The sequence below is a fragment of the Heloderma suspectum genome, chromosome 1, assembly GCF_057233095.1.
Source record: "Heloderma suspectum isolate Gila_16-S chromosome 1, 16-S_ref, whole genome shotgun sequence".
Lineage (NCBI taxonomy): Eukaryota > Metazoa > Chordata > Lepidosauria > Squamata > Helodermatidae > Heloderma > Heloderma suspectum.
In genome coordinates, this window is record NC_139458.1 from 136,407,398 (window position 1) to 137,560,830 (window position 1,153,433).

Here is a 1,153,433-nt window from a genome sequence, read left to right on the forward strand (position 1 = left end):
GGTGACTCTGTTTTTTATGGGTGGCATTCTTGGGCACAAACATGTTGTTTCTCTGCTGTTCCCCCCACCCCAGGTGCATGCGGAGCTTGATAACTGGCAGCAGCTGTCTTCCTCTCCCTGTAATGCAGGGGTGGAGTGGCAGAAGAGAGATGGGGGGAGAGAAGATGGTGCAGGGATTGGGAGGAGTGGATGCTGGTAGGCAAGCTCATTTAAGAGGAGCTGAAGAAATGATATGGGACCACTGGGGTACAGCATGTGAAGGGCAGTGACCTGTTAATGATATAATGTATTATCGTTGTCTTTCTACTGCCAGGGAGGAAAAGAAGCACTTTTGTGATGTTCTGCCTCAGGTACCAAAATAGCTTAACAGACCTTGGCTGCCATGTAGCCTTTGGCCTGTGGGAGGGGGCGAACTTTGCTGATTCACCTCAGGCAGCAAAATGTCTTAGGCTGGCCCTTCCCCTACCCCAAATGCTGACACATCACTATATAGCTGTTCTTGGCTCACTGCTGTCTAATCTTCTCTCCCCATAACTCTCAGTCTCCCCCTCTGTTGTGGAACGAGCCTTCAGTAATTTACCTTGCAATTTGCCTTTCATTTTACTTTCTTAGTAAAGCCTCCTGTTTCTGGAAAAGCTCTAGTATCACTCCTCCTCCCACACCCAGTACCCCATGAGGAGACTCCACTGCCTAGACTAACTTTCCTAAAGTTACACATGCTGAGCTCCTGTATATTTTGGTAAATATGCTAGTTTCTGGGCCAGTTCTACTGGACTGACTGCAGCCTGTTCTGTAGCATAGCAGAGCCAGGATCATAGATGGGAAAGACTCCCCTAGCACTGGAGTACTCCTCACTCCACCCATTCATGTTCCAGAAGGGCTTACTTCTTGAACCCCAACAAGTAGGTTCCAGATGGACATCAAGTGTGGCAACAGTTGCCAGCAGCCTCTGTGGAACGGAGAGCTTCATATAGCCTTAGACAAGCATACATGTCACATCAAGACAACTACATTTCCCATAACTGCTGGTGGCACTAGATGGTGCTGTGCATGTGTACAGGTGATTGAAGACAAAAGGAGAAGGGGACGGCAGAGGATGAGATGGCTAGATAGCATCATCGATGCAATGAATATGAACTTGAGCACGCTCTGGGAGAGAGCACAGGACAGGAAGGCCTGGCGTGCTATGGTCCATGGGGTCACGAAGAGTCGGACACGACTGAACGACTGAACAACAACAACAAATGTGTACAGGACCATCTAGGCCTTTTGAAAAAAATACTTTTTATTCTATTTTTTATCTTTATAAATGAAATAAACTGTACCAACAAACTAATCATTATCGACAGTTTCCCAACGATACAGTACTCTTAGGAGGACACTGCAATAATGAAAAAGAAAAAGAAAACAGAAGAAGGAAAAGGAAGAAGAAAGCAAGAAAGAAAATGAAAAAATATAAAAAGTTACTTAAAAGGATTAAATTTAAACTCCATTACACACAAACTTCAAATACCATTCTACTTAAAAGTTATACCTGCAACATTGCCAGTATTACAATTCAGTACAGCATAGATAACCAACCTTACATTTCAATATCATATCATCAGTCTTATAGGAAGGGAGCAGGCCTACAATTCATTTCCAATAACCATATATTGCCCTTCAGTTAACATATAATAGTAGAGCTTAACAATTTAACCAGCCAAAAATATTACTAACCAAAGTCTCATAATAATGATAGTAATAATAATAAAAAGGAAGGAAATTAGAAAGGATAAGTAATAATAATAACAAACTAATAAATTTTATGCTGTTATATAATAATAAAGCTTAAAAATCAACCAGCCAAAAATATTTCTAATTCTAGTATCATAATATTGATAATAGAAATAATAATAATTAAAAAGAAAAGAATTATAAAGGATAAAAAAAGAAGGGAAAAAATACAGGCCCAATGGATGCTGGAAATCCTCTGGAGCTCCCCTAGAGACAGCTGAATCTGTCAATTTCAGTTTGTCTCAGTTTCCCATTTTTAAAATTCAGTTCATCTCAAACTTCAAGAATTTCTCCATCTTAAGTTCAGTTCATCTCAAACTTTGAAATTTTGTTTAGGTTCACATGGAAATTCATAAGCATTTTTGTGCATGTTTTTCCTAATACATGGCATTATGTATGCATTTTTGCTTAATATGTACATTTTTTTGCAAGCAGTTTCCCAAACATAACACATTTTAATGCCATTTCCCCTAATATGCACATTTTTATACACATTCTTTGATTAGAGAACTTCATTGCTTATTTCAGAGAAGTGCAAATTTCAAAGGCTAACTGACTTTCAGTTCACATAATGGTTTGAAAGTGCAAAAATAGTTACGTTCACATTAAAGCACAAACTGAACAGATTTCTCCTGGAGCTCTTCTGCTGTCCTTTGGCTTTGGTGAATTTGGGAAAGGGAAGAGCTGGTGGGGATGGCTCAAGGGAACCCAAACCAGATCAGTTTGGGGTCAGAGGGGTCTTTAGTTGAAACTAAAGGAATCTAAGGAGGGTGGAATCATCAAATCTCACGCCGTGCAACACTAACACCACCATGGTGATTTCACAGCAGCTTTCAGACCCTGCTCCATCAATTCACTGATCATTGAATCAGATTGATTGATCTGCTAAAAGTTGCAGCCATAGCACATAGCCTGGGTGGACAGATTGCAAAAATGGTAGGAAAGCAATAACAATTCCTAATATTGTTGTGATTGCTGATATAGGAGCTGTTCACACAACAGCCTAACCCACACTCAGTGGTTGAGGGTGGGTTGTTTTGAACTGTGTGTTGTGTGTTGAACTGTGGGTTATCATGTTGTCTGAACGCGGCCAGGGTGGCGTGTTAACCATGCAGTGAGGGTCATTTTCCCCCGAACAAGCCACCTTGAGAACTCATGGTTTGTTGCTGGTTTGTTCAGGGTGGTCGTCCAGCCACACTGCATGGTTAACAACCCACAGTTCAACGAACAACTCACAGATCCAAACAACCCACACTCAGCCACTGAATGTGGGTTAGCATGTTGTGCATACAGGCCTATAGCATCACCCATAACGTCTCTCTTGGTTTTGTTACTAAGCTTGAAAATTGATAGCAGATCCCTCACTGGCATAGTATGGAGGTCCAGGATTGCCTTCAGCAGGACTTGCACCAGCTCTGAGGACAGTGTATGGCGCAAAGCCTATGGCCTGAAATACAAAAAAAATTCAAATTTACTGTAAGACATATTTTCACTGTCAGCACCATTGACGTTATCATTTCATTGTAATTTTTCCTCCTTTGAAGCTTCATGGCTAGGCATGTTGGAAAAATACGAAGGATTTTTATTACTAGAGCCTATGCTTGTTTGAACCCATCTTTAAAAAACCCATTAGGAATGTGTGAGAACTTTGCCTTGTCAACCTTTTTTTAAAAAACAGATTTACCGAACTCACACCTCCCAGACGCAAACATGGCCCCAGACGCAACTTGCAGACAGAAATCCATACATATCTGAATTTGAAATGATTTTTTTCTTTAAAAAAAAATCATTTGAAAACATCTGCACATTTGAAAATTGTGTAAAGAAAATGCGTCCCACTCACAACCCTGAATGTGAGCACAAATGATATCTCATTTTTTGGGAAAGGCTCACACATTCTTCAGCTTGCGATCTCATTCGCAAAATGCATCCTTTATGAAAAATGTGCACCGTAAAATGCACTTTAAAAAGAAAAAACGGACACATTTTCACACTTTAATCAATGGGAGAAAGTGCACATTTGAGTGCATACACTAAAAATGTACATTTTCTTGTTCAAAAATGCATACATTTCCTGTTCTCCCAAAAAGAGGTTTGGGAACAATAACTAGGTGAACTGAGCATCGAGGTGGAAAACTGAGAACTTTGACAACCTTGAACATCACTTCTTCTTCCATCCCTAGCGATGACAGTGAGAGAGGTGAATGATTTTGGCAGCCTATGCTACATCAGGCTCATGATCCAGACCCAGCATCCCCAGCATATACCAAGAGAAGATTCAAAGAGAACCCCTGTAAGAACCCCATGGTAGCCTGAAGGCATTTTGCACTCATGAGTAAACATAAGTCTCCCCCCACGCCCAGCATCTTCTCCTTGGGCTTTTCAGTATGATCTGCTTAAAAACTAAATCATACATTCAAAAGCTTACCATCTCATTGTTACAGCAGACTGCCTGGCACCCAAAATGTGCTGATGAAACAGTGATGCAGAACTCCAGCAAGCTGAACAAGATGAGGAGGGAAGCAAAACCAGAACCTACAGACTGCAGAGGAGAGAAGCAGGTGAGACATGTATTATATACCTTCTACAAAGTAGTTCAGCTGCAAAATTTGAAAGTGCCCTTCTAACCACATTCCAGGAAGAAGAAGAAGAAGAAGAAGAAGAAGAAGAAGAAGAAGAAGAAGAAGAAGAAGAAGAAGAAGAAGAAGGAGAGGAAAACACCTGGAGAAGAGCTGGGCAGGGCTGGCCCTACCCTTACGTAGAGGGAGGGAGCTACCTTAGGCAGCAGATGTTGGGGGGACAGAAACAGCTGCCCCCTACTGTTCCTCCTGAGTCCCCCACCATTCCTGCATTCAGGATCAGAACTGCATGTTCCAAACTTGTCTGCTCCCCTCAGGTATGGTGGAGGATGCTCACCCACCATCACCAATACTGAAGTAAGATTCAACTGGCAGTCCAGTCAGCCTCTGCCCATGGAATGGGAGAGCGGTACCATCTTGTCCTCCACCTCAGGCAGCAAAATCCTCGGGCTGGCCATGGAGCTGGGGACAGCGGTGATTATTTTGTACCTTTTTTGATCAAAGGGTCTATGAAGAAGGGGTGGTTTTGCATGCTGAACTTGTTCAGAATGGTATGTGGTGGTTACTGTGGTCTCAGCTATTGGCTGTTTATTTTCTCCCAGATTCCTGAGCTTGCCAGAATTCCAGGTTACAAAACCCACAAACCAAAATCCAAAGAAGGGGCATGCACGCTGAAGGGAGCCATATCTGCACTTTAAGCTTTGCTTGCTGTTTTCTCCACAGCATCCCCGGCTGCATAAGAGACAAGCTGCCAAGTTAATTGCTTGCTGTCTCTTTTGGCTGTAGGAACATCTACTCTACAGTGAAAACAGCAAGCAAAGTTCAAGCTGTGTGTGTTCCTTTCCCATTTATACGTGTGCACTTCCTTGGATCCTGTCCATAAAGGCAATATGTTTCTTAGAATTTGTTCACTTACCCTTAGAAAAAGTATTTCATAATCAGTATAATAACGATGGTTTACAATTATGTCTACTATATATAGAAAGATGCCAATTAATGCCATTATGGCACTTGTGATGTTCATTCCCACACTGCATTTCACCTGAAAGAGAGACACACAGAATCAGGCTAGTGTAAGGATTTCCATCTGCTCTAAATCTTCTCCAATATTCCTAACTTGATTTGCTAATGAGCTGCAGTTCCTGAGTGGCACTGCAGAGCAACAAATATCACGCCAAGAGATCCCTCTGCCTGAGAGCTGCCCTGTTTTCCAAAGAATACGATGTTTACTGGGCCTTGTTTCCAGATTCCCTTCATTGAGTCCTCTGGGTGCTTTATAGGCATGGGACAAAAGGTGGGACTTACCTGACCAGTTTTCTACAGAGCAGCAGAGTTAATGAGCAGCAGTCATACACACTACTCTGACTGATGGGTAATGCACATCTGAATAGTGTAGACTGCTGATATGGAAGGAAATAATAATGTATGTGTTCTCAAGTAATAAGAAATAATAATATATGTATTCTTACTTATTCTTGTATAATGAGAAAGGAAGTTATTTGTTGGCATCTCCAGCATGGTAGAAGTGTGGAAAATGCTAAATATCTCACCAAGGAAGTACTTAGATGATTCGCAGCATTAACTGACAGGGATCCTGAAATAATGAACTGTCCAAAAGAAAAAGAAAAATATATTTGACTGAGTTCAGTTAAAATTTGCAGCAAGCTCCTGGAAAACTGGGCACTATGGGAGTTATGTTAGATAATTGATTATTTTACCCCATTAAGGGCAAGTAACATCACTTTTTAAAGAAGAAACATTGAACTTTGGACTATCTCACATATATCATCAAAAAAGTGCATTCACAGTGACAAGGCGATTGCATTTATTAAAATATTTTTGAATTTGTAAGTTTGGCTTTGACATGAGAGTGGACTTTCTCCTCCTCCCGTGCAGCCCCCAGATCTACTTTGGAAGGTCTCCCAACCTTCCAGAACAGATTTTAAGAGAATGCCGGGGGGGGGGGAGATTTCCCCCTTCCTGGTTCCATTGACAGAAGTAGTTCCATCAGCGGAACAACTTAAATGGATTTCACCCTTCATTTATTATTTATTAATTCAATGCTGCCCGCAGCCAAAGATCTCAGGGTAACATAGGTAATCAGAAATTAAACACAATAAAAATAAATAAAATCCAGTTTTATACCATCAAAGTTAAAAGCAGCAACAAAAACAAGCAGCTTAAACATTAAAATTCATATAATAACAAACTCATACAATAGTAAGGCGGCAAACATTCATAAACCAACAAATACCAGTAATAAAACATTACTAAAAACCTACAGGATAATTGCAGCTACAGAATAGACCAGCCCAGTAAAAAAAAAAAACATAATCAGGGAATCCCTATTGTGAAGGGTGGAAGACAAGTTGCATCCAGACAGGAATATTATCCCTAAGCAGCACTTTATTATTCACATCTCCACAAAGAATCACTTATACTGGTGAAAAGAAAGGGTTGCCGTTGGTGACGGAACTAGCAGAGGGATGCTGCCCTTGGTGACCCCACCCATCAAGAATGAAGCCATTACCTGTCTTGGTAGCTCTGGTAGCCCTGTCTAGAGTTCTGTTTCTTGGTCACGCCAGAGTGTGACAGAATGTTGTGAGGTGGGACGGAATTTTGCAAAGTGTGTGTGTGTGTGTGTGTGTGTGTGATGCCCAGTCCTTAATGTTCCAGGCAAATAGCTTATTTTAAAATTTCCTTCTTCATAACATACATGTGTGTCTATTCCATTTTATAGAAATGAAACAGCAGGTGATAGGGATAGTGCCTTGTTTATCAGCTATTCTCTGTACACAGGAAATTGAATGTAGGTCTCCTCTCTGACCCATTCATGGATCACTGCCTTGTTGTGGCGAAGGGGCTTGCGTACCTCAGTGAAGCCATAAGCTATGCCGTGCAGGGCCACCCAAGACGGACAGGTCATGGCAGAGAGTTCTGACAAAATGTGGTCCACTGGAGAAGGAAATGGCAACCCACTCCAGTATTCTTGCCAAGAAAACCCCATGGAACATATCACAAGGCGAAAAGAGATGACGCCGGAAGATGAGCCCCTCAGGTCGGAAGGTGTCCAATATGCTACTGGGGAAGAGCAGAGGGTATTTCCAAGTAGCGCCAGAAAGAGTGAAGCGGCTGGGCCAAACCCGAAAGGACACTCAGCTGTGGATGTGTCTGGTGGTGAAAAGAAAATCCGATGCTGTAGAGAACAATATTGTTTAGGAACCTGGAATGTCAGATCAATGAATCAAGGTAAGCTGGAGGTGGTCAAACATGAGATGGCAAGATTGAACATCGACATCTTGGGAATCAGCGAACTAAAATGGACAGGCATGGGCAAATTTAATTCAGGTGACCATCATATCTACTCTTGTGGGCAAGAATCCCTTAGAAGAAATGGAGTAGCACTCATAGTCAACAAAAGGGTGGGAAAAGCAGTACTGGGGTACAATCTCAAAAACGATAGAATGATCTCAGTACGAATCCAAGGCAAACCATTCAACATCACAGTAATTCAAGTCTATGCCCCAACCACTGAGGCCGCAGAAGCTGAGGTTGATCGGTTCTATGAAGACCTACAACACCTTCAAGAACTACCACCAAAAAAAGATGTCCTCTTCATCATAGGGGATTGGAACGATAAAGTAGGAAGTCAAGAAATCACCGGGATGACAGGCAAGCATGGTCTTGGTGTACTAAATGAAGCAGGACAAAGGCTAATAGAGTTTTGCCAAGAGAACACGCTGATCATAGCAAACACTCTTTTCCAACAGCACAAGAGGCGACTCTACACATGGACGTCACCACATGGTCAATATCGAAATCAGATTGATTATGTCCTTTGCAGCCAAAGATGGAGAAGCTCCATACAGTCAGTAAAAACAAGACCTGGAGCTGACTGTGGCTCAGATCATGAGCTGCTTCTTGCAAAATTTCGGCTTAAATTGAAGAACGTCGGGAAAACCACTAAACCGTTCAGGTATGACCTAAATCATATCCCTGATGAATATACAGTGGAGGTGAGGAATAGATTTCAGGGATTAGACCTGATAGACAGAGTGCCTGAGGAACTATGGACGGAGGTCCGTAACATTGTTCAGGAGGCAGCAACGAAATCCATCCCAAAGAAAAAGAAATGCAAGAAAGCCAAGTGGCTGTCTGATGAGGCTTTACAAGTAGCTCACGAAAGAAGGGAAGCGAAAAGCAAGGGAGAAAGGGGAAGATATACCCAACTGAATGCAGAGTTCCAGAAAATAGCAAGGAGAGACAAGAAGGCCTTCTTAAGTGAACAATGCAAAGAAATCGAGGAAAACAACAGAATGGGAAAGACTAGAGATCTCTTCAAGAAAATTGGAGATCTCAAGGGAACGTTTTGTGCAAAGATGGGCATGATAAAGGACAAAGAAGGCAGGGACCTAACAGAAGCAGATGAGATTAAGAAGAGGTGGCAAGAATACACAGAAGAACTATACAGGAAAGATCTGAATGTCCCTGATAGCCATGATAGTGCGCTCACTGAACTTGAGCCGGACATCCTAGAGAGTGAAGTCAAGTGGGCCTTAGGAAGCATTAGTAACAATAAAGCTAGCGGAGATGACAGTATTCCAGCCGAGCTATTTAAAATCCTAAAAGATGATGCTGTTAAAGTGCTGCATTCAATATGCCAACAAATCTGGAACACTCAACAGTGGCCACAAGACTGGAAAAGGTCAGTTTACATTCCAATTCCAAAGAAGGGCAACGCCAAAGAGTGTTCAAACTACCGCACCATTGCGCTCATTTCACATGCCAGCAAGGTGATGCTCAAAATCCTACAAGCTAGGCTTCAGCAGTATGCGAACCGAGAACTACCGGAAGTACAAGCTGGGTTTAGAAGAGGCAGAGGAACTAGAGATCAAATCGCCAACATTCGCTGCATCATGGAGAAAGCAAGAGAATTCCAGAAAAACGTCTATTTCTGCTTCATTGACTACGCTAAAGCCTTTGATTGTGTGGATCACAACAAACTGTGGCAAATTCTTAAAGTGATGGGAGTACCAGACCACCTTACCTGTCTCCTGAGAAACCTGTACGAGGGTCAAGAAGCAACAGTAAGAACCAGACATGGAACAACCGATTGGTTCAAAATTGGGAAAGGAGTACGACAAGGCTGCATATTGTCACCCTGCTTATTTAACTTATATGCAGAGTACATCATGAGAAATGCCGGGTTGGATGAATCAGAGGTCGGAATTAAGATTGCTGGGAGAATTATCAACAACCTCCGATATGCAGACGATACCACCCTAATGGCAGAAAGTGAAGAGGATCTAAAGAGCCTCTTGTTGAGGGTGAAAGAGGAGAGTGCAAAAGCTGGTTTGAAACTCAACATTAAAAAAACTAAGATCATGGCATCTGGCCCCATCACTTCCTGGCATATAGAAGGGGAAGAAATGGAAGCAGTGACAGATTTTACTTTCTTGGGCTCCAAGATCACCGCAGACGGTGACTGTAGCCATGAAATTAAAAGACGCTTGCTCCTTGGGAGGAAAGCTATGGCCAACCTAGACAGCATAGTAAGAAGCAGAGACATCACCTTGCCGACAAAGGTCCGTCTAATCAAAGCTATGGTTTTCCCAGTAGTAATGTATGGCTGTGAGAGCTGGACTATAAGGAAGGCTGAGCGCCGAAGAATTGATGCTTTCGAACTGTGGTGCTGGAGAAGACTCTTACGAGTCCCCTGGACTGCAAGGAGGTCAAATCAGTCCATCCTAAAGGAAATCAACCCTGAGTGCTCATTGGAAGGACAGATACTGAAGCTGAAGCTCCAATATTTTGGCCACCTAATGCGAAGAGAAAACTCCCTGGAAAAGACCCTGATGCTGGGAAAGACTGAAGGCAAAAGGAGAAGGGGACGGCAGAGGATGAGATGGCTAGATAGCATCACGGATGCAATGAATATGAACTTGAGCACGCTCCGGGAGAGAGCGCAGGACAGGAAGGCCTGGCGTGCTATGGTCCATGGGGTCACGAAGAGTTGGACACGACTGAACGACTGAACAACAACAACTCCTCTCTGAGGCCAAAGTTCAGAACTACAGGCAATGACACACGCTGGCTCTCAAACAGACAAATAATACACTACTTACAAATAGTCCGCCCCAGAATGGCCAGCCTCCAATACTGGCAATACTCAGGTAGTACCGTCCAGAAACAAAAAGGTAGACAGCCCCAAAGCCAACATGTATCAATCCAATCATGATCTGGATGGCCTGCATGAGAAAAGTACACAAACAAGATGAAACAGTCACCAGTCCTCCTAATACAGGTGAAAGACAAAATATGAAAAAGATTTGAACCTACCCACAAAGGAAAAATAGCAGAAAATATCTCTGAACTGCATGTTACCTTAATTACTTAGCATGTAGCTGACTCCTCTCTTTTTTTCTCTCTCAGGTACATGCATGCAGTCCTAATTTGGATCAGAACTACAGCGTATCACCTCCCCCCGCCCACTGTTTGCTTCCTGAAATCCCTACCCTCTCCCCCACCTGGGAGTTAAAAAAAAAAAAAGCAAACAAAAAGCCTCCATTGATACGAATGTGTAAAAAATGCTATATGCTACGTAATCAACATAAAGTGTAGTTTGAGCCAAAGTTAAGATTGGAAAAATGAGAAACTGAGAGAAAGTGAAATTGACAGATTTGTCCATCTCTACATTTTGCTCTGCTCCTGCTCTATGCAGGAATGTGGGTCTTAATTATGAGATAACTTTCATGCCCCAGTCATTGACTGTTAGATGTAACTATAACTAGTGTTATGTGTTTGGGGGTCAGTCTATATTACCTCCAGAGGTACCTTACCATTCAGTGCTGCTGTGTTCAAAGAGACTGAGGATTTCCCCGAAAGCCATCTTTGGGACAAGTGACCCAAAGGTTATCTTGAATTGGTAGCCTTTGTTCTACAAGGCCTGAGGGGGTAGGGGGAAATGGATCTGGGGGAAGGGTGAATCTAAGACAAAAGGGGAGCAGCTCTTGTCTTGCAGAAGAAGATCCCTGGGCAGTGGAGAGGAAGCAGGGGATGGCTTGGAGCTGTGATGCTGTAGGTAGAAATAAACCTCCATAAAAGGAACACCACAAGTCTCTGAGCTCTGCATAAGCGCTGAAGCCCCTGCAAGTTCTCCCCTCGAGGACTGGGGTGCAGGAGCATAACACCTGGTTTCAAATGTTAATAGTAATAATCTGTGTATTTCTGCTATGTATGCACCAAATTTCAGCATTCTGACTGGCCTGGACATACCTTAACTATTTTGGGGAAAACCTCCCCCCCCCCCCGCATTTCTGGGGATTCATGATAAACATCAGAGTTTTCTTTCAGATTTTCCTAATAATCAGGGAGACTTGGACTATGTATGTATCACATTTCCATTCTGAGCTAACATGGGACTAATGTAACCATTTTGAGGGTAGACTTTTGGTACCTTGTTTTGGGAAGCAAATGTTTTTAGATTTTCTAGTGACTGGGATGATTATGAGCTGCCAGGGCCCGAGCGCATCATGAAGCACCCTAACGACCTCAGCGTCCCCATGCCTGAGCCAGTCAGCCAGTGATGCCCAAACATCTTTAAATATCACGAACAAAACCACTTCAGATCAGAAAATAATGGGATGCTCCTTTGCTGCATATCACCTCTTCATTCATTTCATTCATTCATTAAATTTCTATACCACCCCATAGCCAAAGTTCTCTGGGCGGTTCACTCTTGAGCCAATCCCTATAGTTCAGTATAGTCTTTCTTGCACTGAAACCACTCATGTGCCGGGAAACCACTGTTATCACCATAGCCATCTACGTGATCAGATATAAGACGTGCTTACCCCCAGAGTCTTGGTCTCTACATTGAGGAGTTTCTCCAGTGCCCCCAGTTGAGAGTTCTGCTGAGGCTGGTTGTTGGGACTTCCAAACTGCTGGCCTCCATACTGTATATATTGCACATTCCCTGGTGGTTGGACAGCGGGGCCAGGGATCCCCTGGCCTGCCTGTATTATGCCAGCACCATTTGAGGGAATTACGACCACAGTTCCGCTAGCCATTCCTACTGGATCTGTTGCTGTAGCTGAGATGTCTGCAAACAAACAACCCCCCTATTGTAAACAAACAAATGAACAGCCCTCCCTCAGTTCAGGACAAATGAACAGCCCTCCCTCAGATCAGGACAAGCACTGCAATTTGGCCACCTTCGTGCCCCCCCCATATTTGAAATGAAGCTGGGATCCCTGCCCATGCATTGACCCATGAGTCATTCCTGTGCTGCTCGCTGAAAATATGTGTTGCATGCAAAACAGAAACACAGCAGCTTGCCTGGACAAAGTGAGATAAATGAGAGTTTGTGTCATTTTTGTCCCAGAATTAAATATGTAAATAAATAAATATGAATAAATAAAGGCTAGCCCTCAGAGTGAACACACAGAACCATTTCAGGCTTCAAAAGCTGGGGGTACAGGGAGGGGAAAGAGAGAAAATAATATTGGAGGAGACAAGATTCATAGCTTGGGTCAAATGCTTGTTCAAGATTCTATTGCAAAAATGTGCATTTGTAAGATCATTGTTCATACTTCATAATAACCACCTCTATAATACTCCTAAGGAATCACACATGTGGCCTGAACAAACAATCCTCCTTTCAAGGCTGCCCTCGTTCCTGAGCAACACGTTTATCAACGCCTTAGTATTTGCATTCACATCCTCTTAATTCTCTCCCTACAGAATGCAATGGAAGCCGCACACCCCTGGTCCTGCACTGGGAATGGGCTTCCCATGACCCTGGGCTTTTGCCCCAGCAGCCACTGAATGTAACTTGAGTGGTTTTTCTCCATTACATCCACAATAGAGCAGACTTCCCCAAGATGGTGTCCTCCAGATGTATTGGTTGGCAACTCCCACCAGCCCAGCCAGCATGGCCAATGGTCGGGGAAGATGGGACCTGTACTCCAGAACATCTGGAGGGCACCACAGGGGGAGGGCTGGCTTGAGGACTGAAATATATGTCACATCAGCAGACACCCATTTCCCAGCCCCACGTTTGCCTCCTAACACTAATGCAAAGTAAGGGCATTTGTGGTGGAGAAGAGCGCTTAATGCATCCCTTGCTCACCAATTTGTCCCTACAACTTGTTGTCCCAAGCCAGGGGGAGGCAACCCAGTGTTTTGGACTACAGGTCCCATAAGCCCCAGCCAGCATGGCTAATTGTCAGGGAGGCCATGTGTGAGGCACAGTAGCACTGGAGTAAATCCCCTGTGTAGATCCAGCCTGGGTCAAATGAAACACTGTTGTCCCCAAATTCATTTATCTCCATCCCAAAGCACTTACGTGACACTCCTCAATGTGTTTGTTCTCAGCCTGACGACGTTTCTCTGATGTATCTCATCACAAACTGATTAGAAACTGAAGTGGTGCATGGTGTGACCCAAAAAGGAAGAAGGGTGACATCATTTCAAGTTAGGACAGACTGTTTCATATGCAGTCTACCAACCTGACTGTAAAGTATTTTGCAGAAGTGCATTGCGGTGCTCAGGCATGACTTTGAATAGAATGAGTATAAATGAAGTCCAAAACACTGATGAATCCGGCCTAATATTAAACATGACAAACCTTCAGAAAACATTCCAGATGTCCTCCTTCTTTAAGTGTGTGCACTTGTTCCACCGTTGGAGGGCAAAAAAGGTAGCGAGTATGACAAAATACATTTCACAACCATCCTTTTACACAATCATCTTGCTCAAAAACTCATAGGGGAGGGACAACCAAGCTAATAAAACAGACTAGAGCTTTTCCCTTTCTTTCTTTTTCTTTCTTCCCTTCCTTCCTTCCTTCCTTCCTGTAAAACTGAGTTTATTGTTGGAGAGACAGTGATATAGGACTGAATGTCTGCTCACATTCTGCCACTGACATGCTCGAAGAATTAGCAGCTGCTTTAAGTTGTTGAAGGTTCTTTGGTGAATTGTCATTGCCAGCGCTCTTCACATATTCCCAAAAGCTCTCTCCTGAAGCATCCACAGATGTGTAATGCTTTAGCTGATCCACAAACCAGCTGTGGGTACATTTTCTAGGTAAATTTGCTGCATTAAAAACTTCCAACTTGTTTATCAAGTGGTACTTCTGCAGGTATAGTGAGACATTCAAGAAGATCCCTTATGCAGCCACTCATTGCACTTTCCTCTGTGTGACTGTGTTTTCATGTCCCTTTGATGAGAAATATGGATAACTCCTCTCATAAACATAGTAATCAAGCTGTAACAAAATGTCCCTGCTATTAAGACCACAGCTTCCTAAAATTATGTTTATGATAAGATTTTCCGACATTCCGCAACTAAAGGAAATGACTCACTGTGAGAAAGAAAGAAAGAAAGAAAGAAAGAAAGAAAGAAAGAAAGAAAGAAAGTTTTGTCTCAGTAGTTCCCATGAAGAGCTGGACACAGAGCTAGACTTTCTAACTCTTCTATCTTCTTCAGGACCTTGCCCTGGAGGCAAAGGGTCAACTGCAAGGAGTCCCATCTCTATCACTGCACCCGTATCAGTTAAGACTGGGCTGAATTTGTGCAAACCTTGCTTAATTTGTGTGAGATCTTTGCCAATAACTTCTCTGTTAATTGGGTAGTTAGTAAGCATTTGTCATCCAGTACTTGTAGAGACTGATTTCCCATTAATGTCATATACTGAAATACTGAACACTTGTATCGCTAGTAGGAACTTCCAGATTTAAAACCTGTATGAGGGTCAAGAAGCAACAGTAAGAACCAGACATGGAACAACCGAGTGGTTCAAAATTGGGAAAGGAGTGCGACGAGGCTGTATATTGTTGCCCTGCTTATTTAATTTATATGCAGAGTACATCATGAGAAATGCCGGGTTCGATGAATCACAGGTCGGAATTAAGATTGCCGGGAGAATTATCAACAACCTCAGATACGCAGACGATACCACCCTAATGGCAGAAAGTGAAGAGGATCTCAAGAGCCTCTTGTTGAGGGTGAAAGTGGAGAATGCAAAAGCTGGTTTGAAACTCAACATTAAAAAAAACAAAGATCATGGCATCTGGCCCCATCACTTCCTGGCATATAGAAGGGGAAGAAATGGAAGCAGTGACAGATTTTATTTTCTTGGGCTCCAAGATCACTGCAGACGGTGACTGTAGCCATGAAATTAAAAGACGCTTGCTCCTTAGGAGGAAAGCTATGGCAAACCTAGACAGCATAGTGAGAAGCAGAGACATCACCTTGTCAACAAAGGTCCGCATAATCAAAGCTATGGTTTTCCCAGTAGCAACGTATGGCTGTGAGAGCTGGACTATAAGGAAGGCTGAGCGCCGAAGAATTGATGCTTTCGAACTGTGGTGCTGGAGAAGACTCTTACGAGTCCCCTGGACTGCAAGGAGGTCAAATCAGTCAATGCTAAAGGAAATCAACCCTGAGAGCTCATTGGAAGGACAGATACTGAAGCTGAAGCTCAAATAACTTAGTCACCTAATGTGAAGAGAAAACTCCCTGGAAAAGACCTTGATGCTGGGAAAGACTGAAGGCAAAAGGAGAAGGGGACGGCAGAGGATGAGATGGCTAGATAGCATCACCGATGCAATGAATATGAACTTGAGCACGCTCCGGGAGAGAGCGGAGGACAGGAAGGCCTGGTGTGCTATGGTCCATGGGGTCACGAAGAGTCGGACACGACTTAATGACTGAACAACAACAACTGAGGGATTACAGACCTTGCCATTTTAACTCCTGACACAGCTCTTCCTCCCCAAACTCCCTGAAATCACACTGTAATACTATAGGGCAGGGGCGTTGAACCTCAGCCCTGTGAGCCAAAGCTGGCCCGCAAGGGTTCCCAGATAGCCATGCCCCCTTCCCTGGCCCCACCCCTTTTCCTCAACTGCCAGTCATTTCCTTCTGTACTGCTGGACTGCACCCAGTCCAGTATATTAGCTTGCTCAAGATTATGTGGATAACATGTTTCATGGGCATGCAGATTTAAATGGGTTGCTTCATTTTTTCTTAGAACCATTTTTATTTAATAAAAATATTATTTTTCTTAGAAAGACTAACACAGTAAAACGTAAAACCTTAAAATGTAAACAAAGTCTACCTTAAAACAAACACCCCAGAATCAACTCATGCCAACAGTATGGAGTGGGAACAATAATTACACATAGGCTAAAGTAAGTTATAATATATGGCCATAACTTTATTGGTTGCAGCTTACAGAGTTTCCAGTCATTGGGCAGTCCAACTTCTGGCCAATCTCACCTGCCATTCCCATCAACATTGATGGGAGTGGCAGTTTTGGGCCCACCATGATATAGACCACTAATGGAGGCCCATCCTGTGACCACGTGCTGCTTGGGAGCTTTGATTCTAATGGCTATGAGACTAAATGGTGAGCCACAAAATCATAGAATCATAGAATAATGGGGTTGGAAGGGGCCTACAAGGCCATCAAGTCCAACCCCCTGCTCGATGCAGGAATCCAAGTCAGAGCATCCCTGACAGGTGGCTGTCCAGCCTCATCTTGAACGCCTCCAGCGTGGGAGAGCCCACCACCTCCCCAGGTAATTGGTTCCATTGTCGTGTTGCTCTAACAGTCAGGAAGTTTCTCCTGATGTTCAGCCGGAATCTGGCTTCCTGTCACTTGAGCCCATTATTCCGTGTCCTGCACTCTGGGATGATGGAGAAGAGATCCTGGCCTTCCTCTCTGTGACAACCTTTCAAGTACTTGAAGAGCGCTATCATATCTCCCCTCAGTCTTCTCTTCTCAAGGCTAAACATGCCCAGTTCTTTCAGTCTGTCTTCAGAGGGCTTTGTTTCCAGTCCCCTGATCATCTTTGTTGCCCTCCTCTGAACCCTCTCCAGCTTGTTGTCTGCATCCTTCTTAAAGTGTGGTGCCCAGAACTGGACACAGTACTCCAGATGAGGCCTAACCAGTGCAGAGTAGAGGGGAACTAGTACTTCCCGGGATTTGGAAGCGATGCTTCTATTAATGCAGCCCAAAAGAGCATTTGCCTTTTTTGCAGCCACATCACATTGTTGGCTCAGATTCAGCTTGTGATCAACAACAATTCCAAGATCCTTCTCGCTTATAGTATTGTTGAGCCAAGTATCCCCCATCTTGTAACTGTGCATTTGGTTTCTTTTTCCTAGGTGCAGAACTTGGCATTTCTCCCTATGAAATGTCATTCTGTTGTTTTCTGCCCAGCGCTCCAGTCTATCCAGATCACTTTGAATTTTCTTTCTGTCTTCCAGGGTATTAGCTATCCCGCCCAATTTTGTGTCATCTGCAAATTTGATCAGCATTCCCTGCACCTCCTCCTCCAAGTCATTAGTACAAATGTTGAAGAGCACTGGGCCCAGGACTGAGCCCTGCGGTACCCCACTCGTTACCTCTCCCCAGTTTGAGAAGGTCCCATTGATAAGCACTCTTTGAGTCCGATTCTGTAGCCAACTGTGGATCCACTGGATCGTTGTTTCATCAAGCCCACTTTGAGCTAGTTTGCTCATCAGGATATCATGGGGCACTTTGTCGAAAGCTTTGCTGAAGTCGAGGTATATGATATCTACAGCATTCCCACGGTCTACAAGGGAGGTTTCTTGATCAAAAAATGAGATCAGATTTGTCTGGCAGGACTTGTTTTTGACAAATCCATGTTGGCTTCGAGTAATCATGGCATTGTTTTCAAGGTGCTTCCATATGGATTGCTTTATCATCTGCTCCAGAATTTTCCCAGGGATTGATGTCAGACTGACTGGTCTGTAGTTCCCAGGTTCCTCCTTTTTACCCTTTTTGAAGATAGGGACAACATTAGCCCTCCTCCAGTCATCTGGCACTTCCCCCGTCCTCCATGATTTCTCAAAGAGAATAGACAGCGGTTCTGAGAGTTCTTCTTCGAGTTCCTTTATTACTCTAGGATGCAGTTCATCTGGCCCTGGAAATTTGAACTCATTCAAAGTAATTAGGTGTTCCTTGACCAGATGCCTATCGATCTCAAGCTGCAATCCTGCCCCTTCAGCCTGCACTTCGCCTTTGCCAGGGGAGTCATAGACCCTCTTTTGGGAGACGACTGAACCAAAGTAGGAATTGAGCACCTCTGCCTTTTCTTTGTCATCTGTTATTGTTTTGCCATCCTTATTTAATAGCTGAACAACCATTTCTTTCCTCTGCCTTTTACTATGCATGTAGCTGAAGAAAGCCTTTTTGTTGTTTTTAGCATCCCTAACTAACCTCAGCTCGTTCTCAGCTTTAGCCTTCCCTGCAATTCTGTGCTACCTGCCTGTACTCTTCCTTTGTTACTTGGCCTTCTTTCCACTTCCTATATGTGTCCTTTTTTGTTTTCAGGTTATCCCTAAGCTTTTTGTGAAACCACATTGGCTTCTTCTGTTGTCTTCCACCTTTCCTTCGTGTTGGAATTGTTTGTGATTGTGCCTTGAGAATTTCCTTTTTTAAAAGCTCCCACCCATCTTGGACTCCTTTTCTCATTAGCGTCGCTTGCCATGGGACCTTACTGATCATTGTTCTGAGTTTATTAAAATCAGCTTTCCTAAAATCCAGGGTACGCATTTGACTACACTCAGCTTTTGCTTCCTTTAGAACCAAGAACTCAAGTGCAACATGGTCGCTTTCCCCCAGAGTTCCTGTAACTGCTACTTTATCCACTAAGTCATCTCTGTTGGTTAGGATCAAGTCAAGGATAGCCGATCCTCTAGTTCCTTCCTCTACTTTCTGTAGGAGGAAGTTATCCTCCACATAAGTCAGGAATTTCCTGGAGGGGCCATGTTTTGCAGAATTTTTCTCCCAACAAATATCGGGGAAATTGAAGTCCCCCATTACTACTACATCATGCTTCCTTGAAACATTGGCTATTTGCTTTTCAAAAGTTTCATCCTGGTCTTCTCCTTGGTTGGGTGGCCGGTAGTAGACTCCGACCGTCAGGTCCCTTTTATTCTTTACTCCATTTAATTTGATCCAGATGCTCTCGATGGGGCTACCAAGCTCATCCTCCTGTATTTCTATGCAAGCATAAGTATTTTTCACATACAGTGCAACCCCACCTCCCTTTCTGTTCCTCCTGTTCTTTTTGAACAAGTTATATCCTTCAATTGCTGTATTCCAGTCATGAGAGTCATCCCACCAAGTCTCAGTTATACCTATCAAGTCATAATTTTCCTCCTGTATTAAGAGTTCAAGTTCGTTCTGTTTGTTTCCCATATTCTGGGCATTAATATATAGACATCGCAGACCATGTGCTTCATAGTCTGGCTTTCTTCCTACATGTGTCTGAAGGCTATTATTGGGTGCTATCAGAGCTGTTCTCTCCATTGCAGTGCATGCGCCTACATCCATTGTTACCCCCAACATTACATCTCCCTTCCCCATAGGATTCAGTTTAAAGCCCTCCTGATAAAGTTCTTCATGCTGTGGCCAAACACATTCTTCCCATCCTTTGTGAGGTGCAACCCGTCCCTTGCCAACAGCCCATCTTCCAGGAAGTATAGGCCATGGTCCCAGACTTCAAATCTCTCTCATCGGCACCACCTTCGTAGCCAGTTATTCACTCGGAGTATTTTTCGTTCCCTTTCTATCCCTCTTCTAACTACTGGAAGTATGGATGAGAAAACTATCTGTGCCCCAAAGTTCTTGAGTTTCCTTTCCAAAGCTTCAAAGTCTGACGTGATCTCTTCATAGCTCCGCTTGGCAGTATCATTTGTTCCCACATGGATGAGAAGAAAGGGATACCTGTCAGTGGGCTTTATGAGTGCAGGCAACCTTTCAGTCACATCTCTAATTCATCCTCCCGGGAGACAACATACCTGGCGAGTCCACGGGTCTTCGCGACATACTTGGGTCAATCCCAGATGCAAAATCCCTGATGCAAACTTCACCTCTGTGATATGGCCTTAGTCAAGACACTATGCCTTTCCTTACTGCTGTGACATGCAGATAGTAATACTGACCTACGTTATTGGAGTGTTGTAAGGATTACCAAGATAAGTGAAATTCTTTAAACACTCAAGCCCAAATATGTGTTACAAGCAAATACAGATATCAAGCAAATACATATAACAGTATGCCTGTACTTTAAAACTGGAAAAGTTGTTTGTGGTAGGGGTGGTCAGGAGCAGAGAACTGGGGAGGAGCAGAGAGTTACAAACACTGGCATGTAACATAGTTTTGGCCTCAGAAAGGGCTATAAATGCTAAACATTAGTACTGAGCATTTATGATTACATTTATAAGTTGTGATAGTGTGTTAACGTCGGTGACAAAGTCTGCATCTATGCAGTATTACACACACCATGTGGATCTACACATGTGAGATTCACAGTTTCGCAAACACACTCTTCAAGCAAAGAGGGATCCTGCCCCATTCAAAGTTTTTCTGTTGGCAAAGCTGACTGGTGAACATTTTGGATGGGCACAGAGTTGGGCTGTAACCTTATTAAAGAATCTGTAGCCGTTTCATTGCGTGATCTGTAAACTGAAGGATCAGTTAGAAGACCCTGTTATATATTGGGCAAGAGGACAAGCCAAAGGCAATGTTGAAAAGGTGGGGGTTGAGGAGGGGTATGAAGGAAAAGAGAGAGAGAGCGCGCGCGCACTAAGCGCACAGTCAAGGGTGCAGTTCCATGTTTAAGGGGGCTAAGGAAAATGGTGGAATTGTAAACAGGAGAACCAGAAGAAACCTTCATTGGCTGAGGGCAATACAGCAGGAGGAGAGGTCATGGACAGGGGCATTAAGCTTAAATCTGCATTAATCTGAGTATGACTAAAACAATAAAACAATAATTCTGAAGAGGAAAAAAAAACATTTTTGCTTTTAGGCATTGTATTGTGGTAAGCACCACAGTAGAAGAAGCATTCCCTGCTTTCTGTGAGAGAAAAAAGAATGTGTCATCCACAGGTTATGAAAGCCTTTGTATTAGAAGTGTTTAATATTTTATTAAGGCCTTGAATTTGGTGCAGGGGGAATCAAGCCCCCCATCAGCACCCCAGTGTGAGCCTTCTCTGCAAGCTCTTTCCCTTGTTTTCTTGCCTGTGGCGGCAGTTAATGCTTTACTATTTATTTATTTGTTTATAAATCAGTCCCACCCTTCTGGTACTTACCACCCAGGATGATTAACAACAATTAAAACCACCATGAATATCCTCCAAAAGAGAGACAATATAATAAAAACACAGACAAGTACAGCAAATAAAACAAAAGCATCACATAAAAACAGATTTAAAACTTATCCAATTAAATAAGTGTCTGCCTAGGCTGGAAGGTTTTTGCCATATGGCGTAACACCATAAGAGAAAGAGCCAGTCAAGCATCTGAGGGAAAGAGTTTCACAATTCAGGTGTAGCCATGGAGAAGGCCCTTCCTCTCAGCCCATCTGCTGAGCCTCTGTCACAGAAGGGCGACTTCGGGCACAGGCAGGCTGGTATGGGCAGAGGCATTCTCTAAGGTGTCCTGGACCGAAGTTATTTAGGGCTTTAGAGGCCATCACCAAAACTTTGAATTGTGTCTGGTAAGCAGTGCAGTCCTTGCAGGATGGGTGCAATATGAACCTGTAAGTGAATACTCACCAGCATGCTACACCAATTGCACTTTCTGAAAGATAGCCCCAGTCAAAAGAGCACATTGCAAAATCCAATATAGATGTAACTAAGGTGCATATCCCCATGGCCAGCCCTGTCACTGCCAGAAATGGACATCGTTGGTGCACCCACCTAAGATGGGCCAAGGCACTCTTGGCTACAGCCATCACCTGAGCATCCAGGTGCAAAGCTTAATCCAGAAGCATCCCCAAACTGTGGACCTGATTCTTCAAGGGGAATACCACCCCATCCAAAACATGTTGAATTCCTAGTTCGGACTCTATCTGTCTCCTGACCAGGCAGGGATCTTCATGACAACTGAATGAAAAGTGTGTTGGAGTATTACCCAGCTTTTCATAGAATCGGCTTTGTTCCGTCAGGGACACATGAAGCAAGATAAGCCGAGTGTAGCATACCTTTAAAATCTGGTTTTCAGCGCTTGAAAGAACCACACTTCCGGGTGGGTGTGGAATCCACCCAACTGGGGAAAAGTTAGTTTGCTGTGGAATCTGTGGGTTGGATTCATAAAAATCCAAACTCATTTGATTCTGTTGCAGATTTCTCTGACATCCCCACTTCTGAGCTTTCTGGAATGGCTGGCATGATGCCGCCCATTATTGTTCCTGGGGAGAAATACTCACATATTATCATATGCTGGAGGAGCAGAATTGACTTTAGTGGGAGCCACAACATGTTCACTGTCAGCATAGGAGGCAAAGACTGCAGCCTGAAACAGAGAAAAATCATTTGCTGAACAAAATATGTTCATTGTCATCTCCATCATCATTGTGACCACAGGCAGCATCATGGTGACCGACACCCTTCAGTGCTACCACCTCTGTAGCCATCATCATTAGAGTAATAATGGCCTCAAATTCCTCTGATGCGGAATTCTAATAGTGCAGCTGCTACCACTGCTACGAGGAACAGAGTCTGTCAATCCTTTTACTGTTGTGGGCATTCCCCCCACCCCCCAGGCTGAATAATGAGTTGGAAAAATGAAAATGGCTTTTTATGACCAGATCCACACATGCTGAAGCCATCTTAATATATTATCCCGTGCGATATTCAAAGTGTGGTGGGATGGTACCGCCATACTGGAGAATCCACAAGGCCGGGCAATGTCCCCTAAGCACCACTTTCTGGAGTTGGCCATCCAAGTAGGAGCAAAGCTGTTGGAAATTGGAATACATTACTTTCCACACTCCCAGCTCAGTCACCCCAAAAGGATATCAAGATCAATGGTATCAAAAACCACTGAGAGACCACGGATAATCAACAGGGTCACGGTCTCCCTGTCTTTTTCCTTACATAGGTCATAGGCAATCAAGGATGTTTCCATGACAAAACCCAATCTGAATCCTGACTGAAATGGATCCAGATAATTGGTCTCACCCAAGACTGAGTTTATATAAATGTGTCCATCATTTTTTACATATTTCATTCTGAATGAATTTTTAAAATGCTGGGAGAGTCCGACAGACAAGTGATGCCTGGTCTTCAGGGCTCCGATCAAATAAAATCTCTTTATCTCATTCAGCTTCATAATAATTCTATTCCGATTCCATTTTAAATAAAATAAATAAAAGGGGAGAGAGAAAGTGGCTGCTTATTTTATATTAATTCTCTGCATAGAGCAGATCAACAACTGAACAGGAAACTGCAAGGCCAGCTCAAGACATTGCTGCCTGAGATGAAGGACAAAATGGTGCCCTTTCCCTACACCACATACAGAAGCTGACAGGATGTCAGGAGGAGCACCTTGGCGGCCTCTCTCAGTAGATTCTAATAGCCAACTCAAGACACAGATGAAAGGGAATTCTTTTCAAAGCTTTAATCCCATTACAGCTTAATGACTCTTTAATGATCACCAGCGGCTAAAGCAAGGAACAGCAATGTGGACTAAGCTTCAGGCAGGCAGGCAGTTGATCCCTGTTTGAAAGAGAGTCACTTGAAGACCCAGAACTTATGGGCTAGGGAGAGATCCTCCCTCTTTCCCTTGGGTCCATGGGAGGCGGCCGTTGCTTGCGTGCCAAATGGGCGCTACGCCTCCTTTCCGCGCCCTCCATCGCTCGTTGCTCCCTGTGTCTGCATTGAGCATCTAGCAAGCCCCCCTCCCGCACTCCCTCACTACCAGGGTCACTATCTATCTCAGGAATGCCGGCAGGAGAAATCTCTGCCAGGTGCTGAGCCTGTGAGGGATGAGCTGGCTCCTCTCCTACAGATTGTTGTTCCTCCTCAGAATCAGAACTGCTCTGGGGCTCTCTGGGCTCAGTTTCCACCCTGACACAGGACTGGCAGTTGAATCTTACTTCAGCACTGGTGACACGAAGTGTCCTCCACTGCACCTCAGGGCAGCAGGCTAGTTTAGGGGTCACAGGACAGGCGACATGGCACTCACACAGCTCTGTCCGCCAGCACTTTGCCACCTCTCCCTCCCCCAGGCTTGAGGCAGCTGCCTCACTCTGCCTAATGGTAAGGCTGGGGTTGGGAAATGGAATGTAGATTTTCAGAGTATATATTTAAAATCATAGACACAGAAACACAAAGGCTCTTGAAATATATATATTTCAAGAGCCTATATATATATGTATGTATGTATGTATGTATGTATGTATATACACACATACCTTACCATTAATCCATCTCAGAATGGATAGAGCCAATCAATGATGAAAGCCAAGTAATGGAAATCAATCAGAACAGTAGAGAGAATCCCGTAGCCTATGTGCGTCTATCCAGTTATGATCTGGATGGTCTGTTGGGAAGGAAATTAGGGAAAAGATGATGAAACAATTCCCTAAAACCTGGAAGGACACAAATTCTGACCATTTAGAAGAGTCTGGAAACATAATTTAAAACCCATCAAGATGATTTAGTACATTCCCTTTGCGCAATATGAAATTGAAACAGGCTCTTCCCCCCCACCACTTTTTTTAAAAACCTAGAGCTCACCAAAGAAATGTGAATATCCATTTTCAAGACATTTTAATGCTGATCGACCCATCCACTACAGAGAAAAAACAAAGAACTCCTGAGGACCCGAGGGCAAGAGATTCTCCTTCAGGGCTGCACTTCCCCAATGGCTTCCAACAAACTGTGTAGATCCATCTTCTCTCAAGCCTTTCCCTCCTCCACATATGCTCCTTTAATCCCCTGCTTCTCAAGAAGCAGAGGACCCAAGTTGTCCAGCATTATTTGGGGGATGTGGGGAAAGAAGATTTGATGTGCTACTATCAAAAGAAGCAAAGCCCTTACTGGTGAGAGAAAGAAACTGAGCAAGAGAGAGAGACAGAGACAGACAGAGACTGACTGACTACCTGAAGCACATGGGGGCAGGAATTGTTGGCCTGTCCTCCAGAACATCCAAAACTGTACCAGTGGTGCAGAAACCAGAGTGTTGGTCATTGATCATGAAGAGCTGGGTTCAAATCCCTACTCATCCATGAAGCCAGGGGGGTGACTTTAGGCCAGTCACTAAAGCCCTATTCAGGCACTCCACGTCTATGCAGACTCAGCACACAAGGTGGGGAGGGTGAGAGCAACTGTTCCCCCCATCACTGTCCTTGTTGCCCTGCACAAGTTGGAGGCCAATGTCTGCAGCAGCAGGGGGTCTGTTCGACTTGTGTTGGCCCCTCGTCTGGTGTAGAAACCTGGTTTTACAGGGTTCCAAGTCACAACAGGGAGCCTGCATGAGGAGAAAAGTCTCCCTGCTTCAGACAGTATCACTTCAGCTCATGGAGGGCGACAGGCATGGCAACGAGGAGGTCAGAGGGAGCATGCTCGTCCTCACTCGCTCCCCTCATGGGTCAATTAGACACGGAAGTGGAGGGCCTGAATAAGGCTTCTCTCGCAGTATAAACTACCTCAAAGTGTTGTTGTGAAGGGAAAAATGGGAGGAAGGCTGTGTGCCATCCTCAGCTCCTTGGAGGAGGGGATGTGATTAGGGGTGTGTGGCACTGGGAATTCTGTTCCATTTAAGCATGACAGGATTACACACCATTTCTGTTCCGATGAGTGGTGGCAGACTGTAGCAGATTTTTTTTTCTGATTCTGGAAATTTTCTTTTTTTGGTGAACATTAAGTAGACACAGTTTTTTTTCAGGTCCTGTAACTTGTGCAAATGGAATTGTGTTTTTTAATTTTATTTTTGGGGTCTAGAGATTTGTGCAAATAAGATTCCCCCCTTCAAGCCTTTAAATTTGCACAAATGGGGTTATAATTAAAAAAAACACACATTAGCACGGGTCTTGCGCAAGTGTGTATTTGCACAAGTCTGCCTGTCCTCCATGTAGCCCCACAGAGGCATATTCCCATTGTAAATATCCTTGTCACTTTCATCCTCTCCACACACTCCTTTGTTTAGCCCAGCAGAGCCATATTCCCTTCTTGACAAAGAAGTTGTCAATATCATCCTCCACTTCGGCACCATTTGTGCGCATGTAAAGACCCAAAGAAGAAGAAAGCCATATGTGCAAATTGCTGCTGCAATTTTTTTAAAAAAAATCCAAAATCCATGTATTGGATCGACTTGCTGCATATCACATCGACACCAGTGGGGGAAAATGGAACAAAATCTGCCAGGATCAAACCAGTAAAATCCATCCAGATTTCACTCCAAAATGGAATTCTCATACATACCTAGATACACTAAAAATGTAATTAATAGCAGCTAAGGCTGAAATTTTTATCAAAGTTTCCTGGAGTCCATCGCCACTTCACATGTAACAATAAACCATGAATTGTGGCATAACAAACCACATTGTAAACAAATTCCAAGCTGGTGCATGAAGCTCATTTATGTCCTCCCTTCATGCAGACAAGGAAAGAAGCCATAAAAGAGAAAGCATGATGTCTGAACCTGGGATAGTGGTTAAGTGCACTCAAACAAGCCAGGATTGTAAACCAGCTTTAAATTAGAGTTTGTTGTTGGCTTACAAATCCTGGTTTGTTTGGGCAAATTTATCTATAATCCCAAGTTCAGATGTCAGACAAAGCGCTCTCCCTCCTGGTTTGTTTGCCCATTCACACAAAGGGAGAAGCAAAGTCAGAACATTTGTATTTGCTGCTGCTACATAGAGCCATATTGTGTTGTATTGCATTTTAACTAGCTTATTTTAAAATTGTTTAAATTTGAGGTGGTTTTACAATTCATTGATATTGAATATTACTGTTGTATATTGTAAGCAGCCTTGGGAAGGGTATGGAAAGCTTAATCTGATCAACAGAGAGCAACCCCTTTGAACCAATCTCTGTAGATTAGATTAGCCTTTCCAGCAATAACCCCACCCCTTCAGGGAAACCCTGAACCAGGTTCATATAAGCAGGTACCAAACACACTTACCCCCGTAGCTTTGTTTTCTACTTTGCGTAGTTTATCCAATGCCCAGCCCATTCAAGGCTTCTTTTGAAGTTGGTTGCTGGGACTTGCAAGCTGCTGGCCTCCATATTGTACATATTGCACTATCCCTGGTGGTTGGATAACAGTACCACAGATCTCCTGTCCTGCCTGAATTATGCTGGCACCATTTGTGGGAATGAACACCACTGTTCCGGTGGCCAGTTTCATTGAATCTTTTTCCATAGCTGCCTGCAGACAAACACATAGCCCAAAGAAACTAACAAATAAAGACCTCTCTCTCAGATTTGAACAAATATTACAAATTACATACATAGAGAGTGATGTCTGACATGGAGCCACTAAAGGTAGGCTCTCTGCTAGGGGAATGGCACACAGGTAAGCACTTGATCAGGTAATTACTCAGAAGTCCCTTCCTGTGATGCTCCTCACCTGTAATGGCCGCACAAGTGCAGATTGTATAATAACAGGGGACACCCTCTGAAGTCTGGTTTTAGTTTCTTTTCTGATCTAATGCCTCTCCAAATTCAGCTTGCTCAAGATGGTAATCCTCCCCCAGGAGCTAATTTCTTAGTGACTCGAACCTTCCACTCAGTCCAACAAGGATGGGTGGCTTCTGTTATTAGAGGGGTTCTAGTTATTCAGTAAGGGGGGGGAAAGCCCTCTGAAACTGTGCAGAAGCTAGTTGACTAACCCTTTCATTGCTGAGTGTTGGATCAATTAAGCACTGTCCCCGGATTAATTTACTTCATTGCCAAAATACATATGTTACACCACTTGATTTGCTTGTTCGCTGCCTCCCAATGTATTTCCGAGCTCACCAGAAAATAATGAGAAAGGCAAGCAATACAGGTGGTTTATCAGCATCAGACTTTGACTCTTGCTGCAGCATTCTGCTATGATGCTCTGCATGCTTCTTCCACTTGAGATATTCTTCATATCCCTGCCAAAGAGCCCAGCATCTCTTTCTGGCTTCTTCTGTATCTTCACTTCCAGTCCTGACTCAGGATTGGCCTTTATGAGCACCGATGGTTAATTTTCCTTAGAAAGGGTAGGGAGATTTTTATTTAACCTGGGATGTTCCTGTTCCCCTCAGCACAGCAATCTTACAAATAAATGCTCACTTTTCTACTATCTGTGGAGTTAGTTCAGTCTCATAAACCTTTTATCTTTCAGTCCTAATTCTCACCAAAGATGAGGAATAAAAGTGTGTCTGGACTCTGGGCTATCATTTCACACTGAGCTGAGTTCTTCTTTTTACAAAGAGTTCTTTCCACACAGATGAATGTCTCCTCAGGTGTTATATTGTAAGTGCATATATACAAAGTGTATTTACTCTATAGGTGTATTTTTATATGGGCTTTTAGGTATTAGTGCTAGGGCTGGGCTGAAAGTTCAGCTGTGATTTTTGGGGTGGAACTTTGAAGGGTCTTGCGGGGGGGGAGTAAAAGGGCAATATTCCTTGGGGTGGGGGGAGAAGAAAAATCACAAAATATCCAGAGAGACAGAGAGTTTTACGTGGAAAACTGCACCAATGACAAAGACTTTTCCCTTCCTTTTTTCCCTTAAAAAACAAAACAAAAATGTCTTTTGCCACAGTGGCAGTGGCAATGCTCCTCAAACAACCTGGCAGCAATATCTAGCCCACAATGCATCACCCTAAATTGGGCTTATGTCATGACATAGCGTTGTTCTGAGGGCATTGTTTGCAACAACAAAAAAGGCAGCTAATGTGGCTGCCATGGTTCGTCCCTCCAGCAAAGCAACCAGAATAATGTTATGTCAGGAGGTAGTGCAGTTCAAAGGAGGCATGGTGGGGAATATATAGTCACTGGGCTTTTGGGAGGAGTGCTGCAGCAGAAGAACCAACAAAAAAAGTGTTTAAAAAAGAGAAAAAAGGGAAAAGTCTGCTGCTGCTTTTCAGATAAAGTCCTCCCCCCTCCAAATATTTCATCATATTTCTCCTGCCCTCTTCAAAAATCGCAGAAAATGGTGCCCTCCTGACAAAACTGGGAGGGCGTTTTCAGCACAGCACTAATTTGTATGCTTAATTGCTCACAAAAAAGGAGCAGATGAATATCTTGCCTGATAATAAGAATGTTTACTTTTTCTTAATTTAATAGTTCTTGCTTTTACATACTGGAAACACGCATTCACAGAATAACAGAACTAGCTGTCACTGCATGTGTGCTTTCAACACTGTCAAGGTAATTGTGAAACATTTTGCAGACAAAATAGCTTGCATCCGTTTCAACTTGTGATGCGGACGAATTTTGTAATGGGGCGACGCACTGGTTGAACCTCGTCTGTTCGTAATGCTCACCTTTTTAATGAGCCTGGAGCAGCGGTTTATGGCTTTGCTATTAAGTTTGGAATTGATTGTGAGCTTCGGAGCATGTGCAGTCTGTATCACTTCTGCACATGCACTGCATTGGTTGGATTAACCCTTTCCTTGCCTAATCCAGTGCCACTTCCCTCCTCACCCCTGCCATTCCGGCTCCGCAAGGAGGAAGACTCAGCAGTGCCCCCGCCATTTTTAGTCATCCTATTGCCACCACTACTGCTCTGGCTCCATGAGTAGGGGGAGGACTTGGCAGTGCTCCCTCCCACCTGAAAGTTTTTATCTGCCCTACCTTCTTCCTAGCAGCTTCCCTCGCCACCGCCGCCACCACCTCCATAGCTCTGGCTTCGAGGAGGCACTGCGTGATTCCAAACTCCAGCTCCCAAGATGCACTTCAATATCGCACATGCCCAAAAGCTCGTTTTCATGGACGGAGAGTTCACTTGAGGGAATTCTCTCATCTGAACCTACATAGGCGAGTTCATTGTTTTCCGAGTAAATAACAAACTCACTCAGGGTAAATTCGTCCATCCCTAGTTTTAATGTGGACTCCATAAATGTAATAAAATCGGAGACCAAAGCAGCCTATGAACCCTCTTTCAAGAAGAAATGAAGGATGTGCACACTGAGCTTAAGAATGTGAACCAACACTCCTGCTGAATTACATGTTTCCATCTGGTCAAGGAATATAGAAGAAACTATTTTAAAAAAATACCCTATTATACGAGAGAGGGGGAGCATCCATGGCCATCCACAGGAATATTTCTGAGGTGTTTGGGGAGGGAACTGCACAGTGGTGTGTGATTGTAGTTCAAGTGCATAGTACTTGCCACTACAACACACCTGTGCATTGTCCTTGTGTGTTTGCATGTGCTTTGTTATTTAGAGTAACATGACACAGAATGGCAGAAAAGCCTGGGAACTGACGAGACTAATGCAGAAGAATCAAGCTTCACACAAGAGGCATCATGAACTTCCAACAAAACTTTACTTGGAGTAAGGGATATAAAAAAGCTAACAGGGGAGGGGGGAGAACCCAGCCGCACAAACACTTGGAAATGAAGATGGTACTTGAGGCCAGCATGTTGCTTTGCAACATGCCAGCCTTCCAGTTCAATCAAATAAAATAAATTACATAATTATTGTTGGTGGGCACATTGGTGCCCATGAGCACCATGTTGGGGACTCCAGTTTCAAAGCTATATACACACACACACACACATACATTACAACAACTCTTAATAAACCCCTTAATTAATTGTAGTGCTGCTATAATAAATTCACAGCCAGCCTCTCTCCCACCCACCCTCCCATTGCATTTTCCTAAATAATAAATACACCAGGAGACTGGACAACAACACTGGACTACATTGCACAGCTATCATACACTACTCTATCCTTCACACACACACACACAGCCCTGGTAAAATGAACATAACAAAACTGGACTACTTTGCAGGGCTGGCATAACCCACACTCTCTCTGAGTTTGCCTGTTGTGTTTTGCTTTTGGTGTGGTCTATGCTAGCTGGCTTGTTTGCTTGCTTCGGTGTGTTGTGTATTTTGCCTGGTGTGTGTGCGTGTGTGCACACGCGCAAGCATCACAAGTTTGTCTTCTGTGAAATGGATATTTTGTTGTGCTTTTGAGGGGCAAATATGTGACTTGACATTTGGGGTTCAGACTTTGCCTTTGCCTTGTACTCAGTCACTTGGCCACATTACTTGTCTCTGAGCCTCATATGTTTGCCTTCTGTGACATGGGTGCTCGAGCAGAAACTGTGCGTTCAGAAGAGTTGTTTTGGAGCTCAGACCACACTTCTGTCTTGTATTTAGATTCTTGGGCATGTTACTCTTCTTTTAGCATCACCAATTTGCCTTGGACAAATGGGTGTTTTGTGACCCACCGTGGCAGCCATTTTGTGAAAGCACCCACAGCACTCTCTCAGAATTCCAAATGTGCCCACTGGCCCAAAAAGGGTTGGGGACCCCTGAGACTGACTAACAAAAAACAGCAAGGAAGAATAAATGAAACTTAAATTCTACAGGAAGAATTCAAGGAAAAGTGAACAGATTAGAACTGAAAAGGAAGGATTGCAGGGAAAGGACTGGGAAGTTGGAATAGTGCTGCACTGTTTGCAGCCTCTTCATTTCCCTGTGAAAGAGGCCATCATTTTTCTGCCTCTTTCATTGGGATTTTAAGAATTTCAGAGAAATCTTTCAGTATGCAGGGCTTCAGTGCTCTTTATTTTACTGTTTTTATCTCATTCTGTCCTTGCAGCCTCTCTGCCTGTTTGTGTTTTCTGAAAAGCCTCCCACAGGGCTTAACCAAGGGTGTGTTTCCACCAGCGATTTACTCCAACCTGGCTGCGCGGTGAGGTCTCTGTGTTTCCATGACGTCATGGCCATTCAGCACCAGCCCCGCATTTATAGCACGGAAAAACCACTTCTTCCGAGACTGGTTATAGCCTGACTTTTCCAGCTTACTTCAGCTCCATTACTGACCTGTTTCCACAACCGCACTGGGTTCAGTATCATAGTCCTGCCCATGGGGTGTGTAGCCCGGCCCTTGCAGGTGTGTCACTCGTGACCTCAGTGGCCCTTTCCCTCCCTCCTTTCCAGAAGTTTCATCATCATTTTGGAGCAGGATGCTGAGGGAGCAACTTTTAAAACATCATTGAAAATAAGCACTAGAACACTAGTGCATATAAGCCTGCTATCACGGGCAAGCAAGTACTCCCATTACAGCCTGAAAATCAGGTTTATCTCAGGTCATTTCCCAGAACTACATGTGGGGAGGACCTATGGCTAATATTCCTTTGTGTTGTTTGGACCAGGGAAATGATGCTGCAAGCATCATAGTCTAGTTTTCATATCACATCCTAAGTCACTATCTCATTATCACACTATTGCACAGGTCTTCGATCAGTATGCATACCCTCTCTTCCTATGACTCTATGAGTATGACACTATCGCTCAATCATAAGATAGCACTAATATGTATTTGTGCTATTGCACGATAGCGCTATTGCGAAATAGCACCTTTTCTGGAACAAGCCCCCTTGGCCCTTGACCTCAACAGGAGTCAGCAGGCACCCCTGGAGTAATGTACTATTGCATGATAGTGCAAATGTGTGTTAGTCCTATTTCATTATTGAGTGATAAGAGTCCTAGCTACATACTGATGTGGAGGGTATGTGTACTGATGGAAGACTTGCACAATAGTGTGATAATGAGATAGCGACTTAGCATGTGCCTGCTAATGCGGTAGCCTTAGGGGTGCCTCCTAATGGGGTAGCCTGCTATTTAGAGGGAAAGGAAAAAAATGGGTGGAATCGGGCATATGTCCGTGAAGTCTGCTTAGAAGTAACTCCTGTTGTGGTCAATGAGGCTTGTTCCCAAGATTGCCATTAAGGGGAGTAGAGCCTGGAGGGGGGGAGCCTCTCTGATTGGTTCAGCAGCCCCTGCCAGTCTGATGACATTCACTTCCAATGCCCCCACCCCACCCGGAAGTATGTTTCTGTCAGCAAAGGGGGAGAGGGAGCGGGGACTCAGCAAGAGGAGGAGGTGGGAACATGGATGAGGTAATCAGACCCAACCCAGACTTTCTAGTGCTGCGGCCTGCTGAGCACCTGAAAGCTGAGCGGGGCATTCTTTGGTTGGTTTTGTTGTTGTTCAAAGTACTTACAACAAACAACAGCAACAACTCACTCAGCTTACACAAGAAAAAGAGACAAAGAGAGAGAGAGGAAAGGGAACACATGTACACACCCTCAGTTCTTCCAGTCCCACAGGTGCCAAACATTCCCCACACAGCTACACCAGCACCACCCACTTAAACAACCAAAAGAAGGAAAAATAAAAGTTGCTACTATATCCCAAATAACCAATTTAACCTGACAGTAACTACTGTCTAACAACCCAACTGATACCACAAAAAGATAACTATTAATCCACCCACCCCCAAATAAATGCAGAACAGCAATAAGGCTACATTCGAATTAACATACTTGTGTAATATATTTCAAGGACAATTAATCTCCATAGCAAGTGGGTGGCCAAGTAAAGAGATGAGAGTCTGCTAGCAACAGACAGAAAAACATCAATATCCAGCTGATCATCTTTGGGCAGGCTAATACTTCAGGTAGGAAACCTTCTATAAAAATAGCTGGGTGGCCTTGTTTAGCCTATTTTTGGATTCCCAGGATTCACACATTACAGCAAGGAGAATGCACCCCCAAATCACTTTAGCTTGCAAAGTCTTCTCAGCCTTCTGCAATTATATTATAGCAGCGTCAGCATATGCCCCTGGACCTTCTAGTTGAGAAATTCTAGTCTTAGCAGCTTCAGTTCTGGAAGAAATATTATCAGGCAGCAGTGGCGGCTGGTGCATTTTAGATTTTTTGTTTTGTTTTTTCCCAGAGGAAACCCACTTTCAACAGGAAATTACCAGGGAGGGGATTGCCAGGAAGAATTGACAAGCATAGGAAGGGTTAAACACCCCCTTCCTGTCCACCAATCCTTCCTAGCAGATGGCGGTATAGAAAGCAGTTCTGCCCTTCTTTTAGTTCAGTACTGAGAGGAAAGCCCTCTGCTCATGTTCAGAAGTACCCTGTTATTCCTTCAACCTAGGGTGGACTATGGGTGACTAAGGCAATGCTTGAGGTCGCTGAGGTTCTCTGAATTCTTTCTTGAAGTTTGGGTTGCTTCATTCCCATTCCCAAATCTGGGGGGGGGGGTGTTTCAGCAGGAAGATGCGCATTTTCAATCAGGGAAAAATTCAAATTTTTGGAAGTCCACACCCAAAATGCTCATGTCCTCCCATCGGCTGTGAAAAAAGTGTGGAAACGCAGATTTTTGTGAGTGCCCGTGTGTTGGGGTGGGGAGTCCACCCTTGCACAAGTGTACATGTTCAAATGCGAATGCAAGCCTGGGAAACTGAAAACAGTTCCCAAGAATTGTGCTCCCACTTACATTTGTACTTGAGGTTGTGAACGGGACGTGTTCGCATGATTTGCAAACAGGAACAAAATTCTTGTACATCCGTAATTCAAGCCTGTTGGAACTGATCTCTGTATCAAATGAAATATAGTCCTCAAATTAATTTAATTTCCTCCAAAAGTACTTATGTTACACTCCTTGATGTGCTCATTCTTCACTCCCAGTGCATCTACAACCTCACCATGGACTAACAGAAAGTGAAAGCAATATAGGAGGAGCATTATCAGCATCAGCGTGCCCTCCCAATCTTGCCCTCACTCCTGTTATCTCATTTTGCCATGACACTCGAGACATCTTCCACTATTCTCCTGATTCCTGCCAACAAGCTCTACATATCTTTATGGCTTCTTCTGTGTCTTGACTTATATTCTGAGCCCTGATTCAGGATTAGGAATGGGGAAGAGATTTGTTTGTTTCACATTTTAATGAAAAATCACTTAATTTTGGAGTTTTGAACCAAAGCGGGAAACAGAACTCAGTTATCCTTTGAAATTCACACCTTTCTGAATTAACCAATGGAATTTCCAGTAAAAATGCATATATCAGGGAAAGGTGCATTCAAAAATGCATATACTGGTGTAAAGAATGTTAAAAATTATGGAACTTGCTTACCAAAATGTTTATATTAGGCACAATTACAATAGTAAATACATTGTAATAATAAATAAAAATTAAATACATTGTGTATAGAAATGTGCATATTAGAAGAAATACGCAAAAAATGCATACTCATTTTCATGTAACTTTTAAAATAAAAAATCTCAACATTCAGAATGAACCAGACTTAGCAACACATGTAAAGAAAATACATACATTTGAGGTGCAATCCCAGCATGGCTGGCTGGAGCATGTTGGTAATTGTAGACCTTTTTTTCTGTCTAAACTTGCATGGGATAGCACTATTCAACATTTTTCTGTGCAGATTTTTCATGCAAATTTCATGCAGATGTTTTAAAATTGCAGATTAAGGCAGAAGCAAGACAGAATGGACTTAGGGGTGAACATGTGTGAAAGTGAAACAGGTTGCAAAGGGACTGATTTGTCCATCCGTAGTCTCAAATTCACAGGTTAGCATATGCAGTCACCAGACAAAGAAGGAACTCCATTTGGAAAGTTTTATTGACAAAACTATTTTGGATGGACACAGAGTTGGAGCGCTACCCTATCAAAGGATGTGCAGGCAGTTAATTATATAATTTGTAATTGAATGTCTATTGATCAATGCCATCTGAATAATTAGCATATTACTAAAACATTTTTTTTAATTTTTAGGAAATACCAAATAACGTTTCTTTGATTTTAGGGAATACATGAACATGTTACAGCATGTCGCATCAAAGAAGAGCCATCTTTTCCTATGCATTAAATGAATTATTTAAATGTATTAATCTACTAAAAGCTGCTGCCCCATCCCATATCCTGGGTCTAATTTCAAAATAATAAAAAAACAGAAAATCAATCATATTGTACTCTTCCTAAGATAGGTGACCTGCTGAGATTGCTGGTGCAACACTTGCCATAGCTTCTTGCTTGGGTTCTTCTCTTCACTCTCTCTTGGAAGAGCATTATAGGCTGGAGGAGGAGTGAGACTGCCTTCAGTGGGAGCTGTCTCCCATGTCAGGGCAGGGCACGTAAGCCATTGCCTGCTGTAACACAAAAGAGGAATTCACTGTAAGGAATACTGTCAGCAGCAGCATTGCAGAGGAGTCTTCCCCAACCTGGTGTCCTTCAGATGTGTTTGACTATGATACCTATCATCCCCAGCCAGCATGGCCATGGTAGAGGAAGGCTGTGGTGGAGGAATTGCCCCAGTATCTTGGAAGCAGAACTCAACCAGTGCTGTTATCCCACTTGTGAGGAACAGAATCGGTAGATCCCTTTCCTCTTGTAGGTGTTTCCTCCACCACACACACCCAGCTTTGAGGCTGAATTACCAGAGATGTTGGGAAAGGGAAACAGGCTCTTTAATACCATTGCCATTATGATGGTCTTGTAGGCCCCTTCCAACTCTAAGATTCTATGCCTGTGTCTATGCTGACGCCATTTTAAAAGTATGATCCCCCATTTAGGAGATGCCTATGACTAGCTAAACTATGTCAGCTAATTATCAAGGGCAGTCGCTCTCTAATCAACATGTTTGCCACACCTCCTGTTGGCTCAGACAATCCTGTCAAGGATCACAACTTCAGGGACTTTTCTGACTCCCAGAAATCACCCTATATGTAATGATTGTGTTAATAGTGTTAGCAGATTATCAGCTTGAAGTCTTCGTACCAAAACTTCGCTATTCTCATGTTTCGCACAGAAGTCTTGTGCAAGGGCCATTCCAAGCTAGACATCCTGAGAAGGAAGGAAGCTCTGCTCTGCTCCAGCTGCTGGAGGCAGGGGGGAACACGGCAACCTACCTTGCCTGATGGCAGCAACGACACTAGAGCTAAGAAAACCTGTCCTGTCTCCAGCTGTCCAGCACTCTCTCCCGCCCACACGGTTGCTTGAAACTAGTGAGCTGTACATGGGCTTCTTTGTTGCCTTCCTGCAAGGAGTTGGCACCAAAACTGGCACTGAGCAAGTCTGAATTCCCTTATGGAAGTCCTGGATTCTCAGACAGATACGAGAATTCTTGCAGTTTGGCAATACTAGTTATAATAAACCCCTCTTTCTTAGGTTGCTTCCACACTAGCACCTTTCTCCGGAACTGCCGTCCTTCGTTCTTTGTTCTCTCACTCAGTAAACCCACACTCAGTTCTGAAACTCATTGGATGACCCTTGGGCCAGTCACTTTGTCAGCCTAACCTACTTCACTGGGTTGTTGTGTGGATAAAAACAGGGTGGGGTGGGATAGAAACATAAATAAAAACAAGGATCTCTCCTCACGCTGCTCAGTAAGATCATCTTAAATTACAAGCATGGTATCAAGGACTTCCTGGCTCATTGTTGCAACAAGTCTCTCGGCACCCAAAATGTGCTGCTGCTGAAACAGCGATGCAGAATTCCAGCATAGTGAACAAGAGGAGCAGGATGCAGAGACCAGTACCTACAGACTATATGTAGAAAGGCACTTGTTATATAGCTCTCAGTACTCGCACATTTGTTCAGATGCAGCATTAAAAATGCCCCGGCGGCAACCATCTTTTAGATGTGACTGACTTGAAAGTATCAGCATAAGGCCACTCTGCAAACATTCTGTCTGAATGGGAGCGGGGAATGTAAGTATGGAATCTTGGAGGGGCATTGGGACTGTCAGCTGGTGAGGTTGGCTGAGTTGATGAGGAAAAAGGAGAGGTTACAGAGGGGATGAAGAGAGCAGGCCTGAAGTTTTTTTAGGAGAGACTTTGTGGATTACCATAACTAGGGCTGTGCACCACTTCAGCCCAAGGCCCAAACCCCGAGTCAAAGCGGGCTGCTTCGGGTCACTTTGTGCCCATTCCGAGGTGAAGCAGAGGGGGCACGAAATGCCCAAGAGTGGGTCAGGGGCTCACCGAAGCACTCAGTGTGTTTTGGACCTTCGGCCCCTGGCCCAGCCCCCCCAGCACCTCCAGGTCCTTACCTGAGCCACCTTCTCCGCCGCCGCCTTCTCACCACTGCCGCCACGCCGCTGCTGCTGCCGTCTTCCATCGCCGCCACCACTGTCTTCGCCGCCACGTGCCGCCACTTCGCAGCCATTGCCTTCTCCGCCGCCACGCCACCGCCTTCTCCATTGCGCTGCTGCCGCCTTCACCTTCGCTGCTGCCTTCACCACTGCCGCCATCTCTTGAGGCCTGGACATGCACTGACTCGTCTTCTCCAGGGAGTCACCATTTTTAAAATGGCAACCTCCTGGAAGTTCCAGGAAGTTGCCATTTTAAAAATGGTCACTCCCTGGAAGAAGACGAGTCGCTGCGTGTCCATGCCTCAGGAGATGGTGGTGGGGGCGAAGGCAATGGTGAAGCGCAACAGAGAAGGTGGTGGTGTGGCGGCAGAGAAGGCAATGGCTGCGGTGGCAGCAGAGGAGGAGGCAGCCCAGGAAAGGAGCTGGGGGTGTGCGCAGGGGCATTTGGGGGGACCCAAGGCGGGGTTCGCCATCCGAACCCCGCTTCGGGTTCAGGGCAAAAGCAGGTAGGGGGCCCCCCGAATCTGCCCAAGCCAGATTGGGGCCACTTCGGAAGCCACAAAGTGGCTTCCCAGTAGGATCAGGGGGTCCCTGCACAGCTCTAACCATAACCTTGTTGATTACAGTTGCCTGGTGGATTGCAGTAACTATGTGGAACGCTTCATTAGTGGATTTATCATTTATGGATATATTTTCCCCTTAGGGCTACTTTTAATTTTTCCTACTCTTCAGGTGTTCCTGTATTTTGCATGTTCCTATCTGTTAATAGTACGCTTGTTTGCCTTCCATCTGGAAATATTTAACTGTTCATTTATAATTGGTAATTATGCTAAAATTCATGCTGTGTTTTGTTAGATAAAATGGGAATATGAACTGAATCTGACCCAATCTTTTTTATGGCATTGCTCAATATCGTCAGAAAACGTCCAAGATAGCCCACCAACCAGCACTATGATTTTGCTGTTATTTATTTATTTGTTTGTTTGTTTGTTTACAATATTTATATACCACTCCACATCAGAAGATTTCAGAGCGGTGAACAACACCGTAAAAGAATAAAACAGCAGGTTAAAAGAGTTAAAACATTTAACTCCTAAAATGGCTGGGCCAGCTCACCCATGAGGTGTGGTGAACCCCTGCCTCAGGTGGCAGAGTGGGAGAAGCAGCAAATTGCACACTCCACCCCCCACTGCCAAGAGGGCCCTCCATGGGGGCCACCAAGCAGGCAGGTGCTGCTGGATAGGTGAGTGTCCAGGTGGGCAAATGCTCCCTGGCAGGTGGTTGCTTCAGAAAGCCCCGCCGGCCATTCTCCCACTGTGGGAGGGGGCGAGATGCAGTTGGTGGTAGGAGACACGGTCGCAGCAATGGTGGTGGGGGGGAACGCACACATGTACCCTCTCTCCTCTGGCGGCAAGACTGCTTGCGCCAACCTTGTTAAATGGGTACAGAGCTAAGGTGGTGCTGAGTGTTTGAGTCATGTACGATGGAAGAGGGATACAAGTAGAGGAGTTGATGGCAAATGGGTGCTCATCTGTTATTTATTGAAACAAAGATTGGTGGGTTGGGGAAGGTGGTTTGCACCTGTGATATTTCTTATCTTTTTGATGTTCAGATGTTGCTGTACTTCGAAAGGAATAAATGAATACTGGGCACTTTCAAATGACATGATCAATTAATGTATTTTACTATAAATGATGAGAGGATTACTAGGAGAAATTCATTGAATGAATCCAACTCAACCTTCAATGAGCTGTCCATACAGAGCTCTCCTTCCTTGGCAGGGAGCAGTATTTGGGGAAGAACCAGCATGTATATGTATATTGTTTTTCTTTCATTAGGGATGTGGAAAAGCCTCTTGAGAAATAAAGTCAATCTGTCCTACATTATTTTAACTTTCCCTGACATTCCTGCAGAAAGTTCACCTGACCAGGGGCTGCCAACCTTATTTCTAATTTTTATGTTGTAGCAACATAAACATAGATGGAAGCCCCAAAATGTTTTTGACAGTTCATTCAAAATTAATTTAATTTTTCCCTGGAATTTTTCAACTGTTTCAATTTGGCATGGTCTGCAGCCTTGCTTTAGGTGAAATGTGATGGCAACTTTAAACCTCAAGGGGAAATTCAACCCTGGATGCGATACTGCTCCCAATTAAATTAACACAGACCCCATGAAGAACAAAGGCTGAAGCACAGCAATTAAATATCATTCAAGTGTTCAGCCATTTATTCCAGGCTGAGAATGCGTCACGCTAAATGGCAAGAAATGTCAGTCCAGATTCCAGAGCTTGCCAGAATTCCAGATTTCTAAAGCCATGAACCAAAAATGAACCAAAGAAGGGATGTGTATGGGCTAGAGAACCATGTGTGAAGCTTGGGGTTGGCTTGCTGTTTCTCCACAGCACATTCAGCTCTCTAAGGCCACTTCCACACAAGGCATTTATCATGCACTTGTGATTGGCCACTCACTGATGTTTTCAGGTCCTTTGCATGACGTCGTCAACCTCCAGGATGTCTCACAAGGTTTTTCCCTGTTATCCCACCTTTAAAAAAATTGGAGATAAGCTGGAATATATACAGTCAGGGCCAGAAATATTGGAACAAGGATAACTGTTTTGGCAGTTGGCCTCTGTACACCACCACATTGACGTTGAAAGGAAACACACCCAGATGGGAGCGAAGTCAGGACTTTCAGGTGTAATTCAAGGGGTTTGACAAAAGTGGGGCACTAACCATTCAGGAAGGACAGCCAGTGGCATACACACACACTCATCGTTGGTGGCTCATAAGTAATGGAACAAACCAACATCATTTCAAACTTAAGGATCGCCTTTAATACCTGGATGGAAATCCTTTGCAGTCAATGACTGCCTGAAGTCTGGAACCCATGGACATGACCAAATGCTGAGTTTCCTCCCTCGAGATGCTTTGCCAGGCCTTTACTGCAGCTGCCTTCAGCTGCTGCTTGTTTATGGGTCTTTCTGCCTTCAGTCTTGTCTTCAGGAAGTGAAAAGCATGCTCTATTGGGTTGAGATCAGGTGACTGACTTGGCCATTGAAGAACATCCCACTTCTTTGCCTTCAGAAACTCTTGGGTAGCTTTTGCTGTATGTTTGGGGTCATTCTCCAACTGCAATATGAAGCAGCATCCTATTAGTTTGGCAGCATTCGGCTGAATCTGAGCAGAAAGCATAGCCCTTCAGAATTCATCCTGCTGCTTTGATCAGCAGTCAGGTCATGAATAAACACCAGTGACCCAGTTCCATTGGCAGCCATACATGCCCATGCCAGAACACTGCCTCCACCATGCTTGACAGGTGATGTGGTATGCTTTGGATGATGAGCTGTTCCTTTCCTTCTCCATACTTTGCTCTTCCCATCATTCTGGTACAAGTTAATCTTGCTTTCATCAGTCCAAAGAATCTTATTCCAGAACTGGGCAAGCTTTTTTAGGTGTTTGTTGGCAAAGGCTAATCTGGCCTTTCTGTTCTTGAGCGTTCCCAGTGGTTTACACCTCGTTGTGAAGCTTCTGTATTTACATTCATAAAGCCATCTCTTGACTGTAGATGTTGACAATGACATGCCTACCTCTGCAAGAGCGTTCTTGACCTGGCTAGATGTTGTGAAAGGGTTCCTCTTCACCATGAGCAGAATTCTGCGGTCATCCACTTTAGTTGTCTTCCGTGGTCTTCCAGGCCTTTTGCTGTTGCTGAGCTTGCCAGTTAATTCATTCTTTTTCAGGATGTTCCAAACTGTTGTGTTGGCCACTCCCATTGTTTTTGCTACCTCTCTTTGTTTCCTCAGCCTAATGATGGCCTCCTTCACTCTCATGGACACCTCTTTGGACCTCATGTTGGGAGTTCCAGTGAACAGCTACCAAATGCAACTATAACACTCAGAACCACCTCCAGGCCTTTTATCTGCTTGATTGGTCATGGGGCACCCAGGAAACAGGCCACACCTGGCCATGCAGCTGCTTGTCAGCCATTCATTCCATTACTTATAAGCCACCAACAATGGGTGTGTGTGCATGCCACTGGCTGTACTTCCTGAATGGTTAGCACCCCACTTTTGTCACACCCTGAAATTACAGCTGAAAGTCCTGACTTCGCTCCCATCTGGGTGTGTTTCCTTTCAGCTTCAATGTGGTGGTGTACAGAGGCGACCTGCCAAAACAGTTATCCTTGTTCCAATATTTCTGTATATAAAAAAACTGTATATAAAAAAACCCTGCCATTTCCGCAGTGCGTAGTGCTGGCATACCATGATAATTCTGCCAGTAGATGGCGCTATTTCATTGAAAAATATAGAAAGCCCTCGCAAGGCTGCTGAGAAATGGCATTTTCAATTCCATCTCACATTCATCTGAAGGAGCCAATCCTAATTGCACCATAGAAACAGAAGCAAAATGCTCCGGTAGGGCTGCAGGATTTTCCATTAATGTAGAGACACCCTAAGAGACAAGCTGCTTTTCAAGCTAAGTAGCTGCTAGCCTCTTTGGCAATGGGAACTGCCACAGTGAAAGTATCAAACAAACGTTAAGATACATGGTTTTCTTCTCTGATCCATCCCTCTTCTTGCATCAGATTTGTTCACTTACCCAAGACACATGATATTCATGTTGACGTGGATCTGAAGAGACATATGAGGTCTTAGTTAGATGCTCATGTGAATCGTCCCGTAGATAAGGGATTCGAGTTATAGCCAGTTCTGCTATGTATAGCATAATGCCAATGAATGCCATCACAGCACTGGCAATGTTCATTCCCACATTGATTTTCAGCTGAAAGAGACAGACAAAAATATCAGGCTACTGGGAAGTGCAGAGAGAGCACAGGTCTTGCTCAAGTCAGATAGGCAAATACAGGCCAGTGTGGAGTAGAGGTTAGTGTGGACTGGGACTCAGCAGACCCGGGTTCTAGTGCCCACGTGGCCATAAAACTCGCTGGGTGACTTTGAACCAGTCGCTGACACTCAGTCTAACCTTCCTCAGGGGGTTGTTGTGAGGATAAAATGGAGAGCAGGAGGATCATGCACGCTGCCTTGGGCTCCTTGGAGGAAAGATGGGATGTAAATGTAATGAACAAACAAACAAATAATAAAAGCAGGCCTGCCTAGTCGATGTGAAGCAAAACATGAGTTCTGCAAGAAGTCCAAAATTCAAGATGTCTTGAGATTTTCCTCAGGGGAAATGTAAATCTAAAGACAAATCTGACGCAGTGCAGGAATGTGTAAACATGCAACTGCAGAATCCTATTCTGTGTCTTTGGATCTCACTTTTCCTTGATGAAAAATGGAATATATCTTGTTTAAAGATGAAAGCAAAACTGATGATATTTTGCCACAGCTTAATTTTGGTTCAAGAAACTCCCAAGTTCATCCCAGGCAGCTCTATAATGGGCAAATTATAGTAGAATGTTAATTTATCATTCAGCAGACCGTTGGCAATGAAAATGATAAACATGCGTGCGCGCACACACACACACACACACACAAAGAGGAATGAAAAGATCCCAAGAACCACAGAACAAAAAATCTAGCTAGAGTGCCTATGTTCTCCATTCTCTTCATCAAGGTTTTTATGATTTATTTATTTATGAATAGGGATTCTGTTGGTGTACCGCCCACCCCGCTGCCCAACAGTCTCCCTTCCTGAGCTAGCCGAGGTGATCTCAGCGGTGATGATGGAGTCCCCTCGGCTTGTTCTGCTGGGAGACTTCAACATCCATGCTGAGGCTGCCCTGTCGGGAGTGGCTCAGGACTTCATGTCCTCCATGACGACCATGGGTCTGTCCCAAGTGGTTTCCAGCCCCACTCATACAGCAGGTCACACTCTAGACTTAGTTTTCTATGCTGAGCAGGATGATGGTGATCTGGGTGTGGAGGAACTTTCTGTTCTTCCGTTGTCATGGACAGATCACTACCTGGTGGGGTTTAGACTCACTGGAACTCAGTGCCTCTGCAGGGGTGGGGGACTGATTAAGCTGGTCGGCCCCAGGAGGTTGATGGATACAGATAGTTTCCTGACGGCTCTTGGGGATTTTCCTGCTGCCTCGGCAGGTGATTCTGTCAAAGCCCTGGATGATCTCTGGAATAGGGAAATGGCTAGGGCGGTGGACACAATCGCTCCTGAGTATCCCCTCTCCTGGAGTGGAGCCAAGCCAGCACCCTGGTTCTCTAGGGAACTGGCGGCGATGAAGCGAATGAGACAGAGACTAGAGCGACATTGGCAGAAAACTCGAAACGAGTCCAATCGAACACGGGCTAGAGCTTATCTGAAAGCCTATTCTGTGGCAGTGAGGGCAGCAAAGAAGTCTTTCTTTTCTGCCACCATTGCATCTGCAGGGAGCCAGTCAGTGCAGCTGTTTCGAGGGGCCAGGGGCCTTCTACATCCTGGCCCATGTGATGAAAATTCTGACCACTCGACAGCCCGCTGTGAACAATTTGCTCAGCACTTTGCTGATAAAACCGCTCAGATCCGTTCTGACTTGGATGCTGTAGTTGATGCAGATCCTGTGGTTGTCACTTTGGCTCCTGATTGTTCAGTGTTGTTGGATTCTTTTCAATTTGTGCAGCCCGAGGATGTGGACAGGATCCTTGGAGCGGTGAGATCCACCACATGTATGCTGGATCCTTGCCCCTGCTGGCTTATTAAAGAGGCCAGAAGAGGACTGGCTGAGTGGATAACGGGAGTGGTTAATGCCTCTTTGGAACAAGTTATTATTTCATTATGCTTAAAAGAGGTGGTTGTGAGACCTCTGTTGAAGAAGCCTTCCCTGAATCCCACCATACTAGATAACCATCATCCAGTCTCTAACGTACCATTTTTGGGCAAGGTATTAGAGTGTGTGGTAGCCTCCCAGCTCCAGGTGTTCCTGGATGAAACGGATTATCTTGATCCATTTCAATCTGGTTTCTGGCCTGGGTAAGGGATGGAGACAGCTTTGGTCGCCTTGGTGGATAACCTACGCCAGGAACTGAACAGGGGGAGTGTGTTCCTGTTAGTTCTGCTGGACCTCTCAGCAGCATTTGATATCATCAACCATGGTATTCTTCTGGGACGCCTTGCTGGGATGGGACTTGGGAATATTGTTTTACAGTGGCTCCATTCCTTCCTAGCGGGGCGAACTCAGAAGGTGGTGTTGGGGGATGCCTGTTGGACTCTGTGGCCGTTAGCTTGTGGGGTCCCTCAGGGTTCTGTTCTGTCCCCCATGCTATTTAATATCTACATGAAACTGCTGGGAGAGGTTGTCTGGAGTTTTGGAGTTCGGTGCCACCAATATGCTGATGACGCCCAGCTCTACTACTCCTTTCCACCAGATTCCAAGGAAGCTGTTTCTGTCCTTAACCAGTGTTTGGCATCAGTAATGGACTGGATGAGGGAGAACAAATTGAAACTTAATCCAGACGAGACAGAGGTGCTCCTGGTCAGTCAAAAGGCAGATCAGGGAATAGGGATTCAGCCTGTGTTGGATGGGGTTACACTCCCCCTGAAGACTCAGGTTCGCAGTTTGGGGGTGCTCCTGGATTCAGCCCTAAGCCTGGATGCTCAGGTTTCAGCAGTGGTCAGGAGTGCTTTTGCACAGTTAAAACTAGTGCACCAACTGCACCCGTTCCTGGAGATGTCTGATCTGGCCACTGTGACACATGCCTTAGTTACATCCCTTTTGGATTACGGCAACGCGCTCTATGTGGGGCTGCCTATGAAGAGCGTTCAGAAACGGCAGTTGGTTTAAAGAGCTGCTGCCAGACTGTTGACTGGGGCTGGTTACAGGGAGCATACAGCTCCCTTGTTAAAACAGCTTCACTGGCTTCCAGTCTGTTTCCGGGCACAATTCAAAGTGCTGGCTATGACCTATCCAGCTCCGGTCCAGGTTATCTGAAAGACCATATCCTCCCTTATGAACTTGCCCGTGTCCTGAGATCTTCTGGGGAGGCCCTTCTCTCAGTCCCACCACTGTCACTGGCACATTTGGTGGGAACCTGGGAGAAGGCCTTCTTGGTGGCTGCCCCATGGCTATGGAACACCCTTCCCAGGGAGGCTAGGATGGCTCCCTCCTTGATGTGTTTCCAGAGGCAGATTAAAACATTGTAACTTTTGTATATTTTCATGTGTTTTAATTGTATATGTTTTAATTTTTGTAAGGCGCCTTGTGTCCCAGTACTGGGAAAAAGGCAGGGTATAAATAAATATAATATAATAATTTATTTATTGAATTAAATTATACACTGTGTACCATATCTGAAAAATACCTCTAAGCAGTTTACAAAATCAATAATTAAAATAAATAATAATGGCAAAAGCTCATCAGTTAAAATGTTCAAAATATTTAAAATCCAAACAAAAAACACAGTAAGTATTAAACTAACTGGGCAGCACAATCATTCAGGCAAGACTTGGGTAAAGAGTCACGAGATGGGGCCATGAGTGCTCCCTGTTCCAGAACTCTGATTTATGGCAAAGCCACATCTGAACAAGGTAGGCTGTGCAAATGGCCTTGGATGTGTAAAAATGAATACACTTATTTGCTGTTGTCTCCAGTATTACAGAAGAGATTAAAACTATTAAGTATCTCTCTCACCAAACAGGTGGATGGATGTTTCTCAGCTGACACAGACAGGACTCCAGAAATCATGAACTGTGGAAAATACGCAAAACACACACACAACACAAAAATTGACAACAGTTCACTTAAAATTTATAGAAAATTCTCTCTACTCAGAAAAACTGGGTTCTATAGGAGCAATGTTAGATAATAGCACATTTTTCCCTTGAAGGCAGCTAGCGTCATCCTTAAAGAAACAGAAGCGTTATTTATATCATCATCATCTACTAACAGCAAGCTCCATTCTCGAAGTGCCTGTCAAAATGGCAACATCTACAAGCAAGAGGGAAGTATCAGGAAGCTTGGGAGAACCGCAACATTTGCAGAAGTACAAAAAATACGTAGGGGGAAAAAATCCTACAGGAGGGGGGGAATCCAAATGCCCCACAAACCACACTCAATGGCCACAGTATGCAGTGGTTCAGCCAGGGCTAGACCACAGCACGTGCTCTGGGAAGGTCCCCAAACAACCCTCTGACCAGTGGTGGCAGCTCCTCCTCCTAACCAAGTCACTTATGGAAGGAAGTGTTGTGGCAGCCGGCCGGTTGAGGCTGCAGCTCCACAGCATGCCATTCTAAATGGGAGATTTTTTTCCCCATGACTTTGTGTAGCAGTGAGCTGAACCAACCAGATGCTGCCTTCAGGGGAACATGGCCAATGAGGGCACAGGAGCAGTGTGATGACTGTCCCTTCACTGCTTATGTGCCGTCATTGGCCATAACATGCGAAAAGCAGCGTCTGATTGGTTCAGCTCACTGCTACTCAAAGTTAAGAATGACAAAAACCCTTTGATTCAAAAAGGTGGGCTGCAGGGCTGCATCCCTGACCAGCTGGCTGCCATCGCCCACTTAGCAACCTGATCCTCGGGGTTTGAAGTGTTGAACTGACACTAGGGGTGCCCGGCTACCATTGCACACTTGTCCAACTCTCAAGCAAGTGCTTTTAACACAGACACAGCCTCCAGCCCCTTTCCCCGGCTCCCATCTGCAGTAAGCACAGCAGCACTTCTCGGGCGAAGAGGGTGGCGGCGGTGGTGTGGGGGGTGAATTAACAAATTGTACAGAGTATGGCTCTGCTGGGCTGAATGAAGTAATGTGCTGAAAGTGACAAGGATATGGACAAGAGGGGAATATGCCTCTGTGGGGCTACATAGAAAACAGGCGGACCTTCTCGTGTTGAAGTGACACTTGGGAGTATCCAAACAAATAAAATAAAAAATATTGTGAAAATTACAATTTGCACAAATGGCAGAACCCAGGGGGGAAAGGTGCAAATTGCAGCTGTGAAATAAACCCAGAAATCCACATATTGGCTCGATGTGCTACAGTTGACACCAGCAGAGTGAAACGGAATGGAATCTACAGGTCTGATCTGGAAAAAATCCATTGAGCTTCACTCCCAGATGGAATCCTCTGACATTCCTACCCACAATGTTGGCACCGCAACTGAAAGTGTACCTGCCTTGTACCCATCAGCGGTACTTCAGCTGGTAGGGGGACACAGAGCTGGACCTCTGATATGGACTGGAGTCCACGGGAGGGAACATATTGGAGAAGGAAGTCCTCGACCGCCCGATTACCTTGTTGTATCAGAAGGACACAGAGAGTGGTGCGTGTTTTTCACCTCCCTTTTTTTGAACTTGTATGTATGGTTCTGACATGAGAAACAATAATTTTAATTAGGGACTTTAAATCATCCTATGTTCCTAGGTAATTAATCCAGGTGAGTTAGAACCATTGTTGCAGCACGATGTTCTGGGCTCCCCTCAGCGTGGCATTGTATCTCTCAAACAAAAGCATTGCCACTGGGGAAACAAATGAAATGTTGACAAACTGATTCAACTTTCCTTGGCAAAGCCCTCAAAGAAGTGTATGGCTGAGTCTTTGCTCACCATCATTCCAAAGGGTTAGGAAAGATTATGGGTAGCGGATGGGCTTGTCCATGTGCAGACCCCATGTATGTATATGTATACATACATATACCCCATATACATATATATATACCCCATGTATGCATATGTTGGGGGTACTTTGCACTCATTTGTGGGATGTCAGTGACAATCAGACCACCTATTATCAAGGTAGAGGACACATTTTGCATCTACAACAATGAATGACAGCCATTTACTAAAAGAATAAAGAAAACAGGCACTTTTGGGGGCACCATCGAAGCAAGGGACTAAACCTGTTCCCTTGCTCCCGGTGACCCCAGCTGTTAAAAAAGAAGCCATTGCCTTTTTTCATAGCTCTGCTCTAGTTTCTGCTTCTTATCATGCTACAGTGAATGTAGTATGGGGTGTCTTTGCATGTGTGCACGCATGTGTATTCTCAAGGCAAGTAATCTTCATAGTTATTCTAAAATTATCCCATTTTCCATATGCTTCCTTACCAGTCACCAGTTCTCTGATTTGTTTTGTTTTTAAGTTGTATTATTTATGTTTTTGCAACAACTTATTGTAAGACTACCTTACCAAAAGAAATTAATAAAATAATAAAAACTAAAAAAAACCAAGCACACTGGTTCTCTGCACACAAAATGTCATCAGCTGAATAGGAATTTGAATGTACATCTCATCTCCAACGTCTAAAGTCAGAACCATAGACACTGAAGCACACTGACTATCAAAGGCTAACAACAACAACAACATCATTTCTATACTGCCCTATAGCCGAAGCTCTCAGGGCAGTTTACAGAAGAAGAAGAAGAAGAAGAAGAAGAAGAAGAAGAAGAAGAAGAAGAAGAAGAGAAGCAGCAGCAGCTACTTACAAAGATTCCACCCCAGAAAGGATAACCTCCAATACAGGCCAAAGGAATGTAGCTGCGGGAATCACAAAGAAGTGAGACAACCCAGAAGCCAATGTGTGTCAGTCCAATCATGATCTGGATGGCCTGTGGGGAGAAATGCAATATAAAACAATGCCCAGAGTCTCGGAAAGACATACATTGTGACTCATTAGCGCAGTGTGAAAGACCCAGCAAGGTGCTTTGGTCAGTTCCTTCGGTGAATACGAAACTGAAACAGGATCTCTTCTTTACCCAGCTAGAACTCACCAAAGGCAGAAACTCACCATTTTCAAGGCATTTTAATCCCAAGAAAGATGAAATGCAAAAGCTGAAAAGGATTTCAACCCAGTCACCTAAGAGAAGTGATCTGGGCCTGTTCCTTACTGCAATGAAATTCTCCCACAGTTTCTCACAGGTTGGGCTCACCATTGGCAGGGGTTGTAGCACAGCTTATTTCTTCTTTCCTTTGGGGTTTTTTTTTTTGGTGGGGGGAGGGGGGGCAGTTGCACTGCCACTGCAAGTGGCAATAAGATCACATGTGTTGGCAGCCTGGCCCCCATTTTGCATCCTCCGCAATGTGCCATACCTAGCATCATTCTGGGGCATTGTGGGGGAAGAGAGGGAAGGCAGCCACCACATTAAAAACGGTGAAGAAAATTCTGCAAACTAGTCTTTTATTTCTAGGGGGTTGAGACAAGAAAAATCTCAGAACCTTTTTGAAAACTATGTCTCCTGAGAAATTTTGGCTTGGCTCTAGCTGTCATTCTTCATGGTTCAGCATCTTCCCCAGGGTCTTCTAAATGTTACATTTCTAAGGGATGACTTGGGATACAACTTGTCTCTAATGCAGATGCTGATATAATTATTATTAATAATAATACTAATACTAATACTAATAATTTCATTTCTATACTGCCCTGTAGCTGAAGATCTTTGGATGGTTTACAACAATTCATTAAAAAAACGCAACAACAGTATCACAAAATATAATATCATGAGAAGAACAGGCTTTTGTTGTTGTTACATATAAAATTTAAAACAATTTTAAAAGCTAAAAGAATTTTAGTATACAATTTTAAATAATATACCTGTTCAAGACAGCAGACATAAATGCCCCATTGTATGCCATTAAATCATATGCCATTGAATGCCTGGGAGTAGAGGGCAGTCTTAACCTGGCGCTGAAAAGATGACAGTGTCAGCACCAGGCAGGCCTCAGTGGTGGGGAGCTTGTTCCGAGTCAGGGGGCCACCACTGAGAAGCCCCTCTCCCTTGTTGCAACCTGCCAAGCTTCCCTCAGATGTTGATAGTAGTGTCCAGGTACGTTTAGGTCGGAAGAGGTGATCTGCCAGGTATTGCAGTCCCGAGCCTTGTATGGCTTTATAAGTTAAAACCAGCACCCTGAATTGGGCTGCATTGGGCAGCCAATGCAAGCGGGGCAGAATTGGTCTTATGTGCTTATATTGCCGCCACTTCCCTAAAAGCCCTGTAGCAGGTGTGTGTGGGGAGTGTTTTATGAGACGAGGCGGAACTAGTGCTGTGTCAAAATCTGTCCACCAATTTCCTGAAAGTTTTCTTCCCCCATTAAAGAGGCTTCCATTATTCTGCCTCATTCTCTGGGTGTTTTATAACATATTTTTAATTTATTTTGGTGGTATTTTTGAGCTTACCTAATCATTGTGAGGTGGCTGAGGGTGCCGTGTGTCTGTTTTCTTTCTATTACACATCTCCCCATTGCTCTGCAGCCTCCCGGGACGCCTGCGCTTTCTGATCCGGAAAAGCCCTATGAGAGGAATGACCTCATGATGTCTTCTCCTGGGCTCTGACTGAAGTGCAGGAAGCCGAGGAGGCAACAGGGTGCTGGAGATATGAATGTACAATGACAGACAGGACAATCACATGTACTCCTCAGACACCTCATAAGTAAAGTAAGCACAAGAACCCCAAATCCAACCTATGAGAATTTCTCCACAGTTTTCTTCCCCTTTGAATTTCTTTTCAAAAGCGATTTATTTTCTATCAAATTGAATAACAATGGTTTAAAAGATGTGGGAGAATTTTTTGACACAGCACTAATTTAAATTTTAAATATCCACCAGGCTATTTAAAGTTTAAATGCCTTTAAATAACTGTTATGTCTAATCACTTACTGGAGATAAGAGTGGGCTTTCCCTGCACTGTGCTAAAGAAAGTGTGTCCTTCTTGGGAAACCCCAGCTCTTATCTTTGATCAGTGATCGCATATAAGAGTGAAGGAGAGGGGGCAGTGCCTGTGGAAGAAGCTCACAGGCTGGCTGAGGACCTTCCACAGGTCAGATCTGGCCTGTTGGCTTTCAGGTTCCCCACCCCTGGTTTAAACTAACTTCAAACTGCATTTCCCATAATAACTGTGAAGTGGTGATGGCACAGGAAATCTCCATGGCCACCTCATCCACAATGCATCACTCTGAGGAAGGACCACTCAGAGCATGGCATGGGGTTGGAGTGATTGATCTTTCCAGCTAGAGTGTTAGTGGCCCACAGTGCAATCTTATGCATGTCTATGCAGAAGTACGTTCCACTAAGTTCAGTGGGGCTTACTCCCAGGCAAGTGAGTACTGGATTGCAGCCTCAATCACTTTTGGGGATACACATGTAGTCCCTAGTTTGGGAGGGAAAATATTTTCAGGGTTTTCTTGTAGAGGGCGTGCATTGAACTACCAGCTGCCAGCTTTTGACTCATCAGGAAGTATCCTAATAATTTATATGCCCCATGAGTGAGTGAGTCAGTCAGGCAGTTGGTAATTCAGTCATCCTGGGGGGCCAAAGCATCTTAGATATTTATAATGAATCCACCTTAGATCAGAGCATTATCTAGATAATATTTTTGGCACACTTACCCCCAGAGTCTTGGTCTCTACTTTGAGGAATTTTTCCATCACGCCCGTTTGAGAGTTCTGCTGGGGCTGGTTGCTGGGGCTTCCAAGCTGCTGACCTCCATATTGTATATCTTGTACCATTCCTGTTGGTTGGATAACAGTACCAGGGATCCCCTGGCTTGCTTGAATAAAGTTGGCACCATTGGGGGGAATGAACACTACTGTTCCACTAGCCATTCTCACTGGAACTATTGCCACAGCTTTGTTATCTGCAAAACACAAACCCAAGAAACAAGTGAAAAACCCTGTCCCAGATTTGGACAAATATTACAAATCACCACCCAGACTCCATCTACATGGAAACAGAATGAGAAGCTCTTTCTGATTATATCTGGATTTTCATGAAATCACTTTGGTCCATCAGGGGCACACAAAGCAAGAAAAGTGGAGTATCCACTACCTAAAGCCCGCTTTCATGGGTCACACAGCATTTGAAAGCCCCATACTTTGGGGTTGGGTGGGCAGGGTAGAACGGAATGTCATCAACCCAGTAGGTGCTGCTCAGCAAATGAGAGAGGTTTGTTCCCACCCCCGTCCATGCTCCCCTGCTCTGGGAAATATACTGGAAGAGCTGAATTAAGCCCCTGTAGTTTACACTGGGATATTGTGAAAGATTAAAGGAAATACTGCACTATTCTGAATCGGCAAAATAGGCTACATACTGTGAATGGATAAAGCAGCTACTGTGCTCTGTGAATGCCTGAAACAGCGCTACTGCGCTATTCTGAATGGGAAAACAGGCTACATACTGTGAATGGATAAAGCAGCTACTGTGCTCTGTGAATGCCTGAAACAGCGCTACTGCGCTATTCTGAATGGGAAAACAGGCTACATACTGTGAATGGATAAAGCAGATACTTTGCTATTGTGCATGCCTGAAACAGCACTACTGCGATGGGAAAAACAGGCTGCATAGTGTGCATGGGAAAACAGCACTACTGTGATATAGTGAAAGGATGAAACAGCATGAAGGAGTGCTAAGTGGGAAAGAAAGCCTGTGTCCAAAAGCCCCTACTGTGACTGGGGAAAAAGAGGGAATGGGGGGAGGGGTGGCCCCACCCCTTGGCCACATGACTGCCACGTCACAGAATAGTCACGCTCAGGATTTAATGTGGGGGGACAGGGCACAATGCAGTGGAACTGCACAGGAGCCACATTTAAGGAAAAAAGACACACTAAAAGGACTTTCCGAAAATGCGCCTTTTCCAGAGGGAAGCTGCAGGGTTGCTGTGGATTGGCAGCACGGTCATCTAGAATAGAATAGAATAGAATAGAATAGAATAGAATAGAATAGAATAGAATAGAATAGAATAGAATAGAATAGTCTGTCACAAACGACCCTGATGTGCTCTCACTCCACACTAAATCAGTCATGTAGATTGGGCCCATGACAGACGGGCATGATATCTATACCAAAACGAATCCCATGAAACAATGCTGCTTAACAGTGGATCGGCTCATGAGTAATCACAATCAATAGGGTTGTGAAGGAACAGAACAGCCCTCCAGTTTGGGCATTTTTGCTTGGTGGTGTTAAATCTGTGTGTGTGTGTGTGTGTGTGCGTGCACTAATCAGCTTCAGCTATAAGGTTAATAGTTAGACATGACGAGTTTAGCTGGGCACTCTGCTGGGCACTCTGGTGTGGCTGCTCCAAATATCAGAGGTAGTTGGTGATCTGTGGCGGCATGGAAATTGCCATCTCATGGTCCTGTGCTTGTCCTGCACCCCACGCCCTCCGACATAGGGGCTTGCCTAACCCTCTGCTTCTTGTGAGGAAGAGCTTGATAGGGGGACTCCGCATGCTCTGCCTCGCGTGATGCACCGGCTTTGTCCCGGCTGCATGACTTCTCTTCCCCTAGCAGCACAGACTGGTGCGGCCTTCTCAAGTGGAGGAGCAGACTTGGGATTGTAGAGTACCCTGGTTGTTCCAGCCCTGCTCGGGTGTTTTGTGCCATGCAAGCAAAGCTTGGATCTGCTGACACGTCAAAGTGGGGCCCAAGGATGCTCTGCCTCTCTTGTCAGAGACCCAGGATCGCTGCCGAAACTCTCTGCTGACATCCGAGGAGGAGAGGGCATTGCGGGGACGCCTGGTGGCAGTGGAGCCCCTGCCGCCCCCTCCACAGCACTCATCACAGACCGACTGATGACGCTGCCTCCCGTGACATATGCCTTCTCCCTCCTGTTCCAGGGGCTCCACCACCTCAGACAGCTCCTTGGGAATCTCAGTATCTAGCAAGCTGCCCTCCGGTGTCTCTTCCACCCATGCAGCCAGCACCGCCAGGGGTTCCGTCTTGCTGCTGCTGCTTCCTCCTCTGCAAACAGAGCCCTGCTTCCAGCATAGGAGGGCCAGCTCTCACTATCAGCCACCTCAGAGCTGGGGTGAAGGTGCTGGGTCTGCCCCAAGGGACTCCCCCCCCCGCTGCAAATGATGGACATATCTGATCTTTCGGGAGGGGGGTGCGCTCATCTGGACAATGGCAGTGCCAGCAACAGCTCTTCCTCTCCCCCTGCTAGTGCCGCCACATGGCTTGCTCATACCAGGAACTGGCTTCAGGGGTACAGAAAGAATGTGTTCAAGGAAAGTCAAGTCACTTTATTATACGGTAGTAATAACAACAACAAACAATGCTTGTCTGCCCAGTAGACCACTCACAGTGCTGTGTCTCTGTGTGCAATGGGAATAATTCACACAGAGACACAACACAGCCCACACGCCACAAGGAGAACACAAACAGTGAGACAGAACCCTAAATAATAATAAAAAAATAACAATGAAACACACACTAGTAAAAGAACTGAAGAAGGATGAACACAGAGCATGGTTCCAAATAAAACCTGACTTAGTAACTAGGGCCAAAGGGTCTGTGGAATGACACTTGCTATACAATTATGTTCTAAAAGACACACAAGGCAGAATAAGAAACAGCAGCAGGTAACAATAAACGAAACTCAAATTCTACCCCAAGGACCAGGGTATAATGAACAGATTGGAACTTAAAAAGAAAGATTGTAAGAAAAGGACTGGGAAGGTGGAATAAAGATAGGTTGGAAGTGTGAAGAGGAGTGAGTTATTTGGAAGGATAAAGAATTGGAGAAATCAAGGAGGAGAACGGAAGACTCCACAACCACAAAGCTCTACCACACAGACCCTGACTTGCAAAACAGCAGGGAAAAGTCTGGAGCAGAGGGCTTTATGTGACTCACATCCCACCCCCAAAGCACAGTGATTGGAGAAGCCCTGATAAAACATGTCTTGTGGACCTGTCAGTCAGTCACTCAACTCCCCTCCCGCTTCTACCCTGGCATTTCCAAGGAAACAAAATCATAAATAAAAGGGTGTGATATTTTGCAGAAAGACTCTCTAGCTTTCTTCAGCCTCCTGAAGTGCTGGATCACTCACGAAGCTTCGCAACAGGGCAGACCCAGCTCTGGTTGCTTTGGAGGGAAGCCCCCTTTGCCTTGGGCAGCTACAAATTTGGTTCAAAGTGCCCAAATTCAGCTCGGGATTCAGCCAAATCTGAATTTTCCCCCCAAATGTTTTGACCATTCTCAGTTAATTTGATAGAAAAGAAATTGCTTTCAAAAAGACATTCAAAGGAGAAAATATTTCAGAGATATTCTCACGGGTTTGGTTTGGGGGTTCTTGTGCTTGCCTTATTTATGTAGTGGCTGAGGTATGTGTGTGTTTCTCCCATGGGGCTTTTACAGATCAGGAAATGCAGGCAGCCTGGGAGGTTGCACAGCAATGGAGGGGTGTATAATAGAAAGGAAGAAAACACGCACCTGGGCCACCCTGCAGTGATTAGGTGAGCTCAAAAACACCACCAAAATAAATTCAAAATAAATTTTAAAATGCCTGGAGGAAGAAGCAGAAAAATGGAAGCCTCTTTCATGGGGGAACAACACTTTTAGGAAATTGGGAGGCCAGATTTTGGCACAGCATTAGCTCTGCCTCTTCCCTGGAGCTGTACACACCCCTGCCCCCCACATACACACTTGCTACAGAGCTTTCAGTGAAGGAGCAGTACTGTATTATCAGCATCTGCATTAGAGGCAAGATGTATCCACAGTCACCCCTCAGGAACTGGGGTGGTGTAAAAGCCAGAACAGAACAGGCCAGAATGGCCCTTTTATTTTAAAAAAATATGCCCAAAACAATGGCATGTGTTAGAAACACTTCAGAACACTACTTTAGGATTGAAAATATTGAAATCCTTGCAACATTGAAACCCTTGCAAGGACAGACCGCGATAAAAATGGCGAAATAAAGAGCATATACAAACCTCTCAGCTGCCTCCTTACATTAAGATCAGCACTGAAGCCCTGCACACTGAGAAGTTTTCTGAAATTCACAACATCCCCATGAATGAAGCAGAAAAACGACAGCCTCTTTTTTTGCAGGGAAAGGGAGGGGCTGTGAAGGGGAGGAGAGTTTCAGCAGGGCACTAGTTCGGAGTAAAACACAAGGCTCTCAGGTGCTTTACTTGTAATGCTAACGAGGTGTCTATGCATGAGCCATTTGCAGGGAATAATTTGTAGCAGGGGCCATTTCATTCTTCTCCCACCCACTAATTCTACTTTGAAAATGGCCCCACAGGCATTTTAAGGTTTCTTTTTGGGGTTTCTAGCAGCACGCAGAAGCTTCAGGGGGAAATGACCAGGGAGGGGATTGCAGGGGCGAACTGATAAGCACGGGAAGGGTTAAACACCCCCTTCCTGCCCACCAATCCTTCCCAGCAGATGATGGTACGGTATGCAGTTCTGGCCTTCTGCTAATTCAGTATGGAGGGGAAAGCCCTCTGCTCATAGGGCTCCTATTTATACCTCCAGGCCTTTCAAAGCTGAGCCCGGAATCAAATTAAACACAGTCTCCAATTTAATTCCCTCCAAAAGTACTTACGTTATGCTCCTTGATGTGCTCGTTCTCAGCCTCCCGGTGCATCTACAATCTCACCAGGAAATATTGAGGTAAAAGTAATATAGGAGGAGTTTTATTGGCATCAACTTGCCCTCTCAACATTCCCCTCCCAGATATGAACTCATTCTGCTCTAACTCTCTCGATTGCTTCCACTATTCTCCTCATTCCTGCCAACAAACTCTATATATCTTTCTGACTTCTTCTGTGTCTTTATATTCTGAGTTCTGATACAGGATGGGGGAGAAATTTGGTTGTTTCACATTTTAATGCAAACTCACCTAATCTTGCAGTTTCTTACCAATATGCAAACCAAAGGTCAGTTATTCATTGAAATTCACACTTCTCTTCATTTTGCAATGGAGTTCCCAATAAAAATGCGTATATTAGTGTTAACAATGTTCAGAAATGCATTATCTTAGGAAAAATGTTTACAAAAATGTGTGTATTAAACACAATTATATACAAAAATGTGCATTAATATTCATACACACTTTTTAAATAAAACATTCTCAACATTTAGGTCGAACCAAACTTAAGACTGGAAAAGTGTGAAACTGTGGGAAACCAAATTGACTGATTCTTCCTTCCCTATTCAGTATTGGCCCAGATTCTCTGAACACCTTGAAGCTCACCTCACCTCATTTCCCATGTTCATTCATGCTTGTTTTTTCGTTTCATTTGAATGGGAAAAGAGTGCATTTTGAACAGGGAAAATGCATTTTAAAAAATGCAGCAAAACGCGCACTTTCCGCCATAGAATAAGTATGAAAATGAGCATTTTTTGAACATAAGTTCAATTTCAGGAATTTGTGAAGATTTTTTGAGAACCTGCTCTCCTGCTCATGTTTGGGGTTGTGAACATGTTTGCATGATTTGTGAACATAAGCAAAATTCTTGCACATCCCTACACCTAGGGATGGCAGAGAATTCCGTCACAGATCTCGGGGAGGCCGAATGCCAGTGCATTCGGCCCGCCGAAATCTGTGGCGAAACGGCCTGCCCCCCACCCCCCTGTGGATCCCCCCGGGACAAGACTTACCTAAAACGTCTGGGTAAAAAAAAAAAAGGCGTACGCAAATGGTGGCGGCTATGGCCGCCGCCATTTGCGTTCCTTATTTTGGGCCATCTTAGTCTACGTAAATAATTACGTAGACTAAGATGGTGAAAATAAGGGGAATGCAAATAGCATCCACTAGGCTATTTGCGTTCCCCTTATTTTCGCTGTCTTAGTCTACGTAAATATTTACGTAGATTAAGACGTCAAAAATAAGGAACACAAATGGCGGCGGCCGTAGCCACCACCATTTGTGTACGGGGTTGTTGTTTTTTTCCCCCAGAGCCCTCCGCGGCCGGAAATCCAGCTGCGGACAGCTCTGGCCTGGCTGGGCCTGGCCGGCTGCTCTGCAGAGCCGCCGCGGAGCACAGCTGGCCAAGGAGGATTCCGGGGGGGGGGAGGAACGGAGCGCCTCCCCCCCGTCTAGGATTCCGGCGGGAGGGACGGAGCGCCTCCCCCCTGTCCAGGATTCCGGGGGGAGGAACGGAATGCCTCCTCCCCCCACCATCAGCATAATCCGCGAACAGGTAAGTGATTTTCGTACATCCCTACCTACAGCCAAATCTGGTGTGTTACACTGGAGTGCCCTCTAGACACCTGACATTGCTAATGCAGTCCTCCAATGACCTGTTCATTTCCCATTTCCTTCTCATGTCCTGGGTAGGGATGTCAGAGAATTCCACCATGGATCTCGGTGAGGCCGAATGCCAGTGCATTCAGCCCCCCGAAATCCGTGGTGGAACGAAGCCCCCCACCCCCCCACCCCGCGAAAGGCACGCGAAACAGGACACTTACCTGGTGCCGTTCACACTGCTTTGTGAATGGCGGCCGTGTCTGCGGCCACCATTCGCTTCCCTATTTTTGCCGTGATAGGCTACGCAAATACGTACGTAGCCTATCACGGCTAACACAGGGAGACCATCTGCATCCCTGCGGAGGCCGTGATAGGCTACATAATTATTTACGTAGCCTATCATGGCAAAAAAAGGGAACACAAATGGCGGCTGCTACGCCATTTGCGCCCCTGGGTTTTTTTTGCTGTGATAGGCTATGTAAATATTTATGTAGCCTATCACGGCCAAAAAACAGGAATTCAAATGGCAGCCACTGGAACTGCCGCCATTTGCGTCTGCAGGCTCCACACGGCGCCTGTGAATGCACCTGGCCGGCGGCTCCACGGAGTTGAATCCCGGCCGGCGGCTCCCTGTGAATCACCCCGTTGAAAAGGTAAGTGACTTTCATACATCCCTAGTCCTGGGCCCCATCTACACCTGGCTTTTACTCCAGGGCAGGTGCAAGTCGAGGTCCCTCATGATAGATGATGCAGTCGCGACTTCACAACCATTCATGGTTTTCACCTGGAAAATGCAGAGTTCCAAGGAGTCGTTTTGCTGCAACGTTTTTCATTTGCTATGGGTTTCCCCACGCTTGTGAGCCATCTGTCCCTTCTCCAAACCAACTTCGCATTTTGCGGTGGATGTGTTGTAGACATGCATAGTGCCTGCGTAACTCTGTGAAGCCCCTTTACTCCCCCCATCCCTTTGCAGCTGTGCAGTTACAGGGGCACAGAGGGGAGTTTTCATCTATTTAATCACACTTCCGCACATTTTTGCAGCTTTGTATCTTTGCAACAGTTGCTTTTGGACTCAGTATGCAAGGGCCAGGGGGAGGGTGTCTTGGGGGAGGACCAACATCGCTCCAGCCATCATTTTGGAGTGATGGCTGGGCACATAGCGCTCATGCTTGTGAGTGCTAACCATCGCGAGAGTCTCAGGCTGGGGAACTGACAAACTGATGGTGTGGAAATGAAGGAGCACAAAACACCCACTTTTTACCTAAAAAGGGATGGAAAGGCACAGCAGAGCCCCTCAAATACAAAACAGCCACTAAAGTCTTGTGCCCCCACACTCATGGGACTGCACAGCTGCGCATTTCAGTATAATAGCAAAAAAAAAGAGGGCACAGCGAGTCTGTTAGGGAAGCGTGCAGTGTATCGCAAGGGCATGGTGGTTCGAAGCCGCATTGCTGCGCAGTCGCAATGGGGTGGGGGGTCAAAGTGGTGCCATATAGATGGGGCCCTGAAATGACCCCCCACCAGCAGTGAAGGTGGTTGACTTCCTGGTTCCTGGTTGGGCCCACTCAGCCCAGAATAATGAGGCCCATGTTCAACCTTTGTAAACCGCCCAGAGAGCTTTGGCTATTGGGTGGTATAGAAATTTAATAAATAGAATAAATATAAATAAATAGACCTCTTTTTCATTTTTTAATTTATTACATATATAGACTGCCCAATAACCAGTGTATTCTGAGTGGTGGGTCTCCTGTCCTGTCCTGCTGCTCTCTTCCGCTGAACAGACATGGCCCCTACCACACCTGGCTTCGGAATCACAATTATACAAGACAGTTGCCTAGTTTGTGGAGCTGGTTTCTTCCCCATCACACCATTATATAATTTCACTAAGTATGGTACAAGTTGCTCTGGAAATGTCTTATAAAAGGAGCCATTTCTGTAATTTAATCCTCTGTATTGCCTTTTTTTTTTTTACCTCTTCTTCTGTTAAATCCCGATTCCAATAATGTCGGTGTTCTAAGGTAAATTGTTTTAATTTTGCCCCGTCCAATATGAGTTGTAAATTTAGCAAATCCACTTTCTGAGGTGTATAAACATTTTTAAAGAAAGAGTAAAAAAGGATATTAATTGTTTCTTCTTCTTCTTCTTCTTCTTCTTCTTCTTCTTCTTCTTCTTCTTCTTCAGTAGATGTAATATAGGATATTCTAAATATGGGGGGGGGTGTTTTATTCTATTTGCTAATCATCTGAATTGTTTCACACCAAATCTGTACTATTTCTGGTTCACATATTGCAGGGCATTTGGTATTTTATTAATTCCGAATGTGTTCAAAGACAATGGGCAGTATCCAACACTGCCCATCCGTGAGCAGGCCCACCGCCACGTATGGCCAGCCCCACCAATTCCATTGCATAAGCAGTACCCACCGCTTGCACAACAGAGATTTAGTGCTTCCAGGGGCAATCCCCAAAATGAGCAGAAATACTCGTTTCTGGAAAGGGGCAGGTCGGTAGAGCACCCTTATATAAGCTCCGTCAACCTGCCGCATTCCAGAAATGAGCATTTCCGCTTGTTTTGGACTGTTCCCAGAAGCACAACAGAATTGGCGGGGTCGGCCACTTGCAAGTGGTCCCCACTGGATTCTGCCCTTTAATATTTTAGGACCACCTGTTTTTATGCTGTTCTGTCAATTGCTATATTTCAGTTAGTAATTGATTTGTCTCTGTGTTGTCTTCATTTGATATAAATCAATTCATTAATACAATATCCCCTAATCACTGCCTTCATCCCATCCCAGGGCGTGCCTGCATAACCTCTGGGGTGTTAATACGTTTTGTTCTATTTCTTCCTTCAATTTGTCTTTTGTTTCTTGTCTTTGTAAGATAATGGGATCTCACATATGTGAAGAGATTAAATTCCCACATGTGAAGAGATTATACATGAGATTATATATGAGATTAAGTTTCCACATGTGAGATTGAGTTTCCACATATGTGGTATGAGTTGTTTTGGGCCTATTTCTAATATTGCTGCTATCGGTACATGATCTGATACTGTAATTTTTCCTATACCTGCATGTTTTAACTTTAAATCACCTTGTTTTGAAATTAATATATAGTCATTTCTTGTATTGTGCTAAATAAAAAGACTACTACTTACGTATTACATTTCTATCCCACCTTTCTTCCATCATGGAACTCAAAGTGGCTACATGTAGTTCCCAGGTGGTCTCCCCTCCAAGCACTGACTAGACCCAGATAGCTTCAGCAAGGTGGCTGTCTCATGTGCCTTCATGTAGCAGCCATATCGGGGGTCAGACTAAGTAGCCTCATGCAGTCTCATGCTTCATGTTCTTGCTGAGCTCTTTCTCCCTTGAATATATTGTTGTAAGCTGACGAGACACAGGAATTCCTTATCTTGTCAAAGGTCATACAATTGTATATCTTGTTCTCTGCTGTTCTCTTCTGTTCTCTCCTTATCATGGCTACCCTATAACCCAGTTCTTGTATTATAAACAATGGTGCTAGGAGGAAAAATGTTGAGAATTGCAACCCCATGCGGGAGGGAGAGGAGGAGCCATTTCATATATGTCACAATGTCTATAAAACCAATGTGCTAATGTAAATCGGGGCTTCTGGCTCTTTGGAAACGATTCCAGCCTTAAGCCCGCGCGTTAAATAAAGAATCTCTTTTTCCTTCACTCCGTGGTCTCTCTGACTCTGGGTTCTGCAACATAAATGGTGCCGTGACTCGGATGTGGCAGGCTCTGAGCCAGACAGGTGGCAGTTGCCTGCTCTTGATCGCCGCACCGGGAAGACGAGCTCGGCGCATGCCTCCCTTTCTTGGCGCCACCGACCTTTTTGTCGAGTGAATGGGAGAAAGCCTGCACCGGGATCGCCCAAACGGCAGCGAGCAGCAAGAGAACCTTGGGAAGCGGAGGAAGGAACTTGAGCCCTGCCTGTATCGCAGCTGCAATTGAGTTGAAACCCACATTGGAAGCCTTCAGGAGAAAGGCAAGTATATGGGAAAAAGAGGGCCCCGCCTTTAGGGAGAAAGGCCACTGGGCAGAAAAAAAGAGGGCCCCGCCTTATGAAGAAGGTCAGTGTTGGTGGTATACGTATACAAAAGAACCTACTCCTTGCGGGTAGAAGGGGGGCCTGATCACACCCCCGAGTGGGCGCCAGTACCTAGCACGCCAGTACTCAGTAGGAAGCTGAGGAAGCTGGGGAAGCCGTTTTCCGCTCTGGTAAAAAGTGGGAAAAGTGGGTGGCAGGGACATATGGATGTAGTGGAGAGATTGATGATTGTGTGAGTGGCTACTGCGGTTTCTGAAGCATACCGTTGACCGTCCGGGTGCCCAGGCCAGTAGCAAAGTGCGTGGTGTGAAAAATCCTCTTGTGTCGGCCAGTGAGACCCCTTACTCACTGACCAATTCCCATTCCCTAATTGTGTCTGTCTTCAATTTAGGAGGGAGGCTATGGGTGGTGGGGGAAGCAAACCTTGCACCCCCTTGAGATGTATGTCAAACAAAGAAGGAAAAAGGTTTTTTTTAAAAAGATTCAGAATAGAAAGAGAAAACAGCAAAAAGCTCAAGGTCGAGCTGAGAGGAAAAAAAACAAGATCTGAGGCTGTTAATTAGAAAAATGTTGCAGGACAGTCTGGCTTTTAACAAAGCGTGGGAGCGTGAGAGTGTAAGGCCGAAAAAGTAGCTGTTAGCCTAGCGCGCCGAGAGAGGGGGGGCAGGAAAATTGCCCACAACGTTCTGAGTTGTGCAACATCATCACCTCGCCTAATTGAGATAAAATCCCTAAGAAATGGAAACTGAAAATGAAGACTCAGAAGATGAAGGCAAAATAGAAAATAAAGGTGAAGAATCAGCCCCCAGAGCACAGGCTAGACCCCTCTTCGAGTGAAAAGTGTGCCATAAGACTGTCCCAAAGCAGAATGAAGCGGAAAGACCACGTTGAAGATCTCTGTCAAGGTAACCGTGTTTAGCTTTGAACTGTGTTAAAATTGCATAGAGCCTGTAGCTACTGACCATCAGCTATATGATTTCTGAAGAGCGTAACCATTAAGCTTTTGCCGTGGGATTCCCTGCAATGAAGAAATCTCACTGATTTGAGTGTCCAGTGTTACACTGCCTAAGTGTGTGTGCTAAAGAGACCGAGAAACCAGACAGCATGTTCCTGGCCAAGCCAAAATCACGCTACTGCCATGCTCCTGGAAGCTGCAATAAACTGTGTAAGCTGGGAGACCCAACCTGAGTGAGAAGAAAAGAAGATATTGGAGCAACTGTCTTGAAAAACAATGAGATCTGTGTAGCTGGCTGGCTGACGCTGTCAGTGATGTTACAACTTTAAGACTGTTTTCCTGTTTGAGACCCCAGCGAAGAAAGCTAACCCGAGTTATTTGTTGCCCGTGCCAAAGCAAGAATTTGGTGGCCCTGTACCTCATCGTGTCCTGTTTTGAGCTTGGGATTTACAAATACAAACAAACTGAGAAGCTTGCCTTTGAAGTCCTGCAAATCACCCCACCGCCTCCCCGAAGATTAATGGCTGCCTGAAAAATGCAAGTATAAAGCGATGCCCATCACCCCCCAGCGTCCTGAGTTTCGGCACTCAGTGTTTCAGTGCTTTCGTGTACCAGGTTAGAAGAGAAAAAAAAAAAAAAGAGTAAGTTTTTAAAATGTCTGTGAGAGAACCTGACAGAAGTAAAATAAAATTTACAGAGGAGTTGCCCAGGTTAAAGCATCATGGCTAGAGAGCTGAGCTGTGCCGCTCTGTTTAAACAGAAGCCTTGCTAAAAAGTTAAAGGCCCTTGTCTGTCAGAAGGGGTGTAGGGCCACACTTTCCCTTTTTAAACTGATGCAAAAGTAGAGAGCCTTTGCTGGAAACATCGCATCTTCATTGCCCAGAGCCTTCTCTGTTTGCCTCCATCATCATCTGGGCTTTTTAGAGACACTCTGCACATGAACTAAAATTTTAAATTGTCAAAGACTTGCCATGGACAGTGCTATGAAGCTTTTGATAAACTTGAACTCTCATCGCTGTGGACCGTGTGTCTATGTTTGTAGTCAGCTCAGTGTACAGCAGGCTGAGTTTGATCTATAACTTTTAGATTTCCTTCTGCCAGAACTCATGCAGCATAGAGTTGCCGATGCAAAAATGGTGACCTAGAACTCTGCGTGTGTGGGTATGCCCGTCCCTTGATTTTAATGAGCCCTGAGCTTTCAGCCAGAAGACCAGTATGATTGCTGGATCTGCTCCATCATGCCTTACCATGCAAGAAGTGTTTTCCATTCATTGTGTTAAATTGCAGAAAAAGTTTGTTGTATATATTTTATGATTTCTTAAATATCATAAAGTATATGTGATATTTGCAGATTAGTGTTAGTTGCAACTCCAAATGATACTAAGTGTGGTTCCCAATGGATGACGAAGAGAAAAGACAAAAGCAAGTAGAAAAGAAGGAATAGAGAAAGTAGAAGACAGATAGAGAAGAGAGAAAAAGAAAAGGCAAAAGGCAAAGAAAAAACATTTGTAAAAAAGAAGCGTGGCCATAGTTGCCCCCAGGGTAAATTAAAAGCAGCTGATTGTGCCTGGAGCTTATTACCTGGGGTAAAGTAGCCACAATAATGTAATAGTTCTTTAAAATGAAGAAAATGTAACTAGAAGGAGAAGAAGAGCCTATCCCAAATGTGTGTCAGTGGGACTAGTGTAAGGCAGAAAAGTTTAAGTAAGTTTAACTTGAAAAAGACAAATAAAGAGACAAGGCTGGTGCATGGAGCAGAAAGTTTTATATAAAAAGTTTGAAACATGATCTGCAATACAGGCAGATCAGCAAAGAAAAAGAAAGCAAAAGAAAGAGAAAAAATTTGTCTTCCCATACTAATAAATAAAAAGTGTTATCAAGCACTTTGGGAAGCGAAGTTGTTTACAGAAAGCTGTGCCTGAGAACCAAGCACTTCTAGCCTATGCTGAAAATGCTTGCTAGTGTTGTGCTGCCTCATGGGTAACATGTATAGTATAAAAACCCATTTAGTGCAATAGCTCGTGGTTCAGAGAAGCTGTCTGATCCAAAAATTAAGTACGCCTGTGTGCTGTAAGTAACCCAATAAAGTCTCCTTGTAAATAAATCTCCCCCTCGCTGGAATCCCAAAACACAAGTGGGGCTAGAGCGCCTCACCCAGTATCAAACCCTGCTGTTAGAAGCCATGAAAGCAGGTATGAAGAAGTCAGTTAATATGACCAAAGTGTCTAAAGTGCTGCAAGGTGCCACCGAGGCCCCAGAGCGTACTTGGAGCGTCTTTCAAATGCCTATCGCCAGTACACCCCCCTCGACCCAGAGGCCCAAGAAGACGTAAACGAAAAAAGAAAAGAAGAAGACCCGGCAGAGGCAGAAGATTCTTAAAAAAAGAACCAGTGTGCCCAGTGTGGACAAGATGGACATTAGTGGCATGAATGCCCAAATAAAATAAATCAAATACACAAAGGAGAAAACCAAAGGGGCCAGAATGGGCGAAGAGGGAGACAGCTTGAGAGGGGCCGTGACATTGACTGTGAGGGGCAGTGACATTGACTTCATGATTGACACTGGAGTGGCATCAAGAGCAAGCAAACGTTAGCCTTAAACAAGAAGTCCAAACACTGAGCAAAGGTCTTCAAGCCCAGCGTCGCTTTGTCTTAAAAAAATAAGCCATTCCCATCACAGAAGTTCATCCTTTCCAACCAAGAGTTAAAGTATGAGTTAAAGAGGGAAAAATAACCCTTTGACTCCCAGATGGAGAGGACTGAAAACTGTCATACTTTCCACCCCCGCAGCTATGAAAGCAGCTAGAATTAAACCCTGGATACATTGGACACGAGTCAAGAGAGCGAGAGGGGGAAAGTAGACCATAAACAGAAATCCTGAAAATCCTTTAAAAATCATTCTGAAAAAGCAGTAAGAAGACTCAGGCTAGACCTTACTGTGGACACACCGGGAAACTGTCCCCCTGCGTACGGTCAGACCTGCAACTGGAGAATTGAAGAAGGGGACTAGACCCTACTGCAGCTTGCCAGGTGAATAGCTGCCCAGCGTACGGTCAGATCCCAAAGAAGATCAAACATGCGTATTGTAGTGTTGTAGTGTTAGTAGTGTTGCACTGTGTTTCCTTAATAAGGTGCAAAAAGGGGGGTCTGCCCCTGGAAAAAAAAGTTTGTCCCAGTGATTTGCTGATAATTACTGGCTTCACCTGGCTAACATCACGAGAGTAAAACATTTTTGTTTGCCAAGAGGTATACCTGCAAACAGGCTTATTAGCTCTTGCCTAATACCTGTCTGTAGACATCCTGGGAACATTCAAAAAGATACCATGTTAAGAATTTATGGTGTAAGTTTAACTTATTCCCAAAATGCTAATTGGGGCGTAGTTGCAAAGATCCTACCCCCTACAGAGTTCACTCTACGCACCCCCATCATTGCTGAAACAAATGCTACGTGTGCACAAATGCTTAATTGTCAAAATTTTTTCCAGAAAATACAAAGCTATCCCTGGCCCCCTTCCACTGTAATAAAATTCAAAACATATCTTTTAATGATGCCCACATACTTTTGCCTCATGGATGGTTTTAGACATGTAATTCCCGCACTTGGTCATTCATTCCTGCCAACTTGTCTGATAACCACCCATGTTGCCTCAGCCGCCAATTGAACTGGTGCCAATTCTTCCCCTGTAGCCCGAGAAAATCCGTCAACGGCAGCCTCGAGCACTCCAACTAACTAAAAATTGTAATAGTCATGTGCAGTTATATTCTGACTCGGAAAAATTGGCCTTAGCAATGTCACTGGTTAAGGTTCCAGGTTTAGCCTTGGCTGATGGTCTGGAAATCAACCGGTTAGCTTGCAGCTTAGCCAAAAGCATAAATGCCACCTCACGAGCATTGTCATTGTTAAATAAAAAGCTGCGTGATCTAAAAGGTGCAGTTCTAGAAAACAGAGCTGGTATAGATTACCTCTTCCTTCTTCATCATTTAAGTTGTGAGACACACCAAAAGCTCTGTTGTTTTAACTTAACTGATAATGGCAATGCTGTAGATGAACAGATCAACAAGCTGCACAATATAGTAGCTAACAAAACAATAAGACAAAACAATTAGCTAAATTAGTTAACCCCTTGGCTTCCAGATCTTAGCTAGCTTAAAAGCATTGTTCATCCTAATTCTACCAGTATTGTTCATAAAAGTTCTGTTATGTCTCTGCGTTCCTTGTCTTATGAGCTGTTTAACCAATCTGTTTTATGTCTCAGCTAGTAAAACTGCTGCCCTCTACGCTCTAATAGCCCAACAAAAGGCTAAGTAATATGTATGTCACAAAAAGCTTTGTATAGTTATCAGAAATGCTATAATTGTAATGAAATTATGCATTTAAGGGGGGAATGTAGCAGCCATATCGGGGGTCAGACTAAGTAGCCTCATGCAGTCTCATGCTTCATGTTCTTGCTGAGCTCTTTCTCCCTTGAATATATTGTTGTAAGCTGACGAGACACAGGAATTCCTTATCTTGTCAAAGGTCATACAATTGTATATCTTGTTCTCTGCTGTTCTCTTCTGTTCTCTCCTTATCATGGCTACCCTATAACCCAGTTCTTGTATTATAAACAATGGTGCTAGGAGGAAAAATGTTGAGAATTGCAACCCCATGCGGGAGGGAGAGGAGGAGCCATTTCATATATGTCACAATGTCTATAAAACCAATGTGCTAATGTAAATCGGGGCTTCTGGCTCTTTGGAAACGATTCCAGCCTTAAGCCCGCGCGTTAAATAAAGAATCTCTTTTTCCTTCACTCCGTGGTCTCTCTGACTCTGGGTTCTGCAACATTCAGACTATGCCCTGGGCATAATCTCTCCCTTTAGGGAACAGTGTTCTCTAGGGAGGCTGCCTGAATACACTTCCCCATTTCTTCATGTAATTATAGGTCAAGTTTGTTGCTTGGCTGTCTGAGGTCTGACCTCCATGAGCTTGACCCCTGGATTGAAATTCATATGCAGCAGGAATTCTTTTCCTTCTGTGTCTGTGGTGTAGTTGTATTTTAAAAGGGTGCCCCAGCGATAAGAGCTTCCAACCTCTCTGAGCTGCTCTGTACAGTATTTATATTTCCTGTGGCTTTGCAGTGTATCTGAGCTACTGTTTTGATATATTTGTATTTCCTGTTCCTGATATAGAAATTTAGGGAGCAATCCTATGGCCACTAGACACTGTCTAGTCACAATAGACACTAGACATATGCTCTTTTCTGGGAACTGACCTCAGGGCCCGCACTCTGAGGTCAGTTCCCAGAAATCCGACCTCTCCCCTTGTCCATGCTGCCTTGGAGGCAGCACGGAGAAGTCCCGTCGTCCGCACTTGTAATACGAGCGCATAGCGACTGAAAAGGGGCGTTCCGGGGGCGGGGCGTTCCGGGGAAGGGAGAATGGAGCTGTGCGTACAACACATCCAATGTGTCGTACAGCAGCTTCCTCTCCTGGTCCCTCCCCCCGCCACTAAACAGCTGAAAACAGCTGTCTGTCAGGGTTGGATCAGAGCCCATACAGCCCCAAAGCAGTTCTGATTCTGAGGAAGAGATAGAAACCATGAGAGAGGAACCCGCACGCTGTTCAGAGGCGCCGCCAGAAGGAGAGCCCCTCCCTGCTGACATTCCTGAGAGTGGTAGCGACCCTGGTAGGCAAGGGGAGGGAAAACTGGAGCTTCGGGATGCTAGGCGCTGGTGCAGGGACAAGCAGGAGATGGAGGGTGCCGAAGGAGGTGCTCAGCCCACTTGGCACAACGTCAACAGCCACGGGAAAGGGGTGGACTTTCGCCTCCTAGCCCTTAAGTTCAGAGGCTTCCCAGCTTTTCCCTCCAAACGGAGACCAACTGATTCCCTAAGGCTAGAAACCCTGGATAGGCAGCTCTCTTAAGTTTCCTTCATTAGGCTCAGGCAATTAGCATCTGTGTCATTAGGTTGAATGGAAATAAAGCCTTGGAAAAGAACCCTATCATCTGCATGTTGATTCTGGCTACTTGAGGATTTCAGAAGGCAGCAAGGGCACTCCCGACACTGTCTAGAGAAAAATAGCAAAGCAGGAGAGGGTTATGATCCCTAACCCCCGTGCCTCTCCTGCCTTGCTTAGGATAGGTGGTCACCTCAGAGTTCAGAGGCGGCTGCCTATCTAGTTAGGATTGCGCCTTTAGTCCCAGAATGAGCTTTATCCATGAGGGTTTCTTTTAGCCCAGAGTCATGAAATTGCACTGTTAAATCTCTAGCTTTAGCCCCATTTGCTGGTTTTACAGAGAGGGTCTTGTGTGCTGTTTCTATATCTGTGCTCCCAACCTTTGACTCTGGGAGAGTTTCTGCCAACCAGGTGCTGATGAACTGATCATGTCCCATGCCTCCACTGACTCCTTGATACTTTGGAATGTTAGGTCTGCTATAATTTTCAAGATATTCCAGATGATCCTAGAGATCTAAATTCATTTGTAGGAACTTTGCATTTGTTTTTTTAATTTATTTTCCAGACCAAGAATCCATAGCCTGGGAGGCAGTTTGTTCAGTTCCATTAAATTCAGCTGCCAAATAGGGTATTTGTTTTTCTGGGGGCTTAATTGTTTTGGTCCATTCCTTGTTCAAGCTTTTACAATCTTTTACAATCTCCAAAAGGGCGGTCCATGTCATATTTTGCTGTTTTAAGGGATTTAATATGTTTTTAAGTACAAATTTCTATGCAGAGTTTTAAATATTGCAGATTACCATGGAAGAGGTATGGAAAATACTGGAAATAGACTGATTTGTCCATCCCTAGTGTCACATTCACAGATTACCACATGCACTCATCAGACAAAGAAGGAGTTCCATTTTTACAGTTTTATAGAGAAAGCTGTCTTGGATGGACACGGAGCAGGGGTGCAGCCCTATCCAAGGGATCATACTCAGTTAATTATATAGTTTGTAATTGAATGATTATCAGTCAGTGTGATCTGAATATATTTGCATATTAATAAAATAATAGTTCTGAAGAAAAGGAACATAGCTTTGATTTTATGCAATACATTCACATGTTACAGCAAGCCCTTTTACTGATGAGGCATTTTCTCCTATCTGGGAGAGAAAAAGGGACACCTCTTCCTCACTTTTTCAACTATTAATTCAATAATCTACTAAAAGCTGCTGCCACAGCACATAGCCTGGGCTGATGGAAGCTTCTGCGAAATCATTATTTTACTCCTCTTGAGATAGCCGGCTTGCCAAGATTTCTGGTGAACCCTAGCCATGGCTTCTCCCTTGGGCTCTTCACTCCCCCTTGGGATAAGAATCCAGTCCACAGTTTCATAAGCTGGAGAAGGAGCAAGGCTGCCTTCAGTGGGAGCCACATCATTTCCACTGGCAGTGTAGGGCAGAAAACCCACCTTCTGCTGTAACACAAAAGAGGAATTCACTGGGCAGAATCCATTGGGAGCTTACACCCCCGCCGATTCTCTTATACCCATCTAATTCTGTTGCACAGGTGACCCCCACCACTTGCGCAACAGTGATTTAGCACTTCCGGGGCAACCTGAAATGAGCGGAAACACTCCTAAGGTCAGTGGTGCTTACACAAGGGAGTTTGCCAATCTGCCTTCTTCCAGAAAAGAGAATTTCCACTCATTTCAGGGCATCCGCTAAATCTCCCTTGGGAAAGTGGTGCATCCTGCTTGTGCAATGGAATCGGTGGGACCCAACTCTTGCAGAAGGGAATCAGTGGGGCATCAGCACCCCACTGGATTCTGCCCGCTATAAGAAACATTTTCAGTGTCACCAGCATTGTCATTTACAGCACTGAAAGCATCATCGTTATGGTGGCATGAAGTGCCAGAACCTCCCAAGTCATCATCGTTAAAGTAAGTGCCCCAGTTCCTAGGAAGAAGAGCTTTGCCAGAGCTCTCTGCCAGAGCATCTGCTATCCCACTTGTAAGGAACATGTTTTTCCCCCCGCTTCCAGGCTGAATGACCAGAGATGTTGGAAAACAGAAACAGGCTCTTTAATACTATTGTTGTTATGCTGAAGCCACTGTCAGCATACTGGCTAGTCACCCATGCAGGAACTGCTCCCTTGTACCCCTCCCAAAAAGGGTTGGCCCCAGAAATGACACTGCACAATCCTGAATTCTCTTGTGGATGTCCTGGATTCTCAGGCAGATACAAGAATTTTTGTATATTTGGCAAGACTATTTAATAAGCCCCCCTTTTCGGGATGTCGGAAAAATCCACAATAGAATCAAATGAGTTTGGATTTTTAAAAATCTGACCCATGGGTTCTACAGCAGACTGGCTTTTTCCCAATAGGGCAGATTCCATGGATTGGCAGACCGTTTTTCTAACTTTCCGAAATTTTGTGCAAATTTAGTAATAGAAAAACATACCTTAAAAAAAAAAAAACAGCCAAAAATGCACATTTCCCCTATAGACTAAAGTGTGAAAATATGCATTTGGGGGGGATTTGTACATTTGGGGGGATTTGAGCATTTTCGCAAGTACAATTTGTGAAAAAGTAAATTTGTGCAGATGTGAATTTGTGCAAATTTGGAAACTGTAAAAAATCTGGTTCCCTCAATGGGCAGATGATGGAACAAAAGGCACCTGACAATCAATCCGTGAAATGCAGATGGAATGGATTTTACACAATCCATACATCCCTACCCTCTTCCTTAGGTTGCTTCCACACTAGCACCAACCTCTGGAACTTTAATCCTTTGTTCTTTGTTCACTCATTTAATAAATCCATACTCAGTTATGAAGCTCACTGGATGACCTTGGGCCAGTCACTTTGTCATCCTAACCTACTTTACAGGGTTGTTTTGTGGATAAAAACAGGGGATTGTTGAGAAACAAACATGATAAATAAAAAGAGTGAACTTTCCTCACACTTCTGATTAAGATCTTCTTAAATTACAAGCACGGTATCAAATGCTTACCGGCCCATTCTTTCAACAGGTCGCTTGGCACCCAAAATGTGCTGCTGAAAAAGTGATGCAGAATTCCAGCATAGTGAACAAGAGAAGCAGGATGCAGAGACCAGTACCTATAGACTGTATGTAGAAAGACACTTGTTATATAGCTCTCAGTACTGGCACTTTTGTTCAGATGCAGCATTAAAAATGACCGAGCAGCCATCTCCTAGGTGTGACTGACTCGAAAACTCAGGGTTTTTTTAAAAAATCACCTCAGCGTAAGGCCTGCCTCTGAACATTCTAGCTGAGTGGAGGGCGGAAGTATGAGCACAGGACTCTCAGTTGGTCAAGCTGATGGAGGTTGGTGAGGAAAAATGTGAGAGGCCGCAAATAGGGCGACCAGAACAGGATGGAAGTTTTGGAGGAGAGAACGTGTGGATTACAGTAGCCTGGTGGAGTTCTTCCTTTGTTGATTTTTAATTTATGGATTTATTTTCCCTTCAGCACTATTTTTTACTTTTCTTTCTCTTCAGGTGTTTCTATATTTTGTGCAGTCGAGGCTGGGGGCTCCTATTTCAGTGGGGTGGTGAATCAGCTCTGGGTTCCAGTCAGAACTCTAAAGGAGATATCCAAGGTGCTGAGCCCATTTTGGGGACAGGGTTCAGCTCTTTGGATAGCTCCTCTGCAGTTCTGACTGGTTCTGACTGAAAGCCAAAGAGGATTCACTTCCCCACCGAAATAGGAGTCACCAGCCTGCACTGATTTTGTGCGTTCCTATATCTACGTTCCAACGCTAGAATTATGCTATTAAATGGGTATGAAGTTAGGGTGGTTCTGAGTGTTTGAGTCATGCATGATGGAGATGGCATAAAAGTAGAAGAACTGATGGCAAACGGGTGCTCATTTGTTGGTTATTTATTGAAAAGGCTAAAGAGTAGTGGGATGGGCAGGGTAGTTTGAACCTGTCTTATTTCTTGGCATTTTGATGTTCAGATTTTGCTGTAATTGGAAAGGAAGGAACGAAGGAAGGAAGGAAGGAAGGAAGGAAGGAAGGAAGGAAGGAAGGAAGACTGGACACTTTTAACTGATATGATCAATTAATGTATTTTACTGTAAATGATGAGAGTATTACCAGTATTGATTCATTGAATGACTTAGACTCCAACAATCTGTACATACAGAGCTCTCCTTCCTTGGCAGAGCATTGATTTGGATGAAGAACCAGCACATATATGTATGTTATTTTTTCTTTTCATTAGAGATCTGGAAAACCCACTTGAGAAATGATGCCAATCTGTCCTACGTTATTTTAACTTTCCCTGATCTTCCTGCAGAGGGCTCACTTGACCAAGGGCTGCCAGCCCTTTGTTCTCATTTTATGTTGTAACAAAGACAGATTAAAGCCCCCAAATGCTTGTGATAGTTCATTCAAAATTAATTTACATTTCTCTTGGAATTCTTCAACTGAATGGCAAAAAAATTCTGTCCAGACTACAGGGCTTGCCAGAATTCCAGGCTTCTAACGCCATGAGCCAAACATGAACCAAAGAAGGGATGTGTATGGGTTGGACAGCCATGTTGGCTTGCTGGTTTCTCCGTAGCACTTCCCACTGTCTAAGAGGCAAGATGCTTTTCAAACTAAATAGCTGCAAGCCTCTTTGGTAGCGGGAACCATTGCAGTGGAAGTAGCAGACAAAAGTCAAGATATATGGGAAGTGGGGTGTTCTCTCATATATATGAAAGAACACCCCACTTCCCATATATCTTGACTTTTGTCTGCTACTTCCACTGCAATGGTTCCCGCTACCAAAGAGGCTTGCAGCTATTTAGTTTGAAAAGCATCTTGCCTCTTAGACAGTGGGAAGTGCTACGGAGAAACCAGCAAGCCAACATGTATATATATATATACACACACACACACACACACACATACATACACACACACACACACACACACACATATATATATATATACACACACACACACATACATACACATACACATATACATACATACATATATATATTTCTCGGACCCTGCCCATTTAGTCAAAGTGCTGTGTGGAATTTCTTCACTTACATATTCGTATGGTCTGACTTGTGAAAGGACTTGTTCATGGCTATAATAATCAAATGTATGCTCCTCTGGATACTCGTACAGATATTCATGTGGATACTCTTGCGGATACTCGATCTGATAGTCATGCTGATTGTCGTGTGAATAGTCAAGTGGATAAGGAATTTGATTTAAAACCAGCTCTGCTCTATATAATGCGATGCCAGTTAAAGCCATTAAAGCACTTATGATGTTCATTGCCACACTGCATTTCACCTGAAAGTGATAGACAGGAAACTATATAATAAACAAATTAAATGACAACATTAAATACCATTCAGCAGACCATTGGCAATACAGATGATACAGGAACACAGGAATGAAAAGATCCAGAGTACCCCAGTGGCAAATAATAACAATAATGCCTATGCCTTCCATTCTCCCCGTCAAAGGCTTTTATAATTTCTTCTATCAATGTAACTCATCTTTCTCTGCTACGATCAGCAGGCTTGCTTCCCTGTTATTGAAGGCATGTAATATTTAGCCTTCAATATTGGCGATCGAATGCTACTACCCACAAAAAGGGATCCATACAGCAGTGTAACGGAAGGCTGTGACTCGAGGCTTCTGACATTCCCTTCATGGTGCAAGTATGAGCTCCAGCGCCATGCAGGGGCCCGGTTCATGCCCAGTTACCTACCTGAGGCCTGGAGGCAGGGTGCCAGGCCAGGGTCTGAGTGGCAGATACACGCTGCCTCAGTGTTTTCCATGGTTTTTATTACCACATTTTATTACATGAATTTTATTGTTGAAAGCTACCTTGGGAGGGCTCCTGCATTGTTGAAAGCTACCTTGGGAGGGCCCTGAAAGACAACCTAGAAATATTTTAAATAAATGAGCAATAAATAAAATGGTTTAAGGAAGATCTTAGTTTGAATTCAAGAGTTGATTGTTGATGGGAACAGGGAGTGGGGCTTGAGGGGACTACGAGGGCACCCTGTGCCAGAACTCTGATTTAGGGTAAAGGCATATCTGAGTAGGGTAGACTGTGCCAATGTTCCTGGATGTGTAAAAGGAAGAAACGTCTTTGTTGTCCTCGCCAGTATTATAGAAGGGATACAAACTATTATCTTTCTCACCAAGTAGGAGGTTAGATGTTTCTCAGCTGACACAGACAGGGATCCAGAAATTATGAACTGTAAAAAGAAGAAAAAAGATGCATTTGATAACAGTTCACTTACGTATAGGAAATCTTTCTCTACTCAGAAAAACTGAGTTCTATAGGAACAACATTTGCCACTAGCCTATTTTCCCCTTGAAGACCAACTGGTGTCATCCTTAAAGGAGGAGAAGCATTCTTTGTATCATCATTATATTCGTATCATCATCATGTCATCATCATCAGTTCCTGAAGGGTAGCCAAAATGTAGCCAGCTGGCACCATCCACATGCAAGGGGCAGGTATAAGCTAGGGCTGTGCAGGGACACACACACCCCGGATGCGCTTTGGAGGCCACTTCAGGGCTTCTGAGGTGTGCCCAATTCACTTTGGGCTGATTCTGGGCCCCCTGGCCTGCTTCAGCCTCCAGAACTGAAGTGGGATTCAGATGGCTGAATCCTGCTTTGCCTCCCAGCCCACCTGATACCCCCGACATGCCGCACAAGCCCCCAGGTCCTTAACTGGGCCCTCCAGACATGCGCCAGCAGCTGTCTTGTTGTTCCAGGGAGTCAAGCCGTCAAGTATGCCACATTAATGTTGCATGCTTGACGGCCACCATTTGCACAGAATCTATTTCCAGAAATACAGGGAGTCGCCATTTTAAAAATGGCAACTCCCTGGAACAACAAGATGGCTCTCAGCACACGTCCTGAGGGCCCAGGTAAGGAGCTGGGGGCTGAGCGATGGCATGGCTGGGCTTCCGGATTGCTCCAAAGCACTTTGAAGCAACCCAGCCCACTTCATGCCCCCTCTGCCTCACCTTGGAAGTGACCCAAAGCACCCCACTTTGGCTCAGAGTTCATGCTTCAGGCTGAAGCGGTGCACAGCTCTAGCATAAGCAGACTTGGGAGAACCCCAAAGTTTGCAGAGGTACAAAAAATCATTAGGGGGAAAAAACTCTCAAGTGGGGTGGGAACCTGAAACAACCAACCAACCATGCTCCATGGCCACAGTATGCTGACTGATTGTTGTGGGGGTGAACAGAAAATGTGGTTTGGGATGGAGTGCTGTACCCTGGAGAAGTACCCTGGAATTTGCCAGCTGGAGCTTTGAACAGGAGCATTTCACAATGACATATTATGTTTATTTATGTAATTCATTTAATTCATATCCTGCCTTTCCACCCAAAAAAGGGTGCTCAAGGCAGCCAACAATAAAATACAGATTAAAACAAAATATTAATTAAAATGTAACTTTTTAAACATTAAAAACCCGATTAAAACACACAGTAAAAGAAATCAACAGCCCCCAACTATTAAACCCCCCTTCAGCCACACACTAGCTTATATGCCAAAGACATGCCTGATTAAAACTTCTTTGCCTGCCAGCAGAAGGAAAACAAAGAGGCAGCCAGCCTGGCCTACCTCAGCAGGGGCTTCAAGAGCCTGGGGCAGCCACGGAGAAGGCCCTCTCTCGCATCCCCAACAAAGCTTATCTCTGATTTTAAAAGCTGCGGAGGCTCATGTGGGAGGAGGCAGTCTTTCAGGTAGCCTGGTCTCAAGCAGTATAGGGCTGTATAGGTCTTAACCAGCACTCTGAATTGTGCCTAGCTGACCCCAGCTACTGAAAAAGAAGGCAGCGCCTTTGATCATAGACCTGACCTAGTTTCTGTTTCTTGGTCACGCTACAGTGAGTGTCGTATGGGATGTGCATGCATGTGTGTGTGTGTCCTTAGAGCAAACAATATTTATTTTACTCCTTAATCTTCATAGTTATTGTATAATTATTCAGTTTTTCAGATGCTTCTTTACCAGTCACCAGTTCTCCGTACACAAAACGTCAACAGCTGAATAGGAATGTGGATGTATCGAGGTTTGAATTCAAAACCATCCCGAAACTAGGGATGGAAGGACCCATCTCCACTATATTGGATAATTATCGACCAGTGTCTAATATTTCATTTCTGGGCAAGATATTGGAGCGCGTGGTGATCTCCCAACTCCGGAGATTCCTGAATGAGACAGATTATCTAGATCCATTTCAATCCGGCTTCAGACCCGGTTATGGGACAGAAACAGCTTTGGTCGCCTTGGTGGATGACCTACGCCGGGAACTAGACCAGGGGGAGTGTGTCCCTGTTGGTTCTGCTGGACCCCTCAGCGGCTTTTGATACCATCGACCATGGTATCCTTCTGGGCCGCCTCGCTGGGATGGGACTTGGAGGCACTGTTTTACAGTGGCTCCATTCCTTCTTGGAGGGGCAGACCCAGAATGTGGTGCTGGGGGACTCCTGTTCAACTCCCTGGCCATTGGCTTGTGGGGTCCCTCAGGGTTCTGTTTTGTCCCCCATGCTATTTAACATATACATGAAACCACTGGGGGAGGTTGTCCGGAGTTTTGGGGTTCGGTGTCACCAGTACGCTGATGACACCCAACTCTACTTTTCCTTTCCATCTAATTCCAAGGAAGCTGTTGGGGTGCTGAACCGGTGTCTGTTTGCAGTAATGGACTGGATGAGGGCAAACAAATTGAAGCTTAATCCAGACAAGACAGAGGTGCTCCTGGTCAGTCAAAAGGTAGATCAGGGAATAGGGATACAGCTTGTGCTGGATGGGGTTACACTCCCCCTGAAGACACAGGTTCGCAGCTTGGGTGTGCTTCTGGATTCAGCCCTGAGCCTGGATGCCCAGGTCTCAGCAGCAGCCAGGAGGGCATTTGCACAGTTAAAGCTAGTGCGCCAGGTGTGCCCGTTCCTTGAGATGTCTGACTTGGCCACAGTGACACATGCCTTAGTTACATCCCATTTGGATTACTGTAACGCGCTCTACGTGGGGCTGCCTCAGAAGAGTGTTCCGAAACTTCAGCTGGTTCAAAGAACTGCGGCCAGACTGCTGACTGGAGCTGGTTACAGGGAGCATACAACTCCGCTGTTAAAACAGCTTCACTGGCTCCCAGTCTGTTTCCGGGCACAATTCAAAGTGCTGATTATGTCCTATAAAGCCCTATACGGCTCGGGTCCAGGTTATCTGAAAGACCGTATTCTCCCCTATGAACCTACTCATGCCATGAGTAGGGATGTACGAAAGTCACTTACCTTTTCGCAGGGGTGATTCGCGGTGGGGGGGAGGCGCTTCGCTTCTCCCCCCGAAGTTCAGGTGAGGGGGGGGGAGGCGCCCCGCCTCGCCCGGCCGAAATTCAGGCCAGGGAGAAGCGCCGCGTCTCCCCGGCCGCGAAAGAAAAAGTGAAAAAAACAACAACAACCCCGTGATAGGCTATGTAACGATTAACGTAGCCTATCACGGCTAGATTTCCAAAGTCAGCCGTGATAGGCTACGTTAATCGTCACGTAGCCTATCACGGGTGACTTTGGGGAGGAAAAAAAAAGCGCGTACGCAAATGGCAGCGGCCCATGGGCACCGCCATTTGCGTTCCTTATTTTGGCACGTCTAGTCTACGTAAAGATTTACGTAGACTACGGCGAAAATAAGGGCAACGCAAATAGCGTTCCCTTATTTTCGCCGTAGTCTACGTAAATCTTTACGTAGACTAGACGTGCCAAAATAAGGAACGCAAATGGCAGCGCCCATGGGCCGCCGCCATTTGCATACGCGCTTCCCCCCCCCAAAGTCACCCGTGATAGGCTACGTGACGATTTACATAGCCTATCACGGCTAACTTTGGAAATCTAGCCGTGATAGGCTACGTAAATCATCACGTAGCCTATCACGGGTGTGTGTTTTGTTTTGATTTTTTACTTTTTTATTTTGTAATGGCAGCGGCAGCAGCCAGTCGGGAGACCGGCCGCCGCCCCCGCCCCCGACGAAACGCCACCGAAACGCCGCCGGGACCCGCCGCCGAGAGGGACATTCGGCCACGCTAAGTCCCATCCCGGGGGGGGGGCGGGGGGCCGGCGGAGAATTTCCCCAACACTTTCGGGGGGCCGAATGCCTCAGCGCTCGGCCTCCCGAAGATTCATAGAGAAATTCTCCGCCATCCCTACCCATGAGATCTTCAGGGGAAGCCCTTCTCGCCATCCCGCCATCATCACAGGCACGCCTGGTGGGAACGCGGGAGAGGGCGTTCTTGGTGGCTGCCCCAAGGCTCTGGAACTCCCTTCCCAGGGAGGCGAGAGTGGCACCCTCCTTGATGTTTTCGCAGGCATACAAAAACTTTTTTGTTCCAGCAGGCCTTTGGGGATAACTAGTCTGGACCTGGGAAAATGCGACGTATGGATACCATTTTTGTTGTTCTGGTTGTCTTTTAATGTTTTAATATCTTTACAATTTTAATATTGATGATTTAATTATATTTTTTAACTTTTATACAGTTGTATTTATATTTCTCCCCTTCATGGATCACTGCCTTGTTGTGGCGAAGGGGCTTGCGTAACTCAGTGAAGCCATAAGCTATGCCGTGCAGGGCCACCCAAGACGGACAGGTCATGGCAGAGAGTTCTGACAAAATGTGGTCCACTGGAGAAGGAAATGGCAACCCACTCCAGTATTCTTGCCAAGAAAACCCCATGGAACGTATCACAAGGCTAAAAGAGATGACGCCGGAAGATGAGCCCCTCAGGTCGGAAGGTGTCCAATATGCTACTGGGGAAGAGCAGAGGGTATTTCCAAGTAGCGCCAGAAAGAGTGAAGCGGCTGGGCCAAACCCGAAAGGACACTCAGCTGTGGATGTGTCTGGCGGTGAAAAGAAAATCCGATGCTGTAAAGAACAATATTGTTTAGGAACCTGGAATGTCAGATCAATGAATCAAGGTAAGCTGGAGGTGGTCAAACATGAGATGGCAAGATTGAACATCGACATCTTGGGAATCAGCGAACTAAAATGGACAGGCATGGGCAAATTTAATTCAGGTGACCATCATATCTACTACTGTGGGCAAGAATCCCTTAGAAGAAATGGAGTAGCACTCATAGTCAACAAAAGGGTGGGAAAAGCAGTACTGGGGTACAATCTTAAAAATGATAGAATGATCTCAGTACGAATCCAAGGCAAACCATTCAACATCACAGTAATTCAAGTCTATGCCCCAACCACTGAGGCCGAAGAAGCTGAGGTTGATCGGTTCTATGAAGACCTACAACACCTTCTAGAACTAACACCAAAAAAAGATGTCCTCTTCATCATAGGGGATTGGAATGCTAAAGTAGGAAGTCAAGAAATCACCGGGATAACAGGCAGGCATGGCCTTGGTGTACAAAATGAAGCAGGACAAAAGCTAATAGAGTTTTGCCAAGAGAACATGCTGATCATAGCAAACACTCTTTTCCAACAGCACAAGAGGCGACTCTACACATGGACGTCACCAGATGGTCAATATCGAAATCAGATTGATTATGTCCTTTGCAGCCAAAGATGGAGAAGCTCCATACAGTCAGTAAAAACAAGACCTGGAGCTGACTGTGGCTCAGATCATGAGCTGCTTCTTGCAAAATTTCAGCTTAAATTGAAGAACGTCGGGAAAGCCACTAAACCTTTCAGGTATGACCTAAATCATATCCCTGATGAATATACAGTGGAGGTGAGGAATAGATTTCAGGGATTAGACCTGATAGACAGAGTGCCTGAGGAACTATGGACGGAGGTCCGTAACATTGTTCAGGAGGCAGCAACGAAATCCGTCCCAAAGAAAAAGAAATGCAAGAAAGCCAAGTGGCTGTCTGATGAGGCTTTACAAGTAGCTCACGAAAGAAGGGAAGCGAAAAGCAAAGGAGAAAAGGGAAGATATACCCAACTGAATGCAGAGTTCCAGAGAATAGCAAGGAGAGACAAGAAGGCCTTCTTAAATGAACAATGCAAAGAAATCGAGGAAAACAACAGAATGGGAAAGACTAGAGATCTCTTCAAGAAAATTGGAGATCTCAAGGGAACGTTTTGTGCAAAGACGGGCATGATAAAGGACAAAGAAGGCAGGGACCTAACAGAAGCAGATGAGATTAAGAAGAGGTGGCAAGAATACACAGAAGAACTATACAGGAAAGATCTGAATGTCCCTGATAGCCATGATAATGCGGTCACTGAACTTGAGCCGGACATCCTAGAGAGTGAAGTCAAGTGGGCCTTAGGAAGCATTAGTAACAACAAAGCTAGCGGAGATGACAGTATTCCAGCCGAGCTATTTAAAATCCTAAAAGATGATGCTGTTAAAGTGCTGCATTCAATATGCCAACAAATCTGGAACACTCAACAGTGGCCACAAGACTGGAAAAGGTCAGTTTACATTCCAGTTCCAAAGAAGGGCAACGCCAAAGAGTGTTCAAACTACCGCACAGTTGCGCTCATTTCACATGCCAGCAAGGTGATGCTCAAAATCCTACAAGCTAGGCTTCAGCAGTATGCGAACCGAGAACTACCGGAAGTACAAGCTGGGTTTCGAAGAGGCAGAGGAACTAGAGATCAAATCGCCAACATTCGCTGCATCATGGAGAAAGCAAGAGAATTCCAGAAAAACGTCTATTTCTGCTTCACTGACTACGCTAAAGCCTTTGATTGTGTGGATCACAACAAACTGTGGCAAATTCTTAAAGTGATGGGAGTACCAGACCACCTTACCTGTCTCCTGAGAAACCTGTACGAGGGTCAAGAAGCAACAGTATGAACCAGAGATGGAACAACCAATTGGTTCAAAATTGGGAAAGGACTACGACAAGGCTGCATATTGTCACCCTGCTTATTTAACTTATATGCAGAGTACATCATGAGAAATGCCGGGTTGGATGAATCAGAGGTCGGAATTAAGATTGCCGGGAGAATTATCAACAACCTCCGATATGCAGACGATACCACCCTAATGGCAGAAAGCGAAGAGGATCTCAAGAGCCTCTTGTTGAGGGTGAAAGAGGAGAGTGCAAAAGCTGGTTTGAAACTCAACATTAAAAAAACTAAGATCATGTCATCTGGCCCTATCACTTCCTGGCATATAGAAGGGGAAGAAATGGAAGCAGTGACAGATTTTACTTTCTTGGGCTCCAAGATCACCGCAGACGGTGACTGTAGCCATGAAATTAAAAGACGCTTGCTCCTTGGGAGGAAAGCTATGGCAAACCTAGACAGCATAGTAAGAAGCAGAGACATCACCTTGCCGACAAAGGTCCGTCTAATCAAAGCTATGGTTTTCCCAGTAGTAATGTATGGCTGTGAGAGCTGGACTATAAGGAAGGCTGAGCGCCGAAGAATGGATGCTTTCGAACTGTGGTGCTGGAGAAGACTCTTACGAGTCCCCTGGACTGCAAGGAGGTCAAATCAGTCCATCCTAAAGGAAATCAACCCTGACTGCTCATTGGAAGGACAGATAATGAAGCTGAAGCTCTAATATTTTGGCCACCTAATGCGAAGAGAAAACTCCCTGGAAAAGACCCTGATGCTGGGAAAGACTGAAGGCAAAAGGAGAAGGGGACGGCAGAGGATGAGATGGCTAGATAGCATCACCGATGCAATGAATATGAACTTGAGCACGCTCCGGGAGAGAGCGCAGGACAGGAAGGCCTGGCGTGCTATGGTCCATGGGGTCACGAAGAGTCGGACACGACTGAACGACTGAACAACAACAACATTTATATTTCTATTTATAGGTTTTAATTGTAGCAGTTTTAATGTTGTAAGGCTGCCTTGAGTCCCAGTATTGGGAAAAAGGCGGGATATAAATATAATAATAATAATAATAATAATAATAATAATAATAATAATAATACAAATCTCCATTTGGGATGCGGGGGAGCTCAACAAGCTGGCCCCCCCCCCGGAGGCCTGGACCCGCTCGGCAAGCCTCCCTGCTCACCCTGCCCACCCGCCGAGCCGCAAGAGCCACGCCTCCTCCACACCAAGGACTCCAGCAGTCATGCCCCTGTGCTTTATGCACTTGACTGCTGGAGTCCTCGGCACAGCCACCCCACAGAGCTCTAGCCTTGTCCCCCTTGGGACGAAGGCAGGGCTAGAGTGCTGGGGCACCACCGAGGCCCCTTCCGCCCGCGCTGGTTGTCAAGGGCTTCCTTGACAGCCAGGAGAGGCAGGACGGGTCCTCAGCGGTGCTTCCAGCCGCTCGCTGAGCTCCAGGGCGCTCGATGGCTGGGTCCATCAGCACCCCAAGGCATGGCGAGCAGGGTCCGGGAGGCCAGGGGTGGAGGAGTCTGCCAGACTCCACCCTCTCCTTGGATTCCCACGCTATCCCTAACAGAAACACACTGGCTCTCAAAAGCAAATAAAAATAGGCAACTTACAAATAGTCCACCCGAGAATGGATAGCCTACAGAAGTGGCAAAGGGCATGTGGTGGACAACATAACATGAGACAGCCCCAAAGCCAAAGTGCATCAGTCCAATCATGATCTGGACAGCCTGTGGGGAGAAACAAGATGAAACAATGCCCCGAGTCCTGGAAGGATGTATATTCTGACTCATTTACACAATGTGCAAAGCAAGGTGCTTTGGTCTGTTCCCCTTGGTGGATACAAAACTGAAACAGGATCTCTCCTCCACCCAAGACTCACCATTTTCAAGGCATTTTAATCCTGACAAAGTTGAAATGCAAAAGTTGAAATGGACTTCAGCTCATTCCCCAAAGGAGAATTATCAGGGCCTCATTCTTTCTGCAATTATATTTAATAGTCCAAACCTGGTGACCCTTTCAAAATTTCTCCAAATAAACGCAACCACCTGTAGCTAAAAACATCAACTGCATAGTGAAAATTAATATACAATATACAAAGCCCAGCCCCCTCCTTACAACTGAAGCCACCCCTGATTAAAAGTGGTAACACAAGTAAGGAATTACCTGCAACACACCCACACTATTCCTGCTTTCAAAGGGGAGGGAAGCTTTGTAGTTTATTTTTGTTTCTTTTTATAACTATAAGTTTTCCATTATGAACTTAATGCAACTCGTTCAGAATTCAGTTTAAAAGTTGTCTGTTTTTGATTCATCAAGAAGTATCCTAACAATTTCTATGCCCCATGAGTGAGTCAGTCAGTTGGTTAATCATTCATTTAGCCAGTGTGGTCTAAGCATCTTTAGATATATAATGAATCATCAGAGAATAATCTAGATTTTTTTTGCCACTGCCTATTTGAACCAATCCAGGTTGATTAGCGCAGTGACTAATGTTGAAGTTGCAATGTTTGAGTTCGTTGAGGTTCTTAGAATTCTTCCTTGAAGCATCTTTATTTTTCAATCAGGAAAAATGAGCATTTTCCCAACCAAAAATACACATTTTCCCCTGTAGGCTAAGGCATGAAAATACAAATTTTGGGAAGATTTGTGCAAGTTTGGGAAATTGCGTTCTTGCCTGCATTTATGTTCAGAGTTGTAAATGGAACAAATCTGCATGATTTCTGAACAGGAACAAAATTCTCATTCATCCCTAGTACTGCCTACACATGGACAAATCTGTCAATTTAGGTTTCTTTCCATTTTTCATTTTTCCAATCTTATGTTCAATTTGTTTTGAATTTTGAGAATTTTTCCAATCTTAAGTTTGGTTCATCCTGAATTTTGAGAATATTTTTGTTTGTGTTTTAAAGTTTTCATGAACATTTGTATGCATTTGTGTGTACAATTCTCCTAATACAATACATGCATTTTTGTATGCATTTTTGCCCAATATACACATTTTTGCAAGCGATTTTCAAATATGAAGCATTTTAATGTTATTTTCACCAATGTATGCACTCTTGTGTTCACTTCTCCCTAATAGATATATTTTTGTAAGCATTTTTAAATTGGAAAACTCCATTGCAAAATTAAGAGCTGTACAAATTTCAAAGGGTACCTGGATTCATGTCTTGGTTTGAAAGTGCAAAATTAGGTAAATTCCTGTTAAAATGCAAACCAAATTTCTCCTGCACCCTGAGTAATGACTATATTTAGTTTTTCATGCACTGAAATCAAACCTACAGGGAAACCACTGTGATTGCTATGCAACTGAACATGAGCTGATCTCAAACACACTTACCCCCAGGGACTTGGTCTCTACTTTGAGGAGTTTCTCCATTGGCCCCACTTGAGGATTCTGCTGACGTTGGTTGTTGGGGCTTCCAAGCTGCTGCCCTCCACATTGCACATATTGTACCATCTCTGTTGGTTGGGTAACAGTACCAGGGATCCCCTGGCCTGCTTGGATAAAGTTGGCACCATTTGCTGGAATGAACACTACAGTTTGACTAGCCATTTTCACTGGATATTTTGCACAGCTATGTTATCTGCAAACACACAAATCCAAGGAATAAACAAATGAAAAAACCTTCTCCCAGATTTGGACAAATATGACAAATTCCCACCATGACATATGTCCATGAGATATATTAAAACGAAGCCCATGAAATTATTTTTATTTTTAGTTAAAACATTAAAACATAATATACAGAGTTTAAAAGCCATTTACATAAAAGCATACAGACACTATATACCAACAACATATAACTAAAAACAACTTTGAACTAACAATTTAACAAAAAATAAAAATCCAACAATAAAACAACACAGCTTAAAAATAGTATACAAGAGTCAGCAAAAGGAACAACAGTTCTAAAAAGGGAAGGCCTGTCAGAATAATAGAGTCTTTAATTCCTGCTTAAAGACCTTCAGCGAGGTCAGCAGGCGCATTTCAACCGGCAGGTCATTCCACAACTGAGGGGAGGCAAAGGAAAAGGTCCTCGTGTGTGTGGCTGCCAACCTCACATTAGGCAGCCACAGCAGAGAGCCCTCAGAAGACCTTAGGTGGCGGACTGGGACATCAGGGAGAAGGCACTCCCTAAATTATGCTGCTTGCCAGTGGATTGACTCATGAGTAAGCAATCAATAGCATTGTAAAGGAACAGTACTGCCCACGTTTGGTATTTCACTTGGATGTAAAATATTATGGGGTTGAAGTGTGTGTGTGTGCGCGCGCGCGCTTTCAGTTTCAGCCATAAAGTTAATAGTTTCGAGGTGAAACGTTCAGTTTTGTTTCCAAAGACACGTTTAAGGCCAAGGATGCAGAAGCCAGGCTCCGTAGCTTCATTGCATGTGGGCCTTCTCTGAGGGGAGAAGACCTGCATGTTGCAAAGCCAGCTGCCAGCAGATGCGCCAGGAGGGTCATACTCTCAACGCACCCACTGGGGACCAAATGACATCGGGGGCGTGGCCCCACCCTTCATGTCATTTGGCCTGCCGAGGTCTAGGTGGGTGGGGGTCATACCTCACCCCATTCTGGTTGCCTGCCTCTGGTTGGTTGGTTGGTTGGTTTACAATATTTATATACTAAATAAATATTGTACATCAAAGATTTCAGAATGGTGAACAACAAAAGAATAAAACCCCATAATTAAAACAATTAAAACGTTTTAAAAGAAACAGATTCTGAACTTAATAAGCCTTGGCTGGTCTCTCAGGGAAGGCATCTCAAAATAACAATATCTTCAGGAGGCGCCGAAAGCAACACAACACTAGTGCCTGCCTGACCTCCAAAGGCAGGGAGTTCCACAGGAAGGGGACTACCATGCTGAAGGGTCTTTCTTTTCCTGGTGGACTCCAACCAGGCCATAGGTCCATGTGGAACCACCAGGAGCAAGCCCTCCAATATCCTCAGTGACTGGGCAGGTTGGTAAAAAAGAAGGTGCTCTCTCAGATATCCTGGTCCAAAGTCGTTTAGGACTTTGTACACTAGTACTGATCCCTTAAACCTGGCCCAGTAGCTAAAAGGCAGCCAGTGCAGCAAAGGAGTTATATGCTGAAAAAGGGCAGCTCCCGACAACAGCCGAGCTGCTGCATTCTCACTAGCTCCAGCTTCCGAACCAGCCTTTAAGGCAGCCCCACTTAGAGCCCGTTGCAGTAATCCAGTCCTAAGGTTACCAGCACCTGTACCACCATGGTCAATCTATCCCTGCCCAGGAGAGGCCGTAGCCAGCAAACTAGCCCAAGCTGGTAAAAGGCACTCCGAGCTGCCACAGCCATTTGGGCCTCCAGTGACAATGATGGATCTAGAAGTACCCCCAGACCACGAACCTGATCTTTCAGAGGGAGTGCAACCCCATCCAGAACAGGCAGTGAGCCTTTCTCCTGGACTTGGGAGCCACTCACCCACAGGGCTTCTATCTTGCCAGGATTCCGCTTCAGTTTACTGGCCCGTATCCAGCCCATTACTGAATTTAAGCACTGATCCAGGACTTGCACAGCCATTCCTGGTTCAGATGTCACAGGGAGATGGAGCTGTGGGGCATCAGCATACTGATGGCATTTAGCTCCAAATCCCCTAATGACCACTCCCAGCGGCTTCATATAGATGTTAAACAACATTGGGGGCAGGATGGTACCCTGGGGCACCCCATAGCTCAATTGCCAAGGGGCCGAGGAATGGTCACCCAGTGTTACTCTCTGAAATCAGCCCCATCGGTAGGACTGGAACCACTGTAACACAGTGCCTCCAATCCCCATCCCACCAAGTCGATTCAGGAGGATACCATGGTCAATGGTATCAAAAGCCAATGAAAGGTGGAGCAGAATTAACAGGGCTGCACTCCCCCCATCCCTCTCTCAATAAAGGTCATCTATCAGGGTGACCAAGGCTGATTCAGTCCCATAACTAGATTGAAACCCGGATTGGAATGGGCCTAGATAATTGGTATCCTCCAAGAGTACCTGCAGTTGCTCCGCCACAACCCTCTCAAGTACCTTCCCTAAGAAAGGGGTATTTGTGACTGGGCGGTAGTTGTCTAATACCAATGGGTCCAGAGGGCTTCTTCAGGAGTGACCACACTACTGCCTCCTTAAGGACAACAGGGTAGGGCTGCATGAACCCCACTCATCGTTCTGGTCCGGGGTGTCCGCAGTGGGGGGGAGGCGATCCATCCCTCCCCCCAGAATCCTTCCGTCCGCTGCAGGTCTACAGACGTCATTTGCGTCCCTGCTCTTTGCCATGATAGGCTACGTAAATATTTACATAGCCTATCACGCCGGACGCTATTTGCAGCCGCAGACCAGAGCAGCGGACGGAGCAGACCGGACAGTGGCAGGTAGGGTCCGTCCAGGGAGAATTTTGTGGGGTGGCAGAGGGGAGTGGTCTATTCCGCCACAGACTCTGGGGGTCCGCCACAGACTCATTGGAGTCCGTGGCGGAATTCTCCACCATCCCTACAGCGGGGACCACCCCTTCCCACAGAGAACCATTTATCACTCCCTGAACCCATCCATTTATACCTCCTCGGCTAGCTTTTATTAGCCAAGAGGGGCAGGGACCAAGAGGGCACGTGGTTGGTCGTGCTGCTGCAAGCACTTTGTCCATATCATCACGCCACAGGAACTGGAACGGATCCCACAAAATTGGGCAGATGGTCATCAAATTCACTGTGGAGATAAGCGATTTTGTCCTCAAAGTGCAATGCAAAAAGGTCACAGCAGGTCCTTGACGGGCCAGGGTCCCATTTGCTGGGGAGGGTGTTAATAACCCCCAGACCACCTGGAAGAGTTCTGCTAGACAGCTACTTGAGGACGCAATGGAAGCAGCAAAAAAAGCCTTCTTTGCTGTCCACACCACCATGCAATAGACATGATTATATGCTCTGGAGCATGCTCGGTCATCTTTGCTTGAATTCCTATGCCATTTGCACTCTAGCCAACATCCAGCCTGTTTCATTGACTGCAGCTCCCCAGTATACCAAGGAGCACAGCGGGCTCTATAGCGCTGGAGAGGGCACTCAGGTGCAATCAAGTCAATGGCCCACCACATCTCACTGTTCCACAGTGAGGCTAGGGCCTAGGCTGGATCACCAGCTCTCTCCATTGGATAATCCCCAAGACCATTCAGAAATCCACTGAATTCCACCAGTCTCCTGGAGCAGACCATCTGAATGGGTCCTCCACCCCTGAAAGAGGGAATTAGTGCCATGAGTTCAAGTCTCACCAGGAAAAGGTCTGGCTATGACAATGGGGTTACTTGGCCCCCCACCCCACCCCACCCCAGTCTTTAGACCACCCAGCTCACAACTTGGAGCAAAAACGAAATCAAGGGTATGCCCTGCTTCATGCGTTGTGCCAATGACAAACTGAAACAGCCCCATGGTTGTCATGAAGGCCATCCCGAGCTGGAACTCCAGAGACAGCCTCAGCATGGAAGTTGAAGTCACCCAGAACCACCGTCCTGGGTTCCTCCAACACCACACTTGCGACTGTCTCCACCAGCTCAATCAGGGAGGATGCTGGGCAGCAGCATGCGCAATATACTAACAGCATCCCCAGTCTGTCTCTATGGTTTAGGAAATGGTTTAGGTTGGCCAAGGAAATGGGGGTGGGGGGTGGGGGGTGAAAGGTGTAGCAAAGATCAAAAAGTAAGGCTAGGAAGCAGGATGTCACAAAGTTCAACAGGAGGTTAAACAAAAAAAATTATCTCAGGAAACAGAAACTTAGTTGGCAGAAATGAATAAAAAACTACCCCTTATTGGTTGAAGTTAGGGAGAGAAAAAATTATTTAAGTCTGAGGAAGGGCGGGGGGAGAGAGAGGGAGAGAGAGGGGAAGAAGGAAAAAAGAAGGCCAGAGTGCTTGAGGAAAGAAAGAATCAGAGATACTAGAACTGCAGATCTGATTTGGAAGGCTGGATTAAGGACAAAAAGACATTGCTTGGTCAAGGGGACCTGGATAAAACAGGGACACAGTCTAGTTAGTAAGCTGGATGCATTTATCGCTGGTTGTTTCGCTGGTAAACCCTATTACTTACATGGTGTGTGTGTGTATGTTAGATTTTTAGGGGGTTTTCCCCCTATCAACATTTTTCTACACCAAACTTTAAACTCTGTAATTTGAAACTGGGTAGTCTTTTGTTATGGGGGAGTGCTCAATCTACATCTAATTGCCAACCCACACTACCTAAATTAGATCCCCGAGACCGAGAGAGTTTTAGGGTTGGTTTGGTGGAGGCACCTATAAAGAATTCCACCTGGTGAAAGTGAGGAAGGCTACAGGAAATGAAGAGAAAAAAGGAGTGTGACACAGTATTTTGCCTGTTTTCTCTTCCGCTCACGGAACAGGGTGTTGCTAGTCCTTGACACAGCTAATTGTGCAGGACTGTAGGCAAGTCTGGATCACTCAGCAGCTTCCTCTCAAGGCTCTGCCAAACTCCCTGGCAGGAAAAAGATCTTAACTCCAGTCAGCAGCAGATTGCCAGGGGGAGAGGACAAGAAGCTGGTGGGCTGCATGGGGAATGCCCACAGGTCATATTCAGGCTGTGGGCTAGAGGTTCCTCATGCCTGCCCATGGTGCTTGACCACAGGGATCACCAGAGAGAGCTGGGCAATGCTGGAGCTAAGGATTTTGGCGGTGTTCGGGAAGGCCTTTAAGACCACAGCCAGCTGTGATATGGCATCCCTCTGATGTACACAAGCATCGCTAACTCATGTGCCACTCCCTCCTGCTCTTCCAGGCACTGCAGCACCATGCAGGTGGAGTACCACCTTGTCCCCACATCCTGAACCATCCCATGCTGCAGGAGACCCAACTCTCTCTGCTCTTCCTGCAGCAGCTGACTGCTCCTGACACTATGAAGGAAGTAGCCTGCCAGTTCCTAGCACAACTAGGGATGTCAGAGAATTTCGCCACGAATCTCGGGGAGGCTGAATGCCAGCGCATTCGGCCCCCCGAAATCAGTGGCGGAACGGTCTGCCCCCCCCGCCCCCCCCGGGACAGGACTTACCTTGGGCGAATCTTCCTGGCGGCGGCGGCTCCGGCGGTGGTGCGGCGGCGGTGGCGGCTCCGGCGGCTGGTCTTCCAACCGGCCGCCGCCGCCATTTCCAATTAAAAAAAAAACAAAACGTGATAGGCTACGTAAAGATTTACGTAGCCTATCATGGCTAGATTTTTAAGAAACACCGTGATAGGCTACATAAATGTTTATGTAGCCTATCACGGCTGATTTAAAAGAAAAAAACACGCGTGTACACAAATGACGCTAGACGCTACGCTATTTGCGTTCCCCTTATTTTCGCCGTCTTAGTCTACGTAAATGTTTACATAGACTAAGACGTGTCAAAATAAGGAACGCAAATGGCGGCGCCCATGGGCGCCGCCATTTGCGTACGCACGTGTTTTTTTTTCTTTTAAATCAGCCGTGATAGGCTATGTAAACATTTATGTAGCCTATCAGGGCTGACTGCAGGGATGCAAACGGCGGCAGCTATGGCCGCCGCCATTTGAGGAGCCGGGCGGCCAGGATTCGGGGGGGGAGGGACGGAGCGCCTCCCCCCCACCGCGAATGTCACCCTTCGAAAAGGTAAGTGACTTTCGTACATCCCTAAGCACAACTGGATCAGACTGCAGATGATGGCACAGGGGGTCCAGGAAGGTTCCTTCATGATGAGGTGGAAGTTGTGAGTGGTGCAGACAATGGGCACAAACCCAGCCTCTTATACTGCCTTTCCCATGTTCTTCACCCCATCAATGACTGTATAACCGGGGGGGGGGGGCTCCTCCCCAATCAGCCACCATCCTGTTAATGGCTGCTTTGATTTGTGCCACCATATGGGACTGGTCCATGACCTCACCATGAAGGAGACCCCACCTATACTCATCCGTGAGGGTCCTTTTCCTGTCCCCACAGGCTCCCACCAGATCACTGTGAGGGACAGGTTGGTAAGCACACCAGCCTGGCAGCTCCAAATATTGGAGGTGAAGTGCACCATTTGGGGCTCTGCCCAGTGCAACTGAGGCACCACTTCCTCCTTGCTGCTCAGTACACAAAGGGTACCATGGTCCTGCTGAAGGTGGTACACACACTTAAAGCATCTCTACACCAGCCTAAAAGCCTGCATTTAAAACGGGGCTTTCTGCTTCCATTTTAAATGCAGGATCACAACGGACTCCCTTGACACACGCTTCCTTCCCCCCCACACCTTCCCCCCTGCTTCTCCCCCTTATCTGAGTCTTCCATATGTTTCATTGATCTACCACCTCTTTTCCTTTTTCACGGAGGGAACTCAAGTGGAACACCAGAGGGGTAATTTCATACCTTATTATCTCCGATCTATTTAAAAATGGAATAAAGGTCATTTAGTGTGGGAGACGCCCTGGAGGTTCACGACATCATCTAAAAGGCCAGTAAAGTTCTATGAGTGAGCGATCTCAATAGCAGGATAAAAGCTCTGTGTGAAGAAGCCCTAACACACAGGACACAGAATTAGAGAACACCCACACACAACACTGGACACACAGAACATCAGTAAAATAAAGGAAAATTAGGGAAAGGCTTTAACTAGGAAGGAGAAGCTAAAGAACCAACTGAAAAAAACTTGGATTGGAAAACAAACTATAGGATAATGATTATAATAAATATAAATATTAACTAAAACAAAGTACTAATCTACTACTAATTAATTACAAGTAATTCTAAAACACACACACTAAGGGAAAAGGACTCATGGATAAGGAACAAAATGAATTCAAAAATTAAGTTTTGTTTTTCCCTGATAGGGGAACAGGGAGGGGAATAAAGTATCCTGAGGGGGGGAGGGGGAGGGGGGAGAGAATAGGAAGAAATAGAAACAAGGATGAGGGAAAACAAAAAACCAAAAAACCCCAACAGATTAGAATGCAGTGCAGAAAAGGACTGGGGAGAAGAAATTACATGGGAAGGAGAAAGGAGGAACCAGAAGAATCAGGAACAAGAATTAAATAAGTGAAACCACCAGAAAAAAATGCCTAGCTATCTCCATACCAGACCTAAGCAAGCTCTTCACATTTTGAAAAACAACTACCAAAAAGCGGAGAACGCTGGCAGGCACACTCTTTTAAACTCATAATGTAGTCACAAATCAAGCCCACCACCAAAGCACAGTGATTGGAGCCCCGGCAAAAAGTGCCCTAGGATTAGAGGTTTGACCGGCCAGTCACTGAACCATGCTCCCTCCTTCCTCCTCCTGTTCATAATCATAGCATTTAGAGAAACAAAACTTAAAGGCAGGCACTGGAGACATCTGCCACATCTCCAGAATATGACGCTATGGCAAACCTAGACAGCATAGTAAGAAGCAGAGACATCACCTTGCCGACAAAGGTCCGTCTAATCAAAGCTATGGTTTTCCCGGTAATGTATGGCTGTGAGAGCTGGACTATAAGGAGGGCTGAGCGCCGAAGAATTGATGCTTTCGAACTGTGGTGCTGGAGAAGACTCTTACGAGTCCCCTGGACTGCAAGGAGGTCAAATCAGTCGATCCTAAAGGAAATCAACCCTGAGTGCTCATTGGAAGGACAGATACTGAGGCTGAAGCTCCAATATTTTGGCCACCTAATGTGAAGGGAAAACTCTCTGGAAAAGACCCTGATGCTGGGAAAGACTGAAGGCAAAAGGAGAAGGGGACGGCAGAGGATGAGATGGCTAGATAGCATCACCGATGCAATTAATATGAACTTGAGCACGCTCCGGGAGAGAGCGCAGGACAGGAGGGCCTGATGTGCTATGGTCCATGGGGTCACGAAGAGTCGGACATGACTGAACGACTGAACAACAAACAAAGCCTCATTCTGGAGTGATGCACCTCGCGTGATGCACCAGCTTTGTCCCGGCTGCATGACTTCTCTTCCCCTAGCAGCACAGACTGGTGCGGCCTTCTCAAGTGGAGGAGCAGACTTGGGATTGTAGAGTACCCTGGTTGTTCCAGCCCTGCTCGGGTGTTTTGTGCCATGCAAGCAAAGCTTGGATCTGCTGACACGTCAAAGTGGGGCCCAAGGATGCTCTGCCTCTCTTGTCAGAGACCCGGGATCGCTGCCGAAACTCTCTGCTGACATCGGAGGAGGAGAGGGCATTGCGGGGACGCCTGGTGGCAGTGGAGCCCCTGCCGCCCCCTCCACAGCACTCACCACAGACCGACTGATGACGCTGCCTCCCGCGACATATGCCTTCTCCCTTCTGTTCCAGGGGTCCACCACCACCTCAGACAGCTCCTCGGGAATCTCAGTATCTAGCAAGCTGCCCTCCGGTGTCTCTTCCACCCATGCAGCCGGCACTGCCAGGGGTTCCATCTTGCTGCTGCTTCCTTCTCCCCCTCTGCAAACAGAGCCCTCTTTCCAGTGTAGGTGGGCTGAGTAACAAAAGAGCAGCAAGCAACAAAAAATGAAACTCAGACTCTGCAGGAAGAACCAGGGTGTAGAGAATGGATTGGAACTGGAAAGGAAGGATTGCAGGAAAAGGACTGAGAAGCTGAAAGAACGACTGGCTGGAAGAAAGAGGAGAATGTATTTGTTTGGAAGGATAAAAAAAAAAAAGGAGGAGTCGGGAAGGAAAACCACAGCCACAAAGCTTTACTGCAAAGACACCAACTTGCAAAAGAGTAGAGAAAAGTCTGGAGCAAAGGGCTTTCTACGACTCACATCCCCCCACAAAACACACTGATTGGAGAGCCCTGGTAGAATGTGCCCTGTGATTACAAGGTGGACTTATCAGTCACTCAACTCCCCGCCCCCTTGTTTTCAAGAAAAAAATGAAACCGAAAATGCTGTGATATTTTGCAGAACGACTTCCAATTTCCAGCAGCCCTCGAAAGTGCTGGATCAGGCAGGCAGCTTCACGATAGTCCAGATTCAGTTCTGGTTGCTTTGAAGGTAAGCCCACTTCGCCTTGGGCACCTACAGAATCAGTCTGAAGTGGCCTGATTCAGCTCAGGATTCAGCCAAATCCAATGCATATCATCATGTATGATCTCTCTCTCTCTCTCTCTGTGGGTGTGGGTAGCACCCCTTAAGATTAATTCTTGTGGTATAAACAGCCACCCTCTAGGCCAGGATGGGCAACCTGTGGCACTCCCGGTGTTTTGGCCTGCAGCTGCCATCATCCCTCGCCCTTGGCTATGCTGGCTAGGGCTGATGGGAGGACCACACATTGCTCACCCCCTGCTCTAGCCCTCCATAAACAGTGCCCCTGATTTTAGTGGAGGGTTAACAGGTTTTTTCTGGGATTTTGCTCCTGTGAGCAGCAGCTTGATCTGAAGAGATTAGTTGAAGGCGATCATGGTTATTGCCATGTTGTGAAAAGCTGCTACTGATTTTGGCAAATCCAGTTGTTGTTAAAGATACAAGAGCAGGCGTGGGCTTTCTCTCTCACACGTGTGTAGGGGGGTGGGGCGCTGGACTGTGTTTCTGGGACACAATGAGGAAGGCATCAGCATTGTCCTTGTTCCAGCCTGGCTCTCTCCTGATCCAATCAGACTTTTAGAAGGAGGACTAGCCACACAGACCTCCAGGCAATTTTCAAAAGCAATTTATTTTCCATCAGGTTGAATGAGAATGGTTGGGGAGGGGGATGCAGAAGAAATTTTCAGCATAGCACTAGTTAAGGGTTTCCCACATTCTCCCCAATAGTAGCAGGGAAGCAACACCTACTTTTTTTTTAATAACCCTGCAGTCTGGTTCTGAACTTCTATTTATATGCCAAATATAACTGTTGCCTCTGGACGACAGTCTCCTGCACCTGCGCCCTGCCCTGCTGCGCGACGGCAGATGGAACTAGAGGTTCAGAGTGCAACACAAAGCACTCAGCTTTGTGTATGGGGCACTTGTAGGGAATAATTGGTAGCAGGGGGCACGTAATCCGTCCCTGCTCACAAATTCTCCCCTACAAATGCCCTCACCAGGATCTTGGGGTTTTGTTTTCTACAGCAGGGCCCAAGACCAGGCAAAGCCTACCTCCACGGGGAAATTACCAGGGATGGAATTGCAGGGGCGAACTGATAAGCATGGGAAGGGTTAAACACCTCCTTTCTGTCCATTATTCCTTCCCAGCAGATGATGGTACAGTATGCAGTTCTGCTAATTCAGTACTGAGGGGAAAGCCCGCTGCTCCCGTTCAGAAGCACCCTGTTATTCCTCCAGGGCTTTCAGAGCTGAGCCCAGGATCAAATTAAACACTGTCTCCAATTTAATTTCCTTCAAATCCAATTTAATTCCCTTCAAAAGTACTTACGTTACGCTCCTTGATGTGCTCGTTCTCAGCCTCCCAGTGCATCTATAATCTCAACAGGAAGTGAGAAGTGAAAGTAATATAGGAGGAGTTTTATTAACATCATCTTGCCCCCTCAATCTCATTTTGCTCTACCTCTCTAGATTTCTTCCACTGTTCTCCTCATTCCTGTCAACAAACTCTATATATCTTTCTGGCTTCTTCTGTATCTTGACTAGGAATGTTGGGGAAATCCGCAATGGATCCAGCCTGTGGATTTCACAGCAGACTGGGTTTTTTCAAGTCACGCAGATTCCACGCACTTGTGGACTGGTTGTTCACTTGGGGTGGGGGGAATTTGCACAAATTTGCACTTGCGCTAATTAGCGCCAATGCACACTTGCTCAAATGCACTAATCCACATTAGTATTAGTGATGTTGGAGAAATCCACGTTGGATTAAAATGAGATCAGATTCCTGTGAATATGATCCATGGATTCCACAGAGGACTGGTTTTTCCGAGTCATACAATTTCCACAGATCGCAGAACATTTTTTTAACTTTCTGAAATTGTACACAAATTTAGTCACATATAAATACAAAAATATGACAAGTTTAAAAAGACCAACAAAAATGGGCACTATGTCCCACAGGCTAATGCCTGCATTTGGGGGGGATTTGTGCATTTTCAGTGCACATTTGCGCAAATGCACATTTCCCAACGTGAATGCAAGTTCGGGAAATTGAGACAAATCTGATTCCTCAGTCCCCTGTCTTTCAGTTCCAATGCCTCACTAAGGAAGTTCTCATGATGGTGTAGTTAAGTGGTGAAAGGAAAGAACTCAGTAGATGCTCAGAAGTAGTATCTTCTTTATTTATGGCTGTGAATTCATTGACTGATAGTAACTGAGTCAGCTATTGCTATGCCTCTGTGTTTCTTTTCTGTTCAATGAAACCAGTCTCTTCTGTATGGTATAGATGGAGGACTGCACTTTTTGGCTGTGTGTTTCTTTCTGTTTTTATGATGCTTGCCTTTTCCCTTGTGTGTTGCACTGGAATGGCTTCTGGAGTCCTGAGCTTGCTACTGCAGTCCTCAAATGGCCTGTCCATTTCCCACTCCTCCTCATGTCCTGAAACAACCTCCCACCAGAGGCGAAGGCAGGTGACTTCCTGGCTCACGGGTCTCAGCCCAGAATAATGAGGTTTGTGTTCAGCCCTTCTTAAATTTTCTATTTATTAAATATATAGACCGCCCAATAACCAGAGTATTCTGAGCACTGGGTCCCTGTCCTGTCCTGCTGCTCTCTTATGCTCCACTCTCCCTAGACTTTCCCTCCTCTGCAGCTTAAATGTCTGCTGGGGGGGTGGGGGTGGCAATGCAGGAGCGCTGGGCTGCCATTGCCCTGCCTTCAGCCTGCCCTTTAACATCTGCTCAGGCTGGCTGTGGTGCCAAACAGACTTGGACTTCACCACACATAACTCCTAGTTTCTGTGTGGATTTTTAAAATTTGCAGATTAATGTGGAAATGGGACAGAATGGACTTGGGTGTGAATGTGTGTGAATGTGAAACAGGCTGCATATAGACTGATCTCCTCATCCATAGTCTCAGGCTCACAGGTTAGCAAATGCACTCATCAGACAAAGAAGGAAGTTCATTTCAAAGTTTTATTGACAAAACTATCTTGGATGGACACAGAGTGGGGTGTTACTCTATCAAAGGATGAGCCAGCAGTTAATTATATAATTTACTACTGAATGCTTATCAGTCAATGCGATTGGAATACATTTGCCTATTAGTACAAAAAACAGTTCTGAAGTAAAAGAACATTTATTTGCTTCTAGGGGATATAATTCATGTTAAAGCAAGCACCATCATAGGAAAGGCATTTTCTCCTATCTGAGAAAGAAGGAAGGACACCTCTCCATCATTTTTTAAAAACGTATTAATTGAATGTATTAGAGAGCAACCCTATGGCCCTACACAGTGTCTGGGGGACATGGGATATTTCAGATTCCTGGATCTGAGCTCAGAGACAGCGCTCTGACTGCAGATCCAGGAAACTGAGCTCCCAGTCCCTTCCACTGGTACCTCGCAGCCAGTGCAGAGAGAACCACGCTGGCTGCTTCTACAAGCTCACAAACACACGTTCTTCTTCTTATTATTATTATTATTTAATTTATTAATCACCCATCTGGCTGGTCACCCAGCCACTCTGGGCGATGTACAACATACAATAAAACAATAAAATTCTACAATAAAAACATTTTCTAAAATACCCTAACCCACCCCAAATGCCTGCCTGAACAGCCACGTTTTTAATGCACGACGGAAGCTCATTAAAGAGGGGGCATGACGGAGTTCCCTAGGGAGGGAGTTCCACAGAGTGGGGGCCACTACAGAAAAGGCCCTCTTTTCTGTTCTTAGAAGGGTGATAGAGGACGTTCTTAGAAGGGTGATAAAGGACGTGTTGCTGGGCAGGGAAGTGAGGAGACTGGGGACGTGGAGATCCAAGCTATCCCTAGCTGTCCCCAGCTTCCTTTTCTCCCCCTCCTCAAAGCCTCCACAAAAATGCCCATCTAGATAAAATGTACAGCAGGAGGTGCAACGTGGGACAAGGAGGTGCAGAGTGGGACGTGCAGTGCTACCCCAGCATGTAGTCTAGGTAGACAGATATATTTGAAAACAAATTAGGAAATCAATACTATTTTTCTCCTCCTGAGATCGTCGGCTTGCGGAGTCTGCTGGTGCAACATTAGCCATAGCTTCCGCCTTGCGTTCTTCACTCCCCCTTGGGATAAGAAGCGGCAGTATCATAGGCTGGAGGCGGAGCGGGGGGAGCAGCAGGGTTGCCTTCAGTGGGAGCCACATTAACTCCACCGCCAGTGTAGGGCACAAAAACCATGGTTTGCTGTAACATAAAAGAGAATTCGCTGTAAGGAACGCTGTCCTTGTCATCACCATTGTCTTTGACCGCACTGTCATCATCATCATGGTGCTGGCAGGAAGGGTCATCACCAGGAAAGCAACTGCCCCAATACCTCTTAAGAAGAACGCTACTAGAGCACTTGGGTTGGGCAGAACAGACTCTGTCTGTTCCTTTACCACTGTACTGTTTTGTCCTCTGCTTTGAGGATAACTGACCACAACTGCTGGCAAAGGGAAACAGGCTCTTTAATACTATTGCCGTTATGCTGAAGCCATTTTAAAAGTATGATCCCCCATTTAGAGACAGGAGTGCAGCTTTGCCTGTGACTAGCTAAATTATTTTAACAAAGGCACTCTCTAATCAACATGTTTGCCACAACTCCTTTGCACTTTATATTCGCTCAGACAATCATGTGGCGCTAACTCATCTGAGGCTTTTTCCACTCCTAACAATCACGCCATGATCTGGTTTGCAAGTCACGGTTGTTTTAAAGTTGTGGGTGGTTTGTTAACCACACCAACAGCCCACCCTGGACGGGTTCACACGACATGACAAGCTGCGGAGTGCCCCTGCCGTGGCTTGGGTTTTAAAAATAATGGCCACCATGTGTCACGGAACCCCATGGGTACATTAACTCACCGTGGTTTGTTGTAACATGAGAAGAAGCCCCAGGTGCAAGAGCAGTGTTAGCAGATTATCAGCTTGAAGTCTTTGTACCAAAGCCTCACCATTCTCATGTTCTGCTCAGAAGTCTTGTGAGAGGGCCATTCCAAGCTAGACATCCTGAGGAGGAAGGCAGCCCCCTTCCCTCTGCTCTGCTCCTGCTGCTGGAGGTGGAGGGGAACACAGCAACCTACCTTGCCTGGTGGCAGCAACGGCACTAAAGCTAAGAAAACCTGCCCTGTCTTCAGCTGTCCAGCACTCTCTCCCGCCCACATGGTTGCTTGAAACCAGCCAGTTATGCAGCAACTGCTGCCTTGTTGCCTTCCCAAAAGGGGACGGCACCAAAATTTCCACTGAGCCTGAATTCTCTCTTATGGAAGCCTTGGATTATCAGATACATTCAAGAATTCTTGCAGTCTGGCAACATTTGTTAATAATTCCCCCTTTCTTAAGTTACGACACCTTTCTTTGCAATTTTTCATTCTTTGTAATCTGTCATTTTTTGTTCACTCACTTATTAAATTCCCACTCAGTTGTGAAACACCATAGGACAGAGGTCCCCAGCCCCCGGGCCGTGGACTGGTACCGGTCCGTGGCCTGTTAGGAACTGGGCCTCAGTAGGGGTGTGGGAACCCCCCCTTACCTTGGGTCCACAGGGGGGAGGTGATCCGTCCCCCCCCTGGAATCCTGGCCGGCTCCGCTCCGCGGTGAGTCTGCAGAGCTGCTGGCCAGCTCCGGCCACTGATGGACATGGACACCATTTGCATCCCTGTTCTTCAAGTAATAGGCTACGTAAATCTTTACATAGCCTATTACTGCAAAGAACAGGGACGCAAATGGCGTCCACTACGCAGACGCCATTTGCATCCCAGCAGCCGGAAGTCCGCCCCCGGCCAGAGCCAGCCAGCAGCTCAGAGCAGAGCTGGCCAGGGCCAGTGAGGATTCTGGGGGGGAGGGATGGATCGCCTCCCCCCCCCGTGGACCCCAGGTAAGAGGGGTTCCCACACCCCTACTGCGGCCCGGTCCCATCCCCCCCCCAGTCTATGGAAAAATTGTCTTCCATGGGACTGGTGCCTGGTCCCAAAAACGTTGGGGACCGCTGCCGTAGGAGACCCTTAGGCCTGTCACTTTGACAGCCTAACCTATTCCACAGGGCTGTTGTGCAGATAAAAGCAGGGTATATAAAATAATCATTTTTTATAAAGTTATCTCTCATCATCTTTCTCAATAAGAAAGATATTTCTTTCTTATTGATATTTCCTAAACTCCAACCATGCACATTATCAAATGCTTACCTGGTCACTGTTACAGCAGACTGCTAGACACCCAAAATGAGCTGTAGAAACGGTGATGCAGAACTCCAGCAAACTGAACAAGAGAAGCAGGACAGAGAGACCGGTACCTACAGACTTCATGTGGAAAGACACTTGTTATATACCTCTCAATACTAGCAAATTAGTTCATTTCAAATAACCCTCACTCATCAAGTCATTATAGAATTCCATTCCAAGCATAAGGAAGTGACTGAGAGAGAAGATGGGCCTTTCATCTTCCATGATGTCACAGGTACTATCCAATAGATGTCCATGAACTTTGTACAGCCACCTGTAGTGTGTTCCACAATCGCAGTGGGTGTACTAGCTGTATGAAGAAATAGCATTTTCCCAGGAACAAAATACTATAGTACTGGTAGTGGGAAAATACAATTTGTCCAATAACAATGCCTGCTTTCAGGAAAGTAGTTTTAGACTAACTATATTTTCTGATGTTTATATTTTGTTGTATTTGGAAAGGCATGATTGAATGCTGGGACACTTCAACTGACATGATCAATAAATGTGTTTATGAATGATACTACAATTACTAATATTGATTCATCGATTGAGCTCTGCTCAGACTGTGATGAGCTATATGTACTGAGCTCTCCTCCCTTGGCAGGGAAGTATTTTGGGGAACCAGCATGAGTACTTAATGTTATTTTTCTTTTAATTAGAGATGTAGAAAACCTCAAGAGCATTCTAAGTATCTAAGGGCACAATCCTATCTAGATAGGCGGCCGCCTCTGAACTTGATCCAAAGCAAGGCAGGAGAAACGGGGGGGGGGGGGAGATCATTCCCTCTGCGCCTCTCCTGCCCCGCTTTTTCTGCTAGACAGCCTTTTTTGGCTGTCTAGCCATGAGTGTGGGGGGGCGAGCAGGAGAGGAGGCTGCTGTATGACACATAGGATGTCATACAGGCAGATCTGTTCTCCCTGCCCCAGAATGCCCCCAGCCCCTCCCCTTTTCAGCCGCTCCGCGCTCCTCTTCTGAGCGTAGAGGACAGGGCTTCTCCACGCTGCCTCAGAGGCAGCACGGACATTGGTGAGGTCGGTTTTCCAGGAACTGACCTTGGAGCGTGGACTCCAAGGTCGGTTCCTGGAAAGCAGCATATCCTATGGCCATCTAGCGGCCATAGGATTGCTCCCTCCATTAACTAAATTATTATAACCACAGCTGACATTCCTGCTGAGGTTAAACTTCATCAGGAGCTGCTATACATTCTTCTAGTTTTATGTTCTCATCGCATAAAGGTATGTGAAAGCCCCAAGATGTTTTTGACAGTTTATTCAAAATTAATTCAAGTTTCCCACAGAATTATTAAAATGTTTCAATTGTGCATCATCTCAAATCTTACTTTTGGTAAAAATTTGGTGGCAATTTTACTTTTAGTCACAAGGGGAGATTTAAGAAAGGAAACTGGTTGTGATCGTGCTCCTAATTAACAACAAATCAGTTTAAAAGTGGGAGCAATTTGGATAAATGGAAACAATATAATTGTCTAAGGTTCAAAGGTATTGTTCCTGAAGGTCTGAGTAGAGCTGAGATTACATAAAGGTTTGGAGGTGATCAACCACACGAGTTTCAATATTTACAAATACCAATTTTGGTGAATAATAAAGGAAAACTGGGGAGGGAATTAGCAAAGTTTGAAGAATTAGTGTGTTACAGTGATGATAAGAAAAAACTAGTGTCTAAAATATATGATATATTTTTGCAGGTGGACAAAGGATTTGGTAACAGATTAAAGATAAAATGAGGAGATGAGATAGGAAGATCAATAACTGAAACAATGTGGCAATTTATCTTTACAAAAGGCCTAGCACTGTCCTCTTCTTTAAACACCAGAGAAAACCATTATAAGATATTATAACAATGGCATTTAACATCAGCACGATTAAATAGAATTCATAAGAATGGATGGGACAATGTTGGTGATGTACACAGGGACAAGCTGATGTTAGTCGTATTTGATGGTTATCTCCTAAAATTGCCACATTTTATAGCAAGTTTAGATAATCAACACATTTACTGCTTATCTCTAAGATCCCATTTGAATCATTAGTCATGTTATTAGAACAGGGGTTCCCAATATTTCTGGACCCATGGGCACATTTGGGAATTTGAGAAACTGCTGTGGGCACCATCACAAAATGGCTCCCATTGAGGATGTGGCTAGTCACATAATAGTTGCCTTGGGGGGCTGGCTAGATAAATAGCAAGGCTAGAGGGTGGGTGGGAGAAGACAAATAGTGAGGCAAAGGGGTAGAGGGGAGAAAAAGAGCAAGGCTAGGGATTGGGAAGGGAGAGAAAGAAGGCGGCTAGGGATGGGGAATGCAGAGAAATAATGAGGAAAGGGGTTGGGTGGAGAGAAATAGCAAGGCTAGAGGCTGGGAGTAGAGCAATAGAGAGATAGCCTTTTCAAGTTTTTTATTAAATTTTTGAGGGTGGCAAGGAATGGAGAGTTTTGCAGGCACCATTGGAGATCCCCGCAGGTGCCACATTGGAGCCCCCTGTATTAGGATATATTAAAGAATTCATAAAGGAAATACACTCTGAAGTGGTTTGAAATTGGTTAACAGCAGCCAAAATACTAATTGCTACTAAATGGAGAAGTAGTGGAGTACCTGGTCTTAAAAAGTGGCTACTTAAAATTTGGCAGATGGCAAAGATGGCAAAAATGATGGCGTATATCCACTTAAGAAATAGGGGGGAAATGACAAAATATTTCTATGGTAATCGGTTATCATGTGTTAGTTTCATGCAAAGAAGATATTGCCTGGATATAGATAGATATCGTGTATTTAATATGTTAATAGGGAAGTAAATCTATAGATTTCAATTATTGTTAGGACATATATTTATATGAAAGGTGTTGGTATTCATAAACATCTATCATTATTTAGGACTTATTTATAACTATTTGATTGTGTCTATTGCATTGTTGAATGTTTATGACCATTTATTATTCTTAGCTATTGCTAATGGGACTATTTATGACTTTTTATGGCAATGTATGAATAGCTTTTCTATGACTGTAATTATACTTACAACCACTAATATCTATGGTGTAATATTATAAAGGAAATTGAGGCAGGCATTTGTAGAGAAGTTAGTGGGTCAGGTATAGGTCGGACATATAGATGTGTTGGTTGATGCAGGAATGGGAAGGTAATAGGTATGAATTAGGTTTCTGTGTAGTTCTCCTGTTAATATATTTGTATATGTGTAACACATACTTGATGTCAATTGGTGATATGCATAATAAAATAAAATAGAAAGTTGAAAACTAAAACAAAAAAACACTGATACCATGAAGAAGAAAGGCTTAAGCACAGCAATTAAACATCAATCGAATATTCAGCCATTTTTATTCCAGGATAAGAACAAAAGAAGGGAAATGGATGAAAGCAGGGTCATGCATGGATAGAAGAGCCATGTGGGCAACCTGATGTTTGGTTGCTTTTTTTCCTTCAGAGCACTTTCTGCTATCTAAGAGAGAAGCCGCCTTTCAAACTAAATAGACTCGCTGGTATTTTTGGCAGTAGGAAATGCTGCTGTAAAAACAGCAAGCAAAACTTATGGTGTATGGGTTTTTTCTCTCCCATTCATACATATCCCCCTTCTTGGATCTTGCCCATAAAGTCAAAGTTCTGCATGAAATTTGTTAAGCTTGTGTTGTTTGTTGTTAATATGTTAATGTTTTTATTACAGGAGAGTCAATACTCAGAAAATGGGTAAACTAATTTCTGTGCAATAGATATTAAATACACAGGCAGCCTGAATAATCTGTCTAGCAATATAAGATGAATGATATAAAGATTATATCGTTTAATGTTAGAGGGCTGGGAACTCCTATAAAGTGTAAGAGAATACAAAATATATGCAAAAGGGAAAAACCTCAAGTAGTTTTATTACAGGAAACCCACTTGCGCGGAGAAATTGATAAATCTTTACTGTGTCCATATGGAAAGATACATTTTGATAATTACAACTGAATCCTAATCCCCTGAAGAACTTCTGTGGATAAATGTAGGGTTATTAATACATTGAAACTCCTGTGATCCCTGTTGACTGTACTTGGATTTCCTATATAATGTTTGTGTTTTGTCAGAATATTTTAATGTGCTCATTGATTACATTGAAAACATGATTAAAACTCAATAAAATTAATTTTTAAAAAACAAAAACTTACCACTGTCCAGTGAGGCACATATTGATCATCATCATAATATCTAATGTGACTTTGATTTACAGCCAGCTCTGCTATATATAGGATGATACCAATTGATGCCATTACAGCACTTGTGATATTCATTCCCACGCTGCATTTCACCTGAAAGAGGCAGACAAAAACATCAGGCCACCAAATATATAGAGACTGAATACAGGTCTATCTAAAGTGAAATTGTTGAATAAAAGCAGTCTTCCCTTACACACACACACACATGCATACTGTCACTCCCTTTGACCAATGTGGAGCAAATCATGTATCCAGAAAAGAGCCCACGTTTCGCACTGCACTGATGTTTTCCTGAGGGGGAATTTAAATCCTAAAACAAATCTGAGCCAGCTCTGGGCACTGTGGAGAGATCTGTAAATATAAAACTATGCAGCATCGTATTCTTTGTCTTTGGATCTCAGTTTCCTCTGATGAAGAACCGAATACAGCTACCTGAAAACCAGGTGCTTAAAGGTGAAAGGAGATGTGATGAGCTCTCTTCAGATCATGTTCTGGTTGAACTTGAAGAAGGTCCAACCAGCCCAAGCAGCTATATAACAAAACATTTCATGAAATTTTTAAACTGGAATGTTAAATAACCCTTAGAAGAGTGTTGGCAATAAAAATGCCACATATGCGCACCCAGTAATGAAAAGACCCATCAAATTGTACTAAGAAAAAACTGATTAGGGCACAATCCTATGCATGTTTTGACAGAAAAAAAGCCCTACAACTTCCAGCATGCCCCAACCAGCATGAGTGGATGGGGCATGCTGGGAGGTGTAGGACTTTTTTCTAACTAAATGTGCATAGAATTGTGCCCTTGGAGTGCTTATGTTTTCCCTTCTCATCAAGGCTTTTATCATTTCTTCTTCAAGCACTGATATACTCTGCTATTGTAGCATTTCATATTTAGCCCCTTTAAAAAATGAAAATTCCATGGCAATGCTTCTAGCCTATTATATTAGCGTAGCCAAAGGGAAAGGTGAAGAAAGATAGAAGCTGTCTTCAGATGGACCTCCTGCTCTAAATCTACTCCTTGATTCTTAATTGATTCAGATACGCACCCTGACCCACACTCATCCTCATAAACCATGATTTTGTAATGCCAGACACAGGATCCAGTGTTCCCCTTCCAACGTTTCATTCCCAGCATGGGCATTTCGGCAGTATGGCTCTTTTCCATCCCACAGTAGTAATGACAGAATCCCTAAGCTGCATCAGACGACTACACAAGAGTACTCCTTTGCTCCTCACCACTGCCACCCCTCCTAGAAACTGGGGAAGTGCTGACGTAAATCTGCTCCTTGCTTTTCAGTTGTCTATATTTGCACCACTGCAGGTTATTTTATTTTTATTTGATTTTATACTGTAGTGCTAAACTTTTCTATTTCATTTTAGCATGTTGAATACAGTTTTAATAGTTGTGAGCTGGTCAGAGAGCTTCAACTACTGGGCAGTATGTAAATGTAAACTGTGGTCATCTCCCATGGGCTCAAGGCTTCTGACATTGCCTGCATGGTCCAGATATGAGCTGCAATTCAGTAGCTCCCACACCACTGAGGGACATCAGAAGGGGCTCTGGGAATACTCAGTTGCTTGCCTGAGCCCTGGAAGAGGGGTGCCAGGCCGGGAGGTGATTGGAAGACACAAGGCTGCCATTGTTTAAAGATCTTATTTTGAGACGAAGCTTGGTGTGTTCAAACATTGATTGCTGATGGGAGGAGGGCTTGATGGACTATGAGCTGACCTTGTGCCCAAACATTGACTTATGGTAATGGCATATCTGAACAGGGTAGGCTGTGCAAATGGCACTGGATGTGTAACAATAAATAAGCTTATTTGTTATTGTCTCTGTTAAGATAGAGATTAAAACTATTAAGTATCTCTCTCACCAAAGAGGAGGTTAGATGTTTCTCAGCTGACACGGAAAGGGATCCAGATGCTATAAACTGTGGAAAAGAAGAAAGAAGATGCATTTGACAGCAGTTCACTTGAAAATTACAGGAAAAATCTCTCTACTCAGAAAAACTGGGTTCTGTGGGAGCAATATTACATAACAGCATATTTCTCCCTTGAAGACCAACTAGTGTCATCCTTAAAAGAAGAGAAGCACCATCTACTAATAGCGAATTCAGTTCTCCAAGCACCAGCCCTAACGTAGCCAAAATGGCACTATCTAAATAGTAGAGAGAACCCTATCTTTTGCAGAAGTACTAACATCCCTGAAGAGGTACCTCAAAACAGCCCAGTGAGGACTGAGCATGCTCAGTGGGCATGGAATGGTGGCTGATTGTTGGAGAAACAAAAAAGGGGGGGGCAGGGTGGAACAGAGGGGTCCTGGAGGGGTGTCCTGCAGCTTGTTGGCTCAGAGCCTGAATAGAAGCAGTCCACACTGCAACATTATGTCATAGGCCTCACTTGTATATACTAATAGAAAGTAAGGTGCTGAGTTATGACAGCAATGTAGTCAAAACGGGGCAACTGAGAAACCAGAGAGAGATCTAAGCATGTTTGGGGTACCTCTGGGTTTGTGGAAGTAATATATATATATATTTAGAGAAAAAATCTTCATGGGGCACCCTGCCCCAAAGCCCAATTACGACAGGCCCTGCTTGGTGAAGGACGGTTGTTAGGAAGCCTTGCTCTCCCCACCCTGCCCAGAAGACCAGGAGGGAGGGAAGGGAGTGAAATGGAGTATGACTTGCTGAGTAGAACACTGAGCAGGAGCATGCCACACTGTAATATTTTCTTCTAGGTCCGAGTTTGTTGTCTATTCTTTATTTCTATGTTGAATATATTAAGCCTACATTTCCTCAAGGAATTCAAAGCAGCTAACAATAAAAAGGAACATTAAAAAAAAAAAACCCAATGACAATCAATGAACAAAATAAAAGAACAAACAGCAAAGGAAATCAACCACTGATAATCAGCCTATCCAAAGGCTTCCCAGAAAAGCCATGTATTAGCCAGGTGATGAAACACACATAAGGACGTGGCCAGGCAAGCTTCCCTGGAGAGGGTGTTTCACAATGTTGGCACTGTTGGATAATAGGAACAATTCCGCATATTTCCAGACACTAGGGAGTGATAGAGAATGCCCTCTGGCTTGATCAGTTCCTATTTCCTGCTCCTTCCCCTTCCTCTTCCTTCTTCCTCTTGGATTTCTGACTGCCGTATGTCACTCCACAAGGAGTAACTTCAGAAATTCATAGAGACTACTGGGTTTTGTTCTTTTTTAAGCTGACTGAGTTTTGAACTTGTGTCTCTGGCTCTGACATGAAAAACAGCCATTTAAATAGGAGTGTAAAATCTTATGTTCTGACGTAATTAATTCAGTTGGTTTAGTGTAGTAAGTTAGGGGGTCATTCATATGAAGATCATACCAAAGAAGAAGAAGTTAATATCATTGTTTATTGCCAGACAGATCTATGTAGAAAAGCTTAGCTGGAGCTCCTCTCTCAGTCTACTCCTGGCTCAGCCCCAAAACTCCCCTCCCTATGTTCCTGTATGGAAGTGTCTCTAAATTACAACAGTCACCACAGTTAGCACTGTTGCTGCACTGAGGACACAAATGAAACATTCAAAATGTGACTCTACATTCCTTGGGAAAGCCCTCAAAGGAATGGATAATTGAGTCTTGCCTCCTCATAATTCAAAGAGCCTTTCATCTCATCTGCATGCTTATTTAGATCTTGGAATGTGATACGTGTAGAGTATAAGCTGATATATTGCAAGGATTCTGTGTGTGTGTGTCACTTTGCTCACAGAAATGTGGTACTCCTTTGTGGGATCCCTCTCATCTACCACAACAATGAATGGCAGCCATTCACTCATAGGATAAAGAAACAGACACTGGACTGGGGTAGGGACTAAACTCGTCCCCTCCCTGTTCCTGGTAACACCAGCTGGTGAAAAAGAAGCCATTGCCATTCTTCATATACTGCTCTAGATTCTGTTTCATGGTTATGTGGTGGACTTTTGCTAGCACGATGTGTGTATCGTTAAGGCTCAGAACAAATAACATTTATTTATTCCTTAATCTTCATACGAATCCTATAATTATTGCACTTTAAAGTTACTTCTTTACCAGTCACTGGTTCTCTGCATATAAAAAGTCAACACTGGAACAGGAATTTGAATGTAGTTTTGTAAAGTCTAAACTCAGTATAATAAACACTGAAACACATCAACTCTAAAAGGCAAATAATAATAAACTACTTACAAATACTCCAGCCCAGAATGGATAACCTCCAAAACCAGCCAAAGCTATGTAAGATGGATTTGAAAGAGCCATTGAGACAGCACCAAAGCCAATGTGTATCAATCCAATTATAATCTGGATGGCCTGTGGGAGGAAAATGCACAAACAAAATAAAATTCCCTAAGCCCTGCAAAAATATGAATTCTGACTTAGCACAGCCTAGAAACATCATTTGAAAACCCAGAAAGACCCCACAAGCCCATTCCGTCTCTTTCTGGGGTGGAGAATCCCCAGTCCATTTGCAGGATCTGGTCCTCCACTCAAATTTCATCCGGCCCGCACTCAGCTTTCTAAAAATATCAAAATAATTCTGAAGGGGGTCTCTCAGAATCCCTTCTCTATGCAAATATAGAGGGAGAGGGGGGGAGGAGAGAGAGAGAGAGAGGGCCTGTTTTCATGAGCAATTTACTCTGAACTGGCTGCGTGTGGAGGTCATTAGGGATACATGACGTCATGGCCATCCAGCAGCCACCCCAGAGCTTATCGTGGAAAAAGCGGACTTCCTGAGACTGCTTAGAGTCCAGTTCTTTTCCTTAATTCAGCTTGTCTGACTTTTGTTGTGATGTACACCAACCCTCTGCATTTACTCCAGTGTGTTAGCCCTGGCCAGGGGTGTACCTTTCACCGTGACCTCGGTCAAGGTGTGTTTCCCCAATATTTTCCCAGCCTGCATTTCACCGATGTTTCCGCCATTTCCCCACTGGCCACCAGAGTTCTTTTTTTTAAAGTAAAGGATTAAACTGAAACAGCACTTTAGTGCTACACTGCGAACCAGTAAAGTACTCATCATTCACCAGCTACTAACGGTATCAATGTTAGACATTTAAAGTCATTACTCTATCAGGGGCTAAGACTTACACTACTAAAAGAGCTGTGGGCTGAGGTGTACATATATAAGTCCCCGGCCAGATCGCAGTTCTAGAGGAAGTTACTGCAGAATCCTCAGTTGTGCATTTAGAAGGCATCACTATCACTCGGAAAAAAAAAAAGCCCCAGTTCTCCAGCAGCACCTCTACCCCCCCATGATGTCATTATAACACTATTGTGCATTTCTTCCATCAACACACATAACCCCATGTCAGTATCTCGCCATCACTCAATTACGAAATAGCATTAACACGTATTTGCACTATCGCATGATAGCACATTAATTCAGGGGTTTCTGCTAACTCCTGTTGTAGTCAGTGAGGCTTGTTCCCGAAAGTGCACTATCACGAGTTTGTGCTATCGTGAAATAGTGCATTTATTCAGGGGTGATTGCTAATGCAGGAGCCTGGTATTTGGAGGGGAAGGGGAAAAATGGGCAGAATTGGGCATAGGTCTGGGAAGTCTACTCAGAAGTAACTCCCATTGTGGTCAATGAGGCTTGTTGTTCCAGAGATTGCCATTAAGCCAAAACACTAAGTGCACCCAGGATACATCATGTACTCATCTGGTGAAAGGCATGGTAATTCCCCTAATGGCTGTGAAGCACTATTTCCAAAGCTGTGTGTCTCTGCTGTTTGGTTCAAGGCTTTTTGGGAGTAATTAATGCCAGCTTCAATCCTTTGCATCGTCGCCTAACCAGGGGGGCTGCAGGAGAAAGGGGAGTAAAGCCTGGAGGGGGGAACCTCTCTTATTGGTTCAGCAGCCCCTGCCAGCCTGATGACATTCACTTCCAGTCCTCTCACCCCTGGAAGTATGTTTCTGTCAGCGACTTATAATGGTGCGGTTCAGTCCTTCGTGGAGCCTTGCACGGAGCCCTGCCGATTCCATGAAAAATCCAGTATTCTTTCGTTTGTTTCACCCTTCCATTGTTGTAGAAACACGGCCAGAGAGAGCCACTGAGATGTAAATTCAGCCTCCAGGAGCCAATCCAGCTCCTAGGAGATGAATGCGGGAGTGAGCAGATATTTCCACTCCTTGAGGGTAGGTCGGGAACTATAATGTAGCCTCCTGCTGGGTCACACAAAATCCCCCGTGCACAGCTGCACAGGAAGAGGTCACTCTTTTGCTACAATCACGGAGGTAAGGTATAGCAAAGGTGGCCGAGCTTCTACTTCAGCCATGGGGAAGAAGGAAATAGCAAGAGACTATCACATTATATCACTGTTATTCCAAAAAAACTCAGGACAGCATATTTGGTAGTCGAGGCTACCTGTGTTTCCCGATGGCTTCTCCCCAGATTAATTTTTTTCTATGGGTGAATGGCCCTTCAGAGAAAAAGGTTTCCCCACCTTTGGTCTGTTCCCTTTGGGAAATACAAAACTGAAACTGGATCTCTTCATTACCCAGAACCATCCAGACACCACTGGAATGCAAAAGCCAAAAAGGACTTTAACCCAAAGAGAAATGATCTGGGCCTGATCCTTATCGCAATGACCTTTACTGGGAGAAGTAAACTGGGAGAATCTTCTAAATACTGTATAATTCTGCCCAGAGAATAATCTAAAAGTCTCTCACCTTGGTGACACTTCTATAGTCTCTCCAAATAAGATACAAGAGCATGCTCAGACACGACCATCTTAACATCCATAGCTAAAAGCTCCCAACTCCATTCGTGAAAATTAACAAGACACCCACAGCAAAACATTTGGATAACAGAGTGGGGGCCACCACAGAAAAGGCCCTCTCCCTCGTCCCCACCAGTCTAGCTGTCCTGGCTGATGGGACAGAGAGAAATCCAACTGAAGCCACCCCCTCGAGGCTGGCTGAACTGAGGGCAACCGTGGCAATGCAAGTATCTGTGGAGTCGTCCTGCCAGTGCTGGTCCGGCCTTCCAAGGGGAGGGAAGTTTTTACATTTCTAAGATCAGCTCATGGCTCACCCCTCCCAAGAAGGCTGTGCTACTCCATGGCCTGAAAAGGGTGAGGAGACCGTGGTCGTTTCAGGGATGACGGAAAGGCAGTGGAGGCTGGAACTGTGAATCCACTCTGGGTTTTAGTCAGAACCAGCCAGAACTCTAAAGGAGCTATCCAATGCACTGAACCTAGTTTGGGGATATGGCTCAGCACTTTGGATAGCTCTTTTAGATTTCTGGCTGGTTCTGACTGAAACCCCCAATGGATTTAAAGCCTCACCAAAATCGGAGCACCAGCCTCCACTGGGGAAAGATATTCAGGTTTTTAGGGGACATGTTACATATTTTAGGCCTCATCTCTTGTGCTGTAAATAGCTTCTAGGACTGAGCCCTCACACAAATGAAACGGCCCAAATGGATTCCTGGGGACAGCGAAGGAGGGGCTGAGCTTGAGTCTGCACAACGCTACTTAAATGGGAGCTGACAATTTAAGTAGCGATGTTTGTTTGTTTTTTATTTTGACTGCATGCATTCTGTAAGAAGGACAGTCAGTTTTTAATTCCTACAGAGAGTTACCGGGGCTGAAGTCTACCTCAGAGCGAGTCCTAGGGAGGGAACTAGTGAGAGCAATGGGAAGCCAGCAAGTGACTGGGAGAGTGAGTTGGGAGCAGCCTGAAGTGCTGGGGGGGGGGTGGGTGGGTTGTGTGCCTGCATGTCTGAATGGATGGGGGCTGCATGTGTGTGAGGGAAAGAGAAAGGGATTAGGGGTGATCCAGAGAGAGGGGGATTTTGGAGAGTGTGTGTGGTTTTTTTGTATGCTTGCAGTGAGTAAGGGAAGGGAGGATGTGTGCGTATGTCTGAGGGGGGGACAGCATGTATATGTAGGTATTGATCCAGCGTGAGAAAGATGTGGGGGGGATAAGTTGGCTGGCAGAGAGATTGCGGGGGGTGGGGGAGAAGAGAAAGAGTTTACCTTCTGTTGGCACATAGAAGTGTGGGTTCAAAGGAGCTGTTTTATGTGTTGGGGCTCAGACCTCCCCCCCCACCTTGTACTCAGTCTTTTGGGCATGTTACTTGTCCTTTGTGACTAGCCAAGCCTCCCATGGCAGCCATTTTGTGGTGATGCCCAGGACAGTTTCTCAAATCGCTGCATGTGCCCTTGGGCCCAAAAAGGTTACCTGCCCCTAAGCTAAACTAACCAGAAACTGAATGTTTAGTGTGTTGTCCAAACCGGAGGTTTCTGGCTTCTTGTGGTCCTTACAAACCAGGATTGCAAAGCAGGGTTTGTTCTTGGTTTACGATGCCTGGCTTGTTTAAGCAAATGGTGAACACACTTACCCCCAGAGTCTTGGTCTCTACTTTGAGGAGTTTCTGCAGTGGCCCTGCTTGACAATTCTGCTGAGGAGGGTTGCTGGAGCTTCCAAGCTGCTGGCCTCCGTATTGCAGATATTGTACATACTGTACCGTCCCTGTTGGTGGGATAATACTACTGGGGAGGAACCCCTGGCCTGTTTGGATTACGTTGCCACCGCTGGGGGGAATGAACACTACTGTTCCACTAGCCATTCTCACTGGATCTATTGCCACAGCTAAGTTATCTGCAAACAAAGAAATCAGAGAGACAAATGAAAAACCCTCTCTCAGATGTGCCAGTGCTTGCCAGTGGACTGACAAACACACAATATTTATTTATTTTATTTATTTAAAATATTTCTTTCTTGGTCACCTTTCTGGGTAGAAGCCCTCACAAGGTGGCTTACAGAAATAAAAACAGTTAAAACACAAAAACAGTTAAACTATTAAAAGCAATAAAAACCATAAACACAGTAAAATAGCAATAAAAACAAAAATAAAGGGCAACAATAAAACCAGTAACAACAACAATGGCAATAACAGCAACAACAGCAGTCGTATCAAGAGAAGGCCATGGTAAAATAATACATTTTCTTAAAAGTCTGCAATGATGGAACATGGTGGACCTCCAATGCCAACTTGCTCCAAAGGTGTGGGGCCACTGCAGAGAAGGCCCTCTCATGTGTGGTCACCGGCCTAACCACTCTCATGGGTGGGTACATGAGAAGGGTCTTACTTTCTGATCTTAAAGTGTGGGCAGGCTGATATGAGTGAAGGCAGTCCTTCAAGTAACTTAGTCCCAAACCGTTTAAGACTTTAAAGGTCTTAAATACTCCAATGTGCTTCTCATTTCATTGTCGTGAAGATCCCCCCCCCACCCTGCAGCAGGACACTAGAATATGGCCCCCCGGAGTCTGTGGTGGAACAGACTACCCTACCACCACCACCCCGCAAAATCCCCCCTGGACGGACCCTACCTGGTCGTCGGCAGGTCCGGTCCGTCCAGCCGCCCTCCGCCATCCGCCACTGCTTCTCTTCAGACACAAATGGTGTCCAGCGTAGCGGACACCATTTGCGTCCCTGCCTTTTGCCATGATAGGCTACGTAAATCTTTACGTAGCCTATCATGGCAAAAGGCAGGGGACACAAATGGTGTCCGCTACGCCAGACGCCATTTGCGTCCGAAGACCAGCTGCAGCCAGAAGTCAGGCAGCGGCCAGCCCTGGCTGGCAGCTCCGTAGACTCGCCACGGAGCGGAGCTGGCCGGGGAGGATTCTGGGGAGAGGGACAGATCGCCTCCCCCCCACACTGCGGAAGCCCCCACCTGGAACGAGGTAAGGGATTCATACATCCCTAAAAACAACAGAATGATATTTAATAGGGATAAATGCCAAGTTCTGCACCTAGGAAAAAGAAACCAAATGCACAGTTACAAGATGGGGGATACGTGGCTCAACAACACTACAAGTGAGTAGGATCTTGGAATTGTTGTCAATCACAAGCTGAATCTGAGCCAACAATGTGATGTGGCTGCAAACAAGGCAAATGCTCTTTGGGGCTGCATTAATAGAAGCATAACTTCCAAATCCCGAGAACTACTAGTTCCCCTCTACTCAGCACTGGTTAGGCCTCATCTGGAGTACTGCATCCAGTTCTGGGCACCACATTTTAAGAAGGATGCAGACAAACTGGAGAGGGTCCAGAGGAGGGCAACCAAGATGATCAGGGGACTGGAAACAAAGCCCTGTGAAGAGAGACCGAAAGAACTGGGCCTGTTTAGCCTTGAGAAGAGAAGACTGAGGGGAGATATGGTAGTGCTCTTCAAGTACTTGAAAGGTTGTCCCAGAGAGGAAGGCCAGGATCTCTTCTGGATCATCCCAGAGTGCAGGACACGGAATAATGGGCTCAAGTTACAGGAAGCCAGATTTTGGCTGAACATCAAGAAAAACTTCCTGACTGTTAAGAGCAATACAACTATGGAACCCATTCCCTAGGGAGGTGGTGGGCTCTCCCACACTGGAGGCCTTCAAGACGAGGCTGGACAGCCATCTGTCAGGGATGCTCTGACTTGGATTCCTGCATTGAGCGAGGGGTGGACTCAATGGCCTTGTAGGCCCCTTCCAAGTACTATTCTATAATTCTATGGACATCCAGAACTTGATCTTCTAGGGGGAGTGCAACCCCATCTAAGACCGGCTGTACACCTCCATCCAGAGTAGTTGGTTTCCTAACCCACAGTGCCTCCATCTTGTCTGGATTAAGTTTCAGCTTGTTCACCCACCCCATCCATCCCCAAGCAGCCTCCAGACATTGGCTCAAGAGTTCCACAGTCTCCCTGGGATGTGCAGATGGAAACAAGAGGTTGAGCTGATTATCATCTGTATACTGATGACATTTCAGCCCAAACCTCCTGATGACTTCCCGCAGTGGTTTGGTGCAGAGATGTTAAAAAGCATGGGTAAGTATTCAGTAGGGTAAGTATTCATCAGTAGGATTACTGCGACACTCTTTGCAGTATTGGGTGCTCACACACACAGAAAGGCAAAGAAAATTGCTGGACAATGGCTTCTTTTTTGTCCCAGAAAGAATTCAATGGATGTCAATGAAGCCTGTCCTTCACAGTAATTGTATAACGAATGCTAGAGACTGCAGTGACTCCATCATGGTCTGACACTGATATCCTATGCACAACTACTGCGAAGTAAGTCCCATGGAGTTCCGTTGGACTTACTCCAAGGCAAGCACGTATAGGGTTGCAGCTTAAGGGTGCTTCCAGATGCAGGGCTGCAACTGCTAGCAATCAAAAGGCACTGTGCAGCTATTCCATCTTTTCTTTAACAGATTTTGTTCTGGTAAGAAAGAGATGGAAGTAGTGGTGGGAAAACATGAGAGGGCTACGAAATTGGAAGATGATGATGTCAGGATGCACAGAAAATTCTGTGAATGCGGTAGTGTGATCGCACAACCACGGGAACACTGACTGTAAAATTACCCAACAGTCCAATCCAGTGCTAATGCAGAACCTCCTTGTTTTTCAGTCCACCTTCTGTGTTCCCATTTCACTTTCCATGCCATACCATATAAGGAGGCATTTTCTCCCTTCTCTTTAATCTCTATTCAGGATCATATTTCCTACATAATAAGAGTGCTGAATGATTTCAGTTTTCAGAAACTGGACTCTCTTTTAGGGACACAGACTAGCTTTCTCCTGCTCCATTCAGAATTTTAGGAGGAGTGCTAGCTGCTCTGTTCAGACCTCTAGGCCAGAGGCAATTTCTTTCCCATCAAATTTAATGATGGTTGGGGGGTGGGCGTGGGAAGATAGAAGAAATTTTCAGCACAGCACTACTTAAGAGTTTCCCACTTAGGTTCTCTCCATGGACATGGCAAGGAGGGAACACCCACTGTTTTTAAACCTGGGGGATTTTGCCATGACAATGGAAGGAGAAGTGAATGAAGGATTCAAAAAAATCAAAAAATTCCTTGATTTTTTCAAGGAATCGGCTTTGGTGCGCTTTGGTCTGTGTGGGGCTCCATGAGCGAGTGCACCACACCAGTATAAAGTGCTTCACAGAACATACTTCCAGGTGGGGTGGGGGGATTGGAGTAAAGGTCATCAGTGTCATTCCAGGCTCTCCTTTCTCCTTCTGCTAATACTCCCGTAATGCAATGGATCAAAGCTTAGCACTAATTACTTCCTTACATCCACAAAGCAAAAGTAAGGAAACACAGCTGCAGATCCTTTGCTACTTGATATAATCCTGGGAGGTCTCTCCCTCATGAAATGGTCTTGCCAAAAATCAATCTCTTTCTCTCTTTTCCTTCCCCATCCCCCCAAGTAAAGACACACTGCATGGATATTTATGGAACAAGCCTCATTGACCACAATGGGAGTTACTTCTGGGGAGAAACCTGTGTCCCCAAGCTATGCCCAATTCCGCCTATTTCTTTTTTTTCTTCCCCTTTAAGAGTACTATCTCACTTTGTCACTATCGCACATTTGTCCAGCAGCGCCCACCCCCCATCTCACTATGTCATTATCACAGAATGACTCTGTCACACAATTAGTCTATCACACAGTTGTGTGACAGAGCAATTGTGTGATAGAGGCATAGTGAGAAGGAAGAAATCACCTATCCTGAAAGAAAGTAGTTAAACAAATCACACCTATGAAGGGGTTTTGAATGTCACTGTGTCACTATCACGCATTTCTCGAGGAATACAAATACCCCTGATCTCACTATGTCACTACCTCGCATTTGCCAGCTATTCCTATACCACCTATCTCACTATCGCACAATAGTAAAATAGCAAGATAGGGGGTATAGGTATTGCTGGACAAATGCGCAACAGTGAGAGAGTGAGATAGGGGGTGTGCGTATTGCAGACAAAAGCGCTATTTTGCTTCACTTTTTTTAATGCTTTACTTTTTTCTTTAAGTTACAGTTTCCCAGTGCCCACCTATACTTTGTGGGATAGCCACTAGAGTTTAGTGGTAGTAGGCAACGTGAAGTAAATGCCATAAGGTAGCTCAGAACTCTGACAGCCAGCCCTGAAATGGTGGAATCATCAGGGAAACACAGTCGGGGAAAACACTGGGGAAAAACCGCTTGATTGGGTCAGAGAGTTCACAGCCAGGCGAAAGACACACTCCTGGGCCGGGCTATCATGCCGTAGTAAATGTGGAGGGTGGTGCACACCACAGAGGCACAGACAAGCTGAATTAAGGAAAACAATTGGACTAAAAGTAGACTCAGAAGAACCATTTTTTCCCACAATACGTTTGTGATGGCCACAACATCATGTATCCCTAACAACCAGCCAGCTCGGAGTAACTCACTTGAGACACCCCACTGGTTGTAAAGATCTTTTTAAGGAGCTCTGTTTACATGCCAAGTAGCATTTTTATCTTGGGACAAGGGAAGTTTGTCCTCGCCTGTTGCACCATGGCAACTAGAAGGACGAAACAGCGGGCTCTCAGCCAGCTGCCTTCTTCCTAATGCTAATAGGCATCAACAAACCTTGGCCTCAGTCAGGAAGCTGTTCTCTTTACACTTACCCCATCTTTTCCTTCCTCATTTCTAATATCTCCTAGACTTGACGGTGGCAAGATTTAGGTGAGTCTTTTTACTTGCTAGATTTAATGTCTAACTATCTGTTCTCTTCAGTGCACCTACGTCAAGAGTTCCCGTTGCAGAACATCAATGTCCCCATGGATGTGAGGAAGTGGAATGTATGACTCGTGTATTTTTTCAATGTACTTTTGGCAATGGTTTATGTAAAGTTTTTATTTGTCCAATACTTAAACCTTATCCAGATTTTTATGCACTCTGAGATAGCAGCAAGTTATCTGAAGTTTATCTCTGTGCTCAGCTCTGCAGATTTTATGTAATTGGTCTGTATATCGTATACACATAATCAAATTCCTTATTTTATAAAGCTAAGGGGTGGGGTGTCTTTGAATAGGGCACTTGAAAAGAAGAATGGGTACTTTACTTTTCCTTTGTCCACTAATTCCACACTAAAAATGTGTCCCCGCCTGGATTTTAAGCTTCCCCTGCCCCAAGCAGGATCCAAGATCAGGGGAAGCCCACATTAGGGGGAGGGGAAATACCATGGAGGGGGTTGGATGGGAGAATTGGCAGGCACAGGAAAGGTTCAGCACCCCCTCCCTACCCCTAATCCTTCCCAGCAAATGATGCCTCCTCACTAGTCTTAAAATGGAACACACACACACACACACACACCTGCTCTTAAATTATACAATTCTGTCCTTCCGCTTATTTTATACTGAGGGGAAAGCCCTCTGCTCATGTTCAGGAGCACCCTGTTATTCCTTCAAGCCTTTCAGAACTGACTTCTGGTTCAAGTTAAAGCCTGGCCCCAAATTAATTTACCTCCTTTCAGAGATACTTACACTCTCTGATGTGTTCGTTCTCAGCCTCCCAGCACGTCTAAAATTTCAACAGGAAGCAATGAGAAGTGAAAGCAATATAGGAGGAGTTTTGTCAGCATCATCATGCCCTCCTAATTTCCCCCTCACCCGTGTTGACTCAGTCTGTGATGATGGTCTAAACGTCTTCCACTTCAGATATTCTCCTCATTCTTGCTAAGGAGGAGATCTTGTTTCTGTCTGATTTCTTCTGTGTCTTGACATACTCTGAGCCCTGACTTGGGACTGGCCTTTATGAAGAAAGAATAGCAATGTTGTTGTTGCTATTTAATCTGAGATGTTCCACCCCAAGGGTGGCAGTCATGCTATCAGTAGAAAGTGCCATTTGCACCTCAGGAAGCTTCACATGTCACCATTTAAATACCCCTATCTTCTGCTGAGCTGAGGTGCAATATTTATATTTGGTTTCTGAACTACTATGCTTTACAGTTTTGCTTGTTGCTGTTTTTCCATATTATATAAGAAGGGCAGGCAGCCAGAATGAGATGCGGGGCTGGATGACCCCCACAGCCAGCCCTCCGCAGGCGGGACGATGTCGGGGTGTGTGGACACACACCCCCCCGATGCCATGTGGTCCCTGGCGGGCATGTCGGGAGGATGAATTTCCTGGCACATCCTGTTTAATGAATGCCAGAGACTGCAGTATTAACAATAGCTACTTTATTCACTACAAACTAGAGAGCAGTTCTCACAAACTCACTAGTAGTGCAGCCTTCTCCTTCTTGTGCTTCAGTCGTTCCGCCTTTGGTTTCACTCTCCATACAAAGCATTGTCTCTCAGTCCCTATTGAGAATCACATTTCGCTACATGTCCCCATCAGAGAAGGCCCACATGTGGCAAACCGCTTCTCCTGCCCTGTGCCTCCTCCCACTGGGGAGAGGATGCAGAGCTGGTGAAGCTGCCACTCCCCCAATCCCAATCCATTGGCAGGGGGAGTGGCCCACAAGGGAATCCACAAGGACAAACTTTGTGTAGCCCTCCAAAATGCCAAATCTCACACAAAGCAACGGTCCAGTTTCACTTCCATTCGCTTCGAAGGGAAGACTGCTTCACCCAGGCAGCGACAGAATTGGTCTGAAGCGGCCCAGTTCGGCTCAGGATTCAACCAAAGCTAGTTCATACCCCTGACTGATGTCATGGGGATACTGGCAAATGAATACAAACTGGGGCTTGAATGAAATATAGGGTTTATTACAGAGTATACTGAATACATGGCTTTAATACAGAATGGAGAAGGTGGCTAGATTAACACAATTAAACTTGGACCAGCAACCATTACATGAGATATATAGAACCAGGAAGGAGAGGGAGAGAAAGAGCAACAGAGGTGGGGGGAATTCCTATTGCCAGATAAAGCAGTGGGTGGAGTGCTAGGGATTTGGCAGGTGCTATTGGAGGCCTAGATGCAATGGGACACACTTGGGGCATCTGTACACCAGCCTAAAGTCCTACATTTAAAACAAGGCTTTCTGCTCCTGTGTTAAATGCAGGACCACAATGACTCCCTTTTTCACCCACTTCCCTTTCCCACTCCTCTTCCCTGTATCTGAGTCTTCCATTATCTTTCAGTGATCTTGCTCCTTGCCGCTTTTCCTCTTTTCATCGAGGGAACTCAATGGGGTAATTTGATAGCTCATTATCTGAGATCGACTTAAAAATGGAACAAAGGGCATTTAGTGCAGGAGACGCCCTGGGGAGTCGCAGCGTCATGCAAAGACTAAAAGCCCGCGAACTTCCATGAAGGAGCAATCTCAGTCGCAGTTTAAAGGCTCTGTGGGAAGAAAGCCTTGGGAGGTAGATCACACAGCATCGGGCAACACGAGGCATGAACAGAGAGTTGGCACAGCTTAGTTGGAGGATAAGGAAAGAAGGAATATGGAAGTTATTTACCTGTTTCAGGGGAAGGTGCTCTAAACAGGGCCTTTCCCATAGGTTCATAGTGAACTAGGAATTTGTCAAAGGGAACCAGATACCTGGGCTACAGTGATAGCAGCTCATGAAGCAATGGTGGGAAGAAATCACCCTGCTTCTAGGAAAACAATGAGCAGTTGTTTTTGTTCTCATGAAGACAAAGGCTGTGATGGGGGGCCCCAGGTAGGTACACATTTATTTAAAATACATATTTAACTATGTTTTTACATGCAGATTTTTGGGCAGATTTTTTTTTTTAAATGCATATTAATGCAGAACCAGGATGGAATAAACTTAGGGGAGAACACATGCAAAAGTAACATACACAGCAAATAGAATGATTCACCCATCCCCAATCCGCACATCTCAGATTCCCAAGTCAGAGAAAGAAGAAACTCCATTTCAAGTTTTATTGACAAAGCTACCTTGGATCGGCACAGAATGGCAATATCACCCTAGTGAAGAATTTGTAACCAATTCGTTGTATGAGTTCCAGTGGAATGTATCAGTCAATGCCATCTAAATACACTTGCATATGGATAAAACGATAGTTCTGAAGAAAACGAACATTTCTCATTTCTTGGCTTTTATACACATGTTATAGCAAACAGCACAGAAGAGCCATTTTCTCCTATGTGGGAGAGCAGGAGGGATACCTCTCCATCATTTGTAATGGATTACTTGAATTGATTAATCTACTAAAAGCTACTGTTCTAGCACATACTCTGGGTAGATGGCTATATTTGCAATTATTTTTAAAAGGAAATAAATAATATTTTACTCCTCCTGAGATAGCTGGCTTGCCCAGATTGCTAGTGTGACACTTGCCAAGTCTTTTCCCTTGGGTTCTTCACTTTCATTTCTGAGAAGAATCCTCAGTACTATAGGCTGGAGGAGGAGCGGGATTGACTTCAGTGGGAACCACAGTATCACCGGTGACCGCATAGGGCACAAAAACCACTGCCTGCTGTAACACAAAAGCACGCTCCTTGTCATCAGCATTGTCACTGATAGCATTGTCATCATCACCATGATGGCATTCAAGCCCACCACCCCTCCGGTCATTATTAATAAAGTAACTGCCCCAATTCCTTTGAAGAAGAACTTTGCCAGAGCACCTGCCACCCCTCTTGTGAGCAACAGAATCTGTTGATGTCTTTATTGCTGAAGCATTTTTCTCTGCTAAGAGGCTGAATTAACAGAGAAGTTGGAAAAGAGAAACAGGCTTCTTATTACCAGAGCCATTATGCTGACGCCATTTTAAAAGTATGACCTTCCATTCGGAAGACAGGAGCGCAGCTTTGCCTGCAACCCGCTAAGTTCTTTTTACAAAGGTAGTCACTCACAAATCAACCTGTTTGTCACTCCTTTTGTTTTTATTTATTTATGTACTATTACATTTGCTTTAGTTCCAGATAAGCAAGGAACCCACGGTGACCTTTGTTCCTTCCTGTTGGCTCAGATAGTCATGTGAAGGATCAAGTCATCAGAGACTTTCCCCACTCCCAACAATCACTCTATGTGTAATAACAGTGGGTTAAGAGGGAGAAGGCACAGGGCAGGAGAAGCGGTTAGCATATTATCTTTTTGTAGTCTTCAGCATTCTCATGTTTTGCTCAAAAGTCTTGCATGAGGGCCAAATCCAACCTAGACATACTGCGAGGGAAGAAATCCCTCTTCCTCATGCTCTGCTACTGCCAGCGAAAGCAGCGGGGACACAAGTTGTTAAGCAGATAAAAGCAGGGGGGGTGGAGTGGGATATAAACAAGAGTAATCTCGCCTTGTACTTCTCAGTAAGTTCTTCCTAAACTCCAACCAAGCCCAGTATCATAAACATATGCTTACCGCGTCACTGTTACAGCAGGCTGCTTGGCACCCAAAATGCGCAGAAGAGACAGCGATGCAGAACTCCAGCATACTGAACAAGAGGAGCAGGACAGAGATACCGGTACCTACAGACTGTATGTGGAAAGATACTTGTTATGTACCTCTCGGTACAGGCAAATTAGTTCTTTTGTGTGAGACTAAAGGAAAATTGAGATTAAGCCTCACATGCAAAAATATGCTCATTTTCAACCTTCGTCTGCATCACCTTTTTGAAGCCAGGAGTCTCCTGCGTGAAGGAAACAGCTGAAGAGAATACCTGGGAATTCTACTATACCATTAGACAAAGTCAGTGGATTGGACTGAGATTAACAAAAACCCTATACAGGCATTCAGAAACTGGAAGTATGGCCAAGAGATGGGGATGTTCCTGCTGGCCCCGCTCCCTCCATCCACAACCTCCCTGTCTTGATGGGGAAAGTCTGAAGAGAAAGTGTAACTGTATTCATTAGATTGTGGTTAAAGTTCTCTGGGAGCATCTCTACACCAGCCTAAAAATCCCACATTTAAAACGGGGCTTTCTGCTTCCAAATGCAGGATCATGACAGATGCTCTTTCCCCTCCTTCCCCCCTCCTTTTCCCCCTTATCTGAGTCTTCCATATGTTTCATTACACAGCCGCTAGATGGCACTGTGGTCTAGCTCCTTTTATGTGGTTTCCTTTTTCATGAGAGAACGCAAGCGGAACTCAAGCCTGATAATTTGATAGCTCATTATCTCCAATCTTTTAAAAAACAGAATAAAGGTTAGTTAGTGTGGGAGGTGCCCTGGAGGTTCATGATGTCATCTAGAGGACCCGCAAACTTCGGTGAGCAACCAATGCCTATACCTGGATAAAAGCTCTGTGTGAAGAAGCCCTGTATCACTGGGAATGCCGTGAGAGTGGAACTGGAGGCTGCAGGGCCAGCCTGCACTTTCCCATATAGACTGAAAAGGGCTATAGTCAAACTTTGATCCCATTGAGCTAGATCCAACCTTAGTAGACTCATTGAAATTAATGAGACTTAATCATTGGATTCAGTCCAATGAAATCAGTGGGTTTTAAGTTAGTCATGACTAACTTGATTTGAGTTGAGTTACAGCATGACAAACTTATCTGGATCAAGGGCAATATTATAAATAAGTCTGGAATTCTTCGGACCCACAAATTTGACATGAACAGCCTGGAAATCCCCACTACTGGGTCTGTGAAGTGGCTGGTACAGCAGAAAAAGTACCTCAGACTATTCTGAGTTCTCATCTCTCCCGTATGAGATGAGAGAGGCACCACACAAGTTCTGGAGCTGAAGCTATCTTTACACCTCACTACAACAACCAATTCCTAAGTACTAACTTTAAACTACAATGTGGGTCAGCTATGTTTTAAAATTTAATATCTTAGTGACAAGTTCGTGAGTTGCTCCTACACAAGATGGCAGGCATCCTTCCCAGAATAGTTCCTTCAACAGTAAGCCCCAGAGACTGCACACCTGGAAAAAAAACCTGTTTGCTCATCTACCTGTCCAAAACAGAAGCGTAGGAGCTTCTAAGAATCACAGAATCATAGAACAGTAGGGTTGGAAGGGGCCTACAAGGCCATCAAGTCCAACTCCCTGCTCAATGCAGGAATCAAAGTCAGAGCATCCCTGAAAGATGGCTGTCTAGCCTCATCTTGAATGCCTCCAGTGTGGGAGAGGGAATTGGTTCCATTGTCGTATTGCTCTAACAGTCAGGAAGTTTCTCCTGATGTTCAGCCAGAATCTGGCTTCCTGTAACTTGAGCCCATTATTCCGTGTCCTGCACTCTGGGAAGATCAAGAAGAGATCCTGGCCTTCCTCTCTGGGACAAACTTTCAAGTACTTGAAGAGCGCTACCATATCTCCCCTCAGTCTTCTCTTCTCAAGGCTAAACAGGCCCAGTTCTTTCAGTCTCTCTTCAGAGGGCTTTGTTTCCAGTCCCCTGATCATCTTTGTTGCCCTCCCCTGAACCCTCTCCAGTTTGTCTGCATCCTTCTTAAAGTGTGGTGCCCAGAACTGGACACAGTACTCCAGATAAGGCCTAACCAGTGCTGAGTAGAGGGGAACTAGTAGTTCCCGGGATTTGGAAGCTATGCTTCTATTAATGCAGCCCCAAAGAGCATTTGCCTTTTTTGCAGCCACATCACATTGTTGGCTCATATTTCGCTTGTGATCGACAACAATTCCAAGATCCTTCTCGCTTGTAGTGTTGTTGAGCCACGTATCCCCCATCTTGTAACTGTGCATTTGGTTTCTTTTTCCTAGGTGCAGAACTTGGCATTTATCCCTATTAAATGTCATTCTGTTGTTTTCTGCCCAGCGCTCCAGTCTATCAAGATCACTTTGGATTTTCTTTCTGTCTTCCAAAGTATTAGCTATCCTGCCCAATTTTGTGTCATCTGCAAATCTGATCAGCATTCCCTGCACCTCCTCCTCCAAGTCATTAATACAAATGTTGAAGAGCACTGGGCCCAGGACTGAGCCCTGCGGTACCCCGCTCGTTACCTCTCCCCAGTTTGAGAAGGTCCCATTGATAAGCACTCTTGGAGTCCAATTCTGTAGCTAACTGTGGATCCACTGGATCGTTGTTTCATCTAGCCCACTTTGAGCTAGTTTGCTCATCAGGATATCATGGGGCACTTTGTCGAAAGCTTTGCTGAAGTCGAGGTATATGATGTCTACAGCATTCCCACGGTCTACAAGGGAGGTTACTTGATCAAAAAATGAGATCAGATTTGTCTGGCAGGACTTGTTTTTGACAAATCCATGTTGGCTTCGAGTAATCACGGCATTGTTTTCAAGGTGCTTCCAGATGGATTGCTTTATCATCTGCTCCAGAATTTTCCCAGGGATTGATGTCAGACTGACTGGTCTGTAGTTCCCAGGTTCCTCCTTTTTACCCTTTTTGAAGATAGGGACAACATTAGCCCTCCTCCGGTCATCTGGCACTTCCCCCGTCCTCCACGATTTCTCAAAGAGAATAGACAGCGGTTCTGAGAGTTCGTCTGCCAGTTCCTTTATGACTCTAGGATGCAGTTCATCTGGTTCTGGAAATTTGAACTCATTCAAAGTAATTAGGTGTTCCTTGACCATATGCCTATCGATCTCAAGCTGCAATCCTGCCCCTTCAGCCTGTACTTCGTCTTTGCCAGGGGGGTCATAGACCCTCTTTTGGGAGAAGACTGAGCCAAAGTAGGAATTCAGCACCTCTGCCTTTTCTTTGTCATCTGTTATCGTTTTGCCATCCTTATTTAATAGCTGAACAACCATTTCTTTCCTCTGCCTTTTACTATGCATGTAGCTGAAGAAAGCCTTTTTGTTGTTTTTAGCATCCCTCGCTAACCTCCGCTCGTTCTCAGCTTTAGCCTTCCTGACGCCATCCCTGCAATTCTGTGCTACCTGCCTGTACTCTTCCTTTGTTACTTGGCCTTCTTTCCACTTCCTTTATGTGTCCTTTTTTGTTTTCAGGTCATCCCTAAGCTTTTTGTGAAGCCACATTGGCTTCTTCTGTTGTCTTCCACCTTTTCTTCTTGTTGGAATTGTTTGTGATTGTGCCTTGAGAATTTCCTTTTTTAAAAGCTCCCACCCATCTTGGACTCCTTTTCTCATTAGTGTCGCTTGCCATGGGACCTTACTGATCATTGTTCTGAGTTTATTAAAATCAGCTTTCCTAAAATCCAGGGTATGCGTTTGACTACACTCAGCTTTTGCTTCCCTTAAAACCAAGAACTCAAGTACAACATGGTCGCTTTCCCCCAGAGTTCCTGTACCTGCTACTTTATCCACTAAGTCATCTCTGTTGGTTAGGATCAAGTCAAGGATAGCCGATCCTCTAGTTCCTTCCTCTACTTTCTGTAGGAGGAAGTTATCCGCCACACAAGTCAGGAATTTCCTGGAGGGGCCATGTTTTGCAGAATTTGTCTCCCAACAAATATCGGGGAAATTGAAGTCCCCCATTACTACTACATCATGCTTCCTTAAAACTTTGGCTATTTGATTCCAATGTTTGGCTATAAAACATTGGCTCCCTTAAAATATTGGCTTCCTTAAAACAATGGCTATTAAGATTCCCCATGGATATAATGGTAATGAGACTAAGTTATGAACCAGAAAGCCCCTGGCTCAAATCATCCTCACTGACCCACAGCCTTAAACAAGAGGTGTATTATTCCCTCAGATTTAGCCGTGTCTGCATTTTCAAATACCAAGCAAAAGTCTATGGGGTTTCTCTCCCATTTATATGCATCTGCCCTTCTAGATCCTACCCATGAAGTCAAAGTTCTTTGTTGAATTTATTCACTTACTTTTTCCCAATAATAGCCAGGTTGAGGGTCATAAGGAGGACCTCTAAGAGAACTGAAAACTAGGTCTAATACATATAGAATGATGCCAGTTAATGCCATTACAGCGCTGGTGATGTTCATTCCCACGCTGCATTTCACCTGAAAGAGACAGACAACCAGTTAGAATGCCAAAAACTCCAGAGTGCACAGATTTATTCAAATCATTGAGAAAAAAGGAGTAACACCTAGTCAAACTGAAGCAAAACATGTGTTTGGTAGGAAGTCCGATTTCCAACCTGTATAGAGGTTCCACAGCCCTGTTCCAGGAGAAATTTAAATCCCAAGAGAAAACTGAAGCCACTCAGGTCATTGTGGATGGATCTATGAACAACATGAAACTGTGCAGCTTCGGATTTTTTTTGTCTTTAGATCTCACTTTTCACTGAGGAAGGGTAAATGCCAATTAGCAGCCTTTTAACCTTCTAACCTACTTACAACAAGAGGTCAGTAAGATGCTATTTAGCTAGAAATTATCTTACAGAAAGGAGAAATCAGTAATTGTGAAATGATGTAAGGTACAAAGATGTTGATTATAATCTAGCTCAGGAACACATATAGATAAAAAAAAGAAAATGCAAACTCTATCTTAGTTTTGAAACTTACAGTCTATTGTTTAAAATGCTACATGGACAGTCTATTGTTTAAAATGCTACATGGACATGTTTTTCAGTGTTTTCTCTGCTACACCATGAGAACGTATAGCATAAATATTAAACTCTGAGCCCACAAATGTTAGGTACCCTTCAGGTCCTCTTTCTTCCCAAGTCTTTTGTGGGACAGTTCTAATAGTTATGTTAAGTTTCTAAATTGTTGTTGTTCAGTCGTGTCTGACTCTTCGTGACCCCATGGACCATAGCACGCCAGGCCTTCCTGTCCTCCGCTCTCTCCCAGAGTGTGCTCAAGTTCATATTCATTGCATCGGTGATGCTATCTAGCCATCTCATCCTCTGTCGTCCCCTTCTCCTTTTGCCTTCAATCTTTCCCAGCATCAGGGTCTTTTCCAGGGAGTTTTCTCTTCACATTAGGTGGCCAAAATATTTGAGCTTCAGCTTCAGTATCTGTCCTTCCAATGAGCACTCAGGGTTGATTTCCTTTAGGATTGACTGATTTGATCTCCTTGCAGTCCAGGCTACAGTCATGTAATTTCATGGCTACAGTCACCGTATGCAGTGATCTTGGAGCCCAAGAAAATAAAATCTGTCACTGCTTCCATTTCTTCCCCTTCTATATGCCAGGAAGTGATGGGGCCAGATGCCATGATCTTTGTTTTTTTTAATGTTGAGTTTCAAACCAGCTTTTGCACTCTCCAGTTTCACCCTCAACAAGAGGCTCTTTAGATCCTCTTCACTTTCTGCCATTAGGGAGGTATCATCTGCGTATCTGAGGTTGTTGATAATTCTCCCGGCAATCTTAATTCTGACGTGTGATTCATCCAACCTGGCGTTTCTCATGATGTACTCTACATATAAGTTAAATAAGCAGGGCGACAATATACAGCCTTGTCGTACTCCTTTCCTAATTTTGAACCAATCAGTTGTTCCCTGTCCGGTTGTTATGTTTCTCTTACTATGCATTGCTGATGCTTAAGCAAAGGAAAGTAGTTGTTAAGGAATTTTGTCTCTTGAGTTAAATGTCAATATAGTTCCTTGACCCAACTCATGGGAGTGCTGTATTTCCCTCACAGGAAGGTTCACACTTTGCTGAACATCTTAATGCTGATCTAAATAGCAAGGGTGTGAAAACCTATCTATAGAGAAAACCTATGACACTTCATACCAGTCAGCTACATAATGTAAAAATTAAAATAGAATTTTAAACACCCTTTAGCAGACTGTCATCAATAAAAATGTTAAGTGTGCACACGCATACACACACACACACACACAAAGACCCATTGACCCACTCCTCGTAAAAAACTGTGTGTGTGTGCGTGTGTGTACAAACACACACCCTTCTCCCTATCAAGGTTTTTCTAATTGCTTTTATAGCATATTTATTCATTTCATTTCTATACCGTCCAATAGCCAAAGCTCTCTGGGTGGTTCACAAAAATTAAAACCACGAGGTACAGCATAAAACAATATAAAATAGGACAGCTTAAAACTACAATATAAAAGTACAACCAGAATAAAACCTAGCAGCAATGCAGAGATTTAAAATACAGCTTTAAAACAGCAGAGCTAAAAAGACTAGGAATGGAATCGGCTAAAATACTGGGAGAATAAAAAGGTCTTCACCTGGTGCCGGAAGGAGTCCAATGTAGGTGCCAGGCGAACCTCTCTAACTGACCTTTCTCCTCTACTATCTGCAAGTTTGTTTTCCTGCTATTGAAGGTATGCCATGTTTGGCCCCTTTAAAAGGTTAAAATGGGACTGTAATGCTGTTAGCATGATTTAAAAAGATTAATACAGCAGTGTAATCAAAAGGAGAAGGTGAAGAGGGATATTCAAGTGGACCGCCACCTGCCCTAAAGCTTTTGCTTAATATTTAACTTGATGTATATGCCTACCCCTGATTCACACCCAAAGCCAAATTACACGCTACACTTAATGCATAATGTTCAGCAACATCTCTGATTTTTCTTTAATTAATTAGAGGTGCAGGCAGAGGACAATTGTTGTTAGGACTCCAGCATGCAGGGAGGGGAAGTTTATACCTTTCTTCCAGAGATGTGATCTGGATGGAAGTTTCTTCCTCCCTGTACTGCTATAAGCTGGTAGCCACATCGGGTGGATGGGTCCAGATCTTGGTTGTGGAGGGAAGGGATAAATCGGTCCTTCCTGCATGCTGTGGCTCCAATACCCATTAAACAGAACATGTCATTCAGCCCGCATCCTCATTAACAGTGATTTTGTCATGCCAGACTCTGAACCCAGTGGGCCCCTTCTAATGTTGCATTCATACCATGGGCACTCCTGCAGTATGGCTTGCTTCCATCCCACACAGTAATGTTGGAGGCTCTATGTCACATCAGAGGAGTACACAATGTGGCTCCTTTGCGCATCCCACTGCCAACTCTCCCAGAAACTGGGGACGTGCTGGCATAAAACGGAGACACACTGTGGTCGTCTGCCACCCGAGGCTTCTGACATTCCCTTCATGGTCCCCATGAGCTGCAATGCAGAAACTCCCAAACCAGAAAGGGAATATCAGAAGTGACCCAATGAAAGAAGGGTGCCAGGCCAGGGTGTGACTGGCAGTCACATGGCTGTCTCAAAATTTTTCATCCCTGTTCTGCGACAAAACATGGTTTTTCAAGAGCTGATTGTTAATGGGAACGGGATGGGACTTCATGGAACTATGTGTCCCCCATTCCAGAACTCTGACTAAAGGAATATCTGGAGAGGGGTAGACTGTGGAAACGGCCCCAGATGTGTCATAATAAGTAAGCTTATTTGTTGCCCAACATGGCTCTTTGGCTCATCCCCACTGTGATTCCTCCCAGAAACTGGGGGAGGAGCCACGTTGTGGTCACCTCCCGTGTGACTCGCGGCTTCTGACATTACCTTCAAGGCTCAGGAAAATGCTGCAATTCAGTGGCTCCCACACCACCAAGGGAACATTGGAAGGGGCCCAGGGAATATTCAATTGCCTGCCTGAACCTTATTAGCAGGGTGCCAAGCCAGGGTCTGGGTGGCAGACACAAGGCAGCCATGGTTTAAAGAAGGTCTTAATTTGAGACAAAGCTTAGTGTGTTTAAGAGCATATTGTTGATGGGAACAGGGGATGGGGCTTGAGGAGACTACGTGGGCACCCTGTGCCAGAAGTTTGACTTATGGTAAAGGCATATCTGAGTAGGGTAGACTGTGCCAATGGTCCTGGATGTGTAAAAGGAAGAAACGTCTTTGTTGTCCTCGCCAGTATTATAGAAGGGATACAAACTATTAATTCTCTCACCAAGGAGGAGGTTAGATGTTTCTCAACTGACACAGACAGGGATCCAGAAATTATGAACTGTAGAAAGAAGAAAAAAGATGCATTTGACAACAGTTCACTTACGTATAGGAAATCTTTCTCTACTCAGAAAGACTGAGTTCTATGGGAACAACATTTGCCACTAGCCTCTTTTCCCCTTGAAGACCAACTAGTGTCATCCTTAAAGGAGGAGAAGCATTCTCTGTATCATCATTATTCGTATCATCATCGTATCATCGTCATCAGTTCTTGAAGGGTAGCCAAAATGTAGCCAGCTGGCACCATCCACATGCAAGGGGCAGGTATAAGCTAGGGCTGTACAGGGACACACACACCCCCCCCCCGGATGCGCTTTGGAGGCCACTTCAGTGCTTTTTAAGTGGAGGGGAGATAAATATTGCTAATTTATGCAATCCTATGTATGCCTACTGAGAAGTCCCATTATGATTAATGAGGCTTACCCTCAGGAAAGTGTGCATAGGATTCCAGCACGACTTACTTTTGCAGGGAGGTTTGCACCTTGATGTTCTGCATGTTTACTCAGGAATATGTCCTGAGTTGTGAGCATGGTACTGCAGGCTTAATACAGTGCCTACTCAGTTCTGTCTAACAAACTGACGACCCTTTTCAGCTCAGTCCTATGCGTGTGTGTGTGTGTGTGTGTGTTTGCATGAACTGTAGCTTCAGCAGTGAGGGAAAGGCACTTAATACATGCTCAGAGTTTCTCCATAACTTAGCCCTAGTTTTGAGAATAGACTCATTGTCTAGATCCTGGTGAAGTCTTGGCACAAATGAAGTTATGGGGGAGGATGATTCAATGAGAGCTTGTGCATAACAAGGAGGAGGTAGAGGAGGGTTTCACAACACAAGACATCTGTTTTTATGAAGAGTTGCTGGAGGATGGTAGGATGAGGAGGGATGGTTGCAGGGCGGGGAATAGAATTGGTAGGGGGAGAATATAAGTGCTCAGTGGTGAAAGAAAAGCATTCAGCATATGCTCGGAGGCACCCTTATGTTTAAGAACATAAGAAGAGCCGTGCTGCATCAGACCAAGGTCCATCTAGTCCAGCATTCTGTTCACACAGTGGCCAACCAGATGCCCACGGGCAACCCACAAGCAGGACATGAGTGCAATAGCACCTTCCCACCCATGTTCCCCTGCTGCTAACATTGGTGAAATGTAAATAAATTCTAGTCATTCAAAATATGCATGCATGTATATCCTTCAGTAACTTTGCAGGTTTCTTGCCTGGGGGACACCTCTAATGACCTGTGCATTTTCATACAAATTTACCCCAAAACTATTGGCATAGGAGTGAAGGGAAGGGAAAGCAAATCATTCCCTCCCCCAAAGTGGAGAATTCCACTTTCACATGAACTGCTGCACCTATCCTTCTGAAACTTTGCTGGTTTCTTACTTAGGGACAATCTAGGCTGTCTGTAATTTTCAGAACAATGATCCACAAGGAAAATAGGGAGATAAATATGGCCTCTTATACATGTGTGTAATCTATGCATGTGCGTAATCTATACACACATGCAAGTACACCACATGCACCCCCCTCCATATTTATATATATATATATATATATATATATATATATATGGTGCGCTTAGACTCAGATATGGATGGATATATATATATATATATATATATATGCAAATTTGTGTTAGGGGCCTGTGCCCCGGATCTTTTAAGAACCTAGCAATGCCCCTGGTGCCACCCATCCACTTGTACTCATTTAGAGGGGGCACCTGGAGCAAGGCCTCAGATGACAGTCTTGATGTCCAGGTAGATTAATATAACTCTAGTTTATCCAGTGGAGGCTGGTGGCTCCGATTTCAGTGGGGCTGTGCACCTATTCTGGGTTTCAGTCAGAACCAGCCAGAGCTCTAAAGGAGCTATCCAAGGTGCTGAACCATATCCCTAAAATTGGTTCAGCACCTTAGATAGCTCCTTTTGAGTTCTGCGTGGTTCTGGCTGAAACTCAAAATGGATTTACAGCCCCACCAAAATCAGAGCCACCAGTCTCCACTGAGTTTACCCTGAGCGCTCCGAGCAGTTACCGTTTCTTTCAGCCTCCCCCCATCCCCATGTTTTGGACTAAAACTCCCAGCATTTCTGACCATTGGCCACACTTGGTAAGGCTGATAGGAGCTGAAGTCCAAAACATGGCACCGGGTTAGGGAAGGCTGCTAGATTTTTTCATTCTTCATAGCAAACCTATGCTGATTCTATACAAGTTTCCTTACCAATAATCGGTTCTCTGCCCACACAAAAATCAATGTCAGAACAGCAATTTGAATGCAGAACTGCAAAGTCTGAATTCAAAACTGTAGACCAGGGATGGGCAACTTGTGGCCCTCCAGATGTTGTGGGACTGCAACTCTCATAATCCTTCACCATTGGCTATCCTGGGCTAGGGTTGATGGGAACTGCAGTCCAACAACATCTGGAGGTACACATCTTGCCCACCCAACCACAGACACTGAAGCACACTGGCTCCCAAAGGCATAAAATATACTTACAAATATTGCCCCCCAGAATGGATAACCTGATATAGTACCCATAGACAAGTGGGGTGAGTTAAGAAGTAAGATGGATGCAAAGCCAATGTGTATCAATCCAATTAAAATCTGGATGCCCTGTGGGAAGAAAATGCACCAACAACATCAAACAATTCCTTGAATTCTGGAAAAACATGAATATTGACTCATTATCGTCATCTGAAAACGTCACTTGAGAATCCAGAAAGACCCAGAAGGGTTTGATCTATTCCCTTTGGCTAATACAAAATTGAAACAGCATCTATTCTTTACCCAGAACTCACCAAAGAAACTCCTGGCACAGATGAAATGCAAAAGCTGGAAAAGACTTCCACCCAGCCACCAAAGAGAAATGATCTGGGCCTGAACCTTATTGCAATGACGTTTGGTAGTGGTCCATTCTTCTGGGAGAATCTGAGCATCTTTCACCTTGGTACCACTTCTACAGTCTCTCCAAGTAAGATAGAACAGCATGCTCAGCCACAACCATCTTAACATCCATAGCTAAAAGCTCCCAACTCCATTCGTGAAAATTAACAAGACACCCACAGCAAAACATTTGGATAACAAATGCCAATCAGTAGACAAATCCCAGCCCCCTCCCTCCATCTGAAGCCACCCTTGAGGCTGGCTGAACTGAAGGGAAACGTGACAGTGCAAGTAGGCAGGGGCATTACTAGGCCTGGGCTCCTGGGGCCCCAGCCCCAACCCTATTTTTATTTATTTATTTTTATTATTAAATTTATTAATCGCCCATCTGGCTGGTCACCCAGCCACTCTGGGCGATGTACAGCATACAATAAAACAGTTTAAAACAATAAAATTCTACAATAAAAACATTTTCTAAAATACCCTAGCCCACCCCAAATGCCTGCCTGAACAACCATGTTTTTAATGCAAGGCGGAAGCTCATTAAAGAGGGGGCATGGTGGAGTTCCCTAGGGAGGGAGTTCCACAGAGTGGGGGCCACCACAGAAAAGGCCCTCTCCCTCGTCCCCACCAGTCTAGCTGTCCTGGCTGATGGGACAGAGAGAAATCCAACTGAAGCCACCCCCTCGAGGCTGGCTGAACTGAGGGCAACCGTGGCAATGCAAGTATCTGTGGAGTCGTCCTGCCAGTGCTGGTCCGGCCTTCCAAGGGGAGGGAAGTTTTTACATTTCTAAGATCAGCTCATGGCTCACCCCTCCCAAGAAGGCTGTGCTACTCCATGGCCTGAAAAGGGTGAGGAGACCGTGGTCGTTTCAGGGATGACGGAAAGGCAGTGGAGGCTGGAACTGTGAATCCACTCTGGGTTTTAGTCAGAACCAGCCAGAACTCTAAAGGAGCTATCCAATGCACTGAACCTAGTTTGGGGATATGGCTCAGCACTTTGGATAGCTCTTTTAGATTTCTGGCTGGTTCTGACTGAAACCCCCAATGGATTTAAAGCCTCACCAAAATCGGAGCACCAGCCTCCACTGGGGAAAGATATTCAGGTTTTTAGGGGACATGTTACATATTTTAGGCCTCATCTCTTGTGCAGTAAATAGCTTCTAGGACTGAGCCCTCACACAAATGAAACGGCCCAAATGGATTCCTGGGGACAGCGAAGGAGGGGCTGAGCTTGAGTCTGCACAACGCTACTTAAATGGGAGCTGACAATTTAAGTAGCGATGTTTGTTTGTTTTTTATTTTGACTGCATGCATTCTGTAAGAAGGACAGTCAGTTTTTAATTCCTACAGAGAGTTACCGGGGCTGAAGTCTACCTCAGAGCGAGTCCTAGGGAGGGAACTAGTGAGAGCAATGGGAAGCCAGCAAGTGACTGGGAGAGTGAGTTGGGAGCAGCCTGAAGTGCTGGGGGGGGGGGGGGGTTGTGTGCCTGCATGTCTGAATGGATGGGGGCTGCGGGGGGAGATTGCGGGGGGTGGGGGAGAAGAGAAAGAGTTTACCTTCTGTTGGCACATAAAAGTGTGGGTTCAAAGGAACTGTTTTGTGTGTTGGGGCTCAGACCTCCCCCCCCCACCTTGTACTCAGTCTTTTGGGCATGTTACTTGTCCTTTGTGACTAGCCAAGCCTCCCATGGCAGCCATTTTGTGGTGATGCCCAGGACAGTTTCTCAAATCGCTGCATGTGCCCTTGGGCCCAAAAAGGTTACCTGCCCCTAAGCTAAACTAACCAGAAACTGAATGTTTAGTGTGTTGTCCAAACCGGAGGTTCCTGGCTTCTTGTGGTCCTTACAAACCAGGATTGCAAAGCAGGGTTTGTTCTTGGTTTACGATGCCTGGCTTGTTTAAGCAAATGGTGAACACACTTACCCCCAGAGTCTTGGTCTCTACTTTGAGGAGTTTCTGCAGTGGCCCTGCTTGACAATTCTGCTGAGGAGGGTTGCTGGAGCTTCCAAGCTGCTGGCCTCCGTATTGCAGATATTGTACATACTGTACCGTCCCTGTTGGTGGGATAATACTACTGGGGAGGAACCCCTGGCCTGTTTGGATTACGTTGCCACCGCTGGGGGGAATGTACACTGTTGTTCCACTAGCCATTCTCACTGGATCTATTGCCACAGCTAAGTTATCTGCAAACAAAGAAATCAGAGAGACAAATGAAAAACCCTCTCTCAGATGTGGACAAATATTACACAGCCCCACCATCATACACACATGGGTGATATATACTAAATTGAGTCTCCCGCCAGTGGACTGACAGGTAAACACACAATATTTATTTATTTTATTTATTTAAAATATTTCTTTCTTGGTCACCTTTCTGGGTAGAAGCCCTCACAAGGTGGCTTACAGAAATAAAAACAGTTAAAACATAAAAACAGTTAAAATATTAAAAGCAATAAAAACCATAAACACAGTAAAATAGCAATAAAACAAAAATAAAGGGCAACAATAAAACCAGTAACAACAACAATGGCAATAACAGCAACAACAGCAGTATCAAGAGAAGGCCATGGTAAAATAATACATTTTCTTAAAAGTCTGCAATGATGGAACATGGTGGACCTCCAATGCCAACTTGCTCCAAAGGTGTGGGGCCACTGCAGAGAAGGCCCTCTCATGTGTGGTCACCGGCCTAACCACTCTCATGGGTGGGTACATGAGAAGGGTCTTACTTTCTGATCTTAAAGTGTGGGCAGGCTGATATGAGTGAAGGCAGTCCTTCAAGTAACTTAGTCCCAAACCGTTTAAGACTTTAAAGGTCAAAACCAGCACTTTAAATTGGTCTTGAAAACACGCCAGTAACCAGAGCAGCTGGCACAGTACAAGCATTATGTAATCGAATAGCCTCTCCCCCACCAATACCCAGGCGGCTGTATTCTGCACCAGCTGAAGTTTCTGAACTGCCTTCAAAGGCAGCCTCACATACAGTGCATTACTGTAGTCCAGTAGTGCGTGGATAACTGAGGCAAGATCCGTTCTCTCCAGTTAGGGCTGCTGCTGGTGTACCAGCCTAAGTTGGTAAAATGCACTCCAGGGGGCTGTCCTCATGGGGGATTTGCTGAGAATTGGGAGCATTTTGAGGTCGTTCATGGCAGATGATGGTGTGGCCAATCTGCAGCCACCCCAGAGATTTCTGGTGGAAAAGCCAGATTTTCTGAGACTACTTTTACTCTGTTTTATTTCTTTAATTTAGGTGCTCCCTGCTTTTGGTGCTGTGTGCCCCTATCCTCCACATTTACTTCAGCATGATAGCCCTGCCCAGGGGTGTGTCTTTCACCTGGCTGTGACCTCACTGAGTCTTTCCAGCCTTCAGAATCGCCCTACACTCCCATTTCACCAGTAATTAGCCTCCGTGATGATGCACTTCTCTGATGTTTGCATTACTTCACTTCTCTACTGTTGTGCTAAATCACATCTCCAATATTCTTGCTTCTTTGATGTTATGTAAAGTTGCTTCTCCGATCTGTTGAGGCCTCAGGAGCCTGTCATTGTGAGCAGGGAGAAAGTGCCCAAAGAAGGAGAAAGAGGGGTATGGTGGATGTAATAACTCCGTGACAGTTTGCTGGAATGGGGCAAAATTGGGGTGGTGGGCTGGTCTCATGGGGAGCCTTCAGATGCTGCACTGGAGAATCAAGGATTTGGGCTTCTTCAGCGAAATCGGCACACATTGGGAAAAATGGGGTGAGAGAAATAACTCTGCGACGGTTTACTGGAACGGGGTGAAATTGGGGTGCTGGGCTGCTCTGAAGCGAACCTTCATGAACCTGGTCATCGGCAGGTCCGGTCTGTCCAGCCGCCCTCCGCCATCCACCACTGCTTCTCTTCAGACACAAATGGTGTCCAGCGTAGCGGACACCATTTGCGTCCCTGCCTTTTGCCATGATAGGCTACGTAAATCTTTACGTAGCCTATCATGGCAAAAGGCAGGGGACACAAATGGTGTCCGCTACGCCAGACGCCATTTGCGTCCGAAGACCAGCTGCAGCCAGAAGTCAGGCAGCGGCCAGCCCTGGCTGGCAGCTCCGTAGACTCGCCACGGAGCGGAGCTGGCCGGGGAGGATTCTGGGGAGAGGGACAGATCGCCTCCCCCCCACACTGCGGAAGCCCCCACCTGGAACGAGGTAAGGGATTCATACATCCCTAAAAACAACAGAATGATATTTAATAGGGATAAATGCCAAGTTCTGCACCTAGGAAAAAGAAACCAAATGCACAGTTACAAGATGGGGGATACGTGGCTCAACAACACTACAAGTGAGTAGGATCTTGGAATTGTTGTCGATCACAAGCTGAATCTGAGCCAACAATGTGATGTGGCTGCAAACAAGGCAAATGCTCTTTGGGGCTGCATTAATAGAAGCATAGCTTCCAAATCCCGAGAACTACTAGTTCCCCTCTACTCAGCACTGGTTAGGCCTCATCTGGAGTACTGCATCCAGTTCTGGGCACCACATTTTAAGAAGGATGCAGACAAACTGGAGAGGGTCCAGAGGAGGGCAACCAAGATGATCAGGGGACTGGAAACAAAGCCCTGTGAAGAGAGACCGAAAGAACTGGGCCTGTTTAGCCTTGAGAAGAGAAGACTGAGGGGAGATATGGTAGCGCTCTTCAAGTACTTGAAAGGTTGTCCCAGAGAGGAAGGCCAGGATCTCTTCTGGATCATCCCAGAGTGCAGGACACGGAATAATGGGCTCAAGTTACAGGAAGCCAGATTCTGGCTGAACATCAAGAAAAACTTCCTGACTGTTAAGAGCAATACAACTATGGAACCCATTCCCTAGGGAGGTGGTGGGCTCTCCCACACTGGAGGCCTTCAAGACGAGGCTGGACAGCCATCCGTCAGGGATGCTCTGACTTGGATTCCTGCATTGAGCAGGGGGTGGACTCAATGGCCTTGTAGGCCCCTTCCAAGTACTATTCTATAATTCTATGGACATCCAGAACTTGATCTTCTAGGGGGAGTGCAACCCCATCTAAGACCGGCTGTACACCTCCATCCAGAGTAGTTGGTTTCCTAACCCACAGTGCCTCCATCTTGTCTGGATTAAGTTTCAGCTTGTTCACCCACCCCATCCATCCCCAAGCAGCCTCCAGACATTGGCTCAAGAGTTCCACAGTCTCCCTGGGATGTGCAGATGGAAACAAGAGGTTGAGCTGATTATCATCTGTATACTGATGACATTTCAGCCCAAACCTCCTGATGACTTCCCGCAGTGGTTTGGTGCAGAGGTGTTAAAAAGCATGGGTAAGTATTCAGTAGGGTAAGTATTCATCAGTAGGATTACTGCGACACTCTTTGCAGTATTGGGTGCTCACACACACAGAAAGGCAAAGAAAATTGCTGGACAATGGCTTCTTTTTTGTCCCAGAAAGAATTCAATGGATGTCAATGAAGCCTGTCCTTCACAGTAATTGTATAACGAATGCTAGAGACTGCAGTGACTCCATCATGGTCTGACACTGATATCCTATGCACAACTACTGCGAAGTAAGTCCCATGGAGTTCCGTTGGACTTACTCCAAGGCAAGCGCGTATAGGGTTGCAGCTTAAGGGTGCTTCCAGATGCAGGGCTGCAATTGCTAGCAATCAAAAGGCACTGTGCAGCTATTCCATCTTTTCTTTAACAGATTTTGTTCTGGTAAGAAAGAGATGGAAGTAGTGGTGGGAAAACATGAGAGGGCTACGAAATTGGAAGTTGATGATGTCAGGATGCACAGAAAATTCTGTGAATGCGGTAGTGTGATCGCACAACCACGGGAACACTGACTGTAAAATTACCCAACAGTCCAATCCAGTGCTAATGCAGAACCTCCTTGTTTTTCAGTCCACCTTCTGTGTTCTCATTTCACTTTCCATGCCATACCATATAAGGAGGCATTTTCTCCCTTCTCTTTAATCTCTATTCAGGATCATATTTCCCTACATAATAAGAGTGCTGAATGATTTCAGTTTTCAGAAACTGGACTCTCTTTTAGGGACACAGACTAGCTTTCTCCTGCTCCATTCAGAATTTTAGGAGGAGTGCTAGCTGCTCTGTTCAGACCTCTAGGCCAGAGGCAATTTCTTTCCCATCAAATTTAATGATGGTTGGGGGGTGGGCGTGAGAAGATAGAAGAAATTTTCAGCACAGCACTACTTAAGAGTTTCCCACTTAGGTTCTCTTCAGGGACATGGCAAGGAGGGAACACCCACTGTTTTTAAACCTGGGGGAATTTGCCATGACAATGGAAGGAGAAGTGAATGAAGGATTCAAAAAAATCAAAAAATTCCTTGATTTTTTCAAGGAATCGGCTTTGGTGCGCTTTGGTCTGTGTGGGGCTCCATGAGCGAGTGCACCACACCAGTATAAAGTGCTTCATAGAACATACTTCCAGGTGGGGTGGGGGGATTGGAGTAAAAGTCATCAGTGTCATTCCAGGCCCTCCTTTCTCCTTCTGCTGATACTCCCGTAATGCAATGGATCAAAGCTTAGCACTAATTACTTCCTTACATCCACAAAGCAAAAGTAAGGAAACACAGCTGCAGATCCTTTGCTACTTGATATAATCCTGGGAGGTCTCTCCCTCATGAAATGGTCTTGCCAAAAATCAATCTCTTTCTCTCTTTTCCTTCCCCATCCCCCCAAGTAAAGACACGCTGCATGGATATTTATGGAACAAGCCTCATTGACCACAATGGGAGTTACTTCTGGGGAGAAACCTGTGTCCCCAAGCTATGCCCAATTCCACCTATTTCTTTTTTTTTTCTTCCCCTTTAAGAGTACTATCTCACTTTGTCACTATCGCACATTATCACAGAATGACTCTGTCACGCAATTAGTCTATCACACAGTTGTGTGACAGAGCAATTGTGTGATAGAGGCATAGTGAGAAGGAAGAAATCACCTATCCTGAAAGAAAGTAGTTAAACAAATCACACCTACGAAGGGGTTTTGAATGTCACTGTGTCACTATCACGCATTTCTCGAGGAATACAAATACCCCTGATCTCACTATGTCACTACCTCGCATTTGCCAGCTATTCCTATACCACCTATCTCACTATCGCACAATAGTAAAATAGCAAGATAGGGGGTATAGGTATTGCTGGACAAATGCGCAACAGTGAGAGAGTGAGATAGGGGGTGTGCGTATTGCAGACAAAAGCGCTATTTTGCTTCACTTTTTTTAATGCTTTACTTTTTTTTTTAAGTTACAGTTTCCCAGTGCCCAGTGATAGTATATCCCACCTATACTTTGTGGGATAGCCACTAGAGTTTAGTGGTAGTAGGCAACGTGAAGTAAATGCCATAAGGTAGCTCAGAACTCTGACAGCCAGCCCTGAAATGGTGGAATCATCAGGGAAACACAGTCGGGGAAAACACTGGGGAAAAACCGCTTGATTGGGTCAGAGAGTTCACAGCCAGGCGAAAGACACACTCCTGGGCCGGGCTATCATGCCGTAGTAAATGTGGAGGGTGGTGCACACCACAGAGGCACAGACAAGCTGAATTAAGGAAAACAATTGGACTAAAAGTAGACTCAGAAGAACCATTTTTTCCCACAATACGTTTGTGATGGCCACAACATCATGTATCCCTAACAACCAGCCAGCTCGGAGTAACTCACTTGAGACACCCCACTGGTTGTAAAGATCTTTTTAAGGAGCTCTGTTTACATGCCAAGTAGCATTTTTATCTTGGGACAAGGGAAGTTTGTCCTCGCCTGTTGCACCGTGGCAACTAGAAGGACGAAACAGCGGGCTCTCAGCCAGCTGCCTTCTTCCTAATGCTAATAGGCATCAACAAACCATGGCCTCAGTCAGGAAGCTGTTCTCTTTACACTTACCCCACCTTTTCCTTCCTCTACTAGACTTGACGGTGGCAAGATTTAGGTGAGTCTTTTTACTTGCTAGATTTAATGTCTAACTATCTGTTCTCTTCAGTGCACCTACGTCAAGAGTTCCCGTTGCAGAACATCAATGTCCCCATGGATGCGAGGAAGTGGAATGTATGACTCGTGTATTTTTTCAATGTACTTTTGGCAATAGTTTATGTAAAGTTTTTATTTGTCCAATACTTAAACCTTATCCAGATTTTTATGCACTCTGAGATAGCAGCAAGTTATCTGAAGTTTATCTCTGTGCTCAGCTCTGCAGATTTTATGTAATTGGTCTGTATATCGTATACATATAATCAAATTCCTTATTTTATAAAGCTAAGGGGTGGGGTGTCTTTGAATAGGGCACTTGAAGAATGGGTACTTTACTTTTCCTTTGTCCACTAATTCCACACTAAAAATGTGTCCCTGCCTGGATTTTAAGCTTCCCCTGCCCCAAGCAGGATCCAAGATCAGGGGAAGCCCACATTAGGGGGAGGGGAAATACCATGGAGGGGGTTGGATGGGAGAATTGGCAGGCACAGGAAAGGTTCAGCACCCCCTCCCTACCCCTAATCCTTCCCAGCAAATGATGCCTCCTCACTAGTCTTAAAATGGAACACACACACACACCTGCTCTTAAATTATACAATTCTGTCCTTCCGCTTATTTTATACTGAGGGGAAAGCCCTCTGCTCATGTTCAGGAGCACCCTGTTATTCCTTCAAGCCTTTCAGAACTGACTTCTGGTTCAAGTTAAAGCCTGGCCCCAAATTAATTTACCTCCTTTCAGAGATACTTACACTCTCTGAAGTGTTCGTTCTCAGCCTCCCAGCACGTCTAAAATTTCAACAGGAAGCAATGAGAAGTGAAAGCAATATAGGAGGAGTTTTGTCAGCATCATCATGCCCTCCTAATTTCCCCCTCACCCGTGTTGACTCAGTCTGTGATGATGGTCTAAACGTCTTCCACTTCAGATATTCTCCTCATTCTTGCTAAGGAGGAGATCTTGTTTCTGTCTGATTTCTTCTGTGTCTTGACATACTCTGAGCCCTGACTTGGGACTGGCCTTTATGAAGAAAGAATAGCAATGTTGTTGTTGCTATTTAATCTGAGATGTTCCACCCCAAGGGTGGCAGTCATGCTATCAGTAGAAAGTGCCATTTGCACCTCAGGAAGCTTCACATGTCACCATTTAAATACCCCTATCTTCTGCTGAGCTGAAGTGCAATATTTATATTTGGTTTCTGAACTACTACGCTTTACAGTTTTGCTTGTTGCTGTTTTTCCATATTATATAAGAAGGGCAGGCAGCCAGAATGGGGTGCGGGGCTGGATGACCCCCACAGCCAGCCCTCCGCAGGCAGGACGATGTCGGGGGGTGTGGACACACACACCCCGACGCCATGTGGTCCCTGGCGGGCATGTCGGGAGGATGAATTTCCTGGCACATCCTGTTTAATGAATGCCAGAGACTGCAGTGTTAACAATAGCTACTTTATTCACTACAAACTAGAGAGCAGTTCTCACAAACTCACTAGTAGTGCAGCCTTCTCCTTCTTGTGCTTCAGTCGTTCCGCCTTTGGTTTCACTCTCCATACAAAGCATTGTCTCTCAGTCCCTATTGAGAATCACATTTCGCTACATGTCCCCATCAGAGAAGACCCACATGTGGCAAACCGCTTCTCCTGCCCTGTGCCTTCTCCCACTGGGGAGAGGATGCAGAGCCGGTGAAGCTGCCACTCCCCCAATCCCAATCCAGTGGGAGGGGGAGCGGCCTACAAGGGAATCCACAAGGACAAACTTTGTGTAGCCCTTCAAAATGCCAAATCTCACACAAAGCGACGGTCCAGTTTCACTTCCATTCGCTTCGAAGGGAAGACTGCTTCACCCAGGCAGCGACAGAATTGGTCTGAAGCGGCCCAGTTCGGCTCAGGATTCAACCAAAGCTAGTTCATACCCCTGACTGATGTCATGGGGATACTGGCAAATGAATACAAACTGGGGCTTGAATGAAATATAGGGTTTATTACAGAGTATACTGAATACATGGCTTTAATACAGAATGGAGAAGGTGGCTAGATTAACACAATTAAACTTGGACCAGCAATCATTACATGAGATATATAGAACCAGGAAGGAGAGGGAGAGAAAGAGCAACAGAGGTGGGGGGAATTCCTATTGCCAGATAAAGCAGTGGGTGGAGTGCTAGGGATTTGGCAGGTGCTATTGGAGGCCTCATCTTTTTGGATTTTAAATAGCTCGGCTGGAATACTGTCATCTCCACTAGCTTTGTTGTTACTAATGCTTCCTAAGGCCCACTTGACTTCACTCTCGAGGATGTCCGGCTCAAGTTCAGTGACCGCACTATCATGGCTATCAGGGACATTAAGATCTTTCCTGTATAGTTCTTCTGTGTATTCTTGCCACCTGTTCTTAATCTCATCTGCTTCTGTTAGGTCCCTGCCTTCTTTGTCCTTTATCATGCCCATCTTTGCACAAAACGTTCCCTTGAGATCTCCAATTTTCTTGAAGAGATCTCTAGTCTTTCCCATTCTGTTGTTTTCCTCGATTTCTTTGCATTGTTCATTTAAGAAGGCCTTCTTGTCTCTCCTTGCTATTCTCTGGAACTCTGCGTTCAGTTGGATATATCTTCCCCTTTCTCCCTTGCTTTTCGCTTCCCTTCTTTCCTCCGCTACTTGTAAAGCCTCATCAGACAGCCACTTGGCTTTCTTGCATTTCTTTTTCTTTGGGATGGATTTAGTTGCTGCCTCCTGAACAATGTTACGGACCTCCATCCATAGTTCCTCAGGCACTCTGTCTATCAGGTCTAATCCCTGAAATCTATTCCTCACCTCCACTGTATATTCATCAGGGATATGATTTAGGTCATACCTGAACGGTTTAGTGGTTTTCCCGACGTTCTTCAATTTAAGCCGAAATTTTGCAAGAAGCAGCTCATGATCTGAGCCACAGTCAGCTCCAGGTCTTGTTTTTACTGACTGTATGGAACTTCTCCATCTTTGGCTGCAAAGGACATAATCAATCTGATTTCGATATTGACCATGTGGTGATGTCCATGTGTAGAGTCGCCTCTTGTGCTGTTGGAAAAGAGTGTTTGCTATGATCAGCGTGTTCTCTTGGCAAAACTCTATTACTTTTGTCCTGCTTCGTTTTGTACACCAAGGCCATGCTCGCCTGTTATCCCGATGATTTCTTGACTTCCTACTTTAGCATTCAAATCCCCTATGATGAAGAGGACATCTTTTTTTGGTGTTAGATCTAGAAGGTGTTGTAGGTCTTCATAGAATCGATCAACCTCAGCTTCTTCGGCATCAGTGGTTGGGGCATAGACTTGAATTACTGTGATGTTGAATGGTTTGCCTTGGATTCGCACTGAGATCATTCTATCATTTTTAAGATTGTACCCCAGTACTGCTTTTCCCACCCTTTTGTTGACTATGAGTGCTACTCCATTTCTTCTAAGGGATTCATGCCCACAATAGTAGATATGATGGTCACCTGAATTAAATTCGCCCATGCCTGTCCATTTTAGTTCGCTGATTCCCAAGATGTCGATGTTCAATCTTGCCATCTCATGTTTGACCACCTCCAGCTTACCTTGATTCATTGATCTGACATTCCAGGTTCCTAAACAATATTGTTCTTTACAGCATCGGATTTTCTTTTCACCACCAGACACATCCACAGCTGAGTGTCCTTTCGGGTTTGGCCCAGCCGCTTCACTCTTTCTGGCGCTACTTGGAAATACCCTCTGCTCTTCCCCAGTAGCATATTGGACACCTTCCGACCTGAGGGGCTCATCTTCCGGCGTCATATCTTTCAGCCTTGTGATACGTTCCATGGGGTTTTCTTGGCAAGAATACTGGAGTGGGTTGCCATTTCCTTCTCCAAAGATGATGCTGTTAAAGTGCTGCATTCAATATGCCAACAAATCTGGAACACTCAACAGTGGCCACAAGACTGGAAAAGGTCAGTTTACATTCCAATTCCAAAGAAGGGCAACGCCAAAGAGTGTTCAAACTACCGCAGAGTTGCACTCATTTCACATGCCAGCAAGGTGATGCTCAAAATCCTACAAGCTAGGCTTCAGCAGTATGCGAACCAAGAACTACCAGAAGTACAAGCTGGGTTTCGAAGAGGCAGAGGAACTAGAGATCAAATCGCCAACATTCGCTGGATCATGGAGAAAGCAAGAGAATTCCAGAACAACGTCTATTTCTGTTTCATTGACTACGCTAAAGCCTTTGATTGTATGGATCACAACAAACTGTGGCAAATTCTTAAAGTGATGGGAGTACCAGACCACCTTACCTGTCTCCTGAGAAACCTGTATGAGGGTCAAGAAGCAACAGTAAGAACCAGACATGGAACAACCGAGTGGTTCAAAATTGGGAAAGGAGTATGACAAGGCTGCATATTGTCACCCTGCTTATTTAACTTATATGCAGAGTACATCATGAGAAATGCCGGGTTGGATGAATCACAGGTTGGAATTAAGATTGCTGGGAGAATTATCAACAACCTCCGATATGCAGACGATACCACCCTAATGGCAGAAAGCAAAGAGGATCTCAAAAGCCTCTTGTTGAGGGTGAAAGAGGAGAGTGCAAAAGCTGGTTTGAAACTCAACATTAAAAAAACTCAGATCATGGCATCTGGCCCCATCACTTCCTGGCATATAGAAGGGGAAGAAATGGAAGCAGTGACAGATTTTACTTTCTTGGGCTCCAAGATCACCGCAGACGGTGACTGTAGCCATGAAATTAAAAGACGCTTGCTCCTTGGGAGGAAAGCTATGGCAAACCTAGACAGCATAGTAAGAAGCAGAGACATCACCTTGCCGACAAAGGTCCGTCTAATCAAAGCTATGGTTTTCCCAGTAGTAATGTATGGCTGTGAGAGCTGGACTATAAGGAAGGCTGAGCGCCGAAGAATGGATGCTTTCGAACTGTGGTGCTGGAGAAGACTCTTACGAGTCCCCTGGACTGCAAGGAGGTCAAATCAGTCCATCCTAAAGGAAATCAACCCTGAGTGCTCATTGGAAGGACAGATACTGAAGCTGAAGCTCAGATATTTTGGCCACCTAATGTGAAGAGAAAACTCCCTGGAAAAGACCCTGATGCTGGGAAAGACTGAAGGCAAAAGGAGAAGGGGACGGCAGAGGATGAGATGGCTAGATAGCATCACCGATGCAATGAATATGAACCAGAGCACACTCCGGGAGAGTGCGCAGGACAGGAAGGCCTGGCGTGCTATGGTCCATGGGGTCACGAAGAGTCGGACACGACTGAATAACTGAACAACAACAATTACTTATCTCTGAACTTGCATATAGAAATATAAATTAGCATAGTCAAATGTTATGCAGATTTGTGTCCTATGGGCCTAGTCCCCGAATATTTTAAGTGCCTAGAAAGGCCCCTGCAGGTACGGAGTCATCCTCTGTAACACCCCCCCCCCCCGTGCTGTTCCTGCCTTTGAAAAGCAGGAAGTGTTTATGATTCTAGTGCAGGGACCTGTCTCCATGGGTAATTTGCTGTGGATTGGGACAGTTTGGAGATCCTTTGTGACACCTGATGTCATGGCCAGTCTGCAGCCACCCTGGAGTTTACCTGTGGGGAGGCCACATTTTTGCAGAGTACTTTTACTCCAACGTTTTTCTTTAATTCGGCTCCCCTGCAGTTCAGCTGCTGTGTGCCCATCCATCCACTTTAAATTTGGTATGATCAGGGCATTCCGAGGGGTGTGTCTTTCATCTGGCCGTGCCCTCAGTAATCTAGGTAACTAGAGCAACTAGCCTGCCTTTCCAACTCATCAAAGGTCTAGAGCTCTCTTCTGTGCCTTCAGAATCATGCTGTACTCCCTTTTTGCCAGAGGGAGTAACTAGCCTCCACTTCCCAGCCTGTCCCCCTTGAGAGTCTTCTCTGATGTTTGTCTTACTTTGCTGCTTCTCTGCACAGAGGGAAAGGGCTGGCTGCAGTTGCCTCCCTCTGCTAGTGCCACTGCTGCTGCCTCTGCTGGCCTCCTCCTCTCTTCTCCTTCCTCCTGCATTCTTTAGTTTTCACTGTATCTCCTTATCGATACAGATAAGGGCTGCAGGCTTCTGCTCCTGGCCACCTCCTCTTGCTAGATAGCGAGTACTTGAAACAGTGTGGCTCCAATTTTCTCAATGGGAAAAAGACACTATAGATTCTCAATCCAGAGAAAGCAGACTGAGAAAGGGTGAAGCAGCTAGTTCACTGCATTTACTCCCTGGACAAGGAGAGAGGGGTTGGTAACTCTAACTCCCTGACTGTTGGGTGAAATGGGGCAAAATTGTGCTGATGGGGTGCTCTCATGGGAAGCCTTCAGATGCTGTCAGGGATAATAATGTGATAGCCAGGGCACGGGGGCCTGGCCAGGATGGAGAAACAAGCCTCTCTCAGTAGTTGAGCAGCTCCTGCCAAGTTGATGACGTTCAGTTCTGCTTCCCCTACCCAACCTGGAAGTATGTGGCTTTCAAGCATCGTGTGACCCGTGAAAAGCTGATTTTAAAGGTACAGTGCACTTGGCTTTTCTTGCTTCATGTGTCCCTAATGGACCAAAGCTGATTCCATGAAAATCCAGATAATATTCCAACGCGCTTCTCATTCCATTAGGGATGTACGAAAATCACTTACCTGTTCGCGGATTATGCTGAAGGTGGGGGAGAAGGCACTCTGTCCCTCCCCCCGGAATCCTGGACGGGGGGGAGGTGCTCTGTTCCTCCCCCCCCCCCCGGAATCCTCCTTGGCCGGCTCAGCAACCGGCCAGGCCCAGCCAGGCCAGAGCCGTCTGCAGCCGGATTTCCGGCCACGGAGGGCTCTGGGAAAACAAAAAGCAAAAAACCTCGTATGCAAATGGTGGTGGCTATGGCCGCCGCCATTTGCATTCCTTATTTTTGACGTCTTAATCTACGTAAATATTTACGTAGACTAAGATGGCGAAAATAAGGGGAACGCAAATAGCGTAGTGGACGCTATTTGCGTTCCCCTTATTTTTGCCATCTTAGTCTACGTAATTATTTACGTAGACTAAGACAGCCCAAAATAAGGAACGCGAATGGCAGCGGCCATAGCCACTGCCATTTGCATAAGCCTTTTTTTTTTAATCCAGTCGTTTTAGGCTACATAAGTTTTTACGTAGCCTAAAACGTCTGGGTTAAAAAAAAAAAAAAAAAAGGCGTACGCAAATGGTGGTGGCCGTAGCTGCTGCCATTTGCATAAGCCTTTTTTTTTTTTTAACCCAGACGTTTTAGGCTATGTAAAAACTTACGTAGCCTATCACATGGGTGTAAAAAAACACACAAAAAAACTGCAAATGGCGGCAGTGGCAGCCGGTCGGAAGACTAGCCGCCGCTGCCACCGAAGCCGCCGCCGGAGCTGCCGCCACCTGGAAGATCTGCCCCAGGTAAGTCTCGTCCCGGGGGGATCAGCGGGGGGGGGCAGGGAGGCAGGCCGTTCCGCCACAGATTTCGGGGGGCCGAATGCACTGGCATTCGGCCTCCCTGAGATCCGTGGCGGAATTCTCTGCCATCCCTACATTCCATTGTCGTTAAAATCCCCCCCCCCCCGGCTCTCACCCACCCCAAGGAGGCTGGACTGTTCTGCATTCTGAAGGGAGAGGGGAGCATTTCAGAGATGCGGGGAAGGTATTCTTCACATTCTCAGGGGACACTTCACTGTTTCAGCTGATTCTCTGTTTTAGGGCTCATCTCTAGTGCTGTAAATAGGTCCTGGGGCTGAGCCCTCACACAAATTAAGTCCTGGAGCCCAAGGAGGGGCTGAGTTTGGGGTTCACAGTGCTATCTAAACTGAGGCTGGGATTGACGTTTCTACGGGCCACACCCTTAAACCTTTCTGTGGGTTGGTTGGTTGAGTTCAGCCGCTTGCTTTTTGCCAAGAGAAGGGCAGTTGCTACTCAGTTCCTGCAGAGAACTACTAAGGCTGAAATTTGCTGTTGCACTTTCTTCTCAATAAGGAGGATTCAAACAGAACTTCACTTTATTTCTAAACCCTGATTTACTATGTTTGTCCTTCCACTCACTTCCCCTTTCTTCTCTCTCTCCCCTGCTGGTCTCTGTCCCAACAAACCGTTTCACAACTCAAAAGGAGGAAGTGCATATAACTTTCAAGACAAGGCTGGACAGCCATCTGTCAGGGATGCTCTGACTTGGATTCCTGCATTGAGCAGGGGGTTGGACTGATGGCCTTGTAGGCCCCTTCCAACCCTACCATTCTATGATTCTATGATTAGGATAGGACACTTTCCTCAGAGCCCTGTTGTCTGCTTTTCAAGTTCTGACCCTTGATCCTAAGTAGGGTGAAAGGACGTAGCTACTCAATAGTGAAAGAAAGGCCCTCTGCACATGCTCAGGGCATGTTCATATGATTACTTTGCATGAATAGATTTATCTGCTGTATGAGAGGATTGATGCTTGACTGTTATGCTGGATGCCATTGGATTGTTAACACGAGGAGCCTTCTGTCTTTAAGCACTGAGGGAGAACAAGCTTCTCTTTGTATCTCAAATGACACTCCTGTGGTTTCCTGCTTCTCTCTCTTTGAGCTTTTCTACATGAGGCTGTTAACCGCTGAATCTATTTTCATTTTCGTCGCAGAATTGAGATCGGAGCTCTACAGAAAGAGCTCTTCCTTTCCTGCTACATAACGTCTACGTGGAGCTATGCTGTAGTGGAGTAGCACAAATACACAAGTACAAACAGCACTTTCAGAAATAATACCACATTTTTCCCGTTTCTAAAAAGAACCAGAAAAGTGCTCTGAAAAAACAAAAGCAGATCACAACATCGTCTAAAGAACCCATAAACAACCGTGAGTAAGGAATCATGAGTGCACAATAAATGCCTTGTGTAGAAAAGCTCTTTCTCTCTGTGGTAGAGAACAGGCTGGGACAGCAGCAAATTGTTCAGAATGCTGGCTGTTATGTTCTGCTCCTGATTGGCTCCAGCAGATCTCCGAAGATCTCTGATTTTACAAGATCTAGATATCCCATACAAACAGAAGGAAATTAAGGTAGCATGGATATCCTCAGGCATGATCTACAATTTAGTCTCAGTTATTTATTTTTCCTCATGGTAATGGATTTGCAGCCTAAGCCAGGGCCCCTTCTAGCTATGGGCCCGATGCCAGGTGAAAGCATTTTTTTTATTCACCCAACCATTTTAATCAGCATATGTGTTTTAATGCTGCTAATTTTGGAATGTTTTTTTTTTTTAGCCCAATACTTTTAACTTCCTTCAACTGTCTTTTTTGCTGCTGTATTTTTACTGCCCACCGGCCCCATGTTTGTATGTTATTGGTCATGTTATTTGTGTGTCTTACATAAGCCACCTTCTACAGTCCTGCAGTGCTACAATATAAGGGTGTAATCCTATTCAAGTTTAGACAGAAAAATGTAGAGATGGCAGATAATTCTGCCACGGATCTCGGTGAGGCCGAATGCCAGTGCATTCGGCCCCCCGAAATCTGTGGCAGAACGGCCTGCCATCCCCCCACCCCCCGCGGATCCCCCCTGGGACGGGACTAACCTGGGGCGGATGTTCCGGGCGGTGGCGGCTCCGGCAGCTGCTTCGGCGGCTGGTCTTCCGACCAGCTGGCGCCGCTGCCATTTGCAATCTTGTTGGGGGGGGGTGTTTTTTTTTACAAGACACGATAGGCTACGTAAAGATTTATGTAGCCTATCATGGCTGAGTTAAAAAAAAAAGAAAAGAAACATGTACGCAAATGGCGGCAGCTACAGCCGCCGCCATTTGCGTTTCTTATTTTTGGCTGTCTTAGTCTACAGAAATATTTACGTAGGCTAAAAGGGCGAATCAAAAAGGGACGCAAATAGCGCCCGCTACGCTATTTGCATTCCCCTTATTTTCGCCGTCTTAGTCTACGTAAATATTTACGTAGAATAAGACGGCCAAAAATAAGGAACGCAAATGGCGGTGGCTGTAGCCGCCACCATTTGCGTACGCGTTTGTTTGTTTGTTTGTTTTACCCAGAGCCCTCCGCGGCCGGAAATCCGGCTGCGGACAGCTCTGGTCTGGGCCTGGCCGGCTGCTCCGCGGCGCTGCCGCGGAGCACAGCCAGCCATGGAGGATTCCGGGGGGAAGGAACGGATCGCCTCCTCCCCCGTCAAGGATTCCGGGGGAAGGGATGGAACGCCTCCCCCCCCACCATCAACATAATCCGTGGAAATGTAAGTGACTTTCGTACATCCCTAGAAAAATGTCCTGCAACTCCCAGCATTCCCCAGCCAGCTGTAGGACTTTTTTCTGTCTAAGCATGCATAGGATTGCACTCTAAATTTTTTTAAATAAATAAAGTTAACCCATTTGCCTTTCTCCCCATGTGCCCCCCCATACACACACACACACACACACACACACACACACACTTGAGTCCTGACCCTTCTAGAATCATAGAATCATAGGGTAATAACATATGTTTACTTTTTATCTCCTCCAGCCTTTTCTGGCTGCAGCTGGTATGGGGGGCTTCCAAATACTAAACAGGCACATGCTGTTAGACTTCTCATGCGGCATTGAGGATAACATGCAGTCCTGGTCTCACTGAAATGTGTGAAGAGGCTCTAGAACTTTCACTGCTGATGAGAGCTCATAAAACCTAAATGGGTAATAACACTAACAGCATTGACAGGATGGAAGAAAATTTGCAGTTCAAGCATTTGTGAAAGATTGGTGCTTAATTCATTTCTGGAATAATGGATTTATAGAATATAAAAACTCAAGTTTCGCATTTATTATAGGTACTGTAGTCAGAAATCCTGTACAGGTTTACCTGAGAGTAACAGTGCAATCCTATTAGCGTCTATAGTGCTGAACTCAAACTACATATTTGGCAGATAAGTTAGGCTTTGCACAGGCAGGCATTGAAGCAAAGGAATGATGGGTCATGGTTGGGAGTGCTTAACCCTTCCTCTGATCATCACATTTGGCTTGAAAACCCCTCTCACCTAGTGCTTCAGAATGATTCTTGTTTGCCATGTCATGGGAGAAAGTGTTAGCAGAAGAAAGCAGTGGGGGAGGGGAGGGTTACTGAGCACCCATCTGCTGCTTCAAATCACACCCTTCCCCTTTGCATCTGTTCAGTGGAGACCTGGGGCATCTCTACACCAGCCTTAAAATCCTGCATTTAAAACAAGGCTTTTTGCTTCCATTTTAAATGCAGGATCACGACGACTCCTTTTTCACCTGCTTCCTTCCCCCCACCCCTTCTCCCCATATCTGACTCTTCCATTATCTTTCCTTATCTCGCTCCTCTTCTTGCCGCTTTCCCTCTTTTCACTGAGGGAAGTGAAGCAGAACACAACGGGGTAATTTGATAGCTCATTATCTATGATCTATTTAAAAATGGAACAAAGGGCATTTAGTGCAGGAGATGCCCTGGAGGGGCATAAAGAGCCCGCAAACTTCCATGAGGGAAGAATTGCAACTGTAGTATAAAAGCTCCGTGTGAAGAAGCCCCCGATGTGCTTCCAGAGGGCTGCTAGCACTACCAGTCAGAAGGCATTGTGTAGCTATTCCATCTTTTTCCCCCTAACAGATTTTTTGAGGTAAGAAAAGATGGGAAAAGCAGTGGGAAAACATGGCAGTGTTCAGAGTGCAAGACAATGACATCTGGATTCCCCATAAAATTCTGTGGATAAGGCAGGGCAATGACACAATAAAAGCCTCATTCGGAAGCACCCATGAGTTCTCAGTTCCAAGCTGCTACTGAACAAGTAGACTGTGTAAGGACTCACATAGCAATAGGTGAGAATTTCATTCAGTTTATTTTTTGGATCAGAACTTTTACTCAAATTCATGAATTTCTCCATCAACAGGACAGAAAGAACTTGAGATTTTAAACATTCAAATATTGGAGAACCAAAAACTAACAGTTTACTTCATCCAGGCCCAGGACATTGAGTGCTTTTATCTTAAAAATCTGGGTTTGAATCCCTGTATATTCAGCCATGTTTCTGGTGCTGAATTAAGGTGACCGCCTCTTTTTTTTTCTGACTGCTTCCTCATCTTTAACAACTATATGGCAGGCAGGCACAATATGATTTTCCATGTTGAGAATAGCTGTACCTATTGAATTTAGCCTATGCAGGTGGGGTGAGAATTTCTTAAATTCGTTTTTGATAAGAATTCACCAAACTTTGCAAAGGTCTTCATATATGGGTCGGAAAGAACTTTTTTTTTTTTTTTAATGGAAGGCAGGAGAAAGCGAAACTGACAGATTTGTCCATCCCTAGAAGTGCCATCTTCTATTTGAAAGTTTTGTTCACTCTTGAGGTACATTCCGTCTCTGGAACAGCAGAGAATGGTGCTCTTTATTTTAAAATCCTGCATAAAATTCTGATAGTAACTAAAGGGATTGGCTAACAAATACTCTCCCCATCAACCAATACAAAGTTTAAGATGCAGAAGGATTTAGTCCTTCATGGCTCAATTCACCTAAAAGAAGAGGCCACAGAGCATCCATTGTATTTGCTGAATGCCCCTCCACTCAGTGCTGGATATTGCTGGGGAGTTTGCTTGATGTGCAGCTCCGTCCTACCCATGTTTACCTGAAAATAAAAGTCCCACTGGTTTTAAGCTTCTCAAGTGAAAATAACCATTCTCAGCAGTCTGTCAGAGGTCTGGGCTTTAAAAACTGTGAACTACATAAATACCAGACATTAAGGATGCAATCTTATCTAGATAGGCAGCCACCTCCGAACTCAGAGGTGACCACCTATCCAAAACAGGGCAGGAGAAGCATGGAGGGGATCGTTCCCTCGCTTCTCCTGCCCTGCTTTTTCGGCTAGACAGCTGATGGCAGCTGTCTAGCCGCGGGAGCACAGAGCAGGGAAGGAGGCTGCTTTACGACACATAGGATGTGTCATACAGGCAGCTACACTCTCCCTGCCCCAGAACACCCCCAGCCACGCCCCTTTCCCACCGCTCCGCGCTCCTCTTGTGAGCGTGGAGGACAGCGATGTTCCGCGCTACCTCTGAGGCAGCGGAAGTGGAAGGAGGTCGGTACTCCAGGAACCGACCTCGGAGCCTGGGCTCCAAGGTCAGTTCTCAGAAAACACCATATCCTATGGCTGTCTAGCGGCCATGGGATTGCTCCCTCTGACCCTCTAACAATTCTGAGCCTTCATCTATATAATCAAACACCCAATTTATGGTAAGATTTAAAAAGTGTTTGATTTTTAATATCCTCTTTGTCCCAGGGAACCTTCTCATTTTAACCCAGTGAGAGTGCTAAACATGCTAAAGTGAAAACATAGCCAATGCTTCTTATTATATCGTATCCTGATATGCAATCTCTTCTTTTACAGACTTCAGACTTCTAGCAATACTGTTAAGGAAATACCTGAAACATGAAGGTCCAAAGACTCACAATATAAACTTTAATTCCTCCTGCAGTTATCTTGAGATGTAGTGTTTCTTCTCTTTTACACTTGATAGAAGTAGAGTTGAACCATTGCAAAAAGACAGATCTTAATTTCTTTTCATATCTAATGTTATATACATATGGAAGAGGGTGAGACTAAGCTGGAAGAACAGAAGCACTTTTCAGGTGAAATGTTCTTCTATTAAGCATTACTTTCGTATTGGGAGAAGAGTTGTGTGGTCAGGTAACTTCAAGTTTGTTGCTGGGCTGGGTTGACCAACTTGTGATGGTGTTTGGGGAGTTCTTACTTTAGTGTAGTGTAATGGTTATGAGATGGAATAGCGAACCTGGGAATCCTTGGGTTCACATCTCACCTCTGCAATGGATTCAATAGGTGGCATCAGGCAAACCACTCTGCCTCAGCTTCACCTCTGCAATATAGGGATAATTACATGCTTTTGGTGGGGGTGTTTGGGAGCAGAGAAGTGGCAAGAGGATTGCACATATTTGCCTGTTGTGTGTAGTCTGGATCTTAGAAAGTATTATATAAATGCTATGCATTTAATACTTAATGATAATACTTATGATGGAGGTATTTATGTAATACTTATGTAATCATTATCTTTATGATTGTGCCTAATGTCAGTGCCAAAGGATAGTATCCAATGTTAGTCCTACATAGAGTAGACTCATTGAAATGAATGAATCTTAAGTTAGTCACAACTAACGTAAGTCCCATTCATTTCATTGGATCTATTCTACATAGGACTAATATTGTATAATACCCAAAGTCTGCATCAACACAGTATTATGCATCATATACAGTCAGATTCAGAGGTTAGCAAATGTACTCCTTTTTTAAAGTTTTATTGGCAATGCTGACTAGAGAAACATTGTGCATAGGCACACTGTACGGCTGTCACACTATTAAAGAATTCTTGGTCAATTAATTATATGATTTAGATGATTAATAATTATTAATCAATTACTTAAATCTATACTTTGCAAATGAATAAAACAATAATTCCGAAGAAAAAAATCATTATCTCTTTGGTTTTAGGTGGTATGCACCAGGGGTGAGCAGAAGGTATATTGCTGGGTGATGTGCATGAGATCAGCAAGAATTTCTGACTCCCAACTATTTGACAATAGCAATAGCAAAATGACTTTTTCCACCTAAATTAGGTTGCTGAAATGAAGAAAGCTGGGGGTAACCAGGAGTGGACTTGTGTGTAAAAAGAACTATGGGCTCAGAGGCACCCTGGTCTTTGATTCTAAGTGTATGACTTTTGCACCTGCCTCTGGTTGGTGCATCTCAGTATTCTAGTAAAAAACGAAGTACATCTAACAAGCCTGAAGTCCGCCCACCCCTGAGATACACGTACGTTGCTGTACGCACCATCTTAGGTTTCCGATCTGTGTGAGGAAGGAGGAGGACTACCTCTCCTAAGATGGCACCTGCCACCCAGTTTTGTAATAATAACTTAGAAATGGCAGTTTTAAAATTAGGCTGTCTCATTAGTCTGGGGCTCCTTTCTGAAATGATGAAAAGGTATTGAATTAATGCTCCCTAGTCCACAATTCATATGAACTGGAGTATGTTGCCAGAAATCCTCAAGACGTACAGTAACATAATCCTGACCAACACTGGGTCGAATATGGATCAGCCCCACCACCAGGAGCCCTTTTCCTGCTCATCAGGATGTGATGCAGTAGTGGGGAGTCCTTGTATTGGACTCCACGGCAGGGCCAGTTTTAGCTCCAAGGTGCTGATGTGAGCATGCCCAGCAGCATCCAGAAAGAGCTACCAGGAACCATGGGCAATTTAGTTCCCATGCGTCTCAACGTACCTGGATACAGGTGGATGTAAGGTGGACATGTGCCCTGCTTCACGGAGGACAACCTTTTATTCGAAGGTCTGTCAGAGGACAATCCTCTATTTGGAGGCATCCTCTGTGTGACGAGCTGTCCAGTCCCAGTCCAGCTTTAAAATAAAGAACCCTAAAAAGGGAGAGCTGGGGCCTCAGAGTCGCCTAGCAACACTGAACACTTTGGCAGCCGACTGAGCAGGCACACAGACCTGGCATCATAGTCTTTCCCACTATGGAGGGATTATTGTATTTCTATCTACATTGTAGTTATTATTTCTAAATGGGCATCTGTACAAATACATTAGCATATGCATATCTAATGCAAATCGCTGTCCTCTTTTTTTGGTGATGTATAAGCAGCCGCCCTAGGCGGATGTGCTTGCAGCACCATCTAGGCATATTGGGAGCAATGGGAACTAAACTTCCCATGGCTCTCTGTGGCCCTGGATGCTGCCATCTAGCTTAGAGGGCTCCATTTGGCCCTAGACCAACCTTCCCCAACCTGGCACCCCCCAAATGTGTTGGACAACAAGTCCCTTCATCTCCAGCCTGCATGGAATTTGGCTGTGCTGGCTGGGGATGGTGGGAAATAGCCTTGAGAAGAGAAGACTGAGTGGAGATATGATAGCACTCTTCAAGTACTTGAAAGGTTGTCACAGAGAGGAAGGCCAGGATCTCTTCTTGATCATCCCAGAGTGCAGGACACGGAATAATGGGCTCAAGTTACAGGAAGCCAGATTCTGCCTGAACATCAGGAAAAACTTCCTGACTGTTAGAGCAATACAACAATGGAACCAATTACCTAGGGAGGTAGTGGGCTCTCCCACACTGGAGGCATTCAAGACGAGGCTGGACAGCCATCTGTCAGGGATGCTCTGACTTGGATTCCTGCATTGAGCAGGGGGTTGGACTCGATGGCCTTGTAGGCCCCTTCCAACCCTACTATTCTATGATTGTATTCTATGATTCTATGAAATGTAGTCCAACACATCTGGAGGGCACCAGGTTGGGGAAGGCTGCTTTAGACACACATGCACAACACCACCATGGAAACAACATTTTCCATGTTTGCTCCTAGTGGCTCAGGATGCTATTAGGCAGCCAGCCTGAGCATGAGTTCAGCAATGTCTCCGGCTGGGTTCTCCAACATGGTGCCCGTGGGCATCAGTGTGCCCACAAACACCTCTCCAGGTGCCCACCAGGCTTCCTGCCCCTCCTTATTTTCATTTGACTTCTTAAGGCATTTTAAATTATAAATTTAAAAAAACTGGGAGGGTGGTTTGATGCAAAGTGAAGTGCTGCCCTCCATCACCATCTTTATTTGGGTACAAAGAAGTGGTTTTATGTTTTGGAGCTCCAACTCCAACTCTTGGGCAAGTTACTTTTCTTTTAGTCTCACCAGTTTGGCTTCTGGAAAACAAGTGTGCTACGACCAGCCATGCCCATTATGACAGCCATTTTATGAATGGGCAAGGTGCCCCCGTGGGAGGCATTTTGTGAGAGCATCCATAACAGTCACAAAATTCCAAATGAGCTTACTGGCCCCAAAAGGGGCGGGGGGGGGGGGCTGGTTTAGGGCCTAACAGAGTGTCTGCTACCCTTCCTTCTGCTCCTTTGCTGTTGATACATTTAGAAAAGGGAACGGGGTAATGGATGAGGCTCCAGTGGGAGTAGGCACAGATCCATTTCAGGTCAGTCCAAACTCTGGAGGATTCTGGTCTTGCTCTTAAATGAATCTGAGGAGTTCAGAACAATCAAACGTAGTGTGCCACCAACCACACTGCTACCAAATTTTCAGGCTTAATCGTTTTAAAATAAATTAATCTAACTGATCAATCTACGAAATGTTGCAGCCCTAGCAACTTCTACCAGCCTGGATGAATATATTTGCAACAGTGTTTTACTCTGGATATTTCTGGTGAGATATGCTCATTCTTTACTAAGCCATGGGAGAAAAGGCTATGTTGTCATAGGCTGGAGGAGTAGGACTGACTTCAGCGGGAGCCATACAAGCTCCAGCGGCAGCGTAGGGCGCACTAACCATGGCCTGAAACACAGGGGGGGAAACCACTGCAAGAAATATTATTTTCATTGTCATCATCACCATTGTCATTGTCAACACTGCCATCATGAAGGTGACCTTCCTCAGTACCACCACTCCCTAATCCTCACTTGTGAGAAATCGGGTCCGTCAATCCCTTTTCTGTTGCAGGTATGTTTTCCCCCCATCAAAACTGAACGACCAGACATTTTAGGAAAGGTAGACAGGAGTCGTCTTACAAGAGCTTGTGCCTGCTCAGTGATGCTGAAGCCATCTTTAAAATTACCGTATTACATTTGGGCGGCAGTTAGTCAGATCCGCCGGCCAGTAGTTAAGCCTTTACAAAGGCAGGTAGCCATTCTGTAGCCAATATGTCTGGCATACCTCAGTTGCTTATTGGCTCAGAGAGCCCTGTGAGGACTGCTTTACATCATTTGTGACTTTCCTCCTTTCTGTATAATTCAGGCTCAGACAGAGCAGTGCTTCCAGTCTGGGTGCCAACTCTTTTTGGAGAGCGGCACAATAGCAATTCCGAGCTTTGGTAGTTAGTCTCAAGGAAAAGTGAGTGGCAGAGAGCAAAGGGCAGAGTCCTCCTTAGCTCTGCCCTTTGCCCTCCTTAAACCTGTTGATGGTTGCCCCAGTGTCTTATCTTCAGTGGCACAGATATCTCCAGCCATATCTCCAGAGCAGACAGCTACAACAGAGAAATTTGTTTTGTCATATGATGGAGTCAGCTGACATGGGGGGCAATCACACCATTGTGGTCTGCAGGTGTCAGACGTATGTAGGAAGACAGGACTTCCTAGGCTTCGTTGGACTCATGATCCAGAACCAGCACTAACAGCGGATCCCAGAGGTGTCTTTCACTTGAAAAGAAACCTCCCCCATGCCTCCTTCTCCTTGGGCTGTCCAATGTGATCTGCATCCAGGGAACAAATGCTTACCTCTTCATCGTTAGGGCAGACCACCTGGCTCACAAAATGCGCTGCCGAAATAGTGATGCAGAATTCCAGCATGGCAAAAAAGAGGAACAGGGTAGAGAAGCCATTACCTACAGACTGAAGAACACAGAGGTATTTGGAAAGACGCTTATTATCTCTCTCTCAGTCCTGGCAAATTAGTTCAGTTCCAGCATTAAAAATGTCCTAGTGACCTTCTATGTGTAACTGAGTCTAAAACATCAGTAAATAAATAAAAAAATAACCCCAGAAAGAGTTGGGAGGTCAGTGGTGACAATTTCAAATTGTTTGGTCAGGGAGTCTGCCTGACATATATAGGCCTCTTGGAACAGAAAATCATAAAACCTGTGATGGTGGTTAAGAACTAGGGATGTCGGGATTTTGTTAAATTCGTTCCATCTGTGTTTCATGGATTGTCTAGCATCTTTCATTCCATCATCTGCTCACTGATGGAACTGGATTTTTTAAAACCAGAATCCACAGGTTGGATTCATAGAAATCTGAACTCGTTTGAATCTGTTGCAGATTTCCCCGACATGCCCAGTAAGAACTTGGGTAGGGCCCTTTTTGGTCTGTTTTGGTTTTGCAACATCACAAAGTAAGGCTCCACACACATATTTGATTCTGGTTGATAGGCAATGAAACTTGGACTCTGCACATAAGGCTAAGTGAGCAATCCTATGGCCACTAGACACTGTATAGAAGGCCATAGGATGTTTCGCTTTCTGTGTAAGGATTTTTGAGGGTTTTGCAATTTATATTTGGGTACAATATGGGGTATGGGGAGTTTAAAGTGTAAGGGGTATGAGAGGGGGCTTATAGGGGGGCTAATGCTAATGTGCAACGTGGTACGTTGGGGAGATGGGTCTTCCTTCCTTCCCAGGGCCAAGCTGAGGCTGTTTAAAGTAAGTGTGCCTAGTATTCAATACCAGGGACCCTGCAATTTTAGCCTCCAGTTTTTCCTTTATATCTGGGAACTGAAGTCAGAGCCAGGGCTCCGAGCTCAGTTCCCAGAAACCATGCTCCCCACCCCCTCCTGGCCAGCACGGTTCTCTCCATGCTGGCCATGTCTCTGTGCTTGGAGACAGAGTGCAGAGATGGGGGAAAGGGGCGGTCCTGGGGGCAGGGAGGAGACTGCAGAAGCCACGTTATGCAGCTTCCTATGCACTGCATCACATTACTTCTCATTTAATGTGAATGTCACCAATAGGGACTAACAGACTCACACATGCTCGCTGTTGTCAGGCACTCACTCCCAGCCGCCGCCTCCCGCCCACCCTGCTCGTGGCACCGTGTGAGCTTTTGGGCAGCCCAGTGAGCGCCCAAGGAAGCCGTGGGGCCGTCTGCCTTGGAGCTTCCGTTCTGCATAATAATGGCAGCTTAGGTGAGCATTTCCAGGAAGGTAAGGCGTGTTCACCCCACACGCACAGTTGGCGGGCAACTCCTGCCTCCGCTGCCTGTCAAGCCTTCACAGGTTCCTTTCTCGCAAGGAGCCCGTGAAGGTTTGGGTCAGGCGGCAGAGGCAGGAGTGCACAATAAATGCCTTGTGTAGGAACGGCCTTAGGAATGAGCACATGTGAAACTGACATGGGCCAGAAATGGACTGATTTGTCCCTCCCTAGTGGCTCGTCTTTGGAGCATTGGAAAGTGCGCTGCAGTAAAATCAGGAAACAATTCAAGGGTTGTGCAGGTTTCTCTCATATCCTCTTCTTAGGATCCTGCCCATAAAGTCAAACATCTGCATCGAATTTGTTCACTTACCTTTGCTACATAATAGCTACCAGGAAGATCAGGATCATGAAACACAGGTGCATTTAGAGCCAGCTGTATTATATACAGTATGATGCCAATGAGTGCCATTACAGCACTGGTGATGTTCATTACCACAGTGCATTTCACCTGAAAGAGAGAGCGATAAAGAGCCAAGCTACCTCAAGGGACACAGAGAGCACCAGTCTCCTTGAAAACAAATAGTTAAATACAAATAGTCACACCCAGTCAATGTGAAGGCAAAACACATGTTCATTAAGAAACCCAAGTTCCAACCTGTCCTGAGGAAATTTAAACCCAAAGACAAATCTGAAGTTGAACACAGTTCAGGGCACCATGAGGGAAGCTTAAATCACAGCTCCCTCTTCGTTGACTTTGGATCTCAATTTCCCCTAATGAAAAAGCTTGAAGCTATGTACAGCTTGAAGGCTGGGGGTTTAAAATCTAAAAGAAAGCTGATGATATTTCATCACACCTTAATATTCTGACTAAAGAACATTCTCTCAGTTTATTAATCCCAGGAAGTTATTATATAAAAACGAGATGTTTATGGACCTTTAACCAGCTGCAGAAAATAAAAATGCTGAAAACAATTGTTGTTGTTGTTGTTGTTTATTCGGTCAGTGGCTTCCGACTCTTCGTGACTTCATGGACCAGCCCACGCCAGAGCTTCCTGTCGGCCGTCACCACCCCCAGCTCCCCCAAGGTCGAGCCTGTCACCTCCAGAATATCATCCATCCACCTTGCCCTTGGTCGGCCCCTCTTCCTTTTGCCTTCCACTTTCCCTAGCATCAGCATCTTCTCCAGGGTATCTTGTCTTCTCATTATGTGGCCAAAGTACTTCAGTTTTGCCTTTAATATCCTTTCCTCAAGTGAGCAGTCTGGCTTGATTTCCTGGAGTATGGACTGGTTGGATCTTCTTGCAGTCCAAGGCACTCTCAGAATTTTCCTCCAGCACCACAGTTCAAAAGCATCGATCTTCCTTCGCTCAGCCTTCCTTATGGTCCAGCTCTCGCAGCCATAGGTTACTACAGGGAATACCATTTCTTTAACTATGCGGACCTTTGTTGTCAGTGTGATGTCTCTGCTCTTCACTATTTTATCAAGATTTGTCATCGCTGTCCTCCCAAGAAGTAAACGTCTTCTGATTTCCTGGCTGCAGTCAGCATCTGCAGTAATCTTTGTGCCTACAAAGACAAAGTCTGTCACTGCCTCCACGTTTTCTCCATCTATTTGCCAGTTCTCAATCAAGCTGGTTGCCATAATCTTGGTTTTTTTGAGATTTAACTGCAACCCAGCTTTTGCACTTTCTTCTTTCACCTTCGTCATGAGGTTCCTCAGCTCCTCCTCGCTTTCAGCCATCAAAGTGGTATCATCTGCATATCGGAGATTGTTAATGTTTCTCCCAGCGATTTTAACTCCAGCCTTGGATTCATCAAGCCCAGCACGTCGCATGATGTGTTCTGCGTACAGGTTGAATAGGTAGCGTGAGAGTATACAACCCTGCCGTACTCCTTTCCCAATCTTAAACCAGTCCATTGATCCGTGGTCTGTTCTTACCGTTGCTACTTGGTCGTTATACAGATTCCTGAGGAGGCAGACAAGATGACTTGGTATCCCCATACCACCAAGAACTTGCCACAATTTGTTATGATCCACACAATTTGTGATGATCCACACAGGCTTTAGAATAGTCAATAAAACAGAAATAGATGTTTTTCTCAAACTCCCTGGCTTTCTCCATTATCCAGCGGATATTGGCAATTTGGTCTCTAGTTCCTCTGCCTTTTCGAAACCCAGCTTGTACATCTGGCAATTCTCGTTCCATGAATTGCTGGAGTCTACCTTGCAAGATCTTGAGCATTACCTTACTGGCATGTGAAATAAGTGCCACTGTTCGATAGTTTGAACATTCTTTGGTGCTTCCTTTTTTTGGTATGGGGATATAGGTTGATTTTTTCCAATCTGTTGGCCATTCTTGTGTTTTCCAAATTTGCTGGCATATGGCATGCATCACCTTGACAGCATCATCTGGCAAGATTTTAAACAGTTCAGCTGGGATGCTGTAATCTCCTGCTGCCTTAAGGCCCATATTAGCAATACTTCTTAAGGCCCATTCAACCTCACTCTTCAGGATGTGTGGCTCTAACTCACTGACCACACCGTCAAATCTATCCCCGATATTATTATCCTTCCTATACAGATCTTCCATATATTCTTGCCACCTTTTCTTGATCTCTTCTGCTTCTGTTACGTCCTTGCCATCTTTGTTTTTGATCATACCCATTTTTGCCTTGAATATACCTCCAATGTTTCTAATTTTCTGGAAGAGGTCTCTTGTCCTTCCTATTCTATGATCTTCTTCTGCTTCCGCGCATTGCTTGTTTAAAAATAATTCCTGCTCTCTTCTGGCTAACCTCTGGAATTTTGCATTTAATTGGGCATATCTCCCCCTATCACTGTTGCCTTTTGCTTTCCTTCTTTCTTGGGCTGCTTCCAGTGTCTCAGCAGACAGCCATCTTGCCTTCTTGGTTTTCTTTTTCTTTGGGACTTTTTGTTGCCGCCTCCTGAACAATGTTGCGAACTTCTGTCCATAGATCTTCCGGGCCCGTATCTACTAAATCTAGTCCCTTAAATCTGTTCCTCACCTCCACTGCATATTCATGAAGAATATTAGTGAGCTCGTATCTAACTGATCTGTGGGTCTTCCCTATTCTCTTTAGTCTGATTCTAAATTGTGCAATAAGAAGTTCATGATCTGAACTACAATCAGCTCCAGGTCTTGTTTTTACCGACTGCATAGATGTCCGCCACCTTTGGCTACAAAGGATGTAGTCAATCTGATTTCGGTGTCGACCGTCTGGTGAAGTCCATGTATAAAGTCATCTCTTAGGTTGTTGGAAGACAGTGTTTGTTATGCACAATGAGTTGTCTTGGCAAAATTCTATCAGCCTATGCCCTGCTTCATTTTGTTCTCCCAGACCATGCTTGTCTGTAATTCCAGGCGTCGTTTGACTACCCACCTTAGCATTCCAGTCTCCTGTAATGAAAATAACATCTTTTTTTGGCGTACTATCCAGTAGGTGCTGCAGATCCTCATAGAACTGATCTACTTCTGCTTTTTCAGCATCTGTGGTTGGGGCGTATATTTGGATCACTGTGATGTTAAATGGCTTACCCTGAATTCGAACTGAGATCATTCTGTCATTTTTTGGATTGTATCCAAGCACTGCTTTGGCCACTTTATTATTAATTATGAAGGCTACTCCATGTCTTCTGTGGTCCTCTTGTCCACAGTAGTAGATCTGGTGGTCATTTGATGTGAAGTGGCCCATTCCAGTCCATTTCAGTTCACTGACACCCAAAATGTCTATATTTAATCTTGACATTTCCACAATAACCACATCCAATTTGCCCTGGCTCATAGATCTTACATTCCAGGCTCCTATGGTGTGTTGATCTTTAGAACATCGGATTCGTTGTTCACCACCAGCACCATCAGCTGCTAGCCGTCTTTTCAGCTTTGAGCTAGCTGCGTCATCACATCTGGGGCTAGTTGAACTTATCCTCTGTTCCTCCCCAGTAGCATTTTGACCATCTTCCGACCTGGGAGTCCCATCTTCCGATGGTATACCGACATATCTCTGGTTGTACTGATCCATTTAGTTTTCATGGCAAGAATACTGGGGTGGGTTGCCATTTCCTTCCCCAGGAATCGTATTTAGTCTGACCTCTCTGCCATGACCTTCCCATCTTGGGTGTCCCTTCACGGTTTAGCTCACGACATCATTGAGGTGCTCAAGCTCCAGCACCACGACAAGGTAACGATCTCCTTTGCTGAAGATAAATTATTATTGAAGACAACAAAGACAAACTTTGTTGAAAACAATTACAAGGAATGGAAAGACCCATACAGCCTCGGTAACAAACAACTAGGTATGCAGTGTGCCTATGTTTTTGCTTCTTCCTATGTAAATGTATCCTCTTTCCAAACTCCAACAAGGCTTTTACCATGGTGGGAGGGTGTTTAGATAAACTCCTCTGTGTTCTCAGACCTGCCCAGGCTAGCCTCACCCACCGACAAAACCGCACTCCGCCTACCTCCTCCCTGATGAAAGTCCGTCAGATGATTGTGAGACAGAGTTCTCCAACAGACTTCATCAGGAGAGGCGGGGAGCTGGTTTGCCGTTCTGGCAGTGGGTGAGGCTAGACCACACAACCTTGTGACCCCCCCAACCCTGTGACCTGTGTCTCCCCCTACCGTTTCTTCCATAACAGATTTTTCTCCTGTACTATCAGCAGACTTGCTTTGCTGCTCTTGGAGGCATCAAACATTTATGGCGCAATCCTATCCACGTTTAGACTGAAAAAAGTCCTACAACTCCCAACATGCCTCAGCCAACAGTATCTTTTAAAGGTGAAAATGGCAGACACTGAAAAAAGAAAAGAAAAGATGGATGCGGCAGTGTAACCAAAGGAAAGGGATATGGAAAGACAGAAGCTACTGCAAATAAACCTTCAGCTGCCCTTCATCTTCCCCAGTGAGTCCTAACCTGATTTGCACACCCACCCCGTCTCATCTTCTTCCTTAGGAAAAAAAGAGGTGTTTGTAACACCAGCCTCTTGAATCCAGTGGACCCCTTGTGACTTCCACAGCATATAACTCTCTGCAGCCTAGCTCCTTCCCATACTGCAACATTACACTGATGTTAACGCACACAACGTTGTTGCTTCTCATACCAGCGTAACCCATCCTGGAAACTGGAGCAACGCCAGCATGAAAAGGAGCCATGTTGTGGACTCTTCCCACATGACCCAAGGCTTCTGTCATTACCTTTGTAGCAGATTGAAATCTTTAGTAGCTAATGAAAAGAAGCCACAGCTCTGCAGTAGCTCCCATTCCATCAGGTACTAGGGGCGTGTTTCCGCTATCAGCTTCCCTTTGTTTGCAACTTTGTTGCGATGTTTCCCCAATCACATGGTCTCCTTTTCCTGTTTCCACAGCCCTTAAAGACCTGGCTTATCATCGCTGTTGCCTGGGGCTCTGTGCTGTTTCCACTGAGCTGTAATCGAATTATTTTCCTCCTGGCTGGGTGGCATCTGGGTTGGGTCTGATTGCCTCATCAGTGTTCCCGCCGCCTCCTCTTGCCGATTCCCCCCTCCCTCACCCCCTTCTGCTCCGCTCCAGTTAGTGGCTGCCTGTCTCCCCCAACCCCCTGCCCCTGTTGTTGCTCTTCCCCCTTATTCTGGCTTCCCAACAACCCTGCAAGGTGGGCTAGGAGAAGAGATAGTGGCTGTCTTTCTCCCCCCCCCCCCGTGCTGTTGTTGTTCTCCCCCCTTATTCTGGCTTCCCAACAACCCTGCAAGGTGGGCTAGGAGAAGAGATAGTGGCTGGCTTTCTCTCCCCCCCCCATGCCGTTGTTGTTCTCCCCCCTTATATTGGCTTCCCAACGACCCTGCAAAGTGGGGTAGAAGAAGAAGTAGTGCCTAACTGGCTTCCCAATCGAAGGCACTTTTAATACCCATTGCAGTCCTAACTGTCAAGCCTTTCTCCTGTGTGGCTGAGAAGGGAGACCCCCAAGTAAATGCATTGAAGGGGATGCACTCCTATGCATGCCTACTCAGAAGCAAGCCACACAGATTTCAATGGCACTTACTCCCAGGAAAGGAAAGCATTACAGCCAGTGAGTTTACTCAGAAGTACCCCCCCCCAGCACACGCCCACACAAAGCGGGACAAAGCGCTAAAGGGGAAATACACAGGGAGGAAATGCTGACCAGAGCCAGCGGATGATAAACTAGTTGTGCATCTCTTCATCTCTGCCTCCCTCGCGCCCCCCCCCACCTTCTGCTCCACTCCAGCCCTTTTGTTTTTTTCTCTTTAAAGTTAGTTTTAAAGCGCACTTTCACTTTAACGAAGGAGTGAAAAAGGTACCTGCAGCATCTCCTCCCCTTTTAAACCCTTTCTTCCCCTAAATCAGGGATGTGACTCAATGACTCTCGTGAAGCCATCTTTGCAGCTCTCCTGACAGAATCATAGAATAGTAGGGTTGGAAGGGGCCTACAAGGCCATCGAGTCCAACCCCCTGCTCAGTGCAGGAATCCAAGTCAGAGCATACCTGACAGGTGGCTGCCCAGGCTCATCTTGAAGGCCTCCAGTGTGGCAGAGCCCACCACCTCCCCAGGTAATTGGTTCCATTGTCGTATTGCTCTAACAGTCAGGACGTTTCTCCTGATGTTCAGCCGGAATCTGGCTTCCTGTAACTTGAGCCCATTGTTCTATGTCCTGCACTCCGGGATGATTGAGAAGAGATCCTGGCCTTCCTCTCCGGGACAACCTTTCAAGTGCTTGAAGAGCGCTATCATATCTCCCCTCAGTCTTCTCTTCTCAAGGCTAAACAGGCCCAGTTCTTTCAGTCTCTCTTCAGAGGGCTTTGTTTCCAGTCCCCTGATTATCTTGGTTGCCCTCCTCTGAACCCTCTCCAGTTTGTCTGCATCCTTCTTAAAGTGCGGTGCCCAGAACAGGACACAGTACTCCAGATGAGGCCTAACCAGTGCTGAGTAGAGGGGAACTAGTACTTCCCGGGATTTGGAAGCTATGCTTCTATTAATGCAGCCCAAAAGAGCATTTGCCTTTTTTGCAGCCACATCACATTGTTGGCTCAGATTCAGGTTGTGATCGACAACAATTCCAAGATCCTTCTCGCTTGTAGTGTGGTTGAGCCACATATCCCCCATCTTGTAACTGTACATTTGGTTTCTTTTTCCTAGATGCAGAACTTGGCATTTCTTCCTATTAAATGTCATTCTGTTGTTTTCTGCCCAGCACTCCAGTCTATCAAGATCACCTTGAATTTTGTTTCTGACTTCCAAAGTATTAGCTATCCCGCCCAATTTTGTGTCATCTGCAAATTTGTCAGCATTCCCTGCACCTCCTCCTCCTCCTCCAAGTCATTAATACAAATGTTGAAGAGCACTGGGCCCAGGACTGAGCCCTGCAGTACCCCACTCCTTACCACTCCCCAGTTTGAAAAGATCTCATTGAGAAGCACTCTTTGAGTCCGATTCTGTAGCCAACTGTGGATCCACCGGATTGTTGTTTCATCTAGCCCACTTTGAGCTAGTTTGCTCATCAGGATATCATGGGGCACTTTGACTGGGAACTTCATAGGGATACCCAGGGTGGGCGGACACTGCACTTGTATGCCAGGGGTACTTATGAGTGCATCTCTTCATCTCTGCCTGACTGTGCCCTCCAGTATCATCTCCCCCTCTCCTTCACACACAACTGCTTCCAGTGAGGACAGGGGCAGGTGAGCGACACACCCACAAAGGCCGGGCTGCACGCCCCAGGGGCAGGACTATGATACCAAACCCAGTGCAATTGTGGAAACAGCTCAGTAATGGAGCTGTGGTAAGCTGGAAAAGTCAGACTATAAGCAGTCTCAGAAGAAGCGGTTTTTCTGTGATAAAATGCAGGGCTGGGGCTGAATGGCCACGATGTCATGGAAACACAGAGACCTCACGGCTCAGCCAGGTTGGAGTAAATCACTGGTGGAAACACAGCCCTGGATTGTGCAGAGTCGAACCTCTTTCAGCCCAAGGGCCAAATTCAGTTTCAGAGAGGCTCTCGGGGGATGCGTTCCAGTGGTAGGCAGGGCTGAAGGCAAAAGGGGGTGTGGCCAAAGGCAAAAGGAGCGGGGCAAAAAACACCAGCATGCTGTAGCTTAAAGCTCTACTGCCGGTAGCTAAGCCTTAGATGAGGCATTTCAACCTTTGGGATGGGGGTGAGAAACCACCAAATCATTGGCAGTCAGGGGAGAGGAGACCTGGCCCTCTGGAGGGTGGGACTGAGACCCAAGGTGGGCCAGATTTTCCCCATGGGCCTGAGGTTCAGTACCCTGGTGCAGACTTTTGATGCAGCCAGCAGCCCTGGATGTGTAATAAGGTTACTTGTTGGTATATCCAGCGTTCTAGAACTGGAGAAATGTTATACATATATACATATATCCATATATCTCACCAAGCTAACTCCCAAGTCTTTCCCAGCTGTCACAGACAGGGATCCAGAAGCAATAAACTGTGCAAAAACAAAGAAGAAAATGCATTTGACTGCAATTCACTTAAAATTTGCAGGAAAAGATTACTAAAAAAAAAAAAGGTGGGGGAGCTATGGGAATAATGTCCAATACTAACGTATTTTCTAACACAAGTGTTTTCAGAAATGACAAAAGGATTGGACTATTTTTTTAAATAGAAAGTGCAGTGCTCACAAGCAAAACATCTTTTTTACATGTGAATTGCAAACCATATAAGCAATTCATCCAGGTGAGTTAGCACCATTGCTACAAGGGGGTTCTCTGCCTCTCCTCAGCGGGGTCCTCACTCTCACGCAAAAGCATGGTCACTGGGAAGACAAGTGAAATGCAGAAGTGCTCTCTGTATTCCTCTGGAAAGCCGTCAAGGGAAAGAATGTCTCGCAGTGCAATCTTGTGCTCCTGGTACGCCGGGTGGGGCACTGGAGCATCTGATACACGTTCCCTGGACCCTGAAGATATGCCACCGCCAGCGACTCCACGCCAGCAGATTGCCAGGGAAACCCTGCCGCAACTCTCCTTGTGTAGGGGCAGAAAATGAGCAGTGCTGGGGACAGGATAGGCTTTGCCTGAATCCCAAGCTCCCTCAGGCCCTGCTCCCCTCCCTATGCCAGCGTAATGTTATGCCAGCAAAAAAGGCCGCCAGAGAGATGAAACACACAGCTCCGCCCACACAGCCACATGGATGGCACACAGGGTTCAGAGTGAAGCCCCGCTCATGCCTTCTGTGTTCTGTTCAGTGGGTCTCTACCGTTGGCCGTCTCCTGAAGGACATGTGGCACCTCAGCCACACACACCCTGACGTTTACGCATTGAGCATGGACATTTGCATAGGTCAACTTACGTGGGTAGACCTCTATGAGCATAGGGGTCCACACACGAAGGCTCCACCTGTGCAGACATCCATCTTGAATGCACAGATGTTCAGGACAAGGCCGATGGCATGGCCCCACTGCCGCTTTGTACCCATTTCCCTGACATGGCAGTTGGTTCCCACTGGGGTCAAACCTTTAGCTCAGGGCGGTCTGTATTTTTCTTCAGCAAGCCTGTTCCTGAGTGATTTGCCTGGGTATTCTGAGGGATGACTTTCCTTTCCCTGTGTGTCCCTTGTCTTGTGCAGTGGGAAAATTATTGTGTCTGGGAGGGGGGGGGGAGTGTGAAGAGATTTGAACATCTGTGCGAAGGCCTACCCAGAGCCTCTCTGTGGCTTTACTCTTATCACCTGTAGTAGAGAAGCTACTGCAAGATGTAGTGATGGCCACCAAATTGGATGGCTTTAAAAGAAGGTTAGACAAATTCCTGGAGGAAAAGGCTATCAATGGCTACTAGTTCTGAGGGCTATTTGCTACCTCTAGTATCAGAGGCAGTAAACCTATGTACATCTGTTACTGGAGAACATGGGTGAGAGGGTGCTGTCGCGCTCATGCCCTGCTTATGGGTTTCTGGTTGACAGCTGGTTGGCCACTGTGTGAGCAGAATGCTGGACTAGATGGACCCTTGGCCTGATCCAGCAGGGCTCTTCTCATGTTCTTACGTTCACTGTGGTATCTTTCTTATGAACCTGAGTTTGTAACCCGTGTACTTGTGTGTGCTGAGGGAGGGCCGCCTCATGGATGCCTCCTTGTTGCCATGCATTGTGTTCGCTTCCTACATGCCTGGCTGCTGTGGGGATGTTGTCAGCATGCCACACCATCATTACTGGGAGTTGGCCGTGTTGCAATGGATACTGGGGGAGTGGTATATTCTCTCTTGTCTGGTGTACTGTCACTTTCTTCCCAGCTTTTTGAATTCATAGGATCTTGATTAAGCTACACTGATATTACACCGAAGTCAGCTGGCTACCAATATGGTAGGCCCATAGGATAGTGTGGCCTGCTTGGCCACATCATCATTTTAAATCAGCTTCTACCTCTGTGTGTGTGAGCAAGGGGCAGGGGAATTTTGCACATAGAAATACATGCCATGCCTTTGCAAGATCCGTGTTGGTGGGATGAAGGCCACCTAGCGCCAAGAGTGGAGGATAGATTTCCACCCCACACAACGCTGTCCCCAAGTGCAGCTCTTTATTCATCTCTCAGCAGAAATCAGTGGCAGCCATTCACCTATATAGGAGAAAAGAAAGGGGCACTCTCTAGGACACCACTGCACTGGAGCTTAAACCTGTTCACTGCCCCTAGTGTCTGCAGTAGCTGAGAATGAAACATCACGTGTCTGCATAGCCCTGAACTGGAATCTATTTCTTGCAGTGCAATCCTATACATAGCTACTCAGGAGGAAGTCCCACTGAGTTCAATGGGACTAACTCCCACACGTGTATATATACAATTGCAGCCTTGGTCAGGCTAGGGGGTGATGGAATGGGGAGAGAGGGAGGGAGAGGGAGGGGGGAGAGAGAAAGAGAGAGAGAGAGAGAGAGAGAGAGAGAATGAACTGAATCATCTACAGATGCCCAATCCTTGAGATACTGGGAAAATGAAATGTGTTTATTCCCTTTATCTTCATAATAAGCCACATTTTACAGGAATAAAAAGTGGTGGGTGTTTGCCAGAGATAAAGGCTTGCTCACCAGCCATTAGTTGCCTGCATGCAGAAAGGCAACAGCTGAACTCAAATGTACATCTCCAACATTTAAAACCAAAGATACTAAAACATACTGGCTCTTAAAGACAAATAATACTTACAAATAGCCCAGCCCAGAATGGGTAACCTACAGTGGTGGTCAGATCTCTATAGGATGTTTCAAAAAGACAAGCTGAGACACCCCCAAAGCAAATGAATATTAATCCAGTTAGTATCTGGATGGCCTGTGGGAGGAAATGCACAAATAAGATTTATTTATTACTTATTTATTGTATTTTTAATCCCCCATTGACAGATGTTATCTGGGCAGATTACAAATGGCTAAAAGAATAAAATGCAATATAAATACAGAGAAAACAGTTCCCTGAGTCCTCTAAAATGAGTTTTGAGCCATTTGCAAAATCTGGAAACATCACTAGAAACCCCCATGAAAATTGAGCAAGGTTATTTGGTCCATTTCCTTTGGTGAGCCCAAATCGGAAACAGGAACGTTTATTTCCCCAGAACTCATCAAAATAAAGGAAACACCCCATTTTCAAGAACTTTTCACCCTTACATTTTCATATGAAATATGAAAGCTGGGAAAAAATACTCCTTCACCCAGTAAAGACTTTCCCCCCACTAGGAACAGTCACCACCAAAATGATGTTAAATGGTCCATTCTGGGAATTTGTTGTTGGAAAACCCAACAATCCTATGGACATCGGATTGCTCTCTTAACGCAATTAAATCTTTAATTGCGTGTTTTTCTTTTTCCATGCGGGGAGGGGCAAGTCCCATTTGGCCCTATGGAGGAGCCTCCACTGCAACAGAATATAGATATTACAACTATGATGGTTTTGCTTGGCTGGCGTTATATAAGATCAAGTTTCAGCTACTCTAGATCAGAAACTTTACACTTGGGGAATCCTACATTTATTTTCTTATTATATTTCCATATCGCCCAATAGCTAAAGTTCTTTGGGAGGTCCACAAAATAAAACTTCAAACCATACAATAGAAAAACATAATAAAACATACTGTTAAAATCTAAAGTGTAAAACAGAATAATACCAAAGGGAGAGAGCAGTCCCATGGTCCTGGGAGACAGTAGTTTGAAAAGCAGAAATCAACAGGCTTTTCATGGTATGGAATCAAATGCCCTTCTCGGATGTTCAATGAACATGCTTATGAGTGGTACAACATCACGATGGCAGTCTCTGTCTGTTCCTCCTTGTGCGGGCTGGCCTTCAAGTTGGGCAAGCTGGGCGGTTGCCCGTGATGCCACGGTGACGGGGGAGCAAAGCTGAGCTGAGGGGTTACCAAGTTCAGCTGAGGGAAGTGCCAGGCTGAGCTGAGGGGGGCACCAAGCTGAGCTCAGTGGCTATATTTTTTTAACATACTGTCTGCAGTGAGCCAAAGTGGCGAAAAGGAAGTGCCTGTAACCTTTCTTCCAAGGTTTTACAGGATGTCTGAGTACTAACTACCAAAATGATCTTCCCACAATTAGCTTTAAAGTTTGCTTCTTTTTCTGTTTCCACATCGATGTCATTTGCACTAGGTAAAAATCAGTGGCACACACAGCTTTACTTTGAAGCAATGTTACGGAGCACTTAACCCTTCAAATACTGTAAGCACTATAAGCAGTAGATACCTGCCAATACAATAAAGCGGTAAGCTCTAAGAGGTCAGCCGGATACCTTTTTTATTGATAAATTTTCTTTATTCTTTTTAAAGATAAAAATAATGGATATTCCAGACTAAAGAATGCTTACCAAAAGACAGGAACAGCTACAAAACAAAAAACATTGTAAGTAAAACCTGTGATAGTTCTGCATAGTGCACTGCCATTGCTCAGAATGTGGCTTTTCGAACTTTGGCTTGTGCAAACTGTAGCACAGTGGCTGAGAGATCAAGGTTTTGAGCAGTGGCGTTCTCAATAGACATCACACCTGCAGCAGGTTCCATAAATCCTCTGGGAGGCCTTGCAAAACTGACAAGGGGGGGGGGAACAAAGGCACTCTCCTCCCAGGGCACTATTTATGGTAGGGCCAGCCCTGCTCTTTGTCTGTGCTTTCATGGAACACCTGAATGTAGAGGTGTATGAGCGGGGCTCTACTGAGGTATTCAAATATTTATGCATGGATTGGGTGTGGAACCTCCCTCCCTCTGCACATTCATGCACCAGCACAAGCTGTCTGAGGTGGGAGAGCACAGGTGTGCCAAAGCTCTCCCCATTGCCACCCATTACCCCCCCATCACTATTATATGTCTCACCCGTCACCGTGCCTCCCACATCCCACCACCATGCCAGCCACACCTCCCTTTCCTCTCCCCAAGTGGCCAAAGGAAGCACTTCTGCCAATTTTACTTTAAGTTTCAAAGAATCTCGGCTTAGCATTATATACAAACCAGGAATCCTGGTTTGAAACAAACCTCATTTAATTTCTAAACGAGCCAACTTCAAACCATGGGGTTCAGAAGCTGGCTTGTTTAACTAATTTGCTTATTTTAATCCAGGATTCCTGGCTCGTATGTAACACTAACAGTGCAATACTATGCATATCTACTCAGAAGTAAGTCCCACTCTATTCAGTGGGGCTTACTCCCAGGCAAGTATGTATAGATTGCAGTCTTAGCACACTTACCTAGACAGTAAGCCCCAATCCCTATAAGATGGGACTCACTAAACATGCATAGGATTGTGCTTTTAGCCACATGTAAATAATAATGATGAGACATCACAACATCCTTGACTCTTTCTTAATCCAATCTCTCTCCAAACTGAGAAGGTTGAAAGAGAATCCTCATGCAGTTGTTGATGTCCTAAAGAAAACCCTCAAGCTTTCCACTCACTGGAAGGCTTGAAGGATGGGTGCTTTCTGTTTTTTCAAGAGAGGTTCTAGATATTCAGTAATGAGGGGAATGTCTATGCAACTGTTCGAAAGCACTCTATTATCCCTTTTAGGGCTAATCCATGGATCAATTAAGCACTGTCCCCAAATTAATATAATTCATTTCCAAAAGACTTACATTATACCACTTAATCTGCTTGTTCTCTGCCTCCCAGTGTATTTTTCAACCTCACCAGGAAATAATAGAAGTGAAAGCAATGCAGGTGGTTTATAAAGATCAGACTTTGACTCTTGCACTCCCAATGGTACTATGATCTCTCTGCCACTGTATTCTGCTACAGTACTCTGCATACTTCTTCCACTGCAGATATTCTTCACATCCCTGTCAGAGAGCCCGTAATCCCTTTCTGGCTTCTTTTATATCTTTACTTCTAGTCAGCGTCCTGGTTTAGGATTGGCCTTTATGAGCACTGATCCTTAATTTTTCTTGGAAAGGGCCAGAGGAATTTTGTTCAACCTGAGCACAACAGTCTTCCAGATAAATGCTCATTTTTCTACTACTTGTGAAGTTAGTTCAGACTCATAAATCTTTCACCTTTCAGTCCTAATTCTCACAGATGGAATAAAAGTGTGTCCAGGCTGTACCACTTCAGACTGCAGGTGTGGGTTCACAAGAATATTCCTCCATATAAAACATCCCTTCCACATAGAAAACTGGATATCAAGAGTACAGATATTATTGTGTATATATGGGCAATGGGTAGATTGCCACATTTCTCTGAAAATCGGCTTGTTGTTCATCTTGTGCCCAATTTGCAATTGCTGCTCGCTCTGAGTGAACAGGAAAATTGTGCAAATCAAGCAGCGATCAAACATAAAATTTGCACAACTTTCCCCTGTTAAATTTGTGCAGATTTCCCAAATTTACGGAAATTTCCTAAATCTCCTAAATTTCCATCGACTAAAGTGGGGCTGATTCCATCTATGTGGGAAATTTGTGCAAATTATGAAACTTGCATAAATTTAGGAAATTTGCATAAATTTAGGAAATTTGCATAAATTTAGGAAATGCGCACAAATCGAATATGAGCACGTTTGGCAGTTTACAAAGATTTTCTACAGACGTGTGCTCACCCTCATGAGTGAAGTTGCAAGCAAAAACAACACTCTTGTACACCCACAGCAATGGGCAGTATCCAAAGCAGTCGCAACACTCACGCTAATGACGTTGCACTAGCGTAAACCATCACTAGCGCAACATGATTAGCGCTTGCTATGCGAAGAGAAAAGGCAGTGATTTGCCACTGAAATTTCCAGCATGGTTTGCAAATGAATTTCTGCACCAAACTGCTGTTTTCCCTTTGCCTGGCAAGTGCTAGTGATGTTGCACTGGCACTGTGACAGGATTGGATACTGCCCACTGTGCCCACTGTATACGCGTGGATTTACTATGTGTGTCTTGAGTATACCATGGCCAGGTGAACACACACATGCTTCATTTGCTGCAAATGTGGCTTGCATATTCAGTGCTTGTGCTGAAGTCGCTACATTCTCAGTCGCTATTGCACTGTGCTCAGGACTGCCTCAGTCAGGGGCTTTATTACCTATTGACTAACGGCACTGTTGATTAACTCCTACTGAGTAATGGCATAAGAACATAACCTAAAAGGAGCCCAGCAACCTGCTTCCCACAATGACCAGCGAGATGCACCTAAGAAGCCCAAAACAGGACATGTGGGCAATAGCCCTCCACCTCTGTTGTTTCCCAGCAACTAGTATGCAGGCATGCTGCCCTGATCCTGGAGGGAGGGATGTATACGAAATCCATTTCAGTTTGTTTCTGACCAGAATTTGCCCCATTTGCACTTTGACACTTGGTCTTTATCCAGGGAACTGAAGAATGCAAAATATAAAATACACAAGTGATATATAATGTACATCAAAACACTTAAAATACATTTTACGTGTTTCCAAAAGAATTCTTGAATAATATGTGTTGACTAATTAAAATCTTCAAAACATGCTAAACTATCCTAAAAATGTTAAAATTATCTACATATCAAGGACATATTGGTACATAGTGACACCACTTTGAGAGATAGAAGGGGAACAATTTTATTTATTTATTTATTTCATTTCATTTCTATACCGCCCAATAGCCGAAGCTCTCTGGGCGGTTCACAAAAACTAAAACCAAACAACACACAATAAAACAATTTAAAATATATAGAACATTAAAACCACAATATAACAATACAACCACAATAAAACCTAGCAGCAGTACAGGAGTTTAAAATACAGATTTAAAACAGCAAAGATAAAGATATAGAAAGCTAAAATGCCTGGGAAAATAAAAATTGTTGTTGTTCAGTTGTTAAGTCGTGTCCAACTCTTTGTGACCCCGTGGACACAAATAATACTAGGCCTTCCTGTCCTGCGCTCTCTCCTGGAGCGTGCTCAAGTTCATATTCATTGCATCGGTGATGCTATCTAGCCATCTCATCCTCTGCCGTCCCCTTCTCCTTTTGCCTTCAATCTTTCCCAGCATCAGGGTCTTTTCCAGTTACTTTTCTCTTTGCATTTGGTAGCCAAAATATTTGAGCTTCAGCTTCAGTATCTGTCCTTCCAATGAGCACTCAGGGTTGATTTCCTTTAGGATGGACTGATTTGACCTCCTTGCAGTCCAGGGGACTCGTAAGAGTCTTCTCCAGCACCACAGTTTGAAAGCATCAGTTCTTCGGCGCTCAGCCTTCCTTATAGTCCAGCTCTCACAGCCATACATTACTACTGGGAAAAACATAGCTTTGATTATGCGGACTTTTGTCAGCAAGGTGATGTCTCTGCTTCTTACTATGCTGTCTGGGTTTGCCATAGCTTTCCTCCCAAGGAGCAAGCATCTTTTAATTTCATGGCTACAGTCACCATCTGTGGTGATCTTGGAGCCCAAGAAAATAACATCTGTCACTGCTTCCATTTCTTCCCCTTCTATATGCCAGGAAGTGATGGGGCCAGGTGCCATGATCTTCGTTTTTTTAATGCTGAGTTTCAAACCAGCTTTTGCACTCTCCACTTTCACCCTCAACAAGAGGCTCTTTAGATCCTCTTCGCTTTCTGCCATTAGGGTGGTATCCTCTGCATATCTGAGGTTGTTGATAATTCTCCCAGCAATCTTAATTCCGACCTGTGATTCATCCAACCCGGCGTTTCTCATGATGTACTCTGCATATAAGTTTAATAAGCAGGGTGACAATATGCAGCCTTGTCGTACTCCTTTCCCAATTTTGAACTAAGGATGGACGAAGGTCCCTTACCTGGTCCCGCAGCTGTTTTCGGGGGGGGAGGCGCTCCGGTTCTCCCCCCGAAATTCTTGGTGGGTGGGGAGGTGCCCCACCCCTCCCGGCTGAAATTCTGGCCAGTGGGGAAAGGCGCCCCATCCCTTCCCACCGAAATTCTGGCCGGGGGGAGCGCCCCGTCTCCCCAGCTGCGAAAGAAAAAAGTAAAGTGTAAAAAACAAACAAACAAACAAATGTGATAGGCTACGTAAAGATTTACATAGCCTATCACGGCTAGATTTTCAGTCTGCCGTGATAGGCTATGTAAATCTTTACGTAGCCTATCACGGCTGACTTTGAAAATCTAGCCATGATAGGCTACGTAAATCTTTACATAGCCTATCATGTTTGTGTTTTTTTTTTACACTTTACTTGGAAATGGCAGCAGCAGCAGCCGGTCAGAAGACCGGCCGCCGCCGCCACGCCACCGGGACCCACCGCCGCGAGGGTCATTCGGCCACGGTAAGTCCCATCCCGGGGGGGTGTCGGGGGTGTCGGAGAATTTCCCCACCAATTTCGGGGGGCCGAATGCATTGGCATTCGGCCTCCCAGAGATTCGTGGAGAAATTCTCTGACATCCCTATTTTGAACCAGTCGGTTGTTCCATGTCCGGTTCTTACTGTTGCTTCTTGACCCTCGTACAGGTTTCTCAGGAGACAGGTAAGGTGGTCTGGTACTCCCATCTCTTTCAGAATTTGCCACAGTTTGTTGTGATCCACACAATCAAAGGCTTTAGCGTAGTCAATGAAGCAGAAATAGACGTTTTTCTGGAATTCTCTTGCTTTCTCCATGATCCAGCGAATGTTGGCGATTTGATCTCTAGTTCCTCTGCCTCTTCGGAACCCAGCTTGTACTTCCAGTAGTTCTCGGTTCACATACTGCTGAAGCCTAGCTTGTAGGATTTTGAGCATCACCTTGCTGGCATGTGAAATGAGCGCAATTGTACGGTAGTTTGAACACTCTTTGGCATTGCCCTTCTTTGGAATTGGAATGTAAACTGACCTTTTCCAGTCTTGTGGCCACTGTTGAGTGTTCCAGATTTGTTGGCATATTGAGTGCAGTACTTTAACAGCATCATCTTTTAGGATTTTAGATAGCTCAGCTGGAATACTGTCATCTCCACTAGCTTTGTTGTTAGTAATGCTTCCTAAGGCCCACTTGACTTCGCTCTCTAGGATGTCCAGCTCAAGTTCAGTAACCGCACTATCATGGCTATCAGGGACATTCAGATCTTTCCTGTATAGTTCTTCTGTGTATTCTTTCCACCTCTTCTTAATCTCATCTGCTTCTGTTAGGTCCCTGCCTTCTTTGTCCTTTATCATGCCCGTCTTTGCACAAAACGTTCCCTTGACAACATCTAGAATCTTATTAGGCATTACTCTACCTCAAGGCCACCACCGCTGTGCACACTGTGTGTAATGCAAATACACATGTAAGATGTTGCCCTTCATGGATCCCAACAGCCAACGGGAATATTTCTTGTGAAGTTTTACCACCTGTGCCAGCCAGGGTGTGGTTTATATTGCTAGATGTCCATGCAATCTAATGTATGTAGGAATGACTACCTGTTAGCTGAAGATAAGAATTGGAGAGCATTTTAATAATTTAAAGCAGAAAAGGGAAGCTGAACCCTTTAACACTACTTACAACACAGACGTAAAGCAGGGGATATTTTATTTTGGGCCAAAGTGCAGATTGCCCTGGAAAAAAGGAAAGAGCTTTGTAGGAAGAAAGTACTTAGAAAGGAAGCAATGTGAATCTTGAGGCTTGGTACTGTAACCCCTTCAGGCTTAAATGATAATATTGATTATATGTCTGTCTTGGAATAAGCTGTATAGTATACTCATTCTGGTTTATATCTTAAAATTTATCACAATATAGGGGGTAGTAAGTCTTAATAAGATTTTTACCATTCTGTCTTTAAGAGCTGAGGCAGGGAAAAAGAGTTTAATTAAGCCCAATTTAATTTGGTTAAAATCAGCTGATACCCCATATATGCCTTGAAAGGTAGAATACTTCTCAGTTTTCTTTGGAAGAAGCAAGGGAGAGGGAATCCCCCAAAGGAATCTTCAAGTGTTTGTAAGTAAGCCTTTAAAAATGTTTCCTGTTTGATCATCATTGCATATCTGAAAACAGAGAATCTCATCATCATTTTTAAGCCAGTTGACATGTTTTGCCATTTTTAACTAGCCATTTTAGGGTATCCAGAAATTTTGTTGAAAACATATACACTTGTATTTTAAATGCTTAGTGTGTGTGTGTGTGTGTGTGTGTGTATATATATATATATATATATATATATATATAAATTATGTTTTTTTAACATTTGTCAGATTATAAAACTTATGTATTTATATATAGAGAGAATTTTTACATTATGTTCAGGATAGTTTAGCATGTTTTGAAGATTTTAATTAGTCAACACATATTATTCAAGAATTCTTTTGGAAACATGTAAATATATTACATACACCAAAATACTTAAAATACATATCTCTTACATATTTTATATTTTGTATTCTTCAGTTCCCTTGATAATGACCAAGTGTGGGAACATGTTGGGAATTGAACTGGTGCAGCTGTTTCTTCTATCTTTTTTTTTTACTTTGGTTTCCAGCCTTACAGCTGTCTTTTCCTGGTCCCTGTTGGTGCTGTTGCCCATTTGCACCACCCAAGTGCAAGCGCAATCTGCAGTCAAGGGTTGTATATTTCCAAGCTCATGATATTTGTGGGGGAAAATGCATTTGAAAAATGTGTACATTAGAAAAGTATGCATGAAAAAATGCATTCTTTTTAAAAAGTGTGCACAAACACGCTTTAATCAAACAAACACGAGAAGAGTACATGTTTCAAATGTACACCCAGCTATGCATGCAAGTACTTCATGATTTTCATGCAAAAAGATAAAAGCTTGCAATCTGGTAAGGACATGAGTTGGGCCAAACTTGAGGTGGCCTATATAGCCACCATGACCAGCAGCTATTGATAGCGCTGTCCTCCTTGAACTTTTCTAATCCTGTTTTAAAGCCATCTATGTTGGTGTCCATCACCACATTTTGCAGTAAAATTCCATGGTTTAACTATGCACTGCAACTATTTAAAATGTCCTCAGGTGGTGGTGCTGAGAGGAACCATTGTATCATGCATTAATTGTGGTTTCAATGGGAATGCCTGCTCAGTTATTAATTACAGGTTTCACATCTCACAATTAAAACTTCACTCCTAGAGGAGAATTTTTAATTTTCCCTCTTCCATTTTCTGGTAAAGCAGAAAACATGTGGAATACGTAGGCATCATGGCTGCATCTTCACTCACCTACCTAAACATCAAGTAACAGTCCTTTACTGTCCACCAATGTGTGCAATTCCATTGAGTGGAATCCTCTTCTGCAAATAAACTCTTCTCCATAGAGTGGAGGACAAAACACATTTGGGTGTTTTTTAGCAGCCCATCTTGGTATTGTATGAGCTGGAAAAAGCCCAACTCTTACAGATTCCTCACACTCTAGTTTGATGTCATCAGCACACACTTCAATAGCCCTCCCTACCTCTCTAAAACTGGAGCAAGCAATGGAAACACCAACACCAAACAAATCACTAACAGGACCAGTCTATACATGTCTGCTCAGAAGTAAACCCAATTAAGTCCAACAGGACTTCCTCATGGGTGAGCATATATAAGATCGCAGCCGCAGAGTATTGCATTTATTGCCAAGTGCCTGTTTCCACAGTGTTGGTGCTACCCATTTATCAACTGGCGCTGCCTTCCATACATCACTGTCCTGTTCACTGCAGTATGGATCACAAGTCTTTCACTAGTACCAGAAGTGTTTCTTTGCTCACCTGAAATCTGTTCCTCCAATATTACAATGACCATGCTTTGGGCATGGACAGAACAGAATACAATGATACATCTTCCTTCCTTCCTTCCTTCCTTCCTTCCTTCCTTCCTTCCTTCTTTCCTTCCTTTTAAATAACAGAAAGACTGAACATCTAAATATGAAGAGAATTAAGAAGGACGAAATAGGCTCAGTGAACACATGGTGGCAGAGCTTTTCAGAGAGAATAGCTAAAAAAAGAAGGTGAACATTTTAAATAGTGTGTAGTAATAAAAATAGAAAAGAGACACTAGCACATTCCAGTCCTATTTCTAACATCCACTCACCCTGGTTTGCCTTTTCAAAATGCAGCCCACCACATTTTAATTTTGGTTTTCTAGCATCTGATAAGCTACTGTAGATATAAAATTAAACTTACTTTTTAAACTTGTACTTTATGACTGATGCAATAATATAAGGTTCATATTTTCTTGTATAAACTTTAGATTTAACTATGTACGAATGACATTAAGGATGCAATCCTAGGCATGTTTCAACAGGAAAAAAATGTTCTACAAGTCCCAGCATAGCTGGCTGGGGCATGCTGGGAGGTGTAGGACTTTTTTCTGTCTAAACCTCCATAGGATTGCACCCCAAATCTCTTAACTACATGTTTTTTAGAAAATCAAAGTTACTATGGGCAGTATCTAATACTGCTTCTGTGCTCACACCATTTCTGTTTCACAGCAAGCTAGATCTTCTGAAAGTAACCCCGAAAATAAGTGGGAACACTTATTTCTAGAATAGGACAAGTCAGCAGAGCTCCCTTGTGCAAGCTTCACTGACTTACCCCATTCTGGAAATGAGCAGTTTGGCTTGTTTCCAGTTGCTTCAGGATCCGATAGCTTCCCATTGCACTAGCAGTGGGTCTTGCTAATGTGCAGGCAGCATCGAATACTGCAGTTTTAAAAATGTAACTTCAACACAATTGTTATTTCAATTTATGACAACATTAAGAGGAATCATATACTTGTTTTATAAGAAGGTAACCAAAATAGTTCAGTCACTGTTTGGGGGCTGGTATGGTCAGAGTCAAGACTAGGATCAGCTTACAGATGTAGATCAGTAAAAAAGGAAAACTGTGCTGGAGTCTTCACAGAAGCTCGTGTCTTTTGTATGGTCATGGGAAGAAGGGTGCTTTTCATGACTTGCGGCTATGCTGTCATGGTGAAAAGCTATGATCCCAAGGCAATAAAAGCATGCAAGTCAAGGTTTCTCTTTGTCTTCTAACAGCAAAACCAGTCAATGCATAGTAAGTCTGTCAGGCTGGTTTTGTTCAGAGTATCACAGTCCATGAGAAACCTGGCATACAGCTTCCTGGATACTAGAATGGATATAAGAAGGAAAGATACTAAAATGAGGAACAATAGTTGTAGTCTTCCATGATAACCATGGACGGTTCCAGGAGACATTTTGCCAAAAGTATTGTACTGTACTCATACTAACTCCTTTCAATACATTATGCACATGAAGTGGGCTCCATGAATAGAAGGAGAAGTGGGATCACGCCACTGCTGATCCTGCCTCAGTGTTACATGCCTGTGTGCAGACCACAGTTTCCTCCATAGCTGATTTTGCTTTGTAGATTAAACTGGAAGTGAAAGGAAAATGCCTTAAGGGACCAATTTGTGTATAGCTTTTCCACCACACTCTCTTGAATTGCGTTACTTGTGCTGATCCTGCATAAGCCTGTAATCTGGACTGGTTATCACCAGTACAAGGATTGATCCTTCTTGGAGTCTGTGGGTATCTGGCACAGCAGAATCATAGAATAGTAGGGTTGGAAGGGGCCTACAAGACCATCAAGTCCAACTCCCAGCTTAATGCAGGAATCCAAGTCAAAGCATCCCTGACAAGTGGCTGTCCAGCTTCATCCTGAATGCTTCCAGTGTGGGAGAGGCCACCACCTCCCGGTGAATCAATACACCTGACACTTGTAAAGCCCACTTACTGGAAGCACTAATAGGTATGTATCTTTTTTATTATTAAAATAGATCTCCAACATTGCTTCGTTCCAATAATTTACACATTATAGAAGAGACACAACACAAAACTAAGAGAAAAAGCACATAAATCAGCACTATTATGGCGCTGAATAGAATTATAAAGATTGATCTCACTATTATATTTTAACTTCCTGAACTCAGGAAGCGGACACCAATTGCTAACAGAGTGCTCTGTTCTTTTTATCTTCCTTCCCCAAATCTAACCATTCCTCATTTTCAGTTAATTCTAAGGATGGAATTCTAACCAGGTCCCTTACCTGGTCCGGCAGCTTGCTTCGCGGTGGTGGGAGGCGCTTCGGTTCTCCCCCCGAAGTTCAGGTCGGGGGGGGGAGGCGCCCCGCCTCACCCGGCCGAAATTCAGGCCGGGGAGAAGTGCCCCGTCTCCCCGGCCGCGAAATAAAAATGTAAATGTAAAAAACAAACACACACACGTGATAGGCTACGTAATGATTTACGTAGCCTATCACAGCTAGATTTCCAAAGTCAGCCGTGACAGGCTACATAAATCGTTACGTAGCCTATCAAGGGTGACTTTGAAAAAAAAAAAGCGCGTACGCAAATGGCGGCGCCCATGGGTGCCGCCATTTGCGTTACTTATTTGGGCCCGGGTGTCTACGTAAAGATTTACGTAGACTACGGCGAAAATAAGGGCAACGCAAATAAACGCGTTGCCCTTATTTTTGCCGTAGTCTACGTAAATCTTTACGTAGACTACCCGGGCCCAAATAAGGAACGCAAATAGCGGCGCCCATGGGCGGCGCCATTTGCGTACGTGCTTTTTTTTCCCCAAAGTCAGCCGTGATAGGCTACGTAACAGTTTACGTAGCCTATCACGGCTGACTCTGGAAATCTAGCCGTGATAGGCTACGTAAATCGTTACGTAGCCTATCACGTGTGTGGGGGAGGGTTTTTTACATTTACTTTGTAATGGTGGCGGCGGCAGCCGGTCGGAAGACCGGCCGCCCCTGCCCCCGCCGAAACGCTGCCGAACTGCCGCCGGGACCCGCCGCCGAGAGAGACATTTGCATGAGGTAAGTCCCATCCTGGGGGGGGTGGCGGGCGGAGAATTTCACCACCAATTTCGGGGGGCCGAATGCATTGGCATTCGGCCTCCCCGAGATTCATGGAGAAATTCTCCACCATCCCTAGTTAATTCTAACAACTGAGTTGCATGCTCAAATATTTATAGCACAATCGGATGCGTGTTTTACACAGAAAACGTCCTACAGCTCTTATTCCCCAGCCAGCCATGCTGGCTGGGGAATGCTGGCAGCTGTAGGACTTTTTTTTTTTCTGTGCAAACATGTAATGGATTGTACCCTCAGCAATCCATTATTTGACAAAGCATTAAGGGGTGCCAGTTTTTCAAGAGTACAGTATTTCCTGGTGGTCCGAGTTGTCAGGCACTGGGCTGTGCATGAGTGTGTCTCCAGCCAGAACTTAGAATCATAGACTAGTAGGGTTGGAAGGGGCCTACAAGGCCATCGAGTCCAACCCCCTGCTCAATGCAAGGAATCCAAGTCAGAGCATCCCTGACAGATGGCTGTCCAGCCTCGTCTTGAATGTCTCCAGTGTGGGAGAGCCCACCACCTCCCTAGGGAATTGGTTCCATTGTCATATTGCTCTAACAGTCAGGAAGTTTTTCCTGATGTTCAGCCGGAATCTGGCTTCCTGTAACTTCAGCCCATTATTCTGTGTCCTGCACTCTGGGGTGATTGAGATCCCAGCAGTCAGGCTCTGGCACCTTAACTCCTGTATCATCAGTGCTCTGTTTCCACTGCAAACCTGAGCTCTGTTTTCAGGACACCACCAAAGCCATTGTATGGGCTTGCCCACTTAAGCATTCAGTCAGCTGACCCCAAGGTCCAATCCTTGTCCAGCAGGCTTTCTAAAGCCGTAGCCTCTGAGTTTGCTCCTGAGGCTATGTAGATTGTTTCTTGGATAGGGATACTGTTTGAGGGTCTGTGTCCTGGGGGCTGCCTGTTTTGAACCACATATTTGCTTCTAGCCCAATTGGATTGAAGTCAGCTCTCTTCCATCCAGCTTCCAGATCTCAACCATCTGGAGCTTGACTCTTGCTCTGAGCTGATAAAGCTGGACATATATTATTAATTCTTTAACCATTTCCTCTATCGGTGGCAAATCCCCCACCCGCAAGTAAAAAAAAATGATCTGCAAGTCTGCACAATCCACGCGACTTGGAAAAAGCCAGTCTGCTCTGGAATCTGCTGGTCAGCTTCATAGAAATCTGCACTCATTTGAATCCGTTGTGGATTTCTCCAACATCCCTGCTCTGCAGCCTCAGCAGTTTCCCAGGCTTCCTGATCTGAAAAAGTCCCATGAGGGAGGCGTTGCCTCATGACGTCTTCCCCTGGGCTTCAGTTGAATTGCGTGAAGTTGGGAGGGCTCCAGGCTGCCAGAGAGATGATTGTCCAATGAAAGACAGGACACTCTCTCTCCTCTCAGCCACCTCATAAGTAAGGCAAGCACAAGAACCCCGAACCCCATCCGTGAGAATTTCTCTGAAATGTTCATAGCCAGACTATGAAGCACATGGTCTTCGATGTCTATATACTAATGCCCAGAGTATGGGAAACAAACAGAACGAACTTGAACTCTTAATACAGGAGGGAAATTATGACTTGATAGGTGTAACTGAGACTTGGTGGGATGACTCTCATGACTGGAATACAGCAATTGAAGGATATAACTTGTTCAAAAAGAACAGGAGGAACAGAAAGGGAGGTGGGGTTGCACCGTATGTGAAAAATACATATCTCTGCACAGAAATACAGGAGGATGAGCTTGGTAGCCCCATCGAGAGCATCTGGATCAAAATAAATGGAGCAAAGAATAAAAGGAACCTGGTAGTCGGAGTCTACTACCGGCCACCCAATCAAGGAGAAGACAAGGATGAAACTGTTGAAAAGCAAATAGCCAATGTTTCAAGGAAGCATGATGTAGTAGTAATGGGGGACTTCAATTTCCCCGATATTTGTTGGGAGACAAATTCTGTAAAACATGGCCCCTCCAGGAAATTCCTGACTTGTGTGGCGGATAACTTCCTCCTACAGAAAGTAGAGGAAGAAACTAGAGGATTAGCTATCCCTGACTTGATCCTAACCAACAGAGATGACTTAGTGGATAAAGTAGCAGTTACAGGAACTCTGGGGGAAAGCGACCATGTTGTACTTGTGTTCTTGGTTCTAAGGGAAGCAAAAGCCAAGTGTAGTCAAATGCGTAGCCTGGATTTTAGGAAAGCCCACTCAGGTGGAAGACAACAGAAGAAGCCGATGTGGCTTCACAAAAAGCTTAGAGATGACCTGAAAACAAAAATGGATACATATAGGAAGTGGAAAGAAGGCCAAGCAACAAAGGAAGAGTACAGGCAGGTAGCACAGAATTGCAGGGATGGCGTCAGGAAGGCTAAAGCTGAGAACGAGCTGAGGTTAGCGAGGGATGCTAAAAGCAACAAAAAGGTTTTCTTCAGCTACGTGCATTGCATAGTAAAAGAAAGAGGAAAGAAATGGTGGTTCAGCTATTAAATAAGGATGGCAAAATGATAACAGAGGACAAGGAAAAGGCAGAAGTGCTCAATTCCTACTTTGGCTCAGTCTTCTCCCAAAAGAGGATCTATGACCCCACAGCAAAGTCGAAGGACAGGCTGAAGGGGCAGGATTGCAGCTTGAGATCGATAGGCATATGGTCAAGGAACACCTAATGACTTTGAATGAGTTCATATCTCCAGGGCCAGATGAACTGCATCCTAGAGTCATAAAGGAACTGGCAGAAGAACTCTGAGTTGTTGTTGTTCAGTCGTTCAGTCATGTCCGACTCTTCGTGACCCCATGGACCATAGCATGCCAGGCCTTCCTGTCCTCCGCTCTCTCCCAGAGTGTGCTCAAGTTCATATTCATTGCATCAGTGAATCATGGAGGACGGGTGAAGTGTCAGATGACTGGAGGAGGGCTAATGTTGTCCCTATCTTCAAACAGGGCAAATAGGAGGAACCGGGGAACTACAGACCAGTCAGTCTGACATCAATCCCTGAGAAAATTCTGGAGCAGATGATAAAGCAATCCATCTGGAAGCACCTTGAAAACAATGCAGTGATTACTCAAAGCCAGCATGGATTTATCAAGAACAAGTCCTGCCAGACGAATCTGATCTCATTTTTTGATCAAGTCACCTCCTTTGTGGACCGTGGGAATGCTGTAGACATAATATACCTCGACTTCAGCAAAGCTTTCGATGAAGTGCCCCATGATATCCTGATGAGCAAACTAGCTCAAAGTGAGCTAGATGAAAGAACGATCCGGTGGATCCACAGTTGGCTACAGAATCGGACTTGAAGAGTGCTTATCAATGGGATCTTCTCAAACTGGGGAGAGGTAACGAGTGGGGTACCGCAGGGCTCAGTCCTGGTCAACATTTGTATTAATGACTTGGAGGAGGAGGTACAGGGAATGCTGATCAAATTTGCAGATGACACAAAATTGGGCAGCATAGCTAATACCTCGGAAGACAGAAAGAAAATTCAAGGTGATCTGGATAGACTGGAGTGCTGGGCAGAAAACAACAGAATGACATTTCATAGGGATAAATGCCAAGTTTTGCACCTAGGAAAAAGAAACCAAATGCACAGTTACAAGATGGGGGATACGTGGCTCAACCACACTACAAGCGAGAAGGATCTTGGAATTGTTGTCGATCACAAGCTGAATATGAGCCAACAATGGGATGTGGCTGCAAAAAAGGCAAATGTTCTTTTGGGCTGCATTAATAGAATCATCGCTTCCAAATCCCGGGAAGTACTAGTTCCCCTCTACTCAGCACTGGTAAGGCCTCATCCGGAGTACTTTGTCCGGTTCTGGGCACCGCACTTTAAGAAGGATGCAGACAAGCTGGAGAGGGTTCAGGGGAGGGCAACAAAGATGATCAGGGGACTGGAAACAAAGCCCTATGAGGAGAGGCTGAAGGAACTGGGCATGTTTAGCCTTGAGAAGAGAAGACTGAGGGGAGATATGATAGCGCTCTTCAAGCACTTGAAATGTTGTCCCAGAGAGGAAGGCCAGGATCTCTTCTGGATCATCCCAGAGTGCAGGACACGGAATAATGGGCTCAAGTTACAGGAAGCCAGATTCCGGCTGAACATCAGGGAAAATTTCCTGACTGTTAGAGCAATACGACAATGGAACCAATTACCCACGGAGGTGGTGGGCTCTCCCACACTGGAGGCATTCAAGACAAGGCTGGACAGCCATCTGTCAGGGATGCTCTGACTTGGATTCCTGCATTGAGCAGGGGGTTGGACTCGATGGCCTTGTAGGCCCCTTCCAACCCCACTATTCTTTGATTCTGTGATCCCTGTCTTAGGCCTTACTTTGCTATTGATAGTAGAGTTGAGTTCGTGGGTAACCAGCCGTTGGTTATTTGAGAATTGCTACTGTACTGTAGTGATTATGAGATTGAACTCTGAACCAGGAAATGTACTGTTTCAAGATCTCACTTCTGCCGTAAACTCAGTAGGTAGCCTTAGACCAAAGCCACTAGACTTCAGCATCCCCTGCTCCCTGCAATATAGGGATAATGATGCTGATCTACCTTACAAGATTGTTGTGACGATTACTGAGATTATGGAAGTCAGTCACTTTGAATACTCAGGCCAGAAATATACATTACATGCACATACATGCAACTGCAGCCTGATAACTATTTTAGAATATGATAATCCAGTGTGTGTGCGTGCGTGCGTGTGTTTATGGGGTGTGTGTGATCAGGAATGGAGAAGTGTGTGTATGATACAGAAGATGGCTGCATTTAATATGTAGTTTGGGCTGTAGAAAGTGCCATGTCAATGCTAAGTATTATAACTGACTTTTCTGATTATCTCTAAATTATAATCCTGGCCAATATCAGTGAAAACCTCCATCAGCACAGTATTACATGCTATGTAAATCTACTCATGCCAGATTCACAGATTAGAGAATGCCCACATCGGATGAAGCAGGAAGTCCATTTCAATTGTTTACTGACAAAACTGACAGGACTTTTTTTTTAGGAAGGGCACAGAGCAGGCCCATCACATTAGCAAATTAATAAAATGGGTCTTAATTGAGTTATAAATTGATAAAATGTGAATAATTAATGAATTGATTTAATAACTGGTTACATTTACATAAATTTGCCTAAGAAACATTTTAAGAGGGGGGGAAAATTTCTTTGCTTCTAGATGATGTGTCTTGTGTTGCAGGAAGCACCATCACAGAGAAGGCATTTCTTTTTATCCATGACAGCAGGAGAAACACCTCTTTTAAGACCGCACTTGCCAGCCACAGATTTTGAATGTACGTGCTGTATTTAAAAAATTAACATTAAAACAAATGATCCTTAATTAACAGAGGGCACCCTTTTCTTTTCTTTTCTTTTCTTTTCAATGCTGAAGGCTCATTCCAAGAGGGCAGACACATCATATCTGCCATGTGACACTCCCTCTGTTTCAGGGCCCTGCTCCATCAGGTTTCAATGTTTTAAATTCTGACTGATTGATCTGCTAACATTTGCAGCTCTAACTCATAGCCTTGGAGGACTGAAGGAAGTGAATAATAATTCGCTCCTGGGGTACTCTTGGGATTACACCCGTGACGTCTTTCTTCAGTTCTTCATTACTACGCCTCTGTCTTGGGAGAAGGAGACATCATTGTAACTTGGGGGAGGAGGAGCCACGCTTGCAACAGGAGGAGACACGCTTGCAACCGTCACATTGTATGGCACAAAATCCGAGGCCTGAAATACAGAAGAAGCAATTCGCTGCAAGAATTACAGAAGCACCATGCTGATGTTCTTCAGCAACACCATCTCTCTAAAGACCATCATCATGATAGCAATTGCCCCCAGATTCCTCTGAAGCAGAATCTTGCTAATGCAGGTGCTACCCCGCTTGGGAGGAAAAAGGTCTGTCGATCCTTTCATTATTGCAGCTCCCCCCCCCCCCCGAGGCTTAAGGACTAGACAGGTTGGGAAAAGGAAACAGGTTACTAATTACCAAATCCATTATGCAGAAACCATTTAGAAAATACTATCCATCCAACTAGTTCATAGCTGCCCAACTTGCTGTGTCTTGATTTGTCTAATTGCAATTGTGAATTTATATTTGTATGTTGGTCAGAGAATTCTTGTTATTGGGCAACTGATAAACTGAATGAATGAATCATTGGGAGACTCCCAATGATTGACGCTGCCATTTGCATCCCTGCTCTTTGCCGTGATAGGCTACGTAAATATATACGTAACCTATCACAGCTAACGCAGGGACGCAAATGGCAGCCGCCATTTGCGGCCGCAGCCCAGCAGCAGACAGAGGTCTGGCTGCGGGTGGCCCCAGCCAGCGGCTCCGCGGACTCGCCGTGGAGCCAGCCGGGGAGGATTCTGGGGGGAGGGACAGATCGCCTCCCCACCACCGTGGATGCCCCTGAACAGAACCAGGTAAGGGATTTGTACATCCCTACCGTGGTCACTGTTTCCAATTGGTTCAACAACATTTACATCTCATGCTAGGTCCTGAGTGACACCCCTTAGGATTTAATCGGAGGTCGCCTCTGCTCTGGTCAGTTCCATGACCAGCTGTTTTAGGGCACAATTGTTTAGGGCATCAAGAAATTTAACCTCTTTGTCATGACTGGGAGTGGGACACAGCTAATGGTTCCTGTAGGTCTCATCCACCAACCTCTCTGACTGGGAGTGGGGCACAGCAAATAGGTCCCTGTAGATCTCATCCACCAACCTCTCTGCCTCTCTTAGCGTCTCCAGGTCAGCAACCTTGGCCTGAAGGGAACAAACTTGTTCCCTGAGAGCTAGGAGGTCATTACACCGAGCACACTTCTGCGACTTCTGTCCAGGAGGTAGTCGTACATGTGGCACTCAGTGGAATACACTGGATAGCCCCTGTCCTCCTGCTGATTTTCTACCTTCATAACTGTTTGGGTGTGTTTTCCCTGGAAAACTTAGTTGTTTCCTATGAGAAGGTAGAGAAATTATTTATAGATATTTATTTACAGTTACTGTGAGTACAGAACAGGGAGGAAAGAATCGAGTGCCCTGGCTTCCTTGACCTGTTGCTAAATTCGCACAGCTGCTTAACTCGCTTGTTTGCTGATGTTTTGTCCCTGGGGCTGAAACACTTCGTCACTGGGGCTCTTCGCACCTAGGAATGCAGATTTGTCTACTGCCTATCTATATAAGGAGGCATGCTTGCAAAGGAGCCAGTTCTCCAGTTCTCACTGGAGTCCGTGGCGGAATTCTCTAACATCCCTAGACCACAGTGCTATTGTGTTCAATATATATTTAAGTGGAAAATTGCCCAGGAAGTCCAACACAGTCACATTAGACTTCAAAAGAAGAAACTTCTCTAAAATGAGGGAGCTGGTGAAAAGGAAGTTAAAAGGGGGAGTCAAGAGGATTAAATCCCTTCAGAATGCTTGGACATTACTCAAAACCACAATAATAGAAGCCCAGCTAAAATGTATGCCACAGGTTAGGAAAGGTAGCACCAAGTCCTAGAGGTCGCCGGCATGGTTAACGAGAAGGGTTAAGGGAGCTATTAGAGAAAAGAGAGCTTCCTTCAGAAAATGGCAGTCTTGCCCAAGTGAGGAAAACAAAAGGGAGCGCAAGCTTGCACAAAGGCGATGCAAGCAGGCAATAAGAGATGCAAAAAAGCATTTTGAAGAGTATATCACTAACAACATCAAGGCTATCAATAAAGAATTCTTTAAACATATCAGAAGCAGAAAACCAGCTAGGGAGGCAGTTGGTCCACTGGATGACAATGGAGTTAAAGGAGTACTGAGGGAGGACAAGGAGATTGCAGAGAAGCTGAATGAATTCTTTTCATCTGTCTTCACTGCAGAAGATATAGGACAGATACCTACCCCTGAACTGATGTTTTCAGGAAGGGAGTCTGAGGAACAGAGGCAAATGGTGACAAAAGATGAAGTTCTCAACCTTATTGATAAACTGAAAGCAAATAAGTCACTGAGCCCAGATGGTATCCACCCTAGAGTTCTCAAAGGACTCAAATATGAAATCGCTGATCTTCCAACCAAAATATGCAACATGCCCCTAAGATCAGCCTCTATAACTGAGGACTGGAAGATGGCCAATGTAACACCAATTTTCAAAAAGGGATCTACGGCGGATCCAGGAAAGTACAGGCTGGTTAGCTTAACATCTGTTCTGAGTAAATTGGTTGAAGGCACTATTAAAAATAAAATTAGTAACATATAGAAGGGCAAGCTCTGCTGAAAAATAATCAACATGGCTTCCGCAAAGGAAAGTCCTGTCTCACTAACCTTTTAGAGTTCTTTGAGAGTGTCAATAAACATGTAGACAGGGGTGGTCTGGTTGACATTGTCAAAAGCCTTTTGAAAGTCCAAGTAAACAAAGTCCCTCACCAAAGACTCCTGAGCAAACTTAGTAGTCATGGAATAAGAGGACAGGTCCTCTTATGGCTCAGTAACTGGTTAAAGAACAGAAAGCAGAGAGTAGGAATAAATGGTAAATTCTCCCAATGGAGGGAAGTAAATCGTGGTGTCCCACAAGGATTTGTATTAGGACCAATGCTTTTCAACTTGTTCATAAATGATCTCAAATTATGAGTGATCAGTGAAGGGGCCAAGTTTGCAGATCACACCAAATTATTTAGGTTGGTTAAAACAGAATTCTGAAGAGCTCTAAAAGGATCTGTCCATACTGGGGGAATGGGCATCTAAATGGCAAATGCAGTTCAATGTAAGCAAGTGTAAAGCATTGCACGTTGGGGCAAAAAATCCCAACTTCAATATAACCTGGTCAGATCTGAGCTAGTGGTGACTGACCAAGAAAGAAACCTTGTGGTTGTGGTGGACAGCTCAATGAAAATGTCAAGCTAGTCTGCAGCTGCTGTAAAAAAGGCAAATTCCATGTTAGGCATAATTAGAAAAGGAATAGAGAATAAAACTGCCGATATCATTCTGCCCTTATACAAATCTATGGTGTGACCACACTTGGAATACTATGTACAGTTCTGGTCATCAAACCTAAAAAAAAAAGATATGGTAGAGCTGGAAAAAGTGCAGAAAAGGGCAACTAAAATGATCAAGGGGCCAGAGCATCTCCCCTGCGAGAGAAGGTTACAACAGCTTGGAAAAAGAGGAGGGCAAGGGGAGACATGATAGAGATCTACAAAATTATGCATGGTGTGGAGAATGTGTATAGGGTGACATTTTTCTCCCTTTCTCAAAATACTACAGCCTGGGGTCATCCCATGAAGCTGATTGGTGGGAGATTCAGGACAGATAAAAGGAAGGACTTCTTCACGCAGCACATAGTGAAACTATGGAACTCACTACCACAGGATTTAGTGATGGCCACCAATTTGGATGGCTTAAAAGGGTGTTAGAAATATTCCTGGAGGAGAAGGCTATCAATGGCAACTAATCCTGATGTCTATGTGCTTCCTCCAGTACCAGAGGGTGGGAGCCTATGTGCACCAGTTGCTGGGGAGCATGGGTGGGAGGATGCTGTTGCGCTCGTGCCCTGCTTGTGGGTGTCCTGTGGGCAGCTGATTGGCCACTACATGAACAGAATGCTGGACTAGATGGACCCTTGGGCTGATCTAGTAGGGCTCTTCTTATGTTCTTATGTTTAAGCAAAGTTCTTCACAAAAGCTATATGTAGGCATGTGTGTCACAGCTCTTGTTCTATTTCCTGCTGGCTGAGATAGTCTTATGATTGGATTACATTATTGGCGGCATTCCCTCCCCCTGGCAATCACTCTGTATCAGGGGGGTGGGGAACCTGTGGCCCTCTAGAAGTTTCCAGATTCCAACTCCCATCATCCCCAGCCAGCATGACCAATGATCAGGGATTATGGGAGTCATAGTCCAACAACATCTGGAGGGCACCAGGTCTTCCACCTCTGCTATATATGTTAAATTTATTTATTTATTTATTTATTTATTTATTACATTTCTACACTGTCCAATAGCCGAAGCTCTTTGGACAGTTCACATCACTTAAAACCATAAAATATAACATGATAAAATACAATATAAAAATTTAAAAGTTTAAAACTACAGTATAAAAAATAAAATAACCAAATACACCTAGCTGCAGAACAATGTTGTAAAATAAAATACCAGATTTAAAACAGAAACTGAAAAGCTAAAATGACTGGGAAAATAACCTGACAAGAGCACAATGTAAATGCCAGGCGACCCTGTCTGGGAAGCTCATTCCACAACTGGGGTGCAACAGCAGAAAAGGCCCTCTTCTTGGTAACCACTGACCTCATTTCCTTCAGTGGTGGCTCCCAGAGAAGGACTGCTGAATCTGATCTTAGAGTCTGGGCAGGTGCATACGGGAGGAGACGATCCTTCAGACAACCTAGCCCCAAGCCATTTAGGGCTTTGAATGTTGAATGGGCCACCCCTCTATATCTGGAGGTGGTCACATGACCATCCTCAGACTCTGAGGACTCCAGCTCTGAAGCTGCCAACATACTGCAGTCGCCTCCATGTTGTCACAGTCAAAGCTTGCTGCTTAGAGATATTTTTAAATATGGTAAGCAGTATATAAATCTATTAAATAAATAAAATAAAGCAAGCAAGATCCCTTTAAGAGAGAAGACCTCAGTCAGTGTGGGGGCAATCTAAAAGAAACCAAAACCCTATTTGAGGCTCATTCGGAGTCTGCTAGTTGTTGGAGCAACATACAAATTAAACTTGTCTGGCTTCCAGCCTTGCTCGGAGCTCTCTGTGTTGTTATCCGCTTCATTGTTCTGCTTGTCCTAGACCTGATCTTGGCTCTGTCTGACTACACTTCTGGAACATTCCCTCTTTGGAGCTCACTTTTATTCTGCCTGTCAAAGACCTGACCCTGGACTTGTCTGAACACATTTCAGGAACTTCCCCTCTGCCAATCCCCTAATAGAGCTCCAACTGGGCTACACTCTTCCTTCAGCAGGGGTCTGCTGCCTGAGACAGAAAACTAGTCTGTTTTAGTCAAGGACACACAGTGTAGTGAACTGACTTCCTAGTTGGGAAATCACCATTCTATGCTCCCACCCCATATAACTAATCTCTATGATGTGGTGTGTGTTTTTTTAAAAAAGAAATTGCTGTGTGTTTGTGTCTCTGTGTTAGGGATGTACAAATTTTGTTTCATTCATTCTATTTGTGTTTTGTGGATTGTCAGGTGTCTTTCATTCCATCATTTCCTCATTGCTGGAACTGGATTTATTTCCCCCCCTTCAGAAATGTATGCAAACATGTCTGTCACAATGTATGTAACTTTCACTGGTACACGATATTTTGCATATTTATCTTAGTGCTACACAGCGGAGGCTGAAGAGAGATCAAAGATGTATAAAACACTGAGGGTTTTTAAGGTATATATATTAGCCTATTTTTCAGTAACTTTTGTACTTTTGTATGACTAAATTGGCTGAAAGTAAAAAAAACGGTTTCAAAGTCTGCAGAATCTGTGCAACTTGGAAGCTGTGCTCCAGATCTATGGGTTGTAGGGGTGGGCGGATCACTTACCTGGTTCCGTTCCGGGGCATCCGCTGCTGGGGGGGCGATCCATCCCTCCCCCCGTAATCCTCCCCAGCTGGCTCTGCTCCGCGGCAGGGCCACAGAGCCACCGTCCGGGCCCGTCCGCAGCCAGACTTCCATCTGCTGCCAGGCTGCGGACACAAATGGCGTCCGGTGTAGCGGACACCATTTGCGTCCCTGCGTTAGCCATGATAGGCTACGTAAATACTTACGTAGCCTATCACGGCTAAAGCAGGGACGCAAATGGCATAGCGGATGCCATTTGCATCCCCACTCTTTGCCATAATAGGCTACGTAAGTATTTACGTAGCCTATCACAAAAAGAGTAGCGATGCAAATGGCGTAGCAGACGCCATTTGCATCCCTGCTCTTTGCCAAGATAGGCTACAAAAATACTTACGTAGCCTATCACGGCTAAAGCAGGGATGCTCCCGCTTTTGCCGCACCACCACCTTCTCCGTTGCGCTGTCCTCAGGAGACAGCAGCCATTTGCATCTGCAGACGGTGCAGCGGACGGCTGCGGACGGACCGGACTGGCCGACAACCAGGTAGGGTCCATCCTGGGGGGGATTCCGGGGGGTAGTGGTGGGTGTCGTCCGTTCCGCCACAGACTCCGAGTGGCTGGATTCTAAAGAATCCGGCCTCATTGGAGTCCGTGGCGGATTTCTCCACCATCCCTAATGGGTTGAATTCATAGAAATCTGAAGTCATCTGCATTGGTTTTGGATTTCTATGACATCCCTAGTGTGTGTGGCTCCATGATTACAAGAGGCAGCAAATCAGCACTCTATACAGTCGGATGGAGAGGTGGGAAAGAGGTAGCTTTGTGACTGGCACAGGAGGAAGCAGTTCCTCCTGGGCTTAACTGAATGTGGAAGTTTTATTCATCTGTCCAGTAAAAGGTGACTGTGGAAGAATCCACTGCAGACTTGTCTCTTAAGGTTTGTACAACTGTCTTTAGCCTACGTCTAGGTTCTAAGAGGATGAGATTTTTTGGGCATCTCTACACCAGCCTAAAATTCTGCATTTAAACCATTCTGCTTCCATTTTAAATGCAGGATCACAACTCACTCCCTTTACACACGCTTCCTTTCTCCCCCTCCTTCTCCCCATATCTGAGTCTCCTATTATCTTTCATTGATCTGGCTCCTCTTCTTGCCGCTTTAACTCTTTTCACGGAGGAAACTGAAGCAGAACACAACAGGGTAATTCGATAGCTTATTACCTGCGATCTATTTAAAAATGGAACAAAGGGCATTTAGTGCAGGAGATGCCCTGGAGGGTCATGGCGTCATGTAAAGAGCCTGCAAACTTCTGTGAAGGAGCAATCTCAATCGCAGGTTAAAAGCACCATGGGAAGGAGCCCTTTGGCAATTCAGACAGTGTTAGTTTATTCATGGGAAGTTCCCACCTGTAGGCAGCTTCTTGTCATTACCATTTCTTTAGGCTCTTTAGATGGGGGTCAGCTGCCCTGAAAGGGAGGCAATCTCAGTCCTTATCACTGTAGGCTGAAGACAACAGATGTATATAGAAGCAAGAGAGGACCCCCTTGATTGGGTCAGAATCCTAATCCAGACCCAGCATTCTGTCTCTCATGGTGGATACCATCAGAAGATTCATAAAAAGCTTCAAGAACCCCACAGTAATCTGAAGTCATTTCTACTCCTGTTTTATTCTTGTTCATAAGTTAAACATGTTTCCCATATCATTTTCTCCTCTGGCATTTAAACACATTCTGCTGAGGCTCTGAGCAAAATATGAAATGCTTACCACTTCTCTGTTACAGCAGGCCACCTGGCATCCAAAATGCGCTGTTGAAACGGCGATGCAGAACTCCAGCAAGCTGAACAAGAGAAGCACAACGCTAAGGGAGGTACCTGCAGGCTGCAGAGCAGAGAAGCAGGTGAAATGGCATATCTTATAGTCCTCATGGTACTGGCAAGTGAGTTCAGTAGTTGCACCACAGCACATTGAAAAGAGCTCCCAAAACCACCTCATGGGTGTAACTGACTTGGAAACAACAGTGAAAAATTCACCTCGGGAATGTGCGCATTTAAAAAAAAATTAAAAGCACCCCGTGCCGATAATCGGCAGGGGGAAATCCAACTTCCTGGTATGGACCCCTGGGGCAACAGAGTCCATGGCAGGGGGATGGATTTCGGGGTGGGGGGAGCTGATTTTCTGCATGAGGGTGCTTTTAAATAAATAATAATAAAAAAAACATTGCACACATTCCCCAGGCACAGAGATGGGCGAAAAAAAGTTTCCCGATCCCATTTATGCGCACAAATGGGGCTGGGAAAAATTTTTTAGAAGGGTTCCGACCGTGATCAAGATCATGATCGGAGCCAGGGAGAGGGGATCAGCGGGGGCGAAGGAGGGTGACAGACCCTCCAAGGTGCCTTATGGGCGCCATTGGGGGGGCTGTCACCAGCAAGGGGGAAAGGGCATGGGCAGCGGCTTGGCCGCAATCGCGAATGGTGATTGCAGCCCTGCTCAGCAAGAGCAACAGGGGTTTCTGCTGCCCTTGCCAAGCGGCTCACCGCCCAATGCCTTTTACACATGATGGTTGGCATGTCTGGGTTTACACAACATGCCAACCCATCATGGGTAAAACAACCCCTACTGCATATCTTTGGTTATCAGGGTGGGTTGTTTGGGAAAAGAAAGAACAGTTCTGATAAGAACAGTCTGGGTTCACACAACATGCTAATGCATCGTGGGCAGCCACCCATGATGGGTTAGTGTGTCATGTGAACCCTGTCATTATTTGATAGGCAATGATACTTGGGAATGCATCAATAAGGCTAACGTTTCATTTAAGCCCAGTTCATGTTTTTTATGCCAATCTGAAGGCTGTTTATATCAAATAGAACACAGAAGAATGACCAAATATACATTCTAGTTGCTCATTTTCACATTAGAGTTATAGATCAATTAAAGGAAAAGCTACTTTAAGCCTCGTGTGTGAAAATGTCTTCATTATTAAAATTCCTGTGTCATTTGTTGCATGTCGTTTTAGAACCTTGGGACCTGTGCAAAGGAACCAGCTGGAGAGAATAACTAGGAGCAAATGTCCTTTTTTGAAATCGGCATTTTAAAAAAAAGAAGTGTCAGTCTCAATTGGCAGTTAGTCTTGCATCTGGGAGATGCACAAATTTGACAAGAACAGTCAGAAAATCCAGTGCCAGCTCTGTGGAGTAGCTGGTACAACAGGAATAAAAAATACAGACTATCCTGTGTTCCCAACATCAGAAACACACATCCTATGGCACACGAGTTTGGTGCTGGTATCTTCTAGAAGCCAATAGCCCTACTCTTTACACACCACCACAACCTAGTTTCCTCATTTATTCTCTTTAAACCAGTGAGTGGTCCAGCTGTTAACAAATATTATATCATAGCTGCATATTCTACATTAAATGACAGGAAGCCATCTCGGAATATGCCTTGCAACACTGACCCCAGAATATGCACTGCCTAGAGACACCCCAATTTGCTCATCCTTTTGCCCAACAGACACATGAAGGCGGTGGCGTTGAATGTCTAAGAAAACTTCACATTCCCCTTTAGAAGTGTCTATGAGACTGGGCGATGAACCAGGAAGTCCCTGCTTCAAAGGCCACCAGCCATGAACTCACAGGGTGTTCTCTCAGCCTCACTCCCTCCATCTGCAATAAAGGATCTGCCTCACCAAGCTGTTGGAAGGATTATAGAGATAATGTATCTGAATTGCTTTAAACAGTCTAAAGCAAAATATGCATGCTAAGTATAGTATGCCGAGAGTTGGAGCTGGTAGGATGCTGAGCCAGCTGGGGTTTTTTATTGCATTTCTCTGCTATATGCCACAAGACACTATTCTGCAAGCATGAGGAACACAGAGAGGGAGGAGTTTTTTAGGGAGGAGTTGTGCATTTCATCACCAGTGATGGCAGAGGCACTATCCAACGGGTTTGTGACAATCACACAACCACACGCCATACATATTCACAATCTCAATGGATGTGCTGGTTGTAGGGTGGGCAACTGACAAAAATCCACAAAATGTGACAATGGGAATCCTGGAGAAATGCCGTTTCCCATAAGTACTAGTTTGAGACGAGATAGCTGGACTCCACATTGCTGAGTAGCAGCCATGCAGTTATTATCCTAAATATCATTCATTCCAATGCTATGATTTTGCAGTTATTAAAGTAGGGGTGAACTTTGGGTAGTTTTGAGCATTGGACTTGTGCTTAATGGAAGAGGCACAAAAGTAGTAGAGCTGGTGGTTTGTGGGGGCTCTTCTGTTTGCTATTTATTGAAAGAGAGAAATGTGTGGTTGGATGGGGAGGGTGGTTTGCACTTTACTTCATTTCTTGGATTTGTGATGTTCAGATTTTGGCATACTTGGAAAGGCATGAACAAATACTGAGACATTTTTGACTGAGATGATGAAAGCGCTATACATGCATGGAATGAATCATACTTCGCATACAAGAAGCTGCACGTACAGAGTTCTCTTTGATGGGTAGGGATTGGAACTAGCATGAATAGTTATTTCATTTTCCATTTAATTAGAGATGTGCAAAACCCTCCTGAAAAATGCTCCAATTCCAATCTTTTAACTTTTCTTAATATTCCTACAGAGGTTACACCCAGGCAGGGATTGTCAAATTTGCCTCCAATTTTGCTTTAAACTGAATGTCATGGCAACTTAAAAATATGTGAAACCTCCTAAGAAGTTTTTGATCACATCTTGCTATTTTTCCCATAGCAGTTTCCATGGCCTCAGAGATAAGCCACCTTCCAAACTAAACAGTGGCTAGTCTCTTTGGCACTGGAAACTGCTGTAGTAAACAGGGCAAAAAAAAAATTAAGGAGTTTTCAGGATTCTTGCCATTCACATGTATCCTTGTTCCTTGGAGCCTGCCCCATAAAGTCAATTTTCTGTGGATTTTTTTCACTAACTAAATAGTTATAATGTGGATATTAGTAATAATAAGATACCTGTATACTCAGCTCTGTGATATATAGCACGATGGCAATTAATGCTATTACAGCACTTGTGATGTTCCATCCCACACTGCAAGTCACCTGAAAGAGACAAACATTGGGCTACCAAAAAGTACATAGAGGACACAGCTCCCCGTAAAAGAAAGTAGTCCAATAAAAACTTCACCTGGATCACTTACTGGGGACTGAAGTGGAGAGGACCACACATAGTCAGGTTTTGGGCTGAAATTGGCCACTATCTTTATTGGCAATAGGCTACATGGCGCAGGTACCCGATTCTGTCTGGGAATCCGGTGGAACCCCCCTGTGTTGCCCCGGCTATGGGCGTTGAACTCGTAGGTTAGAGGTGCCGAGATAGTGATACATCACATTCAAAGTTTAGCATACAAGGAGATTTTATTGGGTAATTTACAGCACACAGGCATACCCAATGGTTGGATCAGACAGCTTCGCTGAACCCAGAGCCATTGGGTACAATGGGTTTTATACCATACATGTTAGCAATAAGGCAGCATAACAGCAGCAAGCGCCCCTACATTCATTCCCAGCATAGACTAACAGCACTAGGTTCTCAGCACAGCCACCTGTGTCTCAGCATAAACACATAGCTTCACTTCCCAGGCATGGCCTGATAACACTCTCACTCATTAGTATGGAATGTGCTAGGCTGTGCTATCAGCCCTTTGAATCATTTTCACATGCTCTGAGGCTTACTAGCAAGGGAATTGCACCAATAATGAACTTAAGCAAGCATTATGGATCTCTAGGCCCCTCTAACACTACAAATGACTTGGCTACGCTCCTGGGGCCAATACACCACCCTGCCCACACCCCTGAGCTCCACTTGCTGCGCCCCTGCCCCCGCTTTCCCCTTGCCTGTGCTCAGTGAGTGACCCGAACTCACCCCATGGCTACATCAATCTCTGTGGTCACCATTTTTTGAAAAATAAAATGGTGAATGCAAAAATGCGCATATCTGCATATGCACAAAAATGCAAATTTTCATATATATACAAATATGCACACTTGCAAAAATGCGCATTTTCACTCAGACATATGCTTATATGTGCATTTTTGCAACTGCCATTCTATTTTTCAAAAAAATGGTGCCCGCGGAGCTCTACGAAGCCACTAGGTGAGTGTGGGAGGGGCTTAAGTGCGGTCTGGGGACAGGTTGGGTGGGCACCCGGAGAACCTGGATGGAGGTGGGTTCGCACATCCCTTAGATCCAATCATTGGGCAGCCCAACTGTTGGCCAATTTTGTCCCAACCTGACTGCTGCGGTCAGCAGCAGTGATTGGATTATTAGGCCCACCCCAGTGTGTGCTGATGATGTAGACCCCTCCCATCACCTGGCTGTGTGGCAAACATGCCAGCCCCTAAGCTAGTCTGGAGGCTTTCAACCCTCACTCCTTCCAAAAATGGACCCACCCCAATGCCTCTGGTGTTTCCTTCCAGGTAGTTGTGATGAGGTTAATAAACATTTTTTCATCTGTTACATTCATATCCCACCTTTCCTCCAAGGAGCCCAAGGTGGCTTACGTGGTCCTCCTCCTCTCCATTTGTCCTCACAACAACCCAGTGAGGTAGGTTAGGCTGAGAGTCAGTGACTGGCCCAAAGTCACCCAGTGAGCTTCATGGCTAAGTGGGGACTAGAACCCAGGTCTCCCCAGTCCTAGCCCAATACTCTAACCACTACACCACGCTGGCTCTTAACATGTAACACTAGGAGGAACATGCATGCCAAGTGTTACATCTTGGCTCTCAACACGTAACACTTGGCAAGCACATTTCTCCTAACTTTCTAGGCATGTGTGCCAAGTTTCAAGTCATTTGCCCAAGGTTTGGACACTTTAAATCCCACCACCCCACTTTTCTAACCCATCCACTACTACTAATAATACTATTATGATTATTATCATTATCATCCTCTTCATCAGTGCTAGTAGTATTTCCCCAGCAACTGGTCTAGATAGTCATATTGCCTCTGACACTGAACAGTCATATATAGTTATCCTGTGTAGTAGGCATGAATAGCCTTTTTCTCCATTTATTATTATTATCATCATCACCACCACCACCACCATCAGTATCATTATTAGTGGAGAAATGAACAAGAATAAGATGTCCCTGGCTGCTGTCAGTTGCTCCAGTGGAATTGCGTAGAGCAACAGGAAGAAATATTTTTTTAAAAAAAAGATTGGCGAAGGGAGCAGTTACTTTTCTATGAAAAACCAGTGCCCTTCTTTGAATCCTCACTTGCCAGAGTCCCCAGCAACTGTTTTTCAGGGTCCCCCACAAGCCTCCCTGGTTTTTGCCCCCTATCACATTAGGAGTGGTTAAAGCACAAGGGATAAAAAAAACAGAGAAGAGCGTGGGGCGCTCTGACAAACAGTTGCTGGGGACTTGGGCAAGTGGGGATTCAAAGCAGAGCAGTCCCAAAGTTCAGGGTAAGCCCCTGCACCCTGTGGATAACCGTGCTAAGTCAAACCTCTCTATTTTGGACAGCCTCAAGATCGCTATAGTACAACCATGGCTAACTAATTTAAAAAAAAGAAAAACAATCGCAGTCAGAGTGGGGACAGGGGAGATGAAGGGGGGCCAGTGATAGCCCATCCAAAGTGCAATTGCAGCATAGCTGGAGGGGTTGTCACTGGCAAGGGGGCCACAGCTGGGATTGTGATCAGAGCGGGGACGGGTTCTACTGCCAAGTCCCCTGGGATACAGGATGGAGCCGTGCAGAAGACCAAGTGGGAGGGGGAAACAAGCAACCACACACTGGGGGCTGCTCACAAAACCCACCATGGGTTAGCATGTCATGCAGATGTCCCCAGTGGGTGATCAAGCTTAGGATCCTTTTCAACAGGGTATTCAAAATATCTCCATATTTAGCCAGGACCACTTCACAGCAGAATAAATGGTAAAAAGTTCCCACTCTCCCACATTCCCTTCAACACTTAAGGCTGTATTAGGGAAAGATTCTGGCAGGGTACATACAACCCCTGTGACACACTGGAAGTACCGATTGCCCCAGGACTCCCCCTTGTTTGGGGAAGCCCTATGAGCATACGTTGGTACACAGATTGCACCTGTGCAAAACCATCAAATGCGCCGCTAGGAGGGGTTGAGGCCAGCATGTGCATTAGTAGTGGAGGGCAGGGGCTGCCAGCTCAACCTTGTGACCCCCCCATGTATTTTCAATGCATGGATGATGGAGGGGTCAAGTGATATACCAACTACACCCTTATCTGGACAGAGATAGCCTAGCTACAGTTATCCATGTTCTGATAACCTCTCATTTGAATTATTGCAATACGTTATGCGTGGGGCTGCCTTTGAAAACACTCTGGAAACTTCAGCTAATCCAAAACAGGGCAATAAAATTGTTAACATCGACTGACCAACATGATCATATCTTGCCAATACTTTTCCATCTGCACTGGCTGCCAGTCCATGCCTGGGCCCAATTCAAAGTGCTGGTATTAACATTCGAAGCTCTAAACAGTTTGGGGCCAGGTTATCTGAAGGATCATATTCTCCCATATGTACCTGCCTGGACCCTAAGAACATTTTCAGGGGTGCTTCTCCGGGAGCTCCTGCTAAAGAAAGTGTGGCAGGTGGCTACGAGGAAGACAGCCTTTTCTGCTGTGGCACCCTGGCTGCGGAATGAGCTCCTTAGAGAGGTTCGCCTGGTGCCTACGTTGCAGTCTTTCAGGTGCCCGCTTTAGACCTTTTTATTTTCCCAGCATTGTAGCATTTTAGCATTATAGTCTTTGAACTTCGCAGTTTTAAATCTGTTACTGTATTTTAAATCTCTGCATTGCTGCTAGGTTTTATTCTGATTGTCTTTTTATACTGTCATTTTAAACTTTTATATTTTATACTGTTTTTATTCTGTACTTTGTGGTTTTAATTTTTGTGAACTGCCCAGAAAGCTTCGGCTATTGGGCAGTATAGAAATGTAATAAATAAAAAGTGAACATCCCTTTTTATGTAATCTAATTGTAGCACTACATCATTGACTCAAGAGACCAGTTGAGATATAATTGTGCTGTTCCAATGAACCATGGCTTATTGGACTTACTGTGAAAAAGCTCCAGGAACACCTTCCTGGCCTCTGCCCTTCCGATATTTGCTTACAAACCCAGCTTTGGTGCTTCAGTTCTGGCTTGTCAAACCAGTTTCCCATGACATCCAACCAAGAAACTGCAGTTTAAACACTGCTTACAAACCAGGATATGAAACCTCGCCTCTTTATCCCAATGCCAGATGCTCGAGAGAAGGAAGAAGATGGCTGAGGAGAGAGTGCAGCCCTAAGCATCATCCAACTCTGCAGGCTCACTCCTGCTATCCCGACTCCCGCTCTGGGAGTCATCTATTCATGTGTGTGCGAGAGAGTGATGGGTAGAGAAGGAAGGTGGCACACAAAGAGAAATTGCTATTCACAGTGCTGCAATGCGGCCATCAATGGCCCTTGAAGTGTGCCATCATGGACCTTCATGGGAGAAAGGCTCCCCACCTCTAGTTTATCAGAACAATACTGTTACATCTGAACTGAACTAGCATTTTATATTGAGTTGCAAACATATTGATACAGATCATGATTTTCAACAAAGCCCTCCAAATTCTTCTACATTGTTCTTCCTGCCCTGTTTCTTCAAATCCTGTTTTCGTACCCAGGTGTAAGTGGGGAGGAGTGTAGAGTTACAGGCATGTAGCATACGTTATATAGATCATAGCCATATTCTTAGAAAGACTGTCAATATGAGACAAACCTCAGATAAACTGTTCGAGAATTTTGTTGTTGTTGTTGTTCAGTCGTTAAGTTGTGTCCGACTCTTCGTGACCCCATGGACCAGAGTATGCCAGGCCTTCCTGTCCTGCGCTCTCTCCCGGAGCGTGCTCAAATGCATATTCGTTGCATTGGTGATGCTATCTAGCCATCTCATCCTCTGCCATCCCCTTCTCCTTTTGCCTTCAATCTTTCCCAGCATCAGGGTCTTTTCCAGTGAGTTCTCTCTTCGCATTAGATGGCCAAAATATTTGAGCTTCAGCTTCAGTATCTGTCCTCTCAATGAGCACTCAGGGTTGATTTCCTTTAGGATTGACTGATTGGACCTCCTTGCAGTCCAGGGGACTCGTAAGAGTCTTCTCCAGCACCACAGTTCGAAAGCATCAATTCTTCGGCGCTCAGCCTTCCTTATAATCCAGCCCTCACAGCCATACGTTGCTACTGGGAAAACCATAGCTTTGATTATACGAATCTTTGTCGGCAAGGTGATGTCTCTGCTTCTTACTATGCTGTCTGGGTTTGCCATAGCTTTCCTCCCAAGGAGCAAGCGTCTTTTAATTTCATGGCTACAGTCACCGTCTGCAGTGATCTTGGTGCCACAGAAAGTAAAATCTGTCACTGCTTCCATCTCTTCCCCTTCTATATGCCAGGAAGTGATGGGGCCAGATGCCATGATCTTCATTTTTTTAATGTTGAGTTTCAAACCAGCTTTTGCACTCCCCACTTTCACCCTCAACAAGAGGCTCTTGAGATCCTCTTCGCTTTCTGCCATTAGGGTGGTATTGTCTGCGTATCTGAGGTTGCTGATAATTCTCCCGGCAATCTTAATTCCAACCTGTGATTCATCCAACCCAGCATTTCTCATGATGTACTCTGCATATAAAGTAAATAAGCAGGGCGACAATATGCAGCCTTGTCGTACTCCTTTCCCAATTTTGAACCACTCGGTTGTTCCATGTCCGGCTCTTACTGTTGCTTCTTGACCCTTGTACAGGTTTCTCAGGAGACAGGTAAGGTGGTCTGGTACTCCCATTTCTTTAAGAGTTTGCCACAGTTTGTTCTGATCCACACAATCAAAGGCTTTAGCATAGTCAATGAAGCAGAAATAGACGTTTTTCTGGAATTCTCTTGCTTTCTCCATGATCCAGCGAATGTTGGCGATTTGATCTCTAGTTCCTCTGCCTCTTCGAAACGCAGCTTGTACTTCCAGTAGTTCTCGGTTCACATACTGCTGAAGCCTAGCTTGTAGGATTTTGAGCATCACCTTGCTGGCATGTGAAATGAGCGCAATTGTACAGTAGTTTGAACACTCTTTGGCGTTGCCCTTCTTTGGAATTGGAATGTAAACTGACCTTTTCCAGTCTTGTGGCCACTGTTGAGTGTTCCAGATTTGTTGGCATATTGAGTGCAGCACTTTAACAGCATCATCTTTTAGGATTTTAAATAGCTCAGCTGGAATACTGTAATCTCCGCTAGCTTTGTTGCTACTAATGCTTCCTAAGGCCCACTTGACTTCACTCTCTAGGATGTCCGGCTCAAGTTCAGTGAGCGCACTATCATGGCTGTCAGGGACATTCAGATCTTTCCTGTATTGTTCTTCTGTGTATTCTTTCCACCTCTTCCCGATCTCATCTGCTTCTGTTAGGTCCCTGCCTTCTTTGTCCTTTATCATGCCCGTCTTCGCACAAAATGTTCCCTTGAGATCTCCGATTTTCTTGAAAAGATCTCTAGTCTTTCCCGTTCTATTGTTTTCCTCGATTTCTTTGCATTGTTCATTTAAGAAGGCCTTCTTGTCTCTCTTTGCTATTCTCTGGAACTCTGCATTCAGTTGGATATATCTTCCCCTTTCTCCCTTGCTTTTCACTTCCCTTCTTTCCTCAGCTACTTGTAAAGCCTCATCAGACAGCCACTTTGCTTTCTTGCATTTCTTTTTCTTTGGGATGGATTCAGTTGCTGCCTCCTGAACAATGTTACGGACCTCCGTCCATAGTTCCTCAGGCACTCTGTCTATCAGGTCTAATCCCTTAAATCTATTCCTCACCTCCACTGTGTATTCATAAGGGATATGATTTAGGTCATAGTTATATGGTTTAGTGGTTTTCCCTATGTTCTTCAATTTAAGCCAAAATTTTGCAATAAGAAGCTCATGATCTGAGCCACAGTCAGCTCCAGGTCTTGTTTTTACTGACTGTATAGAGCTTCTCCATCTTTGGCTGCAAAGGACATAATCAATCTGATTTCGATATTGACCATGTGGTGATGTCCATGTGTAGAGTCGCCTCTTGTGCTGTTGGAAAAGAGTGTTTGCTATGATCAGCGTGTTCTCTTGGCAAAACTCTATTACTTTTGTCCTGCTTCATTTTGTACACCAAGGCCATGCTTGCCTGTTATCCTGGTGATTTCTTGACTTCCTACTTTAGCATTCCAATCCCCTATGATGAAGAGGACATCTTTTTTTGGTGTTAGTTCTAGAAGGTGTTGTAGGTCTTCATAGAACTGCTGATCAACCTCAGCTTCTTCGGCCTCAGTGGTTGGGGCATAGACTTGAATTACTGTGATGTTGAATGATTTGCCTTGGATTCGTACTGAGGATGTTAAGAAATGTTTCCAGTATATAGACTGACATTCAGAGACAACTGCAGGTTGTTGCAACTCTTGGAGAGGGATACTCGCTGGTTGTTGTTGTTGACCAATAGCATATATTTTGTTTTTCAGTCGTTAAGTCGTGTCTGACTCTTCGTGACCCCATGGAACATAGCACGCCAGGCCTTCCTGTCCTCCGCTCTCTCCCGGACATATCAGCCTGATTTAAATCCATTCTGTTTCCATACTCAGAATGAGAGACCTAGAAATGGAGGAATCTGTCAATTTTGCTTTCTCTCAGTTTTTAACTTTTCCATGCTTAGATTTTGTTTGTCCTGAACTTTGAGAATTTTTCCAATGTCAACTTCAGTTCATTCCAAACTTTGAGAATATTTTTCTTTCAACGTTTGCATGAAAATTTCTATGCATTTTTGTGTGCATTTCACCTAATACATGCATTTCTAAATATAATTTTGCTTAATGTACACATTTTTGCAAGTAATTTTCCTAATATAATTTATTGTATAATTTTTAAATTTTGAACAGTATTTTCACTAATATACACATTTTTGTGAGTACTTTCCAGTAATATAGATATTTTCATACAAATGTTTTTACTGGAGAACTCCATTGCAAAATTTGGAGAATTGCAAATTTCTCAGGACAATTGCGTTTTTGGTTTGAAAGTGAAAAATTAGGTAAGTTCACATTAAAATGTGAACGGAGCAAATTTCTCCTCCATCCCTAGACTGACCATTATTATGATCCCCAAGTTTAAGAGCCTGGGTTAGTTTTCCCTCTCACTTATTCTAGACCTTGTATCCACAGGGAATGTGATCTACAAACCCACAAGGTCTGTCTCCTCCTCACACCAAACTGCCAGTTCAAGCAGAATGGGAATTTTCCCTTCTCCCCATGCATCTTCCTTCCAAACTCCCAACAAGACTGGAAATAAAGGATTTTACCATTTCTTGCAGCATTGTAATAAATCTATCTCCTGTACTGCCACTTGATCTGCTTTCTTGGTATTGTTTACAGGTGAAAATGGCACTGCAATATTAGTGTGCTAATACGAAAATATGCACACAGCAGTGTAACCAAAGGGGTGATGGTGAGGCCAGATAAAAACTATTCCCAAAGGAGATGCTGTTCAGCAAAGGAGATCGTTACCTTGTCGTGGTGCTGGAGCTTGAGCACCTCAATGACGTCGTGAGCTAAACCGTGAAGGGACACCCAAGACAGGAAGGTCATGGCAGAGAGGTCAGACTAAATACGATTCCTGGGGAAGGAAACGGCAACCCACCCCAGTATTCTTGCCATGAAAACTAAATGGATCAGTACAACCAGAGATATGTCGGTATACCATTGGAAGATGGGACTCCCAGGTCGGAAGATGGTCAAAATGCTACTGGGGAGGAACAGAGGATAAGTTCAACTAGCCCAGATGTGATGACGCAGCTAGCTCAAAGCCAAAAGGACGGCTAGCAGCCGATGGTGCTGGTGGTGAATGACGAACCCGATGTTCTAAAGATCAACACACCATAGGAACCTGGAATGTAAGATCTATGAGCCAGGGCAAATTGGATGTTGTTACTGGGGAGATGTCAAGATTAAATATAGACATTTTGGGTGTCAGTGAACTGAAATGGACTGGAATGGGCCACTTCACATCAAATGACCACCAGATCTACTACTGTGGACAAGAGGACCACAGAAGAAATGGAGTAGCCTTCATAATTAATAATAAAGTGGCTAAAGCAGTGCTTGGATACAATCCAAAAAATGACAGAATTATCTCAGTTCGAATTCAGGGTAAGCCATTTAACATCACAGTGATCCAAATATATGCCCCAACCACAGATGCTGAAGAAGCAGAAGTAGATCAGTTCTATGAGGATCTGCAGCACCTACTGGATAGTACGCCAAAAAAAGATGTTATTTTCATTACAGGAGACTGGAATGCTAAGGTGGGTAGTCAAACGACACCTGGAATTGCAGGCAAGCATGGTCTGGGAGAACAAAATGAAGCAGGACATAGGCTGATAGAATTTTGCCAAGACAACTCACTGTGCATAACAAACACTCTCTTCCAACAACCTAAGAGACGACTTTATACATGGACTTCACCAGATGGTCGACACCGAAATCAGATTGACTACATCCTTTGTAGCCAAAGGTGGCGGACATCTATGCAGTCGGTAAAAACAAGACCTGGAGCTGATTGTAGTTCAGATCATGAACTTCTTATTGTACAATTTAGAATCAGACTAAAGAGAATAGGGAAGACCCACAGATCAGTTAGATACGAGCTCACTAATATTCCTCATGAATATGCAGTGGAGGTGAGGAATAGATTTAAGGGACTAGATTTAGTAGATAGGGTCCCGGAAGAACTATGGACAGAAGTTCGCAACATTGTTCAGGAGGCGGCAACAAAAAAGTCCCAAAGAAAAAGAAAACCAAGAAGGCAAGATGGCTGTCTGCTGAGACACTGGAAGCAGCCCAAGAAAGAAGGAAAGCAAAAGGCAACAGTGATAGGGGGAGATATGCCCAATTAAATGCAAAATTCCAGAGGATAGCCAGAAGAGAGAAGGAATTATTTTTAAACAAGCAATGTGCGGAAGCGGAAGAAGATCATAGAATAGGAAGGACAAGAGACCTCTTCCAGAAAATTAGAAACATCGGAGGTCAATTCCAGGCAAAAATGGGTATGATCAAAAACAAAGATGGCAAGGACCTAAGAGAAGCAGAAGAGATCAAGAAAAGGTGGCAAGAATATACGGAAGATCTGTATAGGAAGGATAATAATATCGGGGATAGATTTGATGGTGTGGTCAGTGAGCTAGAGCCAGACATCCTGAAGAGTGAGGTTGAATAGGCCTTAAGAAGCATTGCTAATAACAAGGCAGCAGGAGATGACGGTATCCCAGCTGAACTGTTTAAAATCTTGCCAGATGATGCTGTCAAGGTGATGTATGCCATATGCCAGCAAATTTGGAAAACACAAGAATGGCCAACAGATTGGAAAAAATCAACTTATATCCCCATACCAAAAAAGGGAAGCACCAAAGAATGTTCAAACTATCGAACAGTGGCACTTATTTCACATGCCAGTAAGGTAATGCTCAAGATCTTGCAAGGTAGACTCCAGCAATTCATGGAACGAGAATTGCCAGATGTACAAGCTGTGTTTAGAAAAGGCAGAGGAACTAGAGACCAAATTGTCAATATCCGCTGGATAATGGAGAAAGCCAGGGAGTTTCAGAAAAACATCTATTTCTGTTTTATTGACTATTCTAAAGCCTTTGACTGTGTGGATCATAACAAATTGTGGCAAGTTCTTGGTGGTATGACCAAGTCATCTTGTCTGCCTCCTCAGGAATCTGTATAACGACCAAATAGCAACGGTAAGAACAGACCACGGATCAACGGACTGGTTTAAGATTGGGAAAGGAGTACGGCAGGGTTGTATACTCTCACCCTACCTATTCAACCTGTACACAGAACACGTCATGCGATGTGCTGGGCTTGATGAAGCCAAGGCTGGAGTTAAAATCGCTGGAAGAAACATTAACAATCTCCAATATGCAGATGATACCACTTTGATGGCTGAAAGCGAGGAAGAGCTGAGGAACCTCATGACGAAGGTGAAAGAAGAAAGTGCAAAAGCTGGGTTGCAGTTAAACCTCAAAAAAACCAAGATTATGGCAACCAGCTTGATTGAGAACTGGCAAATAGAGGGAGAAAACGTGGAGGCAGTGACAGACTTTGTCTTTCTAGGCGCGAAGATTACTGTAGACACTGACTGCAGCCAGGAAATCAGAAGACGTTTACTTCTTGGGAGGAGAGCAATGACAAATCTTAAGAAAATAGTGAAGAGCAGAGACATCACACTGACAACAAAGGTCCGCATAGTTAAAGCAATGGTATTCCCTGTAGTAACCTATGGCTGCGAGAGCTGGACCATAACGAAGGCTGAGCGAAGGAAGATCGATGCTTTTGAACTGTGGTGCTGGAGGAAAATTCTGAGAGTGCCTTGGACTGCAAGAAGATCCAACCAGTCCATACTCCAGGAAATAAAGCCAGACTGCTCACTTGAGGGAAGGATATTAAAGGCAAAACTGAAGTACTGTGGCCACATAAGGAGAAGACAGGATACCCTGGAGAAGATGCTGATGCTAGGGAAAGTGGAAGGCCAAAGGAAGAGGGGCCGACCAAGGGCAAGATGGATGGATGATATTCTGGAGGTGACGGACTCGACCTTGGGGGAGCTGGGGGTGGCGACAGCTGACAGGAAGCTCCGGCGTGGGCTGGTCCATGAAGTCACGAACAGTTGGAAGTGACTGAATGAATAAACAACAACAAAAAGGAGATGCTGCCTGTCCCAAGTCTTAGCAATAATTCCTACCCTGATTTGCAGGCCCATACCTGATTTTCACCCATCCTTACTAAAGTGATTCTGTAATGTCAAACTCTGGATCCAATGGGCACTTTCTGAAACTACATTCACAGCATATGAATCTCTGCAGTGAAATTCCTTCTCACAGTATAGTTCCTCCACATTACCAAAGGTAATGGCAAAAGCTTCTGGTCACATTGGGAGTGTCCACAATATGGCTTTTTCCAGCACTGGCCCAGCTTCCAGGAAGAGTAGAACTGGTGTGGGAAAGAGCACATTCTGAGATACCTTCCACATGACCTGACATTACCTTTATGGTAAAGGTAAGAATTGTGCTGCAGGGGCTACCACAACATGAAGGCAATGTCATAAGGGGCCCAATGAGTGTCCATTTCCCTACAGGTATCCTGAAAGAAGGGCACATTCCAACTGGCAGACACAAAGCTGCTTCAGTTTTTTCTGGGTTTTTTCCTGTTTTGTTTTTTAAAAGAAGGCCTTAATCTAAGGCAAAGTTTGCTGTATACAAAGTGGATGTCAATGGGATCAGGGGGAAGGAATGTGATGTGGCCAAAACTGCCCCTTGTTCTACATTGGTTTCAGAGTTCGCTGAGCAACGTACTAACATATATTAAATATACACCTGAATAGCATTATAGAAGAGGAGAAAATGTTACCTATCTTACCAAGGAGGTACTTGGACGTTTCTCTGAGCTCACTGCAAGGGATCCTGAAATAATGAACTGTCCAAAACAAGAAAAAAAAACATGTGACTGCAGGTCAGTTAAAATGTACAGAAATATTCTCTGCACTCTGAAAAATAGGGTATGATGGGAGCAATGTCAGGTAATAGCATGTTTTCTCCTTTATGGACAAGCAGTGCCATGCATCCTTAAAGTAAGAGAAATATCGGCTTTGTGTACCTTTGGTTTCTTCTACCTCTCACTCCAACAGAAGTGTGTTCAGAAGTGGCAAACAGATTGCATTAAACCTGCTTAGTTTTGAACTTGTAAGTGTGGGTCTTGCATGGAAAACAAAAAACAAAACACATTTTAGATATGAATGTTACCCCTACATATTTAATCAAGCTGAGTTACCAACACTGCTGCAAGGGGATTGCCTGTGCTCTCCTCAATGGGGTCTTGGTTCTCTCCAGCAAATTGAGGACAAGTGAAATTCAAAACACTGGTTTCTGCATTCCGTGAGAAAACTGTGAAGGACTCAGTTTGGATCTATCATCTTGCTTCCAATTCTATTTAATCTGCTTGCTCACTTACTTAGAACTAGTAAACTACTTGTCATAAGAACATAAGCAGAGCCCTGTTGGATCAGCCCAAGGGTCCATCTAGTCCAACATTCTGTTTACATTGTGGTCAACCAGCCATCAATGGGACACCCCCAAGCAAGGCATGAGTGCAACAGCACCCTCCCGCCCATGTTCCCCAGCAACTGGAGCACATAGGCTCACAGCCTCTGGTACTGGAGGGAGCACAAAGCCATCAGGACTAGTTGCCATTGATAGCCTTCTCCTCCAGGAATATTTCTAACCCCCTTTTAAGCCATCCAAATTGGTGGCCATCACTAAATCCTGTGGTAGCGAGTTCCATAGTTTCACTATGTGCTACATGAAGAAGTACTTCCTTTTACCTGTCCTGAATCTCCAACCAATCAGCTTCATGGGATGACCCTGGGCTCTAGTATTTTGAGAGAGGGAGAAAAATGTCTCCCTATCCACATTCTCCACACCATGTATAATTCTGTAGACCTCTATCATGTCTCCTCCTTTTTTCCAAGTGAACAAGCCCAGCTGTTGTAACCTTCTCTCATAGGGAAGATGCTCCAGCCCCTTGATCATTTTAGTTGCCCTTTTCTGCACTTTTTCCACCTCTACCGTATCTTTTTTTTTTAGGTGTGGTGACCAGAACTGTACATAGTATTCCAAGTGTGGTGACATCATAGATTTGTATAATGGCAGTATGATATTGGCAGTTTTATTCTCAATTCCTTTTCTAATTATACCTAACATGGAATTTGCCTTTTTTACAGCAGCCACACACTGGCTTGACATCTTCATCGAACTGTCCAGCACAACCCCAAGATCACTTTTCTGGTCAGTCACCACTAGCTCAGATTCCATCAGATTATATTTGAAGTTGGGTTTTTTTTGCCCCATTGTGCATCACTTTACACTTGCTTACATTGAACTGCATTTGCCATTTAGATGCCCATTCTCCCAGTATGGAGAGATGCTTTTGGAGCTCCTCACAATCCCTTTTTGTTTTAACCAACCTAAATAATTTGGTGTCATCCACAAACTTGGCCATTTCACTGCTCACTCCTAATTCCAGACCATTTATGAACAGGCTGAAAAGCATTGGTCCTAATACAGATCCCTGTGGGACACCACAATTTACTTCCCTCCATTGGGAGAATGTACCATTTATTCCTACTCTCTGCTTTCTGTTCTTTAACCGCTTACTGATCCATAACAGGACCTGTCCATTCCATGACTGCTAAGTTTGCTCAGGAGTCTTTGATGAGGGACTTTGTCAAAAGTCTTTTGGAAGTCAAAGTAAACAATGTCTACCGGGTCACCCCTGTCTACATGTTTATTGGCACTCTCAAAGAACTCTAAAAGGTTAGTGAGGCAGGACTTCCCTTTGAGGAAGTTGTGTTGATTCTTTTTCAGCAGGGCGTGCCCTTCTATATCCTTACTAATTTTATCTTTAAGAATGCCTTCAACCAATTCACCCGGAACGGACGTTAAGCTAACCAGCCTGTTAGCCGGATCCCCCCTGGATCCCTTTTTGAAAATTGATGTTACATTGGCCATCTTCCAATCCTCTGGTGTAGAGGCTGATCTTAGGGATACGTCACATATTTTGGTTAGAAGATCAGCCTTTTCATATTTGAGTTCTTCAAGAACTCTAGGATGGATACCATCTGGACCCGGTGAGTTATTTGCTTTGAATTTATCAATAAGGTTGAGAAACTCATCTTTTGTCACCACTATTTGCCTCAGTTCCTCATACTCCCTTCCTGAAAACTTCAGTTCAGGCACAGGTATCTGTCCTACATCTTCTGCAGTGAAGACAGATGAAAAGAATTCATTCAGTTTCTCTGCAATCTTTTATCCTCCTTCAGTCTTCTTAACTCCATTGTCATCCAATGGTCCAATTGCCTCTGTAGCTGGTTTTCTGCTTCTGATATGTTTAAAGAATTCTTTATTGTTGGCTTTTATACTGTTAGCGATATGCTTTTCAAAATGCTTTTTGCATCTCTTATTGCCTGCTTGCATCACCTTTGTGCAAGCTTGTGCTCCCTTTTATTTTCCTCATTTTTCTGAAGGAAGCTCTATTTTCTCCAATAGCTCCCTTAACACTTCTCGTTAACCATGCCAGTGACCTCTTGGACGTAGTGCTACCTTTCTTAACCTGTGGCATACATTTTAGCTGGGCTTCTATTATTGTGGTTTTGAGTGATCTCCAAGCATTCTGAAGGAATTTAATCCTCTTGACTCTAGTTCCCTCATTTTAGAGAAGTTTCCTCTTTTGAAGCCAAATGTGACTGTGTTGGACTTCCAGGGCACTTTTCCACTTAAATATATATTAAATCTGATAGCACTGTGATCACTGTTACCAATAGGTTCAGTAATTTACATCTTGTACTAGGTCCTGGGTGACACCATTTAGGATTAAATCCAGGGTCACTTCCCCTCTGGTCAGTTCCATGGCCAACTGTTCTAGGGCACAATCGCCTAGAGCATGGAGAGATGTAACCTCTTTGTCATGAATGGAACTTGCATTTATCCAGTCAATGTGGGGGTAATTGAAGTCACCCATTATTACAACACTTCTTGTTTGGAGGCCTCCCTGATTTCATTTTCCATCTCAAGGTCACTCTGAGCATTCTGGTCTGGGGGACAATAGCATGTTCCTACCACTAAATTAGTTTTCGAGCCTGGTATTGGCACCCACATCACTTCTGTGGAAGAGCCTACCCCTTTTAAGAGCCTAGTCCACTTGACACTATGCCCTCTTTAACGTACGGGGCAACACCTCCCCCAGTATGCCCTTCCCTGTACTTCCAATAGAGTTTATATCCAGTGATTACCATATCCTACTGTTTCTCTCTGTTCCACCAGGTTTCTGTAATGCCCACTATATCCAGGTTTCCCTTTAAAACCAAGCACTCCAACTCTCCCATTTTGGCTCGGTGGCTTCTAGCATTTGCATAGAAACACCTATACACAGTGTCCCTCCCCAGATGCCTCTGGCGTGTGCATTTTTTGCTATAGCACTTTGGCCCCTTTGATTGGCTATTATGTTCTACCATGTATGCCTGACATATTTCCTCCCCTTCTACATTTGGGTAATCAAAAACATTTTCATCCTCATCCCTTTGGGATGATTTAACCCAAACCAGATGCTTCCCATCTCCTGTCAGCTTTCCCCTAGGGTTTAGTATAAAGCTGCTCTGCCATCCTTTTTATGTTTAGCACCAGCAGTCTGGTTCCATTTTGGTTCAAATGGAGCCTGTCCCTCTTGTACAGGCCTGGCTTGTCCCAAAATGTTCCCCAGTGCCTAACAAATCTGAACCCCTCCTCCTTTCACCACCATCTCATCCATACACTGAGACTCCTCAGCTTCTCCTGTCTAGCTGGCCCTGCACGTTTCAGAGAAAGCCACCTTCGTGGTCCTGGCTTTCAACCTCATACCTAGCAACCTAATTTTGCTTCTAGGACCTCATGACTACATTTCCCCACATTGTTGGTACCAACATGGACTACGTCCACTGACTCCACCCCAGCACTATCTACCAGGCTATCTAGACACCACGTGATATCCACAACCTTCGCACCAGGCAGGCAATTCACCATGTGGTCTACACGCCCATCACAAACCCAGCTGTCTATGTGTCTAATGATCGAATTTCCCACTACCACAAGTCCCCTCCCCCCGGAAGCACATCCTATGTGCAAGAGGATATTTGTTTGTCTTCCGAGGAATGGGTCCCTTCTAAGGGGTCATTTCCCTCTTCCTCAGAATGATGCCCTCCTTCCCCTAGACCCACATTCTCTATGACAGCAGAGGAGCTATCACCCTGGGAGTTGGACACAGCTAATAGGTCCTTGAAGGTCTCATCCACCAACCTCTCTGCCTCTCTTAGCTTCTCTGGGTCAGCAGCCTTGGCCTCAAGGGAACACACTTGTTCCCTGAGATCCAGGAGCTCATTACACCGAGCACGCACCCATAACGTCCGTCCAGCAGGCAGACAGTCGTACATGTGGCACTCAGTGCAATACACTGGATAGTCCCCACCCTCCTGCTGGCTTTCTACCTTAGTAACTGTTCGTTTATTTGGGTGTGTTTTCCCTGGAAAACTTAGCTGTTAACTATGAGAAGGTGGGGAAATTATAGTTATTTATTTACAGTTACTTACTGTGAGTACGGAATAGGGAGGTTGTCATGATGGGTAAAGTATAAGCTAGCCTTCCCCACCCTGGTGCCCTCCAGATGTTTTAGACTACAACTCTTATCATCCCTGACCATCGATGGTGGTGGATGGGGCTGATGGGAGTTGCATTCCAAATCATCTGGCGGGCACAAGGTTGGGGAACACTGGTCTAAGGACCAATGCTGCAAGGACCCTGTATTTGTATGTGTGTGTGAGAGAGAGACTATTTGCTTGGACATGTGAGCACGTATGGCTGCACGCATGTGTACAGGCATGCACATGTCAAACACCCTTTACGTTGGAGTCTGTCCCCTTGGCGAACACCTCTCCATCTTTCCCCTCCTTTTGACAAGTGCAAAAAGTTTCCAGGGTGTTTGACTCCATCAGACTACCTGTGGGACAGTGACAGCTAAAACTGCTGGTGACCACGGATTGGCAACAGAGGAAGGAGGGCCTCTCCTGCGCCAGAGGCAGTAGTCAAGGTGGCAGGGGAGTCCTCAGCCAGCACTGTGCAAGTGCATGGTTGCCAAATGGCTGGTTGTTGGACAAAGCACAGATGCAGGCTGCTGACATCAGCACGATAAACTTATGCTGGTTCCATTTCACAGACTATAAACAGAGGATAAAAGAGCCAGTGGCTTGTTCACTAGCCATTAGTTATTCACGTACAGAAAGTCAACAGCTGAACAGGAATTTGCTACTCACAAATGTTCCACCCCAGAAGGGATAACCTCCAACAAAGGCCAAAGAAAAGTGGCTCGACTGGTCAAGAAGACTAACTAAGGCACCTCCCAAGCTGAAGTGTATCACTCCAATCATGATCTGGATGGCCTGTGGAAAGAAAGTACAGCAAAGAGAAACCAGTTCCCTGAATCCTAAAAAAGTTATTAGATTTTCTCAGCAATCCAGAAATATCACTTTAAAAGTGGGTTAATTTGGTCCATTCCCTTTGGTCAATACAAAACAAAAAAGATCTTTGATTTACCCAGAACTCAACAAATGACCTCATTTTAATCTTCCTCACACAGGTAAAATAGAAAAGCTGAAAAATGGCTTCAACTCACCCATCAAATAAAAGTTTGGGGAAAGTTTGATTATCAGCTTAATGATGTTATGATGATCTATTATGAGAATAATGTTTTGAGAATAAAAGAATGCCTAACACATTGGTGATACTGTCTTATAATCATTCTATCACAAAGGAAGGAAATGGTTTTTGGCCCAAAGGCCGATTACCTTCCAGAACACCAGCAACAAGTAGGCCAGAGCTGTAGAAAAGCGCTCGCTCTCTCTTTCTCTCTCTGACACACACACACACACACACACACACACACCACTTTCTCACTCAGGCATACCCTATTCATATATACACACACACCATTTATATACAAGTTTCTCTGTGCACAGAGAAAGGGGCTGCTCCGTTCTCCTTGCACACAGAGGAAAACAGAGCATAGAAAGAAAATGGTGCCCTCTTCTTTGAGGGGTAAGACTTTGGGGAGATGTGAGAATTCAAGCATTATTATTTGAGGGAGAAAATGCAGGGAGAGCTGCTGACAAACGAAGTGTATGTGGTGGTGGGGACTCCATCCTTATCTGTAACATACAGAAACTGAGCCTTGTAGTGAGAAAGTGGGAGAACCTTCCTGGAGCACATGAGGGACAAGAATTGTTCATCTCTTCCACACCCACAGGGGTGTAGAGGATGAAGTGTCAGACTTTGACCATGAACAGCTGGCTTCAAATTCCTGCTCAGCCATGAAGCCCAAGGGGTGACCTTGGATCAGATGCTATCTCTCAATTTTTGTTGTTGTTGTTCAGTCATGTCTGACTCTTCGTGACCCCATGGACCACAGCACGCCAGGCCTTTCTGTCCTGCGCTCTCTCCCGGAGGGTGCTCAACTCAAGTCCATATTCATTGCATCGGTGATGCTATCTAGCCATCTCATCCTCTGCCGTCCCCTTCTCCTTTTGCCTTCAGTCTTTCCCAGCATCAAGGTCTTTTCCAGAGAGTTTTCTCTTCGTATGGACAAATGAGTCCTGCTTACTCCTGAGTAGACATGCAGGGGCTGGGTATTTGGGATGCTATTTGAAAGTACTGCTGAGTGATTTGGTCCTGTTTAATTATGAGTAAAAAACGGTTCCCCACCCAACTAGTGGCAGAGTGTCTATGCATGTAGGCACATTTGCAGCCCTCAGCCTCCCAGCAGACACAGATGTGACCTTTGGGCCCAGCAAAGTTGTGCATGCCTGGACTAAACTACCTCAAAGTGGTAGTTTGTAAAACACTTAAGAGAAGTTTATTTTATGAGGCATTTTATAAATTTAAATACATACATACATAAATATTGCTGGGGTGTGTGTGGAATGTATGCCACTCTGAGCTCCTTGCAGGAAAGCTACAATAAATGTATGAGTAATAAAAACTACATCTCAGTTCCTACATGCATTTACTTGAAGTCAGCGGGGCTTCCTTCCTACTAAAAATGTGTGAGATTTGGCTGCAAGCAGAGGAGTGCCTGGCTGCTCCTTCAGGCAGAGGCCAAGGGAAGGTGACGTCGTTGCTCCAGCCTACACTCTTGGCTCATTTGGTTTCCCGCCCTCGATGCCTGCAGTAGATACTGTGAAGCTGAAAGGAGGTACTCTGGTGGGATTTTAGTACAGCCAGCCAGCCTGAGAGTCTGCCTAGCTAAGTGGTAACTTCTACTTCCACTTGTGGAGCAACACCAACCTGCCTGGGACCCAGACAAGAGCCAGCAGAGGTGCACCTCTCCTCACCTGTCTTGAAGTAACTCTTCTAGGGAGAAGGGCCAGAACCTCACGCCCTAGGCAGTGTCACATAGGTTATCCATGTGATGCTTTCCCTCCACAGTTCCAATACAATATATACATAATCATGTTGAGAGCCAGTGTAGTGTAGTGGTGAGAGTGACGGACTGGGAGCCGGGAGATCCGGGTTCTAGTCCCCACTTGGCCATGGAAGCTCACTGGGTGACTTTGGGCCAGTCACAGACTCTCAGCCCAACCTACCTCACAGGGTTGTTGTTGTGAGGATACAACGGTGAGGAGGAGGATAATGTAAGCCGCCTTGAGTTCCTTGCGAGAGGGAGAAAGGCGGGGTATAAATGCAATAAATAAATAAATAAATATGATGGATTTACTTGGCTAACAGTAAAATGTTAGCTACCAGCAGCTCTAACAAGAATCAGGGGAGAGTGAAAAGGGTGGCCAGAGGGGTTTTCTGTCATCATGGATGTGATTTCTGTCCCCTTCAGCCTTTCTTTGCCTGTTGGTAAGGGACTGTTCAGAACACTCAACATGTAGAGCTTCCACAAGATGGGAGTCGCGTATAGCTAGGCTTGAACTGAAATGGGTGAACAGAACCCTCAAAGGCCAGAATTCTTCCCACATGACCTTGGCTTACTCTGTGCTGGAATACTGCCCTTTATTATGATGTAAACTTCATGCCCCAAGTTTTGACTGTCAGGTGTAAATATATCCCTTTTTCAGACTAACAATGAGTTTCTCTTGGGTATACATGGGTACAAAATGTCAGCTTTCTGGATGGCCTGGACATACCGTAATCATTTGGGGTACATTTCTTTCACCACCATTTCTAGGGATAGCCTTACAAGTGTCTCTGTTCTTTTAGATTGTTATATTAATAACTGCCTGATTTTTAAAAGCTTTTTGGGTAGTCTGGAAGTACCTTAACTTTCTCCCTTGTTCTGAGGGAGAGATGTACAAATGTAATTGTTCAGGCTTCAAATAATCTGAGTGCCTTCTTGGGCTATGTATATATCATATCTCAACCTCCCTGCTAGTGTGGGGGTAACTTAAGCATTTTCAGGTGCACTTTTTGAGGCGGGGGGGGGGGAGAACCATTTTCAGATCCTTCTAATAGACTGTCTCAGACTGCCAAATGTCAGGGCTCCAGCTTATCAGAAAGTACCCAAAAAATTTATCCCCGTGAGTGAGTCATTCAGTCAATCAGTTGGTTGCCAGTCAGTCAGTGGAGCCAAAGTAAGAGAGAGAGAGAGAGAGAGAGAGAGAGAGAGAGATCTAGCTGCCTTTACACTAAAGAAAACCTCTGCCGTTCTGGAGCCTTTCTGCGTTTATCACAGAACGCAGTGACCCCGTGATTGCTGAGAGGGGAAGCTTTTAATTTCCAGTGTTCCATAGACCTCAATGAAACAGCACCATCTTTAATCATTTTACAGTCTGAATTTTAAAAATGGTTCATTCATTCCAGATCTATTTGAGATGGAAAAAACAGGAAATACCTCTGGATGTGCCCTGGAGCTTAACAATGTCATGAACAGGACCCGCAAACTTCCATGAGTAAGCAATCTTAATAGCAAGATAAAAGCTCTGTGTGAAGGATCCCTAGATTATCCTTTTACTGGGTACTAATACCCTTTTGAACCAAAGACTGGAATGTAAACAGATATCAAACGCACTTACCCCCAGAGTCTTGGTTTCTGCACGGCGGAGTTTCTCCATCATCCCCACTTGAAGGTTCTGCTGAGGCAGGTTGCTTGGGTTTGTAAACTGCTGGCCTCCATATTGTACATATTGCACCATCCCTGGTGGTTGAATAACAGCAGGGATCCCTTGAACTGCTTGGATGTGGTTGCCACCACTGGGGGGAATGAACATCATTGTTGCCATAGCTGAGATGAGGAAAAACCCAAAGAAATGAACTCTCCCTCAGATTTGGCCAAATATTACAAATGCCCACACACACACACACACACACACACACAATTGAACCCCTAAAGGTGGGTTCAGTTCATGGGTTCAATGAGGGATTGAGTCATAATTAATTTCTGTGGTGCTCTTTGCACACATTGATCAAAGGGAGATAAAAGAGACGTTGCCTCTTGTTGTCCTCAAAATAATTAAATTAATGTGAATTCAAAATGACATTGCATAATGCTCCCAGGTTTCAGAAGGTGGTGCAGGTGGGGGCAGGCAAAGACTCACAACACCAATTAAAAGTCCACCTCTTGTGTATAACCTTGATTAAATTACAAACATATATTGGTGGTTGTGGTCGATATATTCCCTGTTTTATATTCAGACACCGTGGATAAATTGTATGTAACCTTGGTATATGGCCCTATAAGTTACAGAAGGGAAGAGTATACTGGTGTTGCACATGCTCAGTGGAGTTTTCTTTGTTTGAGTGGGTTCTTTGTTGTCGTCCCCCCTCCGCATGCACCCCTTTTGCATTTTTGCTAGTGGAGTTGCAGGACTGGTTTTGAGGAACTACCTGAGAGTTGTTGTTGTTGTTGTTAACAGACAAAGAAACACTCCATTATAAAACATATTAGTTAAGGTAAGGGAGAAAAAAAGCATTTATTAATACATTGATTAAAAAGAAACTAACAAAGGAGGAAAGAGTGTAATAGCATACTACGCCTATAAATGAATACCACCATATCAATATAAACAACAGTAAGGGATATATCATCTTTAAATTTGTCATGCCAAAATACCAGGAAAATTGACAAACAAAATTGACAGTTGGTTCTCTGCCAGAAATTTGGACATGGCTACAATCAAAGAGCCAAAGAGCAATACTTTCCCCCAATAAAATGCTATTGGGTTTTTCTGGGGGGGAGGGTTAATAAGCAAAGTGATTTTTAAGCCCTGAGCAGCTTGGCTCAGTGAACTAACATCTGGAAGTCAAAAGGCAACATAATCATATTTTGCCCTGCAAAGCTGAGCTGAAAGCTTTTGATTCTGCCATACTGGGCAGGCTAAATACTTAGGCAAAAAAAGTGACAGCGCTAGCGATTATTTGTTATTTGTTTCCGGTAATAACTCCAAGGGCTTTGTGACAGTCACCTGGCAATTTGCCAGGATGTCGCAGCTGAAAGAACTATATTACTGCTCTTGAAAGACTTTGCTGTTGACAAACATGAGTAAGCTTAAGCATGTCTGCACCACTTCAGAGAATGAGTAGCTGGGTGACCTATCCATTCCTTATAGCCTCCAACCACAGCCAGGCAGTGTGAGGAGGAAGGTGGTGCTTCACCTTCGTCCAGTCCAGGCCCCTCCCACCTACTCGACAGGTTATCCATGGTATCAGGGCAGGACTGCCCCTGCCAGTGCTTAATTGTACTATAAGCAGGGATATGAAGCTGCCATATACTGAGTCAGCCCGTTGGTCCATCTAGCTCAGTATCATCAACACTGACTGGTTGTGGCCCTCCTGGGTATCAGGCAGGAGTTTCTCCAGCCCTACTTGGAGATACCAGGGATTGAACCTGGGACCTTCTGCATGCAAAACACATGCTCTGCCACTGAGCCACGGCCCCTCCCAGGGATGCTTGGGAAAATTTCCATTCATGAACTCCAGTATGAGCTGACTTGATCCACACCTCCTAGACCAAGGTGCAGATCAGAACTTGGTAATCCACCAGCTTTTGCACTTCCCAAATGTTCCAACACAGTTCGTAGCTCAAACACATCTAAAAATGCGTTTTAATTTGCATAACTTGAGAGAAAATATGTTTAAAAATACATATTTAAATATATATTTTCAAGGGGTTTTTTTAATGGTAGAATAATGCAGAAACAGGATGGAATGGAAATGACTTATGAGTGCGTACATTCGAGAGTGGCATGAACTAGAAACAGATTGACTTATCTGTCCCAAACTGTAGGTTTCTTCAGAGGATGCAGGGGTAGCTTCACAAAGAAAATAATTATTCCATGTATATTTCGCCTTTCCTCCACAGAGTTCACGACGGCAAAGGGTTCCCAGTCAGCCTCCTCATCCCAGCACTGACCAGATCCAGGCCTGCTTAGCTTCAGCAAAGGCCTGGCTCCACATGCTTTCCAACTACATTCTACATACACTGTGATATATGTGCACAGGCTGCTGCCTTGTTCACACTTCCCTGGACAGGCGAATTAATGTGGGAATAGCACAGCAGCGGCCTTGCTCAGAGGAGCCGTTATGAAAATGAACAAGAGAAAGACAGTAAATCACTTTGCAAACTGAAAATCTTATGTAAGTGATAAAAAACAGAAGCAGGCTGAGAAGCTTCAAGAGAAGAAAGGCTGAATGTGAACACAGGCGGATACTGAAAGCACATAGAAAAGTCATACAGGCTGCAATGCTCTACCCACTTACCTCGGAATAAGCCCCATTGAACTCAACAGGGCTTACTTCTGAGTAAACATGTACAAGGCTGTACTAACAATCACACTTGTGATTTAATGAAGGCTACTTGGTGACCGCGGTGGCTTAGTGGTTAAGACACTGAACTGCAGACTGGAAGGTCGTCAGGACAGCAGTTCGAGACCCGAGTGCCGCGTGACGGAGTGAGCTCCCGTCTTCAGTCCCAGCTCCTGCCAACCTAGCAGTTTGAAAGCAACAAATTGCAAGTAGATAAATAGGTACCGCCTAGGCGGGAAAGGTAACAGCGTTCCGTGCACCTCGGTGTTCAGTCATGCCAGCCACATGACCACGGAAGCGTCTTCGGACAGCGCTGGCTCTTCGGCTTAGAAACGGGGATGAGCACCGCACCCTAGAGTCGGACACGACTGGTTGGGGACACCTTTACTTGGTATAAGCTCTACTCTAGATTGCTGTAATATGCTTTACAGATGGCTGTCTCTTAAAACAAACGGTTTGAAAACTATAGTTGGTCCAGAATGCAGCTCCAGGACCTATGATGTGATTTAACTCTAGCCGAGGCAGTGCCTGATAGCAGGAATAACATGTTATGTAGGTGGGCAAGTGAAATAGAAGGGGTCACTTGGACTGACTTCAGGCATAATCTTTGTCCTTACCTTTTGATGGACACTATCAGGAACGGGCAGAATGGATCACCTGAGAGCCATCTAGGCCACTGCCAAGACATTTTGCTGCCAGAGGCAGAACAGCAAATGGCACCCCCACACACACATCATTGTGCATAGCACCCATGTTATGTTGGCACTTGAGGCAGAAAATCCCACAAGCATCTCTCTCCTTCAATGGCAGTAAATATACAATAAAGCTAAATTAAAACCACTAACAATTTGCTGCCCTTTCAGGACACCCAAAATCAGCTGCCTTGGGCAGGGCCAACCCGAGGATAAATAGCACCCTGGGCAAGGAGTGCCTTTGGTCCCCCACCCCACCCCTGTGGTAAGCTTTGCTGGGCCACCCAGAGAATTTATGGGGCCTGGCGCAGGTGTGATGTTGGGGGCCCTGCTGTTGCCCCCTACAAGGACCCAGGCATATGTGTACAACACTGGGGGCCACATGCGAGAATTACTGCATGCACAGACTGCATTGGAGCATTCTCACCTGCACCTCCTCCTTGCCCTGGGATCGAGCGGAATGATATATCGGCTTCGTTTTTTCGTAGGTGGGGTTAAGGAAATAGGGATCATGTTGTGCTTCTCCTGAGTACCTCCTCCAGATTCTAAACGCCTTCTGGCAGAGCTTCTTTCTGGTTCCTGGGGCTCAGTCTCCCAGGTCTTCTGGTTGTGGCCTGCTGCTTGCCTTCTCCACTACTCCCTCAGGAAAGATTCCTCTTTTCAGGCCTGGCCTCACACCACTCCTATGCCCTTCCCTGAGGTAACATCCATGGAAAATTACTCTCCAGTGGCACCTTGCCTGGAAATCTCACTTAACTCACTCCTTGAATGCTTTCCCTGGCAGGCCTGGAGTTCTTTCTGTGACAGGAACAGGCTGCCTGCTCTGCCACAGAATCCTTCCTGGGCTGTGTTTCCACCAGTGATTTACTCCAACCTGCCTGTGCCGTGGGGTCTCAATGTTTCCATGACATCGTGGCCATTCAGCACCAGCCCTGCATTTTAACGCGGAAAAACTGCTTCTTTTGAGACTGCTTATAGTCCGACTTTTCCAGCTTACTTCGGCTCCGTTGCTGACCTGTTTCCACAACTGCACTGGGTTCGGTACCATAGTCCTGCCCCTGGGGCGTGCAGCCCGGCCCTTGTGGGTGTGTCGCTCACCTGCCCGTGACCTCACCGGAAGCAGCGACTGGAGGGAGCAGTCAGGCAGAGATGAAGAGATGCACTCATAAGCATCCCTGGCATACAAGAGCAGCGTCTGCCCACCCTGGGTATCCCTATGAAGTTCCCAGTCAAAATGGTGGCAGGGAAATCAGGAGAGCTGCAAAGACAGCTTCATGGAAACTCATTAAGGTGCATCCCCCGTTTAAGGGAAGAAAGGGGTTTAAGGGGCAGGGGGATGCTCCATACATGACTTTGCTCCTCTTCATTAAGGCAAAAGTGTGCTTTAAGCAGCGGTGTAGTCATGGAGGTTCACGCAGGGGTGTCACTCTGGCACTTTTTTTGAAGCTGGCCCCCAGCCGGGTCGCAGTCTGCTAGGGAAGGAGGAGGGAGCAGAGGGAGTGCGGGCGGATGACTCTTGGCTGCTGGCCAGGCAAAGGGAGGGAGCGAGGGAGCCTGAGGGAGCTCTGCAGCCTCCTCTCACCCCCCCTTCTCCTCCTCGGCTCTTGGCTTCTCTGCCTATCCCTGCTCCGTGCCAGCACGCCCAGCACTGCCCTCGTCTCCTGCAACACTGGCCACATGTTCAGGGCTGCTGCTGCCACCATTATTTACTTATGGGGCAGGGCAGGTGGCTGGTTTGTGCCAGTTTTTAGGATTTATCACTCAATCCTATGCAAGTTTACTCAGAAGTCAGTCCCACTGTATTCAGTTGCCAATTGGGCTTTCTCCCAGGTAAGTGTGCATAGGACTGCAACCTTAACTGTCTTTCCAAGATCTCTGTAAATTTATTTCAAAATAAAGACCCATTGGATTGTACTATTAATTCTTGAACATTAATTTCTACAGTAAGCAGAACTGCCAAATACAACCTGCTCTGTCAGCCACCATTTTTGGTACAAGGTTGGCATGTATCTGGGCAAACAAACCCCGGTGAGGGAAGGGAAACAGAAAAAATCAGTTGTGGGGAGAGGAGAAAGAAGGGGGGGGGTTCAATCCAGCTGGGTGTGTGGACGTTCCTGTTGTGGGATGGGAGAGATACAAGGAAGGAGCGTAGGAAAGGCTAATGGGTAATGTTGAGGCTCTAAGGGAGCGTGCAGGGGGGCTGTTCAAATGAGAAGGGATCTGTCCGTGAGGGCTGAGTTGAGAGGGTGAAGCTTCCATAGAGTATCATATTTTGAAAACCTAAAATGTTTGTGTTTGAGTGGGTGGGTGGGCGAAAAAGATTAACACCCCTGCATTTTTTCTCAGACATCCAATGGAAATACCCTTGCCTTACTCTCAGCTGCACTGTTTTTGGATCCCAGTTGAAGGCAGTGTATCTTACAAGGCTGTACAATCTTAGAAGGGGTGTGGTGGTGAGGGTGCGTGGCGGTGACTGTCACGAAGGGGCCCTGTGCTTCTGGATTTGCCACTACACTATTGGCTTTAAGTCCCCCTTTGGGGGGGTTTAAAAGGGGGGATGCTGCACACATTTTTTTCACTCCTTCGTTAAAGCGAAAATGCACTTTAAAACTCATTTTAAAGGAAAAAACAAAAGGGCTGGAGGAGAGCAGAATGGGGCAAGGGAGGCAGAGATGCACAACTAGTTTATCATCCACTGGCTCTCTTCAGCATTTCCTCCCTGTGTATTTCCCCTTTAGCGCTTTGTCCCACTTTGTGTGGGCATGTGCTGGGGGAGGTACTTCTGAGTAAACTCACTGGCTGTACAGCTTTCCTTTCCTGGGAGTAAGTGCCATTGAAATCTGTGTGGCTTGCTTCTGAGTAGGCATGCATAGGAGTGCATTGTAAGTCTACTTAGAGGAGTGGTCTTAAGGTCTCCCATTCCCTTCAAAGCATTTACTTGGAACTTCCCCCTCCCATTGATTTCACTGACTGCTTCTTTTCCCTTTTTCTCACCAGTTTGATGGGCTTTTTCCCTCCCAGGTGATGGGGAAGTCTCCCTTCTCAGCCATGCAGGAGAAAGGCTTGACAGTTAGGATTTCAATGGGTATTAAGAGTGCCTTCGACTGGGAAGCCAGCCCGCCACTACCTCTTGTCCTAGCCCACTTTGCAGGGTAGCTGGGAAGCCAGAATAAGGAGGCAGAGCAACAACAGCGCCAGGGGGTGGGTGGAGAGAGCCAGCTACTATCTCTTCTCCTAGCCCACCTTGCAGGGTGGTTGGGAAGCCAGAATAAGGGGGCAGAGCAACAACAGTGCTGAGGGGGGGAGCAAGCCTGGTCTAATGAAGAAGGTGTATCTGTGAAGCTGTCACCTGGGGGGGGGGTGCTAGGGATGGGGATGCTGCACAGAGGACTTTGCTTAAAGGAAAAAAACGAAAGGACTCAGAAGGCATGAAGGAGACTGTCCAGAGCAGAAAACTGGAGCGGAGCAGAAGGGGGCGAGGGAGGGGGGAATCTGCAAGAGGAGGAGGCGGGGGGGGGGACACTGATGAGGCAATCAGACCCAACCCAGACGCCACCCAGCCAGTAGGAAAATAATTCGATTAGAGCTCAGTGGAAACAGCACAGAGCCCCAGGCAACAGCGATGATAAGCCAGGTCTATAAGGGCTGTGGAAACAGGAAAAGGAGAGGATGTGATTGGGGAAACATCGCAACAAAGTTGCAAACAAAGGGAAGCCTAGCATGGAAACACACCCCTAAAAGCCTTCCCTGTTCCTTCTCTCCTTACAACAAACTCTGTAACCTGGGCTACTTGGCCTGGGCCAGTCGCCTTCTTTTGTTATTATGTATATAGTGCTCACACTATTTACAGAATTTGAAGGGCTAAGTGCTCCGTAACATTGCCTCAAAGTAAAGCTGTGTTCCACTGATATGTACCTAGCACAAATGACATCAACATGGAAACTGATAACGAAGCAAACTTTAAAGGTAATTAATGGAAGATCATTTTTGTACTTAGCACCCAAACAACCTGTAGAACCTTGAAAAAATGGTTACAGGCACTTGCTTTTTGCCACTGCAGACAATACATTCAAAAAGTGCAGCCGCTGAGCTCAGCTTGGTGCCCCCCTCAGTTCAGTGCTCCGGGAGACCACCCAGCTTGCCCAGTGCTAAGGCCAGCCCTGGCCTGGGGCAGCCACCGCATTCTGCCTAGTGGTAGGGCCAGACCTTCTGGGCAGCTGATTCAAGTGCAGTCTGGCCAAAGAGACCAAATTACAATAAGAAGCATTGCAAAAGTTAATAGCTTTGTTAAGACCTGTATGGTCCGGGCCCTGGCTACTTGGAAGAACACCTCCCTTATGTTCTCTCCAGTGCTTTAATATCACCCAAGGAGAATCTATTAAGGGCACTACCATTATGTGACATTCATCAGGTTACAACAAAGATCAAAGCCTTTTTCTATAATGATGCCAGGGAATTTCACTGTTCTCCTTTCAGAAACTGATTTTTAAAAAATCTGCCCTCTTCAATAGGAAATGGTGCTCTGGAAAAAAAAAATCTGCATTTTACCATGTACTTTACTTTTTTGTTACTCTGTATGTTATGGTTACTCTATTTGAACACACATGCACAACATCCCAATAATGAATGCTGTCTATCTGTAAAAACATAAATGCTTAGAGGCCCAATAATGAACACTGCACATCTGAAAACCAGCTGGCGTAATGAAAACTATCTCCTTACAATGTTTTTGTCGCTGGAAACCAGATGCGATTTCAAGACAGAATGGGACAAGTGGAGGGTTCTGCATTATGCATCAGGGTATTACAGAACTGACCAGAGAGTGAAAACCAAGAGCCTTGAGCTAAATGCTCTGAAGTATTGTTTGCGTTCTTGTTTCAGGTGTTTAGCACTGTAATTCACAGGTACACCTATGCGATATATAGCGGTGGCACTCGGGTGTGCACATCCAGTGACAAGGTACAATGAAACTCGCAGATATATATACACACACACACACACACACACACACAGAGAGAGAGAGAGAGAGAGATTTAAATGGTCTGAAACCACTTTCTACACATCTCCTAGTTTAGTGCCTATCCCATGGTTTGTCTTTCCTTCCATTCACACCCTGTCATCCCTGCAGGTTACATTTCAACCCCTCTTGACTGCAAGAGATTAGATTCCATTGCAGCTCCTGCTGCACTGCTAAGCTTCCATCTGCTTCACCTATGTTGATGGCAAAGGAAGCATTCAGGCAGAGCTATTGAGAAGAAATATGACTGGAGAGAGGGAACACCAGCTGTGTTCGGATGAGATCTCAGTGGAAGAGAGATCTCTGCAAAGAACCCTGGATATGTTCTGAGGCAGCACGGCAGGATTTCCTTCATCAAGCAGAATGCTAGACAGTCTGGACTGGATCGCTTACATGGCCCTCTCCAATTCTGTGATTCTGTGGCAATGAAACCAGCTTACCTCTGCAGTATAGGCAGACACAACCTTAAAGACACAGCTTTCTCCAGTTTACTTTGGTGCCTGGCTTTGCGGGGCAGGCAGCAAGGGAATTATCAAGACCTTACACTAAAAGTTGCTTATTTTTATTTTTAATTCACACTTGCCTCATTAACCATGAGATGGGGTCACATCAAAATGGATGCCTGCCAAGCCAGTAACTTGAAACTCATGTTTTAGCAATTTCATTGGAGGGAGCCATTCCAATGGAAAGTAAATTCCATTGAAATGTGTGATCCTGCTCTGCTCCAGTTGTATCTGGGCCACTAATTACAAGCTTCCCCTGCAAAGGTTTTTTTTTTTAAGATCACAATCTTTACATTTTAAATTGGCTCATAATGAACTCTCTCACAGTACCACGTAGGAACTGTAGTATAGCAGCACGCAGTAGCACATTACGTAGTAGCAGTCATATAGTGTGATATTCTGATTTTTATCTGTTTTTAAAACCTGTCTACGTCTTCAGCAGGATATAAGCTGCAATCAATTCGCAGCAAATAAAAGCTTTAATTCTCCCTCCAGCATCTTAAAACACTCCATATAAAGCAATCCATATGAGCATATTACAAACCTGTATCCCCTTCTATTCTCTTTTCAGGTCCGATTCTATAGCCTTATCAGGAAGTCCACACCAACTAATGTGCAAAATTTATTTAACAATATCAAAATACCTACTTCCCTCTTCCTCCTCTTCCCACAATAGAATCCTAACACAAATACAAATGCAAAGCCTGCAGTGCCAGTACATGCCTTCCACGCCCCTTCCTTTTTTCTTCCCCCCCCCCCAGGTTCAGATGCCCACTATGTCTTCCCAGTCAGGTGATGGCAGATCAGCTAATCTCTCTCCAAATATTCCCTTTTCACATCTTGTGAGCTGTATAATCACAGAAACTCCAGCTGACTGGTAAAGAATGAATACAGTATTTGATTGATAGTCTGAAGAGAATGTTTTAATCACTAGGCAACAGGGCTGTTAAAATGCATTAGTACCATCTGGACTATTGACATCAGGATAATAACAGACTCTAAATTCATGGGATCTGCTCTGAGCCCAAATTGCCCCATTAAAGGCCTTGCTCATGACAACCTAGTGTGGAAGATGGAGCAAGGAGCTTTAAGGCAGCTTCCCCCAACTTGGTACCCTCCAGATATGTTGGACTACAACTCCCAACACCCCCCAGTCAGCCATGCTGGCTGGGGATGCTGGGAGTTGTAGTCCAACACACTGGAGGACACTGGATTGGGGCTGCTCTAAGGGAAGCTGTTAACCCAACAAAGATCCAGAGGAGACTAAAGGTATTATATACACCCAGCTCCTTCTCTTCCTGGTCCTCTGCTGCTTCATTGTTCACATCTGGGTTTGTTTCCTCCTCCTGAGTAAGCCCCATCTCCCTAGTAGCCCTCTGCTCCTGAGTAGTCTCCTGGCACCAGAGCTGTCTGTCTGGTGGCCAGAAGGGCACTCCTCCAGCAGTTCCACATTTGCTAGTTGGTCCACTGCCATCTTTGCTCTGGAGATCTAGGGAGACAAGTCAAGGACTGAGGTAGGGCTTGGGATAGGGTCACAGGGATTGAAGGGGCAGTGAGGCACCCTCAGACTGCTTTTGGTTTGCTGTTCACCCCCGTTCTTCAATGAGGACAGGTTTTTGAATGGATGCCAAACCTTCTTCCTCTGAAGAGGTATCTCTGGGGTCTGAGTTGGATGGGACCTGTAATAAATACAGCTATGATCCCTCATGTGTCATTATTGAAAGAATAGGTGCTTGTTCACTGCCATTGTGTTTTTATCAGGTAACAGTGACATCTACTGCCATGCCAAAGGTCCCAAGTTTAAATGTCGTGGCCAACCAGCCCCATAATCTCTACTTGAAGGATGATTCACACACAGATGTCTACAATTTGTTAACACATCTTTCAGTGTCTCAGCGTCACTCAAGGATTGCCACCATTGGAAAAATATTATGTCCCTGAGGAAAGGAATGCTCAGTGATAACTGTAACCACAGATAAGTCATCATTTCATGATATCGTGATTCAGTGATGAACGTAAATGTGGTTCTTTCCTTCAGAGGATGTATTTGTTTTGGTTCAACCTTGATAGTCCTATGGCTTTTGAATGACATGGCATATGCAGAGCTGAAGATAGAAGGGGGTCATACACTTACATCATAGGCCTGAGATTCCAAAATGAAACAGCAAGGGGGAGAAAGCACTGCTTCATACTCGGTTGCTGCTTCCAAACTCTTAAAATGAAAGGCTCTTTAGAACTGACAACACTATTAAAAATACCAGCTCTGCCATTTTCTAGTGCAGAGGAGACCATGATTGGGAACAGCTAAGAAATCCCCTCAGTCGAGGTGTTGTTGTTTTTTAATAGAATTACCCAATCTGCACCTTCCAGAAGCAAATGTGGAAATGAACACAATTTGCACTTGGACATCTGTATATTTCCAGGTTTATGATGCATTCTGTGAAAGAAATAATGCATTCAACAACATGGGCACATTTGAAAAGTGTACAAAACCCACAGTTTCATTTCTAAAATATGTGCAAACACACTTTAGTGAATGGGGGAATGAGTCCATTAACATGTCCATTTGAAAAATGTGCACAAAAATATATACAGATTTTTTTCTGGAGTGGGTTGGGAGAATGGAACCAGCATGGAATGGGCATGAAGGTGGGAAAAGAAGGAAGCCTGCAGAAATTGACTTGACACATCTGCCCATCCCTAACCCTGAACCCAAGCAGGAAAGCACTGTGATTTTGCTTCATCGAGGAATGGCCCAAAACATTTTGCTGCTTGAGGCGAAGGATGAGATGCCCTCCTTCCAGTTCCATGTACTGAAGCCAACCACACTGGCAGCTGAATCTTACTTCCACACTGGCAACAAGACAGCATTCTCCACTGCACCTGAGGGCAGCAAGCTAGCGCAGGGGGCAGGCCATGTGGAGTGCACAAAGCTCTGTCCTCCCTTCCCCTCCCCCAGCATCTGTTGCCAGAGGCAGCTGCCTCTTGCTGCCTAATGGTAGAGCTGGCTGTATTGCTAAAATTACCTCTCCGCACCCCACACAGGCAGGAAATTGTGGAATGTATTTGTTCTGCTCATACATGAGACATTTCAGCTTTTCTTTTTATGTGAGAAAGATTCACAGATATGCAAAATACTCCCTATTTCTTAGGGTGGCCGTGGACCTTACTTTACAGAGGACAGTCCTCTGTTTGAAGATGTCATCTATTTGAAGGTCTGCGTGCTCCAAGTCTGGTCTAAAGGTAAAGAGCCATCAAAAGGGAAAGCAGCGGGCTTAAAGTTGCCCATCAAGCACCTGGACAGCAGACTGAGCAGGCAAACAGGTCCCCTGGTCACAGGGTGAGATGGATTGTATTTCTATTTAAATTACAGTAATTGTGTCTATATTTGCATCTATACATATAAATTAGCATATGCAAATCTGTGTCCTCTTTTCTTTTGGGGACCTTGAAGTTGCCCATCAAGAGTTAGCACCTGGACAGCAGATTCCTCAGGTACACAAGTCAGTTTGGGAGGATCTATACTGGAAAAATACTGCTGTGCCGGCAGGGGGGGAGGGTCCAAACACACTTGCTGTTCCATGGGCATCCATTAATGAATAAAGCACATCTCTCCTGTGTTCAATTTCCATATACCAACGCAAAGTGTTGTAACTGCAGGAGAATAGGAGGCGTATGAAAGGTCACATGAGCGGAGCTGTATGACTGTCACATGGCTTTGTGCCACCAGTAGCACTGTACTGCTTGCATCATGGTAGACGTAGGAGGGATGGTTGTACATTGAGCCCTGATGCCTCTGTGCTCGTTTGCTGTTTTTACATTTTAATGCATGTGCACTACTGGAGGTCCACATTACTTTAACCAGAGAAAAGAGGGTTTTTTGCACAGCATCTACATAAAGACCATCTTTCCCCTCCACCAGAAAACATTCTCCAATCCTTTCTGCAAACTGACACAAAAGCCAATGTGCCCCTCTCCCATGCAACTGTTGTTGTTATCTCCTCAAGCACAGTTTCCTCCTGCCCTGCTTGGAGCTATGCTTACTGAGAGCAAACACTGTTGACTTACTTCTGAACAGATATGCATGCCATTGCATTGTTAGTTTTTTGAGGAAAGGAAAAGGGGGATAATTGGGAAGGCTTGAAAAGACATTCCAAACTTCTTTTTTCAAAGGAGGCAGGGTGGTGGTGGGAAGCAGCATTAATCTCACTTTCCATTTCACTGGGGAAGGCAGGGAGAGGGAGAAAGAGAAGGAGTAGGGGGAAGCCCTTCAGGGGGAGGGAGGTGAGAAAGCTGTTGAGAAAGGCTGATCACTGCCCTTCTCCTCCAAGCTGCTGCTGTTTTGTTTGGGGGACCTCAAAGGCGCATGGTCAGCATTCTAATTTTTTTAACAGTATTTTTCAATGTGCACCTTCGAGGCTCTGTACCTACACAGGAACAATTTAATAGTAAAAATTTGTTATTCACAGATGTGGAGCTCTGTATGTGCACATTAGCAAGTTAAAAAAAAATGCCTGATGATGCTCCCCCATCGCTTCCCCAACAGTTAGGAAACGGGGAACAAACCTCTACTTCTTGCCCACAGACCTGCCCACAAAGGTGAGAAGAAAGGCTGCTGAATCCATTCTGTTAGGTGAAGCTATTTATACATATACATTAGCATATGTAAATGTAAATGTTATGCAGATCTCTGACCTCTTTTTCTGGTGATGCATTTTCTCTTTTTTTGGCAATGTCACGAAGAGTCGGACATGACTTAACGACTGAACAACAAATGGCCACCTCAGCCCACTGCTTATGCTCTTCTCTCTTTTTTGCACTAGCATTCACGAACGAAGATCCCTTCCACATAATACGAGAAGTGTGTGCTTTGAATGTGTTCACTGAAACAAGTGAAAAGCATTCAGTGTGGCATATACAAGGTCACTTCCACCCTTCCAATTAGAAAGCCTTCCTGCCTCTTGCAAACAGGACAATGTGCTGTGTTTATAGAACAAGTCAGGAATCAGGATCTCTTTCCTTGGACTCACTGCAGACATCTGGTTTGGGGCACTCAGCAACAGTTTCACGAGTAGCACCTTTGTCCTCTCATAAACAAGGTGTGAATTCATTGCTTTGACCTGGACAACTAACTTGCTCCCAGTCCCCTTTCCTCTCGTTTCACTCCCTCTCTCCAGCTAATGTACTTTCCAACAATGGACTTATTGTTTGGCTTGCTCATTTCCCCATCTGTAAGATGTTTTTATCTTCTTTCCCTTTTTAGATGGATTCAGGAGGAGAGAGAATTCCAAAAAGTGGGTTTCTTGTTTATCTTTTGGGAAGTCGCTTCCTCTCAGCTTCGGTTGATCTGAGATTTATTTTTTCTTTACCTGCTTTGTGTCTTCTATTTTTCAGATTTTAGACATTGAGTAGGAAGGAATTATTCCAAAGTCAGCTTTCAAGGTTTGTTTGACTGGGACACAAGAGGGGGCCTTCTCTGTGGCCATACCAAGGCAACAGAACACCCTGCCTAGGAAGCTCTGCCCGGCCCTCTTGCTGATGGTCTTTTACCACCTCATGAAGACAGTTTTATTCCAACAGTCATTCAGCTTGTGAATTTAATGTTTTTCAGCTCCCTAAAATTGTTGGCATTATTTTTACCTGCTGCTACTTTCTTTGGTGCTGTGTTTTTTTAATTGGTTGTTGGTTTTATATATATTTATTATGTGTCGTTGTTGTTTTTAGTATTATGCTGTATAAGCTGCCTTGAGTGTATTTATTAAAACAGAAAGGTGAGATATAATTTGTCTAAATAAATAAGGTGAAGATGCACCAAGTGTCTAGTGACTGAAATTGCCAGCTACTTCTGTGTCTTTAGCACAGCTTGACATGCATGGGTAAAGCTTTTCCCATCAGTTTATCTCTAGCCCAGGAAAGGTTTCATCTACTAGCATTTCTGCATGTCAGACTGCTGTTAAAAGCAAAGGAGTGAGGCTAACAGAAATGTTGGCAACTGTATTTGAGATTGGGCTTCCCAAGTTTAAATATCATATTAAGCCCAGTTTTTAAGCAAGTTCACCCTATCTGAAAATCAGGCACCATAAAGATCAGTTAGGCCTTAAAGGTGAAAAGCAATTTCTTTTTCTCAAACCCTTTGGCCATATAAGTGGTCAAAGTAGAGAACATCTTGTGCCATCCCTGTCTACTTTGCAAAATATATCACTCCATTAGATATGCCAAACGTCCCTAATGCATCACGCTGTCTCCAAGTCCAGCAAATTATACAATTTTTAAAAAAAATCACTAAGAGAATTTCAACAATGCTATGCTTCACTTGCTGCTTTGCCCTGCATCTAGTTGTTACGTAATGTTGCCTCAGAAACTGCCTTGCTGCTTGCCTCTTGCAAGCTCTGTGTGGGCTCATTCTGCTGAACTGAACAATGGCAGCTTCCTACTGCTGTAACTACTGGTTCAGAAGAGTACCCCCCCCCACACACACACACACACATTTCCTGGAGTTACCAGGATTCTCATATCTTCCTTTATGTCAGTCAAAGTAGCCTGATAACCATATTCCCAGGCGGGATAAATAAATCACCTCATTTCACTGTAATGAAATTTTTGTAATTTCACTTTGGCTCACAGGAGAGCCAAAGCAGTTTACACCAGCTAAAGTTCTGTCCTGTGTTTCCGTATGAAGCATCCAGGCTCCTACAGTTTTCTCTGATTTTTTTAAAAAGCTCTTTCACTGCATTAGCTGCTTTTGCAGCCTTGCACTCTCCTCTGGGTCAAGGTTTTAAGTTGAACAGGACATGTCTAGCTTCTGCTATGGTTTGTATCAGTCTAATGTAAACCATTTGAGTCATCATTATATCTGGCTGGGAAGTGCTGGGAGCTGCAGGAGTTTTTTCTGTCTAAATATGCATAGGATTCCATCCGTGGTCCATCATCCAGCATGAGTGGGTACTGGGTGAATGTCTGGATTTGGTCTGAAAGTTGGATTTCAAAATTTGAAATTCAGATACTGAGACCTGGACTTCAGTGTGTATATTCAGTGTTTTAGAATGTGAAGGAATGTTTTAGCATTTTATTCTTTTCTAATAAATGTGTCTTGTAAGAGGGGATACATTTGCTCTTTTCCTTTTTTTCCTTTTATTCTTTTATTCCACTTTGAGCTTCCACCAGAAATATTTGAAGTAGGATAAGAGATGCCTTATACTGAGTCAGACCCTGGGTCCATCTAGCTCAGTATCATCAGCACCGACTGGTTGCGGCTCTCCGGGGTTCAGGCAGTAGTTTTTTCAGCCCTACCTGGAGATGCCGGGATTTAACTTGGAACCTCCTGCATGCAAAGCAGGTGCTCTACCGCTGAGCTATGGCTAAATAATACAATATTTGTCCTTCAAATTCATTGGAACTCTCTCCACGGGGCAGCTGCCGGGCTGCAATGAAGAGGGGAACAGAATGGTGAGCTTGCTCTCCCAGGCCCATTTTGTTCTAGACAGAGTAAGAGGAGTAAGTAACTGTAGGAGGACAGGGCCTTCTGTCAGTGGAGGCTGATGGCTCTGATGTTGGGGGGGGGGGAGTGAATCTGCTCCCGGTTTCAGTCAGGTGCTGAACCTAGGTTGGGGATAGGATCCAGCACCTTGGATAGCTCCTTTAGAGTTCTGACTGGTTCTAATTGAAACCTAGAGGGGATTAATTTCCCCACTGACATCAGAGCCACCAGTCCCCACTGCCTTCTGTTAGGCAGCAGAGAACAATCAAAAGACAGACGTGTTGTTTCAGGTACGTGTTTTATTTCTTTCTTTTTTAAAAAATCATATCCATGAAAAGCAAGAACAGACCTAGAAAGAGTGAATCAACTGGAGAATCTAAAACCTAAACTTGTCTAGGATCAAATAAACAGCTATAAGAAGAATCAGACCTCTGCGAGGTCATCACCCAAGATTAGGCATCTCTGTTTCACAGACAGGCATTAAATAATCAGTAGAAATTTCCCATGAAAACATGCTCTGAAGAAATGTTAACCAAGGTGCTCAGAAGCCAGGGGGATTGATCCCGATTCAGCCACTCCCAGTTCCTTAACAACAATATAAAATCTCAAAAATGCCAACTACTTACACAATATGCAGCTAAAAACAAAATACGAGGGGAAAACACCACCCCAACCCAGCACTCTTGGAGACCATGATCAACCAGGAAATTTTCTCAAAATGTGTTCTTCCATAGCTCCCATTCATTCGAATGGTGCTCAAGTGAGAGAACTTTCTGGAGGGCTGTGCTCCATTCCTGCATTCACTTAGGCACACTAAGGCTGCATTTAGTTCACTGGAACTCTACGCACACACAACCAGGTGCAGGACTGCCATCTAAATACCTTCTGACTTGCAGCAGACACTTGCATTTAAATCAGCCTTCCCCAATCTGGGTCCTTCCAGATGTTTTTGTCTACAGCTCCCGTAATCCCTGACCACTGACCATACTGGCTGGTGGGAGTTATAGTCTAAAACATCTGGGAGGCTGGTTTAAACCAACACGACTCACCGCTCCTAGTTGTCTAGGCAGAAGCAGAGATTAGTCCCACGGGCACCCATGTCATCTCTTATCCTTGGGCCTGCTTCAGTGCTACTTGCTGGCCTTGAATGGTGTGAAGAAATGCTAAAGGTCCATCATGAGAAATAGCGAGTACAAAATGTTGCCAAAAGCTTTCTGACATCCACTAAAAAAGGGACCTCATTTCTTACAAGACCTCCAGTTATTAGCTGGTAGTATCCAATTCCACAATGACTAAAGCTGGAATAAGATTCAGTGATCTGGAATGTGTGATCTGGGCGTTATCACCGCTTCTCGGAGAGTGTGTAATACTTATGGCCCAGTGGCTGGAGCAAGGCCATGGCTAGTGAAAAAGAGAGATACAATCTGCTATTTTAGCTCACCGTCGCTGCAAATCATCGCCTCACAAAGGGATGATTCTTCTAGAGAACTAGCAGAAAATTTCCCAGAGCTGGAGTTGTTGTATGAATATCATTAATGGGCAAGTATGTACAGTTAATTGAACATTAAAACTGAGACTGTACTGGAGAAAGTAGCAGGCAGTGTTCAAGAACATCCAGTGTTGCTGATCAGCTTCAAAAGACCAATCAGCTTTGCTGTGCATTTCAAATTAATTCTCAGGTGCAGCTTTCTACAATGAACCCAGGCTTCTGTACCAAAGCACAAGGGAGACAACTGTAGACATAGGGTCCAAGGCAGTCCCATATGTTGGCTATATCTCAGGGGACCCAAGTTTGGTCAAGAGTCATTATAAACCAGCTGCAACACTGGGCGCTGACCCATCTAAATCAACATCACAGGCTGGTTTCTCTTTCAAATTGTACCAGGGTCAGCCATGGAGCCAACCAGAGGCAGAAAAGATGCATTAATGACTGTGCTGCTACGTGCTGCTGTCCCATGTTCTCTGGGTCCCCAGCTGTCCTGTTACCACCACCCTGAACACTGTATCAAGACTGTCTTCAGAAACACTTTGACATGTAAATAATCCATATGCCAGACACACGATTCGTTCCATACACAGCCTATCCAAAATGGAGTCCGAGTGTAACCTCCTAGTCCAAGGCAGAGCAACTCAAGCCACATGCTTCTTAGTCCCAGCCTAAAACTGAGACTGTTCTGGAGAAAGAAGAGAGACGAGTCCCTTTGACCTCATTGGCCTGGCAGCTAGAATGCTGGCAGTAATTGAAAGAACTCTGTCATGCAGGAAAGGGCCAGCTTGTACGCCTCAAAAAAAGGTGCAGCTGGTGTGATTTCTCCATACAGATTCCTCCGCTTGAGTTTTCTACACAGTCTCTACTTTTAGATCGTAACTTACATCATTGGAATTTGGCGGATATGTTGCTGATGATTCTATGGAAGGGACCTCAGTATCTGTTCTGATGGTGTTTGGTTCAATCAATATGGCCTAGAAAACAGAATATATTAGTTTTGCTTGTATGCCTGCCACCTCCCACATTCCTCTGAGGGACTGATTCATTCCCTGAGGGACTGATGTCAAAACATGACTGACTGGATCAGGTCTTAACTCGCCTTATCCCTGTCCAATCACATTCCATATCCCCATCCAATCCAAAGCTATTTCCCTATCAGCTGCAATATTCCCTCACCCAAGTTATCTGCCCAGTTTAGCTGTACCATCCTCCTCACCACGGGCTTCGCCACACCAGGCTTTTTATTCTGCAGTTTACTGGGGCTTCTGTTTATGGTTTCTATGCAGAATTAAAGATCAGCTCCTTACACATGCTGCAAGTTTTCGGAGTCTCTGGGCAGAGAGCAATAGAGAGCCGCAAATCAGTGGGTCTCCCAATGGATTCAACTCTCTCTCTCTCTCTCTCTCTGCAAAGCAGCATGAGGCTTCATTGCTGTCAGTTGCTTCCATGGCGGACTCCGTCTTCTTCTTCCATGCCCGGCAGCTCTGCGCTCACTTTGAGACTCTCCTAGCCTGGCCAAGAAAACTCTCCTCCCAGCCTAGGTCAATAGGCAGACATGCTGGAGAAGTGGGGCAGGGGGAAAGGGGCAGTTGTGTTTTTCCTGCTCTGGCCCAATGGCCTCTTCTCAGGCTGTGGTTATTGTGGAACCGTGCAATTACACGCGGCCACTGAAGTGGATTCACATTTAAATAGTGCGTTATCTCTGATCTTTTAAAAAGTGGTATAAAGTTCCAAACCACTGGATGTGCCCTGGAGGTTGATGATGTCATGAAAAAGACCTGCAAACTTCCAAGAGTGACCCACCATGAGTGCTCAATAAAAGCCTTGTGTGAAGGAGCCCCATAACTTCTTGCCAGTGGCACAGCTAGGTAATTTTAGACCCTGGACTTAAAGGTCTTATCCCCGCCCCCTTTTAGATTGCCATGTGTATTACTTCAGGTATAAATCAAAGAACTAACATTACTATTCTCTCTCACAAATACACACACAAGCACACACACACCACCATTCCATGCTTTACAAGTGCTTCTATATTCCTGTTAGGTTGGAGCAAAAAGCAAAAAAACCAAACCCCCACCCTTTATGCCACCCCGATAAAAAGAAATAAAAAGAAATACTCTGAACGTGTGCAGTTCTGCATTTTAAATTCATTTAACTCACAGCACCATCATAACATGAATGCAATTATACAATTATAATCCTGGTGAGACTTATGCAGTCACCTCATTGGAGTCAGAGCGGGTGGCCCGGCACCAAAAATACGCAGTGGCAGATGCAATGCAAAATTCCACGATGGTGAATGTCAACAATACAATGGCGATCCTGTTGCCTGTCTTTTCCCAAAAGAAAACATATGCAGTGTTACAAGGCAACCACCACACTGAAATTTACCCATTTATCTTCTCTCATTCTTCATACGGGGCATTTTCGGGTGGGGTTTTGTTTTGTTTCTTGTCCATTCCGTGTGAACATAGGAAGAAGGCTTTTCAAGCTGTGAAGTTAATGTCAGTACCTTCCTCTTGCAAGTACTCGAATTTAAGAGGCAAGACTGTCTAGATGCTAACAGGAGGTGACGTTCTGTTTGTAAGGCTGCAGCCCTGCCCATACTAACCAAGGAGTAAGCCACATTGAACACAGTCAGACTTACTTCTCAGTAAACATGCATAGGATCAGGTTGCATGAGTTCTTAGTCCAAATTATTTAACTTGAGAAAACATCTTCCGTTGTATCTTGATTTGAGCTTGATGCAAGCTCTTTGATATTGTTTGACTGTGTGTCAACAGTGTGTGTGTGTGTGTGTGTGTGTGTGAGAGAGAGAGAGAGAGAGAGAGAAATGTGAGAAGGCAGAGGGAAGAGAGACAGACCGTCTGTCATTCCCAGCACACTCTGGCTCCAGTCTCAGCTGGAACCTTTCAAGATTCATGACTGATAAGCAGTACCACAATGTCTATCTCCTTAGATTCCTTCTTAATTAGGATTTGAAATCAGGATCTGAAGCTGGTTTGCAAACCCTGGTTAAGAGGTAAACCTGGTTGCTAGCATTCATGATGGTTAATAGTGCTGATGCAACATCTTAACCATGTTTAATTGAGGTGGAGGAAGGTGAGGGAAAATGTATGCTGGAGAGGGGAGGGGCTGGGAGGGGGGACACATAATTCTGTGGGTCGCTCCCATTCTCTTCACCATTGTAAAAAGATTGCAAGCATTATGTTGTTGCTAAGAAATGGAAACTTACCATCACCAGGGAATACTGATGATTATCATCAGAATGAAATGGCCCATTGATGCTCAGATCCACTATAAAAGCCAATATACCAAGTAACGCAAAGATGGCACTGATGATATTCATGGCTTGTGAGCCTTTCACCTGGAACACAAAAACATTGAATGGTGGGAGGAGGAATTCTAACGGACATTTAGAGCACCCTTTGGACTTGAACTCCCATTACCCCTGGCTGGACTAAACCTCCCATCATCCCCACCATGGGGCCATTATGAGGTTGGGGAAGGCTGCTCTAGAGTATTAGCAAGTTGGAGGGCCTGCATGATTTCTCATTCTGCTTCTCTAGTTCTGCTTCTCTAGACTTTGGAAATGAACTCTGACTCTCTGTGCCTCAGTTCAAATGTCAAGTGAGAGTTGTGATGCTTCATTATGAAGCACTCCAAGAGTGGGGCTGTCAGCCACAGAAGCTGCTTATGGTGGAGCGAGATGATTTAACTACTGAGAGAGCTGAAGGAGACATGATGGAGACATCATTTCTTGTTGGGTATACTATCATTTCTATCCCATGGTTATCCCTGCTCAAATAGGTATGGCAGGGTTCCAAAACACTCCCTACAGCTGCAAAATCTGTGAGCAGAGACAATAGTGGGGTGAACATGTACACTGTGGGCAACAGTGATTGTGTCCTGTGTTTGAGAACCCAAGAATAATGCACCAGCTACTCCCCTCAGTCTGAGACACTCACCCTCTCCATTGTGGCTTCACCTTGGGACCCTAGAGGTCCAAAAAACCCCTACACAGGCTTTCTTCATAGTTTTTCCCATAAGAATGAAGGCTGAGAAAGAAACTGGATGATCTGAAGCCTTGCAGCCCCTTTCTTTGCATGTCTCCTCAGATACAACTCCCACTGAATTCTGTGTAAGTCCTGAGGAGTAAGCATAGCCTTGCTGCCTTAACCCAGCAGACCTAAAACTTAGTATTTATAATAAAGTTGAGGAACCTCAGGCCCAGGGCCATATCTGGCCCACTTGGGGTCCCAATTCAGCAATTCAGTTCCCCAGATGTCCATGCCCCCTTTCCCTGGCCCCACTCCTTTCCCCAGCCACTAATTGTTTGGCAGTTTACCAGCTTTTGTGCAGTTTTCTCCCTATTCTAAAAGCTTGAAATGCCTCTCATAAGGCTTAGTTACTGACAGTAAGAGCTTGAAGCTAAAACATGCTGGTATTTTTTTGTATTTTGGGCTCTGCCCCCTTTGCCTTTAGCCCCACCCACCACTGTAATATGGCCCCTGAGAGCTTCTCTGAAATTAATTTGGCCCTTGTGTTGGAAGAGGTTCCCCACCCCTGATTTATAACCATCCACAGGGATGGACTGGAATTCCCTTGGCAGTGCAGGCTATAAACTGGGACAGTGCTTCTCACTCCTGCAGCAGCCATTACATAGGGAACCTTTAAGGACAATTGCTAAATCTTGGGCAACAGGGAGATGTGATTTTGGTTGAACATGTAATCTGCTGTAGGGGAAGAAGAAGCAAAGTACATACGTTCCATCCCCGCAACATCCTCCTCCACGTGGTACACACACATGCAATGGCCTTTGACTCAATCCAGTTCATGGCTAGTCCATTTGGAAAATGTGCCAGCTAGGTTCCCTGGAAGGGTCTGAAATAAGCTTAACAAAGGATATAAGCTTCATGCCATAAGAAATAAACCCATTTTTGCTTTAAAATACTCTCTGGTTTAATAAATATCCACTAGAGTATCCTTTATACGTCTTGTATGTTTCAACATTTCCTACGACCCCTACTTCCCATTATAATATATTACATAATACATTATATGTATTGTGAGCCGCATAGAGATTTTAGGATATTAAGCGGCATACAAGTAGTATAATTAAATGAATAAAATAAATATAAAGCCGAGCTTCAGCAGGGTATCTGCATAATGTGCCCTCAAACCCTGTGCAATTGTCCCTCTACTTATCTTGAGCATTTCCTTTCAGTACAGGATACAAACTCTGTTCATAATGCAGAGGAAATTCCTTGAAATCTGGCTATATGCTTCATCTAAGCCAATCAGGGCCTTAACCATACTTTGAATGGGCCCTTTTTCAACCTCAGGGTCTACTTTCACTTGAGGTAAAACAAAGTCTCCATTATTCATTCATTATATTTCTACCCCATCTTTCCTCCAAGGAGCTCAAGGTAGCCAAGGAGCTCAAAGTTCTTCCTCCCTGCCACCCAGTTTTATCCTCATGAAAACCCTGAAGTAGGTTGGGCTGAGAGAGGGTGACTGCCCCAAAGTCATCCAATGAGCTTCATAGCTGAAAGGGAGGGGGGATGTTGAACCAGGGTCTCCCCGTCCTAGTCCGACACTCTAATCACACTACACCACACTGGCATTCTGCTGATTCCAGACATGCAACGCCTTCGCTATTCCACATGGGATGAACAGAGTAAAACTGGAGTTAACATCCAGGGAAAAGAACTTCAGGGTGACTCACTGCACACTCAGTAGGGCTCTTCTCAGCACCAATGGAGAGGCATCCAGAAACAATGAACTGTTTGGGAGGAAGGAAACAAGTATGTAACTGACTGTCACATTATCAGTAGTCTCCCTTCCCACCATCCATGGACCCATCTCAGATGGCTGTGGTAGAAATGAAGAGGAAGATTGGTACCATCCTTGCTGGTATTTTTAAAAAGGATGGTTTGATCAAGAAAAAAGAGGCTATTACATCTTTATACCATGCAATGAGATGTCTCAGCATCTGGCCAGGAGGTCAGACTTTCTAGATATTAAGAGGCCTCTACTGTTTGGGACATTTATGTTCTTTCATCTCATTTGTTAACATCCCAATCTTCTACTTCAATCTGCTATGCTGGGCCTCAAAACTAAGACTGTTTCTGCACTTTCACTTGGCAGGAAGTAGTTATGAGGCACTTCATCCCCTCGAAAAGAAGATGGAGATGCAAGATGAATGGAGGCTGACACCTCTCCTGCTCTGACATCATGTAGACCCCCCAGTGCATGATTGCTCAAGTGATTGGTCTCAGCCATGCTATGTAGGGATTCTCTGCCTTAGAGCCACCAGAACAGGGCAGTGTGTTTGATGTGTCTGATTTTAGGGCTGAGATGAAACCATTTGCCTTGTTTCAGATTTTGTTTTCTGAGTGTCAAAACCATTCAGGGTGCCATTTTCAGAAATGTTCAACATTTGTTGTGAACATATTTGTATTTTTTCTTTCAATACTGACTCCTTCTCTGTGCCATTTTCCTTCTTCTTTGCCCCCACAGAATTCAGTCCCATTTTCCCATACTGCTGTTTAATCCAATTGGCTTTTCTGAACCATTCAGTTTCATCAGTGGTGTCATGCAGGAAACACCCAATGTGATGACATCATGGACACTTGTAAACAATGAACAGAGTTCACCAGAGCCAGTTGGATGAAATGGCAGCGTGGTAAATGAAGCTAAGGACAGTGAGAGCAAAAGGTATCAAAACAATGCAATCATTCAGTGAGATGTGTTTTTTATCAATCATTTGTTTGTCTATGCTAATTTCAATATGAATATTCATCGCAGCCCTAATCAGGTGTGAGAAACAAATGCACCTTGAGAAAGTAGTATTGCAGACCTAGCTTAAGGGTGCTTTCATGCGTGAGGCTTAAATAATCCTTGACCTTCTCCCTTGCTATTTTTTGTAAACACACTATCATTTTTTATCAGGCCCAGCAACAGGGCAACGTTATGCCAGGGGCAATGTGGGAATTTTAACATGGTGGCTTGTAGCTGCCTATTGCTGCCAGTAGGTAAGTCTGCAGCTGGGGGCCCATGGACACCGGGCCCCTCAAACCTGGAGCCAGCCCTGTTGTTACTTGCAGAGGAGAGGCATTTGTATTGCAAATGCACATTCTGCCCAATGTAGGTTTCATATACACATCACATACCAATTTAGGGTGCAATCCTATGCATGTTTAGACAGAAAAAAGTCCTACAATTCCCAGCATGCCCCAGCCAGCTGTGCAGGCTGGGGCATGCTGGGAGTTGTAGGACCTTTTTCTGTCTAAGCATGCATAGGATCGTGCCCTTTAGCAAGAATCTCTTCACACCTCAGACATGAACATGTAAGACAATACAGAAGAATGAAGGGAGTAAACTAATGCACATCATGCTAGAGACTGGGATCCAAATGGTGTTCAGGCTAGTAAGTGGTATGAAGCAGACGGAGACAGGAAGACGCGTGAACACAGACAGCAAGATAAATGTAACAGGAAGGCGTTGACGAAGCTGCTCAAAAAAGACAGTCATGGGTTGACAGTAGGAGAGGGAGCGCAGATAATACACCACACCACCCTGTCCCCGCCCCCCAAAGAGCATTTGCTGCATGCAGTTGCCCTACAGCTAGGTGAGGATGCACCCAGTTTTTTTGCATGATTGGCTAAAGAAAATCATATGAGGAGGTAGCACTTTCCAGATTGCATTTCATGATTTGCCTCTGTGTAGCATTCCACTCCTTTAAAAAACAAAACAAAACTGTGAACACATGGATTTCATTAAAGAAGTAAAGACTTTTCCACCCATGGCCTGGACAGAGCTGTCATGCTGTTTCTTCCCTTCCCATTTTGGCTTCTTCCTGTTGCTAAGTTGGTGCCATTGCATCCATCCAGAGACACCTCCGACATCCTTTCAGCTAATTATTTTTATCAGAAGCTCAACCTGCCTGCTTCATGAACCGGGCTATTTCATAATCCCCCCTCCTTTTTAAAAAAAATCAGCCTAAATGCAATTTGATTGAGTCCAATTGGGGTGCACAGAAGTGCAGTTCCATATATTCAGCAGTTAAGGAACAATACCCTAAGCCCACAGTTTCAGGAGGGGGAGGGCCACATACACAGGGAGTAAGGATCAAAACAGCGCAGGGCAAAAGCGAAACGAAAATGGGCCATGACAGAAGTGCCAATATGGACATGTTGTTGTTTATTCGGTCAGTCGCTTCCGACTCTTCGTGACTTCATGGACCAGCCCACGCCAGAGCTTCCTGTCGGCCGTCGCCACCCCCAGCGCCCCCAAGGTCAAGTTCGTCACCTCCAGAATATCATCCACCTTGCCCTTGGTCGGCCCCTCTTCCTTTTGCCTTCCAATTTCCCTAGCATCAGCATCTTCTCCAGAGTATCCTATCTTCTCATTATGTGGCCAAAGTACTTCAGTTTTGCCTTTAATATCATTCTCTCAAGTGAGCAGTCTGGCTTTATTTCCTGGAGTATGGACTGGTTGGATCTTCTTGCAGTCCAAGGCACTCTCAGAATTTTCCTCCAGCACCTCAGTTCAAAAGCATCTACCTTCCTTCGCGCAGCCATAGGTTACCACAGGGAATACCATTGCTTTAACTATGGACATACTCCTGGGAATAAAAGGAATTCCTTTTTTACCCTGATTGTAAGGGCTTAACTAGACATTAGATTGATGGCTGCTGACCCACATCTCCCCTGCACATCTCCTTGGTAACTAAAAGAAACATATGTTGTCATTGTGCTTTGCATTTCCCCACCCACACTCCGGTTGATTAACTACTGCAAGAGATGGGGAAATGCTGGGAAGTCCTAACATCACTTCTTAGGTTTCTTTGACTAGACTTTATTGGTGAGATATGGACTGGGGGGTGAGGGTGAGTGAGTTGGTAGCAGCCTTGTGTCCCATTAACCTCGAATTAGGCCCTAATAGCAGCAAATGTATCAGAAGAACAAAAACAAGTTTTCTTTGCACATTCTGCAGTGCATACGCAGGAATCTGAGAAGCAGCATGCAGCTTTGTGAGAATCACAACTTTCCTGTTTAAAAACAAGTTTCTAGTCCTCATAGTTGTGAGGGGCATGGCAAGAAGGACTTTTGCTAGTCCACAGGTAGGAGTGCTTTGTTCTGCATAGGTTAAGCTAGCCTATAGCTCCTAGTCCCAATTTCACCATCCTGGTTGCTCCCACAGATCCATGTCTTTTTATCATTGGAGATCTTAGGATAACCCCCCCCCCCCAAACTTCTGTAAAATCCAGTTAAGGTGATCAGAACAGATAACTCATGACATGATTAATTTTGAGCCCAGATTGAATTTTGGTTACCTTGTCAATCCAGGATTGCCAATCCCAGATTGGAATGTGCCAAACACAATTTGGCTAAGTCGACATCTTGCCACCTTCATGTTTCTGCTATGAATATTCAAACCATTGCAGACTTGATCAGATTTAAAACCCACATAAAAAAGCCACTTCCTGAATCAACATTAAGAATGTATTAATGTATGGACAACAAAGCAGGAAAATCCAGAAAGGCCTAAAAAGTAAAAATGTGTTTGGTAGCCCTGATCCTAAACATGTTTACATAGAATTAAGTCCATTGGGATTTGCTTCCTAATAAACATGTTTAGGACTGCAGCATAAGGTGCTCCTAACACATGGTAAAATATGCTATCATTCCTGTTACATTCAAGGGTGACAAGTGAAGAGATAAGGGAAAGATGCATACTGAGGCAGAGCCATGCGGTTGTGCTTTTCTGGGATGGTTGTGCATTGGCATCACAACCACTGCAGAGAGGACATACGGCATACCAGCTTGGAGTCAGTGCTGCAGTGGCATAGCCAGATGGTAGCCCGACATGGACCCTGGACAAACTGCGCGGTTGCTGTCTGCATGCAGGCCAGTGCTGGCACTGGGTAATTCTGTGCTTACCCTGCTCATCTCCAAAGAGCTATACAATGTGTAGTCAATATGTGTCCCTATCAACATTGCAAACAAGGACATTGTAACAACATGCATAGCACTTCCTTGAGAAACCTGTACATTTCCGCTGTAAGAAGTATATTTACTTTGTCCTGAGCACGTGTGGTGCTACATATTGTCTGTCTTCAGTATCGGGGGCAGCATGTCTCTGTATACCAATTGCTGGGGAACAGGAGAAGGAGGGTGCTACTGCACTCATGTCCTGCTTGTGGGCTTCCCTCAGGCAGCTGGTTGACCACTGTGGGAAGAGGATGCCTGACTAGATAGAGCTTTAGCCTGATTCTGCATGGCTGTTCTTATGTTCTTATCTTCAAATTACTTGTCATAATAATCATCCAACGCTTCCTCAATCACATGTTCACCATTCTCGGAATCTCATGTCTGGTTTCTAGTTTGGGAGCTTGTTCATAACAGTGCTCACGTGAGCCTGTTTTTCAAGGAGACACATTTTAGCAACTCACACTTCTTGATGCAGTTGCAGGCTAGTGGATCAAGCCAGGCCTGAAGAGCTGCTGGACCCTGGCTACTCAGTCCCATCTTTGAATTCCTACTTCCAGCCTCTGCCAGCAGGACTTGGTGTCTTTGGGTCCTGCTCCTGGCACCTTCTTCACATTACAAAAAGAAAAACCCATGAGAAAGTCACAACAGGACCTATTTATTATAGGCAGTGTTGTTTCTTTCTCACTCGTTTTTTGTGTGTGATCGGAATGCCTCCCTGTTGACCATCTCCACATTGCAACATAATTTACACATCTGGGCATGTGTCGTCATGGTAGTCCCTCCACTGTTGCAGTTAGTAGCTCGCTCGCTCTCCTTTCTTAGCAAAGAACAGGCGGTATCTCAGGTCACTGACATTCACTGTGGAAAGTTTCAGTGCATAAAGACAGCGTGTGGAAAAGCTTCCAATTTTTCATTAGTGCTGAAGAGAGATTCCACACTTGCCCCAACTCAGTAAAGGCCATCTGTGTTCCTTCGTTGCTGGTCAAGATTTGTACGGCATTTGCCTTCCCTTGCCACCAAATGCACTTGCACTATCCCATCCAGTGAATGCATATATTCCAGAAGAAGAAGTACAAAATATTTGTGGAGTACTTCCAAGTATTCAAAGTGCTTCGCATGCATTATCTAGTTGTAATCCCTACAACAACACTGGGAAAACCATAGCTTTGATTAGATGGACCTTTGTCGGCAAGGTGATGTCTCTGCTTCTTACTATGCTGGCTAGGTTGGCCATAGCTTTCCTCCCAAGGAGCAAGCGTCTTTTAATTTCAGGGCTACAGTCACCGTCTGCGGTGATCTTGGAGCCCAAGAAAGTAAAATCTGTCACTGCTTCCATTTCTTCCCCTTCTATATGCCAGGAAGTGATGGGGCCAGATGCCATGATCTTAGTTTTTTTTAATGTTGAGTTTCAAACCAGCTTTTGCACTCTCCTCTTTCACCCTCAACAAGAGGCTCTTTAGATCCTCTTCACTTTCTGCCATTAGGGTGGTATCGTCTGCATATCGGAGGTTGTTGATAATTCTCCCAGCAATCTTAATTCCGACCTCTGATTCATCCAACCCGGCATTTCTCATGATGTACTCTGCATATAAGTTAAATAGGCAGGGTGACAATATGCAGCCTTGTCGTACTCCTTTCCCAATTTTGAACCACTCGGTTGTTCCATGTCAGGTTCTTACTGTTGCTTCTTGACCCTCGTACAGGTTTCTCAGGAGACAGGTAAGGTGGTCTGGTACTCCCATCACTTTAAGAATTTGCCACAATTTGTTGTGATCCACACAATCAAAGGCTTTAGCGTAGTCAATGAAGCAGAAATAGACGTTGTTCTGGAATTCTCTTGCTTTCTCCATGATCCAGCGAATGTTGGCGATTTGATCTCTAGTTCCTCTGCCTCTTCGAAACCCAGCTTGTACTTCCGGTAGTTCTCGGTTCGCATACTGCTGAAGCCTAGCTTGTAGGATTTTGAGCATCACCTTGCTGGCATGTGAAATGAGCGCAATGGTGCGGTAGTTTGAACACTCTTTGGCGTTGCCCTTCTTTGGAATTGGAATGTAAACTGACCTTTTCCAGTCTTGTGGCCACTGTTGAGCATTCCAGATTTGTTGGCATATTGAATGCAGCACTTTAACAGCATCATCTTTTAGGATTTTAAATAGCTCGGCTAGAATACTGTCATCTCCGCTACCTTTGTTGTTACTAATGCTTCCTAAGGCCCACTTGACTTCACTCTCTAGGATGTCCGGCTCAAGTTCAGTGAGCGCACTATCATGGCTATCAGGGACATTCAGATCTTTCCTGTAGAGTTCTTCTGTGTATTCTTGCCACCTCTTCTTAATCTCATCTGCTTCTGTTAGGTCCCTGCCTTCTTTGTCCTTTATCATGCCCGTCTTTGCACAAAACGTTCCCTTGAGATCTCCAATTTTCTTGAAGAGATCTCTAGTCTTTCCCATTCTGTTGTTTTCCTCGATTTCTTTGCATTGTTCATTTAAGAAGGCCTTCTTGTCTCTCCTTGCTATTCTCTGGAACTCTGCATTCAGTTGGGTATATCTTCCCCTTTCTCCCTTGCTTTTCGCTTCCCTTCTTTCGTGAGCTACTTGTAAAGCCTCATCAGACAGCCACTTGGCTTTCTTGCATTTCTTTTTCTTTGGGATGGATTTCGTTGCTGCCTCCTGAACAATGTTACGGACCTCCGTCCATAGTTCCTCAGGCACTCTGTCTATCAGGTCTAATCCCTGAAATCTATTCATCACCTCCACTGTATATTCATCAGGGATATGATTTAGGTCATACCTGAACGGTTTAGTGGTTTTCCCGACGTTCTTCAATTTAAGCCGAAATTTTGCAAGAAGCAGCTCATGATCTGAGCCACAGTCAGCTCCAGGTCTTGTTTTTACTGACTGTATGGAGCTTCTCCATCTTTGGCTGCAAAGGACATAATCAATCTGATTTCGATATTGACCATCTGGTGACGTCCATGTGTAGAGTCGCCTCTTGTGCTGTTGGAAAAGAGTGTTTGCTATGATCAGCATGTTCTCTTGGCAAAACTCTATTAGCTTTTGTCCTGCTTCATTTTGTACACCAAGGCCATGCCTGCCTGTTATCCCGGTGATTTCTTGACTTCCTACTTTAGCATTCCAATCCCCTATGATGAAGAGGACATCTTTTTTTGGTGTTAGTTCTAGAAGGTGTTGTAGGTCTTCATAGAACCGATCAACCTCAGCTTCTTCGGCCTCAGTGGTTGGGGCATAGACTTGAATTACTGTGATGTTGAATGGTTTGCCTTGGATTCGTACTGAGATCATTCTATCATTTTTAAGATTGTACCCCAGTACTGCTTTTCCCACCCTTTTGTTGACTATGAGTGCTACTCCATTTCTTCTAAGGGATTCTTGCCCACAATAGTAGATATGATGGTCACCTGAATTAAATTTGCCCATGCCTGTCCATTTTAGTTCGCTGATTCCCAAGATGTCGATGTTCAATCTTGCCATCTCATGTTTGACCACCTCCAGCTTACCTTGATTCATTGATCTGACATTCCAGGTTCCTAAACAATATTGTTCTTTACAGCATCGGATTTTCTTTTCACCACCAGACACAGCCACAGCTGAGTGTCCTTTCGGGTTTGGCCCAGCCGCTTCACTCTTTCTGGCGCTACTTGGAAATACCCTCTGCTCTTCCCCAGTAGCATATTGGACACCTTCCGACCTGAGGGGCTCATCTTCCGGCGTCATCTCTTTTAGCCTTGTGATACGTTCCATGGGGTTTTCTTGGCAAGAATACTGGAGTGGGTTGCCATTTCCTTCTCCAGTGGACCACATTTTGTCAGAACTCTCTGCCATGACCTGTCTGTCTTGGGTGGCCCTGCACGGCATAGCTTATGGCTTCACTGAGTTACGCAAGCCCCTTCGCCACAACAAGGCAGTGATCCATGAAGGGGATCTCAGGACCTATCGGACCCTAAAAACATTTATCTCCCTTTGGACCTCACATCCTTCTCCCTCCCTTCCTCTCACACATGCTGCTGAACTCTGTTGATTGATTGATTGATTGTATTTTATCTCACTCCTCAGCCAAAAAAAGGCTCCTGGAGCGGCTTACAATCAATGAACAAATTTTCTGAAAGTTTCCAATTGGTTCCTTTTCACATCCATTGTCCTAGGGTCATGATAGGTGTCAATTGGTCACTTGCCAATTTCTTACATTGGAAGACATTGCTCCCCAATGGGAAAGGCATTCATCAAATCAAAGCAATGTTCCAAGGAAGCTGCCTTTGCTATAGATGTGATCCTGAGATCCTGGTTTTCAGGAAATGGGTTCCCCTAGCTTTGTATGAGGCTCACAACCACTGACATCATGGCTTCCTCATCCTTTTGCAGTCTGCAGGTGTGCATGATGAGGTTCCCTTTTCCTCTCTCTCAGTTGTTCAGGGAAAGCATTCTGCTGCTCTGCTGTGACCTTTCAACAGCACCAGATGTGAGGCTGAAACCTGCTGTTCCCCCTGGAGTCTGTGTCCTGGCTCCCATAACTTCAGAGGCTGGATCTGAAGGGATGAGCCCAAAGGGATGCACCTAAATGGGTGGTTGCCAGAGATTGGAATGGAGAAGCTGTTGTCCTGGAACACTCCAAACACATCAGGATGTCCTCTGCGAGATTGATCATTTGTGCAGAGCATACTGGCAGATATCTTGCATAGTTTACATTCTCAGAGGCAAAGCACCATGGGATCATTCACTGAAGAGCATGGAAGTGCCCATGTTCCCAGTTCCCCTTGTGACAATCACACAGAAGGGTGAGACATCTTCCCCTGTGTCAGCATGGAACATCTGCGGACTGAAGTGACTTGTAAACACCTCCCCACCCCATCAGGAGCCAAAATTGCAAGGGGCATCAGTTATGGCAGTCCAGATGAGGAAGCCCTGCCCTGTGTGAGGGACTAACATCTGGCTGCTACAGCAGCCATTTCCTCTGAGATCTGACATGGCCCAGAGATTCAGAAAAAAAGTAGCAGCTGGAGCATCTGAGGTCTGGGGAGGGTACACATCTTTGCTCCTCCCTAATAACTTGTGTCTGTTTTGGATGGTGGCTGGAAGAAGAATGGCATCAGGCTAACCACAGTAGATGAACAGCGGAAGTCCATCTTTGCCTCTGAGCGTACAAAGATTACTTTTCATAGAAAATGTCCTTAGCCCTGGAATCAAGATCAAAGTATCGGCAGATACACCCTCCATTCTGAGCTTACCTAATGATGTACCTGAGGCCTCCTGGCCAATGGTCATTTGTCTGCATTTGCAGCTTGCACACGGTGTTAGTTGCAAAAAAATAAACCAAGCCATGGTGGCTGTCCTGTGACCATGCAAAACACTCTGTGTTTTGTATTCTGCCTCCCATAGTGCCACCTTATGCAGATCACTTGACACTCTGCTGCATGGTTCATCTATGCTTTATTTAAGTTGTGGTTTCACACAAAACCCAGTGAGTGCTGCAAGTCAATGTATTTACCATCTTTTGGGGTGTAGCCCTTGCCAAAAAGAGGGGGGGATCACTATACATATTATTCATCATCACAGATAGTAAGGATTTTGGTCCTGGCTCAAGGACAACCAAACAGAAGTGACCGCTGCCCTTTGGAAACCATAGAAAAATCCAGGAGTTTCACATAGCTGTGATTTGACAGCATGGCATGACCCTTGTACCCCAAAGGTAGAAGCAAAGGCAAGGGCTTGTGCTTTTTCTAACTGGGAGCAGATCTCATGTAAAAGTATAAATTTGTTATTATTGTTACTCTACACTGCTAAAATGTGCTGAAAATAGAACTTCATAGCTATTACACTCAGATTGCAAATGGGGGGGGGGTGTAAATGAGAAAGAGTGTAATCCACTGCCATCCCCACATTGCAAATATGGGGCAGGGACTGAACTATATAGCAAGCTTTTTGTAAGCCACTATTTCTCTTTTGGCCTCAGCCCCACTTCTGACCTGCAGTATTAACAGTAGAGTATGTTACAGGGTTGTCATACAATAATGGTTTATGACCACCCTGCAATGTAGTCCACTGTTAATATTGCAGGTCAGAAGTGGGGCAGAGGCCAAAAGAGAGATATTGGTTTACAACAACCCTGCACTGTAGTCCAGTGTTATTATTCCCATATTGCAGGGAGAGGGCTGAAGCTCAGAAAGTACAGTTTATTACAACCCTGCAATGTAATATCTTCTTATTACGTACTTTGGGAGATCTAACATACTGTAGCCACTCTTTCGGGCAACAATCAGGATTATCAAATAGTACTTTAAAATGCTGCATTGGAAATCATACCTGGCCATCACCTAGTGACCACCACTGTAATGAGAGATTCTATCCCCCACCCCCCACCCCTGCCCCAGTTATTGCCAGCAACCAACTGGAGACTTTTGACGCAATTATGGCAAACTATAAGGTAAATTTCTCTGCACCCTTTCTTGGGAGTAGCCCACTGAACATAGTGGGAGTACTTCTAAATAAACATGCATAGGAGTGTTTCCATGTGCAAGGCCTAGCCTGCCTGTAAGCTTCTCTTGCGCCATTTATGCTAATGTCTAATCGTTGTTAATGTGGAAGAGCATTTGTAATGTGAGTGAGCATTCTGGCTATTGTACATTTTCCATTCACATTCTTATGAAGTGACTGGCGCCATTTTGAGGGCTAAGTAGGAATTATACTGAGGGAAGAGCATGGGCAGAAAGGATTAAATGCCTTCTCCTAGGGCACGGTGTCCCTGATTTTCAAAGCACGCCAGTGCAGCAGCTAATTAGTGAAACACAAACCGCATGCAGGGAGCTCCACATCACAGAGATCTCCCACACCTTATCTGGCATGGCCTGAAGCCGCATGTGTGAAAACACCATTAATGTTACATCTGAGATGCAAGAACTTGTCCCAGGAAGGCTGTTTGTAGTGGAACCCCTGTGGCAAGTGCAATGTGCATGTATACCAGTCCTCAGTGTGGAGGAACCAAGTGGTGTTCGAGTCAAGTCTTCATCTGTCTTGGCAAAAACCACCCTGCCATAACCACTAGGGATGCACAAATAGCTTCAGAGCCCTGTCACGTACATATGTGCTTTTAAAGATGGCAGGGCGCCCTAACCTATTGCAGGCTCTCTGCTGCATGTACATATTTTTTGTACCAGCATACACACCTTTCAAACATGCATTTATGTTACAATTTGACAATGTGCATCGTATTTATATGCTAAAAATATTAATGCCCTCATATAAGGCTGAATCCCAGACCAGGCCATTTTGGTTGTCTGATCTGAATCTCTGAACTGATTTACAAAACATGCTTGGGAATACAGATCTGTCATCCTGGAGCAGAAGGAATGGGACCAAGGCCTTCCTCTCTTGGTGGCTGCCTTCCCCAGCAGCGGCACAGATTTCACATTTTGACTTAGGAGAAAACTACATTACACACAAATGTGTGCAATAAAACACATTTGTTGTGTATGCACAGTTGTTTGTTCGCTTTTTTTTTAATGGAGGCTGTTAATTTGAACAGAGGAGTGAGGGTGGTGATGTGCCTGACCCTTCCCTTGCTGGCCTATTTTCTACTCAAAATCCCACCCCCCTCAACTCCTCCTCCCTCCACAGGGCTCCATTTGTCTGTTTCCATCTGGAAACCTGTGTGGGGAAAAGCAGGAAGGTGATTTTGAGCAGGAAAAAAAATGTTAGCAGGGATAAGGTGAGGCACTGCTTCCCCCTGCCAGACACCCACTTGAATTTTTAGCCTCCTGAGACTGCTTTTAATTTTCGAAAAAAAGCCAGCTGTCAGTAATTCATTGAACATGTGTAGGAGGTAGCTTGTACCTCAGAGGTTCCAGATAAAGCCTGCACTGCACGACACTGCATTTCTGTGTAATTCTGCATGGTGATCCACAACAGCTGCATCAAATGAAAGCATCCTTGGGGGACAGGATGTAAAACAGGCCTTCCTGTAGAAAGGGCATTGCAATTTTGGAGTATGTCTGCTTAACATCCCAACAGCATCCAGATTTTGTGTAAAAGGGGTGGGGGTGGGGGTGGGGGAGGAAACATACACATACATTCAAGACTGTATTTGTTTTCTCTAACATGAAACTGATGTGGAACCCTAATGTTGTGCTTCTCAGAAGTACACAATCTATTTGCTCCAAGGCATTTACTCCAAGGATCTCTCAGTAGAACATTGGGTGGATGGTGGATGATAGATATCCCTCCCTTCTCTAGGAGATAGAGAGCAATGTTCTCCTCAACATCTCTGATAAAGTTTTAATTGCTTTTTAAATGGAAAAGGACATATACTAAAAATGTACTTTTCATTTTTAGTGAGAATACAATAAAATAAAAAACAGAATTTTGGACACTTCAAGAGGGAAAAAGGAAGGAAGTCCAACATTTATTTTCAAGCACAAGGGACATTTTTAAACACTTAATGAGATTCAAAATGGATTACACACATTTGAAAGATGAAAAGCATTGTCTGTGTTGTCATCAGAAGCCAGGCAGGCATCTGAAGGTTTCATGCCCCAGCACTGACTGAAATCTCCACTAGGGCTGCAATCCTATATTCGCCTACCTGGGTGTAAGCTCCATTGAACTCAATAGGGCATACTTTTGAGTAGACATGTATAGGATTGCAGTGCAGACCACACTAGTCCAGGAGCTTTCTGATGGCTCAACAGAGTTTTCCTTCAACAGCAGATGCCCCTTCCATACCATCACTGCCTCCTTCTCGTACATGGCATGCCAAGAGGCTAGCATCCTCACTCCCCCTTCCACTCTCTCTGCTCTTGCCTGTCTGCCGGCCTGCTCTTCCACCACGCTCCCCATCTACCCAGGGGGAGTTGTCCGTTCCCACGTGTGATACTCACAGATGCTCCTCCCAAGAAGGGGATCTCTCCAGACACAAAGAATGAGGCATATACACTGGTCAAGGTGCTGAGAATGATCCCAAAGCTAATGTGTATGAAGCCAGTCATGATCTGGATGGTCTGTGGGAACAATCAGGGGAATAATACTGGGCACTTGACAGATTAAATTCACACACACACACCCCTTAATGAGGCCATGGGCTCCAAACACCAGGGAATCTGCTGACTTGCTCTTCTTAATTGCGCAATTACTGCCATTTGTTTTGTCTTTCCACAAAGTGCTTCATGATTTTCACCTTTGTCACTGATGACTTTGTGTTTCGGGACACCTTGTTCTAAGTACTTCGTTCCTGAGAATAGTTAATGTCATCTGCTAGCTGAATGAAATCTGACATTTACAAATCTGCTCTAATTAACACTTCCATGCTGCTCAGATGCTAAGCAGACAGGAGGGCCCGCCATAAAATCTAATACTGGACCAAGCTGATCCAGGTGAGCCTACAAGTAAGGAGGAGTGGGAGCTGGATGGGTCGGGGGGGGGGGGCATGTTCATTACCTCAGAAAATGTGATTGGATGATCCTGAGTGTTCCAAGGTCTTCCAGCATGCAATGAACTCCTGACTGTATGATCTTTAGGTTAGCTCAGGCTAGCCAGATTATGGGAGGACAAAGAACAGGTCTGCAAAACATGCGAGTCAACAAGTTGAACTCCAGCTACTCAGGTGTACGGGGACCCTATAACCATCCTGGTTTTACTTCCTACCTGCCACAGCAAAAATGTGACATGTGACAAGGACCTGGCTGGCAACAATATCTAGCTGATGGGCCATGTCCAGTTGGGTCACAACTTTTGCTTGAATGGGTTACTGGGTAGTTTCCATCCATTCTCTTCCCCTGCACACAGGCAGCAGCTTGGGTCATTTTTATCCAGTTTACCATCCCCATAGATTCTATGTAGTACTTGTGAAAAGGGCTCTTTTAAAAGTGTTAAAATCCACTTTTCCGCTCAAACAGGTGTTGATTATACAAATATTAATCCTCTCAACTTGTGAGAGAAGGGAATGAATAATGTTGCGACCATATTCTAGCTGAAGAAACAGCAGCAGTGCAGTAACCTAAGCCTCTCGCATTTTTGGTCACTGATTCAGGCCCACACATGATGGACGCAGCAATGCAGAGCCTGTGAGAAGGCAAGAGAGGCAGAAAGGATTCTTGAGGAGCAAGCCAGGGCATTCCTGTCTCCCAGGGCCTAGGCTGCTTGGGGACCATTCTTCCCGTCTCTTGGCCCCAGCTGAGAAGCAGCTGAAGATACAGGGCCAAACACAGAAAGGAGTAAAGAGAAAAATTATATAAGTGAGTGGTAGCCCTCATAAGGCATTTGAGTAAAGGAATGGAAACCACAGAACATTACAAGATGGGACAGAGGCATGTGAGAATAGTGTGTGTGTGTGTCTGTCTGTCTGTCTGTCTGCGTGCGTGTGTGAGAGAGAGAGAGAGAGAGAATGGGGTGGGATGGGGGTTATGTTTCTCCTAATTATCCTCAAGCTAACGAGTGAAAAACTAAAATCACTGGGTGTTGCTTGACCAATTTTTTAAAGTTAGGAGACACTGATGCATCTGATGAAGCAGGCAGGTGCCTATGAAAGCATTTACCATACATAATACACTGGGTGGGCCACATCTAGGGATGGGTGAGAATTTTGCTTCAGTTTGGTTTTGATAAGAATTAACCAAAATTTATACATTTCTCCATATTCGGGACAAGAAGAACTTGAGATTTGAAACACTTGAATGTGGGAGAAACCAAAATTGACAGATTCATCCATCCAGGTCCTGGGCTTTGAGTGTTTAGCTCTTGAAAGTCTGGTTTTGAAAAGGATCCCGGTGTCTGCAACCAGGTTTATGTTTAACTTAGAGTTACCACTGGGTTTCTGTGACTGGCGTCCTTCCTCATCTTTAACAGCTCTATGGCAGGTAGGCACATCATGGCCCCCACCATGTTGCAAATAGCTGTACCTGGTTCAGATGCCAGGTGGGAATTTCAGTTCAGTTCATTATTTTTGTAAGAAATTACCAAAAGTTCTTCATATTTGGGAGAGAAAGAATTTGTGATTTAAAAACTGTGAATGTGGAAGAAAGTGGAACAGATTTGCCCATCTCCAGGTGATTCACCCATCCCTAGAGTGGCCACGTGCCCTACTTTACAAAGGACTGCCCCCTATTTGAAGGGCTGTCAGGGGACAGTCCTCTATTGAAGGCATCCTCTATTGACAGGGCTGTCCTGCTTTAAAGATAAAGAGCCATAAGAAAGGGGAGCAGGGGCAGTTGCCCATCAAGAGTTAGCACCTGGGCAGCAGACAGAGCAGGCACACAAATCACCTGGTCACAGTTTTCCTCGCCTTTGATGAGATGTACTGTATTTCTTTTGAAATTATAGTAACTGTTTCTACGCTTGCATTTATGCATATAAACTAGCATCTGTGAATCAATGTCCTCTTTTCTGGTGATGCCTTTCCTCTTTTTTTGGCAATGCATAAGTGGCCATCCTAGCTACATCTTCAGTGCCGGTGAGTTCAGTCCCATTTGGTGGAGTATCATAGTCTGACTCAAAAACAAGGAGAGTTTGCCATTGATAGATTGTCAGCTGCATCCACACACACACAGCTGCAATGACTGGAACGACTGACTGAGACAGCGCTGGCCAGCATTTCTGGGCTTTAAAAGTAACCTGATATTTACTGCCTATTTTTTTCTTTTTCTTTTTTAATCAACTGAAGAAAATTATGTGTCCCTCATTTTTTATCTAAACACAATATTCGGTTTAATGCATTTGTGCATTAAAAGAGAAAATAAGACATACCACATGAATTACATTTGTGCCAACTTCTTGGGCCGGCTGGGAAGGAAGAGTAAATAATAGTTCTTTTCAGCCAGGTACAACTTAGCGCAGCAGAACAATGTGCTGATACCGCTCCCTCTGCTACAAGGCTTTTGGTGGAGACCCAAAGAACTCGTACAGCATATCTGATGCCTCACAAGCCCACACATGCATCACGAAGGGAACCAGTGCTGATGGGCTGGGAAATCCCAGCACAACAGGACACCTATTTTTAACAGGTAGAGGAAAGTCCCTTTCCATCATAGCACTAAAGCACTGAATGAAACATTGGATTTCCCTTTGTAGATGTGGCATATGCTGGACTCTGGTTTATTGTGAACCTATGCAAGACTGATGCACGTGTGTGTATACGCAGCCACTTCTGTACAAATCCAAGTGGACCTGGGCCTGTGCTTAAGCTCTAGTCTTCAAAGCACCACCATACATTTTGTCTTCTTGCACCTGCAGGATAGGAAACCTTCTTGTTTTCATGGAGCAACAAAATATTCTGTATCACCCCACAGAATCCAGCCAATATTACATTGGCCAGGTCAGTTCAGTAATGTGGTCTTTGGGTGCAACACTGGCACCTCCTCCCTCCTCCAGGTGTTTACCTTTGTCTTGTTTTCTTCCATGGCTCTATGAAGAACCAGGAGGGGGGGAGAAGTTTATTGTTCTGTGGGGTGGGAAGGTGGATGTTCCTTCTGATTATCTGTTTTTATGAGAACCACTTGGAGATCCTGGGATGTCAAGTGGTATATTAGCAAATATATAAACAAATAACTCCAAAGTAAGATTCTTTTGACTCTGCCCTTAATAGAAGCCATGGCAAAGATAATTCACTCTGCTTCCAACATCAGAGGCAAAGCTTATTTTGAGCTGGAGCTCACCAGGTTTCAACCCAGGGACCCATTCTGAAAGCTGGGCCTGAGCCCTGGCTGGAGCAGGGGGATTAACAATGAAGAGAATGCCTCTGGGCATGTGCAGAGTAATCACAGCCACAGGCACACCAGATCTGGGATTAGTGGTCAGGACCCCCAGATTAGGTTTCTGAATTTATTTATTTATTTATTTATTTCATTTATATCCCACCTTTCTTCCATCATGGAGCTCAAGGTGGCTATATGTGGTTCCCAGGTAGTCTCCCCTCCAAGCACTGACCGGACCCAAATCTGCTTAGCTTCAGCAAAGTGGCTGCCTCATGTGCCTTCAGACCTGAACAGTTCCCATTCTGCTGTCAGCCTTATGTATGGACAACACTGCTTGGATCAGGCCAAGGTTCCATCTAGTCCAGCATTCTGCTTCCATTAGCAGCCAGCCCGATGCCTCTGGAAAGCTCACAAGCGGTGCATAAAAATGATGGCCCTTCCCTGTTTGTTCTTAGCATCTGCTATTCATGGATATACTGCCCCTGCACATGGAGGTTTGATTCACCTATTGAAGCTCACATCCATTGATACAATAATTCTCTCTTGTATGAAGTTCTCATAGGCTTTGGCAGCGTTCTGCCTACATCTATGTATTTTTTTTATAAAAATACTGTGTTCCTAGAGCAATGCTGCTCACTTCCTTCCCCTATCTATGCTCAGTGCTGTCCTAAAATTGATGCTGAAGTCTGCACGCCAGCTACCAAGACCAAGGCACTGGGCATGCCCGAGATAGAGGGTCAGCGGGGTCATTCTCCACTCCTTGCTGGCTACAGAATTAGTTACAGTTGCCTGGGAATATTTAGCATGGGAACACACGCACACACACACACGACCGGTCAGGATCATCCTGAGAATGAGCTGCTTTCCAAAAGGTGCTCCTACCAAATGGGCCATAAATTCCCCTTAATCTGAGACAGAAAGGGCATAATGAATTCCCAGGTTAGTTCAAGGAACTATTATGATTATCCATGCTGACAGCATTTCCCTCCCCCGCTCCCTCTCTTCCCCGCTACTCCACCCCCCCCCTCACACACACACACACAGAGGGAGGGAAGCAGAAAGAAACAGGAGAAATCTAGAATAGCCCCCCCCCTCAAGTTAGGAGATCGGACGCCATTTCAGGGGAGGCCATCCCAGCCCCTTCCATCCTGCCCCATCCCGCAGGGCTCCCCCCACAGCTCTGCCACTCACCCCCAGCACTCGGTTCTTCCCTTTGGGTATGGTTTCCACTGTGTACATCACGGTCCTTCTCCCCAGCCGGAAGGTCCCCATTCCCTGCATAGGAACGAGCGGGCGTCTTCGCTCCCGCGCCTACCGGGACCCCAGCAACTGGCCACTCCGAGGCATCGGCCGCACAGGCTGAACACGGAGGACCGCCCGCGCACTCGGCCCGGCTGCTCGGCTCCGGCACGTTCTCTTCGAGGGAAAGGGGAAATCGCGGCCCTATTGGCTGCTGCCCGTGATGATGTCACGCACAGGCAGAGCTGCTGCAGCCGGAGACGCAGAACGGGGGTCGGGGAGGGGGCGCCTGGGGGGAGAAGGCGAGCTGGGCTTTGCCCCTCTGCCCGCAGGTAAAGCCTGCTTCGGCCAGAACTGCTGTCCCGGCAGGCGGAGAGAAAGGGCAGGAGGCAGGTGTGCGTTTTGCACGATGCTACCAAATTCCAGGGGGATTGCGTGGAGGGCAGATGCTGGAGAAATCCCCAGCACATGGCACAGCTGCAGGGCACAGAGATGGGGGCCTCACAGAGAAGCAGGAACGGGAGGCCCCAAGGAAGTGGCCAACAACCCTCCTGCCACATAGTGTGTAAGGAAAGCTTCCTGGATCTTCTCCATGGCAGTGTAAATAAACCCTGAAATATTGATTGCTTGGATTGGATTTATTATTGTTTGATTTATTACTACAGTCCACTCTACGTGGGGCTGCCGTAGAAGACGGTTCAGAAGCTGCAGCTCGTGCAAAATACAGCAGCCAGATTGATAAGAGGGACAAGAAGGCCCAAGAATATAAGACCGATTCTGGCTTTCTTGCACTGGTTGCCTGTATGTTTCTGAGCCCGATTCAAGGTGCTGGTTTTGACCTATAAAGGCTTACATGGCTCAGGACCATGATACCTGATGGAGCACCTCTCCCAGCATGAAGCGACCTGTACGCTACATTCAGCATCTAAGGCCCTCCTCCAGGTGCCTCTTCGGAGGGAGGCTCGGAGGGTGGGAACAAGGGAGAGGGCCTTCTTGGTGGTGCCCCCCCCCCCAGTTATGGAATGATCTCCCCACTGAGCCCGCCCGGCACCATTATCTTTTCAGTGACAGCTTAAGACCTTTCTCTTCTCTTAGGCGTTTGGCGGCATAGGATGAGGTTAATCAAGTCCTGGATTTGTCTTATTGTTGATTGTTTGACGTTATTGTAGATATATGTTGTCTGGGTGTGTGTACTGTCAGTTTACATGTTTGTCTTTAAGTGGTTTTACCCTTGGTTTAATGTATTTTTAAGGATTTTAAATCTTTGTAAACTGCCCAGAGAGCTTCGGCTATTGGGCAGAATAGAAATGTAATAAATGAATGAATTACACGTACATACATACACACACACTTTCCTCCAAGATGCTCAAGGCACCATACGTAGTCTTCTCTCCAGCCTATCCCCACCCTGCTCTAAACATGCACATTTTATCCTCACAACAACCCTGTGAGGCAGATCAGGCTGAGAAATAGTGACGGACCTATGGTGACCCAGTGAGCCTCACGGCTGAGTGGGGATTTTAACCTGGGCTTTCCTAATCCTAGTCCAGTGCTCCTGCCATTAGACCACACTGGTGTATCTCCCCACTGCATGAGACTGAGCTGTGTCACTCAAACATGGCAGCTTTAGTCCCTGCCTTGCCCCAACCTGTGTGGCTCAGCTCCCTTGCTTGTGTCCCCTGCATTGTTCTGCAGGGCATCTGCTTGCTGCTGTGGCACAGGAGCCTGGACTGCATCTGCTCTGGTTGTATGGAGTCAATGTGAACCTGCCTTTGGTTGAGAAGTTGGAACTTGGACGTTGAATCCCTTTTGATGCTCTGATTCTCTATAAGGGGTGGGAACCCTTTTCACCCAGAGAGACACATTCCCCTGTGCATAATCTTCGAGGGGCTGCATGCAGCAGGGGGCTGAAAACGTAGGAGGGGCTAAGGCCACATACACTCCCCCCATCCATCCACACTCTACACCCCCCCACACACACACATGACAGAGCCGTGTGACACGTGACAGAACACATATGCACGCATGCACCCTCACACAGAGAGCTCAATGTATGCCCCACAAGCAGCACTCCCTTCCTGCCCCCCTGCCCCGCAGTCCTGCTGCAGCCACTCAGTGCCAGAGTTCCCGATGGACCTCCTCTCCACTCCTCTGTGGTTACCAGAAGTTTCTGCTCTTCCCTGAAGAACTGGCAAGGATTGAGGGGCGCTCTCCATGTTTCCTGAAACTTCTGATGTTTCCAGAAGTGCCGAGTGCTTCCAATGCTTCCCAAAGATCCCCAGTGTTCCTCTCCGCTCCTAGTGTCAGGAGGAGTGGCAGAGAACTTTGAGAGGTTGGTGCTGCCGCAGCCCCACCTGGTCCCTGACAATAGGTTTATAATGGTGGGGGAGGAGATGGGCACAGAGATGAGGGGCTTGGGGCTTGCTGAGAGCGGCCACAGCTGAAGGGAGAGGGCCTGGCCTGGGGGGAGAGCTGGCAGGCCAGATGGAAACGCCTGGCTGCACATCCAGCCTGTGGGCCAAAGGTTCCCCACCACTACAGGTTAGTTGCTCCAGATGATGTTGTCAGGAGCACGACAGGGTCTAGCAGCCACCCTCCCCACTCCAAACCGGGACATGAGCCCTCCCTGCTACCCCCTTTCTCCAAACTTACCAAGGTAAGGGGCAGCTCGGAAGTTTGACAGCAACCATAAGGCATTTTGTATCTTCCTGGACTGTGGAGGGGACTAGGACCTGACCCGAAAATGTACCCATGAAATTCAGTATCTGACACGCACACCCCCCTCTAAAATCCTGAACTCTGACTCCTCACTAGTATAAACATACCAAAACAAAGGGAGAAAATTATCACAAAAACATGAGCTTGGACAGAAACAGGCAGAAAATACCAACTTAAGAAATGACACATTGACTGTAGCCTTATTTGGCATTCAAAGAACATGTGGAAGGGATAACATGTATGGGGCATGAGGGCACATATTCCAGCCCTGCCACAATGTCCCCACATGCATTGACCCTGCCCTTCCAGTCCTGACCCTCACACATGCAGCATGAAGGTCTGAAGGGAGATTCTAAGTTCAGCTGACACATTCACAGTCTCCCTTCAGAACTTCTGATTGAACCCACACAGGTTGGGGGTAGACAGGGTGGTGCCACTGTGCACAGGGACACTGGGGTTGCACATTTGGGCCCTCTTATGCTCAGCCAAACACATGAATGGGGCTCTTGTTAAAAGATACAACACTGCTATTACAAATAAGCTAAATTCTAATAGATGGTAGATAAAGAGTTAGACAGACAGACAGACAGACTCCATGTTAGGCATAATTAGAAAAGGAATTGAGAATAAAACTGCCAATATCATACTGCCCCTATACAAATCTATGGTACAACCACACTTGGAATACTGTGTACAGTTCTGGTCACCACACCTAAAAACGTTATTGCAGAACCGGAAAAAGTGCAGAAAAGAGCAACTAAAATGATCAAGGGGCTGGAGCAACTCCCCTTTGAGGAAAGGTTACAACATCTGGGATTGTTTAGCTTGGAAAAAAGGAGGATAAGGGGAGACATGATAGAGGTGTACAAAATTATGCATGGTGTGGAGAATGTGAGCAGGGAGACATTTTTCTCCCTCTCTCAAAATACTAGAACCTGGGGACATCCCATGAAGCTGATTGGTGGGAGATTCGGGACAGATAAAAGGAAGTACTTCTTCACGCAGCACATAGTTAAACTATGGAATTCGCTACCACAGGATGTAGTGATGGCCACCAATTTGGATGGCTTTAAAAGGAGGTTGGACAAATTCCTGGAGGAAAAGGCTACCAATGGCGACTAGTCCTGATGGCTACATGCTACCTCCAGTACCAGAGGCAGTGAGCCTATGTACACCAGTTGCTGGGTAACATGGGCGGGATGGTGCTGTTGCGCTTGTGTTCTGCTTGTGGGTTCCTGGTCAGCAGCTGGTTGGCCACTGTGTGAACAGAATGCTGGACTAGATGGACCCTTGGTCTGATCCAGCCGGGCTCTTCTTATGTTCTTAGTTGTAGAATAACGCTCTAGAGAATAATCCACATCCATATTATACATAAGGGATGCAAAGGTGATTCGTGATATTCTTGAATTCAAGATTTCCATAGCAACCTCAAAAATAGTTGAAATCTCTCCCACACCCAACACACACACATTGAATATCCAGGACTGCTGAGTAACAAGGACTATGAAGTCAGTTAGGCACAATGTCCCAGTGCTAAAAACATAAGTTCTAATTAGGCACCTCACGCTGAAGGGAATTTTCAAAATGTATCCTAATCATCTAGCCAATGTGCTATGATGCCAATTCTGATGCCAATTCTGAACGCAAAGTAGCTAACAATTAAAACTAGATCTGTACCAATATTTTTGTTCCTGCTCATTTCAGCCATTTGTGGAGGTGAGGAAGGAAAAGAAACAGACACACAAAATTGGGTACCGGTGGGAGAATTTCAGATAAATTTTGCAAGGTTGTGGGGCGGGGGGGTCATTTACCATACTTAATAAGTGTAGGAGGTGGCTGGGGGTTGTTCTTCTTAAATGTATTATTTCTTCTGAACCATAAAAAAAACAGCCATGGACTACTCACAACACTTTCAGGAAGGGCATGGTTGGATATTAGGTGATACGGGAGAGCGGTACAAAGACTTTGTACCCGAGAGTGGTACAAAGACTTTTTTTTTTTAAGTTAAAAGATTTTATCCTGTCCCTGAAATTTTCTCTCAAATTCTCTCCCGCACACCCCTCCATAAAAGCAGCAGAAAATTGCCCCACATTAATGCAGCAAACAAATGGACCCACAGAACTGGACCCATTTTTAGCATACCTTTAATCAAAACACAATAAATACAATATAGCCATAAAGCCACATACTACATACAGTAAAATGTTCACATTTGACAACATAAGTAAAAGCCATTTTTTAAAAAATCAACGAACAGAGCAATCCTATACATGTCTACTCAGAAGTAAATCTCATTGAGTTCAATAAGGCTTACTCCCAGGTAAGTGAGTATAGGATTTGAGCCTAAATCTTCTTAATAGCTTACCCTGCTAATGCAGGGGATGTCAACCTCCAGCCCATGGACCTATTCCAGCCCATGTTGGGGCCTGATTTGGCCACGGAGGGTTGGACTCTGTAGGACTCTCCCTCTACCCTCCCCAATCACCCTCAGGAGAGAGGAATCTCCATGTTATCTCCAACTGGAGAGAAAAAGATTCTCCTTTGCTCCACTCACCCTCAATCTGAAAACCTGAAAACCTTACTTGAACTTCTTGGCCTTCCAATGACCTTTCTGTTTGGAAAGGTCTTTCTGGAAGCAGTAGCACAGGGGAGGGCAACCAGACTTTTGGTCTGGGGGCCAGATTGCTCCCCTGGATCAAGCTGGTGGACCAGATGATGTCAAGGAGTGCCCCCCAAACAAAGCCCATGATGTTATCTGCCCCACCCACTTTTCAAAAAGATATTTCTTTCTCTCCACGCAATCTGAGGGTGAGTGGTGGAAAGGGGATCTCTTTATAATCTCCAATCAGAGATTGGAAATAATATGGGGATTCCCACATACCACTAGGCTAAGGTTTCCAGGAGCCACCTCCTGCAAGCCCCAGCCGAGTCCCTTTCCACACCACTTGCACCCCAATTGGGACACAAGAGACATGGGAAGAAGCACCCCAACTTGGCTGGGGCTTGCAGGACCTCTGTGCCTCTCTCTGAGTGGAGAGAAAGAAATATCTTTTTGAAAAGTGGGTGGGGCAGAAGATATCATGGGCTTTGTTTGTGGGGGGCACTCCTTGACATCATCTGGTCCACCAGCTTGATCCAGGGGAGCAATCTGGCCCCCAGACCAAAAGTGGTTGCCCTCCCCTGTGCTACTGCTTCCAGAAAGACCTTTCCAAATAGAAAGGTCATTGGAAGGCCAAGTAGTTCAAGTCTGCCAAAGGCTCTTATCTCATACAGTGGAGGCTGGTGGCTCTGATTCCAGTGGGGCTATGGATTTCAGTCAGAACCAGACAGAACTCTAAAGGAGCTGTCCCAGGTGCTGAACCATACCCCCAATAGCTTTGGCACCTTGGATAGCTCCTTTAGAGTTCTGGCTGGTTCTGACTGAAACCCAGAATGGATGCACAGCCCCACTGGAATCGGAGCCAGCAGCCTCTGCTGATCTCATAAGACATCAGGGCAATGTTCACCTGAACAAGGAAAAAAGTATTAGGTGCTCCTATATAGGTTATTCCAGAAGGGTTGTTTATTCATATAGCACCACAATGTGCATGGTATTTGACTTTACGAAGTGCAAGAAATCTCCGCCCCAACGGGCTTACAATCTCAAATTCCACAACAGAGGAAAAGGGGGGAAACGGAGCCACAGGGAAGCAGAGAAACAATATTATTTATTTCATTTACATGTTGTTGTTGTTGTTCAGTCGTTCAGTCGTGTCTGACTCTTCGTGACCCCACGGACCATAGCACGCCAGGCCTTCCTGTCCTGCGCTCTCTCCCGGAGCGTGCTCAAGTTCATATTCATTGCATCCGTGATGCTATCTAGCCATCTCATCCTCTGCCGTCCCCTTCTCCTTTTGCCTTCAGTCTTTCCCAGCATCAGGGTCTTTTCCAGGGACTTTTCTCTTCGCATTAGGTGGCCAAAATATTGGAGCTTCAGCTTCATTATCTGTCCTTCCAATGAGCACTCAGGGTTGATTTCCTTTAGGATGGACTGATTTGACCTCCTTGCAGTCCAGGGGACTCGTAAGAGTCTTCTCCAGCACCACAGTTCGAAAGCAACAATTCTTCGGCGCTCAGCCTTCCTTATAGTCCAGCTCTCACAGCCATACATTACTACTGGGAAAACCATAGCTTTGATTAGACGGACCTTTGTCGGCAAGGTGATGTCTCTGCTTCTTACTATGCTGTCTAGGTTGGCCATAGCTTTCCTCCCAAGGAGCAAGCGTCTTTTAATTTCAGGGCTACAGTCACCGTCTGCGGTGATCTTGGAGCCCAAGAAAGTAAAATCTGTCACTGCTTCCATTTCTTCCCCTTCTATATGCCAGGAAGTGATGGGGCCAGATGCCATGATCTTAGTTTTTTTAATGTTGAGTTTCAAACCAGCTTTTGCACTCTCCTCTTTCACCCTCAACAAGAGGCTCTTGAGATCCTCTTCACTTTCTGCCATTAGGGTGGTATCGTCTGCATATCGGAGGTTGTTGATAATTCTCCCAGCAATCTTAATTCCGACCTCTGATTCATCCAATCCGGCATTTCTCATGACATTTACATGTACTTAGATGTAATTATATTGGAGGGTATGGGGGACCGGGAGCTGAGTCAAAGGTAGGGCCAGCCTTATTATTTGGCAGAGTGAGGCAGCTGCCTCCAGAGATAGATGCTGAGGAACAGGAGGAGCTGCAAGGTGCTGGAGGATAGAGTTGTGGGTGCCCAAGTGACCTGCCCAGTGGGCCCTAAACTAGCCTGCTGCCCTCAGGTGTGGTGGAGGACACTGTTCTGTCAGCAGTGCTGAAGTCCAGTCAGCTGAAGTCCAGTCAACTGCCAGTGCAGTCAGCTTATAGATCCGCATCTTATAGAATCACAGGGTTGGGAGGGGCCTACAAGACTGTATATGGAAGTGGGGAGAGGCTCCATCTTGCCCTTCACCTCAGGCAGCTGTCTTGGGCCAGCCCTGACTAAAGGCTTTTGGGGGAAAGGTGGGTTTTCAAAGACATCTGAAGGCACAGAAGTAGCTTCCCTGAGGTGTTCTGGGAGGCAGTTCCAGGCATAAGGGGGCAGCAGCATGGGAGAAGGGGAAGAATCCTTCGAGGAAGCAGTCAACCTGTGGTTGTCTTGCAGATGTCTTACTTTTGTACTGCTCAAACACATTCTATTGTACAGGAGTACATTCTCCACTGCTTCCCCTCAAGTATGATTGCATCCAGGTTCAAACGAAACATTACGGGCATTGCATTTTTGCTAACTTTTAGTACTAAAACGTGTGACGCGGTGTTCTGTTGCAAGTTTCCCTGTCTTTGCTCCATGCAGTTGGCTCCTGATGGTAGGGATGGAGTGATTCCAATGTGACAACACGTATTTGTTAGTACTGGGGCTCTTTCACACGGAGCTTTTATCCTGCTATTGAGATGGCTCACTCACGGAAATTTGTGGGCCCTTTAGATGACACCATTGACCTCGAGGGCATCTCCTGCACTAAATGACCTGCATTACGTTTTTAAATAGAACAAACATAATGAGCTATCAAATTACCTCGTTGTGTTCCACTTGAGTTCTCTTCATGAAAAGAGAAAAAGCAGCAAGAAGAGGAGCGAGATCAATGAAAGATCATGGAAGACTCAGATAAGGGGGAGACAGAGGGGGAAAGGGGAGGGGGGAAAGGAAGCACATGTAAAGGGAGGGGTTGTGATCCTGCATTTAAAACGGAAGCAGAAAGCCCCTTTTTAAATGCAGGATTTTAGGCTGGTGTAGAGATGCTCCTAGACTAGACATTATCAGGAAGAGCCTGTGATGCAGACTTGATACTGTCAGCAGCAAACTAGGAGTGTTCACCAACCACAAGATTTGTTTAAACCCCAACTGGCCAATTTGTAAAATAGATCAGTTTTTCTTGGACTAATTTGGAGACTGTCCACTTGGATGAATGTGTGTTTGGCACTTGGTATGACAATGGTATATGTCACAGAGGCAAGAAACCTGCAACATTTCAGAAGTACAGGTGCAGGGGCTAGGGAGTTATGATGAATGAAAAACAGTGAAACGAAAAATGAAATCCTGAATTTTCAGGAGTATTCAGAGTCAGTTTCAGTCCACTTCAGAGGAGCCTCACTTCAGTTCAGACATCTCCTGAATCTGTCCAAATCAGCTAGATATTGAAAACATATTAAAAGCATCAGCCAAAAGAGGGGGAAATACCTCCATAACAGGATGCATATTGAAACAGAAGACTGCACTATAACTCAACCACAGAACAACCACCTATATAGGATCATGCATACACCCTCAAAGCAATACAAGAGTTAAAGTGTGTTTAGTGTTTGAACAAATGAAATAACTTTGTGTGAACATTAGGGATGGGGAAGAAATTCATTCAAGTCACATTTTAATGCAAACTTACCTAATTTTATACTTTTGAACCAAAATTCAATTATCCTTGCAAAATTTCAGAAGGATAGGTGCAGCATTGCCTGTGGAAGGGAAGTGTTCATTCATTCATTCATTCATTCATTCATTTATTTAGTGGGTTAAGTATTTATTCCCCACCCCCACCCTGGAGCAGGGTAAGGTGCACTTCTGTGAACTTTGCAATGGAGTTCTCCAGTCAAAAAATGCATTTAATAGGCTCGGAAACATGCACACAAAAACATGTATATTAGTGAAAACAACATTAAAATGCATTATATTAGGAACATTGTATGCAAAAAATATGTGTATATTGGGCAAAATTGTATACAAAAATGTGTACTTAGGAGAAATGTACACAAAAATGCATATGAACTTTCATGCAAACTTTAAAAAAAAACCTCAAAGCTTGGACAAACAGAATTTAAGATTGAAAAAATGAGAAACTGGGAGAAACTGAAACTGACAGATTCATTCATCCCTAGCGAACACAAGAAAAACGTAGCATAATTCCCACTAAATTCTGGACTGGGGATCATGGCAGGGGAGATGCAGAGACCCTTATGGTCCATACAACTGTCCACAAGACTATTCTTAAAGTGCCAAGAGAGAGAGAGAGAGAGGAGCGAGATGCCCCCCCCCCCACGTCTACCTAGTTGATTAATTAAAAGTTGCCAATCCCCCACCCCCATGGTCCAGGAAAAATGGCAGGGAGAGATTGTGACCCACCTTAGCTCAAATACACAACCTTCAGTAGGTGGAAACAAGCAAAGAGTGCAATCAGGTAATGGGTTAATCTGGCTGCAAATAGATCCCAGACAAATAACCATTTCCTTGAATGTCTCCATTCATTAAAGATACATGCTGCAATTACTTTGAGTTGTAGTAGACAGTTAGCTAAAATTTCATGAAAGGTACTTAGCTGTAATAGAAAACATTTTCAGATTCCATTAGTTGCTCTTTGTGAGGAAAGATGCATAATTTTTTGCTTTTTAAATGTAACATTATACTACACCACCACTCCTAAAAATATACACACACAGCTAATCAGAGTACTTTCACAAAATGCAGTGTTAAACATGGAGTTCTACCTTTCTAGATAGGTCCTTGGTTATTGGGGGAACATAGAATCATAGAATAGTGGGGTTGGAAGGGGCCTACAAGGCCATCGAGTCCACCCCCCTGCTCAATGCAGGAATCCAAGCCAGAGCATTCCTGACAGATGGCTGCCCAGCCTCGTCTTGAATGCCTCCAGTGTGGGAGAGCCCACCACCTCCCTAGGGAATTGGTTCCATTGTCATATTGCTCTAACAGTCAGGACGTTTTTCCTGATATTCAGCCGGAATCTGGCTTCCTGTAACTTGAGCCCATTATTCCGTGTCCTGCACTCTGGGATGATCGAGAAGAGATCCTGGCCTTCCTCTCTGGGACAACCTTTCAAGGACTTGAAGAGCGCTATCATATCTCCCCTCAGTCTTCTGTTCTCAAGGCTAAACAGGCCCAGTTCTTTCAGTCTGTCTTCAGAGGGCTTTGTTTCCAGTCCCCTGATCACCTTTGTTGCCCTCCTCTGAACCCTCTCCAGTTTATCTGCATCCTTCTTAGAATGTGGTGCCCAGAACTGGACACAGTACTCCAGATGAGGCCTAACCAGTGCTGAGTAGAGGGGAACTAGTACTTCCCGGGATTTGGAAGCGATGCGTCTATTAATGCAGCCCAAAAGAGCATTTGTCTTTTTGCAGTCACATTCCATTGTTGGCTCATATTCAGCTTGTGATGGACAACAATTCCAAGATCCTTCTCGCTTGTAGTGTTGTTGAGCCACATATCCCCCATCTTGTAACTGTGCATTTGGTTTCTTTTTCCTAGGTGCAGAACTTGGCATTTATCCCTATTAAATGTCATTCTGTTGTTTTCTGCCCAGCACTCCAGTCTATCAAGATCACTTTGAATTTGATTTCTGACTTCCAAAGTATTAGCTATCCTGCCCAATTTTGTGTCATCTGCAAATTTGATCAGCATTCCCTGCACCTCCTCCTCCAAGTCATTCATAAAAATGTTGAAGAGCACTGGGCCCAGGACTGAGCCCTGCAGTACCCCACTCGTTACCTCTCCCCAGTTTGAGAAGATCCCATTGATAAGCACTGTTCGAGTCCGATTCTGTAGCCAACAGTGGATCCACCGGATCGTTGTTTCATCTAGCCCACTTTGAGCTAGTTTGCTCATCAGGATATCATGGGGCATTTTGTCGAAAGCTTTGCTGAAGTCGACGTATATTATGTCCACAGCATTCCCACAGTCCACTAGGGAGGTGACTTGATCAAAAAATGAGATCAGATTCATCTGGCAGGATTTGTTCTTGATAAATCCATGTTGGCTTTGAGTAATCACTGCATTGTTTTCAAGGTGCTTCCAGATGGATTGCTTTATCATCTGCTCCAGAATTTTCCCAGGGATTGATGTCAGACTGACTGGTCTGTAGTTCCCAGGTTCCTCCTTTTCACCCTTTTTGAAGATAGGGACAACATTAGCCCTCCTCCAGTCATCTGGCACTTCACCCATTCTCCATGGTCGCTCAAAGAGAATAGACAGTGGTTCTGAGAGTTCTTCTGCCAGTTCATTTATTACTCTCGGGTGCAGTTCATCTGGCCCTGGAGATGTGAACTTATTCAGAGTAATTAGGTGTTCCTTGACCATATGCCTATCGATCTCAAGCTGCCCTTTCAGCCTGTACTTCGCCTTTGCCAGGGGGGTCATAGACCCTCTTTTGAGAGAAGATTGAGCCAAAGTAGGAATTGAGCACCTCTGCCTTTTCTTTGTCATCTGTTATCATTTTGCCATCCTTATTTAATAGCTGAACCACCATTTCTTTCCTCTGCCTTTTACTATGCACGTAGCTGAAGAAAGCCTTTTTGTTGCTTTTAGCATCCCCTGCTAACCTCAGCTCGTTCTCAGCTTTAGCCTTCCTGATGCCATCCCAGCAATTCTGTGCTACCTGCCTGTACTCTTCCTTTGTTGCTTGGCCTTCTTTCCACTTCCTATATGTGACTTTTTTTGTTTTCAGGTCATCTCTCAGCTTTTTGTGAAGCCACATTGGCTTCTTCTGTTGTTTTCCACCTTTTCTGCTTTTTGGAATTGTTTGTAATTGTGCCTTGAGAATTTCCTTTTTTAAAAGCTCCCACCCATCTTGGACTCTTTTTCACATTAGAGTCGCTTGCCATGGGACCATGATCATTGTTCTGAGTTTATTAAACTGATCATTGTTCTGAGTTTATTAAAATCAGCTTTCCTAAAATCCAGGGTATGCGTTTGACTACACTCGGCTTTTGCTTCCCTTAGAACCAAGAACTCAAGTATAACATGGTCACTTTCTCCCAGAGTTCATGTAACTGCTACTTTATCCACATGCAGCTGAATCTCCCAAATTCCTGTTGGATAACTTGGATTTAGGTTCTGCTTGTGCTCAGTCAAGATCTGATTAATATATGTTGAGTTTGGAGAAAAATGTTATACACCAGGTAAATCCAATCAGCTGTTGGTCAGCAATGGGGAGGATGCCTTTCCCTCTAATGAAGTCCATCTCCTGGAGCTACCACTATAGGCCACCTGCAGTGATCCCATGATTCTCCTGGTCTCCCATATGAATCGATGCAGAGATTTGCTCCATTTCTGTGGGAATTATGGAGACGGAATGTGCAGATTCAGCTCGTGCAAGAGAGAAATTATTGGATGTGCTCATATGAGAGCCCTGTCTACCCAAGGTGTTGCCACCCATCCATTAGACAACATCTGCATCATCTCCACTTATTGACCTGCCAAGAAGGAGTGACTTGTGGTTGGTTTATTAGCCTTGTCACATAGGAAATAGTAGAGCATGGTGTGCCATAATCACATCAGTGCAGAGACCTGGATGGTTTGAAGTAGCTTATGAGCCACAGATGAGGTCCTCCATTGGTGTAATATTACATATGTAAATATGTAATATTTACACATTTACATATGTAAATATGTAATATTTACATATGTAAATGTGTAAATATTACATATTTACATATGCATATTACATATGTAAATGTAATATGCATTACATTTCCTATCAGTCTGGGACAAGAAAATGCTGGGGAGCAGTAAGAAGCTGAATTCTGGTGGGGGTAGAGACTGAAGGCAGAACTACTGCAATGTGTGTAACTGTAGATTGCCTCCATCATGATGCTTCCTGTAGGAGAGCTGTCTGGATGCCTCATGAGAGCCTGGAAGATTTGCCCTTATGTGTCTGCACAGGCCTGCACAGCCCTGGACAATGATGCAGGCAGCTGGGCACAGATCAAAAGCTCAGTAGGTGTTGGAAGAGGAGAAACGAGAAGGGCTGGTTGGTGGATAGGAGGAGAGGAATGTCAGTTACTAGAAGGGTGTAACCAGTGGACTAAGCACAAGGGCCTAACTGTTGGACTGTACCCACCTGGTAGAAGGTGGTATTATGAATCTTTGAGCAGTTCCTGCAGGACCAGATCAAAGTGAATGGGAATGCTGGGAACCTCGTTGGAGACAAGGGGACCACTGGGAGAAGCAAAAGCTAAATCACTGTGACTGTGGAGATCCCTGTTCCCAAGAGGTACCGGAAGGGCTTCTCCAAGAACTACCTGCAGAAGAACAACGTGCACAACTGGCTGTGTGTAGTTGCTAACAGCCAGGAGAGCTACGAATTGTGGTATTTCCAGATTAACCAGGAGCAGGAGGAGCAGGAGGAAGATTAAATGCAAAGTAATGGAGATATTTTGTGCATTCAATTTTCCTTCAATAAAACGTGGTTAAAGTTCTTGTCAAGAACCAGTATGCTGTAGTGGGCCATGGGAGATCCATGTTCTAGTCCCCACTTGGCCATGAAGCTCACTGGGTGACTTCAGGCCAGTCACTGACTCTCAGCCGAACCTACCTCACAGGGTTGTTGTGAGGATAAAAGGGAGAGGAGGAGGACAACCATGTGAGCCACCTTGGGTTCCTTGCAAGAGGAAAAAAGGTGGGATATAAATAAATAAATATCTTATTTTTATTATAAATAAATACTTAATATTTTAAGTAACAATAAAAATAATGAAATGAAATAAATACGTTTGCAGCGGGATCATTGGCCCCACCCCCAACAATCATGCATTGATCTGAAGGTATGAAAAGAGCCTATGTGTGAATAACAAAAACATAAGAAGAGCCCTGCTGGATCAGACCAAGGGTCCATCTAGTCTATCATTCTGCTCACACAGTGGCCAACCAGCTGCCCACGGGAAACCAAAAGCAGGACATGAGTGCAACAGCACCCTCCCCCCCATGTTCCCCAGCAACTGGCGTACATAGGCTCACTGCCTCTGGTACTGGAGGTAGCATAGAGGCATCAGGACTAGCAGCCATTGATAGCCTTCTCCTCCAGCAATTTGCCTAACAGCTGTTTAAAGCCATCCAAATAACTTGGTGTCCATCACTACATCTTGTGGTAGCGAATTCCATAGTTGGACTATGCACTGTGTGAAGAAGTACTTCCTATTATCTGGCCTGAATCTCCCACCAATCAGCTTCATAGGATGACCCCAGGTTCTAGTATTTTGAGAGAGGGAGAAAAATGTCTCCCTGCTCACATTTTCCACACCATGCATAATTTTATACACCTCTATCATGTCTCCCCTTACCCTGCTTTTTTCCAAGCTAAACAATCCCAGCTGTTATAACTTTCCCTCATAGGGGAGATGGTCCAGCTCCTTGATCATTTTAGTTGCCCTTTTCTGCACTTTTTCCAGCTCTAATATATATATATATATATATATATATATATATATATATATATATATAGTGACCAGAACTGTACACAGTATTCTAGGATTTATATAAAGGCAGTATAAGATTGGCCATTTTATTCTCAATTCCTTTTCTAATTATGCCTGACATGGAGTTTGCCTTTTTTACAGCAGCCACACACTGGGTTGACATTTTTGAGCTGTCCACAACAACACCAAAATCTCTTTCTTGGTTGGTTACTGCTAGTTCAGATCTCATCAGGTTATACTTGAAGTTGGGATTTTTTGCCCCAAGATGCATCACTTTACACTTGCTTACACTGAACTGCATTTGCCATTTAGATGCCCATTCTCCCAGTTTGGAGAGATGCTTTTGAAGCTCCTCACAATCTCTTTTTGTTTTAACCAACCTAAATAATTTGGTGTCATCTGCAAACTTGGCCACTTCACTGTTCACTCCTAATTCGAGATCATTTATGAACAGGCTGAAAAGCATTGGTCCTAATACAGATCCCTGTGGGGACCCCACTATTTACTTCCCGCCATTGAGAGAATTTACCATTTATTCCCACTCTCTGCTTTCTGTTCTTTAACCAGTTACTGATCCATAAGAGGATCATCCTCTTATTCCATGACTGCTAAGTTTGCTCAGGAGTCTTTGGTGAGGGACTTCGTCAAAAGCCTTTTGGAAGTCCAAGAAAACAATGTCTACCGGACATGTCACCCCTGTCTACATGTTTATTAACACTCTCAAAGAACTCTAAAAGGTTAGTGAGGCAGGACTTACCTTTGCGGAAGCTGTGTTGATTCTTTTTCAGCAGGGCTTGCCCTTCTATATGCTTACTAATTTTATTTTCAATAGTGCCTTCAACCAATTTACCCAGAACAAATGTTAAGCTAACTGGCCTGTAATTTCCTGGATCCCTTTTTAAAAACTGGTGTTCCATTGGCCATCTTCCAGTCCTCTGGTATAGAGGCTGATCTTAGGGATACACTTGGGCTGTATTCACTGAACCCCTTTGGCTGATCACATGGAGATTAACAGTGGGGAGTGGGAACCCATCTATCTCCCCCCCCGCCCCCAGCTGCCCCATGCATTCATTGAAAGTGTGAAAAGGTCTTTGATGACTCACAGTTGAAGGTGCATCCCATCTCCACTGACAGTCATGGGACATTAGGTGATACAAATGTTCTGACATGCAAATCACGATAAACTACAGTCAATAAGTGATAAATATGTATGTTTGAACCAGCATGCTGCAGTCTTAAAGACATTCGTGAGGAAGTAAGCCACAAGCAAACAGCCCCATTGAACTTGGCAGGACTTACTTCTGAGTAAATATGCTTAGGCACAGACAGTAAGTCAAATTCGGTGCTGTACAGAGTCCAAACATGAGGCAGTTCACCGGCTCAGGCCACCACATGAGTCCTAATGACTGCTTCAAATAGGAGATAAATAGCACTTTGCACAGGCCCAGGCTGCCCCTTTGCCCAAACATGAATGCCACCCTGTATGAAAAGAAGTAGAGCTATTAGAGAAGAATGAGTCAAGGCCTACATGCAGCCTTTCACTGAATCTGGCATGGGGGATATTTGGGACAGAAGCCCGTAGGGGTCTTTCTCTTGATGAAGAGGAAAAGCTCTGGTGAGTCACAGCAAACCTTCCCCTCTGCTCAGTGCGAACTCAGCAAACTGCATGGTGTTGACGGTGGTGCAAGGAGAGAGTGGGGGGAAGGAGTGGGGGAGGCAGGCAAGTCCATCTGTGCTCAGGCAGCAAGAGAGGCAGGGGTGAGAAGGAGCACAAGCCTCGGAACACGTGGCCAGTAAGTGAAGGGGGCCTGTTTCGCTGCCTGGCAATGCAGTGGGACCTAGGGAACTGTGCAAGGTCAGGTTTGGTTTGTGACTGTGCCACAAGGACACATGAGGGCTCCAAACGACTGACAGCTCATCCCCACGCAAGCTTTTCATCTGGGTAGAAAGCAAACAAACGGCACAGCTATAAGTAGGCACAGATGGAATCAGTGCAGCTAAAAAAAGCACCAGCCGCTGAAGCATCGCATAAAGCTCAGCCCCCAAGATCTGAAAGCATTCCATCATGAGTTCTTAGTCTTTTTTTTTCTTGTTTGTGTTATTTCAGACAGAGGTGATCACATCCTCGGCTGTGGCAAACCGGCATAGCTTTGTCAACGTTTGTAAAGGGATGGGAGTAGCATGCTGATGTGCAGGCATCCACTGCACAGACTAGAGGCATGCATCTTCGCCATGGGGCAGCAGGTTATGCTGCAGCACAGAGGTGTGAACAGGGAGTTCGGCTCCAATTGATGACACCACTCATTCCCCAGACTTTGAGTGCCACTAAAACCCAAACGAATGAAATAACAGAAGGCCCACAGAACCACCCCCAGAAGAACAGACCTGCGCTGCAGATGGTGTGATTCCCTGCTCAGGGTGTGCAAGCCCCTCCCTGTCTGATTCTGCTGCAGGGTGGGTGGTTAGAGAGAACGTCTGCTGCCTTACTGCACTGCGTGAAGCTGGATCATTCAAGTCGGTCTCAATGCAAAGGAACAGAAGAGATACCTATCTTGTTTCTACTATTTTTAAGATTTCTATACTGTCCTTCAGCAGAGCTTCCAGGGCAGTTTGTTTGTTTGTTTATTAATTTATTAAAATTTTTAATGGCCCATCTGGCCGGTCACCCGGCCACTCTGGGCGATGTACAATAATACAACCAGTTTAAAAACAATGAAATTACACATTAAAACACAATTTTCTAAAATTTCCCTAGCCCACCCCAACTACCTGCCTGAACAATCAAGTTATCAACATGTGGTGGAAGCTCATTAAAGAGGAGGCATGGCGGAGTTCCCTAGGGAGGGAGTTCCACAGAGTGGGGGCCACCACAGAGAAGGCCCTCTCCCTCATCCTCACCAGCTTAGCTGTCCTGGCTGATGGGACAGAGAGAAGGCCATCCGAGATTGAGCTTGTTGAGCGGCCTGTCTGGTGCTGCTGGAGGCGCTCCTTAAGATAGGCTGGGCCAGAACCATATAGGGTTTTAAAGGTCAAAACCAACACCTTGAATTTGGCCTGGAAAACAACTGGTAACCAGTGCAACTCCTTCAGCACTGGAGTGATGTGATCTCGCTGGTGGCTGCCTTTAATCGGTTTATCTGAACAAGATAAAAGACAAATAAGACATGTTGGAAAATAATTAATACATTTTAATACATGGGCAGGACAGCCCTGTCCTTTAGTCAAAGTGCTCTGACATTTCCTAAGCTCTGCTGGGCTCCTGTTGGCAGGTCAGAGAAGGCAGGGAAGAGTGGCATTCGCTGCTCTTTTCTCCTGTTTTTTTCCATCTTCCCAAAAGACCTATTTCCCTCCCATTGCTCACAAATTTAGACTCGCTCTTGGGCTGGACTTAAGTTCTCCACATATTGTGGAGGGCTAGAAGGACTTTGAATACTGTGTATCTAGAGCCTTCCCCACCCCACTCATGCCAGACTCCCGGTCCACACATTTTCCCTTCTCTCCAGTGTTAGAGCTCCAACATTGGAGAGGGAAGGACTGTAGAAAGATCCACAGGGGCAGGGTGGGGAGATCTGAGATCAGACCTCCTCTGAGGTCAGAGCTCTGTCTCCAGCCTCAGAGGGGGAAATCCAATCTGTCCTATGGCCTCCGGGTTGCAGTCCCAAGGCCTGTAGGATGGCAGCTTAAAAGGTCTGGGGAACTAAGTTCTACCTCAAGTCTTAGTTCATACCTCACAGACACACCAAAAATGGGGTATGTTCCTGAGTTTGCAAATATGTTTTTTAAAAATTACCCTGCCAATACCAATGTGAATAAAGTCCATCATTATTATACCCATTATTATAGCCCAGTGTTGTTATACCCATTTTGCAGGGAGAGTTAAAGAAGCATATGACAACCCTGCAGAATAGTCCAGGGTTGCATTGTAGTCCTAGTCCCATTGTAGTCCTAGTCCCATTGTAGTCCATTTTATAGTCCCATTTGTAGTAGTCCCATTTCTTTGTAGTCCCATTTTGTAGTCCCATTGTAGTCCCATTGTCCCATTGTAGTCCTAGTCCCATTGTAGTCCATTTTCAGCATGAGTCGAGAAATTATAGGTTGTGGGAGATATGTATATTGACCTCATAGGGCTTTTGAAATGTTGGCAGGGTTACAGAAGGATGAGGTGCTAGCTGGTGCTGGTGTCCTCCAGGGAGAGGCAGCTGAACTATGAAGACGACTGGTTTACAGAGAACACCACACCTCCACCCTCTGATCATTAGGGTAGATATCAGATCAAAATTTCAACAGAAAGTGCCTGCAAGAAGGGACATTGAGAACTTTTTTTATGTGAAGCATGGAAGTTCATCCTTTATATTCCATGGGGCTGTGCTATTCTGGAGCAGTAGTTTTAAGCAGTGTTATGGAGAAGACTGGGTCCCTTGGAAGCTTCTCAGGTTGAGCAGTCTAGAAATGGCAGACAAGCATCCTTAGATCGCCTTTACTGATCTCCATCTAGAATGCACAGCAGCAAGGGTGTTTGGATGGAATCTACAGTGCATCAGTTCGCAGCGGTTGATGGTCAACATAGGAACACAGGAAGCTGCCTTATACTGAGTCAGACCCTGGGTCCATCTAGCCCAGTTTTGCCAACACTGACTGGCAGCAGCTCTCCAGGGTTTCAGGCCAGCTTCTTTCCTAGCCCTACCTGGAGATGCCAGGGATTGAATCTGGGACCTTCTGCATGCAAAGCAGGTGCTCTGCCACTGAGCTGCAGCCCCTGAGTTAAAATAGAGGGAAGATGGAGGATTAATCTGAAAGGAGCCTAACCTGAAAGGAAGCCTAATCGACCTGGTCAGTGCCTTGTATGAAATGAGTGTGTGCCCTCAAACACATCCAAACACCCTCTGCAACTTGCAAGGGTTCCACGAATGATGCACAGGGATTCTTCGGTAATCTAGTTGATGTAGAAAAGGCCCCCAGAAGGTAGAACATTTGAACACCAGTGTCTACTCTAGAGTACAGAACAACACTTAGCTATAAGGAATGCCGGCCGGCCAGGCAACTCTGTTTGTAACACGGGTTGTGGCATCTAGTGGTTGACTTGGGAGATTGCAGGCAGTGGAGGCTGGTGTCTCAGATATCAGAGGGGTGGTGAATCTGCTCTGGGTTTCAGTCAGATTTTTCACCAAGTAAGTCAGGCAGCAAGAAGAATGAGGAGCTGTGCCATTTAAATCTCTGTCTTCATTATAGCCAATTCTCCCTAGATCAAATGTTAAAGTAGCCTTGCTTGCCCCTGTTGCCTTCAGGAAATATTAGTTGTGAAGTTGTCATATTGGGTTGGAAGGGGCCTACAAGACCATCGAGTCCAACCCCCTGCTCAATGCAGGAAGCCTGATTCCCAGGCGGTCTCCCATCCAAGTACTAACCAGGGCTGACCCTGCTTAGCTTGTCTTAGTTCCTTCAGCCTCTTAGCACTTTGGAGAGTAGGTGTAAATGTGACAAAAGGAAGACGTCCCTCACTCAGGGGGGACACTTAAGCAGCACACTGCATAACTGATTTTGTCTCATAAGAATCCTCCTCAGCAGCAGCTACTGCATCTTGTGGAGTGCTTCAAGATCTTTTGTTGAAGGTTTCTCTGGATTTATACCAGATGCCACAAAATGACATTTTGAAAAATAAAACAAAGTTATCATCCAACTTCCTCTTCTCATGTTTGCACATGCATCTCCAGATCAGAGTGACCTCCGAATGTGGCCCTAACCGAAGCAGAACCGCTGTGTCACACACCTGAAGTCGAGAGAGGCCGCTGAGATTGTCTGCTCTGACTTACTGCTCTGGCACACATTGCAGATTTCCTGCGCTATTACCAGATTGCATCTACCAAACAGCCTGCCTCAAAGGCTTCTGGGATTCTAAAGCAATATTGGTATTTAATTGGGTTTGGAACCAGTTCCTGCTCCTGTGTCTTCTTCAGCAATTTAATTATAGCCTGCTTCGACAGAAAGTTTTGTGGCTGTTCAGCATGTTTCATACCTGCCACTTGGCCAAGCAGGGGAGCTTTTCAGTGCCAGCTTTCTTGAGAGGAGGAAGTACTGGAGGCTTGCCGTGTTGTTCAGTGGAAGCAGGTGGCTCAGATTTTGGTGGAGTGCTGCATCCCTTCTGGGTCTCAGTGAGAACCAGCCAGAACTCTAAAGGAGCTATCCAAGGTCCTGAACCTATTTGGGGGATATTCGGCACATCGGACAGCTCCTTTAGAGTTCAGGCTGGTTCTGACTGGAACCCAGAATGGATTCATAGTCCCACCGGAATCAGAGCCACCAGCCTCCACTGGTGTTGTTGTAATATCTTTTTATTCACAGGTAGCTGTTGATCATGGGAGAGGGAAGGGGGCAGACACATAGCCAGTGCTGTGTTAAACCAGCTCCAGGGGTGGGTATCCCAACAACAACTGCACACCTTTACAACGTCTATAGGCTGCTCCTTCCCAGTCAGCTCCCCCCACACCGTGCGCTCTCTCTAGCCAGAATCAAAAGCTACAAAACTAGTTATTTCCTGTCACTGTGCCACACTTGTTTTAGCTCAGACCCTAGTAGGAGTGTGTGACCCCCATTCTAGTTTCTAGGATCAGGTGACCAGCAGTGAGCTCTAAGCAAACATTTTTTAGTTATTAAGCTACTGAAAGCCTGGAGAGATGGCCAGCTGTTCACAGAACAAGAGAGCATCAGTATGGCATTGTAACAGATAAGTGGGGCCTGCAACAAATTGTCGCACTGTATCCTCCAGTGCCGGCTCCAGGTTTCCGAGGGCCCTTGGGCAGGACACCCTGAATGGGCCCCCTCCTTGCTCGGTGAGTCTCCCTCCTCACCACCCTTGCCCCCAGCTGCTATTGCTCCTCATCCGCTTTCTCATCCTTGTTACTGCTTGCTTGCTTGCTTGCTTGACAGGCAGAAAGCCAGGCGCAAGCAGGCAGTGGCAAATACTGCTGTTCCTTCTCATCACAACTGTTGCCTTGGCCAGAGCCAGAGGACATAGGAAGAGGAGCCCTGCTGGGTCAGACCAGGGGCCATCTAGTCCAGCATTCTGTTCACACAGTGGCCAACCAGCTGCCCACGGGAACAAGCAGGTTGCAATGGTGAAGGAGAGGGGCAACTCCAGGGTTGTGTGTGTGTGGGTGGGGGGGTGGGGGGGTATTCATATGTTCCTCCCATGCATGCTTTTAACAGCTGAGGGGGGGGGGGTGTCTCTTGATTTCTGTGTAACTTAGAAAGCTGCCCTACTTCTATAACAAATGCACCCTGCGGGTCTGTATGGATGAAAAGTTTACATGCTCTTTTACTAAGTGCGTCTTGATAAAGAGTTCCCTTTAACTCAAAAGCTGGCATACTCCTACGGAAGTTACTCCTAGAAAAGGCACTGCTTCCTCTTTGCAGAACAGGCAGTCCAATCTATGCGTGTTTACTCGGAAGTAAGCCTGGCTGGGTTAAATCGAACTTATTCCCAGGAAAGTGTGCACAGGATTGCAGCCTAGCTACAACACAAAGCCCGCAAAAAGCCTGTCTGACGAGAAGAGAAGGAGCCTGTTTCGACAGCTCCGTCTACTCCGCTACGTGGGACTCTTGCGAACTCTGGTAGACACGCAGAGCGGCCAACAAGAGCCCAGTGACTCTCCCACCCAGCCGGACACGGTTCTGGGGCCACTGGGTCGAGTATTCCCCAAAGCGCCTTCAACGGCCCCGCCGGCACAGGCTGTTACTGGCACGCAGGGCTTCCCCTGGAGCAGGTGGGATCTCTCCACGAAGGCTGGCATTTTTCCTTAACGTCGGCGTTCTTTCGCCCTTCAAAGTACTTTTGTAACTAGAAAGATATTACTAGCGCACTCCTATCCATGCTTTCTCGAAAGTGACTCCCGCGATGTTCAGCGGGTCTTACTCTCAGGTGTACTTGTGCACAGGATTGCAGCCTACTCCGAAGTTCAGTGGGGTTCACTCCCGGCTAAGCGGGCATCGGGTCGCACCGTCACTCACAGTCCCATCCCGACAAGGGGCATTATTTTCCCAGCGTGTCCCGTTGACGAATTGCTAGCTGGGACCATATCAATGAATGAACGGCTGCATTGACACCCCCCCCCCCCGCAAAAGACAGCAGCCATCGCGAAAGTTACAGGGTCGTTTAAACCCCAGAAAGGGCCACCTTATATGAGTCGATTTGTGAGGGGGGGGGGTGGCGTTGTTCGTATATTGTCATATTTTTCTTGAGCATCTTCCGCCCTACTTGCATTGTGGGGGTTGTAGTTTAATCGCGCATTCGCCCAGGGCTGTGCGCCGTAAGAACTACACTTCCCAGTAGCCGCGGGAGGGACGGCGGGACCCTCCCTTCTCCCACGTGCGCCACACTGCTACGGTCTGTGCGCCAGAAGGTGCCAATAGGCTATTGATCTTCATGGCACCGTGAGGCTCGTGCGCCGTTGCTCAGGGAGCAGCGCGCGGCTGGATTCTGCCCATCACGAAGAGGTGCAAGAGGTAAGGTGGACGAGGCGGCGGCGGCGGCAGCACGGGCCTGCGGCGGAGCAGGGCCAGCGCCGACGAGAAGAAAATGTTTGCACGCTGTTGCCTGGAAGACAACAGGACCAAGCAGTGCTCTGCCCCGCAAGAGCCGGTGCTCTTCAGGGAGGGCAGGGAGGCCGGGCGGGGTGACCACCTGCTCCCGTGCCTTCGCTGTGGTCTCCATCATGTGTGCGCTTGGTACCCGCAGACGGAGTGTAGGTCAGGCGTCTAGGCAGACCAGAGCAGCGTGTGCGTGCGCGTCTGCCCAGCTTGCCGTTTCTGCAGCCCGCTGTGCTTTCACATCGCTTCTGCGAGGAAGGGAACGCGGGCCTGTGCTGTTCGAGCCCTAAACTGAAACCAAAGATCCCGAATGGGAAAGCGAAGCCTCTAGAGATCAAAGCTTTTTATTCTTGTGTGTGTTTGCGCTGCCCAGAATTACTATTTTTTAAATAACATCTCTAGCCCTCCTTTCCTCTAAAAGAATGTTAAAGCGGCTAACAGCAAGGAACACAAAGAAATACAGTAAAATAAGATTACTAAAATGACTAGGACATCAGGAGTGCACACACAGAATTCCAAAGCGGCTGTCGAAACGATTGGGCATGTTGTAGCAGTGAAAACAATTCCATACAGCAAGGTCAAAAACAAACAAATACAGGAATTTGAAAACAATTCATGGCCCCAAATCCTTCCTGAATAGGAAGGGTTGAACCATCTGGTGGAAAGCCATTAAAGAGAACCTGGAATCATGCTCATTTGCAGTGCAATTCTAACCACGTTGGCTCAGAACTAAATCTAGACAGACTAAATAAGTATGTTTAGGACTGCAGCTGTAAACTGTTGAAGATCTGCAATCCATAGTAATGCCTACCAAACTTGCATGATAAAGTGGACTCTGTTCCATGAAAGCTTATGCCATAATAAATGTTAGTCTTTAAGGGCGCAATCCTATGGCTGCTAGTCAGCAGCTAGATGGCCATACGATAGGCCGGTTCCCAGGAACCGACCTCCACCCCCTTTCACACCATCTTGTAGGCAGCGCGGATTGGCCCTGCACTCTACACCTGTAAGAGCAGCAGGAGCAGCAAAAGCAGGGCGTTCCCGGAGCAGGGAGGTCAGAAATGCCGGTACAACACATCCTATGTGTCGTCCGGCCTCTGCTTCCCCTGCTCCGAAGTCCCGCAGCTAGACAGCTGAAATTGGCTGTCTAGCCTCAAAAGCCAGGCAGGGGGGAGCAAGGTGGAGATCCACTCCTCCCAGCCTGCACCGGACAGGCGGTCACCCCCAGGGTCAGAGGCGACCGTTGATTAACATAGGATTGCTTCCTAAGGTACTAATGGGCCTGGTCTACAAAATGATTTTTGACAATATTAGTTATAAAATGGTGCAAACCAGTTATTATTAGTTATAAAGTGCTGCAAACTAGTTATAAAAGTCATGCAAACTGGTTTGCACAACACAGTGCACCTTGTCGTGGATTATTTAGCTTACAACAAGCCGCAGTGCCCATGGGTACATGACTTTGCATATCCAGCCCCCGCTTGGGGGTTGTCGTATTGTGCGGACCCAGTGAGCGAGGGTTATGTGAGGGTTAAACGCATAACCCTTTGGTTTACCGGAGTGTTGGTTGGATATGCAAAATAGCAGCTGCATGTGCCTCAACCTCACCGTGGGTTATTTAACCCATGGTGGGCTGTCGTGTCATGCAAACCTGTTATCTTTTGTCAGACCACAGTGGCACATGGTTGTGCTGCACAAAGTTACAGCAGAGAGAGCTAGGAAGGTTGTCACAGTGGGGTAGGGCTGGACAGCCCTGCCCTATATGAAATGTTAGTGCAACCATTGTGGTGCAACTCTTGTAGGCTGACAGGTAAAGGCCAGGATAGGTTTGATCTGTAATTCTTCTTTGTAGGCGTAGAGACCACTATTGATGTATGCTGAATAGTCTGAGTCCTGAATGTACTTAGCTTTTCTTTGGCCTAAACATAACAGTCTTTAATTGTGACTGGGCAAATTCACATCCCCCTTTATTATGAGCATGTATGTGTGTGAAATCAATTGCACATACATATTACCGGGCTTAATTATAGTAGAACATAAACCAAACAAATCAATGGGCCAAAATGTAATGTATTCTACAACAGCAAATTTATGCACTCTAAATTGAAAGAATGAACCTTTTACTATAAACGTATGTGTGGTGTATGTACACCCCAAAACTCACATATACATGTAAATACACAAGGTCTCTATTTCACAATGTACCAAATGCTTCTCAAGAACACAATAGGGTGTAGTACCAACCATACACAAAGTTAATTCATAATAACTCTGTATAGCAATAATAGACAATAGGTGGTTGTCCAAACTATACATAATATGATGAACATTATACAGTGTTAAGGACATTAGGTTTCTATTTAACAGTGTACAATTGCTTCTCAAGAATACAATGGGGTGTAATACCGACCATACACAAAGTTAATTCAAAGTTTCTCCCTATAACAATAATAAACAATAATGGGTTATCTTAAACTACATGATTAAAACTCCAGAATGTGCTTCTGTTTCTGTACTTTGTCAGAATGACAAATCTATTGTTTAATTATCTTTATCTGTTGTAACTGGCAGCCAAACATTGTGCCTCTCAGTTAACGTGCTCTATTTAAAGAAACAAAACAGAAGGGCAATAAAATGGTAACTTTCCCCAGAAGTCTGAAGCAACTGTTACAAAATTTACTTTTATAATTTGCTGTTACCTGAGAACTTTGAGGAATAGTGAAGTGCTCCAGTGAAACCATTTGCCAAAAGTTATGTCAAGTCGGGGTGGGGGGGATCTTGTTATCCTGAAATAGCAAAATAACGAAGCAAATGGTTAGAACATGTGACTGATTACCGCCAGTTAAAGCTTTTTCCATAATGGCATACCACAAATGTTCCAGATCGAACCTTGTTCCTAACATTAGAAAAACACACAAGTATGTAGGAGGTAGTCTGTGGCTTGTTCAAGAAAGAATGCTGCCAGATGACTACATATATAATAAAATCAAAATGATGCTGTAACGTTTGTGTAATGATTAGAGAGACAGAGGGGCTATTTTAAGTGAAGACCTCAACTAATCATATAGATCAAAAAAAGGGAGGAAAAGGTTCACTTGATATAGGGGACACCCAATGATGTCATAGCTAGAATGAATGTAAAGAATTTATTTACAGAAAAACAGAGATCTAACTGCACATTCCAGAGTTTTTGTCTAGTTTAAAATAACATATTGTTGTTTATTATTGTTGTATAGAGACACCTTGAATTTACTTGGTTTATGGTCAGCATTACACCCCATTGTATTCTTGAGAAGCAATTTGTACACTGTTAAATAGAGACCTAGTGTCCTTAATACTATAATGTTCACCATATCATGTGTAGTTTGGACAACCTCCTATTGTCTATTATTGCTATAATAATTTATATTTATTCATTTATTAATATTTATTAATTTGAATTCACTTTTGTGTATGGTTGGTACTACACCCTATTATATTCTTGAGAAGCATTTGGTACATTGTGAAATAGCGACTTTGTGTATTTACATGTATATGTGAGTTTTGGGGTGTACATACAACACATATACGTTTATAGTAAAAGGTTCATTCTTTCAATTTAGAGTGCATAATTTTGCTCTTGTATAATACACACATGCGCTCTCACAGTAAAGGGGGATGTGGATTTTATGTTGCGGGTCCTCTTCCCTTTTGCTTTATAGATCTTTATTGTAGCAGAACCACTTCTTATGACCTGGTGTGCGGCCGGCTGACTATTGTGTCCATTTTGATGACATTCCAGAGCAATAAGCTGCCCAGTACATGCAGCTGGCTGCCCACCCTTACATTTGGGTTGAGGCTGAATGTTGTTCCAGCAATTTAAACTAGAAGTCATATAGGACAGTCAGCATATCTCTAAATCTTGAAAAATAAGTTGAGAGGCTGATCTTCAGTAAAGAGTTCATGAAGCATATTTATAGAGACAATTGTGAAGTAAGGAGCATTTGTGACAGAAGGCGGATGAGAAAAAACAAATTAAAAAACAAACAAACACCAAGGAGAAACTTTTGGAGAAACTAAAGGAAAGTCACAAATGTCTTCCAAAGTCAATTTAAAAACCCTATTGATGGGATGACAAGGTGGGGAGTTTCACATTCTGGCTACTGCCAAAGAGAAGGTCTATTCCCTCATGCCCAACAATTGTGCTTTTGATGGTAGTGGCATGCACATAAAAGCTTCTTCTGCTGACCATAATGGATGGGTAGGATTGATCGGGAGAAGGTGGCTGGTCCTTTTAGTCCAGCAGTCAGCAGAAGGTAAATCTCCAGAGGTTTTGGACTTCAGCACTTAGAAGCTCCTGCCAGAATGGCCAGTGGTCAGTAATGCTGGGAGCTGAAGTTCAAAACATCTGGAGACTACTTTCTTCCCATCCCTGCATTTAGTCCCAAGCCATATAAAGGCTTTAAAGGTAATGGCAGGCACTGTGAATTAGGCTCAGATTGGCAAATTGGCAGCCTGTGCAGCTGATATAAGAGAGGATTCGCATGTCCTGAACAGAATAAAATGCTAAACAGTGCACATGCAGCGATCCTTTTATGAACTTCCATGTATGTGAAGTTCCGACCTTTCATAGCAGTGCAAATGTTTTAAAATCCCCCCACCCCGGATTCAGGAGTATACTTTCCATGTACATTGAGTGGTTTTCTTACTGTGGCTTATTGAAAGTAATTGTGGAGGGGAAAGTTTGAAGAGTTATGCCATTGCCCATCTGAGTCGCCACCAATGTTTCAAATGCTGAGTATTTCCTATCCTTTCCCAGAAGAGTTTCCTGAAATTCACAAGCTTACACTTTGGCCACTGGAAGTAGCCCTATATAACAGCCATTGGCAGTGCTGGCTGGGGGTGATGGGAGTTGTACTCCACTACATCTGGAGGACACTCGTTTGGGGAAGGCTGCTATATATGCAACACGTACATACATAACATTTATTTTCTGTTTCAGTGCATCAAACAACTTTTCATTTAACTCTGATCTTCCACTTAGCAGAATATCAGTGGGTTGGATCCAGACTTAGTCATACTTCGAGTGGTCCCATTAAACTCAATTGATTTCAGTGGATCTACTCTTAAGTATGACTAAGTCTGGATCCAAACCTTGGTCTAGTATTATTATTATTCTGTACCAGTTTTAATGCCAGTTTCACTAGCCACTGGACTGACAAATGCAGAAGTTTCAGAAAGTGTCCTGTAATTAAACTTGTTTTGACCAATTGGCATCATGACTGTATGCATGTTTACTCATTTGTAAGTCCCGCTATATTCAACTGGACTTCCTCTCAGGTATTATATGCATAGAAATGCAGGTTAGGGCTGGAATCCTATACACATTTACCTGGGAGTAAGCCCCAGTTCACTCCGTTGCACTTCCTTCTGAGCAGATATATGTAGGATTGCACCGACGGGCCCTTTATATAAGAGCGACAGTAGTATAGATGTAGTCGTATCGACCTCACACAGTGCTGCGTCATACGCTACATTGTAATTGTGTACCTTTATCATACATGTTAACAATGTAACATGTAGTCCTTAAAACAATTTTTTTAATACAGCTATATGGCACTAGGTTGCAGATCCCTAGATCACATGGGCCCATATCAGGAGCTGCAGGGTTTTCGTGGCTGTTACCTGCAGTTGCCCATAGCTTTGCCCTGTCAAGGATGTTGGTGAAGGGTGAGTCTATGTGAGTGAGTGAGTGGTAAAATGGAATAACAATTGAATATGTAGGGGAAAAAGGGGGAACGACATCATAAGGTAAGCCTAAGGCACATCCACAAGAATGGAAAGGTTGGGATTACAGAAGTAATCCTTGCAAAAAAAAGCCCACAGTCCATGACTATCTTTACCAGCCTGTTTAACCAAACACATCAATCTAAATCCAGGTGTGTGTGTGGGGGGGAGGGCTGAAAGGAGAAAAAGGATCAACACTCTTCCAATTTTCTATTTTATTAATTTTTTTCAAAAGCAATTCTGGGTAGTCACCTGGAGGCACTTGCTGGTTGCCACAGATGGGTAGGAAAGTTTAATTTACAAGCTAGGATTAGAAACAGGTTTATTCTTACCCTGAAATACTGTTGTCAGCAGCAGCATGGCCCCGCATTTCTATTTTTCTGATTAAATAGAAGATGTAAAAACTGGCTTAGTTGCAGAGTACCTTCATGAAGAGAAAATGTTGAGTAGCCAAGGCCTAACAAGAACCAGAAACGGGACAATAACACTTAACAAAATTTTAACTAGTAATAAAGAATAATATGTGCTTTCCAAAATGGAGGTGACTGACTACTGACTCCGAGAATGGCTTGCTGTACTTCTCTCTTTTGCAGCTAAGCAGGTCTGGATCTTGAGAGTATCTGGGACGGGAAACTATAAATCTCATGTGTAGTGTCTGAGTTCCTTGGAAGAAGAATAGGATACAAGTGTAGTAGGTACTAGAGTAGCATGACAAAGCCCGATTGAGTTTCTAAATCAAGGCACTAAGAGCACAGTCCTATTGATTGTGCCTCGCCCTCGGAAGTTCCTGAACCCAGAAACTTCGGAGTTTCCTATGCCCTGCAGGCAGGATGGGAGGAGCAGTGGAGGCGATGTTTGCCTCCCAGTCCTCCATTCCCTGATTTTCTCTAGATGGGCTTCTCAGCCCATCTGGCGAGGGTGGAGGAGGGAAAGCGGCTGGAAGAGGCTCAGGATAACTCCTATCTTGGCCTCTCGGATCCCCTCCCCACCCACCGGAACACTCCCTTTCCTCCTTACTGAGGTTGCTTTTCCGCAGTACTCCAACTCCAACTGCAAGGGGGAAGGGTCTTGGGTCAGATCTCTGACTTCCCCCATCTAAGGTTAGAGTGCTGCCTCCGGCCTTGAAGGATTTTTCCGAGCTGTGCTGTGGTCCCTGGGACACTCACCCAAGGACCGTGGGCTCACCCAAGGACAACTCCCAGCATTCCTGGTTGGGGAATGCTGGGAGTTGTAGGACTTCTTTCTGTCGACACCTGTGTAGGATTGTGCCCTAGCTCTTCTTTTAAATGTGCTTTGGCGAAATACAGTTGGCTTCACACAGCCACAATGTGAGAAAATCCAGCTGGTCTAATAGATGATGAAAAATAAGAAAACGTGTTATCACAACCAGCTCCTGAAATTTTTATTTCACCCCCAACTTGTAAGTAGAAAATAATGAGTGGTTCCCACCCATTTGCTTACCCTACAAGTTCATACCAAAACTCAGAATGGAGAGCTACAGTATACATTCTGCTAACCATACACTGTTCTGGAATCTCTCTCCAGCCCAGTAGGCAGCCAGGTTTTTCTGCTATGTTGACAGATTTGCAGAGAAGTGTATTTGTTTGGACATCATTATAGCAGATTAGAGCAATTGTGTATATTATGGCTTTATGATGCTGTGTTCTGCCAGTAGAGTGGGATCTCTCAACTATGCTAAGAACTAGGTTTTAAGCCCCCATCCTTCCTTACAGCTAAGCAAACATTAGAGAAACACAGCTGCAGCCTGCTCCCTCCCCTGAGGCTCCCGATGCTGTGAAGGAGCGAAGCTGCAAATTAATTACTTCCAGAAGCAGACATCAAACACAGGCAGCCTTGACAGCTTCACAGCCTCTGAATATGTGGCTCCAACCAGCCCCCTTTCTAATCCCCTTTCTCCTTTCCCCTGAGGCTCCCAGTGCTGCCAAGGTGTGAATTAATTACTTCTGAAAAGCAAGACACACATAGCTTTAAGGCTCCTAAATGCATTATTTCGATTCATGGGAATCTCAGTAACTTTGAGAGTCCGCATTTCAGGAACAAGCCCCATTGACCACAACTAAGTTACTAAGTTCGGGAGTTACTTCTAACACATATGTTTGTGCTGGGAAAGACAGCAATGGGAAACACAGGGACGGGGAAAAGACCTTGACCGGGGTCACGGTGAAAGGCACACCCTAGGCAGGGCTAGCATACCCAAAGTAAATGCAGGGGTTGGGGCACAGAACAGCTATAGCGTGGAGAACCTGAGTTAAGGAAAAGAATCGGACTTTAGGTAGTCTCAGGAAATCCATTTTTTCCGTGAAAAGCTCCGGGGTGGCTGCGGGATGGCATCCCACATGTGCCCCGAACAACCTCCAAACACAGCCAGCTTGCAACAAATCGCCTGTGGAGACACCCCCCTTGCTTATTGGTAGACGAGTTGTTGAGTCTAACCACAAACCTGTAAGTTACTCAAAACAAGCACTTTGAATGCCACTCAAAAACCAAACTGGGAGGCACTGTAGAGCTTAGGAATATAGGGAACTGCCTTATGCAGAATCATACCATTGGTCCATGTAGCCCAGCATTGCCTGGGGATGTCAGAAATTGAACCCAGGACCTAGTATTTGCAAAGCAGGGGCTCTGCCACCGAGCTATTCTTTCAATACTGGCATAATATGTTTCTAGCTCTGGGTCCTTCTTCAGAACCTCACCATAGCCATAATTATTATTATTGTTGATTTTATTATTACCTTTATATCCCACCCTTTTTTTCCTCTTGCAAGGAACCCAAGACAGCTTACATGATCTTCCTCCTCTCCATTTTATCCTCACAACAACCTTGTGAGGTAGGTTAAGCTGAGAGTCAGTGACTGGCCCAAAGTCACACAGTGAGCTTCATGGCCGAAGGGGGAATAGAACCCCGATCTCCCAAGTCCCAGTCCAGCACTCTAACCACTATACCACACTGTTTCTCCATTTGAAATGGCTGGCATTTCCAAGTAGTCTTGAAAGGCAGCTTCACGTACAATTCTTAAGGGCCAAAATAGGCATTACTTTAAATATGTGTCTAGCAACTACGTCATTTTTTTTTTCATTTTTGCTCTAGAGTTGGTGCAAGGCCCCCAGTCTGGATTGGGACCCTTGTATGGGGGCTTTTAAGATCCTGATCAGGTCCCTTGTAGAGTAAAAATTTAGAACGACATTGCTGCTAGACACACATTGAAAGTAATGTCTGTCTTGGCCCTTAAGAGTAACCTGGACAGGATTAGACCATGGATAACTGTAAGCAATAGTTACTGTTCATGACTGTTGATACTACCAGTAATTACTATTACTGAGCGTCATTGTAGTAGAGTGGCTGTAGTATTTGGTTTGTGAGCCTGGCTCAAATCCCTGCTCAGCCGTGTTGTGACCTGTGTGATCTTGGGTATTTCTCGTCTTCACCTACCTCACAGGATTGTTGTTCAGTTAAGGGAAACTGTGTCCTAAGCTCCCTGGAGCAAAGGTAGGCGAAGGGATGATACTGATACTTCTCATGCATTGCTTCCAAACCCAGCAGTCCCGCTGAGTAAACTCTACTGCTCTGCAGTGTTCCTTAGCTCGTTTGAAGTTCTGATCTGGCAGCCCTAAAGCATTCCATTGAAGTGGTCACTGGCACCACGTGCAAACAAGTGACAGGGGCCTTAAATGACATTGCAGTGGCCAAGCGGGTTTTTTGTTCTAGGTTTGTAGCTGCAAAATTGAAGTAAACAAATTCCTGGCGAGATGCCTGTAGGTATTTAGCTTATAAGATTCCCACCAGGAAATCTGATGTGGTGCCAGACTCCCTTCTTTTTCTACCGACGCAGTGGCGGGACGTACCTCTGTGTACTGGAGACCTCATGCAGCAAAAGGGCCAAGGGGCTGAACCGAGAACGGCTCTGGCGGCGTGGCTCCCCTGGAAAGAACCGCTTCTTCCGCAAAGTGACCCGGGTGACGCTGGTGAGGGATGTCTGCTGAGGCCGAGACCCCTGAAGAACAGCCCCCTGATCCTCCCCCAGACCCACGCTGGAAGCTCCTTGTCTTCTACCTCTGCTTCTATGGCTTCATGAACCAAATCAGACCTGGCGAGAGCTTCATCACGCCTTACCTATTGGGACCGGAGAAGAATTTCACGAAGGAAGAGGTGAGCTCATCTGATGGTTCAGCATGCAGGGAAAGGTTGCAGGGGGCCAAAGTTGCAGGGGGCTGCAGCAGGCGGTTCCAGTGATTACTGTTTTTTTCTGAGCGGCTCCTAGTTTTGGACAGGGGGCCCACACATGGCTGCTTTTCCCCATGTTCTTCCTGGTATTTGACTGGGAAGATGGAGGGTGGGGAGAGAAGAGTAGGATCTATCCACAGCTGTGCACATGGGTGGAGATTGGTACATGGCAACCTTCCCAACCTGGTAAACTCCAGATGTGTTGGACTGCGACTCCAGCTAGAATGGGGATGATGGGAGTTGAATTCAGACACATCTAGAGGACATCAGGTTGGAGAAGGCTAGTGTATGGCTTGATGCATCCCTCTTCCCTCCTCCATCAAGGCTGGTCTTGGAGCACAAGTAACTTGCTCATATGGAAGAGCGGAAGACTGGGCTGTTTACAAGGCAGGTGGTCATAGGCGTCCTGTTGCACATAAGGAGTGGCATGGGAAGCCAGTCCCAGCGTGGGAAGAGGGCCCACTGAGCCCATACCAACCTGCTCCTGGGTGTATGACAGCACCTGCTGGGGGCGGGGGGATGGACTGGACTCCACATTATTAAAATAGTAATGAGAATGACTGAAATGTGTTTTGCAATTTGGCAATCATGTTGCGGTTGAGTGAAACTAAAAGCAAAACCAACAAGAATCTCAGCCTGAGCCTGCAGGCTGCCTGTTGCCTTGGCAACTTGAGATGCAGACTCAAAATGGAACCTTTGAGGAAGGGAGTTGTGTGGCGAGCCCGTGAACCATGTGCCAAAGTGAACTTCCGCAACAAGGTGCGATCTTCTTGCTCCTGAGGAATGCAATGGGTCGAAATGCTTTGGGCACACTGTACCACAGGTTTTTTAGATCTTCAAAGTGAGCATCATTTCACAGTTTCCTCTCCACACCGTTGTACCCCCAGCCCTAGTTCCATGTCCATTCTCTACTGTTCTTTGACTTCTTTGAAATTAGTGCTTTGGAGGGGGATCTATGGAATGGGGACAAAGTTTCTTCCTGCTGGTTCATGGCATCCAATTAGATCATTGCCTCTAAAGATCTGACCTGTTCCATTCCATGGGTAGATCTGTGGATCCAACTCAGGGGGGCTGTTCACACAACACGCTAACCCACACTCAGTGGTTGAGTGTGGGCTGCTTTGAAGTGAACCATGGGTTGATTGTTGAACCGTCGGTTAGCGTGTGGTTTGAACGCAGCCAGCGTGGCTTGTTAACCATGCAGTGTGGCTTATTTTCTCGAGCAAGCCACCTTGAGAACCCATGGTTTGTTACTGGGTTGTTCAGGGTGGTTAACAAGCCACCTTAGCTACGTTCAGACAACACGATAATCCAGCCTGTGGAAAACATGCTGCATTCAGACAATGTTCTAAGCCATGGTTCAGCAAACAACCCATGGTTCAAAACAACCCACAGTCAATCACTGAGTGTGGGTTAGTGTGTTGTATGAACAGCCCCATTGTGTCTAGGGCAGCCTTGAGTCTCATAAATCCAGTGAAATGCCTTTACCAGTTTATTGAGCTTGCACTGGGATGCCTCAACCACAACACCAAGCCACGGTTTTGATGCTACATGAATGAGCAGTCATCTCTCCTTGTCTCATGAGTGGTGATTCCCTGCCCCCTTTCCTGGTTTCAGTCAAACAGTTCCATCCAAACTGGCAAACTGGTTTCTACCCCTGGTTTGCAGGGCGAACTCCAATCATAGCATGACTTCTTGGACTAAATGGTAAACTGTGGTTTGTCTCAAACCAGTGTAAGAGCCAGGGAATTGCTGTGCACAAGGGAAGGAGGAAAGAGAATGTGAATTCAAGGCTTCTACGTGCTCATTCACAGAACGCAAAACCATGGATTGCCATCCTACCCCATTCACCTTCATCGCTCAGTAAAACTAAAAACTTCATGGTATGCAAATATTTATTCTTATATGGAAGTAATAAGTTCGGAGTGGCTTTGTGTTAACCCAGGCGTCTCTTTCAGATAACAAGGCGTTGTTTACGTGTCACTTTCCAGTAAAAAGCACTTGGACTCAGTCCAGGATTCATGAGTAGAACCAAACCTTTTTTGGCTTTGACACAATTTCAAGGAGAGGGATCAGCAGCAAGGAAGAAAATATTTCTGCTCCAAGAGATGGGGTATTGCCAGTCTTGCTATGGCGGCTGCTGGAGTCTAACCAAGGAGGGCTTTATTCTGCTCAGTTACAATTACAGTGGCTCATTTTGGAGGGCAGGAAGAGTCACTGGATAATTGTGCATTCACAAAATGTGTGTGTGTGTGTGTGTGTGAGAGAGAGAGAGAGAGAGAGAGAGAGAGATTGATTTGGGATTTGCCTCCCAAGGGAAAGAACTGAACATTAGAGGTAGCAAGTCCAGAACAAAGAATCAAATTGAGTAGGTAGTCTTGATCAAAATCTGTTAGCGTTTGTTAAGTTTGTTAACTGGTGAGGACGAGGGAGAGGGCCTTCTCTGTGCTGGCCCCCACTCTGTGGAACTCTCTCCCTAGGGAACTCCACCATACCCCTTGTTTAATGAGCTTCCGCCGAGCATTAAAAATGTGGTTGTTCAGGCAGGCATTTGGGGTGGGTTAGGGTTTATTTTTAGAAATATGGTGTTTTTAATGTAGAATTTTATTGTTTTAAACTGTTTCTGTTATTGTACATTGCCCAGAGTGGCTGGGTGACCAGCCAGATGGGCGATTAATACACTTAATGAATAAAAAATAAATAAATAAAGTAAGCTGATGGATCATGATTTCCTATATTATAAAGGCCTCATGCTGAAATAATTTACTTAGTACATATCCAATGGAAATAAAGAAAACATTGTTTTTATCTAAATAAACTAACGGAGGCTTCCTTCTTAGGAAGTTCTAAAAACATTTTCAGTTGACTAACCACTCAGCTGGGTGGTTAGTCAACTGAATATACCTGTACTTTAAGAAAAATGCTATATAGATTTAAAAAAAACACTACATAGATTTCTCTGTTTACTGCCTTTAAAGAAGAAAACGCTCCATTTTATTTCATTTTAGCGAACTATGAACTGTCCAGAAGAAAACAATTCAGGATTTTGCAACAGCCATGCTGAGCTAACTCTGCCCTAGTGTCCTGCTTTCATTGTCGTTTATGTTTAAACCTTCGATATTTCTCTTTAGTAATGAGTAATTTATATTTTCCCTCTTGATCCTCCCCAGAGGTCTCTCGGATGTGGGCAGCTCTTGTTTGTGACAAAAATGATACCATGCAGGCCTGGCCCTGGCTGCAGTAGCAGGGAGGCAACTGCTGATCGCTTAGTCCTGCCCTCCAGCTCTGCCCTTTGGAAGGGCCAAAGCTCAGATTCTTTGGTGTGCTGATTATTGCATCAGTAGTTCCTTGATGTGCAGAGAAAGCATGGGCTGGGGGGGGGGGGGATCTACTCCCAAATTATAGAAGCGCTTTTTTAAAATAAACATGCCATGTCATATGTAACCTTTTCAATGACCAGTGGAGTAGTAAAGCCAGGTTAGAGAGCAGTCTGCAGGTCAAACAACACATTGACCGGGTTCACATGATCACAAAAGGAAAATAAGCCACGGCAGCTTATTTTCCCTCCCTGCAGGTGTAGGTCACAAGTCGCCTAATTAGCTTAATTACCCTCGTCAGGCGTGGGTTGTCATGACATCTGAACCTGGCGTGGTGCGGGTGAGCGGCTAGAGTGGCGTACAAACCACCCTGAAACCCATGGCTTGTTCTAGGGTTGCTGGGTAGTTTGTAAACCACCCCAGCCAGCCACCCCCCAGCTGAGTTCAGATGTCATGACAACCCTCGCCCGGTGAGGGTAATTAGGAAAATCACGTGGCACGCACCCAGCATGGGCGAGCGAGGTTAACAAGCCACTATGGCTGACTAACCCCCCTCTTGTCATGCAAACTGGGCCATTGTGTTAATTGCCTAGCTTGTAGCTGAGCCTTGTATTTTTCTTTACTTGAGAGTAACTAAGTCACCCTGATTCGGATTGGGACCCTCATGCACCAGGAGGGGAAGATTAAACCGTCTCCCCACCCACCCCTTTTGCTTCCTGAAATTCCCCCACAACCACAGAGATTAAAGTCTCTGTTGGAGTCAATAGAGGGTTTTTTTTCTTGTTTTTTTCTCATTCGATGAGGGACTGATGGTATGAAGCAGGAAATGCTGTGTCGTCTCTCTCTCTGCTGCCGATTGAGACCTTGGTGGATTCTTTCGTTTCCAGTCCAAAGATAGAAGGCTGTGGGGAGTGCTTGCGCCTTATTAGACGAGGGATAGGCCAACAGCCGGCATCGTCAGTGGTCAGGAATCCTGGGAGCTGTAGTCCAAAACATCTTGAGGGCACCTTAGGACTAGGGATGCTGGAAAAATTTGAGACGGATTAAAATGAGCTTGGATGTCAAAGACTCCGACCTGCGGAATCCACTGCGGAGCGACCCCCTCGGGCCCTGCGGAATCTGTGAAATTTCAGATGATTTTTTTAATTTCCCGAAATTTACACATATAAATCTGTAGAAAAATATGCAAGTTTCTGCTGAGGAAATGTAGAATGGAATAGGGGACAATACACTAAATGTTACATACTGGGGTAAATTATGCACATACTTACATAAATACTTACGTAAATATTTACGTAATTATTTCCGTATTTTTCCGCATGACGAAAAAAAATATTCGCATCCGTCTGTGGGCGGATGAAGGAACGAAAGGCACCTGACAATCTGCAAAACACAGACGGAACGGATTTTACACAGTCCGTACATCCCTACTTAGGACATACTGCAAGGGAAGGAACTGAAGTTTCGTTTCGGACAGATGCCAGTGGCCACCAGTCTCCTCCCAGGGCGGGGGAAATTAATGGTATCTAGGATCATCTTTATTATGAGGAGTCCCAGAAGAGAGACCATGACCCTGTGCATTGACTCAACCTATCCACTGTGTGTTCAGATGCCCTTGCTAAAATATCCAAAACTCATTGATCAGAAAACCAAACTGGAGCTGGCCATCACTTACGCAAATAATGTAAATTGACTTACAGGGCCATCCTGTGGGGGCAGGAGAGGGAGGGACAGAAGCAGAGGAGCCATCAGGGCTTGTGCTGGTGGGGGTGGGGGGAGGCAGTGGAGGCTGGTGGCTCCGATATCAGTGGGGGGGCGGGTTTAAACCACTCTGGGTTTGAGTCAGAACCAGTCAGAACTTTGAAGGAGCTATCGCACCTTGGATAGCTCCTTCAGAGTTTTAACCGGCTCTGACTGAAACCCGGAGCAGATTAACCCGCCCACACACTGACATTAGAGCCACCAGCCTTCACTGTGGGGAGGATAGCTGGAGAGGAAATAAGTGCACCAGTGCCAGAGTTGGCATACTTTCCCCAGTCTGCCCTGAAGTGCCTGGTGTGTGCCTGGATGGAGACAATCTGGAAATCCCAATGGCCATGCTGGCTGGGGATGGTGGGAGTTGTAGCCCAACACATCCAGGGCGCGCCAGGTTGGGCAAAGCTGCTGCGTAGCCCTGATGTCCAGAAGCCCTCTCAGGACCTAGAACTAGCAACCTTATGGGACTCGGCAGCTGCTCCTGTGGCTTGTCCATGTGCCATAAAAAGACCTGCTTGTCAAGCTTTCAGATCGGTCTTATAAATACAGTAAAACAGTCTTGAGAGGATCAAGGGTTAATTTAAAATAAGTTTGTGGGTTTTCTTTTTCCCCTTTATTTAATGTTCAGACCAGTTTTAATTTTGGATGGTGAATATTTAAGATTTATGTGTAGATGTACACAGAAACCTGCACTTTTATGATTTGGGTGGCAATTTGAGGCTGGGGGGAACCTTGACAGGATGGTTGGGTTGAATATCCATTACAACAAGGAGTGGGGGAACTTGTGGCCCTCCAGATGTTCTGGCCTACGGCCCCCATCAGGCCCAGCCAGCATAGCCTGTGGTGAGGGATCATGGGACTTGTAGGCAAGAACATCTGAAGTTGCTCACCCCTGCCTGCCTTACTTACAACCATAGTCAGTATTTGATCTCTTGTCAGTGAAAGTGAATTTAAATCCCCACCCCGGCGTGTTGGTGAGGCTCTCCCCCTGCACCTCCCCACCCCCAGCCCGCTACCTGTGGGCTCAGATTTTGTCTGTGTCCTGGGGCAGCTTTGTCTGGCCAAGGATCAGAGTGTCCTGTTTTGTTTCCGTGGCTTAAGCACAGCAAGTTACAATTGAAAAAGGCTGGAAGAGGCTTAACTGACCTCCTTGGCCAGGGATGTGGATTGAGGGAGGGGAGGGGGGTTAACTGTTGGGCGCCAACTCAAGGAGGCCAGGGTTGTTGTTGCTGTTGTTATTCTTTTTAAAAGACCAGATCTTTGTGATTAAGTAGCTGTGACCAGCAGGTGACTGTTTTGAAAAGCAAGGGGCCCCAGTACATCTGACGCTAATTCAGCGGATTCAGGTGCCACCAGAGTCTCGCCTCCCCCACCCAGCACAGAGTGGTGTGTGTGTGCATATTAGTATGCCTGTCTGTTACAGGCCCTACGGAAGTGTTCTCAGCGCTCTGCAAAAGGATCCTGGAAAACAAATAGTCAAAATAGCGTGTGGGCCCTTTTGAACATAAAAAGAAAGCTTCCTCCACCCGACAGTTACTTGTCCCCTTGTCCTCGAGCAGAGCTCTGTAGGGTCATGATTTTCAAAGTTTGCTGCAGTGAGTGCCTGTCTCATTACTGCCTGAGCCTCCCCGCACTCCCAAGGTAATAAAGTTATTCACTGTTAGGGGAGGGGCCGTGGCTCAGTGGCAGAGCACCCGCTTTGCATGCACAAGGTCACGGGTTCAATTCCTGTCATCTCCAGGTACGGCAGGTAAAACTCCTGCCTGAAACCCCAGAGAGCTGCTGCCGGTCAGTGTTGACAGTACTGGGCTAAATGGATCAGTGGTTTGACTCAGTATGAAGCAGCTTCCCGTGTTTCTCTGTTGTTCCTGTGCCATTCTCCAACAAGAAAATAATGGAAAGGGGAGGCAGGAGAGCTGGGTGTCTCTAGTCCTGACATGAACTTTTCTGGGAGCCACGGACCTGTTTGGCTCGGTAGTCTGGGCCAGCCGGGCATGTGTCGTGGTGAAACATAAGGTCACCCATGTAGGAAGAAGGGATGCAGGTCTCGGTGCACCATAGCATTGAACGTGGGTTTGCTGAGGAGGACTAGCAGTGGAAGTCAATCAACTACGGAGTGTGCTATTCCCAAAGGACGCTCTGAAGTGCTTGAACTAAAAATTCACAGTGCCTCTGCTGGCAGAATACTGTACATGCAGCTTCGGAGCATTGGCGTGCTGAAGGAAGAGTGGGCTTGGAAGGCCCAGCTGGAACAGGTGATTTGCAGGATAACCCTGAGCGGGTGGGCAGATCTGGAAAGGGCTGTGGCTCGGCAGTACAGCAGCTCCTGCTTGGCATGCAGGAAGTCCCAGATTTGCTCCCCGGCATCTCTGGGCAGGGCTTGGAAAGACCCCCGGTCTGAAACTCTGCAGAGTTGCTGCCAGTCGGTGCCAGCCCACCTTCTGCAACCTGGTGCCCTCCAGATGTTTGTGAACTACATCTCCCAGCATTTCTGACAATTGGCTATGCTGGCTGGAGCTGATGGGAGTTGTAGTCTGAAACATCTGGTGGGCACCAGATTCAAGAAGGCTGGTATAGGTAAACAGCGGTGAGTTTGATGGACTGAGAGTCTGAGTTGGTATAAGGCAACTTCCAATGGAAGTGTGCTTGCGGAGCTCCCTTTTCCCCTACCCATCAGTGAGATCACCTGTGAGGGGTTGGGTTGGGGGGTTTGGATTGAGGAGGTTCAGCATGCCCTATAGGTTCAGCATGCTGCCTTTGTGCCTCCTTGCGTTATGGCAGAACATGCATGGAATCCAGCCTGTTGTCTCCTCTACAAGCCTCTTGCATGGGCATTGGGGTGGCATGTTGAAGCGTCATTGATTACAGAGGGTCTTACTTCTGCTTTGAGCTAAAATTCCTGGAAGTGCTCACCTGTTGCAGTGTGGAGTGCTTTTGTTCAGGGTTCCAGCTGACCATTCCATCCCTCATCCCCCACCCCACTCCAGTGTTCCTTTTCCCCCACTCCAGCAGTCAGGTGAGCATTCAGTGCCACTAAGCTCGTTCAGTTTTCACTGGCCTATCTGTATGGGATTTTTCTCCATTTTGTTTCTTACCCCACCCCAATTGGGTTTTGAGTGGTGGGTTTGGACGTGCTTGTGTCCAATCCCAGCAATATTTAGTAATTTGATTCCTCCATTGATGTCTATGGATAGCTTTCTGTTTTGTCCCTGGGGACATTTTAACATAGCTTCTCAGTGTGAACTGGGAACTAACTTATCCAGACACTGAGATAGTTCTTTCTATTCTTTTGTGTGTGTATGTACGCTATAAGTCTCCTCCTCTTTTTCCAGCCACTCCATTCTGTTCCCCCTCCCATCCAGTAGCCAGTTTTGTCCCCCCGCACTCACCCAACAAGCCATTGAGTTGTTGGTGAGGGGGTGTTGCCCCTTAGGGGTTTTTCTCTAAATATTTTTTGCATGCCTGTGAACCGCGGGGTTACCCTGAATCTGCTGATACCTCTCTCATGTAGGTGGTGCCATTTTGGCTCCAGCTCCACAAGCACAGGAAGGTTCAATTTGGTACTGGTACATATGACGATGATAAAGGCCTCTGAGCTTGACCCCCTTCCAGAGGAGGAATGTAGGGAGAGAGTTCCAAAATCAGTGGTGGTGTGTATTGGCGGAGGAGGAGGGCCTAGGTGGTCAGACTACAGATACAGGTGAGCGCAGGCGTCGCTAACATCTGCCGCATTGGGGATTCTCCAGCAATACTGCCCAGCGTGGATTTGGTCTTTGCCGAAAGGGATGCACGTGGTTCCGTGTTCTATTAGGCCTTGCAGCGGGCTTGATTTTATCTTGCAGGTAACCAATGAAATCACCCCAGTGCTGTCCTACTCCTACATGGCGGTGCTGGTGCCCATCTTCCTGCTGACGGACTACCTGCGGTACAAGCCGGTGCTGCTGCTTCAGAGCCTCAGCCACATCGCCATCTGGCTGCTGCTGATCTTCGGCACCAGCATCCTGGCCATGCAGTTCATGGAGTTCTTCTACGGCATCACCATGGCCGCCCGGGTCGCCTACTCCTCCTACATCTTCTCCCTGGTCACCCCTTCGCGCTACCAGCGCATGGCCAGCTATTCCCGCTCTGCCGTGCTGATGGGCGTCTTCACCAGCTCGGTGCTGGGGCAGCTCTGCGTCAGCGTGGGGGGCACCACCTTCGCCACCCTGAACCACATCTCGCTGGGCTTCATGTGCTTTGGGCTGATCTTGACTCTCTTCTTGGAGCGTCCCAAGCGCAGCCTCTTCTTCAACCGGAGCAAGCCTGCACGCAATGGGACTTCGCCTGCCGAGCTGGACAAAATGAACCCCGGGAGCCCCGGGGAGCCAGGATGGCCCCAGGCCCCGGCGTGGAAGGATCTGGCTTTTTTCCGGATGCTAAAGGAGCTGGCCCACATCGTGCGGCTGCCCCAGCTGAGGCTGTGGTCCCTCTGGTGGGTCTTCAATTCCGCCGGCTACTACCTGATGCTGTATTATGTGCAGATCTTATGGAGAGAGATTGACCCCACCAGCGATTACAGGAAAGTCTACAATGGCGGTGTGGAAGCTGCCTCCACGCTCCTCGGTATATGGATCCTCCCCCTCCTCTGTGCTTGATGTGTCGCTCTGTGTTTTCTCTCTCTGCTTTGCTGTGCCCAAACATGAAATGAAAGCAAGCCCTGCTGTCAGCCCCGCAGATCGCCCTAGGTGACTGACCTGAGCACCTCGGTCCTGCTGAAGCCGCTTGGGCTTACAGCTGGTTCGGCTATTCAGAAGTGCTTTCACGTGAAAGTGCACCCCGGGAATCCCCTTGCACGGAGAATCTCACACGTGACCCAGCCCCCCCCCCCGCCCCCCCCGTAGCCACTTGGAAGTGGTTCCCATTATCACGGTCACAAAAAGGTGTGCTGCCATGGTTATGGAAATCACTGGGAGGGGATTGGATGTTTTCCAAGGCACGTGTTTGCCATGGAAACTTGAATGGAAACATGGCCTAGGGGGTAGCGAGTCCAGACACAACGAGCACATGTTTGCGGTTTGTTTTCTCCAGCTTGTTTAGGTGCTTATTTATGCGAGAGACCAGCTCCTGCCCCACCAGCCCAGCCCAGCCCAGGGTACTCCTCTGGCTAGTTCACAAGCCTGATGCATATTGTAAGTCAGAGACTCATCGAGTTGGAAGGGGCCTCGGAGATTATCTAGTCCAACCCCCGGCTCAGTGCAGGCTCTGAGCTGCAGCTACAGCATCCCTGACAGATGATGGCCATCTAGCCTCTGCTTAAATACCTCTAGAAAGCAGAACCACCACCTCCTGAGGCAGTCTGTTCCACTGCTGAACAGCCCTCACTGTGTGTGTGTGTGTGTGTGTGAGAGAGAGAGAGAGAGAGAGAGAGAGAGAGAGCTCAGTGGCAGGGCACATGCTCTGCACGCAGAAGATTGCTGTCTCAGTCCTTGGCATCCACCGCCAAAAGGGCAGGGAAGGGCCACAGTCAGCCAGGGCAGGCACCACTGGGAGCAGATGTGGCACCATCTTTATCAGCTGGCTTTCTGAGGAAGATGTGTAGTGGCCTCTTCCTGGGATGCCTCTTTCACTCTCTGGGTCATGCGCTGCAGTTTCCCCACTGGTAGTACATTTTACTGCAGTTGTAACATCCTCTGAAGTTGTTACTCTGTTCCTGCCCCTGGAAAGGCTGTTTAATTTACCTCATCCCCCAAACCAAGCTAGAATTCCAGCATTCGCTCGGTTCCATTGCATCTCTGGTGCAAAAGGGTGGTGCCTGTAAGAGGAGATCCATAAACCCTGCTTAACGTGAGCCACGCTCCAACGTTATGCGTCAGCTACAAGGAGCTGGGCCCAGAGCAACGTACCCCGTGGCCCAACGGTTCCGAGGGGCTGCCTTGGGAGACGTTTTCTTCTGTTTCATTGAGGCCACAGGCATTCCACTTCTCTGGATCTCAGTGCCGCCAAGTCCAGTATCTGCCCTAATCGTGTTCGTTGGTCGTTGTCTTCCCTACAGTATCATTTGGACAAACCTGCTAATTTCCTACGCTTAACGCCCCTTGGCAGAGCTCTGCCTCAGAAGCTTGTGGGCTGGTGCTGCCATCGCTTAATGACACCGTGTGCTTTCTCCCAGGTGCCATCACCTCCTTTTCTGCCGGCTATGTGAAGATCCGTTGGGTGCTCTGGTCAGAGCTGGTGATTGCTGTAGTGACGGCGTTCCAGGCAGGCCTGCTTTTCCTCATGAACACAACCACCAATATCTGGTGGTGCTACATGGGCTACATCCTTTTCAGGGGCTCCTACCAGTTTCTTGTGCCTATAGCCATGTGAGTGGTGGGGACAACTTGACGGCCAGGTTCACAGGACATACAGAATTCCCCGAAGCCTTCAGAAGCGGATTCCAAACAGATTGAAAACCTCGCTATTTCAGCACAGGGGAAGGAGCTGTGTGAGGGACCATCGTACCATTATCTGTGACAATGAATAGTAGGGGGCCACTTGGCTTTCTGCTGCCTCTCCTTTCCTAAAGGAGGGCTTATCACGACAATGTGTGATCTTTTTCTCTAAGGATGCCGGAACTGGCACGAATAGCTAACTACTGGGCTCCGTGCCAGATTCGTCACTGAAGGCTTTTAATGTTTTAATAGGTTAGAAAAATGTGTTGTCTGCTAACGCTTTGAGTGGTATGAACGAATCTGCTGGAAATTCCGAAGGGGTAGGGATAGTGACTGGAGGTTTGGCTGAATACAAAGGACTGGATCAGGTGGTTTTCAGTACCCTTCCAGGCCAACGTCTATATGCATCTCATCCCAGAATATGTTGCAAATGGTGATGATAAAGCAGTGTGGCACCATCTTTATCAACTGGCTTTCTGAGGAAGAAGTGTACTGGCCTCTTCCTGGGATGCCTCTTTCACTCTCTGGGTCGTGCACTGCAATTTCCCCACTGGTAGTACATTTCACTGCAGGACCTTCCCCTCCCCTGCAACCCACCCCCAAGCTGCTTTCTAAGCCCAACACAAAATTACTGGCACTCACTACATGGCTGCAGCACAGCTTTCCCCAACCTGACACCCTCCAGATGCATTGAACTACAGTTCCCATCATCCCTAGCCCATGCTGGCTGGGGATTATGAGATTTGTAGTCCAGCATGCCTGGAGGGCGCCGGGTTGGGGAATGCTGCTTCAGATTTAAAAGTACAAAGATTCACCAGCACTTACAAGTGCCCTCTGTTGGACAGGGATGCGTCAGCATCCTAGCTGAGACCCTGGCCCATAAAGTGACCCTCCTTTTTGTCCTTGGTACCATTTTTGCTTGCCAGCAGAGCTGACCTGCCTTCCTCTCTCTTTGCCTGAAGTTTCCAGATTGCTGCTTCCTTGTCCAAAGAACTTTGTGCCCTGGTGTTCGGAATCAACACTTTCCTCGCCACTGTTCTCAAGACCATCATCACCATCATCATAACAGACAAGAGAGGCCTGGCTCTCTCAGTCCACCCCCAGGTGAGGGGCACAATTTTACACAGTGGTTGTGGTAGCCAGCTCTTGCTCAGTCCTAGCTGCCTTTTAGGCAGGGTCTGCACAGCTGCCTGATCTGGATGACCAAGGTCATATCGACACGCACGGTAGGGAATGGGCCCAGGGGAACTCAGGGGGAAGTGTAGAATGCTCAGCAATGACCGCTCTTGCTTTGCTTGGGCTGTTTTTGACTTTGTTTTGTGCATTGTTCATGAACGCATCATCCTGTGCCTATCTAGTCAGAAGTAAGCCCCCTTGAGTTCAACAGGGCTTACTCCCAGGTGAGTGTGTATAGCATTGCAACCTGGGCTGCAATCCAGTACATACTTACCTGGGAGTAAGTCTCACTGAAAACAATGGAACTTCTTAGTAGACCTGAACAGGATGGTACTGTAAGTTTCTGTTTTGTAGTGTAAGCAGGGCCACCAAAAGCATGTCATCCATGAAAAGCAGCATTTCTGTTCTGTTATTTAATTTCCGCCCTATTCCACCCCTTCCAAAAGGGGCTTGTGCCAGAGTCTTATACCTTGATCCTAAACAGTCCCATGACTTAGCAGAAGTTGTTGCCAAGCAAGTTCTGCTAAATTAACGCAGCTACTCCAAATAAACATGCAGATTACTGCTAACTGTTGTCCACTTGCTCATTTATCTTGCACTGTCTTCAACAAAAACTTCACCCACACTGCAAGGATTAAGCATACACCTTTTAGGAAAGGAGGCAGTTAGGGAGAGCAAACCTAATCTGGTCTCATAAGGGTTGTCATTGCTGGCACATGGTTACGGTGGGCTTGACCAATGAGGCAGGAAGAGCAGGTGGTTTCCTTACCTTGCTTCCAGCTCTGTATATGTCACCAATACTGAGGGTGGCAGGATTTCTCCCCCCGCCCCAGTCCAGATACTTAGGTGGAATTCCTGCTGCCGGCAAAGGGAGGACCAGACATGGACTCAGGATGGCTAAATTGAACATCCATGTTCAGACATGGTATGCTGTGGCGCAAAAGTGGGGAAGGCTGCTGTCCGGCTGAAGAGGTATCTGGCTGGTCACTGTGGGAAGCAAGATGCTAGACTCGATGGGCCTTGGGGAGGCGGGATGCTAGCAGGATCCTGCCTCCACAAGGCCCATCGAGTCTAGCATCCTGCCTCCCCACACACACACACCCTGCCAGCCTATTGAAATGCACTGTACTCTTCTTATGTTCTTATGAGTCCGTTCCATCTCTGTGGTTCTATGGGCTGCTGATTAATAATAATTTTTGATGTTTTGAGACCCTGCATTTTGTTCTTATTTAAAGACCATCTCTCTCCCTCTCTCTTCCTTTTCCAGTTCTACGTTTACTTTGGCTACTTCACCCTCCTGACTGTGGTGTATTTTGTAGCATCTGTGTGTGCAGCTGTAAGGCACAATACATGCAGGAAATCTGAAGAGGCCGCACCAGCCAATGAGCTCAGCAGCCCAGTGGAGGAAGTCATAGGCAAAGGCAGACACACAGAGCTGGCCACCTCCGAAGCCTGAGAAGCCAGTGGGCAGAGAAAAGAGGGGGACCTGCCCGCGCACTCCCAGTTGGGAGGTGATCAGTGGAACTGCTGTGACAATCAGCATTTACAAGGGTCATGCATCTTTGATTTCCAGATATCAGAGCACTGCAGGGACCAAGAGGGGGGAAAACCTGTGCTTGATTTTAAGCTGGGACTTGTGAACAGGCAACTCGTATCTATCTGGCAGACTGTAGTTTCCCTGTTCTCTCTGGATCTTGTGCATGCACTCTGAATGCCCTCTTCTGCGTGCACCATCTCCTGCGTGCACCATCTCCTGAACCAAGCGGCGACTACGGTGACATTTGCCAATATTATGCTCGGGCACCCAGTGATTGTATGAATATGTTTTTAAACTCAGATGTTCCCCTTCCTAGCCTGTAAATGAGCCAACAGAGCAAGATAGATGAAAGGGCTTCTCTCTTTAAAAACAGAATAATTCAACCTTTTATAAAGCTTACCTATTAATGCGATACCAGTAAATACACTCTGTTGGGACCTGAGGCTAGAATTGAACAGTGCCCTGCCGCTGGTGGCCAGCTCCGCCAGTCCCGGTGCACATGTTGCCCCTGGCGATGTGGTACTTCCGGGGGCAAGCCCCCTAACGACCAAAAACGCTAGAAGGCATGACCGTTCCAGAAACACGTGTTTCGAGTTGTTTGGGGGCTTGGCCCCAGAAGTGCTACATTGCCAGCAGTAGGGTCTGCACACGTGCCAGCAAGAGTGGTGCCGGCTGCCAGTGGCAGGGCACTGTTGGGTCCTTGTGTTAACAAGATGTCCCCCTCTTCATTTTGAGGGTTCCAATCTCCTGCCATGCTCAGGAATCCTGCTGTTGAGAGTGAGGCTGCCCAAAGTATGTTCTTGAATTCAGCGGGGTGGGGGGGAGAGACGGGACCAAGGTGTGCTTGACAGTTGCTTCAGGTCTCATGCAGATCTTGTTAATCCTTAAGATCTCAAAAGCTTGCACTTTGCTCTGACATCGAGTCTTGTTCTCCCTCGCCTCCCCAGTCCTACCCCCCACCCCAAGATTCATTCTTGAGCCGCTTTCACTGCCCCAGGCTGGCCAAGAGCATGACTAATGGGCTCAAGAGAACAAGAGGGAGAACAAGCAGTGAGCATCTGAGAGGAGGGTAGGTCAGGACATCAGCAGAGACCATGTCTGATCAGCAGCCCTGATGAGTCTCTAAACTAGCCTGGAACTTGTGTGGTTTTACCTTCAAGAAAGAGGAAGTGGATCTCCTAGGCCAGACAGCCAGTGCTACCTTTTTAAAGAGGTGCCAGGTCTCCAAATAGCATGGGGGTCGCTCCCTTTGACATGGAAGCCCCTTGTTTCCCCCATCCCCAAACCGGTGCTTGAAAGGCACTCTGCACATACTAGGAGGCATCTCTTCAGCCCTTCACACGTTCTGGACTGAGCTGAGCCAGGTTTTCACTTGAGGTCCCCAGAGAGCCCTGTACACTTTCATACATAGGAACGACAAAAGATGAAAAGAGGATACTTTCCTTTATTCAGTGCCTTTAGAAAACAGTCTATAGAACACAACACACAACTGACAAAGATATAGAGATCCACAGCTTTTAAAATCGCATTAAATTTTTTCACAAAATACAGTAGACAGAAACTGTGTGACTTGCACGGATTTCTCCCCACCCCACCCCACCATGGTAATAAACTTTCACAACAAAAACAAAAAGCTCAGTATAGAAATTTAGCACCTTTCTTTTTCAAAACCAACTGAAATGCTCACAGATCAGTGTTTAAAACGGAACTGGGATGCAGCAAGGATCTGCCTGACAAGACCTAAGGCACTGAAGTGGGAGGGGCTGTGAGTCACACTTGAGCCTATGGACAGGGAAGGCCTCCAGGCTCTCCTTCACTGTGCGTCCGGCCTTAAGATGGCTTAAATGCTGCTGGGCATGCCTGCCTGTGCTACCGGGTACTGAGCAAAGCAGTAGATACACCATACCAGACAGTGCTTCGTTGCCTGTAGTGCAGTCCTTTCCAGACCTTGAAATGGCAGCTCAAGGCCAGTCAACGTCCTGCTTTAATGCTTCGGAAGTGCAACTGAATGTGCAGCGGGTAGGAATGGCTTCGGACTAGTGGTTCCTGCCACAGGGGTGAGGGTGGTATAGACTAGACAACTGATTTGGGAGCAGTTGCTAACTACGGATTCTAGGTCTGACACAGATTAGGGCCAAGGTTCAGCAAGGATTTGTGAGAATAGATGGAAGATCAGTCTGACCTGGTATAATCTAGCTTCCTGGGAGCCCATCTAACTCTACTTGTAATTGACAATAGTTCTCCAAGGTCTTGGGCAAGGATCTTTCACACTGTTACCGGATACTTGTGATTGGAGATTTGGACCCAGGGCCTGCTGCATGCGAAGCATGGGCTCTACCCCTGTGCATTGGTGCCCTCCCAATAGGCTAAAGGACAGGGAGTGTGGGCAGGTGTGCTTCCAGGGTTCTGAAAACTGACGTGTGCTCCAGGAGTTCAGGAAGGGCCTGCCACTTGCTTTGGCACCAACCCATTGTCTGTGGAAGCATAGAAGATAGGACAAAAAAATGTTTTTAAAATGCTTTAAAAAACGAGTGCAGGTTCTTTTAATGGCAACTTTGCTTTGTTTCTACTTCTGCCATGGCCCCCTAAGGAAAACACATTGGCAAAATCACTTGTAAAGCTGTTACTGCTAACACCTCTGGCTCTCTTACAGAACTAGATACAGTAAAGGGCAAAGTGAGTGTGTGTGTGTGTGTGTGTGTGTGTGTGTGTGTGAGAGAGAGAGAGAGAGAGAATGGCGGGAGGGAGGGAGAGCGGGGGGTCGGGGAGAGTACTGTGCATGGCATGACTTGTAGTCTTGTTCTCACTGCTCTGGGCATGTTGTTTCAGCAGAGGACACTGCAAATTCAGCAACAGAAATTGTAACCAGGCTATGAAGAGAACAATATTACTTGCTTCTGTGTTTGGGAATAGTAAGGCATAAGCAAACAGTTAAGCCTGCTGGTGAGTCAGGCAGAGCTGGGGGAACAGGCTATCTGACAAGCCCATATACAGTAATTATTTCCAGAGGGACAGACCATCAAATTCCTTTCCTTTTTTTCTGTGGAGAGGGAGGCAGGAGTTTTGTCCATGCTGCTGTCCTGGGCAGCTACAGAAAAGCCAGCTCAACATTTGCAAACACCTTAATTGTGGCCATGTGCTGCCCAGCAGGGTCTACTTTGGGTCCGTAGCACCATGCTCCCAATATGAAGGTAGGCTGTGCCAAGAGTGCCTGGCTAGCAGAGACAGCTGCAGGCTACGCTCACAGGAATGAACCCCAAAGAGCAGCACCATCATCACCTCTCTGCTTTAGGACGGCCATCTTATGTTAAGCCAACCACAATAAATATAATTCTGATGTATCCCACTTGGCCTTGGTTTTCTTTTTTAAAGGAACAACTGAGTAGTTTAGAAGGGCAGGGGGAAAAGGCAAACAGGACAGCTTAATGAAAAATGTAAGTCAAGGGTTAAACATCAGCTGGATTAAGGGGAGGGAGAGGTTTTTGTGTACCACACTTGCCTGGAGATTGCCTTGCACACAAGCCTTTTCTGCCCCCCCCCCCCCCCCCCCGCAGGCATGCATTGCCTACAGCAGCCATGCCAGGAGGAAAGAAACACACAAACATTCTGCACCAGAGCTGCGCTGGAAATCACAGGAAGACACTCTTTGGCTTTTTCACTCATTTATCTGCTCGACTGATATATTATGGAACTGGCTGGACACATTATCCTGATTGGGGGTGGGGCAGGGGAGCCACTGCCACGCCCCATGCCTTAAGCGAAACGTTTGGGCTCCCATCCTCCTCTTGCAGTCAGCACTTTTGGTTGTGTGCCGCTTTTATTTTTGGGAAGAAGTCATGAAGCTGTTTTCGATGCACAGGACGATAAAGGCATTCTTGCAGCTGCTGTTCTTCTGCTCGAGGAGCTTGCCGGATGCCAGCGAGGACGCTTGGCCTGTGACCACAGTGTCATCTGTCCGCCATGTCTCACAATAGCTCTCTGTTAGCCGCCGTCCTTGGGAGTTGGAGCCGTGCCACACATACTTCTGCGGCCTGAAAAGCATCTGAGTATTAGGGCCACTTCACTCATAAACACTGTGTGTTCCCAGGCAATTACACCCCAGGGCTGATGCACCATGGTTTTGTACAGGGCTTGCTGTGCCAAATGGTGTGCTGAGTGTCGTGGCCACCCATTCATGCCATGTAAAGGTAAGAGGGGTCAGCAGCATCTTCTAGGTATGAATTGTTCCCCATCTGCGGGAGAAATAGCTTAGAGCCTGATAATAGATTGATCTGAGACATTTGCTCCACTCTTGAGTTTGGGCTCAGCCTACGAATGTATATTATATTGCTCAGGGATTGCTACAGAAAATGCCTGGCAAAGCAATGCGTAAACGTTTCGATTTTGCAAACTTGCCCCAAGGAAAACACCACATAGTGCTGGGAAAACAATACAACCTGGCAACCAGAAAGACATTCCTCTGTTTATAAAGATCAGGCAAAGGGGAGACTCTCATTTGATGCCTTTGGAGTTGTGGGGCCATGGAGCGGCCAGGCCCAGCTGGAGGAATAGCAAACATGCAACCAAAGCACATTCCCAGATCTCCATCTACAGGCAAACAATTTTTTCCCCACCTACCATGCAGAGTCTCTCAGGACGTCCCGTCCATCAAAGGAGAGGATACGAACCCCAGTTCTGAATGGCGCCTCAGAGCCTGAGAAGAGGTTCTCCCAGTTATTAAACAGCACTTCATCCTGGAAAGGAATGGAAAAGGGCAATGGATTTGCATAAGCATTTCTCCAAGAAAGTTTTCTGCCTGTCTGTGATCATTTTCCTTTGTTAGGGGGAAAATCTGCCCTTTCCACCACAAGGACTCACTGGTAGAGCCCATGCCTTGTATGCCAAAGGGCCCAGGTCCAATCCTGGTGTCTCTGGTTAAAGGCTCCCAGGTAAAAGGTCTGGGAAAGATCCCTTCCTAAATACCCTAGTTCCATAGAAGTCAGCTCCTTGTATGACTTGTCTTTTGAATCCTTTTGGAAATGGAATGACTGGATGCATGCTCCATATTCAAGGTGGAGCCTCATCATTAACCTGTGCAATGGTATTTAGACCATTTTCAGTATTATTATTTTATCTTTTCCAAAACCAGTCTCGCAACATTTTGTTTAAACCTTTTTTAAGCATATGGTACATTGAGCTGGTGCTTTGGGTGAGGTGGTTACAATGGATTTTCCTGAGCAGCAAACGCTCCCATACTGTGAGTATAAACAGGAATAAGTCACCTATTTTATTGTAGTCCATTTTGGTTGTCTTGCAGAAAAGCAGGATATAAATATTGAACTTACTGCTGTGCTTTGCACTTCGCAGAATTGAATGTTAATTGCACAGTTGATTCAGCTTTGCTAAGGTTCTCTCTAAAGACTACACAGTTCATTTTAAAATGAGCTGCCTTTTAAAAAAATTATGTTTTCTGCACAGAAGAAATGGAATGCCACAAACTAAGCCCAAGGAGGTGGCAACTGAGAATAATGAGAAAGGGCTTTTTTTAAGTCTTTGTGTGAGAGACAGTGAGGAAGTGAAGGGGGGGCATAAGATGAGAAATCTCAGTTATGAGCTCTGCTAAGATCCTGCCAATGTCTAACCAGGCAGTGTCTGGTCTGGGAATCATGGAAAGCTCCTCCCCCTTGCCCAGTAACCAGCAGGAAACAGAAGTCATTGAATCATAGAATTGGAAGTGACCGCAAAGGTCATCTAGTCCAACTCCCTGCCAATGCAGGAAATCCATTATTACAGCATCCCTGATTTAAGTGGCCATCTAGCCTGTGCAGGCCATGACACTGACAAACAGTTTGTACTGCCAGGAAGTTCTTCCTAATGTTTAGTCTAAATCCATTTTCTTGTAATCTGAACCCATTGGTTTGGGTCCTACCCACTGGAGCAACCGGAGGGAAAAATCGCCATCATCTACATTACAGCTCTTCAGATATTTGAAGATGGCTATCATATTGCCTATTAATTGTCTCTTCTTGAGGCTAAACATACCTACCTCCTTCAACCATTCATCATAGAACTTGATCTCCAGGCACTTTACCATCTTTGCCACCCTCCTCTAAATGTGTTCCAGTTTGTCAATATCTTTAAATTGCAGTGCCCAGAACCGGACACAGTACTCCAGTTGAAATCAAAGCAAAATCATTACTTTTTGTGATCTGGACACTATACTTCTGTTGATGCAATTTATAATTGCACTACCCTTTTTAGCTGCTGCATGACACTGCTTACTCTATTAAAACCCCTAGGATCCTTTTAATATGTCCTGTTGTCAAGCCATGTGTCAGCCATTCTGTATTTGTGTAACTGATTCTTCTAACCTAAATGCAGAACTTCACCTTTATCTTTGTCAAAATTCATGTTGTTAGCTTCGGCCCAGTTCTCTACTGTGTCATGACCATTTTGAATAGTTTTTTGCTTCTAAGGTATTAGCTACCCCATTCAGTGTGGTGTCATTTGCAAATGTGATGAGCCATTCCCTCTACTCCTTCAAGTCATTCTGAAAGGTGTTGAACAAAATTGGGCCCAGGACAGAACCATGCGGCACTCCACTTGACACTTCTCTCAAGGCTGAAAAGGAGCTGTTTATGAGTAATCTTTGAGTACAGCACATCAACTAGCAACAAATTCACATAACCGTAGTATCGTCTAGCCCACAACTTGGCAACTTGCCAACAAGAACTTCATGGACAACCTTGTTGAAAGCTTTGCTAAAATCAAGGTGTGCTACATCCACAGCATTCCCCTGATCTACAAATCTAGTAATTCTATCAAAAAAAGGAGGTAAGGTTAGTCTGGCATGACTTGTTCCTTAGAAGCCCATGCTGGCTCTTTGTGATCACAGCATTTTTTTCACTAAATGCTCACAGACTAATTGCTTTTGATTATTCGGTCTAGAACTTTTCCAGGTATGGACATCAAGCTGACTCATTAGTAGTTGCCTGGATCCTCTTTTTCCCCCATTTTGAAGACTGACCCACTTCAGCAACTTCAGAAAAGACTATGGTATGCTGCCCTGGAGCTATACCCCACTTCTGCAGCTATTGTCTTTGTACACGAATCTCAAGAAGTGAAGCTCTGGAAGCACAAAGCCCTCAATTAATGTCACTTAGAACAGACCTACAAATAGGTAGCACTTGACTTCAGGTATGCCTTCCATGTCATAAAAGTCTGATTTGCTCAGACCTGTGAGCAGACGTACCTTGAGATTGACTATAGGCACTGTGCTCCTGTCTGCTCTGCGTACTATGCTGTAGAGGTCTTGCAGTCGGGAGGAGAGGAACGCTCGGAAGGTGCCTGTCAGCCCAACCTCTCTGGCTTGCTGGAAACACTGGAGGTCGGCTCCTCGGATGCCACGCATACTGCCACTCAGGGGAGCGTTCAGGGCTATAAGGTGGAGCTGGAAAAGGAAAGAGAAGACCACGCGTGAGGAAGAGCCGGTATCAACGCTTCATGGAGTCATCGGCTACCGCTACCTTGATGCAGCCGACAGACACTAAGATGTGGTGTGGAGGGAGTGTGGTCACCACAAGTCAAGCAGCTAGTGAGCAGTGGGGGCTCCGGTATCTTCACTCCTTGATTGGTTCCTAAGGTTGCTTCCCGGAAAGCACCCAATCCTGTCAAATGTGAGAGAGCCAGTCCCGTTACTTGTCATAGTGCTGGCTGGAGGGATGTTTCAGAAAAGAGCTGCCTATTCTACAGTTCCATCCACAAGGCAGCCGGTGTGGTGCAGCAGCGACGGCATTGGACGAGGGCCGGGGAGACCCAAGTTCAAATCCCCAATCAGCCATGAAGCCCACAGCGTGACCTTGGGACTGTCACTATCTCACAGCCTAACCAACCTCACAGGGTTATTGTGAGGATAAAACATGGGTGGGGAAGGACAATATACACCACCTTGTATTTCTTGGAGGAATGGTGGGATATAAATGCTATTAAATACATACATACATCCTAGGAAATGGCGCGAAGTACCACCCTCCCTCTCATCTCAGCTACTATAACTAGGATCTAAGATGCATTCTATGAAATAATCACTGGACATATTTTTTTTAAATGGCACCTGAACAAGTACAAATATGCAAACAGTGAAAAAATATTTACACTTGTTTGGATGTGACATATTAAATATATATATATTCTATCCAACTATTTAGCTTCTTAATTATTTCCCCTTTTTCTTTTGTGGCTTTTTGGAGGTGGTGTTGGTGTTGGTGGTGTATGTGTATGTGTAGTGGGGAAAACAGATGCTTTCCTTTCATGTCTTTTATGACAAGGATGAGAAACCTCCTGCTCATGGGCCAGATACAACGTGCAGGAAGCCCTCACTCATCCAGCCTGCCAGATTCTCTGCTGGCTTATCAAAGATTGGAGATGAGGGATTTTCCCTCCTCCCTCCCCCACTGCAATAAGGCTGTTAAAAAAGCCGCCGTTGGTGCCAACGGAGCCTGGGATGACGTGTCCGCCTGCCTGCCTGCCTTTAAAGGCAGGCATGGTATGTGTGAGCATGATCAAGAGGGCCTTCTCTGTGATGGCCCCCACTCTGTGAAACTCCCTCCCTAGGGAACTCCACCATGGCCCCTCTTTAATGAGCTTCCACCACACATTGAAAATGTGGTTGTTCAGGCAGGCATTTGGGGTGGGTTAGGGTACTTTTAGAAATACAATGTTTTAATGTGGAATTTTATTGTTTTAAACTGTTGTATTATTGTACATCGCCCAGAGTGGCCAGGTGACTGGCCAGATGGGCGATCAAGAAATGTAATACATAAAATAAATGATCCTCACCTGCAAAGACAGGCAGCCACCCTCGAGGAAGGAAGAGGGACTAGGTCCCTTCAGGCATTCTGAACCTTGAACTCCCACCCTCCTAAGGGTGACTGGGCTACTTGAGGGGGCAGGTTAATCTGGGGGGAAAGCAGTCTTTTCTTGCCTAGCAGAGGCAAAAATAAGACCATTTAGGATCGTAACAATGGCCAGTGTTTTCCACCCTACAGGCAAACTTTAATAAAATGTGTGAGGAATATTTTTGTCTGGGTACCATCCTGCATATTTGAATTGGCCAGTAGGACATCCCTGAGGGCACACAGGCATACAGAATCTAGCAGACTGCAGGCTGAGCTAGGTGGACACACTGGTGTGACCCCGCACATGATGCAGACACCCACAAACAAGTCCCCATTTCGCCACCACCAGGGCTAGCTTGGTTCAAACCTGTGCAGAGAAACTCTTCAAGCTGCCACAGCAATGGAAGGCAGCAGGCACTCTCCCATGTTTCCTAGGCTTCGCCAGCTTGTTAACAGTGGAAGTTTTTTTCTGATGCTTCCTTTTATTGTGACTTCATAGAATAGTAGGGTTGGAAGGGGCCTACAAGGCCATCGAGTAACTTACTTTATTGTAAGTGTTGTGTGGGTGTGTTTTAATTTACAGGTTTAACCTGTTTTGATGGTTTTAATCCTTGCTCTTAGCTGCCTTGTTCCCTGCTTCAGTTGAAAGGTATGGTATACATTTAAAAAATAAAGTAACTTAGAGCTAGGCCAAAAGTAACTAAAGTTTAATTAGTATGGGCCATGGGTGAGGTTGCAGAAAATATAAGAGGAGAGAGCCCTAGCCAGCTTGTGAAGTTCCCCACCCTTGTTCTAATTACAGATCCAGGGACACCTCCCCAAATCCTAGTCCCCAAAATTTCTGTTTTCAGTTATGGTCCCAATACACCATGTGCTTCTCCATGTGGAAACCACAGGGGGTTACCAGTTCTTGTCTTCCCCCAAGCTCTGTTACATGCATGCTCTGCATCATGATCCCCAACTTCTGCTGCAACATTTGTTTACTGGCGCCAGCTGTTTTTATGACACCTCCCTAAATCTCTTTTCTGTGGGGCCAGTTGGGAGAGCCACCAAAGCAATACTCTAGCAGCGGTAGGGGTGAAGACTCTACCAAAAAATGTACAGGGCACTCACGGCAGGCTGGAAGTCATGGTGTGTATGAGCAGCAGAAGGAGCAGTCTCAGGCTGGCGGTTGTCGAGAAAGAAGGTATTCAGTGACCCTTGCTGGTGCTGTGCTCCCTGATGGGGCTGGTGAACGGCAGGTTGCTCAGGAAGGCGGTGCTGGTTGGCAACACTTTCATCCCCTCTCCAGGGCTTGGCAGTGGAGTAAGCATTATATTCTCGGTGTGAATGCACAGGTAAATGCTGCTGGAATAAGCGCTGGGATCCAGAGGATGCTGTGCCTCCGTGTGAGTAGTGGACACTGGGAAGCCTATCATTCACCTCATTGCCCTGGAAGGGAATGAAGAATCCTATTCCTAGGCCACCTTCTGAGTGCTTTTGTATGTAGTCTGTGCCATGGAGCAGAACAAACCATGCCAAGCCCACATTTGCTGCCACTCCATGTGCAATCCCGCTCCATTACCAGCACAGTCAAATGTGCATGCCAGCACACATCCTGACACTGCAACCCGGTATTGGCGGTCTGAAATCCTGGCTGGCCCACTGTGACCTAATCATTCAAGTTGCCCTCCCCCAGGATAACGCAACTTGTTTGGATTTCTACCCCAATCTATCCCTGAGGGAACAATGTGGGTCTCTAGTACATATTGAAATACAATAATTTTTAAAAAGTCGTATTGGAGGACTGAAAATCCCTGCAACACAAGAGTCCTAGCAAGTTTATAATGTCCCATAATAAGCCCCGCCCACGGTACAGTGCCAGAAAATAGCATTTCACTTACCAGCCCAGGGCCAGAGATGGATATTTTTTCCTCAAGCTGAAATTAAACCAGGACCATTATTTCAGCATTTATACAGTGCTCTTTGCTTATCTCGGTAACACTTATAGCAACCCTGTAAGGTAAGTTGGTATCATTATCCCCGTATTGCAGAAGGTCCGAAGGCTCACCTAAAACCATGTGGTGAATTCATGGCTGGGGAAAGACGGGAACTAGAGAATTCCCAGCCAACAGTTCATACTACTGCTGCTAGCACTGCCACTACATTGCACCACACTGGTCCACAATTATAATTATTATCAGGATGGATTTTGCCATTTTCAAATTCAAATTGACTTAGGGAATTCTGGAGAGGGGGAAAACATTTGCCAGCATGCTCACTCCCTTTTCTAAAACTCCAACAAAAGAGGCCAAAACTGTTGATCGATGGCATATTCCTCATTTAAAAAATGTCATTATGGTCACTGAACACCACAGGTCCCATCATACTTTTGCAATAAAGTCTCATGGACAAGGAGGGTGGGTGCTCTCGTTTGCCTTCCTTCAGTACTCAAAAGTACGTTTGCAATACTGTAATGCCTCTGCAGGATTTTAGGCTTTAAGTTTACAACAGCTTCATGAAGAGGAAAGCCCAGCATGGCTTCTTACAAAAACCACATTGATAATGTGCTGCCTTTCCCTGGGAAACTTTGCTGCCTCTGGATAGTTTTCCCTGCTTTAAACTCAAAGACAGGCAAATAATATAGTTGTAAAATGGAGTATTTTGAAAACAAGTGAACATAAAACATTAATGCCACAATCCTATGTATATTTAGACAGAAAAAGGTCCTGCAACTCCCAGCATTCCCCAGCCAGCATAACTAGCTAGGGAATGCTGGTAGTTGTAGGACTTTTTCCAGTCTAAACATGCATAGGATTGCACCCTAAGGGCCATTTTGTTTCACCCCTACCTGTGTGGCATGTAACCCAATACACTATAGGGCTGCTTTAGGATTGTTTCAGTCCCACAAAATGAATTAAACGAGAGATTTCGGAGCACAATGTCTACCACTTAATTTGACATGAAATTCAGCAAAGAACTGAACGATAAGAGCTGCAAATGGTTTCTTAATTTTTATTTTGGGTTGGGAAGGGGACAACTTCAACAGAAGAAAATGAGGGTTCTTTGAAGAGTGTCTTAGACCAACTCTTTATTATAAGATAGCTTCCAGTAAAGGCTTAAAGCAGAATGCAGTACTTGGGTAAACCAGAAAATGTGCCACTCTAACTGAGTGTTCTTCAGTAACTCAGCTTTTCATTGAGTTACTGCAGAACCATCCAATGAAATTGAGGGTATTATGGGCAATCGAAGTGTGAGGAAGGATATGTAACCTTAGTTAACAAACCACATCAGTGCCACTATAATACATGCATATCTGAACCACTAATGGGTGAAGAGCCTGGTATCTTAGAAGCTACTCAACCGTTCCTCGGCCACATGACAAAAGTGACATCTACAAGGCGCAAGGACCTCTGAACAAGAACAAAACAGATGGAGAGGGTAAAGCTAGATATACTAAATGAAGGAACATATCATAGAATCATAGGGTTGGAAGGGGCCTACAAGACCATCAAATCCAAACCCCTGTTCAGTGCAGGAAGCACTGAACAGTGCAGGTACTCTGTTTAGTACTCCATCCAAGTACTAAACAGAGCTGACCCTGCTTAGCTTCTGAGATCAGACAAGATAAGGCACATCCAGCCCTTTTGCCTACATTTTAACCACCGGGAACAGCCTGTTAATGGAGAAATGGACCTTCCATCACAGCTATGTTGTAGGCCAGTATCTGACAATTAGAAGCTTTGGTGGCTTTTTAGCAAATAAAGTGGTATAGAAATGTTAATAATAAATAAACAGAGGACATGTGATACACAGTGAAGTAGTGATACACCTGAAACTTGGAACTAGGGAGAGTTTGGATGACGAATTCCTCAAGTTAAGAACCTCTAGACTAATTATAAGCTGATCTCAAACTTCTCCAGAGCTTGGGCCTGGCTCATAATTACCCTACTTTTCCGCTATCACTTATCTAGTGGTGAAAACAGTTAAGAAAAGGCTGCCGGGGTTTTTATTAGGCCCCACAGCAGCACTGTGGGTGCCAGGACACAGCATTATGGGTTGCCCAGGGTTTCTGGAGATTAGGGGTTCTCTCAGTCTCACAGTAAAGGTGAGCCTCATGAAGAGGTTATGAGAGGGGAAGTGTTGTGGTATTCTCAGTGACATCATTTGGAGCACAACAAGAGTGGATGCTGAAAATGACCAAACTGTGAAATGGGGCCCACTGTGAATCAAGCCAAAGTTAGTTCATTTTAAGCAAGCTCATTCTAAATCAAGCTGGAGGAAATTCACCCATTCCTACAGAATGCTCCTTTCTAGCATTACATTCTATTTGTGTATGTATTAACAATCTAGTTCTGCATTAATCTGACCATCTGCCCCTGACCTGGCAAAGAGAGACCATTCTCCAAGGTAATTGTTTACATAAAGCTTTACTCCCAATAATGCTGTCACTCAGTCTAGGGTACTCACAAGGATTCTCTTGAAACCATTGCGGACACGGATGTAGAGCTCTTCTCTCTCCCGGATGAAAAAGAGCTGCCCTTCAGGCACTTCGTGAGCTCTGCCGATCATGCTTTGATAGGTTGGCAAGATCCGCAACTGCTAGGAAACAGATCATTGAAAAAAGAAACACAAAAAAGTGCAGGCTTGCAGCCATTCAAGTCCTGATTCACCATTAATACTATATGTGTCTAATCTACAAGCCTTGGCCATAACCAATGAAGCTAAAACTATAATAAATAGTATAGAGGCCTTCTCAAACAGCTCACTTGACTTTTATTTCCTGTTTGAATGCAGCCTATTTATTTGGCCTCTCCGGCAACTGAATGGAGCCTGTTTTTTTTTGGTATGCTCTGTATTCTGTTGGCATATGGACAGGTCTTGCTTTAATCATGCAAGATGCTTAATCACATATAGAGCACATATAGAGCACTTCACTTCCAATGGTCACGGTTACAGTCAGGTATACTGGAAAAATGCCAGAGGCCAAAGCCAAACTTCTTGGTCGCCACTCTTATGCTATTATTGTTTCTAGTACAATGATAATTTGGAGCAATTTCTAGGAACTTAGTATAGCAATGATGTCGATTGCTACCTACTCTTCAGAGCAGCAACCTGTAATGTTAGAAGTTATTTGTCAATGTTTGTAGACATTGTTTCAACAAACACCTTGGCAGTGACAAGCTCTAGCCAATTAGTTAATTCCCAGTTGAATAAGCCCATGTGAAATCAGGGCCATTTACAGGAATTTAGCCCCCCCCCCCCCCGGCATTCACATGGGTTATTTTACATACATGACTGTGTCCCATTGGCTTATTTTCTTACCCCAGAAGAAGGGGATGTATCACTATTGCCTGGAGGTCCTGGTGGTCCTGGTGGCCCAGGTGGTCCAGGAATACTGATGGCTGGAAAGGAAACAAGGCTGGAATTAAACCATACAAGTCTGTACAACTAGGTTTGTTATGGACCTAACACAAAAAGCAAGGCAACTTGCAACAACTAGGTGAAAAAGCACCAGGTATCTACTCACATTGCCTATGGGGACCTGGAAAAGAAGGTGGTCCTGGAGGACCAGGTGGACCAGGCGGGCCTGGGGTCCCTGGGTGTCCCTCAAATCCTGCACCAGGAGGTCCTTGGGGTCCTGGAGGGCCAGGTGGACCTCGTATACTGTCCCCTTTGGTGCCCTGGAAAAAAACAAATAACGTACATTTCAACAGAACCATAGAGGAGGAAAGGTCATCTAGTCCAACCCCTCGCCTAAAGCTAGGATCATCCACCCACTAGTTCTGATAAGTGTAATTAGTTGCCTGGACTAAAATTAAGTGCATAATCCAAACCCTTCCACTCTCCCACCTACCCACCCAATTCTGTCCTTCTATTCCTATACCCCAAAATATTCCTTCCTCTTTCCAGGGTCCCTTGGCATACTTAGGGAGAGGCAATAACTAACGCATGTGGGCAGAACTCATGCTTTGCATGCAGATGGCTCCAGGTTTGTTCCCCAACTGGTTCTCCAGGTAGGGCTGGAAAAACTCCTGCCTGAAAACCTGGAGAGCCGCTGCCAATCAGTGCTGACAATACTGGGGTAGATGGAGCCATGGTCTGACTCAGTATAAGACAGCTTCCTATGTTCTTAGTGTTGCTCCATGCTCTAAGCATCTTGTTTGAGCCTCTCATCCAGAAGCATCCTCCTTTTAGACATTCTTGTCCATGGGCCAGGCAAATACTCCAAAGCTAAAGCTACAACCTACAACCTTCCACTCAAGGAGACCTCCTGCAATGGTATGTGGTGCCCACCTTGCAAACTGCCTCCTCTCTCACTTGCCTTGCCCCCCACCCACCTCCATTCTTTCTGCATTGATGCTACCACCACCATGCTGGGCAAAGCATTTGTAATGGTAGGCAGCACCATGGTAAGAGGAAAAGCATTAATATTTGCAGGTCAAGCCCCATCTAAATGACACTCCTCCCTGCATTTGGTAAAAGAATCACAATAATGCATTTTATCAATCTGAGGATGTAAAACAACATTGCCACCTAAAACAGCTATTTCTACTCTTGCCTAATGGTAAGATCAGACTTGCCATACTGCCTGGGCAAGAGGCAACGCATGGCTGCCAATGTCAGACACCGCAGTGGGCTGAGCAAAGGGCAGAAGAGAAGCAGCATTGGAAGATGGGGAGAATAATTATCTGGCCCTGAATCAAACACAAGATACCCTGGACCATGCTAGGAGGAAATTACCCTCAGATTGATTAGTTGTTATTTTCCTTAAGTGTTGCCCTGAGGCTTCCCCCACCTTGGAAAATATCAAAGAATGCACAAGAATAAGCCACTTTGCAAAGAGGTTGCCATCACCCCATTCATTATGCAGTATGGGATAGCTCACCGGAAGACCAGGATATCCTGGGGGACCGGGAGGTCCAGTAGCGCTTGATCCAAAGAGTCCTCCACCAGCTGGCTCACCTTTTTCACCTTTCAACCCCGGGTCACCTTTGTCACCTCTTTCTCCCTGTGGAAAGTTATTAAATGAGCAAATATACAGCAATCCGACACAATGTGCCCACCTCCCTCCCTCACCTCCAAAATTAGGGCTATTTCCTTCTAGAGTAGGTCTATGAAGAAACAAATAAAACCATCCAACTGATGACACAGAGCTAAGAAAAAGCCTAAAGTGAGCCAAGCCCAAATATTTGCTACTGAACTGAAAGCTGCCATTGGCCATGACACTCTATGGATGCATACAGGAACGTCCCTCTATCCCCGTGTCTCTGCAGTGCAAGCTCTGTTTGCCCGGCACTGGCAATTTCGTTGCATTTAATAACAATCAAGTGCCAATCAAGACTGCATTGGGGCTGGGACCCCTTGACCAGCACTGACCCAAGGGCAGAAAAGCAGTTACTTATATCTTCCATACACAGAAAGGGATCCGTATATAGGGTACTGTGTTGGGAAGGGTACCTTGAGGCGTATGAGGAAGCGAAAGGAGACCCATTTGGGATGAATGTGAGTTACAAGGTTAACACCTCACAAGTGACAGAACACTTATACACTGTAAATGGAGACGCAGCACAACAGGAAATGACATATTGGGCAGACGGCTCAGAAAGCCAACACATCTGAGCCCCTTTGCCCACAAAGCCCAGCTTCCAGAGGTGCGGAGCAGCCACAAACAGTCTTGCATCCTAAGGCCTCTGTTCATATGGAAATCAGCACTATCATATCAGGGAATATTTGGACAAAGCAGGTCCACTGCACAGAACCTTCTCTCGCCTCCTGCTGCCAGCACCAATTACACCAGTTGAATTTAGTCATTCAGCCACCATAGCGACAGGTGCTATGGACAGCTAGGACAGCTCCTAGTTGGGGCTTCATTGATGTTCAGGGGCACTAAATTTGAATGCTGTCAAAACTGAGTGGGAGGAAGAAAATGCTATTACTTATAATATCTTGAAACAGAAATATCCTGGGAACCAAAAGGCTTTCCCATACAGCTATTAACCTGCATCACTAAACACATATTAGGCAAAAGAAGGTTGTCTTCCCTATCCTAGGTTTACTACAGTGGTTCCCCATTTTCTATACTTGGCATCCTTATAAGTCTAGATGTGCCTCCCAAATGAAGAACACTTACCCTAAAGGTGGAGGCAAAACTGCTGAAATCATAGGGGAACTGGCCTTGTGAAGAAGGAAGAAACAGAGAGGAATTAGATGCTCCTACTGGAAAAGAATGCACTCTGCTGAGGAGCTCATTTCCTTTGTAATGTTTGGTGTGCTCTCTCTCTCACTCTCTCCCTCTTACAACACTCCTTCGAAACACAACTCAGCCACTGAGAATTTTATGAAAAGGCTCTTTATGTATTACTGGATGAACATTTTGGAAGTCATTCTCCTGTAATCATGCATCTTCATGAGTTTCTAAAGCATCCTTCCCCAACTCGGTCCATCCTCCAGATGGGCTGGGCCACAACTCCCATCATCCTCAACCAGCACAGCCTTTGTTGCGGTGGCTGGGGACAGTGGGAGTTGTAGTCTGGAGAGCTCATTGGGTTGAAAGGCTGTTCTAAAGAGGTGTCTAAAGGAAGGGCTCAAATGGGAGTCATGTGCTGACTCCAGACACGGAAAGGAGAGGTAATGATTACCCCCAAAAAAGGAAGTGCATAACCTTCTTAAGTGAAGTTGGTGGAGGTAGTGGGGAATAAATGCTTAGGAGACCAACACAGAGGGAGAAAACAGGATAAATACCTTTTAGAAATCTCTGAGCATTACTTCCCAACACCTGTTAGAAAACTATGAGAGGCATGTTTGTTTTTGAAAAATGATGTTATAAGTCTTCAGTGATCTGAGCACAGAGCCTAAACCAGTCTGCATTTTGCTGCATGTAATTTGGCCTGCCAGGTAATGTACACCCTAGTTATGCATGTATGTTTGCTTGTATGTACCAACCTGGTTGTGACCTTTTCATCTACAAAAACCTGTTGGGTGAATCAACCCTAGATTTGAATTTAAAAAGCCAGCACATATATTTTTGGATTTGTTTCTGGGAGGATATAGATGAGATCAACTAAACCAGTGATCTTCACTGTTTTTCAAGTAGGAGCCACTTAAAAAAAAAAAAAATCAGTGTGAGAGCCACATTAAGTTACAATGAAAATTAACACAGAATAATCATATGCAAAACTTACTTTGGACCTCAACTCCCATCAGCCCCAGTCAACAGAGCCAATGGTCAGCAATGCTGGGAGTTATAGTCCAAAACATCAGGAGGACAATAATGGAAGGGAATAGAAATTTATGCTCACTCCTCTGCAGAGTGGGGGGGGGGGACCTGCTTGCAGTGTTGTGGGGGAGGCTGACTGTCCAACACAGAAGGAATCACCCAAAATTTACCCTGGACACCTACACACTGCTTGCTATTATAGGAGGTGGAGGAGGATAAACATAGCCACAGTGTTTCTTTTTACCTTTTGTTGGGCTAAAACACAGCTCTTCTTGTTCCCTCCCTGCTGCAGTTCAATTGTCCTGCTTTTCTCTTTGCTTCCCTTTTTAAACCTTGGAGGGGGCTTGGCTCTTTGTGGGACTGGGCTAGGTTGGGCTCCCCTCCCTGACAAAGCATGAAAGGTGGCTGCCGGCCGGCACATACTAGCAAGCGAAGTTCAGCACCGATTCCAACGTTGCAGCTACATGCCATTTTAATTTAAAACATTTCCCTGAAAGTGAAAGTGGCAGCAAACTCAGCCAATCAAGACTCCACCTTTTGGGTCACACAGCCAATGAAGGCACTGGAGCAGCAATGGAAGGGTGCGGGGTCCTCATTCGCTGAGTCTGGCTGAGCACATTACTGTTGTCATTCCTCCGAGATAAATGTCTGAAGTTAAATGTGGCTGCAAGTGCATCATTTAGCTTCTGCCTGACTTTCCAGTGCCAGTGTGGTTGCTTCTGGGGCATTGTTTGGGGGGGCAAGGAGAGAGACAGGTAGGGAGAGGGGATGGAAATGTGTTTGGGGGGCCATCAGTGCAGTGAAGAACAGAGAACTAAACTTTGGCTTCCTGCACTATAATCTGGAGAGAGACCATAGCTCAGTGGTATAGTGCCTGTTTTGTACATAAGTTTGATCTCTGGCATCCCTGCCTAAAGGTACTCAAAGGTAGAAGGACTGGGAAGGTGTCTTTGATGCAGGGAGCCTAGATGACACCAGATTTCTTCCAGCCCTACAGTTCTTTGACTTTGTGCATCTGATGAGATTACTCCATGTTAAGCACTGTAAGAGCTACATTTTTAAGCACTACTGTTATAAAATACAGCCCACAGAATGAGGTGCAAGAAAAGGTTTGGCTGTGCCTAACTGGTGGCCTACAAAAGCAGTACATAAAAGTGGGGAGATGGGCTAACAGCAAGAGCTTGTGTGGTACAGTCTCCCATAAATCAGCTCACCTAAACCACAGCATGATACAAGCCTGATGCAGGAGCATTAAGGAGCACTAAAGCATCTGTGCTTAGAGAGGAGATAGCTCTAGATGGCTCAAGCAAGCGAGCTTTGCCACAAGGGGCTTCCATGCCTGCAACAAGCTCATGAATCTCTCTCTTGTTAAGTGTTGGCAGAAAGGTGGAACAGAAGTACTGCATTGCAGGGAATCTTACCTGGGGGCCCTGGAGGACCCATCTCGCCTCTTTCTCCCTTCTGACCAGGAGTACCATGGTAGCCTGAAACAGAGCACAGGCATAAGTCTTGACAATCCCCAAGTGTCTGTGAGAAGGCACAGCAGACCAGTATAGAAAGGTAGACCATAGTTTGAATTCAGCACACAGCCAAAACTCCAGAATCCCTGGGAGAAATTGCTGATTCAAACTACCGTGCAAGTATATTCATAAATTCAAGTATAATTTAAAATAAAATTCTTTTAAAAGCCATGTTGACAGGAATAATATCATGGTTCTGCACAGAGGCAGGCACACAGCTGATGCTAAATAAACATTAATATTAAAAGTCTTTAAACAGTAAGTCAGAAAGACCCGAGGCACTGTGGAAGGGGACTGTTATCATTTCTCAATTGCAGCCTTCCCCAACCTGGTGCCCTCCAGATATTTTGGGCTTATAATTCCCATCAACTCCAGCCAGCATGGCAAATGGTCAGGGATGATGGGAGCACTAGTCCAAACATCTGGAGTAATCCAGGTTGGGAAGGCTACTCTATTGGCTTTCAGCCACCAACACAAGTGTAGGACCCAGATAAGTTCTCCAGTTTGAATATTTACCAATTTTACTTTTCTGTATCTATCCTTCTCTGTTCCTATAGTTTGCAGAAGGATTTGCCTCTGGAATCTTATGGAAAACCCCAATATTTTTGAGCCCTTCCCATACTTTAACCAGCTCTACAATATTCTTACCAGGCATTCCTGGAGGTCCGGGAGGGCCCGTATCACCAAATGCCTGAAATTTTAAAAAACATAATTTCCCTTGTAATATGTCACCTCATTGTTTTATAGATCACTACTGCATTCCATTTCTGGCCCTAAGCACAGTGTATCTCCATGTATCCCCAGAAAGTGAAGTTCGTTCAGTCCATTACTCACATTATTATCATAAACAGGCACTATGCTGCCCGGAGGACCTGGTGGGCCAGGAGGGCCAGGGAGGCCTGGAGGACCCTGGAGAGAGGAAGAGAAACGCAACCAGTGAGAGCCAGTGTGGTGTAGTGGTTGCAGTGCTGGACTGGGACTCGGGAGATCTGGGCTCTAGTCTCCACTCGGCCATGAAGCTGACTGGGTGTCTTTGGGCCAGTCACTGACTCTCAGCCTAGCCTACTGCACAGAGATGTTGTGAGGATAAAATGGAGAGGAGGAGGATCATTTAATCCAACTTGGGTTCCTTGTAAAAGGAAAAAAGGAGGGATCTAAATGTAATGAATAAATAAGAAATACATAAACCACCCAATACATTTGTTGGGGCTAGGTGTAGAACGGAGGCCAGAGAGAATGCAATAAGAGCGAATTGCAATACGCCACTGGCCAATATCCATTCAACAGGAACAGTTCTGCAGCCAGCCTGTACCTGGGTGTGCACTTAACAGCTGTACTTAGTGGCGCACAACATCCTGTGATACGGCACTGTCCATAAACCCAGGAGTCACAATGAACTCAAAGGATGAAAAATAGGAAGACAACACGGTCACCAGAATATATATACTACACTTTGTTCCACCTCATCACACACAGCACTGGCAGTAATGAAAACAAATGCGTTCTCATTTCTTTCCGCCACCCACAGACAAAAAGGAACACCTGCTTTCCCCAGCTCAGCAAAGCCTGAGCTAGCACAAAGACTTCATTAGCCTGCACTAACACAGGGGTGGTGTGCTCAATATATTTAGGAAATTGCTCTTGCAGCATGGAGACAAGAATGAATATCGTCTTTTCGCCTGAGTCCCTTTTTCAAAGACCAAGTGGCACAGCCAGTGGGATGTATGCTACTCCTGGACCGGAGTATGTGGACCTGGAGGCCTGACTATGACACAGACTCAGGCCGTTGTTCCTGCTTCTCTCTCCAATGCTATGCTGCTGCCTGCTCCCTGACTCGCAGAAGAACAATCAGAGAATCACTCCAAGACAAAGAGAATATAGATCCAGTGCTAGTGTCACACATTGTGGGTTTGATTGCCAAAATGCTTGGCCACCACTGCCTTGAAACGTATTTGTAGGACAAGGCTAAGACGTTATCGGACACATTGTTTTTAGATGCACCTTGAGGAGGCTTGTGCTCATTTTCTTCTACTCGCAACAATACAGCTTGAGAATAGGAGCATAAGAAGAGCCCTGCTGGACCAGACCAAAGGCCTATATAGTCTAGCATTCTGTTCACACAGTGGCCAACCAGATGCCACTGTTGGAAAGCCCACAAGTATGACATGAGTGCAATAACACCATCCTGCTCATGTTCCCCAGAGACTGGTGCACATAGGCATATTGCCCCTGAGACAACATATAGCCATAATGACCAGTAGCCATTGATAGCCTCATCCTATGAATTTGTCTAATCTGTTAATCCTCGCTCTCGGTCAAGGGTGGGCAACTTGTGGCCCTCCGGATGTTCTGGCCTACAACTCCCACCAGTTCTAGCCAGCGCAGCCAATGGTAAGGATCATGGGGGTTGTAAGCCAAAACATATGGAGGGCCACAAGTTGCCACCCCTGCTCTAGGTGCTGAAGTAGTACAGATAGCATAAAAGCTATCAACAGTGTATGTGAATCTTCAGCATAGACTGCAGTGTACAGACAGGTGTGTTCATTTTTCCACTTACTCTTAAGCCCAGCCCTCCACTTGAGTCTGCTGGATCACCTTTTTCTCCCTTCAACCCATTCATACCAGGTCGACCCTGCAAATGACAAACAAAACAGCAAAATCAGCTTAATGGGCCCCTGCAATTACACAGCGCTAACACAAAAGAGGTGTACCAAGCAACCATCACTTTTCTTGCTCACATAAGGGTGGGGTGAAAGGGCTGAGAGAAGAAACTAGTGATATCTCCAAATTTGTCTGTGGGTAGCTCCGAAATGACACTCCTGCATCGAAAAGCCTCAAGAGCGGGAAGAGCTACATTGTGGTTCTGTCTAGAGCAGCTGACTAGAGTAAGTAGGCCAGGGCAGTCAGCATGAGGGCAGAATTAAAGAGTGCACACAACCTATCAGCTATCATAGATCCTTGGTTGATTTTGGTTGGTGTGACATAACAGCCTCTGTCCTGCAAGAGAGAGACAATAATAACCAAGCAATGAGGTGAGCATTAGAGTCATTCCACGGCAGCTGTAGGAGATGTGATGCATGCATAAAATGGTGAAAAGAGGCTACTTTAGCAGGCAGTTGCAGCCTGGCTGGAAAAAAGACAGCCACTGCAGGAGCAAACCTGGTGTTGCTAGGGGTAGCCTGGCCAGGATCTCACACCAGAAGGTGAGGCAGGTGTGAGGATGGCCCTGCTGTGTCTATGCAGAGCAACCTACTTTAGGGAGGATAGAGGAGTGGCCCAAAAGGACCCCAGCCTGGACCTAATGGTATATTTCCAGTGCCAGTGGCATGCAAAGCTACTGTGTTATGGAAACTGTATTCCTTTCATTAGGATTTCACTTATCATTTCTTAATGGTTCAGTCCCAAGTGAATTAATACTGAATGTCTTTTGGAATTTGGATTTCTGCAGCCACCCCTCTAGTCCTTACCAAGTGGAGAGTGGTTACTAGAAGATGTTAAATTTACCATCTTCCCTTCCCATACTATTTATAAGAAGAAATTTTACAGCGGAAGAAATCTAAAATAAAAATTCTTACAGGTCTTCCAGGAAAGCCAATTTCTCCTTTCTGTCCAAGCCGCCCAGGGAGACCCTAAAAGAAAAAAAGAAAAAATAACAGTAGTCTGGATTAGAAAGATGGTAAGCCCTTGCAAAGTGTGAGCTCCTGTGATGGCTGTAACATAATACCATGTGCTGTAGGAGTCATAATTCCAAATGGAAACAGAAGGCCGGAAGATCATCACTCCTTCCAACAGCAAACAGGTGATGAGTGTTGACAAAAAGGCAGCCAAAATGGGGTAACAGAGAAACAAGAGGCATCAGCACGCTCAAGGAACCCCCAAGATTTGAGTTAAGTACCCCCCCCCCAATTAAAACCCTAACGGGCATCGCTCACAAGAAAAAATCCCAATGAGGACAGAACATGCTCAGTACCCACAGAATGTTGGGTGTCCGCTGGGTGGAAAAGAAAAACTGAGGGGAGGAATGCTGCCCTGCTTGAGCTCTTTCCTGCTTTTAGTATCCTAGAGATGGGCAGGGCTGGCTAGCAGGAACCCTGAACCAAAGCATTCCTACTAGGAGGTGAGGACACACTGACACATTTTGTTGCAGGTTCCTCTTGTACAATATATCAATAAGCTCTCCTAAGCAGTCCCACTGAAATGACTGGGACAAAAGCACTGCTGTATTTTCAGTTTTAGGCACAGCAGTCGAGAGCTGACAAGTGACTCTACCATAGGGACTATTTTAAATGTTGCATCGATCAAAACGTTGAAACAATGACCAATTCTTGATGAATGCTTAGATCTGTGTAAATTCCTTGCATAAAAGCAAAGATACCATTTATAACTTACCGGTGGGCCCACAAGTCCTCTTGAGCCTGGTTCACCCTGCAGACAAACACACAGGTGATTCGACAGACGCATCACTATTTACAGCATCCCACGTTATTTTGCCTGGATGGTCAGAGGATGGATTATTTCATGATATGGGCTAATACATTAGGCGCAACTGTTGTAGAAGAGGGGGCGCTCGGAATTTCTCCAGCCTTAAAAACAGATAGTTTAAAATACAGTAAAGCCCTCTCTTCCACAGGTTAAGGTTTCCTTTTCTATCAGCAGCTGTTGGTGAGGCGGTTCGCCCCACTCCTGCAGAGTGATCAAGGGGGAAGCACACGCACACACTACACGCAAGCACGAAGCAGTCCGAAGAGAGGGGGCATCTTAGACAGCACTGCAACCACATTGTTGTTGGCTGGCTAGCAGGCCCCAGCATGGGCTGCTGATGTCAGCAGGACCTGTTAGCCACCATGTGCTTGCATGGAGCTGACTGAGATGCCTGCTGCCTCCACTGCTACCTCCTAATGGTTACCAGGAAGGGCAGACTTTCCCCTCCCGAACTCAATCACACCGTAATGGCTGCAAGTGGTTCCTGCCAGAGAACCACCTCACCAACCACTACTGCTCTCTATCAGCTTCATGGCCACCCTACAGCCTGCCAGAAATACTCGCTCTCTCCTTTTTCCGGAAAAGAACTGAGTGGTGCAAGTGCCTGCCTCAGACAGGTGACCCTCAGATCATTTGGGGAATCCCATGTGAGTGGTTGCTGACATGCACTACATCCAAAGACTCAGGGGAACCAAGATCACCAAAGCGAAAAGAGAAGCTTCATCGCAAAAGCACAACTGGATCAGGGGGCCCCACTTTTTCCTTCTTTTTAAGAGGGGCTCTGTCCTTAAGTTACAGAAGTTAAGTTAAGGAAATCCTCCAGCTTCTAATTGCACAAGAACCGAACTGGATCTGTGCACAACCTTCTTCATATGAGAGTAAAATATGCTTATTTCTACCTTTTCTCCTTTTCCATCAGCTCCCATGACTGTTCCATCAGGGCCAATTATAACTCCTGGCTCTCCCTTTTCACCCTGTCCAGGAGACAAAGGGCAACAATGAAGACAAATCTCATCAAAATGTAAACATTACAATGACTTAAGTGATGTTCCAGAGCAAATGGATCCCATATCACAAGCAACTATCTGGTATAATGATCTTGTTGAAGCAGTGACAAACTGAGTTGGATTCTTTAATGGTACTTTTTGTGATTCTGCCCATGTTCTTCTCAAGACTTTTAAGTCTGTTTTCTGCCTCCCAGCTGAGCAGAGCAGAGCAAGCTGCTCCAGCTGGTCTAGGGACTACAGAAGCAAGCAAGCTCCCAGAGAGCGAGTGATCAGAGCAAGTGAACAGGGGGAGCAAACAGGAGTTGGCCACGGGAGCTGCGGTGGCAGAAGAAACAAAGGAGACAAAGGCAAAGAAGTAAGTGGGCTGGAGGAAGCTCAGAGGGCTGTCCATTTCCTGCTGAGTGGCTGTGAGCTCACCAGGTGCCCCTGAGAGCTTCAATTAATTGGGGGGGGGGCTGAGTACTCCCAGCAGCTAAGTGGGCAGGAAGCTTCAGTCTGTTTCCCGCCTCCCAGATGAGCAGAGCAGAGCAGAGCAGAGGAAGCTGCTCCAGGGACTACAGAAGCATGCAAGCTCCCAGAGAGCAAGCAATCAGAGCGAGCAAACAGGAGTTGGCCAGGGGAGTTCGGCAGGGGAGGTCAAGGGGGAGGCCCCTAATATTTTTTTTAAAAAATTATCTGTCTCGTTACACACACTTCCATACCAGTGGGACTCTGTTTTTAACTTGCAGTGAGTAGAGGACCAGGCACAGGCTACTCTACAACAACCAGGAAGCTAGACACAAAAAGGGAAAAGAGACTATGGAAGGACAAGACTCTCCAGTGGTGGTGACCTGCAAGGTGGGTCCCATGTTTGTTTTCTTGCCTGAGAACAACATGGCCTACACATGCAACAAGTGCAAGTTGATCATGCTGCTGGAAAAAAAAGTAAGAGGACTGGAGTAGCAAGTGGCAACCCTCCAGGGAATAAGAGAACATGAAGAGTTCTTGGACAGAACGGTGGAACTACAGCAGCAAAGTGAAGAACAGACGCTAGAAGAGCAACAGCAAGCTGAGGCAGAAGAGGAAACTGCTGAGGTGAGGAAAAATGAAGTAGAGGATACTCCTTGGAAAAGGGTGACAGGAGCAGAAGAACTAGAAGACACTTGGCACCAGTGGAGGCAGTGGCACTAGGGAACTGTTTCCAGGTACTTGAAGATGAGAACGGAGGACAGCTTGCGAGGAAGAATTACAGGGGAACCTGCATGAGAGCGAGCAAGAGGCTGAAGGTCAGCCAAGGAGAGGCAATGAAACCAAGGCCTGCAACAACAAGAAGAGAAGAGTAGTAGCAGTGGGAGACTCCTTGCTGCATGGGATTGAAACCCAAGTATGTCGCGAAGACCTGTGGACTCGCCAGGTATGCTGTCCCGGGAGGACAGATTAGAGACGTGACTGAAGGGTTGCCTGCGCTCATAAAGCCCACTGACAGGTATCCCATGTGGGAACAAATGATACTGCCAAGCAGAGCTACGAAGAAATCACATCAGACTTTGAAGCCTTGGGAAGGAAACTCAAGAACTTTGGGGCCCAGATAGTTTTCTCATCCATCCTTCCAGTAGTTAGAAGAGGGATAGAAAGGGAAAGAAAAATACTCCGGGTGAATAACTGGCTAAGAAGGTGGTGCCAACGAGAGAGATTTGGATTCTGGGACCATGGGCTATACTTCCTGGAAGATGGGCCGTTGGCAAGGGATGGGTTGCACCTCACAAAGGCTGGGAAGAATGCGTTTGGCCACAGCATGAAGAACTTCATCAGGAGGGCTTTAAACTGAATCCTATGGGGAAGGGAGACATAAAGTTGGGGGTAACAATGGACAAAGGCTCATGCACCGCAATGGAGAGAACAGCTCTAATAGCGCCCAATAATAGTCTTAAGACACATGTAGGAAGAAAGCCAGACTATGAAGCACATGGTCTTCGATGTCTATATACTAATGCCCAGAGTATGGGAAACAAACAGAACGAACTTGAACTCTTAATACAGGAGGGAAATTATGACTGAGACTTGGTGGGATGACTCTCATGACTGGAATACAGCAATTGAAGGATATAACTTGTTCAAAAAGAACAGGAGGAACAGAATGGGAGGTGGGGTTGCACTAAATGTTAAAAAATACTTATCTCTACACAGAAATAAAAGAGGATGAGCTTGGTAGCCCCATTGAGAGCATCTGGGTTAAAATAAATGCAGCAAAGAATAAAAGGAACATGGTGGTCAGAGTCTACTACCGGCCACCCAATTTTGAAAAGCAAATCGCCAATATTTCAAGGAAGCATGATGTAGTAGAAATGGGGGACTTCAATTTCCCCAATATTTGTTGGGAGACAAATTCTGCAAAACATGGCACCTCCAGGAAATTCCTGACTTGTGTGGTGCAAGTAGAATAAGGAACTAGAGGATCGGCTATTCTTGACTTGATCCTAACCAATAGAGATGATTTAGTGGGTAAAGTAGCAGTTACAGGAACTCTGGGGGAAAGTGACCATGTTATACTTGAGTTCATGGTTCTACAGGAAGCAAAAGCCGAGTGTAGCCAAACCCGTACCCTGGATTTTAGGAAAGCTGATTTTCATAAACTCAGAACAATGATCAGTAAGGTCCCATGGCAAGCAACTCTAACGAGAAAAGAAGTCCAAGATGGGTGGGAGTTTTTAAAAAAGGAAATTCTCAAGGCACAATTACAAACAATTCCAACAAGAAAAAAGTTGGAAGACAACAGAAGAAGCCAATGTGGCTTCACAAAAAGCTTAGAGATGACCTGAAAACAAAAAAGGACACATACAGGAAGTGGAAGGAAAGCCAAGCTACAAAGGATGAGTAGAGGCAGGTAGCACAGAATTGCAGGGATGGCGTCAGGAAGGCTAAAGCTGAGAATGAGCTGAGGTTAGCGAGGGATGCTAAAAGCAACAAAAAAGCTTTCTTCAGCTACGTGCATACTAAAAGACAGAGGAAAGAAATGGTGGTTCAGCTATTAAATAAGGATGGCAAAATGATAACAGAGGACAAAGAAAAGGCAGAAGTGCTGACTTCCTAGTTTGGCTCAGTCTTCTCCCAAAAGAGGGTCTATGACCCCCCCTGGCAAAGGTGAAGTACAGGCTGAAGGGGCAGGACTGCAGCTTGAGATCAATAGGCATCTGGTCAAGGAACACCTAATTACTTTGAATAAATTCACATCTCCAGGGCCAGATGAACTGCACCCTAGAGTAATAAAGGAACTGACAGAAGAACTCTCAGAACCGCTGTCTATTCTCTTTGAGAAATCATGGAGAATGGGTGAAGTGCCAGATGACTGCAGGAAGGCTAATGTTGTTCCTACCTTCAAAAAGGGCAAAAAGGAGGAACCTGGGAACTACAGACCAGTCAGTCTGACATCAATCCCTGGGAAAACTCTGGAACAGATGATAATGCAATCAGTCTGTAAGCACCTTGAAAACAACGCAATGATTACTCGAAGCCAACATGGATTTGTCAAGAACAAATCCTGCCAGATGAATCTGATCTCATTTTTTGATCAAGTAACCTCCCTTGTGGACTGTGGGAATGCTGTGGACATCATATACCTCAACTTCAGCAAAGCTTTCGACAAAGTGCCCCATGATATCCTGATGAGCAACTAGCTCAAGTGGGCTAGATGAAACAACCATCAGGTGGATCCACAGTTAGCTACAGAATCGGACTCAAAGAGTGCTTATCAATGAGATCTTCTCAAACTGGGGAGAGGTAATGAGCAGGGTACCGCAGGGCTCAGTCCTGGGCCCAGTGCTCGTCAACGTTTTTATTAATGACTTAGAGGAGGAGGTGCAGGGAATGCTGATCACATTTGCAGATGACACAAAATTGGGCGGGATAGTTAATACCTTGGAAGACAGAAACAAAATTCAAAGTGAACTTGATAGACTGGAGTGCTGGGCAGAAAACAACAGAATGACATTTAATAGGGATAAATGCCAAGTTCTGCACCTAGGAAAAAGAAACCAAATGCACAGTTACAAGATGGGGGAGACTTGGCTCAACAATACTCCAAGTGAGAATTGTTGTAGATCACAAGCTGAATATGAGCCAACAATGTGATGTGGCTGCAAAAAGGGCAAATGCTATTTTGGGCTGCATTAATAGAAGCATAGCTTCCAAATCCCAGGAAGTACTAGTCCCCCTTGACTCAGCACTGGTTAGGCCTCATCTGGAGTACTGTGTCCAGTTCTGGGCACCGCACTTTAAGAAGGATGCAGACAAGCTGGAGAGGGTTCAGAGGAGGGCAACAAAGATGATCAGGGGACTGGAAACAAAGCCCTATGAGGAGACTCTGAAAGAAATGGGCATGTTTAGCCTTGAGAAGAGAAGACTGAGGGGAGATATGATAGCACTCTTCGAGTACTTGGAAAGCGGTCACAGAGAGGAAGGCCAGGATCTCTTCCTGATCATCCCAGAATGCAGGACATGGAATAATGGGCTCAAGTGACAGGAAGCCGGATTCCGGCTGAACATCAGGAAAAACCTCCTGACTGTTAGAGCAATACGACAATGGAACCAATTACCTAGGGAGGTAGTGGGCTCTCCCACACTGGAGGCATTCAAGATGAGGCTGGACAGCCATTTGTCAGGGATGCTCTGACTTGGATTCCTGCATTGAGCAGGGGGTTGGACTCTATGGTTTTGTAGGCCCCTTCCAACCCTACTATTCTATAATTCTATGAAGACATGGTCTGCACAAGAGCACAAGGCAGGAAGCAGCTGGTTTCATGCCAATTTTCTCCCCATCTCAGTTTTGTCTTATATCTAGCGTATTCACTACCCTGTCATCAGCACATGAAATTATTTCCCCAAGGCTCTCTAACTGACTGAAAGATTCATCATATTTTCTTATGATTTTGGCGGGCAGGTTGTACTGCAAAGGCTAAGGGCTGGTTTAGATGTGTCAACCATTCCCATATGCATGTTCACATGTACAGATGCAAATCATATATATTGGCCAAAAGAAAACTCCATGGCTTTTCCAGTCTTTAAGACATAAGAAGTTGCTTCTGGACCAATATGCACTATGTTTGTAAATGCAAGCTTGCATGCAGGTGTGGTTCACATGAGCAAGCAACCTAATGTCTGAAGTGGTTCTAAATGTGCTCTTTTCTAGTTCATGTAGGAATGGCCATATACTACAGTACATCCTTCCTGTTAACTTCTACCAAGGAGATAACACATGGGTATCTCCACAGTAGGCTCTGTTACACACAGATTATTTTCCTTTGTGCTATTGCTAAAACAATTAGCCTGTCATTTCCCAAAGAAGGCAATAAAAGCAAGACATTTTAAGCAAGAGAAAATGAAAATACTGGTAGGAATAATCATTTGAGATGATTGGCTGTTTTCAGCCATACTTATATCTTCACTTTGACACCCAAAATTCCACTTAGTTTCAGAAGAACATCAGCATATTTAATTTATTTTCTTCGGTGCCAAACATTTCATTCCCAACAAAGCTTCTTCCCCATTCTCCCACCAATGAAACAGCCAGCAAATATTCTTCTAGCCTAGAGGAGTATTGCTGGTTGGGAAGAGTTTATGGAAACATGACATACTATACTTTCTATACTCCTAAAAAAATCATAACAATGCTGAAGGAGGCCAAAGAGAGAATGGTTGGAACTTCTGATAGAAAGGGAGAGAAGACAGCAGCAAGTGCAGGGATCCTACTGATGATGGAGAAATCTCCACTGTGCTGATCAATTTACAAAATTCAATGAAAAAGAAAAGCATTTTGTATTGTCTTACCTTTGGTCCTGGAGTGCCATGAAAGCCTGGGGATCCTGTGTCACCTTTTGGTCCCACTGGCCCCTGTGGATGCAACCATGGAAGAATACATCTTATGACCACCCAAACACCTCACCACCACCACCACCACCACACACACACACACACACACACACACACACACACACTTTTTCAGTGCTAGGGGTCAGTAGAGCAATCCACTTTTTCAAGGGGGTGTCCAAGCTGCAGGCCCTTCCCCTGGGGACATTAAAGCATGCTGCACGCTAACATGACCCTCCTTCTTTTCTTTGATCTGCTTGCCTTGGTCTAAGCATAATGCCAAGCAAATAATCATCCTTGGAATTGTTGACTTGGGAAAGTTGACGTTGAAAAAAAGCTGGAGAACTTTGTTACAAAACCAACCAGACCTACCTGCATATTCATTTTTAAAGTACTGGAGTTCTAAAAACAGTTTGGGTATCTGGGTCCATATAATACCTAGTCCATATATACTTTCTCCCTGTTGTAGATTTATGGATGGTTTGCTGTGTTATTCTCCAGGTGGAAACTGTTATATAGCAGGAACAACTATTTTAAAAAAAGCTATGGGGCTGAGGAAAGTACCAGAGGAAAACCATTAAGTGATCTCCCTAGTCTAAAAATCCATGCAGGGTTAAGTTCCCAAAATGTAGGAGTAGCAAGAGAGCTGCAGCAAGACTGAAGGACCGGTGTTTGCTGTTCCCTGACTGTAACGTTCAGGGGGACAACGTAGGAGGAGGACAGACTTGCAGTCCCCGATCATCAAACATTCCTGTGTTGTGTTGTTTCATTCCCTGTGCAACATATGTAACAAATAAATCAAATAAATCTGACAAATAAATCAAGCAACAACAACAACCGCATTGTTGTCAACTGTCAAAAGCTGCTCTCCTTCACATCAGGGTTATTTTAGGGAAGCTCTAAGCTAGAAAAACCCTCTAAGACTGAGAGCAGCTCACCGAGGCTTGGAGCAGGGTCACCCTTCCTCCTATTGCACTGTTCCCTGTAGGACCACTCCACAGTCCACACACCTTTATTCTGGAGAGACTTCAAATGGCCCCTTTCCCAAACAAAATAGTACTGTTGAGTCTGCGACCCATTGGGGGGAAAGCAAAAAGTGGGGCAGCCCCTTTTAAGAATATATAAGTAGATAAGTCCTTTTAAAAAAGCAAGCTCAAGTCACAGAATTGCTTGTCTAGAGTTGCTTGCAAGTCTTTCAAATAGCTGCAGGTATTTAGAATAAAACTGAGGTTGATTATCTATCTATCATCTATCTATCATCTATCTATCTATCATCTATCTATCATCTATCTATCATCTATCATCTATCTATCATCTATCTATCATCTATCTATCATCTATCTATCATCTATCTATCATCTATCTATCATCTATCTATCATCTATCTATCATCTATCTATCATCTATCTATCTATCATCTATCTATCTATCATCTATCTATCTATCATCTATCTATCTATCATCTATCTATCTATCATCTATCTATCTATCATCTATCTATCTATCTATCATCTATCTATCTATCTATCATCTATCTATCTATCATCTATCTATCTATCTATCATCTATCTATCTATCTATCTATCTATCTATCATCTATCTATCTATCTATCTATCATCTATCTATCTATCATCTATCTATCTATCATCTATCTATCTATCATCTATCTATCTATCATCTATCTATCTATCATCTATCTATCTACACATGCACACACACACACACACACACACGGAAGGGGAAAGCAACTAGTAAATTTTTATTTTATTTTATTTATTTCATTTCTATACCGCCCAACAGCCGAAGCTCTCTTCGGCTTCAGTAAAGATTTGGGACCGAGGGGAATCAGCAACCTTTGTGGTCTTATTTGCACTGCTGATTTAAACACTGGGTGCAATCTTCCTCCTGCTTTCAACAGAGGCGTATTATAACAGAAAACCCATCCCCTTTACATTCCCCACCCCAATCCCTGGGTAGCTATAAAGATTTGTAGCAGCTGAAATCTTATATTATGAGCACTATAAAATCACTATAACTGGCAATGGTGATGACCAAAACTACTTACTGGGAAACCAGCATGCCCTTGTTTGCCCTGCAGGGGAAAAAAAGAAGGTAACATCACCTTTACAGAAAATATAGGAGGCACCAAACTATTTGTAATGATTTTAAATTGTTTGGGGGTTTCTTAAACACAGCATTGACATCAATTTTGTTTTAGACGGAGTAGCTAAAAATTTGATGATGACCATACTTATATGCAAGAGGCAAACTTTGTATCCTACATGTGAAGCCTAGAATGCAGCCTAATTGCATTTTTGAGGAAATGTCAAGAAAAACATAGAATTTTAGAAGTGAAACAAGCATTCATGAATCTTCTCTTTCCTGAATGCCAGGCATAGGAAACCTTTTTAGAACAAAAGGGCACATTGGCTCCAGGCAACCATGTCCAGGAAGCCATGCCAGCAATGGGTGGGGTCACCCCCATTGCTGGCATCCCCCCACCCCGCTTGCTTGTTCGGGGACAAACACAGTGCAAGGAAAGGCAGCAAACTACCCATGGAGGGAGAGAGAGCTCTCTTCCCCCATGGACAGTTTGCTACATTTCTGTGCTGTGCAGGGAGGAAAAGACTCCCTTTGTCACTGTGCACCATGCAAAGTCAGCAAACTCCCCACAGAGAGAAAGAGAGAGAGAGAGCGAGAGAGCGAGAGACAGAGAGAGAGCGCAATCTTTCTCTCCATGGGACATATGCTGTTTTCTCCTGCTATTTGGTGAAAAGGGGAGCCCCTTTACCACACAGCAGGAGAAAGCTCCTATCACAGATTAGCTACTGAATGGAACTCCCCCCCCGGGGGGGGGGGCCTTGGGAAAAGGCTGTCAGGTCTGATGGAGAATCCCTGAAGGTTGTATCCTGCCTGTAGCTGGAAATTCCCCATACTGTCACAGGCTTACAGTAACTAATTGCTTGGGACAGGTATAAATAACCTTCAAGAAACTACATCGGAGTCAAAGTTCCCTTTGCTCTGCTTATGTCCAGCCTTTAAAAAATAAAAGATATTGCTTGCATGCACTCCATGAAGCTCTGAACTCCCTCTTTCCATATGTGTGTAGGCTGCTACAGTTGCTCAGCCCTGGCATTGAAAATAGGTTCCCAGAGCAAGCTAAACATGGTGAGTCAAATTAAAAAGCAGGGAGAAAGGATAATGGGGGTGTTCCATCCATTTCTGCTCTTGAGTTCTGAAGCTGTTGGTAAGAAATGACTTGCAGCTTCAAGATTCTTGCTTGTCTTTGCAGATATCTGTGGATGGGATGTCCACTATTATGCCCATCAGCTATCTGATAATCTGTCATGCAACTATTTCTGTTTCCAGAGGGGTAGCCATGTTAGCCTACTGCAGCAAAAACAAAAAACAAAAACACACCCACACAAAGGGTCTTGTGAAATGTTGAAGACTAACCAATTTATCATAGCATAAGCTTTCACGGACACTGTCCACTGCATCTGATGACGTGAACAGTGTCTACAAAACCTTAAGCAATAATAAATTTGTTAGTCTTTAAGGTGCCCCCAGACTCTTTGTTGTTTTAACTATTTCTGTGTTCTTAAGGTTTATGTCTAATTGACAATCCACCTCACAAAGCCTGGGTGAACTGAACCACTAGAATAGAGACAGCATTTTACTTACCTCTGGGCCTGGCAAAGTAGATAAGGTTTTCTAAAAAATAATAATAATATATTTATAATGTAGTCTTTATTGTCTTTCCTCACATTCCTTGGAAGGGCATTTAAAGAGGACAAACTAAATGCTGGTCCAAAGCCCACTAAAACTCCATGAAATTCTTACCAATGACCCTAAATGGTTTCATCAGATAACATAATCAAATCTGCATCCAGGTGATATTTCTACCATTATTTTATCATTGCTGTTAAATCAATAGTAGCTGCTAACACATTCATGTTACTGGAGAGGGAAGGGGGGATGGACTTGAACTCAATTGCAGTATTTCAGTACTTAGTTCCGGAGTGTAAGAACTCACTGGCCTAAATCAGAATCTCTGACTATGCAATCCTAGGAATGTCTACTCAGAAGTAAGTCCCATTAAGCTCAATGAGACTTACTCCCAGATACATATGTATAAGATTGCAGCCCACGTCATTTAGACAAATACATTGCAGTCCTCATTCCCAACCAGCACAGAAGCTCAGTGTTATTATCCAGAAGCGTAAAGTCATGTGATTATCTCCAAGGTAACAGCTATAATCTCTTTTATTGCATTGTTAGCATAGTTTGGTTGACATCCAAGTGCAATTATGCACCATTTGTTGGATTTCTATTTAATCAACTTTATCTATTAGCTATTGACTTTGAACTTTTTCTTCAACCTCCTGCAAAATTTGTCATTAACTATGAACCTCTTTATTCTTTTAAAAGATTATTCTAGTAACTGAACACATAGGGTTCTGGATTTCCATGGCTGAAAATGAAAATGGGTGGGTGAGGGTGCATATCAACCTTCTCTTAATACCCTATGGAGACGAGCCACGCCATCAGAGAATGCAGATTTGAGGAACACTTTGAACACTTTCTAGAGGCAATTTTCTCGCAGGAAGGAAATTGCTAACTGTCTCTCATTGAATTTCAGTGTGTTGACATTCTCATGGTCAGTGCTGAACTGAAAAATACAACAAAAAATAGCCTGGAACGACACATTAATCTCTACTGGAGTAATTAGTTTTATGGTCCATGGATCTAATCCTACAGGTCAGAGCAACCTTCTCCAGCCTGGCATTCTCTGTAAGTGTTGAACTACAACTCCCATAATCCTCATCTAGCATGGCATATGCTACTGGGGTTGATGAGAGTTGAAGTCCAACCCATCTGGAAGGCTCTGGGTCAGGGAAGGCAGTAGAAAGATCATAGTCCACTAGCAATTTCTGGTAGACTACCTCTCCCTGATGGTTGCTGAGATTCTTGCAAAGAATGAAGGACAAGCAGATGTGGATCTGATCTAGCAACAGTATTTCTTGTGTTCTTGAACAAGGGTACATACTCAGGCTTACGGAACATAGATTAGTTATGATATAAGGTATCTTGGGTATGCATGCATGCTTTGGACATTTAAAACCTATCAGTGGACCATATGAGTTCTAATAATTAAAAAATTAAACCATGCAGGACTCAGGTCAGTCTGCTTGTGCTATATCTAGTAAACCTTTTCAAATATTAAAAGCTTGGGAACTTATTCATGATCCTGGAAAATATTGGTTGTTTTCCCCGAAGTATCTATCTCAACACCAACAACACCTTTGTGGTCATGCAATAGTAGTTACTTGCTAGCTGAAGCTATTTAGAATAAAATCATCTCCTTAAAAATTAGAAGTAGATATTTTTGGAACAGTGAATCCTATAATTTTTATCCACCTTGAAGAGATAACAGGATTCTGGAAGAATAAAAGAAAAGCGTCCGTAAAAAGCACAAGTATCCTTACATCATCACTGGACAGGTAAGTGACTTGTCCTGGGGGGCCAGGGGGACCTGGCAGTCCTATCCCATCTTGACCTCGTTCACCCTCAAAAGAAAGGGGGGAAAACATTTTAGAGAGTTCAGTTCCAAACCTTCGTTTCAGCCAATTTGTGCCATTGGGGAAACTGTTTGCATATAGCAGGAGGCTCTCGTTTTAACAGGGATTTTGAAGCAGCAATCAATTATGCTTTGTCAAATTGCTTTCTTCATCTTCCATGAAATAGTTTCCAACCCTACTCTTAGGATGCTTCCAGACAGATGGCTTCTAGTGCTACCAATCAAAATACATCATGAAGCTATTCCATCTTTCCATCCTTAATGCAAGTCCTTAATATTTTTTTTGTAGTAAGAAAAAAAGATGGAACAAGTGGTGGGAAAACACAGGAGGGTTAGAAACTGCAGACAAGAATGTCTGGACACACAGACACCCCTCTGTGAATGAGGCAGAGCAATGACATTATAAAAGCCTAGTCTGGAAGCACCGCAGTGTGATTAAAATTCTACATCTGCCTCTGCCATTGTCTGGAGCAACTGAGCACTCAAACAAGGAACTATCTCAACAGTAGTCATTCATTCCCCTGCTCAGCAACACTTCTCCCAGATTTCCCATAAGAGGCCCTGGCACAGACAATCTTTCTGCTCCACAGATCTATGCCGGCAACTAAAAAAAGTGGGAGAGGGGTGCACATTTGGAAAAGAGGGGAGTTGGGGGTACATGTTAGAATATGTTACTGGCACAGGAATATATTACCCAAAAGTTTTGAAAAGCACAGTCTTAAAAACCAGTGACTGTTACCACAACCAAATCCCACATTTTAAAAATCATTTGTGTAAAAATGCACACACAGAGAGACTTAGCAGTTTCTCCTCAAATCCAGGCTGGTACTTACTTTAGCCCCTGGGTCCCCATGATCACCCTTTGCCCCCTGAAATGAGAAGCATGGGGAGATAAACACATTTTCAGGGAAGAAGACAATTTCACACAACAGAGAACCGTGTCTCATGATGGAATGTATTGCAAATGGCAGCCAGTGTGGTCCAGCAGATGGAGGCTGAACTCTCACTTCAGTCCTGGACTCGCTGGGTGGTTTTGGGTAAGCTAGCAACACTCAATCTGTTCCCCATTTATGAACAAAGAAGAACAGTGATATCTCTCATGGATTAATGCAATCAATATTGTACAATATTGCACTGAAAGCTATATATAATAACAACAAATATTTGAGGTGTGTAATCACTTACAGATGAGGAGAGCATCACTGTCACACTGAGTCAACTTTATGGGGGCACAGGCTATACAAGGAAGATGAGAACTCAACTGCGATGGAGTCAAAGTCCATTTTCAGCAGCAGACTGCTGCTTTTGTGCTTCCTTCAGTGTTTCTTACACATATGTAATGTATAGGACCTTACTATTTTGGTTCCAAGGGCCAGAATGTCATTTTCTGTGAGTTGGTCAGCAAGAACCACCCTGAGCACCATTTTTGGCAGAAAGTCAGGATATACATGTAATAAATAACTATAGAAGAGACTTTTAAAATTAGGATTCTGAAGGAGTCGCTGCACTGAAATATGTGCTCACCTGTGGTCCTGGGAAACCTTGTAGTCCGAGATGACCATCCAGCCCTGGAAATCCAGGGTCTCCCTATAAAACAGATGAACAGTATAATAAAGAATCCTAGACTTTACCACAAATGCCATTCAGCAATTCAATCCAATGCCCAGTAAAATATTTTCAATAATACATTAATAAAACATTCCTTAAAAACAGCATTATGATGCAGACTTACCTTCTCTCCTGGCAAGCCTGGGAGACCAGTACTGCCAGCATCTCCCTGAAAGTTAACAAAAGAACAGACGCACGGCTTATTTTTACTGGATATCTAAAAAACCTACACTGTAATTTTTCTGTCTTTTTAATTTTTATCCTACCCCAACGAGCCCAGATGGTGTAGATACACATACATATATATTGGGGCGGGGGGGGAGAGACACATCAGTAGCAGTGGGGTGGGATTTGTGACAATACATTGCATGATCTACATATAACATAAAATGGTCACTTGTGTGTCTGCCTATGCTCTGCTAGGGCTATTGGAGCGATGATTCTTGGCAACTGGCACTCATATTTTTGGGCAAATATTCATCTTTTGTGAGAATCGCAATGCACTAGCATGAGGAGAATATCCTAGCCTTGTTCTCATAGATGTCATGACTGAGCTTAGTCTCATGACAGGCCCATCTTATACCCTCTATAAATCTTCTCTACTCACACATGACTCATGCAAGGCTTTGAACAGCATATTTGCAACATCCTGAGTGGTACCAGGGCAATGCTCCCAGTGCTCTCTTGTAACAGCACAACAACACAGCTCACAACACTGCGCGAGTCCACTAGTGCTTGCACCTATCGCTATCCATGTTTTGCCTTATGTAGTGAACTAATATGATCAGTCTGTTAGGGAAACAATGCTAGTTCGAATAGGATAACGAAGTAACCAAAAATAAGCCAAACAAACAAACAGACAGACAATCAAAACATTTCCTGACCTTGATTCCTGGAAGTCCAGGTTGACCCTATAAAAAGCAAAAGGAAGTTATCAACCACATTCTTTCAGATTTCACGAGCTATATGAGAACATGGACTCCTCAAAGACATACATACATACATATATATGTATCTGTTTTGTGCGTATTTAACATTAGTTAATAATATTAACATAGCAGAACCCTGTGTTACAGTGCAAACAAGATCTGCTACTCAAAACTTAAATATCACAGTCTACAGACAGGCTAGCTTTGTACGTTCAGAGCTAGCCTGACACTCCACTGCTGATTGTGAAATAATGTGCCAATTAGTGGTATATGTACTTCATCACTAGCATGCTTGTTTCTGCAAGAGGGATAGTAAGAGAGCAGAGTTCTTCAACTGAGAAGTGGCAACATAAAAAGCTTTTAATGCAGGTCCAGTATAGACTTTGTTATGCCATATGGTTCTTGCAGCTCAGAGGGTCAGGATATGATTTCAAGTGTGCATAGCTTTCTTTAGACTGCATCCCTTTATCACTAGCAGTAACACATTATACATCTGTAATGCAGTGTTGAAAGGGAAACCATGATACCCCATGAAAATATTAAAAGTATTTGCAGCCCAATCCTATGCATGTTTGCTAAGAAATAACACTCACTGTACTATTCAATAATGCTTGCTCCCAAGTGAATGGACATAGTGCTGGAGTCTCAGAGAAAGAAAAGGCTGAACAAAGGAATGAGGAATTACCTGTGGCCCTTCTGGTCCACGTGCTCCAGGGACAGCAGAAACAAATGGCAGTCCTGAGCCTTCCATATCATCCTAAATAATAATGGATGGTATTAGTTAGTCTACAAGCATGTATCTTGTAACTTTCCTCATTGTATGTCACTTTGTGAGGGCTTGGCTCCAAAAAGCATCTTATAAATACTTTGAATAAACAAACAAACGAACAAACAAATAAATATAGATAGAGTTAGAACCCTGACAGTGGCCCAGTTCGGATGTTCAATTCTTGGCTTGTTGAGCAGCTGGGAAGAAGTAACAGGGCCGTGTGCTTGTTCCTCTCCCCTCCTCTCCTCAGTGCTTGCATCCTGTTTTAATTAAACAACAGTTAGCTGTTACATCAAAAATGGGGAGCTGTGGTTTAATGTCAGTTTACTAACCAGGATCTTAAACCAACATCAAATTGTGGCTAATATGCTGATTAGTAAATTGACATTAAATCACCAGTGCCTCATTTCAGACATAATGGGTTTTTGTGGTTTAATTAAACCAGGATGCAAACACCAAGGAAGGGAGATGGGGAAATGCATCTGTGGGTGCACTTTTCCTTAATATACACATTTTGTACATCTTTTCTTTTATTGGAAAAGTCCACTGTAAATTTCAGAGAAGTCAAATTTCAAAAGATAACTGAGTTTCGGTTCATGTATTAGTTTGAATGTGCAAAATTAGGTAAGTTTGTATTTAAATGTGAACCAAATGAATTTCTCCCCCTCCCCTACTGAACCAAGTCTCACTATGTGCAACAGCTGAACTGAACACTTCTCCTTCTCCTGTTTGCCCTTGCCTCTTTCTGTCTTTCTTCCACCTGTGTGGAAGTTTAGACTGTAAAGTGACCTGACTTTTTGCTTGTTACTCTGTAAAGTATCACACACAGTGATGGCATCATCATTATCAATAATAAGAAACTGTTCCATTTTTCGGCATTTTACACCTCTGGGTCTTCCTCCAGTCCACCCAACAATGACAGATCAGACCATGGCATTCCAAATCTGGTACTCACAAATCCAGCCACAATGCCTGGCCCCGGGGGCCCTGGAGGCCCAGGCTGTCCTCGGGGACCCATGGGCCCAGGAAGGCCTGCCAGGCCAGTTTCACCTGGTGCTCCTGGCAGCCCTGCATCTCCTTTACTGCCCTGGAAATAAATAGGAAAGAATGTTTGAATACAGGAAGGAGCAGGAAAGTAAAAGATGGCCAAAGAATAGCCAACAGCATGTCAGAAACAGAGGTATGTGCACATACACACAGAAATAAAAAATCTGAGCAATGTGTCCCTAGTAATAGAATATTATGCATAGTATTCACAGAACAAAATGTTGCAACACTGCCACCATCATTACATGCATTGAGCATATACGTGCACCAGTCCAAAATTACGTGTGCTGCTTATCTGTGCTCTATAGCCTGAGATTCACACTGGTGACAGCCACCTTCCCTAATCTGGTGCCCTCTAGATGTTTTAGACTACAACTCCAAACATTCCTATCAGCCATGGTGGCTGGGGCCGATGGGGATTACAGTGTAATACTCCACATTACTGAGGTAAATGTGGATAACTGAACAAAGAAGTGAGCAAGCTTGTCTTGAGTTTTGTAGTTGTCGATCTGCAACCAATTTAGTGTGTATATTATTTACCTGTGTAGAACACTACTCACAACTTCAGTGCAAACGTATTCAGCACACACATCTTCCTTGCACTGTTGTTCATTAATAAGCTTGTGTGGCCCAAACTGGTGGTCTTCACACAGATAAATATCTTGCATAAGCAAGAGTTCTGGAGATATGTGGGGAAAGTCCGCTTCAGTCCAGACATTTGACAACAGACACTGGCTTCAGGACTGTGCTCAAAGTCTTTGCATTTTGTTTACAGAATGTGTGCAATAAAGAGAGAAAGTACTTATAGTCTATCGGCAGCGTAGCTTAAAGAAAACAAAGACCTCTTTTATTTAATAGACATATGCTATTAGCTTCTCAGAGTTCAACAACAAAAGGCATTCTCATCTGAAATGTTTTGTTGCATACTTTAAATTGAATAATAATGCAAAACATTAACTCTAAAGATGGGAGGAAGTAAAACATGCATCCTTTTCTCTAACAGCTCTTAAGTATGCTCGGTTAATAAAATATAAAGAATGGGACCTATATATTTAATTAGACATGTCTATGTGGGAAACAAAATCTTACATGTAAGTTTTATCAAAAATGTTATGAGAATTAGGGCTACTACCAACAAATAGATCAGATCCAGAAAAATGTTTAAAATATCTAGAGCTGTAGTAATGCAAGATGCAATATGCGGTGGTGGGTGTTTCTCTCCAGATGCTGTTGGATCACAACTCTCATCATCCTTGACCATGCAAGCTGCGGCTGATGGAAATTGGAGCCCAACAACATCTGGAGGGCCACAGGCTCCGCACCCCTGCTCTAGACTAACTTAACAATTCCAGCAGGATGCTCAACATGCAGGAGCCCACTGCATTTTCTGTTGTTGTTGTTGTTGTTGTTGTTGTTATTATGTCTCCATGCATATATCAGATTGTTTTATTTTGGAAAGGAGACAACTGCAGCATATAACTAAAATGTGCCACACAAAAACATGCACAGAGATGTTACCTCCGTTCTTGGTTTTCCCCTATACGGGACTGTGTAGTAATAAGAAAATAGCTCTAGTACATCAGGGGGAATAGGCAGCAGAGTATTCTGGTTAGATGGAAAAAGTGAATGAAGACAGGAAGAAAGCAGGAAAAGAGTAAGTGTCCCAATGATCTGTGATGGCAGACAACTTCAGTCTCACTGGATCATCACATTTTTGAATGCTCTCCTATGTGCCCAAACTCCTTGCAAATAGAAAACTAGCACAAGGGGGAGTGGGCTGGGCATGTTTCTCCCTCTCATGTACTAGGTTTTGTTTTTATTTTTTATTTGCAGGCTTTTTACAAGGTAGAGCTTTCACCACCTGTGGTAAGAAGAAATACAGCCCGCTCTGCCATCTCAGGACTCTGCCACCTAATTCTGCTGCACGTGTAGACCAGGTCAAGCACAAAACACTGAGAGTGGCAACTTATGTTCCAAGGTCAAGGTAAGTGTGTATGGTGTTGAAATGCTGAGTAGACATATATCCCTACTTGCAGTAGTCATAAGACTATATGTGAGTGGCTGGTATGTGGATTATATGATTATTACTGGTAGTAATAATGAAATACTACATGAAGTTGTAAATCTATATAAGGAATTTTGACTGTGAATGCATCTGAATTTAGAACCACACTTCCCCATTTTCCCATGTGGAAGGTAACCTGGCTGTTGTCTCTTCCTGCATAATAGACTGGAACCAGGCTACACAACTACCTGTACAAAAAGAAAGATGTGGAGGAGAGAAATGTCTAAGTGAAGAGACTGGGAAGGCCAGGAATTGGGCACCGAAGGTGTTTCCCTGTCAACTCTGTTGCTTCAGACTCTCCACTTGCAATAGCAATTCCATTGAAACAGTCATCAAAAACCATCACATAAGATGTAAAGAGGAAGAAAAATGGTGGGGAGATTTGGCAGGAGCAGAGCTGAAGGGGCAATGGCTGAAAACCAGAGCAGCCAGAATGTAGACTAGGAAAGCAATGCAGCCAGGAACAGGGGGCATTAGTTAGAGGAAATCTGGCCATTCACTGTGACATCTGAAAGCGTCTGGACTAGATCCTTGTGGGGGAGGGGTTAGAACTAGTTTAACATATTCATTTGGCTTACTTCCCCACCTATGTACGCTAAAGAAGGGTGTCACTTCAAATGAAGTTCTAGCCCTAGCAAGGTGCTAGGGAGGTGATGGGTGACTCTGCAGATGAGATATCATTTACTGACAACTCTGTTGGCATCTTACAACTATAAATATGCAGGCTTTTCCATGGTATCAGCTGCACACCAGTAGGAGATGTTAAGAATGTATTATAATTTATATTAAAAAGTAGCTATGCTTTATGGCATGTACCTTCAATACAGAGGGAAGAGAAAATAATGTGCAGAGTTATGTAAAGTTAGAAACAGGCCCAAGAAGTACTGATTTCTAGTCCACCCTGAAACCATGCTGCCTTCAATGATGGAGGAATTATCTTATTTAAAAAATATACCTCTAGATGTGTAAAGAATGTACAGTAAGTGTAATTTTCACCCTATGCTATAGCTGTAGTTTGGGGGCAGGCTTACACTACAAATTTAAACCAGCTTCAGACCTGTTTGCCTGTCGTGACCCCTAAGAAGGAAACTGGGGAACTGCATTTCTCTAAAGGCACTGGGGATCTCTTGCACAGTACTCTCAGCACCACAAAACAACAACTCCCAGTGTTTCTTGGGGGGAAGAATTACCTTGAAATGGGTTTCAAAGTGATGCTTCCCCCAAAGAACACTGGGAGATTTCTGAAATTGGTTTCAAAGTGGTTTATATTTGTAGTACAAAAGTGGCCTATGAATTGAAAGTAAATACACAAAATACACTCAAAAAGGCTCACTGCACAGGGGAAAGCCTTACAATGGGTATTGCTGTCAACTCAGAAGCAAAAGATGCTACAGTAACAAATTATCCAGAAAGTGAGCTATTCTACCTTAGGTCCAGGTGCTCCTGGGAGGCCTAGTTCACCTGTTTCTCCCTGGAAAGGAAAATACTAATGAATTAATACTGAAGTGCTAAAAGACATTTTTAAAAGTAAATGTAGGCCAGAGGCAGCCTAGTTTCTCAGGCTGTTCCTAAAGAGCCTGCTACTGTGACAATATTGCAACTCAGTTAAAAGTCCTTGTACAGGAGAGAGATACATACACGTGCTCCATTCAACCCAGGCTGACCAACGATCCCTTCTCTTCCTGGAGGGCCCTGGAAAACATAACAAAGGGAAAGCTTAAGAAGTCTTTTTAAAGCAGCCAGCAACAGTTTGCATCCATTAAACTAGGACACCTGCAGCCTCTCATTCTTGGCTCCGCCTACACAGCAATTAGACTTTTAAAACTGCTCGGTACCAATTAGGAATGTACAGATTTTGCTAAATCCATTCTGTCTGTGTTTTGCAGGTTGTCAGGCATATTTTGCTGTCACCGGCTCATTGATGGTATCAGATTTTTCCCACCTTTTGGAGAAGTCCATAAAAAGTGCCACAATTTACAGAACTTTTGCTGGCACGTAACATTTTGCATATCATGCTTAGCTCCGCATTCCATCAGTGAGCAGAGTGCACAAAAAACAAACAACAAAAAGACTGCTACACAGCAGAGGCTGAAGAGAGATCAAAGTTGTATAAAACGCTGTGTGTTTTATGCCACAAATCTGTGTTTGTTCACAAAGGAGCCATGCTGCCTGGAAATGTCTTGGCAGGGGGTGGGGGGAGAGATCAAGCAGCAACACGGGGCAGCTTATTATAACCCTCTCCCTCCCAAGGAAAAGCAGCCTTTGTAAAACAGTCTTCCCCAACCTGGTGCCCTCCAGGTGTTTTGGACTACAACTCCCAGTATTCCTGACCATTGGCCATGTTGGCTGGGGCTGATGGGAATTGAAGTCCAAAACATCCGGAGGGCACCAGGATGGGGAAGGCTGATGTAAAGTGTTACTTTCTCCTAGCTACTAGTTTAGACTGTCATAATTCAGCCTTCTGGCTCACTAATGCAATATCCATATTATTATACCTTACAGTCACATTTAGGATACTGTTTTAGCTTTTGGTGAAGTTCACAAGCATATGTATTGGAATATTTGTGATTTACATCCAATGCAGAGGAACAGAGGCCTGAATTTCCTATGTGAATTAATCCGCATCCTATCCATGGCTCTGAAATGACGACCGAAGAACCAATAACCAAACAAAAACCAAATGATACTGGGAGGCGGCTTCTGGAGACAGACTCACATTGTGTCATCCTCAGTTAATTTTCCCAGCATCCCCTTTAACTTACAGGAAGTCCTGGAAGTCCTGGGATGCCGTCTCTGCCTGGCACTCCAGGGAGGCCAGGTGGCCCTGGAAGGTCAGTACCATTCGTCCCAAATCTTCCAGGTTGTCCTGGCAAGCCAGGCACACCAGGAGGGCCTGGGGGCCCGGGCGGTCCTCTGGGGCCCTGAAACACAGTGAATATGATGGGTGCCCAATCTGTTCTAGTCTGAAGACATCACCCAAGAGAGTCACACATAGGTCACACTGAGCTGGAAACAGCCATTTCTTGAGTATCTGCTGAACAGTTAATGTCCGAGGAGCATGCTATACTCCACCCCCACCCCACCCAAGAAGAAGCACACTGAATGCAACACCAGTCCAATTCCTCACATGGCTTAGGTACTTACTTGTAAGTTTTCCAAATCACCTCCAAAACCAGAGCCTTCCATATCAATAAATGTCTGGAAGAAAAGCACACGGCTACATAAAAGTGATCAAGCGCACCCAGGCTAATTGTAACTGGGGCAAAGAATGACAGGGCTCAGAACACTATATCTACCTAACTCCGGCTACCTTGCTGCAGTCTGAAAAGGGGCTACAACTATAAGGAGTTAAGACTGTCCTGAAGGAGAGACAGTCAGACACTGTGCAGGGTGTGCGAATAAATAAGAAAAGAGTGTTCACCCCTCAAATTGCCTAGCACTTTTATTGACATTTATTATCCCGTTTTTCAGCTACAAGGGCTCCCAGGGCAGCTTACAATAAAACATGCCATCAGTACAAAACAATACAAATGAATTAAGACACTTTAGAGCAGAGCAGGTAGTAAATAAAACAGCGTGAAAACCAAAATCTAAAAGGCCTGGGCAAATAAGAGGGGTTTGCCTGGTGTCAAAAGAGAGCAGATAAATACATACAGACCTAAATAAATATTAGCAAAAGGGGGAAATTTGTTTACAGAGAAAAGCAGATAACTGCACTGGCAGCACCATATTTCAATATTACCTAAAAGTGACCCAGAAGGGGCAGTACAACAAGAACAAGCTCCTCCCCATCGCTTTATTGTGATTATCTGGAACTCACCAACTTGTCCAATTTAGAACCAAGTCCTGGTTGCCCTGGTGGTCCGGGTGGTCCAGGGGGGCCTCTTGCACCAATGCCTTGATCACCCTAGATATGGAAAGCAAGTTACAAAGGTGAGAATGTTAGCCGCATTCAAAAGGCAACCACAGACAGAACACTGTCAGAAAATGCTGATCTCAAGTAAACTTGACAGCTTAATAAGAACACATCAAATTATATTCAGGTGATCCAATAGCTCATACCTTTTCACCTTTCAGGCCAGGCTCACCCGGGGTCCCAGGGAATCCTTGGGGGCCAACATCACCCTGCATAGGAAATAAATAAGTGATGTGACCAAGACTGGGTGATTCCGAAAACCGTACAGAAAAGAGGTGGCAACCTTTTTGCCCCCAAGGGTCACATGCGGCAATGGATGGTGAGACAGGGGCCACACTTGCATGCATACTGGTATTCATGCACATACACACACTCTCATGCACACACCCTTCCCACCCACCCCCATCTCAGAGCTCAGGGATGGGGAGATTTAACCCCACACACACACACTCTGAAATCACTTCATGCTCCCACTCCAGGGACAGGGGGAGGCATGTGATTTCAATGGGAAAATTGCATGGAGCGATGACTCTCCCCATGTGTTGTCTTCCCCATTTAAGCAGAACTCCCGACAGCCGCCAAACAACTGTGGTGGTCTGCCAGGAACCCAACTGTGCTGGGAAAGAAGGGGCATGAGGAGAATAATCTGTGCATGCCCTGTCCTCCAGCACAATCATGATAGCAGGATGGAGAGGAATTTGGGGGTGGGGGAGCAGTGAGTCACCCATAGTGGGCCACACAGGAGGCCTTCAAGGGTTGCTCAGATCTGATATGGAAGCATCTATAATATTTTGTTGAAACACATACACATATTGTGTAAGGCAACTGACACCCACATCAAGGTGAACTGTTTCTAAGAAATAGCTTTACTGCCACCTGCCTCCATCAAGATCTTTGCCCCAAATCAGCAAGAACATAGTCTATAAGGGCTTCACTGCACCAGGCATTTTATCTCACAGTTTACTGGAACTTCTGCTTCCAGATTCTTTGCAGGATAGATCAGCTCCTTTACACTGGGTGGACACATGCTTTGAATCAAAGGCTTCCTCTCTCGGTAAATTCTATGTTTCATTATACAGCCACTAGATGGCACTGCTGATATATCACATTAACATCCCTTATTGCTTTATCTCCAATACTTTTGAAAGTGGGATAAAAGGGGGAAAGTGTGAGAGATATCCTGGAGGTTGGTGATATTATGTAAAGGACCTGCAAACTTCCATGAGTGGCCAATCACGAACATGCAATAAATAGCTTGTGTAGAGAAGTTCTAAGTGTTTTTTAAGAAGGGCTCCTAGGAGTACAAATCAAAAGACATTGTGAGCCGATTTCATCTTTTGACAGGAAGAAGCAGTCAGAAAACACAGGAGTGTTACAAATGGAAGATCACGATGGCTGGATCTCCCATCATAAAATTCTGTGTTTGAGGTAGGGCCATTACAGAATAAAAGCCTCATTTGGAAGCATGCTGTATCAGATAAAGCTAAACTCCTGCTGAGAAGTACTAAACACGTCAAAAATACTGGTGACTTATATTACAATGTTTTGACCATTTTGATCACTCAGAAACAAACATTACTGACACTTGTGGTCATGCTTAGGAGTAAAATAGAAAATATTTTGTAAGAAATGTTATAAAACCTTAATAAATTATATTTAAAAGATTCTGATTTTTTACTATTTTGATTTGCCCATCTTTGTTTCCCTACTCCTTAGGTTGGGAACCCTTTAGGAATGGCGATTTATTTGGTGAGAATGCAGTAACTCAGCTATGGCATAGGATGCGTTATAGATATAACTGATTCCCTACGTGTTACTGTTTTTAGTGGATGACCCCAGAATTGGGGTGTTGCTTTTTTATTTTAAGGCATACAAAAAGCTTGTCTTGTAATTTCCATATAAAACCAGGTAGAACTTCTACACACACATTTTAATCTCTTCCCCATACCTCACACATATACAGTGGTTTGGGGTGCAATCCTAAACGCACTTATTAGGGAGTATGCGTCAATGAATGAACTGGGACTTACTTCTGAGTAAACATCCATAGGACTGTATTGTAAATATCTTTCTAGATTCCAAAAACAGGACAGCATCACAGAGCATCACAGAAAACATAAACTGTATTTTTTTAAGGAAAGTACTGACAGTCAAATAAACTTCTCTACAACTATACCAATTAAGTATGAAGAATTTATTTTAAAAAGATGAGATAACAACAACAGAACTTACTGGTTTACCATCTTCACCAGGATCTCCCTAGTAAGATTAAAACACAGGAGGTTAGCAGAAGCCAGATTTTTTCCACACTTTTTCATTTCATCCCACCCCTGCATTCCAGGTCCTCTTTCCTTAGTATCTTCTCAGCATTCACAAGGGACTTAGCTTATGGGGAAGAGAAACCTAAGCCCATACACTCACTGATATTTGCACAAAACAAGGAATGTTTGGTTCTAACTCTGTCTATGTGGAAAATGGTTTAGGGTGCAATCCTATGCACATTTAGACCAAAAAAAGTCATACAGCTTGCAGCATGGCTGGCTGAGACATGTTGGGAGTTGTAGGACTTTTTTCAGTCTAAACTTGTATAGGATTGCACCCTTTAGAGATAAAGCTGCCCAGGGAGGGAGATTTGTCAAAGAGAGCAGTTGTAGGATTGGTAAAGGAGAGGGAGTTATTTTGGCCAGCTCTAAAAAAGTTTTAAAAAATACTTTTTTTTTTTTAATAGCAGGAGCATCAATCAAGGGAGGCACTCGGTATGCATGCAGACAGACCTCAGAGGAAGCAGGAGAAACAAAGTTTGCTGCCAGAAAAGCAGAAGAAATGAAAAAAGGGGGAGAAAATTATATGGAAAATGAACTGTTAATGGATGAAAGGCTGAGGAGACAGTACATTATTAGCAGGATGGATGGATGGATATATTATATTTTTATACTGCCTTCCTGAAACCAACCAGGGTGGTTTACAAAAACTGCAGAACATAAAAGCTATAAACACATAAAACATAATAAAACATTAAAAGCAACCTTTAAAACTATAGCGACAATTAAAAAACAAAGTGTCATGGATCTGCCACGAAAGGCTGATGGCACAGTTCTCAGTGTCCTCAAAATGATTACAGAAGGAAGTGACTATTCCCACCCACCCCCACCCCATCCCAAAAAAACAAAAGCTGTCTTGTCTTGGAGCTGCAAGCCCTAGGCAATTAAGCATGTTGCATAGAAGGAATCCAGAGAATTAAATAAATAGTAAGGTAACTAGTACCAGTAGGGAGGATATGAAGTGAGTTCACAATGAACTGTTATCAAAATGTAACTGGCAAAGCAACTTGGATATTATCCAAAGATAGAATGCTGAAGTATAACTCAACACCAGAGATGAAAAGGATTATGTGAAAAATGGAGAGACATCAAACTGTAGTATTCAGGGTCAGAATGAACTTAAAGATTTTGCTTATCATTTTTTTTGAAAGGTATAAACATTAAATCATATATATAGATGTCTAGAAAAAATTATGTACTTAGGTTAAATTAGTAAACTTTGAGTGAGGAATTGTTTTGCTAAAGACATGTATCAAAATTAATTGTATCTAACTTAAAAAGTATATGTTTAAGTTTTGGTATGTGTGTTTTGATCATCAAAGATTCTTTTAGAAGTCAAGATTGTGAACTGATATTTATGAAACAGCAATTAGTATTGACATATTGGCAGTGAAGTAGTATTGCAGAAGCTGTATAAATATGGTCTGATTTGGGGGTCAGATTGCTTCTTTGATACAGAAGCTTCTTGCCTGTGATACTGCCAGACAACTCTATAGAGAAGTCTTGGTAAGCAAAATGGACTCAGCAATGCTCTCTTCTGTAAGAAATGCTTAAGAAATATAGCTTTAATTGCTTTTAAACACCACACTACTTGCATTTTAACTGGGAATTTATATTTGTATCAATAAAACAGAGAAATGGATTCAAAGATTTGTGCACTATAGTTACTGTTAGTACAATACCTGGATTGCAACCCACAAAACAATCGTAGGTGTACACTTTGTTTAGAAGTATTTGGATCTGCTATTAGGGGGTAAACAGGTAGCTAAATGCTCCCAAAGTACTGAACTATAGACAGATAGCTCAAACAAAGTCCCAACTGCAACACAAGTTCAAAAGATGTGTCTTGACCCCCTGCCTGAATACAGAGAGAATGGGGACCAGTTGAAACTCCACAGGGGATCTGTTTCAGAGTTTGGGAGAAACACAGTAGAAAGCCCCTTCCACGTGCCTGACAAACAGCTCTCTGAAAACTAAGGTGTCTTCAAAAGGGCCTCTCCTGCTCTTACAGAGGTGAGAATTATTTATATTCTGGAATCCCCATTAAACGTAGAGCTCTGACACCAGGATCTCAACAACAGTGAGCTCTAGAGGCCATTTTAGATGTTGACCATACATCAGTCCTTTAGGGAGCAATCCTATGGCCGCTAGTCAGGATATCTGGTTTTCTGGGAACCAACCTTGGAGCCTGCGCTCCAAGATCCGTTCCTAGAGAACCAACTTTCCCTCCCTTCTGCACTGCATCACAGGCAGCACGGAACACCCCAGTGCTCGCAAGAGGAGCGTGAAGCAGCCAAAACAGGGCGTTCCGGGGCAGAGAGGGCAGAAATGCCGGTATGACACATCTTATGTGTCATCCAGCAGCCTCCTCCCCCACTCCGCCCTCCCGCAGCTAGACAGCCGAAATCGGGAATGATCCCCTCTGTGCTTCTCCTGCCCTGCATTGGATAGGTGGTCGCCTACGAGTTTTGAGGCGGCTGCCTATTTGCATAGGATTGCGCCCTTAGACATTTCAATAGCAACGATTCAACAAGTGCAAGTAGTTTGTACATCTGCTAATAATGCAACAATTAAAAACCCCTTTTCAGTGGGTAAATAACTGTAATCAGCATACACACCTAGACTCCTCTGAAATCTAAAAGGGCTGTTTGGTTATATGAAGGGCCTGAAGAATGCAACATGTGCAGACCTATTTATGTATAGTGAATTTAATGACCTCTCTCTCTCTCTCTCTCTCTCTCTCCAATAGTTAGTGACAATAAGCTAATTAGTCAAAACAGGAAAGCTATTCCAACCACCACATGCATTTTCCTCTATAACACAGCCCACAAGTTGAAATCAGCCACTGCCTGAAACCTTTACTTACGGGCTCTCCATCCTTTCCAGGCAAACCATCCTTTCCAGGCAGCCCCGGTGGGCCCACAGGTCCTGGGTGACCAGCAACGTGCTCTATCACAGAGCCATCAGGGTGCTGCACGATGGTTCCAGGAGGGCCGGGGGGGCCCACAGGACCAGGGGATCCTTGAGCACCAGGCTCACCTTTCTGTCCTTTAGAGCCTGGGTATCCAAAGCCTGCATTTCCCTGGAGAGCGGGGAGAAATATGTACAATGAAAACAAGCCAGACATAACTTTTTTTTTTCGCTTATAGAAGTTGGAGGTGGGCATCTGCTAGATGTGAATCACTAACTTCCGTTATTGGCTCTCTCTGCTATGAAGACCTTCCTGCTTTCCTCTCTGACAAACCAGCAGAGAATTAATTATGTGTATATTTTTCTTCTTCCTTTTTCCGACCCCAAATCCCTGTCCTCTTCAAAATAATTGCTACAGGCAGCTCAACACCAGTGCTTTAGATGAGGAGGCCTTTGGAACAAGGATCCACCCTCCTACAACATTTGGCATACTGCTGCAAACTGTCCACACCAACAATAGTACATACAGTTTTGCACCCCCATGTACAAAAGCAACATATGTTAGTTGCAAGGCAAAGGGAAACAGCTGACTCTGACATTAAATCTTGCCATGCAACCAGGATCGTGCCCTTACCGCCCATGTTGGACCAATCCAGACACTGCTGGGCAGCAAGAACAAACTAACCACAGTAGAGCAGGAGTACATATACGGCCCCTTTAAGGAGCCGTGTATTCCTTCAGAGCGGGATGGGCAATGTGTGGCCCTCCAGTTGTTGTTGGACTGCAACACCCATAATCCCTTACCACTGGCCATGCAGGCTAGGGCTGATGGGAGCTGCAGTCCAACAACATCTGTAGGGCCACATGTTCCCCTCCGCTGTTAGAGCCACACATGAGTGACAGCCCCACTTACAGGAAGTCCAGGAAGTCTTGCAAGAAGACAGAGAAATCTTGCGAGATTGTGCTGGTTGTACGATTATATATGTCCGATGTGGGGGGGCCCGGGGGGGGGGCAAGGAGGAGACAGCTCAGGCCTTCACTCCACTGCTGGGAGACAAGACTGAACAGGAGGAGGTCAACCCAGGTGCTTGTTAATCCCCTCCCTTCCATTTCTGAGGCCAATGGAAGGAAAATCCAGTACAGCCAAAGGGAGACATTACAGAGGACATAGTTAAGCCTCCATGTTGGGGCTGGAGTAACTTGGGAAGCTTCCCTGTTCTAATTTGTCTGTTTAGTTTCCTAAGCACCTGGATCACCTCCTTAGGTTTTGAACCACCTGGAGCTCAATAACTACTATTATTATAGTATTTATCCCATCCGAGGCGCTTGATGAGCTGTGCTCAAATCTTGGATATAAATTTATAGTTAGAATATAAATCAAATAAAGATATCAAAACATATTTTTAAAAAAGAAAAAAGGGAAGGAAGGAGTGATACATTAAACTAAAGGAAACTGCAGGCAGGCACTACAGGGTCACTTGTTTCCTGCTGCTTCTAGCCATGCTAGGCTGCATATGCTGATCTGAGAATGATCCTATTGCCTTGCAGTAGGGCCTCTGATGCCCTTTCAACTCTCCAAGTTCTAAAAAAATACAGTATCCCATCAGGATGTTAAACTGAACAACATTCTCCTTGATCTCATGCTGATAGCCCAGTTCTTCCTTCTTCTTCTTTTAAATAACTGTTTCATATTATTATTTTTTTGTGCCATGCTCTAGATCAGGGGTGGGGAACAATTCTGGGTCTTGGGACCAGATTTCCCCCGGCCCAGCCAGATGATGTCAGAGGGGGTCAAACACCCTGATGTCATTCGCCCCAGCTTCATTGCACAGGACTCTCCCCAAGCCAGTGTGGACTGAAGCATCCCTGCACCCCTGCCAAGGCACTCCTCCACTCCACACCTTGGTCAGGGTGGCTGCGCCTGCCCGATGCCCGGGGAGCATGCGGGGCAGGTGAAGTGTTTCCACACCACTTGTCCTCCCAGTTGGGCGAGTGGCACTTTATTGTGTTACCGAGATCAAGTGAACCATTAAAGGGAATCCCTGCTATTAACATCCAAAGCCCCACTGTTATCCCTGCTAGCCTCCATGGGCCAGTGGCTAGGGGAGAGGGAAGGGCTTGGAGATGGAGCCCAAATGTCTGTGGGCCAGATGGGGAATCTCTGTGGGCCAGATCAGGCCCACCCTCTGGAGGATCCCAACCTCTGCTCTAGATTATGGCTGAGCGCCCACTTCCTAGTTTAATTACTCTGTTAGTACACAGACATTATCCTATCAGAAACCACCATTCAGTCCCCAGGCACATTCTGGACAATTTCTCAGTTGGAACCACTGGGTGCTGGAGACCACATACTGCAGCAACCTAGGCTGTGAAACAAATCAGAGGATAGATCTTGACTTTACCCCGCTGAATCTCTTAATAAAAGGGCTCTACATCCTCTCCTTTACTCTTGTGGAGGGAGTAGCAACCACATGTGAATAAATGTTTGAAGAATGCCATGTGATTTTAGTTCAGATCCCTCAGTTGCTACTCATTAGGGTTAGGAAGGTTCCTCTCAGAATAACATCACTTCTACTCTCGTCATCTTTTTAAGCATCTGGGATTAGCACATCTAGAGGCAGGATTTGGGTTGCTGTGGAGTTATGCCCAGTAAAATGTTACGGATGACAGACATATGTAAATTACATAAAAATAGTGGGAGTGTAGCAGTGTGAAGTGCTCCTGTTCAGTGTTCCAGTCAGCCAGCCAAGCCATCTTCCAGAGTGCTCCATTCCATCTCCCCCCCCCCTTATTTCCCCATTTTTCCCTCAGGTTGTGGCCACTGAGCGTGCTCAGTCCTCATTGGGTGTTTTGTGTCATCCCCACTTTCAGACTCCCCCCCCCGCCCGTATTATTATTATTATTATTATTATTATTATTATTATTATTTCTTGGTGTTCTCCTGAGCTTGCTGATACCTCCCTCTTATACATGGATGAGGATGTTTGACTGATACAGAATGGCTAGGTTCTATGTTCCTTTGTAGAAATATACCAGAATGAATTCTCATCACATTACTCCTTTGAAAAGCAAACAATATATCAACTGTGCTCACCTTAATGCCCAGCTCTCCCTTTTCTCCCTGCAAAACAAAAAGCAAAGCTTTTCAGAACAGTGTAACTATAATCGGGCCAACAAGCAGCAAAATGAGGTTGCATTAGCTGTACTTGGAAACGAATCCTTGCTGATAACCAAAGCGCCTTTTGGGGCAAAGGAAAGACGTCCATGAGTCTTGTGTTAAACAGCGAATTAGTGAATGTGTGTATCATGAGCAAACATTGCCTCCCATAAAGCTCAAGTCTTGTCCAAGAACTAAAAGAAACCTTCAATGTACAGGCATTGCAAGGAGCAGCTATCTCAAAATGAAGAAACGTTATTATGACCTGACAAGAAGCCTCCTGCCTTCCTAGTCTCACATACTTCTATATTTTCCTTCTAACTCTTCCCATGGAAAAGCAATGACACTAAGAAAGCTGTTTTCTAGCTTGTAGCTGCTGCTCCAAATTCATGTCTTCAACCATGAAAATATGACTCCCTTAAAGGAGAATGGAAAGGTATGGCAGCAAGAAACAATTTCATACATGGTCAGCAGCAGAATATGAGCGGGTGCAATGGGTTCTGATTATCTTGGACCCCCCTCTACAAGGAGAAAGTGGCTCCTTAACTTCCATCCCTTCTAAACGCTTTTGTTCTGTGCTAGTGTAACCCCCCCCCCTCTCTCCAGCCCCACTCCACCCCAGGATAATCAAGGCTGGAGAATCATTACAGCAGACCCTCTTGAATTCATCAAACATTGACCTGCTTTGGTGACGTTTCACTTCACCGCTCATTTAAAAAAAAAAGCCCTTTTTCTTCATTCAGGCAGAACATCTGAGAGGAAGCAAGTCTCAAGGCAAAGAGCAAGAATGGGCATGCTTCTTTTGCTTTTAGTGAAGCAAAGGAAAGGGGGGGGTCTATTCCTTACAATAGACAAGCAGAGTCATAACTGTCACCTTTGGATGAAAATAGCAAAGGAGAGCTATGTATCATCACTTTACCTTTTCACCTTTAGCATCACTTGTCGACAAAACTCCACCAACTCCAGAGTCCCCTTTAGAGCCACGTTCGCCTTTTTCACCAGGGTCCCCCTTTTCACCTTTGACTCCAACTATGGTGGAAATGGGGGCGGGGAGAGAGAATTATATACAACTATCTGTTCTGAAAAAAGGAGGGGGGCATAGCTGCAAAATGGGAGAATGAAAATTAGATGCTTGGGCATTCAGACCCAACATAAAAAAGACTGTTATATGTAACTGGATTGACAAAGAAATACCTCTTTCCTGATTATTATTATGAATGACATGTCAGGGAGTTTTCTGGTTTACAGTTATTTACTGACATGCATGACACTTATAACAATGTCCTCTTCGTTAAATTAATAAATATAACAAGGCATACTGATGCCTTTATAATCACTCTCCTAATATTTATCACAAAACCAGCAATGACAGAAGTCACATAAAAAGATGCCTTACTGGGGTTTCCTCATCTGTGGTTTTAAGTCCTGCTTCACAACTGAAACGACTGACTTGCATACCATGTTTCAGGGGGCATATGGTTATTCATTTACATGTTTATTTGTTGCCTGATTAAGGAATAGTTGCAAAACTGTGCTACAGATAGGACAGTGGTGACTTTATAGGTGTTAACTGATCAATGCTGTCTACAGCCAGTTCTAAAAACATGAAGAATTTCTAAGTTAAATCTGTCCATGACCCTAACTCTGGTTTCTGTATTTCTGCTTTCTTTGGGCAAGCACCACAAAAGTTTGCCCTGAGGCTAAGCTTAACATGAGGAATATATGACATCCAGGGTTTCGTTGTTCCGCTCATTTCCACACAGCATTATCAAGAGAACTTGAATGGTCAGAACTGTAATTATACTCATTTTTCATTTTTTAACAAGATGGTAGCTACTGTTAGAAAAACTAGTCTTACCTCCTGAGGTGAAATGTGGCCCCGCTTCTGGTTTGGTAAGTTCAGTTTGCAAAAAGAGTTTCTCTTCTGGTTGTGTGGGATCTTTGGCAGTGGGAGGAGAAGTGACAGGTGGAGGTTCCGGAAGACTTGGGATCACCGAAGTCACCTGGCCAAGGCAACAGGATTGGAATAAACTTTCATTTGTTCTGCAGTAGTCAACCTAAGGAAAATTCTTTAGTCCTACAAATTATTAGGTTGGATCCAGACTAAGTTAGCCATTCTTTATTAGAGAAATAATGCTAGTATTTTCAAAGGTATATTTACTTTGATGGAATGGGAGGTGAAATAAAATGACAAATAAATGTAGATTCAGTGTAACTATTTTTATCTACAATTACTATGACATTGGCAGCCTTATCCAATGTGTGTTTACTCAAAAGCAAGTCCCACTGCGTTTAATGGGGCTTACACCAGAGATGGAAAGAAAAAGCAGCCTAATAATATAAGATGATGATATACTATTGAAGCGTTCAATGTTGTTATAACTGAATGTCCACATTTATTGTTATTCCTTAATTAAATAAATAGGGATATTTATTTTCTAAGCTTTTTCTTCGTCTCTTCTGTATCAGCATGGTATGCTGAAGTGTATATACTTTCTAAGGCCAGATAATAATGTTTTCCTTTCGTTTACTACAATCCTGATATGTTTTATTTTTAACTTTTCTTTTATTCTTATTTTTTCAACTGGCAAAAGCAACCACATGCTCAGATACTTTAGGATGCAGTAGCTCATATCGCTGTATCTAACATTGGGTATATTTGTAATTATTGTTGGAATAAAAAAGGCAGAGCAATCCTATGGAGCTCAAGCGCCTATGGAGTGACAGAGGAATTACCACTTCCTAAACTCTGCCTCCTGCTGGCCAAGGCAAAACCTTTTTTCCGCCCCACAACTTTTTTTGTACCTGGTCAACCTTTTTTTTTTTTAATCCCTTCCATTGGTTTCAATGTGAGGGAAAATAACTACACCAGCTCCAGAGCTGGCACAGTTTTTCTCCCTTGTCAGGGGAACAAGAGAGATTTGGATCATGCAGAGCAAAGGCCTCCCCCAATATGCCCCTTTTCACTCCTGGCCCTCCTGCTGTCACAGCAGGAGGGCTGGGGAGGAGTGATGGCAGAGAACCTTTCCGCCACTGCAATGAGGAGGCCTCTGGAGATGAACCACTGGCAATGAGGGTGATCCACAACACTCAATGGCCCTTCTGCCACCCTCTCTGGGATCTTAGGAGTGACTTATTTTTTAATATCATAAATAAATCAGATAGTGCAATTTTATATAGTAAGCAATAATGTAAGCTTATGTTTGAATAAGTGCATATATTTCCATTTTTCCACAAATTTCTGGGTTTGTGTTCTGAATAAAATAAATTATCCCTGGCTTCACAATTACCAGAAATGTTGCATCTCTGGCTAGAACATGCAGAACAGATAATCTACACCTCTGGCCACTGGGTGGCATGTGTGTTCCACATCCCAATGCATGAGAAAAAACAGTGAAAACCATGAAATCTCTTCTTTCCTATATACATCAATCTTCAGTGCCCTCAATTCAAGCTAAGCTAGAGCCAGACCTATGTTTAACACCTTTTGTCCTAGGGGGCATTTTCTATTGGAAACTTGTTTCCCACCAGTTTCTAGTTTTGCTATTCTTTCTCTGTCTTCATTAAACACGTGAAATGCAATGCTTAAGGATGTCAGACGAGGACTATGGAAGCCCAGGTTCAAATCCCCATTCAGCTGTGAAGCTCATTGGGTGACTGTGGGCTAGTTAGTCACTGCCCCTCAGCCTTACCTATCTCACAAGGTAAAGAATGATCACTTCTCAGCCTTTTAGCTAAGATCAGGCGTAGCATGTGCAGCGTGAAGATAAAATGAGAAACATCTATGCTGCCCTGGGCTCCTTGGGGACAGGGCAAGATAAAAATGCAATAAATAAATGGTTGCTGCTGTTTTCTGTCCTTATTATATGCATTTAAAATTAGTTTCATTAAGATTAATGTCTTGTGAGCATTGGGGGTGGGATGCATAAGTCATTAAATGTGAGTTAAATCAGAAGCACCCCTTGTGCATGCACACGTACTGTATTAATTCTGTACTGTATACAATACAAAGTTGTTTTGAATGTGAAGTTGAATCTTTGCATACAAACTAATGAGCAGTTCTGGAATATCCCCTGTATAGAACCATTAGATACCTAAGAACTTCAGAGGGGGCCTTGTTACTGGTAATGGGAGCTGCACAAAGGGGAGGAATGTAGATCTCCCTTAAAATAATTTGTCGGAGACTTGGGGAAGTATGGAATGGACACAGGGCACCCCCAAGTGTCAGCACAACACTTAAAACCCTGGGGATCACCTTGCTAAGGGGGAAATCTTGTCCCCTTTTCCCCATCTGTCAACAGCTGTCAAACCAGCCTATATGCAGTCTTGTCTTGTCAGTCTCCTTGTATGTTTAATTCCCTTCAACAGCTGAAGCATACAAGACAATAGACAAGGTTGGCCTATATATTTTTGACAGCTGCAATTATGCATTTGTGCAAAAGCAAAACCCCAACAAAATAAATAAATAAAAATAACAAAGGAATTTGTGCAATTTTCTGGGGCTGAGAAAATAATAATAATAAAAAAATGCTCCAGCCCCATTTGCACAAATGTCCCCCCCCAAAAAAAAACCCTGGGGACCAGTGACAACCCCTCCAAAGTGCTGTTTGGGCACTGCTGGAGGGGCTGTCACTGGTGAGGGAGGCTTGAGGTGCCTTGGCTACGACTGCAAAGAGCAGCAGAGGTTTTACTGCCCTTGCTGAGCAGTTTGGTGGCTGCTTCCCTCAACCCACGATGGATTGGGTATCCTGGGTTTGGATGACATGCCAACCATCATAGGTAAAACAAACCTAAGAACAAGCCATGGGTTGTTAGAGTAGCTTGTTGCCCACAAATAAGCCACCCTGCAGGAAGCAACCTGAATTTGGACTATATGACAACCCACTGTGGCTTGTTACGCCTGATGGGTTGTTGTGTCGTGCGAACCCAGGAAACAGCAGTGACTCCTAGACCTATCTTTTTACAAAGAGCTGCAAGAGCAAGGAGTTGCATTTCAGGGATCCTGTTACCTATTTTTAGGATATTAGGATCATAAGAACCTAAGAGCAGCCATGATGGATCAGACCAAAGGTCTACCCAGTACAGCATTCTGTTCCCACACTGGCCAATCAGTTGCCCCTGGGAAGCCCACAAGCAGGACATGAGCACAATAGCACACTCCCACTCATGTTCCCCAACAACTGGTATGCAGAGACATTCCAGTACTGGACATAATATATCGCCATCATGACTAGTGGCCATTCTATGCATGTCTATAAAGAACCGTGGCAAACAAACACTCAGCCAGAGAACAGAGCATACTACCTCCAAAGCATGTGTTGTCAATGTGTGGCAAGAAACCATATGTCAGTGTGCAGGCCTAAAATCTAGGAGGCAAACATTAGGGATCTCACACAAAGCTGTAAAACATCCCCCATGTTTGATGTACGAATAGAACACAGGGCCCCGATACAAAGACATACACGGTGTTTCATTAACCTCTGTCTCTGGAATTGATGTCAAACAAGAACAAAAATTAGTATAAAATAAAATCAATGTGTAAAATCATAGCAGCACAAATCCAGAAAAAAGAGAGGATTTCGCTGCTTTAAATCTATCCATTTTAAGTAGAAACTTGAAAAGCAGGAATTAGACACTGAATGTAAACTATCAATAATAGCCAACAATACAAGCTTAAAAATCAAATTTAAAAAGTGCTAGTGATACAGAATATGCATTGCTAGGGGACCTAGTGGCAGTGGGTTTATGCAGTCTCATTACAGTAGTAACATTGGTAATGCTCATTACAGTGAAGGATGAACACTGTTCATTAAAAAAAAACTATTCTTCTTTTCTGGAAAAGAAGAAGAAATGTAGAAGGAACCAGTAAGGCAGTATTTTTTAAGGATTAATTTCTGTTGCAGATAGTGACCATGAGGTTCAGGAAGAGTAAGTTTCTTCCAGGTCCAAATATTTTTGCTCATTGAACATTTGATTCTGGTATCAAGATGTCTTTTTGGAGGAGAAAATACAGATATGCATTAATTTGGGGGTCTGAGGCCAATGGATTGCACCAAAATTGTCCATGTTTCCATATACAGTCTCTCTCTCTCTCTTGCTAAGTTTCCCTATATCTTATTATTCAAAGCATGTTATTGGTGTAGCAGATGCAACCCCATCCCCAACCTGTGCACTTACACTATTGCTAGTTCCACTCTTGAAAGAAAAACAACAACAATAGTACAAATATCAGTGATACTAACCCTGGCCAGTAACAGTGATTGGATCTGGCTAATCAGACACAGAAGACATTTGAAGAAGGAAAATTAACAGAGTCTGCAATTATGTGATGCACCACTGGAAACAGTCAATAGCACGCCAGGGATGTCTAGCCAAATGCTTGATGGTTGCCAAAAAACCAACAGCAGCAAACTTCCATTAGTAGGAAATGAGGAGTCCAGCTTGACCAGCTGCCTCAAAGCATTATTGCCCTGAAGCAACCTCACATCCGCAACACTACAAATATCTGAGCTTGGACACATTGTTTGGATAAGCACGAAGGGGCAAGTTTCCAGGCTGTACTGCACATCTGGTGAAAAGATAATTAGCAAAACATCCTTGGCCTTTTTGGTACCTCAGGAAATCTCCCTTTGGGTGATTGGCATGTAGAATGCTTGAAACCATGGTTCTCATGCACAGAAACAACAACCATATGCATGTGCACTATACACATGTGGTTTGCCAACTGCACCTCTAGTTGGAAGCCAAGGAAGTTTGCCAGCTTCGTGCAAAACCTGATAACCCCTGTCAATTACTGTAAAGTGCTGTATGTGGAGAATGAAGACTATCCATAAACTGCTGCTAGTAAAAATCCCGTCACTCACTTTTTAGTTAGGGCTGAAGCGTATGACAGTGAGGGATCACTTCTCAAAGCTGGCTATCAGTTTGCTTTCAAACAGGATTCAGGATGTTGGTTACCCCTTATAAAATCCTAAAGAGCCTGGACCCAGCACCTTCTCCTATATGAGTTTTGCCCCTAAACCCCTTCCCCAGGAATGCTGTACTTGACTTCCTTGATCAAGAAATAAATGCAAACATCAGAGAACTGCCAGGGATTTCACAGGATACAACAGTCACATTAACTGCATAGCAGAAAATAAAACTCAGCAAGGTTTCTCTCTCTCTCACACACACACACACACACACTGCCAATCATAACAGGGAAGAATGTGTTGCTCAGTGGTAGAGCACATGGACTGCATGCAGAAGGTCCCAAATCTCAACTTCTGGCAATGCTGTTTATAAAGCCAGTGTGGGGAATCTCTGGCTCCCCAGATGTTGTTGGACTACAACTCCCACCATCTCTGACCATTGACCGAGCTGGCTGGTGCTGATGGGAGTTGGAGTCCAACAACATCTGGGGAGCCAGAGGTTCCTCGCCCCTGTTATACAGGATGTCATATAGCAGGGATAGGAAAAACCCTGCCTGAGACATAGACACAAACCATTCATTTGATTCAGACAGCTCCAGATATCAATACATTGTAGGTTTGAGCTGACATTCAAGGGTGGTTGGTTGAATAACCATTCAGGTCTTTAGCAAAGCCCTTCCTGAATCACCCTAATCCCATTTCTCTTCTACTAACATCTAATTCCTCTCTGTTCCATCCCTGTTATTAACGTGCCAAACCCTGACCTCTCCCTGGCTTGCCTATCCGTTGCAGAGTCTAGCCTCTCTAGATAAGGCTACTATGCCACTTCGATGTTCCACATGCTGCTGGTGTTAAATGTCTGCAGAGCAGTAGTACTAGGAAATCAAATCAGAGCATCGCACATATTTTAATGAAGCTTGCATACATCATTATCTTAAAAACAAAATAACTCCAGTACTGGGCAGAGATCCCTTTTCTTGTCAAAATGACCCTTGTGAAAACACGGCAGCTCAGCGTCAAGTTTCTTGCAAAAGTATCAGTCTGTAGGTTGATAGGAAGTGAGGACATGCATCAGATAGGGCTTGTGGTGATCTTATTGAATTTTCAATCTACCACCACCCTGACCTCTTCCAAGATAACACTACATGAGCAACCTCATACTTCACTGCTCAAAGGAAAGGCAATACTTGTTTATCAAATGATCAAGGTTCCTTGTAGCTTTTGTAATTTTTCTATTTAAAACAAATGTATGGTACAGTTGTGCCTTAGAGTAAATGAGGAATCCAACCAAGTGTGAGCTTCTGTTAACACAGTGTAACATTAGCTAAGGAAAGAGGAGAGAGGTTTCTGGCCTCATGCAGACTGTTTTCCCCAAATACATGCACTCCCTATGGGGAATGAACCAGATGACTAAGGGACTATGAACTATGAACACTTTTTAGACTGGCATGAGGCACTTTTGAAGGTTGTTGACATAGCAGAGAAAGCAAAAGTAATCCATTTTCATTCATGTATACATTCTAGCCAATGTTAGCCTTTACATTCAATTTGCAAATGTGGGAAATGCAAAAACCAATCCAACTGTCACTTGTGAAAATTGCCTAAGAAAGGGAACTGCAGGGGGAAAAAAGAGATTTTGCTCTCAGAAAAGGAGTTCTCCTTCTCTATCTTAGTTAATAAAGATGCTGGTTTTCCTTTTCAAAGAAACTGATATTTTATTTTATCAATATCTGTTGAGAGGTATGTTGAATTGGAAAGTAACAATGTGGCTCTAAGCCTTTAGGTGAATTTCAAGGCTGAATGGTGACTGTAATTTTGATCCTCTTACATACCCACGTCCTTACTTTTTATCCACTTTATTATATATTGGTGCAGCACACTGTGTCAGGGTGGAAACTGGGCCGATAGAACCCCAGAGCAGTTCTGATTCTGAGGAGGATCAGCAATCCGTGGGAGAGGAGCCAGCTCATCCCTCACAGGCACAGCAGCGGGCAGAGATTCCTCCTGCTGGCATTCCTGAGATAGATAGTGATCCTAGCAGTGAGAAAGTGCAGGAACAGGGCTTGCTAGACGCTCAACGCAGATGCAGGGAGCGACGAGTGATGGAGGGCGCGGAAAGGAGGCGTAGCGCCCATTTGGTGCGCAAGCAATGGCTGCCTGCCGTGGACCCAAGGGAAAGAGGGAGGATCTCTCCCTAGCCCATAAGTTCAGGGTCTTCAAGTGACTCTCCTTCAAACAGGGATCAACTGCCTACTCGGCGCATAGGCCACTCTGCTGTTCCTTGCTTAGTCGCTGGTGATTAGCATCTGAAAGAGTCATTAAGTTGTAAAAGGATTAAAGCCTTGAAAAGAAACCTTTCATCTGTGTCTTGAGTTGGCTATTGGAGTCTACTGAAAAAGGCCGCCAGGGCACTCCTGACACACTATATAGATGTAGCTTCTATCAAAAAGGTGACAAATAAAGTGGAGAACCTTCTACTGAGAGCTTAAAAAAACCCCAGTTCTCATCTGCTACACCAGCCTTCCCCAATCTGGTAGCCTTATGGCAGTTGCAATCCAACACACTAGGTTGGGGAAAGCTGTGCTACACTATATACATCATTTGTATTTCCCTGTTGGAAATAATAATGTAGGACTGATGAACATAATGAAATAACTGTTTATGACAGCCATTTCCCCCCTCTGCCTTTAACAATTCCACATGTGCAGCTGATGGGTCATCACAAGCAGATGCTACAACTTTGCAAAATACCAACCTTCCTCAGCATAGGACTGAGTGATGCTGAGTGAGACAACACATTAGCCACAAGCAGAGGAAAATAAGTTGTATCGGAGAACAAGAGGGAGAAGAAGGGCCGACCCACATTTATCTAACCTGTGAGGGTCATTCACAGGAAGTGTTTCAAAAGGTACATTTCTACATGGGAAAATGGCTTTGGACTCACCCTTTCCTTTTCTGCTGGCTGTGGCTTTTCTTCAGCTCCACTTCCTCCATCTCCAGACATCTAAAGAGTTTTGTTTTTGAAAGAAAGAAAGAAAGGAAGGAAGGAAGGAAGGAAGGAAGGAAGGAAGGAAGGAAGGAAGGAATTCTTGGTCAACAGATGATATGGACAAAAACTGGTAGCACTCACTTATTCAATGTATTTGTTCTAATAATCAGTTTCCCTGAAAAACACTGTGCAACACAAAAGCTGGGATGTGGTCATGCTAATAGAACTTTGGTCTAAAAATACATTAACATGCCTAGTGCATATTAATATGAATGTGTTGGACTATACCAGAAGATAAATCCACATAAGGCACACACTGCTATGGGAAGTGACCTCTCATGTTTTAGGGAGCTCTTCCTTTCTCATGAGTTCACCCACCCTCCTGGGTGGGCAAGGAGGGTCTATGCTACAGGCTCCTATTCCCTACCTATCAGCAAAGGTAAGAGGGAGAGCCTTTCCACTATTCTGTTCCTATGAACAGCCCTCCCATAGGAACCCATTGGCATCAGACATTCCTGGCCTTCTGGAGGCAAACGAAGCTGCCTTTATTCAAGGCAGAGTATAACTGACTGATTTCTAAGGCTGCAGTCCTATGGTTCCTGGGAGACAGTGGTCCACCCTTGGAGGGGGAGATCCTATCCTAGATGCCCCTCCCAGCCCCCACGAAAACCTCCAAGGCCTTTGCCTCTCCAATGTCAAAGCTCTGGTGCTGGTAGAGTCAAAAGGGGGCAGGTCAGGAACATAAGAAGAGCCATGCTGGATCAGACCAAGGGTCCATCTAGTCCAGCATTCTGTTCAGGAAGCATGTTAGCTTACCCCCAGCATAGTGGGGAAATGTACACCAGCTATAGAGCTGGCATAAAAAATTGTCAGGATTGGGCCCAGGCTCACTGTGGAGTCCGAAGATTCTGAACCAGATCCAGAGGTGGAATTAGGAAGAGAAGAGCTGGGTCAGACAGCAGGGGAGAAGATTCCCCAAGATACTCCAGCAGTCAGAGAAGAATCTTCCCAAGGACATGACAATCAGTTGGGCCAGGTACAGACACCGCTTCTCCCTTCTCTGGGAAAGCAGCAACTCACAGAGGGGGAGGGGCAAGACTTGGAAGGTGCAAGAGCCCTCCGTCACTCAAAGAGGGCGGAGCACCTGAAGGAACTGAGAGGCTCTGCCAGATTAGCCACTCACCAGAGTCAACGGAGGGAGGACCCTCCCTGAGGGAAGCAATGGGGAAGCCCTTCGAGTTCTGTGTACGTTCCCTAATCTTAGTTTAGTGGCAACTCTCTTACTCCACTGAATTCTTTCTCTATTAGAGAACTCAGGATTGGCTAATTAGGCCTGCGGTAGTTTTGGACAAGTACTGAGTCTGCATTGTCTGAAACACTAGCTGCCAGCATATTAAAGCTGCCAGTTGTTTTCCGGGCCAAATTCAAGGTGTTGGTTTTGACCTTTAAAACCCTACATGGTTCCAGCCCAGCCTATCTCAAGGAGCGCCTCCAGCAACACCAGACAGGCCGCTTAACAAGATCACCCTCGGATGGCCTTCTCTCTGTCCCATCAGCCAGGACAGCTAAACTGGTGGGGGACGAGGGAGAGAGCCTTCTCTGTGATGGCCCCCACTCTGTGGAACTCCCTCCCTCCGCCATGCCCCCTCTTTAATGAGCTTCCACCGCACATTAAAAACGTGGTTGTTCAGGCAGGCATTTGGGATGGGTTAGGGTATTTTAGAAAATGTTTTTACTGTAGAATTTTATTGTTTTAAACTGTTTTATTATATACTTTGTACATCGCCTAGAGTGGCTGGGTGACCAGCCAGATGGATGATTGATTGATTGATTGATTGATTAATTAAGGGCTACTGACTTGAAGATCTGGTCTTTGCCTGGTGACTGCGCAGTGGAACGGCTCATAGTTCTGACAATAATTTCCTTCCAGCCGATTCCAATGGGTGGGAAATGATCAAAAAGGTGGGGAGGGGAGGGGAGGGGAGGGGAGGGGGGAGGCGGCGGCGGCAGCAGCTCCTCACTTCCTTTTCCTCCTCTGGTACAGTCACAAGGAGGAGATTGGAAGCCTCTGCTTCCATTTTACATTAACTTGTCTTCCTAATCCAGATAAATTGTGGTTAATCTTAACTACAGTAAATGAAAACAAACCAGCCTCATAAACCATTGTTTGAACTTGAATTGTTTCCATTAACAATAGTTAAGATTAACCCACAGTTTATCTGTGTTAGGAAGACACAGCAAGCTGTGGTTAATCGAAAATGGAAATGAAAACTTCCAAACTCCCCCTTGCAGCCACACCAGATGGGGATATTAGCCCAAGGGGAAGGCTAGACAAAACTAGCTCTGTATATGGCAGTTTCAATATGTTCATATATTCAAAACCTGCCCATGATAGAGCCACTCACCATATCAGAATCATCATCCTCTTCCTCACACTGGACATCAGCTGCCTGAGGATCTCCTTTCACTTTCAGTTCTGCAATCACACCCTAAAAAAACAGGAACACAAACATTAAATCTTCAGTTGCCCAGAAGGAGAGAGCACCACTCCCAGTTGTAGTACAGCCCGCAGGCCTACACTCTAATGATTGATTACATTCCCCCACTTGATTTTAAGTCCAGATTCATTCCCAACACAAATAACAGTTTGCTCATATTTCCATTGACACAAATCATACTTTGCAGAATCCCCCTGGCAACAGCAATGGTTGTTGTATCACACACCTCACTGAAACGAACAGTTCATTGATCTTTGCCCACAGATCACACGTCTGCACTGATCAGAACTGTAGCATCCAATGTGAAATCTTTAAGGCAGGAAAACAAATTCGATGTAGGAGAGGAGGACAATGTGACGATAATCATGCCTTGTTGCAAGGAACCGGCCTTGATATCTTTCTGATCTCTTCCAGGGCTATGGATCTACTTTCTGGTGGGAGGGCTTTCAGGGGGTCAAGGACACAGGTAATCAGGCTGCTAGAAAGACACACAGGAGCAGTTTTTAAGTAACATCAGTGCTACAGAGCCAAGGAATGAGGTGGGGCAGGCTGCTTCAGGCACTTATTAAAAATATCATCTTCTAGCTGAATCCTTTGCATGGGGGGGGGGGGCGTCCTTCTGAGTTAATAATGTGGAAGCTGAAAGTGCAGCATGACCATCAAATAACAAGCTGCCCCTTGGAATCTGATAATGAGAACATTCCTGCTCTAGCCTGCTGACTGAGCTGATTTAACGGGGGTCACTGACAAAACTCGTGGAGAAGGACATGATAGGATTTTTACCCAAAGGGTTATGTATGCAGCTGCCCTGCAAAGTTGCTCTAGAGCAAGAACCCACAGGTTTTTACATAGCACAGGCAGCATGTAAGCAGAAGTTGTCTCCCTGCAATCCTCCTCTTTCCCAGCTCACAAAAGCCAAGCAACTTCCCCACTTACAGGAAAAGGGCTTGTCCCATACCTCAAACCATACTTCAGTAAGCCACTGCAGATGCATGCATTCATGTGCATTCGCCTCTAATTTGGGACAACTCACAAATATCCTCCCCATCACAAATTATGCAGATCACCCTTCCTTCTTACTATAATTCCACAACGTCTTTGTAGACCAGCCTTCCCCAACCTGGTGCCCTCCGGATGTGTTGGACTACAACTCTCAACATCCCTCAGCCAGGGAAGGCTACTGTAGACTGTTGAAAGTGTTTACACAGAATAGCAAAATGTTGTGAAAGTTTAAGTATAGCTCAGCTCAGCAGCTTTTATCCTAACTGATGGAGACTGATGAAAGCCAAGGATTCTAGGGATCTTTAAGATTGGACTTCTATCAACTATGAACCAATGCCATCTATTGCTTAGTTTCTATTCACAAGTAGCAATTGTCTCAATGAGGTAAGTGTGAATCTTTCCTAGCAAAAATGCATTGCTATAGCTCCAGCTATTTCCAACCCTAGTTTATTACTGCCTTTTTGATAATTATGGATTAGGTGGCTTTACAACACCAAATCTTTCCATTCTCCTGCCAGAGTGTTGCTCGCAGGTTAGCCAATGGCACTCCTTTATTTGCCACCTATTGCCAAGCCTCCCAAGTCAGAAGTTACAAAATTATGCACGCCAATCATGATTTCTAAATTAAATGTACAACCTTCACCTACCTCCTAACTCACCTTGGTTGTGAAACAGAAAATGGCTTTACACCTAACAAGAAGCCACCATGGGTGAATTTCCCCCTGGGGATTCTCATCATTTCGAATATTCAGGGTATGGTGGGGGTGTGCTACAGCTTCTTGTTACTTGTGACCCCAGTGAGGGTGAGTTGTTGGGGTGGATGACAAGCTACGCAGAACCCAAGGGCTATTTTAGGATTGCAGGTGGCTTGTCCATCACTCAATCCACCCACCCTCACCAGGGTGGCATGTAGCAAGAAGCTATGGTGCGCCCCCTCCACAGCCCAAATATTCAAAATGGTGGTGGCTGCTGTGACAAGAAGCCCCAGGAGGAAATTCGCCCATATGATTTCTCATTACATGCAAACCGGGCCAGAGAGCTGATGGCTCTGTATCGGCCTTCCCTAATCTGATGCCCTGCAGCTACGTTGGACTAAAACTCCCACCATCCCCAGCCAGCATAGCCCCATCACAGTTTACTGAACAAAACAATGATGTGGCCATGCTGGCTGGGGATGGTGGGATCTGTAGTCAAACTCATCTGGACGGCAACCAATTGCTTACCCCTGGCTTATTCAAATCCACAATAGCAGGAAGTTACAAATCTGGCAACCTAATGGTATAAACAGTGCTGTAATTTGGACTTGGGAGACCTGAATTCAAATCTCAGCTCAGACAGCCTTGGACAAGGAAGTTGAATGCAGTGGATGGATAGGATTTAAAGAGGCAGCCATAATGTATAAACCATTCCTCACACTTGGATCCCTATTGATAAATATGACCCAACAGTGGCACTGCTTTGTCTTTAGCATGAATGAGACAAAGACTCATTGAGCCCTCTAATGAACATGAATAAGACAATGAGCATCACCATTCCTTTCTCCCCAGGTCACATTCACAGTGCCTTTTGGACAGAATGCTAGAATCCATTCACCACATCCTGCCACAACTCTGTTCCCTCAAGCATCCCTTCCCATACATGTATAAACTCCTGCCAGGTAACAGCAAAAATTTTGTACGCAGCGAGATCTTGATCTGGGAAAGTGCCAGGCCTGTATGTTCAAGAACAGAATTTACATATCTCATCTCACTGTAAACAAACTACACAATGTATCATCTCATGCTCCTAGGACAGTGGAAATAGGAGGCAGGCAGGGACAGGTCAGAGGCTGCAAGTAGCTGCATGAACAAAAGTGGGAGTGCATATATACAAAAGATCTCCAGGTGCTCCATGTTCCTAGGAGAGAAAGGCAGATTGCCTACTGTGAGACAATACGCAAGCATTTTATTTTGATGTCTCTCAAATCCTAACTCTGCCATGGCTTCCCAGTGCTCGTCATTCCAATCTCTGTGTTGGGGGCTAAGAGATCATGGAAACTGCTGGCAGATAGAAAGGACAGCAGTTAATTTGGAGTACAAAGGCAAATTTAGGGTTGCCCATGAACATTTCTGGGGTGTGTGAGAGAGAATTTTATAAGCCCACTTACTTACCTTTTTAGTGTGCTGTAAGTGTTTCCTTGCAGCTGCTTCTTTCCTTGGTGCCATTAAAAAAAAAAATACAGCCATGCGCTTCTTCTTGAAGCAATTCCAGACAATCAGGGATTGTGTAGGCAACATGATGTCATTGTATCATCATGCAGTACATCAGTTTCAGCTATGTGACAATGCATGAAGCCAAATCAGAACAGGGTCAGGAAGTATTGCCCTCACTTTGAAAAGGCTTCCTGATAATGCCATGTAGCCAATCAGATTGCTCTATGTCATGAAGCCAAATAAAAATAAGGGCAATGTTTCCTGTCCTCATTCTGAGTTGGCGAACATTTTCACCCTGTTTTGCTGACCCTACAAAAAATTATCTAAACAGAAAGGGTGCATTTCATGGGTGGGAGGGGGGGTTGTGAAATACACCCCATTGTTTCAGCTCAGCACGAAGACAACTGTATTTTAAATGGATGCCTAAGCCTACATTCCCAATTATTTCTGTATAGGTTATTTTTGGTCAGGCTTTACAGTTTCTTTCCAAGCCAAATCCCTGGCCTCAAGAAGCCGACAATGTTCATTATTAGTTTACTTATTTTGCCCCCTCTAAAGAAGGAAAATGTTGTGTGTTTATTACGCTGTTTAAAAACAGTGTCTAGTCTAAACAATCCTTCATCCATTAACCTGTCATGTTTACATTCCTCAGTATAATCTACACTTCCTTAGCATTTATTTATTCTTAACAACTACTGTATACATTTGAAGCACAACAAATTCTTTCCTAAAAGTCCAAAAGAAAACCAAAACATATAGTGTAATTGGCCACTTTAAAAATAGGGACAGAAAACATGATTCCTCATCCCCTGCCTCCCTGAACACACACACACACACACACACACACACACACTTGTGACATTGTTGCCTGGTAAGTAGGCTGCCCATTTACTTACACATTGCCAAAAAAGAGGAATCACAGCATGAAAAAAGAGGACAAAAGAAGACTCCAATTTGCATAACATTTGCATATGCAAATCTACATGTGTAAGGGCAAATTTGGAAATTTTAACAATAATTTAAATAGAAATACGATGCATCTCACCACAGTAGACCTGTGTGCTTGCCCAGCCTGCCGGCCAGGAGCTCCCTGTTGATGGGCAACTTCAAGGCCCCTGCTGCTCTCCCTTCTTATGGTTCTTTGACTTTTAACTAGACTTGGACTGGACAGCCCATCAAATAGAGGACACTTTCAAATACAGGACTCTCCAAAACAGGGCACTGTCCTCTGCAAAGTAGGAAATCTGGCAACCCTGCTATAAAGTCAGTGAGTTTTTATGTTAGTTACCTATTAGGAGAGAAAATTCTTAAGAGTTTCTTTTGATGGTGGCAGGATTCCTGTCAGCAGCAGCGAAGACCATGGCCGTGTTTCCATGACAAAGGAAGGAGAAGCGAATGGAGGAGTACTGGATTTTTTTAAAGGAATCAGCTTTGCTGCACTTTGGTCCATGCAGGGCTCCACAAGCAGGTTCTCCGCACCATCGCTTCACAGAACATACTTCCTGGTGGGGGTGGGGGTTGGAGTGAATGTCATCTGACTGGCAGAGGCTGCTCAACCAATAAGAGAGGCTTCCCCCTCCCCCCTTTCTCTTTTTCCCTGAAAGTGCAGATGCACCTGCATTTCAGGAGCAAGCCTCATTGAGCACAATGGGAGTTACTTCCGAGTAGACATCCATATGCTTGTGCTGGGAAAGGGGGAGGAGAGAACACAAAGATGGGAAACCAGCCCTCATTTTAACCCGCAGAATCTCTATAACGAAGGGTCAAAGTACTTATTTCCTAAGGCAATAAACCAAACAAAGGAGAATCGGAGCCTCGAGATCACATTTTACCACACTTAGGGACTTGGGTTTTAAACTGTACCACGTCAGTTGAGGGGATCTCTGTAAGTTCTGATGTGGGCATTCACAGGGCAAGCCTCATTGACCACAAGGGGAGCTACTTCTGAGGAGACACTAATGGGTTTGTTGTGGGAAAGAGAAGAGAGCGGTAAACACAAAGACGGAAACCAGCTCCCATTTGAACCCATAGGATTTCTATTAAACCAAAGGAGAATTGTAGTCTCGAGATCGTGCTTTACAGCACTTAGGGAATTGGGTTTTAAACTGTGCCATGTCAATTGAGGGGGATCTCTGTAAGTTCTGATGTGGGCATTCAGAGGGCAAGCCTCATTCAGCACTACAGGCGTTACTTCTGAGGAGACTTGTGAAGGGACAGGAAACACCCCTTGATCAGGGTCACGGTGAAAGGCACACCCCTGGGCAGGGCTAGCATACCCGAGGTATATGCAGGGGTCGGGGCACACAACAACTATCCCATGGAGAACCTGACTTAAGGAAAAGAATTGGACTGTAAGCAGTCTCGGGAAATCTGTTTTTTCCCTGATAAGCTCCAGGCTGGCTGTTGGATGGCCACGATGCCATGTATCCCTAACGACCCCAACACACAGCCTGCTTGGAGTAAACTGCAGATGAAAACACCCCCCACGAAGCAATTGATGAAACAACTGGCTTGGTACATACTGTCCCAGAACTTGCCTTTGTGTGGGTTATCATGGGTTGTTGTTGTTGTCAACTAATATTGCATTACACCTCTCCTTCTATTCTTTTATATTGCAGCTGTAACTGAATTGGTAACCCTTTTCATTTTGGTCTATTAACTGTAAAATAAAATTGACTGACCAAGAAAACATGTTTGGGGGAAAAAAACTCCCAGGCTTTACAAAATCCACGACAACAATGGCAATCTAGTAGCCAGATTCCAAGACCTGTGGTACTGGCAAATAAGTGCTTTGGATGAGATTTACTACATGCCCTCGCATGGTACTGGCCTACTCAGTACATTACCTGAATGTAGTAAATGTGTAACCCAGGTCTAGGGAACCTGGTGCCCTCCAGATGTTTTGAATTATAACTCCCATAATTCTTGACTATTGGCCATGCTGGCTGGAGTTTATGGGAGTTGGTGGTCCAAAGCATCACCAGGTTGTCTGCCCCTGGTGTAACAAGTACTGATTTTATGCTTAGCATCTTCCATGCCTGAAGAAGCACAGGTTTATGACATGATTACAACCCAGTGAGAATTAAAAGGTCATCACATAAGCCTCTGTGATAACACGGAGGACTCTGGTTGTAAAGACAAACCATAAATTATCATTGCAACAATGAGCCACCTCCTCTTTCACCATGGACTTGCCAGGTATACTGCCTCCCAGGAGGACGGATTAGAGACATGACTGAAGGGTTGCCTGCACTCATAAAGCCCACTGACAGGTATCCCTTTCTCTTCTCATCCATGTGGGAATAAATGATACTGCCAGGCAGAGCTACAAAGAAATCACATCAGACTTTGAAGCTTTGGGAAGGAAACTCAAAAACTCTGGGGCCCAGGTAGTTTTCTCATCCATCCTTCCAGTAGTTAGAAGAGGGACAGAAAGGGAAAGAAAAATACTCCAGGTGAATGACTGGCTACAAAGGTGGTGCCGGCATGAGAGATTTGGATTCTGGGCCCATGGGCTATACTTCCTGGAAGATGGACTGTTGGCAAGGGATGGGTTGCACCTCACAAAGGCTGGGAAGAATGCGTTTGGCCACAGCATGAAGAACTTCTTCAGGAGGGCTTTAAACTGAATCCTACAGGGGAGGGAGACGTAAAGTTGGGGGTAACAATGGATGAAGGCTCATGCACTGCAATGGAGAGAACAGCTCTAATAGCGCCCAATAATAGTCTTCACAAACATGTAGGAAGAAAGCCAGACCATGAAGCACATGGTCTTCGATGTCTATATACTAATGCCCAGAGTATGGGAAACAAACAGAATGAACTTGAACTCTTAATACAAAGGGAAATAATGATTTGATAGGTATAACTGAGACTTGGTGGGATGATTCCCATGACTGGAGTACAGCAATTGAAGGCTATAACTTGTTCAAAAAGAACAGAAGGAACAGAAAGGGAGGTGGAATTGCACTATATGTTAAAAATACATATCTCTGCACAGAAATACAGGAGGATGAGCTTGGTAGCCCCATCGAGAGCATCTGGCTTAAAATAAATGGAGCAAATAATAAAAGGAATGTGGTGGCTGGAGTCTACTACCAACCACTCAATCAAGGAGAAGACGAGGATGAAACTTTTGAAAAGCAAATTGCCAAGGTTTCAAGGAAGCATGATATAGTATTAATGGGGGACTTCAATTTCCCCAATATTTGTTGGGAGACAAATTCTGCAAAACATGGCACCTCCAGGAAATTCCTGACTTGTGTGGTGAAAGTAGAGTAAGGAACTAGAGGCTCGGCTATCCTTGACTTGATCCTAACCAACAGAGATGACTTAGTGGATAAAGTAGCAGTTATGGGAACTCTGGGGGAAAGTGACCATGTTATACTTGAGTTCTTGGTTCTAAAGGAAGCAAAAGCCAAGTGTAGCCAAATGCGTAGCCTGGATTTTAGGAAAGCCAATTTTAATAAACTCAGAACAGTGATCAGTAAGGTCCCATGGCAAGCAAGTCTAATGAGGAAAGGAGTCTAAGATGGGTGGAAGTTTTTAAAAGAGGAAATTCTCAAGGCACAATTACAAACAATTCCAACAAGAAAAAAGGTGGAAGACAACAGAAGGAGCCAATGTGGCTTCACAAAAAGCTTAGAGATTACCTGAAAACAAAAAAGGACACATACAGGAAGTGGAAGGAAGGCCAAGCTACAAAGGATGAGTACAGGCAGGTAGCACAGAATTGCAGGGATGGCGTCAGGAAGGCTAAAGCTGAGAACAAGCCGAGGTTAGTGAGGGAGGCTAAAAGCAACAAAAAGGCTTTCTTCAGATACATGCATAGTAAAAGACAGAGGAAAGAAATGGTGGTTCAACTATTAAATAAGGATGGCAAAATGATAACAGATGACAAGGAAAAGGCAGAAGTGCTCAATTCCTACTTTGGCTCAGTCTTCTCCCAAAAGAGGGTCTATGACCCCCCTGGCAAAGGTGAAGTACACGCTAAAAGGGCAGGATTGCACCTTGAGATCAATAGGCCAAGGAACACCTAATTACTTTGAATGAGTTCAAATCCCCCAGGCTAGATGAACTGCATCCTAGAGTAATAAAGGACCTGGCAGAAGAACTCTCAGAACCGCTGTCTATTCTCTTTGAGAAATCATGGAGGACAGGTGAAGTGCCAAATGACTGGAGGAGTGCTAATGTTATATCAGTGTATATAATATAATAATGTTATAATGTTGGATACTGTAATAACAGTATCCAATATTCTGTTCACAGAGTGGCCAACCAGCTGCCTGTGGGAAGCCCACAAGTAGGACCTGAAAGCAATAGCATCCTCCTGCTCACGTTCCCCACCAACTGGTATACAGAGTCATACAGCCTCCAATACTGGAGGTGGCATATTGCCATCATGACTAGTAGCCACTGATAACCTTTGGTTATTACCTATTGTCTCAGTGCATCATAAAACATATTGCCCTGCCATTGCACCAGCAATGTGAGGGCATTTCAGGTAGAAATACAGGCTAAAATGTATTTATCATGTATCAGGAGGTCAGTCATACTTGTACCAAGGAAAGAGCACAGTTGAACCAAACAATCTCTTCTAGAATTAAAAGATGCTGGAGATTCCCTGTGCCTGCATTGATTCTGTGTGGGAAAGGATGAGGACCATGCGCTTTAATTTTACTCCAAGCTAACTGGGGCGTCATTCTCCAAATGTCCACAAGGGGAAAGCTGGTATGGGAATTGCAGTGCCGTGCCAAGCATGTCCTGGATAGCACATAATGGGGAAAGAGTCTCTAAGATGTACAGAGTTATGAACTGCAAGTACAGCAAATGCTTGGGGGGGTACCCTAAATTGCACATTCTGAACACTTCTGATTTACACCAGATCCACAGTATTGCAAGTAACTTCTTCAGACAGATTCATCAAGAGATAAACATTCGGTGACACAGAACAACAGCAGAATAAGTCTTTGTCGTTTTAAAAAATCTGTATATAAAGATCTGTGTATACTCAACAGGACGGTCAACCCAGTTTTTGCATTTTCCAACCAGATTCAGTTCCAGAGCATGGATAACTCTAATCCTCCTACTGACCTGAAGTCAAAACCACTTTTATACTTATTATGTGGAATGTTTCCCCATCTGGAGTCTGATTTAACACTTATGGGCAGGATTCCTATGACTGTTTTGCAGATGCTGCAAAAGTAAAGTTTCATCCCAGTTTTGTTCTTTGAATCAAAGTAAAGTTTCATCCCAGTTTTGTTCTTTGAATCAAACTGGAGTTAACACGTGGTTCAAAACCATGCTTGTTGGCATTTGCCGCTCTCCTCTTGCTCTTTTCAGGGTCTACACTAGTCCCCACTAACTGTTGTAATACTTGTTTCAGTCACCTACTGCTAATGTTTAACATCACCTTCTCCTTGCATATTTCTAGTAGCAGGAGCCTAAATAAATCATCTGTTTTATGCATCACAGATACGTATCTACACCTGTTGCTCAGTGGGTAGGGAAATCTTCCCCAAGGGTGTCGGCCCTGACAAGCAGCAAAAGCAGCCTTTATGACATTTTAAAGTCAGTTCTTAACAAGACTTGGGTAGGAATACTCCATGCTTTGTCTGCAGACAACAGCTCCAGGGAATTCTTGCCTCTGTCCACCGCCCAAAAAAGAAGAATGCAGCAGTGGATTTGATCTCAGTGGGGAGGCCCAGTATAAATCACAGGGGTCACTAGCCTGACAAATTAAGCCAATGTCTGGAAATGAACTTGCTGATGAAAAATGTTAATTACTTCCACTTCGTTTTTCTCTCTGGATGATACAGTGGAATTATTATTTAGATTCATTTTTAAAGCTTCTCAACATCTTTTAAATCCCCCACAAAAGAAAGAGAGCGTTCTATAGATGAAACAGAAAAGAAGTTACCACTGTCGCTCAGAAGTACTAGCTATAATCACTTGGATATATTCCTCAACCGATTCCTCAAAAAAAGAAATTTCAGAATATCCTCAATGTGCATGGGCATTTGTACATAATAAACACACAGATCAGAGCAAAATGGGGACAAAAAAGGATTTAAAACGCCGGGCATCCTTACTCCTAGCAAGCTGACCTATATTCTGTAGCAGAGACACCATGGCTGACTGTGCTCTACTGGGGCAGCCAAGGATACAGAACTGGATTAACAGCTGTCGGCTGCACACCACATGCATTTCTCTATGCATGAGATAATGATCACACTTGCTGAATTTGGCCTGTATCTAAGGAAACACCAGCATGTTAAGAACCCCTATTTATGCCAGACTCCCTCTCTTCCATGCTCCGATTAGCCCCTGATTTGTATAAAGCAAAGAAGGAGCAAACTGAGGAATTATAATCTCAGAATAACGGATGTTCATGTAAAACACAGTGGGTGACCCCAACAGATCAATGCCCAAGAGATCTCCTGTAGGGTTGCTGCAGCAATTCATGAGTCACAGAAAGAGGCAACTCATGATTCCTGCACCTCTGAATTGTCAGTTTCTTGTTAGGCCTCCTATCTCAGTAGTGAAAAATGTATACACTGATGAAAAAGTGGGGGATGAGACAGCTTGAGTATGTGGCTGAAGAGAAAGTTGGGTTGGCCAAGGCTACATCAATATGGGAGGGAAACTGCCATGACTACCTTTTTGTTTTTCTGAATCACACAAAGCTGGACAACTTCCTTCAACACTCTCTCTCTTTGTTCCTTGTGAAAACACATCAATTCATTATCATTTTACTGGAAACAATACCTTGGTGTTAGTCATGCTCACCTGGTATTTATCAGGATCAGCTCCTCCAGCTTGTGCCACAAAAAGCCCCGAACCATCCTCTAGCTCCATTTCATCAGGCGAGCGCTCAAAACGGACCCGCTCAAACTCCTCACAGTCCATGTGAAGAACCACTTCCTCATCCTCCACACTGATGGCAAAGCGAGTCCACTGATTAACCAGGGAAGGCACTGTGAATGTGGCAGCAGCATAGGAGTTCAGAGAGCCAGGCTCCGTGTAGTAGAAGATGATCTGTTGTTCCCCATCTTTCACTTCAGATAGCTTCACACCAACATAGATGATTGATTGGGAGGCATCCGTGATAGCAAAAAGCACTCCTGCTTTGTCTGTGGTGGGCTGCACATGGAACAAGAGTGAGAAGTCTCTGTAAAAAGGGCTAGGGAGGTGGTAACGTGCCACTTGCCCAGTGTTGGCATCCAGTCCAAACACATAGCCAGGGCTGTTGTCTGGGCCATACACTTTGGTGATCTGGTCTGGTGGAGGATCCCCAATCAGCTCTAAGAGACCAACTTCTGTGCTGAAATTTTCTGTTAAGAAAAGAAAATGGGCATTTCAGAAACATGCAAAGCATTTCTGCACAACATTGAATACGCTCATACTGGAGAGCCTCCCAAGAATCACAAGGTGAGAAAAGATGTAGCTCAAACCCATATTCAAAGGCAGAAAACCGCTGGGGTCCTGTATATAGTACTGGGCACTGAATTTTTTGCTCATCCACACAGACCCCAATTTCTCACATGTAGCATATCTATTTCTCAAGAAATGCTGGCAAGCCAAGTTTATAATATGTATGTTGTTGCATAGGAGGTAAGAGTGAATATTGCCTATATTCAATGTAGCTATGTCTTCAGTTGCAAAGCTGAACAGAGTAGCTACTGTACAGATTAGGACTTAGTACCAATAAGCAATGTGCTACAAACAGGACGTCGACAATGTGATTCAGTGAGCTCAGTGCCACAACTCTCCAACTTCAGTCTTCTTAAGTCAAAGGACAAAATACTGTCTGCCCACAATATTCTGCTCCTGGTTCTTTGACTGTTGTGCTACAAGTACTTATTTGAGACTTTAATCCGAAAGGACACCATAAGGCACAGACAAGTAGTTCCTACACATAGTAAGCCCAGTTCTCATTAAAAAATATACATGCCGTAAGGCACAAATGTCTGAGACCACAGACATTTGTGGTCACAGACACAGACACAGACTCTCTTGTTTCACTGCATAGAAAACCTGTGATCCTGTGCCTGTGTGAACCAGTCTTCTCACCTTACTTCATATTTCAGGTTTTCAGAAGAGCTGTTTAATTTACCAAAAGAACAACAAGCCAAAACAAAACTCCCAAGGAAACAAAACAACAAAACACAGTTCAGCAATTCAGTCTCTAGCTGGGAAACTTTCAGTAGATGAATAAATTTGCCTCTGTAATGCTTTGTGGAACCATTAGCCCTATGACTAGTTCTATAATTATCAGCTTTGAAAATGCAAATCTTTCTTTTGAATTTGAACCTCCATCTTATTATTCCATTTGGACTGTCCAGATAGAAAAAGCTGGTAATGAGATTAAAGTAGCAGAACAACACAGATGCATTAGTTTAGCTGACCTATTTTATTTAGCCTGAGGGGCTCCCTTACTTTTCCATCAAATTCAAATGATAAGCTTTATAATTAAGTGACTTAATTATATGAAAAACAATTACACTTGAAAGCAACATCATCAACAGTAAATGCTGGAATATAATACTGGTACAAAAGAAAGCCTTCCATCCAGAAGTGAACAGATGTATAAGGACTGTATACTGACAAATGCATACTGGGCTAAGGATATATTGTTAAATTATTAATTTTAACAGATTCAGGCTGTAGCGACTCATGCAGTGCTATCCTATGCATGTCTACTCAGAAGTAAGCCTCACTGAGTTCAATGGGATGTTGATCCAGCTAAGTGTGTATAGGATTGCAGACTTCTTAAAAATGACTATATAGACACGAAACTAATTCCTATTGCAACCTAGCAAACCAGTTTTGACAAATAATAAAGCAAAGCCTTAAAGGTAAAAAGGTGTCCCCAACCAGTCGTGTCCGACTCTAGGGTGCAGTGCTCATCCCCGTTTCTAAGCTGAAGAGCCAGCACTGTCCGAAGACGCTTCCGTGGTCATGTGGCCAGCATGACTGAACACCGAGGTGCACGGAACGCTGTTACCTTTCCCGCCGAGGCGGTACCTATATATCTACTTGCAATTTCTTGCTTTTGAACTGCTAGGTTGGCAGAAGCTGGGACTGAAGATGGGAGCTCACTCCGTCACGCGGCACTGGGGTCTTGAACTGCTGACCTGCCGACCTTCCAGTCTGCAGTTCAGCATCTTAACCACTAAGCCACCGTGGCCCCTTTAAAAAGCAAAGCCTTACTCATGTACAAATCCCATTAGTTTAAATGGGATTTGTTTCAATGCAGTACTTTGTGAAACAGGATGGAGATCTTCATAACCCAGTTTAGGTGGCAGACAATGAGAAGGAGGGGGAAGAAACCACTAAAGTCCTATTTTACACAAACATGTCTGAGTGGACAGGAACCAGAGTCAGTTCTGACTACCTGGCATATGTACCTGTTTAAAAGTTCATTTGCAAACAGACATTCAGCACATGAACACGGTGCATTTTTATAAGTATGTGTAAGATATTTTACTTGTACACAAAATAGGTGAAGTATCACCCAGTGTATTGGAGAAGAGATCTATAACAGAGTACTCCACTAGTACCTGACCACTTCAGGTGAGCCCTTTGAGAGATGCTAACTGGTCATACAGCAGCCAACCTCCTCTCCTCTCACCCTCCCCTTTGCACTTCTTGAAGCAGCTGGGAAGGGAGAGAGAGAGATGAGTGCACAACCAAGAGGAGGAACCTTACTGGTGTACCTCATTCATTTTCCCCTGCAGGGTAGCAAACAAGAAAGTGCACAGACTGGAACATGGAAGTGTGCGTGTGGGTGGGTGGTGCTCCTGCAGGTATGCTGTGGTGTCAGTTTCCTTTCTCTCCCTGAGAAGAAGAGCAGGAGGGAAGGGAGAGTCCAAAGCCTGCAGGAGGAGGAGCCCTCCTTTCTCTGATGTGCTCTGGTTCATCCCTCTCTATTCTTCCCCAATTTCAGAAGGCAGAGAGCAGGCTCTGCATTTCATAGCAGTCCACTTGTGCGTGTGTGTGTGTGTGTGTGTGTGTGTGTGGAGACTTGATCTTTCACCCCCATTCTAAGCAGCCCGCCAATAATACTTGTTGCTACTGGGAGCCTATGACATTCATTTAACAAAGCACAATGGAACTATTAGAATAGATGGGCAACCAGTTTTACAGTCATGAAAAACTATTGTACATTCATATGACTTCTCTCAAAATGAATAGTTTCTTCCATGGTGGGAAAAGAACTATAATTTCAGTCGAAGTTATTGGCTGCCCCTAAATCATGTCACAAGAGGAGATGTTCTTTCTTGTCAAGTGAAAGTGACCACAGAAATGGGAACCCCAGTAAGAAAAAGTTCTTGCTGGGTGAAGTTTTAAAATCCAAGACGGCCCAAGTCCAGAATCCCCTACTTCTCTCCGGCTCCACCTGTGAGCAAGACATAGGAAGCTGCCTTACAGAGAGTCAGTGTGCTTCTAGGCGGGGCTTTTATAGTGCCATCACCTTGCTTCACTCACAGAATTTCACAGGCGGCCCAAACATCATCAACTTCCACTCATAGCCCTCCTGTATTTTCCCACGGCTTCTTTCATCTTTTTTTCTGACCACAGAAAATCCATTAAGGACAAAAAGATGGAATAGCTGTACAGTGCCTTTTGATCATTAGTGCTAAAGCCATCGATATGGAAGTACTCCTGGTCTCGGGGGTGGGGACAACAATAGCTAAACCTTGCACCGAACAGAAACTTCACAGAGAAAATTCCCTGAGATGCTGCCGTGGCTATTGCAGCAATCGGAAGAGAACTGAGAGCGGAGGCATTTGTCATGCAAATAGTAAAAACCTATTTTTTCTGTTCCATTAAGGAGCAAAAGACAGAATAGGTGAACAATACTTTCTAACTGGTAGTGCTAGAAGCATCCTCAGATGATTGGTCCACCTTGTTCAGTTTTGTCTACAATGACTGGGAGAGGCTCTTCAGGGTTTCAAGACAGAGGTCCTTCCTGCCAGAGATTGAACTTGAGATCTTCTGCATGCAAAGCAGGTGAGCTACAGCCTCTCCCACAAGTTTGCGGGTTCGCAGCAGTCACTCTTTGTGATGGCAGGGACTACAAAGACAAAGAGCTCTTACAGCACTAATCCGTTGCTGAGTTGGGGGTGACTATGCTGTATATTTTCCTTTGGTGTTCTTTGGTGGGGGATACACCGAGCTGACTCACACTTTAGTTTTTAAACTCAAGTGCAAAAAGTACCAGAGTTTAAATGGCAAATTGTTAGGGCTGTAACATTTAATTGATTAGATTAATCAATTTAATATCAATTAGATTAATCAATTAAAGACTTTTGTAATCAACTGAAATGGTGCTTGTGATGCAATAAGGCAGATTGATGATGCTGATGCTGATGATTCATTGATGCTACTACTTATCAAAACTGCAGAGTGCAAGTGCCATCTTAGGAAAAGACATTCTCTCTGAATGTGAGAGATCAACAATGGCTTTTCTAAGACAATGCCTGCTGCGACATGTGAATGCATCGAAGTATGCTTTCTTTTAAGCATGTATGCTTTAGAACAGCCTTCCCCAATGGCCATGCTGGCTGGGGATAATGGAAGTGGTAGTACAACACATCTGAAGGGGGCATCAGGTTGAGGAAGGCTACTTTAGAACGTATGCTTTTTCTTTAGAACTTTTTCCCCCATAAGCAAATATAAAAAGACTCAAAAATCAATCAATTGACTATAATTCATATGACCAATCTACAAACATTTCTTTAATTAGTTGACAGCCTTACAAAATGCACAGCCGTACCAAATGCACATGATGGTTGTCCATCAATTAATATGGAGGCATTGATGGCCCAGGGTATGGTTCTGAGGGCACATGATGCAGCTACCATGCTGAACCTAAGCAGGTTTACATCTGGTAAGTGCCTGGATCGGAGACTACATGGGAACCCAACCCCCTCACCCGATGTATGCACCCTGGAATTCCATGATGTAAGTAAGGTGAGATATAAATGTACTAAAATAAATTAAAAAATGATAAATTATTGCAGGAGATGTGCCCATTTATAGACATGTGCCATTCACAATTGGTGGTATTTCTCTAACTATTTATATATATAAATCTGCCCTGGCTTTCTCTTGTCCAAAGGCTCACAAAAAACTAGAGCCAGCAATGCTTCAGAAAAAACCGAATTTAAAAAGGCAGCTAAACAGTTCTTCCTAATTCAAGGCAGCCATTTACATTTTAATTAGATTACTGGTAGGACTTTAATACATAACCCAACTCATGACAAGCTCCTTTTCTTTAAAGCAGTTGAGATAATACACCCAGTGTATAGACTGTTTACAGGCCCAGGCCCAGACATTTTGGGATGGTGGAGAAGAGCCCATTTTGAGAGTCAATAAAAAATAGCAAAAACTTACAAGTAGCCTAATATGTTTAAAATAAAATTGTTTTATTACATCATTTTAATAAAAATAAATGGAAAAGTATTAACATTAGAATTGCCAAGTGCCTTTGCACTTATCAGTCTTCCCAGTGGCTTTGCACTCATTCCCTGAGCTGATTTCTGGCTCATAGCAAAACTACATGTTTATGAGGGTCCCCTGTGTTTGTCTCATAACGTGAATGTGGGACTAGGGGGGTGCATTTTCAGGGAGAAATTGGTAGCTGGGAGGGGGTGCTTAACCCTTCCCCTACCTGCCAATTTCCTCACCCACTATCAGTCCACGTTTAAGCTGTTACTTCCTTTGCACAGTACATCCCTGGCTATATCGTAGATATTCATACGTTCATCGCGAATATCTAAATAGGGCTCTGTAACTGCATTCAGCTGAATGTGCTTGCAGAACTCCCACGATCAGAAAGTCTGCCTAGCTCAGCCAGGCACATGGGAATGTTGAAGAGCAGGGCTTAAATCACACTTGTGTCCCCTACACAGTTTAGTCCTACGCATGTGCAGGCAAACACCTGCAGACAGACAGACAGACAGACAGACAGACAGACAGACATAAAAGCAGCAGTGAAAGTAATCAGATGTTTAAAGCCTAGAAAAATAAAACATGTTTGCCTGATGCCTAAAGGACAGCAATTTCCACCCTGTGGGAGAAATTCTACCAAGAAGTCCCATTCTCCAGTCACCACCCTCCTCACCTCAGATGGTGAGGGTACCTACAAGAGAGCCTCTGAAGAGGACTGTCAGGGATGAGTCTAAGTGCCTTGAGATGCCTGACAGTTCCAATTCTGAATCAGACTTGGAGCAGCAGCTAGATCAGAGGCCGGGGGAGGGACCCTCCCTAGTGAATCAAAATGCTGGAAGAGAGTCCTCCCAAGACTTGTCCAACAGATGGCCCAGACTGAGTCCCTGCCCCCTCCCTATCCCGTGGGAATGCAAGTTTCAGAGGAGGGGGAGGAGGAGAAGAGGGGCATGACATAAGAGATGCTAGGGCACGATGCAAAGCAAAGCAGGAAAAGTTAGGGGCAAGGTTCAGATGCTCCACCCAGATAGCCACTCTTGGAAGCCAACGTAGGGGAGAGCCACCCTAAGGGAGAGGCATCACTGTGAAGCTAGCTTGGCCGGAGGTTCATATCCTCAAACTGCTGGCAACTTAGTTGTTTAAAGCCTGGGAGCAACCTGAGAGGGGGCAATCCTTGAATCTGCATTTGTAGAGATACTAGGCTCTAGCAAAATAAAGCTGTATTAACCTGAACCTTTGTCTATTGTGGTGTTGACTGCACCAATCCAAATCTGACAAGGACAATACATGGGCAGATTAAGATGGGAGCAGGCATTCCTTCATGTAACTGGATTACCAGGCCATATAAGGCTTTTAAAAGCACCAGCACTTTGAATTGTACTTGGAAACAAACTGGGAGGACTGAAATGCTTTAAGTACTGCCAAGGTGTGTTCCAAAGGCCTGGTCCCAGTATGTAGCCTACCAACTATATTTGAAACTAACAGCAGTTTCCAAGCAATCTTCAAAGGCAGCCCCACATACAACATGCTACAGTAGTCAAGGTAACATCCAATTCTTCTCTAAGCAATTGTGCTGAATACTCCCTGCTCTTTGTTTCTTATATTTCCATCTTTTAAAAAAGTAAATCTGAAAATTCAGAGGGAAAGGCCAGGAATATCTCTGAGGGCACCAGTCTCCGCACAGCCTCTTCCCCGCACAGCTAAGGCCCTGGCTGCTCATAGCAGTTCATTTTGACAACTGTGTTATCAAAGGCAAATGTTCAAAATCTTGACTTGGATTGTTCCCCATTCCACAAGGATACAGCATTTTACTGATTGTCAATGCTTGCATGGAACATACCATAACATCAGCATCTGTTACTTCCTGGCAGTGGCTGGACAGTAGGGACTAATTTGCACCAACAACTGGATCTGCTCTGTTTTGACTTGTATTATTTGGATGGGAGGGAAATTCTTCCTGAACCACAACTGGTAATCCCTGCAGCAAGTCTCTTGTGGCTCTGCTGAGGGCTCATGTTGGAAAGCTCATCCTGAGAATGTGAACTTAGCATAGCCTGCTTCCCTTTCTACTCTAGCCCCAAGAGACCTGAGGCAGTCAGTGCCTTTTTTATCCATTCATTAAAGAAAGATGAGGCAGGAGGGGGTTAGAATTCACATAGATACTATGAAAGAGGCACTATCAACCCAGGGAGATGGTATAGTTCAGGTTTCCTCAACCTGGTGCTCTCCGGATGTGTTGGACTGCAAGTATCATCATCCCCAGCCAGCATAATTCAGTCTTTGGGGATGGTTGGAATAGCCATGTTCATAGTCACTGATCATAGCTGAACCATCTGTTAAATCAAATACACACGCACACGCACACACACACACACACACACACACACACAGAAGTCAGCTAAAGCAAGTGAAATTTTGCTACACGCACATCATAATATTCAAACTGCAATATAATTTTTCAATTCCACTTGCACTTGAATAGACCCAAGCTCAGACTCAAACATCTGCTCACCTGAAATAGGCTTAAAGCCTTTCTGCACAACACAAAAATGGGGGGGTGCGCTCCATAATATTTGAAGGGGAATCATGTGTATGTATACACCCTATAAATGTAAATAGCTGGGAGCCTGACAAGGTGCATGTTTCCAATATGTTTGCAGACATGCATCTGTCCTTCAACCATTGCACTGCAAATACTGCTTTTGTGTATCACATGACAAGATTCTCAAAAAAAACCTAACATCCAAAATCACCACCACCCTGCACAGTTCACAGCCCTTTTTCTGGAGCTCCAGGGAAATGTCTTCCAACCGAAGTACACAGCTGTGAGAAAGGTCTGTAGCAAACTCAGCAGCCTTTAGCTTGGAGGTGCAGACGTTTGGAGATCTATCAGGTTCAGGGCTCTGTTCTCAATGGTGTCAACTTTATGTAAGTTTATTTGTACGATGAGGTAGAGCTCAGGTTCTTACAGCAGATTCTTACAGCAGGAAAACACTGCACTGCTCAAGCACAAAGCCAGGCATGTATATGAAAATATGAATGACAATTAGCAGAAAGAAGAATGTGACTCATATCTTTAATTTAGGCATATGGTCAAGGAACACCTAATTACTTTGAATGAGCTCAAATCTCCAGGGCCAATGAACTGCATCCTAGAGTAATAAAGGAACTGACAGAAGAACTCTCAGAACCGCTGTCTATTCTCTTTGAGAAATCATGGAGGATGGGGGAAGTGCCAGATGACTGGAGGAGGGCTAATGTTGTCCCTATCTTCAAAAAGGGCAAAAAAGAGGAACCTGGGAACTACAGACCAGTCAGTCTGACATCAATCCCCGGGAAAACTCTGGAGCAGATTTTAAAGCAATCAGTCTGTAAGCACCTTGAAAACAACGCAGTGATTACTCGAAGCCAACATGGATTTGTCAAGAACAAATCCTGCCAGACGAATCTAATCTCATTTTTTTGATAAGGTAACCTCCCTTGTGGACTGTGGGAATGCTGTGGACATCATATACCTCAACTTCAGCAAAGATTTTGACAAAGTGCCCCATGATATCCTGATGAGCAACTAGCTCAAAGTGGGCTACATGAAACAACGATCCGGTGGATCCACAGTTGGCTACAGAATCGGACTCAAAGAGTGCTTATCAATGGGACCTTCTCAAACTGGGGAGAGGTAACGAGCGGGGTACCGCAGGGCTCAGTCCTGGGCGCAGTGCTGTTCAACATTTTTATTAATGATTTGGAGGAGGAGGTGCAGGGAATGCTGATCAAATTTGCAGATGACACAAAATTGGGCGGGATAGCTAATACCCTGGAAAACAGAAACAGAATTCAAAGTGATCTCGATAGGCTGGAGCGCTGGGCAGAAAACAACAGAATGGAATTTAATAGGGATAAATGCCAAGTTCTGCACCTAGGAAAAAGAAACCAAATGCACAGTTACGAGATGGGGGATACGTGGCTCAGCAACACTATAAGCGAGAAAGATCTTGGAACTGTTCTCGATCACAAGCTGAACATGAGCCAACAATGTGATGTGGCTACAAAAAAGGCAAATGCTCTTTTGGGCTGCATTAATAGAAGCATCGCTTCAAAATCCCAGGGAGTACTAGTTCCCCTCTACTCTGCACTGGTTAGGCCTCATCTAGAGTACTGTGTCCAGTTCTGGGCATCGCACTTTGAGAAGGATGCAGACAAGCTGGAGAGGGTTCAGAGGAGGGCAACAAAGATGATCAGGGGACTGGAAACAAAGCCCTCTGAAGAGAGACTGAAAGAACTGGGCATGTTTAGACTTGAGAAGAGAAGGCTGAGGAGAGATATGATAGTGCTCTGTTGTCACAGAGAGGAAGGCCAGCATCTCTTCTCGTTCATCCCAGGATGCAAGACACGGAATAATGGGCTCAAGTTACAGGAAGCCAGATTCTGGCTGAACATCAGGAAAAATGTCCTGACTGTTAGAGCAATATGACAATGGAACCAATTACCTAGGGAGATAGTGGCCTCTCCCACGCTGGAGGCGTTCAAGATGAGGCTGGACAGCCATCTGTCAGGGATGCTCTGACTTCGATTCCTACATTGAGCAGGGGCTTGGACTCGATGGTCTTATAGGCCCCTTCCAACCCTACTATTCTATGCTTCTATGAATTTTCCCACCCACAACTTCATTCCCATGTATATGGACTACAGTCATCCTGAACTGAAAACTTTCCCTGGCTGCACTTTCACTAAGTTGTGGAACACCTGGCAATGCAACAGGATGACAAATCCCAACTGTAATAGTTCATTGCATCAGGGAAAACATGTTGTCGTGTGTGTGTGTGTGTGTGTGTGTGTGTGTGAGAGAGAGAGAGAGAGAGAGAGAGAAGAGTGGAGCCCAGACCCCTCCCACTACCAGCATGTGGTCTCTAACTGCTGGCCATGAATGAGCCTCTCTCTCCCCTGCCCCACTTAAGCTACCCCCTCTTCCCTAGGGGCAGTCACAAGGAGGAGTTTGGAAGCTTTAATTTCCATTGTAAACTAACCACCAGCTTGCTGTGTCATTAATCTTAACTATGGTAAGTGCAAAAGAGCCTTCAGTGTGGTGGCCCCATTCCTATGGAACTCCCTGACTTTGGAGGTCAGGCAGGCACCGTCGTGTTCCTTCCGGCACCTCCTGAAGACATTGTTATTTCAAGAGTCCTTCCTTGCATGACCAGCCACAGTTAATTAAATTCGGCCTTACTGGAACTTGTCTTTTAAATTTTTTTTTAACAGTTTTGACATAGTGTTTTATTCTTTTATCTTTGCTGTTCACTGCGCCAAAATCTTTTGATGTGGAACGGTATATAAATATTGTAAATAAATAAAGCCAAGGTCAAACCATAGTTTCTGGACTGGTTCCAGACCTGCCCTTCCATAAACAGAGGGGCTCCTTACCTTTGTGGAAGGGACAGATAGAGTGGAACAGGTAGAGGCGATTTTAGCTGATTCCCCCTTCCCCCTTTAGCTCACATGCTGTTCTGGAGGGTCCCCCAACCCCCGGAGCATGTTTTCAGGGGCATAGGGGGCTGCAGGGGGAATCAGTGAAAACCTCTTCCTTAACCCTTCCTCTAGCAGGAGCATCCCATGAGCTGAACCCTGCTCATGGAAAGTCTGGTTCCAACCCTATGAAGCTGGCATGTTTCAATTAACCATAGTTAAGACTGACCACAGTTTAGGGTTTGCAGGGCACTCTAAACTGCAGTTAATCTAAAATTAAAGTGGAAGCTTTCCATCTCCTCCTCACAGCTACACTGGAGGAGAGGGCGCATACAAGCCTGAGCAGGAAGGCTCAGCTGATTTTTGGAATGCTAAACCAAATGGAACTATAAAGTGCAAAGCAACACTTTGTCTACAGTCTTATACACATTTACTTGGGGATAAGCTACACTGAACCCAGTGGGACTTACTGGCCTTAAATCCATTCCCTGTGGAACTTTAATATGCATCATATTGCAATGAGAAAGGCTTTAAAAGATTGAATGTGACCAAACCCTCACCACCCCTCTCTTATAGGCTCCTCCTAGCATTGCAAATTCCCTTCCTCTACTTCATGGGAAAGTCTCCTAGATCATCATTCCATGCCTCCAGATTTCATTGTACATTTTTACATTTTGAATGGAAATGGAAGTAATTATAAAGAACAGTACACAGAGTTTCTCTCAAGGCATGCTGGACTTTTCTTATCCAGAAAGGATTCTCTTACCAGCCCCAGCAGAACATCTGGCGATGTGCATGCTGACCCTCACAATAAATTCTTATTTTTCTGGCATTGTTCTACATCTCCTCTCAGTCACCCACACAGTGGGTGAGATTTTTTCCTAAAGTATGTCAGCTTTTCAAGCTGGAGCCAACTAGTGCAAATAAGCTCCTTCACTATGTGAAACATTTTAACTCAGAAAGTTGTTATAAAAATACTACCCTTCAATTACATGTATTTTAGAGAAGGGGAGGAAAGTAAAAGTACTGCGAAAATGAACACAATTTCAAGGACAAAGAGTGTGCATGGGTAAGATGGAGTAGAAGGGGGCAAAAATGTAAACCAAAAGGGTTCTCAAATCTGGAAAGCCTGAACTGACTACTGTGCTAAATGATGGTGTAGGAACACAGGCTCAAAGAAAGGCTTAAATCCATAATCAAAACTAAAACAGATAGAAAACTTCAGAAGTAAAAGCTATGATGGTTTCCCCAAGTAATTTGGTGCATATATATGGGGAAAAGTTTCATTTCCCACATTTGTAAAAGAATCCACGGTCCAGGGAAAGAAATACTATTTTGCACAGGTTCAATCAAATCCAGATTTGTGGGGAAAATAACAGCTCGAGAGCCAGTGTGGTGTAATGGCTACAGTGTTGGACTGGGAGTCAGGAGATCTGGGCTCTAGTCTCCACTTGGCCATGGAAGCTCATTGGGTGACTTTGGGCCAGTTGCAGTCTCTCAGCCCAACCCACCTCACAGGGTTGTTGTTGTGAGGATAAAATGGAGGAGGAGGAAGACTATGTACGCCGCCTTGGGTTCCTTAAGGAGGAAAAAAGGTGGGATATAAATGTAATAAATAAATAAAATAAAATAAATAAAATGACGTGTTTTTAGAACCCTCCCCATATTCTGGGAGAAAATGCCACATTAAAAGAGTTTGGTTTGCACTATATAAACTAAGCAAGACCATGGGGTGCGGGGATGCCACCTGCACCAGAAACACTTTGCAGCCTTTGAGAAAAACATTAACTACAGTACCTAAACTCATTGATTCATAAGCAAACAAACTGACCCAGTCTTGTGTGCATGTGCATTTTAGTGTACCCACAAGCTGTATAATCTCCAGGAGCCATTAGCTTAACAAACCTAAAATGTGCTTGGCCATTTTAGAAATCAGACACATGGTGGATGTTTCTATAAAACATTGGCAGAGATGAGGAAAAACTGAAGTCAACAAAAAACATTCTTTTTCTCTAAAAAATTAAGATAGTGAAAATTAGACCATTCCTTCTTCAAATGAACAAACAAACCTTCATTCTTTCAAGTCCATAACGTGTTGCTGTTTGGCCTCTGCAGATGTTATGTTTGGATCCATAGGGTGCTCAAAACCCTACAGAAGAGCAACTTTTGAGATAATAGATAAAATGTGCAGTCAACAATCTTTCACTCCCACGGTTGAGTAAGTAACATAAAGGGAGGCTGTCAGGCTGACATCCCACAGGAAATAGCACAGGGACACCCCACACGACTCCAGGACCATGCTCCTTTCTGACCCTGGCCAGTGCTTATGCTGTGAACAAAGATAACCCTGTGTCTGCTGTGACTCACACACTGCCACTGGGAAGATTAATGGCTCCCAAAGGATGAGCAGTCAAAAGGAGATTACCAGATGCTTCCCCTCCCCCCAATTCTTTATATACAGCAAATCTTAGAAACTGCCCCAAAGCAAACCTCATAGCAATGGCCAGCCAGTACTCTTCTACCATACAGACCGCTCTGGAACAAGGGATGGCTCACATGACCGCTTTGACCCTTATACTGTGAGATCAGCCTATCTAACTCAGAACTGTCTACACTGACTGGGTGCCCACGGTATCAAGCAGAGTCCCTGCCCAGCCTTAGTGCCCAAGATCCTTTTAATTAGAAATTCTAGTGACTCTACTTGGAACCTTCTTCATGCAAAGTGTGCATTTTAAGGCATAATTTTTATTTGTTTACCCATTTCTGTATCCTTCGGCTTAAAAGGGCAGCTTACAAAGCAACATAAAACAACACACATTGTGCACAGTATTAAAATATAAGACATCAATGAAACATGCAAAGCAAATTAGGTAGCAGATAAAACAAGAGATAAAAGGATCTGCAAATGGACTTCACCTCGCACTTAAAGACTGCAATGACAGCAGCAGGCAAACATATCTAGAGAGGGCTCTATAACTAGAAGCCACCACAGAAAAGACCCTCTCTCCGAATTTTAATGTGGTAATGATAATGTGGTAAAGCTGCCCCAAGTTGTAATCACTCTTGTGAACACTCCAACACTTATCTAGCACAATCCAAGGAACTTTTTGGGAGAACGGGTTGAATCAGAAGATATTGAGAAGATGACTGGCCACCAACGTCCTTGGTGCCTCTACCATATCACTATCACAGTGGAACTACTGCATGAAGTGGCACTGAGGGAGCAAAGGGGCAGATAGGGTTGCATCCAAAAAATTTATTATTGTTCCACATAAAGCGGAAATGAAGATCTACAGTTTATTTCTAATCCCAGTTTATGAACGAATGCTTGTTATTCAGTAATTCAAATTATTGTTCCCATCTCTAATCCGCAGCCAAGACCTAGAACTAAAAAGATTTGAAAATTCAAGCCTCCAGGAAGTAGGGCTTTTAGAGAAATGACTTTGCTATCCCCAGAGTCAAAAGGGCAAAAGACCATGGCCTCCCCCATCCTGTTTCACCTTTAGAAATTCACTCTATTTGCACTACTTCTCCCCCACTTCCCTGCCTTTTTTAAGACCTTCCAGTGCATTCGAGTGTTATGAGAAAATCCTGTGAAGAGGGGAAGCCAAAGAACAGGGAGTTTCCTTGGAATGTATCCAGGTCAATGTAGTGCATCCTGTGATGGCCAATACAACTCTTACAAGAAGTTTATGAAGACTAAGTTTGCAAATGAAATATATCGTTGTGTAAACATAGGTCTGCCACTGGAGAAACTGAGGCAAGGGGATAACCACTGATGGGGAGGAGTGCCCTTAATGTTTTAAGCCTCTTACTACATATACATATCCTAGAGCACTCTGTTCACTTATGCAATATAATGGAGGTTAAGGTGGTTCCATGTACAACACACACACACACACACACACACACATACACACGCATGTGCCATGACTCCATATTACTTATATGAAAGGCACTGCATCTTCTTCACTGTGTCTATGTAGGCAGCTCACATCTGACACAGGGTGCTTGAAACTGATGATGGTTTTGCAAAATTAACAACCAAACAGATGGCGTAAAACAGAATTGTTTAAGTTGTTTCGAAAACATGCAGGTGTGCGTGGTGGCAGTGCTGAGGGAGAGAACAGGAACATTGGGTTGATTGGATAAGCACACTGCACTCTACGAAATAGATTTCACAAACTGCATTCATGTCCAGACCCGACCAAAGAGATTGCTTTTCCTAGGGTTGCTGACAACAATAGTGTATTATACGATATCCTCTTGACAGCTGTAAAAATTACAAGGTATGAATGCCAGCAAGTTTGGGATGTGATGCAAATGTTTTGCCCTGAACTGGTGCCTCTAAAAGGAAGAGAAAAAGTACCAGATGTTTCAAATTATAAAGCTGCTGAAATTCCTGTCCATACTCCTATAAGGAAGAGAAACATTTAACAAATCCTCTTTGATACTTATCTATAGCGTTAAAAAGAGGGGAAAGGTTACTTACCTGTAACTGATGTTCTCTGAGGGTGCAATCCCACATATGGATTCTGTGCCCACACAGTGCCAACTCCAGGAACATCTAGTGCTCTCAAGTAAGGGAGCTTGTGCCCATGCCCCACCTCTTGAGTTTGGCCAGCTGCACACACATCAAAGGATGTGGAGAGCAGCTTCCGGCTCAGTTCTCTTGTTGCTACTGCAACATGGTATTAACTCTAGAAAGTGACTGACACCTGCAGTGGTGCAGGGGGGCAAGTGCACAGATGACCACTTAAAGAGCATCACTACAGGTAAGCAACCTGATGTTCTGCTCTGCAGTCATACATATGGGTGATTGATTAGTTAGCTGATCTATGAGGACAAGGCTTCTAGTGGAAAGAAGATAAACTAGGAAGAAACTGCTCTGCCAAATGCTGCATAAACTCTTGTGTGCATGTCCAAGACAAAGTCTTAACAGACGGTAGAAATGGTGGACCAAGTGGTCACCCTGCACAGCTCAGTAATGGACATATCCTTTGAAAGGACAGAGACAGTGGTCATGTTCCTATATGAATGGTCTTTCATTCCATCTATGACAAATTGCTTTGCCTTTTCATAGCAAATAGCTATTGTAGAATGTTAGATATGCAAACCCCTCCAAGGACAGTATAATAGACTGGTTGTCCATTCTGAAAGGTGCTGTCCTTTCCAAGTAAGCAGTACTTTTCAAGTACTGCTCTGTGAACATCCAAATTATACAGAACTTATCCACTATTGTACCATGAATTGCGTGGGGGGTGGGGAGACAAGACAGACAACATCTTAGCTAATATGAACATCAGAAACAATTCTGAAATAGTGCAATTTCACGCGTGTGCATTTATCCAATTGCAGAATTGTGTGTGTTTTTAAATAAGTGGCACTAACTAGGTTACTTCCTGGCACAAAACTGTTTATTTTTATTGTATTTACCTTCCAGTAGTATTCCAGCAGAACGGACATTTTTAAAAGGAGAAAAGAAATTACTCCTTCCAGGGATTCTAAAATCAGAAAAACTGTGCTCAAAATCACTCCTTCCACAGTGGCTTGGCCTATTCAGTTTTAAAATGCCTGTACCAGTATCTTTTTTTCTTCACTCAGAATCACAATCACACTCCTACAGTATAACCCTCAAGAGCAGGCCTTTCATCAGGGTGGGGGTGGGAACCAGAGCGATTCGAGTGTTTCTCTCATGGCTCAAAAATGTCAGAAGGATCAAGACAGAGCAGAAATTTTCCTTGCTACTCTGGGATTCCATCACCTTTCTCCACAAACAAGCCTGTCGTCTAGAAAGTTGGTGACAATTTGCATGATTAATGTATTTCGGATAATGTGTTCTTTGCCAAGACAAAGGGGTGTAGGTTGAAGCCCAATTAAAATGGAAACAAATAAATTTTAAAAAGTCTCCTTAAATGCTTCCAGATGAGGCTTTTATGGTGCCATTGCCTGGCCTCACTCACAGAATTTTATGGGGGGTCCAGACATCATGGTCTTCCACTTGTAATTCTCTCGTGTTTTCCCACTACTAATTCTGTCTTTTCCTTACAGCAGAAAATCCGTAAAAGAGAAAAAGATGCAATAGCTGCACAATGTCTTCTGATTGTTAGCACTAGGAGCCTTCCATATGGAAGCACCCCATCTCAGGGGGAAAATTGCAGGGGAAGGAACAGCATCTAAACCTTGCATTGAAGAGAAACTCCATAGAGAAAGTTCCCTGAGGTGCTACTGTGGCTATTGCAGCAATAGGAAGAGAACTGAGTGAGAAGGTACTTGTCCTGTCCCCATGCACACGCATGTGCAGATAGTCAAGAATCTCCTCTAGAGGGGGAGAGGTATGACAGAGTGCCAGCTCCCTAGCTAGAGCTCTAGATTGTTCTCTGTGCACATGCAGAATGCTTGTGAGAGACTGCACAAAGACGATTAAGAAGAGCAAAGCCCCACTACATTTTCCTCCTGATTGTTCCTCTCTAAATGTTTTCTAACATAGCAGAAAGAAAATGACCTTTTCATGACAATAAATGAAATAGAGTTTTGTAAAGCATTTCAGCCTGCTAAAGTGAAAGAGCAATAAACAGTAAATAAATAATATCAGGATGCAATAGTTCTTCCTCAGCTTGTAGAACTCTTCAGTGACAGACAAATAGGGCTGGCTCTGGACCCTGTGATATAGACTATACAGTAAATATAGATGGTATCCAAGTAAGTCTTCCTGCTAATGGAACGGCTTCCATCAGAGCAACAGGGATGGGGAAAATTCTCCCTCTCCCCCTCCCCTTGCAGCCCCCTGCATACCCTCAAAATGTGCCCCAGAGGGTTTGGGGACCTTGCGGAACAGATTTGGGTGGGGTGCAGGAGGCTTCAGGGGGAGGAGAGGTGGAGAAAGTCCTATCATGTACAGGGACATCTGTTCACACAATATTGGCTTTCACCCATCGTAAAACGGAAAGCATACACAAATAGAGTAAACTAGAGCTGCCAAATGTTTTGCCATTCAGGAAGGTTGAGACACAATGGTTTGCCTGAGGTCACTCAGTAAATCCACTGCTGAGCTGAGATGTGAATCAGCAGCTCTCAGCTCATGCTCTTAAACCAGTATACTTTGTCAGCCTTTGACAGCACATTCCAATTCCTAACAGTGGCTTTAGCATCCACCAGTTTGATTCCTTACTTGTCAACATGACTGTCAGGGACCATAATGGGCTGTGCAGTCCACACCTCTCACTTCTTGTAGTAAAAGTGTGGGGTGGTAAATGGAATTTGCCTTTTTCCAGGACATTTTTCACAGGCCTCGAGGCTGGATGTATCCCTTCAAAAAGCTCAAGGCTGCTGCAACTCACACTAAGCAGCAATATCCATTCCTGCTGGTTCCCCAATTCAAGGAACTTGTAGCTCTTTCTCTTCCTGACCTAGTGGTTTCAATGAATACCTGAAATGTGGGAGAATGCTGACATTCACACAATTCCACTTTCTAACAGAAGGATTTTTGGAAGGTCTACCACCCAGATTTGGGACTCAGCATTTCCAACATCTACAAACCACCTTTGTTGTTCAGTCGTTAAGTCGTGTCCGACTCTTCGTGACCCCATGGGCCATAGCACGCCAGGTCTTCCTGTCCTCCGCTCTCTCCCGGAGTGTGCTCAAGTTCATATTCATTGCATCGGTGATGCTATCTAGCCATCTCATCCTCTGCCGCCCCCTTCTCCTTTTGCCTTCAATCTTTCCCAGCATCAGTGACTTTTCCAGTGACTTTTCTCTTCGCATTTGGTGGCCAAAGTATTTGAGCTTCAGCTTCAGTATCTGTCCTTCCAATGAGCACTCAGGGTTGATTTCCCTTAGGATGGACTGATTTGACCTCCTTGCAGTCCAGGGGACTCGTAAGAGTCTTCTCCAGCACTACAGTTCAAAAGCATCAATTATTCGGCGCTCAGCCTTCCACAAACCACCTACAGACTGCCAATCTCTCTGCTGAGCCTTTTACGTCCAAATGACAAACTAGTAGCAAGATGTATAATTGTGGATAGCACAATCCTTTCTGATCTCTTCCAGATCCGTGATGAATTTTGTGAAATGTCCAAAACCATAAACCAGTGCATATTTGCAGTCACACAAATTAGATGGTCATCATTTACCAGTGTATTATCAGATGAGTGGGAGTATAAATCCAGGACTGCTGGCCATCCACATTTTGTCCACCATTGTCACCACTCACATGTGGATATCGACTTTCACCACATTCCAGACATTCACAGTAACCTATGCATGAACTTGGATGATGTGTGTGTGTGTCAAGGCCTAATTGCATGTTCTTGTATTCAGGCTTTTTAATACATGTGCTGAAATTGTGCACTTTTATTTTAAAGAAAAAAACACTGGCGGGGCCCTTGATCCACAATGTGCTCCAGACCTGGATCAGAGCCATGCATCAGTTCCCTGCTAAAAATCATTCCTTCTTGGCTGCTATTTGCGGAAAGGAGCACCTTCACAGGCAAAGAGCAGCAGGAGGAAGTGGATTTACAGAAACTGGTATAAACCCCTAATCTGGGTTTGGAGCACATTCTGGATCAGGGCACTGCAACCTTTTTCTGCAGAACAGAATTGGCCAGTTTAAGCACACTTTTCAAAAAGCAAGGATAACGTAATGTGTAGTTTGACCCTCAGAGAAGACTTTGTTTGCTCCCCACACCCCACCCCAGCAATCATATATGCCTTCCTGGAAAGGCCTGTTTAACTTCTCTTCGGCTGGAGTTAAAGCAACATGTGAGTGTGTCAACATTATGGAATAGTCAAACAACCCGCCCCCTTTTTTTTGTATACTATGAACCCTTGAGGTACAAAGAGGTTCCACTTAGTAGTCTTAATCCAGCTGAAAAGGATGAAGCTGAAAACACTGTGCATCACATAAAAGAGGCCCACACATTTTCAATATCTCAAAGTAGATCCACCAATTAATATATATATTAATATGGATTCTGCTCTGTGTGTGTGTGTGTGTGTGTGTGTGTCCATACACAAACACAGAAGTTCTTAAATGCCAATACCTTGAATTATAGAGGGACTTATTGGGGGAAGGGAGGCAATGGCAACTACTTTTAAGACCCCTAACATGCTTTGCATCCCCTTCAAGTTCCTGGTCCTTACATCTAAAGCATTCCAGTCTGTCACTAGAGATAGAAAATATCTCTCTATCTCCACCCTTGCCATACCTTGCACCCATTCTTGCTCCCTCTGCTCAGCAGAAACTCATCTGCTATCAGTCCCCTTCATCTGTCCTTTCATTCCTGCCATATAACTTCTGTCACATTGACCCCTTTACCTCAGTTTTTATTGCTTTAAATCTTACTATATGTTTAGATCTTTACACTGCTACTGGTTTTTACTGTGGTTTTATACTGTAGTTTTAAACTTGTAAATGTTTTATATTATGTTTTATCATGTTGCTGTATTGTATGGTTTTTAACTGTTGTGAACTACCCAGAGAGCTTCAGCTATTGGGCAGTATAGAAATGTAAAAATAAATAAATAAATAGATAGGACAGCATAGCCCATCCTACCTCTAGTGATCAAGCCACTTCTCTCTCTTCCTTCAAGAGCAACTGATTAAAGCTTTCCTTGAACTATCCTAGAGCTTTTCTACACAAGGCATTTATTGTACAGTCGTCATTCCCTATTCACGGTTGTTTACAAGTTCTTTAGACCACTCATGACTCTCCAGCTATGTTTCTGTTTGTAAACAGTGCTTCCGATGAGTTTTTTTAGAGCAGGGAAAATGGGGTATTATTTCCGAAAGTGAAAGAAAACACTTTCCACTTGTGTACTTGCGCTATTCTGCTATACCAAAGTGCCACCTAGAGGTTATGTAGCAGAAAAGCAGGAAAGGAAATGTTCCTTGTGTAGTGTTCAGATCTCAATTCTGTGATGAAACCGAAAGTAGATGCAGCAGATTAACAGCCTTGTGTGGAAATGCCTCTAGTCTTATGGCCATTTCTCATACTAGATTCTGTACCCAGATATGAACACTTGAGTACAAGGTATATGCACATCATATGAACTGAGGAGCACTTGGGAGGAGGGGGCTTGCACTTATCCTTTTAAAAATACATGTGAGTGGGTGCCAGGCCTACTCCCAGTCGCAATTGCCTATGGGCATGTCTCACTTGACAAGGCACACATATATTTGGTATTCGAGCACACCCAAGAGAAGCAGCCTTCGTTACTACTGCTATTTGAGCTCCTCTCTCCCAAACCAATCACTACTACTCATTGTAGATCTCTGATCTCTCCCAGCTTCCATTCTTGTCTAGCTTATCAACTGGTGGGTCAAGACCACCACTGACTTGGAGCCTGCCCTAAAGTGGCTTGCACCAGTAGCACTATCACCATACAAATATATGGTAAAAAAAAATAAAATTAAGAAGTGGGTTGAAGGTTGAAGACTGCTGGTTTAGCTAATGTAGATTGTAAGCCCTTTGGACAAGAACAATGTCATTTCTGTGTCCTGCACAGTATACCCCAGCATAATCCTGCTGCTACCTAGGAGCCCAGGAAGAGAAAGAGAAAGAAACCAGCCCTCTGTTCTTTCCACTATACACACTGATGAATGCCTGCCCCATCGCATTTAACATCAAATCATTTATCATTTATCATAGCAGCCTTCCTCAACCTGGTGTCCTCTAGCTGTTTTGGACTACAACTCCCAGCATTCCTGACCATTGGCCATGCTGGCTGGGGCTGATAGGCATTGAAGTCCAAAACATCTGGATGGGAACAGGTTAGGGAAAGCTGAAGGATAGTGTGGAATAAAACATAAGAGCCCCATGCACTAAAATAAACCCAACCCCACAAAGCACATTTTGACTGTAGCCAGCAACCTTTGGAAGATATTGATCCACAAACAAAAAGAACAATTTTGTCACTGCAGAGAGTTGGAACAGAGTGGAGTAATAGTCAATGACTGCTCAGAGCAAAAATTACTCTTGACAATCATCTTCCTTCAGAAAAGAGATCAATCTCTCTCAGGTTAAGTCAAGGAGAACCTTTGTAAGAAGTGCTCTAAGGGTGAGGTGCCGTTTTGATTACTCCCTTTCACTACATGGGAAGGAATATGGGGAAGAGGACTGGAATCACAGTGGCCCCCAAATATTTTCATGACATCTTCCCATGAGAGTTCAAGACATATTGGATGAAATGACCCTGAGAAAGCTGACTAGTGGCTAGGAAAGTAGGAATTCCAATGCATTAGGGTTATAAAGGAACCCAAACTCATGTTAAGGAAGCCCTGAATGACTTACTTATAAATGAAAGCTGGAAAGAGTCCCACAGTGCAGCCCTAACTGACTCTCTTGGCTCTTTAAAACAAGGAGATGCAGCCAAGACATCCACGGCTGTGCTCTGTACAGCACTCAGCTGTGAATGTTCCCTCTCCCTCTCTCTTGGCCTTTAAGGCTGAGAGAGGCAGCACATGCAACTACAGCAATCCTGTGTGCTCCTTCCTTCAGCTGGAAAAAGCAATGCTGCACTCTCTCACCAGTCTCTCTGGGCTTTAAAAGGCCAGATCTCCCAAATACGAAGGGATCCAGACAGGGAGAGGGGGAGGAGGAGGAGGAGGAGGAGGAGGAGGAGGAGGAGGAGGAGGAGGAGGAGGAAGAAGAAGAATTAAATCCCCAACATTCAAGGAGGAGAGTAGGTCCCCCCACAAGTTGCTTGATCAACATTTGGCCTTGTGTGTTTTCTGTGAACTTCTCCCAAACTCTGCAGAAACAACAAAGAGTCTTGTTGCATTTTAAAGACTAGCAGACATATTACAGCATAAGCTTTTGTGGACTACAGTCCACTCATCAGATGTAAGTGTTATCCTAGAGTTCCAAGTACATCTGTGCACACATAAGGAAGTGGGAGCGGACTATTGTCCACAAAAGCTTAAGTTATAAAACACGTGTTAATATTTAAGGTGCCACAAGACTGTTGTTTTTCCAAACTGAACTAATGCCAGGAACCACCCATAGGTACCTGGAGGGTGAAACATTTAGGAACACTCTGAACCGAGGGAGGCGCATGCCTAGCCCCTTGAGGGAAGAGGTTCTTGGACATAAATTTTACTGTCAAGGTGCATTTCTCATTTAACTGACGCATCCCTTAAAACAGGTTCAGACATCCATCAGCTATGCTAGGAAAAAAGGAGGCTTTTATGCACAAATATCCCACCTTGCAAAGACAGATGTTTTTTTCTATATCAGGAAGTAAAAGAACAAGCATTCCCATTGAAATATATACTGTGAATGCCTTCCAGTCTACATGGCAGGTGTGTGCACAGCTCAACCACTGCTGCTAGTCCTGGATGGGAACATGTACCTCAAATACCCACAGAGTGGCACAAAGAGGATAGTTGTGGCAGCAGCTGGGATCAAGCGCATGGGCAAGCTAAGCAGGGGTGGATGCTATATCTTTAATACTTATTTGCAAGATTGTTCTGAACAAGCCTTCCCCAACCTGGTGTCCTCCAACTGTGATGGATTACAACTCCCATCATCCCCAGCCAGCATGACCTTGGAGGAAGCTATTCTAAAGTAACGAAGTGGGCATGTAGGAAGCTCCAATACAGCCGGACTCTTGCTAGGCATATCCTGCCATATACATATTAATTTGAACAGAGCAGTGGATGTATGCAGAACAATTACGCCGCCTTGGGAGAGCTTCTGCCCTGAAAGGCAGTCAAGAAATACTTTAAATCATCATCATCCTAGATGCTCAAATAAAATACATTTGAAATGTCATTGTGACTTTAAGGTCATCTCAAAAGACTTCTGCTCCACATGTTCTCATTCTGTCAAAGTGCCATGTAATGTATTTACTTTTAATGCAATAGTTTGAGCTTAAGCTCTCTTGTGCTTAATGGTACCTAAGAAAGAGGTTGCCTCTGTCAAAATACATACTTTCTCTTGCAAAATTCTTTACCTTGCATGGGATTTTTAATTTATCAAGCAAGAAATTCATTCTGGGTGCCTTGGATTGAATGGGTTGGTTTGGCAGGAGGCAATGAAGATGTTTAAAGCAAAACAGGCACTGATGTGACAATGCAGATACTGCTACCAGGAATTCTGCCAACTATTAATGAATTTCACTTCATTCTGAGTTTTATTTGTGTAAAGTTTTCTCCTAAAAGAAAATCAGGCATTAAACACTCAAGAATGCCATGAGGATTTTTCTGGGTAACTTCCTTGATAAATGCTCACAGGCTAATAAAACTATAAAAAGAAATTAAAAGGAAACTCCTCTTGCCTGTCTGAAGGAAATGAGACCATGACTGAGTGCAAAGCCAAATAATTTAACTCTGCCAGGAAAGATGGAAGTATTCTAGTAAAGAAAGATGGCTGCTCTGCACATTATTTATTTTTAAAGACTGGAGTATTTTCACAAATAAAATCAGTACAGAAAAAAATACCTGTGGATATAATGTGAAAACTAGTACAGTATATGTATCTAATTTTCAAAAGAAGATTTTGTGAATTTCGGGGGCTGTTTCGAGATCCATGCTATACACAGGAGATAAACATGTAAATTTACACACAGCTGTGACGCTTTAAAGTGAGCCCATATCACAATTGCCCCAAGGCAACAATTATTCATTCTAAATGTAGTAGTATGTGATATCTAATTATTAAAGGTAATTCCCCCCCAAAAAAAACCCCTCATTTTTGTAATTCTTTTTTACAGCTTATCCTCTCTTGCTATTCATTTCCCATCAATAAGTTAGGAGAAAGCTATGTTGAAATTAGCCTTATGCACAGCTTTAAGATGCATGAAGCAAGGGGAAATAGCCAACAGAGTTGTTATAACATCAGACCAGTCAAGAATGATAGAAAAACGTACCACTAAAAGAAATCCCTAGTGAACAGTAGTAATAAAAAGAATCTGGCTTCATATAGGCTTACAAGAAGACACTGAGCTGTTGGTATCTTAAACAACGTATGGCCACAAATGGAGAATGGATTGAGGATTATCTGTGTCAGGTTCCCCTCACTTTTGCTGCTTTCTCTTACTTCAGAAATCAGACCAGCTGTTCAAGTAAGGATAAAAATTTACTTGCTTACAAAAACACACACTCCATCACCAGCCAGCCTGTCTGTTCCTATGCATTGCATAGGGTTTGAGTCCGAATCAAATGAGCTACTTATTCAGAAAGAATTGTTACAATCATGATTGGCAGTCTAGATTATTGATTTTCAAACTACATTCCAGGTACTTGGGGTTACCTGGAAGATCAAAAATAGCAGGAAAACATCCTTGAATAATAGCATATTAATCATTTCCTCTGCAACACATAGCTGTAAGGTAACAGCAGGTTCATTTTAGATCACACTCTCCATGTGCTTGGGATGACAAGAATGCTGATCTAGGCTGAACAAATACCAGTCTAGTCCATATCTCTTGCTCTGCTCTAGGCTCCTGTAAAAGACAGAAATAAAAATGGACTTTTGATTCCCAGTCCACTACCCAATTAGGCTCAAGTGCTTGGATTTAAGATGATTTACCCTTATGTACATTACAGATATTTAGTCAATCGAAACCCTTCTTCCCATCTGGGTTGTGAATTAGGTTTGCTTACAAACCAAAATATTTTCTGATCTGTCAAAGACATAACAGGAACCAGTGACTGGAAGTTAATATTTCATAAACCACAGGATGGCCAGAAATGGAAAGGGTGGGCTCACTCTCATTTGGCAGTATTTGGCAGAAATTAAAACTAGTTTGTGCATTATTTGGGAAATCCAGAGAACCTTTTCATCTCTAACATCTTAAGCAGCAATTAAGCATACAAGAAGAGAAATCCAAAGTTGATTACACCTATCTGTCTATAAACATGCATCCTCTCTAAGAGATTTCTACATAAAAAGCTCTGTGATTGGAAAGGCATTTTTCCATTCCCCTTACAGATTGGCCCACATTGCTTCCCAAGTATTTAAAAGACTGGCCTGTGCACACTCTATGGACTAGTTTTGATGGTCACATCTCTGCTTAATAAGCTGACATATGAACAATCCTTGTGGGGCACATGCAGCACAGTCACTCCTCCATTTGTGGCTGAAGCAAGCAAACCAGGATGTGCTCAGTTAATTATAATTTCCCATTTTGACCAAGTCTAGAAACAATTGTTAATGCCTTCAGAAAAAGCCAGGAGATTAAGCAAACTTCAAAACATGGCTTCATATCCTGGCTTGTTCTGATGTGGTTAACTATAGTTTCTCAATTTGGGTGAAACAGGAAACTACAGTTAATTAAAAACCTCCTGGTTGTTTAGTTCATTCCCTAACTCACATGGAGGACCAAAGGGGCTGCAAATGCAGCAGAAAGGTTTGTTCATACAGTGGCTTATTAAGCAGAGATATAATTGTCCAAATGCAGGTTGTGACTCATGCAAACGTCACTTATGCACAGGATTAGACACTGATTGTGTTCAGACATAATGCTAAACCATGATTTGAAATTGGTTTGTTTCAAACAAACCATAGTCAAATTTAACTACAGTTCGTCAGTCTAAGATGACACACTAAACTGCGGTTAGTCAAAAATGGAAGTGAAAACTTCCAAACTCCTCCTCACATCCATGCTGGCAAAGGAGAGGAGAGAGGGAGCACAAGCCCAGAGAGACACTAGGCTCATTCCCATCACAATGAACCATGGTTTATAGCAGGGGTGGGAAATCTGCGACCCTCCAGATGTTTTGACCTGCAATTCCAATCATCCCTCACCATTGCCTATGCTAACTAGGGCTGATGGGAGTAGTAGGTGAAAACATCTGGAGAGCCATCACCCGGTTTATACTAATGTCTGAACATAGCGTTTGGCTGCAGAATCCTGATGATCTTGGCTTATTTTCTCTAAAAGCAAGCAAGTCTCTAGTCCAGACCTCCCCATCCTGGTGCTCTCTAACTGTTTTGGACTTCAACTCCCATCAGCCCCAGACACCATGGGCAATAGTCAGGAATGCTGGGAGTTGTAGTTTAAAACATCTGGAGGGCATCAGGTTGGAGAAGGCTGCTCTAGCCCCTATGTTTGCAAAGTTAGGCATTTTGTTTTTTGCTCCATTAGTATCGCGCCTTCCTTAAGCTGCTCTGATTGGCATTTTGGCCTTACAAAATCCCTGCGTGGGTAAGGTTAAGCTGAGACATGGGGTGCTTCCAGCTGAAGGGTTCCAAGCACCACAAATCAAAAGGCATGGTGCAACTATTCCATCTTTTCCTCCTTAATGGATTTTTTCCAAAGGAGCCGTGGGGAAAACATGGGAGGATTACAAATAGATGATGTCATCTGGACCCCCTGTAAAATGCAGAGCTATGGCAGGCTAGAAGCATCAACTGGAAGTACGACAGTGACTAGCCCAAAGCCAATCAGTAAGCTTTATGACTAAGAGGGGAGACTGGGATCCCCACACCCAAACCCTTATTAAATCAAACAAGGAGGGGTTGTCCGGCTGGGTCCAGGAGGTTGTAAATTCCTCCTTGAGAGAGGGAGTGGTGCCTGCCGCTTTAAAAGAGGCAGTAATTAGACCACTCCTGAAAAAGCCTAACCTGGACCCAAAGGATGTTAACAATTATAGGCCAGTGGCCAACATCCCCTTCCTGGGCAAGGTGCTTGAGCGGGTGGTTGTAGGACAGCTCCAGGCACGGTTGAATGAAACGGATTATCTAGATCCATTTCAATCGGGCTTCAGGCCTGGTTTTGGAATGGAAACTGCCTTGGTCGCCCTGTGGGATGACCTCTGCCGGGAGAGGGACAGGGGGAGTGCGACCCTGTTGATTCTCTTGGACCTCTCAGCGGCTTTCGATACCATCGACCATGGTATCCTTCTGGATAGGTTGTCTGGGTTGGGAGTAGGAGGCACTGCACTACAGTGGTTCCACTCCTACTTGGATGGCCGATTCCAGAAGGTGGTGCTGGGGGATTACTGCTCTGTGCCATGGCAATTGTGCCATGGGGTTCCACAGGGCTCTATTTTATCCCCCATGCTGTTTAACATCTACATGAAACCGCTGGGGGAGGTTATCCGGAGGTGTGGGCTGAGGTGCCATCAATATGCAGATGACACCCAGCTCTACCTCTCTTTTACATCAAAACCAGGTGAGGCAGTGACTGTTCTGAATCAGTGCCTGGGCACGGTAATGGACTGGATGAGGGCTAATAAACTGAAACTCAATTCAGACAAGACGGAGGTACTGTTAGTGGGTGGTTCGTCTGCCCGGCTAGGTGATATTCAACCTGTTCTGGAGGGGGTTGCACTCCCCCTAAAGGATCAGGTTCGTAGTTTGGGGGTGCTCTTGGATCCAGAACCGTCACTTGAGGCACAGGTGAACTCAGTGGCACGGAACACTTTTTATCAGCTTAGGCTGGTATACCAACTACGCCCTTATCTGGACAGAGATAGCCTAGCTACACTTATCCATGCTCTGATAACTTCTCGTCTGGATTACTGCAATGCGTTATATGTGGGGCTGCCTTTGAAAACGGTCTGGAAACTTCAGCTGGTCCAAAATAGGGCAGCAAGATTGTTAACAGGGACTGGCCTGCGAGCTCATATTACGCCAGTACTTTTCCAGCTGCACTGGCTGCCAGTCCATTTCCGGGCCCGATTCAAAGTGCTGGTGTTAACATTCAAAGCCCTTAACGGCTTGGGGCCAGGTTACCTGAAGGATCGCCTCCTCCCATATGTGCCTGCCCGGACCTTAAGATCATCATCAGCGGCCCTTCTCCGTGAGCCCCTGCCAAAGGAAGTGAGGCGGGTGGCTACTAGGAGGAGGGCTTTTTCTGCTGTGGCACCCCGGCTCTGGAATGAGCTCCCTAGTGAGGTTCGCCTGGCGCCTACATTGTATTCCTTTCGGCGCCAGGTGAAGACCTTTTTATTTTCCCAGGCATTTTAGCTTTCTAAATTTTTATCTTTGCTGTTTTCAATCTGTATTTTAAACTCTTGCACTGCTGCTAGGTTTTATTGTGGTTGTATTGTTATATTGTGGTTTTAATGTTCTATATATTTTAAATTGTTTTATTGTGTGTTGTTTGGATTTAATTTTTGTGAACCGCCCAGAGAGCTTCGGCTATTGGGCGGTATAGAAATGAAATGAAATGAATAAATAAATAAACCCAGCACTCTGTCCACTAGGCATCACTATGTGTACTGAAATGAATGTGGACAATGCCAACTGAAATCTCAAAACCAGGGCTGAGTAGGATTTCCAGGAAACAAGCAGCAGGCTCCAGTATGGGCTGGAGACATGTGATGCAGCAACTTTGATGAAGTTGCTGCATTGCTAAGTGGTAGGGCGCATGCACACCGGTGGTCCCAGGCTCAATCCCCAGCAACTCCTGGTAGGACTAAGAAACAATCCTGCCTGAAACCCTGGAGAGCCACTGTCCATCAGTGTTGACAATACTGGGCAAGATGGACCAAGGGTCTGGCTCAGTTTAAGGCAGTTTCCTATGTTCCTTAGTGAAGCAAGTCTGGGTCTGGTCTGTGCCTGGATGGTTTTTGTTTGTTTGTTTATTCATTCAGTCACTTCCAACTCTTTGTGACTTCATGGACCAGCCCACGCCAGAGCTTCCTGTTGGCCATCGCCACCCCCAGCTCCCCCAAGGTCGAGTCCGTCACCTCCAGAACCTCCAGAATATCATCCATGCCTGGATGGTAGACTGCCTGAAAACCCTAATTCTACTGGAGAAAGGTGGGATAGAAATGTAATAATTCACTACATTGCACTGCTTCTTGTCTCTCCAGTTTGTACAGGTTGCAGACTTAGAGCTTTTCTACACGAGGCATTTATTTTGTGCTTGTCATTCCCTACTCATGGTTGTTTACATCTTTACATCTTTAGATGACGTGAACCTCCAGTTTCACTTCTGTTTTTCAACAGCACTTTTGGCATATTTTTTTAGAGCAGGGAAAAGGTGGCATTTAAATGTGAAAGCAAAAAGAAGCATGATTTCCTCTTGTGGATTTGCACTATTTCACTATACCACAGTGCCATCTAGAGGTTAGGTAGCAGAGGAGCAGGAAAGGAGACACTCTTTGTGTAGTGCTCGGATCTCAATTCTGCAAGGAAACCGAAAGTAGATACAATGGATTAACAGCTTCGTATAAAAATGCTCTTTAGCTTTTCGTAGCACTGAATGTTGGTTACTTTTGTTCCAAATCTGATTATTTTTAAGCAGTGGGAACACAGGTTCCTACCTCTCAGGTAAGAGACAGAGAGAGACAGAGAGAGAAACATAAAGGGCATTACCATTGCCCTGCTGTCCATCCAGCCAGTTGTCCTTGGGTAACAAGTCACAATGGTAACAGCTATCCCCTGTTCTTTGTCCCCAGCATCTGGTGATCAGTGGCAGAAGACAATTTCTAGAGAGCTGAAGGCAGTTTCAAAGATGAATGGCTACTCACTCATCCCTCTTCTGCCTCTGGTAAACAGATTTTTTAGGGTCTTGTGATTGTTCCAATAACCTGCAAAACCCCTTTGACCAGTGGGACAAAGCAAATATATAGCTGCATCACAGGAAGCAAAGCCTCTTTCAAGCCACTTTCAACTCTAAGGCTATTGTCCAGCCACAGATACAGTAACTCTGAACACGGATGTTCTTTTCTTAACTGTTGTAGCTAATAGTCATTGTTAGATCTATCCAACATGAATCTGTCTAATAAAAAGACATTTATGCCAACAGCTATCATAACATCCTGTTGCAATATATTCCACATCCTGGATTAATTACATGTTGATGAAGTATTCCTTTTTGTCTGTGCTCCTGAATCTATTGCCAAGCAATTTCACTGGATGCCCCCCAAGTTCTAAAATTCTGAGAGTGATCTCTGCTAGCAGAAACCTGAGATATCACAGAGACACCCAGAAGTATGTGTGTCTTGTAGGAACTTGCTTTCTAGAAGGATACAGTTTGGGCATATGGTTCAGAGAATGGGAAATTCCAAGATATGGGAAACGTGGAAACACTGTGCCAGGCAGCTGGGCAAAGAAATGCCTAATGGGGTGGGCTTTCTTCTGTGTTCTAAAATGTATTCGGAATGCAGCAGAGATAAATCAGAAGGAAAGGGACATTACAGTGCATAGCTGAAAATGTAAAGGTGCTGAATGTGAAGATGGAAAAGAAACCCCATAACCTTTATTTCTCCCCAAATGCCACACTGAAAATTGCATTCCCTTGGGATACAATCTCTAAAATCTGTCAGCTTCTGCATTCATTCATTCTCAGACAGTCTATTTGACTAGTAAAACTGTCCTTTCACAACTTTCCCCAACCTGTTTCCCTCCAGGTGTGCTGGAATACAACTCCCATCATCCTAAGGCAGCCTGACTACTGACCAAGCTAGCTAGGCTGATGAGAGGTGCAGTCCAGCGCATCTGGAGGGCATCAGGTTGGAAAAGGCTACTCATAGACATTTTTAAGCACCAATAGACCCACTGTTTATCATCACATATGTTGTTGTGAGACTGGGTCCATCATTAAAATAAGAAAGAAGATGCTTCAGTTGAAAGATTTTTGTTAAATGAAGCAACTGAAAGAAAGAAAAAGTTCTTAATGACAGCCCAGTGATTTTAATCACTTCAGTGGGAACAGAATGAGAAGAATGAGTGAATCTCTCTCACACACACACAGCTTCACTATGTGTAAGAATGCCTTCAATCAATTTAGTTGGTTTCCATTCATCTCCCATTCTAGTGTTTAAGTCTCTGAAATGATTAAATGGTTAGAATGTAAAGCAACGGAGACAAAGTTTGGAGACAAGTTTGCCACAGGTCACATCCACAGCACCACTCTAATGCACGCTACAGGAGATATGTAGCCTCCCATATGTTGGTGTGGCTTTGCTTCTAGTCTACAGAGCTGGGGAGCAGGCTTCAATGCAGTATAGAAGAGGCAGACAGGAGAGCAGGCTGATTTTTAGCCAAGCCAGGCCCATGAGCCCACCTGTTCTTGCCCAGAATTCTGCAACGTTTCCCCAGTCTTTGCCTGTGCTGCTGATGGTGTCTATACCACAGGACAGCAACCCATGGTATAATGCATGGCCCACATCAGAATGATGCTTGGCACCTGGACCATAAAGACTGGAGGTTATCCTTCCACCCTTTTCCCTCTTTCCTGAAAGATGGAAAAGTGCATTTGTGTCCCAGGTTGACAAAGTGACTGTTTTTAATACTGGAGTCCATCACAAAATTAGCTTACCTGGCGGTGCAGAGAGACAGATTTGGTAAGACATATTACCCCTGCCACATTACCTGCTGAAACATTAACAAATACACATGAATATGCACCATCCTCCGCTGGGAGAGAGTCACATGATATTGGAAGGTGCCCCTCTTTCAAATGAGTCCAACATAGATCTTTGAGGGCCTCACAAAATCCCCGGCATGGTGGAGGTGTGATTGGAAGAGAATCATTGCACCCAGGTACCAGTAGCAAGCAGAAAAACCACTCCAAGTAGCGGTGACACCGAGATTTAAGAAGCCCCTCCCACTCATGCAAAGCAGCCCAAATTTCCTCCTCACTGCCATGATGCAAATAATTCGGCACTCGGAAATGCTTCATGCCCAGGTTGTTGCAATATGACAGCTTGGTTGGTAAGGGCAAGCAGTGGCCAGCTGCTGGAGTCAATCCAGGAAAGAAGGAAGGAAGCCCTGCACTACTATTGCTAAAACGTTGCATAGTGTAGGTTAGTAGAAACTCAAGAGAGTCAGAGTTACTGGCAGGAGGAAAATCCATAAAATTAGTTGCATTGGAATTAGAAGCAGCAGAATCGCTAGAGTGGTTCTTATTTGTATCAGCTACTACTATCCCAGAATGCTTAAAGAAGGGATGGTTTTTATGGCGGAGATGGGCTCCATTGGCATTAGGGACCGATTGGTTTGAATTTGTAACAAAGCGGAACAGCCAGTTGTCTAAAGCACCCACCACCTTGGACGGAATTCCATCATGCATGCTGCTGCTATTAGCCTGAGGCTCCTGCAACTCCAAAACATTTGCATTGGATAGAATTCCTTGTCTTTCTGAGAAAGCTCCCCAGGCTGCCCTTGTTTCTGAGGTGGCAGCACCTTCTTGCCCCACATCTGTAGATTCTTGAAAAGCCAACATGGTGCCACTGTCATGATCATCTGGTGAAAATGAGAAAGAAGCACTACCTGGGAGTGGAATCTCAGGCTTCTTTAAGAGGACGCGAGTCTTGTTCCACAGAACAGCAGGCTTTGTAGTCACTGAGAGACCCAACTCTGGCTGCCCAGTTTCCAGCAAAGTTTGCACATCACCTGTAGAGTTGGCAGTAATGTTCTGGATGCTCGCTAGCTCTGTAACAGGGAGAGGCGATGCTTTCAGAGGATCAGCTGTTGCAGGTGCCTCAGTCCTCTCTGTCCCTTTGGTTGTCTTTTCATCCCAGAGTTGAACCAAATTCCTGATTCCTTCAGCTACATTTAGTATCTCAGCCCCTACCCCTGCAATGTTTCCTTCTCTGCCTTCCAGCTGGGAAGGTGATGCAGTTGTAGGGATGGTCGTGGCTGCAGTAAAGTCTGGTCTCTTAAGGGTAAAGATAGTCCACACTCTTCCTTTCTGCTGGGTAGTGCTTTCAAAGGGGATGTTCAGGGGGGTGGTAGCCTCAGGCGTGGCAGGATGCTGTGCCGTCTGCTCCTCAGTCCTGGCAGCTTTTGTGGGAGGGAGGGATGTCTTCTCCGAATCCCCCCAACTCCACCAACTCCTCCAGCCCTGTGCATTTGCTAAGCAACAGGTCAGCAGCAGCAGAAGCCCAATACTGAGCTCAGCTCGAGCCATTAAAAGGTTGCTTAGGGGAAATGTGCTGCGTAGCAGTGAGTGGTGAATGAAAGAATTCACATTCATCTGTCCTCTGGAGTTCCAGGGTTAGGAAGCATGCAGCTTCTCTTCCAAGTAGATATAAAACTACTGGAGGTGTGGCTAACAGAGTCCTCCCCTCTAGCAGCCTGCTTCCCATTAAAATCAAACTGTATAGCCCGTAATGCAACAGAGGTGCATGTTATAAAAGCATACCTGAAGATTTATTCCTTTTTCTTTCCTTTTTACCCAAGGCACAAACATACAGAAAGGCATACCTGGAAGCCAACAATTTTGCACAACTGCTCTACAATTTAAGCTTTTTGCTGTTTTTTCCCCTTGAAGTTTACAAAAGTATTTGGACATATTAAACTCCTCCCTGCCCTGAACTGATACTAAAAAAAAGGTGGAGGTCTTTCCCCTTTCTTGGCTGTTTACAGCTAATTTCCAAAATCATTAACATCAGCAGTGAGAGTGCAGACTCTCTTCTTTAGAGAAATCATTTCTAAAGGAGGGGAAACAGAGCAGAAAACTGAGCAGAGTAAATATGCTCCCAGTCACACAAGACCTATATAAAGGATTCATAATTAACAGGTTTATTCCAGAGGCTATATCGTTCCACATCAAGTTAAATTGTTAACATGGGCATGATCCAGCCAAAGCTAAACACTTTTGAACTTAATTGATTTAATGGGAGAGTTAAATACTTGCTTGACATTCAAATTAACAGGACTAAAATGTTTCTTAGATCATGTCCTTAGTTCTCAAGACTGAAAAGAAATGGGCTACTTATATTTAGAAGGGATTTTATGCCCTTTTGCCAATGTGGGTAACCACATCCCAAGATGCTGTTTTAATTGTGAGCTCCAAATAAACAATTAACAGCATCTTGGGACATGCTCTCTCTGTTTGGTGGTCCTTTTTTGTGGATGCTTTCCAAGCCAATGTGAGTAAGCAATAGCATATTTATTAGACTGGCACACAAACAACCATGGCTTGTTCTTGGGGTTATTTAACACATGATGGGTTGGTGTGTTACCCAAACCCAGCAGAGCCAACCCATCATGGGTTGCAGCAATTGGGCACAGAGCCACTCTTCCTGATTATGCCCACCTGTGCCTCCTGGAGTCTCCCTCACCACTGACTGCCCCTCCAATGATGGCCAAACGGCACTTTGGAGAGGCTGTAATTCATTCACCAACCCCTTTTAAAAAAAATATTTGGGCCCTGACATTTGTGCAAATGTGTCCAGAATATTTTTTTATATTTTTCCAGCCCCAGGAATTTGCACAAATATCTTCCTTATTGTTTATTGTTATTGTCAGCTTTTTGCAGTTGCCCAAGTGCGCACTTGCTGCTGTCAAAACTGTATAGCCTTGCCTTGTCTATTGCCTTGTATGTTTCAGCTATCAAAAACTGCAGTATAAAACATACAAGGTAATTGACAAGAGGAGACTGTGTATGGGCTGATTTGGCAGCCATTGACAGTGACAGGTGGGGAAAAGGGATCAAGATCGTCCACTTAGCAAGGTGATCCCCAGGATTTTAAATGTTGAGCTGACTTGGGGGTGCCCTGCTTCCATTCCACACTTCCCCAAGTCTCCAGCAAGTCCTTTTAAAGGAGATATACGCTTCCTCCCACTTTTCACAGCTCCCATTTACTGAGTATGAGGTGGGGGGGAGGCTGTCAAACAGCCTATATGCAATCTCCTCTGGTCAATTACCTTGCAAGTTTCATACTTCATTTTGTGCCCTTTGACAGCTGAAACATACAAGGCAATAGGCAAGGCAAGACTATATACATTTTGACAGCTGCAAGTGCGCGCTTCCACAACTGTGAAAAACTGAACAACAACAACAAAATAATGAAGACATCTGCACAAATTCTTGGGGCCATATTCTGGCCCGATTTGCACAAATATCAGGGCCGGGGGGGTGGGGGGAAGCCAGGGAACAAAAATGGGATAACAATTGGAGTGGGGAGGGGAGGGGCAGATGAGACATGTTCTGCCACAAAGTCCCTTGAAATACGTGCCAGAGCTGGGTGGTGGACCAAGGGGGAGAACAACCAACGGTAAGCCCAATCGTCTGTAGGGCTCGCCATGGGTTGTTCCGTGAGCAACCCTCACTGCGTATCTTGTTTGCCAGGGTGGGTTGTTGTGTTATGCGAACTTGCCCACTGAGGGAGAGGACCTATTGATGGTGTCTTGCCCAAGGGCCCTCAAAAACCTGGAACCAGCACTGCCAATAACTCCAGTTCTTGCCCATCTGCATAGGGTTCCCATTATATTCTGAAAGTAGATCAATGTGCTGATGGTTTACATCCATAAAAGTCTGGGCCCTGTGCACTGGTAGGTGTGTTTTCTCAAATACACTCCTTCCTATCCCTTAATCTCTATGGATGCAGCTTTACTCAGAGTGCCCTTGTTTATTGAAGCATCCACTGGAGAACTAAGTAAGGCTTTTCTATGTGGCACATGCAGATTGCAACCTGCTTCCCAGAGATGTCTTCCAGGCTCCTTCTCTTAAGTCTTTCCACTGGCAAACACACACAATTTCACAATATAAGTTTGGCTGTGTCCCTGTGCATGCTTACATGGGAGCAAGTCCTGCCAAAGTCGGCGGGACTTACTTCTGTGTAAACATACCTAGGATTGCACTGCTGGGCAGATCTGATCTTTGATGTGCTTGCTCTTGTGTCGCTATGCTGGTGCCAGTCTGATCCAGTTTAAAAATCAACATTCCATTGTTCATCCAGTGACTTGATAGTTCAAGCTCAAAACCTTGGCACAGGCACCATGATCTAAAGTGTATCTTGCACTGAAGCAACTCCTTCGTTGTCAGGCTGCACCAAATATTTTTCAAGTTCTGCAGCCAAGCCCTCTAGTTTTTAACTCAAACTTCTATTTATGTAAGCCAACTCTGCATGATCTTTAATTAAATAATTTGGGCAAGTCTAACACAACCCTTTGCCCCTGCTACAGTCACTCCATCGTGGTGTTCTTCTACATCATAAATTATCAAGGAATAAAATTAAAAAGCGAAACACAAAGCTACGCCTTACAATGAGCTTTGGGGGTGAAGCTCCAAATTCAATCCCACACTCATTATCTCAACTTTCTACTGCTTTGTAAATATAGAGGGCAGAAGTCGATACCACATGAGTGGGTATCTGCTCATGTGATGGGACTTTCTCCCTCCCTTTTCCCCCATGGAGGCCCCACAGACCCCATGGAGGCCCCACAGCCCCAAAGTCTGCTCCAGAGGTTCCTCCAAACCTCCAGAGCAGATTTTGAAGGCATGCAGGGGACTGCAGGGACAAGGGAGAATCATCCCCCTTCCAGTTCCATCAGTGGAACTACTTCACTGGATTTCACCCAGGGTCAAAAGAAATTTCTGTAGTCTCCTGTATCTTACAGGGTGGCCAGACACAGAAGAGGACAGGGCTCCTTCACCTTTACTTGTTATCTAGAAAATGGAATTTCAGCAGCTGTACTGAAATGCCCTCTTCTAATAACGGTGCAGAAGTGCTGTCGTCATTCATTCATTACATTTCTACTCCGTCCCATAGCTGAAGCTCTCTTTTGCATCCAGCCATCCTAAGAACACAGTTTCCCAACAATTTCTTGCCTTACATTTCCAATTTATTTGTATCCAGATCTTCCCAAGATAAAAATTATTTACATACTGAAGAGGAAGAAGTGCTCTTTATTCCAGCCATTTTTCCTTTAATCTGTTTACTAGCCCCAGAATTTACTAAATAAATTATCTGTAAATCTCATTAAAGGCTTATGACAAATGGCCTTTCCATATTCAAAAAGCATGTTCTTCACCAAAATAAATAACTTTTTTAAAAATGTATAATTAAAAATGCTAAGGTTGGAGGCAGGTAAGAGTTTTTCAGATTTTGAAAGAGGAATAGCTTCTTATGGCATGTACACCTGAACATGACTATGGTCGTACAGCACTAACTTGTGTTAAGTACCTAAGGGCTAAGTCTAGATGCAAGTAAAGGGCAAGTCTGCAAAGGGACAAACCTCTCCCAACAAAACAGTGAGCAATTTACGGCAGGTTGGCACACTTCATCCTGCATTCTGGTTTTGCTGCCACTCTGTTGCCCAATTACCCATCTTGCCACTAGCAGAAAGAAGCATTTTCATATTTACAATTTCAACAGAATTTTAAAACAAAGTGGCGTCTGTTTTTCATCTGTATAACATGCCCATTGTGTAGGAGGTGCTCCTCTAATGAGTCAGCTAATTCTGACCCTTCACAATAGTGAATAGCTGTGTAGTTGTGGAAGTTTGGGGGGGGGGCTTATCAGAGAACTGTTAATGGCAGGTTTTCCTCTCTCCTTGACCGTTTTGCCTAACAAATGTTCAAATCTGGATTTCAATCTGTATATGTTCAGGATATTGTGGGTCTACTAAATTTGCCCCTGTCCTGGGGGCAGGGTTGTCATTTTCTTTTCTTCAGTAGTTCAAGCCCAGATTTTCTCTTTTCAACTAGCCCCATACCACTGAAGAATTCACTTTATTATCTCACAAATGAATGCTACTGTTTTGGAGACCAGCCAATGGCCATTTTTTTCTCACATGGGCTACACCTTCAACTATTCTCACGGGCTACACCTTCAGCTATTAAAAATAGCTCAACATTGGACCATTTAAACTAGAATAAATTGACATTTTTTTAATACTCCAGAACCACTAGTAAGCGGCATAGGACTGCAGGCTTACGGTGATCTAGTGTCTAGATTTCAGTGGGGCCAGACTGACTTAGGTTCTAATACTTCAGGTAAAGTGAATTGTTAATCCGGATGTAATCAGGATGTAATCCGGATGTAATCAGGCTCTTCCTTTCTAACCTCTGAAATCAATATGTCTTGAAAAGGGACATCATCAGTGGCCATATGACCAATTTAGTTTGACAAGATTCAGTCACATAAGGGTGTTCTATTTTAATTTCCAGGGGATAACCATATTAGTCTATTGCTGAACAAAGAGACTTGTGGCACCTTAATGGAATTTTGTTAGCTTTTAAGTTGCCACAAGACTCTTTGCTGTTTTTATTTTAATATTAAACACCACATTGGAAACAGTTTAACATTATACCAACATGCTGGGAAAAATGTCTGTCACAGCACTTGGAAGACACAGATGTTGTAAAGCTCCAGGTAAAAGTGGGAGTGCTTAATGTTCCACACAAGGAAAAGCTCATGATGCATTATTGTTTGTTCTGCAAAACTATAATTATATAAAAGGAACAGCTTGAAAAATCCAGCTATACGTGTTCTTACATGAGTGTTGTTTCAAAATGAAGTCTGCCTCGTGGTTTGTTTGTTTGTTTGTTTGTTTTGGAGGAAAAATACATGTCAATATGGAATTTACAGGTGACTGCAAGTATCTAAGACTCTTACAACACAATCCTATGCATGTCTACTCGGGAGTAAATCCTACTGAATTCAGTTGGACTTGCTCCCAGATAAGCATGCGTAAGACTGCAGCCCTAGATGTCTAAGTGCTCTTTTTCCAATATGCAAAGGAAGAATACATTATTTTCTCTATGTTAATATTCTAATATATTCTGTATGCAGAAAGAGCTTGTGTGTTTCTAATGTTATATTATAAGCCTCTAGGCAGTGTCCTTGTTGTCTTTTATTGTATCTACAATTGCAGATTCGCATTCTATGTTGCTAGGAGACATAAAGCTAAATCACAGTGCCTATTTTGCCTCAGGTTTTAGGAAAAACGGATAAATGCTGTACTCTTATACAACTATAGGGTGTTTTTTTCCCTCCACCCCCCCCCCACCCTAGTCTTTTTTCTTTCTTTCTTTTTTTGGTATCTCTATTAATGAACGGAGCTGAATGTACATTTCTGATACATTCAGCAATCGGTATGTGAGAGTAGAGAATTTGGGGCAAGATAAACGGAAAAGTATGTAAGTTCATATCTAGATATAGATATAGAACTTAAGCATAGTTTGTTCTTCAACTCTTTTATTATTTTTTAAAAGTCCTCTTAAAATGGTAAAAAAAACAGTCTTCAATTTTGGATTTGTTTATTGTGATCAAGCGATAAATCCAAAGTAGAAGCAAGCTAAGAGTAAAGACAAAGACATAGCTAACAGCACAGTCTGATGCATGGTTACTCAGACGTAATCCCCAGTTGTTTAGTGGCTTATTTCCTAGTAAGTATATACAGGATTGCAGTCTTAATCACCATTATCTTCATTCATGATCTGAAGAATGCAATCCAAAATATATGCATGCACAATCAAATATATGCATGCACAATGCACAATCATCACTGCAGTGGCATCCTGCCTACAGCAAGGGAAGCAGGCACGTCCCACTGTTACTCATGTCAGCTCCAACACTACTGACATTTATTACTACTGGGTGCCAGGGCTGCCTATGCCAATATAAAGGTCTTTAGGGTAGCTGAACTATTTCTCCAATGGCACGTTATTCATTGCCAATCCTGCCTCAGCATGCCCCATCCTTGCCCATTTCCATGCTGTTAGGATTATTTTTTTATTTTTTTATTACATTTCTATACCATCCAATAGCCAAAGCTCTCTGGGAGGTTCACAATAATTAAAACCATAAAATACAAAACAATAAAATACAATATAAGAGTTTAGCTGGGATTTGAACTGGCAGCTTCCTGGAGTGCATGTTTGTGCCCTGTGTAGTGAGCCACTTATGGCTGTAGAGATGAAGAGCATTTTAAAACAGGTTGTGAAAGCTGCATACACCTAGGTCAATTTCAGATCTCAGTGCTGTTCACAGAACAAAGGTTTGGTTGCGGGGCGGGGGGGGGACGACAGAATGCATGTAGGAATGGGACTGCAGAGGCAAACCCCCCCCCCCCAATCTCCACACATTGGTTCCTCTTCATAGAGCCTACTTACACATGTATAACTTTTAAATAGACCTATAAACTCATTCTTCAAGTATTATAATAGAACCACCAAATGAAGCAGCTTTGTTTTAAAACAATGTGTGGATAACTGGCTCCAAAGGATTGGAGTCTTAATCACCATTATCCATCTTTCTATGAAAGCAGTGGTGTGTTTTTGGAAGGTGAACTTACCAAAGCATCACCATCCAGTATTCCTGCATTCCCCAAAATAAAAAAATAAGAATATACAATATATATATTCTTTAAAATGCACCTTCTCTTACCTTCTACATATTTGGTTTAGGAACCTTTAGCAGAGCTCCTGCAATGCTAACAATGTTTAATACACTGGTATTCAACCAGTGGGTTGTATAAGCCATAACTGAATAGCGTCAGTGGCACCATCACCATTCTTTTTGGTTAAAGGCTTTTTAAAGAGAAGGAGAAAGTGTGTGTGTGTGTGTGTGTGTGTATGTGTGTGTGTACAGAAAGAAAGGAGGAAGGTGGATGCATATGGGGGAGGGGAATAGAAAGAAAGGAGGAAGGTGAATACATATGGGGGGGAATAAACGGAAAGCAGTCCCATGTTGCAGATTGAAGCTAAAAGGTAGGTCCCAAGTCAGAAGAAAAGGTAGGACCCAAGTCAGAAATATCCATTTAACCAATAGACATTTCTGATGTATTTCTCAATTTCCACCTCCCAAAGCCACAGTACAAACAGATTTCCCTCTTTCTTCTGGCTTTTCCCCCCAGACTTCACAACGTATCTCCTCGTGTCTTAATCTTGGCCGTTGTCACTGACAACATCCACCTCTCCACTCTGTTCTGCTTTCTGGAAACAATGGCTAGTGCAACAATCCCTCTCCAAGTGTGAGGCTCCTTTCAGTTCTAGAGATAAAAAGACCTCACCCACCCCCAGTGAGAACACATTCTTCTCCAAATAACTGTTTTCATATATTCCTCTTGTTCTCAATGGACTCTGACCCAGCAAATCTCTTGATGCATCTGGATGTCCTTCTATAGCCATGTCCCAGGGAATGTGGAGCCTGCAGTCAACAGACATATTCTTGAAAGTGCAGTTAATTGCTTCCTGTCTGGGGATGCATTAAGAAGCTATTGGATTTTGGATTTCTGGACCAGTTTCCATAAGAAAGGAAATGTAATGAAATTGGACTCACTAGGGAGCAGATAACATGGCAATGGAAGAGACTCTAGTGCTGTCTTTGGAATCTGCCAGGAGCCTTTTTCCTTTCCTGCACACATCCTAATTTCCCTACAGACATCTTAGTGCCAACTAAAGAACTATGACTAAATGGACTGCTCCACTGTGACCACAGCTCCCAGTTAGGGCCTGCTCAAGACATTTTGCTGCCCAAGGCAAAAGACAAGATGGCATCATCTCCCATTGCATGTACAAAAAAGCCGACTTGGCTGGTAATCGAATCTTTCTTCAACACTGGCAACGGGGCAGCATGCCGCATCATACCCAAAGGCAGCAAGCTAGCCAGAGCAAACTCTTTCTTAATTAACACCTTTCTAGCCCATCTCCTAGATCCAAAAGGTGAGAATAGTGATTGTTCATTTGCTTGGTTAAACCTGCTTGCCAGAAATGCTTAGCTCCTTGGCCAAACACCATAAACATGGAGTAACATCCTTTTATTCCATTGTCACCTCTTTGAACCATCTCAGGATGCTGTGTGTTGAATTACCCAGGCGATCCCTGTGTTTTTGAGTAATTTTCCTCCAAGAGTTTTAGCATCAGCTTGCAGGTTTAATGTTTGTTTTATTTTCAAGTAACTTTCCCTTCATCCCTCACTGAATCCCTTTAATAAAAATATATCTTTTAACGTGGACTGGAGGTTTTAGAGAAAGTCTCTAACAAACCCAAGGGAGAGCTCTCTTCCCACCACCTACACTGCCTGAGTTACACTCCAGGCTTGAAGGGGGAGGATGGGCTGAGGCTTGACCAGCAAAAGACTATGGTTTGGCTTGTTTCCCATCACTGGGATTTTCTTTTTCAGTTATTCAATATAATCATATGATTTAAGTCAGTTTAAGATGGATGAATGACAGGAATGTTGTTTCTTAGAAGCAGCACCCCAAGAGTGGATTGTCAAGGGCCCCACATACATATCCAAATGACGAGCGTAAACGATCATCACCAACATCCTTTAAGTCAAGCAATACCATTGACATGCAACCTCTAAAAACTGGAATAATAGATAAGCTTGGGGAAGAGGGGCCAAAAAGAAAAAGGCTGTGAACATCTGAGCTAGTTGTTCTCAAGGTCATGCAAAGGCATTAACAAGGAGGCTTTTCTTCAGAAAGAGCAGCCAAAATCGATTTCTCATGCTGGTGAGTCAAAGACCAAAGGGAGAGCTGCTGCTGTCTCAGTTGCTATAAGGAAAATATTTTGAATTGCTGCTGTACAGCTGTTGCACACTGCTGTAAAATAAAATCTCCAGCTGTACCAATTTCTTATTCCAAAACGTGGATGTGTTATTGCTCTGAGAGGGAAGGGAGGGACTCCACAGATATTCAGCATTTTCTGCTGGAATAGAAGCACACAGTTTTAAGATGTCAAAAGAGCTTCACTACCAGAAATTAGGTATTGATCTTTAGGATTATCTCAACTAAGGGAGTATTGAACAAATATCACTGTTGTGGTAAATTCTATGGTTAGTAAGTATGCATTCATATGATCTGCTTTTATTTATTACCAAATTCACAACTGTGGCAACTTCAGCAATGGCTCTCAACTTGTCTGAACACAGTGTTCATCCACTCTAATTATATTTGATGGGTACCTACAGAATCCTAGCTAGACTTTACTCTGGACAGCTGCCTCACATTCACATTGATTTTTTTTTCCAATAGAACTCCCATCCATGTGTTTGTTGCACAACCCCTAGTGTGTGGATTCTAGGCAGCACAGCGATTCTCAGTAGTATGCCTGTTTAATGGGTACATTTGCAGTGTATCTGTTCTTAGGTCATACGCAGAAGCACTTAGATCTGGATGAAATGAGAAAGTGAGTTACTTCTCCTGAGAAATGGAAGTTGTGTTCACAAAGACAGGAGAAGCTGCTCCTAACATGCAGGTACTCACACTAAAAAATTGCCAGCAGTCCCCACTGGATCCACTGTTTTATCTTCTACTGTTCATTAAATTAGAACTGTTTTACTGCAGAATTACTACAAAGGATATGTAAAAACGTCAATGTGGACCCTATAGCTGCAAACCTGCCACTCCATGTGCAGTTAAACCTTGTCAGCATTCATAGGACTTACTTTTAAGTCGACATGTATAGGATTGAACTCCTACTGAGTTCAATGTGGCCTGCTCCCAGGTAAGTGGGCATAGGATCTCAACCTTAATGGCATGTAGCTGGGTGCTAGCGTGAAGCCTAAGTCAGTAGTAAATTCCCAATGCAAATTCACTAATACATTTTAATTATTGCAAATTGTGCTCTAAATTCACTTTCAGACACAAACATATCCACACCCCTTCCAAATTCAGTTCTTCCAGGAAAACTAATTTATTCTTCACTAGCAAATGGACCTGGCTTCACACAGTTGGAATAGCCTTTCGTTTGTTACAGCAAAGCCTTCAAGCATACTTACTGGCTGTCGGAGTTGGACACACATTGTGCCAACCCTGTCTGAGTGTAGGCATGCCCTCTGGGACCTATAGACATGGCCCCTGCCATGGTGCAGTTCTATAGCCCCCTAAAGGAGGGGTCTGTCTAATCCATTCCCCTGAGGGGGGCTACCCCACAGCAGGTGGGAGGGAGAGATATATAACTCTGTCCCTCAGCCTACTAATCTCTCATGGTTTCAAATTGTATCAACTCCAAACCTATGCCACCGAGTCACTGAAAATTGAACTGCAGGATTCAAACACACTCACACATTTAAATTAATTTAAATTAATTAATAGATTTTAAAACAAAATAACCACTTAGTATGTATGCCAAGTTTCAGATTACTAGGTTTCACAGTCTTGGAGCTATGGCGCTGGCAGACAGATAGACATCCTCTTTTATTATTATAAATGTCAACAACATTTATATTGTGACTCAGGTGGAAAGTTGCCTAATACAAGCACAGTTTCTACATATATCTTCCCAAAGTATTTCTTCCCATTCTCCCTATGGCTAAAAAAAATCTATCAGCCTAATGCAGCTGGCAGAGTTAAAAGAACATTTCTGTTTTAAAGACAATGCCTGAGAATAAATGATTGGACAACAGAAATTCTTTGAAGGAACTTCAAGGGGTCTCAGCATTTGCTAGGCGGTCCGGGAGTTCTTAACCTTTGTTAAGTGAAATTGTTAAACTTAAAATTCCAAATATGAAGCTTACTGGGATGATGTTTCAGAATAGCAAAAACCCTTACAGAACCACAGAGTTGGAGCAGAGATCTAACAGTAGAACTACACATGCAATTAAATGCAGGCCTGCTGCTGCTTAAAACAAGCACATTTAATTCCCTTCTCCCCCGCCATAATAATTAGGACTATTTTCCAGTGTCCTGGCATCATGCATTTCCTCTCTGCAAGCACTAGCCAACAATGCAGAGCGGGGGTGGCGAAATGCACAGCATCATGATGTCAGTACATAGGGTTTAGTTGTCCTAGATATTATGGAGAGGGGCATTAAACACAGAATTTCCATTTTGGGCAGCTGCCAGTTGTTTAATGAAACATGTAGCTCCACCCTAAATGCCTATGAAGTCCCACGCTCTTCACAAAAGGCACAACTATAGAAGTCAGTCTTCACAATGCAGACCACTAGATCTAGAATATATCAACAAAGCATGTTTTGAGGTCATGGAGCAAAGATGCAGTAGGCTGAGTAGGGCCAACAGTGAAAACACTTGTCTGTGATTCCATGCACACATACTTTAAAAAAGCAAAACAAAACCTGAAGTGCTAAATTTCAATTCTTGAAAAATCAAAGCATTCACTTCTAAAAACATGCTTCTAGCCCTCATAGCTGTAGGGCTATGGTTGAAAATGTGCAAGCACTGGTCACAGATCCACTGAGTTAGTACTCTAAGCGCAGTTGGGGCGTCCTCACTGTGGTGCTTACGAATCTTTGCCTGTCATTCATATAAATAAAGGGCTGCATGCCAGGCTGTTTGAATGAGGCCAGCATCTGCAAAGGGCTCCAGTGTTTGGGGAAAGGGCAGGGGAGAACCTCTTTGCCCTTCTGGGTTCCAATTCATTCCTTCTCACATACAGTCATGCTTTTTTCTCTGTACATCAGCCTTCCCCAACCTGGTACCCTTTAGATGTTTTGGACTGCAACTCCTAGCATTCCTGATCGCTGGCCATGCTGGCTGGGGTTGATGGGAGTTGAAGTCCAAAACCTCGGGAAGGCTCTAGGTTGGGGTGTGCTGCTATACACCAACCTCTTGCCTCACCACAAAACATAAAGTAACTGCAATTCAAAAATGTTATTTTGAGGTCTTTTGTGGGCAGTCAATGCTCTGAAGTAGTGTGCCACAGAGACACATGCTTGGTGGGAATGTGCTAAATTTGCTATATTCAAAAAGGCAAGAATGACTTCAAAAATTTTAGAGTAACTTCATGTTTCTATAGCATCTTCTTTATTGTTGTAATTTAAGGTTCCTACATATACATGAAGAATTCACAGAACAGGTGAAAGATGAGCAAAGGAATCCAGGAGTCATGAAGATAAGGGAGTGAGAAGCAACAAGTATCAGAATATTCAATCCATGGCACAGCCACATTTAGAATACTGTGCACAGTTCTGGTCACCCCATCTCAAAAAGACCACAGAGCTGGAAAAAGAATAGAAAAGGGCAGCTAAAATCATCACAGGGTATCTTCCCTGTAAGGAAAGCCTAAAGTGTTTGAAACTTTGTAGTTTAGAGGGACACAGTCGAGGTTTACAAAGAAGTTATGAATGCTGTGGACAAAGAGAAATGTTTCTTCTCCTGTGATACAAGTCCACACAATTAAGCTGACTGACAATAGGTTCTTGACTGACAAAAGGAAGTATTCTACACAAAACACAATTCACTTACGGAATTCATTGTGAAAAAGATGCAGTGAACGTCACTAGGTTAAGTTGGCTTTTTGAAAGGATTGGAAAAATTCATGGATGCCAAGACTGCTGGGGACTGTTATAAATGACAGCAAGGGAGAACTATATACAGACAACTAGCATATTCTGCATCCCTTGGAGCAGGCAACAGGGGAAGACCACCGTCACCAGACCCTGCTTTATGAGGCATCTGGCTAGGTACTGTTGGAAACAGCACACTGAATACTGATGGAACCTGGTCCGATCCAACAAGGCAATTCTTAAGTTCTTTTGCCTACCAAGATGTATATGCCCAAAAGTTTTCAGAGATGTTTGCTCCAAGTGGCTTATTACTGCAGAAACCTGGACTGGAGATTAAGCACAATGGCATCGTGATATAATGCTTTTAGCCTTCGATTCCCATTCAGCTGTCTTAAATTACTCTGTGCCAAGTGGAAACTTGGATTTGCAAGTCCTTCTGGACAGACATCCCCTATAGGTGTCTACGTGGAAAGCAATTTGGTACAATTACAACAAAACTGAGTGCTGCTTCACACGTTATGGCCACCACATAGCAGCTACTCCTAAGTTGCCACCGCATGGGCAACTGGAAAGAGATCGCTCTGCAACTATTATTCACACTCTGATAACCTCTCATTTGGATTATTTCAATGTGTTATGCGTGGAGCTGCCTTTGAAAATTTTTCAGACGCTCCAGTTAGTTCAAAACAGGGCAGCTATAGTGTTAACTGGGACTTGCCAAAATGATTATATTACTCCAGCACTGTGCCATCTGCACTGGCTACTAGTCCATTTTCAGGCCCAATTCAAAGTGCCTGGTTTTAACCTTGAAACCCCTAAATGGCTTGGGGCCATCTTCCAAGTGTCCTCCAACAAATGAGGCAAGGTGAGTGGTTATGAGAGACAGGGCCTTTTCAGTAGTGGGGCTCCATTTGTGGAATGCCCTCTCCAGCAAGGCGAGGCTGGCACCTTTCTGGCATCAGGTGAAGATATTGTATTCTTCCAGGCATATAGAAAACTATGTTAGTGCTTTCAGACATCTTTTTCAACATCTGCACAGTTGGGGTGGGGGAAGTGATGGTCTTGCTTTGTTTATTATGTGCTTTACTGTTTTTACCCCCTGCTGTTGATTTTACTTTACTTTATCTTGTACTATTTTATTACTGTTTTATTGTGATTTTTATTTATGGTTTTTAATTTACTTGCACACCATACAACGAACTTTGTTTATGGGGCAGTCTAAAAGTGAATGAATAAACAAACTAAAGGTGAGTCAGGTGAGAGCCAGCGTGGTATAGTGGCGAGTGTTGGACTGGGAACCGGGAGATCCGGGTTCTAGTCCCCACTCGGCCATGGAAGCTCACTGGGTGACTTTGGGCCAGTCACAGACTCTCAGCCGAACCCACCTCACAGGGTTGTTGTTGTGAGGATAAAATGGAGAGGAGGAAGAGGAGGAGGAGGAAAATGTAAGCTGCCTTGGGTTCCTTGCAAGAGGAAAAAAGGCGGGATATAAATGCAAGCAAGCAAGCAAGCAAGCAATAAATAAATAAATAAATAAAGCGTGCTCTGAAGCTGCCCATATGGACTGGGATGGTTTCTTTACTCCACTACAGCCTTGCGGGAGGGAGAGCAACCTGTACAAGCATGGCGCATCATGAGAAACCAGCCACCACATTGATTTATTTAAAACGGCCTCCATATTGTATATAGCCCAGTCACAAGTATGAAGCATTTCCACAACGAGAGTCCTCCCCCCCCCCAAACTTCACTCCTTTTCTCCTTCCAAACTCTCCTGATAGTTTGTAATCCTAACCACATACTCACAGTTTCATGGATTTTTTCTGCCAACACAAATGGCTGATGATAACTTCAGCCTGTTCCAACACTAATGGCAATAGCTGCTTTATGAGGTTGTCAGTTTACAAACTCTCAGCATTCATTTCACTACCGCTGTTATGTTACACTTCTTAGTAATGGCTGCTCCCTAAACAACAAAGTCAGTTTAATGGACTTATCAGCCACAGTACCAGGACAGATTCTGTGTGCGCATACCATGCATTCCTTTCCCATGTATACCAATTAAAACATTTCCCCATAGAGCCTGGCATGGATACGACAAAGGAATACACAGATGTCTGTATCACAACCGACCAGTTATCTTTTCACATTTTCAGACAAAAGTATACAATGAGCTGCAGTCAGGATGTAGGCTGGCTCTCCCCTCAAAGTAAAAAGCTGTCAATCCACTGTTCAAGCAATTCCTAAGCAAAGCCCAGGCCTACTCCAGGTCTGAGGGAGCCACTGCCAGAATGTCATCTGGTGGGCCCCTTGCTACCTTGGTGGTCTTTGGCAGTGGCAACAGCAGTACTTTGAATCAGCACCAGGCAACTGCTGCCATTTACATTTCCCACAAAGCCCCCCAATGAATGTTGTTCCAAGTCACCATGGGAAATTTAAATGGTGGCTCCAGACACAGAAGCTTTTTAGACAGGGGTCCCAGGGCAGGCTTCAGGAGTAGGCCCCACTCGGGCACTGGGCTTTGGTAGCTGCCCAAGGATGCTGATATTACATCAGGCCTGAAAATTCTCCTCAGGATAGCTAAATTTAACCACCACCTACAACCTCCTGCTGAAAGCTGACTTCACTGGAAGCATTTCACATTCCTGAAAGTCTAAGGCAGGGGCAAGCAATCCAGTGCCCTCCAGATGTTTTGGACTGAACTCCCATCATCCTGTCCATTGGCTGTGTTGGTTGGGGCTGCTGGAAGTTACAATCCTAAACATCTGGAGGGCACCAGCTTGCATGCCCCTGGTCTAAGCCATCTTCAATACAAACACCATTTCTCATTGAGGCATCATTAGGAAGAGGAAGGGGATCCCCTTCCCACCAGTTTTAGACCTCGTGGAATTATTTTTCAGGAGCACCATCTGTAACTCTCCAATTTACTCCCTCTACAAGCTGAGTGACAAGTGTTATAAATAATCCAGTGGTCCTATGCTCCAAGCATACATGCAAAAGGGACAAATGGCTTTGTTTCCAGTACAGAGTGCCTGCTTATACTGTGTGGGTAACATTGCTGTAATTTAGTATGAAGTATAAAAACAGTAAGCACAATAAATGGTCTTAATACACATTTGAGGAGGGAGCAATTTAACCTCGAACATATCTAACTGTGGGTCTTAAAACCTTGCTAGGAATTAGCTACACATACTAAACTATCTCCCTCTTTCCCTGAAATCTGACATTTCTGATCTGACATAAGCTCTATGTGCTAGCACCCCCATGCACATCATACAAGTTGCCATATCTACACTCCTCAAAAAACCAGAACTGGCCAGTAAAGCTGCTGGAGAATGTAAACCACAAAAGAACTGAAAGGTGTGTTAATAGAATTGTTTTGATTAGTGTGCCAATTCAGTGTTTGGCAGCCCAGCAATTAGCCACTCATCCACACAACAATTAACAAGTTCCTTCTAGGCCAGCAGTTTGATTCAAGCTGTTCTGTGGATTCTGCTTCACAATGGTAATGGGGTGGGGGTCTCTTAAAATTATATACCTGTTTGCAGGATTGGGTTAAGATTTCATATTCAAGCAGAAAAAGAAGAAAGAAAAGGGAAGGGCAGGGGGAAGTTGACCCATATGCATATATAAATATTACTCAGTCTTATTGTGGTCAAATCAGGATGTACTTTTTTTTTTCAAAAAGTACAAGGCAGCTCTCTATATGAGGAATACTTTTTGCAAGAGAACACACAGACACAACCCATCCCCTAGCTTTTGTAGATATGAGAGCAGCAAGAGATAAGATTATGGACTTCTACAGACTCAGGATATCATCCTTAGTGTTATTGAACCAGCATAACACTTGTTGATCAAAAATACAGCTAGCCAGTAAAGCTGTTCTTCTTTTGTCATCACTTCATTCATTTTCCATTACTCAGCCAAGAATTATTGCCCAAAGTAATTTAAAATACTAAAACACAAAATACTAAAACCATTATAAGTGTTTAGTATTTGATTGCATATGATGGGGCTTCAGTTGTTTTATCGGATCCTGGTATATTATTCTTGATTGTTTTTCATTGTTTTAACTTTTTGTATGCTAAAGATTTTATATAATGTTTTTAATATGTTGTATTTTGAGTGTTAATTTTGCTGAACTATCCAGAGAGCTTTAGCTATTGGGTGTTATAGAAATGACTGAATGAATGACGTTACATTATGTTAAAAATCCAGTGTACAACCATACAATGCAATACAAACACAAAAGCATTAAACTAGAGTTTGCACAGTCAATTTTAAAAGCAACAGAAAACAGAAATATGCAGTTGAGAGGGGGTTCGGCCTCTATCACATCCATGGACTTTCCCCATTTTATCAATGGCTCCATTTATATTGCAAGACACACACTTGACCCAATGTCCTTTACACAGGCTGCAGAGTTGTTGGTGTGCATTTGGGGGCAGTTTCAATGTTAAGCTTGGTTTGAGCCACTGGTTTCTGCAGTGGGAGAGGCTTGCTTGAATAAAGTTTGAAATCCTCTGTACAAGGGAATGCTGAGGTTCCTATTGTCCTAGGCATACAATTAAGCTGAAATATGCTAGAATCTTCTTAATCTATATTTATTTATCTTGGTGCCTTGTTCCAGTTTCACAAAGAAAGATTAACTGGATGGTACAACGTAACATTTTTGCTTCAAATTGCTGCATTCCATCTCTCATCTCCCTCTTGTGTGAGAAGAATAACTGGGCAAAATCCTCAATGTGTCAAGATATGTGGAAAATCATCAAATACAAAGGAAAGACAAGCAGCAGCAGCAGCAGCAGCAGCAGAAACTTCCACTAGCAACTTCCCTACTATGGGAACAATCCATATACAATTAAGCTTTTAGAAGTCTAACTGAAATCCATGAGAAAGTATGAAGTACGTGCTAAAAGTGTTCATCTTTAGTTGGACTGTGCCCAATGATTTCATTCTGTTTTGACATGCATACTCTACTTTATTTGCCCCAATTCAGCTTTACAAACTTTGATTTTCTTATACCCTAAAGCTAGGTTAATTCATGCTCTTCCCCATCTTGCCCTTACTTCAGCATGACGTGGCTTGAGATGGCAACAAGCATTGTGCTGCTGCGCCTTGCAGAGACAGGAGTAACATGCTTCACTTCTTAGATCAGAGTATGGCACATATCCTGGGAACAATGGATAAGACCCGCTATTGCTCTCCAAAAACCACTGACACGCCTATTCTAAATACTGAGAAAGCTCCATAAGTGTGCATAGCCTTTGGCACCGTGCCACCATGCTGAAATTCAGTTCTGGCCTGAGAAAATCTTGCTTTTCTTCATAACCCTATTCTCTTTCCATTCAATTTGTTAAAAACACCTGTCAAAGTAATTCCGTGCGCACACGTGTATGTGTGTGTGTGTAATCTAGCGATCTCTAGCTAACATTTTAGCAAGAGATGAACAGTGGAAAGCAAGAGATTTCATCAAGTGCATGCATATTGGACAGCAACAACTGTCCAATTATTGGGGGATTATTGCTCTGTGCCATGGCAATTGTGCCATGGGGTTCCACAGGGCTCTATTTTATCCCCCATGCTGTTTAACATCTACATGAAACCGCTGGGGGAGGTTATCCGGAGGTGTGGGCTGAGGTGCCATCAACATGCAGATGACACCCAGCTCTACCTCTCTTTCTCATCAAAACCAGGTGAGGCAGTGGCTGTTCTGAATCAGTGCCTGGGCATGGTAATGGACTGGATGAGGACCAAAAAACTGAAACTCAATCCAGACAAGACGGAGGTACTGTTAGTGGGTGGTTCGTCTGCCCAGCTAGGTGATATTCAACCTGTTCTGGAGGGGGTTGCACTCCCCCTAAAGGATCAGGTTCGTAGTTTGGGGGTGCTCTTGGATCCAGAACTGTCACTTGAGGCACAGGTGAACTCAGTGGCACGGAGCACTTTTTATCAGCTTAGGCTGGTATACCAACTACGCCCTTATCTGGACAGAGATAGCCTAGCTACACTTATCCATGCTCTGATAACTTCTCGTCTGGATTACTGCAATACGTTATACGTGGGGCTGCCTTTGAAAATGGTCCGGAAACTTCAGCTGGTCCAAAATAGGGCAGCAAGATTGTTAACAGGGACTGGCCTGCGAGCTCATATTACGCCAGTACTTTTCCAGCTGCACTGGCTGCCAGTCCATTTCCGGGCCCGATTCAAAGTGCTGGTGTTAACATTCAAAGCCCTTAACGGCTTGGGGCCAGGTTACCTGAAGGATCGCCTCCTCCCATATGTGCCTGCCCGGACCTTAAGATCATCATCAGCGGCCCTTCTCCGTGAGCCCCTGCCAAAGGAAGTGAGGCGGGTGGCTACTAGGAGGAGGGCTTTTTCTGCTGTGGCACCCCGGCTCTGGAATGAGCTCCCTAGTGAGGTTCGCCTGGCGCCTACATTGTATTCCTTTCGGCGCCAGGTGAAGACCTTTTTATTTTCCCAGGCATTTTAGCTTTCTAAATTTTTATCTTTGCTGTTTTCAATCTGTATTTTAAACTCTTGCACTGCTGCTAGGTTTTATTGTGGTTGTATTGTTATATTGTGGTTTTAATGTTCTATATATTTTAAATTGTTTTATTGTGTGTTGTTTGGATTTAATTTTTGTGAACCGCCCAGAGAGCTTCGGCTATTGGGCGGTATAGAAATTAAAAAAAATAAAATAACACCCTGTTTACATGGGGATCCTTACAAGGCAGGCTTTGCTACAGAAAGACTCCATCTATTCCAATGCAATTACAGGCATGCCATCTTCCCACTTCAACGCTGACTGTCAGCAACAGGGAATTCTGAAATCTGCATGGCTTGATACTGCACTGTGAGGCACTGTTAACTGGAAGCTCTTTCAGTTAATTTTGTTGCAGTTCTCAGGGTTGAGCAGGAAAATCTGAGAATGTTCCAGCAATGTATAAATACATCTCAGCAACTACACCAAGCCCAGATGAGCTTCTAGTGGTCTGCTTCCCTACTTATCCATCATTCCTGAAAAGCACGTTGCCCCAGCATCCACCCATTTCTACAACATACTGCTAAAGGGAGCATAGTGCAGTGGACAAAGTGCTGTATTTGGAAACTTCAGCTGGTCCAAAATAGGGCAGAGAAACTGTTAAGAGGAACTGGCCAACATGATCATATTATGCCAGTACCTTTCCATTGCACTGGCTGCCAGTCCATTTCCAGGACCGATTCAGAGTGCTGGGATTAATATTCAAGGCTCTAAATGGCTTGGGGCCAGATTACCTGAAGGATCATCTCCTCCCATATATACCTGCCTGGACATTGAGATCATCTTCAACAGTCCTTCCTGGGGACCCCCCACCAAGTAAAGCGAGGTGGGTGGCTACTATGAAGAGGGCCTTTTCTGTTGCGACACACCACTTGTAGAATGAGCTCCCCAGAGAGGTTCACCTGGCACCTATGTTGTGGTCTTTCAGTGCCAGGTGAAGACCTTTTTATGTTCCCAGGCATTATAGTCTTTCAGCTTCTGTTGCTTTAAATCTGTTACTGTATTTTAAATCCTTGCACTGTTGCGAGGTTTTATTTTGGTTTTTATTTTATTGTATACCATAGTTCTAAATTTTCAAACTTTTATACTGTATTTTATGATGTTGTATTTTATGGTTTTGTTATGAACTGCCCAGAGAGCTTCAGCTATTCAGCAGTATAGAAATGTCATAAATATTTATTTATTTATTTATTTATTTATTGCATTTATACCCCGCCTTTCTCCCTCTCGCAAGGAACTCAAGGCGGCTTACATTATCCTCCTCCTCACCGTTGTATCCTCACAACAACAACCCTGTGAGGTAGGTTGGGCTGAGAGTCTGTGACTGGCCCAAAGTCACCCAGTGAGCTTCCATGGCCAAGTGGGGACTAGAACCCGGATCTCCCGGCTCCCAGTCCGTCACTCTCACCACTACACTACACTGGCTCTCCCTAAATACATAAATACAGAGAACCACGGAGACTCACCCATGAAGCTCATGTGTAACGTTGGGTAAATTACTATTTTCTCACCCCAGCCTACTTCCCAAGGTTGTTTGTGAGGATAAAATGGGATCACTGCGGAGCAGGGGGTTCACTGAAACACACTACATAAACACTCAGCTATGTCATAATAAAATTGCTTCAGAAGTACATTGTATAAGTAAAGCAATTATTCAAATAAAGAACATTTATGCATGTAGTAACTTCACATTACTATCTACTACTGGCTCCAGCTTCTCAAAGAAATAAAGAAAACCTATTGGTGCGTTGTATGTGCTCAACACCCCAAGGTTCATTTTCCACTGTCTATAGGCTTTTGTTAGAATCATGCAAACCCCAGCTTTGTTTTCCAGCCCTCATGGTTGCTTCAGTAGAGGACACAACCCTTCCCATGTGGTTCCCGTCACATGTGCTATGGGAAGTTTGAGCCACAAAGCTTTAAACTCTAGACAGTATTATTTAGCATCCAGCTTCAAAAGGCTATTGGGCCACACAGCTGAGCTCTTGAATTGATGCAGTATGTGACACCTGTATCTACAGAAACAATCAATCAACATGAAAATTATTTTCCTTCTGGAGCATCTCCACACCAAACCAAACAAGCTGTTACTGCTCCATGCAGTTCACATCTGGTCACCTCCACCCAGGAGGTTTGTTGCTGTGATTGTTCCTGTGGTTCACTCTTCTGTACATTTTATTGCCTCCAACTCTTGTTTATTTATCTAAACAAAAACAATAAATAGGTTGCTGTTCATTTTGCCAATGATTCTGAAATGGTAAAAAAAAATTACCAGCTGATGAGGAAAAAATTGTTTCCTGTGTATAGTTAGGGCCAATAACATACTTCCCAGAATCCAGCTTAAAAGCCTTGGCGGCCCCACTCCACTGTTTAGCAATTAAGAGGGTGGAACACAATGTCATTGTTATTGGCAGTCACAGCAAAAGGGACCACTGAAATGAAGCCCCAAGGGAGAATAAAAACAAAAACTTTCAAACAAATACAGGGCCACCAGGGCTGCTTAGAATAGCAGAGACATTGAGAATTCTCTCCTCGATCTAATATACATCACAGAAATTATCTCCCACATGTTCCCCAAAATGTGCACTTTTCCTATTCAAAATGCATATTCGCATTGCAGATGAGAATGGGAGCGAGGCAAGCCAAGCTTTGAAGTAAACTTCAGAGAATTTCTGTGAGTTTGAGCATCTCTGGCTCTCCCATTTCTAGCTGTCTCAATACCGCATCACATCTATTCAATTACTGAATGATCCAGTTATTAGGAAATATTTCGTAGCAATTGGAGAAATGAACTGGGTGTTAGGGATTTTTTTTTTTTTTTAAGGAGATGTTATCTCCATCAAACTACCATGGTTGGCATTTCCCAGGGCACATGGCTGTCTATTGCTGGAATCAGAATGCTGTAATGCATGGGATGAGGGCGAACAAATTGAAGCTTAACTCAGACAAGACAGAAGCGCTCCTGTTTAATTGAAAGGTAGATCAGTGAATAGGGATTCAACTTCTATTGGATGACGTTACATTCAGTTACATCCAGTTTGGACTACTGTAACCTACTTTACATGGGGCTGCCTTTGAAAACTGTATGGAAACTTCAATTGGTCCAGAATGCTGTGCCAGATTGTTGACTGGGGCAGTTACAGGGAGCACATAACTACCTTGTTACAGCAGCTTCGCTAGCTACTGGTCTGTTTCCAGGCACAATTCAAAGTGCTGGTTATGATCTACAAAGCCCTGTACTACTTGGCTACCTGAAAGACTGCCTTCTCCCATACAAGTCTGCCTGGGTTTTAAGACACTGAGGGGAGGCCCTTCTCTCAGTACCTCTCCCATCAGAGGCACCATTGGTGGGGATATGATAAAGGGCCTTCTTGGGGCAAGGAGTTCCAGAGCCACTCCAAGGCTCTGGAACTCCTTGCCAAGGGAAGCTAGGCTGGCCCCTCTCTGTTGCCTTCTGCCAGTTGGCAAAGATACTCTTATTCAGGAAGGCCTTTGGTATATAAGCTGATCTGCTGTTTAAATTGGTTGGGTGCGGTTTCTTTCTTTTATTGTTATGTTTTTATATGTTTTAATTAAGAATTTGTTTTTCAACTGTGTTTTATTGTTAGCCACCTTGAGCACTATTTTGGGGCAGAAAGGAGAGCTATTAAATAAATAAATAAAATGATCCCTTCATCAAAGGAATAAGAACAATTCCATTCATCTTCCAGTGAATAGGTTCTCTCTAGCCCCAGCTAAGCAAGCATATTTCCCATTTTGAGCTCATTCAGCACCATCTAGTGGCCGGCCAGCTTTGCCGTGCAAAGGTCTTTGAGTGTTGGTACCTTGGAAAAGAAAGCAAATGGAAGACCAGTGGGAGTCCCCCAGAATATAATCATTTGCCCAGTATTGGCTGAAAACACCATAACCCCATAATTAAATAAAACAAAAATACCATGATGTTGGTTGACAACAATGATTTAGGATTCCCAAACATGAAATGTGAAAACTCAAGTGGAAATGCATACAAGTCCTTGCGTACAAGTTCTTATATCACTGCACTTATCTAGCATACATATTCTTATATTATTGTATTTACCTATCATCACCCAGCACACGTTCATGATGCAGTAAAATGGTTGAGACGGGAAAAGAATGTGTGTGGCAAGAGGCATTAAGGGCATGGGGCCCATTTCTTACTGAAATGCGAATTGTCACATCAGATTTTAGAATAATTCATTTTCTTATCATCTCCATTCAAACAGAGATTGCACAGTCTCACAGCAAATAAAAGATGAAAAGCAAAGAGAATGGAGGAGGAGGAACTGGGCAGATCCAGGAAACAAAATATTCCTGGGCAGCTGCTGTACAAACTTAATAGAAGAAGAGGACAGTGATCATCAGGCTGCATAATGTTGGGGATGGAAAGGCAAGGCCAGACGTTGAAACAAAAATATCTACTAATAATCAGCTCAGCAGTAATCCATACTGGGTGGAGTCACAGGAAGGACACACAGTTTTTGTTTAGCTAACAGCAAAACGATGCAAGAACTCCTGTGTCTATTACATGACAAATAAAGACATATAAAACTAACCCTGGTTAAAGCAATTAGCCCATATTGGGGTGGGGTGGGAAAAGAAAAGGTTCCTGTAACCAATATATAGGGAATGAGGGTGTGCTCCTGGAGCAGGGTGCCTTTTCAGAGCAGGCTGGACAAACACGGTTGAATTCATCAGGTGAACATAATCTATGAGTCAGGAATAGCAGGTGGATGGCCTCCTAGACCTAGAGCAGTTCCAGGCAATGCATTTTAATGCAATAAATGTAAAATTAATACTAATTTAATGCAGGGTATCCAGATTTCAATCTTCAAGGTAGCGCTTTTAGTGTTTCTGGTTTCCAGCTTGGGTTTAGTACCAAGGCAGCTTTGGTCATCCTGGTGGATGATCTGCACTGGGAGTTAGGGAATGTGACTGCTGTTTCTTCTATACCAGGGGTGGACAACTTCTGGCCCTCCAGATGTTTTGGTCTACAACTCCCATCAGCTCTAGCCAGCATAACCAACGGTGAAGGATGATGGGATCTGAAGGCCAAAACATCTGGCAGGCCACAAGTTGCCACACCTGGTCTAGACCTTGCAGTGGCTTTTGATATCATCAACCACAATATGCTTCTGAAGCACCTGGCTGGGAAGAGGCCTGAGGTCATCATTTTGTAGTGATTCCAGTCTTTCCAGAAGAGTAGAGCCCTCTTCAGCTGTTCAAAGCACAAGTAACCTGAACACACAAGGAGGGGAAACAGGGATGAGCATGCAAGTTCCACCCCTCTCTGATACATCCTCATCACCCTTCACATGTAGACAGTAAGTGTCTTTAGCAGAGAGCCTTGTTTGGTGATTTCCTAGCTTTTGTGAGCTGTTTTCCCATTCTAAAAAGTTGAAATGCCTCTCATAAGGTTCAGTTACTGGCAGTGGGAGCTGTGACTAAAATATTCTGGTATTTTGGGAATTTTGGCCCCACTCCCCACTGTGGCCCCTGAGAGCAGGTCCGAAATTGAATTTGGCCTTTGGGCAGACATCCTTATTTCCATCAGCAGGGTTCCATCTTATTCCCCATGCTGTATTATCATCCCAATGAAACCGCTATATTTTGTTTTCGCTCTGATTATGTGGGCCACTTTGGTTATTTCTACTGTAATAATAAATACTGCAAGGCTACCACATTTTACTAGCACTCAAAACATATTTTGTCACCAAAAAACTTTAATTCACCTCCTCCTGGCAGCAAGGCAATTATGATTTGGAGCACTGCGCAGAATGGGGTTGCACAAGCATTGCAGGCAGTTATTCAACAGCACCTGTGATATCCCTAGTGAGACAATTCCCTTCCTTTATATACATGTCATTCTGTGGCCCTTTAAAAAGTTCTGCCATATTATTTAATTCTCATAAGCAAAGTACTGCTCTGCTGTACCACTTAAGAAAATTCACACAGCCCTTAAAAGAACCAAAAACATGGCAAATAAAGCAGGTTACTCTTCCCCACATAGCAAATGCATGTTCATTTTGTAAAGCCACTCCACTTTGTAAACCTTTTGCTTTCCAAACATTATTTGCCACTCTGCATATATTGTCCCTTCTGCAATGTTGGAGTGTTTGTTTTTAAGCAAAAAATCAGAAAAGACTGCAGCAAGGCTAACCCATCCCAATCCAGCACATGGGGGATGGCCAGGGTTACCATGCCACAGATGATGGATCAGTGCTACTGTCTCTGCACTGCCAAGGAGAAAAGTCAAGGTCTTTCATCTTCTGGAAAGGCCATTAAAGTAACTTCCAGCCTTCTAGGCCAAGGGCGTCTACTGCTGGAGACGAAAGCGGACAGCTACTTGGACAACATGCTGTATGTAGATCTCCCTTTTTTTGGTAGCAGATAGACAAGGACAGAAGTATTAAGGAAGTATTAAAATGTTATTAATGAAAAAAACTGCATATTCCATTTAGAATAACTACCCCCAAATAATATAACAATTATTTTGAAAGGGCTTCATCATACTGCATTTCATCGGTTAAATAAAGTAGGAAGAAAGACAGAAGTTAAGATACCTCTCTTTATAAGGGTTGCAACATATTCCAGACCACCAGAGGGAGTTGCAGAGTTGGTGAATTAGAATTGTACATTACACTCTAGAGTAAAACCTAAATTAATATAATGTAAACGTTTGTTTCACGAGGAAGAGACATTTAGCACTAGGATCATATTACCATTGGAATGTATTGGGAGGTAATTTTAGGGTTTTTTTTTAATAGTCTTGTCTTTTTTCATTGTCGTTTACCTTGAAAAAGTCATGTATCTCCAAATGTAATTTTAAAAGTAAAGATTGTATACAACTACCCCAAAGTTAGCAAATCTACAGCAATTCTTTCCCTGCTTTTATCTCAGCAGGTGGGATAGAGCTTACATATATTCATAATCATACCATAACATACTCCTACTCAAGCAGTTTTTTGCAGTTTTCTGGCCACACAGGAAGTAAAAGCATTACTACGAACAGTGGTTAGGGTGGAAGATAATTGCCATCTACCTCCAGATCCAAAGTGTTGTGTCCAGTCTAAAACTATTTCTGCCCACTATTGTTGTTGTTGTTGTTGCTTTTGCTAGAAAACAGCACAATACAAAAGAAGGGGGGAAAACCAAATTATATAAAACTATATTTACCTTCACATATTTCACATTGTTGCAAATATTATTATGGTCATTTCAGCCCAAGCAAAATGTTATGTCACCAAGGTCTCAATGAGGCCAAGAACCCACTAGGATGTCTGGCCAAAACCAAGTTCTTCCATGGCCCTGGGGAAGGAGAGGTGGAGAATCTGAGCTGGGGAGTGCTTTGGACAATAGTGAACCAACCGAGCAATTCCTCGACTGAATCTGGAAGAAAGGCCTGTAGACTGGGATCTTCAGGAAATGGGGATGCATAGAGTCAGCTTCCACCCCATGTAAATGTTATGGTCCTCTAGGCAAAAGAAGACGCAACCAACCTTGGGCTTTCACCACAGTGACCAGTGGGATTGAGAGAGATAAGTAACTTAAAAGTTCAGTGTTAAGCAAGTGCACACTGAATCCACTTATGCTTTAGACCATGGTGCACTGAAATCCGGCACTAAGCCTGTTTTATACCAGTAAGTATATCTCCTCCCAACAGTAAAGCTGGCTCACCAGCAGACAGCTATGCCCACAGCACCATTCATTGGAACCCACTGCTCTATCATCAGTTGCTGTTGCCAATTTACTTCCTGATTAAACAACAGCTGGATTCTGTGTGGTCTAAAAATGTTTTAAAGGTTAGACAGATAATCAGATTTGGAAGGGACCTTGGAGGTTATCTAGTTCAACGACATATTCAATACAGGATCTACAGTGCAAGGTGCAACTACAGCATCCCTGACAGATCGCTGTCCAGCCTCTGCTTAAATACCTCCAGTGAAAGGTGAGCCTGCCACCTCCCAAGGCAGACTGTAAAATAGCTCATATAATTAGGAAGTTTTTCCTAATGTTTAGCTGAAATCAGCTTTCCTGTAGTTCCCATACAGAATCAAGATGTGCTCTTTCCCAAAATAAAAGAATAATCAAAGACCTTCAAGCTATACATTCAAGCCATTTGCCATCACTTTAAATAAAAGCCCACTGTGGAAGTATAAGGGAAAACCTGATGTAAAATATATTTTCAAAGCCAACTGGAAAAATATCCTACTCAAACTCCAGGAAACATCTTCTAACAGGCAAGTCCAGAGAGATGCCCATTATGAAAACTGCCCAGAATTTTATGCAACAATCTCTGTATTTTAAGCACTACAGCTTTGATGATATATAGCCTTTCTTCTTGCTCATTTTATCCCCATTTTGTACTTGTTGCTCTCTGCCCAGAGGCTGATTCCCAGAACTTAAAGTAAAAGGGTTCTCTTGTGTTCAGGAATTAGATTGATTGATCTACGAGACAAAGAAGTGTTTGGGCTAACTTCAGTGCTTCTTGGATTTGAAATTAGGAAGGCCAACATTGGGCAAGGTCCAACATCTAAAAAGCAGTTTTTACTTATATACAATGCATGTGAGTCTTCTGAACATTTGAAATACACTATATAAATGCTAAAATATTCTTTATTTAAATAGTCAATTTCAAAAAATTCTGAAACTATGTTTAAACTGAAGACATTAAATTGATGACAACTGTTAACATTGCCTGTGACAGAAATAAACAAAAGTTATGTTTTCACAGCGAGATTGCTAGAAGGCAGCATGATCCAATGTAAAATAAGGTAGGTACCAGGCATGATAAGGAAAGGAGCATTTCCACCATCTTGGCCTCCTAAGTGACATGAGGAAGGGAGATACAATTTGAATAATTAAGAATGATCATGAGTATTCACGACCTCTGTGTATTCAATACAACCAAGCTTTTCCTATGCGAGAACTGAACATAGTTTCTTCTGCTTCTTAACTTGCTAGCCCTTATCACTATAGACATTGTCTATTGCAGCCTTCCCCAACCTGGGACCCTCCAAATCTGATAGACTACAACTCCCATCATCCCCAGCAGCGTGTTGCTTGGCTGTGCTGGCTGGGGATGATGGGGCCTGTACATCAACACATCTGGAGAGTTCCAGGTTGCGGAAGGCTGGTCGAGTGAAATACTAGAAGCCACAGGAACATTGGGTAGTTTTTTCAGCAGTTAAGAAGGTGAGGCTTCTATGGCATGTACAGACAACTATTTTCAAAAGGGGGGTGCTTTTCAGTTAGCCTTATTATAGCACAAGTGGATTGTTAAGTTTGCAAATGTAATGGAGAGCATGAAGAGCCTTACACCGAAGAAAACATTCTGTTTTCCTATTGCAGTTGTTTCCATTAATCCCACTCAAGGGAGCTGTGAAATTGATTAGAACATATCACAAATACTGTTTGGTCTAGTCAATTCCACTTCCAAAGGAAATATTTAAAAGAAAAGAAAATGTCCCTGAAGGGCCCACAAGCTTTATGTTCTTTTAAAAGAACATAAAAGGGGCTTCATTCAGAACAAGTGTTTTCACAGACACTGTCAAATAGGTAACCATGACAGTTGCACACACTCCTGCAGATTCTTTACCTGAAAGAAAGGCAGCTGTGTCCCAGTTCTAAAATAAAGGTATGGTCTGAACATAGCCAGTGTCCTGCAATGTCCTCTGCCCTTCTCTTACAGCTGCTATTCTTGGGGCTTCCATTCTAACAAAGGTTTGACTCCATCCCATGCTGCTCCCCACCTCCCATTGCTCCAACAGATTCCAGTGGCAATGACTTAGTCAAGCTTAGCCTTGGTGGTGAGACAAAAACAGACCTCAACTTCTCTCTCTAATCCTGCCCAGTCCAAGCCACCATGGCCACTGCTGCCCTCGTGGAACAGAGATCCTTCTGCCCACCCTCCACCTGGGTAGGCCACTGCCACAGTGAATGAGTTAGGGAGTTGGAAAGAGAGGGTAGAATCCATTCAACTCAACCCATCAAAATTATAGGTATTTCATTAATATATGAGAAAAGAGGCAAAGGTTCTGTGTAACTCAGGCATATTGGCTCTCCCAGCAGAATCCTTCAGCTTGCATGATGTCCTGAAAAATGTCTGCTTATAAAAACATCCACTGCCATTTGTGCTTAGGCTGGTCAGCTGACTGCCAACAGCTGAGGCCAAACTAGATGAGTGCATTGAGATCCCAGTTCTCATGAACTCCGACCAGAATTAAAAGCATGTTATAGTTCAGCTATAAACCATGTGATGGAAAGATGATACTGCCCTTGAAAAGAAATCTAAAAACAAAAAGTAGCAAGTCGACAGGGTTGCACGTGCACTCATGTACGTGCATGCGCAGACACACAGAACATTTTTAAATGTGATATAAAAGGATGCAGAGGCTCTGCCTAAACATGGGAATTTCCACAATAATCTAAACAGGGTTTAAAGTAATTACACAATCAGGTTTTTAAATGGATGAAGCACCAGTTTAAGATAATACTCTAGCAGTAAGAACTGTACTCATAAGCTCCTTTAGGCAAAAGTCTGTTTACACGCGTACGCATACACACACACACACACACACACACACACACATCAGCATAGTCTTTAGAAACAAGAAATTGATAAAGACTGGTGAAGTGCTACTGGTACAATAGGAACAGCAAGATTTTGTCTAAGTGAAATGCTACTGACAGAAGAAAAAAGCAAGACAGGATTATGTCATGGGTCTCATTTCTGTGAGATTCCAGGTTTTAGGCTAACAATTTGAACAACCTTAAGTATAATATGGTGTGTCCCCATTTAAAACAAACACATTATATCCAGGGTGCTACCCAATTCCCACAGCCATTGGTCAGACCCTTTTCAGGATGCTGAGAGGACCAGGGGCTGAACACTCCCTTCTCATCATACCCTGTGTCAATGTCATTTTTCCTCCATTGCAGAAAACAACCACAGTTAATACAGTGTGGGAGTAGCTGATTCCATTTTTATTTCCAAAACATAAAGTCTAATTTATGATACAGCACCTACCAACTACGATTTAATATGTGTTTCTAAGTTGTGTTTACATTAGTTAATTCATGGCAGAACAAGATAACCAACCCACAATGGAATTTATCGGGAGATTTTCTCCATTGTTCAGTGGGGTGTGGACCTGAAGTTGGTGGGATTCTGTTAAAAAAAAAGTTGGAAAACTACCTATCAGGAACTTGGGCTGAGCAATAGCCAAAAGCTATAGGTAGAGGTGATTACTCCATTGCTCTGCACTCCAGTAAGGCTATCAACCAAACTACTGGTTTGCCTGGGAGTGTGAGGCAAAGGATAAGGAAAGGATTCAAAGGCCTATGTTGATTAAATTTGCAGATCCCACCACTGAAGTCAGCAGCCCAGTAAATGGAGCATGGAGCAAACTCAAAGAACTAATGCTACTTCTGTTTCTTGGATTACGTTTTCACTTACTGGTGTTACCGACTTGGAAGGAAAAGGATCTGATCTTTTCAAACATGGAAACATGGCACTGTTTGTCAGTGTTGCTGTCACACACACACACACACACGTGCAAGGCCTGAGGCAACCCCACATCAATCTCTGGCATCCCCAGGTGGGGTTAGGAAAGAATCCTGCATGAAACCCTGCAGAGCTGCTGCTGCCAGTCAGTACTGACAATACTGAACTAGATAGACCCAGGGTCTGACTCAGTATAAGGCAGCTTCCCATGTTCCTATGTCTTCCTCCCTAAGAAAGATCCTAACCTTGGTAACTGCCTGACATTCCTACTAGTGTCACTATTGGTCATTTGGGGTGTCATCCTGCTTCTTGCGGTTGCAGCTGAATATGACTAGCTGGCCCTGGGCTGGAAGCTGCGTGCACTGGAATTTCAAGCATCTATCACATACCCAAACAGCCATGTGAATTAGCAAAAACTCAATCTCTTGGAGGGTAGCAAGTGTGACTAATACTGTTGCTTTTACTGACTAGACAAAATGCACATAGTTAATTTACGGAATGGGCTGTGCAAGATGTGGTGACGGCTACCTGCTGAGGTGGCTTTAAAGGGGAATTAGACAAATTCACAGAAGATAGGGCTGTCAATGGCTAGCCATGATAGCTATATAGAACCTTTCAGAGACAGAACACCACTAAAGACCAGTTGCTGGGGAACAATGGTAGGAGAGGACTTTTGCCCTTATGCCCTGCTTGTGGGCTTCCCGGAGACATCTGGTTGGCCACTCTGGGAAGTAGGATACTACACTAGATGGACCATTGGTCCAACCTCAGTAAGGCTGTTCTTATGTTCTTAAAACAAATTTGTGCTGGAGCATCCTTTTATAAAGAAGATCACACTGAAAAACAACAATCACACCATGTAAAACAGGGATGGACAACTGCGAGAGGTTCGGAGGCCATTTTGCCCCCCTGACACACACCCCACATGAGCCACTGTCACATCCCCACTGGTGTTGATTTTTTAAAAAAACATTGATCCTTTTAATGGCTACCAAGCAATAAAAGGCTAAATTGCAAACAAGCTAAATGTGACCCTTTTGGCGCCCCGTAGAGCTACAGACTCCATTTTTTTCCATTTAAAATTATTTCTTTTTTTCCGGGGGGGGGGGTAAGCAGGGGGCCCATGTTAAATGACAGCATTATCTGTAGATGCAGCAATATGCTTGATTTAGTTATCTACCTCCCCTCAAAATAGATTAAAGACCACAAGCTGAAGGAGTTTAGATAACAACAGTGTAGAGAAAAAACACAGACCAAGTGAAATGATAACATTTCATGTCCTAAGCAAGAGCTTGGAATGTATTTGAAAGTTAGTGCTCTTCTCCATTTAGAAAGGAGATTTCACTACAACAGCGTCCTCCAAGCTGGTGCCCTCCAGATGTTGGGGAAGCTGGTGCACCTCACAAAGCGATACAGTCAAGGCAGATGTGCATTTAACCCCTCTTGCGGTGTAACCTGAACTACCACCAAAAAGAGATGAAAGGAAATGTGTTTCAACAGAAAGGGAATTATTTCTCTCCATACTGTGTACCCGACCTTTAGAATCCAACATCAGAAAGGGTCAGGTACAAGGCTTACCTTTATTTAAAAAAAAAAAAAATGAAAGAAAAAAGGAGCTGTATTGACAGTTTTTAGCTGGGCAAGCTGGGGCAAAGCATTTGCAAAGTATTAAAAAAAAAAAAAAGCTCTAGTGTCAAGCAAACTGATAGCCTATGGACTTTGGAAGCAATATAAACTCTATTCCATTTGACCACTAAAAGAACATTCCTGTCTTTCCTTTGAAGCAATGGGTTTCACCAATCATAAGAGCGTACCAAAGTACATTATGGCACAGAGCACAAAACATTACTGAAACCATTTTTAATGGGAAGATACAAATTGCACGCACACACACGTTTGTTTTTGTTTTAAACTGGAAACAGATACAAAGAATGGGTATTGGCCAATAAAGTGAAATGAAGCAAATATAAGCAGGTCTTGAACACAATATAAAGGGATTTGACAAAACATCTTTACATAAGCTGTGAGCTCTCTTAAAGCTCAGCCTCCTGTAGACCATGCTTAGATTATTAGGAATTCATTAGCATGTTTTAGCATGCAAAGTCTCTTACAGTAATTTATCTTCACAATATCCTGTGAGGTGGATCACTAATATTTCCATTCTGCAGAGGGGAACTGATGCTAAGAGAAAATGATTTGCTCATAGCCACTGAAAGAGTTCTTGGCTGAGCAAGGATTTAATCTCTCTCAAGGCCAACTTGCATGTGACCCTCTTAATGAGGGAATCTGAATTCGTCGTCCCCCTGCCCCATACTGGTTCCATTCTCCAGTGGCCAGTTTGTGTGGTGACAGCTGAAGAAGCCTGTTACAACAGGGATGGGCAGAAGGTAGATTTTTGGACTTCAACTCCCAGAAGCCCCTGCCAGCATGGCCAGTGCTGGGAGTTAAAGTCCAAACCTCTGGAGATCTACTTTCTGCCCACTCCTGCCTTACTAGACTCACTTTCTCCTCACCTTGCCCCTACTCTTTCAACAAGGAACTATCTCTCATCCGTGCTGGCAGCATCACTGTGCAGTGTCTCACTCCACTGGTCCACTTCCTTATTACAGCCTTTCTCAACCTAGTGCCCACCAGATGTGTTGGACTGCAACTCCCATAATAGCCATGCTGGCTGGGAATTATGGGAGCTGCAGTCCAACACATCTGGAGGGCATCAAGTTGGGGAAGGCTGCCTTATTCTCTCTCACAGCCGCTGCTCCATCCTGCGCATTTGGGAGTCATTTCCTGCTGACTTCCTGCTCCTGGAAAAGCAGCCACTACAAGAGAGAACAAGGAGGGGAGCAGGGGAAGATGTGGAATTCTATGTAAGATGTAACACAAAAAACCACAAAGACAAGGGTCTCATTTGCCACAGGCATGTATCCAAAAAATGTCTCTTGGTGGAGCACAAGGAATTATGCTGGAGCAGACTTGTTTTGGACAAAATGAGCATTTCTTTAAAAAAAAAATAGGGTGCCCTGCTTAAGGGGGGCTATCGTAACTGAAATTAAATGTCAGCTTAGACACTTATAATCTGTTGCTTACTGACTAACTTGGAGAAGTGGATTTAATTGTGGAAACAAATTCTGGTCTAGAGCCCTTCTCCTTTCTGCAATTTGGTAGAATGAAAGTGTTGCCATTTGTACACAAAGAGCATGCTCCTTTGAACTCATAGACATGGGCTAACAGTCTTTCTGTAGCACATCCACCAAACCACATCAGAACAGAAGACAGAGAACATGCCTAACATACATGTGCAAATACCTTGGCCCTAGAGACCCATGCACCTAATGACTCTCTACTCATTCATTATCCCTTACAGAAACCTCCCTCAACCAGGTGCACTCCAGATGTTTTAGACTACAACTCCTGACCATTGGTCATGATGACTGGGGCTGGTGGGATTTGGACGTCCAAAACATTTGGAGTGCACCAGGTTGGGAAATGCTTCCCTACAGCTACGTATCTACACAGTCCTAACTGCCCAATATCAAATTACAAGTATGTCCAGTTCCATGTGTTTAACTACATGTAACCAATAAGTCTCTGTGGAAGATTTATTAGAATGCCACTTATTACTGCAAACTCGAAGTAAGCTGTCATTCCCATCACTCATAATAAAAAGGTATTTTATAAAAATTAAGCATTTCTGTTCAGTTACAGCTTTCAGTTTTTTAAACTGCTTGCTGCATAGACTGAAGTAATTTTTAAAGCAACTAGGACTAATCTCTTGAAGCCACCAACAAGATTCCCTTCAGCTTCCAGAAAGAAAGTCTTGCCCTGTGTATGATTTACTTTCACCAGGAAATTCCAGCCGTTCCAAAATCCTAACAGCCAAAAGATTTCGGCAGGAGACAGTAAAAGCAAGTGCAGATCGTGAAAATATAAAAGTGATTTAGTTGTGGGATGGGTGGGTGGGGGAGCTTACTATGAGATGAGATGAGATGGTCAGCAGGTGGTGGTGGTCTGTCTCTCCCTCCCTCTCTCTTTTTACTTGATCAGAAAGCAAACTGATCAACAGCCAGCTTAGCTGCTACACGCTAGGATTTGAAGCCTCACATGTGTCTGGGAATGGGAATCACTTGTTTCCATTTCCAGGAATAATGTCCTGAAAAAGAAATGGCAGCCCCTATGGATTTATAGGGGTCACCCATTTCTTTTTCCATACAATATCCCGGGAAATGGAAATGATCAAGTTCCCATTCTAGGGCAGGTGAGGCTTCCAATCTCAGCATGCACCTATCCAGGCTCAGCTCCTACTCCCTCCCCTACTCCAGGGTTGTTTCTTCCCACCACTCTCTGCCCCTCTCTGAGACTGCTGGGCACAGCAGCATGGCAAGGATCAACAGTGCCCCAGGTAGCTGCATGCAGTTCCAGTGGTCGCATCAGAGGGTCAGAGAGCAGCAGCAAAGCCCTTTATCACCTCCTAACAGGGCCAGAGGCTACATTCCTAACCCCTAGGCTAAATTATGGCTTCAAATGTAACACAAAACCATAGTTTAGTGTTACAAGAATGAGCTTATGAGAGCCTCAGGTTCAGGAGACACTGGGGCTGTGGGGAGGGTAAACAAAGGCAGGAGTTGGTGTCTAAATGTTCCAGCAAGACTTCTTAAAGGGTTAGCCCTAGCAGGGGCAGGAGAATACACCATGTGGGCTCTGCTGCAGCCATTGGCACTGGTGGTATTAACACCAGTCTAGTGTTGGTGAGTACTCTGGATTCCAGCAAATGTTGACTCAGACAATTCAGTTCAGCCACTTTGAGCTATTTTAGGAGAGCTTATCTTGCAGCTGCAGCTTTGATTATCTGAATAGATTACTAAATGGAGGACAGAGATAAGATGATTCATGCTTGAGGATGCAAGCAATTGACAACAAGCTTTCCTAGCAGGTTCTGCATAATAAGTAGGCTTCAGTACTGCGTTAAAACACCACGAACAAAAATTGTTGCTAAACTGCTGCAGGCTACTACGGACACCGCTTCTCAGACTGCATAGCCTTCCAAGTCCCATCCTCAAGGTGGGCCTTTCCATGGGGTCAGCACCCTTGCTGCAAGTCTCTTGGAGCACCTCATGACCCTCTGTTGCTCCTCCCCTTTCATCTGACGTCTAAGACTTGGGTTTGGTATTCCCACCACCTCCTCCTCTTTGTTAGGAACCTGTATTCCCACAGGTGAAGGGGGGGCCTGGCCTGGCTGTCCTCCAATGAATTAGACTGCAGCTGGGCTTTACCCTCCCTGTCTCACCAGGGGCCCTCCTTCTACCTCCACCTCCCCTTCTGACTCAAAATCAGTTCCCATGATTTCTTGGGGCATGTCTGCAGAGGTGGTGGGTCCAATCCCTACAATACTTCTCCACCCAAGGGCTATAGGCAGTAGAAAGAATTACTTCATCAATGTCCATTGATAAACTTAAAACTATGACTAGATAGGCATTTGGTCTGATCCAGTAGGGCTTTTCTTATGTTTATATATAGAACCAGACAGGGATCCAGGTGTAGTGGGGTCACAAAGCTAATGTCAAGCCTTTTCACCTTTCAGTAGTAAGTTGTCAGATGATCTCATGGACAGCTGTGGGGTGGTCCAAGAAATAAGGCAATTTCAATGTTTTAACTTTTAAATTTCTAATTTGTGGGTTTTACCAATTAAAAGATGGTCAGAAGGATACCCCTTCATGGATCACTGCCTTGTTGTGGCGAAGGGGCTTGCATAACTCAGTGAAGCTATAAGCTATGCCGTGCAGGGCCACCCAAGACGGACAGGTCATGGCGGAGAGTTCTGACAAAATGTGGTCCACTGGAGAAGGAAATGGCAACCCACTCCAGTATTCTTGCCAAGAAAACCCCATGGAACGTATCATAAGGCTAAAAGATATGATGCCGGAAGATGAGACCCTCAGGTTGGACGGTGTCCAATATACTACTGGGGAAGAGCAGAGGGTATTTCCAAGTAGCGCCAGAAAGAGTGAAGTGGCTGGGCCAAAGCCAAAAGGACACTCAGCTGTGGATTTGTCTGGTGGTGAAAAGAAAATCCGATGCTGTAAAGAACAATATTGTTTAGGAACCTGGAATGTCAGATCAATGAATCAAGGTAAGCTGGAGGTGGTCAAACATGAGATGGCAAGATTGAACATCGACATCTTGGGAATCAACGAACTAAAACGGACAGGCATGGGCGAATTTAATTCAGGTGACCATCATATCTACTACTGTGGGCAAGAATCCCTTAGAAGAAATGGAGTAGCACTCATAGTCAACAAAAGGGTGGGGAAAGCAGTACTGGGGTACAATCTCAAAAACGATAGAATGATCTCAGTACGAATCCAAGGCAAACCATTCAACATCACAGTAATTCAAGTCTATGCCCCAACCACTGAGGCCGAAGAAGCTGAGATTGATCGGTTCTATGAAGACCTACAACACCTTCTAGAACTAACACCAAAAAAAGATGTCCTCTTCATCATAGGGGATTGGAATGCCAAAGTAGGAAGTCAAGAAATCACTTGGATAACAGGCAAGCATGGCCTTGGTGTACAAAATGAAGCAGGACAAAGGCTAATAGAGTTTTGCCAAGAGAACACGCTGAATATAGCAAACACTCTTTTCCAACAGCACAAGAGACGACTCTACACATGGACATCACCAGATGGTCAATATCGAAATCAGATTGATTATGTCCTTTGCAGCCAAAGATGGAGAAGCTCCATACAGTCAGTCAAAACAAGACCTGGAGCTGACTGTGGCTCAGAGAATGAGCTGCTTCTTCCAAAATTTCGGCTTAAATGGAAGAACGTAGGGAAAACCACTAAACCATTCAGGTATGACCTAAATCATATCCCTGATGAATATACAGTGGAGGTGAGGAATAGATTTAAGGGATTAGACCTGATAAACAGAGTGCCTGAGGAACTATGGACGGAGGTCCGTAACATTGTTCAGGGGAAAGCAACTCAATCCATCCCAAAGAAAAAGAAATGCAAGAAAGCCAAGTGGCTGTCTGATGAGGCTTTACAAGTAGCTGAGGAAAGAAGGGAAGTGAAAAGCAAGGGAGAAAGGGGAAGATATACCCAACTGAATGCAGAGTTCCAGAGAATAGCAAGGAGAGACAAGAAGGCCTTCTTAAATGAACAATGCAAAGAAATCGAGGAAAACAGTAGAATGGGAAAGACTAGAGATCTTTTCAAGAAAATCGGAGATCTCAAGGGAACGTTTTGTGCAAAGACGGGCATGATAAAGGACAAAGAAGGCAGGGACCTAACAGAAGCAGATGAGATTAAGAAGAGGTGGCAAGAATACACAGAAGAACTATACAGGAAAGATCTGAATGTCCCTGATAGCCATGATAGTGCAGTCACTGAACTTGAGCCAGACATCCTACAGAGTGAAGTCAAGTGGGCCTTAGGAAGCATTACTAACAACAAAGCTAGTGGAGAGGACAGTATTCCAGCTGAGCTATTTAAAATCCTAAAAGATGATGCTGTTAAAGTGCTGCACTCAATATGCCAACAAATGTGGAACACTCAACAGTGGCCACAAGACTGGAAAAGGTCAGTTTACATTCCAATTCCAAAGAAGGTCAATGCCAAAGAGTGTTCAAACTACCGTACAATTGCGCTCATTTCACATGCCAGCAAAGTTATGTTCAAAATCCTACAAGCTAGGCTTCAGCAGTATGTGAACCGAGAACTACCGGAAGTACAAGCTGGGTTCCAAAGAGGCAGAGGAACTAGAGATCAAATCGCCAACATTTGCTGGATCATGGAGAAAGCAAGAGAATTCCAGAAAAAGTCTATTTCTGCTTCACTGACTACGCTAAAGCCTTTGATTGTGTGGATCACAACAACCTGTGGCAAATTCTTAAAGAGATGGGAGTACCAGATCACCTTACCTGTCTCCTGACAAACCTGTACGAGGGTCAAGAAGCGAGATCAAGAACCAGACATGGAACAACCGATTGGTTCAAAATTGGGAAAGGAGTACGACAAGACTGCATATTGTCACCCTGCTTATTTAACTTATATGCAGAGTACATCATGAGAAATGCCAAGTTAGATGAATCACAGGTTGGAATTTAGATTGCCGGGAGAATTATCAACAACCTCAGATACGCAGACGATACCACCCTAATGGCAGAAAGCGAAGAGGATCTCAAGAGCCTCTTGTTGAGGGTGAAAGTGGGAGTGCAAAAGCTGGTTTGAAACTCAACATTAAAAAAACGAAGATCATGGCATCTGGCCCCATCACTTCCTGGCATATAGAAGGGGAAGAAATGGAAGCAGTGACAGATTTTATTTTCTTGGGCTCCAAGATCACCGCAGACGGTGACTGTAGACATGAAATTAAAAGACGCTTGCTCCTTGGGAGGAAAGCTATGGCAAACCTAGTCAGCATAGTAAGAAGCAGAGACATCACCTTGCCGACAAAGGTCCATCTAATCAAAGCTATGGCTTTCCCAGTAGTAATGTATGGCTGTGAGAGCTGGACTATAAGGAAGGCTGAGTGCTGAAGAATTGATGCTTTCGAATTGTGGTGCTGGAGAAGACTCTTACAAGTCCCCTGGACTGCAAGGAGGTCAAATCAGTCAATCCTAAAGGAAATCAACCCTGACTGCTCATCGGAAGGACAGATACTGAAACTGAAGCTCAAATATTTTGGCCACCTAATGCGAAGAGAAAACTCACTGAAAAAGGCCCTGATGCTGGGAAAGATTGAAGGCAAAAGGAGAAGGGGACGGCAGAGGATGAGATGGCTAGATAGCATCACCGATGCAATGAATATGAACTTGAGCACGCTCCGGGGGGGAGCGGAGGACAGGAAGGCCTGGCGTGCTATGGTCCATGGGGTCACGAAAAGTCGGACATGACTTAACAACTGAACAACAACAACAGAAGGATAGACTGGTTAGTTCACTCCAATGAGAGATCTCTCCAGGTAATAGAACATGGCTGTCCATTTGGAACTAATGAACTCAGCTACATTTGACAGTGGTTCAGGCCAAACCAAGATAGAATATATTTTAATCTTTTATCTTTACAGTTAGGCACCTGGCTTGGGTTACTGAAATTTCACTTTAAAACAGTATCTACTTGTAGAACAGTATCTACAAACTGTTTATCTCATCTTGTAATCTTAAGATCTTTTTTCCTATCTTGACTATTTAAATTTATTTTTTTATTTTGGGGAGCTGTAGTCATAACCCCAAATTTGTACTGTTTGGGGCAGAATGTAAAAATGTGACTCTTTAAGAAGATATTTGGTTAAATGTTCTAATAGCGCTTCGATATTTTTAGTTCTTATGGTTAACTGCTGTCCTTATAAACTGTTATGATTTGTTTTACATTTCTGAATTTGTCTGTTTACTGCCTTGGGTTCTCTCTCAGGGAAATAGGTGGGATAGAACTTTAACAAAAAAAATTGACTTAACAACTCCTGTAACATTTTGTAACTACCTTTCTATAAATAACTATTCTACTAATCATCAGCCTTGTGGTATTAATTTTGGACTGATTATTTTTTACTAATAATAATTTCCTGGGGTATTTGGTTTAATTTATTGGGTTATAGGGCATTTGAAACACATTTGAACCTAGAAAATAGGAAGCCCGATTGAAGGCGCAAAATACTCATATAATAAAACTTGGCGATCAAGGTGACATTAAAATATACTCCTTCTTCACAACATTGGGACAGCCCAGATCCTTAGGATAAGAAGCAGCCATGGAAGCTCAAATTAGAGCAACCTTTGTTTGCTGCCTGTTGGGAGAAATGAGAGTCCTCTTTCCCTGGACCAACTACTGATGCTTTTTAGATCACTATTTTAAATACAGTAAGTAAACTCCCTGGTTTACAAGTCTCATAAAGTCAGAGCCTGAAATCATTCAGTACCTTTGAAGTAGGGGTGACACAGGATGTCCTGCTGCCTGCAGTGGGAGGACACATACTGCCACCCCGCTCACCACTACCACCTCGCCCCCCTCTCCACCTCTCCCCCTTTGTGCCTTGCTCTGAGGAAGGACCCCTCACAGCCAAGCATTTGGGGACTGGTAGGTGCTCCAGATATCCATGCCTGCCACTTTCCTGCTACAGCATTGGCACAACAGGAAAGAAGCTGGCACGGCTCCCCAAAGGGGAGGTCCTCAGAACCATGTATTGGGTGGGCGGCTGCTTCAGAGAGCCATGCCAGCTGCTTCCTGGCTGTTTCATTTGCTCCAGCAGGAGAGCAGCAAGTGGGGGTCTCCAGAGCAGTGCCAGGAAAGCATGTGATTTGCTAGCCTGTTTCATGGGGCTGGGGGCACCCCTGCTTCAAAGAAACACACAGTTGAGAAAATCCAGTCAGGCACAGCTACTCCTGTTACTGCACTACTTGTGATAGGAAAAGGCACACCTGGTAAAATGTTTCTCTTCTCTCTAACTCTTAAAAGTACAGGAATGCCTTCACAGTCTGAACCTGGTAATCATAGGTAGAATGAATTTCCAAACAATAATAAAAGGTTTGGCATGGGATGGGGGAAGAAGAGAAGGATGTGTTTTCTTGGTGAAGAGCTCATGATCAGTGAAGAGCTCATGATCAAAGCTCAGGACAGAAAAATATAGCTTCAGGAGAAGTTTGGGTTGAAATGTAAATGAGGATCCATGATTAGTACCAGGATGTGCATAATCCAGTTAAACCATGCTCTGTGCCTCTGCTCCTAATCAGCAATGAAAGCAGATTAGCAGGTTTATCAGAACCTCCCATAATGTTTTGCCACTGCTTTAAGCTTAGTAATACAATTGGGGTAACATGTTGTACTGTAACTACTTAATGCTTTGCCAATTCCATACATTCCCTGCCTGCCCATTCCTGCTCACTTTCGCCACTGCTTTTAATGTGCCTGTTGCATTTCTCAATACCAGAGGTTTCAAAAGGAAATCGTTAGAAGGCTGGCTAGAATCAATTTTCCCCCCAAAAAAATTCACATATGTCCAGCGTAGATCAAAAAGGGCATGCCACTACTTCCCATTTTCCTAAGAGTCCCTTTGTTCCAACCACTGGCCATGCTAGCTGAGACTTATGAGAGTTGAAGTAAAAAAAAAACATCTCGGGAACAACAGGTTCCCCACTCCATTCCTGTCCGGTGGGAAGCACCTTCTCACCCAGGTCGATAAGTTCTAGGTCAGAATGTAAAAGATTTTATGTAATTTATTAATTAATCAATTTAAACATATATCCTGCCTTTCCACTATAAAATTGAACCCAGCTGGCTAACAACTTTCAAAAATATTCAAAAATACAACAATTAAAATCCAGAGAACAAATACAGACATTGATGCATGTAACACCAATTCATGGGTTGTTTAACCCATGAATTGGCAGGGCTGCACCAGCCAGAGCAGGTAAGCACGGTGCCTCCCAGGAGCTCGCCGCTTCCGCTTTGTATCCATTTTCATCAACAAAAATGGATAGGGAATTCCTGGGTTGTGCGAACTCAGAACTTGGAACAAAAAACATAGGTTCAAACTCTGGGTTGTTTGGCCCTCAACCGCCCAGAGTTCTGGGGTTGCATGAGTTTGAGGCTCGCAACCACAGGTGTTCTTGGGTTGTTGATGAAAGTGGATCCAAAGTGGTAGTGGCGAGCGGATGGGTAGCAGTGCATAATGTGCTGCCATGCAACCCTGACAACCCATGGGAGCCCAATCTGAATGACAGACAATTTAGAACATCACAGTGAGCATAAAAAACAAGGCTAATAAAGAGCCTGCCTAAACCAAATAGTCTTTACCAGGTGGAAACTAAAAACTGAATGGCCTACCCAAAATTCCTGTAGAACAGAATTCCAGAACTGGAGTGTGACCACAGAAAAAGAATGTCCCTTACTTCGTATGCAGAGGGTGCACTAAGTGCTTCCTGACTAGGGAAAGCCCAGAAGGAGCAAAGCCAAGCTGGCTCAGTCCCCTTCACTCCAAGGCTTCACCTGCCCCATGTCCTCACCCAAAGGAGAAGGTGTGAGGTAGGCGAAGCCACCCCAACCAATGCCATGGGTGGATCATCCACCCAGTGCATCAGGTAGGGCAGCTTTGCCTGGCCTGCACCTTCTTCGGTTGGGAAGGATGCAGGACAGGCGAGCCAAGAAAAGACCAGGCAGAATACAGCAGTCGCCCACCAAATCTGTTCTAGAGAATTCTCTTAACTCTCTGTAGCAGATTTAGGAGCTGTAAAAATCAATTCCTACAGTGCTGTCTGTTCCACTGCTAGAGGGACACCATTGGATAAAACTCCATGCTTTCACTCAAAGCAGCAGTAAGACTTTTCATTTAGTCAACCACAAAATAGGAAACAGCTGCTTCTGGTAACAGGACCTATCACTTTGCAACTCATTTGGCATATTTAACTCAAATTTAAAGGATAGCCTAAGAGAGAAAAAGAGACAAAAGGATCAGCTGTTTAAATAACAGAGCAACACCTTTACCCACTTTCAATAACAGGTGTTGATTTTCCAGTCATCTTCCTTTATTAACATTAAGCATTGTCAAAAGGATTTACCATCTATTACATTCACCTTGATGAAAGCTTTCAGGCAGTTCATTTTTAATGACCTGATGTGATAACATCTCAAGGCTCTGTGACAACCATAAGTGTTGATGGGAGGTGCAGGTTTAGGAGGAACATGGAAGAGTAATAGTGGGGACAACTTAGACAGCAAGCCCTTGGGACACCAGCCCACAGGACCTGTGAGCATCAAGGGGGAAAAGAGAATGAATCTTGTCATTCCACAATATCTAGGCTCCACATAGCTTGGGCAAGGAAGAGAGCTGCCTTCCATTTTGCTCAGTGCTGAGGGAGAGGTAAAAGCCCTACTCCCCTATGGGAACTTGCAGGGCACCTAAGCACTGCAGAATGAAAGCAAGTGGATCACATGCTCCCATTCCCAAATTTTTGGATCTCAGCAAACTAGCATGCTATGCATGTTTGCATACATGAGTTAGGCACCCCAAGCAAGGGAAAACAACAATGGAAATTACATGATCCACTGTCGTTCCTCAATACTAATGGTCCTCCCACAGGGACAAGATGACTCTCCCACCTTTCTCTCAAAATGTGCAGGGCACAAGGGTCTCTCCCACTGAGTTTAAGAGAAACCTGCAAGGAAGAAAATACACACAGAACATTATCTTTCATATCTCCAAAAAGGTTAGTATGTTTACCCAGTAAGTTAACGAAAATCACATCTCACTATTTAAACTCAGTTACACCAAATCCTATGGCAACCTGATGGAGCCTTAGATGTTGACCTAATTCTAGGTAGGTGCGCTTTCTTCCTTTTCCGGTCATAAAGCTATCTTTAACACACTGAGGGTCAGCACACCATTATGCAAACCAATGCATTTGTCAACACAGAAGCTCATAATCACTGCAACATGTTCCAGAACTTTTACCCACCTCCACTATTTTTTGTCAGAGAGCAGTATGTTCTGACCATGCGTTCTGAACAAATGAAAAATCAAGTGCTTGCTCTAAATGCCACAGGGATACCCACAGTTGTCTTATTGGACAGAGTGTCTTGCAGCACCTTAAAGATGAACAGATTTATTTGCCATTATCTCCAAGGCATTCTCGTTTGAAATTTGTAACTCTACTCAGAGAAATAATTAAATCACAGTTTGCAGAACCATGTCCCTTGTCCTCCACTGCTCTCTAGGGAAAGCAATAAGCCAATTAGTCAAACAGATAAAACAAATGTTTGAGATTAAGCATGTTTATGAGGTGGGAAAGACTAGAAGAATTAGCTCAATTCTGGAGGCAGATGGTATCATTAAACTTTACAACTGTTTGTGATTACAATCTCAGTTTGAGCAGAGACAGCAAGTGATCGTTTAGGCACCCATTGACCAAGATGTGTTTGTTTACAGAGAGCTGGAGGAAGTTGCTACATCTCAAATTAACTGAATAAGATATATGTAATTTCATTGTAGAAGAATGTCATTGCATAAGTTATGGTGACTGGCCAGAATTTAAGAATCTCCATTTATCACTTCAATATGTCAGTATGATTTACCAGGATTAAAATACGTTCAACCTTTTAAAACCAAGATATGTAGGAATAAATTTCCTATGATGCTACTTCTGTACTGAGATGCACTCATGTGGACAGCTGGCCCACCGAGAGATTGTGTAGACCAGCTTTCCACAACCTGGTGCCTTCCAGATGTTTTGGACTTCAACTCCCATCAGCCCCAGTCAACATAGCCAATAGTCAAGAATGCTGGGAATTGTAGTCCAAAACATCTGGACAGCACCACGTTAGGGGAGACTAATGTAGACTCTGAGATTCATTAGGGAGCAGGGCCGAGTAAGGCATATAAACAGGGGAACTCCTCTGTGGGAAAACTGGCAGCTGGGCTCATATTAAGCCTTCCTGCAAGTTAGGAAGATAGTAAATGGGCCCCCATTTCAAGCCCTTTTGCCACACAACTGCCAACTAAAGAAGTGGGGTTTCTAAATCTACTCAGCGAGCATCCAGGTATTTCAAGCTGTGTTGCCATAAAATGTTCAATGAGCACCAATCGGCACTCACCCTGCGCAGTCCCCACCCCTTGTGAACTTCACGCCAACTGCAGCTTTGGGACTTGCATGGGCAGCAGATACCTTCTTAACTCCCAGAGACTATTTTACAAGGGTTGTATTATGCTGGAACACACAGTCACTGCAACCGAACACATGGAAAGATGTAAGTCAGCAGCTCTTCACCCATTCAAAATTGGCAATAATGTCATGAGCAGCATTTAGTTCCATGGTCCCCAAGGACCCTTTATTAAAGATGTTGAGGACTCCCACCCCTTTCGGATCTATTTAGATGTGTGCAAGCAGAATTGTTGTTGTTGTTCAGTCGTTAAGTCGTGTCCGACTCTTCATGACCCCATGGACCATAGCACGCCAGGCCTTCCTGTCCTGCGCTCTCTCCCGGAGTGTGCTCAAGTTCATATTCATTGCATCAGTGATGCTATCTAGCCATCTCATCCTCTGCCGTCCCCTTCTCCTTTTGCCTTCAATCTTTCCCAGCATCAGGGTCTTTTCCAGGGAGTTTTCTCTTCACATTAGGTGGCCAAAATATTTGAGCTTCAGCTTCAGTATCTGTCCTCTCAATGAGCACTCAGGGTTGATTTCCTTTAGGATTGACTGATTGGACCTCCTTGCAGTCCAGGGGACTCGTAAGAGTCTTCTCCAGCACCACAGTTCGAAGGCATCAATTCTTCGGCGCTCAGCCTTCCTTATAGTCCAGCTCTCACAGCCATACGTTGCTACTGGGAAAACCATAGCTTGGATTATAGGAATCTTTGTCGGCAAGGTGATGTCTCTGCTTCTTACTATGCTGTCTAGGTTTGCCATAGCTTTCCTCCCAAGGAGCAAGCGTCTTTTAATTTCATGGCTACAGTCACCATCTGCAGTGATCTTGGAGCCCAAGAAAATAAAATCTGTAACAGGCAGAATACATTGTGTAACACAGAATAAATTCTACCCTCGTCGTAACTATTGGCTTTAATTCAATATACTGTTATTACTCAGAACAGGAAAAAGGTCAACGATTCTTGAATTGCTTCCTTTCCAACTCCCAATAGATATATAGATTGCACAAGCCATTTCCCCCCTATAGCTGTCCTGGGCACTTTAACAAGCTCATTACAACCATTTTTGTGAACTGCCCAGACAGCTTCAGCTATTGGCCAGTGTAGAAATGAAATGAATAAATGAATTAACAAACAAGCAATCGCAGAGAACTGCATGCCAATGATTGTGGTTGTAGTTGCTGCTGCTGTGTTGTTGTTTTTTAATGCATCCTTGGGTTCATCCTCAGGCAGCAGTGGTCTCACTGTTGAAGCAGAATATTGAGTATACTGTTTTCTAACCTTCTAAATTAGTAAGGCACAGTGTCACTAAGTCTGCTGCATCGACAGTCCCAGACATTTGGTTAGGTATAAGAAGATTATGCTGCCATTAAACCCACCACTGCTAAAAGTAATCGCAAGAATTTCTTCTGGCTCAAAAAATGGTTAATTCCTCTGTGCAAATAGAACTTGGTGCCCACTGTCAGCTCTTCATGGATTCCAGAATTATCCAGTCTTAGAAATAACATGAGAATGCGACATTAGGTCCTAGTTCACACCATGTTGTTCATGAGGGGAAGTTTCTGAGAAGAACATTTAAGCATGACACAAACATCAATTTCTGAGGAAGAACTCCGAGCTCAGTGTATAAAATGCAAAGTCCAAAAGACCTTGAAAATTAAAGGCCTATAGTATAAGAAACAAACTGGCAGGGTAACTGAACTTTGAATATTGTTGGCCACTGGTTGTTTACAGTTATGGATGTGGCTGCGAGGATATGTTGAACCCAAGACTCAGTTTGGTGGGGGCCAGTGGACAGGATAATTTCATATCTAAAAGGTGTAAATTAGTAATTTGTAGTTTTGAACCATTAAAAATTGGGACTGGAAAGCCAATCTGTTTGTCATCAGTTTTTAATCTAGACAAGGTTGACCTCCATAGGAAAACATCAGAGCTATTTATTTGATAAGACTAACACTAGTACATCATGAGAAATGCCGGGTTGGATGAATCAGAGGTCGGAATTAAGATTGCTGGGAGAATTATCAACAACCTCCGATATCCAGACGATACCACCCTAATGGCAGAAAGCGAAGAGGATCTCAAGAGCCTCTTGTTGAGGGTGAAATAGGAGAGTGCAAAAGCTGGTTTGAAACTCAACATTAAAAAAACTAAGATCATGGCATCTGGCCCCATCACTTCCTGGCATATAGAAGGGGAAGAAATGGAAGCTGTGACAGATTTTACATTCTTGGGCTCCAAGATCACCGCAGATGGTGACTGTAGCCATGAAATTAAAAGACGCTTGCTCCTTGGGAGGAAAGCTATGGCAAACCTAGACAGCATAGTCAGAAGCAGAGACATCACCTTGCCGACAAAGGTCCGTCTAATCAAAGCTATGGTTTTCCCAGTAGTAATGTATGGCTGTGAGAGCTGGACTATAAGGAAGGCTGAGCGCCGAAGAATTGATGCTTTCGAACTGTGGTGCTGGAGAAGACTCTTACGAGTCCCCTGGACTGCAAGGAGGTCAAATCAGTCCATCCTAAAGGAAATCAACCCTGAGTGCTCATTGGAAGGACAGATAATGAAGCTGAAGCTCCAATATTTTGGCCACCTAATGCGAAGAGAAAACTCCCTGGAAAAGACCCTGATGCTGGGAAAGACTGAAGGCAAAAGGAGAAGGGGACGGCAGAGGATGAGATGGCTAGATAGCATCATGGATGCAATGAATATGAACTTGAGCACGCTCCGGGAGAGAGCGCAGGACAGGAAGGCCTGGCGTGCTATGGTCCATGGGGTCACGAAGAGTCGGACACGACTGAACGACTGAACAACAACAACAACAAATTTAACACTTAGCATTTGTATGGCACTTTCAAGAGTTCAAAGTGCTTCACCTGCATTATCAAGTTGTACTCCCTCCAACAACCCTGTAAGGTAAGTCACTTTTATTATGCCCCTTATTGCAGGCAGAGAAACTGAGGCTGAGAAAGAGTGGGCTGCCTAAGCCCTGGTTTCAAATCTCACCTCTACCACAAGTTCTGCTGTGAATACGCTAAACCAGCTCTCTATAGACAAGCTTTTTATTAACTATATACAACAGGGATGTTGAACCTCTTTCAGCCTGAGGGCCAAATTTCATTACAGAGAAGCTCTCAGGGGGCGCATTTCAGTGGTGGGCGGGGCCAAATTTCCAGCCTATTTTATCTTAAAGCGCTTACTGCCATTAACTAAGTCTTAAGAGAGGCATTTCAACCTTTTAGAATGGGGAAAAACTGCACCAAAGCTGGGTGTTTGACGTTTGGAGGAAAGGGAATAGAGCCAGGGGAAGGGGGTATGGCCATGAAGGGAATCCCAGAAATACAGATTGGGACCCCAGAAGGATTGGGACCCTGGGACGGAGGTTCTGCACCCTTGATATGCAGTCTCAGCTATGATTTAATTTTAAATATCTTACATGTACCTTAAACAGATAGCTAAATTTAATTATTTGCTATATTTCTCTCATTATTTGTAGCTCTTTGCTTTGCTGTGCTAGTTACCAACTTGTTCAAGACACATTTTACAGTTACTAATGTTCACTGTTTTCTCTAATGAGCAGTAGCGTAGTGGCAAATTCAGAAGCGCAGGGTCCCTTCGTGACAGTCACAGCCACACCCCCTTCTAAGACTATACAACCTTGCAAGATATACAGCCTTCAACTGGGATCCAAAAACAGTGCAGCTGAGAGTAAGGCAGGGGTATTTCAATTGGACATCTGAGAAAAAATGCAGGGGTGTTAATCTTTTTCACCCACTCACTCACTCAAACACAAACATTTTAGGTTCTCAAAATATGATACTCTATGGAAGCTTCACCCCCTCAACTCAGCCCTCATGGACAGAGCCCCCTTGCACACTGCCTTAGCACCCCAACATTACCCATTAGCCTTTCCTAAGCTCCTTCATTATCTCTCTCCCATCCCGCAACAGAAGCGTCCGCACACCCAGCTGGATTGAACCACACATACATACATACAAACACACACACACCTTCTTTCTCCCCTCCCAGGAACTGATTTTTTTCTGTTTCTCTTCCCTCCACCGGGGTTTGTTTGCCCAGGTACATGCCAACCTTGTACCAAAAATGGTGGCTGACAGAGCAGGTTGTATTTGGCAATTCCGCTTAGTGTAGAAATTAATGTTCAAGAATTAACAGTGAAATCCAATGTGTGTTTATTTCGAATTAAATTTACAGAGATCTTGGGAAGGTAGCTAAGGCTGCGGTCCTATGCACACTTACCTGGGAGAAAGCTCAGTTGGCAATTGAACATAGTGGGACTGACTTCTGAGTAAACATGCATAGGACTGTGTGATAAATCCTAAAAACTGGCACAAACCAACTCTTACAATGAATATAAATAATTCAGTAGCTGAACAAAACATCATCTTGCTTCTCATTTGCACCACCCATCTGCCTCCCTCTTTTTCATGTTCATCAAGATGTGAAAGAAACTTTTCCATAACATTTCTCCAGCCCCCCGCCCCGCCCCATTGTAAAGCACAAAAAGGCACCAACCCTAAACACACTTACTGAGGGAGCTGGTGTGGCCCTGTTCTCCTTTCCTGCCCTGGGATTGTGGGAGTGGGATAGGATGGTGCTCTAGCTGGCTCTGGCTGCTGGTACTGGGGTATAGTTTGGAGAACTGCCAAGAACAAGTTTAAACATCAGGAGTTTTAAGGGTGATGCAGTAATGAGGCTGCCCACCATAAACAAACCTCAGTTAAGGGTATGTAAATCAGCTTTATGTGTGTTTTTTAATAAGAGGTACAAAACAATGGGAGCATATGTTCAAGAGGAGACAAAGATCTAGGCCACTAACATCTCCACACCCTTACTTCCTAAAGGCGCATTATATCTAAATGGTGTGAGGAAAAAGGAGAACATAATAATGATGATGATGATAGCTTGTATAATCAAAAATTAAGTTTCAAACAGCTACGTAACTTTAGATTACAAATTAATTTTAAATTTAGATTGTAAGCTTCTAGGGGCAGGGACCTGACTTTTTTTGCTTATGATACTCTGTAAAGTACCATATAAAGTCTGTGTATCTTCTGGAAGCAGCTGAAGACACGTTTTAGTCAAACTGTCTTTTGGTGACCAGCAACAGGGAAAGATAAAGTAGAGTGATTAGCATATTGTTACCAGCCCCGAGCCTTTGGGATGAAGTAGACTATACATCCAGTCAATTAATTAATTAAATTATACACCATATATGGACAACTGTGACTATATTTTTTTTTCCACCTCAGATAAAATAGTAAGCCTATCATATGGATAGAATAAAGCCTCATGGCCATGGGGCTTACTCTCAGGTGTGGAGACTTACTCTTGAGTAAGCGCAAAGCAAATATATGGAGAAAATGCATGTGTATGTGTGGGGGGAGAGGGAGAACAAGAGAAAAGCTGCTTTTCTTAACCATTGTATTTACAGACCATCAGTGCTGGTAATGTGCACTACAGCAAAGAAGAAATGCAGCATGCGGCAGCCGCCCTTCCCCAACCTAACGCCCTCCAGATTTACTGGACAACAACTCCCATTGGCTCCAGGCAGCATACTGTCTGTGCTGGCCGGGAGGGGGGATGATAGGATGTGCAGTCCAACCCATCTGGAGGGCACAATGTTGGGCAAGAGAAGTTCTGCGGCCCCTGCCCAGAGCTGTGCGGAGGCAGGCGAGGCGGCCGCTGCCTCGGGGCTCCCAATAGCTACATACACGTCTTCTCAGAAGTAAGCATATAGTTTTCAATAGGGTTTATTCCAGGTATTTCTTACCCTTTTAATTTTTAACATTTCATTTATTTTTCACTCATATAGATGTCCTCCTGCCACCCCACCCCCCAGCAAACTGACTGAGCTGCTGAGCTATCTGAGTCTGATCGCCAGCATGTTCACTGGGGCATTGTGGTGTCTGCGTGCTGGGCTGCAGCCACTGCTCTGGCTGGGCTTGCTGGGGGCATGGGATTGATCACGACCAGTGTCTCCAGCAAGCCACTTAGCCTGGCCCACGTGCTCCCGCCCTTCCCTGAGACCGAGTGGTGACGGCGCAGTCTCAGGCGCAGGCGTGTGCGTGTGTGGGCTGCAGGAGAGGGTAGATTAACCTTTTGCCCGATGAGGCTGTTTTGCCCAGGTGGCCGCTCAGGTCAGGGCAGGGGGGAATTCGCCATTCTTCCTGCCCCATGCCTGGAGCTTTGGGGAGAGTAGCTGCTGTAGCAGCAGCAGCAGCAGCAGCAGCTCCCGCCCCACTCACAACAGGATATCAGGCTCTTCCAGCCGTCTGCCCCACAGCGGTAGGCTGGGAGTGGGAGGGACCCAGCTGAGGCCGGGCTCTAAAAAAAGTCCTGGGTCTTCGTCCCGGCATGGCCCACCACCATGGCACCCCTGCCCAAAACAGAAAGAAAATTCCATGCTCAATGCCATTGAAACATGCACCATAGTTTAAAAGTAAAGTATGAGTAATCCCTAATTGCGTATGTGCACACCCCTGTGTCAAATGGCAGTCACCTTCAAAAGAACATGCATTCAAAGCTTTGCATACAAACAGGAATTCTCATGCTAGAACCAACAAATAGGAGATAGCCAACAGGCTTTTTACAGGCCCAATTTGAGTTACTGGGTTATCATAGTCACTTAATTGAACAGCATAGAACGAATATTTGCTGACATCCTTTCACAGATTTAATTAAAGTGGTATTGAGGTTGTTTTGGGAGCAGAGGTAGGGAGGAAGAATTCCACTATTCTAAATTTTCAAGGAATGATAAATTGACTCTGCTTTACTTCACCTAGGGCTGACTGACAATTCAGAGATAAGGTGACGGGGGATATGATCGGAATGTGACCTCCACACACAGTGCTCACCAGCCCCCCTTCCCATTAATACATTACCTTCAAGACTATGAAGGACAGAATGGGATTTGGGAATGTTCAGCTAACCATCTTGCTAGGATAGCTGGAGATGGTTTGTTTAACATTCAGTCTATTTACCCACACTGTGCAGCTCCATTCAAGCATTAAATATTTTAGACAGACTCAAAATAGGCATTTGATCCATTTTCTTTGTTCTCAACAGAGGAGGAAATCACAGTGATTGGACATCTTTGTGGAAAGAATTTGTACCAGAATGGAAAAGTATCAGTTGGTTCCACAGAAGGTGGCTCTAAAAAAATCCCTCAAATAAAGGAGTAGTCTAGACACATCCGCATGGTGCTTCTATACCCCTGACAGCACTAGTTAGTGGATAAAATAGGATCTTTGTTTGAGGTTAGGACTTACATTAATCCCCATAATTACCACTTTCCAAAAGGGAATTTCTGAGTAAAAAAAGAAGACAGAATTGCCATTCCAGTTTGTATCATAAAAATCAAAAAGCACCTGAAGGAATCTGAAACACCTTTACTTTGGTACAATATTTATTGCATGTAGCCATAGGCTACTGCATACATTATTTCAAAAAAGCAAATGTCTACAATACAGAAATAAAATATGGGTGATTAAGCTTCCTAATTCTCATTTCTGTTCTATTAACTCCTTAACAGTTAGCTTTTTCTTCACCTAATTTGTTCAGATTAATTATTCATCTTTACAAACACCTTCCCCACCCCTCTCACACACACATACACACACACACACCCATTCACACAGACACCTCTGGCTGCAGTAAGGTTAAGCCTCTTCCCCCCTCTAGCAATCCTGTTTTAGATCACTGTTTCCCCGCTGCATGAGGATTGCTGGAAGTGGGAGGAATTAAAGCCTCTTCCCTGGGACTTGTGTTCATGCATTGTAGTTCTTGCACACATGCCTGTGTTTGCCCTACTACAAACAGCTTACATAAATATGTCAGGGTACACACCATCCAAGAAAGAAGTGGACATCTGATGAAACCTACATTTTGTCAAGGCTTTTCTCAGCTGTGGGAAAGTAATATTCCACAAATGGCTCGATATTTTAGTATATTTTTATGGCAGCATACCACTGAGAAGAGTGATTACTATTCATCATTCCCTTCTCCATAAATTATGGACGTTTGCAATCTGTTCCCCCTTCATGGATCACTGCCTTGTTGTGGCAAAGGGGCTTGCGTAACTCAGCGAAGCCATAAGCTATGCCATGCAGGGCCACCCAAGACAGACAGGTCATGGCAGAGAGTTCTGACAAAATGTGGTTCACTGGAGAAGGAAATGGCAACCCACTCCAGTATTCTTGCCAAGAAAACCCCATGGAACGTATCACAAGGCTAAAAGATATGACACCGGAAGATGAGCCCCTCAGGTCGGAAGGTGTCCAATATACTACTGGGGAAGAGCATTCTTCCCAAGAGAATGGTAAGAGAATGGAATGGAAGAGAACAGTATTTCCAAGTAGCGCCAGAAAGAGTGAAGCGGCTGGGCCAAACCCGAAAGGACACTCAGCTGTGGATGTGTCTGGTGGTGAAAAGAAAATCCGATGCTGTAGACAACAATATTGTTTAGGAACCTGGAATGTAAGATCAATGAATCAAGGTAAGCTGGAGGTGGTCAAACATGAGATGGCAAGATTGAACATTGACATCTTGGGAATCAGTGAACTAAAATGGACAGGCATGGGCAAATTTAATTCAGGTGACCATCATATCTACTACTGTGGGCAAGAATCCCTTAGAAGAAATGGAGTAGCACTCATAGTCAACAAAAGGGTGGGAAAAGCAGTACTGGGGTACAATCTCAAAAACGATAGAATGATCTCAGTACGAATCCAAGGCAAACCATTCAACATCACAGTAATTCAAGTCTATGCCCCAACCACTGAGGCCGAAGAAGCTGAGGTTGATCGGTTCTATGAAGACCTACAACACCTTCTAGAACTAACACCAAAAAAAGATGTCCTCTTCATCATAGGGGATTGGAATGCCAAAGTAGGAAGTCAAGAAATAACCGGGATAACAGGCAAGCATGGCCTTGGTGTACAAAATGAAGCAGGACAAAGGCTAATAGAGTTTTGCCAAGAGAACACGCTGATCATAGCAAACACTCTTTTCCAACAGCACAAGAGACGACTCTACACATGGACATCACCAGATGGTCAATATCAAAATCAGATGGATTATGTTCTTTGCAGCCAAAGATGGAGAAGCTCTATACAGTCAGTCAAAACAAGACCTGGAGCTGACTGTGGCTCAGAGAATGAGCTGCTTCTTCCAAAATTTCGGCTTAAATGGAAGAACGTAGGGAAAACCACTAAACCATTCAGGTATGACCTAAATCATATCCCTTATGAATATACAGTGGAGGTGAGGAATAGATTTAAGGGATTAGACCTGATAGACAGAGTGCCTGAGGAACTATGGACGGAGGTCCATAACATTGTTCAGGAGGCAGCAACCCAATCCATCCCAAAGAAAAAGAAATGCAAGAAAGCCAAGTGGCTGTCTGATGAGGCTTTACAAGTAGCTGAGGAAAGAAGGGAAGCGAAAAGCAAGGGAGAAAGGGGAAGATATACCCAACTGAATGCAGAGTTCCAGAGAATAGCAAGGAGAGACAAGAAGGCCTTCTTAAATGAACAATGCAAAGAAATCGAGGAAAACAACAGAATGGGAAAGACTAGAGATCTCTTCAAGAAAATTGGAGATCTCAAGGGAACGTTTTGTGCAAAGACGGGCATGATAAAGGACAAAGAAGGCAGGGACCTAACAGAAGCAGATGAGATTAAGAAGAGGTGGCAAGAATACACAGAAGAACTATACAGGAAAGATCTTAATGTCCCTGATAGCCATGATAGTGCGGTCACTGAACTTGAGCCGGACATCCTAGAGAGTGAAGTCAAGTGGGCTTTAGGAAGCATTACTAACAACAAAGCTAGCGGAGACGACAGTATTCCAGCTGAGCTATTTAAAATCCTAAAAGATGATGCTGTTAAAGTGCTGCACTCAATATGCCAACAAATGTGGAACACTCAACAGTGGCCACAAGACTGGAAAAGGTCAGTTTACATTCCAATTCCAAAGAAGGGCAATGCCAAAGAGTGTTCAAACTACCGCACAATTGCGCTCATTTCACATGCTAGCAAGGTGATGCTCAAAATCCTACAAGCTAGGCTTCAGCAGTATGCGAACTGAGAACTACCGGAAGTACAAGCTGGGTTTCGAAGAGGCAGAGGAACTAGAGATCAAATCGCCAACATTTGCTGGATCATGGAGAAAGCAAGAGAATTCCAGAAAAATTTCTATTTCTGCTTCATTGACTACGCTAAAGCCTTTGATTGTGTGGATCACAACAAACTGTGGCAAATTCTTAAAGAGAGGGGAGTACCAGATCACCTTACCTGTCTCCTGAGAAACCTGTATGAGGGTCAAGAAGCAACAGTAAGAACCAGACATGGAACAACCAATTGGTTCAAAATTGGGAAAGGAGTACGACAAGGCTGCATATTGTCGCCCTACTTATTTAACTTATATGGAGAGTACATCATGAGAAACGCCAGGTTGGATGAATCACAGGTCGGAATTAAGATTGCCGGGAGAATTATCAACAACCTCAGATACGCAGACGATACCACCCTAATGGCAGAAAGCGAAGAGGATCTCAAGAGCCTCATGTTGAGGGTGAAAGTGGAGAGTGCAAAAGCTGGTTTGAAACTCAACATTAAAAAAAACTAAGATCATGGCATCTGGCCCCATCACTTCCTGGCATATGGAAGGGGAAGAAATGGAAGCTGTGACAGATTTTATTTTCTTGGGCTCCAAGATCACCGCAGACGGTGACTGTAGCCATGAAATTAAAAGATGCTTGCTCCTTGGGAGGAAAGCTATGGCAAACCTAGACAGCATAGTAAGAAGCAGAGACATCACCTTGCCGACAAAGGTCCGTCTAATCAAAGCTATGGTTTTCCCAGTAGTAATGTATGGCTGTGAGAGCTGGACTATAAGGAAGGCTGAGCGCCGAAGAATTGATGCCTTCGAACTGTGGTGCTGGAGAAGACTCTTACGAGTCCCCTGGACTGCAAGGAGGTCCAATCAGTTAATCTTAAAGGAAATCAACCCTGAATGCTCATCGGAAGGACAGATGCTGAAGCTCAAGTATTTTGGCCACCTAATGCGAAGAGAAAACTCTCTGGAAAAGACCCTGATGGTGGGAAAGACTGAAGGCAAAAGGAGAAGGGGACGACAGAGGATAAGATGGCTAGATAGCATCACCGATGCAATGAATATGAACTTGAGCACACTCCAGGAGAGAGTGCAGGACAGGAAGGCCTGGCGTGCTATGGTCCATGGGGTCACGAAGAGTCGGACACAACTGAACAACTGAACAACAACAACAACAAAGCAATCTGTTCACATAGTCCAGAATGGAAACCATGGACGGCTACATACTCAATAGGAATATTGCTGCATTCTGTCTTGACAGACCTGTGCCCAACCCCCTAATATTTATTCATACCAACATTTCTTTAGGAGTCTTGAATCAGCCATTTAATTTAGTCTGTGTAAATAACAAATCATACTTTTTGTGACACAAGCCAGAGACTTCCTCATAAGTTTTGCTGGAATACAGAAAGAGCTTTGGCAGATAGAGAAGAGAGGCATCTTCTCAAATTTAGATCTCCTAAACCTATTTTCATGACCTAAGGAAGGTGCTAAGTATTGCTAACCTGTACACACACTGGACCTAACAAGCCCAGGGCCCTATATGACTGGATGTTGTCCATCATTTGTCCATCATAGCCCCCTCCGGAACACATCATAAAAGTGAACAGCTTGAGCAGATCCTTGTCTCCATTTGCTGCAGGATTTATGCTTGGTCCCCTAGATGAAGGGTCCTGTGCCTCCTGACACAGATAAGGATGCTTTCCATTATGTAAGTTGCTCGAACTAACTTAGGAACTGCATCAGAGTAAGAATTAGCTGGAATGTGATTTTATGCAGGGCCTGATTTCTCTTACCCCTTTATCTTGAATCATTTAATAACTGTACAATCTATGCATGTCTACTCAGAAGTAAACCACTTTGAATTCAATGGAGCTTACTCTGAGGTAAGTATGCATAGGATTGCAGCCTAAATATCATAAATAAGAAGTCTGGAGTTCATTAAAGAGCAGCCAGACCACGGGTCTTTAAGCTACATGGTTAAGAGAAGAGAGCACACTCAGGTCTTTCTCTTCTCCCTCAACAATACTGCAAGTCTGAATTCCCACATGTTCAGATTAAAGGTAACAAGATGTGGGTGGTGGAAGCTCTACTCATGAGTAAATAATCCAAAGGGCAACTCCCAGTGTGTCCTACCTCACAAGAAAGGTGGAAGCATCCCACTCTTCATCCCACTCTTATTAACCGTTGATTTGATAGAGGATAGACCTTTCTCTGCTCCGAACAGGGCTGATAATGTTCCCAGGGATGATGCTCAGACTTTCTTTTAAAATCTGTTCTGGAGTACCTCCAATGGAATTACATTGCTCCAGATCTAATCAGCTGTGCATGCCCACACACGACTATGAAAATGATCATTATGTATTTAGTCTATAAATGGTGTAAATTTTGTGCCTTTATGAAACATGAAAAATTGTTATATAAGTCACCATGTTTTATATAGATTCATAGAATCATAGAATAGTAGGGTTGGAAGGGGCCTGTAAGACCATCAAGTCCAACCCCCTGCTTAATGCAGGAATCCAAGTCAGAGCATCCCTGATAGGTGGCTGTCCAGGCTCGTCTTGAATGCCTCCAGTGTTGGAGAGCCCACCACCTCCCTAGGGAATTGGTTCCATTGTCTGGCATATTAATATATAAGTCACAATCAGCTGGACATATGCACACATGCAACCCCATTTGCTTCCATACCTGAAAATGATCACTATGTGTTAGTCCACAACCATTGTAAATTTGATGTTTTTCTGAAAAAGTGCACAATTGTAGGAGAGGTCATACCTTAGTTGTAGAGCACTTGCTCTGCTTGCAAAAGATCCCAGGTTCAATCTTTGACATCTCTAGATAGGGTTGGAAAAACTCCTGTCTGAAGCCTGGAGAGCCACTGCCAGCCAGTGTTGACAATACTGCTCTAGATTAGGGGTAGACAACTTTGTGTCCCTCCAGATGTTTTGGCTTACAACTTCCATAAACCCTAGCCAGTATAGCCAATGGTGAGGGACTATTGGAGTTCTAGGCCAAAAGATCTGGAGGGTCACAAATTGTCCACCTCTAGTCTAGTTCAACCAATAGTTTGACTCAATATGGGGCAGCTTCCTATGCTCCTATGCTGTGAAAAACTGAATTATTCCACCACACTAGAGGTGTTCATTAATACAAAAGGAGCTGAATTTGACAAGCATCCTTCACAAACCTACTTTGTTGATGGGCAGCAAAACTAAATCATCAACTGGGACCTTGAATAGATGGGGGGAAGGGCAGAAAAAGCCATCTGTGGTATTATTAATTAAAAAATTAAATAAAAAGGAGTCAAAATGCATCCCTGTAAGACCCTTCAGCAAATGATCCACCAACACCTGCATACCGTTATTTTGGTGCAGCTTTTGAAGTAGCCACAATAATCTTTTATAAACATTTGTGCCACGAACCTTACACAACGAAGGGTCTAGTTACAGAATCAAAAGCTGAGCTCTATAAAGGCTGTGAACAAATTCTTAGATGGCCCTTTAATAGTTTTATTAACCAAGCAGTAAAAGACAAAACATTAATCTATCATGCTTCAACCTTTATGAAATCCTGCCTTGTTCCTCACTGATAATATTATTGGCTTCATCCCATGTTTCTAGTTCATGCACAATGGTAACAGGGATTGAGTTTAGCAGCTATATTTAGCAGGCCTATTAGCATATAAGTTTTAGGATCCTGACAGTTACCTTTTTAAAAGACTGGGAAAACCAGACTAGTGGACTAGCCTTGGGGTAGTCTCTAATTCAACCATGTATCCCAAAATTGAATCCTCCACACCAGAATTCTCCAAACTGGTGCCCTCCAGATGTGTTGTACTACAACTCTCATCATCCCCAGCCAGCACAGTCAGCTCAGTCCATTATTTCACATCTGCAGAACGCATCATGCAGATTACAGCATGAAACAAGTACAGATCAAGCTCAAATAAAGTGCACCATATGCCAGGATTGCCCACAGGCAAGGAAAAGCTTAGCAAAACAATCCAGATGAATTAAGCAAGTGAACTGAGTCACATTCTAAGAAAAAAGTCCTTGTTCTACCAAAGGTTGATACCCAAGCAGAACTGGAAGGAAATCCCAACCCCAGTTAGGACAATAAGAGCCTGACCATGAAGCAAAAGCCACCCACCAGCCCACTTTCTCAGAAGGAGCAAACAGATAGAAACAACAGCTTACTTTCTCCCAACGTTTTATTTCTTCTCTCCCTCCCCCTTCCAGCACTCTCAAGGACCAGCAAAATAGTTGAGGATAAAACACAACAAGCAGCAGCTTGTATTAAGACAACGTTAAGATTCTATTACAAAAACGCCATCTTCATGATCACTTTCTCACCCAGTAAGCTATAGACAGTCCAGTTATTTTTTTGTCAGTAGAGTATAATCAAGGTAAAACAGGTGTCAAAGTGCTTATTGCAACTGAAGTATCCAATCACACAGTTACTTTATTTCTCACATCTGGAGCCAAAGAACAGGACACTGCAGCTTAACTCTAATTAGAGCCCCTTTCCCTGCAACACTCTATCAAAGTGACGGAAGGCTGATGGCAATGTAGGCTGCACATCCTCTGGAACTGCAGAGCTGAAGGGAAGCACACTCTGTCATCTGCCATTGCCAACTGGCCAAGGGGACCAATCGCCTCTGGTAGGTAGCATCCCTGCCTCCTAGGGAGAATATCACAGCAAGGTGGAGACCAGCTTGGCCCTACCTGTTGGCCAGAGATGGAGCAGTAGCAGAGAGCTCGCTTCCCCCTGCCTGCCAGAAGGAAGGCTCAGCTCCAACTGTCAGTTGCCCTGGGACTGCAGAAGCAAGGGAGAGAACACTCTGGCCCCATCCATTGGCCAGGGGACTAAGGGCTGCTGCTGTGTGTGTGTGTGTGAGAGAGAGAGAGAGAGAGGTGGGGGGGAGAGAGTTATTATAAAAAAGGTAAAGGTGTCCCCAACCAGTCGTGTCCGACTCTAGGGTGCGGTGCTCATCCCCGTTTCTAAGCCGAAGAGCCAGCGCTGTCCAAAGATGCTTCCATGGTCATGTGGCCAGCACGGAACGCTGTTACCTTTCCTGCCGAGGCAGTACCTATTTATCTACTTGCAATTTCTTGCTTTCAAACTGCTAAGTTGGCAGGAGCTGGGACTGAAGACGGGAGCTCACTCCGTCATGCAGCACTCGGATCTCGAACTGCTGACCTGCCAACCTTCCAGTCTGCAGTTCAGCATCTTAACCACTAAGCCACCGTGGCCCCCAGAGCCACCGCGGCCCCGAGAGTTATTTGTTGTTGTTCAGTCATTCAGTCGTGTCCGACTCTTCGTGACCCCATGGACCATAGCATGCCAGGCCTTCCTGTCCTGCGCTCTCTCCCGGAGCGTGCTCAAGTTCATATTCATTGCATCGGTAATGCTATCTAGCCATCTCATCCTCTGCCGTCCCCTTCTCCTTTTGCCTTCAGTCTTTCCCAGCATCAGGGTCTTTTCCAGAGAGTTTTCTCTTCGCATTAGGTGGCCAAAATATTTGAGCTTCAGCTTCAGTATCTGTCTGTCAAGGGCTCCTTGGAGGCCTCTCAGTCTAATCCAGTAGCCAAGTCCAGACACAGACAAAGGGATTCCTTTCAACAACTCTACAGGTAGCAACTAGATCTGAGCAGCAGAGTACCTATGCCCTAAGTTGAAACAGTTGGTCCCCGTTTGAAAGGGAATTACTGGCAGACCCCTGAACTTAAGGACCCTTGGATCCTCGGGGCGCAGCCATTGTTTGCGCGCCAACCGGGCACTGCACCTCCTTTCCGCGCCCTCCATCTGGCGCCGCTCTCTGCGTCTGCGTCGCGCATCCACCAAGTCTGCTATCTCTGCTCGGTCACTCCCTGGACTGCTTTCTAATCTAGGAATGCTGGTGGGAGCAATCTCCGTCAGCTGTGGGCCCTGGGAAAGAGGAGCACGCTCCTCTCCCAGGAGCGACTGCTCTTCCTCAGAATCAGAACTATTCTGGGATTCTATGGGCTCAGTATCCACCCTGACACTGTCCTTCCAATGAGCACTCAGGGTTGATTTCCTTTAGGATTGACTGATTTGACCTCCTTGCAGTCCAGGGGACTCGTAAGAGTCTTCTCCAGCACCACAGTTCGAAAGCATCAATTCTTCGGTGCTCAGCCTTCCTTATAGTCCAGCTCTCACAGCCATACATTACTACTGGGAAAACCATAGCTTTGATTAGACGGACCTTTGTCGGCAAGTTGATGTCTCTGCTTCTTACTATGCTGTCTATTGTAAATCACCTTGGGTATAATCCAATGGAAAGGTATGATATAAATATTGTAAATAAATACATATCAATTAACTTGATCTATCAATATTACAAATATATTTTATTTATTTACTTCTTACATTTCTATACCGCCAACAGCCAAGGCTCTCAGGGCTGTTCACAACAATTAAAACCATAAAATACAACATGATAAAGCGTAATATAAAACTTAAAAGTTTAAAAGTAGCATGTAAAACCAAAGTAACACACAACAGCGGTTACAGCCCAGGGAAAGCCTGGGTAAAAAGACGCATTCTTAGGAGGCCACATTTTCTGCCTCCTGAACTGCACAGGGAAGGGGTGGGTGGGTGCCACTACAGAGAAGGCCCACCATCAAGGTTCTTCATGGTGACATTCCTTTCATTTTGGAATGACCAGAAAGGCCATTATATCAGCCATGATTAGTCATGTATATGAAATGCAGTGGTCCATGCAATTGTTTTTCTTATGAAAAGCAGTTCATGACAGCAGCAGCAGCAACAACAAAAACTGCACACACAATGGCTGCATTCAAATGTCACAGTAAGTGAGCCAATGTGGCTCAATCTCTCCCTCTTGGCTGTTCCTGCTAGCAAGAATGGCTAAACAAGCCAGGGACTCCCCATCCCTGGCTTAGTTACCACACTATCCAAACTGGGATCTCTGGCTTCACTCTCTCCCTAAAAGTCAGAGTCATAACCCAGGGTTTGTTTATTTAATATTTTTTTAAAAAACTGGTTTAACATGATGTCCAAATGCAGTCAATAAGTTCTGTACTTATGAACAGAGCTTCTAAAATATGAATACTCCATTCAAATTATGAACTGCTGGTAATCCAGATTAGGGATTCTGTTGGTGTACTGCCCACCCCGCTGCCCATCAGACTCCCTGCCTGAGCTGATGGAGGTGGTCTCGGACTTGGTGTTGAGGACCCCTAGGATGATGGTCCTGGGGGATCTCAACTTCCATGCCGAGGCCGCTGTATCCGGGGCGGCTCAGGACTTCATGGCCACCATGACAACCATGGGGCTGTCCCAACATGTCATCGGCCCAACGCATATAAAAGGACACACGCTTGATCTGGTTTTCTCGACTGGGCAGGAGGATGGTGATCTGAAAGTGGAGGAATTAACATCTGTCCCTTTGTCATGGTCAGATCACTTCCTGCTGAGGTTTAGACTCCTGGCAGCCTTCCCCCTCTGCAAGGGTGGGGGACCTATTAAAATGGTCCGCCCCCAGAGATTAATGGATTCCGATGGATTCCAGAGGGCTCTAGGGGATTTTCCTGCTGGTATGGCTGGTGCTCCTGTCGAAGCCCAGGTCACTCTGTGGAATGCAGAGATGACTCAGGCGGTTGACACCATCGCGCCCAAGCGCCCTCTCCCTCTGAGCAGAGCCTGGCCAGCTCCTTGGTATACACCTGAGCTGAGGGCAATGAAGCAAGAGGGGAGACAGCTAGAACGCAGGTGGAGGAAAACTCATGCTGAGTCTGACCGAACACAGGTAAAAGCCCACTATCAAGCCTACTTTGTGGCGGTGAGGGTAGCAAAGAGACAGTTCATTTCCACCAGCATTGCATCTTCTCAGTGTCATCCAGCGGAGCTTTTCTGCGTGGTTCGCAGCCTGGGCCAGGGAGAGAGACAGTGGAACCCTCGGTAGCACGCTGTGACGAGTTTGCACAGCACTTTGAGGATAAAGTCGCTCAGGTTCGTCATGAATTGGACACCACCATTAATGCAGTTCCATTGGTAGAGGCGTTCAGAGCGCCGTCTGGTCCAGTTTTATTGGATGAGTTTCAGTTACTGAGGCCTGAGGATGCGGACAAGGTGCTTGGCCAAGTCCGATCGACCACTTGTGTGCTTGACCCTTGCCCTTCATGGCTTATTAAATCAAACAAGGAGGGGATGTCTGGCTGGGTCCAGGAGGTTGTAAATTCCTCCTTGAGAGAGGGAGTGGTGCCTGCCACTTTAAAAGAGGCGGTAATTAGACCACTCCTGAAAAAGCCTAACCTGGACCCAGAGGATGTTAACAATTAAAGGCCAGTGGCCAACATCCCCTTCCTGGGCAAGGTGCTTGAGCAGGTGGTTGTAGGACAGCTCCAGGCACTCTTGAATGAAACGGATTATCTAGATCCATTTCAATCGGGCTTCAGGCCTGGTTTTGGAATGGAAACTGCCTTGGTCGCCCTGTGGGATGACCTCTGCCGGGAGAGGGACAGGGGGAGTGCGACCCTGTTGATTCTCCTGGACCTCTCAGCGGCTTTTGATACCATCGACCATGGTATCCTTCTGGATAGGTTGTCTGGGTTAGGAGTTGGAGGCACTGCACTACGGTGGTTCCGCTCCTACTTGGATGGCTGATTCCAGAAGGTGGTGCTGGGGGATTATTGCTCTGTGCCATGGCAATTGTGCCATGGGGTTCCACAGGGCTCTATTTTATCCCCCATGCTGTTTAACATCTACATGAAACCGCTGGGGGAGGTTATCCGGAGGTGTGGGCTGAGGTGCCATCAATATGCAGATGACACCCAGCTCTACCTCTCTTTCTCATCAAAACCAGGTGAGGCAGTGGCTGTTCTGAATCAGTGCCTGGGCACAGTAATGGACTGGATGAGGACCAAAAAACTGAAACTCAATCCAGACAAGACGGAGGTACTGTTAGTGGGTGGTTCGTCTGCCCGGCTAGGTGATATTCAACCTATTCTGGAGGGGGTTGCACTCCCCCTAAAGGATCAGGTTCGTAGTTTGGGGGTGCTCTTGGATCCCGAACTGTCACTTGAGGCACAGGTGAACTCAGTGGCACGGAGCACTTTTTATCAGCTTAGGCTGGTATACCAACTACGCCCTTATCTGGACAGAGATAGCCTAGCTACAGTTATCCATGCTCTGATAACTTCTCGTCTGGATTACTGCAATGCGTTATACGTGGGGCTGCCTTTGAAAACGGTCCGGAAACTTCAGCTGGTCCAAAATAGGGCAGCAAAATTGTTAACAGGGACTGGCCTGCGAGCTCATATTACGCCAGTACTTTTCCAGCTGCACTGGCTGCCAGTCCATTTCCGGGCCCAATTCAAAGTGCTGGTGTTAACATTCAAAGCCCTTAACAGCTTGGGGCCAGGTTACCTGAAGGATCGCCTCCTCCCATATGTGCCTGCCCGGACCTTAAGATCGTCAGCGGCCCATCTCCGTGGGCCCTTGCCAAAGGAAGTGAGGCAGGTGGCTACTAGGAAGAGGGCTTTTTCTGCTGTGGCACCTCGGCTCTGGAATGAGCTCCCTAGTGAGGTTTGCCTGGCGCCTACATTGTATTCCTTTCGGCGTCAGGTGAAAACCTTTTTATTTTCCCAGGCATTTTAGCATTTTAGCTTTCTAAATTTTTAGCTTTGCTTTTTTAAATCTGTATGTTAAACTCCTGCACTGCTGCTAGGTTTTATTGTGGTTGGTTGTATTGTTATATTGTGGTTTTAATGTTCTATATATTTTAAATTGTTTATTGTGTGTTGTTTGGTTTTAATTTTTGTGAACCGCCCAGAGAGCTTTGGCTATTGGGCGGTATAGAAATGAAATAAATAAATAAATAAATAAATGAATGAATAAATGAATGAATGAATGAATGAATGAATGAATGAAATCCTAGCTAAAGCATTGTTGGGGATTGCTTAGCCTTATGAGATTTTACCAGGTTAGATGACCACTGACTAAGGGCGCAATCCTATTCAGATAGGCAGCCGCCTCAGAACTCAGAGGCAACCACCTATCCAATGCAGGGCAGAAGAAGCACTGAGGGGATCATTCCCTCCATGCTCCGCCTGTCCTGCATTTTCAACTAGACAGCCGATTGCGGCTGTCTAGCCACAGGAGGGCTGAGCAGGGAAGAAGGCTGCTGTATGACACATTTGATGTGTCATACAGGCATTTCCACCCTCCCCACCCCAGAACGATCCCAGACACGCCCCTTTTCGGCTGCTCCACACTCCTCTTGTGAGCCTGGAGGATGGGGCTGTTCCACGCTGCCTCTGAGGCAGTGCAGAAGTGGGGGGAAGTCGGTTCTCCGGGAACTGGCCTCGGAGCGCGGGCTCCAAGGTCGGTTCCTGGAAAACCAGATATCCTATGGCGGTCTAGCCGCTGTCTAGCAGCCATAGGATTGCTCCCTCCAGTTCCCTTCCAGTGCTGCTATTCTAATTCAGACCTTGGTCATAACCAGATACATGGTACGCAGATTTAAGCCAAGGAGGAGGTAATAAAATAGATTCATATTTTATTAATAAACCAGAATTTGCAAAGAACCAAGAGTCAGGCAATAGGACTGAAGGCAAGGGTGTCTGAGATTGACATGCCTGTACCAATCTACATAGCAAGACCTTTGAACAGATGCTTCCTGCTTCCTGTTGACACCTTAGGATTGCTGGGCCATTATCTATTTGGCCCTTATATACTGGTTTGAAATGGAGGAATGATTGTTAGTCACTCAGGAAGGCAACTTACATACATAACTTGCCCAGTCTTGTTGATTTCCTGCAACAAATGGATCCTTTATCGGTAAGATCCAACTATTATTATCCAGCCCTAAACAGAATATATTCAGCCCCTTCCGAGTAGCCTTTTTCTATTGGAATTAGAAGTGCAATCACAAATAGCTGCGACACTAGTAACTGTACTGTACTTGACTGTCATCCCTGACCTCCAAGGATAAAACCATGAGCAAAATTAAATAACACTGGATGTACTCAGTAGATGACTGCACACAAAATGAAATTGCACATGCCTGCAGTCCAAAAGCTGCATAGAACAGCATGTGACCTCTATGGCAATTATCTTCCTTCTTTTATTAACGAGCTGGATACTGTGGAGAGAATATTCAAGATGCAGAAAGTCACCGGAGAAAGTATGGAAGCCCAGTAAAAAAAGAGCAAAAGGAATTCACCAGTTAATGGGAGGAGGATTGTGTGGCAAAGCAAAAGTGTGCAGTTTGTAGATGAGTATCTACACCATATGAGTAATGCATTCCACAGACACAGGGATTGTTCAGAGATGGGTTGGTGCAGATCTGAACGTGAAACCAACAGGGTGTGCCACACCTCCAAATATACTGTCCCCCCCCCCCAGGTGCCGAAGCTCTCCAAAACATTACCTGGCAGAGAACAGCTTACGTCTGGCCTGCGCAACTTGTAACCCATCGAACGAAACACAGCCTACCAGCCATGAAAGGCAGCCCAGCGGGAGCTCCAGAAAACATCTTGTGTTTACTACCATATATACCTTTTCCTTGCAACTTCTGAATCAATTCAGTAGGAATGCCAACCCAGACGGTCTACTACCATGGCACAAGGGGCCTAAATACACAAGAAGATCACCATGTTCATATTCAGCAGTGCCACTGCAATGAATAGCCACAGTGACTGTGACGTGGGTAACAAACCTGATGCACAGCAGGCCTTGTAAGGAATGCTTAAGACATTACAGAGAACAGGTGCCCACAAGCCTACTGTATTATTTTCAGTAATGTTTGAAGGGCATTTGTGCATTTGAAAACATGCAGTAAACATGCCCCTGAAAGCTACTACAATGCTTTCCCAGAGAAGAATTACCATATACTTAAAAAGGAACATCCTTCAAACACTACAAAAATTAGCCAACCCATGGTGGAAACTTCTGCTCTAACAGCCACCCAAAGCCTGTTTGTCATCTTAATTCCCCATTTCTGCACAAAGCAAGCATTCATGGAGGCTCTGTTTTCATTAATCCACTGAAGATGTTTCTCTTTTAGTTATTCTTTTATCACAGAGGAAACCAAGAGGAGATTGCTCCAATTCACACCCCTATGAGTCATTGGTAGGTGCTAGTGGCAGTTTCCCCTGTCTACTGTGATGTTCCTCAGATTTCCCAAGGAACGTTTACTCCCCAACTGACAGGCTAGATCCCCTCTTCCTCCCCCACCCCCAAGCCCCTCGGCTGAACCTCCAGAGATAAAAACAACAAGTTTTCCCCACATTTTTGTCACTCTCCAGAATGCCTTCTACAATTTGCCTGAGATGACCCAGGCTGTTTTAATGTCATCTGAAGTTACTTTCAGCTCAATCCTATACATGCCTACTATTCGGAAGTAAGCCACATTGGGTTCAATGGGGCTTACTCCCAGGTAAATGTGCATAGGATTGCTTTGTAAGTCTGCCTTAGATATGATACAATTCAGTTAGTGAATATGTGTTTTATTTCTTTTATTGCAGCTTTGCTTTTCATCCATTATGAAAGGCCATTATGGAGCAAAGAAACTTCAAAGGGAGATTGGAGTCGGAGACTGCTAAGTTAGAATACATCAACAAGTTTAATTCTATCACCAGAGGCCTGGATTGGGATAATGGATTTTTATCACACCACATGTGTTAATTAGCTTACCTAGTGCCAGGATGTTTGTTATCAGCAACTGCTGCACTGTAAATGACCACAGTTAATATACTGTTACTACTGTGATTACCACCATCAGACCTTTCTGCATTTAATATCTTTCTGGCCTCACTGCTGACAATTCTCACCACCACCACATGTACTATATCTATACCTAAAACTCTCCATAACACTCCATGTATCTGATGAAGTGAAGTATAGTCCACTACAGCTTATGCCAGATCCCAACTTCTCCTTCAAATGATGAAAATGGTATCAAAAACAATAAAAATATTAAAGAGCTGAGCAACCAGAATGGGAGATTTTGTTTGGTTTGGTTTTGAATGATCAAAACAGCTTATAAGTGAACCCTGTTAAGAAATAAGGCAGAATTGTTACTTAGTTAAATAGGCAACCAAGAGCAGGGGTGGTGATATCATGGCTGTCATGATCTTAAGTAATAAGAATTTCACTGAGTAATGAATAATGTTAAATCATCAGTTTTCCATGAGCTCTTCTTGTCCTAAGTGCGTCCTACGGACTTGCACAACACTCATTCTCTGTTCCCACATTTAGTCACGTTCACCAGCAAACACAGGAGGCATATACACATAAAGACTTGTTTACAAAACACAGAAGGCCAGCTGAGAAAACTGAAGTTCCTTGCCATTTGGCTTTTTCTTACACATCCATTATAGTTATCACATTAAAGGGTAACTATATTTTTGTCTGAAAATTAACTTGCCAAACACAGAACAAAAAAGTGGGGTTAAGATTTCAAATTAAATTGACTACTTCGCTACTTTTAGCTCTCCTGGTGTCAGTGGGAGGTGAATTCTGTCTTATGGTGAAATGTAGTAATTCATAATTGCTTACGCCTAATGGTCAGCATAAAGATTTCCCATTGCTGCCTCTTTTCCATTCAAAATCCAGCAGAACAAATACCAAGTTATGCACTTAGGAACTAATAATAAACATGACCCTGCCTTGAGGCAGATGGTGGGAGATGGTCTTTTGTTCCATTCCAGTTCTGTGACTCTCACAACATTAGCAGGATATGGCATTTTGCAAGCACACATTTTTCAAGCACACAGTTGCTTAATACTGTTGCAAAAGCAGCAAATACTACACTACTATGAATTAAGCATAATGTTTCTAGTAGGGACTAGCGAGCAATACCAATGCACAAAGTACTGGTGAAGTCCTCATAAGGAACATTGAGCTTTCTTTTGGTGGACCACGTGAATGAAGGGATGAATTCAGACTGGGAGCTGGTAAACATGACACTGCTTTCTTCACACGGAGCTTTACCCTGCGATTGAGATTTCTCCTTCAAGGAAGTTTGCAGTCTCTTTACACGGTGAACCTCCAAGTGGTCTCCTGCCCTAAATGCCCTTTGTTCCGTTTTTAAATAGATCGCAGATAATGAGCTATCAAATTACCCTGCTGTGTTCCACTTCAGTTTCCTCCAGAGTAAAAGCGGCAAGAAGAAGAGCAAGATCAATGGAAGATAATGGAAGACTCAGATACAGGGGAGAAGGAGGGGGAAGGGGAGGGTGAAAAGGAAGAGGGTGAAAAAGGGAGTCACTGTGATCCTGCATTTGAAACGGAAGCAGAAAGCCCCATTTTAAATGCAGGATTTTAGGGTGGTGTAGAGATGCCCATAGACGGTCGCCATGCACAGTCACCTTTAAATCACTTTTTGTGGCAGCTGCCTCTATGCAACAGATAATTAAGTTGTACCAGCTTGCCATTTTCTCCATGCCGCTGCTTTAGCTGTTTTTCTTTTTTTAAAAAAAATTTGCAGGGACAAAGAGAAAATTCAGTAAACCTTGGGAAAAGCTGCTAATGTGCTTCTAGTCTAGAGGGGTGGGAGGTACACTTCAGGAAAAGGGCCATAAAAGAAGGGCTAAGAAGAGGGAGGGTAGGAAGGTATGGGGGGGGGGATTTATCCACCATTCAACTTGGTTGGTGAGGTTGATGGTATGTTTTCTATGACTGTAGATTCTGTTTCAGCAAAGGATGTGAAAGTGAGTAGGGAATGAAAATGAGAGTGAGGAAAAGAGTCTCACCTCCTCTCTAATGGCCTTTTGTAAGTTAGTAAAAAAAAACCTTCCTTTTTAGGCAGGCATTTGGGCTGTGAATGGCTATTTTACAGAATTGGTTTAAAACCAATTGGTTTTTTGAATAATTTCTGTTGCTGCTGTACTTCTGTCATTTCCTGCTACTGTTTTAGTGTTAGATTGAGAGGGATGTTTTAAAGTGTTAAATTATTATTTTATCTTTGTTGTTAGCTGCCTTCAGCTATTTGGAGGAAAGACAGGATATAAATGTTTTAAAATAAATAAATTACTAAATACATACATACATACAATTTGGGGCTTTGGGGAAGCAGGATGAACTGTTGTTATTATTATTATTATTGCTCTGCTACATAAGCATGAGGCCAGTCCTTTAAAGCCTTTTGTTAGCAAGATGTGCTGGTCGCCAAGGATTTATGAAACTAAGTACTTACGAACTGACTTGCTTAAAAATTCCCAAATCTGAAAATGCTTACATCTGACTACATGTACACTAACACAAAAAGAAACAACTCACTGGAATACTGCTAAGAGGGTACAGTTTTCTTATCAGAAGCCCATAATATCACTCAGAATAACTTCATGGCTAATTTAAAATGCACCTAATCTTGTTCAGAAGATACAATTTTCAAACAGGTGAGCTGATTTCAGACTCTAGCACAATCTATCACTACCCTACATGTAAGATGAGGTAGTCATGACATTTTCTGGTTGAGGCTGAAGGCGCTAAAAGCAAACACTGTACATTTGTCTGGCTTCACATAACATGACACTCCACATTCAAGGTTGAGTATGGGTTGAGTGTGGGCAGTCGTTGCACCATGGCTTGTTTTGTTGTGTGATACCAGCCACACTAACGAACCATGGTTTGTTAACCACAAACAACCCACAGTTCATAACCCAACAACAACCCATAGTTCAATGACAACACACACTCGCCTTTGAATGTGGGTTGTCATGTTATGTGAATCCAGCCACTGAGTGCTATTTCAGTTAATTCTAGTTATGCACATCATTATCAACATGCATACCAGTTAGCCATCTTCAGAAGACGACATGGATCTTAAATTTAATTTTTAAGAACTGATGTGTATACAAAGGGATATTCACAATGTAAATCATGTCAGCATAAACAGAATCTTAACATTACCAAGAAGAATTCATTCCTAGGGTTTCTTTTCCCATGCCACAATGCCACTGTTGTTTTGCCAACAATTGTTAATTATCTACACACTGAAAGCAATGGTATTCCCAGCCTACAGAAATTGGAAGTTAGACTTACAGTGAAGGTCCCTTCTGTCTAAGAGATAAGAGGACAGGTAGGACGGGGTTAACTCCTCCTCCAACTCAGATGGCAAGGACAACCATTTCTAATATCCCCTTCCCAAGGGGAGTTACCTCCCAGTGTTCAAACAAAAACAACTAATACATTCAAACATAACAAGAAAAAAGCAAACAACAACTATTAAACCAGAATACCTCTGAATGTGTCAGAAATAGGAAGGAATTGAAAAAAAACATCCTCAGAAGGCCCTACTATAACTTTCTTTAGTGGGAAACCATGCAAATATGACCCAACACCAAGTTTACATTCTGATCCACTCCTGGGTGTGTCTACCTGATTTCCTATCTACTAGATAGAAGGGATCTTCAAAGTGAAATAGTGTATGGTACAGTAGTTAAGAGTGTCAGACCTTGTACGCGGATATACTCAGCCTTGGAGCTTACTGGGATTCCTTGGAACAGTCACTTTCTTTCAACTAACCTACCTTACAAGGTTGTTGTGAGGATAAAATGGGTAGTGGGGAGAACCGTGAACATGTCCCTAAGCACCCTGGAGGAAGGCCAAGATAAAAATGCAAATCATCATCCATCTAACTCCACTTTTTTGTCTATTGGCAGGACAGCCAGATAGCATACAGATGTTCCAAAGTACCTCCACATTCTGGGCTGGGAGCCAGGACAGACAGGGCCACTGAACAACTTGTGAAAATGGGTTGATTTTAAAACACCTGTGCCTTCTAAGAATCCAGTGAACCTGGCTCCACTAATCCAAAATAACTTTCAGAATATGTCCCAAATATATACAAGCTATGAATTTCCCCTGCTGAGTTTTGTCTACAGGTAGGAAAGGAGAGATAACCCTCTATTCTCACCTCTCCCTCATATTTTCCTGGGTGGGAAAAGCATTAATTGCCCATTTCCACAGGTGCTACCTGCCAAGATGCTGTTTGCCTCAAATTCCCTTCATCATCACCCTTTTCTTTCGATATGCCTTTGCCATCTCACAGGAGGGATCCATGTACTTACACATACATTATGGAACTTCTCCATAGGGACTATTTATTGTAGATCATTCAGGGAGTTAACATTTGCTTAATCTGATATAATACTTGATTTCCCCCTTGCCCTTAAGGTCAATAAACCTTTTTAATTCAGAACCCTGGGTTTGACTGAATGTTTTGATTTCCCAAGGATAGTTTTTTCTGTCTGTCTGTCTGTCTGTCTGTCTGTCTCTCTCTCTCTCTCTCACACACACACACACACACACACACACCAGTCACTCATCAGTGCTACAGGCTGGTTAAAGTAAAAAGAACTACAGATTGCATTCAGCCTCAGTGGTGACTGGGGAGAATTTGCTAAATAATTACCCCATAAGCCTTGGGAGTCTCTTGCCTCAAGGCTACAAAAATAAGAGTGTAGTTTTCTTCACGTAATACTTTGAAGAATCTGATGAAGCAACTGCCTGCAAAAAGCCCTGAGTCATTCCTCCTCTTTCAGATAAGACACCAGGATTGGGAGTCAGCAGGAAAGACTTTTTAAAGAAAGTAATGAAATGTTTATGGTTGGTGTGGGTTCTACCTTTTGTGCTACAGATCTGCCCACCCTTGCTCTTCCTCAGAAGGCAGAACCAAACACTGGGAGGTATTCCTATGCAGAAGGGGATGTTAAAATTGGTGTCCATGCCTTCTGAGTTGGAGTTAAAATGTATCCTGCCTGCTGTCCTATTGCTAGATGAGGGTGCTGCTGCAACAGTCAATTATGCCACACAGATCTGCACAACAACAGGTTCAAAAAAGTGTCTTTAAAAAAAGAAAGAGATTATACACACACATTTTTTATTGTATCCCATGAAAAGCTTTCCCAGAAACTCTTAAATATATCACAGAATGCTTCTTCTAAAGAAAAATCTGAAACCAGAATGAGAATCTGACTGTTTATTACATTTATATCCAGACTTCCTCCAGGCATAAACCACTTTGAGCTCTTTGGTTCCCAGGCAATCTCCTATCCAGGCTTCTTAAATGCCAGACCTGTACTATTTCTAGGCCTTTTGTAAGGTAAAAATCTTGCTTTAGGCTACATATCACCCACATGGATATGGATTTATGGGAGCCATTATATACTGTCCAACACTGATAAAAATATATACTTTTATCAGTGGTTCCCAAGCAATCTCCCATTCAGGCTTCTTAAAAGGCTAGACTTAGCCTTTAAAAGTATGAAATTAGAAACTGTTTATACCATTATACACTATGTAATATATAGGTAAAGTCTCCAGGAAACTTAAAAAGAGAAGCAGTGGACAAGTTAGTGATAACAGAGATGCAAGAGCACCTTTAGTAAAACATTGGGTGAAATTCTTTCATGACATTACAGATTTGTTCTTCTGGGACACTGAGAAGCCTATACCAGAGAAGATGGGATTTCACCTGAAGAAGCCAGATTGATTCTAGATTATGTGGTTTAGTACCTCAGGGATTAAATGAATCTTAGATCTGTTAACCATTACCAAACAAATAAAGAAGCAATTATTCGGACCAACCAAAATTCCACAAAAATGTGCAAGCTTTCACGTTCTCCAAAACTCTCCATCAGGCTTGAGTGCCATTTTCTTTGCAGAAAGGCAGGGTACGAATCAAATCAATCAATAGCAAGGGGTGGGAGAAGAAACAAAAAAAGTCCTAAATATCTGGCCAGATGTGATGACCATGAGCACTGCAGTTTAAATAGACCCAGTCTGAAAATGGAGATTGCACACTGAATGAATTAGTCAGCGGTAGGTGTTGCAGATATCAGATTACATACAGCAGTGTAGTCTGGGAGAGAGAAGCAGCAGTTGTTGATCTCTGTTTCTGAAAAAACAAAGTCTAACTCTCATCTGCCTCTTGCCATGAGCGAAACACACAAGTATGAATAATATGAGTAAGGGTATTTTCATTTTCTGGTAGTATATTCTCTCAGAGCATGGGTGGGCAATTTGTGGCCTTCCAGATGTTTTGGCCTACAACAGCCATCAGCCCTCACTATTGGCTAGACCCACTTCTGTCTCAGAAGCAGGGCTTCTTTATAAACAGACTCCAAAAGATTGTGCCATTGTAGCAGTTAGCAAATCACTAAAGAAGTTAAAATCAGTGCATGCAATTCCCATTTCTTTTGCTGGATACTCTCATTTACTGGTTTTTGATAGAGAAAATTAATAATGTTATAGGTAGTTTACATTATTTTTAACCTTTTATGTGTTTTTAATGTATCTAATTCCAGTTCATTGGGGTACTTTAAGTACATGAATATTTTACTTCAGGGTATTTTTATTTTTATTTTGAGTATTTTCCTTTTGGGCTGGGTGTGGTATGCAGATTAGATTCCTTATTTAGATATGTCATTAAATAATTTAGTTTATTTACTAAAACTGTTCGGTATTTAATTGTGTGCAATATTTTTACTAATATTTATAGTCAATTACTACTGATATTCTTCTCTAAGATATTCATAACACATTGCTATTTGTTCAAAACATGTTGGAATTAATATAATAGGTGTTTTAAAGGGCTGTCTCCCACACTTGTTGGCTTTGTCTTCTCTTCGTAAGGCAGCACGTGCATTTTAAGATGAAGAAAGGGAAAGAATAGGCCTCCCAATAAGCTCTACCATTTAACATTATTTAGGGCCACCAGTAGGCTAACCTGTACAGAACAGGGCAGTACACAATAACCTGTGCAGACGTGTACAGTAAAAGGCAAGATAGGTTTATAGGGAAGGGAACACAGATAGAGAACATGCATAAACTCAAGACACAAGCATTGTGAATAGGAAAAAGTTTGATGGCAGAGGAGAAGGCAAGATAAGGCTAAGGTAGGGATGGGCGAACATGTGATGTTTGAGCTCACTGAGGTTCTCCAAATCCCTCCTAGAAGCTCGGTTCAGCTTGTTAGCATTCCCACATGTGAGCATCTTTAAAAAAAAAATCAGGAAGAATTTGACATTTTTAAAAGCGCACATTTCCCCCAACTGAAAAAAAAAAAGTGCTTAAAAAGAAAAAAGAATCATTTTTCCCAATAGAAAATGTGCATTTTCCCTGATAGGCCAAAGCATGAAAACGTGAGGGGAGGAAACGGTATTGTGCACAAGTGCACACATGAGCAAAGGTGCACTTTCGAACACAAATGCAAAGTTTGGGAAGTTGGAAAAAATTCCCAAGAATTGTGTTCCTGCTCAGGGGTTGCAAATGGAACACGTTTGCATAATTTGTGAACAGGAATGAGATTCTAGTACATCTCTACACTAAGGTGACCCTGGAAACACTTTACTAAAGAAGTAAGTATTAGTGTATTCTGTGATCTGGTAAACACAGAATTTGGTATCCAATGCAGAAAGATGCAGCATTATGAGAATCTCAACTTTAATTCAAGTTTTTAGTCCTTAAGGCCATGAAGATAAGCTTCTAAACATGTTGGCAGTTCCTGGTGAAATATCTGAATCCAGAAGAGAGCCTGAGCTGGACTTCTAACTATCAGGCATTGGAGCTTCAGTGTACAGCATAGTTTCTTCACCCTCTCCATGGCTAAGAATACGCCAAATATGCACCTCAAGTACAACACTCTATCCATTTCACCACACTGGGAGACCCCTGGTTCAAAAATGTCCACTCTACCATGCATTTCACTGGATGGCCTTGGGCAATTCACTAGCTCAGTTCAGATTAAACCATAGTTCAGAGGATCAGGAACAAGCTGTGGGCTCTCTCCTCCCCTCACTTCCAGGATGCTTTAACCAGAGGTTGCCAGTCACAAAATCCAAATTGGGTTGCTATGGAGAGCACTAATCCCCAAACAATAGGTTGCAAACCCACTTCAAACCAAAGTGTCAGAATGTGACATCTGAACCAGACTGCTATCTTTCACCCCAACCAGGTCATTGCAAGGGTAAGGTGGGATAATTTCATATACCCCATCCTAAGCTCCCTGGAGGAAGGATGGGACGGTGGATGGATAAGTGAATGGAAAGGTTATAGAAATTTACTGATTTAGTTTATTTTGGACACTGAATTCACCTTTTCCAGCTTTAGGGCTTATTTTACCAATACATTTTAAATGTTCAAGAGATATTGGCAGGCAGTAATGACCTGCATGTGTCTTAGGGAAGTATCAATAGCCCAAACTGGAGGCTTATCATTCTCCAATGCAAAGCGAGTAAATGGTTATGTTAGAATGTTTGGAAGGCCAAAGGAATGAGCAGATTTTCCTTTATCTCAACACCACCACCACCCACAAAAAAATCAGAAAAAGAGATTATAGCAGAAAGTTCACATAAACATAGATCACAGACATCACCTCCCCTGAATGCTAGATTATGGCACCTGGGCCAACACCAGAAATTAATTAATCTAGGGATGGTTTCCTCCTAGAATCTTTTTAATTATGTTTTGGACAATATGGCTATTCTGCTGCTTTATGTTTAGAACACTGAACTATGCCTCATGCCAAAGGAATTAAAAGTTTTAGAAGAGCAATGATTCAGATCCACTATGAGCCTACATGCTGTATTTCATCTTTCCCAGTCACATAAAGGGCAGCATTTGCACTCCAGTATAAGAGATCATGTTAGAGAATGTCACAACAAGAAAAGGCACACTGGTCCTAATCAAGTTATGTTGACCTGTGCACAGCAGCAAGGAGCTTGCACAGGTCACAAACGGTAGGAGAAAGCATCTCTGTATGTGTAGAACAGGGATGGGGAACCTGAGGCCTCCTCAGGGTTCCCCATCCAGCTCACAGACTTCTTCTGCTGTTATCTCTGATCAGTAATTGAAGATAAGGGGGTATGTAAAGGTAACTGAACCTTAAATACCCTGCATAGAATTGAGCTATACTTTTGCAGGCTTCAAAGCTGTTACACTGGGGCTTACTCCTGAGTAGACATGCGCAGAATTCAGCTGTGTTTTGTATGCTTGGTGGGAAAATGTCCAAACAAACTATTCGTTAAATAAACAAACAAACAAACAAAATGGAACAACTTCAAATACAGAGCTTCTTGAAGAAAAGGCAATATATAAATCTGAAAACTGATTGATTGATTGATTGATTGATTATTAGATCTTCATGTTCATCATTTTGGGTATGTTATGAAACTTAACCTTGCAACTATGACAGCCAGAAGGAGCTACCACTTTAAAATTTTTGAACTCTAGATTTAAAACAAGATACTAGCTGCTGCAAGAGGAATGAAGAGCTCTTGCCTTCCTGCCTTCCTTGTGGACTACCTATAGCTAAGGTAAACCACCTGGTGTCCTCCAGATCATTTTGACTACAACTCCCATTAGCCCCAGACAACATGGCCAATGGTCAGGGATTCTGGGAGTTTTCGTCCAAAACATCTGGAGGGCACCAGGTTGCCTTCCCCTGACCTAGAGGCAATTGGCTGGACACCCTTGTAAACAAATTGCTGGATTAGATTAACCCTTCATCTGATCCATCAAACCCCTTCTTAAGTGCAATGCACAAATTCACCATAGAAAGAAAAGAAAAAAGTGAGAGCTCACAGGATGGGTTGTAGATTGCTCCATCTCCTTCTATAATTTACTGTAACATGACACAGGCAACATATTGCCTTTTGACTGCCAAACAAGCACCATCCCTTTGTCTGAACAGAATCCACTAGACTATAGAGATGCCTTGGCAAATATGAGTATTTATCTTACTACAAGTTCTGGAGCATTTATGAGGACAAGGCCCAGACTTTATATGCAGGTACATTTCTTCCCCTGAATATGCAGACTATTTAAATTTTGACAAAACAAAAGTCAAAATAGGTTCAGAATACATATTTGATAGCACCTACATACCCAACTTGGATAGTGCTGAGTAATACCATTTAAAAGTATCAGATTTGCATTCTCCTTTTTCAAGCTTCCCCCTGTAGTACCTACATGAACTTTGTTTCCTACCTTTATGATTTGCTGAAAATGTTTACAATTATTTTATTTTCTGTATAAATCCTGAATAATGTTTTTGTGCATCCCTCCACCATTTTAGCTCATAAATACCTGTTTAAACATGCACTAGAAGCTCTGCTATTGGTCACAGCAACATGGTTTTTAGAAAAGAGAGATTTACAGCATGTGTCCCATGTTCACAAAATTAAGGGGGGGGGCACAAGTCTGCTACCTATAATAGCAAGTAAATTAGAATGCTATATAAGAAAGGGGGAAGAATTTTACCATTAGACCAAATCACAATATGCCATAAAGGTTTTCCAGCAGGAACACTATCTATCTACACTGTATTCCACCAGCCATCTCAATTTCGCTATTATTTTTAGCTATTAGTGAATGACAGTGTTTGGTTGCCAATAGTTCACAAGCTACACAGTAGCCAACATCAGCATTTCTTGTTCAGATGCACAAACCATGAAACAGTGCTCTCAAATACAACTCACAAGCAGCACTGTTTGTTAAAACCAGCTCATTGGACATTAGTCTGGGGATATGGGATGCATCTCATCCTGCTATGATTAGTGCTCCTCTTCCCTTTGTTAGCATCAAAGTTAGTGCCTCATTCAACATGCCTTCATGTGATGGCTGTTCTGCTTCCTTAGACAACCTGTAATGCTCCTGGTCACTGCCCTGCTACTCCTATGCTACTATTACAGGTTTTCTTCCTTAAAGTAATGCTGAATATGTGCACTCCCACTTAGGGCCGATCTACATTGCACCCGCCACTGCAACGAATTCAGTGTCCTGTCGGGTTAAACGCTCTCGCATTAAAACGTAATTATCCACACTCAGCCATTTTCCTCATTGCGGTGCTTCATCTAATGCGCGGGCTCGGTTCACACTCGAGCGTTCTGCTCTTTTCCTGCTCTTAAAGATGGCAGCTCTCATTGGAGGATCAGAAACTCTTCCTGTTTCTGCTGATTCCATGCCCACCGCACGGCAGTGGCGCGGGAGAGGCTTGTTGTTTTCCGCATGTTTTGCTGACCTTGGGGGAAACAACCAGCTTGTCTTTTGCCGCCACCACTGTAGCAGGTGGGGGTGGAGGGAAGAAGGAGGCACCTATCCTCTTCTCTCCCCCCCCCCGCTGGAGGCCAGGGCAAGTGGCTGGGGGGTGTCTGCCAATGCTCTTTTCCCCGCGCCAGCCCTTGACAGCTGGTGCGAGGAAGAGGGACAGTGGGGGCGGCACCCAGTGCTCGCATTTGGGGGGGGGTTGCTGGCATCTTCAGAGATTCAAAGCTTCACGTCAGCCCGGTCAGTAATTGGATGCGCGATCGCCTGGGAATCAGGCTTCCTGCATTGAGCAGGGGGTTGTTCTATCCCTTCAAATGAAGTTTTACCCCCTTCTATCCCCCCTTCACATCTTCGAATCTTCAAAGATCATGCCTGAATTAGAAAAAAAAAAAAATCACGGAGAAGCCACGATTCTTCGAAGATAACACCTTAATTTTTTTTAAAAAGCCAAAGCGGGGGATAGAAGGGGGTAAAACTTAGTCTCATTTGAAGGGATAAAACAACCCCCTGCTCAATGCAGGAAGCCTGATTCCCAGGCAGTCACCCATCCAACTACTGACCAGGACCAACCCTGCTTAGCTTCCGAGATCAGACAAGCGTGCACACATCCAGCCCTTTGCTTGTTGCTGAGGAAGCACTGAGTGCTGAGGAAGCTATGCGATCAGTAGCCGGAAGACGACATGGGGCCATCGAGAGCTGTGATTGGACAGGAGGGAAATACAAACACTGCCATATATGGACAGGCGGGGGAGGGGACTACAACCAGATACGGTCGCAAAGGCGGAAAATCAGAGCACATTAAGGGGAAATACCAGGATATCAGTGTATTGAAAGTGGGAGCACAGAAGCGGGAAATTCCGGTTCCAATTCAAGGCAGGTACTGCGTAGTGTGAAAGACGGGTGGTGAAACCTCATTGGAAGCGAAAAAAACCATAAGTGTAGATCGGCCCTTAGACAGCCATCACCACCAAATCAATATCTCATGTACACATTTTCACCCAACACTACAAAGCCTCAGTTATCTCTCAACCCCACAGAGACTGAGTTTTTCCTCTCCCTTTTTCCCCCAGTTAATGTTATTGGTACATGTGACAACACAAAACAAAATTAATTGCATTGAAGAGGCACTGATACAGACATTGTTTAGAAGTGGAAGAGAAAGAACACTCCTCCCGTATGAGATCAAATGTTCCCCCACCTGCAATTCCAAGCCTTCCATAAAATATATACTGTGACAGTTAATTGCTAAAACAGACACTGCTCAACATTAACAATCCATTATGCATCATGCATATGAGCAGAAGCAACTTAACTTTGTTCTGTAAGCAAAGAAATTAATATTAAATCAAACGTTAAATTTGACCAAGAGAAATAAATGCTTAAGTTGTTCTAATAAACTGCTCTAATAATAATGTGTGACTAATCACAATGGGAGTTTGAGCTCATTATATACATATTCAAACACTCCATCTCAAATTAGCTACTTCTTCTAGAGTATGTAATATGCCTTTAAAAGCATTCATGATGATAGTGCTGTGTACAGCAATCTGAAAATTAGTATTGTGCTGCAGCTGATCACTCTGATAAAAGCCAGTACAAGCCAGAAAGTCAGTTCAAATTCAAAAGGACACGATCAGCTAGAACCCTGGCCTCTGTTCACTTAATTTTGATTTATTCTGATGATGAGATGAGTCTATTTAAAATGGGAAGAAATTAAGGAAATCTAACAAACAAACTTTTTTTTCAAAACTCTCCTTACCAAAAAAAACAAAAAAATTAAAAAGCCATTGCACAGAAACTAGCCCTTTTCAGAGTTCCAGAATGAACACATGTAGGGGTGGGTGGGATTGTAGCAGTCTAGACACTCCTCCCAACCTTAATGCGTTCATCAGAACAACTATGCAGCCTTTCCCAACCTGGTACCCTCCAGATATTTTGGACAACAACTCCCAGCATTCCAGACCATTGGCCATGCTGGCTGGGGCTAATGGGAGTTGATGTCCAAAATATCTGGGGGGCACTAGTTTGGGAATGGCTGGTCTATAGGGAGCCCCTTGTTTCCATCTCTCTCTCTCTCTCTCTCTCTCTCTCTCCGCCCCCTACAGACATTCTAAGAATACTCATAGGCTGGAGGGCTGCCGCCACTGAGTGTTCACTCTACAAAAATAAATGCCTGAAGTGTAAAGGGCTAATAATTGCAAAAATGATAACCAAATATGGTTCTGCAGTGCTGGCATTCAACATTTCCACACCTGAAGTGAAAGTCAAAATGAACCCTAATCCTCTGGGATGGATTTCACATCTTTATTTGTTTACAGATGAAGATTGGAAGTGGAGGGGGGATCATAAAGAAGGAATACAAAGTTCAAAAGCAGGAACAGGTAAATTTAACATGATCAAGTTGAGAGTGAAACAATTCTCCATTGCCTCCAGGTGAACAGCAAAGCAGCAGGTAGCTATGGCAACATAGCCACTAGAGTCAGGGAGCCCTTACACCGAGATCAGCAAATTATGCCTAAGAATGAGAGAGACAATGAGCATGGGCTGTTTTATGGGGATAAGGGTGTGCTAGCTGTTGGGTTATATCTGCAGCAGCTTGCTTTTCCTGGGATAGCTCCCAGGAACAGCTGTTGCACTCAGCACGTGCTCCCAAGTAATCTTTCCAGTTGGTGCTCCACTTTCATGTTTTGTACAAGAAAGTCAGTACCTCCTTAAATGTGTGCACCACCAGTTATCAGACACAAATTCAGTTCTAATAGTAAAACAAATTCCTGAGCATGTGCTCAGGAGCACCCTGTTCCTTAATTCTGGGTATGCCCTTCACACACATACACACACACACACACACACACACACCACTATTTCGCACCAGGTGGACCTCAGGATGAGATCTGATGAAGAAAATCTTGTAGATCTAGGAAGCCTGAAGTCTTCCCTCCCTTGCTCTAATGAACATGCACAGATTAGAGAGTGAGGTCTCCCACTGTGATCCCACTTCCCCACCCCACCCTGCACACACATGTTCAGTCATGTTAAACTGATTTCTGAAAAGGGTTCATGACCATTTCTAGTGTATCTGCCTGTGGCCATTCTCATGGAGAATAATATTTTTCCAAGCCAGTATCTATAGAAATGACAAGGAAAAGCATAAGAAATAATTAAAAGAATTGTGGGAATTAATAATTAAAAGAAATGAAGTCATTTATAATAGTACAAAAGATGATGGAGAAGATGCATGCACTACCACTTTTATACTATTAGGGCATATGTATGCAAGGATATTATTCTAGACCAAACCACCAGGTTAGTATAGTTATTTCAATGCTACTGTGATTTTTTTTTCCAAACTTGATCTCTCTCTCTCTTTCAATCACACACACACACACACACCTTATTTTGCAAATGATATTAAACACACACACACACACACACTTTATGGAACACCTTCCCACTGTCCTTCAATACCAGTACATAGGATCAGTTAGAGGACAGAATTTTTTCCCAGAGACACTGCTTTCTGGACTTCCTTTGCAAACAGAGAACGAGCTGCAGCCAAGGAGGTGTACAGCAGCACTGGCACCACATACCATAGCAAGACTCAATGACTGTCATCGTCATTCTCAAACATTAATCCTTGTTGCTAGGCAACTAGCTAGGGAAGAAATGCAGTACTTTCGGATTAGCGTCTAGACTGCATGACCTTTCCCTTGGTTTTCTGGATATAATTGGCACAAAAATCCTGGGCTCATGAGTAGATAGCCATTTTAAGAAAAGTAAATTATTTGTAGTTCCTAAAGGCCAAGACTGGGGGCGGGGGGGGGGGGCAGAAAAAGGGAGGCCAAGACACATTCTTGCATCTGGAACGCCCATTAAACTACCTGTTTTAGGAAAGTGATGTGCAAAGAAGAATTTCAGGCCTTGCAGTCAAACTGCCAAGATTTTGATTTGCCCAGCAACCAACTCTGACAAAGGGTTCTTTCACTGAAGGGGATAATGTCAACTCTTCAATTAGCAAAGAAAGAACTGAAAGATTATTACCTCCAGTGCTGTGAGGGAAGGAATGCCCCCTCCCTTGACATTTTCATTAACTCTTTTTATCAACGTGACTAAAAAAAAAAGGGCAAGAAAATTTAACATTGGCTTGTAGTCTCTCATTCCTAACTGTGTTGCTCTCCTTTTATGTATTGTATATATTTACACAAACACATAAGCAGTCCCAAAACTTAAAAGCAGAATAGGTTGTGTAGTTTGAAAGCCACTACTTTCAATTTCAGTCTCCCTGGAGCAGAGGCTAAATTTTGGACTTTCAGCAGAACTCAGAATGGTGAATTCCCAGAGTATGGCAGCAGATCCTGCTGGGTTGCACCCTACCCTGTGGCTCGGGAAGGTTTACCAACCAATATAAAATGAAAGCTCAGTAATGCTGGGGGAAGGCAGTTTATCCTAGGCATAATAATGACCTCAGGCACTTTTTAGAATGAAGCCTCAATCACTCTGGCTGTGCCTCCATCTTTACAAGAAGGAGAGAGAAAGTTGGGGTTGTCAGAGCAACAGGGCTGGCCCAAGAGGTGCCTGAGGCAAAGGACAGAATGGCTGGCATACATACATACACACACACATACCATTCTACTTACAGAAGTCAACCAGAGTGATAGCTGAATCTTATTTCAACAGTGGCGATGGGACCACTTCCTCTACCACACCTGAGGACAGCAAGGTTTTTTGAGGAGTGCAGGGCAAACTGTGTAGCATCTATAGCTGTTTCCTCCAGCACTTCACTACTACTACTCCAGAATCATGCTGCCTGAGGCAGCCACCTCACTTTGCCTAATGGTAGGACCAGCCCTGCAAAGCCCTATGATTAGCAAGGAGTGGTGGATTTGACTATAAATATTTCCTCTTATGAGGTGCTATCTACAATTGTATTCTTGCGTAAGACTTTTCGATGAATATTACTGCAACATCCTCTACATGGGGCTATCTTTGAAGAGTCTTCTGAAAAAGCAGGTGGTCCAGAATGCATTAGCAAGGATGCTAGTGGTACATTCCCACGAGAACATGTTATACCAATCCTACAGTGTTTGCACTGGTTGCCAATTTTCTTTTGACCATAATTTAAAGTGTTGGTGATAATCTTTAAAGTCCTAAATGGCTTGGGTCCAGGATACCTGAGGGAATGTCTCCTCCCATACTAACTTGTCCCCTTCCTAAAGTCAGAAGGAGAGACCAGCCTCAATGTCCCTTCTAGGGTGGAGGAACAATTGATGGTGATGAGAGACAGGGCCTTCTCACTGGTTGCACCAATATTGTGGAATACCTTTTGTCACATGAAGTGAGGGTGGCCCCTGTCTTAACTGTCTTTTACTGGTTGGTGCCTTCCCTTTAAATACACAGTGGAAGCTTCCCTTTAAATACAAATAGCTTTAGAGAAAGGATTTTTGTTGGGACCAGGGCAGAGCTAGCAGTCAGGCACCCCTTCTGCTGCTATTTGCATAATAACATACATGCACATTAATTGCATTCACAGATTTAACATCAGGACTAGTTTGGTTCTAGAATCTCCTGGAACAGACACAAAACAATAAGCCCTTGATTCATAAGTAAATAAAATGAAGACAATATATAAATAAATTATATTAATCCTGACCATATGTTCATTTTCAGTGGGTGATGGATACTAATTTGCAAGTACTTTCAAAAGATTAATTTCAAATGGAATTCTACTTGAAACTAAAACCATCGCTTCCATAAGCTGGTGTGTGCACACATACATACACACACACACACACACACACAAACACACATACACCTTTTTCCGTTACCTGTGAAAAAATAAACGCATTGTTAGATCTCCTGGAGGAAAGGAAGAAATGCTTTCAAATGGTTTGGGAAGTTGAATATCTGCATTGTACATTTATCTGTTTGTGCCTTTCCTGAGAAAGTTATCTTTATCCTAAAAACACAAAAGTTTGGCTAACACCTTAGCGGACCTCCCAGAAGATGACAGTGATTGCAAATTAATACTCTAAAGCCTCTTGCCCCAGAACAAGATGACATAATTTTATCTGTATTTTCAGACAATTTTCCTCAAGCATATCAAAAGTACTCTGATTAATAGATCTTGCCAGATGGCATAGGGGTCTAAGAGACACTTTTGCCCAAGTATTTCAAGATATTATGTACTGCTGCTGCTTTAAGAAGACTAGCAGCCTGTGTACAGACAAGGCTTGCATCTTTGGGTGGAATGGGCAAGAACATCCACCAAGTGCTTCCTAGGTCATTAGCATCTGGTCACGTACCAAGGTCAAGATGCAGGAATACAACTAAAATATGATGGCTCATGATGGAATTAGGCACATTAATCAGGAGGTAGGTATGAATATACCCCAGGCAAAGAGTTGTATAGCCCAATCTTGCATAATCACTGGTAAGTATGGTGATCCCCACTTTTAAGTACAGCAATCCCAGGGAAGTCCCAGTCTCATTAGAGTTAGACAAAGGACCTCCAGTGTGTCAAAAGAGGTGAAATTGTAATACTCAATTCACCTAGGGACATATTTCCCTTTGTCTAAATAGCATAAAAACCCAGGGCTCAAAAGCCCAGCATTCCTGGCCTCCCAAAGGTTCAGTACCATGCATTCTTTGGTGCAGTGTCCCTGACTGCATCTGTTGGTTCTTGCTCTCTTTGGTGAAATCACTCCCAGGCCATGGAACACAGAATTCTGCAAGAGTGCCTCATTAACTCTTTTCCCCAAGTCCCCATTCCTGCTGAAGTGGTACAATGTCATGTTACAATACTGCACCATGACAGACCTCGGTTATTCATAATGAACTGAAGTCCATAAGTCAAGGACTTCTCCCTAAATAAAAGACACATTCTACCTTATGGGGCAGTATCCAATAAAGCTGTTGTGCTAGAGGGGAACGACTACTTGCACAACTGGAAACTAGCTGAAACTAGCATTTCCAGAATGGAACAAGTCAGTCAAGCTTGCAGAAGGGATCTCTGCTGACCTGGAAAGGCTAGTTTAAGTTAGTTTCCAGGGTTGCTGTAGTATTGCTAGCTTGCCATTGTGCTAGCAGTCATTCCCACTAACGCAACCTGATGAGCTCTAGTGGACTGCCAGCATTGGATACTGCTCATAATTTGCATCTTCTCAAAGTTAAGTGGATGTAGTGTGTATAATTTTGCTCACTATGTGTGTGTTATCAGCCTTTCCCAACCTGGTGCCCTCCAGATGTGTTAGACTATAACTCCCATCATTCCCAGGCTGAGGAAGGCTGAGGAAGGCAATAGGTACTAGAAGTAGCCACATTATGCAGAAGTTTAAAACACACAAATCAAGCAGCCCTTTACAATTTATAAGAAGGGTAATAGGAATGTTCTGGGAAATACTGTTTAGCATGTGAATGCTTAATCTGACAACAAGCAATCTAAAGTTATGCTCACTGAGAAGAGAGGGGGTACCACTTTGTTTCAGTTACTTTCAGTACCCCGTGCTGCGAGGGGGGGGGGGGGCTTGTTTTGTATTTAGAATGAATTCAACAAGAAGTCCTATTTGTTACTGTACAGTGGAGCTACCCAAACATTACAAAGGGGCATCCCAGGGGCAAATTCCATATGCTTCAAGAGAATTATTAACGTTACTGAGTTCTTCTGTTTTGATACCAGTTTTCATACCTGGAAATGAGCTAGCAAAAAAAAAAAGAAAAAGGTTAAACACATTTCAAACACACTGTGTTTTTTTCCAATAGGCTGGTCGGAATTTTTTTCTTTCCTATCATGTTCTCTGTGTTGTACCTAAAATTAGCTTAAAAACGCATTGAGGCAATAATGGTACTCTTTAGCCTCTCTTACGTTATGGTAGGGACAACAATAACATAACCCTATAACCAAATCAGGGCTGTCAGAAAGCAATATTCCAAGAATGCAGCTGCATCCAACAACAGTTGATTCTAGCAGCTGGTGATACATCAGATACTCCAAGAACAGCACGGCCTTTGTCTTTCAAAATGCCTGGGGTGAAATCTAAACACTTTAATACCTCCAACACACCTTTCCCTTTTCACTACCTGCTACAGTGAATGCTTTCTTTCCTGGATTTGATATAAATGAGAACAGTCAATTCACTGCCAGCAGTTCCTCCTACTTCATTACAAAAGCACTAAGAAATTATCTGGGGTAACGTGCCAGTTGCATTGAATGCAGGTTTTTGGAAAACTGGATATGTAATGACAGAGTAAAGGTGGATAATGTTTACATATTCAATATATGTTGTTCGTTTGGGTGAACTCAGAGGATTATCAGTGAACAAACACTTCAGCCTACTTGCCTCCAGCCCTTGAATATTTTCAAGCTGTACCCCTGTTCCTGCGAAGTATTCCTGGGGAGGTTTCCAACATGGAAAGGGGGAGTCTTGAGACCTGGTTTGCATGATCATCATAGGCTAAACAAGCCATAGTGGCTTGCTTAAGCCACAGCATATGCCGGACATGATTTGCACAATCACCTGCTTCACCACAGCTTGTCATGTTGTCCAAACCAGGGTGGCATGGCTTTTTTGAGGGGGAAACAACCCTCAAATAATCCAACACCAGTCCATGGGTTATTGGGCTGTTGATCATGCATACCAGATTTTTCTAGTCATTGAATCCATAAGAGCATAACACATACTTTAAAGTTAGAAATGGCCACTAAGACCATTTACTGTTCTGTGCAGGACAGACCATGCAATCAACCCTACCTAAAACTGTTCATGTGACCAGAGCCTGGCTTCTAGGAATCCGAAGCTTAATTAGCACTTCCCAGAAGAACCTTGTGACATTTTATTTGTACTTCATTGCCCCACGAGTCTCATGGATTTTGCTATTTCACACTATAGCTAAATCCCCACAGGTAATTCTCTTCCTCCTTCATTGCCCCATGATACCTGGGACAGGTACCACTACCTTTTGTTATCGCTATACCAGCTTGATCCAAAGGACATATTCATGTACATGCTACTCCATTACTAGTTATAGGGCACTGTGGCCATGTATCCTGACCCATTATGTCCTCCCATGCCCCCCCCCCACCATAAAGATTGGAGTGAGGAAGGTGGGACACCATATTCTTAGATCCAGTGGTGACATGATGAACCCATCACCATGCCTTGTTGTACCAGATACCGCCCCTGGTGAGACAAGGAAGACAGAGAAGACACAATGCAAGGTAGTGTCAGGAGCGCCCTAGCGGCCTCTTTCAGTCTACTCCAATAGCCAACTCAAGACACAAACAAAAGGATTCTTTTCAAGGCTTTAATCCTTTTACAACTTAATGACTCTTTCAGATGCTAATCACCAGCGACTAAGCAATGAACAGCAGAGTAGCCTATGCTCCGGGTTAGGCAGTTGGTCCCCTTTTGAAGGAGAATCACTTGCAGACCCTGAACTTATGGGCTAGGGAGAGTTCCTCCCTCTTTCCCTTGGGTCCACGGGACACGACCGTTGCTTGTGCGCCAAACGGGTGCTACGCCTCCTTTCTGCGCTCTCCATCGCTCGTCGCTTCCTGCGTCTGCATCAAGCATCTAGCAAGCCCCCCTCCCGCACTCTCTCACTGCTAGGGTCACTATCTCAGGAATGCTGGCAGGAGGAATCTCTGCCAGCTGCTGTGCCTGTGAGGGATGAGTGGGCTCCTCTCCCACGGATTGCTGTTCCTCCTCAGGATCAGAACTGCTCTGGGATTCTATGGGCTCAGTTTCCACCCTGACAGGTAGTGAACAGCCAGTTATTGCTGCAGCTCATCTTTGCATTCTGTCCATTTCATACCACCTGCTTAAAAATGTGAGTTTCACCTCAACAGCCGGCCAGACTACTCCAGCAGTTCACACACAAATAATGGTGCATATCATTGGTGCATATCAGTGCATGTGCATATGATATGTGCATATCAGTGCATATGGTGCATATCATATTGGTGCACCAAATAATGGTGCATATCAGACCCATGGGCTGCTTATGATATGACCTCATAGAATCACAGAATAGTAAGGTTGGAAGGGGCCTATAAGACCATCAAGTCCAACCCCTGCTCAATGCAGGAATCCAAGTCAAAGCATCCCTGACAGATGGCTGTCCAGCCTCGTCTTGAACGCCTCCAGTGTGGGAAAGCCCACCACCTCCCTAGGGAATTGGTTCCACTGTTGTTTTGCTCTAACAGTCAGGACGTTTTTCCTGACGTTCAGCCAGAATCCGGCTTCCTGTAACTCGAGCCCATTTTCTGTGTCCTGCACTCTGGGATGATCGAGAAGAGATCCTGGCCTTCCTCCCAGTGACAACCTTTCAAGCACTTGACAAGCGTTATCATATCTCCCCTCAGTCTTCTCAAGGCTAAACATGCCCAGTTCTTTCAGTCTCACCCATAGGGCTTTGTTTCCAGTCTCCTGATCATCTTCGTTGCCCTCCTCTGAACCCTCTCCAGCTTGTCTGCATCCTTCTTAAACTGTGATGCCCAGAACTGGACACAGTACTCAAGGTGAGGCCTAACCAGTGCTGAGTAGAGGGGAACTAGCACTTCACGTGATTTGGAAGCTCTACTTCTATTAATGCAGCCCCAAATAGCAGTTGCCTCCTTGGCCTCTAGTGCAGCCCCTGCCACCCTCTCCCTCACCAGTTGAAAAACAAGTTTAAATTCGTCCGTTTTAAGCCTCTGTTGTGGTTTGTGGCCAAAATTTAGTGGCACATTTCTGGGGGTTTCCCCACTGCTGAATTTCAGTGGCACAGCAAGAGTGCTACCCACCAGGGGGAAGGTCCAGGGGGATGAAAAGTGGCCCCCAGACCCCGCCAAAGTTCCCCACCCTTCCTACATATAGAAGAAAAATTGCCTCTCTATTCCTCATTTCTGTTCTATCAATTATGCATTCAAAAGATTGCATTAGCACTTTCGGCCATGTTGCACGCACGCGCGCACACACACACACGTTTGTTTCTACCTGTTAAATCCTTTTCAGTGTCACTGCTTTCTGTCATTCTGCAGGTCAGACATTACGACCTTTGTTCCTGAGTGCATGTCTTTGTCTTCAATTTTATTAAAGTGCATGCTGTAGGAACAGGCCCATCTGATGAAGCAATCATCAATTCACTATCCCACTCCATCTTTGTAATCTGCAAACTCCATCATGAAATATTTTATGCTTTTTTCATGTAACTGGTGAAAGAATTTCATAGTATACATCCAAGACCTCATCCTTTTTGAGGCCCGTGGGAAAGCAATCCTACTGGACTATCATGCTCCACTCTGACAGAACTAGTTGCTGAAGCTGTAAGTCAGCAAGTACTTAATCCACTTAACATGCGTTACTGACTTGACTAGTCCTATATTTTTAAGTTAGGATGCACCCATAAATAGCCCTCTGCTACAATATTCTTAGAATGAACAAGGCATCTAAGCATGTTCCATTAAATGATCCTCGAGGTATGTTCTCATAATGTAGAGTTAGGAGGCCACATCTGCTTCAATGTCATTCTGATTTCCACATCCTGGAACCTTTAGTTACAAAAGTAAAGTTACATGAATTAAGCATGTTTAACACTGGAACATAAATTAGATATTTCCTTGGAATGGTCCTGCTCCAAAAGACTCCAGGGCTGGGATGTAGGAAGCTGTCAATGTTCAGCCCTGCCTATACCAGGAAGTCTCCTTGGAGAACGAGGAGGGAGAGCAGGAGACCTCCACACCACCAGTGACCCTGAGGAGCCATTGGATCCAGACATCCCTTCTTTAGGATTTGAGGCCTCCATATGGGTTGCCTGGGTTCCTGGCCAGCTCTCAGCTCCTCCCCCACCCCCATTACCCCCAGGACGACAGAGATGGTTAACTCGGCTGGAGCTTCAGGGTCACTGGCAATGTGCTTGGCTACCTGTAGGTGAGGAGGGGAAGCATGAGTATCCAAGTACTTGCTTGGATAAGAACATAAGAAGAGCCATACTGGATCAGACCAAGGTCCATCTAGTCCACCATTGATAGCCTTCTCCTCCATTAATTTGTCTAACCCCCTTTTAAAGACATCCAAGTTGGTGGCCATCACTACATATCGTGGAAGTGAATTTAACTATTCACTTTGTTTAACTATGTGCGGTGTGAAGAAATACTTCCTTTTATCTGCCCAGAATCTCTCACTAATCAGCTTCATGGGATGACCCCGGGTACTAGTATTATGAGAGAGGGAGAAAAATGTCTTCCTATTCACCTTCTCCACACACCATGCATAACTTTGTGCACCTCTATTGTGTCTCCTCTCGCTTGCCTTTTCTCTAAGCTAAACAGTGTTGAAACCTTTCCTCATAGGGGAGTTGCTCCAGCCCCTTGATCATTTTGGTTGCCCTTTTCTGCACTGTTAACAACTCTCTTTTTTTAGGTGCAGTGATCAGAACTGTACACAGTATTCTAAGGGTGGTTGCACCATAGATTTGTATAAGGGGAGTATGATCTTGGGTGAAGAAGGCATTGGGCCTCCAGCTTCTATTTAAGCTCCCTTAGAGCTCCACGCTCCAATGCAAAGCTGCTCCTGAACACTACTCCCCTTCAAATCCCCACTCAGTCAATTCACACTTTACCCTTTGAACTCAGTCCCTGATGACTTGTAGTTGCATTTGTGAACTGATTCCACAAAGAATTATGCTTGAAACAAAATGCTCCCACTAATGTTTGGTAAGTGTGGATGACCCATCACAGAAGTCTCCGCTTGATGCTGCAGTCATCAGATATTGTCTTGCTTGTGAAAACCAACCCAAGTTCTCTATCATATGTGGAATCATTGAGTTTATTATGTTCATTACATGGATGCGTTTCAGACATTCTATGACCTGTCTGCTTCAGTTAGAGCAATAAAAAAGTGTTTCTCTAACCACAATTTCTGCACATTCCCATCCCAAGGTCAGTCCCTGCTCTTGTGCTCATGTTATGAGTCATCCTCGTTAAGAATAATTTCACAGGAGTTGTTCTGCAATATGCCCCATGAGAACAAGAAGAGTATTTATGGGTCACTAGCACTGGAATTTGGACCTGCTGCTGTGTTGTCCCCCTGCTACACAAATAGGATCAGAAGCCACCTCTCTCCCACAGTGGAGAATAATATTTTTGTCACTAGCACAAATTAAGTTTCCTTATGTTGATGTGAACCCAATTTTGCCCATCACAAGAAGCAAAAAAGTATAAGCAGCAGCTACTGTTTACAATTGTGATCAACTATTGCCAGATATAAACTACAGTCCATAAATACTTAGATCATTAAAATATAGTTTCTTTAAAATATGTTGAAGGAAAGGAGGGTATCAGCTTCACCAGAAGAATGAGAAGCCTGCTGCAAGGACAACAGGTATTTATTTATTTATTTATTAAATTTATGAATCGCCCATCTGACTGGTCACCCAGCCACTCTGGGCGATGTACAACCCACCATAAAACAATTTAAAACAATAAAATTTTACCATAAACATTTTTTTAAAATACCCTAACCCACCCCAAATGCCTGCCTGAACAACCACGTTTTTAATGCACGACGGAAGCTCATTAAAGAGGGGGCATGACGGAGTTCCCTAGGGAGGGAGTTCCACAGAGTGGGGGCCACCACAGAAAAGGCCCTCTCCCTCGTCCCCACCAGTCTAGCTGTCCTGGCTGATGGGACAGAGAGAAGGCCATCTGAGGCTGATCTTGTTAAGCGGCCTGTCTGGTGCTGCTGGAGGCGCTCCTTAAGATAGGCTGGGCCGGAACCATATAGGGTTTTAAAGGTCAAAACCAACACCTTGAATTTGGCCCGGAAAACAACTGGTAACCAGTGCAACTCCTTCAGCACTGGAGTGACGTGATCTCGCCGGCGGCTGCCTTTAATCAGGCGAGCTGCCGCGTTCTGTACCAGCTGCAGCTTCCGAACCGTCTTCAAGGGTAACCCCACTATTATTTCTCTCTCTCTCTCTCTCTCTCTCTCACACACACACACACACACACGTGCACACACATGCATGCATAAATCCCCCAAAAGGTACAGATGCTGGGAAATAACAGGTAGGGCAAATTCTATTCACATGAAACAATAGCAAAGCCCAGCAGGACTGGCCAGCACCTTGCATGAATTGACCATGTACCCTAGAATATTCCCAGAATCCCCTGCAACACCATTTGATAGAAAATATGCAGGGATTCCTCAGCAAACAAGTTTATGTGAGGAGGTTTCCCTGATGTGAGATTTTTCTGAAGCTACACATTTTGAAAACCACTGAGCCAGAAAAACAGCAGTTGCATAAGTTATTGTTAAAAGCCCAGGGTGGCACAAGCTCAGGGGGCCAGTCCAGAAATGAGAGATCTTAATTATGTAATTTTATCAAACCTCCCTTTCCCAAGGTTTTCACTGAACTTTACTAATGACAATTTGCCCCCCCCCCCCGCAGTTCCTCATGCACCTCAAAAATCTGCTCTGGAGGTCTGGGAAACCCTCTGGAGCAGATTTTCAGGTGGCGTGGAGGGCTGCAGCAGGGAGGAGAGAGGGGAAAAGTCCTGTTGCACTAGTGGATTTCTGTTAGCATGACATTGGATTTAACCTTACACATGTAATCTAATAAACACAGGCAATCCACAAGATGGAAAAAAGTGTTTTCTCCCATTAAAGGAAGTTCTTGGCTTTTTATCAACAAAAGTTAACTAAAGTAATTTTTAAAAAATGCTATGCCATCAGGTATATTTAAGGTTCGTTTAAATGCTTTTCTTAATTGTACAACTTCAATCCACTGGTATGTATCCGGTGTTTACTCACAGATGTCTCCCTTATCTCTCTGAACTCCCTTGAAATGCCTATTGTAATTCCTCTCTTGGTAAGTTCCCAAATTTTTAAAAAGGAACAGAGCAAACTCTTTGAAACTGTTATTTAAATGTAATCCTTGAAACCATTTAAACAGATTAGTTTGAGAAGAATCTGGTGTCTACACAGGAAAAACAGCAGTTAAAGGGACTTTTTAAAAGTAGGGGGGTGAAGAAATTAAGTGACATGTTAAACTCTCTGATGGCTCAATTGCATAGCATCCGTCAACAGCACTGTGCCACGCGCGCGATCCAGGATAAAAGAAGCCAACAACAGCACCGTAACCTAAAGCAGTTCTTTCTCCACCAGCTCCTGCTGCTGTCTCACTAAGCTGATTTCCAACACGTTCCAAGGATTGCTTTGTGGGATTCAAAAGCTGGGGACATCTGCCGCATATCCGTCACATGTGCCTTTGGTGAGCACTGCAACATTTGAAGGGAGAACAGGAATCTAATTTGCAAAATACACAATAAACAGGTGGCTTCACAGATGAACTTCACCCAGCCCAGAGTGCATGTTCAGTGTGTAGTACCAAGCAGTGAACACTTGACTCACAGTTACTTCTTCGTTTGTATGATGTGAAGCAGCCCCAAGAGTTTTATTTGCACCACGTTCACTCCAGTTTGTTAGAAACTTCCATTACAGTCAGAACACTATATGTGACTCCCCGATATCTCTCTGGGCTATGGATATTCTGTTTCTGCACCCAGAATATATTACACACTTGACTTAAAATATTTGTTCATTTGTTTAAAGCTATCCAGTTCACATCCTTTATTCTAAATGCTGTACTTGAGATTTTTGTAGGACAGATAAACCAGATGTCTCTGAGAAGTACACAGGGAGAGTTTGAACGTAATAGCCCCATCACTTGCTATCGTCCCACAGCAACTGGGACTCAGAGGCATACAGTCTCTGAAACTGCCAGTTCATTACAGCCATGATGACTGGTAGGTAGCCACTGATGAGAATTTTCCTCCATGGATTTCTTTAATCACCCTTTAAAGCCATCTGGACTAGTTGCCATCACCACATCCTGTGGCAGCAAATTCCATACATTGCATGTTGTGAGACTCACTTTTATTTGCTCTGTCCTGAATCTACGGATATTCAATTTCATTGGATAACCCTGAGTTCTAAATTACAGGAGGGGAAGAAGTGCTTGAAAGGAGCTATCCCCTCCTGAAAGTGCTAATGCTCTAGAAATCTAAAGCCTGTTATTTATTCACCCATTCAATAATTCATTTATGCAATGCTTAACAATGGAATGTACCAAAGTACAATACAAATACACAATCCTAAATACAATATAAAAATAGTAAAATGTCAGTTTCAACATATACATATCCAAAAGAGTAACCAGCAGCATCCTTGATCAACAAAGTAATCTGGAAAAGCTCGGGTGAAAAGAAACATTTTAAGCATGTACCTAAAGCTCACAATCATTGGTGCATGCCTTGATTCCAGGGGCAGAGTGCTCCAGAGGACAGGGAAACTACACTGAACACCCTTTTTTGAGCAGCTGCCAAATGAAACCAAGAGCATGCAGAACCACCAGAAGGGCCTCCCCTAAAAAGCGAAGGAAGTGGGCAGGAGTTTCACAGACAAGCCAGTCTCTCAAATAACCTGGTCATAAGCTGTTTAGGGCCATGTACACTAGTACTAACACCTTAAACTTGGGCCAGTAGCATACAGGATTGTGCATTATTATATGCCTGGCAGAACATTGGGTTGTGTATTATGAGTCTAGATTGTGCATTATTTCTAGAGAAACACAGTGTTTCATAACTAGAAAAAAAAAGTTTGTGATCAAGTATGTCCACTCACGATGTCCCCTTGCCAGATCTTCCTAGCTGTCCAATTCAATATATTCTCCCCTGAAAACCCTGCACTGCATTTGAAGAATTTTGGACAATGTTGTCTTCCCATGATTCATGACCATTCAGACAGACAGACAGATGGACACTGCTTCATGTTGGTTGCTTACTACTAGGCTGAGGTCCAAGTGCTGCTAAAATCACACTTCTAAAAGAAAGAAAAAATAGCAAGGGGTTGTGTTTTGCCCATTGAGGTACTTTATAAAAATTAAGTGCCTCAGTGGGCACAACACAATGGATCTTTAAGCATGTGGCCTTGAGCCAACCTCTAACCAATTCTGTTCCTAGTAAGTTACAATCCCCTTTATTAACAAGAATCACAAAGCAAAAAGAGTTGGAGGTTCATCCCCCCCCCCCACACACACACAGGTGAAGCAGGTCAAATGAGCTACTTCTGTGTATGAATCAAAAAGTGAGCTGACTTGCATGAAAATCTACTTCCTAGTATGTGCTACTGACAGGCATTCTGAATTATTGAAAAGAAGTGGCAAGAAAGTCATGCTCCTAGGCCACATGACCCTTTCAGACTGGGGTAGCTACAGTTTTCAGTCAACCTTACGCCGACCTTACTGCTGTCTCAGACTCTATGGCCAAGTGCACAGTGACTTTGTACATGAAATTGATTCTTAATTTTATTTTATTTTATTTTGCTTAATATAAGCAAACATCAAAGGCTGTTAATCATGAAACAGAAGAAAGAGCAGTTACTATATGAGAGGTATCAGACACAATTATAAGCAAGAACTCTAAGCAAAATTAAAGCAGTGCCAACATTTGCATGCTTTCTTCCAGCTGAGAATTCTGCCCTTTTTTTACAAGCCTTACAGCCCCAATCCTAAATGCATTGGTTTTTGTGTTAATATGTTTATGGCCAAGGCATTAATTAGTTAAACCTCTCAATCTATCCACAAGGCAGATAAATATCACGTCCCATACATGCAAGGTAAATTCCTCAAGAATGGGTGTACTAGTCTACTACACAAATATGATTTTTTTTTTAAGTGGCTTAACACCTTAGAAATGGAAATGATTAATTTTGACATAAGCCAAAATGAAGCTGAAGCACAGAGCTGCTCCCTCTTTACATGCACACTTTCTTCACATTATCTGATTATATATTCAAATGTTGTACTCATCAGAAAATCTTCTCAGAAAATTAAGTGTCACAAAGCATACACATTTTCCAAGATCCCAAATCCAGTGTCTGTTCACTGCATTAGTACACTATTGTCCCTAAATACATGTTCCGTCAGTCCTTTCCCCTAGGTTTCTTCCTCTTACTATTTGAGAATATGAGTTCCATAAAACTAAATGTTTCGGCTGTTTGACTAACAAGGCAAGTGGGCTTGTTAGCTTTTATTGAGCTCTTAAAACCAGCAGGCCCTGAAGCTTGTTTGAGCAGAAAGTCACCACTTTAAAAGCACCTCTTAGGTTTGCTCAGCTCCACTTTTGTCCTGCTCCTGAAGTGTTTACATAGTGTGCAGGAAGACTGAAAGCATCTGACAGCAGAACACATTAAAATATATTATTTCACAGAGAGTTACTTACTTTAATCAGTTTAAGTGCAACCCACCCCTTTCTGTGTAGAGGACAAGCTCCCTAGTACCTGCATTTGAACTAAGCATGGTGAAGGATGCATAATCTATCTATGATGTCTGGGAGCAGGAGATTAGTTTTAAAAAACCTAGAAAGGAGTTTGCTTAAGGATGGTGGGAGGAAAGGGAACCTTACGATAATTGCTGCTTCCTTACTGTCCTTCAACATCAATATGCATCCTACTCTGAATAATTTTGTACATGCAGTATCAAACTTTTAGCCCCTGTACCAACCACAGTGTAGTCCACTCTAAGCCATTCCACAGGACAGGGTACATTGCTATTGCACTCATTTATCCTATCTACTCTTCCCCCACCAAAATTTGCAGGTAGCCATGTTGGTCCATTCTCCTTCCAATTAGAGCAACTCAGAGCCAGCTAGGGTCAGAGGAGAAGAAGAAAATAGTGGAAGCATCTGGACAGGAGACACTATTCCTGCAGGTTGCACCCCCTGCCTCCCTGGAAGAACGTCGCGGCAAGGGGGAGACCACCCCGGCCCCATACATCAGCCAGAGAAGAAACAGCCAGCTGCAAGGAGATTGCTTCACCCTTCGCTGCCAGAAAGAACACCTATAAAACATGTCTAATGAATAATAGTGCCTGAGCTTGCTTTTTTCCTTCTCCCACCTAATCCTTTTTTCCTTTTGTGTCATGGTAATTGTCTTACCATTAATATTTGTAAGCTGCTCAGAGATCTTTTTCTGGCTAAAGAGCAAAGTAAAATGCTTTAAATAATACATTTTAAAACAACAACAATGTACTCTGCTCCAGCACTGTTTGGTTCCACTGCCATATGCAAAGCATAACTGGAGTCCTCTTGCTACAACTGGTGGGTTTCAGCAGGTGGGAGACACCCCACACCAGGGGCCTACATTTCTGCTCTGAGATGCTCAAAAGCTCCTCACTACTTGGGCATAGTTAGGAGCTTTTTCTACCATGTTGTCCTAAAAGATTCTGTGTATTTCTGCAGATGTATAATTACTTTCCAATATTTTCAATCAAATTTTTCTGCACTGTAATCTTGACAAATATGTGTGTGTGTGTGGGGGGGGGAATACCAGGTGGGCAGGAACAAGAAATAAATAATTATGATATATGGATATTTAAGTAATCAGTTTATGGACAGTCCCTGAACAATCTAACAAGGGAACATAACCTTAAGTACTGAAAGCCAGAAACACTTTTATCTACATTTAGCCTGCTTTTATCTCTTTCTGAAGACTTTTAGAGTTTGGAGCATACTAGATCTCATTTCATAGCATGGAAAACTGAGGTAAGGAAGATACTAGGAATGTTATCTGGTTAAGATTCCTCTGTATAATCAAGAAAAGGAGTTCAGGGTTCTTTTATACACTTTCAATGTAGCTGTCAAAGGACTATGGGAGTTTTCAAAGAAAAAAAGCAAATACATAAATCAAGATAAATTAAAAAGGATTAACCATTAGGCTGAGTACGATCTGGACACAGCCAATTTGGTGGGAGGCTAACAGAGCAAAACCAAAAAAGTATGACTCTTAGTATAGGCAGCTACACTTATCAAATATAAACCAATCATCAAAGGCAACAATGATTAAAGCCTACCACACACACCGTTCACTTCTGGTGTTAGACCAAGATGGAGGTTTTCTGAAGTCACACAAATAGTCTATTCACATGTGAAAATCAGAAAAGCTGATCATGGCCAAAATGTTTCTCTCACTTATAGCTACAATTAGTTTCTGAAGTTTGCATGACAATTCGTATGAATTTTCATGCACATTTCTCCTAATTAGATTTTTGTAGGCAATTTTGCCTAACATACACATTCTGTTGCACACAATTTTCCCTAATATATGCAATTTTATATATTGTTTTCACAAATATATGAATTTTTGTGTGTACTTCCCTCTAATGCACACATTTCTGTGTGCATTGTTTGATTGGAGAACTGCATCACATTTGGAGAAGTGTGAATTTTGAAGGATAGCTGTATGTTAGTTCGAAAGTGTGAAATGGGGTAAATTCATATTAAAATGTGAACCGAACAAATCCCATCCCCCTCCCACTACAGGTATGCCTGCTTATGCTGAAAAAACTAACAGGGGTGACTCAGAACATCTGATGTAAAGAAGCCCTGGTCTAGTTCCATTCATCAGCTTCACCTTAGTTCTGCACATTGGCTACAAGAAAGTATAATTTCCCTCCTAAGGAATCTTAATAAAAACTGAATTGTTACTGAATTATTAACTCAGCCAGTCACATATTAAATATGATAGAATCCTCTGTGCCAGAAAGTATCAAGCAAACAGGGCTTGGATTCTCTGTAGATCCACAAATATTCAATATGTACCTGTGAATAAAAGGGAAAAAATCCATTACATCTATTAATGGACGTTTCCCTTGATTTGAGCAAACACTAATTTGCAATATATTACATAATCCTCACAAAAATGGTCTTTGGCTCAGTTGTACACAAAGCCAACAAAATGTTATCATAAGAATGCCTTTGAAGACCTCTTGGAAAGTCTAAAATTGGTCCAAAATATTGCTGCTAGATTATTGGCTGGGACTGGCTAAACAGAACATATCTTGCCAATTCCTGAAAAACTTCATTGGTTGTCTGGCTATTTTCCGAGTGCAATTCAAAGTGCTGGTCCTTAGTCTTTAAATCCCTACATGGTTTGGAAGCCACATATCTGAAGGACTGCCCTATGAACCTGCCTGCATGTTCAGGTCATTACCTGAGGCCCTTCCACAGGTGCCCCTACCTTTGGAGGTTAGGCAGGTGGTGACCCCATCTCTGGAATGCTCCCCCTAGGGACACTTGTCTGGCACCTCATCGTATGTCTTTCCAGCACTAGGTGAAGCCCACTTTATTCATCCAGGCCTTTTAAAATACTTCTTGCGTTGGTTTTTATTCTGATGCTGTTTATTTTTGTAAGCTGTTGTAGGAGCTGCTACATGGTAGGGCAGGACATAAACAAACAAACAAAATAAACATTTCTACATGTCTTTCTGCAAATCTGATTCTATTTCTTCATTTCCTCTGGTTTATCCTTAATGTGCCCTTCATGCTGTGGACACATGATGTGGTTATCCAATGTTCTCCTGAATTGTTCTCAAACTGGTACACTGAATGTCCTTATCACGTGGACCTAAAAAGACATCTGAAAACCTCAGACAACTAGGCTACCACATGGTAATTATGCACTTGCAGAACCTGAGTTTGCTTCCAATGTATTAGGCATAGAACAACTACACTGCACAATGTGCAATCTATGCAGGTTTCATATATGCAATCTATGCAGGTATGCATATATACTGGCTGGGGGGGGGGGGAGTTGTAGTCCCAGACATCTGGAGGGCAGCAGGTTGGGGAAGGCTGTGTTACAAGCTTTATTTAAGGTCACAGGTTCAAGTTATTAATCTAATGTGAATATCAAACAGCAAGTTGGTATTTCCTTACTCAATATAAAAATAAACTTGCCATTTCTGCCAAGACCAACCTATCTAGCATAAGAGAAACTGACATGGCAGCCTACTAATTTCTTTTAATTTGTACCATAAAAACAGTCTGCACAGTTGCACTCTTAGAAAGTTACTTTCAATGTCAAAGGATAGAATAAATCCCCACCCCTACCCCTGGATAGGTCTCCTCCCTCCCACAAAGCACTAAAGTTTCAAGAGTCCATGATTTCCAAGGGATGGGGTATTTTGCAGGAGGAAACATTTGTAGATAAAGAAAGAACCACATGGGAAGAGGGTGGGGGAAGAAGAAGACAACTCGGGGCATCTGGTATCTCCCACAGTCATCAATTTCCTATGGATGCTTATTTAGATATATGGTCTGCTTATATTAACATATTTGAGTTGAAAGTGTTAAACCCTTTTCCCGACCCCTCTTTTTCTTTTCTCCCGCCCTTTTTATGCTTTTGCTTTTTTGTTGCTTTTTATTTATATCTTATTTATTCATTTATTATTACATGTTTATACCACCCAATAGCCAAAGCTATTGTTGCTGCTGTTATTGTTGTGTTTGCAAATTAAAGAAAAAAAAAAAGACTAACCCTTCTGCATGGATTTTCATCCCAGTATCCACAAACAGCAAATTAGCAAAGCAGCTAGGGCCTCAAAAAAGAATAAAAAGAGATGTATTCATATGTGATGATGTGCTTTTTACCAATTGTAGCACAAACTCATAGTCCTGGGCTGATGAATGGTTAACATTAGAGACAGAAAGGAGAGGTGATTTTAAGGGAAGGCAAAACATCCCTTACACCAGGGGTGGGGAACCTGTTTCATCCCAAGGGCCTAATTCAATTTCAGAGAAGCTCTCAGGGGCTGCATTCCAGTCATAGGTGGGGCCAAAAGGAAAGCAGGCAGGGCTCAATGCAAACAGGGTGGGGCCAAACATACCCCCCCCCCAAAATACCAGCATATTGTAGCTTAAAGTTCTTACTGTTAGTAGCTAAGCCTTAGGAGAGGCATCTCAACCTTTTAGAATGAGGGAAAAACTGCACAAAACCTGGGAATCCACTAGATGATTGGTGGTCGGGAGAAAGGGGGTGGGGCCATCAGGTGAATCCCAGAGGGCCAGATTGGGACTCCAGAGGGGACAAATCTGACCCCTGAGCCTGAGGTTCCCTACCCCTGCTTTATACCTTCACCATTACTCCCACCTGCCTCCCAGCTTGCACCAATCAACTGATAAGCATGCTTTACAGGACATGAAGAACCAATTCCAAGAAAGATGAGATTTTTACTACATGGTCTATAGGAGAAAGTGACTTCCCAATACATGTTTCTGCATCTGTGAAGAAGCATCACAGGAAGGAGATCTTACAAACATTTAGAACAGTCCCACCAGTAAGCCTACTGATTGGACCGTGCACTGTTTTCCTTATGGTGGGCCCAAAATGGGTGTTGGTAGTTTTAAAGGAGCTGCCATGGATCCATTCAAATGCTAGATAAGCAGCTCACACCAAGTGCATTAAGTTCTAGTCACTATAGACTCCATTTGTTCAGCTCCAAGAAGACCAAACTAGACATGACTAGACAACCAAATACATTTTATTCACTTCTCATGCAAAATAGACCCAACCAATATTTTTTTAATGGGATGGGTCTTTTTTTCAAGAAAACAAGTGCATGAGAGAGAACTCTAGTTACTGGGCAGTCTATAAATATAATAAATTAGCAAATAACAAAGCTAAAACTAAAGCTTCTCCCCTCCTCACCTTGCTGGGCTTGTTTGCTTCAGGTGTTTACTCTCCAGCCCAGATTCATCACAATACAGCCCTTCATTAGAAGGTGTGCAAGAACATTAAAAAGGTATAGCAACCCAATTAACTCCCACGCAATTAGCCTTTTGCCAGTAATTTGCATCTTAATCTCCCCCTTCCAATTATTTGATAATAATTACAGAAGTATGTACTACGGTACAAAAACACCCCCCTCCCAAAAATGAACACAATCACCTCTGTGTGTGTAAATACAGTCTGGGAAGACTCTACTGACAAGGTGACCATTACATCACCCACCAGGCATTCTGTGGCTGACCTTAATAGTCTATTCTGAGCATATTTTTACTGCCTCTCAAGGCAAATTGTACATAGTTCTACTACAGCAGTATAGAAGGAACTATATTGGTTCTTTAATTGACTTCCTATGAATCCTGAGATAGCAATAAAGCAGTACAGAATGTTGCCTCTTCAAAAGCAAAGCTCATATTATACTCACTGAAATCTCTCAGGAGCCATTGGAGTCAATTAATTTTATCCCATTGAGAAATAAGTGGCCAATGCCTAAGATCCTATTTATTGTAATGTTTTATCCAAATGTGCATTTGGAAGCAAATTGATCATATCCCTGTGCATATTCACATCTCAGAGCCTTTTAATAAAAAGCATACGAAAAACACAAGGAATTCAATAATGCCCTAGCCTTTCAGCATCTTTATTTATTAGGGTGTTCAAGAAAATAACAAACTAACAAAAAAAATCAAATCATCAAGTCTCTAAAGATGCAGCAGAGGCAGTTTTTTTTCAGGTCCCTTATATTTCACAGTGTCATGACACAATTGAACAGTCAAATAATTTTGATTCAAATACACAGGCTGGGTTCAGACAACATGCTAACCCATTGTGGATTGCATTCGGGAGTGACCCACAATGGGTTAGCATGTCATGTGGGGGGTGTTTTACCTGCCCACAATCAGTAAGTTACCCCCCCCCATTACCCACCCTCTCCAGAGTGGGTGCAAGGCCCCTGGGAAGGTTACTGTATCATCTGTCAGGTGTTATGTAGATAAACCTGGGCACACCATGGATAAATCCGAGTGACCATAGAGATGGCCACTTAGAGCGTCTGAAACTTCCAGTGATGCTCTAACCCACATGGCTGAACTCTATGGTCACATAGCAATGGCTGGAGCAGCCAGCGTGACCCTGTTCCTGCTGTAGTGGTCACTGGCATATGCAGCTGCAGCTGTAGCAGCAGGAGGACAATGAGTGAACCATGGAGCGGGGATGGGTGAGGGAATCACATTGCCCTGCGTGGTTCCGCGGTCGTGTGTGGGGTGTGAACGTCATGGTTCCCTTACCCCCCCCCCCAGTGTAGTTCTGCTGCCCACCTCCCCCGGTGATCATGTGAACATGGCCATGGACATTACAGCCCTTTTGTACAAAAGGGCAGGAGCTACAGTGTCTAGAATTTGTTTCAGAATGGAAATGTGTCATTACTGGTAACTATCTAGCAGGAAAACTGGGACAATACAACTAAAATTCTGTTCAGGTCCTCATTCATTTGAAGCAGCAGCTAAGAAAAGTGAAGAGGTAGGATTAAACTGATCAACATCGGCAACTATCCCCAAAATCTAAAAGCTCTTCAAAAGCAAAATTTAAAAATAGCTCACATGCACGCTGTGTAATAGCACACTACAAAGAGAAGCTTCCTCAGCATCTTTCACCAAGAAACAGAAGAAGCAATTCCTTTATTTAAATTCCTTATTCATTACAGTTAAATACGCTGCTGGTATCTACAGGGATATTTTATCTACTTTTTAACATACAAAGCTATGTGCTCTATATGCATTAACAAGTTCTATTCTTGCCAATTATCACTGAGTTGCTACATAAATCCAATGAACATAGCTCTGTATCAGAATATTTAAAAACTTTTACACATGGTTAAGATCGTACCACTGTACCCCATGTCAGTGGATCCATACTCATTATTACATTTCCTCTATTAATTTCAATTAGAGTAACTTTTTCACTCATAAAAGGAGTGGGGAGACTTCAGTCATTATGGTTATGAGTATGATAGCAGGGCTTAAGAGTATTTTAATTTGCAACTAATGTAAGTCCAAGTATTTACCCACAGAAAGCCGCCCCGGATGAGGGGACAGGCCTATTCAATCCTTCCTGGAAGACATTAAAACCACCACCACACACAATGAAATTCCGTCATGCAACAAATAACAGAAGTATAAGATACTACATGCAAGATTCACAGAGATTCCTGTACAAAGGATATTTCTTCCCATGGAGGACTCCTGTCAAGTGAGAGAGCAGTCACTTTCAATCTTGGGCAGGGGGCAACCAGACTAAAAGTAAAGCATGAGATCAAGCTATGGGTTCAGTGTCATCTACTGTCCAAACAGAGGAAGCAAGGGAGCTTTAAAAAGCACAGGTCTGGCCCCCAACACCAATGCCACAACAAACAGAAGCTTACACGGATTCTCCCTCCTGGCCAAACTAAGTTGTCAACTTGCCAGGAACAATTAAAATAAAATTAAGGACTACCTGACCTGCTTCTGTCTTTTTAAAAAAACAAACAAACAAGGGTTTAACACGCAGAAGTCAGCAAGTGAAGATTTAAAGTGCACGGAAATCACATAACTGCTGCATATCAAACTGCTGTTAAAGGGTCTTAGTTCTGAAACTGGCAATCCGAGGCCCAATAGACACCCACAATTATGCTAAAGGAGGGAGATGAGAAGGAGCTCTAGGGTCAATAAGCTCCATCCTATCACAAACATTTACTTGTTTCAGAATAATCAGACTCCCTATCTTACGTTATTTTAAAATGTTCTATACCACCCTTCAATTAAACATTTTCAGGGTTGTATAATAACTAGAAAAACACACACACAATAAACCAACTTTCCCAAATCTGGCACCCTCCAGATGTGTTGGACTATATCTTATTGCTGAGGTAGGTGGGGGTTATGGTCAGATTGGGGAAACTGCAATAAGCCCACCATTATAAGGCAGATCCTACTGCTAGAGTGCTTACTTGTCTATTTGCAAATAGCACTGTCTTCCATATTCTCTCTTTAAGATAGGCTCTCCTAAATCATCCAAAGAAAGGGAAACATTAAGGCAATTTCCAGTGGGCTATCTTACCAGCACTTCTGCAGCTATAAGGCTGGCAATGTTATCCATCTCTCTACCTCCACTCCACATTAAGAAGCTAGAAATCTTTCACATCATCCAGTACTCAGAGGTATGCTGCCTCAGAACTAGCAGGTTCCACCTAGGTTCAGCCTTCCCCAGCCCTCCAGATGTTTGGGGCTTCAGCTCCCATCAGTCTCAGCCAGCATGGCCAATGTTCAGGAATCCTGGAAGTTGTAGTCCAAAACATCTGGAGTGTACCAGGATGGGGGTAGCCTAATCTAGCTATTAGGGCTAAATGGTTATATCTGACAGACATGCCACTTATGAGCAAGCAACTATCATCTGAAGGTGAATTCTTCACACATGTAACAAAGGTACACAAAAATTGGGTTTTAGATCTTGAAGCATTTGACATCTTGCATGTTTGGGCAATAAAGTGCTTCATCAATAAATGCCTCTCAAAATAAAACCCACATATCTAGCTACACTGCTTTTCTCCTGCATTTGAATGCCAATACAAATCAGGTCTTTTGTTAAACCAATACCTGATGGTGGATTAATTAAGGTTTTGTGCTGATCTTCACATCAGTTAAGAGTTCTGACAAAAGTCAACATTTATGTCCATGGTGGACCAAAAACCAACAAAATCATGAGTAATCAGGCGAAGGAGAAGTGGAGGAAAACAAAAGCAATGCAGGATAGATTGTAATCAAGATTACAGAGAACATACAAACCTAAGTGCCAACTTTGGGCAACTTGGAAGATAACTGTAGAGCAGTTCCAGTTAAGATAATGCAAGAGCAAACTAATATTTATAAATAAAAACATATTCTTATTATGAGTCACATCTTTATTTCATTGTTTCTCCAAGAAGTCCAAGTTGACCCAAAATGGCCTGCATTGTTTAGAGATGGGATCTCCATCAAGCACTTTCATATGATTCTCTGGTACCCCCCATTTGAACCATGTTGACATTGGCTGAAATACTGCATGCAATACAGTTTTTCTACAGCTGCCACATTACATTAACAAAATGCTGTGGGAGTTGTATTGCTTTCCTTTGACAACAAGTGAAGCTCATCAAGTTGACATCAAATTTTATAGAAAGCTTTATTTCTGTTTCTGCAGCATCTCTAGGTTATGTGACAGTTCCATGTGATGCCACTTCATTACAGATGTGTAATGTTAAAAGAAGTACCTTGCCTGCTACGCGTGCGCGCGCACACACACACACACACACACACACTTACACTTAGAACCAACTGGTCCACTGTGCTAGGTCCCTTGACTCACACCCTTTGAGTCCAAATTCAGCAACAACTCTTTTAAACACCATGGTATACAAAGACTTTTCACTGGATTACTAGGCTATCTTTTCATATCACGGGGCTGATTTCATTTTAATGTCTTTTCTCCTCATTTCGTACACAGTGTCTTAACACACAGGATTTCCTCCTCTATCCTGAATGTTCAAGTCAAGATCAATTCCCAGACACTGAGTGAACACCCAGCAAGTAATTGATGAAGTTGCCTTCAGATAAAAACATGTTCCCCAGTGATCCCATGAAATAAAGCTAGAATTATGAATGAATCCGTCTGTGTGGCTGTAGCACTGAAGAGCTGTGTCGTTAAAAGATGATAGGCTCAGGTCTGGAATGATCACTCCTTCTGCACTGTCTGACAAGGTCAACTCAGCAGAGAACTGCTGAACAACAGTGTGCCAGTCAGCACCAGGAGCTTACCATCTGTATTAATGAAACCTGCCATAGAAATATGCTAAGTTCCACAATTTTTCTTCCCTGGATAGATTGCATACAATGGAGAGAGAGAGCGGGAAAACTCCATCTGGCCTCTGCAAACCTTCCTCTCCTTGTCCTAACATGTTAGTTTCACTGTAATCAAATAAATGTTAGCCTTAGAAGTCAGAGAATGAAACAGTCCTAAAGCTCCCATTAAGCAGTGTTAAAAAGGTCCCCTTTTCCCCACTTACCAGTCAATACAAGTAGGGTCTATGCTTAATGGAATGTGTGCATTAGTTGACAGAATGTGTCACTCAAGTGCCATTCAAAGACAGCCCATGTGGATCACACTTAAGCACTCGAGAGCTTTAAAGTCAAGCAATGTTTCATATTTAATAGGATAACTAATAGTGCAGATACACAACTTTTATTAACTCATGATTCCTGAATAGCCAAGAGCATGTTAAAAAAAATCTTAAAGTGCCCGAGAAACACCTGTCTGGCAAACACTTAATGGTCATTAGGTCTCTTTGACTTCAGTTGACTACTTTCTCATCACTGTGTGTAAGAAGTTGTTCACCTAAAGTGCACCATCCACTTTATTAGCCTTGGCAAAGTTCTTTAAAGACTAACAAAATTTACATATGATTAAACTAAAAGCCAATAGTGCCTTAGCATTTTCTGACTCATGCTGCACAGCTGTAAAAAGAAAGAAACCCCTCACATCTTCTTGCACATTTTGCACTGTCAAAGACCTAAAATATGGATTTCTAGTCATCAGTCTGTGGCTAGGCTCCAGGTGTAAAAGAAGGAAAATCCTTTGTTCTACCAGCTATGACAGCTATGCAGATTTGCACCCAACATGTGTCACAAAAATTGCAGGTGATAAAATAGCGCATTTTAAATAAACATGTATTTACCCTATCCTGTCAACTCGAACTTGGATATTGGTCCTACAGAGTCCCCAACTCTTAATACATTTAGGGCACATCTACATGGAGGTTTCTGAGGGAAGATCAGAAGCATATCCAATGTCCAGTTGACCCACACAAACACCAAGTCCACACAGCTGTACTTTTAGTCTGCACTTGCTTCCCCATCTGACTGAGGCAATTGTGAGCTGTGTTGTGCATAATGAAACCTGTAATGCCACTGCGGGGTTCTTCTGTACATCACTGTACATGATGGGGGGTTTTAAAGCTACATATCCTGTCAAGGATCTGGATATTCTTCTGCAGTGGAAATCTTAACTTGGGTTTCAATGGAACTCACACAAGCAAAGCATCTTCTCAGTTATAGCCTCAGGGCCACTTCCTTAAGTCAGCACAGCATTTCACAAGTGATGCTAAGAATGCCTTTTAGCTTAGAATACCCCACTTATGAATATTGGTAACGCAGGACAGAGAGCAGAAAATAATCAATTTTGGGGGGGAAACGCACAGAATATCTAGTCAGGATAGTTTTAGATCCACACCACAGAGATGGGGAATGCAAAAGGACATTTTAAGCATCATTACTGGTGAGAGTGGGCTCACAACGCTCATGCTATGCCTTAAGATGCATTGAAAGTTAATATGAAAACTGTAATGAATATATTTCTGAACCAAGGCATTACAAGGGGAATCTCTGGATCAGCATGTTCTCTAAGAAATACATTTTCATATGTCAGAAGATATGGGGGCGCCTACTAGTGTCTTCCTTAAGTTTGAAAGGAAATGGCTTCTGGGCAAATCCTTAATTTTAGTTCTGACCACAGTCCATTGCAGAGCTGCACTCACACAAGGGTTTGGGGTTTTTTTTGGCAAGGCAAGGGAGCAGAACACCTTTAAATCTTACACAGTGCCACACATTATTTAAAACCCCATGCAAAACAGGCCACACCCCCGGCACTTAGCATTTCTTCCACGTGTTATCCCCAATACAACTTTCCTAAAGGAGTACAAGAAATTCTGATGGGCAATTTCTTTCTACTCCCATATCTCTCTCTCTCACCTGAATTCTGTGCCAAGTAAAACTAAATCACTGAAGAATAGCCACTAAAGTCATTCACCAACACACGCAGCAAACTGTCTCAAGAAATCTGGAACGATTTGATTTAGTACTTTAGCCCCCCCCCGTGCTCGAGAGCGCATTTCGGCTAGCCTTACAGGATATCGATTCCGGAGCGGAGAAGGGAGCCGGAGGAGACAGGCAATCGCCTTTCCTCCGAAGGTTGTGCCACTCGTTTCCATGGGTCTTGCTTTCGAGTAAGCGTGCTTAGGATTGCCGCCCATGAAGTCGTACTGGGTAAAATCCAACATGTCCTACTTAGAGTAGACCTACTGGAATGAATGGGACTTAAGTTAGTCACGATTAATTAAAGTCCCATTCATTTCAATGGGTCTACTCTCAGTAAGACCTATGTTGGCTTTTACCCATTAGCTGCCCATCCGAAACTTTCGGAACTTCCCAGGCGACTTCTGGAGAGGGGGAGGAGGAAGAGGAGCGAGGAGAGGCTGGGGCTGAAGGGCGACTTCCCAGCCGCCCCCTGGCAACGAGCTGCAAGCGCCTCTCCGGACCCAAACGAGCGCCCGTTGTGCGCTGACAACCCCTCGGGGCGCGCCGCCAGGACCTCGGGGACGCGGGGAGCCCCTCCGCCCCCCTCAGCGCCGCGGCGGGTCCTTCTCGACGCGCGTGCCAAGCCCGGCGACTGGGGGGCCCGCGTCGCCTCGCCTCGCCTCGCCAGCCACCCTCACGCGCCCCGCGGCGACGGGGAAGCCCGCCGCCCGCCGCGCGGCACCTCTCGCCTCCTTACCCCGCTGAGGGGACGCGGGCGCAGCCAGCCAGACAAAGACGCCGACCAGGAGCGGTCGCGGGAGCCACCTGCAAGGAGAGGGGAAAGAGCAGCAGGTTAAGAGCCGGACCCAGCCGGGCCCAAGCGGCCCCGCCGGCTCAGCCGCCGGCATCCCCGCGCTTGGCTTCGCCTCGCTCACCTGGCGCGCATGGCCGTGGCTGCGCGGCGCCGAGGCGAAGAGGAGCCGCCGCTTGCCGGGGCAGCAAGTTCGGGACCGGACTCGCCGCCTCCCCGAGCGCGCTCAGCTCGTCCGGCGGCCGCGAGGTCCTAGCGCCTTCTGGCGTCGGGCCCAACAGGGTGCCTCTTGAGTCCTCTTCCTCACACACCCGGGGCGGGGGTGGATCTGCATAGCTGCTCCTACAGAGCGCTGCCTCGGAGATGCTGGGCCAGGCCAAAAGACTCGCTGGCGTTCCCAGAGCCAGCTCCAGACGTTTTGCTTCCTGAGGCAAAGGACAAGGTGGCGCCCCTTCCCATTCCACATACAGCAGTTGAATCATTCTTCAGCACTGACAATGGGGCAGCATTTTCCGCCACACCTGAAGGCGGCTAGGTTAGGGGCCGCAGGGCCCACGGCTCTCTCCTCCAGCACCTTGCTGCCACCTCCCAGCATGTGCCGCCTGAGGTCTCCCTAATGCCTCACTCTTCCTAATGGTAGGGCCAGCCCCGGATGTTCCACTTCAGCAGTGCCAAGCCACAGGAGAAGCTCTCAAGCAGGGCACGATGGAGAAATCAGTGGTAGGATTTGGGGCAGAAGTCCAGGGCCCTGCTCCATGGAATGAGCAGGGGAGCTCCCAAACGCAGCAGAGCTGGCTCACCATAGTTTGAAGTAAGTGAGGTAATACGCATTACCATCTCCACGGTTAGACTTTTAAATCCCAAGTCTAAAGTTACCTAGCTGCAACACTGATGGAGATGCCCATCCCATTCATTGTCTCCAGCTTTTAATAGCCAGAAATATATACTCTCTCTGAACACATAGGTTCCATTCTTATGGCCCATAGGTATTGATAGACCGTGGAGTGCTCTCATCCTTTCACACATCCATGCTCATGGTGAGCACTGCAACACCATGCAGCAATTAATGCTGTAAGAGCACAATCCTTTGCATATTTAAACTGAAATAAGCCCTACAATTCCCAGCATCCCCCACCTAGCCATGCTGGCTGGGAATGATGGGAGCTGTAGGACTTTCTTCTGTCTAAACATGCATAGGATTTTGCCCTAAGTTGATTATGTAGTGCATGAAGAAGTATTTTCTTCACTTGTTTTGTGCCTCCTGCCCATCAGTTTCACTGTGTGACCCAAAGTTCAAGGGGGGGGGGGAGAGAACCATTTCCTCTATTAATTTTTCCCTTCTAATATGTCACATCTTTTCTTCTACACTTAGTATCCTCCAGCACTTTAGTGATCAGAAATGTCCATATTCCAAGTAATAACCCCTTGGTGTCTCTGAAAATGTTTTTTCTCCCACCAGCCCACAACCTTTTGTGCTTTATCTGCCATTCTGTTGACCATTCACCCATTTTGGAGAGAGGTCCTTCAGTGTTCTGTTTCACATTCTGCTTTAAATTTTATCATTCTGAATAATTAAGCATTATGTGCACTCTTTGCTACTTCGCTTGGCTATCTGTTTCCAGATAATTTATGAATAAGTTCAGATGCACTGTTCCCAAACAGATCCTTAGGAGACCTTACTGTGTACTTTCTCTTATTATGAAAAAAAGTTTTATAGCCTCTGCTTCCTCTTTCTTAGCAAGTTTTCAGTATACACAAGACTTGCCCAGCCCAGCCCATTCCACAAGCCTTCCTTGTGTTTGCCTTTATTCAAACTCTCTAAACTCCCCCCCCCCCCGCCCCTAGTTTTCTTACCTCTTGGGCTCTTTTCCCATTCAGCTTCCTATCTTTCAGTATTCATGACTGCCAAGTTCTCCTGCATCTGTTCTTCTGCCTCCATCCTGCCAAAATCACAATGCCACTATTGTTAATAGGTCCAGTGTTACATTTTTGCTAGCCAAATTGACCTTTCACATCTGACACAGAAAGGACACTATTCCTCAGCAATCAATTTCTGAGCTTTCTCAGCAGTTAGAATCTTCATTAACATTCCATGACATCATAGCAACATAGCCAGTCATGAAAGGGGAGGGGGGCATGCAGACAGACAGACTACAATCTGATTTTATCCTTTTATATCAACAGAAGATGCTTATCTTACTAGCAGCCTGATGTAATGTTTTTGTTGGTATCAGGACTCCATACTTCAGCAGGTCCTGAATCTGGGACCTCAGGGATATCAAGCAGGGATTCAGTTTATGAGCATCACTAAGTTCTAGCCAAGGGAGAGAACTACAGGGAAGCCATCCAGATCTGTAAGGAAGCCTCTTAACAGCAGTAGGCCAGAGCTGGTCATATGGTAATGTCTAATGATCCCAATATAACCTTCCAGATTATGCTTGCTCTCTGATCTGAGCAACACAGTTACTCTGTTGAAGTTTCACTTGCCTTGAATTTGATAAGATCAGGCCTGGCAGTTTTTAAGTATAATGTTCAAGTATAATGTTCAGAGTTCTCACTCTGGGAATAACTTCATGCATTGCTTTCAGTCAGGCCCAGAACTTATTCCTCCCCATACAGCTCTGTAATGTTATATGAGTGGAATGGATATATATGATCACCAAACCATTTTTGACAGCTGCAGCATCAGCTCAGTGCACCAAGCATACAAACTGTGGCCGGATCATAATTATGGCAATCTCTCAGGTACCCTTTATCTTTAGAAACAAAGTCCTGGTTTGGGTGTGCTGTTTATTACAGTGACATCTGCTGGCAGGGTCCTTTTTCTGCATGTGTTGAAAGAGGTTAATTACAACAATTCTTCCTGAAAAGCAGAACAGAAACCAAAGTAGAGTCCCAGGTTGTCCAAAGAATGCAGGGACAGAACACTGCTGAGTCAAGAAGGTCAAATGAAGAGTAAATTTTATTTTAGGGTCCATTCACTAATTTAGCATAAGCAATATTGCCTTGAGCTTAACTTTGTTGGCTTCAGGACTTCACCAAACATCCTTATACTCTTTTTTATATTACAGGAAAAGATTATACTTCAATAAAACACTAGTTTCCTACTGATGGATTAAAAAAATGAAATTAACATAAAGATCATAACCACATAACCAACAGGTAAAAAGAATGAAACTCACAGGTTACAGAGGGCACAAAGTCCTCACTACATGTGTCTAGAGAGTGCTGAGTTGGAATTCATCAACAGGTTCAATTCTATCATCAGAGGCTTGAATTGGTATAAAGGATTTTTTTGTTTATCACACTACATGTGTTAACTGGCTTACTAGTGCCAGGATGTTTGTGTTATCAGCAGCAATTGTTTTGTGAATTGCCACTGTTAATAATGTGATTATCACTGTCTATAGTTTCTGCATTTAATTTCCTTTTGACCTCACTTACAATTCTTCCCCCAACCCCACCACCATATGTACTGTATATATACCTGAAACTCTCAATAACACTTCATGACTGTTAGATCAATATGACAATGCAACCAATTACTAGGGAGGTAGAGGGCTCTCCCACACTGGAGGCATTCAAGATGAAGCTGGACAGCCATCTGTCAGGGATGCTTTGACTTAGATTCCTGCATTGAGCAGGGGGTTGGAGTCGATGGTCTTATAGGCCCCTTCCAACCCTACTGTTCTGTGATTCTATGATTTGTTAGTCTTTAAGGTGCCACAACACACTTTGTTGTTTTTTATTTATGGGATTTCCATACATATGCACTTCAGACATTCAGCATTCCCTGAAGTATGAAAAATTGTCCTTCTTCAGACTAATTCAATTTTCAGTGCAGTAACACTTGTCCTCAACTTAGTGTGACTGCATGTTATAGATGCTTTGGATCACACTGAGTCATAGTGTTTGGGTGGGACACATGTGCCCTCTAATTTTTAATCCCCTCCTTCCTAATCCAAGAGAGTCCAGGGCATGTCTAGGGCCTCTGAATGGAAGCTCTTTTACATGACAATAATAATTGTCATCTGTGACCCTGAACCGATCACAGAATGTGCAAGCTCATACCAAAAGAACTCCAAGCCTAGCTAAACTAAAATCAAATCCTTCCTCTGCCTCCCCCACCTCTTCTCCCTTACTTTGCTGGCACAAGGAAATGTTAAGACTCATACAAAACATCAAAGCAAGAAGGTCAAAGCCTGCTACTCTCTTTATTAACTTCAGCCATTCAGATAGCCATTATAGTCAGCATGTGAAATGACAGTGCTGAATTCTTCAACTCTGATTTGGGTGGGTTGATGTGGCTTTGCATTCTCTTTCCTGGAATAAATGATTTAATACAGGGATTCAAGAGAAACACCCAGCCCACCAGTTTAATGGTGCTTAGATTGCACAGAACAACTAGCCAAACTCTCTTTTTTATTGCAAATAATGCTCTTTTTCTTCAATAAGATGTACTGTAAACCACCTTGGTGGTAATATTAGTGAATATACAAGTTACAGAGTGTGTATATGTTTTTAATCAACATTTACCGTTCATGTTATTATTCCACTTTTAACAACAAAATCAAAAACAGATGATGGAAACAGGCCAAGCATTATAGAACTGGATTTTTAATATATATTTTTGTCTGTGACATACAACATAATTACATACATATATTCAATGTTGAATTTTTGGATAAAACAGTAAATCAAAACTAACAGAAGGCCAGCATAAAGAAAGAAGGGGAAGATCAGTATTGCTCAAAGAAAAAAAGAGGTAAGGGAGGCTTTTGAATCTAGACAAAGGTCTGATTTTGCTAGTCAAAGATTCTAAAAGTGAGGCCCAGTTTAAGCTCAGATAATAGGTAAATATTTTTCAGATAGCACATCAAAAAGTTAGGCAGAAGTACTATTTTTGTAATCTATGCAGTACCTTTCAGTCTTAGTAGAATGCTCCTGATGATGAATAACAAATAATGTACTACACCAAAAATATCCCTGAAAAGAGTACTTAATCCAGTCTAATGAATGATACCACCAGAACTGCCTAAGTGCACTTCTACTTTATAGCGAAGTCTACCATTTTCCTCTCCTTACATGCCATTACTGAAGGGTTAAAGGACACAGGAGCCTGATATAAAATGAGATACTTTCACTTTTCATATTTTTCTCTGCATCTGAGAAATTACCTATTATCCCACATTTGGCAATGTTCCATCTGCTTTGAGACTGAGCTGAAAAGCATGAACAGCTGGAATTTAAGAACGCTGACAAGCTATGAAGGTGGGACAACTTAAAACCTGTGGAAGCTGGGGGGGGGGGGCTTTGGGCCAAAAGCCCTCTGGGAAGGCCCTCCCTCCTCTCATCACTGCCCATTCAGTTGCCCTTTCCCTTTGGGCCCTGTCAACACACCTGTGCAGAGGGAGAGGGCAAAGTGAGCAGAGGCTTCTGCTGCCTCTCCTTGCTCCTGTCACTGCTCACTTGCTCAGACTGGACAGGTGAGCAAGCAGCAAAGGCAAGGAGGAGGAGTAGTGCCAGAGGGTTCCAGGAGTTGGTAGTCAGCCCCCTGCTGGTGTGTGGGCCTCAGCAGATGCCCAGTGATGCTGACTTGTGATGGCAGACAAAATAAATGTATTCAGAAAGCAGGAGAGAAGTATTCTCCATGTTGCCTTAATAATTGCACCATAAATGTGGGTGGGTGGAGTTAGCCATAATCTTCTGGCAACCTTCCCCAATCTGGTGCCCTCCAGATGTTTTGGGGCTACAACTCCCAGCCTTCCTGACCATTGGCTATACTGGCTAGGGCTGATGGGAGTTCAAGTCCAAAACATCTGGAGGGCAGCAGGTTGGGGAAAGCTGCCCTGGGGTATATAGCACTGTGGTTTCCAAGTTGTGTTGCGGGGAATCCTAGAATTCCATAGCAGTATCTCAGTTGTTCCCAAATAAGATCAGTAATGGTGTACAGCTGACCAGTGGAGGCTGGTGACTCTGATGTTGGTGGGGTGGTAAATCCACTCTAGGCTTCAGTCAGAACCAATCAGAACTCCAAAGGAGCTATCCAAGGCACCTTGGATAGCTTTAGAGTTCTGACTGGTCCTGACTGAAACCTGGAGCGGATTTACTGCCCCACTGACATCAGAGCCACCAGCCTCCACTGCAGCTGACCCTCCACTCTGCAATGCATAGCCACAGGGGAATGTTAGAGGAGGTAGGACATACTCTGAGTAAGTTCATAGCTGGCAATGCTGACAACCAAACAGTGCTCAGGTGAACAGAGTATGCGCCCTCAAACATGTTCCAGAATCCTCTGCAACACAGGTTTTGCAGCAGACAAGTTGATATGAAAAGGGTTCCCTGAATGTGGAAAGTTAAGCATAATGAATAGCTTGTCTCTAAGGTCAATGTCATCTTCTAAAACATTTTGGCCCATTTTAATTCCATTCTTGCTGCACATTTGGCTGAGAGAATATCTTTCCTACCATCTCTCAGGGAGCAGGCTTTCTTCCTGACTGGGTTACTTAGCTGTAAATCACTGTCTAATTGGTATGAATGGCTAAAACCCAGAGAGAGGCCTGTATCTACAAGCCTGAGCTCATGATTAATTGGGGAAGGTGCAGGGTTTTTTCCCCTCTCTAAAGTTTTAAGCATGGCAGCAGTGCCTTAACAAATCGACAAAAGTTTATGCTGACAAAGAGCAAAAAATGTGTCTGGAGGCAACTGATTCATTTAGAAATCTACATGGGGAAAAGGTGTGCTGTATTCAGTGAAAACACTGGTGCTTTAGACCTGCAAAGCAGTGCTGTTACTTCTGGTTTTTAGATTTAAATGTTCAGTCCGTGTGTGGGAGAGTGGATGTATTTTCCAGTTACAGATTAGGGTGTTTTGGTGTGTAAGCAAGGACCTGGTGGCCAATTAAAAGCTTCCCACACAGGAAACCTTCAGGCCAAAGCCATCTATGCCTTCCACAGATTTCCTTTTCAAAAACTGTTGCCATAACCTGAGGAGACAGAAGTTTCTCCATTCTATCCAATGTCTGAAGGAAGAGATTACTTTGTTTCCAGATTACACTATATAGGATTTCTCCCTTGCCCTGCGTTCTGGTATGGACAGAAGGGACAGCTGCACTGGGCTGATGGGAGGGAAACCTGAAGCTTTCTGCTGCTTCCTTTGCCTCAAAAGATTGCAAAACGGAGGCCCAGTGTATGCTTGAAAAACACCTTGCTCCTGAACTAAGGGTGCTTCCAGACTGAGAGCTCCTAGTGCTACCAGCCAAAAGACATTGTTGAGCTATTTCTTTCTCCTTCTTTCCCTCCTTAATGGATTTTCTTTGGTAAAAAAAAAAAAGGGGGGAAGTGGTTGGGAAACAAAAGGGTTATGAGCAGCAGACATCATCATCTGGACTCCTCATAAATTCCATGAATGAGGCAGGATGATGGTGCGATCTGGAAGGAAGCACCTAAGATGAGGTGACCTGTTTATATGAAGGTAAAACCCGTATCACATACAAGCTTTAATCCACCACACTGGCAGAGGTTGAAAAAGCAATGATGGATGGGAATGTCAAATGACCTGGCTGTCACATGATAGGAATCTCACATGCATATCCACAAAATGATAATATAAAGCCAGCCTTTGTCTAACACTCATCATTCACACTACAATTATTTATGGGCCAGAGAGAGAGTAAACATCTTTCACTTTTCAGATCAGTCTCCCCCAACCTAGCACCCTCCAGATGTGTTGGACTGCAAATCCCATAATTCTCAGCCAGCATGCATGCCAACTTTACAGAAAATATCCTGGGTTCAGACTACATGGTAACCCATGGTTGAACAAACACCCCACGGTTCAACAACAACAACAACCCACACTCAACCACTGGGGATGGGTTAGCGTGTTGTGTGAACAGCCCCAATATCTCCTCACACAGGCAGCTGGGCTATCTGCAGCTTCTGGCCCTTCTTGGGGGCAGCCAGATGAAGGCTCAGGGTGATAGTTCTGGGATGTTGAAACTAGCCAATATTTCCTTGATTTGTTCTAGCACAGTGGTTTTCAAACTGTGCATCAAGAAACCCTCTGAAGTTTATCAGGCAAGGGTTTCTCAGTAAGAAGTACAGTAATGGAAGATAAGCTTCCCTCCAAAACAACTGGCCAGCCCCTGCCAGCCAACATTCCCTTGCAATGGGCAGCCCCACAAGGTGTGTGTGTGTTGGGTGGGGGGGAGGGAGGGTGTTAGGGCACAATCTCAATTCACGCAGGGCAGTTGCAAGGCCCAGTAGACCTGACCCCAGGAGAACTGACTGTGAATCCTAGAATTTGCCTCGGCATCCTCCACAATAATGTGCGAGGGGTCCCCGGCAGATGCTCAAAGAAAAAAGTAAGCGTAGAACATTTCCCCGGAACCATGAAAAAATGAGCGCATCAAATTTGGCTAAGGGCCAAACTGCCTGTTTCACAAGACAGGAGATCTGTGATGGGATCGCCCAACCTCCCCCAACCTGGCACCCTGCAGATGTGTTGTACTACAACTCCTACAATCCCCCAGCCAGCTATGCTGGGCTGGCCAAGACTGAATGCTGGCTGGGGGTAGTCAAGCACATCTGAAGGGCACTAGGCTAGGCAAGGCTGGGATATCCCAGTGTTTCCATTGCTAATACAAACCTGCCCTGGAGAGTTCCAAATCTGATCAGAGCAGTGGTGCAATGGGGCAAGTCCCCCACTGCTCTGCAGGACTAATAGTAGCTTGTGGGCGGAAGGATTTAGATTGGGAAAATGACAGTGGGGGTGGGTGATGACCCCTCCCCATCACTGCTGCTCCAGTCAAACTTGGAGCACCCTGCGGTTGCTTTAAATTAAAAATGAAAACACTGGGGGGTGCAGTTATGAAATTGATGCCTTTCATGCTGTGGTATCCCTTTTGTTCCTCATACTGAAAATGACTCTCACGTAATGCAGGCTCCTGTAAGGTATGCTTTTTATGGGTCCACCTAACTGCCATGTCTTTCAGTACTATTTCCATGTTTCATGGGATTAATTTGCCTGTTAATAATATACGACCTCTTCTATTTTGTTGTTGTTGTTGTTGTTCAGTCGTTCAGTCGTGTCCGACTCTTCATGACCCCATGGACCATAGCACGCCAGGCCTTCCTGTCCTGCGCGAAACTGCTAAATCTTACATACCTCCTTTCACATAACACTCTGTGTTCTATACTTATGCTCAACTTTTAAAATATAAAAATTGAATCCCTTCAAATATGCCTTATGCTAGCAAAATTTTCACAAATCCTTCTGCTCCAGCTGTTCTTGACCCACATGTATTCCTCAGCCTGTTGTGTCTTTTTCTCTTTTGTGTATTTATTTTTTACATTTGATTTTGCATATTATTTCTACTTGGAATCTATGTTCAGTAAGAAACAGACCAGTTAGTCTGGGATAGGGAAAGGCCTGTGTGCTATAAACAATGTGCAAGATTTGTGAAGCCTGCCACACTTGAACAACATAGAACAATTAAGAAAATGTTAAAGATTGTGAAAGGGGTAGACCCCAATGGACACAGTCTTCCATGAAGAAAGAACAGGCACCTGTGGACAATTGATATCTAATCCTTAGCAATTCAGATGCAAATGGCATTGCCTGAGGAGAGGACTAGCAGCTCCAAGCCAGGGAGCTGCTAACCCTCTACTTTAGGGAAGGATAATTTCACCAGCTATGCTTACTCTGAACCTACTGAAGTATTTGGCTGCACCCCAGTAAAATCACTGAGCTCAGCAGCCACAGTGCTGAATGGTGCCCATGGTTATTTGAAGAAGAAAGAGGGACAATAAAGTGGACGTAGGCCACCAATGGTGTCATGCCATCCTTTAGCTTTAGCATAAAAGATTTGCTACAGAACAAGAGTTTTAATGCTTTGAAGCATGTAGAGCAAACCTTTAGGTAGGATATCGTCTTTGCTACTCCCCCCCCCCCCAGGGCTTACATATTTCTGTAGGATTGTGTCCCCAATGCTCCAATGGCATAAAATCACTCCAAGCATAACTGTAATAAAGGCTGGAGACAGAGAATCGTTTTTGAGAAAACTGAAAAAGGATCTGAGAGAGGATTGGCTTCCTATGGTGTATATACAAATTTCTTCTGTTCCCTCTTGTCAAACAGCTTTTGCAGGTTTTTGAAACACTATACAAAACCTACGTACCCTTTTTATCAGAGGAAAAAGTGTACCCACTACAAGCAAAAGAAAAATGACACACCCTATTATCTATCTCCAGCCTAAATTTAAATGTTTTGTATAGCAATGGTGAACTAATATGACAATACTGTATCACTGAACAAAAGAAAACTGAAAGTAAAAAACAAAACAAAAAACAGGGAACAATCCTATGGTCGCTAAACAGCAGCTAGACGGCCACAAGATATGGTGTTTTCTGGGAACTGACCTTAGAGCCTGCACTCCGAGGTTGGTTCCTGGAGAACCAACCTCCCTCCACTTCCACGCTGCCTCAGAGGCAGTGCGGAACAGCCCCGTCCTCCGTGCTTGCAAGAGGAGCGTAGAGCAGCCGGAAAAGGGCGTGGCTGGGGGCGCTCCTGGGCGGGGAGAGCATATCTGCCTGTACGACACATCCTGTGTGTAGTACAGCAGCCTCCTTCCCTGCTCCATGCTCCGGCGGCAAGACAGCCGCAATTGGCTGTCCAGACGAAAAAGCAAGACAGGAGAAGCGTGGAGGGAATGATCCCCTCCGTGCTTCTCCTGCCCTGCTTTGGACAGGCGGTCACCTCCGAGTTCAGAGGCGGCCACCTATTTAGATAGGATTGCTCCTTTAGTCAGTTATAGTCTATGCCTGTGCTTTAAGTTATTTCCATGTGCTGGCCCACCAAAATCCACCCCCTGATCCAACAGAACTTACAGTCCACCTGCAATTGACTAAAAACCACCCCCTGGCTCCACCCAAATGTATGTTAAGATCTCAAGCTGCAGCCCTAGTTCAGCCATGAACTCCAAAGGCCAGCCCTAACATTGCAGGGGCAGGTTATTTAGCTTGGGCGGCAGATGGAGAGAGGTAAGAGGTGATGGCAGCAGCAGCAGCAGCAGCAGACCACCCACCACAGCCATTCCTCCTGAGCCCCTGGCCATTCCCAGCCTTTTGAGTTGTTGACCCAGTGGCAGCAATCCTTGCTTGTTGCTGGCCTGGGCTGTCTGTCTGCCCTACTCACCCTTCTCATCAACATGTCACAGACCCACTGTGCTGTTGGGAGTCGGACCTGACCAAGCAAATGGGCCAAGAGGTAGGCAGCCCAGGATACTCACTCTAGCAGGCATTATTATGCATGCACATACCTTGGTCTGCTCATGTGACGCATGCTGCAGTCGCATGAGACCAGGCAGAACGGAATGGTGAGAGAGCAGTGGTAAAGTGTTGGAGGAGAGGGATCCATGTGACAGAGCTACTTGCCCTGCGCCCCCTAGGCTAGCCTGTTGCCTTCAGGTGCAATGGAGGCCGCTGTCCCATCACCAGAGTTGAAGTAAGATTCAACTGCCAGTCCAGTCAGCTCCTGTATGTGGAATAGAGGATGGCATCTTGTCCGCCTCAGGCAGCAAAACATTTTGGGCTGGCCCTGGGTTTTTAAGTAAAACCGCTATGCCTCATCCCATCCTCCTATCTCTGTGTGGTGAAATATTAGCTTTCCATTTGGGGCTGTGGTATGGGTTATTGAGATAATGTATGTGAAGAACATTTAAGAAATGTGCTCTATAAATACTTAGCAATTGCATTACTGAAATCTGATAATGATATGAATTATCTGGACAGCATGTCAGGGAAGTCTTCAAGAAGTAAATCCAGATAAATTAGAAGGGTAGGGAAAGCACCAGTTTCACAATGTATTAAAGTCTGCATTAGGTGTACACTGGATATTTTTTATTATCGTTATTATTTAATACCAGTTTTATGGTAGTGCTCAGAAACTCTGATCCAGACCTGAAGTTGCTGTGCTAGGCACTGTATATGTTCAGAGAAAGCCATTTGTTCCTGACTTCCTGTGTTGGTGGTCTATTATGATGCTCTTTAAAATACTGTGATATTAATATCTTGAAACATCAAGGGACACCAGGGCCCTGCTGTGAGCTGTAGAGGCAGGAGGGGGACCGGAATAGATGCTTGTCTCTCTCCAGACCCTCCCCTGCAGTGTTGGCAGGCAGTCTCTGTATATTTCTCAGACATTCCCTATTTAACCTTGCTTTTCTGTCTTCCCTGCTGTTTGTTATCACTGGCTGTGATTTATAACTTGAGACTCAAGGGCGGGGGAGTATCAGCAGCATTACATAAGGATTATTGTGGGGGTTTCTCTCCCCTCCCCCTTTGCAACAAAGAGGTTTCTGCATTTATTTTCAGATGTACAAATAAGATAATGGGTGCGTGAAGAATCTTTTTAATGGATCCGAAGACAACCCTGGAGAAACAGCCCAACCTTTAAGCCTCTACCTTTAAAGAAAGTGATTTCAGTGCACTCTGCCTACCCTAATACAGCAAGTGTGTTGGGAGTCGACAGTGACTCCAAAAAGCTTACAGGCTCTCCAGCTCTCCAGAGCAGGTGTAGTTTCTCATTTTAGTACAAAGGCAATACAGCAGATGAGAGGAGACAAGCAGTGCTGGGAGCAGAGCTGAAGTATTAGTGGGAGTTTAATCTTAAGCAAGATGATCAAAATCAGTTTCATACTTTCAAAATCAGAGCCTGGTCAGGGGCATTCCTAGAAATAAAGATGGCACTGGAGACCAGTGCTTTGTTTTGCCTCATGTCAGTCTTTTAAAAAGTGTGTGTGTGTGTGTGTGTGTGTTCACATACTTACCCATGATTCAGTTTCCTTAGAAGGAGGTCAATAGAGACTTACTGTGTTTCTGTAATATAAGTTTTATTTATACATATATACAGGCTGAGCATAAGATGAGGACTCACTTAGTACTCCAACTGGATGAGCATCAGCACTCCAATAGATTCCTGTTCTCCATCAGATGCCCAGGAACCCATTGTTAAACAACACAGGAATTGAAGCATGACCTGCAAACCCAGTCACAGACTCTCTCGCCCCTTCCTCTAGTCTAGTGTGGGGAAGAAGGATGAGCCATCTCTGCCCATCTCCTATACCTTCTTGGCCATCCTAGCTCACACTGAAACATATCACCAGAATGTTAGTGGCTATCAACTGTCCTCTAAGAGCTATTACCTCAAGACACTCGTGTTGATAGCTCTATTTACAGAAATCTTAGAGTCAAGGATTACATCCTTGGATGGGATCCTGAATGTCTGCAATCATGGGCATTGCTGTAAGGGATCCCTGAAAGGTCATTCAGACCAAACATATAAATATGCAGATACTTCCATCCTCTTCAGCAAAGGAGATTGTTACCTTGTCGTGGTGCTGAAGCTTGAGCACCTCAATGACGTCATGAGCTAAACCATGAAGGGACACCCAAGACGGGAAGGTCATGGCAGAGAGGTCAGACTAAATACGATCCCTGGGGAAGGAAACGGCAACCCACCCCAGTATTCTTGTCATGAAAACTAAATGGATCAGTACAACCAGAGATATGTTATTATTAATTATTATTATTATTAAATTAAATTTATTAATCGCCCATCTGGCTGGTCACCCAGCCACTTTGGGCGATGTACAACATACAATAAAACAGTTTAAAACAATACAATTCTACAATAAAAACATTTTCTAAAATACCCTAATCCACCCCAAATGCCTGCCTGAACAACCACATTTTTAATGCACGATGGAAGCTCATTAAAGAGGGGGCATGATGGAGTTCCCTAGGGAGGGAGTTCCACAGAGTGGGGGCCACCACAGAAAAGGCCCTCTCCCTCATCCCCACCAGTCTAGCTGTCCTGGCTGATGGGACAGAGAGAAGGCCATCCGAGGCTGATCTTGTTAAGCGGCCTGTCTGGTGCTGCTGGAGGCGCTCCTTAAGATAGGCTGGGCTGGAACCATATAGGGTTTTAAAGGTCAAAACCAACACCTTGAATTTGGCCTGGAAAACAACTGGTAACCAGTGCAACTCCTTCAGCACTGGAGTGATGTGATCTCGCCGGCGGCTGCCTTTAATCAGGCGAGCTGCCGCGTTCTGTACCAGCTGCAGTTTCCGAACCATCTTCAAGGGTAACCCCACATAGAGCGCATTACAGTAGTCTAAACGAGAGGAGACCAGGGCATGTACTACCGATGGGAGCAGATGGTCGGGAAGGAAGCGGCGCAGCTGCCGTATCAGATGGAGTTGATACAGCACTGTCCGGCTCACAGCTGACACCTGAGCCTCCATGGACAGCTGGGAGTACAAAATGACCCCCAGGCTGCGGACCTGGTCTTTCAAGGGTAGCCGTACCCCATTCAACACCAGGTCAACATCCCCCAACCTCCTCTTGTCTCCCACCAAAAGTACCTCGGTCTTGTCAGGGTTCAGCTTCAGCTTATTCCTCCCCATCCAGCCACTCACCGTCTCCAGACATTTGGACAGGGATTCTACGGCCAACCTTGGTGAAGATTTGAATGAGAGGTAGAGCTGCGTGTCATCCGCATATTGATGACACTGCACCCCAAACCTCCTGATGATAGCCCCCAGTGGCTTCACATAGATGTTAAATAGCATCAGGGAGAGGATGAAACCCTGTGGCACCCCACAAGTGAGTGGACACGGGTCCGAAACCTCCTCTCCCAGAGCTACCCTCTGGTACCTGCCAGAGAGGAAGGACCGGAACCACCACAATACGGTGTCTCCAAAGCCCAACCCCACCAGGTGGTCCAGGAGGATACCGTGGTCAACGGTATCAAAAGCCGCTGAGAGGTCGAGGAGAACAAGGAAGGAGCATTCACCCCTATCCAGAGCCCTCCTCATATCATCTACCAAGGCGACCAAGGCCATTTCTGTCCCATGCCCAAGCCTGAAGCCCGACTGAAATGGGTCTATGTCGGTATACCATCGGAAGATGGGACTTCCAGGTCAGAAGATGGTCAAAATGCTACTGGGGAGGAACAGAGGATAAGTTCAACTAGCCCCAGATGTGATGACGCAGCTAGCTCAAAGCCGAAAAGACGGCTAGCAGCCGATGGTGCTGGTGGTGAACGACGAATCCGATGTTCTAAAGATCAACACACCATAGGAACCTGGAATATAAGATCTATGAGCCAGGGCAAATTGGATGTGGTTACTGGGGAGATGTCAAGATTAAATATAGACATTTTGGGTGTCAGTGAACTGAAATGGACTGGAATGGGCCACTTCACATCAAATGACCACCAGATCTACTACTGTGGACAAGAGGACCACAGAAGACATGGAGGAGCCTTCATAATTAATAATAACGTGGCTAAAGCAGTGCTTGGATATAATCCAAAAAATGACAGAATGATCTCAATTTGAATTCAGGGTAAGCCATTTAACATCACAGTGATCCAAATATACGCCCCAACCACAGATGCTGAAGAAGCAGAAGTAGATCAGTTCTATGAGGATCTGCAGCACCTACTGGATAGTACGCCAAACAAAGATGTTATTTTCATTACAGGAGACTGGAATGCTAAGGTGGGTAGTCAAACGACACCTGGAATCACAGGCAAGCATGGTCTGGGAGAACAAAATGAAGCAGGACATAGGCTGATAGAATTTTGCCAAGACAACTCACTGTGCATAACAAACACTCTCTTCCAACAACCTAAGAGACGACTTTATACATGGACTTCACCAGACGGTCGACACCGAAATCAGATTGACTACATCCTTTGTAGCCGAAGGTGGAGGACATCTATGCAGTTGGTAAAAACAAGACCTGGAGCTGATTGTAGTTCAGATCACGAACTTCTTATTGCACAATTTAGAATCAGACTAAAGAGAATAGGGAAGACCCACAGATCAGTTAGATATGAGCTCACTAATATTCCTCATGAATATGCAGTGGAGGTGAAGAATAGATTTAAGGGACTAGATTTAGTAGATAGGGTCCCAGAAGAACTATGGACAGAAGTTCGCAACATTGTTCAGGAGGCGGCAACAAAAAACGTCCCAAAGAAAAAGAAAACCAAGAAGGCAAGATGGCTGTCTGCTGAGACACTGGAAGCAGCCCAAGAAAGAAGGAAAGCAAAAGGCAACAGTGATAGGGGGAGATATGCCCAATTAAATGCAAAATTCCAGAGCTTAGCCAGAAGAGATAAGGAATTATTTTTAAACAAGCAATGCGCAGAAGCAGAAGAAGATAATAGAATAGAAAGGACAAGAGACTTCTTCCAGAAAATTAGAAACATCGGAGGTAAATTCCAGGCAAAAATGGGTATGATGAAAAACAAAGATGGCAAGGACCTAACAGAAGCAGAAGAGATCAAGAAAAGGTGGCAAGAATATATGGAAGATCTGTATAGGAAGGATAATAATATCGGGGATAGATTTGGTGGTGTGGTCAGTGAGCTAGAGCCAGACATCCTGAAGAGTGAGGTTGAATGGGCCTTAAGAAGCATTGCTAATAACAAGGCAGCAGGAGATGACGGTATCCCAGCTGAACTGTTTAAAATCTTGCCAGATGATGCTGTCAAGGTGATACATGCCATATGCCAGCAAATTTGGAAAACACAAGAATGGCCAACAGATTGGAAAAAATCAACCTATATCCCCATACCAAAAAAGGGAAGCACCAAAGAATGTTCAAACTATCGAACAGTGGCACTTATTTCACATGCCAGTAAGGTAATGCTCAAGATCTTGCAAGGTAGACTCCAGCAATTCATGGAACAAGAATTGCCAGATGTACAAGCTGGGTTTAGAAAAGGCAGAGGAACTAGAGACCAAATGGCCAATATCCGCTGGATAATGGAGAAAGCCAGGGAGTTTCAGAAAAACATCTATTTCAGTTTTATTGACTATTCTAAAGCCTTTGACTGTGTGGATCATAACAAATTGTGGCAAGTTCTTGGTGGGATGGGGATATCAAGTCATCTTGTCTGCCTCCTGAGGAATGTGTATAACGACCAAGTAGCAACGGTAAGAACAGACCATGGAACAACGGACTGGTTTAAGATTGGGAAAGGAGTACGGCAGGGTTGTATACTCTCACCCTACCTATTCAACCTGTACGCAGAACACATCATGCGACGTGCTGGGCTTGATGAAACCAAGGTTGGAGTTAAAATCACTGGAAGAAACATTAACAATCTCCAATATGCAGATGATACCACTTTGATGGCTGAAAGCAAGGAGGAGCTGAGGAACCTCATGATGAAGGTGAAAGAAGAAAGTGCAAAAGATGGGATGCAGTGAAATCTCAAAAAAACCAAGATTATGGCAACCAGCTTCATTGAGAACTGGCAAATAGAGGGAGAAAACGTGGAGGCAGTGACAGACTTTGTCTTTCTAGGCGCAAAGATTACTGCAGACGCTGACTGCAGCCAGGAAATCAGAAGACGTTTACTTCTTGGGAGGACAGCAATGACAAATCTTGATAAAATAGTGAAGAGCAGAGACATCACACTGACAACAAAGGTCCGCATAGTTAAAGCGATGGTATTCCCCGTAGTAACCTACGGCTGCGAGAGCTGGACCATAAGGAAGGCTGAGCAAAGGAAGATAGATGCTTTTGAACTGTGGTTCTGGAGGAAAATTCTGACAGTGCCTTGGACTGCAAGAAGATCAAAACAGTCCATACTCCAGGAAATAAAGCCAGACTGCTCACTTGAGGGAATGATATTAAAGGCAAAACTGAACTACTTTGGCCACATAATGAGAAGACAGGATACCCTGGAGAAGATGCTGATGCTAGGGAAAGTGGAAGGCAAAAGGAAGAGGGGCCGACCAAGGGCAAGATGGATGGATGATATTCTGGAGGTGACGGACTCGACCTTGGGGGAGCTGGGGGTGGCGACGGCCAACAGGAAGCTCTGGCGTGGGCTGGTCCATGAAGTCACGAAAAGTCGGAAGTGACTGACCGAATAAACAACAACTTCCATCCTGTTTTTCATTGGCCAAATTGTGGCTCCTTTTCAGTTGGCACCCCTCCCTCCACCTGAATTTGCTGTTATAGGGAGATATCCCAAGTGGGTAGCAAAATCCCAATAGAATCACCAGCCTGTAAGACCTGGAGGATAATGCCTTCCCCCTCACTGTGATAATTTAGACGGGAAGTATGTAAGGAGGTTCTGAAGTATGTAAGCAAGCCTTTCTGAGGCAAGACTTTTGTAGCACCTTCCCAGCAGTCATATCCATCTGTGCAATAACTCCAGCTGTGACCCTTCTGCTACTGGCTGGAGGTGGGAAGTGGAATAAAAGGAGCCTAAAAATGTAAGTGAGAAAATGGGCTCCTGAAAATGGGCAGGCCTGCCCTAATGGATCGTTCCATATGACTTTGGACAAGAACAAAACATTTCACTTCTGGAGCCTGCATGACTGATGAGCATCTGTTGGGGATGGTTTAAATCTCAGAAATCCTGTCAACACAGAGGATTGGAATAGATAAGGATCATAGGTAACTCATTTGTTATTACTGTATCCCTTTATTCCACATTCAGTCTCTAAGCATGCATGCTCAGTTGACATTTCCATGTAATAATTAGCCACCAACTGTTCCCCTTCCTTGCTTCTGTGACTCATTAAATACTTTTGAAAATCAATACTTCTCCAAGTATAAAAAGAACAGCTAAAAAACAGTTTCATGGGAAAGTAAATAGGGAAAATACTTTCTTAGTATCTCATCCATTCCATTTACGAACGTCTGGCACATCATTGGTTCGTTCTGCTTTACAGCTTTGTGTATAAATAAATCCTACCCACTTCCGTGCTGCATCTGTAAAAATGTCAGTGGGAAATCTTACAGCTGGTTGAGCCTGGCACATTTTTACCATATAGACAATTTCAAACTGGGTGTAATTCCACAGTGAATCTATTTGACAGCTGCATTGATTTCAGTGGGATGCACAGCTTAAGCGTATTCATATTTATGCTGAAGTAAGCCCCACCAATTTCAATGGAGGTTAGTCAAGTAAATGTGCATAGGCTCACAGCCTCAACCATATTTTGACTTCCTATGTATTGTGACTAATATCAATTCCTGGATAATCCTCAATAAGTGTCCTGATGTTCAAACCACTGTCACTGCTTTCTTCCCCCTACTCCTCCTTTCTCTGGTGGTCACCATCCTCATGGACTGATCACCACATTTCTTAAAGCTACTATGCATAAGAACATAAGAAGAGCCATGCTGGATCAGACCAAGGGTCTATCTACTTCAGCATTCTGTTCATATCATGGCCAACCAGCTGCCTCTGGGAGACTCACAAGCAGGACATGAGTGCAACAGCACCCTCCCAGTCATATTCCCCAGCAAGTAGTGTACATAGGCATACTGCCTCTGATACTGGAGGAAGCAACTAGGCGTAGTGACTAGTAGCCACTGATAGCCTTTTCCTCCATGAATTTGTCTAATCCTCTTTTAAAGCCTTTTAAAGCCATCCAAGTTGGTGGCCATTCACGACATCTTGCGGTAGCGAATTCCATGGTGTTACTGTGCATTTGCTCCCCTGTGCATTATTGTTAAGAAACTACTACGAATGGAGCTGAGAAACTTGCAGTAATAGTGAGAAAGATTCGTAAGAAAATGGTGTTGGCAGTGGATAAGAAGCCAGGGGGCAGGCCTGGATAAAGTAACTAAATTACACTAGGATATGGCTTCAGCTTGGTGATTAGTTGCTGTGGTTAAGTTAGACTGCACCTCTGATGTCCGTGAGCAATGCACAACTAACCAAGGTGTTAGGCACTGTACAATACATCTGGTCCATGCCAGTTTGTACTGCAGACAGATGCTCCACAGCATCAGCGGCTGTCTCAGGATCAGTCTTAGTGCAGGGCCTTTTTGTGCCACATTGCTCCTGATTTAAGAATTTTAATTTAAAATTAAAATTAAATTTAAAATTAATTTAAGGATTCCCCCCCCCCTCGGAAAAGACAGCTGGCAGTGTAAGGGCCCAGGTAAGGAGCTGGGGGCTGGGCGGCATGCCGAAGGTGGGGAAGCGGGATTCAGATGTCTGAATCCTGCTTCAGCTCCATAGGCCGAAGCAGGTTGGGGGGCTCCCGAATCAGCCCGAAGCCAATTGGGCCCACCTCAGAAGCCCCGAAGTGGTCTCTGAAGCAGATTGGGGGATTCCTGCACAGTATCCTATAACACTACTTCTGGCACCCAGATCTGCAGAAAATACCCATACATGGCTGTATGGAGAGAGAGAAAAGAGGCTAGGTATTTATGTTTCTTTTATCAGCACATGTGAGTAGGCACTTCCTATGTGTAAGGTGTATACATATCACCTAACTCTCAGCCAGAGATGTTATCCTGGAATTATTATTTATTACATTTCTATACCACCCAATAGACAAATTAAAAACATAAAAAATGCACTATGCAGAGATTAAATGCCATTTACATAAGAAACACACTAACAGACAATATACACAAAAGAACATATATCTAAAACAACTTCAAATAAGCAAACTCAATCCAGACAACCGCTACCATAAGACATTCCAAGATCGATTAAAACTTCTCATATGCTGCCACATGCCTGGGAGAAGAGAAAGATCTTAACCTGGCGCCAAAAAGATAACAATGTTGGTGCCAGGTGGGCCTCATTAGGGAGATCATTCCATAATTTGGGGGCCATCACGGAGAAGGCCCTCTCCCTTGTTGCCATCTTCAGTAGGCAGCCAGAGGAGGGCCTTAGATGTTGAGCATAGCGTGCGGGTAGATTCGTGTCAGGAGAGGCACTCCATCAGGTATTGTGGTCCCAAGCTGTGTAAGGCTTTACAGGTTAAAACCAGCACCCTGAATTGGCCAAAAACATACAGGCAGCCAATGCAAGCAGGCCAGAGTCAGTCTTTTATGTTCAGACCTTCTGGTCCCCGTTATCAATCTGGCTGCTGCATTTTGCACAAGCTGCAGTTTCTGAACCATCTTCAAAGGCAGCCCCACATAGAGTGCATTGCAGTAATCTATTTTGGAGATTACCAGAGCATAGACAACTGAAGCCAGGTTATCCCTGTCCAGATAGGGGCGTAGCTGGGCCACCAACTGAAGTTGGTAGAAGGCACTCCGTGCCACTGAGGGCACCTGAGCCTCAAGTGACAAAGATGGCTCAAGGAGAACCCCCAGGCTACAAACCTGGTCCTTCAGGGGGAGTGCAACCCCATCCAGAACAGGTTGAGCACCCTCCATCCGGTCAGAAGAACCACCCACCAACAGCATCTCAGTCTTGTCTGGATTGAGTTTCAGTTTATTCGCACTCATCCAGTCCATTGTCGCAGCCAGGCACCAATTTAGCACATCCACAGCCTTACCTGAAGAAGATGAGTAGGAGAAATAGAGCTGCCTGTCATCAGCGTACTGATGACAACGCATTCCAAAACTCTGGATGACCACACTCAATGGTTTCATGTAGATGTTAAATAGCATGGGGAACAAAACTGACCCCTGTGGAACTCCAAACTGGAGAATCCATGGGGCCGAGCAATATTCCCCAAGCACCACCTTCTGGAGCTGACCATCCAAGTAGAAGCTCCCACTCCCAGCTCAGACAATCGTCCCAGAAGGATACCATAGGTGATGGTATTGGAAGCCACCGAGAGATCAAGGAGAATCCACAAGGTCACACTCCCCCTGTCTGTCTCCTGACATAGGTCATCATACAGGGTGACCAAGGCTGTTTCCATGCCAAAACCTGGCCTGAACCCCAAATGGAAGGGATCTAGATAATCGGTCTCATCCAAGAGTGTCTGGAGCTGGTTGGCAACCACCTGCTCAAGAACCTTGCCCAGGAAAGGAACATTTGCCACTGGCCTAAAATTACTAAGATTTTCCAGGTCCAGGGAGGGTTTCTTCAGGAGTGGTCTCGCTACTGCAGGAATTACAGGTTATTCAAAGTTATGTGAGCTAGCAACACTAGTTTGCAGAAGCAGGAAGTGGCACATGGAGGCTTTCATTCCGCCAATAAGCAGAGAGCAGGAACAGCAAACGTGGGCCCTACAATTAGTGGTGACAGAGGCTATACGAAATCTGTGCTTCTAGGTAGTATCCAGTGTTAGTCCTACTTAGAGTAAACCCATTGAAATGAATGAGACTTAAGTTAGCCATTCATTTCAATGGTTTACTCTAAGTAGGACTAACATTGAACACTATCCTATGTTTACAAAAACAAACACCCAACATCAGGATATGAAGAAAAATTTCCATACTGGAATCAATAGGTGGGTTAACAGGTAGATTAATTAAATATTTAGTTGATTAATTACGGATCGAGAATTATGGGAATATTTGATCCCAAAATATCAAGACTATTTGGGTTCTGAGAAAGAAAGTATTAAAGATGGTCTATCTTTCTAAGAATGAGTAGAGCCTGTTGTTTATTAAATTCTATACTTCTGGGAGTTGACATCCAAAACATCTGGAGATCTACCTTCTGCCCACCCCTGCTCTAGAATAAGAGTAGACATTTTAGATATTTGACTAGTGCAGTGCACATCTTAAATTATAATGTGGACGTCTTGCTTTCCCTTGGTGGATCTAACACCTGAATAGACAAAGAGGTAACATGAAACTGAAAAGCTTTCCACCCACCGTTATCCATATTGAAGTTGGCAAGCACAGAATGAGGGGAAGCTGAAGACTATGATTGAGATCATCCAGCTCTTGATATCTGTGTCCCTGCTGATCTGTCATTCCCTATATCACATCTGGAGTCCATTTCCTCTTTAATGCTTAAGACCGTCAATGCTGATTAAGTCTATTTGTTGTTATTCTGCCAGAATACAAGCATCAGGGGATTTATTTACATATATTAGACAACTAACAACCTAGCCCTCTGAATGATGTCCTTTAAAAAAACAACACCTGGATTTGGAACTGGAGTTAGAGTATTTTGAGCTCCAAATATTGAAAATAAACAACACCCTACGCTCCTCTTATACTGGATAAGTTGGTGTAAACCAGCCTTCCCCAACTTGGCACCATCCAGCTGTTTTGGGCTACAACTCCCATTGCCCATGCTGGCTTGGGCTGATGGAAGTTGAAGTTCAAAACATGTGGAGGGCACCAGGTTTGGGAAGGCTGGTGTACACTGGTTTTGCCTTCCATAAAAGGTGGTTCACGTAACTGTAAGCAGTAGCTATTGCCTATGTGCATCTTTAGTGAATGGTGACTAGTTTTTGTCTGGTGAAAACAGCTGCTTACATCATAAGCCATTACATGGGTAATATTAACAAGCACAGCACTGGAATAATTGCCTTTCACCTCAAGCTTCTTAATACTTGCTTGGGAATGTGGGATGTAGGACCTTGACATTTGGATCACAACTATTATTTATCTAATCCATGCCCAGTGCTCTATACCAAGTGCCATCTTAGGACACATTATATATAACTTCAAAAAGATTCTAGAAAATGCTATAATAATAATAATATCCATAAAATATTTACCTATTTTTACTTAGCGTGCACATTGTATGTAGAAGGATTCACTCCCTGTCTTGTTGTTGTTGTTTTTTCCAGTAATATACCCAGTCCCTTCAGCTTTGGGACTGAGGGGTGTCTGCAATTTGTGGCCCCCGCTTGCTCACATCTTTTTAAAAAAGCCACGCCTGCCATATGGAACTATTCTAAGTGCTGGCATAACAATGAAAAATGACACGCTTAATATCTGCCCCCAATTGCTTCTTTTAGCCAAGTTAATGCAAAGAAAACGTGTAAAGCCATTTGAAACCATGCCTGTTTCCTAATGTAAAATATGACACACCTTTTATTACAGAAAGTTGCAATGTAATCTGGAAGTACTTTCTTCCATTTTCCCACCCCCTGATTTACTGGCTGCTAGTGTGGTCCACTGGCCAGAAGCTACGTTAATGCAGTTTATTAAAAATGTGATGTTCAACCCACAGTTCAACCACAAACAGCTAACAAAGTTGGAGCAGGGGTGTGTGTGTGTATGGGTCTTTAAGACTGAAACTAAACTGCTAAATCTCTTTTCTTGAAAGGGTGTGACTATATTTGGTTCCTATACAATGGCCATTTAATGCACTGCTCATGCATTCATACAACATGTTTATCATGCCAGCTGCTACAAATGGAAATAGCAGCAAAGGTAAGAGGACAGCTAGAAACAGAAACCAGACAGCCTCCTTGGTTGGTGGAAAATAGCTTTGCCCAGGACAGATTTAACTGCTTGATTTATATTTTGAAAAATGGAGGATCAACAATTGCCTGCTACTTTCTTCTTCCCTAGGGGCACCGGAACCTAAAACCATCACATCACCTGTCAGAGCCTAGTTTGACTGACCTAGGTTGCAATGAAGCAACTCTTATAATACATAGAGAAAAGAAAGGGTTCAAGACAAGACAGTTTAACAGAAAGCAGAAGTATATAGCTCACATTTGAAAACACAAGTGGGATCAAATCCATATATTCCAGTGAAGGGCAGTAGGTTCACCCTGGAAAGGCTGATCAATTTCTATGGGTAGAAAGCTACTTTTCAGTAATGCGGCTTAACAGGGAAGGGGGGCTGAGGGGAAGTAACTTGTCAAATCAGCACCTAAGATGCAGAGAGAGTAAGATGGGATCCTTCTAACCAGAGAAAGGAATCTGGTAAGAAGAGATTTTCCCATGTTCACATGTTACTAAGGTCCTGTTGGGGTAGCTCTAACCAACCAAATATGGAGTAAATTGGTGTGGGGAGATAATGGATTGGATCCAGACTTAGTCATACTTAGACTAGACCCATTGAAATAAATGGGGGTTAAGTTAAGCATGACTAACTTTAGTCCCTTTTATTTCAACGGGTCTACTGTAACTATGGCTAAAGCTGTATCCAACCGCAAGTGTCTAGATTACATAGGCACTCTAACAGTGCAATCCTATGCATGTTTAGACAAAAAAAAAAGTCCTACAACTCCCACCATTCCCCATGCTGGCTGGGGAATGCTGGAAGTTATAGGACTTTTTTCTGTCTAAATACGCATAGGACTGTGCCCTTAGTGTTAGACTAAGGATGGTGAATGAATTCAAAGGAAGGGGGAGTAGGTGTAAAGCTCATTAAGTTGTGTGCGTGTCTGTCAGGCAGGCTGGTCTCTTATGGAGCCAGCAGATACTTTCATCTGAAAGCAGACAATAAATCAACATTCATTATCAAAAGAAGAGATGCTTATATTTAAGACAGGGCTTTCCGCCACATTAAGCAAAGCGCACAGATTTAGATTTGTGTCAAAAGGCTCCCCAAATTCTCAGCCGCAATATACAGCTGTCTGCATGCAACTTCAAGCAGACTTTGATGCAGATAATCTCCCAGCACAACATTTTCTCCTCCGGTGCAGCACAACACCACTCTCTGTGCCTGCCTGCATCCCAGGATAACACCAGCCTAGTTCAGGATAAGAACTCAGGCTGCTTATCTAGCTATAAAAGTGTGGTGCTTTTGGAAACGCAGCTCCCTCCACTGCTGCAGGCCTAGGACCGGAGCTGCTTTCCCATTAGAAAAAAAATAAGTTGCATTCCCAGCAGATCCCAAGACTCTTAACTCCAAAGTAACCAAACACAGAATAGAAACACTTAGATGTTGAAGAGTGTTAACTATTAAAATATGACTAGAGTTATTTGTAGAGGTTATTATTATGAACATCTGGCCCAGCTAAACAAATGGCAAATAGTTCTTGATTCAGCAGAATATATAAATTCAAATATAACTAGTCCCACTAATCCCACAGGACGCTTCCAAGATTAAAATTATATAATGTAGATGCTGAAGCATTTTGCTAAATTGAGACATAAACTGGCAGGCTTTAAGAGTCAGATGGCTTAGAAATAAGACTCCCTGATAAATTACACTCCCCAGACCAGAAATATGCAAACTGTTTTGATTGGGGTTCAGGTGAGGCAGGATGAGGCACCACTCTGATTTAGGTTTGTTCTGTAAACTGCAGCCAAATAATGCACATGCACAGACTGTTCTCATATGGCACCCCATACATGATCTTACAGGCATGTCCATATGCTGAGAAAGTATGCTTAGGGCAGGCAGATGCTGCTCTGTCCCTCTAGCATTTTCAGTACTAAAACTGGTAATGTTGGACACAGCATCCTCCAAAAGGTACTATGTTGTGGGATGCTTTCTATAACATTCCTTCCAATGGACTGTGTCATCCATGTTGATCATGCAGTTCTCTCCATCTGTTTCGTAACCTAGCAGGGATCACTGTGGCACTGGTGCAGTTGCTTGTGTGGATTGGAAGGATCAGATGCACTGAATCAGCGAGCTGAACTAAACCCTGTGCAGACATGCCTCACACTCCTGTTGACCAATTCAAACAGGTCTGCCAATTTATATAGGCACACAGGGGTTTGATCCCCATTTATCTCAGCTATTTCTCAACTGAATTGTCTATAAACTGGAACAATTATGGTGTTCATTACCTTAATGCTATGTGCTTAATTTCATACAGCTTGATCTGGACTTTATTAGTATTTAGAATAGCCATATTAGCTGCCATCTTGAATTTTGGGTAGAATCCTAAAGTTCGTTGCTTAGGTAAAGAGTTATTCAAATTACATAATCTCCAGCTTTGAAAACTAACTTGACTCAAATGGTTTTCAAACAAGAAAAATCTGTCAATGAAGAACGTCCAATGGAATGTATCATATATTTCTTCCTGGAGCCGTAACTTCTAGCAACATCTGTAAGGGATGAATAAATTTCAGATGGTGTATATGAAATTTAACCCCACCACCCAAATCCTATTCAGGCTTAACCACCCATGGTCCCAGTAATCCTTTGTGATGGGAAGCTTTTCAGATGTATAGACATAAATGATATTGCGAGGGGGCGGGGGGGGGGGGAGAGAGAGAGATTCTGACTGGGAAGCCTCAGCTGTGAATTCCAGAAATAGACTTTCTACAGGCTGGGCCTGTAAATGTAAAGGCAGGTGGCATGCTGAGCTTCTGATTAACACCTACCATAGGAAGAATATAACGGTGCTATTCAGGGCCAGCTAGAGATATACAACATGTGGGTATTGTACCTTTTGGGATGGATGAAAGCAAGCAACCTGAGACTTAATCCAGACAAGACAGATTAGGGAAACCAACTAATCTAGACAGAGGATTGCATCTGGTCTTAGATGGGGTTGCACTCCTCCTGAAGGACTAAGAACAGTTTGGGAGTGCTCCTAGATCTGTCGTTAACTGGGTTAGCTCAGGTGGTGGTGGTGGCCAGGAGTCCTTTTTACAAGCTTAGGTTACAACGCTAGTTGTGACCCTATCTGGAGGACCTTGCCTCAGTTATTCATGCTCTGGTGACACCCAGACTGGACTACTGTAATATGCTGTATGTCAGGCTGCCTCTGAAGACAGTTTGGAACCTTCAGCCAGTACAGAATATGGCTGTGAGGCTATTTCGTGGGGGTTGGGCAGTCAGCTGACACTGATACTGTGCCAGCTGCACTAGTTGCTAATGCATTTCTGAGCCCAATTTAAAGTGCTGACTGGGGGGAGGAGAGTCCAAGGAAGGTGGAGCCCAGTCACAATGGAAGTAACTGGGAACCAAGTGAAGCTTTTCTATTCAGTCACTGGAAATGGGCAACAGCTTGCCCCTCACCACCATGAGGAAACTATCATTTTAATTTAGAATCTGAGGCCTTGGACTTCAAGGGCCATATGAGTTCTTAACCCCAGTAATCAGAGTTTGGGCCTAAGAACATCTGGAACACGAGTTGACTTTTACTAGATGATTGTCATCATGCCACAGTATCCCAAATTGTGGGGGTTTGTTTCCAGAGCACTATTCAGTTCAGCTCTCAGATGCTTGAGAATACCAGCTGTCATTTCTCAATAGCACCTTTCTAGCGCTCACAACAGAGACAAGCATAAAAAATTGAAGGCAACCTCGACTAAGGAGCCAAAACTAGGGATAGCTCTGGGATTGTTTTCATGTGGAGAAGACATGAGTTTCCCACTCTGTACCTATTGACTCCAGCCTTTATTACCCACACTTAGCAAGTGCCACAAGCATCTCTGAATCCCATTCCTTCTCCCTTCTCTACCACCATACTGTTTTGCAACAAGGATACCATATCCTCATAGAACACCAACATTAAATAGATGACCAAAGCGTTTACCAGTTTCACTGCTGGTGGTGTAGCTAAAATTAAAATGCAGTTAGATCAAACAAGTGGAACCTCCCCAAAAAGGTTAGCGTGGAGCACTCCTCTTCAGATACTCCATTCTATCCCTCACATCCACCCACTCCAAAGGCAGTCACCATTTCATGCCCACAGACCATTCTCAGTCCTCATTAAGATGTTTTGTGTTCCCTTTCCTATTAGTGGTTGATTTTTAAATTTTTTAAACTTGGTGGGATACTTTTCCAAACTGAGTCTGTTGGTACTCCCCTTTGTGCATGAATGGTGCCACTTTGACTGCCTAGGGGTGCAATCCTATGCATGTGAAAGCTATGCTGGCTGGGGAATGCTGGGAGTTGTAGGACTTTCTTCTGTCTAAACATGCATAGGATTGCACTCTAAGTGTCAGCACTCAGACAATTCAGATTGCGCTTAGTATATACAACTTGTGACAAAATGTTGCAGCGTGGAGTGCTAGTGTCATGACTTCTTTCCACCCCTTCACCCCAATGCTCAGCATTCTGTGGCCACTGGTCATGCTCAGTCTTCACTGAGCTGTTCTGGGGAGAGGTTTGCTTATTTTTCTAAATGTTTTTCTACTTTTATAAACCTTATGGTTCCCCAAAGCCTGTTGTTGTTCCCTCTTATGTCTGGAGCATGCCATTTTGGCTACATACAGTATTAGCACTTGGGAGAATATTTGCTATTAGTATACATACATATGCTACCTGAATAGTTAATGTAGCTTAGAAGTATATTCAGCTTGGTCAACTTGCCAAGTTGGTTTTCCTTGCTGCAGAGCTGTCATGGTTTTAATCCCACAGTACACTAATGTCCCTGCTTAATGCTAAAACAGCATCAAAAACCCCACCCTAAACAACAAAAGAACTCCATAAACACAAAGCTTAACAAAACACCTAAGAATTTGTAAGGCAGCTTCTTTGTGGGAAAAATGTGTGGAATGTTTCTTTAAGGGTAGGTGGAATTGATCCAAATAGTTCTATAGTGTAAATTATCCTAAATCCCCCTCCTTCAAGGAATGTATTATGTGGAAGCTTTTAAACCCCTTCAGGGATATAGTGTCAGTTCCACTCCATGCGGTAGCTGACAGCTTCCTTGCTGTTCTTCCAAATAAGCAGAATCTGAGCAAGTAAATATTTGCTGTGTTTGCATCTATGCATCCCGGGGCTAAGAAGGCAAGCACTTTCTTGCTAGGAGCAGTTATGCCAGGGTGTGAGTGGGTGGGGAGCCAGCACTGAAGATAACAGGAAAAACTGCGTATCTTTTGCTATTTCGGATAGACATATTCTTAGCAGAATCACTGTCTGGCACCCATGAATGTAGAGCCATTTGTTCTTCCTTGTTCCATTCAACATGGCACTTATGTCTTATTAAACATGCCAGCCTGGCACCATGACCCAAACAACTTTACATGGAGCAAGGGGAACTGCAGTCCTCAACACCCATTATGGGAAATTCCACAAGGAATCTGCACAAAGTTGGTGTAGGCTTTGCCATTTCATAATGTTTTGAAAAAAATAATAACCAGATAAAAATTATTATTATTATTAAATTTATTAATCGCCCATCTGGCTGGGCACCCAGCCACTCTGGGCAATGTACAACGTACAATAAAACAGTTTAAAACAATAAAATTCTACAGTACAAACATTTTCTAAAATACCCTAACCCACCCCAATCAAAAAATCAAAGATATTTTAGATCGAATTAAAAATTATGTATTACTAAGAATGGCATCATAAAGCAAATGCATCATAATCATTATTAATACTGCACCATCCAGGGACATAGCCCTTTATAGTGTAACACATTCCAAAAAAGACAACCCCCAGCCTGCCCTAAGGAGTTCACCATCTGACATTTTGGTAGGTAACAAAACAAAAGTGAAGGGAGAGGCAAAGTTAACAAACAACAAAGAAAGGGGAAGAATAGGGGTTAATAATTATGAATACTTGAGTATCAAATCAACAGAAGCAAGGCAGGCTGGGGATGCTGGGAGTTATAGTCCAACGCAACTGGAGGGCATCAGGGTGGGGAAAGCTGATCTATAATGTAGTTTTAAGCTTTTATATTTTATACTGTTTTTATTCTGTACATAGTGGTTTTAATTTTTGTGAACCACCCAGAGAGCTTTGGCTATTGGGTGGTATAGAAATGTAATACATACACACATACATACAGTACTAGGAGATGAAATTGCACTTAGTTCAAAAAGGTGAGGGCAGAATACAAATGTTGAAAATTATGTATCTGTTTATAGGGTTTTTCTCTGTCAGTCCATTCAGTGGTTGAAAGACCCAACACAGAGCTTTCCCTTGGACTTTGAGGTATTTGTTTGTTTGCTTTCCGCCCATGAGCCAAAAGAAGTCCATACTTGGAATTAGTCAGTGAAGGCAGGGGATTCCCGTGCCTGGGCTCTCCAGAGACCTGCCTCTCAACTTTCTGCCCCAGTGGCTTCCTCCAAACAGAAAGGCCAGCCCCGCCTGGTCCTCTGCAGGAGGTAATCAAGTCTTGCATTCCTCTATGGGGGAAGTGTCACTGGGAAGAGTAGGCTGCTCTCTCCAGAGTAAGTCACCCTGATGTCCCAGCTGTCTCATCAGACTCCAAGAAGTTACAAGCCAGTAATCCACCAAAGATGAAGCCTCTGGAGTCTAAGGTAGCAGCACCACCTACTGCCTGAGGACTGCAATTTTAAGCCCTACTGAAACAAAGAAGAATACGCAATTGTAAAATACCACCATGAGACACATGCTGCCTTAGTTAATGGCACTTTATAAGAGGCAGTGTCCTTATGGATATCACACCTGGGTACAAATAACTGAATTATGCAAACCTGTGTGAAGCACCCCTCACGTTGCTGGAAGCAAGACATTGTAGATCACTCTCTTCAGTGGTGGATGCTAGCTGTTAATTCTTACAATTTCAGGTTGTACTTGTCTGCTGCAGTAGTGGGCTTCTGCAGGGTTTGGTTTTGAAATGGCCTGGCAAGAGATTGCTAAGTCTTTGCTATGAATTGTAGCAGGCTAGGGTCAGGTACTAGGAAGCTACTTGCAGAAATTAACTAAGTGATGTCCAGCCAGCAGGTTAAAGAAGCTATCCATCACACTGGACAGAGCTTGGCCTGCTAAAGCCTCAGAGATCTGCCAAAAGAGAGTAAGAGAGCATTCAGTCAACCAGAATGCCATATGTATGAAAAGAGCCAGTGGGTACTAGGTGATCATGTATTTCAATTAGGGATGGGGAACTTCTGTCCCATAGGGCTAATCTGGCCCACAGGCATTTCCTATCTGGCTCCAATCAGTGTTCAGAGATACCATGGAGATTCCTCTCCCTGCTAGAAAAGCAGTTTCTCCATGTAGAGAGAGGCATGCCCCTGCCTTTCCCTGCACAGAAAAACTTTGCTATGAGTCAGGAGATGGGGTTTCAGGGGAGGATCTGGCCCCTGATGTTATCTGGCTTCCAGCAGGAGCTGGAGACCAATCCAGCCCCTGGGGGCTAAATAGTTCCCCACCCCCAGTTTAAACCATGAGGATTCAGCCATTCTTCATCCCATATCTTTGAACTTCGGACTGCTTGTACTTCCAACGCAGGAGATCCCTATACCAAAATTTGCACCAATAGGACAAATCGCCTTGGTTTTATCAAGAACAGAATGTTCCGTTTTAACAACGAATGCCTTAAGCCTTAATCATATAGCTGTTCCCCTTGCCTCTACAATACTAGCCCCATTCCTGAGTAAAATCGTATGACGGTCTATGCACAGAAAGGGGCAATGGAGCTTCTTCCCAAGGTTACATGGTTTTCTTGTCCCATCCCCACATCCCCGTGCTGCCTGTGAACATCTGAGATGGGGAAGACTATCTCTGGAGACCACTGTGTGTGTAGGCTTCCATGGGAACAGAAAGCCTTTGTGATCAGGATACCACCTTCTGCGGAGGTCTTCATGACTTAGAGTGCAATCCTATGCATGTTTAGACAGAAAAAAGTCTTACAACTACCAGCATTCCCCAGCCAGCCATGTTGGCTGGGGAATGCTGGGAGTTGTAGGACTTTTTCTGTCTAAACAGGCATAGGATTGCACCCTTAGTCTCCCTTCCTCAACACATGGATGTTGGGCAGGGCACAGAAGCCGTGCAACCTCAAGGGCAGGGGCAGCAGCACTAGCCCATTGCCCGTTTCCATGCTTGGAACCCCTTCACACAGTTTAACGTGTTCTTATGACAGTAGCCGCCTTCGTAAGAGCCCTGCTGGATCAGACCACAGGCCCATCCAGTCCAGCATTCTGTTCCCACAGTGGCCAACTGGAAGAAATGCACAAGCAGGACATGAGTACTACAGCGCCCTCCTGCTCATGTTTCCCAGCAACAGGCACACAGAAGCATACTGCCTCTGATACCGGAGGCAATATACAGCCATCCTGACTAGTAGCTATTGATAGCCTTATCCTCCATCAATCTGTCTAATCCCTTTTTAAAGCCATCCACGTTGGTGGCCATCACCATCACTTCTTTCCACAACAGTGCTCCTCTCTCCCCTCTCCAGCGACAAGTAGTATGGGAATGAGCGATGTGATCAGGGCTTAATACATTAACAAAGTCACCTGGGATGGAAGCACTGGGGTCAAGGCAACTACCCCCAGCCTCAGTAACGTCTGAACTGGACACCAGTCTCAAGCCCTGCATCTCTCAACCTATTCCCCTTCCCACCTTCCTGATGAAACCATGTCTCTACTTGTTCCTTCTCCACCTGCAATCAATTTCTCCTTTGCTTCCTCCACACTCAAGGTACTTCTCCTTCACCTCCTCCTCTCTTATCCACACTTCCTGATCCCCACCACACTGTCTGGCTGGGCTATGGAAAGTTGATGGATGTGAAATGGTTTCAAAGGGGCGTATGCCTATGAGAAGCCCGTAACTAGAACCCTCATGCTCATGTTCCCCAGCAACTGGCATACAGAGTTACCTAAAACAGGAATATCTACCTCCTGTATTCTTGGGGATTCTCTATTCTCCAAAGGCCAGTTTCAGCCTGCTGGCCACCAACTACCTACCTGTAATCTAGAATATCCACTTAAGAGCCCTATGTCTGCACCATGTCACTTTCAGACCCCCTTCACACTCCATTCTATTCTTCACTCTCATACAAGTAAGGGTGCATCTTTTAGCATGAACAAAAGTTTTCAGCTGTGTATCATTGCTATACTGTCAACTCGCTGGCCTTATCATCACATCTTGACTTGTACATGGCTAAAGCAGAAATGTATGGTTTGGACTCCTGGTTCTGTTTTGGTCCTCAGAAGCAATACCTCTGAACATATCAAATTCCCGCTGCATTCCCATCTCCAACAGTGCTGGGGGGATGAGCCTAGGGAGGGAAGAGCAATTATCTTTCCCCCCTCCTTCATGAAAATGAACTCAGCTTCCCATCATAACCTTGGTTCCACCAGTCACCTCTTCACAAAGTGTCTCTTAAGGCTCCTGGTTCTGCAAGTTGTGCCCAGATTCTCAGTGAGAAGTGCTTAGATCCTCAATGAGAAAAGTGTTCTCCTCTCAACAGAAGTGTGTGGCTCATCCTACCATTCCAGAGGAGTATGAAGGGTAAGATAAAAAATGTTTCATACCCCAGAAACCCAGGAGCTCACTGAATTACACAGCCTGTACTCCAGATGCTACCCAGATTTGACCTGGTGCAAAAATGTAGGTAGTGTTTACACATTATTTCCTGTATATTCTAGACCAGCATGGAGTCACAAACAGTCTGATGCTGAAGTGCACATGGACCAAGAAACCCTGGTTAAATCCACATGGAAAGCCTAAGCCCAACTTCCACATGTAAAATAAAGGATTTAGATGTTATGGAGATAGTTGCTTTAAATGGGAACAAACTCTCAGCCGTGTGGAAAGCATGCTGGGAATGAGAGTTCCAGAAAAACAACAAGGATTGTATCCAATATTAGTATAACTTAAATCCCATTCATTTCAATTGATCTATTCCAAGGAGGACTAACACTGGATACAACCCCAAGATTGAATTCTGCTACAGACTGGGTACCATAAGCAACAACAAGGTAGTATTAAAATTTATCCACAGATCTGAGCCTATCATGGGTGAGTTGCACTTATTGCATGGACACCTAAGAAGTATGTGCCATCTGTGGCAAATGCTTGTTTAACTTGCCCTGTCAGTATAGTATTTCTGAACAGAGCTCAGCTACTGTCCAGTACCAACATAAAAACAGGATGCAGACCTAGGTGCTCTTTTGGTTCAAAATTGCTGTGTTCTGCCTGCAACGCACCCACACATGCTGAAACAAACAACTGTGTGGGGTTCCCGATGTGTGTGTTTATTAGAGTTTTATACCAAAATAGGGCCTACAGCACTGGACTGCAAAACTGGAGAGGGGATTCCTATCTGCCCTCTTCTCTAATAATGCAATACAATTGCACAAACATTCAAACCCTTTTCTTTGTGCTGAACAAAAGTGAGTTGGCATAAGCTTTTGAAAACTCTGGTGAATAGGAAAGGGATTAGCGCCTGGCTGGAGGGTTCATCTGAACCAAAATCCTTTGACAAACATGGAAAGGGGGAACAGAGGTTGAAAGCCAAGGTTTGAACCTTGACTATAAAGGTCAGTGACTGCCCAACACACGAGTCTGTCTGCGGTATTTCCCTGGTGCCAGCAACTCCAGAGTCAACTCCGTGAATATAGCTGTAAGACCCCAAACACGGTGAGGACCATTCAGGAAGATAGGCAGGGTGTAGCTGTAGACACCCTTGTGGCAGAAGTGGGTGTAGCCCTGGTTCTCTTCTTGCAGCAGGTGGGAAAAGGACAGTGTGAAGACAGCCTCAACCTGGAAGTCAAAGAGCAAAAATCACCACCCTCCCATAGGAATACACCCTCATTCCCAAGCCTTCAACCCAAACACTTACGGCCTAAATAGACATTACAGGAAGGTATGGCTGGTGCTGAACCATGCCTTCCCTGTGCATTTCCCTGGTAGCACATCTAGCAAAAGGAACGTATGATATCACTGCATTCCTTTTACTATTTGACAGACCTCTTGTGGGTTAGGCTTCAGAACCAGGTGCTCCAGAGGACCCAAGTTTGCTATCACAGGAGCCACTAACATTTTTGTCTGAAAGAGAAGCAGAATAAAACATGAATGAATTCCAGACCTTCCCATGCTTTTTCCAGCACAGCATGCCCCAAAGTGATAAGCCCCTTAAGTCCACCTCCCCGCCAGCCAAGCCTCCAGAAAGCCCATTTTTCTCCTATCAGACACTGCTCCATAAGGATCCCTTCCTCAAGTGAGCCCTCCCCAAATGGAATACTAGTCACTAGTCCTCTATAGAAACCCCTTCCAAGATTAATCTTATCCCTAAAGATTCTGGGACCACAATATAACATTACCTTATCAGGCAGAGGTCTCATGACTCCCCAGACGCAGTCCTCCCTCAACTGTAGGCCCAGCTCTTCATGAGTCTCCCTGAGGGCCGTGGTAATGACATCCTGGTCAGAGTCATCACACTTACCACCTGGGAAACTGCATGAGCAAATTAGGGTTCTTTTTAAAAGGGAAATTCAGGACCGGAAAGCCAGGGGACACTCAGAATACTTGAGACTGAGAGACACTGGCAGCCATGAGGGGAAAAGCTGGAAGGGAACTTGAAGGCCATCTAGCCCAACCACCTGCTCAACACAGGATCTACAGTGCTGGAGGCAATTGCAGCACCCCTGACAGATGGCCTTCCAGCTTCTGTTTACATACCTCCAGCAAAAGACTGCCACCTCCCAAAGCAGCCTGTTCCATTGTCTTACCATTAGGAACATTCTCCTAACGCTTTGCCAAAATCTGCTTCCGTGCAATTTTCACCCACTGGTTCTAGACCTGCCCTCTGGAGCAACAGAACAAGTTTGCTCCATCTTCTGTGCAACAGCTCTTCAGATATTTGAAGACTCCTATCGTGTCTCCCCTTAATTTTCTCAACCATTCCTCATAGGACTTGGTTTGCAGACCTCTCTAAGAGACCAATCCAGGATAGCAAGAGGATGTACATTGTCACAGAGAACTATTCTACTGGTCCCAGAGTGTTCTGGAATGCAGGAAAGAGCAAACAGCAATTCTGTTTGGGAATTCTTTAGCTGGTTTCTAGCCTGTTTGAATTTACTAGAAAATAAGACTGGGCAATCAGGTACCTGGCATCACCTTTGTGCAAACCAGTCAGGGCGCTGGACCGCAGGGTGTACAAGATGGATGGGTTCCCTGCCAAAGAGCACAAGGACACCAGAACAGCTGCTGACACCGCTTCTTGTCTGTATCGGTTGGTAGATGTCTCTAGCAGCCCTCGGCACCGCTGTTCATTTTCCCAAGATAAGTATCTACGAACTGGGCCCATGCTGGCTATGGGTGTAGGGGCCATACCCTGGCAGAGGTGGCGAAGAGTGGGAAACATAATGCCCTATGGAGGGAAAACAGCAGGGAGCTGCCTTGAGCAGTGCTCTCCATCTTGACTGGAATAGCCAAGGTACAAAAACCAGCAGCCAGCTTGGGCACTGCAGAAAGTTATCTTCCTGGACTTCACAGGGCCCAAACAACTTGATTGCTTAAATACTCATATGGATCCTCGCACACAATCAACTCACCTCCTACTGCTTAGTCCAGTAATGCTTTTACTGTTAAATCATGCTATACATGGGTCTGCTAGAGCATAAGGGAGGAAAAAAGGCCTCTGTCAGAGCTATGCATGACTCAACAAAAAAGCAGTCAAGTGCCAAGGTCAAAGGCTGAACCCATGTGCCCTTCTAGTTTTTAATGTCCATTGCCAAATCTGTGGCAAGGCCAACCACAGTCTTTTCAGAATCCTAGGTTTCAAAACATCCACTCCCCCACCCATTAACATAAGATATTTTTACAAGTTTTTCAAGCAGCCACCAATACCAGGAAATCTCTCAATACATAGAAAATGCTTCTTGGTAAAATAGTGGTGCAGCTAGGTAATTTCAGCCCCTGGACTTAATGGTATGATGGGCCACCCCTTTAAAGGACCATGAGTATTACATCAGTTGTGACGCACACAACTAACATTTCTCTCCCCCCTCCAACCACCATCCCATGTTTCTACATTCCTGATATGTTAGAACAACAATAAAACTGGTCAGGTAGAAGCCTATGTTTCCCTATGGGCATTCATGGTTTCCCTATGGGGAAGTACTGTCATTTGTTTTAGTATGTCCCATCACCTGCTGCTCTCTGGGTGGTCATGTTGGGGGGCCCTGGACTTTGGCCCCAAGTTGAGGCCACCATCGCACCACTGCCCTGGAAGATGGAGGGTGGCAGTCCTCTCCTTTTGGAACTGAGAGGCTCTACCTGCTTGCTTGCCAACCTCTCTGCGTAGCACAGCAGGGAGGATTGGACTACACTGGCCCAATCCCCACTGCTGTGCTCCCCAGAGGGAAGGGCGAGGGGTCCACCAAAGGCATGTGATTGTAAACTGCCCTGAGCACATCTGCCAATTGGACAGTATATACATATAAGACGCAATCCTATGCATGTTTGGACAAAAAAGTCCTACCAACTCCCAGCATACACGCTGGGAGGCATAGAATTTTTTTATGTCAAAACATGCACAGGATTGTGCTTCTAACAAAGAAATAGATAACAAAAAATGAATGTTGCCAAGTCCCCGCCATAACCTGGAACCGGCTCAGGGGTGCGTGTGTTATCATGAGGAAAGGGAGACGGAGGACGACAGTCGGCTCTTCTTCAACAGGGCTTCTCAACCATTTTCTCCTATCAGGTCGGAACCGAGTCTCCCTTGGAAGAACAAAGGCCTAAGAAAAAACTGCGCTGGGAGACGTGCCTAGGCGCTGGTCGAGATCTGTTCGCGCGTCACCGGAAAAGAGAACCACCCAGGGAAGGTCCACCAAGGCGGCGGACTTCAGCGTCTTGCAAGGAGCCTAGGCGGAGCCGCCCCATTCATGACCACCACGCTAGCCAGGCCGCCCTCAGGGCAAGGAAAGCGGACAGCCCCGCTTCCCTATCTATCCCCAAAGGACCCGGTGCCAGGAGCAGCCACATTGCAACGCTCCCTTCGCCGCAAGAAGCCGGGAGGAGAATCCCAGCCCCGCCCTATTCGCCAGTCCCCTTAGCAAACATGGCGGGACCGAGGCGCCCGTCTCTTCACCAACGCGAAAAGGCGAGCGAGGAGGTAGGCACGCTTCCGCGAGGCAACAGAATGGAGGTTACCTTCCCGAGCTCTGACGGACGTAGAAAGGCGGGGTTCTTCTCCCCTCAGAATGCGGGCGGACATGCGCCGGTGGAGGCCAGCGGGGCGCGAAAGCCGCGCCCAATGCTGAGCGGCTCCCTGCCCACACACGTCCTTCGGAGTTGAGGAGGCGATGGACCGGATCACCGGGGGGGGGGGGGGGTGCCTCTATATATATAACATCGGATAAAGTTTAACGAAGAGTGTCACTTGCGCTCCACGCCCGCCCCTCCCTTTTCGGACTGGAGAAAGGAAATGCCCCTTTATTTCTTTGTTGTTCGGTCGTTCAGTCGCGTCCGACTCTTCGTGACCCCATGGACCATAGCACGCCAGGCCTTCCTGTCCTGCGCTCTCTCCCGGAGCGTGCTCAAGTCCATATTCATTGCATCGGTGATGCTATCTAGCCACCTCATCCTCTGCCGTCCCCTTCTCCTTTTGCCTTCAGTCTTTCCCAGCATCAGGGTCTTTTCCAGGGAGTTTTCTCTTCGCATTAGGTGGCCAAAAAATTTGAGCTTCAGCTTCAGTATCTGTCCTCTCAATGAGCACTCAGGGTTGATTTCCTTTAGGATGGGCTGATTTGACCTCCTTGCAGTCCAGGGGACTCATAGAATCATAGAATAGTAGGGTTGGAAGGGGCCTACAAGGCCATCGAGTCCAACCCCCTGCTCAATGCAGGAATCCAAGTCAGAGCATCCCTGACAGATGGCTGTCCAGCCTCGTCTTGAAGGCCTCCAGTGTGGGAGAGCCCACCACCTCCCCAGGTAATTGGTTCCATTGTCGTATTGCTCTTACAGTCAGGACGTTTTTCCTGATGTTCAGCCGGAATCTGGCTTCCTGTAACTTGAGCCCATTATTCCGTGTCCTGCACTCTGGGATGATGGAGAAGAGATCCTGGCCTTCCTCTCTGTGACAACCTTTCAAATACTTGAAGAGTGCTATCATATTTCCCCTCAGTCTTCTCTTCTCAAGGCTAAACATGCCCAGTTCTTTGAGTCTCTCTTCATAGGGCTTTGTTTCCAGTTCCCTGATCATCTTTGTTGCCCTCCTCTGAACCCTCTCCAGTTTGTCTGCATCCTTCTTAAAGTGTGGTGCCTAGAACTGGACACAGTACTCCAGACGAGGCCTAACCAGTGCTGAGTAGAGGGGAACTAGTACTTCCCGGGATTTGGAAGCGATGCTTCTACGAATGCAGCCCAAAAGAGCATTTGCCTTTTTTGCAGCCACATCACATGGTTGGCTCATATTCAGCTTGTGATCGACAACAATTCCAAGATCCTTCTCGCTTGTAGTGTGGTTGAGCCACGTATCCCCCATCTTGTAACTGTGCATTTGGTTTCTTTTTCCTAGGTGCAGAACTTGGCATTTGTCCCTATTAAATTCAATTCTGTTGTTTTCTGCCCAGCGCTCCAGTCTATCCAGATCACTTTGAATTTTGTTTCTGTCTTCCAAAGTATTAGCTATCCCTCCCAATTTTGTGTCACCTGCAAATTTGATCAGCATTCCCTGCACCTCCTCCTCCAAGTCATTAATAAAAATGTTGAAGAGCACTGGGCCCAGGACTGAGCCCTGCGGTACCCCACTCGTTACCTCTCCCCAGTTTGAGAAGGTCCCATTGATAAGCACTCTTTGAGTCCGATTCTGTAGCCAACTGTGGACCCACCGGACCGTTGTTTCTTCTAGCCCACTTTGAGCTAGTTTGCTCATCAGGATATCATGGGGCACTTTGTCGAAAGCTTTGCTGAAGTCGAGGTACATGATGTCTACAGCATTCCCACGGTCCACAAGGGAGGTTACTTGATCAAAAAATGAGATCAGATTTGTCTGGCAGGACTTGTTTTTGACAAATCCATGTTGGCTTCGCGTAATCACGGCATTGTTGTCAACGTGCTTCCAGATGGATTGCTTTATGATCTGCTCCAGAATTTTCCCAGGGATTGATGTCAGACTGACTGGTCTGTAGTTCCCAGGTTCCTCCTTTTTACCCTTTTTCAACATAGGGACAACGTTAGCCCTCCTCCAGTCATCTGGCACTTCCCCCGTCCTCCATGATTGCTCAAAGAGAATAGACAGCGGTTCTGAGAGTTCTTCTGCCAGTTCCTTTATGACTCTAGGATGCAGTTCATCTGGCCCTGGAGATTTGAACTCATTCCAAGTCATTAGGTGTTCCTTGACCATATGCCTGTCGATCTCAAGCTGAAATCCTGCCCCTTCAGCCTGTACTTCGTCTTTGCCAGGGGGGTCATAGACCCTCTTTTGGGAGAAGACTGAGCCAAAGTAGGAATTGAGCACCTCTGCCTTTTCTTTGTCATCTGTTATCGTTTTGCCATCCTTATTTAATAGCTGAACCACCATTTCTTTCCTCTGCCTTTTACTATGCACGTAGCTGAAGAAAGCCTTTTTGTTGTTTTTAGCATCCCTCACTAACCTCCGCTCGTTCTCAGCTTTAGCCTTCCTGACGCCATCCCTGCAATTCTGTGCTACCTGCCTGTACTCTTCCTTTGTTACTTGGCCTTCTTTCCACTTCCTATATGTGTCCTTTTTTGTTTTCAGGTCATCCCTAAGCTTTTTGTGAAGCCACATTGGCTTCTTCTGTTGTCTTCCACCTTTTCTTCTTGTTGGAATTGCTTGTGATTGTGCCTTGAGAATTTCCTTTTTTAAAAGCTCCCACCCATCTTGGACTCCTTTTCTCGCTAGCATCGCTTGCCATGGGACCTGACTGATCATTGTTCTGAGTTTATTAAAATCAGCTTTCCTAAAATCCAGGGTACGCGTTTGACTACACTCGGCTTTTGCTTCCCTTAGAACCAAGAACTCAAGTACAACATGGTCACTTTCCCCCAGAGTTCCTGTAATGGCTACTTGATCCACTAAGTCATCTCTGTTGGTTAGGATCAAGTCAAGGATAGCCGATCCTCTAGTTCCTTCCTCTACTTTCTGTAGGAGGAAGTTATCTGCCACACAAGTCAGGAATTTCCTGGAGGGGCCATGTTTTGCAGAATTTGTCTCCCAACAAATATCAGGGAAATTGCAGTCCCCCATTACTACTACATCATGCTTCCTTAAAACATTGGCTATTTGCTTTTCAAAAGTTTCATCCTTGGCTTCTCCTTGATTGGGTGGCCGGTAGTAGACTCCGACCACCAGGTTCCTTTTATTCTTTGCTCCATTTATTTCAACCCAGATGCTCTCGATGGGGCTACCAAGCTCCTCCTCCTGTATTTCTGTGCAGAGATATGTATTTTTCACATACAGTGCAACCCCACCTCCCTTTCTGTTCCTCCTGTTCTTTTTGAACAAGTTATATCCTTCAATTGCTGTATTCCAGTCATGAGAGTCATCCCACCAAGTCTCAGTTATACCTATCAGGTCATAATTTCCCTCTTGTATTAAGAGTTCAAGTTCGTTCTGTTTGTTTCCCATACTCTGGGCATTAGTATATAGACATCAAAGACCATGTGCTTCATAGTCTGGCTTTCTTCCTACATGTGTCTGAAGACTATTATTGGGCGCTGTCAGAGCTCTTCTCTCCATTACAGTGCATGCGCCTATGTCCATTGTTACCCCCAACTTTACATCTCCCTTCCCCGTAGGATTCAGTTTAAAGCCCTCCTGATGAAGTTCTTCATGCTGTGGCCAAACACAGTCTTCCCAGCCTTTGTGAGGTGCTCGTAAGAGTCTTCTCCAGCACCACAGTTCGAAAGCATCCATTCTTCGGCGCTCAGCCTTCCATATAGTCCAGCTCTCACAGCCATACATTACTACTGAGAAAACCATAGCTTATACGGACCTTTGTCGGCAAGGTGATGTCTCTGCTTCTTCCTATGCTGTCTAGGTTTGCCATAGCTTTCCTCCCAAGGAGCATCTTTTAATTTCATGGCTACAGTCACCGTCTGCGGTGATCTTGGAGCCCAAGAAAATAAAATCTGTCACTGCTTCCATTTCTTCCCCTTCTATATGCCAGGAAGTGATGGGGCCAGATGCCATGATCTTCATTTTTTTTAATGTTGAGTTTCAAACCAGCTTTTGCACTCTCCACTTTCACCCTCAACAAGAGGCTCTTTAGATCCTCTTTGCTAAGGATAGCCAATTCTCTTCCTTAAATCAGGGCTGCGGAGCTTGTGGCCCTCTAGATGTTGTTAGACTCCAACTCTCATCACCATGGGTGGGCAGGGCTGATGGAAGTTGTAGTCCATCATAATCTGGAAGAGGTTCCTTAAATGATGCCTGTAGTAAAGCCCTGGGACCAGTAAACTGAGGAAAAGCTGGCTTGATTATTAGTCTCTGCATGAAAGCGTATTGGGCAGACAGCTACCAAACCCAGCTTAGCACCATCCTTGGCCCTACTCAAATGTGAGGGGAGTCTACTGCAAGAATATATAGCAAAGCACCAACCTCTGATAAAAAAATTCTGTTTTAGCGTTATGATTTTATTGTAGTTTCACTTTACTTGGAAGGATGTGTATTCCTAAAGGTGAGATAGACTTATAATAAATAAAAGTAGTGAAGGTGATCAACTAATCTTTGACTACACATTGATATGTGGCAGTAACAGGACTTCCGTGCTTGTTCAGGTTTCTGTTATTAAAAAGGAAAATAAACAGCATCACCAAAAATTAAATGTCTAAACTTGCTTAACTGGAACCAAAGCTACAGCCACTTTCCCTAGTAGGAAATCTCTTGAGAGAGAGATGCCATCAGTGGGTGGGAGCAGAACAAAACCACATACACTTTTCCATCTTGAGAGAGGAACTGGGGTGTTGGGGTAACCGTAAGATCACTATCATCCCACACACTCTCACAATCATACCGCCCCCATCCTCACACACACCTACCCCTGCCTGCAGGTCTCTCTCATTCTCCTTGCAGCAGCGGCTGTTATGGGAAAGGCCCAGGAAGCACATAACAGAAGGCAGGGGACCACAAGTTTTGCACCTCTGGTCATGTTAGATGCGCCAGGAGAGATGGATTTGATTCTCCATTTTGGGCCACTAGATTTAATTCCCCAGCCTATCTCTTAAAGCTGTTGCGAGAATGAAATAGCAAGCCCCATAGACACCACTCACTACACATCCCTTGGAAGCATGCAATGAATATCAATTCCAACTTAGTACCATGTTAGCATGGTCTTATCATCCCAGGACTATCTCCATACTTCCTCTGTACAATTCATGTGCCTTCTCCTCTCAGGACTGTGGACTCAGGCTTTGTGATGTTCCCCCCAATCTGAGCCATGAATAGGTATCCTGACCAACAGCTGGTGACAAGGTGTGGATAGTATATAGAAGGATTAGGAATACCTATTTTTTGAGCGCATATCACTGCTTCTTCCATACTAATCCTCTAAGGCAGGGGTAGGCAACTGTTTTGGGCCTGTGGACACATTTGACGATTTGAGAAAACTCTTGGGCGTCACCACAAAATAGGCACACTGCAGATGAAGATGGCAAGTGGCTGCAGACCCATGCATTCATTTGCTAAGAATGTCTAAGCCTCAGGTGTGGCCCAGAGACATTCACAGAAAAGCTGGGAGCAGCAAGAAAGTCCTCACTTTGCTCTGAAGTGATCCCAGGTGCCAGTAAAAAACTATTTAAAAATAAAAAGTAGAAGGGGTAGAGCACCTCAGCAGGCACCAAGAAAGGTGTCCGGGGGCACACTGATGCTCACAGGCGCCACCCCTGTTCTACATATCCAGCAGAATGAGGTAAGGGAGAGGTGTATAGTTCTCAGGTAGTGGAATGGACTAATGGTTCCCACTTGGGATGGGATACTTTTGAATGTTCCTTAGCATAAAGAACACTAATACAGCAAGGAATGAGCTGAGCTAGACCATGTGCTAGTTTTGGAAACAATAGATACCATTTCTGAATGTTTCTTAATCTGCAATCGAAGCGGTGCAATCCACTTTACCACCTTACCCTGATGTGTAGGAGTATGGAATAAGGAAGCTGATATGAGTTGGATGTATTCAGCAGCAGAATTTGTGTGCATGAGCCCTGGAGCCTTGAATCCTCTCCTTCTGGCAGGATTCTTTTCCTACAAAGGAATGCAGGCAGCAAGTATTCGCAACTCTAAGAAATAGAGGAGCTCCTCAAGTAACATGGAGTTATCCACCTTACTTTCTCTAGGATCAAAAAGTACACAACTGGGATAAGTCACAACCATTTAATAGATAATCTGCCCTGAAACAAAGTAAACAGTAACTGGGGCAGGTTGTCACATATATGACAAAATTAAGTAGGTACACTGTTCCCAATGCCCAAACAAAAGCAGAGATGGGCCTAGCACTCAAGAGATCCCATCCAATGTACAAAAGGATGACTTCATTGCAGTGTGTGTGTGTGTTCTAGTTGTTCATCCAGATGCCTGCTGCACCTTAGATTCATTGTATTGTCTCATCCGTTCCTCCAGCTCTGGACGGAAGTGACGAATCAGTCCCTGTAAGAAGGAACCAGGCATTATGAATTAGCAGAGCATACATCTATAGGACTCCCTCTGCCCCAGCCTGCCCACACCCTATCCAGACCCATTCATTTCTAACCCTCTATCAGCAAAACCACAAGGTTCTTCCACACATTCTTGACAAGTGAGGAAGGTCAGGAAGTTACCTGTACAGGCCAAGCAGCCCCATCTCCCAGGGCGCAGATCGTATGGCCCTCAATCTGCTTGCTAATTTCCCATAGTGCATCTATCTCTGCCACTTGTGCATTTCCTCTTACAAACCGCCACATCACCTTATTCATCCAGTCAACACCTGTAGGAAGGAAACCAATGTCAAAAGAATAGAATGCAACTCCATTATTTACGAGAAGATCGTTATGGGGAGGAGAAACTGGCCATACAGCATAATGCTGGACAAAACAATGTCAATGGACCTTGTATACGTAGCTTGAGGTCTGTTGCTGATCTCATCCTAGGCAAGTTGCAGCTTCCCTGTCCAGAGATCTTTATACATCTGTTTTCCCCCTGCACATTTAATAGTGCTGGCATATGCAAGAGGTCTGGAATTATGCACTAAATCCTATCCTTGCCCTCCATCCCAAATGCCCATTCTGGGGAAGAACTTTGGAGTATATTCAGCGCTCACCTTCTCGGCATGGCGTGCACTGCCCACAGCTCTCATGCTTGTAGAATTCAATGAGGCGGGCGATGGCTCGAACTATATCTGTCTGGGGAAGAAAGAGATGGTGAAGACCCATTGAGCAAAACACAGAGCAGTAGGGCCAAGGGACCCTCCTTACCGTTTTGTCCATGACAATGAGAGCAGCTGTCCCAAGCCCAGTCTGTGCCTGCACCAACCCATCAAAGTCCATTGGCACTGTCTCACACACAGATTTAGGGATGAGGGGAGTAGATGAGCCTCCAGGAATCACAGCAAGCAGGTTATCCCAGCCGCCTCTAACGCCCCCTGGTTAGAAGGCAGAGACACAGTCAGGCCTGACTCAATGGATTACCTGCCTGTCTCAGCGGTAGTAGAAAGCAACAGGGGATGCAAAGCTTCCCCCACTAAAACAAGGTATTTGAAGGGGATTAACAGCCTCTTCCTTACGGAAAGTAAGGATGGCTCATCCTCACCCGCATGTCGTTCAATCAGATCACGTAGTGGTATCGACATCTCCTCTTCCACAGTACAGGGTGTGTTGACATGGCCTGAGATATTGAAAAGCTTCGTTCCAGAGTTGCGCTCACGTCCAAAGCTAGCAAACCAGGTCCCTCCTCGACGGCAGATGGTAGGTGCCACAGCAACAGTCTCCACATTTGCTACGGTTGTTGGACAACCAAAAACCCCTACACGCAGAAAGAAAAGTGGGTCGGCTTTAAAAAAATAGCTACTGGATAAGGATAATAGGAAGGAGAGTGGGCAAGAAAGGTAATTTACATCAGTACTGGAGGTTCAAGATGAGCCAGGTGGCAGGGGCATCAACTATAATATTATAGGGATTTTTTTCCAGGAGGATAAAAGTTACGTAGCTAACATCAGGACGAGGAAATGTTTTATGTCAGCACTCCAAGATATTATGTGCAAAGAAGGAGACAGACAGCAAAGGTCCCAAAGGAGCTGGGCTCACATGTTGACTGAGATGGGCATTTGGGAGCAAGGTTGGGAACACAGAAAAAACACCATACCCAGCCCAACCATCACAGAGGGAGCATTTTGGATGCCATACCCACGTCAGCCGGGAAGGGAGGCTTGAGGCGCGGCTTGCCCTGCTTGCCCTCAAGGGATTCGATAAGTGCTGTCTCCTCACCGCAGATGTAGGCACCTGCCCCTCTTGCCACAAAGACATCGAAGTCGTAGCCAGAGCCACAAGCATCCTTGCCCACCAGTCCTGCCTCATACGCCTCCCTGATTGCCACCTAATGAGACAGCATGAGTGCAGCTGAGACCCAGTGCTAACAATCTGCTCACTTGGCTTCCAGCTACAGAGAAATACAAGCAGGCACACAAGGTGATAAAGGCTACCACAGGAAAGACTAAGAGATAAATCCACTAACTCCCTTCCTCTACCAATTCTCGCAAAGGAAAACAGGGACACAAGCATTGCTCACTACCGCGTAACAAGGAGGGTAGCAGCTCACCTGCAAGTTTGAGGCTTCATTATAGAACTCTCCACGAATATAGATGTAGGCAGCTCGGGCCCCCATAGCTCGTCCTGCCACAAGGCAACCTTCCACCAACTTATGGGGATCATGACGCATGATCTCCCTGTCCTTACAGGTTCCTGGCTCCCCTTCATCTGCATTCACCACCAAGTACTTGGGTCTGAAACAAATAAAGAATTATGCCTGACAGCAAGAAACAAAGATTCCTGGGAAACCAATTCTTTCATCAGCAAGCATTTGTTCTATTGCACTGAGCATGCAAGAAGTCAACCTATTTTACTTCATACTAAAGGCTACAGATAGATCAATTAGTCAGGCCAGCAATTCATCCAGTTCAGGATCCTGGGCTCAGGTCCATGGCGAAAGTATTATGGCCTCAGCGTCAAGCAATTCAAGGCCCATGAAATCCATGAGCATCCTGTTTACTGGAATGTTTATATTCTCCCCACCCCCGCCTCTCTGAAACTGAGAATGATGTTTTAGCCTCGCAACAATGCCATGAGATAGGTTACACTGAGAAACAGTGATCTGCCCAAAAAGATCACCTACTGAGGTGCTATTTAAAGTCGAACTTCCCAAGTCCAAATCCAACACTCCATCCATTGTGCCAGCCTGGATCTCCATCCCATATAATAGTGGTTCTTGTGGTCAAGAGAAAGAAGTCGGGAGATGGTTTATTACTACGTGCTACTTCACAGAGCCAGTCTCTTTAGAGAAAGCAATTTACAAAGAAAGGCTTAGAAAGCTCTGCAGTATTGGTGGGCGTTCCCAGCAGCTGACACACTGTTTGGAAGGTCCAGGACAAAACTAGAAACAGGACTCCCTCCAAATTCTGATTCCCAATGTGAACAGGAACAGAAGCCTTTGCCAACACAAAGCTGTTTTTGAGATCATAGGGGAAGCAATTACCACAGTTCCAGACAGTTTCTCCATGAGCAGACATGTGTAATCTAGAAACCAGACTGCATTTTTTCCCACCATAACATACCTGCCATCTGGGGGCTTATTCATAAAGCTCCACTTGAGGCCAGTGGGGAAACCAGCTCCCCCACGGCCTCTCAGGCCTGAAGTCTTTATCTCGTTCAAGATCCAGTCAATACCCTTGAGCAGGATTTCCTTGGTTTTATACCAGTCACCTCGGCTCAAAGCCCCTTTCAACCTAGAGTCAACAACAAAAAATGGGTAAGAAGGCCCATCCAAATTAATTCCAAGTACACAAAGATAAGGAAACCCAAGTAATTACAATATTAATCTGTACTTGAGCAAAGCATAATCTTTAGATAAATACCTGGCCATAATGTTAGAAAGTCCTTTTGGCAGCCTATCAAAAATTAATTTATTGCTTTAAAAAAAAACCCGGCTACTTTTCTAATTTGAAAACATCTCTCATGTACTGGCTTTCCTCCACTAGGTTAAAAAACAGTCTGAGCACCCCCGTTCCTTTTCATCAGTGCACAAAACACACCTCACTTTCTCAGTTCTCACCTCCAATCATGGCGTCCATAAAGATTTGTGAAAATGCGATCCTCATCCTTAAGGGGCCCAAACTGTGTTTTCTTGGGGGGCGCCTAGTGAAGAGAAAGAAATAGCGGAAAATTTGAAAGATGTTTACCCTGCCTGAGCCCATCCTAACCCTGGTTAGCTGGCAACAGCGGGGGGGGGGGGGAGAGCGGGGGGAGACAAGCCTCCTTCTGCAGACTTGTTAATAAGTCTTCATAGGACACAGGAAGGAGCAGCTAAGCTGTCAAAGGAGATCAGGGAAATGCGCCTGCGGGGGAATCACGGCGGGGCTCAAAGCACCGGCCTTTCAAGATCCCTCCCCTTCACCACCCGTCTTTTATTTCTACACACCGCCCCCCCCCCCCGCTTGAGGGGCGCGCAAGGCTACTAAGGACTCACCGGCTCCGGAGCAGCGGCAGCGGCAAGGAAGCGCACCTGAGCGCAAGCCCCGCGCAGCAACAGAGGCCGCGCCACCAACATAGCGCTGAAGGGAAGCCGGCGGGGCCCCCCAGCCGCTCTTACCGACCCCGTCACCTTCACTGTTCCGCGCAGTGATTCTATGTCACGACCCTGGGCGCCGTATATTGATGTCATCCAGCCCGAAACAGAGGAATAAAGCCTCTTACGACCGTCTTAGGCGCGGGGGATGACGGGAATTGTAGTTCAGCTGCGCCGCCGCTATACGATGGCTGGGCTTCCTGTTTACTCCCGCAGACTGGGTATGGCGGAGTCCCATAATACTGGGAGAACCCAGGCCCCGGCTTCGAGATGCAGCAGAGGCCGAACGAAATGATAGCGGAGGCATTCGACGAGGCCTGGTTCCCTTTGAGCCTGCTCGGTTCTTCATTTTCCTCAGCGCAGGGCTCGTGTCAGGGCTCAGTCCCGGAATCTGGTTTCAATACCAGGGCCGAGTCCTGGAATATATGAAATAATATATATTTATATCCCGTCTATTTTCCGCTTGCAAGGAACCCAAGGCGGCGATGAAAGTGCCTCTGAGTATGTGCAGATCTTCTTCCCCTCAGCACAGAACACCCGCAGTCCATTTTGTGCATAGCTCGGGGCGTTTTTACACATGCCCCTGACGACTTCTCTCGCACACCATTGGTGTGTATGGGTGAATGTTGTTAATACATACCTGGGAGTAAATCCCATTGAACGCAATAGGAATTACTTCTGAGTAGACTGTACTCAGTAAGGCTGCAATCTTGGACCCTCTAACCTGGAAGTAAGCCCCATTGAACTCAGTGGTGCTTCCAAATAGACGTGTTCTTAAATGAACGTGCCCACCAATAATAAAAAAGGTAAAGGTAAAGGTGTCCCCAACCAGTCGTGTCTGACTCTAGGGTGCGGTGCTCATCCCCGTTTCTAAGCCGAAGAGCCAGCGCTGTCCAAAGACGCTTCCGTGGTCATGTGGCCGGCATGACTGAACACCGAGGTGCACGGAACGCTGTTACCTTTCCCGCCGAGGCGGTACCTATTTATCTACTTGTAATTTCTTGCTTTCGAACTGCTAGGTTGGCAGGAGCTGGGACTGAAGACGCAAGCTCACTCCGTCAGGCGGCACTCGGGTCTCAAACTGCTGACCTTCCAGTCTGCGGTTCAGCCTCTTAACCACTAAGCCACTGCGGTCCCCTGCCCACCAATAATAAGACGCAGGAAATGCGGAAAAATTGCGCCTTGCAAGCCCCCTTAAAATCCATTGGACTTGCTTCCCAATAAACGTGTTTGTGTGGTGTAAACCTCTCAAGCAAAAATGGCCTTAGGATTTTGCTGCAGCTCACCCTGTTGGATGTGGGACTACCATAACGGGGTTTCCAAGGCACATAGGAGTTGATGGCTCCTAGTCTTGGCACCTCTTATTAGAGATGGAGGCTACAATGCTAAACACGTTTACTAAGGAGTAACACCATCGTCTTCTAGGGAACATGTTTCTGAGTAAATATGCTTAGGATCAGGCTGCACTGCTGCAATCCTATGCATATTCCTTTGGTCCTAAGCGGTACTGAATTCAATGGAACTTATTGCCAAGTGTGCATAGGATTGCAGCTTTATTTGGAGGCCTCAAGTCCTAACACAGTGGGACTTTTAAAAAAGTAAACATGCATAGGACTGGGCTGAAAGGTTGCAGTCCTAAGCATACTTATAAGCGCTACTAAACTCCATGGATGTTACTTCTGAGTATACGTGCTTAGGATCTTACTACTTGACTATGGTATTCAAACATCCTATCATAAGGAAACCTGCCAATGTACATTTCTTTTCAACTTTAGTTCTGATTTACTATTATGTCACCTTTTCAACCTATACTTCCATGCATCTTTGGAAACAGTCTGCGTACTGAAGAAATTAATTCCATATAAGTCATCCTCCCATCACATGCACTTTGCACGTCAACAGTACCACAGCCGTTTTAGTGCTCTAAGTGGGTAGATCACACCAAGTTAATGAGGCTTGCTAGCAATGTATGTTTACCATTTACTGCAAAAGAGCCTCTTCTCTGATCCATCCACTGTTTGCTGAACTTGACTTTGCCCAAATAACCTTTGGAGGAATTTTGCCTTTTCAAGAGCTCCCCATAGTGGGATTTTTATACATTGCAAGTGGTAAATTTTCTAAATCGCTGAAGTATGATTCATCAAGAGACATCAAACATGTGTATATAAATCTGCCAATTTGAGGTTAACACTTCATGCATCTGATGACGTGGTCAGTGTCCATGAAAGCTTATGCCAAAATAAATTTGTTAGTCTTCAAGGTCCTGCAAGTCTCTGATGTTTCATTTGGTATGCTGAGTTAGACCAAAGATTTTGGACAAGCCACGATTCCATTTATGAGGAATCCACACATTACATTTTCAAGGCATATGTTTCAAGCTCACAAGTAAAAATATAATTATAAGCAGCACAAACATATATTACACAGGTACACTTGCTAGGGAACTGGGATTGGCTACAACTCCCTACCTGGTTTACACATAGGACAGGAGAAAATATGGGTTTTGCCACTATGTAACATGTGAAGTGGCACTGACTGTGACCAACCAGATGCCTCAGGAAAGTGTACAAGGAAGACATGATAGAGCTAAGTAGATAGTCATCCTGTTTTTTTGTCATCGGTATCTAGTAATCAGAGGAAAAAATCCTCCATTTCTCCCCATTAACATGCATTAACATTAAGCTTCTCATCAAGTTTAGTCCTTAAAAATTGTTAGTGCCCATCAGAAAATACTGTGGAAATAAACCCCATAGGTTTATTATGTAGTATGCTATTTAATTAGATCATAGAATAGTAGGGTTGGAAGGGGCCTACAAGGCCGAGTCCAACCCCCCACTCGTTGCAGGAATCCAAGTCAGAGCATCCCTGACAGATGGCTGTCCAGCCTCATCTTGAATGCCTCCAGTGTGGGAGAGGGAATTGGTTCTATTGTCATATTGCTCTAACAGTCAGGAAGTTTTTCCTGATGTTGAGACGGAATCTAGTTTCCTGTAACTTGAGCCCATTATTCCGTGTACTGCATTCTGGGATGATCGAGAAGAGATCCTGGCCTTCCTCTCTGTGACAACCTTTCAAGTACTTGAAGAGCACTATCATATCTTTCAAGTACTTGAAGAGCGCTATCATATCATATCATCAAAGTGATCTGGATAGACTGGAGCGCTGGGCAGAAAACAACAGAATGACATTTTAGCATCCCCCGCTAACCTCATCTCGTTCTTAGCTTTAGCCTTCCTGACGCCATCCCAGCAATTCTGTGCTACCTGCCTGTACTCTTCCTTTGTTGCTTGGCCTTCTTTACACTTCCTATATGTGTCCTTTTTTGTTTTCAGGTCATCTCTCAGCTTTTTGTGAAGCCACATTGGCTCCTTCTGTTGTCTTCCACCTTTTCTTCTTGTTGGAATTGTTTGTAATTGTGCCTTGAGAATTTCCTTTTTTAAAAGCTCCCACCCATCTTGGACTCCTTTTCTCATTAGAGTTGCTTGTCATGGGACCTGACTGATCATTGTTCTGAGTTTATTAAAATCAGCTTTCCTAAAATCCAGGGTACGTGTTTGACTACACTCGGCTTTTGCTTCCCTTAGAACCAAGAACTCAAGTACAACATGGTCGCTTTCCCCCAGAGTTCCTGTAACTGCTACTTGATCCACTAAGTCATCTCTGTTGGTTAGGATCAAGTCAAGGATAGCCGATCCTCTAGTTCCTTCCTCTACTTTCTGTAGGAGGAAGTTATCCGCCACACAAGTCAGGAATTTCCTGGAGGGGCTATGTAGACTCCAGCCACCAGGTTCCTTTTATTCTTTGCTCCATTTATTTTGATCCAGATGCTCTCGATGGGACTACCAAACTCATCCTCCTGTATTTCTGTGCAGAGATAAGTATTTTTACCATACGGTGCAACCCCACCTCCCTTTCTGTTCCTCCTGTTCTTTTTGAACAAGTTATATCCTTCAATTGCTGTATTCCAGTCATGAGAGTCATCCCACCAAGTCTCAGTTACACCTATCAAGTCATAATTTCCCTCCTGTATTAAGAGCTCAAGTTCGTTCTGTCTGTTTCCCATACTCTGGGCATTAGTATATAGACATCAAATACCATGTACTTCATAGTCTGGCTTTCTTCCTACATGTGTCTTAAGACTATTATTGGGTGCTATTAGAGCTGTTCTCTCCATTGTGGTGCATGAGCCTTCGTCCATTGTTACCCCCAACTTTACATCTCCCTTCCCCGTAGGATTCAGTTTAAAGCCCTCCTGATAACGTTCTTCATGCTGTGGCCAAACACATTCTTCCCAGCCTTTGTGAAGTGCAACCCATCCCTCGCCAACAGTCCATCTTCCAAGAAGTATAGCCCATGGTCCCAGAATCCAAATCTCTCTTGTCGGCACCACCTTCTTAGCCAGTCATTCACCCGGAGTATTTTTCTTTCCCTTTCTATCCCTCTTCTAACTACTAGAAGGATGGATGAGAAAACTATCTGGGCCCCAAAGTTCTTGAGTTTCCTTCCCAAAGCTTCAAAGTCTGACGTGATTTCTTCGTAGCTCTGCTTGGCAGTATCATTTGTTCCCACATGGATGAGAAGAAAGGGATACCTGTCAGTGGGCTTTATGAGTGCAGGCAACCTTTCAGTCACGTCTCTAATCCGTCCTCCTGGGAGTCAACATACCTAGCGAGTCCATGGGTCTTTGCAACATACTTGGGTTTTGATCCCATGCAGCAAGGAGTCTCCCACTACTACTACTCCTTTCTTCTTGTTGTAAGCCTGGGTTTCATTGCCTCTGCTTGACTAACCTTCAGCCTCTTGCTCACTCTCATGCAGGTTCCCCTGTGATTCTTCCTCTGCAGGCTGTTCTCCAGTCTCATCCGCAAGTACCTGGAATTGGTTCCACAGCTCCACTGCTTCCACTGGTGCAGAGTGGCATCTAGTTCTTCTCCTAACTGTCACCCTTTTCCAAGGAGTATCCTCAACTCCGTTTTTGCTCACCTCAGCATTTCCCACTTCTGCCTCAGCTTGCTGTTGCTCTTCAAGCTTCTGGTCTTCACTTCGCTGCTGTAGTTCCCCCATTCTGTCCAAGAACGCTTCGTCATCTCTTATTCCCCGGAGGGTCGACAGTCGCCGCTCCAGTCCACTTACTTTTTCTTCCAGCAGCGTGATCAACTTGCACTTGTTGCAGGTGTAGGCCATGTTGTTCTCAGGCAAGAAAACAAACACTGCACACACCTTGCAGGTCACCACCACTGGAGAGTCTTGTCCTTCCATAGCCTCTATTCCCTTTTTGTGTCTAGCTTTGTGATTGTTCTAGACTAGCCTGTGCCTGCTGCTCTACTCAGTAGAGGTTAAAAGCAGAGTCTCACTAGTGTGAAAGTGTGTGTTACAAGACAAATAAATGGAAAAAAGTTAGTTAAAAAAATAAAAATAAAAAAAATGTTAGGGGCCTCTCCCTTGACCTCCCCTGCTGAACTCCCCTGGCCAACTCCTGTTTGCTCCCGCTGCTCGCTCTGGTCGCTCGCTCTCTGAGAGCTTGCTTGCTTCTGTAGTCCCTGGACCAGCTTCCTCTGCTCTGCTCTGCTCAGCTGGGAGGCGGTAAACAGGATGTCCCTAGCTCCTAGAGTTTTGAGTGATTTTTTCTTAAATCACTTTCTCAATGCTGTCCATAATTTTAGAGTTGTCATCCTCCCCACATCTGTCTTCTAAGCTAGAAATCCTACCTTCCTTTCTCTGTAAGAAAAATACTTCATGTGCATCATTTTGCCTTATTTCTGTATCTTCTCGTTCTACCATTCCTGCTCACAGAAGATGTGCTCAGAGTACAGTTGTGTACATATCCGGTGCTGGACAAGCCAGTAAGACACTGAAAGGCTTATCCTTAGCGACAGGGGAGTAGGACTAGAGAGAGAAGAGACTAGGAGGTCCCAGAGCCCTCCATCTCGTTCAGCTCCAGAATGGCCTGGCTTTTGCCAGTTTGCCTCATTTTCAAACAGCTGTTGAGCTGTGCTGCCAGGAGCAGGATTACACTGATGATCTCTCTGATCCTGCTGATTCTTGGTCTGAGAAGGATGATCCCATTATACTGGAGTATGCTGCAGGAGGCCCCTGGTTAGCACAATTGTATGAAACTGCTCCAAGTAGCCAAGGAGGGCTCCTCTTGCCTTGCCTTGTTCATGACCATTCCAACGCCCACTTGAAAAAATGGCCAGCTCTACCATTAGGCAGAGTGGTGGCAGATACTGGGACGTGGGGGCAATGGCAGCCCCTCTCAGTGTTTCTCCTGAGCCCTCCTTCCAGACATTTCCCCTGGACACTCCCATCCTCCTGGACTGGTGATCTGAACACCAATGCTGGCTAGCTCACCTACTTGCCTTCTCATCAGTGCATCACAGACCAGTGCTGTTAAGAATCTGATCAAGTGGACAGGCAGTGATGTAGTGCATCCAGGGCTCACAGGGTCAAAGCACAGCTGCCTGCATTTTTGGACTCCTTGGGAGTGTGGCTATAGGGGCTGTCATGATGAGCACCTGCACTTCAGAATTTACCACTGGAGCCATGCGTTGTTCTGCCGACAGGACACATGCTGGGGCCACTGCTACTGCTCCACTGCGACAATAGTTTCAGCACACAGCAAGCAGGCACCACGTGGAGTGGTGAGTAGCAGTGTGCCACATGACCTGCTCTGTGTCGCCATGATAGTCTGCTGCTGTCAAGTATAGCACAGTACGCTATCCTGTTGCTAGTGTTGAAGTAAGATTCATCTGCCAATGCAATCAGCTTCTGTATGTGGAAGGTGGCAAAGGGGTGGGGGATAAGATCAAAGGAAGCAAGACTGTAAGACTACTAGACAGAATGACCAATTTAAAATGCCGATGAAAACAGAAATGTCATGACCCAGCACTGAAAATACTGTAGCATTGGCATCAGTCAAACTTCTTAGGGAGGGTATAAGTCACGCAAGCATTTCTAACAAGAGGGTACCATTTTATATACATTAATCTAATATATACTGGTTTTATTATTTAAAATACTTTACTAATAGTTGTAGCCTACAAAAAAAATCCCCCAATCTTGCATCACTTATCCACACCTCTGTAAGACAGGCTAGCCTACCCTTCCCCGACCTGGTACCCTCTAGATGTAATCCAACAACTCCCATCAGCCCTGCTCATTGGCCACACTGGCTGGGGCTGATAGGAGTTGTAATCCAAACCATCTGGAGGTCACCAGGGTGGGGAAGGCTGGGCTAGCCTATGAAAGTGATTTGCTCATGGCTTTCGTGGTAGAGCAGTGAATTGAACCGAACTGGCCCAATGGGAAGCCTGGACTCCTTGTTCCCCCAAGCAGATTCAGAGAACACTGAACCTGGTTGGGAACCAACCGTGAGCAGTTTTACCGACTTTCAGTCCCCCAATGCAGTGCAGGCTATAGTAGCTCAACCACAAGTATGGCAGCTTAGATATTTCTAGCTCAAGATCCACTGCTACCAAAATCAAAAGGAGGGAAGTGTAGCATTCTAGTTGAGGGAGTGCTGGCGTGCATCTGGATGAGACGGCAAAGGACTGAGATCTCCTCTGGTAAGTGTGGGGCAAGTGCAGGTGTGGGGCTCTGATTCAAGTGGGAAAAGAAGCATGGGGAGAGGCTTAACCCCCATGCCACAGTCCCAGTCTAAATCAGGAGCTCCCATGGCTACATTTCACTCTTTATAAAAGTGGGAGATTCATGGGAGACCCCACGCTCATTGTGTCTAGTTGTAGCTCCAGTGGCAGAATGCTGTGCCCACAATGACAAGAGGCAGGAATCAGTCAGTCAGCTGGGACCACCAGAGCCTATTGCTTGACTGCAGCGATCAGACATTGGGCTCTAAACACCTCTTCCTTGACTGCAGTAGTCTTCTGCAAGCTTGTTCCTTTTCCCACCCCAGTAAAGAGACGTGGGACGCCTTCTAGAAACTAGTTTTATTAGCATCAGAGCATACGAAGCTACAAAGACTGCAGGGGCCATCACAAAAACTGGATCCTGGAGCAGGAATCGGTCTCACTGCTTGCCATTTCCATTGATGGGACGCTGCTTATGGGCATCCGACTCCAGGAAAGCCTTGAGGAGTGGCCGGGCATTGAGCCGCTGCACATAGCCAGCCAGCAAGGGCAAGGAAGCCAGGCAGTTGGGTGCCAGGACCAGATGTACATGTAGAAGATCGAGCAGGCTATAGTCTGCAAAGGAGATCTGGAAGAGGAGGGCAGAAGAGGCACGTGCCAAAGCAAGTGGCATCAAGTGTAAAACATCATTATCTCCTCTGGATACACTAAAGTTAAGTTTAGGCTTGGGGGCGGAGGGGGAGCAGGGAGGTTTGTATTGTAATTTGTACCATGGCATTCAATAGTAAACCCACCAGGGCCAGATGAGTATTTTCACCTTCTACTGAAGCAGTTCCCTGACTTACATTTTGTGCATATGCATGTGCTTGTGGGCATGTGTGCAAACTAAAGACACAGCTAACTAAATACAAATAGTGAGGGGCCATGGCTCAGAGGCAGAGCACCTGTATAAGGTCCCAGGTTCGATCCCCAGCATCTCCTGCCTGAAACCCTGGAGAGCCACTGCTGCCAGTCAGTGTCGACAATACTGGGCTAGATGAACCAAGGGTCTGACTTGGTAGAAGGCAGCTTCCTATGTTCCTAAGGCAAGCCTTTCTAGGGATCATCTTTACCACATTCTTGGCTGGGCACCTACTAGGGTAGACGCAGAGCTCTGTGTATGCGACAATTCTGTGGGATTACAGAAAAATGCAGGATGTGGTATTGACATGGAATCCAGCTTCCTGAGCATCTCAGCTCTCATTAAAAAAAAATGTAAATAGTGATGCTGAGCTTCAATAAACACTACCATTTGTGAATTGTTGTAAACGTCACTTGATGTAAACACATATAGGCTGGGTGTGTTGTATATATGCTTTCTAAGGTCTTGTGATATCATTTTTCACTCCTATACATTTTAGAAATGTTTTTTTTTGCAGTAAAAATAAGAAGATTTAAATGCTTTTTTAAAAGCAAATTTTCTACTCATGGTTGCGGTGACTGTGCTGATAACAAATGCTGGAATAGCTAAGTAAGATTTACGGTGACTGGGAGTGCAGTTTCAGTACCTTGCATAGATTTTTGCCTCTCTCCATTTCTGAAAAAATTATGCAAATGAGAAATTATATAAATTTGCTCAATATGCATAATTTACACAGGTCACAGAATGTGGATTACTGGGTAAAAAAGTTTAATTTTATAGCAGGACTGGACACAGAGGGCAGAATCCAAAGGAGCGCTTACGCCCCTGCCGATTCCTTTCCACCCGGTCGATTCCCTTCTACAAGCAGTGGGTCCTGCCAACTCTGTTGTGCAAGCAGGACCCACGCTTATGCAAGGGAGGTCTAGTGCTTTCTAGAGGAAGCCCCGAAACGTGCAGAAACAGCTGCTTTTTGCATGCTCCGCCAATCCGTCTCCTTCCAGAAATACGCATTGCCACTCATCCTGGGTTGCCCTGGAAGCGCTAAATCGCCATTGCACAAGCAGCGGGAGCCACTTCTGCAATGCAATTGGCGGGGTGCAAGAGAATGGGCAGGGGCATAAGGGCCCCATTGGATCCTGCCCTGGGGGCAGAAAACAAACTATAAGGTCCTGAAGGAAAGGATTATGGGTAGGAAAGTTAGGAAGTTTGCCCCCCCGCCTCGAAATCAAAAGCTGCATATCCAGGTTAACTGCATAATATGCAGTACCACTTGGGAATCTTTCAGCTTCAGTGAAGGGGGGGGATCATGAAAGCTCAGTTGGGGGGGGGGAGATACAGAAAACGGGGGTGGGGTTGTTTGCTCCAAATATAGAAGAAGGGCAAGAAGATATTCCCTCGGTGGTCAAAGGCAGCAGGACTAGAAAGTGACAAGCCAAAAACAGTCATTGAAATATCTGCAATCTATGGGGCAAAACCAGTAATCCAGCCAATCCAGAATCCTGTCTCCAACAAGAGGGCAGCCTCACCTGTTTGCCTACAATGAAGGCCTTTCCTCCATCATTCTGAGCCAGAAGATTCTCAAAAGGGCGCAGCTCCCCTGGTAGGGCCTCAATATAGGTAGCTTTGCCTGCCTCCTGTCAAGGGACAATAGTCAGCATGGAGAAAAGCCCCCCTGCTCCCAAGCTTCCTTCCTCCCTACCACAGAACCAAAGCATCTCACCCCCTTGGGGGAAAACTGGGGCGTCTGGGTGAACGGACAGAGCTAGGCTCAAAGCTCCGTGCATACTGCAGGAGCAGAGGTGGGGCAGAATCCTTTGGCTTCTCCTTCCTCCCCCTTTGCCAGAAGGGAGCCCGGACCCTGGCTGACAGGGCTCATTGCAGTGGAGGCAAGGGGCCTGGATTCTGTTGGCTCCCAGCTCTGCTCTTGTCTTACAGGAGGCGCTCCCACCCACGCCCTCAGGCCAAGGAGGAAACAAAGTCCACTGATGGAGGAAGCTGGAATCTACTCTCCTCCAGCTTCACTGCCCCTTTTACAGGAACCCTTGTGGCCAAACCCTTCCACAGTTCCATGGGGGAGAAGTCAACTGAACTGTACATTTGCTGAATTGGGACCTTTTCAGGCTTGCACTTTTGTACTTTTAATTGTACTTTTCAGGCTTGAATGCTGAACTGCAGAGACCTAGGCCAGTCTTGCCCTCCAGATGCTTTGGAGGACAATTCCCAACATTCCTTTCTTTTTGCCATGCTGGCTGGGGCTGATGGGCACGGAAGTCCAAAACATCCGGACAGCACCAGGTTGAGGAAGGCTGACCTAGGCCACTCTCCCAATAGAACTACCTCCTCTAACTGCACACTCTAAGAGAGGCCTCGGCCTTCCTCCCCACACCCTTCTTGTGATGTCAAAGATTCCAAGAGACCCTCAATGGGACAAGCCTCTCAGTTCCAATGGATAGAAGCAAAGACAAGCCCTCCCGCACCCCAACTCACATAGTTCTGATAGATGAGGCGGCTGTATTTCACACGCAGGTCCTCCACTCCATCAGTCACCATGTCCTGAAGTCCTGCTTCCTGTGGATCCTGACTATACAGTCCTGAACAGCAAAAAAAAAAAAAAGGGGGGGGGGTTGGAAAGGGGATATCCCAATGTCCGACCAGACTCTCTCATAGGAACATATGCACACTCACATACTCGTGCACACACATACAGTTCTCATACCTAATCGTTGTTTTTTCAGGGGTGGGGAGATAACTTACATTACCATTACTAAGCATGTGTCCACTTGACACTGGCTGCTGCTTTGTTTACAAATTTCTTAAGAACATAAGAAGCTGCCGTATACGGAGTCAGACCATTGGCCCATCTAGCCCAGTATTGTCGACACTGACTGGCAGCGGCTCTCCAGGGTTTCAGGCAGGGGTTTTACCTGCCCTACCTGGAGATGCCGCGGATTGAACCTGGGACCTTCGGCGTGCAAAGCAGGTGCTCTGCCACCGAGCCACAACCCCTCCCACTTTGAATGTCAGCCACTGTGGTCTGTCATACGATATAATGCTATGGCTTTGATTCTTCTATTTGTCTTTTATCATACGCTTTTATTTTTGCATGGCTTATGGCTAACACAAAGACCTTCTACTACCACTACCACCACCTACTTATCAATTTCCCTGCCGACGCACCCAAGAGGCACATTTACATGCACACAGCTTCGCCAGATACATACAGCTCACACAACCCCATGAAGAAACATGCAGACAGATTTGCCACAGACCCAGCTCCACACAACCACTTCTAGCACACCACATCTCCAAACCGCACCATGTTTCCTAGCCAGGTAGCGCAGGATGGCATTTGACTGGTACAGTCGAAAATCTCCATCCTGCAGTCGGGGAACTTGGCCAAAGACCTGGTGGGGAAAGGAGCGCAGGGAAAGGTTAACGACTGAACGTTCTACACCTATTCCAATAAGGTGAGGTAGGGGGTGGTGGGTGAGGCTGTAGCTCCTAGTGCAGGGGCAGTGCTGTCGTGGAGCCAGGGCTTGCAGGGATACAACGCTGGGACTTTTTGATTACCAGGGATGCTGATGTCATCTCCCCCCCCCCCTCCCCTGTTCTCTCTGTGCTTAGCTGGAATCCTCATAGTAGCTGGGGGAAAATGAATTTTCCCAGCAACAATATATTGTTCCCTGTTGTAATGCAAAGGATTGTGGGGTGGCTTGGTCTTGAATGGGCCATTAAGACCCATTAGCTGTACCAAAGACCTGCTCCTGGTGGATGAAAATTGCTACAGAGAACTGGATTGTCAGTATGGATTGACACAGCTGCCTGCAATTTTAGGCAATCCTTGGGGGAGTGGCTTTGGGGGACTGTCCTGATGAGCGCTTTCACTTCAAATTTTACCACCACACCCTTTGCAAGCGTGCAGAACCTCAGGCCTAGGGGTCAAATCTGGCCCTCTGGGGGTCCCCAGAAAGCCACACCCCTTTCCCCTGGCCCTACTCCCTTTCCCCCGCAACCACTGATCATTTAGTGGTCTCCCAGATTCTGAAAGCATTTCCCATTCTAAATGGTTGACTTAGTTACTGGCAGTAAAAGCTTTCAGCTAATATATGTGGTGGTATGTTTTGTTCTCGCCCCTTTTTCCTCCCACCACTGGAACACGGCCCTCCGAGAGCTTCTTCAAAATGGAATTCAGCCTGCTGGCTGAAAGAGATTCTGCACCCCTGATCTAGTGTGTAAGAAGGAGCAGCTAAGGCCCAGTCAGAAGAGACTGGCAGAGCTCATTTCTCAGACAGTTTTCCCTCCCCACCCCCTAAAATAAAACCTAACTCTCAGAACAGTATTACTTACACATGATTTCTTGAGTTCTCCCTTCTGCCAAATCTCCGCAGTCACCACATCCTCCGTCCACTCCTGCCCCTGGTCAGCCAGCAGCATGCGCATGGCCTCACCGCGCCCTGTGAGGAAGAAGTGCAAGTCATCATGGCTGAACACACAGCGTGTGGCAAGAGAACCAAGGCACCCCCTGCAACTCAGATATAATGTGGCAGGGGGTGGGGGAGAGCAGGCAGTAGTACCGCTCAGAAGGAAAAGGCCCAGATTCAACCAAACTATGGTGCAAATACCACAGAACATCTGACAGAATTTGAGGTGAACATTTGTACAGGAGGAAATGAACAATCATTAAAGTCTGGACTGGCTGCAAGGGCACTATTCATACAACAGTTCAGCATTAGCCATTACGGCAGAACAACATTAGAATTACAGGATTTTTTTAAAAAAATAGCTCCTTGTATTGTTCTCCAGTATCAAACTCATTATGATATTAGGATCAGGCTACAGATATGGAGTCCTACGCATATTAATACCCTAACTACATGTTACAGCAGCACAAGCTTCTGTTCTGATGTTGTAAGTGCTGAAGCCTTCTCCCGACCATCTTTTTCTCTTAGAAGCCCCTTCTGCATGGTGGTTTTTCTCCCAGTAGAGGTCATTAGTGATCTCAGAGCCCAACTGGGAGAAAACCAGGTGGGGGAAGAGCAATTGGGGGGGGGCATATTTATTTAGTTACAGTTGTATCCCATGTTTCTTCCAAGGAGATCAAGGTAGAGTACATGGTTCTCACTCACCAACCACTTTGTGAGGTAGATTTGGCTGAGAGACAGCAACTGTCCCAAGGTCACCCTGTGAGCTTCACGGCTGAGCCAGGATTTGAACCTGAGTCTTCCCAATCCAAATCTGACACTCTAACCACTATACCCCACTGGCTCTTCTCACCAGGGGAGAAGGGTTCAGCAGCTTTTCTCCCCTGCTCATCCATTCTATGCTTTAAATCCCCCCTATTGGAAGCAAGTAGAACTGGGTCTGCTACCACCACACCTACCATGAGCTTTACTATGAAGTAAGTCTCAATAACAGCTGGACGTATCTCTGAGTAAATCTGGTTAAGACCGGGATGTAAGAAACTCATTCAGTCCAGGACAGCATTGTCTCTCCTACTTTTGATGTCTCTCCCGCTGCCAGGATTTAGACTGGCTTGGTCTTGAACAGGCAATATAGACCCATTAGCTTTACAAAAGATCTGTTCCTGGTGGAGATGAAAACTGCTAGAGCTGGATTGTTGATCTAGATCAACACAGCTGCCTAATTTTTTGGGACCCCCCTCAGGTGCGCGGGTGCCTGCACTTCAGAATTTGCCACTACGCTACTCTGTAAGACAAGGTTTTTAAAATTTAAAACTAAAGACTTCATGTCATTCCAGGTCTGAGCTGACTTACCTCCAGTATGACTCTGAAACAGAACATGGGTTGCTCCTCTTCACATCCGAATTACATATTACACCCAAGAGTGTACATTTATATATTGATGGCTGCTTTAGGTGTAGAAAAGCAGCTTCGGGGGGGGGGGGGTGGCGAGAGGGGAGAGAGGGACTTGCCATGGAGAAGCGACACATAAAACTCCACACCAACCACTTTGTGCAGTGCAATTCCCCCTCCCCAGGCTGCTTCTTCCCCCATTGGGCTCCAGACACTTTTTCATCCTCACAAAGGAGGAAGGTGCAGCAGAAAAAGTGGTGGGTGCAGAAAGAGTGAAGCTTCCACTCCCCTTCCAGAACTGCTTTTCCATATAAAATGTGTCCACTGTGGTTTAGACGTGTATCTTTGCATGCAATGGATAGGTGATAGCACAAATCCAAGGGCCAAGGAAAGCAAAGGGTGGGCGACATCAGTGAAAGTCAAAATACTAGATCAGAGAAACCCCTCCTTCCAAGGGAGAGCAGTGCAGAGGCAAGGTGCTACCGTCCACTGGGAGAAGAAGCAAGCGCAGACGGCTTACAGTGCAAGCCTATTCCAATTTACACACAAGTAAGCCCCACTGTTTTAGCCACCTAATGCAAAGAGAAAACTCCCTGGAAAAGACCCTGATGCTGGGAAAGATTGAAGGCAAAAGGAGAAGGGGACGGCAGAGGATGAGATGGCTGGATAGCATCACCGATGCAATGAATATGAACTTGAGCACGCTCCGGGAGAGAGCGCAGGACAGGAAGGCCTGGCGTGCTATGGTCCGTGGGGTCACGAAGATTCGGACACGACTGAACGACTGAACAACAACAAGCATTACTTCCAGGCAAGCATGCATAGGATTGCAGCTATAGGGACTATTTACAGGGGACAGGCATGGCTGGAGAGTTGTAGGCTTTTATTTTGGATTCCAGGAAAATACAGCCAACCCTTTAAGCCAGGGATGCATAACCTCTTTCAGCCCAAGGGCTAAATTCTGTGTGGGAGAAGCTCTCACATTCCAGTGCTGGCCAGGGCCAAAGCCAAAAGGGGTGGAAATGAAAAAAATCTGCATATTTTAGTTTAAAGCCCTTACTGCCAGTAACTAAGGAGAGGCACTTCAAATGTTTAGAGGGGCGGGGGGGGGGGGCTGCACAGAAGCTGGGAACCCACCAAACAATTGGTAGGTGTGGGAGAGGGAGCGGAGCAAAGGTAAAGGGGTGTGGCCTTCTGGGGGATCCCAGAGGATGGATTTAGACGGCGGGGCGGGGGGGGGGGTGCTCAGGCTCTGCAGCCTTGCTTTAAGCATACTAAGGATTTCAGAGGTGCTCTGTCCTCTCAAAGTTGCTGAGGAAACCTTGAGCCTAAATTATGGCTAAGCTGCTGAGCTCTATGGTATCTGAGCTTCCTCCAAGTATGTAGCAAATGGGTTTGAGTTAACGGGTGAAATAAAACTACTCAGTGGTGCAGTTAGGTGATTTTGGACTCTGGACTTAACATCTTACAGGCCCTGGAAGGCCCTCTTGGCTAATATGCCTTACTTCAAAATGGGGTGAGCCAGCCCTCCTAGGTTTGGGTGCCCTCCTGCTCATCGTGCTGAGTACATCCCCAGACTTCAGCCCCAAAGTCCTGCCCCAATGGCACCACTGAGGAGACTCTTCACCTGGTCCAGTCATAACCCATCCTCCATCTTGAGAGATGCTGTAAAGAGCTTGACTCTTCCCATTCACTTTGCCAATAAAATACAACCCAATATACCACGGGTCATTCCAAAATAATATATTGGGAACTCAACTGATGAAGAATTTGCAGGATCTGATTTTTTGCACCAACCTGGCTCAGTCTGATAGCACAGGCTGTTGCCTACAAAGTGTTCCACACTAAACTGCAATCCCATGCAGTATTAAGTGCACTGTCAATCCCGTTTAACTCAGCGGGTCTTACTTTCGAATAAACATAGACATGATCGGGCTGGAAATTTATTCTTCTTCTAAGGCTCCAGCTGAATTTCTCGCACTAGACAGCTTTCCAAACCCTTGAGCTCTGGCGACAAATGGTCCCACTCCTCAACTGCCCCCATTCAGCAAAGTAAAAAACTGATTCTGAGCTTTGTCCTTTTCCGTTGTTGTGGCTTTCCGGCACTCACCGCGAACAGGAAAGTAGGTGATGGTATATTTGCCAGGCACTAGAAGAACGAGGAGAGAACAGGGCAGGATCGTTAGTCAGTCGCCGCCGCCGCCACCTTCTCTCTCCCCTGTGCTACTCGCGGCACTCATTTCTGCCGGGGACGCTACAGATACAATCCTGTACACATTTACCTGGGAGTAATCCCAACTCAAGTCAATGGGGATTACTTCTCAGTAGACACAGAGAAGGCTGCATTCTAAGAGACCTCATCAAGTCGGTCCCTACTATGGCTTTCGCCGGCCGCCCACCCCCCGAGCCCCCGGGCGACGCCCCTGACCATAGCCTAGCGGAAAAGGGATACTTTCTAAAACGCCGCTTGGGTAGGGAGATCGTACTCACTGTCGAGGCCCAGGCGGCCAAAACGGAGCAGCAAGCACGACGGCGACCGATTATTTCTGCGGTCCTAACAAAGCGGCCCAATTAATCCCTTCGGAGAAAATGCTGAGTCACACGATACCAGCAACTCCTTGAACAAGCCCCTCTTAAAGGGACAGGAAGCGCTAGGCTGCTGTATAGAGGAAACCCCTCTTTTCCTGCTAAGGGCAGGCTGGTCAGAGGCCAGCTCGGCTCACGACAGCGCACCAAGATCCTGGCAGTTTCAGTGCCATCAGAGGCCCGTGAAGTACTAATCAGTGGAGGCTGGTGGCCCCGATTTCACTGGGGCTATGAATCCATTCTGGGTTTCAGTCAGAATTCTAATGGAGTTACCCAAGGTGCTGAACCCATTTTGGGGGTAGGGTTCATCACCTTGGATAACTCCATTAGAGTTCTGTCTGGTTCCAACTGAAACCTAGAAGGGATTCACAGCCCCACCGAAATCCAAGCCCCCAGCCTCTACTGGTACTAATAGAGAAGAAGAGTGCCTCTGAACATGTGCGGAGTGAATTGTCCTCTGGTCTATCCTACTTACTGAGAGACCATAAGCAGCTCTCTCCTGGTCGCAAACCAGGAGATTAGGGAGCATGTTTTTGAGGCAGGTTGGTAGGGATTTGGGGAAGTATTTGCTCTAGACCTGTCCACAGGTTGGCAGGACAAACAAAGTTGTCTTATCCTGAGTGGGGCCATTTGTTCATCTAGCACAGCCTTCCACAGCCTGTGGAAGCCCAGGAATTCCTAGCCAGCATGGGTGTTGCAGTCCAACACATCTGGAGGGCACCAGGCTGTGCTAGCAAATTCATTATAATGTATACACCTTTGTTTTGTATTTGTATTTTGCATTATCCCTAACATGGCTGCTTTGGAGCAAAGGTGGGCAACTTGTAGTTCTCCAGTTTTGGGGGGCGCACAGTTCCTATCAGCTCTAGCCAGCTTAGCCAATGGTGAATGAATTTGCTAGCGCAGCCTTCCCCAACCTGTGGGGCTGCAACTTCCATCATTCCAAGCCCCAGTGAGCTTCACGGCTGAGTGGGGATATGGGCCTGGGAAGGGCCCGCCATCCCATTAGGCAGGGTGAATCCCCTGCTCAGGCAGCAGATCAGGAGGGCTGGTGGATAGGGAGGGCCAGTGGATCATGTGCCCACCCCCTGCCAGGAGGGACCTGCTGTCTCCACACTGGCCCCGCTTCATCCACCACAGCAATCATAGAATCATAGAATCATAGAATCATAGAATAGTAGGGTTGGAAGGGGCCTACAAGGCCATCGAGTCCAACCCCCTGCTCAGTGCAGGAATCCAAGTCAGAGCATCCCTGACAGATGGCTGTCCAGCCTCGTCTTGAAGGCCTCCAGTGTGGGACAGCCCACCACCTCCCCAGGTAATTGGTTCCATTGCCGTATTGCTCTGGGAGAGGTGCCAACAGGCCTCATAGGAGCAGCCCCCCCTCACTGCTCTACCAGAGAGAGATATCAAGTGGGCAGGCTCTCCAGCAAGGCCACCCACCCTATATCTTGCTTGAGGAGAGTCTGGACAGGCGGTCTCCAGGGCCTCCTCACGGTGCCGTTCTTTGAATGCCTTCAAAGCATGGCATTCGGGCCTGGGTGGCTCTCTGAAGAGGCTGCCCACCCGATCTCTTGTTTGGAGTGGGAGGCAGCTGGGCAGCGGCCACCACTCGATCGGGGTCTCCCTGGTCCTAGTCTGACAGACTAATCCAGGCGTGAGGAATGGTCAGGCATGCTGGGAGTTGTAGTCAAAAACATCTGGAAGGCACCAGGTTGGGGAAGTCTGTGGTGTGGGTGATAGTAATATCACTGACAGTAGGATTGAACAGGAGGTGTTTGGCTGCTGCTGCATTGCCATATCAGTTGAGGATATGGACAGAGGAACAAGCTGATGTTACGCCATAGCATGGCGCAAGCCAAGACGGTGGAGATGAGCTGCCCCTTGTGAGATAGGTGACTCATCATTCATGGGCCCTCTTTGGCTGCCCTAGTTTCCTCCTGGGCGTTGTTACTGCCTTCCACACCTGCCTCATTTGGCATTGTTTTTCATTTCCTTCATCTCCTTGTTTTGCAGATGGTGTCTCCAATAGGGGAGAGGGGAATTAATTCATCTCCTGACTTATTTTTTCCATTTAGTCCTGTAAAAAAAAGGGAATGACGGGCAGCATTTCCTTGGCATTAGAATGTTTAAACCAGGATGCTCCAAATATGTTGCACTGCCAGGTTTGAAAACATCTGGCTGGGGAGATTCTTGGCCAAATCAATCATGGTTTGATTATTGTGCCAAATAAACATCTTTGCCTATTGTGTTATGTATATTTATTTGGGAATATTTGTACAGTTTCATATGCACAAACACAAATGTTATTACAAAGTTACATGTTACATACACTTTTAACATGTTCTCAGATAATTGGATTCATACACACACACGGTTAGTTACATAGGTCCAAATCCAATTAAAATCAGCAATGGCTGATTTCTGTGGGACCAGATAATCACAAATAACAAATTCCCTTGATCTCAATGAGATGAAAAACCACTACGTTTAGCTGGATTTAAACTATAGCAGGGGTGGACAAACCTTTTTTCTGTCAAGACCTGCCTTCTGTCAAAGGCCATGAGTAATCTACTGGGGGCGGTCACAGTCACCCCATTAGGTGGGTCACCCCATTTTCTTTCTCTTTCTGCCAGCCCGTTTTCTCTTTCTCCGTCTTCCTTCCTGCCAAGCAGGTGGCCAGGGAAGGGACAGATAATTCCTGCCATAGATTGAAACTGGTCACATGCAAAGGGCATTTGAAAATCAGCCAAGGGCTGCATAAAATTAGACTGAGGGCCACATGCAGCCCTAAGGTTGCCCACCCCTGGACTGTAGTGCCTAACAATATAACTGACACTTCACAATGATAGCAGATGCAACACAATCCTGTGAAAATGGCTTACCATTATATAGATTACATATATTAATGCAGTGTTTTTAATGTATGTAGTGTATATAATAATAAGCCATTTTCACAGAGCTTATATAAACATTGGCAAGACCCTCAGGGGATGATCACATGCATCCTTCAATGGACCCTGCTTTCGGTGGCATCTAATGAAAAGCTATATAATGTAAGGCTTGTAAGTGCCTTTATGCCCCAAGTCCTGTTTTGGAGTGCAGCACACAAAAGGGAAGAAGGAAGGAGAGGCCACACAACACAGGACCCAGGTAGGCCCCTTGGCAGGCAGTCTGCAAAGAGGGCATACCTCCCTCCTTAGGACAAGGATCCAATACCCATCCAGGGAGGAGGAAACTCTCTTGCCAAGCAGTGAAAGGAAGGGGCCAGGACACACAACAAGGGAAGACATGGCCACATATTAAGAGGAAGCGCCCAGGACTCAAACCTGCATTGCTAGTGCCATAGAGCAGCTGCCTACCCCACTCAACCATGGCAGCAGACAGGAATAGAGGTATCACTTGTCTCCCCCACCACCCCAAGACCAAGACTCAAGACTGAGTCATAAATACCAGGAGCACAGAGGCTGGAGGAGAAGCCCTGGGCTGGTGGAACAGCTCAGGTCTCACATACAGGGGGCCACCCCAGATTCCAACTCACATCACAACCCCACACTAGAAGAGCTTAGGAGGGGCTCCCACATGCAGGCACAGCTGGGCCAATCAGGAGTGTCACAAGGGCCAACAGGCTGGTTGCTGCATGGGCCAGCTAGTCCTTCGGTCCCAGCCCTCCCCCTGACAAACCACAAGAGCGATGCCCACTAACCTCAGAGTGAGGCATTGTGGGCAGGAACAGCAGGGAAGTGGCCAGCACAGCTCTCCAGAGGGACTGGCTTGATGCCTCACCGGCAGATTCTCTGGAGGGCCCCATCAGCCACTTTCCTGCAAATTCCAGACACTCCAAAGCAATGTCTCCCTCTGAGGACCCTGAGGAAAGGGGCTGGCTTGGCTCTCCAGAGAGCCAGCCAGGCCCAAATGCATCACTCTGAGACGGTCCTTCCTCAGAGCAAGGCACTATAAGCCGGGTGTTCTCCTACGTCAGGCATCAGGATGCCTTACACCGCTGCTGCTGTGTTTGGGGCCCCTCCTGCTTATTCTGCTGAAGACGGCCCTCAGCGGCTGCCCCAAAGTCCTGCCTTGATGGTACAGCGAGTGTACCATTTGCTCCAAGGGGACAGGGCAATGTGGGGAACACGAAGTACAGGTTTGTTTCCCAATGGGGATTAATGTGAGGGTCCATGAGAGAGACAGCAGAGCTTCAGGGGCAGATTCAGACTTTTCCACCTGATTGCTCTTTCAGGCAATAAACGCACCATTGCTACACATACGTTGTGTGAGGTCCAGACGTTTTCCCTCATGCTTGCACTTGGATTGCAGGAAAAATCGCAATTTCCATGCATTTGAAGCACAAATCTTTCATACCAGGAAAAAGTTTGTATTCTTCCCCAAAGTAGCATGACTGTCGTTATTGCAGAGGTTGTGTGGTTGTGGAAGTGTTGGAAGGATCCACTGGATTCTGCCTATGCCATGATGACAAATGGCACCCCCCCCACACACACACACAAATGTATCCATGCAATGTTGTGGCTCCCCCCGCCCTCGCTCCTTTTTAAATTATGTAGAGGCTGAACATTTATCTGTTATAGACAGTTCCAGCCCAGGGGCATTCATCTTGCTATTTAAAACAGGTGAACACCTGCAAGGCTACCTCCTCTCCATGCAGAAATTCCCCACCATTTTGTAATGTGTTTGCTTTTCTTTTCAATTATTCCCCTCCCTGCATAATTTAGAAGTCTGAATGCTGGGCAATCCCTCTCTCTAGAGCTGGAGTGCATGGCTATCATTTAAAAAGAGGTGAACAGTAGTGTCATATTCCCCATCAACACGGCTATTACCCCTCCATTACATATGGCAGGAGTGGGGAACCTTGGGCCTGCAACTCAAATCTGGCCCTCCTGGGGTCCAAATCCTGCCCTCCAGCGTTGCCCAGATGGCCATGTCTCCTTCCCCTGGCCCAACCTCTTTTCCCCAACCATCTATTGTTTGGTGGTTTCCTGGCTTTTGAGCAGTATTTTTTCCCCATTCTAAAAGGTTGAAATGTCTCTCCAAAGGCTTAGTTCCTGGCAGTAAGAGCTTTAAGCTACAATAGGCTTAAATTTCTGCCTGAACCCTTTTGCCTTTGTCTCTGCCCTCACTCACATTCCCCACCTGTGACCTATGGACTCAGTATTATGTGACGCTCTTTGAATTGGGACTTGGGAGACTGTCATGCAACAGATAAAATATGGTGGGCACGTGCACTTACGTATTATCTGGAAAAGCCCTTAGTTGCCACAACCTGAGCCTGAGGTGGGATGTTATCTAGAGATGCTGCTGGAGACCCAGCAAGGCTGGCACAAGTCTTTGCTGCCTGAGGCGAAGGACAAGATGGTACCTCCCCCCAGTTCCGTGGACAGAAGCCGACTGGACTGGCAACTGAATCTCAGTCCAACACTGGCAGTGGGACAGGGTTCTCCACTGCACCTGAGGACAGCAAGACCCTAACCCGCCCCTGGCCTTTTTTGCAGCACCCACCACTGCACCACCAAAATTCCCTGCCGAGAAGGCCCAGGACAGCACAGTTTTACTTCACTGCAAAGCATACGGTCCTTGCATGCCTTGTTTTAAGGGGGGGGATGTTCCCTTTTGCCACCGCACTGCTGAATTTCAGCAACAAATTCAGTGGCATGGCAGTGGGGGTGGCAATTGGAGGGGGGGTCCAGGGGAGCAACTGGCTATCAGATTCCCCGGAAGTTACCCATACCTGGCTTAGGGGGTGCAGAGCAGGCTGTGGGGGACACAGAGCTATACCCTTCAGCACTGTGCTGCTGCTCACTGCCCCTCACCATCTGCTGCCTGAGGCAGCTGCCTCACTCTGCCTAATGGTAGGGCCAGCCCTGAGGCCCAGATTCAGCCACAAAGTTCATTGGGTGACCTTGGGCCAGCCACTGTCTCTCAGCCTAACCTACCTCACAGGATAAAGGCGGCGGGGGGGCAATGTATGCCTCCTTGAGCCCCTTGGAAGAAAGGTGGGATACATAAAAGGGAAAAAATGATCATGATGGGACAAAATACCTGACAGGCATGGAATCAACTGGTGACACTTTCCAGCATGGAGGTGCAGTGATGGAAAAGCTTCCTCTCTTGATTTCCTGCCTGTATCCTGCAGCTGTTAAAGGCACAGGAGCCCTGCCCCAGCAACAGTGTTCATATCCCATGTCAGAAACCGCACTCCGTAACCTACTGTATGCAGGAAGAAGTGTTCCTTCCCTCTCCCAGCAGGTGAGGGGAGGCTTTGTGTCCTGGAGTGTTCTTCCTGCTTGCTTCCTCGGATGTGAGCCAGAGAGTGATAAGACTAAGCCCAAGAGTCTTGGCATTGTCTGAGCTAGCTAGGTGGGGTCTAGTTACCATTGCCCCTGGAATGCTGCCAGCTTGGCACTGAATAAAGCATGACTTGCCTGCTCAACAGCACCGGTGGCCAGCAGTGCCTCCAGGAATCTCATCTCTGCCATCCAGAGGGCCGGGGAGGTGCCAAGTACCACAGGTGGGACCCAGCGTAGTTTGCCCCGCTGCTCCAGCTCCAGCTGAGAAATGGGAGGGCAGTGGAGGACATCTTGGGGTCCAGGCCCTCAGGGAGTGGCAGGATGGGAGAAAAAGACCGTGGGAGTGGATGTGGAGGGAAGGAGCGGTAGGACGAAGGCCCTTGCAAATGCCAGAACATCACTGGGCAGGGGCTGGTGGGGGCTCAGGCGAGGGGAGGTCATGTCAGCTGAGGTGGGTTGTTTTAAGAACAGGCCGCTGGTTGAGGCAGAGTCAGGGGGTGCAGGGCAGGGGCATTTTATTCCCTGGGCATCTCTCCCACCTTATTGCCTTACAACATTCCTTCCTAGGATAGGTGAATAACACAGGGGAAGCCATGGAAGCATATCTGTACTTCTCAATCTGTGTCCTGCTGCCTCAGAGGCCTCTTGGGTTTCCTGCTGGGTGGGGGGTTGTTTTACCTTGTTTGCATCATTAGTGAAAAGCAGATCCAGGCCGGGTCGTGTGTCTGACCTGATAAGCTCAGATTCCCTCCCTCCCTGGCTACCCCTCCTGCTTCAATCTCATGCCCTGCAAATCATAAGAGGGCTTGATTAGGTTTGGACGGATGGAGAGTAGGGAAGAAGCAGATACCCCCCCATCCTCGACAGTCCTTGGACCTGGGTAGCACAAGGATTGATCCATTATAAGTGGATTTATAAGGGAAAGGTCTCCAGGAACGAGAGCAAAGAGGAAAGGTGTCTCCAGGAGAGACGGGATAACAGAGACAACAAGTGGATGAGAACAGAAGAAGTGGGAGAAAGAGAGGGGGGGAGTTTAGGGAGCTGTATGGGAAGCCCTTTGAGAGGTGACGGATGTAGAGGGCAACGGAGCAGGAAGTGAAAGGGGAAGGTACCCAGAAGGGGATTTGCGTTACTTCAGAACGAGGTACCTAGAACCATGGCAGTCCAGCTAGAAGGAGGGTGTACGTGAAAGAGAGCGCATGAGTAAGTGTATCCCCACGGCACTGTGTGGCAAGCAACCAGCAAGAGGGAGCCCTACAGAAATGTCAGCACCAGAAGGAGGGTCCAGAAAGTGCCCAGGAATGCAGGAGAGGGCCTCAGGGGCTGTGTATGTGAGGATGGGGTCTAGAGAGCAAGGCAGAGGTAGCGTGGAGAGGAATTAGGCCTTAGCAAAGAGAAGGCCTGGGACTCGAGTCTCCTGGAGGGAGGGATAGATATATAAAGAAACACTCCAAGAGAGGAGTGCAGCTCTTCTTTGCCAGCCCCCAACATGTTTTTTTTTCTTCGGGAGACCCAGCGATTGAGCAGCAAGACGCCAGAGTCACGGGCACCCCGAGCCCTTTCCCGGAGCAGGTCTCACTGGCGGTCTGAGAGCGGACGTTTCCGCAGGACAGGCAGTCACTCCCGGGAAGACGACCGACGGACCATGGAGCAGCCCAGGGCCAGGAGCGCTTCGGGGGCAGTGATGGCGGCCGCCTCTGTGGCTCTGTGTGGCACCTGCCACAGGCCAGAGGATGGAGGAACTTTCACTGGGGCCAACTCCGAGGACCAGCCATTACAAGGGGCGGCAGCAGGAAGGGCCAGTTTGGATCCTGCAGAAGAGGAACGCCCAAGCATCTGGGAGAAGGAGCCTGTCCTCACCTCTGTCTTTGGGCAGGTAACTTGGCTTGGGGAGGCAGGGGGAAGGAAGAAGCAATGGTTGAAAGTTGGGGTCTCTGCACTAGGGGTCCTGTGGAGGCAAGATGTGAAATAAGAGAGGTTCCCCAGTGGGTCTGGGGCATCCTTGGAGGATTCCACCTTCTTTTCCGGAATTTATAGAAAAGCCTAGTCCTCTGTCTTCTCCCCTCCTCTCAGGCACATACAGCGATGTAGTGGCAAATTTTGAAGTGCAGGCACTCATCACGACAGTCCCCATAGCCACGCCTCTAAGGAGAGTCCAAAAATTCAGGCAGCTGGGTTGGTCCCTGTCAAGAAACCATTTCAAGAATCTCCACCAGGAGCAGGTCCTTTGTAAAGCTAATGGATCTTAATTGCCCACCCAGGACCAAGCCACCCCCCCAAAATACTTTGCAATACAACAGGGAGCAATATATTATTCCTGGAAAAAGTCCATTCCCCCTGCCCCTCCCCCCACACTCCGCAGCTACTGTGAGGATTCCAGCTAAGCTCAGTGGGAACAGGGAAGTCTGAAGTGGCTGGCAGATGACATCAGCAACCCTTCTAATAAAGAAGTGCCAGCGCTGCCCTGCTCCACGACACCACTGGGCACATGGCTGGGGATCATAGTTTTGCACCCCCAGACCTAGTACTGATATTCCAGATGGAGGAATGAGCCTAGCAAGAAGAGGCCCACCAAATGTCCCTTACATATAACATCCTCTTGTCAGCACCCCTTGAATCAGCGGAAAGAAGTGCAGAAGGTGCCCAAGTTCAGGATCTGTGTTTTTCAGGTCCTTTGCTGTCTGTCACCCCAGTTCCTGGACAGCCTTGGGAACAAAATTCCTAATCTGGGGATTTAGGTTGTGGCTTCTTTGACAGGGTTGTTCTAAAGGTTATGGAGATAATGTGTGTAAACAGTCTCTGAGGAGCTGGGCCGGCCCTTCTGCTAGGCAGAGTGAAGTGGCTGCCTCAAGTGGCAGTGCTGTGGGTGCTGCACAGCCTGCCCTGCACCCTCTAAGCTATCATGCTGTCCTCAGGTGTGGTGGAGGAACAAGCTGTACCCTCACCACTGTTGAAGTAAGATTCAGCTATCAGTCTGGCCCACTTCTGTATGTGGGATGGAGGGGGCGCCATTTTATCCTTCACCTCACGCAGCAAAATGCCTCCAGCCGGCCCTGCTGAGGAGCTCATTTGCAACAGCAAGAATACAGGAAACTCCACCCCCGGACGCACAGGCCTGCTGCTGCCTTAATGAGGCCTTCTGGGCTGGATCAAGTCATATTCTTTAGCAACACATCCCAAAGGTGGTGGACTGGGTTGCCAGGGCGACGACTCAGAGAATACTTTTGTCCTTAAGATAGCCAACATGGTGGTGAGGAGGAGCGGGAGGTAGGACATAGGCTGCCGTTGCTGAGCAGAGAGGGAGGGGGAAATTTGAGAGGCAGTGTTGGAACCCGAGGGAGGCTGGGTCTGTACAGTGCAGGGGCTCAGCTGGTGACTGGTCAGCAGTGCTGGCTGTGGCCCGCTGATGCCCACACTTGCACAGGGTGTCACTGGTCAGCTGGCATCAGCACACCCCTCAGTGGTGCAGTTCCTCTGAACATAGTCAGACTCTGTAGTCCCAGACTCTGAACATAATGGTCTTCTGGAGGGGTGGGGGCAGAGCTCTTTGGATGATAATGTGCATTACTTCGCTTACTTGAAAATGTGGTGAGCCAGTCCTGCTGCATTTGGGAGGCTTCCTGCTCATTCTGCTGTGTGGGGCCCTGGTTGTGTTGCCCAAAAGTCCTTCCCTGACAGCACCACTGCCTCTCCTGCCTCTGACACTGCCTCTTGATGCCCACCAGTAAGGATTTGAGCAGGGGGGAGGCAGGAGGAGAGGCAAATGGTGCCACTTGCACCAGGAAGGCCTGTTGCCGCCTCCAGTGGGTGCTCTGGAGAGTCTTGCCAGCCACTCCCCACCATGACATTTTCTGCAGCAGGAAAGCAGGGCCAGAACAGCTCACTGGACCAGCTGCCTACTTGGTGATGCTAGTGGGTGCTCTAGAGAGCCCCATCAGTCCCACTCTCCCTCCGTGGAGAATGCTACAGTGAGAGAGTGGATGGCTGCTCTCTCTGGAGTAGCCACCCACACTCTGTTTCACTCTGAATGAAACAAAGGGTAGGCGGTTGCTCTCAGTAGCCCTGCCCTCAGGCTTGTGCGTGAGCTTGAGCTAGAGGGCAGTCAGCTGGGCTCTCTAGAGAGCTGTGTCGCCCAAGGAGGCCAGGCATTCTGGGAGGGGTGTCCCAGGAGATCACCTGTACCATATGGGACACTCCAGCAGGAAGTGGGTGGGAAGTGGGCAGCAGGCGCAATACAGCAGCAGGAAGGGGAAAGGGGAGTGCAACGTGGTACCACCTCAGGCAGTGGGACAGTTTGTGCTGGGGCTGCTGAAAGCTTGTTTTAAAGCTGAATTTGGCCCTTTTCAGCCTTGTCATGTTGTGCCACCAAAATTGGCAGTGAACCATCAATTGTTTTTCCTCCACCACACCACCTAATTTGGGGGAGGGCAGTGAGGACCGCACTAAAGGCCAGGGGGGCCACATATAGGCCCTGTGGGCTGCATGAAGTCCACCCTGTCCTATGTGCTATATTGAGGAGTTAAGTTAGAGCATTTTCAAGATTTTGACAATTACAGATTAACATGAAGAAACTGCTCCCCAAAGGAGAGATTTTATTGCCCTTAGGAAGATTCCCCCCACCCCTGTCACCAGGATCATAACCATCTAAATTCCCAGGGCAATGCACAAGGTTACTTAACAAAAGGAGATCCAGTGGAAGCTGGGGGCTCCGATTTTGGTGGGGATGTGGTTCCATTCTGGGTTTTAGTCAGAACCAGCCTGAGCTCTAAAGGAGCTATCCAAGGTATTGAACCCTATCCCTAAAATGGTTCAGCACCTTGGATACCTCCTTTAGAGTTCTGGCTGGTTCTGACTGAAACCCAAATTGGAAGCACAGCACCACCAAAATCAGAGCCACCAGCCTCCACTGAAGAGATCTATTATAGATCTCACCTACCCACACACATGGGAGATGTATAAAAGTGCAGTTCCTAACTTTCACTGACCTAAGCTAAAGATTGTAAAAGTTTCAGAGGCAGAGGGCTCAACATTGACTATCTGCAGTAAGAAAAATTTCCTGGTTACGAAAACTACAACTCTGTTAGTCTATGACAGAACTTCCATCTGAGTTGGAAAGCATGCTAACCCTTCCATAATTTAGTTGAGGTACTGTGTGGGCTTCACAAACACGGCTTAGGTGATATTTAAGTGAGTGATAGACAAATAGCTATGAGAGCCAGGTTTTAGGCGAACAAAACTGCCACATGTGCTGAAGAGTGGATGACAACATGAAACCAGGAGGTCAAGAGCCCTGAGATCTAACAACTGGACCGAGGTACAAAAGAGTGGCTTAATTAGGTGGATGTACACTATGCATTGAGTAACAGGCTATGCTCAGACCAAGGATTTGTGATTAGTATCAGAACCACACGTTCACAATGTCCTTTTGCACAAAAATCCACTCCTGGTTTGCCCCCTAAGCATTCTTTTTCAGGAACGTCATTTAGGTGGGGCAGGGGAAGCTTTTTCATGGTTGCTTTTGTTAGACTATTGGAAGTCAGTGGATTGGCAGTCTGCTGCAAATCATCTAGAGATATACTGATCTGCCTTCTGCCCACTCCTGCTCTGGCACACTGTTGTCATCTCTGAAAAGTCTGCCATTTGACTCTGTGTGTTCCAAGGGCCTTATATACAAGTAAGGGCCAGAAATATTGGATCAAAGATAACTGTTTTGGCAGTTGGCCTCTGTATACCACCACATTGAAGGTGAAAGGAAACACACCCAGATGGGAGCGAAGTCAGGACTTTCAGCTGTAATTCAAGGGGTATGACAAAAGTGGGACACTAACCATTCAGGAAGGACAGCCAGTGGCATACACCCCCCCCCCCATCGTTGGTGGCTCATAAGTAATGGAACAAACCAACATCATTTCAAACTTAAGGATCGCCTTTTATACCTGGATGAAAATCCTTTGCAGTCAATGACTGCCTGAAGTCTGGAACCCATGGACATGACCCAATGCTGAGTTTCCTCCCTCAAGATGCTTTGCCAGGCCTTTACTGCAGCTGCCTTTAGCTGCTGCTTGTTTGTGGGTCTTTCTGCCTTCAGTCTTGTCTTCAGGAAGTGAAAAGCATGCTCTATTGGGTTGGGATCAGGTGACTGACTTGGCCATTGAAGAACATCCCACTTCTTTGCCTTGAGAAACTCTTGCCTTTTCTTTTGCTGTATGTCTGGGGTCATTATCCATCTGCAATATGAAGTGGCGTCCTATCAGTTTGGCAGCATTCGGCTGCATCTGAGCAGAAAGTATAGCCCTGTACGCTTCAGAATTCATCCTGCTGCTTTTATCAGCAGTCAGGTCATCAATAAACACCAGTGACCCGGTTCCATTGGCAGCCATACACGCCCGTGCCATAACACTGCCCCCACCATGTTTGACAGATGATATGGCATGCTTTGGATCATGAGCTGTTCCTTTCCTTCTCTGTACTTTTCTCTTCCCATCATTCTGGTACAAGTTAATCTTGGTTTCATCAGTCCAAAGAATCTTATTCCAGAACTGGGCAGGCCTTTTTAGGTGTTTGCTGGCAAAGGCTAATCTGGCCTTTCTGTTCTTGAGCATTCCCAGTGGTTTACACCATGTTGTGAAGCCTCTGTATTTACATTCATAAAGCTGTCTCTTGACTGTAGGTGTTGACAATGACACGCCTACCTCCGCAAGAGTGTTCTTGACCTGGCTAGATGTTGTGAAAGGGTTCCTCTTCACCATGAGCAGAATTCTGCAGTCATCCACTTTAGTTGTCTTCCGTGGTCTTCCAGGCCTTTTGCTGTTGCTGAGCTTGCCAGTTAATTCCTTCTTTTTCAGGATGTTGTATTGCCCACTCGCACTGTTTTTGCTATCTCTCTGATGGGTTTATTTTATTTCCGCAGCCTAATGATGGCCTCCTTCACTCGCATGGACACTTCTTTGGACCTCAAGTTGGGAGTTCCAGTGAACAGCTACCAAATGCAAATGTAACACTCAGAACCACCTCCAGGCTTTTTATCTGCTTGATTGGTCATGGGGCACACAGGAAACAGGCCACACCTGGCCATGCAGCTGCTTGTCAGCCATTCCTTCCATTACTTATGAGCCACCAAGGATGGGGGGGTGTATGCCACTGGCTGTCCTTCCTGAATGGTTAGCACCCCACTTTTGTCAGCACCCTTGAATTACAGCTGAAAGTCCTGACTTCGCTCCCATCTGGGTGTGCTTCCTTTCATCTTCAGTGTGGTGGTGTACAGAGGCCAACTGCCAGAACAGTTATCCTTGTTCCAATATTTCTGGCCCTGACTGTACTTCAAAGACAACTGGACTTTTTATATTCTGCTGTTTCTCAAGGAAGCTGCAGACTCTTTGTTGAGGTTTTCAAGAAAAGGGTGGGCTGGTAAGTGTGAACTTACTCCAATTAGGTGACCTAAATAGCTGCCTTGGGTTATAAATAAAAAATAAATAAATAGTAGTTTTAAAATGAGCCTTTAAAATCCATACATGTTTTCATAAATAATACCAGGGCTGTAGTTTCATTTCCCACATCTGTAAAACAAACAAGAGCCCCAAAGATCAAAAGTTTGCCTTTGAGTTTAAAATGCCTCTCTCCCCATTTCTATCCTCCATTAGCAATATTTGGAGATGAACAGGGGTTCCTAACATCTCTTCTGAAAATGCCCCATAAGAGTCTAACATCTGCAGTGGAATCTGCTACCTGGTTCACATCTTGCAGCCAACCAATAAGTCTGATGGACAATCTTGGTAATGCACCGTCTCCCTGTGCCCTCCCTCCGCCCTGGGCTGTCCCATGTGCCCAGTAATGCTGCTAGGTCTCTTGCAGCATCACAGCTCAGTGGAAGCAGCCACTCCCTGGAACAAAGATTTGAAAATTGCTTTGATGGTCAGGGGAGATTACGGTTTCCCTGATCTCCGGGAGGGAGGGGGAATGTTGGTGGGCCACAAGCCCTTCCTCCTGCTTGCAGGGCAACATCTGAGAGGGGCTTTTGTGGGGAGGCAGAAAGGACAAGGCAGGGATAGGTGTCTCCTGCTGGGGACACTGCAGAGCCGGAGGGCTTTGAGGAAAGAGCTAGCTGCCTGCCTGCCCCCCATTCTCTGCTTTAGCACCATCTATGATTGAGTTGCGTATAATCCTGAGGATTATGGCTCCCCCCCCCCCCGGTTCACTTTCCCTTAATATTCTGGAGATATTCAACAATAAAAACCCTGAAAATCCCCAAAGCGTATAAACCTCCTGGGGAGAGAATCACTCGTTACTATTAAAAAACCTCGGCCATCGGCACCAGCTGCCTTCAGCCCCGTACCATGCTCTGTGGGATGGGGGGGCTTTAGCAGCCATGGGCAACTGCACCAAAACCCCAGGCAGGCGGCTCTCCAAGGTAGGGAGAGAGGAGGGAGGGAAGGGGAGGGTGGCCCCTTTCCTCCTTACATCTGCATGTCTTTGTGTTGGGGCCCTGTGTGTGTGCGTGTGCATGCGTGCGTCTGGTTCCTCATGTGTTTGTCTGTCTCTCCCCTCCTCCTTCCTCAGTGCCTGTGTCAGTGGCTGAAGCCATAGGCCGAAGGTGCTCCCAGGAGACCTAGCAAGAACGCTGCCCTTGGTGTTGCTTCTGTCTAGGCCCCTGTGGTACCACTTCCTTGTCCACCCAAGTTCAGGTTAATGGGGCACTCATGCTTCATCCCCAATCCCCATTAGGGACAGATTCGATACTGATGTACCACACTATTAGAATGAGGCCAGGTATGCTTCACAGAACGGGGTATGCAGAAGGCTGAAACGGTCCCTTTTTCTCCACCCCCATCGACTTAGTCTTCCCCACAGCAGCATCCAGATCCTTTTCTCTCTTCTTACACTGAAGCAAAAAATTAAACATTGCTCAATGCACTCTCCCTCCTCCAAGTGTACAAGGCCTGAGTTGGGTAAGTGCAGGTTCAAACCAGGTGGAGCTCACGTATCCCCAGGAATATTGGGCCTATGGGAACTTGGGACCCCAAATTCTGGTAACCCCCACATTGCTGTATTGTCTCAAGGGTCAACCTCTCAATATCGGAGGGCTGGGAGGGGTTTTTAATGGTACGTACCTACCTTAATGGTGCCAATGCATGAGCAAAGAGCCATGGTTCTGTGTATCGGTACTTGTTTGGGGCATGTGGCATCTGTGTATAAGGGTTAGGACCATCAAGTGCAGGTTGGGGGTGGTCCAACTGAAGTTGTAGGCGTTGGAGACAGAATGAGAGGGAAATCATGTCGCCACCCTTTCTAGGGAAGGAAAATAAGACTGAACATGCATTGCATATGTTCAGTTACATCAAAACAGGCCACTGTATACTTTAAATAACTGGAGCTATTTAAATCAGATCAAGGTGGTGGTTGCTCTAAAACAGCGGTCTCCAAACTTTTTTGATTGCGCACCCCATCAGTAAAAAAATTTTGAACATGCACCCCAATATATGTATATTTATTTATAAATGATATACATGTACTACTGTACTAATATATTATGTACATTATAAAGCATACACAAAAAATAGAAATTAAAGATGGATGAGATAAAGATGAAATAAACAATATTTTTAAAATAATTTATTTTATTTATTAATGGTAAAAAAAAAACACGTTTTGCTCTCACTAAAAAAATATCGGTAAAAATATCTCATCGGTAGTACATGCCCTGGTCTCCTCTCATCTAGACTACTGTAATGCACTCTACGTGGGTTACCCTTGAAGACAGTTCGGAAGCTGCAGCTGGTGCAGAACATGGCGGCTCGCCTGATTAAAGGCAGCCGCCGGTGTGATCACATCACTGTGGTGCTGAAGGAGTGGTTACCAGTTGTTTTCCGGGCCAAATTCAAGGTGTTGGGTTTGACCTTTAAAACCCTATGCGGTTCCAGCCCAGCCTATCTCAAGGAGCGCCTCCAGCAACGCCAGGCAGGCCGCTTAACAAGATCAGCCTTGGATGGCCTTTTCTCTGTCCCATCAGCCAGGACAGCTAGGCTGGTGAGGATGAGGGAGAGGGCCTTCTCTGTCGTGGCCCCCACTCTGTGGAACTCCCTCCCTAGGGAACTCTACCATGCTCCCTCTTTAATGAGCTTCCGCCAGGCACTGAAAACTTGGTTATTCAGGCAGGCATTTGGGGTGGGTTAGGGTATTTTTAAATAATGTTTTAATGTATAATTTTACTGTTTAAAATTGTACCATTGTACATTGCCCAGAGTGGCTGGGTGACCAGCCAGATGGGCGATTAAAACATTAAATAAATAAATAAATAAATAAGTAAATAAGTAAATATTATTAATAATATTTTTTCGTGAGAGCAATGTGATTGAAGATGCTTCATTATTTCTGAAAATCTTGGTTTAACACTTAGTGATACAGCGAATCAAAGGTCTGGTTCTACGTTCAGTTTATTTCGATACTTGGTTTTAAGGGCTGTCATAGCTGGAAAAGACACCTCATGAAGATACATAGATCTAAATGGAAGAAGTACATCACTGGCTGTGCTTACTAAATCATGATACTAATTTTTCAGTCCCATCCACCAATTATGCAAAGGTTTTTGTTGAAATTCAGCTAGTAAATTTCCATCTTCCCTGATGTCAGTCGGTTGTTCTAATCTAATCAGAAGGTGCTGCATTTTTATATTTTTAACAAATGGCTTCAATCAAATCCCACTGAAACTCTTCGTTTGGAAGATTTTTGAACAGGTTAGAAAATTCTGTTTCCAGGTTTGTAAAGTGTGCAGACATGAGAGTTTTTATTGATGACACACTTGCATCATTTTCAGCAACAAAATCCCATACCGATAGAAACAGTTCCAAACATCCATTTTCAAAATGCTCTCTCCATAGAATGAGTTTCCTTCGAAAAGCAGTTACTCTCTTACTCATTGTTAAAACGTCACCTTTACTTTGAAGGGACAGATTAAGTGTGTTGATTTTTTCAAAAATATCTGCTAGGTAGCACACTACTGACAGCCACTTGTCATCACAGAAAAGGTCAGCAAATTTGGAATAAATTTGCTCTTCGGCAGAATGTAGCTGCTCCAGTGCCATGGCTGAGCAAGGAACTGCGCCTTCCTCTGCCATGCCTGGCACAGACTGGTGCAGTTGCTCTCAGTGGCCGCGCAGCAGAGGCAGGATAGGACTGGAGCCAAGAGAGAAACGCCATGGAGCTTCCCTCTCCACTCCCATCCCACCCTGCTGCCTCTGCCTCTGCCATCATTGCACCCAGTGGCAGCTTATCAGGGCAGGGGAAGGCTGCTCAGTTACCAGATGGCTTGCACACCCCAATGGATTGTCTTGCACCCCCCTGGGGTGGACGCACCCCACTTTGGAGACCACTGCTCTAGAACAGGAATAAGCAATTGGGGAGAGGCAGGGTCCAGATTTGGTCCCCCAATCAGTGATTTAGCTCCTGCCAACCCAACTGCAATATAAAGTATGAGTAGGAAGGATCTTGAGCCTCCAGATCTGGCATTATTGTGACTTTTCAGACCATCATAAAATATTCTTGCCTGTCACTATCCTTGAACCAGAAGATGTGCTAGATGGACAGGCAGGCAGGCAGGCAGGCAGAAATGCCATTAACTGTGGGGTTAAGAGCATCTTTGTATTTGGGTATGTTCAACTCTCAAGGAATGTGTGCATGTGTTTGCCAGTGCGAACATGTTCTCTCTGTGCTGCGTGTCTGTGTCAGGGCCATTTTTCTGTGGTGAGAGGAAGGGGGTCAGGTTCCATGGCTTTTACAAATGCAAAGATTTATATAAGGAGCCACGTGTGTGCAGAGCATGTGAATATTTGTATACTGGGGACACTGGGGTGTGTGTGTTGTGGCAGATGTCTAGGTCTATGCTTCTGTCTCTCTGTCTTATTTCATTGCCAACAGACCCTGTGTGTCACTTCCATGGCATATTGGTGAAGACACTGACACATGATTGTGCAAGAAAGAATACACCAAGCAATGGATGCGTTTCTATTGAGAGATATGTCCATGTATATCAATGCTAGGAAACATATTCCCCCAACTTTTGTTTCAGTCATGGTTCTTTTGCATAGGAGTATGTGTATGTATTGGGTGAACCTGTGTGTGTGTGTGTGTGTGTGTGTGTGTGCGCGCGCGCACATAGAATTTTATTACATGTCTGTATGTAATGAGAAATCAGAACTTCTCTTACTGTGGCCAGATGATACAGCTGACTAGCTCTGCACATGGCTGTATGTCCACCATGGTGAGTTAGCATTTGGTAGAGGGTCATCTGTATTGTCTCAGAGTTAGGGCATATTTAAACAACAAACTGTATCCCAGATTTATTCCAGTTTAATAGTCATTGAGCCTTTGTACATGAGGCTTTTACTGTGCGCTTATGATTGGTCACTCACAGTAGTTTGTGGGTCCTTTACACAACATCATCATCCTCCAGGGCTTCTCCTGTGCTTTGTAGCCATTATTGCAAGGTTGTTGTTTTTTCCTAACAAGGGAAGTATGGCATTTTTTCCTGAATGGCCTCTATAATGCCATAGAAATCTTGTGTAATTGTGCAATTCTGCTACACCATAGTGCCACCTAGTGGTTGTATAACAGAATGTATAGAAAGGCAGAGAAACACCACCACCTCGGCGGGGGGGACGTGTGAAGGAGCTGAACTTAATCCCGCAAAGAATCTGGAAGCCGAAGCCTCAAAGCCTCATGTAGAAAAGCCCATTACATCCCAGAAAGCAGCCTTCCCCAACCTGGCGCCCTTCAGATGTGTTGGACTACAACTCCCATCATCCCTGGCCAGCATGGAAGATACTATGTTGGGGGAAGGCTGCAAGAATCATTGTTTGGTTGAGGGCTGAGAATTCTGTTGAAGATCCCTAGTTCTCACAAAAACACAGTTCCCAGGGTTCCCTTGGGAGGGAAAATGTCTACTAAATCAGTTTAAGTCTGTGGTGTTGATATGCACCAGAAGAAGCAGAGAGGCTGCCAAGAAATGTGAGTGTACCATCTGTGCTGGTGTATGCTGGGTGTTGTTTGAGCCTATATTTCGCTATTTGGAGATGGATCCAGATTTATGTTGGATCAATGGCACTGATGGGAGGGGACTTTATTGCCACCTCCTTCCCACAACAGCCACTCCAGCCCCCTGAAAATGCTACATGGAGAGTCAGGAGACCCTGCTGAATGGGGTGGGGGGGAGCTGTGGCATGTGAGAGGGGAGCAGAGGATCCCCCCAAAAATCGGTCAGAGGGACCTTTCACAAGTGGAGCCCCTTGTGGAAGGCAGATCCTGGATCCAACCCAGTATGTATGTGTGTGCATGTGTACGCATGTATGTGTATGCATGTATGTGTACGCATGTGTGTATGTGTGAATGTGAGTCTTGTGGCATTTGTGTGTGTGCGCAGTTTGCAGTATGTATCTCTTGCCACAGCCAGGTCACACTTGTGCATTGTCCATGAATACAAATGTGTGACATTACATCAGGCTTCCTTTTTCCCTACATCAGCCAGCATGGTTGGCTGGGGCATACTTGGAGTTGTAGTCTCAACACGTCTGGAGGGCACCAGGTTGGGGAAGGCTCAATTACATGCACATAGCATAGATGTCTGCCTGCACTCCAACATGGACTAAGGCATGTCAGTGTTTCAATCAATGGTTAGGGTCTGCCATCGAGAATTCATTAGAGGATCAGAGACTGCACAGGTCTAAGGGTGTCTCTACATTAACAGAAAATTCTGCCGCCCTCTGGATGGTCCATGGGGTCACGAAGAGTCGGACACGACTGAATAACAACAACTGGATTATTTTGCTTCCAGTTCTGTGGTGCAAGTAGGATTGGCTCCTTTAGACGACAAATATGACGTAGAATTGAAAACACCCGTTCTCCACAGCCTTACTGGGGCTTTCTATATTTTTCAGTGAAACTTCGCCATCTAGTGGTGGAATTACTCCACTACACTGGCACTACACATTGCGGAAACGGCGTTTTAAAAAAATATTCCATCTTATCTCCAATCTTTTTAAAGGTGGGATAACTGGGAAAAACCTCAGGAGGCATCCTGGAGGTTGACAACATCATGTAAAAGTCCTGCAAACTTTCATGAGTGGCCAGTCATGAGCGCATGATAAATACCTCATGTAGAAATGGCCGAAGTGTAGATTTTACCTAATGAACAAAGACAGTGGGCCACTGAGATGAATGTATGGATGAGAAACGTGGGACTTTTTCAGGAACCTAGTGTTATTTCCTTAGCACACCCCTACTTTTCTCTTTTGTCGTTCTCCTTTCCCTACTCTCCATCACCAGGGGTGCTTCCAGATGAGGCTTTTATTGCATCATTATTGTCAAGGGCTCCTTGGAGGCCTCTCTCAGTCTAATCTAGTAGCCAAGTCCAGACACAGACAAAGGGATTCCTTTCAAAGCTTTATTCTTCTTTTACAACTTAACAACTCTACCGTTTGCAACTAGATCTGAGCAGCACAGTACCTATGCCCTAAGTTGGAACTGTTGGTCCCCGTTTGAAAGGGAATTACTGGCAGACCCCTGAACTTAAGGACTAGGGAGAGTCCCTCCCCTTTTCCCTTGGATCCTTTGGGCGCAGCCATAGTTTGCGCGCCAATCGGGCACTATGCCTCCTTTCTGCGCCCTCCATTTGGCGCTCTCTGCGTCGGTGTCGCACGTCCACCAAGTCTGCTATCCGCACTCTGTCACTCCCTGGACTGCTATCTAAGCTAGGAATGCGGGTGGGAGGAATCTCTGTCAGCTGCGGGCCCTGGGAAAGAGGAGCGCGCTCCTCTCCCAGGAGCAACTGCTCTTCCTCAGAATCAGAACTACTCTGGGATTCTATGGGCTCAGTGTCCACCCTGACAATTACCCTGCCTCATTCACAGGCGTTTACGGGGGTCCAGATGATGGCACCGTCTTCCACTCTGAACCCTGCCATGTTTTCCCACCGCTTCTTCCGTCCTTTTCCTTAGCACAGAAAATCCGTGAAGGAAGGAAAGACAGAACAGCTGCATGATGCCTTCTGAGTGGTAGCGCTCAGAGCCCTCCATCTGGAAGCACCCCAGGTCCACTGCTTCCCTAGAATGGCCCAGGAGCCAGGGCCTTAGGCACCCAGGCCCTGACAGGTGGGGAAATTGAGCCCTCTAACCATACTTAGCTAATTGCAAGCTGTGCTACAGGAGAATAAGCAGCTCTCCGAGGCTCCCGGCTCCCCAGCCTCTACTGGCAACGACCTGGACGAATTGGCCGATGGCACCCAGTACCCACCACTGCAGAATTACTCGGTGCTGCACAGCTTGGTGGGGCCAGCCTGCATCTTCCTGCGCCACAGCATCGCTATCACACAGATCGTACGTACTGCGCTTCCACCAATGCACCACGTATACAGCACATCAGAGCCCTGTGGCCTCCACACCCATACATCCAGTCTGGATGTATTGTGCCACTATCCTACTCCGCTCACCCCCTCCATATAACCATGTACTGGAGCCTGGCTCAGGTCTGCTTCACACATTACTCTTTCCTCCATGGAGATTTAGGAATAGGACCATTTAGGAATAAGCATCTGCGTGCTGGCATTTGAAGTACAACATGTTATTTTCTGCCACATGTATCCTAACTAGGCAGCTGATGCGTGCCCATTGATTGTTCAGTCTATGTACTTGCAGAAGATAAATCATTCAGCTTGTAGATTACAGTCAACAACCTTTATCCTCTATGGCAAGGGTTTGCAACTTGTGACCTTCCAAATGTTTTGGCCTACAGTGCCCGTCAGCTCTAGCCAGCATAGCCAATGGTGAGGGATGATTTTATTTATTTATTTATTATTAAATTTATCAATCGCCCATCTGGCCGGTCACCCAGCCACTCTGGGCAATGTACAGCATACAACAAAACAGTTTAAAACAATAAAATTCTACAATAAAAACTTTTTCTAAAATACCCTAACCCACCCCAAATGTCTGCATGAACAACCATGTTTTTAATGCACAATGGAAGCTCATTAAAGAGGGGGCATGACAGAGTTCCCTAGGGAGGGAGTTCCACAGAGTGGAGGCCACCACAGAAAAGGCCCTCTCCCTCGTCCCCACCAGTCTAGCTGTCCTGGCTGATGGGACAGAGAGAAGGCCATCCGAGGCTAATCTTGTTAAGCGGCCTGTCTGGTGCTGCTGGAGGTGCTCCTTAAGATAGGCTGGGCTGGAACCATATAGGGTTTTAAAGGTCAAAACCAACACCTTGAATTTGGCCCGGAAAACAACTGGTAACCAGTGCAACTCCTTCAGCACTGGAGTGATGTGATCTCGCCGGCGGCTGCCTTTAATCAGGCAAGCCGCTGCGTTCTGTACCAGCTGCAGCTTCCGAACCGTCTTCAAGGGTAACCCCACGTAGAGCGCATTACAGTAGTCTAAACGAGAGGAGACCAGGGCATGTACTACCGATGGGAGCAGATGGTCGGGAAGGAAGGGGCGCAGCCGCCGTATCAGATGGAGTTGATACAGCGCTGTCTGGCTCACAGCTTACACCTGAGCCTCCATGGACAGCTGGGAGTCCAAAATGACCCTCAGGCAGCGGACCTGGTCTTTCAAGGGTAGCCGTACCCCATTCAACACCAGGTCAACATCCCCCAACCTCCTCTTGTCTCCCACCAAAAGTACCTCGGTCTTGTCAGGGTTCAGCTTCAGCTTATTCCTCCCCATCCAGCCACTCACCATCTCCAGACATTTGGACAGGGATTCTATGGCCAACCTTGGTGAAGATTTGAATGAGAGGTAGAGCTGCGCGTCATCCGCATATTGATGACACCGCACCCCAAACCTCCTGATGATAGCCCCCAGCGGCTTCACATAGATATTAAATAGCATCGGGGAGAGGATGGAACCCTGTGGCACCCCACAAGTGAGTGGACACGGGTCCGAAACCTCCTCTCCCAGTGGTACCCTCTGGTACCTGCCGGAGAGGAAGGACCGGAACCACCGCAATACGGTGTCTCCAATGCCCAACTCCTCCAGGCGGTCCAGGAGGATACTGTGGTCAACGGTATCAAAAGCCACTGAGAGGTCGAGGAGAACAAGGAAGGAGCATTCACCCCTATCCAGAGCCCTCCTCATATCATCTACCATGATGGGAGCTGTAGCTAAAAATATCTGGACAGCTACAAGTTGCCCACCCCTGCTCTATGGAAATAATTACACATTTATGTCAGGCTTTAGCTTGGCTTTAGGTGGTTCATAGCTCTTCACATACACTATCTTGTTGTAGTCCTTATGATAACCTTGTAATGTAGGGCAATATTATGGGGGTACTGAGGGAGCGGGAAAGAGAGAGTGATGTGCCTAAGGCCACGTAGTGAGTTCATGGCACAGGCAATATTCCAACTGGGGACTTCCTGATGAGTAGCTCATTCTCTTAGCCACTATATAACATCTGCTTTTGGGCTACCCAGCTCCGCACTAGGACCCTTTTGTCTCTCTGCAAGGAGTTGGAGGGGCTTTCCTTAGGGCAATCTGTAGCAACTATGTCCTGAAACGATGCTTGCATTGAATCTAACAGTAACGCAGCACGAGGTTGTAATCCTTTGCCAACTTACTTGGGTGGAAGCCTTGCTGAATATAGTGGGTCTTACTTCCAAGTAAACGTGCATAGAATCAGGCTGCACAAAGAAAAAAAGGCTATTCTCAGTTCACAGAAGGAATAGGCTGGGTGAGGAAGACATCCTTGGGGTTAATTCTGGAACAATGTTTCTGACTGGGAGATCAGGATCAAAGGACAGTAGAATGGATGTGAGCGGGCAAAGCAGCCATCGCTTTCTTTCACTGGTCTCTATTCTCCTTCTTTTCCCAGGACAGAGAACTGCGACCAGAGGAAATTGAAGGTAAAATGAAAAATCCCATCATGTCTTTTTCCTCCGATTGCCAGGGCTGTGATCCAGTCAGCCCCATCACACCAGATGTGCATCACCCTGCTCATTCCTTGCTAGTTCATGCAGCAAACTGGAGGAATCTCAAGAGTGGTGCATATGGTTCAGTCCATATGAGGAAAATACACACAGCATGCCAAATGATGTGGTATCTTTCCCTGGGTCCACTGTTCCAAATGTTTACAGCACTAAAATGTCAAACTAGGATGCTCCTGTGTAGCAGGTCCTGATCCAAGGACCTTTGGGCTGCTAATCCTGGGCTGCCCTGCCACCTTGCCAGCTTACCTCCATTTCCTGACCTTCCCATGCTTTGCTTTAGGGACAGATCAGAAATCCGTTCAGTTTGCATTTGAATGTGAACTTCACACTTTCCCAAACCTAATGCAAACCAGAATGGAGTGAAGGAACTGAAATCCATACTTTTCCAAAGTTCATAATGCAGCTCACAAAGAAAAAAGTATGCACCAAAAATGTGTACATTCAAAAATTTACATACAAAAAATACATACATATTGGAAAATGCTGCACACAAAAACACTTTAATTTAATGGGAAAAGCTGCTTGCAAAGATGTTTCCTTGAAAAGAATGTGTACAAAAATGCATATATATTTTAATGTGTACAAAAATACATATGAATTTTCATGCAGACTAATAATAATTTGCAAATGGAACAAACTTAAAAGTGGAAAATTTAGAACCTGAGTGACATTGAACTTGACAGATTCATCCAGTCCTACTTTGCTCCTTGCCTGATTTTTGGACCCCATGTTTTGGTTTGTTCCCTCATATGTCTTTGGCCCACCATCTGAGCTGGAGGGAAGCTATTGGCTATCTGATGTCAACTCCTTGGCTATAAATATGGACTCAGCCCTTATATGTAAGCTCTGATTGGACAAACATTTGAGGATTCTGATCTAATGTTCCTCTACTGACAACCATTGCTATTATCCCATTGGAAGAGAACTCCAAAATGAGATGGGTGTGTTGGTGAAAATGCAGCAGCTCTTTTGCTATGCAGCAATCTGATGTACCTCAGGCTATGGCCCAGTCTCCCCTTTCCTATTTGCATGGTGCTTGTAAGACACAGGTGGATGACCTGATTTCCAAGGCAATTAACAAATTTGGAAGGATGGTGATTATAAGTGGCTCAGAAGTCTGCATCTTCTTAGATTGCAACCCTAAATGTGCTTGGTAGGGAGAAAGTCCTATTGAACTTAAGCGGAATCCTTGACTTATAGCATCTCTTCTCCTTCCAGAGCTAAAGGAGGCCTTCCGGGAGTTTGACAAAGACCGTGATGGCTACATCAGTTACAAGGACCTGGGAGAATGTATGCGGACCATGGGCTACATGCCCACTGAGATGGAGCTCATTGAGTTGTCTCAGCAGATCAGTACGTGCTGAGTATTAAGTCAACCCAGTGCCCGAAGCAACACTGCTGGAAGGTGCATGCCACACTGCTGAGGAATTGCCACAGCTTAGCAGGCCTCCACTTCCATCTGCCATAGGCCCTGTGCTCTTTCTTCCTGCCCCGTTATCTTCCATTGCTGGAATCGGATGACATTTTGGTACCCCAGACACTCCCTTATCAGCATTTATGCACAGAAGCAGGGTCCCTTTTTCCTATTTTGAGAAAAAAATAGTAAAAAAAGGCCTCCACGTTGCTCATCCTCACACTGACAAGGCTACCTTCCCCCCTGTCATGTGATGGAGAGTAGCCACTATGTTGCATGTTGAAAGGACTGCTACTGGGAGCATGACAGGGATAGTTGCACAGACCCATCAGGAGGAAGGGAATGAAAACCTCCTGAACAAAGGCAGGAAAACCATCCACTCAGCAGCCCCCCACCCCACACACATACACACAGAGCCATACAGCACAAAACATATGCCATGCAAATAGCAAGTGCATTGCAGAAAGGCTTACAGATCAAATAGTGTTCATTCTTTCAAAAATAAATAAATCTGGGGAATGTAATGATCCTATCATGTTCCTATACTATAGTGTATTCAAGGAAAATTCCCATAACCACTTTGGGTTTTTTTCCCTCTCATTGGTGCCGGTTGTCTTTTCCCTGCTCAGACTGAATGTGCAAAATGGTGGCATGATTCATCTGATAGGAGGACAAACCACCAGTTGTGGGATTTTTCTAATGCAGCTCAGAGAGTTCACATACTGATCATTTGCCTTCGTGGGAGCCAACTCACTCTCTTGCTTTGCTAAAAGCATATTTAATCCATGTAAGAGGAGATGGTGGAGGGGGGCAGGGAAGGAAAAGGCAATGCAGATGGAAGGAGGCTCAGTTTGTTGGTTGTGAATTGGTCTATGGTATAAAATACTTAACCTGGCTCTGTCCAGTCCTCTTCTGGCTGAAACGGTCTTTCTCTATCTACAGCTGGAGGGAAAGTGGATTTTGATGACTTTGTGGAACTGATGGGCCCCAAGATGCTGGCAGAGACAGCAGACATGATTGGGGTGAAAGAACTGCGGGATGCCTTCCGAGAGGTGAGAGCCACACAGCCCGTCTCTAAGCGTCAGAGGTGGTAGCATCAGACTAGGCAAGGTGGTGCCCTATAGATGTTTTGGACCACAACTCCTTACAGTGCCAGCCAGCACGGCCAATGGCCAGGGATTATGGGAGGTGTAGTCCAAAATATCTGGAGGGCTCAGGTTGCGAAGCCCTGATATAGGGTATACTGATGAAACTTCACGTGCTTTCTGCTACCTCAGTTTCCCCTACAATGGTATTTGCAGGTAGCATGTTTGGCTCTCAGCTACTACAGTTGATTTCACGTGTGCCACTTGCCTCTGAACTTCTCTCCTGTTGTTTGTGCACATGTGTGAACGTCCTTCCTGAAGTTTTTGTGCGGCCTGAGTAGAATACATTCTTAGTCCTCTGCTCACCGTTTTTTCCTTAAAGTTGTACACATTTGGGAAAGGCTTTTTTCCACATCTTAACCTCTCCTAAATGTATGTAAAGCCTCACCAGTTCTGCCAATGCAGATTTTCTTCACTCCCTCCTCTTCTCTGTAATTCCAGGTTTCCTTTCCAACCCACTCCACTTCCAGTTCCTTCACTCCCTCTTCTCCTTTCTCTGGTGAGACTGACATGGCCAGGGGAAAGCCTTGTCAATTACACTGCTGCTGCTCAAACCTCCTGTCCATCTGGCTGTGTGCAGCTGCTGGAATGTCTATGGCAGCCCTCTCCAACCTGGTGCCCTCCAGATGTGCAGGACTGCAACTCCCATTGCTCCCAGCCAACACTGCCATTGGCCATGCTGGCTGGGAGTAATGGGATTTGCAGTCCTACACATCTGGAGGGAACCAAGTTGGGGAAGGGTAGTATGCAGATCCTACTGCGTGGGATGTCTGTATTTCAAGTAAGTACAAGCATGGTCTGTATTTCAAGTAAGTACCAAGCACCCCACTGCCATTTGTTATTGGCTCACCAAGAGCTGGAACGAGAGGACAGAGATGCTATTCATCAGGTTCAGGGAGGTGAGGTGACAAGAGACTGGAGAAGTGTGTGAATCTGGCAGACAGCCAAACAGGGTGCTGAAATTAGGGTTTCTTCCTCCAGTTTGACACAAATGGTGACGGGCAGATTAGTACAGCTGAACTACGGGAAGCCATGCGCAAGCTCCTTGGGCAGCAGCTGAACTACCGCGAGGTAGACGAGATCCTCAAGGACGTCGATCTAAATGGGGATGGCCTGGTGGACTTTGAAGGTATCACAGGAGACAGAAGTACTTCCTTTATGCTCCACTTTTGTCTTTCCTAACTGGGGTAGGATGTGAGGACTGAGGCTGGGAGAATACTTGGGATCTGTTCTGGACTCTGGAAAGGTGTAGGGGATCTAGAGCAGGGGTGGGCAACACTTTGCCTGTATGTGGCCCCTGCAGGCCCCCTGCTGTTGCACTGCCAAGATTTGTGGCAGCAGCAAAAAAATGCCAATTTGCTGCCAACAATCAGCAGCAAACTGCTATGGAACACTACAATGGCCAAATTTATTTTGTTTGCAAGCTAAATCTGGCCACTGTAACATTCTGTAGAGGTTTGCCACCAAACTCAGCAGCAACTGTGTTTTTTTTGGGGGGGTTGCTGCCGCCACCAGCATCCTGCAGAATGTGGCTGGCAGGAGCCTGTGGGATGAAAATGGCCCCCAGATCTCCCAATGTTGCCCAGCCTAATCAGACTTGGGAAAGAAAGAAAAGGTGGAAATCACTTCTATTAGTCCCCATTTTGGGATGATCACGGGGAATCAGATCATTAGGTAAAGTTTGGGAGCCAGGAAGCCCAGGTTTTATTGCTAACCAACAAATATCTATCAACATGCCCATACATTTCAAGACCCGCATGGCTTCCCTTTTAATGGAAGCTGCTCTCCAATGACAGGATCACGTTTTGCCCCCTACTGTGATGGTGACTCCAACTGTAGCACTTTACCTTTCCCCAGTGGTGAATGGAAGCCATTCCCTTATTTAGGAGGAAATAACGGTAAGTGATCAGAGACATCAATCTAGTGGGGCCTAAATCTGCACTCGATGAAACAAGATCCTTATGGCAGGAGCGCGTTTTGCCCTCTCCCAGCTCTTGCAACCCATTTACTTGTCCTGTTAAACTCAATAGGAACTGAAAATTTAGAACACCTCTATTGCAGGGGAGGGGAACCTCCAGCCCATGGGCATTCCCCATCCGTTCTGTGGAGGCTTTGGTTTTCTCCTTGAGCCCCACCCCCAGGAGTCTACTGGGGGCTTGGTAAGGGACAAAGAGGGGAATCCCCCTGCTATCACCGATCAATGACAGGGGGATTCTCCTTTGCACACCGCTTGCCCTTCCAACTGGGTGCCCCCAGCCGAGATTGCAGCTGGCCTGGGCTGGGGCAGCTTCCCTGCACCATGTCTTCTCCCATCAAGGAGGATGTAGCACAGGCAAAGCAGTCCCAACAGCAAGGGAACAATGATGTGATGGGGCATGGCCACACACCATGTTGTCAAGGGCATGGTCATGTCCCAGTATGTCATCCAGCCCATGGAGAGCTGGGTGGGGGTCATTCAGCCCCCCACCGCAACTCAGTTGCCCACCTCTGCTCTATTGGCATAGCCCTGCCTTGGATTCCATTTTTGGTCACACTCAGCACTGAGAAAGGGAGCCTCTTTCAGCACTAGGCAGGGAAGATGCCATCCTTCAGGTGATCTGCATGTATCAGCTAAGGAGGTGGGGCTGGGAAGGGTGTGTGTATGGATGGGGTGTGAATTGTGTCTGCATGCGTGCGAGAAAGTGGTGTGAATGTGTGAGATAATGTGGGGTGTGCATGCCAGCAGTGTCTCCACCCACTACTGGCATGTGGCCCTTGATGTCCTGGCCCTGAGCCAATTCAGCCCTTTGGCCAATAGTTGTCTCTCACATGTGTTGTGGTGACATCTTTGGATCTCTTTCTTGCAGAGTTTGTACGCATGATGTCTCGTTGAGAGCAGCTAGTAGCAGCCCAAGGCTTATGTGCCTTATTGAGAGGAGAGACTTCAAGCTGCCATGTATTCCAACTCACAATGGATCTAACCACTGGAAGCAAGGGCAGCATGCAAGAACTTCCCACACATCCTGCTTGGAGCCAAACAGCCACTCCTAAAGACCAGAGACCCACAACAGCTCCAAAACCTTCAATTGCATCTTGGACCAGACCCCTAGATCAATATCCGATCTACCTTATTAGATACAGCCACAAGCATCTACCCCAAGCTCTCTCAGGCTCTGAATGTGGTGATACCTCGCCCTTTGTCTGATTGCTGTAATACTGACCTTTCACCCCAACCTTATCTTAAAGAGGGAGCAGGCTTAACCAATAAACTCCCAAATTGTTTTGCATGCAATTGCATAACATCTTCCAAATGCCTCTGTCCTATTCCAAGAGAGCAGCTACTTATCTCAACCTTTTCCTCCTCTAAATGGTGTTTGTGTTTTAAAATGTCCCCCCCTCCTCACCTGCACCCTGAATCATATCCACAATACCCCCAATCTCTGGGATATCATTGTAAATGATGTCATATACATTGCTGTGCCTCCTAAGCACAGTGGACATGCAAGAACAATGCCTGGTGGCAGCAAGGGCTTGTGGCCCCAAACGGAATATGGTTGATTCTAAGAGCTGGATAGGCCAGTGGCTACTGCCTGCTGTTAAGCCAGCCTTTGCAACAGAGTGGGATTTATGGTATGTGAATGTTTTATTAGAACTACTGTAAGTGGCAGCTGTGGTACAGAGGTGCTTCTCCACTGATAGAGTCGGGAATCTGTACAGCAAAGTTATTGCCTCTTTGCCCTGTTCCCAGGACCTATTTTTGTTTTCCTGGACCTTACTAATGTCACGCTGCTTTATAGAGTGCCCTTTAACTAGGAGAATATAGCACATGTATCATATTCCTAACTATAGCTGGGCTCGGACTCCCATATATGTGTGGTTTACACACTGTTCTGGAGAAATCTGGGGGTCTCTTGGATGCTTACTGGGGGTTCCTCATTAAGAAAATCAGTAATGGTAGACTAACTTCCTTAATTTTTGTCTAAAATGCACAACCAAGGGGAATGATAGGTGAGCTCTAAGGTGCACTTTTAAATTCATGCACAGTGGTAGTGAGACCCAACCACCCTGGCCTAGCATCCTGCCCTGAATGAGCATGTACCTCCAAAGGCTTCCCAGAATCTGCTGCAACTCAAAGGGATTCCATGACAAACACACAAGAGCTCCTCAGCAGACAAATCAATAAGGACAGGATTCTTTGTAGCTAGAAACCCCTATGCCCCTTTGTTGGGAACAGATTTTTACTTTTCCACTGAAAACTGGTGGTTGCTGTTGCTGTTTTTTTCTCAGCTCCACTTCCTGTTCCAACTGAGAAGGCAAATACGCTTCAGGTAAGATGGTACCCCTCAAGCATATTGTTCCCTCAATTGTGCATGTAACCACCATTCTTTTTCTCACAGAGGAAATACCACGTATTTGGTTGTATCAGAACACATATTCATACAAGCTCAGTAAACCAAGATTTCACTCTGTATTTGGTTCATGCATAGACTTAACCATTTCATCTATTCTGCTGCAATTTTACAACCGTATCAAGGTTTTTATATTTTTTTGTCACTGACAGACATTATTAACCTCAGCTGTGAACAGATGACTGTACAAAGACATGGCCCCTTTGCTATTTGTCTATTTATCTATATTAGGGACGTCAACTATACACACACACACACACACATGCATCTATATATTCTCAGGTCCATTGTATGAGTTTTAATTGATTAATCAGTTGAATCTGCAAACATTTGCATATGAATGTAACAATTCCATGTGAAGAAAAATCACTTTCATTGTTTTCAGACAAGTGTCTCCCTAGATGCTGCCCTAGAATAGACATTACCTCCTAATTTGACTGAGTTGATTTATTAAATGTATATGGCTGCCTATCAACAAGTTTTCTCTGGGCAGCTTACAGATCAAATAAAGTGTTAAAATATAAAATACAGTAATTAAAAACAAACAATAAAAAGCAGTATAAATAACTTTTCCAGCTAATAAAGACATCGTAAAACAATTCACAGCTTGGATTAAAATCTTTATTAATACAGTGAGAGCCCAAGGATTGTTGCCTGGGTGAATAAAAAGGTCTTCTCCCACCACCAAAAAGAGCATAAAGAGCTGGGGTGCTGTCACCAAGAAGGCCCTCTCCCTAGTAGCCACCTACCTCATTTTACTTTGGGGGACACACATGGAGCAAGGTTTCTGGAAAAGATCTTAAGATTCTCCTACATGTGAGAAACTGGAAATGCCTGAAAGAAAAGACTTGCTTGCCCTGTGCAATTTGTAGACGTATTTGTATTTTAAATTATTACACTTCTTTAAAAAGAAATCTGCTAGTTGATTAATTGGGGACACCTTTTTAGTAAATCAAAAGGTTTTAAAATTATTAATCTAATCAATCAACTAAATGTTGCAGCTCACTCCAGATGTCCAAGACATCTGGGGTGAGCTGCAACTGCTTAGAGGTGAAAGAAATGCATGCTGCACATATTCAGAGGCACTCTTTATTTCGCCTTCACCATGTTCTAGGGCTAAGTTGGGTCAAATTCCGGCCAGTTCCTTCAGCTCTGGGTGACACTAATTTGCACTCTCCAGTTAGAGTTAGGGTTTAATCTGGGGTGGGGAACATATGGCCCTCCAGATGTTGTTGGACTGCAACTTCCATCAGCACTAGGTAGCATAGCCAATGGGGGATGATGGGAACTGAAGTCCAACATCTGACGGGCCACATGTTCTCGATCCCTGGTTTAATCTATGTAACTGAATCTGCTGAATTGATTCTGAGTTACTGATGTTTTCTTTAAATCGTGCAATGAAATCTAGTAGCTTATGAGAACCGATAAGTAGTTAACTTTAGCCATCAAAGCTGTGCTTTCCAAAAGCGTTGAGCTTGTTTGAAGAACTGTAATCTCTCCAAAAGGCATTCAATTACTTTTACTTAAAATGCATTCCATATTACTCTTGCCAGGATTTTCTTCAAGGCTGGTATGAACCTCACCATTCCACAGAAAACCATAAAGGCAAAAAAGGACAACAGCCAAGCCTGCCATCAGGGATCAACATTGTTAGGTACCTGTCAAGGCCCACATCCCAGAGAGGGGTCACTGCCAAACCCTAGCCCCATTGCTCCTCCTTCTTGCTGTCACTGCCTGTTCACTTGAACTCCAAGCAAGCGAGCAGTGACAGGAACAAGAAGGAGCAGCAGCCTCCACTTGCCTCACCTCTCCCTCTGGGGGTGGGGCCTAGAACAGAGCAACTGAATGGGCAGCAGCAACACCAATGAGGAAGAGGTGGGGTTACTCAGGAAGGGGGACCTCTTGAAGCTATCTTGCCTCCCGCCCCAGCCAAAAGCCTGCATCTGACACCAGGGATGGCACTAATCACTAATGGAAGTAAGATTGTAAAAGGCACACGGATTTACTGAACCACCAAAACACTCAATATCCTCAAATGTATTTCAGGGCATACATACCTTCTCCGGTGGAACATATTATATAACAAATGTAGCTACAAGTAAAACATTCAGCCTGGTTTTGAATAAGTGCTTTGGTTGAAACAGTCCCATTACTGGACATAATGCTGACATACTGTTAGTTTTTACTAAATCCTTGCCAAATGCTGCCAACATCTCACAAATTGGCTCAAAAATTAACATCAGTTGTTCTCAGAGTTTCTCAGATAGTTTTCTCTTTAAAAATAAAATCCTGCCTCAGCACAAGCTATCAGGCTCCTGCAATTTAAAAATGTCTAGTTTTAGTAGACGCTGCTTAACCTTTGGCTTTCTCAATGCTGGAACACGTAGTTTTTCATTTTCACTGCCGAACACTAATACATCATCCTAACCCTTTCTAAATACAGATCAAATGCATTCCTGGGATACTGGCCTTTTTGTTTTTGTTGCATCACAACTGCCCAGTTTTGGCATCTTTGTCTAATCACAGCATTTCTTCTCCATTATGCTTAATAAGTGGAAGCTTGCAGACATTTGCTGAAAGGTTTATTCTAACTAGTCAGGAGCTAAACGTTTCATAATGAAATCTCTATATGACCTAAAATCAATACAACACTGCAATTTTACAAAACTGCACTCCTTTGTTATATAGAGAAAAACAGTTTAGCATATAAAAAACCAAGGCCTATGAAAAATAATGAAATGATTATTTTTTTCCTGATCTGCAAAGGGAAGGGTTACAGTTTAGACTTTTTCAGTGAATGATTGGTATGCCTATATAAGCCTCTTTAAAGTTCAAAGAGTCTGCATGTACCCATTAAACACTTTGAAAAGACCAATATTAAAAGGAAAGAATGAATGTATAAATAAATAACTGCCAGCCCAGAGCTCCCCAAGAACCATTTTGCACTGATGAGAGATCTGTCTTTCAAAAAGTTCTGCTCAACTCATAATTCCCTTCTGGCAGACAGGAGTGTCACAGAATCCTAATGATGTGATCATGAGTTGTGATATGGTAAACAACTTTCTCTGGAACAAATCACCTATGCCTCCCTTTGTATAACTGCTGCTCCTGTCCGAGTTTATTGTACATGCAAAGGAACTGGCCAGGCCAGGCCTTTCCAGTAAAAAAACCCCACGCTCTCCTTACAGGGATAAGAACATAACAGCCATCCTAGATCAGAACAAAAGACTATCTAGTTCAGCATTCTGTTTCTACAGTAGCCCTAACGGGAAGTCCACAAGCAGGACACCAGTGCCATCCTCAGGAACTGGTACTGAAAGGCATATTGCCTCCCATACTGGAATATATAGTCATCATAAATAATAGCCACTGACAGCCTTATTGCTCATGAATTTGTCTAATCTCCCTTTAAAGCTAACCAAGTCACCTCCCTGCCCAGGAGTTTGTTTTTACTATAATTGTTACTGATGCTTTTCGCTTTTATGGAAAAAATCCTCAAAACCACATGTCCCATGCAAAATATATTATTTCAGATTTATATGCACAGCAAGTTGTCTGCCACCAGGATTGCACCCAAAAAGGTATACAGCCATGATAAAAATGGCTGCAACACAATAGTAAAGAAATTAAAACTATAAAAAAGCAAAGTATCAAACACCAAGCAAGTACAATTAAATTTAAAACATAGCCTCCAAACTGTCAATAGAAGTTCCAACACAACTAGCTCCAACTGCCATTGGCCAGTGTAAAAAAGGCTTCCAAAATAACATTTTAACAGGATGCTAGAGAGCCAGTGCAACAATGGACAGATGTGCCTTCAATGGCCAAGTGTTCCAGAGTGTGGGCATCACTATGCAGAAGGAGGGGCTCTATAACCTCCAGTCTCATGTCCATAAAAGACGGGAAATGGAGCAGTGACTTCCTGCAGATCTGAGGGATCAGGGAGATTTGTATGGGAGGAAGTGCTCCTTTAGATACACAGGCCCCAGACCATGTATGGGCACTAAAGGTCAACACTAACACTTTGAACTGGACTTCAAGCCAGAGCTGCTGGGTCAGAATTGGAGAAATAAGCTCCCTGAGATACATACTAGTAAAGAGGAAAGCCACAGCATTCTACACCAGCTAAAGCTTCCAAACTTTATTCATAGGCAGCTTCAGAGTACATGCTGCTGTAGCCCATAGGAGGGCTTACTAAAGTATGGAGGCTGATTGAGGTCAAATCCTTATCTCAGAAAAGTAGTTGTTGCTGGCTCACCAGCCAGACCTTATAAAAAGGGCCCCCTGACAGTCAAGAAGCAAAGCAGCATCTATGCAGCAGTGGGCAACCATTTTGCCCCCAAGGGCCACATGCAGTAGGTGGGATGAGCCTCTCAACAGTGATAGTCATGGCCAGAGCTAGCATGGGCTGGGGCTCTCCCTGCCACCCCACCATTACACACGCACATCCACAGGCACTGTTAAATTTATGACATGTGTAGTCTTTTTTTTTGCACATTAAAAATGAGATGCCACTCTCTTTAGCTTAGCTTGTCTATTACTTGTTTATCCCCTTCTGTTTGCATTTTAAAAGAGCCTTCCAGGCTTCTCAGTCTTGCCAGGATATTTGTGTACTTTAGAAAGAGCTTTGAAAGCCTCTGTAGTTGTGAGTAGAGCAATCCCATCATGTCTCCCCGCTCCCCTCACTGACTGTAGCTGGGAATAGCTGAGCAGCAACCCAATTAGCACACTCCTTGGCTGTTTCCAGTGCCAGTAAGCTAAGGAGGGGGCCTACAGACCACATGCAAGTTGACCAAGGGCTACATGTGGCCTATATGTAGGCCAAATGTGGTCTAAGGTAGGGGAATCCTCAAGCTTAATACCTTTTCCATTAAGGGAATATAACTCCACCAAGGACAGGGGAAACAGACATCCCTCAATTACTAGATCGGCCTACCATTGTAATCTCTGCCTTGTCTGGATTAAGCTTCAACTCATTTGTTGTCCTCCAGTCCACAACTCTACTGAGGCATTCATTCAAGGGTTGAATCACTGCTCCTGGCTTTGATGAAAACAAAAAAATAGAACTGGAGCAAAATAGAGCAAATTAATAGGCACTTCTACAACAGACTGTTGGAGAACAACCTGTGCAGTGTTCTCCCGCCATCCCCTGGTACGACTAACTCCAGGTAGAAACTCTCAGTGCGCGCGCTCCATCTCTCTGCCTGTCTCCATCCAAATTTAAAACTGCTGTTTCTCACACACAATCTGCTGAATCCTCTGTAGGCAAATTACCCATTCAAGAGTCTTCCACTGTCATTAAGAAACATTAAGGATACTTCCAGACAAGGCTTTTAATGTACAATTGCCCTGCCTTGTTCATAGAATTGGGGGGGACGGGAGGACGTTTTGTTATCCATTTGCAATCCTCCCATCATTTCCAGATTGCATTTTCCATCTTTTCCTTACCATTAAGGAAGAAAAGGCACGCCTTCTGATAGTTAGCACTCCTCCATCAGTAAATACCCTGGCATTCTTTTCTCAAAGTTCTGACCATTCACAGAGATCAAGCCAGCAAAAAATTGCTACCTGCAAACCCTATGACCTGAGGCACTATGCAGTTAAGTTCCTCATCCCATGCTCTCCTCTGTGGAGCAAATCTATAGTTACCCTTAACTACTGTACTAATCACTTTAAGGTCTTTCTTTTTTCTTTGGAAAAAATGGACACAAATCTGATATCAGAAATGGCAATATTGAGAAACCAGCAGAACAGTTCAGCCTCTCAGGACACTCTGTCATCAACCTTAAAGAGGCGATTATCGAGCAAAGAAACTTCAAAGGGAGATTGGAGCAAGAGCCTGCTGAGTTAGAATTCATCAACAGGTTTAATTCCATTATCAGAAGCTTGAATCAGGATAACAGATTTTTATCACACTAACACTACATGTGTTAATTGGCTTGCCTAGTGCCACAATGTTATTTATTTATTTCATTTATTTATTTCATTTATATCCCACCTTTTTTCCTCCTCAAGGAACTCAAGGCGGCTTACATAATCCTCCTCCATTTTATCCTCACAACAACAACCCTGTGAGGTGGGTTGGGCTGAGAGTCTGTGACTGGCCCAAAGTCACCCAGTGAGCTTCCATGGCTGAGTGGGGACTAGAACCCAGATCTCCTGACTCCCAGTCCAACACTCTAGCCACTACACCATGTTACCAGTAACAACTGCACTGTAAATGACCACTATTAGTAATGCGGTTTCCATTTTCTGCATTTAATTCCTTCTGACCTCACTGTTTACAATTCTACCCAACTCCTCTTATCTATTGTATAATAACCTGAAACTCTCCATAATACTCCATGTATCTCATGAAGTGGGCTACAGTCCCCAAAAGTGTATCAGGCCCCCAGAGGGGCTAACAAACATGCATAGAAACAATGCATCATATTTAAACAATAAGACTATCAAATTATGGGGCACAGCTGTCTGGGGTGGCAAACTGTTTTAGGGCTCAATCCTATGTCCTAAAGTCCTACAACTCCCAGCATTCCCCAGCCAGTCATGCTGTCTAGACTTTTTTCTGCCTAAAGATGCATAGGATTCTGCCCTGAGAGGCTACCCCAGTTCACACATCCAGTTTTGAGAGGAAAACTTACTATTTTGTCCTCCTCCATTTGTTTGTTTTTCATAAACAATACAATAACTAACAAACAGGTTTTTTTGCGGCAGCAAAACGGTATTTCCACACGTGACGCTAAGAATGCCTTCGAACACCTGGAATACACCGCTCCCGAGATAAAAGCTGAAGAAAAGGTAGTTATTCTACCTAATACAGATATTTCAACTGGAATTACAAGCATGGGAAATGCAAAAACCGATGTAAGAGTCACATCAAGGCCTCAGATTCAAACTTCTGGGCAAGAGTTGGCTTTCCCCCCAAAAAGAAAAACTGGGCCCGTAGAACATCTAGAGGTCTCCAAGCCCGTCAGGAGGCCTGTCCAAGATATGAACTAACAACCCCTCGCTGACCCAAGGCACTGCGATGAGGAGGCAGCAGGGACGGCGGCTGCCTCACGGCCAAACGGAGCGAACAACACGGAAACCAGAACGAGAGAGGCTACGACTAGGCCACAGTCGGGCCCTCTCGTCGCTATGGAGACAGACGACAAGGGTGTAATGCTGCGCAGTGAGGTCACAGGGGGAGGGAGCGGGACACGTAGGCGCGGGGCGAAGGCGTAATCGGCAGCGGCCGCTCGCGGGTCTCAGCTGTGCTCTGAGCGCGAGGCGAAGACGAGAGGAAGGGGGTCGGAGGCGCGCGTGCTCGCTCTCACCGGGGTCAGTCCCCTCGAACAGTCAGCGCGAGGAGGGGGGGGCAGGCCCGCTCGCTCGCTCGCTCGCTCGCGGAACTGAGCTGTGAAGCGCGCGCGCCGCCTCGGGCGCGAGGAAGAAGAGCCCTCGCTCGCCGGGGACCAAGCCGGGGCAGGCAGGAGACGAGAGGAAGGGGGAGACAGCCGCAGCCAATTGGGAGGTGGGACTGAGGGGGTCTCCCACCAATCGGCGCCGGCGGAGAAAAGAAGCCTGCCAGCCAGGGGTGTGCTTGTGGGAGCCTCCCCGCCAATCGGAGCAGCGCGCCAATCGCGGGCTAGCCAGCACCAGAGAGCGCGGAGTCGGGGATGTCCTACAAGCCTATCGCGCCTGCCCCCACCAGCTCCGGAGCCGCCGGCACCAGCAGCAGCAGCAGCAGCGCCAGCCCCGCCCCCGGAGCCCCGCCGGTCGGTAAGAGCCTCCGCCAGAACGCCTTCCTCCCCCCCGACCCACGCCTTCCCTCGGCCGGCAGAGCGGCGGGGCGGCAGGCTGCGCGCCGGGGTCGCCTGGGCCGTGGCCGGCGCGTGCGGGCTGCCTCCCCTCCTCCCGCCACCTTTCCCTGGCGGGGCTTTTCTTGGGCCTTCCGCAGCTGCTTGACGATGCGGATAATGCAGGTTTGCCCATCGCAAGGCGAGAAAAGAGGGGAGATAACTCAGATACACTAAAAGAAACCGTGGATTTACTGTACTAAAATTATTATTATAAATGACATGAAACTAATGCAAACGGGGCAGATGCGGGTTTCCTGTCGTAACATTTCTATTGTGTTTGGAAACTGCAGCTATTAAAAGGTACCAGAACCTTGCTAGAGAAATGAAAGTTGAACGCCTAGGACACCCAAGTGGGCTGAAAAGGCGGGGCAGGGGACAACATAGAATGAATAGACAAGTGAGTCTACAGCCTGCATATTTACCCAGAACTAAGCCCCGCTGTACTCCATACAGTTGCACCCAGTTGCACTCAGTATAAGTTGTCCCTGAGAGTGACCCTCATTGAAGTCAGTGGGACTTCCTTTGAGCAGACATGCATAGGATTGCACTGTGTTGGATGAATAACGTTTTGTTGGACTAGCAAGTGACCAAAGTATTGTTAAAAAATCAGGAATGGTTACAGGGTAAGTTACTTCGTCTCCCTGTAACTTTTGTTTCTTCCTTTGGGTGAAGTATCCTATAGCATAAATGGCAATGTACAGGTGCTTTGGAGGGGGGGGGGAAGCTTATTATGGATATGAACAGCAATTCTATGTACCTGAAGGAATTGGAGCCTAATACTGGGGCTTGGATTCCCTGTACCAGTTTTTTTTTTTTACGTCACTGTTCGTTCTGGAAGAGTCTGGCTGGGCTTTGCTCAGGGTTTGTATGACTGCCATATTTGGTAACAGGAAGAACTTTTTCCCAGGTACATTGGCTTGTAACCCTGTTCTTTGTATGTGTTTTGGCATGCTTACAAGAGATTATTTCTGGAGCTACTTGCTATACCAGCACCATGCTGTGGTGCATCGCCCCTCCTTTCAGCACACTTAACACCAGTCTTCCCAACATGGTGCCCTCCAGATGTTTTGGACTACAACTCCCACCACTCCTGACTATTGGCCATGCTGGTTGGGGCTGATGGGAGTTGAAGAAAAATTGTGTAGGTTTGGAGATGGGACTTAGTGTGTGTTTGTGTAAGACTGCCTTTTGGCAGAAGGCTGGGGTCTAGGCTCCGTTCTTGCTGGGTAGCTATATAAAACACCCTTGCAAATAACTGTGGACAAGTAGGGAGGGGCTGCTAACTATTGATGATGCACATGTTTTGTATGCAGAAAGTCCCTGGTATCTCCAGCGAGAAATCCCTGGCATCTTCAGCAAGAAACTCGAGTAACAGGACTAGCAAAAATCCCTGCCTGACACCATAGAGAATTGCTGCTAGTCAGAGTAGGCAATACTGGGCTAGATGGGCCAATGGTCTAACTCAGTATAAGGCAGCTTCATATATACTAGCTCATGCAACATTTTATTTGCCTGTCTACCCACATGTATTTGAGTTAGTCATTTCTGGAAAACTAGCTTTGAAAGAAAAGAACCAGCATGCTTCCAGTTTACAAAAGCTTCCCTTCCTGGTTGTCTGGAAGTGATTCTTATTTGTCACAGCGCAGGCAATAAGTTATTTGTATACCTGAGATCAAACTGCTGCTTCTCTGGTTGCCTAAAGCCTCAAGAGGGGGTGAGAATGCCAGACTCTCATTATTTGTGTAAAACCATTGCCTGCTTGTCATTCAGAAGTCAATGGGTTCCAAAATGCTACATTATTTGCACAATAGCCTTTGAGCCATTTCCTGTGTGTACTAAGGTAGCATCTGCAACGTTGTGTATAGTTTTATTTGCTTTGCTTTGTGATAGCTGTAAGTGAATCTATTGCACAAGGAAAAAGAAACAACTAAATTGGAGCAGAAAATGTAGGTTGGGCTTTCTAGTAACAGAAAGGGTTAGCTAACAATCTCTAATATCCCAATCTCTGATTCAGTGAAGTAATCCTCTTAATAAAGTAGCTGCTGGTCTTCTCTTTCAGGACCTCTCCAATCAAAGTAATTGACTTACTTTCTCTCCCTTCCTTCCCCCATAAATTAACTCCAGATGCTTCACAAACTACATACTTAGACTCTTATTACTGGCATAATAACATCCATTTATTTTCTCAGTTAAGGACTTGGTGTTTGCAAGCTTTCTAATTTTAGAAATGTCTCCTGAGTTGAGTTGCTTTAATAGTTCTTAACCTGATTTATGTAGTGATGGTAGCATGTGCACACTTAATTAATAGTATTTATTTATAGGCCACTTTATAACAGACTTCTCAGGGTGACTCATAACATGAAAACTTAAAATGATGGTGGTCTGTTATACACTGAGGATCACATAGATAGAATGAGAAATGCAAGATGAAGTTGACAACCAAGAATGATGGCCAGATTGAGATCAATGGAGAACAATGGCAGGTTCTTACTCTCTTGTGGAAGTGGCTGCTTTTTTCGCACATGCACGCACACACACCCTCTCTCTCTTCCTGCGAGGAGAGAATAACATAACATTTATCTTGTGCGCGGGGTTGCAGGAAGTCAAGACAAAACCACAAGCTTCTGTGTCAAGGCTGCAAGAGTATGGGGGAAGTGGTGTGTTCATATGTTGAGTACGTTTTTATTGTTCATTCTGCTCTTACTCTTTAAAAAGGCTTGTTGACATTCTCAACGGAAGCCAGCTGAAGCAAGATCACACTGTGTGGATATAATACTAGAATCTAAAGTGAGAGACAAGTTGGAGTGCTACAGACTAAAGTGAGAGGCAGGTTAGACTGCTTTTTCTTCAGGCCTAACAAAGGGAACTGACGTATTAAAACACAGATGTTCATGAGCAACTGTTCAATTCCAAGACTGGCAGTGAGTCAGAAATCAGAATAAACTAGAAATTCTTGAACTGCATTCACATGCAACACCCAAACATAGTATAAGTAGCTCTTTAAAACCATGAGTGTGCATGAATGAATGAACTGGCTAAATTTAAAAAACAGCCTTGCATTCATTGCTGCTAACATGCTTTCCCTTTTTTCTGTGTTTGAAAGGAAAGTAGGTCATATACTAAACTCTGTAGAAGCAGTAGGGCAATGTCTTTAGAAACAAATATTTAGAAACAACATTTAAAATATTCTTAAGTGTTTTCCATTTTCTTGTCCCTGGCCTCAGTCACCTCTTATGTGTTGGTGGAAGGGACATTAATAATTCCAAAATTTTAAGAGTAGAGGTCTCTTCTGGACCTCTGTATATACAAATGTTTTGAAAACTTCTGCAACATTACTCAAGTTTATTAAGCTCTAACTTAAAAACAGATACCCAAGTTTTAACATAATGGCACCTGTTCTTGAGAGAACGCTTAGAATTAAAGATACTTCAGCTGCCTAGATCCAAATCGTGATATAGATGTCAGTACCCTTTCTGCTTTTATAGCTAAGGGGCTAACACCTTTATCCAGCTGACAATTCTCTTGCTGCAGAGGGGTGCAAGCGCACGTGTCCTGCCACCACCACATGCCTAAGGTGATATGTGAGACAGTGCTCCACGTGGTGGCCCATATCCACAGGCGCCCAACTTACATGATTCTCCCTCAAAGTAAAGGGAGTAAGGATCACAGGTACTCATGCCTCTACACCATCATAGTGCCTCACACATTACCTTAGATATATACGGGGGTGGAGAAACAGTGGTGAATGCTCCCTCACCAACTGAAGTGGATCACTGGCCAAGTAAATATACAGACCAGCCCTATGTTTAATTTAAATGCTTATTTAATCCTTTCTCTCGTAAATAATGTGTGCATTTGGAATCAAAATGCATCCAGCACAAATAAGGGGAGGGCACACTCCATCTGTCCTCTAACAGAAAAAGCCAGCTGTATTATGTGAGCAGCAAGTTAACCCCATAACAGACAACTGGCGAATTTAACTACGTGATGAAAAAATGCCAGTAACGTTCGACAAACAAAGTTTTGCTTGGTTGTGTACATGAGAACTTGGTGCCCTTTCAGCCTGTGTACGCAGGGCCAACCAGGCAAAAGTTATTTTAAGTAACTTCTTGCTATTTGGTAAATTTGCCACAGTTTGACCATTTTAGATCAGAATTGCAAATAAACCACTTAAAGTTGTTGGCCACATGCTCATGCATGCTTGTTTAAGCATTTGTGATGCATCAGGTGCCTGAAAGCGAAGGCACACATACAACATTTTTCTTTTACTTCATGGGGAAATGGTTGTGAAGTAGTTCATCTTGGAATGGAAATGGATGACTTGAGTCACCAGAAACAAACTCTTCACCTTAACACAGGGCTGGGCAACACACAGACCACAGGGCCCATTCGACCCTTGCCACACACCCAATTAAAAAAAACCTTAGGGGGAAAAATGGTAGCACTACAGAGCACTAAAAAGGTCAAATTTAGCTTGTTTGCAAGCTAAATTTGACTTTTTTAGGGTTCTGTATTCATTTTGGGTCACCCCATAGACTATGGCCCCTGGACCTCCCAAAGTTGCCCACCCCTGCTTTAACGGTAAAGATTGTGACAGGCTCCCAGGACAGGCTGTGTATTGTCCTTGATGCAAAGCTACCACACCCAGTCCCCTTTCCCCTATGTTGGAAAGACATGAAAAAATAACAGTATTATCCATCAGAAGAGCTTCATGAGCACTGAATCTTGTACAGCATATAACCCTGGATAACCTTAGCTAAAATCCCATCTCTTTTCCTGTTACTTCCAGCCACGAGTGTCCCATCTCCATCTGGATCTGTCCCTGGAGCTTCTGCCCCCTTCCGACCTCTCTTCAACGATTTTGGGCCCCCATCGATGGGCTACGTGCAGGTGAGTTTCTGCAGTGGGATTGAGGAGGGATCTTGCTAACCGGTAGGAATAATGGGAGAGGAATGTCCTTCTCGTTTTTCTTGTGTTGATCTTACAGGCTATGAAGCCACCAGGTGCCCAAGGCTCCCAGAGCACATACACAGACTTGCTTTCCGTCATTGAGGAGATGGGCAAGGAGATCCGACCTACCTATGCAGGCAGCAAGAGTGCTATGGAGCGGCTCAAACGAGGTAGGAAGTCTCCTATGAGCTGATTGCCGTCTGGTCATGGCATATGACAATTAAAAAATCAGACATTGCAAGCTTAATTCTTTGTCTAATGTTGCTCTGTTTGGTGTTGCTTTTCATAGCCAACCATTCATAAATAATTGGTTTGAACATCGCAACTCTTCTTATCAATTTCTTTCTCTCTTACTTCACATGGTTCTCTAGTAGAAAATGGGGCGGGAGGGTGTTGGCTAGTTCTACCCTAGCCCTAAAGCTCAAACTCCCAGTGTTCCTGGCCAACTGCAGTTTTTGGTTCAGATAGTTGCAACACATTGGGAACAGGTAGAACCTGTTGGATTAGAATCTCTGTACCCAATGGGTATAACCCTTGTTTGCCGTGAAGTGTTGACCTACTTCTGCAAGCAGGTTGTCTAGCTGTCTTTTGTTCTGCCTTCCTACTTGATGCCAACAAGCACTCTTCTTCCACCTGGACTTTCTGATCTATGCAAATGCAGTCATATCTTCATTTTGCCCTATAAGAGGCCACTTCATACAACACATTTTTTCCCTACATGGATAGCACTTCAGTGTAGCAAGGCATGCACATGTGGTGACATACACAAGTATACATCATGGGTGAGAAATGCTGCACTTGTGAACTCTGGCAAGCAAGGGTCTGCTGTGTTGGTACTTTGAAAATGATTGTTCGGTATGTCTTAGTCTTCTGTCTTTCTTTCACAGGGATTATTCATGCCCGGGCGCTGGTAAGAGAGTGTCTGGCAGAGACAGAACGCAATGCCCGTACGTAACAGTCGCTTCTTCCTGGCACTGCCACTGGAGGACCCTGGAAATTTCTGGCAAATCAGCATTTTGGAATCTGGAGATTTCCATCCTGCCCCTTCAAATCTTTTCACCAATCAGTGTCTCAAGGCCTAGAACTGCAGTCGCCTTCAAAGACCTTTATACCAATTGGCAACTAAGAATCTGAAACTTCTGCTGCTGCATCACAGAACTTCCCACCAATTGGCACTCTGGGAGTAGGTGCAGAAAGAGTTCATTGCACACTGGTTAACCAATGAGAATAATGGCTGAAAGCAAATCCTATGTCTTTATAAAATGTGTGGGTTTTTTTATATAAATAAAAGGAAAGGTTTGGAATTTGGATAATCCCTTCTTCACTGTGGTTTTCTAATTTTTTTTTCATGCGCTGGTGAAAGAAATATTCTCTTCCTCACTAAGACATTATTGAGGGCCTGTATTGCGAGATGTGCTTCCTTAGTAAAGCAGCATGAGGCCCTCCCTGCCAGTTGTAACGAAACGAAAACCTCAGCCAGCAGTCTCTGAGCCTGTATTGGAAAACTTGTAATAAAATATTTCTACTCATATATGATCTGCCTGTGCTGTTATTACTGTCTCAGGATTTGGCAGTTTAACCTCTGTATTAAAAGGCTAAATCTCTAATGCTGTTCTGTAAAGAACTGGGTAGTGGTTGCCTGAAACACTCGCCCCTTCCGTTTTTGATGGGGTTTGAGGGCTTTATTGTTAAGTAATTTAGGGAGCAATCCTATGCCCTCCAGACAGCATCTGGGGGAACATAGAATTGTTTGGTTACCTGGCTCCAAGCTCGGAGCCAGGAAACTGTGCTCCCCACCCCACCCCTCCTCACTGATGGCACGGAGAGAAGTGCGCTGGCTACCTCACCGTGCTTGCAAAGCAAGCACGGAGATGGGGAAAAAGAGGCGTTCCCAGGGGAGGGGACTGGGGACATGGGGCTATGAGGTTTCCCCAGCCTCCTTCCTTCCCCCTTCCCAAAGCCTCTGAAATCACCCATCTAGCTAAAATGCAGAGCAGGAGACTCCTCCTGCGCTGCATTGGATACTCATAAGTTCCCAGGGCGCATCCGATTGAATTGCACCCTTAGTCTACTTGCTGCTTCATTTAGATGTGGAATACCAAGCAAGGCTATTTTGAAACTTGATTAGAAGCCTGAACGTATGAGCTTGGATTAGCTTGATACCCAATACCTTCATCTCAGAAGAGATTACCTCAAAAATAGAAATGAAAACTTGCTTTATGTTGCAATCCTATACTCAGTTGCCTGGGACTAAGCCCCACTCTACTCAGTGGAACTTATTTCTGAATAAACATGTATAGGTTTGCAGTGTACTGTTAGTGTCTCAATATAAATTTGCCTTTTTAAATTACCTTGCTCTTATGATTGTTACATGCTACTATTTTATGCCAAGGAGAGTTGTTACAGGGATAGACTGTGTCTCTTAGGGCAAATCTAGATATTATGAGTCAAGCATGGGGCTACTAACCCCATGTTTGCCTCCTAAAGCAGATATAGGGGAAATGTAACCCTTCCATCCCCATGTGTTTCCTTTTTTATTGTTAAATCCTCAGCAGTTTAAAAATACCTAACCTAGCTGGAGGAAAAGAAGGCTTGTGGTAATGCGTTGTAGGGAAGTCTGTGAGGGATGCATTAAGCACTCTTCCCATTGGCAAGTGCTCTGCCTTTGCATTAGCATTTGGAGGCAAACATGAAGTTAGGGCACAACCCTATCAGTTTGACACCCACTAGACAGAAACCTCCAATCTCAAGAGGCTTCTGAGTATCCTATGCCCTGCCAGGCTACTGCCAGCGGGGCAAGAGGAGCAATTTTTGCCTCTCTGTCCACCTTTAATTCCCCGCCCCCCTCTCAACAGGCCTTTGAGCCCATCTAGAGGAGGTGCGCTGTCGGGGTTGGAGACCATAGGGATTTTCTTATCCTGGTCTTTCCCCTCCCCACCCACTGGAAGGCCCCCTTTTTTACTTCTACCATGTCCTCTGAGGCTACAGAAAGCAGGCACCATGGTCCTTTCCACAGTGGCTGTGAGGGATCAGATCATGCAGTCCCACTCCCAAAGTCATAGCAGTGTTTATGGCTTTGGGAGGGAGAATCTGAACAGTCCTATTGTCTCTGGGACACTCTGCAGGGACTGTAGGATTGCACCATTAGGAAATGGGTGTTTGCTGGTGAAACACGTAGCTCTGCCCTTAAGGCTAGTAATTGATAATTCATTCACTGGGTGGGGAATAGAACTTCTAAGCTATTTTGGCTGAAAATGCTCCTTTTGTTTTTGCTCAAGGCTTCCTAGCCACTTGGAAAATAGAGATAGGGTTGGGCATTTGGTCAAAAGTAATTGCTCAAATTTTTACAGTTTTTATTAGTACTGTATGAGACTTGTGCCAACTATTTCACAAAAAAGTTTTTTTTGAAACCTGGTCAGTTGACTGGAGTATGATCCTACTTTGGAAGCTCTTCAGATCAGTTAGGCTTACGCCCAGGTAAAGGTATGTAAGACTGGGGTCTGAGAACTCAGGTGAGTAGAGTTTCCCGTTGAATGTGCAGCAATAAACAATTAAGTGCCACCCTTTGAAATTTTTGTTCTCCCAAGAACTTGTCCATTTATAGTATGAATGATAACTCCATGCTGCATTTCCTGAAAAGATACATACTGGGTGTTTAAAGTAAAGCTAATTTTTTTTACGGTTTTGAAAGGTGTGGGGGGACTGTTTGTTTTTTTGAGAGCAGGAGTGGGCAATGTGTGGCCTGCCAGATGATGCTAGACTGCAACTCCCACCATCCCTAAGCATAGTCAATGGTGAACGATGATGGGAGTTGCAGTCTAATAACATCTGGAGGGTCACAAGTTGCCCACCTGTTTTGAGAGAGACTTTCACATGCTCATTAGGGCCACATATCCTTTCTGCATGGTCAAAGTATGTTCCATACCTTTACATGTCTTTCTTCAATGAAAACTGCAGCACCATATCCTGCCTGCACATAAAAGACTTGGGGTAGTTGCACTACAATATCCTCTGTGTGTGTACACATTCTAATTTAGGAAAAGTAGAGCACATGGTTTCTGTGTAACCCTGGCTGGAAAAATAGCTCTTCCCACCTGTCTTGGTTGCTTTTATTCACTACTTCTGACACACTGAGATTTAAGGCACAATCCTATGCACGTTTAGACAAAAAGCTGGAGAATGCTGGGAGTTGTAGGACTTTTCTTTGTCTAAATACGCATAGGATTGTGCCCTAAGTATACTTTGCTCAGTGATCCTTAAAGAAGATGACTGTAGCCATGAAATTAAGAGACGATTGCTCCTTGGGAGGAAAGCTGTGGCAAACCTAGACAGCACAGTAAGAAGCAGAGACATCACCTTGCCGACAAAGGTTCGTATAATCAAAGCTATGGTTTTCCCAGTAGTAACGTATGGCTGTGAGAGCTGGACTATACGGAAGGCTGAGCGACGAAGAATTGATGCTTTCGAACTGTGGTACTGGAGAAGACTCTTACGAGTCCCCTGGACTGCAAGGAGGTCAAATCAGTCCATCCTAAAGGAAATCAACCCTGAGTGCTCATTGGAAGGACAGATAGTGAAACTGAAGCTCAAAAATTTTGGCCACCTAATGCGAAAACTCCCTAGAAAAGACCCTGATGCTGGGAAAGATGGAAGGCAAAAGGAGAAGGGGATGGCAGAGGATGAGATGGCTAGATAGCATCACCGATGCAATGCATATGAACTTGAGCACACTCCGGGAGAGAGCGGAGGACAGGAAGGCCTGGCGTGCTATGGTCCATGGGGTCACGAAGAGTCGGACACAACTTAACGACTGAACAACAACACGACCTAGTGAACTCAGTGAAGCTTACTTCTGAGTAAATATGCTGAAGGTGTAAGCAATGTTTTGAACAAGAATGCAGTGGATACAAGAAAATCTATGAAGGCTGTACATTAAAATAAATGCCTTTGGAAATTGCAACATTCTGCTTCTTCCATGGGGCCAAGGGCACAGAGCCTGCAAGGGTTTATCTAGATAAGCATCTTTGTTCTGTGAATGAGCTTGCTATTAAATTAGCTGTCAAATATGATATAAATTTGGAGTGTAGTGCTGTAGTTGTGGTGTCTGCTGAAGGGGCATTCAGTACAGATTAAAATAAAAAGTACCTCTACATTGTGTCCAACAAGAGGAAGCTGAACATGAGAAATATTGCTTTATATTTTAAAAGATTTGCAAAAAATAGTACACTTTGGAGTGAAAAATATAGAAATGTATTGTGGCCTGTCCCTGCATCAAGTGGTGCACACTGAACCCAGGAATGAGTGTTGTTGGACACAGACCACATCCCCCAACCTAGTACCCTCCACATGTGACCATGCTGGCTGCAGATTATGGGAATTGTTGTTTTAGCCTATCTGGGGAGCACCAGGTTCGGAAGGAGGCTAACTGGATTAATTTTGTGTTTTTGAATATGGTTTTTTCTCGTTATACTTTGATAGTTATGTACAATGTGCTTTGCCCATACACTACATGTTGTTAGAAGAACCTCTTCTACAGACAAATGCTACAATATTTAAAGAGTTGTGTTAATCGCATTTTATTCCAATCGAGATGTTTCCTGCACTCAGTGGGATGAAGAGATGCTGTGATTCGAACGGGGCAGGGAGGAGGGATGGTGCTTTATTAGAGCAATTAAAGACGTCATAATGAGATGCATCTCAGGCAGCAATGGGCAGTCTGCTGGCGATCAATTCGGGTTTTACTATTTGAGTATGGTTTCTAATGCGAAAGTATTCCCGACCTGTTTTTTTTTTTTTAAATCGAAACTCGTCCATCTTTCTTTGGGAGACTTGCACACAATTTTGTTCTCTAGATTTCCTTAGGCCCGCAGCAGCTCCCCATTCCTTTTCGGTTATTGATGTCACTAGCACCTGACGTCATTGGCGTTTCCCGGGTAATGAACTGTGATGTCACAGAAGGAGGGGCGGGGAAGAGCGCGACGGCGGGCACGGAAGCGCGGAGGCTTTGCAAGCTCGGGGTCGCAGTTTCTATGGCAACCTAAACCTCTGCTAAAGAAGGGCCGGGCCGGTGGGAGGCCTCCCGCTCCCCACCGGTCTCGAATCCAAACGAGACCCCCGGAGGTTCGGGATCCTGCTGACCGTAATCTTTCCCAGCGCTGCTGTCTGGCAGAGCCCAACCAGCTCCTCGAATTGCAAACCCCGAAAGCTTTTCTGCCGCAACGTCTCCCTTTCTCTTGGCGCGTGTGCGCGAATCCCACGGGGGGCGAATAATAAACGTGCCCCGCCCGTCCTGCCCCCAAAGGCCAGGGGAGGACCCCCACGCCGAGGAGAAGCCGCGGGCCACTAACTTCCAATACCCCGCAGCCGTCGCCTCCCCTCGCCCTCGTTTCCTCACCGCCTTGCACGGAGCCTCGCCTCCTCGCCTCCCTTTCCTCCACGCGCCCGCGGCCCCTCCGTGCCCCCGCCTCTGCACTCCTTCACACAAACCGCGTCTCCTCGCCTTGCCCGACCCCCTCCCAGTCACGCTCTCTCCTCCCCCCCCCGCAAGGGCTGCGAGACTGCGGCTGAGCGCGCTTTTCGGCTGCGGTGGCGCGGGAGGCGACGGCCCGGCTCCGGTTGCCTGTCCCTGGCCGCAGGAGCCCCCCACACACCCAGCCTGCCCCGCATTGCCGCGACCCCAGACCATGGTCCCGCCGCCCGCGCAGGAGCCGAGCCCTGGCAGCGCCCGGGCAGCCCGCGGCAGCGAGAGGGCGGGCGCAGGGAGGACTCCGTGAGGCCGGAGGTCCCCGCTCCTCCACCGGCCCCCTCCCCGTCGTAGCATACCACTGCTTCCACCACCGGCATCCCTCCATCGAGCCGCAGGTCTGGGCCCGGGAGGGGCGGCTGCGGGCGGGTAGTCGTGTGCGCGCGAAGCCGTGGGGCTGGGAAGGAACCGGCGAAAGCAAGAGCTGCGCGGACTCGCTGGCTGGGGAGGTTTAGCGCGGGGCGGGGGGGCTGGAGACCGGCGGCGGCAGGGGCGGGCTGTGCCTGCTTGGGCTGCAACGTGGGGGGCGAAGACGAAGGGGGCGTTGCATGGCGCCGCAGGAGATGGGATGTGGGGCGGAAGAGAAGGAGATGGAACACCGCCAAGAGGGTGGGCTGCTTGCCCTCTGGGCCCCTGAAAGTGAAACCATGTGGCCCAGCACGCCTTTCCCCTGCTCCTAGTCCCCCCGTCTTCTAAAGCCCGTGTTGCTTGGGAGGGGGCCTTGTGCCAGCCACTGACAACCCCCGCCCCCCGCTTCCCCACTGCCAGAGGGCGCCTTTCTCTAACGTTGCTGTGCGACGGTAACGGTAAACTGGGATGCTCTCACCTGAGGGTGTGGTGTGTGATGGCAGCCGCGCCGGTGTGCCCTCTCCTCAAAACGTTTCTGCCTCCCTGATGAGTTTGTGGGCTTTGTTGAGGCTTGGCTTGTATTGGTTTTAGTGTTTAGTTAGCGCTTGTTGCCTTGAAGTCTGGCCTTAGCTTGAGCCTTGGCTAGGATGGAAGTGTCTTTGAGCCCCTTGAGTAGCTACTTGGGCAGTCGGATTGCCATCTCCTTTTTTGGCTAGGCTGTGGCACCTTTAATGCCCGGACAACATGCATAAATTCAACAACTAAAGCATTCCCAAACATGGAGGTGTAGTATAAGTGTAAAACTGCACCTGCTGACATGGTCTGTTCTGTGGCTGCTAAAGGTGCAAGAGGTCTGCTGAGGGAAAAAATAGTGACACTTTTTGCCAGGGCTTGGTGGGGGTAAACTCAGAGTTGTTTCTTGAGGTAAGTATGCTTTGTGATATGTAACTTTGCTTCCTTTATCCATTTAAAAAGACAAATGTGGAATTTGGAGATAAATACATCAAGAAACAAACAAAAATACATTGCGTTTAGGCTAAACTATTGAAGTCCATACAATACAAACACCAATCCTGGATGTGTGTATACTCAGAAGTATGCCCTATTTCTCTAGTAAGTGTGCTTAGGGTTGCAGCTGCACAGTACAATCCTGTGCATGTTTATTAAGTAAGTATGTTTAGGATTAAACCTTCAGTGTATTCCGTCCTGTTGTGTCCTGTACCATCTTGCTAATGCCCACTCAATTGCTAACAGTTATTAGGTCTGGATGAATGAGAGCACATTGTAGGATGGGTAGCTGCCGCTGGAGGAAGAAGGCTTGCTAGAGATAACATGATGTATGTTAAATGCGTAGCTGACTGACCGAGTTGTGGCCAAGACATGGGAGTGTTTGGACATGAAGTTATTACTGCTGGACGTGGCTTTATAAGGGAGTGAAATTCTGGAATAGTCTCCCTGGTATATTCATGGGAGCAACTGAACTTCATTCATGTTAAACATGAGTAAGTTTATTTGGGGGTTTTTATACGACCTTTAATCCTGTGACTCTGGCAGGATATTTTTTCCCATTGATTTTCTTTTGCTCCACAGCTGGAGATGAGAATATTGTGTGGAATGAGCATGAAGATATTTCTCCTGTGATGCTTCAGTGGAAGGGTTTTGTTTTCAAGCTCAGAATCTTAAAATGATTGACATATTTGAACTCAGGAACGAGTTTCTTCACAAATACTGATTGGTTGTGAATGTGGAGGAGGATGCTTGGTGTGGAGTAATGTCATCTCCACAGATAGTGAGTGACACACTCAGCTTGACCGCTTGAGCTACCTAGGTTTGTTCTCTGTAACCTGTCCTTTCCCTACATGCATCTCTGGCGATGGTACATCTTGCTGACTACTCCTTTACAGCCTGTGCTGCATTATTTTGGTTATGATGGGCTAATCTCTTGACCTCTTCTAGCACTGTGTTTTCCAGACGGGATGTAGAGTGCAAGGATTTATGAGGACTGATGTGGTGTAGCAATTTTTAAAGTGTGAGCTGTGAGTCCAGCACCTGTTCTTGCAACCTCAACCCCCTATGCATGAGGATAATAATGCTGGCTGACTTTGCAGGGCTGTTGTATGGATTACTGAGATAACAGATGTGAAGTTCTTTGAATGCTTGAAATGTGCTCCATAAATGCTTATGTTAAGCTGAGTGTTGGTGCAGAGTGCAAGGGCCAAGAGGCAGAGGAGGAGGATGTGTATGAGGCAGGGGATGTACATGAGAATAGCCCCCTATTAGGGTTGCAACCTTTCTTCCTGGCAGGACTCCTGTGACTTTAACAACTGCATGATAGGCAGAGGTTCAGTAGCTTTCCTCATCGCTGTGTCTCCATGCTAGGCACAGCTAAGCCAGTTCAATTTCTGCCTGTTATGTTACTGTAAAAGATTTAGGAAATATAGAAAGATAGTGACTCAAGTCCTCAGAAAGTTGGATTAGAATGTGCTACTAGCAAAGAATTGGAAGGGCAAGGGGTGGAATAGCCAAAGGCACTACCAATGATGACACAAACCAGCCTCCCTCAACCTGATGCCCTCCAGATGTTTTGGACTTCAACTCCCATCATTTTCAGCCAGCATGGCCAGTGATCAGGAATGCTGGGAGTTGTAGTCCAAAGAGTCTGGAGGGCACCAAGTTGGGGAAGGCCAGCATAAACCGACAGCATTGTCCTATGTATGTTTACCTGGAAGGCTTACACCCTGATAAGCGCCTTTAGGATTGAAGCTTTAATTTGGCATGGTATATTCATGGCTTGAGCAGCTCCGTGGGAAGGTGGAATACCCCCAATCTGGAAGAATAGCAAATTGAGGTTTGCTGAGCAATAGGAAATTGAGATTTGTTGGCCTAGTGATGGGGGCAAATGCAAGTATAAGGGTGTGTGTGTGCATAGGTAGTTGGAGGGGTGTATATGACAATTGTGTAAGCAGGTGAGAGGACCCAGAGTCAGCAAGGAGTAGAGAGGAGCAGAGTGTCAAAATGGTTCTGCTCCTCTCCTGCTCCCCACTGCATTTCTCTTTCGATAAGTTGAAACTCCCTAGCTGCACATTAGCCTACAGTTGCTATGGAAACCTACCCAGTGGGTTGTATTTTGAAATAAGGTCAACTGGGGATTTCTTTACAGCTTCTCTTCTGAGGAAGTGAGAACAAGGTTCAAGATGCCGCCTTTGGCCAGAGAATCTTTATCACCACCCAGATGTATACAGTCATTTGTTTCAACACATGTCTGTTTCCTGACAGCGAGGCTGAACTGAAAAAAACAAAAACACCAGTCTGAGTGATGCAAGAAATCAATCGTTCAGGTGAAAAGCCAATTATTGCCATAGTGTGTGGGTCAGAATGCCCCCTGCAAGGGAATGAGATCCCTGTGGTGGAAGTTGTGGTAGACACTTACTGTCCAAATCACAGATATCTTCAGCTGCCTTAATCCTTTCTTTGCCATTGAGCTGTACTTTCTCTTTATATCTGTAAGTGAACGATGGCCACTTGCATAGAGCTCCTACCTCGGGCTTGGCTACACACATTTTATCCCCTGCTTTATCTCATCTCGCAGGGCCTGACTGTCAAAATGCTGATCAAGGAATATCACATCCTGCTGCCCATGAGCCTGACAGAGTACCAGGTCGCCCAGCTCTATATGATCCAGGTAACATCAGTGCTGAATGAGATGAAATACAAAGAGCAAACCTGATGGGTTTCTGTGTGGCAGATGTCTGTGGCAAGATAGAGCCCTGTGATTGACAGGGGTGGTGGGGTCAGAAACTGAGCAGGGATGAGTGATACAAGAGTGTGACCAGGGTCAAAGGGTGAGAGCTGTTGTGGGGCACAGGCTGAGCAGGGCTGGCTCTCCTGCTCCCCAGAAGAAAAGCCGTGAGGAGTCGAGCGGCGAGGGCAGTGGGGTTGAGATCCTGTCCAACCGGCCCTACAGCGATGGCCCAGGCGGGAGCGGTCAGTATACACACAAGATCTACCACGTGGGCTCTCACATCCCCAGCTGGTTCCGTGCCCTCCTACCCAAGGCAGCTCTGCAGGTGGAAGAAGAGTCCTGGAACGCCTATCCCTACACACGCACCAGGTAAAGAGGGAGAAACTTGGGAGGGGGGAAGGCAGAGAGGGGGGAAGATGAGGGCTGAGAAGAGGTAGCTATCTTAGTGGGAGGATGGGTTTCAGGCTGCCCATTGGGTGGGGCAGGACTGTCGGCTTCACCCCCCTTTCCCCTACAGATACACCTGCCCCTTTGTGGAGAAATTTTCTATTGAGATTGAGACCTATTACCGGCCGGATGCTGGCAAACAGAACAATATCTTCAACCTAAGTGCTGCGGAGCGCAGGCAAAGGATTCTGGGTGAGTGTTCAAACACAGAGTGGTCTATGCCCCTCTGTGTAATATGGGATGTCATGGAACGTGTTAATATGGATGTGCTGAGCAACTAAGCATTAGGAGGGTGGGAGAGGCTAATGAGGCTACTATCCAATGACATTTGGGGGGACTGCGGTAAGCTGACTTGGGTGTAAGTTTGTGGTCGCCCATCTAGTTCATGGCATCTGTTGTGCCTTTCTTGTAGGGCAGGGGTGCAGGAACTCGGGTCCAGGGGCCAAATCTGGCCCTCCGGAGTTCCGCAAATGGCCATACCTCCTTCCCCTGGCCCCAGTCACCAGTTGTTTGGTGGTTTCCTGGTTTTTGCTCATTTTTTTGCCATTCTAAAAGGTCAGAATGCCTCTTCCCAAGGCTTAGTTACTGGCAGTAAAAGCGCTAATCTGAAATATGCTGGTGTTTTTGGCTCCACCCCTTTTGCCTTGAGCCACGCTTCCTGCCAGGATGCAGCCCCTGAGAGCTGCTCCAAAATGGAATTCAACTCAACCCTCTGGGTTGGGGGGGAAAAAGCGCTAATGTAAAATATGCTGAAATATGTTGAAAAAAAATGCTGAAATACGTTGGAAAAAAGCGCTAATCTGAAATGTGCGCTAATGCGCTAAAGTGCTAATATATGTGCTAATATGCCCTAAAGCACTAATCTGAAATATCTATTTCAGCTAATATGCTGAAATATGTTGAAAAAAAGTGCTAATCTGAAAGCGCTAATCTAAAATATGCTGGTGTTTTTGGCTCCACCCCTTTTGCCTTCAGCCACGCTCCCTGCCAGAATACAGCCCCTGAATACAGAATACACCCCCTTCTCCAAAATGGAATTCAACCCTCCGGCTGAAAGTGGTTCAGCACACCTGTTGTAGGGTACTGGAATTCAGGAGGGGATGAGGAAAAAGTGGGTTGCTGGCAAGAGAGATAGGGAGGGATATATATGGATTGAGGAAGGGGCAAAGGAATGTCTTTGCTGAGGGTCTGAACAAACTGTGACATGGAAGGGAAGGACAGTCAGAGAATCTGAAGAAAGGCTTTCTTGTTTTCAATGGAGGCGGGCACTTACTTCCCATACAACTTTCATTCCACTTATCCACAGACACCATTGACATTGTGCGGGACCCCATTTCTCCCGGCGAATACAAGGCAGAGGAAGATCCCCGGCTTTACCACTCAGTCAAGACAGGACGTGGGCCTCTGGGAGATGACTGGCTGGAGAATGCAGTTGCCAGACCTTTCATGTGTGCTTACAAGCTTTGTAAGGTGGAGTTCCGCTACTGGGGCATGCAGTCCAAGATCGAACAGTTCATCCATGATGTAGGTGAGCATGTGTGGGATGTCCTCCACCATTCTGTCCTTTGCAGTCCTCCACCAAGCAAGTGTCTTTGGGCTAGGGAGATGGGCTAGTTCAGGCTGCATTGTGGTTCCAGGTGGCAGAATGGTATATACCCTTCAGTAGTATTGGCAGAGGGATGATGCCTGCTTTCTCAGTGACAGCATTTATGCATACCTCCTCTGCTGAACTTCCCTTTCCGTTCACACTTTTGTCAGGGCTACTTCAGTGTGAAATGAGGCGTAATGGCTACCCAAAGATCCAGCAGCAGTTCCAAGCATCCCTTGGAGAACATGCATTAAAGGAACAATATAGGGTGGTTCCAGTATTCAACGGGGTTTTTTTCTGGCCTCAAAAGGAATAATTGGGTTGCCTGTGGCTTTCAAAGGCAGAGGCCTCCATATTTCTCTGCTGGTCACCAAGGATAGCCCTGACACATCAAACTATTTATTTAGGAATCACGGTCCATAAACAAGTGGCAGCTGTGGATGTAATTCTAGTGATCTTTGGAGCCCGTAAGATGGAGGACTCCCTTCAGCCACATCATTGACACAGCTTTTACTCCAGTCCAGCTCTACCAAACCTCTGCAGCTAGTCTTGAGATCCGGCTGCAAGGGTAGGACAAGTGCCAAGAGAGATTCTGATTTGTTGGCTGTTTGGCACATGGGATGCACTTCCTGACACTGTTGTTTTCCAGGGGTTGTGACCCCAGAAGTGTTGGGGATGGTAACCGAGTAAGAGAAAGCTGGGATGCAGTGGGAAAAGGACATGGTGGGAGAGGCAGTGAGCAAGAGAGGGACAGAGAGAGAGAGAGAGAGAGACCCATGCTGGGGAAGGAGGGACTGCCGCCAACAGCACAGTTAAAGCTGGGAAGGAGGGCAGGACAGAAATAACATGAAATAATGGTTGGGTATTGTGCCCAGCCATGGTTTGTGGATGCTTGTTTAGGGCAAATTACATGAAATATGAGATGCTAAAATCTCATCCAAACTGTGAGTGTGGATAAAGGGAAGTTGCTTATAACAAATTAAGAGTAGAACTTGTCCTTTCAAAAGGGTATGTGTAAACACAGTCTGTGCAAATTAGCTCCTGGCAGTTACCAAATTGGTATCTAAACCTGTACAGCAATTTCCAGCTGTGAAATTGGGAAAGTTTTCACTGCCTACATACTTAGCTTGTGTTCCTTGCATTACTAGGCAAAGGATTATGGGGAAGGCAAGAGCCTTCTGTAAACCATTTACACATTTTTCATTTTGTGGATTCGAGCACAGAGTCCTGGATTTCTAAAAGAGACTTCAGATTGAAATTGTTTGTGATAATTTTTTATTAACTCCAAATAAAAGCTGGCTTGACAGACACTTCATAGTGTGAAGTTAACATTTGATATGTTAGGAATAGAAAGTAATGTTAGGAAGGAAACTGACTAGATAGCAGTTTATCAGAAGCAGCACACTTAATTTGTTTACTGTTGCGTTGTGTATTAGTTGCCTCCAGTGAAATGTTGGATGGGCTGATATAGGGATGACATGCTATTCTCAGATAAAGGGTCATTCCAATATGTCAATAAGCGATGAGACTCCTGCCTGCTTTTTACTCATAGATATTTCCTACAAAGTCAATGTGGATATTATATTTTGACTTAGGCCTGGTTCAGACTTACAACTGAACTAGAGATTGGGCCCATCCCCCGTTTCCTCTCTCATGCACAAATACACTCTGCCTTTTACCCCATCAGTTTGGTGTTACTTGGATACAGTGTTAAAATCATCTCTCAAAGTGACTTTAGAAGTGTATCCAGTCTCAGTTTAACCTAAATTAATGATGGTTGAAGATAATGCCAAAACCAGGTCAAGGAGGGTGGGGTAGGGGGGGATCCACACACAAGAGGAGCGGGGCATGCAATCCAATGGCCTGCTGCCAATTTTCTAACCTTGGTCTCCTATATAAATCTGAACCAGAACCTTAATGCAGAAGTGGGGAAACTTTCTCGGCACAGGGGCCAAATTCCACTTTGGGAAGGGTCTGTGGTGGGGGAGCATTCCAGCAAGAGGCAGGGCTAAGGGCACATGTGTGGGGCCAATGACAAAGTAGGTGGGGCCAAAGCAAAGTGGGCAGGGCTAGTTGTAATTTGTACCAGTTTGGGCTTTTCCCACTAGGCATACAAACCACAACTCAATTCTACTCGTGTTTACTGGGGAGTTAGCCCCAGCGCAACAGCTTTCAGGCACACAAAGCACAATTCAGTTCTGTGCATATTTTTAAATACCTTGCTTTTTCAATACCATTACAGTTTGAAAGTATTTAAAGAGCAGAGTATTTAAATGGCTTTAAATCCCCTCTTATTTCGGATTATTGATCAGAGATGAGAATGGGGGTTTCCTGCCAGGGCTGGAGGGAGAAGGGGTGGAGCCTCTGGAAGCAGCTTGGGGGCTGGAGGGGGAACTCCTATGGGCCAGAGGTTCCCCATCCCTGCCTTAATACTTTCCTTAACTGTGGGAAAGCCTGTGGAAATATTTCATGGAGTGAAATGTAATGTTCCTTACTGTATTGGAAGCTGAAGCCAGGTCTTTTCATAAATAAAGGTAATGGAGGGGTAAGCTATGGTTTTAGCTGGAGTTTGTGAGGAGAGCTATGCCATCACAACTCCGGACATCCCCTGCAGGACTACGAAAGGTGATGCTGCGGGCACATCGCCAGGCCTGGTGTTGGCAGGACGAGTGGATAGATCTCACCATGGATGATATCCGGAGGCTGGAGGCGGAGACAGCACGCATGCTGGCTCAGAAGATGGCCACATGCATGGAGCCTGAGATAGGCCCTGCTGTACCCAGCCCTGAACACCCAACTGAGCTAGGTGGCCGTGAGAAACAGGACCGAGTCGACACCCTAAGGGCTCCCGATTCCTCTCCAGATGATCCATTTGCCAAGCAGTGGTCAACATCTTCTCGCTCATCATACTCTTCTCAGCATGGCGGTGAGTAATCACTGTAGCAAATGAAATACCGGGCCCCATTGTAAGGAGGAGGATAGGACAGGATCAGAGAGGACTTTTCCCCCTTGGAGCATAAATGATTGATGCTACTGGAGGTAGGTTTGCCAAAAGCATTATCTTCTAAGGGCCAAGAGTATTATCTTCTGATCTCAGATCAGTTTTGCTTTATGCTCAGTGTCTAACTGATCCCTGTATTGGAGATCAGGATGGATCCCCCCCCCCCCAAAAAAAAAAATTGGATTGGGTAGACTTCCCTGTAGCGCATGGATTGCCTCACATGGATTTGACACACATCAGGAATACTTTATCAAAATATTCTTTGAAATGTGCAGTCATCTGTCTTGTGACATAGTGTACATATGTGTACATTTTAGATACAGATGGTTAGGGGCACCTATTGGATAATATCTGTGATAGTAACACACCTTTTCTCCTTCCTCTCTCCTTGGCCACCCCTGCCCATGCCTGTAGCACTTTAGGAACTTAAAAAAATAGCACATGAAAGTATGGGGATACTTTAAAATGCAGGTGGGTGGGGGAAACAGTACAGAAGTTCTCTTGTGAAATTGATTGCACCAGCAGTTGTTTGCAGTCTGGTTAGTCAATTTCACCACTCAGTTCTCTTGTCTGAGATGAGGGGAAGCTGCTGCAATTAAAAATTAGCAAAACTGAGACAGCAGGCTCCCCACAGCAAGACCTCCCCTTCATATTTGTACAGTAGTAAGGTACTGATGCTGAAGGTCACAGTTGCAATTAGGGAGAAGTAATTCCAGTTGCTCTACAGAAGTAATCACCTGTACGCAGCCTGTGAGAAGTAGTTGGCTGTTGCTTGTATGGGGAAGGCTTTTGTGGGTGCTTCCAGTCAAGGCTTTTATTATGCAATTTCCTTGCCTCAAACACGGAATTTTACAGGTATGTGTGTGTCGATACCATCTTTCACTTGTAACCCCCTCCTTCCCCCCGCCACTGCTTCTTCCATCTTTTTCCTTACCACAAAAAACCATTAAGGAGTGAAAGATAGAACAGCTGTACAATGCCTTTTGATTGTTAGTGCTAGGAGCTGTCCATCTGGAAGCACCCTGGCTTATTTTCAGATGGGAGTGAGGGAGGCTTGCTTTAGATTTGAGGTGACTTTCTGCTTATTGCTGGCCTTCCACAGAAAGAATTCTGTAAAACTCTTGATCCTGATCTCTCTGTGCTTGATGTCTCTGTGCAGCTGCAGTGTCTCCCCACAGCTTATCAGAGTGGCGGATGCAAAACATTGCACGGGACTCCGAGAACAGTTCTGAGGAGGAATTCTTTGATGCTCATGGTACGTAGTGCTGAAGTACGTAGTGCTGAAGAGAGGAGCATCCTGTGTGTGCATTTGTTTCTGAAAGGTCTCAGAGTTGAAAGCGGGTCATCTGTTGGTGCCTGTAGCTGTTGGTTCTGACAGCTGCTACTACAGGCACGTAGAGGCTGATTTTCAGGGACCTGTGTGAACCAGCCCTCCTCATCTCATATGTGTTGGGAGATGGACTTGTTTGGATTCCTCTCCCCAGACTAATTTTTTATTTATTTTACTACATTTTTCTCCCACCGTTTGTCCAAGGAGCTCAGAGTAGCTTACAAGGTTGTCTCCCCTCCCTTTTATCCTGACAACAACCCTGTGAGGTAGGTTAGGCTAAGAGAGTGACTGGCCCAAGATCACCAAGTGAACTTCCTGACTGAGTAGGGATTTGAACTTTGATCTCCAGCATGCTTAATAACTATGCCACACTGGCTGTCATACAGCTTCATAACTACGAGCATAATTTGATGGGGAAGCAGAACTGTACTGGGGAAAAAGCATGTTCATTCATTTTCTTGAAAGTAGCCCCCCCCCCCTCCCTCCAGTCTCAAAGAATACGGGTATAATATTATAGACCATATTACAAGCAACTTCTGGTCTAGTAAATCTAGTAATTCCTAAGGTTTTTTTTAATGGTACACCTGTACCCCTTCTTCATTTGGATTTGTGTGGAGAGGGGAAAATCAGAATCTGTGGTCTTTACTCTTTGTACAGGGTATGTGCACATATGCACAGTGCACAGTTAAACTATGGAATTTGCTAGCACAAGATGTAGTGATGGCCACCAACTTAGATGCCTTTAAAAGGGAATTAGACAAACCCACGGAAGATAAAGCTACTAGCCATGACGGCTGTATATGACCTCCAATATCAGAGCAGCATGCCTCTGTATACCAGTTGCTAGAGAACACGAGCAGGAAGGTTCTGTTGTGATCAAGTCCTGTTGGTGGGCTTCCCATAGGCATCTGATGGGCCACTGTGGGAACAGATTGCTGGGCTAGATAGGCCTTTGGTCTGATTCAGCACGGCTCTTCTTATGTTCTTATGCAAACCAGATTTTAGCTCAGTGGTAAAACACATGCTTTTGTATGTGTAATGCTCCACATTCATAGGAAATATAGGAAGCTACCTTATACTGATCAGAGCTTTGGTCCATTGTCTACATCAGCCTTCCCCAACCTGGTGTTTTCGGACAACTCCCATCAGCATGGTGGTTGCTGGTCTGCACTGGTGGCCAGACATTCTCCAGGGTTTCAAACTGGGGTGTTTCCCATTCCTCACTGGAGATGCCAGGAATTGAACCTGGGAGCTTTTTCAATTTCTAGTTAAAGGTCACAGATTGTAAGACAGCTAAAAACTCCTGCCTGAGAGTCTGGAGAGCTACTGCCAGACAGAGTAGGTGGTTCTGAACTATATGGACCAGCAGTCTGACTTACAATGCACCTCCTTTATATCGTTAAATGTTGTCTCCTCTTTGTGAACTATGGCTGTAATTGTGGTGGGTGTGGCAGTATGTTCTGCACCGTGCATGCCTCTCAATAACTTTTCCTTCCCTAGAGGATTTCTCAGACAGCGATGATGTTTTTGCCAAGGAAATCACCAAGTGGAACTCAAATGACTTTCTCGACACTCTAGAGCGACCGAGTGAGCCGGATGATGTTCTTGGTGAGAGAGCCGTTCACATACAGAATAGAATGGGGCCTTGGATGTGTCCAGTGGTCTTTATTGGGGCTTCTGAAAATCTCTGCCAAAGGATCCCAAAGTCTGTGACCACACATCTCAAATTCTGCAAATGGCTTGCATTCTAAAAATTGATCCAACTTGTATAGAAGTTTGTTTTGTTTTTGGTTTTTATGTTCACTTCATGCAATTTGATTATACAATTAGGGTATTTTAGGGCTGTGGTAGATTTTTTTTAAAAAGGGCTTTAATATTGTGTTTTCATTTTTTTCCCTTACAAGGGTGTAAAAGGGATGGGAGGAAATTAACTGAAAGTAGTTTTCTCTCACCACCCCTTCCTTTCCACTGACCAATGGAATTCACATCTAGCCCATGTCTATTTTCAATCCTTTCTGGAAAACAACAAACGTATTTTTATGTTTTTCTCTGGTACCAATGGTCTAGAAGCTTGCTATTTAAAAATACCCAAAGTGCATGTTGTTGCCTTCTGTGTTCAACATTATCTTCCACCTTTTGTAGCCTAAGCATAGCCAAGCAGATTCCTGGACTTCTTTGCCTCATAGTTGCAAGAGCCTGGGGTTCTGGTGACAGATTTCTCTGTCTCTTTGTCCCTTGAAGTTTAACTGTGAAGGCCACTCTTCCTTCTCCCATCCCCAGCTGTGATTGCTATCTGCCACGCCCCCTCGAGCCTGTCATTGCTTTCCTTTCCTTCTCTACCCAGTGCCGCTCTCTGAAATAACTTGTCTTTGCAGTTGATACTACTGGGGCAGCCAAGCCAGATAGTGATGGGGTCACTGCGCCTGGCCCACCAGAGGTGAGCAAACCCATCTCCACCGTGCTGTCTTCCCACTTTAGTACTTTCAGAGCTGTGGCACCAAGCCACAGGAGAGGGCTTCTGGTTGTTATCTCCTAAGCCACATTTCCAGAGTCCTGGCTGGACTGCATGGGGCACCAGCTTCAATTCCTCCATCCTGGCTTGGGTGATAGCAGCCCCAGCCCATGTCCACTGCAGTGATGTCCTTCACTCTTCCCCATGTCTCCTTCCATAGGCCGGCTCGGAAGACCTCTCCAGGACATGCCGCATCCATGCGCTCTTCCTGATCCTCCACAGTGGCAACATCCTAGACCAGGGCGTGGGAGAGCCAGGCTCCAAACAGGCTGATGTGCACACGCTCACTGCCACCTTGGACTCAGTCACTCGTCTACACTTCCCTGAGGCATTGGGCCACATTGCATTGCGCCTGGTGCCTTGCCCGCCTATCTGTGCTGCTGCCTATGCCCTTGTCTCTAAGTAGGAAGCATTTTCTGTCAGGCGATTGGGGGGGCGGGGGCAGGGCTGTTCCTTTGCCTGTCTAATCCAGAGCTTGAGGCAGTTGAGTGTGAAGTGTGTATTTATGCTAAATAAGAGCCATGGAGCTTTCTCCGTGCTGGCTGTGTGGGAATCCATTGCCAGTGTTAGTCTTTTAATTTGGTGGGTGCTGTGCTATCAAGAAAAGGATGAGGTCTGTACTCTGTGGTAGTATGCACGGAGATGTAGGCAAAGAACTTGAAGTGGATGATGTGCACCTGAGAGTGCAGGAGGAGGAGCTGTGTTTTGGGTGAAGGCTGGAGATCTTAGGGCAGGCGTTTCACAAGATAATGCTGTTCCCTTTTTTTTTTTTTTATAGAGCTCTGGCTCTCTTCCCTCAGCCACTCAGGAGCTTTGGATATTAGGGTGGAACTCTCACCATCAATCTTGGAATGACTGCTGGCCTGAGGCCAGTTCTTAGACTGTGTGCTGAGGGTGCCTCTCTTTCTCAGTGGCCTGGCTGACTATTGATGCCTTTGGCTCTAGGCAATCTGATGATCGCAGCAAAGAGGCACCTTCTGAGCCGAGGCTTTGGCTGCCTAAGTGTTAGCAGGCACTTGGACTGAGTTAGTGACCTGATCATTTTTCTCCTCTCCTTTCCCAGACTCAGCCCCTACAGCCACGATGGTGACAGTCTGTCCAGTAGCCAAGATCACATCCCGCTGGCTGCTTTGCCTCTGCTGGCCACCTCCTCGGGCAGTTACCAGAACGCCGTTGCGACCGTCATTTCCCGTACCAACCAGGCCTATGCTAATTTCATCCACTCCCCTGATGGCACTGGCTTCTGTGGCCAGGTGAGGGGGTGGGATATATCAGGGTTGGCATGGAAGAGGAGGAATCTGAAATATTGTGAAGAAAACCTTACATTTCTGAGGCTCAAATGCTCCAGTTGGAACACACATTTTAACCTATATGCTGCGGTGGTAGTCCTTTTTCTTCTTGGTCTTCTATTTCTTCTGCCGCTACTTCTTTTTAAATAGGGTTAAGTATCTTCTTTTCTGGGGAAAGGAAGGCTAGTATTCAGAAGATTTGGGGGCAATGTATGTATAGAAGTGGAGAGGCAGTGACCCTTTGAATAATAGTACATCAACTGTCAGAAGCTCCACCTAGACCGCCTCCTGATTAATGGGGGCATATCTGTGCTACAGATTTGCACCAGTTTAACTCTCATAGCTTCCTCAAAAGAATGGTTGAGATTAGTAGTTTGGGGAAAGTGCTGTGACTTCTGCATTACAGATCCGTGTGCTTTTTATAAAACTAAAATGCCCAAGATTCCTTGGCTCGGAACTGTTAAAACAGCGAAGACGTCACTTGCTGCCCATGTGATTTCAGGGTTGTGTGCGTCCCAACAATCCTAGGTTCTTGCCTTTGTTTTTATGATGAAAGTTCAGATCCTCAGGATTCCATATCAGACCATGCTGGTAGTTTTGTGCTATGCTGTGTTGGGCAATTGCAACATTGCAGTAGACCACCAGTACCGGTCTCTTCTGAGCAGAGACCTCTGTAGTATTCAGCTCTATTTCCCCAGTAGGATTTTTGAACAAGATACAAAGTGAGCTAGGTCTGGAGCACAAGCTCTCGAGGATGCACTCAACTACTCCAGTCCCAATTCTTAGTGATAGGAAGGGGTGGGAGTGCAGTTTGTGGATCCTACCTCTCTGGGTTTGCTTTAAAAGTTGGTGATGCTTGTGCTTAGTCTGATTAGACGTCAGCTTCTTCCAGTAGTGGGATGTTAACTATGTTTTCACTTGCCCCCTTCCAGGTGCTGCTGATCGGGGACTGCGTTGGGGGGATCCTGGCCTTTGATGCCCTCTGCCACAGTCGGGCTGGCGGGTCAGGCAGTCGTGGGAGCAGCCGCCGTGGCAGCATGGTCAGTTTCTGAGCCATGGGACAGATCTCCTTATGTGCGCCTAGGATTTGCTGCTTTGTTCTTTTGAGCTCTGAGAGAGGAAGGAAGGCTGGCAAGGTGGTTTTAAGATGAGGGGAGGAACAGAGAGTTGACATGGGAGAAACAAGATTCTCTTTTGATTTGGCTGTAGCAATGGGCAATCCAAGTATTGTCTACCCAGACATTCTTGTTCCAGTATGCATGTATGTCCAATCAGTCATCTGCCCTATTTCCATCTGCTTTGAGGCTCAGGGAATTCTACTAGTACCAGAGAAGATCCTGCCCTTTTAATATGCGCTTCACAATAGGGAAGGCTTTTGAATCTCCTCAGTAGAACCAAAACATACCCTCGCTGCTCCATCCTGTCTTTCAGAACACTGAGCTGCTTTCTCCAGAGACTTCTGTGTCACGAGACCCCCTGCTTGAGAGGGCAGAGGCATTTGGGGGGATGGGCCGTGCCAGTCCTGAGCCAGGAGTGCTCCCACCCACCCAGAAGCGCAATGACAATGTGGTACAGGAGGGCGACTCTTCGCAGCAGCAGCAGTTCTTGTCCAGGTGAGAAGATATGGGAGGAGCGACTGTGAAGAAGATCAGCCTTCTAGATGACAGAATTGATAGGATTAGACTGGGACTCATCAGGAATGGAAGCTTGGGCGCAATCCTGTGCATGTTTAGACAGAAAAAAGTCCAACAACTCCCAGCATCCCTCAGCCAGCATGGCTGGCTGAAGGATGCTGGGAATTGTAGGACTTTTTTCTGTCTAAACATGCATAGGATTGCACCCTTAGTCAAATGTGCACTCTTCTGTAAAGCACAGCTGCCTGACACCCAGTATTAGATAAGAGGCCTTTCTTAGTAGATTCCTCCAACACTAAAGTGCGTATACAGAACAGGCTGCTTCAGCCACAGGGAGTCTCCTTTAATCTGAAATTCTAAGCCAGGTGTGGGCAACTTGTAGGCCCAAATATCTGGTTGGCCACAATTCCCATCAGTCGTAGCCAGCATAGCTAATGGTGAGAGTCACAAGTTGTCTGGGGGACACCAGGTTGGGGAAGGCTGTCTTATAAAATTATGAAATTCACAAATATTTGCTGACAATATTGCTAGCAAGGAGTATTTGTTCCCTGCTATATTTAGGTAGCTTCCTGATTAGGCTTTTATTATGTGATCACCCTGTTTCATTCACAGAATTTTACCAGGGGTCCAGGCAATGTCATCTTCCACTTGTAATCCTCCTATGTTTTTGCACTGCTTTTTCTATCTACTTTCCTACCGCAGAAAAGGAGGAGGATGGAATAGGTGTGCAATGTCCTTTGATTGGTAGCTCTCTAGGACCTGTTCTGTCTGGAAGCACCCTTGGTGTTAATCTTCACATGCATTCCATTCATATGTATGTTTTTCTCCCCACAGTTGCCCTCTGGGATGTCTTTAACTCCCTTGAAAATAATGTTGAAGCTGTCCAATTGTATCTATGCACATATCCATACCCCAATAAATGAGATGTGGTGTGCACAAAAAGGGAGGAAGGGGAAATCTTGATATAAATTAATGCAATAACTGGGCCCTAGGATATTGAAGTAGCTGGCTTCGTGTCTGGTAACAGAAATTAACAAGCAAGGTGTCTAAGATGAAAGGGTACATAGATACAGTGCTGCAAATTCACTATTTTTAAAAAAGAGAAAGGTTCTGATATATGAGGGAGGGGTGATGTGTGGGAAGGGTTGACAGCACAAGACTTCTGTCTAGGCTGTGCTGCTTCAGTGAACTCCCCAGTGGCTACATAGGGAGGGAGGACAAACAGATCATGGAACGTGGTGCTGACTTTGCTGCTGGCAGTGTAAACTGGCTGCCTACAGGCATCCTAGATGTGCTCTTCATAGGGAAAGTAGTTCTGGGGGAGAGAGCTTTCTGGCAGTGACAGAGTCTTTTCCTGCTGTCCCTAGCCTGCAGGCTAGCATGCCTGCCTCAGAGGCAGAAGGAGACCCTCGGCGTAGCAGTAACTCTTCATCCTCCATGGTTGAGACTTTTGAGGGGCCAAGCACGGTTGGGAAGCTGGAGTTCAAAGTGTCTGGTTTCTTCTTGTTTGGCTCACCCCTGGGGCTGGTCCTTGCCCTGCGGAAGACGGTGATGCCTAACATGGATGGTAAGGGCCTCCTTTCTCCCATCCTCTTGCCTTGCCTTCCCTTGCCATTTTCCTTTTGCCTCTCTCTCTCCTCTGTTGATGGTGCAGGCTTTTCACACCCTTTCTCTTGCCCCTTCAGTGGCCCAGATGCGCCCAGCCTGTGAACAGATCTACAACCTGTTCCATGCAGCTGACCCCTGTGCCTCCCGCCTGGAACCTCTGCTGGCCCAGCAGTTCCACGCCATGCCCCCCTTTGGTGTTCCCCGCTACCAGAAGTATCCACTGGGAGATGGCTCGTCCACGTCGTTAGGTGAGAAAAACCACCAAAACAGACAGCTTTGGACTCCCTGGGGATGTGCTGTTTCTGCCCCTTGGGGAATATGCATGTGGATGTGCTGTAGCAGGAGTGAGATGCAGGGGCCTAGAGATGGAGGGACTTGTGAGATGTGGTGTTGGGTGGTTCTGTATTTTGCTAGAGTTGCAGATGCAGATGCAAGGCTGGATTTTCAAGGACTGGGGCAATGCAGGAAGGGCAGGGCTGGTTTTAAATATGAGGCACAGTGGAGAATAGAACAGATATCTGTTCTAGGGAGCACTAGCATTCTATTAGGCCAGGCATAGGCAGCTTGTGGCCCTCCAGATTTCTGGGCCTACAACTCCCATCATCCCTAGCCAGCACAGCTAATGGTGAGAGATTGTGGGAGTTGTAGGCCAAAACATCTGGAAGGCCACAAGTTGCCCTGTATTAAGTAATAAGGGGAGTCGTGTCTTCTGCTGTGCTGAGAATCTCAGCCGGTGCAGAGGTTCCCATCGGTGTGCTGCAGGGGCGTGAAAGCTGCCCCAGCACAAGGACCCCCTGGGGCTGTCTTCGCAGGCAGCAGAGCCGGGGAGGGCCACTTGACAGGCATTCACTTCCGGCATTTGGTTCTTCCTCCGAAAAGGCTCCCGGAATGGCTTACTGCAGATTAATAACAAACAAGATAGGCTGACAATTGAAAAGACATGATGTGAAAGAAAAGAAGAAAAGGATGAGGAGGGCAGAGGAAAACAAGCAAACTCAGGCACCAGTTCTTAAAGCCACATTGTTCTTACAGTGGCCAGCCTGCATGGAAGCTGTTTAGGGAGAATGAGGGACACGGTGGAGCTGGCCTGTCAGCAGAGCGAGTGGCCCTGGCCTTGCTTCCCACCTCTGCTGCTGCTGCAGCCAGATGGAATGGCAACTTGCTGCCTTACATTAAATACTCCCTGGAAATAGAAATCTGGCCTAAATGGTAAGGGGTGAGCTAGAACCTTTCTGTGCCAGAGTTCTATTTGCAGGTAGTTTTATGTGGGGGAGCATTAAAAAAATTGTGATCCCCTACCACAGTCAGAAGGATAACAAGCCCATTCTACCACTTTATTCTGTTGCACTTTATTTGATTCAGCTTTAGTCCTCATCCCCAATTTTAAAAGTTTTGGTTGCATGCATTCCCACATATGGGATCAGTCAGTGGCACAACCAGCACCTGAAAAGTGTTAGGCTCAAGGAGGAAGTATTCTTCCCACCTCAGAATGTTCCCTGCTTCATATATAAAGGCAGGAGGGGAAACGCCCTCCTTCGTTCTTTTTTGGTTACCAACAGTAGGAGTTTGGAACCTCTGCTCTCTTCTTCCATTGATGGGAAAAATATATAGGTTTTGTTCAATTTGTTTTTCCTTTTTGGATTGAATATTTTTGTTATCAGTCTTTCTATTATTATTATTACCACTACTAGTAGTAGTAGGTGGGGGGGGGGTGACAGAGAGGGAGAGATTGTGGAGTATAAGTTAAATGGAAACATAAATGTGTTCCTTACTTGGAACTGCACTGAGCTCTGTTCCACATTGTATCTGGGAACCTTAAGGTGCCCTCGCACATCATAGCCACTTTGATCCCACATGGCAGGTGAATATCGTGACCACATGGACAAGTCTGATTGAGTGGGTCTTTTTCGAGGAATCAGCACCCAGACCACACCCATGAGGTCATGTTATGCATGCATCCCCACACACACACCTATAATACGGCATGCTTGAAGCTGCGCCTTTGATGCTGGCTGTGTGTGCAAAAGGCACCTTGGTTAGGACTGCATCTGAGGAAGGGTGCTTTAGGGTTTGTAGTCAGTGGTCAGAGGGCCAGTGGAGGACTGAGAGTGATTGGTGGATGTGTGGCAGTTGCTGTGCTCACCTCTGCTTATACCTTCCTCCTTGGCCTAGCTGAGGCCTTGCAGACTCACTCTTCTCTCTTCATGGATGAGCTAGACCTTGTGACTCCCCCCACTCCGACAGGGGCGTTTGGGGGCTTCTGGAAAGGGAATGAGGCCACCGCAAGCGAGAGCACTGTAACCAGCACCAGCGAAGTTGTCAAGAGTGAGTGCCCTGCTGTCTGCTTCTCATTTTTTCACCATTTACACAAAACCACAGTTCAGGTCTGGCCCCATGTCTGTTATTCATCTGAATCCATTGTTGTTTGGTAATGTGTGGCCATTTGGTGGTCAGTTTTTTCTCTTTTACATTTTAAAACCAGTGTTTGTATTTTGTTTTTAATGAATGCTCATTAATTTTTGCAGCAGTACTTACTCAGCTCTTTTAGCCATGAGAAACAGTAGATTATTAAGTGTTTCACGTATTCATTTGATCAAAGTGCTTGTAACCTGCTGCTTGTATGGTCACTCATAACCTGAGGATCTGTCTTTCCTGTTCCCCCTCATATCTTAACACATTGGTGAATAAAACTGTCCCCTCACACTGAGCAGTTCAATATATATTGGACAGTCTTTTCTGAATATATTAACTGCAGTTCCAGACAGGAACCTGAACAATGATGCTTGTGTCCACGAGTCAAATGAGTTCATTTTGCAAGGGTTGAATGTTTGCTGTGCTGCCAAGAAAATGCTTGACTGGCACACCCAAATTCCACAGTGATGCTTGGCCATATTGTGCCCCTTCATGTCATTTGCATTCTGGGCTGGAGTGTTTCCAGTCTTCTGGCTCTGCTAAGCCATCAGTTTAGTGTCTCTCATACTAATAAAAATGAGAGCTCTGTTACAGTGGATAAAGAGTAAAAGGATGCAATCCTGTGTACAGCCAGGGCACTTAAATGTAATTGAAGCAGAATGTAAGGAGCCCATTGAAATAAATGAAATGTATCAATTGCTGTCAAAGATTGGGTATCTAGGGCCAAACTGGATATGTCATTCAAGTTCATCCTACTTGAATGAGTGGGATTTTTAAAACTAACATCAGTTGGGGGCTGTTAATTATCAGGATTTTCCCCAAAGCAAATACCAGCTTCAGAGAAGGGAGTGCAGTCGGGGAAGAAAAGGTTAAATTCCTCCCCTGTCCCTGTTGGGCTCCCAATAATTGTTAGCCTCCCTCCCCAATTGGTGCTAGTTGCATTTTAAAAACCTGCAAATTAAATGCAAAGATGCATTTAATAACAAGTCTAGTTTGGTCATTTGGTGACCTGCTTAGATTACCTTGAAGCTCTTGTTTTGAAGTGGAGGTTGGCGTGGAAATTGGGGATGGTGCTGGACTGGGGGCTTGGAAGGGCAAGATGTTAGGCTGTGAAGGCCAGGGACTCTTGCGGTGGGTTTTCACTTAGACGTCCCCTTCTTTGGCTGTCTGTGCTATGTACCTTTCATTAAGAAGACAGGCCAGATAGAGTGTAGGGGAATAAAACAACCTGCATTTGTGCAGCATTAGGGTGAAGCATGCTCACCATAGCTCTGCTCTAGCACATGTTGCCTTAGGGTCATATGCCCTGCACAGCTATTGTAGTATAATTACGATTGGCTCATATATCATGACACTGACAACACAAAAGACGTGGATCCCTGATTTTGTACTGCATTGTTCACTTCTGTTTTTCCCTGCATCTCAAACTTAGCATTTGGCTCTCATTTCAGGACTCATTTTTTAAAATTAAGCTTAATGCCTCTTAATTAAGCTGTTATGTACTTAGGCTATATCTGTAAGGGATTGGTTGTTGTGACAGATGTTGCCATATCCCTATTAATGCTTGAATTATTTTTGCATGGCCTATGTGAGGCTAGAGATGTGAAGGTCTGATGGGGAAAAACATTTTTTCCCAGGCCCTTTGCTTCTCTAGAATGTGATAAATGTGGTTGGTTGGTTGCTTGGTTTGGAAAAAATAACGGTAATGGAAAAGGGTACACATAATAAAAGCAGTCAATCGTGCCATCGTGTAGTTCACAGCTGCAGTGGGGAGAGAAATAAGGCAGGCACATCTATGGGGCCACCCTAATACAATGTCTCTTCCCTCCATGTCTAGTTCTGGATCGTTGGTGGGGAGCTAAACGCATTGACTACTCTCTCTACTGCCCTGAGGCATTGACAGCCTTTCCCACCATCACCCTGCCTCACCTTTTCCATGCCAGCTATTGGGAAAGTGCAGACGTGGCTGCCTTCATCCTGCGCCAGGTACTAGGGCTACTGCAGGCAAGGTAGAAGAGAAAGATGTGCCACTGGGCTGGGAAACAGGTGGCTACAGTTGTTACTCTGATGGGAAGCTGGCAATAGAGAAGAGGTTTTTTGTAGGAAGGTTGAGGCATAGGAGGCAACTAGCTCCTTTGGGGAGAGGCTGTAGCTCAGAAGTAGAGCACCTGCTTTGCATGCAGGAAGTCTCAGGTTCAGTCCCCTACAACTCCAGGTAGGGTTCAAAAAACTCCTGCCTGAAACCCTGTAGAGCAGCTGTTGCCAGCCCGTGTCAACAATACTGGGTTGGTGTAGGCAGCTTCCTATGTTCCTTACTCAGGCAGGGGACATGGGAGTTGAATGGGGGAGAGGCTTTGGCGGACATGTTTTGCACAGACACCTTTGGTGATAGGCGAGTTGCATAGGTGAGTACACCCATGGTAGAGATTTTGGAGGGGATATGGATTTTGAGGAGGGCTCTCTTACCTGGCTCCCTGCTGAATAAATCATGGACCAAGGAATGAGAGCATGGCGCACGGGGAGTGCAGACCCAGGAGGCTGATTACCTGAATGCTTTGTGAGGAGACCATAATAGTGCTGGGCAGAGGCTGGTGTTGTTCTGGAAAGCAAAAGGGAACACAGCTCTGTGTGCCAGGGACAGACACTGATGTCTGGTTTAGAGAAACAAAAACAAACTGGAGTATGTAGGAGTAGGACCTATGGTTGGTTGGTTGGTTGCCAGTCAGTGTTGGCAATACTGGGCTAGACGGACCAGTGGCGTCATGCGGGAGGTCCCAGGTTCTATCCCCGGCAGCTCCCATTACAAATGATCCAATGATGGGAGAGGTCTCTGCCTGAGCCCCTGGAGAATAGGCAAGATTGGGCCAGACAGACAACTAGGCTGATCTGGAATGAAGCCGCCTCCATCCTATGTTTCCCATGAATATGAGCAATATGCGTAGCAAGAGTGCTTGCCTTGTGCAGTCTTGAGAGGATATAAACAGCAGAGTTAAGTAATTGCTCCTTTTACTGGTGGCTGCATGTTATGACTGGTTGAAGGTCTGGGCGTCAGCGCCTGGGCAGGGCACTGCCTGACTGGCACTCTGTGGTTGCAGGTGATTGAGACGGAGCAGCACCAAGTGACTGAGAATGAGGAGAGTTCCATCTACAGTCCAGCATTTCCTCGTGAAAAGTGGCAGCGCAAGCGTACACAAGTGAAGATCCGGGTATGCGGTTCTGTCCCATGTAGGGGTCTGCCTTGTCTCTCTTTTACATGGCAAACCGGGCTTTGTCTTGGGCCGGAGCACTATGACTTTGGCTTTGGAAAGGGCATATGGGCAGATCCTGTTCCTTCTGTGGCTTTACAGATGTTACTTTGCTGCCAGCTCTTGTCTGTCTTCCTCTCTTACGCTTAAGCCATCCGGTCCCTGCCTGAAGCATTGTGAATTCTGTACAAAAGGAAAGCCTTTTCAAATTGTGAACCGAAGTGGACCATTTATGTAGATGATGCATCATTTACAAAACGTGTTTGGAGCAAAAGATTTGGGGTTTCTTGTTGGAAATTTAGAATGGGGAGGCCCTGATATCAGGAGCAGGGCCATGCCCCCGATGTCATTTGGAGGATCATCCTCCCAACACAGCCACCAGGAGCTGTCTGGGGAACTACTAGGAGAGGATGCAGGGCTGGCGAAGCTGCCCCTTTCCCAATCCTCTTGTTATCTCTGATCTGTGCGGAGATAAGGAGATTCTTCTGCACGCTGCTCGCCCTCCATTGGGAGGCACAGGCACAGATTGGAAATAACAAGGGAATTCCTCTTGCCAATTTCTCCCCCCAATACCCTCCAGGCCAGGGGAGAAAGGGGAGGGGGATGGGGTCCACAGGGAAACCCAAGCCTCCGTGACCCAGATGGGCAACGTCCAATGGGCTGGATTAGACCCATGGGCTGGAGGTTGCCCTCCCTGATTTATAGGTACAGATAGCCACCATGTGGTGAGATCTTTCTGTTCCTCCCACCCTCCCCAAAAAGCTTTTAAATGCTCCATGAGTTTCCCCTCATGAGTGGGGGTTGGAATAGTTGTATTCTCTAGCCAGCTGCTGCTCTGTGGGCAGATCCAATTCATATGATTTCATGTTTACGTTGCTGAAGTGAAGTTAGTAAAAGCTGCGGACCCTTTGTTTTTCAGAATGTCACAGCAAACCACCGTGCTGGCGATGTCATTGTGTGTGAGGGGCGCCCCCAAGTCCTCAGCGGGCGCTTCATGTACGGTCCACTGGATGTGGTGACTCTGACCGGGGAGAAGGTAACAAAGGGCTTAATTACACAGGGACCTGTTTGGGGATAAGCATACAGGAGAGACTTGCACAGGTGTGGGCCATGAGCATGCAGCGTTATTTCCCTCTTCCAAGTGGTTGCCTAAGCATTGTGCACAAGCTCCGTCAGGAGATGGCAGTGAGACAAGAAGCTAAGCTTTGTGGTGTGACTGTCCCCAACCTTCCCCCCTCTTAAGCAGCTTTTCTGCTTTGGGGCAAAGTCAGAGGGGAAGGAGATTTTCTGAGACTAATAGAGGGACAGGAATAAGCAGGTGGCAATTGGGAGTAAGTGGGATCAAGCTGAGCGTAGAGCAGGGATAGAAATTGGCCCCAGGGCTGATTTTGGATTAGTTGTGAGAACTTGCCTAGTTCTTGCTTTCAGGTGACCATGGCAGTTGGCCACAGTCCCACTGTTTTCAGGGGGCCCTATAATAGAACCTGCCTCACTCCCCAGACCCCCTCCAATTGTCATCTTCCCCATTTCCCCAGTGAATTTTGGATATGCAGAGGGCATCAATAGTAAGAGCATGTAGGACAGCAAACCAAAATGAGTAGGACTGGAGGGAGGAACCAAAGCAGGCTGTGAGGGTAAAAAGTGGGGAGAGGGAGCAGGTATTGGGTCACAAGTGCAAGGAAATAAATATTGAGCTGCATTCACAAAGAAAATGGTGGCAGTTGTGGGCTGCAGTGGGGAGGATGTCAGAAGTGGGCCTTTAAAAGACCAAGGAACAGAAACGTGTGATAGGGGCTATGGGGGAGTAAAAATAGAGTTATTAGCAGGATGGACTTGGGAATGCTCCGATGGGGAGTGTGGGGAGATGGCTGTGATCAGAACATGGAGTAACAAGGACTTTGGAATTAAGGGGGAAGTCGTGCCTCTCCCGCTGCAGTCCTTGCAATCTTGACGTTAGTTGAGTTTGAGGGTAGGGAATTTAATGAAAGGTGCATGCAATGGAGCGAACAATGCTGCTGCCTTGGATCTCTTCTCACAGGTGGATATCTACATCATGGCACAGCCACTGTCGGGGAAATGGGTTCACTATGGCACAGAGGTGACAAGTGGCAGTGGGAGACTGTCCTACACCCTCGCTGAGGAGAAGATGCTGGGCATTGGCATGTACCCTGTCCGTATGGTGGTGAGGTGAGTGCATGGTGGGTCCTCTCCTGTGGTTGACCTCTTGAGCAGCTTCCTCAGGGGTGGACATTCTGTGCTCAGTCTAGGCTGGCTTACTGTCCTAGAGATTCTGACCTTCTGGGCCCAGTGGATCACATTTGTCCTTGACGCAAATGTCCTTATATATGGGTCGTATTGGTAGGATACCTCCTGCCAGTCTACTGTAATTGAACTGTTTGACCGCTGCCTCCCTTTGTTTTCTGAAGCTGTAGAGGGGAAGTGCCGGGTTTCTGGTGTGTCTGTCCACGGGCTCTTTAAATGCCAGGGCCATGCACTGCTGATTCTGAGAAGCGGGGGCTCCCTGCTAGTGGTCTGACTCTGTTTTATTTTTCTCCACAGGGGTGATCATACCTATGCTGAGTGCTTCCTGACCGTGGTAGCCAAGTCCACGCCTTCTGTTGTCTTTAGTATTGATGGCTCCTTCACGGCCAGTGTCTCCATTATGGGCAGCGACCCCAAAGTGCGCGCTGGTGCTGTTGATGTAGTACGGTAAGTAAGAGCTCTCGCCAGAGAACCTACAGTTCTTCGTGACCTGCCTGTCTACTCTTTACCTTTTCCAAATGACTCCAGAGTGTGTGCCAGGAATGCTGAGAGGTAGTTATGGTGATCTCTCAGTGACTATATTTCCTGGTGGCTTTCCTCAATCCTGCAAACTTCTGTTTCCTCCAATTTACCAAGAATGTTCAGGTGCCTATACTGGTAATATGAATACCCAGTATAGTTAGAAATCAAACTTGCTGAAACTTGCACCCCACTATTCTACTTTAGTCTGCCTAATCAGTTTTCCCAAAGAAATGTAAATGTAAAACAATAACAATCTTCACTATGCAAGACAGTAAAAAGACATCTGAAAGCACCAGTTATGGAAACAACCCTTCCATTCCCCTTCAGATTTCTTAAATTAGCATATATTAAGGCTGTTTGCCTGTTTCCATTTTGCTCAGTGCCAAAATGCGGTCAAGGTGGATTTATTTGAAAAAAGCTTTTGCCAAATCAACTGGTTTTTTAAAATACTTGTATTTGGTTAAACTAGCATTGTAAGCCCCACTGTTCTTTTTATATGTGGAGACAGAAGACCCCCTCACTCTCTCTGGCCCTTTGCAAATAGCCTGGTAGCTGATTATTGACTGTGAGTGATTTCTGTGGGTCAAATGGAGTGCACTCCAACCATATATGCATTTGTCACAGAATGTTGCCTCATTCTACGGTTCTCACCATCACTGTTCAGTCTTAAAGAAAATACTACTTCATGAAACACCCAATGCGAACACCCAGTGGTTAGTGGTGATGGCTACTAACCTGGCTTTTATAATGGATTAAGCATGTTCACAGAGGGATGGATCTGTCAGCAGCTGTTCACCAACACAATAAAGAAATGGGTCCTCCATGATCCACTAACTAAGGCACAAGAGATGATGTACGTTTGTTCTAGCCTCAGCGCACATTGGGCTGCATGTCTTACCCAGGCAGCTGAAGTTGCATCTGGTCCATGCTTCCGTCTAAGCCAATATTCAACTTTATTGATAAACACAACTTCAACTTATAGACTCAGAAAATCAAATATGTAACTATAGAATAAGGATGCATGGAAGCTGAAACATCTTGAAATAATAAAAGAAATGTTATGGGTGAAGTGAAAAGGCAATGCAAGGCCAGGCCTTCCAGGCTGCAGCTCAGGATGGCAGAAGACCAGGCCAGAGGGAAGCTTGCTCCTCCTGAGGAAGAACTGGCCCAAAGGGAGAGTAGAAATCCTTCCTGGGAACAACCAATCAATGCATGATAGCAGATAGGAAGGCCTGATCGGTTGCTGACAGATCTATACAGGGAAAATTAAAAGCAGTGTAACAAATAACACAATGTCCAATTGGGGCAGAACAGCTCTCACTTTCATGCCCTGCTCGTGAGCTCCCCAGAGGCATCTGGATGGATTTTGCCCAGAGAGTCCACTTAAAAATATTTAAAATAAATTTAAAATAATCTGTACAGCCACTATTTTTTTCATTACATTTTATTTTATCTTGAAAGAAAGTTAAACAAAATAAATGAAAGAAGAACAACATGCATAATAATATAATGATAATGGCCACTATTGTAGATAGAATGCTGGGTAGAAGAATCCTTGGTTTGATGCCTTGGAAGTACAAGGCAGTTCTTTGAGCTTGTAAGAATCATAGAATAGTAGGGTTGGAAGGGGCCTATAAGACAATTGAGTATTATAAACAAACAATTAGGTCCTTAGGTTCTAAGTAACCTTACCTGATGGTTTGTCATCCTCTTGCCCAACTCAGCCCTCTAGCTGCACTCCTTACATTCCTGTAATCCAGAGCGGAGCCTGAATGAAGGCACAATCCATTGTCCATAAGTATTATTTTCTATGCAACTTTAGGCATTGGCAAGACTCTGGTTTCATGATTATCTATGTGACTGGGCGTCCAGACATGCAAAAGCACCGTGTGGTGGCTTGGCTTACCCAGCACAACTTCCCCCATGGCATCGTCTCTTTCTGTGATGGCCTCACACATGACCCCCTCCGCCAGAAAGCTGCCTTTCTACAGGGCCTTCAGCAGGAGGTATGTAAGCACTCACTAGGAGCTCAGCTATTGTTTGTTTGGGATGGCTCTAGCACAGTGGGGAGAAGTACAGAATAGGAGTGTGGCTCTGGTGCAAACAAGAGAAAAGGGGGTGAGTAAAATCATCAGTGTCTTCATCCATTTATTGCAGGCAGAGGTCACCATTGTAGCTGGCTATGGATCCACCAAGGATATCTCAGTCTACAGCTCTTTAGGGCTCCCCCCAGCTCAAATCTACATTGTGGGCCGGGCTGTGAAAAAGTTACAAAACCAGTGCCAGGTATGGAGTTTTGTTTTATAGGGGACATCAAGCTCAGCTGCAGTTCTACACTGCAGGCTGAGTGATCAGGCTATGAGGCTGTGATCGGAATGCCTACAGAACCTGTGACTCACCGAGAGATGAAGAACTGAGCAAATGTCAGCTGCTTTAATTTCTCTGTCTCCCTGCAGTTCCTGTCGGATGGCTATGTCGCACACTTGGCACAGCTGGAAGCAGCGTCCCTTGCCCATTCACCAAAGGGGACGACGAGGCCTACACTGGGCAAAGGCAGTTATGGCTGCCCTGCTCCTGTCGACTTCCTGCGCAAGCAGAGTCAGCTGTTGCGCTCACGAGGGCAAAGCCAGGCTGAGCGAGAGGGACCGGGGAGTGCCCAACCACGCACCAAGACGCGCAGCGTTAGCCTCAAGTTGGAGAGTGAGGAGTAAGCCCCTGTGAGAAAGTCTCTGCATTTCCTGACTTGCAGCGGCTGGTGCCAGGACTGGGCCTGTGAGAGGCCACCGATGTGAGAGAAAGGAGCCAAGAACACCAGGCATAGAGAGAGAGAAAGGGGGGAGAGGGCTCTGCCCAGCAGAGGCCGCAAGCTGGCATGCAGTGCCGCTAGGACAAGGAGGAGAGAACTTCTGTATAATCCCAGAGATTGCTTCTGTCCCCGTTAGTTCCAACTCCTGGCTTCTGTTTGTGGTCTTCTTTGACCCACAGTTCAGCCACTGTCCTTCAGCTCATACCTCCTGGGGATTGGGGTGGGGGGTGGGGGGAGGAAGGGGGCAATGGGAGTGTGTTCATAATACCCTGACTTAAACTGTGTTACGTTGTTTGTGAATTGACTGTTCACATTGCTCCCCTTTTCCCGGGATTTTGAGGTCTCTCAAGATTAGGATATATTCCACTCTCCCAATTTGAGGCCACGTGAGGCAGTAGTGGCTGTAGCCCACCAATTTCCCAAGTCTTCTCATGTCCCTTTGTGGTTTAGGGTAGGGTGGGTGGTTAGGGAAAATATATGCATCAGGGATCCCAGCTGCACCTTTCCTGCAAAGGCTGAGCGCCTTGCTCCAGCCTCTAATCCAGCCCAATCCTGCCTGTGCCCCAGTCTTTGGGTGTCTGCATGATACTGCCCTCCTGTATGTGTATTATGTCCAGTGTGAGAGCACAGGACTGCCAGCAACACACATGACTCTATACTCCCTTCTCAATACAGGAGGGCTTGGTATTTATTCCATTGTGTCAGAATTGTGGGGAGGCGGGGAATTGAATCCTGTTTTGGAGGATTTGTGGGGGTTTTACATTTATCTTTAAATGTGTTATAAAACTGAAAAATAAACATAAAAAACTTAAATGTGCATGTGTGTGAAGTAGCAGTTGAGGCTTCTAGCCCATGGTCTGGATTGTTCCTACGTAAAAAAGCATAGGCAAAGTCAGCGGGACCCATAGCAAGTGAGTAAAGTGGGTATTATTCCTGTTAGGTAATAACAGTACAACAATTTACAATGTTAAAAAAACCATAAAAATACACATGCTGTAGCCAAAAATCCCTTATATAAACCTCTGTACATGTATGCTGAATCCCAGTTGTGGACAGGGCATGTGATGTTGTGATCTCCAGATGTTTTATTACTTCATCAGAACCACCTAAGGAAATTTTCTCATGGAATATAGTTAAAAATAACCCTCGGGCCTACTGCTCCAGCATGTTCTATTTTGGGGGAGAGTTCCACATCTTTGTGAATTGACTTTTCATATTAAAGCTTCCAGGGAATAAAAAACCCCTTTTGGGGAGTTCTGTTAAGACATTCTGGATGATTTCCATCAGATAACAAGTTTTTGGAAGAGATAATCAAGCAGCCAGAGGGTTATTTTCAGCTGCCTTCCATGAGAAAATTTCCATAGGTAGTTCTGATGAAGTAATGAGATAGGATAAGATCTGGAGATCTCGTCATCTCAGACCCAGTCCACAACTGGCATTCAGTGTATATGTACAGTTTGTGTATGTGATTTTTGGCTTCAGCGTGTGTATTTTAACGTATCATTGTAAGATATATTGCATTATTATTTCCTAACAGTACTAATACTCATTTTACTCACTTGCCACAGGTCCCATTAACTTTGTCCATGGGTTCTTGCTATTTGGTGGACCCTCTCCTTTGTATTTGTCATTTCTGGATGTCTTAGGACATCTACAGGGGAGAGGTACACACCTTCAGGACTAAATATCAAAAGGCTTGTACAGAAACATAAATAGGACAAGCTACCCAACACCAAACTGATGCAGGCAAGAACTTGCTATGACATTTGAGGTGCTGCTAGATACTGACGTTACTGCTAAACGGAGGGCCAAACCACACATCATAACAGAGATGTGTGAATGCATCTGTTTGCTTTAAAATTTTACAAACAGGGTGGGGGTGGGGGGAGATCCATGTGCACACATGTTCTTGCTGTTGAGGGAAATAGCGTCAGGGACCATACTCATTGGAAAAACGGTAACCCCTCTTTCTATGCACCGTGGTCCCTATCTGGATTGGGGGCCGCCACAGTTGCTATTTGTAAAAGTTTTAAAGTGAGCAGAGATTCATTTCTGTCATAGTGTGTGGTTTCATCCTGAGAAGGTATTCTGAGGATGAAGACAGATGTAACATTTAAAGTCCAGTAGGGACAGATAGCCTCACCAAAGTTAATGCAAATGTACTTTTTTCTGCCCCAGGGTGAGCCCTGAAAAACTTGGTTCTGCAAGTTTTCAGTATGGCTCACTTTGAACTGGGCAGAAGTTGACTGTGGAGCATGCCCATTGGCTAGCTTGAAGCATGGGAGAGGGACAAGACCGACAGCTGAACCAGCATTTGATTTGTTGGTTTGTATGTAAGGCAAGTTGCAAAGGCAGGTTCACGCTGTGGTTGAAGGACTTACTGTCACCACTATTACATCTAATTTTATTCTAAGGATACAGATCAGGCTGAGTTCTGGAAGGGCAGGTATGTAGAAGCAAGTTGTGGAAAAAGAGAAATTTGTAATATGAGCATTTTGATCAAGGTAGAGCTTTTAAGGTGCCTTGTAAACTAATTCAAGCATGAGCTACTGTTAGGCTGCAACCCTATACTCATTTATCTCTGAGCAAGTCCCACTAAACCCAGTGGGGCATACCTCTGAGTTGACATGTATAGGATTGTATTGTTAGCATCATATATGTAAGCACCATTATAGCCAGTAGTGCAACCAGCAGTCTTGGGTAGAATGAAGCTGGTTCTGCCTACAGTGGGAAAAAGCAGCTACCAACAACAGGCAGTTAATGAATGACTCAGCCACATAAATTCTCACACTATAAATAAGGGATAAAATGTGTTTTAGAGCACATGTCACAATGCTAAGTATAGCACAGGCATGGATCAACCACCCAACAGCCACTGTCACCATGCAAGACAATGGAAACTAACCTTCCTTTGCAGGATATTTTGGCAACATACGGATTCTGATTTCATGTGTGTGTTTAAAAAGTTCCAAGTGCTTAAATGTGAAGGCAACACTCCCTAATGATTCATAAAAAGTACCCCGATTTAAGTACCTCTTGAAAGCATAATGACTGCATTTATCATTGTGGGATTTGATTCATTCATTTTGAAGACATGAACCCACTACCCAAATAACTTATGGGCTTGTTTCTCCCTCAACCCATGCCACCTGGGTTTGAATGACATGACAAGCCACGCCTGGGCGGGTAATTAGGGAAATAGCACCCAGCATGCATCAGGGATTAAAACAAGCCATGGTGGCTTATTTAAGCCATTGTGGCTTGTTTGATCACATGAACTAACCCATGGAGTTTGAACGAAGGTTCGATCCTTTTTTTCTCTTAAACAGTCAGTGTTGACTACTGTTTCCTGCTCTCTTTGCCATATCAGCTGGGGACATCCCAGCTGCTGATGGAAGTTCATTGACCCACAATATACCAACATGGTTGAATGAACACTGGAAATCCCTGTTGCTGGCATTCTGCGAGTCTTCAGGGAGATTAAAGGCCCATGCTACAAGTTACCAGGGAGATGCACAAACACTGCAGACCCAATCTTCCTGGTATTGTAAAGCTGGGAGAAAAATACAATGGTGCTGTGATATAACATGGCCCACTCTGCTCTAGTGGCTGCCAGTTGTGGTTGGGCAGGAGGATGCTAATGCAGTCACATCACATCCTGTGGTTTATTTCAACTACTGTATACATCTCCAAGAAACTTAAATTAGGGGTGGTGAGGTATTTACCCATAATGTATAGTTTGGGTCTCGGATGTGCTGGCTTGTTGAAATAAGGCCTTGAATATGCCTACATGGTCATTTATAACACCTTAAGTAGAAATTGGCAAAAGGAGAAGGGGACGGCAGAGGATGAGATGGCTAGATAGTATCACCGACGCAATGAATATGAACTTGAGCACACTCCGGGAGAGAGCGCAGGACAGGAAGGCCTGGCATGCTATGGTCCATGGGGTCACGAGGAGTCGGACACGACTGAACGACTGAACAACAACAAACAAGTAGAAATTGATGTTCTTCATCTCCATCCTTCTAGGGCAGGGATGGGCGGAAGGTAGATCTCCAGATGTTTTGGACGTTTAATTTCCAGAAGTCCCTGTCAGGAATGCTGGGGGTTAAAAGTCCAAAACATCTGGAGATCTACTTTCTGCTCACCCCGTCCTAGGACATAGTTGCTCAAATGCAGATATAGTGGCTGCATGTAGCTGGGAAAGATCTTCATGCTACTAGTGTGCCATTTCCTCTTGTCCCATAGAAATCAATGGAGAATTGCTACTAGCACTAGGGATGATGCCCCATCACACAGTATAGTTTTCCTGATTTCAATCCCCTTCTTATGTACCTCACAAATCAAATATGTTTCATTCCATTGACTTACATGGAACAAAGATTCTGCAATTAAGAAAACATTAAAGGGCAGAGGACACTGCCTGCGCACACGCATGCACACACACTTTCCTGATTGCAGCTGTACAAGAAGTCAACTTTTAAAGCTACACAGCTGTGATGGTTGCAATCTCTCGATTTGCAGTTAATGACCAATTAAAAGCCACTTCTTCTAAGATCTAAAAGTGACATAAAGGGGGGTACAGAAGAAGTTCCCCCTCATCAGCCAGAGTCAAGTTGACCTGGTTTGCATGTCACAATAAGCCATGGTGCGTTGTGAGCCACGTTTGTTCAGCGTAGCTTGTCTTGTCATGTGAGCCCGGTACCGCAGCATCAGCGCAGTTTGTTAACCACTGACAAGCCACACTTAGAACCCATGGCTTGTTTGCTCTCAGCGTGGCTTGTCGCATCTGAACCCAGCAGAGTTGCTCCTTCAGCCACCGCTTTCAGCTCCTCCCCAATATGCAGTGAAGCGGTGTTTCAAACCTGCGGAGTTGTGCAAGTGTGGTGGGGAGGGGGTGGAAAAAAGGAATTCACTGTTAGGGGAAGTGCTGAGGGGCTCTCAGGACATCTTGCGAAGTGCTCTTATAAACCAAGTGTTGCAAATACTCCACTGCAATTCAGTCAATTAACACCCACTTAACACCATAGAATGAAACAGGAGTAAGATAAAATAACTCCTAACTCAAAAACCAGTTTCCTCACCTACACAATGTCTCATGAGCAAAACACACACACACGTTTTGAGTACTTTTCAGAAGGAAAGGGTAAAACAGGTCTGCCCAGCTTCCCTGGGGAGATCATTTCAAAGAGAGAGGGAGAAATGCCTGAGAATGTAGGTGAAGCACATTAAACATTTGCAATATATGTCATAAATTATATATACATGTACTTTATTATTATTACAACAACTCATAGCCAAGCATGGAGTAAGCTTCGTGATCTGAATCATATGAAACTGCCCTGAGGCATTCAGTGCCATTCATGAGCGCTGAGGTGATGACGTGCTCCAAGCAAAACACCATGTCTGGGCTGCAGTTTACAGATGTGTGGCCCTGATCTCACTATGCCATCCTCACTAGCATATATTATTCAGAAAAGTGAATTTTCTCAGCACTAAAGCAGCCCACTTACCTACCTATCCCTAGTCACATAACAGGCAGCTACAGAGAATTCAGACTCTGTTTTATGAGCTTGCATCATCCACATCTACAGGGTCACACATGAATACTTGGGGGTGCGGAGATGCAAATTAAGGATATTCTCATGTTACAATAATAATTCAAACAACTAGCTGTTAGGAAAGACAGAAGGAAAAGAAGTCCAGATTTATAAAGGAAGCGAGCACAATGGAAAAGAGAGCACATGGAAAAAAAATTGACACCCAGTCTCTTTTCTGCAGTCCAGTCTCCTCTGAAACCCCATCAGCAATATTCCTAACATAGCCATTTTCTCACTGTGAAGTGGCAATGTGTCGATGATGTCGCAATGGATGTGGCTCATCAAGCTGGCAGAATAATGTGCGCACACACACACACACACGCACACACAGTGTAATCAGATGCTATACAAGGATTCTAAAAGAAATGTAAAATAAATGCTTGCAAGCTTACAATCAAACATTCACACACACACACAGGAATGACTGAGACTTTATACAATATATAGCTCAGTAGTAGTAGTAGTATCATAGGGCCTGCAGAAAAAGAGAAGGGAACATGCGACAGTATATTAAGGATCTGAGGGTGGGATACAGAGTCCTGGGTTTATTGGGGGAAGGGCACAGCATGGGAACAATGAGCTTGTCTTTTGGGAGCTGTTTTTGACAGCTGTTTGGTGGGCTGTCAGGAGCATGATTTAAATGGGGAAGATGGTGCATGGGGAGAATCATCCCTGCAGGCAGTCTTCATTTAAATCGCATGCTCCACCCCACTCCGCTCTGGAACCGCCCACACGATGCAGAGGCAGGCTTGTGCATTCCCAGGTAGATGGGGAATCATTTGCAAAACTAGGTGCTCTGTGTGCGTGCGTGCACAGCTCCCCTCAGATCTGGTAGCCAGGGCGTGGACACATGGATCTCTTTTCATTTTAAAAAATAAGCTAACTTCCCAGCAACAAGCTGCTCAGGAGGGGAGGTTGGATTTATCATTTCATTTGATACATTCTTGCCTGTTTCGTTTTGTGGTGGCAGACTGTGGTGGGACAGACAGCAATGCAACATTTTGTTCTGTGTTGTTTCCGTGTGATTTGTCTTCCTTATTTTCCTTCTGAAAGAAGATACACAGTCCATTAGTTTCCATACCTATCATTCGTCAAAACTTTGAGCCCCCCAGCCATTTCCCTCTGTTGGAAGACAGAGCTGTGTGTGCTGTGCGGCCTGTCCTGCACCCCCTAAGCTAGCCTGCTGCCCTCAGTTGCAGTGGAGGACACTGTCCCATCACCAGAGCTGAAGTAGATTCAACTGCCAATCCAGTTTGCTTCGGTAGAGGGAATTGGTGATGGGGAGTGGGCATCTTTGTCTTTGGCCTCAGGCAGCACAATGTTTTAGGCTGGCTCTAGTGTTACCCATCTCCTTAAAGGTGTTTTCACACATGAGGCTTAAAGCAGTTCTTGCTTAAGTCAGGCATGTACAGCAAATGTATGAACTACATTGACCAGAATGCTCATTTGCATTACAAATGCCTCTCCTCTGCTTGCCTCTTCAGCATGAACAACAGTAGTAGTGCAAGAGAGGCTAAAAACAGATGCAATTATCCCGTACGAAAATACTTTCTGTCTGCACTGTCAAGCTCCTTGATTCCCTTGTTCATTCAGCATAGCAGCAGAGGCTGGGCAGGTGTGAACCAGCCTCAGAAAGGGAGGACAGCTTCATCACTCTCTTTTCCTTGACCTGCATTGATGTTGCAAACCCTATACAGCTGGGGTTAGTGCTTGGGCTGTCTCCCCAGGTCCTTTCCCAAGCACCACACTTCCTTGCTCCACAGCTGTATTCTGCCTCCATGTACCTCCTCTGAAGTCATGTGGGAACCCACTTAAGAATCCACTTCAACTCTGGGCCAGAATCTGGCTGTGACTCCAGTTTGCAGTAGGCCAATAGCATCACCGTCCTAGTCTTAGAAATAGTGGCTTGCCTCAGGCCACCAGTGAGGTGAGACATGAACCAGGGGCTTCCTGAGTCACATCCACTGGGCATTTTGCACAAGTCTTAAAGCCACCTTGCCAGAATGCACGTGTGCCTACACATCCCTCTTTTCCACAAAAATAAAATATCATACTTTCACATAAATAGTAGGAAGAGACTCGCCAGGAGAGGCCTGCTGGTGATTTCAGCCCCACATCTGAAAATACCCATATACCAGCTTTGCATTACAATGGAGGGTGCGGTCAGGTGGTATGGAAGCCACGCTTGTTCCGTTTGATCTGCGATGATATTCTGTACACATGTGCCATCATGTGAGATTGATGTCACTGAGTGATTAATGTGAATGTGTGAATGCATCGCAATCAGCCTCATGAGCTTTCTTGTGCTCCATGACACTCAGCTTCCTAATAAGTTCTCTATACCAGCCTAAAATCCTGCATTTAAAATGGGGCTTTTCGCTTCCGTTTTAAATGCAGGATCACAACGGATTCCCCTTCCCCCCACCCCGCTTTCCCCCTTATCTGAGTATTCCATATGTTTCATTATACAGCCACTAGATGGCACTGTGGTCTAGCTCCTCTTATTGCAGCTTTTCCTCTTTTCATGGAGAGAATTCAAGCAGAACTCAACCACAGAAAGTTGATAGCTCATTATCTCCTATCTATTTAAAAACGAAATAAAGGTCATTTAGTGCAGAAGATGCCCTGGAAGTTATGACATCATCTAAAGGGCCCACAAACTTCTGTGAGTGAGCAATCTCAATAGCAGGATAAAAGCTTCATGTGAAGAAGCCCTAAATAAAGCAGCCATCTAGTGGGGGAAGCTGGGAGCTGTAGCCCAACACATCCAGAGGGCACCAGACTGGGGAAGGCTGAAATAAAGTAACAGCAGCAAATATAGTCTATTACATTTTCACTCACCTTGTCAGAGTGGAGAGTTGAAAAAGCAGTCCCCATCTCGAAAATCGTGAAGAACAGCATCACACACATGATCCCCTGCATGAACAATGAAGCCTGTTACAAAGCAACGACAACGACTTTCAAGTATTCATACAAGGGCTACCCTCATATCCTGAACTTTACAGCCGCCGGGGAGAGGGGCGCCACCCCCCCCCCGAAGCTTCATACAGGAGAGTGCAAACACAAGGAAGTGTGGATTAAGCAACCGTCAGAGATCCAAGGCTAACCCCAAAATGCCACTAAGCATGCCAACACATCTGCCCCTCTGGAAAACGAAATAACAGGAAGAGGGGAATGAATGTCAGTGGGAGAAGGCGAGTGTATCAATGGGGCCTGATGCACAAAGGCAAAGGGGAGATGTGGTGAGCCATTGATGGTCTTTCCAAGTGTGTAAGAGGCAGTCCTGGGTAAATGTCCCCCTCCCCTCCCCTCCCATGCTTAAAAGCAGCGGTGTTGAACCTCAGGACCACGGGCCAAATATGGCCTGCCTGAGGTATCAATCCAGCCCTCTAGGATTCCCCAGGCGGCCAGACTCCCTTTCCTTGGCTGCAAATCATTTGGTGGTTTCCCACCTTTTGCAGTTTTTCCCCCATGAACGTTCTTTATTTCATTTCCATTACAATACATGTACATTCAACAAATGCATAATAAATTGTACATCAATTTACAGGTTATCCGTGCTATTATCAATGATGAGATGTACATATTTTATTCTTAAGAACAACTATATAAGCTAAACTTTTGCTGCAATTTATGTTAGAAAACATGCATTACAGTTTGTCCATACTGTACCTTATTTGTTACTTGAATCATGTATAGTACCTTCTTGTGTTCTTATGATAACCACAGAGTTTTGTAGTAGGAGGGAACACTCCATTGTTTCTCTGTATTTGTATAAACAATCAAATTGACCCTTTCTTCCATAAAACTGTCCTTTTTTCTTTGTCCTTTTGCTAATTTAACATTATTTGTCAGTCTTTCTAATAAGACAATCTGCCATACTCTGTTGTATCATTCTTTAAGCAAGATTCCTTTTAGGTATTTCTATTTGCTGGCTATCAACAGTATAGCTGCAGTTGTTAGAAATCTTATAAGCGTTTTATGTAATAAATTTTCATTATTACCTTGAAATATTCCCAGTAATACTAATTCTGGTGTTTCTGATATGCTTTGGCCTGTTATTTTATTAATTTCTAGAAAAATAAAGTCACGTATTTTCTTCACTTTCTCACATTCCCACCACATGTGTTGTGTAGTGCCTAGTTCTTTAGACACACACACCACGCAAAATTTATTGTTGTCTGAATTAATATAAGATAAGCACACTGGAATGAGATACCAGCCTTGTATCATTTTAATAATTTGTTCCCTGATTTTAGAGGCTAGTATTTTAATTGGAAATCTCTGCCAAATTTTATTCCATTCTTCTTCAGTAATTTGAATTTTCCAGTTTAGTTCCGAAACTGAGCACAGGTTTCCACATGTTCCCATATCCATTTCTAATAATATTTTATAAATTTTAGAGATAACACCCTTAGTTTGGTATGTTTGTTGAAGTATTATATTCTCAAAACTGGATAATGGTCTAGTGTTCCATTATAGTTTTATTTCTGATAAAATTTCCCAATTGGTACTAGGAGTACCAGCTAATTTGCATGTTATGCAACTTTTCTTTCCAATATTTTCATTCTGTTGGTCTTGAATTGATATAAAAGTATCTTACATAGTAGAAACCTTGTTCTGAATACCCTTCCACATTAATATTATTTGTTTTGAGTTCTGGATGACAGAATACCCGTATAAGTGGTGATATTTGTGGAAATAGTGTTTCTTTTCTGGTTTTTATTATCAAAAGCAACCCATTTAACGTGGACGTGTTTGGAAGTTCACATTTCTGTAATTCTTTTTTAATTAAGGGAATAGTATTTACATTTTTTATGTTCAGCCAATTACTTTCTATGTGTATCCAATGTTTTTCCTGCCTTTCCCGTCCCTAATATTAAAAGTGCATGGCTAAGTTGAAATGCCTCATAATATAGTTAGGTTAGGAACACCCCATCCACTATTCGTAGATTGCCTATATCTCAAGTTCTTAGCTATTCTGGGTCGACTTGGAGTTAAATATAAAGTATTCCAATTTACTTTGCATTGTTAAACAATTTACAATTGTTTTACAATGTTTTACAATGTAAATAAACAATTTACATTGTTTTAGCACTGTTTTAGGGACTTCAGTAGGTAAAGTATAAAATAAATATGTAAGTTTGGGCAGAAGAATCATTTTTGTTAATGAAATTCAACTAGAAAGTGATACATTTAATTTATTCCATTTTTAAAGATTTTCTGTTTAATGTTGGTCCAAATTTTCCCATAAATAATAAGAAACAATTTATTATAACATTGTTATGTTTATTCCAAGATATGTGAAATATTTATTTACTAGGGGGAGTCCAAGCTGTTGGGAAATTAAACGTTGGTTTTGGGGGGATACATTTAGATTCATTAATTCTGATTTATTATAATTTATTTGTAAGCCTGCTAAATTTTTAAAGTTATCTAATTCATTCTGTAAGAATGGGGCAGCTTTTATTGGATATTATAGGGTTAATAGCATATCATCTGCATAAAAAATGATTAGGTGTTCTGTTTTTCCTATTGTAATTCCTTTTATATTATCATTATTTCTTAAATAGTTAGCTAAAAATTCTATAACAAGAGTAAACAAAGTTAAGGAAAGGGGGCAACCTTGTTTAGTTCCACTTCCTGTTTCAAAGCATTCTGAGTCTGAATTATTTATTTTTATACAGGCCCATGATGGGGAATATATGGCACCATTAGCCCTGGAAAATTTGAGACCAAACTTATAAAATGTCAATGCATCTGTTAAAAATCTCCCATTAATGCTGTCAAAAGCTTTATATATATCCAATGCGACCAGAGCCAGAGGTAGTTTGTTTTGTTTACAATAACCCATCAAGCTAAAAACCCTTCTAACTGGATCAGAAATATGTCTGGTATAAAACCAAACCGATCTCCATTTATTAATTTTTCTATATAATTTTAATTCTATTATTCATCACTGAGGCAAAAGTTTTATAATCTGTGTTTAATAAGCAGATTGGTTGATAAGAATCAGGCTTTAATGGATTTTTCCCTGGTTTGAGAGAGAGAGTACCATGCGTGACTTTTTCCATGTTTCTGAGAGTGGGGCTCCTTCCAGAATTTCATTAAATATTTCATGTAATTGTTAGATTAAAGTGTCTTTAAATTGTTTGTAGAATTCAGCAGTATATTCATCTACACCTGGTGATTTCTGCATTTTTAGGTAGGAGATAACATCTTTTATTTCATCAACTGAGATTCTTCCCTCCAGCATTAAACTATCTTGTAAAACCATTTAGTTTACTTTAGCTTGTTTCTGATATTCTTCTAACTTAATCGGATCTATATTAATAGTTTTATATATTTAAAAAAATGTAAACTCTTATTTTGGGTAAATCAAATATTCTATCAGCTTCTGAATTCCTTATGGCTACAATTTTATTCATTCTACGATTTCTGACCCTAATAATTTGGACCCTTTCCCATCAAATTCATAATATTTTCTTTAAGGTATAACAAGTTAATTATTTTATTTATATCTATGTATCCATTTCTTTGCATTTTTCTTCTAATTCTTTCCTACTTTTGATTGACCCAAACTGTCTGTATCTATTGGCATGTTTTTGGTTTTTCCCCCATTCTAAAAGGTTGAACTCCCTCTCCACAGACTGACTTACTGGCAGTAAGAACTTTAAGTGAAAATGTGCTGGTATTTCTGGCCTCGCCCCCTTTTCCTTTGGCCCCACCCACCACTGGAACATGGCCCCTGAGAGCACCCCCAAAATGGAATTCAGCCCTCAGGCTTAAAGAGATTCAACACCCCAGATTTAAAGTATTGGGGCACAGGGCCAAACTGGATATGCCTGGGGCAGCCACATTTATTTTATTCAGGGGTCTGCCTTATCACATATAAAGCAAGGGGATGAGAGGGATCTACTCCCCCCCCATTAAAAGTGGTGATTGGCAGCAAGGAACTGAGTCCTTCCCTATCTCCCCACGGTCCGTTGCCCCAGGCACTTCTCTCCCAGGTGGCCATGTGTCCTCTTTTGCAGAGGACGGTCCTCTGTTGGAAGGGCTGTCCAGTGCAAGTCTGACTTAAAGCTAAAGAACCATTAGAAGGAGGAGTCGAATCTTGAATTGACTCCGTGAACTGTTTACATGGAGGAAACTGAAGCGGAATACAACAGGGTAATTTGATAGCTCATTATCTGTGATCTATTTAAAAACGGAACAAGGGGCATTTAGTGCAGCAGACGCCTTGAATGATCACTGTGTCATGTAAAGAGCAATCTCAATCACAGGATAAAAGCTCAGGGCTCCTTCACATGGAGCTTTTATCCTGTGATTGAGATTGCACCTTCACGGATGTTTGTGGGCTCTTTACATGATGCACTAAATGACCTTTGTTCCATTTTTAAATAGATCGCAGACAATGAGCTATCAAATTACCCCACTGTGTTCTGCTTCAGTTTCCTCCGTGAAAAGAGTAAAAGCGGCAAGAAGAGGAGCAAGATCAATGAAAGATAATGGAAGAGTCAGATACGGGGAGAAGGAGTGGGGAAGGGGTGGGGGAAAGGGAAGCATGTGAAAAAGGAGGTTGTTGTGATCCTGCATTTAAAACAGAAGCAGAAAGCCCCGTTCTAAATGTAGGATTTTAGGCTGGTGTAGAGTTGCAGAAAAACGTCTATTTCTGCTTCATTGACTATGCTAAAGCCTTTGATTGGGTGGATCACAACAAACTGTGGCAAATTCTTAAAGTGATGGGAGTACCAGATCACCTTACCTGTCTCCTGAGAAACCTGTACGAGGGTCAAGAAGCAACAGTAAGAACCAGACATGGAACAACCAAGTGGTTCAAAATTGGGAAAGGAGTACGACAAAGCTGCATATTGTTACCCTGCTTATTTAACTTATATGCAGAGTACATCATGAGAAACGCCGGGTTGGATGAATCACAGGTCGGAATTAAGATTGCTGGGAGAATTATCAACAACCTCCGATATGCAGACGATACCACCCTAATGGCAGAAAGCGAAGAGGATCTCAAGAGCCTCTTGTTGAGGGTGAAAGAGGAGAGTGCAAAAGCTGGTTTGAAACTCAACATTAAAAAAAGGAAGATCATGGCATCTGGCCCCATCACTTCCTGGCATATGGAAGGGGAAGAAATGGAAGCAGTGACAGATTTTACTTTCTTGGGCTCCAAGATCACCGCAGACGGTGACTGTAGCCATGAAATTAAAAGACGCTTGCTCCTTGGGAGGAAAGCTATGGCCAACCTAGACAGCATAGTAAGAAGCAGAGACATCACCTTGCCGACAAAGGTCCGTCTAATCAAAGCTATGGTTTTCCCAGTAGTAATGTATGGCTGTGAGAGCTGGACTATAAGAAAGGCTGAGCGCCGAAGAATTGATGCTTTCGAACTGTGGTGCTGGAGAAGACTCTTACGAGTCCCCTGGACTGCAAGGAGGTAGAGATGTACGAAAGGGACTTATCTGGTCCCACAGCTTGCTTCGCGGTGGGCGGGAGGCACTTCGCTTCTCCCCCCGAAATTCAGGCCGGGGGAGGAGGCGCCCCGCCTCGCCCGGCCGAAATTCAGGCCAGGGAGAAGCGCCCCATCTCCCCGACTGCGAAATACAAAGTGGAAAAAAAACACAAAAAACGTGATAGGCTGTGTAATGATTTACACAGCCTATCACGGCTAGATTTCCAAAGTCAGCCATGATAGGCTACGTAAATCGTTACGTAGCCTATCACGGGTGACTTTGGAAAAGAAAAAAAGTGCGTACACAAATGGCGGCACCCATGGGCGCCGCCATTTGCGTTCCTTATTTGGTCCCGGTAGTCTACGTAAAGATTTACATAGACTACCGGGACCAAATAAGGAACGCAAATGGCAGCCCCCATGGGCGCTGCCATTTGCGTACACGCTTTTTTTTTCCCCCCAAAGTCACCCGTGATAGGCTACGTAACGATTTACGTAGCCTATCACGGCTGACTTTGGAAATCTAGCCATGATAGGCTATATTAATCGTTACGTAGCCTATCACGGTGTTTTTTTTTACTTTATTTTGTAATGGCGGCGGCGGCGGCCGGTCAGAAGACCGGCTGCCGCCCCCGCCCCCGCCGAACCGCCGCCGAACCGCCGCCGGGAACTGCCGCCGGGAGGGACATTCGCCAAAGGTAAGTCCCATCCTGGGGGGGTGGTGAGGGGGTGGCGGAGAATTTCACCGCCAATTTCGGGAGACCGAATGCGTTGGCATTCGGCCTCCCGAAGATTCAGGGAGAAATTCTCCGCCATCCCTACAAGGAGGTCAAATCAGTCCATCCTAAAGGAAATCAACCCTGACTGCTCATTGGAAGGACAGATACTGAAGTTGAAGCTCAAATATTTTGGCCACTTAATGCGAAGAGAAAACTCTCTGGAAAAGACCCTGATGCTGGGAAAGACTGAAGGCAAAAGGAGAAGGGGACGACAGAGGATGAGATGGCTAGATAGCATCACCGATGCAAAGAATATGAACTTGAGCACACTCTGGGAGAGAGCCCAGGACAGGAAGGCCTGGCGTGCTATGGTCCATGGGGTCACGAAGAGTCGGACACGACTAAACGACTGAACAACAACAAAGAGTTGCCCTCAGTGTGAAGGAGCCCACAGCCTCCCAGCACTACTTCAAGTGCTGCTGCCACAGCCAGAAAGGCCTGCCAGGACCCCTTAATCGAGAAGAGAGCCCACCAGAGGCCCCTTTGCCCAGGGTTCCCCCAAACCTGGAGCCAGCCCTCCCTGGAAATCAGGAACTTACGGTTTCATATGCCTTGATGACCCTGCAATAAACTGACATATTAGGAAAATCGTCACAGGGTAAAGCAACAATATATTGTGATAAAAAGCTAACAGCCAGGCTGTAGGGGCTGGAAGCATTATGAAGGTATACAGCGAAGATTTTTAACACATCAATGATCAAAATGCACATTCCAGCTATTGCACCAAGGCCGCTGAAGGTGTTAAATATGTGACTGGCTGCTGCCTGAAAGAAAGAAGGGGAGGGAGAAAGTTTTGGTTAATCTACGGGGAGGGGGGGGAGGACCCAAACCTGCCTGAGAACCTCATCTCTGCCACCGCTGTCTGTGGAGACCTTGGGGAGGGCTTGACTCTGGTAACTGAGTGGTAAGAAAAGGGCACGTCAAACATGGTCAGAGGCACTCTTTCCTCATTAGATGGATCTCAGGAACAGAACAACACAGACCAAGTGCAAGTGCATAATATGGGAGATTATGGGTTATATAGTCCAGAGGTACAGAACTTCTTGGGGGCCAAATCTGGCCTCTCGGGTTCCCCAGGTGAGCTTGGTCCCACCCCTTCCCCAGACCCCACCCCTTTCCCCCCAACCACTTTATTTGCTGGTTTCCCGGCTTTTGTGCAGTTCCCCCCCCCCTTCTAAACCTTTGAGGTGCCTATCCTGAGGCTCAGTTCCTGGCAGTAAGAGCTTTGATCTATAGTAGGTTGGCATTGTTGTTATTTGGGGCCCTGTCCTTTTTGCCTTTGGCCCTGCCCACCACTAGAATGCCGCCCCCAAGAACTTCTGCGCCTCTGATACAAGTCTAACACGAGGTTCTGAACTTTATGCGGAGGACACAGGATTAGGTGGTGGGCCATTAGAATGAATTAGCAGCCATAGCCAAAACAGCCACCAAACTGCCAGATGAGCGTGTACAAAAACAACCTTGCCTTTTCTTCATTTGCACTCTGTTAACTACACCACATTCAAATGTGCTTTAGTGGTTTAGTCCAGAAAAGGTGATGCCACAAGACTCCTAGTTGTTTTAGTTAGCTGGTTAAACTTTCTTTCTAGAGGTGGAAGCTACCTCATTTTATCCACCCGGCAACAACTTTGTGAAGTATATTAGGGGGCTGCCCGATGCTACCCAGTGAGCTTAATAGCAGAGCTGGGATTTGAGCCAGTGGGACCAGGCAGGAGCAGGGATGGCGTCAAAAGACAGCGTAGTTGGGCACCTGCTGAGGGCCCACACTCCAGCAGGGCCGCTGACAGGAGCTCCCTGGAGCTCATCCTCCTCTTCACCTTCTCGCTTGTTTACCTGCCTCTCGCTCTGCACAAGATTATGGTGGTGGTGGGAAGGAGGAGCAGGAGACCCCACTGCCTCCTTGCTCACCGGCTCTCTGCCCGTCAAGCAAGCAAGTGGTAGCAATGATGGGAAAGGGGAGCAGGACAAGAGCAGCTGCTGGCAATGGTGGTGAGAAGGGAGACTGAAAGAGGGAGGGGGCCCATTCAGGGTGTCTTGCCCAGGGGCCCTCCAAAACCTGGAGTGGCTTGAAAAGGAGATTGCTAATGGTGGGGGTGTACACACCTTCCTGTTTTGTTCCCAGTAAAGAGGTCTTGCAGCTTTTTGTAAGATTCAATTGCCCGCAAAATCTGTTTGATCAGACATGACAGGGGGACAAAGGGAGTGTGTGTATATACACCATGGGAAGCCTAATTTCACTTCTCTTAGGGAGTATTGTTTAGGGCAGTTCACACAGAGTGGTCATGTGAACCTCCATCACCAGGCTATGAGAACAAAGGGAACTCTTTAATCTGACAGAAATGGGCTAGGAGATGCAGGGGTAAGGTAGACCCTAGCAACTGGCACCTTTCAACAAACCTTTAAAAAAACCCCAGTCTATCATCGACATACCAGACCTTCAACTGGTTTTGTTGCAGCTAGTAATGCAAGGTATCCTGAAATGAAGAACTGCAAAAAAGAGAAAAAGAGAAAAAGAAAACATAGTAGAAAAACGATTGCAGGCTGCTTTTCGCCTGGTAGCACCAACCTGCAAATAATGTTGACAAAAATAGGGATACACATAATCACCATCACCACCTATCCAGCGTTTTGGAGTATTCAAAGCACTTATATACAAGATCTCAGTAAGCCTTATGATAACCTCTTAAGTATTCATTTTGCAGGGGACAAGGCAGATTTTTGGATCTGTGGTGACTGTGGCCTGACAATAATTAAACCTTTTCAATGAATACCATTAAAATATCTACACTATTGTAATATGTCACATTACTATAGAAACATCTATATTTTTACTTAGCAGTGCAGCACAGAAGGATTTTTTTAAAAAAGGTGAAAAGTTGCTTCATTATTAATCATAATGAGTCTTGTTGTGGCACCTGAAAGACCAACGCATTTATGATGGCATAAGCTTTTGTGAACGAATTCACTTCTGATGAAAAGGACTGCAATCCACAAAAGGTTATGCCATCATAAATGTGTTAGTCTTTCAGGTGCCATGAGACTTCATGTTGTTTTTTGCTGCAACAGACTTAACACACTGACTCCTCTAGAAATCATTAATCCTCTTATAGTTTGCAAAGTGCTTTGCGGCAATTTCCCCGTTCATCTTTATGTCAACTCTGTGAAGCAGGGCATTACTATCCCCATTTTATAGATGGCGAGGGTGAGGCGGAGGACTGACTCACTTCCCCCAAAACCAAGAATTTGAACACAGGGCACACTAGTCATAAGAAGATAAGAGCCCTGCTGGATCAGACCAAGGGTCCATCTAGTCCAGTATTCTGTTCACACAGTGGCCAACCAGCTGCCCATAGGAAGCCCACAAGCAGAACACAAGCGCAAAGCACCCTCCACATCAGCTCTGTCTTCAGTAAACTATGCTAGTTCACAACTACTTATGGCTGTGTGTCAGCAACAATTCCATTAATACTACTTACAAGCCCACCTCCCCAGAAGGGATACCAGATGTTCATGATCATGGGGGAAAATTCTTTTGCAGAAAAGAGTAAAATGCCTCCAAGACCGAAATGTATCAGAGCGATGACAATCTGCATACACTGTAGGAAGATGACAGAAAAATGGAAATCAATAAATGAAATAGTTGGAAGAAACAGTAGGTTAGCTGGCCCAGAGCACTTCAAACCTGTATTATTGAAATTGAACTTCAAAATCCCCATGAAGTGGATAATGATTATCCCCCAGTATGTATGTATGTATGTATGCACGTACGTATGTATGTATTTCATTTCTATACTGCCCCATAGCTGAAGCTCTCTAGGCAGTTCACAGCAGAAGGAAAACCAAACTGGAAAAACCAGTTTCAGGAAGAAAAAGCCAAGATACCACTTAAACTACTTTCCCCTGGACTTCATAGTAACTAAGGTAGTAAGGTGGATCTTGTGCATCTGTTGCGTTTAGAATGATCGAGCAATGCATTCCTGCATTGAGCAGGGGGTTGGATTTGATGGTCTTATAGACCCCTTCCAACCCTACTATTCTATGGTTCTATGATTTTATAGGGTTAAAAAGAAGGTCTGTTGACCAATTAAACATATTTTAATTCATCAGCTGGTTAAAAGAAAAGATGTTTCACACAACAATCATAACCCCCAGAACCATTGGCCGAAGGAGGTCAGAGAGTATTCCGCTGCCAATAGAAAGGAACTCTGTCAGCGGAGGAGGGGGGCACACACACCCCAGATGCCCCCCTCCAGTTATAGCCATGGATAGCTCCCTCAGGGTACATCTACTTCCAGTAGCGTTTCTGCTGCTGTTGCTAATTCTCCCTCTATTGGTTTCAGTGGGGGAGGAATTTTAAAAAATAAAGATTTGGCTAAAAAGCCCATAAAAATGGCACCCTAACTTCTGTCTTGGCTGGTATGAGCTGGCAGGACTTTGGAGGTGGCACACACCCTCCTCCACCCCCCCCCTTAAGGTTGCTCTGCCTGTTTAAATTAGCTTGCATTTTCCCCAAACCAAGATGCTGCTGCTGCTTCTTTTCTGAGATATTCAAGGAACTGTGAGACAGCATAGAATTCAATAAACAAAAGCTATCACACATTTTTAGAAGGAAAAGCCACCTTTAATGGTTTCTTTTTCATTCTCAATTATGGTAACACTCCAACATCTCAATACCCTCAATTAATATATACTCAATTTTGTTGTTCAGTCGTTCAGTCATGTCCGACTCTTCGTGACCCCATGGACCATAGCACGCCAGGCCTTCCTGTCCTGCGCTCTCTCCCGGAGCATGCTCAAGTTCATATTCATTGCATCCGTGATGCTATCTAGCCATCTCATCCTCTGCCGTCCCCTTCTCCTTTTGCCTTCAGTCTTTCCCAGCATCAGGGTCTTTTCCAGAGAGTTTTCTCTTCGCATTAGGTGGCCAAAATATTTGAGCTTCAGCTTCAGTATCTGTCCTTCCAATGAGCACTCAGGGTTGATTTCCTTTAGGATGGACTGATTTGACCTCCTTGCAGTCCAGGGGACTCGTAAGAGTCTTCTCCAGCACCACAGTTCGAAAGCATCAATTCTTCGGCGCTCAGCCTTCCTTATAGTCCAGCTCTCACAGCCATACATTACTACTGGGAAAACCATAGCTTTGATTAGACGCACCTTTGTCGGCAAGGTGATGTCTCTGCTTCTTACTATGCTGTCTAGGTTGGCCATAGCTTTCCTCCTCAGGAGCAAGCGTCTTTGAATTTCATGGCTACAGTCACCGTCTGCGGTGATCTTGGAGCCCAAGAAAGTAAAATCTGTCACTGCTTCCATTTCTTCCCCTTCTATATGCCAGGAAGTGATGGGGCCAGATGCCATGATCTTCCTTTTTTTAATGTTGAGTTTCAAACCAGCTTTTGCACTCTCCTCTTTCACCCTCAACAAGAGGCTTTTGAGATCCTCTTCGCTTTCTGCCATTAGGGTGGTATCGTCTGCATATCGGAGGTTGTTGATAATTCTCCCAGCAATCTTAATTCCGACCTGTGATTCATCCAACCCAGCATTTCTCATGATGTACTCTGCATATAAGTTAAATAAGCAGGGTGACAATATGCAGCCTTGTCGTACTCCTTTCCCAATTTTGAACCAATCGGTTGTTCCATGTCTGGTTCTTACTGTTGCTTCTTGACCCTCGTACAGGTTTCTCAGGAGACAGGTAAGGTGGTCTGGTACTCCCATCACTTTAAGAATTTGCCACAGTTTGTTGTGATCCACACAATCAAAGGCTTTAGTGTAGTCAATGAAGCAGAAATAGAGGTTTTTCTGGAATTCTCTTGCTTTCTCCATGATGCAGCGAATGTTGGCGATTTGATCTCTAGTTCCTCTGCCTCTTCGAAACCCCGCTTGTACTTCTGGTAGTTCTCGGTTCGCATACTGCTGAAGCCTAGCTTGTAGGATTTTGAGCATCACCTTGGGATACCCTTAAATCTCAACACAACCCATTCAGTTTTACCCTTGACAATGAATCAACTTAAACTTTATTTGATTAATTTACCTATTAGCAGTGCAGTCCTAAGCACACTTACTTGTTGTTGTTCAGCCGTTAAGTCGTGTCCGACTCTTCGTGACCCCATGGACCATAGCACACCAGGCCTTCCTGTCCTCCGCTCTCTCCCAGAATGTGCTCAAGTTCATATTCATTGCATCGGTGATGCTGTCTAGCCATTTATTTATTTATTTATTCATTCATTCATTTCATTTCTATACCGCCCAATAGCCGAAGCTCTCTGGGCGGTTCACAAAAATTAAAACCAAACAACACACAATAAAACAATTTAAAATATATAGAACATTAAAACCACAATATAACAATACAACCACAATAAAACCTAGCAGCAGTACAGGAATTTAAAATACAGATTTAAAACAGCAAAGATAAAAATTTAGAAAGCTAAAATGCCTGGGAAAATAAAAAGGTCTTCACCTGGCGCCAAAAGGAGTACAATGTAGGCGCCAGGCGAACCTCACTAGGGAGCTCATTCCAAAGCCGGGGTGCCACAACAGAAAAAGCCCTCCTCCTAGTAGCCACCCGCCTCACTTCCTTTGGCAGGGGCTCACGGAGAAGGGCCGCTGATGATGATCTTAAGGTCCGGGCAGGCACATATGGGAGGAGGCGATCCTTCAGGTAACCTGGCCCCATCTCATCCTCTGCCTTCCCCTTCTCCTTTTGCCTTCAGTCTTTCCCAGCATCAGGGTCTTTTCCAGTGAGTTTTCTCTTCGCATTGGGTGGTCAAAATATTTGAGCTTCAACTTCAGTATCTGTCCTTCCATTGAGCAGTCAGGGTTGATTTCCTTTAGGATTGACTGATTTGACCTCCTTGCAGTCCAGGGGACTCGTAAGAGTCTTCTCCAGCACCACAGTTTGAAGGCATCAATTCTTCGGCACTCAGCCTTCCTTATAGTCTAGCTCTCACAGCCATACGTTGTTACTGGGAAAACCATAGCTTTGATTATACGGACCTTTGTCGGCAAGGTGATGTCTCTGCTTCTTACTATGCTGTCTAGGTTTGCCATAGCTTTCCTCCCAAGGAGCAAGCGTCTTTTAATTTCATGGCTACAGTCACCATCTGCGGTGATCTTGGAGCCCAAGAAAGTAAAATCTGTCATTGCTTCCATTTCTTCCCCTTCTATATGCCAGGAAGTGATGGGGCAGATGCCATGATCTTCATTTTTTTAATGTTGAGTTTCAAATCAGCTTTTGCACTCCCCACTTTCACCCTCAGCAAGAGGCTCTTGAGATCCTCTTTGCTTTCTGCCATTAGGGTGGTATCATCTGCGTATCTGAGGTTGTTGATAATTCTCCCAGCAATCTTAATTCCAAGCTGTGATTCATCCAACCTGGCGTTTCTCATGATGTACTGTGCATATAAGTTAAATAAGCAGGGCGACAATATACAGCCTTGTCGTACTCCTTTCCCAATTTTGAACCAATCAGTTGTTCCATGTCCGGTTCTTACTATTGCTTCTTGACCCTCGTACAGGTTTGTCAGGAGACAGGTAAGGTGATCTGGTACTCCCATCTCTTTAAGAATTTGCCACAGTTTGTTGTGATCCACACAACCACAGGCTTCAGAGTAGTCAATGAAGCAGAAATAGACGTTTTTCTGGAATTCTCTTGCTTTCTCCATGATCCAGTGAATGTTGGCGATTTGATCTGTAGTTCCTCTGCCTCTTCGAAACCCCGCTTGTACTTCCGGTAGTTCTCGGTTCACATACTGCTGAAGCCTAGCTTGTAGGATTTTGAGCATCACCTTGCTGGCATGTGAAATGAGCGCAATTGTACAGTAGTTTGAACACTCTTTGGCGTTGCCCTTCTTTGGAATTGGAATGTAAACTGACCTTTTCCAGTCTTGTGGCCACTGTTGGGTGTCCCAAATTTGTTGGCATATTGAGTGCAGCACTTTAACAGCATCATCTTTTAGGATTTTAAACAGCTCAGCTAGAATACTGTCATCTCCGCTAGCTTTGTTGTTAGTAATGCTTCCTAAGACCCACTTGACTTCACTCTCTAGGATGTCCGGCTCAAGTTCAGTGACTGCACTATCATGGCTATCAGGGACATTAAGATCTTTCCTGTATAGTTCTTCTGTGTATTCTTTCCACCTCTTCTTAATCTCATCTGCTTCTGTTAGGTCCCTGCCTTCTTTGTCCTTTATCATGCCCGTCTTCGCACAAAACGTTCCCTTGAGATCTCCGATTTTCTTGAAAAGATCTCTAGTCTTTCCCATTCTATTGTTTTCCTCGATTTCTTTGCATTGTTCATTTAAGAAGGCCTTCTTTTCTCTCCTTGCTATTCTCTGGAAATATGCATTCAGTTGGATATATCTTCCCCTTTCTCCCTTGCTTTTCACTTCCCTTCTTTCCTCAGCTACTTGTAAAGCCTCATCAGACAGCCATTTTGCTTTCTTCCTTTTCTTTTTCTTTGGGATGGATTGAGTTGCTGCCTCCTGAACAATGTTACGGACCTCCATCCATAGTTCCTCAGGCACTCTGCCTATCAGGTCTAATCCCGTAAATCTATTAATCACTTCCATTGTATATTCATAAGGGATATGATTTAGGTCATACCTGAATGGTTTAGCGGTTTTCCCTACGTTCTTCCATTTAAGCTGAAATTTTGCGATAAGAAGCTCATGATCTGAGCCACAGTCAGCTCCAGGTCTTGTTTTTACTGACTGCATAGAGCTTCTCCATCTTTGGCTGCAAAGGACATAATCCATCTGATTTCGATATTGACCATCTGGTGATGTCCATGTGTAGTTGCCTCTTGTGCTGTTGGAAAAGAGTGTTTGCTATGATCAGTGTGTTCTCTTGGCAAAACTCTATTAGCCTTTGTCCTGCTTCATTTTGTACACCAAGGCCATGCTTGCCTGTTATCCCAGTTATTTCTTGACTTCCTACTTTAGCATTTAGCATGGATTTGTCAAAAACAAGTCCTGCCAGACAAATCTGATTTCATTTTTTGATCAAGTAACCTCCCTTGTAGACTGTGGGAATGCTGTAGACATCATATACCTCAACTTCAGCAAAGCTTTCGACAAGTGCCCCATGATATCCTGATGAGCAAACTAGCTCAAAGTGGGCTAGATGAAACAACGATCCGGTGGATCCACTGTTGGCTACAGAATCGGACTCAAAGAGTGCTTATCAATGGGACCTTCTCAAACTGGGGAGAGGTAACGAGTGGGGTACCGCAGGGCTCAGTGCTCTTCAACGTTTGCATTAATGACTTGGAGGAGGAGGTGCAGGGAATGCTGATCAAATTTGCAGATGACACAAAATTGGGAGGGATAGCTAATACTTTGGAAGACAGAAACAAAATTCAAAGTGATCTGGATAGACTGGAGCTCTGGGCAGAAAACAACAGAATGACATTTAATAGGGATAAATGCCAAGTTCTGCACCTAGGAAAAAGAAACCAAATGCACAGTTACAAGATGGGGGATACGTGGCTCAACCACACTACAAGTGAGAAGGATCTTGGAATTGTTGTTGATCACAAGCTGAATATGAGCCAACAATGTGATGTGGCTGTAAAAAGGGCAAATGCTATTTTGGGCTGCATTAATAGAAGCATAGCTTCCAAATCCCGGGAAGTGCTAGTTCCCCTCTACTCAGCACTGGTTAGGCCTCATCTGGAGTACTGTGTCCAGTTCTGGGCACCACACTTTAAGAAGGATGCAGACAAACTGGAGAAGGTTCAGAGGAGGGCAACAAAGATGATCAGGGGACTGGAAACAAAGCCCTATGAAGAGAGACTAAAAGAACTGGGCATGTTTAGCTTTGAGAAGAGAAGACTGAGGGGAGATATGATAGCACTCTTCAAGTACTTGAAAGGTTGTCACAGAGAAGAAGGCCAGGATCTCTTCTTGATCATCCCAGAGTGCAGGACACGGAATAATGGGCTCAAGTTACAGGAAGCCAGATTCTGGCTGAACATCAGGAAAAACTTCCTGACTGTAAGAGCAATATGACAATGGAACCAATTACCTGGGGAAGTGGTGGGCTCTCCCACACTGGAGGCCTTCAAGATGAGGCTGGACAGCCATTTGTCAGGGATGCTCTGACTTGGATTCCTGCATTGAGCAGGGGGTTGGACTCGATGGCCTTGTAGGCCCCTTCCAACCCTACTATTCTATGATTCTATTCATTCCAATCCCCTATGATGAAGAGGACATCTTTTTTTGGTGTTAGTTCTAGAAGGTGTTGTAGGTCTTCATAGAACCTCATGCATCAACCTCAGCTTCTTCAGCCTCAGTGGTTGGGGCATAGACTTGAATTACTGTGATATTGAATGATTTGCCTTGGCTTCGTACTGAGATAATTCTATCGTTTTTGAGATTGTACCCCAGTACTGCTTTTCCCAACCTTTTGTTGACTATGAGTGCTACTCCATTTCTTCTAAGGGATTCTTGCCCACATAATATGATGGTCACCTGAATTACATTCACCCATGCTTGTCCATTTTAGTTCGCTGATTCCCAAGATGTCGATGTTCAATCTTGCCATCTCATGTTTGACCACCTCCAGCTTACGATTCATTGACCTTACATTCCAGGTTCCTAAACAATATTGTTTTTTACAGCATCCGATTTTCTTTTCACCACCAGACACATCCACAGCTGAGTGTCCTTTCGGCTTTGGCCCAGCTGCTTCACTCTTTCTGGCGCTACTTGGAAATACCCTCTGCTCTTCCCCAGTAGTATATTGGACAGCTTCCGACCTGAGGGGCTCATCTTCCGGCGTCATCTCTTTTAGCCTTGTGATACGTTCCATGGGGTTTTCTTGGCAGGAATACTGGAGTGGGTTGCCATTTCCTTCTCCAGTGGACCATATTTTGTCAGAACTCTCCGCCATGACCTGTCCGTCTTGGGTGGCCCTGCACGGCATAGCTTATGGCTTCACTGAGTTACGCAAGCCCCTTCACCACAACAAGGCAGTGATCCATGAAGGGGAAGTACACTTACTTACTAGGGAGTAACTCCAATGGAGCTCAGTGGGACTTACTTCTGTGTAAACATGCATAGGATTGCACTGCAGATCTAGTAAGATGAGAAATTTTTGTGAACCGCCCAGAGCTTTGGCTATTGGGCGGTATAAAAACATAATAAATAAACAAACAAACAAACAAACAGTCCCTCACTGTGAAGCATCTTCAACAGAAAGGACATTAGGTTTGTGGAGTAGACATGACTAGCATAGTTTTTTTATATATAGGACAGATCTTAAATTGAAGCCTGAAGTTATATTTTTCTACTATGAGTTACCCCCACACACGCACAATACACACACTTCCTTAACACAAGCTCACAGGTTTTTGGGAAGAAGACAACCTTACCCCCAGAGCTTCATTTTCTCTTGGTAATTTGCTCTTTTCCTCCTCAGCATTAGTACTGGTTGAAGGGACAACCACTACAGTGTTGCCAGGGGAAGCCCCCGGTGGAACCAGCCTGCAGGGATCAGTGCTGCAAAAACACAAGGAATTAATGGTGTAACCCTATGCCTGTTGGGGTCCTTTTTTCTACAGCAAAGCTGTTTAGTGCTGCTGAAGTATTGCTCTGTAACACTGGAAGTCAAATTAAACAATGTCTATATAGGATTATAAAATGTGAAACTAAAAGATAGAGCATAGCAAAAGCTCCTCTTACAATCGGTGGCCAGTAGAGGTGTGCACCAGATCTGGGTGAAGCCCAAACCAAATTGGGCCCCTTCAGACCTTTTCTGGTGCTTTCCTGAGGCAAAGCATCTTCCCTCCAAAGTGACCAGAACCAAAGCTGGACCCTCCATGAGGCTATGTTCTCAATTCAGCTTCAGAAAGGCAGACAGTGGCCGGATCTACACCTCGTGTCATATTGATACAATCCCATTATAATGGCACTATATCCCTCTTGCGCATTTATACCTCATAGTGCACACAACGACACATGTTGGATAATACGGAATAAAATCCACCTATTTTGGTTAATACGGAATAAAAAGCAGGAAATAACACTAGAAAAGCAGTATATGGGATGCTTAATGTGCCCCAACTGATTTCAGTGCACTTCAATACTGATAAGAAGCACTAGTGTAGATCTAGTCCTTGTGTCTCCGAAAATAGCATTTGTTGTTTTCGTTTCCCTAGAAGTTGACATGGGGCAAGAGAGAGGAGGAGGAAATGGGGCTGAGTGACCGACAGGTCCACCTTCTAATCAGAGGACACATTTTACCAGGCACTCTCCAATCACTGTGCTTCAGGGGCGGGCAATGGGACTGTGCAGTAGACATTCTGCAAATGCTACCAGGCATCACCATGATAAACTAGACTTCAGTCATCATAACTTCCTAGCTCCTGTACCTGTCCGTTTGAACCTTTGCAGGTTTCATGCCCGGGGACACCTCTATGACGTGTGCCATTTTCAAATGTCCCCCAAAACCACAGGGAGGAGAGGGAAGGGGGATCGAATAAATTCCTCCTCTACTCCCCCAAAATTGAGTTAATCCCCTTCCACCTGAATTACTGCACCTGTACGTCTGAAACTTTGCAGGTCTGCAGGTTACTTAGGGACTCTGCAGGTTACCTAGGGACACCTCTGGGCTGCCTATCATTTTCAGAACAAAGGTGCATAAGGAACATACAGAGATAAGTGTGTCCCCCTCAAAATGTCAAGACTGCTCTTGTACAACCCCCCCTGCAGCTAGCCTTCTGAAACTTGGCAGGCATGATCTCCTCTGAAGGGGCAACTATTCCTGCAATTTTCATCCAATTCTGCCCAGAAATAAAGAAGTTATCTGCAGTTCCCTTAAAAAAAATCAAAACATAAAGGTGTATAGCACAAAAGCCCTTGCACCCATTTTTCTGACATTGGGAAGGTGTAAATCCCCTCCTAAGAGGCTGTTATGCTTATCACAATCATCCAATTTTGTCCAAAATAAAAAGTTATAGCCATGTTTGGAATTCCAATGATAGTCAATAGGAAGCACAAACCCTCAGACCTCAGAAATTTGGCTTGGGTTTGACAGTGAATTGGTCCAGCAGAAACCAGCTGTTTTCCAAAATGCCAAACCAGGGTCTGAGTCGAAGCATGGGGGTTGGTGCACACCTGTAATGGCCAGGTTGAGGGTACTTTTAAACCACTTTTAAACGCGTTTTGACATCATAAATTCCAATAAATGTGTCTTAGGAGAATGATAACATTTGTTACTTGCTGATGCCATCTTTTAATTTGCCTTCTGGCATCAAGGAGATGATATAGCCAAAGTTAAGCACTCTTAAGTCCCATTGATTTTAAAGGAAAGCACATGCTGTGGTATGATTGCACCATGAAAAGTGATTCCGATCATTCAGCCCGGCTAGCCCAACAATGTCTCTTCTTCCTGCCAGCAGCTCTGCAAGGCTTTCAGTAGATGGTTCTCTAAGGGCCAGACTAGACCAGACTTCCAGCTGTGGCTTGTATCGTGCAATTGCCCTGCCTTATTCACAGAGTTTTACAGGGACTCTAGACATTGGTCTGTTCTACGTGAGAAGTGTTTTTTTTTCATCATTCCAATGCCTGCCTCACCAGTGCAGCACGCAGCGCTCTCCCTAATCCGTTTTTCTCCTGCTGTTTTAGCCCTTACGTCCCAGAATTTCCAAGAAAAGACAGGAACCAGAGGCAGCGCCCCTTTTTCCTCTAATGCAATCCTAGCTCCACAAAGCAACACGTGTCGTAAGCTTGCATTACAAAGTTACACAACTATGTTCACATGACCTTTCAATCTCCTCTTCCTCCTTCCACAATTAGAACACCACGCAGTTTTGGGTGACATGCAATCACATTATAAAGACAGTGGATACTGTGCAGCAGGGCCTATCACAAGGTGGGCCAGGAGGGCCATTTGGCCTGGGCCTCACATTTATGGAGGGCCTCAAATTTAGATTTGATGTTATCTCCAAATTAGGTTATACATACAGAGATAAACTGACAGAATTGAAAGAAGTGGATGTTCATCATACAGCTTTAAACTTATGCCCCATTACCGGGCCACACCGCTTGTAGTGCACTATGAATTAATATTTTTTAAAATAAATCCTGTATTTGTCTTGTGAATAGCACAATTATATTGTCAAACATTGCCATCTGTGGTGGAACATTTAAAACATAATTAAGTCTATAGATTACAAGTGACAGCTAGCTATCATTCAAACCATAACTGGCACAGTACTCTCTGCTTTATTGAAAATACTAAAGTGACATTATTTTGCTGCAAAAATTCTGACATTTTGCATCTTTCAAAAACACTTCAATCATTACGCTTTTTGTGTGCAGAGAAATAACATATTGTCAAAATTTAACTTATATTTTCTTGTTTGTCAATTATCTTATTTTTTTTGTTTGTGTGAGGAGGTCATTTTCCTCAAGCAAATACATTCTGTGAATTTTAAACTGGATTGTAAGTCAAAGAAATTGCTTCAAAAAATACTCCAACTTGGAGTTGCTGGTGTGTCACTGTTGCACAGAGAATTTTTCTCAGTCTACCTGCACCAGTAGCTTGAGGTGAATGGTCTTTCAATGTACTGAAGCAGGTCAAGAATTACTACCATTACTATCATTCAACTATGGCACAAGTAGGGATGGGAAATCCAGCCCTTTTTGAGCTCACTGGAGTTCCACAGTGTGCCTGACTTGGCTTGCATTTGCGAGCTGAGTCATGGGTTTTCCATGAACTCTGGGTGGGGTAGGTTGTATATATTTTTATGCAATAAAAATCTATATAAATATAGTTTTGAGCAAGTTACAGCCACAATTTGTGCAAATTTGCACGATTTGCACAAATTACAGCCACAATTTGTGCAAACTTGCTGCTGCTGTAATTTGTGCAAATTTAAAGAACACCAAATATCTGCTAGCTGGCCTGACTTGCTGCAGGCCAATTCAGGTCAGCTAGTAAAAATGAACCGAAGTCTGGGGCACCGAACCGATGACAGGCAGTCGAGCTCCACCTCACAACTGGATTCCTCTGACATCCCTAGGGACATGATCATTTGAATGTCCTTGCTATGCTTAACATAAACTGTGACACTGCAAGAAAATTATTTTTTTCCAGAATAATTGGTGAATTTGCACAGAAAAAAGCTAGAAAAGCACTTGTTAAATAAAGAGGGAACATTTATTACAAATTATTCCATTGTATTTTTGTGTTAAAAGCATTAATTCGTTAAATGTAAACATATACCCCAAAAATATGCCCCAATTTTTGTAGCCTTGTTTTGGCATTTCTTCATTTCTAAATATTTGTAAATATTAATCTTCTTTATTGTGATTTTAACAAAACAAAACAAAAACAAATCATGCAGAAAAGGAGGGGGGAGAGACAAGAAATTACATGCATAGAAATATCAATATTCCATTGAATACGACATTCTAGAAAAAAACAAAAACAAAACAAGAGATTATGCATAAACCTCAAGAAAAGCAGACCAAATATCCATATAGTTATCCATTTGCGAGAGGCACCTATATACTGTTTAAATGCTGATAGTATTGTTAGGTCCTCAGTCCATTGCATTATAGGAGGTGAACATTTATCCTTCCAGTGTTGTAATATCAGTCTTTTGGCTGTCAAGAGGGCTTGGAAAATCCATTTACATTAACCATACATTAACTTCCAAGGAATGGGCAAATAGTTGAGGAGGACATGTACATCATTCAATATTAAAGAGTGTTCCAGTACAAAGTTTATCCATATTATGGCCTCCACCCAAAAGGTGGCAACTACTGGGCATTGCCAAAACAAGAGATGCATTAGGTGTATTACATCTCCATTAGTTATGCAAATTAGACAAACCCTTATTAAAAAGATGTTGTGGAGTTTAATAAACCCCAAACAAGATTTTTTGCTGAATAAGGCATAGTCTAAGATCCATAACTACTTTAGGTACAGCCGCTAAAACAACGATCCATTGATTAGGAAAAATGGGGCGCTCCAATTCTCTATTCCATTCCTGTCTTAGACTCTGAGTATCATATTTATTTACTGATAACAAGTATTTATATACTTGAATTGTGGGTGTGCCTTTCTAAAGAATCTAAGCATGGGAGATTAACCTGAGCAAAAAAAAAATCCATAACCTGCCCCGATATCTCACTACCCTTACCATACAAATCTGTATAAACATTAAACATTGCGAATTTATTTCTATGAGAGAAGTATGTATCGTATTATTCTCATCTTTAATGGTAGAGATGACACTTCAATGCTTTTGATGTTTAAGATGATGTGCTAAAATTTTACCAAGATGTTTCCCAATATGCCTGTTGCAAACAGGTTAAGGCAAATTCTGCCTGCAGCAAGAGAATATTATTCAGCTCATGTTTAACATTCTGCAACTCTTGGTACAATTGTACTGTTGGGGAAATGGCGAACTGGGCTATAAGAGATTTCAATTTATTATTTAAAGACACTTGTTGAGTTTTTCTATGTTTTTTCTTATAGGAAGTGTAGGCAATAATTCGGCCCCTTGTAAAAGCTTTACTGTCCTCCCATTCAATGGCACAAGAACCTGCAGTATCCTCACTGATATTAATATACTCAGACAATTCAGCAGAAATCTGAGACATAGCGCATCTCTACACCAGCCTAAAATCCTGCATTTAAAATGGGGCTTTTGGCTTCCATTTTAAATGCAGGATCACGATGGACTCCCTTTACTTGCACTTCCTTCCCCCTCCCCTTTCCCCCCTCCTTTCCCCCCTTATCTGAGTCTTCCATATGTTTCAGTATACAGCTGCTAGATGCTGCTGTGCTCTGGCTCCTCTGATTGCAGATTTTCCTCTTCTTTCACAGAGGGGGAGGGGGATGGGGGGCTCGCAGCACGACCAGTCCAAAGACCTTGTGCAGGTGTTCTCTCTTTTCCCCTTGAATGGATTTGTCATGGAAAGAAAAAAGATGAAAGAAGCGCTGGGAAAACACAGGAAAGTCACAAGTGGGAGGTGATGTCTAAGACAATGATCTACACTAGAGCTCTTTTCATGTGCGAGTCAACACTATGGCAGTATTTCTTCAAGGTGCAATAGTTTCCATTCAGGCACATGCTAATGAATACAGCACAGCAGGCCCTCTCAGAGGTTGTAAGAGGCCTGGGCCACTTCCATTTTTTGATGCTCCCAGTATATAAAAAAATGAAGCCATGTTTCGTCCTTATCTCAGTACCTCTCTCCTCTTTTCTCTTCTTCTCCTCCTCCTCCTCCTCCTCCTCCTCCTTCTTCTTCTTCTTTGTCTTCACTTTTCTTAATTGATCCTTATACATTTCTATGCATTTTTCTTAAATATTTTAAAATATGTTTTAAACATATCTGAAATAGCGTCTAAATACTTTCTTGTTATTTACCATACAATTTGCATAAATATTCACTAAAACATAGGTTGTATACATTTAATGCATTTAATATAAGTTTCCAAGTGAATGGATATACTTTTTTATATTACTTATTTGCTTTTTTCTTTTAGGTAGTCTGCTATTACTTTATTATTGACCTGTGTCTCAACCTAATATTTAATCAATTTAACACAGGGAGGGGGCAGGGTGAGCAGATTGCACTGTGGTCTCCAACGGAAGGCAAAGTTTTGTTTTATTTGTTTTGGCTTGTTTTTGTTTTGTTTTGTTTGTTTTTTAAAGATATCCCCATTATTTGGGTGGGATACAATTTAGCTTGTATTTTTTTTTTACATCTGCAGAGCAATATGTACTCTATTAAGGATTAGTAAGTTTTGTTATTTAAATGCAGGTAACCTCTGTAAAATTGGTACAATCTGTTCACATGGAAGGGCAAATAATGTTTTCTTCTGTCCAATGCTTAATATGACTTCGTGGAATGTCAAGGAGCTGTGAAATCTAATCAAGCAGAAAAGAGTGCTTTCTAAGTTGAAAGAGCTTAACAGTGATGTGGCGTTTTTACAGGAAACCCACCTGATGGCAAAAGATTATCATTTGTTGAGAAAGGACTGGGTTAGTGAGGTTCATGTAACGGACACTTCAACACAGTCTGAAGGGGTTGAGATTTTAATTTATTTAATTTATTTATTTAAAAGTTTTTAATCCATAAATGGATTAAAATGTATTTTTTACATTGCAACAGGTGATTATTAATCCTGATGGTCACTTTTTGATTTTGGTAGGGAAATATATGGACAAAGTACTGGCTATTATTAAAGTATATGGGGCTAATATGGATTCTCCAGCTATGTTTTATGAATGCTTTGATAAATTGGTTGATCTGGTTTATGATTATCTGATTGTGGTTGTTGACTTTAATGAGATCTTAGGTCCCTTGCTGGATAGGAGTATGCCTGCCCCTAAGAGCCAAACAGCAGTGAGACTTACGCTTCAGGCTTATATGGTTGACCTTGGTCTGATTGATGTTTGGAGAATTTTACACCCAGATGATAGAGAGTATACTTTTATTTCACCAGTACATCATAATTGTTTTCACCTAGATTATTTCGCAGTCTTTACTTATTTGCTGTAGCAAATAAAGGCTTGTAGGATTGACACATTGGTAGTTTCACACCATGCCCCGGTATGTTTGGACTTACAATTCCCAGGTTTGCCTAGGACTCCTGGTTTCTGACATCTCAATGTCTCGCTTTGAATTATGTGTTGTTTAAGGGCTTTTATCCAGCTATTGAGATTGGTTACTCATGGAAGTTTGCAGGTCCTTTAGATGACGCCATTAACCTCCAGGTCGTCTCCCACACTAAATTACCTTTATTCCATTTTTTAAAAGATCAGAGATAATGAGTTATCAAATTACAGTGCTTGAGTTCCCTCCTTTACTACTCTGGTTGTTTGATTACTTGTTGAGAGAGGGACCTCTGCTCAGTGGTAGAGAACAAGCGCTGCATGGAGAAGGTCCTGGGTTCAATTCCTAGCCCTCCAGTTTAAAGGAACAGGTAGAAGATGATGGGAAAAAGCAAAAACATCTGCCTAAAAACAGGGGGAGCCATTGCCCAAAGACAACACTGGCCTAGAAGGATAGTCTGATCTCGTAAAAAGCAGCTTCCTATGATCCATTCCTTAGAATGTGGAAAGCAACCTTGCACTTCAGGGTCTCCTGTTTATTTTTCAGATCTAAGGTATTCCATGAAGGTAGCAAACAACATGGAATGAGGGTAGATCTACACTTCTGGTGGCAAACACAACTGTTGCAAATAGAGCCATATTTCCTGTAGCAAACATGTAAACTGGGACCAACATACCTGCTTCTTTAAACACCTGTATATACACGTGTCTGGAAATCCTGGCCCAAGCAAGGTACGTTGTGTACACTTCAAATCAGCCTTCCCCAACCTGGTGCCTTTCAGATCTTTTGGACTTCAATGCCCATTAGTCCCAGCCAGCATAGCCAATGGTCAAGAATCTTAGGAGGAGTAGCCTGAAACATCCGTAGGGCACCAGTCTGGGGAAAGCTGCTTTACGTGTTTGCTGAGAGCATCTACACACACCAGTCACATTTGCTGCATAGAGCAAGGAGCTCTGCTGGCAAGGCCAAGCTTTCTTACCTTGGATACAAAGAAGAGGGAGCCAAAGTCTGCATGCTGTAGGTGGCACTTCTGATTCTGGCTGACTGACCAGGGATGAAAGAGAGAGCAAATGTTTGTGGCAGAGATGCTGGCACAGAAGTAGAGTGGAACATGGTCTGACGAATATGGTGATCCCACCTACATCCTCCTCGGGCTTATATGTGTCTCCTTCACTCAATGATACCGTTTTGTTTTCGTCACCTGATTTCCAAGAATTACCAGGCAAGCTAGTTTCATTTTCTAAAAAGTGAAAGAAAAAAGACTAGATAACTATCATTGCTCCATATCCAGTGCCCATGGCAAGATCTTGCCATATTTTGTGCATTGAGGGTGGATGGGGGAGCAAATAGCCTTGATGTGCTTCGGCTATTGGGCGGTATAGAAATAAAATAAATAAATAAATAAATAAATAAATAGAGTAGATATGCGTTTTTCGAGTGGGAACCAAAAATTAAATCCAGGGAGGGGGAGATACACACACACATGGAAGAGAGAAGAACCTGAGCAAAGGAAACAGCCAGGCAAGGTCACAATGGAGGCAGCTTTCATTGAAGAAGGGAATGAGTGGTGGACACTAATTGCAAGCTTGCGTATTCAGGTCACTGACTAACCAGAGGTGCATCCAGATAAAAAGTTTCAGGATCTTGAGAACGGTACAGTTTTCTGGATTTCCCATTTTGTTCTTGCACACTTCCTCTCTTCTGCAACTTCCCCCATTCTCATAGCACCGGGCAGTAAACCTATGAGAAGCAAGCACATCATCCAGAGTGCACTTTCGTCCCGCAGTAGCTTGTGCTGCGGAACTTGCAACAGCCCAACAGCCCGACCCTATGGATATTTACTTGGAAATAAGCTTCACTAATTCCAGTGGGACTAACTTCCAAGTAAATATGCACAGGATTGCTGCCTGAGTAGCATCCCCATCCTCCTCCCCCCAGCAGCCATTCTCCCTCCCATCCCTGCTTAAGCACCAAGCTGTACTATTTAAAAATGCAAAAGGCATTTAACGTTTTGTAATAGTCGAGAATGGTGGCTGCACAGCCACAGGGATTCAAACCTGCCAACAGATACTGTTTCGGGGGGCAGGGTGTCCACAGCACCCAGGAATTTAAAACTAATGGTGTCAATGAAATGAAAAAGGATTCAAGAGGATCAAAGGAGATAGTATAAATCGGGGGGGGGGTCATGTGCCCCTCCTCATGCTGATGAACTGCAATTCCCATCAGCCCTAGCCAGCATTGCTGATGTAGAGGGATGATAGGAGTTTAATGGGAGCAATGTGGGGAGAGTTGCTTCCTGATAAAAATGCATAGGACTGGGTTTCATTGATAAGAACTGTAATGGGTCTGTTGGTCTTTTCAGCCTGTGATGACGTACTTTGAAAAATGATTTCTGCGGGAGAGCTAGGAAACTTCCGAACCGAAGCAGGCCACCCATGTTCATCATGTGCCTCTGTGGTTTCCTCTCTATGCCAAGCCTTGGCAAGGAGCAAAAAAGAGCAAACCCAAGATGCCGTTTGTAAACAGCAACTATTGAAAAGAAATCCAGAGTCCTGTGGGGCCTCCACGACTAACAAGCAGATTATGGCATAAGCAACTTTATTGTAGCAACAAAGCCCTGTGTATGGGAGCCTTCCCAAGCCTGGTGCCCTCCGGATGTATTGGACTACACCACCTATCATCCCTGGCCAGCAGGGGATGATAGGAATTGATAGGAAGGCACCGGATTAGGGAAGGCTGGTTTATGGTGCCACAAGAATCGCTGCTGTTTTTGTTACAACAGACTGACGGGGTTTATCCTCTTGGGAATGTGGCAAACGTGGCACAAGTTCCTCCTTACAGAGTGACAGCAAATATCTGCAACAGGAGCTTAGAGCAGGCTGAAGATATTTATGCTGAAATACGTTGTGTCAAAAATCACATTCTGTAGACCTCAAAATTTAATGCGCCTGTCTAGAGTCTAGCCTGGGAGCTATTGCTGGAGAGTGACCTGCATGCTGGATCTGGATATGAGAAAGCACAAGTTCAGTCCTTCCTCATCTGTGATACTCAGGCAGGGGGAACAGCTAGAGAAAAAGGACTGTGGGCAGAAAAGGAGATGCTGCTGGTGCACCATCGCTCGTTTCCTTGGGACTTTTGGAGGTTGAGGCAGCATTTCCAGGCCGTAGCCTGAAACTTAAAATCTGACCTACTTCACAGGGTTGCTATGATGATAAAACGGCACTGAGCTCCTTAGAAGAAGGGCAGGATACAAATGTAACGTGCTCATACTGTCCGCTAAACAGGGAGCTGTAGACAACCTAGGCTCCCATACCGGTGTACCTGTATGAGGTTCACCAGCCTTCTCCATCCTGGTGTCCAGTGCTGGCTCCAGGTTTCTGTGGGCCCCTGGGCAAGGCAGCCTCCATGGGCCCCCTCCTTGCTCAGTGAGTCTCCCTCCTCACCGCCGATGCCAGCCGCTGCTCTCGCTCCCGCTCCTCGTCCCCATCACCGCCACCCCTTGCTTGCTGGACAGGCAGAGAGCCGGAGAGCAAGGCGGCCGTGGGATCTCCTGCTCCCCCTTCCCACCAGCACTGTTGTCTGGGCCAGAGCAAGAGGCTGGGGAACAAGCAGGTTGCCATGGTGAAGGGGAGGGGCAAATCCAGGGGGCTCTTGCCAGTGGGCCCCTGCTGGGGTGTGCTCCCTGAATAGGTGCCCAACTATTCTCACCTTTGATGCTGGCCTTGCCGGGGCCCGCCAAATGTTTATACTAAAAATGTAATGTGTGAAGAAAGGCTATTAGCATGAACATTAAAAAAAAAACAACCAAACAGTTTCAAGGGGGCTTTCTACCCTGATTGGTTTTAAGAGGTTTGTATGTTGGAGCTAGGGCTTACTGATGAGAGAAGATGCTTACGTCTTACTCCTTTATTGGACTCTGCCCATAAGAGATACCTCTTTTTTAAGACCCTGAAAGATGAAATTGGATGAATTCATATTAGCCCCAGGAACACAGACTAAACTGGCTCAAAGGGAGCAAAAGTGGTTTATTTACCATAGTTTAGCTGAGGACTGGGAATGCTGGCAAGGCAGAGCAAAGTTGGGGCATGTACCATGAGCTCCAATTAGATATTTTAGGAGCCAGAAGAGAGGAACCTCCAAGATAGCTCTACCCAGTTATTTTTCTCTGAAAATGCCAGTGAAATGAATGCCCTGCAGACAAATGCATTTCTGTAGAATTGCAGGGACAATGCTTGTTCTTCGCCCTCATTTCATTTCCAGCTGTATCTTCTCATTCCCACCTGTTAAATTAAGGCTGCAATCCTATACACACTTTCCTGGGAGCAAGCCCTATGGAACTCAGTGGGGCTTACTTCCGTCTAGAACAAGATCAAATGGATCACAAGAATTGTAATATGTTCAAGTATAATGCTAAAAATGTTTATAAGAATCAAAATATGATAGTGAAATTTATTTTAAAAATTGGTTTACATGCACATTACGCTGACTCTAAATATTAATATTTGACAAACTAGCAGGCGGTCATACATACATAGTCAATTGAATAAATACATATCACTTTCAACAGGACATGACATTAATAAACTCGCCCAGGTATCAGGGTGAATAGATCAACCTGTGTATATATACAGTGAACCAGCTCAATGATAAGAAATTTAATACATTAATAAGTTCATAAGAACATAAGAAGAGCCATGCTGGATAAGACCAAGATAAGACCAAGTGTCCATCTAGTCTAGCATTTCGTTCACACAGTGGCCAACAAGCTGTCGACCAGGAACCCACAATCAGGACATGAGTGGAACAGCACCCTCCTACCCATGTTCCCCAGCAACTGGTGTACACAGACTCACTGCCTCTGGTACTGGAGGGAGCACATAGCCATCAAGACTAGTAGCCATTGATAGCCTTTTCCTCCAGAAATTTGTCTAACCCCCATTGAAAGCCATCCAAATTGGTGGCCATCCCTACACCCTGTGGTAGTGAATTTCATAGTGTAACTATGTGCTGTCTGAAGAAGTGCTTCCTTTTAAAATTTCAAAAGATGCAAGTATCTTTACAACATAAATTGTTTTAAGTGAATCAATCTAAAGAGCCAATCCAGATTATCTTGGGTAAGAAATCAACAAATGTATTTTGTTTGGTGCATATTTTTGAGTAGACATGCATAACCTTTCCAGAGAGGTGTTAGAGCATTTCTACACCAGGCTAAAATCCTGCAACTTTACTGGGGCTTTCTGCTTCTGTTTTAAATGTAGGATCATGACAGCTCCCTTTACACATACTTCCCTTCCCCACCTTCCTCCCTTACCTGCATTGTTTTATATGTGTCATCATACAGCCACTAGATGGTGCTGTGGTCTAGCTCCTCTTATTGAGGGATTTCCTCTTTTAGTGGGGGAACTCAACACACTGTAATTTGATAGCTCATTGTCTCCAATCTTTTAAAAAACGGGACAAAGGTAATTTAGCGTGGCAGACGCCCTGGAGGCTGACAATGTCATGTAAAGGATCCGCAAACTTCTGTGAGTGGCCAATCTCAACAGCAGGATAAAAGCCTCATGTGGAGAAGCCCTTAGTCTATTGCAGCAAGAACAATGAAGAGTCTTGTGGGACTTTCAAGACTAGCCCATTTATAATGGCATAAGCTTTTATGCACAACAATCCACTTCATCAGATGTATGAACTGTTATCCTGAGTTACAAGTTTTTATATGTAAGAACATGGTTTGGAGTGGTGGGATTGTAAACAATGAGGTCAGAAGGAAATGAAATGCAGAAAGTACAGAAATGCAAAAAGTTACCCTGTTAACAGTGGCCATTCACAAAACAGTTGCTGGGTGATAACACAGACATCCTCCCATCAGTGAGCTGATTAACACATGTAGTGTGATTTTAAAAAAGAGACCTTTGTCCCTGTTCAAGCCAGAGATAGAGTTTAGCCTCTTGATGAATTGTAGTTCAGCTGTTTTGCACCACAATCTGCCTTTGGAGTTCCTTTTTCAAGTTTGGCTATGAATGCTTATGCCATAATACAGGGGTAGACAACTTTTTGGGCTGTGGGCACATTTGAGAAAGTGTCTTGGGCACCACCACAAAATGGCTGCCACAGGAGGCATGGCAAAGGACAAGTAACCTGCCCAAAAGACTGAGTACAAGGCAGAAATGGGGCCCCCAGTGCACTAAAGAATTCCCTTGAACCCACAGTTTTCAGCACCAACAGAGACCTGTTTCACAGCTGCCAGTAAGAAAATGTGTTAATTGAAGGGGGGAAAGCGGGAGGGGCACGGCACCTTGGTGGATGCCAAGAAAAGTGTCCGGGGGTCCATGGGTGCCTGCCATAATACACTTGGTAGTCTTCAAGGCAGAGGTGGTAAACCTGTGGCTCCCCAGGTTGATGTTGGACTACCATACCTATCACGTGCCATTGGCTATGCTGGCTAGGGCTGATGGGAGTTGCAGCCCAACATCTGGAGGGTCATAAGACTCTTTGATGCACTGGATTGCACTGTAAATTACCTTGCAGGTAGTGGGTGCTGCTCCCGCCTTCAGTATCTTTAGGAAGCTTTCTTTGAACTATTAAACAAAAGAATAGCAGTGGGCTCCTGGATCTCTGTCCCTGGCTCTCTTTGGGCTGCATGCATCATGGCAGGAATGGAGGGGACACTAGGCCAGGCTGCTCTATGCCAGGTATTGTTGGACAGGTTTTTACGTTACAAGACATTAAGGAAAACAACACAGGGGCAGAAAAATAATACTTCTATTAGGACCAATCAATATTTACAGTTCCGTTTGCCAGGTTACAGGTTTCACAGAATTCTTCTTTAGGACGAATGTTCAAAGCAAGCATTAATAAAGAGGTTTTAAAAAGTTGATGTTTCTGGGTGAGGGTGTAGTGTTGCACCCTGTCCACAGGTTGTTTCAGTCCTAAGATAGTAATAGAAGAAGCTCTTGCAGACTGAGGCTGCAATCCTATACACACATACCTGAAAGTAAGCTCCGCTGAACACAGTGGGGCTTACTACTGAGTAAACATGCATAGGCTTGTGCTATAAGTAGTTTAGAACTGGCCTTTGTGCAAAAGATTTCTGGCTACATACAGGTACGCTGGGGCAAGGAAGCAAATGGAGGGTCGCATTTGGGAATACAAAAAGCAGTAATTTGCCTAGCTTGTGATCTGCACTATTCGCAACTCCGGAGGGGTTTATATGGTGGAGAATAGAAGTTACATTTGACATTACAGGTGAAATGTAGTCCATCACACAGCAAGTCTGGGGCTACTGTGACATCAACACTGCACTGCCATGGCTTCAATGCAACATTGTGGGTTTGCATCCTAGAAAGGCGGGTGAGTGTTAGAAACTACAAATTAGTACAGTCCAAAGTTCAGACCCTGGAGCTGGGGAGCAACAGAGACAGAAGGGGGAGCAAAGGCAACATTCTAGTGTGTGCTCTCCAGGTGGGTTGAAGTCATCCGATTCCACAAGGGGGCATCTATTATGACAGTCCTCCGGGTGTTAACGACTCAGGCCCACAGGCAAAGAGTTCTGGTTCAGGTGTCAGTGGGACTGGGAAAATGCCTCCTGCCAGCAATGGGCTGTGAATGAAACACAAACTCAGGTGCTTCTCATGAATAGCAACCAGGCAACCTTGTTTTCTAAGACCCTGTACTGCCTCCTCCCTGCCCCCTTCGTTTTCAAAGGCTAAGTTAAAAGTTACAGTCTGCCGGAAAAGTGATTTCCTGTCGTAGTACCCCACATTGTGGGGGTAACTTTTAAAGGGCGTTTACCCCGTGTATTGATCAAAAAATGCATGCAACATCTCCATCTCAGAACTTCACAGCCTTGGCAAATGGCACTGCATCCAGTTCTGGGCACCGTACTTTAAGAAGGGTGTAGAGAAATTGCGACCAGTTCAGAGGAAGGCAACAAAGGTTCAGGGCCAGTGGTATAGAAAGGAACTGCGTATATTTAGCCTGGAGAAGAGAAGATTGAGGGGCGGGGGGCAGGGACATGGTAGCACTCTTCAAATACATGGCTGCCTGTTGCAGAAGAGGGCAAAGAATTGTTCTCTGCTGCCCATGAGGGCAGGACTAGGTCTAATGGACTTAGGTTACAGAAGGTTAGATTTTGGTAGAACATCAGGAGACACTTCTTGATGGTAAGAGCAGTTCAACAGTGGAACCAACTAGCTAGAGGTGTGATGGGCTTTCCCTCACTGGGTTTCCCTCAATTTCCCTCCCAAGCAGAGGCAGGACAGCCATTTGCTAGGGATGCTCTGGATTTTCTGTATTGAGCAGGGGGTTGGAGTAGATGGCCTACAAGACCCCCTCCAACTCTATGATTCTATGATGTGGAGATGCTGCCTGTGTTTGAGCCAACACGCAAGGTAAAGGGCTTTAAAAAGACACATTCACTGCTGAGAGCATTGCCGCAAGGCCTCACTTCTGATTGATCTTTAAGAAGGGCTATAATGTTTAAACTGGCCCTTAGTTTTGCCATAGAATCATAGAATAGTAGAGTTGGAAGGGGCCTATAAGACCATTGAGTCCAGCCCCCTGCTCAATGCAGGAATCCAAGTCAGAGCATCCCTGACAGATGACTGTCCAGCCTCATCTTGAATGCCTCCAGTGTGGGAGAGCCCACCACCTCCCTAGGACCTTGTCAGTTCCACTCACAATGACCACTCATTCCCACCCCACCCACTACACATAGACAACTCTATTCTTCTGTTTTCTTCATTTGATTCCATTATCACCCTCTCCTGGACTCCCTATGCCTCTTGTTCCTCTCCAGGTCTGGACATCTTAGCTGCTGGTGTCCATAACACAGCCTAAACATGTTAATCACGTATCATCAGTTGTGTGAGTCTGGAGTAGGCCATGGTAGAATCAGTGACAGTGTTTGGTGGAGTTAGGGGGCAGGGTGTTTGTGATGACCAAGCTGACCTATTTCTATATCCCTGCCTCTGTCCTTGTCCATTTCCATTAGGGATGTACGAATCCCTTACCTGCCGGTCGGGGCATCTGCTGGTGGGGGGAGGTGATCCGTCCCTCCCCCCTCGGAATCCTCCCCGGCTGCAACCAGACTGCCGGCCGCCGCTGCTGCACTGCGGACTCAAATGGTGGCTGCTACGCCATTTGCGTCCCTGCTCCTTTCATGATAGGCTACGTAAGTATTTACGTAGTCTATCACGAAAGGAGCAGGGATGCAAATGGCGTAATGGGCGCCATTTGCGTCCCTGCTCTTTGCCGTGATAGGCTATGTAAATATTTACGTAGCCAGTCACAGCCACGGGCAGGGACACAAATGGCGGCCGCTATGACGGCCACTGTTGTGTTCCGCAGGCTGGCTACGGAAGGAGGATGACCCTACCTGAAGCATCCGCCGCCAGGTAGGGTCCGTCCCGGGGGGGACTTTGGGGGGTGGCGGTGGGGGGGGGTAGTCCATTCCGCCACGGACTCCTGGGGGCCGGATTCCAAAGAATCCGGCCTCACTGGAGTCCATGGCGGATTTCTCTAACATCCCTAGTTTCCATCTCACCATTCCCCAACCTTGCTGTTCTCCTCATCTCTTACCACCTTCTCCCTCCCATAATCGAGACTAGCAGCAGATTACCACATCATCATTGGCTGTGCTTTGGTGACACACAGTTTTGCATCCAAAGGCTGCCATAGAGATGCAAACCCAGAAACCCAGTGTAGTTAAAACCAGGACAATGCCACGCATGCCTGCACAACACGCCTGAAAAGCAGAACATGCGACAGAGAATGAGATGGCTGCTTTGTGGCCCTCCACTCAAAGTAGCAATATATATATTGGGCAGTCTTATTGGCAGCTGATTCCAAGACCAATTTATTTATTTAGAAGTTCTGTTGATTTTAAGGCTATTGGGAGCCCAGTGCTCTCGATATATGTATATGTTGTTCAGTGGCAGAACTGAAACTGAGAAGTTCTTGGAGAATTCATGCCGGAAGATACCGTGGCCACAAAAGCCACAGGACACAATCATAATCAGGCAGGTGCAGCAGTGCCTCTAATGGAGGCTTACGTTGCCTCTGTGACTGGAGATATATGTACAGTATAGACTTAAACCAGTTTAGCAGTTATTCTCTCTTTCCAGGGAACCTGAGAATGCTAATTCTATGAGCGGGACTAGGAATCTCTATCAGCGTATTCTCGGTACCCTCGCCAGACTTCAATGCCCAAGACTCTTTGGGGGAAGCTGTAGTCCTGAGAGAGGCCTTGCAGCAACGAGAGCCCACCAAGTCCAAGCTTGTGGTAATCAGAGTTGTGCAGAAAAAGTGTATTTGCACAGTATGTCCTGGTTCCAGAAAATGGATATTCTTCTTGAAGACTACATGCATGTTTGTATGCACATGCGTGCATATGCGATTTACTGCACGCGTCTACACCGCAGATGGGGTCCAGTATTAACTTGGCGATGAATATCTCCCTACCCCTTCCCCAACTCAAGTTCAATCAACTGCGTCAGCACCGGCTGTTCTGAAGTGGTCTTCATGGAACAGAGACTTTGGCACAGGACATACTCACCACAATCTGGTGCAGCATTTCACAGAAATCCTCCTTTCCACTACATCTGATGTTCCAGTTACAGGGGTCATACACTAAATCTATCACATAGAATATGTTGATCACAGCCACCACTATTGTGCAGATGACAGAGATGACAAGGCAGGCTTTCACCTGAAAGAGAAGAACTAATTAGTGGTGTGCTGAAAATTTCTCTTACATTTCCCCCCCCAAACTTTCTCATTCAATTTGATAGAAAAGAAATTGCTTTCAAAAAGAAATTCAAAGGAGAATAAAATTTTGGAGAAATTATCATGGGTTGGTTTCTGGATTCTTGTGCTTGCTTTACTTGTGAGGTAAAGAAGAGTGCATGAGTGTCCTGTCTTTCACTGTACAGGCATCTCTCCAGCAGCCTGTAGCCTTCTTGGCTTCCAGCACTTCAGTTAAAGCCCAGGGGAAGAGACATCATGAGATAAGTCCTCCCATAGGCCTTTTTCAGATCAGGTAGTGCAGATAGCCTGGGAAGCTGCAGAGCAATGGCAAGATGTGTAACAGAAAAAAGAAGAAAAACACAGCACCTTGATTACCTCACAGTGATAGGTAAGCTCAAAAACGCCACTAAAAAGTTCAAAATAAATTATAAAATGTCCTGAGAGCGAGGCAGAAAAATGGAAGCCTCTTTCAAGGGGGAAGAAAACATCCAGGAAATTGGAGGAGAGATTTTGGCAGAGTTGTAGCTCCACTTCTTCCCAGGAGCTAGACACAGTATTGCCCCCCTCACACCTGTTTTGTGGAGGATGCAAAATGGGGTCCAGGCTGCCAAGGCGGTTGCGGAGAAAAAAAGAAAGAAGCTGTGCTACAGCCCCTGCCAATGGTGAGCTCAACCTGTAAGAAACTCTTGAAGAATTTCTCCTCCCTCTGGGGAAATTCGGTGAAATTGTCCCCCCAGTTTCTCTGCCTTCAGGTAAGGTGGAGAATTTTGAAAGGCAATTTGTACACAGCTCTAGCACTAATGCTGCCACTTCTAGCTTTGGGTTTGCCACCAACTTTTGGTTTGTTTTTTTTAAATACTTTTTTTCTATTTTTTATCTTTATAAATGAAATAAACAGTACCAACAACCTAGTCATTATCTACAGTTTCCAACAATACAGTATTCTTAGGAGGACACAGCAATAACAACAACAACAACAAAGAACAGAAGAAGGAAAAGGAAGAAGAAAGCAAAAAAGAAAAAGAAAAAATATAAAAAAGTTGCTTAAAAGGATTAAATTTAAACTGCATTACACACAAACTTCAAGTATCATTCTAATTAAAAGTTATACCTATAACATTGCCAATATTACAATTCAGTACAGCATAGATAATCAACCTTACATTTCAATATCATATCCTCAGTCTTATAGCAAGGAAGCAAGACTACAATTAATTTCCAATAACCATATATTGCCCTTTAGTTAGCATATAATAGTAAAGCTTAACAATGTAACCAAAAATATTACTAATCAAAGTCTCATAATGATAGTAATAATAATAAAAAGGAAGGAAATTAAGAAGGATAAGTAATAATAATAACTTTATGCTATCTATATTTTAGATAGTGTCATTTCTAAATCTATATAGAATGTATACATACCTATACACACACAAACAGGAATTTTATTATACGGTATATCATGTCTAATGTAAAAAAGAGGAAGGAAGAAAAAGAGAGAGAGAAAAAAGGGGATATATGTAAACAGTCCTCTGGACCTTATAACCCAAATAAATCCGAAAGACAATAATAATTGAAAAGTTCCCAGCTCATGAGGCTGGGGAAGATGTCTCCTGTGCCTTACTTTGAATGCCAGCTAGTGAAGCCTCCGCCATTTCATGATTTAAAAACTTTTTCATCTGGCCTTCAAAAAGAATGCAAAATATAGCAGGATATTTGATATGATATTGCAGATTCATTTGTCTTGCGTGATTTCTCGCCTTGGTAAATTGCCTTCTTTTGTCAGCGATTTCTTTAGTGTAACCCAGAAGTAACATAACTTTGTCTTGTGTTGGTCCCCCCAAAAGTTCTCCCACTTCCCTTGCCAAGTGCAAAATATGATTTTTTGTAGAAACTCTTGCAAATTGAACTATAACAGTATAGGCAGTCCCTTTGATGCCACGAACTGGACCTGGAACATGCATGCTCAATATCAAATAAATAATCAGATGGCGGAGCGAGTAGCTCATGCTGAAATTTATCCAAGAATTTAAACAGACTTATATGAGCAGGCAGATCTTTGATACCAAGGATACGCAGATTCACTCTACGAGTATATGCCTCTGGTTGGGAAATTCTTGCAGACAGGATATTATGGAAGGCATGCATAGTCATCTCTTGTGCAGACACCTTGGAGAGCATTAACCTTCAATTCCATCTTTTGCAAAGAACTATTAATTAAATCCACACCACCAATTTTTGTTGATTCCCCTCCCCAGGGCTGAAATCTGGTGGGGCCTCCCACCACAGTACACAATATGGGTGCCTGTGATAATGCGGCTCCTTGGGCTGCAAAGGTAGAAGATGAATGAAGCAACGCTGCCACAAAGTGGTGATTATTTGTTAGGAGGGATGCACTTTTGTGTGTGTGTGTGTGTGTGTTTGTAATTGTGGTTTTTTATAAGCAAACGCAAAAGATAAACAGCAAAAAAAAAAGCAGAATCATTTTACAACAAGAAAAGGTTTCTGTCTAATCTGGTGTGTTGCCAATTATCATTCCACTACATAATAAAGTCGTTCCACTTGTCTGCAGAGAAATTATCTATTGATTTCCCATTCTTCTATGAATACTTTCAGAAAGTTTTTCAATTTCTGCTATTTCCAGGCATTCAGTGAGCCATTCATTCACCGTAGGTGGATGCACCTTCTTCCAGTTTCTAGCCTATAGTACTTTAGCTGCTGACAATGAATTCATAAGTAACGTCTTTTTAAGCCTTGTAATGACAGATTCAGTTGCATTGAAAAGAACCAAAAGAGAGACAATTCCACATTAATACCTGATATCTGTGATACCTAAAGCCTGGTTAATAGTTGTATAACATTGTGAAGGCACCACTGACCCTGATCTGAAGGTTCTTTGGGTCATCTTCTAACAGGGGTGGGGGCGGGGGGAATAACCCTTGACTAGTATAACATGGGGAGAGGACCTCTTGTCTTTCCCACAAGTTTCCCAATGCACTCACAGAGCCCAGACGGTTGGTTTTGTCTGCTGCAAGTGTGAGGATGCCTGCAAAGATCAACTGGAGACAAAGCATGAAAGAATAATAATGTGACAAGACTCAAGACGTGTTTACAAATTCACACAAGTAATTCAGAATAACAAACCATTCCCAGTTCTGTCTTCACTATACCAAACGCAGGCTAGAATTACCATTCCGCCCTCTAAACATACACTGAAGCAACAGGGAAAGTCAACCCACTTATCGTGCATTAACAACCTCTGAGTGTGTGACTAGTCTGTGTTGATATGTATTTATTTGATTTATAGCTTGCCTTCCCACCAAGGAAATGGCACTCAAGTTTAAGAGCCAAATGTTAAAATAAAAACTTAGTTATCATAAAACAAACACATTAAAACTCAACAATAAAAGAATGAAAATGGCACCCAACCCAACAGACCAGCTTACATGCCAAAGGCCTGCTTTGAATAAAATAGATGTTAATAGATGTGAAATGCAAAGCAGAGTTATACTGTATTGAATATAGGTTTTTTTCTTGCCTAAAAGGGACTTCATATTTGCCTCTGTGTAGCTAGATCTGAGCCATTTGGTTTTGCTTTCATGAAGGCCATAGTCCTATGCATGCCAAAGAGTGCCATCCCCAATGGGATGATATTCACAGAGCAATCCCATGCATGTCTATGTGGAAGTAAGTCTCGCTGAGTTCAACGGAGTTTACAAGTATAGGATTGCAGCCTCAGTGAGTTTCATAGGTGTGGTTGTGAGTGCTTCCAGATGGAGGGCTCCCAGTCCAAAGGCATTATGCAGCTACTCTGTCTTTTCTTCCTTAACATATTTTTTTCTGATAAGAAATAAAGTTGGAAGAAGTGGAGGGGAAATATGGAAAGGCTACAAATGGAAGAGGATGATGTCTAGAACCCCAATAAAAATCTGTGAATGAGGCAGGGTGATTGCACAATAAATTCCTCATCCAGAAGCACTCTGTCTATGCCTGAAGTTGCTTTTAGTCAAATTGTTCACTAAGGGCTTTTCTACATGAGGCATTTATCATGGGCTCGTCATTCCCTACTTAGAATTGTTTACAGATTCTTTAGACAATGTCGTGACCCTCCAATTTTGCTTCTGTGTCTAAACAGCACTTTTGGGGAGTTTTTCTTAGAGCAGGGAAAATGTAATTGTGAAAGTGAAAGAAAGCACAATTTTCTCTTGTTTATTTATGCTCTTCTGCTATACCACAGTGCCTCCTAGAGGTAGCAGAAAAGCAAACACTCCTCATGTAGTGTTCTGATCTCTGTTCTGTGATGAAACCAAAAGTTAATAATCAGATTAACAGCCTCGTGTAGAAAAGCTCTGAGCATCATTGAGAGTGACCCATCCTTATCCTCACCCACCCACAACAGCAGGTAGATGGGGGTAGTTTCTTCCTCTTCTGTCCCGCACTCATGTTTTAGAGCACATGCAATTATTCCTCAGGAGGACGTATATCTTGTTGGAGATACTTTAAAAATAACCACATGCTGTTAAAATATACTGTAATATTTTTTGCAGAATATTATCTAGGATCCTTGCGAAATTGCTCACATATAACAGGGGTGGAGAACCTCCAGCCCACGGGCCAGATATAGCCCATGGGGTCTCCTCAACTGGCACACAGTCTCCCCTCCTCACTCTGTTCCCCAGTGCATTCATTAGGCTTGAAAAAGGCCTTCCACTGGCACAAATGGAAGGCCTTTTTTTGAGCCTAATTGCTGCATGCAGGATCTTCATGTGCGCAAATGGATATATGTTATGTCTCTGGGTGTAAGTGGGGAGACTTCTTCTGGTTGGGGATGGTGTTGTGATCGGCTTTTCGCTGCGTCTCTCCCGAGTTCCAGCTTTAAAAATACCTCTTTGAGATTGTCGTGTTATCTGGGTATTTGCAATTAAACTTGCTTAAGCTTTCGTTTTCTGTTTCTGCACTTATATTTGCTTGTTGTGCTTTCGGATATGAGAGGAGGATGGCAACACCAAGGGGGAAGAAAAGCTTGGGAACACTGCCTACCTCCGCAACTGCCCCTCTGGCAAAGGTTTCTAAAGAAGCGATAGAGGGATAGGAGTTGCTCGTTCGGACAAAAAAAAAATGTCCTCACAGTTATCTTTGCAGTCAAAGAAGCTTGAACAGCTTGAGCAGCTCGAACAGCTTGAAAAGTTGAAACAGCTGAACACGATTCAGGATTCTATCAGTACCCTTCAAGGGTCTGTGGACTCAATGAATATTTGTCTTCAAAAGATGGAGTCAAAAGTTAATATACTTGAAGACCAGGAAACTGCTACAGATGCCTCTCATAATGTTCTGTCAGCTCGAATTTCTCAACTGGAGGCCTTTGCTCAGAGAGCTAATCTCCATATTCTTGGCTTCAGAGATCTGGCTACAAATCTCCGTCTTGCTGAGTTCATGGATACATATCTGCATGAGTTATTGGCTTTGCCTTCTTAACTTCCACTTGATGTTGAGCATGCTTATTGTGTTCCCGATTCTACACGAGGCATCAGAGCAGGACCTGTTATTGTTCAGTTTCTGTGTGCCTCCACGAAAGATTATCTCATGCATTTAGCAAGAGAGCAGGGTGAGCTTCGGTGAGGGCCAGCCACTGACAAGATTATGCGCTCTCCTGATTATACTAAAGAAATCGCTGATAGAAGAAGACAATTTATCAAGGTGAGAAATTTGGCAACACAAATTAATTTGCAATAACATATCCTGCCACATTTTGCATTTTTATTGAAGGATAGATGAAGACGTTTTTAAGCGCTGATGCTGCAGAATCATTTCTCACTGGCATTAAAATCAAAACGAGGGATCTGACTTCTTCAGTTTGTTTGGGTTATAGTTGATAAGAAGTCTGGGCGGCATGCCAGATCAAATGCACTGTATACTACTGCTTCCTCCCCCTCATCTCTCTCTCTCTCTCTCTCTCTTATACATTTTGAGTAAATACAGGATATATGTAACTACTATATTAAATTTAGCTTAGTAAGGTTAGTACATAACCTTATATATGTATAGATAGATATACATACATACGCATGTCTGTGTATGCATGTGTATGTATATGTATACACATATGCATTTGTATGTGTGTGTGTGTGTATGTGTGTATATCTGTATGTACACAAATGAATACATCTCCAAATACAATATTAGTTGAACTATCCAATTGGTTTTTTAAAAATTCTTTTAAAAATTATTATTATTACTATTTCTTGTTGGTTAAATTTGTATATTTGTAATTTTGCTTGTGTATCTTACCTTGTAAGATACACCGCCTTCAACTGGGATCCAAAAACAGTGCAGCTGAGAGTGAGGCAGGGGTATTTCCATTGGACGTCTGAGAAAAAATGCAGGGGTGCTAATCTTTTTCACTCACTCACTCACTCACAAACATTTTAGGCTGTCAAAATATGATACTCTATGGAAGCTTCACCCTCTCAACTCAGCCCTCATGGACAGATCCCTTCTCATTTGAACAGCCCCCTTGCGCACTCCCTTAGTGCCCCAACATTGCCCATTAGCCTTTCCTACGCTCCTTCCTTATATCTTTCCCATCCTGCAACAGAAACAGCCACACACCCAGCTGGATTGAACCCCCCTCCCCCCCCACACCCCTTCTTTCTCCTCTCCCCACAGCTGATTTTTTTCTGTTTCCCCTCCCTCCGCCAGAGCAGGTTGCATTTGGCAGTTCTGCTTACTGTGGAAATTAATGTTCAAAAATTAACAGTGCAATCCAATGGGTGTTTATTTTGAATTAAATTTACAGAGATCTTGGGAAGGCAGCTAAGGCTGCAGTCCTACGCACACTTATCTGGGAGAAAGCCCAACTGGCAATTGAACACAGTGGCACTGACGTCTGAGTAAACATGCATAGGATTGTGTGATAAATCCTAAAAACTGGCACAAACCAGCCACCTGCCCTGCCCCATAAGTAAATAATGGTGGCAGCGCTCCCACGCCCCACTGCTGGTGCCCCGGCCAGCAGCAGCAGCAGCAGCACAGAGCAGGGACTGGAGAGAAGCCAAGAGCTGAGGAGAAGGGGGGGTGAGGAGGCTGCAGAGCTCCCTCAGGCACCCTCTCTCGCTCGCTCGCTTTGCCTGGCCGGCTCTGTGTAGTAGATGAGAGGCAGCCAAGAGGCAGCCGCCCACAGTCCCTCTGCTCCCTCCTCCTTCCCTAGCAGACTGTGACCCGGCTGGGGGCTGGCTTCAAAAAAAGTGCCGGAGCGAAGCCCCAGCGCGACCCGCCACCACTACGCCGCTGGTTATCCTTTTCTACAACAAAATAGTGCTTATTCCTATGTCAATGTATTTAGCATCGGGACAACAGAAGCAAGCCCCATTTTATTCCTCTGGTCATTATACTATGATTTATGTGAGTTTAAAATGCAAATCTGCACATGTTTAATATGCAAATCTGCAACAACAACCACATTGAAGTTGTTTCCTTTCAACTTCAATGTGGTGGTGTACAGAGGCCAACTGCCAAAACAGTTATCCTTGTTCCAATATTTCTGGCCCTGACTGTATATACTTGTTGGATCAGAGCACTAGGTAATGTTGTTATGGTGCAAAAGCTAGGTTTGGAATTTCCAGAATTTCCAACCTCGTTCTCTTACCAGGATTCCAGAGAAGAACTGAATACCAAGGTTATCTGTGTAAGAACAGTGGAAAGTGAGAAAGAGGGTTTCCAAACCCACCTGAAGCAGCCCTAGGACCACCAGCACTGCCTGGAAGAGAAAGAGAGACTTCATGGAGTACAGTGTAAGGCCCTTACTTATAATACCACACTAGAGACTTCCCCTTATGAGAGAGTCATAAAGGGAAGTAGGGACATTTGTGGAAAAACCACATGCAGATGTATTCCAGGTGTCCCTAAGACTGATATACGGGTGGAGAATCAAACACAAGGCATGGAACTCAGCATTCCAAGACTCTCAACTTCCATTGTTCTGTTTAAAGCAAGTTTATAGTCCTTATAGATTCAGAAGAGGAAAAAAACTCAATATGTCTTAGAGGTCAGAGGGAAACTGAACAGAACTTTGTTAGTAAGGAGTGGAAGTTTGGTGCCTCAGAGATCTGATGCTAAACAGGGCCCCATAATTTTTAAGGTGAAAAGGAGAGATTCCTGGCAGGCGCAACTCATCGCTGAGTGGCTAGCCAAGCTTGGCCAAGGCCTCACAACCTGTTGTTTTAGGAAATAACCACTTCCTAAGGCAGATTCAAAGTCATTCAGCTCCAGCAGGGGTGGGGAACCATTTCCAGTCCAAGGGCCAAATTCCAATCTGCGAAAGGTCTCAGAGTGCCCATTTCATCTGTGGGTGTGGCCAGAGGCAAAGTGGGCAGGGCCAAACGTGATATGAAGTATGGAGGACAAGCCCATAGATCCTGTAGAGCCCACCCAGTCATCACTCACCCCCAAAGCTCTGGGCTGAATTCTAAGAAACTTCTGCAGCAGAGGTTGTTTCACACTACTGTTTACACTTTCCACAGATTTGGACCTGTGAGTGTCATGGGGAGAGTGAGAGTTAGGGAGGCAACAGGTTTGATGTGTAGAAATTTCACGTAATTTGTAAGTTTGTATTTGACCTTTGTTTTACCAAGAAACACCCCCACACACACTTTGCCTTCCTTCTGAAGGGGCAAAAATAGATATATCAAGGATTGGTTAATGTTTATGTCAACTCTGCTGTATATTCTAAAGTAAATTTTGCTAGTGCATCAGTTTCATAGGCAAGAATCTATATTCTTGCTGGGGGGTGCATGCTAGCTGGAGGATGCTGGGACTTGTAGTCCAACACATCTAGAAAGGCCCCAGGTTGAGGAAGGATGAGCTACAGCAAGCATTAGAGTTCTAATTATTAGACATTAGAACCAACATTTTCCATGTTTATTTCCTTGGTTGCACTTTGACTTTCCTTGTGTTTAATAAACTTCCCTCCTTGGTTGATTAAATTGGCATATTCTGATCTGGCAGAAGGTTCTGGCTCATTTTCTCTCACCCCACTGTATTGCCTTGGTCCTCTCGGCCAAGTTACAACAGAAGCCTGCTAACCTTCTTGAGGAATTGGGTGGGCAGAGATTGGAAGTTGGCAGAGTTGTAACTTAGTACCCCACTCAAAACTGTCCCCCTTAATCCAGAAGAGTGCTACTGCTTTTTAGCTCAGTACAGTGCAACTGCTATGAAAGCTTTGGCTATTTAAGGGTGATTTAGTCCCGGGGTAAAGCTAGAGCAACTGGGCACCCATCTGATTTAGGTAGCCTATGAGCCCTGGGGTGGGGTGGGGGTGAGGAATCTCCAAAGGAGCCCAAGAATGTCTTGGGGAGCAATCCAGAAAATGGGAAGTAGCCTGTCTTAAACCAGGCACTTATTGCTATGGATGGTTTTATAAACTGAGCTGCTGTCCTGTCAGTGAGCACCAGCCATTACTGAGACCCATTCCGGGTTCCTTCACACAAAGCTTTTATCTTGCTGTTGAGATTGCTCACTCACAGAAGTTTGTGGGTCCTTTTCATGACATTGTCAACCTCCAGGGCACATCCAGAAGTATTTCCTGATTATTCCATCTCGGAAAGATCCGAAAATAATGAACTCTAAAAATTAAGTTGGATTGTAATGCTATTAAGGCAGCCACTAGATGGTGCTGTTTCATTGAGATCTATGGAACCTTGAAAATTAAAAACTTCCCCTCTCAGCAATCACGTGGTCACCATGATCTGGGAGTCCACTGTAAATGCAGGCTGAATCTACACATAACTGTATAACTGCTATCATATCATTATCATAACTATTGGTACACATGACACCAATGGGCACCAATAGTTATGATAACAGTATGATAACAGTATAACTGCTATGTGTCGATTCAGCTGCAGAAGGGCTCCACAGTGGGAGGACTATGGGTTTTTTCTTTAATGTAAAGGTAGCCTCTATCTGAGACTGTTAATACCCTGCATCTGCCTTTGGTTTCGTCACAGAATTTTGATCTGAGCACTACACAAGGAGCATTTCCTTTCCTGCTTTTCTACTACATAACCCCTAGGTGGCACTGTGGATAGCAGAATAGCATGAATATACACAAGAGGAAACTGCATTTTCTTTTGCTTTTACAATTAAATATTGCACTTTGTCCGCTCGAAAACCCCCCCACCAAAAGCTCCAGTTAGACCAGAAATGAAACTGGAGGATCACGACGTTGTCTAAAGAACCCATAAACAACTGTGAGTAGGGAATGCCAAGCACACAATGCGAATTATCATCTTTGTGTAGAAAAGCCCTGAGTTTTATTCAAATCTCATACAGATGTGGATTTTAAAACCCCTCAATGCTACCAATACACCTCAAGGGGAAATATCAGTTTGGGACTGTGGGAAGTGGTCTGGTATTAACAGGCAATCATTTGAATGGGCAATGTGCCTAAAGCAGGGGAGGGGGATTTGTGACCTTCCAGATATTGTCAACTACAATATTCACTATCCCCAACCATCAGCCATGTTAGCTGAGGCTGATGGGAGTTGGGGTCCAACATCTGGACAGCCACAGGTTCCCCACTCCTGGAATCAAGAATGATGGGGTGGGCCAGGATCAGGTGACTGACAGAGCAGGAGAGCTTATGACCAGCATGGGGGTGGAAAGGGAGACACAGAGGGGGCCCACGGATGCAGAGGGTCCCACAGCCTGGAATCGCTTCAAGCACAGAAAAATAAGCAACTTCAGGCACAATCCGATGCATACTAGTCTAAACATGCATAGGATAGCAGCGGCTTGCAAGACCAGAACACAAACTGCATCTGATTAATTTTCCAGGGGCCGTGGCATTTGTCAGTACCATTAACATCCTAGTCCTATGTATTTTGACTCAGACGTCTACACACACATTCAATCATGTGTGGCTCCCATGTGTGGACATGATTGTACCCTTAATCTGCACTCCATAACAGGTAAGGCTGTAAAGGAAGTTACATCTCCTATGATTTTATTGTCCCCACTTCTGCCTCTTTAACAGAAGCCGGAAGTGCCAAAATTAAGCCCGAGACCAAATGTTGCCTGCATACTTTCTGCATGCAGGGAGCTGTTATAGGAACAGAAGGAAGGGGGACAGCTCTTATTCCAGCTTACCTGCAGATGATTCAAATAGTCCACTGAATGGCCCACCCGCTGTTTTACAACTTTGCTCTGATATTTATTATTTTTCTCCATCCAAACACTTACCTGTGTCACTGCCTCAAACGTATTAGAATGTCTGGGGTTCCAGCCTGGGCTTTACGCTGCTTGAAGGATTTCTTTCCAACTACTCTCCCCCATTCAAGGTAGCTAGATGCTTGGATAACATTGGACCAGACCTCTTTTACATAGGAGGAAGTGTCCCAACCTCATCCAGGCCACTGTTCTTTCAGTATGGGTCAGCTTTCAACATAGCCCTTTACACATGCACATGCTCATCATTTCAATCTGCATTGCTGCACAAATCCAGGATGCCTGGACAGAGTGACATGCAGAACCCAGCACATGAATGTGAATTTTTCATCTTTGATATCATGTTAGGAAAGTGCATATGCTTAAGCAGATTGAAATTTGAACAAATAATTCTTCCATGGGCTGACTGGGGACTAAGTAGTCACTCTCTCATGTTTACTTTTCTGTGTATGAAATAGTCATGCTAATGGCTAGTCCAAGGAAGGAAGACAAGGGTTTTGAAGCTATTTTACAAACTTAGATGTGCTACCTAAACAATAGCAATAATAGGTGGTTCAGAAGAGAGTAAGATGATTGGGTTGCAAAGGAAAAAACAGCCCTCTTATGCAAGACAAAGATGAAGACAAGCAAGAATGAAGAAACACAAGTCCCTGCATTGACTAAGGCAGGAAAGAGTTACTAAAGAGGAAAGATGTAGTTGCAGTTTGGTTGCATCCCACCCATGAGTCTTCTCATACCTTTCATGGACGATCCAAGCTCTGGATGAGGACATAAGAAAGAGCCTGGTGCACCATGTATGGATTTAGAGGTACTAGAGAACTTCAGCTATGGGGCAGTATGGAAATGTTATAATTTTCATTTCCTAAGGGTGCAGTCCTATAGATTGCACCCAAGCTGCTCAGAAACCCCCCAAACTTGGGGGTTTCCAAAATTCCTATGCCCTACCAAGAGGAGCAGCAGACATGATTTTTGCTTCCTTGTCCTTCTTTCCCTGATTTTCACAAGATGGGTTTTTCAGAAGGGGAGGGAAGAGGGCTCAGGATAACTCATATCCTAGCCTCTCCAGTCTCCTTCCTTCCTTCCTTCCTTCCTTCCTTCCTTCCTTCCTTCCTCCCCCTCAGAATGCCCCCTTTCCTCCTCTGAGGTAGATTTTCTGACCTTGGAGGGCAGCCAGCACAGTTCTTTCTGCACTGGATGGGATGGGATGGGGTGGATCTCCAACTCCCCCTTCCGAGGTTGGAGCACTGTCTTCTTCTGAGCATTCCTACGGCCCAGAGACACTCTCCCAGCAACCATAGGATTGCTCTCTAAGGGACAGATACACATCATGAAGTCTTCCGTTGGCATCAGGCTCTTTCAGCCTCTTCCAACCTAGCCCCTTTCCAGGTGTGTTGTACCCCATCATCCCCAGTCACACCTGGTAGCACCATGTTGGGGAAAGCTTCTCCAGAGCAGGGAGTGGAGATCCTGCAGGCCCTTCAGCCATTGGACTGTAGTTCTCATCATTCCTGACCACTGGCTGTGCTGACTGAGGCTGATGGGAGCTGGAGTCCAACAACATCTGGAAGGCCACAGGTTCTCCACCCCTGCTTTGGAGGGTAGATGAAGACATCAGTTATCTTGTCCTTCCTTTTCCACTAAACAAATCTTCGCAGCTATGATACTGAATCCCTTCTATACGATTTATAGTGCTGTGTGAAGGGCCGGGGGTGGGCAATTTGTGGCCCTCCTGATGTTTCAGCCTACAACTCCCATGATCCTTCACTGTTGGTTGGAGATGGCCAAGTTATGCTCCATCTGCATATCTGTGTGAATAAACCATGCTTCAGAAATACCATAAGCCTCCACTGACCACATGCCAAGGAAATAAAGCCCTGGGTGATGCTGGCACCTCTGGAGTCCTCACGGCTTAGAGAATCTGGGTGCGAGGGCATAACAATATACCATAGCCACACCTTGCATTTTGCGCTGCCAGTATTTATTTATCAAACAGTTACGATTCAGACAGAAGTAGGTTGCCCACAAGCTGCAGCCACAACCCCATCAGGCTTCTTGGAGGCAGCACTGGTTTCCCCAGGGGCTCCAGGCCCAGATGAGCCAACTGCGGCGGGCGCCATGGCGACAGCACTGGCCTCCCCCAAAGCTGCATGGACAGTCTCCATGCGGTATCCTCTGTGGGCACGCCTGGTGGAGCAGTAACAGCCCAGGACTGACACAAAGACGATGAAGGAGCAGGCCACTATTATGACCAGGGTGGCTGTGGAGAAGGGGAGATGTAGCCCTGTTAGAGGAAGAAAAAGAGGAATGGAGTCATCGTCAGAGCGGCACTACGTAGAGAAGGTACTGAACTGGACAGGTGATTCCTGCTTCTACTGGAAAACTCAGGGCATCATAGAACAGTTTATACTTCCAAGATCTGTGGAAGCAAAATGGATGAAAATGCATAGCCTAGTGTAGTCTGGCCCAGCTTGGTGCCCTCCAGATGTTTTGGACTACAATTCCCATCAGCCTCAGCCAGCATGGCTAATGGTCTGGGATGCTGGTCTTGTACTTAAAAAAAAATCTAGAAAGCTAGCTTAGTGGATGTCAAACTCTTAGAAGCCCTGTACTTCAATCCCACATAAAACTGGTTGTTTCTGCTCAGTGGTAAGGAAAGTGTACTCTGCAGATGCCCAGAGGCACTCCTACTTCAAGTATCACAGTTGACTCCTGGGACTGAATACTGGTTCCAAGACTGAGCCCAGGATTAAAAGAAAGCCTTGTGTTCTCACTACTGCATAGGTAACTTTTGAGCCGAGTGACAAAACCTAGTGCAAATCTCATGGACGCCCTTCTAGTTGTGTGCAATAAACTCAGTTTCTGCTTCCCATTTGCATTGTATATTACATCTTATTTCAATCCTAAATGTTATTGACAACCCTGAGTTGCCAAGGAACATCCCTCTAGGGTTTATCTAGTTCAGTTTCGTTATTTCATGCATCTGATGAAGTAGCCTTTCGCTTAGGGATGGACAAGCCTGTTTCACTTTCTGTAGTGTTTATATCTTTTCAAGCACACGTTCATTCTGTCCTGTTTCTGCATCAATCTGTGATTTAAGAAAAAACGTCAGCACAAACATTTGCATGTTTTCGTGCACATGAGAATTTGGAGGCATTTTCTTATGCAATTTCCCCTTATATAGGCAAGCGTTTCCCCTTAATATGCCTTTTGGTAAGCAATTCCCCCTAATGTACACAAGGTTCCCTAATTTTTTGATCAGACAACTGCATTGCGCTGGTGTAAGTCAGTCTAAGGTGCCAGACTCTATATTAAGGGTTCTAACCCACTGCTCCTTTGCAATTGAACCACCAGCTGGTTAAATTGAGGTTTTGCAATCAGTTAGACCACTTTAAATTTAGCCCTAATGACTGTGCTCAGGTTGACACTTCATGCATCTGATGAATCCATGAAAGCTCATGCCATAATACATCTGTCAGTCTTTAAGGGGGCCATGTTGGTCTGTTGTTTCTGTTGCAACAGACCAACACCACTACACCTCTGGAAAATATGGAAGTTGGTTTCCTATTAGTGGCTGCAGATGATAAGGACATGCCATCTTTAAAAAGAAGCGGATGCATCTACATTGCCTCTCAAGAATCCCAAGTCTTGGAATTTTGGTTTGTTGGAAGCCTTACAAGAGATAAGTGAGCCTAAACCAGCCTTCCCCAGACTGGGGCCCTCCAAGTGTGTGGGACTTCAACTCTCTTGAATCCCAGTCAGCAAGAAGGAATTCTGGCAGGTGCAAGTCATCATAGAGTGGCAAGAAAAGCTGCACCTACCATCTTTTGCAGAGCTATTCAAAGGTATGGGAGACCGTCTTCCTTCGAAAACAGGTCACCTCAAAAGGACAGATCACCCAACCTGTGCAGCTTCTTGCATACAACTCCCAGGAACTGTGATTCCATCGCTTATGCTTGTGCAGACCACTTGTTCTTAGTCCCCCTGCCCTTCCATTCTCAAGTCACTGCTGGTGGTGGTGAGGAAGTGGACATAGGCCTATGCACTTAATCTGCGTAGTTTATTCTCCCTACAGAATCTGGATTTCCTTGGTGCAGGATGTGCCCATCTAAACTAACCTTCTCTACTGATCTTTCTGGTGCAGAGCACACAGATTGGGTCCATCAGATGTTTGGTTCACCGTGTCTCAGCACCAAGGAGCCAAAAAGGTTTGGGAAAGGACAGGCAACACCACTGATGACTTCCTAATCTTCCTAGTGAAAACTAAAACTTGTCACACTGTGATTATTCACCCTTCTGTTAATTCCAGGGAAACACTTTTTTTTTTTGTCTCTGATCTTTTCCATTGTGTGGCAAAGGAAGTGAAACCCACAGACTGCAAGAAGGCATTTGTCTGGGGCAATCAAGGGGCAAGCACTGTGCCATACAGATGACACAAGCCATGGGCAGCAGCTGAAGCTTATGGAGCCCCAGCCTTGCAGAGAGAAAACTGGCAAGGCTTTGGTGTTCAGCACTGGACATTGACTATGGCCTGCTGGTGGCATGGAAGGGATGCCAGCAATCATGGAAAGGGCATGTTAAAAGCCAGGTCTTAACATGAACCAGGGATCCTGCCCAGAACCAGGTCTTAACACCAAGGCTCAGGTTTAATGCTAGATAACGGTAGCAAAGCTCCGAGCATGGCTGACTGAGGATGATGGGAGTTTTAGTCCAACAAATCTGGAGGGCACCAGGTTGGGGAAGGCTTAAAGGTGGATTCCTCACACTGATAAAAAGCTTGCAGCCCTATTTTTAGCATGCAGCTATTTATAAACATGTAGTTGTGTGCGTGTGGGGCACACGTGTACCATTTTCCCACGGAGGGCACAGCCATGAAGCCAAACCAAGGACTCATCGTGCAGCCCTCCACTGAGTGAGGAAGGGAGTGGGTTGTTTATAGTCTCAGTCCTGGCCACAAAACCCATTACAATTGTTTATTCCTGAACACAGGACAATTTGGAGCTCTCACCAGAGGAATCTTCCTTCACTCCCCCCCTCATGATAATATTCACCACCTGGTTAGGAGGCAACCCGGCAGCAAGGGGTGTCTTGGATGTGGCAGAACTGGTCACGACAGACAACAGCTCAAAGGTGCTGGAGGCATTCAGGATGGAGGAGTTCAGCTGCTCTGCGTTCAGTTCAATGGGACCAAATTTCAGGTCTGCCTCTCCAAACAGCCCTGTAAGGAAGCAGCACAAGTTAGAGCAGGGCTGATCGAAGACATTTCACTGCCCAGGGTGGAGAATCATAGAATCGTAGGGTTGGAAGGGGCCTACAAGACCATCGAGTCCAACCCCCTGCTCATTGTAGGAGGCCTGATTCTCAGGCAGTCTCCCATTTAAGTACTAATCAGGGCTGACCCTGCTTAGCTTCCAAGATCCCTTTCCACTGACAGAAGCTGACCAGACTGGAGTCATAAAACACTGGCAATTGGGCAGTGTCCTCCACCGCACCAGAGGGCAGCAGGCTAGCTTAAGGGGTGCAGGGCACACCACATGGCACACAGAGCTATGTCCATACTGTTGCCTACTGCCCCCACGATCTGTCTCTCTGCCTAATGGTAGGGCCGGACCCAAGTAGACACTCATGAATTCCTACCTGCTTGCCCTGTGCTCCCATATATTATCCCACCATTTTACACAATACAGTTCACTCTTCTCCAGGGATGGGGAAAATGCAGCCCAGCAACATCTGGAGGGCCACAATTCCAGTCATCCCTTACCATTGCCACTGCTGGCTAGGGCTGATGGGAGTTGCAGTCCAATAACATCTGGAGGGCCACATGTCTCCCACCCCTGATATAGCTCCCAAGTATGATAAGGCAAGATTAGCTATTTCAACTCTCCTCCAAATGCATGACACGGTTTGAAAATATGGACCCAGAATATTTATTTATTTATTTATTTCTTATTAAATTTATTAATCGCCCATCTGGCTGGTCACCCAGCCACTCTGGGCGATGTACAACATACAATAAAAACAGTTTAAAACAATAAAATTCTACAATAAAAACATTTTCTAAAATACCCTAACCCACCCCAAATGCCTGCCTGAACAGCCACGTTTTTAATGCATGACGGAAGCTCATTAAAGAGGGGGCTTGACGGAGTTCCCTAGGGAGGGAGTTCCACAGAGTGGGGGCCACCACAGAAAAGGCCCTCTCCCTCGTCCCCACCAGTCTAGCTGTCCTGGTTGATGGGATAGAGAGAAGGCCATCCGAGGCTGATCTTGTTAAGCGGCCTGTCTGGTGCTGCTGGAGGCTCTCCTTAAGATAGGCTGGGCCGGAACCATATAGGGTTTTATAGGTCAAAACCAACACCTTGAATTTGGCCCGGAAAACAACTGGTAACCAGTGCAACTCCTTCAGCACTGGAGTGATGTGATCTCGCCGGCGGCTGCCTTTAATCAGGCAAGCCGCTGCGTTCTATACCAGCTGCAGTTTCCGAACCGTCTTCAAGGGTAACCCCACGTAGAGCGCATTACAGTAGTCTAAACGAGAGGAGACCAGGGCATGTACTACTGATGGGAGCAGATGGTTGGGAAGGAAGGGGCGCAGCCGCCATATCAGATGGAGTTGATACAGCACTGTCCGGCTCACAGCTGACACCTGAGCCTCCATGGACAGCTGGGAGTCCAAAATGACCCCCAGGCTGCGGACCTGGTCTTTCAAGGGTAGCCGTACCCCATTCAACACCAGGTCATCATCCCCCAGCCTCCTCTTGGCTCCCACCAAAAGTACCTCGGTCTTGTCAGGGTTCAGCTTCAGCCTATTCCTCCCCATCCAGCCACTCACTGTCTCCAGACATTTGAACAGGGATTCTACAGCCAACCTTGGTGAAGATTTAAATGAGAGGTAGAGCTGCGTGTCATCCGCATATTGATGACACTGCACCCCAAACCTCCTGATGATAGCCCCCAGCAGCTTCACATAGATGTTAAATAGCATCGGGGAGAGGATGGAACCCTGTGGCACCCCACAAGTAAGTGGCCACGGGTCCGAAACCTCCTCTCCCAGTGCTACCCTCTGGTACCTGCCGGAGAGGAAGGACCGGAACCACCGCAATACGGTGTCCCCAATGCCCAACCCCTCCAGGCGGTCCAGGAGGATACCGTGGTCAACGGTATCGAAAGCCGCTGAGAGGTCGAGGAGAACAAGGAAGGAGCATTCGCCCCTATCCAGAGCCCTCCTCATATCATCTACCAAGGCGACCAAGGCGACCAAGGCCATTTCTGTCCCATGCCCAGGCCTGAAGCCCGACTGAAATGGGTCTAGATAATCAGTTTCTTCCAAGTGTGCCTTCAACTGCACCGCCACCACCCGCTCAATCACCTTGCCCCAAAATGGCAGATTTGAGACTGGGCGAAAGTTGTTCAAAACTTGAGGATCCAAGGAGGGCTTCTTTAAGAGCGGTCTTATCACTGCCTCCTTGAGGGCTGATGGCATCACTGCCTCCTCAAGGGAGGCGTTCACCACCGCCTTGATCCCCTCACCCAGCCTCTCTCTGCAGCTCATAATGAGCCAAGATGGGCAAGGATCAAGTAAGCAGGTGGTCGGCCGTACCGATGAAGCACCTTGTCCACTTCATCAGGAGGAAGAAGCTGGAACCGAAGAATTACAGTGAAGCGAGCCACACAAGTTATTATTAAGTGACCTCCTCTATTTGGGTGCCAAATAGAGTCTCTGAGTAGAATTCTGTTGAATCTTTTGATTAACAGGTCCCTAAGCCCAAGGATTGCTCTGCAAGGTAGGTTTTAGGGAGATGGCTTCACCTTTCTGCTGCTGCCGCCGCCGCCTCCTCCTCCTGCTACCACAGCCGCTAGGAGATGCACAACAGGAGCAATCTGCCCCTTCATGAGAGTTCCAGGTTGCGGTCGCCTGGTTGTAGGAGCAGGCCTTGTTGAGGCGGTCCAATGAGCCAACAGGTGCTGCCTTCAAGTGACAGATGAGGTAGATCTAGAGCCAAATTACACCTCACATTAGGTATGCGATAGGAAATGTGGTGCCCGCAGGCACCAATGAGGCCCCAGACTCCTTTCTTGGTGTCTACCAAGGCACTCTACCACTCCCACCTTTAAAAATAATTAACACATTTGCTGTGATATAAGTTTGCTGGTGCTGAAAACTGGGTTCAAAGGAGCTGTTTAGTGTATTGGAGCCCAGACCCCACCTTGGCCTTATACCCAGTCTTTTAGAGCAGGTTGCTTGTTCTTCACCATATCTCCCACGGGAGATGTTTTGTGGTGCTGCCCAGGACAGTTTCTCAAAATGCCAGATGTGCCCATGGGCCCCAAAGGGTGCCTAGCCCTGCATTAGGTTGCTGCTCACAATCCAGTATTGGATTCTTGCAATATTAGTTCTACAAACAGCGGCAGGTCCACCAGCTCAGTGGTCAAGGACAAGGACTGACATGAAATTCAGAAGCTCCCGCACCAAGGCAGCTGTGATGGCTGGCCTGCCATTCAAGCCCCTGGTAAAACAGATGCGGGAGATGACACAATCCATCTACATGGGCTCAAAATGGCTAACACGAGGATGGCTCTTTTCACTCACTCAGCCTCATTTAGGTCATGAGGTATCACATCTGTGTAGACTGCCTACCCCAAACCAGTGCCCTCCGGATGTTTTAGATGGCAACTCCCATAATACCCAGCCAACAGGCAGAAATTATAGAAGTTGCAGTCCAAAAACGTCTGGAAAGCACCAGTGTGCTTACTCCCTGGGGTAGAAGCCATTAGATTTCCCAAATGCTTCTTGCCCCCAAACAGTAGCCATTTGTGAATCAAACTTGTGGAGACTTTGCCCCACCCTTGGAGGATCAGCTCCCATTTCCCAACCTGGTTGTTGGAGTCCCCGATGAAAGTGAACGTGTCCAGCTGGAAGCGTAGGATTCCCTCTTCTTGTGTGGCAAGGAAACGGGAGCCACCGTGCTGCCCATCCACGAGGCACCTGCAGGATGGACAGAAGCAGACAGGAAAGGCCCATGTCCTCCCTGTGTCATCAATAGCACACCTACTACTTCACCTGGAACCTAGACCGGGGTTGGGCAACATGTGGCCCGCCCGATGCCGTTGGGCTGCAGTTCCCCTCACCATGCCAGCTAGGGTTAGGCTGTCTAGGGCTGATGGGAAACAAAATCCAGCAACACCTGGAGAGCCACAAGTTGCTCACCCCTCACCTGGACACACAGCCATGGAGCCGGTTGATTGCTGCTGAAGCAGAACGTATTATTTTAGAGGGGGAAAAGCTTACGGACTGCCCTTTGAAGAGGTGTGGGTTGTGTTTGCCATGTCTTCAGATTTTTATTTTGCGTTTACAGAAGAGTAGTTTCCCTCCTCACTCACCCCAAACTCTGGGCCCAACTAGACATGATGGTGACGTAATTTGGACACAGGTCGTGTTCAACAGGCAACAAGGAGGGCGTAGGTTGGTTGTGGGTCATTTCTTGTGGGGAAGCAGGGGGTGGGGGTGGAACCTCCCCCCCCACTTCCCTTTCCAAAATGCTGACCCCCCCCTTGCTGCTTTTCTCCCTGCAGGGTTTGGCCCATGGGGGCCAAACACACCTTGGGGGGATAGGGGTTCAGCGCAGACCTGTGCCACCACTCTCATTCCTGCTCACCCACCCAGGAGATGCAAGTGTTGTCCCATGTTCTAAAATAGTGTGTGTGCTGCTGCACTGCAGTCACTTCTAATTAGACCCCACAGACAAACCATCACCAGGCCCACCTCCTTGCTTGCTCATCTTTTCACAGAACTGACCGCCACCAGCAGTTTAACGAAACATGCTGACATTTCTAGATGGCTTAGTCACCATTGCCTTTCAAGTAAAGGGCTTAATGCAGGATTGGCCAATTTTGCAGGTCCCTGGCCCCGCCCTCATTGAATTTGCCATGGTGGTGGCAAAAAAAGCCAGTGATTTTTTCAAAATAAACTAACATGCACAGGGAGCATGCACCCTGTTTAGAAGCAGAATCGTGCCCCAGAAACCCTTCCAGGAGCATAATTCTGCTTCTAAACAGGATGCATACGACTTGCTTGGCTGAAAAATCGCCTGTTTTTTGCTGCTGCAGTGGCAAAGTCAATGGTGGCAATTTCAATAGGGTGGTGGTTGTCCCCCAGTGGGTTTGGTGGGGGAATACCGCCCCAACCCCCCAGACGTCGGCCACCACAGGCTTAGTGGAAGTCACATTGAAGTCCCAATTTTAATTAGCTTACATCCTTGTAAGCATGATTAGGGCTAGAGAACAGTTTCTCAGGTTCCTACGTTGATTGCCCCCATTTCCACAGTTTTCATCCCCCCATTTATCCACATCCGTCTGTCACTCCCAGTGCCTCACCCATGATTTGTGATGACCTCATATTTCACAGAAGACTCTGCACTTGGTCGGGCAACACACTCATCCAGGTAGATCTTCAGAGGCACATGGTCGCCCTTCCCTACCGACGCTTGGATGTTGATTAGGTCCCCAAGATAGTAAGTGGGGTCAGACACCGGAAGTGACCAGGTACCTGTGGGACAGAACATTAATATAGCACCACCTATGCACGTGGCACTCATGGGGCTCCCTCATGGGGCTGTATGTGTGTCTCCAGAGCATAGGCACCTCCATGGCAGTGCCCGCTCCAGGTTCTGGGGGAATCTCAGGCAGGATATCCTTGATAGGTCTCCACTGAGCAAGCCAATTTCCTCCTAACTAATGTCACTGCTACCCATTCACTTGGGTTCTGCCTTTGGGTCTGATCCACCTAGTTGCTCAGATGACTGGACTTTGCTGCTCCTGACACGGCTTGCTTCCAGGGGGAAGGGAACAGGCGGCAATAGCAAGGAGCAGCAAGAGGCATAAGGTGATTCAGGGATTGTCAGGGGTTCCCCTGCTGTGGTGAGGGCCTTGTCAGGTGCCCTATAATATCAACCTCCAATTCTGACCCTGCTTCTTACCATGGGCAGGATGAAAGTAATGGAGTTTGAGAACTAGATCAACAGAGCGGCGGCAGACCAGATTTGAATCGCATCCATAGTGTTGATGAAGTTCTACCTCCTGATGGAGTTTTACATGTCACTGGGATTCATGTTATGTACTCATTTTTCACACAGTAGCCAAGCCATATTTATTTATTATCCTCAAAATAGCTGTGAAAGCTTACTTGCCCTATAAGCAAAGTCTGGAAACGGACAATCGTTTGAGAGGTGAAAATGGTTGGAGGGTGGTATTACTTCTCATGGCATACATGGTGGGGGGGCTGTAGCTCAGTGGTTGAGCCCCCGCTTTGCAGGCAGAAGGTCTCATCTTCAATCCCTGGCATGTCCAGGTAGGGCTAGGAAAGAATCCTGCCTGAAACCCTGGAGAGCCGCTGCCAGTTGGCGTTGAGAATACTAGGCTAGATGGATCCATAGTCTGACCCAGTATATTGCAGCTTCCTATGTTTCTGTTTCTTTTGCCCCAGTCACCTTTGGTCAATCAGGCTTTTAAAAGCTGGCAAAACTAATTTGCTAGAGGGGCAAGTGGAACAAGTACACACCACAAGCAAACACTTTCAAAACACCTTCCATTCTCCAACTGAACTACTATGGTCCACCGTGTCCAGCCAAGCCAATCCAATTGGGCAACTCCCAGGTTCACTTCATAGTACAGCTTTCTGTAGATGGATAGAGACTGCAAGTTTCGGCTGATCACTCACTGTCATAGACTTCAAGGGCAAAGTGCAGGCGCTGTCTGTCCATCACAGTGGTACTGAAAGGGACCCACATGGGTTGGAGTGCAAGTGAAGAGATGTTCCAGGATCTAGAACAAACACCAAGCTTCATCTCCTCATATCTCTATTTCTCCCACAAGACAGTGCCCTCAAGTACAACAGACATTTTATGCCAGTGATGAACTCTGATGAAGACTAACAGCACACCTGGAGCATCTGCAATTCGACACTCCTTTGGTGAAGTCCTCAATAGCCATATCCTATATTTTATTCTGAAATGCATATTCTTAGAATAATCCCTTCACCCCCTTTCCACGGTTACTCATCTGGTCAGATCTGGCTACTTTTTTAAAAAAGTAATGCATGATGAGTATCATTGGAGGGGTGGAACCAACTTCTATATACATTTCTGATTGGCTAGCTGGCCTACTGACAAATGTAGCTTCTCTCACTATTGGACCAACTTATCTGCATATGTGAAGAGAACAGCTTTTACTGGCTATGAACAGGCAAATCACCAGCTCGGTGTTTTATCTTCCTGGAACTATGCAAATCAGGAGTCAAAGAATACTCTTATGCACTCTCAGAACATTTGTCCTGCAATGAACTCAGTATATGCTCTGAAACCCAAGATTCTACTCAAGCAGGTAAAATGTAACTAGCCAAATTAGACTGACTTCACTGACTTTCATTTACAAGACTGTGCAACTACCCAACTGCAACCTTTGCCAGAACTAGGGATGAATGGGGTGTAATATTGGTTCCATCTGTGTTTTGCAGATTGTCAGGTGCCTTTTGTTCCATCATCTGCCCATCACCGGAATCAGATTATTTCTGTTCCTAAATTTGTGCGAATTCGCAATTGTGCAAATCCATACATGCAAAAGTGTGCAAATCCCCCCAAATGCGCATTTTCACGCTTTAGCCTATGGGGAAAATGCACATTTTTGGCCAGGCTTTTAGAATTTTGCATATTTTTCTCTGATGAAATTTGCGCAAAATTCAGATAAGTTAGAAGGGCGGTCCACAAGTCTGCAGAATCTGCTGGACAGGGGGAAGCCGGTCCGCTGTGGAATCTGCAGGTTGGATTCATGAAAATCTGAACTTATTTGATTCTCTGAAGTCCCTAGCCAGAACTCAGGCCTCTGGGTCCAGGGCCACCAAGGATTCCTTATCAGTTGCTTGCCATCATTTATCCATAACAAGGTATAACCCTGAGCTGGAAGATGCACACTACTGTGAGCACAGTTGTTTTGAGTTAGGCCTCTGGGCATTTGTGGCAGGTGATCCCAGACCCAGATATATGAAAACACATCTACATCTTCAGCCTCTTGGTCTGCCTTGGATAGATAACTAATGGGAGAAGCCATTCCAGTATCCAAGCCTAGATCTGTGGTCACAAGCAGCAGCTTCTTTTCTTATGACTACTGAGATAATTCAGCATCTCTCACTAGCATGACACTCCTTAGAGAACCAGGACTTACCTAGGGTAGAAACAGTCTATGGGATGGGAGAAGCGATTGGCCCGGATCACCCCATTTGCAGCTGAAGGTATGTAGTGGAGAATGTTTCTATAATGGATGCTGCTTGGAAGAAGCTAAGAGTAAGATAAACGTTTAGTTGAAGCTAGTTTTGAGGATTTTTTTTTTAAAGTCACATTCTGTGATTTACATATAAGAGCTTCCAGCCTTCTCATCAACTGGTTGCTCTAAGCAAGCTGTACAGAGTAGATACAAGTAAAAACTCCCCAGAGGCCACTCAGTTGTGGTTTCGTTGTAGGGTGGGCAGGGGTCCTACTTCACAGTCCTCTATTAGAAAGCGGCCTCTATTTGATGGGCTGTTCAGTCCAAGTCAGGTTTGAAGCCAAAGAACTGTCAGGAAGGAGAACAGGGGCCTTGAACTTGCCCATCAACAGCGAGCACCTGGGCAGGAGATTGAGCAGGCACCCAGGTCACCTGGGCAGTCTTCCCCACTATGGTAAAATGTATTACATTAGTATTTAAATTATAGTTATTATTCCTAAATTTGCATCTATACATAAATCTGCATGTGCAAATATTATGCAAATTTGTGCCCTCTTTCTTGGTCATGCAGTGCCTTTTTTTTGGCAATGCATAAGTGGCCACCCTATTTCCTCCAGCGGGAATCCTTTCTAAATCCCCAAGTTTTATATGACTAGAAGCGTACTTGAGATGGTTCTGCTGAAATGCAATCAGGTGGGAAAATAATCAGGATTCAGGAGGGTGCCAATTTAGTTCTATACTCCTATACCCACTCTTTAGGTTTAGGAGATCAATTTTTGCATTTTGCGCCCAGTTCCCCAAACAGAATATGAGGTGATATTTGCAAGGTCACTTGCTTTTAGAGGAAAGCCTTGGAGGCTTATTATGCCTTTGTAAAAAGAGCTTCTTCACCAGGTTCACAGACTGAAAGACAGTGATCAGGGCACAGTGTTCAGCAGCAGTGATCAACACAGGCCTCCAATCTAGGCTAGCCCCTCCCCCATTGCCTTCAACCCTGCCCACCACTGGAATGCAGCCCCCAAGAGCTTCTCCAAAATGTAGTTTGGCCCTAAGGCTTCAACACTCTTGAACTAAGGCACACAAAACAACAGGCAGGTTCTTTGGATAGGATGCTTGGTGGCTCCCCGATTAATTTCCTAGATGAACAAATATGAAGATCTGAGTTTTGGGTTGTTGATTGCACTGGATTCATCCTAGCCCATTAACTACAATGCACGAGCAGGGAGATCCTGCGGTCTACTAGCATCATCCAGAAAGGGGCACTTGCTTCTCCAATTAGCTTTTCATGTGGAAAGTCCTCGATTACTCAAACAGTTCACAAAGGACCCCAGAAGTGCCATTTCCTTACTTTTCTGGTGGCCCCACATGCAAAGAGAGGGTGTTCCAGCAGGAGGAGTTTCGAGCGTTCAGCCGTCACAGCACAGCCAGATCCCAGAGTCAGTTCATCGGCACCAATCACCACGCCGGACCCAAAGAGATCCACCGGCACGGAGATCACTAGGTGCGAGCTGCCACACAACACAGTCACTGCAGAGGACACAAGAATGGGTCAGCAAGGACCACTGTGTGAATTAGTTAACACCTCCCTACATCTCTCCATTCAAGGGTGTGCAGAGACATTTCATGGGCAGAACCAAGAGGCTATTGTGAAGACATGGCAATGAGGAGCAGCCCTACTGGATCAGGATGATGGTCCAGCTAGTTTGGGATCCCATTCCACACATTGGGCAACCAGATGCCTAAGGGGAGCCCACCAGTAGCACATGGTGGCAATAGCTGGGGGAGAGCAGCGGGAAAGGGCTATCAATCATCCAGAGGCATTCCTCTAATGCCTTGCTTTAATTTGCAGCAATAACTAAGTGGGAGAGGCATTCAGGCACACATTCCACCAGCAGACAGGGAATAACAGCAACAGTCATGTTAATACTTCTGTTTTCTGAGAGGAGGGGGAGTTCTGCCCTAGGACTCCTGTTAATTATTGGCATGGTGCCGAAGGGGGCATTTCGGCAGGTGCATCATTTTTCCCTGTTCACCACTAAGGTCCAAGAACCCTCCTCTCCATCGCCTCTGGTCCTGCTGTGCTGCTCTGAAAGAAGTTTCAGTTCATGAGTTTGGCAGAAGCCCCTGGGATGAACAACTTGGGGCTCTCCAGATGTTTTGGCCTTCTATCATGCCTGGATACAGCTCCAGCTGAGAGCCTTCCTGCCCCCAGCTGCCAACTGCCACCACTGAAGACTTCAGAGGAAGCAGCAGCCCTTCCATCCTGTTTAGATCTAACTCGATGACCTGCTGAATTTTGCAACTAAGAATCTAGTAGCTGGATTTGTTTTTCCTCCTTCCTCCCATTTCCCTTTTATTTTGTGTCATGTCTTTCAGATTGTAAGCTTTCAGGCAGGGACTGTCTTGTTACTTTTCAAAAGGCTACACTGGGAGCCTTTTTTGGCTCAAGGTGGGATAAAAATGCAATAAAACTACAACTCCCATCATTCTCACCTGTGGGTTACGCTGGCTAGGGCTGATGGGAGTTGTAGGCCAAATTATCTAGAGGGCCACAAGTTGCCCACCTTTGCTCTAGGGGGTTACAAAGTCGTTCTTGAGAACTCGGAAGCCTGCTCAGTACTTGACATTTTAACTAATGTTAAAAAAATGGCATTGCCCTATAGTGGCTTTTGAATTTTTTTTTCTGATTGACCAATGCAGCCCTCTACAATTTGCATTAGCTTCTATTTGCCTAGTGTACCTAAAATTAACCTCCAGCTTTTTCAATATGAAGTATATGTTTACTTCCACTTCACAAGGGATCCATGTATTCTGCATCATACCAGAGTCAAGGACAAATAACTGCTGGCATATACATATTTCTGAAAGCATAGGTGAGGAAGAGAACCACCATTATTACTTCTTTGTCCCGGTCACTCTTGGTGCAAGTAGAAATCTGTTTGGCACTTAGCACAGTTGAATCCAGTTTTCCCTAAGCTGGTACCATCCAGGTGTGTTAGATTACAAGTCCCATTATCCCCAGCCATGATGGCCTATGGCCATGATGGAAGTTACAGTCCAATGCATCTGGAGGGTTGCCCGTGCTGGCTAAGATGGGAGTTGTAGTCCAATGCATTTGGAGGGCACCGGTTTGGGGAAGGCTGGACTAATTTAATTAACTGTATAGAATACATCTGGCACTCTGTTCTAAGATCTTTGGGCTTTTCTGCCATGGCCAGGTCTCCCCACTTTCCCCCATTTTGCTTAACAGCCAGTCAGAAAAGGAGTTCCAGAAAACACAAAAGTTTGCTCACTGCCTTGACATTTTAGTTAGCCTTAAGAGAAATGTTCTCCTTGAAGGATGAATACAGCTCCCTAAAGGTTTTGTTAGTTAAATGAAGGAGCCCAACTTTTCACTTGGAAGACAGTATCAGTTGCATGTTAAAATTTGTCATTCAGTCATTGTCTAAAATAGTTTTTCAATAACCTTGTGGCTTGATCGGTTTCTTAACACAGAGGCTTTTCCCAAGACCAGGAAGCACTGAACAATAAAATTAAGAGTCAACACATATTAAAACAACCTCTCTATAGTGCTAACATAAACCCACCCCTGAAACACACACACACACACGCCAGAACAGTTGAAATAACTGCCAATTAATTCTTCCATACTAGAGCATTTATATTTACCTGTAGTATTTTGAGCAGAAGCACCAATGGCTAAAAGGAATAAAGCCCATATCCTTAAGCACTTCTCCATCATTCACAGCTCTTAATCAAGGGTTCAGTCAGGTGGGAACCAAATACCCTATGCTCTCATTGACTCCATTTATAGCCCACACAGAGTACTCAGGTGCTTCTGTATCCTCCAATGAAACCACACCATCCATGGTTCCATTCCCTTCCTAAAATGGGTAGCCATTTTCTAGCTATTTACTCTGATGTATACTCCTAATCTCAATAGGTCTAAACATACTATATAAACCGCTTGTGAAAGTTGACCATAGCATTTTAGTTAGTAGTTTTTGTATGTAACACTTTGTGATTCCTCCATTCTCAGGCTCAAAGATCAAATAGTGTGGTATTTATTCATGCATATTCAACCTCTTGGTTATTACGATGCAATCCTATATATATTTACGGAAAAGTAACTGTGTTCTATGGGGCTTATTCCCAGCTAACAACACCAATACATATCTACTCAGAAGTAAGCCCCATTGAGTTCAATGGGGCTTACTCCCAGGTAAGTGTATAAAGGACTGCAGCCTTAATCTTGAACAGGTGTTGAGAATTCAAATGTGTCGGAGGGAGTAAGAGAAAGGGGTTGCTTCTGATGTTCCATTTCAAATTGTTCACCTCCTTTGCTTTTTGCCTCTGAGTACTCAAGATGTAGAATTTTGTATAAATCAAGAGTTTTATTTGGCTTGTATTTCTTTACTGGCATTGTTTTAGATTCAAGAACTTCAAGACACTTTATAAACATTTGCCTTCTATGTCCTAAAACTCTGCATGTGTCTTCTCTGAATTTGGAGTGCCCTACCAAGTGACTTGCAACTGATGCTGGCCTTACTTTCTTTTTTGGTGTGAAATCAAAGTGTTCCCTGTTGCCCAGGCTTTGAAAAAAAATCTTGATTGACTGTTTTGTCTGCTGGTTGAACAGTTTTTATACCTCTTATTTTATAATTGTATTATATTGTATTTTTATAATGTTATATGCACCAGACTGGAATCCCTTGTGGATGAAGAGCAGCTGATAAATTTAATAAATAAATATGTAGAAGTGGGCTTCTGCTTCTGGAAAGCCCAATGCTCTAATGCTTACCATTTACTTGGCAGAAAGTTGTGTTGATTTAATTAGACCCTATTTCCAAGTAGGTATGCTTAGGATTGAGGCCTCTGGCAATGAGTACATAGTGCATTATTCTGTGCTGGAGTAACTAACTGCCAGTGCCTGCACAAGTTTATTCAGAAGTTGGTCTCATGTTATTCAATGGAACTTACTCCCATTCAGGCATGTGTAGGATTTCAACCCTGATCGGCTATTCTCCTGTGGTAAGTACTTGGCCGTGAAAGAGGAGTACCATTTCAGATGTGTGTGTGGCAGCCAAGCTAAGTTTCCCAGCTGCACTCAAAGGCCTTCTCTTGGACACATGTCCTCTTGAGGATGTGTGGTCTGACTCGGATGGCTTTTCTTAACTTGCACTCCTGCTGCATGCAATGGCTGCATATTTTGGCCACAGTAAATTATATGTACCACTCACAAAAGTTGCAAATGCTCAACTCCTCCACTTGAAACAGTTCCCCAAAGGGCCAGGGGCATACTTCTGAGTAGACTTGAGGTTCAGATGGGTGTTGCATAGCATAGCAAAGGGACAGAGGTAGAAGTGCATTATTCCTTTCCAAACCACTCTTAAAGATGCATTAAAGGTCTTTCAACTTGGCAGTCCTTTCTTAGACAAGGGGATGGGAGGCCCAGTTTCTGCTGTCTTAGAGAACTGGGGTGTTTCCAGACAAAGGGCTCCTAGCACTACCAGTCAGAAGGCACTGTTTGTCTTTCTCAATTTGTTTTGCAGTACGAAAAAGGGTGGTAGAAGTGGTGGGAAAACACAGGAGGGTAATGAGTGGAAGCTTTTCTAGACAAAACTTTTATTGTGCAGTTGTCATTTCTCACTCACAGTCATTTACAGGTGCTTTACATGATGACAATGACAACATCACTGTCCAGTTTCACTTCTGGTTTTTAAAAACAATTGGGGGGAGGGGGCTTGGGGCAGGAAAAATCCAGTATTATTTGTGAAAGTGAAACAAAGCACTAGTCCTCCACTACTTTAGTTGCGTTATCACTATACAACTGCACCACCTAGAGGTTATGTAGAGGAAAGTATGGAAAAGGAGGGAAGGAAAATAATGTATGTTGAGCTCCAATCTTGATTCTGCAAGGAAAGCGGAAGTAGAAACAGGACATCCAGCAGCCTTGTCTAGAAAAGGTCGCTATTTGGATCCCTCCCACCCCCTCTGATAAAATTCTGTGAATGAGGCAGGGCGATGCCTTGAGAAAAGCCTCATCCAGAAGCACCCTTACTGGGTGGGGTGATTTTGACTGAACAACTGGCATGTGGGAAAGGGTAAAGCGCCCCTCGCTCTGCCACTTCAGTGATAAGATTTAGAGCTCCATATGGCTACAGGAAGGCCTGGCGTGCTATGGTCCATGGGGTCACGAAGAGTCGGACACGACTGAACGACAACAACAATGGCTACAGTAAAGTAAAATTTTAAAATGGAAAAGATCAGCAGACACGTTGTGTGCTCCTTTGTTACATCTAGGGACCCTCAGTGGCACTTAAGTCTGAATAAAAATGCTTAGGATTGGACTACATGTAGTAGTACTCTGCTCTTCCTCAGTAACGGGGATTAGAGAGACCTCAGTAATTACTGGTGGGGGGGAAGGGCTGATCCCTTGAGTCAGCCTTCCCCAACTTGGCATCCTCCAGCATAGCTGGCTGGGAGATGATGGGAGTTGTAGTCCAGCGCATCTGGAGGAAGGGAAGGCTGCCTTTCGGTGGTTCTGAGAACCCATCTTCCATTCTCCCATTGTGTCAATCTGTACTTTCCTGTAGGGCAGAGAATGATGCACTTGGCATTGCTCAAGCGCCCTCTCTCTCTCTCTCTCTCTCTCTTTGTGATGGGGAAGCAACAGGACAAGGGTGGAGTCCCAGCCTCTTTATTGTTTCTGCCTGCTTGGCTGTGCTGCTCACATCCTATGAGGAGCCCGGAGGTGCCTCTGAGCGACATCCAAAAAGCAACAGCGGCATCTGAGCAATGATGAGGTCCCTGGTGGGATTTGTGTTCCTGCTCCTCATCCAAGGACAAGGCTGCTTTCGCTGTGGTGAGTAGGAGAACCTGGCACTGCCCAGTCCCTTTCCACCGGTCTTGGCCACCCTGGTGCCCTCCTCCAGATGCGTAGGACGGCTACTCCCCTCCTTCCCAGCTGGCACTGGGGCCCCAGGTGGGCTGGATACGGCCCCGGGGGCAAAGATCTTGCCAGAGTGATGCAGCCTTGCTCCAGGCAAGGCACTGTGTGGGCAATGACAATGGCAGCCACCAGGCGCCCACTGGAGTGCCTGCAACGAGGCGCGAGGGTAGCAGCGACAGTGGGTCCTCTCAGCAGCTGTCTGCTGCCCCCAGGTCTGACGGAAGATGACCCACATCTTCAGCAAGGCTTTCCCGGCCCACCCTCTCTTGCTCCATCCATGGCTGTCTGACTCTTTCCTAGCCTACATTTTCCATTTCCCTGGCTATACTCTTTTTTTGGCCACTCTAATCAGCGGAGGCTGGTGGCTCCGATTTCAGTGGGGTGGTGAAATCATTCTGGGTTTGAATCAGAACCAGCCAGAACTCTAAAGGAGCTATCCCAGGTGCTGGGCCTATTTGGGGGCCTGGGTTCAGCACCTGGGATAGCTCCTTTAGAGTTCTGGCTGGTTCTGATTCAAACCCGAAATGATTTCCCAGCCCCACTGAAATAGGAGCCACCAGCCTCCATTGACTCTAATATATAATGCAAGACCTCCAGGCAGAGATTGTGGCCACATTGTAGGAACATGTTGGTGGAACTACAGAAATAGAAACTGTATTTTATTTTACTTTATTTTCTGTCCTTTTATCCAAACGATTTCAGGGTGTTTTACAGCAACAACTGTAATAACGTGTTGAAAATTCTAGCACAGCCTTCCCCAATATGGTGCCTTCTAGATGTGTCGGACTACAAGCCTCATCATCCTCAGAGAGCATGGCCACAGGCTGTATTTGTGAGGGCTGATGGGAGATGTAGTCCAACATATTGGGAGTGTGCCAAGTTGGAGAAGGCTGCTGTAACACAATTCTTTCTTTCTGCCTCTTATTTGAGAGACAGAGAGAGAGAGAGAGAGAGAGCATCACTTGTGCTTTCACACATTGGGTTAACTATGGCAGCAGCCCAGCAAAAGGGAGGCTCCTAAGTGAACAACCTTACGAAAAAAGAAAAAGAAGAGGCTACTGAAAGATGCAGGGGCAGATTGATTTTTCTTGTAATATGTTGGATTCTCACATAAATCCATTTCTGCATCCTTCTGTGGACGGTGATGTGTTGTTTTTAATACTGGAGGGGCCCTGCCACCATGGGGTCCATCAGGGGCAAGTTCAGCATTTGCGTTTTAGGAGTTGTCCCTGGAAGAGGCAGCAGCAGTTCTGAGGTTTTGAGGAAAGCCGCTGTTAAAGAGACAAGGAAAATCCTTTTAAGATTCAAATCAACAGCTGCTGGTCAGGGTTAGACAGCAGCTCACCAGGGTCCCATCCAGAACTTGTTTTAAAAGCAGGCCCCCACCTCAGAATAGGTGGAGTGACGATGCCTTTGTATGACTATATCTTGGTGAAAAGAAGAAGAGAACTCTGCCTTTGCTAGTGCTGCTTCCAGAGTTGGCATCTTTGTTTTTACTGATTCCTGCTCCTGAGTTTTTAACAGCAACTTAACCTGGAGACCTTAGCAGATGAGAGTGGTTATCTCTTTGCTCTGAGCAGCTGATTTGTGCACAAGCTGCTGTTTAAGGCATAGGAGCAGGCAAGCTGAATTTTTCAGGTCAGCTGGCAATCCTAGCTGCTTGCATTTTACAAGGAAGTAAGACATTAAAAATTGCAATGATCAGTTCTGCAGGTTATCACACACACCTTTGGCTCTCAGCTTAGAGAACATAATATACCTTCCTGTTTGTTTTATATTATTACTTTGACCTCACTTCCCCAAGTCCATAGTGTCTCCATTCAATCTGACCTCTGCTGTTGCATGTAACAAGATGGCTCTCTTGTATGCAAGGTTTAAATTTAAATTTGAATGTGAGAGCTATGGGAAACTTACCTCCACCCCCACTTTCAGAAATGTCCTAACCAGACCCAGGATGCAACAGCTGTTAACAGCTGTTCTAGAAGGACGTTTTAATAAAATATCTTCTGATTCTAGATTATGCCCATGTGGCAGTGGAGGATTTTCTTCATTATCTGTTTCGTTGTTCTATTTTCTCTACACTTCAAACAAAGTTTTTAGGTCCTGTCCTTACAGGGAAAACTGCTTGGTCTGATGTGGAGAAATCTGGCTTTTTTGTTTACATCTAGCAATAAGGTGGTTTTATTGGCAGTGGCAGAGTTTGATTACTAGCGGTAGAAAAGCACTATGAGGAATGCAAATAAGTTTTACTGGGCATGAACTGTTCTTTAAATATCTCTTTACTGTACTTGTATATCTTTTTCTGGCTGCGGCTGTAAACAATGGTTGTATATATATTTCCTTAACAGTTGTAACCACAAAATGTCATTCATTCATTCACTTCCCTGAGTGGTGAGATGTTCCAGAGGTGCAGTGCTTACCCAGGTTTGGTCGCTGTAGCCTTACTGGCATTTTGTAATATTTATGTTGACAGCCAAAATTTTGTTGCTCCCCCATCAGACAGACAGCACCCCAAATGCAGTTAGCTTATAGAGCCCAAACTCTACTCTCTGTCTGTTGTCTTTCTTAGGGTGCAATCCTATGCATATTTAGCCAGAAAAAACCCTACAACTCCCAGCATTCCCCAGACAGCAATGCTGGGAGTTGTAGGACCTTTTTCTGGCTAAACATGCATGAGATGGCATCTTTAATCTCTTTCTCAAAAAGGCAGACTCTCATCACACACATAGCGAAACAGTGGCATTTTGAAATTGCACCACTGCAGCAACTTAAAAATATAATATCATGTGAACCAAGATTTTGATGCACGACCAACCCCAAAAGTGTTCACAGGTAAACTGGCAGCTGCCCTGTGGGTACCCGTAAAATGGCAGAGACCTGGCAAGAAGTTTAAAAGCTGTGCCCATCACAAAGCTCAGGGGGGACCCTTATGCACTGTAACATCATGGCAAAATAGCACTATTTTGAAACTGTGCAACAGACGCAACTTAAAAATGACAACGCTTTCTGAAACTTCCCTTCTGGAGGTTGCCCAAGGCCGTTGCCTGGTGGACAAGCAAATTCTCAAAGTCAGAGCCAACCTGCCAAACAATCTCTTCCACTGTGGACCTGCTAACTCCAAAAAGTGTGGCAACGTGGCAGTAGCATTCCAGATGGGAAAACCTCGATGCAGCTCCAGCCACACGTTTCTCAGTGGAGGTGGCTTCCTGCAGGATGCCTCTCTGCTGCTGCAGCTGGGGTAGGCATATGTCCGCCACTTCAAAGAAAGTGCCTCTACTCATCCAGAAATGCTCAATCTGCTTTTCATCGTCATGGATTCCAAGAACAAAGGGCTTCCACCAATGCAGAAGGGTTGTGTCAGGAGCGCTCTGGCAGCCTCTTTCAGTACACTCCAATAGCCAACTCAAGACACAGATGAAAGGATTCTTTTCAAAGGCTTTAATCCTTTTACAACTTAATGACTCTTTCAGATGCTAATCACCAGCGACTAAGCAATGAACAGCAGAGTAGCCTATGCTCCGGGTAGGCAGTTGGTCCCCGTTTGAAGGAGAATTACTTGAAGACCCTGAACCCCCTCCTTTTCCCCTTTATCTGAGTCTTCCATATGTTTCATTATACATATGGAAGCTAGATGGCGCTGTGGTCTAGCTCCTCTTACTGCAGCTTTTCCTCTTTTCATGAGGGAACTCAAGTGGGGTAATTTGATAGCTCATTATCTCCGATCTTTTAAAAAATGGAATAAAGGTCATTTAGTGAGGGAGACACCCTGGAGGTTAACGACATCATCTAAAGGACCTGTGAACTTCCTTGAGTAACCAATCTCAAAAGCTGGATAAAAGCTCCATGTGAAGAAGCCCTAGTTACAATTGAAGACAACGTGATTTGTTTCCAAGTAGACACAAAAACAAAAAGCAAAGCAATTCCCAACTCCCCACCTCTCTCTCAGCTCCTGTGCTCAGAAAGTGCGATTGAAGAGATTAATTACTTCTCAGTAGACATGTTTAGCAAGCTGTTTTCACTGGAGAAATGAACGTTATAAAAGAAGAAAAGTCATCCCACAGCAACACACTGACATTCTCTATGGGAGCAAGGCTCATTTAGGGACAATCAGCTTCTGTCAGGAATGATTCTGAGCATGTGGAGACAGTTAGCAGCTCAGTCTCAGAATGGGAACAGCCAGAACTGGGGGAGGTGCCCTCCCTAGTGAGCTCAGATATGGATAGGCGTTCTTCTCAGGACCTTGGCACACAGATGGCTCGACCTGAAGCCCCCCCTTCCTCCTCTATGAGAACTCTGGTCTCGGGGGAGGAGGACAGTGCGGGGTGTGACTTGAAGGATGCTAGAGTCCGGTGCAGAGTGAAGCGGGAAAAGTTAGAGGTGGAGCTCAGACATTCCACCTGGTCAGCTATGCGTGATAGCCTACATAGGAGGGCAAATTCTTGTTTCAAACTGCCGGCAACCGTCTCTAATTCCCACTTGGCTCCTCTATTGATATTCGTAATTGTGTGGAGTAGCTGTTTTCCTTTGTAGCCTGAGAGTCTCTGAGGATTTGCATTTGTAAAGAACCTGGTCATTAACTAATAAAGTAGTGAGGCTGAAGCCTGGAATCCTGGGGTGTGTGATTGCGAAGGGAGAGGACCAAGGGACCTGACAGCTTTTAAAGTCATTAACTTTATGCGCAAGTCCACTCTTCCATAACCTTATGTGCAGGTCCACTCTTCCAGATGAGCGGAGATTTAAAACAAAAGGCAAAGCAATTCCCAACTCCCCGCCCCTCTCTCTGCTCCTGTGTTCTGTAAGTGCAACTGAAGACAATGAATTACTTCTGAGTAGACATGTTTAGCCAGCTCCCAACCTTGTGTCCACCCTTTCATAACACAACTTTCCTTTCTGCCTATCAGCGCTGCCCCCCCCGCCCCCTGCTGGCGCCAAAGCTAATATCACAAGTTGTGGTCACACAGGCTCCCAAATCACACTGAAGCCACGTTTTGTGACAGGAAAATCTAAGCCACATTTTTGCAAAGTTGTTTTGTGACAGGAAAATCTGTCACAAAACAACTTTGCAAAAATGTGGGTTTTATGGTATGAAAACCTGCGGTTGTTTTGGAGAGGAGCAAACATTACGTGCCATGACCAAGTGTGAGGCTCAGTAGCACCAGAGCAAATGCTCTGTGTAGATCCACCCTTGGCTTCCAAATAGGTTTGGATCCCGGTGCTTCTCATTTTACAATTTACCTGAAGAGAATTAGTTGACTAGAGCAGTGTTACCAGTACAGCTATCTCTGTATTCTCTTACTCACTTCAAAAATTATTGCTCCCAGCAAGAAAACTGGGGCCAAATGCTACTTAATTACAGGTACAGACTTCCTGTGTTATCAGAAGTAATTAACTTAGGTCTGTTAAAAGATTACGTAAATAGGGAGCATCATTATGGAATTTTTAAAAGGCAGCTAGGATAATTGTTGCTAAATAAAAATGGAAAAACATTCCAAGTCAATTGGATTGGCTGACTAAAGCCCAGTACATTGTACGTATAAATAAATTGACATCGGGCATTCATATGTATCAAGGAAGAACAATGTGGCTGTCCTTGATAGATGTTTGGCATTTCATTTGGGTTTGGGGAAATAATTTGAACCAAGATATAAATATAGGGCTGCAGTCCTAAACCCAATGGGACTCCGTAGTAAATGCCATTAAATTTGGTGGGATTTACTTCTGAGTAAACATGCATAGGATTGTGTCCTTAATTCCTCTCTGGACTTTATGAAGAGTTGACATGGCTTCCTCTTTCTTTCTCTATTCACTCCAAAGTGAGGCCAGCTCCATTTTGAGTCACCCTGCAGTGGTAGTTGTGTCACCAGTCAAACGTAGTGGGAGAATCCTGTCAGCAAGAGTCTCCAGCTATGCAGATGAAACTAACTTCTCCCTCTAGGTCAGAGCAAAGTAGTCAATCCAGTTTGCCCGCTGAAGGAATTATCCATTTGGTTTCAGAAGCATTATTAAGACAAGGATTAGGAGTGTTATTCCGTGCGCTGTGGATACAGTTAGTGAGCAAGAGGCGGCCTGTGGCAAACCGGTTTTGTGGGATCGGTTCCAGCTTCTTCCTCCTGATGAAGTGGACAAGGTGCTTTCATCTGTAAGGCCGACCACCTGCTTACTTGATCCTTGCCCATCTTGGCTCATTATGAGCTGCAGAGAGAGGCTGGGTGAGGGGATCAAGGCGGTGGTGAACGCCTCCCTTGAGGAGGGAGTGATGCCATCAGCCCTCAAGGAGGCAGTGATAAGACCGCTCTTAAAGAAGCCCTCCTTGGATCCCCAAGTTCTGAACACCTTTCGCCCAGTCTCGAATCTGCCTTTTTTGGGCAAGGTGATTGAGCAGGTGGTGGCGATGCAGTTGAAGGCACACTTGGAAGAAGCCAATTATCTAGACCCATTTCAGTCGGGCTTCAGGCCTGGGCATGGGCCTTGGTCGCCTTGGTAGATGATATGAGGAGGGCTCTGGATAGGGGTGAATGCTCCTTCCTTGTTCTCCTCGACCTCTCAGTGGCTTTCGATACCGTTGACCACGGTATCCTCCTGGACCGCCTGGAGGGGTTGGGCACTGGGGACACCGTATTGCGGTGGTTCCGGTCCTTCCTCTCCGGCAGGTACCAGAGGGTAGCACTGGGAGAGGAGGTTTCAGACCCGTGGCCGCTCAGTTGTGGAGTGCCACAGGGTTCCATCCTCTCCCCGGTGCTATTTAACATCTATGTGAAGCCGCTGGGGGCTATCATCAGGAGGTTTGGGGTGCAGTGTCATCAGTATGCAGATGACATGCAGCTCTACCTCTCATTCAAATCTTCACCAAGGTTGGCCGTAGAATCCCTGTCCAAATGTCTGGAGGCAGTGAGTGGCTGGATGGCGGAGAACAAGCTGAAGCTGAACCCTGACAAGACCGAGGTACTTTTGGTGGGAGACAAGAGGAGGTTGGGGGATGATGACCTGGTGTTGAATGGGGTATGGTTACCTTTGAAAGACCAGGTCCGCAGCTTGGGGATCATCTTAGACTCCCAGCTGTCCATGGAGGCTCAGGTGACAGGTGTGAGCCAGACAGTGCTGTACCAACTCCATCTGATATGGCGGCTGCGCCCCTTCCTTCCCGACCATCTGCTCCCATCAGTAGTACATGCTCTGGTCTCCTCTCGTTTAGACTACTGTAATGCAGGACAGGAAGGCCTGGCGTGCCATGGTCCATGGGGTCACGAAGAGTCGAACGTGACTGAACAACTGAACAACAACAATGTGCTCTACGTGGGGTTACCCTTGAAGACGGTTCGGAAGCTGCAGCTGGTGCAGAACGTGGCGGCTCGCCTGATTAAAGGCAGCTGCTGGCGAGATCACATCACTCCAGTGCTGAAGGAGCTGCACTGGCTACCAGTTGTTTTCTGGGCCAAATTCAAGGTGTTGGTTTTGACCTTTAAAACCCTATGCAGTTCCGGCCCAGCCTATCTCAAGGAGTGCCTCCAGCAACACCAGACAGGCCGCTCAACAAGATCAGCCTCGGATGGCCTTCTCTCTATCCCATCAGCCAGGAAAGCTAGGCTGCTGAGGACGAGGGAGAGGGCCTTCTCTGTGGTGGCCCCCACTCTATGGAACTCCCTCCCTAGGGAACTCTGCCATGCCCCCTCTTTAATGAGCTTCTGCCATGCATTAAAAACATGGTTGTTCAGGCAGGCATTTGGGGTGGGCTAGGGTAATTTTAGAAATGTGATGTTTTTAATGTTGAATTGTATTGTATAAACTGTTTTTATTGTTATACATCACCCAGAGTGGCTGGGTGACCGGCCAGATGGGCGATTAATAAATTTAATAAAAAACAACAACCATAAGTTGCCAAGATGAGCATGTCAAAATTATTATAAACAGAGCAGACAGACTTAGGTCCATTTTTTGTCTGGTAATATCAGATATCAATTCTTTAAAAACAACAAGAAATAGTAAAGAATAGTGAATCCAAATACTAGAATACCTAACCTAGTTTTACTGGCTATACAGTCAATGTAGGCCAGGGACTGTGATCTCTACATCAGGGGTTGAGCCATTTTCAGATTTCCAGATGTTGGCAAATAATATGAAGAGGTTTTCTACCTGAGGCATTTATTGTGTGCTCATCATTCCTTACTCATGGTTGTTTACAGGTTCTTTAGTTGATGTCGTGACCCTCCAGTTTTGCTTCTGTTTTTAAACAGCACTTTCAGCAAGGTTTTTTAGAGCAGGAAAAATGTGGTATTATTTATGGAAATGTTATTTCCACTTATGTAATTGCACTATTCCGCTATACTACAGTGCCACCTAGAGATTAAGTAGTGGAAAATCAGGAAAGGAAATGATCCCTGTAGCGCATGGATCTGTCCTGAAACTGAAAATAGATACAGCGGATTAATAATCTTGTATAGAAAAGTTCAAGGAGGCTCGGACCTCTTCAAGCATCATCAACTGAAAACAAAAAGAAGGCTGAAGGTTTGGCTAGTCCTGTTTTCTGACCCAGCTGAGTATTGTAGGGTGGGGGAGAGAATACATGGGGATTATATTGGGTGCCCAATGTGGCTATTGTTCCTTTTCCTTTAGCTGTGAGTGAGGAAGAGCACCCTCTGGTGCTCTATCTGTTGAACAAGATGATCCATTCAGCCACTGCTCCAGGAGCTCTCCCAGACCCCAGGATCTTGTTGGCTCTTCATCTTGCTCGAAACCACAGCCAGATCGTTGAGCAAAGGTTGTTAAGGAGGCTTGGCAAGGAGGCAGTAGAGAAAGGTAAGTGTTTATAACAACCTTGAAAAATTAGAACGCTCATGTGGTGAAAGCGCACGCACACACACCACTCCACTTTCCCTGACATCTGAGGTTTCTGGTACGTTATAATGACATCAGAGGTAAAATCTAACATAAGTCCTACTTAGAGTGGACCCAATGAAATGAAGGGAACTTCAGTGAGTCATGACTAACTTAAATCCCATTCATTTCAATGGGTCTACTCTAAGTAGGACTTATGTTGGATTGTGCCCCAGATTACCTCCAAGGAAACTTCTACTTCACCCAGAACTGCACACAATGGGGGGTAGCCAACCACAATCTGAGTCTGAATACAGCCTGCTTCCCACAGTCCCCTTGTTCATGATCATTTTGAAAGAGGAACTTGAAGCAACTTCCAGTCTCTCTCGCTAAATCCCCAAGAGTGATTGTTTAAAAAGACACCACAAGTCAGGGCACAAAATGTTGTCCTGTAATCGTTGCCTCCAATGACAACAGACATTGCTGCGGACAATATGCATCATTGCCCAGTTCACTCATTATGTTTTTCCACACAAGTGCGTATTTGGGCAACGCCAGAGTGGCTTACATAGTGAAATGAATGAATGGATGTTTGAAGGTGTGAATATGCCCTGAGAGGGAAGGGAAATAAATGTATGAGGAACTTAGGCGAGTGGGAGCACAGAACGATGGACAAGGAAACTGTGTGGCCTGGCGTATCTTGCCCTGCTCATCCTTGTTTTTGTTCACTGTTTCTAGGACAAGGTTTCTCTTCGGGGAAGGTGGCCCTGTATGCCCTGGCTTTCCAGGCTTCGTGTTCTGATCCCCGGAATGTCTCTGGCACTCTTGATCTGGTGGAGCTCTTGGAAAAGAAGTTTGAGATGGAGCTGAAGAACATCAGTGAGGACTAGGGCTTCCACCATATCAGGGGAAGAGGCTCTTCCTCCTTTCCCCTTCAACCTCTTCTTGCATTTCTACTTGCTTTCCCTCTCCACTCATCGTTAGATCTTCAGGGGGGCTCTTCTCTGGTTCCTTTGCCAGGGGAAGCTCATTGCACAGGAATTCAGGAGAGGGCCTTTTCTGTGGCAGCACCCCATCTGTGGAATGCCCTCATTGTTGAAGTTCAACTGGTAGTGCAATGCTGCTACCATTTCAGTTTCCGGGCATTTTGAAGTGTCATGCTGGCTTATGCTCAGCTTCTCTGCTGCTTTTATGCTTCTGATTTGTTTTTATTGAAATGTTTTATGGTTTGATAGTATTAAATTGTGGCTTATTTTGGTTTTTATGGCTCATGCACACCACCCTGATATCTTAGGATAAAGGGTAGGTTAGAAATACTTTTTAAAAATACATTGGTCTTTCTAAGTTATCTGTTTTCTTGCAGCTCCCTGCCAAATTCCATCTCCCAGTTTTGTTCCTCTATCTTCCATCTATTTGTGTCCCTTGGTTGCATTTCATGGGCTGTATCCAATGTTAGTCTCACTTAGAGTAGACCCACTAAAATGAATGGGATTTAAGTAAAACTGGCATTGGATACAACCCAGTCTCCTGCTACCATCCTTGTTCCATCTACTCTCACTTAAACTTCTTCCCTCTTCCTTCTGTATGCCTCATTCTCCCCAGGCTGGAAGGTGCTGAGTCTGATGGCTCTTCTGTCTGTTTGTCTCTCCTCAGAGATCCATGGCAGTCCCCTGACCACCTACTACCAGCTCAGCTTGTGTGTTATCACCCTCTGCCAGCTTCCGGGCATCTTCTCACCCTCTGAGATAGCAGACCTGTTCAGACCAAATGAGAAGACGTATTCCTTAGGTGGCAGCTTCTCTGTGGGTGTGTAATTACTTTGATCGTTGATCTACTGGAGGATAGTCATGATGACAGGGCAGTTTCTATTTTTTGTACACAATATATGTCTGATTACCCGATGCTGTGGACTTACAACAGGGGAGAGGTATTGCTATCATGCCTCCTTGCAATTCTACCTAAAGTATCTATTTGGCCACTATTGCTAATAAATCAGGTGCTAAACTGGATGGCTCACTAGTTTGACCCAGAATGGGAGTTTTATCTTCATATGCAAGTGAGTCAGTGACTTCCCATGTGATGAAGGCCAGAGAAAACAGGGGTGAGCAGATGGTAAATCTCCTGCTTTTTTGGACTACAACTCCCAGAATTTGGACTACAACTCCCAGAATTCCTAACTATTGCCCATGCTGGGAATTCTGGGAGCTGAAGTCCAAAACAACTGGAGATCTTCTTTCTGCCCAGCTCTGAGCTGGAATACAACCAATGTATGTACCTGTGGTGAAACATCAGAATGGTCCCTTCATTTATTAGGTTTATTTATGTTATACATTTATATCCCACCTTTCCTATCAGTAGTCCAAGGTGGCTTACATCAAAATGTAAAATTCATGGAGCTAAAACAACCATCGCATCATACGATTAAATCAACAGCATTAAAACCAAAGGAATAAGCGCATTTGTGAATGCAATGTGAATCTACCTTTTAAAGACAACCACCCTAATTCACACTTCCTGGACTAATTTGTGGATTGGAGTGCACCGTTGTCCTTCAGACTGTGCACTTCTTTGAATTTTGTGATGCAGTTCTCAGCTAAGGAAAACTGCATACAAAAGAGTGTATTTTAGAAAAAAATGTATATTTTAGCAGGTGGGGGGATGTATACAAATTCATATTTTAGGGAGGAATGCATACAGTTTGAAGGCAAATTTTTCATGCATTTAAAAAAAGAAAATGGCAGAAAAGGGGATGGAATGGACTTAAGATTGAACACATGTAAAACTGCCACAGACTGGAACAGGACTGATCCATCCATTGTTCCTGCCACTGTCCTTATTCTACGGGATATCTGCTACATCAGAGGAGGATGAGAACTTCATCCACATTTTCTGCCTTCTTCCCCATACAGACACGGCAGCAGTAGCTGTGCTGGCTCAGATCTGTGTACAGACCACTTATAACGCCACACTGCTGCCAGAGGTGAACCAGACAATAACAGCAACTGTAAAGTGGCTGCTGAAGAGAATCCTGGAGGAGAAAAGCCGCGATGGAGTCATTGGGAACTTTTATAGCACTGGGCTGGCCATGCAGGTGGGAGCAAGGATCGGTTTTGGGCCTGGAGAAAGCCATGCAGTCTCCATGGATCTTTCTTGTTGCCTCCCTGTATCAAAGCACACCTTCAGGTTCTAAGGGACAACAGAGTCTCTTAGGGCACAATCCTATACATGTTTCGACAGAAAAAAATCCTATAACTCCCAGCATGCCCCTGGCTGGAGCATACTGGGAGTTGCAGGACTTTTTCTCTGTCGAAACATGCATAGGATTGTGCCCTTAACCAATAAAGGCACCACCCTGACCTTCTGAGACAGAACAGGAAGAACATAGAATCATAGAATAGTAGGGTTGGAAGGGGCCTACAAGACCATCAGGTCCAACCCCTGCTCAATGCAGGAATCCAAGTCACAGCATCCCTGACAGATGGCTGTCCAGCTTCATCTTGAATGCCTCCAGTGTGGGAGAGCCCTCTACCTCCCTAGGCAATTGGTTCCATTGTCATATTGCTCTAACGGTCAGGAAGTTTTTCCTGATGTTCAGCCGGAATCTGGCTTCCTGTAACTTGAGCAAACCAGCATTACCCCATCCCAAGCAGGCTTATGGTTTCTTCTGTTTTGCCCACAGATAACTCATCCTGCTGAGATCATCATAGTTACTTCTTGGGAAGCCTGAACCTTTCCCGAGTGTTCACCCATTTATGGTTATGATACTTCATAGTTCAAACCTTTATAACGCTGGTGGATTATCTGTGATTCCAATCATTGGCTGGAGAGAAGTCACAGACTTCAATAGCTTGTGAATGTGGCATGTGTTCAGTCAGGGTTGGGCTGCATGCAGCCACCCGGGCTATTTTGTGACTCCTGGTGTGATGCTGAATTTGCTGCTGAAATTCAGTGGCAGGGCAATGGCAAAAAGGGGCTATTTTAAAGGGAGATGGAGAGTTACCTGCCAGAGCGAGAACAAGCAATATCTGCCTGTGAGCTGAGACTGTAATATGTGAACAAACTGAACTGAGCTTTTCTACATGAGGCATTTATTGTGTGCTTGTCATTCCCTAGTCACAGTTGTTTACAGGGTCATTAGATGATGATGTGACCCTCCAGTTTTTCTTCTGTTTCTAAAGAGCACTTTTGGTGAGTTTTTTTAGAGCAGGGAAAATGCAGCATTATTTGTGAAAGCAAAAAAAAGAGAAGCTTTTTCTACTTGTGTAATTGTACTATTCTCCTCTATCACAGTACCACCTAGAGGTTACGTAGCAGAAAAGCAGGAAAGGAAATGCTCTTTATGTGGTGCTTGGATCTCAATTCTGTGATGAAACTGAAAGTAGATACAGCGGATTAACAGCCTTGTGTAGAGAAGCTCTTAGATATCCCTTTTCTGTTTATGGTCCTGTTTCCCTTCTTCCCTGGTCTCATTCCTTTTGCTCTCCTACAAGCAAACTCCTATTTCCTTTATTGTTCCAGTTGTCCACACTGATGGTTTATAGCCAATCTGTGTTCTCCCCATACTTAAGTCTGCCCGCTTGCATGCTCTCTCTCTCTGTCTTTGCTTCTTCCAGGCTTTGACTGTATCTCACAAATATCTCATGCCGGGATCCTGGAACTGCTCCCAGACTTTGGCCAGAGTCCTTACTGAGATTCCAAAAGGCACTTTTGACAACCCCATGGCTGCTTCCCAGATTGTCCCCTCTATGGAGGGCCGGACCTACCTTGATGTGAGCACAATCAGCTGCTCCCAGGATGAAGGTAAGCACAGCAAGTTAGACCCATCTCTAGTTAAATTGAAACTGGAACAGGAATCTTTACCAGGAGAACTGAGTCCAGAGGAAGACCATCATGCATGCAGCCCATCAAGAACTCAGTAAACAGCCTGATTTTGCTGCTGCCTGGATTTGCAAAAATAGTGGGGTTCACATTATCTGGTAAACCGTAATACATGGCAATAGGTGGTGTTTGTCTTGATGGGTTTCAGATTTGCAGGCCACAAAGCACAATCTAAAGGGTGGACAGATTTCCCACCATTTGTCCAATGGGAGATTAGATTTCTTTCTGTTTCTCAAGGTTAAGGCTGCAATCCTATGCCCATTTACTTCTTTTTTTCATGAAATTTTATTGTATTTCAAAATAAGGTTAACAAAATAAAGGCAACAAAAAGGAGAACATACATAATAATAAATCAAGATCACTAAAGAAACAAATGAATTCACCAATTATTCATTGGGGCTGTTCACACAGCACGCTAACTCACACTCAGTAGTCGAGTGTGGATTATTTTGAACTGTAGGTTGTTTGCTGAACTGTGGATTAGTGTATTGTCTGAACATAGCACATTTTTCACAAGGTGGGCTATCATGTTGTCTGAATGCAGCCAGAGTAGCTTGTTAACCGTGCAGTGTGGCTTTTTAACCACCCTGAACAATCCAACAACAAACCATGGGTTCTCAAGGTGGCTTGTTTAAGAAAAATAAGCCACACGGCATGGTTAACAAGCCACACTGGCTGCATTCAGACAACATGATAACCCATGGTTCAACAAGCAACCTATGGTTCAAAACAACCCACACTCAACCACTGAGTGTGGGATAACGTGTTGTGTGACTCAACCACTGAGTGTGGGATAACGTGTTGTGTGAACAGCCCCTTGGTCTATAATCAATATGCTTATGGATCATCTACAGTAAAATGGCCTAAGGAAGAGCTCGCTATCTAATGAAAGAGTAAAACTAGCGTGGATACAGCATGTAAAAGGAGCATGTGCAAGTTATGTTCGTGTGTGTGTGTGTGTGTGTGTGTGCATATTAGTCAGAAAAAATATAGGCAACTGTACTTGGTTGGAATTTGATCAAAACTTTAAAGAACATCAACACAGGACATAAATGGAAACCATGGTGTCATAATATCTTTCTTAAAGTTAAGATTCCTCGCTTGCTGCGCTTGGTGTCTGAGTTTTTGCGTAGTCATAGTCTCCTAATTTTTATCAACCCACTGCTCTTTACTTGGTTGCTTTGGAGACTTCCAGTTACATGCTATACATGGCTCTGTGGCTGTATGCAATTGCTTCAGAAAATTTTTATGCAGGAATCCAGTGCTCATTTACTTGTGAGTAAGCCCCATTGAACCCAAATGACATTTATTGCTGAGTAAACATGCATACTGCATGTCTGTCGTGGCCTCAGAGGGATTTCAGACAGACAGCTCCTGGCAGGGCCAGCACAAGACTTCCCACTACTGCCCTCCCTTCTCTCCTGCCCCCCAGCTACAATGATGATGGTGGTGACTGTCATCCCTTGTGATCTGCCGCCTGAGGCAAGGGATTCATCCCACCTCATGGAAGAGCCTGGCTCCTAGCACTAACTGTCAAAATGCACTCTGCAGCTGTCCCATCTTTCCCTCCATAATGGATTTTCTCTACTAAGAAAAAAGACAGAAGAAATGGTGGGATAATACAATGGAAGTCGTTGTCTGGATTTCTTCCATGCCCCCACCCCCGATAGAATTTCATAAATGAGACAGAGCGCAGTAAAAGCCTCATGTGGAAGCAACGTAGGTCAAGAAGATGTGGGTCAACTATGAATGAACCCCCAAATCAGGTGTACCCTCCAAACCTATGCTAAAGACTTGGGCTAGTTTTATGCAGTTTTGTGCTGCCACTCCAAGTGTGAAAATGATATACCTGTAAAGAAGTGCTTCTCAAGGCCAGTTCACATAGGTATAGAATCACCTGACTTGTCATCATTTGGTTACTCGTTGTTTTCTGGCTCTCAGCTGGATGAATAAAGCCATACTAGGCAGAAATGTCAAAACTCATGAGACTGGCACAGGTGCAGTCTGCTTGCTCTGGCTATTGCCGATGGGCAAAACAAGCTTATGTACATGCAGGGCCCCCTGAGAACTGGGATGGGGCTTTGTTCTTTGAGAACCTGGCTTCATTTTTTGCTACACCTGGTCTGGAAAGGCAGATACTGCTCCAAGCCTCTTAACAGATCCTGTTGAAAAGCAGTGAACCGGAGGTGATGGGGGATTGTAGGAAAGTTCTGTCAGTGTTTGATCTGTGATGGCGCATGTTTACACACCCTTTGATGCTACAATCAAGTGACAGAATCATAGAATAGATGGGTTGGAAGGGTCCTACAAGACCATCGAGTCCAACCCCCTGCTCAATGCAGGAATCCAAGTCAAAGAATATGTATGTGTGAACAAGCTCTGCATAAACATCACGCTTCTTAAAACTTTACAGTGGGGAAAATACCTCTTCGGATCCCTAGATCAGGGTGTTGCACTTCTTTCAGCCCAAGGGCCAAATTCAATTTTGGAGAAGCTGAGGGGGTGGATTCCAGTGATTAGTGGAGCTGAAGGCGAAAGGCACAGGTCCAAAATGCCAGCATAGTTGAGCTGGAAGCTCTTCTTGTCAGTAGCTAAGCCCAACAAGAGGCATTTCAAACTTTCAGAATGGGGAAATACAATGCAAAAGCCAAGAAGCCACCAGTGGAGGGTGGTGGCTCCCATTTCAGTGAGGCTGTGTATCCCTTGTGGGTTTCAGCCAGAACCAGCCAGAACTCTAAAGGAGCTATCCAAAGTAATGAACCATATCCTCCAACAACTTTCAGCATCTTGAATAGCTCCGTTAGAGTTCTGGCTGCTTCTGCCTGAAGCCCAGAATGGCTTCACAGCCCCACCAAAATCAGAGCTACTAGCCTCCACTGGAAACCACCAAATTATAGGCTGACTGGAGAAAGGGGGTGGGGCCAGGGGAAGGGTGTGTGGCCCTCTAAGGAATCCTGGAGGACTGGATTGGGACCCCAGGCCAGCCAGATTTGGCCGTTGGGCCTGAGATTCCACACCCCTGTCCTAGATCCCTTTCCCATACGCGAAGTGTGTGCTTCACCCCAATTCTTCTTCCCTTCCTTGCATTACAAGGCAATCTTTCATCTCCCTGCCCCAAGTCAGTATCAGGGTAATGGGGTGTGGGAAGGGAATGTATGGAGGAACAGGATAATGATCCTGAAGTCATTTCACCATTCCTCACTGCTTCTAGGAATGGGGGAGAATTTTGTTTGGTCTGCATTTTTAAGTGAACCAAACTAATTCACATTTCCTGGACTAACACACAGATCTCAACGCAGTTATCCTTCGGGTTGTGCACTTCTCCAGATTTTGCAATACAGTTCTCAGCTCAAAAATTCTGTACAAACTTTGCATATCTTAGGGAAAGTTGTGTACAACAACGCAGACTTTATGGAAAACTGTATATGAAAATAAGCGACATTTTTTGTGCATTGAAAAAATCCTTACTGATTACTATAGACTTAAAGCCAGAAACTTTTTTGTTGGGACTAATTGATAAACATGTAAAAGAGAAGGGGGGAACCCTCTTTCTCTACATGACAACAGCTGCAAGGTTATTGTATGCACAAAAGTGGAAGAATGAAACAATACCAACTGTGAGTGAGTGGATCATGAAAATGATGGAGCTGGCAGAGATGGCAAAACTTACTATTATAATTAAAGAAGGATCAACAACTAAATTTATGTTAGATGTTATAGAATTTGTACAAGAAATAGAGAAAAATGATCTCTATGTATGTGGATTTTGAACTTTGAGATCATTCTCTTTTTGTTGTTGTTGTTAAAATTAGGAGAGAAATGAGATAATGTCTGTGAACTCAATGTATGATATACAACTAAGATAAGAACTAGAGAATAATAATAAGCATTTGTTGTGTAAGGGGAGCCAAAGGTAGATATCTTACAATCTTAAGAGATATTTTAGTGTATGTGTATTGTGTGTTTATGTTGTTGTTGTTGTTGTGTTGTGTTTTGTTTTTTATAAAAAAAAATAAAACGAAAAAATCCTTGCTGATGTGGAAATTGGATGGACATATGATTGAATACATATGAAACTGACACAGATCAGAAATAGACTAATTCATCCATTCCCTAACGGCTTCTGTTCTCTCTAACTTCCAAACAGATTACCTTATCCTGAGCACTCCTCCACCTCCTCCATCATCTACTCCTCGCTATCTAATAACAGTCACATACACTGTCGTTGACGGTGTGAGCCACACCTTCTCTGATTCCATCAAAATCTCTGTCCTGAATGGCTCAGTTTTTCTCAAAGTCATGGAGGCTGCCCAGAAGAAGGACCCAAAGAAATTCAGGTATGACCTTGGCTGCCCAGGTGAGGATTACTTTGGCATCTGATTGGATAAGGAAATATGACCTGAACAGCAAGACAGTGTAGCATTTCCTCTTAGATCAAGGGGAATGCTCTTCCAGTCTCAGTAGTGAAATGAGTTTCCTTCCCCATTTCCTGCCTGTTAAGACTGTACCCTGGTTGGCTGGGGGAAGTCCTTTGGAATTCCTGTCTTGCTCACAAGATCATTCAGCTTAATGGTGTCTTCTGAATTTCCTGGAAGGTGAGATGGGTTCAGGTCTGATCTGGTGTTTCCAGTTAGTTTCCTCAACATTCTATGTCTCTGGGCCAAAACTGATGTTAATTTAAATGTGTATCTAGCAGCTATGTCTTCTCTCCATGTTTACTCTAAAGTAGGTGCAGAGCCCCCAATCTGGATCTCTAAATCCCGCTACCTCCCCATGCTGTGGTCCTAATCCAGATCAGGGGCCATGTGCTTACTCTAGAGTAAAAAATGAACAAAAGACTTAGCTGCTAGACATGCATTTAAAGTAAGGTCTCTTTGGGGCCTTGGGGGGTGCTTTTGAACCTGGCAAATTAGGCACAGTCTAGTGATCGCATCACCAGTATGGTAAGACAAGTCAGATATCAAGAAGCTTATGGAGGGCTAATCCAACCATTAGGAAGGGAGAGGCAGTCTGCCACAGGTGTTACCAAACAGCAGGATGTTGGCATTTTTTTTTTTTTTTAGTTTATATTATTTTTGCTCTTACATGGGGCCATCTAGATTTTCAGTCTCAGGCACCTAAATGTCTCAGTCTGTTTCTGGGTTTATGGTGCTTCTTACTTCGAGCAAATGTAGTACACAGGATTCAAATTTCTCTGCAATCTCAAGTTTTGTTTCTCCTTGACAATTTACCTTTCCTCTTTCATACAAATTTGTGTCAAAAAACAACAACAACCCTTTGTGCCAAAATAACTTTTCCATTGAAGTGACAGGAAGTGGATGGTGGTGCAGACTGCATCTCATAGACAGACTTAGTTAAACAATGCATCTTCTTTCAGTTTAACAAATACATATTCTGTGAATCACCATTTTAGAGGAATGCATTGTTGTTGTCCATTGGGATTTTGTTTCTTTAAAAAAAAAAAAAAAATTCCATTCAAAATAAGTTCTCCTTATTATGGAGAAAGTTTCCCAAAATAAGAACAATCCATAATAATTAGGAACAGGTATGGACTGATTATGTCCCGCATGGAAGGAAGGTGTACACAGGGCCAGCCCTACCATTGTGTAGAGCAGGGGTGTTGAACTTCTTTCAGCCCAAGGCCACATTCCAGTTTTGAAAAGCTCTCAGGAGCCACATTTCAGTGGTGGGCAGGCCCAGAGGCAAAACAGTGGGGCCAAAGACAAAGGGGGCGTGGGACCAAAATACCAAAAAATCCAGCCTATGGTAGCTTAAAGCTCTTAATTCCTGTATGTCTGAGGAGAAGCATTTCGTCCTTTTAGAATGGAGAAAAAAATATGCAAAAGCTGGGAAGCACCAAAAGATTGATGGTTGGGGGAAAAGGGGGTGGGGCTTTGAGAAGGGATGTGACTATTTGGGAAATCCCAGAGGGCTAGATTGAAACCCCAGGAGAGATGGATTTGGCTCACAGGCCTGAGGTGAGGTTCTGCAACCCTAGGGTAGAGTGAGGCAACTGCCTTAAGCACCTGATTGTGGGCATCATGGAAGGGCAGCAAATTATCATCTATATACCTTATTGTTGTCTTTTTTTCCTGCCACCGAGGGAAAGAGGTGCCTGAGGTATTTTCTGCCTCAAGTGTCAAAATAGGCTGGCCTTAAGGACTCTGGACCTTGACTTAGGTGGGTGGGACATCATTCTCTGCTCTGCTGCCATCTCGGGCTGGCCCTGGATGCACGTCTGGTTAGGGGAAGGTGTTAGTGCAGCAGTTGCTCTTTCACCGTTAACTGAATCCCTTTGAAAATCTCTCCTGCACCAGATTCACATATGAGCAGCAATCTTGGGGCCCATATATCACCTCCGTGCAAGGCCTGAGAGCTGACCTTGTGAAGCGTACCTACTGGGAGCTCTTGAGTGGGAAAAAACCCTTATCCCAAGGTGAGCGGGGAAAGAAGTGAATGAAGGGGAGAGGGAGAGGGAGAGGCTATGGGTGGCAGAGTGAAGGCAATTGAAAAGGGGTATGGGGTATGAAATTGGGACTCAGAACTATGGGAGGGGCCATGGCTCAGTCACAGAGCACCTGCTTTGCATGCAGGAGGTCCCAGTTTCAATCCCCAGCATCTCCAGGTATGGCTGGAAAGAATCCTGCCGGAAAGCCTGGAGGGCCACTGCCAATTTGTAATACTGGGGTCAATGGACCAATGGTCTGGCTCAGTATAAGGCAGCTTACTATGTTCCTAATGAGTCAGGTGTCAGGACATGTTCTGAGAGTACCTGAGGCAGTCCACCTTGCTGAAGCTAAGCAGCCCTGGCTCTGGGCAGTACCCAGACAGGAGGCCACCTGGTGGAAAGGTGGGATCTAAATACACTAAAATAAATCAGCTCAAAGTGAAGGAGGAAAGGGCATCAGCAGGTGAGAAAGAAGTGGATGAGGAAGATGTACAAAATTATGCATGATGTGGAGGCTGTGGATAGGGAGACATTTTTCTCCCTGTCTCATAATACTAGCACCCGGGGTCATCCCATGAAGCTGATTGGTGGGAGATTCAGGACAGATAAAAGGAAGTACTTCTTCACACAGCACATAGCTAAACTATGGAATGCTACCACAACAAGTAGTGACGGCCACCAACCTGGATGGCTTTAAAATGGGATTAGATAAATCCCTGGAGCAGAATGCTATCGATGGCCACTAGTCCTGATGGCTCTGTGCTACCTCCAGTACCGGAGGCAGTGAGCCTATGTACACCAGTTGCTGGGGAACATGGGTGGGAGGGTGCTGTTGCGCTCATGTCCTGCTTGAAGGTTCCCGGTCGACAGCTGGTTGGCCACTGTGTGAACAGAATGCTGGACTACATGGACCCTTGGTCTGATCCAGCAGGGCTCTTCTTATGTGGATTGGCGGCCTGAAGAGGTGAAGCCAGACACAAAGGCAGACCATTAGGTTGAAATAAGATTGTTTTCCATGTTACTGAAAACTCTCACGGTGCCTCTCCTCTTGTGTCTCCTCTCCCAGGTGCTGGAGATTATGTTGTGAAAGATGGAGAGAGCTTGATGGTTAAATTCGCCACTTACTGAATTCCAGGTCTAGGGAAGGACCACCACATATGCATGTGCCTGAATGTATGTGTGTTGTTGCCATTTCTGTCTGAGGATTAGGGTGTCTTCTCTTTACCTTTCTTACTGGAGTGTAATATACTCGTGTGTCACATGGTGGTTGTCCTAGCTCCATAACTCATTTATTAAATAACCCAAAACAGCAACATCATCTCTCTGCTCTATTTTTTCTTTTGTTTAACATCCAGCCTGAAGAAGACGCCTGAGTCACTTGAAAGCTTGCTAACTGTTTTATGAACTTTTAATTAGTCCTAAATAATACTATTCTCCCACAGTGCTTTTTGGATGACTTCCCTAATGGATCAATACTGTTGACTGCATTTTATTTTTTGTCTCCTTAAATAACAGCCAATCATATTACTAGGAATATTGTGAAGAGTTATGTTGACTGATAAATTGGAAGTGCTGAGTGTCTTTCCTACAACGTTCTGTGATATTTTAAGATCATTAGAAATTGACCATTGTGTGTTGAGTAGCCTTGTATTGGCTTCGCAAGCCAATCTCTCTAAACAGTTGTAATGAGGGAGGACAGCTGGACTTGGAGGAAATCTGAAAGGAAAAGTTTACCTCCTTGCAATTGGGATACTCTATTAATTAAAATTCTCCCACAGGTCAAAAATAATTATCTCAGTGTTTCTCAAATAAAAACAACAATACTATTTGGTTAGAACCAGAAGAGAGGTTAAAAGCTCCTGGCTTTTGTCTAAAAAATCTGAAACTACACTGATATTTTTCTTGGTAATAGTTTCTGGAGTGATGGCTACTCTTAGAAGGCAAGACAGGGTTAACCACACTGCTCTACTTGTTTCCACATTTCTGAACCTTAGTCAAACAAATGCCATCCAAAGGATCTGTGATTGAATATATGAGATGACGCTAGTACTCTGTTTATTTTATTTTTCAAAAGACTTCATTATTCTTTGTTTTCCCCAATAAAAATCGTATTGCTTAAGGTACAGAATAAGATTTGGGATCTTGGTTATTCATTCTACTCAAATGCCTTTTAAATATTAATATTAACAATGATTATATCATGCTTTATAGCATTCAAAGAGCTTCACGTACATTGAGCCTGTGAGACAGGCCAATATTATTACCCCCAAATTGCAGATCAGGCGCAAGGGCGGGGGGGGGGGGGCTTGCCTAAACCTCCTAGGAACTTATGGCTGCAACAAGGTTACTATTGGAGACTTCATAACTCACAGCTCATTCTTAACCACCATACTACTATGCAGTCTCTTTGCATTGACTGCACTGCTGACTCACTGGGCATTTCTACACCAGCCTAAAATCCTGCATTTAAAACAGAGCTTTCTGCTTCCGTTTTAAATGCAGGATCACAACTGAATCCCTTTCCCCCTCCCCTCCACCCCCTTTTCCCCATATCTGAGTCTTCCATTATCTTTCATTGATCTCGCTCCTCTTCTTGCCGCTTTAACTCTTTTCGTGGAGGAAACTGAAGCAGAACACAAGGGGGTAATTTGATAGCTCATGATCTGCGATCTATTTAAAAACGGAACAAAGGGCATTTAGTGCGGGAGGGTCACGGCAGGCTCACTGCATCATGTGAAGAGCCCGCAAACTTCCATGAAGGGGCAATCTCAATCGCAGGATAAAAGCCCAGTGTGAAGGAGCCCACTGCCTTTGCTGTGCTACAAGGCTAGTTTGATGAAATTAGAATAGCTGGGAACTAGAATCACTGGCAACTGAGCTATGCTCAGTTAAATTTCAGAACCAGCTCAGCTTGGGAACATGTAACACCTGCAAAGATGAGTGTACCTTTAAACATGTGCAGAGTGCCTTTCCTTCACTTAGTAACCACAAGCATGGCCACAAAAGCTCCATCCAATGCATGGCACCTCCAGTTAAAGATTGCAGGCAATCGGGCCCTGATACTTTTGATACTTGGGAGAGCTGCTGTCAATCAAAGTAGGCACTACAGGGCTGTGTGAAACATGGGTCTGAGGGTGCTTCCGCACAAGATGTTTAGTTTGGAATTGCCATGGTTGGTTCAGCTGCTTTTCAAGGGGCACCTAGTATCTACCTAACATGGTTATCTCATTGTTGTCCTACTGTGTTTTCCTTACAGTTCTTCTGTCTTTTTTCAGACTGCAGATATTCCATCTTCTTTGAAAAGAACTGAACAGTACCATTGTCTCTGTAGGTGTGATTGTTCATAGCATGACTTTGCTGTCTTTTTACAGAGGCATGTTATTGCCATGGGCAATGGCATTGGTGGGTGGAAAACCCTGTTGCCACACCTCCCCATTTCCCTGAGTATACCATTACCATTTCCTTTCTTGGGGCTTCATCACACAAGGCTAAAAATCCTGCAATTTACCAGGGCTTCTGCTTCCGGAATCTTTGTGGGATTAGATCGGGACTTTTCCACGTGGCTTTTTTTAAAAAAGCAAACTTCTGTGTGTTTCATTACAAAGCCACTAGGTGGTGCTGTTGTTTTATTTGCAATAAAAGTGACTTTAAACGGTATACCCTTGTTTATATCAAGTCCATGGTGGGAGGAGGGAAAATGCAAGATTTTCATCATCATGGAAAACAACGTAATAGAGCTCACAAAGAGCAGGAGGTTCCCTGGAGGACAACGACGTCATGTACAGGACCTGCAAACGTCTGTGAGTAAGCAATCTCCATAGCAGGATAAAAGCCCTGTGTGAAGGAGCCCTCAGTCACTGCCATTTGCTTCAATACTTAAGATGGGCAGCTCTTTGTCTTTTCTACATGTTTGAATTCTACATGGAATTAGGGATGTACGAAAGTCACTTACCTTTCCGCGGATTATGTTCATGGTGTGGGGGGGGAGGCGTTCCGTCCCTCCCCCGGAATCCTTGACGGGGGAGAGGCAATCTGGTCCTCCCCCCCGGAATCCTCAACGGCCAGCTGTGCTCCACGGCGGCTCCACGGAGCAGCCGGCCAGGCCCAGGCCAGAGCCATCCGCAGCCAGATTTCCGGCCGCAGAGGGTTCTGGGTTAAAAAAAAAAAAACGTGTACGCAAATATTTACGTAGGCTAAAACGGCGAATCAAAAAGGGATGCAAATAGCACCCACTACGCTATTTGCGTTCCCCTTTATTTTCACTGTAATAGTCTACGTAAATATTTAGGTAGACTAAGACGGCGAAAAATAAGGAATGCAAATGGCAGCGACCATAGCCGCCACCATTTGCGTACGCGGTTTTGTTTTTTTTTACCTAGAGGTGATAGGCTACGTAAGTCTTTATGCAGCCTATCACGTCGTTTTGTTTTGTTTTTTACAGAGGCAAGACTGCAAATGGCGGCGGTGGCAGCCGGTTGGAAGATCAGCCGCTTGCAGACACCGGAGCCTCTGCCACCGCCCGGAACATCCGCCCCAGGTAAGTCTCGTCCCGGGGGGGATCTGCGGGGGGGCGGGGGGGCAGGCGGTTCCGCCATAGATTTTGGGGGGCCGAATGCACTGGCATTCGGCCTCACGGAGATCCGTGGCGGAATTCTCTTATATCCCTACATGGAATTTAGTCTGGGGGATGATGTTGCAGTACAATTTTCCCTTCAAGTGTAAACAGCTGTGTGGGGACTTCCGGTTGGAACCAATGTTGACCTCGCAGCATCCCGCGGAGTCTCTGCGGGACGCTATCTCAGACAGCTTTTTAAAAGTTTGAAAAACCTTTTCACCTCCCTCCTGGAATTAAAGGGGGGGGGAGCAAGGCAGCATTCTGGATAACATCTTGGAGAAAAGTACTCCCCACGAGGCAGTGGGGGGGCTGGATTCCAGGATTATCTTCCCAGAGCTTAACCACTGCAAAAAGCTGTGCTGAAACTCCTATTTAATAGGAGAAAACAGGGCTGACGTGTTCCATTGTAACACATGGATTAAGAAATATCAACAACATCTGAGGGATGGTTTAAGAATATCAACAATATTTGAGAATTTTTGAGGACCTGCAAGATTTGTTTGAACAGAAACATGGCTACACCGAGAAGAAAGGGGGTTGCCACCCACTCCTCCCATACCACCTTTGTCAAAAGCTCTGAGAACAGAAGATATAGGGGAATTATTTACTTTGATAAAAACTTTATCTTTGCAATTTGTAGAGCAAGCCAAGAGGTTGGATTTAATCCAAAATTCCATCACCGCCCTGCAAGGAGGTGTGGATTTAATTAACGCCTCCTGGCAAAAGATGGAGACGGAAGTTAACGAGCTACAAGATAGGCTCACAACGAATGAAATTATGACACAAGTTCTTTTCAAAAATATCTCTGCCAGAATTTCTCAACTGGAGGCCTTCATGCGCAAATCCAATGTATGTATTATTGGGATTAAAAATCTGCCTACTGATGTAAATTTGCCTACCTTTGTGGACAAGCTTTTGCATGAGATACTCCCTGTGCCATCTGATTATTTACTTGATATTGAGCAGGCATTTCATGTGCAAAATGCTAAACGGACTGACCATACAATTACAGTTCAATTTGCAAGAGTCTCCACAAAGTATTATATCCTGTGTTTTGGCAAGAGAGGGTGGAAGTCTTTTTTGGAAACAAGATAAAGTTATGTTCTTTCCAGATTACATCAAAGAGGTGGCGAATAAAAGCAAGCAATTCATCAAAGCAAAGAATATGGCAAAACAAATGAACATACAATATTATTTAAAATATCCTGCTACATTTTGCATTGTTTCTGAAGGTCAGACGAAGAAGTTCCTAAACCATGAAATGGCGGAGGCATGGCTGAATGTAAAAATGCGTGAGATTTCTGTTCCAGCCCCATGAACTGGAATTTTTAAAAAAGCTTTATTAACTGTTTATGTTTAGTCTACATGATGCACGCTAGGCCAGAAGATATCTGTTTATACATATATTTATTTACTGTCTTTCATTTTTTCCCTTTTTTATTTTTCTTTAAATTCTCTTTTTTCCAAAATAGATATGATATGCTGTATTTAAATATATTGTTTGAGGGTGTATTGAACACACTCATTTATATATCCAGTATAAAATATATCACTGACTGTTATAAGGTTGCTTTCAAACTTTATTATTATATAATATTATAATTTCATCTTCTCTTTTTTAAATCACTATTACTATTATTATTATTATCATTACTATAAGATTACTCAGTAAGATTTTTGGTTGGTTGAATTGTTACGCTTTATTATTACTATTATATATTAACTTAAGGGCAATATATGGTTACTGGGAATGAATTGTAGGCCTGCTTTCTTGATATAAAATTGATGATATGATATTGAAATGTAAGGTTGATTATTAAATTGTAATATTGGTAGTGACAGAGGTATAGTTTTTAAAATACAATGGCATCTGAAGCCCATGGGTACTGGAGTTTAAATTTAACCCTTTGAAAGAGGAGAGGGGAGAGGAAAGAGGAAGATTACTTTTTTCTTTTCTTTTCTTTTCTTTTCTTTTCCTTTCTTTTTCTTTTTGTTACTGTTGTGTCCTCATAATATTAGAAAAAAAGGAGACTCCATAACCATTGGCGTCTCAAGTTACGTAAGAGCCCGAGTGGCGGGAAAATATAGGCGGAGCAAAAAGGGAATCATACTGACGCACTCATGACTAACGGCTTGGTAAGCTGATAGTGACTGTTTATTGGATATTAACTTAGTGAGCCGATGTACTAACTGTTTCATTGGTTACTGGTAAGAACAATAGAAGCGATATGATATAAAGGGCTTTTGCACACGTGTCTCGGGGTCCAGACTGCTCTGCACCCGTTTTGCAAAACGTTCAATAAAATAGTGTTGGATCCACTGCTGCCTGCCTGACATTCTTTTCTTCTAAACCGAAAGCAAGGACTTTTTATCTGACAATTTGGTGCCGTGACTCGGATCCTGCTTCGGGGCACGTCCCCTTCGCGCTGAGCCGAGGGGCCGCGGAGGAGAAGTGGCCACAGGCGGTTGTTTTATACTGCCTTCTCCTCACGACGGTGGCGGCAGAAGCGCCTGGGGACCAACGCCAGAGGAAGAGGGAGACGTGATCACTCCTTTTAGGCACCGGCAGTGGATCAATAAGCAGCTGGACGCAGCTGCGGGCGGGACAGAAGAGGCTTTTGGGGTAAGTGAAACAGCTTACATTAGGGGATAAACGCGGGACGGTGGTGTGTTTGTGATTGTGTGAGACGCCTACGGGCGAAGCGAGTGAGGAGCCCCGATCTGCATTTCCTTACCCCGGAGACGGGCTAGGTCAGAGGAGGGCGAAGCGCAAGAATTGCTGACTGAAATTCCCACCGTCATGGGCGGGTCCCAATCTAAGTCTGCGAAGTAGTCCCATACGCCCTTGGAGTGTTGTTTGCGCAATTGGTCACATTTTAAGCAGGATTATGGAACTAAGATGACAAAGGATCGTCTTGTCTTTTTTTGCACCCGGGAATGGCCAATATTAGAACCCAAATGGCCACCCGAGGGGTCTTTTGACCCAACCTTGGTATCTGATGTGCGAACAATAGTAGCACAGAGGGGAAGTTGGGACCAGTTCCCTTATATTGATTCGTGGGCAACTTGTGTGCCCCTTGGCGGCAGGCCTGCTCCGTGGGTTGTTAAATGCATGTCCCTTGCCCTTCCCATGGTGGTCAAAAGGAAACCACCAAAAGAAGGACCACCCAGGGTCGTGGCCACGGCACCGGAGGACCTACTGCTTCCTCCTCCCTACGGGACAGCCGTCGCAGGGCGCTCGTTGCAACCACCACCCTCTCCTGAGGGGCCCGCCCAGCGGTTAGATGCCCCCGAGAAGGACCCCTCTCATGAAATAGTACCAGAGGACCCCACCCCTCTAGTTGAACGCCAGGACACTCTCCAAGATCGTCTATATTCCCTAGAGGAAAGATTGGAGGTCCTACAGAGAGAGGCAAAAGGGGGACCTAACTACAACCTGCGAAAGGACCCCCAACCACCGGTGAAGTTCACCTTCCCCATCAGAGAAGTCCCCGACCCTACCGCCCAACATCCTCAAGGGACGATGTTTGTTTATGTCCCATTCACAACATATGATTTGTATAATTGGAAACAATTTAACCCCTCCTTTGAAGAGGATCCCGGGCCACTCCTGTCTCTGATGGAGAATGTGAGGCTTACTCACAACCCCACATGGGACGATACACAAATGCTATTGAACACCTGTTTTCTCAGCCAAAAGCCAACCATCCTTGCGGGGGCACGAGCCAAGTATAGGGAGGAAAATCCCCAAGCAACTGAGGAGGAGACGGTGGAGGTTCTGCCCACAGGGTGACCCAATTGGGGGGTGGCCACAGCGGCACATAGACGCTTACATGCTGACTATTTTCGACTCATTTTAGCAGGCATGAAGCAAGCTGCGAGAAGGGCCCCCAATTTGCAAAAAGTCCTGACTCTAAAGCAAGACAAAAACGAACCTCCTGCTGTGTTCCTCCAAAGGCTGAGGGAAGCCTTCGCTAAATATACTGACATTGACTTGAATGATCCAAATAATTTAAGGATCCTCACGACTCAGTTCGTGGGAAATAGCTGCCAGGACATCAGAAAGAAGTTGCAAAAAGTTGAAGGAGGGTTGGCAGCTGACTTAGGAGTTTTAGTTGAAGTAGCTCAAAAGGTTTATGAGAGGCGAGAAGAAGAAGAAGGAAAAGAAAAAGACAAGAGGCAGGCCAAGCTCCTTGCTGCGGTTCTTAAACCTGACAAGGAGGGAGCTAGAAAGGGGAGGAAAGGGGGAAGGAAAGGATCTCCCCTGGGGAAAGATCAATGTGCCTTTTGTAAGAAAATGGGGCACTGGAAGCGTGACTGTGAGGCTTTGAAGCAGAAAGAGAGAGGGGAAAATACGGGAGAAGCGCAGAGAGTTCTGTATGAACAGGAAAGAGATTAGGACAGACCGGGGCCCGGCCCCCTCTTAGCCGTCTCTGAGGCAAGACGGGACCCCATGGTCAAAATAAAGGTTGGGGGCCGCTCCTACAAAGCCCTTGTGGACACAGGGGCCGCCCTGTCCGTCCTCCCCCTCAGTGAGCCCCCAACGGGAGGTGGGGGGTTCACCACCATAATGGGGGTCGAGGGAAGGGCAACCCAAGTGCCCCTCTCTCGTCCCCTGTTCACCAAGGTTGGGAAAACACACCTAGAACATGCATTTGTCTGTACCCCCTCCTGTCCGGTGGCATTGCTAGGGAGGGACTTATTGACTAAACTCCAAATTGAGATTGCTTTTACTCCTGACGGAAGGATGGAGATACGGCTCCCTAAACAGCAGAGTAGTAACTACCAAATGGCCCTTTTGAAGGTTGCAGAAGAATCCACCCCAGAGGCCACCGAGGACTGGAGCTTAATAGAAAACAGAGTCAACCCTCTAGCTTGGGCCGGGATTGGAGGGGCCTCTCGTGCCAAGTCGGCAGCACCATACAAAATTCCCCTCAAGGAGGGAGCAAGGCCTGTTCATGTGAAACAGTATCCCCTTTCCCGCCAAGGAAAGGAGGGCCTACAACCAGTAATAACAAAGCTCCGAGAAGAAGGCCGGCTCATTGAGATAATGTCCCCCTATAACACGCCCATCATCGCTGTGCCAAAAAGGGGAGGGGGGGCAAGGGCTTTCGCTTAGTGCAAGACCTCCGGCTCATTAATCAGCAGATCGAGGCCCCCCATCCTGTGGTCCCCAACCCACACACCCTCCTTGTAGGAATTCCGGAAGAGCACGCCTGGTTCACTGTCATAGACCTAAAAGACGCCTTTTTCAGCATCCCCCTCCACCCTGATTCAAGGCCTTTGTTCGCCTTTGAATGGGAAAGCCCAGGGGGGGGGGGGTCAAAAGTTCAATTAGCATGGACAGTCATCCCTCAGGGGCTGAATCTCTCACCGGTGGTCTTTGGCCAGCAGCTCCAAAAGGATCTCGAACCCTGGGTCCAGCAGCACTCAGAGGTGCATCTCCTCCAGTACTGTGACGACCTCCTGATTTCAGCCAAGGCCAAGAATGCGTGCCTGAGTGGGACGGTTTCCCTCCTCAACTATCTAGCGGGGGGGGGGGGTATAAAGTGTCAAAAGAAAAAGTACAGTTGGCCCAACCAACTGTAAAATTCCTAGGCTACCACATAACTAAAGGGACTCGGAGCCTAGGGCAAGAAAGAGTTGAAGTCATCCGTGACATTCCTGTCCCTAAGTCCCCCCGTGAATTGAGGGCCTACCTGGGGTTGACCGGATTCTGCCGACTATGGATAGCAAACTATGGGGAGACAGCGCGGCCGCTGTATGAGGCGCTGCAGAAAGATAGACTGGATAAATGGAAATGGACTAAGGAAATGAATAAGTCTTTTCTCAGTCTTAAAGCTGCTCTTGTGTCACCACCTGCTCTAGCCATACCAAATCCCAGCCGGCCATTTAGACTTTATGTGCATGAAAATAAGGGCATAGCTTCGGGAGTGCTTTGCCAGCGAAAAGGGCCCTCTTGGAGACCAGTGGGATATTACTCCAAGGTCCTAGATGTCGTAGCGCGAGGATGGCCAAGTTGCCTGAGGGCAGTAGCGGCAACGGCTCTGGTTTGCGCTGAAGCGGAGAAAATGACAATGGGAGGACCCATTGAAGTTTGGGTGCTGCATGGAGTGCCACAAATTTTGGGATCAGGAGGAGGAAGCAAATTTCTCAACCCAGCCCGGCATTCCCGATATGAAATAGGTTTACTAACAAACGAAAACCTCACTTTTAAGGCTTGCTCCAGCTTTAATATCGCCACACTACTGCCAACATTACTGGGCACAAACGGATCAGGACTCCCAGATCATGACTGCCTTGAAGTATTAGACCTAGACACCAAAGGCCGACCGGACCTTGAGGATGAACCAAGAGAGGGAGCCAGAGATCTGTTTGTAGATGGATCTAGCTATATGCTGGATGGAAGGCGCTACACAGGCGCGGCTGTCGTTACTCTAGAGGAGAGTGTGCGTGAGGAAAGGCTGCCTCCTCATTTCTCCGCCCAATCCGCTGAACTGGTAGCCCTGACAAGAGCCCTGCAAGCCAGCAAGGGAAAGCGAGTAAATATTTATACCGATAGCAAAAATGCCTTCGCCGTTGTGCATGCTCATGGGCAACTGTGGAAAGAGAGGGGATTCCTTACAGCAAACAGATCTCCAGTGGCTAATGGCGGCCTAATAGTGGATCTTCTGGATGCCCTCCAGCTACCCTCACAAGTAGCTGTTGTCCACGTCCGAGCCCATGGGAAAGAAAAAGAGGAAAAATGGAGACAGGGAAACCAGAAGGCAGATGAGGCCGCAAAAAGAGCAGCCAGAGAGGGAATCCAAGGAACATTCCTCATTCTACCCAAAAGAAAAGAGCGCCCCACATACTCCCCTGCTGAGTTACGGATGGCACAAGAACAAGGAATAAGTCCCTGTGATGACGGATGGATCCAGATGACAGATGGAAGACTGCTTCTTCCACAGACCCTGCAGAGGGTTGTTCTAGAGCAAGTTCACCATTCTCTTGGACACCCTGGAGCATCAGCCATGATCGACTATTGCAAGAGGCTGTTTGTCTCCCCTGGCTTAACTGTATGCGCCCACCGACTAGCCGCAACCTGTGAAGTCTGCCAGAAAACCAACCCTCCCAGGGCACCCCCTCCTCCAAAAGGAGGGCAACCATGGGCCTACTATCCTTTCCAGAGGGCGCAGATTGATTTTGCTGAGATGCCACCATGTAGGGGTTACAGGTATTTGCTTGTAATAGTATGTCAAATGACAGGGTGGGTAGAGGCGTTTCCATGTAGGAACTGCCAAGCTAAAACTGTTGTTGCTAAATTGTTACAGGAGGTGGTGCCCCGGTTCTCCCTGCCCGAAGTTATAGAGTCCGATCAGGGCTCACATTTCACCTCAGTTATTACACGGGGGCTGGCACAAGCTCTGGGAGTAGAGTGGCATTTACATTGCCCCTGGAGGCCCCAGGCAAGTGGACAGGTTGAAAGAATCAATCGGAGCCTCAAGGAGACTTTAACCAAACTCCAACGAGGGGTGAAGCTCACTTGGGTTGAGGCTCTGCCAATAGCTTTAACGAAGCTTCGAAGGATGCCAAGAAAGGACATAAAATTGTCCCCCTTTGAACTGATGTTTGGGTTCCCGCCTCGGGTACAGTGCGGAAGGAGGGAGGAAGTCAAGTGGGAGGTGGGTGATCAGATGCTAAGGGATCAGTTGACTTCTCTACAGTCTGTTCTTTCACAGCTACGAGCTTATTCCGTTCCGTTTCAGAGGCTGCCGTTAGATGCACCTATCCATCTCTTCCAGACGGGAGACGAGGTGTTGCTGAAAAAGTGGAATAAAGAAGCTTTAAAGGAAGGGTGGGAGGGGCCTTATTTGGTGGGACCAACCAGCCACTCGTGTGTAAAGCTTGTGGGTTCTAGTAAATGGACACATTGCAGCCGGATAAAGCCATTTAAGCGACCCTCGCTTCCTTCTGTCACTTGGAAAGAACAGGAGGACACAGGCAACGGTCCTTTGCTCCCTGGCACCCCTCTGGAAGCTGCCAAGGACACAGGCGAAGAAGCCATCCAGGAGCCACAATCGCCTGTAATATACAAGTCACAACATCTGGGAAAAGCTCGGGTTCGAATTACAAAAAACTTGTAATATGAAGCAAGTATTGTGGGTGGTGTTGGTAATGTTGGTTAAAGAAATATTAACGTGGATGGTGATACCTCAAGGACTTGGGCTTGACAGCTTTAAGATAAAACCCCGAAATGTCACACCAACACCCCTCAGACCACTTCTGGTACAGATCCCTGAGAAAGAGAGGCGTCCCTGGAGAACCAGGTTAGGGATCCCAATAACAGAGGAAACTGATAATGTGTGGTTAGAGTGGATAAAGTATACAGCCAAGTCTTTAAATAAGTCTGACTGTTTTGTTTGTGCCACAGGGAGATCTGTAGCAAAGGTGCTTCCCTTTCCACTGGGATGGGACACTCCTTCCCTCCTCACCTGCGTGATCCGTTTGTTCCAACACCCTGATGCATGGGGAGAGGAGGAATGCCAAACCCTCAATAAATTATACCCCCCACTCAAATCAAAGGATTGTGTCAGACCTTCCACAGTCTTCCTGCAAAGAAGAAACCATACCGGATGCATACACCGAAACTTTGCAGACACAGAGGGGCGTATAGGGAACCTGACGAGTAAAGTAAGATGTGTTAATTCTACCCGCTTTAGGAATAATTCCCTTTCAATCCCACGAGCTGATCTCTGGTGGTATTGTGGTGGCCTAGAGTTGTATGAGGTATTGCCCTCCAATTGGTCCGGAGCTTGTGGGTTAGTTCAGTTGGCAGTCCCCTTTTCAATTGCATACCATCCAGCAGAGAAGACTGGCCAACCCCGGCAGAAACGATCAGTAACCCCTTTTGATGATCAAATATATATTGACTCCATAGGAGTACCAAGGGGAGTGCCAGATGAGTTCAAGGAAGAAATCAAATTTCTGCAGGATTTGAATCTACCCTGTTTTGGTGGGTGACCATTAACAAAAATGTAGATTGGATCAATTACGTTTATTATAATCAGCAGAGGTTTATAAACTATACTCGAGATGCTGTAAAAGGATTGGCTGAGCAGCTAGATGCCACCAGCCAAATGGCTTGGGAAAATCGGCGTGTTCTTGATATGATGTTAGCAGAAAAAGGAGGGGTTTGTGTCATGCTAGGTGGACGGTGTTGCACCTTCATCCCTAACAACACTGCCCCAGATGGCACGGTAACAAGGGCTTTGCAGGGTCTCACCGCCTTGTCTAAAGAATTAGCCGAGAATTCAGGGATTAACAACCCCGTGACTGACTGGTTGGAGAGATGGTTTGGAAAATGGAAACACCTAGCAGCCTCAATCCTTATTTCGCTTGTAGTGATGATAGGAGTTTTAGTGTTATTTGGTTGTTGCATTATCCCCTGCGCTAGAGGCTTATCCCAGCGGTTAATTGAAACCGCTCTGTCAAAACAGATGCTCTTGCTTTATTGTGCTGATAAAGAAACTCCGTTTTAAATGCTTTAAGACGTGAATAAAGACTTAAAGGAGGGAATTGTTAGAAAAAAAGGAGACTCCATAACCATTGGCGTCTCAAGTTACGTAAGAGCCCGAGTGGCGGGAAAATATAGGCGGAGCAAAAAGGGAATCATACTGACGCACTCATGACTAACGGCTTGGTAAGCTGATAGTGACTGTATTGGATATTAACTTAGTGAGCTGATGTACTAACTGTTTCATTGGTTACTGGTAAGAACAATAGAAGCGATATGATATAAAGGGCTTTTGCACACGTGTCTCGGGGTCCAGACTGCTCTGCACCCGTTTTGCAAAACGTTCAATAAAATAGTGTTGGATCCACTGCTGCCTGCCTGGCATTCTTTTCTTCTAAACCGAAAGCAAGGACTTTTTATCTAACAATAAGAATATTGAATTGTTGGGAAACTGTAGTTATTGATCAGGTTGTTGGTATTGTTTATTTCATTTATAAAGACAAAATAAATAAAAAATATTTTCAAAAAAAGAGTGTAAACAGCTGTGTGGGACAGGCTGGTGGAAAAGACACAGCTGGACTTAATTCCAGCCACCTCCAAGATGTCTTCTCCACCAAATGTGTCCTGTCCCTGGTCTCCGCAGTGGGTGCCATGAATTGCATAGCAAATGCCTTATTAGCAAGTGGCTGTTCTCCCACGGATTGTGCACAACAGTCTCCCAGTCACTCCCTCCTTTGCATTAACGTGTATGTCTAACCCATCACCTTCACTGGAAGTCTTTGTTCTCTGGTATCACCTTGCAAAGCTCTTCGAGGGTTAGTCTTGTGTAAACTAAGATAAACAAATTAAAGTAAATAGTGCTAGAGATGAGGTGGCAACTGTGAAGTGAAAGGTTGGTAGGAGGAACCAGAGCTCTACTAGAACGTTATATAAAGGATGTTGAAGTAGGCTTTTGGCCCTCACAGACTGCTGATATTCTCCGCGGCACCAAAGAAGGGTTAGCCCAACGAGCGGCACACGCTCTCCAGTCCAGAATGTTCCTCTCAGCTGTTACTCTTCTATGTATCCTCTGCACAGTGACCAATGGTGCTTCCATCTCTCCTGGGACTTGCTGTGAGTATTAAAAAAAAAATCTTCCAAGTTATCTACCTGCAGCAGCCTAGCTGTCAGAGCCCCATGAAACGTGGGTGGGGTTTGCAAGGTGGTCCCACAACTCTTTTAGTGTCACCTTGTCACACCCTGCAAAGCAGATCAAAAACAACAAAAGAACCTTTGGTGAGTTCTCGTGGCCCTAATGGGCAGAGCAGGCTAAATGTTTCTGAAAATCATGTAATAGTGGGTTTGGGCCCCATTCATGTGTGGCGTACATGTGGTGTGGAGCTGCACCCCGTTGAAAGTCCCCGGAGTGTCTACATGGAATGAAAGATGTGTGTGGAGAATGTTGGACATGATGAACTTTCCTACACGGAAGAACTTTTGCACAGAAAATAAGGTCTGAAGCAGCCTTTAGCCCAGGTCTGCCAACAGCTATTCATACATTAGTGATGGCGACTTCTTTATACGTGAAAGGAGTGCGCTGTTCCCGTCTCAAACCAAAAATATAAAGCAAGCCACTCTGAGGGCTAGTTCACACAAACATCAGACAAGGTGGTGTGCCTGTTTATAGACCTGGATCATTTTAGACCGTAGGTGGCCACATCAGCACTAGGATTTCACTACTTGGTTACTTTTATTATTTACTTACTTAAACCACATAATATGAAGAAGAGCTCTTGTTTAGCCTTCTCCCGGACAGACTAGTTTTCGAAGTGCAGGGATATTTTTGTCATGGAGAAGCATTCAAACAAATAACCTCTTACCTCAGAGGTGGGGAACCCTTTTTTAGCCTGAGGAAGATATTGGCTCCAGGCAAGCGCATTGGGGGTCATGTGCCAGAAGGGGGCAGGGCCACAGCCCGAAGTAAGCGGGGCTACAGCCACTCTTGGCATGCAGCCTCTGACATGCTTGCCCATTCACACACACACAGGCGAGGGACGAACACAGCTGACTGAACTGCCAATTAACTGGAGTGGTACAGTCCAGTTAATAATTATTAAACTGAAGTGGTACAGTCACCTCCTTTGCTGTTGAAGTGAACTGGGTTGCTAAATAGTGCAATCTCACTACATCTATACCCAAAGAGCGGAGCCCTCGCTGTGCAACACTTAATGATAAAGAATAGAGCACACTTCAGCACCATGCTGGTGGTCGGGGTCCTTAGGCAGCTGCCAAGGCCCCGGTCCTCCGAAAGACTCCCCCCGGCCCACTGCTGCTACTCCTCAGTGCCCTCGCTGCACGTGCTCACCCTCCTGCTCGGGCAAGCTGGAGAAATGGGATGGCCCTGGGGGGCAGGGCATCAGCACCGCTCCGCTCGCATGGCCTCTTCCTGTGTGCAGCTGTGAGAACGGAGCCCACTGGGTGGGTTCGCGAGCAACTGGCAGGGGCTGCAGTTGGTCCATACCCTTGCTGTTACCTGCTGGCTCACCTGCCAGCTCCCCGGGCAGGCGAGTAGCAGCGACAGTGAGGAGCCACCACCATGTGCAGGCTTGTCCGGTGTTTTCCATTGGGCCTACTCCCCATCGCCCCACGGTAAGTAGCATTAAGTAGCTTTTCTTCATCACTGCCGCCGCCACCTGCTCAGTTGCCCTGGCTGAGGCCTGGCACTAGCACCCAGCATACTGGGGCATTTGCTGGGGCTCACAAACCCCCAGCAGGCCCTGCTGAGGTGAGAGGGAACAAGGCCTCAGCGTCTGCTGCCGTTTGGGCTCCTTGGCAGTGCTGCTGCAGATGTCAGCCTCCCCTCTGCATGCCCATGAGCTGGCATAGCCCCCCACACACACACACACACACTGGGCAAGCCCACTCATTCATGAGCGGGAGGCTGAGGGCTGCTCCACCCTCTTCCCCTTGTGCTCACTTGCAGGGTTACCTGGCAACGGCCTCTCCAGGCCCACTGCAGGGCAGCAGCCATGGGCAAGCCCGTGAATAAACGTGAAGGGGTGGGTGAGACTAGCAGCTGTGACTGCACTAGTGGGGGTCCATGTGGTGGCAGGCAGCTTGCCCAGCCCCCCCCCCCCAATCTGGCACAGGGCCGGCATTTGCTGCCTACGTTTCCTATATGCGTGAGTGGGCCACAGCACTTGAAACGGCACAGAGGCGCTACCACCTGTGGCACAGACTACAAGGACGATGGCCTACCTGTGGGAGCCCCACAGAGAAAACCTGAGGGCCCCACAAAAGCTTGAGACAGCTCCCTTTCAGTAAGCAAAGTGTTTCACATTGGTTTGGATCCAGACTAAGTTAGTTGACCTTCATTTCCACTGAAATCAATGGGACTTGAGCTATGACTAACTTGTAACATTGATTTCAAAGGGTCTTCAGTTCAACTAACGTACAAAGCAATCTGATGCATATCTGCTCAGAAGTAAGCTCACTGAGTTCAATGAGACTGAGCTCTAGGTAGGCGTGTATAGGATTACAGCCTTTGCCTGAATCCAAACCACTATGTCTGTAATCAGCACACTAGCCCTGTTAGGAGCCAAGTATTATTATACCCATATTGCAGATGGGTGGCTGAGGCTGAGAACTGTGGGTTGTCTAAATTTAAAGGAATGAGGGAAGGAAGGAAGATACAAGCATAGGAGCAAAAGGCAGAGGAGACCTTAAAGCAGCCGCCCCTAACCTGGTGCCCTCCAGATGTTTTGGACTACAACTCCCAGCGTTCCTGACCATTGGCTGTGCTGGTAGGGGCTGGTGGGAATTGGTCCAAAACATCTGCAGGGCACCAGGTTGGGGGAGGCTGCCTTAAAGGGCAGAAATAATTTATTAAGTTTCAACGCTGAATCGACCTCTTAAAAGTGACAGCTGAAACCATCTTGCAAGCTGTCCAAAACTATACCAAATACAAATGGGGTAGCACGTAACTGAGATAAGGCTACGTCGGATTGCAGTCCTATTGAAAGGTCAGGGAAGTGCTCCAGGGGCAGGTGCTGTTTCTTGGTAAACATCTGGTTCCCTCTGTTCCAGCTGTTCCCAGCGGTCAACAGTGGTTGGTTACAGGACTCCAGACCCAATTGGAGAACTCTGTCAACCAGCAGAGCATCCCTGATCCCAGTGTCCTGATTGCTTTGAATCTGGCAGAGGTCCAAAATCTCAGTGTAAAAAAGCTGCTCCTCCGGCAGATCAAAGAAACAGCCGGAAAAGGTAGGTTTCCACAGTGAGAGGCGTCTTTCCACATCTGCAGTGCCTACAAATGAAATGCATATTGAAGGTAATGGGCATAAAAGGTCTCTTAATGTCTTCCATCTCTGGAAGAAAGTACTTCAGCTGTCATATTTCTTCCCGCCACATCTCATTGCAACTACTGCTGTCTAAGCTACACTGATCATGAGGGGCATGAGGGGTTGCTTTTCTGTCTCCCATTTATTTTCAATTCAGACTCAATATTTGTCCAAACCCCACCCAATTGTAATTATTCAATTAAAGGAATGCGAGTACGCCCAGGTTTTCCTCTGGAATTGCCATCATTCCCCCCTGCTCCATGGCAGTATGAAAGGCAGAAATTCAACCAGTGAGGTTTTAGCCATCACTGCATCTCCATGCTGGGTAAGAGTTTGCCCGCTGAATTTCTGCCTGTCATGCCTAATGTTAAAATGTACAGGAACCCTGTTAGGAATATATATAGGGTGAAATCCAACATTGTGGGAGTGGACTTCCGCTTGTGCAATGGGACTTTCCCCTCCCCGCTTCCCCACTGCAGCCAATGGCATCCCCTCTACACACACTTCTGTTCCATAGGGTCCCCCAAGCCTCTAGAGTACGTGGAGGACTGTGGGGTGGGGAGGGGATTGCCCCGTCCCCATTCTACTGACAGAACCTGTTCCCTTGGTGAGAGGAGTTAATTAGATACCACCCTAGGAATTTATGTCCCATCTTTCAAATAAATTCCCAGGGAGCTGTGCAATACAAAATCAAACACTAAGGTGACACGAGCCTGTTGTTTTTGCTGCAGCACACTGACATAGCTGCCTCTGTGGAAACCCCTGGAAGTGATAGCAAGTAATATTCCATTAAGCAGCATTTTGTGAAGCTAGGAACACACTGCGCTGCTTGCGTGACACGACCACTCACCTTGGGTTATTTAGGCTGCAGCACGTGCTGGCTGTGCACAGCTGCCATTTTGAATATGCAGCCCCATTCAGGAATTGTTGTCTTTTACATAACCCTAAAACCAGGCAGACTTCACGAAGTGGGTTACATGAAATTATTAAAACGATAAGCACCAATAACAGTTATACCACAGAATACAGAAGTCAATTGCTTTCTTTCTTGAGGAAGCTTTCTGCTTCCTCTCGGCTCCACTCAGGCTGAGATTTCTTTTTTCAGGAGCTCCTGTGGCAGCAGCTGGAGGCGGGAGGGGTCACCCCTGGGGCCTTTCCTGTAATTTATTATGGCATAAGCTTCCATGGCCTGGAGCCTAACATGTGTAATGAAGTGGACTCTAATCCTCAAAAGCTTGTGCCATAATTTGTTTGGGTTGCATCCAGACTTTAATCATACTTAGAGTAGACCCACTGAAATTAATGGCACTTCAGTTAATCATGACTAACATTGATTTTCAATGGGTCTACTCTAAGTATGTCTAAATCCTGATCAAACCCTTTGTCTTTTAGGTGCCAGAAGACTCTGTAATTTCTGCATAAAAGTCTAATTCAAGAAAGCACCAAAATTTATCTTGTTGGTGTTGAAGCTAGGCAGGAAGAGATCCAGCACCTCCTGGAAGTAGCTCAACAAAGTACAAATCTAAGGCAAATGATCCTCCTGCTTTAGATGAGAGATAGTCACATGGCAGCTCCAATGGAGCGAGAGCCTATTATTTCCCTACTAGCCTCAAGGGTGCAGTTAGGCAATGTTAGGTCTTGTCCCATCATGGTCCCTTTAGACGATAATGTCATCGCTTACTTCATACAGTAAGTCAGCTCTGCTGCATTTGGGGCCCCTCTGCTGAGTGGGACTCTGGATGTCTGCCCCCAAATCCCATCCTGACAGCACCATTGAGTCCTATTGGTTCACAAACCTCTAATGTTCTAAAACAGGGATGGGCAGAAAGTAGATTTCCAGATGTTTTTTACTTCAGTTCCCAGAATTCCTGAAAATTGACCATGCTGGAAGGGGTGCCTGGGGGTTAAAGTCCAAAACATCTGGAGATGTACCCTCTACCCAACCTTGTTCTAAAATGTCCTCACTTGGGCTTTAGTGGTGCCTGTCTTTTTCTCATCTCTTCTTCCTGCAGAGATGACCTCTGGCAAAGTGGCCCTTTATGTCCTGGCTCTCCGATCATCCTGTGAGAACCCGAATGATGTTGATACACTGGAAAAGAATGTCAACTTGGTCAATGTTCTAGAGGAAAAAACCAGAGAAGAGATTAACCATTTACGTAAGAAGACAAATGGGCATTGAATTCCTTCCACTCATCCAATTATTTGTCAAAAAGATGCTGAACCCTACCCCCAAAATGGGTTCAGCTTCTTGGATAGCTCCTTAAGAGTTCTGGCTGGTTCTGACTGAAACCCATAATGGAATCACACCCCCACTGAAATCAGAGCCACCAGCCTCCACTGAAAGAGTCTTGGTAGCTAATACTTCAGCTTAACACTCAGTGTTCTTTTTCACCCTCACCCCCTTTGTATGGGTGGTTCTCAGCTGGGTGGGTTTGATATTCCTGTGGCACATCCTCCCTGCCCTGATCTACACTGAGTTAATATCTTTTTTAGGACCAAAACTTGAAAGCTTGCACAAAAATATGTAGGCTTTCATGTTTTCCAGAACTCTTCAGCAGGCTAGGTGGTACAAAAAAGCAGGGGGTAAAGAAACCGAAAAGTCCAAAAATCTGATCAAATGTTGTGGCCATGAGGCCTGCAGTTTAGACAGATCCAGTCTCAAAAGGGAAATTTGCAGTCTGAATCAATTAGTCAGTGGTAGAGGTTGCAGGCATCAGGTTTCACCTGGCATTTGGGGAGAGAGAAGTAATGGCTGATCTCCATATCTACAAACACAAAGTCCAGCAGCTGTACTTATCTACTATTTGAATACTGATCCAATTGTCCATCATTCCCATTCTTCCTGTGCTTCAGGTGGGCTATCTACACTTTATTTTTAAAGCACCTCATGTATGTTTCTTCAATTAAATGTAAATTTGTCCCCCTTGTTTACAAAGAACAATAGCACATTGTTAAATAGCTGCAACATTGCTGGGGGGGGGGATGTTGCTCTTGGGGGAGGATGGTTTTGTAATGTCACATATTCCAGCCATTCAGCACTCTGTGCCCAGCTGACTTCTGCAGCAAACAGGCATAACCGGTTTCCCCTGAGCTTGATCCCTAGAGAAGACTGTGGTCTGGTTTGCATGATCAAGGCTGGGAAAATAAGCTGCACTGGCTGGTCATGCTGGGGTGATTAGCATAATTACCCTCAGCAGCACGGTTTGTCATGTTGTGCGAACCTGGCCAGGGTGGCTTGTTGCCATGGGTAACAAGCCGTCCAGAACCCATGGGCTGTTGTTACCCCCTGACACGCAACCAGCATGTGGAGGGTGGTTAACAAGCCATCATAGCTTATTAACAACCTTGCAATCATGCAAATCAGGTCTCTGGGGCCTCCACATGAGGCTTTTGTTGAGCCATCGCCTGCCCCTTCCTCAGTTGTGGGATTTTACAAGGGGCCCAGATGTTGTCTTCCATTTGTAGTCTTCCGGTGTTTTCCCACCACTTCTTCCATCTCTTTTCTTACCGCAGACAATCCGTTAAGGAGCGGAGATGGACTAGCTGTGCAATGCCTTCTAACTGGTAGTGCTAGGAGCCCTCCATCTGGAAACACCGACCACCTATAGCCCTATTCAGGTGTTCTCCCTCAGGGATGTAAATCACCCTGGGAGTCCACAAACATAGAGATACTCCCCACTTCAGACTGTCCCCACCCCACACCCCAATGCCTGAATACGGCTTATTACTTGTTCCTTATATCTGTTTGCTTGGAAACTACCCTCCAAGAAGCACTGGACTGAGGGTGGAAGCCCTCTGCTGTCAGAAAGAAGGAACGAGCAACTGCTGACTCATGCTTCCATTGCAGATGACTATCAGACCCTCAAAACAACCTACTACCAGTTGGCACTGGATACTCTGGCCCTGTGTGTGGAAAGAAGCCCAGGTGTTAAAGAGGCTGCTGTCACCCTTGCCAAGGCAGCACTGGCTAAAGACTTTCAAAGCGGGGGTCGTTTCAGCGTAGGTAAAAGAACAATACTTGGCTTACACATATTATTTGTTACATTAGTTTAAATTGCACTTCTTCCAAGGAGCTCAGGACAGCGCACGCACATACACCCTCATAATAACCCTGTAAGGTAGGTTGGGCTGAGAGATGGTGGCTGGGGCTCTAGTGAACTTCATGGCTGAGTGGGGATTCGATAACCCAGGACTCCCAGTTCTAAATCCAGAATTCTACCCATGATACCATCCTGTGTTACAGGCTATAATAAGTAGAACAGGGCAATTTGGCCTGTTCCTCTCCTGTATCTGCTTTATAGATTAGCCTTCCCCAACATGGTGTGTTGGACTACAACTCCCAGCATCCCCAGCCAGTCATGGCTGACTGGGGGATGCTGGGAGTTGTAGGGTGACACATCTGGAGGACCCCATGTTGGGGGAGGCTGATCTAGATCTTTCCTTGTCTGATGCCTACACTGCTGATCTTATTCACCTTGCCTAGCCTGACTTTCCCTTCACTGGGTTGGCCCTTGCCACATGGGACACCAGAAATAGCATTGCATGCCCCATTTGGCCTGGCAGTGGTAAGTCTACAAGGTCATAGGAGAGATATGATGATGGTGGTGGTGGTGGTGGTGGTGATGATGATGATGACGACGGTGGCAAGGTGTGATCTGCAGATACCGGAGCTGTGGCAAGTTTGGCACTGACCTGCGTGTACAATGGAATGATTGAGCAGAAGCAGAGCAAGCTCATGGGAGTCCTTCATGAGGCGCTGGCCACAATCACCAAGGACATCCTTGGTGCACAGAAGAGTGATGGCATCATTGGGAACATCTACAGCACTGGCCTGGCGATGCAGGTATGTGCCCGCCTACCAAGATCATGCATCAGGGCCGCAAGGAGTCTGTCCCTCGCCCCTCTGTCTCTCTCATTGCCATTCTCTCCCATGCAAACTTCCTCCACTTGTTGCTTTCCAGGCACTCAGTGTAACTTCTGAGTTCTACTCTGCTGGGGATTGGAGCTGCCGGGAGACCCTAGACACCGTGCTGAAAGAGGCTTACCAGGGAGCCTTTAATAAGCCTGCTCCTGCTTCTCAGATCCTGCCTTCCCTAGTTGGCAAAACATACCTGGATGTGAGCAGCCTCAAGTGCTCCCCAGAAAACGGTAAGTCCCCCCACAAGGCTTTCCAAAAAGGATGATATCAAGCAGCTCCTGTGTCCTCTGAAGCAATGCAAGAGCAGTGTGCCATGTCCCTAAAGGCTTTGAGCTGCAGCTGCAGCTTTTAGGATGTAGTCATGGCCTAATCCTGTCTGTGCTCCATGTTCCGGTATAGCCTTTTCAGGTTGACATTAAAATGTCAAGTAGGATTTTGTTTTTCCTGGCTGATCTCCTGTGCCTTTAAATGCTGCATGAGAAAACCACCTTTCCCCACCACTGAATCTCCATAGCAGGCAAAACCAGACCTTTTGAATGTTTTACTTTTTCATGCAGCTGCTAAAGGCACAGGGGCTCATTTTGCAAAAAATAAAAAAGACGATAATGCTGCTCCTAAGTAATACGAGTGCTTTTGGAGTCACTACCATGGAGACACCCATGTGTAAAAATAAACATACTGCAGTGGAATTAGTGAAGTATGTGGGTTTTTCTAAAACATGGGGGGGGGGGAATCTTCAGCCCTAGGGCCACATGCAGCCCTCAGGCTCATTTCAAAAGCCCTCTGCATGCAGTCACTTCAAACCTCTGGCAAGGGCGATCTGTTCTTTCCCTAGCAGTTTGCTGTGTGGGGAGGGAGAGAGAGAGAAGTGAGCAGCGGGGGGTGGGAGAGCAGTCACCCACTTTTGGTTCTGGCCATGCCCAGCACTGGCTTTGGCCCTGCTCATTGCCAACATATAGCTTCCAACAGATTACCCATGAGGGAATGCAGCCCCCGAGAGAAAAAAGGTCGCCCACCCCTGTTGCAGGACACTACAGGTCTGCCAGCTCCTACTGAGAGCATTATTCCATGTGGACAAAAGGACTATTACAACTTATATGAGATGCAGGGAGAAGTGTGCTACACCAAGACATTGCTAGAGAGTTTTGGCACGTGCAGGCAAATTCTAACCCTTTGCCCTTCACTGCGACAAGGAAGTGTATTGCTAGTGCAAGTGTAAAAACCGCCTTCAATCCCATTTTGCCACTATGTATTAGCTCATGTGATGGGCTCCCCACTAGCTGTGTGAGAACAGGACTGCCCTTAGGCGTTAGGGGCATAATGAGTTTCTTTACCTGCTTTCTCTTTTTGCACAGTTCCTACCATTACAGTACATTACACCATAATCAATGACCTAATAGGAACCAGTTTCAGCTATCACATCACAGTGAAGGTGCCAAAAGGTTCCGTGCTGCTCACTGTCTTGGAAGAGGCTGCACATGCTAATCCAAGCAAATTCAGGTAAATGAGGGAGTCCCAGTACAGTTATGGCGGCAAAGAAGGGAACTCTAGCATTTTGGGGAGGTTATGAAACCCAGGATGCCAAATTGTGAGGTTAAATGTATTTTTTTAAAGGACTACTGAAATTCTTAAAAAAACAAAAGAGCTTATTTTTTAAAATCTTATCTTTAAACTCACATCATGATCTTTGGGGTGGGGTGCTTGGATATAATTTTTGAACACTTGGCTTTGGTGAATTATTTTTACCTGGTTCTGTAATGTTCTTGACATATTCTTTTTCTTTCCCTTTTTTACATTTAAATTTTTTTTGAATCATTCCCTATTTCTCCTCCTTTTTCTTGGTCCATCCCTCCCCCTTACAGCTTTGAAACAGAGCAGACCTCATGGGGGGCTATGGTTGTCTCCATCAATGACATCCACGCTAGCACCAATGAGAAGACCTACTGGCAGTTCTTGAGTGACAAAATACCCCTTGAACAAGGTAACATGGCTTAGGAAGAGGAGAATCTCTGAGCTGGGGCCAATGAGCAAGGGGCAGGGGACAGTTAATATACAGATTTTACCTACTGAATTGAGATTGGTGAGATACAAGCCAAGATCAAGAGAGTTGCTCAGTTTGTAGTGAGTGGAGAACTCAGTTCATAGGTTTAGGCCAAAGGAGGAGATTAGAAAGGCAGCTGTGTCGTGAAGGCATTGTCAACTCAAATGTTGAACTTACTAAGGGGCAGGGATGGAATGTTGCCAGAGAGAAAGCGCAAAGCGTCAAGAGCAGAAAGAAAGTCAGAGGAAGCCAGGGTAGGGGCATAATAGCAAGGCAACAGAGAGATGTGAAGGACAACAGAGGCACAGAGAACGAATCTTCAAGGTTGAGAAGCAGAAGTGGGATAATAAATTTGTTTGTGTTATTTTTTTGTGGCCTCATTGCAGCTGTAAGCCTTCCATTTTTTATCTCCAGTTTCACATGAATACACATACAGTACAAATGTGCTAGAGGGCATTAGTCAGTTGATCACTGACAGATCTGATGTAGAACTGATCCATACATCTACATTCACCTAAGAAAAATATTCAGTCTGTAGATTACTACTCACTCTTCAACATCATCTCTTTGTGTTTCCAGGTGTTAGCAGCTATAAGCCTGTGGATAATGAGAAAATTGAGGCCATCTTCAGTAGATACTGAGCAATCAGCAATCTGTAGGAAGGGCTAAAGTTCAAAGATGTATGTACCAAAGTATAGCATCCCACCCGCTCCAGGCTAAACAGATGCAACAGCTTATACTAAGCTACAATATTCAACCCTATTGCATGTTGTGTGATGCCTTGCAATTTGGTCAAGTTAAAAATAAAAAGTCTGGCTGGATTGATGAGTGTCATGTAGTACATGTTTCAAATTGTTGTATGACTCAGTACCAATATCAGTAAAGCATTGATTTCCTTTAGATTCCCAAAATAGGAATGGTCTCTGCCAGGCAAAACTAGGAGTCAGTACCATTTCTTTCTTCTATTTCCTTCTAGATTGGATCACCTCTTATGAGATAGTATGTAGGCATTGGTAAAGGGCTGCCGTTTTTCCCCTCAGTCATTTCCAGGGCTGTACAAACATAAAGAAAGAAATGCCAGAATGGAATGTTGTTAGAATTTATGAAATACCTTTCTCTTCAAAATACATACGATGAATTTTTTTTTAACCCACCAAGAGATATACATCATAACAAAAAGTCTTGTGGCACCTTAAAGACTGAAATATTTATTATGGCATAAGCTTTTGTGGAACTCAGTATCAGCAGTACTACAAAACAAACCAGCTACCTAACCCTAAGGAAAGCTCTCTCAAACACCCATGCTTTAGTGATTTGGCAAAAGAATAAAAGATATTTTTAAGACAGGCTTCCTTTGGCAGGGAGTTCCAAAGAGTCAATGCAACTTCTGAGAATGCCCTGCTTTGTCCCTGCCACATCCAAAAAGGGGGTGATCCAGAGGGCAGGGGGGAATATACAAAGATTCCTTGAAGACCAGCTTGCGACATTCCACTTACATCTGTCACCAACTCTCAAAGTTTACACTAGCTCCTGGGATAGAGGAATCCCAAGACCTGCAAGTTCATTTTCCACCTAAAGAGGGAGGTCAACTACCAGCATATTTCCCATTTACTTACTTACCTCTGAGTGGGTTCAGTCTGTTTCCCCTTTACCTCTCTTAGGGCTCCTTCATGATTGAGATCCTTCACAGGAGTTTGTGGGCTCTTTACATGACATGGTGACCCTCCAGGGCATCTCCTGCACTAAATGCCCTTTGTTCCGTTTTTAAATAGATTGCAAATAATGAGCTATGAAATTACCCCATTGTGTTCTGCTTCAGTCCCCCCCCCCCCCCCCGGTGAAAAGAGGAAAACCAGCAAGAAGAGAAGCGAGATCAATGAAAGATAATGGAAGACTCGAAGCAGAAAGTCCCATTTTAAATGCAGGATTTTAGGATGGTGTAGAGATGCCCTTAATATGTAGTGTGAACATGCATACTGGGGCAAGATCCTTAGGTTGTCACAAGTACAAAATCAAATTGCAGATTCCATATTAAGAAGCTTTATTAAGATTAGGGATGGAGATGTAAGGAATGATGGAGAAAGCAGATAGATAGCATAAAAAGAAATAAAACAGTTCGCTCTCTAACAGTGCAATCCTATATGTCTCTACTCAGAGGTAAGCCCCATTGAGTCCAATGGGGCTTACTCCCAGATAAGTGTGACTAGGATTGCAGCCAAAATAACAGATATCTTAATAACAGATAAAATAGCAGCCAAACAGATATCTTAAAGAAGAATTTTAAACTTATTTGGGAGCAGCAAGGGTCACCATGATGTTCAGTAGATGGCAAATAGGAAATAATCTCCATTTTTAATCCTGTGGAATCAGGGAAAGGGGACTGGCAGAACAAAATGATCTTCCAATAAGGTATAGCCATATGGGCTTGGACACATTTCTAGGTGCAGTTTTGACACTTGAGACATGAGTTGCGTGAGCACTTGCACATTGTCCAAAAAAGAGGAAATGCAACAAAACCAAAAAACAGCTACCAAAGGGGACAAAAGAGGACACAGATTTGCATAAAACTGCATATGTGAATTGATATGTATAGATGCAAATTTAGAAATGATTACTGTAATCGAAATAAAAATACAGTACATCTCTCCATCCTGGGCAAGATTGTAGGCATGGCGGAGAATTCCGCCATGGATTTCAGTGAGGCCGAATGCACTGGCATTCGGCCCCCCGAAACCTGTGGCGGAACAGCCTCCCCCCACCGCCACCCTGCGGAATCCCCCCCGGGACAAAGCTTACCTGGGGGGATGTTCCAGCGGCGGTGGCGGCTGGTCTCTCAGCCGGCTGCTGCGGACGCAAATGGCAGCCGCCGTAGCGGCCATTTGTGTCCTGCCAGGCTGCTGTGATAGGCTACATAAGTATTTACATAGCCTATCACGGCAAAGAGCAGGGGTGCAAACGGCAGCCGCTACGCTGTTTGCGCCCCTGCTCTTTGCCGTGATAGGCTACGTAAATACTTACGTAGCCTATCATGGCAGCCTGGCAGGACGCAAATGGCGGCCGCTACGGCGACCGCCATTTGTGTCCGCAGCAGCCGGCCGTGGCCGGAACTCCGGCTGCAGGTGGCCCTGGGCTGGCGGCTCCATGGAGCTGCCGCGGAGCAGAGCCGGCCCAGGGAGGATTCCGGGGGGAGGGACGGAGCGCCTCCCCCCACCACGAATCCAAGCTGCGAAAAGGTAAGTGACTTCCGTATATCCCTAGAAAATTGTGACCAGGTGACCTGTGTGCCTGCTCAGTCTGCTGTCCAGTGCTGTTGATGGCATCTTCAAGGCCTAGCTCTTCCTTCTGATGGGTCTTTAGCTTTATATTGGATTTGGACTACACAGCTCTTCAAATAAAGGATGCCTTCAAATAGCAGACTGTCCTCTGTAAAGTAGGACACATGGCCACCCTAGTGTGCCTGGAGGGAAGATGGGCCATTGACACCTTTCAGCAACCCAGGAAGCTAGAAGTAAAAATTGAGAATGGGGAGAGATCCCCAATCTACTCCTGGTAGAGAAGAACCATCAAGGGGAAATTCTGGTCTGTGTGCTGGAAGAGGCTTGAAACACATCTGGTAAGTTGCTATGTAATGGGGAGGCTAGGTCATTGTGTCAAGCGACAGACATTTTATTCCCAGGCCTTTCTCCACATCCTTCAGCTGCATGTACGCAGGCCCCTGGCCATCTAAAAGTAAAAACCAGCACCTTGAATTGAAAGCTCAGTGCAGATGAGCAAGATGTAAGTGTAATATACTCCCTGTGGAGCTAAAAGGTGGTCTACAGAATTGTGTATCTGCTGCAGCCAGCACATTGATTACACAAATGAGTTCTGTATGGATGCATGTGTGTCATGGGCACATACTTAATGCCCTTGGCGTAAGTGGTGTTGAGTGACAGTCGCTCCATAGGTCTGGGTGGTTTCAGACAAGGCTTTTATCATGCAATTGTCCTTCCTCATCAATGGAATTTTAACGGGGTCCAATTGATGATGTTTTCCATTTGTAACTGTCCAATTTTCCACTGCTTCTTCTGTCTTTTTTCTCACCATGAAAGGTGTTTCCAGATGGATGGCTCCTAGCACTACTAATCAAAAGACACTGTGCAGCTATTCTGTTTTTCCCTCCTTAAGGACATAATCCAGTGGGGATAGTCAGCCGCCTCCAAGCTCAGCGGTGACCGACTATCCAGTGCAGAGTGGGCACAGCATGGAGGGGAACTTCTCCTCTGCACTCTGTCCACCCTGCATTAGCGGTTAGATGGCTGATTTCAGCTGTCTAGCCGGAGCAGATTGGCAGGGGGGACGACAAATGGTGCATAGGAAGTGTCATAACGCTTCTGCAGTCCCCTCCCCACCCCACCCCCAAGAACGCCCCCTTTTACTCCCCTCTGCTCTCATGAGCCCGGAGCCAGGGATGAACCGTGCCTCTTATGAGGCAGCAGGGGTGGGGAGGTGGTTTTCTGGGAACCAGCCTTGGAGCGCTGGCTCCGAGGTTGGTTCCCCCAAACCTAATAATCCTATGGCCATCTAGCCGCTGTCTAACGGCCATAGGATTGCACCCTTAAAGGATTTTCTGTGGAAACCATTTAAACGGGAGCACCCTTAGTCTGTGGCAGCAAATACAACAAAGCATCCTGTGGCACTTTAAAGATCAACAGATTTAACTCTGTAGGGCGTAACCTTGATATATCCTCCAGGCTGGGAGCTGGAACATTTTCTTTGAGGAAAGAGTAGCTACACTCGCTTCTCCAAGGCTGAAAGCTGCCTGGTTCCAGAGGACAGGCTCCTATCAAAAGGCATTGTCATTCCTATTTTAACAGATTTTCCAGGTGCTTCCAGAGTAAGCTTTTATTGTAAAATTGCTCTGTCTCCTTCATGGAATTTTTCAGGGTGTCATTTCCCAACCGCTTCTTCTGTCTTCTTACCACAGAAAATCTGTTAAGGAAGGAAAGACGGAATAGCTGCACAGTGCCTTTTGATTGACAGCACCTAAGAGCCGTGTGTTTGGAAGCACCTCTGGACCCCCACAATGAGATAGGGCACAATAAGAACCTTATCTGGAAGCACCCTAACTTTACTACGCACCTTGCCTATCGCACTAAGGTGCCTTCTTGCATGTAAACAAGTGGACTCTGGCTGGGCTAATACTGTACCCTGCTTGAGATTATTTTATAATGAAATGAGATTAGTACATTTTAAAAATAAACAAGAAAATAGGATATTTGCCTATATAATAGGATATAAAATAGGTTATCCTATAAATAGGATAGGATAACCGCGATGCAATGCCGCGGAAGCGCGAACAGGGCAGCGCGCGCTTCTACCGTGGGGCCCATGGATTCCCCGGAACCGAGTGGTCCCGCCCTTGTTTCCCTAAGTACCCTCCCTGCACCCTTCTCACCGGAAGTGTTGCTGCCGGAGCGGAATAAGGCGGCTCACCTCGCGAAGATGGCGTCTTGATTCCCGTGCCCGTCGCTGAGCCGGAGCCTGGTCCTCGGTGTTGACGGAGCGCCGCGTCCCCCGCCCTGCGCCGACCCCCGAAGATGTGGCAGCAGCTCGGGCGCCCGCTCTTCGCCCTCGCCGGGGCTCCAGCAGGTCAGAAGGCCTGCCTTAAAGGGCCAGTGGGCCGTTCCTTAGGGCACGCGTCCAGTCGCCTTTAAGGGACACCGCAGGGTCTTTCTGGGGCAGCCGGAGAAGGCAGAGCTTTCCTCCTGCCCTTCCGGTAGTATAGCAGCTGACACGGTTGGCATGGCCTCCCCAGTTGAAGCTCGTTTTAACGCGGAGCAAGGGTAATCGTGAGGATCGGGTCTTCTGTGGTAGGAAGTCTAATGGTCGTGGGAGAAGGTTCTATTCATTGATAATCGTTGGCTGTTCCTTGCTAATTATACCATATGAAACATTTGAGGATGTTGCCTATGCTGACTAGATGTGAAAGGCAGGGTTCTCGTAAGTGTAATAGCGATGTCAAATGGTTTAAGCCGGTATAGCTTGTCCTGCAAGGGTGAGAAGCTGCATGTGCTAAAAATTCCCCCTTCTACACATCTAATAACATGCAGGAACCTTTTCTTCTGCATTTGATCACCCTAATCTTACCTGTAGGGCAGTGACAGGCTAGATCCCACCCTTGTCTCCCTTTCCAAGGGTCCTTCCAAAGGAGGCTGTTACTGGGCAATCATCCTGCCTCTTTCACTGAATGTTATGGGGCATCCAGATGACCACAGCTTCAGTTTGTAGCCCTCCTATCTTTCTCACTGCTTCTTGTCTTTAGTTATTTCTCTCCCTCTCTCTTTTACCAGAATAGATCTATTCAGGAGGAAAAGATGGAATAGTTCCACAATGCCTTTTGATTGTTAGCCCTAGTAGCCATCCATCTGGAAGCACCCTTAGGGCACAATCCTATTAATTGTGCCTTCAATGATCAGAAGCCCCTGAACTCAGAGGCTTGCAATCATTCAGTGCAGGGCTGGAAGAGTGGCAGAGGCAATCTTCACCTCTCCATCCTCCTGCTCTGCATTTTTTGCTAGAGAGGCTTTTCAACCTGTCTAGTGATGGTGCTTCAGAGGGGGAGGGAAACAGGCCAGAGAGGCCTGAAGATAGCTTGAAGCCTGGCCTCTTTGGTCTTGTTCCCTCTCAAGCCACTGAAACACCCCCTTTTCCCTCTCCAGGGTTGCTTTTCTGACCTGAAGGCAGCTGGTGCATTTCTTTCTGCACCAGCTTGCGGGTGCGTGCATGCGTGGATCTCTGAATCCCCCTTCTGAGGTTGGAGCGCTGTCTCCAACCTTGGGAGAATCCCCAGTATTCTATGGCCTGTCAGGCAACATCTAGGGGCCATAGGATTGCTCCCTCTGTCTTTCCACATTCCTCTTACTCTTGTTCCAACCCTAGGTCAGGATGGTTTGTTGTTGGAAAGATATACTCATTTTTTTTATCCCCTGACCACCTAGTGTACAACATGCCTGAGTCATTCCTGTTCTTTTCTTATAACGTGAACTTGTACCCTACATTTTTTTTTTTACAACATTCCATTTAAGAATGTTGGGATGCAGTTGGGCTGCACTGAAATCTGATGCACTCCAGATGTTTTGGACTACAACTCCCATAATTCCTGACATTGGCCATGCTGGCTGGGACTGACGGGAGTTAGTGTCTAAACTATCTGGTGGGCACCAGGTTAGGGAACTCTGGTCTACCAAGACAACCGCCACAGCTCCTTGGTGTTCCTCCCCACCCACTCCTTTACCACATGTCCAATTCTATGATTTTAGCAGGACATGCTGTTGAGATGTGTTAGAGTGAGGGTGTTCTTATCAGTGCAGGCTAATTTCTGCTTAGCAATAACTTTAGCACTGTGTCTGCCGTGCATTTCTTCTAGGCTCCAGCGGAACCAGAATTCTCACTGCTGGCTTCAAGAAGTATAAGCTTCCTCCAAATTACAGTGGTATGTTGAGGGGATAAGGGAAAATGCTAATAAAAAGACAAAATGGGTGTGGTATTTTGGTTTTTTAAATTGGTGGCAGGATGAAGTGCAGGAAGTGTAATTAGTATTCACTCATAATTATTCAACAGATGGTGGGAGAGTAAGGCTGCAGTCCTATACACACTTACCTGGGAGTAAGCCCCATTGGACTTGGTGAGGTTTACTTCTGAGTAGATGTGTTCAATAGTCCAGCCAGACTGCTGCGAGAAGTATTAAGCGAGTCTGTGATTTCATTCTTCTAGGTATCACCATTCCTGAGAAACCTAAACTGAAATTTGTTGAGAGAGCTCCAGCTGTGCCCAAGGTCAGGCGAGAGTTCAAGAACTTACGTGACATCCGTGGTCCTTCTACAGAAGCCACAGAATTCACTGAAGGGCAGTATGGTATCCTGGTGAGTATGAGAGTCATTTTGCTGTGGATTCTCAGTTACATAAAACAAAAGTGTGAGAAGATATGCCATGGAGCTGGGAAAGGGGAGACACTTGTTGCCTTGTGATTTCAGGATGTTTCTCTATGCATAACATCTTTCCCTGTTCTGAATTGTAAAGATCATACTTTTTCCTTCCTCTGGCTGCAGGCTTTAGGTGGTGGCTACCTCCGTTGGGGTCATTTTGAAATGATGCGCTTGACCATCAATCGGCACCTGAACCCCAGAACGATGTTTGCTGTGTGGAGAGTCCCTCCTCCTTACAAGGCCATCACCCGCAAAGGGCTAGGACAGCGCATGGGCGGTGGCAAAGGTGCAATAGACCACTATGTGACAGCGGTGAAGACTGGCCGTCTCATAGTGGAAGTGGGTGGGCACTGTGAATTTGGTGAGGTGAAGCGCTTCCTAACTCAGGTGGCCAAGAAGTTGCCTTTCCCAGCCCAAGCAGTCAGCCGGCAGTCCCTACAAGAGATGCGGGAGAGGGAAGAGGAGAGGAGGCGAAACAACCAGAATCCGTGGACCTTTGAACGCATTGTCACAGCCAACATGCTTGGAATAAGGAAATATGTGAGCCCCCATGACTTGTACTTGAAAGGTCGCTATTGGGGAAAGTTCTTTCTACCTGACAGAGTATAAATAGGGAATTGTGTGGCTCTTCTGTTCTGGTGCAACAATTCTCCAAAAGCCTGCTCCTGCATTCCTTGACTGTGGTCTTTGTGCATAGTGCATTATGCATACCCTCAAATGATGGGCGGCTGTACCATGGATCTCTACACTTGGAAAGCAGATAAATGTGGAGAGTGATGGGAGTGGCTGTAATTACACCAATCTTTGATTAATAAACCTAGTCTCCTTTTAGTAAGGATACCTGTCCATTTTGGGGTTTGTCATCTAGTCTAAGATTGCAAAGAATAGATCTTTAGAGCAGAGTTGGTAGTCTACGGAAGACTATTGGAAGAACTGATACAGAATTTTCAAAGCCCAGTTTAAATGTTGTCATGCCTAAAAACTGTGGCTTACAACTTGTCTTCCTTTAGCTTGTTTTAAAGTAGTGGTGTTTTAAAGTGCTTGTGCTACAAGGCATGTATTTGCCTGTTGTGACTAACTTGTATACGTTGGTGCTAAATTTGGGTATATTGCCAACCCTGCCAATGGAATAAGCAGCAGAGCATAAACTTTCTGCAAATAGAGGGGTTGTATAGGGTAACAGCTTGGATATGTAGCTATTCTCGCAAGTCCAGACAGAGGAATAGTAAGATTTATAGCTCCAAGAAGGGGATTATTGTGTTCTTTTGGGCTGAACCAGGAAGGAGCCCCTGACTACTCTTAGCTTCTGTCAGTTGTACGAATCCTGCTAAAGCGGGTGGGCAACTTGTGGCCCTTGAGATACTTTGGCTTACAACTAGGGATGGTAGTCGCAGGGAAATCCAGCCCTTTTTACACTCACCGGATTTCCCCAAAGCCCCTGTCTCGGCTTGCATTTGCAAGCCGAGCTATGAGCTTTTTCTGGAAATCTGGGAACTCTTCTCGGATTTTTTTCCTTAAATCACCATTTACACAAATTGCAGCCATAATTTCTGCAAATTATGGGCACAATTTGCACAAATCATACCCACAGTTTGTGTAAATGGTGATTTAAGTGGGGGAAAACAAAAAGCTGCATCGAGTCGGGCCAGCTTATGGGTAAGTAAGCCAGAATCTGGGGGGCCAAGCTGATGAAAGCACAGTGAACTTTGGCCCTACCTACAACTCCTATCATCCCTCACCATTGGCTCTGCTGGCTAAGCTAAAACATCTGGAGATTGCCCATACCTGTGCTAGAAGAATGGGTTTTTCACATACTACAATATCTGAGTTGTCTCTTATTTTTCTTTGTCTATCACGTGACACAGATCAGTCAGTCAGTCAAACTCTTTATTCAGGAGGATTGTTTTGTTAACATTCATGCCTTTTGGACAGTAGCAGATCAGCTTAGACAGGTCATCATTAAGAGAAACTCTGAATAAGCTCTTCTTCGGCACAAAGCATCCTGTGTCCCATCTCATACATTACCGTGGATGGGACTCCAAATTCTTATAAATAAGCTTAGGTTATCATGCAGTTCAAGAGATCTCCCTTCCTCTGCTTAGTGATTGGTTTATCGTTTAAAGGGGAAACAACCTGAGGGTTTTCCCCAGCTGGAGAAGGAGCTAAAGAAATGCCATTAGGCCAAGCTGAAAGGGATAAAATTGTTCCAACCACACCCCTACTAGGGAGGTGATTGAAGGGAGGAAACCACATACACTTGAGCAAATACAGCTTAAGTTGTTTAAATAAATGACAAACTTTCTTCCAGTATGTGAGAAATAGGCTGAGGCATTATGGGACATACCCTATATGCAAGTTATACACGTTAATACAACTGATGTGAGATCAAACAAAATACCTCGGTGGATTACAAGAGGTTCATTGCTCCATTATGGGTGTCAGCAGCTTGTGCCATAATTCCTGTTCTCACATAGAAGAAATGGGCTGGGAACATATATAGGTGACTTTATCCAGAAGTCTATAATAATATATCTTTGGCGATATAAAATGGGGCTACTTAAGAAGCCATTTTCCCTTTGACAGTGTGAACAGAAAAAGCATTGCGGGAGGGGGTCAAATTCATAGGCAAGCAGGAGCCTGTGTTTTCTAGACCTATTTTTAGATCAGCTGTACAGACCATAAAAGGAGGTGGTAGCTTGTGATTTTCTTCCATAGATGCACAAGCTAGTTAAGAGGCTCCAAGTACTTGGTTTTACTGCAGAAATTATTCACTGGGCAGAATGAGCCAGCATAATTGGGAGTAAATTCAAATCAGAGCTAAATCAATCAAAGCTGAGTTTGGCTGTAGGAAGAAGCTAAGAACAAGGCCCCTGTGTTCTGGTAACATTCATTCCCACTGTTGTATTTGGCTTCATGCCTGTGTCCTAAGGTTGGGCCTGGTTCTGGCTCCTCCTGCCTTTGCTTCATCTCCTGGAATCCAGCTAAAGCCTTTTGAAAGGTAAATGGTTGGCTGCAACATCTCTAGAAAGAGAGGAAGCACTGGAGATTGTAGGACCAGGGGAAGTGTGAAAAAGCCATCTTGCAAATCCATCCTGGAAGAAAGAAAAAGCAAGGAACAGCAGATGCAGTTATGGCAAGTGACACTAGTCTAGCATAACAACCAACAAGGATTACAGGAGCCTGCTACCCTGAACGACAGACATTTTCTTCTGTTTTAAGAAGCAGGATGCGCTTAATCCACTCATAATACTCATTTACACATTTGTGGCCTCTGATGTACCTTCTACTTCCCCTCACCAAGCTGGATTGCATAAGCTTATATCTAAGGTTGATGGCTCTTTTCCATCTTTTCCAGCTCTTTTTAATTTTGGGGCAGGGTACTATCTAGTAAGGCATTCTACAGCACTTTCACTAGATCTGTACTAGTGATCTAGTTTTCTACTGTCCAGTTGGAAAGTAGAAGCACAACAGAATGCAATGTCAGTTTCAGTGAGGACCAACGCTATCCTGATCAAGATGACCGGCACTAGATCAAACTTCTGCATCTGTGTGTAACTCACCTGAGGCAAATGATGAAGGACGGGGAATGGGCACTCAGATAAAGAAGCTCCCAATAGTAGAGGCCAGGATGATGGCAAGAATTATGCAGCATATCATGATCATAATCTTCTTCTGCTCAGTGAGAGGAAAAATGAATAGTAATATATCCAGACATATTTCATTAGAATGGGGCTGGTAACAGGAGTGAGGAAAAACAGGAAAGGGCTTATCTTTTTGTAGGTGTGGGAGTGGGGTGTCATGGGAGCAGAGGATGGGATTATGAACTAGAAGATGTGAAGCTTGGGAAATAATACAAAAGGGTTAAAAGAGGTTATTACAGACTGTTCTTTCACAGATATGGATGGCACTGAGACTGTTCCATGAAATTTTCTAAACCAATGGAATGGTCTCGTCAGCTCTTCTCAAAATACTCAAGTCTATTTTGGGTCCTGTACAGTGTTTAACTGGTTTAGATGGAAAGCATACAGGTGCTAGCATCTTAGCAGAGCAATGTCATATATGCACCACTACAAATAACTTACCTGAATAATTTGGCATAATGACAATGGGCAACAAGGGGGAAAAATCCAGCCAGGCTTGGTGTTCCAGATGTGATTGGGAGCAGCTCCTCAGTCCTCCTGTGTAATAGCAATCTCCCCACATCCAGGCATACTGCAAGGTGTGTTGCAGAAGCATATATCGGGTACAGATGTGTGCCATACAAGGCCAAGGAAGTACATGCCTCCCCTCAAAATAAGTGCAATTGCTTGTGCAGCTATATCTATTCTTTATGTTCAATAGGCAAATACAACAGAGGTTACAGACTGATGTTCAAATAAATTCATTTATTTTTACATTTAAAAAAGGTTCTTAAAAAAAAAAAGTTGACAAAACCATATTCCTAGGGTCCCTGCTGTCCATAGGCAGCTCAGTATTCTGAAATTCAGTCTTCCATTTTGCAGATGCCTCTCACAGGTGGTCACTCCACCATCCCCTAAACTGCCACCTACAAGTTACAGACATCAAGGCCCAGAGGGAAGGACATCACTATGGATTCTCCCCTCAGCTCCATCTGCAAGCACATCAAGGAGGGCCACACGAATGCTTTTGCCAGCAGTGCCTCTTAGCATTCTACAGAGAAAGCATCATAGGTCAGGGAACCTGCAGCATCAAGACAAGACAACCTAGATGCTGGGTGGATTTCAATAGGGCAGCTGTTGGAGAAACAGGTGGACCAGCCAGATTTTGCTAGTGACTAGGGTCATCTCCAGGAAACAATTCCAATTGAAGTGCTATTATCTCCCATGGGAAATACAGCTAAACCAGGCTTCCCAGTGAGTAATGTATATAAATATAGATACACATATTTATGTGTATCTATATTTATACGGGGGAATGCTGCACACAGAATGCTCTGCGTGCAGCATTCCCCCGAATTTCAACATAAACATCACTGCCAGAAGCTAAAGCTCTCTGCCATAGGAATGGCTCCTCTACAGCCCCACCAGCCCTCAGCTCTAGGAAGATCGCACTTTGAAGAAAAGATGAATCCGGCTTAAATCAGTCTGCAGGTTCACTTCCATGCAGTAAACCTATTGATGCTGAAGGCAAGCATGGCTGGCACACTGACACCGGGTTTTCAGGGAAAGGCTCTCATACTATGGGTACCATCAAAGATGCTTCTCGCTGGTGTTTTCCTAGCCAAATTCTTTTCTCTTTACCTAATTCATGATCTCAAACCTCAATTTTTGTGGATGACACTTGTAGAAGGAAGACACTGGTATGGCTGAAAACAAAGCAGTGAGAGGGCCGAAGAGCTTACAGGTTGCAGTTAAAATAGCAAATGTTTTTCATCCCACCAAAATAAAATCCATGTTTGAAAACGACAAATCTTGAGGGGAATTTTTAAACACATTAGAACGTAATAATTGCTAGGACTACACTCTAAACAGCCTTACGCCCTCCAGATGTTTTGGACTACAAACTCTCATGAGCCCCGGCCAGCATGGCCAATGACCAGGGCTGGCTGGAATTGTAGTCCCAAACATCTGGAGTGCACCAGGATGGGGAAGTCCTGTTTAAGAGAAAGCAGACAAAACGATTCCACCTTTAACAAGACAGCGGTCTTTTATCCAGCAGTAAAGTCTTCTCTGGTCAGAGTTTCGATATCAGGAAGTTACACATTTCAGCTGCCAGGCCTGATCAACCAACCCAGTGCTTCCTCCATATCAGCTTTTCCGTGTCCCATAAATCAGATGGCCAGATTACAAACAGTGAGTTTGGGTGGTGGATAGTCAAACAAGATAGAAATCCTCAGTAAAAAAAGAAGTAACAGTTCAAAGCAAACAAAGCCCTTGATTCCTCACGATCCTTATGTCCTCAGACATATATCTATTTACACACACATAATTATGTATCAGGGGAGAGAGGAACACAACTATGCCTTCAGCACAGACACTCATTCAAGCAAAATCAAATGTGCAAGCAGGAAATAATTGCATTTTGCTCCACTCAGAAATGTGATTATATTCCAAACAAGTGAATTGGGCTATCCAATGTATAGACAACACATATTCCCAAGGAGTGCCTTTACCTATGGAAATCTGTGGGCAGCTTTCCCTTTACACACAGACCACTTCCAAGTACCCAAAGCATGGAGCCTCCACAGCAGTGCCTGCTCCTCCAAGCTGAGAAGCAGATGGAACACAAACAGCTCAGATTTGGAGGGCCTGAGTACTAACAGCTACATCCCTTATGCAGCATGCAACTGACAGTCTGATTTAGGAACCCTGGCTTGAATACTCTGGTATTTTCATACGTGGAGTGGCTGCATTTGTGCCTGCGGTCCTAATCCGGTTTATCTCCTCAAGACTGGCTTGGCTGACTGCAAACTCCGTGTAGTAGCTTTCACTATTATGTGTTCAACATCATTCCTTGCACCTGACCTCTCTTTGGGGCTGGCAGGGCAAGAGTGCTAAGATTTGTGTCCTACAAACTATGTGGAAGTTGCAGAAACTGCTCCATCCTTCATATACAATGGGATGGTGGTTAGGAGTGAGGTGGCAGATACCACTTTGAGTCCTAACCCTTGATCTTGGCAGCTTTGAAGAGTCACAATGTCTAATAGCTCCAGTAAAGATCTGAGCATTGTTAAGAAAAAGGCACAGCTGAAAGTAAGGCAGTGAGGTAGGCAACAGTGACTCCAAAGTTCCTTTTAAGGTTGATTCCACTGTACTGTAGAGCATTCCAGAAGGATGTATGCTTAAAAACAGGAAATGCTTGAATTGGAGGCAGCAGGTGTAGTGGGAAGGAAGGAAGGCAGGGTAAGGCACAGATTTGATGAGAGGTTCTCTCTGGAGCACCTTGTGATCTCTGAACCTCCTGGATGCAGCAAGGTACTTCTGGCTACAGAGGTTAATCCAAGGAATGAACTGGAACAGCACGTAGCTCTCACAGGAAGCATTGCTGCAAGTGAGCTCATCCTGCAGGGAACCATTCATACTTAATCCAAGAGGCCAGGCTGGAGGGTAGGCAGGGGAAGGTCACACCATGGTGGTGAGGATCAGGAAGGGAAGTCTTGCTACCAACCGAGGAAGAGCTTGGGATTGTCTGGAGGAAGGAAAGGAACAAAGTGTGGAAAGTTAATTCTCATGCAGGGATGAGCAACCAGATTATTCTGGTCCCAGGAATGTATCAAACTTCTACAAAATGACAGGGCAAGGAAGGAGACATTCCCCCACTTGGCTTTCCAGTGTCCAATAATCTCTCTCACTGGAGCTTGCTTCCCTCTGGAGCTCAAGGCTCTACGGCAGCGGTAGGCAACCTGGTGCCCTCCAGTTGTTTTGGCCTACAACACCCATCATACCTGACCATTGGCCATGCTGGCTTGGGCTAATGGGAGTTGTAGACCAAAGCATCTGCAGGGCACCAGGTTGCCTGTCCCTGGGCTATGGGCTGCACATATCCAATGGTGAGGGAGTAGAAGAAGCAATCCTGTTTGAGGATCAGCAGAAGATTCATAACCTGAATGAAGTGCTTGGGGTGGGGAGAGGGGGACACATACGCATAGAGGGATGTGGGAGGAGCAGCTGTCATGGACCTGCTATCCAGGACCTATGAGGGTCAAGGGAAAATTTCACAGATGAACTAAGTGTACCCTCAGATCCTTGCACTACTGCATTCTCCTCTCTACAGATGGCTTGTAGCACCATCAGATGGGATGTGAAGAAGGCCAGCCTGTGCTGTTAACACTGCTCTGCAAACACAGAGTGGACTTGTATACCATATGCACAGAACTGTGGACTAGCAACCTGGAAGTACCGATGAACAGAGCCATGTTGCGTGCAGATATGACTGAGGAAGAAGAGCAGCACAAAACCCAACACCCACTCTGGGAATAACTATTGTTGGAATTACACAGTTGTCTCTTCTTTGAAGGGACTTCTATTCAAGTTGTGTTTAGAAACTTCAGAAATCATACCTTGCGCCTCCAGCAAACGTCAGCCGCCCTCAGGCTGTTCAAATGCTCTCTCCCACCACAATCCAAATGTTAGGAAACAAGAGTTGAAAAGCAAATGCTCAAGATGCAAAAGCTCAAACGTACAGGTGGGATTTATAGCATAGAAGCCAGAGTCCAAAAGAGCCATTTCAACACCCAGATCAGAGACCCACATAAAACTTGGTTACTTCCACTGTGTTTCATAATTCCAGAATCTGGTATCATCTTTAGAAATCTTGGTTTCTCTTTTAATGTTGCTAATTTTATGATTGCTGTTTTTTTTTATTTATATATCTAAGCACCTATGTCCCTCCCTTCCACCATCTGAGCAACACCAAAACAAAATGGAAGAGATTTTCCAGTTATATATATAACTAGAATAAATTATATTAAATCAACATTGATATGAAGCAGGTAATCATGGGCTTTCTGCCCACCCCCATCAGATCACAATATTTAGGTGGCTTAATACAAATCTCTAGCTGCTCCCTACCCTACCCCACACATTATAGGAAGAATATCTGTCAATAACACACAGCTTGTTTTGAAAACCTTTTCCCCCTTTTCCTTTTGCAGCTAAGGGCAGATTTGGACTTTGACATTAGACAAACCAAACTAGCCCTAGTCCCAAGTCTTAAATATTCGAAACTCTCCTGAAAGCAAAGCAGCAGAGGAGACAGCAAGAGAGGTTAAAGTGACCCTAAGAAGGCAGTAAAGAATTGGAAAAACCTTTCTGCTTCCCAAAGCTACTTACGGTTCAGAGCCAGCAGCCTTGTTGGCTGCTTTTACTTCAGCCCTACTGAAAGTCCAATAATGAGAGCTATAATGCCCAGCAAGACAACCACTATCACAATGATAATTATTGTTTTCTAGAAGGGTAAAAGAAAAGGGAATATTTAGCAATACATAATGATGTAACAACAAACGGGGAAAACAGTGTGCGTACATTCAATAGGCAGCTTCTGGTTAAGCTAAAGCACTTAGAGACATGCTGTTTAAGGGCAGGTTGACACTTGCATGTTCATCGCTCAGTGGGGTCACTACATCAAGTGATGACCTGTATGCACAACCCAGCCAACAATCTAAATACCAGACTGCATTTGTATTGCCAGACACAGTCTCAAACCCAAGCATATTCAATGGTATTCAATATTCTGTCAATGGACAGAATTCCATTGGACAGAATTCCATATTCAATATTCTGTCAATGGACAGAATTCACACATGCAGGTGCAAGTCATCAAGTGATAAGTTAAGGGCATGATGAATGTGCATAAAAAGCTTGCATCCAGATACTTTGTCTTAAAATGGATTGTGGCTATGAAACTAAAGACCATACTAGACATGATGTTTGTCATGTGGTTATCCCTGGTGTGCAAGATTTTTTTTTAAAAAAGTTAGCACTGGAGTAAGCTGGATCAGGACAATGGTGTGTGTGTGTGCGCACGCGCGGGCGGGCCAGGGGGAGGCTTTAGTCTTTGTCTCTGCTGCAGAGCCCCTGTGCCTGCTGTTCACAATGGAAGGAACGTTGAATTCGCACCAGTGGGAGTTTTCCTCCCATTGCAAAGAGTAGATAGCTGAAGGCAATTCCAATCAGGATTGCAGCAGAGCAAAGGGTCAAAGCCCCCTCCCACCATGCTCTGATCCCAATCCAGCTCAGGGCCCCCAATACCAACTATTTATTTTTTAAAAACCTTGTATATGGCTAACCACATGACAAACACTGCATCTAGTTTGGTCCTCATTATGATGTGAAGCTTGCCTGGGATATTACAAAAAAAGATAAGAATCAATCATCTAATGATTTCTCTTTCTTCCTAAAACAAAAACACAGGGGCCCGGTTTATATGTAACGAGAAGCCACCTGGATGAATTTCTCCGAGGGGCTTCTCGTCATGGTGGCTGCCACCATTTTGACTATTGGGTGCACCATAGCTTGTTGTTACATGCGAATCTCATGAAGGTGGATTGTTGGTGTGGTTGACAAGCCACCCAGAACCCATGGGCTATTTTAGGGCTGCGGGTGACTTGTCAGTCCCCTCAGCAACCCACCCTCACCAGGTTTGCATGTAACGAAAAGCTATGGTGTGCCCCTGCCACAACTTGAATTTTCAAAATGGCAGCTGCTGCCACAACAAGAAGCCCTGCAGGGAAATTCACCCATGGTGACTTCTCATTACATGTGAACTAGGTCAGGCCCTTATCTAATTTTTAACTTCGTCACAAAACCCTTCAGTGGGACCTACAGTCTAATCCTATGGACATTTATTCACAAAGTCCTAAAAAAACCAATAAGGCTTACTTTCGGGAAAGCTTGCAATCTGCCTCTGTTCTCATCACTGTCCCACTGAATGTTACCGTCAACTCACATTTTTAGTAAAATAATCATCATCGTCATAATGTTTCAACATTCAGGCTTAAAGTGTGGTATCCAGTTTTAAATTCTTTTAAAATATGCTGGCCTGCCATTAAGTAGCAGTGTGCAGAAAGATAATAACTCCTTCTTATTTCAATGCATAACCATTTCTGGATCAACTCGGAAAGTCACAACTATAAAGGTTTCTTTGCCCTACATTCCCCAAATGAGTGACTTCTCCTTCAGTATAAAAACAGCTATAGGGAATGCAGGCACATCGGATGAAGGGTGCTCTCAGCTACTTCAGCCTTGACCTCTCCTAACAGGTGGTGAAAATGAGAAGCACTCAGTACATCCTACTCAGTATTGCCTTCTTCTCCTAGCAGAGCTCCAGTGCCTTTAGCACAGGGGTGGGCCACTTGTGGTACAGCAACATCCGGAGACCCACAACTCTCATCAGCCCTTGCCAGCATAGCCAATGGTGGGGGATGATGGGAGTTGCAATCGAACAACATCTGGAGGGCCACAATTGGTCCACCTCTGCTTTGGCGGCTGCAACACATTCAACGTGCATCTTTCCTGCTGCTACATCATCTGCCTGTTAAACAGCTGTTAAAGCTGGGCTGGGGAAACCCCAGGCCTGATTTTGGCCCACTGAGACCCCTCTCCATCTCAGAAGCCCCCCCCCCCCAACTTAACTGGAACAAGGCTTAGCATACGAAGTCATGCAAGAATGGAAGGACAGACGAAGCAGGAGCAGTAGAGGCAGCGACTAGCACACTGAAGATGTTCAGCCCTCAAGGTTTTAAGGGACTGTCAAGAGAATAATGGTGCTGTGAAAGAAGAGACCGACCTTCATGCCACAGGAGAGGGATCAAGGGCACCTAAGCACTACCGGGACAGAGAAGCAATGCTTAACAAGACATTGCTAACTGGTCATATAGCTCGTTGTATAACTGGGTGGGTTTTGAGCAGGCCACAGGGGCAGGGGGAGAATAGCAAGTGGATGGGATGGGAAAAATGGGTCTGCATCTAAAGAGACTGAACAAGGGCTTTGGCAGGAGGAGTAGAGAAGGGCAAGTGATGTGGGGCTCCCACTGGGGTTTCAGGAGTCGAGTTCAGTAGTAGAACTTGAAAGGCGTAGGGACAGGGGTTGGCTGTGATGACTTCTTCTCACCCTTCGCGCTTCACTCTGAAACTTTACGGCCTTTTTGGTGTCAGCAACGGCCCGCTCCACAAAGCCTACCGACTGGTCCATGTTGTTCTCTATGCGGTCAATCATGGCTCCCTTGCAGGGGAAAAGGAAAGCCGGAAGCAGAACAGAGAGGCAGAAGCAGAAAGTGTAAGCTGACGGCACAGAGCTGGTAGTCTATGGGAGAGGCTCACCTTGCGCGCCTTGCTCTTATATTTCAAGGCCTTTTTGGTCTCCTCGCGAGCTTTCTCTATGTGATCTAGGGTGTGCATCATGTTGAGTTCTATGTTATCTACAATTTCTCCCTGTGAAAGTTAGGAGAAGTGGGGAGAGAGAGAAAGAACGTTAACATGTTAGGAAATACCTTTCACTGTGGAGAAGGGCACTGAGGAAAAATCCTCAGCTTCCCATCTCACCTAGTTCTATACAGCCTAGAGTTCCTTCTCTGCACTCCAACAAATTACCCACCATGTAGCTCTCCCTGGGAAGCTTGCTTAGTCTTCAAGTGAGCCAGGCTGTCATCAGCACCACTGTCCCCCTCCCTCTGAAGGACCACCAATGACCAGGGATATGTGGTTGCTCTCCATAAACCAGCCTTCCCCAACCTGGTGCGTTCCACATATTTTGGACTACACCTCCCATCAGCAGGGGCAATGGTCAGGGCAATAGTCCAAAACATCTGCCACAGACCTTCAGCCACAAGGTTCCAGCATTAACTCATCCACATTCCCTCCTCCTCCCTCTTTCCAAGCCCTGTTTAAATTCTGGAAAGGAACACTCACCATAGTTTGACCTGAACGACATCTCCTCGGCATTGCATTGTGAGCAGAAAAGAAATGGGGCCTTAGAGACTGGCACCAAAGCCCTAAATACTATTAAGCAGACTACTTCTGCCCCAGAATTGATAAGCATTAACCAAGGGTCTAGTTGTGATGGATGGAAAAGGCTACATCTATGGAATAATGGCTAATTGAGAGCATGGCAAGCAAGGCAGCCTCTGCAGTCCAATCCAGTTGGCACATACAGTCAAATCTCAACTCTAGTATCCAAATTACCTTAATAATGGACCTTCTCAGGCTACACTAGCCCTGCATTATGTAGGTTTAGTGAGCTGCATTCACCTATTATTCTGCCAACCACCAGGTCAGGGCATTGAAACTCAAATTGCTCTAGGAGCCATGCTTATATTAACTCAGAAGGGCCACACTGAAAACTCTAGAAAAGCATGTTTGTAAGTTATTTAAACATATTCTCAGTTAACCTTTTTTCTGCACTCTATAGCACCCTCTCTGCCCCACAATCTCTTGCTACCCCCCCTTTCTCTTATTTCCCCACCCCGCAGCTCTTTCTGCACTCCATCTGAACCTAAGATCAAAAGACTTGCTCCACTGGATCAGGCCAAAGGTCCATCTGATCTAGGGGTACAAAACCAGAATGTGGTGGAGGGCTGAAATGTGGCCAAATGACATCAGTGGGATGTCATCACCTTGCTTCCCACCCATTTTGCCTTTTTCCATGCTGAGAAAGGAGCATGGAGAAAGCAGGCCTGCCACTGAGGAAAGCACGCTGCTCCTCCCAATGCTGGCCAGGTTCCCAGCTGTGCACAGGGAGGGGTAGCAGTGTACAGGGAAATCCCCACTGTTACCAGTGGGGATGCAGGTGGGGCGTGGATGCTACTAGGAATTGTGGCCTTTCCAGTGCCAGCCGAGTTTCTGGCTCTGTTGTCCCCATGGGGCAATGTACAAAGCCACTCAGCTGGTGCACTGGCCTGCATCTCTGCTGTTATCTCTGGAGATTGAAGATAACAGCAGGGACTCCCCTGCACACCATTCCTCTCTCCCATTACCCGCAGTGGTGGTCAGCCAAATACCCCCAGGAAACTTCCTGGGGCCATCTACTTGACTACTGTGGGAGATGAGAGAGAGAAGCGGTGCGCAGGGGACTCCCTGCTGTTATAAGCAGGCCATGAGGACAAAAGCTTTCCCCCCTTTGTCTCCAGCAGCCAGTATTCAGAAGTGTACTACCTCTGAACAACAAAGGCCCCATTTAGCTCTTCATTACCAATAGCCATTGACAGACCACCACAAATTTGTCTTTTAAAGCCATCTAAGCTATTGACCAGCACCTTTCCTTATGGAAGCAAATTCCCTGCGTTGGTTATGTGTTGTGTGTGCTGAGCATTTCCTTTAGCCTGAACAGTCTGCTGATCAATTTTATTTGGTGACCCTACGTTCTAGTACTATGAGTGGCAGAAAAGAACTGTCCCCCCACCCACCCACCCACCCCATTCGTAATTTTACAACACCCACTCACACATTAAAAATGTGATTTAGGCAGCAATCCTATGCATTGGAAGTATCAAATTCAATGGGACTTGCTTCTGAGTAGACACATATAGGATTGTGACTTTAGCCTTTCCTCTTAGGCAAGGGTGGACAACCTTTTTGCCCCAAGGGTTGCGTGCAGCAGTGAGCCAGGGCCATATGCTAGTGGCTGTGTCCAGAGCTGCCAGAGGGCAAGGCCTGGGGCCTTGTCCTCCTTGCCCCCTCAGTCTATCCCCCTTTTCTCTCTCTGCGCACACGCACACACACGCACACTGGCATCAGGGAGGGGAAGTTTAACCCTCTCGTTCTTGTGTGCTGTCATCCCCAGGAAAATTGTGCTCCCCTCAGCTTCACAAACACTTATTTGATGGCCTGCGGAAAGCAGATGACCCTCCCTGTATGCTGTCTGCCCAATCAAAACTACACTCCCCCAGCCTGCCAAATAGTTGAGCTACAGGCCCGTAGGAGCACAACTGTGATGGGGAGGCCAGTGCGCAGGGAGGGGTATCCCTCCACAGCCCTCTCCCTTTCACAACTGCACTCCCACAAGCCCACTGCTCAGCTGTTTTGCGGCCTGTTTAGTGGAAACAGTGGTAGCTTGGGCACCCATGCGGGCCACACTAAAGGCTTTCAAAGGCCACAAGCAGGACACAGATTGCCCTTAGGTGACCGTGTGCCCTTAGGGATGGTGCTCCAACACTTCGATCACTTCATCCCCTCTTTCCTGCTGCACACACAACTGACATTTACACTGAGCGAGCCACCGTAACCTTGATCCCAAGATCTCATTCCTAATCACAGGCAGCTCAGACCCAATCAGTGTGTAAGTGAAGTTGGGAAGATTTGCGCCAAGTGCACTTTCATTGACTCATTTGCCGTTTTGTCACCCATTCAACCAGTTTGGAGAGATCTCTCTGGATTCTTAGACCATCTACTTTGGATTTCACCAGACTAAAATCTCCCTTCTTATGTAATGCCAGCAGTACACGAGCCACGCAGATCTGCTCCTTCCCATGCCACTGGGGTAATGCAAGGGAACTCTGGCCACATAGGAGGACCCCCCTGCCCCACCCACTGTGGCTCCTCCCCAGGTCTGTGTTCCTCCTTCCGGAAACTGGAGCAACGCTGGTGTGGGGAGGAGCGGCTGGATGGGCTCCTCCTGTCACCCAGCAGCATGGAAAGCAAAGATCCAGCACTGCCAGCATAATGTAAGCACTCAGCAGGGCCCCCAGTTCGATCTTCTTAGAAATCTGGCTACTTGCCTGCTCACCCCACATAATTTGTAAATATGGGTGCTGCCTGTGTATCAATTGTGGGTCAGGATATTCTTCACCAGTGCAGCTACTCACTATTTTCCATGGTTTAAATGCTGGAGGGCAAAACCTCGGGTCCGTGGTCCCAATCTGGTCCTCTGGGGTTCCCCAGAAAGCCACCCCCTCCCCATGGCCCAACCCCCTTTCCCTCAACCACCGATTGTTTGGTGGTTTCCTGGGTTTTGTGCAGTTTTCCCCCATTCTAAAGGGCTGAAACACCTCTCCAAAGACTTAGTTACTGGCAAGTAAGAGCTTTAGCTAAAATACGCTGGTATTTTTGGCCCCATCCATTTTGCATTCAGCCCCACCCACCACTGGAATGTGGCCCCTGAGAGCTTTTCCAAACTGGAATTTTGCCCTCAGGCTGAAAGAGATTCTGCACCCCTGGCTTAAAGAAATAACCAGCTCTGCAGCTCCTGTTTTGATTGTCACCTTTAGTTTTCATTCAGATTCCCCAGTCAGTTTCTCATTTCTCTCCCTTCCCTATAGCTCAGTTACCTGGTTTTCCACCAGCATGGCAATGTCCACAAACATGTCATGAAGCTCCTTGATGCTACTTTCGAGCCGCACAATGTCCTTATGCCGTCCCTCAATCTCGCTCAGTGCTTGCTTTGAGATCTGGGAATCCATGATCTAAAAGAGGCCCAGAGATTGTCACTTGCAAACAAACCATTGTGGCCATACCCGCCCAGGAAGACTCTGGGCAATGTTCTGCATGGCTGTTTTCATAGGCTCTATCTTGTCCCACCCCAGCTTCTCTCCCTGGACACACCTTGCCATTTTCAGTCCCTGCCCAAACTCTGCTACCATTCTGCTGCTCCAAACAATGATTCTTGGTGTACCTAAAAACAACCCTCCTGTAATCCATAGATATTTTCATCGACTCAGGATCCTCCAGTTCTCCTCTCCTCAGTCTTCCCACTCCCAGGTTAAGGAACCAAGCAGAGGGTTCTACCCTTTGGGTGGCATCATCACCACCACCACCACCACCACAATACTCACCCCAGATGTGAATATTGCTGGATTGCCACTCTCTAGCATTTCTTCCAGCTCCTCATCTGTTGTATTCTTCCCAGCTATATCCCAGGGAGAAAACAGAGGGAGACAACAAGAGCTTCAAATATTGCAATAGGAACAAACACCTCCATGGGAGCTGTAAGAACCACCAGGAGAGGAAAGGGGGAAATTATTTCTAAGCACTAATAATGTTCACTTTGGCACCTCACTGGTCTCAGGGCCAGTCGATAACTGGGGATCGGTGGTTATCATGGCAGAACTGTTCAAGTGTGGAACAGTATTATATTTTAAATTTAATTTAAAACCTGCCTTTCCTGGAGAACATGCCTAATGCAGCTAACAATACAACAGATACAAAAAAAATCTATACCTTCTTGTAGCACCAGATCTCTAATAGTGGTGAACTAAGCTGTACTCACACTCTGAACATGGCTCTTTCTGTTCTATTTTGTACCATGGTCAGTTGACTTATAAATTTGGATGGTGATGATGATACAGGAAACAGCAAGAGGGGAAGGCACTAACATGTCACAAAATAGGAGAGAAAATATTCTCAGGTGCTTGGAAAAACATACTGGGTCCAATGCATTTCGGAAAGAATTTTCTTTCCTCGGGGGCCACTATTTTTTCTCCAAATATACCGCAGAAATCTTCCTCTATTTCAAAATGTGGATACAAAAAGACAATAATATAAAATATTAATTTTATTGGTTTCTGCAGTTGGGAATTATATGGGCTTAATTTTCAGGGCTGTTGCGATGAATACCAAGACAACATATATGAGGTACTTCAAGCACTCAGAAAGAGCCCCGATATAAGTAGTAGTATATTTATTATTAATTCAGCTTCTTGAGAATTTCAACTTTCACTTTTTAAGCATTTCTAGACCTTAAGGCCCTTTCAGACAGTCAGGAAGAGTCCATTCAGATCCAAGAGGGCAGAGACAGAAGAGCAACACCAGGTGAAATCGCAGAAACCAGCAGGTTGGGATTGTGGCAGCTACAGGTGCTAGGCCCTGGAGAGAAATCTGAATGCTCATAACTGTGAAGTGATGTCAGGGTGGTTTCTGGGAATGACAAATTCTGAGCCACTCCAAGCAATCTCTGTTCCAGGACAATGAAGTAGTGCTATACCAAAAGCAAATAAAAAGCCCTGGAGAGGACGCAGTGCATCTACCAGAAGAATTCCACCCCTGAAGGCAAAGCAAAAGAGCCCTCTCTGGCCTTCAGGATCCTGGGCTACCCAAGGGTGAAGTCAAGGCCAATCAGTAAAAAGCATACGTACTGATCTCAAGCTGCCGCTGGATCCTCCCTTTGCTCCGTTCCCGGAAGTCAACCTGTGCCTCATTGTACTTCGTCATCACATCAACAAATTTTCGGGAAAGGACCGAATGCTGGCAACAGGAAGAAACAAGAGACCCTAGCACTCTCATTCTCATCATCTAATCAGCACAATACAATCTACTGGCTTTATCTTCTGATAACTGAAAACTGAAAGATGAGCAGTTTGGGGAAGATCCAGAAGCCTTGGGGCTTGGATCCAAATTTAGTCATAGAGTAGACCCATTATAATCAATAGACTAGTCACGACTAACACAAGTCCCATTAATTTCAGTGGGTCTACTCCAAGTATGACTACATCTGGATCCAACCCTTGGTCTGCATTAAAAATAGACACTAGCAGAGGATTTAACTCTCCCAAGCTGAAAGGGGTGTGCCTTTGCTGGGCAGTCCATCTACTGACTAGAACCATCACTCCCTCCTTTTTTTTTTTTAATAAACACTATGGCTTCCAGGACTTAATTTGAGCCAGGGCTTCAGCTTGGAACAGTTAAGTACCAGAGCTTAGCCAAAAAATACACAAAGAAATAGAGAGCTTCTCTCACCACTAAGAATCACAGCTAGTCCTCACATGTAAGAGACTGGGATATAGGCCTGAAGACGTGACTTCCAAGAGATCTAGAGCCTCACACCTCCGCCCACCCCTGCAGTTCACCACTTGTTGTTTCCCAAAACATATTTTTGCTTTATATAGTTCTTTTCCCTGCATCACTCACCTACCACTGGCTAATGGCAGGCCAAGGTATCCTGCAGTATGCAATTGCCATTGAGTTTTCCTTACCTGAGACTTCCGTATCCTCAGGTCAGCTGATGATCGAGCCTCATCCTGCTCAATGTTCCGCTCCATGCCTGCGCATTCAAGGAAAGGAGTTATACACATCACAGACTGAAGGCTGCTCTGGTTCTATCCTGAGCAGTTAAGAAAACTTAGACCCTTACTTGGGCTGCACATAAGAGGCCCCATTTATAACACTAACACACACACACACACACACACACACACATCTCTCTCAGTTTAGAGATAGCAAGCTTTATGTGCAACCATAACAATTAATTTTTAGCTTTGCAACACCTCACATTAAAAAACTAGTGGATCCAAAGATCTTAGATTTAACAAACTGAACTGATGGTACTTCAAAACTACGAAAAATGGAATGCGGATTCACAATGCCAATTAGAACATTCCTAAGGGATCTACAAGTGTGCATTCGACTGGACATTTTCTCACAAAGATTTTTAATCAAACACAATACAGTATTCTGCTCCTCAAAATCTTAAGCCAACTGTTTTCATGGCTGGAATTGAATGTGTTGAGGAAAGCAGCAAGAAGGAAACTGGGATAGTCTGTTTTGAGCTCAGAGAGGGTTAGAACTCTCCAGCATGCGCGCGCGCGCGCGTGTGTGTGTGTGTGTGTGTGTGAAAGACAGAAAGACCAACAGAGTATTAAAATATGTTTTAAGCTAAATGTTTCAGCTTCCGCTCTCATCGGTAGCTGTACTGTTAACTCATATGTGTGTGCGTGCATACGTGCGTGTACAGGCATAGGTATTTAAAGACAATGGTATGTGTCATCCACACTTTGTGCATTTGCTACAGGATACACCATATATCCGCAGGAATTGTACCTGCTGTGCAAAGTGCAGAAGTGACCCACATAAGAGCTGAGGAAGACAAATAAGAACTCCTCCCCAAGGAACACCATTCTTACTCTTAAGTTTGTTTCGGACACTGTTAGCCATTTTCTTGATATCTGCCGTGAGCTGTTCCAGATCGTCCTTTGTCTCTGCAGAACAAAGTAAATACATTAGCATCCTCTTCCCAGACCCCCTCCCACAGCATTCCCCAGACAGTCAGGAAGAGTCCATTCAGATCCAGGAGGGCAGGGGCAAAAGAATCTTATCTGAAGTTGAGGCCATGAGAGGTTTCCCAGGGCCTGAACCTCTTCCGGAAGCTTACCCCACCCCTCCTAATACAGCCTCTTTGGCTGACAGACAGGCACAGTATCAAAAGGCAGGGAGAGAAGAAAGAGTTACCACCTGGCAATGCCTTCACTTGATAAAGACCTGCAGCAGGGTGGTGTCTGGGTTCTCCGAGTAAGGGAATTCAAAAGCATTGTTGTCAAGAGGCTTGTGTCCTACTCACTTGGTTCAGGGATAGGGGCAGACAGGATAACGCTGTACAGCCTTTTTGCGTCTTCTACATTCTCTGAAATTTTGTCAATATTCTGCCGAGTCTCCTCAATCTGCAAAGGTACCGGAAGATGATGAGAAAGAATCCACCATTATGGATGCAGGGTGGGGGAAAGAGCTAACTGCCCGCCCCCCAAGTTAGCACCAAACTCATTTGCTCACACCTTACTTTAAATTAAGCTACTTCATGCAAACATGTTTAGCTATAGCTGCATCACTTGATGTAACTGTAGGAGCTCCAGAGAAGACAGTACCACTCCTCACCTCTGCAAAGAATTCATCCATGAAAGCAGTGTTATCGATGGCAATTTCCAGGTCATCATCGGCATCATCCTGGTCCTGTTTCTGTAAAGTGAAAAGAAGACATCCATTACAGAAGAATCACACTGTCTGACCATAGTTTGTACTATGGCTTATCATCTCCCAGAGAGAAACACCGGTTCTTACTTAGAAGCCTTCCTCAACCTGGTGCCTCCCAAAAGTGTTGGACTACAATTGCCATCATTCCCAGCCAGCATAGCCAATGGCCTGCTGGCTGAGGATGATGGGAGTTGTAGTCCAGCACCTCTGGAGGGCGCCAAGTTGGGGGAGGTTGTTACATAGTTTGCTGTATTCACATCTCTTGGGGACACCTCACATGCATCAAGAATAGAATTCCCTGCAAGCCACTGGAACACATACAGGCCACATCCACATGAAGCCATCAAATGGAAGCCATTAATCACTTGGGGATCACTTAAAAACCAACAACATGGTGCAACTGCAGAGAGAAGCTGGCTTCCCAGTAATAATGGGCTCTACATATGGTTATGGGCATAACATTGTAAGCTTTTGTGTGGCTTGTGCCCATCTTTTTCCACCCACAAAAACTGCAAGGGCGAGGCACGATGCAGAACAGCCTTCCCCAACTTCGTGTTTGACTACAGATGTGTTTGACTACAGCTCCTATCAACCCCAGCCAGAGTATGGGCACTATAATCTAGCACAACTGATGTACAATGCTTCTATTCCATTGGGGGTTGGGTGGGGAAGAAATCGAGACACTATGTAGACAGCCCCCTGCTTTCTATTTCTTCTAAAATCTTTCTATTTTGTGAACCACCCAGAGAGCTTCAGCTATTGGGCGGTATAGAAATGAAATGAATGAATAAATAAATAAATAAATAAAATATCTCTATCAGTTCCAACATCATGTCTTATTCCTGGGGTATAGAACCTCAGGCCCGGGGGCCAAATCTAGCCCTCAGCCCCCTGGAGAGACCAAACCTGACCCTCCCAGGGGCCCCAGATTGCCCTGCCCCCTCCCCCTAGCCCCCCCCCACTGATTGTTTGGTGGTTCTCAGTTTTGAGCAGCTTTTCCCCCTTTTTAAAAGATTGAAATGCCCCTCCTAAGGCTTAGTTACCAGCAGTAAGGGCTTTAAGGTAAAATAGGCTGGTACTTTTTTATTTTTGGCCCCACCCCTTTTCCCTTTCCCCACCCGCCACTGGAATGTGTGTTGTTCTATGCCACCACCACCACCTGGCCTCTCTGAAATGGAATTCAGTCCTTGGGCTGAAGGAGGTTTTGCACCCCTGTTTTATAACTTCAGATCTGTAGGAAGATATACAGCACCCCTGCTCCCAGTTGCCAGCAGGCGAGGGGACAGAAGAGGCCAAATGCTGCCTGGGAGATGAGCTGGAGGACTGAAGGCTAGCCCCAGCCTCAGCAGGAAGAGACAGAGGGCTGAAGAATGCTCCTGAGAGAAAGCTCCCAGTCTGAACCCTGAAGCCAACCAACCTGCAGAAACATGTGGATACGGGCAAAGGGGGGGGGGAGACACAAGCTCCAAGGGCTCACGTCCCCTCCCCATCTTCCCCCACACCTATTTTGAAGGCAACGTTCTCCTTCCACGCAACTATCTGCCCTTGCTCTGACTTGCATCAGAATTTTCTGGCTTTAGTTTGGTATCGTTGACGTATCCTGTGGTGCTTTTTGTTGTGTGCTCTGCTTTCCTTTCCAGAACCAGGCATGCAAAATGGATTCCAATTCATTGGCCAGTTAAGGGAGGGGTGCACTTTGGATTCCAGCCTTATTTCTGAAATGGGAAGGTCTCTGATTAAAAAACAAACCAACCAAATCTTCATGTGATGGCCTTCTAAGGAAAGGCTCCCTCCACCCCTCCTGCGTGGAGTTCAAAACTCATAAAGGTAATATTTTATTTATTTATTTATTACATTTATATCCTGCCTCCCTCCCCCCCTTTAAGGAACCCAAGGCAGCATTACATAATCCTCCTCCTCTCCATTTTATCCTCACAACAACCATCCTGTGAGGTAGGTTGGGCTGAGAGTCCGTGACTGGCCCAAAGTCACCAAGTGAGCTTCCATGGCTGAGTGGGGACTAGAACCCGGACCTCCCGACTCCCAGTCCAACACTCTAGCCACTACACCACACTGGCTCTAATAGATAGAAGATTTAATCTCTTCCTCCTGAACAGAGGAAGATTGTCTCATCCTATGGGCCTATTTCCCAATGGGGTAGTCAGGCCCACTTGGCTTCCCAAATGCATTTTGCTTCTTTTCCTCCACTACCCCATGCTATTTGTACCTTGCACTCCAGGAAGAAAGAGAGAACAAATGATTGGCAGGAATGAAATAAAGATGCAGTCTGAGTGCATGATTGCCTTTCCATTGGAAGAGATCCATGACTCCTTTCTCCCATCCACTAATAAGCTGCAGTCCTGGCTACTCATTGTAGCCTTAGTGACTTACTCACCCACTAAGGTAACCACCTCAAAGCAAGGTTCTTCATTAGCAAGTGGGGAGGAAAGACAGACCCTTGGCAACAGTTCAGGTGATACTAACCAGAACAAGAATAAAGTAGGTTATAGTACAGGGGTGTCAACCCTCTTTCAGTCCAAGGGCCAAATTCCAATTTGGAGAAGATCTCAGAGGCCGCATTCCAGTGGTGGGTCAGGGGTGAAAGAGGTTTGGCAATCTGGGGAACCCTGGAGGGCTGGTTTGGGACCCCAGGTGGGCTGGATTGTTCAACAACCCTGTTATAGTAGATAAGATAGAGAAGTAAACCATGCCTAACCTTGGTTGCTTTCTACTGCCTGGAGAAGAACTGGCAATACTTTAGGCAAGCCCCTACACAGAATAGGTGGGAAAGGAGTGAGAAGGAGCTTTAGTCTCTCCCCACCCCACCCCCAGCTGGGTTTTTCTCTAATTATTAGCATTCTTTGCCCTTCCTGCAATGCCAGTTGTGCCTGTCTGTATTTGATTTTGCACTTCTATAGTATTGATTCCAGGCCTCAATGCCTGGTCTCACATCACGTCAATAGCACGTCATTCGTCACTTGTCACTGAGCAACATAAACTAAACAAACTGCACCCTCAGAGGGACTCATCCTGCCTTAGGTAGAAAGGTTACAAAAGGATAGCCAGGCCTCAAGGTCAACAAAGCTGTATGCTCTAAAGCTGAGGGACTGGGAAATCGTGTCAGGCCTTTCAAGGGCAGGACACAGTTTTGCCATTGATGCAGGAAGTCAGATCTCAAAATGGATGATGGACTTTCCCACTGCTCCAAAGACAGATGCACGTAGTTATTAGTGGAGGTAAAAGGAAGGTGTGCGGAGAATAAAAGCAGACCAACTTCAAATAGGGTATCCTATCACATAGGGTACTATTGCCATGATCAGCAAGCATGAGTCATCATAGAGACCCCCTTAGCTACCCAAAATCCTACCTTCAGAGATATATGAAGGATAGGCTTCCTTTCATTATAGAGTTACACTGAGAACTCTTATTCCATTTCAGAGGCGGTGGGAAATTACATAGCCTCTTATTTTTAATATAGATACAGCATTTGGAAGATGGAGAAGAGTGGCCATGTTATCGCAACATTCTGATGATTTCCTAGGATTGTGGGGAGAAACTGAAAATAAAATCCTTCAAGAGAACACAAGTTGAAGTGGAAGATACAGTAAAAAGATACAGTATTTTATTGTTGTAAGTCGCCTTGGGAGGGCTTCTTCCCTGAACGGTGACCAAGAAATATTTTAAATAAATAAAAGAAAAAGAAAACTAGAGCGCAGGACAGGAAGGCCTGGCGTGCTATGGTCCATGGGGTCACGAAGAGTCGGACACGACTGAACGACTGAACAACAACAACAACTCAGGGTCAAAGGTTGCATCAAAACTGTCTTATGGGGCTAGCAGTTATGAAATACTCTGTAGCTTTTAGGATTCTGGCAAATTATTATGGGCTGCTGACTGACTGGGACAGCTCTTACCAGTGGCAACAGTTTGTGAGCCTGTTTGGGACTATAATGTGATATCTGTACTAAATCTTCAGGAGGACCTGGCCGGGGAACAAAGCCTCAGACCATGTGTGAACCATGAGACACTATAAAAGGAAACTACAGGTTTCTTGTAAAGAGGGAATTCCACTGGAGCTGGAAGAAAATGCAAGGTAAAGTTTAGACATAGTTTATTAGAGAAGCCATTGACCAGCCTTCCACTTCAGCAATGGGACACTGGGTCGGAGGGGTATGTGTGTCAATTTTTGGATTGCCAATGTGGCATGGTTGGTTGCTATGCCCCCATATCTCAGGAGTATTAAACCTCTTTCAGTCCAAGGCCCAAATTCAATTTTGGAGAAGCTCTCGAGGGCTGCATTCCAGTGGTGGGTGATGCCAAAATACCAGCATATTTTAGTGTAAAGCCCTGACTGCCAGTAACTTAGCAGAAGCATTTTATCCTTTTAGAATGGGGTAAACTGCACAAAAAACTTGGACACCACCGAGCAGTTGGCGGTCAAGGGAAAGGGGGCACGGACATCTGAGGAACCCCGGAGATCCATACTAGAACCCCAGGTGGGCCAGATTTGACCAATAGGCCTGAGGTTCAACACCCCCTGCCATATCTAGACCCCATATTGCTCTGGTAATACTTGGGGCTAGTGGGACCAATATAGAAGCCTCCTATGTGAACCACATATCTCATGTCCTTCTGTTATTCAAACAGAAGCAGTCTGTTTGACTGGAGCAGTCTAGAATCTAACCACAGGAAAACAGCAACCCCAACGTGCCATAACGTACAACTCAGGCCTGAATGGGCAACCCTGAGTAGATACCCCCAAATTGAATAACTGATATGTCTATTTTGTTTTGTGGCAAAAATTATGGATACCAGAGTTGATTCTCATGTTGTAGCTACCAAGCCCTTGATCAGTGACTGTAACACCCCTCCACTCACTGTTTGCATGAAGGAGGCATCACACAACTATTGAGGAGCGGGACTGTGCCCCTCGTCCCGCTTACAGATGTCCACGCATTAGTTGTGTATAGGCTTTCATGCAATTGAGACACTGCAAGAGTAATGCATGAAGGAGGCTTATGACCATCTGCCTCCTGAAAATTCTGCTGCCCACCAGCCTTTTCTATCAGGGCACCAAGACTCTGGAACACCATCCCAAAGAGAGGCCCACCTGGTCCTGTCCTTACTTGCCTTTAGGCAGACAGTGAAGGTAGCTTTAGTACAGCCAGCCTTTAGTGCTGCTGAAGTGAAATGCGTAACTGACTGTTGCGCTATCCAGCTTTATTTGTACCTGCTGTTTTTATCTTTGGTTCTATTTATTGTAGTAACTTTGTGAGCCACCTCAGTTATCTTCAGATAGAAGATAAAAATATCTGAAGAAATGAAGTAATAAAATATATTGTTTCACTGCATAGATGGCGTGGGGAACCTGTGGCTCCCCAGATATTTTGGACTACAGTTCCCATCATCCATGACTACTGGCCATGCTGGCAGGGGCTGATGGGAGTTGGAGCCCAACAACATTTGGAGGGCCACATGTTCCTCACGCCAGCACAGATAGATTCCAAAGGACTATCATCCCAGAATGCAGGATTCAGAATACTGGGCTCAAGTTACAGGAAGCCAGTTTCCAGCTGAACATCAGGAAAAACTTCCTAACTGTTAGAGCAATACGACAATGGAACCAATTACCTAGAGAGACAGTGGGCTCTCCCATACGGGAGGCATTCAAGATGAGGCTGGACAGCCATCTGTCGGGGATGCTCTGGCTTGGATTCCTGCATTGAGCAGGGGATTGGACTCGATGGTCTTATAGGCCCCTTCCAACCCTACTATTCTATGATTCTATGACTATATCAGTTTTCCTCAACCTGGCACCTTCCAGATGCTTTGGACTACAACTCCCATCAGCCCCAACCAGAATGGCCAATGCTCACAGATGGTGGAAGTCGTAGTCAAAAACACCTGGACAGTACCTGGTTGGCGAAGGCCGGGGTATACCATGGAAGCTAGGCAAAATCCAGCATCACACAGGGACCTAGCTCCTACCAGAAAATGGCATTCGAGATCGAAGGGTTCTTTAGATTATACATATCCCAATCTTGGCTCCCCTTCATGGATCACTGCCTTGTTGTGGCGAAGGGGCTTGCGTAACTCAGTGAAGCTATAAGCTATGCCGTGCAGGACGGACAGGTCATGGTGGAGAGTTCTGACAAAATGTGGTCCACTGGAGAAGGAAATGGCAACCCACTCCAGTATTCTTGCCAAGAAAACCCCATGGAACGTATCACAAGGCTAAAAGATATGATGCCGGAAGATGAGCCCCTCAGGTCGGAACTCGGAAGGTGTCCAATACACTACTGGGGAAGAGCAGAGGGTATTTCCAAGTAGCGCCAGAAAGAGTGAAGCGGCTGGGCCAAAGCCGAAAGGACACTCAGCTGTGGATGTGTCTGGTGGTGAAAAGAAAGTCCAATGCTGTAAAGAACAATATTGTTTAGAAACCTGGAATGTAAGATCAATGAATCAAGGTAAGCTGGAGGTGGTCAAACATGAGATGGCAAGACTGAACATCGACATCTGGGGAATCAGTGAACTAAAATGGACAAGCATCGGCAAATTTAATTCAGGTGACCATTATATCTACTACTGTGGGCAAGAATCCCTTAGAAGAAATGGAGTAGCACTCATAGTCAACAAAAGGGTGGGAGAAGCAGTACTGGGGTACAATCTCAAAAATGATAGAATAATCTCAGTACGAATCCAAGGCAAACCATTCAATATCACAGTAATTCAAGTCTATGCCCCAACCACTGAGGCCAAAGAAGCTGAGGTTGATCGGTTCTATGAAGACCTACAACATCTTCTAGAACTAACACCAAAAAAAGATGTCCTCTTCATCATAGGGGATTGGAATGCTAAAGTAGGAAGTCAAGAAATCACTGGGATAACAGGCAAGCATGGCCTTGCTGTACAAAATGAAGCAGGACAAAGGCTAATAGAGTTTTGCCAAGAGAACACACTGATCATAGCAAACACTCTTTTCCAACAGCACAAGAGGCAACTACACATGGACATCACCAGATGGTCAATATCAAAATCAGATGGATTATGTCCTTTGCAGCCAAAGATGGAGAAGCTCTATACAGTCAGTAAAAACAAGACCTGGAGCTGACTGTGGCTCAGATCATGAGCTGCTTCTTGCAAAATTTTGGCTTAAATTGAAGAACGTAGGGAAAACCACTAAACCATTCAGGTATGACCTAAATCATATCCCTTATGAATATACAGTGGAGCTGACAAATAGATTTAAGGGATTAGACCTGATAGACAGAGTGCCTGAGGAACTATGGATGGAGGTCCGTAACACTGTTCAGGAGGCAGCAACTAAATCCATCCCAAAGAAAAAGAAATGCAAGAAAGCAAAGTGGCTGTCTGATGAGGCTTTACAAGTAGCTGAGGAAAGAAGGGAAGCGAAAAGCAAGGGAGAAAGGGGAAGATATATCCAACTGAATGCAGAGTTCCAAAGAATAGCAACAAGAGAGAAGAAGGCCTTCCTAAATGAACAATGCAAAGAAATCAAGGAAAACAACAGAATGGGAAAGATTAGAGTTCTTTTCAAGAAAATCGGAGATCTCAAGGGGACGTTTTGTGCAAAGACGGGCATAATAAAGGACAAAGAAGGCAGGGACCTAACAGAAGCAGATGAGATTAAGAAGAGGTGGAAAGAATACACAGAAGAACTATACAGGAAAAATCTTAATGTCCCCGATAGCCATGATAGTGTGGTCACTGAACTTGAGCCGGACATCCTAGAGAGTGAAGTCAAGTGGGCCTTAGGAAGCATTACTAACAACAAAGCTAGCGGAGATGACAGTATTCCCGCGGAGCTATTTAAAATCCTAAAAGATGATGCTGTTAAAGTGCTGCACTCAATATGCCAACAAATCTGGAACACTCAACAGTGGCCACAAGACTGGAAAAGGTCAGTTTACATTCCAATTCCAAAGAAGGGCAACGCCAAAGAGTGTTCAAACTACCGTACAATTGCGCTCATTTCACATGCCAGCAAGGTGATGCTCAAAATCCTACAAGCTAGGCTTCAGCAGCATGTGAACCAAGAACTACCGGAAGTACAAGCTGGGTTTAGAAGAGGCAGAGGAACTAGAGATCAAATCGCCAACATTTGCTGGATCATGGAGAAAGCAAGAGAATTCCAGAAAAACGTCTATTTCTGCTTCATTGACTATGCTAAAGCCTTTGATTGTGTGGATCACAACAAACTGTGGCAAATTCTGAAAGAGATGGGAGTACCAGACCACCTTACCTGTCTCCTGAGAAACTTGTACGAGGGTCAAGAAGCAACAGTAAGAACCGGACATGGAATAACCGATTGGTTCAAAATTGGGAAAGGAGTACGACAAGGCTCTATATTGTCGCCCTGCTTATTTAACTTATATGCAGAGTACATCATGAGAAACGCTGGGTTGGATGAATCACAGGTCGGAATTAAGATTGCCAGGAGAATTATCAACAACCTCAGATATGCAGACGATACCACCCTAATGGCAGAAAGCGAAGAAGATCTAAAGAGCCTCTTGTTGAGGGTGAAAGTGGAGAGTGCAAAAGCTGGTTTGAAACTCAACATTTAAAAAAACTAAGATCATGGCATCTGGCCCCATCACTTCCTGGCATATAGAAGGGGAAGAAATGGAAGCAGTGACAGATGTTATTTTCTTGGGCTCCAAGATCACCGCAGACAGTGACTGTAGTCATGAAATTAAAAGACGCTTGCTACTGGGGAGGAAAGCTATGGCAAACCTAGACAGCATAGTCAGAAGCAGAGACATCACCTTGCCGACAAAGGTTCGTATTATCAAAGTTATGGTTTTCCCAGTAGTAACGTATGGCTGTGAGAGCTGGACTATAAGGAAGGCTGAGCACCGAAGAATTGACGCCTTCGACCTGTGGTGCTGGAGAAGACTCTTACGAGTCCCCTGGACTGCAAGGAGGTCAAATCAGTCAATCCTAAAGGAAATCAACACTGAGTGCTCATTGGAAGGACAGATACTGAAGCTGAAGCTCAAATATTTTGGCTACCTAATGTGAACAGAAAACTCCCTGGAAAAGACCCTGATGCTGGGAAAGATTGAAGGCAAAAGGAGAAGGGGACGGCAGAGGATGAGATGGCTAGATAGCATCACGGATGCAATGAATATGAACTTGAGCACACGCCAGGAGAGAGCGCAGGACAGGAAGGCCTGGTGTGCTATCGTCCATGGGGTCACGAAGAGTCGGACACGACTTAACAACTGAACAACAACAATCTTGGCTGGGAATAAGAACTGAACTGGCAAGCAGCCCATGTCTGTTTAGAAAGATCACCCGCAGCCAGATCCCTCTGTCTGATTCTGGTGATTCTCCCTTGCACTGTAGCTCTGTATGACATAGCCCTGTATGACACAGCCCCCACTGCTCAGGAGGATGACCCCCCCTGAACAGAGAAGTGTTGCAGGGGTACATGGGGTTGCAGTACAGAGGACAGGAAGAGGAAGATCAGTGGTGCAAGTTGCTTTCTGCTCATGCAACCATTGATTACAACCCACAGGCAGCCCAGAAAATATTCAAGGTAATTGAGCAATGGAATATTTCAGCTGGTATGCATTTGGGGTGGTATTAATGCCAGAGAAGAAAGCTTCTTCCTACTTTCCTCTAGAAAGAGACACCAAAGATCCTTCCTGTCATCAGGAGCTGATCTCTCTTACATGCTTTTCCAGCTACTGGAAATGAAAAGGATGTGACAGTGTTTCCTTACCAAATCCTCCACAGGGCAAACTATGAGATGTTCAATATTGCCCTTCAGAAAGTAAGGGGGTTTCTTTTCAAATGAGTAGTGTAGCTTCCAAACACAGGTATTTGTGATAAAATAGACAGGGATATTATTTTCATATATGATGGTGTACACATTTTTCTTGACTTTAATCAGGAAGAATGTTGTGCGTGTGTAACAGCTTGAGCTAAGAAACATATAGAAGGTCCAAGCACTGCAGAAAGGAACACTGCACGTTAAGTATGGGGGTTAATGCTGTGAGTTAAGTAACATTTCCCAGCTATAATTTCCTTTGATGCAAGCAATTTCTACTCAGAATTTGAAGCTGGACTGGAGCCAATGACCTAGAATTAAAAGATTTCATCTCCTCTTTTCACCCCCCTCCCGCCCTGCCCAGAGTCACCCACTGCACCTGCCAAAACAAGATTTAAAGTAGTATTCCAATTAGAGTTGCCTTCAAATTTCAGTACCTGGGTAAAGCGAAATTCCAAGCAAAGTTGCAGGATCTTGCTCAGACAATTCATAAGTAGGGAGGTGAGGGCCTTTTTAAAAAAATGGATGCAAGCAGCAACATTTTCTCATGGGGCTTTTGGCTTGCACTCAGCAGCACCACTATTATTCTAAAAAGAGTTATTTGTGTGCTCTTTAAGCAGGAAATGGGGGGGGGGAGGCAAGATGTGGGGATGGAAGCCCAAGTCACCCAAATGACTGCTCAGTGCCCAAATAATGAAAAGGTAAGCAAACTCAAGAGACCCCTTGCTCCAGCTTCTTTGAAATAAAATAAACATAATAGTTGCAGCAGCCCGGACAGCAGGAACCATCTTAAATTCTGAGCTGCAGGAACCGTCCTCTGAGGTGCTTTTTCTAGGCTCAGCAATCAAGGCTCTTGTAAGTGAAGTCTCCAGAGCCCCACAAAATGGAGGTCAGGGGTTACATGAGTTGAAAGGTCACTGAGCCATCTGCATTCATAAGGAACACGGCTAATCTCACATCTAGTCCTGAACACACACTCACTCTCTGTCTCTCTCTCTCTCACTCACACACACACACACCCAAGAGGTATTAACAGATTGCTGGACGCAGAAGGGAGGGGGCTTGCTTGCTCGCTCTAACATACGAAGACACAGCCCTACCTGCATGTCCCCCCTCCAGAGTTTTTCCCTGTTCAAGACTTTTCTGCATCGACTCCCCTGCTAAGCACATGTCATCACCTCGGACACCACAAAATGGCTTCTACTTTTACTGTTCCCTTCCTTCCCCTTCATCTCTGCATGCACAGAAAGATTCTCTGCACTCTTATACACACCCTCCTGCCATGCATTTTTTTCCCAATTTACCTCCACATAAATTGAAGGCTAACAGCATCATTCCAGGACAGATGGCTAGCATCTTGTTTAATTGCATTACACCCTCATAGCATGCTCTGTAGAAACGCTCTGTCTACAATACATCTTGAGGGGGCATAGAACATTGGAAAAAGGAAGGAGCACTACAGGCTTGGAAGGGTAATGTTGGGGTGGGTGGGTATTTTTAACAGAGGCTGGTAGGATGGCATTTTAAAAATTCAGTGGCCCTGTTAAAAATAAGAAGTTGTATAATATTACTATTATAGGTATATTCTCACAGTATCGATATGTATCTACTTATATTTTGGATGTGTTATAGTTTGACTGGAGTTATAGGATGATTTTGATAAATTATTGGAATTATATGTAATTTACTATTAAAATAAAGTTTAGAAGTGTATTTTAAAAAATAAATTCCCCCTTGGTTTGGAAAAAAAGGAGTCCTGCCAAGAGTTTTTGGTTTAGGCTCATTCATACAAAATATTAAAATATACAAATACGAAATATATATGAAATACAAAGCCCTTTCTACACATACCTTTTCATATCATCACCATCCCATTTATTCTCCATAACCCCAATATACATCAATAAAAAATTAATATTTATTTATTTTAGATTTCAACTGAATCTGTAACAGTATCTGGACCCAAATGCATAGGACTCCCAAATCCTTTAAATTAATTCTAAGAACAATCATCCTTCCTTTCTTGGAGCATAAGTAAATGGAGTTGTTGTTGTTGTTGTTCAGTCGTTCAGTCGTGTCCGACTCTTCGTGACCCCACGGACCATAGCACGCCAGGCCTTCCTGTCCTGCGCTCTCTCCCGGAGCGTGCTCAAGTTCATATTCATTGCATCCGTGATGCTATCTAGCCATCTCATCCTCTGCCATCCCCTTCTCCTTTTGCCTTCAGTCTTTCCCAGCATCAGGGTCTTTTCCAGGGAGTTTTCTCTTCGCATTAGGTGGCCAAAATATTGGAGCTTCAGCTTCATTATCTGTCCTTCCAATGAGCACTCAGGGTTGATTTCCTTTAGGATGGACTGATGTGACCTCCTTGCAGTCCAGGGCACTCGTAAGAGTCTTCTCCAGCACCACAGTTCGAAAGCATCAATTCTTCGGCGCTCAGCCTTCCTTATAGTCCAGCTCTCACAGCCATACATTACTACTGGGAAAACCATAGCTTTGATTAGACGGACCTTTGTCGGCAAGGTGATGTCTCTGCTTCTTACTATGCTGTCTAGGTTGGCCATAGCTTTCCTCCCAAGGAGCAAGCGTCTTTTAATTTCATGGCTACAGTCACCGTCTGCGGTGATCTTGGAGCCCAAGAAAGTAAAATCTGTCACTGCTTCCATTTCTTCCCCTTCTATATGCCAGGAAGTGATGGGGCCAGATGCCATGATCTTCGTTTTTTTAATGTTGAGTTTCAAACCAGCTTTTGCACTCTCCTCTTTCACCCTCAACAAGAGGCTCTTTAGATCCTCTTCGCTTTCTGCCATTAGGGTGGTATCGTCTGCATATCGGAGGTTGTTGATAATTCTCCCAGCAATCTTAATTCCGACCTCTGATTCATCCAACCCGGCATTTCTCATGATGTACTCTGCATATAAGTTAAATAAGCAGGGTGACAATATGCAGCCTTGTCGTACTCCTTTCCCAATTTTGAACCAATCAGTTGTTCCATGTCTGGTTCTTACTGTTGCTTCTTGACCCTCGTACAGGTTTCTCAGGAGACAGGTAAGGTGGTCTGGTACTCCCATCACTTTAAGAATTTGCCACAGTTTGTTGTGATCCACACAATCAAAGGCTTTAGCGTAGTCAATGAAGCAGAAATAGACGTTTTTCTGGAATTCTCTTGCTTTCTCCATGATGCAACGAATGTTGGCAATATAAAAGCAACAGTATGGTTGCGATGGTATTTTTGCTCTTACAGCCATTTCCCTTTACTCTAAGGGCGTGGTGAGAGGATAGGCTGCAATTGCTCAGTGGTGACTCAGCCATAGTATTGAAAACAGATTCCTGGGTTGCATCTTGTCACAACTGAAGCTCTGGGCAGGGTGCCATTTTCTGTATCAATCTTCCCCAACCTGGTGCCCTCTGGACATTTTGGACTTCAACTCCCATCAGCCCCAGGCAGCATGGCCAATAGCCAGAAATTCAGGGAGGTGTAGTCCAAAACATCTGGAGGGCACCAGGTTGGGGAAGGCTGTTCTATACAGTATGGGTTATATAGCATGGGCTAACCTTGTGGGACTAAATAGGCAACGTCAAAGAAGAACAAAGGTACAAGACTACTCTTTCAGAAGCTGCAAGAGATTTTCATAATTCCACAGGGATTTACAAAGTTTTTCCTTTGATGAATGCAGGAGGCAGAAAGACCCATCAATTAACATGTTCTGACTTACAAATTGTGGCACTCTCCTTTCCTTGGTGGCTTAGTGGGCCGCGGTGGCTTAGTGGTTAAGATGCTGAACTGCAGACTGGAAGGTCGGCAGGACAGCAGTTCGAGACCCGAGTGCTGCATGACGGAGTGAGCTCCCGTCTTCAGTCCCAGCTTCTGCCAACCTAGCAGTTCGAAAGCAAGAAATTGCAAGTAGATAAATAGGTACTGCCTCGGAGGGAAAGGTAACAGCGTTCCGTGCACCTCGGTGTTCAGTCATGCTGGCCACATGACCACAGAAGCGTCTTCAGACAGCGCTGGCTCTTCGGCTTAGAAACGGGGATGAGCACCGCACCCTAGAGTCGGACACGACTGGCTGGGGACACCTTTACCTTTCCTTGACTTCTTTAGTGCTAAGATAGCACTTGTATTGGTGACTGATAACCAACCGTCTGCTCATTCCAATAAGGCTGCATTAAAACACTTCACCGTCCTTTGTTAGATGGAAATCACATGGAGACTCCAAAGACAGTCACAGCCTTACCTCTTTTATCCCTTAACTCTACAAGTAAGTAAATGCTATGGTTATAGCCTTTGGTCACGATAGTAACTCTTAACACACAATCCAACTTCCAGCCAAGGGGTGTAGTGTTTTTGACCAGTTGAGATGAAAAGAGAATAAAATACAGGCTATAAAAATTCAGTGGATCAAAGAATATGACGAAAAGGTGGCACATAGCATAGTACAGGAATAGGCAACCCAGTGCTCTCCAGATGTTTTGGATTACAACCCCCATAATCTCTATCATTGGCTATGCTGGCTGCGGCTGATGGGAGTTAGTCAAAAGTATCTGGAGGGCACCAGGTTGCCTGCCTCTGGTATAATGCCTAAGAGACTGAACTATGAACCAGGAAACCAGAGGTTCAAATCCTGCATCTACTATGAACTCATTAGCTGGCCACAGGCAAGCTGCTCTCTCTGAGCCTAAGTGCCCCCACCCCTGGCATCAGCAAATTGGGGGGTAAGAGTATGGATTTGCCTTATAGGATCGTTTTAAGGATCACAACTAGATAATGCATGTGAAATGCTTTGAACACTTGGAAGTGCTATGCAAGTGATTATTATTATTATTATTACTAGTACTGTTGTTGTTGTTGTTGTTGTTGTTGTTAAGAGGGGGGCATATACAAAGCATATGCTTAGCTCCCTTATTCAAACCTCCCAGCTCGGCCTCTTTGCATGGCGAAGATAACTGACCTGACTTCCTAATACTTTGCTATTTCACTTTGCTTAATGTTCCTGTCGTAAGCATATGTACCAGGAAGTAATGGCCAATTAATTCAGCAGGACGTACTTCGGATAAATGTTTACTCATTTAGATCAAGAGCAATGATCCCTAAACTGTGGTCCACAGGGTCAAACAAAATTAGTAGAAAATGATTGTAGATGCACAGCCGTACATTTAATCTATCAAATTTAGATTAAAGTTCTGCACTCCAATGCAGCTGTACTGAATGTGCTTGTTGAAGAGAAAGCATTGCAAAGTCCTCCCATGCCCAATCAGCCCTGAAAAGGAAAGTCCTGACAGACAACTGTCTTTAGTGACACAGAGCACGCACAAACCCAGGAACACTTTCCTGCTATCCTCATCTTCAGTGCAGTAGCATCAGAGTGTAGGACCAAATGTTCCCCAGTCCTTTCAAGCAGCGTTCCACACAGTGAACCACACTAGTGGCCAATGGATCAAACTGATCAAAGAAAAGGAGTTTTCTGAATTTTTAGGATCAATAAGATATGCTTTGAAAGAGCGAGTTTGAAAGCTCAAAAATCCATCCAACTGTACCACAGGATTGCTGGACAACTGGCATAACGGAACAATGAATTAACACAAGCAAGACAGACTATGACATTATTAGAATTTACAGAAGAAGGCTCTGGCTAATGTTTCCACATTAATATCTGAAACAATGTTTTTGTGTTTCTTGTCATGTAATAACCATCTCATATGGAATGTGAGCTGAGATTAATCCAAATATCAGAATACCTGGCCTGGTTTTATGTCATTTTAGAAAGTCTGCTAATTGGAACTTCTACATGAGTGCGCTTAAGTCAAGAAGACCTTTGGGGCTTTTGTCTCTGATTGCTGTATTCTAACGCTCTTGGAACAGTTTATATACTTCTTCATACACAGGGGGTTGGACCAGTAGTGTAGTGGCAAATTCCGAAGTGCAGGGTCCCTTCGTGACAGTCACAGCCATGGCCCGTTCTAAGATTGTACAACCTTGTAAGATATACAGCTTTCAACTGGGATCCAAAAGCAGTGCAGCTGAGAATAAGGCAGGGGTATTTCCATTGGATGTCTGAGAAAAAATGCAGGGGTGTTAATCTTTTTCACCCACCCACTCACGCACAAACTTTTTCAGTTTTCAAAATATGATACTCTATGGAAGCTTCACCCTCTCAACTCAGCCCTCATGGACAGAACCCTTCTCATTTAAACAGCCCCCTTGCGCACTCCCTTAGCGCCCCAACATTACCCATTAGCTTTTCCTAAGCTCCTTCCTTATCTCTCTCCCATCCCGCAACAGGAACGGTCAAGCACCCAGCTGGATTGAAACACGCGCGCACACACACACACACACACACACACACACCTTCTTTCTCCTCTCCCCCCAACTGATTTTTTTCTGTTTCCCTTCCCTCCACCAGGGTTTGTTTGCCCAGATACAGGCCAACCTTGTACTGAAAAGTGTAGCTGACAGAGCAGGTTGCATTTGGCAGTTCTGCTTACTGTAGAAATTAATGTTCAAGAATTAACAGTGCAATCCAGTGGGTGTTTATTTTGAATTAAATTTACAGAGATCTTGGGAAGGCAGTCCTACGCACACTTACCTGGGAGAAAGCCCAATTGGCAATTGAACATAGCGGGACTGACTTCTGAGTAAACATGCATAGGATTGTGTGACAAATCCTAAAAACTGGCACAAACAAGCCACCTGTCCAGCCCCATAAGTAAATAATGGTGGCAGCAGCAGCCCTGAACATGTGGCCAGTGTTGCAGGAGACGAGGGCAGTGCCAGGCACGCTGGCACGGAGCAGGGACAGGCGGAGAAGCCAAGAGCTGGGGGGGGGGGGCGAGAGGAGGCTGCAGAGTTCCCTCAGGCGCCCTCTCTCGCTTGCTCGCTTTGCCTGGCCGGCTATGTGTAGTAGATGAGAGGCAGCCAAGAGGCAGCCACCCGCAATCCCTCTGCTCCCTCCTCCTTCCCTAGGAGACCGCGACCCGGCTGGGTGCTGGCTTCAAAAAAAGTGCCGGAGCGACACCCCGGCATGACCCACCACCACTACACTGCTGGGTTGGACTCAATGGTCTTATAGGCCCCTTCCAATTCTATGATTGTATGATTCAAGTGCTTCTAAATCAAGGGGGAGGAGCCTATTCTCTCTCTTTAGGATGAACAAGGTGTTGTTAGTAAACTAGGACTGAATTACTTCAGCAGATTTGAATGTGATGGGGGACTAGACCAGAAAAGGAATGGAGCACATGCTTTGTATACAGAAGGTCCCAGGTTCAATCCCTGGCATCTCCAGAAAAAAATCCTGCCTGAAACTCTAGAGAGCTGCTGCCGGTCAGTGTCGACAATATTGGGCTAGATGGACCGATGGTCTGACTCAGGATGAGGCCGCTTCCTGTGTTCATAACTGTGTATAATGCAGGAAAAGTTGATTTAAAAAAGAGAGCTGCAGTTTGGTGTTAAGAAACATAAGCAGAACAGTTTGGGCAAAGAAGACTTAGAACTACAAACAGTGCAGGGGATGAGGGCGAAATCAGAAAATGTCCAGCACAGAAGAAGTATTCATCTTAACAGAAGATGTTCTGCACAGCTATTTGTCGTCCCTCGTGGCGATTATTTCAAGGCCCATGTCCTGGCCCACCATTCCCAAATCACTGTATTCTTCACCTTCTTCTATCCAATCCCCCCTTCCCCCCCATCCCAGTTATTTGAAAACCTCTACCTTGAAAGAAAAAAATACTGCAAGACAAACACACAGTGACCAATTTGCATTATCTATTCTATTTAGTTTTAAATTATTTATTTATTTATTACATATATATCCTGCCTTTCCTCCTCCAAGGAATCCAAGCCAGTGCACATGATTCTCCTCCTCTCTTCTCCATTTTATCTCCACAACAACCTTGTGAAGTAAGTTAGGCTGCATGACTGGCCCAAAGCCACCCAGTGAGCTTTATAGCCGAGTGGGAACTAGAGCCTGGATTTTCCCAAGTCTAAGTCCAACGCTCTAACCACTACGTCACACTGACTCTCAAGAAAAAAAAAGTTTTCTAAAAGAAAGTGTACAAATAAATGTTGTATCTAACATATGGGGGTGGCGCGCGCGAGCGTGTGTGTGTGCTGGATTCCAGTTACTCGGGACCTGCTCTGTGCAAGGAAAGGAAAGTGTCAGAAATGTTAATCACCAGCATCCAATTTTAATTGGTCAATTGTTTATACCAGTTGTAGAAGCTGGGTTTCTTTGGTGCAGATAAAACAAGCCTGCCCTTGGGATAGGAAAGGGATACATGGGGACCAAAAAACGGTTTAGCACAGTCTTCCCCAACCTGGTGCCCCCCACATGTTTTGCACTACAACTCATCAGCACCAGCCACCATGGATAAAGGTAGATGATGATGGGAAATCTAGTCCAAAACATCTACAGATCATCAGGCTGCTAAGTTCGGTTTAGCAAGTAGGCATATTTAGGGTTCATGGCACACAATATGCTGGAACAAGGAGCTTCATGAAGCTGGAGAAAAAAGTTTGGGTTAAAGATTTGAACAGGGCCATGAGTAATGAACAGAGGGCAATTTCACTGCTGGCATTGTCTCCTGGAGCATATAGGTTATTTGATTTTTTAAAAACAGGCTAATAAACAGTGCTAAGCCCTTCAAAGGGCACTAACTGTGTACCCTTCATTTTTCTAATAGATCCTTTCCCTCGTTTAGTAAGAAATCAGGAGAATCACACAGCTGATTTTTAATGTTGCACAGACTCAGCTGATATATATTTTCTGCATATATTGAATTATAGGTGTGGGTCACCAAGTGTAAACAGCAAGAGCGCAGGGAACATCCCCCCCCCCCACATGCACACATTTGCTCTGTAAGGGATGAGCAACTTGTGAGAAGAAGCTCCCGAAAGTTCCTTATTAAAACTTTACTTCTATTTTCAGGCAGAGTAATGCTTCTTCCTAGTCCAGGGTTCTAAGTACTTAAAACACTCCCCCTCCTGTTTTACCACCACGTGGTACCATCACTGTCATATCACCTTCAAACCATAACTGTAGAAGTTCCTCGGCAGACCCATATTGCAACTATGCCACCCTAAAGCACAAAGCAACCATTTATCTCCAGGAATATCTGCCCGAAACAGAAGTTGAACTGATCTGCTAACTTCATTTCAACCCTAATCATAACTCACCTAAAATCTCTAGTCGCTGTGCACTGTGCACAAGGAGGAAAAACAAATAGGAAACAAGTTGCAACAATGATTTCTACCAGGTTAAGAACTGTCATTCAATAGTGTCCCTGAAGGAGAATTTATTTCAAAATGTGTTGGGCCTAAAGACACTTTTTGCCTGGGCACCTGGAGGTTCCCTTCCTTCTTTTGCTGTGCACAAGTTAAAAATAAAAAGTGGGCTCTGCCTGCAGGCTCACAATCTAAAGTACAATCCTAACCATATTTACATAGTAAATTCCCATTCCTTTCAGTGAGCAAGTTTGGGTTCTGGCCTTAGTAGTTTAGTTTAAAATGATTTTATTGCATATTTTAGTATTTGAGTTGATGTGCACGCACACTTTGGGATATTTAGGAAATAAAATGTATTTGGTGGCAGTAGAGTCAATGGCATGGAAGGAGAGAATTATAGAATAGTAGTAGTAGGGTTGGAAGGGGCCTACAAGACCATCGAGTCCAGCCCAAAGAATACTTTGTGTTAAGAGAGTTATTTGCACAAAGGCCAAAGGCCATGAAGCCAGCATCTAGTTTTTCCACCTTAGAGACTAAGAACCTGCTTTTAGTTTATTATTCTTTTTTTAACCCTACACTTTGGCAGCAAATGAGTCCTGAAGACAGCTTACAAATTACACAAATGATAAAAATAAGCATAAAAACAAACAGATAAAGTCAGCCCAACATATATATGAAACAGAGTGTGATTAATAGTGCAAATCTATGCCCGTCACCATCTTTCTGTCCTCACTAGGTCACGGCCTCCAAAGCAGGTTCTCAGGTGATGTCCAAGGGGTGAAGCAACAATGACTCAAATGAAATAAGATGCTCCCTTAGAGACTTGCCTTTTATTCTCCATTGTTGAAAGGTAATGGCAAGTTTAAGACTGGTTTTTGAAAACCCCAATTCATTTGTAAATTATTGCTGTTGCTTGGATTAACCCAGTTAGAACAACAGTGGTGAGGCTGATCCAGAGGTTGCAAGATGTCAAAAAGCAGTGCTTTGATTACTTGCTGCCAGCAATTAGGGTGGCCCCAGATGGAGCCAGCTGTGTATAGCACCCTTCCCAGGGTCAACACCATAGAGTGAACAAAGAGAATGAGAGTAAAGAGTAGCTATGCTACTTGTATGATTTCACAGTTCAGGGGCAGAGAATATGCCCCACAAATCACTAGCAGGCGTCTGTGTGCCCACTGCCAATTTAGCATGGTTGGCTGGGGAATGCTGGGAGTTATAGGACTTTTTCTGCCTAAACCTGCAAACCTGCACCCTTAAAGGTCTACGGTACGCCACACTTGCCACCACTGCTGAAAATGAGGACATCCTCAGAATGATGTACGGGTTTGATTCCATCCTTTTTTACTCATGTACCTCCCTGGAAGCTGCCTTGGATTCAGTTTTGGGATTAATTGCCTCTTGGCACCAACCCATAGCGCCCCGTGGTGGAATGAACTGTGCGATGTACTCCCTAATGGTCATTAAGATGTGAAGGAAGTCTCAGGCACTGAAGTCACACAGCTCAGTGTCTTTCTCATTTCTCTGCACAGCCCATTATTCCTAAAGTGAAGCACACTAGCCTTCCATTTGCCAGACCTTAACATTAGTTATGGGTTTCATTTGCAGAGTTATAGAAACTGGAGATGCTTAGACATGGACTCCCAGACTTTGGTCCTTTTATTGCTGCCCCTCACAGCCATCATTCCTATGTGACATAACTTCTGCCTAATTCTCTTCCTCCTACTCCCCTACTGCAGAATCTCTAAGAAATGCCAGACTCTGCTACTGTGTTCACAGAAGGGAGCTGTGGCCGGACATGTTTCTCTGCTTGCTTGAGCAACAAAGGCATAGCACAGAGGGAGATGCAAGGCACAGGCAACCTGGTGCCCTCCAGATGTTTTGGACTACAACTCCCACAATCCCACTATTGGCCATGCTGGTTAATGGCAGTTGTGGATAAAACATCTGGGGGACATGAGGTTGATTGCCCTTATAGTAACTTTGCCCCACTCCCAAGAGAAAGAAGGTGCCATTCAAATTATGGAAGATGCCTGTCTATAGTATTCTGACTTGTGTCAGTCCCGACTTCCTATAATGTATTTTTAACACACGTTAACCTGCCTCCAAAGCTTAAAGTGGCTTGTTTGTTTTTATTTATTTGAGTCTATTTATTTCATTTCTATACTGCCCAATAGCCGAAGCTCTCTGGGCGGTTCACAAAAATTGTGTAAACATGACATTGTACCAATCCTTCCCCCATTCCACTGCTACAGCAACCCCATATGGCCTCATTGATTTGACTGGATTGGATATGTCAGAGACATGTTCAGAACCAATGGTCAATTAATTAGCTTCCTGCTACACATACACAGCACTTATCCCAAACCACTGTTCTATACTGAAGTCCTAGGCTACACTTTCAAGACTGAAATACCACTTTTAGAAAATTTAGATCATATGACTTATATCCCAGCTTTTCAAGAAGACATCCTGGACAAGTGACTTTCTAGCTAGTGGCTTTCCTATGCATGTCAAAGAGGACATCAGAAAACACTCTGGAGACAAAGGGAAGGCTTTTACCTGTTCGGAAGGTAATGGAGACACTCTTCATAACTCATTTTTCTTCAGCAATATTTATATTTTTACCTCAAAGAGGTAACATCTAATCAGGGGCCCGCTTCCACTGGATGTGATGTCAACAGGAAGCAAAGATGCTCCAGAAAGGGAAAAGCTAACCCATTTCCAGAGGGAAAAGACAAGAAAACAGGAATAACTTATCACCTGCTCTTGCAAGGTCTTGAATCCCATGACACTGCCAACTATTTCTACCCCTCAAGTGTTGGCCAGGTCAAGGTCCAAAGACTCTGGGCACATTTTCGCCACTGCATTCTGTCCTCATAAGCATTCAGCTGAACTTTGTTCTCACTACTACACCCAGCCAAGCAGAGCTGCTGAAGCAGCTGCCTTCCTTCTTCCACTTGCAGGGGGAGACAGGAAGAAAAAGATGGGCTGCTGCTTTGATTGTGCATATCATCCCTGCTCCAGTGCACACATAGCAAATAGTTTTCATTCCAACCCTGACCATCACATGCTTAGAAACCCAACCCAGCCTTTTATCTTTTGAAAGAAGTGCATTTGCAGTTTTTATGCAGAAACCCACGAGAACAGGATGCACGCTAGTTATCTGGCAGGGATTCATAAACCAAGAGAATAAACTCACCCGCTCAGCCAGCATTTCCATTTGATTGTCGAACAGCTCTATTACCAGCAGTACCAATGCTGATGTTGGCAGAAGAGGCCCACCAGATTTACCATCTATACGGGGCAGTGTGGCAGAGTGGAAAAACTTACAGTAGATGTCCAAGGTTCAGATTCCTGCTCAAGTCACTGGAGCTCACTGGGTGGCCTAGACCAAGTCACTGGTTCAGATAACACAGCAACCCAAAGTTAAAGCAACCGTGGGACGTTTGAGAACAACCGTGTGTTGGATTCTGACTGCTCATCCATTTCTGCTGTACTAAACAACCCAGGGATGCTTCTTCCCTGGGTTGTTTAGCGTGACTTGCGAACCCGGAATTATGAGTTGTTGGGGGATGGCCAATCCATACTTGGAATTGGGTTGTTCATCCCCCAACATGCCACAATTTGGGGTCCGCCTATCACGCTAAATAATCCAAGGACGGAGCATCCCTGGGTCATTTAGTACAGCAGGAGTGGGCGGGATCCAGCACGCTCACTCCTGCTTGTTCAAAACAACCCACGCTTAACAAACTGTAGGCTGTTTTATGACATGAGAACTGGGTCACTATCTCACAGTCGCTTCCTGTGGATAACCTGAATGAACTATAATGCATTCTGTACACAAACTACTATAAAAATAACGGGCAACCTGCCTCTATTTACCACACACACATGAAAAGCAACTGCACTGTCATGTTCAAGAAAAATAATAAAGAGTTATTGTCAGGGTGGAAACTGAGCCCAGAGAGCCCCAGAGCAGTTCTGATCCTGAGGAGGAACAGCAATCCGTGGGAGAGGAGCCAGCTCATCCCTCACAGGCTCAGCACCTGGCAGATTCCTCCTGCCGGCATTCCAGAGATAGTTAGTGACCCGGATAGTGAGGGAGTGTGGGAGGGGGGCTTCTTAGACGCTCGACGCAGACGCAAAGAGGGACGAGTGATGGAGGGCGTGGAAGGGAGGCGTAGTGCCCGTTTGGCGCACAAGCAACAGCCGCCTCCCATGGACCCAAGGGAAAGAGGGAGGATCTCTCCCTAGCCCATAAGTTCTGGGTCTTCAAGTGACTCTCTTTCAAACAGGGATCAACTGCCTGCCTGAAGCTTAGTCCAGCTGCTGTTCCTTGCTTTAGCCGCTGGTGATTAGCATCCGAAAGAGTCATTAAGCTGTAATGGGATTAAAGCTTTGAAAAGAATTCCCTTTCGTCTGTGTCTTGAGTTGGCTATTGGGATCTACTGAGAGAGGCCGCCAAGGCTCCTGACAGTTATTGTGTCAGCTAAGCCCAAGAGTTAGGTTGCCTTTTACAGAATCCCCTTCGCCCCGAACTCCAAATACCATGCCACAACTACTTCCCTCTCTCTCTTCAGTTGAAAAGGCTTCCAGAGCAGCTTACGTACAATCAGTAACAACAAGACAGTCCCTGCCTGCAGGTTTACAATCTAAAAGTTATGACACAAAAGGAAAGGGGGATGGGGAGGGAAGCAGACACCTATTCTTATGGTTAAATAGTAGGTCTTATATAAGGCTGGGAACAGTTCACAGGGAGACGAGGAGCCTGATGGCGCTCGTCCTTCAGTAGGGCTCATGGAATGGTCCTGCTTCCCATCCCATCTCCCTCTGCTGCAGCTATTCAATAGGTGCTGCCTGGTGACAGTTGAGGGAGGAGCCTAATGGAGCTGGTCTTTCAGCAGAGCTGATCTAGTGCTGAAAAGTAAATCTTCTGAAAGAACCATATACATGCCTCCTACAGAATTAGTACCCAGAACAAGTCTACCATTTGCTATACAGGCAACCTGGTGAAAAAGCAGGAATCCAACACATGCTGTGCTGTACCACAACAGAAGCTGGGGTGTTTGTGTGTGTTTGATGCATTCCATCACGCATGACTGCCATTTATGAACTGCAGTGGTACCAGTAGACAACCCCACACACACACACACACGTGTGGTACTTTTGGTGTTGTGCCACCCTCTCCTGCTTTAACCACCTATTTGCCATAAACTTCCTTTAAAGAAACAGAGGTGAAGTAATATTGTATGAAGAAAAATACCCCTGAGCCCTCGCAGAATACTTTCCTCTCACTTAATAAGCAACTGCAGCTGGCCCACACAAACTTCAAATTAAGAAACGGAACTGCCTCCCAGGACGGACAGCAAGGCTACCACATTTGCCTGAGCCCTGACATCATGTCTTTTTGGAAAGATTAAGTACCGTTTCCATCTCCCTTGACAGAATTCTGAAAACAAAGTGGAAAATATTTTTCAAACGTTTTAAAGATTACACTGACATTCCATATCGTCGCTGTTTCGTTGTTTGGCCTGTTAATTTCGGTTTTGTTCAGTGCGTATTTCATTGTAATAATGCATTTATTCTATATTCATTGAATTGTTTCTGTATGTTATTTTTATGGACGTTTTGTAACAAATTGTTTTATTCTTTTAAATGTTGTCTTTTGATAAGTTAACGTTTATGCTTTGCATATAGTTTATGAATATATAAATATAATAAATAAATATGCCTTTATACCTGACTTTCAGTGCTGGTGAAGTGCATACTTCTGTTGACATCTTGCAGCATGCTGTGACGGAACCAGCCAACGAAATAAGAGCCTGCACCTTCTCTTTGCGTGTCATGGTAGATCTCAGCATGATCACCAGAAGCACATACTCTGTATGCACCGTGCTAAGCTGTTTCTGGTCTGCTAAATGCTAAAGAGCATTCAACTGTTATAATTAAATCACCGAGTTCTAACATGCATGCAAAAGATACTTCATTACAAAAATGTATACATGGGCATCATACATGGAACAAGATCCAAATATACAATGCCAAAACTAATGGACAATAAACCCCAGCAGAAGATCCAACAACTAAAATAAATACATGTGATGTTTGAATGAAGGGCACCAAGTTCTAAATTCCTGAATAGGTAAAGTATATATTTATTTATATATATAAAACGATATATATCGTTATATTTATAGCGATATAACACATTGATAAAGAAAGCAAGGCTATGGGCATCCAGCACTATCCTGTTTTGTTGAACCTCATGGGGTGCTGCCGCTGAATCACTGTATAATTCTTCCTCACCGTGCACACTTCTTTCAGTTCTTTCCCGAAAAGGACCATCAGTCGCCTGAAAGCCAAGGTCATCGTAGAACACTTTCTCAAATGTTTCTTTGCTCTCTCTCCAATAATTTAAAGGTTGTAGATAACCAAAGTCTGCTGTTTAACATTGGCCGTGGAATAATTTTTAACTGGCTCTGAACATAAAAATCAAAGAGGCATTCCCTTCCAAGAGAGAGAGAGAGTGTCAGGGTGGAAACTGAGCCGATAGAACCCCACAGCAGTTCTGATTCTGAGGAGGATCAGCAATCCGTGGGAGAGGAGCCAGCTCATCCCTCACAGGCACAGCAGCTGGCAGAGATTCCTCCTGCCAGCGTTCCTGAGATAGTGACCCTGGCAGTGAGAAGGTGTGGGAGGGGGGCTTGCTAGACTCTCGACGCAGATGCAGGGAGCAATGAGCGATGGAGGGCGCGGAAAGGAGGCGTAGCACCTGTTTGGTGCACAAGCAACGGCCGCGTCCCATGGACCCAAGGGAAAGAGGGAGGATCTTTCCCTAGCCCAGAAGTTCAGGGTCTTCAAGTGATTCTCCTTCAAATGGGGACCAACTGCCTACCCGGAGCATAGGCTACTCTACTGTTCATTGCTTAGTCGCTGGTGATTAGCATCTGAAAGAGTCATTAAGTGGTAAAAGGATTAAAGCCTTGAAAAGAATCCTTTTGTCTGCGTCTTGAGTTGGCTATTGGAGTGTACTGACAGAGGCCGCTAGGGCGCTCCTGACAGAGAGAAGGGGGAAGGTCTCTTCCTGCCACCTGAAATTTGTATAAATACTTAATATTAAAAATATGTATACCTTAAAAAAAGGTTGCTCCATTAATCAGGGGAACCTTTTTATTCAGTTAGAGGGTTGTTATTGTTTTTAAACAATCTAACGAATTACACAATCACACACTGACTGCAGCCCTAACATTAATATTTCCATATATATCTCAGATCAGCATTTTCCCTCCATGTGAAACAGCCCTTGTTGTGCCTGTACTCACTGTCAATTACATGTGCTGGGATGGGGATTTCATTCTATATCCCAAGCACTCAGGGCTTAAGACTGGGGTGGGGAACCTGCGGCTGGCATGTGACCCATCAGCCTAATTTCCTGTGGGGTGGTACTGAGAGAGCAAAATCCTGAAAGACTACAGTTCCTGCCCACTTTCAGCTCTGACTCCACCCACCATTGTCTGTGGATCCCGACTGACTTTTCCCATGAGTTGATGGCCATTCACAGAAAAAAGTCCCCACCTTAAGACAACACCTGTACTTGAAGCAGCTTCACACATGTACTTTACCAAACCAGAAGCATTCGGATTTGTGCACACATGGTGCTTGTCAGGCTGTAGAATTATAAGACTGGTGTGCCAGCTGCAAGCCTTCCTGGTACAACCCTTCCTGGGACTACTGATAGATACACCCATGTCACTGGTGGCTCAAATGGCATCCATAGCCCAAAGCAATTTTCACCCTCTAAGACCAATACAACCGCTGTGACTCCTCCTGTACAGAGAGATAGCCTGGGTGCAGTTACCTATGTCCCACTAACTTCCACGCTAGGTTACTGTAATGCATTATCGTTTAGGGCTGTCTTTGAAGACTTCTCAGAAATATCAGAATATGGCTGCTAACGGGGACCAGCCCTAGGGAGCACATCCTGCAAGTTTTAAAACAGCTTCATCAGCTGCTAGTCCATTTCCAAGCTCAACTTATCTTTAAAGCCCCATACAGCAGGGTATCTGAAGAACCATCTGCTTCCACATGTATATTATGCCTGTGTGTGCATGCGTGCATATATATAATTTATTCATTACATTTATATACCGCCCCATAGCCAAAGCTCTCTGGGTGGTTTACAAAAGTTAAAAGTTAATATCATCATCCGAGTCCCTTTCCTGGATGCCCTTGCTTTTCTTCTTGCATTTTGCGTTAAGGGTAGGCATGGCTGGGCACCTGCCTATAAATTCCATCCTGTTTAACCTCAGAACCTGCACCAAATGGGTCCAAAACACGCCGGTGGGTAACCAAGCTAATCCAAACACAGACAAACATCACTACAGGCTAACTCATAAATTGGAATCTATTTTAGAAAATTACAAAATTAATGGCATGGTGGTTACATGAGCATTAGAAACTCTCTCTGTGGTTACAGGGAAAGGGAATGCAACAAAAATAGGGGATTACTTAAAAGAACTGCAGTTGCCAAAGCTGGTACTACGAATTACCTGCTAATAAGATAAGGGCCCACACCCAGCAGGAGCCCTCTGAGAACAGCCCCCTGGAGTTGCTCCTCCTCCTCACCACTGCAACTTGCTTGTTCACCTGCCTCTTGATCTGGTCCAGGCAATGGTGGTGGTGAGAAGGAGAAGCACTAGATGCCACTGCCAACTTGTTCATTGGCTCTCTGCCTGTCAAGCAAGCAAATGGTAGCAATGATGGGAAAGAGGATGAGGAGCAACAGAAACTGGTGGCGCTGGCAGTGAAAAGGTAGACTCCCTGAGAGATGGTGTCTTGCCCAAGGGCCCTCAAAAACCTGGAGCTGGCACTGCAGTTGGCAACAGGTGAAAGGGTGTTTTCGGTTGTGGTGCCCCAGCTTTGGAATGCTCGCCCAGGAGGACTCACTTGACATCTGCTCTGATGTCTTGTCAAAGCCAGGCAACCCTCTTTTTGTTTTCTTTTACAAGGTCAGCTGATTCTGGTGTTATCTTGCTCCTGATACATGTTTTTATTTGACTGCTATTTTAATCTGAAGGTTGCTTTGTCATGCTGCTTTATTGTCTGTGCTTGTGAGCTGCCCTGAAAGAGTTTGTTGAAGGGTGGCACAAACATATGTTACATACATATAAAAATAAATGTCCTTTCCTAAGGAGTGACCAGCCTCTCCTTCTGACTCATCACTTCCCCTTTAGTTTAGGTTGCATTTCACAGTGACTAGTTAGTCCAATAAAAATATAACTTCATCTATCCTTCTTCATTTTGTGTGACCCGTCAAGAAAACACACCCTTCAGTGCAGTATGAAGGATAATTTGTTTTGCCATTCAAGTTCAAATGAGGAGTTTTGTAGCAGGGTGAGGAAAAAAAGTCAGGAGAAATGCCTTCCTCTAAAATGGGTGCTTCCATTTATTAAACTGAAGGGCTTAACTTTGGGTAAGTGCTTTGGGTAAGGCAGCTGCCCCCAACCTAGTTCCCTCCAGATGTGTTGGACTACAATTCCCATCTGCCATTGGCCATGCTGGCTGGGGATGTTGGGAGTTGCAGCCCAGCAACTCTGGAGGGTGCCAGGTTGGGGAAGGTTGCACTAAGAGATACCATTCTTTTGCTTTGTTCTAAAGAGCCCATAGCCAACCAAGCAACCATCTGCCTGGACACATAACAAGATCTGTGACTGCTGCTCTGAACATCTCTGGACTACCCAATGCTTTTGAACCCACAGGTTCAAAAAAGCAAGGTTTTTTGAAGCCCCATACAGCAGGGTATCTGAAGAACCAAAAAAGTGGGTTCAAAAAAGCAACTTACTCAAAAGCAAGTTCCACTGAACTCAGAAGCAGTTGCTTTCAAATATACGTGCTTAGGAATGTGCTGTAAATTAAATATTATGTAATCTATTCTCCAACTTTCTGTGGAAAGAATATGCTGTTCCACAGTGGAGATCCGAGACAGAGGATTTTATATAGCAAAACTCTGCATGGTGTAGAGCTGAAGGACAGGAAATGGGGCAGAAGCCACCAGTGATAAAGAGAGCACAACTTGCTCTCCGTGAGATAAGAGCAGCACAAGCCAAGAGCAGAAGTGGGAAGTGGCAGGGACAGCCAAGAAGTGCAGAGGAGCTGTCTGAATCCCTCGGAGGAAATAGACATCAAGATAGGTGGGGAAGTAGTTTGCCAGAGGTTGGACTTTGTTGAGGCAGGGTTTTTTCCCCCCTCCAGATAAAGTTGGCAAGCCTACATAGATCAAAGAGACAAAGAGAGCACACGCATACCAAGGGCACAAAAAGTCTCATCCAACATCTCAGAGTGCTTCTCACATTGGAACATAGGATAGATCCACAGAGGATAGATCCCCAGGGATACCAACACCACATGTTCAAAAGATATAAGCCATGATACTAGCATTTAAAAAGAAATGTAGAAAATGGTGAGAACTTGAAGTGACAGAGAACCCTGCTCTTTTGAACCAATTACAGCCTTGCTGACAATATTCTTCTTTTTATGCGTGGAGCTATAAGCTTTGGGAAGGGAGGGGGGATGTTACTTTATTACAAACTAGGGAGAGGACCAGGCTTCTCACGGGTTGGAATAGCTCTTATTTTGCTACAGCGAAGCCTTCAAGCTGAGCTATGCAGCTGTTAGAGTTGGACACATTGTGTCTGCCTCGTCTGAGTTCAGCCACACCCACAGGTACCCCTAGGCACGGTCCCTGTCATGGTGCACCCCATAGTCCCCTGAGAGAGGGGTCTGTCTGCTCCATTCTGCTGAGGGGGGTCGCCCCACAGCAGGAAGTAGGGGTCAGGACTATAACTCTGTCCCTCTACTAATCTCTCTTGGCTTCAAACTGTATGGATTGCAAACTGTAGGCCAGTTGGGGAAGCCTGCCCCTAGTGGCTGAAGATGCTGCTGCAGGCTTCAACCAAATGGACACACTTAAATTAATTCAAATTAATGCATTGTAAAAACAAAATAATCCCGAAGAGCACATTCCCAGGGCCCCCTTAGTATACATGCCACATTTCAGGTGTTTAGCTTTCACCACCTTGGAGCTATGACGATGATGGACAGAGACACATCCTCTTCTATGATTATAGATAATCACATAGTTAAAATGTACGGTTAAAATTTGCTTGCTGAAGTGTTGAATCATCATGCCAAGTTTGGCTGAAATCAATCGGTCTTGAAGCTATAAATGTTTTAAAATGTTGATTGGTCGCCATTTCATTTCAAGATGGCAGACGGAATTTTCACTATGCCTAAAACCATCCCAAATAGAGGTAGAACAAATCCTACAAGTTTCATAACAATCAGATGTACAGTTTTCGAGTCCATCGAGGACATACAAACCCTTTTATATAGGGAAAAGGAGAGAAAAGAAGTGAAGATGAAAGCTGAGATTTCCTTGAGAAAACAACATGAAATGTGGATGATTTACTTGCAGGAGTATAGCCCTCCTGGTTGCCAAGGAAGGAAAAGGCCAAAACACAGCAATGGTGTTCCAAAAGACATATGAAACTTATATCAGATAGTAATATAAACTGGCATGCATTAGATAGACTGGAATAATGTGAGGCTTGTGCTCTAGTCAGCTCTAGAACAGTCCTAAATAAGGAAGATTAAGAGGAGATGGGGGATTCTTCTTCGCTGGAGATATTTAAGTAGAGCCTGGATGGGCACTGTCTGTCAAAGTAGGTGTAGTTGCATCTTGCTTTGCAGATCTTGCATTGAGCAAGGGGGTCGGGCTAGTTGCTCTCCAAAGTCCAACACCACGATCATTTTGTAAGAAAGAGACAGACTTTTCCAAAAGCATGGATGACAGGAGGCCTTATCTTACATATCACCAAGTTGGAAACAAATGGTAACGATTTAAGATTTCCCCCTGTAGTTGGTTTAACTCTGCCTTCCTTCAACCTGGTGCCCTCCAGATGTGCTGGATTGCAACTCCCATCATCTCCAGCCAGCATGGTTGGGGCTGATGGGAGTTGCAGTTCGACACATCTGGAGGGCACCAGGTTGGCAAAGGCCAGTCTGTTTGGAAAGCCCATCATCTGTTGGCTCTGGCCACACAGTACGCTGGAAATCCAGGGAGGTAGGGATGCTTTAACATTAGGCCCACCTTGTAAGTCAGAACTTAAAGGGAAGGTAAAATTGTTCATTACTTCAGTCTGCAGGCAAAGGTGTGGGGCATGCTGGTTTGTGAATACCCCCCCACACACACACAAATATATAAATCACTACACACAGAAATCTAGCATGCCAGGGGGAAGTCTAGGCTGAAACCCTTTCCCATAACACCTAATTCTCTACATGCAAAGATTTCTTTGTATATGGGAACACCATCTGGTCATCTGATCTTCCAGCTGGAGTCTGAAGCGGTCCAGGCCAGAAACAGTTTTATCACTTAATCTACTCATTTTTACTCTGGTTGTACTTTTATACTGTAGTTTTAGGCTATTATAGTTTCTAATGTATTTTATACTCTATTTCGTGGTTTTAATTTTTGTGAACCACCCAGAGAGCTCCAGCTATTGGGCGGTATAGAAATCTAATACATTAATAAATACTCAACATATAGACTAGGCTACAGTCAAAAGCCACGGCAGGGGAAGTTTTCTACCACAGTGGCAGCATGAAGTACAACGATGTCCAAAGGGGCAGGAAAAACCTGCATGCTGGAGTTGTTTCTCCCCCTAAGCAGATCCTAGTGACAGCCCTTCCTTCAGGAAAAGAATCCACAAACTGTTCCCCAGAAACTCCCCACCCCCACCATCTGCACCTCCATTAAGACCTCCCCCTGCTTGCATGTCCTCCCAGCGTCACTGTCGCTTTGGGACTTGAGTCTGCTGAGAAATAAAAATAAAATTAATCCCCTTCTCTCTCCCAAGCATTTTATCTCCTCTTCCCCCGGCTGATGGCTTTATAATCCTGACTAAATCCCCATCGCTCCTTCCCTCCCTTTGCCCTGCCCCCAGCTCTTTTGAATCATGGGCAGAGAAACAATCCACTCCCGCACATCCAACATCATAGCTGCGATCTTTTCCCTACAGCCGAGAAGGCGGAGCGCATGGGCCTCAGACCTTGACTGTGCAAAAACCTTCTCAAAGTCAAGACCCAGCAGAGGCAACCTCCTCTGGCTAAGCAAGAGGAAACAAAGGGGATCCATCTCACAGAATTCGGTTTCATGCCAGGCCTATCAAGGTCAGATATGGTCTTTCAAGGGTGGGGTAGGCCTAAAAAAAACCCTCTCTCACCCACCCACCCAAAAACCAAGCCCCAGGGAATTATTCCACGGACACTCTTTGCCCACCAGCTCCAAACACCATCTCAGGTTTGGGGGCCTGAATCTATTAGCCACATCAGGACATACACGCAGAAGAGAATGGGCGGGGGAGAAATGGCAACTGCTTCAACCTCTACAAAAACCATACTTCATTCCTTCAGAACCGGGCCACAACGTGCAGAGAGAACAGGGCAGAGTACAGAAGTAGGCACGGTGGCAGCTGATGCCACACATGGTCCCAAATGAAAAACAGAAACAAGACCTCATCTATCAGAAGCGAACATATTGTTCCAATGAGAACAGTGGAAGAGCTAGGAATGAGGGCGGGGGGAGACACCTTCCCCTTTCAAAGTGGAAGCCAACGTCCCTTTAAGGTGCAATCCTATGGGTGTTGAGACTGGAAAAAAGTCCTACAACTTTTTTGTACAACTCGCTGCCTGGGGAATGTTGGGAGTTGTAGGACTTTGTTCTGTCTCAACATGCATAGGATTGCGCCCTTAACGTCCTGTACTCTGGCAGAGCGTGTCTGGATTAGGAAAGATGACCCTTGAAGCCAGGAGGCAAAACTAATGGAACTAAGGCAAGGTAGGCAACCTGGAGGCTTGAAATACAGTCCCATAAGCCCTTGTCCTTGGCTATGCTGACTTGGGCTAATGGGAGCTGTAGTCCAAAACATGTGGAGGGCATTAGGTTGCCTACCCCTGCTCTAAGGCTTCCACAGCCCAGGAATTAGGCGATTTGGTTACATATCCCTGCTAGCTGTGTACTTCAAATCTTGCTTGTCTGCATACTATTGACACAGCAAATTTGTCTAACAGTCAACGGTTGCCTGATCTACTGAGTAGCAAAGACAAGGGCTGAAAGTTACAATGCTGACTGTGCAGCCTTACAAAGTTCTGACTGTAGAAACTGAAGAGCTTCAGTCATGGAAGATGAGTGAAATCTGGCTTTGTTCTAACAACCTAATAATTGCACACGCTATCTGCAGAGCCTAAAACACTTTATAATAAAGATGGCACAGAGGGGAAATTGAGACACAGAGAGCATAACACTGTGTCTTGTTCACCTCGAAGTCCCAGTACTACTATCCAGTACTAGGCCCCTAGAGCCTGGCAGACTGGCCTGATGTGTAAAGGCATATTGTGTCTGTGTGTGTTCAGGAGAGAGGAAAAACACACACACTGCAAGGAAAGTTTTCAGCTCATCCTGCAGCCCCGCCCCCCTTGCAGGAAACCATAACAGCATCACTGACAAAAGCCGGACTTTCTTCTTCAGGGTCTTTCTTACCCAGTCCCTGGAGTTTCTCAAAAGGGACCTTTTATCACAGAAGTAACTCTTCTACAGTGCCCTGAACAAAGTGGATGATGATGGAGTTCATCTTTTAAAACCTAGTTGTTTTTGTCCATACATTTTGTAGCAGCCAGCTTGTTGCTCAACTAATGAAGCAAAAAGACCTCACAATGTCCATCATTGCTTCTTTTTGAGCTGCTGCAAGGAGTACCTATAAAGGGCAAAGATATTTGTCCCCTTAGTTCTAGTGTAGGTAATTAAAACTCCATCTTCTCTGGCTCAAAGTACTGCTATTTCGCAGTCTGGAGCAAGTAAAGTAGACATATACAAAACACTTTCTTCAGACTAACAACAAACCTACTTGCACCCAAATCAAGCTGCGTATTCTCCAAGATTCCATTCAAACACCGAACAGCTGTTAATTTAAAACAAAGCTAAGATGCTGAGTTATGTTTTTGGCCCTGAAGTATGTATATGAAACATCTGGGAAGTTTTCCAAAGCCAGAGAGAGGCTCAGTTGGATTTCCAGTAGTCAGGGGATGGGTTTGAGTCTGCTGCACAGCTCATTACATTTCCCCATGATTTACCGATACAGAATAAGTTATACACACTGAAAAAAATAGATGCAAATTTGAACAATTTATGCAGGTTACAGAATTCAGGTTGATGTAATACAGATTTGTTTAAAATTAATGCAGAATACACAATCCAGATGACTTCACCTTTGATACAAATGTTTATCCCTATCTTACAAGCAGGAAGACATGGGGGGGGTGGACCCAAGGAGTCTCGTGGCATCTTAACAACCAGCAGCTCTGTTGTAGCACAATCTTTCATGGACAGCAGAATGGCTTTGTTGGTGAGTGATGGGTTATTAACCTGGAGGATAAACAGATGCTAACCGTGCTCTTGTGTGGTCTACAAAGGACAAACAGGTGATCTCTACTCAAAAGAATAAATGGACAAAAATCTGATATTAAATTTTGTTGTTGTTCAGTCATTCACCAGTGGGAGAACATTTCAGTCTTTCAGGACATCTGCTGCTGACCCAATAATCTTTATTCTGTGAAAAGAAAAACCTTCAGAAGAAGATGCCAGCATGGTATTGCTCAACTAAAGTTTATCAGCAAATTTGATTCCATTCATGTAGGTCTTAAGACCATGGAACTCTCTCCTATTATAGGCATTAAATTTGCATAGCCAAGCTAGGGAGATGGTAACTGGTAATTGTCGCTCTTCTTACTTTGTACACATTTGAGTTTCCCATAGAGATGTCACAGGCTTGTTGTCACTCTTGCATGTCATGGCCTTTTGGCCTCACAATTCACGGTGTGTGTGTGTGTGTGTCTTCCTCTGAACCCCACGTATATGTATGTGGTGCCAACTGAGGATAACACCTCATACATCTGATGAAACTGATTCTAATCCGCAAAAACAAATCTATTAAGTCACAACTCTTTTAATTGTTTTTACCACAATAGATTAACATGTCCCTCCCTCTGGAATTTGTGACAGAAAAGAGTAGCAATTGTTCCTGCCATTCTTCTTTCTGGATAAATTCTATGTTCCATGCTTCATGAGAGCAAGAACAGAGGCTGATGATGACCACAGGAGCACAGCCGCAATCCCCACATCATCCTTCCTTGACATTAGGCAACTGCTTAGTCCCAACAGACAAGGAGCCCTCATTGTGTCAAAAAATAAGAGGTGAAATAGAACCAACCTCTGTATCCAAACAAGCACAAAGATAACATGCCCTATTTACACAGCGAAGGAGAGAACAGCCAGCCTATGAGGGAACTCCATGGTGAACCAGGCTCCAGGAAGTTTGAACGAAGGAGCATGTCTAGGCCTTGGTGGACTTGGGCACATGTTGAGCTAACAACACCTGCCGACAGTAAAAGCTGTGAGAAGCTGTCCTCATGCCAAGGACCTGCACTGAGTGACCAGCCTTGTAACATCACACCATGATATGTACAAGCAACTCTACAAGAATGATGCACTGAAGTAGAATCACAGGTAAACTTGTCTTATGACCTGCACTCATGTATTTTATGAAGGGATGACAGATGAAGACTAACAACCAAGAAACACTGAAGAGCTGACTTAAGGAACTGCCACATCCCATCCATTATGCTCGACTATGGGGAATCAATGGACCAAAATACAGAATATGACTTTAAAAAGGGGGGCACCTCTTGGAACTCTATGGCCTCCAGCAGCTACAAGTCACAGAGTAGCAAATCAAGGAGTGTTAAACTAGAGGTTATACAAAATCAGTCCCTCAGCCTTTGATGTGCCTAACCCTTTCAAGACATCTTACACAGCCATGTCCTGAGGCATATGTTTGAGTGATAGTCTGTGCACATGGGCGAGAGAGGGCGAGTGTCACAAGGAGGGAAACCAAAAGGAGGAAGTTGCCAACTGCACATATCTTCCTCATGCAATATGTCGAGGGAAATGGAAGGTGTGGAGGGAAAAGGGATCCCCTCCCCAGCTCAGCCTATCCGCTTCCCCTCAAACCTGCCCCTCACTTACATCTCTCCAAACATCTTCTAAAGACTATAAACCCACTACTCTCCTCCTCCTAGCCAGTGTCACCCTGGTCTGCTCTTTTTAACATCTACATACAAAATGTGTGCTCCCAAACAAACGTTTGTTACAGGCACCCATGCGCCAAGGAGCTGGCAGCTGCTGTAGCTCCCAGATGCGTGTGTGTGCTCATCCATGCTGCGGTAAACATCGATTTGCTGCTGTGTAGCATTTCGAGCGAAGTTCAGCCTCCCCTGATGCTGCCGCCACAGAGTGCCATTTTTCCTTCACCTTGCCAGCCACCCTGGAAAGTTTAAAACCTACTGGGCTACATAAGCCTCCTCTCTCCCTACCCCAAATCTCCCAGTCTTTTTGTTTTTTTACTTCCGGATTAGCTTAACCACTTCTCCCCCCATGGTGGGCAAAATATGTCCACTCAGTCTGTCTCTACCTGAGAATAGTAAGTGTCCCTGTATTATGTGACCCACACCGTCCAAAATGAGCCTTCACAGGCTTACTTTGCCCCCATGGTGGGGCTTAACTCCTTGCCAATCTCTCCCCGCAGGTGGGTACTTTGCACGCTTACTCAGAAGGAAGCCCCACAGTAAGGATTCAATGGGACTCAAAGCACCGGGAGTGACCTCCATATCGACATGGGAAGCTGCCTTAGATTGAGTCAGACAGAGGAAGCTGCCTGATCCCGCGTCAGACCGCGGGTCCATCCAGCCCAGCATTGCCGGCACTGCCTGGCAGCGGCGCTCCAGGCTTTCAGGCAGGCGCCTTCCCTAGCCCTAAACGGAAGATGCCGGGATTGAACCTGGGACCTTCTGCGCGCGAAGCAGGCGCTTCGGGACTGAGCCGCGGCCCTCCTCCATTAGCCAGCGGGAGACCCCACCCGGGGGCGGTGGGGGGGCAGCGCTCACTCACCGCTTTCAGCTGCTCCAGCCGGTCCTTCATTTTGGGCAGGCGTTGCTCCTCCTCTCGCTCGGTGAAACAGGGAGCCCAAGCGAAACCGCCCGGAGGGAGGGCTTCTCCAGGAAGCGGCGTCCCAGCACGGAGCCCGAAGGGAAGGTCCCTCCTCCTCTTTCTTTTCCCGCTCGCTAGGTGGAGCGTCTGGGCTTCATCGGTGCAGCGGGGGGGGGGGGAGCCCAGCGCGCGCGCGTCCCTGCCTCCCCCCGCCCCCTCCAATCTAAATCCCTCTCCCGCTCCTCACTCTGCGCGCGTGTGCGCGTCTGATCCCCGGGCGCTGAGCTGGCCCCAGCTGCTAATCCACAAGGACATACGCGGAGGGAAGGGAAGAGCGGGAGGGGGGCGGCCAGAGGCGCCTCCCATTTTACCTGAGCAGAAATCGCTCTTAAAGAGACATCGCCCAGCCCGGCTCAAGCTCGGTTGCCCGCCAACAGGTTGCCCTGTTAGCCGGAGCCTCGAGATTGCCGCGCGTTTCCCGTACTCATGGAAATGTAAAGAACGGATGACTTCCACTGGAAGATCGTTGCGCAAAAAACTTCATTGCTGCTGCTGCTTCCTATTATTATTCTAATAATCGGCTGGTGGCTCCGATTTCAGTGGGGCTGTGAATCCATTCTGGGTTTCAGTCAGAACCAGCCAGAACTGCAAAGGAGCTATCCAAGGTGCTGAACCCCCCCCCCCGAAATAGGTTCAGCACCTTGGATAGCTCCTTTACAGTTCTGACTGCAATTCTATTGGAGTAAGATAAGCAGAAAGACAGGACTCTGCCTCAAGGACCTTACAACCCGAAACGTGGCCAGTGGAGGGGGATGAATATGTACCAGTGCAACTACACTTACTGGAATAAGTTCAGCTGGAATACTGGTTCAGCTGGAATAAGGACTACTAGTCAAGCCAGAAGCTTTGTGGAAAAGGAAAAGGTGGCTTTTGAGGAGGTTTTGAAAGGGGGGAGAGCTCCAGCCAGACCTAAAGGGCAGCAAGGGAGAATGGATGGAATGATTTAGAAAGTAGTGAACTTTCTGGGTACCTATCCAAGCAAGGCATTTTCTTATTATACTAAATATTCACTCAATATTAAATATTTTCTTGTTGTTACGTGCTTAATAGAATACTAGAGCTGGACACAACCTGGAGGATTATTATTGTCCAACTAGGCTTACTTTTTTTGTTTGTTTTTGGAGAAGGGGATCAAGCCTGCAGCAGTTTTAACAGCTATGGGAAACACAGACCCATGATGGGAAAAGCTGCACCAGCTATTTTTATTGGTAGACCAGGTTAATGTCCATCTAGACCAGCATTTTTGTTTCCAATAGTGGGATTCTCTTAAGAAATTCACACACGAATGGAAATAGAGATAGCAATCCTTATTGTTTGTTCCCAGCCCATTTTCTAGGACTTCTCCAGATGGGACTTTTATCCTGCGATTTACTCACAGAAGTTTTCCCAGTCCTTTACATGATGTCATCACCCTCCAGGGCCTCTCTTGTGCTTTGTGACTATATCTGCTAATTTATTTGTAATGGGGATAATGAGCTATTTAAATTGGTGATTTAAATCACTTTGAATCTCAATGTGTAATGATGGAGTTATGTTATAACCACAATGCCATCTAGTGGTTGTATAATTAAACATATAGAACTTGCAGATAAAGGAAATCCCTGGGGGAGAAAAACAGGGAAAGTGCATTTAAAGGGCAGACCTTAATCCCACAAAGAATCCGGAAGCAGAAGCCTTGGTAAAGTTGTGGGATAAAAGGCCTGGTGTGGAGAAGCACCTAGTAATCGGCTCAGATAGTGAGAGCCACAGTTTCTTCTGGAGCCAGTCCTTCACAGATTTTTTTAGAAATAGAAGCTAAATTTTCTCTGTCCTCTAATGAAGACCATAATACTTGAAATGCATTGTAATTGAGATTTAGGGTGCAATCCTATGCCTGCTTAGACAAAAAAAAAAAAAAGGCTGGGGCATACTGGGAGTTGTAGGCCTTTATTTCTGTCTAATCAGGCATAGGATTGCACCTTTAGGCATGCGTTCTTATGCGTTTGTCCCCGTCACTTGATGGCTTCCTAATCAACCACATGTGACGTCTGAGCAAACGTGCTTAGGATTGCTCTGCACAGGTTTCTAAAGGAGATTTCATGAGTTCCTTGAAGCACAAGTCTGTAGCATGCAGACCCGAGTATTTGTTTATTTCTGAAATTTCTATTATGTCTCTCCCCGGGAGGTAACTGTTAGGAGATGGTCTACTGAAACCTCAAGATCTCTAGTATCAAAGGAAATAGCCATCATCAGAACTCTGAAGAAGGTGACCGCCGCCCCTCTTCAGCTGAGAAGTAGGACTGGCCACAGCCACTTTGCTCTTTGAGACAAAGGACAAGATGAGGAGCTCACTCCTCCCCTCTCTGCTAGAAAGAACATGCAGCTCCAACTGACAGTTCCTCGGGACTGCAGGCTCTGGCCTCATCCATCGGCTAGAGAACCGAGGGCCACTGGGGGGCTGCACCTCCTGCCTCCCAGGATGAACATCATCGCAGCGGGGAGACCAACCTGGCCCTACACATCAGTCATTGGTGTATTTGCTTTCCTTCCCCACTGTCAGGAGCGCCCTAGCTGCCTCTTGCAGTTCCCACCAATAGCCAACTCAGGACACAGACTACGAGGATTCTTTCGGAGGCTTTATTCCTTTATTACTTTATGACTCTTTCAGAATACTAGTCGCTAGCGACAAAGCAAGGAACAGCACTGGGGAAAGATAGCAGAGTAGCCTAAGCTCCAGGTAAGGCAGTTGGTCCCCGTTTGAAGGAGAATCACGGGAGGACCCTGAACTTATGGGCTAGGGAGAGTTCCTCCCTCTTTCCCTTGGGTCCTCGGGATGCGACTGTTGTTTTAGCGCCAAACGAGCGGAGTGCCCCCTTTCAGCTCTGACTCCAACACCTCATCACTGCTCCCTGCCCCTCAGCACTTCTCACATTGGGTGACTGCCTTACTCTGCCTTATGGCAGGGCCAGCCCTGAAAGCTGTGAGTTGGCTGAAGGCCCTTAAGGGTGCAAGGTTTCTCTTTGGGGATCTGATGTTGGGTAGCAGATCTGCTGCCTGGTGGGAACGCCTATTGTTCACCTCCATTTATGCTGTGCTCACATATTTGCAAATAAACCAAATTTCAAGGAAGTGGAGAGCGTGAAACAATCTGTATGGCTTCATCGTGGGATGAGGTACCCTACACTATCACCTTGGGCACAATTCTATGCATATTTAGCCATAAAAAAGTCCTACAACTCCCAGCAATCCTCAGCCAGCTATGCGTTTTAAGACTTGTTTCTGTCTAGACATGCATAGGACTGTGCCCTTTGCAACTTTTTTTCATAATATTTAAACACAACCCACCTTAACATGACAGGGGACTCCCCCAGGCCCCTACTAGCATCTCACTGCTTCCACTAGCCCCCTCCCCACTGGCTTCTTGCTGGCTTCCCTGCCCCCACATCTTACCACTGCCTTTTCTAGCATTCCCCATTCCCACCCCCTGCCCTGATCTCCTAGCTCCAGCTGCTCTCTTTAGCCCCCCCACCCCCGCTTACCATACAGCAGCAACGGGGATATTTTTTTCTTTCCCTTTCTTTTTCTCGGTGGCTCGGTGCACTGCAGAGACAAGTGTTGACCAGCAGACACCAGATATCTTAGTTTCCTAAGAATTATTTGAGCCCCTGAGACATGCCTAGAGAGATGCCTAGGAAATGAGGATGCCAGCAGCTGGAGGGCCTCACCTTGCTTTGGAGCAATCCCAGCTGCCGGCAAGAAAATATGTTACTTAGGGTGCAATCCTATGCATGTTTAGATAGAAGAAAGTCCTACAACTCCCAGCATTCCCCAGCCAGCTTGGCTGGCTGGGGAATGCTGGGAGTTATAGGACTTTCTTCTGTTTAAATATGCATAGGATTGCACCCTTAATTGTTTAAAAACAAATTGAGAGGGGTAGAGCACCTTGGCAGGGTGCTCCAAGGTATTTGTCTAGGGCTGCATTGGTGCCCATGGGCACCATATTGCCTATTCCCAGGCTAGAGCATTGGACTAAGTATGGGGAGATCCAGGTTCAAATCCTGCTTGCAGTTATGAAGCTCACTGGCTGATATTGGACCAGTGACAATTTCTCAGCCTAATCTACCTCACAGGATTGTTGTGGGAATCAAAGGTAGGGAGAACCATGGGTGCTGCCCTTAGAGGAAGAATGGGATAAAACGGCAATAGAATAAGTATTTCTCTCTCTGCTGGGTTGATCTTTAACAGTGGTGTTGGTATACAGTAAACAAGAGCCACCACACTTCCCTGAGACTATAAGGAAAGAAAACCATGTTCGCAAAACCAGGAAATATACAGCAGGACCATGTGTATTCTCTTCTCTCTCATAATCTACATGATCTATAGAATTGCCCCTATCATACCTGCCAGAATAGGCTGGCTGGGCAGCTGCTACAGTCCTGCAGCTTGTTTACATTCCTGATACTCAAGAGATTGCTTTCACAGGGATGAAAAATACATTAATCTGTTCTAGGCATCCATCCTTCCTTGGGCCAGTTGGGAGTTACTGTATTTCTCTATGGAACTATGAGCTCCATTCATCAGAGACAGTAGTCTTACATGTAGTCCCACAGTGGCAGGGAGAAGAATCAGCACAGTCCCAAAATTTGCCTAGGGTTATTGACTCCAGCCATTGTGCTGTTGGAGCACTGGGCTTGTTGGTACATACAGGAGGAAACGCTCCTTCAGGTAACCTGGCCCAAGCCATTTAGAAGCCATAAACAGACCGGAAGCCAGGGCACATGGCGATGCACTGGCGCATAATAGGGTCATATCACCCAAACCCAGTTAAAGTGTTGCTTCTGTATTTTGGACTAGCTGTAGTGTAAGGTAAACTGGAGATTAAAGAGAGTTGTTATAGCAGGATTGCTGTTATCGTGATGTAATCATTTATGTACACTTTCCATGGTAACCACAATGTATTCAGTAACACAGAGATGATCATAGACAGGGCCCTGTTCGGATGCTCTTTGAACTGGTCACTGCCTAAGTTTGTTCAAGATTGTTCCTCTGCTGAGGTCACTATATTGTGGTGTAACTGCACTATGTTGCTCTTGCTTTGCTGCCCATGAACACCTGAGACCATCTTCTACTCTTACTAAACGGTTCATTATTCACACACACTCACACACACACTTAAAGAATACTGAATTTAGCTGTTCAGCAGCAAGACCCTATACTGGAGAAAAGAGGATTTTACACCACCTGATGCTGGGACTCCAGCTACTAAGTAAAGCTACCCCATTTGGCTTCTATTGACTTTTTTTTTAACCTAGTACAGCAGCCTTCCCCAAGCTGGTGCCCTCCAGCTGTGTTGGACTGCAATTCCCATCATTCCCAGCCAGCATGGCCATTGCCTATGGGAGTTGCAGTCCAACACATCTAGAGGGTACTAGCTTGGGGAAGGCAGTAGTATAGCATCTAAAATAATTTCCACCTTCGTTAATATAAAGACTGACTATTTCCTCTGTGTTTCTGCCAGCAGAGCATGTGTGCTTCACCCAAGATGGAGACATTTCTGAGTAAACAGATGGATTTTATATTTTCAAAAAAGGACAAGTCTATCTGCCTTTCTCATTCCCAGCAGCCATGGGGACAGCGCCAGGTGAAACCTGAAAGGATCACATCACCTGCTAGAGCCTTGTGATCATGCAGGCACCATGACTTTTACGTCTAGTCAGGTTTTCCCCCTTCCCCCTTTTCTCCCTTCCCTGATGAAGAGATCTGGAGATATTGAAAGCTTGCACATTTTTTTGTGATCTTTTGGTTGGGCTAAAAAAGGTATTACACTCTTCGAATTTTGAAAGTTTGCTTATAGCTGACTCAGCTACTTCTCTTTTTAAATAAACAAACTGTTGATTAAGCGTCTAGAATTGTCTGACTAGGAAATTTGTTAGAAAGCTGAAATTTCTTAGTTAAAGAATTGATCATGCAGAAACTGTGACTTCACCATCCAGTCAAGCTTTTTTCTTCTTCCCAGTCCTCCAACCAACTCCTGCCAAACCTGCTTTTGTAACATCTTGCCCGATGAAGATATCTGAGATCTTGAGAGCTTTCACATTTTTTAAAATTATATTTTGGTTGGCCTAATAAAGGTATTACATTAATGTGGATTTTGGCATTTTTCTTAAGGTTAAGAGGGCTACTTTTGTTTTTTGTTACAAGTATGCCCATTATTTGCCTTGAGGCCTTGTTAAAACAGTCAGGATTCTTAGAAGACTCAGAACACATGCAAATAACTGTAATTATCTGACAATGCTAAATGACAATGTATAAATCAAGCATGAGAAAGGATTCTTCTGCAGCTGCTTCTGAGAAGGATGTGTTTTGGGAGGCTTGGTGTTTTTTTTTAATATGTGATTTGATAGACATGAAGGACCTTTCTGCACAATAAATCAACAAGATTTCAGTCTTAGGCTAATGCTACATATTCTTTACTGCTGATCCAGCATGAGTTGGCACCAATCTTCATACAGTATTGTCATTCAGTCTCTGTTCATGCTATTTTAACTGTTTGGGATTTGGGGTGGGTGGGGACAGTATGTGTGTGCCTCAAACAGTTATTGCAATATTTTCACAAAGGCACCAAAGCTTTCAGATGAAAATATGCTATTAGGGTTCACAGGACCCAACATAATTTTAAAGGATAAATGGAGATCAGCAGCACATCAACATTATGGTCTGAGCCCCACTTACAGAGAAGGTGGGATGAAAGGTGTTTTGGCAGAATATTACAATGAGTATGCATTGATCTGGGCAAAATGGGGAAAGAGAAAAGGATACAATGCAACAGAGTTTCCACCAGCTAGGTTGCCCAATATTGGCTTTCCCCTTCATTAAAGAGGAACAATCAGTTGCTAAAAATAATCAGGATTAATGGCAGTATGAGAGATAAGACAAGCAGTGCGAACAGCACAACTATGTAAACTATGGCCAGTGCAAACTTGCCTCAAAATTCAGGATACCTGAGTTCAAATGCATGTTCATCTATGGATTCCGGATTGCCTTAAGCAAGCTATGTTCTCTTGGGTTCAGGGCTCTTCCTGTAAAATGGGAATAAAAATGATCTATGTCACGGAGCTTTCATGAGGGTAGATGAGATAAGAGATTGTTTCCTATCCTGAGTCTTATTGATAAGCCAGTCACTCAATAGCAATCCAGTCCACAATTTCTGCATACCTGTTGCCTAAATAAAGGATACCTTCTTCCTGAGGTTTAAACATTTTTGGGTTATCAGAGTACACAACAAATGCTATTTAATTTACATCAGCTTTAGGAAGAGAGGGGAAGAGCCTTAGTTCGGTGGTGGAGCACTGGCTTTGCATGCAAAAGATGTACCTGCTTTGCACGCGATGGTTGTATAAGGCAACTTCCTGTATTCCTAGAGTTGTCCTGAGAAATCTCTCACAATACTAGAACCCCAGGGTCATCTGATGAAGCTGAGCAATGGGAGATTCAGGACAGCTGAAAGAAGCAAGTCTTCACATAGCATAAACTATGGAATTTGCTCCCACAAGAAGTTATGATGACTGCCAACGTATATAGATGGTTTTAAAAGGGGATAAGACAAATTAATGGAGAAGGAGGCTTTCAAGACGTGCTGGTCATTTTGGCTATATGCTACTTCTAGGATCAGAGACAACATGCCTCTGAATATCGGTTGCTGGGCAGCAACAATGGGAAAGGGCTATTGCCCCAGTCACTAGGAGCCCCCCTCTTTGGAGTTCAGACGTGGGGCTGTGGGTTTGGGATTTTTAAGTGGCTTGCTTCCACCTATACTCAGCCAGTGTGTTTCTAAATAAATTCAAATATTAAGAATATAAGAAGAGCCCTGCTGCATCAGACCAAAGGCCTGTCTAGTCCAGCATTCTGTTCCCACAGTAGCCAACCAACTGCCCACAGGAAACCCACAACTAGGACATGAGTGCAATGGCACCGTCCTGCTCACGTTCCCCCACAACTGGCATTCAGAGGCATATTGCCTCTGAGACTGGATGCAATATATAGCCATCGTCATTAGTAGCCATTGATAGCCTTGTCCTCCATGACTGTGTTTATTCCACAATAAGCTTCCGCTGACCTTCCAAAGGAAACCAAATATGGGTAAGCACTTCATCCATAGAAGTCTTCACTGCTTGGGGAAGTAATGCTATTTTACAAGCAGTGCTTCTGGGGCTCTGAAGTGTATTGTATTACATGAACTGGTTCTCTCAGGAGCGTCTAGACTCCATACTAAAACTGGCACCCATCTAGCAGTAAAGGCTTCCCAGTTATGGAAACACATGCTTCAGCCCAGCCGGGGCATTACATAGGGGACACCTTTACCTTTTTATGTAATCCGAAAGGAGGAAAATGTAACATTTAATTGTGGAATACCCATGTTTCTTTTAAGCTAGACACATTTTTCATTTTCTTTATAAATAGACAAATGTTTTACCACACCTTGATTAAAATTTGGTAGGGACGGCAGGGTTCAGGTAAATGTGTTTGGGGGGCCAGATCTGCAGGCCACCATCTGGCTATCACTGCACTATCACTACCTGCACCCACACTGAACCCTTACATGAGAAAAAGCCACCAGTATCTGTAAGGAAAGGCATTCTTTGGTAGCAGCTGTTTGGTATGAGTTGATGGGCTTTTATTCTGACTAAGCATTGGCTAGTTAAACTATTAAATATTATATCTGTTTGCACAGCTGAGGCTAATGCACCCATCCCTAAAGAAGTCTGATCTGGCCGTGGTCATATATGCCTTATTTACATCCTCTTTGGATTGCTGTAATGAGTTCTATGTGGGGCAGCCTTTGAAAACTGTTCAGAAACTTCATCTGGTCCAGAATGCTGCGGTCAGACTGTTGACCTGAGCTGGTTACAAGGAGCACATCACTCCCGTGTTATAACAGCTTCACTGGTATCTGCTATGCTTCTGGGCACAATTCAAAGTACTGGTTATGACCTATAAAGCCCTATATGGCTTGGAACCAGGCTACCTGAAAGATGGCCTCTCCCCTGCCCAGGTTTTAAGATCATTGGGGTGTCTTTTGATACCGCCACCACCACAGATGCATTTGGTGAAGTTGCGAGAGAGGGCCTTCTCAGTGGCTACTCAATCTGCATGACAAATTTATTGTGGTGCTGCTGTGCCTCACACATGAAGGTGACACATGATGTAACCCACAAACTGTATCAGACCCAGATTTTCTTCTTGTTAAAAACTGCATTTTTGCAAAGCCCTGTTGTGATGGATTTTCCAGTTATAGTGACTTCCATGTGTTTGGGGGCTCAGTGTGTCCTACGGCATCTCTACACCAGCCTAAAATCCTGCATTTAAAATGGGGCTTTCTGCTTCCGTTTTAAATGCAGGATCACAACAACTCCCTTTTTCACGTGCTTCCTCCCTGCCCCCTTCTCCCCATATCTGAGTCTTCCATTATCTTTCATTGATCTCACTCCTCTTCTTCCCACTTTTACTCCTTTCACGGAGGAAACTGAAGTGGAACACAATGGGGTAATTTGATAGCTCATTATCTGCTATCTATTTAAAAACGGAACAAAGGGCATTTAGTGCAGGAGATGGCCGGGAGCTTCACAGCGTCATGTAAAGAGCCCACAAACGTCCATGAAGGAGCAATCTCAATGGCAGGATAAAAGCTCAGCGTGAAGGAGCCCCTAAACTTGCAGTACTACTCTGGAGGGAGTAGGAGTGGCTTCAGTGCTGCAAGGAGGAATGGAAAGTTGTGTCAGCTAGGAGTGGGCCTGACAGGAATGGAAGGCGTTAATCCTTCCTGTCAGCTTCACCCTCAGCTGACCATCTTTTGTTTGTTTGGCTGATTGGTTGTAAATGGCACTTTTGAATAAGCTTAATGAATGAGACATGTTCTCGCCTTTCTCCTTTGCCTCAAGGAACAACTAGCTGGCACAGATAATGTCTACCCAGAAGTAAATCACATTCCCTTCAATGTAGGCTGACCATACGTACCGTTTTAAACGGGACAGGACTGTTTTTTTCATATTTCCCGACCGTCCCATTGTTTTAATATAAATGTCAATTTTGTCCCATTTTTAATTTTTTGGGAAAAAAACTCAATGCGTTTATCATAAGGCTCTATGCTAATCAATTCCATTCTCCAGTCAGGGCCAGGCTTCTTGAGCTAGCGATGCCGCCCCCTGGCTTGTCTGCAGTGGCGGGGAATTCAAGAGGCGGTCGCTAAGCCCCATTCAGCGCATGGGAGCCAGGAGGGGGAGTCTTACTGTTATTTCTACCATCATTCCGCCCATAGAGATTCTTTCTGCCCTACATTCAGTGTGATTCAGACTTTTCAGACTCATATTTCAGTTCAACAGGCTGTTAGCTATTTTTTTATTACAGCGGAACTCTCTGGTGGGACATTAGCATATACTGGCTTGTGATAGCAGTCGGGGTGTGCATTCCTTTTTTCTTTTCTTTTTGGTGTATGTTTATGATTTTTTGCAGTCTGGCCACTGCAGTCCTGCATTAGAGTGTTCAGTGTGTCATGCCATACAGCTTTGTTTACTGCTCATGTGATATTTTATAAGTATTTTATATATGTATATTTATGAGTGTTTTTTGTGTGTATATGCAATAAATTAGTGTTATCCATTTGCGCCCCTTTCCATGTTCTTTTGCAGTGAGTTTAGGTTGTTTTTTAGGTCTCTTATAGCCTGAGAGACCACAAAGGGAGCTGCAGTTGTTTTGTTATATTGTGGTTTTTCATGAATACGGACTATTACATAACTCCGTCCGGTTTTTGTCTCAAGGAAATATGTTCAGCCTACGTGAGGCTTACTCCTGAGAAAGTCAGCACTTTGCACTTGGGATGCCTTAAAAAAAACAAACTCCATGCATCATCACACCTGCCAAGGATTAATGAATGTCAACGAGAGAGAGAGAAAGAAAGAGAGAACACTTGTTGATGTCTGAAGACAGAGAGAAGTTATTAACTCATTCCTGCAATGCTGCTTCCCCTCCCCTTCCCGATTATTTCCTTTGCCTCGAGGACGCCCCCATGCCCCCAGAGCATGGGGCGCGGAGCTAGGTGGACCCACTGGCTCTCTGTGGGCGTGCTGGAAGTTTGGATCCAGATTGTCCAAGAAGACCCCCCCACGCACTGCCTTTCATCCTGAGCGTGCTGGATCCCGCCCAGCATGTTCTGAGCCCCTCCTCTGGAGTAAGGTAGGGCTACGTTTGGACCTGATGGAAACAGAAGGTGCACATTGGCCTGGGGCGGATTCTTTTCCTCCTCCTCCTCCTCCTCCTCCTCCTCCTCACACAGTAAACGGTTAAAAGCATGCCACCCCCACGCATGACCCGATTTCTTCTTCCCGAAGAGGAGAGGGCGAGCGCCCTCTGCGAGCCATGCTTTGCTGACAGTGTTTCTTCCGGGGCCATCTTTACTCAGAAGTAAGCCCCACTCTATTCAGTAGGGCTTAATCTTGGGCGAGCATGCTCAGGATTGCAGCCTTGGCAAAGGAAGGCAGGGAGAGGGAAAGGACAGCTGCAGTGCAATACTAACCATGTCTACTCAGAAGTAAATCCCACTAAGTTCAATGGGACTTGCTCCCAGGTAAGTAGGTATAGGATTGCAGCCCTGATTAACTGTTTCTAATTGTGTGGAAAACACACCAAAAAACATGTCTTCTCAGAAGTAAATCACATTCTCTTCAATGAGGCTTGTTGATGACATGTTGTTTGGTCACGGGATTCTGTCCACATATGCGGGAAATAATGCAGTTATTTGCTGAGGTTTGCTCATGACAGCGGACTTTCTCCAGGTGTCTCTGTGTAGATTGGGCCCTGGTCTGTTGGGCTGGGTGCTGTTTTTATTCTTATATTATTGTGTTTTTAATTGTGTTTTTAATATATTTGTTTTATGATTGTTTTAATTATGTTTTTATTTTAAATGTTGGCTTTTATTGTTGTTAGCCACCTTGAACCCTATTTCCTGGTAGAAAGGAAAATAAATAAATAAATAAATAAATAAATATCTCCTTTAAAATCATGTCCTATCTTTTAAAAGTCTCCTACATTTGCAGAGCAGTCTCTTTGAAGACAAGTACTTTGTGTTCTGAGTTCTCTGAGCAAATATTTTCCAGTTTGTTTTCTACAATCTCATCTTTTATTTTCAGCCATTAGGGAGGACCTACCTAGGCTTGAAAAAAATAAACCATAAAGAATCCTCAGAAGGCCAAAAAGGTTGTAAAAAGAAGAGAACCATTGTAGTACCCAGAGCCAAGAGAGATCCTTGGAATCCTGACACTCAACATTCCATCACTGCCGGACAAATTCTCTGTATAACTTTTGAGTAAGATGCCATTTTAGCTGTCTGTGAGGCCAACTATTTCACTGCTGATTCAGGCTATGGAACTCCCTGCCCAGGCAGGCTAGGTTGGCTCCCTCTTTGCTGTTGTTCTGCTGGCAAGTAAAGATGGTTTTATTCAAGCACCCCTTTGGCATGTAAGCTGTAGCTGGTTGACTGGGTTGGTCTGTTTTATTCTCTTATGTGTTTTAACTGTGTTTTAATAGGTTTATTTTATTACTGTTTTGACCAAGTTTTTATTGAATGTTGTCTTTAACTTCTTATGATGGTTAGCTGCCTTGAGCTCCATTTTCTTGGTTGAAAGGTGCGGTCCAAATCAAATAATATATACATATATTAGCAGTGATATCCCTCTGTAATATTGTTATTATTTTCCCCTTGAATTTTGTAGGAATAATAATAAACATGTATATAGAATTTTAGAGTGTCTGGAATGCTTCACATCCAAAATCTCAGCAACACTGTAATGCAGGCCAGCGTTATCACTACAGTGAATATGTGGGGTAGAGGCTGATAGTGGCTTGCCCATGGCTACCTAATAAGCTCATGGCTAAAGTAAGATTTGAATTATGGACTTTAAACTTCCCATAGGGTGGCCACTTGTGACTTGCCAAAAAAAAAGGACAAAAGGAGGACAGCAATCTGCATAAAATTTGCATATGCTAATATATGTACAGATGCAAATTTAGAAATAATTATTGTAATTTAAATAGAGATAGAGTACATCTCACCATAGTGTGGAAGGCTGTGACCAGGTGACTTGTGTGCTCAGTCTGCTGTCCAGGTGCAGTTGATGGGCGACTTCAAGGCCCAGCTCTTCCTTCTAAATGTCCCTTATCTTTATCTGGACAGCCCTTCAAATAGAGGAAGCCTTCCAGTAGAGGACTGTCCTCTGCAAAAGAGGACACCTGGCCACCCTAGGTTACTACCACACTACCTCTTTAAAAAGCATATGAAAAAGGATTCAGCAAGCAACATTTTCCTCATCAGTGCTTCTGCATGTCACAAAAAGCTTCACCAGCTGGATTTCTGGCTTCCCATATAGGCGTTAAGGGCTTAAGAGACCTGCTAGGGGGAAAAAGGTGGCAGCTCTAGACCCATCCATACCATATGTGCTTATTCTTACACCTCAAGTTGCTTACCACACCTTTCCATGTACCAAGACAGTTCTCTGCAACTGCCCAGAGCTACAGCATGCTCACTTGGACTATATCTGGTCCCGTGCCACACTTGCAGTGGAAAAATCTGCAGCCTTTCAAACATTTGAGACATAAGGAAACAGCAAACCTGATATCAGCAAGAAATTAAAAGCTTAGGGTAAGTGAGTATAACCATCATCTAAAAATGCATGTTTAAATGGACTTAAATGTGCTGTAAAATGCCCAACAAGTCTTAGGCATGAAGCAAGGAAGAGGAGCTTCCATCTGCACTCAGGGTGTTCGACAGCCAACAGTACTCCTAAGGTTGTATAGGATCTCTAAGAAGGCCTCCTGCTGTCTTTCTGGTTTTTATGCAGAAGCCTGGTCAGAGTCTGGTCTTCTTGTAGACAGGATCTGAGAGACGGAAAGAGAAGCAGGGTGGCTCTCTAGGGCTCAGGACTTTCAGGAAGCTCACTCCACCCCTCTCTCAGAGCAGGGCCAGCCCAAGGAATGCTGCTGCCTGAGGCAGAGCAGCAAATGGCACCTCTCTGCCCCTGACCCCCACAAGTCCATGTGCATAATACCCAAGGCTGGTCAAGTTCTTTCCGCACCTGAGGTAGAAAATCCCACAAGCGCCTCTCCCACTCTCTGGCAATAACAATACAACAATATTAAATGTAATAACTAACCATTTGATGCCCTTTTATGACACCCCAAAGCAGTTTCACTCTGCCTAATAGTAGGGCTGGCGGCAGCCTCTCTTCAGTAAGGATGCTCTTGGGCAGGGAGAAAAGAAAGAGCAGCGGCTAGGGGCTCCCTTCACAGTATCATTGTGCAAAGGGCTGAGAGAGCATTGGGGCTGGACTTCAGATACTGTAACAGAAAAAGACCCCACAGTCATTGTCTTCCTTTGGGCTCAACATTTCTCTGAATGGGGCCAATTCATAGGCGACATCCTAAACTTTCTAATATATTTTCTCCAGCTTCTGAGGGAATATATATGATTCCCTGCCAAAAGCAGAGGTATAAAGTTTTCAAACCATTTTCAGTTTTAGAAACATGGAAACCCCAGTGTACACCACTGTAGAAATATATGAATTGGCCCTAAGTCTCCTGGAAACCAATAAAATAAATATGTGCCATTAAGGCCACTCATTTCAACTGATACCTTTCGCCAGCCACTGGATGTGTGCACTGGCTGTCCTATACATCAAAAGGCCGTATCATCTGTTCCACTCTTGGACTGCTGATCTTCAAGCATGAGTTCAGTTCCCAACGTGACAACAAGCAGGGAGAAGAAATGGTCCAATGACTGCCACAAGCGGAGGAGACTTTGCACATTTCTCACATTGGAGACTGCAGCATGTAGTGTTGACTTCTATGTGTAGAAGTTAGAACAGACTCCAGCTATCAACCCCGACAGGCACTCGTCGCTTCTCAAATGTACTAATTTTCAATGGAGACACTTCACATGTTCAGCTGAGAGTCATCAAGTGTCGACTGATCAAGAAGTAACAAAACATAGAGTGATTTATGTACATGTGTGAGTAAGCCCCCAATCATGTAAAAGTTGATATACCTTTGGCTTGTATTATATCAATTCCCACCATATTTTTTTCAATTTTTTATTGTGAATTTCCACAAGCAAAACAAAGAAAAAACAACATAACAAAACCAACAAGAAAAAAAAGCATAACATTCTAAAACCCTCAGTTTCGAAATATTGAAATATTCTAGAAAGAGTAAAAAAAAAAAGGGGGGGGGAAAAGTATAGGTTACACATAAACTTCAGTAAAAGCAGACCAAATATCTACATATAAGTCCATTTTCAAGTTATGCCTATATACCACTCTTTCAAATGTTGCTAGTGTTGTTAAGTCTTCAGTCCATTGCATTATAGGCGGTGAGCCTTATCCTTCCGGTATCGCAGTATCAGTCTTTTATTAACCAAAAGAGTTAATAAAACTTTTTATTATGAGAAAAATAACCTCTCATTATTTTGAGAGATAATAATGCCTAATTATTATAATAATTAATTATAATAATTAATAATATAATAATGCCTAATTTAGATAATAATGCCTAATTTTGAGAGATAATAAAGCAAAAAATCCATTAACACTGACATATGTTACATTCCAAGAAGCAGGTAAGTAGTTTAAAATAACATTTACATCAGTAAATATTAAAGAGCTTTCCAATACAAAATTTATCTGTATAATAACTTCCTCCCAAAAGGAGACAACCATTGGGCATTTCAAAAATATGAATAAGAAAAGCATTGACTGCATTACACCTCCAACAATAAGCTGAATTTGACAAACCTTTATTAAAAAGACGTTGTGGTGTCCAATAGACCCGAAACAAAAGTTTTTGCTGAATAATGTGTAACTGAGGATCCGTTGAGATATCCGATACGGATGCCAAAACGGCAGTCCATCCATCAAACAAAATAGGACATTCCAATTCCCTGTTCCATTCCTGCTGTAAACCACTTGTATCATATTTATTCATTGATAATAAATATTTATAAACATGAATCGTAGATCGATATGTGATCAGCTTCAGTGAGTATTTCCAGTAGTGAAGGAGACTCCGAAGCAGTAAAAACAGCAGGACCGAATCTAGATACCAATAAATGTTTCAATTGTAAATACTGCCATTCCACTGTAGCAGGCAAATCAAATTGATCTCGCAACCCCCACTAATTGTTCTAAAGTAAAGATCATCTTAACTGTCCAGGTCTGCCATAGACATATTTTCTTGCCAATTCTTAAATCTGGATTTCCCCATAAAGTCAATTTAGCATGGGAAAATGGGTCAAAATGTAATTGACGTGACATATACCACAGTTCTCTAACTGCCAAAATTGTAGGAGGAGCTCTGTCTGCCTTAATATGCTGAGAACCTAATGCTATCCAGAGACGCTCCAGACAAGAAGATTCCAACACTGACCAAGGTGGAAAATCTAAGTGGAAAAGACCAAAACTTAGTACAAGTCAGCAAATAGGCCTGATGGTACTTATGAGCTAGATCCGGAAAACTGAACCTGCTTTCATTAACTGGAAGCTGCATCCTTTTCAAAGATATTCTTGGTGGAAAGGAACGCCCTGAAAATTTACAAAACAAAGCATTAAGTTTTTGGAAATATTTGCTGGGTATAAGTATAGGGATCCCACGTATAACATCACCTTACCCCATAAACTCAACTTTAAAGATGCCCATCTATTTATCTATTGTGAAATATTATTAATCAACTTGTTTAAATTTGACCTAATCATTTGAGATATATCAGTAGGGATAATTATTCCCAAATAAGTAATAAACTCTGGGCACTGTGGAAATTGGCTAATATACTAGAGTATACCCTATCTCCAATCGGCATTATTTCCAACTCTGACTAATTAATTGAATAGCCGGACAATTCACCATAGGTATTAATCAATTTTATAAAAGCTGGAACCAATGACTGGAGTCTGGAGATAAACAACAAAAGATCATCAGCATAAAGGCTAATTTTGAATTCTAAACCAAAATGGACAAATCCATGAATGCTACTATTTTGTCTAATAGCATGTGCCAGGGGTTCCAAGCATAAGGTGAATATCAATGAGGAGAGTGGACAACCTTGTCTGGTGCCCTGCCTAAGTAAAAAAAAAAAAAACCCTGAAAATAAACTGTTAGTCATTACTCTCGCTTTTGGAGCTGAGTATAAGATTTTAACCCATTTCAAAAATTCTATAGGAAAATAGAATATTGCAGCACTAGCTGGTGTGTCCAGGGTTCTTATTAGGACAGCACTTTCCTTCTCAAGAATCTGCTCAGGGCATCTTTTAACTCCTTGTTTCTCATGCTGTAGATCAAGGGGTTCAGTACAGGAGTGACAAAGGTGTAGACTACAGATACCACCCGACCTTCCTCCGGTGAGTAGCTGGAGCTGGGACGCAAGTATATTAAACTGCCACAGCCATACTGCAGAAGGACGACCATTAAGTGGGAGGAGCAAGTGGAGAAAGCCCGCTGCCGGCCTGTGACAGACTGGATGCGCAAGATGGCCATCAGAATGAAGGCATAGGAGATGCAGACTAAGAAGAAAGGGACAGTCAGTATTACAACACTAATAATAAAGAGGGTGGTCAGGTGGACATGGGTGTCGCTACATGCTAACTTCACGACAGCAGGAAAGTCACAGAAAAAATGATTGATCTCATTGTTGCCACAGAATGGAAGGCGTAATATCAGGATAGAGAGCTGAATGCCAAACAAGCAGCTCATGGACAACGTCCCAGCTACAAGACTCACACACAGTCTCCAGTTCATTATGATAGTGTAGCGCAGTGGGTGACAGATTGCTACGTATCGGTCGTATGCCATGACAGACAACAGGACACAGTCTGCACCTCCCAAGAAGATAAAGAAGAACATCTGTGTGCCACAGCCAGCCAAAGAGATGGAGACTTTTCGCACAGACAGAAGGTTAACCAGGGTGAGTGGGGCAATGACACAAGAGTAAGCGATCTCCAGAACAGCCAAGTTAGCCAAGAAGAAATACATGGGTGTGTGGAGGGAGCACTCTGTGTGGACAATAAGCACCACTGCAGAATTCCCCAGAAGGCTCAGGAGGTACAAAACGAGGAAAGCCCAGAAAATCAGCAGCTGCACCTCAGGGAGAGTTGAGAAAGGATGGAAGTGGAAATGTGTCAGTCTGGTAAGGTTTTCACTCTCCATATAAACTGGTATGTATGATCTGGACAAAATTAAAAGACAGAGGACCAATTATAGAGGAGCTGACATTGCCACCAAGATGGGTGTCAACAGGGCACATGCATTCCTGAAGCGTACAATAAACCAAATTGCCACTGGGGGGAAGAATCCCCCCTTTTTGCACAAGATTTGGCTGTCAACTTCAAAAGACAATTGCTGCTTTTCTAGTGAGTGTGAAATTGTACAACACAGCCACGATTTAGGGTAGTTCAGTTTATGCTTCTGCAAACTACAGTGAGCATGTTTAAATATAAGGACTATAAAACATTTCACACACTGAAAGGCCTTTTTTCACAGACCACTCTAGCTTCTCTTTTCCTATTCCTTCTGCTACGAGTTACCTTTCCAATTCAGTCCTCGCTGCTCCATTATCAAACCCTTTTCTCTTCCTACACTTTTGTCTTGTTTCTTTTATTTATAATGCAGACTTCCTTGGAAGTAAGTTCCAGTGGAACTTACACAGAAGCGTGTTTAGGATCAAGCTGTTAGACAGTAAGCTGTGCCACTTCTGAATTCTGCACTGCTAGTACACCACTAATACTAAATGAAATTTAAATAGCAGTTACACTAGCACTATGAATAGTTGTTACTGCTGTTGTCTGAGCTAAGGATTGCAAAGCAATTTGCTTCCTCGCCACAATGTACGTTACAATTGCTATGACTTTTCTTCATCGTTAAGGGTACTTCTGGATGGAGGGCTCCTGGCGCTACTAGTCAAAAACCATTGTGCAGCTATTCCATCTTTTCTTTCTTAACAAATTCTTTTTCTGGTAAGAAAAAAGGTGGAAGAAGTGGTGGGAAAAAACAGGAGGGCTGCAACTTTAAGGCAATGTCATCTGAACCGTTGTAAAATCCCATGAATGAGGTAGAGTGATTCCACAATAAAAGCCGCATCTGGAAGCACCCTAAAATGGAGTGGGCACTCCATTCAAAAGTAGCTACAGTAAGCCCTAATCCATTCTTCATAATGGAACTCGGTAGTGCCTGACATTTGCTGGATTGTGCCCGCTGTTGTTATGTCTACACTCTTGTAAGAACAATAACATATAATTTGATAGAATTTGCTATACAATCCTCAGGCACTCAATACTTTGGAGCGTGGGGGTGGGGGTGGTGTTTAGAGGCATTTCCCCTTAAAATGGCAAAGAAAACCGAGTGTGAAGTGATAGAACAGTATCTGTCATTTCAGTGCTGGCCCCCGTTATGTTTCTTTGGAGACAATCAAGACGATAGAAACAGGTACATGAAAATAGGAGTATCATTCTGCATCAGGTTTGCAAAAGTTACATAGGCTTATGATTAAGGGCACAATCCTATGCAGGTTTAGAGAGAGAGAAAAATCCTGCAGTTCCTAGCATCCCCCAGCCAGCTATGCATAGGATTCCGCCTTAAACCTCTTGCTACACAAAGGGGCACCATGGAATCTCCACAGATCCATAACATTGCTTCTCTTGAACATTATACATATATAATCTCACACCTCCCTAGTGGAAGTGATCACCCTGAATATTTTCCAAGGCTACAGACCTTATTCTTACCTTTGGCAAATACACTGTCAGTGCCAGACATGTTGTCCGCGCTCTTGGAACAGCTAGAAGTATTACAGTTTTGATCCTGAATTACAACCTCTACTGTGTGCCTGGCAGTTTTTATTTGTGGGGAGGGCAGAACATTTGTTTTACCTTAGTAAGGCTGGGGTGATCTTTCTTACCTCTTTGTCAAAAATAATATTGGTGGCTGCTGCCCCTTCCCCACAGTTCTTCAGATCTCCCACTCCAAAGGATTTATAAACCTTATGAGGCCCCTGGGGGCACTGAGCTAATCCCAGAGCCTCTCACTCAGTCAGGCATCAGAAACATACCAACTGCTCAAGAGCCAGGGTGGTCATATCCTACTTTAAAGAGGACAGTCCTCTGTTTGAAGAACTGTCACAGGACAGTCCTCTGTTGGAAGGTGTCCTCCAGATGAAGGGCTGCCCAGCCCAATGCTTTCAAGATCAAGAACCATCAGAAGGAATTGCTGAGCCTTGAAGTTTTCCATCAACACTCAGCACCGAACAGCAGACACGCAGGTCACCTGGCCCGAGTCTTCTCCGCTATGGTGAGACAGATTGCATTTCAATTTAAATTATAGCAATTATTTCTCAATTTGCATCTAAACATGTAGATTAGCACATGTAAATATTATGCAACCATATGCCCTCTTTTATTCTCTTTTTGGTGATGGACACCCTATCATGGACCCTGAGCATGCAAAGAAGAAAGATTTCTTCATGACCACCTCCACCACTGAATAGCCTTTCAGATGCAATTTCTGCCATGTTTGTTGTTCCAGTGTGGCTCAGGTTTTTCATCACCTGTGCTCTAGTCATTTTCTTTGCTGTCCCAAGGAGGCAGGTATAAACCCAAAAGCCAATGACAAGAAGGGTGAGAGTGTCAGCGAGAGTGTGAGCCTAGCGAACTATCTAGAACTGTGTATATTATTTATTTATTTGTTACATTTAAATCCTGCTTTTCCTCCAAGGAGCCCAAGACAGCGTATATGATCCTCTTCTCCATTTTATCCTCACAACAACCCTGTGAAGTAGGTTTGGGCTGAGAGTCAGTAAGTGGCCCAAAGTCACCAGAACCCAGTCAGCTTCATGGCTGAGTGAGGACTAGAAAAACCCGGGTCTCCCAAGTCCCAATCAAACACCCTAACCACGGCACCACACTGGTCTTAGACCCTCTTCTGACACAGAAGGGAATAAAGGCATGCAATATCAGTCCCAGTGACTGGCAGGCAGGATGAAGCCTCTGGCTTGGCCAGGCCCAAGCCAGTACAGGGGCCTGGTATTCCATCCTTGCCTGGTCAACTACAAAGCAATACCTTTTGTCTGCTGCATTTCTGGCCCCAGATTGAGACTGAGCTGCAACCACAGAGATCAGGGGCCCTGTGTTGGAGAACACATATTGTAGGCCTGGTCTGGATTAGAATATGGCTGCTCATTGCTCACTGAGGGGATCTCTACACCTCAAGTTTATTGCTCATTAATGGTTGCTCACTCACTAAATTGAGCAGGTCTATTTCATGACGTCATCGTTGTCCAGCCATTATTCCACTATTTCCTCCCACCTATCCCATGTTTTCCTCAAACAGAAAAAATGGGGTATTTTTCCAGATATGCGCAAATGGAGCGCCATGTCCTCCCCGTGTATTTCTCCCCTAGCGTGAATGAAGCACTGAGTGTGGTTGTTGGGGGTGTGGTCATGATGTCGAAGGTGGTGACGAAGGTCTGATGGGCGTTTAGCCTTACTGCTCCTGTGCCATTTTGGCTCCTCACCATTTTCAGCCTGCCTGTTCAAAACGGAGTGGCGGAGCGGCAGAACAACAGAGCGGCAGAGTGGCAGTGAGGGGGGCAGCAGAGCAGAGGAGCAGCAGAGGGGCTGAGTGGCAGGGACTGGCCAAAAGCATGGAAGAGGGAGGCGGGGCCCAGGGAGATTGGTGGGGGGCGCTGTCCACGTGTCAGTCCCCGTCCACCAGTAATGTGCAAGGGGAGAGAAAGGGGCAGGAACCTAGGAGCAAATATCGCTGAACCTGGAGTGTGTGTAATGCCTCTTCACGGAAACATAACGCTATGAGAATGGCCATCGACAGAGAAGGAAGCGCGTGTAAAGGGAATCAGTTGTGATCCTGCATTTAAGTGGAAAGCCCCATTTTCAATGCAGGATTTTAGGCTGGTGTAGAAATCCCCTGAGAAAGAGAGAGTAGTAGGTGTCTTAGGAAATACTGTGTCTAAAGTCAAGATCAGTCTCTCATTCTAGAGCTCAACCAAGCTATCTGCAGAACAGCCACTGAGACAAATTTCCTAGAGAGTTTGGGATCTGAATGGATCCATGAGCTTCTGAAGCCAGACCATTCTGATGGATCCATCAGCACTGCAGAAGCTTTGACCAGCAATGATCTAAGCCTTTAGAACAGCATTCTCCAACCTGGTTCCCTCCAGATCTTTTAGACTACAACTCCCATTAGCCTCACCCAGCATGCTGAATGATAAAGGATGATGGAAGTCGCAGTTTGAAAATTCAGAAGGGCACCAGGCTGAGGAAGGCTGATTTATAAGGTAATGACAAACGCTACATATATAGACACATCTGTCCTTCATCTCTGGAAGGAGCTTCCATTGAGGATTTGTCAGCCCCCTTCTTTGCATGTCATCAGGAAAGCTCTGAAGACCATGGCTGGATCTACACTTACCACCTTTTTTCGCTTCCGATGAGGTTTCACCGCCCGCCTTTCACACTACGCAGTACCCGCCTCGAATTGGAACCGGAATTTCCCACTTCCGTGCTCCCGCTTTCAATACCCTAATATCCCAGTATTTCCCCTTAATGTGCTCTGATTTTCCACCTTCACTACCGTATCTGGTCATAGTCCCCTCCCCGCCTGTCCATATACAGCAGTGTTTATATTTCTCTCCTGTCCAATCACAGCTCTCGGCGGCCCCATGTCTTCTTCCGGCTACCGATCACATAGCTTCCTCAGCAGCCCCCATTTCCTCAGCAACAAGCAAAGGGCTGGATGTGCGCACACTTGTCTGATCTCGGAAGCCAAGCAGGGTTGGCTCCGGTCAGTAGTTGGATGGGCGACCACCTGGGAATCAGGCTTCCTGCATTGAGCAGGGGGTTGTTCTATCCCTTCAAATGAGACTAAGTTTTACCCCTCCTATCCCCCGCTCCGGATTTTTTTTTAGAATTAAGGCATTATCCTCGCAGAATCGGGGCTTCTCCGCGATGTTTTTTTTTCTAATTCAGGCATGATCTTCAAAGATTCGAAGTTGTGAAGTAGTCAGACTGGGGGATTTCAAGCCATTGGAGAAGAGAGGTGTCCTCTCTGATAGGATCCATTTTGTAGAAAAATTCTGTGCATCGTCCTCTCTATCAGGTTAAAGCAGAATAGCCATTTCCCTCTAAGAACTAGGGATGGCGGAGAATTCCGCCACGGATTTCAGTGAGGCCGAATGCTCTGGCATTTGGCCCCCCAAAATCCGTGGTGGAATGGCCTGCCATCCTCCGCCCCCCCGCGGATTCCCCCCAGGACGAAGCTTACCTGGGGCGGATGTTCCAGATGGCGGCGGTGGCGACTGGTCTTTCGATTGGCTGCCGCAGCTGCCACTTGCGTCTGCTGTGATAGGCTACGTAAGTATACGTAGCCTATCCCGGCAAGCAAAAAAAAAACAGCGTACGCAAATGGCGGCGGCTACGGCGGCCTTCATTTGCATTCCCTATTTTTAGCCATTTTAGCCTACATAAATATTTACATAGGCTATTACGGCAAAAAAAAGGGAACACAAATAGCGTAGTGGGTGCTATTTGCATTCCTTTTTTTCCGCCGCAATAGCTTACGTAAATATTTACGTAGGCTAAAATGGTGAAAAATAGGGAACACAAATGGCGGCCACCGTAGCTGCCGCCATTTGCGTACGCTGTTTTTTTTTTTGCCTGCCATGATAGGCTACGTAAATACTTACGTAGCCTATCACGGCAGCCTGTCTGGATGCAAATGGCAGCCGCTACAGCGGCCGCCATTTGCGTCTGCACCAGCCAATCCACGGCAGAAACTCCGGCTGCGGATGGCCCTGGCTGGCTGCTCCACGGAGCTGCCGCAGAGCGGAGCTGGCTGGGCAGGATTCCGGGGGGGGAGGACCGGATTGCCTCCCCCGCGTCAAGGATTCCGGGGGGAGGGACGGAGCGCCTCCTCCCCCACCGCAAATCAATCCGCGAAAAGGTAAGTGACTTTCGTACATCCCTACTAAGAACTATTTCTAACGGGAACAGATATCTTATTTGCTCCCTAATTGTTTGGTTCTGCAGTGTTTTATTCCCCTGCTCTATGTTTTAAACTGATTTGTCTTGATTTTATTGTTATGTTTTTTCCTGCATTATAACTGCAATAGTGATTGTTAATTTTGTTACTGTTTTACCTTGTACATCACCCAGAGAATTGTTGTTATAGGATGGCTTATACAGTGAATAAATAAAGTACAAAACTGACATGCATTGTATCAGGTGTGAAAGCTATGTGCATTCCCTTTCATCAATATTTATATCCCCCCACGCTTCCTAATACTTTGACAGGGGAAACTACATTTGAGGCACATGTTCCCTTCATATATGATGTATATATATTTTGTACCCGGATACTTGTAACCGTGTATACAATATCTTGTGAGCAGGGGACCTCCTCAGATGGTCTAGAATGGTAACCTAAGATTTGTCATAACATTTAAGAAGTAGAACAGGACTGCATGTCCATGTATGATGCCAAATGGCTATTTTAGAAATGCTATTTTTGCATATCCTGATATGCCTGGAATGATGTAATTTTTTCCGAATAGTTCTTTATTTTAGTTGATTGACGGTGCATTTCTATGCACGTCTACTCAGAAGCAAGTCCCATTGAGCTCAATGGGTTTTACTTCCATGTAAGTGTATATAGGATTACAGCCTGATTGCTCCAGGTCTGTTGATGGTAAAGCTCTTGCCATCAACAAAGCCTCCACTGACAACTCAAAAAGAAAAAGTTCATGTAATACAGACGAGGGACTGTAATGGGCTGGAAAGTCATCTGTGTGTAATAAGAAAGGTGTACAGAGACCCACATCACCTAATGCTTGTCTGTGGTTACCCAAGCACTCTACTTATCTGCTGGTAGAAAGCCAGGAAGGGAAGGCTTTGGTTCAAGTCCGGTTGTCCAGGTCTTGCAGATGAGTGTTTAGAAGGTCCCACAGAGCAAAACTGTATCAAATCTCCCAGGACAATCTCTAGTCCATGACAGTCTGCTTGCTTCATCCCACACCATGATCACAGGTATCCATAAGTAGATGGACTCTCATATTCTGAGAGGTTTTCTATGCAAGGCATTTATTGTGCACTTGTGATTCCTTACTTACAGTTGTGTATGGGTTCTTTAGACAATGTCATGATCCTCCAGTTTCACTTCTGTTTTTTAAGAGCTCTTTCCCAGTTTTTTTTAGAGCATGGAATATGGAATATTATCTCTGAAAGTGAAAGAAAGGGAATTTTCCTACTTGTGTAATTGCAATATTCTGCCACAGCACAGCACCACCTAGAGGATATGTAGCAGAAAACCTGGAAAGGAAAAGCTCTATGTGTATAGCTCAGATCTTAATTCTGTGACAAAACCGAAAGTAGATACAGTAATTAACAGGCTCATGTGGAAAACCTCTGAACAGTGGCGTTATTGATAAGGGGCACCTTGGGCATGGGCCCTGAATCTTTTTGAGCTGTGCCCCGGATCTTTTGAAACTTTTCTGAGCTGTCCTAATTGCCATTTTTTTACATTTTCGCATTGACTTGCATTGGAAGACAGAAACAGCCATAATTTTTTTTAGTTTGCATGATAGATACATGAAATTTGGATATCTGATAGCCCCCATGGAGCTGACTGAACCTGCCCAATTTCAGGCAGTTCCAGTAGCTTTTGTGCTAGCCATGGGTAAAATTTGCTTTTTTCAAGAAAATCTGTCAAAGCAAATAATTTTTTTGTTCATCCACATAAGACCATGGAATTTGGACACATGGCAACCCCTATGGAGCTGACTGAACCTGCCAAATTTCAGACAGTTAGGTCCAGTGGCTTTTGTGCTAGCAATGCATAAAGTTTCCTTCCCTCAAAGAGTAAAACAAAAAGTAAAAACTGTGAAGCCACACAGGGGATTAGAGATCCTAATCAGAAGGTGTTTAAGGTAACCATTAGGAGGTCACTATCCCTAATCTCTGGTGTAGGTTTTTGGTGTGTTTTTTTTTGAGGTGCAAAAAACCTATCTCCTCCTACTATTCAGGGATGTCAGAGAATTCCGCCATGGATCTCAGGGAGGCCGAATGCCAGCGCATTTGGCCTCCCGAAATCGGTGGCGGAACGGTCTGCCCCCCCGCCCCCCCTGATGGGACTTACCTTGGGCGGATCTTCCTGGCGGCGGCGGCTCCGGCAGCGGTTCGGCGGCAGTGGCCGCGGCGGCCAGTCTTCCGACCGGCTGCTGCCACCGCCATTTCCAGTTAAAAAAAAAAAACAAAAAAAGGTGATAGGCTACGTAAAGATTTACGTAGCCTATCACGGCTAGATTTAAAAAAAACACTGTGATAGGCTACGCTACGCTATTTGCGTTCCCCTTATTTTCGCTGTCTTAGTCTATGTAAATGTTTACGTAGACTAAGACGTGCCAAAATAAGGAACGCAAATGGCGGCGCCCATGGGCGTCGCCATTTGCAAACATGCGGTTTTTTTTTCTTTTAAATCAGCCGTGATAGGCTACGTAAACATTTACGTAGCCTATCACGGCTGACTGCAGGGACGCAAACGGCGGCGGCTACGGCCGCCACCATTTGCGTCCCTGCTAGCCAGTGGCCGGATGTCCGGCCGTTGGCGGAGCCAGCCGGCGGCTCCGCAGAATCCCTGCAGAGCGGAGCTGGCCAGCCAGGATTCGGGGGGGAGGGATGGAGCGCCTCCCCCTGGCCAGAATTTCGGGGGGGAAGGACGGAGTGCCTCCCCCCCACCGCGAATGTCACCCTTCGAAAAGGTAAGTGACTTTCGTACATTCTGCTCTTACATGCCCACTGTTGGGACCTTGCTTGCAATGAAATTTTGAACAGGGAGAAGGAATGGAAGAAAGAGCTCCATGTGAAGTACCGGTATGTCACATAGCATCTGATTTTACTGCCCCACACTGGAACCTTTGCTTTCTGCAAAAGTTTAGTAGCTTCAGTACAGCAAAAGATCCAATCAGCCTCCACAAACTTCTTTTTCCCCCTCCACTTTAATTTCTCCAAAATAACTGTAGGACTCAAATTATTCCAAAAGGAGGGCTAGGACTATGTGGGGTCATGATCGAGAGACTGCTGGGGCTTTTAAATCGGTTCTACAGTTTTGAAAAAGCTAGAAAAAGCCCTCAGCCACCTCACCTCATAAAGTTCATTTAAGTACATGCAATCCTTACAAACCCTTCACAGCCTCCTAAATTCCTTTGAAGTACCACCTCTCTGAAAGAAGCCACTTGGCTTAGGGAATTCTCTCTACCCCCCACCCCTGCATTTCCAGTCACCATTCTTTTTGTCTTCCCTTCCCTTCCCTTCCCTTCCCTTCCCTCCCCTATCCTATTCTTTCTTTCTCTTCTTTATTCCACCCAGAGCATAACTTGGGGAATTCTTAAAGAGAATTCTCTTCAGTGGTCAAAAGAAGTTCTAAACTGTATTTGACTTTATACAAACCAACAAGAGGGTTTATTTTTCTCCTTCTCCTCACTAAAGTCTTTGAGAAAAGTGGGTTCACATGGTGGCAGAGAAATAAATCTGGGGCTGTTCTGTTTGTCAGTTGCCATTATCCAGCAATGGGAAGGGGTGTAGCTCAGAGGCAGAGCCCATCCTTGGCATGCAGAAGGTCCCGGGTTCAATCCCAAGCATCTCCAAGTATGGCTAGAAAAGAATCCTGCCTGAAACCCTGGAGAGCCACTGCTGCCAGCCAGTGTGGACCCAGGGTCTGACACAGTATAGGGCAGCTTCCTATGTTCCTATGAATGGAAAGCTTTAATAAAAATAGGAGTTTTGGTTTGTTCCTTAAGTGGAGGGAGATAAATACTGTTCATTTATACAAGCCTACGTATGCCTACTCAGAAGCCCCATTATGTTTAATGAGGCTTACCCTCAGGAAAGTGTGCATAGGATTCCAGCACAAGTTATTTTGCAGGGAGGTTTGTACCCTGATGTTGTTGTTGTTGTTATATTTATTAATCGCCCATCTGGCTGGTCACCCAGCCACTCTGGGCGATGTACAACATACAATAAAACAGTTTAAAACAATAAAATTCTACCATAAAAACATTTTCTAAAATACCCTAACCCACCCCAAATGCCTGCCTGAACAACCACGTTTTTAATGCACGACAGAAGCTCATTAAAGAGGGGGCATGACGGAGTTCCCTAGGGAGGGAGTTCCACAGAGTGGGGGCCACCACAGAAAAGGCCCTCTCCTTTGTCCCCACCAGTCTAGCTGTCCTGGCTGATGGGACAGAGAGAAGGCCATCCGAGGCTGATCTCGTTAAGCGGCCTGTCTGGTGCTGCTGGAGGTGCTCCTTAAGATAGGCTGGGCCGGAACCATATAGGGTTTTAAAGGTCAAAACCAACACCTTGAATTTGGCCCGGAAAACAACTGGTAACCAGTGCAACTCCTTCAGCACTGGAACATGTTCTGCAGATTTACTCAGAAATAAGTCCTGAGATATGAGCATGGTACTGGGGGCTTAATACAGTGCCAACCCAATTCCATCCAATGAATTGACTACCCTTTCAGCTCAGTCCTACACATGTTTTATCATTTGTGGGTTTTTAAAATTTTGCATGAACGCTAGCTTCAGTGGTGAGGGAAAGGCACTTAGTGCATGCTCAGAGCTTCTCCCTAACTTAACCCTAGTTTTGAAAACAGACTCATTGGCTGAACCCTGTTATCCTGGTGAAGTCTGGCACAAATGAAGTTATGGGGAGGAAGATACAATGAGAGCTTGTGCATAACAAGGAGGAAGTAGAGAAGAGTTGTGCAAAACAAGACATCTGTTTGAAGAGTTGCTGGAGGGTGGTAGGATGAGGAGGGATGGTTGCCTGGAGAGGAATAGAAATGTTAGGGGGAGAATATAAGTGTTCACTGGTGAAAGGAAAGCATTCTGCATATGCTCAGAGGCACTCTGTTTAAGAACATCAGAGCCATGCTGCATCAGACCAAGGTCCATCTGGTCCAGCATTCTGTTCACACAGTGGCCAACCAGATGCCCACAGGAAACCCACAAGCAGGACATGAGTGCAATAGCACCTTCCCACCCATGTTCCCTGCTGTTAACATTGGTGAAATATAAATAAATCCTAATCATTCTAAAGTTGCATGCATGTATATACTTCAGGAACTTTGCAGGTTTCTTGCCTGGGGGACACCTCAAATAACCTATGCATTTTCATACAAATTTACCCAAAAACTATTGGGGAAGGGGTGAATGGAAGGGAAAGCAAATCCCTCCCTCCCCCAAACTGGAGAACTCCCCTTCCACATGAACTGCTGTACTTCTGAAACTTTGCTCTTTCCTTACTTAGGGACAACTCTAGGCTGTCTGTAATTTTAAGAACAGTGGTCCAGAAGGAAAATAGGGAGATAAGTATGTCCTCTTTTGGAGACCTCACAATGTCAAGGCCACCGTTGCAGAAAACCCCTTGTGGCTATCATTCTGAAATTTGGCAGACATGATCTCCTCTGATGGGGCAATGAATCCTGAAATTTGTATCCAATTCTTCCAAGGAATAAAACTGTAATTGGAAGTTCCCTTTAAAAGAAAATCAAAATATAAACCCTGCACCTATTTTTCTGACACTGGGCAGATGTAATCCCCTTATAGGGGGCTACTATGCCTGAAATTATCATCCAGTTCTGACCATGAGAAAAAGGTTACTGTTTTTTTCTAATTTCCCATGATAGTCAACAGGAAGCATACAAATTGGCCTCAGCAGAAGCGGGATGTTTTCCAAAATGCTGAATCGGGGTCTGAGTTGAAGTGGGGGTGGGGTGGGGGGGTCAGTGCACATTCTTATGTATGTATGTAATCTATACACACACATGCACACACACACACACATATATTAGAGGTGTGCTTCGACTCGGATATATATATAGACTCTCTCTCTCTCTCTCTCTATATATATATATATAGAGAGAGAGAGAGATACTGAAGCTGAAGTTCAAATATTTTGGCCACCTAATGCGAAGAGAAAACTCCCTGGAAAAGACCCTGATGCTGGGAAAGACTGAAGGCAAAAGGAGAAGGGGACGGCAGAGGATGAGATGGCTAGATAGCATCACCAATGCAATAAATATGAACCTGAGCACACTCCGGGAGAGAGCGCAGGACAGGAAGGCCTGGCATGCTATGGTCCACGGGGTCACAAAGACTCGGACACGACTGAATGACTGAACAGCAACTATATATATATATATATATATATATATATATATATATGCACAAATCTGTCTTATGGTCCTGTGCCCCGGATCTTTTAAGAATCTAGCAATGCCCCTGGCTCTGAGTGTGTGGCGTAGCAACTGGATGACCACTTCACACTAGTAGTATGAAAGGGGGTGAGAATCTGAAGTGTGTGTGTGTGTGTGTGTGTGTGTGTAAGAGAGAGAGAGACAGAATGAATGAATGAATGAATGAATGGGGGGAGGGGAACAAACAAAAACCACATTTGTAGGTCTCTACTTTCATGTGATCATTGACTATGCTAAAGCCTTTGATTGTGTGGATCGCAGCATGTGAACCGAGAACTACCGGAAGTACAAGCTGGGTTTCAAAGAGGCAGAGGAACTAGAGATCAAATTGCCAACATTCGCTGGATCATGGAGAAAGCAAGAGAATTCCAGAAAAACGTCTATTTCTGCTTCATTGACTAGGCTAAAGCCTTTGATTGTGTGGATCACAACAAAATGTGGCAAATTCTTAAAGAGATGGGAGTACCAGACCACCTTACCTGTCTCCTGACAAACTTGTATGAGGGACAAGAAGCAACAGTAAGAACCGGACATGGAACAACCGATTGGTTCAAAATTGGGAAAGGAGTACGACAAGGCTGTATATTGTCGCCCTGCTTATTTAACTTATATGCAGAGTACTTCATGAGAAACGCTGGGTTGGATGAATCACAGGTCGGAATTAAGATTGCCAGGAGAATTATCAACAACCTCAGATACGCAGACAATACCACCCTAACGGCAGAAAGCGAAGAGGATCTAAAGATCCTCTTGTTGAGGGTGAAAGAGGAGAGTGCAAAAGCTGGTTTGAAACTCAATATTAAAAAAACTAAGATCATGGCATCTAGCCCCATCACTTCCTGGCATATGGAAGGGGAAGAAATGGAAGCAGTGACAGATGTTATTTTCTTGGGCTCCAAGATCACCACAGACGGTGACTGCAGCCATGAAATTAAAAGACGCTTGCTCCTGGGGAGGAAAGCTATGGCAAACCTAGACAGTATAGTAAGAAGCAGAGACATCACCTTGCCAACAAAGGTCCGTCTAATCAAAGCTATGGTTTTCCCAGTAGTAACGTATGGCTGTGAGAGCTGGACTATAAGGAAGGCTGAGCGCCGAAGAATTGATGTGTTCGAACTGTGGTGCTGGAGAAGACTCTTACGAGTCCCCTGGACTGCAAGGAGGTCAAATCAGTCAATCCTAAAGGAAATCAACCCTGAATGCTCATCGGAAGGACAGATACTGAAGCTGAAGCTCAAATATTTTGGCCACCTAATGTGAAGAGAAAACTCTCTGGAAAAGACCCTGATGCTGGGAAAGACTGAAGGCAAAAGGAGAAGGGGCTGGCAGAGGATAAGATGGCTAGATAGCATCACTGATGCTGCAATGAATATGGACTTGAGCACGCTCCGGGAGAGAGCGCAGGACAGGAAGGCCTGGCGTGCTATGGTCCATGGGGTCACGAAGAGTCGGACATGACTGAACGACTGAACAACAACAAATTTCATGTGAAGAGCAATTAGATCTATAGTTTATTTGTGAAGTAATGTTGTTTGTTGGCCTTTTAAAAATTTAAACCCTTCATTTTACTAGTTTAGCAGTTTCAGTGCATATAATTCAGGGGCCCTGATGCAATACACATGGAGCATTCCCTGATACTGAGGTGAATGGGGAACTCTTTGCTCACACAGAAAATGATGTATATATTGGAGTCACATAGTACTTTTGGTCCCAGCCTATCTGTTCATTTGTGTGTGTGTGTGTGTGTGTGTTTGCTTTCATGTTTTTTTCCTTGCACATATGGAGCCTTTACTAGATATGAGTCCCAGGTTCAGGCACCCAAGAGCACTGGTACATCAGTGGTTCTGTGGGATCCTGGTCCTACAAAGCAATGTTTGCAGAATTGGTCCTGTAGCCTGCTAGTGTCATCATGGGTGGGCAGACATGAGAAGAATCAGTTCAACAGGAGGACAAAAGGAAGGACGCCTAAGTGGACACACACTGAAGTTTCTGTTTCACCCACACAGGACCAGCACTGCTGCCTTGCCCGGGCAGTGTGAATGTCGGGATTGCCTCTTCAGGATCTCAGTCCTTTGGAGGAAAGAATACTGGGGTCTTATGGTGCCTGACATAAATAATAATAATAATAATTATGCAGGTTGAAAACAAACCAATATATTTATTAAATATTATTAATCTATCATAATTCAGGGGACTAGAGGAAAAATTAAAGGAACTAGGTATGTGTAGCCTTGAAGTGAGGTGGGCAGGGGGGAGTATGATAGCACTTTTCAGGTACCTATAGAGTTGTCATACAGAAGAGGGCCAAAGTTTGTTCTCCATCGCCCAAGACTATAAGACCTGAAATAATGGGCTTAAGTTACAGGAAGGCAGATTTAGACTGAACAACTTCCTAACGGTCGGAGTGGTCAGACAGTGGAACCAAATGCCATGGGAGGCATTGCTGGCAGTATTCAAGCAGAGACTGGGCAGCCATCTGTCAGGGATGCTTTAAAACAGATTCCTGCCCTGAGCAGGTGATTGGACTTGATAGCCTAAATGGCCCTTTCCAACTCTATGACTCTATAATACCAAATCTAAACACACAAATAAGATTTCACATAAAGACATGTTTCAGAAACCAAATAGCAAAACCATGTCCAAATAAACAGGACATAGCATTACAGGAAAGTGAGAAGGAATGTGCATTTTTCTGGAACGAATAGCTATTTATTCATGTAAAGATTCATAGAATCATAGAATCATAGAATAGTAGGGTTGGAAGGGGCCTACAAGGCCATCGAGTCCAACCCCCTGCTCAATGCAGGAATCCAAGTCAGAGCATCCCTGGCAAATGGCTGTCCAGCCTCGTCTTGAAGGCCTCCAGTGTGGGAGAGCCCACCAACTCCCCAGGTAATTGGTTCCATTGTCGTATTGCTCTTACAGTCAGGAAGTTTCTCCTGATGTTCAGCCAGAATTTGGCTTCCTGTAACTTGAGCCCATTATTCCGTGTCCTGCACTCTGGGATGATCAAGAAGAGATCCTGGCCTTCTTCTCTGTGACAACCTTTCAAGTACTTGAAGAGTGCTATCATATCTCCCCTCAGTCTTCTCTTCTCAAGGCTAAACAGGCCCAGTTCTTTCAGTCTCTCTTCAGAGGGCTTTGTTTCCAGTTCCCTGATCATCTTTGTTGCCCTCCTCTGAACCCTCTCCAGTTTGTCTGCATCCTTCTTAAAGTGTGGTGCCCAGAACTGGACACAGTACTCCAGATGAGGCCTAACCAGTGCTGAGTAGAGGGGAACTAGTACTTCCCGGGATTTGGAAGCGATGCTTCTATGAATGCAGCCCAAAATAGCATTTGCCTTTTTTGCAGCCACATCACATGGTTGGCTCATATTCAGCTTGTGATCGACAACAATTCCAAGATCCTTCTCGCTTGTAGTGTGGTTGAGCCACGTATCCCCCATCTTGTAACTGTGCATTTGGTTTCTTTTTCCTAGGGGCAGAACTTGGCATTTGTCCCTATTAAATGTCATTCTGTTGTTTTCTGCCCAGCGCTCCAGTCTATCCAGATCACTTTGAATTTTGTTTTTGTCTTCCAAAGTATTAGCTATCCCTCCCAATTTTGTGTCATCTGCAAATTTGATCAGCATTCCCTGCACCTCCTCCTCCAAGTCATTAATAAAAATGTTGAAGAGCACTGGGCTCAGGACTGAGCCCTGCGGTACCCCACTCGTTACCTCTCCCCAGTTTGAGAATGTCCCATTGATAGGCACTCTTTGAGTCCGATTCTGTAGCCAACTGTGGATCCACCGGATCGTTGTTTCATCTAGCCCACTTTGAGCTAGTTTGCTCATCAGGATATCATGGGGCACTTTGTCGAAAGCTTTGCTGAAGTCGAGGTGTATGATGTCTACAGCATTCCCACGGTCTACAAGGGAGGTTACTTGATCAAAAAATGAGATCAGATTTGTCTGGCAGGACTTGTTTTTGACAAATCCATGTTGGCTTCGAGTAATCACGGCATTGTTGTCAAGGTGCTTCCAGATGGATTGCTTTATGATCTGCTCCAGAATTTTCCCAGGGATTGATGTCAGACTGACTGGTCTGTAGTTCCCAGGTTCCTCCTTTTTACCCTTTTTGAAGATAGGGACAACGTTAGCCCTCCTCCAGTCATCTGGCACTTCCCCCGTCCTCCATGATTTCTCAAAGAGAACAGACAGCGGTTCTGAGAGTTCTTCTGCCAGTTCCTTTATGACTCTAGGATGCAGTTCATCTGGCCCTGGAGATTTGATCTCATTAAAAGTAATGAGGTGTTCCTTGACCATATGCCTGTCGATCTCAAGCTGCAATCCTGCCTCTTCAGCCTGTACTTCACCTTTGCCAGGGGGGTCATAGACCCTCTTTTGGGAGAAGACTGAGCCAAAGTAGGAATTGAGCACCTCTGCCTTTTCTTTGTCATCTGTTATTGTTTTGCCATCCTTATTTAATAGCTGAACCACCATTTCTTTCCTCTGCCTTTTACTATGCACGTAGCTGAAGAAAGCCTTTTTGTTGTTTTTAGCATCCCTCACTAACCTCAGCTCGTTCTCAGCTTTAGCCTTCCTGACGCCATCCCTGCAATTCTTTGCTATCTGCCTGTACTCTTCCTTTGTTACTTGGCCTTCTTTCCACTTCCTATATGTGTCCTTTTTTGTTTTCAGGTCATCCCTAAGCTTTTTGTGAAGCCACATTGGCTTCTTCTGTTGTCTTCCACCTTTTCTTCTTGTTGGAATTGCTTGTGATTGTGCCTTGAGAATTTCCTTTTTTAAAAGCTCCCACCCATCTTGGACTCCTTTTCTCGCTAGCATCGCTTGCCATGGGACCTTACTGATCATTGTTCTGAGTTTATGAAAATCAGCTTTCCTAAAATCCAGGGTACGCGTTTGACTACACTCGACTTTTGCTTCCCTTAAAACCAAGAACTCAAGTACAACATGGTCGCTTTCCCCCAGAGTTCCTGTAACTGCTACTTTATCCACTAAGTCATCTCTGTTGGTTAGGATCAAGTCAAGGATAGCCGATCCTCTAGTTCCTTACTCTACTTTCACCACACAAGTCAGGAATTTCCTGGAGGGGCCATGTTTTGCAGAATTTGTCTCCCAACAAATATCGGGGAAATTGCAGTCCCCCATTACTACTACATCATGCTTCCTTAAAACATTGGCTATTTGCTTTTCAAAAGTTTCATCCTTGTCTTCTCCTTGATTGGGTGGCCGGTAGTAGACTCCGACCACCAGGTTCCTTTTATTCTTTGCTCCATTTATTTCAACCCAGATGCTCTCGATGGGGCTACCAAGCTCCTCCTCCTGTATTTCTGTGCAGAGATATGTATTTTTCACATACAGTGCAAACCCACCTCCCTTTCTGTTCCTCCTGTTCTTTTTGAACAAGTTATATCCTTCAATTGCTGTATTCCAGTCATGAGAGTCATCCCACCAAGTCTCAGTTATACCTATCAGGTCATAATTTCCCTCTCGTATTAAGAGTTCAAGTTCGTTGTTTGTTTCCCATACTCTGGGCATTAGTATATAGACATCGAAGACCGTGTGCTTCATAGTCTGGCTTTCTTCCTACATGTGTCTGAAGACTATTATTGGGCGTTATCAGAGCTGTTCTCTCCATTGCAGTGCATGCGCCTATGTCCATTGTTACCCCCAACATTACATCTCCCTTCCCCGTAGGATTCAGTTTAAAGCCCTCCTGATGAAGTTCTTCATGCTGTGGCCAAACACATTCTTCCCATCCTTTGTGAGGTGCAACCCATCCCTAGCCAACAGCCCATCTTCCAGGAAGTATAGCCTGTGGTCCCAGAATCCAAATCTCTCTCATCGGCACCACCTTCATAGCCAGTCATTCACCCGGAGTATTTTTCGTTCCCTTTCTATCCCTCTTCTAACTACTGGAAGGATGGATGAGAAAACTATCTGGGCCCCAAAGTTCTTGAGTTTCCTTCCCAAAGCTTCAAAGTCTGACGTGATCTCTTCGTAGCTCCGCTTGGCGGTATCATTTGTTCCCACATGGATGAGAAGAAAGGGATATCTGTCAGTGGGCTTTATGAGTGCAGGCAACCTTTCAGTCACGTCTCTAATCTGTCCTCCCGGGAGACAACATACCTGGCGAGTCCATGGGTCTTTGCGACATACTTGGGTCTCGATCCCACGCAGCAAGGAGTCTCCCACTACTACCACTCTTCTCTTCTTCTTCTTCTTGTAGGCCTGGGTTTCATCGCCACTGTTTGACTGATTTTTAGCCTCTTGCTCACTCTCATGCAGGTTCCGCTGTGATTCTTCCTCTGCAGGCTGTCCTCCAGTCTCATCCGCAAGTACCTGGAATCGGTTCCACAGCTCCACTGCTTCCACTGGTGCAGAGTGGCGTCTAGTTCTTCTTCTCCTAACTGTCACCCTTTTCCAAGGAGTATCCTCTGCTCCATTTTTCTTCACCTCAGCATTTCCCACTGCCTCATCTTGCTGTTGCTCTTCAAGCTTCTGGTCTGCCCTTTGCTGCTGTAGTTCCCCCATTCTGTCCAAGAACTCTTCGTGTTCTCTTATTCCCCGAAGGGTCGACAGTCGCCGCTCCAGTCCACTTACTTTTTCCTCCAGCAGCGTGATCAACTTGCACTTGTTGCAGGTGTAGGCCATGTTGTTCTCAGGCAAGAAAACAAACATTGCACACACCTTGCAGGTCACCACCACTGGAGAGTCTTGTCCTTCCATAGCCTCTATTCCCTTTTTGTGTCTAGCTTTGTGATTGTTCTAGACTAGCCTGTGGTGTGAAAGTGTGTGTTACAAGACAAATAAATGGAAAAAAGTTAGTTAAAATAAAAAATAAAAATAATTAAAAAAAAATGTTAGGGGCCTCCCCCTTGACCTCCCCTGCCGAACTCCCCTGGCCAACTCCTGTTTGCTCCCCCTGGTCGCTCGCTCTAGTCGCTCGCTCTCTGGGAGCTTGCCTGCTTCTGTAGTCCCTGGACCAGCTGGAGCAGCTTGCTCTGCTCTGCTCTGCTCAGCTGGGAGGCGGGAAACAGACTGAAGCTTCCTGCCCAGTCAGCTGCTGGGAGTACTCAGGCCACACCCCTCCAATTCAGTTGGAGCTCTCAGAAGCAAGTTGCATTCCTCTTCCCCCAAAATTACAAGGACTTTTTTGTTACCGTAATCTGTTGTTTTATATACTAGGATCATTATCAAAAGCATTGGTGATCCTCTTCTTATCTTTTACACTCCACATTTCATGCTGAAAGGGTGATATCTTTGTTCCCTATTATGCAGAGACAAACAAATCTAATAACCTTCAATGTGTGCATGTCTGTGTGTGCATATATATTTCAATTGGATTTATTAGATGAAGACCTCTGTAGACACATACCAGTTCCCAAGATCATATGCTGGTTTTCTTATTAAAGTATCTACAGCCATTCTTGTTTGAAGCTATTCTCTACCTCTTTTTCTGGCTCTATGGCATCATTCCAGTCTCTTCTTCAACTACTTTCCTCTGTGCATATCACAACAAAGTCAGGATAATAATAAAATATATTTCCCCTGTGGCTAGAGCGCTTGTCCATCAAGACAGTAGCCAGTATGACTGGGTTCACTGTTCTCCAACTTCCTTTCTGGCAGGCACTTGATCCACTTCCTTCAGGAGAGTGTCCATGTTTTAAGTCAACAGAGGAAACTGGTCAGAGTACATTTGTACAACTCCTGCTGCAGGCAAAGAACATTCCTCTCTAGAGATAGTTATAGCCTATAGATTATGTAAAGTATGCAGACAACCAACCTATCCACCCATCCATCAATGATCTCCATTTTTAGTCCCACCATGCTGTCACTGCAGTTGGTGTGTCATTTCCTGCTCACTGAACAAATGCTGTCCTTGCTTTCTAGGGCAGCACTTTCCTTCTCAAGGATCTGCTCAGGGCATCTTTTAACTCCTTGTTTCTCATGCTGTAGATCAAGGGGTTCAGTACAGGAGTGACAAAAGTGTAGAAAACTGATACCACACGACCCTCCTCCGGCGAGTAGCTGGAGCTGGGACGTAAATATATTAAACTGCCACAGCCATACTGCAGAAGGACTACCATTAAGTGGGAGGAGCAAGTGGAGAAAGCCCGCTGCCGGCCTGTGACAGACTGGATGCGCAAGATGGCCATCACAATGAAGGCATAGGAGATGCAGATCAGGAGGAAGGGGACAGTGATGATGACAATACTAATAATGAAAAGGGAAGTTTGCTGGACCTGAGTGTCACCACATGCCAACTTCATGACAGCAGGAAAATCACAAAAAAAATTATTGATTAGTTTGTTGCCACAGAAAGGTAGGGTCAATATGAGGAGAGACAGCTGAAAACCAGACAAGCAACTCATGGCGAATGCGCCACCTACAAGACTCACACGCATTCTCCAGCTCATCATGACAGCGTAGTTTAGTGGGTGACAGATTGCCACATACCGGTCGTATGCCATGATTGCCAGCAGGACACAATCAGAGCCTCCGAATAAGGTAAAGAAGAAGAGTTGGGTACCACATCCAGCCAAGGAAATGGAGACCTTTCCCGCAGAAGCAAGGTTGGCCAAAGTGAGTGGGGCAATAGTACAAGAATAGGCAATCTCCAGAACTGCCAGGTTAGCCAAGAAAAAATACATAGGGGTGTGGAGAGAAGGAGCCGTGTAGATGACAGCAACAATAGCAGCATTCCCAAAGAGGCTGAGCAGGTACAGAATCAGAAAAGCCCAAAAAATAAGCAACCTCATCTCTGGGATGGTTGTGAATAGTTGGAAGTGGAACTGTGTAATTCCAGTTTGGTTTTCACTCTCCATATAAACTAGCATGTTAAGCTCTGCTGTGGGTAAAAAGGAGAAAGGAGGACAAAGCCAGTGAGAAGCCTATATTGCAATCCGGTCATTTGGTGCCATTAATTACCAGGGATAGACATTAATGCTGCAGCAGGGCTGAAATCTAGATATTGTGAACTTGATTGATCATAATGGTGAAGTTGATCAACTTCTACTTTAAAATTTAAGTTCAGACTTCTATAGGCAGTTAGTAAGATGACTGAGACAGGGACTTTAGTGCATATTGTTTAGTAGCATGGCTATATCAACGATCAATTAAACAATTACTATGCTGTCTGTAAAATGGATAGGTTGAGAAATTGCAGCCAACCCCCATACCCACCCCTTCCCAGCAATATAAAAGCAAACTTTAACTATTACTATCAGCATTTGGCTCTGCATTCTGAAGGAATTAGAGTTGGAGGAAAAGGTATCTCTTTTGGGCTGCAGTCTTGCACTATGTTGGATTGAACAGGACTTCAATAAGATTTATGTAGCCTAACTCTATGAATGATGGAAGCCTTCTTGTTTAATTTTTTAAATGGCTTAACATTTCAGCCTGAAGTTGTTTGCCAAACAGGGATCATGGTTAACTGTATAGTGGTACTAATCAACTGATCAACATAGCTGTGTAAGGTTACTAGCCTCATGCCCTACTTGTAGACTTCCCATTGGGGCATCTGGTTGACTGCTGTGCAAAACAGGATGCTGGGTCACTTAGACCTTTGGTCTGATCCAGCAGGGCTCTTCTTGTGTAATTAAGTGGGATTTAGCTCTAGTATAATGATCATTGAATGAAGCAGCAGTTTCAAGCTAATAGCTCGCAATCTTAAAACCATCTCAAGCATCTTTCTTGCTTCCCCAAAATCCCATATGGCATTAGACAAACCTGGACATGTAACTAGCAATTTATTCTATTCTGTTTCATTTTTGTTCTGATAGATGAAAAAGGGCCTTGAAATATTTGGAAATTTCCACCTTGCAACACTCTGAAGCAACGGATTTGTTATGTGTGTGTGTGTGTGTGTGTGTATTCATTCTGTGTATTTGATCCACAAAATTAATAAATCTACCCCCCCCAAGTCATCAGAAATTTGATGTGGCAGATTCCCCTTACATTCCCAAACCATGGACAAACAGTCAACATGTCTTTAAAGATCTTGGAGGAACACAAAGTCTTTATTCCTTGTAATAACAAAGACAATGCATTGGAATGCAAATGCAAGGAGCAGTCAGTGTGGAATTGACAAGGGCTACTCAAAGAGCAAAAAATGAGAGAAATCATAGTTTGTGACCTTGGCCAGGGATGGGAGAGTGTTGAAAATAACACTGTGCCAGCTAAGGTTGATGACAGGAAGACGACTGCAAGAAAGGAAGGTTGCAGGGAGAGCTTGGAACTATAGGCTGCCTCATGTGTTATATTTTAACATGTACACATAAAATGTGTTAGCATGTTTATGTAAAATGTGTAAATGCATGTGAAATATAAAAGTATGTACATCACACAGATATGCACACCAGAGAGCCAAGATTGGCTGTGGTCCTCTCTCATCTGTATGTGCAGAGGAAAACGCATATTTGCCTATGAAGAACAAAATAAGGTATCCCTCGGTAGCAGCCAAATCTGGAACACTTTGAAGTCCTTATCTGACATGTAACCCAGTGGATAGCAATCCACTGTGAGAAATCACCATTTCACCACTTAGGTTCTCGTGGTTCAGTTTCCAAATTCAGACGATTGGCAGGTAACAATGCACTCACCTCTCAGACGCACATCTCTGCCTCTGTCAGCAAAATGTGTGGCCACAGTTTCGCGGGGGATATACTTGCTGCAAACTGGAGCAATGCAGTGTAGGAGCACTGAATGCACTGCTGACAAAAGCAGAGGAGGGTGTTCCTATTTGGAAACGCTAGACATTTTATTTATTTTACTTGAGAGATTAGAGTGTTCTTTCTGCAGTCCCAAATACTGATAGAGGATGGGGCTTGTTTACAGCTTCCGTTTCTGATAACTGGTACGTTATATTCTGTCACCTACATTTTATCTAACAAGCCATTTCGTATGCTCCCTCTCTCTCTAGCTCTAATGTTTTGTGTGAGACATGTTTGTACGTGTGTGTGTAAATGCTAATTCTGTTAGCCTGTCCAGCATCAGAGCCGTCATTTGTTGAACAGCCAAGAGACAGATAAACCACTGAGCTTGGCATATTTGATGCCATTTTATTTTCACTCTGTTTGAGGGCTATTCATTTGTTGTTTTATTCTATTTTTGAAAATTCTAACCACTTTTCTACCCTTCAAGAGAACTTGACAAACATCCTTGAACTAGAGCTGGTCCAATGAAAGGTATTTTTCTCAAATCTCTGGTTCTATTGGGTTAACATAGCAGCAGCAGCCACTTGATCAGACCAAACTTCAGAGGGGCAGGAACAGTTCCCCTCCTATTGTTACAGTTAAGTGAAAAGCTGTTCACTCCCTCCCTGATCTCCTTTGCAAAACATTCTCTTTAGAGCAAACAACACAGGCAGTCTCTTTAGCATATATACTCTTGGATGCGTCGGGGGGAGGGGGGTCCTCATGTTTTCTTACCTGTATTACAAATAACACCAGTGGCTGCTGTCCATTCTCCACAGCTCCTGACTCTGGAGCCTTTACATACCTGACTCAGCCCCTTGGGAGCGAGCGGGTGATACAGCCTCCCATCACCTTTTCCATCAGCAAACGATCTCGGAGTTATACCTGAATGACTGCTGGGGATCACAGAATGGGGGTTGGTTGGTTCTCTCTCTCTCTCTCTCTCTCTCTCTCTCTCTCTCTCTCTCTCTTTCTTTCTATCTGCAGCTCACACAAAGCCACAGTCTCTGGGCTGAAGAGTTCTGGAGAGCTTGAAAGCTTGCATGCTATTTTGTGACATTTTGGATGGTCTTAATAATAAAGGTGTTGCCCAAGTGTAGACTTTGCAAGTCTCTTCTCAAAGGGCTGGATGCACCTGATCTTGTCTGATCTTGGAAGCTAAGCAGGGTCAGCCCTGGTTAGTACTTGGGTGGGGAACTGCCTGGGAATCAGGCTTCCTGCACTGAGCAGGGGGTTGAGCTCGATGGTCTTGTAGGCCCCTTCCAACCCTATGATTCTATGATTCTATGGATCAATACAGCTGTCTTTACTTTTTATGTGCCCATCATTTATGGGAAGGTATTTCAATGTCACACAGGACCAACCATAGATAATGTTTGATTTGTTTTGGTTTGTTTATTGGTCTTCTGATAGGGTTGCCATTAACAGCAGCTCCCGCACATTTGAAGAATCACAGGAACAGGAAGCACTTGGAGTGGACTTCCCCACTCTCCATGGTGGAGATCCACAATCTATCTGTTAGGACCGTAAGAAGAGTGCTGCTGGAACAGACCAAAGGCCTGTTGAGTCCAGTATTCTGCTCTCACAATGCCCAACCAGATACCTCTGGGAAGAACCCTCCTGCTTATTTCCCCAATAACTGGTACTGAGAGGCATACTACCTCTGATACTGGCAGTAATATATAGCCATCATGACTAGTGGCCATTGATAGCCTTATCCCCCATGAATGGGTCATATCCCCCTTTACAGCTGGCCATCAATGGATATCAATGGCTATCACTACATCTTGTGGTAGCAAATTCCTCAGTTTGAGTATGTGCTGCACGACGAAGCACTTCCTTTTGAATGTTGAACCACACAAAAGAATCACAAAATCAGGAAATGCACTTCCTGTTTCAGGAAATCCTAGAACGTCCAAATCCATCATTGACCATCTCAAGAATAGTTTGCCAGACCTGTCTGTATAGTACCTATACAGATAGGTCTAGCGAACTATCCTTCAGGTGTTCAGTGGTGGATTTGTGTATTCTGTAGTAGGCCCATGGAAGAGTTGAGAGCTCACCTAGGATGGGTTTGTTGCCCACATGGGTTAGTTATGAATCCAGCAGTTAAACTTATCTTTTTTTTCTTCTTCATTGTTTGGTTGCTAGTTCTTTGTTGAATGGGGAACCATTCTTAGTCCTCCAGTAACATCTCCTACATCTTACCTTCCCTTGTATCGCTCCTTGGCTGGCCATGTCCTCTAATACATTTTCATACCATAGAGATGGGGAATCCTTTCTTTCTTTCTTTCTTTCTTTCTTTCTTTCTTTCTTTCTTTCTATCACTTTTTATCCCTTGTCCTCACCATGTTTGATGCAGTTTCCACATTTTAATACAATTCAGAAATAAATCTTGTTATTAGAATTATGATAGACTAAAGTTACATGAGGTTTTTCTTGTTGGAGTGTGTCCAGTCACTGAGTGCTTTCATATGAGGCTTTTATTGTGCATTCAGCCTGCCTCATTCGCTGAATTTTATGGAAGGTCTGGATCAGGAGTGTTGTTATAACATAGCCCACCTGGGCATGAGCCCTGGATCTTTGGAGCTGTGCCTTGGATCTTTTGAGCTGTCTGAGTTGCATGTTGTTGTTTTTATTAGGGATGTCAGAGAAATCTGCTGCGTATTCAATCAGGAATCCGCAGCAGATCAATCAGGAATCCTCAGGAATCTGCAGCGGATCAGGACCACTTACCTCTGCTCCAGGAGGACTGCTTCTTGCCAGCCAGAGCCGTTCGCCTCCTCCCTGTCCCTGCCGATTGCCATGTCTTTAAAAAAAAAAAAAAAAGCAATCGGGAGGATGTGCCCATAGACTTATACGCAAATAGAGTCATGAATCTTGCATATAAGTCTATGTGTCCATAGGCTTATATGCAAGATTCACGGCTCTATTTTGCGTATAAGTCTATGGGCACATGCGATCAGCAGGATGTGCCCATAGACTTACATGCAAAATAGAGCTGTGAATCTTGCATATAAGCCTATGCACACATAGACTTATATGCAAGATTCATGAATCTATATGCGTATAAGTCTATGGGCACATCCACCTGATCGCCTTTTTTTGTTTTAAAGACATGGCAATCGGCAGGGACAGGGTGGAGGCGAACAGCTCTGGCTGGCAGGAGGGAAGGTAAGCTCTCCCAAGCCAGTTCCCCCCCCCTCTGAATCCGAGAGGAGCGGAACCGCTCTGGAGGATTCCGGGGGGGAGGAATGGATCATCTCCCCTCCCCACGGATTCCCCACTGGAACAGACAGTGGGGAATCCGTACACCACTATTTTTTTTACCTTTTCCCATTGACTTGCATTGGAAAAGAGAAATGGCCATAACTTTTTTAGTTTGTATGATCAAAACATGAAATTTTGAGACCCAGCAGCCCCCATGGACCTAACTGAACCTGCTAAATTTCAGGCAGTTAGGTCCAGTGGCTTTTGTGCTAGCCATGCATAAAGTTTCCTTTTCTCAAAAACTAAAACAAAAAGTAAAAACTGTTAAGCCATACAGGAGATTAGAGATCCTAATCAGAAGGTATTTAAGGTGACCCTTGGGAGGGCACTATCCTTAATCTCTGGTATAGGTTTTTTTGAAGTGCAAATAGTACTTTGCTTTTGTCTGTCCTGAATATGCTATTATTCAGCTTCACTGGATGACCTGAGGCTCCTCATCAAGGGAAGAAAAAATGTTAAACATCTCTTTGGCTGCAATACACATTACCTGGGAAAAAGTCAGACTGAATCCAGCTTATTTACTGTACTGCTCCACTTCCACTACTCTATATATTTGTATAAACCTCCCCCTTATTTGCCTTTCTTCTAAATTAAATAGCCCAAACATTGAAGTCTTTCCTTATAGATGGCACCCCACTCCCAATCACCCCACTGTGATTGGAAACTGCTGGGTTAAAAGCTCAGCCCTATTGGCAGCTAGTTGTCACTTGCCAAGGCTCACTTCCTCTCACCCTCCTAATCTTAAGGAAATTGTTACATTTCCCAGACAGGCTGTCTGGGCTTCAGAATTATCTGAAGCAATCTGAATTGATTTGGATTGATCCGACACACTTCTGACTGATCCAGACCCACTTTGTATCCAGACCGATTTGGTCTGAATCACCCTGTTCGGTTTGGAATTTGGATCTGAAGCAGTGCACAACCCTACTTAATTCAAGCCTGCTTCTTCCCTCTGAGCTCAGTAACCTTGCTGTTACTAGGAGGCATAAGGACTCACTCCCTTGGCAGACCAATAGGGATTCTTGCATGAATGCACCAACCTTTTAAACTAGAGGGGAGACTGCCACCTTTCCTTCCACAGTCTGCTCATTCTTTTTTTCTCTCTCCCCTACTTTTCTGCTCTTACATGCCCACTGTTGGCTTTTAAATCAGTTCTACAGTTTTAAAAAAGCTAGAAAAAACTCTCAGCCACCTCATCTCATAAATTTGCATGCATATATATTTCAGGAACTTTGCAGGTTTCTTGCCTGGGGGACACCTCTAATGACCTGTGCATTTTCATACAAATTTACCCAAAAACTATTGGGGAAGAGGTGAAGGGAAGGGAAAGCAAATCACTCCCTCCTCCACATTGGAGAACTCCCCTTCCACGTGAACTGCTACACCTATCCTTCTGAAACTTTGCTGTTTTCTTACTTAGGGGGAACTCTAGGCTGTCAGTAATTTTCAGAACAATGGTCCGCAAGGAAAATAGGGAGATAAGTATGTCCTGTTTTGGAGACCTCAAAATGTCAAGGCTACCCTTGCACAAAAACCCTTGTGGCTATCATTCTGAAATTTGGTAGACATTATCTCCTCTGATGGGGCAATGAATTCTGAAATTTGTATCCAATTCTTCCAAGGAATAAAACTGTAATTGGCAGTTTCCTTTAAAAGAAAATCAAAATATAAACTCTGCACCTATTTTTCTGACATTAGGCAGGTATAATATCCTTCTAGGGGGCTACCATGCCTAAAATTATTATCCAGTTCTGACCAAGAGGAAAAAATAACATTTTTTTCCTAATTTCCCATATAGTCAACAGGCAGCATAAAGAGTCATTTTTTCCAAACCTTGACTCAGGTTTGGTGCTGAGCTGAAGTGGACAGACTACAAATTGGCCCAATCAGAAGTGGGATGTTTTCCAAAATGCTGAATTGGGGCCTGAATTGAAGTGAGGTGGCAGTGGGGGTCAGTGCACACTTCTTGTGTATGTATGTATATAATCTACGCGTGCACACACACACACACACACACATCTATCTATCTGTCTATCTGTCTATCTATCTATCTATCTATCAATCAAAGGTGCGCTTAGACTTGGACACATGCAAATTTGTGATATGGGCCTGTGGCCCAGGTCTTTCAAGAACCTAGCAATGCCCCTGCTCTGGATAACATTGTGATCTATTTGTAATCAGCCTATGTGTTTCCCACTGCCAAATCCATCCTTTTTCTTACCACAAAAAAATCCAGTAAGGAGGGAAAGAGTGGAACAGCAGTGCAGGTTTTTTGGCAGGTATCCCTCTAACCTTTTTTCTCCTTGGGTATTTCCAGACAGAGGTCTCCTAGGATTACCAACCCTCTTTTTTAAGGAGATGGTGGCAAAGAGCAGCCTTTTATTTTCAACTGCTGCCTTCCCTTCCCCCACTGAAGAAACAGCGTTTGAAGAGTAAGGGTTGAGGATGTAATTATTATCTGCCATTTTCTAGCCCACTGTGAAACTGGCCAGAAAAATCAATGAATGGGTTTGAAATTAAGAGAAAAATCAAGCAGGGAAATGTACTAGCCTGGTGTGAAACTGAGCAGAAAAATCAAGGGGTGAATTTGAAAGTGACTGGAAAAACCAAGCTCATAAGTTTCCTAGCTAGGTTGCAAAAAGGACAGGTGAAAAGTCAGGATTTAAAGCCCCATTGTATTCAGAAGTAAAGCTGTAATCCACTTGCCCTGCGCTGCAGGCAACCTTTGGGTACTTTCCAGATGAGGTCATCCACCCTGCCTCTTTCACAAAATGTTACGGGGTCTCCAGACAACAACATCTTCTTCCACTTGTAACCTTCCTGTGTTTTCCCACCACTTCCCCTATCTTTTTTCTTTCTACAAACAAACAAATAAACCTGTTAAGGAGGAAAAGATGGAATAGCTGCACAAAGTTTTCTGATCGTAGTGCTAGGAATAGTCCTTCTGGAAGTCCCCTTAAAAACATTTAAAACACACAGACACAAATACAAGGTGCTAATATGGTGCTGAGAAGCACCCACTTCAAAATGTTGGGGAAGGGATGTGTGGTGACCATGAGGGGTCAGGAAAGAAGAGGGGAAAACACTGCCCACATGGCTGTGTTGGACCCAGTGTGTAGACAGAACATAGTGAGATACACTAGACTGTCTGAAAAAGCATTAGATCCCCTGAAGTGGGGACAATCAATGGGAATCCCACTCTTAGTGTACAGCAGAAGAGTAATGACGGGCAGTGCTGGGAGCCCTCCTCCTGGGAGCACCCACCGTTTGAACAGGAGAGTTAGAATTCTGTGCAATATTTACTGCTGGCAACACAAATCTGCATAGCTAAATTCTGGAAAGATGTGCATCTATCAGATGTAGCAAGTAAAGGCTCTGGGATATTGTTCTCATGGGGGTGAGGGTGGGGAAGTTGCTTGATAAACAACATGAGGAGGTTATTTGATGGTTTCATTCTTTTTCTTAAAAAAATTCTAGACAGATCATGGTTGTGAATATGGCTTTGTGAGCAGAGATTTAGAGACTGAGGGCGCCATCACATGAGGCTTTTCTTGTGCACTCGTGGTGGGTCACTCATGGACGTTTGTAGGTCCTTTCATGACGTCATCCTCCTCCAGGGCACATCCAGTGGTATTTCCCATCTGGAAATATCTGGAGATAATATGGTATTAAAATATCCCAGATTTCCCCGCACTGTGTACATTCATTGTTGCACCACTAAACAGCCTCTAGGTGGCACTGTTTCATTGAGAACTATGGAACACTGAAAATTAAAAACTTCCCCTCTCAGCAATCAGGTGGTCGCCATCTGGGAAAGGCTCCACAATGGTAGACTGAGTTTTTTTTCTTTAATGTAGAGATGCCCACAAAGTGCTTTTGGTCTTTTGTGAGACTGGTTTGTAATCAGCGGAGGCTGGTGGCTCGAATTTCGGTGGGGCTGTCAGTCCATTCTGGGTTTCAGTCAGAACCAGCCAGAACTCTAATGGAGCTACCCAGAGTGCTGAACCTTATCCCCAATGTAGGTTCAGCACCTTGGATAGCCCCTTTAGAGTTCTGGCTGGTTCTGACTGAAACCCAGAATGGATTCACAGCCCCACTGACATCAGAGCCACCAGCCTCCACACTTTGCAATGGAACTTTGTAATGAGAAATCTGTCTGCTAAATGTCTGCTTCTTTGTGCTTATGGACTTCTGTTTCATGGAAGGGGATGATAAAGTATGTGTGTCTGGGTCATTAGTGTGTCCACTGCTGACTCTGAATTGAACTCCAACCTTTGTTTATGGGGATGCTTATAGGGGTGTGTGGATGTTTGTCAATCAGGATATGTGGTATGGACTACCCCCTCCTGGGCAAGAAAACAATGAGATCATTCAGAATCTTAAAACATTGCATCCCCAGGGAGCAATGTACCCTGCACCAGCTGATGTTTTCTTGAAGGATGACATCTACAGGCTTTCTACATGAGGCTATTAATCTGCTGTATCTACTTTCAGTTTCACCGCAGAATTGAGGTCTGAGCTCTGCACAAAGAGCTTATCATTTCCTGCTTTTCCATTACTTAGCCTCTAGGTGGCCCTGTGCTATAGCAGAATAATGCTATAACAAGTAGAATATTTTTTTTTTTTTAGCTTTCAGAAATAATACTCCATTTTCCCCAGCCTCTCCCCGCACCCTTGCAAAAGTGCTCTTAAAAAACAGAAGTGAAACTTGAGGGTCCAATGTCATCTAAAAATCCCATAAACAACCATGAGTAAGGAATGATGAGTGCTCAATAAATGCCTCCTGTAGAAAACCCCCTAACCTTGAAAGTGGCCCAAAAATAAAAGCCTAGCTTTTCAAATAACTCTCAAGTAAGTAAACTGAAAGACCTTGAGTCACTTCTCCTGTTTTTGATAAGTTCTGTATAATTTCCTTAAATACCAAACAACATCCTCTGGGCTTTACAGATGAGAAAAGTTGTTAAGAAAACTAAAGTTCTCTCTCTCCCCAACCCCCTCCCTTAATGCAGTTAATTTCAGGACAGGGTGCCTTGGAGGCTTGTTAAAACAATGAATTCTCTTATGAGACACACACAAATTAACAGAATTCTCTGATGACCATAAACGATGCTTTAGGACTTTACCTCAGCAAAAGATACATGCTTCCCTAAAGAAGAAGTTGGCCCATGTGGAGAGGCAATTATCTCTCTGGGCCAAGACTCCCACAAGTTTAGGTTCCAGTTCTCAAGGCATGTGCATCAGTGTGGGTGGCCTCAGAGAATTGGACTGTAAGTCTCTAAAGTTTAAATACGCATAAGACAATTCTGGAAATAATTAGATATTTAGACAATCACTTTCAGCTTCAGCTCTAAGCATGGCTCAGTGGATAGAATGATTGATCTGTGCATGGAAGAACTGGGTTCAAATCCTTGGACAGATGGAATGGCCTTAGAAAGTCACTACCTATCAGCTTCAGTTCTTCAACTGGAAAATAGTACATATAGGAAGTTGCCTTACAGCAAAGTCAGACCCTTGGTCTGCGTAGCCCAGTATTGTCTACACTGATTAGCAGCAGCTCCCCAGGGTTACAGGCAGGAATCTTTCCCAGGCCCTACCTGGAGATGTTGGGGATTGAACTTGGGACCTTTTGCATTCAAACCATCTGCTCTACTACTGGGCAGATGCTGGGCAACCCACCTGTATCCCACACAGTAATTGTAAGAGTGAACAAGGTAAAGTCTAGAAAGTCTAAAGCAGGGGTGTTAAGAACATAACATAACAACACGAGAAGAGCCCTGCTGGATCAGACCAAAGGGTCCATCTAGTCCAGCTTTCTGTTCACACAGTGGCCAACCAGCTGTTGACCAGGAACCCACAAGCAGGGAAGGAGTGCAACAGCACCCTCCCATCCATGTTCCCCAGCAACTGGTGTACACAGGCTCACTGCCCCTGGTACTGGAGGTAGCACATAGCCATCAAGACTAGTAGCCATTGATAGCCTTATCCTCCAGGAATTTGTCCAACCCCCTTTTAAAGCCATCCAAACTGGTGGCCATCGCTACATCCTGTGGTAGTGAATTCCATAGTTTAACTATGCGCTGTGTAAAGAAGTCCTTCCTTTTATTTGTTCTGAATCTCCTGCCAATCAGCTTCATAGGAATACCCCAGGTTCTAGTATTTTGAGAGAGGGAGAACAATGTCTGCCTATCCACATTCTCCACACCACACATAATTTTGTACACCTGTCATGTATCCCTTCACCCTCCTTTTTTCCAAGCTAAACAATCCCAGCTGTTGTAAACTTCTCTCATGGGGTGTTGCTCTAGCCCCTTGATCATTTCAGCTGCCCCTTTCTGCACTTTTTCCAGCTCAGCAATATCTTTTCTTAGGTGTGGTGACCAGAACTGTACATGGTATTCCAAATGTGGTCACACCATAGATTTGTATAAGGACAGCATGTTATTGGCAGTTTTATTTTTGGTGCCTTTCCTAATTTATGCCTAGGGATGTATGGATTGTGTAAAATCCATTATGTCTGTGTTTTGTGGATTGTCAGGCACCTTTTATTCCATCGTCCGCCCATCAACAGAATCAGGTTTTGTTTAGTTTCTGAATTTGCGCAAATTTGCATGTACATATATGTGCAAATTCCCCCCAAATGTGCAGATTCCCCCCAAATGTGCAGATTCCCCCCAAATGCACATTTTCCCACTTTAGCCTATGGGGAAATGTGCATTTTTGGCTGGTTTTTAATTTTTTTAACATATTTTTCTATGATAAAATTTGTGCCAAATTCAGGAAAGTTAGAAAGATGGTCTGCAAGTCTGCGGAATCTGCCCAACAGGGGAAAAACCAGTCCACTGTGGAATCTGCAGGTCAGATTCATAAAAATCTGAACTCATTTGGTTTCATTGCAGATTTGTCTGACATCCCTAATTATTTTGCCTTTTTCACAGCAGCTGCAGACTGGGTCAACATTGTCATCAAGCTGTCCACTGCAACCCCAAGATCTCTTTCTTGGTCAGTCACCACTAGTTCAGATCCCATCAGCATATACATGAAGTTGAGATTTTTTGCCCCATCATGTATCACTTTACACTTCCTTACATTGAACCACATTTACCATTTTGATGCCCATTCTCCCAGTTTGGAGAGATCCTTTTTTTGTTTTAGCCACCCTAAACAATTTGGTATCATCAGCAAACCTAGCCACCTCACTGCTCACTCCTAATTCTAGATCATTTCTGAACAAGTTAAAAAGCATTGGTTTAAATACAGCTCCCTGTGGGCCCCTGCTGTTTACATCCCTCCATTGGGAGAATTTACCATTTATTCTGACACTTGCTTTTGTTGTTCACCCAGTTACCAACCGATAAGATGACCTCTTCTCATATTCCATGACTGCTAAGTTTGCTCAAGAGTATTTGGTGACGACTTAGTCAAAAGCCTTTTTGAAGTCCAAGTAAATGGTGTCTACCAGATCACTGTGTTTATTGATACCTTCAAAGCACTCTAAAAGGTTAGTGACTTACCAAGTCATGTTGATTCTTTTTCAGCAGGGTGTGTCCTTTTATATTCTTCCAAATTTTATTTTTTAGTAATTTACTCACCAATTTACTCAGAACAGATGTTATGCTAACCAGCCTGTAATTTCCTGGATCCCCCTGAATCCCTTTTTTAAAATGGGTGTTACATTGGCCATCTTCCAGTCCCCTGGTACAGAGGCTGATTACTGGAGAGGCACTATATCTCCCTTTGCCTCTCCAGTAATATCTAGTAAAAGGTAGCATGTGACTTGATATAATAACATCTGGAGTTTCTCTACCTCCCCTCCTCTTCATTGGCTGCCACATTTGGGAAGGGGGGTCTTTAAACATGGTGACACCCTAACACATCTTCTTTTATTAGACATTAATGGGGAGATGTAGTAGGAGATATGGGGCTACTGCTCTCAAAGGCAGCCACACATCCCTCATAATGTTTGGTTAGGCCCGGAAGTCCCAGCCAGTCCCAAAGACTTACAATAGTTAACCCCTTTCTCTGAAGAGAAATCCTGGGCATGATTCTTCCCTCCCTCCTTCCTTCCCTCCCTCCTTCCTTCCTTCCTTCCTTCCTTCTTTTCCTTGTGTGAAAGTAGGCCTACTAGGCCTTGTAAGTAGTTTGGTTCAGGCGAGGTGCCTGATGGGATTGAGTGTATGTGTGTGCACGCATGTGTGACCATGAGAAGGTAGTTATAATTTGCTCATAAGCAAGAAATTCTTATCCACCTAAGTAACTCATCCCTAAAGATAAGAAGACCGCTGTGCTGATAAGACTGTGCTGAGTACTAATTGGTTTCTGAGCATGCGTAGTGTGTTTTTCTTTGTTCTCCAACTTCAGTCTGTATAAATGCATCCTGTTTTCTTTTGCAGGGAGAGACACAGTTTCGTCTGTCTCTCCCATGGCCGTGATGTGCTTTAATAAATTTCTGACTGTTCAACCTAACCTGCCTTGGATATTTCCTTAACAATTTGGTGCTGTGACTTGGATCCCAAATGCTAAGGAGAATCGAACCAGTTTGGTCCACCATTCACTGAATATCCCAAAAGCGTGCACCAAGGTAAGAGACCTTTTGAAATCTCTGTCTGGGACTCAGTGTGAGGCTGCCCCTGGGATGATTCTGCCTTGGCTGAAAGGATACATGCCTTTAAAGAGACAGTCAGTAATTTAAGCACTTGGTAAGTTTTTGTTTTGGGGGGAGGTTACAGAGGTTCGTGGGATATGGTGTCAGGTGAATGAGAGATGCCTTGTATGAACTGAGGTAAAAAGGAGCAGGGAAAATTATTTTATTTATTTATTTATTTCATTTCTATACCACCCAATAGCCGAAGCTCTCTGGGCGGTTCACAAAAATTAAAACCAAACAACACACAATAAAACAATTTAAAATATATAGAACATTAAAACCACAATATAACAATACAACCACAATAAAACCTAGCAGCAGTGCAGGAGTTTAAAATACAGATTTAAAACAGCAAAGCTAGCCTAACGGTCTAGAAAGCTAAAATGCTAAAATGCCTGGGAAAATAAAAAGGTCTTCACCTGGCACTGAAAGGAATACAATGTAGGTGCCAGGTGAACCTCACTAGGGAGCTCATTCCAGAGCCGGGGTGCCACAGCAGAAAAACCCTCCTCCTAGTAGCCACCTGCTTCACTTCCTTTGGCAGGGGTCACGGAGAAGGGCCGCTGACGATGATCTTAAGGTCAAGGCAGGCACATATGGGAGGAGGCGATCTTTCGGCTAACCTGGCCCCAAGCCGTTAAGGGCTTTAAATGTTAATACCAACACTTTGAATCAGGTCCAGAAATGGATTGGCAGCCAGTGCAGCTGAAAAAGTACTGGCGTAATATGAGCTCGCAGGCCAGTCCCTGTTAACAATCTTGCTGCCCTATTTTGGACAAGCTGAAGTTTCCAGACCGTTTTCAAAGGCAGCCCCACGTATAACGCATTGCAGTAATCCAGATGAGAGGTTATCAGAGCATGGATAACTGTAGCTAGGCTATCTCTGTCCAGATAAGGGCGTAGTTGGTATACCAGCCTAAGCTGATAAAAAGTGCTCCGTGCCACTGAGTTCACCTGTGTCTCAAGTGACAGTTCTGGATCCAAGAGCACCCCCAAACTATGAACCTGATCTTTTAGGGGGAGTGCAACCCCCTCCAGAACAGGTTGACTATCACCTAGCCGGGCAGACGAACCACCCACTATCAGTACTTCCATCTTGTCTGGATTGAGTTTCAGTTTATTGGTCCTCATCCAGTCCATTACTGTGCCCAGGCACTGATTCAGAACAGCCACTGCCTCACCTGGTTTTGATGAGAAAGAGAGGTAGAGTTGGGTGTCATCTGCATATTGATGGCACCTCAGCCCACACCTCCGGATAACCTCCCCCAGCGGTTTCGTGTAGATGTTAAACAGCATAGGGGATAAAAGAGAACCCTGTGGAACCCCATGGCACAATTGCCATGGCGCAGAGCAATAATCCCTCAGCACCACCTTCTGGAATCGGCCATCCAAGTAGGAGCAGAACCACTGCAGTGCAGTGCCTCCAACTCCCAACCCAGACAACCTATCCAGAAGGATACCATGGTCGATGGAGAGGTCCAGGAGAATCAACAGGGTCACACTCCCCCTGTCCCTCTCTCGGCAGAGGTCATCCCACAGGGCAACCAAGGCAGTTTCCGTTCCAAAACCAATTGTCGTTGCTGGAACCTTGTGTGAGTGAGTTTCCCTTCTCCCCTCCATGGTATGAGCCAGCCAAAAAAGCACGGACCTCCTGAATAAATCATTCCTGAATGAACAGAGATTGCAGTGAGTGAACCAACCTTTCCTTCACTCCCTGCCATGGTATGAGCTCCCTAGACCATGAATTACTGATCGTGCCTCCAATTCAGTGAGAGCGGTCTCTGACTGTACCTCGGAATTTGGAGATGCCTTTCATTTCTTGCAACCTGTGGAGATCTCCTGATTGTTTTCCTGTGTGCTCCTGTGTGAATTGAAGATGGGGTCGGATTCTTCCAAAGAAATTCCGTAGCCCCAAAAGGGATGCCTTCAATGTACATGTCCAGGAATTACGGACCTAAGACTTGCAAGTTTTGGACAAATGGCACTTGACCCGTCCAAACAATTTCCCTTGGTTGGGACCTTTGATTTGGACAGAACTGTACATTTAAAGGGAGCCTTGGAATCTCAAGGTCCTAGGTGGCACAGGGTCAATGAGAATGCAAGAATACCAATTGTTTGATTGGTATGTGGAGACGTAAAAAAAAAAAAGTCACCCAAGTCCCGGGGAGTGGAGTTTTAAGGACTCCCAAGAAAAACTGAAAGACCAGGTCAAATTTTGAAACATCAGAAAAGCTACAAAAAAAGTTAGAAAAACAGTGTTAACTTGTTAAAATCCTAATTATGCTAGCATGAACCAACTCATGTGAGTTATTTTGCCCCAAGAAGTGTGCACTAGATTAAAGGAACAAGCAAACTGGCCACATCAAGAACCAGTTTAATACTTTAATCTTAATACTTTCGACCAAGCACACATCAGATGCTACAGAAAACTGATGAGGCTAAAAAAAAACAACCCTCAATTGCACGCAAAAGAAAGGTGAGACTACAGCAGACTACATGGATTGTCTAAAGGCGTTTTTGAAAAAAACATTCAAGCATTGCTGCCACTTTTCTGTAGCCAAGCTGAGCATTAGAAAAATAAGGGTCCCCACCAGCCTGGCCTTGATAAAATAGTTAAGAGCAGAGACATCACACTGACAACAAAGGTCCGCATAGTTAAAGCAATGGTATTCCCTGTAGTAACCTATGGCTGCGAGAGCTGGACCATAAGGAAGGCTGAGCGAAGGAAGATAGATGCTTTTGAACTGTGGTGCTGGAGGAAAATTCTGAGAGTGCCTTGGACTGCAAGAAGATCAAACCAGTCCATACTCCAGGAAATAAAGCCAGACTGCTCACTTGAGGGGATGATATTAAAGGCAAAACTGAACGAATAAACAAAACACAAAAACCAGCCTGGCCAGCTGATGGAAACACTTCATACCCCCAAGCGGCTTCCCCCTCCTCCCCCTCCTTCTCAAAATGACAGTCGTGAGGTTTGCTACTTTTTCTTTCTATTGACCAGAGACCTTTTGTGTAAACTTGGTTGTACTACATTTGTTCCCTGACAGAGTATATTCAGATATTCCTGAGCCACTGCTCATCCGAAGCTGAATCTGCTTCCACTGCTCTAAAATAAGCACTGTTCTAAAACAACTTGGGCTCTTTTGTTATAAAAAAAAAATTATTGTGCTCTTAGTGTGTTTATCTAAAAGCATGGAAATAAAAACTGACCAGTAACATATTATACTTTCCTTGATTCTGCAGCCGCTGCCTTCCTTGTTCAAGCCTCTGAAAATATTGTGCTATGTTCTCCTTTAACTCTTTGCGTACCTCAGTGGCGGCTCTTAAAGCAAAGACTCAGCACCTATCTCAATCATGCCTCTTCAGGTATGACATTTTGCTTCTCTCTAGCATTTCTATTACAGTGCAACGTTGTTCCACTCTAAATCCTGCTTCTTTGCTGCCTGATGCTTCTGATGCTTCCCCTATGATAGTTTAGAAGTGGCTGAGCACCTAGCAAAGCCACGTCCAGACTTGTCAGATGAGCCACTGACTAATGTAGATTGTGTATACTTTGTGGATGGGTCTTGTCAAGGAAATGCTAAGCTGTCTGTACTTCCCATATTGTAATAGAACAAAATTATTTTGCGTAACTGTACTTCTGCTAAGATCAATCCTAAAGGAAATCAACCCTGACTGCTCATTGGAAGGACAGATACTGAAGCTGAAGATCAAATATTTTGGCCACCTAATGCGAAGAGAAAACTCACTGGAAAAGACCCTCATGCTGGGAAAGATTGAAGGCAAAAGGAGAAGGGGACGGCAGAGGATGAGATGGCTAGAGAGCATCACCGATGCAATGCATATGGACTTGAGCACACTCCGGGAGAGAGCGGAGGACAGGAAGGCCTGGCGTGCTATGGTCCATGGGGTCACAAAGAGTCGGACACGACTGAACGACTGAACAACAACAACTTCTGCTAAAGTGGCAGAACTTTTTGCCCTCTCTAGGGCTACTGCCTCATTCCTTTCAGCAACATTTGAAGATGTTGCACAACTCCAAAATCAGGTGCAATTGTTAAAAAAGTAGAGACTGGCTTGTTGTCCTCAGTACACTGACCACTTGTGGCGCTCCCCGGATGGCCGCCTGGTAGCACCGACAGTCCTTCTTCCCTACCTTGTAGTAGCAGATAAGGGTAGAGTCAATTGAGTCAATCCCTTAAGAGGTAAAAGTGCCACAATGATTTAGATCAAGCAAGTTGCATAAATGTGAATAATGTGTTTAATGTACTCAGTAACTTTGTTTTTGCTTTTAGAGAAAATGTCTTTATATCTGTATTTGTGGCTATTGTTCTTGCCATGTGAGAGTCTGAGCTTTTTACTCCTCTTAGTCATCAAATGCCTGTCCTTTGGGTCTTCTAGACGGATTGTCCTATATGCCACCTAAAACCTACAATAGCATCAGCTTCTCCCACGTAAAAATCAAGATGCAATGACTGTGTGTGACTGGCAATAGAGAGTGAGTGTTGGCCGAGGATCGTCTGTATGGTCATGTATTAGCTAATGTGTTTGAACATGTATTGTAGCTTAGGCTCAACCTTCTGTGTGTACCAGTAAGTGTTACTTCACAAAGAAAATGCAAGCTAAACTGAATGTTTGTTGAGGGGTGCTGCATGTGCTACAATGATGATGTGAAGACGAGAATGAGATTTTAAAGTGGTCTAAGTAAATGTAAACTTTTATTGAAAGTCACTGGTGAGATATATTTGTACACTGAGGTAACAGTGGATATGAAATCGTATGTGTTGTGCGTTGTCCCATTGTTGTGTCAGTTGTTATTTTCTTGCTTTGTCTTTTTGCTTTGTATGCAGCCTAACAAGCTTAATGATAAATGATTTGTTTTAATTATTTAATAAACAACTGCATCTAGAATCTGTGGGAATTCAAGGAGAGAGTGTATTAGATTTAGTTTCAGAAGACTGGCAAGTAGTCAGGTGTGAATTTGCTAGGGATGTATGAAACGACTTACCTGTTTCATTTCGTGACATCCGCGGTGGGGGGGAGGCGCTCCGTCCCTCCCCCCAAAATCCTTGCTGGCCGGCTCCTTTCCGCAGCAACTCCGCGGAGCTGCCAGCCGGGGCCACCCGCAGCGACATCCGGCCGCTGCTGGGCTGCGCAGGGACGCAAATGGCAGCCACTGTAGCTGCCGCCATTTGCATCCCTTTTTTTTGCTGTGATAGGCTACGTAAATATTTACGTAGCCTATCATGGCGAAAAAAAGGGAACGCAAATGGCGGCGGCTACGGCGGCCGCCATTTGCATTCCCTTTTTTTCCCCATGATAGGCTATGTAAATATTTACGTAGCCTATCATGGCCTCCGCAGGGATGCAAATGGCGTCCCTGTGTTAGCCGTGATAGGCTACATAAGTATTTACGTAGCCTATCACGGGGAAAATCATGAAGCGAATGGCGGCCGCAGAGATGGCCGCCATTTGCAAAGTAGCACAAATGGCACCAGGTAGGTGCTCCGTTTCGTGCACCTTTCGTGGGGTGGTGGGGCGTGGGGGCTTTGTTCTGCCACGGATTTCAGGGGGCCAAATGCACTGGCATTCGGCCTCACTGAGATCCGTGGCGGAATTCTCCGCCATCCCTAGAATTTGCCCAGAATCATATGTGGTAATAATGCAGTAATCAATAGCACAAGTATGCTGCAATTTTCGTGATCTCATAGCTGTATTCACATAGAGTGAAAGCCACGTTTTTTTGCTACTAACATAAGCTAAAACAACGTACCACACTCGCTCTTCACACTGTATACCTTCTAACTAATAAGGAATGTTTCTTTCTGTACTGTGAGCAAACTTATTTTGCTGCCCAAAGAGAAAGGCCTTGGTGAAGGGGGGGGGACAGCAGTGTGTGCACTTTCTGACAGTTCTCTAACTTAGTGAGACTTGCTGTATAAAATCCTGAGTGAATCAGCCTGTTATCTGTTCTCGTCTGAGAGAAAGAAGGTGCACCATCTGCTCAGATAACCAGCCCCAGAATATGGTGCCCCGTCACTCACCTGGAAACCAGAGTGACTAAACTGAGAGTTAAGAGATGTGTAAGCCTTCTTTTAACATACAAATAGATTTCATTCAAATGAAGAAATGTTGTTCTTTTAAATATGTATTAGTAGTTGTTTGTACAAAGCTCTGCAAATTCAACAGCATTCCCAGTGCCCCTACCATCCCCAGCCAGCAGGGTTAGTAGAAAAAAAATAAAAGAATGAAGTCTTAAAGAACAAATTAGCCAAACTCTGTGCTAAAACTAGACTTAAATGGCCAGCTGCTCTACCTTTGGCCCTGATAAACATATGTGCCATGTCACACCGACAAACTGTGCTCAGTGCCCATGAGATCCTTATAAAGGGATCCTTATAATAGGTGCTGAAGACTCCAGTCTTCAGCACCTATTAAAGAACATCTTACTAACTTGCATTTAAGGGATGAGACTATGTTGAACTATTGCCAAGCATTAATGAAGTGCGTGAAGGCTTTCCAGTCACAGGTTAAAAAGTGCTTCCAGACGTTCCTATGATACAGTGTCACAACCTGTAGCCTAGAGATTGAGTCTACATCAAAGTCCATCAGAAGAAGTCTTCCCTTGGGCCTCATGGGAAAAGATCCCATTAGGTGCTGTTGACCATCCACACCGCCATGAAACTGCAAAGACCGCCGACCTGGATCCCTACATCTCACTGCAAGAAAGTGTTGCCCGCTGGAGACAACGTGCCCCAGAACCAGACAATGCTAGATGTGCCCTAACACAGAGTTCATCAGCCCTTTGAGTCATTTTGGACCCGGAAGAGAAGAATATCTCTGGTTGCCATCGTGGTACTGGTTTGTTGCCCTTTTTCCTGCTATCATGTGAGATCTTCTTAGATTCTTGGCACTTTGGCCTCCTCTGGATTACAAAATGGCCACCTCTAAAGGACCAGTAGTGCGAGCCGAGCACTTGCTGGTGAGGTGAGCATAAGCCTAGCAGTGAGCCAGCTCCTGTTAGTGAAGAAAGAGTTGTCTCAGCATCCACCAGAGGCACATTCTCATGATGTGGCCCACCTGCATCCTGCTCTGTGTGACACCTTTTGTTGCATGAAAGCAAAGAACACGTTCCTGAAGGAGCAAACCTGATTCAAGTAGACTTGAATGTATCCAGCCGCTAGATCTGCAGCCATGTGCCAGTCCATGCTCATAGAAGCATACCAATGATCCCAATTCCACAAAATGAGACTAAAATGATTAAACCCTATTACCTAGATCTACCAGAAACAGCCACCTAGCAAGATGTGCAATGTAATAAGCATAATTGTTGTTTGTATTGTTTTGTTCCATATGATCATTGCTTTGATTAAATGTTGTATCAAATTCCTTACAAAAACTATACATAAAGCTGAACTGCACCAGATGGTCAGTAGAATGCAAAGAGGAATGTGAAAAGACCAGAAAGAGAGAGGTAAGGAGATTGAGCAACTGATAACAATACAAGCATAGATGGTGAGCCTGAAAGGCTCAAAGGGGGGATTGTGAAAGTAGGCCGGAATAGGCCTTGTAAGTAGTTTGGTTCAGGCGAGGTGCCTGATGGGATTGAGTGTATGTGTGTGTGCGCATGTGTGACCATGAGGAGGTACTTAAAATTTGCTCATAAGCAAGAAATTCTTATCCACCTAAGTAACTCATCCCTAAAGATAAGAAGGTCGCTGTGCTGATAAGATTGTGCTGAGTACTAATTGGTTTCTGACCATGCGTAGTGTGTTTTTCTTTGTTCTCCAACTTCAGTCTGTATAAATGCATCCTGTTTTCTTTTTGGGGGGAGAGACACAGTTTCGTCTGTCTCTCCCATGGCTGTGATGTGCTTTAATAAATTTCTGACTGTTCAACCTAACCTGCCTTGGATATTTCCTTAACACTTGAATCACATGGCTTTCTCCCATCAGATGGAGCTATTTGCCCTGCTGGCACCTTTTTACGGTGCACCTGCTTTCTGGTTCCAGCACACTCTGGTTTGGTTTGCCATGGTTGGTGAGTATATGAGTGCTAGATGACATGTGGTCCCTTTCAGCGTTATCATTCTATGATTCCTGGAAATCTAGAGGGTTTTTTTTTTTTTTTTGCTAGATTCAGGATTCAGTCTTGGAACATAAAACCAGGGAAGGGTTTATTTTTATGGCATCATTATTCTGAAAGAGAATCCCAGCAACGTGGCCTTGAGACCTTAGCCCAGGGGTGTGGAACCCCCAGCCAAATCGGGACAACCTGGAGTCCCAATCTGGCCCACTGGGGTTCTCCAGAGGGCCACACCCCCTCCCTTGGCCCCAACACTTTCCCCCAATCACCAATTATTTAGTGGTTTCTCAGCTTCTGTGTAGTTTTTTCCCCATTCTAGAAGTTTGAAATGCCTATCATTATTATTACATTTCTATATCACCCAAAGCTCTCTGGGTGGTTTACAAAAGATTTATACCTTAAATATGCCATATAAATTATAATCTAAACACAATTTACAGAAAAAACAATTGAAAACACTCGATGATCCTGGGACTGGTTAAAAAACTTAATCATATGCTGCCAATTGCCTGAGAGTAAAGGGAAGTATTAACCTGGTACCAAAAGGATGTCAATGTTGGCGCCAGGTGCACCTCAGTGGGGAGAGCATTCTGCAGTCCGGGGACCACCACTGAGAAGGCCCACTGCCTTGCTGCCACCTTCCAAATCTCCTTTGGAGCAGGCACCTGGAGGAGGCCCTCAGATGATGATCATAGTGTACAGGTAGGTTCATGCCAGGAGGGGTGCGGTTTGGTGTTGCTGGGCCACCAACCAAAGCTGATAGAAGGCAGTCTATGCCACTGAAGACACTGAGGACATCTGAGCCTATGGATGTCGTGGGCGTCCAGCTGGGGCCCAAAGCCCCGAGAGAAATCGCTGGCTTGGCCCCCCAGATGCCACTCCACGAATCCCCTCATTTGCCCAGCTCAGCAGACACTGAGCTGGGCAGGAGCATGGCCACCCACTTCCTTGCTGAGCTGCCATTTTGTGGAAAAATGGCAGCTAGCCCTTGTTCATAAACATCTATCTGTGCAAATGGTGGCTGTAAAAGGGCCATTTACGCAAGCTTACAGCTTTGGTTGGTGGCCCAGCTACATCCCTATCTGATCATGTTACAAAAATTGTGTTCTGTCCCTGGTAGACTCATCCAATTTGTTTACCAGGAATGAGAGGAGGCAGAGATCTGGTCCAACACGATTTTATTCTGCAGAATAAGGCAACCTTTGGGGCTAACACACCAACAAAGATGGCAACCAAATAATGTGATCCAGAAGATTATATACACAAAGGCTGGATCTACACTTACCGCCTTTTTTTCGCTTCCAATGAGGTTTCACCGCCCGCCTTTCACACTACGCAGTACCCGCCTCGAATTGGAACTGGAATTTCCCACTTCCGTGCTCCCGCTTTCAATACCCTAATATCCCGGTATTTCCCCTTAATGTGCTCTGATTTTCCACCTTCACTACCGTATCTGGTCATAGTCCCCTCCCCGCCTGTCCATATACAGCAGTGTTTATATTTCTCTCCTGTCCAATCACAGCTCTCGGCGGTCCCATGTCTTCTTCTGGCTACCGATCACATAGCTTCCTCAGCAGCCCCCATTTCCTCAGCAACAAGCAAAGGGCTGGATGTGCGCGCACTTGTCTGATCTCAGAAGCCAAGCAGGGTTGGCTCCGGTCAGTAGTTGGATGGGCGACCACCTGGGAATCAGGCTTCCTGCATTGAGCAGGGGGTTGTTCTATCCCTTCAAATGAGACTAAGTTTTACCCCTCCTATCCCCCGCTCCGAATTTTTTTTTAGAATTAAGGCATTATCCTCGCAGAATCGGGGCTTCTCCGCGATGTTTTTTTTCCCTAATTCAGGCATGATCTTCAAAGATTCCAAGTTGTGAAGTATGCCAGGGTGGCAAAAAGCAAGTGCCTGTAACCTCCCCCCACCCTCCCCCCGGTTCTACAGATTATTTGGGTACTAACTACAAAAATGATCCTCTTTCAATTACCTTTAAAGTTTGCTCCTTTTTCAGTTTCCACGCTGATGTCATTTGCACTAGGTAAAAATCAGTGGCACACAGCTTTACTTTGAGGCAATATTACCAAGCACTTAGCACTTCAAATACTGTAAATACTATACGTAGTATATAAATAACAATACAATAAAGCGGTAAGCTGTAAGAGGTCAGCTGGATACCTCTTTATTGATAACTTTTCTTTATTATGTTTAAAGATAAAAATAATGGATATTCTAAACTAAAGAATGCTTACCAAAAGATAGAAACTGCTACAAAACAAAAAATATTATAAGTAAAACCTGTGATAGTTCTGCTGTGTTGCATAGTGCACTGCCACTGCTCAGAATGTGGCTTTTCGAACGTTGGCTTGTGCGAGGCGTAGCACAGTGGCTGCAAGATCAAGGTTGTGAGCGGGGGCGTTCTCGATGGATAGGATAGCAAGTGATGTGAGCCTCTCATCCGCTGTGATAGATCGCAAGTAGGTTTTGATGAGCTTCAATTTTGAGAAGCTACGCTCACCACTGGCAACTGTGACTGGAAGTGTCAGGCCCCTGCCAAGCAAGCCCCCCCCCCCCCCCGCCTCAGGCCCTGGGCATACCATGGGCCCCTGCCCTGACCCTGCCACATTGCTCACCAGAATTCTTGGCATTTTGTTTAAAGTTTTCATGAAAAGGAGAAATAGTATATTAGAGTGTAAGACGACACTGAATCTCGATATGTAATTGTGACATAGTGGGACCTCTCCCCGGCCACAAAGAAGTAAATCTTTTATATAGTTGGGCATGAAACAGAATAGATGCTAATTTGATGCTTAAGCTGGTTGTAAAATGTATCCTTGGGAGGCGGAAGGGAGGGGCCTGTTTATTCACTAGGCCCAATCGTAAGGGAACCTAAACCCAGCACGGTAAGGTAAACTCTTCCTTTATGTCTGGGCAGCAAGCAACAGAGGTAACATTGGACAGGCAGGCTTATGACTGGCCCAGGCCAAGTAGCCCCAGTCACAGCATTCATTATAAGGAGAGAAGGACGGGGAAAGGCTTTAAGGAGGGATTCTGTGGCAGAGCAGACAGCCTGTTCTAGTCAAAGAAAGAACTCCAGGCCCGCTGGGGAAAGAGTTCAAGGAGTGAGTGTGTGTGAGTGAATGCCCCCTAAGATTTCCAGGCAAGGTACCAATGGAGACTAATTTTCCATGGTCATTACCACAAGGAAAGGCATAGGAGAGGTGTGAGGCCAGGCCTGATGGGAGGAATCTTTCCTGAGTTAGTAGTGGAGAAAGCGAGCAGCAGGCCATGACCAGACCTGGGAGACTGAGCCCCAGGAACCAGAAAGAAGCTCTGCCGGAAGGGGTTTGGGATTTGGAGGAGGTACTCAGGAGAAGCACAACCCGATCCTTGTTCCCTCTTTGAAGCACATCTATCATTGTGCTTGATCCCAGGGCGAGGAGCTGCAGGCGAGAATTCTCAGATGTAGTCCACGCATGCAGTAATTCTCGAATGTGGCCCCAAGCTCTGTACACATATGCCTGGTCCTTGTAGGAGGCAGCATCAGGGCCCCCAACATCACACCTCCACCTGGCCCCATAAACCCTCTGGTTGGCCCTGCAAAGCTGACCACAGTGCGGGGGCACCAAAGGCACTCCTCGCTATTTATCCTAGGGCTGGCCCTGGATATTACGTGTATTTGCATTTGATGAGTTGTATGGGTCTGACAGTTGTCTGGGACTTTGCTTTTGCTGTGATACACCATAGCTTTTATGTATTATGTGTGTGTGTGTGTGTGGGGGGGGTAATGGAGATAAACCACAATGTCTTTGCATTAACATACGGTCAACATAATATTTTGTGTTACCCAATCATGCCGCATCAAAATCTGATACAGACAACATGCTGTTGTATTCAAGACAGATTTGTAGCAAAGATTTACAGGTGTAAAGCACAATTTTACCCTAGGAAAAGCCAACATCTTTCATCTAGGGTGCCTTATGTTTTAGTACAAAGCTTGAGGGAGGAGTTCATTAAAAGACATGAGCGTGCAAATGCCTTGGCTTCCTCTTTCACATTTGCATCCTCCTCCACATGTCCTGGGGCAGCCACGAACTGCATGTATCGCCGTGGGGTCCAGTTGCTGCCTTTGGGTGGCGATTTCTGCGTTAAACCATTACCGTCACCCTTGAGTGTGTGTTTTTAATGGAGGCTGCCACTTTTGGATCATTTTTTCTGGGAAAGCACTCTTCTTCTAAAGGCTCTGCTCAATGCATCCTTCAACTCCTTGTTTCTCATGCTGTAAATCAGGGGGTTCAGTAGGGGAGTTATGAAGGTGTAGACCACAGACACCACTCGGCCTTCCTCCGGTGAGTAGCTGGAGCTGGGCCGTAAGTAGATGACAGTGCAGCAGCCATACTGTAAGAAGACAACCATCAGGTGAGAAGAGCAAGTGGAGAAGGCTCGTTGCCGGCCTTCAGCAGAGCAGATTTGCAAAATGGCCACCACGATGAAGGCATAGGAGATACAGATGAGAAGGAAGGGTATGGTCAGGACTATGACACTAACGATGAAGACAGCAGCCTGGTGGATGTGGGTGTCACTGCAAGCCAACCTCAAGATGGCTGGAATGTCACAGAAGAAGTGATTGACTTCGTTACTGCCGCAGAAGGAGAGGCGGAAGATCAGGATGGTCAGCTGTAGGGACAACAAGAATCCCAGAATCAAGGATGTGGCTACAAGTCACGTGCAGACAGCTTTGCTCATAATGAGTGTGTAGCGCAGTGGATGGCAAATGGCTACATAGCGATCGTATGCCATGACGGCCAGCAGGACACAGTCAGCCCCTCCCAAGAAGACAAAGAAGAACATCTGGGTGCCACACCCACTGAAGGAGATGGTGGCCTTTTCCCTGGACAGAAGGTGGGCCAGGGCCAGTGGAGCGATGGCAGAAGAGTAGCAGATCTCCAGAGCAGCCAGGTTTCCCAAGAAAAAATACATGGGGATCTGGAGGGAGTGGTCAGCATAGACAATAAGCAGCACAGCTGCATTCCCACAGAGGCTGAGTAAGTAGAGGGACAGAAAGAGCAGGAAAATGGCCAACTGTATTTCAGGCAGTGTCGAGAAAGGATGGAAATGGAACTCGGTTTGGTTTCCATGCTCCATGGCGAAAGAAATTAGGAACTGGGGGAAAGAAAGAGCAAGGAGAATGAGTTATTTTACAGCAGCAGTGGGCATATTCTCAGACTGCAAACTGGCTTGCTAGCTAAAGTACCTGTGGAAAACCTTCCCAGTTTTATGTTGAGGTCTATATCAAATAGGGGCCGCGGTGGCTTAGTGGTTAAGACGCTGAACTGCGGACTGGAAGGTCGGCAGGACAGCAGTTCGAGACCCGAGTGCTGCATGACGGAGTGAGCTCCCGTCTTCAGTCCCAGCTCCTGCCAACCTAGCAGTTCGAAAGCAAGAAATTGCAAGTAGATAAATAGGTACCGCTTCGGCGGGAAAGGTAACAGCGTTCCGTGCACCTCGGTGCTCAGTCATGCCGGCCACATGACCACGGAAGCGTCTTCGGACAGCGCTGGCTCTTCGGCTTAGAAACGGGGATGAGCACCGCACCCTAGAGTCGGACACGACTGGCTGGGGACACCTTTTACTATATCAAATATTCAGATGTGGAATATTCCTTGATCAAGCATGTCTAAGATTCCCCCCCAACTGAGGACTGGGCTGTCCACATGGCTGCAACTAGACCAAGGCAACAGATGTTCAATTGCTTCCCAACATTCTGCAGTTTCAAAGCACTGGCAATGGATTTTGCCCCTTGAACACTATGAACTCAGTGTGGCACTTGAACGCATTAGAACACTATGGGCAGTGTCCTATGTTGTCTGTGCACCAGCAAGACCCACTGCTAGCGCAATGAAAGCTAGAGGCTGTTAAAGCAACCCAAAACAAGTGGAAAAGCTCAGTTCTGGAATGGGGGACACTAATTTTCGAGGTTCCTTTATGAAGTGCTAAGTGCGTTACAGACACGGTGGGCCGCACTGGTGCAACACAAGGAATGGGAGTGCAGCAGGCCTCTGGAATACTGCCGTATGGATTATATCCTATGTTAGTCTTACCTGGAGCAGATCCATTGAAATGACTGAGGTTTAAATGAGACACAACCCAGTGTAATTTCCTGGTACTGTATTGGCCTGAGCATCGTATTGGTACTATAGAAATGCTATGCTGCATTGTGATGAAAGAATTCACATGAAACTTCTCTCTTCCTCACAGCTTTTAAAGGGGCAGAGGCCCTGTATAGGATGGAATTTGATAAATCTAAACACATACCATCTTTTGTTATTATGTTTCTAAGGAGGAAATTGGGCAGATAAGGTGGCCAGATTGCATCCCGTAAAGTTGTGAAACAGGGGAAACCAAATTGCATTCAGGTAGCTTTCCTTGTCAGATACAGCAAATTTTTGTTATAAAAGTTATTATTTTCAAATGCATAATAAACAAAACAAAAATGTTAATTTGGAAGCATCCTAAAAATACTATTTGTATTAGCTGCATCTGCCGTCACCCTCACAGTCTGATCTGTTATGCCAGTTTCCCATGTTCTATGAAAAAAGGACCTCAAGAGAACAAAACCAGTGAAAACGATGGGCAGAAGTGAGGAAACAAGCACCTATGATATTTGTTTTTTTATATTAGGCTAAAGGAAAGATCAGTGATAGAATCGTAGAATTATAGAAATATAAGAGAGAATCCACTGGGAAATTCTGTGCTGTGCCTTTATGCAGCTCCTATTCACTTTAATGGACCTTCACAGAAGATCTTTTCACTTGATTGTCCCCCTTGTTGGGATGGTCAGTGAGTCTATCTAGTCTAACCTCTGCGGATCAGGTAGAAAAAAATCTCATCTCAAATTTGTTTTTGAAAAGCTGGCTCTTGCAGAGCTTTTGCACCTTACTCTGGCAACTTTGCTCTATCAACTCTTTATTATTTTAAAGGCATTTTTCCAAGTACCCAAATTTAATTGATGGTGATGAATTTAAAGCCATTACTCTTTATTCTTCTCAGGGAGAGTAAAATACAATTTTTTCCCCTCCCTCTCTTTTATATCTATCTGTTTGTCTGTCTCTGTGTGTGAATTTATTGTTAATTCTTTTCAGCTGTTATAATTGTTTCAAATTTTTCTGTGTTTTAATCCCTGTTCTTAAAATAAATTGAGCCTTTTTTTTTTTTGAAAGGTGTCTAATAAATTTTAACAATAACATTAACAACAATTGCACATACATACATACACACCCAGAGTAAGCTTTCAGGTTCTCAACACCCAGGCTAAGATGAAAAATTCAGGGAAAATGTTCAGTTAGCTGATAAAAGTAAATAGGATGGGGCCATGTTGCCTGATTTTATTGGATGATTTAATGGGAATTACCCACCCACCCCAGGAAGTGGCATTAGTCTGGAGCCTTTGCTGAAGTACCAGACTGGTTTGCGTGACACAGCCCACCATGGGTTAATTCACTCGTGGGGCTGTTGCATTGTGCCAGGTGCCCACAGGCACCATTTTTGCATGGTGCTGCAGGCACCCAGCTTGCCATGGGTTGTTGTGTCATGTGAACCTAGGCGGCATGGGTTGTTTGAGTGTTAGACAACCACAAATAACCCTTTAAAAAGCCATGGGCCAATTATGACTGGGATGATATATGTGGCAAAGAAAGGACCAATGTATTCTTTAACCATTTTACGTAAAACCTTTTAATGACATTCTGTCAATGGCTTTTAGTCCCCTACTAAGTTGCTGGAATGGGAGTTTCTTCATGACCTCTGCTAATGTTGCAATTCAAGGAGGATCGTGTATGGTCTTGATGGCAGAGAAATTTGATTAGACCATTTCAGAATACAGCAGCAAAAATTATTATGAAACAATTGGATGTGTGCTCTCTATTGATTTCATGATTAGGATATTAAAAGATATATCAGGATATTTGCAGGATCATATTCAACCCAAACATTAGGAATTGATTGACAACCTGCCAAAATTATAATGGGCAAAGACTGAAGGAAGAAAGCACTGCTTCATTTAATTGTTAAATTATGGTTCACAACAAAAAGGAATTAAACAACTTACTACAGTTTGCTGAGGGATAAACGAGTCACTGTTTTGTCTTTTCTTTTTAAAAGAGAATCCATTCACTTGTTCTTGGGCCTCTAAAAATCATAATGGTATTTTGTCTATGATGTAAAGCAGGAGTGGGCACAGGTTAGATCAGTGTACTGATGGATCTCTTGGTGATTTGCAGTAGATCAGCAAGGATCTTCCCTTCACCCTAAATGATACTGTTGAATCGAAGAAACCTGGGAGTAACTAGGAGTGGAGTTTTGTGTGGAAGGACAGTGAGTGTCACTGAGTTTTGAAACTCAAAACAACTTCCTGGGCTCAGAATTCTTCCATTCTGACTGTATATCTTTTGCACCAAGCTATGGTTTGTAGATTTCAGGGTTCTAGTAAAAAACAAAGTGGATCCTACAAGACTGATTGCATCTGAAGATGCTTCCGTCTTTTCTTTTCTTTGTCTGTGTATGTGGCATAGGTTTTGATTTTACATTCCAAAATCTTGTAAGAGAAGTAAAGAGAAAGAAGAGAGAGTGAAAAAGAGGCTGACCTACCCCCGCTCATAAGTTCATGATTTCTTTAAGGCTGCAGGATGAATAGAGAAATGAAAGGGTCATGAAACAGAAAAGAGTACAAGTGTGCAGAGTCCTCATCCAGAGTAGTGACCTACCTGGGTGTCCTGGTGCTGGACTGCAAAGTAAAATTGGTATGTCTTCACTGTTGCTCTTCTGCTGTTCAGTCAGAAAGGAAAATAATATGAGTGGTGGTGAAGAATGAATGGTGGCAAAGCTCACAACTGCTTCCTATACCTGGAAATGGAGAGCTGAGAGGGGCAGCATTTTGGCACATACAAAGTGATTCCCCAGTTCTGAAGATCTTCCTTAAAAAGCATGCCAAGGCACTTAGGGAAGTGGAATTCGAGAAACATTCTTTCTTCCCCGAAGTGTAGGAGGTTTGGCTTCGTGCAGGCATCTAGTACGAGAGTGAACTCCCTTGTGACTGACTGCTCTTGGGTGGGATCAGGGAGGGTGATTTTTAAAAAAATCACAGAATAAAAACTAAAAAGTACTTGATGATAAAAAAAGGAAACTTCTAAATATTACTATGCTCACTACACTTCTCTAAGTGATGAGAGCAGGTGTGCAGCGCTGACTCAGGTTTCGTTTCCTTTGGATGGAGGCTGCAGGTGGCGTAGGGTGTTTGTAATATTTTATTTATTTATTTTTTTAATTTATTAATCGCCCATCTGGCTGATCACCCAGCCACTCTGGGCAATGTACAACATTAAAAACAGTTCAAAACAACATTAAAAACATCACATTTCTAAAATTATCCTAACCAACCCCAAATGCCTGCCTGAATAATCACATTTTTAGTGTGTGGCAGAAGCTCATTAAAGAGGGGGCATGGCGGAGTTCCCTAGGGAGGGAGTTCCACAGAGTGGGGGCTACCGCAGAGAAGGCCCTCTCCCTTGTCCTCACCAGCCTAGCTGTCCTGGCTGATGGGACAGAGAGAAGGCCATCCGAGGCTGATCTTGTTGAGCAGCCTATCTGGTGTTGCTGGAGGCGCTCCTTGAGATACGTGCGTTTATGTACAAATATTCAGGTTGATCGGGGATGATAGCACACTGCTTAAACACCCCAACACACCAGCTTCCAGAGCCCAAATTGAACTCACCCAGCAGGAGCTTGGAAACAGAAAAAGGGTGCTTCCTCTGGAAAGGACTCCCTCAAGAGACTGGTGTCCTTTGTTTGACCAAGGGACTTAGCCTGGCCATTGCATCACCACCACATAGCCATGGACAACGCCAGCACAAAGGTGATGCAGGTGAGCCTGGGTGGGACAAGCTCGGGTTGAGATGTGAACTGGGCATGTGGAGTGCAAAGTCATGACTGCTGCTGCACCAAGGGCCAATCACAGACTTGGGGTGGCGGCACTCGGACTGTGGCATTCCCTCCTAGGGGAGTTTAGACTGACTCTGTCTCTGCTGAGTTTCAGGAAAAAGTAAATTCTGTACAGCTTTTCATGAGTTTATTCTCAAAGTCTGATTCCACTCTTCTTGGTTTCTAGATCCCCTTTGTCCTGTTCTTAATCTAGTTGACTGTTTAAATTTGCTTTTAATGTTATGTCTTGTCTATTGTTTTGGGGCCCCTTGCTAGATGCAAAGGGCAGTTTATAAATATTTTTATAAAAAGAGGTAAACAAATAAAATGTGAGATATCTATAAGCCTCTCTTCAGCTCACACAGGGCTCCCAGAGGAGCTGACGATAGGTAAGATAGGTGGTTCCACTGAAACCACATTATACACATTTGGTTGTGTGGAGGAGCTACCAGTCAGATAAGAATGAAGATTATGCTATAGAAACAGGAGATACTCGGTTCTAGTATAACCTGAGGCACAGCCTCTTTGGGTGTGTGTGTTTATAATACGAGAGAGAGAGAGAGAGAGAGAGAGAGAGAAAATACCAAATTTTTGCAGTGGTGTACAGAATCTGGATCCTTCAAGATGCAAACTATTGCCTGAATGGCAGGAAGTTAGGACTGGTTCATCACCCTTAGAGAATGTAAGATCTCTGCATTTTCTAAGAGAATTGGATTTAGAAAGTACAAATGTAAAAAGTTTATGTACAAAGTAATAATAAAGTACTAAAACATTATTGACATGAATTAAAGGTGTTGATGGTGTTAGCTGTGAGAGTGTGCCAGCCCAGCCCAGTTCCAGTACAATCATCCTTCTTTGTCCTTCACTGCCCTCTAGTGATACTTCTATTTTTTGATTCAACTACCATGCCAATCGCTAATCATCAGTTCAAGAACACTATGGATCAATTTTTATATTTGTTTAAAATAGTAATATCTTGTTGTACTTTATGCTTGAGGTGGTTTACAACCATATTTAAAATTGCAACATCCCCCCCCCTTTTTAAACCACACAGTAAAAACTAGAAAAACTAAGCTGTGTTGGTTCATAAGAAAAATTCCAAAATCCACAGTCAGGCAATACATTTATTAGGACCAACCAAAATGTAACAAAATAGTGAGCAAGCTTTTGATTAATGCAGAACTCTTAATCAGTCTGGAGGTTAAGCAAAGGAGGGGACAGGGGAAAAAGCTGGTCTTGATGTTGTAGCTACAAATGTTCTCTGCATTTGGTCCCAGTCTTAAGATGGAGTGAAAAGAGATACAATAAAATAAAATAAAAAGCAAGTAACAAACAAGCAAAGCCACCCAAAACTGCAGCAGCAATCAGATTCCTAGCCCAACTGTCCTCAGCTCCTAAACAGCTTTCTAAACAGAAATAACTTTCAGTCCCTCCTAAGGGTCATTTGCGGATGTACTTCAGCCAACCTACTCTGGAAGGCTAGTCACAGTTCTGAGACCACCACCAAAGAAGCCCTGCTCCTTGTTAAGGTCAACCACCTCATGCAAAGATGAAATATGAAACAGAGTACCTGATAGAGATGATACATGAATGGGGGAAACCAATGGGAAGAGGCAGTCCCATCGGTATGCTGGTTCCAAGCTGTGAAGGGCTTTCAGTTTAAAGCCAGTATGTTGAACTAAACACAGATACTAACTGGTAGGCACTGCAACCACTGAAGAATAAATTGTATATGCACCCATCTCTGTACATCTTCCAGGAGGTAGGCAGCAGCATTTTGTATCAAATGACCCTTCCAATTTGTCTTTGGGGTAAGCCCCACCTGCAGTGGATTGCAGTCAATATGAGAGGCATGGATGAGGGCAGCATGAGCATTCACTGTAATCTGTACAATTGATATCATGGGCAGAAGGGGTTCCTGGCCACAGCTACCAACTGTATCTTCAAACTTTAAATTAGTCAGCTCATAAGCTGAATCTTGTAAATTTGTAATTCTCAAATGCATAACAAGCCCTGACTTTATTTCAACAAACTTTAAAACTTCCATAATTCCAACTAAGATGGAATCACCAATCTCTTGGTCTTGGATCAGACCAAGAGTCCATCCTGTCCAGTATTCTGTTCACACAGTGGCCAACCAGCTGTTGACTGGAAACCCACAAGCAGGACATGAGTGCAACAGCACCCCCCGCCATGTTCCCCAGCAACTGGCGTACATAGGCTCACTGCCTCTGGTACTGGAGGTAGCATAGAGCCATCAGGACTAGCAGCCATTGATAGCCTTCTCCTCCAGGAATTTGTCTAACCCCTTTTTAAAGCCATCCAAATGAATTGCTGTCCATCACTATGTCTTGTGGTAATGAATTCCATAGTTGAATTATGCACTGTGTGAAGAAGTACTTCCTTTTATCTGTCCTGAATTTCCAGCTAATCAGCTTCATGGGATGACCCCGGGTGCTAGTATTATGAGGGAGAAAAATGCCTTCCTATCCACATCCTCCACAACATGCATAACTTTGTACACCTCCATCATGTCTCCCCTTTGTTGTTGCTTATTCGTTCAGTCACTTCCGACTCTTCGTGACTTCATGGACACCAGAGCTTCCCGTCGGCCATCGCCACCCCAGCTCCCCCAAGCTCGAGTCTGTCACCTCCAGAATATCATCCATCCATCTTGCCCTTGGTCGGCCCCTCTTCCTTTTGCCTCCCACTTTCCCTAGCATCAGCATCTTCTCCAGGGTATCCTGTCTTCTCATTATGTGGCCAAAGTACTTCAGTTTTGCCTTTAATATCCTTCCCTCAAGTGAGCAGTCTGGCTTTATTTCCTGGAGTATGGACTGGTTTGGTCTTCTTGCAGTCCAAGGCACTCTCAGAATTTTCCTCCAATACCACAGTTCAAAAGCATCTATCTTCCTTCGCTTACCCTTCCTTGTGGTCTAAACAATCCCAGCTGCTGTAACCTTTCCTCATAAGGGTGATGCTCCAGCCCTTTGATCACTTTAGTTGCCATTTCTGCACTTTTTCCAGCTCTACAATATATATTTTTAACTGAGGTGACCAGAAGTGTACGCAGTAGCCTAAGTGTTGTCTCACCATAGATTTATATGAGGGCAGTATGATATTGGCAGTTTTATTCTCAATTCCTTTTCAAATTATGCCTCACATGGCGTTTGCCTTTTTGACAGCTGCCACACACTGGGTCAACATTTTCATCGAGCTCTCCACCACAACCCCAAGCTCTTTCTTGGTTGGGCACTGCTAGCTCAGATCCCATCAGGTTAAACTTGAAATTGAGATTTTTTGCTCCATTGTGCATCACTTTACACTTGCTTACATTGAACTGCATTCAATGTCTTTTGATTGGTCAAGCTAGGAGCCCTCCATCTGGAAGCTCCAAGGAGAAATGGGGCAGAGATATGATGGGTTTCGCAGGCTTTTTGAGGACTACTGCACTGAGTGGCTGGCAGCGTATAGATCGGGTAGGCAACGTGGTGCCAGTGGGTGCCAAGAAGCCCCTGGACCCCTTTCATCGTGCCCACCAATGTGCCCTACCCCTCCCGGCTTTTTTAAAAAAATAACACATTTTCTTACTGACAACTGGATTGCTGTGAAATAGGTTTATTTTGGTGCTGAAAACTGTGGGTTCAAAGGAGTTGTTTAGTGTGGTGGAGCTCAGACCCCACCTATGCCTTGTACGCAGTCTTTTGGGCAGGTTACTTGTCCTTTGCCACACCCCCATGCTAGCTATTTTGTGATGGAACCCAGGACAGTTTATCAACTTGCAAAATGTGCCCATGCCCAAAAGGTAGCCTACCCCTGATATACATCCTGGAACAGTGAGCAGTTACACATCCACTAGATGGCAGTCACAGTGGCTATTTTGAATCTGCTATGGCATTATTAAACAACAGAAGAATAATGTTATTTCCATACATGAAGCTTCTTGTTTTGCTCAGGTTTGTAATGTGAATTGGCCAGAATGCTGATTACCATTAACATTGCTTCTCCTCTTCTCTGTGTGGAACTGAAGGGGAGGAAAGACGAGATGAGAGAACATCAGCAGGTGCAAAGTGATGATGAAGAAATACCGCAGCTCCTCTGTTTTTCTCATAATAAAATTTTCTCCTAGCCCGTTGAAATCCTCTCTGCTCTTTTCCCCTGCTTACTCATGTAGGATTGCCAACTGACCAGAAAAAAACCCTGTCTGGCTTGCTCTTGTACCTTTAAGAGCAGTTTGATCTACAGCAGCCCCCCCCCCCCGCAACCTGGACCCTCCATATGTGTTGGACTACAACTCCCATGATCACTGGCCAGCATGGCCATGCCAACTGGAGATTATGGGAACTGTAGTCTGACACATCTGGAGGGCACCAAGCTGGGGAAGGCTGATCTACAGAAATCAGCAGCTGAAGTGTTTCACAGCACTGGACAAGCATCATATCACCTGCTAATGTCTGTGATCACACTGCTGTTAAAGGCAGAGGAACGGGGACTAGCAAAAAGTTGTTACCACTATATTGATGTTTTGTGGGGAGGAGGAGGAGGAGGCGGCTTAGTTCCAGTTGGGGAAGTGGAGGCAGCAGCAGCAGTAGCCACTGCTGTCTATTCCAGTGCGCTAGCAGAGGGGGCAATTCCAGCCCTTTCCCTCCGTGCAGGACCTAGGCACCTCCTGCCCACCCGCCCACCTGTTGGTCTTCCCCTGGCTTCAGTTGGCAGATGGGAGGGGGAGGGTTTTGGGTAAACTATCTGACATGGCTCATCTCCATCAAACCTCCCTGAGCAGAGGACCATGGCGCGGGGAAGGAGCAGGCCTCTCTCACTGGCTGAGCAGCACCGATGGGTGGATGATGTTCACTTTTGCTAGCGGGACTCCGCCCATCCAGCCCCAAAGTAAGGCAGATTAAATTTACGCCACATTTTTTGTTCCGTGTGCTCCTGACGGACCAAAGCTGATTTCATGAAAATCTGCATTAAACATGAAAGCGCTTCACATTCGTTGCAATGTAGATCCGGCCCAGGTGCTCACTGTTGATGGGCAACTTGAAGACTGAGCAGATGTTCCCAGCTGGACTTTCTCAGACAGCCCTTCAAATTTCTTTATCTGTAAACCAGACTTGGACCAGACGCAAGTACATAAGAGGAACCCTGCTGGATCAGATGAAATGCCTATGTAGCCCAGCATTCTGTTCACACAGTGGCCAACCAGATGTCTGTGGGTAGCCCACAAGTAGGACATGAATGAAATAGCACCCTCCACCTCATGTTCCCAACAACTGGTATACAGAGGCATGCTGCCTCCAATGCTGGAGGTTATATATAACCATCATGACTAGTAGCCACTGATAGCCTTAATCTCCATGAATTTGTCTAACCCTTCTCCCTATCCACTTTCTCCAAACCATGCATAATTTTATACACCTCTATCATGTCTCTCCATATTCCCCAGACAGCCCCTCAAGTAGAGGATGGGCCAATCTAAACGAAAAAGCTTTGTGAAGCGATTTGGACAGAATCCACATTTTCACAGAATCAAATTACTTCTTTCTACGGTACACACAGTGCTGTATTCCTCCGCTTTTGCGGTGTATACGGGAACTGAAGCCTCACGAGCTGGGGTAGGGTGGGCGAGTCCTTTTGCAAGTAGAAAAGAACGTCAGCAATTGCATAGATGTGGGGCAGCCAACGAGTGGAGGTTTGCTCCCCCTCCCTTGCTTGTGCAATGAAGTGCAATGGAGGACTTGCTCGTGGGTAGGCGTTCATGACAACCCCCCCCACACACACACACTTATGAGGTGGGCAGGCAGCTGCTGCCACCCAGAAACTGAGCAGGAGTGCAAGAGGTGCTGAGAGCAGAGAGCGCAGAGCCAGCGATGGGGGGGGGGGGAGCGACTGGCACGTTGTCCTTGATGTATATTAACTGCCCAATCCACAGGCTCCCCCCCAACAAACACGGGCTCAATTAAGTGCTTCCGAGTACATGTTCATGACAATCATCCGCCCTGGCAACCACCCTTCCTTAGGTGTGTAGCTTCAAATCAACAGGCATCCACCGTTTCTCAGCTGTGCTCCTTCGTAGCTGCACAGCTTCAAAGCAGCAGGGCTGGCAAAGTGGAACTGAAAGCAATGAGTTACTTCCAGGTAGACACGTTTACCCCTCTGCTCTCCCCACGCCCCTGCCCCACACTACTTTCCCTTCCGCCAATCAGCACCGCTTCCACTAGCCTGCACTGAAGCCAGCTGAGGTCACACAGACTCCCGAACAGCACTGAAGCTGCTGTGACAGGAAAGTCCGACACAAAATGAGTTGAAAAAAACCAGATTTAGGGCAAAAAATACCAGGCTAGCTACAGAGAGCAGCATGCGTCATCTGGCACTATCGATTTAGGGGTGGAGTAGAACTGGAGTAAAAGCCCCATGTAGATGGGGCCAACAATTTTGTACAGAAGATCGCATTCTGTAAAGTAGGGCACATGGCCACCCTACAACACCAACCAGATTTGGGATCCAGTTGGGATTGCAATGGAAGAAGCACTGAATGAGGCAATGCTCTGTTGTTCCTACTGATCTTCCTCTCTCTCCTAAAAATGGGTCCTGTTTGTTTATTTTAATAATAATAATAATAATAATAATAATAATGAGAAAGCTTCCAAAACATGTAACTTCCCCTTCCTTGCAACCCCCAAGCTGTCTTCAGAAGGGGTAGGAAGGCCATTGCTTCACCACACTCCCCTGATGGCGATATCTCACTAGTGGCTGGGCTATTCAGTGTCAAGGGTGCTAGTGACCAGTACCACCTCCACTATAACATGTGGAGTGATGGGGAGCCATTTACTTATACAGTAGAAAGTAAAAGGGGTGCACTCAAGGACACAACTCAGAACAAGGTTAAATCTAGAACCTGCATCAGGTGACTTGTGGCCATTCATAATCATACCTGCTCCTGTCTGCATATTGTCAGACTTTGCGTGCCCAGAATGTTGAGATGTGGTGTAGACAGACAGACAGTAGTAAAGTATACATAATGATTGTGATGTGCAGGGGTAGAGCTTGTCCACTGCAAGGATCCAAGATGCAGGGCACCTCTATGTACACACACACACACTTCATCCCTGTGTGAGATTGGTATTAGTGAAGGTCAAAGGGGATTTATTTATTTATTTATTTATTTTATTGCATTTATACCCCGCCTTTTTTCCTCTTGCAAGGAACCCAAGGCGGCTTACATTATCCTCTTCCTCTCCCTTTTATCCTCACAACAACAACCCTGTGTGGTGGGTTGGGCTGGGAGTGTGTGACTGGCCCAAAGTCACCCAGTGAGCTTCCATGGCCGAGTGCGGACTAAAACCCGGATCTCCCAGCTCCTAGTCCAACACTCTTGCCACTACACCACACTGCCACAGTCTGCCTATTCTACTGGGGTGTGCCCTGCTCCTCATAACCCCAGTCAAGCATGCTCTTATTGCATAGTCTGGATTAGAGTGTGTTGGAATGTCTTGGTCATACTAGAGTGTGCTGGAAGGAGGTAGGGCAGAATGTTGGGCACTGGCTTGTATATAGATAGACAGGTGACCTCATACACCATGTACAACAAAATCTCATCCCATAGGTCTCATCCAGAGGCCTGCTGGATCAGACCAAGGGCCAATCTAGTCCAGCATTCTGTTCCCACAGTGGCCAACCAGATGTTTACACTAGCGGTTTATTGCTGGAATAGCTCTACCTCTGACATTTTGTGTCTCTCCAGTGGTTTTAATTTTCTCTGATTTCAGTTATCATTGGAATATACTGCAGATGTTCTCAGAAGTTAGAGCAGCTCATCAAACACTGTTTTCATATCCTCTAACACACTTGAAAAGGAGTGTGACAGCATGAAGAGGAGAATGGGAGAAACCATTACAATGGGGATTAACTATGATGCATGTAATTATGAGAATCCAGTTAAAACAAAGACAAAGAAATGACAAAGACAAAATACCTCGACTTCAGCAAAGCTTTCGACAAAGTGCCCCATGATATCCTGATGAGCAAACTAGCTCAAAGCGGGCTAGATGAAACAACGATCCGGTGGATCCACAGATGGCTACAGAATCGGACTCAAAGAGTGCTTCTCAATGGGATCTTCTCAAATTGGAGAGAGGTAACGAGTGGGGTACCACAGGGCTCAGTCCTGGGCCCAGTGCTCTTCAACATTTGTATTAATGACTTGGAAGAGGAGGTACAGGGAATGCTGATCAGATTTGCAGATGACACACAATTGAGCAGGATAGCTAGTACTCTGGAAGACAGAAACAAAATTCAAAGTGATCCTGATAGACTGGAGTGCTGGGCAGAAAACAACAGAATGAAATTTAATAGGGACTAGCTGATATACCCAGCGTTGCCCGGGATGTAATTTTGTCATAGGTACTATTGGTTAGAAACACATTAAGATAGGTTTACGCTTCTCGGAAAGGCCCCATAAGAAAGGTGAAAAGTTGAATCCACCAGCCTTGATTAAAAAAGCACAACAATTATAATGAGCAGATTGAATAAAAAACACTACTAAAAATGCAAGAGACTGAATCTGTAAGCACTACTACAATATAATCCACACTGAATCTCATACCACTATTAAAATCTTCAACAGAGGCTTCCTTGCTGCATATTGCAGGAACAGGGGAGAGAAACTAAATGCTCTCCACAGTCAGAAAAGAAACCATGAGTAAAGGGGAGGGAACAAACAGCAGCCAGCCAATCCAAGGTGAAGGAAGTCTGAGTGAATGGGAGAGAGACCAATAGAATGAAAGATGGCCAATAGGATGACTAGTAGCTGAAATCAGAAACCTGGCCTGTACCATGATGGAGAGGGTGTACTTGTAAGTTGGGGAATGTATAAACAAAGTAATAATGTAACCCAGTGACTCCTGTCATACACTCTGGCAAGTGAGAATGTGAAGTAAAAGGGTCAGCAACTGTAGGGCCTAAATGGCAGGCTCAGTGGGCCCCTACAGTGTGATTACACCCAGGGCATCTCCCCCTTATTCCCTGTGTTACAGATGGCTCTGCAGCCAGCCACAAACACACAAACCCACACACAATTTTTGACTTGTATATATATATAGAAGATAAATGCCAAGTTTTGAACCTAGGAAAAAGAAACCAAATGCACAGTTACAAGATGGGGGATACGTGGCTCAACAACACTACAAGCGAGAAGGATCTTGGAATTGTTGTTGATCACAAGCTGAATATGAGCCAACAATGTGATGTGGCTGCAAAAAAGGCAAATGCTCTTTTGGGCTGCATTAATAGAAGCATCGCTTCCAAATCCCGGGAAGTACTAGTTCCCCTCTACTCAGCACTGGTTAGGCCTCATCTGGAGTACTGTGTCCAGTTCTGGGCACTGCACTTTAAGAAGGATGCAGACAAGCTGGACAGGGTTCAGAGGAGGGCAACAAAGATGATCAGGGAACCGGAAACAAAGCCCTATGAAGAGAGACTGAAAGAACTGGGCATGTTTTAGCCTTGAGAAGAGAAGACTGAGGGGGAGATAGGATAACGCTCTTCAAGTACTTGTTTTGTTTTGTTTATTTATTGCATTTAAACCCTGCCTTTTTTCCTCTTTCAAGGAACCCAAGGTGGCTTACATGATCCTCCTCCTCTCCATTTTATCCTCACAACAACAACCCTGTGAGGTAGGTTGGGCTGAGAGTTTGTGACTGGCCCAAAGTCACCCAGTGAGCTTCCATGGCCAAGTGGGGACTAGAACCCAGATCTCCCAACTCCTAGTCCAACACTCTCACCACTACACCACACAGGCTGTCTTGAAAGGCTGTCACAAAGAGGAAGGCTAGGATCTCTTCTCGATCATCCCAGAATGCAGGACACAGAATAATGGGCTCAAGTTACAGGAAGCTGGATTCTGGCTGAACATCAGGAAAAACTTCCTGACTGTTAGAGCAATACAACAATGGAACCAATTACCTGGGGAGGTGGTGGGCTCTCCCACACTGGAGGCATTCAAGATGAAGCTGGACAGCCATCTGTCAGGGATGCTCTGACTTGGATTCCTGCATTGAGCAGGGGGTTGGACTCGATGGCCTTGTAGGCCCCTTCCAACCCCACTATTCTATGATTCTAATTCACATGTATCAGCCTTCCCCAACCTGGTTCCTTCCAGATGTGTTGGACTACAACTCCCAGCTTCCCCAGCCAGCCATAGTTGGCTGGGGATGCTTAGAGTTGTAGTCCAACACATCTGGAGGGTGCCAGGTTGGGGAAGGCTGCCATGAAAGTTATGCATGAGTAAAAACTGAGAAGGGAAAAGGAAGGACTGTCTGTGTTCCCTTTCTCCTCACCATTTCTGTTTTATCAGGTCATCTGATTGTTCCTGCATAATTTCCTGTTCCTCATTTTTAGACTCAAAATAACTTCGAATTTGCCATCATCTGCAGATTCCATCAACACATTTCTAGTTGAGCGAGTTAAGAACATAAGAAGAGCCCTGCTGGATCAGACCAAAGGCCAATTTAGTCCAGCACTCTGTTCTCACAGTGGCCAACCAGATGCCTATGGGAAGCCCACAAGCAGGACATGAGTGCAATAGCACCCTCCCACTCGTGTTCTCCAGCCATCGAGCTTACAAACACATTAAAATGGATCCTAAGACTTGGAACTCCTCTTGACTCATACCAAATGCTAGGGAGAGCTAGTTGCCGGGTTATGGCTTTATACATGCAGGTTCATATCCCATGACTGAATACATATATATTTTGTAACTCAGGAGTAGCAGCACCAGTATTTTATTTTCATCTATATGCTCATCAGCATTCCAATTAATGAGGCAGGTGTGAACTCCATCCATTGATAATGTGTGTATGAGACCATTGAATATGATTTGTGCATTAATGTGGAGCATGTAGCTGAACTTGTATGCACAAACAGCAACACAAAGAATTATTTCAGACCCTATAGTATAGTCCAACATTTACATTGTTGGGATGCCAAAGTGGGGAAACACTTGTGTGTGGACATGGCATCCCCCTCTTCTTTTGAGGACCAGCTTTGCATAAACAGACTGCCTTTTCTTGTTATTGCTACAGCTGAAGTATATACTTATGTACTCTATGCTATATTTGTAATATTCTGCACCAAGAAAACCCACATTCCGTACTTGTATAAATAATGCACATAGAACAGATACATAGACTGATTTGAACTGTATGAACTTCCAGTGGGCATTTTGACAAGTTGTTTTATTTGCTGCTTACTGGGATGTCTTTCATGATGCTGTTACGTCTGTGTACGTGTGTTATGACTGTATGAACTTCCAGCGGGCATTTTGACAAGTTGTTTTATTTGCTGCTTACTGGGATGTCTTTCATGATGCTGTTACGTCTGTGTACATGTGTTATGACTGTATGAACTTCCAGTGGGCATTTTGACAAGTTGTTTTATTTGCTGCTTACTGGGATGTCTTTCATGATGCTGTTACGTCTGTGTACGTGTGTTATGACTGTTTTGTTTCATGAATTATATTTTCATTATGTCAGCTGCCTTGTCACAGAAAAGCTGAATAGAAATGTTAAATAAACAAACAAATAAACAAACGGTAATGCCTTGTAACATGTCAGGCTTCGGTGCCTACAGTCAGTCCACTTCTTCACATGCAAAGTGTTGTCCTAGGTCAGGAGACAGACACTGTCACGCAGGCGCAGGGTTATAGAGAGAGAGAACATGTAAACGGTGAAGAGAGAAGCCCGCGGAGCGCAGGAGGCACCGTATGTGTTGTATCGAGTGGGCTGCACCCCATGTAAGTCTTAACTGGCACCCCATGCATTTCAATGGGTCTACTCTAAGTAGGACTAACGTTGAACGCGACCCCATGGCTGTAACTTTTCTATGCAAAACTCAACTGTATACAAGGTAAGCAGAGGGCTCCTTCACAACAGCAGCAGCAGCTGTTGCCGTCCTTTGTACGACGGGAGACCCCCTTTCCCCACAAGAGAGACTGAGCTCTGGCCCTTTAAGGCGACACTCCCCCTTACGGGGGAAAACGAGAGCGCAGCGTTCTTCCTTTCATAGCGGGACCGGGAAGGAGCGCGGCTCCCAAGGCGCATGCGCGCCGAATTTATCTACGCAAGAGGAAACCTGTGCGGCAGACTTCAAGCGCCTACGTCAGGACGTGGGGCACGTAGCAGGGGGCGGGGTCCCGGAGCTGGAGTAGGGTTCGCGCGGAGCCTCCCGGGCGGTGCGGCGGGGAGACTCCTCGCCCCGCCGCGAGCTATGTTCCGCTACCAGGTGAGGAGGCGCCGCCGGGCGTGGGCCCCGCCCGGCCTCTGGCGAGCGGGGCCTCCTTCGTGCGGGCGGAAGAGGACGGAGGTGGCCGGGACCACCTTTGCGGTGACCTTTGACCCGTCCTGGGAGCTCTTCGCTCTCCCCTTCTGCTGTCTGAGCTGTCCTGTGGCGCGTGCCAAAGGCGAGGAGCGGCCGCTCTAGGCGTGGAGGGTCTGTGGACGGTGACCCAGGAGGTCCCCTGCCCGCGGAGTGGGTGGAAGCTAGTCTAGGCGGAGGAGAACGGGGCAGCCCGTGGCCGCATTCTTCTGTGCAGGGCGGGCGCCTCTTTTCGTCTCCCTCCCCCTCTCTGTTCAAGTGGATCTCTTCATTGCAGACCCCCTTTTCCACCAACAGTCCTGAGGATAGATACGGGAAGTGCCCACTCTGTCGCCCACCCCTAAGCAAGCGAATAACTAGGCTTGCTGGAGCTGCTTTCGCTTGTGATGGCCTTCAGGGAAGAAAACACCCCGCATGCTCATTTGTATTGGCCATATCATACAGAAAGCCACTTAAAAAAAACTTGTGTTGTGTGGCCCTGAGGCTGTATAACATGGCATAGAGGTACTGTGTTGGATAGAGGCCCCAGAAATAATTCTCAGTTGTGGCCATTGGGTTTCCCTTAAGACAGTCATGCGGAAGGAATGTGCATGATCACAGGTGAATGGGGTACGATTGTGACCAATAATCTTGCTGATGAGATAGCCAGACATTGGGGTTTGATTTATGGGAGAAAATCCATAGACTGGAGCCAGCAGTAAGGGTGCATGACTGGGATGAAAGCTAAATTTATTCCCTGCTCCTGGTGACTCCTAGCCTTTCATGGTCATGCCTGCTTCTGTCTGCATATGCCCAGACTCTGTGTGACCAGAATGTTGAGAAGTAGGACAGACAGACAGACATAAACTACACATAATTAGTATGCTGTGCGGATGGAGAGCTTGTCAGTTGCAAGGATCTGAGATGCAATGCATTTTTAGGTGCTCTATGTGTGCGCGTGCGCACACACACACTGCATCCCAGTCTGAGATCTGTATTAGGGAAGATCAAAGGGGCTTTGCCCTCACTGCAACAGTGCTGTTCTAATGGGGTAGATTGGGGGTAAAACTGTGCCCTGCCCCTCATAACCCCAGTCAAGCATGCTCTTACCTGCATAGCCCCATAGCTTGGATTCTTTTTCTTGGTCACGCTAGAGTGTGATGGAATGTTGGGAGGTGGGGTGGAATGTTGGGCACTGGCTTGTATAGACATAGACAGATGACCTCATATACCCTGTACAACGAAGTCTCATCCCATAGGTGTATGTTTATAGTAGCAATTTCTTAAACTGATGCGATGGCTACTCCCTCAGCTACAAATGGGGACTGACAAAAAGCTCCCCAATTTTGCCTTGAGTCTTGAGCTAGAAACCCTACTCAGTGAATTATTTACATTTATATAAATTGTAGTTAATATTAATTATAATAGATTAGTTTTTAAAAGAGAAATAAGTTATGCTAACTACAAAAACAAATCAGTTAAGTGTCACACCTGTTGATGGTTAAAATATCTCTTTTGTTCTAATAAAGTTAGTGCCTTAAAATACTTGACCATTCTTTGGCAATATTTGATCATTATCTGCTTGACTGGTCAGTTAACCAAATCTTTTTTGATAAGTCAAATGCCTGACCCTAGAGTAACACTTATCTGATAACAGTGTTTTTCTTGGCTAGATGTGCTCCTTTTCTCATAGTGGATTTTCACACATCCTTACACTGGTTTTATTTGCCAGAGTGCGTGTGTCTTTAAAAAGTTGCCATATGGAGGGTGCCTCATTCAGGAAGCCCCCTGGCTGGTTTCCATTCCCTGCCTTACTTTTAATTTCTGCTTACTACAGATACTTCGTTTCATTCTTGTTTTCTTTATATATCCAACATAATCAGGTGGTGTTCTAACTAGTAGGGGCTGGTTTGTGCTTTGAAACTGAAATAGCACTTTGATTCATATGTAACTTGAATTGATTCATGAGTGAAACCATTCCCTGTATGAAACACGTTTTGGCATAGTAAAAAGGAAGGGAGAGTAAGAAAATATTAACACAATGATTTACATAAGATGTGTTATCCTTGTTGTTGGGGAGAACAGTATCCTGTGGAAAAGGTGGTATCCAGGTGTCAGTCCTAATGTTACTTATTCTGGAGTTGTCAGCTATAAACGGAATAAGACCACTGCAGAGTAAATAATTTGTAGGCTGCAGCCTCATCTGGTATAGTGCAACTTATTTTAGCATTCACATAGTTTTTTGAAAATGCAGGTTGTGAGCTAAGAGTGTACCACAGCTTTCCCTCTTGTTTTCTGCTTGTTCCAAACAGATATAGAAATAAATGAACTTAAGTTTTGCTGCACACTGCTTGATACCACTCCTGTTCTGCTAGATGTCTGCCACATGTTAAGAGCCATGTGTCAAATGTTAGTTTTTTTCATACATTTATTTATGGGAAGGGGCTGTAGGTCAGTGACAAAGCACCAGGGCAGCTGGTTGGCCACTGTGTGAACAGAATGCTGGACTGGATGGACTGTTAGTCTGCTCCAGCTTTTCTCTTCTTTGTTGTTATATTCATATGCGTTGCACACAGAAGGTCCCAGGTTCAATCCCCGTCCTCTCCCGAATGCCTACCTGAAACCCTGGAGAGCTGCTGCCAATCAGTATCGACAAAACTGGGCTAGATGGACCAGGGGTCTGGCTCAGTATAAGGCAGCTTCCTTTGTTCCTAGCCCCATTTGCCATTTGAATTTCACGACACCCCCTTTTATCTATCCATACTAGGGAATGGATCTAGCAATATTACAGCATGGGAAGGAGGGGATTAAATGGCCACTGTGCAGTTAAGATCCTTTGGTGCAGTGACATTAAAAGTGGTGAATGAGCCTTCTGGCGTAACCTGATACAACATGATCTTGTCAGAGCCTGAGGAATCCTGAAGTTAGCTATTGAAATTGCAAATTGAGTTATGACTCTGCACATCTGGAAGAGTACTTCATCCTGGTTCATAAGATAGGAAGTAGCATTCCACTCTGGAGGAAAGCTGTAGACAGTGTGGTTGTTGTATTCTCATGGGCTTTGTGCCTAATTAGGCCAAATTAATAGGTGTTCTGGTAGCAGGTGCAATTGAAAGATATTTTTCATATTTGTTGGAAGGATGAAGATGGGACCCCATCTACTGAAATTAGAACTCTTGTGATTTTATGTAAGCAAGTTTCTGGGTCTTATGCTTATGGAGGAATCTTTTGGAATGCTATAGGAGGAGGCTGGCATTTCTTTCTAGTTCATGATATCAATACTGTGGGTTTCTTTTATTTTCAGTCCCTTGAAGACTGCCCTCTAGATGAGGATGAAGAAGCCTTTCATAATTTGGCAGAGGAAGATGAAGATATTGACCAGTTCAACGATGATACATTTGGAGCTGGTGCAATTGGTGAGTTTGCATAACAAATGTACTCTAACTTTCCATTCATATGCCAGAGGCTGTCTTATATATATTCTGTCCTTTTACATACTATTGTAACCGTGCGGGAACTTTCTCTTTTCTTCCCTTGTGGAAGTTATCTTAGCTCAGCCCTGACTGCTTGTGAAGCCCTTTGCTATTCCAGTCTTTTGCCTGTGGGGTACAGGCAGATGACAGAGTCATAGAACAAGGAGTGAGGGCAAGAATGCTGAGCAAATATCCTTCCTGCCATTCCTTTGCAGATGATGATTGGCAGGAAGCCCATGAAAGACTGGCAGAGCTGGAAGAAAAGCCTGCATCCTCGGGAGAGCAAGTGGATCGGAGAGTCACAGATGAGATGGACCTGCTGGGAGACCATGAAGAGAACCTGGCAGAGAGGCTGAGCAAGATGGTGATTGATAATGAGCTGGAAGATCCAGCCATCATGCAGGCTGTGCAGACCCGGCCCCTGGTACAGGTGTGCACCAAGTGATGATGGTGTTAATGATGGGAAAAGAATACTCTCATCTGTAGTGGGTTGTATGGGTTGTAAGATCTGTTCTGTGGGTTTAATCCCCATCTTCCCTTCTTTGCAGCAGCCAGGTGGCCTCAATTCAAGCATCTGGGATGGTCCTTCGGTTCTCAGGCGCATTAGAGGACCGCTTCTCACTCAGGTGCAGTGCTCTATTCCCCTTCTGTTTCATCAAAAAAAAAATCTTGGGTTTTCCAGGCAGTTCACGGTGTTCCCTGCTACTTCCATTATTTCACATTTATCTACACAGTATGCTGTGCAAAAGATGGTGACAATGTCTTTGCGCAAGAGGCTTGTGGACTTGAGTTTAAGTAGATGGCTGGAGTAGGGGAGTGGTCTCTGCTGATCAGTGGAGGTTTTGCAAGAGGAGAAAGTCCTTCTTGAGATCATCACAAGATATGGACATACCATATCTTGCCCCATTGCCTCAGTTCTTGATACAGTCTACCTTATTGATTATTTCTTCACCTTGGGTGACTGTAGGCCAGGGGTGTCGAATCTCTTTCAGCTTGAGAGTTGAATTCAATTTCAGAGAAGCTCTCAGGGACCTCATTCCAGTAGCGGGTGTGGCTAAAGGCAAAATGGGTAGGGCCAAAAATACCTGCATACTGTAGCTTTAAGCTCTTACTGCCAGCAGCTAAGCCACATTTCAACCTTTTAGAATGGGGGGAAAACTGCACAAATGCAGAAAAGCTGCCAAACCATAGGTGGTTGGGGGAAAGGAGGTGGGGAACCCCCCTTTCCCTTCTGGGGAACCCCAGAGGGCCAGAGGTTCCCCACCTCTGCTGTAGGCAGTCAAGCTTGTACCTTGAAGCATAGGTCTCAACTGTCCTAAGAATTCTGCTGTGAAAAGGTGCTTAAAACTGCCTGTTGGGGTCTGTCGTGCAGAGAGTCTCTGCTGGGATATAAAGCGCCAGACTGGCTTCTCCTCTGCTTGCAGACTATCCTGAGTAAAATATGTTGGTGTTAGAAACGTGGTGGTGTTGGCAGCTGGGTTGGACAAATTTGTGGAGGGGTGATCTACAGCTATAAGCCATGATAGCCAAATGGATCCTCCAGCTTCAGAGGCAATGTGCCAGAAGATGCTGAGGAGGGGAGGGGGGAAGCGGCAAGGGAGGGCTGTCACTTCTTGCCATGTTTGCAGGCTTTCTGGAAGTGTCTGGCTGGCCCCTTTTGGAGCTAGGATGTTGGACTAGCTGGAGCATTTGAACTGATTCAACAGTTCTTCAATTTTTCATTAGGACTTGTGAAACCTGAATTTTCAAGTAGATTTCTACTCTTCCTGTTTCAATGCTGCCCCCAAAGCACTAATGAGAAAAGTGGCTTTCCTATATGGCATGCTCCATTCCACTGAGATGTAACCCTTCTATCAGATTTACATGGGGCCTGCCTTTAAGCCCTGTCTAAAACTGATGGCTGGACACAGAAGCCCAGCATGAAAATGAACAATCATCTAGAACAGCCTTGCCCAATCTTCTGCCCTCCAGATGTTTTGAAATATTCCCAGCATTCCTGACTATTGGTCATGTTGGCTGGGGCTGATGGGAGTTGGAGTCTGAAACATTTGGAGGGTGCCAGATTGGGGAAGGCTGATCTAGAACTTTGGGGATGCGTAGTTTCAAGAAGCTTCTGATGATTGACAGACATGTCTTTGCCTTCTCCTCCCATTTGTAAATCTCTTCCTCTGAAAAAACAAACAAAACAAAAGCACTCTCTCAGGCTGTGGGAAACAGAATACGGTGTCCAGTTCTGGTCACCGCACCTAAGAAAAGATATTGTTGAGCTGGAAAAAGTGCAGAACTAAAATGACCAAGGGGCTGGAGCATCTCCCCTGTGAGAGAAGGTTACAACAGCTGGGATTGTTTAGCTTGGAAAAAAGGAAGGTGAAGGGAGAGATGATAGAGGTCTACAAAATCATGCATGGTGTGGAGAATGTGGATAGGGAGGCATTTTTCTCCCTCTCTCAAAATACTAGAACCCGGGGTCCTCCTATGAAGCTGATTGGTGGGAGATTCAGGACAGATAAGATAAAAGGAAGTCCTTCTTCACACAGCGCATAGTTAAACTATGGAATTCACTACCACAAGATGTAGTGATGGCCACCAATTTGGATGGCTTTAAAAGGGGGCTGGACAAACTCCTGGAGGAAAAGGCTATCAGTGGCTACTAGTCCTGATGGCTATATGCTTCCTCCAGTACCAGGGGCAGTGAGCCTATGTACATGAGTTGCTGGGGAACATGGGTGGAGGGTACTGTTGCGTTCGTGCCCTGCTTGTGGGTTCCTGATCAACAGCTGGTTGACCACTGTGTGAACAGAATACTGGACTGGATGGACCCTTGGTCTGATTCAGCATGGCTGTTCTTATGTTCTTAGAAGGGCGGTATCCTTGGGTATATATCTTTCCCAAAGTAAAAGAATTGGTGGCACAGCTGAGCAGTGAACCAAAGCTTTTTTATTCACAGTCTACTCTCCAGTATTCAGAGCTGTGTCTACTTGCTGGTTTACAGCTATCAAGGGTATTTACCAAGGATACCAAGAGTATTCATTCTCCATTCCTGACTCTTGCATCCCACAAGGTCCACTTTCATGTGCTGGTTAAATGTCCCTAGTGCACTTCCCACTTGGGGAACAGGTACGGGCTAAGCTACGTTCCATCTCTGTCTCCTCCCAAATGTCCAAGTATTGGAAGTCACTAGCAGGTGTGTTTTCTCCCCTTCTTCTCTCCAGGAGGTGCCCTCTGTATCGGTGCTTGAATATGCCCTGCCACAGAGGCCTCCTCAGGCCCGAGAAGAGGAGCAGGACGTCTCAGAGCGGGCGTTACCCAGACGGTCATCCTCACCAGTCATTGGTAGCCCTCCTGTTAGGGCTGTTCCTATTGGGACCCCGCCTAAGCAGCCCACTATGCCCAACTTTAACCAGCAGGTATTCACCACCACCCCTGTTTTTCTGGAATGAGTCTGTGTGGGTCTTGCTCAGCCTGGTGCCCTCCAGCTGTTTGGACAACAACTCCTGGAATTACTAACCATTGGACATGTTGGCTGGGCTGATGGGAGTTGTGGTCATAGAATCATAGACGAGTAGGGTTGGAAGGGGTCTACAGGGCCATCGAGTCCAACCCCCTGCTCAGTGCAGGAATCCAAGTCAGAGTCTGCAACATCTGGAGGGCACCAAGTTGAGGAAAGCTGGTTTGTGTTCGCAAAGGCAGCGGCCTGGTTCGTACAACATGACTGCTCGCCGTGGCTTGATTTACCCACAGGGGATGTTGCGTGGTGCTGGGTGCCTGCTGGTGCCATTTTTGTCTAACCCTCAAACCATCCCTGCTACCTGGGCTCACGTGACACAACAAACTGCAGCAAGCGGGCCACGCAAACATGGTACCCATGAGCACCCAGCACAACACAACAGCCCTCGTGGGTAAATTAAACTGCGGTGAGTGCCGTGACATGCGAATCAGGTCAATGGAAGCAATAACACTAGGAAGCAAGTCTTGGGTTGCCACCATTTGATAACATGGGAAAGCGCTTGCTGCATATTCATAGACTCTGCCTTAAACCTAATGTTCACTCCAGAAGGGAATTGAGTTAACTTTTGCCAGCTGTCAACATTGACCTGATTCCCTCAGCCTTGTTAATGTTGAGGATGCAGTCTGGTATCTGGGAGCTAGACGCAGAGGATGTCATTTGTGGCTGAGGCTTAGACCAGCCCTCCCGCCTGCTTATTTCGCTTCCTTTTTCTTCCGTTCAGCAGATCCTGTGTCCAAAGCCTGTTCACATCAGAGTCCCGATTCAGCAGCGTTATCCGAGCCCCTTCAATGAGAGGATGTCTCCAAACCAACTCTGCAATGTGACGGTAGTTCTGACTGAGTAGTTCTATGTGTTGGCTTGTGCTCTAATACTTGGCACCCTCATCCATTCCCCGATATTCCTTGCTCTTTCTAATGTTCTCGAAGACTGTTCCTCATAAACGTAACTCGGATTCTCTTCAGTATTGCTATGTTTTGAAACAAACCTCTCTGGCCTTGAGTGCATTCAATTTCCTGTGGACAACATAGAGCCTGTAAACTGCAGGAGACCCCTGGGGCACCTTTGTGAACTTTCTTGTGGCTTTCGGTAGAATCGCTTATTGTTAGAGGGACATTATTCCTTTAGTATTTTGCTGTTGCAAATAAGGAAGCCTGAAGAGCTCAGATCCTTGTCTCATGGCATCCAAATTCATGAATCAAGATTCCCAGATTTTCCACACTGAAGTTGTTGCCCTCAAAAACAACTCCAGAATAAGGGCAGCATGTCCAACAACTAACATTTAGTGCCCTGGATTTTCACGATCTGCTGTACCCTATTGACCATAAAGCAATCTAGCAGCCTTATGGCTTGCGATGTACTTCCAAATAGACCTTCAGTTTCTTCCTCCAGTGTTGGGACATGTTGTTGTCTGCTGCTACATTGAATTCTTTTGTCTTTCTCTTCTTCCCAGCCCCCTTCCTCACCCTGGCCTGTATGATAGGAATGACCAACGTACTGGAGGTTCACATGCATCCCTGCTTCGGTGTTGCCTCTTTCCAGCATTTCTAGCTTCTGTATTTCTCCTCGCTTCCTTTCTCTGTCATCTGAATGTCTCTAGAGGTGAAACCTTGGAATGTTTGTACTGGCTTAGTGCTTCTTTTTAGGTTTGGTGTGTTCCATTTTTCTCTTCCTAGAATTCCTCCCTCCTGGGCCACCCATTCCCTCCCAGCGTTACTCCTGTTCTCACTCACCTCCAAAGAGCGCAACTGCTAGGAGGAGCACAGGTAAACATCTTGACTGCTGCCTTTCTCTCCTTCTCCTTTCTGTTGCCCACAGCATTGTCTACACTGTAGACTCTACAGGGTATTCTGCTTTAATGTAGAACTTCTTCCTCTATTTATCTTCCTTTTGTGTTTCCTTCACTTTCCAATTCACTTATTCGGGGAATAGAGAACCATCAACGATGTTTGTTCTTTCTTTCTCTCTCTGTTTTGCATTATCCAATGAATAACGTTTTTGTACTGATGCTGCTGCTTTCTCCTCCTTCCTATAGGCAGGCAGGATGTCTCCCAGTCAGTTTGCACGGGTTTCGGGTCTTGTTAGCAACCCTCTTGCGTCCATGAACCCCAAACTGCTCCAGGGCCGAGTTGGGCAGATGATGCCTCCAGCCAGTGGGTTTCGTGCCTTCTTTGGGGCACCGCCTGTACCATCATCGCAACACCATGCCCCATGTCCTGGAGCCCACTTGCAGAATCTCAGGTAATCCCCACTTGCTCCACCTTTCCTCCAGTGAGACAGCTGAACTGAATTGTGTCTGTGGATCCTCCACTGCCCTTTCCTGAAAGACAACCTTATTCCCTAGGCCTCAGCCACAGATATTCAGGCCAGATACAACCCACCTTCATCCACAGCACCGGCGACTCTTACACCAGAGGCAGCAGCAGAACAGGAAGTGAGTTTTGGATGCATCTGTGTGCTTCTGCTGAGGTAGGGAGGGAAACCTTAAATGCCTTCACAGTGCAAGAAGTGAGGTACTGTTGGGGTTGTGCATCGTTGATACTGAGGAAACCCAATTTCTGTGCCAAAGTAACCTGTGCAGATCAAGTGCCCCTGCAATATGTCTGTGTTTATAAATCTAAGTCAGAATTTCAAAGAATAATTAGAAAAATATGGCAAGGACTCCAGTATATGGGAATGGGATAGACTAAAGGCTTAGAGATTATACTAGACTTCTAAACACAGGCAGAGTGCAGAGGTAGCCATAGGAAAATGAATGATTTCTTCATGCCATGCATAAGTATAGAATTCATTGCTGCAAAATGGGGATGGCTACTAGCTAAGACAGTTTTAAAGGAGCATTAGACCATGATAAATGCATAGATTTATAAGTCATAATGGATAAAAACTAAATCTCTGGTGACTAGATATGGAGAAAAATGGAACGGCTATTGCCATCATGGCCTGCTTGTGAGCTCTTCCAGAGCATCTAGTTGGCCACTGATGGACACAGAATGCTGGACTTGGCAGGCGTATATTATTATCCAGCAAGATGGCTCTTATCTTCAGGAGACAGCTGCACAGGATACTAAAGTCCCACTCTCGATCTAGCCCTTTTCCTTCACCAAAATCAGCCTGTAAGTTTGTTGGTTTTCTGTCTGATCAGGATTAGAAATTTGCTTTTAAAAAGTTCTTCTTATGCAGCCTGTGGCACAGGGATCACACAGCACACCTGGAATATCCATAGCCCTGAGTTTCTGTTGTCTGGAGGCATTTCTCAACATCAAAGGGTTACTTGAATCAGACTTACATGGGAGGTCAAGTGAGTGATTTCATGACTTGCCAAAAGATAAGACAAGTTCACGATTGGGATAAAATGTGCTTATTCAGGTTAAACTTAATCTCCCATATCCTGCTGATGGTTTACTGCTTTTACAAGTTTGGAAATCAGTACCATGGCCCTACATATTGCGTTGATCTAGGGCTGTCTCATGATCTGTAGGAATTTGCTTGAGTCTCTTATATCTCTTCTCCATCCCACTTGGGATTGGGCTGTGGCAAGAGATTTCTTACAAGTCTGCTGCCCTGGAATACTTCCATAGAAGGACATGACATATAACTGTTCTGTGTTGTGTTTTCCTGAATTCTGTGGCACTCCTTTCAGTCAGCACCGGAATCTAAATGGAGCGACAGGGGACCGAGGGAGCCACCGAAATAACCATCAGGAGCAGATAAAGAAGGACCCGTATGCCAATCTCATGTTGCAGCGGGAAAAGGACTGGGTGTCCAAGATCCAGATGATGCAACTGCAAAGCACTGATCCATACTTGGATGACTTCTACTACCAGGTTGGTACTTCGTATACTTCATAAGGGTATTGTTGACTAGCTTGTCCCAGGGTATGCCTCCATGGAAACCAGAGTCCACAGGCACTAGCAGCTGGACACTCCTGGGCACCCTTTCTCCCATACCTGTACCCTCTAGCTAGTTGATGGAGAAAATTTAGGTCTAGCTGTGATTCTGAAGAATTCCCTTTGTCCATTTAACCCAATTAAGGCCTGTAATAGTACTTTGCTCTTTGTCTTGTCGGGGATGGCAGGTTCTCATCTTGGCTAACGGCGCCAGGCTGCTGGTGGTATTCTAACCACTTCTCTGTGCCTTAGAACTATTTCCAGAAGCTGGAAAAATTGTCTGCCGCTGAAGAGATGCACGGTGATGGCCCTAAAAAGGAGCGCACTAAACTGATCACCCCACAAGTGGCAAAGCTGGAGCATGCCTACAAGCCAGGTCAGTGCCTCTTGTGTGCCAAGGGCCGGCCTAAACCTGCAGCAGAATGAGGAAGTGGAACTGGGGCGTGGAAGAGTGGGCTAGGCTACTTCACACAGTAGGGCAGGGTTGGGTTGAGGTACCACTACTGAATGCTACCACGTATTTATAAACCCCCACAAATGTCCTACAAGTAGAACACAAGCACATCAGGTGAAGGGGAGAGATGTGTGTTCCTTGATGTGCTAGTTTTCTATTTGCAGGGTGTTTTCCATACGGGGGAGCCTTTGAAAAGATGACTCCTTCCCCACCTGCAGTCTAAAGTGGAATAGTCCATTCCGCTCCCTCAACTCTACCCTTGTGCTGCATATACTGACTACAGCTAACATACCACTGTGGAAGGCGTAAAGAAAGGCATGCTTATACACTGCAAGGAGCAGTAGGATTTGCAGGACTGCACAGATGTGAGCTACTTCTGTAACTGTAACACAGCCTTGGTGTCCAGGTTGTTGATATGAAGGCTCTGTTTGGTTGCTGGAGTACTTAATTGGAGAGGGACAGGACTATTAGACCTGTGTGTGGGGAAGGTGAGGTATTCAGGCCAGTAGGCTGGCTCATGCAGTTCCACCTGCACTGTTTTTTCTTTATGCTTGCAGTGCAGTTTGAGGGCTCCCTGGGGAAGCTCACAGTCTCCAGTGTGAATAACCCCCGCAAAATGATTGATGCTGTAGTGACGTTACGAGGTGAAGAAGACGTAAGTTTCCCTTGCGGTAATACCTTGGCTCCTCAGTGGGCATCTTGTCATCTCTTGTTCTTATACTTCTGTCTTTCCTCCTAAATGGGAGCTCTTGTCCTTCTTGTTCCCTGCTCTGCTCGGGTTGCAGAGGAAAATGTTTCTAAGCAATGGGAACTCTTTCTAGAATGTTTTGCACTCTCTTCCTTAGGAGACAAAAGAGAAGCAGGTTCGAGATAAACGGCGTCAAACACTCTTCACTATTGAGAAGGTAAGTTTGATGTTAATTCCTCATCCAGCACAATATTAAAAGGGAGTTACTAATCCCATGTCTGGTGGTGATGGCAGCAGCAGCTTAACTGCAGGACATCATAGGTAAAGGAGACCCATCCCTACCTCCTTCGACTTAGATGGAATCACTGGAATCACTAGAGCATCCTTTTGATTAGCTATGATTACTTCATTTACTGAGTTAATTTCCTGCTTACAGCGCAGTTTCCTCTTAAATGAAATTAGTTAAATTAATGGTCTTACTTGGCAGGCACAAACCCTAGTCTGCCTAAAGCAGCCATCTGCTCCATAAGAACTGTGAGTGTAAAAAAAAAAAAAAAAGCCTTTAAGAGACCAAATCTATCAATTTAGCAGTGTTCTTCAGACATTGGAATCGTAGCTCTATATGGAATGTCTCCTGGCATCACGTGTATGTGGAAATAGTGGATAGAGATGAGTGTTTTTCCCTCTCTCACAATACTAGGACTGATGAAGCTAAATGGTGGGAGTTTCAGGACAGACAAAAGGAAGTGGTTCTTCACATAGCACATAGTTAAACCATGGAATTTGCTACCACAAGATGTGGTGATGGCCACAAGCTTAGTTGGCTTTGAAAGGGGAATAGGCAAAGTCATGGAGGTTAAGGCTACCAATGACTACTAGTCACAATACTAGCTCCAGTATTGGAGGCAGTTTGGCTCTAGATACAAGTTGTAAGAAAATACAAGCAGGACCGTGCTCATGTCCTGCTTGTGAGCTGCCTGTAGGCAACTGGCCAGTTCGGGAACAAGATGCTAGATAGGCCTCTTCTTACGTATGTATGTCTAAAACTCACCTCTTGATAACTAGACATACAGTCTCCTCCTGGATGTAGAAGATTATGAGAGGCGATACCTCTTGAGCCTGGAGGGTGATAGGCTGGCCTTGATGGAGGAGAGGAAGCAGAAGATCTGTGACATGTATGACAATCTGAGGGGGAAAATGCCCAACCAAGAAAGGTAAGAGTTCACCCAGTAGGACACTAATACACCAATACAATTCCAAGAAATGCAGTTCCCTCCAAAATGTTGCTGTTTCAGTTCTTCTCTGTTAAGAGGAAACCCACTTTCTGTTCAGAATGGGCTCCTTATACTGTAGCCTATGAGTCTTCACTGTGCTTATCTCAGTGCCCCTTGGAAATTTGAGAATAGCTTGCTAATATTTTATACAGTTGCTAATAGAAGCTTTGGAGAGAAATAGTAAATTAGCAAAAGAATGGCAGTTGTAAGGGAGGTAAGATGCAGGACGTTCATGATAGTAATGGCATCCAGATCTATCTAGTTCATTCTGAAGACAAGACTCTCTTGCAGTCCATCCTTCTGCCATAACCTTGTATGTGCATGCACACAATGGATAGCAGGCTGCTCCCTATGACTTGAAGCGCTCTTCAAGTACTTGAAAGGTTGTCACAGAGAGGAAGGCCAGGATCTCTTCTTGATCATCCCAGAGTGCCGGACACGGAATAATGGGCTCAAGTTACAGGAAGCCAGATTCCGGCTGAACATCAGGAAAAACTTCCTGACTGTTACAGCAATACGACAAAGGAACCAATTACCTAGGGAGGTGGTGGGCTCTCCCACACTGGAGGCGTTCAAGACGAGGCTGGACAGCCATCTGTCAGGGATGCTCTGACTTGGATTCTTGCATTGAGCAGGGGGTTGGACTCGATGGCCTTGTAGGCCCCTTCCAACCCTACTATTCTATGATTCTAACATTTCTTAAGAACGTTGTCCTTTTTTGGCCTGAAAGGGATGGGCCATTACTATTTGTTGGTTGTAGGCATATGCATGAGAAACAAAGGGAAGTCTGCAGTTAAGTGGTCTGTGTATGGGGATAACATTGCCTATTGCCTCCCCACTCAAAATTGGAGAGATGTTGTGTTCATGAAAAGAGCATTGCAAGAAAGATTGGAACAGGTTGGAGCAAATTTTGCTCCTGGAAGGAAACAGGGTGGCAAACTTTACTTGTCTAGTTCCTTCCAAGATCACTGGGTCAAACATTTTTGTAAACTTTTTTTGTAGCTCTTCTCCCTTTCCCCCACCCTCAACTTGCTTCTTCTTTTCCTTTAGCAACCTGCTGGCACGTGCTGTTGTTGCAACCATTGCACACTCCATATCTGCCCCCCCCCTTGCTGGTTTGTAGACTGGATGCACCCCTCAGATCACCCAATTTTGCTCATCCAACTTAAGATGATCAGCCAAAAATGGTTTAAATGCCAAATAATTATTTGACTGTAGCATGATCATCACTGTTCTCACTGAAATCCTTTTCAAGACTCTCTTAGGCAGCCTTCCCAAACCTGGTGTCCTCCAGATCTTTTGGACTTCAACTTAAATCAACCCTAGCCAGAATGGGTAATGGTCAGGATTGCTGGGACATGTAGTCCAAAACATCTGGAGAAGGCTGCTCTTAGGGTTCAGAATGACTCAGCATACATTGCTAGATGTTTACCTTTGTGAAGAATGAGTAATGTTTTTTTGAAATGTATCTGTTTTGTAGCAGTGGGTGAAGCCATGACTTTAAAAGCCACCCCGCTTTCATGTGAGAGTGCCCGCTGTGCATGCTGCCTAGAGAGGAATGGTATGGGGGGAGAGTGTCATGTGTTCTGGTTCTTCCTAACAAGGAGTTCTGTGCTCTCTTCTGACAGGCTGAGTGATGACCCTTTTGTGCAGATTATGTGCATTCGGAAAGGAAAGCGTCTAGTTGCCCGGATCTTGCCCTTTTTGTCCACCGAGCAAGCAGCCAACATACTTATGGCTACATCCAGGAACTTGCCCTTCCTAATCAAGAAAGATGCTCAGGATGAGGTGAACACAATTGAAGAGACAGATGTTCCCACGGCGGGGTCTTGAGTGTTACAATAATTCAGGAGTTAATTTGAGCATCATATGTTTTCTCTTAATAAAGGAAAAGAAACATTTCACAGTTTGGATTAGGTTTTCTTGTGTTGTGGATTAGCTACGGTCTTTCAGTCAAGTCAGTAAGGCTGCAATCCAGTCACATGTACGTGGGAGTAAGCCCCACTGAACTTAGTCGGACTTGCTTTTCAGTAAAGATGTATAGGATTGCTCTGTAAAAATGTTCAGATTTTAGCTGTTGGGTGTCAACCAGAGTACACTGCTTGTTTTTCCCATTTCCTTCCCCCATCGCTTAACTTAGGGAACAATAACGTTACATTAACTTGTGATCCTAAAAAACACTAGGCTACTATGTACAGTGTAGGATGCCAGTGATTTTCCTACGAGTAATTTCAAAAAGAGGTGGAGAAGAATTTGGTAGCTTGGTTTTTGTTTTGTTTTTTCTGCTGTACCATGGCTGCACTAAAACAATAGCCTTTTTGCATAGGTTAATGGTTCTTTCTGGTCTTTTAAACTGTGATGTTACACTATTCTTCACATGTTGAAGTACCAAAGAAATAAGCCTGAAAATGTCCTGTATGAGACAGACTGATACATTTCAAGGAAAACCAATTAGAAAGTGTCTGTCTTGAAAGCATAGGGAAATGAAGGTGGAGAGTTGTTGCTTCCTCCAGTTGCTTCCCCTAAAGTTGTGTCCCTCAAACGCTATAACAATATTACCCTCAGCACACAGTAGTTACCTGTTTTTCTATGACATTTTAGAGGTGCAAAGATCAGATCATTTAGGACAAAAATGTCTTAAAACTTATTAAAAACCCTGCCTCTGGCTTGTTGTATGGCCTTGTGCTAGATACTTCTCTCTGGACTACCATCCTGTGTATGAAAATGGGTGGCAAATATTGACTTACGTTATACCCCTTGAGCTCTGTGGCAAGATTTAATTGGTGCTATTGGTCAGGATAAAACAGTAAAGTTCCTAGCCTTGATGTGATGCTATTATCTCATTCCACATAGTCATGTCCTAACTTCGTTCCCCTTCACCTCTTGTTGAAATGTCATTAATTTTACTCCTTGGCTAATTCAAAAATTGGTGCTATCTCATTTCTGCTAGGCTCAAAAGCTCAAGAATCGGCATATTCTCTGGATTTGCTCTTCTGGTGTGTGGCATGCTTCTAGTCGTGTGTGTAAATAGTATGGCCATTTTTTTCTTTTAATCTCTTTCCTCAGGTGCTGCCTTGCCTATTGAGGCCTTTCTCCCTTGTTCTCTATCATCTTCCACTGGGAACTGTTGCCAGCATCCTACAGCAACTAATGAACCTACCTCAGAGCACAACATCGACAGCATCTGCCAACCTACACCTCACAGCTGTGCTCCAGAACAAGGTTTCTGCTGCTTACCCTGCTTTTATCTATGCCCCACCCAATATACCAGTAGGCTCTGACTTAGGACTGTATTGCTACAAGATGTAGAAGGTGTTACTGTTGGGGTTTTAAAGGTTAATATGGTCCCTTCATCCCTATCACATTAATGTGGTCCCTTCATCCCCATCAATGGGAACTTTGTGTCTGGCATGCAGAGAGTACTGATTCTAGATTTCTCTTCTCCCTGGTATGACTCCCAGGGAGAGGGGGAAAGACCCTATAACTAAGGGAGGAGGATTTCCCAATCCACGTGCTCTTGCCCAGTACCTAAAGCTGCATGCGAACAAACACTGACAACAACCTGCAATGTTGACACGTCTGCTTGTCATATATTTGCTAAGATACAAGAGGAGTGCCCTTGTACCCTCAGCTCAGTGAGGATTTGGGGTCAATACATGTTTTTTCTTGTATTATGGGGTAATTCAGCAACTTCTCTTAACTCTCATTTTATACAGCTAACTCTTTTGTATATGGTTTTTATCTTTCTGGCCCTTGAATCCTAAATTGGTCAGGAATTAAAGGAATTGGCCCATCCCTTAAAATCATAGACTTAACTTGGAAATCACTTTTTACTAGAGCAAGTGTGCATAGGATGGCATGCTTAATTGCTTTTCTCCCCCCGCCCCTTTCCACTCCACAGTTTGGCCTCTCTCTGCTGTACTTGATCTTGAGCCGTGGGGAAGAACTGCAGAGTTCAGATTCTACTACAGATCTCATGCAAGACAACCAGTGGTGAGTCTGGGCAGCTGTATCTAATTCTTAAATTATTTCTTCAGAAATCAAGTATTTTGAGTTTGGCTCAAAACAGATGCAGAGAATCCACAACAGTAGGTGAAGGCCAGTCTATGTAATTCCAGGGTAGGCTTCTTTCTTTAGCGGCCACTTAATCTGTTAAGGTCACTTCTTGAATTGTAATTGTAGCTCCAGGAGTACTTGAAATGGCTTCTGCAGTTTCCTTAATGTTGATTGGAAGACTAAGGAAAGAACATTTCCAGAAATGGCCTCATGATACCTCCCTCGAAGTTGTGTGTGTGTGTGTGTGTGTGTGTGATCTAAGCCGCAACTCTCTGTGTCAGAGTAGTGCCCTGTTGTGTTGATCAACTTGACTTAAGAGTTGCATGTGGAGCATGGTCAACCTTAAAAAAGGAAAAAGGCATACTATGTCCACCTTGTTTGTCTTCCTCTCCTGAGTCAGACACAACTGGAGAATGTCCAAAATAACCCAATGGAAAAGAGAACAAGTCTCAGGAAATAGGAAAAAAAAGTGATTCTTCAAAATAGCCGATGATGGAGTAGCCATGAAAACAAAGGGAGGTTACTTCCATGGCAAACCCCCGCTTCTGTGTCATGTACCAGACTCTGCACAAACAGCATTCTTATCACCACCACGACTATCTTGTCTTTGGCAGGACAGAACTGATGTTCATGGCAACCAGAGAGCTTCTCCGGATCCCGCAGGCAGCCTTGGCCAAGCCAGTGTCTACCCCCTCTAATCTTTTATCTCTCTTCTCTCGCTATGTTGATCGGCAGAAGCTGAATGTGCTAGAGACAAAGTTGCAGTAAGTATATCCTGTTATCCATATTTTAATAGAAGAGGCAAGGAATGGTAGAGAAGAGAGGGAAAGGGGGCATTGATCTCGATAGCTATGACAAAATTGTTTTTATCTAATGTTACAGAAATGGGTGGGTAAATAGAATCTGATGTCAAATGCCCACAGTGTTAGAGGTTCATCAGTGGGGTGGTGTAGCAAAAGAGGTTTGGCAGAGAATTCAGTGTGAGTCTACCCAATCTGAAAGTTTTAGTGATACTAAACTTTGAAGCCATTAAATGAATACAAAATAAAATTGGATGAAACACTTTTCTGTGAAGCCTTTTGGCCTAACCTTCTACTCTTCCATTCTTAACTGAAACAAGGCCTAGGTCTGTGTAACTGAATCTGCTCACATTCATTACTTTTTACTCTTGCCTCTCCCCTATGGGGTCCCCACTGTCGGAGTTCTAGATTGTAAGCTCATTGGGGCAGAAACCAGTCACCTTGCTTACATTACATTTTACATTGATGGTACAATACAAGTGCATCAGCTCACTGTGAGGGTATGGTTTTATTTAAAGGATGGGTTTGTAACAACAATACTGTCTTGTTATGTAAAATAAACATGTTAATATGTTTAATCAAATTGTGGATTACTTGAAAGGTGGCTTATAAATATTATCCTTGAGCTTGGGAAAGGACTCTTTACCTTTCTAGTTAGTACTAGTGCAGGCAGTCTGACAACTCTCATTGCCTTCTGCCATTTCAGGTTGATTCAAGGAATACGGTAGAAGGCCTCAAAATGCTGTCATGCTGGTCTCCATCGTTGCTGCCACCTCCAGAGTATTTTAGTGGGCAAAGAGGAGGCAGTGCCTTCTTGAAATAAACCCTTGCGGGATTATGTCTCTGGCCCAGTACCGAAGATTGCTCTCTTGCTCTGAGCTTGGCTGGGGATGTGCTTTCCTTCTCCACCCCTCATTGCCAGTTTGCAGTTCTGCATGTCCTTGCTGCATTAAATTCACCCAAGGCCCTCCCCTCAGCACTTTCACAATTACATTTCCTCCATACAGACCCCATTTTCCCCACCACACTACTGATGAACTAGTAGGAAAAGTAGTTTCACCTTCCTGTCTCATTGTTAAGAACATACAGAGGGGCGGCGGGAGGCGGGCGGGAGTAGTTGTGTCCCTTTACTGTGGAAATGGAGACAGCAGATGCTTCTGTCTCTCCTGTATGTTAGAGTGTGTTTAAACAATGGGAATTCCTTCAGCTTGGCCCACTGGTGAGTCTATTTTTCTGCTCTTCCAGTGCCAGATGCCTCATTATAGAGTTGCCCATTCCCTACAAAATGATCACCTTTCTGGACTTCGTAATGAAGCAACATCATCTTTGCACATGTGTCTAGTCTTCCCAAGACTCATTTTCTACCTGAGCTTTTTGCCTCTTGACCCACATCTTGCTTCAAGGTCCAACTGGCCGAGATCCCCCTGTAGGCTAACCAATAAGGTACCTGGAATTAATTCCCCTGGAACAGATTAATCTTAGTGAATTTCAGTATCATACTGCTAGGATCTGCTGTTTTTTGCTCCTCTTTTGGAATGTGGTGAGGTTTTTTTTAATTTTTACTCTGCTTTTAAAAACAATTTGCACATGTAGGTATTCTCCAACAGTAAAATCCTGTTACTAACTGACTGCCTCTCCACAGTATTCTCCTTCCATCTCCCTTTCCCCTCCTCTCGAATCCAAATTTCTAACTAACTATTCCACCACTTCCTTTCCTCTCAGTCCTTTAACCTTTCTTGATCCCTTTCTTCCACCCTTGCTCCTTTCAGTACACATGATCAAGTGGTCCATTATTATTATTGTGCTTTTACTTTTTGGTTTGGTTATGATTAATGAAAATTTCTAAATTTACATTTTTATAGGGTATTGTAAATAAAAGAAGTTCTATACTTGTGGGGAGTGTGTATAGTGGTGTTCTGTGTATGGATCTTGCTTTCCTGTAAACTTTTGGGCCTCAGTCACACAGACTGTTTTTTTCATGCAGTAGAAAGTCATGTATGAGCCCCTGAAGCTGGAGAAATGTAGGAGTAAAGTGTGAATGAAGGCTTCTTGGCTGGTGCCAAAAATCATTTTTTTTATTTATTTTATTTCATTTCATTTCTATATTGCTCAATAGCTGAAGCTCGTTCATGTTGCATGAATTGATTACTAAGAGAACTCTGGCCCAGGCTAAACTCCCCGTTTCAGTCCTGCTTTTTGCTCTGAATCATGGAACAGCTTGGCTGTAAGAAGAACTCAGGTCATTCTAACTTAATCATATGCCACTGAGCTTTATTTCAAGGTTTTATTCATTGCAGCCATCACCACCACTGCTACCCTTCCAATATGCTTGCTCCTAGTGGTTTCTGAGAAAGGTTTGTTCTTGAAGATCTGCCTTCTGGCCACAAGTGTCCCCTCCTATCTTACCCTTCCCTTTATCATCACCTTATGTGCTGGTGATGGAGAGAGCTTTGGCACGCATATAGGCTTTGAGTTTGTCATATTACCAGTCAGAGCTTTAAAACAAAAGTATTTTACTGAAAAAATGCATGGAAGAAGAGGACCTCCAGCTAATAGTATAAAAGGTTAAAAAAACAAAAACACCCAAGCCTACTCAATTTGCCAGTGTACCAGCAATGCCTCTAATCTAGAAAGTTCTAAATTGCTTCTAAATCTAGAAAGTCACTAGATTAGGATTAACATACTATCAAAATGGGAAGGACAGCAATTTCTGAAACTTGAGGGAAATCAAACCTTTTCCTTACTACTAAACTCTTTTCAAAGGGGATGTGATAGAAGTCTAGCTACTAAGCCACATTTCCTAAGATTATCAATGAGCAGTGCACAGTCACCCACCAGTGATGATTGTACATGAGCGGTGGGCAACACATGGCTTGTGGGTTGCATGAGTGCCCTCACCCCCAGGCTGTTTTTGCAACACCTCCCCACACCCCCCCCACACCCTATTGCTGACCCTGCAAGCAGCAACAAATACACCAGCAGTTTTTCTTGGAAGCAAGGTGTGGGGAGCGTGCACCGTGTTTTGAAGCAGCTTATGCTCCCGGAAATGCGATTTTGTTTCCAAGCAGGTTGTGTGCTCCCCATGCACCTTGCTTTCAAGAAAAATGCCACTTTTTCCAGCCACTGAATTGTGGCAGCAGATTTGATCCCCCCAACCCCTGGAAGTTGTCCATCCCTGCTGTACATGATATCAGCCAGGTCTTAAAGGGCAACTAGGAAATGAGGTTGGCTTTCCAGGCAATAAAAATTAGGTCTAAAATTCTTTCTCTGTTCTAAGTCTGCACCAAGCCGAAAGCTGAAATTGCTTTAAAATGTTCAATAGCTCAAGCAATACCTTGAGAGGGCAATATATAAAGTAAGTATTGTAGAATGAATGTTACTGCATTTATACATTGCCTCTGTGTGAGTGGGGTTGTTTGCCTTTTAAAGTACTACCAAAAAATGAAACGGTAAAGCAGCAGAAGCCCCTAGCAGCGGTTTCTCAAGGGGGTTATGGCATAAGCCCCCTTGCCTGGGCTTTTCAGCCTTCATAGTTCTTCTGAGCTTTAGCTGTCTGAGATTTTGACTGTCACGGACGAGGCAATCCTATATTCATGTTATAAGGGTGGGTGGGGAGGAGGGAGACACTGCTGCTACACCACCAGAATGGCAGCTGTACCCACTGCCTGCTAAGCCTGGGAGGGAAGAAAAGAGCACAACACAAAAAATAAAACAGGCCAAAAATAACAAGATGCCCCCAGTGCTTACGAGTTGGGGTCTGTGCCAGTAACAAACAGACGTGGAGGTAGCCTCCCCAGAGCTTTGTCTGGCATGTTGCCATTCCCCACTATGCAAGAAATGCAGAGAAGTAGGCAACAGAGGCAAGGGAGCTCTGTGGCACTGTCTGATAAAGCAGTATGGGAGATGGATGGTTCAGCCCCCCACTGCTGAGGCAAAACATTTTGCCTTTCCTTTGTGTGTGGTACAACCCCCCCCCCCCCAAACAATGGAAGGCAGACATGGAGCCAGGCACCAGCAACAAGCAAGGTAAGTCCATGGCATAGTCTGCAGAGTAGGTGCAAAGATTCTTAGGGGGTTGCTGGTTCAAATTCACACCAGGATCTCCTGGTAGCTATTGCCTATTAAAAAGGGGATAGTACAGTTGTGGAAACATGAATGAATGCACCCATGATCTCAAGGCCACTGGTTCACATACTCCAAGGGGTTAATGTGTTGCACACATCCTATACCCTGATAGTAGATGGGAACCTCCAGGACAAGAGGGCAGAAGAAGTACAGAGCACAAAGCTCCCAAGCATCTAAGTCTCACCAAGAGAATATCCTGCCACCACTGCCATCCTGGCTAGCAACCACCCAGGAGCATACATCTCCCCACACCCAATGGCTGGGGTGGAGAGAAGTGTGGGGCGAACAGAGCCCAGGACAAACACATTACTACAGCTACAGGAGGATACAGTGCACCTGTCCCTGGAGAAAGCACAGCAGATGTAGGGGGAGCTACACGCTACTACCCCATCCTGTCTGCCCTATGCTTGGCAGCAGGGCCCATCAGATGCTAGAGCCAGGCACAGTGGGCAACACTTGGTTTTGCATCAGGTATCTGGGATGCTTAAGATGCATTTAAGATGTGACATGAGGGGGCATGTGATGGAGGCACGCAACAAGGCAGCCATGGTCATGAAGGTGTATGCCATGCTGCACAAGACATGGCCCAGAGGCAGCGGCTGACCGTCACTCCTGCAGAGCCAGAACAGGATGTGCCTGAGGCCCCGCTAGTGGCTGAGAAAGCCAGCACCGCACCAAGATTGCAGACCTGGAGTGTGTCACTAGGAGCTTTTCCAGGGAATGTGGGTAAGCATACAGCACACAGGGGCAGGCAGGAGGAGTGGCCATAGACATCATGTTGCTGAGCCACACTGAGTGGGCAGGTTAGGGAGTCCATGACATGCCAACCTGCATCTGTGCAGCAGGGAGGATGAGGGTCATGCCAGGGCTGTTTGGACAAGAGCCACCACTCCCATAACATTGTGGGGCAGGCCCTTGTCATGAGAAGGCTAGCTGTAGCAAGTATGGCAGCCCAGAGACATCTGCTGTGTAGTGATGCCCATGACATCATGGGCACATCCCCATGATGGCCATAGCCACAACACATCTTCAGGGTGGCATAAGGGGGTGTGACCAAGTGCACTGCCCCAGGCAGACCCTGGTGATGTCATCACCAAGACAGCCCCAGAATGTGCCTGGCAGCAGAAGGAGCCAGAGGTCATTGCCTGCTCTGGAGCCTAGAGACTGTTGGAGCCCAACTCAGGTCAGCAAGCTGCAGCTTGCATCTGATGTGGGGTTCCACGATCCCAAATACAGAAGAGGTCTGGGAAAAGGTCAGAACCAGGATGGCTCAAAGACACCACAAAGTAAGCCTAGCACAGAGCTCACCATGGGCTGCCCTTTCACAACCTGCCTTCTTCCTCAGACTCCATTTTCCCTGTCTGGGAACGTATGGACCAACCCATGTTCTGGAATAAGTGGCACCCAGGTGTGGGCCTGGGGTCAGGAAATCATGACACTGGTGGACTAGTGGGGAGGGGCTCACAACTGTGCCGCAGTTAAGCCCTCACTTTTCCTTGGAGCTGGATGCAGATTACGGGAGGGATACAGCAGAACGAAGAACGAGTGGTGCCACCTGAGGGATCAGCCAGTGTTCATGCTGAAGCCTACCTCCCACCCCAATGGGAGGGAGGGGTAGACTGCCGTGCCTGTGATTATACTCATTCCCCCTTGGGGGTTGCAGAGGAACTCTGCAACCCCCAACTCTGCAACCCCCAACTCTGCAGGGACATCTTGTTCTGCTCTGTGTGTCCGGGCTGTAACTCTGCAAGGAAAGAGTACTCTAGAGTGTCTGGGCAGAAGAGACAATGGCTGGAGCCTTTGCCCACAGAGAGCATGGCTGCACGTGGAAGGCAGTGCTTCCCTTGTGTGGGAGGCAATGCTCCCCACTGCCAGCCGAGAAGAGGGTTGCAGAGTAGGTGCCCCTCCCCTCTTTCCTTGCATACATGTGTAGGGTGCTCTGCCCTGGCACCTCAGTTATGAGGTGGAGTGGGGCTCCCCTGCGTGTGGACATGTGTGAAGCCCCTGTATGTGGAGACACTGCTCCCAGTTGTTGGGTGCGGGCAGAGAAGAGTGTTAAAGCAATACAGTTCAGACAAGACACCATATTCACATCTGACAAAGGGAGGGGCAAGGAAAGAGAGGGAAACAGCCGCAGCAGGTACATTTTGTAGCACGGTTCCTCCCCTTCCCTACCAGAGTGGGGCACGTTGTTCTGGCACCCCCCACCCTGCCCCACCCCCAGTTGTTGAAGTTGGGTGGGGTGTTTGTGACTGCAGTCCTAAAGCAAAATACCTTTTAAGGATTCTAAGCAGAGAAGCCTTAGCACAAGTCTGCCTGTGTGTTGTGAGCACAGACTGTTTTATGCAAAGTGCCCTTTCTCTCCATCTCCCCATCACCAGAGTTCCCTCCCCATTGCAAGCTCTAAGTGTGAACAAACGTAAGACCAGAAAGTTATAGCCCTATGCCACACACCCTGTCATCTGAGCAATCATCTCTGTGTGTAGGGTTTACATGTTGCTGCTAGTGTGCTGACTGGGTGGTAAGTTACACCATATCATATGCGTGGTCGTTGTGACATAGGTGAAGCGGGTCCCTATACGGGCTGGTTATGGCAAATTTCTCCTGCCAGGTCTGGGGTCGGTGTAAAGTTGTGCTACTGAAAGGTGTGGTAGGGTACAGCACACATGTGGTCCTCCCCTCTGCTGCCCACAATCCCACTGTTTTGGCCATTCCACTGACTGTCCTGCGGCGGTATTTTTCATGGTGGTGGCAGCCGGGTATTTGGTGCTCTGCTGATAGAGCAGGCATTTCACCAACTCCTATCACACTCCCGTGGGAACCAACAGCCTACATCTGCCCATTTGGCCCACAGTCTCCCATCCTCACCTTCCCACCAACACACACACACACACAGGGTTAGGATTTTTTTTTGTAAGATTCCATTGTTACCAATGGGATTTTTTAAAGCTTAACTGCTACACAGGGAAGAGACTGTTTCTAATCTTGTTTTTAATACTGTATTTTAAATGTGATTTTAATATTTATATGTGAACGACTTAGGGATTTTAGTATATTTTACGGTATATAAATATTACAAAAAATATATATATTTTCGGAAGGTCGCTGCAGGACGAAAGGGTTAATCCTACCTTCCCCACGTGGTGCACCCCCCCCCCCCCGCCATGTGGCAACGCCTTGAAGTTCCCAGTAATACCAATGGAAGCTGGTTTTTTTCAAAGCCTTATTGCTGTGCGGAGGCGGGGCGGGGGACTCGAGGAGAGGAAGCAGCAGGGGAAAGAAGGGGAGAAAGAGACGGAGGAGGAGGGGGGGGGCGAAAGCGACCGGGGTGGGGTGGGCAGCCCGCTCGCCTCTGGCATGCAGCCGATCTACTTTCGGCTCCAGCCCCGCCTAGTTCTGGCACGCAGCCCTGGACAGCTTTCTCCCCCGGGAACGCAGCCGTGGGCGGCGGGTAGGTTTCCCACCCATGCTGCAGTACAGCCCCTCAGTCAGCAGATCTCCAGTACAGGATTGCGCCCTAAGTTTCTCAATTCCAAAATAGCAACATTTTCAGCATTTTAAAATTCCATTCCCATCTGGAAAGCAGTGGAATCCGGTTCCCAAGCGAAGCAGACAGAATTGTGTAAGCGCAATAGATAGCAAAATAAACTCCAGGATTAGGAACAGACGGAGTCCACGCTCGCTATCCATCTGCAAACAAAATGCTCTCGGTATAAGATCCAAGCCTCTGTGAAATATTTACCCTTCCAGGAATTTATTTACCTTTAAAGTAATTGGCTTTACTTTAATTCACATGTGCATTATGCCTGCAACAGCTTACTGTAGGAAGAACGGGTGGCAGCAAGAGCGGTTTTGCTGACAGTAGCATCCTATACGAAAATCATCCACCCTAACGAATGGGGTGGGGGGTCCTTGCTACAAAGTCTGGGGATCACTAGAAACTCGGCATTATCTATATTCTCCTTTGAAGTCTGAGCATAGTGACCCTAGGTGCACGCTGTAGTCGACAACAGGTGTGTCCCGGCGCAAGGTTTTACAGCCACAGCCCACCACAGCCTGTTTCTATGCCTATGTGCACCAGTTGATGAGGAACATGGGCGGGAGGGTACTGATGCAGTCATGTCCTGCTTGTGAGTTCCTGGTCGACAGCTGGTTGGCCATTGTGTGGACAGAATGCTGGACGAGGTGGACGCTTGGTCTGATCCAGCATGGCTCTCCTTATCTTTTTATATTCTATCTGGAGAAGTAAGCGCCACTTAAATGAACATAATTTAATTCTCAAGTAGATGTGTATAGGACCCAGCTGACTGGTTGGCTATTTGCCAAATGCTGGGGCCAGACTCTTAAGCGAGGCTGCGGTCTTATGCATACACCTGGAACTCAGTAGGTCTTCTCGTAAACATGCATATGATCGGGCTACACGGGTGTAATAACGCCATTGGATCTGGAGCGCCTACTCGACTTTTCCACAAACACATATTACGCTCAAATGTCATTCATACCTAACCAACAGAGTCCCCATTCTACAATGACGTCAGATTGGACACACACACCCCTCCCCCAGTGAGCTTCCTACTGGCTGCTACCTGGGAAGGACAAGATAAAAAACCAATAGGAGCGGCAAAACAGAAAGCCAGTAGGATAGTCATGACAGCGCATGGCCGGCCAATATACCGGCAAGTCCCGCCCTCTGGGGTTTTCTGGACCAGTAGCAGCCGCGGGGGCGGCACCAATCGCGACTCCAGACTCTGGAGTGGGTGTTGCTGCTAATGGAGAGGGCTGGGTGACGGCGCGACGCGTACCGTTTGGGGGGGGCGGGCGAAGCGAGGAGGGAGGGAGGCGCTCAGCCTCCGGCGGTTCCTCGTCTCCCGTTGGCAGAGGCAGTTCGGGCTCGCGGGGGCGGCGGTGCTGCGCTGCGCGATGTCGGAGCTGCGAGCGACGGGAGCCGGCCCAGGGACAACGCCTGCCGGAGCGGGTGGCCCCACAGCCTCCGGCCCGGGAGGGACCTGCGGGCCCGGTCCAGCAACTCCACTGCCCTCGCCTGGGCCCGGCGGCGGACGAGCCGAAGGCGTCGGCGCAGGAGGGACACTGGGCCCTGGGGGACCAGGACCAGCCCCAGGGGGGGTGACAGGCGCACCAGGGGGGAGCGCTACTGCTTCCGCTTCCGGGTCGGCTAGCTCCACTTCCGGAGCGGCTCGCGAGGGCTGGCTTTTCAAATGGACCAATTACATCAAAGGGTATCAGCGGCGCTGGTTCGTGCTGAGCAACGGGCTCCTAAGCTACTACAGGTGAGGCCACGCCCCTTCTGCCGGTCTAGGATAGAGCGGCTGGCCACGCCCCTTTGCCTGCTAAGCCGCACCCAGAATTCGTCCGAAGGTCTGCGCGCTCCTCTGGTCCTGCGACCTCGGCCCCGCCCTTTCCGCCCTCGCTCCGGTCCAGGCGTGGGTGGCACAGCGGCAGCAGCGGCCAGGATGCGGGCCTCGCACTTTCCTGCCACGTGGCACGAGGGTGTCATGACTCACCCGCGTCTGGAGAAGTCTCTTGCATAAGGGGTCTTGCACTCCTCTGCCTTTCATCGCCACCACCTCCTCTCCCAGGGTCAGGCAGCCTGGTGGCCTCCCAGTGTATGAACTACAACTCCCCTGGCCATTGGCCATGTTGGCTGGGGCTTATGGGAGTTGTCGTCCAAAACATCTGGAGGGCACCAAGTTGCCTACTCCTGCATTGTACTGTACGTTTTCTTAAACTTCTAAATAATTCTTCTTTCCTCCTTACCCCCAGCCCTTTGTAACATTTTGTGGCTTGCTTGTTCACTTCTTTTTAGTGAGCACAGAAGCTACATGTATTCTTCAAGGCCAGCCTCAAATCTTGTACAACATTGTGGGGGCACACCTTCCTGATTGCCAGTTGCAGCCCATACCAGAAGCAATACAAAATCGGGGAGATGCATCTTCTTTGATGTTGTTGGGTTGTTTATGATTTGCTTTTGGGATTGTGTGCTGTATTTGATGCGCTGAGGAAATGGTGGTCCTGTTAGTGTGACCCGCCTTAGGTGTGTGTGCGTGGGGGGTCACAATCCAGTTGTGAAACACCGCTTTGCTTGTAAAATACTTGTGCACTAGATGTGGCAGTTATAGGACTAGAGAAGTGCCAAACACCCTAAAGAAAGAGGCTTCACAGACAGTGTTAGGACTGGGGTTCATGTTATTAGGAAAATAAGTGCCTTTTGTGACACTGCTGCTACTGAAGATCTTTAGTTAGGAGAGAGATTCCTCCTGGCAGGTAGGAGTTCTGTGCAAGCTTTCTTGGGCTAGCACATCCTAGCTCTGTTAGGGCTGACAGCTAGTGTAGTGTAGTTGAAACAGAGACATGAGTTCAAATCCCTGCTCAGCTGTGAAGCTAGCTCACTGGGTAGCCTTGGGCAAGTAACCAACTCTCAATTACCTCACAGTGTTGTGGAAAAAAACCAGGATAACCCAATACATGTCACCCTGAACACCTTAGATTCTTTGAAGGCTTAGAAGGTAATAAACCCAAACAATGAAGTTTTTCCCTTATGACAAGATCCCACTTGCATTACTTCTCCATTAGACTGTGGGTCCCCAAGCCATCAGTGCTTAGTCCATCTTCGTGAAATTCAGCTTCTTCATGAATCTGTTAATCCAGAAACAAATACCTGTCGTTATGCATTGCCTGTCTCTCGAAGGAGCCCTTCATAACTTTCAGTGCTGTCTTGTCTGCCCGCCCCACCCATGTGTTTTCACATAAATATTAGTTCATGTCATTGCAGATGAATCAGGTACCTTGCAGTTGTTATCTGCTTTTTTCTAAATCTTGTGTTCAGTCGGGCTGTGTGTCAGTCCGCTTTTGTGTGAATTGGGCAGAATTTGTGTGATCCTCCTTTTGTGAGGATCACCAAGCAGCAGATCAAACAGGGAACTTCTAGAGAAAGATTGTTATTCTAACAATCAGGAGGGGGGAACCTCAGACAGGGTGGCCAAATCCAGCCCTCCTGGGGTCCCAGTCTGGCCCTCCGGGTTCCTGAGATGGCCATGCCCCTTTTCTGGCCCCATCCCCTTTCCCCCAACCACTGGTCATAGGGTGGTATCCTGGCTCTTGTGCGGTTTTCCCCCTATTCTAGAAGGTTGAAATGCCTCTCCTAAAGTTTAGTTCCTGGTAGTAAGAGCTTTACACTCCAATGGGCTGGTGTTTCTTGTACTTTTCTCCTCACCCCTTTTGCCATTGGCTTCACTCCCTTTGCTTTTGGCTCCACCAACCATTTGAACGCACTCCCCACAGCTTTTCCAAAATTGAATTCAGCCCTTGAATTGAAAGAGCTTCCCAACCTATGCTTTATGACTTTATTGATACAAATTAATTGTATTTATTTCTATTTACTCTATCAGTCACCCAAGAACTGTCATTCTGAAGGTGACATACAAAATCTAATACAAAAAACCAAAATCTGATGGAAAAATTAATTTTTCAGGGAGAGAGACCAGTTCTCCTTGTACTCAGACTTTGCTTAAACAGTTGTGTTATTCCCCAGTTCCCCAAAGAATAAATGATGGAATGATGAATGGATATCTTTATCCGCGTTGAAGACTGGCAGAATAAGAGGTACTTCTAGAATCTGGGCTCCCCTGCTGATAGATAGGTTTGTCCCACTTGCAGCACAGTCTTAGGCATCATTGGATGCATCTGGGCTCTAGTCCACAAAAGCTTTTGCCATAGTAAATCGGCCTGGTAAATAAGCCTACAAAAGCTCATCCTCCATGACTGGCATGAAAATGCACCTAATTTTTTAAAAGCCTTCTGCGAAGCAGACTGGTGGAAGAGGGACAGAGTCCTTCCCCTTCCTCCACGGCCAGCATGGAAATGCAGCAGGTGCTCTCTCTACGAGCCTGTTCACTCACCTGTATGGAACTCCTTGTCACTTATGACTATCAGGCAAGTTGTTAAATATAAGGTTATAACAAAACCATTAGTCTTTACGGTGCCACAAAATTCTTTGTTGTGTTTGCCTACCCCTCTGACAGTAAAAAGTGAAAGTGTCAGTTCTTGCTCCAGGTAGTTTCACGTTTGCAAGAAATATTTTTCTCCCAAGTTTAGGAGAATGTTTGTTTTTCACTTGTAATGAGCTAAGAACCTGTCTGTACAATGGGCTGTGTTTTCATTCTCTGATGAGATCTTGTCCTCTGACCTTTCACTTATTTCAGTCTCCTCCTCTCTTAATGCCATTGGTTGATCTGCTCTGATGTCACAGACGTCAGATATCATAGTGGTCCATAGATAGGTTTAGGCTAGGTGTAACTAAGGAACAGTATCCTTAGTAGTATCCAATGGGCAGTATCCAAGTCTGCCTGCACATCAGCAGGACCCACTGCTAGCACAACAGGGAGCTAGCAGTTTAAAAAGCAACCAGAAACAAGCGGAAATGCTAGTTTCCTGGGCAGATCACCAGAACTTACTTCACTGACCTGTCCACCTGTTTCCAGGATTGCTTTTTGAACCATTAGCTTTCTGTTGCATGAGCTGTGAGGCCCACTTGCGCAACAGATTGAGTGCGAGCACAGCACCCTTAATTAGATATCTAAAGCTCAGAGTAGATTTTTTTTTTAAATTAAGGAAATGTTTTTGCAAATCAGATGTTGATCTTTAATAATTCATTTATAGTGACATTTCGTTTATAGTTTCTCTTTAAAAAATAACCTGGTTTAAAGGGAAATCTGAGTTTAAAACAAGCATACAAGTTAAAGTCTAACATAATCTTTTAAAAAATTAATTATGTCCATCTATTAAGCACATAAAATTTGAAGCCTGCTTTTCTAAAAGTGAGGACTATGGGCAGAAATATCCAGCATCTGGAGTTAAGCAGTGTAAATGACACAACATTGTGTATGGCAAGCTTCCTTCCTACTGGACTCTGGGACTAGCAAATTATTGGAGGTTTCAGAATCCAAGAGATGACATCCTGTATTACACCAAAAATATCCACTGAGCTTATGTGGAGGATATGACACTGTTTTAATGCCCTTCTGCTAACTGAGCCCTGCAACATGTTCAGTTTTAAATTATGAATGTTTATATGGCTCTATCAGTAAAACAGCCTGGATTTTTTTCCTCCTTCCATCTCAAGGAGAAACACTTTTTTTTTTGCCCAGTAAGTACCAGTGCTCGCTCCCAAAAAGGTCTGGGCACTTGTTCCATCCAGACATTATGCCTGCTCAAATCCTACCTGTTTCAATGGGAATTACTTCGATTGCAACTGAAGTCTCTTATACCCACTTACCTGGGTGTAAGCCCCATTGGACTCAATGGGGTATCTTCTGAGTAAATATGTATAGATTGCGCTATTAGCCTTCAAGTTAGTGATCTTGCATAAATCCTTGCATGTGAACAGAGAACGAAGCAGAAATCTTTCTCATCTCTAAGGAGATAGAAGTCTGCAGTGTGAAAGGCATACTGGCTTTTACATCTTTATTGGAGTTTGTATTCTATTTCATTTGCCTGTGCTGTGTTTGGATTGTCCTGTGTTAATGGACCATATTGTATATTTATCATTTCTGTGTTTAAGAAGGGATCTTTGGGTGATGCTTTGGGTTTTTGATAGGGAATGGAAACTATATCTGTCTTGTACATGACCACATTTGTCTTCCTCTCTAGTCAGAATTACACATTCCTTAGAAATGTAGGGAAGTCAGTCCTCTAACTTCAGGCAGTTCTACTTTATAAATGTAAGCCAGCTAAAATCTGGCTAGGTATCACAATTCCCGCAAAAGCTGTCTTGATTTGTAGTTTTATAAGGAAGCTGAAAGTTTTCCAATGGATTCCTAGCTCCTTGATGCTGCTATAACTCTCGGGAATCTTCAGCTGGAAATTGTGACAATTGAACCAATTCAAATCTGTAGTGTAGACATGTCCCTAGTTTAGGGGATTTATTTCTATGCCTCTGCGATCCTGGCATACTTTAAACAACCCTTCTCTCCAACATGCTTGGAATCACAGATGTATTTACAAATTGGTTGAAGGTACAGTTAATCAGTCCTGCCATGCTATGTGCTGTGTGAGGGTCATAGAGTGGCCCTTGCCTTCACTCTGTCTGCCCCATTCAAAGAGGTTTCAGCAGTTCTTCACCCTCTGCTGTAAGGCTGTGATGGTGAGACGCTAAGCACTCTAACAATGAAGTCTGAGTTTGATGATTTGTTGAGTCCAAGCACACTAAATGTTTATCTTCTGATTTGTATCTATTGGGGGAAACCTGTGGGCTTTAGTGATCCTGTAGGAATGGAGGTTTAGTGTAAACATCCAAGGAGAAGTAACTTAGCAAGTTTTCCAATAGCAATGATTGCTCCCAGAGGCTCTAGTTCTGTGAGGATCTCTATGGTAAAGGTAGCTGGTCCCGTCCCCCCCAGTTTACAGACACACACACTATGGCTGTCTGTTGGCAGCCCCTTCTTATAAATGCCTCCATCTGCGTGTTATCTTTCTTTCTCTCACTCCACCGTAACTCACTTCAAGCCTATATTGCTGGTATCCTCCCGGCCTTTCCTCTCCACAAACCAAATCTAGTGACGGCTCTTCTTTGTCAGTGCTTATCTCCAAGGGTGTGTGTGTCTGTGTGTCAATAAGAAACACCCTGAGCCAGCTATTTGGGAATTTGCCCCCAAGCAGGCATCCTGGCTTGAAGTAAGGGAATCTGTTTTGTTTAAAAGTTTCAGCACAGAGGACTATGTTTAGAGGGAACCTTCCCTTAAATCAGGCAGGGGTGACTTGCTTCTGAGCCACTCTTGTACCATGGTCTGTATTATTCATAAAGTAACTAGACTCGGGAGGATAAGAATAGCTGGCAAACCAGACTCATATTTCTCTGCTGGACTCAGCCTGCTGGCAGGAAGGAATGTCCAGTTACTTTCTCCCCAGACTCCAGAGGGGAAGCAGAAAACCTCTGCAGTGACATTTGCTAGTAGTTTCTGTGTGCCAGCCCAAAGCAGGGTGTGTGCATTGTTGCCTATGTGTTGCTCAGACTTGCAGCGGAGAGGAGATGGCTCTGCCTTGTACTAGGTCGATACGGGGGAACTTTGTTCTTGTCTCAGGCTGGGTGCGGGGAGGGTTGTGTGAGAATTAAGGTAGTCTGATGGTGTACTTGATTGTTTCTGCAAGCCTGGGAGGGAAGCAGGCACAGCCTTGGCCATAGGGAGTGTTGAGAGAGATGGGGACTGAAATGAATTGTGACCCAGTTGACTCAGTAGGCAACGTCAGTGCTGATGTTGCTTCATCAACATTGGACTCACAGTCAATGAGACTTCCCAGTTAGCTCTGGAATTCCCTGCTGGGGGTGTGTGCGCATGTGTGTGCAGGGTGGGTGTTACATAAAGAAATATGAATGTATAGGTTCGCTACATACACACCTACGCACGGTAATAAATACATTTTCTAAGCATAGACATGTTGCTGGTTGCTACTGGAGTGTCCCCCCTGCCCATTCAAAGATAGGTAAGGTTTTGTTTATTTAGCTATTTATTTAAACTGTTTCTTGGCCACCTTTCAGGGCAGGAGCCCTCCCAAGGTGGCGTACAGCATTGTATGTGTAGTTCCATTTTCAAACTTGGTATCCCTGGATGCCACTGCAAATTCAGACTCTCCCCTTCAATCAGAGACTCTGGTTTCTACAGCCCAAGATTTCATTTCCTCATTGCTGGGTGTTCCACATGTTGAGGGAGAGATTCAAAATGCCCCATTTGGGGACTTTTTAAAAGGAATCTTGTACTGCACCAAACTTCAGCTTCCTCTGTATTGGGGAAGGATCTTAATGCTTCCTTTATGAATGACCCCCATCAGTGAATAAAACCCAAGTATAAATGTTCACATATAAACGTGTGTGCATGTGCAGTGCATTACTGAGCTTCTGGACAGGAGTAGGGACTGTCGTGTGAATGGTTTCTCTTGGAGGCCCAGTACTTTCACTTGGAATATTAGAAACATTAGTCTTCTGTCTGGTTCTGGGTTTAATGCCCCCAAACACTTGCAGGTCTGGCTGAGTCCCAGTACTGAATGCAAAATCCCCCACCGTCTGCCCTGTCCACTGTGTGTGTGTGGCTAGGCCAGGCAGTTGGTGAAATTCTCAGGCAGCTTTGTAAAGTTCAAGAGATTGCCCTATTAATAGAAATGCCCTCCAGCCATGATCACAGCAATGGAGAAGAGGAGGCTCCCCAACTCAGGGCTGTGCCAGCCTGGGAGTCTCTTCACATACTTGGGGAGGGGAGGAAGTGGTCTAAGAAATCACATTTTTAGTTATTTTGTTTGTTTTTGTTTTAGTATTGCCAGGCATTTGGAAAGTTGATGGTAAATAACCAGCTCAGTAACTTTTAACGTTTGCTTGGGTTTAATAATTTGCCAACAGATGAGTCAGAGTGCCTATGTTTGTATACTAACTCTATGTGTGATGTCATATAATAGACAAACCAGATGACTTATTGTGGTTGCATATTGTGGGGGCAGTATGTTGAAATTGGGGGGTCTGGCTTGTGTTGTCTAAGACACAAGGAGGCTCTCTAGACAAGTAGCTCCATAGTAAAACTGTTCCTGGACTGTACCACTTCAGACTGAAGGGTGGTGTTGCATGACTGAGTGCTTCTCCAGGGGGTGGGGGAGTCCTACACACTGAAAACTTGCATGCTGGTGGGAGAGCTAGGTAGAACCATTCCCCTTGACAACTAGTTCTCTGTGTGTAGGAATACTTTGATATGGTGAGAATTCAGTCATATGAACCACCACCTGTAGGGTTACAATCCAACAACAGTGTTACTATACATCCAGTTGTTTTAGCTGTGGAGCTTCAAATACATCCTTCCCCAACCTGGTGCCCTCCAGATGTTTTGCACTCCAACACCCATCAGTCTGAGCCAGCATGACCAATGGTAAGGGATGGTGGGAGTTGCAGTCCAACACTCAACAGTGGCCACAAGACTGGAAAAGGTCAGTTTACATTCCAATTCCAAAGAAGGGCAACGCCAAAGAGTGTTCAAACTACCGTACAATTGCGCTCATTTCACATGCCAGCAAGGTTATGCTCAAAATCCTACAAGCTAGGCTTCAGCAGTATGCGAACCGAGAACTACCGGAAGTACAAGCTGGGTTTCGAAGAGGCAGAGGAACTAGAGATCAAATCGCCAACTTTCGCTGGATCATGGAGAAAGTGAGAGAATTCCAGAAAAACATCTATTTCTGCCTCATTGACTACGCTAAAGCCTTTGATTGTGTGGATCACAACAAACTCTGGCAAATTCTGAAAGAGATGGGAGTACCAGACCACCTTACCTGTCTCCTGAGAAACCTGTACGAGGGTCAAGAAGCAACAGTAAGAACCACACATGGAACAACCGATTGGTTCAAAATTGGGAAAGGAGTACGACAAGGCTGCGTATTGTCACCCTGCTTATTTAACTTATATGCAGAGTACATCATGAGAAACGTCGGGTTGGATGAATCACAGGTCGGAATTGAGATTCCTGGGAGAATTATCAACAACCTCAGATACGCAGATGATACCACCCTAATGGCAGAAAGTGAAGAGGATCTAAAGAGCCTCTTGTTGAGGGTGAAAGAGGAGAGTGCAAAAGCTCGTTTGAAACTCAACATTAAAAAAAACGAAGATCATGGCATCTGGCCCCATCACTTCCTGGCATATAGAAGGGGAAGAAATGGAAGCAGTGACAGATTTTACTTTCTTGGGCTCCAAGATCACCGCAGACGGTGACTGTAGCCATGAAATTAAAAGACGCTTGCTCCTTGGGAGGAAAGCTATGGCAAACCTAAACAGCATAGTCAGAAGCAGAGACATCACCTTGCCGACAAAGGTCCATCTAATCAAAGCTATGGTTTTCCCAGTAGTAATGTATGGCTGTGAGAGCTGGACTATAAGGAAGGCTGAGCGCCGAAGAACAGATGCTTTCGAACTGTGGTGCTGGAGAAGACTCTTACGAGTCCCCTGGACTGCAAGGAGGTCAAATCAGTCCATCCTAAAGGGAATCAACCCTGACTGCTCATTGGAAGGACAGATGCTGAAGCTGAAGCTCAAATATTTTGGCCACCTAATGTGAAGAGAAAACTCCCTGGAAAAGACCCTGATGCTGGGAAAGACTGAAGGCAAAAGGAGAAGGGGACGGCAGAGGATGGGATGGCTAGATAGCATCACCGATGCAATGAATATGGACTTGAGCACGCTCCGGGAGAGAGTGCAGGACAGGAAGGCCTGGTGTGCTATGGTCCATGGGGTCACGAAGAGTCGGACGTGACTGAACGACTGAACAACAACAACAAGGTTGGAAAAGACTGCTCTAATACTTTGGATTTGAACTAAAATCACCATGGTCCATCTTTGCCAGAGACTCATTGTGTGGCCTTGATCCAAGTTACTAACTAGTTCTTCTAAATTCTTGCCTGTAAAGTGTGAATAGTAGTGACCTACCTCACAAGCTTGTTGAGAGGGCTAAAGCAACAAGAAGTTTATAAATCCAAACTGTGCTGTACAAATGATGACTAGTGGCAGTGGGAAGTTGGAGGGATGCTCGAAAACGTTAGAGGGCAGAGTCATGTAGAAGAGATCAGAAACTGAAGGCAATAGAATTCTTACTGGGACTTGTACTGGACAAATATGTACTGCTACCATGACTGTCCACATTCACTGGAAGCCTTGACCTATTATCCCCTTCTAGTTTTGAAACATTTTTTTAACTGCCTGCTTGTCCACCCCCCCCCCCCCCGCTCCTTCCAAGAATTAGAAGTCTGCCTTTCTGACTGGCAGCTGATTCCTTGAATGTCCCAGCATCAGGTAGCTCCCATTCTGCAATTTGCAGCCATGAAAATTTTTAGACTATTTCCTTCACATGGGAATAGTAGCAGACTCTTTGTATCCAGTTAGTGTCCTGCCGCCGACGGAACACTCTTTGATCCAGCAGAGATTCCCATCAGTGGAATGAGGGGGGAATCTTCAGCAATTCCCTCTCCTCCTCCCCTGCAGCCCCTCCCAATCTGCTCTGTGGATCCACATCCAAACAATGTGGGAGATGGCATGGTAGGGGGGGAGAGGAAGAATCACTGAAAATCGCCCCCTCCCCATTCTCCTGACCAGAAACTCAAAGAGCATTCCGTCAATGGAGTGACCCAGTTGGATGCAATCCAGTGGTGTTTGTCACTTGCTGTTGTTGACCTTTCTTTCCTTATTGCCCAGGAAAGGGGATATACAGTCAGGGCCAGAAATATTGGAACAAGGATAACTGTTCTGGCAGTTGGCCTCTGTACACCACCACATTGAAGTTGAAAGGAAACACACCCAGATGGGAGCGAAGTCAGGACTTTCAGCTGTAATGCAAGGGGTTTGGCAAAAGTGGGGCACTAACCATTCAGGAAGCACAGCCAGTGGCATACACACACACCCATCGCTGGTGGCTCATAAGTAATGGAACGAATGGCTGACAAGCAGCTGCATGGCCAGGTGTGGCCTGTTTCCTGGGTACCCCATGACCAATCAAGAGGGTAAAAGGCCTGGAGGTGGTTCTGAGTGTTACATTTGCATTTGGTAGCTGTTCACTGGAACTCCCAACATGAGGTCCAAAGAGATGTCCATGAGAGTGAAGGAGGCCATCATTAGGCTGAGGAAACAACTTAAACCCATCAGAGAGACAGCAAAAACAGTGGGAGTGGCCAACACAACAGTTTGGAACATCCTGAAAAAGAAGGAATTAAGTGGCAAGGTCAGCAACAGCAAAAGGCCTGGAAGACCACGGAAGACAACTAAAGTTTATGACTGCAGAATTCTGCTCATGGTGAAGAGGAACCCTTTCACAACATCTAGCCAGGTCAAGAACGCTCTTGCGGAGGTAGGCATGTCATTGTCAACATCTACAGTCAAGAGACGGCTTTATGAATGTAAATACAGAGGCTTCACAATAAGGTGCAAACCACTGGTAACGCTCAAGAACAGACAGGCCAGATTAGCCTTTGCCAGCAAACACCTAAAAAGGCCTGCCCAGTTCTGGAATAAGATTCTTTGGACTGATGAAACCAAGATTAACTTGTACCAGAATGATGGGAAGAGAAAAGTACAGAGAAGGAAAGGAACAGCTAATGATCCAAAGCATACCATATCATCTGTCAAACATGGTGGGGGCAGTGTTATGGCATGGGCGTGTATGGCTGCCAATGGAACCGGGTCACTGGTGTTTATTGATGACCTGACTGCTGATAAAAGCAGCAGGATGAATTGTATAGGGCTATACTTTCTGCTCAGATTCAGCCAAATGCTGCCAAACTGATAGGACGTCGCTTCATCTTGCAGATGGATAATGACCCAAAACATACAGCAAAAGCTACCCAAGAGTTTCTCAAGGCAAAGAAGTGGGATGTTCTTCAATGGCCAAGTCAGTCACCTGATCTCAACCCAATAGAGCATGCTTTTCACTTACTGAAAACAAGACTGAAGGCAGAAAGACCCACAAACAAGCAGCAGCTGAAGGCAGCTGCAGTAAAGGCCTGGCAAAGCATCTTGAGGGAGGAAACTCAGCATTGGGTCATGTCCATGGGTTCCAGACTTCAGGCAGTCATTGACTGCAAAGGATTTTCATCCAGGTATTAAAGGCGATCCTTAAGTTTGAAATGATGTTGGTTTGTTCCATTACTTATGAGCCACCAACGATGGGGGGGGGGGTGTATGCCACTGGCTGTCCTTCCTGAATGGTTAGTGCCCCACTTTTGTCACACCCCTTGAATTATAGCTGAAAGTCCTGACTTCGCTCCCATCTGGGTGTGTTTCCTTTCAACTTCATTGTGGTGATGTACAGAGGCCAACTGCCAAAACAGTTATCCTTGTTCCAATATTTCTGGCCCTGTAACAAGTGAGGGTCCTGGTTACTTGTTCCCGCAATGGGATGTGGTGCCATTTTCTAATTATTCTGTGTACCTCTGGTCCACTTGCTTGTTCATTCCCTGATGTTGCCCCCTCCCCCAATTTGTCCTCCCCACAGATCAAAGGCAGAGATGCGACACACCTGCCGTGGAACTATCAACCTGGCCACGGCTAACATCACCGTGGAGGACTCTTGCAATTTCATCATCTCCAATGGAGGGGCACAGACTTACCACTTGAAGGCCAGCTCAGAAGTGGAGAGGCAGCGCTGGGTCACAGCCCTGGAGCTGGCCAAGGCTAAAGCAGTCAAGATGCTGGCAGAGTCAGGTAAAGGGGATGTGTTCAGGGCAGCATAAATGGAGCAGGGTGTGTAGTTGGGGGACAGGGGATGGAGGGAGCGTATTGCGGGAGAGGCACCCAAGGGAATTAACATGAAAAATAGAGGGATGGGCTCCTCTGCAGACTTGATGTTGCCTAATGACATCAGGAGGCCTGTATGGATTTTGTTCTCCCCATTTGTCTATTTGTGATATTGAGGTTTCCCCCTTGTAGGTGGCTTCAAGAAACGCCACACCTGTAACGCATGTGGCCTTAAAAGCGACCTGTGGATAATAATTCCCAGTCTGTGCTAAGCATGGGGTTAATGTGAGTGAACATCTCTTCCAGTTAGTCCTGTTCTGTCCTATTTCGGATTTCAGTTCCCAGAGGCAAGGTTTTCTCCCAAACACAAAATTATTGTTACTCAGATGAATTGCTCAGTGTCCTTTGAATCATTCATGTAACATACCAAGGCAACAGGCCACCTGGGGCTGTTGTGGGTTTAGCAGGCGGCCTCTAGAAAACGGGTTCCTATTTTTAAGCATCAGACTTCTCTGAACCTGTTAGAGTTCCTGTTTTCCAAACTAAAAGCATGTTCTAGCCATTAATACCAAATCAGTCCTGCATAATAGCCAGTCAACTGAGCTCCACATTGTAACCCGATGGCTCCTGAGCTGAAGCATCTCTCAGTAGCTGGTGTATCTGATTAGGTAAAATAAGCCCCCAAAGGCAGTGCCAAATGGCCATTCCTGTATAGAATAAAGCCTTGTCTTGAAGGGATTGTGGGCCCTCAGCTCCTTAGGCGATTGTGCTGGGTTATAAATGTCTGTGTCTCAAACCTGCTTTTGGCCCTTATCTAGTATGCTGTGGGCACATGCCTCCCTGAATTGTCTCTAGTTTGCTCAAATGTTTGCTCTTTGTAGAAGGGGAAACAACTGGAAAATGTGCCACTGCTTACTGTTGGACGGCTTGTTTCGTTTTCATGAAATTCCAAAGATTTGGGATCTGAAAAATAATGAGGTATTTGACAACTTTACAGGGAAGGACTTCTTCAGCGTTTTCAAACAAAATGGTCTCTGCCCAGTAACGTTGTGTCAGGGTCCTATGCTTCATAGTTGCAAATATTAGCCCTGCTTTAGCTCTGTTGGATTTTTGTCTACTCCCCCCCTGCCCTTTTAATTTAAGATGAGGAAATAACGGGAGCAACATTTATTTTTGTAGACCGTTGTCCTTATTTTAAAATCTGAGACCTCAAGCTGTGATCCCGAAATTCCTTGGCTTTTCAAATTCTTGTGTCTGCTGTGTGGGTTCTGTTGAATTTCTCTGCCATGTTGACACTTGGAATGTTGCAGTGTAAACAGAGTGCTCTTCTGTAGCTTTCACCTCAGTGATGTCATGCCTTGTTGTTGAATAGTATTTCTGCGGTTTGCTTGCAGCATTGTGCCCCCGTTGGATAATTCTGTGTAAGCAAATCTGTCTTTCTGCTTTGTGGCTCATTATTTGTGGGTAGTGATAATGAACAAGAGTGAAACAACAATTTTTAGGGATTTTGGTTTTGTTCTTGTTAAATGGACTGCCTTGCTGAATTGGACCAAACCAAAGGTCCATCTAGTGAAACGTTTTGTACCTAACAGGCACTGGCCAGATGCCTCTGGAAGTTCACAACCAAAGCATGGAAATGATGGTTGTCCCCTCTTTATGCCTAGCATCTGATATCCAGAGGTATACTGCCTCTAAACATGGAGTTTCTATTTGAGTATCATTGCTAATCCCTAATAAGACATATCCTACATTCATTTGTTCAATTCTTTTTTTAAAAAGTCCTTTAACTGGTGGCAGTCACTGCTTCTTATGGTACTGAATTCCATACATTATTTACCCTTTAGGTGAAGTACTTTCTTTTGTCTGTCCGGAAGTTATCTCTGATCCATTTTATTGGGCAACCCTGAGTTCTAGTATTATGAGAGAGGAGAAATATTGCCTGTGTATTCTCTTGCACACTATTGGAGGGGGACAAGGGGAAGTTAAACTTGATGAGATGGTGCTGTCAATCTTAAGATCCAGAGAAGTTCCAGAGAAGCGGCACGATGGTCTGGCAGTGTTGAGGACTGGGACTAAACATCAAAACTCTGTAAATATTAAATCAGACCCATGGTTTGCAACACCAAACTGCTGCATACAGGAAGCCTTGGTCTGATTAACCTGCATTCCACATCTTCTTGAGAGATCTCTGATTCTAAATCAGGCCTGAAGGCTGCTGCTGTTTTCATAGTCCAGAGGTCCCCAGTGATCTACCCCAGCCTTCCCCAGTCTGGTGCCCTCCAGATGTTTTGGACTACAAACCCCATCAGCCCCAGCTAGCATGGCCAGGAGTGAGGAATTTGGGAGTTGGTAGTCCAAAGCATCTGGAGAGCACCAAGCTAGGGAAGGCTAATCTATCCTTGAAAGATCTCTGCTGCTTTTTTACTGCTAATTATGTTTTTATTGTGGTTTTATTCGTTTGTTTTAGTTTTTCCTTAACTGCTGTGATTTTTTACCTCTGTGAGCTGCTTTGTCTGTATACGCAGGAAAGTGGGATACAAGTAACCTGAAATAAATAATATCTGGAGTGCAGCAATGTACACCCTTGTTCCCTTCTGAGGGGGTAGAAATTCCATCATCTGCTTCACTTGAGCCATTGAACTGGGAAGACAAGAGGGTTTTTTCCAGTGAAAAGTACCTATATCTAGATCAGGGGTAAGCAACGTGGTACTCACCAGATGGACTACAACTCCTACCAGCCCCAGCCAGCATGGCCAATGTTTAGGGATTATGGGAGTTGTAGTGCAAAACATCTGGAGGGCACCAAGTTGCCTATTTCTGATCTTGATGTTTGAGCGTCTGTCCCCCTTTATGGAGTGATCGCTCCCCTTAGTCCTGTCAAGATAGCGGCCAATATTGGGGAACGAAGGAGGCTCTGGGAATGGGTCTGGTTCAGAGATGGGCCCCAGTCTTGGCTTGAATGTGTTAACACTGCAGCTTATTCCTCACAGATGATTCTGGTGATGAAGAATCCGTATCTCAGACAGACAAGACGGAGCTGCAGAACACCCTGCGCACCCTCTCCAGCAAGGTGGAGGACCTCAGCACTTGCAATGACTTGATTGCCAAGCACGGGACTGCTCTGCAGCGCTCCCTCAGCGAGCTGGAGACCCTTAAGCTGCCTGCTGAGAGCAACGAGAAGATAAAGCAGGTCAACGAGCGTGCCACGCTCTTCCGCATCACCTCCAACGCCATGATCAACGTAAGTGAACTTCCAGCATCAGCTGTGAGCCTGCCAGGTTAGAGGAGTGCTCTGGCCAAGAGGAACCATCTGCTGTGCTCCAGATGGGAGCATTAATAGTATAACTTCAGAGCCAGGATAGGGCCCTTGGACTCTACTCTTGAGAGAGAAGTGATCTGATGTGCTCTGTCATTAAGCTTTTGGGTGCCTAAGTTGCCTGTGACATTGCATGTGTTAGCAAAATGTAAGCCCTTAGTTGTTGCTTTTGACCCCCCCCCCCCCCCCCGCCAGCAACCCACATGCCAAATTCCTCCTTGTCTGGAATCCCTTGTAGTTGCGTGTACTGTTGCAGCTCAGTGTGGCCACACTGTGGCCAATCAAAAAATCTGAACGATCGGGAAAGGACACGATAGAAATCCAGATCAATAAACGGTACATCGAATCAGATTTTTGAAACGGGGGACAAGCATAATGAAGGAGTCAACTAGAAAATGGCAGCATGAAGAAAAAGTCTTTAGAAGAATTATATTGAAGACTAGACAAAGATAAGATTTGGTGACTTTGATCTCTAGCATCCATGACAGCATAATTGCAGCTTTGTTCCCTATCCACTGTGTGCCACCATCAGGCCAGGGTTTGGGATGGGGAGGAGGACAGCAGATTTCCCAGAAGATGAGAGATCCTTGAGCAGTTGGGATCCTAGTGCCTTTAGCTCCGTTGTGCTTACCACATTGAGCACAGTGGGACAAATTTCTGTATGAGGTCGCACATCTTGTAGCACTGCCCTTGATCCTGGAGCCACGGGTTCATTTGAGCGAAGTATCTGCTAATGTCTCAGTGGCAATGTCATGGGCCCAGTGAGTTCTGCTGGTAACTCTTGTGATGCTCATCACTGCTCTGGGATGGCTTTAACACCGCTGAAACTACGTCAGCCAGTTTTCAGTTCAGAGCCCCAATCTGGCAATTGCCACCATTGCCTGCCTGCCTTTATTCCCAGGTGGGTTGAGGATCCTGGGATCTACAAACACTTGAGAGATTAACTCATGTAGGTCCCTGCACACCTTCCATGTTTAATTCAGGTGACTTTTTAACTCACCTCCCATCTCTGCAGGTCAAGCATGATATGGCTGGTTTGTTTGTTTATTTATTAGCAATATGTATATGCCACTAATTGTTTGAAACAAATTCCCAAGCGGTTTAGAGAAGAATAAAGACAAACAAAAACTACACACACATGCATACATACAGACAAAAGAATATCTTGAGGTTGATATGAAGATAACTCATGGCTGGAGAAAAGCCAAAGTACACAGGTATGTTTTCAATAAATGCCTAAAACATGCCAGTGTTGAGGCCTGACATTCCTCAGGTGATAGATCATTCCACAGGGCGGGCACCACTGCACAGAAGGTATGTCTCCTTGTTGCCACCAAACGGAAATCCATAGACCATGGCACGGACAGCAGGGCCTCCCCTGAAGATTGTGGTGGCCTGGGAGGTTAATATAGGGGACGACATTCCCTGAGGTAATCTGGTCCTGAGTTGTATAGGGCTTTGTATAGTAATACTAATACCAACACCTTAAACCTAGGCTTAAGCCCTCCCTTAATGATGGAATAAGCCCACAAGAGATACCAGTCTGCAAAATCGTTTACTAGCCTGCGGTTCACGTTTCTGAGAAGGCTGTATGTTTTGGCCAGGTACATCCCTGGGGCAAGCCAAGTGTTAAACAAGGGATTTGTTCAAAAATGTCAGAAATAATCTTTAAAGATACCTATAAAACAGCATTCTGATTTGGTATGCATATTAAATGACATCGACCAGAGTGCCATATCTAGAACTACAAAGAATCTATAGGTAACCTAGATCATTAAAAAAAAACACAATTATTACATTGCTATACTGCCCAGTAGCTGAAGCTCTCTAGGTGGTTCACAAAAATTAAAACCACAAGTACAGCATAAAAACAGTATAAAATAGAAAAGCTTATATGGTATAAAGTACAACCAGAATAAAACCTAGCAGCAATGCAGAGATTCAAAATACAGTAAAATACTGAAATCCTTTCCTGCCCAGCCAAGTGGATACTGTCAGATATTTTTCTAAACAGCTGAAAAACAGCAACGGTTGTCACAACCAAGCTGGACTCCTAGGCTTAAGTTCTCCCTTAATGAGGGAATAAGCCCACAAGAGTTACTTGCATGCAAAATTGTTTACTAGCCTGCTAAGAAGCCTGTTAAGAAGTCTGTGTTTCCTTGCTGGCCATGGATGGCCAGCAGGGACTAGTTTTTTTTAAAAAATCACCAACTGAGTGATCCATCCCTCCTCTGTCAACCCATTCATTGGCCTGAATGGAATTCCGTGAGCTCACCTGTATGGAATTTCTGGTTGCCTATGGCTACCAAGTGAGTTGTTAAATACAAGGTTTGAACGCTGTTCTTTGAAGGTGGAATGACATCATAATGCCCTTTTTAAAAAGTCCTTAACTAACAATGGACAGTTTACACTGCAAAAGTCTTTAAAGCAGAGGATTGCTCAAGGAATGAAATGGAAAGAACATTTTAGAAAGCTTATAGTTAGCCAGGTTTGTGTCCCCCACCCCATGTTATACAAAAAACTTCAGAGTGGGTCCCAAATGGGAAGATAAAAAGGTGAGAACTGGTTTGGTATATATTTAGGAATAAAGGATAGCCTAGTTTGGAAACTGTATCATTCTTTTGACGAAATAAATACTCTATATATGTTACTTCCCCATAAGAACAGCTGTGCTGGATCAGACCTGTCTAGCATCCTGTTTCCCACAGTGGCCAGCAAGCTGCCCCAATGAGAAACTCACAAGCAGGACATGAGTGCAACAAAACCCTCCTGCCTATGTTCTACCTCTTGATACTGGGGGTAGCATATAGCCATCAGGACTAAAAGCCATTGATAGCCTTCTCCTCCAGGAATTTGTCCCTTTCAAAGCCATCCAAATTGGTGGCCATCACTACATCTTGTGGTAGCGAATTCCATAGTTTAACTATGCGCTGTGTGAAGAGGTACTTCCTTTTATTTGTCCTGAATCCCCCACCAATTAGCTTCTTGAGATAAGCCTGGATCCTAATTCTGTGAGAGAGGAAGAAGCACATCTCTTTGTCCACTTTCTCCATACCTCCACTGTGCCCTCACACACACATTTACCCACCTTTTCGATTTGTATAGTTGCAGTTCCACTGTCATATATCCTGAGCATCCTTTCAGACTGACAGATGTTCCCATTTTTCTTCTTTTATTAAAGGAAAGTGTGCTTCCCCTTGGCCTTCTGGATGTAGGGGAAGTAAAACTATATAGCAGTTTTTCCCTAAATGCTCAGATGAAATAGTTATGCTAAAGTTTATGAATTTAGAGCAGGGTGTGGGAGGATTTGCCTACTTCTTTACACTTGCTTGTCCCTCTCTACAGACCTTAGTCTTCACTTTCCTGCCCCTAAGTCCTGCTTGCCAGTATTCTCCCCCACCCTCGCCTTTCCTTTATTATGTAACTATTGTTCTGTTTTACATTTAGGACAGATTAATCAAGTTGAAGTAACATTAAACAGTTCCTGATTCTCAGTGGAGTTCAAGTGTTATTGCTTAGGTCAAATGGTCACACTTTCAATATTTGTGTGACTTGCACAAATATATCTGCTGGTGATGCCCTTGCAGCATTTGGCTTGCTTTGGTATGGCATACCTGGTGAGGTTTTTAGTAGACAGATGGTCCTTGCCCATGTGTCTCTGAGCATCTTTGTTCAAGTGAGTGCCTGCAGTGGCATTTCCAAAGTTGCTAGGAGACCAGAGCTGCCTGCTTGTTGGGTGTCCCATTACTGCCCTGATGAACTCCAAGGGACACATTCCCCTACAGTTCTTGTTAACCAATAAGAGGACATGGTTTATCAGTTGAAGAGCGGAAATGGCAAGAGGCCCTCTGGTGCAGTTTGACCTGGGCCACCCCTGCTATGCAGCAGAGAGAAGTGACCTACTCCAGGTGGCCCCATTGGGGCGAGGGGAGTCGATGAAGGCAGGGGTTGGTGACTGATTAGTGCAGCAAGATGTCTTGGAAGCATTGGCCCTAGCGAGGAGAGGACTGACGTTTGGGCAAGCGCTCGCTAATGCCACCTCTCTTGGGTGTTCCCCACAGGCTTGCCGAGACTTCCTGATGCTAGCCCAGACGCACAGCAAGAAGTGGCAGAAGTCTCTTCAGTATGAGCGAGACCAGCGCATCCGCTTAGAGGAGACACTAGAACAGCTGGCTAAGCAGCACAACCACCTTGAGAGGGCTTTCCGTGGAGCCACAGTCCTGCCAGCCAATGCACCTGGCAGCATGGATTCCTCTAAAGGTAGGAGCCAGGAGCTTTGGCCTCCATCTCTTCCATGAACCACGCTCCAGCAAAGGGGGGGGGGGTCTTCCGACTCTCGTGCTCCTTTTAGTCCTGCTTGAAGACACTAGCCCTGAAGTCCCAAAGAAATAGGGAAGGGGTGGGAAACCTCAGGCCTGAGGACTAAATTTGGCCCTCTGGGGATCTCAGTCTCGTCCTCTGGGATTCCACCAGTGGACCCATCCTCTTCCCTCAGCCGCCAATCATGTGATGATTTCCTGGCTTTTGTGCAGTTTTCCCCATTCTAAAGGGTTGAAATGCCTCACCTAGGGCTAAGTTACTGGCTAAGTTTGGCTTTGAGCAAAAATATGCTGGTATTTTTGGCCCCACCCCCTTTGCCTTCAGTTCCACCCCTTTGCCTTTGGCTACGCCCACCACTGGAATGCAGGCCCTGAGAGCTTCTCCAAAATGGAATTTGGTCCTCAGCCTGAAAGACATTCCCCACGCTTGTGCTAGATAATCAGAACTAAGGAAGATGACATCGACACACATTCCTCTTACAGATCGATGTTGCCCATCAAAGGGAGATATGAGTGATGAAGATGATGACAATGAGTTCTTTGATGCTCCTGAGATCATCACCGTGCCCGAAAGCATGGGCCACAAGTGAGTGATCCCCTTTTTAACGGAGAGCTCTGCACCCCTTGGCCTTTGGCACTGTGGATGCTCAACCCATGGCAGTGTCCCCCTCAGCCTTTGGTACCCTCCTGCTTCCATTGTCTGCGCCAAGGATTAGAACTGGGTAACTAGCATCCACTGGATGAAAGCCAGCACACTGAAGCAAGGTTGCGTGTCCCCCTCTTCTTCGTGTGTGTGTGTGTGTGTATGTGTGTGTGATCTTGCTGCCCTGGCTTTCAGATTGGAGAAAATGGGGAGAGAATGGAGAGGGTGTAGGGAAAGAGGGAGATGTGATGTAGGGGCTTGAATATACAAGGCTGCTTTTTCCTAAGCAAAGTTATGGGTCCATTTAGCCCAATGCTTTCTACATTGACCTGCAGCTCCTTGAGAGAATTGGGACCTGGACTTGTTTGTGCTTTAGGTGCAGATAGTATTGCATTGCAGTGGTTCTACTCATATCTGTATAGCCATTACCAGAAGGCAGTGCTTGGGGAGTTCTGCTGAGCCTTGCAGTATTTATGTTGCCCCAACCTGCAGGGTTCCATCTTATCCCACATACTGTTCAACATCAGGGTGTTGACGCCAGGTGAAGTAATCCAGAGATTTGGGGCATGTTGTCATCAACATGCTTATGACATGCAGCTCTGTTTCTCCTTTTCATCTAATCCAGGTGAAGTGGTGAGCTAGATCAGTGCTAGGCTGCAGCAGTGGACTGGATGAGGACTAACAGACTGAATCTCAATCCAGACAAGAAAGAGGCACTGCTAATATGTCGTCCTTCAGTCCAGACAAGTGGTGTTCAGCCTGTTCTGGATGGACTGGCGCTCCCCCCACCCTCCACAAAAGATCAAGTTCTTATCCCAGTAATGATCAGTCTGGATGTGGATAACCTTGCTTCAGTTATCCATGCTCTGGCACCCTCCCATTTGGATTACTGCAGTGCATTGTACATGGGGCTGCCTTTGAACACAGTCCAGAAACTTCAGTTAGTATAGAATATGGCAGCAAGATTGGTGACTGGGATCAGGTGTTATGAACATACTACACCAGTTCTTTTTTCACTTCATTGGCTTCTGATCCATTTCCAGGTCCAATATCAAAGTGCTGGTTTTGACTTATGAAGCCCTGCACAGCTTGATATTTCAGTGCCTAAAGGATCGCCTCCTTCCATGCTTACAAAGACCCTTCTCTGAATGTTCCCTCAATTGGAACCTTGGGCAGAAGCTACATGAGATAGGGCTTTCTCTGTTGTGGCCCCCAAGTTATGGAATGCCCTCCCCCAAGAGGCTTGCCTGGCACCCACACTGATACCTTTTGGGTGGCAGGAAAAGGCTTTTAAAAGTTTTACTGTCTTAATGTTTGTAATGTTTTAATTCAGTTGACGTGACTGAAGTTCTGTTAAAACATTTAGACTCTGTTTATATTTGTGGGTGTTTTAGCCCTCTGTAATGGCCCTCATATTTGTTGTAGGGGTTGATATGAGTATAGTTGCTTGTGTTCTTTTTATTTGTTGATTTAGTCTTTAATTTTATATATTTTCTTTGTTTTAATAATTTGATTTATTTTGTTATTTTGTTTTTTTATTTGTTGCTCTGAGAATATATTTGTTAGAAAGCAATGCATAAATAATGGAGTTGGGTACCGCTGGGGAAAGCAGAGCAGGAGTTCTGGGAAATCACCACATCACAGGGGCTGTAGGTCAGTGGTAGAGCAGGTGCTTTGCGTGCAAAAGGTCCCAGGTCCAATCCTTGGCATCTCCAGGTAGGGTGAGGAAAGAATCCTGCCTGAAACCCTGGAGAGCTGCTGACTGTCAGTGCAGACCTTACTAAGCTAGGCGGACAAATGGTCTGACTTAATATAAAGCAGCTTCCTGTGCTTCACCCTGACTTGGCTCTCTGGCACATTCAGGTATTTATATTTTGCCTTTTAACTTTAAAAAAACCAAGCTCTATGACCCTTTTTCTCTACAAGGACCATAAATCGTCAGTGTTTGGCATTGTCCCTGGTGATTTCCAGCTGTGACGAGCCAGATGCCATAATCGTGCTCTGTCAGTTTTTTGTAGCATTGCTATCTGAATGATATTTTTTTGGTTAGGAGAACACATTGACCGGAGCCTCCTGGTTCCCCATTTCTCATGGTGTATCTCTTTTATTCCCTTAGACGAACAGGGAGTAACATCAGTGGTGCTAGCAGTGACATCAGTCTCGATGAGCAGGTAGTTTGTGTCTTGGGCTTGAGGGGAGGGAGAAGGAAAGGAACCTTTTCACTAGATGCTATTGGGACTCTTCAGAGGAAGATAACTAGAACATGTGTGTCCTTTGCAGGCTTCTAGGGTGGACCAAGAACTTGCCATACAAGGTCCTGCTTACTAAATTAGGCATCTCTGACTAGAGGATGGGATGCAGAGAGTGATCAAGAGTAGAGTGTTTTGACAAAGGGGCTGAAGGTCTAGATTAGGGATGCTGAACTTCTTTCAGCGCAAGGGCCAAATTCCATTTTGGAGAAGCTCTTGGTGGTTGCATTCCATTGGTGGGTGTGGCCAAAGGCAAAATGGGCTGGGCCAAAATGCCAGCCTGTTCTAGCTTAAAGCTCTTAATGCCAGTAACTGAGCCTTAGGAGAGGCATTTCAGCCTTTTGGCATGGCAAGGGGGTAGGGGGACTAGGACTCCGGGCGGGCCGGATTTGACCTGCAGACCTGATGTTCTGGCCCCTGGTCTAGGTTGCTGCTGCTTCTCATGTAAGCCTGCAGGACTTCGACATACCCTGAGGCATACCTTATTGAAGGCTAGGAAGAATAGCTGTGATGTTGGCCATAGGATCAGTCTTGTATTCCCTATTTTTGCCTATTTGAGAGTGCCAGACTTGCTGTACTGAGTACAGTGATTGTGGGCATAGCTGACCTCCTCTTAGTACTCAGACGAGGATATTTGAGAGTAGAATAGTTAACTATAAGTGCTGGGTAAAGTAAAGTAGAAATCCTTAGGAAAATGTGCAGGGTTTGCAGACCAGCTAATGTCCTCCCCACCTGGCTTTGACTAGTCTTCTGTTTCTCCCAAAGAATAAACATCAGTTGGAGGAAAGCAAGAAGGAAAAGAGAACTCGAATTCCCCACAAACCAAATTACAGCCTGAACTTGTGGAGCATCATGAAGAACTGCATTGGCAAGGAACTCTCCAAGATCCCTATGCCAGTGAGTCTCCTTGGTCTGCTTTGGGTAGCGGGATCTGGAGCTTGCTGTTCCCCGAGAGCCAGGGTGGTGTAGCGGCTAGAGTGTTGGACTGGGAGTCGGGAGATCCAGGTTCTAGTCCCCACTCAGCCATGGAAGCTCATTGGGTGACTTTGGGCCAGCCACAGACTCTCAGCCCAACCTACCTCACAGGGTTGTTGTTAGGATAAAATGGAGGAGAAGGACGACTATGTATGCCGCCTTGGGTTCGTTAAGGAGGAAAAAAGGCGGGATAGAAATGTAATAAATGAATAAATACATACATACATACATACATACATACATAAAATGGCCCAGGGAGAGGGAAGGCTGGGAAGCCAACTGCCCTTTTGTCCCAAGGGACAAGATGGAGTGGCTCCATGTTGCCAACAAGCTCTGTGTTACGAGGGGGGGGGGGGCAACTTGCAGCATGCTCGTTATGTCTAGCCCTGCATTGCATACTTGGTTCTTGCAGTGATCTTCTGCCTGTAACCTGCCTCTTCTGCCTCCAGGTTAACTTCAATGAGCCCTTATCTATGCTGCAGCGCCTCACAGAGGACCTGGAATATCATGACTTGTTGGACCGGGCAGCCAAGTGTGAGAGCTCTCTGGAGCAACTCTGCTATGTGGCTGCCTTTACTGTATCGTCTTACTCCACCACCGTCTTCCGCACTAGCAAGCCATTCAACCCCCTCTTAGGGGAAACCTTTGAGCTAGACCGGCTAGAAGAGAATGGGTACCGTTCCATCTGTGAGCAGGTGAAGAGCAGGGCACATTCTTTTTCTGATCCTAAGCAGGAATACTTGATTCCAGGATTGCTCTCCTGGAATTTTCCCTATCTTTAGCATATGAAGTTCCATTGATATCTGTGGAACTTGTTTCCAAGCAAGTGTGATTAGGGTCCTAGTCGAAATGGCTTTGGGATCTGTGCTGTCACTCTTCCTCTTGCTGCAGATCCCTGGGGAGTCAGTTGCAGGGTCTGAATATGCCCCTTTTCTTTAGCTTATCTCTGTTGTGTTCCCTAGGTGAGCCACCATCCACCAGCTGCTGCCCATCACGCCGATTCCAAGCATGGTTGGACCCTTCGTCAGGAGATTAAAATCACCAGCAAGTTCCGTGGGAAATACCTCTCCATCATGCCTCTTGGTGAGTCTTTGCCACAAAATGCCACTATGGTGGCTAGGAGGACATGGCTGACTTCCATCTGTACTCCTCATCTTGTACAGAATCTGGGATTTCCAGCCTTTTCCTAGCTGGAGTTAGGCTGTCTGGGAAGATAGTGAGCCCCCTGCAATGAGCGTTTGTCCTGTTCCACATTCATTAGTGAATTTTCCTTGCTGTACCTCTTGGAGATATTTAGAACACAATCATACTTTAGATCAGGAATGCAGAACCTCAGGCCCAAGGGCCAGATCTAGCCCACCTGGGTCCCAATCCAGCCCTCTGGGGTTCCCTAGGTAGCTACACCTCTTTCCCCGATCACAAATTGTTTAGTGGCTTACTGGATTTGTGCAGTTTTTTCTCCATTCTAAAAGATTGAAATGCCTCTCCTAAGACTTTGTCACTGGCAGTAAGAACTTTACGCTCCAGTATGCAGCTATTTTTTGTATTTCTGACCCTGTGACCCCCTTTGCCTTTGATTTACTCCTTTTGCCTTCAGCCCCACCTACCACTGGAATGCAGCCCCTAAGAACTTCTCCAAAATGGCATTTGGCCCTCGGACTGAAAGAGGTTTGACACGCCTGCTTTAGGTGCTCATAAAATGGGCATGTGTCGAGAACTATTGTAATGGGCAGCCATGGGAAACTCAGTCAATCCATAGCTGAACAAGGATTAAAACCCAGATCTTCCATGTCAAAGTCAGATACTGCAGTCCGCTGGACTTGGTGTATTTCACACCAAAACCCAACAAGGACTCTTCAGCTATAGGGAATCGTCCTAAGCACCATCTTCCTATTTCCAGGTACCATCCACTGTATCTTCCATGCAACTGGCAATCACTACACATGGAAAAAGGTCACCACTACAGTACATAACATCATAGTGGGCAAATTATGGATAGACCAGGTGAGTCAAAAGTGTGTATGTGTGTGGGAACTCTGTGAGATGGTATTGCAGACAAAGGGTGTGTGTGTGTGTGTGCGCGCGGGCGGGCGCTTAGAGGGGTGGTGCTGGAAGCCAAGACCTCAGCGATCCATTTTCCAGATCTCAATCAATTTGCTGCTTTTGCTGACCTACTCATCAGTCACAGAACAGTTTTAGCATGCTGCATAAATGGTGTTGAGCCTGCTTTGATGCTGCCCTTCACTTTTCTGCCTTCCAGTCTGGCGAGATTGAGATTCTGAACCACAAGACCAATGAGAAGTGCATTCTCAAGTTTGTTCCATATAGCTACTTCTCGAGAGATGTGGCCAGAAAGGTAAGAGACGATGTGCCTTGATCGTTCTGGGGTGGGGCAGAATGGACACTGAAGGCCCATTGATGACAAGAGAGGAAGAGTCTGCTTAGGAGCAAGAGGGCCCTTCTGCAGAGGTGAAGGGCCACATTTGCAGCAGTGGCCTGGCCAGCACCTCTGGAGAATGTTCTCTGCCATGGGTTACAGCTGCTGGGATGTGCGGGTTGCACAGCACAGTGGAGAGCAATCTCTTACCAGAGCAGCGAGGAGGGCTTTTCAGCTTCTGTGTTAGCCTAGGAAAAGGCTAACCCACTCATCCTCTCTTCTGTGGATTTGTGCATATCTTTGCTGGAAAGTAACAAGACTTCCCTAGCAAAGTCTGGGTCTGGTGCAGTAACAAGAGAGCTGTGTCCAATGCCCCTCCCAAACTTCTTCCAACAACAGGTCACTGGAGAGGTGTTAGATCCCTCAGGCAAAGTGCATTTTTTGTTGCTGGGCACCTGGGATGAGAAGATAGACTGTTTCAAGGTGATTCCTAGCATGGAGAATGGTGGTGACAGCCGGCAGAGAGCGCACGAAGGCGAGGACAGCAGGGTCATGCTCTGGAAGAGGAACCCGCTCCCGTGAGTAAGGGAGGTAGCTTGGCCTTCCCAAGTGGGTTGCTGGTGCACAGCCATGCTCTCCTTTGACTGGAGACTGAGATTAGTCAACGCGAGGGTTGGCTGAACTGGCTTTTGTTGAGGGGAGGGAAAATGTATTGTGGTAATGGATGATGGTGGTGGCGGTGATGATGATGATGATGACATCACACCACTGTAGTCAATATAATTGGGGTTTTCTGTTGTACTGTCCCAGCAAAACGTGAATTGAGATAAATTGTGGAGTGTGTGCCTGGTGGGGGGAAAGTGTTAATTCTGCTAGTCATGGGATGGGCCAAAGAATGCAGGGCACTGAAGCCATGCTTCCCAGCCCCTGGAAACCGAACTCCGATCCTACCTTCCTTCTCTTGCACTTTCTGTCTTATTCACTAGGTAGGCATTGCCCACACATTCAAGCCTAGCTAGACACTTCCATGTCAAATGGGAACAGACTCTCAAGAGGCAGACTTCAGTGCTTGCATGGTGCAGTCACGGGATAAACACGGCCCTGGGTACAAGTGTTCTGTCCCTTTGAAGGGCTGGATGGTCCAGAGGCTTTAGAGCATGGATGAATCTCCTTCCTGCAGCCCTAAGAGCAAGGTTACGCTACCTTCCTACAGTGGAACGTGGGCTGGGGTGCAGGTGGGAGCTGTGCTGCCATCTGACTCCTCTTTCTCCTCCCGGGGTGCAGGAAGAACGCTGAGAACATGTACTATTTCTCAGAGCTGGCTCTGACACTCAATGCTCCAGAAAGTGGCACTGCTCCAACAGACAGCAGACTTCGGCCTGACCAGCGACTCATGGAGAACGGGCGCTGGGATGAAGCCAATGCAGAGAAGCAACGGCTGGAGGAGAAGCAGCGCATCTCCCGCAAAAAACGTGAAGCTGAGGCTGTGAAGGCAACAGAGGATGGTAAGAGTTGTCCCAGTCACCCCTGTACTGGGTTTTAAAATGCAACAAGAGCGTAGGAAGCCACATCCTCCTACTCAGTCAGACCAGCGGCTCATCTAGTCTAGTGTCGTCCGCTTCTGACTGGCTATGCTTTGTCAGCATATTGGCCAGAGGCCTTTCCTAGCTCTGCTACCTGATTTCCTTTCAGACTGGAAATGTCAAAGCTTGAACCTGTGCTGTTCTGCATGCAAAGCATGTGCTCTTCTACTAAGCTATGGGCTCGCCCAAGGAGGGACAATTAGGCAGTACATTCCCAGGAGTAATACCAGTCATACGCCAGGGGCGGGACTGAATATTCATACCCGCCTCTCTCCTCTTCTGCCTCCTCCTTGCAGGAACTCTTTATGATCCCTACAAGGCGTTGTGGTTTGAGCGGAAGAAGGATCCCGACACTAAGGAGGTGGCCCATGTGTACAGGGGAGGCTACTGGGAGAGCAAAGAGAAACAGGACTGGAGCATGTGCCCTGATATCTTCTGAGCTGGAAGCAGCAGGACTTCTACGAGGACGAGGGAAAGAAAAGGGTAGTGGAAGAAGGATGGAGGGGAGCAGCTGATCATGTGACTTCCTGCCTAGTGCTTTCCTCACCGAATCTGTCTGTCTTAACCAATCACTTGTTTTGAATCAATCACCCAAAGCAGAATCCAGCAGTGGTGATTGGCTGGGTTGCCTTAGCTGGTTGAAGCTGAAGTTGGTGTCTGGATTCCTGGATGGCTGGGGACACGTAGGAGTAGAGGACTCCATCCTCCCTTTCCCCCACTACAAGAGTATTGCTCTGCTCACAACCCTACACGTTTTGGGGAGGAAGAGGGGAACAACACTGTGCTGTATTGATCGCCCCCACCCCCTTTCTACTTTCAGATAGGGAAAGGCAAGTGGCATGTAGCTGAGATCATGAATGTATGCACCAAGGGGATGGTTGGGGAAGGTACAGGGACCTCCCCCTTATTTTTCCCATAGGGATTGCTCTCTTGTTCCTTCTTCCCAAACCCTGTGCAGCATGCAAACTACAACTGAGGTTTCTTAAACATTGGGGTGGGGGAACCAATTATTTTCAGGAGCCCTCATGTCTCTTCGTTCACCCAGGGAGCAAAGCAACTAATTGTATGGGGGGGGGGCAGTGAGTCACTCTCAATGGAACCTTCCTTTTGGGGTCCCGCCAGCTGTTCATCTGGTGGTCAGAAATTAAACTTACTGTCCTCCCTTCTCAGATGCAACCTTCACACCAGGCTCCACCACCTTCCCCATGTGCGCTTGGGTGGGAAGCGACAATACAGGACAGAGTCCCCCTCTTCCTAAAGCCCCTGGCTTAAGGCAACCTCTGGCTTAATGCACACCTGTTTATATGTATATTATATATATGTAGAGAGAGATCTAATTTTTGTTCTGATTTTTTCCCCCGCAATTCCCCGTATCCTGCAGACCCGATTTTGTAACTCTCACCCCTGCCAGCTCCCTCCACCACCCCCGGATCCAGGGAGGGGCTCGGCAGAAAGCATGACACTAAACCATGGCTCCTCTTGCCTTTAAAACACCCCCACAAAAACTGGTTTACCTGATGCTGAGCCAGAGCTCGACGACATCAGTCTTAAGGCTCGGGCGCAAGCCAGATGTCCGTTGCTTCCATTGTGAAATAAGGAGGCTGTGGGAATTCCCACACCGGCCTCGGACAGCTCTGACCACAGCTGCCAAAGCTGGCTCCTAAGGTCGAAAGGGTGCTGCCACTGTGTCGAAGTGGACAAGGGCACAGCGGCTGCCCAAGCTAGGCCTACGGTTGTGGCTGGGAGCGGACCATGAGGCAGCCCCTGCCCTTGGCTAAGAATCACACAAAGAGGTGCCTTCCTTCTGTGTTTTCTCTCCTTTTTTATTTTGTTTTGTTCCTTGACTTCCGAACTTTAGACATTGAAGGGGTAAGAGGCGACGAGTGCTGCATGCTGGTGAGACGTCTTGCTGGCTGGGAGAGATGAGGCTGTGGGCCCTGCCCTTCCCAGCAGCAAAGGACAGTGCTACTCAATAGGAAAGAAGGGGGGCTTTGGGTGGGGTCTCTACACTATTTGCTGCTTGGTCCCTGTTTGAAGCCTGTTTTTCACAGCTGGTGGAGGCACATCCTTGTATAGGATAATGGCAGGCTTTAAAAGAGAGAGAGAGAGAGAGAGAGAGAGAGAATATCCCTGCAATTCTATTTTTGGGGTGTTTTTTTTTGCCTTATTGTCTTTTTTCCAAGAAAACTAAATTAAATAATAAAACCTGAAATATCCAAGAGTGTTTTGCATGCATCTGTCACTTCACTATCATGGCTGAGCCACGTGGTTTCTCCTCGGCTTCTCTAGTTGGGCTGTACGTAAAAGACGATGTACCCCGTATGACCTCTGCCTTTATTTCCTTTCCCTGCTGTGTTGGTTTGTACTGGTACTTGGGGTCAAAGATCACGTGAGCACACCCATCTCTGCGCCTTGGGTCTCCTCTTGCGTTGGTACCTTGGTCGACCCTGTTGTGGGCCTGAAACAGGCTGACTTCTGATTTGGCCTTGGAGTCTGGCAGGGCTCTTTGTGCAATTCACGTGGTTCACCATAGGAATGCTCTGTCCTTGTGGCAGGAAGAAACCCCTTGTTTGCTTGCTGAAATTAGACAGTGACTACTTTCTGCTAGATGTTGAGCCCAACCAAAATTCCTTTGGCCCCAGTGGTATGCGTCCATGTTAACCTCTTGACAAAATGCTGTGCCTGCTTACCATTTATGTTCCTGTAGGCTGGGACCCAGCTGTTAGACTGGAGAGCTGTTCATAAGAGTACAGTAGCCTATTTTAACTGTGCACACCTTGAAAGCAACTTAAAGCATTTGTCTTCCCAGCCTACGATAGGAATGGCTGGATGATACCCTCTGGCCATACTTCCTTGTGCCTGACTTCTGCAGCATCTTCATGTGTAAGATTGGCAGAGCCCACTCCTATTTCTTTAACAGTTACACAGTGGTGCCTTCTCCCATGTAGAGGTGTGCCAAGCACTGCTGGATTGCAACATTTCCTGGGGTTCGAGTTTTCACTCATGTTCCTCAGCAACTCACAACCATGCCTCAGAGTCTTATGCTGCAACTTCTTTCCTCTGGGTCTTTCCATCAGTAGCACCACCTGCTAGAACTTCACCTTCAGACAAATGAAAGTTTCAGGGCATGGGTGGCCAACAGGTGGAGCAGGCAGCCGGTGGTTGTGGCATTCATGGATGAGAGTGTCTTGGGTCAGGCTATGGCTTACGCATCAGGCCTCACACTCCTGCTTCTTTCTGGAGCATTGGTTGCTGCTGAGCGCCTAGGTCAGAAGGCTGGAGGCACAACTGCCCCACGGCATGGGGAACTGTATATCTACTATGACTCACGCTGCAGTGGGACTACCTTGTAGTGTAGTGTAGTTGCCCCCCCAAAAGATGTTAGGAGGTTCATGAAACTGAGTGCCTCATTTTCATGCACTTCTGTTTGAAAAGAGTAATAAAGTATTTTGAAACTGCAGTACCAACTGTCCTGCTTACGTTTATGAGCACAAAGTGTTCTGATTAGTACGTGCTTACGAATGGTGCCTTGTTGTAATCTGGAAATATAGGGTAGTATCTAGTCTGCCTGTCCACACACAGGTCCCACCACCACTTCTGTTCCTTGTGTGGCAAGCCCTGCCAGTTCTGTTGCGTTCATGCGAGCTCCGCCAACCCGCCCCCCTTACAGAAACTAGCATTTCCGCCTGTTTCAGGTTTCCCTCCGGAAGTGCTAAATTTCTGTTGCGCAAGGCGTGGAGGCCACTTGCACAACAGAACTGGAGGGGTACAAAAGAACTGATGGGGGCGTAAACACCCCTTTGGATACTACCCATATTCAGCTTACTCTATATGAGGCTGTGGACAGCGTTGCTAAGAGAGAGAGAAAGGATCCTGAAGGACAGACTTGGAGAATAGAAACTGAAAAGACAAGAGAAACGTGATGTGACAAAAGAATTTATACCATATTAATTGTATTTAAAATGCTGTAAGACAATGAAGCCTATTGAGGTTGTAGTGAAATCTGTTCAGAGTGACCAGTTGCAATAAAACATCAGGATCCCTGTACTTGTAACTGCGATGTATAGGAAAGGATTTTGGTAATGGTGAGGCTGAAGGTCAAAAGTGCCTGACTCAGTCTGCAAATCTTTCCAAGTTGTAATGCTCAGCAGTATTAACAGTATCTCCCTTTAAAGTTTTTCTTCAGCTCATAATGTAAAACTGAATGTCTGTGCACTTGCGCTGGGTGTTTCGCAGATCAGGTGTGCCAGACCAGCTGCTCTGCAGCAGAACCACAGCTGTTCTTCAAATGTTAAAACCATGGTGGGTTGGACCACAACTCTCATAATTCTTCAGCCAGCTGTAGTCCAACCCCTCTGGAGGGCACCAGGTTGGGGAAAGCTGCTTAAAACCCTTTACTCCCACTGAAACACTGACTGACTTGTAAAAATAACTTGACTAACAGATTTTCTTCTTTTTTAAATAAGGTGACTATCTTCTGTATTGGGGTCAACTCTCTTGATGGTTTCTTGCAATTCTTTTATATGGTGGTTGTCCCCTGTCCAGATCTAAAACATCCTCTTGTACTCGGGTATTTTTGTTTGGGGAGCATTGAATTTCCAAACCATTTTCTGACATGACTGGTGCTGGAAATTGTGGGAAATATTACATAGGGGAGTGTGTGCAGCACCATCAAAGCACATATGAAAACATTGCAAACCAGAAAAGAGCTCTCTACTCATCATGATGGCTGTATATTACCTCCAGGATCAGAGGCAGTATGCTGGGGAATATGAGTGGGAGGGTACTATTGTTATGTTCTGCTTCTGGGCTTCCCTCCAGGAATCTGGTTTGCCACTGTGGGAACAGAATGCTGGACTAGATAGGCTTTGGTTTGATTCAGCATGGCTCTTATGTTCTCTCAGGAAAACTGGCCACTTCTTTATCAGATTACTCACTAAAGAAATCCATAATTATTGAACCAATTTCAACTTGAACAGATAGGTTTGTTCATCAGTAATTTTGGTAAATGCAGGTTATGACATATTTCTGGAAAGTGAAAAAAGCTGTCCCTAACTTTCTATACGACTCTTCCTTTGGCCTGCTACATAGTTCTGTCCAGTTCAAAACTTACCAACTTTTTCACTGCTGTGGTTGGTTCCACTTAGAAAAGTTGGTGAAATTATAATTATCTCTTTTTGCTCAGTTTACTGCTCTCTGCTCAATTTAATTTGTATGTCCAAACGCTTAGCTGTCCCAGTTCAACTGGAATTTTTGGAATGGTTCCACTTGATCCAGTCAAAGCCTGGGCAGTGATGTCACTGCCTGATGATAAATATAGCTAGTAGCTGATATGCTATATGGAAGAATATTCTGCAACAATAACGAAAGCTGCTTCCCAAACAGCCAAAGTACAGTGGTTGAAGACAGACTTGTAGTATGCTTGTTTTAAGATATAAAAATTAACATAAAAGCACATATATGGAGAGGGGCAAAGGTAAAGTTACTTACCGTAATACACCTTGGATTTTACTTTCAGAAGGCTCACTTAACCTTTGCTAGCAAATATAAGCTGCTAAATATAAAGCAGAATAACAGTGCAATCCTATACAGGTCTACTTAGAAATAAGAGCCATTACATTGGATGGAACATGCTCAGCTAAATGTGTATAGGATTTATACTGCAATCCTGTATGCACTTACCAAGGCATAAGCCCCACTGAACTCAGTGAGGCCTACTTCTGAGTATACAGTTGCAATCAAAATTATTCAACCCCCATTGCAAATCAGGTTGATTGTCAAAATTTACAGACTTTCAGCTGTTTGCAATGAACAAATCAAACAAAAGCAATTGAAATAGCTCAACACAGGAATGCCTCAAGTGGTTTCCCCAAATTCAACTGAAAATGCAACTTCTAATGACTTCTCCAGTCTCAAAAGTATTCAACCCCCTGAATAGAATCCCTCACAACAGCACAAATATGCAAAACAGGTGTTGTCTCAAGCATACCTGATGCAACTAATCAAAGGCTTCATTAGCTGCACCAGGTGTGCTTGAGCTGGAATGCATGAAATGCCTGAACCGGCTCGGGGTTTGTTGAGTGTCACAGTTGACTGCATGTTAGAAATATGGCTATGTCCAAAGAATGGTCCAGAAAGTTAAGAGAAGAGATCATCGCCCTTCACAAACAAGGAACAGGATACAAAAAGATAGTGAAGGCACTGACTGTTCCTAGAGACACTGTTGGAAGCATAGTTCGCGAGTTCATAGGTAAATGAACAGTGGTTGCACTACCTGGACAGGACAGAAAAAGGAAGCTATCAACGGCTGCAACCAGATTTCTGAGAAGGCAGGCTGAGAAAAATCCTCGAGTGACTGCAAAAGACCCGCAGCAAGACTTGGTGGCAACAGGCACTGAGGTTTCAGTGAGCACGGTAAGGCGCGTACTAAACGCAGAAGGTTTCCATGCCAGAACTCCAAGACATACACCACTACTGACCCCAAAGCACAAGAAATGTCAGCTCCGATATGCTCAAAATCATATAAATAAGCCACAGAAGTTTTGGGATTCTGTTCTGTGGAGCGATGAAACAAAACTGGAACTTTTCGGCCCGATGGATCAGCGGTATGTCTGGAAGAAGAAGAATGAAGCATACGCTGAAAAGAACGCTCTGCTTACAGTTAAGCATGGTGATGGCTCAGTGATGCTCTGGGGCTGCTTTGCATCCTCTGGCACTGCAAACCTGCAGCATGTGGAAGGCAAGATGGAGTCATTGAAGTATCAGGAAATCCCAGGAGAAAACATCATGCCGTCTGTGAAGAAGCTGAAGCTTGGGTGTCAGTGGACCTTCCAACAGGACAATGATCCCAAGCATACCTCAAATTCCACCAAGGCTTGGTTGCAGAAGATGTCCTGGAAGATTCTACAGTGGTCATCACAGTCACCTGACTTGCACCCCATAGAAAATCTCTGGTGGGATTTCAAGAAGGCGGTTGCAGCAAGCAAACCCAAGAACATTACTGAACTGGAGGCCATTGCTCATAAGGAATGGGCTAAGACTCCTCAGGAATGCTGCCAGAAGCTGGTGTCTGGCTATGCATCACGTTTACAGCAGGTCATAACAGCAAAAGGGTGCTCTACTAAGTACTAAAGATGCCATGAAGGGGTTGAATACTTTTGAGACTGGAGAAGTCATTAGAAGTTGCATTTTCAGCTGAATTTGGGGAAACCACTTGAGGCATTCCTCGTGTTGAGCTATTTCAATTGCTTTTGTTTGATTTGTTCATTGCAAACAGCTGAAAGTCTGTAAATTTTGACAATCAACCTGATTTGCAATGGGGGTTGAATAATTTTGATTGCAACTGTATATGCATAAGGTTGTGCTGTAAATTCTCCATGAATCTTCTGGCTAAAGAGAATGATACAGTCCATGAGTCAGGAGCAAAGTAAGGTTTAAATATAGAACAGCCAGTCTGGCTAGAGGCAACACGCCCAAGGAGCTTTCATTACCACTTTTCCACAGGAATGTTCATTTTGGAACTATATGTGGCATTGTTAGAAAGGAAGAACCAAAAAGAAATACAAAACCCCTGAAATTATCTACTTTCAAACATTTATGCCTTGAAGTATTAATGACTTCAGACCTAGATGCCCTACATGCAGCATCAGGGCCAGCTCTACCATTATGCAGAGTAAGAAAGCTGATTTAGGGTGTTATGAAAGGGCAGCAAATGAATGTTGTATTTTTACTGCCAGGGAAGGGAAGAGGCACTTCTAGGATTGTCTGCCTCAGACAAACAGCATTGCCAAAATAACTTGATGAGCGTTGGGTTCTATGCATTTTGAGGGAGGTGGGGATGGGAGAGCACAACAGGGCTAGTGTCAAGAAATGGCATGGTTGGGCACCTGCTAAGGGCCCAGCACGGACCCACTGATAACAGCCCCCTAGACTTGTGCCTCCTCTTCACTCTTGCAACCTGCTGTTTCGCCCACCTTTCACTCTAGCCCAGACAACAGTGATGTTGAGAACAGGGAGAAGCAGATGCCACTGCCGACTTGCTCACTGGCTCTCCTTCTGTCCAGTAAGCAAGTGGTAGCCATGAGGAGAAAGAGGATGAGGAGCAATCACAGCTGATGACAATGGCAGTGAGAAGATAGACTCGCTATGGAAGGGGGCCCACTGAGGGTGTCTTGCCCAAGGGCCAGCACTGGAGAACAATTTGTTGTTTTGGCTTCGACAGCAAAATGTCTTGGGCCAACCCTGCTCATGGGCAACACTTTGCAAGGGAGCAGTGGTCAAAGTGTCAGTGAGGGAGCCTAGAATCATTATGCCCACAATTTAGTCCAAATTTGAGCATTGGAGCAACACCAACAGAAGATTGGCAGCTTGAGGCATTGAGAGGTATGTAGTAGGGACTGAAACAGACCTATTATTAGGAAGAGGCCTAATTCTCTCTGAGGTGGTGAGTGGGGGGGGGGACTGTATTACTTCAGACTTGCAGGGGGGAGTACTTTCTCTCCCTCTAGAAAGCTAGCTGTTTCTGGAAGAAAGGTTCTAGCCTAGCTTTCTCCCACACTCTGGGTTTTTATGGACAGAACATTTTATTTTTATGTAGTGGAGCAATTCAGTGATACAAGCCCTTCTGCATTCCTGCAGCGTAAAATGCTACAACCCAAAGACAGTTTTACAAGCCTCGTAAGAATTACACTAAAGTGTGGTGATTGCTTCAGGCGGTCGATTTGGGGGGCAACATTAAAGGCTGGAAAAAACATCCCTTACAGAATTAAGTATTCTGAGGCAGGGCGGCTGATTTGGGTTTTTTTGTTTTTGTGTCGTTTTTGGCCAAAGGGAAGGGGCAGTCTTTGAATTTTCCATCTTTGGAACCAACATGGGCTAGTATAGGGTAGAGATGTGAGTGTGAGAGTCAGGAAGCTGAAGAACCCAGCGCAAGAGTTTGGAGTCATATGCATGATTTTGTCCAGGGTGCCAAGATTCCTAGGTGCTCCTAGGCAGAAGGCTCCTAATGCTAGGAATCAAAAGACCCTATGCTGCTACTCTGTCTTTCCCTTCTTAACAGGTTTTCTGTGGGGGAAAAAAAGATGGACAAAGTAGTGGGTTACAAGCGGAAGATGATGTTGGCTGGACCCTATGTGAAATTCTGTGAATGAACAAGGCCATTGCACAATAAAAGCCTCAGCTGGAGGCCCCCACTAACTATATTTTAGTATTGGCTACGTGGAATGCCTCCTTATAAGCCATGAATGAAGCTTATGAGATGGCCTTGTGGGGACATTACCCCCTACCTAACCTACCTCCCAGACTGCTTGTGAACATAAAATGAGTTGCCATTTGCCAATATGTCTACTGGCTTCAGCTTCTTGGAAGAAAGGATAAAGAATACATAATTGAAACTCAACTAACCCAATTAAGTTTCAATTTTCACATTTAGAAGATCCTGGAAGAAAACCACTAACAGCGCAATCCTAGACCTCTCTGCTCAGAAATAACCCCATTGCGTTCAGTGCAACTTAGACAGTAATCCTATACACATTTATTTACCTGGGACTAATCCAAGATCTTGAGAGAGCGAGAGACTCCTATACTTACCTGCTCTAAATGTTCCCTTTGTAATTAGTCTCCGACGCATCTCGTCGTGCTGCCATCTCGTGGCCACACTTCAGAGTGGCACTTGATATTCCGGTTAGCAATGCGACGGAGGTCAAGTGCTACCCTATTGGGGGGGGGGGGGGGGCGAAAACACGCATCCGTCTGTAATGAGAAAAAAGGAAGACAAAACTCAGCTATTTACGTGTCAACGACATGAAAGCATTCAGACAGAATTGCCATGGTTGCGTTCCTCTGCGGACACACCTGAGTTTTCAGGCAAGCTTTTCTTATTGCTGGTGACAGTCGGTAAAACCCAACGTGAGTGCTACTTAGAGCAGACCCATTGAAACGAATGGGATTTCAGTTAGTCATGACTAACTGAAATCCCATTCATTTCAGCGGGTGTACTCGAAGTAGGACTCATGTTGGGTTTTACCCAATGTTAGCAAGGTTATTTGTCGTCAGTTAGCCAAAACCATAATTCTCAGGGCCAACAGAGAAATCCCCTCCTCTTCGTCGCTCTAAAATGCACCAGTCCTGGTGGGATTCAATCCCACGGCCTGTTGCGAGTTCCATTGCCCCACCAGAGCTCTTTCAGGAGTTTGGAGCAACTTCCAGGGCATTTCTACATGAGGCTTTTATCCCTCACCTTTACCGGGGCTTATTCTTCCGGATTCTTCGCGAGATTAAGATCGGCTCCTTTACACGAGTTTTTTTTTTTTCTGGGGTTGTTCTTTCTCTGCCTTTCTATATGTTCCATTACACAACCACTAGGCATTACGTGACGATCGCACCGTTGAATATGCAGGAATATCACCGTCACGCCTGCGAAACTCAGTTTAATTGAAACGAAGGCTTTTACCAGTGGAGGCTGGTGACTCTGATGTCATGGGGTAGTGAAATCGCTCTGGGTTTAAGTCAGAACCGGTCAGACCTCTAAGGAAGCTATCCAAGGTGCTGAACCCTAGTCCCAAAATAGGTTCAGCACCTTGGATAGCTCTGTAAGAGTTCTAACTGGTTCTGTCTGAACCCCAGAGCTGATTTATAGCCCCACTGAAATAGGAGCCACCAGCCTCCACTGGCTTTTACGCAGGCTCAGAAGCCTTAAGCGGGGTGGGGCCGAGACTACACTGTTCTTTAGCAAAGGGTTGCTAATCCCCACCTCCCCTCTCATACTGGTAGGGAAGGGCAGCAACAACAGCCTACCCTAAGAGAGTATTTTATGCCTTTGGTATGTAATAGTTTGGCCACATAATGAGAAGACAGGATACCCTGGAGAAGATGCTGATAGAGCTGGGGGTGGCGACGGCCGTCACGAAGAGTCGGAAGTGAGTGAACGAATAAACAATAACAAAAATGTAATAGTGACAAGCATCTCGTTTTGCACTGCAGATCTACAAGTCGGTTGTGCTCAAGTGGAAAGAAGTGTCATTGGTGCGTGTACAGATTCCCAGCGTTCCCTTTGTTCTACAGCCTTCCCCAACCAGGCGCCCTCCAGATATTTTGGATCTCAGCCCCAGCCGCATCAGCCCCAGCCAGCATGGCTAGTGGTCAGGAATGCTGGGAGTTGAGGGCACCAGGGAGGCTGCTTTAAAAGCTCTCTCAGCAACGTGAACGCAACAGGCCAGCTCTCTTTGAAGACACGGACTGCCGGCGCTTCCAGCCGGAGGCTATTGAAGAGAAACGACGAGAAGAAAGAAGGGAAGAAAAAATGCTGGCTGGGGAATGCTGGGAGTTGTGGGGCTTTTTTCTGTGTAAGCGTGCGTAGGATTGCGCGCTCAGACGCCATTTAGCCAGGGCTAAATTGGCGCCAGGCTTCGCCTCTCAGCGTTTAATAGCCCAGCTGCCTCCCAGAATGTATGCAAGAGCTTTCGAGCATGTGCAGAGTGCTTGTCCCTCACCAGCAAGCCCCCTTTCCCACTCAGGATGAAGGAGCAGAGTTTCTACCCAGGCTCGAGCACCTTTTCGGGACATAAGCAGTGAATCCCAAAAGTCAATTCGCGATGCTCGCAAACTCCGTTGCAGGAACGACGGATACGAGGAGGAGCGAAGCGGAAGGAACCGGGATGTAAACGTTGTCCGGCTTGCAAGAGAGCGCGCGGGGGCTCCGTGGGAAGGAAGGGTGTCTGGAGCCTGGCACTGGAGCGCTGCGGGGGATCGGGTCCTTCCCGGGCGCGCGTCTTTCTCCCTCCCGGACTCCCCGATCTCGCGGCCTGGGAGGGCGGAAGAGACCGCGAGGAAGCACGGGGAAACCGTGTCCCCGGAAAGCGCTTTCCGGTTTCCAGGAGAAAGGGGAGCGCGGGCGGGGAGGGCTGAACGGCCGGGGCAGTCGAGCACACGGAGGGGCTGGATTAATTCATTGCCCGCGCAAACCCCGCACTAAGCAGCGCGCACACCTCCCCGCCGCGCACATTCAGGAGGCGGAGTCAGGGGTCCAGTCCCCCCCTCGGAGTGCTCTTAAGGCAAAGCGCAGGCCCGACTGGCGGCTGGCATGGGGGGAGAGCAGCCGGCGTTTGATTTTGCACTAACTGATCGGCCAGCTGAGGAATCTTGCAGGGAGAATACTGAATTCCAACTCATTCGAACGGGTGTTTTTTTCTCTTTTTAAAGAATAATGCCAGACACCAGAATGGCCGAGTGGTTAAGGCGTTGGGCTTAAGATCCGATAGACGTATGTGTGCGTGGGTTCGAACCCCACTTCTAGTAGGGGCAGTTTTCTTTCCAATTAATATCGTTCTAAAAGTGCCATGGATTATTTGAACCCCTTTCCTTCTAGTACTCCACCCTAGATGTAGCTGCAGTTCCGAGACACACACAATTCTTTTTCGATTCCCGGTAAACAGCTCGGATGTTTATCCTACCGTTAAAGTAAGTGCCATTTCAAGAGCAACAGGGACGTGGCTCTGTGGCGCAATGGAGAGCGCATTGGACTTCTAGTGTAGTGGAGTAATTCAAAGGTTGTGGGTTCGAGTCCCACCAGAGTCAAATCTTTTGTAGACGAGAATAAATCTAGAACGGATTCCAGTGCCCCTTGAGGGAATTGCAGCAGGTATATTTCCTGCTGAAATACACCAAATCCTGTTTGCTTGGCTGGATGTTTCTCAGATTTTGCGAGTAGTGGCGAGCAAATGAGACTGTGGAACTGCCTCTTCTCTCTTCATTCTCCCCGCCACCCCGCCCCACGTTGCATGGGAAGTTCCCGATCTCACACCGCTTTGATGGTGTGAGTGGATCCTGGTTAACTTGACATTTCCATCCTCCTCGTTCAATATTCTAAGGTACTATCAGTGTTTTCAGTATCAGTTTTCTAAGGTACTAACAGTGTTACAGCTAGTAATGATAGCAACTCGTTCTTCCAAGGACTAGTTCTTCCAAACAGAATTTATACACCCTCTCCTCCAGTGCAAGTCCCTTCTTGGCTCTGGCTGATCAGGTTTGTTGAAAGGGTAGGCTGAAAGGCTCCTCTTAGGAGTGGGGCTCAAACCAGCGCAGATCCAGTACTTTTTGGATCTCTAGCCCAAAGCCTTCTCAGCAGGTCGTGAAGATAGGAACAGAGGTCAATATTGAAAGCGTAATATATTCACTCTAGCAGATTGGATTGAGGATTAGATTATTCGGCAGGGCAGGAATAAATAGTAACTTTGAGCTATTCACGTTAAAAGCGTGTGAATATTCGGCCTGCCGCTCACCTGGTTTAATATGTAGCTAGGCTACATATATATTTATATCAATGGGTTTTTTTTACTGGGGAAACAGCTGAGTCCCTCCTCCCGCCCATCATCAGCACATGGGAGAAGTGCAGCATCTTGATACTGGGTCAAAAATGCAGCCCTCTTGACCACAGTATCTTGCCTAATTATTTATCCTCCCCGCCCCCCTCCCTGCCATGATCCACTGCTTTTTGTGACACCCAAACTGATGACCAGTTCTGGAGAACTCAGAAGCTTGCACGCTGTTTTGTGGCATTTTGGTGGGTCCTAACAAAGGTACTTCCCAAATGTGGATTTTTAAGTTGTAATCCCCTCTAGTGATTCCTACCTTGGAGCTGGAGAGTGACTATCTAAAGGAAACTACCTAATAAGGAGCAGTTGATGCTAGTGACCAGAATAGATATATGGAGGCATTTGAGCGTGAACTCAATAGATGGAGCGTATTATAGTTTCCTCCAGAATAGCATACTGCCTCCGATACTGGAGGTAGCACATAGCCATCGGGACTAGTAGCCATCGACAGCCTTCTCCTCCAGCATCGATTTGCAGTAAGGCTATACTGGAGATACAAGGCTCTGCGGGGGAAGAGTTTTTTTCCCCCGGGGTTGCGTTTGATCCTCTCTCTGAGCGGGGAGGGAGGGCGAGGGAGCTCTTCGCCGGCCTCCCCCCCCCCCCCGGTCTCGCGGCCCGGAGGGCAGAAAAAACCACAAGGGAACACGGAGAGGTCGCGTCGAACACTTAAAGGCCTCGAGTCAAAGCAGCAGAAAGTTCCTTCGCTCATCGAGGCCGCGGCAAGCGCATTGCCTTTTCTAGAGGAAGGGAGAAGGTCAGGCCATTCAAGCACGCGGAGGGGACGGATTCACGTCGAGCCCCCCGCCTCGCTAAGCAGTGCGAACGCCCCCTCCCTCCAAGAGTGGAGTCTGGAGCCGAATCCCGTCTCCTGGTTCGCAGTACAGCGAATCACCAGAAAGGGGTGGGCGGAGGAGGTACCTCGGCGGGCTTTTCAGGCAAAGGGCAACTCTGCCTCGCAGCTGGCGCGGGGAGCTGGGAGCTGGCGCTTGAGCGAGTACCAATCAATTGGCTGGATGGAGAACCTTGCAGGGAGACAACTAAGCACTGAAAAAAGTGCCACGCAGACACCAGAATGGCCGAGTGGTTAAGGCGTTGGACTTAAGATCCAATAGACGTAAGTCTGCGTGGGTTCGAACCCCACTTCTGGTAGAGTGAGGTTTTCTTCAAATTGCCCCCGTTCTAAAAGTCCCATAGATTATTCGAGCCCCTTTTCTTCTAGTACTGCGCCCCAGATGTAGCGGCCATTTCAAGCCAAAAGCATCTCTTCCCACGAACCATTTGATTTTTTTTATGCTACCTCTAAGGTAACAGGTTAACGGCTATTTCAAGAGCCAGAGAAATAACAATGTATGGCTTTGTAGCGGAATGGATAACGCATTTGACTTCTAGCGTAATCAAGCGATCCAAAGGTTGTGGGTTCAAGTCCCACCAGAGTCGGTCCTTTTGAGGATAAAAATAAATCTACGACTAATTCGAATGCCCTTGAAGAAATTGCAGGAACTTGTGCTGTGTCTGTTGAGGGAATAGCCAGTGGGGGCTAGCTCCGATTTCCGTCAGGCTGTGAATCTACTCTAGGTTTCAGTCAGAACCAGCCAGAACCCTAAAGGAGCTCTCCAAGGTGCTGAACCTATTTTGGGGACAGGATCCAGCACCTTGGAGAGCTCTTTTAGAGTTCTGCATGGATCTGACGGAAACCCAACATGGATTTGTAGCCCCGCAGAAATTGGAGCCACCAGCCCCCACTGGAAGTAGGCCAAACCATGGATTCGCCTGAAATTCCTAGTTCTGCTGTACAGTTTGCTGCTGTCGAGCTCTTTCATGCGCTGGATAATGCTGCTTTGATATGGGGTGGGGGTAGGGATTCCTAATTAAGGCTGCAGTCCCTATCCACCGAGCTGGGATAGCCCCGCTGAACTTAATGAGACTTACCTGATACAGTGTATACATTGTGAGCATTTCATATAACACTTCCCGCGTATGGTTATACTGGTTTGTTGAAAGGTCAAGCTGAAACGTTCCTGCCGGACGTAAACTTCGAACTCTTCTCACAGATACCCGCAACTCAACACCTGAGCCCAGCCTCCCCTATCCTGCTGCCCCCCAGATGCGTTGGACTGCAACTCCCATAATTCCCAGCCAGCATGCTGGCTGGGAATTATGGGAGTTGCAGTCCAACGCATCTGGGAGGGGGCAATCAAGGCTGCCTTAGCCCCTCCACTAAGTGTCCACATGTTCAGCGGCCACTCTAGCAGTCTGAGCTAGATTATTTGGCAGGATAGTAATAAACAGCAATTCAGCAATTCTGGCTAAGAGCTGGAGAATATTATTTTTGGCAGCTCAGGTGGTTTATTTAAATCTCTCGGTGCTGGGCTGGGCTTATACGTTAAGGCATCCATTTGTCCAAGGGGAATTAGTTCAAGCCTGACACCCATTGCCTCCCTGCCCCCCAACATATTATACATTCCTGATCCACATTGCTTGTATTTGAAAAATGGCGAGGCTATTAGCGCAGCAAATAAAGGCTTTACACTCTGGGCACCATTTTCCCATGCATCCTTTGCAGAAGTGCTCATCTCGAAGCAGCAAGTGCCATCTCCACTTCCTAAAAGGCACTGACTCCCTAAATCAGGGATGGGGAAGGTGTGGCCCTCCAGGTATGGCTGAACTGCAACTCCCATTGTCCATCACCACTGGCTATGCAGTAATGGCCAATGGGAGTTGCAGTCAAACGAGCCCTTCTCCAACCTAGCGTCCTCCAGGCTGTACTTGGTGGAGAGGGAGAAGTGCTCTGCACATGTTGTTGTTCAGTCGTTCAGTTGTGTCTGACTCTTCATGACCCCATGGACCATAGCACACCAGGCCTTCCTGTCCTGCGCTCTCTCCCAGAGCGTGCTCAAGTCCTTATTCATTGCATCGGTGATGCTATCTAGCCATCTCATCCTCTGCCGTCCCCTTCTCCTTTTGCCTTCAATCTTTCCCAGCATCAGGGCCTTTTCCAGAGAGTTTTCTCTTCGCATTTGGTGGCCAAAATATTTGAGCTTCAGCTTCAGTATCTGTCCTTCCAATGAGCACTCAGAGTTGATTTCCTTTAGGATTGACTGATTTGATCTGTTTGCAGTCCAGGGGACTCATAAGAGTCTTCTCCAGCACCACAGTTCAAAAGCATTGATTCTTCAGCACTCAGCCTTCCTTATAGTCCAGCTCTCACAGCCATATGTTACTCCTGGGAAAACCATAGCTTTGATTATACGAACTTTTGTCGGCAAGGTGATGTCTCTGCTTCTTACTGTGCTGTCTAGGTTTGCCATAGCTTTCCTCCTAAGGAGCAAGCATCTTTTAATGTCATGGCTACAGTCACCGCCTGTGGTGATCTTGGAGCCCAAGAAAATAAAATCTGTCACTGCTTCCATTTCATCCCCTTCTATATGCCAGGAAGTGATGGGGCCAGATGCCATGATCTTCGTTTTTTTAAATGTTGAGTTTCAAACCAGCTTTTGCACTCTCCACTTTCACCCTCAACAAGAGGCTCTTTAGATCTTCTTCGCTTTCTGCCATTAGGGTGATATCATCTGCATATCTGAGGTTGTTGATAATTCTCTCAGCAATCTTAATTCCGACCTGTGATTCATCCAACCCGGCGTTTCTCATGATGTACTCTGCATATAAGTTAAATAAGCAGGGCGACAACATACAGCCTTGTCGTACTCCTTTCCCAGTTTTGAACCAGTTGGTTGTTCCACGTCCGGTTCTTACTGTTGCTTCTTGACCCTCGTACAGGTTTCTCAGGAGACAGGTAAGGTGGTCTGGTACTCCCATCTCTTTCAGAATTTGCCACAGTTTGTTGTGATCCACACAATCAAAGGCTTTAGCATAGTCAATGAAGCAGAAATAGACGTTTTTCTGGAATTTTCTTTCTTTCTCCATGATCCAGCGAATGTTGGCGATTTGATCTCTGTTTCCTCTGCCTCTTCGAAACCCCGCTTGTACTTCCGGTAGTTCTCCGTTCACATACTGCTGAAGCCTAGCTTGTAGGATTTTGAGCATAACCTTGCTGGCGTGTGAAATGAGCGCAATTGTGCAGTAGTTTGAACACTCTTTGGCATTGCCCTTCTTTGGAATTGGAATGTAAACTGACCTTTTCCAGTCTTGTGGCCACTGTTGAGTGCTCCACATTTGTTGGCATATTGAGTGCAGCACTTTAACAGCATCATCTTTTAGGATTTTAAATAGCTCAGCTGGAATACTGTCATCTCCGCTAGCTTTGTTGTTACTAATGCTTCCTAAGGCCCTCTTGACTTCACTCTCTAGGATGTCCAGCTCAAGTTCAGTGACCGCACTCTCATGGCTATCAGGGACATTCCGATCTTTCCTGTATAGTTCTTCTGTGTATTCTTTCCACCTCTTCTTAATCTCATCTGCTTCTGTTAGGTCCCTGCCTTCTTTGTCCTTTATCATCCCCGTCTTTGCACAAAATGTTCCCTTGAGATCTCCGATTCTCTTGAAAAGATCTCTAGTCTTTCCCATTCTATTGTTTTCCTCGATTTATTTGCATTGTTCATTTAAAAAGGCCTTCTTGTCTCTCCTTGCTATTCTCTGGAACTCTGCATTCAGTTGGATATATCTTCCCCTTTCTTCCTTGCTTTTTCATAGAATCATAGAATAGTAGGGTTGGAAGGGGCCTACAAGGCCATCGAGTCCAACCCCCTGCTCAATGCAAGAATTTTGCTTCCCTTCTTTCCTCAGCTACTTGTAAAGCCTCATCAGACAGCCACTTTGCTTTCTTGCATTTCTTTTTCTTTGAGATGGATTTAGTTGCTGCCTCCTGAACAATGTTACAGACCTCCGTCCATAGTTCCTCAGGCACTCTGTCTATCAGGTCTAATCCCTTAAATCTATTCATCACCTCCACTGTATATTTATAAGGGATATGATTTAGGTCATACCTGAATGGTTTAGTGGTTTTCCCTACGTTCAGGTTATTGCCCACCATCTAGGATGCAGCCCTGGTGTTAGAGAGAGATTCAGACACTATGCCTGGCACAGATCAAGCCCTAAGTAGAGCCCATGACCTTTCTGTTACACTCTAGTTCAATCTTCTCTACCTGGTGCCCTCCAGAAGTGTTGGACTACAACTCCCAGGATCCCCCAGGCAACTCTGCTGCCTGTGACATGCTGGGAGTGATAGTCCAACACATATGGAAGGCACCATGTTGGAGAAGGCTGTCCTAAATAAAGTCACTTTAGAGAAATTCTGGAACTTACGGAAGCCAATACTCACAGGCCCATATTCTCTTCCCAGAGGCCCCCCACACACACACACAATCGCACCCGTGTGAATGAGTGATCCAAAGGAAGGATCATGTGCAACATCTCCCCACCCTCTCCTCTGTGCCATGAATACTCGGCAAATACCACCAGTCCAATGCAAGTTCCGACTGAGCTGCATGGGATTAGCAAAGCAGTCACCCAATTGCTCCATTTTACAAAAGCCATTCAGCTCATTGGGTACTGAAGGCCACCAACATGGATGCAAGGTAAAGGAAATGGATGATACATTGATTTTGCAGGGCTAATGCAAGAATTTACAGCTACAGTCCTACTTACTTCCAAGTAGACCTGTATATGTGGTATTTACTTCCAAGTAGATCTGGATGCATGGTTCTTAGGACATGTATAGGATCAGACTTCATGAACTGGTTTACTGGATTAGACCAATCAGACCTGTTTTCCACACTGGCTAGCCAGATGGCTCTGTACCTCACAAGTATGACACAAAGATAAACTGCCTCTGAATATGGAATCTAGCTGTCCTGTTTACAGATGTTGACAGAACAATCTCAGGGATGGGCATAAGGTAGATCTCCAGATGTTTTGGACTTCAACTCCCTGAAGCCCCTGCCAGCATGGCCAATAGCCAGGAATGCTGGGTTCAAAACAACTAGAGATCTACTTTCTGCCCACCTCTCCTGCTCTATCACAGCATCCCCCAACCTGAGTCCCTCCAGATGTAGACTGTGGGTTGGACCCAGAGTTTTTAGTCAACCAACAGGAGCATGCCTGAGTGGAGTTCCCCTCACAGCACTTTTGCTGGCATCTGCTGGAGGCTTTTGGGGACAACATAGGAAGCTGCCTTATACAGAGCCAGACTAGTGGTCCACTAGCCCACTACTGTCAACACTGACTGGCAGCAGCTCTCCAGGATTTCAGGCAGGAATTCTTTCAGTCCTACCTAGAGAAGCTGGGAATCGAACCTGGGAACTTCTGCATGCAAAGCAGGTGCTCTGCCACTGAGCTATGGCCCCTTTAGTCCAACAGAACTCTTGCACTGGCTTAATGGGGAGTGTACCAATCCTTGCTGATTCCTCCTCCCTCTGCAGCCCCCAGAGCCACCTCCCCCACTGTTCTAGAAGGTCCCCCATCCCTCCAGAGATTTTCAGGGGACTGCAGGCAGAAGAAGGAATCACTGAAGTTTGCCTCTTCCTCCATTTAGCCAGTGCAAAGGCTCTGCTTGGTGAAAAGCCACCTGCTGATGGAAGGAGCTCTTCATCTGTAGGAGGCTTTCGCTGGATCCAAGCCAATAACTCCCACCATCCCTGACCACTGGTCATGCTGGTTGGGTAGGGAAGTACTGATTTTCTTAAATCTTTTCTGTCTGTCTTTCACAGATTTCAGCAATCCTTCATTCCATCATCTGCTCATTGACAGAATCAGATTTTTTTTTTAGGAATGCAAAATAATTTAGTTCCACTTGCACTAATGCAAATTAGCGCTAATGTTCCTTACTGCAAGTGCACATTTGTGCAAATCCCCCCCCCCGCCCAAAGTAAAAAAAAAGCTAGTCTGCAAGACTGCAGAATGTGTGCAAAGTGGAAAAGGCTGGACCACTGCAGAATCCACAGGTCAGATTCACAGACATCCGAACGCATTTGAATCTGTTGCAGATCTCTCCAACATCCTTATGGCTGGGGCAGGTAGGAATTGTAGTCAAAAATTATCTGTAGGTTCCTGGTTGGGGAAGGCTGCTCGATCATTTTAAGAGCCATTTAAGGTAGTGGCTACCTTGTGGAAGTGAGTTCCATAAGTGAATTATGAATTCTGAGTAGCAGTCCTTCCTTCTGTCCATCCACCCATCCTCACCTTGAAATTAGTCAGCTTCATTTGGTTGGTTTACATTCAGGTAATAGGAGCGGGGAAATCTGTTTCTCTCCCTACCTTACCCGGAGTGAAGGGAGAAGTAAACTTCTTGGAGAGGTTAAGTGGAAGGGAATCCTCTAGCCCCAGTCACTAGAAGGGGTGCAGCGCCTCCCACCAGAAGGTCTGCACAGCTTGTCCATGAGGATGTCAGTTTACAAGAAGCATAATACAATGATGACTTCAGACTTTTCTTTGTAGGTAACCCTGAGTCTGCGTGCAAAGTAGGTCAAGCTCTCTGAGCCAAGCTCCATCCTTCAGCAGGAGTGGGCAAAATGTGGCCCGCCAGAAGTCTGGCCTACAACTCCCATGATCCCTCACCATTGGCTTTTGTCTTGTTACACTTCCCTTCCCCTAAAGTTACAGAAAAGAACTTTTCAGAGAAAGCAATGCTAAAAGTTGTCTTTTATTGATTTTGCATTAGAAGATAGTTTTGATGGGAGCAGAGCTGTTGTTTCTTGTGCTTTGGCACTTGTGCTTATTACTAATGGAAGGTGGTGTTCTCAAAAAGACTGCAGGAAAAGGGGGAAGGTAGAAGGCGAAGGAAGCGAAAGGCTGTTCCTACACGTAAAGGTCTTCAAACAAAGATAATGTGTTCGGGAAGGGCATCACAGAAAGAGTGACTGCAAACCTACAGACCTGGGGCCAGACTAGAGGTGATGCTAAACACGTCATTTGAAGTAGCTTCTTTGGTTTATTTATAGTTAATAGCTACCAGTGTGTGTGTGTGTGTGTGTGTGTGTGTGTATTTCCATTGGTACCACAGCATGTAAGGAGGGGGATAACTCCTTCCTCCCCACCGCTCTATGGATGACCCCCCCCCACATGCCATAGTCTTGAAAATCCATCCCACCCCCCACCCTGTGCAGTGCATTTTTTAAAATAGATGCAATATCATGTAACCCATGCTGTGTCCTGTCCAGTTTGGCCCTTTCTTTAAGGCTTTGAGAGGGAGAGAGATTGCTAACTATCAGCATCATTTTCATTTAAATATTGCCGTAATGATTTTATGCATGTTTTCCCAGAAGGCCCAGTCAACTAAATGGAACCCACTTCTGAGTTACTATACCTGTAGACATTTGTAAACTGGAAAAATGCTTATTGAGATGAAGGTGCATTTATTAGAAGGTCATTTTTCTCCAAAATGCGGGTGGAGGGTGATACTTTATGTAACTCTTATTCAGAAAAAGTATCACCTAGTGGCTAGGGAGGTGCACCTGGGTCTGGTTCAAGTCTCCCCTCTGCTAGGGATTCCCCACAAGGATGTGTAGCCTTGGCAAATCACTTATTTTTTCACTGCCAAATTCTCCTCTGCAAAATGGGACTAAGCAGTGGTCTACCTTATAAGGTTGTTGTGAGGTCAAACGGAAGGTGGTAACATGCTGTATTCATGATTAATAGTAATGGCATTTGGGGGATGGATGTTACACTTCCATTCTTCTCAGTAATGTCACAAGGCTGTCTTTAAGGAATCCCTAGGGGTGTAACTTAATTTGTCCATATCCTATAGAGGCCTGTGTTTTGGTCCACATTGAAACTGGGTATCTGAAAAAGGACCTAGCAAAAGGAGCAATCCCTCCTGCAGTTCTCGGCAGAGAAGCAAAGGAGCAAGGTAAGGTGGTTGTCAGAGGCGGAAGTGACACTACAGAGTAATTTCTAAAGCAGCAGATAATCTTCTGCATCTTTTCTTATTTCATGGCAGTGGTTTCCCATCAGGAGCAGGTAGATGGACAGCCCCTACTGCAGGTTAGGAAAGAGACAGGAAGAAGAAACAACAAAACTTAGTGGTCAAAATATAAATGCACGATAACTAGCCATAGGAACCTCGTGCAGCTGAATCCCTACGCATATTTGCCCAGAAATAACCCCCTCCCCTGTCCCACTGTGTTCAAGCGAACGTACCCCTAGCTAAGTGTGCACAGGACTTCAGGCTTAGAGGACAACATGTGGCTTCTCAGAAAGGCCTTCTTGCAATTTAACAGACCTGTGTGGCTCAAAGGAAAGGGAATCTTCACTGACGCCTGCGCTGGGCTATGGAGACTGGCTGCCGCGAGCAGGTTTAGGGAGCGGGATACGGGGTTTTCACCTTCAGGGCTATCGCATGACTAAACCAGCCCGCAATCAGAATAACCGTCTGGCCTGTTTGGGAGAAGGCCAAAGAAGTAGGTTTGTGACCTTGGTGTCTGTCTTTAGGGTACATGGTCCAATCATGTCTTGGCACCTCAGGGAAATTCATGGGTTGTTTTCATGGGTCATAAATTTATGACCCATAAATTCATGGGTCATAAATTGCGGGGATTGCATGAGAGCAAGGAGCACGCTGCCTCCCGCTCACTCCCTGCTCCCGCTTTGCATCTGCGTCAGGAACGGCCCATTCCTGCCTTGTCAGTCGTGATGTGGGAACAGGCCCGGCACACAGAGGCCTACAGAGGTTTGAGGCCTACAGCGGCAAAAGGAAAACAAGCCAGGCTCAGAGGCCTGTTGGGAGGGGGTAACCCTGAGAGGAGTAGTTTCATTTCTCCAGTTATATGTCAGTTTCATTTCTCCACTTTAGCCTCATTTCTTCAGGTGTGAAGCAGCGCTTCGGGTGAGGGAGGAGGGTATGAGAGGGAGAGAGCCAACAAGCCAGAGGAAGAGCTGGCTGCAGCCAGAGCAGGAAGAGCAGATCCTGGAGTGAGAGCAGACTTGGAGCAGGAAGAAGTAGCTTGGAGAAGCTTAAGGACAGCCAGGGTAAAGGAACTTGCATTTTGCAATTTTTATTTTCTTCTAAGGCCTTTTGTATCACTCAGCTCTACTGTGTAAATACCTTCAGCTGTGATTGTTTGCTTTAAATTTACCAGTAAACTGTTGTGGTTAAGCCCTGTGTCTAGAGCAGAGGTCTCCAAAGTGGGGTGTGCGCACCTCAGGGGGTGCGTGACATGATCCGTGGGGGTGCGCAAGCTGCCTGATCATTGAGCAGCCTCCCGCTGCTCCTACGAGGTGGTGCTGCCGCAGTAGGATGGGGCGGGAACTGAGAGGGAAGCTCTCTCAGCTGCAGTCCTATTCTACCTCTGCTGCGGCCCCAGCGAGAGCAACTGCTGGGGCCATGGTGCCTTCCTGCTGAAGGAACGCGGGAAGGAGATTAACCCTTCCCACTGAGAAGGAAGCAGGCACTTTCCTCTCAGCTTCCATTCTGCCAAAGGAGAGCGGGAAGGGTTAACGGCCCAGGCCAAGCCACCAGTCGGCCAGGAGTGGGGACTCTGTGCAGGGTGCGTGCGGGGCTGGCGACCAGCACTCCCAGCTCTGGCTCAGGCAGGAGCCCGGCCAAGCACGCCTTTCCCCTCCTTGCAAGTTGACAGTGGTGCCCTCGTGGATTTACAGCTTATCTAGTTTTAAGTAAACTAACCCCCACAAAACGGACAGGTGGCTTAAAAAGATTCCTGCAAAGAAACCGTGGACTGAATATAATACAAATAATGCGAGCACAAGCGAGCAACAAGAAAATGGAAGAGCTGGAGATCCTCAAGGGTTTGCTCAGGGGGTCCAGGTCATTAGTGGAACCTTGACAGCCCCATATCCTCCCTCCCAGGCGCATACTCAGGCCACCAGAAAGCCAGGCAGAGCCACAGGGACCAGGTCCTGCAGGGAACACAGCTAGATGGTCTCTGGCACCTCCACCAGCAAGAGCAGCCTTTATAGCTGGAGTCAGGTTGGGGCCCCAAATTGGTACTATTACCAATACTATTGGGTACGTATGAACCGGGGGCAGGCTAGATTCTGGATCCAACCCAGGGTGTGCATGTGTGTAGCCCAAGCAGCTCCTTAGAACAGTAGAAATAGTAGATCCAGCTCTGAGGGGAATGGATCCAGTACTCACCTATTTCCCAAGTTGTATTTGCAGACAGACAGGAATGGCCCTGTACTGATATAGTCATTCCAGGTGACAAATCCTGAAAGAGACAGAGAGAAGGCATGAGTCCAGGGACAGCAAAGCCACAAATGCAGACGTTTCTCCCACCATACTAATACCAACAGCAGAAATGCAAAATTCTGCCTCAGAAAAGTGGAAGCCTCAACACAGTTGATGTTGTCGCCACTTCCAGAAGCAGTACGGTAAATCAGAAACCCTTAGGAAAAAAGAAAGAACCTGTGCTGCAATCCCTGCCAATAGTAAGCGCTGTCTATGCGAAACTGTTGGAGAATTTCTCCTCCCCTATGAGAAATTCGGTGAAATTGTCCCCCCAGGTTCTCTGCCCAGAAATAGGCTGGAGAATTTTGAGAGGCCATTTGTGCATAGCTCTAGACCCAACAAAAGCCCGCCAGGCTGGTCTGCCGTGAGGGATCGTGACAGCCATGTCATTGTGGCCATGGTTGCTTGCAGAGGATGTCTCAGTTGTGCTTGAATGTTCGGTTAAGTCCCTGGGAACTCTGACACAGCTTCCCACACACAGCTCATTTCTTCCATGCTCTCTCAAATATGTCATTCTGGAATTTATATGGAACAATACTGATGCAATACTCCCCAGCAAACTCTGGCTGTCTTCCTTGGGAGGCAGGCCGACCACCAAGCAAGAACCTGGTTTTCATGTCCAGCAGCCGTGCGACCCAGATTTCTATGGGTTGGTGATATTGACTGATTGATTGCATGTCTCTACAGCCCAAGGGCCAAAATTCTCTGGGTGGTTCACAATAAAAAAAAGAGAGATAATTTGGATGAACATAAGGCCACAATCTGGCCTCTGAATGGATCATAATGGATCATTCATGTCTTTCATTAGTTTTTTCAATTTTGAGTCGCCCTGTACCCAAAGCTTTTATTATGACATACATAATAAAAGCGGAAATAAATCTGATGATAAAACCCTTTAATAAAACACATTAAAGGTATTGTTTTTAAAAGCAGCAACAAAAAGTCAGCATTTAAAGATAAAAATAAATGAGCAGATAAAAACATGGAGGGGATGATTTTAAAATGCGGCATTAAACATATTAAAAATAAACACAGCACCAGTTCCACTGACCAAAGTATCGAAAAGTGATTGATTATCACTTTTGCTTCATCAGTTCAAGCAGGGATAATGGTGGCCATCAATATGGGCTCCTCCACACAAAGCTTTTATCCTGTGAGGTTAAAAGTTTACTCAGGGAAATGTACTGGTCCTTTATATGATGTTGTCAAGCTCCAGGGCCTCTCCTGTGCTTTCTGATCTTTATCCAGTTTTTTTAAGATTGCGGATAATGAGTTATTTCAATAACCTGAGTTGAGTTTTTCCGTGAAAAGAGGAAGTGGTGCTGTAATACAGCACCATCTAGTGGCTGTATAATGAAACATATATTGCTTGCAGATAAAGGAATTCCCTCAGGAAAAAAAAAGTGGAAGTGCGTGAAAAGGGGCGAACTTAATCCCACAGAGAATACAGAAGCAGAAGCCCTGGTAAAGTTGTAGGATAAAAAGCCTCTATATAGAGAAGCCCTACATCGTGTGGAATAAATTCCATAGTTTAACTACACACTGTGTAAAGAAGTACTTCCTTTTATCTATCTTGAATCTCCCACCAATCAGCTTCATGGGATGACCCCAGGTTCTAGTATTATGAGAGAGGAAAAAAAATGTCTCCCTATCCACTTGCTCCACACTATGTATAATTTTGTACACTTCTATCATGTTTCCCTCTTGCAAGATGATGCTGTCAATGTGATGCTGTCAAGGTGATGCATGCCATATGCCAGCAAATTTGGAAAACACAAGAATGGCCAACAGATTGGAAAAAATCAACTTATATCCCCATACCAAAAAAGGGAAGCACCAAAGAATGTTCAAACTATCGAACAGTGGCACTTATTTCACATGCCAGTAAGGTAATGCTCAAGATCTTGCAAGGTAGACTCCAGCAATTCATGGAACGAGAATTGCCAGATGTACAAGCTGGGTTTCGAAAAGGCAGAGGAACTAGGGACCAAATTGCCAATATCTGCTGGATAATGGAGAAAGCCAGGGAGTTTCCGAAAAACATCTATTTCTGTTTTATTGACTACTCTAAAGCCTTTGACTGTGTGGATCATAACAAATTGTGGCAAGTTCTTGGTGGTATGGAGATACCAAGTCATCTTGTCTGCCTCCTGAGGAATCTGTATAACGACCAAGTAGCAACGGTAAGACCCCTTCATGGATCACTGCCTTGTTGTGGCGAAGGGGCTTGCGTAACTCAGTGAAGCCATAAGCTATGCCATGCAGGGCCACCCAAGACGGACAGGTCATGGCAGAGAGTTCTGGCAAAATGTGGTCCCCTGGAGAAGGAAATGGCAACCCACTCCAATATCCTTGCCAAGAAAACCCCATGGAACGTATCACAAGGCTAAAAGATATGACACCAGAAGATGAGACCCTCAGGTCGGAAGGTAAACAATATACTACTGGGGAACAGCAGAGGGTATTTCCAAGTAGCGCCAGAAAGAGTGAAGCGGCTGAGCCAAAGCCGAAAGGACACTCAGCTGTGGATGTGTCTGGTAGTGAAAAGAAAATCTGATGCTGTAAAGAACAATATTGTTTAGGAACCTGGAATGTCAGATCAATGAATCAAGGTAAGCTAGAGGTGGTCAAACATGAGATGGCAAGATTGAACATCGACATCTTGGGAATCAGCGAACTAAAATGGACAGGCATGGGCAAATTTAATTCAGGTGACCATCATATCTACTACTGTGGGCAAGAATCCCTTAGAAGAAATGCAGTAGCACTCATAGTCAACAAAAGGGTGGGAGAAGCAGTACTGGGGTACAATCTTAAAAACAATAGAATGATCTCAGTACGAATCCAAGGCAAACCATTCAACATCACAGTAATTCAAGTCTATGCCCCAACCACTGCCGAAGAAGCTGAGGTTGATCGGTTCTATGAAGACCTACAACACCTTCTAGAACTAACACCAAAAAAAGATGTCCTCTTCATCATAGGGGATTGGAATGCTAAAGTAGGAAGTCAAGAAATCACCGGGATAACAGGCAGGCATGGCCTTGGTGCACAAAATGAAGCAGGACAAAGGCTAATAGAGTTTTGCCAGGAGAACACGCGGATCATAGCAAACACTCTTTTCCAACAGCACAAGAGGCGACTCTACACATGGACATCACCAGATGGTCAATATCGAAATCAGATTGATTATGTCCTTTGCAGTCAAAGATGGAGAAGCTCTATACAGTCAGTAAAAACAAGACCTGGAGCTGACTGTGGCTCAGATCATGAGCTTCTTGTTGCAGAATTTCGGCTGAAATTGAAGAACGTAGGGAAAACCACTAAACCGTTCAGGTATGACCTCAATCATATCCCTTATGAATATACAGTGGAGGTGAGGAATAGATTTAAGGGATTAGACCTGATAGACAGAGTGCCTGAGGAACTATGGACGGAGGTCCGTAACATTGTTCAGAAGGCAGCAACGAAATCCATCCCAAAGAAAAAGAAATGCAAGGAAGCCAAGTGGCTGTCTGATGAGGCTTTACAAGTAGCTGAAGAAAGAAGGGAAGCGAAAAGCAAGGGAGAAAGGGGAAGATATATCCAACTGAATGCAGAGTTCCAGAGAATAGCAAGGAGAGACAAGAAGGCCTTCTTAAATGAACAATGCCAAGAAATCGAGGAAAACAACAGAATGGGAAAGACTAGAGATCTCTTCAAGAAAATTGGAGATCTCAAGGGAACGTTTTGTGCAAAGACGGGCATGATAAAGGACAGAGAAGGCAGGGACCTAACAGAAGCAGATGAGATTAAGAAGAGGTGGCAAGAATACACAGAAGAACTATACAGGAAAGATCTTAATGTCCCTGATAGCCATGATAGTGCGGCCACTGAACTTGAGCCGGACATCCTCGAGAGTGAAGTCAAGTGGGCCTTAGGAAGCATTAGTAACAACAAAGCTAGCGGAGATGACAGTATTCCAGCTGAGCTATTTAAAATCCTAAACGATGATGCTGTTAAAGTGCTGCATTCAATATGCCAACAAATTTGGAACACTCAACAATGGCCGCAAGACTGGAAAAGGTCAGTTTACATTCCAATTCAAAAGAAGGGCAACGCCAAAGAGTGTTCAAACTACCGCACAATTGCGTTCATTTCACATGCCAGCAAGGTTATGCTCAAAATCCTACAAGCTAGAGTTCAGCAGTATGCAAACCGAGAACTACCGGAAGTACAAGCGGGGTTTCGAAGAGGCAGAGGAACTAGAGATCAAATCGCCAACGTTCGCTGGATCATGGAGAAAGCGAGAGAATTCCAGAAAAACGTCTATTTCTGCTTCATTGACTACACTAAGGCCTTTGATTGTATGGATCACAACAAAATGTGGCAGATTCTTAAAGTGATGGGAGTACCAGACCACCTTACCTGTCTCCTGAGAAACCTGCATGAGGGTCAAGAAGCAACAGTAAGAATCAGACATGGAACAACCGAGTGGTTCAAAATTGGGAAAGGAGTACGACAAGGCTGCATATTGTCGCCCTGCTTATTTAACTTATATGCAGAGTACATCATGAGAAACGCCGGGTTGGATGAATCACAGGTTGGAATTAAGATTGCCGGGAGAATTATCAACAACCTCCGATATGCAGACGATACCACCCTAATTGCAGAAAGTGAAGAGGATCTCAAGAGCCTCTTGTTGAGGGTGAAAGAGGAGAGTGCAAAAGCTGGTTTGAAACTCAACATTAAAAAAACGAAGATCATGGCATCTGGCCCCATCACTTCCTGGCATATAGAAGGGGAAGAAATGGAAGCAGTGACAGATTTTATTTTCTTGGGCTCCAAGATCACCGCAGGCGGTGACTGTAGCCATGAAATTAAAAGATGCTTGCTCCTTGGGAGGAAAGCTATGGCAAACCTAGACAGCATAGTAAGAAGCGGAGGCATCACCTTGCCGACAAAGGTCCGTCTAATCAAAGCTATGGTTTTCCCAGTAGTAATGTATGGCTGTGAGAGCTGGACCATAAGGAAGGCTGAGTGAAGGAAGATAGATGCTTTTGAACTGTGGTGCTGGAGGAAAATTCTGAGAGTGCCTTGGACTGCAAGAAGATCAAACCAGTCCATACTCCAGGAAATAAAGCCAGACTGCTCACTTAAGGGGATGATATTAAAGGCAAAACTGAAGTACTTTGGCCACATCATGAGAAGACAGGATACCCTGGAGAAGATGCTGATGCTAGGGAAAGTGGAAGGCAAAAGGAAGAGGGGCCGACCAAGGGCAAGATGGATGGATGATCTTCTGGAGGTGACAGACTCGACCTTGGGGGAGCTGGGGGTGGCGACGGCCGACAGGAAGCTCTGGCGAGGGCTGGTCCATGAAGTCACGAAGAGTCGGAAGTGACTGACCGAATAGACAAACAAAAAATCATGTTTCCTCTTCCTTACTCACCGTTTTTCTAAGCTAAACCATCTGTCAAGGGCTCCTTGGAGGGCTCTCTCAGTCTAATCCAGTAGCCAAGTCCAGACGCAGACAAAGGGATTCTTTTCAAAGCTTTATTCTTCTTTTACAACTTAACAACTCTACAGGTAGCAACTAGATCTGAGCAGCAGCATCCCTATGCCCTAAGTTGGAACAGTTGGTCCCCGTTTGAAAGGCAATTACTGGCAGACTCCTGAATATAAGGACTAGGGAGAATCCCTCCCCTTTTCCCTTGGATCCTCTGGGCGCAACCGTTCTTTGAGCACCAACTGGGCGCTATGCCTCCTTTCCACGCTCTCCATTTGGCGCTGCTCTCTGCGTCTGTGCCGCGCATCCAACCAGTCTGCTATCGGTGCTGGGTCACTCCCTGGACTGCTTTCTAATCTAGGAATGTTGGTGAGAGGAATCTCTGTCAGCTGTGGGCCCTGGGAAAAAGGGGCGCGCTCCTCTCCCAGGAGCGACTGCTCTTCCTCCGAATCAGAACTACTCTGGGATTCTATGGGCTCAGTGTCCACCCTGACACCATCCCAGCTGTTGCAACCTTCTCTCCGAGGGGAGTTGCTGCAACACCTTGAACATTTTAGGTGCATTTTTCTGCAGTTTTTCCAACTCGACTATGTCCCTTTTTAGGTGCTGGGACCAGAACTGTACACAGTGTCCCAAGTGTGGTCGCACAATAGATTTCTATAAGCGGAGTATGATCTTGGCAGTTTTATTTTCAGTTCCTTTCCTAATTATGCCTAACATGGAATTTGCCTTTTTCACAGCTGATGCACACTGGGTTGATATTTTCATTGAGCTGTCCACCACAACCCCGAGATGTCTTTCTTAGTCAGTTACTGCTAGCTCAGATTCCATCAGCTTATACCTGAAGTTCGGATGTTTTGCCCCAACGTGCATCGCTTTACACTTGCTTACATTGCACCACATTTGCCATTTTGCTGCCTGTTTTCCCAGTTTGGAGAGATCACTTTGGAGCTCCTCACAATCCCTTTTTGTTTTAACCACATTAAATAATGTGGTGTCATTGGCAAACTTGACCACTTCACTGCTCACTCCTGGTTCCAGATCATTTATGAATAAGTTGAAAAGCACTGGTCCCACTACAGACCCCTGTGGGACTCTACTGTTTACAATCCTCCATTGGGGGAATTCACCATTTATTCCAGCTCTTTGCTTTCTGTTCTTTAACCTGTTAATGAGAAATTAATTGTTGGCTTTGCTTCCTGAAATTTAAATAAACATAATAATTATTTCTACATTTGCATACAAAGATATAAATCAACAGATGCATATTTGACGCAGATTTGTGAATCTTTTAAGAGACTAGCAACACCCCTGGTTTCAAGCATCCAATATGGAGGAATTGAATACTGATGCGAGAAGGAGAGGGAAGGAGTTCCATTTTCTCCATAGTGGTGTTTTCTCTTCCCTTCCCCATCATTATGTTCCCAGACCGTGCACAGGTGCATGCACACACAGAGTTGCCTGGACTATCTCTCACATAGCCACATTCCCATGCGTGTTGCCCAATTAACCCCCTGGCTGCCACCCCCACCAGCCATGCAGCACACTGTGGGGCAAAGAGTTCATTAATAGGTATATGAACATTTTTCACCATTTTGCAAAATCCAGGACCCAAGGTAGTGCTCTCTTTCTGTTCCATCAGGCTGATTGGGAGGAAATGTCTGATAATCAAATTCAGAACCATCTGTCCACACAAAGGTTCCCTCCTAAGAAAAGATGCACCAAGTTAGTGATCATACTAGAAGCTAATTGATTCACAGGAAAAAATGGCTTGCCAAGTCTTACAAATAGTGGAAATGGAATCTGCAGATTGTGCTATGCCTGTGAAAAGCTACTCACCTTTGGCAAGCAGGAATTGTCTCCATGAATGGCAGAGTGACAAACTCCTCATTCTGCTGTAGCTCAACAGTGCCGCCTAGAGCATCTAGGTTTCAGCACTGTGCTGGGAAGCCTGAATAGGCCAGATCTTACGTTTTGTTCTCCAACAAACATTTGCATGCTCAGTTCTTTTATAATCGTCCACCTGGTTGGAACCAGCCAGTTCTTTTGAGATGTAAGTTTATGGTTGTAAAGAAGGTGGGTCCAGACACCAAGAAAATGTCTGGTTTGCTGGCTAGACCACTGAGAACAGATATGGAGGGCACTGCACTATTGGCCAAAACTATAGTGGTCTCCTGTAAGGGGTGGCTTTTACTGAAATCAGATTCCCATAAAAATGAGACTTTGCTCTCACTGTCTATCTTCCTAAAAAATATAGGCCCAAGGCTATACTTAGCAGCAAGACCAACTGAATTCAGCAAGACCTATTTCTAATATGCATGCAAAGGATCAGGCGGTCACAGAGGAAGGGATACCTTCCTCTACTGGTTACTGGTGTCAATGGCAAACCTGGCTACAGTGAGAGAAATAAATGTAGTGGTATGACCAGGTCCAAAATTTAGGATAAAAGAAGGTGTTTCCAGGCAATTTTACCTATATTTTCTAAGACAAAATGGCCAAGCAAAGGGGGATGGTGAAGAAGGGGGAGACAAGCTCTGGTGCTCAAGAAAACAAAATTTATTGCGCTTCACGCGTTTCGGAATGCTGCCTTCCTCAGGAGCTTATACAAGCCATTTGATCTCTTGCTCTGAAATACACGAATGTTCTTACTTCTGGATACTTGCAAACACTATAGTTGAAGTCACGCAACAGAACAACAGACTTTCTTCCTTCCTTTTGTTATTCCCTGATCCTGTTTGAACAATAAATATGTATTTTGTGTTACCACTTCGTGTTGTTTGGCTTGAGAAAAGTTTCAAGGACCACAACCCATATAGATTAATTCTTGATGTCTAAAACACTCAGCTGGGATTTATACATCTGTTGCTGAGTGGGGTCTGGCCATTTCTCGGTCAAGTGAGTCACAGACACACTTGTTCAAAGATGAGAGGCGAGCTAGTTGGATGGAGTGGGAATGAGTTACCCGTATCAAGACTTCACAGGTTAAAATGCAAGGGCCACATGCAATCTCATAGGAACATTACTGTGTGTATTGTAGATTAGGACTGAGTGGGTAGGAAGACAAAATCTCATATATCTGCAGAGGTCTTGTTAGCCTCCTGAGAAAGAGTTGGAGGTTGTGTGCAGTAGGTCTTAGGGCCTTTCTGAATCAGTGTTAAGATTATGCTAATCTATCTCTTCAGAATGGCTACGAATACACACACACACACACACCTTGAAAAGGTCATGACCACCAATCCAGTAGGCCTTTCCCTCAGCGTGATTCAGTGGTTTGCCCATCAGGTGAAAAATGAAGTCATTTTCTTCTGCGCTGTGGATGGAGGCTAGGTGGGAATTCTCGCCATAACTCTGGCAAGCCATCTGTGGAGATTTCACCGTCAAGTTTACTTCTTACTTCTCCAAAAAAGGGCTGCTTCACAAGAACTCAGCATCTGTGCAATCCACCCCCCCCCCTCAAAAACTCCACTCAGATTCTGAAAATCCAGACAGTTACCGCCCACATATTTCCAGGTATTCCTCTACAGCCCTGGGAATTGGGTTTCAGTATTACAAAGCTTGAAAATCCGATTATGAAATCAAGATGATTTTCCCTCCTTGTATGTAGGAGGATGGGGGAGGGGATGGACAGGGACACAGACTGCTGTGTCATTATGGCACAAGTAATTACTACTAGATGACATGTTGCTGGAAGGGAAGCTTTGTGGGAAATCTCTCTGCCATTCTTGGCACTGGGTGATGGGTGCTTAGTGCAACGTTTTGTTTGGGTCTCTGTTATATATGTTCTGCTCTCTGACTCCAGCAAAACAACAACAACAACAAAAGGAAGGAAGGAAGGAAGGAAGGAAGGAAGGAAGGAAGGAATCAAATGTGTTTCCAGGCAACTTTACCTATATTTTCTAAGACAAAATGGCTGGGCAAAGGGGGATGGTGAAGAAGGGGGAGACAAGCTCTGGTGCTCGAGAAAACAAAATGTATTGTGCTCAATGCATTTTGGAATGCTTGAATACATTAATGTTCTTACTTCGGGATACTTGCAAATGCTATAGCTGAAGTCTGTTGCTCTATTGCGTGACTTCAAATATAGCTTTTGCAAGTATCCAGAAGTAAGAACATTCGTGTATTTCAGAGCAAGAGAGCAAATGGCTTGTATAAGCTACTGAGGAAGGAAGCATTCTGAAACACATCCAGCACAATAAATTATGTTTTCTCGAGCACCAGAGCTTGTCTCCCCTTCTTCACTGTCATTCATGGTGCTTTTTCCCTCTTCACTTCTTCGGACAAAAGGGGAGCAAGGACCTCCTCAACATGTTTTTCACAGGCTGGACTTTAGCTCTTGGAAACCTGGCTTAGCCAAAGACATTTGACTGCAAGGACATGTTTCTGCCCCCGTTGACCCCTTTGGCATCACATCACTTGCCTCAGCTTCATTCCAGTTCTTTCGTTCCATCACGGCTTTATAGCAAGCATCCTCGTACTGCACCCAGCCTGCCGCACAAAAGCCACGGGCACAAAGGCACGTTTGGGAAGAGGCATCTGATGCAAAGAGAAGATTGAGTAAGGGGATTAATAGAAGGATTTTATCATCATGGATGTCCATTTATTACACACTCATAATCCTGCTCACTCAGTTCACACATATTGTTTGTTCGCTTATTGTTTATTTTTAATCTGCTGAGTAACAAATGTCCTCTGGGTGGCATTTAACCATGAAAGCAAAAGGTAGTATCCATGAAAGCAAAAGGTAGTAACCGAGAGCTTCGGATATTGGGCGGTATAGAAATGAAATAAATAGTATGATTTCCTCTTAGTGCTATTCCACTATACCACAGTGCCACCTAGAGGTTGTATAGTGGAAAAGCAGGAAAGGAAATGCTCCTTGTGTAGTGCTCAGATCTCAATTTTGTGAAAAACCAGAAGCAGATACAAGGGATTAACAGCCAATTAATAGCCTTGTGTAGAAATGCTCTATATGCCTTCACATTGGAAGAATTGCCCTCCACATCCAAGGGATAAAAATGCCAGTGTAAGTCATTGATTCGTAGAAAAGTATTCCTGATTCTTGGAAATCTGTCAGGGAAGAAATATCCTATGCCAACTAAGAACTGCCATTTAACCCAGCAACCTCTCTCCAAAAAGGTCAAGCTCATCAGAGCAAATTTGCAAGGAACAGGCTACCCACTTATGGAATAACAGGTCCACCATTGTTAAAAAGAGGCATCCAGCAGCCAAGGACTTTCAGGACACCTTTAAGGCTGCAATTCATAGTTATACTTCCTAAGACTTAGGTCCCGTGAGTGAACTCTGTGGAACTTACTTTTCGATCATGCATGCATAGGAGCAGGCAGCAAAAAAGACATCTCATCATTTTCTTGGGCAATCATGGCCCGTGTTCTCATCCGTGCATTTTAACATTATGTTTCCCTTACCAGTAGCTTTGTATTGTGCCAAAATGTTACTTTCACTTGTTTGCACCGATAGGGTGTTAATTTATGAGAAGTCCCCATGTTCATATTTTCCCTATTGACAATTGAATCAGGCTGAACTTACCATGGATGAAGAAGATCAGAAGAATGGCACAGAAAGGTGACCAGGACCTCATTTCTGCTAGAAGAAACAAAGAGCTGAAAGTCAGTAACCAATGGCTAGTGAATCTGCTTCGTAGCCTAGGTTGCTACTGACTGTGGAGCAGAATGGAACATCTTGACAGGTTGGCCAGGTGTATTTGAAGGACAAGAAATCCTGTAGTGAACAGGATGTAGGAAGTTCATTACAGATCTATGCAAATCTATTTGGATCCAACTCTTATTATACTCACCCAACAGAGTCAACAGTTAAGTGTATGCCTTTTGATTGGTAGCACTAAGAGGCCTGCATGTGGAAGCATCCTGAGTATAACTGATTGGAAGATAACTCATCCTTCCGTTGAGGCCCTTCTTGCACTATGGAATGGCGAAGTGTGACGGGCCATTGACACAATAGTTTCTGAGTGCCCTCTTTGGCATTGTGGAACTCGGACGGCTCCCTGGTTTACTGGAGAACTCCAGATAATGAAACAGCTCAGAAGATGGCTGGAGTGTAAGTGGCTTAAGACTCATCATGAAGGTGATCGAACATGCATAAAAGCATATAATCGTTCCTACTGTGTAGAGGTGAAGGCAGCAAAGAAGGCTTAATTTGCCACCTCTATCACATCCTCAAGTAGCCATCCACTGAGCTTTTCCGAGTGGTTCAGGAGTTGCTTACAAACCCAGTGAACCCAGTACTACAACCCTTGGAGACCAGCTGTGATGAGCTTGCAAGACACTTGAAGGATAAAATCGCTCACCTTCATGCTGACTTGAACACCACTATTGATGCAGTGTCTGTTGAGGTGTCCAGTGCATCGTCTTATCCTGTTTTGTGGGATCAATTTCAGTTTTTGGAGTGTGAGGATGTGGACAAGATGCTTGCATCTGTATTACCCACCACATGGTCTCTTGACCCTTGCCCATCATGGCTTATTCAAGCTAGCCGTGGGGGGCTGACCGGGTGGAATAGTGGAGTGGTGAACGCATCATTGCATGATGATGTGGTCCCTACAGCCTTGAAGGAGGCAGTGGTATGAACGCTCCTGAAAAAACCCTCCCTTGATCCAGATATCTGCGCTAACTGTCGTCCAGTCACAAACACTCCATTTCTGAGTAAGGTGCTCAAGAGAGTGGTGCAGGCGCTCTTGAATGAAACTGATTATCTGGATCCATTCTGGACTGGATTCAGGCCCAGTTTCGGGATAGAATCAGCCTTGGTCACCCTGATGAATGACCTCCTTCAGGAGATGGACAGGGGGAATGTGACCCTGTCTTGATCTCTCAGTGGCTTTTGATACCATTGATCATGGTATCCTCCTGGACCGCCTCCGTGAGTTAGGAGTTGAAGGCACTGTTCTACAGTGGTTTGACCTATACTTGCAGGGTCAAGTCCAGAGAATAGCATTGGGTGACTGTGCCTCAGCCCCATGGCAGCTGAACTGTGGAGTGCCACAGGGCACTGTCCTGTCCCCATAGTTATTTAATATCTGTATAAAGCCATTCAGAGCAGTCATCAAGAGATTTGGAGCAAGGTATCATCAGTATGGTGATGACACCCAGCTCTATTTCTCTGTGACATCTGACTCGGGAGAGGTCCTGCACGCTCTGAACCAGTGCCTGGATGTAGTTATGGCTTGAATGAGGGCCAATAAACTGAACTTGAATCCCGATAAGATAGAGACCCTATGGATTGGCAGTTCTCAGCTCCAGGAATTGGGGTGGTTGGCTGTTCGGGATAGGGTTGCACTCCCTCTGAAGGACCAGGCCCATAGCTTGGGGGTGCTCCTGGATCCATCTTTGTCACTGTAGGTGCAGGTGACCTCGGAGCTCCCATTACCTACTTCAGTGGGTTCACCAACTATGCCCATTCCTGGATAGGGATAGGCTAGCCATGGTGAACCATGTACTGGTCACCTCACGATTAGACTGCTGCAATGCACTCTATGTGGGGCTGCCCTCATGTGTGGTTCAGAAGCTGCAGCTAGTGCAGAATTAGGCAGCTAGGATGCTCACTGGGACATCCAGCTATGCTCACATATCATCTGTGATAAAAGAACTGCACTGGCTGCCTATCAGCTAACAAGCCACATACAAGGTTTTGTTGTCATACAAAGCCCCAAACAACTTGGGACCAGGATACCTAGCAGGCCACCTTCTCTTATATATACCCAAGCTCCCTTTAAGGTCATCAGAGGAGGCCTTGCTGGTCATTCCAAAACTAATGGAATCTTGCCATGCAATACCCCAATGGAGGGCCTTCTCGGTAGCAGCACCCACCCTTGGGAAACCCTCCTTCATGCAGTTTGGGAGGCAGAAAATGTGACATCTTTTAAATGCCTCCTGAAAACATGCTTGTTCACCCAGGCTTTCCCTGGGCTGTAATTAAATTAATCATGCTGCCCCATCTTACTGCTCATGTATGGCTTTTATTGTAATTGGAAGTGTTTTTAATGTTGGGTTTTTAATATTGTATTTTGAATGTGATTTTAATATTTATTGTGAACTGCTGAGGGATTTTATTATATTTAGTGGTATATAGGTGTCACAAACAAACAAACCAACTCATTGTTTTGTCTTCCATATGGGGTTGTAGATGGGGAAGCAAGCTACGCCTGTACTTTTGGTAGTTACCATTCTGGGAGAGACGCAAGAGAGGATCAGGCATTGTGCACCTATTCTGCTTTTACCCTCCTTAAAAGATTTCCTCAGAGATCAATGATTTTAATAGATAGTGTCCAGGAGACTATGCAGAAAAATCTCAAATCTCATTACAAAAAGGGTGCAAAGACACGTCTTTTTAATCTAGCTTTTTAAAATTATGTAGTAGTTTTAGGGAGCAATCCTATGCCCCTAGAGAATATCTGCGGCCATAGGATTTTTCGGACTCCTGGGTCTGAGGTTGGAGATAGCGCTACGACCTCAGACCCAGGAGTCCGAGCTGCACTCCCCCTCACAGCAGGCACAGAGAGAACCATGCTGGCTGCATCTTCAAACTCACAAAGGCAAGCTTGGAGAGGAGGGAAAGGGGGTGGTTCTTTGGGCAGGGAGGAGAGGAGACTGGAGTGGTTGGCTTACAAAGAATCCTCCAGCTGCCCTAGCCTCCTTCTGTCCTGTTCCAGAGAGCCCCAGTTAGATGGGCAAAATTGCCCATCTACCAAAAATGCGGGGTGAGAGGAGCTTGGAGGTGACAATCACCTCCATACACCTCCACGCTGCACAGGATGCCTGTCAGCCTCTGAGTTCGGAGGCTGATGGGCATTCAGACAGGATTGCGTCCTAAATGTATTAATGTTTAACTGTTTTTAACGTCCTTATTTTTTATTGTTCTAATCTAAGGTTTTATAGTTGGAATTCTGGAGGCATCTTTGGGGTACAGAAACTTAGGGAGTAATCCTGTGGCCCATAGACAGCATCTAAGGAGCCATAGGATATTTCAGATTTCCGGATCTGAGGTTGGAGACAGTGCTGAGTGCTCTGACCTTGGAGAGGGGAATCTACACTCCAGCCCTCCTCCACCTTGCAGCCAGTATGGAAAGAACCGCTCCAGCTGCCTCTCTGGGTTTGGGAATGCAACCTTGGAGAGGGGGTAAAGGGGGTGTTCCAGTGGGTGGGGAGGGGACTGGGGAGGCCAGCTATTTTGAGGCCTGTCCAGCCTCATTCCCTTTCCCTCTGAAACTTCCCAGCTAGATGGGCAAAAAAGTAGGAGGATGGAAAGAGTGGGATCATCACCTCTGCTGTACCTCCCACCCTGCACTGGATTATCGTAAGCCTCCGAGTTTGGAGGCTTATGATCATCAAGGGTGGAAGTAATAGGATTGCACCATTAATGGGGGAGCAGTATCTGTTGGAGTGTCAATGCTGGGAGCCTCCACTTATGCTCACCCTGTATAATTATTAGTAAATAGACCATATTTCACAAAAATGATGTCAGACTCCAGTGATTCAATGCAAAAAACAAAAACAAACCCTGGGTAAAATGCTTGCATCCTCGTAGTTCTCACCACTTGGATAATTGGGGTGCGAGGGAATCACTTTTTAAATATATATTTAAGGTCAATGTGACATCTTAACTTAGCTGGCCTCACACTGACCTAGAGCCAGAATGTTTGCTAGCTGAACAATATATAGAATGCGGATATCTAAATCAAGCACACAAGGTCTATTTGCCTATAAACATCAATGTTGGCTTTAAGAGGGAGAAAGCTGACATAGGTTTCGGTAAAACTATTGTGAAATATGGATTTTAGTTTATCCAGAACCACTCAGTTGATGAAATAAAATCACACAGTGGTCAGTATTACCCTGACTACAAAGGGTGAAACAAATGATTATGAAACGGAGATTTCCTGGGAAACCACTGAACTCAGAAGCTGCTATTGAAAGGATGAATAAGGACAATCAAGAGTATTTGATCAGCACTGTTGTCTGATTAATCCCCCCCCCCCGCACGCGCGCAACCTCATGAGCGTAATTGTAAGCCACCTATGAAGCAAACTCTGAAGCTATATAGGTTTATGCCAAAGTAAGTATGAGGTGCCGCAAGAACTTTCTGTTGGTTTTATTGTAAAAAGGTAAAAGGTAAAGGTGTCCCCAACCAGTCGTGTCCGACTCTAGGGTGTGGTGCTCATCCCCGTTTCTAAGCCGAAGAGCCAGCGCTGCCCGAAGACGCTTCCGTGGTCATGTGGCCAGCATGACTGAACACCGAGGTGCACGGAACGCTGTTACCTTTCCCGCCGAGGCGGTACCTATTTATCGACTTGCAATTTGTTGCTTTCAAACTGCTAGGTTGGCAGGAGCTGGGACTGAAGACGGGAGCTCACTGCGTCACGCGGCACTCGGGTCTCAAACTGCTGTCCTGCTGACCTTCCGGTCTGCAGTTCAGCGTCTTAACCACTAAGCCACCGCGGCCCCCTGGTTTTATTGTAGCAGATCAAAATAGCTGAAAACTTAATTTGAAAGCTGATGTGTGATATCATGGGACATCTAGGTCAGTAAGAGACGGCTGATACTTGCCTCCATTTTCATGCTCCAAGATGAAGCCCTTTAAATAAGCCAACCAAGTTTGCCTATCCCCTCTGAATCTTTCTGACTCTGGACGCTTCCAGACAGAGGGCTTGTAGTGACAACACTCAAAAGGCATTGTGCCTTTTTCCTTCTTTCCATCTTTCCTTCCTTAGTGGATTTACTGTAACATGGGGAGTTACAAACTGAAGCTGCCACTGTCTGGAGCTGAGTTAAATTCCATGAATGAGGCAGTGTGATTCCCAGTGGTGTAGTGGTGGCAGGTCACGCTGGGGTGTCACTCCGGCACTTTTTTTGAAGCCAGCCCCCAGCGAGGTCGCATCTGCTAGGGAAGGAGGAGGGAGCAGAGGGATTGCGGGTGGCTGCCTCTTGGCTGCTGGTCAGACAAAGAGTGAGCGAGAGAGGGAGCCTGAGGGAGCTCCGCAGCCTCCTCTCGCCCCCCTTCTCCTCAGCTCTTGGCTTCTCGCCCATCCCTGCTTCGTGCCTGCATGCCCAGCGCTGCTCTCGTCTCCTGCAATACTGGCCACCCGTTCAGGGCTGCTGCTGCTGCTGGCCATGGCAGCAGCAGGGCGGGGGGCTGGGCTGGGGGGCTGCCACCATTATTTACCTATGGGGCAGGGCAGGTGGCTGGTCTGTGCCAATTTTTAGGATTTATCACACAATCCTATGCATGTTTACTCAGAAGTCAGTCCCGCTATGTTCATTTCCCAGTTGGGCTTTCTCCCAGGTAAGTGTGCATAGAACTGCAGCCTTAGCTGCCTTCCCAAGATCTCTGTAAATTTAATTCGAAGTGTGTATAGGATTGCAGCCGTAATGCATTAGCAACACAATCCTATGCACGCCTACTCAGCCTAAGGCGGTGTTCCTATACACACCTACCAGGGAGCAAGCCTCACTGAACTCAGTGGAGCAGACATGCATAGGATTATATAGTAAGTCACGTCAAACACATGGAGAGAGGTGTAGTTGGATTCTTCCTTTTTTTCTATTGGCTTAATACCCCCCCCCATGTAGCCAGACACTACCACCCCCATCCTGCCTGCCCCGTGCTTGGCAGCAGGGCCCAACAGGTGTCACAGCCAGGCACGCGGGGTAGTACCTGGTGCACAGTGAAGACTGGCGGCTTCAGCATTGGTTCAGCACCTTGGATAGCTCCTTTAGAGTTTGGAGTGGTTCTGACTGGAACCCAGACCAGATTCACAGCCCCACTGACACTGGACCCATCGTCTTGACAGTTCCGCCCCCCGCCCCCAACTTGCAGTGTATTTAAAAGAAAAATGCAAAATGAAGTAACCCATGTCCCATCCTTTCTAGTTTGGCCCTTTGTTTAAGGCATTGAGAGAAAGAGAGGGACAGAGACAGAGAGGTGGCTGTGCTCTTTTCCTGGGCATTTGGCAGCATGTGATGAGTGTTAATCTTTGTAAACTGCCCAGAGAACGTCAGGTATGAGGCAGTATAGAAATGTAAATGATGGTGATGATGATAGTAATATCACTACCATTTTCATGTAAATAGTGCCAAAATGATTTTAAGCATGTTTCCTCAGACGTAAATGCCCAGTGAACTGGATGGGACAACTTCTTACTGTACAAATACCTATAGACATTTGTAAGCTGTAAAAATAAGGGCCGTGGTGGCTTAGTGGTTAAGACGCTAAACTGCAGACTGGAAGGTCGGCAGGTCAGCAGTTCGAGACCCGAGTGCTGCGTGACGGAGTGAGCTCCCGTCTTCTGTCTCAGCTTCTGCCAACCTAGCAGTTCGAAAGCAACAAATTGCAAGTCGATAAATAGGTACCGCCTCTGCGGGAAAGGTAACAGCGTTCTGTGCACCTTGGTGTTCAGTCATGCTGGCCACATGACCACGGAAGCGTCTTCGGACAGCGCTGGCTCTTTGGCTTAGAAACAGGGATGAGCACCGCACCCTAGAGTCGGACACGACTGGTTGGGGACACCTTTACCTTTTTAAGCTGTAAAAAAGCCTATTCGGGTGAAGGTGTATGTATTATAATGCCATTTTTCTCTAACGAAAGGTGGAGGGTGATAACGTATGTAACTGATGAGAGTTGTAGGCCAACACATCTAGAGGCCAGAAGTTGCCCACCCTTATTCAAAAGACTCTGATATTCACAGTCCATTTTATTGTTCCCAAATATTTAATGTTTTTCAGCTGAGCAGCAGTTTCCCAGAACCTGTTTGATTCCCCTTTTTTCTTGTTACGCTTCCCCCTCCCTGCCCCCATAGTTACAGAAAAGAAGGTTTCAGAGAAAGCAGTGCTAAGTTGGCCTTTATTGACTTTGCCTTGGAATATTTATTCATTTATTTATTCATATATTACATTTCTATACTGCCCAGTAGCCAGAGATAGTTTTGATGGGAGCAGAGTTCTTAATTGCTTGTTGTGCTTTGGCATTGGTCATTATTACTAATGAAAGGTGGCATTCCCAAATAGACAGCAGAAAACAGGCCAGGCAGAAGGTAGAGGGCAAAGGAAGTGACTGGCCATTCCTGCGTGGAACAGCTTTCAAACGAAGATAAATTGCTTGGGGAGGGCATCAAGGAAACAGTGACTGCAATCCCAGTCCTTGGGGCCAAACTAGATGTGATGCTAAACACGTCATTTGGTTTTATTTATAGTTAGCAGCTACCTGGAGTGGGGGAGGCGATTTTCACTGCTACCACAGCATGTGAAGAGGGGGATAACCCCTTCCCACCCACCACACCCTGGATGAACCCCCCTCCCACATGCCATGGTCGTGGCAATACCCCGCAGTGTATTTTTAAAACTAGATGCAATATCAAGTAATCCATGTCCTGCCCTGACTTGTCTAGTAGTTTGGCCCTTCGTTTAAGGCGTTGGGGGGGGGGGGAATACCTTATGTAACGCTTATTGGGAAAAAGTGGTTAGTGGTTAGAGAGCTGCACTTGGGTCTGGTTCAAGTCTCCCCTCTGCTAGGGATTCCCTGTGTAGCCTTGGCAAATCACTTATTTTTTCATTGTCAAATTCTTCTCTACAAAATGGGAGTAAGCAGTGGTCTACCTTATAAGGTTGTTGTGAGGTCAAACGCAAGATGGCGACATTCTGTATTCATAATAATAGTAATAGCATTTGGAGGATGGGTGTTACATTTTCATTCTTCTCCATAATGTCACAAGACCATCTTTAAGGAGTCCCTAGGGGTGTAAATCAATTTGTCCATATCCTATAGAGGCCTGTGTTTTGGTCCACATTGAAACTGGGTATCTGAAAAATGACCTAGGAAAAGGAGCAAACCCTCCAGCAATTCTGGGCAGAGAAGCAAAGGAGCAAGGTAAGGTGGTTGTCAGAGGCAGAAGTGAGATTACAGAGTAATTTCTAAAGCAGCAGATAATCTTCTGCATTTTTTCTTGTTTAATGGCAGTGTTTTCCCATCAGGAGCAGGAACAGGAGCAGATAGATTTTTTAGGTGAGCAGCCCCTACTGCAGTTTAGGAAAGAAACAAGAAGAACAAACAACAAAACTTAGAGGTCAAAATATAAACGCACGATAGGAGCTTCGTGCAGCTGAATCCCTACGCATATTTGCTCAGAAGTCACCCCCTCCCCTGTCCCGCTGTGTTCAGCGCATTTCGGCACTCCTCCCACTCCACCACTCAATGCGGGCTCCTCACCCTGCTTCATGGTTGGGCCGGCCTTGCTTGTGAACCTGGTACTCTGGGTTGTTGAAGGCGTGAAAGACATTTCTTAGCCTATGTCCCTCCATCTTGGGAGCCTGCATATATATCTATATCTATATGGGGGTGGAGGAAAACTTTGTGCTAAGAGTGTGATAAGAAGCCATTCTGAGCTTCTACTTGAGCATGAACTTTCTACCTCCAGGCAGTTCAAACTGCTGACTGGTTTACTTAGCCTTGTGGTTAGGCACATACTTCCTTACTTGTAGACAAGTTGTCATAGCTGTACATTGCCTTCTTGGTCCCTAGATACAGCTATGCGGTTATAAGGAAGCTGCTGGCTCCCTGCCAAAGGGTGCTGGCTGACACTTGTGTGCATGCATGGCAATGTAGCAAACTGTAACCACTCAGCCTAAAGATTCATGTATCCTGTGTACTCTGATGTATAAATGTGAGTGCTAATTGTTACATGGGTTGTTCAGTCTCTGGATCACACCCACACGTGTGTGTGTATTCTTTGTGTCTGAATAAACACACCCTCAGACAGGTCTGAAAATTACTACAACAAAAGACAAACAAGCCAGAGTTTTAACTGAATGACAAACCATGGTTCAAACTCAGGGCTGTTTAACCCTCAACAACCCAGAGTGCTGGATTCAGAAAGGGCCTCAAACAACCCAGGAACAGGATGTTCCTGGGTTGTTTGAGAAACTGGATGCAAAGCAGAAGAGAGTGAGTGAGCAGGTGGCAGTGCTGTTGCTTGCCCCCTCCCACATGACCCTGACAACCCATGGTTTAAACAATCCATGGGATGTCACTACATGTGAAGCAGGCCATTGTGTTTGGTTTTACTGGGGTCGAATCCAGCTTTTTTCCCATTGGCAGGAGCTTTCCCAGCGCACCGGGGGGCCTGTACATATAGGCAAACAAGGTGGTCACCTAGGGTGCCAAGTTAAGTGGGGCGCCAAATTTGAGGGAATAAGACCGAGGATGTAGAGGTGAGCGAGCCAAGGTGGGCTATCCCCCTGCCCCACTGCTGCTCTCAGTTGGAGACAGGGAGGGAAAGACTCCCCACCCCATAGCAGTCGCTTCCTTTGCCCTCGGAGGGCTGAGCCTAGGGGCTGGCGGCCCTTGTTGGCCATGTCACCCTGAGGATGCAACCGGGACCCTTCTTCCAGGGACCCATGGATGGGACTTCAGTTCCTTCACAGAGTGGACAGTTGTGCTTGTCTCCTTTGATGTTTTTGTCAGGCCCTCTGTGCTGATACAGTGCTTAGTATAAAAAACAACACCATTTTGGGTGCGTTGTATTATAAGTGATAATATTTCTGCTTCCGAAGATGCGGGGAAAGTGGATTGCCACTTCATTAAATGGAAAATAGGGGGGGGGGGAAATGTTTCCCAGTTTACCAAAGACCTGAGTCTAGATCTGCCCTTGGGGTTTGGGGTGGGGGTACCGATTGCATGGTTGGCCTAGGGCAACAGTTGCTGGCAGCTAGTCTAGGGCTGTCCCTGTCTGAACAGAGTTCTGCTCAGAGCACTCCTGCTGCTGGAAGCAGAGGGAGGCAATCTGTGCTCATCCCCCCACAGCCCCCCTTTCCCAGTGCCACCTCCCCCAATGTTCCAGAGAGGGCATAGCGGATTGTGGGGGGGGGGAGATTGAGGATCCCCTCTTCTTCCAATCTGCCAGCAGGACTTCTCTGTTAGATCAAGCTTCCCGCAGATGGAAGGAGCCCTTCCATGTGCAGGGGGTAGTTTCTGGATCCAGCCCAGGGTGTTTTCGAGTGGGGAGTCAGAGCAGCTAAATAAGGAAATTATACTGAGCTGGACTGGTGCTTTTATGCAGAACCTTTCCCCAGTTGTGGCATTTGGTATCATGTGTAACACAATGAAGCAGCACAGCACAGAAAGATATCCCTTTCTTCTCATCCATGTGGGAACAAATGATACCGCCAAACGTCAGACTTTGAAGCTTTGGGAAGGAAACTCAAGAACTTTGGGGCCCAGATAGTTTTCTCATCCATACTTCCAGTAGTTAGAAGAGGGATAGAAAGGGAACGAAAAATACTCTGGGTGAATGACTGGCTACGAAGGTGGTGCCGATGAGAGAGATTTGGATTCTGGGACCACGGGCTTTACTTCCTGGAAGATGGGCTGTTGGCAAGGGATGGGCTGCATCTCACAAAGGATGGGAAGAATGTGTTTGGCCACAACATGAAGAACTTCATCAGGAGGGCTTTAAACTGAATCCTACGGGGAAGGGAGATGTAAAGTTGGGGGTAACAATGGACGTAGGCTCATGCACCACAATGGAGAGAACAGCTCTAATAGCGCCCAATAATAGTCTTCAGACACATATATGAAGAAAGCCAGACTATGAAGCACATAGTCTTCGATGTCTATATACTAATGCCCAGAGTATGGGAAACAAACATAACTAACTTGAACTCTTAATACAAGAGGGAAATTATGACTTGATAGGTATAACTGAGACTTGGTGGGATGACTCTCATGACTGGAATACAGCAATTGAAGGATATAACTTGTTCAAAAAGAACAGGAGGAACAGAAAGGGAGGTGGGGTTGCACTGTATGTGAAAAATACATATCTCGGCACAGAAATACAGGAGGATGAGCTTGGTAGCCCCATCGAGAGCATCTGGATCAAAATAAATGGAGCAAAGAATAAAAGGAACCTGGTGGTCGGAGTCTACTACCGGCCACCCAATCAAGGAGAAGACAAGGATGAAACATTTGAAAAGCAAATAGCCAATGTTTCAAGGAAGCATGATGTAGTAGTAATGGGGGACTTCAGTTTCCCCGATATTTGTTGGGAGACAAATTCTGCAAAACATGGCCCTTCCAGGAAATTCCTGACTTGTCTGGTGGATAACTTCCTCCTACAGAAAGTAGAGGAAGGAACTAGAGGATCGGCTATCCTTGACTTGATCCTAACCAACAGAGATGACGTAGTGGATCATCAACAGAGATGACTTAGCAGTTACAGGAACTCTGCGGGAAAGCGACCATGTTGTACTTCAGTTCTTGGTTCTAAGGGAAGCAAAAGCCGAGTACAGTCAAACGCGTACCCTGGATTTTAGGAAAGCTGATTTTAATAAACTCAGAACAATGATCAGTAAGGTCCCATGGCAAGCGACGCTAATGAGAAAAGGAGTCCAAGATGGGTGGGAGCTTTTAAACAAGGAAATTCTCAAGGCACAATGACAAATAATTCCAACAAGAAGAAAAGGTGGAAGACAACAGAAGAAGCCAATGTGGCGTCACAAAAAGCTTAGAGATGACCTGAAAACAAAAAAGGACACATACAGGAAGTGGAAAGAAGGCCAAGTAACAAAGGAAGAGTACAGGCAGGTAGCACAGAATTGCAGGGATGGCGTCAGGAAGGCTAAAGCTGAGAACGAGCTGAGGTTAGCGAGGGATGCTAAAAACAACAAAAAGGCTTTCTTCAGCTACGTGCATAGTAAAAGGCAGAGGAAAGAAATGGTTGTTCAGCTATTAAATAAGGATGGCAAAATTATAACAGATGACAAAGAAAAGGCAGAGGTGCTCAATTCCTACTTTGGCTCGGTCTTCTCCCAAAAGAGGGTCTATGACCCCCCAGGCAAAGGCAAAATACAGGCTGAAGAGGCAGGATTGCAGCTGGAGATCGATAGGCAGATGGTCAAGGAAGATATCATTACTTTGAATGAGTTCAAATCTCCAGGGCCAGATGAACTGCATCATAGAGTAATAAAGTAACTGGCAGAAGAACTCTCAGCACTGCTGTCCATTCTCTTTGAGAAATCATGGAGGACGGGGGAAGTGCCAGATGACTGGAGGAGGGCTAATGTTGACCCTATCTTCAAAAAGGGTAAAAAGGAGGAACCTGGGAACTACAGACCAGTCAGTCTGACATCAATCCCTGGGAAAATTCTGGAGCAGATCATAAAGCAATCCATCTGGAAGCACCTTGAAAACAATGCAGTGATTACTCGAAGCCAACATGGATTTATCAAGAACAAATCCTGCCAGACGAATCTGATCTCAATTTTTGATCAAGTAACCTGCCTTGTGGACCGTGGGAATGCTGTAGACATCATATACCTCGACTTCAGCAAAGCTTTCGACAAAGTGCCCCATGATATCCTGATGAGCAAACTAGCTCAAAGTGGGCTAGATGAAACAACGGTCCGGCGGGTCCACAGTTGGCTACAGAATTGGACTCAACGAGTGCTTATCAATGGGACCTTCTCAAACTGGGGAGAGGTAATGAGCGGGGTACCGCAAGGCTCAGTCCTGGGCCCAGTGCTCTTCAACATTTTTATTAATGACTTGGAGGAGGAGGTACAGGGAATGCTGATCAAATTTGCAGATGACACAAAATTGGGTGGGATAGCTAATACTTTAGAAGACAGAAACAAAATTGAAAGTGATCTGGATAGACTGGAGCGCTGGGCAGAAAACAACAGAATGATATTTAATAGGGGATAAATGCCAAGTTCTGCACCTAGGAAAAAGAAACCAAATGCACAGTTTCAAGATTGGGGATACGTGGCTCAACAACACTACAAGTGAGAAGGATCTTGGAATTGTTGTCAATCACAAGCTGAATATGAGCCAACAATGTGATGTGGCTGCAAAAAAAGGCAAATGCTCTTTTGGACTGCATTAATAGAAGCATAGCTTCCAAATCGTGGGAAGGACTAGTTCCCCTCTACTCAGCACTAGCTAGGCCTCATCTGGAGTACTGTGTCCAGTTCTGGGCACCACATTTTAAGAAGGATGCAGACAAGCTGAAGAGGGTTCAGAGGAGGGTAAAAAAGATGATCAAGGGACTGGAAACAAAGGCCTATGAAGAGAGACTGAAAGAACTGGGCATTTTTAACCTGGAGAAGAGAAGACTGAGGGGAGATATGGTAGCGCTCTTCAAGTCCTTGAAAGGTTGTCACAGAGAGGAAGGCCAGGATGTCTTCTCGATCATCCCAGAGTGCAGGAAATGGAATAATGGGCTCAAGTTGTTGTTGTTCAGTCGTTCAGTCGTGTCCGACTCTTCGTGACCCCATGGACCATAGCACGCCAGGCCTTCCTGTCCTGCGCTGTCTCCCGGAGTGTGCTCAAGTTCATATTCATTGCATCGGTGATACTATCTAGCCATCTCATCCTCTGCCGTCCCCTTCTCCTTTTGCCTTCAGTCTTTCCCAGCATCAGGGTCTTTTCCAGAGAGTTTTCTCTTCTCATTTGGTGGCCAAAATATTTGAGCTTCAGCTTCAGGAACTGTCCTTCCAATGAGCAGTCAGGGTTGATTTCCCTTAGGATGGACTGATTTGACCTCCTTGCAGTCCAGGGGACTCGTAAGAGTCTTCTCCAGCACCACAGTTCGAAAGCATCAATTCTTCAGCGCTCAGCCGTCCTTATAGTCCAGCTCTCACAGCCATACGTTACTACTGGGAAAACCATAGCTTTGATTAGACGAACGTTTGTCAGCAAGGTGATGTCTCTGCTTCTTACTATGCTGCCTAGGTTTGCCATAGCTTTCCTCCCAAGGAGCAAGCGTCTTTTAATTTCATGGCTACAGTCACCGTCTGCAGTGATCTTGGAGCCCAAGAAAGTAAAATCTGTCACTGCTTCCATTTCTTCCCCTTCTATATGCCAGAAAGTGATGGGGCCAGATGCCATGATCTTCGCTTTTTTAATGTTGAATTTCAAACCAGCTTTTGCACTCTCCTCTTTCACCCTCAACAAGAGGCTCTTGAGATCCTCTTCACTTTCTGCCATTAGGGTGGTATCGTCTGCATATCGGAGGTTGTTGATAATTCCCCCGGCAATCTTAATTCCGACCTGTGATTCATCCAACCTGGCGTTTCTCATGATGTACTCTGCATATAAGTTAAATAAACAGGGTGACAATATGCAGCCTTGTCGTACTCCTTTCCCAATTTTGAACCACTCGGTTGTTCCATGTCTGGTTCTTACTGTTGCTTCTTGACCCTCGTACAGGTTTCTCAGGAGACAGGTAAGGTGGTCTGGTACTCCCATCACTTTAAGAATCTGCCACATTTTGTTGTGATCCACACAATCAAAGGCTTTAGCGTAATCAATGAAGCAGAAATAGACATTTTTCTGGAATTCTCTTGCTTTCTCCATGATCCAGCGAACATTGGCGATTTGATCTCTAGTTCCTCTGCCTCTTCGAAACCCAGCTTGTACTTCCGGTAGTTCTCGGTTTGCATACTGCTGAAGCCTAGCTTGTAGGATTTTGAGCATCACCTTGCTGGCATGTGAAATGAGCGCAATTGTGCGGTAGTTTGAACACTCTTTGGCATTGCCCTTCTTTGGAATTGGAATGTAAACTGACCTTTTCCAGTCTTGTGGCCACTGTTGAGCGCTCCACATTTGTTGGCATATTGAATGCAGCACTTTAACAGCATCATCTTTTGGGATTTTAAATAGCTCCGCTGGAATACTGTCATCTCCGCTAGCTTTGTTGTTACTAATGCTTCCTAAGGCCCACTTGACTTCACTCTCGAGGATGTCCGGCTCAAGTTCAGTGACCGCACTATCATGGCTATCAGGGACATTCAGATCTTTCCTGTATAGTTCTTCAGTGTATTCTTGCCACCTCTTCTTAATCTCATCTGCTTCTGTTAGGTCCCTGCCTTCTTTGTCCTTTATCATGCCCGTCTTTGCACAAAACGTTCCCTTGAGATCTCCAATTTTCTTGAAGAGATCTCTAGTCTTTCCCATTCTGTTGTTTTCCTTGATTTCTTTGCATTGTTCATTTAAGAAGGCCTTCTTGTCTCTCCTTGCTATTCTCTGGAACTCTGCATTCAGTTGGATATATCTTCCCCTTTCTCCCTTGCTTTTCACTTCCCTTCTTTCCTCAGCTACTTGTAAAGCCTCATCAGACAGCCACTTGGCTTTCTTGCATTTCTTTTTCTTTGGGATGGATTTCGTTGCTGCCTCCTGAACAATGTTACGGACCTCTGTCCATAGTTCCTCAGGCACTCTGTCTACCAGGTCTAATCCCTTAAATCTATTCCTCACCTCCACTGTATATTCATAAGGGATATGATTGAGGTCATACCTGAATGGTTTAGTGGTTTTCCCTACGTTCTTCAATTTAAGCTGAAATTTTGCAACAAGAAGCTCATGATCTGAGCCACAGTCAGCTCCAGGTCTTGTTTTTACTGACTGTATAGAGCTTCTCCATCTTTGACTGCAAAGGACATAATCAATCTGATTTCGATATTGACCATCTGGTGATGTCCATGTGTAGAGTCGCCTCTTGTGCTGTTGGAAAAGAGTGTTTGCTATGATCAGCGTGTTCTCTTGGCAAAACTCTATTAGCTTTTGTCCTGCTTCGTTTTGTACACCAAGGCCATGCCTACCTGTTATCCCGGTGATTTCTTGACTTCCCACTTTAGCATTCCAATCCCCTATGATGAAGAGGACATCTTTTTTGGGTGTTAGTTCTAGAAGGTGTTGTAGGTCTTCATAGAACCGATCAACCTCAGCTTCTTCGGCCTCAGTGGTTGGAGCATAGACTTGAATTACTGTGATGTTGAATGGTTTGCCTTGGATTCGTACTGAGATCATTCTATCGTTTTGAAGATTGTACCCCAGTACTGCTTTCCCCACCCTTTTGTTGACTATGAGTGCTACTCCATTTCTTCTAAGGGATTCTTGCCCACAGTAGTAGATATGATGGTCACCTGAATTAAATTTGCCCATGCCTGTCCATTTTAGTTCGCTGATTCCCAAGATGTCGATGTTCAATCTTGCCATCTCATGTTTGACCACCTCCAGCTTACCTTGATTCATTGATCTGACATTCCAGGTTCCTAAACAATATTGTTCTTTACAGCATCAGATTTTCTTTTCACCACCAGACACATCCACAGCTGAGTGTCCTTTCGGCTTTGGCCCAGCCACTTCACTCTTTCTGGCACTACTTGGAAATACCCTCTGCTCTTCCCCAGTAGTATATTGTTTACCTTCCGACCTGAGGGTCTCATCTTCCGGCGTCATATCTTTTAGCCTTGTGATACGTTCCATGGGGTTTTCTTGGCAAGAATACTTGAATGGGTTGCCATTTCCTTCTCCAGTGGACCACATTTTGTCAGAACTCTCTGCCATGACCTGTCCGTCTTGGGTGGCCCTGCACAGCATAGCTTATGGCTTCACTGAGTTACGCAAGCCCCTTCGCCACAACAAGGCAGTGATCCATGAAGGGGGGGTGCTCAAGTTACAGGAAGCCAAATTCTGGCTGAACATCAGGAAAAGCGTCCTGACTGTTAGAGCAATATGACAATGGAACCAATTCCCTAGGGAGGTGGTGGGCTCTCCCACACTGGAGGAATTCAAGACGAGGCTGGACAGCCATCTGTCAGGGATGCTCTGACTTGGATTCCTGCACTGAGCAGGAGGTTGGACTCGATGGCCTTGTAGGCCCCTTCCAAACCTACTATTTTATGATTCTTATTCTATGATTCTATGAAAAGTGTAAAAAGAGAGAGATCAGGAGTGCTACAACACCACCACCCCTTACCTATCAGGTGTAACTGGGGACGTGAAGGGGGAAGAAACAGCCAATAAAATGCCACAAGGTGAGAAAAACTCTCCAGAACTTGGAGGGTCTTTTCCCACCTATTCTCCTAACTTGAGAGGAAGTCTATGCAAGCTACACCTGGAAGCCGTGTGTGTGTGTGTGTGTGTGTGTGTGTGTGTGCACACGTGCGCACTCATGCAACCCAAGCAGCTCCTTAGAACAGTAGAAATAGTAGATCCAGCGCTGAGGGGAATGAATCCAGTACTCACCCATATCCCAAGTTGTATTTGCAGACAGATGGGAATTGCCATGAAAGGGCATAGTCATTCCAGGTGACAGATCCTGAAAGTTGCAGAGCGAAGTTAGGAACAGTCAAACTGCAAATGCAGACGTTTCTACTCCCATCCCCACTGAACCATGGCCCAGAGTTCAAGCCAAGAGGACAGCATCCTCTTTATCTGATCAGGTTCTTCCAACAGATGGCCCAGCAAAGGAGCACCAGGCTGGTCTGGCACAAGGGGTCAAGATGCCCATGTTATTGTGGCCGTGGTCGCTTGCAGAGGAGGTGTCAGTTGCGCTTGCATGTTCGCTTAAGTCCCTGGGAGCCCTGACACAGCTTCCACACACAGCCCATTTCCTCCATGCCCTCTCAGATATGCCCTTCTGGAATGTATGTGGAGCAATGCTGATGAAATACTCCCCAGCAAACTCTGGCTGTCTTCTTTGGGAGGCAGGCCGCCGACCACCAAGCAAGATCCTTGTTTTAATGTCCAGGATTAGCAGCCATGCGACCCAGATTTCTTTGGATTAGTGATATTGACTGAGTCCATGTCTATACAGCCCACGGGCCAACACTAGCCCATGAATGGGTTATAACATATTCATGTCTTTCATTCATTTATTCAATTTATCAGTCTCCCTATAGCCAAAGCTCCCAGGGTGCCAAAAATAAAAGCAATGATGTTGTTTTTGAAAGCAACAACAAAAGCTCAGCATTTAAAAGAGATAAATAAACTGAGCAAGTAAAAATGTGGAGGGAATATTTTAAAATTGTTAATTACAAAAATTGTTGTGAACTGCCCAGAAAGCTTCAGCTATTGGGCAGTTTACAAATGAAACAATTTCTTTTTAAATACAGCATTAAACATATTAAAATAAACACAAGAGAACACCAGTTCCATTGAACAGAGTATTGAAAAGTGATTGAGTATTGGTTTTGCTTCTACTGTGCAAGCCGGGGTATTGCCAGACCTGGGCCCATGGCCCTGAATCTACTCTCCAGAGACCTGAGCATCCATTGGTGCCAGTGGAAGGGTTTCTTCTTAGCTTATTTGCCGTGCAGGAGGTGATTTTCAAGGGGGACTGCAGCTGGGGAGGGAAGGGTTAACTCTCCTCTTCCCTCAGGCTGCAACACATAAACCCCCAAACAAAAAATCTCCCTGCATGACAATTAACCTTAGGGGGAAAAAACTATTCCCATTGATTTGAGATGATCTAGGGCAAGGTGCAAATTAATTGAAGGATTTATTTTATTTGACATTATTTGGATGAGAAATTAATTGGCAGGCTTTGCCTCCTGTGAAATTTAAATAAACCTAGTCATTATTCCTGCATTTGCATACAAAGACAGAAATCAACATATGCAGATTTGTCTCCTGTGGCCCTGGTCCTGAATCTTTTAAGTGCCTAGCAACACTTAAACTTTTAAGTGCCCAGCAAGGCCCTGGGGGTTGGACTCGAAGGCCCTATAGGCCCCTTCCAACCCTACTGTTCTTTGATTCTATGAACACCCCTGGCTTCAAGCATCCAGTGTGGAGGAATAGAACTTTGATGCTGGAAGGAGAGGGAAGGAATTGCATCTGCCCCGTATTGATTTTTTCTCTGCCATTCCCCATTACTACATTCCCAGACTGCGCACATGTGCGTGCACACACAGAGTTACAAATACTGTCTCTCACACAGCCAAATTCCCATTCATGTTGCCTGAGTAAACCCCTGGCCAGTGGCCACCCCCTCCCCCCACCAGCCATGCAGCACATTGTGGGGCAGAGTTCATTAATAGGTATATGAATGTTTTTCACCATTTTGCAAAATCCAGGACCCCAGGTAGTGTTCTCCTGACAGTCCATCAGGCTGATTGGGAGGAAATGTCTGATAATCAAATCTGGAACCATCTGTCCACACAAAGGTTCCTTCCTAAGAAAAGATGCACAGAGTTAGTGACCGTACTTGAAGCTAAGAGATTCACAGGAAAAAATTGCTTGCCAAGTCTTGCAAATAGTGGGAACGGAATTTGCATATCATGCTATGCTTGTAAATAGCCACTCAGCTTTGGCAAGCAGGAATTCCCTCCACGAATGCCAAAGTGCCAGACTCCTCATTCTGCGGTAGCTCAACTGTGCTGCCTAGAGCACTGTGCCAGGAAGCCTGAATAGGCCAGATCTTATGTTTTGTTCCCCAACAAACATTTGCATGCTCAGTTCTTTTCTAATCGCCCACCCGGCTGGAACCGGAGAGCTCTTTTGAGATGTAAGTTTATGACTGGAAGGAATGTGGGTCCAGGCACTAAGGGTGCATCCTGAGGAGATAGTCAGCAGCCTCCAAAGTCGAAGGCTGCCGCGTATCCAATGCAAGGCGGCCGGAGCACCATGCATGGATCCTCACCTCCATGCTCAGGCTGCCCTGCATTTTCGCTGGATGGGCAATTTCGCTCGTCTAGCCGCAGGGCTTCCAAGTGGGAGGGAAGGAGGCTGGGCGAGCATAGGAAGCCGCATAGTGCAGTTTCCCTGGTCCCCTACCCTCCCCACCCCCAGGTCTGCCCCCTTTCCCCTGTGTCTGTGTTCCCTTTCCAAGCATGGATATGTAGCCAGAACCACGCTGGCTATGTGGGGGAGGGGGAAGCACAGTTTCTGGGCTCAGAGGTCAGACCCCTGATTCCAAACTCAGATCCTGGAAAACGTGCAATCCTATGTCCCTGCAGACGCTGTCTAGGGGCACAGGATTGTTCTCTAAGTAAATGTCTGGTTTGCGGGCTAAACCACTGACACCAGAAACTATTGGACAAAACAACAGCCAGTCTCCTGTAACGGGCTGGCTTTTAATGAAATCAGATTCCCATACAAATGAGACTTTCTCACTCTATCGTCCTGGCAACATCTTATCAGGAGTCTAAAGATTCCCTCTCACTCAGACCATCCTCCTCATGGAACTCTTTCATGTGCTCTGAAACCCAAGATTCCACTCAAGTATGCAATTTGCTTTGAGTCAGTGCCATTTTCTTGGGGGAAACGCAGGGTATAAAGCGAATAAAAAAGTAAATCAGATCGGCTTTATTGATTTGATTTTAAATGTGCATTCTCTGTATGTGATTGTTGCCTTCCTTTTTTCCCTCCCAAATAAACTATTTGTATTTGGACGTTTGGCTGCATTGTTTTAAAAGCAATGCATGGTGGCTAAGCTACCGCCTGTGTTCTAAGCAGACTTCAGATGATCTTGTGGGTCTTCTGGGCTTTGGGAAAGTAAATCCAAAGCCCCTTTTTGTTTATTTTTTCCTAGAACTGGGGTGAAGAAAGAAGCCCTTGATAGAAGTGTTTCGAACTCCCCAGCTGGACAGATTAGAAGGAGCGTTTCAGTGAGGGTTAGGTTGCCACCCCAGGGACCCTTGTGGGGAGCCCTTGCAAAGAAAGGGTGCATTAGTAGGAAAGGTCATCTCTCCTCCCAGATCCTTTACAGCAGGTATGGAAACTTTACACATGTTACCTTTTAGGCCCAAGGCCTAAAAGGTAGCATCTTACTTAGCCTCAAGATGAAATGAATTCAGCAAGACTTATTTCTAATAAACATGCAAAGGATCAGGCTGCATGCAATCTCATAGAAACATTACTGAACGTATTGTAGATTAGGACTTCGTAGGCAGGAGGATAAAATCTCATATATCTGCAGAGATCTTGTTAGCTCCTGGGAAAGAGCTGGAGGTTGTGTGCAGTAGGACTTAGGACCTTTCTGAGCCAGTTGTTAAGCCTATGCTGATCTTCTGTCTGTTCCGAGGGCTAAAGAATACACAAATACACACACACACACCTCGAAAGTGTCATGACCACCAATCCAGTAGGCCTCTCCATCGTTGTGATTCAGCGGCTTGCCCATCAGGTGAAAAATGAAGTCGTTTTCTTCTGCGCTGTGGATGGAGGCTAGGTGGGAATTCTCACCATAGCTCTGACAAGACATCTGAGGAGAATTCACTGTCAAGTTTACTTCTTACTTCTCCCCAAAAGGACTGCTTCACAAGAACGCAGCATCTGTACAATCCCTCCCCTTCAAAATCTCCACTCAGGTTCTGAAAATCCAGATAGTTCCTACCCACATATTTCCAGGTATTCCTCTACAGCCCAGGGGAACTGGGTTTCACCATTAGAAAGCTTGAAAATCATATTATGGAAGTGATCTGCCCTACTTATATGAAAGAGGACACAGAGAAATTTACCTGCAGAGGGATAGCCTGAGCAAACGTCAGGACACTCAGATGAAAAATAGCTGTGTAGTAGCAGTTTATATATTTTGCTATGACGTGCAGAGCTCCTCTCCACTTTTTGTGCTTACTGAAAATGTACCTTGGTTCATTATCTCCTTTTGCTGATTTAGATTCTGTCAAAATTCGAGGATATTTCACTGCTTTGGTGATAATCTATTGTGAATTCATAATATTACAATGTTTCAAAATCATATGTTGGTCAGCCCCTTTCGATGAAGGGCAGATTGTTCAACAAATGCATGTTTTGCAAATTGAGGCTCCTGGGTTCCACCAGTGGTACTGTCAGAGCAGGACTTTGGGGCCCCTCTCAGCAGAATGAGCAGAAGGGCCCCCCAAAGGCAGCAAGGCTGGCTTACCTTTGGAAGTAAATGAACTACTATGAACTACTAGACATTATCAGAGTCTAAAGAGGGGACTCAGTAAGACTATTGCATTAAGAATCTAAAAGGAATTGGGTGGCAGTCTTAGTATTAAGAGCTCTTTAAACATGATGGGCACGTGGAGCAACTATATGAATATCTGCTTGTCAGAGGTCCACATTTGGCCAGCATCAGGCTAGAGATCACTTCTCTACGACACAAACTAAATCTGACACAAACATCTCACACTATATCCGCTGCTGAAACGGACCGGTTCACGTTTAGCTCCCCGCCGACTTCTGTAACATCTAGTACTACTTAGCCAAGTTGTGACATCACATTTCCCTGCCCTTGTTCCACATCAGAGGGTGCCCCTGCGGGGTGGGGGTGGGCAGGGACATAGACTGCTGTGTCATCACGACACAAGTAATTACTACTAGATGACATATGGCCGGAAGGGAAGCTTCATGTACTTCTGCCATTCTTTGCACTGGGTGATGGGTGCTTAGTGCAACATTTTGTTTGGGTCTCCATTACATATGTTCTGCTCTCTGCCTCCCAAAAAAGAAGGAAGTAAAGAATCAAATGTGTTCCCAGTTAATCTTACCTAGATTTCCTAACACAAAATGGCCGGACAAAAGGGAAGCCAGGACCTGCTCAACATGTTTTTGACAGGCTGGACTTTAGCTCTTGGAAATCTGCATTAGCCAAAAACATTTGACTGCAAGGACATGTTTCTGCTCCCGTTGACCCCCTTGGCATCACATCACTTGCCTCAGCTTCATTCCAGTTCTTTTGTTCCATCATGGCTTTATAGCAAGCATCCTGATACTGCACCCAGCCTGTCTCACAAAAGCCATGGGCACAAAGGCACGTTTGGGAACAGGAATCTAATGCAAAGAAGATATTGAGTTAAAAGGTTAAATACAAGGATTTGGTCACCACGGATTTCCATTTATTACACACTCATCATAGAATCCTGTTCTCTCAATTCACACATATTATTTCTTTGTTTGATTATTGTGTTTTTAATGTGCTTAGTAATAAATGTTCTCTGGCGGATTAGAAAAGGTTAAAAGATTAAAATTCAATACAAAATAACAAGCACTGCAGGATATATAAGGACAGTCATAACATCTAAAAACCAAGGGCAGTATCCTACTCTGCGTGCACACCAGCGGAACTGACTGCTAGCGCAACAGGAACTAGCAGTTCCAGAAAGAAGTGGAAATGAGCAGCAATGCTAGATAACCGAGTGAGGCAGGTCAGCGGTGCTCACAGAAGAAGCTCCGCCGACCTGTCCCGGTCCATTAAGTACCATTGCTGCAAGTTTCCTGGGTTTGCTCAGATCTCAGTGTTGTGACAAACCCAAAGGTAGATGCAAGGGATTAACAGCCGATTAACAGCCTCGTGTAGAAAAGCTCTATACAATGTCACTTTGGAGGAATTGCCGCCTATACCCACAAGAGAAATGTCAGGGTAAGAGATATCCTATACCAGCTATGAACTGCCATTTACCCCAGTAATCTCTCCCCCAAAAGGTTAAGTCCATTTATGAGATGTCTCTATTTTGCCTATTGACAATTGAATCAGGCTGAACTCACCATGGATGAAGAAGATCAGAAGAATGGCACAGAAAGGTGACCAGGACCTCATTTCTGCTAGAAGAAACAAAGAGCTGGAGGCAAGTAACCAATGGAAAGCGAACCTGCTTCGTAGCCAAGGTTGCTACTGGCTCTGGAGAGGAATGGAACTTCTTTACAGGTTGGCCAGCTGTATTTGAAGAGCAAGAAACACTGCAGTGAACTGGATGCAGGTAGTTAATTATAGACTCATGCAAACCAGTGGAATTCTCGTATTGGGCTCCTCCAGCTGTTGTTACACCCCACTAGAGTTAACGGTTAACTGTATGCCTTTTGATTGGTTCCACCCTGGAAGGAACCTGAGTATAACTGATTTGGAGACAGTATAACTGGCTGGAAGGTAACTCATCGTTTTGCCTTCCATATGGGGGTGGGGGGAACCAGCTAAGCCTGTACCTTTGATAGTTTCCATCCTAGGAGAGACCCAAGAGTAGATCAGGCATTGTCCACCTATTCTGTTTTCCCCTCTGTAACAGATTTTCCAGGCGTTCCTTGGTTTTAGCAGACTATGCAGAAAAATTCATATCTCATTACAGAAAGGGTGCAAAGATGCATCTTTTTATCTAGCTTTTAAACATTCTGTAGTAGTTTTAATGTATTAATGTTTTACTGTTTTTAACATTCCTATTTTTTGTTGTTCTAATCTAAAGTGTTATAGTTGGAGTTCTGAAGGCATCTTCAGTGTCCAGAAACTTAGGGAGCAATCCTTTGGCCCATAGACAGCATCTAAGGAGCCATAGGATATTTCAGATTCCTGGATCCGAGGTCAGAGACAGTGCTCCGACTCTGGAGGCAGGAATCTGCACTCCAACCCCCCTCCCCCTCATCCAGCACATAAAGAATTATACCAGCTGCCTCTCCGGGGCTGGGAATGCAACCTCGGAGAGGGAATAAGGGGGTGTTCTGGTGGGAGGGGTGGGGGAGGGGACTGGAAAGGCCAGGATACAAGCTATCTTGAGGCCTCCTCAGCCTCCTTTCCTTCACCTCTGAATAGCCCCAGCTAGATGGGCAACCCTGCCCACCATCTAGTGAAAAAACAGAGTGGGAGGACAGGGAGACGAAGATAGCCTCTGCTGCACCTCCCGCTCTGCATTGGAGGATCATAAGCCTCTGAGTAACAGGATTACACCCTTAACGGCGGAGCAGTATCTGTTGGAGTGTCAATGCTATGAACCTCTACTTATGCTCCACCCTATTACTGCAGTGCCCTCTACGTGGGGCTGCCTTGGAAGACAGTTCAGAAGCTGCAGCTTGTACAAAATGCGGCAGCCATGCTCATAACAGGGACAAGATGGTCCAAACACATAACGCTGATTCTGGCCCACTTACACTGGCAGCCTATATGTTTCCCTGCCCAATTCCAGGTGCTGGTTCTGACCAATAAAGTCTTACATGGCTTGGGACCACAATACCTGATGGAACGCCTCTCCCAGCATGATCTGACCTGCGCACTACGCTCTGCAACCAAGGCCCTCTCCTGCGTACCTCCTCCGAGGGCCTTCTCAGTGGTGCCCCCCCCCCCATGGAATGATCTCCCTGATGAGGCCTTCCTGGCACCAATGTTGTCATCTTTTTGGCACCAGGTTAAAATTGCCCTCTTCTCTCAGGCATTTGGCAGCATATAATGAGTTTTTGATCAGGTCCTGGATTGTCCCGGGCTGATTGCTTTAAATTGTTTTAGATATATGTTGTAGTTGTGTGTGCTATATGTTTTTTGTCCTTAGGTGAATGGTTTTTTAATACTTTATATAATGTATTTTAGTGGTTTTTAATTTTGTGAACCACCCAGAGAGCTTCGGCTATGGGGTGGTATAGAAAACTAATAAATGAGGTAATAAATGAAATGAACTGTGATTTGATGCAAAGAAAACCAAACCCTGGGTAAAATGCTTGCATCCCTGTAGTACTCACCACTTGGATAATTGGGGTGCGAAGGCATGATTATTTTTGAAAATATAGGTCTACATTACTTCTTAACTTAGCTGGCCTCAGGCTGACCTAGAGCCGGAATGTTTGCCAGCTGAAAAGCATACAGAATGCTGACATCTCTGTCAAGTACAGAAGGTCTATTTACCTATAAACATCAATGTTAGCTTTAAGGGGGAGAATAGTTCATCAAGAGATCATCAAGAGATTATCCAGTGGGTTCCAGCAAAGCTACTGTTCTGACTACAGAGGGTGAAACTAATATTTATGAAACTGAGATTTCCTGGGAAACCACTGAACTCAGAAGCTGCTATTGAAAGGATAGACAAGACTACTAGGACTGTTATGAAAGGTGCCTCCCAACTTTTGAACTGTGTTTTAATGTAAAGCTTATCTGGTCAACGTGAACGTGTCTTGGTCAGGCCTCCCCAGAAGGGGGAGGCAAAGGGGGCAGTTTGCCCCGGGGCCCCCACGCAGCAGCCCCCCCAACAAGAGTTATTTTATTTAAATAAAATGTGAGCTGTTCACATGAGCCAAGGCAAGGAGAACAGTTTTTTAATATCGTAAAACATGCTCATGCATGCGGAGAAGGTTCGTGCTGCTCCAGAGCCTTTCCCTGGAACGTCTTTGGAGTCTGCCTGGTGCCCCGCGCCAGGCAGTGCTAGACCCCCTAATTAAGAGGGGAAGTGCCACAAGCAGTGGGGTCAGCTCAAGCTGTTAGCTTGAGCTGGCCAATCGAAGATGCCCCCTCCCCTCCACAAGGGAGGGCTACTTTTGGGCAATGGGGGGGGTGCTGGAGTCTGATTGACTGGCCAGTAAATGGAGTAGGTGGCTGGTAGGTGGGTGTGTTGGGCGGTCCAAGCTCAGTTGAATGGAGTGGGTGGAGTGAGTGAGGCACAGAATCTGCGTTATTTCCACTCTACCCTTCCTCACATGTAGAAAGCGGGGGGGGGGGGAGGGGACCAGACCAGGCCATCACTGTTTATTTTTTCATATTTATACTGGTATGTTCTTCATTTAAAAATCTTTCCAGTCTCTGTTTTGGGTGTCTGGAGAAATTCGTGGGTGGTGCTGGGTTGTAAAATGCAACAAAAAATCTTTGTTCCCATCTTGTTTACACCATCGCTTCTCCCACTCCCCCCTCCCCCCTCCCCATGACTGGGAAAAAATCATTATGTGGCCTCTAGAAACTGCTTTCTCTATGTTGCTATTCTGGATAAATTGTGGCAGGGGTGGGGTGGTCTGAAATGGTTTTAAATTGTGTCCTTTTTTGTCTACCACTATACTTGCCATAAGTAATTAATTGGCTTCCATTTTGTGGTGCTATACATTGCTTCTCAGTCTGTTTTTACGCTTTCCTTTCTTTTGGTGGTGCAAAGTAATGCCTTAGAACATATACTTCTGGCTAAATTCCTCCTGTCTTGGATTTGCTGTATTTGCTGTTTTTAAACATTATTATTTTAAATCCTGGGGCCATCTACATGAGCCTTTTACCCCAGGGCAGGTGTGAGTTGAGGTCCTCCTTTTGATTAAACGTCACAGTTGCCACGTCGCAGCCATCCGTGGTTTTCTCCTGGAAAATGCAGATTTCCGAGAAGGCGTTTTGCTGCGATGTTCTTGGTTTGCTGCGGGTTTCCCATGGTTGCGAGCAGTCTGTCCTTTCCCCAAACTGACTTCGCATTTTGCAGTGGGCGTGCTGTAGGTGTGCGCGCTGCTTGCGTCACTCTCTGACTCTCTGCGCAGTTACAGAGGCACCGAGAGGCGTTTTCATTTATTTAATCACACTTTCGCACATTTTTGCGGCTTCGTATCTTCTCAGTGGTTGCTTTTGGACTCAGTGCTCAAGGGCCGGGGGGGGGTGTGTCTTGGTGGAGGACCGACATCCCTCCAGCCACCACTCTGGAGCAATGGGTAGGCACGTACTGCTCATGCTTGTGAGCGCGAACCATCACTATAGGCTCAGGCTGAACTGACAAACAGATGGGGTGGAAATGAAGGAGCATAAAACACTTTTTACCCAGTGAGGGACAGAAAGACACAGCGGAGCCCCTAAAATACAAAACTGCCACTGACGTGTTGCACCCCCACACACACGGGACTGCACAGCTGCGCATTAAAGTATAATGGCAAAAAAAGGGCATGGCAGAGTCTGTTAGGGAAGCACGGAGTAAACCGTAAGTGTATATCACCAGAAGCTACTTCAAAGCTGAAATGCTGCGCAGTTGCGAAGAGGTGTGTGGCGGGGTGAAAGTGGTGCCATGTAGATGGGGCCCTTGTACCTCAAACTCAGCAGTGATTTCAGTTGCCTGCTGCCTCAGTTTTTCTGTGTCTTGAATGGGTTCCCCCCCCCCCTGCTTCCAATCAGTGATAACTGGTCACTGCCAGAAATTGCTTTCTCTGTGCTGCTATTTTGGATAAATTGGGGTAGAAGATGGGGTGGGGGGGCTGAACTGCTTTTAAATTGGGGGTGTTTTTGTTCTCCTTTATGCTTGCCTTAAGTAATGAACTGAGGCCCATGCCTGGCCTCCATTTTGTGGTGCTATACAATGTTTCTCGGTCTAGGTTTTTTTTACCCTTTCTTTGGGTGGTGGAAAGTAATACCTTAGAACACGCATTTCTGTCTAAATTCTGCCTGTTTTCTATTTGCCGGTCAAAATTATTGTTTTAAACCCTGTGATTATGTAACCCATACTCAGCATTGACTTCAATTGCCCACTGTCTCCGTTTCCGTGTGTGTTAAATGCCCCCCCCTTATAATATCAAATTATAAGTTGATAATTATCAATGATAAGTTGATAATTATCAACTTATCATTGATAAGTTGCCTTAGAACACACATTCCTGGCTAAATTCCTCCTTTTTCTGCTTGCTGGGCCACACTTTTAAAAAAGCCTGTGATTATCTATATCAAATATTCTAGGGCAACTTTTTAGTCATTTCTTCCTATGAAGGTCACCCATTATAACAGAACTTCTGGTCACAATCCTTACTCCACATTGGCTGGTTATGTGGTGTACCTCGTAGGCCTTCTTTCAGTCTTTCAGTCAAAGCATTTTCACTTTGAAGTCATAATTAGTGTAATGGCTCTTGCACCCTTGACTATGCATAGCATTACAGTAGTACACAGGGCATTGTATTTCTTGTTTTGAATAGAACTATCAGTTTATGTTGTTTTGCATTAATATTGTATTCTGTTCCAGGCTTCTGACAAAAACAAGTTGAGGAAGCAGCTCAGAACTTGGTTCTGGAATTCTTCCTTGGCAGTGATTACTACACCTCTGAAAGCTTTGTGTGCATAGTTCTCCTAGGAGTAGTGAATGGAGAATAGGGGAGGTGGAGGCCACACACCTTTCCTCCCAGCAATTTTAGCTAAATGAAAAATAGTACATTTTAAACAATTTTTTCACCAACATTTCCTTTAAAAATTGACAATTTGTAAGAGATAAACAACTGTGAAGGTAGGCCTGACTAGGCCTCTTGAGTAGTTTGGTTCAAGCAACCAACCAAGCTGCCTGATGGGATTGGGAGCGTGTCTGTGTCTGCCCATGAGAAGGTAATTGTAACTTGCTCATAAGCAGAAAATTCCTATCCCCCAAAGTAACTCATCCCTAAAGAGAAGAAGGCGCTGTGCTGATAAGACTGTTACTGAGTACTAATTGGTTTCTGAGCATGCGTAGTGTGTTTTCTTTGTTCTCCAGCTCTCAGTCTGTATGAAAGCATCCTGTTTTCTTTTTTCTTTTTTTGGAGAGACACAGTTTTGTCTGTCTCTCCCACGGCTGTGATGTGCTTTAATAAATCTCTGACGGTTCAACCTAACCTGCCTTGGTTAATTCCATAACACAACATATATTTAAAATGAAAATACTCGGCCCAGTAATGGAGGGGATGCTGCTCTCCAAACCCACTTTAACATTAGGTCTGAAACATTTTTAATTACCTATTGAAGACATTCTGGGGTACACATAACACATTAGGGGTGAGGTTAAAGGATTCTTTCCACAAAGAAAGATTAAACATACTAATAGTTATTAGGTACAAATATTTTGATATTTACTTTTTAATTATGTAGGTGTTTATATGTATACTATAGTTATTTGAGAAGCTGGGACTTTTATGGGATTTATGGATTTTCAATTATATATAATTTCCAAATGTTTGTAATTTTTGTGTGTGACAGGGCCCCCTGAAAATTCCATTGCCCCGGACCCCCAGATTCCTCTGGGTGGCCCTATTCTTGCTCAAGAGCATGCCAAACAATCGAGAGTATTTGATCAGCATTATTCTCAGATTAATCCCCCCGCCCCTTCACAATCTCATGAACATAATTGTAAGGCGTCTGTGAAGTGAACACTGAGCTGTATAGGCTTATGCCAAAGTAAGTATAAGATGCCGCAAGAACCTTTTGTTGGTTTTGTTGTAGCAGATCAAAATAGCTAAAAACTTAATTTGAAAGCTGATGTGTGATATCATGGGACACATAAATCAGTAAAAAAAAAATGGCACACACACCCATTTTCATGCTCCAAGATGAAGCCCCTTAAATAAGCCAACCAAGTTTGCCTATTCCTTCTGAAATCTTTCTCACTTGGGGCACTTCCAGACAGAGGGCTTCTAGTGATAATACTCAAAAGGCATTGTGCCTTTTTCCTTCTTTCCAACTTCCCTTCCTATGTGGATTTACTGTAAGATGGGGAGCTACAAACTGAAGATGTCACTGTCTGGAGCTGCGTTAAATTCCATGAATGAGGCAATGTGATTCCACAGTAAAAATCTCATCTCGACTCTGTGTATTTTAACACATAAAAAACACATTTTAAAAAATGCTGTATGTGGCTGTAAGTCAGACACCTTGAAACCATAAGCTATACATCTGTCCTCCTTTCCAGCAGCAGAGATCTCCCTTTTCTCCTGTTTCCCTGCTTGTTTGCTTCTTCCTCCTGACCTTAAACCAAAATAGATGAACTACTTTCATTTCCAACAGTGGTGAGAATGAGGAGGTTTCTCTACCTGCCACACATCTCTGAGGAAAGCACAAGAAGTTTGATATAGGAAAGAGCAACTCCTTATTCCTAACCTCCACCACTGTAACACAAGACAAAAATGTATGTTATGCATTTGGCCTTTGCTGAGTGTTTTCAAATTATAGTTCCAGTATTTAGGAAGCCTTTGGCTGCCAATTAACTGCCCATAGCTAATCAATACACTTCGAACAAGGCAAACACCAAAAATGGTTTTAACTGGATTCAGTTTTGGTTTTACACTAACAAAAATTAGCAAAGGAAAAATATTTGGATCCATTTTTTTTTCATTTTTATTAGGAATATACTTGTAACATCACATGAAAATATAACTTGCACAAAATGACAGAAAAAAACTGTTCTTGTTAAAAAGAGCATTGCTAAAGATTCTTAGATCTTAATAGCTTAACAGGAACTAGAATTTCCTAAACATTTCTTGTTCTTAAACTTCTAGTCCTAATAGCTTAAAAAAGAAAGATCTCATTCTAAGTACTAAGTTCCCCATTCAATACAGAATAGGCTATTATTCCACTGCCAGATACACAGACCTCATAAGCTTCTAATAAGAAACTCCCACATCCTAAAATCAGCACATATTTATACCTTTTTGTGTCAAAATTATCTCATCTACTGCCCTATAAATTAGTGCTCACAGTCTTAATTATCTTATCGTTATTAAAACATTCCAAAAAAAAAAAAATTAGAACATACAAACAAGGCTTACACATACATTTGCCAATTAAAGCCAAGTCTATATTTTTTTCTAGACATCGGTATATCAAGCTTTTTGATGTGTACTTTACACAATATAATTTGCTCATTAATTGATAAGCAAAAACTTTTAAGTAAACTTTTGACCTGGAATAATACAATCTTACAACTGCTCATTATTCAGATAACTATTCTGCCCAGGTTGTTGTTGTTGTTCAGTCGTTCAGTTGTGTCCGACTCTTCGTGACCCCATGGACGCAGGGGACAGATGCCTTCCTGTCCTGCGCTCCCTCCCGGAGTGTGCTCAAGTTCATATTCATTGCATCGGTGATGCCATCTAGCCATCTCATCCTCTGTTGTCCCCTTCTCCTTTTGCCTTCAGTCTTTCCCAGCATCAGGGTCTTTTCCAGAGAGTTTTCTCTTCGCATTAGGTGGCCAAAATATTTGAACTTCAGCTTCATTATCTGTCCTTCCAATGAGCACTCAGGGTTGATTTCCTTTAGGATGGACTGATTTGACCTCCTTGCAGTCCAGGGGACTCGTAAGCGTCTTCTCCAGCACCACAGTTCGAAAGCATCAATTCTTCGGCGCTCAGCCTTCCTTATAGTCCAGCTCTCACAACCATACATTACTACTGGGAAAACCATAGCTTTGATTAGACGGACCTTTGTCGGCAAGGTGATGTCTCTGCTTCTTACTATGCTGTCTAGGTTTGCCATAGCTTTCCTCCCAAGGAGCAAGCGTCTTTTAATTTCATGGCTACAGTCACCGTCTGCGGTGATCTTGAAGCCCAAGAAAGTAAAATCTGTCACTGCTTCCATTTCTTCCCCTTCTATATGCCAGGAAGTGATGGGGCCAGATGCCATGATCTTCGTTTTTTTAATGTTGAGTTTCAAACCAGCTTTTGCACTCTCCTCTTTCACCCTCAACAAGAGGCTCTTGAGATCGTCTTCGCTTTCTGCCATTAGGGTGGTATCGTCTGCATATCGGAGGTTGTTGATAATTATAGGGCTTTAATTCCGCATTTTCTCTTTGGAAACCATCCAGGTCATCTTTTAGAATTTTTTATCCCAGTTACCCAGAATTCATGGTGAACCTGCTTCTGAACCGGAATCTTCCCTTTAATACTAATACTACTTTTTACTTAATTACATTTTAAAATTCTTAATTATTTATCATCAACATTACATTTGGCATTTGCATTTCAGAATCAGACAATTTATATATTTGAAGAGAGGTGCGTTAACAATTTCTCAATAGTCTTCCCAGCAAAATCAGCTATTTCCTAAAAATCCAGGACAGTTAGACTGGCCATTATCCTCAGTTTAGGGATGTACGAAAGTCACTTACCTTTTCGCAGGTGTGATTCGCGGTGGGGGGGGGGAGGTGCTCTGTCCCTCCCCCTGGAATCCTCCCTGACCGGCTCCGTGGAGCTGCCGGCCAGGGCCGTCCGCAGCCGGAGTTCCGGCCGTGGCCAGGCTGCTGCAGACCCAAATGGCGGCCGCCATAGCGGCTGCCATTTGCGTCCAGCCAGGCTGCCGTGATAGGCTACGTAAGTATTTATGTAGCCTATCACGGCAAAGAGCAGGGACGCAAATGACAGCCCAGGTAAGTTTCGTTCCGGGGGGATTCCGCGGGGTGGCGGGGGGTGGGAGGCCGTTCCGCCATGGGTTTTGGGGGGGCCGAATGCCAGTGCATTCGGCCTCACTGAAATCTGTGGCAGAATTCTCTGCCATCCCTACCTCAGTTATAGGAGAAAAACAGCTGTCGTGTAAGTTGAGGTTTGTCTACAGCACGGCTGGGAAACCCATGACACTCCAGATGACTGCTGGCCATATTGGACTCTAACAACATCAAGAGGGCCACAGGTTCTCCACCCCTGGTCTACAGGATAGCCTTCCAAAGTGGCAGGAAAGGGGGCTAAAGGATGAGAATGGAAGAAAGAGGTAAAGGGGATGAGTAGCAGCTGAGCTGACTTGAACCTCAAGCAATAGGAGGAGATGAGGACAGAGACACAGTAAGGAACAGCACGGCAAAGAGCCTTCAGTCTAAAGGCTTGTATGAAAGGGATTCCCAACAGAATTTTGTCTCTTTTTTATTTCATAGAAATAGAAATTTAATCCCCCCCCCCCAGTGTTACATGTCTATGAAGGAAATTGGAGTACATAACAAAAGGATGTTCCCCACATTTATTTAAACAGATATGCCATTCCTCCAGTGCCCTTCATCTGCCACACTTTACTGTCAACAGTGAAGAGCCTTAAGTCTGAGCCTGAATCTGATGCATAGTCCCCTGACTAGGTCTCAGTGGACTGCTGTGTTCTGTAGCTGGAATAATGCTACAGGGTTTTGGTAATGTTTCATTGCTGGTGTCAGTTGCTTCATGAATATTTGGTGCCCTGTTATTGTATTAGTTCATTATCATGTGAATGTGAATGTTGTAAGCCACCTTGGGAGGGCATCTGCCCAGGCAGGCGACCTAGAAATATTTTAAAGAAAGAAAGAAAGAGGACAGGGAGCCAGTGCAAAGACTTTAAGGAGCTGCGTGCTGACTGCTGAGAAACTGAACTCCAGTGTTATTCACAGACTGAAAAGAGACGTGGTGAAAAGGCCCTCTCAGAGGTTGAGAAAGGCCCAGGCCATTTCCATTTTTTGATGCTCCAGGTATATTAAAATACGAAGAAATGGCAAAATGGGGTTACAAACGTTGTGGTTTATTTTTAATGTTTATATTTAACAAATTAATGCTTTTAACACAAAACATACAATGCAATAATTTGTAATAAATGTTCCTTTTTTATTTAACAAGTGCTTTTCTAGCTTTCTTCTGTGCACATTCACCCATTCTCCTAGAAAAGGATTAGTTTTCTTGCAATCAGCCCTGCTTCACTTGGGACAGATTCAGACCCAATTAGATTCACTTCGGATTTGGATCTGAAGCGAGATTCGGATATCCGAATTATTTGGATTTTATGTTTTCCAATTGACTTGTATTGGAAAACCGAAACGGCCATAACTTTTTCAGTTCTTATGATAAATATATGACATTTGGGACCTGGCAGCCCACATGGAGGTGATTCCACTTGTGAAGTTTCAGACAGTTTGGTCCAGTAGTTTTTGTGCTAAGTGTAGGTAAAATGTGCTTTTTTCAACAAAAACTCTCAAAGCAAAGAGCTATAACTTTTCACTGTTTCCACAGGAATGCATGAAATCTGGCCACCTGGCAGTCCCAGTGCAGGTTACTGAACTTGCTGAATGCCAGAGAGTTTGGCCTGGTAGTTTTTGTGCTAGGCACAGGTAAAATGTGCTGTTCTCAGAAACTCAAACCAAAGGTAATAAACTAAAGGGATAATCAGAGAGGTGTTTTAGAGGTGATTAGGGGGAGGTCACTATCCCTAATCTCTGGTGTAGGGGTTTTTTTGAAGTGCAAACTAACCCCTCTCCCCTAGTACTTTCCTATTCAGCTTCACACTGGATGACCTCAGGCTCTCTTGGCTGAATGGAATACACATTACCTGGGAAAACAGGTCTGCCCTAAACCAGGACACACTACCTGGAGTGGGGGCGAGCCAGCCTGGCCACTGGTGCTGCTGGTCCCACCAGCACCTCGCCCACCTCTGCCCCTACCAAGACCCCTTAGATGCCTCATATCGGGGTTGCTTTGCACCACAGTATACAAACAAATTGTGTGTGTAGTGCTTTGCCCACTATGTTGTATGGGCTTGTGTGTAGTACTTTGATGGTAAGCGCAGTCCTGGCAGTTTTTAAAATCCAGGAAGGGATGGATCTGAAGAGCAAGCAGTGGGTCTCAAATCGCTAAGTGAGTTGGCCACATCGTCAGGTTGCACAAGCGAAAACCTACTCAAAACAACAGAACTAGATATAGGGATGTCAGAGAATTCTGCCACGGATCTCGGTGAGGCCGAATGCCAGTGCATTCAGCCCCCCGAAATCTGTGGTGGAATGGCCTGCCACCCCCCCCGCCCCCCCGCGGATCCCCCCTGGGACGGACGTACCTGGGGCGGATGTTCTGGGTGGTGGCGGCTGCGGCGGCTGGTCTTCCGACCAGCTGCCACCGCTGCCATTGGCAGTCTTGTCGGGGGGTTTTTTTGTTTTTTTTTACAGAGACGTGATAGGCTACGTAAAGACTTACGTAACCTATCATGGCTGGGCTAAAAAAAAAAATGCGTATGCAAATGGCGGCGGCTATATAGTCGGCAAATAAGGAATGCAAATGGCGGCGGCCATAGCCGACACCATTTGCGTATGCGTTTTTTTTTTTACCCAGAGCCCTCCACGGCCGGAAATCCAGCTGCAGACGGCTCTGGCCTGGGCCTGGCCGGCTGCTCTGCGGAGCTGCCACGGAGCACAGCCGGACGTTGAGGAATGGATCGCCTCCACCCCCCATCGAGGATTCTGGGGGGAGGGACGGAGTGCCTCCCCCCCCCAGCAGAACCCGGCGGAGCCAGGTAAGGGGGGTTTCGTACACCCCTAACAAGAACTGAGAGGGAAGCTCTCTTGGCTGCAGTCCTATTCTACCCCTGCTGCGGCCCCAGTGAGAGCAACTGCTGGGGCCATAGTGCCTTCCTGCTGAAGGAACGCGGGAAGGAGATTAACCCTTCCCACTCTCCTTTCGAAGCTGAGAAGGAAGCAGGCACTTTCCTCTCAGCTTTCATTCTGCCAAAGGAGAGCGGGAAGGGTTAACGGCCCAGGCCAAGCCACCAGTCGGCCAGGAGTGGGGACTCTGTGCAGGGTGCGTGCGGGGCTGGCGACCAGCACTCCCAGCTCTGGCTCAGGCAGGAGCCCGGCCAAGCACGCCTTTCCCCTCCTTGCAAGTTGACAGTGGTGCCCTCGTGGATTTACAGCTTATCTAGTTTTAAGTAAACTAACCCCCACAAAACGGACAGGTGGCTTAAAAAGATTCCTGCAAAGAAACCGTGGACTGAATATAATACAAATAATGCGAGCACAAGCGAGCAACAAGAAAATGGAAGAGCTGACACTTCTCCTATCCCTAGCGTGAGCTCTTCGTCAGCCACATTCTGAGGTAAAACAAGGGTGATCTAATCAGATCTCACAAGTTGGCCAATTTTTTTTGAAATTTTCAAGAACTCATGTGATACTCAATCCAGTCCTTTACAGAATTTCACTAAACTTAACAATAAATGTTTAGAAGCCTCTTTGGAGGTTTTTTACTTAACAGCGAAAGACAAACGACCACATACCACTGGGGAAACACTTGTTCTTCCTGCTGCACTAAAGATGGCTGAAATAATACATGGAAAACAATATGGTGACAAACTAGAATGCATTCCTTTGTCAGCAAATACTGTTGGAAGATGCATAGAAAATATTGCTGAACCTTTGAAAAACCAAGTATTAGAACAAATTATGCAGTGTGGGAGGTTTGCTATACGGTTAGATGGAAGTACAAATGTTTCTAACATGTCTCAGCTTATGGTATTTGCTAGATTCTGTTTCAATAGTGGAATATGCGAAGAACCACTTTTTTGTGAGCCACTAAAGGAAAGATGTACTGGAGAAGACATATTCTCAACAGTGAATGACCTCTTTAATAAAAACAATGTTTTATGGGAAAACTGTGTAAGTGTAACCACTGATGGAGTGGCTGCTTTGACTGGAATAAAAAATGGATTCCAGGGTAAGGTTACAGAGACAGCACCACACGAGAAATTCATTCATTGCATCATTCATAGGCCAGCTATTGCAGCAGAGAGCTGCCAGAAGTGCACAAAGTGCTACCGGATGTCATAAATGTGGTTCATTTTATAAACACAAGACCTTTACATAGTAGAATCTTTACAATACTTAATGAGATGGGGAGTGACCATGAAAATCTATTGTTCCACACAGAGGTTCGCTGGTTATCTTGTGGCAAAGAGTTGTTGAATGTAAAGATGAGTTACGCATTTTTCTTTTACAAAAGACAAGCGTTCCAAATTTGCTGACCTCTTCTGTGATGACAAGTGGCTGTCAGTAGTGTGCTACCTAGCAGATATTTTTGAAAAAATCAACACACTTAATCTGCCTCTTTAGAGTAAAGGGGATGTTTTAACGAGTGAGAAAGTAACTGCATTTCGAAAGAAACTCATTCTATGGAGAGAGCATTTGAAGTGTTTCCATCGGTATGTGATTTTGTTGCCGAAAACAATGTAAGTGTGTCACCTATAAAATTCTTATATCTGCATGCTTTAAGAACTTGGAAGCGGAATTTTCTGACCTGTTTAAAAATCTTCCAAACGAAGACTTGCAATGGGTTTTAAACCCATTTGTTAAAAATGCAACGCCTTCCAATTAGTTTGCAAGAACAACTGATTGACATCAGGGAAGGTGGAAATGTACTAGCTGAATTTCAACAAAAACCTTTGCATAATTGGTGGCTGGGATTGAAAAATGAGTATCATGATTTAATAAGTGCAGCCAACGATGCACTTCTTCCATTTGGATCTATATATCTTGGTGGGGTGTATTTTTCAACTATGACAGCGATTAAGTATCGAAATAAATTGAACTTGGAACCAGACCTTCAAATCGCTGTATCACGAAGTATTAAACCAAGATTTTCAAAAATAATGAAGCATATTCAATCACGTTGCTCTCACTAAAAATATTATTATTAATAATATTTTTAAGTGAGAGCAAAAAAGGGTTTGGTAATGTTAATAAATAAACAATATTTGTAAAATAGTTTTATTTTATTTATTTATTTTTATTTTTATTTATCTCATCCTGTTTAATTTTTATTTTTTGTGTATGTTTTATAATCTGCATAATATATTAGTACAGTAGTACATGTATATAATTTATAAATAAATATACATATATTGGGGGTGCGTGCTCAAAAATGTTTCACTGAAAGGGGTGCGCAAGCAAAAAAGTTTGGAGACCACTGGTCTAGAGTGTCAGTCGCCCCACGTCTATGGCCAAACCCCACGTCACTGGGAAGGTGAAATTTGAAAGAAGGAAGGTGGGACTCTTGAGGAGGCAGGAGATCCTCAAGGGTTTGCTCAGAGGGTCCAGGTCATAAGTGGAACCTTGATAGCCCCATATCCTCCCTCCCAGGCGCATACTCAGGCCACCAGAAAGCCATGCAGAGGAACAGGGTCCAGGTCCTGCAGGGAACACAGCTAGATGGTCTCTGGCACCTCCACCAGCAAGAGCAGCCTTTACAGCTGGAGTCAGGTTGGGGCCCCAGATTGGTACTATTACCAATACTATTGGGTACGTATGAACCAGGGGCGGGGTAGATTCTGGATCCAACCCAGGGTGTGCATGTGTGTAGCCCAAGCAGCTCCTTAGAACAGTAGAAATAGTAGATCCAGCTCTGAGGGGAATGGATCCAGTACTCACCTATTTCCCAAGCTGTATTTGCAGACAGACAGGAATGGCCCTGTACTGATATAGTCATTCCAGGTGACAAATCCTGAAAGAGACAGAGAGAAGGCATGAGTCCAGGGACAGCAAAGCCACAAATGCAGACGTTTCTACCACCATTAGGGATGTCAGAGAATTTCGCCACGAATCTCGGGGAGGCCGAATGCCAGCGCATTCGGCCCCCGAAATTGGTGGCGAAACGGTCTGCCCCCCCCCCCAGGACGGGACTTACCTTTTGTGAATGTCCCTGGCAGCAGCGGCTCCGGCGGCGGTTCGGCAGCGGTTCGGCAGTGGCGGCTGCGGCAGCCGGTCTTCCGACCGGCTGCCACCGCTGCCATTTCCAAGTTAAAAAAAAAAACAATGTGATAGGCTACGAAAAGATTTATGTAGCCTACCACGGCTAGATTTTTTAAAAAACACCGTTATAGGCTACGTAAATGTTTATGTAGCCTATCACGGCTGAGTGAAAAAACAAAAACAAAAACCATGCGTACGCAAATGGCAGCGCCCATGGGCGCCTCCATTTGCATTCCTTATTTTGGCACGTATAGTCTACGTAAACATTTACGTAGACTACGGCGAAAATAAGGGGAACGCTATTTGCGTTCCCCTTATTTTCGCCATAGTCTATGTAAATGTTTACGTAGACTACACGTGCCAAAATAAGGAACGCAAATGGCGGCGCCCATGGATGCCGCCATTTGCGTACGCGTGTTTTTTTTTTCTTTCTCACTCAGCCGTGACAGGCTACGTAAACATTTACTTAGCCTATCACGGCTGACTGCAGGGACACAAATGGCGGCGGCTACAGCCGCCGCCATTTGCATCCCGGCCGGCCAGGATTCGCGGCGGGAGGGATGGGGCGCCTCCCTCCGGCCAGAATTTCGGGGGGGAGGGACGGGGCACCTCCCCTCCGGCCAGAATTTCGGGGGGAGGGGAGGAGCGCCTCCCCCCCACCGCGAATCAAGGTTCGGTTCCGGTAAGGGACTTTCATGCATCCCTAATCTTTGCAATTCTTGGAGCGGAAAAAAAAGAGGAGAATTCCGGGGGCTTGCGAACGATGGTACAGAGCACTGGCCGCAAACTGTGGAAGGTACACAATTCGTACATACCTGTTTCTCATTGGGCTGTTTTTGAGTCTCCCCCCCCCATATATATTCAAACTATCTTTGGTACTACCACGAAACTTAAGGTTGCTGATACACCCCCCCTTTCTTTCATGGCTATTTAAGGAGCTACAATCGAAGAAAGAATTTGCTACTAGTATTAGATATAGGATGGCGGATCCCAGTCCAAATAGGGATGTACAAAAGTCACTTACCTTTCTGCGGATGTGATTCGCGGTGGGGGGAGGCGCTCCGTCCCTCCCCCAAAATCCTCAATGGGGGGGGAGGCGATCCGGTCCTCTCCCCCAGTATCCTGCCCGGCTGGCTCCGCTCCGCGGCGGCTCCGCAGAGCTGCCAGCCAGGGCTGTCCACAGCCGGAGTTCCGGCCGCAGACTGCCTGGTGCAGACGCAAATGGTGGCCGCCATAGCGGCTGCCATTTATGTCCAGCCAGGCTGCCATGATAGGCTACGTAAGTATTTATGTAGCCTATCATGGCAAGCCAAGCAAAAAACAAAACAAAACAGCGTACGCAAATGGTGGCAGCTGTGGCAGCTGCCATTTGCGTTCCCTATTTTTTGCCGTTTTAGCCTACGTAAATATTTACGTAGGGTATTACGGCGGAAAAAAGGGGAATGCAAATAGTGTAGTGAGCGCCATTTGCGTTCTTTTTTCCCGCCGTTTTAGCCTATGTAAATATTTACGTAAGCTATTACGGCGAAAAGAAAAGGAACGCAAATAGCGCCCACTACACCATTTGCGTTCCCCCCTTTTTTTTGCCGTAATAGCCTATGTAAATATTTACGTAGGCTAAAATGGCGAAAAATAGGGAACGAAAATGGCGGCCGCCGTAGCTGCCGCCATTTGTTTACGCTGTTTCGTTTTTGTTTTTTGTTTTTCTTGGCTTGCCATGATAGGCTACGTAAATACTTACGTAGCCTATCACGGCAAAGACCAGGATGCAAATGGCAGCCGCAGCAGCCGGTCGAAAGACCAGCCGCCGCTGCCGGCGGAGCCACCACCGGAGCTGATGCCGCCGGAACATCCACCCCAGGTAAGCTTCGTCCCCGGGGGAATCCGTGGGGGGGTGGGAGGGCAGGCCGTTCTGCCACAGATTTCAGGGGGCCGAATGCCAGTGCATTCGGCCTCACTGAAATCCGTGGCGGAATTCTCCGCCATCCCTAAGTCCAAACTGAGTCAAAGCAGAGTTCACCCATCACTAATCAGAACTCCTCCTTCAGACTTGCTTTCTGTGGCTATGCTTGCACAATATTATATGTAGGGATGGACGAAAGTCACTTACCTGATCTCGAAGCTTGCTTCGCGGTGGGGGGGAGGTGCTCCATTTCTCCCCCTGAAATTCTGGCCGGGGGGGAGGCGCCCCATCCCTCCCCGCCGAAATTCTGGCCGGGGGGGAGGCACCCCATCCCTCCCCGCTGAAATTCTGGCCAGGGGGGAGCGCCCCGTCTCTCTGGCCGCGAATCCTGTTGTCCTGCTGGGACGCAAATGGCGGCGGCCATAGCTGCCACCGTTTGCGTCCCTGGCCTGCAGTAAGCCGTGATAGGCTATGTAAATCCTTACATAGCCTATCACAGCTGACTTTGGGGGGGAAAAAAGCACGTATGCAAATGGCAGCGCCCATGGGAGCCCCCATTTGCATTCCTTATTTTGGCACGGGTAGTCTACGTAAATATTTACATAGACTACGGTGAAAATAAGGGCAATGCTATTTGTGTTGCCCTTATTTTCGCCGTAGTCTACGTAAATATTTACGTACACTACCCGTGCCCAAATAAGGAACGCAAATGGCGGCGACCATAGGCGCCGCCATTTGCGTACACGCTTTTTTTTTTCAAAGTCACCCATGATAGGCTACGTAAAGATTTACGTAGCCTATCACGGCTGACTTTGAAAATCTAGTCGTGATAGGCTACTTAAATCGTTACGTAGCCTATCACTTTTTTTTTTTTTTAACTTTACTGGGAAATGGCGGTGGTGGCAGCCGGTCGGAAGACCCGCCGCCGCTGCTGCCGTACCGCCGCCAAACCGCCGCCGGGACCCGCCGCCGAGAGGGACATTCGCACGAGGTAAGTCCCATCCCGGGGGGGGGGGGCGGAGGGTTGTCGGAGAATTTCCCCACCAATTTCGGGGGGCTGAATGCGTTGGCATTCGGCCTCCCAGAGATTCGTGGAGAAATTCTCCGACATCCCTAAATTAATACCATCAGAAGAAATGCAAAATTCTGCCTCAGAAAAGTGGAAGCCTCAACACAGTTGATGTTGTTGCCACTTCCAGAAGCAGTACGGTAAATCAGAAACCCTTAGGAAAAAAGAAAGAACCTATGCTGCAATCCCTGCCAATAGTAAGTGCTGTCTATGCGAAACTGTTGGAGAATTTCTCCTCCCCTAAGAGAAATTCGGTGAAATTGTCCCCCCAGTTTCTCTGCCCAGAAATAGGCTGGAGAATTTTGAGAGGCCACTTGTGCATAGCTCTAGACCCAACAAAAGCCCGCCAGGCTGGTCTGCCGTGAGGGATCGTGACAGCCATGTCATTGTGGCCATGGTTGCTTGCAGAGGATGTCTCAGTTGTGCTTGAATGTTCGGTTAAGTCCCTGGGACCTCTGACACAGCTTCCCACACACAGCTCATTTCTTCCATGCTCTCTCAAATATGTCATTCTGGAATTTATATGGAACAATACTGATGCAATACTCCCCAGCAAACTCTGGCCGTCTTCCTTGGGAGGCAGGCCGACTACCAAGCAAGAACCTGGTTTTCTTGTCCAGCAGCCGTGCGACCCAGATTTCTATGGGTTGGTGATATTGACTGATTGATTGCATGTCTCTACAGCACAAGGGCCAAAATTCTCTGGGTGGTTCACAATTAAAAAAAAAAAAGATAATTTGGATGAACGTAAGGCCACAATCTGGCCACTGAATGGATCATAATGGATCATTCATGTCTTTTTTTATTCATTCGTTTTTTCATTTTTGAGTTGCCCTGTACCCAAAGCTTTTATTATGAAATACATAATAAAAGTGGAAATAAATCTGATGATAAAACCCTTTAATAAAACACATTAAAGGTATTGTTTTTAAAAGCAGCAACAAAAAGTCAGCATTTAAAGATAAAAGTAAATGAGCAGATAAAAACATGGAGAGGATGATTTTAAAATGCGGTATTAAACATATTAAAAATAAACACAGCACCAGTTCCACTGACCAACGTATCGAAAAGTGATTGATTATCATTTTTGCTTCATCAGTTCAAGCAGGGATAATGGTGGCCATCACTGTGGGCTCCTACACACAAAGCTTTTATCCTGTGAGGTTAAAAGTTTACTCAGGGAAATGTACTGGTCCTTTATATGATGTTGTCAAGCTCCAGGGCCTCTCCTGTGCTTTCTGATCTTTATCCAGTTTTTTTAAGATTGCGGATAATGAATTATTTCAATAACCTGAGTTGAGTTTCTCAGTAAAAAGAGGAAGTGGTGCTGTAACACAGCACCATCTAGTGGCTGTATAATGAAACATATATTGCTTGCAGATAAAGGAATTCCCCAGGAAAAAAAAGAGGAAGTGCATGAAAAGGGGCGAACTTAATCCCACAAAGAATACAGAAGCAGAAGCCCTGGTAAAGTTGTAGGATAAAAAGCCTCTATATAGAGAAGCCCTACATCGTGTGGAATAAATTCCGTAGTTTAACTAAGCACTGTGTAAAGAAGTACTTCCTTTTCATGGGATGACGTTCTAGTATTATGAGAGAGGAAGAAAAATGTCTCCCTATCCACTTGCTCCACACCATGTATAATTTTGTAAACCTCTATCATGTTTCCCCTTACTCACCGTTTTTCTAAGCTAAACCATCCCAGCTGTTGTAACCTTCTCTCCGAGGGGAGTTGCTGCAACCCCTTGAACATTTTAGGTGCATTTTTCTGCAGTTTTTCCAGCTCGACTATGTCCCTTTTTAGGTGCTGGGACCAGAACTGTACACAGGTACCCAAGTGTGGTCACACAATAGATTTCTATAAGGGGAGTATGATCTTGGCAGTTTTATTTTCAGTTCCTTTCCTAATTATGCCTAACATGGAATTTGCCTTTTTCACAGCTGATGCACACCGGGTTGATATTTTCATTGAGCTGTCCACCACAACCCCGAGATGTCTTTCTTAGTCAGTTACTGCTAGCTCAGATTCCATCAGCTTATATCTGAAGTTCGGATGTTTTGCCCCAACGTGCATCGCTTTACACTTGCTTACATTGCACCACATTTGCCATTTTGCTGCCTGTTTTCCCAGTTTGGAGAGATCCCTTTGGTCTGGAGCTCCTCACAATCCCTTTTTGTTTTAACCATGCTAAATAATGTGGTGTCATTGGCAAACATGACCACTTCACTGCTCACTCCTGGTTCCAGATCATTTATGAATAAGTTGAAAAGCATTGGTCCCACTACAGACCCCTGTGGGACTCTACTATTTACAATCCTCCATTGGGGGAATTCACCATTTATTCCAGCTCTTTGCTTTCTGTTCTTTAACCTGTTAATGAGAAATTAATTGTTGACTTTGCTTCCTGAAATTTAAATAAACATAATAATTATTTCTACATTTGCATACAAAGATATAAATCAACAGATGCATATTTGACGCAGATCTGTGAATCTTTTAAGAGACTAGCAACACCCCTGGTTTCAAGCATCCAATATGGAGGAATTGAATATTGATGCGAGAAGGAGAGGGAAGGAGTTCCATTTTCTCCATAGTGGTGTTTTCCCTTCCCCATCATTATGTTCCCAGACCGTGCACAGGTGCATGCACACACAGAGTTGCCTGGACTGTCTCTCACACAGCCACATTCCCATGCGTGTTGCCTAATTAACCCCCTGGCTGCCACCCCCACCAGCCATGCAGCACACTGTGGGGCAAAGAGTTCATTAATAGGTATATGAACATTTTTCACCATTTTGCAAAATCCAGGACCCAAGGTAGTGCTCTCTTTCTGTTCCATCAGGCTGATTGGGAGGAAATGTCTGATAATCAAATTCGGAACCATCTGTCCACACAAAGGTTCCCTCCTAAGAAAAGATGCACCAAGTTAGTGACCATACTAGAAGCTAATTGATTCACAGGAAAAAATGGCTTGCCAAGTCTTACAAATAGTGGAAACGGAATCTGCAGATTGTGCTATGCCTGTGAAAAGCTACTCACCTTTGGCAAGCAGGAATTGTCTCCATGAATGGCAGAGTGACAAACTCCTCATTCTGCTGTAGCTCAACAGTGCCGCCTAGAGCATCTAGGTTTCAGCACTGTGCTGGGAAGCCTGAATAGGCCAGATCTTACGTTTTGTTCTCCAACAAACATTTGCATGCTCAGTTCTTTTATAATCGTCCACCTGGTTGGAACCAGCCAGTTCTTTTGAGATGTAAGTTTATGGTTGTAAAGAAGGTGGGTCCAGACACCAAGAAAATGTCTGGTTTGCTGGCTAGACCATTGAGAACAGATATGGAGGGCATTGCACTATTGGCCAAAACTATAGTGGTCTCCTGTAAGGGGTGGCTTTTACTGAAATCAGATTCCCATAAAAATGAGACTTTGCTCTCACTGTCTATCTTCCTAAAAAATATAGGTCCAAGGCTATAATCTTACTTAGCAGCAAGACCAACTGAATTCAGCAAGACCTATTTCTAATATGCATGCAAAGGATCAGGCTGTCACAGAGGAAGGGATACCTTCCTCTACTGGTTACTGGTGTCAATGGCAAACCTGGCTACAGCGAGAGAAATAAGTGTAGTGGTATGACCAGGTCCAAAATTTAGGATGAAAGAAGGTGTTTCCAGGCAATTTTACCTATATTTTCTAAGACAAAATGGCCAAGCAAAAGGGGATGGTGAAGAAGGGGGAGACAAGCTCTGGTGCTCAAGAAAACAAAATTTATTGCGCTTCACGCGTTTCGGAATGCTGCCTTCCTCAGCAGCTGTGTGTAGTGGCTAGAGTGCTGGACTGGGAGCCAGGAGATTGGGGTTCTAGTCCCTGCTCGGCCATGGAAGATCACTGGGTGACTTTGGGCCAGTCACAGACTCTCAGCCCAACCTACCTCACAGGGTTGTTGTTGTGAGGATAAAATGGAGTGGAGAATGAGGATAATGTAAGCTGCCTTGGGTTCCTTGCAAGAGGAAAAAAGGCGGGATATAAGTGCAATAAATAAATAAATTTATTATTTATATATTTATTGCACCAATCCAGTAGGCCTTTCCCTCAGCGTGATTCAGCAGTTTGCCCATCAGGTGAAAAATGAAGTCATTTTCTTCTGCGCTGTGGATGGAAGCTAGGTGGGAATTCTCGCCATAACTCTGGCAAGCCATCTGTGGAGATTTCACCGTCAAGTTTACTTCTTACTTCTCCAAAAAAGGGCTGCTTCACAAGAACTCAGCATCTGTGCAATCCACCCCCCCCCCTCAAAAACTCCACTCAGGTTCTGAAAATCCAGACAGTTACCGCCCACATATTTCCAGGTATTCCTCTGCAGCCCTGGGAATTGGGTTTCAGCATTACAAAGCTTGAAAATCCGATTATGAAATCAAGATGATTTTCCCTCCTTGTATGTAGGGGGATGGGGGAGGGGATGGACAGGGACACAGACTGCTGTGTCATTATGGCACAAGTAATTACTACTAGATGACATGTTGCTGGAAGGGAAGCTTTGTGGGAAATCTCTCTGCCATTCTTGGCACTGGGTGATGGGTGCTTAGTGCAATGTTTCGTTTGGGTCTCTGTTATATATGTTCTGCTCTCTGACTCCAGCAAAACAACAACAACAAAAGAAGGGAAGGAAGGAATCAAATGTGTTTCCAGGCAACTTTACCTATATTTTCTAAGACAAAATAGCCTGGCAAGGGGGGATGGTGAAGAAGGGGGAGACAAGCTCTGGTGCTCGAGAAAACAAAATTTATTGTGCTCAATGCATTTTGGAATGCTTGAATACATTCCATTTTTGAATAATGCTTGAATACATTCCACTCCAAGTCATTAATAAAAATGTTGAAGAGCACTGGGCCCAGGACCGAGCCCCGTTACCTCTCCCCAGTTTGAGAAGGTCCCATTGATAAGCACTCTTTGAGACCGATTCTGTAGCCAACTGTGGATCCACCGGATCGTTGTTTCATCTAGCCCACTTTGAGCTAGTTTGCTCATCAGGATATCATGGAGCACTTTGTCGAAAGCTTACTGAAGTCGAGGTATATTATGTCTACAGCATTCCCACGGTCCACAAGGGAGGTATCTTGATCAAAAAATGAGATTTGTCTGGCAAGACTTGTTTTTGACAAATCCATGTTGGCTTCGATCTTACTGCTCATGTATGGCTTTTATTGTAATTGGAAGTGTTTTTAATGTTGGGTTTTTAATATTGTATTTTAAATGTGATTTTAATATTTATTGTGAACTGCTGAGGGATTTTATTGAATTTAGTGGTATATAGGTGTCACAAACAAACAAACAAACAAACACATCGTTTTGTCTTCCATATGGGGTTGTAGATGGGGAAGCAAGCTACGCCTGTACTTTTGGTAGTTACCATTCTGGGAGAGATGCAAGAGAGGATCAGGCATTGTGCACCTATTCCGCTTTTATACCCTCCTTAAAATATTTCCTCAGAGATCAATGATTTTAATAGATAGCGTCCAGGAGACTATGCAGAAAAATCTCAAATCTCATTACAAAAAGGGTGCAAAGACACGTCTTTTTAATCTAGCTTTTTAAAATCATGTAGTAGTTTTAGGGAGCAATCCTATGGCCCCTAGAGAATATCTTCGGCCATAGGATTTTTCAGACTCCTGGGTCTGAGGTTGGAGATAGCACTACGACCTCAGACGCAGGAGTCCGAGCTGCGCTGCCCCTCACAGCAGGCACAGAGAGAACCATGCTGGCTGCATGTTCAAACTCACAAAGGCAAGCTTGGAGAGGAGGGAAAGGGGGTGGTTCTTTGGGCAGGGAGGAGAGGAGACTGGAGTGGTTGGCTTACAAAGAACAGCTGCCCTAGCCTTGTTCTCTCCTGTTTCACAGAGCCCCAGCTAGATGGGCAAAATTGCCCATCTACCAAAAATGCGGGGTGAGAGGAGCTTGGAGGTGACAATCGCCTCCATGCACCTCCACGCTGCATAGGATGCCTGCCCGCCTCTGAGTTCGGAGGCTGATGGGCATTCAGACAGGATTGCGTCCTAAATGTATTAATGTTTAACTGTTTTTAATGTCCTTATTTTTTATTGTTCTAATCTAAGGTTTTATAGTTGGAATTCTGGAGGCATCTTTGGGGTACAGAAACTTAGGGAGTAATCCTGTGGCCCATAGACAGCATCTAAGGAGCCATAGGATATTTCAGATTTCCGGATTTGAGGTTGGAGAGTGCTTAGTGCTCTGACCTTGGAGAGGGGAATCTACACTCCAGCCCTCCTCCACCTTGCAGCCAGCATGGAAAGAACTGCTCCAGCTGCCTCTCTGGGTTTGGGAATGCAACCTTGGAGAGGGGGTAAAGGGGGTGTTCCAGTGGGCGGGGAGGGGACTGGGGAGGCCAGCTATTTTGAGGCCTCTCCAGCCTCATTCCCTTTCCCTCTGAAACTTCCCAGCTTGACGGGCAAAAAAGTGGGAGGATGGAAAGAGTGGGATCATCACCTCTGCTGTACCTCCCACCCTGCACTGGATTATCGTAAGCCTCCGAGTTTGGAGGCTTATGATCATCAAGGGTGGAAGTAATAGGATTGCACCATTAATGGGGGAGCAGTATCTTTTGGAGTGTCAATGCTGGGAGCCTCCACTTATGCTCACCCTGTATAATTATTAGTAAATAGACCATATTTCACAAAAATGATGTCAGACTCCAGTGATTCAATGCAAAAAACAAAAACAAACCCTGGGTGAAATGCTTGCATCCTCGTAGTTCTCACCACTTGGATAATTGGGGTGCGAGGGAATCACTTTTTAAATATATATTTAAGGTCAATGTGACAACTTAGCTGGCCTCACACTGACCTAGAGCCAGAATGTTTGCTAGCTGAACAATATATAGAATGCGGATATCTAAATCAAGCACACAAGATCTATTTGCCTATAAACATCAATGTTGGCTTTAAGAGGGAGAAAGCTGACATGGGTTTTGGTAAAACTATTGTGAAATATGGATTTCAGTTTACCCAGGACCACTCAGTTGATGAAATAAAATCACACAGTGGTCAGTATTACCCTGACTACAAAGGGTGAAACAAATGATTATGAAACGGAGATTTCCTGGGAAACCGCTGAACTCAGAAGCTGCTATTGAAAGGATGAATAAGGACAATCAAGAGTATTTGATCAGCAATGTTGTCTGATTAATCCCCCCCCCCCGCGCAGCCGCGCGCAACCTCATGAGCGTAATTGTAAGCCACCTATGAAGCAAACTCTGGGCTATATAGGTTTATGCCAAAGTAAGTATGAGGTGCCGCAAGAACCTTCTGTTGGTTTTATTGTAGCAGATCAAAATAGCTGAAAACTTAATTTGAAAGCTGATGTGTGATATCATGGGACATCTAGGTCAGCAAGAAATGGCTGATACTTCCCTCCATTTTCATGCTCCAAGATGAAGCCCTTTAAATAAGCCAACCAAGTTTGCCTATCCTCTCTGAATCTTTCTGACTCGGGACGTTTCCTGACAGAGGGCTTCTAGTGACAACACTCAAAAGGCATTGTGCCTTTTTCCTTCTTTCCATCTTTCCTTCCTTAGTGGATTTACTGTAACATGGGGAGTTACAAACTGAAGCTGTCACTGTCTGGAGCTGAGTTAAATTCCATAAATGAGGCGGTGTGATTCCCAGCGGTGTAGTGGTGGCAGGTCACGCCGGGGTGTCGCTCCGGCACTTCTTTCGAAGCCAGCCCCCAGCCAGGTCGCATCTGCTAGGGAAGGAGGAGGGAGCAGAGGGAGTGCGGGCGGCTGCCTCTTGGCTGCTGGCCAGACAAAGAGAGGGAGCGAGAGAGGGAGCCTGAGGGAGCTCCACAGTCTCCTCTCGCCCCCCTTCTCCTCAGCTCTTGGCTTCTCACCCGTCCCTGCTCCGTGCCTGCATGCCCGGCACTGCTCTTGTCTCCTGCAATACCGGCCACCCGTTCAGGGCTGCTGCTGCTGCTGGCCATGGCAGCAGCAGGGCGGGGGGAGCTGGAGGGCTGTAACCATTATTAGGTGGAGAAATATCTTAAATGTACTACCTTCTGTAAAGAACTAGACTCAAACTTGATGTAATTTTCTTTCTGTCTTTATGTTTTTATTTGAAAAATTAATAACATATTTTAAAACATTTAAAAATATTTCTAGTCCACCTTTAAGGGGAAAAGTTCCTAAAAGCACTAGGAATTTTTTAAATTAACATTTAATATATTTTTATTTAAACTATTTATGGTACAATCCTATACATATCTACTCAGAAGTAAGCCACATTGAATTTAGACTTACTCCTAAGTGTGTATAGGATTGCAGCCGTAATGCATTAGCAACACAATCCTATGCACGCCTACTCAGCCTAAGGCGATGTTCCTATACACACCTACCAGGGAGCAAGCCTCACTGAACTCAGTGGAGCAGACATGAATAGGATTGTATAGTAAGTCACGTCAAACACATGGAGAGAGGTGTAGTTGGATTCTTCCTTTTTTTCTATTGGCTTAATACCCCCCCCCCATGTACACTACCACCCCCATCCTGCCTCCCCGTGCTTGGCAGCAGGGCCCAACAGGTGTCACAGCCAGGCACGCGGGGTAGCACCCGGTGCACAGTGAAGACTGGCGGCTTCAGCATCGGTTCAGCACCTTGGATAGCTCCTTTAGAGTTTGGAGTGGTTCTGACTGGAACCCAGACCAGATTCACAGCCCCACTGACACTGGACCCATCATCTTGACAGTTCCCCACCCCATCCCCAACTTGCAGTGTTTTTAAAAGAAAAATGCAAAATGAAGTAACCCATGTCCCGTCCTTTCTAGTTTGGCCCTTTGTTTAAGGCATTGAGAGAAAGAGAGGGACAGAGACAGAGAGGTGGCTGTGCTCTTTTCCTGGGCATTTGGCAGCATGTGATGAGTGTTAATCTTTGTAAACTGCCCAGAGAACGTCAGGTATGAGGCAGTATAGAAATGTAGATGATAATGATGATGATAGTAATATCACTGCCATTTTCATTTAAATAGTGCCAAAATGATTTTAAGCATGTTTCCTGACGTAATGCCCAGTGAACTGGATGGGACAACTTCTTACTGTACAAATACCATAGACATTTGTAAGCTGTAAAAAAGCCTATTCGGGTGAAGGTGTATGTATTATAATGTCATTTTTCTCTAACAAAGGGTGGAGGGTGATAACGTATGTAACTGATGAGAGTTGTAGGCCAACACATCTAGAGGCCAGAAGTTGCCCACCCTTATTCAAAAGACTCTGATATTCACAGTCCATTTTATTGTTCCCAAATATTTGATGTTTTTCAGCTGAGCAGCAGTTTCCCAGAACCTGTTTGATTCCCCTTTTTTCTTGTTACACTTCCCCCTCCCTGCCCCCATAGTTACAGAAAAGATGTTTTCAGAGAAAGCAATGCTAAGTTGGCCTTTATTGACTTTGCCTTGGAATATTTATTCATTTATTTATTCATATATTATATTTCTATACTGCCCAGTAGCCAGAGATAGTTTTGATGGGAGCAGAGTTGTTAATTGCTTGTTGTGCTTTGGCATTGGTCATTATTACTAATGAAAGGTGGCATTCCCAAATAGACAGCAGAAAACAGGCCAGGCGGAAGGTAGAGGGCAAAGGAAGTGAATGGCCATTCCTGCGTGGAACAGCTTTCAAACGAAGATAACTTGCTTGGGGAGGGCATCAAGGAAACAGTGATTGCAATCCCGATCCTTGGGGCCAAACTAGATGTGATGCTAAACATGTCATTTGGTTTTATTTATAGTTAGCAGCTACCTGGAGTGGGGGAGGCAATTTTCATTGCTACCACAGCATGTGAAGAGGGGGATAACCCCTTCCCACCCACCACACCCTGGATGAACCCCCCTCCCACATGCCATGGTCGTGGCAATACCCCGCAGTGTATTTTTAAAACTAGTTGCAATATCAAGTAATCCATGTCCTGCCCTGGCTTGTCTAGTAGTTTGGCCCTTCGTTTAAGGCGTTGGGGGGGGGGGAATACCTTATGTAACGCTTACTGGGAAAAAGTATCACCTAGTGGTTAGAGAGCTGCACTTGGGTCTGGTTCAAGTCTCCCCTCTGCTAGGGATTCCCTGTGTAGCCTTGGCAAATCACTTATTTTTTCACTGTCAAATTCTTCTCTACAAAATGGGAGTAAGCAGTGGTCTACTGTATAAGGTTGTTGTGAGGTCAAACGCAAGATGGCGACATTCTGTATTCATAATAATAGTAATAGCATTTGGAGGATGGGTGTTACATTTTCATTCTTCTCCATAATGTCACAAGACCATCTTTAAGGAGTCCCTAGGGGTGTAAATCAATTTGTCCATATCCTATAGAGGCCTGTGTTTTGGTCCACATTGAAACTGGGTATCTGAAAAATGACCTAGGAAAAGGAGCAAACCCTCCAGCAATTCTGGGCAGAGAAGCAAAGGAGCAAGGTAAGGTGGTTGTCAGAGGCAGAAGTGAGATTACAGAGTAATTTCTAAAGCAGCAGATAGTCTTCTGCATTTTTTCTTGTTTCATGGCAGTGTTTTCCCATCAGGAGCAGGAACAGGAACAGATAGATTTTTTAGGTGAGCAGCCCCTACTGCAGTTTAGGAAAGAAACAAGAAGAACAAACAACAAAACTTAGAGGTCAAAATATAAACGCACGATAGGAGCCTTGTGCAGCTGAATCCCTACGCATATTTGCTCAGAAGTCACCCCCTCCCCTGTCCCGCTGTGTTCAAGCAAACGAACTCTTAGCTAAGTGTGCACAGGACTGCAGGCTTAGAGGACAACACATGGCTTGCTCTTTAACAGACCTGTATGGCTCAGAGGAAAAGAGAGAATGCAAAAGGGAGTCTGAAAAAGGCCTCCAATCTCGTCAGCCCTGTGCTGGGGCTATGGAGACTCGCTGCCTTGAGCATGGTTAGGGAGCAGGATATGGGGCTTTTCACCTTCAGGGCTATCACATGATTCTAACCAGCCCCCATTCCTGTGTTGTCAGTCATGATATGTGAACAGATCTCTCACTGCCTGAGGCAAGACAGAAGACATGCGGCGGCAGCACATCGCAGCCCTGCAAACCCTCTTCCCCCATCCCATGCCCCCCTTTCCTATACCTTTGTTGCCTCTGCCATATTGCCTCTATGGGAGATACGCCCGGAAGAAGCAGCTGAGAGGTTCTCACGAGTTCTCGTGGGGCCCTCACAGGAATTCACACTGGTGCTGGCAGGAGTTTGTGAAGGCCTCGTGAGAGCTCTGCTGCTGCCACTCCTCCTGGCTGCACACGATGAGGGAGGGAGAGGGTGGGCGGCTGCCCTAGAGAACTCTGCAGGCTGCTTTCTCGCTGCGGCAAGTACCACGGTGGGAGAGTGGCACGTGGGGCTCTCTAGAGCCTCCCCCCCCCCCGCTGGAGGCAGCAGCAGTGAGCCTTCTTGACAGGGGCGGGGGCAGCAGGGGAGTGGAGCAGCACAGCGCATTTTGGCACTTCTCCCACTCCACCACTCAATGTGGGCTCCTCACCCTGCTTCTTGGTTAGGCCAGCCTTGCTTGTGAACCTGGTGAATTTGCACCTTGCTTGTGAACCTGAGTGCAAATTAATTGAAGGATTTATTTTATTTGACATTATTTGGATGAGAAATTAATTGGCAGGCTTTGCCTCCTGTGAAATTTAAATAAACCTAGTCATTATTCCTGCATTTGCATACAAAGACAGAAATCAACATATGCAGATTTGTCTCCTGTGGCCCTGGTCCTGAATCTTTTAAGTGCCTAGCAACACTTAAACTTTTAAGTGCCCAGCAAGGCCCTGGGGGTTGGACTCGAAGGCCCTGTAGGCCCCTTCCAACCCTACTGTTCTTTGATTCTATGAACACCCCTGGCTTCAAGCATCCAGTGTGGAGGAATAGAACTTTGGTGCTGGAAGGAGAGGGAAGGAATTGCATCTGCCCCGTATTGATTTTTTCTCTGCCATTCCCCATTACTACATTCCCAGACTGCGCACATGTGCGTGCACACACAGAGTTACAAATACTGTCTCTCACACAGCCAAATTCCCATTCATGTTGCCTGAGTAAAGCCCTGGCCAGTGGCCACCCCCTCCCCCCACCAGCCATGCAGCACATTGTGGGGCAGAGTCCATTAATAGGTATATGAATGTTTTTCACCATTTTGCAAAATCCAGGACCCCAGGTAGTGTTCTCCTGACAGTCCATCAGGCTGATTGGGAGGAAATGTCTGATAATCAAGTCTGGAACCATCTGTCCACACAAAGATTCCCTCCTAAGAAAAGATGCACAGAGTTAGTGACCGTACTTGAAGCTAAGAGATTCACAGGAAAAAATTGCTTGCCAAGTCTTGCAAATAGTGGGAACGGAATTTGCATATCATGCTATGCTTGTAAATAGCCACTCAGCTTTGGCAAGCAGGAATTCCCTCCACGAATGCCAAAGTGCCAGACTCCTCATTCTGCGGTAGCTCAACTGTGCTGCCTAGAGCACTGTGCCAGGAAGCCTGAATAGGCCAGATCTTATGTTTTGTTCCCCAACAAACATTTGCATGCTCAGTTCTTTTCTAATCGCCCACCCGGCTGGAACCGGAGAGCTCTTCTGAGATGTAAGTTTATGACTGGAAGGAACGTGGGTCCAGGCACTAAGGGTGCATCCTGTGGAGATAGTCGGCAGCCTCCAAAGTCGAAGGCTGCCGAGTATCCAATGCAAGGCGGCCGGAGCACCATGCATGGATCCTCACCTCCATGCTCAGGCTGCCCTGCATTTTTGCTGGATGGGCAATTTCGCTCGTCTAGCCGCAGGGCTTCCAAGTGGGAGGGAAGGAGGCTGGGCGAGCATAGGAAGCCGCATAATGCAGTTTCCCTGGTCTCCTACCCTCCCCACCCCCGGGTCTGCCCCCTTTCCCCTGTGTCTGTGTTCCCTTTCCAAGCATGGATATGTAGCCAGAACCACGCTGGCTATGTGGGGGAGGGGGAAGCACAGTTTCTGGGCTCAGAGGTCAGACCCCTGATTCCAAACTCAGATCCCGGAAAACATGCAATCCTATGTCCCTGCAGACGCTGTCTAGGGGCATAGGATTGTTCTCCAAGTAAATGTCTGGTTTGCGGGCTAGACCACTGACACCAGAAACTATTGGACAAAACAACAGCCAGTCTCCTGTAACGGGCTGGCTTTTAATGAAATCAGATTCCCATACAAATGAGACTTTCTCACTCTATCGTCCTGGCAACATCTTATCAGGAGTCTAAAGATTCCCTCTCACTCAGACCATCCTCCTCATGGAACTCTTTCATGTGCTCTGAAACCCAAGATTCCACTCAAGTATGCAATTTGCTTTGAGTCAGTGCCATTTTCTTGGGGGAAACGCAGGGTATAAAGCGAATAAAAAAGTAAATCAGATCGGCTTTATTGATTTGATTTTAAATGTGCATTCTCTGTATGTGATTGTTGCCTTCCTTTTTTCCCTCCCAAATAAACTATTTGTATTTGGACGTTTGGCTGCATTGTTTTAAAAGCAATGCATGGTGGCTAAGCTACCGCCTGTGTTCTAAGCAGACTTCAGATGATCTTGTGGGTCTTCTGGGCTTTGGGAAAGTAAATCCAAAGCCCCTTTTTGTTTATTTTTTCCTAGAACTGGGGTGAAGAAAGAAGCCCTTGATAGAAGTGTTTCGAACTCCCCAGCTGGACAGATTAGAAGGAGCGTTTCAGTGAGGGTTAGGTTGCCACCCCAGGGACCCTTGTGGGGAGCCCTTGCAAAGAAAGGGTGCATTAGTAGGAAAGGTCATCTTCTGGTCTGCAGTTCAGCGTCTGATCAGCCCCTTTCAGTAAAGGGCAGATTGTTCAACAAATGCATGTTTTGCAAATTGAGGCTCCTGGGTTCCACCAGTGGTGCTGTCAGGGCAGGACTTTGGGGCCCCTCTCAGCAGAATGAGCAAAAGGGCCCCCCAAAGGCAGCAAGGCTGGCTTACCTTTGGAAGTAAATGAACTAATATGAACTACTATTCATATTAGTAGTTATGAATAACTTTATCAGAGACTTTATCTTTATTATTATTAACTTTATCAGAGACTTTAGACTTTATCAGAGTCTAAAGAGGGGACTCAGGGCCGCGGTGGCTTAGTGGTTAAGACGCTGAACTCCAGACTGGAAGGTCGACAGGTCAGCAGTTCGAGACCCGAGTGCTGCGTGACGGAGTGAGCTCCCATCTTCAGTCCCAGCTTCTGCCAACCTAGCAGTTCGAAAGCAAGAAATTGCAAGTAGATAAATAGGTACCGCCTCGGCGGGAAAGGTAACAGCGTTCCGTGCACCTTGTTGTTCAGTCATGCCGGCCACATGACCACGGAAGTGTCTTCGGACAGCGCTGGCTCTTCGGCTTAGAAACGGGGATGAGCACCGCACCCTAGAGTCGGACATGACTGGTTGGGGACACCTTTACCTTTTACCTTTTTAAAGAGGGGACTCAGTACGACTATTGAAATGGAGACGTTTACTTCTTGGGAGGAGAGCAATGACAAATCTTGATAAAATAGGTAAGAGCTGAGACATCACACTGACAACAAAGGTCCGCATAGTTAAAGCAATGGTCTTCCCTGTAGTAACCTATGGCTGCGAGAGCTGGACCTTAAGGAAGGCTGAGCGAAGGAAGATAGATGCTTTTGAACAGTGGTGCTGGAGGAAAATTCTGAGAGTGCCTTGGACTGCAAGAAGATCAAACCAGTCCATACTCCAGGAAATAAAGCCAGACTGCTCACTTGCGGGAATGATATTACAGGCAAAACTTTGGCCATATAATTAGAAGATGCCCTGGAGAAGATGCTGATGCTAGGGAAAGTGGAAGGCAAAAGGAAGAGGGGCCGACCAAGGGCAAGATGGATGGATGATATTCTGGAGGTGACCTTGGGGGAGCTGGGAGTGGCAACGGCCGACCGGAAGCTCTGGCGTGGGCTGGTTCATGAAGTCACAAAGAGTCCGAAGCGACTGACCGAATAAACAACAAAGAAATGCCCACAAGCAACATTTGACCCAGTGAGTTGCTCAATGAGAAAGAAACCTGCTCCTGTCCTGGGTTAGAGGGCTCAGGCCACTGAATGCAACATTTTATTTATTTCAGATAAAATATTCTGAGGGTTTCCTCAAACTATGGAAAAGCGACTAAACATCATTTGCTGTTCTAAAGAACCATATTGAAAATATCCAAGTAGCTAATGGTTTCCACCCAGATTTTTGCTTGTAAAGTAAAGGGCTTGGTTTTGGTGGGGGGTGGGGTAGGGGTGGAAAAATATCTTAGATGTACAACCCCCTGTCAAAAACTAGACTCCGACTTGATGTAATTTCCTTCCTTCGTCTTTTTATTTGAAAAATTAATAAAATGTTTAAAAACATTTTAAAAATATTTCTAGTCCACCTGTAAGGAGAAAAGCTCTTAAAGCACTGGGACAAATTTTTATTAACATTTAATATAATTTTCTTTACATTATTTATGGTTCAACCCTATACATGCCTACTCAGAAGTAAGCCTCCTGAATTTAGCGAGACTTACTCCGAAGTAAGTATGTACAAGATTGCAGCTTTAATACATTAACAACACAACCCTATGCAGGCCTACTTGGCCTATGGCGGTGATCCTGTACACACCTACCAGGGAGTAAGCCTCACTGAACAAGTTGGGCACCCTTACTCAAAAACTCCAATAATCACAAGCCATTTTTTTTCTGGCTGCACATTTAACGCTTTTCAGCTGAGCACCCAGAACCTGTTTGATTCCCCTTTTGTCTTGCGACATTCCCCCTCCTGCTCCATTTACAGAAAAGAACTTTTCAGAGAAAGCAATGCTAAAAGTCATCCTTTATTGATTTGTGTTAGAAGATCGTTTTGATGGAAGCAGAGTTGTTAATTGCTTGTTGGGCTTTTACTAATGAAAGGTGGCATTCCTAAAAAGGCAGCAGAAAACAGGCAGAAGGTAGAAGGCAAAGGAAGCAAATGGCCATTCCTACATGCAAAGGTCTTCAAACAAAGATAACTTATATGGGAAGGGCATCAGGGAAAGAGTGACTGCAAACCTGGGACCAAATTAGATGACATGCTAAACACATCATTTAAAGTAGCATCTTTGGTTTTATTTATAGTTAATAGCTACCAGAGGGTTTGTGCATTTTCATTGGTACCACAGCATGTGAAGAGGGGGATAACCCCTTCCTCCTCACCACACCCTGGATGACCCCCCCCACATGCCATCATCTTGACAATCCACCCCACTCCCCCCGCCCTCGCAGTGTATTTTTAAAAATAGATGCAATCAAGTAACCCATGTAGCATCCTGTCTAGTTTGGCCCTTTCTTTAAGGCTTTGAGAGGGAGATTGGTAACTATCACTATCATTGCCAGAATGATTTTATGCATGCTTTCCTAGAAGTAAGGCCCAGTCAACTGAATGGGACCTACTTCTGAGTTTCTACACCTATAGGCATTTGTAAGCAGGAAAACCTATCAAGATGAAGCTGTATTTATTATAATGTCATTTTTCTCCAAAAAGCAGATGGAGGGTGATACTTTACATAACCCTTTTTGGGAAAAAGTATCCCCTGGAGGCTAGGGAGGTACACTTGGGTTTGGATTGAAGGACTTGTGTTCAAGTCTCCCCTTCGCTAGGGATTCCCTGTGCAGCCTTGGGCAAATCCTTATTTTTTCACTGCCAAATTCTCCTCTGCAAAAGAGGAGTAAGCAATAGTCTACCTTATAAGGTTGCTGTGAGATCAAACTCAAGATGGTAACATGCTGTATTCCTGATAAACAGTAACAGCATTGGGTGGATGGGTGTTACAGTTTTTCTCAGTAATGTCAGAAGACTGTTTCTAAGGGGTCCCTTGTGGTGTAAACCTCTCCATATCCTATAGAGACCTGGGTTTCAGTCCACATTGAAACTGGATGTCTGAAAAGGGACCTAGCAAAAGGAGCAATCCCTCCTGCAATTCTCCGCGGAGAAGCAAAGGACAAAGGTAAGATGGTTGTCAGAGTAAGAAGTGACATTACAGAGTAAAGCAGGAGATAATCTTCTGCATCTTTTCTTATTTCATGGCAGTGGTTTCCCATCAGGAGCAGGCACAGGAGCAGGTAGACGATTTAGATGAACAGCCCCTACTGCAGCTTAGGAAAGAAACAAGAAGAAGAAACAACAAAACTTAGAAGTCTATGTGCTAAAATCCCACAACTTTAACGGGGCTTTCTGCGTCTGTTTTAAATACAGAAACATGATGGGCTCCCTTTACACACACTTCCCTCCCCTCCTTTTCCCCTTATCTGTGTGTTCTATATGTTTAATGACACAGCTGCTAGATGGCGCTGTGGCCTAGCTCCTCTTATTGCGGGATTCCCTCTTTTCACAGGAACTAAGTGCAATGTAATTTGATAGTTCATTATGTCTGATCTTTTAAAAAATGGGATAAAGGCCATTTAGCACAGGAGATGCCCTGGAGGTGATGTCATATAAAGGACCTGCAAATCTCTGTGAATGGCTAATCTCAATCCCATGTGGAGAAGCCTGATAGCTAACCATAGGAGCCTCATGCAGCTGAATCCCTATGCATACTTGCCCAGAAGTAACCCCCACACACACGCCCACGCACACACTGTGTTCAAAAAAACGTACTCGTAGCTAAGTGTACACAGGACTTCAGGCTTAGAGGACAACACGTGGCTTCTCAGAAAGGCCCTCTTGCAATTTAACAGACCTGTGTGGCTCAAAGGAAAGGACAGACTGCAAAGGGAATCTTCACTGATGCCTGCGCTGGGCTATGGAGACTGGCTGCTGTGAGCAGGTTTAGGGAGCAGGATATGGGGTTTTCACCTTCAGGGCTATCGCATGACTCTAAACCAGCCCCCAATCGGAATAACCATCTGGCCTGTTTGGGAGAAGGCCAAAGAAGTAGGTTTGTGACCTTGGTGCCTTTCTCTAGGGTGCATGGTCCAATCACGTCTTGGCACCTCAGTCTCAAACACAGACCTGGTTCCCCCATAAGGGAAATTCATGGGTTGTTTAACCCATGAATTGCGGGAGTTGCATGAGAGCAAGGAGCACGCTGCCTCCCGCACACTCCCTGCTCCCACTCTGCATCTGTGTCAGGAACGGCCCCTTCCTGCCTTGTCAGTCGTGATGTGGGAACAGGTCCCGTGCAAAGTCTTTTATCGCCCGAGGTGAGGCAGACGATGTGGCACTGCATCGCACCCCTGCAAGCCCCCGTGGTGTTCTCACGGGAATTCATGCTGGTCTTGCGACACCACACAGGAGTTCATGTGGGTCTCACAAGAGTCTGCTGGCGCTTCTTCCGGCCGCCCACAGTGGGGGAAGGAGAGGGCGGGCAGCTGCTCTACAGAACCCCACCGGCTGGTCTCTCGCTGTGCAAAAATGCCACGGTGGGAAAGTGGGTGGTGGGGTTCTCCAGAGCACCTGTTGGAAGCTACGGCAATGGGCCCTCCTGACGGGGGGGAGGGGGATGGGGAAATGGAGTAGCGGGATGCAATTCGGCACTCCTCCCGCTCCACCATCTGATGGGGGTTCCTCTCCCTGCTTCATGGGTGGGCCAGCCCTGCGTGTGAACCTGGTGTTCTGGGTTGCTGAGAAACTGGATGCAAAGTGGAAGTGGTGAGTGGGCAGGTGGCAGTGGGCTCAAATGCTCCCACGTGCCCCTGACAACCCGTGGTGTAAACAGTCCCTAGTGTGTTGCTACATATGGACCAGGCCTCTCTGTTTGATGTTGCTGGGGTTGGATCAAGCTTATTTTCCGGAGTATTCCCGGAGCAGAGTTCTGCTCAGAATGCTCCTGCTGCCGGAAGGGGAGGGAGGCGATCTCTGCTCATTTCCCCCTCCCTCTGCATCCCCCCCCCCCGGTGCTGCCTCCCCCAGTGTTCCAGAGAGTCCCCCACCCTTGGAGGGTAGAGGGCATAGAGGACTGCAGGCAGAAGGGAAATTGACGATTGCCACTTCGTCTCCTGTGCCAGCAGGACTCCTCCGTTAGATCCAGCCTCCTGCCGATGGAAGGAGCTCTTCCATCTGCAGGGAAAGAGTCTCGATCCAACCCGGGGTGTTTTGGAATGGGCAATCAGAGCGGCTAAATAAGGAAATTATACTGGGCTGGACTGGTGCTTTTATGCAGAACCTTTCCCTGGTTGTGGCACTCAGTATCATGTGTAGAGCAATTAAGCAGCACAGAAATAGTGTAAAAAGAGAGATCAAGAGTGCTACAACCCCCCTCTTTACCTGTCAGGTGTACCTGGGGGACTGAAGGGGAAAATTCCCTAGAACCTGGAGGGTCTTTTCTCACCTATTCTCCTAACCAGAGAGGCAGTTCTATGCAAGCTACAGCTGGAAGCCGTGTGTGTGTGTGTGTGTGTGTGTGTGCGTGCGCGCTCATGCAACCCAAGCAGCTCCTTAGAACAGTAGAAATAGTAGATCCAGCTCTGAGGGGAGTCAATCTAGTACTCACCTATTTCCCAAGCTGTATTTGCAGACAGATGGGAATTGCCATGAAAGGGAATAGTCATTCCAGGTGACAAATCCTGAAAGAGACAGAGCAAAGGTAGGGACAACCAAGCCGCAAATGCAGATGTCTCTACTACCATCCCCACTGAACCATGGCCCAGGGTTCAAGCCAAGAGGACAGCATCCTCTTTACCTGAGCAGGTTCTTCCAACAGATGGCTCAGCAAAAGAGCGCCAGGCTGGTCTGCCACAAGGGATCATGACACCCATGTCTCTTTGTGGCTATGATCGCTTGCAGAGGAGGTGTCAGTTGCGCTTGCATGTTCACTTAGGTCCCTGGGAGCTACACCTTCCTCCACACACGGCTCATTTCTTCCATGCTCTCTCAAATATGTCCTACTGAAATTTATACGGAGCAATGCTGATGAAATACTCCCCAGCAAACTCTGGCCATCTTCCTTGGGAGGCAGGCCAACCACCAAGCAAGAACCTGGTTTTAATGTCCAGGTTTAGCAGCCATGCGACCCAGATTTCTTTGGATTAGTGATATTGACTGACTGATTGCATGTCTATACAGCCCTGGGGCCAAAGCTCTCTGGGTGGTTCACAATATAACAACAGCAACAACAACAATTTCGATGAACTTAGGGCCACAATCTGGCCCCTGAAGGGATCATAGCACATGCATGTCTTTCATTCATTTATTCAGTTTTGAGCCATACATAACAAAAGGGAAAATAAAACCAATGGATATATTTCCGGATCTATTCTCCAGAGACCTGAGTGTCCACTGGTGCCAAGGGAAGGGTCTCTTCTCAACTTAATTGCTAGGCAGGGGCGATTTTCAAGGGGGGCTGCAGCTGGGGAGGGAAGGGTTAACTCTCCTCTTCCCCCATGCTGCAAATGAGAAATTAAGTGGCAGGCTTTGCCTCCTGTGAAATTTAAATAAACCTAATTATTTCTACATTTGCATACAAACATAGAATCAATAGATGCAATTTTTTGGCAGATTTGTGACTCTTTAAGTGCCTAGCAACACTCCTAGTTTTACGCATTCAATGTGGAGGAACAGAACTTTGATGCGGGAAGGAGGGGGAAGGAGTTCCACCTTCTCCACAGTGTTCTTTTCTCTTCCCCTCCCCGTCATTATATTCACATATACATGCGCACACAGAGTTGCCAGAACTGTCTCTCACACAGCCACATTCCCATTCATGTTGCCTGAGTAAACCCCGGGCCACCCCCCTCCACCCCCAGAAGCCATGCAGCACACTGTGGGGCAAAGAGTTCATTAATAGGTATATGAATGTTTTTCACCATTTTGCAAAATCCAGGACCCGAGGTAGTGTTCTCCTGACAGTCCATCAGGCTGATTGGAAGGAAATGTCTGATAATCAAATTCGGAACCATCTGTCCACACAAAGGTTCCCTCCTAAGAAAAGATGCACAGAGTTAGTGACCGTACTTGAAGCTAAGAGATTCACAGGAAAAATGGCTTGCCAAGTTTTGCAAATAGCGGAAAGAGAATTTGCATATTGTGCTATGCCTGTAAAAAGCTACTCACCTTTGGCAAGCAGGAATTGCCTCTGTGAATGCCAGAATGACAAACTCCTACATTCTGTTGTAGCTCGGCCGTGCTGCCTAGAGCATCTAGGTTTCAGCACTGTGCCAGGAAGCCTGAATAGGCCAGATCTCATGTTTTGTTCTCCAGCAAACATTTACATGCCCAGTTCTTCTACAGTTGCCCACCTGGTTGGAACCAGCCAGCTCTTTTGAGATGTAAGTTTATGGTTGTAAAGAAGGTGGGTCTAGACACCATGTTAGACCACTGACACCAGAAATGGAGAGTATTTCACTATTGAACAAAACAACAGTCCTGTAAAGGGCAGGCTTTCACTGAAATCAGATTCCCATAAAAATGAGTCTTGTTGGCTCTCACTCTCTGTCTTCCTAGCAACCTTATCAGGAGACCAAATGAGACCAATGTTGGCTCTCACTCAGGCCATCCTCTCTACAAGGAACTCTTGATGTGCTCTGAAACCCAAGAGTCGACTCAAGTAGGTAACATGGAACCTGCTTTGATTGTCATTTTCTTGGTGGAAAGGCAGGTTATAAATCAGAGAAATAAAGAGAATCAGCTTAATGGGGCGGGGCAGGGGTTAATTGAATTTTCTGTGTGTGTGATTGTTGCCTTCTCTTTTTCCTCCAAAACAAACATTTTTTTAAAAATGGGATATTTGGCTGCATTGTTTTAAAAGCCCTTTCTCACTCAAAGCTTTCCCACACACAACACGGCATGGTAGCTAAGCTACCACCAGCATTCTAAGGAGACTTCAGATGATTTTGTTAAGTTGTGTGCCTTCTGGGCTTTGAGAAAATAAATGCAAAGCACTTTTCTGTTTATTTTTTCCTAGAGCTGGGCTGAAGAACGGAGTCTTGGATAGAAGGGTTTCAAACTCCCCAGCTGGGCAGATTAGAATGAGCGTTTAGGTGATGGTTAGGCTGCCGCCCCAGGCTCCCTTTGGGAGAACCCTTGCAAAGAAGGGGTACATCAGTGGGGAAGGTCATCCCCCCCTCCCGGATTCTTTACACAGATCCTTTATGGAAACTTTACACACCTTACTTTGTAGGCCCAAGGCTATAATCTTACTGAGCAGCAAGACCAACTGAATTCAGCAAGACTTATTTCTAATAAGCATGCAAAGGATCAGGTTGAAATGCAAGGGCCACATGCAATCTCATAGAAACACTACTGAGTGTATTGTAGATTAGGACTGAGTAGGTAGGAGGATAAGATCTCATATGTCTTGTTAGCCCCCTGAGAAATAGTTGGAGGTTGTGTGCAGTAGGTCTTAGGACCTTTCTGAGCCAGTTGTTAAGATTATACTGATCTTTTGTCTATTCTGAGAGGCTAAGGAATACGCACACATGCACGCACACACCTTGAAAGTGTCATGACCACCAATCCAGTAGGCCTTTCCCTCGAGGTGATTCAGCGGCTTGCCCATCAGGTGGAAAATGAAGTCATTTTCTTCTGCGCTGTGGATGGAGGCTAGGTGGGAATTCTCGCCATAACTCTGACAACCCATCTGTGGGGAATTCACCATCATGTTTACTTCTTATTTCTCCACAAAATGGCTGTTTCAGAAGAACTCAGCATCTGTGCAATCTCTCCCCCTCAAAAACTCCACTCAGGATATGAAAATCAAGATAGTTAATGCTCACATAGTTCCAGGTATTCCTTTACAGCCCTGGGAACTGGCTTTCAGCATTAGAAAGCTTGAAATCCTATTATGAAAGCAAGATGATTTGCCCTATTTGTATGAAACAGGACACAATAATTTACCTGCTGACAGGGGTGGTGCTAGGTACCTCAGAGATCCAGGGTTCAGGCCCAAAGGACAAAAAAAATTGCACAAATTTGCCTTTGTTAATTTCCATATGCAAATATATGTGCATTATTAGAAATAATTATTTTAATTTAAATTCTATAGAGGGCAAGCTAATTAACCTCTGGCTTGGTTTCAGGACAGAATTGTGGACTGTCCCAAATTGTGCTTTCTTAAAATTTACCTTCCATGCACCCACACTTTTCCTTAGTCTTTCAGGCCCAAATCCAGATGGGGAGGAGGGAGTGCCTGAGACCAGCAAAAGCTGCATGGCACCTTATCCATTTACCAATTCATTGCAAACTGAACATGGCACACTGGCAAGGAAGAATGTGGGAATGTACTGTAGGCTATAATAACCCATGCTCTTAGGCTGAAAACTTACACAATCACTAGGGAGTTACTCCCATTAAACATAGTAGGATTTACTTCTGAGTAAATCCTCACTCATTCCACCCCCACCACCCCCAGCATCACCAACAAGCACAACAGCATGGGACAGAGACTTCAGGCCTGGAGGCTATTGCCTTGCTGCTCCTGGTCCCCAGACCAGGTGAGGAAGCAGAAAGAGCCTCTGAGAAAGGTGGCTCCTCATTTTATTTCAAATACTCTATTTTAGTAGTTTCTGGGATTCTAGAACACTTTTTTTTCCATACTTCTTGAGTTCTAACTTCTTGAAATCCTAAAATCTACACCAAATATTGCAATATTAAGTTTTTAGCAACCTCATCATCATACAACCTTTAAAGTACCAAAATGCATAGTTGGATACCTTTACTAGGACCATCCAGAATTCCTAATAAAGGTATTGCCCAACTGTGGATTTGGGCTTTTTATTTCTCACGGACCAGCATGGCTACCTTTGTTTTTGGTTTTTTAAATTACCGAAGTTATTAGTCCCCAGGTTTCTCTCTAGATCCAGATACTGGAACTATTTTCAGGGTGGCTGCCATTTTGAATATTTGGGGCATGGCAGGGGAACACCATATGTTCTTGTTATATGCGAACCCAGCGTGGGTGGGTTTTGGGGTGGTTGACAAGCCACCCAGAACCCATGGGCTATTTTAGGGTTATGGGTGGCTTGTCAAGCACCCCAACAACCCACCCTTGCCGAGGTCACATGTAACGAGAAGCTACAGTTTGGCTCTGCCATGCCCTAAATATTCAAAATGGCAGCCACCACTGCAATGAGAAGGCCCGTGGAGAAATTCACCCACAGTGGCTTCTCATTACATGTGAACCAGATCAGTATCTGCTAGTCAGCGGTCCACATTTGGCCAGTTTCAGGCCTGAGATCACTTCTATTCTCTAAGATCTAAATTAAATGTGATACTAAAAGTATATCCGCTGCTGAAACTGACTGGTGTGTGTCAGTACTCCCCGCCAACTTCTGTAACATCTAGTACTACTTACCCAAATTGTGACATCACATTTTCTTGCCTCTGTTCCACATCACAGGGTGTCCCGGGGGGTAGTGGTGAGCAGGGACACAGACTGCTTTGTCATCATGGCGCAAGTAATTACTAGAGCTGTGCACAAATGACCTCTCAAAATTCTCCAGCCTATTTGTGGGCAGAGAAATGGCGGGGAGTGGGGGGGACAATTTCACTGAATTTCTCCTAGGGGAGGAGAAACTCTCCCAACAATTTCTCACAGATAGTACTTGCTATTGGCAGGACTGTAGCACAGCTTCTTTCTTTTTTCCTAAGGGTTTTTGGTTTCCTTTATTGCACTGCTCCTGCAAGTGGCAACAGTATCAAATGCGTTGAGGCTTCCTTTTGAATTTGTTTTGGTTTTTGAGCTTCCCTAATCACTGTGAGGTGGCCAAGGGTGCTGTGTGCGTTTTCTCTATTACATATCTTTCCATTGCTCTGCAGCCTCCCAGGCCGCCTGCTGTTCCTGAACTGAAAAAGCCCCATGGGATGAATTACCTCATGATGTCTTCCTCATGATGGCTTTAATTTAAACTGACTGGTGTGTGTCAGTACTCCCCGCCAACTTCTGTAACATCTAGTACTACTTACCCAAATTGTGACATCACATTTTCTTGCCTCTGTTCCACATCATTTTATTTATTTCATTTATATCCCACCTTTCTTCCATCACAGAACTCAAGGTGGCTACATGTGGTTCCCAGGTGGTCTCCCCTCAAGGTAGCTGTCTCATGTGCTTCAGACCATGTCTGGGACCACCTGGGAATTGAAGTGCGGAAAGCTGAGGAGGCCACAGGCTGCCACAGAGATTATTGTACAATGAATCTCCATATAGTCCACGGCCATCTCGTAAGTAAATTAAGCTCCATGGCCACCTCATAAGTAAAGTAAGCACAAGAACCCAAAACCCAACCCATGGGAATTTCTCCAAAATTTCTTCTCCTTCTTTTTGACAGCGATTCCTCTGCTATCAAATTGAATGAGAATGGTCAAAAAAATGTGGGAGAAATTCTCAGCACAGCACTAGTAATTACTACTAGATGTCATGTTACTGGAAGGGGAGCTTTTGACTGCAAGGACATGTTTCTGCCCCCGTTGACCCCTTTGGCATCACATCACTTGCCTCAGCTTCATTCCAGTTCTTTCGTTCCATCACGGCTTTATAGCAAGCATCCTCGTACTGCACCCAGCCTGCCGCACAAAAGCCACGGGCACAAAGGCACGTTTGGGAACAGGCATCTGATCCAAAGAGAAGTCTGAGTTAAAAGGTTAAATACGAGGATTTGGTCATCACGGATTTCCATTTACTGCACACTCATCATATAATCCTGTTCTCTCAATTCACACATATTATTTGTTAGTTTGTTTACTGTGTTTTTAATGTGCTCAGTAACAAATGTTCTCTGGCGGATTACAAAAAGTTAAAAGATTAAAATTCAAATAAAAATAACAAACAGTGCAGGATATATAAGGACAGCCATAACATCTCAAAAAAGGGCAGTATCCTACTCTGCGTGCACACCAGCGGAACTGACTGCTGCTAGCACAACAGGAACTAGCAGTTCCAGAAAGAAGTGGAAACGAGCAGCAATACTAGATAACTGAGTGAGGCAGGTCAGCGGTGCTCACAGAAGAAGCTCCGCCGACCTGTCCCATTCCATTAAGTACCATTGCTGCAAATTTCCTGGGTTTTTAATGGAAGCACAAGTTCCTGTTGTGCTACCGGCCGGTTCACCTTGCTCAACAGAAGTAGTGGAGGGTCAGCAATAGTATGGGATACTGCCCCAAGTCTCCAAAATGCCTGCAAGAAAAGAAACATATTTGCCTTACACCAGAAAGATAACCATGTTGATGCCAAGCAAGCCTCCTTAATGTGACTGTGAATCAAAGACCCTGTTATACTCTACTCCATTCATTCTTTTAAAGTGTGCTAAGCCTGTGAATAGTATGCTCCAATTCTCCTCACTACACTCCCTGGTTAGGGAAAACCATAGTTTGCCATTATGTTGGAAATGGGAAATTATGGCCACAGCTTCTACTGCTATAGCTCATATATCTCAAACAACGAAGGGCATTTCTACACAAGGCATTTATCATGTTCCCGTCACTCCCTACTCACAGTTGTTTAGGGGTTCTTCAGATGATGTTGTGACCCTTCAGTTTTGCTTCTGTGTCTAAAGAGCACTTTTGGCAAGTTTTCCTACAGCAGGGAAAATGCAGCATTTAATTTGAAAGTGAAAGAAAGTGCAATTTCCTCTTGTGTATTTGTGCTATTCTATACCACAGTGCCACCTAGAGTTTATGTTGCAGAAAAGCAGGTAAGGAAATGCTCCTTTTGCAGTGCTCGGATCTCAATTTTGTGAAGACACTAAAAGTAGAAACAAGGGATTAACAGCCGATTAACAGCCTTGTGTAGAAAAGCTCTATATGCTGTCACATTGGAAGAATTGCAGCCTGCACCCATGGGAGAAAACATCAGTGTAAGAGATATCCTATACCAACCCCCTGAAGTGCCATTTAACCCAGCAACCTCTCCCTCAAAAGGTCAAGCCCATCAGAGCAAATTTGCAGGGAACAGGTTGCCCACTTATGGAATAACAGGTCCACCACTGTTAAAAAGAGCCATCCAGGAGTCAAGGAGTTTCAAGAAATCTTTAAGGTTGCAATTCAAAGTTACACTTCCTAGGAAGTCAGTCCCATAACTGAACTCCGTGGAAAGTACTGTGAGATCATGCATGCGTAGGACCAGGCTGCAAAGGAGGCATCTCATCATTTTCTTGGCCAATCATGACCAACGTTCTCATTCATGCGTTTTAACATAATTACGTTTCTCTTACTAAGGATAGTTTTGTATTGTGTAAAACTGTTACTTTCTCTTGTTTGCACCTATAGAGTGTTCACTTATGAGACATCCCTATTTTGCCTATTGGCAATTGAATCAGCCTGAACTCACCATGGATGAAGATCAGAAGAATGGCACAGAAAGGTGACCAGAAGCTCATTTCTGCTGCTAGAAGAAACAAAGAGCTGGAGGTGAGTAACCAATGGCAAGCGAACCTGCTTCGTAGCCAAGGCTGCTACTGGCTCTGGAGAGGAATGGAACTTCTTTACAGGTTGGCCAGCTGTATTTGAAGAGCAAGAAACACTGCAGTGAGCAGGATCCAGGAAGTTCAGTATAGATTATGCAAACCAGTGGAATTCCCCTATTTGGCTCCAGCTCTTGTCACACACCCCACCAGAGTCAACAGTTAACTGTATGCCTTTTGATTGGCTCCACGGTTGGAAGCTAACTCATTTCTTTTGTCTTCCATATGTTGCACATGTATGTTGGGGGGAAGCAAGCTAAGTCTGAACTTTTGGTAGTTGCTATTCTGAGAGAGACCCGAGAGAAGATCAGGCATTGTACACCTATTGCATTTTAACCTCCTTAACAGATTTTCCGGGAGTAGTTCAATGGTTTTAACAGATCGTCTCTAGGAGATTATGCAGAAAAATCTCCAATCTCATTAAAGAAAGGGTATAAAGACAAAAATTTTAATCTAGCCTCTAAACTTCTTTAGTAGTTTTAGGGCACAATCCTATGGGGATAGGCATCCGCCTCCGAACTCAGAGGCAACCACCTATCCAATGCAGGTCAGGAGAAGCATGGAGGGGATCATTCCCTCCGCACTTCTGCCCTGCATTTGCAGCTAGACAGCCAATTTTGAGAAGGCGGAGTGGGGGAGGAGGCTGCCAGATGACACATAGGATGTGTTGTACCAGCATTTCCGCCTTCCCCGCCCCGGAACACCCCCTAGAATGCCCCGTTTTGGCTGCTCCCCACTCCTCTGGCGTGGAGCTGTTCTGCTCCATTCCGCGCTACCTGTGAGACAGTGGGAGGAGGGGAAGGTCAGTTCTCAGGGAACCGACCTCGGAGCGTGGGCTCCGAGGTTAGTTCCCAGAAACTGATGTATCCTATGGCCGTCTAGCCGCTGACTAGCGGCCATAGGATTGCTTCCTTAATGTATTAATGTTTTACTGTTTTAACGGTGTTATTTTCTGTTGTTCTAATCTAAGGTCTTATAGCTGGATTTCTGGAGCAATCTTTAGGGTATAGATCCGACCCCCCTGAAACTTAATGGGGGAGCAGCAGGGGCGGTGGTGGGTACCTCAAAGATCTGGGCCTCAGCTCCATAAAAAAATTGTGCAAATCTTCATATGCTAATTTACATATGCAAATACATGTCCATAATTAGAAATAATTAAAGGCAAAGGTAAAGGTGTCCCTAACAAGTCGTGATCCGACTCTAGGGTGTGGTGCTCATCTCCATTTCTAAGCCGAAGAGCCAGCGCTGTCCGAAGAAGCTTCCGTGGTCATGTGGCCGGCATGACTGAACACTGTTACCTTTCCCGCCGAGGCGGTACCTATTATCTACTTGCAATTTCTTGCTTTCGAACTGCTAGTTGGCAGGAGCTGGGACTGAAGACGGGAGCTCACTCGGTCACGCAGCACTCGGGTCTCGAACTGCTGTCTGCAGTTCAGCGTCTTAACCACTAAGCCACCACGGCCCTTACTAATTACTATAATTTAAATTTTATAGAAGGCAAGCCTAATTAACCTCTCGCTTGCTTTCAGGACAGAACTCAGCAATGTCTCAAATTGTGCTTGCTTAAAACATACCCTCCAGGCACCCCCACTTGTCCTTGGCCCACATCCAGATGGAGTGCCTGAGACCAGCAAAAGCGGTATGGCACCTTAAACATTTACCAGTTCATTGCAAACTGAACATGGCACACTGGCAAGGGAGAGTATGCGAATGTATTGTAGGCTATACTAACTCATGCATTTAGGCTGCAAACTTACACAATCACTAGGGAGTTTCCCCCATTAAACATAATGGGATTTACCTCTGAGTAAATCCTCACTGGCTCCCCCCCCCCCAAGAAGCACAGCAGCACAGGACAGAGACCTCAGGACTAGAGGACGATGCTTTGCTGCTCCTGGTCTCTGGACCAGGTGAGGAGGCAGAAAAAGCCTCTGCAAAAGGTGGCTCCTTGTTTTATTTCAAATACTTTAGTTTGGTAGTTCCTGGGATTCCAGAAAAAAAACACCGTTTTTTTTTTCTCTTTCTTTCTTGTTTTTACAATTCTTGGGTTCTAATTTCTGGAAATCCTAAAGTCTACACCACATGCTGCAATATTAAGTTTCTAGCAACCTCATCATCATACGACCTTAAAGTACCAATATGCAGAGTTGGATACCTTTATTAGGACCAACCAAAATTGACAGCCATCTGTCAGAGATGCTCTGACTTGGATTCCTGCATTGAGCAGGGGGTTGGACTCAATGGTCTTGTAGGCCCCTTCCAACCCTACTATTCTATGCTCCTGTGAAAATTCCTAATAAAGGGATTTCCCAACTGTGGATGCTTTTGGTTGGTTGTTTTTTAAATTACCAGAGTTATCAATCTCCAGGTTTCTCTCCAGATCCACATATTGGGACTCTCTTCAAGGCTGATGAAGCAGGTTGCAGCTCTGAGCACACTTACTAGGAAGAACTACTCCTATCCTACATGCACCTACCTGGGAGTAAATCCCACTGAACTCAGTATGACTTACTTCTAAGTAAACATGTTTAAGATTACACAGAAAGTTTGATGTAATCCTGAACATGTTTCCGCATCCACAGATCTCTTTGTACCCCCAATTGTTTCCCTACCCCACATATTTTCCTGTACCATCTCAGCTACCTTTTCCCACCCCACAGGTCTCTACAGCCATGCCCAAGGCTGGCCCCAAGATGTTTTGCTGCCTGAGGAAGAGCAGCAAATGGCACCTATCCCCGCCCCAATTCCAGCTGAGGTGCATGGTGGTGGGATTTACGGTGTCCAGACTTTGGGTAAATGACTTGAAAGTTGGAAAAGTGCAGACACACTTAAGGGGGATGTGCATGCCAAGTTTCAAGTAATTTGCCTAAAGCTTGGATACTGTAAATACCACCACCCCACTTTTGGTGTTTAGGTCCAGCCCCCCGCCCAGTTCCTTCAGAAATAAGGAACTGCATCTTTTCAGCCCTGCGTCTTGTAGACACCTTTAAGGGGGATGTCATGCCATGTTTCAGGTTATTTGCCCAAGGTTTGGATACTTTAAATCCCACTACTCCATTAATAGCCTTCTCCCCCATCTATTATTGTTATTATTGTTATTATTATCATTATTATAATCATCAGTACTATTAGAATTTCCTCAGCAACTGATGTAGATAGTCATACTGCCTCCGACACTGAACATAGTATTTATTCATCCTGCATAGTAGGTATTAATTAATTAATTAAAAACATTTGTGTCCTGCCCTATATCATTAAGATCTCAGGGTGTCGTACAGATAAAATCAATGTAAACAGTATAAAACAATAAATAGTTTATACAGCTAAAAACATTAAACTATTGAACAAGTTAATACCAATTAAAATCTAAAACAATAAAACAGTTAAAACAGTCTGCTACTTTAGAGAATGGATTTAGCCCTCAAAGGCTTTGGTAAAAAGCTGTGTTTTTACTTGGCGCCGAAATGAGACCAATGTCTGCGCCACTCGGGCCTCCAAGGAGAGGGCATTTCACAACTGGGGTGCCACAGCAGAGAAGACCTTCTCCCACATCCCACCATACTGTATGTCTCACACTGGCGGGACGCAGAAGAAGGCCCCTCCAACAGATCTCAGTCCTCAGGCAGGCATATGTAGGGAGAGACGCTCCCTCAAATATCAAATAATAGCCTTCTTCTTCATCTACTACCATCATCATCATCATCATTATAATTGGGGTAGGGATGGCAGAGAATTCTGCCACGGATCTCGGTGAGGCCGGATGCCAGTGCATTCGGCCCCCCGAAATCTGTGGCGGAACGGCCTGCCTCCCCGCGGATCCCCCCCGGGACGAGACTTACCTGGGGCGGATCTTCCAGGAGGCGGCAGCTCCAGCGGTGGCTTCGGTGGCGGCAGCTGCCGCCACCGCCATTTGCTGTCTGGAGGTTTTTGGTTTTTTTTTACAAGACGTGATAGGCTACGTAAAGACTTACGTAGCCTATCATGTCTGGCTTAAAAAACCAAAACAAAATGCGTACGCAAATGGCGGCGGCTACAGCCGCCGCCATTTGCGTTTCTTATTTTTGGCCGTTTTAGTCTACGCAAATATTTACATAGACTAAGACAGCGAAAATAAGGGGAAAGCAAATAGCGTAGCGGATGCTATTTGCGTTCCCCCTTATTTTCGCCATTATATTTATGTAGACTAAGATGGCCAAAAATAAGGAACGCAAATGGCTGCGGCTTTTTGGTGTTTTTTTTAAAGCCAGACGTGATAGGCTATGTAAGTCTTTACGTAGCCTATCACGGCTGACTACAGAGACGCGAACAGCGGCGGCTATGGCCGCCGCCATTTGTGTCCCTGCTAGCCAGCGGCCGGATGTCTGGCTGCTGGCGGAGCTGGCTGGCGGCTCCGCGGAATCCCTGCGGAGTGGAGCTGGTCGGCCAGGATTCCGGGGGGAGGGACGGAGCGCCTCCCCCCCCAGCAGAACCCGGCGGAGCCAGGTAAGGGGAGTTTTGTACATCCCTACATTGGGGGAATTTAACAGGAACATGATGTCTCCAGCTGCTGTCAGTCACTCCAGCAGAATTGAGAAAGAGCAATGTGAAGAAATAATAATAATAATTAAAAAGATAAATTGGCGAAAGGAGTAGTTACTATCTTATGAAAAAATGGTGCACTGCTTTGAATTCCCACCAACTGTTCTTCAGGGTGCCCCACACACCTCCCTGTTTTTTATCCCTATCGCTTTAAGAGCAGTTAAAGCACAGGGGATCAAAAAATGGGGAAGCGTGTGGGGTGCCCTGAAAAACAGTTGCTCGGTACTTGAGCATGTGGGGATTTGAAGCAGGGCACTCGGAAGGTTCAGGGTAAGCCCTTGATCCCTGTGGATAACCTTGCTAACTCAAGCCTCTTTATTTTGGACAGCCACAATATCACTATAGTGCAACAGCAGCTAAATGACTTTTAAAAAGAGGGAGGGAAAAAAGGGCTGTGACCATCATTGTGTTCATGGTCGGAGAAGGAACAGGGGAATGGCAGTTTGAAGGGGGGCCAGTGACAGCCCCTCCAAAATGCCATTTTGGCACAGTCGGAGGGGCTGTCACTGGCAAGGAGATCACATCCGGAGCAGAGATGGGGGACTTGGCAGCAGATGAGATGGGTCCTGTTGCTAATTCCCCTGGGATGCTGGGCGGAGCTGGCTGCAGGACTGAGGGGGAAGTGGGAGAAACAACCAACACACTGTGGGTGGTGCGCCCGATCGTCTGTCAGGCACACCAACCATGCGCTGGGGGTTGTTTGCAAAACAACCCCCAGTGCGTGGCTAGTCACTCATCATGGGCTGGTGTGTTGTGCAAACACACCCAGTACCTTGCCCCCAAGTGAGACATTGCTGCTCATTCAAATCCTTTTTGCAGTCAAACCCACTTCTGTTTTCCCCAAGGTAAGGGGCCTGGGCCAGTTTGGAGGAAGTAACAAATGAGGAAGGCCTCTGGCACTACATTTGATATGTGAGCAGCCAATGCGCCTGCTCTTCCTCTTGTCAGGCCCTTGCTGCCTACAGTGGCCCAGGGTACAAGCACACTTGCCCAGTAGCAATAGGCTGGACAGGTCTCTGCAGAGTCAAGCACACTCCGAGAAAGCCGGGTAAGACTGCTGTTAGGCAATTTTGGACTCTGGACTTAATGAAAATAATGCGCAGACTGTGGAAAGAAAGCTGGCAGTCCCCCTCTAGTTTAAAAGGCTCATGCCTTCACGCTACAGTCATGACTAGTCTGCTAAGGGAGTATGTCCTAAGGTCTTCTAGTAACTGTAAGGCTACTGAGTTCAGAGGGAAGAAGCAGGCTTGTATTAATGCAGATTATGGCAATTGGGGAAGTTCTAAAGATCTGGGGCACTGCTCAGAAGATCCAGCGCCCATGTCCATGTGGGCCTCTCCCTAACACTGCCCATGGGGAAGTATCTGTTATAGTGTCAATGCTGTGAGCCTCCACTTATGCTCAATTATTATAATTATGGGTAAATAGAGCATATATCACAAAACACTGTAAGCTTCCAGTGATTTGATGCAGAGAAAATCAAACCCTGGGTGAAATGCTTGCATCCCCGGAGTTCTGACCACTCAGATAATTGGGGTGCAAGGGCAATGCCATATTTAATAGTTAAGGTCTATATGACATCTTAACTTAGCTGGCCTCAGGTTGACCTAGAGAAAGAATGTTTGCCTGCTGAAAAGCATATATAATGCTGATATCTCTGTCAAGCACACAAGATCTATTTTCCTATAAACATCAGTGTTAGCTTTAAGGTGGAGCATAGTTTATCAAGAGATTATCCAGTGCGTTCCAATAAAGCTATTGTCTTCCTTCCAAGGGTGAAACTAACGGTTATGAAACTGAGATTTCGTGGGAAAACACTGAACTCAGAAGCTGCTATTGAAAGAATGGTTTAGGACTGTTATGAAAGGTGCTTCCTAACTTTTGAACTGTGTTTTAATTTAACAGCTTTTCCAGACAAGGCTTTATTGTGCACTTGCTATTCCTTACTTGCGATAGTTTGTGGGTGCGTTAGACAATATCATCATCCACACGGGCACTTTCCAAGCATTTCTGGGGGGGGGGGGGGTTGATCGGGAAAGTCCTGCATTTTGGAGAATGGCAGAATGAAACACTCATAGTTGCACAATTCTGCTATGCCATAGTGCCACCTAGAGGTTATATAGAGGAAGATATAGAAAGGCAGAAAAGGACCCCCCCCCCCCGCAAAAAAAACATGTATAGAGGATCTGACCTTAATCCCACAAAGAATCTGAAAGCAGAAGCCACATTAAAGTGGCAGGTTAAAAGCCTTGACTAGAAAAGCCCTAAAGTTTATTTGGTCAACATGAATGTGTCTTGCTCAAGAATACCAGTCAATGAAGAGTATTTGATTAGCATTGTTCTCTGATTAATCCCCCTCCCTGCAACCTCATGAATGTAATTGTAAGACTTATGCCAAAGTAAGTATAAGGTGCCACAAGAACCTTTTGCTGTAGCAGATTAAACTGGCTAGAAGTTTAACTTGAGAGCGGATGTGTGATATCGCTGGATGTAACGTCAATAAGAAACGGCTGATACATGCCTCCATTTTCATACTACCAGATCAGTCCCTCTATAAACCAACCAAGTTTGCCTGTACTCTCTGAAATCTGTCTCACTTGGAGTGCTTCCAGGCAGAGGGCTTCTAGTGATAACACTCAAAAGGCATCGTGCAGCTATTCCGTCTTTCCTTCCTTCATGGATTTACTGTAACATGGGGAGTTGTCGCTATCTGGAGCTCCCATTAAATTCCATGAATGAGGCAGTGTGATTCCACAGTAAAAATCTCATCTGGAAGCATGCTCTCTATGCCTGTCTGTGGCTGTAAGTGAGACACCTTGAAACCATAAGCTATACATCTGTCCTCCTTTCCAGCAGCAGAGACCTCCCTTTTCTCCTGTTTCCCTGCTTGTTTGCTTCTTCCCCGACCCTAAACCAAAATAGATGAACTACTTTCATTTCCAACAGTGATGAGAATGATGAGGTTTCTCTACCCACCACACCTGTTTGAGGAAAGCGCAGAAAGTTTGGTCGTGTAGAGGAAAATACAACTCCTTATTCCTAGCCTTTACCACTGTAACCCAAGACAAAGATGGTAAGACCAGATATTATCCTCAGTTATAGAAGATCATGAACTGTGGTGCTGGAGGAAAATTCTGAGAGTGCCTTGGACTGCAAGAAGACCAAACCAGTCCATACTCCAGGAAATAAAGCCAGACTGCTCACTTGAGGGAATGATATTAAAGGCAAAACTGAAGTACTTTGGCCACATCATGAGAAGACAGGATACCCTGGAGAAGATGCTGATGCTAGGGAAAGTGGAAGGCAAAAGGAAGAGGGGCCGACCAAGGGCAAGGTGGATGGATGATATTCTGGAGGTGACGGGCTTGACCTTGGGGGAGCTGGGGGTGGCGACGGCCGACAGGAAGCTCTGGCGTGGACTGGTCCATGAAGTCACGAAGAGTCGGAAGCGACTGATCGAATAAACAACAACATAGGAGACCAACAGCTGGCCTGTAAGCTGGGCTTTGTCTACAGCAGGGATGAGAAATCTGTGGCCCTCCAGATGACATGGGACTAAAACTCCCATCATCCTTCACCATTGGCCACGCTGGAGTCTATCACAGGTTCCCCAGCCCTGGTCTACAGGGTAGCCTTCCAAAGTAGCATGAAAGAAGGCTAAAGGCTGAGAATGGAAGAAAGAGGTAAAGGCGATGATTAGCAACTGAGCTGACTTGGACGTCAAGAGCAACAGGAGGAGATGAGGACAGAGACAGAGTAAGGGTCAGAACAGTGAAGAACCTTCAGTCCAAAGACTTGTATGAAAGGGATTCCCAACAGAATTTTTGTCTTTTTTATTTCATAGAAATACTAGGAAAAAGACCAACATTTCCAATGTTACATGTCTATAAGAGGAATTCCAGTATGTAACAGAACGATGTTCCCCACATTCATTTAAACAGATATGCCATTTCTCCAGTGCCCTTTATCTTTCACGCTTTACTGTTAACACTGAAGAGCCTTAAGTCTAAGCCTGATGCTGATGCATAGTCCTCCTGACTATATTTTACTGGACTGCTGTGCTCTGTAGCTGCAATAATGCTACAGGTTTTTAGTAACATTTCATTGCTGGTGTCTGTTGTTTATGAGTGTTTGCTGCCCTATTATGGTATTGGTTCTTTATTATATGAATTTTAATGTTGTAAGGCCCCTTGAGAGGGCATCTGCCCAGACAGGTGGACTACAAATATTTTAAATAAATAAATGAACAAACAAAGAAAAAGGACAGAGAGCCAGTGCAAATACTTTAGGGAGCTGCATGATGACTGGTGGGAAAGATGAACTGAACTCCAGTGCTATTCACAGACTGAAATGACATGTGGGGGAAAAAACACAGCAATTGAGATTGCTCTGCTAGTATCACATCTCTGTTGCCAGGTATTTGCTCTACCAGGCTAAAGGTGAAAACAAGATTTCTACATCTTTCCCAACTCTTGCAATGTGTCTGATCGGAACAGAGTGCTTTTCTAGTTTACTGCTCTCTGTCACTCACCTATGGGACTTTCCCTGCTCTACTTTCCTTTGGAAATCACCCACCCATAATAGCCAATTGCCCCCTAACTAGTTGCCTCAAGAAAAACCAGTTCCAAGCCAAATTAACCACTATTTCCCAACAAAGAATTTTATTATTGGGAAATGGAACTTGTGCTGTTTTAAGGAGAGGGAACAAACATTGCATCTGTGCCTCATGCAAAGTTTACCGCCAAAATTCATCCTCTTGTCAGGCTCCGTATTAGGTTGTAAAGGAATCATGATCTGGTTCTTCTTCACAGAAGCATAACAATTTAAATTTTCCCTACAGAATCTCTGTGCGTTCTATAGCTATCAGTCAGGCAGACATTCAACTTGTGCAGCTTTCCCATCAGTGCATGTTTTCCCAGCTGGATACCGGTCATGCAGCTGTGAAAGTCACAGGCAGGTTGTTGCAACATGTGGGAAGGGGAGAATTAACCCTTCCCACCTGTAGAGGAATTTAAGACATGACTCTCTGATGCTCTGAAGGTCTGTTTTATTCCCAAAACAACACAGCTGTGTGGTGGTCTCAGGCCTGAGCATGAGAAGACACCCCATTGCCACACTCCATGAGGTTATATACTTTTCTTTACACAGCATAAGTTCATCTGCACATGCTCAGAGATTAAAACTATACAGCAACAGCATAAGCGAGGGAAGCAATTCAGTATGCACTGGCCATTTCTTGCAGACATGCTTATCAGTATAACAAAAGCACATATTCTTAAGCAACTCACTTAGCTAGAATTTTCCAGTTTAGGGTACATCTTGACCCAGAAACAATTTCTGGTTCTCAGTTTTACACACATAAAGCAACTCCTTCTACACTCTCTATGCAGCTCTCACTTGGCCTTCATTTAGTTCACCATGCTTTGCGACATTTTTTATCACACTCTGGTCTTGAGAAAGACCTTAGCTCCTGCTTCCTATCACTATACACTTTCTGGAACTTTCCCACACTTCTCCACAAGCCTCTACTTCAGCTTTCCCCAACCTGGTGCCCTCCACACACCACAGCTGCAATCTCCCTTGAAAATTACCCCTTTGTGGCAATTAAGCTGAGGGCAGAGGGAACTTGCATTTGGCACCAGTGGACCCTCAGGGTCCTGTGGAATAGATCCAAGGCCATGGGAAATAGATTTGGGGCTGGGGCCCGATGTGCTCATGCCTAGCAATGTCCCTGACTGGCCCACAGCAACATGTGCATAACGTGAAAATGCTGTGTGCTCCATCAAACGGTTTTTAAGAATATCAATTCCAGCAACCAAGATAATAATGGGTATGGGCCATAAAGAACCAAAGGCTCATCAAGATGACAGCTTTTCCCATGGCTGGTTTAGCTCTCTGTCCCAAAACCACAAGGGCGGGTTGGTGGCTACTGTTAAGGAAGAGGCATAGGCAGGCTGCAGAGCCTGGCCACCTCAAAGTCACCCCAGGGCCCTTCCCTGCTTCCATGTGGACAAACAGAACATAAGCCCCTAGTCCAGCCTGCCCCCTCCAGATGTGCTGAATTGCAACTTCCAAGGGAATTATGGGAGTTGCAGCCCAACACATCTGGAGGATGCCAAGTTTTGGGAGGCTGCTCTAGCCTCTTCCATTTCCAAAAGATCCAGAAAAGACACAGGCAACATTTGACCAGGGCTGTGTTTCGATCAGCGATTTACTCCAACCTGGCTGCGCGGTGAGGTCTCTGTGTTTCCATGATGTTGTGGCCATTCAGCACCAGCCCTGAATTTTGTCGCTGAACAACCACTTCTTCTGAGACTGGTTATAGTCTGACTTTTCCAGCTTAACACAGCTCCATTACTGACCTGTTTCCACCATTGCACTGGGTCCGGTATCGTAGTCCTGCCCATGGGGCGTGTAGCCCGGCCCTTGTGGGTGTGTCGCTCTGACCTCAGTGACCCAACCCTTTCCCTCCCAGTTTTCCAGAAGTTTCATTGCCGTTTTGGAGCAGGATGCCGAGGGACCAACTTTTAAAACATCATTGAAAATAAGTACTAGAACACAGCCCACGACCCTAGTCAAGGGTTATTTTCTCCCATTGTGCTGAATGAGGCTTGCCCTCTCAATGACCACAGAAATAACAGAGAATTGACATGATACACATAGAATCATAGAATAGTAGGGTTGGAAGAGGCCTACAAGGCCATCGAGTCCAACATCAGAACTTACAGAGATTTCCCCTCAATTGAAGGGGCACACTTTTAAGCCCAATTCCTTAAATGCATTTAAGCACGATCTCGAGGCTTTGATCCATTGCCTTAGGATGTAACTCATTCACAGCTTCCGTATAGAGATCCTGTGCGTTAAAATGGGGACTGGTTTCACTCTCTTTCCCACAACAAACCTACTACTGTCTTGTCAGAAGTAGCTCCCATTGTGGTCAATGGATTAAAATGGAAGCTAGTTTCCCTCTTTGTGTTCTCCTCCCGCCCACCCTTTCCCAGCACAAGCATATGTGTGTCTGCTCGGAAGTAACTCCCATTGTGCTCAATGAGGCTTGCTCCTGAAATGCAGGTGCATCTGGACTTTCAGGGGAAAGGGGCGGGGAGGGGGCAAGCTTGTCTTCACAGCAAAGCTGATTCCTTTTTAAAAATCCCATACTCCTCCAGTAGCTTCTCCTTCCATTGTCCTGGAAACATGGCCAAGGAGGAGGGAACACTGATGAAGTAACCAGACCCAACCCAGACTCCACTCGGACTGCACCCAGCCATCAAGAAAATAATTCGATTAGAGCTCAGTGGAAACAGCACATGCTACAGTGATGAAAAGCTGGGACTTTAGGCACTGTGGAAACTGGAAAAGGAGAAGATGCAATTGGGGAAACCTGTCGGATAAAGATAAAGGCTTTCCTCAAATTATTGTAAAGAGTCTAAATATAATTTGCTATTATGAAGAACCATACAGAAAATACCCAAGCAGCTAATGGATTCCACCCACATTTTTGCTTGTAAAGTAAAGGGCTGGGTTTTGGTCGGGGTGGTGGTGGTGGTGATGGAGAAATATCTTAAATGTACTACCCTCTGTCAAGAATTAGACTCAGACTTGATGTAATTTCCTTTCTTTCTTTGTCTTTTTATTTGAAAAATTAATAAATATTTTAAAAATATTTCTAGTCCACCTTTAAGGGGAAAAGCTCTTAAAAGCACTGGGGCAAATGTTTATCACCATTTAATATCATTTTATTTCAGCTATATATGGTGCAACCCTATACATGCCTACTCAGAAGCCCCACTGAATTTAGTGACACTTACTCCAAAGTATGTATGTATAGGATTGCAGCCTTAATACATTTATAACACAATCTTATGCATGCCTACTCAGCCTACAGCGGTGATCCTGTACACACCTACCAGGGAGTAAGCCTCATTGAACAAGTTGCCCACCCTTACTCAAAAACTCAGATATTCACAAGGCATTTTATTCTGCCCACATTTTTAATGCTTTTCAACTGAGCACCCAGAACCTGTTTCATTCCCCTTTTGTCTTGTTACACTTCCCACCCCCCTTTACAGAAAAGAACTTTTCCAAGAAAGAAATGCTAAAAGTTGTCCTTTATTGATTTGCTTAGAAGATAGTTTTGATGGGAGCAGAGTTGTTAATTGTTTGTTGTGCTTTGGCACAGATTATTATTACTAATGAAAGGTGGCATTCCCAAAAATCGGAATTGCAGCAGAACACAGGCGGAAGGTAGAAGGCAAGGAAAGTGAATGGCCATCTCTGCATGGAAAGATAAAGATAATTTCAGGGAAAGAGTGACTGCAAACCTGGGGCCAAACTAAATGTGATGCTAAACATGTCATTTGAAGTAGCACCTTTGGTTTTATTTATCCTAGAGAGTGAAGTCAAGTGGGCCTTAGGAAGCATTGCTAACAACAAAGCTAGCAGATATGACAGTATTCCAGCTGAGCTATTTAAAATCCTAAAAGATGATGCTGTTAAAGTGCTGCACTCAATATGCCAACAAATTTGGAACACTCAACAAGACTGGAAAAGGTCAGTTTACATTTCAATTCCAAAGAAGGGCAATGCCAAAGAGTGTTCAAACTACTGCACAATTGCGCTCATTTCACACGCCAGCAAGGTTATGCTCAAAATCCTACAAGCTAGGCTTCAGCAGTATGCGAACCGAGAACTACCGGAAGTACAAGCTGGGTTTCGAAGAGGCAGAGGAACTAGAGATCAAATCGCCAACATTCGCTGCATCATGGAGAAAGTAAGAGAATTCCAGAAAAACGTCTATTTCTGCTTCATTGACTATGCTAAAGCAATAGATTGTGTGGATCACAACAAACTGTGGCAAATTCTGAAAGAGATGGGCGTACCAGACCACCTTACCTGTCTCCTGAGAAACCTGTACGAGGGTCAAGAAGCAACAGTAAGAACCAGACATGGAACAACCGATTGGTTTAAAATTGGGAAAGGAGTACAACAAGGCTGCATATTGTCGCCCTGCTTAATTAACTTATATGCAGAGTACATCATGAGAAACGCCGGGTTGGATGAACCACAGGTCAGAATTAAGATTGCCGGGAGAATTATCAACAACCTCAGATACGCAGACAATACCACCCTAATGGCAGAAAGCGAAGTGGATCTAAAGAGCCTCTTGTTGAGGGTGAAAGAGGAGAGTGCAAAAGCTGGTTTGAAACCCAACATTAAAAAAACGAATATCATGGCATCTGGCCCCAATACTTCCTGGCATATAGAAGGGGAAGAAATGGAAGCAGTGACAGATTTTATTTTCTTGGGCTCCAAGATCACCGCAGACGGTGACTGTAGCCATGAAATTCAAAGATGCTTGCTCCTTGGGAGGAAAGCTATGGCAAACCTAGACAGCATAGTAAGAAGCAGAGACATCACCTTGCTGACAAAGGTTCGTATAATCAAAGCTATGGTTTTCCCAGTAGCAATGTATGGCTGTGAGGGCTGGACTATAAGGAAGGCTGAGCGCCGAAGAATGGATGCTTTCGAACTGTGGTGCTGGAGAAGATGCTTACGAGTCCCCTGGACTGCAAGGAGGTCAAATCAGTCCATCCTAAAGGAAATCAACCCTGACTGCTCATTGGAAGTACAGATCCTGAAGCTGAAGCTCAAATATTTTGGCCACCAAATGCGAAGCGAAAAGTCACTGGAAAAGACCCTGATGCCGGGAAGGTTTGAAGGCAAAAGGAGAAGGGGACGGCAGAGGATGAGATGACTAGATAACATCACCGATGCAATTAATATGAACTTGAGCACACTCCGGGAGAGAGCGGAGGACTAGATGATTGGAATCATCCAAGTCAATAAGGTTGCCCATCCCATTATCAATTAGACATTGGGCATTCTTTAGATATGGCCTAGGGGGCTTTTTAACCAATGACATGGAGGGGCTATATTTTTTAAAAAACTGAGAAACTACTTCACCCATACTAAAAAATTCATTCTTTCTAAGATAAACCTTCTTAGCTATTTGCCAGTCTGTAAAGAAAACAACTGCTTGCGCATACATATAGTAAAAAAAAAAAAATTCTATACTTGCAATATCAGATACAGTAAAACCCCATAAGTAACTGGGCCTAAAATAGGCATTAGATGGTGCTTACGCTCTAGCTGAGCTAGCATAGCTTTTGGCTTTGGATAATTAATAAGGACCAGTTTATGCTTCTTCAATACTAGCTTCCAACCTTTGCTATACATCCTAGGATCATCCTGGCAGGTCAAGAGATCTGAATTAACATAAGTCTGGCCTCTTACAAGTAAGGCCAGAATGTATATTCAGAGCATATCCCTCTGGGACCTGCGAGCCTGTCTCCCCAGTCTCTCCATCCAAGGAGAGAGGAGGAAAATCCTTAGAATTATTAGGTGACAGCTTCTGCTTCTCAGAATACAACCTCTCTTCATCCAGTTTCAATACTTTTTCTGGTTTCTTGTCTAGCAATTTAAACAGTTTCTGAAAGTTCATCTTCTTATATTTCTGTGGTAACTTCTGGCCTTTCCTTATACTCTTAATATTCTTATTTTCCTTTGACCCGTTGACCTTTTTTTTTTTTTAAGAGGCTTCTGGTTCTTACTAGATCCCTTGCTTATTCTTGCAACATGAGGTAAGGGTACAGTTTGAACAGTTGCTTTACTGCCAGACATGGGCTCCATCCACCCTACATATTTGGCAATTACAAATAGTAATAGCCCATTACACTCAGAGAGAAAGGCCTTAACTAGGTCCAGCTCCTTAGTTATGGTAGTAACATGATCTATTAATTTCTCCACCTCGTCCTCTACTCCATGCACTCCCTGTATTTTCTTAAAGTCCAGCATAACAGTTTTGGGGTACTGCACAAAGAGATAATGGATCTCTTTGTTTATTAGTTGATCCAATTTTTTTTTAAATTTTCCACTTCCGCCAGCCATTTAAGACTTTCAGCAAGAACAATTTCTGATGCTAAATCAGTGGCTCCCTCTGTCTGAACTGCAGACAAAGTCCACCTGTAATCCAAAGTCCACCTATGATCCAAAGGCCAGTCAAGAACAAGATTCGAAAGAGATTCAGTCTCTACAATAGAAATACCCATATTTCTATAACCTTGTCTAGTCAGGACCATTTTAATTAACATCAGAAGTTATTACTGGTAAAAGAATACATATTAAAAAATATTAAAATACGGCTGAAACAAGGTCAATCCCCTACTCATTGGCTCCTTATCAAGACAATAATTTAAGTAAAATACCAAAAGTTAAGTAAAACACCAGAAAATACAAATAGAATTAAAATCAGCCCACCTGAAATATCAGAAGGGCAAAAGCAATGGTGTATTCAGATGTAATGCTGGGCCCACTTGTTTGGAGAAGCCAGTGTATAAACAGAGCCTCCTCTACGACTCCAAGTGCAATGCTAAGTGTGCACTTAGCGTTGCACTTGGCACGATGCCGAGGTGCCGAGCTGCCTCTGGCAGGCCCGCCTTAAGTGCCTGGTTGGGCAAGCACAGAGACAAATGCAGGCTCAGAGTCCAGCAGGTGCAGCTGATCCTCCTTCCTCGTCTCCTCACGCCCTTCCCTGGCAGCCTAGCCTCTGGCAGCCCCCACCCTTAAGAACCTGGTTGGATGGGGACAGAGACAAACACAGGCTCAGAGTCTGGCAGGTACAACTGGTCCTCTTCTCCTCAAGCTCCCCCTTGACAGCCCAGCCTCTGGCAGCCCCGCCTTAAGTACGTGGTCTGTCCATTTAAGGCAGAGAGGCTCATAGAGACCAGAAGATTGATTGGCTGGGGACTGCTGGGAGTTGTAGGACGTTTTTCTGCCTAAACATGCCTAAGATTGTGCTCTAACAACACAAACCTATACAACCTACCAGGGAGTAAGCCTCATGCAGTCACTGGGGAATTACTTCAGAGTAGACAGTAGACATGCATAGGATTGTGCTATAAATCATGTTAAACACATTGAGAGACTTGTACTTAGGTTTTTGCTCTTTTCTATTGGCTTAAGATCCCACCCCCCTCCAAGTACACACATGCCTTCACCTGCCATAAGGTTTATAGCTGTGGGCCTGAAGAGGCCCTAACTAGCATGAAGAGTTTGTGCAACCGACTGGGTGTCCATATTGGTCCTCCTTGTCCCTGAGTTTGCTGTTTGGGCCTAGCACAGAGCTGAAATTGCAAAGATATCCTTGATGCCAAAACTTTCCACTTCTTCCCCTTAAGTTTTAACAAAACAAAACATACAAACACACACACACAAATAACAAATAAATAAAAAATTCTAAAATCCTCAGTTTCAAATATTACAATATTCTAGGGTGAAAAAAAGAGAAAGAATTGGTTACACATAAACTTCAGTAAAGCAGACCAGATATCCACATATCACGCCTATATACCACTCTTTCTAATGTTGCTAGTATTGCTAAGTCTTCAATCCATTGCATTATAGGCGGTGAGCTTTATCCTTCTGGTATCGCAGTATCAGTCTTTTAGCAACAAAAAGGGTGCGAAGGATCCATTTAACGCTGACCATGTCTTACAAAATTTAAGAGAACATTTACATAACTAAACATTAAAGAGCTTTCCAACACAAAATTTATCGGTATAACTTCCTCCCAAAAGGAGGCAACCATTGGGCATTTCCAAAACATATGAATAAGAGAAGTCTTAACTGCATTACACCTCCAACAATTAGCCGAGTTTGACAAACCTTTATTAAAGAGACGAGGTAGCATCCAATAGACCTGAAACAAAAGTTTTTGCTGAAAAAGGCATAACCGAGGATCCGTAGAAATATCCGATACAGACGCCAAAATGGCGGTCCTTTGATTAGACAAAATAGGACATTCCAATTCCCTGTTCTATTCCTGCTGTAGACCACGTGTATCATATTTATTCATTGATAATAAGTATTTGTAAACATGAATCGTGGGTCGATATACTTGGTCAGCTTCAATAGGTGTTTCCAATAGCAAAGGAGTCTCCAAGGCAGTGAAAGCAGCAGGACCGAATTCAGATACTAACAAGTGTTTCAGTTGCAAATACTGTCATTCTGCTGTAGCAGGCAAATCAAATTTATCTCGCAAAATTGAAAACAGCAAAAACTCATAATCAGGACCCAATAATTGATCCAAAGTAAAGATCATTTTATCTGTCCAGGTCCATCTTTCCAGTTCTTAAATCTGGATTTCCCCATACAGTCAATTTAGCATGAGAAAATGGGTCAAACTGTAATTGTCATGACATTATACGCCACACATCTCTAACTGCCAACATTGTGGGAGGAGCTCTGTCTGCCTTAATATGCGAAGAACCAAATGCTATCCATTTAGAGAGGCTCCAGACAAGAAGACTCCAACACTGACCAAGGTGGAAAATCAAACCTGAGTGGAAAAGACCAAAATTAGTACAGGTCAGCAAATAAGCCTGATGTGTGTGTGTGTATGTGTAGCAAGATCTGGAAAACCAAACCCATCTTCATTAATTGGAAGTTGCATCCTTTTCAAATACATTCTTGGTGGAAAGGAGCCCCATAAAAATTTTCGAAACCAAGCAATAAGTTTTTGGAAATATTTGCCAGGTATAAGTATAGGGATCCCCTAAGTTTAGAGATGCCAATGAAAGTGCATCCCTTTTGGCCTTACTCATTGTTATTCTAAAGATGCATCTTGTTTGCTCTGCCAAGATGCAAAAATTAAAAGTCCTGAAATATGGAAAAACTGTAAGTGTTATGATATATACTGGCCCAGCAGATGGCAGCAAAAGGATCCAATAATTTCTCCACAATGCAGAACATAGCCAATACAAATTGCAAAAACAAAATCCTAGCTGCTAGAATGGTTCCAAGTTTCTCTTCCTGCTTACAGCAGAGCATGGAATTCCCAAAGGAGACCAAACACTGTGATTATACTCTACATATTTATGGGAATTTGAGAGCAGTGAAAGATATGTCCCTTCCTGAGATGGTGTACCTTGGGCCAATGGCGAAGTAAGCTCCCTTTCTGAAGTGAGTATTCAATGTAGCCAATCAGAATTATGCCTAGAATATGTTTCTGCCTTCTTAATGGTTCTGCACTTCCATTACAGAAGAGTCAACCAGTTCAGAACAATTGGACTATTGTTAAAAAGTAGTACTAGAAGTAAATGATTAAATGGGTATGTGGATTGGGAATAAAGCCAAGGATATTCATTCCCAGCAGGGGTCCCTGAGTAACAGATACTGTAGATGGCACTGTTGAGCCACATAGTAAGTCAGGGGTTCTCCAAAGCTCTGCACTTGCTGTTAGGAACTGCTGCTGCAACGTGTTATTGCATGCTCATAACTGGTCACTCACAGAAGTTTGCAGGTCCTGTACATGACACCGTCAACCTCCAGGGCATCTCCCATGCTTTCAGACCTTTAACCCACTTTTGAAAAGATAGGAGATAACCTGATAAGGAACATTAATCCAGTATATCAGCTGTGTGTAATGACGGAGTTGCGCTATAACCACAGCACCATCTAGAGGCTGTAAAATGAAACATATAGGACTTGCTGAGAAAGGAATTTCCTGATTCAAAGCACATGTGTGGCCATGTAAAGAAGCCAACCTTAATCCCACAAAGAATATGGAAGCAGAAGCCCCAGTAAGGATGCAGGATTTTAGCCTCATGTAGTGAAGCTCTGTATTGACCCATTGGCCTCAGCTGAAACTGCAACTTCCCTTAGATCAGTTTTACCCGACCTGGTGCCCTCCAGAAGTGTTGGACTACAACACCCAAAACCCCCAGCCAGCATAGCTGGCTGAATAGCTGGTTGAGGGAGTATGACAGTCATAGTCCAACATATTTGGAGGACACCAGGTTGGGGAAGGGTGCCTTAGATGAGGTACATAGGATCCCTAATTGTCTAGCTCACCCTCCTTCCTCTTCCCTAAACCCTGCATCAATGCAGATTCACAAATCTGAAGCAAGAGGATGAGATGTCTCCTTCTGCCAATGCTGGAATATTTGCACTACATTGTGCTGCCGGCAGTGTATTACTCAGTGTGTGTGTGTGTGTGTGTGTGTGTAGCATGGTAAATAGACATGTTTGAAAATGTTGAAACTGTAGGCTAGTGTTAAAATGAGCTGCCCACATATTGGAACTGTCAAAAGTAATCCTAATTTAGAACCCATTATGACTCAGAATACTTGGTGCATATTAATTATGAGAAAATCCTCAGGGCTTAATTCCCACTAATTAACTAAGGTGCTTTCCAAGACTTTACAAGGAGAATTTGCAAGTTAGCCAGGCTGGCAATGAACAAAATGCTTATTAAAAATAATTTTAAATACCAAGAGTAATTAAGATGATATTATAAATAATGCAACTTTTTAAAAAAATGATAACATTTGAAGCATGCATAGATAGCAAAGCACATGGGACTGTTCTCTCTCTTGATGACAAACGCATGAAAAGCAGTTTAGTGCTTACTAGATTACAGGAGAGGGCATGAATCACCCTAAACACTCAGTACCTGGCATTTGTTGTTGTTGTTCAGTCGTGTCCGACTCTTCGTGACCGCATGGACCATAGCACGCCAGGCCTTCCTGTCCTGCGCTCTCTCCCGGAGTGTGCTCAAGTTACCTGGCATTGCCTGATCTGAATGCTGTTCCCAGAATTCTTCACTCAGTATTGTATCATCCACTCTCTCTCAGATCCCAGTCATTGTCCATACCTCAGTGACCCAAACCCTTACCCAGCCCTCAACAAAACCTCTTAAGTGCTCAGGAGGGGAAAGTCACCACATTTTCCGCTTAAGCACACGTGGGTATTTTAGTTATAGAATGTAATGTTTGTAGCAGTAAAGTGTGGTTTTTATTTTATTTTTTTTAAATTATACTGGTGGGAGTAATGATGTCATTCTGCTGACAGAACTGCTTTCATCAGCAGAACTGATGTGTGCTGCCTGGATGGGAAATCACTTGGGAAGCACAGGTAAGTCACTCCAAGCAGTTCCAATGAAGGGACAGGATAAACGTAATGAAGAAATTCTTTATGGCCTGAGAAGGCAGCAATAATATACCATATTTAAGTGTAAAATTATAAAAGAAAGGGGAAGCTACTGGTCACTCTCAGCAAGGGGTAACCTCTGCTAACAGAAGGCTATATTGCTAATGTCAATAATGTGTGCACTGTGTTTTGTCATGTTTTCCTTTCCTGATTTAAACTTTGCCAGCAAGTACAAAAGTACCATTTTCTGTCTATACTTGACTTTAATACATTTGTTTTTTGTTAATAAATGTTTTAAAACTTAATCTAAGTATATGATCATCTATTTATAAAGTAACTGTGTTTGTTTGCAATTTGTCTCAGAGTATCCTAACATCAAGACAAACTATATTTCTGAACCCAAATCAGAAATAGGCAGAAATTAAGGGCTTGTCACTAGTAGGTGGGGTGGGGGTGGGGGTGGGGGTGGGGTTTCTAATTAATTAGATCTATTATAATTTTTTCCCTTACATATCAGGAGCTCATAGTTTTGGAATTTAGAGAGCATACTTTGTGGATGCTTAGGGGGCACTGACTAAAGGCGCAGTTGTATGCATGTTTAGCCAGAAAAAGTCCTATAACTCCCAGCATTCCCCTAAGCATCCACAAACCATGCCTTCTAAATCCCAAAAGGATGAGCTCCCAATATGTAAGGGAAGTTGACTGAGTGTGAATGAGAAACTTGTAGAATATTTTTCTTATGGAATATTAAGGATATGCATTATAACATAAAAACATAGTAAGAGCCATGCTGGATCAGACCAAGGGTCCATCTAGTTCAGCATTCTGTTCACACAGTGGCCAAATAGCTGTCAACCAGGAACCCACAAGCAGGACATGAGTGCAATAGCATTGCCCTGCCCTTGTTCCCCAGCAACTGGTACCTCTGATACTGGAGGTAGAGGCATCAGGAGTAGCAGCCATTGATAGCCTTCTCCTCCAGGAATTTGTCCAATCCCTTTTTAAAGCCATCCAAATTGGTGGCCTTTGCTACCTCTTGTGGTAGCGAATTCCGTCGTTTAAATAAGTGCTGTGTGAAGAAGTACTACCTTTTATCTTTCCTGAATCTCCCACTAATCAGCTTCATGGGATCACCCCGAGTTCTAGTATTATGAGAGAGGGAGAAAAAGGTCTCCCTTGCCAGATTCTCCACACCATGCATAATTTTGTACACCTCTATCATGTCTCCCCTTACCTTCCTTTTTTCCCAGCTAAATAATCTCAGCTCATGTGACCTTTCCTCATAGGGGAGTTGCTCCAGTCCCTTGATCATTTTTGTTGCCCTTTTCTGCACTTTTTCCAGCTATACAATATCTTTTTTTAGATGTGTGACCAGAACTGTACGTAGTATTCTGAGTTTGGTCATAACATAGATTTATATAAGGGCAGTATGATATTGGCAGTTTTATTCTCAGTTCCCACCCTAATTATGCCTAACATGGAGTTTGCCTTTTTTACAGCGGCTGTACACTGGGTTGACATTTTCTTGGTCAGTCACCACTAGCTTAGATCCTGTCAGGTTATACTTGAAGTCGGGATGTTTTGCCCCAATGTGCATCACTTTACACTTGCTTACTTTGAACCACATTTGCCATTTGGATGCCCATTCTCCCAATTTGGAGAGATCCCTTTGAAGCTCCTCACAATCCCTTTTTATTTTAACCACCCTAAATAATTTAGTATCACTGGCAAACTTGGCCACTTCACTGCTCACTTCTGATTCCAGATCATTTATGAACAGGTTGAAAAGCAGTGGTCCCCCACTATTTACTTCCCTCCATTGGGAGAATTTACCATTTATTCCTACCCTTTGCTTTCTGTTCTTTAACCAGTTACTGATCCATAAGAGGACCTGTCTTCTTATTCCATGACTGCTAAGTTCGCTCAGGAATCTTTGGTGAGGGACTTTGTCAAAAACCTTTTGGAAATCCAGGTAAACAATGTCTACCAGATCACCCCGTCTACATATTTATTGACACTCTCAAAGAACTCTAAAAGGTTAGTGAGATGGGACTTACCTTTGCGGAAGCTGTGTTGATTCTTTTTCAGCAGGGCTTGCCATTCTATATGCTTACGAAGGACACAATCCTATGCATATTTAGACAGAAAAAACTCCTACAACTCCCGGCATGCCTAAGCCACCCATGCTGGCTGGGGCATGCTGGGAATTGTAGGACTTTTTTCTGCCTAAACCTGCATAGGATTGCATCCTAATTTTATATTTAATAATGCTTTCAACTAATTTGCCTGGAACAGATGTTAAACTGACCATCCTGTACTTTCCCAGATCCCCCCCGCCCCTGGATCCCTTTTTAAAAATTGGTGTTACATTGGCCATTTTCCAGTTCTGTAGTACAGAGGCTGATCTTAGGGACACGTTGCATATTTTGGTCAGAAGATCAGCATTTTCATATTTGAGTTTTTAAAAAAACGTTAGGATGGATACCATCTGTGCCTGGTGATTTATTTACTTTCAATTTGTGAATAAGATTGAGAACTTAGTCTTTTGTCACCACTATTTGCCTCAGTTCCTCAGACACCCTTCCTGAAAACATCAGTTCAGGCACAGGTATCTGTTCTATATCTTCTGCAGTGAAGACCGATGAAAAGAATTCATTCAGCTTCTCTGCAATCTCCTTGTCCTTCTTTAGTACTCCTTTAACTCCATTGTCATCCAGTGATGCAACTACCTCTCTAGCTGGTTTCCTGCTTCTGATATATTTAAATAATTATTTATTGTTGGCCTTGATTTCATTAGCAATATGCTCTTCAAACTGCTTTTTTGCATTTCTTATTATCTGCTTGCATTGCCTTTGTGGAAGCTTGCACTCCCTTTTGTTTTCCTCACTTGGGCAAGATTTCCATTTTCTGAAGGAAGCCCTCTTTTTTAATAGCTTCCTTGACACTGCTCTTTAACTATGCCTCTTGGACTTGGTGCTACCTTTCCTAACCTGTGGGATACATTTTAGCTGAGCTTCTATTGTGGTGGTTTTGAGTAACCTCCAAACGTTTTAAAGGGATTTAACCCTCTTGACTCCCCTTTCAACTTCCTTTTCACCGTTTCCCTCATTTTAGAGAAGTTTCCTCTTTTGAAGTCAAATGTGACTGTGTTGGACTTCCTTTGCAATTTTCCACTTAAATATATATTAAATCTGATAGTACTGTTGTCACTGTTTCCAGTTGGTTCAACAACATTTACATTTCATACTAGGTCCTGGCAACACCACTTAGGTTTAAATCCAGGGTCGCCTCCCCTCTGATCGGTTCCATGACCAGCTGTACTAGGGCACAGTCATTTAGGGCATCAAGAAATGTAACTTTGTTGTAACTGGAACATGCATTTATCCAATCAATGTGGGGGTAATTGAAGTCACCCAACACCTCCTCATTTGGAGGCCTCCCTGATTTCATTTTCCATCTCAAGGTCACTCTGAACATTCTGGTCCGGGGGATGATAGCACATTCCTAGCACTAAGTTAGTTTTGGAGCCCAGTATTGTCACCCACAGCCTGAGACCTGAATGGAGTCAGATATCTACAATATTAGGCTAGGGACCTGGATGAAAGTCAGATATCCACAATATTAGGGTAGTTATTAGGGACCTGAGGTTAAATATCTACAATATTAGGTTAGCTGTTAGGGACTTGAGTGGAGGTCAGATATCTACAATATTTCTGTTTGCTTGGGAAGTGCTGGTTATGAGTGAATGAGGATACTGCTCATATTAGAAGATAAAACTGGATATTGTAATGGAGTAGTAAATTTGATTGTAAGATCCAGGGAGAAGGACTAATATCCTCAGATTTAGTTAGTTAAATTCTCCTGGGAGGAGGAAAGTACCCTCAGAGTTAGTTAGGTCATTGAATTAGTAGTGGTCTGAGTTTTTTGAAAACTTTGAGTGAATCTGTGGAATTCTAGTAAGAGGAGTCTAATTGCACTCCCTGTCATTTTAAATAGTGCTCTGTGTTTGGTCCATCTGTCAGCTGATGTGTGTCTTGGTATGTAAATAAAATATTTTTAGATGGTAAGATAAATGTGTAAATAACCTACAATAAATAGTGTTTGGTGCCAGGAACTGATAGTGCCTGTTTGGTCACTTCCGGACCACTTCTATAATGGTCCAGATCAAACAAAAGCGTGGTGGGGGGATTCACTGGAGCCACTACAGGTCTTTTTTTAGGTTGACTGCTATTGCAAAAATGCCATAAAGCGTTGCAGATTTTCCTGAGCTATTGCATAAGCTAGCTAGGCTGCAAAATAAGAAGAATGCCTGTGAAGTTTCAACACAAACAGGAAACGTAGAACATTTAAAATGTGCACTGATTATTTATTCTCAACTTCATAAACAGTGAAAACAAAGTATAAATAACAATAATTTAGTCTTAACGACCCATGTCTTTTTTGTTGGGGCCTGTTTTGAGTATACCCCCAACTTTCCCTTCCACCAATCAGCGCTGTTCCCAGCAGCCTGCACCAAGGGGTGTTGTGTTTAGGTCACATAACTCCCAAACTGCGCTGAAGCTGCCCCAGCAGTTTCCAAAAAACCCAGATTTTACAGCAAGGAACAATACTACTACAGAGAGGGACATATGTCATGTGCCATGATCATCTTGGGGCCTCAGCAGGACCAGAGTAAACACTAGGGCTGTGCACCACTTTGGCCCAAGGCCCAAGCCCCAAGTCGAAGCGGGCTGCTTTGGGTCACTTTGAGCACCTTCTGAGGCAAAGCGGAGTGGGCATGAAATGACCTGGAGCAGGTCGGGGCCTCTCTGAAGCACTCGGTATGCTTTGGAGCTTTGGCGTCCCCGGCCCAGCCATGCCGGCACCTCCAGGTCCTTACCTGAGCCGCCCACCTCCGCCTCCATTGCCACCATCTCCACTGCTGCCGCCTCCACCGCCATCATCGCCACCGCCACCTTCTCTGCGCTGCTGCAGTCATCGCCACTGCCAGGTTCTGAGGCCTGGACATGTGCCGACTCTTATTGCAGGGAGTCGCCATTTTTAAAATGGCAACTTCCAGGAGGTTGCCATTTTGAAAATGGTCACTCCCTGCAATAAGAGTCAGCGCGCATCCAGGCCGCAGGAGCTGACGGCGACAGGGAAGGCAGAGAAGGCGGCGGCAAGGAGAAGACAGTGAAGCCAGAGAAGGAGGCGGCGAAGGCATCAGTGGAGAAGGCGGTGGTGAGGAGAAGGCAGCAGTGGAGGAGAAGGCAGCGGAGGAGGAGAAGGCGGTGGCAATGGAAGAGGAGGTGGCAGCAAGGGAAGGAGCTGGGGTGTTGCATGGCGGGATCAGGAGGGACCAGAAGCGGGGTTCGGCATCTGAATCCCACTTCAGGTCTGGGTCTGAGTCGGGTCAGGGCCCCCCTAAATCAGCCCAAGCCAAATCGGGCCTGCCTCTGAAGCCATGAAGCGGCTTCCGAGTCAGATTGGGGGGCCCCTGCACTGCCCTTGTAAATACCTCGTGTCGATAGGGCCGGATTTTCCTGTCACAATGGCTTTAGCGTGGTTTTGGTGTTCATGTGACCTGACCTGCCTTCAGTGCAGGCTGGGGGGCGGGGGGAGCAGTGCTGATTGGCGGAAGGGAAAGTGTCGTCATTAGAGGGTGGACCCGAACAAGAGTAGCTACAATGAATAACAATATGAACTGCCCTTGCCACTAAAGGAGCCTCCTTCCTCCTGCCGAGAAAGGGTGGGCAGAAGGAAGAATGTTTTTCATGAGTGTCTACTTGGAAGTAACTCCTCCATTGCACTTCAGAGCACACGAGGGAGGAGAGGGGCAGGGAGCAAGCCTCTAATGTTGTTTCAAATGCCATTTGCCCCATGCAAGCAGATTTTTTTTAAAATGTATACACCGCTCTACTGCCAACTGTTGCCCTGGGAGGAGCTAACCCAATTTCATGAAAAGTCAGATTTAAACAGAATCTCCTCAAAAATCGTCTCCGTGTATATGGCCCCCCCCATTCTTCTTTGCCTCTGGTCACTGTTTTACACTGAGTGAACAAAAACCCAGGGCACAAGTCACTGCTATGTGGTCTGGTGGCATGTTCCACCACAAAATAATTTAAATAATAATTTCAATATTTCCATACAAGCTAGAATATATCTTTTCACATCTAGATAATTATAAATTGCTACATTTTTACAAAAACTGCACACATCAACCCAACCCCCCAAACATAATAAAGTATCCAGCATTTCAAAATCCAGTGGATATTATAAACAAGGTTGCAAGATCTAGTTCTCAAGTCAAACAGTACTCTTTGTGCCATTCAGTCACTAGTAGCACAGCTGGTAGATAAGCTAACTCACCCATACACATTCCAAGAAAATAGGTGTTGCATCTGTTAAATAGGAAAAGTTGCATAGTATGTGCTCCATACAGTTAGATCATTATATGTCTGGAGTATGGAACCACCAATAACTAATGGCTTTGTCATAATGACAAGTGACACCAGATGGTGCAATTGCACAGAGCTCTACAAACCCTTTGCAAGCAAGCTTGTCATCATGGAGTCTTTTGCAAACACTGTTGTAGAAGAAAAAATTGGTTTAGGGGTAGGATGGCCAGGAGTTCTACTTTACAGAAGAGTGTCCTCTGTTTGAAGGGCTGTCAGAGGACAGTCCTCTATTGGAAGGTGTTCTCTGTTGGAAGGGCTACCCAGTCCAAGCCTTCGTCAAAGATAAAGGAGGGAGAGCAGGGGCCTTGAAGTTGGCCATCCATAGTTAGCACCTGGATAGCAGACTGAGCAGACTGAGCTCACCTGGTCACCCTTGCAGTGGGATGTATTGGCTTGGCCTGTACACATCTCACTGTGTTATCTGGTCTGCCTTACCTAGACGCCCCCACCCGCTGGCTGCAATTAGCCTTATTTGTTTTTCCATGACTAACTGCTGCATGGGGTGGAGTATCGTTGTGTGTGTTATGTGTGCATGCGTGTGCATGAATGAAGGGGTGTGTTATGTGTGAAAATTCATGTGGGCAAATTATTTATTTATTTATTAAATTTATTAATTGCCCCTCTGGCCGGTCACCCAGCCACTCTGGACAATGTACAACAATAAAAACAGTTTACAGAAATGATACTCGGGCAGGGTATTAGTTATCTAAATAATAAATACATTTTCAATTTACTGGTTCAGCATAAGAACTTGACTAAACACTTCTTGGATCCAGCCTGAATGAATCAAATTGAGATGAACTTTCAATACATTTGGGGTTTGTTCAGGCATATCTAGCCTGCCTGTTCTTCAAGAGCTGGAAATCAGGGGGTGGGGCAACTCCATTATGAGGAAAGATTACAACATGTAGGGCTTCTTTAGTTTAGAAAAAAGGCAAGTAAGAGGGAACACAGTAGAGGTGTATAAAACTATTCATGGTGTGGAGAAAGCCAAGGCCAGCCCATGACATTTTGCTGCCTGAGGAACTAGATGGTGCCCTGCTCTCATTCCATATATAGAAGCCAGCTGGACGGGCAACTGAATCTTTCTTCAACACTGGCAATAGGATAGTGTCCTTCTCCACCACACTAGAGGCAGCATGCTCATTTAGTGAGCCCAGATCAGGCTGTGTGGTATACTACAAAGGGGAACAGCTGGAAGGCTGCTATTGCTGCCCTCTTAGCATCTGCTGCCTGAGGCACTTGCATCACTCTGCCTAATGGAAGAGCTGGCCCTGGAGAAAGAGATAGGGAGAAGTTTCTTTCTCTCTCTCTCTTTCATAATATTAGAACCCAGGGTCATCCCATCAAGCTGACTGGTGGGATATTCAGGTCAAATAAAAGGAAGTACTTCACACAGTGCATAGTTAAACTACTGATCTCAGAAGCTAAGCAGGGTCAGACCTGATTAGTACTTGGATGGGAGACTGCCTGGGAATCAGGCTTCCTGCACTGAGCAGGGGGTTGAACTCGATGGTCTTGTAGGCCCCTTCACACTCTGATTGTATGATCCTATAATTCTATGGTATGGATTCTTATGGTATGAATTCACTACCATAAGATGTGGTGATGGCCACCTGACAGAACGCCTCTCCCAACCTGAACCTACCTGGACACTACAATCAACATCTGAGGCCTTCCTCCAAGTGCCACCTGCAAGGGAGGTTTGGAAGGCGGCAACAAGGGAGATGGCCTTCTCAGTTGTGGCCCCTGACTTGGAATGTGCTCCCTACTGAGGCCTGCCTTGCACCAACAGTGTCATGTTTTCAGCACCAGGTTAAGACTGCCCTCTACTCCCAAGCTTTTAATAGCATATGATGGGGCACTTATGTCTTAAACAGATCTATTATTACAATTGTTTATTAGAATTGTTTTCAGCTGTTTAAATTGTTTTAAATTTTGTATGTTAAAATTTTTTTAGACTATGTTTTATCATAATGTTGTTGTTTGTATACTGTTGTATGAATTGTTATGAACTACCCAGAGAGCTACGGCTATTAGGCGGTATAGAAATGAAATAAATAATAATAACTTGGATGGCTTTAAAAGTGGATTAGGGAAATGGATGGAAGATAAGGTTATCAATGGCTACTATTCCTGATGGGCATGTATTATCTACAAGATCAGAAGGTCCAGCTTATGGGCTTCTCAAAGGAGAATCTGGTTGGCCATTGTGTGAAACAGGATGTGGACTGAACAGACCTTTGGCCTGATCCAGCAGGGCTCTTATGTTCAGCAACCAAGGTAAGAGTCTATGACCTGGCTCAGGTGGGAGTGAATTAGAGGGCAGCCCTTCAACGTGCTTGTTCCACCCCACTTTGCAACACCAGTAGCGTAATCTGAATGTTTAAAGACTTTTTAACATCAGCTGAACTGGTGCGGGCATACCAACCTGTTTATTGAACCTTTATTGACTTGATTCACAATCAAATGAAACCAGCTCTGGACAGAGCTGGATTTGAACTCCGGTCACAGTCTGAGCCAAACAATGCAAAGGATAGACCCATGCTGAGGAGCAATGATTTGCCCAAAGCTTTAGGGGTTGAACAGGGATTTAAACCAGGGTGTCTCAGGCTAGTTTCTAAGTCCGATAGTGCATGTACTGCATTAGCCTTGCCCAACCTCCAGATGTTTTGGACTCAGCTCCCATAAGCCCCACCAGCATGGCCAATGGTCAGGAATTCTGGGAGTTGTAGTCTAAAACATCGGAGGGAACCAGGTTGGGGAAGGCTGTGCAACATCATACCAGCCCTCCCAAGCCAATGGCTTCCTCTTTGCTACCAGATCCACAGATCCGCTTTGCTACCAGATCCATTTTCAGTTGAAAAGCAGAAGTATAGGCCAGGCATTTGCTCAGCATGGGGTGGGATGGGGAGCTCCGGTCAGGAGAGAAGAAAGGGGGGGGGAGCAGCAGCACCAGACAGTGCAGCCACCTGAACGACATGGGAACAATACACGGAAGTCCATGATAAGGCAGCACAATTGGCATCTCTGTTTTAAATATCCTCATTGTGGCTCCCTATTTTGATGGCCAGGCAGGGGGATCCTGCACTTAAACAATATTTGAAGCCCTCAACAGTTTTTGTGTGTGATGGGAGCACCTGTTTCCTGTAGCTGAGGGAAAGCGTGTGGGCCTGGTAACAGCTGGGGCTGGGTCCAAAGTCAGGAGGGGGAGGGTGCAAAAACTCCCTCAGGAAGGATGCATGTTTGGAGCATGATGCATGGTGGAGGAGTTAAATCTGATTTCCCCACCCCACCCCCTGCATATAGGTTTTCATAAGTACTCAGTATCAGAAGCATCAACAAGGGCTTAATTTGAGCCTAGAGGCAACTCGGAAACATGTTCTGGGGCTGAGGTTCAACCCTAGAACCTGTTTCCAAGCTGTGGAAGGTGAGAAGTCCGAACTGAGGGCCCATTCAAGTTATTGTTGCAGCAGAGCAAGAGCTGCCCCCCAAAATGGGTTCCTCTTGTTCAGGGCCTCGATGTGGCAGCAGGAAAAAAATGAATTGGTTTCCAGTGTAAGCAATCATGTGGGAGGATGCACATCAGGGCACTGCTGCTCCGTCCGTGATGCTTTGTTTTGCAGGGGGGCTAGGGATCTCAGGGAATGCTCAGCCCCCTCACCAAAGTGCAATTCCCAGGGTCCTTGGGAGTGCGGGGAAGCCATGACCATGAAACTGGTATCAATCAAGACAGGTGTTTAGCATAGATATACCCTGGGTTATATAAAGTTTGCAACTGCATGGGGGTAAATATGCAGATCACTGATCAGCCAGGATTGGACATGCTTGCTGCTTTGCCTCTGGATCCCCCACCAGCATTGCACTGTGCAGGTGAGAATGCAGGAGGGCTGCCCTGGTTAGTGGATTAATTTGTTAGGTTAATTGATAAGATGTTTTTTGATTGATTAAATGGGTGCCCCCAATTAATTGGGCAACAGATGCTTACATTTCAACGTATTTCAAATACAAATACTTACACGCACAATATACCCACAGCCACCTGCCACAATGGTAGAAAAGGCATTCCACGATCTCTCAAGCACAAAAGGAACACTTCTTCTAGAAGACAGTGCTTTGATGCCTGGGTTCCCTGTGGTGTGAATGCTCACCAGCAAAAAAGCAAGTGAAACATTGGCCCAATAGGATCCATCTTTGCTGCATTAGCACAAGTGGCAAAAGCAGAATCCGGTTTGCTTCTGTCATCCATAAGCCAGAGGCAAACGACCCACTCCCTTTAAAAGGTACCAAGCAAGTATCTGTCTATGTTTAGACTAGCCCAAAGTCCCCTACATACACTTACAGGTCATTATAATGTTAGACAACAACTATTAACAGGACTGGCCCTACCATTAGGCAGAGTGAGGCAGTCACCACAGGCAGCAGATCTTGGGAGGTGGCAGCAAGGTGTTGGAGAAAAAACCTGTGAGCCATGCAGCCTGTTCTGTGCCCCCTAAGTTAGCGTGCTGCCTTCAGGTGCAATGGAGGATGCTGTACCATCGTCAGTGTTGAAGATAGATTCATCTGGCAGGCCAATTGGCTTTCATACATGGAATGGGAGGGGCACCACCTTGTTGTTCGCTTCAGGGAGGTAGCAAAATGTCTTGGGCCAGCCCTGGTAGTTAATTACACTTAACTGTAAGAGCTTTGGAAGATTTAGACATGGGATCAAGGATCAGCTACTGGCAATAAGTGACTGTAGAAACTTCCCTACTGCACTGGAAAGGAGGAAGAGGAGGAAGATATAATGCCATCAATGTGGCTGACATTTTACAAAGTATAAGAGGACAAGTCTGTGAGCTCATTGGCGCTCACACTTTAAAAATTGTTATAGGAGAAGCAACAGAGGAAGGAGAGGGATACAGGGGAAGAACGTCATCATCATAAGGGAATAATATGTGTTTATTTCAATAAGCTTGTTTACAGTGGAGCAGGAGTAGGCAGCCTGTTGTCCTCCAGATTTTAGACTATAACTCCCATTGGCCCCAGCCAGCAAAGCCAATTGATAGGGAATATGGGAGTTGTAGTCCAAAACATCTAGAGGGCACTGGGTTGCCTACCTCTACAGTAGAGCCTTGTGATACATTCCATGGGGTTTTCTTGGCAAGAATACTGGAGTGGGTTGCCATTTCCTTCTCCAGTGGACCACATTTTGTCAGAACTCTCTGCCATGACCTGTCCGTCTTGGGTGGCCCTGCACGGCATAGCTTATGGCTTCACTGAGTTACGCAAGCCCCTTCGCCACAACAAGGCACTCCGGGAGAGAGTGCAGGACAGGAAGGCCTGGTGTGCTATGGTCCATGGGGTCACGAAGAGTCGGACACGACTGAACGACTGAACAACAACAACAGTAGAGCACTGGAGCTAGTTGGTTGAGCCAAAGGATGGGTTAGCTACCTGAGTGAGGAACAATTAAGGTCATCGTATGGAACTCAGCTTGCTGGTATCGGTGTATTTAGTTATTTTTTAATTAGGGAATTATTCAATAATCCATACACTTCTGTCTGCTTTTGAGTAAAATTGGACCAGTGTGCTATGTCTCCAGAAGGGAGTTTTGTAGTGAATGAAAGATGGAACAACCGCTGCCTTTATTGACAATATATTTTGCCCCATTTTGTGCAACAGAATTGGCAGCACTGCCTGGTGGGTGATATGAAGTTCAAATCCCACTTGAGAAAGACAGAGTAGGTAAAAAGGATGCAAGCTAAGACCCAGGGCAGGGGGAAAGAATCACCACCTAACTCCTTTGTGTGACCTGTGAATCATGGACAAGGTGATGTAGGGTTCAGAACGGGAGACCACTTGAGCATAAATACTGTACTTTTAATATCTAGACAGGGCAGAGCAGCTAATCAATATAATTTAGAAAACCAGAGAAAGTTACAGCTTGACTTTGTTCTTGTTTGCTCCCAAAGCATTGATCAAATTGCAGGAGACAACAGACTTTGACATCTGAGATACATTTAGGAGGACTGTGTGAAAAGATATGGTGGGGATGTCTAGGAACAGACAGAGTATGCTTTGCGTTCTTTCAGACATGACAAGTTGTGAAAACGGAAATGTTTTCTGTTTGTTGAATGAGCCAATCGTCCAATATTGGGGAACTAAACCAGACAGGCTCTAGGGAAGCATCCAGCGTCTTGACCAATAGTGACCAGGCTAGACTCAATGAAAGCGACTTGCACTGTCACAGACTATTGCCAATTGCAAGGATGGACCCTTCAGTTAAAGGTCAGGCATTGGGGACAGAAAGAGAGACAGAAACCCCATGGGAGAATTGTTTGAAACTCAAGAATGACCAGTCAGGGCCTGGCAGGTTTTCAGAATGGCGATAGCATTCTGAGAGAAAGTCTTGGGGTGCTCCCAGATAGGGGGATCCTAGCGTTAACTGTCATAAAGCATTGTGCAGGTATTTCGTCTTTTCTTTCTTAATGGATTTTCTGTGGAAAGAAAAAAGATGGAAAAAGCATTAGAAAAACATGGGAGAGTTACAAATGGAAGATGATTGTGTTTGGATCCCCTGGAAATTCTGTGAATGAGGCAGGGTGATTGCACACAAAAGCCTTGCTGGAAGCACCCCTGGAGCATTTAAGAAGGCATGGGGTTTGTGGATCTAGCACAGAACAGATGTTTTGCATTAAAACTGTAAAGAGTCCATTTGAGTATGATGGTTTTTCTGAACGTGCACTCTCTCTCTCGCTTCCAGATGACACTGTTATTGTGCCATCACCCTGGGTGTATTTCCACGCTATCTGCTTCACTTTGTTTGCAACTTTGTTGCGATGTTTCCCCACTCGCATCTTCTCATTTTCCAGTTTCCACAGTTCCTAAAGTCCCAGCTTATCATTGCTGTAGCATATGCTGTTTCCACTGAGCTCTAATTGTTTTCTTGATGGGTGCAGTGGAGGCAGGGCTCACAGGGACGCAGCCCTGGCACTTTTTCATTAGCAGGGACTCTGACGTCATCTGCCACCCCCCTCAGAATTCCCTGCTCCCTCTGAGCTTAGCTGCGATCCTCACTGTAGCTGCGGTGGGAATGAATTTTCCAAGTGATAATATATTGTTCCATGTTGGAATGCAAAGTACTTGGGATGACTTGGTCTGGAATGGGCAATTAAGACCTATTCATTTACCAAAGACGTGTTCCTGGTGGAGATGAAAACTACTAGAACTGGTTTGTTCATATGGATCGACACAGCTGCCTGAAATGTTTGGACTGCCCTCGGAGACTACCACAATGACCTCCTGCATTTCCAAATTTACCTGTACACCACTCTGTGTGTGCGTGTGTGTGTGTATAGCTCAATCCAGCTGGGTGTGTGGACATTTCTGTTGGAGGGGAAGGGGGGAGATATAAAGAAGGAGCTTAGGGAAAGCTAACGGGTAATGCTGAGGAACTAAGGGAGTATGCAAGGGGGCTGTTCAGATGAGAAGGGATCTGTCCATGAGGGCTGAGTTGAGAGGGTGAAGCTTCCATAGAGTATCATATTTTGAAAACCTAAAATGTTTGTATTTGAGTGAGTGAGTGAGTGAGTGAGTGAAAAAGATTTTAACAACCCTGCATTTTTTCTCAGATGTCCAGTTGAAATACTGCTGCCTTACTCTCAGCTACACTGTTTTGGGGTCCCAGTTGAAGTCTGTATATCTTACAAGGTTGTGTAATCTTAGAATGGGGCATGGCTGTGAGGGGGCGTGGCTGTGACTGTCACGAAGGGACCCCACACTTCTGGATTTCCCACTACGCTACTGTATGGCTGGGTGGAGTCTGAGTGCAGTCTGGGTTGGGTCTGATTACCTCATCAGTGTCCCCGCCTCCTCAGCCATGTTTCCAGGACAACGGAAGGAGAAGCTAATGGAGGAGTACAGGATTTTTTAAAGGAATCAGCTTTGTTGTGAAGAGAGGCTTCCCCCTCTCTCCCCCTTTCTCCTTTCCCCCCGAAAGTCCAGATGCACCTGCATTTCAGGAGTAAGCCTCATTGAGCACAATGGGAGTTACTGAGAAGATACACATATGCTTGTGCTAGGAAGGGGGGAGAACACAAAGAGGGAAACTAGCCCCCATTTTAACCCAGAGGACCTCATTGAGAACAATGGGAGTTACTTCTGACAAAACAGTAGTGGGTTTGTTGTGGGAAAGAGAGTAGTAAACACAATGACGGAATCCAACCCCATCGTAACCCGCAGGATAGCTATAATGAAGCTGTGTAGTACTCTCTTCCTAAGGCAATTCATCAGAGCCTCACTTGGTTGCTTAAAAGCATTTAAGGAATTGGGCTTTGATGTGTGCCGTGTCAACTGAGGGGATTCTCTGTTATTTCCGTGGTCACTGAGACGGCAAGCCTCATTCAGCACAATGGGAGAAAACACCCCTTGACTGGGGTCATGGGCTGTGTTCTAGTGCTTATTTTTGATGATGTTTTAAGAAACTTCTGGAAAACAGGGAGGGAATGGGTTGGGTCACTGAGGTCAGAGCGACACACCCACAAAGGCCGGGCTACACGCCCCATGGGCAGGACTATGATACTGGACCCAGTGCGATGGTGGAAACAGGTCAGTAATAGAGCTGCGGTAAGCTGGAAAAGTTGGAAAAGTTGGACTATAACCAGTCTCAGAAGAAGTGGCTGTTCAACGACAAAATGCAGGGCTGGTGCTGAATGGCCACGACATCATGGAAACACAGAGACCTCACCGCGCAGCCAGGTTGGAGTAAATCACTGGTGGAAACACAGCCCCTGTGTCTCATTCAAGGAATTTTATAGGGGATCCAGTTGACACCATCTTCCACTCATAATCCTCTCATGTTTTCCCACCACTTCTTCCATCTTTTACTGCAGAAAATCCATTAATGACAAAAAGATGGAATAGCTGCACAATGTCTTTTAATTAGTGGCGTTAGGACCCCTCCATCTGGGAGCAGAGCAGCACCCATTGTGCAGCTCTTTCATCTTTCCCTCCTTAATGGATTTTCTGTGGAAAGAAAAAAGATGGAAGAAGCAGTGGAAAAACATGGGAGGGTTACAAATGGAAGATGATTGTGTCTGGATGCCCACAAAATTCCCCGAATGAGGCAGGGCAATTGCACAATAAAAGCCTTGCCTGAAAGCACCCCAAAAACCCGTTAAGGGGGGGAAAAGGAAGAGCTGCACGATGGGCTTGTTCACACTAGTTGCAGGTAAACTTTACGTTGTTCAATCCATGAATAACCTATAGTGTCTGGGTTTGCTCATCACAGAGCAAGTTACGATCGAGTCAGTTAGAAGTTGCATATTCAAACCAGCAGTAGCATGTGATCTGGCAATTCATGGGTTAATTAACCCAGGATTTGCCACCTTTACTGATTGGTAGCGCTAGGAGCCCTCAGTCTGAAAGCACCCCCTTTATATCTCTCTCTCACCTCCCCGCCCCAATCTCTCCCACTCTGTCATACACACACACACAGGAAGAGAGAGTGGGAGAGACAGAGGTGACCGATTGAACCTAAAAATACATTGCTACTTTGGGAAAAGAAAGCCACTTGATGGTTTGGGGTTCTGGGCAGACTTCGATTTAACAACTACTTTTAAGTGCTTTTAAGCCCTTGAGGTTTTTCGCCCAGATAACTCCTTGTGAAAAGGAAGGGTACTCTGAGATGTTCAGAGTTTTCCTGTAAATGTTGGTATATCTGAGAAAATTAAGTTTCATTAAATCCTTGGAGAGAAACAATTTTTGTGGAAACAAGAGTTTAAAATCTGCTTCTTTTGTTCTAATAATTATATCGGGCAGAGCTGGACTAGCTGTATTTCTTTGAAAACATCAGGATTTTTAAACTCTTTCTGATAAAGCTTGGGCTTGTTGTAGGCACCCAGCTTTGTGGAACAGTGTAGTTAAATTGTAGCTGTGTCAGGGAGGTAAAGAAAAAGCCCTGTTATTTTGACTCCAGAGTTTCCTAAAAGTTCTTCCTTATGTGAATTCATACTTTTGAAAGTGAAAGATAGCACCACAGAGAAACACACTGCTTCCTTGTAAAAATGTAGATAAGTGAAAACTGGAGAGCAGTATTTAAGAAAAAGGGTGTGAGAAATTATTTAGAGATGCTATATATACAAATGATTTTGTAAAGGGAGGTTTGGGGAAGATTTTGCAGGATGCAGGGCAAATGCAAAGAGACAAAAGGTGACAAAATATAATATTGGGATCATGTAAAGAGAACAAATTCTGAGAACTGAATGTCAGAAATAGATTGTCCTTCCCCTTTGCAATCAACATCACAAGGAGACAAGCTTCAGGATAATAGGACTTTATTTTGCTAGAGACTAGCCTTCCTACAAATGCAGATTCAAGGAAGATCTCAGACTGCTTCAGGCCCTAAACAACTAATTTGTGATCCCTAATTAGAGGAGATGAACTGGAGGGTAGTGAAGTTGCTGACAGTTTGGGTGTGAACCTCACAGCCAGACTTGCTTCACAGTGATGCCCCTCCCTTAGGGTGGCTCCCTCCTACATTGGCTTCCAAGAGTGGCTATCCTTCTGGAGCCCTGCCCCTAACTTTTCCTGCTTTGCAGCACACCCTAGTGTCTCTAAAGTCACACCCCTCTTCCTCCTCCTCCTCATGGGAAATTTGAGTTCTAACGGTGGAAGGATGGGGAAGGAACTCAGCCTGGGCCACCTGTTTGTCAAGGCCTTCAGAGGAATGTCTCCCAGTGTCTTGGCTCTCTAGGGAAGGTCCCTCCCTCGGGCTCTGATATAGCTATTCCAACTCTGATTCAGAATTGGAGCTGTCAGAAATCTCACTGGGCTTGGACTCATCCCTGACACTGAGGACATATTAAACTGCTGAATTACACTACATCAAGAAGTTCAGTTCTATCACCTGTGGCTTGAATTGGGATAAAAGTTTGTTTGTTTTAAAGTCACACTACATCTGTGATCAATGCTAGAATGTTTGTGTTATCACCATTTGTGAATGGCCACTGTTAACAGTGTGATTGTATACTTTCTGGATTCCATTTCCCTCTGACCTCACTATACAATCCATCCCACCTGCCTCCCAAAACATGTGTATATATAACTGAAATTCTGGAAAACACTCCATGCATCTGATGAAGCAGACTGTAGTCCACAGAAACTTAAGCCATAATAAATTAGTCTTTAAGGTGCCCCAAAACTCTTTGTTGTTTTTATTAAAATGAAGGGCAAGGAATGGCCATTGAAATACATTGGTTCCTTTCGAATGATTGTATGGATGGACTGAATTTCAGAATGGCATAACAGGCTATTCCTACAGCCATTTGGAAGAAACCAATATATTTCAAATGCAATACTGAAAGGCAGGTGGCTCCCAGGGAAAAGGCATTTTCTGCTGTGGCACCCCAGTTGTGGAATGAACTCCCTAGAGTGGTTCTCCTGGCACCTACATTGTACTCTTTCTGTTCTGGTGCCAGATGAAGTCCTTTTGATTTTCCCATGCATTTTTAGCATTTTAGCGTTCCAGGCTTTTTTTTAGCTCTGCTGTCTTAACTCTGCTATTGCATTTTAAATATCTGCATTGCTGCTAGGTTTTACTCTGGGTGTATTTTTATTCTGTAGTTTTGATCTATTATGTTTTATATTGCATTTTCTGTTGTATTTTTGTGGTTTTAATTTTGTGAACCACCCAGAGAGCTTTGGCTATTGGGCGGTATAAAACAAACAAACAAACAAACAAACAAACAAGTAAATACTGTATCCTTTGTTTTAGTATATCCCTGAGAATTGGAAAGAATTAACTGTGCTCACCCCCACTAGGAGCAGGATTGTACCCAAAACATTTTGAGTGGGGTTGGAGAAAGCCTTTAGGATTTAACTCAAATGAATTCAGGGGTAGGGGAAATCAGTGCGAGAGAAAGCAAATAAAGGATAGCCTGAAGTTTTGTGTAGTAAAAAGAAAAAAGCAGGAGGGGGTGGGAAAGGAATTTTAAACCTCTTCAGAAGAAGGGAATGTATAGCAAAGGTATTACAAATTCGAGAAACAGTGGAATTTCTCAGAAGCAAAATTTCTAGGAAAGAAGGCTAGTGAAGAGCTGGGGTGCAAGAGCGGAAGAGGCCACAGCAGGGTTGGGAACCAGTGGCCTCCCAGATCAGGGGTGCTGAACCTCTTTCAGCCCAAGGGCCTAATTCCATTTTGGAGATGTTCTCGGGGGCCACATTCCAGTGGTGGGCAGGGCCAAAGGCCAATGTGCAGGGACAAAAGCAAAGGGATGGGGAAAAACATGTTGTACCTTAAAGCTCTTACTGCCAGAAATGGGAGTGTTAGGAGAGGCATTTCAACCTTTTAGAGTCGGGGGAAAAAACTGCACAAAAGCTGGGAAACCATCAAATGCTCGGTGGTTGGGGAAAGGCTTGTGGCAGTCTGGGGAACACCAGGCCAGATTGGGACCCAGGGGTTCTGTACCTGGCTCTAGATTTGCTGGACTCCAACCAGCCCCAGCCAGCATGGCCTATGGTTAGGGATGATGGGAGTTGTAGTACAACAGCATCT

At 45.1% G+C, this 1,153,433-nt stretch overlaps 31 protein-coding genes, 3 long non-coding RNA genes and 4 other non-coding genes across 87 annotated transcripts; 15 read left to right on the forward strand and 23 right to left on the reverse strand.

Moving 5' to 3' along the window:
• Window positions 1-1,238: 1,238 nt before the first annotated feature.
• Window positions 1,239-13,747, reverse strand: LOC146357974 (membrane-spanning 4-domains subfamily A member 8-like). Its single transcript, XM_084859458.1, has 7 exons — window positions 13,702-13,747; window positions 12,209-12,456; window positions 10,481-10,603; window positions 5,906-5,962; window positions 5,272-5,397; window positions 4,205-4,318; window positions 1,239-3,223 (listed from the first exon to the last, which is right to left on the reverse strand). Exons 2-7 carry the CDS (start codon window positions 12,422-12,424, stop codon window positions 3,110-3,112), a joined length of 750 nt encoding a protein of 249 aa, XP_084715584.1. The 5' UTR covers window positions 12,425-12,456; window positions 13,702-13,747; the 3' UTR covers window positions 1,239-3,109.
• A 21,512-nt stretch (window positions 13,748-35,259) lies between these two features.
• On the reverse strand, window positions 35,260-57,500 carry LOC146357975 (membrane-spanning 4-domains subfamily A member 15-like). Of its 4 annotated transcripts, none has more exons than XM_084859572.1 (6): window positions 57,455-57,500; window positions 52,515-52,762; window positions 49,619-49,741; window positions 46,829-46,885; window positions 42,847-43,029; window positions 35,260-36,305 (listed from the first exon to the last, which is right to left on the reverse strand). In XM_084859572.1, the coding sequence occupies exons 2-6, from the start codon at window positions 52,728-52,730 to the stop codon at window positions 36,255-36,257; spliced, it is 630 nt and encodes a 209-aa protein (XP_084715698.1). In that variant the 5' UTR covers window positions 52,731-52,762; window positions 57,455-57,500; the 3' UTR covers window positions 35,260-36,254. The 4 variants fall into 4 exon arrangements, with proteins under 4 accessions (XP_084715698.1, XP_084715689.1, XP_084715716.1 ...); XM_084859563.1 differs by lacking the exon at window positions 57,455-57,500 and adding an exon at window positions 56,838-56,962; XM_084859590.1 differs by lacking the exon at window positions 46,829-46,885 and having other exon boundaries at window positions 35,266-36,305.
• On the forward strand, window positions 43,988-45,175 carry LOC146357976 (uncharacterized). Its single transcript, XM_084829604.1, has one exon. It carries the CDS (start codon window positions 44,012-44,014, stop codon window positions 45,173-45,175), a length of 1,164 nt encoding a protein of 387 aa, XP_084685730.1. The 5' UTR covers window positions 43,988-44,011.
• Window positions 57,501-68,926: 11,426 nt separating the features above from the next.
• LOC146357977 (uncharacterized) lies at window positions 68,927-786,780 on the reverse strand. Its single transcript, XR_014792623.1, has 2 exons — window positions 786,460-786,780; window positions 68,927-68,968 (listed from the first exon to the last, which is right to left on the reverse strand). It is a non-coding gene; the product is annotated as an uncharacterized LOC146357977 (long non-coding RNA).
• On the reverse strand, window positions 71,088-97,240 carry LOC146357978 (membrane-spanning 4-domains subfamily A member 15-like). Of its 5 annotated transcripts, none has more exons than XM_084860298.1 (8): window positions 97,179-97,240; window positions 95,081-95,301; window positions 86,216-86,462; window positions 84,486-84,602; window positions 76,238-76,294; window positions 75,123-75,374; window positions 73,067-73,180; window positions 71,088-71,524 (listed from the first exon to the last, which is right to left on the reverse strand). In XM_084860298.1, exons 3-7 carry the CDS (start codon window positions 86,429-86,431, stop codon window positions 73,079-73,081), a joined length of 744 nt encoding a protein of 247 aa, XP_084716424.1. In that variant the 5' UTR covers window positions 86,432-86,462; window positions 95,081-95,301; window positions 97,179-97,240; the 3' UTR covers window positions 71,088-71,524; window positions 73,067-73,078. The 5 variants fall into 5 exon arrangements, with proteins under 5 accessions (XP_084716424.1, XP_084716419.1, XP_084716395.1 ...); XM_084860293.1 differs by having other exon boundaries at window positions 71,139-71,527; XM_084860269.1 differs by lacking the exon at window positions 73,067-73,180 and having other exon boundaries at window positions 71,174-71,524.
• Window positions 98,800-120,826, reverse strand: LOC146357979 (membrane-spanning 4-domains subfamily A member 8-like). Of its 2 annotated transcripts, none has more exons than XM_084860350.1 (7): window positions 120,597-120,635; window positions 114,665-114,924; window positions 110,509-110,631; window positions 108,179-108,235; window positions 106,257-106,397; window positions 102,041-102,154; window positions 98,800-100,064 (listed from the first exon to the last, which is right to left on the reverse strand). In XM_084860350.1, exons 2-7 carry the CDS (start codon window positions 114,890-114,892, stop codon window positions 99,936-99,938), a joined length of 792 nt encoding a protein of 263 aa, XP_084716476.1. In that variant the 5' UTR covers window positions 114,893-114,924; window positions 120,597-120,635; the 3' UTR covers window positions 98,800-99,935. The 2 variants fall into 2 exon arrangements, with proteins under 2 accessions (XP_084716476.1, XP_084716482.1); XM_084860356.1 differs by lacking the exon at window positions 120,597-120,635 and adding an exon at window positions 120,723-120,826 and having other exon boundaries at window positions 98,803-100,064.
• On the forward strand, window positions 119,704-157,987 carry LOC146357980 (uncharacterized). The gene is made up of 4 exons (XR_014792624.1): window positions 119,704-119,796; window positions 135,505-135,684; window positions 143,581-143,645; window positions 156,903-157,987. It is a non-coding gene; the product is annotated as an uncharacterized LOC146357980 (long non-coding RNA).
• LOC146357981 (membrane-spanning 4-domains subfamily A member 15-like) lies at window positions 121,805-144,355 on the reverse strand. 2 transcript variants are annotated; one of them, XM_084860373.1, is made up of 7 exons: window positions 144,317-144,355; window positions 137,523-137,782; window positions 135,210-135,326; window positions 132,663-132,719; window positions 128,727-128,864; window positions 124,389-124,502; window positions 121,805-123,507 (listed from the first exon to the last, which is right to left on the reverse strand). In XM_084860373.1, exons 2-7 carry the CDS (start codon window positions 137,748-137,750, stop codon window positions 123,400-123,402), a joined length of 762 nt encoding a protein of 253 aa, XP_084716499.1. In that variant the 5' UTR covers window positions 137,751-137,782; window positions 144,317-144,355; the 3' UTR covers window positions 121,805-123,399. The 2 variants fall into 2 exon arrangements, with proteins under 2 accessions (XP_084716499.1, XP_084716492.1); XM_084860366.1 differs by having other exon boundaries at window positions 121,805-123,510.
• Window positions 187,619-235,214, reverse strand: LOC146357982 (membrane-spanning 4-domains subfamily A member 8-like). Of its 3 annotated transcripts, none has more exons than XR_014792602.1 (8): window positions 235,085-235,123; window positions 225,601-225,809; window positions 221,842-221,967; window positions 216,366-216,422; window positions 203,903-203,989; window positions 200,684-200,797; window positions 191,670-193,109; window positions 187,619-187,821 (listed from the first exon to the last, which is right to left on the reverse strand). XR_014792602.1 is itself a non-coding variant. In XM_084860337.1 (7 exons), the coding sequence occupies exons 2-7, from the start codon at window positions 225,805-225,807 to the stop codon at window positions 192,978-192,980; spliced, it is 723 nt and encodes a 240-aa protein (XP_084716463.1). In that variant the 5' UTR covers window positions 225,808-225,809; window positions 235,189-235,214; the 3' UTR covers window positions 192,339-192,977. The 3 variants fall into 3 exon arrangements, 1 of the variants encoding a protein (XP_084716463.1); XR_014792601.1 differs by having other exon boundaries at window positions 187,619-187,913; window positions 191,572-193,109; XM_084860337.1 differs by lacking the exons at window positions 187,619-187,821; window positions 235,085-235,123 and adding an exon at window positions 235,189-235,214 and having other exon boundaries at window positions 192,339-193,109.
• Window positions 242,305-267,618, reverse strand: LOC146357983 (membrane-spanning 4-domains subfamily A member 12-like). 3 transcript variants are annotated; one of them, XM_084859614.1, is made up of 7 exons: window positions 267,390-267,618; window positions 262,948-263,070; window positions 262,392-262,511; window positions 249,235-249,291; window positions 246,742-246,873; window positions 245,729-245,839; window positions 242,305-244,480 (listed from the first exon to the last, which is right to left on the reverse strand). In XM_084859614.1, exons 3-7 carry the CDS (start codon window positions 262,497-262,499, stop codon window positions 244,358-244,360), a joined length of 531 nt encoding a protein of 176 aa, XP_084715740.1. In that variant the 5' UTR covers window positions 262,500-262,511; window positions 262,948-263,070; window positions 267,390-267,618; the 3' UTR covers window positions 242,305-244,357. The 3 variants fall into 3 exon arrangements, with proteins under 3 accessions (XP_084715740.1, XP_084715730.1, XP_084715750.1); XM_084859604.1 differs by lacking the exon at window positions 262,948-263,070; XM_084859624.1 differs by lacking the exons at window positions 262,392-262,511; window positions 262,948-263,070.
• SLC19A1 (solute carrier family 19 member 1) lies at window positions 290,671-317,771 on the forward strand. Its single transcript, XM_084859639.1, has 6 exons — window positions 290,671-290,902; window positions 300,604-300,920; window positions 309,910-310,669; window positions 312,216-312,408; window positions 313,440-313,581; window positions 314,921-317,771. The coding sequence occupies exons 2-6, from the start codon at window positions 300,744-300,746 to the stop codon at window positions 315,107-315,109; spliced, it is 1,461 nt and encodes a 486-aa protein (XP_084715765.1). The 5' UTR covers window positions 290,671-290,902; window positions 300,604-300,743; the 3' UTR covers window positions 315,110-317,771.
• On the reverse strand, window positions 316,621-427,806 carry COL18A1 (collagen type XVIII alpha 1 chain). The gene is made up of 42 exons (XM_084859665.1): window positions 426,199-427,806; window positions 393,800-394,344; window positions 382,725-382,808; window positions 380,275-380,334; window positions 372,278-372,422; window positions 371,339-371,448; window positions 370,357-370,383; window positions 367,219-367,434; window positions 364,264-364,290; window positions 362,178-362,240; window positions 361,936-362,022; window positions 361,260-361,313; window positions 360,878-361,036; window positions 359,754-359,807; window positions 359,542-359,586; window positions 355,959-356,090; window positions 354,920-354,991; window positions 354,190-354,216; window positions 353,430-353,474; window positions 353,222-353,284; window positions 352,531-352,566; window positions 351,606-351,686; window positions 349,801-349,830; window positions 348,182-348,208; window positions 346,077-346,139; window positions 340,167-340,241; window positions 339,175-339,210; window positions 338,361-338,414; window positions 337,343-337,417; window positions 335,620-335,694; window positions 335,434-335,476; window positions 334,687-334,749; window positions 332,180-332,223; window positions 330,935-331,057; window positions 329,576-329,729; window positions 329,371-329,450; window positions 328,516-328,644; window positions 325,950-325,985; window positions 325,180-325,497; window positions 322,422-322,619; window positions 319,808-319,923; window positions 316,621-319,221 (listed from the first exon to the last, which is right to left on the reverse strand). The coding sequence occupies exons 1-42, from the start codon at window positions 427,802-427,804 to the stop codon at window positions 319,008-319,010; spliced, it is 5,691 nt and encodes a 1,896-aa protein (XP_084715791.1). The 5' UTR covers window positions 427,805-427,806; the 3' UTR covers window positions 316,621-319,007.
• Window positions 538,612-539,114, reverse strand: LOC146357986 (uncharacterized). The gene is made up of 2 exons (XR_014792487.1): window positions 539,027-539,114; window positions 538,612-538,916 (listed from the first exon to the last, which is right to left on the reverse strand). It is a non-coding gene; the product is annotated as an uncharacterized LOC146357986 (long non-coding RNA).
• NUDT8 (nudix hydrolase 8) lies at window positions 573,413-583,320 on the reverse strand. 9 transcript variants are annotated; one of them, XM_084860400.1, is made up of 6 exons: window positions 577,337-577,471; window positions 575,734-575,788; window positions 575,287-575,549; window positions 574,501-574,633; window positions 574,148-574,225; window positions 573,413-573,940 (listed from the first exon to the last, which is right to left on the reverse strand). In XM_084860400.1, exons 3-6 carry the CDS (start codon window positions 575,541-575,543, stop codon window positions 573,719-573,721), a joined length of 690 nt encoding a protein of 229 aa, XP_084716526.1. In that variant the 5' UTR covers window positions 575,544-575,549; window positions 575,734-575,788; window positions 577,337-577,471; the 3' UTR covers window positions 573,413-573,718. The 9 variants fall into 9 exon arrangements, with proteins under 9 accessions (XP_084716526.1, XP_084716534.1, XP_084716558.1 ...); XM_084860408.1 differs by having other exon boundaries at window positions 575,734-575,791; XM_084860432.1 differs by lacking the exon at window positions 577,337-577,471 and adding an exon at window positions 576,784-577,083 and having other exon boundaries at window positions 575,734-575,791.
• NDUFV1 (NADH:ubiquinone oxidoreductase core subunit V1) lies at window positions 583,504-588,012 on the reverse strand. Of its 4 annotated transcripts, none has more exons than XM_084860231.1 (10): window positions 587,856-588,012; window positions 587,442-587,524; window positions 586,945-587,115; window positions 585,933-586,116; window positions 585,602-585,710; window positions 584,928-585,140; window positions 584,594-584,760; window positions 584,440-584,521; window positions 583,961-584,106; window positions 583,504-583,790 (listed from the first exon to the last, which is right to left on the reverse strand). In XM_084860231.1, the coding sequence occupies exons 1-10, from the start codon at window positions 587,934-587,936 to the stop codon at window positions 583,707-583,709; spliced, it is 1,320 nt and encodes a 439-aa protein (XP_084716357.1). In that variant the 5' UTR covers window positions 587,937-588,012; the 3' UTR covers window positions 583,504-583,706. The 4 variants fall into 4 exon arrangements, with proteins under 4 accessions (XP_084716357.1, XP_084716339.1, XP_084716349.1 ...); XM_084860213.1 differs by having other exon boundaries at window positions 585,521-585,710; XM_084860223.1 differs by having other exon boundaries at window positions 584,440-584,760.
• GSTP1 (glutathione S-transferase pi 1) lies at window positions 595,886-612,043 on the reverse strand. The gene is made up of 10 exons (XM_084829605.1): window positions 611,993-612,043; window positions 611,278-611,403; window positions 608,547-608,813; window positions 604,745-604,808; window positions 604,365-604,403; window positions 600,789-600,895; window positions 599,758-599,845; window positions 598,929-599,032; window positions 597,968-598,075; window positions 595,886-596,168 (listed from the first exon to the last, which is right to left on the reverse strand). The coding sequence occupies exons 1-10, from the start codon at window positions 612,041-612,043 to the stop codon at window positions 595,980-595,982; spliced, it is 1,143 nt and encodes a 380-aa protein (XP_084685731.1). The 3' UTR covers window positions 595,886-595,979.
• On the forward strand, window positions 612,383-634,938 carry CABP2 (calcium binding protein 2). The gene is made up of 6 exons (XM_084860327.1): window positions 612,383-613,018; window positions 628,996-629,026; window positions 630,329-630,463; window positions 631,467-631,576; window positions 632,651-632,798; window positions 634,516-634,938. Exons 1-6 carry the CDS (start codon window positions 612,632-612,634, stop codon window positions 634,539-634,541), a joined length of 837 nt encoding a protein of 278 aa, XP_084716453.1. The 5' UTR covers window positions 612,383-612,631; the 3' UTR covers window positions 634,542-634,938.
• Window positions 643,257-650,379, forward strand: CDK2AP2 (cyclin dependent kinase 2 associated protein 2). Of its 2 annotated transcripts, none has more exons than XM_084860462.1 (4): window positions 643,257-643,818; window positions 648,688-648,788; window positions 648,886-649,018; window positions 649,736-650,379. In XM_084860462.1, exons 1-4 carry the CDS (start codon window positions 643,716-643,718, stop codon window positions 649,801-649,803), a joined length of 405 nt encoding a protein of 134 aa, XP_084716588.1. In that variant the 5' UTR covers window positions 643,257-643,715; the 3' UTR covers window positions 649,804-650,379. The 2 variants fall into 2 exon arrangements, 1 of the variants encoding a protein (XP_084716588.1); XR_014792620.1 differs by having other exon boundaries at window positions 643,706-644,021.
• On the forward strand, window positions 655,313-684,930 carry PITPNM1 (phosphatidylinositol transfer protein membrane associated 1). 7 transcript variants are annotated; one of them, XM_084860181.1, is made up of 25 exons: window positions 655,408-655,709; window positions 658,880-659,057; window positions 659,309-659,401; window positions 659,750-659,830; window positions 659,979-660,100; window positions 661,215-661,436; window positions 664,111-664,422; window positions 665,657-665,752; window positions 667,328-667,435; window positions 668,203-668,264; window positions 668,500-668,741; window positions 669,403-669,592; window positions 670,561-670,668; window positions 671,060-671,241; window positions 672,630-672,829; window positions 672,948-673,118; window positions 675,043-675,195; window positions 677,120-677,268; window positions 678,378-678,488; window positions 679,447-679,563; window positions 680,566-680,714; window positions 681,087-681,236; window positions 683,134-683,317; window positions 683,469-683,597; window positions 683,768-684,930. In XM_084860181.1, the coding sequence occupies exons 6-25, from the start codon at window positions 661,355-661,357 to the stop codon at window positions 684,020-684,022; spliced, it is 3,150 nt and encodes a 1,049-aa protein (XP_084716307.1). In that variant the 5' UTR covers window positions 655,408-655,709; window positions 658,880-659,057; window positions 659,309-659,401; window positions 659,750-659,830; window positions 659,979-660,100; window positions 661,215-661,354; the 3' UTR covers window positions 684,023-684,930. The 7 variants fall into 7 exon arrangements, with proteins under 7 accessions (XP_084716297.1, XP_084716307.1, XP_084716319.1 ...); XM_084860171.1 differs by lacking the exon at window positions 658,880-659,057 and having other exon boundaries at window positions 655,313-655,709; window positions 659,616-659,830; XM_084860193.1 differs by lacking the exon at window positions 658,880-659,057 and having other exon boundaries at window positions 655,433-655,709.
• On the reverse strand, window positions 689,372-718,675 carry LOC146357993 (membrane-spanning 4-domains subfamily A member 5-like). 3 transcript variants are annotated; one of them, XR_014792589.1, is made up of 9 exons: window positions 718,521-718,675; window positions 710,338-710,464; window positions 702,440-702,559; window positions 701,394-701,450; window positions 699,503-699,727; window positions 693,393-693,484; window positions 692,562-692,636; window positions 690,669-690,766; window positions 689,372-690,195 (listed from the first exon to the last, which is right to left on the reverse strand). XR_014792589.1 is itself a non-coding variant. In XM_084860306.1 (8 exons), the coding sequence occupies exons 1-8, from the start codon at window positions 718,652-718,654 to the stop codon at window positions 690,153-690,155; spliced, it is 879 nt and encodes a 292-aa protein (XP_084716432.1). In that variant the 5' UTR covers window positions 718,655-718,675; the 3' UTR covers window positions 689,372-690,152. The 3 variants fall into 3 exon arrangements, 2 of the variants coding, with proteins under 2 accessions (XP_084716432.1, XP_084716443.1); XM_084860306.1 differs by lacking the exon at window positions 693,393-693,484; XM_084860317.1 differs by lacking the exons at window positions 689,372-690,195; window positions 690,669-690,766 and having other exon boundaries at window positions 692,561-692,636.
• On the reverse strand, window positions 725,093-739,043 carry LOC146357994 (membrane-spanning 4-domains subfamily A member 4A-like). Its single transcript, XM_084829606.1, has 6 exons — window positions 738,909-739,043; window positions 735,930-736,040; window positions 731,287-731,343; window positions 728,094-728,246; window positions 727,158-727,283; window positions 725,093-725,137 (listed from the first exon to the last, which is right to left on the reverse strand). Exons 1-6 carry the CDS (start codon window positions 739,041-739,043, stop codon window positions 725,093-725,095), a joined length of 627 nt encoding a protein of 208 aa, XP_084685732.1.
• Window positions 735,987-784,357, forward strand: TCN1 (transcobalamin 1). 4 transcript variants are annotated; one of them, XR_014792565.1, is made up of 11 exons: window positions 759,481-759,623; window positions 768,321-768,503; window positions 769,260-769,400; window positions 770,175-770,327; window positions 771,431-771,612; window positions 773,135-773,321; window positions 777,547-777,736; window positions 779,717-779,835; window positions 780,914-781,020; window positions 783,123-783,174; window positions 784,289-784,311. XR_014792565.1 is itself a non-coding variant. In XM_084860261.1 (10 exons), the coding sequence occupies exons 2-10, from the start codon at window positions 759,557-759,559 to the stop codon at window positions 780,973-780,975; spliced, it is 1,284 nt and encodes a 427-aa protein (XP_084716387.1). In that variant the 5' UTR covers window positions 735,987-736,074; window positions 759,435-759,556; the 3' UTR covers window positions 780,976-781,977. The 4 variants fall into 4 exon arrangements, 3 of the variants coding, with proteins under 3 accessions (XP_084716387.1, XP_084716378.1, XP_084716371.1); XM_084860261.1 differs by lacking the exons at window positions 783,123-783,174; window positions 784,289-784,311 and adding an exon at window positions 735,987-736,074 and having other exon boundaries at window positions 759,435-759,623; window positions 780,914-781,977; XM_084860252.1 differs by lacking the exon at window positions 783,123-783,174 and having other exon boundaries at window positions 784,289-784,357.
• On the reverse strand, window positions 741,508-756,497 carry LOC146357996 (zona pellucida sperm-binding protein 3-like). Its single transcript, XM_084828808.1, has 9 exons — window positions 756,428-756,497; window positions 754,107-754,285; window positions 752,720-752,832; window positions 751,221-751,324; window positions 749,879-750,050; window positions 748,379-748,490; window positions 747,314-747,497; window positions 744,513-744,722; window positions 741,508-741,788 (listed from the first exon to the last, which is right to left on the reverse strand). Exons 1-9 carry the CDS (start codon window positions 756,495-756,497, stop codon window positions 741,508-741,510), a joined length of 1,425 nt encoding a protein of 474 aa, XP_084684934.1.
• An 8,135-nt stretch (window positions 786,781-794,915) lies between the features above and the next one.
• Window positions 794,916-806,073, forward strand: CBLIF (cobalamin binding intrinsic factor). The gene is made up of 9 exons (XM_084859679.1): window positions 794,916-795,071; window positions 798,024-798,200; window positions 800,290-800,433; window positions 802,125-802,280; window positions 802,939-803,120; window positions 803,239-803,425; window positions 804,551-804,695; window positions 805,058-805,176; window positions 805,816-806,073. The coding sequence occupies exons 1-9, from the start codon at window positions 794,993-794,995 to the stop codon at window positions 805,875-805,877; spliced, it is 1,251 nt and encodes a 416-aa protein (XP_084715805.1). The 5' UTR covers window positions 794,916-794,992; the 3' UTR covers window positions 805,878-806,073.
• Window positions 806,074-810,694: 4,621 nt separating this feature from the next.
• On the forward strand, window positions 810,695-815,021 carry MRPL16 (mitochondrial ribosomal protein L16). Of its 2 annotated transcripts, XM_084859749.1 has the most exons (4): window positions 810,695-810,867; window positions 812,645-812,710; window positions 812,992-813,140; window positions 813,327-815,021. In XM_084859749.1, exons 1-4 carry the CDS (start codon window positions 810,816-810,818, stop codon window positions 813,810-813,812), a joined length of 753 nt encoding a protein of 250 aa, XP_084715875.1. In that variant the 5' UTR covers window positions 810,695-810,815; the 3' UTR covers window positions 813,813-815,021. The 2 variants fall into 2 exon arrangements, with proteins under 2 accessions (XP_084715875.1, XP_084715880.1); XM_084859754.1 differs by lacking the exon at window positions 812,645-812,710 and having other exon boundaries at window positions 813,327-815,015.
• Window positions 815,022-817,569: 2,548 nt separating this feature from the next.
• STX3 (syntaxin 3) lies at window positions 817,570-870,745 on the reverse strand. Of its 6 annotated transcripts, none has more exons than XM_084859712.1 (11): window positions 870,410-870,745; window positions 833,237-833,317; window positions 832,926-833,025; window positions 832,492-832,566; window positions 831,565-831,632; window positions 830,728-830,836; window positions 829,429-829,502; window positions 828,925-829,059; window positions 824,984-825,094; window positions 821,996-822,110; window positions 817,570-820,352 (listed from the first exon to the last, which is right to left on the reverse strand). In XM_084859712.1, the coding sequence occupies exons 1-10, from the start codon at window positions 870,437-870,439 to the stop codon at window positions 822,027-822,029; spliced, it is 867 nt and encodes a 288-aa protein (XP_084715838.1). In that variant the 5' UTR covers window positions 870,440-870,745; the 3' UTR covers window positions 817,570-820,352; window positions 821,996-822,026. The 6 variants fall into 6 exon arrangements, with proteins under 6 accessions (XP_084715838.1, XP_084715857.1, XP_084715818.1 ...); XM_084859731.1 differs by lacking the exon at window positions 870,410-870,745 and adding an exon at window positions 844,232-844,259; XM_084859692.1 differs by lacking the exon at window positions 821,996-822,110 and having other exon boundaries at window positions 870,410-870,571.
• A 17,043-nt stretch (window positions 870,746-887,788) lies between these two features.
• On the reverse strand, window positions 887,789-888,727 carry LOC146358000 (olfactory receptor 10V1-like). The gene has a single exon (XM_084828823.1). The coding sequence runs from the start codon at window positions 888,725-888,727 to the stop codon at window positions 887,789-887,791; it is 939 nt and encodes a 312-aa protein (XP_084684949.1).
• A 20,010-nt stretch (window positions 888,728-908,737) lies between these two features.
• LOC146358001 (olfactory receptor 10V1-like) lies at window positions 908,738-909,676 on the reverse strand. The gene has a single exon (XM_084852526.1). It carries the CDS (start codon window positions 909,674-909,676, stop codon window positions 908,738-908,740), a length of 939 nt encoding a protein of 312 aa, XP_084708652.1.
• Window positions 909,677-935,414: 25,738 nt separating this feature from the next.
• On the reverse strand, window positions 935,415-936,680 carry LOC146358002 (olfactory receptor 10V1-like). The gene is given in 1 exon segment (XM_084828837.1): window positions 935,415-936,680. A coding segment is annotated over 1 exon segment (939 nt). The 3' UTR covers window positions 935,415-935,741.
• A 16,917-nt stretch (window positions 936,681-953,597) lies between these two features.
• PATL1 (PAT1 homolog 1, processing body mRNA decay factor) lies at window positions 953,598-973,905 on the forward strand. Of its 3 annotated transcripts, none has more exons than XM_084859771.1 (19): window positions 953,598-953,789; window positions 957,166-957,277; window positions 957,550-957,764; window positions 957,886-957,960; window positions 960,547-960,741; window positions 961,567-961,668; window positions 962,516-962,605; window positions 962,875-963,080; window positions 963,184-963,273; window positions 964,483-964,666; window positions 964,982-965,105; window positions 965,741-965,838; window positions 966,029-966,088; window positions 966,937-967,085; window positions 968,774-968,933; window positions 970,212-970,367; window positions 971,047-971,138; window positions 971,816-971,965; window positions 972,708-973,905. In XM_084859771.1, exons 1-19 carry the CDS (start codon window positions 953,607-953,609, stop codon window positions 972,727-972,729), a joined length of 2,463 nt encoding a protein of 820 aa, XP_084715897.1. In that variant the 5' UTR covers window positions 953,598-953,606; the 3' UTR covers window positions 972,730-973,905. The 3 variants fall into 3 exon arrangements, with proteins under 3 accessions (XP_084715897.1, XP_084715887.1, XP_084715893.1); XM_084859761.1 differs by having other exon boundaries at window positions 953,683-953,789; window positions 957,883-957,960; window positions 961,564-961,668; XM_084859767.1 differs by having other exon boundaries at window positions 953,683-953,789; window positions 957,883-957,960.
• A 7,028-nt stretch (window positions 973,906-980,933) lies between these two features.
• On the forward strand, window positions 980,934-1,011,084 carry OSBP (oxysterol binding protein). The gene is made up of 14 exons (XM_084859777.1): window positions 980,934-981,414; window positions 993,151-993,359; window positions 996,383-996,633; window positions 1,000,770-1,000,968; window positions 1,001,511-1,001,613; window positions 1,003,787-1,003,841; window positions 1,004,685-1,004,816; window positions 1,005,344-1,005,589; window positions 1,005,857-1,005,977; window positions 1,006,795-1,006,898; window positions 1,007,155-1,007,250; window positions 1,007,671-1,007,849; window positions 1,008,556-1,008,776; window positions 1,009,151-1,011,084. The coding sequence occupies exons 1-14, from the start codon at window positions 981,047-981,049 to the stop codon at window positions 1,009,291-1,009,293; spliced, it is 2,427 nt and encodes an 808-aa protein (XP_084715903.1). The 5' UTR covers window positions 980,934-981,046; the 3' UTR covers window positions 1,009,294-1,011,084.
• Window positions 1,011,085-1,021,065: 9,981 nt separating this feature from the next.
• Window positions 1,021,066-1,021,148, forward strand: TRNAL-UAA (transfer RNA leucine (anticodon UAA)). The gene has a single exon. It is a non-coding gene; the product is annotated as a tRNA-Leu (tRNA).
• Window positions 1,021,149-1,021,341: 193 nt separating this feature from the next.
• Window positions 1,021,342-1,021,427, forward strand: TRNAR-UCU (transfer RNA arginine (anticodon UCU)). The gene is given in 2 exon segments: window positions 1,021,342-1,021,378; window positions 1,021,392-1,021,427. It is a non-coding gene; the product is annotated as a tRNA-Arg (tRNA).
• Window positions 1,021,428-1,023,290: 1,863 nt separating this feature from the next.
• On the forward strand, window positions 1,023,291-1,023,373 carry TRNAL-UAA (transfer RNA leucine (anticodon UAA)). The gene has a single exon. It is a non-coding gene; the product is annotated as a tRNA-Leu (tRNA).
• Window positions 1,023,374-1,023,575: 202 nt separating this feature from the next.
• TRNAR-UCU (transfer RNA arginine (anticodon UCU)) lies at window positions 1,023,576-1,023,661 on the forward strand. Its single transcript is given in 2 exon segments — window positions 1,023,576-1,023,612; window positions 1,023,626-1,023,661. It is a non-coding gene; the product is annotated as a tRNA-Arg (tRNA).
• Window positions 1,023,662-1,033,267: 9,606 nt separating this feature from the next.
• On the reverse strand, window positions 1,033,268-1,044,451 carry LOC146358009 (lectin-like). The gene is made up of 5 exons (XM_084852657.1): window positions 1,044,400-1,044,451; window positions 1,043,270-1,043,385; window positions 1,042,066-1,042,212; window positions 1,040,444-1,040,558; window positions 1,033,268-1,033,344 (listed from the first exon to the last, which is right to left on the reverse strand). The coding sequence occupies exons 1-5, from the start codon at window positions 1,044,449-1,044,451 to the stop codon at window positions 1,033,268-1,033,270; spliced, it is 507 nt and encodes a 168-aa protein (XP_084708783.1).
• Window positions 1,044,452-1,051,584: 7,133 nt separating this feature from the next.
• On the reverse strand, window positions 1,051,585-1,068,326 carry LOC146358010 (lectin-like). The gene is made up of 6 exons (XM_084859783.1): window positions 1,068,133-1,068,326; window positions 1,067,303-1,067,418; window positions 1,065,719-1,065,865; window positions 1,063,720-1,063,834; window positions 1,061,908-1,061,980; window positions 1,051,585-1,052,897 (listed from the first exon to the last, which is right to left on the reverse strand). Exons 1-6 carry the CDS (start codon window positions 1,068,182-1,068,184, stop codon window positions 1,052,849-1,052,851), a joined length of 552 nt encoding a protein of 183 aa, XP_084715909.1. The 5' UTR covers window positions 1,068,185-1,068,326; the 3' UTR covers window positions 1,051,585-1,052,848.
• Window positions 1,068,327-1,101,841: 33,515 nt separating this feature from the next.
• LOC146358011 (lectin-like) lies at window positions 1,101,842-1,129,988 on the reverse strand. 6 transcript variants are annotated; one of them, XM_084859795.1, is made up of 7 exons: window positions 1,129,791-1,129,912; window positions 1,113,764-1,113,820; window positions 1,111,934-1,112,049; window positions 1,108,931-1,109,077; window positions 1,107,306-1,107,420; window positions 1,105,994-1,106,066; window positions 1,101,843-1,103,657 (listed from the first exon to the last, which is right to left on the reverse strand). In XM_084859795.1, the coding sequence occupies exons 2-7, from the start codon at window positions 1,113,810-1,113,812 to the stop codon at window positions 1,103,603-1,103,605; spliced, it is 555 nt and encodes a 184-aa protein (XP_084715921.1). In that variant the 5' UTR covers window positions 1,113,813-1,113,820; window positions 1,129,791-1,129,912; the 3' UTR covers window positions 1,101,843-1,103,602. The 6 variants fall into 6 exon arrangements, with proteins under 6 accessions (XP_084715915.1, XP_084715921.1, XP_084715938.1 ...); XM_084859812.1 differs by lacking the exon at window positions 1,129,791-1,129,912 and adding an exon at window positions 1,112,930-1,113,010 and having other exon boundaries at window positions 1,113,764-1,113,962; XM_084859818.1 differs by lacking the exon at window positions 1,129,791-1,129,912 and adding an exon at window positions 1,112,930-1,113,010 and having other exon boundaries at window positions 1,111,934-1,112,066; window positions 1,113,764-1,113,962.
• Window positions 1,129,989-1,153,433: the final 23,445 nt, after the last annotated feature.

What these genes read in the sequence shown, in the direction of transcription:
- PATL1 (XM_084859771.1), top strand. Translation starts at nt 953,607, where the DNA reads ATGCGCGCCGAATTTATCTACGCAAGAGGAAACCTGTGCGGCAGACTT. An exon ending in CAGCTGTGCTCCAGAACAAG is followed by an intron (nt 970,368 to 971,046) that starts GTTTCTGCTGCT and finishes TCCACTCCACAG; the next exon opens with TTTGGCCTCTCTCTGCTGTA. An exon ending in GTGCTAGAGACAAAGTTGCA is followed by an intron (nt 971,966 to 972,707) that starts GTAAGTATATCC and finishes CTGCCATTTCAG; the next exon opens with GTTGATTCAAGGAATACGGT.
- LOC146358000 (XM_084828823.1), bottom strand. Translation starts at nt 888,727, where the DNA reads ATGGAGAGTGAAAACCTTACCAGACTGACACATTTCCACTTCCATCCT.
- LOC146357975 (XM_084859572.1), bottom strand. Translation starts at nt 52,730, where the DNA reads ATGGCTAGTGGAACAGTAGTGTTCATTCCCCCCAATGGTGCCAACTTT. An exon ending in TAGAGACCAAGACTCTGGGG is followed by an intron (nt 49,742 to 52,514) that starts GTAAGTGTGCCA and finishes TTCTCCCCACAG; the next exon opens with GCCATCCAGATCATGATTGG. An exon ending in CTTTCTGGGGTGGAATCTTT is followed by an intron (nt 46,886 to 49,618) that starts GTAAGTAGCTGC and finishes TATTTTCCACAG; the next exon opens with TTCATGATTTCTGGAGTCCT.
- PITPNM1 (XM_084860171.1), top strand. Translation starts at nt 659,324, where the DNA reads ATGCTGATCAAGGAATATCACATCCTGCTGCCCATGAGCCTGACAGAG. An exon ending in GCGCAGGCAAAGGATTCTGG is followed by an intron (nt 660,101 to 661,214) that starts GTGAGTGTTCAA and finishes ACTTATCCACAG; the next exon opens with ACACCATTGACATTGTGCGG. An exon ending in CACCAGCGAAGTTGTCAAGA is followed by an intron (nt 675,196 to 677,119) that starts GTGAGTGCCCTG and finishes CTCCATGTCTAG; the next exon opens with TTCTGGATCGTTGGTGGGGA.
- LOC146357978 (XM_084860269.1), bottom strand. Translation starts at nt 86,431, where the DNA reads ATGGCTAGTCAAACTGTAGTGTTCATTCCAGCAAATGGTGCCAACTTT. An exon ending in TAGAGACCAAGTCCCTGGGG is followed by an intron (nt 84,603 to 86,215) that starts GTAAGTGTGTTT and finishes TTCTCCCCACAG; the next exon opens with GCTGTCCAGATCATGATTGG. An exon ending in AAGTCAGACCATACGAATAT is followed by an intron (nt 71,525 to 75,122) that starts GTAAGTGAAGAA and finishes GTGTTACAGCAG; the next exon opens with AAGGTGGGTTTTCTGCCCTA.
- CABP2 (XM_084860327.1), top strand. Translation starts at nt 612,632, where the DNA reads ATGTTTTTTTTTCTTCGGGAGACCCAGCGATTGAGCAGCAAGACGCCA. An exon ending in TCACCTCTGTCTTTGGGCAG is followed by an intron (nt 613,019 to 628,995) that starts GTAACTTGGCTT and finishes TTCTTTTCCCAG; the next exon opens with GACAGAGAACTGCGACCAGA. An exon ending in TGCGGGATGCCTTCCGAGAG is followed by an intron (nt 631,577 to 632,650) that starts GTGAGAGCCACA and finishes TTCTTCCTCCAG; the next exon opens with TTTGACACAAATGGTGACGG.
- CBLIF (XM_084859679.1), top strand. Translation starts at nt 794,993, where the DNA reads ATGTTCCTCTCAGCTGTTACTCTTCTATGTATCCTCTGCACAGTGACC. An exon ending in AGAAGAGATTAACCATTTAC is followed by an intron (nt 800,434 to 802,124) that starts GTAAGAAGACAA and finishes CTTCCATTGCAG; the next exon opens with ATGACTATCAGACCCTCAAA. An exon ending in GCTAATCCAAGCAAATTCAG is followed by an intron (nt 804,696 to 805,057) that starts GTAAATGAGGGA and finishes TCCCCCTTACAG; the next exon opens with CTTTGAAACAGAGCAGACCT.
- OSBP (XM_084859777.1), top strand. Translation starts at nt 981,047, where the DNA reads ATGTCGGAGCTGCGAGCGACGGGAGCCGGCCCAGGGACAACGCCTGCC. An exon ending in CAAGATGCTGGCAGAGTCAG is followed by an intron (nt 993,360 to 996,382) that starts GTAAAGGGGATG and finishes TATTCCTCACAG; the next exon opens with ATGATTCTGGTGATGAAGAA. An exon ending in CCTCTCCATCATGCCTCTTG is followed by an intron (nt 1,005,978 to 1,006,794) that starts GTGAGTCTTTGC and finishes TCCTATTTCCAG; the next exon opens with GTACCATCCACTGTATCTTC.
- LOC146357983 (XM_084859604.1), bottom strand. Translation starts at nt 267,479, where the DNA reads ATGCAGGGAATGGGGACCTTCCGGCTGGGGAGAAGGACCGTGATGTAC. An exon ending in CCTTCTTGGGAGGAGCATCT is followed by an intron (nt 249,292 to 262,391) that starts GTGAGTATCACA and finishes CCTCCCAAACAG; the next exon opens with TTCATTGTTTCTGGATGCCT. An exon ending in ATCAGTATTCCCTGGTGATG is followed by an intron (nt 245,840 to 246,741) that starts GTAAGTTTCCAT and finishes TTTTGGGAAAAG; the next exon opens with ACAGGCAACAGGATCGCCAT.
- LOC146358009 (XM_084852657.1), bottom strand. Translation starts at nt 1,044,451, where the DNA reads ATGAGGTCCTGGTCACCTTTCTGTGCCATTCTTCTGATCTTCTTCATC. An exon ending in AGAACTGGAATGAAGCTGAG is followed by an intron (nt 1,042,213 to 1,043,269) that starts GCAAGTGATGTG and finishes AAATCTCCACAG; the next exon opens with ATGGCTTGCCAGAGTTATGG. An exon ending in GTCCTGGATTTTGCAAAATG is followed by an intron (nt 1,033,345 to 1,040,443) that starts GTGAAAAATGTT and finishes TGTCTCTTTCAG; the next exon opens with GATTTGTCACCTGGAATGAC.
- CDK2AP2 (XM_084860462.1), top strand. Translation starts at nt 643,716, where the DNA reads ATGTCCTACAAGCCTATCGCGCCTGCCCCCACCAGCTCCGGAGCCGCC. An exon ending in CATCGATGGGCTACGTGCAG is followed by an intron (nt 648,789 to 648,885) that starts GTGAGTTTCTGC and finishes TTGATCTTACAG; the next exon opens with GCTATGAAGCCACCAGGTGC. An exon ending in TATGGAGCGGCTCAAACGAG is followed by an intron (nt 649,019 to 649,735) that starts GTAGGAAGTCTC and finishes TTTCTTTCACAG; the next exon opens with GGATTATTCATGCCCGGGCG.
- LOC146357979 (XM_084860350.1), bottom strand. Translation starts at nt 114,892, where the DNA reads ATGGCTAGTGGAACAGTAGTGTTCATTCCCCCCAGCGGTGGCAACGTA. An exon ending in TAGAGACCAAGACTCTGGGG is followed by an intron (nt 110,632 to 114,664) that starts GTAAGTGTGTTC and finishes TTCCTCCCACAG; the next exon opens with GCCATCCAGATTATAATTGG. An exon ending in AACATCTAACCTCCTCTTTG is followed by an intron (nt 106,398 to 108,178) that starts GTGAGAGAGATA and finishes TGCCTCTTTCAG; the next exon opens with GTGAAATGCAGCGTGGGAAT.
- GSTP1 (XM_084829605.1), bottom strand. Translation starts at nt 612,043, where the DNA reads ATGGATCAATCCTTGTGCTACCCAGGTCCAAGGACTGTCGAGGATGGG. An exon ending in GGACTGTCGAGGATGGGGGG is followed by an intron (nt 611,404 to 611,992) that starts GTATCTGCTTCT and finishes CCCATTTCTCAG; the next exon opens with CTGGAGCTGGAGCAGCGGGG. An exon ending in CTACCTGGCTAGGAAACATG is followed by an intron (nt 599,033 to 599,757) that starts GTGCGGTTTGGA and finishes TTTGCTGTTCAG; the next exon opens with GACTGTATAGTCAGGATCCA.
- NDUFV1 (XM_084860208.1), bottom strand. Translation starts at nt 587,936, where the DNA reads ATGTTGGTGGCGCGGCCTCTGTTGCTGCGCGGGGCTTGCGCTCAGGTG. An exon ending in ATGAAGCCTCAAACTTGCAG is followed by an intron (nt 585,711 to 585,932) that starts GTGAGCTGCTAC and finishes CTGTCTCATTAG; the next exon opens with GTGGCAATCAGGGAGGCGTA. An exon ending in GTGCACGCCATGCCGAGAAG is followed by an intron (nt 584,107 to 584,439) that starts GTGAGCGCTGAA and finishes TCCTTCCTACAG; the next exon opens with GTGTTGACTGGATGAATAAG.
- SLC19A1 (XM_084859639.1), top strand. Translation starts at nt 300,744, where the DNA reads ATGTCTGCTGAGGCCGAGACCCCTGAAGAACAGCCCCCTGATCCTCCC. An exon ending in AGCTGCCTCCACGCTCCTCG is followed by an intron (nt 310,670 to 312,215) that starts GTATATGGATCC and finishes GCTTTCTCCCAG; the next exon opens with GTGCCATCACCTCCTTTTCT. An exon ending in CTCTCTCAGTCCACCCCCAG is followed by an intron (nt 313,582 to 314,920) that starts GTGAGGGGCACA and finishes TTCCTTTTCCAG; the next exon opens with TTCTACGTTTACTTTGGCTA.
- NUDT8 (XM_084860385.1), bottom strand. Translation starts at nt 576,816, where the DNA reads ATGATAACACACGCACCCCTGAGCCGGTTCCAG. An exon ending in TTGCACAAAGGTGATGCCAG is followed by an intron (nt 574,634 to 575,286) that starts GTACCTGATTGC and finishes TTGCTCATGCAG; the next exon opens with TTTCCCAGGTGGTAAGTGTG. An exon ending in TGAGACCTCTGCCTGATAAG is followed by an intron (nt 574,226 to 574,500) that starts GTAATGTTATAT and finishes CTTCTCTTTCAG; the next exon opens with ACAAAAATGTTAGTGGCTCC.
- LOC146357976 (XM_084829604.1), top strand. Translation starts at nt 44,012, where the DNA reads ATGTCCTCCATGACGACCATGGGTCTGTCCCAAGTGGTTTCCAGCCCC.
- LOC146358001 (XM_084852526.1), bottom strand. Translation starts at nt 909,676, where the DNA reads ATGGAGAGTGAAAACCAAACTGGAATTACACAGTTCCACTTCCAACTA.
- MRPL16 (XM_084859749.1), top strand. Translation starts at nt 810,816, where the DNA reads ATGTGGCAGCAGCTCGGGCGCCCGCTCTTCGCCCTCGCCGGGGCTCCA. An exon ending in CCTCGCCGGGGCTCCAGCAG is followed by an intron (nt 810,868 to 812,644) that starts GTCAGAAGGCCT and finishes CATTTCTTCTAG; the next exon opens with GCTCCAGCGGAACCAGAATT. An exon ending in GCTTCCTCCAAATTACAGTG is followed by an intron (nt 812,711 to 812,991) that starts GTATGTTGAGGG and finishes TCATTCTTCTAG; the next exon opens with GTATCACCATTCCTGAGAAA.
- TCN1 (XM_084860261.1), top strand. Translation starts at nt 759,557, where the DNA reads ATGATGAGGTCCCTGGTGGGATTTGTGTTCCTGCTCCTCATCCAAGGA. An exon ending in ACAAGGCTGCTTTCGCTGTG is followed by an intron (nt 759,624 to 768,320) that starts GTGAGTAGGAGA and finishes CTTTTCCTTTAG; the next exon opens with CTGTGAGTGAGGAAGAGCAC. An exon ending in GATGGAGCTGAAGAACATCA is followed by an intron (nt 769,401 to 770,174) that starts GTGAGGACTAGG and finishes GTCTCTCCTCAG; the next exon opens with AGATCCATGGCAGTCCCCTG.
- STX3 (XM_084859692.1), bottom strand. Translation starts at nt 870,439, where the DNA reads ATGAAGGACCGGCTGGAGCAGCTGAAAGCG. An exon ending in TGTCCGAAACAAACTTAAGA is followed by an intron (nt 831,633 to 832,491) that starts GTAAGAATGGTG and finishes TTGAATGCGCAG; the next exon opens with GCATGGAGCGGAACATTGAG. An exon ending in ATAAGAGCAAGGCGCGCAAG is followed by an intron (nt 820,353 to 824,983) that starts GTGAGCCTCTCC and finishes TCCTTCCTCCAG; the next exon opens with ACAATCCCAAGCTCTTCCTC.
- LOC146358010 (XM_084859783.1), bottom strand. Translation starts at nt 1,068,184, where the DNA reads ATGAGGTCCTGGTCACCTTTCTGTGCCATTCTTCTGATCTTCTTCATC. An exon ending in GTCCTGGATTTTGCAAAATG is followed by an intron (nt 1,061,981 to 1,063,719) that starts GTGAAAAACATT and finishes TGCAACTTTCAG; the next exon opens with GATCTGTCACCTGGAATGAC. An exon ending in AAATACAACTTGGGATATGG is followed by an intron (nt 1,052,898 to 1,061,907) that starts GTGAGTACTGGA and finishes CCTAAACTGCAG; the next exon opens with TAGGGGCTGCTCACCTAAAA.
- LOC146357994 (XM_084829606.1), bottom strand. Translation starts at nt 739,043, where the DNA reads ATGCATCGGATTGTGCCTGAAGTTGCTTATTTTTCTGTGCTTGAAGCG. An exon ending in GTCATAAGCTCTCCTGCTCT is followed by an intron (nt 736,041 to 738,908) that starts GTCAGTCACCTG and finishes TTTCTCTTCCAG; the next exon opens with GCAGTGCTGGTGGTCCTAGG. An exon ending in AAACCAACCGTCTGGGCTCT is followed by an intron (nt 728,247 to 731,286) that starts GTGAGTGCATTG and finishes CTTCTCTTTCAG; the next exon opens with GTGAAAGCCTGCCTTGTCAT.
- COL18A1 (XM_084859665.1), bottom strand. Translation starts at nt 427,804, where the DNA reads ATGAATGTGAATTCTTTCATTCACCACTCACTGCTACGCAGCACATTT. An exon ending in CTGGCCTGAAAGGTGAAAAG is followed by an intron (nt 362,023 to 362,177) that starts GTATGAGCTATT and finishes TTCCATATCTAG; the next exon opens with GGTGATCAAGGCATTGGTGC. An exon ending in GTTCTAAATTGGACAAGTTG is followed by an intron (nt 361,314 to 361,935) that starts GTGAGTTCCAGA and finishes CTTTTCTTCCAG; the next exon opens with ACATTTATTGATATGGAAGG.
- LOC146357982 (XM_084860337.1), bottom strand. Translation starts at nt 225,807, where the DNA reads ATGGCAACAATGATGTTCATTCCCCCCAGTGGTGGCAACCACATCCAA. An exon ending in CCTTCTGGGGTGGAACATTT is followed by an intron (nt 216,423 to 221,841) that starts GTGAGTAGCAAA and finishes TGTTTTGGACAG; the next exon opens with TTCATTATTTCAGGATCCCT. An exon ending in TCACAGAGCTGAGTATACAG is followed by an intron (nt 200,798 to 203,902) that starts GTATCTTATTAT and finishes TCTGCTCTGCAG; the next exon opens with CCTGCAGGTACCTCCCTTAG.
- LOC146357981 (XM_084860366.1), bottom strand. Translation starts at nt 137,750, where the DNA reads ATGGCTAGTGGAACAACAGTGTACATTCCCCCCAGCGGTGGCAACGTA. An exon ending in AACATCTAACCTCCTCCTTG is followed by an intron (nt 128,865 to 132,662) that starts GTGAGAGAATTA and finishes TGTCTCTTTCAG; the next exon opens with GTGAAATGCAGCGTGGGAAT. An exon ending in CTGGCTATTATTGGGAAAAA is followed by an intron (nt 124,503 to 128,726) that starts GTAAGTGAATAA and finishes TTCCACATACAG; the next exon opens with TCTGTAGGTACCGGTATCTC.
- LOC146358011 (XM_084859789.1), bottom strand. Translation starts at nt 1,113,812, where the DNA reads ATGAGCTTCTGGTCACCTTTCTGTGCCATTCTTCTGATCTTCATCCAT. An exon ending in AGAACTGGAATGAAGCTGAG is followed by an intron (nt 1,109,078 to 1,111,933) that starts GCAAGTGATGTG and finishes AATTCCCCACAG; the next exon opens with ATGGGTTGTCAGAGTTATGG. An exon ending in GTCCTGGATTTTGCAAAATG is followed by an intron (nt 1,106,067 to 1,107,305) that starts GTGAAAAACATT and finishes TGTCTCTTTCAG; the next exon opens with GATTTGTCACCTGGAATGAC.
- LOC146357996 (XM_084828808.1), bottom strand. Translation starts at nt 756,497, where the DNA reads ATGGAGAAGTGCTTAAGGATATGGGCTTTATTCCTTTTAGCCATTGGT. An exon ending in TTCTGCTCAAAATACTACAG is followed by an intron (nt 754,286 to 756,427) that starts GTAAATATAAAT and finishes TGTCCTCTGCAG; the next exon opens with TGACTGTGTTGTGTGGCAGC. An exon ending in CATGTGGGGCCACCAGAAAA is followed by an intron (nt 752,833 to 754,106) that starts GTAAGGAAATGG and finishes TCTTACTCTTAG; the next exon opens with CTTCTTCCAAGCAGCATCCA.
- LOC146357993 (XM_084860306.1), bottom strand. Translation starts at nt 718,654, where the DNA reads ATGTTCCACTCTACTTCTGTGCCAGCATCTCTGCCACAAACATTTGCT. An exon ending in CCCTCTTCTTTGTATCCAAG is followed by an intron (nt 710,465 to 718,520) that starts GTAAGAAAGCTT and finishes GTGTTTTTGCAG; the next exon opens with CACTGATCCCTGCAGGCTGG. An exon ending in CCTTCTGGGGAGGTGGGCTT is followed by an intron (nt 701,451 to 702,439) that starts GTAAGTAGTATT and finishes TCTTTTTTGCAG; the next exon opens with TTCTTCATTTCAGGATACCT.
- LOC146357974 (XM_084859458.1), bottom strand. Translation starts at nt 12,424, where the DNA reads ATGGCTAGCGGAACTGTGGTCGTAATTCCCTCAAATGGTGCTGGCATA. An exon ending in ATCATCTAAGTACTTCCTTG is followed by an intron (nt 5,398 to 5,905) that starts GTGAGATATTTA and finishes TCTCTCTTTCAG; the next exon opens with GTGAAATGCAGTGTGGGAAT. An exon ending in TCTGCTGTAACAATGAGATG is followed by an intron (nt 3,224 to 4,204) that starts GTAAGCTTTTGA and finishes TTTGTATTTCAG; the next exon opens with GCCATAGGCTTTGCGCCATA.